Below are 1072872 nucleotides of genomic sequence, written 5' to 3'. Positions count from 1 at the left end.
GGCAGATTTACAAAGCCTGACAGCAACCCCATCCTCAACATAGAAGTGTCTTTGTTTCCTGGGTTTTTACCTCAAAGAAGTAGTAAAGGATGATTACTTTTTATTATATAATGTAAAACCAAGTGCTGTTTACTAGTAGAAAAGTAAGCTAAATAACCACTGTCTGACCATCAACTCTTTCTATTCATGGTTTCATGTAGCAGGTAATAACTAGACTGCCATTATACTAATAAAAAAAGACATCTGGTTGATTCCTGAATCTTCATGGTTGCATGTTGTGCATAATAACCAGATAACCATGATACTAATAAATTTTTCCCCCCTGGTTGATTCCTGAATCAACCAAAAAATTGCTAGCAGCTGTAATAGCACATGAGTCCTTAAAACTCCAGCAGCTGTTCCAGGCTGTACAGATAACCACAGACTGGTATGTATTTGCACTGAAATGCATTTCATGGCCAATTTTGCACTAAAAACTAAGGGTGTGTGTACAATACAAAATAGAGAGTATATATAAATGTTATATTAACTTCTCACCTGTGATAATGTGTGTCCATGTGGTATTTGGAAACATAGAAACAGTCTAGGAGAGTGTGCTGTGTGGTTAGTGTACATGAAGAAGTGAAAACACAATGGAAGAACCACAAAGCTGTGGATGGCGGGGTTCTGCCCTTCATAAACTGAAGAGTGTGTTTGTCTGACAAAGGGTAACTTTAAGGTTTTTCTTTGTTGAATGAAATCTGCTTTCCTGCTTTATGGGGCTACATTCCTATAGGATAAAACTCTGTTTTGAATGGTAAACTCCTTGGAAAATCTAAGGAATATATATGGACACTTTCCAGGGAAAAGGAAGGGGTAACGTGTGTATACACACACACATACATGCTTGCTTCTTGTGCAATGTATTCAGTCGAGACCACCTGCCCTGGATAAGTGCTTTCCAAACTTTAATGTGTGTATGAATTACCTGGTGATCCTATTATAGTGCAGAATGTATTTTAGGAAACGCAGGTGGAATTGGCCTGTGCTGCTGGTCTGCACACCACACTTGGGGAAGCAAAACTCTAGACCTGTGCAGGCCAGTACAGCAGACACTAGCCACACGTGGTTAATTTAAATTTAACTAAAATAAACTTTAAAATTCAGCTTCCCAGTCCCACTAGGCACAGTTCAACAGCTGCATAGCCATACATGTGATTAGTGGCTGCTGTGTTGGACAGCACTGCTCTGGATAACAAATCTGTCATGCGGAATACAAAGGAGGCGCAACACCCAGTGATGCTAATGATTAAAGGCAAACACTCAGTTAATACACATTCTACAGGTGTAAGTGGAATTACACTGTAATTAGATCCAGGGGTCACACTGGCGATTTAAAAGACACGCTAGGTGTCTTCTTTACACTCAGTTCCACGCTTCTCGTTTTCTGGCTTCCTCCAAGATCACCTGTGATACTTTCCCTTTTCTGCCTTTGCTTCCATCTAGATACCTTGTCCAGAGGTTTAATCAAACCATTCTTTAGGCTTTATGGTCTTATTGCTTGATAGGGGAAAATTATCCAGAAAATGTCTTAACTGCTGTTATTAAAAACTTTCCCTTTTGGTTGGCATGCACTGTAGCTTCTTATGAAAGCAGCAGCTGCAGAAAGCAGGAATGGTGAGAGAGTCCTTATGATTTTGTTGTCTTGGAGGAGTACAGTGATGACTGTGTTACAGCTTTTCCACCCATGCTGAAGACTCCTGGAAAGTGACCAGTGAGTAAAAGAGATGGCAACAGGGAACTAATGGGAGAAGTTACTCAAAACCCTGTCTTCTGATGCATACTTACTATCCCCTCAAAAGCTCTAAATGTTTTTCTAGAACAACTCTGTCCAATAAAAATATAATGTGAGCTGAATATGTAATTTAAAATTTTCTAGTAGCCACATTGAGTTTGTTTAAAGAGAGGCAGGTTGGGTTAATAGTATGTATTTTATTTAAACCAAAATATCTAAAAGATATTTCAACATGTAATTAATATACAAAGCTAAATATTTTGCAGTCTCCTTTTTGTACTAAGTCTTTAAAATACAGTGTGTATTTTATCCTTACAACACATCTCAATTTGGCCTAGCCACATTTCCAGTGCTCAGTAGCCACGTGGCCAATGGCTGCTGTACTGGATGGTAAGGTTTTGAAATATCATTTCTTTACTGTGTCACTGGTATAATGGTAAATTTGTCTTGAGTATTAAGGTTTAATTTGTAAAATTAGGAGTATGTAATTTGGGAGTCAGGCTAGGTAAGCGTGATTTTGAAATGCTTAATAGATTATTACGTTTTATGGTGACTGGGTATAAATATTTTTGCTATGGGAACACATAACAAACAAGACTGTTAATAGGTTTGAAATATTTTGGGATGCTTGAAATTTTCCTTAAGCAGTTCTGATGATACCCTGCAATTTTCTCTCTTTAAATAATGCAGTGCTAATCCTTAGTGCAGCCTCTATTTAGATTTTAAATCCTAAATTCATGGAATATAAATTGAGGTTTTAGGGATAAGAGTGAAGATTTTGTGACTGGTTAGCACATAAAGCTGGGAACCCAGGTTGTGCAGGAGTGGTAAGGCGATTGAAGCAGGCCTGAGATTTTTGTCTTTTAAAAACTTTTTTATTAACAGCTTTGTTGAGCTATAATTTCACATACTGTACAATTCACGCATTTAAAGTGTTCAATTCAGAGGGTTTTAGTATAGTCATAGTTTTGCAGCCATCACCACAACCAGTTTTACAGCATCTTTATCACCCTAAAGAGAAACCCCATACCCATCAGCAGTCACTTTCCATGCCCAGCCCCTGGCAACCGTTACTTTGCTGGCAAGAACTACTTTCAGTGTCTATAGATTTGTCTAGTCTGGTCATTTCATATAAATGAAATCACACAATATGGATCTTTTCTGACTGACTTCTCTTCACTTAGTATAATGTATTCCAGGTTCATCCATGGTGTAGCAGGTTATCAGTGCTTCGTTCCTGTCCATTGCCGCATCATATTGCACATGTGAATGTACCCTATTTTGTTTATCCATTCATCAGTTGACAGATCTTTGGGTTGTTTCCCCCTTTTGGCTGTCATGAATAATGCTGCTAAGAACAGTTTTGTTCAAGTTTCTGTATGGATATATGTTACTTCTTTTGGGTACATAGCCAGGAGTGGAATTGCTGAGTCATATAGTAACTCTGTGTTTAATCTTTTGAGGAATAGCCAGACTGGTTCCGTAGCAGCCGCACCATTTTACATTCTCACCAGGAGTGTATGAAGGTTCCAGTTTCTCCACATCCTCACCAACACTTGTTATCTGTCCCTCTGATTATAGCCACCCTAGGGGTTGTAAAGTTGTATCTCTTGTGGTTTTGAATGCATTTCCCTGATGACTATGTTGAACATCTTTTTTTGTGCTTTTGGCCATTTTCCTATGTTGTTTTGGAGAAATGTCTATTCAGATCCTTGGCCCATTTTAGAATTGAGTTATTTGTCTTTTTGTGGTTGAGTTGTAACATCTCTTTATATTTTCTAGATACTTTATCAGACACCCAATTGAAAAATATTTTCTCTCATTCTCTGAGTATTTTCACTTTCTTGAAGACTGAGTTTTAAAAGTTGCAGGAGATATTCTTTATTGAGTTTAAAAATTTTTTTTATTAAAGTACATTCAGTTACACTGTCAATTTCTGGTGTACAGCAGTGTCCCAGTCATACATACACATATATATACATTTTCATATTCCTTTTCATTAAAGGTTACTACAAGATATTGAATATAGTTCCCTATGCTATACAGAAGAAATTTGTTTCTTTTAATCTATTTTTATATATAGTAGCTAACATTTGCAAATCTCAAACTCCCAAATTTATCCCTTCCTACCCCCTATCCCCTGGTAACCATAAATTGTTTACTATGTCTGCGAGTCTGTTCCTGTTTTGTAGTTGAGTTCATTAGTGTCCTCTTTTTTTTTTTTAATTAGATTCCACATATGAGTGATATCATATAGTATTTTTCTTTCTCTTTCTGGCTTCACTTAGAATGATGATCTCTAGGTCTGTACATGTTGCTGCAAATGGCATTATTTTATTCTTTTTTATGGCTGAGTAGTATTTCCATTGTATAAATAGACCACAACTTCTTTATCCAGTCATCTGTCAATGGACATTTAGGTTGTTTCCATGTCTTGGCTATTGTATATAGTGCTGCTATGAATATTGAGGTGCATGTATCTTTTCGAATTAGAGTTCCCTCCAGATATATCCCCAGGAGTGGGATTGCTGGATCATATGATAAGTCTATTTTTAGTCTTCTGAGGAATCTCCGTACTGTCTTACATAATGGCTGCACCAAACTACATTTCCACCAACGGTGCAGGAGGGTTCCCTTTTCTCCACACCCTCTCCAGTGTTTATTGTTCATGGGCTTTTTAATGATGGCCGTTTTGACTGGTGTGAGGTGTTAGTGGTAGTTTTGATTTTCATTTCTCTAAAAGTTAGCAATATTGGGCATTTTTTCATGTGCCTATTGGCCATTTGTATGTCTTCATTAGAGAAATGTTTGTTTAGGTCTTCTGCCCATTTTTCGATTAGGTTGTTTTTTGTTACTGAGTGGTATGAGCTGTTTGTATACTCTGGAAATAAAGCCTTTTGTCAGTTGCATCATTTGCAAATATTTTCTCGCATTCTGTAAGTAGTTGTTTTGTTTGGTTTATGGTTTTCTTTGCTGTGCGGAAGCTTATAAGTTTAATTAGATCCCATTTGTTAATTTTTGCTTTTATTTCTATTGCCTGGGTAGACTAGGAGAACATTGCTAAGATTTATGTCGAAGAATTCAACATAGAAGATCTTAATGCCTGTTTTGACCACGAGAAAAATGTGTCACTATCAAAAACGTTGGTCTAAAGGACACAGTCACTTCATTTGACAGGGAAGCCACCTCCCATTGACTTCACCCTTTGGAAAGTTGATACTGTCTTAGTTGATCCTAATACTTTCTGTCTAATAAAGTGGAGCTAAAGTCTGTCTGACTCTTTCCTGGGCCATCCCAGCTTCTTAGGGCCTGGCCCTTATGCATTAATTAGGAGGAAGTCATGATGTAGATAAGGCCAAAAAAGTGAAAATCCAAAATTAGATACAGTTTACTTTAAATATAGCGCAGCTTATTGATATCTGTAATTCTGCAAAGGAAAAATGTGCATCATTCCTTCCACGGGTGTTTATTGCATTCCTGGTAACAAGCGATTTTCATTTTACTGCACTTCACACATACTTTGTTTTTTTATAAGTTGAAGGTTTGTGGCAATCCTGCGTCAGGCAAGTGTGTTGGCACCATTTTTCCAAAAGCATCTGCTCGTTTTGTGTCTCTGTCACATTTTGATAATTCTTATAATATTTTAGACTTTTTCATTATTAGACGTGCTATGGTGATCTGTGACCTTTGATGTTACTCCTGTGATTGTTTTGGGGCACCGCGAACCACACCCATGTAAGACAGTGAGCATAATGAATGTTGTGTGTGTTCTGACTGCTCCACCCACCAGCTGTTTCCCCATCTTGCTCCCTCTTCTTGACCTCCCTAGTCCCTGAGACACACTAGTATTGAAATTAGACTAGTTAATAACCCTACAGTGGCTTCTAAATGTTCAAGTGGAGAGCCATATATCTCACTTTAAATCCAAAGCTAGGAATGATTAAACTTAGTGAGGAAGGCGTGGTGAAGCCAAGATAGGCTGAAAGCTAAGCCTCTTGCACCAAACTGTTAGCTAGGTTGTAAATGCAAAGGAAAAGTTTTTGAAGGAAATTAAAAGTTCTACCCCAGTGAGCACATGAATGATAAGAAAGCAAAACGGCCCTATTGCTGATAATGGAGAAAGTTTTAGTCGTGTGGATAGAAGGTCAAACCAGCCACAACATTCCCGTAAGCCAAAGTCTCATCCAGAGCAAGATCCTAACTCTTCAATTCTATGAAGGCTGAGAGAGGCGAAGCTGGTTCATAAGGTTTAAGGAAAGAAGCCATTTCTATATCATTAAAGTGCAAGGTGAAGTAGCAAGTGCTGATGTGGAAGCACCAGCAAGTTTTCCAGAAGATCTGAGGTAATAGATGAAGGTGGCTACCCTAAACAGAGTCTCCATGTAGATGAAAACAGCCTTCCATTGAAAGAAGATGCCATCTAGGACTTTCATAGCTAGAGAGGAAAAGTCAAGTGCCTGGCTTCAAAGGACAGGCTGAAGACTCTTGTTAGAGGCTAATGCAGCTGGTGACTTGAAATTGAGGCCAGTGTTCATTTACCATTCCAGCAATCCTAGGGCCCTTCAGAATTATGTTCAACCTCCTCTGCCTGTGCTCTGTAAATGGAACGGCAAAGTCTGGATGACAGCACATCTGTACAGCATGGTTTACTGAATATTGTAAGCCCAGTGATGAGACCTATGGCTCAGAAAACAGGATTCAAAATATTACAGCTCATTTACAATACACCTCGTCATGCAAGAGCTCTGGTGGAGGCATGCAACAAGATGAATGTTGTTTTCATGCCTGCTAACACAGCATCCGTTCTGTAGCCTATAGTTCAAGGAATAACTTCAGCTTTCTGGTCTTATTATTTAGGAGATACATTTTGTAAGGCTATCACTATTATGCGTAGTGATTCCTCTGATGGATCTGGGTGAATCAGATTGAAAACTTTCTGGAAAGGACTCATCATTCTAGGTGCCACTGAGAACATTCATGGTTCCTGAGGAGAGATCAAAATATCAACATTCACAGGAATTTGGAAGAGGCTGAGTTCAGTCCTCATGGATGACATTGAGGGGATTCAAGACTTCAGTGGAGGAAGTAACTGCAGATGTGGTGGAAATAGCAAGAGAACTAGAATAAACAAGTTCATACTGTATAGCATGGGGAACTGTATTCAATATCTTGTAGTAACTTAATGGTGAAAAAGAATATGAAAATATATGTATGTTCATATATGACTGAAGCATTGTGCTGTACACCAGAAATTGACACAACATTGTAAACTGAGTATAATTAAAAATATATATCTATGTATGTATGAAAAAGAGAACTAGAAAAGAAGTAGAGCCTGAAGATGTGACTGAATTACTGCAATCTCATGACAAAACTTTAATGAATGAAAAGTTGCCTCTTATGGAGAGCAGAGAAAGTGGTTTCTGGAGATGGAGTCTACTCCTGGTGAGAATGCTGAAAAAACTGTTGAAATGACAACAAAGGATTTAGAAGATTACATAGACTTGAATGATAAAGCAGGAGCAAGTTCTAAGAGGAATGACTCCAATTCTGAAAGAAGTTCTGTGGGTAAAATGCCATCAAACAACATTGCATGCTACTGAGAAATCGTTCATGAAAGGAAGAGTCAATCAGTGAGGCAAACTTTACTGTTGTATTATTTTAAAAAATTGCCACAGCCACCCTAGCCTTCAGCAACCACCAGTCTGATCAGTCAGCAGCCATTAACATCAAGCAAGACCCTCCACCAGCAGAAAGATTGTTAATTGCTGAAGACTCAGATAATGGTTAGGATTTTTTAGCAATAAAATATTTTTCTAGTTAAGGTATGTACGATTTTTTTAGACATAATGATATTGCACACTTAATAGACGGTATAGCATGAAACCCTTTTTTTTTTTTTTTAAATTGGAGTTACTGGGTATTGAACTCAGGACCTCATGCGTGCTAAGCATGCACTCTGCCACTGAGCTATCTCCCTCCCCGCTTAGCATGAAACACTTCTAAATGCACTGAGAAACCAAAAAATTCATGTGACTCACTTTGTTGCAGTATTTGCTTAATTGTGGTGGTCTAGAACTGAATCCACAATATCTCCAAGGTGTGCTTGTTAATGGAAAGCACTGTATTGATATCTTTAAGTAGACCCTGTCCTCCAAGAGCTCTTGGAATTAGTTTGTCCAGTACTTTCTTCCTGTGCATATACCAACTGATGGCAGGAGAAAAACTGTCCAAAATCTTGCTAGAAAAGGAAGCCTGGCCACATAATAAAACTGAAAAATAAGTCAGAAAATGGGAAATTAAGTGGATAATCAAGAGACTAGAGATAGTTGCTTTTCACAAAATTTTGAGTGTAAAGTTTGTAACACTTGTCACTTGAAGAATGTATTTCTCCTACAAACTAGACTATATAAAATAGATAATCAAGAAAGATATATTATATAGCACAGAATTAAACTGATTATTTTGTAATAACCTGTAATGAAATGTAATCTGCAACAATATTGAATCACTGTGCTTACACCTAAAACTAACACAATATTGTAAATCAACTATACTTCAATTAAAAAAATGTTAATGAATGAGAATATATTTCTCCTTAGGTGTGCAATTTCCTAAATTTATGCTCAGCGAAGACAGGTAAGTATAAAGGCACAACTACACCAGCCAGCTGTACTAACAAAACTAGAGAATTTATGGTCCAATAAAATATTAATGAATTTTACCTCTCTATATATACAAAATGGCTTTTCTTTTCAAGTGGACATTTAAAATGTGATTGGCCATGCATTCTGTCTACAAACTGAACGTTCAAATGAAGCAAATAACATCAAAATGTATTTCCAGTGGTTCAGGACAGAAAATGTTCCCAGTAATTCAATTTTACTTTTAAAAATATTAATGGAAAACTTAAATGTTAATACAGAAAACTGCAAATATTTTCTCTCACAGCTCATCTTACATTACTTTCTAAAGTACTTTCTGATACATATTTCTAGCAAAAATCGCCGAAGCTGATGTTTAAGAATTCACAATGTGTTTTATCCTTTCAAAGAGCCAGCTTTTGATTTTATTGCTTTTCTCAGTAGATTTCCTGTTTTTGATTTCACCAATTTCTGCTCTGATTTCTAAATTGTTTTTCTTTGCTTCCTTTAGGCATCAATTGGTCTCCTTTCTCTAATTTCTGAAGGCAGAAGCTTAGATTATTGACTTTAAATCTTTTCTAAAATGTACATTTAATGTTTGAATTTCCTGCTAAGCACTGATTTTGCTGCATCCCACAAATTTTGATAAGTTACATTTTCACTTTCATTTAGTTCGGAGTATTAAAGATTAAATTTTTTTTCTTGTGACCTCTTTGACCATTGTGTTACTTAGAGAGTCTTATTTAATCTCCAAATATTTGGGGGTTTTCCAGCTTTTGTTCTGTTACTGACTTCTGGTTTGATTCATTGTGGTCTGAGAATGTACTTTGTATGATTTATTTCTTTTTTTAATTCCTCCAAGTGTATTTTATGGTCAGAATGTCGTTTGTCTTGGTGACTCTTCCCTGTGAGCCTCAGAAGGTAGGAGAAGATGGTAGCTCCTGGGGTAGAGTCTTCTTTACTGTGTAGTAGCATCTTCAGGCGCACTGATTCTTCCCGTGATTATGTCCAGCCTGTTGATAACCCCATCAAAGGCATTCTCCATTTCTGTTACAGTGGGGTTTTAATTTCTGGTATCCGGTACTTCTTTTTTATTCTTAATGATTCCATCCTCTGCTTACATTACCCATCTGTTCCTTCATATTATCTGCTTTTCTGATTAGAACCTTTAACAGTTACCATAGTTGTTTTAAATGCCAGACTCTGTGCCATATCTGAATCTGGTTCTGTTCTTGTTTTGCCTCTTGCCTTAAAACTTAGCATGCCTTGTAAGTCTTTGTTGAAAGCCAGGCATTGCGTATTAGGTAATAGGAAGCGAGGTGAGTAGGTGTTGGGTGTGAGGTTTTATGTTAGTCTGGCTGGGAGTTGACTGTGTTTTGTGTCTGCTGTAGCTGTAGGTGTCAGAGACTTTCAGTTCCTCTGTGTCCTTGCTTCTGTCTCCCCTGTGGTCTTTGCAATTGAGCTGACTGCACCTTGCAGCTCTTCTGGCTGTAATCCATTGTTACTATACTGTAGCCATGTTGATGGGGTAGTGTATTCGGGAGAGAGGAGATGTTCTATAATCCTATGGTTAAATCTTGGTCTTTTAATGGGCCTGTGTCCCTGGACTTTCACAAGTGTTTCTCAGTATTTTTCTATGTTAGGTGAGAGAAGAACACTGGAGGGGGCTGGGTTTGGGTAATTTCCCTTCCTCCAAGTCAGATAAAGGCTCTGGTAAAGTCTTCTCTCGCTGCTGAATAGGTCTTTGTTACGGAGAACACTGGGCATGTTTCAAAACGGTTACTTTTCCCCTCCTTCTGCCAGAAACACAAGTGTTTCTTCTTGGCTCTTCATAATGAGAACCTACTGGGGCTGCTAGAAGTAAAACCTGTTCAAGTATGGAGGCCTCTGTAAGACGACAGCTCCTCAGAGTTTCCCTTTCTGCTAGACCATTCCGTGCCCAGCCTTTAGCAATTCATCAAAGTTACCATGTTAGCTGTCCTACCGGTTTATGACTCCAGCAGCTTCTGTTTCAGGCAGAGTGATCTCATCTGTGATTCTCTGTGTTCTCCCGTCTCTCCAGATTCTGAGGTGACAGTTTGCCCTGCAACCTCAATTCTCTGATGACTCCAAAGTCATTGATTTTCAATTTGTTCAGTCTTTTCCCTTTAAGAACCTGAGTGACAACTTCCAGACCCTTTTTATGTCAGAACTGACTCTGGAAGCCCCCAGTGTGTATTTTTTCAAATTAAACATATATGTAATTGGTCCCTCTTACTTAGAATAAATTTCATTATGCTAGTACTTTTACAAACACCATTGTATTAACTCCAGACCTCCTAAAATAACTTAACACTTTGCTGTGATTTCTAATTTTTTCTCTATGTATATATGTGTGTATATATATGTATCTATATGTATGTATATCTTATACGGTTATGTAGATATATTTACACATAGACATATATATATATATATATATATACACACATTTTTAATGTGGATGTAATGTGTGTAATCGTAGTATCCTGCAACTTTTTCCATTTAGTATTCTCTATATTTCCTTTTTCTTTAAAAGCTAAATTTATTTCAAATGAGGTTTACATTCAACTGACAAAACTGTACTTTCCTTCAAGAGACCTGAAATTTCATTTATATTGATATTTGTATATATTATATATAGTGTATATTAACACACTATACACATACTATATTAAAATGTTGTGATTCTGTTAAAAACAGGCCAAAAAATTTTAATTCACTTCCCACTACTTTTTTTTTTTTTTAAGCAGGGAAGTAATTAGGTTTACTTACTGATTTTTAGAGGAGGTACTGGGGATTAAACCCAGGACCTCGTGCATGCTACGCATGCGCTCTACCACTTGAGCTGTACCCTACCCCTGCCCACTACTTTTTATGCAAGTATTCAGTTATATCATTGTGCTCCTAATCTCCAAGTAAAATAACATATAATAAATAGAAAAAGGTGAACCAAGTTTTTCTATTTTCCATCTTGTGAGGTTTCAACAAATGTTTGAGGAGGAGGGTATAGCTCAGTGGTAGAGCGCATGCTTAGCATGGGTTCAATCCCCAGTACCTCCACTAAAAAATTTTAAAAAATTAATTAAAAAATATGTAAAGAAATCTAATTAACCTCCCAGAAACCAAATAAACAAAAAAACCAAATTTTTGGAAAATAAAACTTTTAGTAGCTTTCAGATGTATTTCTGGCTTAATATGGCAGACTGAACACACATCTATCTTCTTTCTCTCCCAAGGTCATATTTAATTTTGGAATTATGGCAGAGAGTGAGCAGGTGGGATCACATTGATGGAGAAAAAGAAAAGAAATTGTACTTAGCCCAGCACATCATATCTAATGAAGGAAATCCTGGCAGTTGACGAGCTTGAGGTCAATACAAAGATCAGGGCTGGGCCAGGAAGCCATATTGAGGGTGATTCATCACAGAAGCTTGCTTGGAATTGCAGGTACAGTTGGTTCCCTCCCCACTCACCTTCCATCATTTATTTGTTCAACAAATACTTGCTGAGCACACTGCAAAGTACTAGGCCCTGTCCCAAGTGCTTCTTCCTAAAGAAGGTGGGCAGGTGGCCTAAGGAGGGCACCAGTGAAGTGCTAAAGCCTGTGGAAGGAGACTGGAGCCCGTGCCTACTTGAGAATCCACTGCAGCTGTGGTGGGAGGAGGGGAAGGCAGCTCTGCCTAGAGAGAAATGCTGAACCTGTTCCATGTGAAGGACAGCCCTCCAGCCCTCCTTAATTAGGTGATAGTGGGGTTCCCCCGCCTGCCTGCTGGCTCTGCACCCACGCATCTCATTAGGCATGCTGGAAAGCAAGTTCTGCTGCTTGCTCGGAAGCAGCCAGCCCTCCGTTTAGGGGGAGGCCAGCTGGGGAACAGAGCATCACTGCTTAAGAAACCCACACCCATGACTCCTAGACTAACCAATGGAGGCCTTTGCTCATGTGTCTGAGTGAACGTCAGGGCTCCCCAGAGAGGAGGAAGGGCAGCAGCAGCACGAAAGAGATGGACCAGGATGAACACACTGAATAACAGGCCCCATGGGAGACAGAGATAACTAGAAAAAGAAGGGACTTTCAAATTGTCCTAATTAGTATGCTCAGAGGATCATGCATCTATCAAACAAAAAGTCTGCAATGAAAGGGGATTAATTGGACAACTGGGAAGAGTGATTGCCAAAATAACGTAATGGCTTGGAAGAATGATCAAGTGGAAAGCTGAAGGCCTGGTGATTGGGAGGACAAAGTAGAGGAAGCCTCTCAGAATAGAAGTTAAAAAGGCAGCGGGTGGAGGATGTGTCAAGTAAAGAAGGAGAGAACAAAGATAAGAGTGGAGAAATACATAATAGAAAATTTTCTCTAACTGAAGACTCACCAGGTGTCATGCAGGACTAATTAAAAAGGTCTACACATTCTAATGACATTTCAGAAATTCAATAATTTTCCATAGAGGGAGTTGAAAAGCCATGGCGCTTTTGCAAAGTATCCACATCAGACCATTTTCAGATTTCTCACTGCCAAATGCTGGAAGATGTTGAACCAGTGTCTTCAAAGATTGAGAAGTGTTGGAACCTAAAATGCTATACTTAGCTAAGGCATCAACCAAATATGGAGGCAAAATAAAAATATCTCCACACAGAGATATTCAAAAGCCTATCTCCCTACATGAGAAATTTTTTTAAGAGTTTCTCCAGCAATATAAAAATAAACCCAGGAAAGGAAGATGACATGGGAGGAGCAGTTAAAAATTAAAGTAAAATACAATATGTTTAATGATATTAAAAATAAGTATATAAGACATCAATATTTGGAAGATTCTTTTATTACCAGTATGTTCATAACATGGGGTTGTATTTTCCTTTTTCTATTAGATGCAGTACACTATTTGGTTCCATAAGGATACTTGCATATTCACAGCTTTTACTTCAGTTTTCCTCTTTTAGAATTCATTTATTCATTCAACAAATATTTTTTGAGCACCTGTTAACCAAGAACTGTTCTTGGCATTGGGCATATTTAGTGAACACAACAAAACTCCCCACGTTGACTGACTTTCTAGTGGGGACACACAAGGAGCATCTAGATATATAATGTTAAGTCATTATAAATGCTATGAAGAAAATTAAATAGAGGAAGAAAATAGGGAGCAACTGAGGTAGAGAGGAGGATGTTGCTCTTTTAGATAAGTTGGTCAGGGAAGGCGCCTCTGGGGAGGTGGCATCTGAGCTGAGATCTGAATCAAGTGAGGCAAATGCAAAGGCCCTGAGGCACAGGGATGCATGCTGCAGCAAAGAGGAAATTTAACTTTAGATTTAAGTAGGTAAACAGTATAAATATGTCAACAAAGTAAGATGATGCTATAACTAGCAAAAAGGGAGATTAAAAACAAATGCATTAATTACTGATTTTCAGAGAGGAATCAGTAGACTCATATGATATTGATAATTTAAGAAGTAGGTGACTTCATGTAATAAAGACAAAAAGGTAGCCACTAAGAGAAGTAGAAATAAAAGCCAACCAGACCCCTTGGGAGGTAAATAGGAAGAGTCAGAGATGTGTTACAAGTATAATAAATCACTTATGTCCCAGAAGTAAAAAATACAGTGTAAAATTAATAAGTCAGGATACAAAAGGAAAAGAATAATGTTATAATGAACTAGAGAATTAAGCCAGAAACCAGGAAGAGTGGTAGTCTCTGTAGGTGAACGTGGGAATAAGGGAAAACTTTCACTTCTCGTTTTCTACCCATTAGTCCTACTTCAGTTCTTTCTGCCTTTTCTTTTTATCTTGCATGCATAACTGTAATTTTAAAATGGCTTAAAAATAATACAGAACCTGTTTTGAACCAAAAAGCATTTAAAGAAACTAAAAATATAAACAACAACGATAATGGTAATAATTAGATGAATTTGGGAAAAAGGGAAAATCATAACAAGTTTGAAGGTTGTAACATTCAAGGTTATGTTAGTATTTAAAAACTTTTTAAGATGTATGTGAAGTGGAGATTTCTCATGGCTTAGCCTTTAAAAGATTAATACTCTGCTGAATATTTCTCGAAGTTCTGTTAATTCCAACAGAAAATTCCCTTTTTGAAGATAATGATTCACTGGAGACATCTTAGGGAATGAGCCAAATAATTCCAGCCAGAAGTTCTTGACCAACACAGAATGTCAGTTTCACTTGAAATCTGACCTGCTTTTCTAAGTTTAATTTACATGATGAGAAGATGGAGACTTTGTTGTGATATATGTATTTATAAAGGACCTAGAAATATGAAGATGGTAATCAAAATTTGAACATAGTCTTTTTTTTAATTGGTCAACATTTTGTGTGGGGTTTATAAATTTTGCAAGATGACAGCTTCTACCAGGAAAAGAACACAAATCTTTTGTTGGTGTTTTAAGACATGTTACTCAGCTGGCAGAGGGAGACAGGGCTGTGCAGCTTTTAGCAGCTACACTTCAACTAGCAATAAGAAAGATGATGTCAGCCTGCAAGGAATCATCGGACGTATCTTGGAGACCACACACACAGACCATTTTCCAGATGAGGAAAATGAAACCCAGAAGAGCAAGTTGAATTGGGCCACAGTGAGCACCCGTCATCTCCAACACCTGGTTCAGTGCTCTTTCCGAGGAGATAGTACTGTCCTCTCAGCATTTTGAAAATGTGTGAGGGCATTGTCAATTGTCACAATGATTACGTGGCTTTACTGGCATTTTAATGCGTGGAGACCAAAGACGGAAGATGTCTGCCATGCAGGGACATTCACGCCTAATGAAGTCTTGTCCTTCACCCCACACAACTTTCAAATGTCCTATCACATGTAAGTTGAAAACCTGTTTATAATTATCTGACTCTAGGAGAAACTCATGTTACAAATAAACACAAGTTTTTTTTTTTACATGTTTTATAATATACCCTGAATTTTCCAAGAAAACAGTTATCATGTATATGAAAGGAAGATTTCATAACACATAACAGTGTTATGTTCTGATCCTTAGCAAGAGTTTTTCACCATTTCAAAACACCGCATCTCCGTCAGCACCATGCAGTGTATTCAGTTCACTATACAACACACTTGTGTTACTCTGCACTTGTAACTGGTCATATTTACTTTGATTGATTCTACATTAAGGTGCAATTGTCTGATTATTTAATTAAGCCTTCTTGTATAATAAATATCTGAACATTTACATATTGAAATGTCTATTTCCTTTATTTCTGCTTTATAATATAGTTGGAACATACATTATATTGGTCCTTTATGAAATTATATTTGAGGATAACTTAGATGATCAATGAATTTCATTTATGGATAGAATAATTAAAAGGGAACTACAAAATATTTCTGATAACAACTTTTGGCAATAATCCCCAAGTTGACCTACAAATTGAATGCAAACCGTAACAATTCCAATTGCCGTTTTTGCAGAATGGACAAGGTATTACTAAAGTTCATGTAGAAATGAAAAGGACTCCAAATGGCCAAAACAGTCTTGAGAGAGAAACTCAAAGTTGGAGGACTCATACTGATTTCAAAACCTAATGCGAAGCTGCAGATACCCACAAACAATGTGGTGTTGGCATAAGGACAGACATAGATCAATGGATAGAACTGAGAATCCAGAAATGAATCCATAAATCTATGGTCAATTAATTTTTGGCAAGGTTCCAAGCTTATTTGATGTGAAAAGAAGACTCTTTTCAACAAATCGCACTGAGACAACTGGGTATTGATGAAGACTGTCTCCTTGACCTAATTCCACTCAGGCTTTTCTAAACCCTCCATGCCTCAACTTTCAGTGTCCATCCTGGTTGGGCTTGCATCACCCAGTATCAACAAGAATCTTTTAATTCTATTTAGGAAGAACCCCCACTGTCACTGTCTAATAAAATTCCTCGTGCCCCATTGGTCCCACAGGTGATCTCTGATCACCCTGGTCTGGCTTCAGCAAGAATACTGTCAAGTCAGCTTAGCCAGAATCCCCCCCTTAATCCTGATGTTTTCTTTTAATAATTTTTCACAAACTAACTCTCCCCTTTCACCCCTCTCCTTGGCTATAAATCCCCACTTTTCCATATTGTATTTGGAGTTGAGCCCAATCTCTGTCCCCTGTTGCAAAACCCCATTCCAATAGTTTCAAATAAAGTCGTCTTTATCATCTTGAAGTGGTCAGAATAATTTTTTCTTTGACAATATCCACATGCAAAAGCATGAACTTGGACCCCTACCTCACACCATATACAAAAATTAACTCAAAATAGATTAAAGATATAAATGTAAGAGTTATAAAACTCTTAGAAGAAAGCATAGGTATAGATCTTCATTACCTTGGATTTGGCAACAGTTTCTTAGGATACTAAAAGCACAAGAACAAAAGAAAAAGTAGATAATAGGACTTCATTAAAATTTTAAAACTTGTGTGTGTCATAGGACACTATAAAAATAGTGAAAAGACAACCCATAGAATGGGAGAGAATATTTGTTAACTAACATCTGATAAGGATCTAGTATCCAGAACGTATAAAAAACTCACAACTCAACAGCAAAAGACAACCCAATTTAAAAATGGGCAAAGGATTTGAACAGGCATTTCCTCAAAGAGGTACAAATGGCCAAAATGCATATGAAAAGATGCACAACTTCATTGGCCATCAGGAAAATGCAAAGCAAACCCACAATGTGATACTGCTTTATACCCACTTGGATGGCTATAGTTAATAATAATGACAACTTTTGGCACAGATGTGAAGAAATTTGAAGCCCATACATTGCTGGGGGCAATGTAAAATGGCACAGCTGTTGTGGGAAACAGTTTGACATTTCTCAAAATGTTAAACGCATATGACCCAGCAATTCCATTTCTAGCTAAACACCCAAGAGGAATGAAAACATTTCACACAAAAACTTGTACATGAATTTAATAGAAGCATCACTTGCAATAACCAAAGTGTGGAAACAACCCAAATGTTCATCAGCTTATGAGTCGGTAAACAAAACATGGTATATTAATACATGGAATATTATTCAGGCATGAAAGGGGATGAAGTACTATTACACGCTACTATGTGGTTGAACCTCAAAAACAATGCTAAGTGAAAGAATACAGATACAAAGATGCCACATGCTGTCAGATTTCATTTATATGAAATGTCCAGAATAGGCAAATGTGTGGAGACCGAAAGTGTATTAGTGGTTTCTAAGAGAAGGGAGAATTAGAAGTTACAGGGTTTCTTTTTAGGGTGATGGAAATGTTCTGATATTAGATAATGGTGAGAGTTGCACAACATTGTGAATATAATAAAAAAAAATCACTGAGTTGTAATGGTTAAATGGTTAAAATGGTGAATTTTATGTGAATTTTGTCTTTTAAGATGTTTAGTAATAAACAGATTACATATTATATTTTAATGGAAACAACTATTTTTCATGATAAAAAAATAGAAGAATGGTATTGTTTCACCTTTTGGCAAGTGTCTTTGATGTCTGGTCTCATATCTGCTTTTCCATTCAGTCTGTTGCAATATGTTGTTTTGGTTGAAGACTATTCTAGCCTTAACCAGAAATGTAGTTGAAAAAGAGGTACTTCACCTATGAAAATGTTTAAAAGTTGAATATTTAAATGTAAAAGACTGACCGTACCAAATGTTGGTGAGAATGTGGAGCTTCATAGCACTCATACTCTTACTGGAGACACTCAAGTGGTACAAGGACTTTGGAAAACAATTTGCTGGTTCTTGAAAGTTAAACATACCCCTACCGTATGAGCCAGTGATCCTATTCCTATATATTTACCAGAGAGAACTGAAAGCACAGTACATACAAAGTCTTCTACATGAATGTTAACAGCAGCTTTATGTGTAGTCCCCCAAACCAGAAACAACCCAGGTATCCATTTACAAGGTGAGTGCACATACAAATTGTGATACATCCATACCACGCAATTCGCCTCAGGAATGAACTATTGGTTCATGCAACAGTGTTGTGAGTCTCAAAATAATTATGCTGAGGGAAGGAAGCCAGACCCCCCCCCCCAAAATACTGTATGACACCATTTGTAAGACATTTTAGAAAATGCGAACTAATCTGTGAGAAAGCAGATCAGTGGTTGCTTAGGTTTGGACGTGTGTGGGGAGATTGGAAGAGGCAGGTTACCAAGGGGCACGAGGAAACTTTTGAGGGTGAAGTTCATCATCCTGGTTATGGTAAACATTTCTCAGGTGAATGTCAAAAGTTATCAAATCCTAAAAGAAAAAAAGTTATCAAATCTTACCTTTAACATGCACAGTTTATTGTAATTCAACTTCACCGTAACAAAGCTGTTAAAAATAAATGATATTTTTTTAAAGAAAGAAAGCATCAGCCAAATATACACACAGATCTTGCTCAGATCCTATTTTGAATCACTTTGTAAAAATGCTTGAGACAATAGGGAACATTTGAATACCGACTGGGTTGTAGATTATATTAAGGAACTATTAGTAGTTTTTGGTGTGATAATGGAGTTACGTTAAAAAGTATCTTACCTCTTACAGATACATATTGAAGTATTTACAAATAAAATTATATGATGTCTGGGATTTGCTGAATTGGAGGAAATGATGGGTATGTATGAAACAAGATTAGCCAAATATTACTAATACTGAATTTAAATGATGGTTACATGGGGATTTGTTATACTATTCTTTCTACATATGTGTATGTTTGAGATTTTCCATAATAAATTTTTGTATCTTTTTGTGTATATGTATATATATATTTTTGTTGTTGAAGTATAGTCAGTTTACAATGTTGTGTCAATTTCTGGTGTACAGCGTAATGCTTCAGTCATACATGAACATACATATATTCGTTTATATTCTTTTTCACCATTAAGTTACTACAAGGTATTGAATATAGTTCTCTGCACTATACAGCATGAACTTGTTTCTCTGTTCTATGTATATCAGTCAGTATCTACAAATCTCTGACTCCCAGTTTATCTCCTCCCACCCCCCTCCCACCTGGTGACCACAAGTTTGTTATGTCTGAGGGTCTGTTTCTTTTTTGCAAGTAAGTTTGTTTGTCTTGTTTTTAGATTCCACATGTAAGTGATATCATATGGTATTTTTCTTTCTCTTTTTGGCTTATTTTATGTAGAATGACAATCTCCAGGTCCATCCATGTTTCTGCAAATGGCATTATTTTATTTTTTATGGCTGAATAGTATTCTATTGTGTAAATATACCACAACTTCTTTATCCGGTCATCTGTCGATGGGCATTTAGGTTGCTTCCATGTCTTGTCTATTGTAAATAGTGCTGCTATGAACATTATTGTTGTTTGGCTTTTTAAAAGGAGATTTATTTTAGTCATGCTCCAGAACAGTGGAGTGGACTAAATGGCTTCTAATCTTCCCTTCTGAGAAAACATACCTTTTCTCTTAAGTAATGATCTCTATCATAAACTATCCACTTCTCACTAGATGCAAAAAAATCAAAGTCTGAAGGACCCAAGGGGTTTCTGGACCAATTACTCATAAATCTCTATGTTGATATACTGCCAGAAACATTGCTTCAAAAATGAAAAAAAAAAAAAAAAAGAGCCCGTGGCATAGGATAAAAATGCTATTTTAAAACTTCTTTCTTCTTAACTCACCCAAAAATCTCACAGAAATAGCCTGCCACTGGAGAGAGAACATCTGAACATTCTTACCATTACTGTGAAACTCAAACAAAGCAAATTGCATTTTTATTAACTGGAGGAGAGTAGAGGTGATCTGATCTTTTCTGACTACATACAAGTTTTCTAAATAAAAAACTGGGCCAACTGGAAACTGTCTCTAGGGGGGCAAACAAGATACATGGTTGTCAATGTATTTTTAAAAAATTTAAAATGTGACTCATACAAATAGAGAATGAACATGTGGAAAACATTTTTTCAACTCATTAATGAAGAATTAAACAGAATGATGAGGCTGGTTCAAGGAGCATTTGAGGAACTGGGTATTGATAGGCCTTTCAAAAAAGAAATTTTAAGTAAAATTGTTTACCTTTTACCTGGATGAATCCCCAGAGAACTACACTATGTGAAAAAGGCCAATCCCTGAAGGTTACATACTATATGACTCTTTTACATCATATTCTTGAAATGACAAATTTACAGAAGTGGAGAACAGAGTAACGGTTGCCGGGGTTAGGAAGGAGGGAGGGCTTGAGAAAAGTGATGTGGCTCTAAAATGGCTGCATGGGGGATCCTTGTAGTGATGGAAATCCTCTGCGTCTTACCTCCATCCGTATCAATATTCTGGCTGTGATATTGTATTAATAGTTTTGCAAGATATTTATTCTCCTGGAGGGGGTTGGGGAATAGCTCAGTGGTAGAGCACATGCCTAGCATGCACGAGGTCCTGGGTTCAATCCCCAGTGCCTCCACCAAATAAATAAATCTTAAAAATAAATTAAAAAAAAAAAAGATGTTACTATTGGCAAAACCAGGTAAAGGATATACAGCATCTCTCTGTGTTATTTCTTATACCTGAATGTGAATCTAAAATAATCTCAAAATTAAGAGTTTAATGGAAAAAAATATCGTTCTGTTAGATACAAAACTAGTTAATGTCATATGACAGTAACTCTGTAACTTTGGTGTTATATTTGTACCAAATTAATTTTACCTTTACTGGACAAAAGTCTGCAAGTTAACATGTGAATTCATAAAATCTAGGACTTTACTTGATCTTGAATAGTGAGACAAAGGGGCTCCTTTAGAATAAGGTCAGCAGACTGTGGTCAGCAGGTCACATTGAGCCACTGGCCTGTTTTGCTGTAGCCCAGGAGTTAAGAATGGCTTTTACATTTTTATTTTTTTATTTTTTATTGACTTTTACATTTTTAAAGGATTATAAAAAACAGGAACAGAAGGGGAAAAAAAAAAACAAACCTGGATATTTACTATCTGGCTCTTTACAGAAAAAGTTTGCTGACCCTTAGATTCTAGATAATTAAGTAATACTTTGATAGGCCTGTTAAACAACGTTTCAGTGAGACATTGAAAAGGCATGCTGCCTTCTGTTTGCCTTATTTCTGTGTTTTGGACAATAGTTTTTTAACAATTAGAACTAAAATTACAATGAACGAGTTTGCATTCCTTCTGCCCAAACCATCATAGTTTCAAAAATCCCTCATGCTGTTTTCTTTAAGTAATTCCTCGTGTATTTCCTCATCTGAATAATACTGGTCTTCAGGCAGCCTCTCAATTCAGAACTCAATGTTGAATATGGTCCTATTACATCATAGCTTGAGGAAAATCCAGGGGTAACCCACCTTTAATGATATATTTTTGCAGCTGCAGTTTTTTGTAGTCACTATAATGTTAAAGTATTCACAGACTTTACCCCAAATTCTCAGCTAATAAAGGCCTACTAAATTCGCTTTCACTTTTTTGTTTATTCTCAAGGGTTATTAGGAAATTCAACTTCAGGTGTCAGAAGAAAATGTAATTTTGTTCCACCAAAAATACTTCTCATGATAAATGTTTCTTTGGTGGAAGGAGAGTAGGTGATTTTTAGATATTTTATGTAACCAAACAAGTACGCCATTTGACTGAGGTGGCTCTATGTCTTGATAGCCTCCTTAAGCAAACATAAGCCCGAGTAAATTCCTGTAGATGTCTCAAGGGTAAGAAACTGAAACCTAAGAACAACCAGCTACAAAGCCAACAAGGCTTTCCTAAATAAGGCAGCTGCTTAGCCGATCAAGTGTATTCCTTTCTTCGCTTCCAGGTCTGCTCTGTACACGTCTTTCCCCCAGCTACTGTCATTCGAGTGTTCCTAACTGTTTCTGGTTTGGCACTGCCAAGTCAAACTGATGTTTGCTCAAATGAACTCTTCTAAATGTCAGTATTACTTTAGTTTATATTTTAAGATCATTCATTTAAATATTCTCAATTTATAGAGTTTTTTTTCTTCATTAGTTTCAAGTAATAAATACCACCGTCTCATTTCTTGTTGAAATGTTTTATGCCTCTAAGAATTACCTACGTATAAATATATTTTGTATTATCTATGCCTACATGTACATATGTATCTATATGCATTGTATATTATAAAATGTATACATATGATATCACTTATATGTGGAATCTTAAAAAAAAAAAGACAAATGAGCTTATTTACAAAACAGAAACAGACTCATAGACATAGAAAACAAACTTACAGTTACCAGTGGGTGAAGGGGGTGGGAAGGAATAAATTGGGAGTTTAAGATTTGCAAATACTACTATATATAAAAGATAAATAACAAGTTCACAGTGTATAGCACAAGGAACTATATTCAATATCTTGTAGTAACTTATGGTGAAAAAGATTATGAAAACAAATATATGTATGTTCATATGACTGAAGCATTATGCTGTACACCAGAAATTGACACAACATTGTAAACTGACTATACTTCAATTAAAAAAAAAATACACAAAAAAATAATAAAAAAAAGTGTATGCCTCTAAGAATTAGAAACACTTCTATTTCAAACCAAAGATTTCCATTCAAGTATGTCAAAAATTCAAGAGCTCACTTTGGTATTCTTATATATGTATAATAATTATTATTTTAATGGAAGACAGTTCTTACTAATCTGAGCTGACTATATTATTTCTTCTTTGAAGCTTGCTTTTCTTTTGCTTCAGTATATCATTTTATAATTATTCCAGTGTCAATATAAGAGTAAGAAAAATGTTATAACTTGAAAGGATTTGTTCAGGGATTAAAAAACAGAAGTGCTGCTTTACAAAGCAGGTACATTTATGGAGCGTATTACTAGCAGGAATAGTATGATGATTGAAATTCCATATAAATGGATGAAGAACTCAGGGAAATTAACTAAGAGATCCTAAACTTAAAAACTGTAAATGTGGCTAACCTTTTGAGGTAAAGTCCTGTCACATATTAATTTCATTCTTTACAAAACCACAGAAGCCCCATGAGACAAGTATTGTCCATCTTATATTACAGAGAAGGAGACTGAGAACTAGTAAGATTTCATTACTTGTCCACAGTCACCGCTAGGGAGTGGCAGAGGTGGGGCAGGAAATCAGTTGGCCTTCTGGCCAGGATTCTAAGACAGTGTTGAATTCAGTATGACTTTAAAGGACACTTTCTTCATAGTTTTAATTTCCACTATCATTTTATTATAAAGGTACTTATGCTATGAACTTATTAAATGAGTGGTTAATGAGGTACAGATTTAAAAATGAACACAGCCACAACTATTTACAGGAACCCATCTGAATTTATTTGCCCTCCCCCCTACCACTAGCACAAATTATGCAGTCGAGTTTCCCACATTTGGGGAAATCACAGGGGTCAGCACATCTGGAGTGCAATGGGTAAGCCTCGCCCTGGGAAAACCACCTTTGTGATCATGGTATCTCTCCTGCCAGGTAAGAATATTTGCCTTTTTTGATAAAAAGTTTAAGCTTAACTGCACACACACACACAAATCATCAGAGATTTGGCACTTTTAAAAACCTCTTTTGAGCAAATAATTTAATGTCTTTAGATTGTATATATAAAAGTAGGAGAAAAGATCAAGTCTTTGTGTTTTGGGCTCCAATCATAATGAAATTTGTTTAAATGCTTTATTTCTGTCAAAAAGTGATAGATGTGATATATTATAAATGATGAAGTCATTTTATACCATTTAAGCCAGTTTGAAATACCTTAAGCAAAAAAAGTAATAGGTAAAAATTCTTATCAGTTGCAAAGTGCTTCCACTCAAATTTACTGATGAGAAAGAATACATTAACACATATTCAGTGTAAAAGCAAACTTTTTATTGAAGTATAGTTGGCTTATAAGATTGTGTTAGTTTCAGGTGTACAGAAAAGTAATTCAGTTTTTTTCAGATTATATTCCGTTACAGGTTATTACAAGCTATTGACTATAATTCCCTGTGCTACACAGTAAATCCTTGTTGCTTATGTATAGTGATGTGTATCTGTTAAATCCCATACTCATTTGTCCCTTCCTCCCTCTCCCCTTTGGTAACATAACTTTGTTTTCTATGTTTGTGAGTATGTTTTGTATATACATTCATTTTTATTATTTTTTAGATTCCCCATATTAGTGACATCATATAGTATTTGTCTTTTTCTGTGTCTTACTTCACTAACTATAATAGTCTCTAGGTCCATCCATGTTGCTGCAAATGGCAATATTTCCTTCTTTTTATGGCTGAGTATATATATTTACCACATCTTAAGCCAGTTGTCTGTTGATAGGCACTTGGGTTGTTTCCATGTCTTCTCATCAATTGTAAATAGTGCTGCTAGGAACATTGGCGTGCATGCATCTTTTTGAATTAGCATTTTTGTTTTTTCCAGATATATACCCAGGAGTAAGGGTGCTAGATCATGTTTAGTTTTTTGAGGAACCTCCATACTGTTTTCCACAGTGACTGTACCAATTTACATTCCCACCAACAGTGTACAAGGGTTCCCTTTTCTTCATATCCTCTCCAGCATAAAAGAGAACTTCTTTTAAGTGGACTCTCTAAACTGCAGAAGTTTGAGGCTCTCTTTGATATGTTTCCTTTAAAAGACCTTTCCTGTCTCTTACAGTAGTTAATAAACAAATGTTTATTGAGGCCTCACAGTTGCGTAGTCCAACCAATACATCTGAAAGACACAATAAAGAATAGATTTTTGCTTTAATTATCAAAGGACAAATAAAATAGGATAAAGAAAGTAAATGATAGTTAGTAGGATAAAGAAAATAGATAAACAGATTATTAATGATAATTGCTCAGAATGTGACTTGTACTAGTAGACTGTTGAAAGGTGAAACTGGAGAACACCACCTGAAATTTGTCTTTCCCCTCCCTGTTCTCAGATCTCTTTCTTAAAGACTCAAAAGATCCCTCCAACCATATGGCCCCTAACTAGTTTCCTAGGGGTGCTGTAACAAACTGAGGGTGGCTTAAAACAGCAGACATGTATTCCCTCATGGGTCTGGAAGCTAAAAGTACAAAATCAAGTTGTTGGCAGGGCCATGCTCCCTGTGAAGGTTTAGGGAAGAATTCTTCCCTTGTCTCTTCCTAGCTTCTGGTGGCTGCCCACAACACTAACAATCTTTGGCTCGGAGATGCACTACTTCAGTCTTGGCCTCCGTTGTCACACAGCCCTCTTCCCCCGTCTCTGTGTCTTCTATATCCCTGTATCCAAATTTTCCTCCTCTTATAAGGTTAGTCATTGGATTAGGGTCCACCCTGATCCAGTATGACATTATCTTAATTTAATGACATTTTCAAAGACTCTTTCCAAATAAGATCACATTCACAGGTATAGGGGTGAAGGGTGGATGTGTTAAGTCTGTAGCATATCTTTTAGGGGGGTACACAGCTCAACCCACCTCAGGGCCCTCTTCTAACCTGTTCTCTTTAGGCAGTACCCCATTCACTAACTTTACCTAATGGTCTGAAGTGGAGAGCAGGCTGCTTAGGATGTGAAATAACTATTATAACCTGTACTTATGTTTATTTCTATGTAAATATAAGATTCAGCTCAGCCAATATTTAGTATGTGGATTTTTGACTCTGACACCCTGTCATTCATACCTCAGTCGTTCAGTATCAGATACGCTGTTCTGAGGAAAGAGCAGGAGTTCCCTGACCTGGAGGCACTGAGAGTGACAGCTAAGTCTAGCTACTAGATTTGTAGGTAGTTTTACCCAGTTTAATGAAACCAGCCCTTACAAAATCAACCTATGGCTTTAAAAAGATTCCCCTAGAGCAATGATTATCAAAGTGTGGTCTGGACACCCACAGGAGATCTGTAAGCTGCAAATATGTAGCAGTGAGATGGTATGTGCCTTTTTTCACTCTCAGCATTTCCTGAGTGTGTGGTGGAGTTTTCCAGAGGCTCTGAGTTGTGTAATGATGTCAGTGCTCTCTTGCAAATAGAATGTGTGCTTGTGAACTCTTATATTTAAAATTTTCTGTTTTACTTTGCAATATGATAAATAAATAAATAAATAAATAAATAAATAAATAAATGTGTGTGTGTGTGTGTGTGTGTGTGTGTGTGTGTGTATGTATAAAACTACACCAAAACAAATCTCTTTGAGGTTTATCATTTTTAAGAGTACGAAAGGGTCCTGAGACCAAAAAATTTGAGAAGTCACAGGTTGAAGATAGCACTAATATTGTGGGCACAAACGACAACAAGGAAACAACATGCAAACTGACAATTGTGCTTTTAGAACAAATTCTTAGAAAGCTATTTTACGAGATAAAAACAATGATCGAATCAGATCTGACAAGAACTAGGTTAAAAATAGAGAATTATAAGGACTATTTGAAATAAGCATTTTTATCCGTTATCATTACCTGGTAATCTTTGCCCTCACTGTTTATTATATGTTAAACCTTTAGGGGATACCCTTTTGGCTTTGATGGTGGTTAAAACTAAGTACCAAATTAACTAGAGCTTACATACCAGAATAAAGTGAAAGATAACGTTTTTATTTTTAAAATTTTTTAATTGTTTCTTATTTAAAAATTTTTTTGGGGGGGAGGAGGTAATTAGGTGTATTTATTTATTTATTTTTAGAGGAGGTACTGAGGATTGAACCCAGGACCTCGTGCATGCTAAGCATGTGCTCCACCACTTGAGCTATACCCTCCCCCACAAGATAACATTTTTAGTAAGAACAAGACGTGTTTAGATTTTGTGAATAATAGAATTATTTTCAGAATTATTTTGTCCTTCTAAAATGTTTATTTTGTACACTTATGTAATGCAAATAACATATTGATTCCATAATTCACGTAGTAATTGTGTAAAGTGAGTAACTCATATTGAGGATGCTTCGTTCAAATGTTGTTTGCTGATGGGGTGAAGTATCAAAAAGCGTTTGACTATCAGGTTGCTGGTTAAAATGCACATCCCTTTGTCCCCAGATTGAACCTACGGAACAAGTTTGGGGTGGGCCCTGATATATTATATTTGAGGCTAAATGCTGTGTGTTACTAATCTACATTGAAGTTTGATAGTTTGAGCCAGGAATGGCAAACTCAAGTACTGAGAGGAGCCAAGAAAGTGATGCTGATGACGACAGTGCTGTTTACAAATACTCAAATAGCCCTTACTGTGCACTCAGCACTATTTTAAGCACTTAGCATGTTTTGACTCATTTCGTTTTCTCAACAGCCCGCTGACATAGGTCCCTATATAATCCCCCTTTCACACATGAGGAGATTGTGTCACAGAGAAAATAAATCACTTGTCCAAGAGCACAGAGTACTGGAGTCAGGATTCAAACCCAGAGCAGTCTGGCTTTACGATCTATACTGAATGTCGTGTGTGAAGCAAGTTTGGTGAGGATTCTGGCCAACCAGAGATTGTATGTTGCTTGTAGGAATGAGGTTCCAGTGTGGACAGACTCTGCTTTTAGTAGAAGATGAAAGTCTGCTTTATTTACATAAAATATTTTAATATTTGGTTGTAGGTAACATAATAATTTGAATCATGCTTCGCTATGCATTGTGTGGCCACAAAACATGTCAGTTTGAGTAGCTGGATGTGATCATAGCACCACCATGTGCAACCCCTGCCTCACCTTTTCTCCTTCCAGCCTAGAGATAAGTCATTTCAAGACTTGTTAATTCAGTAGCTCAGTCATATTGTCAAAAACCTAGTGTCTTTCCCCGTTCCCCTCTGCCATCCTTAGCACGTTCTCTCTTCATGAACACCCTCCTAGCTCCCCTCACGGCTGGAGGTACCACGGCATCCTATAGGAAAAAAAAAAGGATTATTTCTTATTTTGCCTCTTCTGATGGATCCTTGAATTGCTTCTCTCAGCTTCCATTTTACTTGTCTTCTCTTTGGAGAGTCCAGAAGGCTAAAAGCTGTATTTTCCAGGTTCCTTGGCAGGTAGAATTCTGGAGAATCAGGTCCTGCGAACTAGATGTAGGAGAGAGAGGTAAAAGATGGAAATGAGATGGAAACCTCTTTCTTGTGGCTGAAATGACTGAGTTGGTGAGTATTTACAGTGAGTTCCCAAGTCTAATTGCCAGTTTTGTGAGTGTGAGGCAATCGTAGCAGCTTCTTCATCTTTGAATTGCAGCTACAGTGATGTGTTGAACCAAAGTCCAATAGCAGCCTTTGATGTCTGCTCCCCCAGCCCTTTCAGTGACTTTCTAAGTACCTTATTCCCTGTATTAAATGCCTTTTTGTTTGATATATTTGGAGTGGTTTCTATTCTTAGACCAATCACTGGCGGATAAATCTCTCTCTCTGTCTCTTTTTTAAAGGGTAAAGAAACCGTTCCCAAATGGCCTCTAGAGAAGTTTCCTCATGTCTCATTGAGAACTGGGTCACATGCTCACCCCTAAAGGACCACCATGATTGGTTTACATCACCGGCTCCTAACATGTTCTCTGGGAAGCCCTGGAAGATCCTTTTTAGGTCTAAAACTTTTGTTTTTTTTTTCATGTTTTCCTTTTCATTCTCATTCAGAAATGAACAGAGGAGTCTTTCAGAGGCTATATGACTTGGGATGGCAATGGACTGAATGCAGATGCAGATTGTCTTCTGTTAAGTCAGACATTAGAGAGATTTTCAAAATGTAAAATAGTGTCACTCTTCTAACTAAATATCTGATTTTGGAAAATACAGGGTTTTTTTCCATTTAATATGTTGTTTAAATTAACATATAGTGAGTGTATTATTGTTATTTAAAAATCAATTAATATTCTTCTGGTTTTAATTTCTAAAATTATATGGCAATATATAACAAAAGTTATTTGAGATTCTTTACTGTTTTTAACAGTGTCAAGAGATCCTGAGATCAATGAGTTTGGGAACCAGCAGTACAGATCAACCAAAATATTCTCAACTCATGGAGGGGTGGTGGACACAGGAACAAAAAATGGAGCTCTGCCAGCATGGAAGAAAAGGAATGTGGTTTCTGGGTAGGCATCCAATGATGTCTGCTATGAGAGGGAGTTGATTTGGATCTGGGGTACGTGGCAAAGGAGAAGAGGAAATGTAAGGGTGGCTCGAGGGAAATAAGAACAAGTGAGTTTTTTCCATTAGGTCAGAGGAAGCAAATTTCTGGAAGGCTGTGATTAGCAGTGAGAAGTCTGAAGCAGGAGATGAGGAAACAGGCTATAGTTTTAGTAGCATACAATATTTGTGGTGAGAAGGCTGGTGGTCAGGAAACTAACTGTTGAAAGACATGTAATCTTGTACCTTAAGTGTGAAAATATTTTTACCTTTCTTCCTTGGGTTGTACATTTACATTTTTTTTAGACCACGATTTTATGCAGTCAAACAAAACAATCTGTGGGGAAGACTGTTTAGAAGACAGTTTCAATCCAAGATGAAGAAGTGGAGGAGCGTGTTCACAGACCACGTGGGGTCTAAGAACCCTAAGCAGGAGTCCCGGAAAGCTGCTGAGGTAATGAAAACCACCCTATCCTCTGTCCAAGGTGCTGCAAGTGACAGGGGAGAGGGACTCCCAAACTGCCTTAGATGTTAACGTGCAGGGTGATACTCTGTAATTGCAGCTTCCCATGATAGAACTACCTATTTGTACTTTTGGAAGACGTTGCTCTATGTTTAGACCTTATCCCGCCGAAAATATTCATGGTAAGCATTTTTTTGTTTGTTTTAAGTATCTCAGCTTAACTCTTTTTCTGGACAATCCAGGATCACTATCTCGTCTAAATTGATTTTAATGCTTGCCAGGAACTGTTAGTGGTGAGTTTGCTCCTGTGATACTCAGTTTATTTGTTTTCAGACAGCTTAGATACCTCATTTCTAGTGGTGCTATTTGTGCATACATACAAATATATGACTGTCAACTCAGTTTTCTCCTTGGAACTTTGGATTTAGAGCTTTGATTCCCTCCAGAAAGTTTTGCGGCAGCTGGAGAGTCTGCCTACTGACGTGGTTATCATGAAAACTCGTACTCTCTAATTTTCCTTTATGACTTTAGGTTTAAACTTTTCTAGTTCTTTCACATACAGAGAGGGCATGGGCAGTGTCTTATGATACATAAAAAAAAAAATTTTGAGGGGGAGGAGGAACCAGTGTGGAAAAAGTCCCCCTACTGCAAAATGGGGACTCCAGAGTGTTTTCTAACGCTAGCAACCAATTCTGATTCATTCTCAGGACACCAACTGAGTATTTAACAATTCAATCCAGTTTTAACACTAGCTACCCAGAGTTAATGCAGACCCCAAAGTTTGAGAGCTCAGTCCCACAAGACTGCCCCCCTCCCAGCTTCAGACACCACTGCACATCCTGGCGAGACCACCCATGTTTCTTTGACTGACTGGCTATAAACTGGTGGTTCCCACAACCCCCTCCTCAGATTCCATAATTTGCTAGAATAATTCACAGGACTCAGGAAAGCTTTTTACTGGTTTATTATAAAGGATACAGCTCAAGAACAGCCTCATAGAAGAGATGTGTAGGACAGGGTATTGGTTGGTGGGGCGCAGAGTTTCCATGCCCCCTCGGGGTTTCCCACCTCCTAGCACCTTGATGCTTCACAGCCTGGAAGCTCAAAGCTCGTCCAAGAGTTTTGATAGAAGAGCTCAATCTCCAGCTCTCTTCCCCTTCCAGGAGGTCAAGGTGGGGTTGAAAGTTCCAACTTTCTCATCATATGTTCTTCCTGGTGACTGGCCTCATTTTGAGACCACCTAAGAGCCATACCCTAAGTTGGCCAGGTGTGTGTGATCTAAAGGGGCTTATAGCAAAATAACAAAAGGCGCTCCTATTACTCCAGAAATTCCAAAGGTTTTAGAAGCTCTGTGCCAGGAATGGGAATCAAAGACCAAATACATTTCTTATTTTCCCACAGGGACATACACCCTTACCTATTTCACAGGGCGGGTTTGAAAAAAAAATTTTTAATGGACTTGAAAACATTCTTTCAGCCAGCAATTGTACAGTAAGTACATATTCCTAGCCTATGACTTTGTTCCTTACAGTTGCTCAAGAAAAAAACATTGTTGATTGACTGACCTTGCAGAGGCTCAGGTGCTTTGGCAAGCATGCCTCAAATGAAGTCTGGCAGGATTACGTATATACACACCTATGGTAGAGTGTTGACCCTGATGAATCATGCGCCCCTGAATTCATGCCCTTGTGTGTTTGCCTTTTGCAATGAATCTGGCCTTAGAATTTGCCTAAACCATTGGAATATTATTGAAATGACATTGTGTGAGTTCTGGAAACTCCACAGCTTATGCTTTCACTCTCCTGGAACTTGCTATTTAAAGAAGTTCGGATAGGCTAGTTAGTGATGAAAGAGAACATGGAGACAGAGAGAGGCCCCAGCGTTCTAGTCCCTTCGAGGATCCCAGATATATAGATGGGATCACTTTGGGCCTCCAGCTCTAGCTGACCCACCATATGGACACAGCAGCATGAATGACCCAGGTGAGACCAGAATAAGAACCACCCAGTGAACCCAAAGATGTGTGAGAAATAATAAGAGATTGTTGTTTTAAGCTACTAATTTTGGGTTTTTTTGTTATGCAGCAGTAGATAACTGAGGCAGTGGTGATGGGAGGATTCTTTAGGTATTAGGTGATGATGAATTTAGCATTAGACAGGGAGGGGAAAGAACAAGAAATAAAGAAATGTCTGAGAAGTCAGAAACAGGAGCACTTACATCACCTCGTGTGATGACATCAGACCATGTTGGCTTCCTCCCTGGTGACAGGTAGTACTTGAGAGGAGACATCTGTGTGCTGTAAGTCCCTACCTGTGATGAGTCACAAAAACATGCCTTACATACTGAGAGATTAAACAATACAATTGTCTGTAGCTCTTAATTAGGTGCATGTGCTTCCTCACTGTTCTGTCGGTCAGGTTATACTACTTGTAAAATCAGAATGATGTCGCCTTAACAATCCTGTGTCATATAAAAACAGGTCTATGCAATTGGAAGCTGTGTTGTCGTAGAAAGCATGGAGATTATTTTCTGAACAAATGTATATGTTGCCTTCACTCTTCCTTCCCCCGCCCTAATTTTTGTTGAGTGGGTTTATGAGCTCTAGATGGTGGTCAGCTTCCTACGTTAACATCTAGCAGCTGCTACTTTTTCTCCATGATCGGCTCATGGCAGGAACCCCGAGTTCCCAGCAGCTGCTAGAAACCCATCTGTTCTCAAGTTCTCCCTGGCCGGTTTCAGGTATGGTGTGCAGATGTGGGTTGTTTCCCTTGAGGCTTGTTGTGTAGGTGATTCTTAAGACATCACAAAGGTGTGAGGGGAGGGCCCTGAAGTCTGAGTCACTCTAAGAATAAATCTCAAAGGGATTCAGTTCAGCTTGGGATCTCCACGAAAGATTCTTGAGAGAGGGTTTGAACAATGAGATTGACGTGCCAGACACCAAGCTTCCCTAGTCCACAGGGCAGCCTCCCTGCCACTGCTGGGTTGGCTCTGCTCCTAGATCAAGTCATTTAAGGGGACTGTGAGGAGAGAAATGGGCCTCGCAGGGCTATAGAAGCAACCTGGGGAAAAGGAGGCCTGTTTATCTGTAGCTGCCCAGTGGAATATGTGCTAGGGTTCCTAAGTATCCCCTAGGTGGGACTGCCTTCAGTTTCCCTTACTGTTTCACATGAGTTCAGCTGTGCACAAGAACAGATGTAAACTTCCTCTTATCATCTATGTATTCAACATCACCTACTCTGTGCCAGGCACTGATCGAGGAATTAAGGACACAAATTCTGTCTTCAAGCAACAGAGTCAGGTTTTCTTTAGCACTGCAACATAAAAATTACAATAATGTGGAGTTTATTGACTTCTAAATTGTAAAAGTTCTGAGCATCAGGTTTGAGATCCTGGGAATGTCTTAGAATCAATACAATTATTGGTACAACCACTTTGGAAGACTTTTTGGCAGTATCTGCTGACAGTGAACACACAGCTACCCTGTGACCCAGCATTTCCATTTCAAGTATATGCACATATTCACCAAAAGACAGCTAGAGAAACGTGCATGGCAGCTCTACGTGGTAGCCCAAACTGGAGACAGCCCAGTCACCCATCACTGGTAGGCTCATGTATCCATTAGAATCTAGAGAGAAGACAAAAGTTGTTCACTTTTGTATTGCAGTTAAATGGGTTTAACAACAAAAACATTAATATAAGGCATTGCTTGGTTGAAGAGGTATTAGAGAACTGAAAAAGAGTAAAGGGACACAAGTGACATAGGAATAATGTGGGAATCAGCACCCGCCCCTAGGGCTGGGCAACAAAGTACGGAGGTGGGCTGTTAGACCTCAGAAGCTTAGAGGAGGGAGCTGGGTCCCAGATGTCTGACGAGGGGATACAGCCTGGCCTTTGTCCTTCTAAGGGGAGACAATGAAGCTGGTTTGAGGAGCACCATAAAACTTGAGACTGGAACCAACCGTGGCTATAAAGGGCCTGTGCAGAGAGGGGACAGGAACGGCCAGGAAACAGGAAGGAGCAAGTCCCTTCTGGTCTCCCTCTAGCGCCCCCCGCTGGCAGAACTAATGGGAGCCCGTTGGTAAAGGAGAAATGTTAGCAGAGTCACAGCTCCCTGGTTACAAAGCTGAGAACAGATGGGTGAGTTTGGGGTTAGAAGACAGTAGTTTAATTAATGGCACCAGTGGATTTTTTGAAAAAGTGATATATTTATAAAATGGAATACTCTACCACAATGAAAAAATTATTGAACACAACACAGTCTCAGTCTCACAATAATATTGAGCAAAAGAAGCCAGATACAAAAGATCAGATGCAAACCATACACCTAGTGTATGATTCCATTTCCCATAAAACTGAAAACCAGGCCGAATTAATCAGCAATGTTAGAAGTTCGAGGTAATTGTGGTGGGAGTAGTGACTAAGGAGGGACAAAGGGGGCTTTCAAGGTACTAGTAACCTTCAATATTTTTAAACACAGATGTCTTTGCTTCATTGTATCTTTTTGATTTATGCATGTTCCTCTAGGTATATTATGTAACAATAAAAAAGTTTTAAAAATACATTCAATTAAACACTGTAATACTGAGGATTATCAAGCTGCTTTGTAATGGTGAAGTATATTTTATCAGCAGATACAATGCCTAAACCTCCGTGAAAGTGACAAATAGACATTTTTTGAAGAACTGATTATGAATTATACTGGAACATAATATGTGTGAAACTATAAGCAAAATCATATTCAGTATATTTTTATATTAGATTTTATATTGGATTTTTAAACCAGTTACAGTAAAATGGAAAGCCAAATTCTTATACTCAGTTCAAATATTTGAGAAATGAGTATTCTGTCATGGTTTTATCCACATCTAAATGCTTGAAAGAAATGGAGCCCAGGGTGGGGAAGTTCAGCATCGTTTGTTACGGCCAGACCATTTCATCTATTTAGATACGTGTGGGCATATTAGTCAATATTGTAAATCCGTCCTAATCCAGCCCTGGGCAAATCTTCAGGAGTCATTTTTTTAGCTGGTTTATGTAAGAGTCATGTACAGAAGGCATGTTATTGGTAATGAATTTATTACCACTGATGATTTTCACTGGATAATCTAGATAGTCTCTACATTCCCTTTTCTTTAATCTGAATGTTGGACGGAAAATTTCTTTCCATTTCTGTCTAGACAATATGAATGAGAGGCCTCAGAGGGATTCTCACTTGCACATCAGAGTCCCTAAAGGAAAGACGGAATGACCCCTTGTGGTGGTTTAAAAATACGTCCACACACTCTCCCATAATCCTCCCTTCAGGAAGGGATCCCCCCTCCTCTGAGGTTGTGATCTGCTTGTTTCTAATGTATAGAATGTGGTGGAAATGGTGGATTGTGACTTCTGAGGGTAGGTCATAAAAGGCATTGCAGTTTCTTCCTTGCTCTCTCTGGGACCCCTCACTCTGGGGGAAGCCAGACACTCCAGCAGCCCTATGGAAAGATCCAGGTGGAGGAAATAAAGCCTCTCTGAAAGGGCCAGCAAGGACCTGAGGCCTCCCGCTGACAGCCATGTGAGCAAGCCATCTTGGTGACAGATCTTTCAGCCTTCCTCAAGCCTCCAGATGACTACAGCCCCAGAGGACATTGTCGCTCTCCAGCTGAAGTGCTCCCAAGTTCCTGGACCACAGAAATCGTGAGATAATAAATGCTTATTGTTTTAAGTTGCTAAACTGGGGGAGAGGGGGGTTGTTACGCAGCAGTAGAGAAGTGACATGTCTTAATGAGCATATATATGAACAGCTAATTTTGGGGGGAACACTTAGATGCTTCTCTAAGCATTTTATGTGAATGACTTATTTAATCAGCACAACAAACATATAAGGTAGGTAATATTACTATCTGCATGTTGCAGATCAGGAAACTGAAGCACAGAGAAACTGAGAAACTTGCCTAGGGTTACCCAGCTAATGACAAAACTGGGATTTGAACCCTGACAGCTTGGCTTTACTGTTCTGTACACTAACTGCTGCATGACACTGTTATAATGGTGCTACTGCTATCGAGAAATACGCTATGATGAAATAACAAAGGATAGACTTAGGCTTCATGATCAAAAGTGTGAATTAGAAATAAAGAAACTTCCCTAAAAATTAAAAGTGTTGGAGAGCCTTTAGAAGGCTAGGTTCTCATCCACTGAAGACCCCAAAATGGGTTAAATGTCCTCTCAAGTCTGTTTCCAATGCTGTGACATACTAAATATACCTTCTAAGATACTCAGTAAGTCTACTTGGACATATTGGAGTGCAGTTGGTTTTGTAGCATTCTTTAATTTTCTTCTGTATTTGATAACAATGAATATGATGTGTTTGTCTTGAATTCCATTGTGCTAGGTTGGGGAAAAGTGCATCTTGTACTGTCCTTTTCTTTTGGACTGCTATAGAAACCTCTATCTAGTTCTAATACATTCCTCTTCTTAATTATAATATTCACATAATTAATCTGATTTATGTAGAAATGATGATAGAAAAAAATTAAACTCATACTTTCTGTTATTTTGTTTCTTTTTTTGGTATTTCCTTTAAAACATCATTCTAATTATGCATCTCAAAGAAATTTTTAATTTCCAAATCAACAGAGACTAGGTTCATAGTTTATCATTCTTTCTTTTTTTCATATTTTTGTTTTATTTTTATTGAATTATGGTCAGTTTACAGTGTTATATTAATTTCTGGTGTATAGGAGAGTGGTTCATTTATACATATATGTATATTCCTTTTAATATTCTTTTTCATTATAGGTTATTACAGATACTGAATACAGTTCCTTGTGCTATGCAGTAGAACCTTGTTTATCTATTTTATATATAGTAGTTAGTATCTGCAAATTCTGAACTCCCAATGTATCCCTCCATCCCCCTCTTCCTTCCTGATAACCATGATTTGTTTTCTATGTCTGAGTCTGTTTGTTTTATAAATAAGTTCACTTGTGTCATTTTTTAAAGATTCCACATGTAAGTGATATCATATAGTATTTTTCTCTCTCTTTCTGGCTTGCTTCACTTAGTATGACAATCTCCAGGTCCATCCATGTTGCTGCAAATGGCATGATTTTATTCTTTTTTTATGGCTGAGTGGTATTTCATTGTGTATATATACCACATCTTTATCCAGTCAGCTGTCAGTGGGTTGCTTCCGTGTCTTGGCTATTGTGTATAGTGCTGCTAGGAACATTGCGGTGCATGTATCTTTTTGAATCAGAATTTCCTCCTGATATATGCCCAGGAGTGGGATTGCTGGATCATATGGTAAGTCTATTTTTAATTTTTTAAGAAATTTCCACACAGTTTTCCATAACGGTGGCACCAAACTACATTCCCACCAGCAGTGTAAGAAAGTTCCCTTTTCTCCACACCCTCTCCAGCATTTATCATTCTTTCTTTAAGCATCTAATATAGTATGCATAGTTCTTTTTTTTTTTTTTTGAGTAAAGGTAGATTTATTCAGAGAGATACATTGAAAGGCAAGAGAAAGGCCACGAGGTGTGGGGGTTGGGTGCTCAGATTGAAAGTAGGTGCACATTCCATAGACAGAATGTGGGCTGTCTCCGAAGAGGGAGAGAGATGGGCAGCCTGCATAGTTCTTTATTAATAGATTGGTATACTTTAATTCAGTAAATTCACAAATATTCTGGGTGACAAATACAGTTCTCTCCTAATTTATAGAAGTAAAGACTGGCAAGATCACCTTAAGTTCTTTAAATGTTACCTTCTCAGCAAGACCTTTCCTAAACACCTTCACAACAGGTTGCTGTTTTTTTCCCCTTACCCTAGCCACTGTCACCATCTAGTAAGCAGAGTCCATATTTTGCATATTTATTTTGTTTATTTTCTGCCCTCTGGAAGTAGAATGTAAGCTTCATGAGGGCAGGATTTTTGTGTGTTTTCCACTGCTGTAGACTCAGTACCTAGAATAATACCTGCTATGTAACAGGTGTTTGATAAATATTAGTGATGTAAATGAATGCAAAAGATGCAGCAAACAGATTGAATGTCTCCCAACTAACGTTCACGATAATTACTATTTATTGAATATTATCTTATTTGATTCTCATATTGATCTGGGAGGATTGGTATGGATATTATTACTGTTTTCCAGATTGTAATTAACTAACATATCGAAGGTTATGCAAAAATTAAGTGGCAGCAGTTGATTTCAACATTAAGCTGAGAAAGAAGCCAGTTACAAAAGGCCACATATGGTAGGATTGCATTTATATAATCTGTCCAGAACAGGCAAGTTCACAGAGACTGAAAGATTAGTGGTTACCTAAAGGGCTTGGGCGAAAGGAGGTTAGGGGTAATGGGGAGTGAATGCTAATGGGTATGGAGATTCTTTTAGGGGTGACAAAAATGTTTTAAAATTAGATTGTGGTGATGGTTGCACAACCATGTGAATATATTAAAAACCACTGAACTTTGTACTTTACATAGGTGAATTGTATGGTATGTGAATTATATCTTAATAAAGCTGTTAAAAATAAAAGACGAGGGGAAGGTATAGCTCAGTGGTAGCATGCAGGCTTAACATGCATGAGGTTCTGGGTTCAATCCCCATTAAATAAATAAATAAATACCTAATTAACCCCCCCCCCCCAATTTAAAGAAACAGTAAGAAATCACAAAGTTCCTGGAGCATCTTGGGCCAGAAAGTAAAGAAATGCGCAAAAACTGATTGGGACATGTCCATAGATGCTGCAGGTATCTTCCCTGGTCAAATATGGGACAATTCAAGAATCAAAAAAATCAAAGGTGACAGTGATCATTGTCAATATTGATACTAAAAACAGAAAAACAAAAGTCAAGCCAAAAATGAAAACAAAGCGGTGGCAGGAGAAATGAAAGCTCTTCCTTACAAAAGAATGTCACCTAAATGACATAGTTGGAACATATGGAAGGACAGGATTATAATATCATTATTCTCCAGCCACTATATTAGTTAATTCAAGCAAGCATCATGGATGGATGCTAGCCCATGGAGTGAAGGATTCTTGGGGAAGGATACTCACACAGTCTCAAGGAATTACCCCATCAATTATTTTTTTTTTAAATTGATGTAAAATTCACCTAACATGTTAATCATTTTAGAATAATTCAGTGGCATTTAGTACATTTACAGTGTTGTGCCACCACCACCTCTACCAAAACATTTTCATCATTACAAAATAAAACCCCTTACTTCTTAAGCAGTTGCTACTCATTCCCCCCTGCCCCCCACCCCCGGCTTTGGCCACCACCAGTCTGCTTTCTGTGGATTGGCTTATTCTGGATGTTTCATATAAATGGAATTGTACAATATATGACTTTTTGTTTCTGGCTTCTGTAACTCGGCACAATATTTTGAGGTTAATCCATGTTGTAGCATCTACCAGTGTTTCATTCCTTTTTATGGCTGAAAAAATAGTTCATTGTATTCTATACCACAGTTTATCCATTCATACACTGATGGACAGTTGGTTGTTTCTAACCTTTTGGCTACTGTGATTAGTGATGCTGTGAACATATACGTACAGAGATTTATTTGAGTACTTGTTTTCAGTTCTTTTGGATATATACCCAAGAGTGGAACTGCTGATAATTCTATGTTTAGCATTTTGAGGGCTGTCTTCCACAGTGATTGCACCATTTTACATTTCCAGTAGCAATGTATGAGTATTACCATGTCTCTGTATCCTCGCCAACACTTACTTTCATTAAAAAATATTATAGTCATCCTAGTAGGTGAGAAGTGATATCTCATTGTGGTTTTGCTTTGCATTTCTCTTGTGATGCTGAGCATCGTTTCATGTACCCATTGGCCATTTGGATATCTTCTTTGGAGAACTGTCTTGCCCGTTTTTTACACAGAGCGCTTTTGAAATACAAAGGAAAAAAAGGTACCTTTACCATGCCGAAATGATTACATGTAACACCACCAATAATAGTACATAGCCTTCTTGATGCGACATAGTAAGATGGACACATCATCTACACAGTGTACCTGACAAAATTATTTAACTTGAATCTAATAGGAAACAGATGAATACAAACTGAGGAACATTCTGCAAATGGCAGAACTGAATTCTTTAAAAAACTGAATGTTATAAAAGAACAATACTAGGGGTTATTTTAGACTAAAGGAGCTTAAAAATACATGACAGTTAAATGGACTGCACGATCCTAGGTTGAGAAAAAGTCAGCTAAAAAGGACATCTTGAAAATTTGAATGTAGCCAAGGTATTACAGATAATATAATTTTAAATTTTCTTGGCGTGATAATGGAATTATGAGTAACGTAGGAGAGTATCTTTGTTCTTAGTAGATACTTACTGAAATATTTAGGGGTAAAGAGTAACAAAGTATGCAAAAAGCTCAAATGATTGTCATAAAACAACAAACCCATACACACGCACACAGAAAGTGAATGTAGTGAAATGTTGAAAATTGGTGAATATGGGTTAATATGGGCGTTCACTGTATTTTTCTCATAACTTTTCTATAGGTTTGATATTTTTGAAAATAGAAAATTGACAAAGTAGAAAGCTCTTCAAGTTCAAGCAGCGCTGTTCCGGGGCGAGGGGTAGGGGGTGTGTTTAAGTATCCTTAGACTAGCTACTGGGACCAGTTAAGATTACAGATGAGAGAGTAAGTGGTCAGGATGAATATCTTTCAAAAATATGATAGTTACTTAACAAGGGAACACTGCAGTTATTTTGTTTATCAATTTAAGAAGCATGACACGTGGAATTTGGAGTCAGCTAGGCCTAATTTTGAATCATAGCTGAGTAAACTGTTTAACCTCTTTAGGACTCGGGTTCCTCATTGTAAAGTGGAGAAATAACACCTTGGTGGGTAGTTGTGTTCGGTTGTTATGCCACGTGGTATTTATTGAAATGGGCTTTAATTCACCTGCAAAAGCTCAATCCTACTTTCCATGCTATCTGCATCTTTTCCTCCATTGCACTCAAGCAATCCTTCGGGGTAGATAAAGGTGAGAGATAAGATGACTTTTCCAAGGTCACACTGCTAGTGAAGGAAACAGGTTTCCCAGCTCTTGGTCCTGTGCCCTTTCCACACCCGCCGGAGAGGAGAAAGCGGCGCTCATGGGGATGCAAGGATGTAGAGGAGCAAAGGGGGAGAAGAGGCCGCGCGAGGAGAGGTGGTGTGAGACCGGCGGAGGCGCTGCCCAAGGAAGGGCGCATGGAGACGCGAGCGGCGCGACCGGCCGGGGTGAGTAGGGGAGAGGCTGTGGCTGGAGAGGGAGGGTCGTGTGGGCCGCGTGCCGGGGAGGGGCGGGAGGCCTGGGCCGGCCGCGGGGGCTCAGGAGGCAGAGGCCCCGGCCACGGGCTGGGGCGGGGGTGGGGGAGGCGGGAGTGGGAGTGGCGGTGGTCTTGGTGGGGGCCACTTCCGCACAGGTGGGTCAGGCGGGTGGGTGCGGGGCGCGCGGGAGGGGCCGGCGCAGGGGTCCCGACCCCACCGGGCGGGTGGGGGCGGGGCGAGGCGGGGGCGGGGCCGGCCGGGGGTGGGTTTTGCCGGGCCCCCAGCGGGAGCGGCGGCTGCGGCGGCGGCGCAGGCGCGGTTCCCGCCTCCTCCCGGCCGGCGGAGCGAGTGGAGGCTGCAGCTGGGCTCGGCTTGGCTCCCGCGTCTCGGCCACTGCCGCCGCCGCCGCCGCCGCCACGGCGAAGCCCCTTGCCCCTTTTCCGCCGCGTCAGGATGAGCTCCCGGAAAGGTGAGTGGCCCGCGGCGTCCCCTCCTCCCCGCCACGCGGCCCCGCAGGCCGGCCTGCCGACCGTTAATGTGTGTCTTCTCTTTCCTCAGTGCTGGCCATTCAGGCCCGAAAGCGGAGGCCGAAAAGAGAGAAACACGCGAAAAAGTGAGTCCACGCTGCGGTAGTTCCTGGGCCCCCGCCCGCGCCCAGTCGAGGGTAGCCCGTGACCGCGCAGGGGAAAGTTGCCCGCATTCCCGGGGCCGGCGGGCGGGCTTATCCCCCGGGACGCCGGCGCTCGCCTCCAGCGCGCCCCGCGGGCGGCCCGGGGGGAGGGGCGGGTGGGGGAGGGGCTGAGCGGGCCAGCGGCTGGCCGACCGAGCGTCCCTGGGCCCCCAGTCGCCGCGGCCGTCGGGGGCGGGCTGGCGTGGAGGCGCCGGGCGTGCGCACGCTCCCCAGGGCGCCGAGCCGGCCCGGGGGTCTTGGGCCTTCCTGGGAGGAGCGCTGGCGTCCGCAGCCCCGGCCCCGGCCCCGGCCCGGCCGCACTGCGTGCGGGTTGTGAGGCTGCGGCGTCTCTCCCACCTGGGCTCCGGGGCCCTAGAGGAAGAGGAGCCGGGTGTGCAAGAGTGAGTGTGTGTGTGTGTCTGTCCGTCCGTCCGTCCGTCCGTCCGTCCTCTTCTTCCTCCCCGGCCCCCGCCTCTCGGCCTTTTCTGCTGAAAATTCGAGTTGGTTGTCAAGTGGTTTGCTACGGGCGTGTTCCTGGCGCGAGTTCAGCTCCAAGACCCGTGCGTTTCGGCGCTTGTGTTTTTTTTTTCCCCCCGAAACTTTATGCCCGGGCCGAGCGTGACTTCGTTGCGCGGCGGCTGCGCCCGGGTCCCGGGCGGCGCGGGACCGGTGGGCGTGTGCGCGGGCGGTCCCCGGCGCGGCTGCCCAGCCCCTCATTGTGCCGGGGAGTCGATGAATAGGGTGGTGATATTTAAAACGTGCCAGCCGCCAGCCACCTCCAGCCTGGCCGCGGACCGGAGTGGGAGCGGCCGGAGCCCGGGAAGCCTTTCCTGGAGAGCTGCTCCAAGACCGCAGAACGCCGCCGCGTCTCTCCTTTCCCTTTCTTTCCTAATTTTGAAGACTCTACCAGCGTTCAACATCTTTACGCCTGGATTTGTGGCTTCACTCTTCCTTTTGAGCAAGAAAATACTCAGTTGTGTATTTAATACTGTGGGGATAGTCCGTAATCATCTTTAAATAAAATCACGAAGCATTTCTTTGGGGGACTAGCCTGCAGCATTCCTAGGCTTTCTCCCTTCCTATTCGTCTTGGTCTCTGCCTAGCGAATTTCATACCTATTGGTGGCCTCTTTGAAAACTGCCTAAATCACTCCTAATGTGACGTATCATGATAGTTTTTGTTCATTCAAACTGGAATATAACTTGAAAGAAAAGGATTTCACGATATGTTGATACCAACATAGGAATGCGTTCCTTAAAAAAAAAGAGTGAAAGAAAAGTGCTTATTAGGAACTTGAGGAATTGGTGGATAAAAATTGAATATTGGATTCTTAAAACATTACATTGCAATGGGTATTTGGTAGTTTTAGATGCTCTAAAAGTGCTAGCAATCAGAACCTTGTATTTGGGATTTCCTTTGGTGAAGGAAGGAAGTTTAGCCCATAAGAAAGGAGAACTGTAATGTTTAGGATCTTGAGTATTGGGTTTTGATCACAACTTTAAATACGAAGCATTTATTCCCACGTAGCCCATTTTGTTTAGAGAAGTTAAAAGGAGTTGAAAAAGAATGCCCCTAGTTTTGGGGATGGCTCTGTGTGTGTGTATGTAGATGGAAATACGTAAGTGTAAAAAAAATTTTTTTTTATATAGATAGATTGATGTAGGAAAACAGTTAAGTCAGTCAATGCGTGTTTCGTATTTTCCTGTTTCAGGGTGTGATTTTCCCAATGGCTAAGGGCCTTTTTTGGCGTGTTGCAGTTTGGATTTATGTTGTATGTTTATAAAGACTTAGCGTATATCCACAATTTTTACCCTTTACTCTTGAAGATTAATCTGTCACGTTTTTTTCTGTGTCTTCTGTAGTTATGTGACTGGATTTGAGGGGGAAACCCCTTAGCCAGTGACTAAATGAACTGATCAAACTGCAAGTATCAGGAAGAGACCAGCTGCATTACATAACTTTGATTAAGGCAGTCATTTTTCGCTTAATTCTTTGACTCAAGACAATATTAAAGGAAAGTCTGATGTGATTGATTTATTCATATATCTAACAAGTATTTTACATGCCTTTCCTAGGAAATGATAGTAGACCTTTGAACAAGACAAACACAGCTCCTCTTGAACCTTACATTCTGTGGGGGTTTAGGGAAACCCTAAAGTGGATAAAAGGAAGACCATTCCAGATGGTGCCAAGGGATAGGGAGAAAATGAAGCTGGGTTTCCTTAAGTATAGTGATAGATGACGTTTGAAAACTGCCGGTCACTTTGTTGCTTGCTTTACATGCGTTTATCCCTTGTGAGAAGTATGAATTAGGCACTGTTGTTATCACCATTTTACAGATGAGGAAACAGAGGCACAGCTGAATGAGTAATGTGTCCAGCTATTAAGTTGAATCTAGACAGGCTGGGACCAGTCCACACTCACCTCTCTGAGGAGGTAACATTTGAACAGAAGTTAGAATAAGGAGGAGATGGGAGTGTGCAAAGGCCCTGGGGAGGAATGAGCTAGGAATGTTGGAGGAACCTAAAGGTCAGGTTGGGTAGAGTGCTACCCAAGAGGATGGTGAGGGGGGAGGAGTCAGAATGGGTGGGGCCTCGCCTTTTAGGCCATTGGGAGGCATACAGTGAAAGTACAGGATCTGATTCCTGCTTTAAAAAGAGTTTCAAAGTTGAGAATGGATTGTGTGGGGCAGGGGAGAAGTAGAAACTAAGAGGTGGCCTTCCGTAGTACTCTGGAAACCATGGTGACTTGGCTTAGGGTGCATGGAGTGGCGCTGGGGAGAAGTGGTAGAGGACTATAGGAGACTGGTAGTCTCTGAGGTATTCTGCGTTTTACAGACAGCTCTGACAGAGGATAAGGTCACACAGTTAGTTTAGTTTGGACCAGTATTCAGTCTCCTGATGCCGTGTTTTTGCTTTTGATTAATTCTCCAGAGGAGGAAAGGGAGTAATAGATCTAATTTTAAACTATATTAATATCATGATTGGCAAACTTGAATTATGTGACTACGTGGGCCTGGCTTAATGTAATATGATCTACTTTCATTATTGTCTGCTTGTATATGCAAGTGGCACTTCATTCATTTTAATTCAGTTAAATTCTGTGAGCTTTTATGAATTGAGTCAGTTTCTATAATATAGGCTACTTTTTAAAAACTCCAGAATTTGTAGTTACCAAAATAAGGTTAAGATTTCTTTACTTAGCCGAGGTTGTTAGCTTGTCAGATTGTTCCAGTGGGTTTAGTTTGCTGATTATTAATTGTGCTGTTTTGTGAGTAACAGGCATCAGGGAAGGACTACAGTATCAATCATAAATCTTGAGAATTAGCTAAATCAGATGGAATGGGGTAGATTTTTGCTTTGGAGCATGTGCATATGTATACAGCTTTTTAAAGATTTTTTTAAAGGTATTGATTTTTTTTCTTTTTCTTTCTTTTTTGAAAACTTTTTACAGGGGGGAGGTAATTAGATTGATTGATTGATTGATTGATTGATTGATTGATTTCTTCAGTGGAGGTGCTGGGGATTGAACCCAGGACCTCAGGCATGCTAGGCATGTGCTCTACCACTTGAGCTGTACCCTCTCCCCTGATGTTTTTCTTGACATGTAACTTTTTTTTGAGACATAATTCACATGCTATAAAATTTATTTTTTAAAAAATTTTTTAAAATGTGTAATTTGCTGTTTTTAAAGTATATTCACAAAGTTATGCAACTGTTACCTAACTGCAGAACCCCCAAAAGAAACCTCATACTTGTTTAGCAGTTACTCCCCATTTTCCCATGCCCCCAGTGATCACTAATTTATTTTCTGTTTTTATAAACTTACCTATTCTGGATATTTCTTATGAATGGGTTCATACAATATATGGTCTTCTGTCTGATTATCTTTCACTTAGCATAATGCTTTCAAGTTTCATCCATGTTGTAGTATGTATTGGTACTTCATTCCTTTATATCACCAAGTAACATTTCATTGTGTTGATATACTGTGTTTTAGTCATCTATTCATTCATTGATGGGCATTTGGGTTCTTTACACTTTTTGGCTATAAATCATATTTTAACTCCTTTTTTTAAAATTACAACTTTTTATGTTGAAGTATTATGACTCACAAGAAGCTGCAAAAATGGTAGAGTTCCCTGTGTGTCCTTTATCCAGCTTTCTCCAGTGCTTATATCTTACATAACCATGGAATATTGTCAAAACCAGGAAATTAACTTTGGCACAATACTATTAACTCACATTTACCAGTTTTTAGGTGCACTGTGTGTATGTGTGTAGTTCTCTCAAATGTTATCACTTGTAAAATTATCACCAGGATTAGGATGCAGAACTGTTTCATCATCAAAAAGAAACTCCCTTTTGTTACAACTTTTAATAACCCCTGGTAAGCACTGTTCTCTATCATTGTAATTTTGCCACTTTGTGAACGTTGTATAAATGAAATTATATAGTATGTAACCTTTTGAGATTTACTTTTTTTCAGGCAGCATAGTGCCCTTGGGACTTACCCCTGTTGTTGTGTGCTTCAGTAACTTACTCCTTACTACTGCTGAGTGGTCTTTCACTATGTGACTGTCCAACAGTTTATCCATTATTCATTCATCTGTTGAAGGACATTTCAATAGTTTCTAGTTTTTGATTCTTACATGTAATGCTGCTGAACATTCCTGTACAGGTTTTTATGTAAACATGTTTCCATTTCTGTAGGGTAAATACCCAAGGGTATGATTGCTGGAGGACTTATGTTTGTATTTTGATATTCCAGGAAGGTAGCAATTTGGTTTCTTAGTGTCTGTCTGTCCCTCTTCCTGTGTGTCTTTTTCTTCTGCACAGATATCTGTGATCTGAATGCACGCTGTTAGTGACTGGATTCTTAATTCTTTGGTCCCTTGACTTTCTGTTTGGCAGGTGGATCTTGTAGGTTATTGCTTATCCATTTTCTTACAATATGTGTGAGTTCTGACTGCTGCAGAAAATGATAGCCATGGGATTGGTGGCACTGGGTTAGTAAATTACAGGTGAGACAATTTAGGAATGCTGTTGTACAAGTTTGTATGTTTATTAGGTAAGCCTCAACCCTTCCCTGTAGCATAAACTCAAACTCACAAGCCCATGACTTTGGAATCCCTCCCATGGAAGGTAATCATTTATGACTTCTTACTTTGTTACATAGATTATTCAACAATCATTTTTGCTTACCAGTGATGCTGTTCAAAACAGCAAACGTACGTGAAGCAGATACCTAGAGCTGGACAATGTGTTGAATGCTAGGAAGAATGAAGTAAATAAAGCCCTGTACTAACTGGCAAGTAGGAGAGATTACCTGCCCAACAGACCCATTTCAGAACTGTGGTGAGCACTGGAAGATTTAGGTACAGTGGTGCTTTAACTGTTAAGGGAAGGCTTTAGGAAGAGACCTTGTTTGATTTTAGCTTTACTGTTGTTTTAATGAGATAGCTTCATTTTAAATGTAAAAGTAGTAGGGTCATGGTGGAAAATTCAGACAGTACAGAACAGTTTAAAAATATCAGTTGTAGCTCCACCAGTTATTTTGGTGAAATATCTTTTTACTTGTACTTATTTTTGTTTTTTTAAAAATTGAGTTATGTAGTAATATGTTTATAAATATTTGGTGTTTTATCTTTTTACTTGTATATAGTTTTTCCCAGTTTTATTGAGTTATTATTGCCGTATAACTTGTAAGTTTAAGGTATACAACATGATGATTTAGTACATGTATATATTGTGAAATGATTACCACATTAAGGTTAGTGAATACCTCCATCCTCTCACAAAATTACCTTTTTTTTGTGTGAGGTGGTAACATGTAAGCTCCTCTCTTAACTTCCAAGTATATAATACATTACTGTTAATTACAGTGTGCTTATGCATATTTTTGTTTAAAAATAACTGATTTGTAGCCTATATACATTCATATGCATATAGTAAAGTAATAAAGTGTACTAATCTGAAGTGTACAGCTTGATGATTTTTACATATATTGACATCCTTGTAACCACCACCCAGATCAAAATACAGACCATTCCAATACCCTGTGCAGTTCCTCAGACCTCTCCCTAGTCTATACCCTGCCACCCAGGGGTAACCACTTTGCTGATACCTGTCATTATTGATAAGTTTTACTTGTTTCTGACCTTCATATAAGTAAAATAGTATAGTATATACTCTTGTGTCTGACTTCTTTTACTCAACATAATACCTATGAGATTTGTCTGAGTTGTTGCAGGTGCCGGTTGTACCGTTAGTTTATTGTTACTGCTTTGTAGTATTCCGTCGAATGAATGTACTATCATAGTTTAGTTGTCTAGTCTTCTTTTGATGAGTATTTTTTTCCTTCATTTTTTAGACATTATGAATAAAGCAGCTATAAGCTTTCTCGTTCATGTCCTTTGTGGACATTTGCTCTCATTTCTCTTGGAGATATGCCCTCGCAGTGGGATTTCTAGGTTACAGAAGAGAGGTATATGTTAGTCTTAGTCATAATTGCAGAGATATTTTCTCCCAGTTTTATTATGATGTAGTTTTGATTGAACTGTTTTACACTCACAGCAGAATGTATGAAGTTTCAGTTGCTCCACGTCTTTTCCATACATGATAGTGTCATTCTTTTTAATTTTAGCTATTCTGGGTATGTATTGCTAGATACCTCATTGTGCTTTTAATTTGCGTTTTCCTGGGTGATGGTGTTGAACATCTTCTGATATGTTTACTGGTCATTTGAATTTCCTGTTTTGTCTTCTGCCCATTAAAAAAAAAAAATTTGATGGTGTGTCCACCATTTCTGTGGATAGCCATTAACCAGAGACTTTTTTCTCTCTTTCCTTTGTTTTGGTGGGGATGCTCTATTTGTTGTGTATGTCTCCAAGGGAACATTTTAGATTGAATTTGTATTGTAAGGTATCTTATGTACTTGAATATAAGACAGCCTTGGTTGTGATAAGTCCCCTGATTTCCCAATAAAAAGTTTAAAATTTTATATAACTTGAATATGTAAATTTTAGAGATATGGATGGAATAGTCAAATGTTTGCTTAAGATATTTAATTTCTTAATTGCATACACATTTAAATCCACAAATAAAATTATACTTTGATTTAGAAATACCTCTTTTCCACTCGTGTGTCATGAAGCAGTTTTATTCAGACATTTCACATTTGCAACATCAGTGACTGTTATCATTAGAGCACCTTTTTCCCCACTTAACAGAGGCACTGGGGATTGAACCCAGGACATCCCAAGCATGGACTCTTCCACTGAGCTATACCCCCAACCCTAGAAATGCTTTGAGTAACCACACACACACAAATGGCAACTGTGTGAGGTGTGGATGTGTTAATTAACCTGATTGTGGTGATGATTTCACAAAGATACGTATGTCAAGTCATTAAGTTGCACACTTTGAATACATACAGTTTTATCACTTATGCCCTGATAAAGCTGAAAAAAGTTATCAAAGTCTTGAAATTGTAGAATCCGAGTAATTGGTTATGGAGATTGACTAATGTCTTCTCTGTTTTGTCTGACTATAAAAATAAAAAGGTTTTCTAAAGAAATATGTTAAAAACCCTTTTTGATTCAGTTAATAGCTTTCCAGGGCATATGATACATATTTTAAAAGGCTTTCCCGCCTAGATTTATTGAGAAATAATTGACATACATCTTTGCATAAGTTTAAGGTGTACAGCATGATGGTTTGATTTATATATGGTGAAATGATTACCACTATAGGTTTAGTTAACACCTATCATGTCATGTAGATAAAATAGAAAGAAAAAATTTCTCCTTATGATGAGAGCTCTTATAATCTACTCTGTTAACAACTTTCTTGTCTGTCATACAACAGTATTAACTACAGTCATCGTAATGTTGTTACATTACATCCGTAGTACTTATTTATCTTGTTTGTACCTTTGACCATCGTCCAGTCTCCCCTCTCCCCACCCCATGCTTCTGGTGACCACAAATCTGACCTCTTTGTAAACTTTAGTTTTTAGAACAACTTAAATTTACAGAAAAGCTGTGAAGGTAGTATAGAGAGAGCACATACTTATTTCAGTCCAAACTGAAATGCATCATTCTTGATACTGTCACTGGATATTTTATCCAAGTATAGTGAACTGTTTGCAAAACACTGAGACCTTTTTTTTCCTTCATTCATTCTTTAGAGTTACATTTGCTATCACAATTTAATAATTGACTTGCTTTTTTAGAGCAGTTTTTTAAAAAGGCTTGTGTACAGCATTAAGATCACACTCCAAGGAATAATTCCAAAAATGTGTTGAAATTACTTGCCTCTTTTTAAATTGATTTTATTTGGGTTGATGTCTCTAAGCCTCCCAAATTAGTATTGATTACGGTGATTTCACACAGTTCCCCCCATCAGTCGTCTGTGAAGAGTTTTCATCCCTCCTCCCCTCTCTTAGTCTGACCAAGACTGGTCTGAGCCAGGCTCCTCTAGGAATGATCTGTTACCCTCTGCCATCAAGCCTAGCATTACTGTAATCTTGATTGTTCATTTCCTCTTGTCATGAAGTTTGTTTTTTTTTTTTTTTTCTCCTTATTATGTTAAAAATAAGATACCTGGGAGAGCAGTCTTTCATTGTAAAGGCCTTGTAAGGACTAGAATCTAAGGAAACTACGCTTTTTTGAGGGATATTTTTTGGGGAATATCCAAATATGGCTTATATTTGGGCATATATGATACTTTATGCTAAGTTTTTAGCCTTATGGGATAAATCCTACAAAATGTATATGTAATGTTTTGTCCCTGATACTTGAATTCAGTATCTTTATAGTCAAATTGTTTTGCTAATAAGTTTAAAGTTAATTGGTCTGTCAATTCCAGAGTACACTTGTTTCAGCTATCTCTTGGACAGATTCTTAATGTCAATATTTTCAGGCATTATAATTCTCAAGTTAGGGTCTTTGAATGTGGAGCCTAAAAGGATAAGACAAGAGGGAACATCTGAGTGGGACTGTTGAATGCTTTAAACTTGGCTGTGTGACACACAAGACTGTTAACTCACCTTAGCTAAGCATAGAGTGTGGGTGCCATGTCCTCTGTGGTACCTGTGCGTAGTAGATGTGCCCCTGGACAGTTGTGCAAACTGCACAGGTTTACTCGGCAGGGTGGGAGGAGTAAAGAAAGACTCCAGCCAGGGGTACTTCTGTAACCCCAGGAAGCAGAAGTTTAATTGAAATGTGGAAGAGGTAAGATGGACAATCCACTCAGAAGTGATTCCTGTCTCTTGGGACTCTGGTGCTTTGGTGCTCCCTTTGGTCGCGAAGTGCTATCATTGCTTCTGGCGTCCAGGGAACACAGGTTGTTCCTGCGCTTTTTGTGGTCAGCCAGTTATCGCCACCAGTTACACAGGAAATTGTATCCAATTGATTATTTTTATTTCTAGAATATCCCATGGAATGGTTTTTCTTGGAGGGGGGCACGCATGATATGTTTATCCTAAGATAGGATGAAACTGAATGTGAATTTGCAGCATTTATGTAAAATTGATTATGTCTTTCACAGGCTTAGTGTACTGTATAAGGCTGCGGCTCTGAAAGCAGTGGAGTGTCAGGGATTTTAGAGAGCACCTGGACAAGGGTTTTTCACTTGTACTCTGTAGTAGCAGAATGCTTTTTAAAGAAAATTTTGGGAGGAACTCTATTATATGTAAAGCGGAAAAAGTGGCTCTATTCTGGGAGAATTGGCTGGTGAGAGCTTGGTCCCAACCACCTGTCCTTTGCCTTATCCGCTGTTGTTCTCTCAATGGCAGCTTCTTGGAACAGAGCTTAACATTTTTCAGGCCTTCGTTTTTCCTCCCTTTCTCCTTCAGTGGAGAAGTTTCCGTGAAGGAGCACTGAGGGGGCCAGAAGAAGCAGTTGCTTGATTAAGGTTACTTATCTGTTAGTTCTTGAGCCAGTTTAGGGTGCTGGTTTAGATTCCTGGATTCCAATTCGATGGTCTTTAAAGCTACCATTTAGTCTGCAGAAAGACAAGCCATTCTGGGACTAATAAAGAAGGTAAAGCTTTTAGCACCCAAAGAGAGATGATTACAAGAACCTTATTTTTTAATTCCTTCCTTCACTGTCAAAAAAAGTAAAAATATGTTCTCTTTCTTTGAATGGAGACCACTCTTAAGTCATACAGGCCTGGACGATTTTATCATGTGCATACATAATACGAGTGGGATAGAAGTTGCTTTATGTAGAAAGCTTTAGTATACAGTAAGACAGTTAAAAAAAAAAGGTGTAACTGTGTTTTTTTGTCTTAGCTTTAGAAACATGGTTTTATTTTTCAGTAGCTACAAGGTTGAGCCTTTCAGTATCCTTTATGTAGCAACCAGCACCCTGCAGGTTAACAGTAATGACAGAACTGCCCTCCTCTCCCCCTTCGCTCCGCTCCTGCCTCCTACCTGCAATGTCTTTGTGATAAGTTCAGGCCACCTGAGGATACGTTTGCCTTTTAGAGGACCCTAGGCTTTGTAACTTGACTCTTAAAGTCTGAATCCTATTACTTTGTGTAGGCAAAGCTTGTCTGACTTTCCCAACTCACCAGAGAAGAAGCGATAGTTTCCCATTTCCCCAAATCTGGTTAATCTTTGAGTATTTTTTACTGAGGCTGATATTGCTTTCAGGGGCAGCTGACTAGGTTCAAGTTTTGAAGGCATCTCGTTTCTCAGTGGTGTTGGATAAATTAATTTTTCTAAGTCTCAGTTTTTTCATCCTAAAATAGACCTAATACTTTTCAGAGAGTAAATGTGAGGGTTGAATAAGATAATGTGTATCCTCTGTGTGGCACACAAATGCTCAGTAAGTGGCAGCTATTAGTTATTTTATGGTGTTTCAGTTGTATTTTAGGAATTTTTGTAATCGGAAAAAAGGAAAACTATGGAATTACGACAAAATTTTCTTAAGCATCTAAACATGAACATATGTTTACTTATTTTGGCCAGTTTAAATATTTTTCTCAATAACAACTCCTAAAAGTTAATGATAAGGAGATACGTTGTCTAAGCGTAGTCCTTAAAGTGAATTAGACCAACAGAATTATTATCAGATCTAGAAGTCATGAAGGGGATATTCATTGTTCATAGCAAGTGATCTCTTGTCTAGGTCTATAATTTGAAACTGGAATTAGGGGACAGGGATGAGACTTAAGACGTGTGATAAAAGGCATGGGTGATCTCACTAGTAGTTTTTAACATTTATTTTTTAATCATGTTTCAGCCGAGTTCAAGAGAGAAATAAACATTTGGTGTTCTTTGTCTAATGAGATAAATCTGCTTTGGTCAAGATTGGAAAATTACTTTTTGTTAAGGGAATTGTAGCTTCCTGTTAGCTTATATTAAGAAATCAAAGTGATGTTTTCCCATGAAAAGAATTCTTGATAGACTGAGTTGAGAACTTTGGCTATTAAAGGATTAAGGTGGATGTCAGGCCTGAACCATAATATGTATTGTTGTTAGGATAGGAAATGCTTTGTAGACTACCAGTCTCAGAGACTTCCCTTTCCCATACTTTGCCTCTCATATTTTCTGCAAGACCACAGAAATTCTGAGAGTAGAGATCCTTGACTCTATAACCTAAAGTTTAAAAAATTTTGAAAACAAGCTTCATCACTTCTGTTTTTTTTTTCTTTACACACACACACACACACACATTTATTGAAGTATAGTCAATTTACAATATGTCTTCTGTTTGATACAGATGTGGTCTTAGATTTCACTATGGAAGAGTAAATATGGGCTATTTGCATAACATTTTGCAAAAAAAGAGCAAATATGGGCATAAAATTAAACATGCCTTAAGTTTAAACTGAATATACATGGCATTGAGCTATATAGAATTGGCTTTTTTCCTTAAATGTCAGATTTCAGCAGCTATCATGTGGTTCATAATAGCTAATAAAGCAGCTGACATTTATTAAGCAGGTACTGCGTGTTAAGCATTCTTCCAAAAGCTTAATATGCTTTCATTATATTTAATTCTCACAACAACCTTAAATTGGTTGTTATATGTTTGTTTATTTAAAATATATTTATTTTTAAAAATTGGGCTTTTAAAATTTTTAGGTGTTCAGAATCCATTTATCCTACTGGAAAGGGGCATTCATTTTGTGTGGGGATTATCTCTTACCTGTTTTTGGTTCGCATTCTTTGGGTACCTCTCCCATTTCCCAAGGATGGAACACAGCCCATTTCAGTTAGCGCTTTGCACTCATGAGTCACAGTGAGCCCCCCTCACCCCCCACTGAGCTAAATAAACCCTGGGCTTTTGCTTGAGAATATGGAAGGGGCTTTTGCTCTCTCCTATTGGCTTGACTATGAGAGGATGTGGAGTGGCCATTTTGTCACAGGAAGATCCCGAAAATGAGCAGAGAAGAGAACATAGCCAGGAGGTGGAAAGAAACAGTCCTGATGATGATGTTTAAGTCCATGTCTGAAGCGAGTGCTACCTAACTGGACCTTTAGTTGTTTGTTCAAGCCAGTTTGAGTTGGATTTTCTATTACTTAAAGTTGAAAGAGTAGCATTATTCATAATGGCCAGGTGGAAACAACTCAAATATCCATCAGCTGAGGTATGAATAAACAAAATGTAGTGTATCCACACAATGGAATATTATTTAGCAATAAAATGAAGTCCTGTTATATACAGCAGAAATTTACCTTAAAAACATCTTGCAAATTGAAAGAAGCCAGTCATGAATGACCACGTATTATATTATTCCATTGATAGGAAATGTTCGAATAGGCAAACCTGGGGGAGGATATAGCTCAAGTGGTAGAGCTCATGCTTAGCATGCATGAAATCCTGGGTTCAATCCCCAGTGCTCCTCTAAAAATAAATAAGTAAACCTAATTACCTCCCCCAGCCAAAAATAAATAAAATCACAGAGTTAAAAAAAATGTTTGGAAAAAAAGTTAAAAAAATAGGCAAACCCACAGAGATGGAAAGTAGAGTCACTAGTAGTAGCCTAGGGCTGGGGTCCTGTGGGGATGGGAAAGTGGGGTGATTGTTGGTAGATATGAGTTTTTGGGGTGATGAAAATATTCTAAAATTGTGATGGTTATACAACTGAATATATCAAAAGTCACTGAGTTGTATACTTATATGGGTGAATTGTATGATTTGTGAATTATGTCTGACTAAAGTTGTTACAAGATAATAAAACACTGGAAGAATTCTAACAGATAACTCTATTCTCATTTTACAGATGAGGAACTGAGGGACAGAAATGTTAAGCAGCAGGCTCATTGTTGAGCGCTGGGAGGTTGTAGCGCTGGGATTCAGAACCACCTGTCTGACTACCAAGTCCAAGCTTACAGCTGTGCTGTATTGCCCTTTTCAAAGATAAATAAGACATCCCTATGGAACTTTGGAGTTGGGACTTAGCAGTTTGTTAATCTAACCCTTTTGTTATACTGATGAGAAAATTGAACCTTAGATAATGCAATAACTTACTCAAGATTGCTAAGTTAATTAATGGCAGCCAGGGATTTATGGCTGACTCAGAGAGACAGGCAAGTAAACAACTAACAGTGATAGAAAGTAGAAGGATTAATAGCAAATAGAGGTACAAGCATTGTGCTGTGTCGAATAAAGATAGGAGCCGTTAATTCTGATGACTAAACAAGGGAATTTTCATAGAGGCCATGACATTCTGAGTGAACAGCTGGTAAACAGGTGTGAGTGTTAGTGAGAGAGTGAGATGACCTAAATGTCTCAGGGCACCTATGGAGTGTACTGCAGTATGTAGAAGGTGATTTGAGTGGAAAAATCATGAAGCACTGTCAGGGTAATGTTAGGGAATTTTGACTTTCTCTGTAAGCAGTGGGAAACCGTTGCAGATTTTTGAGGAACTGATTAGCATGATCACATGCTTGAGAAAGATAAGGGGCAGCTCTCTGAAGGATGGATTGGGGTGGAGGGCAGAGACTGAAGAGAGAAATGTAAGCATATTATCGCAGAGGTCCAGGTGTGAGGGGATGGGGTGATGTAGGAATGGAAAGGAGGAGATGAATATGTGAGTCTGTACAGGTGGAATCCTTAGGACTTGACAGTTGATTTTAGAAGCATGCTAGACTGAGCTCCATGTATCCCTGGCACCCAGCACAGTGTCTCAGACATTTATTGAAAGTAGAAGGGGGAAGGTTTTAATATGACATTGGACATCTCAGCCTCTGACTTCACAGATTTTGGTCCGTTAATGAACACAGGAGGAGAAGCAGGGTTGGGTGTGGGAAGAAGGGAAAAAAAAGTCAGGAGTAAGGAGAGAGGCAAAAAATGCAGATTTTGTTGAGTTTGAGATACTTGTGAGACATTCAGGTGAGACGGTTGAGTGGGGAAATTGGGATCTGTGATTCAGATGAGAGGTAGAGGCTGTGATGCATTTAGGAGTCAGAGAGCATCTGCAGAAAGGTTAGATAGAGGCTATGAGAATGAAGGGAGAGAGCTTTGAGGATAACATACATTTTGAAGGAGCATGGGGAGGAGTAGCAGCAGTAGCAGAGACTAAAAGAGAACCATGTTATTCATTCTCTGGAAGCCAAAGGAGGGGAGACGGTTTTAGATAAGTTTTAAATAAAGCAGGGGAGTAAGTAAAGTCAGTGAAGACCAGTAAAAAAGGCTATTGGACAACTTAGAGGGGATGCTGTTGCTCCCTACAGAGAATTGGGAATTTTAGTGTCTGGGGTAAGCTGCTAATGAAGGGTAGATTAAAGAAATAAGATTAGTAACAGTGAACGTTTACTGAACCTTCACTGCGTATTAGGCACCATGCCAAATGCTGGGAACATTCTTCCATTTTTTCCTCATAGTGACTCCAAGAGGTAAGGTCAATAAATGGTGCCTCAATACAACAATCATTTATTGCCTCATAGTTTTGAGGGTTAGGAATTCAGAAGCAGCATAGCTGGGTGGTTCTGGCTCAGGTTTCAGTCATTTGCAGGCTTGGCTGGGGCTGGCGGAGCACCGCCTCCAAGCTGGCTTGCTTACATGGCTGTTGGCAGGAAGCCTTGCTTCCTCGCCATGTGGACCTCTCCTTGAGTGTCCTCCCAACATGTCAACTGGCTTCATCCAGAGTGAGGAGCTGAGAGGAGGATGCTGCAGTGCTTTTTATGACCTACTCATGTAAGTCTCACACCTACCCCTGGAAGTCTCACGCCTGTCACTTTGCTGCATTGTAGTTGTTAGAAGTGAGGTACTTGAAATTGGAACAGTGTTAAAAATAAATTAAAACTTTCAGAAAAGAAAAGTGAGTTACTGAGGGGATAGTTAGGATCTACCCGTTGAAGTGAGTCTTATTAAATAATTCGTGAACATATTTTTAAAATCACCGCACAGGTCAGGTAACTGAGGAGGAAAGAGAGTGGGTGAGAAGTCAGAAGACTTGGGTTCCAGCCCAATTCTGCTGCTTGCTCCCAAAGAGATTCTGAGCATGGGGGTTATCTTCCCTGAGTGTCTCCTCTAGGAAGATAGGGGTCTTAACGCTGCAGTCTGCTGCACAGTGTGTCATAAAGGTGATAGCACATTGAAGCCCACAGAGCCCGTCACAGGTGCTGTCTAAGTGGTGTGGGCTTTGGTGACAGACGTAGCTTCTTGTCCCAGCCCTGCTCCTTAGTGACTGTGTAATCTTGAGCATGTTGTTTAACCCATTGTTGCCCCTGTTTCATTTGTAAAATGGGATTAATTAAAATATCTATCTCATGAGTTACTGTGAGGGTTAAATGAAAATTCATGTGATACATTTAGCATAATGCCTGCATATTTGAGACCAGGCATTACTTAGTAAATAGTAACTTTAAAACTCTTCACATTTTGCATGTATCCATTTTGTTACCTCTTTCTTGGACTTTAGCCAGTACTTGGCCCTTGACTTTCAAGGGGATATTTATGAAGGATCCTTGATTATATAGGGTGTTATAGTATGGTTATAGTTTAATACTGCTATTATTACCTCCCCTTTATATGTTACTTCATATATTCTTGGCAAACTCAAATATATTTCTTTAAATAAAACTTAAAAAAAAAGTCACCTGATTGTACAGACCAGTTTGTTAGAAAATATTTCAAACTGTCCTGTACCAAATAGTGACTTACATAATAAGTTTGCTAAGTAGTTATAGTCTCGTTAATATTAATATGTTACATGTCATTTATATGGACCAATTTGAAAATGTTTTGGTTTCCTAAACTTCTTTTTTCAAGGGATATTTTCAGTTGTGATGTAATTGTATCTTTGATGAATAATTGAGACCTTTGAGATTTCTTTGTTAGTAGTAGTTTGGAATTAATTGTGCAGATTATCACATATGACTTTTCTTAATAGTGGTTCATAAACTCTTGGCAAATGACGTGCATAAAATCTCTTATTGAAACCTGAGTTTTTATTATGGTGAAATATGTATCATAAACCATTTTGACCATTTTTAATTATACATTCAGTTCAGTGGCATTAAGTACATCCACATTGTTGTGACCATCTCCAGAATGTTTTCATTATCCCAAATTCAAACTCTGTACCCATTAGAAACTAGAATTTTATTAAACATTTTTTCACTAGGTGCTATTATGAAAACAATGAGTTTTCAATTTTTAAAATGATCAAGACAAGATTTATTGCACTGCTATTTGGTACAGTAGAAAAATACAAATTGACACTACTTACATGGAGTATTGGGGTTTTTTTTTCTTTTTAAAAAATACTTTTTTTTTTAGAGTGGAAGTAATTAGGTTTATTTAGTTATTATTTTTAGTGGAGGTACTGGGGATTGAACCCAGGACCTTGTGCATGCTAATCACACACTCTACCACCGAGTACTGTTAAAATATATTTGCAGGAAAATATCTTTGTGAAGGTTCAAGATAGTTTATTTTATATAATAGTTAAGAGAAACTTTCAAAAGCAGCAAAATTTTATGGATTTTTTTTGGATATGATACATAACAATTTTGTTTGAAGTTCTTTTTAGAAATATTTGTATCAGGTTTGCTGGAGAGCTAGTTTTCTGTCATGTGTAAGAAATATGGTTGGGGTGAAAAACTGAAAACCTTCCCACTAAATTTAAGAACAAGACATGGATGCCCACTCTCACCACTTCTGTTAACATAGTATTGGGAATCCTAGCCACAGCAGTCAGACAAGAAAAATTAATAAAAGGTATCCAAATTGGAAGGGAAGGGGTAAAACTGTGACTGTTTGCAGATGGCATGCTACTCTACATAGAGAACTCTGAAGTCTCCACACAAAAAATAGAAGTAATAAATGAATTCAGCAAGGTAGCAGGGTACAAGATTAATATACAGAAATCTGTTGCATGTCTCTACACTAGCAGTGAAATATCAGAAAGATAAAGTAAAAAAAAATCTCGTTAAAAAAAAAAAAAGCCCACCTAGAAATAAACTTAACCAAGGAAGTGGAATACTTATATGCAGAAAACTGAAACACTGATGAAGGAAATTAAAGATGATGCAAAGAAATGGAAAGACATCCCATGTTCTTGGGTTGGAAGAATTAATATTGTCAAAATGTCCATACTACCCAAAGCAATCTACAGATTTAATGAAATCTTCATCAAAATACCCATGACATTTTTTATAGAACTAGAACAAATAATCCTAAAATTTATATGGAGCCGCAGAAGTCCCTAAATTTACCAAAGCAATCCTGAGGAAAAAGAACAAAACTGAAGGCGTAACCCTTCCAGACCTCAGACAATACTACAAAGCTACAGTAATCAAAACTGTGAATTTGGCACAAAAACAGATGTACAGATCAGCGGAACGGAATAGAGAGCCCAGAAATAAACCCACACACTGATGATCAATTAATCTATGACAAGGGAGGCAAGAATGTACAACAGAGAAAAGATGGTCTCTCTAGCAAGTAGTGTTGGGAAAGCTGGAAAGCCTCATGCAAATCATTGAAATTAGAACACTGTCTCACACCATACACAGAAATAAACTCAAAATGGTTTAAAGACCTAAGTATAAGATAAGACACCATAAAACTCCTAGAAGAGAACACAGGCAAAACATTCTGACGTAAATTGTAGCAGTGTACCAAGGCAAAACAACAACAAATGGAAATAAATGGGACCTAATCAAACTTAAAAGCTTTTGTTGTGCAAAAGAAACCATCAACAAGATGAAAAGACAACAGCAAGGACCTGCTGTACAGCACAGGGAACTATATTTAACATTTTGTGATAACCTATAATGGAAAATAACCTGAGAAAGGATATATGTATATAACTGAATCACTTTGCTGTATACCTGAAACATTTATATCTCAGTAAAAAAGTTATTAAAAAATAAGTTTCAGCAAGTGGAAGTCAAAATCTAAACCTAGTACATGCTGATATTTTAACAGATAACGTTCTTTGATGTGTTAAAAATCTTGATGATTCTTACAAGAAGTAAATAAAAATAATTTTGACCAATAACCAATTATTCTTATATTTTATTGTAGTTTCCTTACCATTGTTTATTTTAGCATTAGCCTAAAAGATATCTCCAAAATCCTTCTATACCTATTAACTACTTTTTGGGGAGGCTTCTGATTATGACATTGTATAGAATATCCAAGCAAGGAAGGAGGGCATTGAGCATTTAGAAATAGTCCTTAAGTGTTTATGTCTTTTTTCATGTTGGAGTCAAAGCAAGCAACTCATTATTAACTGATTATTTTTAAGAAGTGACTCAGAACAGTTGAAAGTGAGTTAAATTGTATATTTTTGACTGAACCAGAAGTCATGAGACCTAAATTCTGGGCTCTGATGAGCAGGCCATTTTATTTCACTGGGTCTGAGGTTTTTAATCTGTTAATGAAGGGCTAAGCTATGCCAACAGAACAAAACAAATTAGAAAAGACAACCTATGGAATGGGAGAAAATATTTGCAAACGATGTGACCAATAGGGAGTTAATACCCAAAATGAACAAACAGCTCATACAACACAGTACCAAAAAAACCAAACAACTCTAAAAAATTGGCAGAAGACCTAAATAGACATTTTTCCAGAGAAGACATACTGTTGGCCAATATGCACGTGAAAAGATTCTCTATCACTAATAAAGAAATGCGAATCAAAACCACAATGAGGTTATCACCTCAAACTGGTCAGCAGGGCCATCATCAAAAAGTCTACAAATAAATGCCTGAGAGGATGAAAAGGGAACCCTCTTACACTGTTGATGGGAATGTAAATTGGTGCAGCTCCTGTTGATGGGAATGTAAATTGGTGCAGCCTCTATGGAGAAAAGTGTGGACATTCCTTAAAAAACTAAAACTAAAAATAGAATTAATATATGATTCAGCAGCCCCATTCCTGGGTATATCGCCTGAAAAGATGAAAACTCTAATTTGAAAAGATGCATGCATGCAATGTTCATAGCAGCACTATTTATAATAGCTAAAACATGGAAACAACCCAAGTGGTATATATGATGTGATACACACACACACACACACACACACACACACACACACACACACACACACACACACGAATATTATTCAGCCATAAAAGAATGAAAGATTGCCATGGATGGGCTTAGAGAATATTAAAATTAGTAAAGTAGAGAAAAATAAATATATAACTTACATGTGGAATTCAAAAAATAATATGAATGAATGTATACACAAGAGAAACAGACTCATAAACATAGAAAACAAACTTATGGTTACCAAAGGGGAAAGGGAGAGGGAGGGAAAAATTAAGAGTATAGGATTAACAGATATAAACTACTATACATAAAGTAGATAAACAGCAAGGATTTACTGTATAGCATGGGGAACTATATTCAGTATCTTACAATAACCTATAATGGAATGTAATCTGAAAAAAAAACTGAATCACTTTGCTGTACACCTGAAACTAACACAAAACTGTAAGTTAACTATACTTCAATAAAAAAGAAAGAAATACGGTTGATTCTTGAACAACATAAGTTTGAACTGCATGGACTTACATATACGCAGATTTTTTCACTGAACAGGTACTACAAGACCACCCTGTCAGTGGTTGGTTGAATTCGAGGATACAAAGGAAACGTGGATAGGGAGGGCTGTCTGTAAGTTATATGTGAATTTTTGACTGCCTGGAGGGTTGGTGCCCCAACCCTTGCGTTGTTCAGGGATTAACTATAGTTACGCATACTCATTTTTTGTGTGTGTGTGTGTGGTTTAAAACACAACAAAAAATTTATCATCTTGATCATTTAAAGTGTACAGTCCAGTAGTGTTAATAACTGTATGCACATTGTTGTGTAACACAGCTCTAGAACTTTTTCATCTTACAGATCTGAAACTCTGCTCATTAAACAACAACTCCTTTCCGCCTGACCCTACTCTTGGCAGCCACCATTTTCTGTTTCTGAGAGTTTGACAACTTTAGCCACCAACATATAAGTGGAATCATACAGTATATGTCTTTTTTGTGCCTGGCTTATTTCACTTAGCATAATGTCCTCAAGGTTTATCCTGTTGCAGTGTGTGACAAGATTTCCTTTTTTTAAAGTCTGAATAATATTCCATTGTATTTATACATACTCATTTAAAAGCTAGTCTATTTCAAAGCTAAGTAACTAAAAATTTTACATTACTTACATAGTTTTGGGGCAGTGTGCAGTACTTCTCTTCCCCTTGTAGACTTTTTAGTAAGTCCTTGATTTTTAGGAACCAAAAAACTCATACCCACAGATGTGATACCATTTAAATCCTACAGTCAACACAGTTCCATAAAAAATAAGGAGCTGCGAAAGACTTGAATACCTGTAGTTGTGAAACGGAATCTGGCTTTTTTCTTTTTTGACTGTACCAGAGAAACTTAGAGTTCACTGACCTTTCATGCAACAGTTATTTTAGTGCTTTCTGTGTACCAGGCACTGGGCAGAGGTGACAAGGAGGAGCTGTTTTCCACTTGAAAGAGAACTGCGTGATAATGACAGTGAAGTTGAGCATTCTTCACTATCCCTGACAAAGATACAGAGGTTGAGAATATTTAAGGTGCAGTTAAAGTGTGGTTTAAAGCTAATAAGGAGATTGAAATAGTTATTAATGAAACACTCATTCCCAGAATGTTGTAAAATTTTTAAAACGCTGGTAAGACCATTCAAGGTGATTATTTTGCTGTGTGAATCAACCTAGGAAGAAGTGGTTTTTTTTCAGCTTTTAATGTTTTATAGAAAGACTTACATAGTACTTCCCATGTGGTAGGTGGCAAACGTTTTACTTTCCTTTTGAAAAAAAGGGAGAAGTTAAGTTTCATTTTTATGTTTCAGTCAACAGAGACAGAGAAGCATGTAACATTTAAAACCAGTGCTGTCCAGCAGACCTTTGTGTGATAGTGGAGTGAGTCTGTATCTGGACTATCCAGTGTGGTAGGCTCAGGCAGCTCTTGAGCACTTGAAGTGTGTGGCCTGTGTGACTGAGGAACTGAAGTTTTAATTTTGTTTATTAGTTAATTTAAATTTCAGTAGTTACATGCAGTTAGTGGCTGTGACATTGGACAGAACAATTAGAGAACTTAGGCCCATGTGGTCATAGACCATGTCTGTTTTGGACACTTGTTTCTTGTTCAACTTTGTATTCCAAACACATTGATTTCTTCATGTATGAAAAATATTTATGAATAAATAAATGAATCTGAGGGAAGTTTTCATCCTTCAAAAGATAGAATGTTTCAGGTGTCTTTTACCTATTTCTCTGTTATAACTTCTAATTGTTTAATAATAGCATGTGTTTTCCTTGTAGTATTTTCTCATTTGTTGCCATATACTTGGTGATATTCATGTCTTTAGTCTGGTCTTGTGCATTGTTTTAACATGTTAGAATGAGTTTGGAATATCTCAGTAGCAAACTCAAAAGCTACTGTTTAGCTTTTAGTTTTTGAAACTGGAAGGAAAATTAGTACTAAGAATTGGGATTCATCATAATGTACTCTTTTAACACTTGACATCAACATTAGAGTTGTCATTATTCTTTTTTCCATTTACACAATTACTTAAAATCCCCTTTTCCTTCCTTCAGTGTTTTAAATCAGAAACCAGAAAGCAACCCCCACCCTTCAAGTGCGAATGTGAGTGAAACTGAATGGATTTAAATCAAAAGAATGCATAATTGTTCATTACCCAGAGGCCATCCTACAATTGAGATTTAGCAAGAAGACTTGCAAATAAAGTTAATTTTGGTTCTGTAGAAATATGGAATAATGGAAGAGTTGTACTGTTGAACATTTAAATTAAGGTGTAAGTAGAAGTCTACAAACTGTAGAAGGCTGGCCAAAGATAGCCTGACACTTGTATTTGCATGACTTGTGAGGTAAGATGGTTTTTATATTTTTAAATAATAGAAAAAATTAAAAAAATTTTTATGACATGATAATTATTTTAAATTCAAATTTTAGTGTCCACAAATGGTTTTTTTGAAACACAGTCACATTGATTTGTTTACATATTGTCTGTGTATTTTGTGCTAGAATAGAGACCATTCACAGTCTAAAATATTTATCTGGCTCTTTGCAGAAAAAGTTTGCCAACCTCTGTTGAGAGTGTTACTGAAAAATGGAAGAATATTACATTGTAAACTAAGAAGTACAGGTTTTTGAAAAATAGTAGTACTAAAGTGCTGAAATGGAAATGCACGCATAGTGAGTCAACAAATGTGTTTGAAGTAAGAGGTGAATAAGGGTTCTTTCCTCAAAGAACCTGTGTTCTCATAGAGAACTTGACAGCTGAACACAAATTGCCGCACATTTTCTGGCCTTTACTTTCTCCTATTTTTAAGACTCAGGTACTGCTAAAGTATTGTGTTCATCTTGATAATCACAAATTTTATGCATGTTTGCTGTTTTGCAGTTCCTCCTTTGAGGCACAGCTGGCATCCAAGGCCACCTCATAGAGGCTTCTACCTACTTTCCTTAACCACATCTCTCTTACTGCTTCCCGCAGTCTTTAGTTTATGAACTTGTGAACACATCCTGCTGTCAAGAACCCCTGAAAATAAGTTTGGACTTGGAGAAATTGTTTTTCAGCTGCTTAGCAGAAGCCTGCACTTTTTTGTTTTTTAATATAATTTGGATCCCAGCTCAGCAGTTTGTTTCCCTTGCTTCTTTTTGGCTCTGTTTACCCTTTCCCCGTTCTATGCTTCTATGTATTCCATCTCATTTTCCGTCCTTCTCTCTTTCTTGTTTATTTGAAACTTATCTGTTTTTCCACATCTGGGTCAGATCTGCAATTGTGGTTTGAGGGGCTCTGTGGGAGGAGAATGACAGGATTGGGAAAGAGTCAGATGTTCCAGGGAGAGAAGAGGCAGGAGTCAAGGGGGAACAGCATGGATTCTGCAAGTGATTTGGTACGTCTAGAATTCCATGTCTTTGTGGGAAAGTGTTGGGAGATTGGACCAGGGAAGGAGAGAAAATTTGTATTATGAAAGACCTTTTTTTTTTTATACCTGTGGGTTTTCAAATCTTAGTGTAAGACTAACCTAGGCTAAAACTTCTTGGCCCCACCCCGAGAGTCTGAGTCTAAATTGCATGGAACCCAAGGTGGGTGATGACAGATGGGATACAAGCATGGCTGAGGTGAGAGCAGGTTGTGGAAGGTCCTGAGGTCTTGTTTGAGCTTCACCTTTTTGTTAGTAAGATAGCTAATGTTTTAAGGTTCTTCATCAGAAAAGTGACCCTTGGGAAAGCGGTTTCCAAAAGAATTGTTCAGAATGCATTGGGATGAGGAGAAATTTGAGGCAGTGAGGTAAGCTAGGAGGCTGTTAAAGTAATTAATGTGTTCAGCGTCATTCCAGAAATGATTTGAATTGGTGAGTCTTCATTCTTAGGACAGTAGCAGCTGGAAAAGAAAGAATTTGAGAAAAAACTTGAAAATGGGAACAAAAGTGGCACATGGGATAAAGAGGATGAAAAGAGGGAATATAAAATAAGTTGTGTTAAATTTTGGAAAATGCAGAGTGATTATTATCCCTGGTTATTTTGATGAACAAAATTAAGATTAACTTTACTTCAGGAAAGGAGTGAATTTCACAGAAGACTTCCTTTTCCTTTTTGCAGTTATCTGTTTAAATCTTATTCTCAGATTCTAATTGGTTACGGTTTTACTGTCTTGCTTAATAGTCTTACTGTTACACTGTTATTATATACTACTGCAAGCCCTTTTAGAATTAAATGAGGTGAAAAATAAATGATACACACTTTCAGTTGACGTATTTCAAAAATGAAGATACTGAAAACTCATATTCCTAATATTGCCTTCATTTTTTGTACATATTTCTATTTGTATACACTTCTTTGTTTTGGGTTTTTGCTAGGTTTATTGAGGTATAATGGACATACAAAAAGCTGCACGCATTTGATAGGTTTTTAATGTATGAACACCTGTGAAACCATCACTACATTCTTGATTATATACATACCCATTGTCCCCAAACATTTATTCCTGCCATTTTGTAGTCTGTCCCTTCTGTCCCCCCCTGTTGCATGCCCCCCCCCCGTTTATTAGACAGCTACTGATCCTCTATTATGTTGATTGTTTGCATTGTCTAAATTCATATGAATGGATCCATACAGCATGTATCTTGTGTCTGGTTTCTTTCACTCAGCATATTTATTTTGAGATTTATCCATCTTGTTGAGTATATCAGTATTTCATTCCTTTTTATTGCAGAGTAGGATTGTATGGATATATTCAATTTGTTTATATTTATTATTGATAGACATTTATTTTCAGATTTTGGCTTTTATAAAGAGGCTGTGGTGAACATTTGTGCGTAGGTTTTTATATGGGCATATGCTTTAATTTCTATTGGATAAATAGACAAAGTGATGACTGGATCATGTAATAGGTATATCTTTAGCTTTTTAAGAAAGTGCCAAATATTTCCCCAGGTGGCTCTACCATTTTTTCTTCCTACCAGCTTATTTAAGAGTGCCGGGTCCTCTACATCCCTGCCAACACTTGGCATGGCTGGTCTTTTTTTTTTTTTTTTTTTTTTTAATATTGTGACATTCTAATAGGTGTGTGGTGATAGCTCATGGTGTAATTTGCTTTTTTTAGGGGTTAATGATGTTGAGCTTCTTTTCATGTGCTTATTTGTCATTCCTAGATTTTCTTTGAAGTGTCTGTTTAAATCTTTTTAACAATTAAAAAAAATACTGGGTTGCTTGCTTATTATTGAACTTTTTTGGGTGCAAGTCCTTTACCAGTTATGTGATTTACAAATATTTTCTCCCATTCTATGGCTTGTCTTTTCATTTTTTTGAAAAAGTTTTTGAACAACAGAAGGTCTTAATTTTGATCAAATCCAGTTTACCAGTACTTTCTGTTACATGCTTTTGGTATCGATTTTAGACAATCTTTGCCCAAGCCAATCTCACAAAGATAGAGATATTCTTTCTCCACTGAATTGCTTTTGCACTTTTGTCAAAAATTAATTAACCATGTATGTGAATTATTTCTATTTCTGGACTTGATCTGTTTCTCTCTCTTGATATACTATCTTAATTATTGTAGATTTAATAATGAGTCTTGAAATTAAGGTGGTATACATCCTCCAGGTTTGTTACTTTTTCAGAGTTTTGGGGGACTTTGTATTTCTGTTTGAATTTTAGGATCAGCATGTCAGTTTCTACCAAAAAATGCTTGTTTTGATTGGGATTGCATTGAATCTGTAGATGAATTTGGGCTAAATGACATCCTAACAATACTGAGTCTTTGCTCCATGAGCTTGATATTTCTTTATTCATTTAAGTCATCTTTAATTTCTTTCAGCAACATTTTGTAGTTTTCAGTGTACAGGTCTTACACATCTTTTGTCAGGTTTATCTCCAAGTATTTAATACTTTTGATGCTATTGTTAATGGTATATATTTTAAAATTTCAATTTTTTATTTTATTATAATTAGTGCTTACATAAACCATGGTAATGATTATGGGTTCTGGCATTAGACCTGGGTTTAAAATTTAGCTTTGCCTCCTTCTGTATGACATGGTTTGGGCAAAAGTCACTCAATCTCTCTATAAACTTGTTTTTCATAATTAAAATGGAGAATGATTATAAACAGGATTTCTCAACCTTGGCACTATAGATTCCAGTAACAGCTGTTCTGCCTGACAATGAAAAAGGTCTCCAGACATTGCCAGATGTCCCTGGGCATTGGAGGCGGGGTAAGGGGGACAGGACATAAAAATTTCCCCTGATTGAGAACCATTGTTGTTCGTACTTCATGAGATTACTGTGAGGATTAATTGGATATGTATGGAAAGTTTAGAGTACTTGTCCATGGCAGGTGGTAATTGGTACCACCTTCTTCAAGTTGTTTTGGTACCTTAAGTTATTTTGTTTAGTCTGAATAAGCTCAAAATGGATAGCCTCTAGAAAGAAATTAGGGAACATTTGATAAAGAAATAATTCAGTGTGGGTGCTTTATACTAGTTTGAGAATGTATATCTAATTACATCTCTGCATGGCAGTCAGAAAGAAATGAAGGATTACTAAGAAATTAAACTGCGGTCTACCTTCTTGTGTCATTTCTTGGTATGGTTTTATTATTTTATTGTCAAAGATTGTGGATTTCCAGAATATCAGTTACAAAAATCAAGTGTGTTTCAAAAACACAGTTAACTTCATCTTGCCTGATGGGCATGTGTTATTTCTTTGCTGTTCATCATTCATTTTATCATCTTTTGAAAAGACTACCCTAATTTCATTTTGCCTACTCTTACACTATTGAGAGTTCTAGTGGAAGTGCAGGATGGAAATGGAAGGTATCCGCTGTCCTCCCTTAGCGAAGAGGCATGTACCTGACTTAATCTAAACCTGGGGTTTCCTCACTGAAATTTGAATCTTTTGCACAGTGACTGGAGACTCTGCCCTCCAGGACCAGAGTCCAAATGAAGCAGTTGAGATTATCTGGGGGATGCCTCCATCTGAACCTTTCTGTCCCTGGATCTTTAGCCTTTCCTTTGACCCTGTGAGCGTCCTCATAACTTTCTAACAGCCCCCTTCCCCTTTTTATCTGAATGCAGTAAACAAATTGATGTTTACACTTCTTCCCAAATAGCTTAGATAAAAGCTGCAAAGGGCCCAGATTTGTTTTGAAAAATGTTAAGTATGTACTTTTCATACATTATTTTGTCTAATTTTAGCATTGTTCCTTCTAATCATTTCTTTGACTTTCTTACTAGTGGAGGACTGTTTTCTAAGAATAAATTTGGCCTACAAAGAATCTCATCAGACAGTGGCCCTTTTGAATCCTTTTTGAAGAAATTTTCTTATTTCAGTGTTTGGTTCTGTAGGCTTTTTCAACTGACAGTGAAGTAATTTTAACACTAATAAGCCGGAGAGTAGGAAATGTTTTACATTCTATAAAGCCTCTCACTTTCCATTTAAAAAAGACTAATCCCCTCGTAGGTTGGATAGTTGTAGTATGTTAATCTGTAGGGATGAGCATCTCTGTCTTAGGCTGAATACCAAGCAAATGTCATCCTGTAGAGGTACAGATGAAAACTGACATTTGTTGTCAAGGTGACTGGGTACCTTTTCCTGTCTCTTGTCTTGGCTGGAGGTAAACTTCCTGGATATTTAGGAGAAGACTTACTAGGACTGGTTAGTCCTGTGATTGCCTGATGAGTTTCAGGCCTAGAGATAGTTGTTGAACTGCAGTCTTGGAAAGTGGGTGAGGTTAGGTAGAAGTTGGTAGACTTGTTAATGAAGATAGGAAAAAGGCCAGTGCCAGCTTTCAGGGCATCCCTTTCAATGGCATTTTAACATTCCTTAGGAAATTAAGCCAGAAGCCATTTGTCAGGCTTCATTTACTACTTAACTTTATTTAGATTAGAAGTAAATTACTGTGCTTAAAGATAGTACTTGAAAAAGATAGACTTAAAGCTTCTTTTTAGGAAGGCGCTCTGTCAGTGGCAGAAAACTAGTATTTCAAAGTGTAAGTGGTCTATTAAGATTACATAGTACAGTTTTAACTTTGTTCTTTTAGATGTAACTGTCTTTGCGCTGTTCACATTTTGAATGTTTATTCAGTATTTTATAACGTCCCCTAGAAATTCTTAATTAACATCAAGGTATTTTGTTCGTTTGTTTGATTTGTTTTATGATTGGGAAATTAGCATTGAGAATTAACATGAATCTGAAAATACCATCTGTTTACTTTTTTAAAGGGGGATGATGGTTGTGCTTTGCTTATTTGCTGATCATAACTATCTGGAAATTCAGAGAACATCAACAGGTGATCTCAGAAAACCCTCATGCTGTTAAAAACTGATGAAAAAAAATGCATATCCTTTAATCATAGGAAAGCCACTGGAAAAACATAGGAAAAACACCTTCATAGTTGTGTTCTTCATAGTTTGTAGTAGATAAGTAGCCACACATTAGATTGTGGAAGAATGTGATAGGCTGGGATTGCTGGAGAAACATGTACCACTTACACTGAAAGAAAATAAAACTACCCTCTAACATTTGAAATGTTCTTACCCATTTTCTTCAAGTTGTACAACAGCAGTTCTCAAACATTTTGGTCTCAGGACTCCTTTATGCACTTAATAACTGGAGGACTCCCAAAGAGCTTGTATTTATGTGGGTTATATCTATCAATATTTATTAGAAACTTAATTTAAGAAGTTAACAATTATAAGTAAGTTTATTATTTAAAAAGATCACATCACTGCCATATAAAATATGTTTACTTTTAATAATATTAGTATTAAATAATGTTAATAAGTAGTGTTATTTATTTATTTTTAATTGTTATACTAAAACTTGGCAAGTGTTAGAAGAAAGATCGTATTATGGAATCTGAACATTTATTGATGGACTTTAACATAACTTTATTAACATTAAAATCTATTGATTTTCTTGCACTTTAAATGACCTTTTCTCCCATAGATGATTTTGTAACATCATTTGGAAAATACTAGCTTACTGAGTTATTCAGATCTTCTAAATGTTTACACACACAGTATCCAAAAATAATACTCATCATCTTATCAGAAAGTATTTGAGTACTGTGCCCTGTCATACTCAGAGTGGCAGATATGTTTTATAGAATTCTAATATTCTCTGGAAAGCTTAAATTTTATTTTCAGCAACAAATACTTTAATCTGTTTTTCTTTAGTTGAAATGCTTGCTTCACTCATTTGTAAGAAAGTGTCTGCCGTATACCCAAGTCGGGAATAAGCATAGTTTATGTATCTGTTCAAGTAGAAATGATGTTTCTTGAGAAAAGTGGCTCGTTCAGTTCACAGCTCAGTTGTCCGAGTGCTTTTCCTGGAGAGCCATCGTGCTTTGGTGGGCAGCAGTGGTACTTTATGTGCATTTTGTTACACAGAACTTTGAAAATATATATGCTTAAAGGTAGAGATCAATAAAAATAGGTTTTGCTTCTTCACTAAGGACATTCTTAAGTGAAAGGCTTTTTTTCTTAATAGTGATAAAGAATACACTGATTGCTAACACAGGTAGGAATCGTTGCTTTGATTCCTGCTAAGACACTAGCACTTTTACCCACCATTATTACACCATCAACAGAAAAAAGCAAACAATATTTCAGTATTATTCTCAGGGGCCACTGGAGTCCTTGAAAATATATAATCTGAAAATAATAGGCTTTGCTTCTTTGTAATTTGTGTATGTTTTGTTTGGGCCCTGCTTTGAGAACTGCTGTTGAACATCACTCAGCACTGAAGACTCAGCTGTTACCTCCAGAATCCTTCTGGAAACTTCAGGTTGATGTTATATCTTCCTTCAACATTTTGTTGCAGTATTTAACACACTGTGGTGGTGTGAGCTCCTTGAAGATGAGAACTGTCTCTTAATCACATCATATTCTCCTATACCAGGTACGTAGTACCTGGATCACAGTATATGACCAGTAAATGCTTGTGGAATGAATGAGGTGACTGAAATAAACATTTTAAGAACCCCCAAATTAGCCTGTAATCTATTAAAAGAAAAAAAATGGCCCTTTCTACCTCTGTTCGAAATTCCTGAGGGAATATTTTTTGGGCACAGAACATTAAATATTTACAGCGATGACCCAGAGTTATACATAAAAGATAACATAGTTACTGATATTTGCTTGAAAACAGGACTTCTATGACTAATTAATGCAAGAATGGCTCAAAGGAGCAAGTTTGAAAATACGTCTCTGTTGAAAACCCTTTGTAAAACAGGAATACAAATCATTAAAAAAAAAATCAGTCATAACATGATAACCATGATCATGGTATATCTTATAAATATTACTGTTCCTGTTAAAGTCAGGAAGAAGGTTGGATTGACTGTTCTCCCTCATTGTTGCTTTGTATTAATTCTTTGTTAGTGCAGTCAGATAAGAAAACTAAACATACAAATTAGAAAGGAGGAAAGCTGATTATTTTCAGGTTATATTGTCTACTTAAAAATCTGAGACTATGTATTTGTAAATTACAATATTCAAAAATTAAAGAAATGTGACTTCTAAGCAGAAAAAAATCAATACTTTAAAAATATTTCAATAGTTTATTGGATGTACAATAACCCTGTTTACAAAAGGATCCAAAAAATTGCGATTTCTTTTTTAATTGAGGAGATTTAAGCAGATAAATAATTTGGACAGGTTACTTAAGTAGAATATGAACATTTAAGGTAAGTGCTTTTTAGCTTGAAACTCTTAGATGAGACAGATTATTTTAAAAATCCTGTAACAGTTTTCCCACAGTTTATTCAAAGATAAAGTTTCAAGTCAACTTTAATTTTTGCCTTGTAACAGTTTCAGATTAGTTCTTCATCGTAAAACATTTTCAAGTTTCAGGTATAGAATTTACATTGAAAAGCATTTTCCTACATTTCTTTTTTAAAGGCTTGTTTTTTCAGTTATGAAAAATTTCAAACTTTGAAGTAATAGCGTATTAAAACCCAAGTACCTGTTAACCTAAATTCAGAAATTATTAAATTTTGCTCCATTTCTTTGTATCTGCTTTTTCCTTTTTGTGAATATATTTTAAAGCAGGTATTTGATATGTTATTTCACTGCTGCATACTTCCACTGTCTCAGGTTGGGATGCCATTAAAAAAAATACCGTAGACTGGGTAGCATAAACAACAGAAGCTTATTTTCTCACAGTTTTGGAGTCTGGAAGTCTGAGATCAGGATACCAGCATGGTCAGGTTCAGGTGGGGGCCATCCTCCTGGTTTGCAGATGGCCTTCTTGCCGAGTCCCCACTAGGGGAGAGAGGGAGAGTAAATTCTCTGATATGTCTTCTTATAAGGGTCCTACTCTCATGACCCCATCTGAACCTAATTACTTACCATATGCCCTATCTGTAAATACTATTATGTGTGAGTTATGGCTTCAGTGTATGAATTCTGGATTGAGAGGAGAGGATAGAATTCAATCCATAGCAGTGACTAAGATTTGTACATTTTCTTACATAATCACAATGCCATATCACATTTAAAAGTTAACAGAATTCTTTATTGTCATCTAAAACTCAATCTGTATTTCTGTTTCTGTCAAGTTACTTCAGGAAGGTCTTTTTACAGTTGATTTGTTAGAATTGGGATCCAAAAATAAGTTCACGTGTTACATTTGTTTGTTATGCTTTTAAAATCTGGATAACCAAAAGGGTGGTTTTAAAAAGCAGTGCAGTGGGACAACTCACTTTTTCTTCCATCAACAATGGTGTGAAAAAAAAGGAGGAAGGGAGAGGGAGAGACTGCAATAGAGTAGAAGATACTTAAAATGCAACATTAGCAAGTGTAATATGTGAACTTTTTGGGGGGTGGGGGGATCCTGATTCTCACAACTGAACTGTAAAAAGGTGGCAATATCCTGAGTTCTCTAGCTCCAGTATTCTAGAAAACAGGGATACATAAACATTTGAATTGTAAAGAAAAAGTAACGTTCTGAAAGTATTTTAATTAACTAAGGATTTTTATATTTCTCAAAATTACAATGGTTTTTTAATTTTAAAACAAAAGAATTGTTTTATACGAGGATATCAAGTCAAGATAACATTAACTCATGATACACTTTAAAACCTTTCTCCAAAGCTGAGTTTATGACAATAGATTAATAATAAACTTTACAAAGAACATTACTGTTTTTGTCTTTGTGTTTTATATTAACTGTAGTGACTATTTGAGGTGAAATTGTATTATTGAAATATGATTTTAACCAGTAGGTGGCAACAGATCAATACCTGAATTTCAGGAGAAATAGTGTAAGTCATAAACAAGGTACCGTTGATTTTTTTTCCACAGATAAACATTTTGTCTTTACTGTATGCTTTTTAATTTGAAGAATTATTATAGATTTTATTTTTATATGAGATGCATATTCATTTTAAACCTGTGATTGATATTTGATAGTTCGGTGATTATAGTTATGTTTAAAAACTGGATGATAATGTAATTATTTGGTTTATTACTTGGCAGTAAGAAATAATCATGATTTGTGGAATTATTTTTTGGCCTTGCTTTATTGGAAGTTTAACAATCTGGTTAATAAGTAGTGTTATTTAACTTGATAAAGTTAAGCTTATACTTATTAAGAAAACAAACTTTATAGCACTGTGATAGAAGAAATTGGGAAAAATCACTGCTAATAAGGGTTATATTTCTGCGATTATTGTATTGCTGTTAATGCTCTAGATCCATTGATACAGTTTATCAGCTGTATGTGCAGTATTGCATCAGGAAGTTTGATAAATGACACACAAGTGTAACACCTTCATCAGGTTTTCCAATAGCTTGGTACCATGTATTGTTGATGGATTTGAGTATGTTTCCCTCTCTCTCTGTTTCTCTCTGTCTTATAAAACTACATGAAAATGGATTGACAAGGTTACACCAGAAATTAACTGCTATTTGGAAATAGGAAAGGAGATTGGGACTCAGGGTTTGTTTTAAAGGGTTAATTTGGCTGTTTTTTGGTAATATTAGCAGTTAATTCTGAAGAGTAGGAATGAATCTTTGTTACCATACTTTTTGTTCTTTTCCATATCTTCTGAATTAAAATAGACACAATTGAACATAAATAATCCTGAACAGAGCAACGAGTGATTAAAAACTGTTAGTTACTTGTCATTTCAAATTAAAAAATTAAATATATATATCTATCTGCATTTCTTTCATATACAAACCAAATGTCATTATTTAATACTTGATATAGTAAACATTTTGGGGTATCTTTTAATCTATACTCACATTTCTGGTGTAAATTTAATATATCATAAGTTAACATGGTTCCACATTTGTAGATTTATTTTTTATTTTTTTATTTTATAAATATCACTTCTGTGGACATCTTTGTGCAGTTAGTTTTGAGAGGAGGAAGAGTAATTTTGGTGGGGGGAAAGGGGTCTATATTGAGTCTAAAGGGATGAGCAATGCTGTAGTTAGTTTATATTATTTATTTTTAGACTATCTTTAGAAAGAGCAAACTAGTGTATAATTCTGCTGATTGTATGTTTGTGCTTCCCCTTCTTCATCCCTGCCAACTTTTAGCTACATACTTGATTTAGTTTTGTTAGATGGGTAAACACAGGTAGCTTCAGGAATGTACGTTTCCCATGAAATGGTGTACTGTGCAGAAACTTGGTGTGCTTCTTGGTACTTTAAAATACCGTCTTTCATCACTTGTTTCATTTGTCTCATTCACGGTGGCCCTGAGCTGTTGGCTGCCTGTGGCTCTGTGCTGCTCTTTTCTCTGCTCTTTATTTGACTGCTTACCTGTTCTTCCTTCAGGCATTGGCTTTGATGTTAGGCCTTAGAGAACTTTTTCATGACCATACCATCTATAGTGCCTCCTCAGTTGTGTTCTCTTGGAGTAGTGTGTCTTTTTCTCTGTGTGTTACAGGAGCTTTCCATTGCTTTTTGTGCTTTTTTGCTCAGTTCCCTACTTGACTTAAGATCTGTGACACCACGGGCTGTGTGTGAGCTATCAAATCTGAAAATTCAGGGCCTACAGCAGTGCTTGCAGTGTTGTGTGCATTTAATAAGTAGTTGTTGAATGAATGAATTTTGAAGATTTAAGATTTCTCTGTATCAGAACTTACTTAACTTTCTTCTGTTCATCTCTCTTGTCTCCATTCTGTAGTGATGAATTTTTCTCTCCAAAGCTAGAGTATGCTTTCAGGATAAAATTTCGTTCTTGTGGATTATTCTTTATATTGAACTCTTTGACACATCTGAAATTTATTGTAGAATATAGTGTGAAGTATAATCCAAAGTAATTGTGTAATGTCCATTTGTTTTAAACTATGTTTATTATGTATTGAGTTATTTCTTATTGTTATTTGTTGTTGCTAAGGATTTAAAATTTAAAACTATCTGTAGAGATACTGTTTTAGTCCATTGAGTAATGTCTTCTCTGTTTAAACTAGAAAAATCTGGTTTCAAACCAGTATGTTTTGATTCATGATTACATGAATATATAATAATTTTCATTTAGATTAACTTTTGCAAACCATGTGAATTTTACTATCAAAGAGTCAAGTTACAGAAAATATTTTATGTAGCTTCTATGTGGTATTTTATTTAATCTCTAAATTTATAGTATTGTCACTTTTACACTTGGATGGGTTTTGTATTTTTAGGTTAAATAGTACTTAGTTTGTATTTTATTTGTCCATCTGTCCTGCAGCTTTATTCTTTGCTCACCATTTTGAAAGTATGTTACAGACATACTGGACTTCTAAGTAATTTAGCATGTGTCCTAAGAACAAGGACTTTTTCTACAATACAACCACAATGTAATTGTCACTCAGGTAATTTTTTTTAACATTTTTTATTGATTTATAATCATCTTACAATGTTGTGTCAAATTCCAGTGTAGAGCACAATTTTTCAGTTATACATGAACATATATATATATTCATTGTCACATTTTTTTCTCCGTGAGCTACCATAAAATCTTGTATCTATTTCCCTGTACTGTACAGTATAATCTTGTTTATCTATTCCACAATTTTAAATCCCAGTCTCTCTCTTCCCACCCCCCCACCCCCTTGGCAACCACAAGTTTGTATTGTACGTCTGTGAGTCTGTTTCTGTTTTGTATTTATGCTTTGTTTGTTTTCTTTTTTAGATTCCACGTATGAGTGATCTCATATGGTATTTTTCTTTCTCTTTCTGGCTTACTTCACTTAGAATGACATTCTCCAGGAGCATCCATGTTGCTGCAAATGGCGTTATGTTGTCGGTTTTTATGGCTGAGTAGTATTCCATTGTATAAATATACCACATCTTCTTTATCCAGTCATCTGTTGATGGACATTTAGGCTGTTTCCATGTCATGACTATTGTAAATAATGCTGCTGTGAACATTGGGGTGCAGGTGTCTTTTTGAAGTAGGGTTCCTTCTGGATATATGCCCAGGAGTGGGATTCCTGGGTCATATGTTAAGTCTATTCCTAGTCTTTTGGTCACTCAGGTAATTTAATATTGATAATATAACATTGTCACCTCATGTATAGTCTGTACTTAAATTTTCCCAGTGATGGTTTATATATTATTTAATAATATGTAAATTTATATATACATAAAATTTAAATCCAAGATCACACATTGCATTTAGTTGTCGTGTTTCTTAGTTCTCCTTAGTCTAGAACAGTACTTCCAAAATTCTCTATGATGAAGGATCAATTTTTCCTTTTATTTTAAATTTGCTATGACCAGTAATTTTGTAAAATTCAATAAAAATAGATTATTAGAAAAATAAAGTGGTAGAAATAAAGGTATAAAGACATGAGACTTATTTTAAAAATTAAGGTCTACTATCAAGTTATGAAAATTTCTGAACTCTGAATCTGTGTACTTACCTTTTCCTAGATCAGTAATAAACATTTTGCAGGCCATTACTGATCTATGAAATAAGTAGCACTGATCTAGAGCAGTTCTCTAGCCTTTTTATTTTATTTTTTTTAATGGCCACGGGAGTTTTAGAAAGTTCAGGCCAGTTGTTTTATAGATGTATCTTTTACTTTGGATTTGTTTGATTGTTTTGTCATAATTACAATCAGGTTACATACTTTTGAGAAGAATACAACATAGGGGATTTTGTATCCTCAGTGCGTCATAAATGGGACACATCATTGTTGCTGATGTTCATAATCACTTGTTAAAATGTTGTCTTCCAGGGTTTTTGATATTGTTTGTTTCCCTTTTGAAATTAAGATGTTTTGAGACTGTAAATACTGTTCTTATATTTATGCATTGGTTTTAACAACCCTTCATGTTTCTTGCCTGAATCAGTTTTTTGCAACAGTTGGTTGCAAATGATAATTGTCTAATTCTTTTATCCTTTTACATTGATTAGTTGTCATTCTTTTAAAGAGAAGAGCTTTCCCTGCTCTAACAGAGTTCTTAAGTCACAGGATAGAGACAAGCGCTATCTTCCCTTTTTCTACAGGATGCATGTCTGACCTGGGGAAAATTGAATTGGATGTTTATATCGGACACTTCCCACTTTCTCCTCTCTGCGTTTTCCATCTGTCGCTGTTCTTTTGTTCTGTTCCCAGTGTTCTTCGTTTTCCCAAGGCTCCTGGTTCAGAACCTTCTCTCACTTTGCCTTGGTCTTTAACGGCTTCATCTCCTTAAAGTGCATACCTTTTTTCTTTTTCTCTTTGTCTCACTGTTAAAACTGACTTGTCCAGTGCATATTAATGCGTGAAGTTTTGTTATTTTCTTAAGCTTTTCAAATCTATTTGTTGTAAGGTAAGTGAATAAATTAAATGACTAATAGGCAGTGTGATATGGGGAAATATTTAAAGATGTAGGCAATGTGGGAGAAAAAAGAACTTTTGAGAGGGATGGTTGAAACTGCTGAGCAGTGCATCCTGTGATCAGTGATCATGTAGATGCACGTCTGAGCCTGGGACCCCAAGTTGTTTCTGTTGTTGTTAGTGTCTTTAACTTTTTAGTACTGGACTGCAGATTAATTTAAGGCTCCCCACCCCTAACCCTCAGTCTCCTGTCCTGCCCAGTCCATTTTGCGTACTGTTGGGATTTGTTACTGAAATGAGCCAAGGGGTGGCCCCTTTGGAAAGTCTGATACTGTGTATTTCTGATTACTTCTGGAAGAAGCTCTTACTTATGAGTTCTTTAAGTCAGCTTATTTGAATTTAATGCCTTCATTCAGCAAGTATTGGGCACCTAGTATAAATGGGCATTCTGGCACTGGGGACACAGTAATGGGCAAGCAGACGTGGGCCCCGCCCTCCAGCATCTTGTAATCTACTTGGGGAGTCAGATGTGCAGCAGACAATTACACATCTCAGATTGACCGCAAAGTGGTGGGAGAAGAATCGGATACTATGGGAGCAACTTACCCGGACTTGGCAGGGAAAAGGAACATTTCTTGAAGGTCAGGATACTGGGGAGAGGTGCCGCGTCTGGAAACTATGGCAATGGTTGACAAACTTTCTGTAAAGAACCAGATAGTAAGTATGTTTGGCTTTTCAGGCTACGTCTCTGTCACAACTACCTAACCCTGTGATAGTATTACACAGGTAACCATGGGCAATACATAAATGAATGGGTATGATGATGTTTCAGTCAGACTTATGGATATTGAACTTTTAATTACTTACAATTTTCAGGTGTCATGAAATATTTTGATTCCCCCTCCCCCTCAAACCATTTAAAAATATAAAAACCATTTTTAGCTCACATGTAGCAGAAACAGGTGGTGGGCTGTAGTTTGCTGAGTCCTGGAATATGGTACTTTAAAAAGTCCATTGATGAACTCTTCATAAAAAACAGAGCTGTTGTGTAATAGACCTGCATAGTCAGTGTATACATTATACTTTCAGTAAAGACCTACGTTTGTAGGCAAGGTTGAAAATTGTAGTATTGCTACACCTCTGGCTCTTCTTTTGAAACATTCCAGTAATTCTGGAAGTTGAAAGGATGTTGGGAATTGTGGGGGTGATTGGTTAGTGGTGCACGTGCAGAGGGGTTTCCCTGGCATAATTAATACTACTCAGAAGGCCCGAGTTCCAGTTATGATCTTGTCAGTTACTAGCTGTGTAATGTTGCGCAGATCACTACTTTTCTGAGCCTTGTCTGTAAAAAAGAGAAAGTAAACTTAACACAGATACTGGTCAGAATTATTGCCAGTAGTAGTGTACTTTGAAAGCACCATGTGGTGTCAACATTAATATATTAAAATTACGCAGCCATTTCTGGCATCTTTACATTTATCATATGGATATAAGATGGCATTATGATTGATTAGTTTGTGTCACCAAGATGGGTTCTTGAAGAACTCAGCCATCATGCAGACATTGTCTGCTGTATGCTAGGTACTGTTCTAGGTATGAGGATACAATAATAAACAAGAAATTTTTCTATCCTTGTGGGTTATAAGTAAATGTTATGACAGAATATCACTCTTAAGTGCTATAAAGAAAATAAAGGCAAGGGGATAGATATGCTGCGTGGGGGATGATGGATGAGGAAGGGCCTGGGAGAAAGCCTCTAGTGAGGATGTTTAAACAAAGCCCTGTGGGTCTGGGGAGGTGGAGGAGCTCTCAGAAAGCTAGAGCACACAATGTTAAGGCCCTGAGGTAAGAGGGAATTGAGTATATTTGAAAACCAGAATAAAGGTCAGCAAACACAGATTAGGTCAAGTGATGTGGTGGTGGTAGGGACAGATTTATAGGACCTAGTAGACCATGGAAAAGAGTTTGGATTTTATTCTGAGAAAGATTAAAAAGCTATTGGAGGATTTGGAGCAAAGAAGTGAAATAATCTAAGTATGTTTAAAAGTGATCAATCTCCCTTTCTCTTTTCTGAACAATTTTGTCCAAAAGCCATCGGGTGGGGCAAAACAAGGTAGACACAGTGTGAGGAACAGATGTGAGGAGCTATTTGTGGCCCAAAAGAGGGATGAAGAGATTGGCTTGGGGCAGTGTCCATATTGGGCGGGCATGCACCACTCAGCCCAGGCAGAGTGAAGACGGAATCTTCTGACCAGGTGACTTGGTTGTGGGATGCTGTAGCTCAGTCAGGGTGAGGAGAGTGTCTTGACAGGAGAGCAGACTGCATGGGGAATCAACCCTTTGTCCTCACCATGTAGAAGGGGTGGAGTGTGAGGGTTAAGTCATACTAATCTATCCATCTAAATTTTCTGATCTTGACGATTCTATTGTAGTTATCTAGATCATCCTTGTTTTTTTTAGCATTTGAGGATAATGGAGGATCATGTTGGCAACTCTCAGGTGGTTTGGGGAAAACATTTATTTTGTACTGTACTTTACTGCAGTTTTGTTGTTTCAGAACTGGAATAAAACCCAAAAGCCACCAGTACCACTCTGGCTACTGTATGGGAAGTAGATATTGTAGAGTGGCTGGAGTGAAAGCATAGAGCCCAGAGAAGAGGCTGCTGCGGTTTAGTCTGGGTAGGTTTTGATGATGGACAGGTTGTTTTAGTCGAGGAGGTGAATGAAAGTGGTCAGAGGTCAGATTGCAGAATTATTTTGAAGGTAGAGCTGGCTGGTATGAAGGTGTGAAGTAAGAGTCGAGGATAGCTTCTTAATTTTTTAAGGCTTCTGGAACTAGAGAAAGATGATGCCATTAAATAATGCCAGGAATTTTTTTTTAATAGAATTTGTCAAAAGAACTGGTTTCTATTGTAGTCTTAGCTCACTCATGGAGATGGCGTGTGAACTTAACTTCTGTGTTGATATTTCTGGTTCTTGGTTGCTTCATGTGGACAGCACCATATAAAATCTTTACAGTGGGACCAGTAGGCTACTTTAGCCATACCAGGTCCTGATGTCAGAGAGTCATGTAATTGTTTCTTTGTGACACTTTGTTGAAGAGCCGCATGTGGTTTATATAGTAGCATTCTTGGTAGTTTAATGCCTGCTCTCCAAAAGCATTAATGAGTTAATCACTAGGTTCTAAAGAGCTTGTTAGTGGTGAGGTGAAATACTTTGTCTTTGAAACTATTTTGTTAAATGTTTTTATTATTGACTTGGATGTATACATAGATCACCTGTTTATCAAATTAGTATATGTAGGGATCTGGAGAGCTGCCCATTTGGAGAGAATGCACTGGAGATTCAGAAAAGTCTTGCTGGAATGAAAACACCTGTAGGTGATTGTTTCTGATGAATACCGTCAGTTAACTTCCTTATGTACCTACTTCCGTATACATGTAGGTGGACTGTACAATAGCAATAATAGGGTTACTGGGTATTAAATAGTAATAGATGGGAAAACTTCCAGGCATGATGCCTGATGGTCGCGCCCGTTAGATGTCAGTCACGTTCCTCCCCAGTCAAAGGGGGTGTACTAGTCTTGCTTTTATTTATACTGTATATTCATTAGTTTTTCAGGTATGGATCATTTGGTCAGAGTGCTTTAAGACAGTTTAAATCCTTTAAAAAATTTGTTTCTGTTGTGCGTAATTGAGTTGGCATTTCTTCTCTTAAAACAGGTTTTCTAAAGTGATTTCATCCAGTTAGCTTGGCTCCACTATGGAAAGGTATGAATGATGTGTCCTTGAATCTACTGTAGTATTAAAGATATGGATATATTTATATAATATTATGCATAATGTAGATATATTTTCACCTCTTGGAAATTAATGTACTATTTCCACTTTGTCTTTCTTAAAATAGTCACTATAATGGCAAGAAACACTATTCCCCTGTGTTCTATGTTAGTGTGTAGCATCTTGTACACGTTGGTGCTGAGTAAGTTACGTAGTAAGTAAATGAGAAGAAAGACTTAATTGTTCTAACATTCTGAACAGTGCCAGTACTATACTTTTATTTGCAGGAAGGATCAGCCCTTGAAAAAGTAATAGACTGCCTGCAGTGTCTCAAATATGAAATATGGGTTGGTGTTTCAGAGAAATTTCTGTGCAATTCTGCCTTGTGGTTTGAAGTTTGAAACTTAGAAGGAAGTTGTTTACTTCCTGACATTTTCTAGTGTTGATGCTGGTAATGCAGACTGACAGAAACTTCACCTTCTTTTGTTTTTGAATGTTATTAAGGACATCTTAGTGTATACTTTTCTTTAGTGTTTTCCCCCCTCAGCATAAAATTTTAGTCTTTGTGTAAATGTACATTCTTAATGTTTCTTTTCATAGGTCATTTTTGATCCAGTGTTTTCTCTGCAGCTGCATTGGCGCTATGAGCCAGGGTCTCCTAAGATGTTGAGAGGGGACCACTGAGTTGAGGAGAGCATTCTTGGCTGAGGTGGAGCTGTGTAGACTAACAAATGTGCAAATTTTTTAAAAAAAACTGAGGTGAACTTTACAAAACATAAAATTAGCCATTTTAAAATGAACGTTTCATTGGCAGTTAGTACATCCTCAGTGTTGTGCAGCCATCAGTTCTGTCTAATTTCAAAATGTTTCATCACCCAAAAGAAATCCCATGCCCAGTGAGTAGTTGCTCGCCATTGCCCTCTCCCCACAACTGGTGGCTGCCACTAATCTGCATTTTGTCTCTGTGGACTTACCTATTCCTGTATGTTTTATATAGTGGAATCATAAAATATGTGACCTTTTGTGTCTGGCCTTTTTTCATTTTGCTTAATATTTACAAGATTCATCCTGTTGTAGCATGAATCAATACTTCTTTCCTTTTTATTACTGAATAATATTCCGTTACACATATATGCCATGATTTGTTTATCCATTGATAGGTATTTGAGTTGTTTCCACCTTTTGGCTGTTACGAATAGTGTTGCTATGGTGATGTTTATTTGTATTTGAGTACCAGTTTTCACTTCTTTTGGTTATATACCTAGGAGTGGAACTGCTGGGTCGTGTTGTGATTCTCTGTTTAACTTTTTGAGGAACCGGGAACTGTTTTCCCCAGAGGCCATTTGATATTCCCTTCAGCAGTGTATGAGGGTTTCTCCACACATTTGCCAACACTTGTTAGTTTCCTTTTTCTTTTCTTTCATTTTATAATAAAATTTATAGCCATCGTTGTGGGTATGAAGTGATACCACATTGTGGTTTTTATTTGCATTCTCTTAAGGATTAATGATGTTGAGCATCTTTTCATGTACTTTTTGATCATTTGAATCTCTTTGGAGAAATGTTTGTTCAAGTCCTTTACCCAGTTTTTAATTACATTGTCTTTTTGTTGTTGAATTGTGTTTGTTATATATTCTAGATACTAGACCTTTATCAGATACATGGTTTGTTAATACTTTCTTTTCTGTAGGTTGTCTTTCACTTTCCTGATAATTCCCTTTGATGTAGAAAGGTTTTTAATTTTGATAAAGTCCAGTCGATCTACTTTTCTTTTGTTGAACATGCTTTTGTTTTTATAATCTAAGAATCTTTTGCTAGATTCAAATCTAGCAATCTTTACTCCCCCACCCCCATGTTTTCTTCTAAGAGTTCTATGGTTTTAGCTCTTAATATTTAGGTTGTTGATCCATTTTGAATTAATTTACATATATACTGTGAGATTGGAGTCCACCTTAAGTTTTTTGGAATGTGTATATCCAGTTGCCTCAGCACCATTTATTGAAGAGACTGTTTTTTCTCCATTTGAATGGTCTTGGCGTGCAAATTTTTACTTCAGTATATGTGTATATGGATTTATCTAGAATTTACTTCTAAGGAAGAGCTCCATGTGAGAAGGTTTTTGGGGACTACATTCTGGCTTTTGGTGGTAGAAAGCTTATTATTCTTCTCTCTTCCTTGAATTGAATTTAAGAGTGCATGTTGGAAAAAAAAAACAACTAAAGCTTGTTAAGGTTAATCATTAATGCTTCTTAAGTTTTCAAGAATGTAGAAAAGGCAGGAGAGAAGGTAATTTTAAGCCTTAATATTGCTAATAAATGTTAGAAATTCTTTTATAAAATCATAAATACCTGGAGGCTGTTGTACTTAAACCCCTGTATTCCAAGTGACTGGTGTTTAATGGTAGATAATTCTATTTTGTTTGTAATTCTTTGCTACAGAAGGGCACTTGCAGTGATGAAAATTTTAAGTCTTCAATGAGCACATGTAGAACTTTAAAATAGTATATTAGTTACATTTTCACAGAAATTATAGATACGTAAAGGGTGATGTGAATGTTTTTCTTGACTGTGACTTTCAGTTTTGAATATTGTAAACTAAACAGTTATTTTAAGTATAAATACGGGAATTTCATTTAATTTTCACATGTCACAAAATATTCTTTTGATTGCATTGAAATTGCTTAGAGTGTAGTCATTTTTAGGTTTAAAAATTACAATTCAAATGTTTCATATGACAAATTTCATTTCCACTCTTAGATTTGCACTTATTTTAGTTGAGATTTGACTCCTTGATTTACTTGAAAATATTGCCTGAGTTTTTGTTTTAAAACCTGAATTTTACTCATGCATGTAAATTAATGTTTTATTAATTGGCTTGCAGTCATTTGATTTGTGACTGTCTTTGGAGTACAGTAGTTAAAACTAGACATGTGAAATACTGATACCTCACTGCTCTCCAGTACCAGGATTTTATACCTGGGTCTAGTGGCAGAGGCTGAAGGACATTTTCCTTGAGCCCAGAAATTGCATGCATTCTATAATCCTCGAGTTTGGTTTTCTAGAGTTAAAGCTTTCCTTACATTCTCGAAAAAGATGGGGAAGCGTGTCTCAAAAAAAGAAAAAAAAAGGGTTAAGCTAGCATATTGACAAGGGAAAGAGTAAACCAAAGTAAGGTTAGTAAAGTTCTTTGCTATTAAGGATGTGACAGAAAGAACATAAAAGGCTCAAGTGTTGAGTGGCATTTTGATTATTTAAATAGCTTGAATTAAGGACTCTTGGGCCTCTTACATTCTTAAAAATCATAGAAGAGGATTATAGAGTGCTTTTAAAAATTTGATGTATATATATAAATACTGTTAAGAATTAAAATTGAGAAACTTATAAAATGTTAATTCATTTAAAAGAACAATAGTAAACCCATTCCATATTAATCATAAATAGCATATTTTTATTTATTTAAATTGATGTATAGTCAGTTTCTGGTGTACAACATAATGTTTCAGTCCTACATGTACACACATATATTCCTTTTCATATTCTTTTCCGTTATAGGTTATTATGAGATACTAAATGTAGTTCCCTGTGCTATACAGTGGAAAGTTGTTGTTTATCTATTTTATATATAGTAATTTGTATCTGCAAATCTTGTTTGCAGTTTATCCCTTCCCATCCTCTTTTCCCCCTGGTAACCATGTTTGTTTTTTGTCTGTGAGTCTTCTGTTCTGTAAATAAGTTCATTTGTGCCTTTTTTAGATTCCACATATGAGTGTATCATATGGTATTTTTCTTTCTCTTTCTGGCTCGCTATACTTAGAATGACGATCTCTGGGTCCATCCATGTTGCTGCAAATGAGATTATTTTAATTTTTTTTATGGCTGAGTAGTATTTCATTGTATAAATATACCACAGCTTCTTTATCCAGTCATCTGTTGATGGACATTTAGGTTGTTTCCATGTCTTGGCTACTGTGAATAGTGCCATAAATGGCATACTTTTAGATGAAAAAATAGGTATATTTTTCAAAACAAAAATTGGGATGACATTGTTTTACATTTAAAAAATCTTTCATGTCTGGCTTACTAAAAGCTGGATTCTTATATATGCTTCTGTTTCCAGTCTGTTGCAACATATTATTTTGGCTGAAATATATGGGGGGAAAAATCCTTAAACCCATCCTGTGTCCTTGTGTCAGTTGTTTTCTTTAAAGTGGAAGCTTCATTTCTTTCTTCTTGTTTGAGGATGTGTCTGCCAGGTACCCAAGTTTGAATAACCATTGCTTGTCTGTCATTCAAGTAAGAAAAATCCTCCTTGGAAAAAGGGACTAGTTCTGCTTGAAACTAAACAACTGTATGAGTGGTTTTCCTTGAGACATCCATTGATGCAGCACAAGGGCTTCCTATTTTATCAGATAGAATATATACTCGGAGTTGAGATTTAATTAAATTAATGTTTTACTCCTTCATTAAGAACACTACTAAGTGATACTGGCATTACCTTAACTGCAAGTCCTTGTCAACAAAGAATACAGTGACTCCAGGTGCACTTCGGGGCCACTGCCTTGATTGGTGGTGTCAGCAGTTTTACCACTGCTGCTTTTACGTTGTCAGTGCAAATGTCAACAGTGAGAAAGGCAACTGATTTGGTGTCATTATGGAAATAATTTTGATCTCTTGGATTTCTTGGGATTTGTAAACCATACTTTGAGAATTGCTGGCAGACGTGGACAGTCCGACTATTGAATTGCTGTGGCAGCTCTTCCTCACACATTCCCCCGCCACCCCCACCCCACCAAAAACGAATCAAATCAGTCTAATTTTCATGTATAATGGAGAAGGGAAGGGAACAAATGCTTGTGACTTTCCTGTTATTCATTCTCATTTAAGCCTCTAGACTGCCCTGTAATCCTAGGTACTGTTGTCCTTTATTTGCACATGAGGTAAGCAGATCCTGAGAGGTTAAGTAACTTGTCTGATGTCATAGAACTAGTAAATAGTGGCTGGTGGACTGGAACTAAATGTTGGGTGCAAAGTCCGTGTGCTCTTCTCTAAACCACATGTGTCTCCAGATGGATGTAATGAATCCTGGAATGAGAAAGAGTCTATTCCAAAGGTCAGGTTAACTGTTGCCCTGTCTTTGTATCAGGTTCTTTTCTTGTCTTGTCATTAACCTTTTGCTATTAAGAATAATAGGAATCTTGGTTAGAATGAGTCCTCATGGAAACAACTGATACTTACTTGATCTTTGATCTCATTTGTAAAATTGGAATAAGGTCAAGAAATAATATATTGTCAAAGCTAAAAGTCAGGAACATAGTTTATTTGGTGGGCTCTCTGGCTTTTAGAATTATTTGTACTAGTTGGCTGTTGAGGGACTTAACATGGAGGAAGAGTATTACAGGTGAATAAATACTGCGCTTTACTTAGTCCTTGAGAGTGTCTTGAATAAGGAGTAAGTAGTCTACAGAGTTTAATGCTACTTTCCAGTCCCTTCTGAACAGTTATTTGAGAGGTAGTTTCTACTGCTTGAAGAACTCTTTCCCTTCAAGTTAAATGGCACACTTTTAAGATTACTTAAAAGATACCTTCTTATTTAGTGTACACCATTTTGCTTTGTGTAAAAATGTCGGGAGTTTCAGGATACCAACTAGGAAGTAATGTCAGAAAACTTTCAGTGACTAGTATCTATAATTTGAACATGGGTGGAGGAAAACTATCAAAGAATTTCAGAATTAGCAAAAATTTATTACGCTGTACAGTATGTTCGAATTATGACAAAAAAGTTAACCTGGATTTTTATTATTTGTGTGCTCATCAAGAATATTTCTAGGCTTGCCAAAGGGATGAGAATACAGATGTATAATATTTAGGGTGACATAATACTTGAAGAAACTATAGGGATTAATCTAGTCAAGTAGTTTTTGAACTTTAAAACAGTAGAGCCTTTTCTTCAATCAAAATCATATCCAGGAGTCTAATTGGAGCATAAAAAGTAGTTGAAATGAGAGTCATGGGTCTGGAATTCTCATGCTTGCTTGACAGGTTCTGTTTGCCACTTGCTGAGAGCCCTTGGTTAGTAGTAAGGAACAGCATTAACATGCACTGGGTGTTCATTCTCGGCCAGGTACTAAAGCACTTTTACATGCGTGATTTCACCGTTAGAAAACCACTCATCTAGTTGAACTTCTGGATTTTATCTCTGGAGAAACAGGCCCACAGAGCGTAAATGAGTTGCCCAGTGTCTGAAACTAGTTATAGTAGAATTAGTGGTTTTAAAATCCTTTTTGTCAGTTTAGCCAATGGTATGTGTATGTAGTGTGTTACTTTTTCAGATGTGAAAGTAATATGTATTCATTGCAGAAATTTTTGGATTTATGGAAGAGTTTATAAAAGGGAAAAATACTTCACTACTTAAGGATTGATCATATTTTGGTATTGATTTTTCTAGTCCCATTTATAAATTGTTTCTTTATTAGAAAATGGATATACTCACTGTACCATTTTGAGTCTCTTATAGTTAATATATTCTAAAATGTTCTCTCTTTTTCCTAAATATTCTTTGTGAGAATGATTACTTGATGAAATTTTAGTAAATCTGAACAGTTGATTTCATGTTCCCATTCTTGAGCATTTATGATGTTTGCAGGATTCCCCACTCCTTTTTTTTTAAACTATTATATTTAATGTTTTAATGAACACATAATGAGCATAAAATTTCTGGAGCTTTAACTTCTAGATTTCAAATTACTGGATCAACAGATGTTTTAAAAATATATTTTGGAACAATTTCCAAATTGATCTTTGGAAGGTGTTGCTAGCTTATACTTTCACAAATCATGTCATTAAACTCTGTGAGTCCTGGACAGTGCCATTAAAACAAATAAGTCATTATTTAAATCTACATTTGTTGGATTTAAATGAGGTCAGACTTTCTTCCTTTACATTTATTAGCTGTTTCTATTTTTTCATTTGTAAATCCCTAGTATTTTTACTTTGCCTGTTTTTCTATTTGGATGCTTTTCTCCTTTTAAAAAATAAGAGTTCAAGAAACATGTATTCTTGTGACTACTCTGCATTCCAAACCCTCTGCGTACCTGTCATACCTGTTGCCTTCATTTTTAAACCAAATGGAAAAATCAATCTTTGGCAGAAAGGAGTTTTAAGTTTAAAACTTTTCAATGCATATAATGTCTGGTTATCCCTTCTTTTGTGATGTTATAAGCCACTGATGACCATTGCCCACATCCGTTAATTCATTAGGTATTCTAAAATGCAGATACTGTAATTTTATCATTTCTTCTTTATTCATTTCTTGGAATATTTTGTAAAGAGAAGCTTCCCCATTTTACCTATTTGGATACATCAGGTGCAGTTTGTGTAGGAAAGTAAGAATACATTCTTGATTCTTTTAATTTTATTTAGCAGTTTTGAAATAGTTGATTTTACTAGCTTCTTTCAAAATGACTGAAAGAATTACTTACGGATGTAAACATGTTAGTGTATTATTATATTTATTGATGCATAGATTGTTTCATCTATGGTCAGCAGGGGCTACTTCAACATTGCTAATGAGTGGCAAGGCTGAGTCCACTTGTTCTGACCTCCAGCTCTTGCCTTCAAAGATCACATGCATTCTGTGGAATGGAGCTGCGTAGTCTGAGATGCCTAGAAGAGGAGGGAGGCCCACTGAAGTTTTCTGGGGAGTATAGAGATCAGCACAACAAATACTTGATTAACTGTTTCTTCATCATGAGAGGGATCCAGTAGTGACCATGAATAGGTAATTTCAGTTGGATGCTCTGTAGAATATGAAACAGGATGATGTGAATGTACTAGTTTAAGCATCAGTGAACAGAACACTTTTTAGCTGTTACACACCTGCAGTCTGTAAGATAAAAATCTTGCCTTTAGCCCCACACCACAGAGGCATTGAGGGGAGCTGTGTTGCATGAGTTTGTGGGTAGACAAGGAACCATATCCTGAAAGAATAGTTGAAAATGAAGCTCAGAAATATCTGTTTAATGTTTTAAGATGGAATTAAGTTCATTAAGAGTTGGGAGACTAAGTACATCTAATTCCTCTAATCACATGTGATAAAAATAACTCTGGTTAAAATGATCCTACGGTGGAGCCTGCAGGAAAGAAATCCCTTGGCTGTGAAGTAAAAAGTCCAAAATTTCTTTGGTCTTTGAAGAAACAACTCTGGCTTTCTTCCTTGAAGTGATGGTTGTTTTTTTTTACTGTGAGCAGAGAAAGGGCCGCGGTACCACCTTCTTTTGGTACCTAAAATACCTAAAACTTGGACATGTTAACATTTTGGTGGAAGCATTGTTCAGTGAGCTTTTAGAAATCCATACTGTAGTTCACAGTGTGGAACCTGGGTCCATGCTACTTCTAGCAAAGATTTCATTCTCCAGGGTAGAGAGATAACAGTAACATCAGCATCATGGATGTACCTGAAAGAATGAACAAGCGCTCAGTAAATATTTTAATGAAATTACTTTAACCATGCTCAAGTGGATGTTGAAGTTCACCCCTTTAGTCTTTCCCTTTTCACTGTCTTTTTTTTTTTTTTTTTTTTCTGTTCGTACTTTCCCCATGTAAAAGAAAGACAAAAGTCAAGTCTTCTTTCCTTCCTGCCTTACCCTTCGTTGTCTTGGCAAAGATACACAAACCCTGAGATACCTTTTACAGTATTAATGTTTTAGTTCTTAAATTGGGGGTCCACTATTTATGATTGTGCTACTCAACTTGCACATGTATACTTTATGTATTCTTTTGTATACAACAGGTGTTACATATTTTTAAGAGGAGAAGCTCTTTGTTCATATTCTCCACGTTCGTTGCTCGTTTGCTTCTCCTGCCTTCCATTCCAGTTTTTCTCTGTTTGTTCATAGTATGTAGACCTCCTATGTATATTGTCCCTGGTATCAGTCAGAGGCTGTCACAATACTGTGTAATGAAGAGATTAGTAAAGCCAGAAGACCTTCCATTTGCAGACTGAAGATGGTGATAGTCTCTCTTTTGTCTGGAGTAATTGTGAGGCTCATACTGTATGTCCTGTGTAAATGGACCATGGAAATGTAAGGTGCTTTGGTGATCACAGTGGTATAGTGCAGCAAGGCTTTGCTTGTCCAGAGTAATACTTGGAACATCAGTGTTACATTTTCAGTGATTTGAAGCTCTGTGAAATACACTGTGTGCTCCTCTACCCTTTCAGATTTTTCTTTCTGACTCTTGCTTATTTTGGTGGTACTCTGCCTCTGTTGTGCTGTCATTGTGACTGGGTGCAGGCACAGGGAAGAATTTGTTCGCATCCTGAGAACTTGATTCCTTGAGGGTTTGCCTTGTTTTGCTTCCCCCTCTTTTCTGTTTCTGGTTGCTTCTCTTTGAGCTGCCTGACTCCAGTACCCAGTAGCTGGCCTTTGTTATTCTTTTGTTACTTGGAGTACCCTTCCTCTGCCTTTGCTGGCTGAACGGTGTCCCCTGATAGCTTGGCTTTTGATTTGTTTTTATGGTTACTTGAAACAGTTTCTTCTTCCTGTCCCTCCCTCCCCCATCTTTATCTCCCTAACTCTTTTTCTTTTTTTCTCTTTTTCTTTTTCTTTTTGTTTTCTCTTTTACTTTTTCTTTTCCTTTTCCTTTTTCCCTTTTTAACCCCTTATTTTAGCATCACAGCTCATAAAACTTGTCAGTAACTAGAGCAACTCCAGAGCACAAGCAGCCATGGAAATAAAAAAGGCAGAGCTTGTATCTGGGCCGTGCAGTAGTTAGAGCACAGGTTCCCTGTATGGAGTGGTGGCTGCAGCCTAGGGGTAACAGGCTGGATTGAAAAGGAAGTTTGACAACACAGTGGAAGAACATAATGGAGATGAGGTGCAGCAGTGAGGTAAGTCTATGCCATTGGAAGAGATAAAATAGAGCAGCTGTGTAGTCAGTGAGGGTGGGTCCCAGGCCCAGGGAGACACGCACATGGGTGGTCCTTGTAGTGCCAGGGAGCACTGGGGTACATGTGCAGCAGACCTGCTCCTGCAGCACCTGCCTATTGCTGTTTCCTCTAGTTAAAGACAACGAAAGGTAAAGAAAATTGTGTTCACTTAAGAAAACATATCTGTAGGTAACTTACAAAAGAGGAAATGTGGGAAAATATCATTTGACCAGTAGCATTTTGATTTCTCTGTTTTATATGGCACTGTAGCTCCAAAAGAACAGCTTCTTACTTTAAAAAAAAAAACACTTTTTAAAATTGAGATATAATTCACATACCATAAAATGTACCCACTAAAAGTGTATAATATAGTAGTTTTTAGTATCTCACATAGTTTTGCCACCTTCACCATTACCTAATTCCAGAACATTTTCTTCACCCCATAAAGAAACCCAAACCCAAAAGCAGTTGCTCCCCATTCTCTGTCCCCTCAGCTTCTGGCAACTACCAGTCTGCCAGTCTGCTGTCTCTATAGATTTGCCTGATGTGGAAATTTCATACAGTATGTGTCCTTTGTGTCTGACTTCTTTCACTTAGGATAGTGTTTTTAAGTTTTATCCACTTTGTAGCATGTGTTACTACTTCATTCCTTTAAAAATTAAAAAAATATTTTTTGGCAAAATACACATAAAATTTACTATTGTAATAATTTTTAAGTATGCAGGTAAGTACATTCACATTGTTGTGCAACCAGTCTCCAGAACTCTTTTCATCTTGCAAAACTGAAACTCTGCACCCATTACACAATTCCCCATTTCCCTCTCCCCACACTCTGGCAACCACCATTCTACTTTGTCTCTGTTAATAGGACTACTCCAGTTACCTGTTGTAGGTAGAATCACACAGTACTTACTTTTTGTGACTGGCTTATTTCACTTAGTGTAGTGTTCTCAAGGTTCCATGTTGTAGCATGTGTCAGACTTTAGTCCTTTTTATGACTGAGTAATTTTTCATTGTGTGTGTTTGTTTATTCATTTGTTGATGCATATTTGAGTTATTTCCACTTTTTGGCTATTATGAATAGTGCTACTATGAACATTCCTGTACAAGGGTGTGTTTTAGTACCTGTTTTCAGGTCTTTTGGGTATATACCTAGGAGTGAAACTTCTGGGTCATGGGGCAATTCTGTGTTTAACTTTGAGGAATCACTACAGTGTTTTTCACAGCAACTAAACCATTTTACATCCCTACCTGCAATATGTAAGAGTTCTAATTTCTCCACATCTTTTGTAACACCTATTTTCAATATTTTTGATGATAGTTTACTGGCTGTGAAGAAGTATCTTATGGTTTTTATTTGCATTTTCCTAATTACTAATGATGTTAAACATCTTTTCATATGCTCGTTAGCCATTTTTATATATTTTTTGCGGAAATGTCTATTCAAGTCTCTTGCTTGTCTTTTAATTGGGTTATTTGTCTTTTTGTTGAGTTGCAGGAATTCTTTACATACTCTGGATAATAGACCCTTATCAGACATAATATAATTTGCAAGCATTTTCCCCATTCTATATAGTCTTTTCACTTCTTTGATAATGTTCTTTGATGCACAAAATAACTCTTCATTTTTATTGAAGCTTTTAGTCAGCTATAGGAGTTAAGGCCCTCCTAGTGTGGGTTCTCTGATAGAAAAGAATAAGAGTATCTCTCTCTCTGGCCCGTGCTATGTGAAAAGGCTGAAGGAATTGACATAAATATTGTGTATTTGTGGAAAGGTGGGTTTGGCTTGAGACATAATTTAGTTTTTTATGCTCCATTTCACTCCAGAAAAGGTTTGATGAGGCTTATAATGGATGTGACAAAACGGAGAAGTCTAAGCAGATAAAAATAAGGATGGGGGAAAATAAGTAAATTAAAAATTGGGCGGAACAATGTCGTGGGATATTTCTAGATAGAAAGGAAATGCATAACCATTGGTGTAGGATTATGGATGATAGAAAGTTTTCTTCTTTGTATATGATGGTTTCTACTTTTTATTTAACTTACATTACTTTTAGTAGGGAGATTTTACTACACTATTATTCAAATTCTGAATGCATTTGTCAGACTTGCTGCTTCCTTCATACTGATGTATGATCCGTCTTTACAGCTTTGTCTGCTATCTGCGTTTGTGTTCAGTCCATCCCTTTTCCCTGAGCTTCTCCACCCCAATTCCATCCAGGTCGTGGTCCCAGCAGGGCACCTTCCAGCCTCATCTCCCTAGTCTCGCACTTTACATTTCTGTTCTCTCAGTTGCAGTCTGGCCTCTACCTTTTCCTTGCTGTTTGGCTCAGACCTGCTAGGACTCACCTTAAATATCCCCCAGGGGGAAGACTTCCCTGAGTTCTCTGCTGACACAGGAGCCTTTTCTCACTGCTTCGTGACCTCTACCTGCTCTGTCACTGTGCTAACTGCGGTGCTTATGGCATTGTGTCTGTGTGCTTTTCTTCACTGGATGAGGGCATAGACTGAGACTTCTTCATTGTTTGTCCCTGTGCCTAGCAGAGTGTGTGGCACAGGGTTGGTACCATACTTGTCTGTTAAATGAGTAAGTGAGATCTGCACTATCAGGTGCAAAGTGGTGCATGTGGGCTGGATCACATCTGTGAATTTGTTCTTGTGCCTCACAGTGCTTGGAACTATATTTCACATAAAATTCCCTATTTCCATATTATGAAAAAATGAGACACTCTGGCCACCCTGAGTCAGCATTCTTTCACGATGGCTGTTGACTAGACCTGGGTTATGGTTGGTGCCTCTTTTACATGGTTTGCCGTAGTCCCACCCCTCTCATCTTACAGGAGATGTCCCCCTGAGACACTTGGGGTTAGTGGAAGGATGGACTGCATGTCATGCAACCAGATCTCTCCCCATCTGTCTCCAGTTGGCCTTTTGGTAGAGGGTGGACAGCAGACAGTTTGAGGTTTTGGTTTCTGGCACGTTTCTGCAGTTTTTTATTTCTCTGAAACCAATTAAGGATACAGTCAAACTTTCATACATACATATACAACTAAAATGTATACAAAATGCTGATGAGTTGAATTTCCAAGGATATTAGCAGAAATGGCTGTACTAATGGCACAAGCTTGAATAAAATGAAGTGTTTAGTTATTGGGAAAGTTTATCATTCTGAAATTCCTAGATTCCTTTTAAAAATTTTGGCGTATAATCTGTATGTTGATACATGGTTTTTTGATTAAAATAAACTTTTCTTCCCTTCAGCAAATACTTATGGACTTGCCTAGAGAACCCTTTCATTCCTTTATGAAATTAAAAATGGAGTTTTGTTACTTACATTTAGAATTTTAAGGCATTAAATAAATTGTGTTCTTGGTGTGACTGTATTCAAAATTTGTGTGCATTTTTTTTGTGAGACATACGGTCCATAATTCCTGTTATATTTAATAGAGACTGATCCCAGGCCCCAAAGCAAAGTCCTGTGGCTGTAGGAAAGGGGGCAGTGCTGAAGGGCTTGAAGCAAGGCTGTAGGGGGATCTTTTTGCTGGATCTTTTGGCTGCAGTGTGGGTTGAGGGTTAGAGACGCTTGAGACACCAGGGGCAGGGGTTCTGGTGGAGGGCAGACATGGGAAGGGCTCCAACTTTAGAATGAACAGTTAGGGAGAGAGAAAGTCTACCTGCTTATTTTTGATGAAGTCATAGGTCTTCGCAGTACTTAGGTTAATTATGAAACTCCTTTTCAGATAAAAATGAGTGAATATGGCTGACAGGATCTCTTATAAGCTGCCATGCAGATTGAATAAAGGAAAGGGTAAGATAGACTCATAGCTCTCTGTAGGAAAGATGTCTTTTGGTTGAATAAGCAGAAACTCAGGATTACCCCTTTCTGCCCTGCCCTGTGATACATTCATGGTATAGGGGTCAGGTGCTTTAGGCACCATAGACATGGTCCTGCCAATAGGAGGTAGTTCCTGATACCAGCCACCAAACTGAGACTAGCCTGCTAGTTAAAGGGAAGAGACGTTGTCTGGGTTTTATTCCAAGGGAGTCACCACTTCTCTCTGTGCTTCAGTTTCCTCAGCTGTACCTGGGAAGACTAAAAGTATCTACCTCAAAGAGTTGTTGCAAAGACTAAATAAATTACTCTATGCAAAATGTTTACAGAAGTGTCTAGTATTTAGTAAGTACTTGCATTGCTTCTATTACTGCTGTTACTATTTTTATTAATGGAGAAGAGAGATCCCCAAATAAAAATTCTTCAGAGTGAAGTTTCTTTTACATTATGGTAGTTACTGTAAGTGGAAATGTTGTAGAAAGCTTCAAGAACAAAAGAATAAATGCTATTTGGCTTGTATTGTAGCTTTATAGTTGGCCATCAGAATGAAGATTAAAGTCCAGACAATCAGAAGTCTGTATGTGTCCACTGTCTCTTAAGGTATCCCCCCACTCCTCCCTCTCCTGTTGGCTGCCCTTAAATAGAAGTTCTAGTAATACAGTACTTACTATATGAACTGTGTGAACATTTGTACACGTGAAAGTAGCCATCATGCCCCCGGCATGGGGTTTCTAGAGCTCTCCGAGAACAAAATCCTGATTGCTCAGGAGGGGAGATGGGAGAAGGAGGAACAAGTGAAGAGTTCAGATGCCACCTCAGTCTTGTTTCACAGTTGGTTGTTGGTGAAAGGACAGGGCTTGTTTCCAGTGTTTTTATTTTTTTTTTTAATTCTCCTTGGTGCAGAATTAATGTTTTTATGAAAACAGTATATAAACTGTTGTGACCTCCATTCCGTTTTTGTAGATGATGGTTAGGGGTAGTAAAGTATTTTGAATTTTAGGAGCTTTCATTTGAGTCCAGGTAGTTGGCCCATACTGTTAATCACCAATTTCACTTTATTGTTAAATTATTATCATGATTATAAAAAATAAAATATTCTGATTTAAAAATGTATATTCATAGTCCAGTGTAGGACATTTAGAAATGTAGAACAAAGGGAAAAACCCTCATAGTTTTACCACTTACGTAATCACTTTGAATATAAATTCAGCTGAATTCTATATTGCCTCACATTTACTGATACTTACTAAAGACTTCTGCAAGGCACTGTGCTGGGGCATTGTAGAGGTATACCTTTGATTTTTTTTTGCAAGGGGTCTTTTTAAGTGTGAAAGTATAATATAAAAAGTAAGATTTAAATAATACTTTGAAACAACAGGAGAGAATAAAAAATCAGAATGTATCTGTTGCCAGGTGGATGATACTGCCAGCTGGTGCTCTAATAGGGAGGCTTTTCTCACCTGCCTGTCCTTGTGGCTATTTGTTGGAGTCCTAGGTCACCAACTTAACAGGCTAAGTTATAGAGTAAACCACTTACTTATTATACACTGGAAATTGTTTAATTGTATATCCCCTTTTTGGTTTATTATTTGTTTATCCTTTTAAAAAGATCATGGAATTCTTTTAACAATAAGGCTTTCTTGCATGAAGAAAAGCCTCTTTGTATCCACCGTGGCAGATGGAATGGCATTTGTACGTCTAAATTTTTCAGTAGTAAGGCTACTAAACTAGCACTACAATTAATTGCTTTAGTTGATCCCCCCTTTTCTCTATTGGGGAAGTCAAGGTTAAGTCCCTCCAAGATAGTTCATAATCACTTTTACATCATAAAGTCTGACCCTTAAACTAAGACCTCCTTTTGAGCCGAGGCTTTTGTGTTTCCAGGGCATGTTCAGTTGCACCTGCCTGATACTCAGATCTCTCTCTCTCTGCACTAAGCAGAGTTATAAAATAAGAGGGGAAGGATTGTATTCCCTTTTCAGAACTAGGATGGCGTGATTATCTGACACCTGACCACGAATGTGTGTTTGCGTTTCCATAATCCAGTTGTGGATTTGTGTCCAGACATTTCTTTTTTCAGTATTGTAGCCACATCTCCCTCTTTTTAGTATTGTTTTCTTTTACATAAAGGCTCCTGTGATAGTGTTTTAGTTCTAATTCTGAGAAGTTTATGACTTTTGTTCTTCATTTTCTTCTTGAAAGTTATTTTCTGCTTAAGTAGAGATGTGTACAACATTAAGGGAGATTGCAAATGAAGACATTTGTAAATGAGTGTTTTGGTTAAATGCTTTTCCAACTGAAGGTGGCATCTTGCCAACCAGAGGGCGGCAGTTAGCCAGCGTGTGTTTTTACATTTTTTTTTCTTTGTTCAGGCAGAGTAATATCCTGCTACTTTAAGGGTAGAAGACTCTTCTCCTTTTTCCTTCGTAAGATTTTGAAAGAATGTTGTTTGCTTAGTTTAAAAGAGTTGACCGGAGGATGACTGTGGTGTGGTCTCTTTAAGATTAAAAAATTTCTACTTAAACAGTTTGGTTTTAGCAATATGTTCTTTGAAATAATAACTCATAATAGTTAAGACTTGCATTTATGTTTTGAAACTATGGTACTTTTGGTAAAAATATTTAAGGGCACAAAATGAGAGTACAGGGATAAATGACCCTCTAGGGCCTGGTTAACTCCTTTAAAAACCTAAAGCACTGACTGTGTAAAGTGAAAAATGACAATACTAAGACGTAAACTAAAAGAAGTCTAGCAGAATTCTCATTGTTACCTGTGGCTTTAAAAAGTAAAGTATTGGTCTTAGAGAAGTAGTTTTCTGATTTTTTTTTTATATCCTTCTTTTTGAAGGGGAGCAGAGTATATGCCACCCCAAAATACGCCACTTTGGCAAAATGTTTTGAGCTGAAGGCAGTTGGCTCTCTACCCTTTCTGTCTAAAAGCGGTACATAAATTTCCATTTGTAGAAGTGTTTCCTTTTCCCATTCCAACAAGAGAAGAATGAGTCTATCTACATAACAAACCTTACTAAACAGTCTTTATTTACTATATATCCTAGTCACCCTCTCACAACTTGCTCCCCTCCCAGGAACTCCCAAACCCCTTTGCTATTTTTAGCCTCTTCATACTTTATCACCTTTGTTAACATGGTATATAAGCCCTACATTCTGTCCATCTCTTTGAGTTACTCATCAGTGAGTGTTTCTGTGTGTATTCACATTGTATGGGTAAATAAACTTTTTTCTCTTCTTAATCTTTTATCAGTTTGATTTGCAGGTCCCAGTTACTGAACCTAAGAGGGTAGTGGGAGATTTTTTTCCTTGACATGTGCTTCATCTTCTTCCTTTTGGATAATTCAGCACTGACTCTTGTAAATTATACAAAAGACATGTGAAACAATACAAGAATGAGGAAGAGAGCATATTATATCTGGAGGAAACTTTTTGTTTTTAAAAGTTACTTCTCTAAAATAAGCTAAATGTTAATTCCTTCTCATGGTCTTTTATATATTGCTATGATAGAGTAACAGGTAACATGATTCTTGTTAAGTAAACATTGTGTATCCTTTCCACAGCTTTAGAATCCTGGACAATATAGAAATCATTAAAACAGGTACTTGACCTAAAGCATTTTGAATGGTAGTTATTTATTGTCGCAGTGTAGATGCTTCCAGAGTAGAGGCTTGAGTGATAGTTTATATTTTTCAATTAAGTAAGGAATTCTCTTTAGTTATGTGACACTTTGGTTTTAAAACCATAGTCTAGGAAGGCCTTTAGTTTTTCTTTTAGCAAGAAGATGTCCCTAGTCTGAGGAGATCCATAGGCTTCAGATAGCAGTTTCTTGCCCCATAGCAAATTGGGGCAAAGGCAGTCCTGAGGTGTCCAGAGTGGACTTCTGTATATATCATTAGTCTCTGGGTTCCTAGAGTCACAATATTAAAAAAGAAAAAGAACAAATATTTTGATTTTTCAGTTTATCAGTTTTTCTTACCATTAGTCATAGAACTAAGACTTAGAATGTTACCGCATGGGAAGTGAAGGGTGAAGGCAAAACTGAGTCTCAAGTCTTTGAGCAGGACATTTCTGCTTGCTTTAGAATACATACATGCATATCCTGCCTAGTTCCAAAAATAATTTAAGGTGGCATTTCTATGGTTTGAGTAAGACTTATTTATAAATACACTTACCAGTCTCAAGTTGAAGTGAGTCTGGCTTCTAAATGGTGTGTACTTATTCCAACAACGCTGCCATTGTACCTCAAGCTCTTGTTACACCTTTAAGGCTTAAATATGTTCACTGGTCTTAAATCTTTATCCTTTGATGTTAGAATCAATTTTTGGCAACAGCTAGAAGCCACTGAGTGCCAAGCCTGGTGAATAACCTGGGTAGTCAGTCTGGGTTGTTAGAGCTTTTGGCCTATTGTTTTTGACTCATGGGCTGTGAGCCAGAACGGTTTCAGGATGATGAAACCAGTTTCTGAGCCACAGTTAACTCCTTGTTACATCCAGCAAACTTGAACAATGGGCCCAGTTGACTCCTGGTCTTTGTGGGATGTCCCTACGTTAGCAGTGCCATTGAGATCAAATAAACAAGTTAACATTGTCCTCACTTGTGACTTCGATATGGATGTTTTCTTGGGTTTGGACTGGAGCACAGTTTTCCTTTGTACATTTCATGTTTTCAGGTCATAACGAAAATTTTTTATCATTACCTCTACTAATTTTCTCAAAATGTTATTTTTTCTTAGCTGTTCGTGAAAGATCCAAGATAAAGAACAACTTCTAACTTCTGTTTATCACTTAGTGCAAATATTCAGAGCAGTCTTATCTCTGGGGTATATGGAGAAGATTTCACTTAAAAATTTGTGGGGATGAAAAAAGTTGTTGTTCAAAGTGTTGAGATGGGATGAAGCTTAACGTTGAAGGGGTTATGAGAGACTTGAACTTTACTTGAAAGTGTTGGGCTCTCCCATCCAAACCAATAATCAGTCTTAAAAATGGGAAGTGAGACTCTGGGGATGGTGAGAATAGTAACCCCACCTCCATCCACACCCTGCAGAAGAGGGATATTAGAAGGACATCCCATGGCCTGCAGGAGAACTTGTGCCCTCTGGCAGTCAGCCAGAGAGACAGCAGAGGATCTAGGGACTTGCTGAGGATTCTTAAGTTCCATTGGGCATTGGGGAGAGGGCTGGGGAATTAGGGCAGATTAGTGATGCTGGAGGTGATGTGGATAACCCAGACTCAGTGGGCTGAGCAGGGTCTGGGAAGGTGGCAGTTCTAAACAGAATGGGTGCTATTGCTGGTTTGCTTGGTGGTGATGAGATCAAGTGAAGGCCGCCTGGGGAGGCAGGCTTACTGGATGCCCCTGAGTCATCTCTTCTGCTGGGCTGGTGGGGAGTCAGCTGGGGGAAGAGCAAGAGTGACTTCTAGGCCGGGGTTGGTAGCTTACTCTGAGCCACACTAGCCTGAAGGTCTATTTATTTGATAATTTTCTTTGTTTTTTTATAGATGCAGAAACATTACACTGTAGTAGTGATTGGAATTAATTTTGTTGCTTTCTAGTTTAATGGGGTTTTTAGCTTTCTAGTTCCCTGAGATGTCCTGCCCAAAAAGCTAGCATGCAGAAGGGTCTGCCATGAATGCAGAGTGGTCTAGAAGACCCTTCCGCACCCCCACAGCTGTTTCTTGAGCAGGCCTTATTCTTCCACCTCTTTGTGTATTGCTTGTGGTATTTCTTCTTCCTAGAATGTTACTCTCTGCCGGGTGGACTGTAGCTCAGTGTAAATACCACCCCTCCCAGCTGTTAGCTGCTGAGTCCCTTCTGCCTCTGTACTTGGACTTAACTCTGTTTTTATACTGCTCACTATGTATTTTAGTGAACTATGTTGTGCTCTTATTTACTCTTATATCCCTAGGCCAAATACAGGTGCTTAGAAAACATTTGTCAAATAAATACTGTGATAAGGGCCAGAACTTTGAATCAAGCAGTAAAAATTAAAAAAGGAGTTGATACTTCGCACAATGTACAAAAATTAACTCAATGGATTATAGGCTTAAATGTGAAGCTACAAACTACTAGAAGAAAACATTAGGAGAAAATCTTTGTGACTTGAGTTAGTAAAAAATCTCTTAGGTAGGATACCAAAAGTATGATCCATTGAAAAGTATTACTCTTCCAACAGTCTTCTGCTCTTGTAAAAAACCTCTTAAGGTAACAAAAAGAGAAACCACAAATTGATATAAAGTATTTGCAAATCACATATCTGATTAAGGACTTTTATCCAGAATATATAAAGAGCTTTGCAAACTCAGTAATAAGATCCCAATTTGAAAAATGGGCAAAAGACTTGGCATTTCACTAAAGAAGGTAGATAAACAAGCACATAAAAACATGATTTTACTCATGTGAAATGAAAACTTATGTTCATACATAAGTTTTTTATTTGTTATGTTCATACAAAAGCATGCACACAAGTTTTATAACAGCTGTTTTTGTTTTATTTTGTTTTGTTTACAATTGTCAGAAGTGGGAACCATTCAAATTTCTCTCAACTGGTGAATGGATAAACCAACTGTGACACATCCCATGCAATGGAATATTGCTAAGGAGTAAAAATAAATGAACTACTAATACCATTATAACAAATGGATGGATCTAACATGTATTGTGCTAAGTGAAGGAAGCCAGGCTGTATAGTTGGCATTTGTATTGGAAAAGGCAGGATGCTAGGAGCTGGGGGTGGGGGAAGTTGGACGTAGACTGGCCTGGGGAAATTGTTCTGGGCCATGGAACTCTTCTGTATCTTGATTGTGGGGATGGTTATACAACTGTGTGTTTCTCATAGAACACCTGCAGAACTGAACACCGAAGGGTGAATTGTACAGTATGTAAATTATACCTTAATTAAAAATGAAAACATAAGTAATTGATATAGATGCTTTAGCAAAGGTTTTGTTACCTCTGTTAAAGCTTAACAGAACTTTGCAAATTTGGAGTGGTAACAATTCACCAGAATGTGGTGCTCTCTGAAGGCTTTTCAGGTGGATTGTAGCGTGACCTCTGTGTGCCTAATCTTTTACAGAAGTGCAAAACCAGGGAGGCAGGCTGTAGCGTGTTGGCACATCTTATGGATGAGATGGCCCCTGTATCAGTGAAAGCTGGTGCCTTTTGAAAAATTCTCAGATGTTGAATAGGACAGCATTAAGTAAAGTTTATGATTAGGGAAAAGGTGGCAGGACATAAATGTGGGTGCTGTATCCTGCCTTGCATTTCTAGCATTTGTGACCACTATGTGTGGTCTGTGGAGCGCAGGTCTGTGTAACTTCATTTTGTCAGTGTGTTACTGAGCTCCGTGTAAAACTAAAGATGTGTGATTGGCAGTTGGTTTGCTATTTCCAGCAGTGCATATGTTTTTATTTTTTATTTCTAAAGTCGGTTTATTTCACTTTGACAATTTTGTTACACTTGTGAGTTGTTGTTACTGAAGATTGTTTAGACTGTTGTCCAGTGAGTGGGGGAGGGGACTCACTAGGTACTTAGTCTCTACAGTTTTTATTAGTTTATGACACTTGAACCTCGCTGTAAATGTTATTGTGACCCCCCACCCCCACCCCAGTAACTATTAGGAGAAGCAGTATGTAAGTAGTGGCTTCTGGAGCTACATGGCCTGGGTTTGGCTCCCAGCTCTAGTTTGTTTACAAGCTGGGTGACCTTAGGAAAAATTATTTACCTTCTCTATGCCTCTCCTTCCTCATCATTGAACGAGGATTATAATTACAGTACTGACTCCGTGGAGAGTTTATGTGGATGAAATGAGCTAATAAATGAAAAGCCCGCACAACAAGCAGCATGCAGGGAGGTGGGTGTCAGTGTTAGCTGCCTTTATTGTTGTAGTTATTTCTTATTCTGTGTCAGTTGAAATATGTTGAAATATGAGAATGGCTATGATGCTGTTTCTCCTTTGGCTTCCTGAGACTAGTTTTCTTTAGTTCTGCTAAAACCAGTTGATTTAAATCCTATTTTCTTGTCTTGTTTCCTTGTAGTTCCTCTTTCTTATACTTCATTGCATATTTGATTTTCAGTAAATATGCTTGATACCTTTGGAGTCTGCCTCCAATGACTTTTATATAAACCAGTTGGAAATAATTTGTTACATCGTACCCTCTTCTGTGTTCAGAGATACAAAGCTACTTCATTGCCTTAAGAAATTAGACAAAAAAGGCAAAACTAAATCTCTTAAGTTAGAAGACAGGGAATGTGGTTATATGTTGAGATTTAGAAGCCTTTCTAAATTGAGAAGACTGAATACTATAAATCAAAAGAACATCAACTGGTTTGTGTCTCTGTGCTGTGTTACCTTTGTAAAAACGTGTCTTTTATACAGAGAAGTGCTTATTCTCAGCACAAAGCTTACTGTGTTTGTCAGAGTATTTTGAAGATGTTTGTTAAAAAGCACTTGTGGAATGGCTTGTGGAAATGGCTGTGAGGTTTCACAGAGTATTCTTGTCCTCTTCAGATCCGTTCTTTAGTAGGAGAAAATAAGACTTTTAAGCTTGATGGTAGCAAACCCGTTTGCTAGTCTTTTCTCCTTGTAGGGTTAAATTGGGTAGTGTTCACTGGAGGTGCTTAAACTGCTAGCAAATCAGTTCATGGTTTTTATGTCCCCTATACTGAGGATTTGAGGTAACCTTTGCAGCCTTTCTTACTGCATGAGTAAGGCACCTTCACTGTGGAACCTGGACCATAACTCCCCATTTCCCCTTCCCAGTGTCTGGTAACCTTTGTTGTAATTTCTGTCTCTCCTGATTTGCTTTTTCTAGGTACTTCATGTAAGTGGGATTGTACAGTATTTGTCCTTCAGTGTCTGGCTTTGCTTAGCATGTTTGGAAGATTCATCCATGTTATAGCATGTCAAAATTGTGGGTTTTTTAAATAGCTGAATAATATTCCATAAATACAATGATTAATATATTTAACCCAACATATCCAAAATAGTATCATTATGAAATAATCTGTTCTACTGCTAAGCACATCTGTTCAGACTTGCTACATTTCAGGTGCTCAGTAGCTTGCTGTGGCTAGTGACTGCTGTACTGGACAGTGTGGGTCTAGGAAAGGGAAAGGTTACTTGATTATTAAGCAGCACAAACTCTATAAAGAAAAATATTTGCTGAAAGGCAGTATTAGAGAAGATTGTAGTCATCAGCCATAGAAAAAAGAAAGATTTGAAAAAATGATGAAGATCCAGGCATAGCTTTTCCTTTGTGTCAGACTTCACACACCATAGGAGCCTTTAGAGGAAGAAATATTTCACTGTGAATTTTTTTTCACCAGAATCTCTGGTGAGAAGACCTAAGGAACTCTTGATGATTTTTTAAAAAATTTGACTCACAATGTCTTAAATACAGTAACGGGAAACATTAGGTAATTAACATTTTGAGTAGAAAAATTTGAGTAATGATTAGAACTGGAACAGAAATTTGCAGTGGGTGCTGTAGGGCTTGATGTAATTCCTGCCTCAGGAATTTGGATTTCTGAAACTAATATCAGGTCAGTTTGGGAGGGCCAGTGATACCATTGTAACTAATAATAGCATTGACTTCAGAGTTTGATAGACCTGGGGCCAAGTTCGGTGTCTACCACTTAATAGTTGGATGACTTCAGACATGTCACTTTACATTTTAGGCTTTCACCCTCCTTTACTCATCTGTAAAATAGAGATGATATTTATGTGTACGTTGTTTTTATGAAGATAAAGATATGTAAACCCTTGCCATATCCAAGGGTTATTGTTGTCATTGTGATACAAAGCAAAGGTCATTATTGCCACTAGAATATGGAGAAGCCTGGCATACTTTCATATTCTGTGTGCAAGCTGCAGCTACAGAGCTAACTGCTTGGAAAAGAATGGAGCAGATGCTCAACCAGAAGCAGATGTACTGTGGCAGTGGGACCCTCGAAAAGAGGCAGGACTGGGACTCTGAGCCTTGATGTGGGATTCAAACATTCAATTGTTTAGTTTAAGGAAAACTTTAGGTACAGTGTGGGAAACTACCAACTGCTGGCTTTCTCAGCAGGTTAGAATGAGCCAGCACAATTAGTGTACACATACAGTGACAGGTGGCTGACTGTAAGGGACAGCGCAGGAAAGCAGTAACAAGTAAAAAGTGCCGTCCTAAAGGTCTGGAGCCCTGGGTGCAAAAGCAGACCTTCAGTACGCTTCAGAGGCCCTGAGGAGGAGTGCCTGTGATGAAAGGCTGTGAGGTAGCCGAGAAACTTTGTTATTCTCAGCATGAATGTTTCAATCCAGAATGGTTTAAATGAGGTAGGTAATCTTTAAACTATGAGAACACATGGCTCTTGAGAACCACTCAGGCCTTGAAGCCCTGCTAGCTCTGTATTTCAGAGGCAGGAATATGAGAATATGCTGTGAGAGCAGGGGAAAAACTCACAGGGGACTGGGAAGTCATTCTGGGATGAGCAGTGTTCCCAGTTTTGCCCTGGCACATCTTTCAGTTATTTTTCTGGTTAGAACACTTTTTGAATTTATGACACCTTGTACATGAAATATGAATGTAAATTTAGAGACCAGTAAATCAGGCACCTGAATACCCACCCTGTAACTCAGGAAATAGAATGCTGTCAGTCTAAGTAATACCCCCACCTCCACATCTTGTAGTCTCAGTCCAGGTTTCAAGCAGAGTTAAACTTTAGGAGAAGTTGGGTATTTCAGATGAGTTAAAATGACACTGGTTAGTGTATTTTAGTATAAATTGAAGAACCATTTTGTTATTAAAATGGATGATTATGTGACTGGAAGAAAGTTATTAAAAAGCAAGACTAGAATTCTTAAAGCCCTATTCATGAGCCATTTTACACTTACCTTTTTGTTGCTCTGTGTGGTGCTTTTGTGGGACATGCTTCTTGTTCTGCAGTTGCCCTGGCACCTGACTCTAGTTTCTTGAGCACATGCCTTCATCCTCTGCACGGTCTGACAAAAGAACCCTAATAATTCAGATAGCTCTTCTTAACAAATTTTTATCTTTATATTTTTTTAATTGAAGTGTACTCAGTTTACAATGTTGTGTCAATTTCTGGTGTACAGCATAATAGTTAAGTCATATATATACACACACACACATACATATATTTGTTTTCATAATAGGTTATTATGGGATTTTGAATATACTTCCCTGTGCTATGCAGTATACAGTTGTTTATCTGTTTTATATATAGTAGTTAGTATCTGCAAATCTCAAACTCACAGTTTATCCCTTTCCACTTCCTTACTCCCTGGTAGCCGTAACTTTTGTTTTCTGTGAGTCTGTTCCTGTTTTGTAAGTTCATTTGTCTTTTTATAGATTCCACATATAAGTGATATCATATGGTATTTTTCTTTCTCATTCTGACTTACTTCACTTAGAATGATGATCTCCAAGTCCATCCATGTTGCTGCAAATGGCATTATTTTATTATTTTTATGGCTGAGTAGTATTCCATTGTATAAATATACCACAACTTCTTTATCCATTCATCTGTTGATGGACATTTAGGTTGTTTCCATATCTAGTTTTTATCTTTAACTGCAATCTGTGGGATGCTCTTCTACAGTAGTAGCATATCTTTCATAAGCACACTCCAATCCAGTAGTTGAGACTTGCTCATTTTGGGGCTGCTAAGTTAATGCTTATATTTTTAGATATGTAACAACCTAAGGAACAGTTTAGTTCAGCAACTTATTTCAGCAGTTTGATTTTAAGAGTCTGTTCTTGATGGATTTAGAAAGAAGAGAATGAATTTGTAAAGCTAGTTTTAAATGCTGGTTGTACAACCTCCAGGCGACTCCCATTCTTATGATAAAACAGTGTCAGAATAATTCAGGTGTTCTTTTTTTCCGTTTCAATATAACACTCTCAGAATTCCAACAGAACATTGCTTTGACCTTGATTAAACTGTGAATTTTATTTAAAAGTGAAAATTGGCATTTTGGAAGCTATTTATAATGGTGTGATGGCAGAGTGTCCATTTGAAAGCAGTGTAACCACAAAAGGGATTTATTTTAAATGATGTATCCTTTGGTAACACCTAAATTTATTTAAGGAAATTGTTTTTAATTGCATAAGTAATAACCTCTTAAAAAAAATACAAGTACAGGTGATGGTAAAATCCCCCCTGACCACTATTCCTCATTACATGTCCCGTCTTTAGAATTGAGGAAGGCCTTTTTGTAATCATTTTGGCATATATTCTTCCTCAACTTTATTTTTTAATTGCATACACACACACACCCCCCTAATGTCTGTAGCAAAAGTAGTATCATACTGTGTGTATTCTGCAAGCTGCAGTTTTCTTAGTTTTTGAAGAACATTCAGTGTATGTAGGTCTACCCCATTGTTTTCAATTTCAATGATGTGTATTATGAATGTACCCTAGTTCATTTAACAATTGGGTTATTATCCATAACTTGCTGTTGAATACAGCATTATGATAAGCATGTCTTTTGTTTGATTCTCCCAGGACACATGTGAATGTTTTTCTAGCTTAGATTTGGAAGAAGTGGAATTGCCTGTTTATAAAGGTCTAGTATTCCCTACATGGAAGTTAATAAATAGAATATTCTTTGACTAATTGACTAATTAATTGTGCTGGTAAATGAATTGTGCATTTGTAATGCCATTTTAGTAAGATAGGGAGGACTGGGGCCAAGTGTGAAACTAGTGATTCTCAACACTGGTTGTGCATCAGAATTACCTCTGGGACTTTTAAGGCATTGTCACCCCAAGAGAGTAAGTTAATAGGTCTGAAGATCAGTACAGATGGACTTTGGCATGGTGAGGAAAATTAAACACAAGAGATACATCCTGAGACTTTTCTTAGAATGCCCAAATTACCGAGCCTCCAATCTAGTACCTAACCCCTAAAACGCAATCAAATGTAGCAGAAAAATGTGATTTTCTTTAGACTCTTAATGTTAGTTAATGACTTTTTATCCCTCCAAGCACTTAATAAGGTGTATGAGTGTAAGATAGAGGGAAAGAAAAAAGATTAATTTTAGGGGGAAGGGACAGTAAGATTATAAACATGAAGTCTGAAGGACTAAATTTGTAGGATTGTGTTAAAGGTTTTATAAATATTGTTAATAAAAATGAGTGTTTAGGTCTTTTCATAATGGAAAAATTGGAGGGCATCTTAAATCAGACATGCGTTGAGCATAGCAGTTGAGAGCCCAAACCCTATACATAGGCCACCTGGGTCTAGATCCCTCTACTAGTTCACATATTAGCTCTGTGAACCTTGGCAAGTTACTTGGCCTTTCTATACCTCAGTTTCCCTTTCTGTAAAATGGGGATAGTGACACTTTATTTTTATAGAGCTATAGGAATATTAAAGAATGATTATATATAAAGCAAGCAGGAGAGTACCTGACACATAATAATTGGTATGAAGTGTTGGCTGTTGTTATTGTTGTTTTTCATTACAAATACGATTATTATTAATCCTCATGTCTTAACCTTCAGGCATTATTGTTCTCAGTGACCGGAAAACAGCAACTCAATACATGGCTAAAGATGATGAGGATGAAGAACTGTACTCTGGAGTACTGATTCAAAGTCCCTTTGGTTTAGCAAAGCTAAGATTTTTTTGTGTGCTTGATATGTTTAAGGCCCTGTAAATTGTTCCTTGCATATTGAAATGGAGAACTAGTTCAGATTTCCTGTTCATGTAATTGGTAGGAAATCCCACAGACAGCAGGACAAGGATAGAGTCTGTTTTGTTAAAGTGTTTATGGTGCTTCCTAACATTTTGTAAAGCAACAGAACTTGAAAGTAAACTTACTATTGCTTGCTGCTGTTAAAGGTTTTTATAGAAATTAGGGAATGACTGACTTATGCTGATGCCTGAGGTGAGAATTTTAAGATTTACAAATGAGAGAAGAAGTGATAATTGGCAAAGTTCCTGAAGGGTGCCATGTGGGCGTACAGACACAAAATGAATTGTGGCGAATTGACAAATCTTATGAATAGCTCCATGAAGTTTAATGTTTTCCCTCCACATGGCATAGATTTTAAAACTTTGCTTTTCAGTCTCATTCACATATAGGATGCCTTATTTTCGTTTTGTCTCTATAGTTGGTTATATTTCTACCCTACATTTAGCCAGGACTTCTTTGTATAGCATGTAAGATGCTCTCAGAGCTGGGCCCTGCCAGATTCTCTGACCTCATTTCCTACCAGTACCTACTTCACTTCTGCCAGTCACCAAAACAACTTAGATGGCCCACGTGGTGGTGTCCTCTCTAGCTTTGCTTATGCCATTTTCCTGTTTGGAGTCGGCTTTTCTTTACCTGGTAACCAGCCTGAAAGCCTTCTCTGGCTAGTCCTTTCCCCAGACAGACTGTTCTTTCCTTCTTGCAGGCTGTGCAGCGCAGCTGTGGGGCTGAACTGTCCAGGCTTTCATCCTGGCTCAGCCACGTACTAGCTCTGGGACCTTAGAAACACACACACACACACACACACACACACACACACACACACACACACACACACACACACACACACACACAGAGATAAAACTCACACAAATAACCTTTTTAACCATTTTAAAGTGTACAACTCAGTGGCTTTTAGCATATTTATAATGTTGTAAGAAGCTTTGGGAAAAAAGCAAACATAAAACTCACATAAGTCACCTTTTTAACTATTTTGAAGTGTACGACTCAGTGGCTTTTAGCATATTTGTAATGTAAAAATGTTACGTTTTTGTAATGTTTTGTAACGTTGCCTAATTCCAGAACATTTTCATCATCCTGAAAAGAAAACTGTGTTAGCAGGCACTCCCTAGTCTCCTGCTCCAGACCCCTAGAGCTACTTTCTGTCTCTATAGATCTCCCTGTTCTGGGCATTTTGTATAAATGGAATCACCCGTGTTTGTGTCAGACTTGTTTCATTCTCTGTAATGTTTTCGGGATTCATCCACTTGGTAGTGTGTATCAGTACCTCATTCCCTTTATGTATGGATATACGAGTGCCACATTTTGTTTATTCATCAGTTAATGGACATAAGATTGTTTCCCCTTTTTTTGTTATTATGACTAACACTATTATGAACATTTGTGTACAAGTTTTTGTGTAAATGACATGAACATGTTTTCAGTTCTCTTGGGTTTATACCGAGGAATGGAATTGTTGGGTCACATGATAACCGTTTGTTTAACTTGTTAGAAGAGGGACTGCCAGGTGGTTTTTCAAAGCGAAGTTGCCATTTTGCATTCCTACCAGCAACACATGAAGGTTCCAGTTTCTCCATATCCTTGCTAACACGTGTTACTGTCCTTTTGATTATAGTTATTCTGATGGGTATAGGGTGGTATTTCATTGTTGTTTTGATTTACGTTTCTCTAATGACAAGTGATGTTGAGCATCTTTTCATGTGCTTATTGGCCATTTGTATTTATTTTTTCGAGAAATGTCTATTTAAATCCTTGGCCCAATTTTTAATTGGGTTGTTAGTTTTTTAAAATTGTTCAGTTGTAAGAGTTGTTATATATTCTGGATGCAAGTTCCGGATATTGATGGGTGAATATATACTCCCGTTCTGTGATTATCCTTTTGTTTTCTTGATAGTATCCTTGGATGCACAAAAGTTTTTAATTCTTATGATGTTCAGTTTATCTATTTATTCTTTTGTTTTTTGTCCTTTCAGCATCATATTTAAGAAACTCTAGCCTAATCCAAAATCAAGATTTACACCTGTATTTCCTTTTAGAAGTTTTATAATTTGAACCTTTATATTTAGGTCTTTGATCCAATCTGAATTAGTGTTTTGTATATGGAGTCCATCAGGAGTCCAACTTCACTCTGCGAATGGCTATCCAGCTGTCTAGGGCTGTCTTTTTGTTGTTGTTTTAATTTTTTAATTGAAGTGTAGTTGATTTACAGTGTTAGTTTCAGGTGTACAGCCCAGTGATTTAGTTATAGATGTATATTTTTCCTTTTCACATTCTTTTCCGCTATATGCTGTCACAAGGAATTAAATTTTGTTCCCTGTGCTGTACAGTGGGTCCTTGTTTATTTCTACATGTAGTAACATGTAGTACCGTCTTCTGAAGAGACTGTTCTTTTCTCATCAAACGGCCTTGACACTCTTGTAGAAAATTAGTTGACTGTAATGTGAGGGTTTATTTCTGGACTTTAATTCTATTGCATTGATCAGTATGTCTTTCTTTATGCCAGTTCCCTACTATTTTGATTACTATAGCCTTGTAATAAGTTTTGAAATCAATGTATGAGCCTTTCAGTGTTGTTCTTTTTTCAAGATTGTTTTGGCTATTCAGGGTCCCTTACATTTGCATAGGAATTTTAGGGTCAGCTTGTCCATTTCTTCAAAAAAGATAGTTGGAATTTTGATAGGGACTGTATGAATCTGTAGATCAATTTGAGGAGTGTTGTCGCCTTAACAATAGTAAATCTTCCAATCTATGACTGTAGGATTTATTTCAGTCTTTACTTTCATTCAATGGTGTTTTGTAGTTTTCCAGTTTAAAAGTCCCTCATCTTGGTTAAATTTATTTCTAAGTCTTTTTTTGTTTGTTTGTTTGTTTTTGTTTTTGTTTTTGTTTTGTTTTGCTTTTGATGCTATTATAAATGAAATTGTTTATTAGCTCTAGACTCTTGAGCAAATTTCTTAAACTTTCAAAGCTTCAGTTTCTGCATATAAAAGGGACATATTGAGTATTTACCTTCTCCATTTGTGAAGATTTAAATGAGTTCATTCACAAAACGGGATTAAGTAAGCTTGTTGGTTCAAGCTAAATGTTAAATATTAAACTGTGAACTCTCTGAGGGAAGGAATTTTCCCTTACATATTTTTGTGACATATTTTCTCTTCCCCCTGCTCAGGTAGCACCTAGCTCTGTACCTGTTGATGCTGAAGGAATGCAGAAGGGTGGAAAAATTGGACTATTATCACATCAACTTAAGTTCCTAAGTATGAAAGTTAACGTTGGTTGGGAGTTATGGACACTGATTCCGCCTTACACCTGCATATTTTGATATGGCTTATTTTCTTATATGTATAAATAAGCCTTGCACAATAATTTTGTCACTTCTTAAGATAGTGGTTTCTTTTTAAGATGGTTGAGTGGGCCTTGGCTTACCAAAGGAGATGTAAAGCAGGCATTCATCGCCTTGGTGAACTCACAGTCCTCTATGTCCCAAAATTGTATGTGAAATTAAAATGTCTTAATTTTAGGATGTTGTACATCATAATTTTAGAGAACTAAGTAGTTTCAGTTGTGTATTTATATCTAGTATGAAAAGCTATCTTTAAGTTAGGATTATAAAAATGCTTCCTTTTTCTGAATATGATTCTATGGTATAATTTCTAAAATTCACATATATCAGTAAAATATACAAGTGATAGTTAACTTGTAAGTGTAAAATAGGGAAGGCTTTAATTCTTGGCCTCATGGTGCCTAGAGCACTGGCTCTCACCCCTGGTTTAACAGCGCACTTATGTAAGCACTGTGTCACTTCTTTTCTCCCCGGCAGAGCAGGGTAGGAGTGCCTTTGTTCTGTTTAGTGGCTAGATTAACTATTAATGATACTGTGCTGTGGTGAGAAACCTGTAGATGGTTTTCAGGGATTAGTTTCATTACATTTAATTGCTAATAAAGGGCATTGGTGGTGAAGCTAATAGAATTAAGAATTTAAACATTCATCTTTTCACACTTCAGTGTAGTTTTGTATTCGCTCCTAAAATTCCTCAACATAAAAATAACAAAACAATGGTAACAAATACCATGTGATGAACTTGAAATTTTATGGTGCTCCATACAGTGTTGGGAATGGTAGATCTGGGTCTGGGCCTGGTGAGACACAGCCATTGCAGTGGTCTCTCTCTGCCTTTTTGCTTGATGGCTTCCAGGGGTGGATGAGGATGAGAATCCCAGTTTGAGGAGATTGACCTACTTTTCTTGCTTGAATTTGGAAATCCATAACAAATCTTTCCTTTTAAACTAGTATTTCTTTGGGGTTATAAATTGCACTTGGAATAATAATTCTAAAAGTGACAGAAGGAAAAACATTTTCTCTAGTAAATGGGTAAGTCCTCTAGCTTCTGATAAGTGGCAGCAGAAGCTACCTTGAAAGTTCTAAACCAGAAACCTAACCACCCTGAGATCACTTCCTTCTCCTCTTCTAATCTTCCCCGACCCCAACCTGGCTCACCTCCCACCCCTACCCCAGTGTAGAGGTTGGTATGAACACATTGTGGTTGGTTGGCATTGTGCCATATTCAGGAACATAAGTAATCCTGTTTTGGAATTATTGCAGAAGGAAATTTGATACTGGAAAAAGACTACTTTAAGTAAAGTAAAGGAAGGGGGGTGAAATTGAAACTTTATCTTAAAAAATGAAATCAGATTCTAGAAGTCAGTTTATTTTATTTAGCAATGTTCAGGTTATAATTGAAAAATACGCACTAAATTTTAGAATGAACAAAGAATGCATCAAGTGTTGATTGTTTCTGGCATACATTTTCATATAATGTTTTATCTACAGTCAGCTGTTCCTATCTATGGGTCCCTCATCTAGGAGTACTGAGGGCTGACTGAACTGTGCTATTTTGTATAAGGGACTAGAGCGTCCGTGGATTTTGTTATCAGTGGGAGGTGGAGTGAGTGGGTGTTGTGTCCTGGAACCAGTCCCCTCTTGGATAATGGGATGACTGTATTAATATGATTGGATGTCTTTTAAGTAGTAATACAAATGTAATGGAGGACATTTTTGCAGACTAGTTAAGAATGTTAATCATTTTTCTCCCTGATAGTCTCTCATAGTCAAATAATTATCATTCTTGAGATGCTCCACCTATTACTTTCCTTGCTGATTTTTCTCATAAATTACTAACTTCCTAACTCCTTCTATATCCTCATTTGCCAGTTGGTTTGCCTGGGATTCTAACATTTCTTTAGTATCCTCCATCTGCTTTGTCCAAAGTTGCATTTTTTGTTGCATATTTTCAGGGTTCACTTTGCTCTGGACTTGCACTTTATTTGAATTGTTGGACTACTTACAGATAAAGAAGGTATCTGTTGGGTGGTGATATGGTCTGGTGATAATCAGGGCCAGTTGTTTGGTCAATTCATAAATGATTATTTTTGTTTGAACAATTTTTGCTTTTCTGTCCATTCTCATCACAAAGAAGACTGGAATAACGAATATTGGAATAACAAGGACTCCTTTTTAGGCTAGACCGAACTTCAGGGTATAGGACAGTTAATCATTGACCTTCCTAGATGTCTCAGAGAACTTGCTTTACTCCTGCCCCTTTATGAAGGGTCTGTGGTGTGTCAGTCTCTTGAATTTTGAGTCAGGACCTCAGTACTTGGTCCCACATGGTAATACCAGGGATTGACACCTGAGCCAGAAGTGTCTGCAGGCCCTCTTGGGTGTTTAAACAGGAGCCCCTTAAAGATACTTACTTAAGCTGGTGACGCCGTAAGCATGCATCTCAAGGCAGTAGAATCTGTGAACATGTGAATTAAAGAGGAGAAGCAGTTAATTGGTAATAATGGGAGAAATGGAATTAGGGTCAGAGGTGCTGACCACCAGAATGGGGGTGCATTTTGCTGGAGAATGGCCCCTCTGAGCACTTGGTGATGTAACCTGGTTTCAAGAGCTGCTTGTCCTCTGAACAAGATTCTGGTTCTGATACCTGCTGAGTCCTTTTTCCACTTTCTTAATTTCTAGATGTATTCTTGCTGTATTATGTCATCTGAAGTAACCTGAGCACACCTGTTTCTTGTAGCCTGAAATCACATCTTGTTTTGGCAAGAGAGAGGACACTCCTGGAGGTGTCCCAGGAGTCTTCAAACTTATGTTATTGAGTGGAAAATGAAAGATTAGACATAGCAGGCCCTTAACTGAAGAGTTGAACTATTTATCTTTACAGGGAATCTGAGTGTCTTTTAAAGCGTGAGTATGCCAATAAAAGGATATCATGAAGAAGGTCTATAGGTTGGAGTGGGGGAATCGCAGTGAATTAGTTTTTCTTTTTGGGTATACAAAGTCATGAATAAGAAGAATATGGTATCACAGACCAACAAGTTGTTTTAGTCAAAAAAGTTGACTAATAGTGATGATTTTAATTGATTGGAGATATGAGAAAGTAGCATTTAAGAAGCTGACTCAAAAGAAGACTGAAGGGAACTATATTCAATACCGTGTAATAGCCTATAATGAAAAAGAATAGGAATGTATATCTGAATCACTATGCTATACACCAGAAATTAACACAACATTGTAAACTGGACTATATACTTCAACTTTAAAAAAAGGCTGAACTGTTCTACTTAGGTTGCTTTGTCCTTGGAAATTAGCTATAAATCACAGACACAGTAATCTTTTGGAAAAGGTGAAGAATGTTACCACCACCAGTTGTTTATCTTTTCCCCCCTCAAATTTCTTCTTTATATGTGGTTCAGCTGTGTGGTGATCTCTAGGACCCTTCTAGCTCCACAGTTGTTTGAATCTCTAATTGAGTAATTGTATCTGGAAATGAATATTTAAGAACAAGGAGACTAACTTAGCTAGATTGTAACTTTAACACTAACTGGAGAACAGCCCAAGAAGACCACAAAAGTATGAACATATAAGTGTTAATTGATGTGAAAATTCAGATCCTTATCCTTAAGGAAGCTGTGATCTCATGGGAAGTCAAACAGGTACTGTGTATGTATTTTAGTAATTCTGTAATGAAGTGTATGTGATACATAGAGGGGCAGTGGAGACGAAGTGTATTCTGTCTGGGATGACATCAGGAAGGAGTTAACAATTTGGCTGAGGTTAGAAAAGTGAGTTGGATGTGCAAGGGAAACTAACAGGACAGTGGCATTCCACGGAGAGGAGAGTGTGTAAGAACAGACTTGGTGGTGTGAGAAAACATGATGTATTTGGGGAATCACAGAGTAGAGCTCGGTATTTCAGAGCATAAAATATATAAAAAAGGAGACTGGTGGCAGTGATACCCCAAATGAGATGAGTACTAGTCTGGGATCTCTCAAAAATGTCTTTCTGACTCGGAGGCGCAGTGATGCTGCTGTTGACTGTTAACAAATGACATTAGATTAGGGAGTTGATGAGGTTAGTTTCAGGCTGCGTTCAAGGCTACCAGGGACCATCTAGGTGAAAATGTCCAGTAGGCTTCAAAGGGTATACAGAGTTCTAGGTTGCAAGAGGGAGTATTGGGCTAGAAATTCAGATTTGGTCATCATCAGTGCCTTTATGGTTGTGGGTATCAGGGGTGTAGATAGAAAGGTCCGTGAGTGGAAACCGGGTCTTGTAACTATCTCCAGCATTTAAGTCTGGATGAAAAAAGATGATCCAGCAAAGAACCCAGAGGAGAATCATAAAAACACAAAAGCATTAAAAATAAAACTTACATTGTTTTATATTACTACTTAGAAATTCAAACAAAGCTGTGACTAAAGAAGCAACTTAATTATAATCTGAAATACGCTTATACCTTTGCGAAATAAGGAAGCATAGCCTTTCTGGTACTTATTAGCCTGAATGTATAAATGCAGACAGTGGATGGTGAAAAAAATATGTTTACAAAGTTGTGAGACTGTTACTTTGTAGGAACCAAGGAGTGGTGGTGAAGAGAGTAATTTAGAATTGTAGGAGTGGGTGGGGCATAAGGTTTTGAAGTGTGAACTATAAAAACAGACCAGGTTTCTACATCAATTCATAGACCAAAATAAATTTTAGAAAGGTCCAAGATTTACATGCAAAAATGAAATTATACAGGATATTAGAGGAAAATAGGATGATGATTTTAAAAAAATTGATGTGGGGAAATTTTTTCTAAGTTTAACAAGAAAACCATGATTCATAAAGGAAAACTCTGGTAGAATTAATTGCAGAAAAATAAGGTATAGGGTCCTGGATACTGTGAATAAAATAGAAAAACAAGCAACTAATTTGGGGAATGTATTTGCAGTGTGTATAAGAGAGTCTCCTATGTGTGGTCATGGTGGGAGATGATTCGGGTGGTCAGAGGTTCAGGAGACTATTGGGGAGGCCAAGGTCTTTAGCCAAGGGTGTTTGGAAGTCATATTAACATGAACATCAAAGCCCTTTAGGACTACGGTGGATATTGTGGTGGAATGAAACTCAGTGACATGGCTTCTGGACTTCTTTGTGAACATGCCGAGTACTCAGACCCATGGATGGTATTGATAAGGATTAGATGGTAGCATAGATGGAATTCATGAGCCTCAAAGGATGCAGTGTTAACATAGTATTTGTGAACATTCCTGAACCTTCTAGTCCTTCTGGAGGTATAAATGAATCTGAAGGTTTGAAGAAAATGTGAAAATGATGTTGGAAACCTTTCCGTGTATTTCTTGAAATGTTTTTGGTTTGGATCTTCCCAAATCACCAGCCAGAAAATGATTTAGATCTTTTACTTTTCTATCTATGTTTGTAAAGTGGGCATATACTTCATTAGAGCTGTGTAGCTTAATCTTGAGGACTTCCACCTTAAATGCACAGACACTATATAGATACACTGAAGTGTAAACTTCTTGTCTTTTTGGAATTAAAAAATGCCACACTGAAGAAGGATTCAAGTGTTGCTTCATTCCTGAAGTGGCTAGCTAATAAACCGAGAATAATTCTCTAGGTAGAAAGGCTGAGATACAGATTAAATTTCCACATACAGTAACACTGTGGTGAATACTGAGGTTGGTAGAAAGACGGAGGTGAATTAAAACTCTTTAAAATTCTTTAAAATGAGACAGACCTAGTATAACTCATTAACTCAATCAACAAATATTTATTTAGTATCCCATCCTTTGCTAGGCACTACCTAACAATAGGCAGAGGGTTACTACATGCCAAGCACAACACTATGTCCTTTCATGGATTATTTCATTAAATCCTCACAACAGCCCTTCACGTAGAATTATTATCCCCATTATACAGGAGAGGAGATAGAGGCTTAGAGAGTTTAAGTAATTTCCCCCAAGGTCACATGACTATTAAAAATGACGGGGGAGCCTGCTTTCAAATCCAGGGCTGCTTGGCAGCCGGGTCTGGGCTCTTAAATGCCGTGTTCTTTTTAAACAGGAGGGAGGGGCTTTACTGAGCGTTCACTGTGGCACCAGGTGCCAGGCTCTGTAATCCACGTAAGAATCCTCCAGGTAAGTTTCATTATCATCATTTTAGTTGAACTGCTGTGCTGTGTGCTCTCCCCCAGTGGTTAGGTAGTTTGGCTACAGCTTGTGGTAGATTCTGTTCTCATCAGTTATTCATGCCAGCTTTATAATGTACAGTGAATGAAGTTATTAGCTTGGACACTTTGGAAAAACCTTTATTTTAACAGCATTGAGGGGATATTTCTGTACAGTTCCAGTCATTGTATTTTATGCAACTAATTTTTTTTTTTACATCTCATATTCCCTATTATCAAGAATCTTAAAAATTAAAATTTTTTCGCCCTTTACAAAAAACCTCAACTGGCTGAGGTCTACTTTGAAATCCTGAGACTGCCTATAGCATTTCAGTGGCACTTTTGTTTTATTTTTGATATGTGAACTTTTAAAATTACTAATAGGAAAACACATTTACAAATAGGAAAACAGCTTTATATTTGAAATAGTCTGGGTAATAGGATCATGTTTTGCTTATTGGTGTAAAATTATGTGCTTTAGGTTAGTGGTTAATATTTTAAAGGAAATATGTTAGATATTTTTCCCTTCTCTTTTTCTTTTCCTCTTTTATTTTTACCCCACCTTCCATTAAAGTCTAGAATCTTTTTTTTCTCAAATCATTATCAGCAGTGATCTTTTAATTAAATTGAATTGGCACTTACATTTCTGTTGCAGATAGCATTTTCAGTCCTTTCCTAAAAGGACAAGTATATTATCTGCCCGGTGACTGGGTGTTGCTGTTCACTTGTGCTGTACTGCGAAGGAGGAGGGGAAAATTAAGGTGTAAAACGGAAGTCTTTTTCTAAAGGAGTTAGGGGGTAGATGTTAAATACATCTTTAAAGACAATCAAGAAATTATAACAAAGGTTAAAAATTTTTAATCTGTAAATTGGGATTCTGGTTTAATATTTAATTCTTAACTGACAAAAATGATTCACTGAGCCATATTTTTCAGGGCTGGTGAAATAGAAGTGGCCGAGGGTTGCCTATCTGTTCATTACAGTCTGTAACTTTATTACCCAGGCTTCTCAAATTATCTAGTTTATTGAATCCAGTTGTTAGCATTTTTGGTTTGTATTTTAATTTGCTGCATTTAAAATCTTCTTGTAGAGCCAAGCTAGTTCTACCTTAAAAAAGAAAACACCCCTCTGCTTAAAAGAAATGGTACTTCCTGCTTTCATAAACAGTCATGTGCATAGTTTAGCAAGGCCTGATGCCTCTGGAGCCTTTTCCCTTTATAGCACCATTGAATCCCAGTCCTAGCAGAAGTACTGCGAATCTTGTGGCCTCATTTTGAACAAAAGGGATTAGAGAAGAAAAATCTCTTGATATAAGGCTTGAAAGCAAGGGCAGGCAATCTTGGTTGTGAATATTTTCTGATTTTTCCAGAAATCAAGCAGAAGATTGAGCTGCTGATGTCAGTTAACTCTGAGAAGTCGTCCTCTTCAGAAAGGTACAGCTACATCTCTTGCATGAACAATTAATGGTGTAGCATTGCTAAGAAACAAACCAGGATGTGTTTTTTTTTTCCTCGTCAAGTTTGCTATGAAGCGTATTGTACTGCATGCTGGTCATTGTGCTTTATTGAAGATGTGTATTTGGGCAAGCTGTTCGGCTTTTACAAAGGGTAATTGATTTTTTTAAAAAAAAGTGAAGCCTAATCAGCTGCAGCATGCACACCATAACACAGCAGACCGCTGGTTCATGTGTGACAGCTGTTAAGGGCTTTAAAGAATAATTTACTTAGCTAAAAAACGAACAAAAATCTTGCTTTCTTTAAGGACTTACTTGTATTAGGTTTTCTTGTTTTTTCAGGTTGTTGCTACACAAAAATTATCAATATTATTTGTAAGATTAGGTTAAAAATACTTAGCTTTTGGTTGGGATAAATATTTTCTTATGTGGAAAGGGAGTGCCATTTGTGAATAGCTTAGGAATTGCAAACCCACAGATTAGTCACATTCTGAAAGAGAGATATGATGCTTCTTCAAGTCTGTGCTAGGAAATGGAACAGTCACTGCATGCAGTAATGGTTCATGCCTGCAGGTAAGGACAAAATGACTCAGAAGTATTTTTAAAGCAATTATTTTATCTGTCAATCAAATGATTATACCTGTAAGGAGATATTTTCTTAAAATACCTATTTTACTTAATGAATACAATTAAAACATTTTTATCTCAAGTCAGAAATGAGGCTATAGTTGCCTATTTTGATATGTAAATGTGTTTATTTCTGTTTACCAAAATTATGTATACTACATAATGTTTTCAATTGTGGTTCTTGAGTTGGTGCTTACCTTTCTGATAGTTTATACCTGATGTTGATATTTTGTATTAAGGTGTGTTAATTTATCTTTTCTATGGTTAGTTTTCAGGGTTATCTTTTTGTTCATAGATTTAATATTTAGGAAAGTATTATGGAGAAATAATTTGGTAGTTAAAGAATGATTTGAAAAAAGCACTGGGAAAAAATATGAGGTGAAGAACCCAACATGGTAAAATGGATTTAATTATAGTTCACTAGTGTATGGAGGACATGATCTGATGGCAAAATGATGACATTCAATTGATTTATTAGTATAATTAGGTGAAAGGCTCCTGGCTATAATTTAGAGAATTACAAATAACGAAGATGTTACTACTTTCTTTAGAGGTTGAAAATAGAAAAATTTTAGGCACATTTGTGTTTATTTTTATGTAGCTTCTAACTTCTGGTTTGTGGCTGGCCATCTGATTTTAAGCATTCTTTTTGCTGAGATGAAAAACAATCTTCAGCCTTGTGAATATTCTGCCAGTAAAATGGTGGTGATGGGAAGGGGGAGAGGGTGGTGGTGTAAATAGTGAATGGACTGAGTGCCAACTGTAATGTTAGAGTTTTATTACTAGGAAGAACATTCTTAATGGTATGACAGTAATAATTATATTGACTCTTTTGAGTAGCATGTATTCTCCGTTGATAAATTAGGGTTGAACAGAATGGGTGAAAATTCTTCAGAAACATGTTAGGGATGGGTGAGGTTTTTATGGTTAAAATACATTTTAATTTTTTTTATTTTTATAAGGAAAGATTCTAAAATATTTTGGTGATTACATTTATTTATTTAAAAATTATTGTTGCTATTGTTTTACCTAAGCTCCTGTGGTTACATTTGATGGAAAGAGAGGATGCATGTGGTCATGATTTTAAAGTTGAAAACAGCCACTATGCTTATGACAGCTTTATGCACAGTTTTACCAGAGCTTGCTTGCTTTGTTTGTTATTCTTTTGGGGGTGCTTACACATGTATTTGGCAGTTGTGATATGCTGACTTAGTGGGTATAAATGTAGTTGTGTGGGTCAGCTAACATTTTGCCAACACAGAAGTTGTTTCACTAATGCAGATATATTAAAAATAGAAATTACTTATTTTTCCTCCTTTATAAAAACTATACAGTGATAAATAGTCAAATCATTTGTCTTTTAAACATATTTGGAAGAACTTGAGAAATAAAAATCTGAAGTTCAAAAAAAAATTCATGGCCTAGTGAGACTATTCTGCCCAGGGATGTAATTGTTTATAGTATCATGTAACGTTACCATCACATTCTTTAATTCCTTGCTCTCTAATTACCTGAATTTTTAAAGTCTTTGTTTTATTTTAAAATTAGTTATCTGAGGCATGGCATGAGTCTTAAAAGATACGTGGAATTTACCTGTGGTCAGTATTCCCATTCCCATGTATTTATTGTTAAAAAAGAAAAGAAAAGAAAAGAAACCCTGTCTTCTTTCTTTAAAGAGAGGAGAAGCTACTTCTTTGTAAGAAACCAAGTTAACATTTGTCATGATTGATTTTTTTTCACCGCAGTATAGAATAATTTTTGATATTTCAGAGGAGTGGAGGAAAGATGTTTTAAATACAAAACATAATAGATACATAAAAAGTGATATGATGTTCCTAATAATCTTTCTAGCTCATATTTTTAACCTGCTTAATGGAAATTGCTAGTCCTGTGACAGTATTGGTTGAATTAATTTTTCTAGACAGTTTTGTAAAATGGGAAAAGCAAAACAAAAAACTTCATTTTTGTACACTCTTAAGGATCCTTCATTGAGAAATACATACAGATACGATTTGAAGTAATGTTATAATGGAGTTTTGAAGGTTGTTTTGTGACCTAAATTAGGGAGTACGTTATCTTAACAGACTCATTACCACCTTGAAATTTAAAAATCATAATTTTTTTTTTTTTTTACCTTTAACAAAATAATGAGGGTCTATCAAATGTCACTTTTCAGGGGAGCGTGGAGTACTTCTGTTCAGAATGGCTGACTCATAGGGAAAAAAACAATGTGGTGACAAAAATATTAATTTACTTTTTGGTTTTATATTTTGGAGAGAGAAAAATATCAGCTTACCCATGTTAAAAATTAAGGACAGAGAACATTATTGAATGAATTAAAAAAAAAACGAGCACGATTTGTTTGTTATTGACAGTTAAGAGGAAGACTTATCTGTGGCAAGAGAGTACCCTTCTGCAGATTTTAGGAATACACTCTGTGGCTAATGTTTTATTTTTTTATTGAGTTCCTGTTGAATGAATGAATATATTCAGGTTAAATATGTCAGAGACAAGGGTCAAGCACAGTTTTACTTCTAAATCTACTCCCACCTAATACAAAAAAATTGCCGTGAATATTTATTTGATGTGAAAGTTAGTTTTTGTTCCTTTTTCCCTTTTCCTATCTAGAACTCTTCTGGGATGTGGAAATTTGTTGGGTTACAGTGGGTGGGGAAGAGGAAGATGAGGAGCAATAATCATGATAATAGCTAGGAAAAAGGTAGTAATCATGTATTAAATATTTCAGATACTAATTCTGAATGAGAAGAAACTAAATTGTGGCTGTTGGGAGGACTCTGATAAATCATCCCAGAAAGATCCTGAGTGAAAGAAGGCACTTTGCTTTGCTACAGTTTTTGTCAAACCTTATTACTACTTCAGTGAACTCATGAGCAAGATTGTATAATTCTTGATCAGAGTTGAGCCCAGAGTGCTGAGAACTGTGGTTCCCAGTCCATCTAGACTGACACCAAGGAGGACTGGGGGGGAGGTCCTGAGGGTGAGAGGCTTGAGAAGCAGAGAATCTCCATTTGTACTAAGCATTGCCCACTTCTGCTTTGTGAAATGTTAATAGATGTTGTTGTGGTTAGTAAGGTTCACAATCAGTCAAAAGGTAACGAAATATCAGTGCCAGGTAGTATAGCATTTTCTCAGGGAACGGATAATAAAAGGATCATTTCTTGTTGTGTAAGTGTTCTTGATATTTTTTGCTGTTAAAAGGGGTCCTTGTACTGGAATCAGATAAGTAGTAGTATCCTGGATCTTTAGCATTCCACATAGCTAGCACATACTTGTATTGATAAATTGCTAGTTGCCTTTTAAAGAAGAAAGGAAGGAGAAAATATCATATATAAGTAATTATACCGTGGCCTGTATTCTACCAATGCTGTATAAACAGAATTGGTGAGAAGTGGAGATTGTATGTTGACCCTCCCCCAGTATAAAGGCATTTGAAATGCATAAAAAACCTGTGCTATTTTTGTGTATGTATTTTAATTCCTTTTCTTAGTTTGGAGCTTCTTTGGTGAAAAGAAAAAGGGCATATGATAATTACGCGTGGTTGCAGAGAGCAAAAAGAAATCTGGAAGAATAAGGAGAACGGAAGGGAGAAAATAAGTAAATAAGATTGGGACCAGATGCAGAGAGAAGAAAGTAAAGAATATTCAGTGAAACATGATCTAGGATCAAAGTGTCTTTTATTTGCTCTTATGTTGAATGTATTTTCCTCCATGTTTCTGAATTAAAGAGTAGTTGTGAGAGGAGAGCCAAATTTTATAAAAGATTCTCTTCATTGGATCTGCCACCTCCCCGTTTCAACTCAATGTGTAGGACAAGGAGTTACTGATAACATTTTTCCCTTTCCACCCCTCTCTGCTGTTTTTGTATTTGCAGGATAGAAGTATTTGAGATGTAGTTTTTCATGAGTGATGAGATGAGATGATAGTGATGGATTGGGTTGTCGTCCATCTATTCAGTCTTTATGATTTTATGTTTATTTTCTTTTATTCAGTAACATTTAAATTGAAGGTGTATATTGAAAAGTGCATAGATCACAAATCATTATAAAATTCAAGTCATTGATTTTTTTTTTCCCTTTTGTAGTTTGTTTTGTGTGGTGTCCAAGAAATCTTTGCCAAGCCCATGGTCACTAAGAATTTCAGCTAAGTTTACTTGTAGAAGTTTTCAGCTGTTAATATTTGTCTGTGGTTTGTTTTGGGCTTTAGTATTAAGGTGGAGATAGAGATTATTTCTGCACATGATTATTCTGTAGTTTTATATGTTTTTGAATATTACATATAAATAGAAACCCTCTGTGTGTGTACTCTTTTGGTCTGTCCTTTTGCAGCTTTACCTGTGTGAGATGCGTACATGTGTAGTTGTAGTGGCTTCAGTCTCATTGCTGCACAGTATTCACTGTATGAACATACCTCACAATAGAAAATTAATCCAGTCTCCTATTGATGAGCATGTGGCCTATTTGCAGTTGGTGGCTGCTAGGAACAGTGCTGCAGTGAAGATCTGTCTACATGTCTTCTGGTGAAGGGACCTTTGCATGCATTTCTGTTGCATGTATTCCTAGGAGTGCAGTTGCTGAATTTTGGTGGATATTGCCAATTTTCCGAAGTGAACAGTGCCAATCTTCACGCCCACTAGCTGTGCTCCACGTCCTTGCCAGCTGGCTACTATATATTCTTTTTCTCTTCCCTTCCCCTTCCTGTACCATTCCCTCCGTCCCTCCTTTCTCTTTTAGCATTCTGGTGGCTGTGCCAGTGTAACCCAGAGTTTGAACCTTTTGGAGGAGGATTAGAAGCAGATAGGGGACTATTTCTGAGTACTGTGTCTCATGAAGAAGATCAGAATTACCAATTTAGACCAAACATGAACCATAGGGTGTAGTCACTGAGGCGCTGCTCTCCCACTGACTGCTTCTAGTCTTTTACCTGTGTCCTGGAGGACACAGGCCATTAACATCAGTTTTCAGATTTGGTTTCAGTAACAAAACCATTTCGTCAGCTGAACCTTATTAGAAACCTCTCATGTAAAACATATAAAAGTGAAGCTTGGACTAGGAAGTGGAGAAGTAACCAGAGCCTCACCGTTGGTATTTAGACACCCCACCCCTGAATATCCCTCCCTAGATCTCCAGTCCTCTCTACCTTAAAACCTGTGATGCCAGTAGTCCACTTAGGTCTGACCAAGAAATTAAGACATTTTTGGTATGTTCTGAGTGTTAAGTTTTATATTGTTCATGGTCTCTCAAAGTTTTACATCATGTACCTAAATAAAAATGTGGTGTTATCTTTTAATTTCTGTTAAAAAAAAAAACAAAACCAAAAAAAAATAACAAACCCGGGCAGTTATCAGAGCTTCCTTCCTGTTAGCCTTTATTTATTTGATCTAGATGCAGTTGTTTCTAAATCATTTTGTTAGTTTGTTATCCATTTAAACTTTGGTTCTGTTTTCTGATGCCTCTTGGGAGGGTTGCTACATTACAGCCAGAGCAAACCTTTCAGAGAAGGCAGATCTGCTCAGGTACGTCACTGCACTTTAAAACCTCTTCTGCTGTTTTCCCATTGTTCTTCGTATAAAGGTAAACTCCATTGTAAACTGGGCCGTTGAGCACCTATCCTCTCCAGCCTAACCTCACACTGGGTCATGTTTATCCTGCCTTGCTGTTTTGCCTCTTCCATCCCTTCCATCTCAAAAAGCCCTGCCTAGGTCAAATTACACCTATTATAAGCCTTTACAGAACTGTGCACCTCTCATTTGTAGCATTTGTCATAGCTGCTGTTTGGCAGTGGGGAGTACCAGTGATATTTGGTGTATTTGCTGGCTTATTTACTATTCGCCCCAGCTTATGATCTTAAATACAGAAGTGCTTTCATCACAAAATATTTTTATGCCATCATTTGCTGCTTACAAATTACAAACTTGAAAAGGTCTTGTTTTTGCTATAGGAGTCATCTATTTCTATGATATTGGCATAGATAAATAATTTATAGCCATATATGATCATAGTCTGTTATATATGTAATCATACAGTCATGTGTAATCATAAGCTAATTTAACTCATAAATTATCAAGGTTAAAATCAGGTTTTTTTAATCACCATAAAAATGCATAGTTCATTATATGTATTTTTTTTACATTTGTTTTAATGTATACTAGAAATTAAAGTGAATCCGAACACTTTTTGTGTGCCAAGCTGGTAACATCAAACCATAGCCATTTATTTCCCAAATGTCAGTATTTTAAATATTATCTTGGTGCTTTTTGTCATGGTAGCGTTTCACCCTCTGCTGTTACTTACTTAATATTATGCCTTTTTGTTTATTTTTAACTGTGGTGAAATATATACAACATAAAACTTTATAGTACTTTTTATAAGTTAATTTTCTTTAAAAAGGAATCGTTTTATCCCTACCAGAACGGGAGAACCAGTATCACTTGCCTTTAAAAACAATTACTATTAAATCCTGTCTAGATTCTGTTGTCTGATAAAGGGTTCAGGCCTGAGCCATATGCTCCTTCTTTACAAGGGAGGTTAAATTGCCAGTGTCATAAACGGGCTTAAATATGTGTTAGCACTGAAGTGAGACTTATTTTTTTATATACTCAGATTGAAAGAGCCTCAGGAAAGGAGTAATTTTCTCAGTATGTGATTCAGTGCCTAGTCCAGACTCAGTGAAAGTCATTTTGTATACCAGCCGTGACACTTCATCTTCATTTTTTTGCCCACTCCCCCATTAAGTTTTGAACAAATGTGAACAGCTATTATAAGAATAACAATTGCAGCAAAAAACCCCAAAACTCTACTTTTAACAGCCATATTGCAAATTCCCTTTATAGCAGAATTCTTTATTTGTCTGTAGGTTGAAAGAAATTACAACTAATTTTAGTATAGATTACTTTATCATCCATCTGCCACCCATCCACCCATCCACCCATCCACCCATCCATCCATCCATCCATCCATCCATCCATCCATCCATCCATCCATCCATCCATTGTTTATCAGTAGCTGCTATGTGCCAGCCACCCAGCTATTGGGAAATCAGGGAGCAGCAAAGGCAGCACAAAAGCAGAAGAGGCCTTGGTGGGTGGCTTACGCCTGAAATACCTCGGTCAGCTTCTTGGGTGTGCAGTGCTGAGTGCTGCATCATGGATGACGCTGGTGGAAGGCCACTGGCAGTTGCTGAAAGAATTACAAATCACAAATAACTGGGTTTTGGGGGAACTTATGTTAAGACTAGAGCTGTGGTAATGGGTTACAAATGCAGTTGCTGTAAATGAGTGATAAGGGCCAGTTGGGGACGGTAGCAACCTGGGACCACAACCCCATCTTAAAGAGGTGGCTGCTGATTGGTTCTTGCTAATTACTGCCATGTTGAAATAAAGGCCAAGTGTGCCAGTTTTTGTGATTTTTAGAAGTTGAAAATTTGATTCTCATGTAAGATTCCTCTTATTTTAAATGATGGTGCAAATTAAAAAACAAAACAAAACAGAAGCCTGTACCAACCTTAAAAAAAAAAGAGTATCTGTTATCTAAATTCAGTTCATGGGAAACATTTTTCTACTGTACTGTAGCACATTGATTCACAATTTGTGAGCCACAGACCTGTTCAGATTTTGTGTAAAGGAGTTTCAAATCCTATGAGTATTCAGCACAATCTGGGAAGTACAAGTCAAACAATTGTCATGCTAAGGAGTGTGTTTTTGAGTTTTTCTGACGTTTTAAATAAGCAAAAGACATTGGCAGTCACTCCTCTAATACCTGCATACTAAGATACCAAAAATTCAGTAAGTTACCAACTATTTGGAGTAGCTAAGGCCCCCAAAAGATACACATTTCTCAAACTGGGAAGTTATGTTCATTTATTCTACAAATATTTATTAAGTATCTACTATGGTGAAACTTGAACTTTAATAAATAATCTGAAAATTAGAGGGAGAACAGTGCTCTGTTTGCACAACTGCCGCCTCATCCTTTTTCTCCTTTCCCCTTTTCCTTCTTTTTCCATTTTTCTTTTTCCTCTTCATTCCCATCCTTCTCCACAAAAAAATATTTTGAGACGAGTTAGAATAATGTCTACAATGCAGTGGAAGAAGAATCAGAGAAAATGCAGGTCAGAGTAGAAGGTTATGAGGGAGGACAGTCAGATGCACACCTGTTTATGTGGTGTTTGCTGTGCACCTACTGAAGGTGACTGACAAATTTGGCTTTCTGTTTCCTGACAACCAAACTAAAGAAAAACAAATGACATTGCTCTTATTACCTGTAAGGAGAAAATATACTGGTTTCTGTAGGAGAACCAAAGCTTTCCTTAATTATGATTATTATTTAACATATTTTTCCCCACATATCTCAGAAGATCCATCTACTTATTTTAGAAAATTTAGATTAAAAGAAAACAAAAAGCAAATGCTTTTATCATTAAGTCAGTCATCATTTTTAATTTTTTGTTTTAAGTTTAATTTTTTTTTAGTTCAAGTATATCTGCAAAATCAAGCACATGAGTTTTAACATTAATAATGCTATCACTAACAAGAAAACTCAATATCATACTGACAAATTATTTTCAAATTAGCTTTTTATATTTAACATGCAATTTTTCTTATGTTATTAAGTAATCTTTTATAATATCTTTTTGATGGTATTATTTTTAAAGGCTGCGTAGGACTGAGTCCATGATATGGATAGGTGTACCATAATTTTATTAATTGAGTCTTGGTCTTAAAAATGGAGTCACTTGCAAGGTCGACTTGTAAGACTCTCAGTAGGGAGTGTTAAATTGCCTACCCAAAGTTACGGCTTTATAGACTAACAGGCTATGTATAAAGAACCTTTTTCTTACACCCTGATTTGGGGTTCTCACACCCTGATTTGGGGTTCTCACAAGAGTCTCTTTAAAGAGAGTGTTACGTTGTATAGACGACTTTGAGCAGTTTGCTAGACAGTGTTGACATACCAGTCCCTCTACTCCTTGGTTCTTCCCTCTAGTAAAACCAAATGTTGCTATTGTACCTTAGGTGTTGCATCAGATGTGCATAAGTGCAAGTGAGGTCAGTCCAGTCAACTTTAACAAGGTAGAGGACACAGTAGGTTCTTGTATTCAGTTCAGCATTTATGAAATGTCTTAGGTATACTGAGTGTTCATGCTAATGAATCTTAATTTTGTAAGGGATTTTAAAACGTTGCATGAGTCAAGCTTCTCACTCCAGACAGATGACAAAACATTCGACACAAATGGTTGGTTTTCCTTTATTTTTTCAAAGATATACAGGAATTAAGATTCTCTAACCTTCCTTGTTAAACCAGAGTCTTGTGGATGTTTAGTAAGTATTCACTATTGCAAAATTTAATCACCATTTTAGTTAAGATCTTCCTTTTGACAAAATGCATTTCTTTTGCTGAAATTTGAATTTTTTTCCTGGGGAGTAGAGGTGGGGAGTGTGCTGTGTACAGCAGGAAGACTGGAATCTAAGGTCCAAATCCTCAGGTTAGCCTTGCAATCTGAGGAAGCAGCATGGGAGAAGTCGGAGTGAAATGCAGTATCGTGGTACCATTGGGAACTCTAAATCATTCCATAAGGCTGGGAAAGAGTAGAGGAAAGGATGGGGAAAAAGGTAGGAGAGAGATCTTGTACCCTGGTGGCAAAGACTCTTTGCAGTGGTGAAGTTTTTTAATTTTCTGCTTTAGTTTACAACAACCATTGAAAGGTTTCAGAAAGGGAGCTATTCTGTCCGTGTTTAGAACAGGTACATGCTCCTGTGGACATTAAGTAAGGTCTTTTAAGGAAGTTAAAAGAAATGTGCTTTTTCTTCTAGGATTGAAGGTTGTAAGATGTCCTGTGGAGTTGGTGGCAAAATGTTAGTCATCTGTCCTGGAAATAGGTGGGAAAATTATAGCAGTATTTACCATGTGAGTGACTGAGGGCAGATGAATTCTGTGATGCTGGGGGAATTGCCAAGAGAGGCTATGAAATATATTCCTCTTGAAGGCTTTGAAAAGAGGGAGGTTTCTCTTCTGAGTGAATAGAGACACTCTAGAGACAGATGATTGGCCTGTGGAGAACCTGAAGTGTTTTTTTCTGTGTTTATATGGTTAATCATGAATACAGGATTCTGATAATCATGAATATAAAATGTTAGAAATACGAAATGTTGGTATCAGAATTTTCTGTCAACAGTGTGACAGAAGTCTTTGCCCAGTGGATATATAGAGTATCACATCTATAAATTGTTTATTTAGAACATTCTAGGCCAGTGCTGTGTGATAAACTTCCTGCAGTGATGGGAGTCTAGAATACAGATGTGGCTTATTGATCATTTGAACAGTGGCTCTTATGACCAAAGAACTAAAGTTTAAATTTTATTTCATTTTAATTTAAAATTTAAGACCACTAAATGTTATGTTCAGATGAGAATGCCAGTGAACTCTATTGTTAACATTTTTTTTTTCATTTAGAAAAGAGTATTGTTCTTTCTTTGCTATATGCTCTACCCTATTTCCATTTTCTTATTATTTTGCTTTTTTTTATCCTGATAATATTATGGATAAAACAGTTTATTTCCTTTATTTTAACTCAGATGGATAATATAAAGGAAATTGCATTCACTAGTTATTTGTCCTTTAGTAAAGATACTAACTTTACTAAAAAAAATTTCTTTTTTTGGGGCGATGCTTAGTCCCCCTTCATCTTTCAAGGGAGAAAAATATCACTTAGTTATTTACCATCACACCACTTAACTAAATTTTAAGTTCTCTTAATATTCTACTAACTTAACAGTGTCTGTTAATTGGAAAAGCAATACATTAGTTTCCTGACTGGTTTAAAGAGAAAGATAAAATGAGATAGACAAACTTGCAAGTCTGTGTTATATCTGATAAAGATAAGTAGATGAATTTATGGTTTAAGGTATTCAACACTTAGACACAAACACACATACACAGATTATTCTCAGTCTTGACATTGTTTTAGCTGGGTCTTTTAGAAAATCCAAAATTCTGGTTGAAAAGTCAGTTCTTGTCCCCTTTACCAGCCTTTTTTCCCCTAACAGTTTACTAGTGATAATTGTACTCCTTGGACCCAGAATGAAAAAGGACATCCTGTTTTATAGGTCAGGATAATCCTTAGCCTGCAGGAGGAGCCTCTGTTTACTGCAGAGCTGAGAAAGGTTTACAGTTATGTTGAGTACAAAATTATATTCATTTATGGACAAGGAAGTCTGATGGGATTAAGCATAGAATTGTGAAAAAATGTTTTTCGTTTGTGGTTCAGCCAAGTCTTTTTCTTAAGAGGTTAAAAAATAATGCTTGCTTGCTTGCTTTTTGGGTGTTTGTTAGTTATAGTTTGACAGTCCATGTTTGAATAAATGAAAGACTTCTGAAGGACTCCTTGGCTGCCTGTGATGTAATAACTTCTTGGTCTTTTATATGTGATTTTCCTCTTCAGTTTAGGGCTGGCATTTTCTCTCCCCCACCCCCCAGGCTTTTGTAGCCGAATCAGGAAGTGTATTGACTAAATTATTGCTGAGGTGGTATCTTGGTATATGTCCATTTCAGTGTAGATACAGGTGTGCATTTCAGAGTGAACAGATGAAGAGCTTGTGTCTGGGTGTAGTGAGCTGTGTAGCGTCCCGCTCTCCCGCACGCTGTCCTTCCACTGTCGTGTCCTGTGAGGAGCTCCTGCTGTGGTTGCTGTTGCTGTTGCTGCCCTGAGGTCAGCTGTATTCCCAGTGGCAGCCTAGGCCCTCCTTGGTGGTCCCCTGAGGAATAATAGTTATTATCCTCTGCTTCTCTCAAAATTACTATAAGATATTATGGCTGGTGACAAAAATGGAACTGATTTTCATAGTAGTAAAACTTACCTGCTGTTCATCCACCTGAGTGTACAATGGAATCACAGATTTTTATGGAGAACATTAAAGGCCTTCTGATTCTTAAGACTAGATGTTATGATGTATCTGTTTGTAGAAATACTTTTAGATAATTGCAAATCAAGCGTTTTCCAAGAAATTTCTTCAAATCTAATGTTTTAAAAGTGGATCCACTGAAGTTAAGTTTTTCTGAAGTGGAGGCCGTCTAGTTACCGGATGTGATTTGGTACTTCTTGTAATTTTGAGCTTTAAGGCTCCCATTAAGGGTTCAGTGGCATCACACTTTGCCTGTGTGTAAGTTAAAACCGGTATACCTTCAGATGTGGAATTACATAGTGACTGACATCGTAATCACATCCAGTAAGTGCAACACAGCTGACAGAATCCTTTCCTCTAGTAATGCAGCACATCATTGTTTCTTTTCTTGCATTTAAGGGCAAAATAATGTATTTAAATTTGAACATCAGAGTAACATCTAACCCGATGATACACTTTGAGAGGCACGTGGGCAACAAGAGCTCATACGAAGAAACTGAATATTTACACATCATGGCAAATGTCATTTCAAGTCACTGGTTTGTTGAAAGGGATGTCACCATATTATCAAAATTACTACTTACCCTTTAACTTTATCATAGCCAACATGGTGGAAGGTGGAAGTGCATATGAGTGATACAACGCGGTTAAAGTGATTCAGTTTTATTGACTAACCAAAAGCATTTAACTAGTTTTTATGACTAGACATATACAGAGAATAGAATGGTGAAAACATATCAAGAAGGGAACTTGGAGATCGAGCTTGTCTAACTCCATCCATGTGTTCTCCATGAGGATAACTGATGCCCCAAAGAGTGAAGTGATTCATCTGAGGTTCCAGATAGGATTCTCCTAAACCAGTAACTTTCACTATTTGAAGTTAAGAGATTTGGAATCTTGGAACATTGCACAATGTAATTGGTTTGACTAGTTCTCTTTCTCTTCTTTAAGAAAACCAGGAATGATTAAATAATACTAGTATTGTTCTTTTATATCTGCTGCAGCCAGAGCATGGAAGAAGAAATGTTAAACACCTTTCATTTTACAGTGCAATCTCCTATTTATTCACTATTAATTCTTTAGGAAATCCTTGTAGATGTGTAGATCGTTCTGTTCCTACTTTATAGGTAAAAAAATCAGTGTGTTTATGATTTAAGTGTCACACCTCAGTTAGTGGCAGAAATACTTTAAAAGCCATGTTTTGTGCCTCCAACCCCTGTGCTCAGGGTACATTGTCTAAAAACAGATTTTGATAATTTTTATATACTAGATGTCCTGAGTCAGGTTGCTTGCATTTAATAAGAGTTTGTACTCTTCACTTCTCTCTCCAGTAACTTCAACATATAAGCACCAAGAATGCAAAGAGATCAGGAGTGCCAACCTTGGCCATGAATTAGAGCAAATATAATTAGTGCATATGGACAGAATTCACATTTCTGCTATCTTCTACCATCCTGTTGCCCATTCTGGTTTACTGCTGTTATCTTTTAGTGCTTCACACTCACCAGCTGATTCTTGTAGGCATATGAACTGTGAACCATTCACATAAAGGGAATACTTCCCTTTTTGGGAAATGTCACTCACCAGCAAATTTCACCCTTTCTCCTGACAGTTCTAGTCAAATGGAAGATTGCATTCACTAACTGGCCACATCTCAAAACTGAGTGATTTGTCTTCAGTATTCAAAATATCTGGCACTGAAATACATTGATATGCTTAATACAAAAGATTCCTGTCTTTGGTTAGTGAAGAAGTGGCAGTAGGAGATAAAGAACTAAAAGTGCTCCTTCTCAGTCTCTTTTTTGATTCCTCCTTTATCCACATGTTGGCCCTTTCTCGGGGTCTCTGTCCAAGTCTGTTGCTCTTCTTGCTGCATTTTCTCTGAAGATGATCTCATCTGTTTCCATGGTGTTGAGTACCATATGTACGCTGGTGACTCCCAGATTTATACCTCCATCTACAGACATACATATCCAGCTGCCCACTTTACTTCACTACCTACTCGTCTATTGAAAGGTCAGATTTAACCATCACTAAACCAAACTCGTTATCTTGTTTAATCCTTCCTTACTGTGCTGATAGATGGCTTATGTGGCCAATCTTTGCTTCATTTTTCTGTCTTATAATACGTAGTTGTTGGGGAGGGAGAGAGAATAAATAATCCTTTTGGTTTATGGCTGTCCTTAGGGGCTCTGGGGTCAGTGACAAAAATTACCCTGTATGTTAACTGCCTCTGTGGGTTTAAATGCACATCATAAATATCTTTGAAAGAAAGTGAAAGGAAACTTTGAGGCCTGTGCAAGGATAAAAAGAGTTCCCTAATCTTACCTCAGTAACTAGTGAGCATTTTGCTGGTGTGTGTATGTAACCTTCCAGCTTTCTTTGTAGCAGCTGCTGGAGCCACTGTCATCTGCCTACCAGACTTCTTGCTCACGTTACTCCTTAACTGCCAGGCTCTGCAACTCTGGGGCCCACATTGATTGGGAATGACCCTTCTGGGTCTGAAGTTTTGTCACTCTGCTCATTATTTAATTTAAAAGTGTGAATATTTATAACTTTGTATAGACTAAAAAGCTTCAACATTACTCTTCGTTTTCCTCACAGTCTACACCTAGTGATCATAGGGTCTGTTGATTTCTTTGCAGAAGGAATCTCCTCGCCAAATTGGTGCACTCCCCTGCGACTTGATTGCACTGCTTTTACTCAGCCGCTCCTCACTTTGGGCCTCGATGCTGCTCAGTCTCCTTCCTGGCTGCCACAGGCCTGTCGGCTTAGCACCACCTCCGGGATTATGTTCCTTAAGAGGCTCTTTCGTGTAGCTTAAGGTCTTTCACAGTCTGGTGCTCCTCATGTGCAGTTCCTCTGCTCTGGCATCCTTGGTCCCTTCACCTTTTTATCTTCATGACAGCTCTTCCCGCTGCCTTGACCTCATCACTGCTCTGGCCCTGTCTTCATTTTGAGCTGCCCCTCTCGCCCCTTGAGGGCCCCCTCCCCATTTTTGCCTCCTATTATTCCCTTATGCTTCTGTACTAGACTTCGAGACACAGAGTTTTACCTGTCTTTATATAAGCTCCTGGTACCTAGCACATCTTCTGGCCCATATAGTACACGTACATGTTTATTTGAATAGAAGTTTTTAAATTTCTTACCAATTAGTAAGGAAGTTTTCTCTAAGAAAAAGTGATTTTTGTCTCTTTTATTAGAAAATGCTGGGCAGCATTTTCTTGCTTTCCTCTCTTCTGAAAAGCTTTGCTAAATGTTTCTTTGGGCTGTTTTGTGCCACCTCCCTGTGCTCAGAAATCTTAAAGGACTCCAGGGTTTCATTGTGGTCTCCAGTAGCTTATCTGTGATATACTGTTTGCTTCTGGAGATAGCTATCCTGATGTTGAGTTGCCTGTGGGCCATGAGCCTTGGAGGAATACCCAGTTAATTCACAGCAGAGTTGGGACTTCAGCTTGTGCCACCAGTTTGTTTAGTGTTCTCTCCCTTGTGTCTGACTGAAGCCAGCATCCAGAATACTAGGCACAGCTTCCTAGATTTGATAGAGAAAATTTTGTTTATGCCAGTTCTCTTTTAAATTTAGGTGATCTGCTGAACTGCAAATCAATAAATACTAAATATTTAGTATTTAATACATAAATGTTATTAATATGCTCTAATTTATAGATAAAATACATTTTATAACTGCAGTATAAAGTTTTATACCTTTCCTCAAATTCGGAGTTACTAAAATTCTCAACTTTTTTCATAGCCCTAAATTCACCATTTATTACTTAAGGTTATTTTTGCAAGTAACTTTAGGATTTTAATCTTAATCTTGCCTCTTTTGCTCCTTCTCATGTTCCTCAACTGTAAAGTGACTCGTGTAGACGTGGAGAATTAAGAGTGGAATGTAAAGATTTTCAGACTTCTTGAGGCTTGGTTGCATCTTCTACTAAAATAAGTAAAACACTGAAAATAGATTTGTATATTTGAAGTGCTACTTTCTTGACAAGCTTAAAACCGTTCTAACTTTCTGTTCTTACATTAAACTTATAGCTGCGGTCAAGCCAAAGTTTACTCTTAAGGGTTGGAGATCCGGCCTGCCTTAAGATTCTTTGGTGAGCCCATTTGGCTGTTCATTTGGCTGCAGCAGACCAGCCTAGGCCATCTCTTGAGTGGAGTTAAGCTAAAAATAGATGATTCACTTTGAGTTGGCAAAGCACAAGCTCTGGATTGTTTTTTGTTGCTTGTTTCAGATTGGACTTTTGTGTGCCTATGAGTAGATCTTTGTGTATACATTAGAACCTGATAATGGTTACTTTGGTTTACTTACTGTGGGGTTTTATCTACATCTTTCCCATCTCCAAATTTCCAGCCCATGCCTCACACGCAGGCAGAGGAAGAGGGGATGTACATCACATATTTACAGCTCCAAAACGGAGGGGTCATTTGGGATCATGTTCATTTTACAGGTGAGGTAGCAGACCTAGAAATGTCCGTCATTAACCAGGTTGATGATGGTTCAAGATGGACATGACAGTGGGAAATAATTTTTTAAATATTAAAAAAATTGGGTAAGGTTATGCAGAGTTGACAGTGGCCCTGAAGGCCTTTTCTAGGGGAGGTTTCCTTCTAATACCTTTCACCTTTTCCAGTTAATCTGAGAGGTGTGGTAGGGGAATAGCTGATGATAATGTAAATCCTTGAGAAGTTGTCTGGTCATTTTGCTGAGAGGGATGAGGGGGCATGTGAAGGGAGGAAGAGGAGAGTTACTCTGGTAACAAAAGATCATGCTTCACTTGATCTTCATCCTGCACAGAATTCCTCTTTCCTGTAAAGGAAGGGATCATCCTGTGATGATCGACTTACAGAATTTTAGAATTGAAAGCAGCATGATAAATTGGACAGAGTATATGGCCTTTGGGAACTATGGACCAGAAGTTCAGTCCTGGCTAGCTACCTAACTTAATAATTAGTTTTCTTAATTTTTAAGATAAAGATGATTCGACACACCTCAAATGAAGTTGTAAAGTTTTAAAGAGGTAATGTATATAAAATGGGTGCTCAAGAGGTGGTTGGTGGTGGTGTTTTAGGAGACACAGTGTGGTGTAAAGAAATGGTCACATTTTGAATTAGGCCAGATTTTCGATTGAACTCAGATCACTGAATTACTTTGTTTACCGTGGGCAAGTAGCTATCCTGCTCTGAGCTCCAATTTCTGTTTCTGTATAAAGCAAATACAATAATGTGTACTGTCTGGGTGATCAAGAGATTTAACTGACATAATGTACATAAAGTGTTTAGGACAAGATGACAATTCAGTAAATAGTCTAGGAGCTGTTAGATGCTGCAGAGGAGAAGTGTCTAAATTTAGCCCATCAGGCCTGTTATATACCTCAGTTGGACACCATCTAATTCTGGTATCAGAATTAGAGTTCTTTGGAAGCAAAATTACAAAAAGAAGTTTACATCCCTTCCTTACCATACAGTCTGTTTTTTAAAAAGTTAATTTATTTTGTATTCTGACACTATTTCTCTGTTTTCACTTAGAATTCAGGCATCTTTTTACCTTTAAACTCTTCTTTTAAATTTGACAAAATGGTTCTTGAACATTTTTTGAAACTCAGAACAAACAAAATGATAGTAAAAATAAAGTTTACAGCTGTGAGCTGGAATAGTACTGCCAGAGGTCACTTTTATTAAGCATTTTAAACACTTAAGTAAATATTCAGTAAGTATCTGGTAAAATACTTGATAAATCTTTTGGTAAATATCAGGTAAATATTTTCATTTGTAGTAATTAAAATCCTGCAGTAAATCAAGAGCATATTTAAAATAAAACATACAGAGAAAACGTATTTTAGAAACTGCCATTTCAAAGCAATGTTCTTTCTCATTGCTCAGAAATCTTTCCATTTTTGGAAACAAGTAAGGTTCAGAGGTCAGCTGTTCGCCCTGTACTTTCTGAAACTACAATCTATGTTTAGGCTTTTAAAGTTAAAAAAAAAATTCCTTCCTTCTCCCTCACTTTGTCCCTGACTATTTGTGGTTCTGTCCGGGATTTATATGTAGAGAACTCTAGAAACCAGGTATAATGTATGGTACCTTGCATGATGTTTATGCCTTTTTTATTTTCTTGGGACTCACTTTGAAGAAAATGTTTTATAGTATGTTAATTTCATACTGCTTTGATAAAATGATTATTTCACAATTGCTCGATAAAACGTTAAAAATAAGTTTATGGAAAATTTACTTTGGACCTTTTAGTCTGTGCCCAGTGTCTTTGATCAAGAGATTGAATTTGCTGTAGGTAACAAATGATCAGTGGCAATGGGGACTGTGAGCAGGATTCATCTTCAAAAGAGAATACTCGGAGAAAATGGGAAGGGGAGGAGTTGCAGACCAGGCCAGGAAAGCAAAGTGAAGCTTCTGCAAAGCAATATCCTAGTTTAAAAGACGGAGAAAGAATTAAAAGCTTGGGGTCTCTGGCTTTCTTATTCTTACCAGCCATTTATGAGTGTATTTAAATCTGTTTTTGGGTTTTCCATACTTCAGTGTTTTTTCTCTTGTTGCTTTGTATTGTAGAACAGTCCTATTCCTTTATCTGGTTCTGTCTTTTGTTAATTATGTTTTTTGCTCTCATCCCAGTACATCTCAGCTCCTAGGAGTATGCTTGAAACAATGTATTTTGGCATTCCCTCTTCAGTCTGCCTAAGGATTCTGACTCACTTATGGGGGGAGAAACCGAAAAGATGTATTATTTTGGATATGAAAAACTGGATATACTGCTTTAGTGGTGCCTTGACAGTTCAGGGGAAAAAAATCTTTTGTTCTCTATGTTTTTTTATTGAATGACTTCCTGTGCAGAGACAAACTGTATCAAATTTTTTCTAACTTAAGAAGGCGTGATGTCTTCATTTTGTACTTTCTGATGGTAATTATATTGTAGGTTTTTGTTAAAGAAGTTTTTCATTAAAATGTTCAGTTGGTTAGGATTTAGGTTTATCTTCTTAAAAATAAGTTGTGCTAAGTAATAATTTGTAATTCACATCCTCTTTGGGTGACGAATGGGACTGCTTCTAACACAGGGGTTCCTAATCAGTTAGCTCAAGTATTCAGGTATGTTGGGCAACTGTACACATGGGTTTGCCAGGGATAACCCCAATTTATATGTTTTCTTGGCTTACTTATTAATAGGGGAAGAAGGGAAAGAAGCTGTTTCACTCTCAAAAGTGTATTGGGTGATGAATTATGTGGTCACCCTGCCCTGGCTTAATGACTTCATAAATCTCCCTTGTGGCTACTGTGTCCACACTTTCTTCTGGGGTCAGAATGTCCACTAATGGAGAAAGCTTGGAAGAGTGTGTTCCAAAATGATTGTGGTTGTTTCTGTCTAGAAAGTGGGATTATAAGTGATACTACTTTCTTCATTGTGCTTAATTCTATTTTCTAACTTTCTACTAAACAAAGTAATTATATTATTAAAACCAAAACAGAACTAAACATTTTTTCAAAAATTGTTCCATTTTAGCAAAAATAAAATAGAGACTATGTGATGGTAAAGACTATCAGTCAGGTTTCTGTCTGCCAAGGAATACAAACTGACAGGGTATTTTAACTAGAAATAGAATTGATTGGAATGATGAAAGAAAGTGATGGAAGAGCAGAAAAGCTGGGGACAGTTAAGAGAGGCAGCAGATACCCTCATGCCACTGGCTCAGTCTTGGGACCTCATGCCTACTGGGCATACCCCACCACTGTAGCTGGACCCCCTCCCACTTTGATTTTACTTCCTGTGACGTTGAGTGACCCCTTCAGAGTGGGAGTGTTCAAAGCTGAGCCCGTGCCATGAATCTGTGCCTTGGCCTTCAGGGAACAGGAACAGACCACATGTCCTACTCCAGGAGTCGGGGGCAGTGCTTTTTGGTGTCTCCCATTTGAACTTTTTTTTTAACCATCAGTTCACACCCAAGGGAGGAGGGGGAGAGGGATGATGGTAACAATAACAATAACAGCAGCAGTGGTAATAATGGCCTAGTTTTCTTGATGCTCATCTATTAGGTGTGTGAAAGGAGGCAGGTAGTGCCTTTAAAGGGAGTCTCCTTTGACTTGAACATGATTGTTAATTGCCACAAGTCCCAGGTAATGTTGCTTCGCTGTTGTTCATCCTGCATGATTCAGCCCTGACTTAGACCTTCTTGTCGTTTATTTGTCTGGTTGGGGGAGTACAAAACACCAGTTATGTTGACAGAGGGGTTGATTAGGATCTATGCCTTGCCTTTAACTCCAGGTTATTTTCCTCATAGGTTGTGTCAAACCTAATAATACTCGGGTTTTTAGTGCTTGTCAGAATATACTGCTGCTATTATTGGCTGTTTATAAACATTTAAATGCTCTTTCCGTAATCAGTCCAAGACTTAATGTTTGTAATGAACATAAAACCAAGTGGGAAAAATAGGAATATTTTGTGTTAATTTCTCTGAACGTGTCTCCTCGGGTTCTTAAAGTTTGGCTTGCAGCTTTAATAGAACACCCAAGTGTCTCACGTCTGGTAGACGCCATCTGTGTGACAGCTCTTCACTTATCAGAGTCAAGGTATTCATGTGTGCTGACTAGGTTGCATAATTTAGTGACTCTTTTTTATTAGTAGACTTGCAGTAGGGAGTGGGAATATATGTAGGATGTTATGACAAATAATATTTGTTAGATTTTCTATTCTAATTTTCTCCTTTAAGGTTTAGAATTGAAAAATCATTTTGGCCGCCTACAGAATGATACTTGAGAAAGCCATACTTTTTCAAACCAAATTTGATCAACAACATAGAACTTGTGTTTTTTGAGTCATTTCTATTTGCTGCTGAAATGCCTGGGGCTTCTGGTTGTCTCTCAGAAGCTGATGATACACACTGTTCTGGCAGCTCTTCAGGCCCAGAGCCCGTTTTGGCAGAAACCTGACTTCATGGTATCACCTATAATTTAAAGTGAATCCTTAGACCAATGTCTGTCTCTTCAGAGACATTATGTCATATTCTGTGTTCTGCAGCATTATGTGAAAGAAAGTATTCCCAAACTGCTGTCTGATTCTGTCTCTACATTTGTGAAGGTGGTTCATTCGGCTTGTTTCACTTTACAGTTTCTTAATAAAAATCTTGAAATGATTCATCTTAGTTGCTTAAATTTGGTATCTCACACCTGGTGCCCATAAAATCTTTTAAAAATCTTTTTAAAAATTCTGTTATTGATAGGTTGTGGTGCACTGGTTTGCCCTCATCTTCTTTCCTTCTCTCTGACAAGCAAACTATAGGTCATTATTACAAACAGTATCATATTAGGGGGAAGATGTTTGGTTTATGTGTCAAAATTTTTGAATTTCCTGTCTCGGACCTGTTTACTAGCTGTGTGGTCTGGAATGAGTCTCTTATACTGTCTTAAAAGCTGTTTGTTTATCTGTACAATGGGGATAAAACCTGCTTTCCCTCTTACAGCACTATAGTACTTTTCAATGAATCAGCCACTTATAAACTATAATACCATTGTTTTATGTGCCACTAAGAAAATTCACTGCCTGTTAAACATTGACTGCAAAAAATGTCTCCTACTTTAAGAAATTATAAATGTAAAAAAAATGTATTAGATTCAATGAAATACATTATATGTGAAATCTCCATTCTCCATATTGCTGGCAGAGTGATATTTTAAAAACTACAGATTGTGGGAGGAGGGTATAGCTCAGTTGGTCAATCCCCTAGTACCTCCATGAAAAAAAAAAATTAAAAATCCCCACAACCCACAGATCTTATGATGTCATTTCCCTGCTTGTAATTCCTCAACAACTCTCATAGCCTGAGGATAAAATTCAAACCCTTCACATGATGAACAAGGTCTAGCATAATCTGAATCAAAGCGAGGTGTCCAGACCAGCAGCATTGGCATTACTCAGGAACTTTTTAGAAATGCAGCCTCTCAGACTCTACTCCATTCCTACAGAGCCAGAAACTCAAGGATAGATATCAGAAGTCTATGCTTTTAGCAAGCTCTTCAGGAGCTTCTGATACATGTTGAAGTTTGAGAACTGGTGATCTAGGTCAAACCTGTTTTAAATTTCTTTTTTTCCCCTTCCTCTGATGTGCATGTAGAAGTTAATTTAGAGGTGCTGTGGTAGGGGAGAGTATAACTCAGTGGTGGATGCATCCTTAACATGTACAAGGTCCTGGGTTCAACCTCCAGTACCTCCACTTAAAAGATAAAACAAACAAACAAATCTAAACACGCCCCTTCCCTGTACTTTGACTGCTAAAATAAAAGGTGGGTACTCTTTTCAAGAAATTATCTCCCAGAGAAGAGCACTGCACATCTCTCATATGAAGGGGAACTATCTCAGTGACTTTATTAGAATTCTTGGTGATGACATTATAAATCAAAATGATTTCAATCAGTGCTTAGTTTCAGATATTTTTAGAATTCAGTACTGGATGTAATTTTAAAAAAAAAAGGCCAAGACATTTAACACCAATTTTGTAATTACTCCTCACAGTTGCAAATGTTGACTGTCTTTCTAAGGCCTTTTAAAGATCCCATAAGAAAGCAAAACAGTAAGTGATTGTAATGTGGAGATTGTGTGTGTGTGTGTAAAATCAAGTAGAAAAACTAACCCAAATGAATAGTTACTTCTGATCTGGAATAACAGTTCCAGTGGCAGTATTATATATGCTTGAATAAAACAACAACAGTTTATCTCATGCAATTTAAAAATGAAGATGCTATATTTTGGATAACTGACTCAAAGAAGTGGCTTATTGATGGAATATAAAAGAGACAAAGATGCATGTGAAACATTTGAATAAACTTGCTTCATGAGAGTGAGAAAAAAATCTTTCTGAGTAATATTCATGTGAGTTAAAAACTTTGAGTATTATATTATGTTTATCTTTAAATATATAAACTTGGAGTATTGTTTTTAACTTTAAATAAAGTGAACTAAATATTAAAGATTATGTTTAAGTTAATTCTTAAATTAAATATTAGATATTGTAAGGAAAGATTTGACTGTTGCATCTCTATATCTAAAAGTTCACGTAACTTTTAGGGGAGCAACTGCCAAATAATTATTGTAGTTTTCAAGAAACTACGTTGTCCTCTCTGCCTGGAATACCTACCATGTCTTTCTTCTCATTGTGGGATTCTTGTATTCTTTAAAAGTTCGGTACCATCTTCTCCCCATGTCTACAAAGTCTTTTTTTCTTTTTCACCCTGAGGTTAAGAGGACCTTTCTTCTGCCTCATTTGGCATCAGGCACATACTGCATCACTGTACCTTTCTTCATTGCTTTGGTGCTTTCTGTAGCTTCATTATTTTGTCTATTAATGTGTAAGTTATTTTAAGGCTGTCTCTATAGGGTAATGCTTAACTAAGTGTAACAAGCATGGGCTTTGTAGACAGCCTTGGTTTGAAGGATGGCTTATCCACTATTTAGTTTTATAACCTGGGGAAAGTTACTTAATTTTAGTCTGCAGATAACTTGAAGATAATAGTTTATTGAACTATATTAAAGATAGAATGAAGTGACACATGGAAAACATTAGCCAATGCTTATTACTCAGTTTTGTCTTCACATTATAGGGACCCAGGATATATTTCTTAAATGAGATAGAGGAATTTTCTCTAATTTAGACCCAATTATCTATGGATAGGTCAAAGAGCAGTAGTAATCCATAGATGAAATATTAGCATATGTTTCAAAATTTTTATTTAGTAGCTAATATTATTTCATTGTTTCAAACAGTATTTGTTTAATTCCATCCTTTAAAAAAAGTCGGCCACAATCTCACCTTCCAGTGGCAACTACTGGTAAATATCTTTGCAGTCCTTGTCTAGTTTTTATTTTTATGTAACTGAATTTACTGAAATCCAGTCTCATTTACCTGATTATAACTGGAATAGGAGAAATCTTCTTAATGTGAGTGAATCTATTTTAGTTAGGGACCTTGATGTCACATAAATTGTGAAAAAGGTGTATCTGGGCCTTAGCTTGATATTAGAATAATTATAAACTATTTAGATTAATTTTATCTTACAATTAACAAAATGTATCATCATTGCATCTGTAGTCCAGTTCATAGAGTGAGCAATGAATGACCTTCAAATGCTTTTTCTGTTGATGTACCCCCCTCTCCCCATATATATTTTTACTTCCTGTTTGAATTTTACAGGAACAATAATAATTAATTAAAACTTTAAGAGGACCTTATTTTGTGGAAGTAGTTGAGCGTTTGAACTCTTTCCCCAGTGACCCCCCCCCCCCCCCAAGCCTTGTGTGTGCAGACTGCTCTCACCTGAAGGGCCTCCTATTGCAGTGTCCTTGCTGAAGTTGTCCACAGTTGTTGGTTGGTTGGCTGGGTTCTCATTTGCCAGGAACTTTTCTACTATTTACATCTATTTTATTACCTCTATGTAGTCTGCGTGTTTTCAAGATTTTCAGATTCATTGCATTTCATTGAACAAAATCTGCATTCTGTTGTCAAATGCTTTGCTTCAGTGAAAGACCAACTAATTAATCTGTGCCTCCATTAAACAGGTCTGTGGATATTTTAAACAAGGTAGGGAGAGATACTTGAATAAAATTTAATTTTATGACTTGTCAGTTCATTTGTGAATATTTTTGTTATTTTTGCAAACTCATCACTTCAGAGGCTTAGATTACAAGTATGTGATTAATGACAATCTTATAAATACTGTTTTTTGTATTGCCAGTTTTGCTTTAATATTGTGCTACAGATTCTTTGTAAACTTCATTTTAAAAATCTTATTTTTAGTGAATTCAAGAATATTGGATTCATAGGGTCCTATAATATGTTTGCTACTATAAACAATGATTCTTGATAATTGTTATATGCTTTTTTTAACTGAAAAATTTTGTGTTTTCCGTGAATAAACTCCTAAGGCATTTTAAAGGTTGTTGGTACATTTTGCCCAGTTATTTTAGCAGTTCACATTCATCAAAAGCACAAGTTTCAGTGTTTTTATCTGTATGGTTATTTTTTCAAAACTGGAACGAATGTGAAAAGTAAATCAAGAGCATCCCAGTAGTGTATATGCCTTTTGTAGGAAAGTAAATCCACTCTAGGTAAATCTTTTGGGTGTCCTGTGTTCTTCCATTCATTTTACTTAAGTGTGCCAGAGTGACGCTTCTGAAGCACATGTGGCTATGTCATTTCCTGTATTCCCATTCACTGCTTACTCGCTTTTCTGCCAATTTCAGAACCTTTCTGTGGTCTCCTGTCTTTGCAGCTCAGTTTGTTGTGTCCCTTGGAGGCCGTGCTGCCGTCAGCCTGAAGCCTTGCATTTGAGTGCTCTAACTGCTGCTCCCTCTGCCTGATGTGCTCCAGCTCCTCTCTGCCGGAGTCTTCAAAGCGCATCTTATTCTCTTCTCCTTCACTAAAGGATTTTGTGGTTTTGGTCAGTCTCATCCTCAAATACTCTTGGCTCAGACTGAGCCTCGCTGCTTCCAGCTTGCCGGCCATGTTCATTCCTGCTCTGGTTTTAAGGCTAGAAGAGGGATTGAGTCTCCCATTACAAAATGTCCTCCCCACTCCTGCCTGGATTCTGCCTACAGTCAGGACCAGTTCAATTCCATATCCCCTCAACCTTCCTGGATCACCAAGTCCTCATCATTTTTCTCAGAACCATTTTGTTCTTAAATTAGAAGTTGTTGTGTAGTTCTTGCCTGGGCTCCTGGACTAGATCCCTGGGACACTGAGTCTGCTTTGCTGCTCCTCTTACCACTCTTACTTGATAGAATATTCAGATGTTTTTGCCCTGTGTGTGGTTGCTTAATATTTCTCAGCTCTGGGCCTCGGTGCTATACAGTAATCTTACCAGGACATACTCCTATTCTCTGATCATGGAACCTGACCCTAGAATTTTATCTGTTCTCCCTCTCCAGTTTTTTTTAGGAGGAGTAGTGCCTCGGGGTGGTGGTGTGGAATGAGAGGTAGGGAGAGAGAGAGCTCTGTCACAGCAAAGATTAAGACTGTATGTTGAATTTAGATGTCTGGAATTTTGTATTAGCACAAGAATGCCTCTTTTAAGCAACATTGTCTCCTGAAATTTTGAGGCATTTATGTCTGCTTGCCTTGTTGAGCTGAACTTGCTGCAGTTTTCCTGCTCTCTTGGATATTTGCTTTTTAAACAGCCCTTGGTGGGTTAGGGTCATTCCAGCTTTAATTCTCCAGTGAAAAGGCAGCAAAGAGACTGCTACTTCTGTGAGCAGTAGTTAGTTAACATAGCAGAAGCTAAAATGTTTGTGTAAATTATAATGTTTCTATATGAAAAAGTGCTACATGACAGTATATATTAGTTTGACTCCAAAGTAAAAGAATAAAAAGGTGTTTTGGCATCATTTCTACATCTTTACTTTGGACCTGTTATATGTCTAAAGAACTTTTATTGCTTCTTTCATATTTTGTCTTTAGTATCTGAATATTGGAATGTCAGAAATTTTTGTTTAAAACATTTTTGGAAAAAAATATTTTCAGAAAGTTGACATGCTTATGCAGCTTCAAATGGAAAATTTTAAAATTTTACTCAAAAGACCTAAATTCAGCTACTATACTTTTCTAGTAACAGCTAGTTAATTTTCCATCTTATTTATCCATTTCTTTTTATCACTGCTCCCATATCAACATAGGATATTAGTTTTAGCCCCCATTCATATTTTTGTTACTAGAACTCTTTTATTTTAAGAATAGTAGATTAAAAATAGCTTGTGGACATGGAGATTTACCCTTGTCAGTCATTTCCCCTTCCCTCATTTCTCTTAAGGTCAGGGTAGGCTGTGAGGTGTTTGCTGTGTTCTCCCCACCCTTTTTTAGTTAATGACATTCTTTAAATGAAAGAGGAAAAAAAATATTTCTTTGGTCTCTCAGAACTGCTTTGTATTAGTACAGGACATTACATTTTCTGTACAATTGAGTACAATAAAGTTTTCTGTAGTAACTCAGTTTTTGCCTCATCTCCCCAACCAAATGCCACATGGAAAAGGAATTGAACTGTATTTACTATATTTTACTGCCTTTAGTACATTTACCTCATTGACAGAAGAAATGTGACAAAATGAATCACATTAAAGTCTAAAATATTTTTCCTGAACAATACATGCTATACTTTAAAAATTCTGTTTAGAGGCATTGGTTCAAATAATGGCATTTATTCTCAGTACAGATTTCCCTTTAACCAGTTAATGAATTTCCTGTGGTCTGTGGCATATGGTGTTTATTTGTCAGCAAATGAGGTAAGGATTTAAAAGTGAATTCAAAAGAAAGGAGGGTGGGAGGGTGGGGTAGGGAGAATTATTTGTGATTTAATGCATGTTAAATGCTCTTGTTGGACTTTTCTTTCATTCTTTTCCCTGATATGATTCTGATCTCCCCAGTTTCCAGGCTTAAATCAAAGAGGCATCAGTTTTCTATTTTGTAAAATGGAGGATAATAATAATATCCATCCTAGAATTGTAAGTAGGATTTAATAAAGTGAACATGTGTAAAGTGCTTCAAACAGTGGCTAGCACTCATTTAAATCTATTGTTACTACATTTAATACTTTAAAAATATATATATTGGTTGTTTCCTGTACAGAAACTTTTTAGTTTGATGCAGTTCTACTTGGCTATTTTTGCTTTCATTGCTTGAGCTTTGGGTGTCATCCATGAAATCATTGCCACCACCAATGTTATGAAGCTTTCCATGCATGTTTTCTTCTAGGAGTTTTATAGTTTAAATCATTTAACTCTGTAAGCCATTTTGAGTTAATATTTGTGTGTGGTGTAATACATGTTCCAGTTTCGTTCTTCTGCATGTGGATATCCAGTTTTCCTGAGACCATCTGTTGCAGAGACTGTCTTTTAAGAAGACTGTCCTTTATCCTATAACAAAGTTAGGGTTTTTTTGTTTCTGTTTTTATTTTTTATTTTATTTTTTTTATATTGGTGGTTTGGGCACAAAGGTTCGTCGTCTTTCTGGTACCTGCCTGGAATAGGAAGTAGAGAAATAGGTGAATCTGGGTTTTTTTTCCCCCTTGGAGATGTCTTTGAATTTAATAACAGACAAGTAGGTAAATTTCTTGAAGACCCCTGAGGGTGCAGTATAGTGAATCTGCAGGAGAGGTGAAGAAATCTGTGATGAGTTGTGAAAAAATTCTGGATTTTGAGGCATAGTTAATTTGGCTTTTGAAGTTGAAAGAATAGGAATAGTTGCATTGTTGAAAGAGAGAAGAATTTTTAAACATTGCAGGGGACCCATTGGGTCTCTGGGGCTGCTGAGGAATCTGAGGGTGATTCTGCCTTCTTCCAAATTCATAAACGTCTTTCAGAAAAACTTTGTAGTCTTTGAAGCCAAGGTATGAACTTTGAGCCCAAGGGAGGAAAACTGGGAGAAAAAAGGACCGTACATTTCTTATGTCCATCTTGCCGGTAAAACTCACCAAACTCATATTGCAGTTGTTGTAGCCAGTGCTTTAACTATTCCTTTAGGCTTGGTGTCTTTGTACCTCGAGATTTCCCTGGATGAAGGTGTAAAATAATGGGGATTCTTAACTCTGGGGGCTCTGATGGGATAACTACTGGGGGGCATCATCTCCAAACTCAGAGACACAGATTTTGGTAAATATAAGTCTCTTTATTCCTGGATAAAGCCCAGTCAAAGCCTGAACTCAGGTCCCTCCTGATTACTGTCATGACTCTCTGGCTTATTGTATGATTTGGTTGGTAGCCCCATCTGTCCCTTTGCTTCCTAAAGGAAACAATGAAAACTTAATAGGAAATTGATAAGCTATGCGTTTTAATTTTACTTAAAAGTGTACGCACACAGCTTCATTGAGATATAATTCACATAGCATATATTTCACCTATTTAAAGAGTATAAGTCAGTGGTTTAGTACAGAGTTTTGTACCATCACTACAGTCAATTTTAGGACATTTTCGTTGCCCCCTCAAAAAGTCCTGTAACTTTTAGTAGTCCTTCCCCATTTCCTATGAGTCCCCCCACCACTGGCAGCCACTAATCTACTTTCTGTCTATGAATTTGTCTGTTTTGTATAAATGGAACTATACAATATGTTGTCTTTTGTCACTGACTTCTCTGACTCATCATCATGTTTTCATGGTGCATCCATGTTGTAGCCTCCATTGCTTTTTATTAGTAAGTAATGCTCTCGTGTACATATACTACATTTTATTTATCCTTTCATCAGTTGATGGACATTTGGGTTGTTTTCCCTGTTTTGAATAATGCTGCTGTGAACATTCATGTGCAAGTTTTTGAATGGATGTAGGTTTTAATTTCTATTGAGTATATACTTAAAAGTGAAATTTCTGGGTCATGTAGTAGTAACTCTCATGTTTAACCTTTTGTAGGAACTGCCAGACTTTTTCAGAGCAGTTGTATCCTTTTACATTTCCACCTGCAATGTAAGAGATTTCTACTTTCTCCACATCCTTGCCAGCACTTGTTATATTTTTCTTACTATGGCCGTTCTGTTGTGTGAAGTGACATCTCATTGTGGTTTTTATTTCTGTGTCACTGGTGGCTGATCATGTTGACCATCATTACTTACCGTCTTACTCCTTTTGGGCATTTGTATGTCACCTTTGGAGAAATGTCTGTTAAGATCCTTTGCTCAGCTTTAAATTGAGTCATTTATCTTTTTTTATTACTGAATTGTAAGAGTTCTGTGTTTGCTTTCAGTTACTGAGTTTAGAAGTAACATTCCTTTGATTCTAGAGGGAAAAGGGCCAGGCAGCGGTTAATAGTCCCAATTCTCACGACTAAGGTGTTTCTAGTAATCTTAACATTGAGGGTAGAGGAAGCCAGAGATGAGGAGTCACTTGCTCCTGAGTGCAGGTGAAAGAAATCATTGTCATCTTATCCTTATATCCCAACCTGTATATTCTTTTGATTTAACCCTAAACTTGAAAAGGGGAACTCTCTTTTTAAGGGGGAGGTCATCACTGCTGCTTATCTTTTTAAAGCATGAGTTTTGTTTCTTCCTTGAACATATATGCAATTTTTTTTAAAGCAAGCACAAAAATGTTCTTCTAATTTGTATACTGAGAAATACATAAATATGGTAGTTCCCTAAATGCTTTACCAGCAAATATGATTTTGTATTTAATTGAAAATAGATTTAATATTTTGACATAGTTATTAACATATTTTGGAGGTCTTTAGATTCTGAGGGCATGTCAACAGAAATTTATACTTGGTAGTAAAACGCTGTGTTTTAAAGATAATTTTATTAACACAGTTAACATCTTTTACACTCCACTGCAGCAGTGCTCAGTAGAACTTACTATGGTAAGGGAAATGTTCTGTGCAATATGGTAAACCACCCTCCACATGTGGCTGCTGAACACTTGAAATGTGACTGGTAGGACTAAGTGCTGAATTTTTAGGTTAATTTATTTTTAGTTAATTTAAATTTAAATAGCCACACATGACTAGTGGCTGCCTTACACGGGTTTTAGATAGCACAGGTGTAGAACTTTGCTAATCTACTGTTGCTTAAAAAAAAAGTCAGTTGTAAAAAAATTTTTGTAAGAAGTAAGTTGAATATATTTTTGGTTAATATTTTTACTGTATTTCCTGTTTTCTTCAGTCTTAAGTGCTTATTTTCTAGATGCAGCCTGTTAAACTTTCTACATAAAATTAAATTTGTTTTTTGGTCTATAATTATAATGTAAAAAATGGCTGGGCAGCCTTTTTTTTTTTTTTTTTTTTTAAACCAAATTTAGAAGTTTTGAGATGTTCTGAGTGAAAATACAGGCTATGTGTCACACTTAAGAGTGGCTTGGGGAGTAAGGTGGCCATCATCAGTGGGACAGCTGGTGGATGGTTCGAAAGTCCTGCCACACTTCATCCAAGATATGGCACAGTTGGCAACAACTCATAGCTTCAAGTATGAGTCTTAAGTAGAAAGTTACTAGGGTGGATGAGCTTAAGTGCTGGAGAGCAGCTCTCTGTAGCCTTCTCCAGAATTAGTAGCTGCAGTGGTTCTCAGTGCAAATGGAGAGGTTATTTGCTAGCCTTAAATAAAATTCATCGTCTACTGCCTCTACAGGCTAAAAAGGAAACCAGTTTTATTGACAGTTTTTGGATGGTGGCAATATTCTAAGTAAATTTGACTTTTTTTAAAAACATTTCTTTACTGAGTTATAATCAGTTTACAATGTTGTGTCAATTTCCGGTGTAGAGCACAACTTCTCAGTTATACATGAACATACATATATTCATTGTCACATTCTTTTTCGCTGTGAGCTACCACAGGATCTTGTATATATTTCCCTGTGCTATACAGTATAATCTTGTTTACCTATTCTACATACGCCTGTCAGTATCTACAAATTTCAAACTCCCAGTCTGTCCCTTCCCACTCCCCTCCCATTGGCAACCACAAGTTTGTATTCTATGTCTATGAGTCTTTACTTTCATTAATATGATTATGAAAGCTTCAGGAAGGAAAGGGGATCTGTTTATTTGATATTTTACCACACTTTTTATGGTTAAGCTCATGTGTCTTGAGATTAGGGCTTTTTCTTAAGAAAAGTTTAACTCGGATTAGCAAGCACACATTTGAAACTTTTTCACGCTAGGGAGACTGTTCAATTCACTTTAAATAGTAGTGGCTCAACATACAAAATATATGAAATAAGATCAGGGATGATGCAAGATACATTTTTGCTGACAGTTTGCAGTTTGATTTGGAATTTGAAATGTTCCAAATGGAAGATGGTGGCAAACTTGAGGCAGCATTAACCAAATGATAAGAGAAGGTTGTATTCACTAGGTAGTTAGAATGTGTAAGAATTTTTTTAGTGAATGACAGGGTTTCTGAATTCCTAGAAATAACTCTTAACAAAAGGTATGCATGACCCTTATGGAGAAAATGACAGAATATTACTGAGGACATAAAAATCCTTGAACATAAAGTGAACAGATAGGATGGGATGATTTAATGCTATGCAGAAGCCATCTCTTCTATAGTCTGTAAATTCAGCATACATGTGTGACTTAATAATCTGACCTAAAGTAAATAAATAATTGCTGGGACAATTGGTTATTCGTATGGAATAAGCCAGTACTGGAGCTCTACCTCAGACATTAAAGGAAAACTCCGGTATCTGAATCTTCAGTGCATCAGAATTGAAGGTGTGCATTGCCTGCTTGTTAGAGCTTTACTTACAGATACAATCTTCAAGCAGGGGGTTCTGTATTTTATTCTTTTGTGACCAGTGTGTACACAGACCTATCTGTGTATAAGTGAAAGATGTTTGAAGAAGCAGTATTTTTACTACGTGCGACACACATTTTCTACTTTATTCCCTTTTTAATGAAATATGGTCTGTGACCCAGGACATTGATTTCATGAGTTGTTGAGTATATCTTGACAAAGGCTGCCTTTGAGAAATTCTTGTATGTGCAAACAAGGAGATGTGCATGAGAACGTCAGCATATTTGTGATAATGTAAAGTGATACATCTTGAACATTCATTGAGAAAAGGGCTCAATATACTGGTGAATATTCGGACGATGTAATACTATTTGACAGTTAGAATGAGAACTGGAGTTACCTCTATCAACATGGGTAAATCCCAGAAAACAAATTAAGTGAAAAAAAAAGTATAGAATGACACATAAAGGAAGAATTGTAGAATATGATATGACATAATGTTTACTGGTACAAGCTATATGGTTTAAGTATAAAAACATGTACAGGAAAGATGAGTCTTTATTTCAGCATAGCTGTTATCTGTGGTAGGAGGGAGAAGAATTGGCTTCAACTCTGTCTTTAATAACTTAGTCCTTCCTTTAAAAAGATCTGAAGCAAGGGGAGGGGAGAGTATAGCTCAAGTGGTAGAGCACGTGCTAAGCATGCAGAAGGTCCTGGGTTCAATCCTCATGTACCTCCTCTAAAAATAAATAAACCTAGTTACCTCCCCCTTCTCTCTACCTTCCCCCACCCTGCACCAAAATTTTTTTTAAAAAGGAAGCAATTATGACTTAATACCAAGATTTGTTAATACTGTAGGTGGGTATACCTATTTTGTATGTTTGAAATAATGGAATATAATAAATAAGAGGGAGAAAAGCAGAGAGCTTAAATGAGACTAGAGCCTTAAGCAGTGCCCAGATCGTCAGAGTTCTATTTATTAAGTGAAGAATATTTTGCTTTATCTTGAGGGCAGAAGGATTTAAGAATGAAACGAGAGCAGATTTGTGTTTTTGAAGGGCTACTTTAACTCAGTGTGGGACATAAATTAGGTGAACGGAGGCTGCAGGTAGCACGTCGTAATTCGGTTGAGGGGTGCTTGTGGCCTGAGCACAGCAGGGCAGTGGGAGGTGGACATGAAGGAGGCGTGTCAGTTTGTTGGTGCTGATCAGATTTAGGGGCAGGGCTAAAGCTGAAGGTAACTCCCAGGCTCCCTGTTCACTACTTTGGTATATAAATGATGGTTGTCCCTGGAAGGGGAAACAGAAGAGCTGGACTAGGTTACAGGTGCATACAGAGAATTAAATGGTAAGTCAGAGTTTCCCATAGGAGGGTGATTATGCTGGTCATTTTCAGCTTGATTTTTGAAAGAACTAAAACTAAACTTTTAAAATTACTCTTTTTATGTTCACAGAGCAGTTTTTTAAAGTTTGATTTTGATGAAAAAGGTGATTTTCTCTTTAAAGATGAAAGAAAAAGATGCTAAGATTGTCTGACAAAGTACCCATTTGAAAGCAGTGGAGATACTTAAAATAATAATAGAGAATTGATTTTGCCTCATGATACCATTTATATATGCAGAACTTTCACATATACCATGGGCTATTGGGTTAATCTGTTGGTTTTTTTTTTTTCCTTTGTGAGTTAGCATTCTTAAACATCACAAGAAATTTCAGAGTAATACCACATTTCCTACATGTATAATTTTAACTTCTGTTTCAGTTGCAGCTCGTTCAGGAAGCCAGCTTTGTGTTTATTCTTTTATTACTTTATTGTCTTCCTTTCCACATGAAAGGAATTTGATAAATCCATAGCTGGCAATTCCAACTGACCCCATAAATACAAACCATTATTCTGCTAGGAACATATTAGAGATGCACTTGCTGGTGAATGGAAACCTTTGCTTCTCTACATCCATCTTTGTATATTGGAGCCGTTATTAAAAATCTTCAGAGATGATAGGCCATCGTGTGTTTTATCCTCGAAGATACTGTCCCCTTGTTTATCAGTATAGTGCATGACACACAGACTTGTTGAACCAAAGTATATGACTAACATATTGAATATTTGAATCTTTTACAGTTTTTAGTGTTTTGAAGTTCCTTTATTACTTTGTGAAGATAAAACATCTCTCCTAGAAGCATATTTTTACTTAGGATAAGAACACAGGCAAGTGGTTCTCACTGAGTAGGATTAACTTAAGTGGTTTGGGGTATTCCTATAATGTAATTTATGATAGCATGTGCCTTGTTTGTTTGAGCCCTTCACTGGTCAGGCAGTTTTATGAAGTACTGGTAGGATTTCCAGATAAACAAGCTTTAAAAAAGGGTGGGGGGTAATTACATTTGTTTGTTTGTTTGTTTGTTTGTTTGTTTGTTTAAGTGGAAGGACTGGGGATTGAACCCAGGACCTCATGCATGCTAAGGACCAGCACAAGCTGTCACCCTCCCCCCTTAAACAAGCTTTCTTGCTCACTTAAAATCACACATATGTTATCCAGGAATGTAAATAATTCTATTGTGTTTGCACATTTAATTTATTTTAAAAATTAAGAGTAGAAAAGGATTTAAAAGGATTTTTAAAAGTTGGAAATAGTTTATACATTTAAAGAAAGTAGTTAAATGTTTGAACATTTGCTGTCTTCTTGACCTAACAGATTAAATACCTGTGTAGCAAGAGCTGTACAGGTATTCTTTTGTTGTTCTTCTCACTCACAACTATCTAAAACACACATGCGAGGAAGAATATAGAGTTTTTTTAAATTTGCAATAAACCCCAGATATGGGAGTGGAAAATGTATGTGTAGGTCATTAAAATGCAAGAGGTGCTGTGGTCCAGCTCAGTGGAGGACAGATGGTTCACAGGGAGCCGGCCAAATTCAACTTGATTGTTGAAGGAAGAGTGTAAATGATGAGATAGAGGAAGGAAGAATGGCTTTTATAAGGCAGAAAAGTCAAAGCTGAGTTGAGATGGGAGATAAACGTGTGGCAGGATGGCAGGGATAGATTGGGCCTTCAGTCCTGTGTTCTGCCTGGATTATTTAAATGTAGAAAGAGAGCCTATGACTGGTCAGCACTTTAGGAATCTCCTTAGAAGAGGCTTTTTTCATCTTTGCTGACATTAGGTAAAGATCTGGAAGGCAATGGCAGAATAGTTACTGCAGTTGATTTTTTTTCCCCCCAAGCTGATGGGATTCACTGGTATTTTTGGAATTACTACCCTTGAGCCCATTCTGGGCAGGTGGAGTTATGCCTGTGAAATCACGTGGTCTTAACATTCCTTTTCTGAACTGAGAGGCCTGGCCCCAGATGGGTCCATTCCTTGTGGTGTCCATGTTAGGTCACTGGTAGACTCGACCACTCCCTCTTACACCTGGGTCATTTGCAGAGTAATTGCATCACAAGTGAAAATTTAATCTTTGTCATCTGTGCCTTTTTAAAGATTAGAGTTTAAAAAAATTTTTAAATAGATGGGAAAGCATTTAGGTAATGCCTGGCTCATAACAGGAAGTAGAATTTAGCTAGCTTTTTCCACCAGTAAAATTATAAATATAAACTTGTGTGTTCTGATTCCAGTGTAGTTCCAGCAGAATACTCCATGAAGTCAGGGGCCATATCAATCTTGTTCGTGATAAAGAAAGATGTAATAAAAGAGTATAGTTACACATAAGTGCGAGTCTTTTGGAAGTGTGTTCTAAAATTCTTATCATTGGCCCCTCAGTTTCTGTATTTACACTAGAATACTCTATCAAAAATGTGATTTATGGTGAGAAGCTTACAAGAAATACTGTGGGATAATAGTGTTTAAAGAGTTAGCAGTACCCAGAATAGATACTGAGGTAGGTAGGAAAATAGAAGTTTTAACACTTCAGCAGTGATTTTGCTATTAAAAATGATTTGCTGCTTAAAATGCTTTCAAATTGTCAGGAGTAATATATTCAGTTACTGTTTGATCAAATTTTACTTCAGATTTTAAGTTTCAAACTTTGTTGATTATAGTGACTTTATTGCAAGGACTGTTACTTACTAGAAAAGTTAATGAGCCATTGTAAAGAAACAGTTTTTTCCTTGGCTGCTGGGATGTTTCTAGTGGAGTATGTGCAAGAGCTCATCTTAAGCAGTTGAGCTACCAGTGAAGATGGTCTCTGATGATGAGAGTATAACTTACACAGATTTTTTGTCTAGCAGTTTCTCAGTAGGTTTGGTTTTTTAAATGTCTTAAATCTCTGACCTGATAATTTACTTGACATTGTCTTCCAAGAAAATAACAAACCATTGAAAGAGTTTATTTTGGCTAAGTATCACAAGTCAGAGTGTAAAAACTGTAATGGATCAAAGAATGAGGAGAAACAAATTTACTTAAAGCATTGAGAATATAAAACATTAATTTTATTGCCCCATGTAAGCTCCTTTTTTTGGGAGGGGGTTGGGGGCTAATATGTACCTTCTGTCTGTTGATTTTAAAACAACCATTTTAATGAAACCATATTTCATTTTTTTCAGGATTTAAGTCATATATTTTTTTTGAGTTTCTAAAATTCTCCCTAATAAGTAGTGATGAATAGAATGTTTAGCTTGTATGCCTCTAAGTCAGGTGTCCACTGGTTGGGAGTTTTTGCCTGATCTTGCCAGTACTTTGTGACTGAGTCATTAGTAAGATTTTTCACTCATGAATTCCTAATACATAGAAATAGTATCTCCAGTCACCAGAATCTTATACTTTGAAATGGCACCTCATTATTTACTGCATATGTTAGGGAAAGAAAGGACTAGTAAACATATTCTTTAATACAGAAATTTTTTGTAACTTCATTGAGGTTCACAATTAATGTAAGATAATGAAATCAAAGTTTTAGACTATAGGCTTAATGATTTAGAAGGGAGCAGGCACACACTTTTTCAGTTTTGATTTTTCATTCAGCATGTGTTGCTGAATGTTTTTCTTAGTAAGGACCCGTGCTAATAAGCACACGGGGACTAAGGCATAGCTCTGGTCCTCTTAACATCCTTAACTTAATCCTCTGATCTCCTTAACATCATACCGAGTAAAGAGTGAAGGAGCCTCGGTTATAGGAGCTGGTTGACCTTCATTACAGTGTAGGCAGAACCCAGTGGGGGATATGTAAATGCTCTTACTGATCACTAGTTTTTAAGAGAAGGACTTTAAAAAGTAAATTTTACTATAGTTTTATATGAGCTGGGCCTCTGGGTGGCCGGGTGTTCAGTTTCTCCAATAAGGAATTCCAGGGGACAAAGTGGAGTAAGGAGTCTGAGATTCTCACTGTCAGTCATCAAAATGGTTTCTCATCCCAGTACCTTATTTTGTGCCTATTGTGTCCAAAATGCTTTGCTTTAGGGACGATTGTAATCTGGCTACCCTGGGGGTGGGTATGAGTGGGGAGGGAGTCATGGCTTTCTCCAGCTGAGCTCTGTGTGTGTAGTTCCACCCCTCCTCCCCGATGAAACCCAAACCCTGTTCTTCATGTTGAGGCTCTGTGGCTCCTAGGAGGACTGGTTTCTGGCCAGTGTCTGTGTCTACAGTTACTTTCAGTTGTAGCTGCTTATGTTCTTCCTACTTGTTACCTCCTCCATTTTGTTTTCTAAAAACATTGAATTTCTTGTTTCTTGATTTTTGCTTTTCCATTGTCTTTTAGATTTTCTTATGTCTTTTCCCTTTTTTTTCTTTTACTGTGGGAAGGAGGGAATAAAAATGTATGATGTTAATCAGTCATGTTTAAAATGGAAGTCTAGCTATGCTTTTCTGACTCTGAGCTCTTATACTTAATGGTATCATTGTTGATATCTTGATGGAATTAAGTTAAGGTTGATTTTACTTGAATGAAGCAGGCGATTAAAACAGACTGTGATTGGTGTGATAACTTTTTAAAGATCCATACATTTATTAAAATGAAGGCCCTGTTCCTGAAATCTTTTGGAACATCAGAAATTCTTAATTTTATCTGCCTTTCTTTGCCAGTGTCTTTTTGTATCTGCTTTCCTTACTTGAATTTGAGTCATAAGGCACACTTGAGTGTGTTACTGACAGACATCTGTTAGGTCTGGTGATGACAGTGGTGATTCTTAACCACGGGTGTTTATCAGTCTCCTACTGACATGGGCCCAGGCCACATTCCAGACCTACTGAGTCAGGATCTCCTGCTTCTAGGCTTTCGTTTTTTGAAAAATCTTCCACATGATCATGGTTATAGTCCTCTCTAAGAACTATTGTGTTACAGATTCTAAAATAAAAATAAATGGATTAGATTTCACATGGCATTTTATATCCTACCTGAAATAAACTCCAAATTCTTTATTCAAAGGTATCAAAATCTGGTTCCAATCTTTCTAGCATTTCTGCGCATATTCTCCTGTGGGTACCTTGTATATCAGCAAAACTGGACTTTCCTGCTGCCATGCCGGTGCTCATTCCTGTGTTCCTCTTGCCTCTAAAGCCCTTCCTCATAGCTCAGCCTCATGTGTCACTCCTTTCCCTGTGCATTCCTTGGGACTCAGTAGCCAGAGAGAACATTGTATCCCCGAATCTTGAAACCATATACCTTGAATAAGTTTTGAGTTAAGGAAATAATAATAATGTTTTTGAACCATTGTCTGCTTTGTTTTAAATTGTTATATACCTGTCTGCTCTAATCTGTTAAATGCCTGGCTTCATGAATGAAGACACATTTTACTCATTTAAGCAAATTTTTTAAAAAGGTTTGAGAAATATTTTTTTAACAAATAAATGACGCATCTTCTCCATACTTGGGTAATGAGGCAGAATTTAGAACTGTAGGGTAGAATCACAAAATTTATGATGCAAGGAGGAGAGAACATCACAGCCCCTGAATTCTTTGATCTGAGCTGATGGGATGCTCAGACTGATGGAGTATTTTATAGTCCTTGCCCATCAGAGATAACCAGTTTGATGTTTTTCAAGACACTCCTCAGTTTCAGATAAACTTGCACTGAAGCGGTACTGTGTCATCTGTGCGTGAGGGACTAATTGGTATCATTTGGTTTCATGGGTGCTAGTCTGAGCACCACTTTGTATTTTGAATTTCTTTTCCACCTTAGGTAAGGCTCTTATGCTCAACACTAAAGCTTTTCTCTCACCTGTTCAGTAATGCCCTTGCAAGGTAGTAAGTGGTTTAAAACTAGTCAATGAGTTTCCTATGTGATAGTGTCAGTGACTGGGGGCACTTGCAGAATTTTATATTTGGTATGATTTTATTACATTTGTCTTTTAACTTTCCTCCTAGTTTGTGTGTGGATGATTTCCTACCTTTACTTTATATTTGTTTTACCAGTGAGCTTTTCCACTTCACAGTTTTCTTGTTTCTAGTTGTAACATTTTCTTTTCTGCCTAGAGAAGTTCCTTTGGTATCTGTTGTAAAGCTGGTTTGGTGGTGCTGACTTCTTTTAGTTGATGCTTGTCTGTAAAGCTTTTGATTTCTCCATTAAATCTGAATGAGAGTTTTGCTGGGTAAAGTATTCTTGGTTGTAGGTTTTTCCTTTTCATAACTAGATATATCATGCCACTCCCTTCTGGCCTGTAGAATTTCAGCTGATAGATCAGCTTACAGTCTTATGGGAATTACCTTGTATGTTACTTGTCACTTTTCCCTGGTTGCTTTTAATAGTCTCTCTTTAATTTTTGTCATTTTAATTATAATATGTCTAGGTGTGTGTATTCCTTTTAGAGTTCATCCTGTGTGGAACTCTATGGGCTTCCTGGACTTGGGGACTTTTGCCTTTTCCAAGTTGGGAAATTTTTCAGCCATTATCTCTTCAGATATTTTCTCCAGCCCTTTTTCTGTCTTCTGCTTTTGAGATCCCCTATAATGCAAGTATTAGTGTGCTTGATGTTGTCCCAGAGGTCACTTAAACTGTCCTCATTTCATTCTTTTTTCTTTTTTCTGTTATGCAGTAGTGATTTCCTCTACTGTGTCTTCACTCACTGATCTGTTCTGCCTCATTTAGCCCACTGTTTCTTCCTTGTATATTTTCCATTTCAGTTTTTATATTTTTAAACTGTATTTGTTTGTTCTTTATATTTTCTAACTCTTTGTTGAAGACTTCTAACTTCTCGTTTTTATGTATCAATTCTCACAAGTTGTCTGATCTTTATGATCATTACTCTGAACTCTTTCTCAGGTAGATTGCCTGTCTCTGTATCACTTAGTTCTTCTTCTGGAATTTTATCTTATTCCTTTGTCTGGAACCTATTCCTCTGCCACCTCAGTTTATCTAAATTTCGATTTGCATTTTTGTTTTATTCTATTTGGTAGCTTAGTTACCTTCGAGAAGTGGCTCTCTGTGGGAATCATCCTGTGCATCCCAACATTGCATTCCCCTCTCATCAAGGGGCCAGCTGATCCCAAGGTACAGTCTGGCCTGCATTTGTGGAATCAGATTGTGGGATCCTTATTTTCTTGCTTCTGGCATCTGCCCCCTGGTGGGTTGGCCTGGTTTAGGGATTTCTGTGGGGCTCTTGGTGAGAGGGGCCAGTGCCTGCCCACTGATGGGTGGAGCTTGGTCCTGGCCCTCTGGTGGGCAGAGCCCTGTGTAGGGACTTGTCTAGAGGCTGCTGTGGGCTTAGGAAGTCTTCAGGCAGCCTGTCTGCTGATAGGGGTGGGCAGCTGTGTTCTTGTTCAGCTAGTTGTTTGGCCTGAGGCATCCCAGCACTGGAGCCTACAGGCTGTTGGATGGGGCCAGATCTTGGTGCTAAGGACCCAAGCCAGATAGCCTCAAGGAAAGAGTGAGGTCTCTCTCTCTTTCCTCCAAGCCTGTGGAGCTTCTGCAGTTAAGCCAAATGCTCTTAGAGGCTTCTCTTCCTGATGGCGGGCCCCTAGGCTGGGGCTCAGAACTCTCACTCCTGTGGGAGGTCGTCGGCAATATAATTATTCTCCAGTTTGTGGGTTTCCTACTCTGGGGGATATGCGATTTGATTATACTGTGAGTGGCGCCCCACCCCCCACCCCCCCATCTCGTTGTTACCTTGATGACTTTAGATGTAGAAGATCTCTTTTGGTAGTTTCTAGTCTGTTTTATCGATGGTTGTTCGGCAATTAGTTGTGATTTTGTTGTGTTCATGGGAAGAAGGGAGCTCAGTGTCTTTCTGCTCTGCTATCTTAATCCAGTAATCTGACCTCTTTCTTTTGAGAGGTCTAGGGACAGTATAATTGTCATTCCCATACAGAAAATATGGCTGTTTTCCTCTGTTTTTTTGTTGTTGTGGTGGTGGGTTTTTTTTGGTTTTTTTGGTTTTTTTGCGTCGGAATTCTTCAGTTTTACTGTTCTGGGGTTTTCACCTTATCTGACACACTTTGTGCTTGCTGAGTCTGAGATGTATGCTCTTTATCAATTCTGGACAATTCTCAGCTATTATTTCTTCTCCCTTCCTCAAATAGTAGATTGGTTAGATCTTCTCATTCTGTACTCTAATCTTCAACCTTTCCTCATGCCAGCAATTGTAAACTTTTTTTTTCCCTCTAGAGGAAACTGTTTTTAAGATGGGAACATTTTTGTTTTGTAAAGCCCTTTGAAACCATATTTCATGGGAAGGTCTTTGAGAACTGATCTTAACTTTGTAAAAAAGACCTAGTTAGAATAAGTCATCTGTTGTGAGAGAGTATTTGTTAATCAGTTTGCTTGTTAAAATTCTAAAGTCTGTGTTAGACATCTTTTTCTTTGAAGATGGTTATAACTGCAGTACAACCCATTTTGTCATATTGCTTTGTAGAAATATGTGATAATTAACAGTAGAGATCCTTGGGAAACTTTATTAAATCTCTTAGCCAGTCATGATTATAAAATACATGAGTGTAGAAGCAGAAATGTTAAGACGTAGACTGATGCTGAGCTTTGTTAGGAGAATCACAGGTGAACAGAGAGGGCCAGAGGTGTGATGGCAGTATCACACGTGGTGTATCAGGGTGCACTCACTTACCAGTCACTACTGGAGTCCTGAGGAAACAAGTTCATGGTAACCACTCACCAGAACTGTGAGGAGTTGAGGATTAACCTCTATTGACTGCCTACCATGTACACAGTTACCATACCAGGGAATTTATCTACCATCTCTTTTATCACAACCTTCTTACTATCATTAGAGGTCCAGAGAAGTTGTCACTGGCTTGAGTTCTTGTGAATTTTTAAGTGATGGAACTGATATTCACACCTCACTCACAGCCTTTCTACCAGAAAACTGCGTGTTGTTTGGACTTAGATTTTTATTCTAGCTCTTCAGCCCTAAAATAGAGTTAGGCATGACTCGCTTATATCTTGGACATTTTACTTTGTTATTCTTTAGTAAATTCTCTCATGGTGCCTGGGGTTGGGGAGGGATGGGGTGGGGTTGGGGGTTAGACATATGACCCACTTTTCCAGCATCCACTTTCTCTTTCCTTTATTTCTTTCTCTTTATAAATTAATACTTTATTTCATTAGGCATAAATATGGTACCCAATTGAAAAAGCATGAAAGGAGTATTAGGAATTTTTGAGAAGTTAATTTCTCTCCTCGATCATCAGTCACTGTGTTCCTTTTCCTGAAGAGAACTATTTTGATCAGTTTCTTGTTGCTTCCACCAGAAATAGTCTGTTAGCATGAGGTGCATGCTTTGTATCTGTAAAACAAATGGTGCATGCTATACACAAACACTCTTTACCTTTGTGTTACTAAGTGGCATATCTTCCATATTAGGACATAGAGAACCATCTCATTATTTTGGTGTAACAAATTTGTTGAAAGATAATTCACATACCATAAAATTTCAAAAGTACAATTCAAACATTTTTCAGGGCACTTACAGAATTGTGCAGTCATCACCATCCACCTAGTTTTAGAACATCTTTATCACTCCCTAAAGAAATTCTGTGCACTTGAGCAGTTTCCTCCAACCCCCACCACCTCCTCAGCCATAAGCAGCTACTAACCTACTTTTTCTCTATTCTGGGAATTACATATAAATGAAATCCTACAGTATGATCTTTAGTGACCGGCTTCTTTGATTTACTATAATGTTTTCAAGGATCATCCTTGTAGCATTTGTCAGGACTTCCATTACTTTTTACTGTTGAGTAATATTCCATCATATTACTATTTTATTTTTCCATTCATCAGTTAATGGACGTTTGGAATATTTCTGGCTTTGTCTATTATGAATAATGAAGGTATACATATTTATGTGCAGGTTTCTGTTTTGATGCATGTTTTGGCTTCTCTTGGGCATATAACGCGGGAGTGGAATTGCTGAGTCATATGGTAACTCTGTTTAACCCTTTGAGAAAATGCCTTTAGTTTTTCAAATGTTTTTCAGAATGGCTGCACATTTTCCTTTCTCATAAACAGTGTATGAGACTGCAGTTTTTGTACATCCTTGCCATCCCTTGTTATTATTTCTTTTTGATTGTTGTTATCCTAGCAGGTGTGAACTGGTGTCTCATTGTGGTTTTGATTTTTGTTTTCTGATGGCTAATGATGAATATCTTTTATAGGAGTTTTAAATAGTTTTAGCTCTTAACATTTAGATCTTTGATCTATTATGAGTTTATTTTTGTGTATAGCGTGAGTTTAGAGTCCAGCTTTATTCTTTTGCATGTGGATATTCATTTGTCTCATCACCATTTGTTTTAAAAAACTATTTTCTTATTGAATGCTCTTGGAACCTTTGTAGAAAAGTCATTTGACAGTAATATGAAGGTTTATTTCTGGACTCTCAGTTCTACACTGTCTTGATTACTGTACCTTTGTAGTAAATTTTAAATCAGGAAGCATGAGTCTTTCAGTGTTCTTTTTCAGTATTGTTTTGGCTATTCTTGGTCTTTGCATTACCATATAAATTTTAGGAATGGCTTGTCAGTTTCTGTAAAAAAGCAAAGTGGTATTTTGACAGGGATTGAATTGACTCTGTGGATCAATTTGGGGCATATTATCATCTTAACAGTTAAGTATTCAATCTATGAACATGGGATGTCTTCCTATTTATTTAGATCCTCTTTGATTTCTTTCAGTAATGTTTTTATTTTCATAGTATATGTTTTAAAGTTATTTTGTTAAATTTATTCCTATGTACAGTTGACTCTTGAAACAACATGGGTGTGAACTACATAGGTCTACCTATATGTGGATTTTCTTCAATAGTATGTACTACAGTACTACACAACCCACAGGTTGAATCTGTGGATATGGAGGAGCCATGGATGTGGAGGAACTGCATATACGTTGTGCTGACTATATAAGTTATAATCGAATTTTCAATTGTACCCAAACCCTCAAATTGTTCAAGGGTCAAATGTATTTTATTCTTTTTGATGCTATTGTGAATGGAGTTTTCTTAATTTCATTTGACTCATTCTTTTTAGCGTAGTCATGTTGTATGCATATACGTTAATCTGTCATCATGTTATTAACAAGTCTCCCATTGATGGATGTCTAGATCCCAATATATTGCTACTTGCAGGCATTGTCATTGTGATTTTATCAGTAAGGTGAATTCCGGTAAGGAGGCATGCTGAGCCAAAGGATATTCAAATATTGAAATCATTTGTCAAATATGAAATACCATCCCTGTTTATAATTTTACAACTAAAACTTCCCATAGTGGGCTTTATAGAAAAATGTTCCAAACTGTGAACATTAACTGAAAGTTAGTGAAAATTAACTGAAAGTTAATTTTATTTACTTGTAATAGTAATGATATGCAAAAATAGGTTCATGCTGCTAAAATATTGTCTAAAGCAGCCCTGTCCAGCTATATGTGCTTATGGCTGTTGAGCACTTAAAATTAGGCTGGAGTGACTGAAGAACTGAATTTAAAATTTTATTCTGGGTTAGGGGCATAGCTCAGTTGGTAGAAAAGCGCCTATTATGCAAGCGGTCCTGAGTTCAATCCCCAGTATCTACATTAACAAATAAAATTCAAAAACATGAACATAAAAAAAGACGACTGCTCTAAGTAAAATTTTATTCTGTTTAAAATAATTTGACTAGTGGCTATTGTATTATATAATTATAGTTGCCTTCTTATTTAAAGCTTGTGGAGGTTTGCAGAAGCCTTGTCCAGTGGTACATCTTGCATTATTTCCTGCACAGTATGAGGCAATCATTAGTGGTTATAGTAAGTTTCATCAATATATAGGTCTCAGTAAACAAGTTTTTTTTTTTTTTAAGCAGTTTACTCTGCACCAACTGGGCTTCAGACTGCCTTCAAACAGAGCTTTTAAGATAGAAACACAGAGTCCTTAGTTTGCTAGTTCTTATATGTTTATCTTATCCTAATGTAAAAGATAGGCTTATATGAGGTGTTCATACATGTGTATTCTCCAAAATCTGTCTTTGAAATTTATGAGATTATGTTGGTGATTATACGGTGGGTCATTGCCTGTAGATCATGAACCAGGAAGGCCAGAATATGTCAGTGGCTTGGCTAACCTTGTGTATTGGCTTTTACTTAGGCTCTGTTCTTGGTACTTTAATCCTTCATTTTTCCTTGGCTCTCTCACATGCTTCAAAAGGCACTAGCTACCAACTGCTCATGACCTCTGCTTCTGTTTGCAGCCCAAACCTTTAATTTTTAGGTATAGATTCCATATACCAAGCAGTCTGCTGTATTTCTGCAGTGCTGGGTGTCCCACATGCCCTTCACACTCTGATGAGCTGAAACAGAAGTAAGCTTTCTCTGAAAACTGTCCCTCCTCCTCCTCCTTGTGCTCTGTTCTTGGTCCAAATTAATGGTAACACTGTCTTATTACCAGAAATCTTGGAGACAGAGACACCCACCTGCAGCAAATGAATTACTGAGTTGTGAGTTTAGGTACTTATCCCCTCCTTGGATTCCTCACTAGTTTCCCTGCTTCTGGCTTGTATCCTTTCTCCCCATTCTACACACCAATTCCGTATGCTCTTTGCAAAGAGCTACTCTCTGGCCCTAAAACTATTTCAGTGGCTCCTACTTGCCTTAAGGATAGAGCCCCAGTTCCTTAGAACAGTAGATTATGCCTCTTATTGGCTGACTGCTGCTGAATGTCTTGCCTGTTTTCAGCCACACTGGGCTATTTGAAGCCTTTGTGCCTCTGGTCACCCTGTTTCCTGGGCCTTGGGCATTCTCCTCTGCCCCCTGTGCCTCATTCTGCTGTCTCTACGATCACCCCCAGCGTGTAGGCCTTTCTGGCTCAGCCCTCTGCCACCTCCCCTTCCATAACAGCACTCGGAGCAGTTGATCATCTTCTCTCTCGCTTTGCTAGACCGTACAGCCCTCAGTGCTGGGCTCCTTTGTGCCCTGGGTTACATCCTGGTACATGCTAGACACTATTCTGAGTATTTGTGGAATCAGTGGGTGTCATTTTTATATGCTTTTGAACTCTTTGGTTTAAACTTTTCTATTTTTTCTTTCTCCACTTAAGTAGTAATAACATTTTCTGCCAGGTCCCACAAATGTTTCATAAAACATTAATAATACTAGTGACATAAGTATATAGCCCTGCCGTATAGAGGTTGTTAGGTGATCAGTCAACTTCTTTGTTGTCTAAGGCACCGTTTAGTTGGGAAGCGGGTCTGATTTACTTACATCTTCGTTAACTTTTAGTTCACTGTGTTCAGTTTTGTAGAAAACACTGCAGTCTTAGAATATAAGACCTTAAGACTATGAGAATGATAAGAATGTAAATCTCTGGCTTGGAATTAGGATTGTCTCTGTTAGAGTTTGGGAATTCAGGGGGTTTTTTGTTTGTTTTTTAAACCTGCCTGTCCCCAAAGGAGAATTGGCTCTCATTCTTACTACCCAGTTTCTTAATTCCTGTGGTTATTTCATTTATTTAAAAAAACCCAAATCTCAATGTTGAGGCCAAAATCTGTTAATTTAACATGAACTACTCTGTTACAGATTGAGAACTTGGCAGCTATATTCATTTTCTCTTGCTGCATAACAAATTACTACACACTTAGCAGCTTAAAACAATACCTGTTTATTAACTAACAGTTCTGTAGGTCATAAGTTAGGGCTGTACAGCATGACTGGATTCTCACTGAACTGAATTGAAGCTGTTGGCCAACACTGCAGTTCTTGTTTGGGGATAGGAGCCCTCTTTTAATATCCCTGGTTATTTTCAGAACCCATTTCCTTGCATTGAAGTCCTTGTTATCCTTCTGGCTGTTGGCTGGGGACCACTCTCACTCCTTGAGGCCACCCACAGCTCCTTGCCCTGTGGCCTTAATGAGTAGTTCAGGATATGAATGTTTTCTTTTTTCAGTCTAGCTGGAGCATGTCCGTGACTTCTGTGACCAGCCAGAGGAAACCTTCTACTTTAAAAGGGCTCATGTGATTAGGTCAGGCCTGCCCAGTGTAGCTATTCTTTTGCCATATAACATAACATAACATAATTACAAGAGTGATTTCTAAGCATATTCATGGGGCTACCCACACTCAGAGTAACAGAGAATTATTCATGGTGAGGGTCACTGGGCCTCACTTTAGAATTCTGCCTACCACAGCAGACACTTCACCTTTAGGTTTGATTTATGCAAAATTCTGAAATTCTCTTTTTATTAGAGAGGAATACATGAAACCATTGTGGCTTTTTCCTCCCTAGCTGTGTGACTTTATGCAGTGCTACAGCAGCTACCCTTTTTAGATAAGTTAGTTTGAGAGAAAGTATATATTGATTGATTCTATCCTTCAGTAGAAATGCCATATTGCATATTTCTCAGACTGACAATTACCAACCAAGAAGAGGGGCGTGAGAAGGAGGGTGGTAGGAATAGAGTGAGTTTTAGATGAGGTGGTGGACATAGGAGGAAAAAAAAAGAAATTTGACTTTATGTGACTTCCATGGAATACTACCTGAAGAAATTGATTTGGAATTCCTTTTCTTTATGTTTTGATTAAAGATTTAACTGAATTAATTTCTTAAGTTGTGTCAGTTGCCATTTAAGCTAATAACAAAGGAAACTACTTCTTTTTCAGCCAAATGTGAAGTTTACTTGTCCTTTACTCTGCTGGAATAGGAAAGAAACAGCAGCTGGAAGGAAATCAGAACTCCCATCTGGTTGCCATGACAATTTAGAGCAGATGGTGCATGCACTTTGCTAGGCTTGTTCAGTTTTCCCTCTCTTTTCTGATAGAGCAAATGTACATGAAAGATATAATATGAAGTAGATAAGCATGATAAAATAATCTTAGTATTCTAATGTTATAAAGAAAAATACTGTGTTTTTTAGTAACTATTTTTATGATAGCCCTGTTTGGAGTAATGATTAGAATATTTAGTTATGTTTTATTTAGGGCTAAATAAATATAGTTCTTTGTGAAAAATATGAATGACTAGTTGGAATTTTGCTTTCTAAGTTTTTTTTTCCAGTCACTGAGGTGGTACATTTATGTTATATATACACATTTTTAAATTACGAGTGTCTTATGTAAACTTTGGACAGTTAGATAGACTCTCAGTCTATTTTTACAAAACCATGTATTACTTTTCACTGTGAACGTACTGGGGCAGTTGTAGAAGACCATGCATACAGATTGCTTAAATCTAAATGTAGATACTTTTGCTTTTTCTTGGAAGCATGTACTTTATTGAGGTGTAGAGTAAGGGGGAGAGGTTATAGCTCAAGTGGCAGAGTGCATGAGATTCAGCCCCCAGTACCTCCTCTGAAAATAAATAAATAAACCTAATTACCTCCCTCCTCCAAAAACCCGTAAATAAAGCCACTTTTAAAAATGTGGAGTTGATATTAAAACATATTATACAGTTGTACAGGCTTTCGTTTTTTAAAAAATAGCATTTTGAGGTGTATAATTCACATACTGTACAACTTATATATTTGAATTGTGCAATTCAGTATTTTTTAGTGTAATCATGTGGCTGTGTAACCATCACCACATGAGAACATTTCATCCCTCCTGAAGGAACCCCATACCTACTGACAGTCAGTCTCCATTTCTGTCCTCTCTTTCCCCTACTTCCAGCCCTAAACAACCATTAATTTATTCTATCTCTACAAATTTGCCTGTTCTGGACATTTTGATATAAAATGGAATCTCAATTTTGACTAGCCACATTTTAAGTGCTCGGTATGCACATGGGGCCAGTGGCTACCATATCAGACAGCAGAGTTCTAGATGTTTTGATATGATAGCTAGTCAGAATATTACGTCAACATTACTCAACTTCCTCTGTATTTTAGGGTGCCCTGACTCATCCCTGTAACTTGATAGAACTGGCTTTGGGGAAGCTATCAGCTTGGCCCTCACTGAGATCAGAAGGTTGAGAATTTTCTTAAGCGACATGCAGCTCACTCAATGGGTAAAGAAAAATTGAGAGACACACATTATAGTAAAGATACCTGAGCCTCTCAAATGAGAGCAAGTGGGCCCGTGAAAACTAGAATCTCTCCTTCCTTATCACAGGTACAGTCTATTCCACTGAGGTAAAGCTGTATCTCGCAAATACTGCTGGTGCAGTGGTACTCAACATGGGCAAAGTTTTGTTCCCAGTGGATTTGTCAATGTCCAGACACATTTTTGAGAGTCACAACTGACGTGTAGTGTAAAGTGATTGTGCTCTACAGTGCACGAGACAGCCCCACAGCAGTGAATTTCCTGGCCCAGTGTCAGTGGTGCCGAGCACAGCAGGTCCCTGCACTGGTGGGACGAGGTCCTCCAGTCCTTCTCTTTGCTTCCGTTGTTACATAGTCTCTACCGGGGATATAATGTGGTGATGTTTTTTGTTTGGTTTTTGTTTCTGTTTTTTAAATTTAGAGAATCTGTTCATTTTTTCATATGAAATTTCTAAGGAAGAACTAGCCATCTTTGAAAGTATTTCTAATTTAACACATATGTTGAGTAGATTCTACCCATGCCCCCGAGGAATGAGTTGTGCAGACCTTTTCTCTAACCACTCCTCTCCCATTCCTCAGACCTCTCTTTCCCCTAGACCACTTTACTTTCAGTAAAGGCATATCTGTCAACAAGAAGATGTGCATTGGCAAGGCTGCCAAAAAGATGATTGCACTTCTGTAAGGTCTGCTGTGAGCTGTGGATGTTTTTGCAGTGATGTAGGTGTTTGATTGTGATGATTCCCTTTCAGGGCTGCATCATGAGGAGTGGTTAATTCTGAATGTTACACCACCTTTGTCCTAAATCTGTTACCCTGGGAGCTGTAACTTTTTGAGTCTTCATAGCTTCTAGCAAAGAAGGAATCAGTACAAGTCATTTTTAGATTATAAGCATTCTTTGGTTGTCCTGCCAGGGGTAATCATACTTGGCAGTGTTGCCTTCTTTGGATTATGATCCCCACCCCATCCTCATGACTGCTTTGTGTTTCTGCCGCTTCCCTTCATTACTGTGGCACTTCGAGTTTTTGGAGGCAAACCACATAAATGAGCTGTCTTAGGCCAAAAGCAGAGTAGTAAAGGCTCTTTGGGGACTCTTAGAGTTAGCAAGAGTTTAGAGGTCCAGCTTAGAAAGGGGTGGTGGTCAGGGCAGCTCCTTTCACCCTGCCTCTTCCTGGCAGCTAGAGTGAGCTCGCACCTGTGATGGCTGAGCTCCTCTGGTGAGGCCCCAGGGCTCTGTGCCCTGGGCTGTACCACAGTGAGGAGAGAGGCTCTGGAGCCAGCCTTTCACTGCACAGGGAGCAGCAGGGTTTCAGAAGATGCTTTAATAAGGGGAGCGGTAGTATTGGGCAAGCCAAGAGAAAGTGGCAGTTATCTACCACATCGCTGCCTGTGCGTTCCCCTTGCTTCCCAAGCTAGAGACCTTCTGCTCATCCTCCTGAGAGTGCCTCTGGGAGCAATCCATCATCCTAACCTCCTTGCCCCTAGGTATCTGTTCCCTCCCCACTTTTTACCCTCAGAGAAGTGGCCAGCTCTGGGAGAATAGCAGTGGTCCCATTGTTAGGGCAGCTTGCTGCTCAAGGGAGCTTCTGCATACAGTTGAGACTTTAGGTTCAAGATTCTCTATTGGGAGAGACATGGTTAGAAATAGCAGTTATATTTTTTAAGTGAGAGCGTGATTTTGTAAAATTGCATTATGAAGGTCTTATTTCTAAGCAAATGTATTTAATATGTGCTTGAATTATTCTAGATATCTGAAAAGGTTTACTTCTGTAACTTCTTAAGTTTTTTGTTTATTTTTAGTATTATTGCTTTTTCTATCTTCTGTAAAAAAAAAAAAGCATACTATACATTTAGCCTTCCTGTGATAATTAAAGATGACCACTGCAAAACTTGCATTGTATGAATTATATTTACATTTTACTACAGTGGGTGTTTTCTTTGTTTAATTTCCAATTTGGGGCAGTGTCCTTAATAAGCAAAGTTGATAACTGAATTCCTTAATGAAAATAATCATGTATCATTTACAGTACATATTAATCAGCTTTTATGAATTATCTAGGAACCTAACCGCATTCCTCCTGTTTCTATGGGAATAGGAATTCTGATTTTAAAATAATGGAAAGTAAGCCCCTTCATAAGTCCAGGGTTGTTTTCATCTGTCTTTTTATAATCTCTGTGGGATGTGTTCTAACTAATAAAGCTGTGTATCATGGGGAATGGGATACTCTCTTACTTCACTTACATTTCATAGTATCAGAACTTGAGAAATACTAAAGGTCTGAGTGAAGATGTGCCTGAAAAAATATTCCTCAGTCAATAAAGGTAGTTCTCCCCCACCCTTCTCAGCTTGTAAAAGTGGATGAAGTAATGTTAATCAGCATCTCTTCTTAGTGTGTGGCAAGTCGTTCCCCCCCTGCCCCCATATTGAGAAACTCTCAAGTGTGTCCATAATAATGCAAGATTTACTTCTAAGTAAATGGGAATTTTCCTCCTCTGTTTCAGGCCGGAGCCTCAGCAGAAAGCTCCCTTGGTTCCTCCACCGCCGCCGCCTCCACCGCCACCACCTCTGCCCGACCCTACTCCCCCAGAGCCAGAGGAGGAGATCCTGGGATCAGACGATGAGGAGCAGGAGGACCCCGCAGACTACTGCAAAGGTGATGTACTTGCCTTGCTGGGCCCCCTGTGATTTGTTGGAGGAAGAAACAGGAAGGTTAATGATGCCAGCTGCTCAGTGTTTATTAAGTTGGTGTCAATATCATTTAAAATTTTTAGCTCATTAAGTATATAGAATGATATCAGAGAATGTAATAGATATCAGAAGGAAAATTTGTAAGAGATAGGAAATATACACATATGTATATACATACTCTGGGTACTTTCAAGAGAATTTAAATCTGTTGATAGAATTAAAGATAGTATAAAATAGGACAATTAAAGTTAAAAACATAATAAGCCATCTCAGACAAGCATAGAAAATAGAGGGTGCCAGACTCCTAAGCGGAGCCAATTTAACTGCATTGGACTGTAAGTTTTGTGGCTGCTAAGACTGACAAGGAACTGTTCCTTTCTCTGCGTAGCACTGAATTTCATTGTCTGTGGAGAGAAAGCCTGCCCATTTATTTGCAGAGGCAGACTTTTCCCTGGCAGTGTACTCAATGAAAAAGACATTCTGTAGGTTCTGCCATTGTGTGACATAGTGGATTGTGTTTTCAGCTGTGATTTCACAGAATGCATAAAAATTATTCAAATGGAGTTTCCTTGTATTGATGCTTCATAAAGACCAAGGCTACATAGCTAGCTAGACTCCTGAAAGGCAAGCGTGTCATGTCATGTCATGTGATGGCTGTTGAGAATATGATCCAGACTCTGTGCAGACCCGACTCTGAGAATCTAGGAGAAAGGAAAGGCGATCCATTGGGCTGCCTCTTTGTTATTTTACTCATTTGGACTCTGATTGCCTCTAGCAGAAAAGTATCACACTCCGGAATTCTTAGCTTCTGAACAGTTGATGAGACATTTATTTGCTACAAATTAAGGAAACTATAAATCAGATTCTATACAGGCAAAGAATAGATGGCAGGAGATGCACACATGTTCAGGCCATGAAGCATTAATGAATCTTTGGCTCTGTTGGATCTTAGTATCAATTTATCTAGTTACTGCAGGCCATTTGTGTGTTGTTTTAGGAACAGTGTACTTTTTAGTTAACTGTTAAGTGGAAAAGGAAATCATTCTGCTATGAAAGTTTAAGAAGTAATCTTTCACTCTAACCTGATTCTTCCATGGGTGTGGATTTCTACACATAGAATCAGTGTCTTCCTTAGGAAATGAAATATTGATCTTTAGCATTTGTATGAGTTGTGATGATGACCCCAAAGGTCAGAAGATTCAGAGACAGTTTGGAAGGATGAAAAGAAGATGTTTTTCATTCTCCCTCTTAACCTGCATTTCTTGGTTTGGAAATAAAATTATTTGAAGAGGAAATAAGGACAATTGGCTTTTGATTTTGCTGCTTAGGCCAAAGCATTGTGTTGGTCTGAAGGAACCGTTCTTTTCTGTAAATAGGCTCCATCATGCTGGAATGAGAACTTTGTCTCACACCTGGTTCTTCACTATGTGGTCAGGAGATTTAGTAACCATACCCTTATCTCTTTACCACCTCTGTGTGTTACCAGTAGATGTAACCAGTGTCCAGGTTCTTGTCCCGTCCCAGAAAGAATTCAGAGACAGGACTTGGAGGTTAAGAAAGTAAAGTGAGGATTTATTAAGGGATAGATGTACACTCTCAAGGGGAGAGAGGGCAGGCTCAGGTGAGTAGCTGCCCTGAGTTTCTCTGGTAAGTTGGTTACATAGAGTGTAAAAGTGAATGGGTGGAATATTCATTGGGGAGGGACGAGTTTGGGGTCGTATTCCCTGAGGGGTACTTCTAATCTGCAAGGCTAATTTTATGGAAATAAGGGCATAATGAGCAAAAGGTTACATTCTGACGCTGGAGATTCCTGCCTTGTTCCATCTTTCTTTGTCGACCTCCAGACTGCTCATCACCCCACAGGGTGTGACTGCTTATCAGCCCAGAGGTTCCTGCTTTTTTCCCTCTGCCCTGGGACCCCTGGTGCTTACATGATGTAGGGTTTCCTGCACTTGGCCTGTGTCCTACTTTCTCTGTTCATATCTAGCTATCTGCTTGTTGTAACATGTGGATCAGCACAGTAGACCCCTCGGACTGATGTATATAGGGGTATGATTGAAGGTTTCCCCAGTCAGGGTTGATTCTAGGTAACTGTTCACTCTAAACATCTTGGAATATAAAGGTGAGCCTCACTAAGACATGTTGGAGATGGTAAAGTTCTTTTCTTGCGCACACGCCTACACACACACACACACACACACACACACACACACACACACACACACAGAGCTTGAGTAGGTAACGTGGGCCTCTAGTCAGCATTACATGTGACAGATGCCTTACTCTATGAATATAGACCATAACAATTTAAGATAACTGACATAAATGTGTTCGAGGAGCCTGTGGAATTATTGAGGAATATTTGGGAAAAGAACTCTGGAATTTCCTCCCCCTCCCCTCACCCTCATGAATGGAATAGAATAGATAACTTTCCCTTCAGAGACAGTTGAGTTTAAGTTACCAACATGACGCTTTATCACGTCTGAGTACTTTAGTACATTTTGCCTGCAGTCAAGCACATTCTCCTGTGTAACCACAAGGCAGCTGTCAGGGTCAGGATCAGGAAGTTAGCGTGGATGTAGTTCTGCCGTTCATTACTCAGGCTGCATTACTCAGTATTGCTGTTTATGTAAAACTGATCCATTGCAGAATCACATAGCATGTTGTTTTCTTCTTCCTTTAATGTGGAATAGTTCCTTAGTCTTTTCTTGGCTTTCATGACTTTGACGTTTTTGAAGATTATAGGCCAATTATTTTGTATAATGTTTCTCAGTTTGGAATGTCAAAAAAGTGTTGTTCTGTGAGAAGTGTTCTTTTCCTTGCCTCCTATCAGGTGGTACAGGGTTTTGATTTACACCATACAATTGATGTCCATCACTTGTTTATGGTGGTGTCTGCCAGGTATCTGGGCCATAAAGTTAACCTCTCCCCCTGGTAATTAATAAGTATTTTATTGATAGTTACACTGAGGCTTTGTAAATATCCCTTTGTCAAGAATTTACTTCTTCCTCTGCTTTCTTTCTCTCCCTCTGTCCTATCTATCCCTCCCTTCCCTCTGTCTGTCTACCTCAGATGGGCTCATTCGTGGATTTCTCTATTATTCAGTGGCTTATAATCAGTTACTCTCCTTGTTTTTTTGGATGCTTAGATTATCCCGAATTTAACCTTGGGGGTCCCTTCTGGTTGATTCTGTGTCCCTTTGAAAAGTTCCTGTCATTCTTTAAACCCTTTCTTTTAAATAAGATATTCCTGGTTCATCTTGTATTTTTCCCTAATCAGCTCTTTCCCCAGGAACTCTGGTTCCTTTTAGTGGAGAACAGTATTTAGAAAACAAGATCTGGGCGTTAAGTGTGATTATTACTATTGGGGTGTCATTGCTTCCAGATCTCTTAGCACAGAGCTAGGGACAGACAGACAGACAGACACACACACACATACACACACACACTCTTTTATGTTTATATATATTCTATATATTTATTTCTGTTTTTATTGTGAATGTTTTAAAATCCACAAGTTTAATATGATATCTCATTTCACTCTTACCAGGGGATTCAGCCAGTTTTCTCCTTATTTTATCTGTAGATTCTTTCTTTGACTGTAAGTGACTAGGCCATCCTCATTATGTTTACATATTTGATTCATTTCCTTGTATGTAATGAGTCACCAGTTTCTGTCACTACTATTTTTGACATTTCTCCCCTTTCCTCATTACCTAGCTTGTGCTCAGACATCTTTCATTGCTTGATGCTATTTAACGGCTGTGGACTGAATTGTTCAGGAAGTGGGAAGGGGAGCGATGGCTTTCACAGTCTAGGGGTATGTTTTACTTAGTCTTTTGAGGTGTCTTGTCTGTCTTGTCATATCACCTTTCATTTTCTTTGACTTCATTCCTGGGGAACCTCTGCCTTACCAGCCGCTTTGCAGTACTCCCAAAGTTAAATAAAACATCAACAAAACCAAAATACACCACATCTTTTCTCTCTCTTCACAGGGGACATTTTTGTTCACCATAGGGATTATGTATTTGGGGGGCAGAGTGTGGCAGATCACCTGGAATCCCATCCCCCAGCAGTAGCTGCAGTGAGCATTTGGATCCTTGACATTCTGAATCGTTCATGACCAACCAAATTGTGTCTTAAGTTTTTTCCTTCTTTTGACTTCTTTACCTTTTTAAGTCTTTCCTTATTCAAAATTTGTGAAACTTCTGCCTGTTTAACAGAAGGGCCACTATTTAAAGTTCTCGTACTGCTAACGTGTTGTTCATTGCTCTTTTCTACTGGCCGTAGCCGTCTCTGTGGACTGGGGCTCTCCTTTTCCTTTCTTTGCAGCCAGCATGTTCCTGCCTACGAGTCCAGGCAGAGTATGGACTTTGGAGTCTGAAAGACCTTGGTTCAAAACCTGGCCTAATCACTTCCCAGTTCTGTATCCTCGGATGCAAGTTCCTTTTGCTTTAGGCTTTAGTTTTTGCATCTTTGATACAATGTAATCTTCCTATATAATGTAATACATAACAGCATCTACCACCTACAATTTTAAGAAGAATAAAGTTAGATAAATTTGTGAAGTAGGTCATACTACCCAGTACAGAGAAGATTCTTAAGGAATAAATTTCTTACTTCAGTCCTGTCTTTGTTCCATTATTCTCTTCCCAGGTGTGTCCCCATCTATACTTCCACGCTGCACCCATTCACGCTGGCCCCCTTAGTGGTCTTAGCTACCTTGCTTGTGGTGGGCTTGTTTCCCTGGTCTCTGCACTGCTTTTTCTCCCTGTTTTTTTGACGTTACCTCTGATCAGTTGTCTGAGGCACGAACTGTAGCAGCCAGCTGTGTGGTTAATTTAAACTATTGCTTCCAAGCTGATAACAGGGATCAGGCACAGGGTCAGCCTGTAAACAGATAGTTCCAGGAGGCCCTTGTGTAATACTTGCTCGCTTTGTGAGTTTTGCTCTTTGTCAAGGCAAAACGTCCTCCTCTGGGGAGATTTTAGTCTAATGTTGGTTTTCAGAGTGTGACCTGTACCACCTGCATCAAAACGTTTCAGGGCTACACTCTCAATATTGAGGTGGCATCCTTGGGAGTAGGACTCAGACTCCAAGTATTTAACAAGTTCACGAGGTGTTTTTTCTGTACACTGAAACTAGGATAGGCTTGCCACCTAGTTTCATGAACCATTCCTCTCAGTCTTCAAAGCTATAACTAAGAGAAGTGACCCTTCCCTTCACTTCACACTGTTTGACTGATTCGCTGTGTCAGGGGAATTACTGCTTTGAATTCCCTTATGTTCCAAAATCTTCCCAGAACTGTCAGCACATACTTGCTTCAAGGACGAGAAAATGGTGAAAGTAGGAACATTGCTTTGGTATATCATGCTGTCTGCACCGACTGACTCCTTGGAGATCCTGTTTTGTGGCTCTCCTAAGTCATTTTTAGCTAAGTTGGCACCTTGTATGGTTTATCACTGGAGACATCGATTTCATCATAGTTGTGGTCTGACTTGGCACTGAAACATGTGTCATTTACTTGTGCATTCTTTGAATCCCTAATCATATCTTACTTAGGCCCCTTCCTCTATTGCCCACAGTAGTATCCACCCCACCCACCCCCCATAGCTCCGATCACAGTGTATCATCATACATTTTGTTCTGTGTTTCTTTGTGATCACCTCAGTCTGAAAGATTTCCTGTGGGCGAGGGCTGTATGTTTTGTTAACCCCATTGCATTTGAACCATCCACTGTGCAGTAAGTGGTTTTGACTGGATAAAGGAATTGTGCCTAGAGTTAAGCTTTACCTGAGGGATAGACAGTGCTGATGTTATCTGTGTGTCTGAGAAGGCACGTCAGAGTGAGGAGGTTGACGGGCTTGCTATGAGGGACACAAATGAGAGTACAGATCCTTCATTTCTGCTTTAAAGTTTCTTGAAATCATCCATAATGCCCCAGAGCTCTTAGATGTTATGCATGTCTGACTGGCATTCAGATGATTTTCTGTGGGAATTTAGGAGTATCTTCTTTAAAACATGGGATAAATAATATAAATCCTTGCACATTAGAAAAATGTCAGATGACTTTCTTATACACAAATTGCCTTTGTAATAAGTCTCAACATTTAATGTTGGTGGCTGTAAGCTCTCATTGGTTTTATTTCCCTCCCCAGAATCTGTGACTTAAGACCATTTTAAACTTCAGGTTTTTTTTTTTTTTTTTAAAGGAAAAAAGCAATGTGTCTTACACAAAGTTGCCTTAGAAATGATGTCATGTAGCTCAAGTATTTTATAGAAATGTGGTCTTTAGTTTCCATTCTTTTTGGTAAGAAGAGGTAACCTTTATTCATTCTTGGTTCTTCTCCTTAAAACCACTAACGCTGCATGCCTGCTTACACAGTGTTTTTAAAATTAGTTGGTTTATCTGGCTTTCTTGAAGCCTTGAGAAGAGACTCTGCTGATCTATATGAAGAAAATAGGAGATTCTCAAGAGGACTTTTTTGCATAAGCCCTCGTTACCTTTCTTTCCCGGAGACTGAGGAGATTCAGACACCTGTTGGGCCTGTTGCTGTGTGCGCCACTACTAGCAAGGGTATTTATTGATTTAGTGATCACTAAGCTTGAGTTAGCATAACTGTTGAATTCTTTGAGACTTTCTTCCATGTTAAGTGTTGTGTCTCACCACAGAGAATGTGAAGGTAAATGAGGAACAGCCCCTACTTTTTAGAAGTTCATGGCCTCGTAGACTTTGCCCCGAGAACGTGAGCCTTGCCTGTCTTGCTTCCTGCCCTGTCACTCACACCGAGAGAGAGCAGGCTATGCCTAGTGAATGTGGAGTGAATGAATGGACTAGGTTAAGAAGCTACTTGCCTTTCTTCACCTTTACTGTGTGGTTAACTAGTTATAAGAGGAGAAAAGGGAAGGTTTGTGAGGACTTAAAAGGAATGAGAGTGTACTTGGTTAGAGGTTAAAGAAAAGGCTCCATGGGAAATGTGCAGGGCCTTACCTGTTAAGAATAATTGGACTCAGGGAAAATCCTGGAGCCTGGGAGAGGTGTCTCTGAGAAGCTTTTGCTCTCCTAACAGACAGGCATGCTGTAGGTTAGGTTGAAGAGTAATTTGGGAGCATCATGGAGAGGACAAATGAGGATAAGAAATTTGTACATGAAGTAAATTAGAACATCATCTAGAAATACAGTTTTTAAAAACATGAAGAAAGGCAGAATAGGAAAAGAACCCTTGTGGTGTGATCACCTCTCTTTAAAAAATTTGTTTGGAGCAAAAGAACTGTACTAAAACGTCAGCAGTAAGGTGTGGCGTTGGGGTGGAGGTTTCTTTCTGTACTTTCATGTCTAGTTGCTGCAGCACCGTTTGTTGGAAAGACTCACCTTTACCTGTGGAATTGCCTGGTGCCTTTGTAAATAAATTCACTGTATGTATGAAGGCCTATTTTTGGACTCTTCTTTGTTCCATTCCTCTTTTGGTCTGTTCATGCTCTCACTGCCTTGATTTGTGTGGCTTTATATAGTCCATCTTGATTTGGGCAGTGGATGTCCTCCAACTTTGTGCTTTTCTTCCAGAATGGATTTTGACTTGATAGTCCTTTGCATTTATGTATAATTTCAGCATCAGCTTATACATACAATTTTTTTAGACATGTCTTTAATAATACTGAATCTTCTGATCCATTGTAGGGGAGCAAAATCTGCCACCCCAAAAACCTCTTGGGCATGTGGATTATTTGGAGCTGAAAAAGCCCAAAAGACTAAGAAAGAAGCTTTGACTTTTCTCCTAAATTCCTAATAGAATTTAGCTAGAGGGAATGTTACCTGACAAGAATAGAGCTATCACCAGCATCTGCAGAGAACATGGGCTGGGGATGTGGGGGAAGCTCAGCAGAGCCTAAAAATCAGAGTTCACTCTGTGTCCCACTGTGTCTGTGTAGCCCAGCAGACATCTACCTACCAAGCATTTGCTCTGTGTGAAAGGCCTTCCTTTCCCTGTAAAGTCCCAGACTGCTACCCACAATGTCTTCTTTTGTCTTCAGCTGAAGATCTTATGTAAGGTGAGGGTTTCAGACATTTTGGAGAGTTACTCAGTTTTGCTGGGTTTCTTCCATGTATACAGTATATGTCATTAAACTTTTGTTTGATTTTCTCCTGTCAGTCTGTCTCATGTCACTTTAATTCTTAGAACAGCCTAGAAAAGTAGAGGAAATTTCTTCCTCCCTGACACCACTAACATGTCTGTGTTCATTTAATTTCTCTTAATAGTACTTCTGTGTTTTCTTTGTAGAAGTCTTGCTCATAGTTAAACTTTCTCCTCTTGTTTTTTTGATGCTGTATTTAATGGCAGTTTTTTTTAAATGATACATAGAAATATAATTGATTCATTGATCATGTATCCTGTAACTATGCTAAATTTATTTACTAATTCCATTAGTGTGTGTGAGTTTAGGTTTTTGTTTTTTTGGATTTTCTGCACACAGAATCATCATTTCACTGCAGAGAGTGTTCTTTTCCTTAGCATGCTTTGTTTCTTGCTTCATGCTTCTTTCTGTGCACACAGTTGAGTAAAGGTGGTAAAATTAGACATCCTTGTCCTGTTTTTGGTGTTAGAGTAAATGTGTAGATTTATTAAAAGATAACTTTCTCAGTTTGTGATGGATCCCATAGGTTTAAAAAAAGGAAAAGCATTAAGGCTTACAAAAAGAGAAGTAGAATGTCTTCACAACGTGGGAGTAGGGAAAGACTTTGTAGAGTGTATAAGAAGTATTAAGTGTGAGATTAAAAAAATTTTTTAACTAAATTTCAACAAAACAAAATATTTTACTGATTAAGAGACATTTTTAAAAATGGAAAGACCAGCTTCAGAGTAGTAGAAAATAATTGCAGTATATATTGTTGACAAAGAACATGACTGAGAGACTACATCAGGATGCTTTTGAGATTTTGGAGACATATTCTTTGTATTGATTAGGGCATATACATTTGTCAAGTATTAGGGAATTGTGTATCTAGTTTGTAGGATTTCTCTCTCTTATTTGTTTGTCTTTTATTTGTTTTCTGCATTGAGCATGTATTTCTTTGTAAACAGAAAACAAATTTTAAAAAAGAAAAGCTTAGCAGTGAGGAACCACTGCAGATTTTGAACAAGGAAGCGCTGTGTTTAAGGAAGATTAATGTAAAATATTGAATGACTAGATTCAGACATAGATATATGTATATCTATACATATAAAGGCAAAGACTAAAGCAAACAGCATCACAGAGGTAGCATCTTTATCATTTGACAAACTATTGGGCTAAGAGAGGGCAACAATAAGAAAAATTCCGAGTCTTGAATCCTGGGGTGACTGGAAGTAGAGTAGTGCCTTCTGGGCATCATTAAAAAAAAAAAAAAAGAACTCTGAATTTTGAAACTACTTGTCATTTCCTCTTAGTTTTGGATGTTGTGTGGCTATTAAGTGTGCAGCTTGTCTTTAACAGTTGAACAAGAATTTATGGCATGCATTCTGTGTCCTAACTTCACCGCAGCATTATTCTATGTCATTTTTTTTCTGGGCTATTTTTTCTTTATCCCAGTTTCCTTCTAATTTTGTATCTTGTATTGTGGTTTTAAAAACTGCCTCAGTTCTTTACTGAAAAAAAGTGGGTTGAGTAGTGTTAACAGAAACAGTGTAATTACAGTTGGTCTGGGGAAATATTGATGAGTTTGACTTTATTAATTTGAGATTAAAGAAACTGATGGAGAACCAAGAAGGCAGCTAGAGATATGAATCTGGGGCACAAAAGAGAGGACAAGCTGATGGTGTAGTAAAGAATTTAATGTTGCCCAAAGAGATCTGGCCTTTGCTCTAAACTCCTTGGTGGTAATCTCTAAGCTCTTGGAATGTCTGTCTGATAAGTATCCTTTTTACCTGGGCCTTGGCCCCCTCAGGGTAATCTTACAGTGTGATCTGTGCCTCATGGGGGCTTTTGGAGGGCGTGGAGCATGAGGTTTGTCATGTTGCCAGTCAACCATGTCTACATAACGGAGCCCTAACAAAAACTCTGGACTCCGAGGCTTGGGTGAACTTCTGTGATTGGCAATATCATCTGTGCTTTGTCATGTGTCATTAACTGGAGGAATCAACACTGTCCACTGGGAGAGGACAGTTGGATGCTCCATATTGGGGCCCCTCCTTGATTCTGCCCCATGGGTCTCTTCCCTTGACTGTCTGTAGCCCCTGTGCTGTTGTCAGCTATCACCACAAGTATATCACCTTGTGTGTGTTCTGTGAGTTCTTCTCACAAATTATTAATTACTGGGATGGAACACAGTGTCCAGAACCTCCAAACCTACAGCTGGTGTCTGGACTCTGCATTCTGTCAGAAGTGAGACTGTTCCAAACCTTACACAAGTATTACAGATTTGATGTGAAATCAGGTCACATGAGGAGGAGTGTTCAGTGAGTAGAGGAAGTGCAGGGAGATTGTTCAGTGACAAGCCTTTGAGAAATTCCGTGGGACACAAGTGAGAAAATAAGCACAAGTGGAAGAACAGACAGAACAGACAGGGAGGCAGGAGAGCAACCAAAGGCATGGGTTCAGTTGACACGGAGCAGATTGAGGAACCGAGAAGATGCCAGCTCCGAGAAGATGGCTCTGTTATTCTGAATGAAAAAAAAAATCCTGAACATACTTAGTTGTCTGACCTAAGTTTTTCATTTTGGAGGTGTAGATTGGGTCTTGCTTGCAGTCACTTTAAATGTCAGTGGTTCTTGTCCCCACCTGTTAGCCTCCTGTATCCTCTGCCTTTTTGGATCTGGACTTCTTCAAAGGAGGTGCCTCAGGACCTGGCCAGATTCACCATGTGATGTCTGTCATGATCTTTCCTGCTTCCTGCTCCCATGGTGCTGCGAGTACCCCCTATGAGGGTGCTCTTGTCCATGCCACCAGGGCTGTCCCTGCTTACTCAGCACCAGAGCAGGACTGTGTGGCACAGGTAGTGAGAGAGGCCAGGCCAGACGCCTCCCAGTCTGCAGTCTGTCACCCAGGAGTGCACAGCACTGACTGTGCCATGCACCTTAGCATGTCCTTTATGGTTGGTTCCTCTTTCTGTCCCCCAGCCCTCCGCCCGCTGGTCTACACCACTGGTCCTTGGAGTCTGGTTTCAGAAAGAGTCCACAGTCAGTGTGATGGCTTTGCTTTCACTCATTTTCTGTCTCATCCTCTCCCTGTCCCCGTCCCCCCCATCCCCTTACGGACTCACTGGAGCATAAAATGCCGTCCGTCTCCTAGCCCTAAATGAAAACACTCCTGTAAATCATTTCTTGCACTCTGGCTCCTTGGGACTATCCAGTTACCTAGGCAGGCCCAGGCATGTTTGATTCGTATTTGGCATCTAGGTAGTATTCAAAAAATATTTACATACAGAACCTGGTAATGGGACAAGTTTTGGAATAATTTATTCTCTTTCTTTGTTAAAATGTATTTTTACTGAGATATAATTGACATATTGTACAAGTTTTAAAGTGTACATTGTGTAAGTTAAGTTGTCCATTTGATATGTTGTATATTGCAAGATGATTGCCACTGTGCATCTCTGTCAGGTCATGGAATTTTCATTTCTTTTTTTTGTGGTGAGAACAGTTAAGATCTCATCTCTTAGCAACATTGAAGTTTATATTACATCATTGTTGTCTATGTTTTAGCCTTTATTTTTCACCTGAGGCTAGTTTAAAAAAAAAAAGGACTGTGTTCTTAGGTTCTTTATCCAGATTTCTCTCCTTCATACTGATGTTCTGGATTGGTTAGAATCATGGTGATTTTTCTGTCTCTCTATATTAGGTCCTATTTCAAACTGAAATAGAAGATTAAAGTGAAATAAAGTTTCAGGTCTTGTTGGAGTTTTGGGGTTATTTTATATTGACTAAGAAAGAGTAATTGAAAATTTGCTGGGTTTTTCCTCATACAGTTTATTTTTTATCGATTACATAAGGATCACCCCTTTAAATGGTTTTTAATACATTCACAGAATTGTGCAACTACTACCACTATCTAATTCCTGAACGTTTTTATCACTTTAACAAGGAGATACATATTCATTAGCAGTCAATCCCCACTCCTCCCTCTTCTTGGTCCCTGACAACCACTAATCTACTTTCTGTCTCTATAGATTTGCTTATTCTGGACATTTCATATAAATAGAATTATATAGTCTGTGGCCTTTTTTGGCTGGCTTTTTTTTTTTTTTTTCCTTAACACGTTTTCAGGTTTTATTCATGTTGGGTGGTTTCTACTTTTGGGCTATTTTGAATGTGCTGCTATGAACATTTGTATATGAGCTTTTGAGTGGACATATGTTTTCATTTCTCAGGGGTATATACCTAGGAGAAGAATTGTTGGGTTATATTGTAACTCCATGATTAACTTGAGGAAATGCCAGACTGTTTTTCCAAAGCAGCTACATCACTATGTATTTCTTCCAGCATTATATGAGGGTTACAGTTTCTCTACATTGTCGTTAACATTTGTTACTCTTTTATTTTAGCCATCCTCATGCATTTGATGTGGTGTCTCATTGTGATTTTGTTTTTGATGATGTTGCATCTTTTCATGTGCCTACTGACCATTTATGTATCTTCAGAGTTGCTGGGGTGTGCGTGTGTGTGTGTGTGTTCGTGTGCGTGCATGCGCACACCCACACACACGTTCTTATTGCTAAGGTTGTCATTTGTGATGACACATGTTGTTCCATTTCTGAGGATCCATGAGAGTTTTCCTTCAGTCCCAGTACCTGGGAAAATTGTGCCACTTCTGTCTCCTAATGTGTTATTAATGTTTTTAACACTATGGCTCTTACAGGGCTGTGATTTCCCTTATTTCTTTGTTGTCTTTCAATGCTAGGAATTACTGTGTGAATTGAGGTTCACGCCTGCATTTCTAAGTGATCTTAAATATTTCTATAGCTATTTATTTAAACTCTTATTTGCTAGATGAAAAAATTATTATAAAAGTGTACAAGGTAGAGTTAAAAAATTCAAACAAAATAGAGAGGAAGCAAAAAATAAAAATTCTCACTTTCTTTGTTTGATACTCTCTTCCATAGTCAGCTCCCCAAGGTGAATTAAAGGGGTTTAAAGTTTCAAAGATATCATCCTGGAAATTAATGTAGTATATGCATATCCACATATGTATAACTACCATAAATGAGACTGGTCCATGTGTGCTCTCTCATACTATGCTATTTTCATTCAGTAGTATCTGGGTATTATGTAGTCTCAGCTTTCATCATTGTAAGTAATGCCACTGGGAACTGCTTGTATTTTCACCTATGGGTTTGTCCTGAGCAATAAGGTGTAGCTGGGGTTATCTAGTTTGAAGCATAGCACATTTTCATTTTAAAACATGTTACCAGTTGCCCTCCAGAAAGATTATACTGATTTATACACTAACCAGAAGTACATGCATGTGGCTCCACATAGCACCACTGTCTTTACATGATGTCATCAATGATTTGTTGTATTTTACTCGTTTGATCATGAGTAGAACTGGCCATTTGTATTTAGTATTTTGATTGATTGATTGATTTGATGTATAGTTGATTTACAATGTTAAGTATTTTTTTTTTAATTGTGTACTTCATATTATTTTTGACCATTGGGTTTTAAAAACTTGCTTTTATTCTTTCTGTATCATGTAATCTTGTATTTGGTTTTTTAGAAGAGACTTAGTTTTTTTTATTATAATTTCATATCTTGATTATACTTTTCTTTGTACTTTTTATATACTAATTAAGATCATTTTACCTATTTGCTTTTTATTGATCCTGTCAGCAGCCTATTCAGCTCTATTTACTATACCACCCATATTCACTGTGAATATTTAAACCTGAATATCTCATCAGACTACCAAACTTCTTCCCTAGGACTACAGTAGTTTTTCCATTATTGTTAACACACTAAGATGGTGGTGTTCTTTCCAAGACTATTAGGTCTGAGGCATAAAAGGAGGAGCATTTTCAAGAAGGAAGGATTTAATAATAGCAGTATTGATGTAATCCGTAGTTTGAGGACGGTGAAGTCTAAGAAAGGGCCAGTGAGCTACCTGTGGCCGAGGGGAGGTCCCTAGAGACCCATCAGTTGGGGTCAGTGATGGATCATGCATATATCAAGGTGAGGACATACTGGAGAGACCATAACAGATTCTTTGGTGAAATTTAGCAGTGAAATGAAGAGGAGGTTATAGCTTGTAGGGGTGGGGGCCAGATACAGGCAGGAGAAAGTTGATTTTAAGACAGGATACCTGAGCATATTTCTAAGCAGAAGAGAAGAAATCTGCGGGAAGGTTGAAGGGCCAACTGGAAGGAATTAGGTGAGTGCTTTTTGGAGATAGTGGCATAATCTTGGAAAGATTGAGGGCACATTCTTTTTGCAGAACGATGGAGGAGGTTTTGTGTAACTGTTGCCATAAGCAGAATAAGGGCTGTTTTGGTTATTGTTGTGTAACGAGTTATCTCAAAACTTACCACCTTAAGCCAACTTTTAATTTTGCTTATGATTTTATGGATTAGGAATTTAGAAAGGGCAAAGCAGAAGGGGTTTGCCTCTTCATGATATCTGGGGCCTCCATTGAGACATCTCAAAGGCTTGAAATGACTATATGATGGAGGACTGGAATTGTCTGAAAGCTCATTAGTCTCCTGTCTGAGCCCTGGGCTAGAAGACTGAGACTGCCGACGGGAGTGCCTCTCTGTGTTCTTTCCACGTGTCTTGGCTTCCTTACATCATGGTGGCCTCGGGGTGTTCAGATGTCTTACCTACCATCTCAGAGTTCCAGAAGTAAACTCCTAACTTACTGAGTAGAAGCTGTTGTTGCCTTTTATGACTTAGCCTCAAAAATCACCCAGCCACTTCCACTACCTTCTGTTGGTTAGAAGCACATCAGAAACCACAGAGGAGGATTAGCATCCATTTCTTGTAGTAGAATGCAGGGTTCTGGAGAGCCAGTGGTTTGGGAGGTGCTATTGTAGCCTTCCTTGGATAATACAGTCTGCCAGAAGAATGACATAAGAAGTTAATAAAAGGACATTGAGAACTTCTAAGTATGTATAGTTATGTTTTGGTATAATCATTTACCCATTTTTCCCAGGACATAAACTCATTTAATACTCTTTTTGCCTGGCATAAATTATAAGACGTAAGCCTAAAGTCCACTGACTGTCTAAATTGCTATGTTGGGAGCCTACCAGCAGAGGACACACAAGTTGGTGCATGAGCTAGGCTTTCTGATGATGATTAAACCAGGAAGCATTAATTACTCTTGGATTGTAAAACTAGGTGTGGCTTTAGAATGAGGCTCAGAAATCAGTTCTGTTTTCCATATATGTGTCAAAGAGCTTTTATTTCCTGCATTTGTAGTCATTAACCTCTAAGATCTGTGTTTTCTTCCTATTTTTTGAATTCCTTTAGAACTAGTGAGAATTTGGATTATTCACAAAGACTTACTCATTTTTTACAAGACGTGTGACGAACACCAGGGAGCGTGCCTGTAGCTGTGTGGTTGGGTCAGACTTGCTATGTACTGTGTGATACACCCTTGTGCCTTAGTGAACAGTAGGAGCATAAAATAGCAATAGGTCTTGACTTACTAAAGGCGCTTGATCTTTCAGTTATATTCTGATGTCTGAGTGTTTGTAGTTACAGTGCTTGGTTTTAAATGACTAGGGAGCTGTTCCCAATATTCTTTTTATTTTAAAACTTTTTTGGTTACTAAAATACGTTGTGAAAGACATCTCAGTATTTCTCATGTATCTTCTATTTTCTGAGCCCTACTTTCGCCGAACTAAGACTTTCTCATTCTGAGATCAGTTGTCTCCCCAGTTCATAATTCAATATATTGTATTTTTGCTTACCCCAAACATAATTAAGTGAGAAATGAACTCCAAATCTTTGAGTACATATGAACAGTGTCCAAGTTCAGGTACTGAAGCTCATGTTAACTATGGAGATAACTCCCTTTTAAGATCTCAAATAATGTCTGTTTACTCTTCCTCTGCCTGCAAAGCAAGTAAGTGGAAGGCTGAGAACAAGAAAGAAAGACATAAAAACTAGGAAATCATTGCAAAAATCCCAGTAAACGTTGCAGCCTTAGCCTGCCTGATGTAGTCATTAAATTTTTGAGGCAAAGGAACAACCAAAATCAATGCAGAGGTATAGACATAAAGACAGATTGCATAAAAGGACAAAAGTACACCTGAGAAACTAACCCTGTATTAGTCCTCTGAAGTACTTACCTTTCAGTGTACTGGTAAGCAAGTATATTAACTGGGTTTTCAAATGGACTTTAAAGACTCTGTATTTAGTTTCCATAGACTATATTTTTTAATTTAACTGTAAATTTTATAACAATTTTAATGGAGCAGTGGTTTAGATTCTTCTCTCAAAGATAGTGAAGAGACCAATGGCTGTGACTGGCACTGTGTATTTAAGAAACAGTAGAAAGTGTTGGTAGTGGTGGTAGTGGATACCAAATGTGTCCAGTAACTGTCTTTAATTGTGAATTCCAAGATTTGTAGAGTATTAATATGCTCAAAATACTTTCAGTGAAAGAGAACACTTAGTTTTATGTATGAGGAAAAAAAATTTGTGACCCATGTTGGAAAGTCAAGTAAATCTCTAAACTTGGCCTCTTGAAAACAACCATTAGCCATTTATGATCTAGCATTAACTCCTGCGCATTTTAAGGACTCCTACCGAAGGTGCATTTAAAATGCTATGTTCCAAAGCATTCTCACTGGATTAAGAAATTATTCAGAAATGTTCTAGGTTATAGAATGCAGAGATTACCTTTTTAGATTCTGGCTTTCCCCTCCGGAGTGTGAGCTGCATTTCTGCTGTGGGCTCTTATCAATCTTGAGGGTCTTTTCTAAAAAGTGGAATTGTCAATATATTGATGTATTTTAGAAAAATGTTTGCATGTAGATGCCAAATTGCAGCACTGAAATGAGAAGAAATCTGTAGATTATTGATCATAAAAGCAGAAGAAATCCTTATTTTTACTTGATGCTGTCTAAAATCAGATTGCAATTTTGTAAACATGGAGCTACTTTTTGTGGATCCAGTGATTGCTGTATTCAGCATCTTACAGATATTATCACACCTTGATACCCTCATTACCAGTTTGCCTTAAATACAGCACATTTTAATTTTGCAGTGTAATAAAATACAATGTTTTAACTGTACAACACTTCGTAGCCGTGTTTTTGTATGATACGGCATTACATTTAGGTTATTAGTTCACTTTTTCCCACCTGGTCATTAGAGAAAGGGAAATCTTCTAAGGATATACTGTGTTGTTAAATTTCATCTTACAGTTGAGAATGAAAGTCTAAATTTGCACAACTCTCAAGGCTCTTCATAGTGTGATTCCAGTGTACTGTTCTTGTTTTCTTTCTCAGCATCAAACAGAACTATTTATTTTACCATAAACATGCCTTCTTGTTGTGATTTTCCTCATGCTATCTGTTCTTCCTTCTGGGCTTTTCGGTTAGAATATAGTATTAACTCAGAATTTAATTTTTGCCCGCATCTTAAACTGGTAAAACCTTTCCCACTTCTCCCTCCAGTCATACCAGGGAACAGAGGACAAGCGCCCACCCCCCGTCCCCCGTCCCTGTGTGTGTCTCTTTTATGTCTCATTCTCCCTCTCCCCCTCTTGCTTCCTCTTTTCCTCCTTCACGCTCTCAGTCTCGCTCAGGACAGGGACTTGTCTCCAGCCAGGAAAATTAGGAAATGCTTCCTCTGAAGGGGGCCTTGCTCAAGCTTCTCCTGATGGATAAGTGCTGTTCTTTGTATCCTAACACCTTGCATACTTGAGACATTTTACAAATAAATACAGAGCACAGTAGACAAGGTGAGGAAATTGTATAGTAGAAATAAAGTCAGATTAAGGTTGATACATAAAGATTTATTATGATTTATTAGATAAATCTGTGCAATTTGAAATTTTTGCAGATTTGCCTGTGAGTTCCTTAGTCATCAAAGCAAGGAGGGAAATACAGTTCTAAGATGGACAGTTTTCATAAGATGAAAACAGACTAGTCACTCTAAACAAGAGTGTTTTTTTCTGGTGTGAAAGATAAGTTTGCTACAAACCAAGACATTTCTGAGATTTACCTTTCTGGCAAACTAACAAATTAGTCGGCCACAGTTTCCTGGGTGCTGGCAGAAGACGTGACACTTTTGGGCCAGAGACAAAGGACTTTGTTACTCATAGCACCATAGGCAGCCTGGGCTCATGTTCATACTGGTTCCCCTCACCTGACCATATCCAGTAAGAGCTTATGCAGAGGCAGGCCCAGGTGGATACTCTGCACACTGTGGGTTTGTGTCATAGCTGAGGAACAACAAGGCCCAATCTTTTATCAGGGCCTGCAGCCAAATCTGCCAGCCTTTGTTCCTGAGGGAGGTATTTATTACATTTGACAGCCCTCTTCTCCAGAGGGAGGAGATAGTGTCTGTTTTCCAAGGCTGTTCATTTTAGAAACTTTTGGAAGATTTTCTGGAACAAAGACTGTCAGTGTCTCTGTTCAAAAGATTTACAGAAATATGTTTGCTTTGGATCTGGTTCTCTCATGAGGTTACAGTCAGGCTTTTAGCTGGGGCTGCCCTCAGCTGAAGGCTTGACTGGCTTGAAGGATCTTCTTCCCTGTTCCTGCTCACTCAGGTGGTCAGGTGGTTGTTGGGAGGTCTGGGTTCCTTGCCATGTGGTCCTCCTCACAGAGCTGATCACGGTAAGGCAGCCAGCTAAGCAGAAGGAGGGAGGGAGGGAGGGGAGAGCACCCAGAAGAGAAGCCAGTCTCTGTAAGATTGTGATAAGCCACGGCTTTATCTCTTGGGAGGTGACTTTAAACTTGAATGTTGAAAGTCTTGGATTCTCTTATAAGACTATTTTAATGTTTGCATAAACCATTAATAAAAAGGTGAATTAATTGTGATCATTTTGTAGTGTATAGAAATATTGAATCGTTATGTTGTGTATCTGGGACTAGTGTTGTGGGTCAGTTATACGTCATTAAAAAAGAAAAGAAAAAGGACAAGTTAATTTGTTTCTTTTCTTTTCCTTCCTTTCTTTTTTCGGCATTTGATAACTATAAATCATCATCTTACCTTTTGCTGATTGGGCTATGCTAATGATTTAGATTACACTTTGGATCAGTTAGTTTTACCATCTTAAATAGGTATAGGTAATAACACCCTTAACCCTGGTCTGCTGACTCATTATCTGTGCCATCAGTCACAGTGGGTTTGGGTAGTGGCAGAACAGTGGTGAACACTTATGTGGCAACTTAATATGTGCCCAGGTCTCGGTCTGAGAGAGTAAGGTACCCAGAGAAACAAATTTGCTCAGTGTCATGCAGCTAGTATATGCCGCTGCTGTGATTCAGTTCAGCATCCCTGAATTTAAACACAAATCTGTATAAGTAATTGGCAGGAGGCAAGGGCTTAAAATTATTTGTTGGCCTTTGTATTAACATTTCACGTGTTCAGGGTTTCTCATTCTACGTACTCTACTGAAATCCCTGTAGCCTGACTGCAAAAATTGTTTCTCCATCCATCCTATGTATCTTACAATCAAGTAGTTTTTGTTGTTACCTCTTTTAGGTCGTAGATAAATAGAAATCCTCTGTCTTGGGAGCATTTTCCTTTGCTCAGGTTTTCTCTCTAGAGTTCTCTCCCCTTCATTAATGTTACACTGAATACCTGGTGTAATAACAGAATAATTTCATTGAAGAGTTTTTAAGTAACAGTGATTGTTCTGATTGAATCTTCCCTAGTTTGAAGGGAGTTTTAACAGCTGTGTCATAGGCTTCATTGCTGCTTATTATTTTGATGGGTACTAGTGCTGTTTTTTTATGCCTTTATTCCTGTTGCCTTTTTATATTTAGCATTATTACTAATGTTTCTATTAAGGTGCATATGATCTGAATTATGCTTAGATTTCCACATTTTCAGTTGATACCACCTACAAGCATTTTTCACAACTGCTAAATGTGATGTGGCTCTCATAGTAGGAAATTTCTGTGTGATAAAATTTTAAAGCAGTAATTTTTTTCGTATTTGTTTTGTAACCTAAATTGTGGTTCTTAAAGACGAGTTGTGGAAAATTTTGTCATGAAGGTCAATTGTAGTAGATTCTCATGTACCATTGACAGACAAACCCATTTCCAGCTGCTCTCTTGTATTGAAAAATAGATACCATTTAAAATTGTAGTTTTTATTTTATTTCAGACTTTTACTGTTTTCATTCACAGCAATGTATACTTAATTCATACTGGAATCCTAGTCATAAAGAAAATGGGTCCCTATTTTAGCTGAAGGGTGAACACTAAATCATGGTAGAGTAAAAAGAGCACAGTGCTCAGAATCTGACAGAGCTCTATTCTAATCTTGACTCTAATGCTTTCTTCCTGGGTGACACTGGACTAGTGCACAAGCCCCAGTCCCTCCCACCCCAACACATGTTCCGTAGGAATGATAATAAAGTATCTCACTGTTTTTTGCTTTAAATGACATAAACATCACAAATCTAGAGTGGGCTTTGAGCAGACTTTTTATTTTCCCTCTTGGCCTCCTTTTTAGAGTTTATTTCAGAGGATTTGGGGTCCTGCACATTGCATTACTCAGAGCCTGTCTCCTTTGTCCCCCAGTGGTTGGTCCCTACCTTCTCAGTGGTTGCCTGATGTCCAGACAGCTCTTCTCACCAGCACACCTGTGGAATAAGTAAAGAGATGGGTTAAAAATGACATTCTTTTAGGGGGTAGGGAATAGCTCAGTGATAGAGCACATGCTTAGCATGCATGAGGTCATGGGTTCCATCCCCAGTATGTCCGATAAATAAATAAATAAAAAAAAATAAGTAAGTAAATATAATTATCCCCACAAAAAAACTCCCCAAAACCAAAAAAAAAATTCCTTTAAAAATGACATTGTTTTATTACTCTCAAACATAGAGAAATGTTGAAGGAATAATACAGTGAATCCTCATCCATTTTAGCATTGTTGAGGAATTGCTAATATTTTCTCTTACTTTATTATATACATGTATGGTGTATATGCATTTTTCTTTTGCTGAATTACCTAAAAAGAAGTTAAAATTATGGCATTTTGCCCCCCAAATCCTCAGCAGATGTCTAAGAAAAAGGTTATTCTCTTATTATATAACCATGATACCATTGTGTGACACTGAAGAAAATAAATAATTCCATAATGTCATCTAAAATTCCTTTCTTATTTAAATTTACCTAATTGTGTCAAAAAAAAAGGTCTGTTATACTTTTTCCCCTTTTTATATCTAGGACACAGTCAGCATTTACCTATAAGATTATTTATGTTTCTTAATTCCTTTTAATCTAGGAACCCGTCCCCTTTTCTTCACCAGTTCCATGGTGTTCACCAGTTGGTTTTTTATTTAGACTTTCACATTCTAGATTTGTCTGATTTTCTGTTTGATTTTTCATAATGTAATCTGTTTCTTGTCTCTGTACTTGCTGTAAACTTGAATTTATGTCTAGCCCCTTGATTACATTCAAGTTAAACACTTTTGGCAATAATGTTCTATAGGTAACGTTTTTCACCTTGCGTCATATGTTGTCTTGCCGTTGTCTCACTTAGTGAAACTGACATCGGCCAGATACCTCCATTATAAAGTCAATTTTCTACTTTGCAATTAGTAAGTTTTCTGTAGGGCTGTTCACTTGGCTCTGTACAAACTCTCTGTTCCTTTATAAGAATTTTACCTAAAAGTTTTATCATCCATGGATGATCTTTGGCCTAGTTAATCATATTGTGAGTTTAAAAAATGGTGATTTTTCTAATTCTGTCATTTCCTCCATTTATTAGCTAACATTCTTCCATGAGGAAATCCTCGGCACCCCCTCCCCTGCCTTCACCTCTTTGGTCCTGGATTTTGGTATCAGCATGGACTTAGAGATTCTTATTTATTCAATGTATTATAATCCATGTCAGTTATTTTTTTCAATGCTCAAAGTGTCCTAGATTTGGTCACTGGGACTCCTTCACTCTCTCTCCTTTTGGTATAAATGACCACATTTATCTGAGTTGTTTCTTGCTTTCTGGTACGGCATAGTATCCAAGGCTAACCTTAAACTTTCTCTAATTCAGGAATGGAACCAGCAGTTTTCCTAAGGCAGCTGGTTCCTCTTTTAGAGAATGCCATATGGAGGTGTGTGTGTGTGTGTGTAGATTTGTGTAGATACATTTGTAGGAACGTATGTATGTGTAGTAGATAGTTTTATCATTACAAAGACTTATTTCTAGGCTCTTTCACAACACTGTGAGGAAATTACTATTTTAAATCAGTTTACAATATTTCCAGTTAGTATTTAACTATATAGGTTTTTTAAAACTTTAATTCTTCTGTATTTAAAATCTAAATTCCTTAATAACATTACTATATTTACCTATTTGCTTTGTCTTGTAGTATATAAATGGGATATTTCACAATATATTTAGTAATATTAACAGTAGACCTGTTGGGTTAAAATTTAAGATTTCTTTGCAGTTCCTTGTGTTTGTTGCATGCATCCTACAACTTAATAATCTACTTAAGTTCTTTCATGAAAATAAAAAGATTGGTTATATATGTCACATATATAAATGAAGGGAGGTGACAATCAGTATATGCATAATGGTAAGTCATCAAAATTTTTCATTGATTTCTCTGCATATCATGTTTCTGTTCCCACTTTATCAGATCATTTTAAGGTGTGGTTAGTATTAGCTGAGTTGCGGCATGTGTAACCAGGGAGGAATTAATATTTAGAATATAGAGGGAATATTTACAGAATGACAATAAAATAACAAATAGCACATTAGAAAAAAATGGGGATAATCACCGGAGAGATATCACAAGAGAAATCACAAGAGAAAACATGAGTAGCCACAGTAAACATAAAAAATGATGCTCAACCTCATTTTTAATAAATGCAAAATGAAACTGAATTACAGGGGCTTATCAGTTACATGCTTTGCAAGTATTTTTGCTCAGTTATGGCTTGTCTTTTCCTTCTTTTGACAGTTTGTCTTTTTTAAAAAATCAGAAGTCTTTAATCTTAATTAAGCCCAATTTATCACTTGATTTTTTTCATAGGTATACTTTTGGTATCCTAAGAAATCTTTGCTTACCCAGAGTCACAAAGGTTTCCCCTATGCTTTCTTCTAGAAGTTCTGTAGTTTTCAGTTTTACAGGTAGGTCTTTGATCCATTTTGAGTTTGGTGCGTATAATGTGAGTTATGAGTAGGAGGTTTTTCTTTTCTCTTTCTCCACAGGTGCCAACCCGCCCTTCCCTGCCCACTCCCCTTCCCAATATAGGGATATCCAGTTGTTTCAGTGTCATTTGTTAAATAGTCTCCTTGCTCTACTGAATTGCCTTTGGCATCTTTATCTGAAATCAGTGCTTTATATATTTCCATATGAGCTTTAGAATTAGTTGTCACCTTCTACAACAAAAGCCTGTTGAAATTTTAACTGGGATTGCATTGAATCTGTAAATCAATTTGGGGAGAGTTGACGTCTTAACAATATTGAGACTTCTGACCCATGAACACAGTGCATCTCTCCATTTATTTATGTTTTCTTTAATTTCTTTCAGTAGTGTTTTGTAGGTTTTCTCCGTCTTCTTTCAGATTTATCCCTAAGTGTATTTTTAAGATTTCATTTTCTCAGTGTTCATTTCTGATATATAGAAATAAAATTGACATAAATGAATGAATGAATGAATAAATAAATAATTGGACTTTGGGGAAAAAAAAGATGAGCTTTTTAAAAAACTTAAAAAAAAAAAGAAACACAATTGATTTTTCTACTTTGAGCCTTTATCCTGCTGCCTGTCTTCACTCAGTTTTAGTAGCTTTCTGGGGGTTGGCAGATTCCTTCAGTTTTTCATATAGACAGTCAAACTGTCTATGAATAAGGATAGTTTTACTTCTTCTGTTCCAATCTTGGATGCCTTTTTATTTATTGTGCTGACTAGAACTTCCAGTCCAGTGTTGAGTAGAAGGGAGAACAGTCATCCTTATCTTGTTCCTAATCTTAGCAGGGAAAGCATTCAGTTTTTCACCATTAACTCTGATGTTATCTGTAGGTTTTTCATAGACATTCTTCTGACCCTGCTTTGTTGAGAATTTTTATCAGGAATGCATATTGGATATCATGAAATGTTTTTTCTGCTTATTGAGTTGATCATACTGTTTTTCTTTTTTAGTGTGTTAATTATGGTGAATTACATCTGTTGATTTTTGAATATTAAAGGAGTTTTCATTTCTGGTATAGACCCGACTTGGTCATGATGTATTATCCCTTTTATATGTTGTTTACTTTGATTTGTTGACACTTTGTCTAGAAGTTTTCATATCTACATCCTTAGGAAAAGTTGGTATGTAGCTGCCTTATAATGTCTTCACCAGGCTTTGGAATCAAAGTAATGCTGGCTTCATAGAATGAGATGGAGAGTGTTTTTTTGTTTGTTTTTGTTTTTAACTATTAAAGACCATTATACAGTATTTTTCTTTAGGTCCATTCAGTAATTAAAAAGCTAATTTCCAACATTTATGAGACAATGAAGGGAATTTGAACACTGGTTAGATATTTACTTTTGGGGGGAAGGGTAATTAGGCTTATTTATTTTTTAATGGAGGTACTGGGAATTGAACCCAGGGCCTCGTGCATGCTAGGCACGCAGTCTACTGCTGTGCTATACCCCACCCCCGCCAACTAGATAGGTATTTAACATTAAGGGTTTTTTGGTCAAAATTTTCTAGGTGTTAATAGTATTATGGCTATGTTGAAAGATAAAAGAGGTCTTATTTTTTAGAGACACATACTGAAATACTGTAGGTAAAATATATCAGATTTGTTTTAAAATAATTTGGTATGGGGGTGTACAGATATGAAGTAAGATTGGACATGCATTGATAATTGTTGAAATTGGGTGATGGATACATGGAACTTCATTGTACTTTTCATAATAAAAAGTAAGAAAATACATCTTCTAACCCTCCTGCACCCTCCACGTTTATAAAGTTATAACTGAATTTTTTTTAATTCTCAAAGATACTATTGGCGGTTACAACTTTTCATTGCCTTGTGCAATTTGGGGTTAATACAGGCATACCTCATTTTTATTTAAATGAATTTTCCCATTAAATTTTTTTTAATTAAAATATAGTTGATCTGCAATACTGTGTTAGTTTCAGGTGTGCAGCATGGTGATTTGTTTGATTTTTTTTTTTTTGCAGATTATGTTCAATTATAGGTTATTACAAGATATTGATATAATTCGCCATGTTATACAGTAAATCCTTGTTGCTTATCTATTTTATATGTATACTAGTTTGATTCTGTTAATCCTATATTCCCAATTTGTCCCTTTCCCTCCTATTCCCCTTTGGTAGTTGTAAGTCTGTTTTCTGTGTCTGTGAATCTATTTCTGGTTTGTATATAGATAACATTTGTATTATTTTTTAGATTCCACATTAAAGTCATATCATGTAGTATTTGTATTTCTATGTATGACTTATTTCACTTAAGTATTGTATTCTCTGGGTCCATCCATGTTGCTGCAAGTGGCAGTGTTTCTTTTTTATGACTGAGTAATATTCCATTGTTTTTCATATATACATGTATATCTCACATCTTTTTAAGCCAACCATCTGTTGATGGGCACTTGGGTTTCTTTTATGTTGCTATTGTTTATAGCACTACTGTAAACATTGGGGTGTATGTATCTTTTCAATTTAGAGGTTTCATTATACCTCATTGTGGTTTTCATTTGCTTTTATCTAATTAATGATGAGCATCTTTTTAAGTGCCTGTTGGCCAGTGGTATATCTTCTTTGGAAAAATACCTATGTATTCTGCCTTTTTTGTTGTTGTTGTTTATTTTTGTTTTCTTTGTTTTTGGTTATTGAGTTGTATGTTAACCCCTTGTTGGTCACATTGTTTGCAGATATTTTCTCCCATTCCATAGGTCTCTTTGTTTTGTTGATGGTTTCCTTTGCTGTACAACAACTTTTGAGTTTGCTTAGGTCCCATTTGTTTATTTTCACATATATTTCTTTTGCCTTGGGAGACACATTTAAGAAAATATTGCTGTAATTTAAGTCAAAGAATATATTTTTCCTTTTTCAGTTTTTAGGAAGAATGTGTAGAATTGTTAATATTTCTGTTATAAATATTTGGGAAAATTTACCAATTCATTTTTTTAAGGCAAGGTTTTTAACTATAACTTTTAAAAAGTAGTTATGGGGTTACTTAGATATGTATTTTTTCTTGATTAGAAGGAAACACTTAGGTGTTTTGTGTCTTTCATAGTATTTGTCCATTTCACCCCAAGTTTTCATGTCTATAAGCATAACATTGTAATATTTCTTATTATCCTTTTAATATCTATAATATATGTTGTGATGTTACCTCACTCATTCCTTGTGTTGATACTTTGTATTTTCACTTTTTTCGCTCTGGTCAACCTGGCCTTAAGTTTATCATTTTCTTATTTTCAAAGAAACAGCCCCTGGTTTCACTGATTTTTCTCTATTGTTTTTATAGTTTTTATATTACATATTATTGATTATAGCTTATATCTTTAATATTTCTTCTTCTGCTTACTTTGGGTTGCATTTGGTCTTTTTCTCGTTTCATGAGGTGGCAATAGATCAGTGATTTGAAATCTTCTAATCTAGGTATTTAGTGCTCTTAAGTTTTCCTTAGTTCTGTGTTAGCAGTGTTTCACAGATTCTAATACATTTTAATTTTCATTTTGTATATAGAATATAATTTTGAAAAATTTCTTCTTTATTCCATGGTTTATTTTGAAGTGAAGCGTGTTAGTTTCCCAATTTGGGGATATTTTCTCTAACTGCTTTCTAAGTTAATTCTGTTGTGTTCTGAGTACATGCTTTAACTGACTTGAATCTTTTAATTTCTATTGAGACTTGTTTTATGGCCCAGTACATGGTCTGTGTTGGTAGATGTTTGATGTGCTTGAATACTTGCTTTTGAGTAGAAGGTTCTATAAATATCAGTTAGATCAAATTGGTTGGCGGTCGTGTCAACTCTTTCATGTCCTTAGTGCTGTTCTGTCTACTTATTCTGTTAATTTTCAGGAAGAGGATTCTCTCCCCTTTGCCTTCTGAGATGGCCCCCCACTCTGTCTATAGAGTGTATATCTGCTTTTACTTTGAGCCAAGCACCCAACCCTGCACCTCATGGCCTTTGTCTTGCCTTCTGAGACAGCCTGCACTCTTGTCTATGGAGTATGTATCTCTCTGAATAAATCTTTTACTAAAAAATTTCAGGAGAAGACTATTGAAGTCTTCAGTGACCCAAATTGTGTCTGTGTTATCATTCTGTGAAGAAATATCTTTTTACCCCCTCCTTCCTTTTTGAAGACTGAGCACTTTGGAGGTGATTTTCAAATCATTCCTTGTACCTTTGAAAGCCTTTATTGGTTGAGAGAAATGCCAACATCAGAGAGATGAGAGACTAAGGTCAGTGGGAAAAAAGATAATTTTTTTTTTGGTAGAAAACAAAGACTTTGTTGAAAATCATTCCAGATTATTGTCTGTGATAAGAGTTCTGAACTTTTGATTCACTGTTCAAATTGAACCTATGTTTTGCTCAGCAAGGAAAAGGGAATCGTCTTTATCTTTGGCTGACAATTCCCCCAAAGCACCTAAGAAAGATAGTTTCAGAGTTGTCTTCTTTGGAGCCTTATAAATAGTACAAGTAGAGCTTTAGTTATAGTTTTTTGGGTGTGCTAGGGGGCAAAGGAATCAAAAAAAACCAGAGCAGTGAACTTAATGATTGTTTAATAGTCTATTCTTGTTCTCTTGTGTTTGTAATCCAATCTAATAGTTATTTTTTAAGAATAAAAGGAAAAGTAAGTGATAAATACATGATTTTTATATTAAATAGTGTAAAGAGTGAAGTACTAATGTGTCATCCCAACCCCTAGGTCAAGGCAGTCCTCAAGTGCTGGTGTCTCCTGGTTCTCTGCTTGATGCCGGCAGGAGGGTCCCTGTGTGGTCCTGTTGTTATCCTGGGCTCCTGGACTGACTGATGGGGAAGCAGCAAAAGGAGGTCCTTGTCTAGTCTGGCTGTTCCTTGTGTGCTAAACAGCGTTGTGGGTCGCAGGGTATCCTCTGCTAACAGCTATCGTGGCACACGTTTTCTAAGTGCAGGGAGTTGGTGAAGAGTGTCCGTTTTCTCTTAGTTCCCTGTGTGTGGAGTCAGTTGGCATGGTCTGCTGTGGGGAGATGTGCTCCACCCTCTGGCGGCCTAGATGTTAGTTACTGTTCTGTGAAGAGAGATTGTAAAGTGTTTGGAAGAGACTGTCATTTTCTGTAGAAATCTGGGAGTAAGGAAATGAAAGTATGTGGACGGTAGATCTGAAATTGTGCACATCAGATTTGCAAAATAAAAGGTAGGATAAGTGTTGAGTACTTTCATTTGTTTTTATGTTTGTATTTAATCATTACTTTCATGCTCGTCTTGTTTGGTTGGATTATTTTTAGGCACAGTATTCTTAGCTAGTCTGTGGGCTCCTGAGCTAACTAGACTAAGCTCGTGATTTCTTTTGTTCAACTTTCAGTCCCATTGAGAAAAAGAATGGTTGCCCTGATGCTGTGATTACACTGGAAATAGTGCTCGTGCACTTTAGCTCACATGTACACACACTGGCTGTTTGGGAATTCAAGTCTGAAGTATACAATATTGATAAAAGTTTCTTCTCTTTATGTATAATTAAATTAGTTTTAAATTCAGAAACGTTAATGTTAGCAGTGATATGCAATTAAATGATAAATGGCTTTCGATTAAGCTATCAAGTGTTCCTGTGTACTAAGACCAGGTCCTCTCTGTATTAAAAATAGAATGCATTTCTCACTAGTGAACAGAGAGCATGGGCTGAGTGAGACCCAGTTTCCGGCCCTGAACCTACTACCTGTTTCTGAGACTTTTACCCAGTTCAGCAGTGTAGAAATAGTACTGTCTACTCTGCACAGTGGTTGTAAAAAACAGTGGACATCAGTGTTTCCTAAATACTTCATGCTATGAAATGTGACTAATCCTTTGAAGAAATGGTTTCATGAGCACAAATCATTTGTTGGAATTTGTAGCATTCCCTGTTCTCTTAGAAGTTCCCACTGTGTGTTAAGACGCTGAACTCTGAGAACCTCTTTGGTCAAGAAATTTGCCTTGCTTTATTCAGCTTTATATTTCTCAGACAAAACTTCTCTTTTCTTCCTTCCCCTCCCCTGCTCCCATTACAGAAAGTCTGCAACATGATTCAGTTTAGTTTTGTTTCCTGGAAAGTGGTTTTGAAAATACAGTGCCTAGCACAGAACCCCTAATTTACACCTAAATAATAATGGTTTTCTTTTCCTCCTTTTCAGTGTTAATTTTAGTGGTTTGAACCAAGAGCCCACTTTAATTTTAGTTAGCCTTCTATGTAAGTAATTCTATGCACGCCGTTTTTTCTTGTAGTTTTATTGAGATATAATTGACATACAGCACTGTGTACGTTTAAGCCGTACAGCCTAATAACTTCACATATGTCTATATTGTGAAATGATTGCATAATACTTTTAGTTAACACCCATCCGTTTATTTAATAATTTGCTATATTTTATTCCTAATTTACTATTTTTTAATTCATATCTTTTGCCCAATATGTTGTTACAGACTTTGGTATTAAAATCCAGCAAAAGCAAGTGTGTTATGAGAGTAAGAATTTTAGAATACTCAGTATCCGTCAAATTCCTGCTTTACTAATTCAGTACAATTTAAATATTCATCAACATTCATGATATTTCTTGAAATATAACTTGAAATGTAAGCCCTCTGAGAATTACATAGATGTGTTGGAGGATGTGGTTTAGGTGCTTTGTGCTTTGAGCATCTCCACACTAGGCACAGACTATCCATGTCTTTCTTGAGTGATTTGTAAGATCTGCAGATTTTAGAAAATGAGAAGTAACATCTTTGCAGTAGAAAAGGAGTAGATGTCAAAGAGTAAAAAGTTGGAAAGTACTTTTTTGTTTTAGAAAAATTGGAAAAGATAAAGCAGATAAAACATAGATTAAAAGAATGAAAGAGTTATTTTATATCTAGAGGTATTTGTTGCTAACATCTTATCCTCCCAGACATTTTCTTGTTTCACAAAAATAGTATCATATTGTACATGCTACTTTGTAGCCTTCTGATTACTTAAAATGCAAAGTGAAGTTCTTTTAGATGTGTGTGAAGCATCCTTACTTCCTGAGAATCTGCCTTAACAGGGTGCCCTCTTGCACTCTCCAGCCTGTTTTCTGGCAGGAGTTTGAGGGTAAGAAAGAGTGATGAGAGGAGCAAATTCTGTTGGTGGATAAATTGTCATATGTTACGCAGTATCTTGTTGATTATGCATAAACTATTGGTGTTTTGATGAGTTATGTTAAACTGATTCCCAAATATTTGCATTTAACTTATTTTTTAGAAGAGAAAAAGGTCGTTCAGAAGTAGCAAGAGCTGGTGTGTGTGTATTATGTACACCTAGACTTAAATATAAAATCTCCAGTTATTGTTATGGTGTGGTCAATATGGTTCATTGCTTTTCTAGGTTAAATTTTTGTTTAAGCTTAACAAAGACATAGGACACTGTTTTCTTGATGAAAGACATTCTTGAAAAAAAATAATGTTTTTAACCTAATTTTATTATTTAGTACTTTCTTTAGTGATATCAAGAACGACAAAGAAAGAGATGAGATTTTGTTACCATTTTTCTAAAATTCAAAATTTTTTTTGTTTCTGTATTTTTAATAAAAGGTGGCTATCATCCAGTGAAAATTGGAGATCTCTTCAATGGCCGGTATCATGTTATTAGGAAGCTAGGATGGGGACACTTCTCTACTGTCTGGCTGTGCTGGGATATGCAGTAAGTGTTCTTTGTCATTTGTGCCTTTGGTTCCTGGTCTAGTTCAACATCTTTATAGTATAATAAGGTAAGGCTCAGAGGCACCCTTCTGTTGTGGCATAAACTGCATAGCACAGATGTGCTATGTGCTAGCCAGACTCCCCCCCTCCTCCCCATCTAAAGTTCATTTTCTTGTCATCTTTAAATATATTTTCTTCTGCCTTTATATTTGAAGTTTATTCTTTGAAATTGTCCTACACTGGGGTCCTGTTCTTCTAGTAATTCAGCCATACCAGAAAAACATTCAAATATAAAATAATAATGTATAGGTCTTTCAGATTAGTGGGTTTTGACTTTTTGTAAAAGTCATGACCAGTAGTCTGAAACTGCATTGCGACAGTATACACATACATGTGTGTGTATGAATTGAAACAAAGGTTATAAGGTAATACTTAGTCTTAATTATATGTGATTAACTCTGACATTTATCTAGTCTGCCTTATTTTTATTAGGAAAAAATAGAAACAAAATGAAAATGAGATAATTTGACTCATGAACCCACTACTTAATTGTGGCCCCACAATTTGGAAAGTACTATTTTAAAGGAAAGCTTATTAAAAGTTTCTGTTTACTGGATAGATTTCATTATAATGATCAGCTCTGCTAATAATACTTTTTTAAATGCGTGTTTTTTATAGGGGGAAAAGGTTTGTTGCAATGAAGGTTGTAAAAAGTGCCCAGCATTATACGGAGACAGCCTTGGATGAAATAAAATTGCTCAAATGTGTAAGTGCTGCAAAAATGTGAATGCTACAAGAAAAATTAATGACGTAAGACTTTACAGAGGGATTTTTCTGGGTATTAACTAAATTAAAGTTGAATTCATTATAAGGTCAAATACTGAATCTTTTATTTATTTTTAAAATATTTTAATTAAAGTAGTCAGTTTACAATGTGTCAATTATTTCTGGTGTACAGCACAATGTTTCAGTCATACATACACATATATATTTGTTTTCGTATTCTTTTTTGTTATGGTTGCTGTAAGATATTGAATGTAATCCCGTGTGCTATACAGAAGAAACTTGTTTATCCTTTTTATGTATATAACTAGTTAATATTAGCAAATTTCTTTTATTTATAAAAACATTGCTTTTATTGAAATAGTTTTGGTTGGTATTATGGAAATGGCTTTTTGGTCTTAAACGCTACTGTTCTTGAATTCATTTTTCTTTCCGTAGGTTCGAGAAAGTGATCCCAGTGACCCAAATAAAGACATGGTAGTGCAGCTGATTGATGACTTCAAGATTTCAGGCATGAATGGAATACGTATCCTTTCTGATGGTTTCATTGCTCCCTAATGGCTGAATTATACTATAGTTTTTCTTTTTACTTTTAAAAAATGGAAATATTTCAAGTTCATATAAACTTATTTTTTTGTGTTTTTTTTTTTTTTTTTTGAGGGGGAGGTAATTAGGCTTGTTTGTTTTAATGGAGGTACTGGGGATTGAAGCCAGGACCTCGGGCATGCTAAGCATGCATTCTACCACTAAGCTCTACAGTCCCCCCATGTAAACTGCTGTTTGCTCTGCTGTCTCTCTCTCCAAATGGTGCCTTTACTGGCATCATGTTATAAGATGTTTTACATGGAGTTCTCTGCAAGGACCTTTCAGAGATTTTGGTTTAGTAGCATATTATAAAATTATTTTTTTACAACTACTCAACTTGATTTTGGCATAGAATTTATTACTGAACATTATTATTTCTAGTGAGGTTTACTTTTGCAGTGGTAGGGGGAAGTGTATGCCAGCACTATTTGCTTTAAACTTTTAAAAATTAGTACTCCAAGGCTATGTATCCTCCAGTAGCTGCAAAGAATCACATGAAGTTGAGGCAATAAGAGCAAAAATGCTCTGCCAGTGTCAACATAGCAAAGTTACACTTGATCCTGCACAGAATCCTGCCTTTAGTTTCCAGAGTGCTGTTTCCATATTTTCATATTGGATCCTCTAAGATAGCCCTTTAAGTGCCTGACATGGGCAGTACCTTCATTTCCCAGGGGTCAGGAATACTGAACTAAGTATTCAGAATCATGTGGTTGGTGACTGCCAGGGGAGTGTCAGGAGCCTTCCTGTCCTTCCTCATCTTTTACTCTTTCTTTATGTCATCTTTGGAACAGATCCAACATTCTTTTTAAATTGAACTATAGTTGATTTGCAATATTGTGTTAGTTTCAGGTGTAAAGCTAAGTGATTCAGTCATATATATGTGTAATATATTCTTTTTCAGATTCTTTTCCATTATAGGTTATTACAAGACACTGAATATAGTTCCCTGTGCTGTACAATAAATCCTTGTTCATCTATTTTATGTATACTGGTTTGCATTTATCAATCGCATACTCCTAATTTATCCCCTTTCTGCTTCCCCCTTTGGTAATCATAAATTTAGTTTCATTGTGAATCTGTTTCTGTTTTATAAATAACTATAGTATTTCTTAGATTCCACATATAAGTGATATTAAGTAATATTTGTCTTTCTCTGTCTGACTTGACTTACTGTGGTCCATCTATGTTGCTGCAGATGGCAGTATTTCATTGTTTTTATGGCTGAGTGATACTCCATTGTGTGTGTGTGTGTGTGTGTGTGTACACACACACACACACGCATATATATACCACATCTTCTTTATCCATTCATCTGTTGATGGACACTTAGGTGGCTTTCAAGTTCTTAGATATTGTAAATGTTACTGCTGTGAATATTGGGGTGCATGTATCTTTCTGAATTAGAGTTTTCCTCTTTTCTGGATATGTATCCATGAGCAAGAATGCTGGATCATATGGTAAGTCTATTTTTAGTTTTTTAAGGAAGCTCCATACTGTTTTCCACAGTGGCTGTACCAGTTTACATTCCCACCAACAGCGTAGGAGGGTTCCCTTTTCTCCACACCCTCTCCAGTATTTATCGTTTGTAGACATTTTGATGATGGACATTCTGACTGGTATGAGACGATACCTTACTGTAGTTTTGGTTTGTATTTCTCTAATAGTGATGTTCAGCATTTTTTCATGTACCTGTTGGCCATCTCTATGTCTTCTTTGGATGAATGTTTATTTAGGTTTTCTACTCATTTTTTTTATTAGGTGGTTTGTTTATTTGATACTGAGTTGTACTAGATGTTTGTGTATTTTGGAAATAAAGCCCTTTGTCAGTCGCATCTTTTGCAGATATTTTCTCCCATTCTGTAGGTTGTCTTTCTGTTTTGTTGATGGTTTTCTTTCCTGTGCAAAAGCCTGTAAATTTGATTAGCTGTTTGTTTACTTTTGCTTTTACTTCTTTTGCATTGGGAGACTGATCTGTGAATATATTGAGCCATTTTGAGTTTATTTTTGTGTGTGGTGTAAGAAAATGTTCTCAGCCCATGGATATACATGAGGCTGTCCAGCTTTCCCAACACCACTTGCTGAAGAGACTGTTTTTTCCATCATATATTCTTGCATCCTCTGTCAAAGATTAATTGACCATAGGTGTGTGGGTTTATTTCCGGACTCTCTCTTCTGTCACATTGATGTATATGTCGCTTTTTATGTTACTGTAGCTTTGTAGTATTGTCTGAAGTCTGGGAGGGTTATTCTTCCAGTGTTGTTCTATTTTTCAGGATTGCTTTGGCAATTCTGGGTCTTTTGTGATTCCATATAAATTTTAGAATTATTTGTTCTGGTTCCGAGAAAAATGTCATGAGTAAGTTGATAGGGATCACATTAAATCTGTAGATTGCTTCGTGTAGTATGGCCATCTTAACAATTGTTAATTCTTCCAATCCAAGAACATGGCATATCATTCTATTTCTTTGAATCATATTCAGTTTCCTTTATCAGTATTTCATAGTTCTCAGCTTACAGGTCTTTAACCTCCTTGGTTTAGGTTAATTTGTTGGGTTTTTTTTTGGGGGGGGATGCAATTTTAAACATTTTTTTATTAACTTTCTCTTTGATATTTCATTGTTAATGTAAAGAAATGCAACTGATTTCTGTATATTAATCTTGTATCTTTCTACCTTTCTGAATGTATTAGTTCTAATAGTTTTTGTGTGGAGTCCTTAGGTATCATATCATCTGCAAATAATGACAAGTTTCCATCTTTCCTTCCAATTTGGATACTTTTATTTCTTTTTCTTGTGTGATTGCTGTGGCTAGGACTTCCAATATTATGTTTAATAAAAGTGGAAAGTGGGATTTCTTGTCACCTTCTTGAATTTAGCATGAAGACTTCTCAGTGTTTCACTGTTGAATGTTATATTGACTGTGGGTTTGTCATAAATGGCTTTTATTATGTTGGGATATGTTCTCTGTATACCCACTTTGGAGAGAGTTTTTATCAAAGAACACGTGTTGACTTTTATCAGATGTCTTTTCTGCATTTATTGAAATGATCATGTGGGTTTTGTCCTTTTTTTGCTGATAGGGTTATCACATTGTTTGATTTGCGTATGTTGAGCCATCCTTGTGAACCTGGAATGAATCCACCTTTATTATTGTATGTGATCTTTTTTATGTTTTTTTGGATTCAGTTTGCTAGTATTTTGTTGATGATTTTTCCATCTGTTTCCATCAAAGATATTGGCCTTTTTTGGTAGTATCTTTGTCTGGTTTTGATATCAGAGTGATACTGGCTTCATTGAATGCCTTTGGAGAGTGTTCCCACCTCTTCAGTTTTTTGGAAGAGTTTGAGAGAGATAAGTATAAGTTTTTCTTCATATGTTTGGCTGTTTGTACTGTTACATAGTCAATAATTGTCAGATTCCATCCAAATTTAAAAACCTTAGGCTTTGGCTCTCTGTCTGCTACTAACTTTAGACCTTGGTTTCCATTTTTTTAAAGGAGCCTGGGAAATAGTAAGGAATTTCTGACTGTACATCATCTATGCGTAAATCTGTGGATATGTTTCCAACATTGTAGAAATATTTTTTAATATTTTATTAAAATTATTTATAGCAGTGGATATTGTGATGATATGATAAATTCAGATTATTGTAATATTAAATTAAATAACCTTCCTTAATAGGCTGTCAGCAGGCCTCCAGGGGTGAACATTGTATTCTCAAATGGTTTCAGAGCCATTTTAAATCTTTCTATGAGAATGACATGAATATATTTATATGGTGGACTTTGGTGGATCATTGTTCTGGAAGATCAGTGGTTGACTGAAATTTTTTATTTAAAAAAACCCCAGAATCCTGAGATTTCATTTTTATAGGTTGGTCTTATGGCATGCCATGTTTTAAGTTGTGATCATACATTTTTACAAACTGCATGTATTATTAAAATTGATCCTGTTACACAATGAAAGGTGTTATTGAAGGAAAGTATTAAACATCTTCATTGTGTTCGGTAAATTTCCATTTTATAAAGTGTTTTATGTAACGTATGGGATAGAAATTTAGGTAGGCGGGCAAGACACTCAAGACGGGGGAGTTCTGTGTTCTTTTCCTCATCAGTTTGTGTGGAGTTTCAGTCTTGCTTATTTTTGTTAAGGCTGATGGTAAGGAGGAGTGAGGTTGGAGGAGGGAGAGTGCAGGCACGTGTGGCGTTGAGTCATGGCTCTGCCACCTTTGACTCGGGGTCGCTGGGAAGTTCTTCAAACTCTCTGAGTTTTACTATTCTCATTCCTAAGGTTGTTATGAGTACACATTAAGTAATGTGGCACATAATAAGTACTTAGTAAATGTTAGGTCTTTCTATTGAGATGAGAAACGGCAAATGACCACTTTTGGTATTACTGATAGTATTAATGTTGCATTTTATAAAGAAATAATTGTTTTACCCAGTGCCACAACGATGCTACTTTTAGTATTTGCATTAGTCCAGGAAATGTCTCCACACATGATCCTTAACCCTGTTCCAGACGTCTGCATGGTCTTTGAAGTGCTTGGCCACCACCTCCTCAAGTGGATCATCAAATCCAACTACCAAGGCCTCCCAGTACGTTGTGTGAAGAGTATCATTCGACAGGTAAGGCTTATGAGGGCATCTCTCATTCCTAATGCCTAACTGGCTACCCTTTCAACACGAACTCCTGTTTTTTAAAGAAAAACAGTACATGTACACAAAAACATATACACATGTATATGTTTAAATTTATGTATAATTCCTGTTTTAAAAATACATATGTGTATTACAGTATGTAACATTTTGAAGTTCTTAAATCAGTTTAATATTTATTTAATGATAAGCCATTATGTCTTCTGAAGGGAACAATGTGTAAATGTCACACGTACATTTCCTTTGGCGTATTCATCTTTTTTCGGGTAGATGATGCAGTATAGTGAGAAGTTGTTTTATCCAATATCAATGCTACAAAACACCCCACTTAGTTCCTTAGAAAATAGTAAATGTAGTTTGAAAGAAACAGGTAATTCATTGTGTTTATTTGCTGTTTCTAAGTATTTGGATGGAGAGTAAGTGAAAGACCGTTTAAGAAATGTTTGTCCCATATGGAGTATTGTAGTAGATTTGTACTTGGTTCAGAAGGAAACCTTTAGTTAGAGCCTGGTTCAGTGTGAATGCTGCAGCAAGAGTCTTTAGAGTGAAAGTGCCCAGATAGGGAAGATCTCCTTCTAATTAGAAATGTTCAGCAGATTCAGTTTTCCGCATGCAATACGCCAGTCTTTGACTCATTGCCCCTACAGCCTAAATTAAGAAACTTGCAGATATGACTTATTCTAGATTGTGTATTCTGATATAATGGCTAATTTCCGCAGAAATTTCTGCAGATTAAGTCATATCAAGGAGGTTGCATGGTTTGCTTGAGAAAGGGACCAGGAGGTTTGAAGCCCCTTCCTTGTCCCCAGGCCCAGAGGTTGAACTAGACCTGCCTAGGATTTTATTCTTCCCATTTTATGGAAGAAGAACTGAGGTTAAGTAACTTGGTCCTACTCAGGAAATAACATAAAAATTGTGGTGGAGCAGGACACCAAACCTAGGGAGTCTAGCTGTGGAGCATGTGCACTTACTGTCTTCTCAAGCATCATATAATAATATCTTTAGACTTGTGCTTAGCTTATGACCTATAAAAGTTAAATCACTGTTCTTCCCATGAACCTGTTTAAGGGTTTCTGTCATCTGGTGGAAGCCTCTATTTCTCCTTGCAAACCTCACTTCAGCTCTTTATCTCCTGGCAGGTAAACTTTTTCCCATTAATTGATCAGTCTTTTAAATAGGTGATGCATAAATGTCCTTTGGATAAACAGTTTCCCTTCCAGAGTCAACCAAGATTTTATGAGTTTCTTATGAATATTCGAAGATACCTCAAGCGTTTATAAACACATGCTGCTTTTCCAGAATTTTTATTTGTTAATTTTTACTAGTTTCATTTCTGTAGGTTTATTTAAAGAGAAAATTTGCCATTTTTGAAGCTCCACATCTTTGATTCATTTCTTTTGTCTTAACCTGCAGAAAATGCCACCTTTTCTTCTGTACCCATGTTTATAAAGACAACCAAAATCCCACTGTGACAAAGGCTTCCTATACTATACTCCAATTAAGGGTGCTATTTCTTCCCTTCCAGGGTTGCTTGCAGTCTACATTTGGCCTTTTTTTTTTTAAAACTGTAGTTTTTTTGGGTTTTTTTGTTGTTGTTCTTAATGGTCCTTTCTTAATGGTTGTGAAGTCTCATAGGCCAGAGGTTCTCAGCCCTGGCCCTGCTGGCATATTGAACTGGATAATCCTTTATTGTAGGGACCTGTCCTGTGCATTTAGGGTGTTTCCCTGGCCTCTGCCCACTAGATGCCAGTATCAGCTACCACTCCCCCCCCTCCCCCTTTGTGACAATTAAAATGTCTCTGAACTTTGTGAGATATACTGAGGGGGGGGGCACAATTTCCTTTCACTGAGAACCATTGGAATAGGGGAAAGTATATGGAGTCCATGGCTTGGCAATAGACTGAATTTTAAATTCTTACTTTGGCACTTACTACTTTGTGACCCTGATCAAATTACGGCTTAACTTCTGTGAACCTGTCTCACTTGAAAAATCAGGATGTTAATACATGGTTTTATTGTGGAGATGACATTGGAGGGACTACTGATAAAGCATCCAGCATAGTGACCAGCACAGGGCAGCCATCCCGTCTCTCGAGCTGCATTGTGAGCACCTCAGGGTCCCAGATCAAGTGTTGTGAGTTCTGCATCTCTTTAGCTTCCTTCATATCATAGGCAGTCAAGAAATGTTTTTGATTGGTTGTATCTTTCCTTAAGTGAAAGAAGAAATGTGTGTTCCTCTTATTCTTACTGTACAAAATGGCTGAGCTTTCTGTGATTTTCTTTTCTTTTCTTTTTAAATTTTATTTTATTGAGTTATAACCTTTCTGTGATTTTTAAGGGCTCATAGATTAACATTTACTACTTGGTTATTTTCTAAAAGTCATGGTGTAATTGAATTACTTGATTTTCCAGGCTTTCCTATACACTGCTGTCAATCCTTTGATCAGTTCTTAGCTGTCCTCATTTGGCCCTGGTGGCCTTGTGCAGGGTCAGAAGCGCCATCCTGTGGCTTCTGGTGGTGGTGGTGGTGAGGACGCCCTCTTGCCGCCCCCAGGCTGCTGCTTTGGCCCCAGGCGGGGAGTCGGGGTTGTCTGTTCGCCCTTCTGCTTTCATTTCTTTTTCTTTTAAAATCAGCTTTATTGAAGTCTATTTTATGTCCAGCTTCTGTTTCTGAAGCTAGAAGAAGAAAACAGGTGCCTGTGTTGGCAGTATGTGCTATTTGTGGTGCATTCAAGATGTGCTGCAGGTGATGGTGTTTTTAAATGCTGTTGCTCTTTAAACATGGCTTTTACCTCCTATGTAACTGAGCTAATATTTTACTTTTTAAAACTTTATAGTTTAATTCATTGCCCTTTATAGAAAACTTGTGAAGAAGTGACTGCTTGCCATTAAATGAAGCTTGGTGAGGGCAAAGCTCTGATTTTGGTGACTTTGCTACAGTCTGCAGTTACAGCGTGCAGTCTTGGATTTTTGAATGAGCATTACCTTTCTCTTATCATGGTTGTCACTAACCTTTATTAGGCCCTCTCAGGCACTCGCTGTTTTAAGTGTTTTATTTGTTATGTCCTCTGGTCCTCACCACAACCTTGTAAGGCCAGGAGTGTTATCTCCACTTTAACTAAAGAAGGTATTAAAAATCTTCCTCAGATCCCACAGTTACTGTGGCGGAATCAGGATTTGAATCCAGGTGGTGTAATCCACATGCTCTTAACTGCAGAGTACTGTGAAATGTCTGCATAAGAAGATTTGGGAGTATTTTAAATTGCAGCTTGTCTTGTGAAGTGTGCGTTCATGTCTCTGTGGTTTTCTTTTGCCTTAATAGAGCTGGCAATTAGATTGTTTAAAAGTATAGCCATTAGATTTTATTTAAATTGTAATTTGTACGATGTGCTGCACTATGTGAGCTAAGGAGACTTTTAAAATGCCTTGCTTTCTTAAACCCACCTTCTGTGGGGCAGCAGATTCTGCAGGCAGTACCAAGAACCAGAGCCCACCTGGCAGGCTGCCTCAACAGTTACCATGAATGGCTTTGTCTACTCTTAGTATTTGTGTGCCATTTAAGTTATTTCACTGGTTGGTTATAAGTGAATTTATTATGATTGGGCCAATATTGTTCAATTTGAGAACAGAAGTTTAATTTTAAGTTGGTAAACATTTTTGTGTTCTTGGATTTGTAGCTTGTTCAGTGTAGTAGTACTGTCCTGTCCTGTCCTGTCCTGGGCTGGGAATTCTCCTCAAAAAGTCGGATCCTCAACTCAGAAATTTGCCAGAGTTGTTCCCCTCAAGGGAGTTGAGCTTCTTTCCAAGCTCATTCCTCTGTGCAGCCTCAGTGCTGGTCGCCGTGCTCACCTGTCTTGACTGCATTCAGCGGTGCAGCTACTGCGGTCTTCTCTCTCGTTAGTTCTTACTAGTCAGAGCCAGAAAGAAGAAGGAGCAGAGGGCGAGTTCAGGGCAGAGGGGATGAGGATAGTGTCCGTGGACGCTTTTGCCTGGGTCTGTGTCTGGTTCTTGTCCTCTTGGATTGTGACAGGTATTTCCCACACTTGTCCATTTGGTCTGGCAGATGCTTGTCAGAGCAGCTTGTAGCATTTACCTTATGTCTGTCCTGGTGAGGAAGGGAAATCCAGTGGGAGCTTTAGTTTTCCCAGTAGGGAAGCTTCTAGCTTGAGAAGAGCCCTCTGCTGTTTCCCTCCCGCTCACAGGGATCTCAGTGAGGTGCTGCTGCCCGAGGCCAGCCCTCTGCTCTGTCAGCCCACCTGGCTGCCAGTCAGGTTTCCCTTAGTGCTGTGTCAGCAAGGCCTCACTCACAGAACCAGGGCCAAGCCAGGTCTCCTGTCCCGGGCGGTGTGATTTGGCTCCTCTGAGTGAGATGCAGCCCGGTCCTGGCCCCTCTGTTGTTAGGTTCACCTCGGGTCTCATGGCAGCTGTAGACTGGAGCACATGGCAGCCAGGGATATCTGTGGCCTCTGCTGCCTCCTACCGATGGTGCTGGGGATGTTTTTAGGCAAGAGAGACAGAGATACTATGATCGACAAGTGAGGCAGCATAGATGCCTGTCCTTTGGCATGGAGTTGATTTGTAGGGTTTTTTTTTTTTCTGTATCATCAAAACTATACAGCATAAATAGTAAGACTGCTCATTAGTGTTTGCCTCTGGATTCTGAGGTCCTCAATTGCTTTAAACTTCACTGACTGAGAACAGAAATGCTATTTTCAGAAATAAAGCCATTCTTCTTATAGCTAGTGTAAAAAAAAAATTAGTCCAGAATTAAAAGAAAGTATAGAATCAGAATTTTATGAAGTAGATCCATTCATATTTTAAATGGGAGAAATGAGACCCCCAGAAATTTACTAAGTGACTTAGCAAAGTTGTACTTAGTATCAGTACAAGTCTTCCATTTACTTAGTTCAGCTCTTCCATTTACTGTAAGCTTCCTGTGAGCTAGACCTTGTATCTGTGAGTTTTCCATACATTATGTCTAATTCTTCCCATATTTCTAATAGATATGTTACCCCTTTTTATGAAAATAGAAGTTCAGACAACTTAAGTACTTGCCTAGTCAATGAAGGCATGAGCAGTAATACCAGACTGGTCTGGGTCCAAGGTCATGATGTAACACTGCTTTGTGCTGTGTCTCCTAACTGGTTAAGGTTTGTGTTACCATAATTAATTTATCCCAGTGGCAGTCTTTTCCTTGCGTTCATTATCGGACGTCAGCTGTGCTTCTTGAGGAAGGTTAATAATGCAGTTGAAAGCAATAGCCGGTATTTAAAAAATCTGGAAACTTGCTGAGAACACTTTGCTCCTCGCAGGTGCCTCACTGTCACTGGAAGTTCACGTTAACACATTTGGGTAATGGATCACATTAACTCTCACCTGAGTGGCTTTGCCCACAGTATGACCACCTAAGAACTATGAAAGATCTAAGGTGGGCAGTTAGGAGCAACTTGTACAATGAAATAGCGGTAAAAAGATAATTTTAGAAAGGTGCTGACATTTTAACTTTGAGTTAATATTTGATAATTGAAATTTCAGTTGGAATAATTTAAAACAGTTTAAAGTTTCTGAAAAATCTTATTCTTTTGACTTCAATAGGCTGGAAATCATCAGTGTATCTGTCCATTAATTTCTTGTATTTCTGAATTTCTCTTGTTATTCAGATATAAAAACTCCACATGATATTTCAGTTTGCACGAAGAAGATGCATGAATGTCAGAGAATAATATACAGGCCAATTGGATTATGTTCCTTTCAGGATTATAACCTTACTCTCTATGGAAATATATAATGATACCTTTCTTACCACTGGTCCTCTGACATTATAAACATAATTTAAACATATTCCAATTGAAGAAATATCCAAAACATTAAATATTAACTCTGAGGTAAGAAGTTGAAGCCCCATGGAGACAGGGAGCTTTGTTTATTGCTGTGTATCAAACATCCAGAACAGCATGTGGCCTGTTAACAGGAGCTCGACTGATGCTCAGTAGTGAAGTTACGTAAAAGTATTTGAGGAAAAGTTATTTGAGATAAATGTGGGGATTTTCGTCCTATTTAAGAGACAGATCTTCCTTTGATTTTCCTTCTGAAACCTCTGTCCTTTTACTTCTTAATGTTGTCCTCTGATAAGGTTGTTCAGCCAGAAACTCAAGGTAGACAGAAGGATTGGGTTTTTGCTGAGCACTTTTCAGAGCTGCATAATATTACATATCTTTTGCTTGTCTTTTTCCCACTTTCTTGTTTCCTGTGGTTAAGACTCATAAATTACTTTAAATATTTGAATGATACTTATTAACTGTTAGTGTTTATTGAGAATGTAGGATTTCTGATGTATGGGTACATGATCTGTATTTCTAATATATTTTCGTTTATGGAAAGAATTGAAAGAATTCCTCTGTAATGGAAATAATTCCAGGAAAACTTTGGCCTTGCATTTAGGTCTCCATACACTGTAATTTTGTGGGGTTTATGTAATATATTTTATGTGATAAGTACACGAGTATCTTGGTTCAGCAGTTTCTTTTAGTTCAGTGCTATAGTGTTGCCTGGATACCAAGGCTATTTAATCCTCTGTTCCTGCAATATTAAAAATGTACACACACCAGCCATTATGGGAATGCAGATCAGTGAGATATACACTTCACTCCCACTAGGGTGACTAAGATAAAAAAGACAGATAACAAGTATTTGCCATGATGAAGAAATCGGAACCCTCATACATTGCTGGTGGAAACAGAAAATGGTGCAGCCACAGTATAACAGTTTGGCTGTTGATCGGAAGGCTAAATATAGAGTTATATGACCCAGCAATTACACTCCTAGGCATATATGCAAGGAAAATAAAAACATATGTTCACACAAAAACTTGTTCATGAATGTTCATAGCAGTATTATTTATAATAACCAAAAAGTAGAAACAGCCCAAATATTCATTGTGTGAATGGCTAAACAAAATATGGTGCATTCAATGGGACATTACTTGTCATTTAAGAGAAATGAAGTATTGATATGTGCTACACTTGGATGAACCTTGTGCCGGTTACAAAAGACAATTTTGTATCATTCCATTTATATAAAATGTCAAACCCAGTGAAGTAGATTAGTGATGGCTTCGGGCCAGAGGAGTTGGGAGGAGATGGAGAGTGACTGCTAATGGGTGCGATATTTCTTTTTTGTGTGGTAAAAATGTTCTAAATTAGATAGTGGTGATGGTTGCACATCTAAAAACCCTGAATTGTACGCATAAAAGGATTAACTGTGTGATGTGTAAATTACATCTCAATAAAATTGTTATTTTAAAAAGTATATGCATAGATGCATTTGTTTCCATGAGCATAAATTGTCTCCTAAATGATACATGTTGGTTGCTTCTGAAAAAGAGCTGGGTTCCTGTGGGGACCAGGGTCCAGGGGAGATTTTTACTAAAAACTCTTTGTATCTGTTGTATTTTGTGCCTTGTAATGATGTTAAGTATTTTACAAATAAATGTTGGATAATAAAGGTATTAGTAACTCATCTCCTCTCTTGATTTTACGTGGCCAGGTGCTTCAGGGGTTAGATTACTTACACAGCAAGTGCAAGATCATTCATACTGACATAAAGCCGGAAAACATCTTGATGTGTGTGGACGATGCCTATGTGAGAAGAATGGCAGCCGAGGCCACTGAGTGGCAGAAAGCGGGCGCTCCTCCTCCTTCTGGATCTGCAGGTGAGGGCCCGAGCCAGCTTTGTTTCAGTCTGTTTGGGGGCAGATTTGCACACTGAAGGCAACTGAGTCAAACGAACATGTGAGGAACTTTTGGAAGGTCCTGATTACTAGAAATAACTATACCTTTTTCTTGAGAAGGAGGATGCCCAAATTAAATTGTACTTTAATATTTGAATTACTTTGTCCTCCCCTGAAAGGTCATTTGAATTCTTGCCCCTGCTTCATCTATATTTGAACATTCTTTGTGTTGCCCACTTCTCTGCAGAGGAGTATGTCATTGCAGGTTTCATGTAGCCCACCTACAGGCCTCAGATTTTTTTTTTTTTTTCCTAGCTTCAGTTTTGTTAGAATGCTTCCTTGTCTCCAGTTAGCATATCAGTCTGCGTCTAACTGGTGGCTTTAGAATTAGTAACAAAAGACCCCTCAGGGTGAGAGAAGACGACCAAGTGACTTGAGTATGGCCTATATAGTTTTATTTCTGGTTTCACAGAGCATAAGGGTGGCAGCGAAATGTGGACGGTGCTTTCACCCTCTCTTCATCTTCTCTCTGCTGTGTCGTGTTGTCAGGCAGGCATGGGGCCTGAAGGGCCACAGCCCTGCGACTCACGGGGGCTCTTGGGAGATGCACCACCTCTGAATGTGGTTTTCTACCATCAGGGTGTTGTTTAGATCATGGACCCATAGTCTATCAAGCTTTTGATGCCAGCCACATCTCTTGATGGGATTCCTAGAATGTTTGTTGCAGTATTAGATTTACTTTAGTTGTATAAACTTGTGAGATAGTTTTCAAACATAGATATGTAAATTAATAGTTTTAAAATGTGTAAATTAGTTTTTCATTTCATATAAAACAAATTTGGTAGGATGTGTGACATTTGTGAACTCTTTATTTTCTTATCAGTCAGTGCTTTGGAATTGACTGTTGTGAAGTGAATGGGTATTTAATTTTAGATATAGGAGTAATGGCCTATTGAACGGCTATGGCTCTGCCTCAAGGAGCCAGTCGTTCCTTTGAGTTGGCTAAACTTTCTTTAGGTCTCTATGATTAAGAAGCTCTAATATTTAACAGTTCTTTAAGTTGGATGGCCATTAAAAGGCAGTAGTTATTTCATTTTACAATTCAAATTACCTACATAAAGGTAAGTATGTTTTTCCCTCTAAACATTCATTTTTTGTTTTGTTTTGTTTTAGTGAGCACCGCTCCACAGCAAAAACCTGTAAGTACTTACCTACCTACTTATATTCACCTCCATGTCAAAAGCACCTGTTCCTTATTGAGCTTTTCAAATTGTAACATTAATTCTTGTTTCTTTGTGCAGTTTTTCACTGAAGAGTTGTTCAGGGGAATGGGTTGTACATTTTTTGTTCCTTTCTCAGTCATCAATGTTGTAATGTATATTAATGTAAAAGACATGTTTATAGATGCCTGGCATTCTTGAATATATAAGAGCTAATGTTTTGATAAGGTGAGGTGGTTTTTAGGGCTGGAGTAGTTAGAGCCGTCCCAAATTCTGTCTTTGTTTTTATGCACTTTCTGGAGTGCTGATGGCTGAGTCTGGTAAAAATGTGAGGTGACAGAGGGTTTGAAGTGTGATTATTCAGAAAAAGCTTTATATCATTTCTGATTTGCCTCCAAGTTACCTGTTTTTCTGAAGCTGCAGTTGTAATTCTTTTGCAGCCAGTAACTAAATATGAAAGAGTATTATCTCTGTGGTCCTGTCAGAGGAAACAAGCTGTTTGGAATTAAATCCTACCCCAAGGAATCTAAACCTGGCTTGGTTCCAGCAGAGGATAGGATGTATGCATCTTGAGCTGATGGGTCACCTACAAGTTTTAAAAGAGCTTTATGAACCAGAAGTGTTTGGAAGGAAATGTGCAGAGCTTCAGAGAGCTGCCAGCAGCCCCCTGTTTGGAATGGACGTCTGAGCACAGGAGGGAGTTGTAAGAGTCAGGCCGCCTGGCCTGCTGAGGAACACAGTCATTTCCCACAGTTCTGCTGTGGCCTGAGCAGCCCGTTTTGATTATTGATTCTGTAAAAGACTAGAGGTCCTGGTTGCCAGTACTTTCCAAGTCAGATGGCCATGATTGGAGGCAGACTGACACCGTGGCTCTTTCTTGTTTTTCTTTACTTTGCCTGCTCATGTCTTACGGTTCCTGCAGCCTTGGCTGTTGATAATAGCTCAGTGTGTGGGACCCAAACACAAGCAGTGCTGTTGACCAACAATGAATGACATACACCTGTTTTGGCAGGCATTTCTTTTTTGGCAGACAGTTGAGTGAGTGTAAGGAGAGAAGAGGGGACGTTATTACTTTGTGGTCAGGCAGCAGCAAATAGAACTTGCAATAGATTCTGTTTAAAGGCCACAGTATCTCAGCATATTGAGTTCTAAGAGTTTAAAGGAGAAATATTTCGTGGATTTATAAGCTGTATCGATCCCTCTGAGGGCAGCAGCTTGTTGATGTCTTGTTGCTTGATGCTAGCACTGGTTTCTTTTTTCTGGTTTTACCGTATGCCTAGCTGTACTCTGGACCTCATGTCTGGGCGTGGGATTTTAGTTGAATACAACCTGAAAAAAAGAGTGTGTTGGTATTGGCCATGCTGCCAGCACTAGTGCCTTAAAAAGAAGCAAACTGACCTGTGGTATTTTCTTAACATGTTATAGATAGGAAAGATATCCAAAAACAAAAAGAAAAAACTGAAGAAGAAGCAGAAAAGGCAGGCTGAGTTACTGGAAAAGCGCCTGCAGGAAATAGAAGAATTGGAGCGAGAAGCTGAAAGGAAAATAATAGAAGAAAATGTTACATCGGCTGTACCTTCCAACGAGCAAGATGAATACCACCCAGAGGTGAAGCTAAAAACAGCAGGACTAGACGAGGCAGCGGAGGGAGAGACTGCGAATAACAACGGTCAGTGAGATCTGGAGGCAGGGCTGCATGCGAGCCCCGGGAGTAGGGCCCTTGAGGTCAGCACGCAGGTGACCGGGGGCTGCTGCTGTGCAAACACGGGGCGGGTGGCCTCCCGCTTCTTGTGGGGGAGTGTGCAGAACTGCATGCTTCTTGCTTTGTCAGATGTGCCAGAAATATGTTAGTATTTCAAGGTAGTTGTCTTAAAAAATGAAAATGTGTGAGAAATACCATGTCTTTATCAGCTAATGATTGTCCTTCATTCTGTAGTTAAGGTTTTACTTAACAGTGATGCACTCGCAGACCTTTTCTGAAGATATGGAAATGGAAGTGCAGCTCTGTTTATACTCATTTTCCCTAAGAGCTCACTTCTCCTGATAAGAATAGGCAGTTGTTTCATAGATGAAAAATCAGATTTAGAAAACTTAGAGATTTTACCCCGAGAGCTAAGAGATGTTTGCTGTAGCACATGAAGTTGGCATGTTCACACATGTCTCTTGTTGGAGGAGATTTAGTGCCAAGCACACTCTGTGAGGGAGAGTGACACGTTCTGATTCTTACCCATCGACTTTTTAAGGTGAGGCTGAGGACCAGGAAGAGAAAGAAGACACCGAGAAAGAAAACACTGAGAAGGATGAAGATGATGTTGAGCAGGAACTGGCGAACATAGACCCTACTTGGATAGAATCACCCAAAACCAATGGCCATATTGAGAATGGCCCGTTCTTACTGGAACAGCAGCTGGATGACGAAGATGATGATGAGGAAGATTGCCCGAATCCCGAGGAATATAACCTTGATGAGCCAAATGCAGAAAGTGATTACACATATAGCAGCTCCTATGAACAATTCAATGGTGAATTGCCAAATGGACGACATAAAATCCCTGAGTCACAGTTTCCAGAGTTTTCCACATCCTTGTTCTCTGGGCCCTTAGAACCTGTGGCTTGTGGCTCTGCGCTTTCTGAGGGATCCCCACTCACTGAGCACGAGGAAAGCAGTCCATCCCGTGACAGAAGCAGGACAGTCTCGGCCTCCAGCACTGGGGATTTGCCAAAAAGTAAGTGTCTGCTCTCAGTGGCCCAGGTGTCACACCCGTGACAGGTGCTGAGAGGGGAGTTGCCTGGAGGTGGTGAAGTCATGCGTCTGTGCATTAACTGTTTTCATTTTATTGCTTGTGTTCTTGTGAATAAGTAATGTAAAGTCCATTTTTTGCTTCTGGGCTTTCCTGCTCTCTGATACCAGATCCCATCTCTGAGTTTTTTTCCATCTTCCGAAACTTAGTGACATCAGACATTTGCAGAAGCTTTCCGAGTACAGCGTCTTCCACCTGTAGTTTTCTAGGATGTGTAGTTTAAGTTTTAATCTATACTTCCATCTGGTAGTGTTGTATTTAGATTTTGGTTTTTGTTTTGTTTCGTTTCTGTTCAAGGAAAAATGTGCTTTTTCTCTGTATTGAGGAAGAAGTGTCTTATTTCGTTTTTATAGTTGTTCTCAATTACAAGATTCTGCTGTTGAAATTTTAAAGAAATTTTAAAGGAAGTGGCCTGGGTTTAAATGTGATGACGACTTACACAGAACTCTGATTTTGAGAGTGAACACCACGTGACGTGTTTCTGCCTGCAGCATCCGAGGGGACTTGGGTAGGCAGACACCGGGCGGCACAGTCGGTTTCTAGTCTGGAAAAGCTCAGCATCCTCCTCTGCTCCCTCTCCTGATGAGAGTGTTGAGCACATGGTGGGTGAGCTGCCGAGCCCGTCCTGCAGAGAAGGCCGCGCAGCCCTGTAGCCCTTTGGCCTAGGCGGGCGGGAGCCCTGCAGAGCCGTCGGCCACTAACCATCCTAAGGCCGTGGCTTTTGTACTTGGACTCGTGCCACTTCTGTGCACCTTTACTCTGGCCAGAAGCTTTCTGAAGGTGCTTAGTAACTTTCACGAGGAATGTGGTCTCATCTAAGGAAAAACTCGCCTCTGCATTTCTCCTTTACTCTCATTCTACTTCCCCACTGCTGCTGACACTTTTAGTTCCCAAATGTGTGTGTAGGGACCCCAGCTTAGTGTCCTACAGTTTAAATAAAGTTGTCACTACTTGGAGAGAGTGTGTCAGACCCTGGGGTTGAGGGCTCAGTCCCACTAGACTAACCCCCCCCCCCCACCAGTCACAAGTCTGTGTTGTTACCTGTGTTTCTGAACGACCAGCTGTAAATCAGAGGTTTCCTTGACTCTGTCCTAGGGTTTGATTAATTTGTTAGAACAGCTGGCAGAGCTCAGGAAGACGGGTCACTTGCTAGGTTGTCGGCTTATAGGGAAAGGATGTAAAAAGGGGTGCGTAGGGAGCGGCGTGTGGGGGGCAAGGCTTTCGTGCTCTCGCTCGACGCACCCGCCCCTGCAGACTCACACGTTCCTTCATATCACAGGCTGGTGGGTTGTTTTTTCTTTTTAATTAACACATCGAATTGTGTGTTACCAACGTTTACAACTTTTTTTTTTTTTGATGCCAGAATTATCCCAGATTTGGTCGGTGTGAGCCCCTTGAGGTTGTCTCTGAGTCCTTTTGAACTCATTAGTCTTCCTGTGTTTCCTTGCTCTTCTGGAACCACAAGTCCCAGGCTGGAGTCAGACATGGGTCCAAGTGATTTTTGCTGTTAATATTTTTTAAATGTTTTACAGTGTGCATAATACACAGGAACAGTAGTATGCAAAACTTGTAAGCATGCATGTATTGAAATGGGTGTTCACACATCTTTTATGGATGGAGCAGACAGTGGAAAGGTTTAGTAATCCCAAGTATAGTCTGTTCCACATTTGTCTTCAAGACATAATAAGAGCGTCTCTGAGCGTGATGTGCTCACTCTTGCATTCTGTACCTTTGCTTGTGCTTTTCCTCCTCGTGCTTTCTCCTGTTCATCGTCCAACCCTTTGGGCTCAGTTTGATTCTCGTGTCGGATCCTACCTGTGTTGCCTGGCAGGTCCTAGGTCTCTTTCCCCTCTTCCTGCTGGTTGTCCTTTTCCTCACTGCGTGGTCATTGTTCGTTTCCTGTTGTCTTTCTCTTCACTACCGTGTGAACTCTTTGAGAGTGCTGTGTGTTTTTATCTTCGTATCTGCAGCATCTAACTCAGTGCTGAAAGAAGCATTTTTTTGAATAATGAACTAAGAAATCAGTGATACCTGGCTATATTCTTCAGCTCTTCCCTTTCTCCGGTCTTTTTCCACTCACAATCAGAATTTTACTCTGTCCCACACACACTCCATCCGCAGCACCCTGTTCTGTGAAGATTGTTTTTTTCATTGATCCCGGTCTCTTACCAAGCAGACCTTTCCAGTTATTCAGTCATTTGTTAGGAGGCACTCAGTTTGGGTTTCCAGCCCAGTCTCTGGATAGCCGTGGACAGCCCTGCATGGGAGGTGCTGTGCTTCCTGTCGGGAAGGGGTACGGCCTAGCAGCTGGAAGCTGGCCACCTGGTGCTACAGAAACATGCGGCAAGAGGAACAGGCTTCACTCAGAGTTTGTGTGGAGCCTGGTCATCACAGCAGAGCGTGTACATTAGGAGTAGGAGAGGAAAAGGTTGGGCCAGGATGAGAAGATTGAGGAAGAAAGATGCCAGGCTAAAGAATGTGAACTTTTCCCTGGAGTGATATGATAGCTGCTTGAAGGTTGGGAAGAGGCGGCAGGATTCCTCTTGGATTATCAGCTGCTGGAGCCTGAGCATGTATCTTGGCTCAGCCCATCTGAAGGACAAAGGCCCTGGAGCAAGCTGGCACCTGTGAGGTGTTTGTTGAGGCCTGTCACCCTCACCTAGAAGTGACCCCCATGGGTGTCAGTGCTTGGCTAGGCTGCTGGAAAACTGCTCCATACTCATCTCACTCCAATTCTCACTCCCTGGCCAGTTCCCTGGGGAGCAGCCACTGAGGGCTTTCTGAAGCTCGCCCCATTGCTCCCCGCCGTGGTCTCCAGTGCATTTCCACTTAACATAAGCCCAGGGGCGTCACTCTCTGAAGCTGACTGCTCTGTACAGCCTGTCCTCTGGCCGTTCTCTTCCTGATACCATTTCCCCTCACCTCCTTCACCTTTTCCTCACTCACTCTGCACCTCCACACTGGCTTCTTTTTGAAGTTTCTTGAGGGTGTGAGCTTGTTTCTGTCTCTGTGCGGTTCGCCCTTGCTGTCTCTTCCACCCAGAGCTTCTCTCCTCCGTGCCCCTCATCAGGCCACTCCTCAGACAGGATGTTCCCAGAAAAGGCCTGCCCTGAACATCCTCATCAGTGTCCAGCTCCTTTCCTGCTTTTTCTTCAGAGCATATAGAGTTACTGTACGAACCATTCATTTTATTTACTTTATCACCCATATTCCCAGCCAGTGCATGAGTTTCCTAATTTGGGGCATGGCAGTGGAACCTCTTATCTCTTGTTCATGCTGTTCCCAGTGCCAGGACAGCGTCTGGGACGTAGAGGGGACTCGATAGATACCTGATGAACAAGTAGGTCAGGTTTGGGCATAGAATCTCCTAGTACCGCTGCTTCCTTGGGCTGGGGCTAAACCTCCTGCACATGAAGAAGGTGCTCGCGCCTTTCTTATAAGGCTGTTTGGAACAGAAAGAATCAAAGTGGGCCCAGCACAGTGCCTTGCAGAGAAGTGATGACAGCTGTTTCATCACTCGAGCCTGGCTGGCTGCCATCCTACTAGTTCTAGGATCGCTTCGCAGGGAGTAAATACGGTGTCACCCAGAGACTGGTTTATCAGAATGACCCAAGGGCCCCAGCCCTCTCTGAAGTGAAACCTTCTCACCTCTCTCCTCCCACTTGATAGAAGCAGAGAGCAGGCGAGAGCTGTGATAGCTGAATGATGGTGACTGAATCAGGAGGTGATCGAATTTCCGGGCAAAGCAAAATTGGTATGAGTACACAGCAAGTGTGAGTGTGTTTAAGTGGACCTTTTTGAGTGTTAGTCAGGTAACCTGTCACAGATACCTAGAGCAGGGAACTCTCACACTGAGAAAAGAAATGCAAACTGATTCTCTTTTACCTCCTTTGTGTTCTTGTACAGTTACATTTTTGAGATAAGTTGCCTTGTATCATTTGGAATGCATCGTGCGTCAGGTAGCCACTTACATATCTGAACTAGGAGGATAACAGTGTGTCACCAAAGAGACTTTGTCCAGTGATCATAAACGAGGAATATTAAGGACAGAGAAACTGTGCAAATGGTCCCTGAATTAATGATGATTCAACTTTATACTTCAGATGTTAAATTGTGGCCTTTTCGCTGGCGGGTGGTAGACGGCAGGGCAGCGAGCGCGGCTCCCGTCGGCCCCAAGATCCCGAGGGGGAGCAGCCCTGACGCTTGCAGCCAGCCTGCTGTCCCTTTCAGGACAGTGCAGCAAGTTACTTTATTATAACACAGGCTTTGTGTTAGATGATTGTACCCAACTGTGGGCTGGTGTAAGTGTTCTGAGTTTTGTTTGGGGTAGGCAAGGCTCAGCTATGATGTTTGATAGGTGAGGTGTATTGAATACATTTTGGACTTAAGATACTTGGAACTTGAGATGGGTTTTTTGGGATGTAACCCCGTCGTAAGTGGAGGAACATCTGTACTGAAGGTATGTGATGATGTGTCTTGTGAAGTGTGTCTCCTCTAGCAGAGCTGGGTTACGGGAGGTGTCTTTAAAACAACAGCAGTAACAGCGTGGTGGCGGGCACAGATCCCTCCTCCCAATGAGTGCCCTCAGAGCGGCTCACTCACCGTCAGAATCAGCAGCTTCCTCCTCTCCCACCAGGCCTTTGGTCTGAGTGATCTGGGGTGGTGGAACCCACCGCTCTGGTTGGTCCTTCACTGGCCCTTGAGGAGACTCCCTTCAGAGGGTGATTGGCTGGTTGCAGAGTGGGCCCTGGGTCTGGCCGGCCAGGCCGAGCTGCAGCTCCCCCGTGTTTGGTCCTTTTTCATTTTTATTTCTTGGTTGGGGAGGGATGGTTCTTTCTCTTCCTCTGTTACTGAGAACTGAGCCTCAAAGAGTTTAGTCATTTGCCAGAGTTTTATAACTTTAAGGTGTTGAAATTTATGTTTGAATCTAGTTACGTAAACCTCAGATTCCATTTCTTGCCTGCTGACTCTCCTCAATTAAAGGACACGAGGGAGTCATCTGGCCGTTCCCATTGCTGATCACCTGTCTGCTGCATCAGCATTTTTATGTTTTTCCTGGAGCTCTGTTTCTCAGCCCACTCCCTGCTCAGTGTTTACTTCGACTCTTTGTGTGGGTCTCTGTGCTGCTGTCCTTATCACTTCCGAATTCCTATGTTTCTTCTCCTTGGCTCATACCTGGCCTTTGGTGAGGCCTCCTGGGAACCAGCATCCTCATAAAGAGGGACATGAGCACAGGGCAGACAGCGAGAAGGGACACGTGGCCTGGCTGGCTTGGATTGAGCCACAAGCCCGAGGAGCAGGTCTTGAGGGTTAAAACATTGCTCAGAGTTCTCTTGCATTTTCTAGCCCCGCCTTGGGGAGCTCTGTGGGTGCCCCAGGTCCTAGGCACCCTGCCCACTCACTGCCCTGCTCACTGTGCGTATGGCCTGGCCTGGCCTTGCCGCCCGCGTCGGGTGCCGCACTCCATCACATTGCTGTACCCAAAGGAGGTTCGGTCATTTCAGCAGGGCCCACCTTCTAGTGAACAAAAGGGTGTTTAATGTTCTGCATTGAGCAGACTTTTCTGTTTAGTCTGTGAGTACCATTTCAGAATTACTTTGAAAATAAAAGCAATGGTTGTGTCTCATTCTTTCCAGAAATCCAAGCTCATCGATCGTTGAGGTTTGATGGAGATGCTGACTCACTTAAGCATTTTCTGTCTGGGGCCTCACCATGTTGTTTTCCTTTGTCCCTCACGCCTGGTTTAACTGCTTCATGCAGGCATGGTCTGGACTTGCCTGAGAAGCTCTTCTGGCCCCACAGCCCTGAGAATCCCAGCCCTACGCCTGCTGCTGAGAATCCTTCAGGGTCCCCTGGGGTTGAGAGTGGCCTGAGCATTGGACACGTTCGTGAGCGACCTTAGGGCCTGGGCCATCTCAGGAGCCTTTTGGAGCATTCCTCATCCACAGCTGAACCAGAATTGATGAGTCCCAGCCTTTAATCTTTATTTGCTAATCAGCCATCATCTAACTCTTGAGCTCTCTGTGCTCACCCCAAGCAGTAGGAAGGTAGGGGATGGGGTCCCAGGTGAACTGTGGCCACTTAGGAAGGCATTTGCCGCCCGTTCAGGGGGCTGTTGTCTCTCACGTCCTGTGTGATAGCGCGCTTCTGAGCTGGATGGGCTCCCGTAGGGAGTGGGCGCAGGTCTAGTGGGGAGCAGTGGGAGGAGAGGGGAGCCAAGCGGGGCTGACCTTGAGGTGAAGCATCGGGCGTCTAGGAGAAAGGGTAAGGAAGTGTCCATGGGGCCTCTGGTCAGTTTGTTCTCTCGTGAAGTATTTTCCAGAGATGGAGACCAAGAATTTAAATTCTGTTGAGTTCAACTTACAGGATTCCAGGCCTAAATGATCATCCCACCACTTGCTTAGAAAAGGAGACTTGTGCCCAGCAAGTCTTGTGTGCACACGTGCAAACCACTTATCCAGGCACTAACTTCCTGCTGTTTGCTCATGCCAGCAAAAACCCGCGCTGCCGACTTGTTGGTGAATCCCCTGGACCCACGGAACGCAGACAAAATCAGAGTTAAAATTGCCGACCTGGGAAATGCTTGTTGGGTGGTAAGTAGTTTTCTTTCTGAAACATTTTGGTTATTATCATGAATTAGAAGATGCTTTTCTCTTCTTTACTGTGTGTTTTCCTCCATGGTAATGCAGTCCATTCCCTTCCAGCATAAACACTTCACAGAAGACATCCAGACGCGTCAGTATAGATCCATAGAGGTTTTAATAGGCGCGGGTTACAGTACACCTGCTGACATCTGGAGTACGGCATGTATGGTAAGAACAGCCTCTGCCATTTTCCTCCATGTAAAGGTTCATCCCTTTAACCCCCACGATGGGGGGAGCCACCCCTGTGCCTGTGGGCTTACTTTCTGACTGTGAAGATTGTGCACCGGGGAGGAAGTGAGGGGAAGGTTGCTGCCTTGGTGTCTGAAGAGTTAAAAGAATCCTTTTTAGGCATGTCCTGAGTTGAGTTTTTGTTTCGGTTTTGGTCTTGAGAGAGACAACCTCGTGCGGCCCTCTGCAGCCCACACCACCAGAATCAGACCCTCCGCTGTGGTGATAAATGACTTCAGGTAACTGTTTGGTTACTGAAAGCTTGCAGGTTGTATGCAGTTTTGCCCCTCACCCGGGCTGTGGAGGAGATGAGACAGCTGTGTCTTCGGGGAAGATTGTGACTGAAACGTCAGAGCCCTTCGCAGTGGCCTCTGTCGGACCTTATCTCCTTACTGGAGAGGAGAGGAGAGGATTTCCCCACACTTCAGTGTTTACTCTCTCTTGTGTTTAGCAAAATCCAGAGACTCTTCTGGCTTATTGCTCCAGGCTGTCCACTCCCATCCGAGATCCTGGCAGCGGCAGGTACCGTGTTTGACTGTTTCCGCAGGGAGCACAGGGATGGTTTTCCTCAAGGCCTTGGGGTGCTGCTTCTTTCTCCCATGTAACCCTCACCATTTCTGCTGCCAGTTTTGTGCATCACAACGTTGGATGCGTCCAAACTCTCCCCATCTCCCCCAGTGCATCCTCTCACCTCCTCCTCACCTGTGAACTGATGAGTGTGAGTGGTCGCTCGTCTGTAAGCCAATTTCAGTTTCTTTCTTGGCTCTTTTCCCTAGCCAGTTCAGCACCTTCCTCTTAGTGGGCTGTGCTTTGTAGTCCTCTGTTGGAAAAGGGAATGCACGTGTCTGTTGCTTCCAACAGTGTTTCATACTTTTCTTATTTCGTGTCATTTTTTCTCCCAAATTCTCCTGATACTTAAATGAAGGGGCATGCGTATAAAGCTTAGTACTTGTCTTCTCACTAAAAAAAGCGGTGCCGAATGAATGTAATTGTCCGTGGTTCCAGGGTTGATGTAAGCTTCTCGGGTGTGCTGTACTGTTTGTCCCCTGATGCTCAGGTGGAAGCACTGTCAGCAGGTCGTGCTAGATCAGTACGAAGAAAGCACACGTTACCATCTTTGACATTCACATGATCAGAGGCAGCCAGTGTGGCCCAGTCGGTCTGAAACGGTCTGCCTTTCTATTCCCATGTTGCTCTGATGTGTTAACGCCAGAGAAGACTTTAAATTAAGTTTTTCATTAAGTGTCAGAAACTGAGTCCTTGCTGTGCTAGGTTTAGGAAAGAATGGTTTAAAGAATCAGTGGACACACGATGGTTCCTTTGACGGTAGGGACTGGTGGGAGGATAGGACCCGACTCCCTCTCCGTGCACTTTTCAACAGCTGGAGCTGCAGGGAAGGGATGTGCTGTTTCAGGATGTGGTGAGGTCAAGGCTTACTTGTCCCCAGGAACACAGAAGGGGCCGTACCAGGGCTGCCCTGAATTACACTCTGAGAACGCTTTCAGCTCTGAATCCTGTGTTTCTAATTTTGGGTGTGAAATTTTGGTGATGTAACCAGAAAAATAGGACAGGATCACAGATGTAGTAGAATAATGGGGGAGCTGTCAGTGCAGTTTTATACCAGGTTTTCTGCCCTACCTTCCATGAGATAAGGTCTTGTCCTTCTGCACAGTCTCCTGTCCTGCCCACCCCGGCAGCTGCTGTGGCACCAACAGAGAGGGAAGACCTGTGAGGAAAAGCGTTCACTCTGCCGCCTTCCGAGGTTACACCCCCCCCCCCCCCCACCGCAATGAACCATAAACTCGTGCGGTGCTTCTAAGAAGTTTCTTATGAAGTTTTTTTTAATTGGTTGGTTGTCATAAGGCTGATTTCCTGTAAGTGGGGATGGAACAAGCCTTCACTCCTGCCCCAGACCCTCCCGGGGGGTCATGGCTGAGATCCCCTCTTGTTTTTCGGAGAAAATCTAGGGAGGCTGAAGCAGTCCTCCCCCACCCCTACCCTTCTGTTGAAGTTTAAATATATAATAGTATATTAACTTCATAATACCAAGCTGTAGTCAAGCTCCCGATCATTCTTGGTGGTAAAGCCCAGGGTCCTTTGCTATGAGCGGTATCAAATCTTACAGAGACTCCAATGAGATGGGAGGGGTAGCCGGTACCCATGTTCACTCCTGAGTGTCTTTGCTGCCTTCAGGCAAGAGAGCTTTTACAGCTGGACAGGGATGACAAAATGAGGCACAGTAGCTGGGATATGTCAGTTTGTGAGTCTCTCTTTTCTTGAGCTTTGGAGCCCCTCCAGATGTTGTATGATCTAAAACTTCTGTGTGGGCCAAGGTGTTGTTTCCTCTGTCTGCGTGTGTCAGAGCCCTGAATAGGCATCTCTGCAGGCCCCATGGTGAGCCCCAGGCAGGGCCGCGGAGTCGGGAGCCAGTCTGACAGGTTTCACCGGCCGCCTTCAGCACTGGTCACATCGCAGAAGGAAGAGGTGACCTTATTTATTCAGAATACAGTGCTTTGTCGTGGGATGGCTTTGTCGTGGGATGGCGTTGCAGGAAGGGGATAACTGGCCTCCCTAGAACCTGAGAACAGAAGCTAGTCCAGGGGCAAGGCCTCTGAGAGGATTGGGTCGAGCAGAGAGGGCAAAACCCAAAGTTCCCAAGTACTAAAAATAAACGATGATAATCAGGGTCATACGTAGAGTCACTTACTGGGTTGAAGGCAATACTCTTCCATGCTTTCGTAGCTGCCGGCATAAAAGCAGGTGGTGAAGTACGTGTTCTCACTGTGAGGTGTGCTTGCCTGTTGTCCGTGTCCTACTTGTTAAGAAATCTCGTCGGTCTCCAGAGAACCAGGGCCTGGCAGCACGGCGGGGAGCCTCATCTCGCCTCTTCCTTCTGTCTTTCACACCATTTCATCGATAGGCTTCTTTGACCTAAGTATTTTCTTGGAAATACATGAATGCTAATCAAAATGGTCATCTTTCAAAGAACATTCAGCTGGCATATCTTCTTGTTAGGTAAGAAATACATACAACCAGATTGAAATGTTCTTGAAAATTAGTAAGAAGAGTGCGGGAGGACCCAAGGAAGGTAAAGAGCGGCTGGCATTCTCCTTGGATTCGTCACGCGGCTTCCGGGGTCTTCTTTCCCATTAGGGTTTCACCTTTCTCTCTTGCCTTGTGTCTCAGGCAAAGAAGACACTTCTGGCCATTCAGTGTGTAATCCACCTGTTCCTCTGGGACCTGTGGCCAAATGCGAGGTTTTCCCCTGACCTGTTCATTGGGTGGAGAGGGGAGGCCCTGCGGCTCCCGGACAGCCACTTACTCTGCGTTGAGACTTGGCACGTCTGGGTCCTGCGCAGACCCAGGTCTGCTTCAGGGCAGGGATCCTGAGTTCAGGAACAGAGGGTGGCTGGCAACAGGCTTGTCATCCTGTTCCCTCTTTTCCTTTTTGGAAAAAAAAAAAACAGTGAAGAGATGAGCTGAGGGGACCCACCTTGGCTTGTTGCGAGAGGCCCCACTCAGGCCATCCCCACACTCTGATCTTCGACAGGAGAGGCTGGGCTGATGCAGGAGTGGGGACGGCGGTACCTTGAGATTCATAGGGAGTAGTGCCACAGCCACTGAGCCACAGGCATCAATGAGCTGGTACCGGGCCTCTGAGGGCCTTCGGAGCAGGTCTAATATACAAGAGAAGTAAGCATGGAAAAAACCCAAAAATGGGAGTTATTCTTTTTTTTTTTTTTAATTCATTTAAATTCTTATTTAAAACATGTTTTTAAAAAAACATGGTATTTGGTCAGCAGAGCAATAGCAGTTGCCATCTTTATATATTGTTACCCAAGTTAAACCCATGGTCCTGAGATGTTTTTGTGAAGGAGGGAAATAGACTCACGGGCAGAAATGGAAACAAATGCCCCTCCTGCCCACCAGCCCCACGCCTGGCTTTCTGTGGGGGCGACCGTGTAATCAGGAAGCCTAATCTCCTTGCCGAACTCAGAGGCTCTGCTAGCTGATCTGGGTCCCCCTGGCCCCCGGGGGACAGAGCAAGAGGGGCTTCTTTTGAGGATTTCCTTTTTGTGCCAGAAGTGAATAAAGTGATGATGAGATGCTGGAAATAACCCCGTTACTGAGACGTGAAAGGCTTTGCTTCAGGAGAGCAGCAGCACCCGCCACCCAGGGCGCGCCAGCCCACGGGTGGCAGGCAGGCTCTGGGGCCAGACGGGCCGGGCCCTGGGTGAGTCCTCATTCTCGCACTTAGGTTCGCGTGCAGGGCTCCAGGCAGGCCTGCGCACGGCTGCTTCCTGCAGAACGAAGCAGAGAGATACAAGAATATTTCTGAAGCTTTTTTGAACTTTCGGGAAGAAGAAAAACCTGGTGTTGAGCCCCTTCAGGAGGCTTTTTGGTTTAATTCGTATCCTCATAAAATGTAGGTCTTTTGTACCAGATGAAGCTGCTGGCTGGGGCTGGTCTCTGTGAATTGCTTAGCATGTCATCTGTTGTATCCTAGGCATTTGAGCTGGCAACGGGAGATTATTTGTTTGAACCACATTCTGGGGAAGACTATTCCAGAGATGAAGGTGAGTATTGCTGCCTGCTAAATCCCTCCTTCTGAGTCTCCTGAGAGTCCTGAACTTCTGGAGAATACTGTGTTTTTGTACCAAAATAGGACTGTGTTTTGGTTTTCAAACACCAAATTCAAATGCTTTCCCTTTGAACTTGAAGCCCCCCCAGTCACAGTGAATGGGCAGCGCCTCTTGGCATAGGTGACACTGCAGGGAGCCCTTGGGCTTCAGCCTGCTCCCGTGGGCCCGAACTCAGCTGGCGGGAGAGGACAGGCCGCACAGACCCAAAGCCTCTCCTTCATCCTTTTGTCCACTCATCACTGCCCATTTCTCTGTTCTGTTGGGGGCTGAGTTGAAAACCAAGGAATTCTGGCTTGAATTCCATCTGCAAACCTGACCATCTCCATGCTTATTTGCTTGCTATGCTGCGGTGGCCTGGGGTGAGCTGGCGTCAGTCCTTGTTAATGCTCCAGATGGTGCCTGACACCTGCCAGTCCTAGAAGCCTCTGCGTGGATGTGCTGCAGACATTGTTGATTTGAATCTATTTCTGATTTTTTACTAATTTCAATTTCCCCCCCTTTTTTTTTTATCCCATCCTTCCCTTTCCCCCTCCCATTCCCGTATCCTTTTTTTTCTCTCCTCCATAGACCACATAGCCCACATCATAGAGCTGCTAGGCAGTATCCCAAGGCACTTTGCTCTGTCTGGAAAATATTCTCGGGAATTCTTCAATCGCAGAGGTAGTACCTCTTCTTTTTGAAAAGCGCCACGATGCAGACAGAAACGGAATAGCAGCTGCCGATTGTAGCATAAATGATGACAAAGGCATTTCTCCTAAATTCCCAAAGCAACCCAGCAGAATTCCTATGCTGATTTCCAAGTTGAGAGGGAAGACTGCGTTTGGCCGTGTGCTGCGGTCACCCTGTGCGTCAGCCGCAAGGGCAGAACTGTGCTCTGATGGTTCAGGTGGCCTCTGTTTCTGTCTGCGCGGGCGGTGGCAGTGTCTGCATGCAGTGTACTGATTAAACTGTCGTGTGTTTCTGTTTTGCTGGCAATGTTTCCCAATGCAGATCACATAGCATTGATCATTGAACTGCTGGGGAAAGTCCCTCGAAAATACGCTATGTTGGGGAAATATTCCAAGGAGTTTTTCACCAGAAAAGGTAACGGTATTTATGCAACACTAATTTTCAGCATAATACTCTCCCAAAAGGAGAAATTGTGCATTCACGTTTAGGCACCAGGGGACTCTGCTGAAGAAAGTGCTCAAGAAATAATGAACCATCTGATCTGTGGAGTAAGAATTTTGTAAGAAAACAACGTTCCTGAAATCCTTTATCTCCTCCACACCTTTCTTTTACTTTAAGCACCAATCTGTGTATTCATGTATTTATAAAAAGGAGTTTAAGTGACTTTTAGGAACCGGCTAGACTTAACCTTTGTATTTTGCACATTGTTCCTGGAGCCGGAGTGTTTTTGCAGTGGAGCAGAGGTGGCCTAGAGCCTGGACTTAGTGACCGTCCATCTGCGCCCTCGGGCCTGTCTGAGCTGTCTCTGTGGGTAGGGTTGTGGGCCTTGGAGCCGTGTGTGCCTCACGTTCCTGTAAATCAAACCTCACTCTCCTTTACACTGCCTCACGCTGTGTTACAGGTGACTTATTTCATATTTTAATTCTTGTTGATTTCCCTTTGTGTGACTCAGAACAGCCCTTTCTTTGCTGTGAATAGTCCCTGGTTAATGATCAATTTAAAAAAATACCCAAAAGCTCCAGGGAGTTTATTTTTAAAGAATGCCCCCCACCCCCCCTGCTCCATGCCATAATCTTTCGTGTGAGCATAAATGGTCCTTGTAATTCATGTCTTTTCCAGCTTAGATTTTTCTTTTGTTTGGAGGTGTTGTAGCACCCTTTAAAAAAAGAACTTTTTAAAGTTAATGGGAGCAGAACTTGGAGTTTGTAGAAATTTCTGTAGGTACTAGATAGGCCATCTCCTCTGCTTTAGCCAAATTTGAAGAACCAGTTTGATTCTCTATTTTCCTATGAGATAAAGAATTCTTGTAGAGTAATAACCTTTTATGATACACTTTGATGATGTTCAGCTAACCAGTCCTGTCTTGTCTTTTAAATCCCACCTCCCTGTTTATGCACACGACCTGCGCACCAGCCACGCCGAAGACGGTGGTTTCTTGCTCCACCTTCTTAGAGTGCGCTGACCACAGCCCTCAGCTTTACTGGGACCAGCCCGTGCATAACCTGGGAAATAAGTAACCAGATGCAATTGTTCTGTCATTTTCTTTTTAAAGCTTATCACAGGGGGAAAAGATTGTCAGGGAAGAATTTTCTTCAGACTTGTTGTATCAGTTTTGTTTTTGAAAATCTGGTCTTCGACACTGGGTCATCTGAGCAGGTACAGAGATCCCCTCACCACACACAGACACTCACGCACAGTCTCAGGTGGGGTTAAGGGCAGTAAGGTGGCTTTGCCACTTGAGAACAGTTGAAGCAAGGAAAAGCTCTGGATTTTTATGGCCTGGGATTCAGTGTGGCTTGGGAAATAGTGTTTATTTTAATCCTTCTTCCACATTTCAGTGTGTTCAGAGCTTGTGGGAGATGGCCTGGGCCCCTGGAGCCCTTGGCTGGTGGAAGACCTGCCCTCGGCCATAACCTTCAGGCACTGTCTGATGGGGGCTTGGTGGGGAGGGTGGCCTGGGGCTACCAGCATCATCTTTAATCTTCATGGAAGTAGACAGCAGTATTGGCCTGCGATGCTCTGCAGGGGACAGGAGAAGGCCCAGGGGGGCTCTGGACCACAGCACCTGCTCCTCTAGGGAGTGGGCTGTGGAAGCCTCGTCCCCTGACTTAGGCACCAGGCATGGGGAGGAACAACAGCCAACGAAGGCACACGAGGGTGTTCCCTCTAATTGTGCTGCCCTGACCTTTCCTGCAGCAAGGAGCCGTTTAGAATGACTGTGCTCTGTGTTTCTCTGTCCTTCGTGGGTGAGGTACCAGTCCTGCGCACGTGGGAAAGATGAAGAGGGACAGAGGAAGGGCCTTGAAGGGTCAGGTGAATTATTTGAAGGCACATCTGCCTGCAGCCTGTGGTCTGGTTTGCTGCTGGAGTTGGCTGCTCTAGGGCTCTCTTGTTCCTGTTAGGCTTTGCCACTGGCCTGAGCTACAGGCCTGAGGGTGGCACCACTGAGGACCAGTCCAGCGCCAGCGGGGGCTTGGAGCCCTCTCCTCACGCCCGCTCTGGGAGTCCTCGAGAGGACGTGGTGAGTGACGCCTGAGGGACTGGCACCAGGGTGGGCGTGCAGAGGGCTTGCTTTGGGGCTTGCTGGCACATCCCCACGTCGCTGTGGCCTGTGCACTTCAGGGACTGGGTGCGTGGGTTCTTCTTGAGGAGCTTGTTAGAAGGTGACCTGCAGGGTGCAGTGCATCTGGCAGCCTCGGTAGGGACGGACCAGAAACGTCTGCACTCGGTGCGACTGTGGTAACGAGAGTCCTTTCCCTTTTTTGGATGATTAGGCAAGAAAGCCCCTAAAATGACCGGGAATTGGGACTTCATTTCTTTCCTGATTATTATTTATAGTAACTGGAGATCAGAAGGAACTTAGGGTCTTCACGGAAGTGACAGGAGTAATACTATGTGAGGAATGAGGACCTGTCAGCGAAGTTGGTTTTGCCGTGTCCCTCAGGGTGCGGTGGTTGTTTGCTGCACTGAAAACGTGTTTTGGTGTGCTGCTTCCGGGAAGGAGTGCGAGGGTACGTTTCAGAAATTACGGGACCTTGTATGTCTTCATTTAAATTTTTTTTTTTAAATACTTTTCTGCCGGAGCTGATAAAGAGAAAGGCAGGATGGAAACTGCTGTGAATTTGCTTCCATCACATTGGAAAGCCATTGGGACAGAGGGAGCAAACAGCAGGTCTGCCTGCCCCTCGTCCTCCTGGGAGGGGAGCAGGTTTCTTCCCCACCCCGAGGTCAGGGAGGAGGAGCAGGGTCTGTGTGTTAAAGCTGAATATCAAATGCAGCTTAGTGTCATCTTCTTGCTTACAATTCAGAGTAAAATGATAACTATTTTCAATTATTTCTTGGTCCAGGCATTTTAAAATTGAGCTGGATTTTTTGGCAGGGAATGTAATTACTGTTCTCACCCTTTAAGGTTTCATCTGCTGGTTATTCCTTTGGATATGGGCATTAGCCACCAAAGATCATTAAGAAAGACCATCTTGACTGGTGGGTCCAGGTGTGGCCCAGTAGAAATGAGCGCCTAAGGATTTTGTCCCTGTCCTGTCCTGCCGTGGTCTGCGTGTCTGTGTGGTCCCTCCACCCACTCGTGTGGAAATCCAGAGGTGACCGTGTTAGGAGCAGGCTGTTGGAAGGTGGGTGAAGTCATAAATGGGTTTGGTGCCTTATAAAGAGGTCCAGAGAGCTCACTCACCCCTTCCACCATGTGAGAACAGAGCAGGAAGTCTGTGACCCGGAAGAGGGCCCTCACCTGCCCGCACTGGCACCTCCAGGACGGTGAGAAAGAAACTTGTTGTTTATAAGCTACCTTGTCAGTCCTGCTTTGTGATAGCAGCCTGACCGGCCTAAGACATGAACCTGGGAAGGGAGTGGTCCTCCAGAGGGGCCCCAGCCCTGAGGTGGTGGTGGGAAGAGGGGCACAGCCAGGGGCGCACCTGACTCACAGGTGTTCTGTCGACCTGTCAGAAGCTGTCATGTTAGTAAAATTTGCTGTATTGAGAATGAAAGTATGAGAGGAGACAGCTTTAAAAAGAAAGAAAACTATTTGATTGTGGATGAGGGCATTAAGTGTTTTATAATCTATGTAAGCGATATTGTGTATCAGGCCAAAAACTTTCTTAAATACAATGGAAAATCTCAAAGCATGTGGGGAACTTCTGTGTAGCCCAGGGACTCTTTGCAGGATGGGCTCGAGATAAGTGATGTCGGGTAGAACGGTGGGTTGGGGTGGGGTGGACAGAGAACTGAGGGTGAAACTCAGGAGCTGGGTTTTAAAAGAGACTCCATTCTTAATTTCTAGTGTTTGAGATGAAACTTGCTAGAGTGATTGTAACTGATCTCCAGAATCGTCTAAAAATCAACAGTCTCTCATTTCTGTGAAGAGCCCCTTTGTGGGGTTTGGCCCACACAGTCTGGGCACTGCCCTCACTTGATTTTCTTGGCTTCAAGTTGAAACCTTTGTCATGGCATTTCTGCATGGCGCAGGCAGTGAAGCCAGGCAGATGCCCTCTTGACTTCGACCAGTTGAGGAGCTTGTGGGGAGTCGGGCCTGGAAAGGGTTTGAAAAATTAAGTTGGTCGCAGTCAAGTGTTCAGTTATTGGCAGTTTGTTTCAGTACAACGTAATATCTTGGTGTATTTTCCTAAGAGAAAAGATTGTCAGGGTAAAAGATATTTTTACAATAGGAGCAAATAATTAAAAATTTTGTTAAAATGTTTTGTTATCTGATTGTTTTTTTGTTTTTTATTCTGTGTGGTGGAAGTGGAGGTGGCTGTCTTTGTTGTGTGTTACGAGTAGGGCTGGGCCGTTTGAGTGGACCTGAGACCCTGACTCCTAGGAGGGGCCTGTTCTTGGTGTTTCTAACAGTAGATACACCAGGTTGGGAGCTTAGGGGTTGTTTCAAGTAACCTTTATGACGTGTTACAGGGCAGCGTTTCTTCTTATCACTGAATTGAACATAAGAATTTGTACGTATAATCATAGGGCCTAGGTGAGTGTCATTCCTGTTTTTCTTGGCATGATAGAGTTTCCCACCTCGATCCATAGTCCGTATACTTGTTCTTTGCAGAGACAGTTCACTGCTGTTACGGTGCAGTATTACTATGCATTGAATGCCTGCCGGTACTCGGACTACTTGGCGTATTGCGTATTTTCCTATTACAGACAGCGTCTTCGTACATACAGTTTTTGTGTGGGATTACCTGGTCAAAAGTCTGTTAGATGCTTCAGGATTTTCTTTGGAAATGGCTTTTTTCGGTTTATAGTGCAGCTGTTAGCTTAAGGCACCTGTCATGGTAAAGCGTAGCTCTCGTCATGAAAGATTTGTACTGACTTGCTGCCTGTTGATGGATTTTAGTCACTCTGAGAACTGAGCCCTCGGGAGTAGATCCCCGTGTTCTGAGCAGACTTCTCAGCAGCTGTTCTCATTTGCAATCCTGGGGGGGTGTGTTTGTCCGAGATGAGAATGTCTTCTCCCCACAGAGCTGGTTTTACCACGGGAGGCGTGTGGTTTCTCAGTTTGCTCTAACCTTGCTCTGGTAAGATCAGCAGTCACTATAAAAGCCATAGAGTTGTGTTAGAGAAAATGCAAAAAAATAAAAGAAGAAACAACCATAAAACAAAGCTGGTGTTTGGGGGCACCTGCTTTGCGTCTTTGTGGGCACTTTGAAAATTACTTCTGGGATCATACGTAGTACATGGTTTTGACTTCTGTTACTACTGAGCATGTTATCATATTATTTCCCCCTTGTTATTAAGTAATATTAAATAATACTCCTCGAGTGGATGTACTGTGGCTGTTTGTTTTTTTTAACCACTATTCTCCAATTATGGAGCACTTATAATTTTATAAGTGTGTAATTTTGCAGTGAGCATATCTGAGGGGAGGTGGTGGATGCCAGCGTTATTTCTTTAGGCTGAATTCTGGAACTGGAATTTCCGGGTTAAAGGGGTGAACATTCGCTAATGGCTCACACTTTGTTCTCACTGAGACTGTTTCCTGTCCCGGGAGGGAAACTTCCTTCTCTGAGCCAGTGGGTCCACCTGCATCCTGAGGACAGAGCTGCCCTGCGGTCTAGAAGCCACACTTAACTCCGTCCCCTGACCTCATGTGGGAGCCAGAAACTTACTACCTGCTGATGGTTTCTGTATTCAGCATTGTGTTTATGTCATGATTACGACTCTGTAGACAAACCAGTTCATGAGAATGTGCATTGAAAGAGTCTAGGCTAAAAGGAAAGGTCATTGTGGGGTGGAGTACAGGTCGTTTTTCCCTTTTGCTTTTGTGATTTTCTGTGGCATTTTTATCTTCCTTATGATTAAAGAAAGAGGAGGGGTATGTTCCTACACTGAGTTGAATAAATGGGTGAAGCAGACCAGGCCTCCTGAGAAGACCTTTGTAAGCGCAGGACTGATTCTCTGTTAACGCATAACATGCACAAATTCACCTTGTTGGTTAAGTTACAGCAGGTGCAAGAGGAGAGAGGAACCCACCCTTGTGCAAGGGCACCTGGCAGGTGCCTGCCTCTCAGCTGCTGGACGCAGGGGCTCTGGCCAGCCTGGGCCCGGGGACGTGGGGAGTGGGGCGCAGTGCTGTCTGCGGGGACTGCGGTCCGGACACTGAGGGCACCGGGGAGGCCTGTTTATGCGCATGTCCTGTGTGGCATCCTGTGAAAAGTTCTAACAGGCACAGAAAATGAGTTATTCTTAAAGATGGTCAATCTGTCCTTCTGGCAGTTTGACTTTAAAATAAACACTTTTTCCTTCTGTGAGAAAGGCTGTAATGGATTGCAGACCATTTACTAGCTTGTTAGTTACTCTGTAGGTCAGCCAGGGCTGCTCATAACCCACACTTTTCTTACTGCAGTTAGCACATTTTGAAAAGTATAACTTCAGCATGTTTGAAAAGTGTAATTGATGTCCTGACAGCGTAGACTTTACAGCAAATGTGGACAGGTGAATGGTACTTGATTTGGGTTGGCCCTAGAGCTGTGCTGACCGGTGCAGTAGCCACTAGCTACATGTGGCTGTTTAAAGTGCAACAAATTAAAATTAAACTTCTGTTCCTTAGTCATACTGTCCCCATTCCAAATGCTCAGTAGCCACATAGGCAGCTGCCACATTAGCATAGATACAGAACATCTCTCCCATCACAGAAAGTTCTCTCACCAAGCACTGTTCCAGAGGAAAAGACTTTTCTTTGCATAGTTACCTGCAGAAATAATGGTTCAAGGAGTTTAAATAAAGCTTAAAGTTTTTTCTAAGCAAATTTGCAAATTGCAAAAAAAAAAAAAGAATCCAAGGTGGAGCGAGAGTGCCTCAGTCTTAGCAAAAGTAAATATTCTGAGCATCCTTAGCTCGCTCTGCTTATTTAAAGAAACTAAAGCTGGTACAGATGGACCCCTGCTTGCATTCCTCAAGCCTGCTTGAAACGTGACACAGGCATGTAGACAGTTCACGATTATCTCGTGTGTGAGAGCTGGCCTGCGGTGCCGCCTGGTGTTGAGCAGGTGGGTGTGTGCGTCAGTGAAAGGCGCAGCCTGGGAGCGGCCTTGACGCTGCCTGTCTTTCCCGTAGGAGAGCTGCGGCACATCACCAAGCTGAAGCCCTGGAGCCTCTTTGATGTACTCGTGGAAAAGTATGGTTGGCCCCATGAAGATGCTGCACAGTTTACAGATTTCCTGATCCCGATGTTAGAAATGGTTCCCGAAAAACGAGCCTCGGCTGGTGAATGCCTCCGGCATCCTTGGTTGAATTCTTAGCGGATTCTGCACACGAGCGTTCTGAGCTGGCACGTGTTGTCCAGTGCATTGGCCCTAAAGGGGGACTCTTGCTCTTTAACAGGATTACAAGTGAGCTGGCTTCATCCTCAGACCTTTATTTTGCTTTGAGGTACTGTCGTTTGACATTTTGCTTTTTGTGCACTGTGATCCTGGGGAAGGGCAGTCTTTTGTCTTCAGCTTAGTAGTTTACTGACCCACTTTCTTCTGGAAACAATAACATGTCTCTAAGCATTGTTTCTTGTGTTGTGTGACATTCAAATGTCAATTTTTTTGAACGAAAAATACTTTCCTTCTTGTGTTTCGGCAGGTTTTGTAACTATTTATGAAGAAATATTTTAGCTGAGTACTATATAATTTACAATCTTAAGAAATTATCAAGTTGGAACCAAGAAATAGCAAGGAAATGTACAATTTTATCTTCCAGCAAAGGGACATCATTCCTGTATTATAGTGTATGTAAATGCACCCTGTAAATGTTAATTTCCATTAAATATGGGATGGGGACTCAAATTTCAGAAAAGCTACCCAGTCTTGAGTGCTTTGTAGCCTAAGTTGCATGTAACAGACTTTAACTGCTCCAAGGAGTTGTGCCAACTTTTCATTCCATGGCAGTCCTTTTGCATTGGATTTTAAACAAAGTGGCTCCAGGTTTTGTCATTCCCTATATGGCACTTTAAAGATAGAAAAGACATGCTTTTTATTCTAAAATACATGATAGTGTAGCACTCCCATTCGTATTTTTGCATATTTTTAATTAAAAATACTTTTAAGGAAGAAGAGCAGTTTCCCTTTAAAAATGTGGTGGCCCGGTACCATGTGGTGTTGCCTTCTCCAAGCACTGTTAAGTTAAACTCTGCATAGATTAAATTGGACAAGAGAAACATGTTCAGTGTGTGGAATGAAAAAAAAATACATATATATATATATGGGGGGGTGGGGGAAGCTCGCTTGTGTTTGTCTAGAACTAAGGTATGTATATGTACAATTTGCAGCACGGTGGGCAGAACACTAATATCTAGGAGGTAAAGGTGATTGCATTCATTCCAGAGACAGGTTTTATGTGAGGCTACAGTAAATTTTACTAGCTTTTCCATTGTCTTTCCACATACTGAAGCTGAGAAAATGATTTTCCCTTTGCAGGTTGCACACAATTTTGTTTTATGCATTTCCTTAAAATTGTAGAATCCTGGACACAAACCATAGTAGGCAATACAATTTTAGAACGTAATATATAGAGGTACATTCAGCCTTTTTTAGAAATCAGTGGATTGAATGTCGGGTTTTTTTTTTTTAATTTTACATTCTTCAAGGTGCCTCTGTTTTCTTGACTTCGTCCATTAACATTTATCAGTATGCCTTTGCAATAACTAGATTGTGAAAAGATAACAAGTATTGTAACAAGAATTCATTGTTTGAGGTGCTTGCAGTTGTCGTAAGAATTAAAGTGTTTTGGGTTTCTCCCCCCCCCCCCCCAAGATATTGCCTTGGTCATTGGCCTATATTTGGAGTGATAGAATCGACAAAAATTTGCTATTTTTAGTGTAGTGTCACCAAAACTAAAGGAAATGTCAACATTCCTATTGCAGGAGATACAGTTGTAGAACCATTCATTAAGGTTTATTGTGAGTAAATCGTTCGTTGCTTTGTAAGGTGTCGAAGACGGGTCTAGAACAGATGCTGTCATACAGATTCATTACCTAGAATTTCAGTGATCCTTTTTCATTCATGTTTCATCAAAAGCATACTAATTACATTTTGTTTGATCATTGCCAATTTTTTCTGTTTTCTTTTGACAGTGTTCACTGGGAGGGAACAAGGCACGCAGTCCTCTTAGGAGTTAACATTAAATCGTATTGCTGTGAGGTGGAACGTACTGTTCATTTATGACATGTGCATGCTCAGTTTTGCTCTGGAGGCTGTAGGTTACCATGTAGGTTCTGTGGCAGATGGTGGCTGTAGACCAGTGATGCCATCCAGTTTCCACAGGAACCGTCCTCACAAGAACCAGAGTACATGTATGTCTTCTCTAAGTCTGTAAGAATTACCAGGGTTATAAGCACACTTGAATGAAATTTGTCTAATGGAGTTTTGGCTCATGTTAAAAAAAAATCTAGGTTATTATGAATTATGTAAGGATCTGTTGCTTAAGCTAAAATGGTTAACTAGCTTACAGTATAAAAGCAATTGCTCTCGAAGGAATGTACGTTCATATTACTTACAGTACGGTTTTTAGCAGATTCTTGGTGGCTTGATGATGATGAATGCATAGAAGCTAAATGAGAACAATTGGTTATGCAGAACACTATGGCCAGCTCCGTGATTCTAGTTGAATGTCCTGTCTTTTCCTTTCTCTAGTCTGTGTGAAGTCTTCATGGAAAATGACAAGCAGTGAATCACCTATGTGATTATAGCAGATTCATAAGCTGGCTATCTGGAAATTAGAACTGTGCCAAGGCAGAGAAAAACAGGATATAGGAGCTTCAAAAAAGCATAAACTTTCTAGGTGAAAACTGATTTACTAACTTGTTTCTTCCTGTACTTGGATCATCCATAACTAATTAGCAGGATAAAGTACCCCTTCTACTTGGGCAGAGAACTTCAGTTTGTATTTATAGGTGAAATTGCTTCTTAAATTCCACTGTTTTCACCCATTTTCAGATTCTGCAGTTTACAGAAAAGCTTCTGTATACATTATTTATGTAGTGGGCAAATCTAAAACTATGAGGAATTAAAAATCTTTAGGATGGTCCTTTTAAAGAGGTGTGAATATGGACAGTTCACTGTGCTAGTTAACTATGTTTTGTGTTTGAAACTGTCAAGGGACGGATGACGTAAAGCCATTTCGCCTTGGACAAGTGTTTCTTCAGTGAATACGATAAGTAGAATTCTGTTTGATAAATCAAGGATGGCAAAAGTTGACCTAAGTTCTTCTAAAACTTGAAGATGATTAGGATTTGAGCCCTAAACGCAGCTGTGTTAATGTATCATCAGCTATTTTCAAAAGGAAATGGAAATTAAAAGTGTAAAACATGACTTACATTACTGACAAATCTTAGTCATTTTTAGTCTGTTTACTTTTTTCTCAATACACAGAATTTGTATATGGTGCCAAAGTATGTCAAGTAATTGGATGATGAAAAATGTGTGGACAAATAGTGTCATTACTATTGGTTATACTTAAGCCTCCTGAAAGGTAGAGGACAAAGGATAAGAATTTTTTATTTTTTGAAAATAACTAGCATTTTATATTTCAGCAATAAAATGTTCATTTGAGGCCATTTTAGTTTCACTTAAGAGATCCTAGAAATAATGCCTTTTTCCTTTAGTTTTGTATATTTAAAACAGGTTTTTAAAATTTCCTATTACTGTTTTTAATACTATAGCTAGATAGTAAATGTTAATTTAAGGTTTTAAGATAATTTTGATTCATCAGTAGTACATTTCAGCCATGTAGATCATGGCATGTACAAATTAGGTATGCCTGTGTTTTTAGGTAAACTCTAGATTTTCAAAGTTATTGTAAATCATAGTCTATAACTGTATTATGTGTGATGCTTTAATGGAATGAATTCATTTTGTATGTCAGATATAAGTAGATGTACATAGTAGTTTCCTATAGCTGTTGCTCCTGCAAAAATAACAAGTAGGAATATTACAGGAACAAGCCCTCACTGCCTCCTGATGCTTCCTGCAGTCCAGCTGGGGTAGTAGTTGCTAAAGAAAATGGAAGCCTCCTTCCAAACTCCTGTCTGGAAAATGTAAGTTTTGTGAAAACACTTGTTTCAACAGATCCCCAATCTCAGAAGTTGTACAGGACAATCTGGTAAAACTGACATAATTGTGATTTATTAACATGAATTAAAATGCCCAACCAGTGCTTCAATGTGACAGTATATTTAAAATAAAAAAGAAATTAAAAGCCATATACTGTACTACTTTCACAAAGATCACACAGTTTTGCAAAGACTTGTCATATGTACAATGCTATATATCAAATGAGAAAAGCTGTAAGCAATTATATACGCAAAAGAAATGCAGTATTTACAGTTTGTCAGGAGACATTAAAATCATCTATACATTAAATTACATTTTGCTTGCAAATTAACCGATAAAACAAAATGAGCCATGTCCACACCAAACTATAAAGATCTGTATTGCATTTTTTTATATTTAAGATGCACTCACAGAACTGCTGACAGGAAAAAAAGAAAAAATCCTCATAGTGCCATTACTTAGCTGTGTAGTTTAATGCGTATGTATAAAATAATATAGAAAACATTCACTAAATGAATTTAACTGCAACAAAAAAAATGTAAAGATCATGTAGCATCAAATCTACTGCCAGAAAAACAGCTGGAATGTTCGTTCATTTACAAAGTAAAGATCCCTAATACTGGCTGAACACATTTCTTAAGGAGTTTTAAAAAGCAAAAGTGGGAAAAATACAATGAAAGAGCACTGGTGTTTTTTTTATACAAAGTTTCATGTACAAGCTTTAAAAAGTACCTTAATAGGTACATATGAAATATACAGTTTATCTTACAGAACATTTTAAAAAATGTTTTTTGCAGTCCATTTTAATGCCACCCTGAACCATGATAGTTGTTCTGAAATGTTGGTGGCACCTGTGCTCTGTGAATTGGAATCTGTCCAGGCACTGGAGATGCCTGCTGAGGTCCTTGAACCCCATGTGGCAGGGCCACAGAGCCAGGATGAGGACAGAACCCTGAAGCAGTAGGTGTTGGAATACTGTTTGGTCCCTGGGGCTGGAGATGAGGACCTGCAACTGGTAATGGACAGTGTGGCCCTGCTCCGGAAGGCTGGTGTTGGGGTCCCGGTCCCAAAGTGGTGTGATGTGTAGCTTGTGAGGGGTACGGTGGTACAGCTGGATGAGCGCTGGAAGGGAAAAGTGGAGGTCCTTGATGAGGTGGATGGTGTAAGGCTTGAGCTGATGTGGTGTGATGCCCAGAAGCCAAAACGCTGGAAGGCGGAGGAGGAGGGGGTGGTGGAGGGGCTGAATTTACGACATGCTGGTGTTGTGCTTGTAGACCTTGAAGTCCTGTGGAAGGATGGGGCGGTGGATGGTGATGAGGGGCAGGCCCAGGAGGTGGAGGGGGTGGTGGCAAATGGTGTCCAGCAGTTTGAGAATGAATATGCGACCCAGGGGTGACGGCATGAACGGGCCCCACTACGTGTGCTACAGAGTGTGGCTGATGGGAACTCGGCTGTTGGAGCAGGTGTGGTCCTGGAGCAGGTGGTGGCGGAGGAGGGGGTGGGACCACAGCAGCAGCAGCAGCAGCAGCAGCAGCAGCAGCAGCAGTCTGATGGTGAAGAGCAGGGTTCTGAGAAGGCAAAAAATGCCCTGGAGTAACGTGGTGTCCCGGAACTGTTTGCTGGCTTGTAGTGCCAGGAAGTGCTTGACTTGGTCCTGATGTAAACACAGTTTGTTGGGAAAGACTACCTTTAAGCTGATTATAGTTCTGAAAGTTTGCAGAGGGCTGCTGGTTTTGATAATAAGACGAAGAAGAAGGGGGCGGAGGGGGTGGAGGCGGCGGTGCCGTGCTGCTCAGACTCTGTTGGTTAAACTGACTGTATGTTGCTGAAGATTGTCCTGAGGGTGTCTGGGTAAATAATGCTCCAGAAGTTGCCTGCTGAGTGTTGGCTTGAAGGTTCTGTGCTGCGGAATAAAAATTTCTTTGCGGCTCTCGCTGAGGTGTTCCAACTTGAGGTGACTGTGAGTGGTGAGGCCTGTAGGGAGAGCCTAACTGCTGGGAAGGGGGCTTTGGTGACAGATAACCGTGCTGCACAGGCGTGTGAGGCGTTGACGACTTTGGGGGATTTTCTATGTGAGGTGACGGAGGACAGTGCAACTTCACCGGTGCAGAAGGCAGCTTCTGTGAAGGTTGCTCAGATGAATTACGGACAAGTGGCTGAGGAGGATGATTCTTTGAAAGTGCTTGGGGGTTATTATTTAATAGCTGTTTTTGTTGGAGTTCTGTTTTCGGGTGAACACCATTCTCAGCTTCTGATACAATAACTGTTCCCTCCCAGTGGGAATCTGGTTTTGTGAGTATTTTCCCAAGTGGTTGAACAGGAATTACAGGTCCCGGGGAACCAGGCTGTGAAAAGAAGACAAATTACACAGACTTAAGAAACATTTTATGTACACTGAGGCCTGTTGTTATGGGTATTTAATGTTACTTAAATATAAAAGAGGGTAGGTAGGGAATAAGACAAGTCTGAGACAATTACAGAGGCTTGGGAGAATGAAAAGCCACTTAAGCTGAATTATTTCAAGACAAGTTAAGGAAATAATGGTCTTTAAATTTAACCTGCCTTTTTCCCTGTAAGCAATGAAACCTATTTCTGAGCCTTACTCTGAAAGAACTTCAAATTTCTGCACTCAACCTAATGACTAATTGGCTTGGGTATATAAACTTGCTCCCCTATGGTAAAAGTTTTTACATTATTCAAATATAGATACTCCAGGTCTACTAAGAAAAAAATCAATCTTAGTTTCCAAAGATAACACCACATTGGATGATCACGAGCCAGGGTGGAGATGGCATTTCTGTTAAATGATTATGTCACCTTACTTATTATTTTTGAGAATTGGGTGGTCAAATATTTCATGAAAAGGCTGTAAATTTCCTAGACACCACTAGAATAAGGGGTGGAACTCTTGGAGCAAATATAAGCTACTGAAGTACGTTTATCACCTTGGAACTTTTGGTCAAAGTTTGTTTAACAGGAAAAGTGCCGAGAAATCTCCATGTGCGTGTTACCATCCACTTTTCTGAATGGCCACATTCAAAAGTCAATGTTATTATTACCTTGCTCATTTTTGAAGGGCTTTTACAAGCATTTTGGGAAGTATCTGGGGATGGACATTCACTTGTAGTCATGGGTTCTGGATTTTCAGGATCAGGATCTGTAAAGCATAGGAAACCACAGAAAAGGTAAAATTACATGATGAACACTGCAGCGTCAATCCTGCTGTTCAAACCAACTTCTTAGAAAGGCTCTCTCCTTTGATTTTAAAAAGTATTGAAAACAAAAACCATGATAGGTCATCTGCTTACTGACCTTCCATAAGTTCACTGAAAGAAGGGACTGGGCCCTTGGGTTGCAACTGGGGAATGTGATTTGAATGAGATGAAGGTGGAGACGGAACATGACTCGGTGAACATGGGACACATGGTGATTCTCCCCCTAGAGGTGAAGCAGAAGCAGACCCAAAGAGAACATTAGAACTGCAGAGAAGGAGGGTGCGGAGTGATCGACTAGCTGACTCCTTTTTGGGCAAGGAACAAGGTCACTTACCACTATCTTTATCTTTTCGGTGATCGCTGAGAAGCAAAGCTCTCTGGTAACTCCTCTCCCTCACTTGCTCCACTGAAGTTGAGGCAGTCCTTTAAAATCAAATTGTATCATCAGCTCAAAACCTACTGCAGACTACATCATTCTATGTCCCTTGATGGTCTACATATCCCCTTAGACCAAGGCTTTTGCTTTTTGGGGAAAGATACTTTGGTGTTAGGAGAAAAAAGCTGTTTTCAAAGCTTAACAGCTCCCAAAGCTGAGATTTTTTTTTTTATCCTCATGTATTTCAAAAACTCAAGCAGACACCCAGGAGAGGGGAATTAAAGGAAAGCATTTGACATTTAGAATGCCACTTCAGGTTCCAAAGGAACCAAGTATACCCCTTACAGATTACCTTGTGTCTGGACTGTAAGGCTAGCAGGAAGCTCCCAGGGATAAGAGGGCCAAGAAGCAAAGTATGAATGTGAGCTCCTGCCCTTTGCCAAGACCCTCCTAGATCCGGCTTCTTCTATTCCTATTGAAGAAACACTGAACACTGTTTTTTCAAGGTAACTGGTAAGGGTGGTAAAGAAATCACAGGATGCTGACTACAATAAAGGTTCTTTAGAGAGGAATATTTGTGAAAATTATCAAGGCGTATACCCAATGGCCCTTAACGAATATCGGCAAATGTATAGCCGGTTCAAAACTCTATCAGAAAAAAAGGATCTTTCAAAATTATGACCACCAAACCTCTATGTGCTTAGTCTTGAGAGAACAACAAAGCAGTAGAAAGTTAATTAATTAACAGAAAGTTGGGGTCCCCCCACCCAACAGCATACTTCAAATCTTTAAGAACATAGCTCCATTCAAAATCAGCTGTGTAAAAAGTTAAGTTCCTGACTGGATGACAAAATTAAAAGACTGCTTTCACTGTAAGGTATACTACTTGTAATTCTAAGGTTACCAGTTAGGTTTTTTAAACAGGCTTACCACTGAACTTCCGGTTCATTCTTTTCACTGACAGAAGCTTCCTTAACAGCACAGTTACTGCTGGTTTCTTCCGAAGTGACGTTATAGACTGTAGCTGGTGTTGGTAAAGGTAGGCCAGCAGTGCCTTCTACCTGCTCCCCGTTTTCACTCCTGTGGGCACACCCATCACCACTGCTGCTGCTCAAGTTCCCACTTGTGTGAGGTGATACACTAACCAGTGGAAAGTGTTCTGCCTTAGAGCCACTTTTCCTAGCTTCACGTTGTCTTTTCCGGTATTCTAATAGAGAAACCTTAAGCAGGAAAGACAGGAAAAGCAAATCTCTTATTCTTGTTTTATATGTCAGAGTCAATCTATTTTTTTCTAAAGAGAATTACTATATTTACATTAGGAAAATTATGTAAAAAAATTTGATTCTCTACAAATAATAATAATTAACAATTATCAAATGCCTACTATATATGTCAGGCATTATATTTAGGTGATTTACATACATTATCTCATTTAATCCTCACAACAAAAACCCTATGAAATAGGTATATTATCATCCCCATTTTACAGATGAGGAAATTGAGTAACTCACTCACTCAAGGTCACACAGCTGGTGAGTGTTGGAGCCGGGATTCGAACCTAGGTCTTACTTGAAAGCCCGTGCTCTTTCCACTATACTATATTGCTTCCCACAAAGTTGCCAACTGGACTCTGTTATAAAAATTAAAAGCACACATCACTAAAATTCTTTGACTTACAAAGCAATAAGCCTGTTAACAAATAAGTAAGTGTTGAAATTTCTCCCATTGCACTGAAACAAGGCATTCTAATTGTCTCAGTAAGTCTGCCAACCAACTAGTGGCGGTAAATCAAGGAACTTACTGTTTATATAATACTTATCTATTATTATTAATACTTTTCAGAATACTTTTATACCCATGGCCTAAATAATAAAGATACTATGGCTGAAGAAAGAGGTATTTCTTCTGTACAGGGCTGCCTCTTCTATGTAAAATAAGGGTAATATTACACACAAATATTATACAGTTCTGTTGATTTGGCTGGGAAGTGGTTATCTTTAAAAATTATTCTTTCAATGAAATAAATCATCTTGAGATTTCGATCTCTGAAACCATGGTCCAGTACTAGAATGTTCTAATTTAACTGAGCAATTTAGAAAAGGTTTAAAAATACATATCAAAAATTTAACGTGAATGACTAAAGTATGAATGCCTTACATAATACGTATTATACCTACTAATTACCCTCAGTAGTATGAAAAAAAAAACACTAATAAAAGGACTATAAATCGTTAAATTTGTAACCTTTTTCTTTTGTGGTGGATTCTGGGGTGTGCAACTTCCGTCGATCAAACTGTCATTAACAGTCCGTCCGAAACCAGACACAAGCCCATCTTCTGAAGTACAGAACACAGGTGTTTCCATAAACATGCCTCTAGTATCATCCTGCATCAGGCACTTTGACTCACTTATTCGGAAGCCTCCTCCAACCTCCAACTGATGTGAGGGTGTCAGGTCCCTCAAGTTCGAGTTTACTGAGAAGTTAACTCCTGTTCTCTCAGGACTCTTTACCCAGGAAGAATATAGTGGACCCCGTCCAGGGTGAGCAGATTCCAGCTGGCTGTTAGAATCAGTCCTGTCGTGTGTAGGTGTTCCCATGGTTTTATGTAAGGCAGTTTGCTCAGCTGCATCGAGTCCCAGCTGAAGATCTGACACACATTCCTTTTCTCCAGGGCACTGCCTGTTGACTTCAGTCCTACTTCTGGGGCTGGTATAACCAATAGTCTTTATTTCTTGCAGACCCAGTTCAGTTAAATTTGAATTTCTAAAAGGCCCCAGTGTTAACATGGTTGAAGCTCTCTCATATCCCTGTTTACAGAATTAAAAACAAAAGTTATACAAATAACCACATTTTGAAGCTACTTATTTTTAAATCCACCAATAATTTAAGCAAAATAATGACACTAGGAAAAAGTCACCAATTTAAAAAACCTTTTTGAGTATCTCCTTACCTCTTGACTATAAGTGCGTCTCTTAATTTCTGGAGAACTTTCTGGGGAAGAAATATTCTACATAAAAGAAATCAGAATTTGAAAATTAAAATACATAACTAAACCCATGATATTTATAGCAGTGAAAACTTAAAATGAGAAACAAACACTTGTTTTAAACTTTCTGTGTTATTTCTATTCCCCTTATATTTGCTTTCAGGTCAGTTTGATACATGTAGTCAGCCTGACTCTGTATATCAATAAGATGAAAGTTATGTTCATTTTAATTAAAGTTGAAATTCACATAAATGCATGTTCCCAGTTAAATCTTTTTTCTGCTCTCAGTACACTAATTATAAATGGGGGGGAAGCTATTAAAGAAACCGCATCCCCACTGATTTTTTTTCCCATTTAAATTTCTCACCTCAAAGTGCATGGTATTTCCTGGTGTGCCAGGAGTTACAGGAGTAACTGGTGAATATATGGGCTTATAACCATTTCTGCAAGCTTCATCATCTGACTTTATCCGTGGAGGAGTGGCAAATGATGGGTCCGTGGGAGGAATATCTGTGTGAGTTGGTGTAGCATATGGTGAAGGAGTAGGTGTGGAGGTTTCCGAGTAAGCAGAATCTAGCAACTGATAAAGTCTTCGTTTTTTTAGTGGTGTAGTTAAATCTGTTGGTGAAATAATAGAAATTACATTGCTGGTATTGGCTATAATATATTGTGGAAAAGATCAAAACAACAATTACAATTATAACTTTCACGGCGAAACTAAATTGTAGGGTTTTAAAGATATTACTAACATGAAGCAATCTCCGTCCACCCCCAGCTCAGTCAATTTCACCATTCGCAAGCATCATCTTGCCAGAAGGCTTACATGCCTAGCAATCTCTAAGAAATCTTACAAGTAGAGATGTTAATTTAACTTTCTGTTTGAAAAACAGCTAGCCCAAAAGCCAAAATTCAACCATAAACTCCAATGAACATGCTACTGCCAATTAAGGTTTTTTTGGTCTATCTTCATCCAGAATGTTGGAGGACAGAAAAGAGAAAATCCATCTGATGGTGTGCTGCTTTTGTAAGGTACACCGTAATAACTAGTATATGTAAAAGCTATATACGTCCTGCCACGTCTTCCCACACTAACGTAATACTGAATGAAAAAAATTCTACCTGGGAGGGAACAGCTATCATTTAACAGCAGTGGACTTTTATTTTCACCATTGACTGTAGGACTTCTGGATCGTTCTTGACAGGGTGAATTAAATCTATGTAAAATTGCTAAGTTTTCTTCTTCTAGAGCTTGTTTCAACCACCGCTGAAATACATAAAACAATCAATGAATAGAAATCAGTTTATAGCTATTTATATAGCTTATAAGTGTAGAGCCAATTCCAAAAGCATTTCACTACCAAGAATGAGAGGCATCGGCTCATCCTAGACTGTCATGTCCAGAGAAAAGTTTACCTTCTTGCATGAGCCAGAAATGTTTTCAGGAGGTTCTTTTCTTCTCCTTTTTTCTGAAAGGAATGGTGAAGTAAATCTAATATAGTGCTTAGGAGTAGAGTATACATGCGGACTGTAAGTGAGACCCGGTAAAGAATTGAGCTGCGTAGCTAACACTTCAGGATCTGTAGTTATGCGGAGAGGCCTTTCTGAAAGGCTGTCTGCAGGTTTTCCTGTCTTCTCATTCTTCTCATTTAACCATTCATTGACCAAGTGCTAGAGAGAAGGAAAATTTATGTAATTATACAGATTCTCCTACAGAGTATTCTAATATCAAATTTGAAATTGATTTATTATCTAAAATGATAGATTAAATCATTATGATGTCCAAAAAACCCCATTCTTAAGTCATTCCACATTTCCTTGGTTATCTAATCTTACAACAAAAAGTTTTTATACAGTAATACTCTGCAGGAATAAAGCACGTGGTAGTTTTTGTAACAGTGAAATCTATGAGACTTCAGTACCACCTTAAAAATACAAACACTAGATTGAGGTTTGTTACTGTTTCTATATGAGGTATAAAATGTTCAGTTTTTTAAGAAAAACCTGACTTTAGGGAGTGCTTTTCTACCTTGGCTGCCCATCAGAATCTCCAGTTGAGACTAGTGCATGACCTTTGTTTTTAAATTGTCAGCATTGACAATCACTATTGATTTAAGAGGTATGAAATCTCCTAAATTTGCATGCCTTGAAAATTCACATAATCCTTTTCTTAATTCTGTTGATTTTTTAATTACAATGTACATAATTAAGTCTTTACTGATTAGATAAAGTACACCTGATCCTAAAGTATAATGATCAGTCACCTTTTTCTTTTTTTTTCTAGACTAGTTATTTGGTAAAATACAACTGTAACAGGCATGGAAATAAGGATTACCTTTGTCAGCACAAGCACATTTTCTTTGCTGGGCATTTGTATCTTTTCTATCTAGTTATCAAATGATACTCTTTATTATAATGTAATTTGTATAAAATGCAGAAAAAGTGGTATATATCTATTTACATATACAGTCTCACACATACACATACAGAAATACACACAATAAAAAAGTAATCTACCCACATCCTATCTTCCCAGAGATAATCACTATAAACATTTTGGCATCCTTTCTTTCCCTCTTTTTTCCCACTGGATGTTCTGTTAGTGCTAAGACACATGGAGTCAGCAGCCAGACTGCCCAGCCGTGAATCCGGGCTTTGCTACTACACTGTGCCCTCAAGTTATGTAACTTCCTACATCTTAATCCTTAACTGTAAAAGAAAGGTCATAAGAGAAACCCATTCTAAGTGAAGTAAGCCAGAAAGAGAAAGAAAAATACCATATGAGATTGCTCATATATGGAATCTAAAAAATAAATAAATAAATACAAAACAAACAGACTCACAGACATAGAATACAAACTTGTGGTTGCCGGAGGGGGAAGGGGGTGGGAAGGGATAGACTGAGAGTTCGAAATTTGTAGATACTGACAGGCATATGTAGAATAGATAAGTAAGATTATACTGTATAGCACAGGGAAATATATACAATCTTGTGGTAGCTCACAGCAAAAAAGAATGTGACAATGAATATATGTATGTTCACGTATAACTGAAAAATTGTGCTCTACAGTGGAATTTGACACAACATTGTAAAATGACTAACTCAAGAAAACATGTTAAAAAATAATAAAATGGGAAAATAATAAACTAAAACTACAAAAAATAAAGAAAAGATAATACATCTTAGACCAATTGTTTTTGAGAAGTGCCATTTAGTATACAGGGTAGTCAAAATTAAAGAAATAATGAACTGCAGTACTAAAAGGAAGTTTTGATATACTGAGTATTTTAACTGTCTTCATGACAATTATGCACACATTTATATTGACTGATTTTACAGTTCTGCAGTTCTCAAACTTCTGCAAGTATAAAAACTATGCCTCTTACTCTGTTACGTATGAGATGTTACAGATTGAATTTTTAAAACCTGAAAATAGTTCTTACATTAAGAATCATACCTTCTTTGTTTTGGGGTACTTTGTTGGACACTTATTAAGTGCTGGAGCTTCAGTTTCAGTAATTATTTCTGCTAATGCAGTTTCAGTTTCTGGTTCTATTGCAAGTACAGTATTTTCAATATCATTTTGTTGTGAAGTAACTTCTATATCAGGCGAAGATGGCTGGATATCTGAACACATGCTGACAGTTCTGTGTCTCCGACGTTGCTGTCCAATATGAGTTCTACTCCGAGAAAAACTTTTTCTCTGCTTAGTTCTATTTACTTTGGCAGGAGTTGGCTTGCTAGCAGTTTCTTCTTTTGCTTGTTCCTAATTCAAAATACAATAGAATGGAACTTTTGATACATGTTTATATAAGTGAGAAGTTGAAATCTAATGGCATTGATCTGCTTCAGAAGCTAACTTCTCCGAATTTCTTTATGAATCCTGGTATATACTAAGCAAAACATAACATGACATAATTAAAAATTTTCAAACTCAAAAACCAAGCAAGTATGGGTCTCACATCTCAAGTCTAAATTCTCACAGGACATGAAGAATGTTACTGAAAGGCTAATATATATTTAAAGTTCTTTATAGATGCAATTAAATCAGGTGTGGAAATTTTATTGGAAACTGGAAAATAAAAGTAGACCTGAAAAATAATACCTGAACAACTTCAGCATCACTGACAATCTGTGCATCTTTACATTCAGTTTTAACTTCAGTTTTGGCCGTGCTGATCCTTTCCAAAGCTTGTTCTCTTCTTTTCTCTCTTTTTTCAAGTCTGGCAAAAGCTTGCAGAATTGCTTCCATTTTCCGTTCTTCTCTTGTCTATGAAATTTAAATTTTAAATGGTTTAGTAAATATCACTGCCCTGAAGTAAAATTCAAAAGTCCAAATGCTCATGGCAAATTTGTAAAAAAATTTCTATGATGTTAGTGAAACACTTCTATTGACTGTAGATAAAGGAGTAAAACATTGGAGATCTTTCCGAACTTCTCAGGAAGCTCTGTCATTACAAACATATTTCATGAAAGAAGTACTTGGATGATTGTTAATGATAAAGGTAAAGCAAAACAAAAAAAGCCTCCAAAATGACCCTGCTTTGCCAAACAAAAAACAATCCCTCTTTCTCAATAGTATATCAGTCAGCCTTTTTAAAATAAGAACAAAGTTCCTAAGGTAATATATGTTGAAAAAGCTAAGTTCATATAAACTTAAGAAGTGAATATGTTGACATGTGTTGTGGGATGAAGTCCTGGATTCAAATCACAACTCTACCAGTCACTTACTATCTCTGCGACCTTAGGCAACTTAACCCTCGTCATTAACCTTTTTGAGCCTCTTATGTGTATGTAAATAACAATACTTAACACTTCACTCAATCATTTGAGTTCAAACAAAATATCTGTGACATTTCCAACCTTACTTGGAAAATGGTGGGCAACGCTTACGTGTTATATGTTATTTTTACTTTCACATTCTTGCTCTCCATTATTACAATCCTTATAAGGAATCCCTCTACCCTCCCCTCTTCCTGTCTGCACTGACAGTTCAAGGGAACAGCAAGAGTTTCTTTGAGCATCAGCTCTCTTTGGAAACAGAACATTAAGAGGCTCAGAGCCTTGGCCCAGTGGGCCTGGCAAATGCTTCGGCTTTCAGCCAGAAACAGGAAGCACGTCCATCAACTGTCCAGTTCTCCAAATGAAAAAAACAAAGGTCATGAGGTTCAGATCCATTTGTCTTTCCTCTTTTGTCATCGATGTGGGAAAGAAAGATCAGAAACTCAAGGTCTGGCTGCATGATCTTCTCAACACCGGAACTTTATAGAGTTCCAGTAATTATCAACAGAGATTCAAGCATCAAGACACCTACACTATGGAAACTGTTACTAACTCATTCCTGTATTTCTTTGTTACACTCAGTAAGGAAACAAGTATGTAAACAAGTCTTCTGAGAACGTTCTAATTAGTTAAAACAAACTGCCATACCGCAAATGTGTCAGTCTTACAAAATGTGTTATCCTCACCCTCTTTATTTTACAGGTAAGGAAGCTGAGGTCCAAAGAGGTAAGACTGCTTGTTCAGGGACACATATCTGCATCTTAACTTTCTTGGTCTATAAAGAGCACACACAAAAGACTTTTTTTTTTTTTTTTTTTACTGGAACTGGAAGTTTTAAAGCTGAATTCTTCCCTTAGATGATTTATGTCTCTGGACTTTCAAAATCCCTTTACTCAATCCCCTTTCATCTGTGGCTCTCTTAAAAACAAACAAAAACAAAAAAACCCTGTCTCCATGTATCAGGGCTTTTCAAAAACGCTAAACTTAGAAATCTGGAGTTACTAACAAATGATTTTCATAACTCTTTCACCTGTTGAATGGAGGTGGTAAGAGAAAGGGTTCATTATTGGTGGTTACCTCTTTAAAATTTTTTTTAAATCTAGGAAAAGTACGTTTTCCCAAAAGAAACAAACCTGTCTTAGCAATAATTATTTTATGTGTAAAAAAAAATTATGTACAGGAAAGGAACCCAAGGAAAGTATTTTCTCTTTCGTGATTATCCAGGGTTTACTAAGATAATATGTATTTATGCCAAAAGAAGTTTGTTTGACATCATTCACCTGTTTCAGATGGTGAGAGTGAGGGTCAGAGATAAAATTAATTGATATAAAGACAAAACTCATTTAAAAATTGAATTCCCTTATAAACAATACAACAAATTGATAGTCAAAGCAAAATTCTTTTTTTACAGATGACTTATTTTTTTGAGCTGGTCAGGAACTTCTTTTAAAAATAATCTAGTCCTACACTGCTGAAGAAACCAAAGCCCATGTATATTACTCACTCAAAGGCAGAGCCATAATTATTCAAGTTTCCTGGCTCCTGATTTGTTCTTCTTTCCAATTACCAGCCACATACTACATAAAGCAAAATAAAGCATAACTCTTCCTACATTTACTATAACTAAGAACTGAAAGCACTAAACAAGTATCTTAACAGGTTTACCCCAGCTTCATCTGAAAACACACAGATGCTGGAAATGTAAGCATGCCTTTGATTCTCGAAATGAAAAATCAGTGTACTGATCTATTTCAAACTCCTTGAAGTTCCTATGTCATTCAGCTTTTATATTCTTCACCACTGCATCTAATACATTCTTTGACACACACAGCCAGTATCTAATGGCTGAAAGTTTACCACCCACTTTATATATCTAACTGAAAAATCAGTTTTATATATAGCCTGAGGTAATTACAGCTGGTTGCATAGGGGACTAGAGAAATTGAAGAGTCCTAAATAGACCTAGCAAACTGTCTACAGACCCTAACCTCTGGGTTGGATGTAGCTGAGATGATACTTACTTGTCACACAGGCTACCACTAAGGCCTGTGTGTCTCATAATCCTAACTCATTCCAAGCCAATGACTGTCTAGACCTCATTTTTGTTAAAATTATCTGTGACCTGGACAATTGATAGGCTATGATACAAAATTAGAATCAGATAGATTTGCCTTTCAGGAATACTGCATTAGATTTTGACAAACTGTTAATGCTGGAGTGTTAGGTGCTAAACTACGAAAGAGCTCTGATGACATCTATATACAGATTGCTTTTATCATTCATATCTCAGCTTATGGCTTTACAATAGCAAAAAGTATAGTAATTCCCTGTAAGCAGAATAAAGTCTGCTTAAATAACCTTTTATAGGATTTTATCACTTGACGAGTGGATATACTGAGTATTTTTATTCCAGCTTTGTGCTTCATTGTATAAACACACTGGAGCACAAATTTCACTTGAAATCATGAACCTTTGTACTTAGAAAAGACTATAGAGAGCTTCTTGTCCAAGCCCCCTATTCAACAAATGAGGACAACCTAAGGTCCATATAGTTGAAGGGTTATATAATAAAGAACATGAATTAAAGTTTTACAATATTGCAACTGAAAAAATGAGTAAACTGTTAAAAATTCATTCCAGTTAGAGATGCTAGGTAATTTGAAACTGATTAAAAATAATCTTATGAACTGTGGATGCCTGCACCGTAAATTTAGGATATTTGGTAGTAGTAGGATATAAGAAATGAGAAAAAAACAGAAAATGAAGACATCTAGGTACCTGTAATTTACTCTTCTACCTTGCTACAAAGTAGGAAGTGGCTCTTAAAAACAAAATACTTGAAGGAAAGGGAAATGACAGGGCCAACCTGCCAAACTGCCCTACCTGAGCCTTAAAATAGAGAAATTAAATTCCTTAAATAATCTCCCTTATCTTTTCAAAAAGGAATTGGGAACTAATTAATTGATGTTTATTTCTTATTCCCTGTACTGCATCCCCCATGAAAGATGCTCCAGAACAGCCACTTGGCCTTCTTTGTTCACCTAGTACTTGAAATGGTGCTCAGCACATAGCAAACACCCAAAATTTTAAGTGAATAAGAATCGTTTAACATTATATAAACCATGTTTATCATTATTAGTATTTAAACAAGATTTTGGAAATCTGGAATTTATTACAAGGCAGCTGAAGCTGAATATCATTTTATTTGAACAGAATACCTGTGAAAATAAATGGGCTCCCTTTTGCTATTCAATACTAGAATTACTCATTAATTACTCATCTTTGGAAATAACAATTCCTAAACACTCTGATGAGAGAAAATGAGACGTTAGAAAATTAATAGTAATCAGAATCAACTTCATCATCACTGAGACGAATGGTACATGTCAGGTGACTTTTCTGGCAAGTTTACCCTCCCTAATTATATTTTACTATTATTAAAATTTCTTTTGCATCTTCTAAAGTGATCCTATAAATCAAGTCACTTCCTAGACGCATTAATAAGGATTCTGTAGAGCAGTGTTTTCCCATTGTGTGTGTGTTCTATGGAATAAGTGTCTGGGATATCAAAGGTGTCACTACAAAAAAACAAGCTGTTTACCAAATAACTGGCCACAAAGTTCTTTCATAAAACATCTTAAGTGAGAGTTCCACAGAATACTTTTTGATGTAAAGGATCAAGGCTGAGAAGATTGTGGGGAATCCTGCATCCTGGCAAGACCTCTAGGGTACTGCCTGGACAACAAGGAAGCTTCATTTAGTTTACACTCATGGGCAAATCTGTATTTTCCCTCAGGCAGCTGCTCTGAACATTTCGTAGGCTCATTTATTGGCCATCTGCTTTTATAAAAGTCAGGCATTCTCTCCCTCCCCCCAGGAGCTGAGGCTATGATAATGAGTAAACTACAAATTCTTGCCCTTTATGTACTTTATATCCTAGTGATACACAGTTAATTCTACACTATCCTAGCTGCTTGACAAGTTCAAGAACCTCATACCTAAATGACTGTCCTTTCATATCCTTTTTGTTGTTTCTCAAATTTCTATCCTAAACGTGAGGACCTCCTGAACCACCTTCCAATCTGTCCATAAGGTTATGGAATATTACTTTGAAAATGCAATATTAAAAGATGCTATAAAGCAGGTTATTTTTATCCCATTGTAAATGGGGGAGGAGTAGGCCTCATTTATTTATTCTAAGTTAGGATGATTTAATTTAATATACTTTGAAAAGATAACTTTTCAATGATTGCATTTGAAGGTAACAAGTAAAGACACTTTAAGATGTAAACTTTTTGAATCCTTAGAAGATACTAGTGAAGGAATCAGGACAAGATAATTCTAATAAAGATTTTCAAGTAAGATGGAAAAATTAACATTAGTCAGAAACTTCAGTTTTCAACTTTTCTGTCCTTTTTGGGGGGTAAACAAAGTTTATTCTAGGAAGACCAACTCATTGAGAGATATAACCGTTTTAAAATTTACATATATGTGCTGTTCACTGTTTCTAAGAACAGTTTAGAGCTTCAGCCTTTTAAACTTACATAGTCATCAAAGGAATAAAGTCACCCACAAAGTAAGAATCAACAGAATGCAGTAATCCAATCATAAAGGACAGTCAAATGTGCTTACATATTCAAGAAACCAATCATCTAAGTTACAAAAAGTAGTTCATTTATGTCTGTTTTTTTTTAATTCCACATATAAGCAATCTCCTTTTTTTACTTAAATCCTTCAAAGGTTTTATATTGTAACTGATTACCTGTTTGTTCAGCAGAATAAGGTGAGCTTCCCACTAACCTCCTGCATACTCACCTGAGACAAGATTATGGCCACCTAACTTAACCTCAGCTACCAGGGACCTGGGGTGTCCACTCCGTAGTTTCCTGGTTTTGGAATCAAGTGAGCATTAACTACCATAGCTTAACTGGGCTGATGGTAAGATTCTCCCAAGACAAACCCACTGCCAAAGTATCTCTTACTAGCTAAAGAGGAAATGTCTAATAACCATCTATTCAATTCCATACCATTTAGCCACAAGTTAGCATCTATAAGCAGGTAATAACTTCTTAAAAGGGGGGGGTGGGGAGAAAATATAATGGAGGAAAAAGGAAAATGTTAATAAATGAATGGCTTTTATCCTGGCCACAGAGTGATCTGAATATTCTTTCATGAAATCATCATTCAGCATTTCACATGATCTACAACCAACCTTATTTTCCTATATCTCGCCCTATCCCCCCAAAAAATCAGCCTAGAATACCACATAAATGTAATTTATCACATTTATAACTACCTCCAGGCCATTTCCCCTAAGAGAAATAATTCAATTCCATACAAGTTAGCCACAAGCTAATCTGTACTTGTTTAAACATCATAAGGTCCATCATAAATACTACCTAATTCATGAAATGGCCTCCGATCCCCCAGCTATAGGTTATCTATCATATTTATATCTTTTACCACATTTCTTGCTGCACTGTAATTGTTTTGTAAATGCCCCTGAAGGCAGAGACGTTAACTTTCATTCTCAACAACAACAAAAAAAACCAAACAAACCAGCAGCCAAAATATATAAATCACCTGGTGCTATTTTTGGAGACCGAGCAACATGCTAATATTAGGTTGTGTATGAAAATTTTCATTTGTGTAGGTAAAAACTATCAAATCAACAATTTCATATGGTTCAAGCTATACAAAAAAAGGGTGAGCTGAAGTATATTTGAATTTGGACATTACATGATACTCTCTGGCAGGAGAGTATGACTCCTTTTATATCCCAGTCTCACAGACATCCATGAGAACGAGTATCTCCTATTACACTCAATGATTTAAAGTCTGTCCTGTCACAGGGGAAAACTTAAATCAGCTTGACATAATTTTCTCAGGAGTTGACCTATCTTTCCAATTACTAACATTAACCAACATAAAAGGCAAACAATTCAAAAAAAAAAAAAAAAGGCAAACACAAGAATAATAAAGGCTAATAGCATTTAAACTTTTCAAAACCAAATATTTCAGTCCTTAAAAATACTAATACTTTGGCTGGGGTCGGGGGGTCACCAATTGCTTAAGAATCCTACAATGCATGCTTTTGCATTCTGCTCATTTGATTACACCAAAAATTCTATTAAAACATCGAAGCAAATGCAGCAATTACAACTAAAAACTGCGATGACTTTGAGGGCTACAGGTTAAGGAGCCAACAATTTTAAAATATTAATTTCGTATCACTTCAAAATACCAGACATTCTGTAATTTATACTTTGTGTAATTTAGTGTAATTCATTATTTACACTTATTTATTCCTATGAAAAATACTCAGCTGCAAAGCCACCTTAGTGGCAAATATTAAAATAAATATGCTAAAGTGGATATAAAACACGAAGTATTCATCTGTATTAATACAGCATGCTAACAATCAAAGTTGGGACAAACATGGATTCCCAAGTAAGCCTTTTTGTCTATTTATCCAAAGTTCTATCATTTTAAACATTAAAAGAAAGGGCATTTCCATTTTCTTCTGGGATCTGAAAGTGAGGATGTTCCGAGTTGCACGAACTTTCTCAGCATTGATAAAAAGTATTTTAAAAGTAGCCCCCATAATCATTAAACAGAATGCAATCTGAGTAAAATTACTGTATGGGCATAAAACAAACCTTTAGTTTTTTTCTTTTTTTTCCTTTTTTTCCCCCAAAGCATTGTTATAGCCCTTCCAAGCTATCTGTACCAGACGCATGCCTTTTACAGAAACCAGTCATACCCTAAATTGATTTTCTAAAGATTCCTGCAGTATTACTGCAGAGTCAAGGCTGTGACAACTGTGGAATGAACAGTATTGAAAATCTAGTGGAGAAATGGCCACAGGTAATTTGGGTAGGTATAGGTAATTTATTAGATGTAACTGAATCTTGACGAAGTTTCAGGATAATTCCTTTACGTGAAAAAAGCAGCCTTTTTTCTTTACAACCAACCTCCAATATTTTCTCTATTTGTTTTTCTTCTCTCCTATCTCTAACACTACCCAGTCTCATCAGAGCAGTTTCTAAAATCCTGAGGCTGTGAAACAGCTCTGCATTGCTGTCACAATTCTGAACATCAACAACAAATCAGGAATGACATCAAGGCCATAAAACAGACTTACATTAAGGAGGCCTACAATGACCAAAGTCCAAAGATCCTGCCCCTAAGTATATGACACCTGATTCCATGTAATACACCATGAAAATCACTATAACTGCAAACAAGAGAGCATATAAAATAAAGGGGAGTGCGGAAAACCCATACTAAGATCATCAGTTGATATATAAAGTCACTTTCCAATCTTAGAACAAACTATACCATAATCTTTTCTTAACTGGTCTAGACTTTGTATCAGTTGCTAAATTACCATGGATTGTTAAGGAAATATCTTGTCCTAATTATCATACAGGTAAGGTACTTTCAAGTACAAGGAATATAAATACTAAACTTATTTTAATGAAAACCTTATTTTATGATAGGAGTATAAGATTCAGGAACAGTAGCTACCAAACTTTTTTTTCTTCTTCTTTTTTTTTTTTTTTTACGTAAGCCATTTATTTGGTGCTATTGTAAGTTTTAAAATTCCATTTTTGTTTTACATTGTATGTATATGCATGACTGGGATATTGTGCTGTGTACCAGAAATTGACACATTGTAACTGACTATACTTTAATTTTTAAAAATTATGAAAAGGATACATTTAGTTAATAATAAAAGACATTTTAAACAGTAATTCTGGCATTAAAATTTATTAATCGTACTCAGCTTCAAAAACGTTAAAAAATTTCTTGAATGTCACAAATTCTAAATTGTCTAATGAACGCACAATAAAAATACAGATTAGTTGAAGTTACTTGAATGGTAATGACAAAGCCAAGCAGAAATGCGCAGTGACACATCATGTTTGCTAACTTCAAAGAACAGGGTAAAGCTCCTCCTAAAGGCAGCACCAAGTGCTATGGGAAGAGCAGTGTCACTAAACCCAAGTGACAGCACGAAGCTGCTACTGGCCTCCCGACTTACCATCTTCCTTTTCCTTTCTGCAATCTGTTCCTCTGACTCCATTTCTACTTCATTGCTAATGGGAGTTTTTTCTTCTATATCATCAATAAAATCTGGTTCCTGAAAAATGGAAATGACTGCTTTATAGAAACTACTACTACATCTACAAATTAGACACTGAACTTTGTATTTTCAATGACTTTCAACCACAACTAATTAAACATGTCAAAATTAAAAGTGTACTTAAATCCCTTTCAGACACTTAAAACTGTTTCCTAATTCAAGAAACTTCTCAAAATCATGCAATCAAATAGTTTTGGTTTTCAAAGTGCTAGTCAATAAAGTTCTTATCAATGGAATCCACAAAGCCTTAGGTTTATATTCTTCCCAACACATAAATATATAAATTATTTTACAAAACCCAGTGCCTACAAATAACAAGTGCTCAATAAATGTTTGTTCAACTTAAAACTTACAGGAAACTATCCCTAGAAGATAAGGCACTGGAAGTGAGTAAAACTTTCATCTGCACAGTTAAATGTTTCCTAATTTCTGTTTGTTTAGAGGGCATGTAACAAAATATTTCCGGGTACAGCAGAAGTGTACACCAAACTCTTTCCCCAAATTTATCTTATGTGTTCTTCAGAGAATTTCCTCTCAAAAATCTTATGTCACCCCTACAGAATTTTCATTCTGTCCCAAATATTAAAGGGAAAGAAAAGTTATGGCTTAAGACTTTAATTAAAGAACATTTATTATAAACTTAAGGACAGTGCCATATGAAAGAATTTTCAAAATTACCCAGTCTCAGAAAAATCCTGTATTCAATTCTGCAAGGATTTGCTGGCTGAGCTGTTTCTTAATAGTTTTAACAAATATTGTACAAATTCTAGCAGAACCTGTGTTTTACATTTGTGAGTACTTCATTAATTTTTAAGCCATTTTACATAAAACAAAGAGGTTAAAATATGACAAATTAATTTTCTTCTGTTAACGTCTGTCATCAAGTTTAGTACCTGATTATTTGATACCGATAGTCTCAGTGGAGAAAGCTTTCTCTGTTTAGTTTCTGGGCCCTTCATTTTGTTCGCTGTGCCTTCACAATCCAAAGTAGTATTCTGATTTTGTGTATCTTTTTCCTTTGAAGTATCCTTGTCTTTTTTCCCTTTTTTCCTTCTGGTCTCATAACCACTATTGATGTTTTCCGTGGATTCAGAACTGCGTTTTAGAACAGGGCACTCTGGATTTTCTTTGAGGCATGCACAATCCACCTTGTACTTACTGGAAGGAAAACCAGTTAAATATTTATTCGACACATAAAACAGACTATAAAGTTTTCTGATCCATTTTGAGCTGCAACTCCACAAAACTGCAATTCTTACTTTCCATTAATTTGGTAGCTATGACAAAAGAATTTTTATTTTCTCAAAAATAATGTAATAATTAGAAGTTGATTTCTGACCAGAAATTGGACCCTCAATCATCAGGATAACTAGTAATGGTTTATAGAAGGAAAAAACCCAGTAAATTAAAACTTAGTCTTTTTAAAGTAAAATGATACCATGGCTTACATTAAGGCAAAAACCACGTTTACCTCAAAGTGTTATAAAGTATATATACAGAATATGATGAAATACTCTAAATATGACCTAAATAAAAAATACTGTACCTAGGTACAATAAATACCAAATCTTACAGTTCAAGGAATGATTTCAATAACCACGCTTCTTTAAAAAGCTACCCTGAAAAAATTCAGTTAGGCTTCTTTTTGCCTTTTTAAAGTATTCCCTCTTTCAAAGGAAAGCTTAAAAAATAATTGCACTCTCTCTCATCTTCACAGAAGTGATAATTATTACTCGCATTTTACAGATCAGATTAAAGCTCAGAGGGTCAGTATCTTGTCCAAAGCTACATAGTTAGTAAGTGGTAGGGATGACATTCAAATACAGGTCTGAGTCCAAAAGCCCATACATTTCATCTCTTCAGTATTTCTTAACATTTTCTCTCCCTGCTTTATGTCTACCACCAAGATTTGTTCATCTCTAGGATACAACCTAGAGGCCCAAACTAGAGTTAAACAATAATAGAAGCCTCCCACTTTGCATGTTTTGAGTAGTGTAATGTCTGTTCACAATAAAAAATAACTTACTTTTCCAAGTTTCTAATACTCCTACTCATTAATTTTCAACACTGGTAGAGAGATATAAGTCAAACTGCCTAATTCTATGAGTCAGGGGAAGAACTCAAACATCATCTACCCCCAAGCTCTCCAAATCACGTATAAATAGAAACTTGCTGGAAATGTCACAGATATTTTCATTGATTTTAGGGTAACAGAACTGCAAATAATAATGATGGCAACATCTAATGTTTATTAAGCACTAACTTTGTGCCAGGAACTGTTTTAAACCCTTTACATGTGTTAATTTCCTGAATCTTTAAAACATTCCTATTAGGTATCAGTATTCTCCTATTAGACATGAGGTGACAAGGAACAGAGAGGTGAAGAAATCGGTCCAAGGTTACATACTAAGTGACCAAGCTAGGATTTGAAAACAGAGTCAAATTATAAAAAGCTTATATTTTTAACCACTATGGGAAATAGTGTCTTAAAGCAATGAGCAAAAAGCCATTATGCCAAATTTTCCACCTGCAGAGGAGAAAGGAATCACTTTAGTTATCAGGATATATCTGACTCCAACAATCAAGCAGAGATGCATACTGAAGGAAGAGGATTTCAATGAGAGAAAACATAATGGACATTAAAATTTTCTGCATCTAAAATGGAAACTATACAAAAATTTAAAACTAAAATACAGAATGTAGGAAGAAATGAAGTGAAATGCTTATAAACTTAAAAGAATAGGATATATAAAGAAGTACCCTGGCCACATCAGCAAGAAAAAGACTACCCAGGAAAAAAATGGACAGATGATTAGGCAATTCATAAGGGAGGAACTCCAAATGACGAATATATAAACGGATCCTTGGGATCATAAAATAATCAAGGGAAATGGTAATTACAAATATAAAAAGATACTACCGTACATGGATTAACATCAATTTTTAAAGTCGTACAATAAAGAAGTGCAGCAAGGAAGTATTGCTGTGAGAGTATAAACTGGTCACTCATCTACATTTGGTAAAAACTGAAGCTGTGCACAGTCTACAACTCAGCAATTCCACTCCTAGGTCCTTATCATGGAGAGAACATGTATACACACAGGATTTTTTGTAAATCTAAAAGTGCACTAATAGTGGAATTGATAAATGCCATCAGCAGTGAAAAGAAATGAACTAGAGCTCCACATAACAATAGAACTAAAACTCACAAAAGTAATGAATGAGAAAATATGAATGCAAAATAATAAAGATTATAATTTACATAAAATTTTAAAATATACAAAATAGTAGACACTAGGGATATCTACAGAGTAAAAATATTAAACTCACCAAATTAAAGATGGCAGTTATCTCTCATAAAAGAGGGAAGAGACACAACATTGTAAAATGACTATAACTCAATAAAAAAATGTTTAAAAAAAAGAGGGACGAGAGATACAATCTGGCTGCTAAACACGAGGGGCTTCAATGTTAAGTTTCATTTCTTAATTTGGGAAGTAGGCACATGGCTTTTATGTATTATTACTTTTATTTTTTATATTACATTTTTAAAAATTTAAATTGAAGTTTCTATACTCAGAATTAACTTTTCCCCCCCAGTGTTTCAGAACAATATATTGTTCTCAGAGTCCCCTTGCAGACTCTCAAATGAACCCTTTCAATTTATACTGCAAGAGAAATTTGGCATAATTTCTTTTCTTTTGAGGGGCAAAAGTGAACTCATTCATACTGATTAACCAAATTAACTGAATGACTAAATTGTATGTCCTACCTAATATACAAGAAAGAAAGGAAGGAAAAAATTTTCACATAAACAAGGTCAATTTTGTATTGCTGAATTAGGATTACTAATTATAATACTACAACCACTTACATTACAATAATAATTAAGAAAAGTCTGGAAAAGAACTAAGCAACAATGCTGTAATGGAAGCTGATACCAAAATGCTTGTTTCCAATTACTTTTAATTGCCAAATGATAAATAAAAATAAAAACCTATAAAAGTAATGACAACCCCTAAATTTTTATGAGGACATTAAAGAATTATTTCACAATAACAGATATCATATTTACAGACTTGAACTTACCAATTCCCATAGTCAAAATCAAAAGCAATAGTAATTTCAGTTCCCTTTGGAATACTTTGTATAGAATAAATGTAAAGATGTATGGTTCCATCTTCAATTTCGTGCCTCACCTGTTAAAAGAATAATTTTCTATTTCCATAAAAATTTTCTTATTTCTAGAAATTATTTACCTTAAAACATCTCATCCTGCAGTTTTGAAGACTATTATTTTCAAAGTAATTCACAAATACAACATGGAAAACATGATGTTAATAATAAGACATGTAACATAAATCAGTGTTTATCAACTGGAAAGGAGGTACATCAATGCAAGCAATGATGCAGGCTCTAATAGCATCAAAAAGAAAATACTGTATTTCTTCAGTTCTATAATGTATATTTTTTCACCTTTTAACATCTCTGAAACTGGGAGTTTTACAAGTGAGAGCATCTTTGATTTGATGAGATGCAATAGTGGTACAGTTAACACAATACTTTTCTATGATAGACACTGTTCTAGGTACTTTACATATATTAACTCCTTTAGTCCATGTAACATGTTTTTACAGATAAAACTGAAGCACAGACAAGGTTACAAAGCTAGTCAGTCAAAGAGAAGACATGAATCTGTAAGTCTGCCTTCAAAATCTACATTTTATATAACTATAAAACATTTTGGCATTGTAAAAAGAACAAAGCCAGAAATATTATTTTATGTGTCACTTTTAAAACACAATTTTAACCATAATAAAGATTTTTTTTTAATTTAAACCGCACAATTTTATTAAAAAAAAACTTACAGTGGCACCTATAAAACCTAATTTAGCTTTCAGTTTTGTCATCTACTTCAATCAAATCACAGCATATATTTAACTCATTAAGTAGAGCTTCCAGAATAAACAGAAGTCAAATATCTTCTCTCACAAAGAACATCATAGTATCTTCAATGTACAAAGTAATTTAAGACCTCACAGACAGTATCACCTAAATTTTCACAATGGAAGGATGCTGGGTAGTATAAAATGCATCAACAGCTAAAAAGTGTTTTAGGCCACCAGATTTTTGTGCTTAATACTGAGTCTACACACCCTCTACCCCTGCCTCCCAAAAAGATTTCTATAAGCTTACCTCTGCATTGGGTGTACAAGAACGCCTGATGAACCGAGCCTCATTCCCAAAAGTCCTTGCATCAACACACATTTCTAGCCCATGAAATTTAGAATAGAATAAAACAAAAGGGTATGGTCTACAAAAAAAAAAAAAACATTAGAAACTATTAACATTTTGAAATTAGTAATTTTCTAAAAGACTCATTGTAAGTAGGGAGGCCAAGATTTGAAAATTGGAAGTCTGAAACCAGAACCTGTTCTTACCCACCAGTTAATGCTAATATTTTTTTACCTGCTCCTATAACCTTGTCCAAATCAAAGGTAATTAATTGAAGGTGGGAATTCAAATTTAAAATAAAAAGGGGGTGACTACTCTTTACATAAGGATTCATAATAGGATGCTCCTAAAGTTCCTCTTAGTACATTTAAGTGCTTGATTTAGAGCTGTTTCAGATCAAATCTGCTATATAAAAGGGAAATATTCTTTTATATCTTTCATATCTTAAGTAAAAACTCAAGTTATAACAATAAAAATATTTTTAATAATTACAGTATATAGGCTAAGAATGCTATTTCCCTAGAGATACAAACATATTTCTAGACCTCAGGGAAGCACAGGTTAGTTAACACAGATTACATCAATTCCTACCGACCTCCCCACCCCCCGCGCCCCAAATCACAACCGATAGAAGAGGTTTCCAAAGCCCTCCCAGCACCAAGAAAGTAAGAGTTCAAAGTGGTGGCAATAATGTAAGACCAAATCTAACATCCTCTAATAAAAGCAGAGGTTGTGCCTGTGGTCATCAACAGTCTTTTCAGGATCTAGCGATTATAACAAATGAGGAAAGGTCCTGGATGGAAAGGTTCTTTATAATCTCAGGTTTTTCATTAAAGTCAACCTATAATGCTGCAGTTTACCTTTGAAGTAGATTGTTTTAGGAGTGCCAGCAAGATAGAGATGGTTAAGAGACTAAGGTATATCTCTTCATTTTTTATGTTGTTATATTTTATTATAGTTCAAAAGTTATTTTTCAAGTTCAACCACACTAGAGTTTTAAATACTAAAATGATCACTTAGAAAACAAAATACACATAAACATAGGATCATTAAATATTTAGCATTCAAACATAGCAAAAAATTCAATACTTAACTACAGGAAACGAACATGAGAAAAATCAATGAATATACCTCTTAAAGAAATATCCATTTGCTTCAAACTGTTCTCTTAGCATAAACTTCCCTCTGTATTCAATGATAAGTGCATCAGGAGGTAAATCTTTTGCAGATTTCAGGATTTTCTTATTTTTGTGTATATGGCTCTAAAATCAGAGAAACGTTGAGAATAATTAAACCAGACTACTTTCAGTTTAACTACTTAGGACATACAGTAGAAAAAGGTTTTTGTTTTATCATTTTTTGGCAAATGATACATTTACCTCTACAGGAGGTTTGAAGAGCAAATTGTTGGTATTCAAATCTGATTTATTTATCTCTTTTTTGTCATTTCCGTTGCCTAGTCTCAGAGCTATTCTTTGTGCCTCCCTTTGAACTCCCTCACTGTATTGGTTATTATTTGCCTCTTCGTATCGATCCATCCATGCTTTGATTTTTGTCTCCCATCCAAAATTTGAACCATCAGATGAAGGATCAATCTCTGGAGCTGAGCCCTAAAATCACAGCAAACTAAGCATTAATATGTGGACTTGAAGTATTTATTATACACACACATGCACACGTAATATGACTGTCTATATAAAAGAACATAACGTAAATGAGAAATAATGATAGGTTTTCTAGGTTGGTCTTAGTTTAAAAAAAAAAAAAAGACAAAAAAAAAGACCATAAATGAGCAGCCAACTACATTCTGCATGCCAGACAATCAAGAGTTGGAAAACTGAAGGGAGCGGAGTTCAGTTGAATAGAAGAAATTTAAGCTTCAATGTCACTACTGTAGCCAAATGGAGGCTATCAATAAAATTGCAAATATCCAAAACTTTGGAGTCATTGTCAGCTAATGGTTAAAAAAATGCATATGTAATTTTTTTGAGACTGCCAATATCTAGTCTGTACTTACAGTTCTATTTAAATTTGCAATTATTATGTAAATTACACATACAGCATATCAAGTATGAGCTTATTTTCTGATATAACTTTTAACATTTTATAAAAATATACTTTGATATCTTAATTTTGTATAATTCCAAGATACATAATCAACTGTCCACATGATAAATTTGACATGAGAATAAAATGTCTCATAGAATGTGAACAAGGACCTTCAAGCTTAAGTGCTTGCTCCTCCTCTATACACCCTATTAAAACCTGTAAGATAAGAATGCTAAATGTCAAGCAATGAAAAGTTACAACCTCTCAGTATGTTTTACAAACAAAAAAGGAACCCTTTTCTCATTGGAATGCAATTTATAGAAAGGCATAATCACCACACATTTAAAAAATTTATGAATGCCTGGACTCCCACAATTTTTTATTTGCAATCTTAGGATGAAAATCAATTAATGCAAATAACAAAACATACTGTATCTTAACAGCATCATTCACATTTATAACAGATTTAAAATCACAGATTTCATGGAGATCCTTATATGTGCTATTAGATGTGTACATGGGTACAGGAACACTTACTAAAATTCACCATATGGATAGTTTCATATAAGTAACTAATATTTATTACAAAAAGTATTCTTTTCTACAATGTAACAAACTATAGTAAGTTGCTCAACTATCATAGGGGTAGGTTTATTTCAGCAATTGTTATTTTATGGACTTACATATTCTACATTATAATGACCACTTGATAAAGAATAGATTTTTACACAAATAGGAGACACTACATATTTTTTGGTCTTTATTTTTATTTTCAGAGTTTTCTACAGTAAATATGACTTAGATAATACAAAAATGTTTTTTAAATACTGTATACAGACACACAGGTTACGAGCACTCTTTTGCACTCTTTATTCCTTTCATTCATTCATTTATATTGATGTATAGTTGAATTTACAATATTAGTTTGACATACAACATAGTGATTCAAAAATTTCAAAGATTAAACTTTATTTAAAGTTATTATAAAATACTGGCTATATTCCCTGTGCTGTACAATATGTCCTTGTAGCTTATTTATTCTATACCCGTAGTTTGTACATCTTAATCCCCTAGCCCTATCTTGCCACCTGCACCCAACTGGTAACCACGGGTTCTCGTTACCTGTGAGTCTGCTTCTGTTTTGTTATATTCATTCATTTTATTTTACTTATTTATGTATTTTTCAGATGCCAATGTCTCTTTTATTTCTGCTAGAATGCGAGTTATATGTCTCCACAGTCGGCGGTTAATATGGTAATCTGTTTCCAGCAGAGTTGCCGATGGCCTTTTTTTTTTTTATTGAAGTATAGTCAGTTTACAATGTTGTGTTAATTTCTAATGTACAGCATAGTGATTCAGTTATACATACATATATATTCCTTTTCATATTCTTTTTCATTATAGGCTATTACAAGATACTGAATGTTTTATTCCTTTAAATTCCACATAAGTGATAATATACAATATCTGTCTTTCTCTTATGAGACACTACATATTAAGGTTTTCCTCAGCTTTATTAAAGAAATCTATTGTTTTTCATTTTTCTTTCTTTTTTGCTACCTTCTTCTCCCCCAAAAAATCCTCTACTAATTTGGTGTATATCTTCTATATCTTTTCTATTATCTCTTGGGCTTTCAAATACTACAGAATTACTTATTTGAACTGTAATGATCTTAAAGAGACATCTTCAAGTTAAGGAAAAGATTTTCAAAAATGCATAAAGCATTTTTAGTTTTACTTCTTTAGTCACTTTGTTATGTAATAAATGAAAATATTTCAATTAAGTAAAAGATGCTCCTTCCTCTTTAAACCTGCTATTCAGATTGGAAAGAACAAAAATCACTGGAGTATCAATAGTTTCAACAGTTTAATAAAAAATCTTTTTCAGATCTCTTTATTTTGTGTCAGAGAAATCCCATAAATAGAAGTTTAACATAGTAAGTATGAAGTCCTCAACTTTAACATATAAAAACATTTTATGAAACTTTGGACTTGCAGTATGCTGAGTAACATGTATTAACATTCTTAAGAAAGAGTTACAAAACTTTGCAAGAATAATCATTGCACAGCTGTTTAATGATGTTTTCCAGAAAGGTGGAGTAAGTAATAATTATTATGTTTTGTATCACAGAGACAACAGATGTATTGTAATGTGCTCCCTCATCCTATTTTAGTATCTGGCAACTCAAGAAACTCATTGTATTTACTATCTAACCTAGAAAACTATAGTAACACTGTACACCTAACCTCTGTCATCCAACACAAACCTATCTTTTAGTGGGAGGCAGAGATGGGGAGCCTTGCTTCTCTCAGCAATCTTGGCATCTACAAAATCGAGGATGTATTCCAATTAACTCAAGGTGTAAGTGACTAGTCTGTACTTACATGGTGGATCTATGTTGGCTGTATAGTATTTTTTAAAAATTATTTTTATTTTGTTTTGTTTTGTTTGGCAGGGGAGGTAATTAGGTTTATCTATTCCTTCCTTCCTTCCTTTATTCCTTTAATGGAGGTACTGGGGGTTGAACCCAAGACCTTGTTCATGCTAAGCATGCACTCTACCACTGAGCTATATTGTCCCCACCACATTATTTTTAAATAGTATTTTATAAATTACTGACTGGACTAAATAACTAGAATCACAACTATGCAAATGAGTAAAATTTCAAATTCCAAATGTGATTTTGCATTCATATGTCTAGTATCCTAATACAAAGTGGTACTGGAGACATGGAATATAAGGATAACTAAAATTCAGATTACCCAAAATTTTAATATTAGAAATTACTTATATATCTCCTCCTTTTGTTTAATGTTTTAACAGTGTTAATAAACTCCAAGAGTGGTATATTAACCCAATTAAAATTCTCTATGGTCTCACTTTGAGTAAAGATAACAAGGAATGAAATGACACACAATGAAGAGGGCATAAAGGAAAGATTATAGACAAGCAACTACTAAGTAAGCTCTTGAATAACTGACAATTGATAACAAGGCCTTAAATTTTATATGTTTACCTTGACTCTTGATGATTTCCTAGATCCTTCACGAAAGGCCTGAAATAGAACCATGGAATTCTGAGTTAGGTTTTTAAAAACTGGATATAATTAATATTTAAAATGAGTTCACTCAAGCTTTTTATTGAAGGCATATAAATAACAAGAAATTTGGTAATAACCAATATAGCCAGAACTAAGGAAATGTTGAAGTAAAGTTATCTACTAGAATACTATACTATCATTAATTAAAAATAGAATACAGACTATGTAAGAACATGAAAATATGTGTAAGATACAATGCTAAGAACATTTATAAATTTTCTGTGTGCTCAATATTACAATCATGGAAAAATACTTGTTAAAAGTTGGAAGAGTATTAAAAATATTACAGCAGTTTTGTTCAAGTCATGAGATAAGTTTTGGGGGATGATAAAATAATTTTATTACTTTAATTCTCTAAGTCAACTAGCAAGTAATGTTTGAGCACTTACTGGGACTCAAATAATAAGCATTTGTGGTAAACAGAGTTGTCCTTACTCAATAAATATTTAATGGGAGCTCTCTAATCTGCTGGGTCCTAAAGCAGTATTTACAACATTTTAATTCCTAGCCTCCTCACTACCCAACTTCCAAAAGTGTAAACTATTTAGAGAGACTAACAAACATAAACCTAGAATAAGCAATATAGATCCAAATATATTTAAGTGCCAAATATGTATGCAGACTGTATGTTGCAAGAGAGTAAGTTTTATTTAAAAACAAACAGACAGACAGACAGACAAACAAAGCAGCAGCAGCAAAGAACCTTCATGTAAAAAAACATGGAAAAAGAGCCAGGTGGACCCTGGAAAATGGATATATTCAGACAGGTGGACAACTGAAAGGAATACAATTCTGGTACAAAAGAAATATGAAAGAAGGCATGAAGTAAGAGTCACATTTAAGGAAAAACTAATCTACCACACTTGTACCTACTGAAAATAGTATGACATAAGACTGTCTAAAAAAATGTAAAATTAGGTCATGGAAGCCTTATTTTTAAGTCAGATTTTAAGATTCTGACTTAAATACTGTATGTTCACTATGATGGAATCATAGGAATCCATGAAACACTTCTGAGCAGAGAACAATACTTTTAGAAACTGTCATAAGCAAATGCAGAATGGGTTGAAGAGAAAAGAGGATAAAGTTAGAGAAATTAAAGGAGATATTACTGCACTACTATGAGGTAATGAGGCTGTAGACTGGATTTACAGAATAAAAAAGGAAAAAAAACCAATATATTGAAGACAGACTCCCACCCACCCCCAAAATCAATAGTGCTTTTGACAATAAATCTGAGTATCAAAGACTAAAGATGACTTTAAAAGATTTTTAAACATGGATAATGGCTGTGCTGTTCAAACAAAGGAAGGATATGAAATATGGTGAAAGAAGATACAAGTCTGGTTTACAGAGGAATCACTGGAAGAAAAATGGAAATGAACATTCATAGGCAATATGTGCTGACAATGGTTTTATGAACTAAAAAATTAGAATCAAGTTTAAAAAATTATTTTCAAGTAAAATTAGAAAATACTACTTAAAAAAATCCTAACATATGGGTCATAATACACAATCCATGTCTTTTAACATTTGATTCTGCATTATTAATAGTGTTAACACTTCATGTCAAAGTCCTGAATTGCTGAAACACCAACACCACCTTAATAGGGTTTTATGAATATTTTAAAACTGCCATCTGTCCAGAATGTCTACTGTTAACTCTATTCACATTTTTAACAATTAGCCATAAAAACAAGCTGAATAAAAAGCAAAACTGTATATATTCTTTTGCTATATATTTTTATTACATGTTACCCCCAAATAATAAAAAAAAACTAAACAGTAAAGTGAAATAGATGTTTTATACCCAGTTCCTGGATTTTTTTTTCTAATCCTTATCAAGTATTACCAACTTGAGAGAAAAATATCTTTTTAAATATACAGCAATATTCTGAAATAAATATGATGCAATCCAAGACAGGACTGATTCATTTTAAATAGCCAAAAATTATTCCAGCCAGAGAAAATGCAAAAATCTATGCTTTATTCAAAAAATAGATTTGTTAAACTAAATGACCTAAAAACAGGACTATATAAGGGTAACTTTTCCAAGTAACTATTATACAATAAACAGAGAGGAAAACATAATTTGGAAGCAATAGATGAAAAAGGTTGAGTCAATACCTATATGTGAGTTCCTAAATTGTAAAAGGCATTTAATAGACATACTAAAGCATAGACAGTCTCTTTCTCTGTGTACGTTACAATCTGAAACAAAGAAAAGTAACAACGAAGTAAGGCAAAATGTGGTTAAGTGCTACAATAAAAGATTCAAGTGCCATAATGAAATGCAAAGAAAGATGATCATATTTAGCAGGAGAAAAGCAAATTCTATGGAAAAAGTAGTGCTTGAGATGGGCATAAAGTATAGCAGGAGTGAGTACAAAAGATAAAGATGGAGAAGAGAATAGTCTCAATAATAAAGGGAAAACCATAAGCAAAGGTAACATATCCACAAAGTATAGGTGAAATTTCCTAACAGTGAACTGTCCAGATTGAATAAAATACAGGTAGAAGAGTAGCAAAACTGGAGAAACACACATGTGAGGACTGCTAGAATCAAGACTTATTTTACACAGGGAGGTAAAATTAGAAAATGAAAAATGTATTTAAAAGTATATCCTGCCTATTAAATAACCAAATAATATCATGAAGAATTACCTAAAAAATAAAAGCTTTTGGGGGAACCTTAATTTTTTATCTAGGTATAATTTCACTCTATAATAGTTAAATAGTCAATGTGAAAAGTATTTTTTACTTTATATGACAAACACCTTCATTAGCAATTGTAACAAACTGCATGAAAAAGTGGTTTATAGTTTTCTGTCAGCATTATCCTGGTGATAATCTATTACAAAAAATTAAGTGAAAAAAATCTACATGGTAGTAAGAATTCAACAAATGTGGAGCCTTATTAAAATGATTAAATATGATTCAGAGATTTACAATTATAAACAAGCATTCACAATCATTTTATGCTCCTCTACCTCTTTATAAGCTATTAGAAATTTAGAACTGTTATTTGTTTTCTAAAACAGCAATCTTTTCTTACTTTAGCTTTTGCATTTCTATGACTAGTCTCCTTAGTGATGATTTCAAAGCCGTTTGCAAACATTTTTCTGTATTCCATTTCAATCTTCAAAACACATTAAAATTTTTAAGAGTTTAATTAAGCTTAGATCTTGCCACCTTTTCTAGCTACTATCCATTACTCTTCCTGCCTTTCCTATGCAACTCCCACCACTTCCTATCTATTCATCCTCAAAACAGGAAAAACTTACTTTTTTATATTTTGAAATGTTTTGCTCTTTCTCTCCACTTTTTTTCCTTCTTTTATCATTAACCTTGGAAACTCTTGAAGCAGTTAAAGTAATCGATGTTGGGGTATGCTGAAATGCAGTATATAATTCCACAGGAACCTCATCACCACTCTCAGTTGCACTGGTATCACCATCTTCAAAGACAAAATAAAAATTATTGCACAAGTAATACTTCTATTTCAAACCATAAAACAGCAATTCATATAACAAACTATTATATCCCCATCTTTCTGAAGAATAAAAATTTTTTTTCATTTCCTCATTCACCTCATACATAGTAAGATAGATTTAAATGCAAACTACTAATGTCATTTCTCATACATTAAATTAGAAAGGATATAAAAGTCTGACAACACACTCAGGTCATATGACTGTGGGAAACAGACACTTGCAAACATTTCCAGTGGAACCCAAAATTCCTACAAAGGGGAATTTAGTCATATCTAGCAAAATTCTATAGGTCCTTACCCTTCACCCAACAATCCTATTTCTAGGGATCTATCCAAAGATAAAGTGGTAAAAGTACAGAAAACCTTATCTAAGAGGGTTTCATTGAACTTACAATTTGTAATAACAAAAACAGAACAAAACAAAAATAACAGAAACAACTCAAATGTCCATCTAACAGCAACAGTTCAATAAATTATGATTATTCAAATTCACCTATAATGGTATCAACATGTTTTAACCCAAAGTGAAAGCTGTAGCATATATTACACTCCTAAATCCTCTTTATAAAAATGAAATAAATATTATTCCACATAATCAATTAATGGATCATCATCTTTGTGCAGAACAAACATTTTATTCTTTAAAACAATAGGTTATCTATATGCAGGAAAAAATGGATGATTTAAATTTTTTATTTGTTTTCCTCTGGTCTCCATATCTCCTAAAATAAATACATTATTCTATAAAATCTGTAAAAAAGAATATTTAAAAATCTATACCTGAGATTGTAAATTATATATACAATTAGTGTTCGTCAGTAAGTAGTTTACGTCTGACTAAAAATATTAGGGCCACATATTCTCTCAATCATACTGCAGTTAATTTACTATAGATACTTTTCACCCACCTGACATATTTTCCCTTTTCCGGCGTTGTAGGAGCACCGCCCTTTCTTTATCCAAACTCCTGCATTAAAATATTAACATGATTATTTATCAAACTTTCAAAAGTTCGGCTATAAAGCAGATCTATTTTAAAAACAATAAACTTTAAAATTTCTTTAATGTTCTTACTGAAAAACAAACAGTATAAAATATATGTACTATTCCTTGCCTTACGGTTTAGATGTGGTCTAGCATAATTAGCAGTAGATTCCAGTTAAGTGACTCTATTGTACTCTGCTAAGAAATTAATTTTTTACTTAGGAAATTAGTACTTTTTTTTTTGCAAACAATATTTAAAGCAAAAAGTCTGGGAAAAAATGTTTCTGTAATTAAAACCAAAAATTAAATTTCTTAAAATAAATGTACTATTAGATTCTATTTGCATCATTACCATTTGCCTAAAACTTTTTCCATTTTTGAAATAATAAACACGAAATAGTTAGCAAGTAATGTATTTCATTAATCTCCCCTAGCCTCCACTCATGAACTACATCATCCCTAGTAATTGTTTTTTAACTTGCCCCTGCCCCTACAATGTGTTCAATGTCTAAATTTATTAGTCTAAAGGTCAAATAATTAGATACTTTTATTATATGGGAGAATAAAGGCTCTAGACTGAAATGCCTATTACTGAGTAATAGACTTTCCTTAATGTACAGTAGGACATGAAACTATCCTAGCATCACTGATAATTATTCCAGTTATCACAGAATGTTACTATGCAGATATCATTCAAGTGACTGCCATCCCTAAAGGACAGTTTTTAACCAACTCTCACTGAATTCAACAACAGGTATTTACCCTATCAAAAAGGACCTGGCAAAAGGCTGGTTAAGTATTGTAAAGGGAAACAAAAATAACATGGAAAAACCTCACTCATAATAAAAGAATGCAAAGTATAACACTGACTACCATTTCTCACTTACTTAAACTGGCAAAAAACCAAGTCTGTCAAACACTCTACTGTGAGGCTAGGGAAAAACAGACATGCTTATCCATTACTGGTGGAAATCCAAAATTGTACAGCTCCTACTGGAGGGGAATTTAGCAATATCTGACAAAATTTTACATACACATTTACCTCTTTACTGAACAGTATCACTTATATTTGCAATTACAAAAGACTGGAAACAACTCAAATGTCCACTCAAAAGGTTCATTAAACATGAAAAAGACAGCATCTTAAAGCTGTAGAAAGAAATGGGTAAATCTCTATATGCTACTATGAAGTGATCTTCAGCATATATTTTTAAGAGACAAAAAGAAAGTGGCAAAAACTCCATGTAATATACTACTGCTTACCTAAGTAAGGAAGAGAATGCAAATACATACGTGCATATCTGGTTTTAGTGAGAAAATAAACAATGGAAGGAATAATCAATTTTTAAAAAATGGTTACTTCTGGAGTTGAAGGAACATGGGTGACAGAAGTTAGATTTATCTGAATACACCTTATTTTAAATACTTGACTTCAGAACAACAGGACTACTTCTTACATAATTAAACAAGCATATATTATAAAAATGAAATATAAAAAGCAATCTTTAAAAATAAAAAAAACTGGATTACTCATTCATTTCTGGTAGGAATGTAAAATGGTACAACTACTCTGCAAAATAATGACAATTTCTTATAAAACTAAACATGTAACTACCATATGACCAAGCAATTACACTCTTGGGCATTTATCCCAGAGAAAACAAAACGTAGGTTACATCAAGACTTGTATACAAATGTAAACAGCAGCTTTACTTGTAATAGCCAAAAAGTGGAAATGACCCAAATGACCGTCAATGGATGAATGGTTAAACAAACTCTGGTATGTATATACCACAGAACACTACTTAGTAAAGAAAAGAACAAAGTACTAATATATGCCACAAATTGGCTGGCTTTCCAGGGAATTATGCTAAATAAAAAAAGCCAGTTCCAAAAGGTCATATACTGTGTGATTCCATTTATATAACATCCTTGGAAAGACAAAATTATTGAAATGGAGTACAGATTAATGGCTGTGGGTCAGGGATTGGAGGAGTAGCAGGTGGGAGATGGGGGTGGCTATAAAAGGCAACATAAGGGATCCTTGTGATTAAAATGCTTTGTCTTAGCTGTATCAATGTCAATATCCTGGCTGTGATATTGTATTCACAGTTTTGAAAGATGTTACCACTGAGGGAAACTGGGTAAAGGATACACAGGATCTCTGTATTTTTTAGCAATTGCATGTGAATCTACATTACTTCACAAAGTACAATTAAAAAATAAAAAATAAAACCTAAGCCAGAAGTGTGTACCCAGTTGGTGTTACAACCACAGAGTGAAACTCTTTAAGGAACTTTAAACACAATAAATAAACTGTACATCCCTTGCGTAAAATACCTTACGGGAAAAAAAGTTCTAAACTATTTTACATAATCATATTGCTGGTGCTAGTGTTAGTATTGTTACTCTGAGACTTATATTCTTCTATGGGATTATGTAATTGAGTAAATTATGTGATAATCTAGTTAACACTATTATTTGTGTTGTTGAAAACTAGGAAAAAAGGAGGTACAGAGAGAATACAGAAACAGTTAAACAAACACCTTATACAGCTGACCCTTGAACAATGTGGGGGTTAGGGGTGCTGAAATGCAGAGTGTGTAGTACTGTGGCATTTACTGTTGAGAAAAATCTGTGTATAAGTTGACTCACACAGTTCAAACCCATGTTGTTCAAGGGTCAACTGTATGCCTAAAGTTAAACTGCTATTATCAGTATAAACTCATGTTATTTTAGAACTAAATATTCTAGTTTTGTCTACTAAAAAGACCTAGGAACAGTGAGTAATACTAGGAAGGAGCATGAGAAGCTCTCAGATTCTGACACTGAAAACCAATTCTGAGTTTGGGGCACAAAAGTATAAGAAAAGCTCGAGACATCTTGTCATACCAGGCAGCGCAAAGCTATTAAGTATGACCAAAAATGTGACAAAATTTGAACATAAAAATAATATTTCTGACAGACTGATATCCAATATGCTTAAATCCCTGAGTTCATAATGATACTTAAAAATCTTCTCATTATTCCAAATGCTCATAAATAAAGGCTATGAATCAACAAGCATTTATCCTGCCTTTCCACACTGAAATACACATTAAGAGAACTGAATACTTAAAATGGGGAAATTTTCTATAGAAATATTCCAACTACTAAGTGATGAGCAACAGAATTAAATTGTTACTAATTTGCAACCATTAATAAATGAACAGATTACAAGAATGACTAGCAATGGGTCCCATGCAGATAGTCAAATAGTATGTGTCACCTGACAGAACACAGTCTATAAAATAGTCTTAGCAAAAAAACCCAAAAAAAACCCCAAAAATCTTAAATCTGATCATAAACCCATTTATAGAAATGCAGATACAGAAAAATCTGTTAAATCATAATAATGCAATTAACAAACTCATCAGGATGAATAATTCAGTCCCTTAAAGAAACACACTGCAAAGGAGACCGGGGTTGGTGGGGTAAGGGGTGTAGGTTTAGATTACTAGAGATTTAAGAGATGTTTATCAACCAATCAATCCTTAAACAGTAGCTGGATGATAACAGATTTTGTTGCAGTTAGAGAATAGATTTTATGGTTATGTATTTTTAAAATAATTCTTTTATAGATATATACTTAAAAATATACACAAATAGATATACTGAAATACATAAGGATACATATGAATGAAAGAATACATTTGGGATCTCCATTAAAACATGTGAAGGAGAAAAATAAATGGCAGTGTAAATGAAAAAAGATTGTTGATAACTGTTAAAGCAGGGTGGTGGAAATGTGGGTACTATTTTACTATACTATTTTACTTTTATATAGGTTTGAAATGTCCACTAAAAAATTTTTTTTCTGAAACCTCAAAAAAGAACTGGGAAGAAAGCACATCACTGCCAATAGGCAGAATGATAGTATAGCCCTACAAAATTCTGTAGGTAAGAGAAATGTCCTGCTAGGAACTCTTTAACATAGTGTACTCCAGGGGAAAAAAGATGTCATCACTTATAAGATGCACTGTTATTTTACATCTCATTAATAAAGTAAAAATCCTAGAAAATAAATCATGATATATTATCAATGAAAAGATTATTCCTGATTTTAGATGTCAGAATAAAAAAAAAACCCCATAAAAATGAAATGTGTATCTCAGATCTGATGAAATATAGTAATCCATTAATTGTTTAATCTAGAATTCATATATAAACTTCTATTAACTTAAGATTACTTCAGTAAAATTACTGGCAATTTTATTGGTATGCACAACTTACCTAGGCTGACAACGTTCACATAAATATGTATCAGGAATATGCTGCCTGTCAATCCCCATGCAGTCAATATGTTGCCAAACACTTAAAAAAGGGAGAAAAAAAAAAGCACAACGAATAAAACATTATTAAAGTCATCCTTAAATTAAGATTTGATATTCCATGTAACTATCACTTAGTCAGTGCCTACTTTAACACTGTAAAAGATCCTGTGAAGAATTTATAGAAATATGTCCTCAGGGAGATAAAGCTTTGAGATACAAAAGCAAGAGGACAAATATAAGATATTATATATATGATATAAATTTCTAAAGCAAAGATTATTTTAAAATGTGAAATTATTAAAAATCACAAAGTGGAGATGTCATGCTACTTGGAATTAATGGGAAAAGCACCCTGAAGAATAATGGATTTGCAGAGAATCTCATTAGGGAAATTAGGAAGAAGAGATGTCAATACAGCAACATTTTCTCAAGTAGACAGATACAGGGAGCGACAGCTAGAAGGCAGTTAATATATATGAAGAATGTTCGTTTTGAGAAATAGAGGGGGATAAAATTGGATTAGTAAAGTGTAGTCAGATTATACAGAACTTGGGAAGTTGGGATATGTGTAGAGTTCCTCTAACTGGCAACAGCTAATAACTAGAGGTGCTATGATGGTATACAGTGTTAATTCAAAGAAGTTAAGGAACTCGAAGCAGAAAAATCAACAAAAAGGCTTTTCCAACATTCCGGAACTGAGTTAAGTAGAGAAGTAGACTGATGGCAGAGAAAATGAATTTAAAGAATTCAAGAGAGACTCCATGAAGACAGAGACTAAAGCTATCTGTCTTCTATTTATAATGCAATACATGGACCAGTAAACTTCTGTTATTGTTGTATCTTATTGCCCAGACTTTAATTGGTCTAAAGTTGATATATATGCCTGTTTCTAAAAATAGTCTTAATTATTCTTTATATAGTAATGAGCTACTTTCAATATACGGCTACTAAGTTAACTGCTATGATACTGCTTTTTATTTCTTAACTGAGGATGCTGGGGTAAGAACTGGTACAATGTGGAAGGTAATGGAATATATAGCAAAGTTTTGGGGGAAAAGTGTAAAAGAAGAGCAAAGCATCTGACAAGGAGAGTCAGAATAACAAATTAAGTTAAATTTGGGGGTAAGTAATGATGTCACACAGACAACAGAAAAAATAAAGCTAAAAAATAAATAATCAGAGCTCTAGATATCAAACTTGAAAGAAATGAGTATGAGCACAAGATATATGAAAATACATAGAGGCAATGTAAAACAAGAATTGAGGAAAAAAGATTAAGCTTTGCAGTATACTACAGGTTGAATGACAGAAAAGGAGAATAACAAAAAATAAATTCACAACAAAGAGAGCAGACACTAAGAAGCAAATACCATGAATAATCCAAAAAATGTAAACTAGTCCTTCAAGAATTTGTAAATAGGTATAAATCCTAAAGACTATTTCACTATTTTCTAATAGAGATAATTCTGTATTATATATAGATCATTGTAATTCATCAAAAGAAAAAACAGTTTATGCATTAAAATAAAAACACTGTCAAATGGTATGTAATTTACCATATTAGACAAAATCAGCTATGAGAAAGTATTTTATAGGATTGATTAAAATATGAATTGAGATTTGCTAATAAGGAGCTAATTAAAAATTAGAAAAACAAGTTATGAGTGAAGTTATGTTTTTAGTCTTAAAATTTACCTCCTGAATACATTCATTGAGGTGATTGCTTATGGTAATAATATGTATCACATGTAATGAGAACTTATTTTTAAATTTAAAAAGGTATTACAATATATTTTTATTATTAAAATTAACTCAAAGTATTAACATTACAACTTTCCATAAAAATAGTATCAAATTTCACATTCCACTTAAGACTAATTTTTCCCCTTTCTGGCAAAGGTAAATCAACTTTTTGAAATATAACCCTAACTACATGTTTATATCAGTTAACATCCCACTCTTAATCACCCAATCTAATGTATGGGAACAAGATTACAAATAATGCAAAGTAATTTATATTTGGCTCAATGATGCATCTTAACACTATTCAAATATGAGTATATGACATCCTATTTCAAATCAAATAATGAAGCTATGCCTTAAGGACCAGACCCAGGACATTCTGTAAACTATTAAACTTTCTTACCCTCTACAGTGCACTGCTTAATTCCTCTCTGCTTCCCACCCTATGCAGGGGATGGACTCAGAAACTTTAAGGCTGAAATCCTACTGTTCCCTCTCCATCCTCCCCAACTCCCTCCCACCGGAAAAAAACAAAAAACAAAAATGAAAACAAAACCCCACTTTCTGTCCCAATCACACCTTCTCTAGGGGAGGAGGCCTTTCTTGGTGGTTGAACCAGGGTTGGGGGAGGGGAGACTGTGGTTCTGGTTCAAGGAGACTCCAGAGTGCTGCAAGGTTCAAGTCAAAAGGAGGTGAGAGAGTCAGGTCAAACAAACATCAATCAAAATGTATAATTCCCCCAAACTGGAAAATCACAGTTGACTATACAGCACAAATAATTCCAAAGGAAATACACAGGACTCAATTCTCCTCTCATTTCTATCTTGTCTACTTTATGTAGTTGTATTACTATCGAATGAGTGGAGAGATGTGATCCTGTATGAATAAAGTTCAGACTGACTCAATTAACAATGAGGATTTCTAATCAACTCTAAGATAGCTTTTTTCCCATAGGGGCTTTATCTAGGAACAAAACAGACTGCACTGACAGTAGCAAAAGTCTCACTTAAAAAATGCATTCATCAATTCCTTCAAAAGTGACTTTAATTATCTTTTCCAACATGTTGTTAACAATCACAAAGATTAGGAGCAGTCAAGAAAAATAAACAAATGGTGTGAAATATTTTACCTGCATTTGTCACAACAGATCATGTATCCATCATCATGTGTAAAACCACATATGCACCTGGTTACATCAGTACCATAACTTCCATCCTCAGATGTGCTGATTGTAGTAGCACTGGAAGTTTCATCAAAATTAGGAGTGGTAAATATGCCTACTTCATTTTTGCTAATAAGAACTGATGGAGGAGGGGAAGCCGGAGGTGTTGGAGGAGGACGAGCACCATAATTATGGTCCTGGATAATTAAACACAAATACAGCATAAAATAATTTCAACAACAATATGAGCTAGCAACTTAAACAAAATTCAATCCTTAATTTGAATATACAAGAGATAGGAAATTAGCATATTTCTTCCTTAATACTTTAAACTAATGACTTCGTGAAACTAGATATTAAACCATAGTAGTAAATGAAAAAGAAAATATGTATCTACAATCTTGGTCACCTTTACAATGCAAGATGTAAGAATAAAGGTTAAGAAAAAAAAGCCACCTCAGCCAAGCAGAGGCTAACAAAAACAATTACAAAAGACATATTGTCACTATAAAGTATACAATAGGAATTTCTAAAATTTTGGTATTTTTCATTCTGATCCAAGTGGTAAAAATCTCTACCTGTGCCTCAATAGTATCACAAGTGTGTCCAGTTATGTAGCTGTTTCAGTCTATGCTCTGCCTCTTACTAGCTATACAGCACTGAATAAGTCAGCTTAGATAAGCTTTCATTTTCTCAGCTATGAAATGGGGATGAAAATTATACCTATGAGATTGCTTTTGAAGATTAAATGGGATAATATATGTAAAAATGCCTAGCAGACAGCCTAAAACATTAGTGCTAAATAAATGGTAACTATATAAATTGCTGTGTAATTTAGAATCAACAATAGATAGTACAATTCTATCTAGTCTTTTTATAGAAATGATAAAGAATCATGACACTAAACTATTATTAGCATAAAAAGGGAAATAATAATAATACAAAACCTTCTAGGACATCACTCTAATAGAATTTTAACCCCTTGAATAAATATAATTAGATCAATGAAAAAAATTAAACTACAAATTATATACCTAACTGCTTAGGTAGGATAAAACAAGTTTACATTTTAAATATTCACTTTTAGGCACAATACCTTTTAAAAAACACCCTTCCAGATAAATGTTTGACACTTACCGCATAGGGCAAACCAATGTAACTGTGTGAATGATGTGAGCTGCTGGTATATAACTGGTGGGGATAACTGTTGGATTTCTCAACTACCACAGGGCTAGCTTCTACGGATTCTGGTCTAGAGGGAAAAAAGTTGCATCAAAGAGAATTCCATTCATTTATTTTTCTTTTAGTCAATTTAAAATTACAAGCATTTATGTTATTGGCTACACAAATGTCTTTAAAATGTCTAAAATGTAGACACCTTGTGGATATGATATAGCCTATCTAGAGTCCACATCATAAAAAACTTTTGTTTAATTAAGTGCAATAAATGCCCCACCTTCAAGTTCAAATATAGTTCTCCTATCATTAAAAAAAATTAGAAGGGAGGTATAGCTCAGAGGTAGAGTACATGCTTAGCATGCACAAGGTTCTAGGTTCAATCCCCAGTACCTCCATTAAATAAATAAATACATAAATAAATAAATCTAATTACCCACCCCAAACAATAAATAAACAAAAAATTACTAGAAATTAAACATTATTTAATATACTCAGTGGCACTGGGGACACTATGCACAGGGGTGGAAAAAAGTGGTAGAAATAATTTAAGCAAGACTAAAAGACACACTGAATCTATATGGACCCCAATTTGAAAGTGAGCATACATTTCAATGTTCAAAGCTCCATGTATGTGTTAGTGTGTCAAGATAGAACAAGGCCTTGGCAATATTAGTAAAGTTAAGGAATAAGAAATATCACAATGAACCAAGGTTTGCTTATGAAGAAAACGTAACTAGCAGCCTGTGGCAGAGTAATAAGATTAGCAGTTCTGGCCTGATAATGGCTGATGACCAGACCAACCACTGATACAACTGAGAGTAACAACTCACCCACTATGGTTGACTTGTAAGTTCTCTGGCCTAGCATTTTACATACATCACTTTCCCAACTTCTTCACTTGTATCAATCCTTCTGAGCCCAGAGTTCTAGGCTCTATTGAAAAAAATTTAATTAAAAAAAAAAAGCAGTAATGATGGAGAGACAGTCTCTCATGCATATGCAAAAAGATAGGAAAAATGGCATGTGGAATCTCTAAGGAGTATGGACAGGAGAGTCAGATTTCAGGATAGTGTTTATTTACTTAGCTTTTTCTCAAAATTAAATAATACACCAATCCCAATAATAGGAGGGGGATTTTTCTTTGTAGATCTGGATTTAGAGAAAATTTACAACTAGGTCTTTGGGTGATATGTGTACCAATATCATCGAACATGAATTCAAGCACTTGCACTGAAATCTTATGACAGTATTTGATATTAAGTGGCAGTCATCTATGATGACTCTAAACATACTTAATTTTTCCCCCCAGCTCAAAATTATAATAGCAAATTTTAAAACGTCAAAGAGCTCACAGCCCCCTGGGGACTACATCCATAGACCTCAGTTTGACTAGCACTGATTAAACAAATATTGAGGGCCTGATGTTTGCCAGGGAGTATGAGAGAATGTAAAGGTAAGACATCTCTGCCTTCAAGGAACTTAACAATAATACAGTTTTCATTCATTCAATAAATATCTGAGCACACATTAAGTAGAAGACACTGAGATGCTGGAAATCAAAAAATAAAGAAGTAAAAGAAGTGGTCCTTCTTTTCAAGAAAATGATGTAAGGCAAGACAAACAAGTATATCAATGATTACAAAGTGCCATCAGAGGTATGCATGGGGGCCGTTCACAATAGTTAAAGTGTTTTAAAGAATGACAAGTCAACAAGCCCAAGAAATACAGAGGTGGAAGAGATGAAGATGGTATCCCAGACAGAATGCACACACGCAATCAGAGGTATCAACAGTAAGACACGTTTAAGCATGTTTCTCTAAGCATGATGGACAGATCATCAGCATCACAATCACCAGTAGTGCATGTTACAATTTCTTACAACTCTACTTAACCAAATGAATAAAAAATTGTAAAGATCAGGCTCAGAAATCTACATGGTAACAAGCACATTCAATCCTATGTTCAATGAATTTTAGGAAGCACAGACTTAAAAGAACTGCTAAAATTCGTATCAGATAGAGTTAAAGGTATGGAAAAGGGGCCAGAGATGAGGGCAGATAAGTCAGGCAAGGAAAAATTCAAGAAGTATCTTGGGTATCCAGCTAAAGAATATTATCTTTATCCTTAAAAATTATACACAGTAATGATGTGATCAGAGTAGCAGCATATCAAAATAAAGCTGAGAGCTTCAAATGTGAGGTTGAGTAATCTGTAAATAATTCTCCCAGATCCAGCAAATTCAGGAGAAGCCCTGAACTTGATCAGAGCATGTAAAAACTGCTACCTCTCCCAGACTCCTTCCCTCCATCCCTACTTATAAATAAATTACTTCTGCTGTTTTTTGCTTCATTGAAAAACACTTAGTGCCCTGTCTAGTTTCAAAGTGATCCTCATGAGTGCAAGGTGCCCAGAGTCCAAATTGTTAACCTTTGTATTCAAGAAAGAAATATTAAATGGTGCAATTAATAATTCTGCAATTTCATTACTGAGTTCCTTCAATTCTTAAGTATGGGACCAACTCACCTTGATGATTTACCCACATAATATTTTTATTAGGTATAGAACACAGAGTGCATTAACCATTGTTAGATTCATCTGATGTTTAGTTGCTTTCAATGACAATATGAAAATAAAAGACTTTCCAGTATTTTATTACTATATGAAGACTTAACTCTTGGTAATCTCTGGGTCTATCAATTATACTACCAACAAGAAGTTTCCATTAATTCTCTAGCAGCATTCCTTTTCTTAATGTGTCTTTAAAACCTTACCGAACTTGGTGTCATTTGCTGAATATGCTTCAAAGTATCTTTTTATCCACTTAATTTCTAGTCATTACATGACATGCCAAACTTCTTTGAGTCTACTTTTTCCCTTAAGAGACTGCTCAGAATTCTGAAAGAAACTTTTTATTTGGTTATTTATAATTGCATCTTTTATTTGGCTATTTAGCCACACAAAGCTTGAGTCAGCTTCAAGTGCCTGTTTTTGATCTATAGCACATTATTTACTATAGACCTTCCAAAAAGAGACCTTTACATAGACTCTGGAGTTGAGAAAATACTAATATCTTAAATTCCTACTCTTTAATTATACAATCTGGGAATTTTTCATCACTTAATCCTTCATCAGTTAAAGAGAATACGATTTAAAATTTCCTACTTAAAATACTATCACTTAAAAAATACTATCACTTGTTAAAATTCTTATACTGGAGAACTTTATATCCCTTTTACCTCTAAATTCTCTCCTAATGTATTCTATCATGGTCAGTACACAGTCACTCAAATAATATAGTAAATTTCAATCTCTCTCTAGTAACTATTTTAATTCTGTTAGTTTCCTAATGCCTTTTAGTATTTTCCAGTTTCCAGAAATCAGAACTGTTACTTTAATGAAATATAGCATTCAACTCATGGAAATCAAACAAACTACGTAAGATTTTTTTTTTTAAACAAACAAGGGGCATTCTGTTCAGTTCTATATAGTCTTTCTACCATGGGAAGGCTGTAAAATATTTGTAGTTTTAGTTTTACCTCTCCCAAACAAATGAAATAAAATTAGCTAAGATATGAGCATTCAACAATTACTGCTATATAATAAGATTCAGATATAACCATGAGACCTTCAAGCCATATGATTCATGACTCACTACTGTCTGTTTCTAAACTTTTTCATCATCCTAAACAGAAACTTTGCACTCATGAAAACAACTTTTTACGTCCTCCAAGCCCCAGCGTCTGGTAACTTCTATTTTACTGTTTCTGATTGCCTATTCTAGATACCTAATATAAATAGTGGAATCATAAAACATTGATCCTTTTGTGTCTGGCTTATTTCACTTGGTGTAACGTTTTCAAGGTTCATTCATTTGCAGCATGCTGCAAAACCCTATTCCTTTTTATGGCTGAATAATATTCCGTTATATAAACTTACCATGTTGCTTATCTGTTCACCTGTTGGTGGACACTTGGGATGTTTCCACCTTTAAACTACTGTGAGTAATACTACTATGAATACTGGTATACAAGTATCTGTTTTGAGCTCCTGATTTCAATTCTTTTCAGTATACCATTAGGAATAGAATTGCTGGGTCATAAAGTAATTCTATGTTTAACATCATGGGAAACAACCAAACTGTTTTCCATCTGGCTTTCTTTTTATGCCTTAACCTCCTTTTAAAATGTTTCTTCTCCTGTTTTTTAAATATTTGTGTTTTCCACGAGTCTGTACTTTGTAAACCATTCCTGGAGGTTTCATCCACCATTATAGCTTTTACCATTTCCTATGTGCTCATGACTTCCAAATCATCCTTAACCTAATTCTATCTCATAAGCTCCACCCAAATAGCCCTCCACATTACTAGACCTTTTAATGCAGATTTCTGATGACTATAAAGTACATGTCTGCTGTAAAAAATCCTCTTTTGCATGCCAGAGTTTTGAATTTAAAATTAAATTAAAATCAGAGCTGAGGTCAGCAATCTTTTTCTGTAAAGGGCCAGTGAGTAAACATATTTAAGACCGGGAACAATATGGTTTCTGTTGCAACTAGTACTACTACTCAGCTCTTCTTCTTTTGCCCACAAATGCTCCTCCCCCACCCCCAAGGCTCATCTTTTCTTTAGACAATTCCACCTCTTTCCAGTTGCTTAAGCTAAAACCCTAAAGTGTCGTTCTTCATTGCTCCTTTTCCCTCACCCTCCACATCTAATTCTTTGGTCAATCCTGTGTCTCCCTCCAGAACACACTGAGAATCAGTATGCTTCGCTCCATTTGTACTGTTGTCCTAGTCCAAGCCCTTGTCATCTCTTGCCTGGACACTGAAGTAACATTGTGAAATGTATTTAACTTACTTAATGCCACTGAACTGTACACTTAAAAATGGTTAAAATGGTAAATTTTATGTTATGTATATTTTACAATTAAAAAAAACCCACAAAAGGTTAGTTTCACTAAAGTCAAAGGTAGAGAATCAATACTATTAAATCCTGATGAAAGAGCAAGCAATACAAGGCACTAGCTTCAATATGCCAGTAGCATGGTCCAAGTAAAAGCTAACTTGTATGCAGCAGGTGAAGAATTAATAGAATGGAGAACAATTCAAGGATTCAAGCATCTGAATGGGCTTACAATTTAAACAATGCCTGAGGAATTAAAGCAACGGGAGGCACAGAAAATATCAACAAAGAGTCAAGATTTAATCTGAATTAGCCACTCTCAGAACCTAACTGTGAAGTTGTGAGGTGATGCTCAGGGCTTCTAGAAGGTAAAATGCTGTTGCTAAGACTTGGTAAATTGAGCAGGTAGAATAAAGATATGGTAGGGCTGGTTTGCACCTGGCCCCAAGGGAGTGTCAGTATATGGTTTCCTTTCCCTCCTTCTGAAAGTAGCTTTGTTCTGGCCTAGGATTGGTGGTAGCAGATCTACTCTCGCTGAATCTAGACAAGTGTAGTGTGGAGGGAAGTTCCTGAAACCTCAAACAATGCTGTCATGAAGCTAGAGGTGGAGGACCAGCTGCTGAGTCATGCTTGATATGGCAGAACTCTAGACTTAAGCCCTAACATTAAGTCACTGTTTATGCATGGGACATGCCACATAATCACTCTGGGGTCTCAGTTTCCACATTTATAAAATGAAGTCTTAATTCTAAGTCACATGATATTATAATAGCAAAGAAAATACTAAAGCCCAGGTCTCTTAAGTTGGTCTAGTATTTTTCCCACCGAACTGCATTATTTCCACTATGCTTGTGAAATTTACTAGAGTGCTGTTTATGCCTATGGATTAATGACTTAGTAAGGTCAAAAGCTTTACCTCATTTTTGTCTCACACAGTAGTACTATGTGTCACTTTATTAAAGTTACACAAAGCCTGAGTGCTGGGAGTCCTGAATCTACGCTACTTTGTCATTACTACACAAACTTTACTATTTAAATATGGAGAACATTGCAGTCATTAAATTTGAAATTATTTATGTAGTCTTTCCATTCTTAAAAGTGAAAAGTTTATTTTCAAATGTGTTATAGTTCTAAATTACTGCTGAAAACTTAGAAAGCAGAACAACTACCAATTTGTTTGAGTAATCTACCTGACGTTGCTACATTTTCTGGAACAACTTTACAAATTTAAAATCTTATTTGTTTATACCAAAATATCCTTATTCTTTAAAAAGTCATCAAAAATGATCACCCAAGCCACATTACACATTCTTAGTGCAGACATTTAAGTAAGTCAGGTGAACTGAACTGAAGCTCTAAAAGGAGAGAAGTGCCAATCATTAAATTGAGAGGCATCTAGAGAAATATTAACAGGTTAGAATAATTGATTAAATAAGCTGAGTCCTCTTGAAATTGGACTTTTATAATTTTCTTATACTCCTCAAAATTCTAGTTTCTCACCGATATAAACCTTTAAAATACAGTTGGATTTTAATGAGTGGTTTATATCATTGTTTTAGGTGAAACCTCTAATTTTCCTTTTAACATTAAAACATTCAGTAACACATGGGTACCAGCAATGGCACATGGATAGATACTGGCTCCCTAATTGTTTTTTTTTCCCCTAATTGTTTTAATAATGAGTATAAAAGATCTCCATGAGTTCTCAATATGTTCCTTCAGATTTGTAATCAAAACTTGTCCATTTCTATATAGCCGATATTTTATAACTATAAATTTAAAAACTGCAAATCACTATATTGTACAATATTATGTCAACTATACTTCAAAAAATTAAAAATTAAAAAAAATCTTGTCCTCTTTTATCACCATTGTTATAACCTATTATACTTTAAAGATATATTAAAAATACACACATTAAAATAGCATAACAAGTAATTTTTTTTAATGGAGAGGTCTGGTATAACAATTGTCCTCAACTTACCAAATGTGGCATTTTACTTCATTTAACTCATCCATTAACAAAACCTAGCTCTTCTGATCTATGTGGCAACATGCATCTGGTGCCAAGGAACCCTGGGCTTAACTCTAACTCTTACTTTTTATTAATTATGTCGCCTTAGGTAAGTTTGTTAATCTCCTTATTTCTGTTGTAAAATGGGAACAATACCTGCCTGACTTTTTGCTGGGATGATTAAGAGACATTATTACAGACAGCTATATGGATGTAGGGAGCTCTGTATTCAGTATCACAAGTGAAGAAAAATTAGAGGAAAAAATTGTTCAGTATTAAGTATTAAAAATGAGAAATTCAACATCATCCTAAGAACAGTTCTAAACAATGCTAAGACAGCACTTTAAAATAGGTTTTTGAATATTAAAACAAAACCACAGTTTAATGAAAGCACTTCTAAATTACAATAAGCAAATCAACACCTACTTTAAGAGCAGCAGAATGTATTAGCTCTTAACAGCAGATTAAGTGTAAAGAAATCATAAAAGGAATGTTAAGTACTAGTGCAAAATGAACAAGTAAAAAGCTACTGAAAACATTTCATTATACACAAAACATTTTAGTATTTTCAATTATATAAATTCAGACTAAAAGCACCCAAGCACTTCAACAAATTAATGAATTCTGCCAGCAGGTGGCTCTAGAGGCACTGAAATAACTTAATATCAAATACCAAATATCAAAGATGGTAAAAATGTACCGAGTCTCAGAAATTTGGAATAAAAAAGAGTCGCATCAATACTTCAACCCAAGCCCTTTTTCAAATGAAGAGACCAAAGTTCACAATAACTAAGCAGCTTAAGGGCTCACTGGTATGTTAGTGCTAGTGGCAAAACTGAAAACCCAGGTATCTCTCCTTTGTACTCTCAGCCAACAAATAGGTTATTTACTGTATTGTCAGTCATACTACTAAGAGCCCTCCTCCAAAATAACCCCCCTGCAACCTACACATGTCATATTTACTAATCTGTCCACCTCATCCAAAAATACATATAATTATACAAACGTTCATTACATAAAGATTTCTAGAGGAATATTTGGTAGCAATGATAATATTAAAAGGAATACAATGTTAGCAATTATGTTCCCAGTCTCTGAGAGGGAAAAGTATTTTGGCTTTTCTGTTTTAAAAAGGCTAGGAAAGAAATTTAACATTTCCCATTTATTAACTCTTTCACTTTCCAGCTCCAGAAGGGTTTCTCATCTTGGTTTATTTAACCAATTTAGTAATTCAGATGGCTGGAATGTCAGATGTGAAAGAGGTAAAAAGGAATGAAAGAGGTCAACCTCTATCAGTTAGGATTAAAAAAAAAAACCATGCAATTCTAATAAATGGCTGAACTCTGGCTCAACTTTCTAGTGATAATGAAGTCTAGGTTTTTTGTTTTTTGTTTTTTTAATGAAGGTACTGGGGATTAAACCCAGGACCTCGTGTATGCTAAGCATGCATTTACCACTGAGTTATACCCTACCCCGGCCAGGTTTTCTTTTACAGTCTCTATTTATGAGCAGAGACCTGAGAATACCTTTGTTATATGCAGTCATTTATTACACTGAGTTCACTACTCCTAGAACTGGAGCTACTACTTATATGAGCCATATATCAAAATAAACTAGTTATGTTACATAAATCATTTTTTGTAATAGTATTAGTAAAGGAGCTGTAACAGAAAAGGCCTAAAATCGATTCATTGATAAGTTCTACTTCTGCCCCTTACCCACTCTGTGACTTCAGCTTCCTCACTAATAATTTGAGAATAACATTATCTACATCATAGTTATATCTTTATCTTATTCAAAAAGAAATAATTATGATTTCACTTACAATTTTCATAACCAGCCTAGGCTTCACCATTCTTTTCTCTTCCTACACTTTGTTATTTGGTCTAGAGCTTCTCTATCCAGTATAGTAGTCCCTAGACATGTGTGCTACTGAGCACTCAAAATGTGGTTAGTTTGAATTGAGAGGTGCTGGAAGTGTAAAACACATACTAGATTTTAAAGACCTAGCATGGAAAAAAAATTCATAAACTATCTCAGTATTTTTATATTGATATATGTTAAAAATGATAATACTCTGGATATTCAGTTAAGTAAGATATATGACAAAATTAATTTCACCTTTGTATAATCGTTTTAATATGGCTATTAGAAAATTTTAAAGTATATATATGACTTACATTATATTTCTATTGGACAGCTCTAATCTAGGGTTCTGACGTCCCAACTAATTATAAAGTTTATACTTCACCTTTGTAACTGAGGCTCTAGTAAAATACTCCACACACAGTTGATGCTTACAAATGATGATCCAGAATGTGCTTTCTCTTAGATTGTTAAGTCTTATCCACTGCAATTATGCCAGAAGCAAGAAGTCTATTTCTAGTATTAGCCTACATTTAAGGGCATGTAGTTAATCAAAAATTTTATAGACATAGCTTCCTGGTAAGAAAGATGGTTTCCTGATTATTCCAGTTATGATCATTTTGCTAATTAAGTTTTAAAAAATTATAGTTACACTTAGTGCAACTTTCCCTTTAAATATATTATTACCTTTCCACATTTTCAGTTGTACCAAGTATTATGCCAGACCCTACTGAGAAAATCAATCGGTCATTACGTTAATCTGTGATGTTGTGATCAGCATTTTTCAAATCTAAGGACAAACACAACGCAGGTAAAACCTTAGTGCTAAGAAGTAAGAGTGGCCAGTAGGCAATTTTTTTAGAGTATCTTACAGTCTCCACTATAGGAGTTGGCTTCAATATTGTTTCTATTCACCAAGGTCTAGGTATTGGTTTGTTCACACTATGTACAGTAAAGTTATTTTTAAATAAAAAATCTTCATAACTAGCCTAGTTATGTGAATGTGCCTAGTTATTTGAATGTGCAATGTTTACAACTGCTTAAAAAATAATAGAAGCAAATAATACAAAATTTTATTACACCAGATATCCCTAAATCATAGTCTATCGATCTTCAGTATTCAGTTATTCCTCAAGTATTTTAAAACCATTCTTTTCTGGTTCAAAATTTGGGGAGAAACAACTTTTCGCAAGGTAATGGGGAACAGAAATAAGTAAAATACAAGATCCTTAACTCTCAAAGAAAGGCAAAACAAACCCAAGAGTTTTCAAAATTAGTAATGAGAGGAAAACAAGTATTATAGAGGCTGGACTTGGTGCGAATAACGAGTTTTATTTTAGAGACACAATAATACAAGAGCAAATGTTACTGAGTATGGAAATACTGGACTATAGCTTACCAAACCCATTCTTCACAGATCCACAGACCTTCTCAACTTCCCATGTATAATTAATAACATTACATAGCCACATGAGTGTAATAAAATGTAATTTGGTCTCTTTTTAAAAAACATTTTGAAATAATTATGTAGCATCACAGGAGGTTAACAAAGAAATGTACAGGGAAGTGCCATGCACCCGTCCACCAGCATCCTGCAGCTTACACAACTACAGTATCTTTTGATTATGCATTTAAATTAAAAAGGAAGCAACATATTAATTATATCAAAATTTCTTATGAAAACAGCTCCAAAACCTTTATGTTTCTGTGGAAAGGAGGGTAGGGGATGTGATTTAAGGGTATTTTTAAGTTTCCCGGTTTTAAATATATAAAAAAAGAGAATGTAAAGGTTTGAAAATTAAACCACAAAAATTCTAATGGTTGTTCCATAATTGGCACCAGCTATCTTTTTTGTGTCTATTGAGTAGGGGATACTACACCCAAGGAACATATATACTTGAATGTGGAATAGAAAAAAAAAAATCATTTCCTAAAACAAAAATATTTCTTTAAAAAGTCATTCTGTAACTACCTACTAATTGATGATTTGCTTGTAATAAAAGCGGCCATGTTTGTACTAGAAAAGATTTGGCTCCACAATATAAATCACACTTATTCTATAAATACTCTATAAATGTATTTAAATAAAGAACATGGGTAGAAAGCTATCCCCTACACTGCCCTCTTTCAGTATATTTTTAATTCTCTTTTAACTGTATTATTAATATATGGCTTTCATTCTGTGAATTGCCTTGCAGTACACATACCAGACATGCAAACAAGGCAAAGGTGTATCTCACATTGTATATTGGACTAATTCTTATCTAGCAGACAAATAATATTTTATAAACTACATCTTGTATTACTTGCATAAAAGGCTAATTTTAAAAAAGACTGTCAAGGTAAATACTTTTAGGAAGCAAAGAATCTTTGATTATTACCAATAAATGTCTACAACTATTATCAGATATAGACTTGCATCTATCAGATGCTTTACCTTAAGAAAAACTAGTACTTTAGACTGGTAACCTCTTGCCTGTCAAGCCCTGCTTCCAGGTTCTTTCCTTCCTTAGTAGTGTTCCTATTTGGGCAGAATGAGTGGTAATCAACTGTCACAAGTGCCTTGTTTGAGAATCTATTATTTTATAACAAAAATACCTTACACATAGCACAGACCAAAAAAAAAGGCTTTAAAAAACTATACTACAACTATCACAAGTTAAATGGACTACACAGTATATCACAGGAATATTAGAGAGCATCTCTGGGACTTTTTCAACGGCAGAAGCAGAAGTGGTGAAAACACTTCTAGACCACTGCAATGCCAACAAAAGGAGAACAATAACTGCATTTCTGTCCGTTCCATATATCAGTTTTAGAAGCCCTAAACTCAGTAAATTTCCTTTTTGTAAAATTTAAATTCAGCTTTCTGGTCAATAAGAGTTCCATTAAGAACAATATATTTACATTCTGAATCAGAGATCAAACATGCATCTGCCTGTTCTTCAGCTTCCAACAATGCACTTGAATCCCTTGCAATTTCCAAAAACAAACTGTCAATTTTCACAGCAATAACTTAGTGTTAACGTACTGCTCATTCAAAATCAAAATATAATGAAATCTATCTTCACAACTGCCAAGACCAAACAGTCTAGAAGCAAGGTAAGAATCTTTCACTTTTCATTTCTAATGAATCCATTAGAAATGGTTCCCATTAAAAGCAAAAACTGTCAAAATAATCATCCAGCAGGAAAATACTCCCTTCTTTTTCTTTAAAAATGGCCTGAATTTTGTTTTTCAACTCAACTTTTATAAAAAAACAAAGCAAATCCTGTGTTTAAACAGATATTACAATTTTTTAAAAGATTCAAATTTAAAACCAAGTAACTTTTCCTATATAAACATTTCTTAATTGCAAGATATATCCTACAATTTAAAAAAACAACCTATTATCTTGATTCCTGATGTCAACACTTAGCAAATAAAAAAGACAAAGAATCTGAAACAGCATTTTGACTCAAAAGTTATTTTAAAAAGTAATTTTAGTTAAAGCCTTTAAACTTCTGATATTTCATTATAGCTAAGTCTAAAATGAGAAAAAAAAATAAATGCAAATCAAGCACTGCTTGGTTTTGCTAAAATAACGTATGAAATATTCTGTCTTTCCCTATCCAAATTACCTTTAATTTAAATACTTACTCTGAGCCTGCAGCCATTTCCAAGTATGACGTTTCTGCTGTATCAACCCCCAATGGGATCACTATGCTCATGACGTTCGCCTCTGGTAAATTCGATTACTATGGAGTCCTATGCATTGGTATCCAAAACACTGGAGCATGCCAGCCACAGTGCTCATTGCAAACATCTAAGTGCATCCACAAACCCTGTTTAAAAGAAAGGGAACCAAAAGTTAAGAACCATCTTCATACTCCCAACAACAGTCACACTATAACAAAGGTAAGCAAAATACACAAAGAAAGCATTCTTTATTAAAATATCAATATAAACTGGGATTCGCTCAGGGAGTCTGTATTTTGCTTATTTTTCTGGAATTAGGTGACTGTGATCAAAAGAAAAGTTTCTGAATCATAATCCCCCTTAGGGAATGAATTTAGGATGCCAAAAGAAAGATTACTAAGGCATATTGCTTAGTGAGAAACCAACAAATATTATTCACTCTGAAAGATAAAATGGAATTTTTTATAGCACTAGTATCCAAAAATAAGTCTTCTTGGTTCACTGAATGATCTAACAATAAATTAACAAATATTTGCGTACTTACGAAGCAAGTGTCAACAAAGGACTGTGCTAAGCTTTTACATGGATGATCTATTTAATTCTCACAACTCTGATACAGGGATCTCTATTTTACCACTGAGGAATACAAAAGTAACTAAGGTTAAATAACTTAACCAAGGTTGCTCAGTTCAAGAGATAAAACCAGGATTTGAACCAATTCCACTCTGTTTATATATGTATGTTTAAAAGGCTATTTTATTTGTAGTAAAATCAATTGTTTTACAGTGGTTGTCATTTTCTATATCACCTTAATACGTATATATTGAGGGAGTTTCTCTATTTCTTCAGTCTTCTCCCTTGAGTTAATGATTCCTAATACAATATTTCTCTATTCTAAATTCACTGTTTAACACCTGCTATATGTACTGCTTGTGAAATATCCTCTCGGAATATTTTCAGCAATGATACAGTACAACTCAGAACAAAGCAGACAGAGATAATCCTATAAATAAGAGAAAGTCAAAATTGTCCCTTATGTCTAAAATTCCAAAGAAAACTGTTCCCTCAAATAGTAATTCTTGTGTTTATCTTTAATTTTTACACGTAAGTGTGTAATTCAGGTTAATTCCTATTTCGCAGATGATACAAACTGCTGAGTGCATATTTTACTGGGAAAATTACCAAAATAGAGAAATAACGAGGTAACAGTGGTTTAAATTCTCCAAGAAATGTAGCCTTTACTTTTAAATCATGTATAACTAGGGAAGAGCTACTATATTACATATTACATATATTTTATTATAATAAAAATATACAGTAATAGGCAATTGCACCTAGAAATTAAAAACATAAGCACTGGAGCCTTTCTCTAATATTCACTAGATGTATGAACTAAGCAAGGTTTTGAACCTTGCTAAGCATTCCCTGTTTATAAAATGGGGATTTATCCTCATAGGGTATCTGTGAAGAAAATAATGAATGTAAAGTATTTTGTACACTGAGTTATGTATATTTAGCAATCAATAAGTGGTAGTCACATAAGAGTGCTCTCATTTCATCACACACACACAATAAAAAACTGTGTGGATAGAAAAACTCTTTCTCTAAAGAGAATCTTCTAATAGTTTTTGAAAATAAAGTACATAATTATGGTTCTCTACTTGTTATGATTTTACAGTTTTCACCAAATTAAAATCATCTAAAAACAAAGCACAGTGAAAAAAAAGAAAAATTGCCCTACCTTCTTTTCTGCACCTGTGACTTTTTCAGAATTACCTCATAAAAGCCATACTTATCAATCTGAATAAAGCTATAAAATTATAAAATTTCCAAATGACAAAGTACAAGCAATATATAAAACTAATTCTGTTCTAGTCAAATGTTATAATATTCTGTATTTCTTTAAAACACTGAAGACTTGGGGCTAACAACGGTTAATTACAATGAAAAGAAATTCTCCTCCTTGCTGGTAGCATCTACTTGGTAGAAGTTTTCTTCAGCTCAATTATATTTACATTAGATTCATAGGAAATTTTTTATTTTAGGTATATATTGTTAAATATTTAGTTGTACTTTTTTTTTAAACAAGAGGCAGAATCTGGAAAGCAGAAGTCTAATCATTATGTATTCTTTTAGGCAACTAAGTAATATTTCCAGCCTAAAACATCTATCTGAGTATGTATTTAATAGTGTATCCCAGTTTTATACAAATGTACAATCTTCAATAAACACTGCACTTGAGCTGTTTTTAAATAGCAGTGAAGAGCTTGCTATAAGCCTTCTTCAGACAGTGGTTTATATTTGTATGATTACTACCTGTCTCTCAAACCCTGAACAGTGCCTGAAATGTTAACAGGCACTTTACAAAGAATTGGTGAGTGAATTAGAGCATCCAGGATGAAACTGCAGCTCTGGCCCCATTAACCAAATAAGCTGTCAACCTATACAATTAAGTGCTATAAAAACAACCACAAGACACCTTTTCCAGAAATGAATGTCTCTGAAATCACAGAAGCTCATCCCAGGATAACAACACATCACATATGAAACAGAACCACAGACTATGAGTTTGATTCAGTAGAGAAAATGATCTCAGTAAATTATTCGCAAGAGATCAGAAGTCAAGAGGTCATAATGAGGCCACAAAATGGCTAATATTTCACTATATTCATTAATATAAAAAACTCCACAGCCAGGAAACTCACCCTGTTTAAAAAATCTAGTTGATACTTAAATCGTAAATTCATTAGGGTCAAATCACTGTGTCTTTAGAAGTAAGAAAAGAAAGGGAAAGATAAAGTGGTAAACAGAAAGGATGTCAACTTGTAACACAGGCATAACTAGAGAAAACAATTCAACACAATCCAATTACCACAAAGCTCTCACATCTTATATGTGAATCAAAAAAACGATTACCCAACTAGCAAGTAAAATACATACAAAATACATTGAGAATAAATGGCAGCCATTAAAGAAATAATATAAAAGGAAATACCATGAGATGTCTGGTAAATCTGAGGTCCAAGAAAGAATAAATGTCTTCACAAAACCTGCTATCCAGAATAGACCTAGAAACCAAGTGAACATAGGAGTATTGAGCTGTTTTTAAATGGCATAAAATTAAAGGTACTTCTAACATGGAACCTAAAACCAAAGGGACTCACATAAAGACAGCAGCCAATTCGTAAAAGATGAATTTATTCTTCACTCTTTTTGAATAAAATGTAAACACAAGTAAAGGCAACAATTAATGCTAAATACCAAATCCCAAATCAAATTGAAAAGAAATGGAAAATACAGCATTACAAACAGATTTAGCAGAGCAAAGGCAATGATACCAAAACCACAACAAACAAAACCCTAAAGTAGGAAAAAATGAGATAAAAGACAAGGAAAAGCAATTAAATTAGAAAACTGTCTATCAGAAAAACAGGAAGACTGAGGCTGCTTGTAAGACCATGTTAAGAAGTTCAGAAACAAACAAAAAAATCACTGAAAAGATGAACATGATGCCCAAAAGGAAGGAAAGATGAAAATACAAGGAAAATTTTTTTTCTAAAATTAGAAAAAAAAAGTGCCCAACCCAATCTAACATAATCTCTTTGAGCAAAGGGTCATTTATTATAATCTCTCAGTCCTTAATAAGCACCTTACGTAGACCTCAATAAATATTTAAAATTAAATCAACATTTATTTTGGACATGAATCACTAAGAGAATAATTGGGTGAATTTTGGGCTAATAAAAATGAAATAAAGAAACCTGAAAATATTGTGAGGGGCCACATAACTGAGATTTCCTCATAAATCAGAAATTAAACAGCTCTCATTACTCATTTAAAATTTTAATTTTATTTATAATTTTATTTATAGAAGTTGATTAAGGTATAATAAATAGAATACTGGTTGATCAAGAGCTATTACCAAGTTACTACCTATGAAAATTTGGTCAACTCATTTCGCTATTCTGAGCTACAACTATAAATGAAGGTAGGTTAGGCTGATGATCCTATAGTTTAAATTTTACAATCACAAGTACATTAACAGATTATCCCTGATAATCAAAACAACAGAATATCAGATTCTAAAAAGTTACAAAAAAATAAATCTGACAACAGAATGAATAATGTATTTTTCTAGTTGAGTTACTGTTACTATCAGGCAGTGCTCCATGAGCACTTATCTGACAGATATGCAACTAGAGATTATAGTAATAGTGATGATAAACACTGAGTGCTTACAATGCTTAATTCTCACAATTAGCCATGGTGTGAGCACATTTTTTATCCCCATTTCACAGGTAAGGCAGAGAGGTTAAACTTGTCCAAAGTTTCATAGCTAATAAATGGCAGAATCAGGTTTTGAACCCCAACAGTCTGATTCCAGAACCTACACATTAGTTTGCCTGAAATTAAAAAGTGAGATAACTGGTAAAATAAATAATTTAGAATTTATAGTTAAGGGGAAAAAACTGACAACTACCTCTCTCAAAAAGAGGAGAAATTAAATACGTAAGTGTTTCACTCCAAAATATCTGGACTACATTCATTCTGGCACACTACATGAAATAACAAAACCCACTTTGCTCCTTCCCCAAACCTGATCTACTTAATAAATTTACATCTATTCCACAATGCATTAAAACACTACAAAGTAAGTAAAAATGTATGGGCTCAAAGTCTAAAATTAATGTTTAAAATATTTCAGGGATGATGTAAAGCATATACTCAAAGGATAAATAGATTCAAATTCTCTTATTTTCAGGGACAAACACATGCCTCGCTAGTGAACTGAAAAGCAACCCTTAAGTTAAGGGAATCAGGTTCTGAATTTGAGATTACTAATGTATACATAAGTATACTCAATTGCTTATATCGAATTATTTATTAAGCAAAAACCACCTATCTAACCAGTTGAATTTTCTATTTGATAACCATTTGGTTCCTAGAGACAAAGAATTTCACCAATTCAACTTACATTATAATACTTCAATAGCAAATAAAATCTCTGCTCAGAAAAACCTTTCTTCCTGTAGTCAAGGTTAATGTTGATGGACCTACTTAAGAAATGGAAATCTACATGTAAAATTCAAAGTTCAAAAAACACAGTTTCTTGTTCCATATGAGGTTTTCACAGAGTTTCACTGTATCATATTTTAGTATAATTCCAACTGTTACTACTAAATCAGTAAAATAGCACTGCTTCAGTTTTCACTCTGCCACTTATTAATAATGGTAACTTATTCTCTTGAAGTCTTAGTTCCTTATCTGTAAACAGGAATAATCATAGAACATATTTCTGAACAGTTTCAAGGATTATGTGTGGCACTCAGTTAAGACTTAGCTATGATTACCAGGTAACATTAAATATTTAGGAAGAGTCCTCAAAAGATGAGTATCAGAGAACAACTCTCAGCTATTATACCTGTAAGTCAAGTAAACTATTAAGAATGCTTGATCTATTCCAGAGTGCATTCTTGTCAGTAAAGGAGAAAGGATGCTTCTGTATTGGACTGCAAATTCAGAGAATGTGATAGAAGTGTTTCACTTAAAAAGCCAACAGCCAAACCTCTTCATTACAAACTCTGAACACACTGTTTCAATTATTGTCATAAAATGAAAATCCATGTAAAGGGTAATGGTTAAAATAAATAGCTCATCCGGACCCTGAGATCCCTTTTTACAGAATTCTTATCAAAACAAGATTGACTCTAATAAGATTAAACTCTTTAAAGAATAAGCCAATGGCAACCCTCATGATATTACCCAATGAGCACCAAATCACCTCTATACAGTCAAGAATGAAGCACTTTCCCAAATCTGACAGTATTTGGCAGTACTCCATACTGGCTACCCTGCAACCCAGTTTACCTTATCTTTAGCATCAGAGATTTGATACTGGAATCAAAGTAAAGTATTAAGAACAATCTTTAAAAACAAAAACCAAAAAACAAAACCATGACCACAAAGCGTGAGCCCTAACATAAGCTATATACTTTGATTGATAATGATGTGCCAATGTTGGCTCATCGAATATGAAAAATGTACCATAATGATAAGGAATGCTGATGGTGAATACAATATGCTGCACTGTCTGTCTGGCATTACATAGTTGAGTACCATTCTTTCCAACAGGGTTTGGGGAAGCTATTCTAAACACCAATTCTTCAAGCTGTTAAAGTACTGGCACACTCCTCCATCACCACCCCAAAACCCCCTTGAGTTAAAATAATTTCAATACTATCCAGTTTTTTAATGCACCATGCTATTATTTTAAAATAGTATTTTTCACTCCCCAAAGCGTGGGAGATCACTAAACTAGTAAAATCTATTAAAATGTGGCCTTTTATGCCATTCAGTGATTGGTATCTATGTAGTTTCCAGATAGAAACATACAACTTCTGTTTCTTACACATACAAACTATTCTTAGAGTGAGTTTAGTCTTTGTTACTACCTGAATATGTAAAGTAACAAAAGTGATTTCATTCTAAACAGTTATCTATTCCCATTTTCTACTTGCCATGGTCCAAGATTACCTTAGAATGTACTGCTTGATATACAAATGAAGAAGAAAAAGACATCTTCATACTTAAGAATAATCACATCCTCCCAATTTCTTAAAATGTTACTTTTATATACAAAAGTAGTTAGTACTGTAAAGTATAACACCACATACTTCAATGGGTCCTAAAATTCCTTCAGTTAAAAAAAATTATCATACATGAGTAATTTTTCAACTGTGCTCCCAACAGTCCCAAGAGAGTTGGGGAATGAAATATAAAAGAAAACAGAGTCAGGGAAGTTAACAAAAGAAACTGAGAGACAACATATTCTGCATATTTAAAAGGAAAAGTACAAAGCTGCATGTTACTATGTGGTAGCTACCAAATGGGAAAATAACATTGAATGGAATACTACTTAGCAATACAAAGGAACGAACTACAGATACATGCAACAACTTGGGTGAATCTCAAGGAAATTGTGCTGAGTGGAAAAAAAAAAAAGGCAACCCCCAAAATGTCACACACACAGTGTAATTTCATTTAGCTAATATTCTTGAATGACATGGAAATGGAGAACAGATTAGTGTAGTTATCAGAGGGCAACACAAGGGATCCTTGTGATGATGGAACTGTTCTATATCTTAACTGAAGTGATGGATATAGGAACCTATGCATGTGATAAAAATGCAAAGAAATACATACACATACACACACACACACATATACACACAACAAGTGCAAGTAAAACTGGGGAAATCTGAAAATGATGGGTGAATCGTATCAATGTCAATACTGTGATCACACTGTACCACAGTTTTGCAAGATATAATCATTAAGTAAACCAGGGAAAGGATACACAGAATTTCTATTATTTCTTACAATTGTTACGTGAAGCTACAATTACCAATTACCTCAAAATTTAAATTTAAATTTAAAAAGAGACTATATAATTGTGGCCTTCAAAAAATTTTTTTAGTACTGACAGAAACTTTCCTACAAATGAAATCTTACACAGAAATCTAATCATCTATTTTGACTTTAGGATAAAAAATAATTTTAATAGTCTATGCTTTTCCAATGATTGTTAGTGTCAACTTTGTTATGTTACAAAAACTACAGCCAGATATAATGGGAGGTGGCCACAGTGATTAGTGGTATCTCTTATTGGGCAAAGTAGGCATTGGTACCTCATTATTTGCAACGTCTATGGTTAAAGACGGTGGCAGGGGAATGTCCCTGCCTGCACTTCCTCCCACCTACCAGGTAAGTTCCATTAAAAACCTAAGGATTCCTAAATAGTTTGAAAATCATTGGCTAAATGTAAGTATTTACTGACTCAACATTTGACATGAAAAACTTACTTCACTTGTAAATTCTCTTGTCCAAGGGCAGGAGAAAAAAAAAAAAAACTCTTCCAAAAAGTAGTGTTAAAGTCTGTTGTAATTAAAAAATCAAACAAAATCAACAATAAAAATTATGCATTAGTCACTCAACCTACATAGACTATCAGGCTGGTTCACTCTTTCTTTTTCAGCCTTCAAATAAGTAAGTCACCAGGCAAAGGCATACTTTTTGACTGAAACAAAGTTGGCACCTAATTTTATTCTCTCATTCTTTAATCTCAAGTAAAACAATGTCCTCGCTCTTCAGGATTAACTAAGTATTCCTTCTATCACTATTTTGAATCACTTCTTTTAGACTGAGAACGTGAATCCTCTCTTCTTTCCCAATACAAAAACAATGTGCATGAAATCTAATTAATTAATAAGATTTAAACAAATCTTTCTGATCCCACTGGCTACATTTTAGCATCTCAGATTTGGGCTACCACATTAATTTTCTAAATGGTCTTTCCTATTCTAACTTACCTTTAAACCAGTGATTCTCAAAAACAGATCAACAAAATGCTATTTTTCATACACCTGAGGTTAGGAGTTGAAAATAACATATCCAATAATATGATTTAGCAGGTCTGGAATGTGGCTTGGATGTCTTTTTAAAAAAAAAAAAAAAGAAGGCATTTGCTACAGTGCTCTATTTTAGAACACTTGCTTAAACACTGAAAATACTTCAAAGCCCACTAATTTCCTAATGTTGTCCCCTTCAAAAAAAACATAATAGCTCATAGTAATAATAGGTTTCTAATTTTGGCCTTATCAAGTTACCTCGTTCCATACTAATAATCCAATATATAAATCCATTGATTATGCCAGTCTTCTTGCTTGGCATATCCTTGTCCCCTTCAAGTTCTCTAAACTCATTTTCCTCTACTCAAATCCATTCCACCCAATAAATAAAAATCTCATTAAGCCTTCAAGGATCGTTTAAGTACCAATGAATGCCTCCTTGAAGCCTCAACTTCCCAACTGAGACATCTCTGTTACAAAACTAGCTTTGACGTCTCCAGCATATCAACCTCCTGACAACTGTTTCCTTATCTGCAAACAAAAATTTCACTAGGTTAACGCAAAAAACTGTTACAGCTATAAAACCTGTTACATACTAACCTCTTCCCCCCTTAACTTCCTAAAGAATATATTATATTTTTTAGTCACTGGTTTATGTATTTTTTTTAATTTTAATTTTTTTTTTTGTTTTTTGGGGTTTTGGGGGGGTAATGTTTATTTATTATCATCATCATTATTATTATTTTTTAACTTAACGGAAGTACTGGGGATCGAACCCATGACCTCGTGCATGCTAAGCATGCACTCTACCGCTGGGCTATATACCCTCCCCACCACTGGTTTATATTTTGACACTTTTGGGAAACAAGTATTAGATGTATAGCTTCCACAATTAGATCTATATAACCCTACAGCAAGAACTGAGATATTTATACATTAGCTCTCAAAGCCTAGAACATAGTGGCTAAGATACCACCTAAGTTATTCTTGATTAAGCCACATTTTCCTTTTTTCTAACACATTCAATCCCCTCCTCTCATTTTAGATGAACAAGAACATATCTTAAAAACAAAACAAAAAAACCCTGCCCCTAAAGAATATTAGTGATTTATTTCCTTCTGGAACCTTTTTTGTTTTTTTAATTATTTTTCTCTTATTACCAAAAATTGGCTGTCCTCTAAGGCTCAATCCTCCCCAGTATTAGCCTCCACCAATCTTGGATTTAACCATTCATTCCTGACTTCTTATTCCCAGACATCTATAGCATACATCCAGTTCAAATATCTGTCATCACTGCAAAAATCAAACAAACTTTCAAACTGAATCATTTTCACATACTGTCTTCCATTTCATTTCTTATTAGTAACCGATCCTCCCAGTTCTCTTTTTAATCTTTTCTCTAGTCTATTATATTTGGTCACCCAGTCTTCTGTGCCCCTCTAGTGTTTCAAATTCATTCTTCCTCAGTTTCCATAACCTCCATCATCATCTTCATCATCAGAGAAATTTCCAACAATCAACAACCCTTTCAACTTGTTGCCATCAAGTTTGGAGTACTTTGTCTCCAAACAATGGAAGAAATTGTTAGTGTTAAGTATCTCTACCCCCCAGATTATGGCAACTATTCTATTATTTTAAAATATAACAAAATAAATTCAAGTTCATTCATTTAATAGACTTACTGAGTATATACTATACTCTGGATACTGTTTGAGGTGCTGGGGAATGAGCAGTGAACAAAATTAAGTTGTCCTTAAGACACCTGAAATGAGCTAGGACAATCTAATATAATCAAGAGTATTCTAAGAGTAGTTTTCTTAAGTAACTGCCTTGGACTAATAATTTGTATATTCTCATTACCTTGCCAAGAATTAGTCCTTTATAAGGATCAATGGAAAGTTATGATAATTTTCAAATGACCTGACTTAAAATTCTTATCACTCTTCAGCTATGTGACCCTCACTTTCTCTAGGCCTTTCATGAAAAATGGGTAAAAGATCTACCTGCAGAGTCACTGTGCGGAGTAAATAAGATATGTAAATACACTGTGGATACTCATTTATGGATGTTAGTGTCTTGCCTCTAGAATTAAAGTCATGAAGCTTGTACTTTTCAATCCAATGATAATTTAATCAATTCCAGTCACAATACTGTTGATTACTGAGGCCACTCAAATGGTAAAAGAACAGCAGCTCTACTACTCTAAGTATCTGAAGTTGTCTTAAAATTTCACATGCATTTAAATATTTACCATAAAAAAATCTTAAGTCTAAAATAAGAGTACTTTAATTTCTAAGTAACAACCTACAAAATTAGCAAGAGATCAAAATGAATAAAAAGGGAAAAATATTTTCCATGTTTAAACCATGTTTATTTCTACAGAATTTTTCCCAGTCCTTAATCTTAGGATTTACAGTATTCAAAGATCAACTTCTCCCTTTTCATACATTAATGTAAAAACAAAAACAAAAATTAAGAAATGGAAGGACTAGTGCATTACAACTAGAGTTGAAGCTTACAGAAAAAGTCTATGCATCTTACCCTCAAAAATGAACTATGGCATAAATAGATTTAAGTCTCTATTAGGAGAACTTTAAGAAGCATACAAGCACTAAGAAATTTTACAGTAAAGAAAAAAAAAAAAGTCAAGAATGAAGTTGGTATATACAAGTCCTATAGTGACCAGTATATTTGCTCTAAGACAGACTACACCCAATTTCACTTTCAAACTTCACTGCAGAGACCTTTCTGTGATTATATGTGGAATCTTAGAAAAAGATACAAATGAAGTTAATCACAAAACAGAACAGCCTCACAGATACAGAAAATTAATTTATGGTTACCAAAAGGGAAAGGGCAGAGGAGGGATAAATTATGGGTATGGAACTAACATATACACACTACTATATATAAAACAGATAAACAAAGACCTAATATATAGCACAGGGAACTATATTCAGTATTTTGTAATAACCTATAATGGAAAAGAATCTGAGAAAGTATATATATATATCTGAATCACTCTGCTGTATACCTGAAACTAACATAACACTGTAAATCAACTATATTTGAATTTAAAAAATTTTTTAACTTATGAGATTAAAAAATACTAACAAGTTTTGGGGTTAATAAAAGGACTTTCTGTTAAGAGATTATATATAAATGAAAAACAACCCACATGTACTGAGCTGATGGGCCACTCTTATAAAAGTCATTTGAACATGGAAAAAGAAATTGCTGTGTGAAGTTGGGGAGTGAATTAGAAATACTTTCCCCCAAATTTGTAATGAATCATTTACTTTAGGACATAAGAAGCATAAACTTTAAACTTTCTGTGATAGTTTAGGCTATACCAGCAGAAAGCCTTTTAAAATCTCCACCATCACTCTAGATTTAATTAAAGTGATAAATATCAAAGCTTCTCAGATATTCTCAAAATAATGACAATAAAAAAAAGTTTTGTGGGGTTTTTTTTTTTTGCAGCTCATTTTTTAATTGAAGAATAACTGACAGTATCATACTAGTTTCAGGTGTGTATTATAGTGATTTAGTACTTACATACATTTCAAAATGGTCACAAGGATGAGCTTACTTACCATCTGTGTTGGATTCTGTTTGCTAATAATTTCTTGTGGATTTTTTCATCTATGTTCATCAGTGATACTGGCCTATAATATTCCTTTGTGTCTTTGTCTGGTTTTGTATCAGGATAATGCTGGTCTTGTTAAATGAGTTTGGAAGTATTTCTTCCTCTTTAATTTTTTGGAATAATTTAAGAAGGATAGGTATTAACTTTTCTTTAAATACTTGACAGAATTCACAAGTGAAACCATCTGATCCTAAAGTTGTTTGGGGGAGTTTTAATTACTTATTCATCTTTATTATTAGTAATTGGAGAACTTTTGTGTTTTGCCAAAATCATACCATCCCCACAAAATCTGCCAGTTTTAACATGGAATTAAAAAATCAAGCAGTTATTACATTAATGTATAACTAACAGGTTACTATTAACATATAGCAACTAGGTTACAATACACCAATTACAGCTGAAATTTGAAAACCATACAAACTGATCCTAGGATATTAGCCAACACAATCATCAGCTACTTCCCTTAGGAAATATGTGCAAGATCAGCAAACCAAAATTAGTAGCTTCCATGATGCTTTCACACAGAGGGCATTCAACTATCTGGCACAAAATGAATCTAGTTTATAATCTCATCAATTAGAAAGGTCCTAAGGAAGAGAACAATTTAAATCTCACAAGATAACAAAGGTTATTTATTGGATCTTCACATGTCAATGTATCTGTTAAAATTCCAGAGATACTTGCAATCTGTCATTTCATTTAGATTGGGTCCTATAAAGCCCACTGGGCAAACCAGAGTCTGATTCCAAAAGAACATTTTTAGATCTCCAATTTACTAAAAGAAAAAAGGTTACAGAATGTAGTGGGACCCATTCCCTTTGGGATTAAACAGAGAAATCTGGACTTATATATAAAAATAGAAGTTTGTAAGTTCATCAAAGTCAGTCATCAACATGGAGAATCAGCAAAAAATTATATATATATAGAGAGAGAGTAAACACTATTTTAATTAGAATATCATTCATCAATATTTTGGTATTAAGACAAAATATTCTCTTGGAATACCGCTCCCCTAATTCAAATTCTGGGTTCTTGTTCTTGTATAAGCTATATCTATAATGCATTGTCTATGGTTTTTGGTTTTAGATTATTCCAAGGTAAATCACTTAGATGCTATGGAGCAATGTGAATGCATACTTCCTTCTAGATTTTCATAATTTCTCCCCATAATCTTTTAATTGTCTTACCCATACCTAACTTGACAATTTCTTCAGCAATTAATTTGCCTTTATCATAAAGTTTTCCAAAGCATTTAACTTAGTTTTCATTTAAACAACAGTTCTCTCTTCACACTCATTTATCATTAGTTTTTATAATATCTAATTAATATAAACACAACACAAGTACAATGAGATTAGCCAATTTGGGAACAAACATATGACTGCTATGTGCATTCAACTCAACTAGTGGTGGAAGCAGCACAGACTAGTTTTCATTATTCAACATGCAATGGGCATTAGTATTGTTTAAAGGAAGAATATTAATCCTAAAGGTTTGTTAAATGAACATTAAAGAAACTTCTACAGCTTCTACATAAAACACTTCAGAAAAAATAAACTATAAGCAGTGACCACTTCAGCATAAAAGAGAAACTAGAGATGGGAGTCAGAGACTCACTTTTTTCCCTAAACAACTACAGCAGAAACAGCTTATAAAGCTTAGAAGTTTTACACATATTAACCCATAGAATTCTTAAACAACTCTGGATCAACCTCAATTTTAAAAGAAGACTCTATAAGCTGGCTTTATTATTATCTACATTTTGCAGATCAAGAACTTAAGGCACAAGGTCACACAGCAGTAAAAACTAGTTTGAATGCAGTAAAATCAAAGCAGTGTGATTCTAGAGTTTCTACTCTTCAGCCTTCTGCAATACTGCCTCTAAAGCAGTACTGTTTGAGTTCTTTTAAAAAGCACACATTTCCAGGGGGAAGGTATAGCAAATGCTTAGCATGCATGAGGTCCTGGGTTCAGTCCCCAGTACCTCCTCTAAAAATAAATAATAAAACCCAATTACTGCCCCTCTGCCAAAAAAAAAAAGTAATAATAATTAATAATTTTTAAAGCACATATTACCTTCATAAACTTAAGAATTAGAGAAACAAATAAGCATGCCCAAGTATGTCATTTGCCAAAGGAATTTTTTCAGTGGCTCTCCCATAAAAGCCATACTCTTATCCTGGCATTCAAGACTCACAGAAACTTGATCCCCACTGGTATTGCTATAATTCCAATCCAAGACTTTTATCCAAGTAACATGGATTCTGAAAATCAATAGATCATCTTGAACTGGGATGTAAAAAGCACTAAACAGAATCTGCCACATGACAGTGCCCAAAAACCAGTTTCCCCTCATTAAGAGAATCTAAAAGCCTGGCTTTTCAAGAGGAAAGTAAGCATTATTTCTTGGAAAAGTATAAAGTACTATGCATCAGGACTTAAATTTTAATCCATAATCAACCACTGACTATATGACCTTGGAAAAATTACTTAACCTCTCTGGGGCTAGGTCTACCTGTAAAATAAAAAGGAAGAGCTAGAACAGTGTAAAACTTAGTTGAGACTAGTACTACAGTGCAAATTCAAGGCCCCTCTAGATGTGATCTTCTTACCTTAAAATTCCATTTATTTGTTGTGATTACAAAAGCAATCTATAGGCATTACAGAAAAAACAGAAGAGAAAAGAAAAATTCCCATAATTCCAATTACCCAGAAACAAACCACTGCTAAAAACTTTGGTGTATGTGCAGTCACCATAGCAAAAATTGAAGCATCATCAACTTAAGAATCATCAACATATGCTTAACCTAGGAGAGGAAAGTCTGATGAGAAACAAAATATTTACACAATCTCAAAATATCTCCCCACAAATTACTTAATAATGTCAAAATGAGAAACACTAACTGTACAATGGAGAAACTACTCAATACCTTAACCAAGCAATCAAAATGAGCATACTGGTAATGGGCAAATAAACATCAACTGCCTCCAGGTGATAGAACAACACATATATTACTTATCTAGTATTCCTGACAAAAATGCAAAATCTGAATCTAATTACGAAGAAACCTTAAACAAGCCAAAATCAAGGGGCACTGTATAACTAGCCTGCCAACGTCATGACAAAAGACTGAGGAACTCTCTTCCAGATTAAAGGAGACAAAAAGAGACCTGAGAACTAAATGCAATCTATGGTCCTGGATTGGCTATTCTATCAGCAAAAAATACTAATAAAGGGCTTAATTGGGACAACTGATAAAAGTGGGCTATGGACTACAGACTAGATAAAAATATTGTATCAATGCTAAATTTCCTGAATTTAACTACTCTGGTTACCCGAGAAAAGAAATGCATAATTAAGTACTGAGGGCTCTAAGAGGGCATGGCATTTACAATATACTCTCAAATGATTCAGAATTCTTTTTTTTTTTTTAACAAGTATAAAGAATAGTAAAGAAAGTGACAAATTATTAAATATCAGGGGATTCTAGGTGAAGGGTCTAAAGGAACTTTTGCACTACTCATGTAAATTTTCTGTAAGTTTGAAATTATTTCAAAATAAAAAATTAAACCAAAAAGAAAACCCTGGTTTTGGGGGAGCATTCCTCAACATACGGATATATGTGTATAAGTACCATCTGCATTTTTAAATTAGAAAAGGGAATCATCAGTTTGATACTAAGTATTTAGTTTTAAAGGCCCTCCCAGTTACATTTGAACATCTCTGGAAAAAAAAGCAATTATTTTCAGATGAATTAGAGGTGTCTTTCTCTTGCTCTCAATCCAAGGAAAACTGCCCGCCAACACACACACCATAAAGTCTCACCCCAGTACCATCTCCTTAACCAGTCACAGCTAATTAGAGGGATCAAGATGGAGAATAGTGGCTCTCTGACACCCTGCCAATTCCTGTGAGGCCCAACTGTACTTTCTTCAAATAAGTTCTGTGAGATTTCCCTACAGCCTTATAACAAATCTTTTACTTCAGCTAGTTGGAGCTGATTTCTGTTCCTTGCATCCAAACAAATCCTCTAACAGTAAGCTTTTGAGAAGCAGAAATAAACAGTGCAAAGGAAACAGTAGCTACTCAAATTAACCTTTTGTCTGTGCTTCAGAAACAGTGTTTAGGTACGGGCTTAATGCTGAGATGTAATACAGCTGTGTCAATTCAACCAATTACGTAGCTTCAGCTAAAGCTGAATAGAAAAGCGAATAATTCCAAAAGGAACAATCTTACTTCTTCAAGAAGTTACTATGTATGAGACCAACCTCAGCTCCCCATCTGTTTATGGTTCCTGAAGTAATCCTAACCATTCGAATCAGTCACATCAAGAATCTTCCCACCTTTTGCCACATGATTAATGAGGAAAAATGGGTTTTCAAATTCCTGAAATTTGTATTTCCTTAAATGAAATTTAAGAGGAATTCAAGAGGTCTCTCAGTAAAATCAAAAGTAGACACTATGACTTATTAGTCTATGAAATAATAAAAAATACTAGAAGAGTGTCTTATCATAGTCTCCTGACATGTGAACTTTTGAAAAACAAACCTGTGTTTTCCTGACATCCTAAGTGATAATGGTTCATTATTTTCACCACATTCCTCACTTTTTGCCAAAAACCATTAACAGCAGGCTTTACCTAATTCTTAGACCAGAGTGAGGAAAAAAATGGAAAACACATTTAATCTTTAAACTTATTTAACTCTAAAGCTTAAATTTAGTTTAATTTATTAGGGTAAACTTAAAAGTCTTTAAATAGAAATTATGTTTTTAAATACCCTGTGAAAATAAAAGTCAACATAAACTTTTTACAAAAAAATTTCTGGTCTCAGGTAAAATGTTAGATAATATAATTAAGTGAACTTGAAATTATCCTACAAATACCATGAACCAAAACTAACTCAATCCCATTGTTACATTACTTAGCTTCTTCCACAGACTCAGACTTATATGCTGCACCCATGTGGGCTATAACACAGGTGTGATTACTCAATGTCATCTTTCTCAATAATTAATCTCAGGACCAAGAATGTTTATTCCTTAGGAGCAATCATCTAAGAGTTGCTAGAAAATTCTCTCTCCTTTAATTGTGTAAATAGAATAAAGTAAGCTGCACAAATCATTTTGTTTCTTATGTTGACTGTATACAGGTCCTTTCTTAAACCCAGATTTCACATTTGAGACAATTTTAGAAAGCAAATACAAATATGTTAACTAAAAATGGGAGAGTAGTTGATTATTTACTAATTAAATTACAAATTGTTTACTCATTAAAAGGCGTATCATCCATTTTGATGGCATCTTAATGTAATACATCAAAAAAGAATTCTGTGATTGACCTGTTGCACTGAAAATGTCTAACATCCCCAAAAGCTTAAATAGTTTAGGTAAATAAATCAGATTTTCAACAAAGCTGTAAAATTCAGCAAACAACACAAATATGGCTTTCCTTTTTAAAATAAAATTTGATTTATGAGCTGTCCTCAAGGGGAAAAAAAGACTTGATTTCACATCAAGTGAAAATATCTATCAAATGAAATAGAAGATCAACAATTTTCTTGCCTCTGATTTAAATAAAAAGCATCCTTGAGTTACTAATGATTAATAAAACCTTTTCATATTCTTAAAGATACAATTAAGATCTAACTAACTTAGTCTGAGTTGCTACCGTTTGATTTTTAATGTAGCGTAAGTGCTCACAATAACAAAAAATAATTCTTTTGGTTAATTCTCATCTCTTTAGAAAATATTCATCATTAAGTTGCAATAGCAAGATTGTTACAGTTGGATACTGTCTACTTTAAAATTAGTGCACTTAAAAATAATTTTCAACCACAAATATTCTCTTCCATATTAAATAAACTTTTAAGTAATAAAAAATACTATCCTTTCAATATTAAGGAAAAAATGAGGCTCCTCCCAACATTTGTACATTACAAAAGAGACAGTAAAAAAGAGATAGCCACTTCAATTTTAAACCCAGCCTATAAACTGGATTAACATTTACACAGCAATTATCTCAAATAGTATGTCTTGTTATTTTGCCAGTCAACACAAAAAATAACTAACACAATGTAAAAATAATTCTATATTCAACATTAAAAAGTAGGTCTCACTGAAGACAAGTGTTTAATGTTTATTCTAACACATGACAAGAAACAGTCCCTGATCACCCTAAATATTTGAGATGTAAATGTGTTTGCTTAAACAAAAGCCTTAAACTCAGCAAATAATTGAGCACCTACCATCTGCCAAGAATGAACCCTTTGGAGACAGAAGCTATTACACATTATTAAAATATTTTTAAAAATAAAGATAACATCTCTTAAGAAAGTATTATTTTACTATAGCTAACGTTAAGCAGTTTTGATAGCTCTTCAAAATCCTATTGGTTTTACACAATACTTTAAACACACAATGTCAGCACGCATTTTAAGTCCTAGTAGTAACTTCCAGAAAAGCAGAACTGTTAGCATTTATAACACACTTTAAAAAATAAAACCACATTCCTTTAAAAGTTTGATGCATAAAAATGGGACCATTTATTCTTTGAAATAAACCAATTTAAGAAGTTATAATTTCACTAAGACCACTAATGTATGTCCAAGAGGAAGAGTTTCTCCTAATTTACTAATTGGCTTTTTGCCTCATGTTCCCATTTTTAGATTCAAGAAATTTTACAGCCTACTATGGTATACATGGTAAAAATTCTCTGGCTGGAAGCTGTGAGGAAGACAGACAAGCCAAAACTATAGAAGAGTTATCACAGATCTAAAGAGTTGAAGAGAAATAAGAAGCCTTGTAAAGGTTGTAAACTTAAATTGAGATCAGAGATCCTATAACTTATACTGACAACAAAAGGGAAGCATGATCAAAATGTGGTCTCTAAAAATAAAATCTGCTCTCCAATTACTTTATGATTTTCTACAAATCCACTTAAACAGATAAACAACTAATCCCCCAAACTCAGCTATCCTAAGAACAAAGACCATTTGACTGTTTTGCCCAAGAAACCAAATGTTTTAAAACTCTGGGAACAAAATTATGCTTCACCGTTTAATAAATTTGCCTTGACAATCAAAAACATAGATAGTCCATTAGGGGTATAAATGAATAAAAACCAAACATTTAAAGCCCGTTTATAAAGTGTAATATACAAAAAAGTTTCATTTTATAGGAACCAAAATGTATCAAAATAAAGAAAAAGAAACAAACGCCAAAGCAATGAAGCAGACCAGTACGAAGAAAGCTCATGAGTGAAGGCAGCTTTTCTTATAGTTTCTAACTTGATATTGTTTGAAGCCAAATAAATCCAAATGCCTTATGTGTTTTAACTTGATCTAGGTCACAATCAACAACAATATAAGTATTTTTCCCTCTATGGCTACATAAACCAATTTCTCCTATTATATTGATTTCCTACATTAGATAGTAAGTTTAACGAACCAAACTCTGGGCCATGTATCTTAACCACTTAGTTTATAAAATAAATGCACAATCTTTACACAGGAGTTAAGGATCTGGATTAAATAATCACTCAAAGCATAATACAACTGAGTACTGATCCCAAATTCCTAAACAAACTCTTGCACTATCCACCATTTTCACCTAATAAAATATTTCAAAGATTCTAAGTAAGGTTTTGTGTACTCAGTCTTCCACAGTGAAACTCCCTAAGCCAGTAATTTCTACAATTATTTTGTAAATTAGAAATTTATAATCAATCTAACTCATATGTGAACGTTATGATTCTTTTATTCCATTGTACATATTTTAGAGCAGAATTTGCAGTGGAATAAAAGAATCATGAAAGGGAGTACCCTCTCCAACCTTTTTAAGTACTACTGGATTGAAAGGCACTCATCTTCCAGTTGCTCCACAATCAGAATGGTCATTAAATGCCATTAATGGCCCACTCATATCTTACTGCTTAGTTCAGGACAAAAAGATCGACCTCCCACTAGAGAGATGAATTCTAACTATTAAACTTTTAAAAATAAAGTTAAATGACACCATTTAATTGTCTGCCCTAATCCATAAGATTATGAAATTAGCATAAAACGGATTTAAGACCCTATTATGATATGGCTTGTTATTAAAACAGACTTAAGCCCACATCTCATAGAAGGTAAATAAATGGGCATTTTGGAAAGGGAAAAAAAAATCAAGAACTAGAGCCTTACTTTTTTACTTCCATAATTATAACAGTATGCTGTAAGACAATTTCAAAAGGCAGAAAAGCATGGAGCTCCACTTTATCAAATACACAATCAACTTAGAAAATTCCTAAGGAATAAAATATATGGGGAAAATTGATCCAAAATATAATAGTGAGATGAACAAGCATCTCCATACCCAGTGAAGTAACAGGTTTAGGCTTGTTTGTACAGCTCCCTAAAAATTAATCTGAAAGAGTACAAAAACCAAAATTCAGAAAATTGGTCAAAAGTTGGATGAGAAACGTTCCACCCTAGATTAAAACATCTAATCATATAAAATAGGTTGTGCTTTACGCTTACTAAACATTTTAATTTACTTTGGCTTACTGAATAAAAGACGCTTGGATTAAACCAAATGAAAACTATTATTTGTCCCCAATTATCTTTTTTTTTTTTAATATTTGAGATCACTTAGCCTCACTACTGAAAATTTCTAAGGCTACCTGAGTGTTCTTATTTTTTTTCAAAAGTGGTGTCATTTTATTTGTCTCCCAGGAAAAACCCATAAAATTAATCAGCTAAAACACAGCATTGTAATTTGCAGTAAAATTAACACATTTTTCTACACGGTTTGGGGAAGAAAGAAAAAAGCCAGTCCTTTCATGTAAACATAATAAGCCTGTAATATGCTGCAGACAAACGCACTGCATGGGGTGTGGAGGACCCGAGCTGATTAGATTACCACAACATCAGCCTGGGGCCGCCATTTTTAGAATCTGTAAAGGACAAAAGAGGGAAATTTCATTTTTTACTGCCCATCTCGGAGATTAAAGGAAAAAACGAACTGTTTTCCAATTAAGTATTGATGTCTCCAGCCTAGAGTTGAATGCACCTCACTTAATTCTCTCGAAGGTCTCCAGAACTTCAAACACCTTACGTTATTCACATCTCTAAAAAGGGGGGGAAATAGGCAAAACGGGCTTTACTCTAAAGCTAACTCTAGCGATTTCCCTTTGACTGTAAACTGTATCGTTCTTAAGACAGAGTCTAGCAAGAACGAATCTATACGGAACTAAGGCCGGTGGAAGAGCCCTCCGGATTGTTTTCTCTCTCCCCCTCCCCCGTTTAGCACAGTGAACCGTTTGTTTCTCTTCTGTCTCCTGCCAGTGTTTGTGCCAATCCCTTGGTCAAAATAAGCTCCCCTGAAATGTGCCATATTGTGGGTTCTAAGCCCCCGGTACAGTAAAGGACGGCGATAATGCAAGACGAGTGGGGGAGGAGACTGAGAAGGCTGGGGACTGGGGTGACCACCTCAGGGGCGGGTTTACCCTCTCCCGGAGAGGATGAGGAGCTGACTCGTTCTCCCACAAAGGGAGATACCCAGGGCGTTCTTTCCACCCCCATCCTATTTACGAGAAAATTATACCAGAGACTGCCAGGCAAGACATGGAAGTAGCAGAAGAAAATGGGGCCTGTACGGGTTCTCAGCACCTGAACAAGATGCGGTAGAGAGAGCTGGCAGCTCCTGGGACCAGTTCGACACAAACCCTACTAACAGTCACAAGCCTCCCTCCTCACCCAAGCGGCCCTAACCCGCTGCCAGTGAGGAGTGCGCCCCCTCCCTAACTCCCACTCTCAAGGGGGTTTAACTGCCAGTTTCCCCTTCCCCAACCCTAAAACCCGCCATAATGCTCCCTTCCTGGAGACAGGGAGTAGAAAAGCTAAATTCGATTCAAACAAGCAACGTCTGACCCAAGCCAAAACACCTGAGAGCAACGCCGACTCCCCTCGGGAAGATTAGGATGAGAAAGCCCCCTCCCCCCTGGAAACACACTTCCCTCCACCCCGCAAACCCCGCGAACTCCCAAGGAGACAAGCACTGACCTGTGATGTTCACACACCAGACACCCGAACCCCGTTATTTGCTCGACCCCCAAGGAGTCTCTTCACACCTCCGCGGTCAGACGACCCCCCGACAGCAGCCACTGCGGACGCAGGACCCGGCTCCACACACCCCCTCCCCAAACAGCAGCGCGCAGCCTCTTCACCAGCAACAGTGGAGTAGGGGAGGGGGCACGGAGACAGTCAACGGGAACGCAGAGTCGACGGCGAGGCTGCTCAGAGTGTCTATGCCCCCTCTGCTGCCGCTCCCGAACTCAGGCACCGTCTCCGACTCGGCCCCCTGCGCCCGCTCAGTGTCACTGCCTCTCGCTCTGGGAAAATGGCGGCGACGGCGGCGGCGGCCGCGGCGGCGGCGGCGGCGGCGGCGGCGGCGGCAAGTGCACGGGGCCAGCCCGCCCCGCTCCGCAGGGGCAGAGGGGGAGGGGACGAAGTTGCCCGCCGCCATTTTGCTTGTGGGCTGCCGCCCGCCGTTGCCTCTCCACGGAGGCTCGAAGACAGCCAACTGGAGGCAGAAAAGTGGGCAGAATCTCCGTCTATTTCACAACAGATGCATTCAACAATTCATCGAAGGTCTGGGAAAGTTTCGATGTTTGGTGGGATTGGCTCTCTATCCCCTTTCCTTGAGTAGCCCTCAAGTCTGGATATCTGTGAGCTTGGGCGCGCCACTACTGGGTGGAAGGATGACAGTAGGCCCTGGAAAAGACTCCTCTCCCTGCACCCTGCCTAAGCAATGCATTTTCTCCCACTCCCAAAACCATCTCAGTACCGGTCTTCCCCCCACCCCCCACCCCAGTCTGGCCTCCAGCGCAGGGTGAACTCGGTTGGGGTGTCACTCGACGCCCACTAGGGGCTGAGGAGGCTCCAGTGCGCAGGCTCCGAGCACCAGATAAAAGCGGAGCTGGCGAGTCCAGCGCCGTCTCGATGGAGGAGCGAGAAACGGAAGAGATCGGGGGGAGAAGCAGCAGGAAAAATACAGCCACCATCAGCGCCGCCTCCCTGCCACCGTGTATCGGGGTAAAAAGCTGCCGTTGCCGTCGGTGCAGTTGCCGTTGGTGCCTCCTACTTCTTTGGCCCCGGGGAAGGATTTCCCCGCAGGCGGGACAATGTGCGGGGAGGGGAGCGGGAATTCCTTTTATGTGGCGGTGATTAAATGAGGGAGGGACAGAGGTGGTTTTCTCGAAGAAAATAAAGGGGAGGCCAAAGAATAAAGGGTTTCCCCACTAAAATGACACGGTGATTCCGATTTTTGTTTTCGGGGTCTTTCCCCGAAATGGCGGTTTCCGTCTTCTCGCCCGACAGCGGCTGGGAGAGCTTAGTAAACGGAGTCCGGAGGCAGAGGCGGTCTATGCAGCCAATCAGTGCCTGAGGTATTCTGTCGGGCGCGCCGTGATTGGCTAGCGGTGACCTCATGCTGCAGCAGCGGGTGGGGCCAGAGCGTCGGGGGAGGCTGTTGCAAAGGCAGAGAGAGAGAGAAGTGACGATGGTGATCGTTGCTGCCGCGGCCGAATTGGAACACAAGCAGTGGCGAAGAGAATCTCAAGGCTCTTCCCTGAGTATTTTCTCCTGTCCCTGCGCGAGGTGAGGGCCCCGGCTCGGCCTCTGCGAAACTTTGGGGCGCTGGCGCGGACGAGGAGACACAAATTCTCCCTTGACTTTTGTAACTGCGTCAGGGCAAGATGGCGCTGGGTCTCCTTGGGGCGCGGGGGGAGAGGCACGTCCACCGCCGCCGCAGCGCATGTGACCGGGCTGCATTCCTGTGGGGTTTGGCTCAGACCCAGGCTGGGGCGGGGGAGGGGAAAGGGCTTGGGCGGAGGAGACTGTGGTGCGGTCGGCGTTGGCGGCCTGAAGAGGAAGAGATGACTGTCGGAGAGTGCTTTCCCTCCCCCATACGGCTCCCAGGGGAAAGCCTCCGGAGGGCCACTCCTTAATGGGGTGTGACGGCTGTTGGTGGAGGGAAAGGTTTGGCGCCCTGCTTTCTTATCTGCCTTTCTCCTTGCGAAGCATACTTACGTTAAGGTGGCAGGTCCCTAATGTGGGAGTCGGAATCAACTCTTGAGTCCGCAAGGGCCACTGGACTGAGTAAAAAGGAGAGTCTAGCTCCTGGGCCACAACGTCAAGGAGTATCAGTTATTTTCTTAGAAAACGTGTAAGTTTCTCGGATCCGAATAGCAAAATACTTCCTAAGTTTGGGAGCAAGTGTAAAAGGCGTCGTAACACCCAGGAACACTGTTAATTTCCTAAAAGTTACAGGAAACCAAGCATCTGAATTTTGAGGGCCCTTTTCAAACTCCCTGTTCCTTCCGTCTGTACTTTCTTCCCATTTCCTCCCTATGTATATGTCCTACAAGAATGTTAAATCCGATCAGTGGATTTGTTTTAATTTAGGCATGATTAGTAATACAGAATAAAAGCTGTTTTATATATATATATATATATGAAGTTGTAAGGCTGTTTTCAATATTTTTAGTCTTCAGTTGTCTTACTATGGTTTTTAAAAATAAAAGATTAAATTATAATCACTTTGGTAAATTTTATTCATTAAGATTTCTGCACCATTATGACATATTAAAGTCTACCTCTTTAAGTCAATTTTGTATGAGTATTAATTTTAGTTTTAGGAACCTTGCTAGGTGAAGATTCCAGTAGTTCAAAGGTTCTTATGGTCAATATTGGCAGAGTCAGTAAAAAAGAGTAATTTTGTTTTTGATTATTCCCACTTAGACAAACTAATATAAAGTAGCCATTAACTGAACTGGATAGAAGATTTAAAAGGGCTCTCCTCCGGTGGTGTTGAATGAAACTTGAAATTAGAAACCTGGCTTGTTTTTTGACTGAACACCTATTTGGTGCTAGGAGGAAATGTTTGTTGGACCTGAAAAGATGAGTTTAACCTGGGGTCAAGGTTGTGCTGTTTCCTTTAGTCTTAGTCTTAGTTGTAGACCTGGTAGTTTGAAAACAAGATTGAATTTTTAATATTGCAAGTAGTACAAAGATTTTAAAGTTCAAAATCTTTTTTTGTCCACTCAATATAAAATGGGCATTTTGCTTGTAAGAATTCTTGAATAACTTGAAGGATCTATTTGTCTATGTATAAGTTAGGTAATACCTCCTTTACCTTTAAAGCAGTTTTGTTTTGGCTTAGAAAAGAGGGACTAAAACATGAAGTCAGTAGATTCAAAGATAATTTTCAGAATGTTCTAGCTTCCCTGTCCCTTACAAGGGAAAGAGGCCATATTTCAAGCTATGGAAGCAAATCCTTGTTTTGTTTTGTACTTTTTAATCAGCTTGGTCCTCGTTGTTCCAGATTGCTAAATCCATGAACCTCTTGAGCTCCACCTTTTCTTTACATTCCTGTGGCATTTTAAATACTACTTGAGACTACTTCTTGTCTTTGTCTACCTGCTTGCATTGTATATTCTCTCCTGGGTTTCATTTGTCCTATTATCCTCTAAACTCCCAAATTTTCATCTCAGCTCCAGGTGGAATGTTTAGGGTTACTGGGAGCCACAGACTTCCTCAACTCATAAAAATACCAAGCTTGGTACTTAATTCCTGAGAACTTTTTTCAACCATTCCCTCAATTTTTTTTTCTTTTTTTGCTTCTCAATATATAGCTCATTATTCGAGTAAATCTTACCCCAATTTGCCTTTACCTGTTTTTGTTCAAATTGTCATCTCTTGTACAGTTGGAGTAATTTTATAATGTAGCAGAGATTCCCTGATAGGCTAAAATGCATACATCTTGAATGCTTTGCTATTTCATACCTTTGTGCCTTTGTCCACATTACCTGAAGTGCCTCTTCCCACACAACTTGAGCCTTTGCCTCTGAAACTACTAAATCCCTACTCCCAAGAGAAATGAGACATTCTTTACGTTGATGACCCACCCAGTGCTTGACACTTGGTTGGCATTCGGGTGTACATGTTTTCTTTAGAGACTGATAACAGACACTTTACAAATAGACTGTATTGGTACAAACTATAAAATACTGGCTTTCAGACTTTTTTGAAAAAACTCTTGACCACCAGCGTTTTGAGAAGACATGAAGGGTTAAGGAATCTCAGCAGCAAGGTTTCCTCCCTTTTCAAGTATGAGAAGGGGGAGGGGGGAGCTGATGGGACAGAGATAGTGCTGCCCCCCAAAAAGATGGGAAGAAAGAAACTGGCATTACTATTTTTCAACATCCATATCTCTCACATCTAGGGGACATTTTAATGTACAAATTTCAACAGTATATAAACACCAGTGATTATTTGGGTGTATAATTCCTTGATGTGTTTGGGGTTTATCAAATCATGTAGTACAGCTTGCTCTGATACTAGAGGACGCAATTTATTTTGCCCTTGTGTTTTTGTCAGTTGTCTTTTATGTAGATGTGTCATTGTGCCAGCCTCTAGTAGCTACATGTGTCTTACGTATTTTAAGGTTGGTGTTCCAATAATAGGGCTTAATAAAATTGTGTGTGAAATGAAGCTTTGCAGTTAGACTTAACAAATTTGAGATTTTAGCTCAAACATTGATAACCATTTTGTCTGCTCTTAAAGCTTTTGGAGAGATTTTGAATAGTCATTGCCTATTTATCTTTTGACATATTTGCTAAAACTGAAAGTTCACATAAGATATTCTGAATTACATGTGACTTTGACTGGATTTTGCTTTTATATAAAATATTTCTCTATATCACCCTCACCCCTGACTAATGTCCTCTAAGTGTAGAGTGAAAAGATTTGTATCAGAGAATTGTTTGAATTGAAACCATTAAACATACCTTAATATGTTATGGTTAAACAGCATACACAGCCTGATTAGTTTAACTTCCTGGGGCAAAAAATAGATGAGTGCTATCACTTTCTTCCTAGACAAGGTGTTATTTATGTTAACACTAAACCTGAAATCCGTATTTGCAAATAGTGGTCAAACTTGCAGGGTTGTTGTGGATACCTTGAATCAACCTGATTATTTTTCTTAAGGACAGGTAGTAAGTTTATTCTTGAGTATCTAAAAACATTTTGAAAGTTACTTGCCATCTACTGTCCAAAAGGATCAGGCCCAGAGTCTCTTCCCTGTTGACTTTTTATATTTAGTTCAAATTTGAAACATCTAAGTATAATAATTTACCATGGAAACTAGAATAATAGTATTCTGCTTCTACCTAAATGCAGCAAATTAGGAAAGTGGTAAAAGTTTATAGAACCCACCATTCTCCCGAGTGACTTAAGAGTATTTTATGATGTTTTTCCTTCATTGCTTATGTTTGTCATAGGCATTGAAGTATGCAGAGTTTATCTTGCATTTATATTTCTTAAAAAGAAAACTGGGTTTAGGAGGGTTGTTTGTTCCTTCATTGTATGCACACCACAAAACAGAAAGGGAGGTGGTCAACATTGTCTTTTTGAGGTGTAGAATATACTTTCAGTGAACAGCTTTCTCTTATGTGGTGCTGGTCTTAATAAACTGGTTATGGACCTAGTGTATATGGTAGTTCATACAACTGAAGCTTAAATCAAGTTAAACTGTATGGAGATAAGACTTTAATATTTTTTGTTTTCAAAAGTACTTATTTTTAAAGGTGCCAGGGTACATTGATATTTGTGTCTTGGACTTAAAACTGTATTTCGGTTTTTCTCTTCCGGTTACTTTGTTCCTGGGATAGATTGAAACTCCAGCTCTAATTTCAATGAAATAATTTGCATTCTTACATATTTAAGACATATGGAACATAATTCCTAGCCTTTATATTTTCAATTAGATTGACAAGATAAACTACTCCGTAGTTTACAAGAAAATTAAATGGCTGAGACGAGATACTCAACCCATAACATAAAAAGTTAAAGATTTACTTGTGCCAGCTTTGGACTTTTTTAAGTGTCTAAATGTTAACTAGTTACCTTTCTCCACAAACTCATCCTCTTATTTAAGTTTACTTATTCCTGGGGAACAAGAAAAGACTATATGCAATTATTTGCATTTAGAACATTTGTGAAAATTCATATTCTTATGTGCTCCGGATGTAGATGGACTTACATAACTTACAGCATTTGATTCCGTACAGTATACCTCCTTAAAACTCCTTGGTTTATATGCTTATACCCTTTGCTAGTTGCTACTCCTGTCCTTCCTGTTTTCATTAGTTGCTTTCTTCTGCTTAATTGTTGATATTTCCCAGTGTTATGTCCTTAGCCCCTTTTCACCAATTGTATTAATCAATTTCTACACCTTTACCTGTTGATGACTCCAGAATTTATCATCTCTGAACTTAATTGGAACTACTGAATACCTTACTTCAAACTAAACAAATTCAAAACAACTTTTTTCTCTTAGCTTTTCTCTGTGTGTCTCCTTTTTTGGTTAATGGTTCTACCCATCTAGCTTAATTTATATAATCAAACGTTCCAAAACAATCTTTATTGCTTAAAACATTCAATTAGTTCACCAGATTTGAGGATCAAGCTCAAACACACCCTATGACATGCAGGGTCTTTCATCTGGCTTTTGCTTATGAACCACCACTTAAGTTAAAATGACGCAAGTTTGAGTATCTGCTCTTACTTTTTTATCTCCAGAAAATGACTTTCCCTTTTCTTTGTTAATTCTGTACCTATCCCACTGTATGTTCATACTCCTCTTTTCTGTTAGTTTATGAGATATTGGTGGATGGTGTATCATTCATCTTTGTAGCCAAAGGGCAAAACTCCTGACATATAATAGTCACTCAGTTTTGTTGTACAAATTACAGATAATGTGCTTCAATATCCAGTGCCTGAAAATTACATGTTTATGGTAATAATAGCAAGTTAGTTGTATGTATAAATGGATGCAAAATGCTCTGGTCAATTCTATACCTTCATGTTAGAAAACTTTGGGGTGTTTTTCCCCCATTTTCTTTAAACACCAGTGTTAGCCTTCAGATCTGGTTTCTCTCCACCCTGCTCTCTTCATTTAAGTATTTGTACCTGTGATTGTGCAAGCGAGGACTAGTCCCTATTCTGTTAATTTATAATCTAATTTGGGATTAAGCCATATGGTGTGTACTGTAAGCATTCAGCCTGGAAACCCCAGTTTACTACAGGTAATGTGCTTCACAGAGGAAATCGAATGTTTGAAATAGGAGGCAAAATGTGGATTTCAAAAGTGAATGGCATGGAGGCAGTGAAGCACAACATATTTGTAGTAAGTGTGCAAAGGCATAGAACAGGAATAAAGAAAGTAAACCCATTTGACTAGGCTTGCGTGAAGTACATTGAAAGATGAGACTGGAAAATAGGGTGGATTGGGACCAGATAATTTCATTATTTTTTAAGATCTAGATTAATTTTAATTTTTTTTTGCCAGTGAGGCTCAAGGCATTTATTCTTTTTTTCTTTTTCCTTGTTTATTTTGAGGAAATAGTCTCAAAGAGGGAAATGACTGGCTTAAGTCTCACAGTAGGCCTGGGACCCAGATACTGCTAACTCCCAATTGAAAATCGGACAGTTAGTAAAAGAGTCAGTCATGTACCAGGTAATAGATCTCATTCCTAATCTTCAACTTGATTTTAGGTGGTATTAGGGTTTAGAAAAACTTAATTTCTTATTGCATTTTTTTTCTTACTCATTGTACATAAAAAGTGAATGAGAGAGCAAGCATGAGCTTTACTGTCAGACCTTTCCTTTCTCAAGTATGCTCACCTCTTACAACCTACGTGATCTTGATTGGCTTATTTCATCTGTTTCCTCATTTGTAAATTGATTAATTATCTGTGTGTTACATACATCTGCATGTAGCTTAGTGCCTGATAGCATTAGATGATGAATAATTTATAGTTACTGCTGCTGATAAATGTGGATTGAAGAGCATCCTGGCATTTTAAGTTTTATGCTGAGAATGCATGTACCACAGGCAGCCTATGTTTGTATCTGTATAGCAAAAGCCAGAACTTGTAATTTTGCTGCTGCATCAGGAAATATAGTTGGATTCCTGATTTCCTTAGTAAAATTTTAGGCACTAACAAACTTTCATAAAATGCAAATTTTAGGCTAGCATTTTTGTTCATGTTTGTACATCTTAAGTCAATTATGCTCACACAAAATGCATTTTTTGATGGCTTTTAGAACATGTATGAATATTTGGCAGTCAGCAGAAATTTTAACAATCAAGTTGTTGTAATATATATATGACCAAGATTAGTGTTACACTGAATGCTATTTGGCCAGTATTGCTGCTGTAAGAAACTACTGCTGTAAGAAAGTTGTGATGTTTATGACTTGGTAATAGTTATATTTATACGACAGTTCTGAGTATAATTCTCAGATGACTGTCATGTTCTCACCATTTTACAGTGTATTATGGAAAAACTTATTGGTTATTCATATCTCATCCATTTATAGATATGCAAGCACACCCATTAGAAAGCAGAAGCAACTTTACCCCCCAATTAAGTTAAACATTGAATTAAGAAGGAAAATAATATGCTGTCATTGGTGGTGGTGGTGTTTATATATATAAACTACCTTAATGAGTGTTCCAAGGCTCCAAAAGTTACACATTTTGAGAAATAAAGCTTGACTTACAGTGCTTTTATATCAAGGGTCTGGTTTGGATATGCTTTGTATTATGTGCTTAAAACTTTTGTTAGGGACTAACATTTTAGATACCAAATTAGTAATTTTTAAATGTCCACAGATAGCAAAACATCAGAACAAGCTAAGAATGAATACCATTTATATAATCATTCCTTGGTATCTGTAGGGCATTGGTTCCAGGATTCCCCATGGATATGGAGGGTCACCTGTACATAACGTATGTCAGCTGAATATGTCAGCTGAACTTGGGTTATCTTTACTTTTATGGTATGTTTTTACAGAAATTAGTTTTTAGTAACAGAGACTTTTGATTTAGTCTTCTTTTTACAAAATGAGAACATTGATTTCCATCAAGATAACTAATGTAATTACTTTATTTTCCTAGGTATGATCAAATTTGATCATACTTTTTTCCTTTACTTTTATATAAACCCAGTCACCTTATCAATGCTTATTGTAAATAAGTCATCCACATTTGTTTTTAATACTTTATGTACCATGTGTTTTGCTCTCCTAGGTGATCATTAACATAGAGTAGAAAATTTTTGGTTCCCATTCTTACTGTCCTCCCGTTTTTTTCTACCCGTGTACTCTACAGGCTTCCCTCTTGATTAATAACTGCAATTTCTGTAAATGTAACAATGTATACCCTTCTACAAATATATGTATCAAAGTGTTCTCAATTTGTTACCCATATCATCTGTAGGCAAGAATTAGATTCATTTAACTGACAAATCAAACTTTGGTAAAGATGACCAAAGGCCTCTGGAAAGAGTTAGCATATGTTATATTAAGAGGAAAATTTTTCTCAACCTTTCCTCATATTAAGCTACAAAATAAACTGACCTTAAGTTGCAGTTAGGTGGTAGATTACTTCCTAATTCATAGCTTTAGGTCCAAATTGCCTTCTCTGAAATTAGAAACAAAACAAAACTTTGAGGGTAGTAGAGGTTTATGTAGGAAAATCAAAATGATTATGAGACCTTAATAGCTATGATAGTAGTTAGTTCTGTGTATCTCTGCCTTGTTCTGTCAGCCAAATGGGAAGTACCAAATTATGTTTAAGCATAAGCACTAAATTCTAAGTAGTTTAATTGGAGGCCTAGATCGAAGTATAATTTTGAGAAGACAAATATATCATTGATTTGTGGAATCTAAAAAAATGATACAAATGAACTTATTTACAAAACAGTCACATAGAAAACAAACTTATGGTTACCAGAAGAGAAAGGAGGGTAAAGAGGGATAAACTGGGAATTTGGGATTAGCAAATACACACCACTATATAAAATAAACAGTAAGGACCTACTGTATAACACGGAACTATATTCAATGGCTTGTAATAACCTATAATGAAAAAGAATCTGGAAAAGTATAGTGAGGGATTCCCTTACTATCTTTAAAAAAAAAAAGCAATAACTCAAATAACTGGAAAGGTCTAATCTCACTCAGGAGTTTCTTATTTAGCCTGAGGAAGTAGCAGAATTTCCTAAAAAGTATTTTCTATTTCCCATCCTCTTCTCTCCCTCATCATTTTAAGAGACAACACCTGATTAAGAACAAAAGCAAAAAACAGTAAGCTAAGTAGCTCTATTACTTATCAGCTGATAATCTTGGACAAGTTAATTAAGATCTCTGGACCTCAGTGTCCTCATATGTAAAAAGGAGGATATAATACCACCTACCCGTAGATATCTGGGGAGGCTCAGCTGGACTCAGATCTTTAAAGTGAGTAGCCAGATGCCTTGCATGATAGGCTCTCAGTTAGTGGTAGTTCTATACACTTCCTCACTGTGGTGGGCTGGGCCCTGGAGGATGTTGAAAAGGCAAGTCCCGGAGGTGAGCTTTCAGAGGAAGCCCGGGGCAGCCAGCGCCACAAGTGCACTTCTCTCTGGGAACGCCATCAACTGCTGCCTCTAAGCGTGGTCCATTTGCTGCCTTCCTTGCCTCTTCTTCAGCATCAGGCATAGTGGCTACAGGGGTCATTTAGCCAAAGACTTCTTCCAGCCAGTTGAGTAGACAAGGTCTCCCCAGACCCAAGTGTCCAGTTCTGGGTCAGCTGCTCACATCTCTGCGTCACTCTCTCTGCCATGTTACTCCAGTCAGGCAGGGCTCAGTCTCCTTCCACACTCCTCACTCATCCCGGGTTCCCCTTTCGGTTTTGCGTGCCCTGTATAAACACCCATGTTAGGCTGAGGCTTCAGTCAACAGTTTCCTGAGTTGAACATCTGTGATGCACCAGGTACTGCACTAGGTCCTAGAGATACGTCAGTGAATAAGACACTCTCCCTGTCCTCACGGAGTTGATGGCCTGCTCTTGATAATATGGATGAAGAAATCAAGTCTCAAGGAGGAAATTGAAGTATGATTTTTTTTTTTAAGATTAAACACATGGTTAAGTTTTCTATACAGGTTCTTAGTAAAATCAGTTATTTACTTAAGAGTGCAGCTGCTCGATTTCTTATAAACTTCCTCCTACCAACCCTTACCATCATGCATTCCAAAAATAATAATAAACAATAATTAGGTTATGTCTTCCATTTCTGAAACAATGAAACAAGTTGTATGTTCCATTTCAATACATTTTATATTTGTAAATAAATTGAAATAGTTTTTCCTTGCTGTGTATTTTTTATGAGATAACTATAATTGGTGTGAAAATTAAAATACAGTCATTGTGAAATTTGAATTATCAAAGTAAAATGAACCAGATTACAAAATCAAGTCATGGGGTAAGACTTGGGGAGATGGAAGAGGACAGTTAAGCATTCATATATGGGGTTTTAACTTAGTTCTTTGGAAAGGAATTCTAAGTGAAAAGAGTATCTTTAAAACAATCATGAAATTTTGGTATTTTAGAACTCAATAATTAAAGCCAGACCAGCAAGTTTCTTAAAACTTGGGGCCTCAGAATGTTCATATGAAGGTACATGTAGGATATCGATCCTCTTTAGGTTTAGAGAGTAGAGTTTTGACATAACAGGCTATTTTGACTGAAAGCTATGAACTTGAAGGTAGGTTCATTACTTAGCGTTTGAGTATTCATGCTCTTTGTAGCCTCTTGTCACAGGCAGAACTTACTTCCTTGCTTGTTCATTGTGTTGTTACTATGCATCAAGGAGGTACTGCGTACCAGAAGGCTTTGAGCTACTTGGAAAAAAGGTACTTAAAAGAACAGGGTAATTACTTATCATAAAACAATCTTTGTCAAGGTGCATGGGTAACTACCTTAGATATTAGCAGTCAGCGATTAGATAGCTTCCCAACAAACTGATTAGATTTGTTCCTTCTAAATATAGGACTTCTGCTTCATAGTATATGTCTTGAGTCTCATAGGAGTCTTTATAACAGAATAGTCAGGATAGGAAAGGCTCACCTCCTATGCCCTTGGAATGCAGAGCCGCTGTTCTGAAGATAAGGTAACTTCAGGGATTTAGGACAAACAGAACAATGTATGTCCATATAGATCTCTGGAATATGAATCAACAAAACAAAAGAAGTATGAAACTTGTGGGGTTTGTGTAGAATGTAGTCATCCAGTATATATGAGAGGCAAACTAAAAATAAATAGTTGGCAAGGCTTTAAACCTAATCAAATCTGTTGGTTCCCAGACTTCGGGATTTATGAATGAATCAAATGATAAATAGGGAAACCAGTATAGTTGTTAGTTTTACTTGCAACACTGTATCCTTGGTTTTAAAAAATGGTTACTAGCAGCAAATAAGGACATAGTCTCATGATTTAAAAAACTAGGCTGACATTTTGAAAAACTTCCTACATTTTTCTTATTCTCATTTTGCTATGGAATAATAAAAAGTTACCCGGAGTTACTTTTGAATAATTTGTGAATCATTCATGTATCTCATCTCATTTTAATTGTGACAGGTCAATCTTAGAAGTAGACAAATGTGTGAAAGGTTTATAAATTTCCAACAAAATCTATTTAAATTAGGATTTGTCCATAAATACATTCATTAAATTATTTTAAAAGAATCATTTCAGAGCATCACATACTACAAAGAAATGGTAATATGAAAAAAAAAAAGAAAATAGGATTACAGTTTATGGGGCTTCTGTATATTATGTGTGCTTCCATAGAAATGGGGGTAAAGGAAACAGAATAGAATGGCTTCACTGGGTGTCTGGGTTGTAGGCTTCCAGATGGATTTTCTACAACAGACAAGCATTACCAGAAAGCATTTTTTTCAGAGTTCTAGTTTGTAGTGATAAAGCAAAATACTTGTATATTTAACTAAAATGAGATACAAACAGTATGGTCTACAGCTTCTCAGAACTGAGGAACCATCATACCACCTTTTGTCCATCATGTCCCTAAGTACTGCCCATTCTAAGTTTTTATTTCTTGGTCTACTTCCCCTTGTGTTCATCACCATTGCCACTGTTTTAGTTCAGGCCTGGCATCACGTAGTCAGTTGCCCTGAATATTTGCCAGATACATGAGATTTGATACATAAAACTACGTAGTAACGCAGCTGGCTTTGATCTTGCCCCTTCTAATCCGTCTCATCCTTCAAAGTGATTTCACAAAAACGTGAATCTTACCTTATTTTTAATGCCTTAATGGAGTCCATGCTTCTTGGAATGGCATACCAGGAAGGCCCTCTGTGACTTATTGGCTCCTGTCTTTCTTCTAACCAAAGATCCAGTTGCTGCTCCTTTTGCTTCCACTCATATTATCATTGCTTTTAGGTCTGCATACTTAACCTTGTTCTCTCAGACATCCTTTCTTTTGAGTATACTATCATCTCTTCATGGAATACTCCCACTTTCCCCCTTTTGAATGCATCCTTCAGTTCAAGTGTTTTTCCTCTTTGAAGCTTTCTCTGGTGCTCTTTCAAGAAGTCCATTGTTACAGTTCCTTGTACCTTTTCCCCAGTTCTATTATAGCACTTACTGCAGTTTGTTATATTTATTTAGAATCTCCTCACCCTGCTAAATATAAGCCCCTGAAGAGCAGTGTTTTAACTTGCATTGTCTCCCTTAGATAAATGTGTAGTGCTTGCATTAATACCTAGGACATAGTAAGTGCTTAAGTAAATGTTTCCATAAGTTAATTAGGTCTCTTCTCTTCTTTGATTTAAGTATAAATCTGCAAAATAGCTCCTATACTTTGATTGTGAACAGAAGAAAAGAGGGTTAGAGATGTATTTTTGTTGTTAAAAGTTAGGAAACCTCAAAGTGGTAATGATTTGCACCCAAGAGCAAAGCCACTCTTATTCTAGGGGGAAAAATACCAAGAAAATAATTGAATATATGTTCCTCTTTGAAGGACTAACAGTCCCAGGTGAAACATCCTGGCACAATTGTCTGTCCAGTGCAGATAAAAGCTTCCTCCTCTAAGGGCAAATTGAAAAGTCCTATCCATCCTCTGGTGTTTGGTTATAAGTTCTACTCTAAGTTTAACCTGCCTTTCCAATCAATGCATAATAATAATTTTAAAAGATAACTGTGCAGGAACTTTAACTACATTAGGGAAGAGAACCTTCCCATTGTTAACTTTTCTAAACAGTTCAACAACCCTCTTAACAGGATGGAAGTTCCCAGCTGGATTCTGGTATCTCATTTCAAAAGAGTAGCAATGGTCCCACAAATACAGAGATCTATAAATGCTTACCAATAGGCAGTAACAGTCCTAGGGATTAAACATCTCCAATTGGCCTTGGTAAAGGTATGTTTATCTCTGCATAGAAAGGTAGTTAGCCTAAATTCTTAATGGTTTACAGTCAACAGTAAATGATGTTGATACCCTTTTTTATAAACTTGAATCCATAAATGTACTAACCAGTCCCCCCACAACACAAGCAATTTTATATTCTTCAGGCAAGGTTGGCCCTAAGTTAAAAATCACTTCTAAGATTTGCAACATTAAATAAGTTGATACATTCTGTTACATAGATACCAACAAATTTCTTTTCCAACGTGTTAGTTGAAGGTGTACTACGTAAAGAACTGGTAGAAATATTACACATTTAATTCTCAAGGAAGAATTTAGATGGTCATCCATTTCTAACAATTGATTTTTTCACTGAAGGCAGATTCTTATGCCCAGGGTTATAGTCATGGCTGCCAAGCTTTAAAATTAAAAACAACAACAACAAAAAACACCTACTTTTAAAAATTAGTTTCCCTACTACGGGCATGTTAAAATGCTGCAAGTCAGTGGTTCCCAAGCCAGTTTGACCACCATAATTATCTGGGAAGCTTATTAAACTATACATTCCTGACCTCCACACACACAGCTCTCCCAAGCTGTTACATATCATTTATAATTTTCTTAGAATGTAGCAATCTCTGAAGAACCATATGCTGAACTCCTTAGTGTGACCCAGGAAACTGCATTTTACACAAACCTCTCATCCTCAGGTACTTTTCATGCAAATGCTACTTTGATAAATATTTAAATATGGAATGAAGCACCTCACCAAAATGTCTGCGTAAAGCTACAGTGCCAAGACAGGATTTTTTGTTTCTTGGTTGGTTGGTTTTTCTTTTGGGGGGAGTGTCATTATACTGTTAGACCTCTCCAACCTGAGAAGCTTAGAGGTACTATTGGCACGAACCATTTCTTGCATTTTTTTCTTGGAGATTTCATCTAAACAGCAACATAAATTGTTTTCTAAGAAATTTAGAATATTCTGATGGGCTGACCCTTTTTTCTGTAGTAGATAGGGTCAAGTCTTAATATGAGAACCAGTCTGGTTTTGTTTTTTTTTTTTTTTTTTTTAGGGGTGTTTAAGTTTGCTGTGAAAAAGAAGCCTAATTTCTAAACTCCTCCTCTCCTTTAATATATATGAGCATTTTAAAAGAAGAGGAGCTATCAACTTATTTTAAACATAGTGACATTTCATCCTATTACTTTTACAACTAATTATTCTAAAATGTTCAGACAATGTGATCTTTTTTTAACATTTTTTATTGATTTATAATCATTTTACAATGTGTCAAATTCCAGTGTAGAGCACAATTTTTCAGTTATACATGAACATACATATATTCATTGTCACATTTTTTTCTCTGTGAGGTACCTTAAGATCTTGTATGTATTTCCCTGTGCTATACAGTATAATCTTGTTTATCTATTCTACATTTTGAAATCCCAGTCTATCCCTTCCCACCCCCCACCCCCTTGGCAATCACTGGTTTGTATTCTATGTCTATGAGTCTGTTTCTGTTTTGTGTTTATGTTTTTGTGTGTGTGTGTGTGTGTGTGTGATCTTTTAACTAAGATTACTGTTTTCCCTTAAAGGTCATACCAGTAACTTTAAATCCCAGAAGCGCAACTCAGAGTAGAAAGAAGCATCATTTCATTTAATATTAGTAATGTAAGAGTAGTATAACTTAAGAAATTTAGATGTCATGAGCTGGGACTTTAAGGACCTACTTCACAAAAAATTCAGTCCTAATACCAATAAATATTCTCATCATATAATTCTACATGTTTTGGTATTATGTTCACCAGGCAACATTATGAATATAATTGGACTTCCATATAATTAATTTCCTTGGAAGACACTACTGGCCAAAATATAATTCTTTTCATAAATTGACAAATTAGACTTTTTTTTTTTTTTTAAACACATCTGTCCCTTGCTTACTGAGCCTTCGGCCTCAGAGAGATGTTTATTTATTAAAATCAAATGTTTTGATCCCTTATGTTAGATTGGTAAGTAAGCATTCTTTTAACTTTTAAATTATTTATGAAAGCTAAGTATAAAGAACTACAAATTACTTCAGCAGGTCATTAGCATATGCAGAGATACATAAAATATAGTAAATATAATACAAGAAATTCATTCTTTCATCAAGCTAGTAATAAACTGTGTGTGTGTGTGTGTGTGTATTTCTGGGAATACTGATAACATCTTCTAGTTTTGAGTAATTCCTACTGTGGTCACTGTATTATCCAGAAGATTAACCAGGAATAGAAAATGTAAAATTTATTCTAGAGCAAAGTTAAGCTCAACCAAATCCTTCCCTGCTGATTCTGCCAAGCCCTGGTTATTTGGCAGTATTTCACTGGCTCCTAGGTAGGGACAGTGGGAGTCCATACATAGGCATCACTATGTAGATGATGAAGTATTTGGCTAGTGTAAGAGTCATAGTTATTCCTTACCTTACCCTTCATTGAACCCCCCCAAATTAGCATAGAGTTGCCCCAAATTGGAAATTAGTCACATCATTAGCTATAGGATTCTTTAACCTGAAAGGTAAAAGACAACTGACTGCATTTAAGAATGTATGGATAAGATAAAGAATTGTGAGGTGAGATGGGAAGAAAATTAAAGATGACTGTACTTAATGCCTCCTGCCTGATAAATTCACGACTGAAGGGACAAATGAAGTGTAGAATTTAGTCCTTCCAACATTCCACTGTGTTAATCATTTTTCCTGTTCAAAGAGGCAGTGAGGAATAATATGTGAGTGGCTGAAGTTTTAAATAATGTGCTCTGTAAACACCCAAGGGCAGAGATAAGGATGGAGTTATGGGTCCTAAAGAGAAGAACTTGGCCTTCATTCTTTGTTTATCATTTGATGGTTTCTGTTGCCCCAGGGACTCATCTAAAGTATCAATATTCCTGGAACCTGAGTTCACACAAGTGCCAAATACATGAACAAGAACACTCCATTGAAATTCCTTTCAGACACTGTATATCTTAGGTATATCTGCGGGCTGTCACAGTGGTCAGTCTTACTCCATTCAGTGTAAGCTTAACAAATATTAGTGGAGACTGATAGAATTTACGATTAGCCTAAAGCTCTCTGAGGTATCCAGTGTTAACCATATGCATGCATTAATTTGCCCAACAAGTGACTGACTTCTGATTAAATAGCCACAGTGATATTGGAGCAGTTTATCGCACCTTTGGTCAGCTCTTTTTTCCTCTGGACCTTTACAATGGAATACAATATTCCAAATTGGTTCCATCCCACACAACATGAGAGTAAAATGAGGAACTGGGTAGGTATGTGGCCAAAAAAAAAAAAAAAAAAAAAATTGGGTGGATTATTTGAACATGTAGCTCATTCCATATGCAGACTAACCAAATAAACTATTTGAGAAACGTAACCTTAATTTTTTTCAAGTGTTATTTTTAAATCTTTGGGAGTATTTTCATAAAATAACAATTTCCATTATGTTACTAAGTTACTAGAATTACAGCAGCAAGTTTTAGGAGCTATATGAGATATAAGATGTTAAATGTAAAACAATAAAATTATACGTGTAAGTAAATGATTATTGCACCCATGATGCAATAAACTTAAATTTCAGTTTCAGTTATTTCTTACTTTATAATCATTGAGTTTCTTTTCCCCTAAAGTAAGTGTGAGTATATTTTAATACTGTATTAATTGACCAAACAAGCATTCAGTGATAATTTCAGATGCCAAAAAGCATTATGGTAAAGACCAAGTGGAATTAAATATCCAGGCGGCACTTTTAAATTACTGTGATCATACATGCATGCATGAGGTTGAGCTTTACCTACCCTTTTTCCTATTAAGGACTAGAATAGGAATGGGTAAACTTTAGCAAGCACCACCTGTGTTTTTAGAGCTGGGGAGTTAAAAACGTTTATATTTTTACAGGGTTAGTGTGGAGGTGGGGGGACCCTATGTGACTGAGACTTTGTGATTTGAAATGCCTAATATATTTCTTGTGTGGCCCCGTGCAGAAGGAAAATTTGTGAATTCCTGGACTAGAGCAATTAAAGGAGATACTTTGAATTTAAGATGTCTAAAAACAAATAATGCTCATGTGGTAACTGGTAAGCCAGAGAGCCCGCTGGTGGTTAAAGAATCAGTTGATACATAGAAGAGAGGGAGGCCATTTTAGCCAGGAGGTCAGAATACAAATATTAAGAATTGGCTGATGAATAGGCAAATAATTATATACCCTGTGTCAGAGTCAGCAGATGGAATAATATGCTGTCATTAAAATGAACTTATAATAACATGTAAAAATGTTTTTATCATATTTAAACTATTAGGCTTTGTACCCTACACCTTAGTGACATATAGGGAAAAAATGTACTTAAAGAAGATATGGCGCAGCCACTAACAAATGTGGACAGGTAACTTTGGTTTAGTGCATACTTCTCTCTTGGAGGTTTTACTTACTCTCACTCTTACCTACTGAGTACTAGGTAGTTGGTTGTACAACAGCATTCTCTGAAATAATCATGTTGGCAATACCCTTATTTTAAAGAGAAATAGAAACTAATAGGTTAAGGAAATTGTGAGCCAAGGCCTGAATCATGCTCAGTATTCAAAAAGAATAAACTAATGGGATACATGACATTAATAAATGGAAAAGGATTATTTGCCTCCTCACTGGGAAAACTTAATCTTCAAATATGGTACTCCTTTGTAAAAGTTTAATACTGTGGAATCACAAAGTACTATGAATACTTTTTACTTGACAGACTGTGCTAGCAAAGTTAGTCAGACATAATAAGCAGTCAAGTTTTTTTTTTTTTTTTAAAGATGATGGACTCTTCAGTGAGGTGTTAGCATTTTATAAAGTAATTATCAAAGCTATATTGGCCTTAAAAATTGGTCACCAATCCATGTACATCCCATGTGTATTTGCCTTCCTTGGGCAGCCTTTGACTCATCCTAAAATTTAAAACTGGGCTGGGTACTTAATCACAAGATATTAATAAGTAATACATATTTTACTGACAGTTTCACAGGGGAGACTAAGTAGGAAGTCACAAAAATTACTCTATTTTGCTCACAAAATCCCATGCAGTTATCTCCTAAGATTTTAATTGTGGTAGAAGAAACACATGAGCTCTATCCTCAACAAATTTTAAAGTATACCGTACAGTACTGTTTCTCCCAAGCTTTTTGTTTCTCACTTTTCAGCTGCCCAGTCTTTCTAAAAATTTCCTCCTCAAAGTTTTCTTTCTTATGCAGAACAATGTAGCAGTTGGGCAATATACAAAATTGGCAAGTATATTCTTGTACTTGCTTAGGAAGTGGCAAATATGATCAGTTCTATGTTCTTCTACCTTGTGACACTGATGCTTGGTGCAAGGTCCCACTGGGTATAGGACTGATACTAACAAGAACCCTTTGGCTGCTTGTTACAGAGGAACACACCTATAAATGAAACAGAGCACCTGCTTAATATCTTTGGGGAGTGTCTCACTGGATTTAGCCGCCTAATTTTACCAGGTATTTGGCAAGGTGTGACTGCAGTACAGGGTCTGTTCTTTACTACTTGATTCAGGTCCTGGGCCTGCAAAAGCTTGATTTGCCAACTCCAGTGCTTTCCCTCAACCGAGGCCCTTAATCAACATTAATCAAGGTAATAATTATAAATTCTGATCATAAATAGGTGGAGAATTTAAACTGGTTTTATAAACTTGGAATACATTATCTCCAAGCCTGAACATCTTGAATAAAAGCATGAAGTATTTGTAAAACAGGTTTTTCTATAGAAAAGGCCACATTTCCATCCAGTACATTGTATTTGGCTGTGTTCCTTCCCTGTGAAACAGTAGAACTTCATGAATTCCTGAAGCACATTTGCACTTTTGCGCAAATTACTCGGTTTCGTGGCTGTCATGACTTGATAGGTATTTTCCATCTGATTGTATAGTCAGGAGAACCTGGTACTAACCAAAGAAATGATTTGAAGCAAGCATGATGTGTTTGCCTTCAAGCCAGTGGTTCTTAAAAATGCAGATTCTGGGTCAACCTGCAGCAGAGTTACCGGTGGTGCAGATTTTGATAAACCTATCAAGTTAAAATCAAATCAGTCCTATATTTTGAAAAAGAAACTATAATCAAAAGAAATGTTTCCTTTTTTGATACTGAAACTGCACTGAAGACATTGTCTCCTTTTAAAATATGAGAAATGATACCATAATATTAGGCTCCTTATTTATGCAATGTTTTATGAAACCCAGATCAGTATTTTTTAACGACTTTAGGGATGCAAATATTATATAGGGCATAGTATGAATAGTTGTGAAGAGGAGTGTATATGAGCAATCACAGCTTTTTGAGGGAGCTATGAATCTACAGTGCAATCCTACAGGGAAGGAGGAAGAAAAAACTATTTTGAGCTGTGTGCAGATAAATTGCATCACATGTGAGATTTGACAGTCCCTCTTTATTCCTGGTGAACAAGAAACCTACATGATTAAAGATAACCCGCTGCAAAAGATATTTAATTGTAGAATTCAAGAATAATAACACTTTCGAAGACTTGTAGGGTAAGGGAATTCACCTGGCCAAAAGAGTTAAAGTAACAAGATTAACAATCTTCAGGGAAATTTGTATCTAAAAAGAAGTTACTTGTCTGTATGGTGGGTTTAACAATCTGATATTGCTACTCAAATGGCTACTGTTGGTAGGCTTAAAAATTTTTTTTTGACAGTTACACTAGTAACCTGAATCCAGCCATAACTGGAAAATAGAGAAACCAAGTGCGAAAACCAGGTTCTTTGTACATAAGGAAAACAGCTTTAAAATATCTACAAAGTATGGATTAAAATAATGATTGATCAGAATCTTTACTTTTCCGATGGTTTCATGGAACAAAATTATTTGCAACAAGATCAGTTTGTTTGAAGCGCCCAAAAAATAAGCTTAAATCACCTTAACATGAGTTTCTTCCAGAGATGCTTCCCTTGATCCCCAAATACACAGACATTAACTAGTTTTGTGCCATGACCTTTTTGACAGCCCCCTAAAGTTTATGAATCCTTTCTCAGAACGTTGTAGATGTGTATTAGGCGGTGCACACAACTCTAAATTTCTGTCTACGGATTCGTTGTTAGGAATCCTTTGCCAGGTGTTAAAACTCTGAAGGAAGGCTAAGTAACGTGGCCTGTAGCTAAGGTTACCTCAACACCCTGTTCTAGCCTAGAATAACCCTTTCTCTCGACTGACCCTGGAGAATCTAGCTCACTTAAAAGTGGCTGAGGTGAGACGCCACAGTGAGGAATTTTACGTTAGTTGGAAACAACTGAGAAAGAAGTTAGCCCTCCAAACAAGCTGGCCAATCAAAACGAGGGAGAGGTTCCGTCACCCAGTTTCGGCTTTTTGTGGAAATAGCCCCTCTCACTGTGTGTGGTACCTAACTGGCTTAATCCGAACTGAGCGCCCGCCCCAAGATCCCCTTGATACTAGAGGAGAAACCTCTTCATTGAGATCTTGCTCGCTCTTGATGGGATGGTATTTTGCCCTCGTGAACTCTACCACGCAGTCCAAACATTCGCTCTCCGTCTGCAGGAGCAAGCCGTGGGTGGCTGCGCAGCAGATCCAAACTCGTGGCTTGGCAGCCGGCCGAGCGAGCCGAGGCCTGGCGTCTTCCTCAGCCCAGCCGGCTGGCCGCGCAGTCAAGGGCGTAGCCCAGCCGCTTCCTGCGTCACAGCGGGCGCCGCCCTCGCGGGCCTGGGGGCGGGCGGACGCGGCCCCGGAAAGCCGCCCTCCCCTGTCCACAGCCCGGCAGCCCCTCGGGCCGAGCCCGGCGGGCTGCCCGCGCGTCCGCTGTGCCGCAGGCGCCGCCGCCCCGCCCGCGTCCTCGCGGGGTAGCCCCAGAAACGCACTTCCTGCGCGGCCGAGCCCACTTCCGCTCGGCGCTGTCAGGGCCCGGGGCCCAGAGCCTGAGCCTGAGCCTGAGCCTGAGCCTCCTCTGTACTCAGGATACCGTGTAACACCCTTTAACGCCAGCCTCTCCTCGCTTCCTCCAAAACACAGCATGATGCCGCTTCCAACTCCCCAGGGCCGTGGCGCACCCCGCTCAGACTGAACCTGGAGCAACCGCCGTCTTCCGGAATGCCGGCAGCGGCCAGTTTACTGTGCTGTGTGCCGGGAGGAAGTGACTGCTCATTATTCGTGGTGCTCTGCGAGAGAGGCCAGAGCAATCATGTCCCTGCCATGCGAATGACCTGTGTTTGAATTGAATCCCCTGTCACCGCCTCCCAGCCGTGTTCAAATTTAAAAGGTTACTTAATTTCTGAGCCCCTCTAATTTGTTAATGAATCAAATGAGGTAATACATGCAAAGCGCTTAGAACAATACCTGGCATAGAGTAGCAGCTAGCATAAAGGTTAAATAAAAATAAGGAAAAGTGAGAAGAATTTATCGAGCGTCTTTTTGCTCCAAGTAATGTTGGTTGTGTTAGGTATGTTAAAGAGTCTCCTTCCCCACAGGAATGGCTTTCTCTACATGAAAGAGCTGTTTGTCTAATGGTTCTTTAGCATGTTTGCCAAGCTCCCAGGCAGCCTTTCAAGCTCCTAGTTCCTAAGGAAGTTTCTGCTCTTACCCAACTTGACTTGCCCCTTTTTGCAGAACTTTGTACTGGATGAGTACCCTGTAGGGATAGTGGACAAGACTAGGTTTGCTATAATTGTAGCGTCATCATGTTTTTATTTCACAGGGAAAATGGAGGCGAATGAAAAGGGAGACAAGCCTCTTCCCAGGTGCAGTTTAGGCTGCTGCCTGACAGCAGGCCATAACGCTTCCCAACTCTTGCCCTCTACCATTTGGAACCAGGTGCCGGTAGGGGTAGAGTGGGGCAGTCTTGAAAAGGAGAAAGATGCTTTTTTATTTTTTAGTTGCGCTAATGACTCTAGTAGTTACACTTCTTGTTATAATTTATAAGGGACTGATAGAGAAGCATACAAGAGATTATCTTACAACAAAAAATAGACAAACTCCAAACTTGTGACTAACTCATTCATGATCCACTGAGTCTTGAGATGTTGAGAAATAGAATTTTTCCCTTCCAGGCTAAGTTAACTTCTTTTGATTGATTTCTGCATTCCCAGCAGGACTCTTTAAGTCCTTGCCCCTTCAGACACTATTCTCACTGACCAATAACTGAGACTGAATGATACCTTCAAACACTAGTTCTTACTGTGGAGTGAAATGACCTGTTCCCAACACTGGCTGAAGAGGTGGAGGTTCCCTAAGCTTTAGAACATTTAACTTTTATGTAAGTTATACTACAATAAAGATAAACCGAAAATGAAATGAAATATTTACTAACATAGAAAGATGGGCATCATACACAGTTTGAGGAAATCCCATGTTCATGATAATACCATTTTGTAAAAAAAAAATTGTGTATAAGGATATACATCAAAATGTTAGTATTTCCTCTTTATGTCTAGTTTTAAAATGTTCTGCAATGCTGAGGTATTCCTCTTGTAATAGTGGAAAATAAGTTATTTTGTAAATTGTAACTTATAAGAGATGGATATTCTATTAACTAACTCCTCAATTTCCATAGAAGAAAACAAATATTGTCAGTTTTATAAATCAAGAACTAGAAACATAAACATATTTAAGAATCTGGAGTTACCTCTAAAAGATGTTGCTTCTTGAGGTCTTGTTCCTTTTCATTTTAAGCTCCTAGATATGAATGTGTGTGTGTGTGTATCTTTAATAAACGTATGTTTTACTTTGCTAAATAAATTTTATAAGATGAAATATATCTCAGTGTAATTTTTAAAAATTTATTTTCATCTAGGTTATCCTACCCTTTCCAGGTCACTCTGTCCTTTTCCTTTACCATTCAGCAGGCAGAGCAAAGAGAAATTAAACACCAGCTGAAAGGCACTTTGAGTAACAATCAGTATCAAGTAGAGACAAACTACAAATTGCTCAATATAAAGCACGAGGTTGTTTTTGTTTTTAATTGAGGGACTAGAAACAGCTACTTAATTATCATAAACTACGTCATACTCTTTTGGGATGGCCTTTTGGCTTGAATCCATTACTGATTATATATCGTAGCACTGTGGGAACTGCATTATCAAAAAAAGTTTTAGTTGCAGTTTGTGTATTTGGCGCCCTCTAGTGCACTATTTTTAAATGACAAGAGCTTTGCTTGATCCTTCCTGAGCTGCTCACTGGAAGAGGATAAAATGTCAATTTCAATCCACCTTCCCAGTGTGACTGATCTTGCTTCTTTTTCGACATCCAAAGAGACTTACCCGTCTCTGCACTTACACATTATTTCCTAGTCATGACACTCACTAGGCTGTGACCTTACACTAACTAGTTCCTTAATCTCTGGGCTTCAATTTCCTCATCTATAAAATGATGATAATCCTAAGAACTATAACGTGGATGTCCACATACATAATAGGAGCTCAGTAATTGCTAGCTATCTGTTTTACACTATATAGATCCAGTCAATACTAAACATGCTTGAAGACAGTAATCTTGACTCAAGTGTCATAATCTGCTAGTTGGGGAATGTGAAAAATGTTAGTGAGTAGCTAAAAAAAAAAAAAAAAAGAATAAAGGCCTAATTATGATTCTTTGGTCCCATCTTACTGAGTCAACTCATGCCATTTCTGAAATCTGGAAGCATGTTAAATTTCTTGGCATCCTTCGCAGTGCCTATAATTACATTCCCTTTAAGGAATACTTGTCTTGTTTTAATGTTCAAGGTACATGGTTACATGGTTGACCTTAGAAAATATAGAAGATGCAGAGTGATAGAAAATAATTGAAACTTCAAACACTTGGATTCAAATTTCTGATTTTTGAGCATAGGCTCCAAAGGCCTCTTTCTGGATTAGTGTGGTTTCTGAACAGGTTTGGGCAGTATATGTGTTAGCAGTATACAGAGTGAAAGCATAATTGACTATGGAATCCATGTGAATCAGGGTTTACAAATCAGTGAGAGTAGTAGGTTCCAGAATTCTCATCCATTCTCACCTAGTTCCAGCTTTGCTTAGGCATATGAGCTAAAGTTTACTCCTTCTGACCCACCTGTAGTTCTCTTCCTGCATTGACAGACCAAGGCTTTGGTGCTTGACATCACCATGCCCACGGCTCCCCCAAAGCCCAGTTATCTGCAGAAAGCATTGAGTGCTTCTGACCCCCTGAATCCCTTTGGAGTCTTTTTTTTTTTTTTAAGGGGGAGGTAATTTGGTTTATTCATTCATTTATTTATTTTTAGAGGAGGTACTGGGGACTGAACCCAGGACCTCATGCATGCTAAGCATGTGCTCTACCAGAGCTATATCCTCATCCCCCCTTTTGGAGTCTTTGTTTGGCCTTGTATATGGTAAGTGTCCCCATGCTTAATTTTCCTATATGCCTTGTATTAGACATGTCAGTATGTTTCTCTTCCCCTTGTACCATTTCAGTGCTCGATCAGATTAATTTTTCCTTAAACATTCACCAGCTGGCCATTTAGTGAGCTTCTATTATATGTCGGGACACTATGTTAAGCATTTTACATATATTACTTCTCACTCTCAAAACCACAGTCCAGTTAGGCAAAGGGTATTTTCCCTATTCCCAGAAGAGAAAACTGCTCTGTCACCCAGGTAAGTGTCAGAGCCAGACATCCAACCCAAGTCAGCCTCTAGAGCCCATGGCTTCAACACTGCATCAGAAACACACAGAATTTTGGAAAGTCTTCAGAAGTGCAAGGAGAATCCTGCAGCTCCCTTCAGGCACTGGCCATCAGTTCTGAGCTTCTTCCTTTCAAGACAGCCCACCTAACTAGCCCTGCCATAATGATCATTTCTACAAGCCAGATGGCTCCCATGTGCTAGGCACCTTACAGTCTTCAAAGGCTGGCTCATGGGGGAATCTCATTTTCTCTTCCAGAAATCTTTTTGCACTCATCACCCACTGAACCTCCACGCTGGGGCAGCAAGTTCTGTCCTGGCACAAGATTGCAGCTGCTATTTACCCCCCAGAGGATACAGGACACATCCCAAGCTTTACAGCTGGGAACACTTTCAGATCCGGCTGTGCAAGCACAGAAAGAAATCTTGACAAAAGGGAGGGGTGTTCACAAGCGCACCAGTCACAGCACACTGGGCAATGAGCTCTCCCACCAGAAGCTGCCGAAGAACCAAAGGTTGGTCTTGGCGGGCAAAACCACATCCACCAGTCAGTCCTTCAGTTAGCCAGGCCTCCCCAACACATGTGCGCGCTCACTTGGGCCAAGCACGTGTTCTTCTAATTGCTTTTCCTCTCTTTAGCTCTCTCCCTCCTTCCCCCTACTCCAAGGTCTTGTCCTTAAAAGCTTCCTCTAGGTTTATACCTTAACCTCCTTGTAGGAGCTCAGTGAACACCAAGGCTTGTGTGGGTGGAAGATTATAAATCAGCTGCAGACACAGGCAGGGGGAGGGGCTGCCTGGAGGGTGGAGGGGCCACAACTTGAAAACAAATGAGCCTCTTTCATCCCAGTGGGATTTGTTGTTGTTGTTGTTGTTTTCTAAAGCCTGCTATTCCAGCAGGGCACTTTACCAGAAGCTATGGTTTCTGGAACTTTTAGAAAGCAGAAGTACTAACAACAGAATTGCCCCTATGTGTGTCCTCGGAAAGCGTTTCAGCCAAACTTGGGAGCCTGGAAAATTTCTGTTGTTTACACAAGCCTCAATTTCTCCCTTAGAAAAATAGGTTTCACATTTTTTGAAAAGTAGTTTAAAGCATAACATCAGCCACCATTTTCTCCAGAATTGAGGAGTTTCACAGGATGACAGAAGGAGTCAGATTTTATAGAGCTGACTAAACATAATTTAAGAAAAACTAAGTCTTGTCCATTGTCAATTATCTGTGCTGGTGGAGAGAATCTAGAAACAGAATTCTAATGGGACTTCAATACACTGTTCATTTGCATTGGTTTTATGAGGCATTTTAGTCATTAACGTTTTTATATGGGTGTGTCTGCAGTTCTGGAAATTTACAACTGTTTACAGCAAATAACAAAGCTACTCAGTGAAGATGCTGACGGGGCTGGAATGCTGTCAAATGACTTTTCCAGCCTCTGGACCAACTCTGCCTAGTGAGGGCTGGAAACAAAATGTGCTTTGGCCTTAGATGAAGAAAGGTTTAAATCCTGACGCTGCTGTGTGACTTTACAGATTCCTTACTTGGAAAAAGGGGGAAATGAAATATTACCACGGCCTTGCCCATGGTATCAGAGACTAACCTTGAAAGTTGTGATAGAATTCTCAAACACAATCATGAAGTGTCTCCAGCATTCAGTCAGGTATTGCTTTAATCTGGAAGGAGCCTGGATGAGTTACAAACTTCCCTGAGTAGAATAGAGCTGCTAATTAACGGGTTTGGAGGGCTTTGCCAACCTCTCTAAATTATGACATTCTGTCTGTAGATTATAAAGGGGCTCAGTATTACCCAGGAAAGACATAGACCAGAGCCTGGCTTGAATCTTGCCAATGAGTAGCTCAGGAGGTGAGCATATGTTGTGATCCTAACCTAAGAGCTGTCAGAAAGGTTCAGAATTTCTCTCAAGTTGCTACCCTGTGGTTTTTCCTTAGTCACCTTAACTTATCCTATGTGTTAATACATGATTGACTATAATTTTCAATAATTCATTTGGAATATATGTATGTATTTGTGTGACTGAAACATTATGCTGTACACAAGAAATTGACACATTGTAACTGACTACACTTCAATAAAAATAAAATAATCATAATAATTCATTTGAATTCATACTAAGTGGCAAATGTGGCCTTGAATTCACAATGTTGCCTGAGAGGCGAGGTGGCAAGAAGGCTCATAAAAGTAGCCTTCCCACACCACACCCCTGGCACCATATGCACAGGTTCTGAACTGGTGGGGGGGGGGGTGCTGAATAAGGCAGGACCGGTTGGTTAGTGTTAGGCAGGAACAACTGGAAAGTAAGAGCCCGGTATATATGATCTGCTGCATTTCTGCAGTTTCTTTACCATCCTTATCATATATACATGTCCTGGACTCACTCAAGGTAGAATCAGGTTCTTGTGCCCACAAATAAAAGAAAGCTTGACAAACTCAGTTGAATGTTCTTTCCAAAGAGTGCATTTGTTTTCAGGGTCAGGAAGTCAAGAGCAGTGTTCAACTAAACATTTGGATCTGGTATTTCTTAGGATATGGGCTCACAAGTTAACAGAGATGCTGAAAAACATTGGTGGCTCAGCAGTGTCAGGGGCCCCATTTCTGTCATTGTGCTGCTATGCTCAATACATGGTTTCTATTTCATAGTCCAAGATAACGGCTCCAGCTCCAACCTCATATCTACATTCCCGCAAAATTCTATAATTATAGAAGAAAAGTACAGACTGGAGGACAACTAGCAGTTTTTGCCATAATTCCCTTCCTGTGGTTTTTCCACTCCCGACCTACTTGATTCATCACTGAAAGTTCTGAGCTAGAAGCCTACTGAATTCTCTATATACAGAAAACACTGAAAACTAGAAGCAGTCTTACCCTATTTTTTTTAGATAGTATTGGTAATATGTGTTTACTCTTGGGGGAAAGAATAGAAAATACAAATCAGTAAGAAATTAAGAACTAGCATCATAAGACTCCATCCCCCAGTGATAATAACGTTAGATTGTGATGTCTTTCCTGATAGACTTGCCTAATACAATTGTAGACATAAATAAAATGGAGTCTTGGGGTGATAATTTACATTACACAATGGCAGTGATGGTAAGTGGTCTCTATTATTGTGTAAGGTGAGGAAAGGACTTTAACTGGTCATACAGTGGAAAGAGAATAAAAATTGGGAGACTTGCATTTTAACCCCACCTCTTAATTGACCCTGGTGTGACTGAGCAAGTAACAAATTCTTAATGTTTCTCTTTCTCTGTAGGTAAAATAGAAATTATATTTGGTTTTTTCAGTCCCCATTATAAAGATAGTTATGAGAATCAAGTATCCCTTCCTGTATTCCTGTATTGAGACATGTTCCCTGCCCCCTTGGAGCTGAATCCACCAAGTGAGGCACGTCAAAATGTCATGAGGAAGGACAGCTCTGACATGTATGTCAAGGGCTCCTATCAAGGGGTGACCACCAACACTCACCGTGTTCCTTGGCCCTTCACTCCTCTCTTCAGACCTCCAAGTGTGGGAAGAGGTGGGAGATAAAGTGGTCAGATGGGGAAGGAGGTCTGCCCTGGTCAGGCTGCCAGTTTCCTCTCCCCTTTTCTCCTCTGAACCCAACCAGCCCTAACTCTACTACTACACACATCAGCATTTTCTGGTTTTTATCTCATCTCTGCTCCTCACTCCACCCTCTTGACTGGGAAGTAGGAAAATTGAGATTTGCAGAAGTTGGTAAAAACTCATGTCAGAAGGCAGCGTTCCATTTCTAGATCCAAGAAAAACTTCCTGTTTTGTTAAGACCCTTCTTAGGAGCGGAAGCTCTCTCACTCAGAAGAAAACCACAATGAATAATTTCACTGATTTGTACCATATGTTTAGCAAGCCTGAAATCCCAAGAGGCGGCAGTGAATCAGAAGAGAAACCATCAGAAGGGAACTGTCACATAGGCACCCCACTGCCAGCCAGGGCTCTTCCTCACTTCCCCCTTCACCACCTCCTGCAGGAAGAGCGCCAGCCTGTGAGTGGAGTAACTCGGGGCCCAGGGAGCAGAGGTAACCTGGCAGTGCCTTCGTGGCTGGGTCCAGGACAGCACAACTCCCACTGCTCATCCTTTCGCCAGACGGATTTTCCCTTTTTCACAAAAGGATCTAGAAAAGCAGCTGTATTAGCCTGGACAGTGCTGCAGTAACAAGTGAAGCCCAGAATCTTGGCCCAACACAATGAAAGTTTATTCTCGCTCTGATATTTGGAACTGAATCACTGGAGTCTTAGGCCTCTACTGTCCTAGTGGGAGAGGAGGTGCCTGGAGAAAACACAGGTGCTTCTGTGTGTCAGCCTGGAAGTGACAGGGGTCGCTTCTATCTCAGTAGTTGGACACAACGCACTAGAGAAAGGCTGCGACTGATGGAGAAGCACACAGATACCTGGTGAACAATCGATGCTGCCGCCCAAGCAGCACCTGGATGCCGGGTGCATGCTGTAACAGGTAATGACAGCTCAGAGCCCCAGACCATCATTTGAACCCAAATCCACTGGGATGTCTCATCTAAAGGTCTTCCTTATTTCCTGAGTGCCTAACAGGCAGCTCTGAGGTCAAAAACGGCCTACCCCATTTACAGAGGATTCTTCATAAGAGTTTTATGGGCACCACCTATTTATCTACCTAATTAGCTAGTTCACAGAAACTGGTCGCTCTGTGTAGCCTCACCATCGTCTGTGGAGGACTGACGTAGCTTTGTGTCCCTGGAAGCATGGATAGATCAATCTTTTGAATCAAAGCTAACTTTCTAAAAGTCATGGCATTTTAAGCTGTTCACATTTAATTCCACAAAAATGATACCATAAAACTGGAGGATTGTCCTCTGAAGGATTGTTGACCAAAATTGTTCAAAATATGATTCAAGCCTCCTCTTGCAGTTGACTCATGTCTGACTCTTGTCCAATGTTTTTATGCCAAGGGAGGATGCTCTGTATTCACTATCATCATCAATTAAACAAACATACAGCCCATACATGGATGATGGTGTGCTCTGGAATGAACTTGGATGCCCCTGCCAGGGGCGAGGAGTCACTTTCTAAGTCAGCTTATCCAGGACTGGAGTTCCTCTGCCCTCCCCGCCTTGCTCCCTTCTCCTTACTCTGGGGACATTTTGCCATCCACCAAAAAGGCAGGAGAGAAGCAAAGGAAATACAGCTCATTTCGAAGCCGACTGACTTCACAGGGTGGTTCTCACTCGGTCTGTTTTCCTTGGCCTACTTTGGAGCTGTTTTGGGACATATGAGGTTCTTCAACCACAAGGCCTTTTCCAGACCTGATTTCCCCTTGGAATGACACATTATCCTCCCTTCAAATGTAGCAATTGTAAATTCCTGCCTGGGGAGCAGCAATTGTTTAGAATTACACACTCTTTGGACAAACCAGTATGGGATTAACAAAGCCTTATTGTTCTGCAATCCTCTACTGAAACTTGCTACAGTAATTTCTGGTGACATTATTTTTCCCTGCCTAGATTTTGACTATGCAAAGAACACTTTTCCATATGTTAATTAGTCCTTTTCAGTGGTATGTAATAGAAACTTCTTTTTACCATTTTGCCAACAATGAACAGGACAAAATAATACTATCAGGTTTTCTCACTTCACTCTTCTCTCCCCCTTTCACTCTCTGTCACATTTACTCTAACTTCACAACTTAAAAATTTCTCAGATTTGTTGTGCCCAAAATATTACTTCATAATTGCTATTTACACATGCAAGGACACACGCTGTACAACACAATTTGGGATTTGCTCCTTTACAATATGTGTATATGCTATTTTTAAAACAGACTTGAGGAGCACAGAGTAAAAGCAGTGATCACTCCTAGTTTGTGACAACTCATTGCTGGTCGGGAAATGCTATTTTAAATGTGTTTTTATGATGACTCAAGGAAACAATTTACCTTTACTTTTTTCCACTTAAAAAAAAATTTCTCATTCACTTTTAATCATCTGCAAATAAAACTCAATAACTAAGAATAAACCTACCAATATTTACTTCCTAACCCAAATTATTTCTAACAGTACCAAAAGGCGATCCCTTTACAATGACAAAGTCTAAAGACAGGACTATAAAAATATTGAGACATTATTTACCTATAGAGTAGGTCTTTACAAAAGCTTTCTTCAGCAAATGTGAAACCAATAAATCAGTGCTAGCTATAATGGAATCTTCTCCAGCTGGTTTTAGGCCAGTTAAGTCTAATAAAGTCATGACAATAGGAAGCTGACTTGAAACCAAAGTAACTACCAAGAACATTTTGTATTCCATTAATAGGTAATGAAAGCCTGTGCACTGCTGAGTGGAAATATAAATTCTGACTACTTATTATGTAAAACTTTGGGCCCACATAACTATCACTTCAAAAAACAGCTTACTTTTGCACAGCAAAGGAAACCATAAGCAAAACAAAAAGACAACCTAGAGAATGGGAGAAAATATTTGCAAAAGATGAGACTGACAAAGGCTTAATTTCCAGAATACATAAACAGCTTATAGAATTTAGTAAGAAAAAAACAAACCACCCAATCCAAAAATGGGCAGAAGACCTAAACAAGCAATTCTCCAATGAAGACATACAAATGGCCAATAGGCACATGAAAAAATGCTCAATATCACTAATTATTAGAGAAACACAAATCAAAACTACAATGAGGTATCACCTCACAGCAGTCAGAATGGCCATCATTCAAAAGTCCACAAATGATAAATGCTGGAGAGGGTGTGGAGAAAAGGGAACCCTCCTACACTGTTGGTGGGAATAGTTTGGTGCAGCCATTGTGGAAAACAGTATGGAGATTCCTCAAAAAAACTAAAAATAGATTTCCCATATAACCCAGTAATCCCATTATATCCAGAGGGAACCTTAATTCAAAAAGACACATGCACCCCAATGTTCATAGCAGCACCACTTACAATAGCCAAGGCATGGAAACAACCTAAATGTCCATCAGTAGATGACTGGATAAAGAAGTTGTGGTATATTTATACAATGGAACACTACTCAGCCATAAAAAATGCCATTTGCAGCAACATGGATGAACCTGGAGAATGTCATTCTAAGTGAAGCCAGAAGGAGAAAGAAAAATACCATATATCATCACTCATCTGTGGAATCTTAAAAAAAAAAAAAGACAAATGAACTTATTTACAAAACAGAAATAGACTAACATAGAAAACAAACTTATGGTTACCAGTGGGGGAAGAGATTGGGAGTTTGAGATTTGCAGATACTAACTAATATATATAAAATAGATAAACAAGTTTATATTTATATAGCACAGAGAACTATATTGAATATCTTGTAGTAATGTATGGTGGAAAAGAATATGAAAACAAATATATGTATATTCCTATACGACTGAAGTATTGTGCTGTACACCAGAAATTGACACAACAATGTAAACTGACTATACTTCAATAAAAATGTATTTAAAAAACTTAAAACAGCTTAGTAGTACAATTTTTTAAAAACAGGCTTTGATGAAATCCACAAAAAAATCATCTTTACCAATTGTACCCAAACCATCTTCTCATATCCTGTACCTAAGTGGAAATTTTTGTTCCAGAGGGAGTTGGGAGATATTTAAGATATAGCTATTCCATAAGAAGTATGACAAATTAGCATTTTTAAAATCATTAGATGACAACCATGGACTCAGCTAAAAAAATAAAAAAGTCAAGTCTATAATCTGCACTGAAAGGATTTTAATCTATAAAAGATAAAAGCTAGCTTTTCCCATTTTTCAAACCAGAGACTTTGAAGCATTTCCTCTTAGAAAAAATAAAAAGAAATGATGTTGCAGCTATTACTAACTTCATTAGCAAGGAGACAGAACTAATTCTTCCAGGGAACTCATTTCGAAGTTGAGGCATAGATGAAATCCAGTGGCTCACAACTGAAGTTGAGTTGGCCCCATACAGACACTTGGCTCACAAACAGACTCAACAAGAAAGCTCAGCAAAGTGAAACAAAGCTGAGGCCAAAAATCATGTAGTGGTTTGTAGTGGAGCAAAGGATAGTTTAACTGTACCATAAAGAGACGTTAAAGTAAATGAAAAATCTTATGAGCAGGTTAAAAAAACTAAAAGATTTAGAACTGCCATCTATCCCAGAGGTTTTTTTTTTTTCTTCCTTCTCTCATATGAGTCGTGCATGACTACAAACAGATGAATAGGGAAAAAAATGACAGGAAACTTGGAAGTATAAACTTCCAGACTTCTGGTAACAGTTTATAAGAGGGTTCAAGTACTCAGGCTTGTTTCTAAATTAAAAACAAAACAAAATCCCAGTTTGAGCCTAAAACATTTCATATTTGGTAAACTATTTGGGGAAATTCCTTCAAATCTGCAGGCCAAGTCATTGCAGTTATTCTTACCCTCCAACCTTTCCATTTCATTTTGATTCGGCAGTTGTTAAAAAACTGAGTAGACAGCTGGGGTAGACCCAGGAGTGCTCTTTTCCAAGAACAAACCACATGTACATCGTAGACCAACAAGAAGAGTCTTTCTTCCAAGCTCAGGCCCTTGTCACTGCTGAGGAACATTCTCCTCCTTCCTGTCTCCCTCTGACTGTCATGTGCTGACCACGTGCCTCCCTGGACACCAGGTGATCACATTGCTGGGAGATGTGCTGAGCGCTGGAGTCACTGGTGGCCGTGACTGGTCGGGCAGGGCTCCGAGAGCCCACGAGGTCTCCCACGTCACAGCTTTTCCTCCCCTTCCTTCCTCTACTGGACATCTGCCCTGCAGTGACCTAGCTCGTTACTCTGCCCTTACGCCTCAATTTACCTCATTAGGACCGAAGACTTGCCCTTTAGCTGACATTCAGTGACTCTGTCTTGCTCTTTGCCAGCGATATGCCTTTCTATCCACCCTTCCACAGCCCCCACTGGCTGGGCCTCTGCTGGGAATAAGTCAAAGGCTCTAGAGTCGTGACTCCTCCAAGACTTTGGTCCATGATCTAAACACAGTCATTTTCCCTTGCTTACTTTGCTCCCTGAAGATACTGATAGTTGCCTGGACCAGATCCTAGCGTGCCTTATCTACTGAGCCCACCTGATTACCTTTTCCAGAGCCAGCCTTGCCGGCCAAGTCAGCGCCCTGCCTCCCTCCTCCCACCAGGTGATGCTGCTAATAACAGTAATTAATGATACTTCAAAAGGTTTGTCTCAGAAACTGTCTTAGGTGTTAATATACTTTATTTAATAATAACTACAACACTTAGAGAAACCAACACTAGGAGAGGTTAAATGACTTGTTTAAGGTCACCCTAAGAGTAAACAGCACAGCTGAAATTTGAACCTAGGTCTTTCTGATGCCAGGTATATTTCTGCTCCCAATTCCAACATGTGGGTTTTCCCCCACACCAAGCAATTGTCAGACACCAACTGGGTGTTTGTTCACTCAATTCAACTCCAGTCTGGCACTATCTGCAGATAGTGTGAAATCCCACAGGGTGAGGTCTTACAAGAATTTGTACCCTACCCCATGGCAGATGCCAATCACAAGTGTTACCTGTGACACCTGAACCCCAATGTTCATAGCAGCACTATTTATAATAGCCAAGACATAGAAACAGCCTAAATGTCCATCAATAGATGACTGGATAAAGAAGATGTGGTATATTTATACAATGGAATACTATTCAGCCATAAAAATGACAACATAACACCATTTGCAGCAACATGGATGTCCCTGGAGAATGTCATTCTAAGTGAAGTAAGCCAGAAAGAGAAAGAAAAATACCATATGAGATTATTCATATGTGGAATCTAAAAAAAAAAAAAGAACATAAATACAAAACAGAAACACTCAGACATAGAATACAAACTTGTGGTTGCCAAGGGGGAGGAGGGTGGGAAGGGACAGACTGGGTGTTCGAAATTTGTAGATACTGACAAGCATATGTAGAATAGATAAACAAGATTATACTGTACAGCACAGGGAAATATATACAAGATCTTGTGGTAGCTCACAGAGAAATAGAATGTGACAATGAATATATGTATGCTCACGTATAACTGAAAAATTGTGCTCTCCACTGGAAATTGACACAACATTGTAAAATGACTATAACTCAATTAACAAAAAGTAAAGAAACAAAAAACAAGTGTCACCTGTGCTTCTATCCAACGGGCTATAGATTGGAGGTTCCAACAACCCCTTCCTAGAGTTCCATTAATTTACTAGAGCGGCTCACAGAACTCAGAAAAACATTTTACTTACCAGATTAATAGTTTACGTTGTAACTCAGGAACAGCCAAATGAAAGAAACGCATAGGGCAAAGTATGGGGAAAGGACGCAGAGCTTCCATACCTTCTGTGAGCTGACACCTTCCTCCAGTCTCCACTGGTTCACCAATCTGGAAGCTCTAGGAACCCTGCCCTTTTAGGTCTTTCTAGGGGCATCTTAAGCACAATTGATTAAATCATTGGCCATTGGTGAAGGAGCTCAATCCCCAGCCCTTCTCCCCTCCCCTTAGGTCAGGGTGGGTACTGAAAATTCCAACCTTCTAGTCACATGGTTGGTTCTCCTGGCAACCAGCCTCCATCCTTTGGTGGAGTCCCAAAGGCACGTCATTGACATGACAAAAGGCACATTTATCACTGTCATCACTTAGAAAATTCCGAGGGTTTCTGGAGCAATATGCCAAGAACAGGGACAAAGACCAAATATCCACTTCTTATTATAAATCACAAGATCACACCAGGTAAATCCTCTTAACTGCAGGCCAAGGGTTCTCAGCACTCACTCCGCCTCTGCATGGTTCCCCTGCGCTGTACGTTTGCTGGGGGGAAGCACTCTGTGGGGCTGTGCAGAATCTCAGCTAAGCAGCCTCCCAGGATGCACTGGACACCACCACCCATTAGAACACTGATGACTCTGCTTCTGTTACTTCAGCTGGTTTCCCTCTCAGTGGACAGGGCTTGTTGGCCATGATCAAGCTTTACACCTGGGCCAGGCAGCCACGCACTTTCTGAGGCCTGCACAGGTTTCCCTGGGGGCTAGGAAGCTCTAAATCTCAGGGTTCTGGCCCAAGCCTTTAATTTTACTATTTAGAACTGAGGCCCAGAGAACTGAAGTAACATGTCCCATGTCACCAGCTAGTTAATGGCAGGGCCAGGACTGCAGTTTCACGGTGCCCAGGCCCCCCTGAGCTGGCTGGAAACAAGAAAGACCACGTTTTGCAGCAGGGCTTGTGATGGCAAGCTAGATTACTTGAACCTGCGACTTCTGCCTCTGCGGTTTTAATCTCTGCCATGGGGCAGCAAAGAGGCCTCTCTAAAAGGATGGTGATGTTACTTATTTATAAGAAGCACCAGTGTTCTGGAGGAATCACTGTGACCACCCACCTTTGCCAAGGATCAGGACTCTGTCTATTAACAGTCTGGAAGCCAGAAAGATGTTAGATGTATTCACATGTTGTGATCTAATTTACATCATAAGACAAAGGAAATTTCATGATAAGAGCAACTTTAGTTGAGCATTTACTACACATCAGAGACTGCTCTAAGTAAGCATTTTATATGTATTAATGTATTCAATCCAAAAAACAACCCTGTGAAGTAGATGCTTTATCATCCTCATTTTACAAGGAAATTGCACAGAGAGGTCAAGTCACTTGCCCAAGATCACACAGCTAGGAAGAGGCAGAACCAAGATCTGGATGAAACTGTCTACTTTGGGGGTCCAAAGTCCTAACCCCTGCACCAGATTGGCTTTCATGGGAAACAGGGAATGGATGTTTTTGAAACCTAGAAAGACAGAGGGATCAGAAATTTTCTGTTCAGGAAGAGCAAGGACTGGTTATCACAGATACCCACATTCCTAGGTTCAAGGCTTGCCTACCCACTGACAGGGGACCACATATGACCTTCAGAGCCTGCAATTAACTTTCTGGAGCCTTTCACTTTGCTCCAGGAAACTGTAACCCAGCCCCATGGGGTTTCTAGGCCCCTCTCAGCGTGCTCTATAGTCACTTCAATTCCTAGGGTAAAGTTCAAAGCAGATAAGTGCACAGAAACATAGAAATGGAACCAAATAAAGCTCCCAATAAAACAAAAGTCTGGTAACTTTTAAATCTTGTTGCATAACTCCTTGCTTGGGAAGAAATGCTCAAAAATCAACAAAAGGAGGAAAAAACAGGATGTTAAAAAGTTCTTTTGTTATGTTTTTAGAAGCTTACTGCCAGACTAAGACTATTTCTGCCAAAAATAACATACTTCCTCCCTACAACCTACACGATTGGGGTTCACTGGGAATTTTGTGGGTTTTTTTTTTTGGCGTGAAACTGTAAGTTCCCACCAAGTTCATTTTCAAAAAGAATGTCCCCAAAATGAACATACATCCAGAGAAGGAATCCCCTGGGTGGAAACAATGGTCCTACAGCCCCTACCATGAGTGATGTGTCCCAGAAAGCTTTGGCCTGGAGACTGGCATCTTTCATGGAGTCCCTTCAGTTGCTGCTCTTGTCCTTGGTGGTGGGCTGCTGGCCCTAAGTACCTAATCTAAAAGGCTAAATATAGTTACAGCAGGGCTTTTGCAACGACTGCGGGTCTCCTTTGGAAGGTATCTGTCCTACGGGCAGGGGGATGCAAAATGACACAAGACCACGAAGATGTGGGAAAGGCCCAGGGCTGGGAGCCAAATGAAGCTGGGCTCAAATCCTGATTCACCACCTCCTAGTAGTGGGACCTCTCTGACCCTCCATTTCCTTATCTGTGAAATGAGAACAAAATACTCTCCTACAGGACTGTAGTGAGGGTTAAAGGAGACATCGTATGTATATTGCTCAGCAAGCATCCAGAAGTAGTAGCTTAAGCTCTTCCACTTGGGAGAAGACTGGATAGAGTACCTCACTGTCAACCAGGAACAGAAAGAGGGAAGAAGCAAGACTCTGAGGGAGCAGAGCGGGGAAGGGGAGACCGAAGGTCTAAGATGGAGAGGAAGAGGAGAGAGGAGAACCAGGGAGGAAGGACTTGCTCCCTTTTGTCTTCCAAGACATACTTGGTAGGGGCAGATACAAGATTCCAGGAGCAAAGAAAAAATATTTTGCACCATCCAGTAGCCAGGTTTTTCAACTACTTAAGCACTACTCTTCCGAATATTAAAAGCATAGCAAAGGGATCACGTTATTGCCACAGAGTGGTGGGATTTTGTTTGTTGTTGATGTTTTTGAAACATTAGTTATTTTTCCTCCCAGATTTTTTATTCCCCCTTCCCCTTGTCCTGTACCCCCATTTGAACAAATAAGCCATTCTTTGCTCATACCTGAGGCATGGGACTTGAGAGCAGAAAGCACAGAGTTTTGGAGTTTCAAAAGCCTGGGCCAGTGGTTCTCAAAGTGCAGTCTCCAGACCAGCAGCGTCAGCATCACCTGGGTCACCTGAGTACCTGTTAGAAAGGCAAATTCTTGGGCCTGCCTTAGACCTGAACCAGCAGTTCTGAGGATGAGGCCCAGCAGCCTGTCTTAACAAGACTTCCAAGTGATTTAGATGCAGCAGCGTTTGAAAACCATTGCTCTAGACCCTTGTGGACTGGAGAGGACCAATAGGCAGCAGATTTCGAAAACATGAGCAGTAGAAGCAAAGCCCCTGATGTTGGGTTAGGACGGTACTCCCCAGGCTGAGGGACGGGGGAGACAGATGGGAAGTGATGAGAGAGGTGCTGGGGCCGGGACTGAGTGCCTGCCTGCCTCTGAGTAAGCCCCATGCTTTGTGCCAATGATGTGTCTGGTGAGGACTTACGCTTGCCAGCAACCAGGCTTTTTCCACTGCCTGACCGGCAGGAGAAGTTGTTGGGTCTCTGTCCTCCCTGTTCCATATGGATAACCCCTCTTTGCAACATCCTGGAATGCTCCTCAGCCTTTGAGAAGGAAGGCGGGGCCCCGGACCTCTAGTGGCAAGGGTACAGGAGGGAGAGAGGCCTTGCACTTGATCTTGGGTGCGGCTGAACAGAACCAGCGCAAGATTGCCAGTGAGCCAGGGCAAGGATAACACCCCAGTTATAATCACTACTTATGTGGGATATCGACAGGCATTGAGTATCCATTCCTACCTCTTCCTGGGGTGCCAGAAGCTCTGTGTTTCAGAAGCTAGAAAGCTTACAACTACATCTCCCAGACTCCCGAGTAGTGGCGGATGTGCGACTCACTGATTGTGCGAGTTTCAGATGGCGGAAGTGAAACAGAGGCTGCTGGTCTTCTTTTCTGCGCCTGCTCAAGCTTCGAGTCGTTAGCATCAGGGGTGGTTCCTGACTCCAACTTCCACATTTTCAAGCATAGCAGCTGCAGTGTGTTCACGAGCTCAGCAGGTCCAGAGACAGCCCCCTGGTCCCCCATCATCCTAATTTGTGTGGAGGTTGGAGCTCCTGGGAGGTGGGGGGTCAGTTCTGTGGGTTCCAGAGAGTCATTCCAGAAAGCCCCAGCCCACACACCTGCTCCTTCAGTACTTCCAACTATTTTATAAGCACTGACTTCCCTGTGTTAACTTCTCTTGTGCTTAAAATCTAGTCTGGTTCATACCTCTTGCGCTATGGATATACTATTCCAAAAAAAAAAAAAAAAAAAGGGTGGTGGTGCTGCCTTCAAATTTAATAGGAGAATCAGGACATTTGTACAGAAATGCTCATGATTCCAGAAAACCGTGCCACATGCCAAAGGAGACAGTGCGTGTCTCAGAGCTCCGAGGCCAGAGTGCTCCCCATCCCAGCTTTGGTTAGGCTTTGTGACCAGGTGGGACTTGGAGGAACCCTCTTCAAAGACCAAGCAATGTGCTTTCAGGCTGATTTTCCTGTTTCGGTTGACCTTGGCCTTTGCCTTGCTCCTGCTTCCTCATTTCCTCCTCTGTGCCTTCTCTTATGTAACTTGCCCACGGAGATCCCCTCCTTTTCTCCTAAATATCAAACGCCTTTATCTTTCTATCTTTTTACCAGCGTGACTCACTACAGAGTATGTATGTGTCCCTAAGTTTCAAAGGAGTTTACAGTTGGGGGAGGGTATAGCTCAGTGGTAGAGTGCATGCTTAGCATGCATGAGGTCCTGGGTTCAATACCCAGTACCTCTACTAAAAACAAACAAACTTAATTACCCCCCCTTAAAAAAAAAAGTTTTCAGCAAGCCCGACCAAGCGGGTGTTATTTATATATGCCAGCATGTGAGTCCCTGCTGACAGCCAAGCATCACCCCATGTGCATGAGGACTCTCAAGAGTTGCTGTTTGTTGTGTGTTCCACTGTTTAAAGGCAGGTCAAGAAGCTGAACATGGAGATTTCTGTTGTTGCCCACACATAATGAGTATTTGATGAGTTTTGTCCACAAAGAGAGGAAATTCGAAGTGACCCTTTCCAAGCCTGGAGAGCCAAACCTGGACTGATCCTCTCCGTAAGAAGCTTTTCGACATGAAGACTCCGGCTTGACAGGCAGGATTTGCTTCAGTACTTCAGGGAATCCACGCTTCTCTGAGCTACACCAGCTGTGGGTGCAGCCTGGAAGTACGGGCTTCCAACCCTTCCTCTCTAGTTGGAGGCACCGTGAGTGTTTCTCACGTGACTGCTCACAATGTCACTGTGCTGAGACCTCAGCTCCTACTTGGGAAGCTCCTGTCCCTGGTTTGCTGTCTTCTAGTCTCCTCTTGGTGAGTCTGGAGCCATACATCTGTTCTGCTCCAAGTGTTACTCCTGAAGAGAGAGAAATGTGAGCCTGTATTGGTTAGGGTTTTCCAAAGAAACAGAACTAGTAGAACATGTATATATGGAGAAGGAGATTTGTTTTAAAGTACTGGCTCATTATGGAGGCTTGGCAAGTCCAAAATCTGATGGCAGAGGCCAAGAGCAGGCTGGAGACTCAGGAAACAGTTGTCGTTTGAACCCATGGGTTCTGCTAGCAAGCCAGGAACAGCCGATGTTGCAGGTCAAGTGGTAAGGCAATCCGTTGGCAGAATTCCCTCTTGCTCGGGAAAGGTCAGCCTTTTGTTTTGTTGAAGACTTCAACTGGTTGGATGAGGCCTACCCACATTATGGAGGGCCATCTACTTTATTCAAAGTTCACTGATTTAATGTCAGTCTCATCCAAAAACACCCTCACAGAAACATCCAGAATAATAGTGGACCAAATATTTGGGCACTGTGGCCCAGTCAAGTTGATGCATAAAATTAACCATCACAGACCCTTGTTACTAAGTGACAGGGGAGAAGTGTCTCTATTCTTGTGTTCCTCCTGCACCCTACCTCTGGTGCAGTCACTCCATCATAGGTCCCCTGGGGTCCTGACCTGGTATGGTTTCCTGTGGAGGTCACTGATAGGGGACAGGGTGAGGTGAAGAGGGGTGCTGAACTGGAAGTTAATTAGAGGGATGTTGGGTTCAATATCTGCTCTTCTCATGAATTCACAGCCTCTATGTCCACACCAAGTCAGAGAACTCTCTTTATCTTCAGGTTTCCTTCCACATGGGTCAGAGGAAGACATTTTCCCAGACTTCACCAACATTTTGGCTCTGGAGCCCAAGTTTAGCCAACCACCGTCTCCCTAAGGAGCCAAGTCTCCAGCTGGTCAGCCCCACCAGCCCCCAGGGCATGTCCAAAACTTCCTGAATCCACATATGTGGTTGAGTTGAGCCTTGGTGACATGAGTCATGTTTATTGTTGATAGAAAACAAAGGAAAGCTGTAACCAAGGCCTTACTGTGGTTTTTGACTTAACTGTTGCTCACTATCTATAGTAAGACTATAAAAAGGCCCCAAATAGAAACTGTATACATAGTAAGGGTAAATAGTATGAGAGACCAGACTCTTGTCCTTCAGTAACAGAAGGTGGTTTGTCTTCTTCACGGGAACAAATCTGTGTACACACCCTCCTCAATGCTGCCTGTGTATGTCCTGACTGTTTTATTGAGATATAATTCGCATTGCAAACTGTTCACCCACTTAAAATGTATGACTCAATGGTTTTTAGTATATTTACAGAATTGTGCAAACCTCACCACAAAGAATTTTGGAACATTTCATCACCCTCCCGAGAAACTCCATACCCATAAACAGCTACTCCGATTTCCCCTCAAACTCCCCAGACCCTAGGCAGCCACTAATCTCCTTTCTGTATCTATGGGTTTACTTTTTCTGGATGTTTCTTATAAGAAGAATCATATGATATGTGGCTCTGACTGATTTTTATAAAGGTTGAAAAGATCTTGCCATGACAACAAGATAGCCAGGCCAAGTATTCACTTCCCATGTTGCTCATCTTAATGTAGTAGATAAACAAGTATCCAAGCAGGAAGAGACTCAGAAATTCTGGGTTCCTAGCAGCACTAAGCAGACAGAAATCCTGGATTCCACGCAAATTTGACTTAGTCAAAAGGGTCTCAAGAGGTGTTTGGTGGACAAGGCACTTGTGATCAAATGAAGACCCCATTGAACAGTTCTGTCTGGCCGGCCAGGTGGCAGATTTCCTGGGGTCCAGCTGCATCCTTTAAGATGTCCTGCTTGGGAAATTAACTCGTTTACCACTTGGAATTCTCTTCCCAAGGGGGATTCGGTAAATATGAAACAGGCATTTTATTTTATTTCTATGTCCTGACTGAATAAGAGAGGGGTGCAGAGAGTATAAAATCAAATGTGCACAGTATCAGAGCTTGACTCCAGGACCAAAGATCCAGACCTTGCTGTCCTACAATGTTGTGCATTTGGCAGGTTACAAGTAGGAAGTGCTGAGAACTGAAGTCACTGCTTTGAAACAGTGAGAACAGCCAGCTATTTAAAACAAAGGAAAAACTCAGTAGCCAGCTCTCAAATCGCCTCTCTCTCTCTGGGCCCTTGGGTATGGTTTTCCTTTCTCAGAGTCTGAGAATTATAAAATGTTGCTTAAAAAGAAATATGAGTTCTTAAGCATTAGAGTTTAAGGATCCTTTGGCCAGTACACAAGGTGAATCAAGGACCTGTGTTCGTGACAAAGCTCCCTGTAGACTTCACAGCAGTAGAGGTTACAGAAGGCTGGCCCACGGAAAAAGGTACTGCCCGGATGAGCAAGCTTGAGCTTGAAGGGAAAGAATGAGTGAGTTTATATAACAGCAATGACTGAAGTGAGCAAGAAAGGGGAGGAGGGTGGAGAATGTTTCTGACGGCTGCTTGTTCCAAGTGCTGCCTGGAAGTCAAATCCTCTCAGCAAAGAACTCCAATGATGCCTAAGCTATGTGCAAAAGTTTCAGCCACAGAAGACCATGGCTGCTTCCTCTTTCCTGCCAATTTATACAAAGCTCAGGTGATTTCATAGGCCCCTGAGAAAATGCCAGATTGCCTCCCCTGATAACCCACACTTGGTCGGAGGAATGAAGAAAACAAATCACTCAGATTATCTAGTCAATTAAGCTGGCAGACTAACACATTCTAAAAAAGGAAAAACTTGGAACATGGTCATTACTGTATAAACTGCCTTAGACTATTTTTATAATCCCTCGTGATTTCTTATCTCTCCATCTGCATTTTAATCTTGAAGGTAGGGAATGTGTATTTTCCTTTTCTGCTGTCATTCACTGTGCCTTGCACACAGGGGACAGGGCACTCTACCATTTTTGGTTGGTGGTTTGAAGCCGGGAAGCCATGCATATGCAGGCAAGGATGAGATAAGGGGAAAGAAGCAAAATTTTTAACAAATTAAAAAAATCAGCTTGCAACTAATCAATAGTTAATTGTAGCATCTTAAAACCCATCCCAAGACCCAAAAGTGTTTTTAATCCCATGAAATGTTTTGCACATTTTAAAGTGAAGTAAAGCAAAGTCACAGTTTTATAAGGAATTTATATTCTAATAAATTATATATGTAACCCCTTGAAACAGTCTAGAAAATTTACATCTTCTTGGGTGGCCCTTGCAAAGGTGTTAAATAAATGTGAAAGATAAGGAAAGAAAATACTAAAGTCCTTTGTTGAAGAAGTGTTTTCTTATTCCGGAAAGGAAAAAAAAAACTTCATGCTGCAGATATAAGTTGGATTAACTTAGATGAGTACAAAATAGTGAATATGTTCAGAAGTGGGAGATTGGGTCAAGTAGAAGAATTAGCATCTACACAGGAGAGAAGTTTGGATGCCGGGATCCAGAGTGAGAAAGTTTGTCAGTAAACAGTTGAACTACAGAAGCAAAAGAAAAGCAAGACAAATCCAAAATCAAAGTTAGAAAGTAGAAGTTGGGGAAGCCTAAATGTCTGTCAACAGATGACTGGATAAAGAAGTTGTAGTATATTTATACAGTGGAATACCACTCAGCCATGAAAAAGAATGAACTAATGTCATTTGCAGCAACATGGATGACCTAGAGATTGTCATTCTAAGTGAACTAAGCCAGAAAGAGGAAAGAAAATACCACATGATATCATTTATATGTAGAATCTAAAAAAATGAACTTATTTACAAAACAGAAACAGACTCATAGACATAGAAAACAAACTTATGGTTACCAGAGGGGAAAAGGAGTGAGGAGGGATAAATTAGGAGTTTTGGATTTGCAGATACTAACTACTATATATAAAACAGATAAACAACAAGGATCTACTGTATAGCACAGGGAACTATGTTAAATATCTTGTAATAGCCTATAATGAAAAAGAATATGAAAAGGAATATATATGTATAACCGAATCACTATGCTGTATACCAGAAACTAACACAACACTGTAAATAGACTATACTTCAATTAAAAAAAATAAGAAAGTAGAAATTGGGGGATGGAAATACTGACCTTATGAAATTTAATGTTTAAGTTGCCCCTCCCCCAGGTGTGGCCACTCCCTAATGGACTGACCCTTTCTCAGCCAGTGGTTCTCACCCAAATGCTCAAGACAGTGACCAGGAAGCTATTTTAAAAAGTCAGATTCCAGGACCCAGCTCAGACCTGTTGAATTTGGGGTAAGGTTTCTGATAATGAATATTTTTTAAAAGCTCAACAGGTGATTCTGATACAGTTGGCTTGTGGACCTTACCTTGAAAATACACTGAAGTAGACCTTTGCTATGGACTGATTGTGTCCCCCTGAAATTCCCATGTTGAAGCCCTAACCCCCATGTGATGGTATCTGTAGATGGGGCCTGTAGGAGGCAATTAGTTTTAGGTGAAAGCATGAGACTAGGGCCCTCATGATGGGGTTAGAGACGAGACACCCAGGCACTCAGTCTCTTCCCATGTGGGGACACAGCCAGAAGGCTGCTATTTTCAAGCGAGGAAGGGAGGGTCAGCAGGAACTGAATCTGCTGACACCTTGATCTCGGGCTTCCAGCCTCCACTCCAGTGAGAAATAAATGTCTGTTGTTTAAGCCGTCCTGTCAATGCCATCTTGCTGCGGCAGCTCAAGCTGATGAGGACAAGCCTGAAGTGGATGCAGGAAGCTGGCCAGCCTCTATAATGCTGGGAAAGCTGCAGTCATATCATAACACTTGGAGTGTTTCAAATAGTTTGAGGTCATGTTTCCTACACACAACCGAACCTAATTATGCTACACCCTGGGAGGCTCGAGTGTAAATGCTGAGTAAAGCATTGAAGTCATAGTGGGGTGGTGGGAATGGATTCTGCAAAGACAAACTCTTTGTTGAAACTTCGTCCTAGATGGACAGCCTATTCCTTTTTGCAGCTCTTAGCATGTTTTTTTCTCCTTGTACTTCATTTGTACACATGCTTTCTTTGCCACTAGACCACGAGCTTCAAGGAGGCAGTACCATGACTCATCTATTTCCGTACCCTCAGAGTTTAGCTTAGTGCCCGGCCGACACACAGTAAGTGCTCAATTCACGTTGAATGAAATGCTTGTTAAGTGAATTATACCTTCAAATATTTGAAGGATAAAGTTTTCTGCTCAAAAACAAACAAAACTAACAGCAACAACAACCCCCTTTTATTATGGACATTTTCAAACACAAAATTAGAGGAAACAGTAAAATGAACTCCTGTGCACTCATCACTCTGCTTGAAAAATGATCAATCCATGACCAATCACATTTTACCTATATCCCTCCACTCCATTTCCCCCAACTTCCACAACACACATGATTATTTTGGCAAAAAAAACCCTCCAAAACAGAGGGGGTGTATAGCTCAGTGGTAGAGTGCATGCTTAGCATGCACAAGGTCCGGGGTTTGATCCCCAGTACCTCCTCTAAAAATAAATAAGTAAATGAATGAATATGTAAATAAACCTACTGATCTCTGCCCCCCCAAAAGAGAAATAAAACCCCCCCAAAACAAAACCACACACATTACCTCATTTCATTCACATTCTTTAGCTTCTATCCCTTTATGATAAAGACCCTTAAAACAAAAGAAAACAAATACAACATAACCATAGTAACATTCTCAAGCTTGAAAAGCTTAACCATAATTTTAATACCATCAATTATCCAGTCAGTATTCAAATGCTCACAATTGTATCACGAATAATGTTTTGGTTTTGGTCTGCCTGAATCAGGACCCAAAGCCCACATGTTGAGTTTGCATGGTTGGTGTATCATGGTTTTTAACCTACAAATTCCCCTTTTTTTTTCTCTTCTTGCTATTTTTTGTTGTTGTTGAAAAAGCCAGACTGTTTGTCCTGCATGTATCCCCACATTCTGGACTTTTCTGACTGTATTTCTGTGGCATTATGCTCCCCTAACATGTTCCTTAATCTTGCAAACTGGTGGGCAGAATTATATTGACAGCTTGAAAAGACTCAGCCCTCCCCGACCAGTTGCTTTTTTGGTAGGGGGAGGGGACAAAAATGCTTCTGTTTTGGCTACTATTGTTGCATAGCAAATTACCCCTTAACTCAGAAGCTTAAATAACTTTTTAATTTTGCTTATGATTTTATGGGTCAGGAATTTGGGGTGGAAAACAGGTATGGCTTATCTCTGCTTCATGGTGTCTGGGGCTTTAGCTGGGGCTAAAACTCAAACTAGACACACACTCCCACACCAATATTACTACTGCAACATGGAATACAGTCTTACATTTCTTTACATTTTGTTAGGGGCAGAACTGTGTCCCTCCAAATTAATATGTTGAAGTACCTCAGAATGGGACTGTATTTGGAGATAGGGTCTTCAAAGGGGTAATTAAGTGAGTGAGGTCATTAGGGTGGGTCCTAATCCTAATGGTTGGTGTGGTGATAAGAAGAGCGGATTAAGACAGAGCCATGCACAGAAGACCTTGTGAAGACCCAGGAAGAAGACAGCCATCTATCTACACACCAAGGAGAGGAACCTCAGAAGAAACCAGCCATGCCAACTCCTTGATCTGGGACTTCCAGCTTCCAGAATTGTAAGCAAATAAATTTCTGTTGTATAAACTAGCCAGCCTGTGGTACTTGGTTACAGCAGCCCTAGCAAACTAATACACAGTTCTTTTTCTTTTCAAGATATATCATTAGCTGGGGGGAGGGTAAAGCTCTGTGGTAGAGCACATGCTTAGCATGCACGAGATCCTGGGTTCAATCCTCAGTACCTCTATCAAAAAAAAAAAAAAAAAAAGGAAAAGGATATATCATAGTAGGGACAGAGTCAGTTTACTGTACAATAAAGTTATTAGAAATCATTCTTTTCTGTATAGTTGGTGCTAATTCAATAGATTCAAATGACTAATAAATCAATTAGATTTATTTGTTTCACGTGCTCTCAAACTTTAGGAATATCTTTTTTAACCCATCTTTATTAAATTTTGTTTTACAATTATTTAAAACATAGAGATGGTTCAAGTCAAATCTACAAAATAAAGTACATTGAGAGAAGTCAAGTCTCAAGTCTATTTCTCCCCTCTTCACTCTATGCCCCCTCTCCTTACAGATAAGCAGTTCTACTAGTGTTTGGTTTATATTTCCCTTTAAAAAAGGCAAATACACATAAGGAGTTGTATTTCCCCTTCTGAGATAACAGTAGCATATTCTACACACTGCTGTGAATCTTGCTTTTTTTCACTTAATAATATACTCCAGAGATCATGTTAATACACAGACTCGCTTATCCTTTTTACCTGCACAATATTCCACTGTGTAGATGTCCCTTACAGATGGCTATCTGTGCTGTTTCCAGTCTTTTGCTATTATATAAAGTGTACTTGTAGCTTCTTTGAGTGTCTGAGATTTTAGGATAAAATCTGATTAAACCTGACACCACCCTACATCTATCCCTGCCTCAGAATGGGCTACTGCTATAGTGTAGCCTGATGGTTAAAATTCCATCTGTCACTCTTTCTTATCTCCTTTTGCACAGGAAATCTTTAACATGAATATCTCAAGCTCCTATGTTCAAAATAACACCCATTGGGCTTTTGAAGAAAAAACCCAGCAATCTACAGTTCTGTGGGTTACTTATTATTCAGCAACCTAGTCCTCCCCCTCTCCCTGCCCCCTCCCCTCAGCAAGGCCAATATCAGGGATTGTACAAATGCTTCCGGTTCAGCATTTTTTAGACCTAGATGAGGCGTCAGAGCACATCTCAAGCACCATCTCTTGATCACTGATGTGGAGAGCAACCTGCCGGTTCACCTACTTATTCAGCAAATATTTAGTAAATTTGTGCTCTATGTGAGACGCCATGCTAGGTGCTAAAGACAAAGCAGTGAATATGACAATTTCAGAGTCTATCCTGGAGCTCAGACAGTGGCCCTTAGATTCTGTGACTGGCTCAAGCCATTTGGGTCCATTCATAAAACAGCACTTAGCTATCCTTTCCCAAAGAGCTCACAGCTTCAAGAATGTCATCATCTTCCCAAGCTAAACACCAGACTGAGAGTTTCTCCTTCGTGAATAGAAAGTGATGGGAAAAGGCCCAAAGAGTTTGGCAGTGCTTCCAGGGCTAAACTCTCAGGTGTCCAGACGGTAGATCCAATGGAAGCAACTGCTCTAATTAGAGTGGATAGTAGCCAGCCTTCCTCTTACATGCCTCTTCCAAATCAATCATGTCTCAGCCTTAATTTTGCATTTATTTTGCTCAGAAATCCTAGGTTCTTTTTGTTTGTTTGTTTTGTTTTATGAGGGGGAGGTAATTGGGTTTATTTATTTATATTTGGAAGAGGTACTGGGGATTGAACCCAGGACCTCGTGCATGCTAAGTATGCACTCTACCACTGAGCTACAGCCTCCCCCCACCTAGGTTCTTTTTATAATGACAATAGTCACCATTCATTGAATATTTACTATGTTCCAGGCATCAGGCTAAGTTTTTTCCACTTAAATCATGTACTTCCCCTAGTTATAGGGTAGTTACTATTATTATTATAGAGGAGGACACTGAAACTCAGGGACATTAAGTACCATGCCTGAGGTCCCACATCTAAGGGCAGACCCAATTAGAGAAGCCACACTGGTGAAGGTGAGGCAGTCTCTGGTATGACTAATAGGCTACAGCCAGAATAAGAACAGTAACAGCTAACTTTCATTGAGCACTTACAATTGTACCAAGTACTAAGTGTTTACACATATTCATTAGGGTGGAAAAAAATTTCTTCCTCACCCTTGACGTTTCCTTCCGCATGGAGGAAGCTCTTCTGGTGTAAGATTTCTGACCTCTCCCTTTTTCTCCACTCACTCCTCCCAGGGAGTGGGGAGGGACAGGAGGCTGGGAGGAGGAGGAAGCAGCTTCTCAGTAGTGAGTCTGGGGGTAGGAGCCCCGAATGCAGAGCTCAGCCTCTCTCTTGTTTCTCTCGGCAGCAGGCCTCCTCCAGAGTTGCTGTTGGCTCTCTTCTCCCATGATGTGTGGTTTACAGGGACACTCCCAGCTGGGAGGCCTGTCCTAGCCTGTGCAGGTACCCTGCTTAATTCTGGATTCACTTATCCACACATATAAACCACTGACTCCAGCATAAAACCTTTCAGTGATGAAGTTGATATTTTGATCCCATTTGCCTGATTTCATCAGGTCCATCCCTTAATTACCCAGAGCTTTGTAAGGGATTAGGGGTGTCCTTTATTATATCCTCTTGAATTCCAAAACTGTTAATGCCCCAAATTTATTAATCCTAATAAGGCTTCCCTTAGAAACAGACTCTTCTCTTAGATGAGGAAACAAAGCAGTCCTCATTTGGCCTCTCCTTTGAAAGATAAATATCTGATCTTCATTCAGGATCAAATGCCATGAAAGCAGGTGAGAGAGTTTGCAAACTGTCAAAGCTGTGCAAACCTAAGGCCATAAGGACGGTGGTGCTGGCCCTGACTCTGGCAGTGGGACCCTGATCAAGTACTTTCCTGCTTCTGGTTCCTTTATCAGCAATGCGAGGGGTCAGAACTGTCGCAGCTCGTTCCTGCTCTAACGTTCTGAGACTGTGAGTCAGTGGTGACTGACCATTGACTGTTTTCCCTGGCTTCCTCTGCGTCACTGAGGACTTCTGGATGCTGACTTTTCCCTTGATGGAGCTAGGCCCGGTCTCTGGGGACACAAAGTGCTTGAAACTCCCCCTAGTTTAATGGGCTCTGCCTTCTGAGGTTTGCTGCTTCGGTGCCTTTGGTTGCGCAGCAACATAACACGCCCACACTTCCGGTTCTGCGAGCGTGCTCTGCTGTCAGGCTGCGGTTGCAGGGGCTCTCCCAGGCCTGGCAGCCCCGCTGCATTTCCTGGTTTCCTCACAAGGGCCAGATGACAGCGAAAGAAACCCCCTAGTCATTCCTGGGGAGTTGTGGGGGGCTGAAGTGAAAATACGCAGATACTTTCCAAGAAAAAGTGCACGTCTCCATCAGGCCAGCATTAGGAAGAAAAATGTCAAGAGATCCAGGCTTCCTACTAAGAGCCTGATTCAGAACCGTGAGTTCTGCCTAACTCTTGCAAAAGTCTGTCCTTTGATTGGCATCGTGAAATCTAGTTGACTCACCCGGTTATGGGGTTGATGGAGACCTTGTGGCAGGTCTGCATTGTAAGTTTCATCTGATTCTGAAACTCCGTGGTTTAACACCGGAACAAAGTAAAATAGCAGAGAACAGGAAGTGGAAAAAAACATTTTGCATAGTGGAAACTACCTTTCGTTCACCTGCATTCTTCCAAAACAGCAGTCAAATTAGCCCAGATTTCCTCTCTTCTAGGGGGCATCCCCACGTGGTGCCTCCCGCCAGTGGACTTTTTCGATGAATCTGATGCCCCAGTTCTTCAGAAGAGAGTTCTAAAGGCATCATTAGGGGAACCTGAGGGTCTGTCTTCCCTGCTTCTGTAATGAGATAACTCACTCTCTTTAGTATTTTTTGAAAAAAGAAACTGCAGTGGGGTCAGGACATAAGAACAGAGCCAGGGCCAAGTTCTGAACCAGCAAAGGGAAATCTTTACATGCTGTAAAGTGCCTGGACAGCTCCTCCAGAGGGAGGAACAGAGATGTATGTTTGCTTTGGCCAAGGGGGTCAGAGAGATAAGAAAAGTACAGGTTTTGAAAGTGCAGAGGGGTGGAGAGGTCAGTGTGTACCAGAGGGAAAAGGACAGGCAGCCAGCATAAGAAAGGCTCCTCGTCCTCCTGACCCTTGCCCTCCCTCCCGCCACCAGCAGACACCTCCTCACTCAGGCAGGGAGGGTGGCTTCGTCCTTGGTGGCACTGTTCCCAGAATGAAAAATGCGGGTGTTGGCAACCATATCAAAGGCCTGGGATTGTTCGGAAACCTCTACACCTCTGATCACCAGACCGCAGAGCGCCAGGGCCATTCAAGCCTGTGGAAACTCTGGAACAATAGACTTGGCCCCCTGCCTATCTGTTTACATGGCTTTCTGAAAGAGGTAAAAGGGCCCCAGACCAATCACCATCCCACCAACTTCCTTCAAGCAGGTTCTCACGAGTTGAAGTCTGAGCTAAGGCCAGCAGCAGTGAGAGCCAGGAGCTGAGGATAGCAATGGCCACTCCACACAGACAGAAACTGAGGTGCTCCCCTCAGTGCACAATTTAAGGGGGCGCCAAAAAACTCCGCAATCAAGATAAATAATATTTTAACGTAATCTTTAATATTTTTTTGGTATTTTGTTCATCATGGGTTATTTTGCATTAGTTTTAATTTTTAAAAAAAGATTAAATCAAAATATTGTTTATCTTAATTACCGAGTTTTTTGGTGCCCCCTTAAATTTTACACCAGAGGCGAATGCTCAGCTAGACACTGCTCAGCTGAGAAATGATGGTGTTCACAGTCAGAGCTAGGAGACCTAGAAAAGCCCCATGGTGACGATTAGTCAGGAGGGGAGGGCCCTTCTGAAGGTGTGGGAAGTATGGCCCAGATAACCCAGGCCTAGATACTGAAGTTGGGCGGAGACATTAGAAAAGCCAGCCTTGTCACAGAGAATTCTGCCGGGACCACAGCTGAAGAGTGCCTCCAAAAGCCCCATCCAGCCCACCTGAAGCCCAGGGAGCAGTAGGCTGTTGCCTACTTGGTAAAATGTGAGAAGGATTGTAAAGGCTCCTTTTCCTTGAGGTCACAGTGGGTATGCCATTAGTAGAGTGGTCAGTCTTTTGGCTCTTAAAGTCTTGGTTTTAAAGAACCTGCCATTATAATATAACTATCTCCGTGGGAAATGATTATTGGCAGAGATGGACTTATTCATTGTTCATTCAACAAACATTTACTAAGCACCACACACCAGACGAGAGTAGAGGTTACCCTGCCCAGTCTAATGGGAGTGACAGCAAGAAACGTCAACTCAGTGTACCAAGGTCAGGGTGGAGGCCAGGGCAGGATGGTGGAAGGGCCCCGCATTCAATTCAGATCTCCTCCATCTGCCACTGCAGTATGTAAGGAAGAGCAGGACTCGGGAAATGCTCCTGCCTGGGGTTACAGAATGGATGGAGAGAGCTCTCAAAGCACCCTTCACACGTGTCTCAGATCTGCCTGGGCTTTGTAGGACTAGCTGAGGCAGCCAGCAATTGGCTTCGATTCGTGGAAGTCTTGCCACACAACCCCAGAGGGGGCCATTCTCATCGAAGATAATGGCACTGGGCAGGATTGGGAGGGTTCCGTCCTGAAACAGCAAAGATACTCTCTGAGAGGAGGGTGAGTTTGCCTCTGGAGGTGTGTGGCTCTACATCTGCACAAGGAATCCCAGGGGAGAAAAGGAGCTGCCTCTCAGATCTCTGCCCTGGGGCTGACCTGACATTGTGAGTTTGTTTGCTCTGTGGCCCTGGCCCTGCTCCTCCCGTGAGAAAGGGGCTGTGACCCTACTTAGGCAGCCTTCCTGGAGGGGGAGAAGCCACTCCACTTGTGCTCTCTTTGATGTACTTCCCTGGGGAGGTGGTCCAGGAGCTAATCATTGACTGAGCAGCCTGGGAAATGACAGGAGAGTGGAGGACAGGACTGTTTCAGGTTCTGAAACATCTCTCTCTCTCTTTTTAAACAACTAACCAACAAACACCTAGGCACCACTTCCATATTCATCATTCTGTTTTCTTCTTTATAACGTCCCTGTGATGAGAGGGTCTATGATTTCCATTTTCCAGCTGAGGAAACTGAGTCCTGAGAGGTGACATAACTTCCGGATAAGACACTCAGTAAATGGAAAAGTTGGGATTGAACATTATTTCTGCACCTCTTTCCCAGTGTCACTTTGGTCCTGTGACCCCAAATGCTCCTGTGCCTCAGGCCAGATGCCTGGAGTCATCCTTTCCCCTCCTCACACACAACCCTGGCATGTATTTCTGCCTAAGAATGCATCTGCACCTGCTCACTTTTCTTCGTCTCCCTGCCACTGCCCTAGGCCATGCCATCCCCATCGCTCACCTCCTTACAGATCTCTCTGCTGCCATTCTTGTGCTCCCTTGTTTCTTTTTTTCTTTTCTTTCTTTCTTTTTTTCCTTCTTACTGGCTGTGTGTCTTTGGACAAGTTTCTTAACCTCTCAGAGCTTGAGTGTTATCTCTGTAAAACAGAAATGAGAATAGCATAACTCTACCGGGCTGTGCTAAGGATTTGGCACGATGCTGTGTTTAAAGCAGTTCCTTCCAAGAGAAATATAAATGCGAGACTTATGTGTAATTTATGAACTTTTCTAGTCATCATATTATAAAAAAAGAAAAGGCAAATTAGCACTACTTAAAAAAGAAAAGGATAATTAGCTTACCTCAGTTTGGAGGACTAGCCACACATCAAGTGTCCAGTAAGCACATGTGGCCAGTGGCTCCCGTACTGGGCAGCACAGGCTTAGGGTGCTCACAGGAAGGGCCTGGTGCCTAAGTGTAGGCTCCACAGTACTGTGCTTGCTGCGTCTAGTGGCATAGCTGTTCCACGGCCCTGGGCCCCAGGCACATCCTCCCCAACTCCTTGCCTCTGCTCTTACTTTTCCCTGCCTACTGCCCTCACTGTGGGAGGTTATGGGACTGACTCTAGGGGGGACAGAAACTCTGGCATGTTTCCTGCCAGCAGCCAACGTGAGACCCATCACGCCTTAGTTTTCCTGTCTGCTAATGGGGAGTCCTTCCACTTAGCTAACTTAATTATACCCAATTAAGCCTAATGCAGTTAGCATGTCTGGTGGGGCTCCCCAGGGGTGGAAGGGCATGTTTGGGGTAAGGAGGGTTCAGGAAATGCCCCTTTGAGTCAGGAGTAGAGGCCCTGCCACATCCACCGCCCCCTGCTGAGGAGGAGGGAGGCACCAGGAACCTCAGTGGAAGGTGGTAATTAGGGAGGAGTTTCCAGGGCAGAGTTCCCAGTCTCTGCAGAGCTTATGAAGTCCTTGCATTTCTTTTCTTTTAAAAAGAGTGTGGCTGGAAGCATCTGGAGCCTGGAAGGAGGGTCTGTCCTCCAGTGGGGTTTCCTGCCCCCATTCCTACCACCACCTGCCCCTGCCCAAATATAAAAGTAGAACACTCTCTTCAAAGGGCTGTGTGAGGCAGGCCGAGCGCTAGCCCTCGCCTGCTGGCACAGGCTACTTAGTGTTGGGGGCCACCGCCTTCCTGCCCAGGGCATCTCCAGGACTGGCTCTGCCCTCCTTATGTTTCTCAGGAATCCAGCTGTGTACATTTGCCAGGGCTGCCTCAACAAAGCACCACTAACTGGGTGGTTTATCAGGACAGAAATTTATAGGCACACCGTCTGGAGCCTAGAAGTTGGAAATCAAGGTGCAGGTGGGCAGGACTGGTTTCCTCTAAGAGCTGTGAGGGAAGGAGCTATTCCAGGCCTCTCTCCTAGCTTCCAGTAGCCTCCCAAGTTCCTTGACTTATGGATGACGTCCTTTCTGTGTCTTTACATCATTTTTGCTCTACATTTGTGTCTCTGGGTCCACATGTCCCCTTTTTATGAGACCCTCAGTCAAATCGGATTAGGATCCACCCTAATAACCTCATTTAACTTGTCTACCTTGGTAAAGTGTCTATACCAAATAAAGTCACTTTCTGAGGTCCTTGGGGTTAGGATATAAACACGTGAATTTTGAGGGGACACAATTCAAACTATAAAACCAGCCTAAGCTCCTTTGGCAAGTGTTGGCCTCTCTTCTCATGCCTGGGAACCCAGGGGGTGGGTGAGCCTCCGAGCCAGGTCTTCAACCCAACAGAGCTGCCAAGGTAATTACCCGTAGTTACCAAACCAGCTCACATAAACTCAGAACTTCCTGGGGCTGCAGGCAATACAATGACCAACAAAACTCAGCCCCTGCCCTTTACGAAATGTACAGGAGAGATAAGATGTTAACCAGATAATAAAATACAGGGCAGTGAAAGGTACAGAGAATAAAGCCATAGAAGAGGAAGTACCTTCCTGTGATTCAGAGATAAATGAAAGGTTCATGTAGATTCGCTTTGAAGAGTCATTCTGATCCCACTGATTCCAAAGGTGTTCCAGGGGTAGAATTCCAGGGAAAGGTGGACATTCCAGGGAAGAATGGATTGCCTGGAAGTGGCTGGAAGCAGCTGGGGCCGGACAGGCTGGGAGAGCAGGACAGAGCCTAATGGTGGTGAGCTTTTCCTGCCAGGCCATGGGGCCAATGGAAAGCTTTGCAGCAGGACAACATAATGCAAATCACTAACTAGGGACACAAATCTGGTTGGTTGCAAGGGCCAGGAGGAGTCCAGATGGTGGAGTGGGGAAGGTGAAGACTTGCAGGAGGCTGGGGAAAGGCCTGAGTTAGGGCAGTTGCTATGGAAATGCAAAGGAAGGGACGGGATTGTGGAAGTGGGGAAACGGGAAGGAGGAGCCACAGGACTTGACACTTAGGTGTGGCAGAAAAAGAAAGAGAAGACCAAGATGGCTTCAGCTTTTCAAGTCTGGGCAATTTGGAGAGGGCAGGTACCACCAAGAGCAGGAAACAGGGACGTCAGGGTGTGGCTGTTCTGTTCTATCCAGACACTCCCTGCCAGAGGGGAGAGGCTCCCCTTCCTCCCACCTCCGTTTAATTGCCAAAAGCAGGAGTGGCCTCCCCTAACCCCTGCCTCATTTCTTTTTTCCTCAGAAGCTGCATCTTAATCATTTAAAGGTACTCTGTTGTCTCAAGGGTGCACTTGATGTCATAATGAGGAAATGAGAAAAGGGAGAGACCTTAAAGCAATTTCCAAGAGACTAGGACAGATACTAACTAATATATATAAAATAGATAAACAACAAGCGTATACTGCAAAGCACAGGGAACCATACTCAATATCTTGTAGTAACCTATGGGGAAGAAGACTATGAGAACAGATGTACGTATGTTCCTATGTGACTGAAGTATTGTGCTGTGCACCAGAAATTGACACAACATTGTGAACTGACTGTACTTCAATAAAAATATATTAAAAAAAAAAAAGAGAGTAGGAAAAAAGAAGAGATGGCGAAGGTGTGATACCTGACAACATCGGCTCAGTCACAGCCGGCTCGGCGTCCACAGAGCCTCTAGCACCGGCACCCCGCTTTGGGGGCAAAACGGCCCCTAGTCCTGGCTTTGCTCCCTCTGAGATGCACGACAGAACTGTTGTCTCCTTATGATAGTGTCTCATCGCCTATGTGTACAGGCTCCAGAGTGTGCTGGTGTGCGTGTGTGCGCGCGCGCACATGCGTGTGATTCCCCACTTGGCATCTCTTCCTCCCTACCCCATCTCAGCCCTCTCTCATTGGGGAGCATCACGCCCCCGCTAGCCAGTTCCAGGGCCTCAGGCAGAAGCTCTGGTGTGGGCAGGGAGGTGCCAACAGTGTAACTGGGAAATCACCGGCCGCTAGTAAAATAAAGATGCTGGAAACGGGACCTCACTAAAGCCACCTTTTTTTGCCTCAGCTGTGATCTGTTATCTCTGAGGGCTAAGACGGGGAAGCCGAGTAAGAGACGAGGCAGGGGCCCTACCACACCTGTTTCTGGACAGGGCTCATGCAGTAAAACATGTGGAAACGTCCTGGGGCTGAGCGGGAGGGAACACAACGTAAGAAATGCCAAGTAGTCAGGTTGGAGTGGGACACGGAGTGGGGGCTGGGCAGGCGGGGGTGGTAGCCCAACTCTAAGAGGCTGGGGTGTCACCTCCTCTGGTCCCAGCATCTGCCACGTCATAAAATAATTTAAATTCCATCAGAAGTGGTCCAAATGCACTGCGGTGGGGGATTGGCTTAAACCATTACATTTTATCTATGTAATAAAACACATTGCACCCCCTTCTAGGAGTGGTAGAAGTGGCTGTACTGACGTAGAAAGACGTTTATGATCTATTGTTGAGGACATACACAGTAGTAGCTAGTTTTTTTGTGTGTGAAAAACATATATACACTAAATATTGAAAGTGGTTATGTCCTAGTTGTATTATGGGTGAATTTCTTTCTCTATTTTTTTTCTTCAGTGAACATATACTACTTGTGAAATTTTAAAATGAATACAATTACTTAATAATTATTTAAAATTATTGAACATATGCCCCCAGCAATATTTTTTTTTGGTGTTTAACTGGAGAGTAGCCTTAGATGAAGAGCTTCTCTTAACTGCCCAAGGCAGCCGTGGTCCCTCCACCCCTCTCCCCACTGCTTTCCATCTCAAAGCTCCTGTCAGCAGGATGGCTTCTCTGAGCCCTGCTGGGAAGGATGCAGGGACGTGGGGGCGATAAGCATCACTGCCTTCATTAGTAGAGGGAGGGGGGTCTTAGGCAGGTTGAGTGACTCTTGCTTCGAAATCCCCAGTTAATCGGGTCCTGTAGGAGGTAAGGATTGGCCTTTCTTTCTCTCTCCTTCTGTTTTCCAGCTGCCAGCTGCTTCTCTCATGAATAGGTTTTTTTCTGGTTTCAGTCCCATGACTTTGCTTTCCATGTGCTATTGTACCCAGGCCAGCTGGTTAGCAGGACTGGTTTTTAGGGTTATAGAGTCTTCAGGACACACTGGGGTTAAGTGCCATGGGAAAGGCAAAAACAAAGTTAGAAGGTCACCAGGAAATCAGGGGGCCAGGGCCAGGGTGAAAGGAGGTGGGCGCCCCTGGACTGCATGACTAGAGGGTCCAAGTGAGTGTCCAGTAAGTGGGCAGGACACCGTCGGGGACTTGAGGGCAAGGTCCCTGCAGCAAAACTCTCAGGGCCAGAGGAACGCCCAGGTGTTCCCAGATAGCTGTGCAGGCTTTTGCCATGGCTTTGAAAGGTTAAAGTGGGTCATACCCACCTGCTCAGCCCTGCGTTGCCCTCAAGGGGTCCCACGGCTGCAGGTGAGGGGTGCTCTTTTATTCGCATAGTGCCTGCGGGGAGGAGAGCCCAGAACCGCTGTGCAGCTTTCGAAGCTGTTTGGTGGCAGGACTGCTTGTTCTTTGTGAGTTTTTACTACCACTCAGTACCTCTGTCAGTGTTTTCACATGGGGAGATCCTATCTGGAGAAAAGAGATGCCCCAAGAATACCCAGGGTCCCCAGGACCTCGGGCTGCAGCCTCTGAACGCTTCTTGGTTGCTCTGCTTTTTCTTCTAAGGATCAAAGAATTCTGACAGACCAATTCTGGGGCGGGTACCCACTCTGCCTGTGACCCTGGGCAACTTACTTAATTTCTCTGAGCCTCAGTTTCTTCATGTGTGAAGAGAAATACTAATAGTATATGCTTTGGAGTTGTTGTGAAATAATGAACAGAAAGAATTTAGGGGACAGTGCTGGAAGCATACCAAACAGGGATGGACTGGAAAAGCTTGTAACAACTAGTAAAGGCAGAGATGGCTGTTCTTACCAGAATGGAGGGCAAGGTTGCTGGAGCAGATTCTGGAACACCTTCTGGTGCCGGGCATTAACTCATTCACTGCAGGACTGTGGAGAGTTTCTGGAGATGAGCTGGGGTGATGAGAGAGGTAATGATATTTATCAACAAGTGTGAATTACTTCAATATTGTAACAGTCGAGTATGGCAGTACACCACTTGAATATCAATTGTAATTCTAAATGTTAAATATTAATTATTCATTAGAATAAATAAATATTAGCTACAGGGCTTTTAAAGCTAGATTTTCTCTTCCGCAACACACACATGCAGGCATGTACACACACACACACACACACACACACACACAGCTTCTTCATTTTTAAGACAGAAAACCCAGAGAGGTAAAGGACCACACGTGTCAGACTTGGGTCGCAGCTGTTCAGATGCGCAGTCCCTGGGGTGGGGAGAGTGCACCGCCAGCCTGCTCTGGGCAGCTACCTTCTATGAGCCTCGCAGTCATGCTCTGCCCACTGTGGCTTCTGCAGTGTTGGGGAGAGGGCTGGCATGGGGATACGGGAAAAGCTCCCCGGGCTTTGGAGGCAAATCAAAGAGTTCTCTATTAGTTTTCCAGGACTGCCTTCACACAGTACCACAGACGAGGTGGCTTTAACAACAGGAGTTTATTTTCTCATGGTTCTGGAGGCCAGAAGTTCCAGATCAAGGTGCCCATAGGTTTGGTTCCTTCTGAGGGATCTGTTTCAGGCCATTGTCTGGCAGATGGCTGTCTTATCCCTGCATCTTCGTAACATCTTCCCTGTGTGTGTCTGTGTCCAAATTTTCTCCTCTTACAAGGATGCCAGTAATATGGGATGAGGGCCCTTCTTAACGACCTCATCTTAGAGCCTATCACCAAATATGGTTACATTATGAAGTACCGGGCATTGACTTCAAAAATAATGAATTTGAGGGGAGTCATAATTCAGTTCATAACAGGTTCATTCCTCCCAGCCTGGGGTGGTCTGTCAGCTTTTCTCACTGGTGCATGTAGGGCACATGTCCCTCTGAGATCTCTCTCCAAGTCTTCTTTTTTTTCTCACTTCTTATGGTAAAAATATTCAAACACATAGTAGAATATATACTGACCCATGTATCCCTCACTAAATTCAATATGGGTTAACATTTTGTCAAATATCATTCATTTGTGTGTGTGTGAATTAAAAACAAAATCTGTTTGAAACCATTTCAAAGTTACCTTTAAATACTTCAGTATATGTCTCTAAAAAGAAATGACAAATAAAAAGACAGTCTTTTACACAGCCACCATACCATTACCCTACCTAACAATAATTCCCTGTATCATCTAATAAATAACCAGTCTGTATTCATGATTCTTAGACTATCAGCAAAATGTCCTACCATGATTTTCTTTACCAACCAAGATTCATGCATCGGAAATGGTTCTGTCTCTTCAGGATCTTGTCTCTTTTCATTTTAAACATTCCCGCCACCCTCACCTTTTCTGTTCTCGGTGCTGACTTTTTGAAGACATTAAGGCACAGTGGAGTGTCGCACTTTCTGGTGCTGTCTGATCATCTCCCTTGAGGTAGTGTTTTATTTCAGGTCGTTATGATAAAGAGCTACATGCAAACCACTTATTTACTGTACAACAGTTGTTGAGGACAGTGCCTGGCATGACTCCAGCTCCTTGTGCATGTTCTTCTGTATGAGAAATTTTCACCAGATTTAGGGCCAGGAAAGAGCTGTGTCTGCGACAAATGGTATTTTATTTATTTTTTTCTGATGGGAGCTAGAAGATTGCCTCTCTTTTTATTCAAGAATCACAGAGGGAAATTTACAACTCTGGTACGTTTTAAGGTTATCATATCTCCTCCTTTTTTCCTCAATCCTGTGTTCTAGTTTGTTAAGTCTTAAAGTCCACTGTATGTCTTTCATTATAAATTCTCTTCAAATTCTTTTTTGTTGGTTTGCTTTAAGATCAGGATATTAATAAATCCAGCTGATTCCTCCAAGGCCTTTCCTCACCTCCAAGTTAAGAGATGAAGAACCTGCCCAAAGGTACTTCATAGCCAGTTCCTCTCAGGGAAGCAGAGAATTGCAGAATACTTCCCAAGAGCAAACCTCGTCCTGACACAGAGTGCTCTTCAAGGTAGTTATGATTTAACGTGGTCCCTGTCTTCTGACAGTGAACAGGATGTCTGCTCCACTTGCTAATTTCTTAAGGGGATCCTGGCTCTCCCAGAGTGACTTCTGGCCCATAGGTACCTGCCAACATTCAATTGTTCACTAAGTTCTGTGCCAGGAATGGAAAGACATCTAAGAAAGCAGTTATGGCTTCTGAACTATAGGATTTAGGATTTATGGCTCTTTTATATTTCCTTGAGATCACAATAGCTCTCGATATTCAAGGACTTAAACACACCCATCTCAAGGGGCTATTAATCTCAGTGGAAACTTAAGAGCCTGAAAGATAAATATCATGAGGTCTGGTTTTAGTGACTGCTTATTAAGTACTTCTTATGTGCTGGGAACACAAGTGTGCTGTCTTATTTAATCCTCACAACAATTCTGCAATATAAACATGTGTGTCCACATTTTCTAGAACAGAAATCAGAGGTTCAGAGGTGCTAAGTAACTTGCCCGAGTAAGTGGTGAAACTAGGAAACTAGGATTTAAACCTACATCTGTCTCCTAAACACATTTTTTTTTTCACATTATACCACGTTGTCTGAGTTTTGCTCTTTGCACAGAACACTAGAGAAAAATACTGCTTCTAGACTTAGAGTAAGGTGAAAGGAAACTATTTTTTAATGCCTTTGACTTCCTCCAATACACGCAGGGCAGGACTGTTCCAGGATGCGAGCTAGGTTAATTCTGTATTTTTTTTTTTCTCCTTGGCCCCAGGCTGGAAGAGGCTTCTGACCACCTGAGCAGCCAGTGGCACCTGACAGCACTTTTAGCCGCAGGCACACGGTCTGATCACACAGGCTTCCCGCAGAAGCCCCACCCACGGCCTGCTCCCCTCTACGCTGGCAGAACGGAAGCATCCGCATCCCAGACCGCGAGGCTTGCGGCCCACCAATAACTCAATAGAGCATCCACGGTGGAAGAGTGATTGTGACCTGAATACGCGTGTAGGCAGAGCAGCGGCCCCCGCACCCTCGATTATCTGTGCTGAAGGCAGGACCTTGGGACTGGGTGTGATGCCCTCCATCATTTGCACTGGGAGGGGATTTATTTGGCTCTGGAAGTGTGAGGTCAAGAAGTGTTGACTTAGGGCCCCTCCCGGGCTTCAGGGAATCCCTGAAATTCTATGCAAACTTTGTATTTGTGTATAGATACACATTTTCCTGGAGGAGGGGCCTCAGTTGTCAGATATTCAGAGGGGTGTGTAACCCCCAAAGGTTAGGAATCATTACTTTGGGACTGAGTCAGATAATGCTTTGTTGATTTAATATTAACTGGAGCTCATTTAAAATTAGTTTACCTTTCTATTCAGTTGTCTTGGGATTTGGCTAAGTGGTGGGAAAATGTTAGAGTGAAAAATGTGTCATTGATTAACCAGTGGGAGTTTAATCCAGCAGTTAAGAGCCCAGGGTCTGCAGTGGGACTGCTGGGGTTCAAGGTCCAGCTCTGCTGTTCTCTAGCTGCATGGTCTTGGGGTAAGTAATTTAAACACTCTGAGCTTCAGTTTCGTCCTCTGTAGAATGGGTTGGTAACTACAGCTCTACCTCCTGGTGTTACGTGAGGGTTATGCAAGGTAATAAACACAAAGTCTTTGGCACTACCTGAGGTTAGCCATTGTTATTATTTGTTCTATTATTTCTTATTTTACAGACTGGAGACGTTACTGTTGGCAGAGTCTTTGTGGCAGGAAGACGTCAAGGCTGTCCTTTGAGCTCTCCCACATGCTCAGAACAGGCCGGGTCCTCCCACAGCGTCCCTCTTTTCTCCTCCCAGATCATTTAACGCTGGCTTGGTCTTGAGGGCCAATTCAAGAACCAATTTCTCAGTATCTCCCAGCACATGCCCTATTCCAGCCTGGTTTATTCCTTTCTTCTTTTTAAAAAAATATTAAAAAAAAGTAAAGTATAGTTGATGTACAATGTTATGTAAGTTACAGGTGTGTTATGTAGTGATTCACAATTTTTAAAAGTTATACTCCATTTATAGTTATTATAAAATATTGGCTGTGTATTTCCTATGCTGTGGGATATATCCTTCTAGCTCATTTTATACCTAATAGTTTGTGCTTCTTTCTCCACTACCCCTATGTTGCCCCTTCCCCTTCTCTTTCCCCACCTAGTAACCACTAGTTTGTTTTCTTTTTCAGTTATCTTCACTAGTTTGTTGTATTTTTCAGATTTCACATGTAAATGATATCATACAGTATTTGTCTTTCTCTGTCTGGCTTATTTCACTTAGCATAATGCCCTCCAAGTCCTTCTATGTTGCTGTAAATGGCAAAAGTTCATTCTTTTTTATGGCTGAGTAGTATTCTGTTGTGTGTGTGTATACACACACACACGTACATATATATACATATACATACATATATACACACACATATATATGCCACGTCTTTATCCATGCATCTGTTGATGGACACTTAGGTTGCTTTCATATCTTGGCAATTGTAAATAATGCTGATATGAATATTGAGGTGCATGTATCTTTTCAAATTCATGGTTTTTTTTTTTTTTGGATATATATACAAGAGTGGGATTGCTGGGTCATATGGTAGTTCTGTGTTTAGTTTTTTAAGGAACCTCCATACTGTTTTCTGCAGTGGCTGCACTGATTTACTTTCCCACCAACAGTGTATGAGGGTCCCCTTTTCTCCACATCCTTGCCAACATTTGTTATTTATGTTCTTTTTGCTGATAGCCATTCTGACAGGTGTGAGGTGATACCTCATTGTGGTTTTGGTATCTCTTTCTTCTTAATAGCCTGTAACCTCCACATAAACAGACACCTGCACATGGGTTTTATATAAATATATACATATATATATGAAATTGAGTGTCCCTTCTTATATTAAGCACTATATCTACCTACCTATCCATCTGTCTAACTGTCTATCTCCTCATTTAGGCCTTACAACAACCTTAGTTCAATTTTACAGAAGAGAAAATTGAGGCACAGACAGGTAAGTGATTTTTCCTAAATCCACAAGCTGTAAACAGCAAATCTGAGATTGCTCCAGATACATATATAGCTTAAAGCCAGTGGAGCTTGCTGTGTTATGTAGTCACTTACTTCCTTGTAACTTCACTTGCAGTGCTGTCTTATGGTATTTAAATTTTTCATGTTATTTTATCCTCAGAAGGCTGTAAATTCCTTGAAGACAGAGATGATTCCTTAGACTACTTTTCACACCTCATGGTACCTAGGACAACATCTTGGGCTTAAGGGTACTCTATAAACACTTGCGTATGGATTATTAAATGATAAAATGTATATGGGAAACAGGTGAAATATGTTGTGTATTTAGTTTGATAATTTAAGTACTTTCTTGTACTATAAGCAGATAGGCTTTTTTTTTTTTAAAAGAATCATTTCTGTAAAACAGAATTTAAAAGTACATGTTATTATTAATGCTACAATTTTTCTAATGTGCCTATAAAAAGAATAAAAACAAAGCTGAAGTAACAGTACAGGAGGTCTGTGCCTGAAATTTAAATTTAAATTCCATTGCCTGGTGTGAAATAAGGGATTATTCTTTTTATTACCACTACAGTGCTGGTTGTACAATGATCACCTCTTATTATCACAGAGCAGTTTGCTCTGAGGGGATTCTTAACTCTAGCTTTAGAAACACTGAGGAGGAAGAAGAGGAATGTTCCCTGTTCTAACTTCTTTCCTTTGACCTTTACTCAGCCTTTAGAATAAATATTATCCCCATTTTTGCTTATGAAGAACCTGAGGCTCAGAGAGGTCATGCTATTTACACAGGGCGTGGTGGAACCAGAATTTAAAGGCAGTGTAGTATAACTGAATCACCGTGCTGAACACCAGAGACTAACACAGCATTGTAAATTGACTATACGTCAATAAACACACACACATACACACACACAAAGTAAATTACAGGTACACTTCACCCCTAAATACTTCAGCGTGTATATAATTATTTTGTTTGTATTTTGGGGTAGGATTTACACACAATAAAATCCTAAGTGCAAACCGCCCTCCCCCCAAACAACAACAAAATAATGGCAGTGTGCCTGTCTCCAAAGCTGCAGCTCTTCTACTATATGACACTGTTGCTGTGTAACAAATGACCCCTAAAGGTAGCAGTTGAAAGCAATAAACATTTGTTACCTTAAGTGGTTTCTGAGGGTCAGGAGTCAAGGAGGAGCTTAGCTGAGGTCTCAAGGCTCAACTGACACTGGAGAAGCGTCTTCTAAGCTCACTCACATGGCTGTTGGCAGATTTCAGTTCCTTGCTGGCTGTTGGCTAGAGGTCTCAGTTCCTTGCTTGTGGGCTTTTGAGAACCTGCCTGAATGTCCTCACAACATGGCCGCTGGCTTCTCCTGTGAGTGATGAGAGGGAGAGCTCAAAACAGAAGTTATAGTATTCTAAAACCAAATATTGGAAATGACTTATTATCTCTTCTGCTGTATGCTGTTGGTCACACAGACCAACCCTGGTAGAGTGTGATGACAGCCCTGGGAGAGGAGATTACACAAAGGTGTGGCTACTAGGAGGCGCAGATCACTGGGATCACTGGGGCCGTCTTGGAGGCTGGCTACCACAATAATTTGGGCTGATTTTAAGGGTCAGCTGGACAAGATCCAAGTGGTGGCACCTTCCTGTGCCAAGTGCACTGGCCATTTTGTGGGGACTCTTGGGCTGATTCTTTGGGGGCACATGACACCCTTCATGTCTACTCTGGGCTGCGTGTGGACTTTATACTGCCCGGCCTGACATAATATTTCTATACAGTCTGCTCCTGAAGCTCCAGCCCTGAGTACAGAAGGAACAGAGGACCCAATGTTCCTGTAATAAGAAATTTTTTTTTCTCTAAGAACTTATGCATATTCATAAACAGACCTGAAACTTGAACTTCCAGTGTATACTGTAGATAAGTGTATACTGTATATATTGTAGATAAGGCAATATAACCTCTAGCAGGAAGATCAGTTTGGGGGTTAAGGGCTTGGACACTGGGGTCAGAGTCCCTGTGCTGCCACTTACAAGGTGTTTGCCATTGGAAAGTTACTTCTCTGAGCCCTAGTTCCCTGAGTTGTAAAATAGGTCTAATAATATCTACCTCATTTATTGCTGTCTGTTCATTTGTTTGCTTGTTTTGGGTGGGGAGACGATTAACTGAGATAAAGCACAATGTGGCAAATTGTATTTTCCAAAGATGGTGATATCAATGTATATGGATACAGATCACATCCCAAATGCTCTTCTTACTTTGTGTCAGGAAAGGTGGGGCCCATGTTCCCTCCTCATGGGAGGAATTGAGGCAGATTCTTGTAACACACCAACCAGTGGAATGTGGCCAGAGCGATGCTGTGTGATTTCCAGGGCTAGATCATAAAAGGCAGTAAGGTTTCCACTGGCTCTCTGTCTCAGAAGTCTTGCACTTTGATCCTCACCACCATGTGGACCACTATGTGATCCAGGTCACATCATGAGGCCACATGTTAAGTGTTCCAGCTGCCCTTGGTCAACAGCCAGCATCAATCATCAGACACATAAATGAACAAGACTTCAGAAGATTCCAGGCTCCAGCCTTCAAGTTTTCTAGCTAAGGTCCCAGGCATCAAGGAGCAGGGATAAGCAATCCCTACTGTGCCCTCTTTGAGTTCCTGGCACACAGAAAGAGCAACAGATAATACATGATTATTGTTCTAAGCACAAAGTTTTGGGGTGACTTGTTATGCAGTAATAGATAATACAACAATCCTGTCAGTACAGTATCTGAAAACAGTATCTGAAAATACGTGATGAATAAATTCTGGGTTATACATTTGAAAAACAATGTGTCTCATTATAAGATATTTTCAAAGAGCTGGGCCCAAACTCTGTTTTCTTCTAAGCCCAAGCATTTTTGATGGGGTTTTGGGGAAGGGACTTTTTGATTTTGCTTTTCTCTGGCCCCTTTCACATGTAAGATTACTTACCTGACGATAAAGCATAGAAGAGCAGGCGTTTAGGTCTCCATCTCTGACTTGTCTCGTGGACGTCTAGTCCAGCGATGGGGCTGGGAGCCACAGCTGTTTCTGGAACTGGCTTACTTTTGGTTCACTGGTTCAGTTAAGCTGTTTCTGGCGTTAATCAATAGGCATCGAGGTTGTCCACGTTTAGTCCTTGATCTACCCACAAATGAAAATTAGAATCATGTACGTTTTTCTGACATTTCCCTTCTTTTGAAAGCATAACTTAGACTTACCAGGCCCAGACAGCCACATGGGAGAAGCCGGGCCCTGGCTGGAGTTTAAGAGCCACTGTCCCACAAGACCTGGAAGCTTTCCAGGATCCCAGGGACTTGTCTCTCTGTCCTCCCTCCAAGTGTCAGAAGGTCATACAAAAAGGTGTCTGTGTGTGCGAGGCTGTTGGCTTCCTTTGAGGTCCTGGTGTCCCTTGGCTGGGATCCCTGTGCCTGCTGGGGCCCCAGGGCTGCTTAGCCAGCATTTGTAGGTAATGAGGGTAAAGAGTGGGGAAGAGGAACGTGTGGCCAAGGCTCTGGCCCTGCCTATTTTGTTGTTGTTGTTGTAGTAAAATATATATAACATAAAATGTATATTTTTACCATTTTGTGGGGGCTATAGTCGCTAGTTTGTTGTATTTTTTAGGTTCCACATATAAGTGATATCATACAGTATTTATTTTTATCTGTCTGACTTATTTCCCTTAGCATAATACCCTTGAAGTTCATCCATGTTGCTGCAAATGGCAAAATTTTGTTCTTTTTTATGGCTGAGTAGTATTTCATTGTATACATGTATTTCACATTTTCTTTATCCATTCACCTGTTGATGGACACTTAGGTGGCTTCTGTATCATGTTAGTTGTAAATAATGCTGCTATGAACATTGAGGTGCATGTATCTTTTCAAATTAGTGTTTTGGGTGTTTTTTTTTTTTTTTTTTGATATATACCCAGGAGTGGAATTGTTGGGTCATATAGTAGCTCTATTTTCAGTTTTTTGAGAAATCTCCATACTGTTTTCCATAGTCCATTTTAACCATTTTAAAGTGTACAATTCAGCAGCATTAAGTACATTTACATTGTTGTGCAACCATCACCACTACTGCATGTGCAGAGCTTTTTCATCACCCCAAACTGAAACTCTGTATCCAGAAAACAATAACTCCCTTTTCCCCACTTCCTCCAGCCCCTGGTAATCACCATCCTACTTTCTGTCTCTGTGAATCTGACAATTCTAGGTACCTTACATATTTTGGAATCAGATAATATTTATCCTTTTGAGTCTGACTTATTCCACTTAGCATAATCTTTCCAAGGTCATCCATGTTGTAGCAATGTATCAGAATTTCATTCCTTATTAAGGCTGAAAACTATTCCACTGATGTATATATATATATCATATTTTATTTATTCATGCATTTGCTGATGCCTATTTGGATTATTTCCACCTTTTAGCTTTTGTGAACAATACTGTATTGAGCATTGGTGTACAAAATTTGTTTGAGCCTCTGTTTTCTATTCTTTTAGGTATTTACCTAGAATTGCTGGATATGGTAATTCTAGTGTCTAGAGACCTGACTTGGGTCCTCATCGCGCCCAAAGATCTGTTTGCTAATGGGATGGAACGGGGGCTGTTCTGCTATCTTGGCATCCTGAGGGGCTATGCAAATTAGGCTGACTGTGATCTACCAATATAATGGTACCTTGCGCTTCCATTGAGCATTTACTTTGTGCTAGTTCCTGTGCTACGTACAGTGTCTCTTGCATGACTCTGTGAAGTAGATTTGACTAGTATCCCTCTTTTATAGATTAGAAAACTGAGGCATGGAGGTGTTTCATAACTCTCCAAGGGCACAGAGATTGTTCTGAGCTAGGATCTGAACCCAGACAGCATCATGCTAGCTCCTGTGTGTTTACCTGTACACAATCCTACCTCTCCAAACAGAATGACCATTAAATTAGTCAGCCAGATTGAATTTATTTACCTAGGAGAAATCAATAGCTTATGTGGGATAATTATGGTAAAAATCAGGTAATTAAAAAAGCTAATGTAAGAAGCATCAGTGGTTTAAGAGGACCCCTTTCTAAATATGTTAAAATATTTTTCTTAGCCTACAAGGTATATGAGGAGCCTTGTATGTTGCGTAGCGTTGCTAGTATGTGTATGTTGCTAGTCTCTGTTTGCAAGCGTAAATCCTCTATTCTACAATGTTTTTAAGGGTAACCCAGCAGACCTACCGAAACACACTCGAAGGTATTGAAATTTGCAATGAAATGTATCACTAGATGGCAGTACAAATCAATTTTTAAAAACCCAGCTGCTTTCTAAGTCTGTATAGTAAATTAAGCTCTTGTAAGCCACTTTTTGACATGATCAGGGCAACTGTATTTAATTCAAAATGGGTTTTAATCACCTAGAAGATAATTCACAAGCTTTTAAAAGTTAAAAGACCTGAAAAGCGTAAAGGCTTTTGTAAGGAAAACTTCTAAAATTTTAGAAATTCCTGCTTTGGAGGAAGACAGTTTTAAGTAAGTGTTTTGACTTGGGAAACTGCATCAGTAAGGTAATATCATATACACATACTTCTAGAATTCTTTCAGTCCACCATCTTGGTTTGGATAAGAATCAGCCTTTAGTCTATAATTGAAATATAGTTGTCAAATTACTCCTTGGGGAAGTTCCTTTCAGTTAATGCCAGAGAAAAAGCCAGTATTTAAGTAATTCAGGAAGCCAGAAATGACCCACAGGTTGGTTTGACATCTGAGCTGCTGGGTCTATTGACCTGTGGTTGAGATAATGAAATAGATCTCACCCATTAGCAGGGGATTCCCAGCTTTTTATGTGGGAGTGAGTGGCAGGCAGTGAGAGGTGAGGCAAATGCATTTGCTCATCTCAATTTACCAAGGTTTGGCTCCCACAGGATGAATTTTAATGATCTGATATCCTGTCTAGGAGAAAGAATTAACTTTTTATTTCAGGGAAGGCCTGGACTCAAAATGGAAAACTAAAGTAGAAATGGATTCTTTCTTTTTTCTCTAACTATCATATGCAAATAATAGGCTCTTCTAGAAGGTTCACAGGAAACCAGCATCAAAGAAATGGAATCCAGCTAATTCCTCCAAGAAACTGAAGTTTCAGAACATGCCTTTTGAAAGGGAAACACAGGCTGACTCCTGCCCATAGACCACCAAGAGCCAAAGCGTATCTGAAAGGCATTATCAAAGCACGGAGTGAGAACATCCATGGTCAAGACCAACCTCTGTGACCTTATGGGCAAATCATTTAGCCTCTCTGAGCCTCAGATTCCTCAGCTGTTAAATGGGCATAATAATACCTCACAGGGGTCCTGGGGGGGCTAATGCGATAAGGGATGTGAAAGCACTTGTAAGCAATACGGCGCCATCCACATATTGGCTATTGCTCCTTTTAACATGTTAGCCCTCCCAACCCCGTGGTCACCCCCAACACACAAATGTAGACTGGAAACCCCAGCATCGTCTTTGTTCTCTAATGCCCCACATCCGTCAGTCTTCACCTCTTAGTCTCCATTTCCACAACTGGAAGAGTCTACTACATGGACTTTCTGCTTCTCACTGACTTTGCTTGACTCCATCCTGCTCACTGCTGAAGAAATAATCCTATTAAAAACTCACTTTGATTATATCTTTCCTCTGTTCAAAAATTTTCCATAGTTCCCTATTGCCTGCAAAATAAAGTCCAAACTTCAAAGTACCTGGAATTAAAAGCCATTGACAATCTGATCCTCCTACCTAAATAACTTCAATGGGAGGGCCACACAGAAATCAAAATGTCAGTGTTACTGCTGAGAAATGCTACGTTGGAGGATCGGTTATGCAGCCACAAGGGTTTGCTATCAATTTTTTCTTCCTGCTCCTTCAGTCTTGACTTTGAGAAAGTCCATCTGAGGCTTGCCTTCCACTCTGGGGTCATGTTAAGGGAATCTTACCCAACTCTCTATCTATTCTAGCCTCCCCAATACTCCTGCACTCACTCACCTGTCCTGTAGTGTGCTTTGCCATGGATTCAGTTTACTTTTTGAGAGCACGCCCCTTTTTTTGGATGAGAGCACGTCCTTTTGATGAAAACCAGAAACTCAAAACCTATTGGGTGAACCTGACTCCTAGATGTGTTTTTGACCCTCGCAGTGTCTGCACTGTGTTTAACTATATACCAATTTCCCAAGTAGTTAACGGGGAAGAACTGTGAAGGGTCTGAGATTTTATCTTACTTGCAGACGAAGAAGCTAGCCTGCCACAGTCTCATGGATGCTGGCAGAACACAGTAGACTCCTGGGTCACAGACAAAGGACAGGATTTATTACTCCCAGCCCAGCAAGCAGCATGCTGGTGTTGGTTCCCCTGCCATGTTCCCAGACAGAGAGCTGTGAGGAGAGGGTTGGGTGGGACCTGCAGTGCAGTGGGTTATGTTACCAGAGAGGACACTGAACTTAGGGAACCTGAACCTTTTATAACGGGCAATGAGTCAACCTCAACTTTGCCCCAGAGGGAGACATTATCTTCTTAGAGAACAATAAACAAACCTACTCTTTGCTCTGGAGGGAGACCCTGTCTCCATCCTCTCAGGCTGTTTGCTACACAAAGAGTCTTGAAAAGATAGCCTGGAATAAAGGCAGTCAGTGTCTCTTGCAAGATGTGCAGAAACACAGAGGCTCATGTAGAACTGTCTCTCAACAACAACCAATTCGGGGAGAATCAGATCTTAATGATACTGAGTTTTCCTATCAGTGAATATAGTATATCCTTACATTTTAAAAGATTTTGTTTCAAGTCTTTCACTGAAGTTTTATAATTTGCTCCATAAAGGTTTATACATATTTTGCTAAATGTATTCCTGGGAATCATTATTTTAGTTAATACTTTTTAAAAATTATATATTCTAATTGCTTGCTGCCTGATAGAGAAATACAACTTAAAAAAAAACTTTTTAAAACTTCTAAATTGTAAAGTAAGTCATAGAAACAGAAAACACAATGAAGCAAATGCAGAGCTTAGTGAGAAACTAGTATGGTGGATACCCTGTAGCCACAACCCGGGTCAAGAAACAGAACTTTTCTAGTCATCTCAGGAGTCCCTCCACATGCCCCCTGCAGTTCCCAGCCCCTCTCTTCCTCCACAACAATCACTGTCCTGACTTCCATAGCAATCTCTCCCTTGCACTTCTTTATGCTGTAATTTAGTCTTGCCTATTTTTTTTTTTAAAACACCTTGTTATGTCTTTTAAGTCTCTTTTAATCTACAGATTCTCCCTCCCTCCTTTTGTTTCCTTATACTTTATCTATTGTAGAACTCAGTCTCTGACAGAGTTCTACAGTCTGGATTTTTGCTGACTATTCCTCTTTTGCTTTTTACCTCTATCTAGAATTAGTGTGGGGACAGAATTCTTGATAGGCTACTTTTGTTTACCAGCATGAATATTCTTCCTGGGCCACCCCTGTCTAGGGTAGTGGCCATCTTCAAGTGTCCTTAGGGTGAGATTTGCACATTTAGCCCGTCTACTCCAGTGGCCCAAGGCTCCCAAGCCTTACTCCGATGTAGGCACCTGCCTTCAGACAGTCCCAGCTTTTGCATTTGCTTACACTTCACGTTCAGCTTTCCGTTTACTCTTCTTTCTCATTTTTATGCCTTTGGGATTTCTCTTACTTCCTTGCAAGCTAAGCTGTGTATTAAAAACAAGCTCACTGTGATTTGTCCAAGACCTGGAAGGCTTTTTAGTGTATCTAGTTCACACTGTCAGAAGCAGAAGCCAGGAATAATCTTTTAAACATTGTGGGACAGTTTCCATCACTCTCAGCCCTCTCAGCCACCTCGCTGCTCCTCCAGTTAGTCACCTTATTCCTGCCTAGTGCCCTTACACTAGTGGCTCCCCTGTGTGGCATGTTCCTCCCCCTTCCTTCCCACGGTCGGCACGTTCTTATCATTCAGGTCTCACTTTAAATGCCACCTTTTCACAGCAGCCTTCCTTGATCAGCCTCCTTGCTTCTGCACCACATCACCGTGTTTCGATTCTCTCTAGGGCACCGACTATTATTAGCTGACATTATCTCTTTTCCTACTAGAACAGGAGACCTGTAAGACCAGGGACCTTGTTTGTCCAGTTTGGCGCACAGTCAGTACTCTGCACATCTCCTGAAGGACGAGCACTGAGCATTGGCGACGCCATCTCTAGACAGGACCCCTGCTCTCCAGGGCTCCGCGGTGCCCACTGCTTCCTGTTATCCTCCCAGCCCAGCTTGCTTTATCTTCCTGGCCCCTGTAGGCGTTTGAGTTTTCAATCCCTGCTCATAAATGTTACTCTAAGTATCTTTGACATTTTGAGAACAGAGGCTGTGTTTTATGTTTCTTCTCCTTCTTCAATGTCTTGCACATAGAACGAGGGAAAGAATGAAATCTCACTGAGTATCTCCTGCCAGTCAAGCGCTGCGGCAACACTACAATTTAGAGCCTCACAACACTATGAGGCCAGGAATTACTACTTGTGTTCATTTAATAGGTGAGGACACTGAGGCTTTGCACTGTTTAGAGTTACTTAGCACATGAAGGGTCTGGCTTTGGGACCTACCAAGACAACACACACATGAACTATTGCAAAAGGGCGGCTCATGTCTGAGGAACAGGTAGCTGTTTCCAATACGCAGAAGTCGAGATGGAGCAATTAATTGGATATTAATGGTCTGGCTATTTATTTATCAATTTCATTCCACTGAGTCCATGAAGATTTAGCTTGAGGTTTTCCTGTATTTGGCTAGAAGAGGCTTTGGAGATGTTAATTATGCCTTCCACATGACGGTCCTTCACATCTGATAAATGTCTGCTGTTGGCAAAATATTATGGAATCTGATAGCAAGCAGATTTCCCAAAAATAGTTATTTCATTCAAATCATCACCTGCCGTTGGATCACTGGACAAAGACGGATACCGAAGGTATGCCACACCACCAAGCAATCTTTTAAATAACAAAATCTTATTTTTATTTTTATTTTTTACAGAAATTCAGATATTCCAACAAATTTCTTTACAATTCCTGGACCTTAAAAAAATTACACACAACTTTTGGACGCAATACAACAGAACAGAATGAGAAAGGGAGTCACTTTTTTTTTTTTTAAAAAAGGTAAAAACATACTTCTTATACTTAATTGACATTTAGCGATTTACATGTGTATTACCTATGTACAAATGGTACATGGTCAATGACCCCTCTTCAGAGCACTGTGGATGCTAAATCACACTTAGGTTTTATGGAGAAAACTTGTTAAAAACATTTGCATGTGGATGTGAAGCACTTTTTCACTTTCATAAACGCCGCTACTAGTCCTGTAGGACTCCCTGTGGAACCTGTAATTTACATGGATTAGAGAAAGCCAGTACCTTCTATTTTTATTGTAGGTAAAGTAGAGAGGTACCTCCCTTTAAATAAATGATGAATTCTTGAAAAGTTGTGTGTAATTAAATTTAGTAAGTAGAGTGGTTTGAAAGTAGTGGGAGAGCTATTATTTAAAGCAACAAATAACTCCCAGATGGCTAATACTTTATAGAGATAATAAGTATTCCCTTAATTGGGTGCTTGAGAAAATCCGTGTCTTTGTGAATTGGGTTGCACTTGTTTGACTGTATCTTTAATATTCATTTAGCCATTTGAAACCTAATCTCATTTATGGTGAAAAAATGGCTAGTACCAGAAACACTTGGCAAAACTGAGTGTGGTCCTAACAGAGACAGGGTAAGAGAAATCCACCGTAATCTGTACCACTTCTTGTATTATCCTGTGTGGTGTTCCAGTGATTTATGCTAATTGGATCTTAATCTTAAGTCTAAAAATGAAGGCATTCTACACTCACATGTTTTCTGCTCAGGTAGAGAACATGGTTTGGCTTACACTGACTACCCCTGCACATACATTTTAGCTTGTGTTCATTTTCAAGGAATTGGCTACTTTGATATTAAATGTTTTTGTGTTGTTGCAGATTGGCAGGATATGTGGTGAGGGTGACGGTGGGGGAAGCCTGGGAGCAAAAGATTGTTGAAGACAACTGATCATTTGTCACTACTTCCAGACGCCAATCAACTAAAAAAAATTGAGTGGTCTTAAAACCAACGTTAGTCAACAAAAAGGCAACTTACTCCTACTAAGTTTCTTTGACCTGTGTAAGTATATATTCATTTATTTCTAAGGCTATTAAATTATTACTTATTTTGTTAGTACCACTTACTATCATTTAGAAATAGGTTTAATGGAATGATTTTTTTTTTAAATAAAGATGCGTGCCTGTCAGTAAGGGAAAGAAAGGATATGGATTTCTGATGACATGTCGGCAAAGAAATAGGAAAAAAAAAAGATATTTTAGATGTCTATTTGTAAAGTATATTGAATTCCTATGCATATACTAGGGAGAATTAGAAAAAGTGTTTGTTTGATAGTAGCCTATATATTACATGTGAGCATCCAAGGTGAAAATGAGCTTTCTATCTTTTTTAGAGTTCCTTGATGCCGTTTCCTGAAAGATAGGGAAGTCTATGATGTGAAGGTGTAATATACAGCTTGATGGAGTAATGGTATATTCAGAAACACTTTCTCAGTAATAACTTGTACAGACAGATTAAACTGAACACAGACTCAGTAAAACGTTTGAAGCATTACATCTCTTAACTGAGTGGTTGTAACTAATTACACAGTGAAATAAATGAACGGCAGAGACAGGAACCGAAGGTCATGGCTCCTACGAAAATATTCAGAGGCATTTTCTAAGACGCTTTCTCAATCACTGATGCCTGATCAGCTTCTTGGCTATTGAGATAGGAATAATTTAGGATTGACTGCCTTTTTTTAAAATAATTTTGCAAGATTAAAGCTTTTTATTTTCTGTTTGATTAAAAAAGGACAGTTTACAAATTTCAGTACATATATATTTTACATGTTCATTCTAGCACATTTATATTCCTCTTCCTTAAAATATTTCCTGAAGGTGATTTCTCATGAATGTTATCTGCCCTTATTCAATGATAGTTTCCAATGAGCTGGTGTTTAATCCATGATCACGTCTTCTTCCAGAAAATCATTCCCATCTCTGCCGATCTAGATTTAGAAGATGCTTTGAAGTGGATACTTCAACTCTCTCCCATATCCATCTCGGTACTCTGATCTCTCCCAAGCGTCTTCCTTCTTGATGTTGATGTACAAAAGCTGTTATTCGATTTGTTTAGCTGTTATTTGATTTGTTTTGTGCTCATTCTAGAGAATATTGGCTTAGCAGAACTGCAGAACAGGATAGGGGAGTGGGAAAGAGAAAGAGAAAAGAGAGAAAGAACAAATGTATCATTTTCTGTCCGCAAGATTTTTGTGCGTATTTGTCATGGAAAAACCCCACCAACAAATGGTTCAAATGCACTTTAGACTTGCTTTCAAAAAGACTGAAAAGTTTGAGGTTTCCGGTCCATTAAACAAACAGCACAGTCTTCCTGGCAAGGGGGTCCCTTGAGAACCCAGGTGTGCATGTTCCCTACATCTGGGTGAAGATTACAGGTGGCTTTGAAGGAGCAAGGAAGAATGAGAAATGATCTCAAGCATCACCAATTTTTCTGACTGGCATAGAAAATGTCTCAATTGAGTGTTCACCTTTTCCTTCCAAGGTTTAGTTATTCAGTATCCAATCAACATTATAACAGCTACAAAAGTAATGGTTATAAAGATGAATCACCTCCAGTCCAGTCACTGTGAGACACCAAAGTTTTTCTTCTCATGTTTCTTTCTATTCCTTATCTAAAAGTGCTCTTATTTGGCATAGTTGGAATCACAGTCTAGATGACATTTTTAACATTATATTAAAAACAATTTCCTACATTTCCCCTCCTGGTAGCATCAGCATCAGTTTTGCATGACTGTGTAATATGCCATTCCAATCTCATTCCTTTCCATTCCATGCTCAATATTCCATTCTCAACTATGTTACCACTATCAGATGTGTAGGTAGGTTTCCGCTTCTTTTGTTATTATCAATAATGAATGTCTTTGCATATAAAACTCTGTTTTTAAAATTTCTTTCTTTAGGACAAATTCTCAGGGGATGCTGCTTTTTCTTTTCTCCAACATATTAGGGACTATGCCTGCACTGATATAGACCACAAATAGTACAATCGATTCCACGGTTTGGATGATTTTCATAGACTTTGGCACTGTTAACCAGGGCTTAGGGGTACCTTAAAGACTGCAGAGTTGGGTCAGTGCACCGAGTTGGCCAGATTTGGGCTGAAAGAAAACAGCCTGTTGGGTTTTACATCACAGAGCACGTAGAAACACAAAGTATAATAAAATGATTGCCCCATTATTCAGTTACAGTCCTCGTTCCACATCACAAGGTAAGATTATGGTTTCTGAGTAAGTGCTAGAGAAACCTCTGAAAGATTCTGTTGTTGCTTCCAGAATTTATCCCCTCGCTGTTGTCCAACATGCTTTAAGAACTCTTAATGCACACTATGATTTTTAACGCACTTCTCTCACTCTTTAATGTACCCAGACTACACAGGGGATAACTGAAATACAACCATGTCATAATGATGATTAGTCTGTAATGATCCTCTGAGCTTGAATCATGCTGGCAGAAACCCTCCGGAAGAGAATGCTTTCTTCAGATATTTTTAAAGGGAACATAAGCAAGCAATCTGTGGATTTTACAGTGTTAAAGGCACTTCTAAACCTTGAGTGGTCTCTCAGCTTCATGGTCATGGAGGTGCTCTTGCTAGATGGAATCCAAAGTTGGGTTTCTGGGTCCATGATGTCACGACTCCAGCATCATTTCATTTCACTCTGCATACTTCTCTATTTAAAATCCACAAAGCTGAATGTCTGGATTTTCCAGTAAGATCTGTACAAAGTGCTAGGTGGGGTGGGGAAGAGGGAAAATGGGTGGGGTTGTAAACATATGAAGGAGAATAGGGAAATGGATGTTGAAAAGTGGCTGTGCATTTGGAAGAGAAGGTAGCACCCGGATGGGCCCAGGGCTATGTTTGTGTGATGTAGGGGAAGAGGGAGGCGAGAAGGTAGCCCCTGTTGTCTTAAGGTTCGCAAATGAATATACCCCTGATTTCATGATAGAAAAACTTGCTTGGTTGTGAACCGTTCATTAGCATCTAGGAACCGGAGACTCCTACTTTCTCTTTCTCCAGCTCTAAACTGCCGATTTGGCTTTATGACATCATGTTGGGTTGGGAAGACAGCAAATGGGTGGAAGGACTTTAGATCAGCCCCCAGAGCTCTGACACCCAAGTCTGGGGAGAAGGGAGCTTTCTGCAGGGTAGGAACCTTCCTGGGAAGATCCTGAGCCCTCTTGTGGGAAGGGAACAGCTGAGGCCAATCTCACAGGGTTTCCTGTTTATGCCTCACCATCTGGGTCCACAGCAGAGGGTGCTGACCAGGACAAGTCATCCATCACCAACCCTTCTTGGATCTGTTCTGGTCTTAGGTCACAAGTAGACTCCACATAGCCAAACACCTCATTGGATCTCTCACTGTCATCTCACCACTGATTATTCAGCCCTTCTTTCTTAAAGCTCTCTTCTTTGTTGACTTTTGTCAACATTGGATTACACTCTCCACCCCTAGTATAAACCTTGGTCGGGGAATTGAGAAGTGAATGGAAAATGAGAGAGTGAAGCCAGTGAGCCAGTCCTGGACCAGAGTGAGGCCAGCAAGGCTCCTAGGGGACCAGACTGAAGGAGGCGATCACTCTCAGGGTTGTGCAAATACAGGGTGAGGGCCTCCTTAAATTTTGCACTCTAGGCTCCTCATTTGCCTCATCCTAGTCCCAGTCCTGCCTGTGAGCATAGGCTGCACCGTCACGAGGCCTCCTGGGAAGCTGGCTGGGCTGGGGTCACCCAGACACCGCTCCTACCATGTAGGAGCGCGTGATACCAATATGCAACAGGAACCCCAGGGCATGCACAAATCCTGCAGACACTGCTAGGCTAAAAGAACTAGCACATGTGTTCCATGGGTGAGCAGAACATCAACACTCCCCACGCGACACCAGGAAAACACTTTGGTGAAGGAATACAATTGGAATGCTACGGCGATTGCTTAAATGGCCTGCACGAAGAAGAATTTTCCACCTGAAGGCTCGGAAAGGGCTAGCCCTTCAAACAGATGTGTGAAGCCAGTAGGTGGAAGAGGATAAAGGGCAGGGTTTTCCTCTCCAGATGCTGTCACCACCCCTTCCATCTAATGATTGTGAGACACCAGGGCCCTTTGCAGAATGGGGGGAGCATGAGCACAGTTACACTGTGATCCTCACTTTGTAAAACATTCTGTTTTTTGCAAAACTTTTGCTAACATTTCCCATGTACCATGGATGTTGCATAGCTCAGGGAGGCAATTTAGAAGCTGTCATCTTCTCCTAGGTTTGTACAGAGCAAGACTGAATAAATAAGTCATTCAATGCTGCTTCGGATCTTTGTTCAATCAGGTTTGTCCTTGTAACATGTCATGGGCTCTGAGTTGCCTGTGTTCCATTTCCAAAGGGCTCTTTGCAAAGCCTTTTGGAAGCTGTCATTTGAATCACTGCTCATGAGAGCAGCATTTATAACGGACACACTGTCCAGACTATCTCAATGCTGGGCGGCATTGAATTTTCTGTGTTTGCCGACTTTGAAAGGTCTTCTGCGAGCTGCTTCTGGGGATTGTTCCTATCTTATCTGTTCCGTTGGGGCCTGGAGCCCCCACTGCCAGGAGGGCTCGGGGGGTAGGGCAGGCAGTGTCTGAGTGAGAAGAATGCTTGGTGGGAGCAGTCAGGCTTTTGGCAGAATGGATTGCTGTATCTTTGTTGTGAAAATGAGTAAGGAAGAAATTCCAGGCCATTTTTTTCTCATTGGTTTTTCAAACTTTGTCATTTTCTCCCACTCTGTTGTTTCAAACTGTGCCCACCTCTAACATCTCTAGGAGGTTCAATAAAGTCTCCTGGAAATAACATCTCACCGCCTGTGCCCTCAGGCGCTCCAGATGGGTTCTGCCCCACAGCGGGTGTGGCAGGTTAAAGCTGGCAGCAGATTCTCTGCCTTTCCTCTCATTGAGAGATGGGTCTATGGTCCCCCCCACCCCAAATCTGGGCTTTAAGAGAATTGGTGGTTTATTTTTTAAAGTAGTTAAAAACACAAAATTTACCATCTCAACCATTTTTAAGTGTACAGTTCAGTAGTGTCCAGTATATTCACATCGTTGTGAAACATCTCCAGGACTTTTTCATCTTGCAAATCTGAAACTCCATACCCATTAAACAACATCCCCCTTTCCTTCTAACCCACCCCTGAGTAACCACCATGCTGCTTGCTATTTCTATGAATTTAATGTCTTTAGAGAGTGCCTTTAAGTACAATCACACAGTATCTGTCTTTTTGCGACTGGTATATTTCACTTAGCATAACATCCTCAAGGTTCATCCACGTTGTAGCAGGTGACAGAATCTCTTTCTCTTTTAAGATAGAATACTACTCCATTACACACACACACACACACACACACACACACACACACACACATTTGGTTTATCCACTCCTCTACTGAGGGACATTTTGGTTGCTTCCACCTCTTGGATATTGTCCACAGCACTGCTGGGACATGGGTGTGCAAATACCTCTTCAAGCCCCTGCTTTCAGTTCTTTTGGATGTATACCCCAAAGTGGAACTGGATCATATGGTAGTTCTATTTTTAATTTTTTGAGGAACTGCCACCCTATTTTCTTCTTCTTTTTAACTTTTTTTTATTGAGTTACAGTCATTTTACAATGTTGTGTCAAATTCCAGAGTAGAACACAATTTTTCAGTTATACATGAAATGGTCACCCTATTTTCTATTGCACTATTTTACAATCCCACCAACAAGGCACAAAGGTTACAATTTCTTCACATCTCTCAGATACTTGTCATTTTCTGGTTTTCTGAGAGTAGCTATCCTCATAGCTGTGAAGTGGTATCTCACTGTGGTTTTGATTTGCATTTCTCTGATGATTACTGATGCTGAGAATCTCAGAGTACTGGCAGTTTCTGATTCCCCTGCTGGAGTGACCACACTGGAGAGGCCTTGGTGGTAGGTGGGGAGGGAGAGCAGCTCAGGTGAGCCCACCTTTCCAGCCAACTCTGTAAGGGGCCCTCAAGCCATCTTGGACCCTTTATAGAGCTGCTCTACCCGACAAATGCCACACAGTAACCCTAGTTGATGTTACATGGAGCAGAATTGCTCAGCTCAACTCTTCCCGAATTCCTGATCTGCACAATTGTGAGATATAATAAAAGAGGTTGTAGTAGTCATCCTAATGGGTATGAGTTTTTTCAACAAACCATTTACCAAGTTTCAAGCCACTAAATTTTGGGGTAGTTTGTTACACAGCAATAGAGAAGCCAACAGTGGCAAATGCCCTTTCTCTGGCTGTGGTTTAGATTGCTGCATTAAATATACTGTAAACCACACATGTGGCTGGCAGCTGCACAACGCTCACAAGTCAGAAAGAGCACTGCCATCTCTGACTTGTGTTTTCCTTCCTGATACATAATTTCTTGAGAAGCAATACCTGAAACCCCATCGCCCGCTCACTGGTCTATCCAGGTTATCTGTTTGGGGAATCACTGGCTTGTCTCTCAAGTGGTCTAACAGTAGGGGGTTTGGATCTGTACTGGAAATCAATGCATGCTCACAACATGCTTCTGGGCTGAATGAAGGTCTAACACTGATTTTGGTTGCAGATTGATTAACACTTGCATTATAGGTGATGAGAAGGTCTGAATTCGTTGTGGTGGCTTGTATATTCCCACTGCTAATCTTTACTTGCAGCCCCCCCCCCCCCAATCCCCATCAGCACACTCGCTGGCCCTTGACTGCAGAGATGCAAGAAGACAGACAGCAGGATAGGAAGCTACAGCCCCAGTTACCGCCCTTCTACACTCTCTAATGTCTTTTTACCCCAACCAGAAAGGCAAGACCGGTGCTTCTTTCTGGGTTTTATAATTCAGCTCGCATCCAAATTCTTAGTTGCTCAGGCTGTGCTTGTACCTGCTTGGTGGCATCTATAGCTTAAGAGCTGGGTGCCAGAGGCAGAGGGATGGGGAGTCGGGAGAAGAGGAAAGAAGGACAAATCTCTGGCTCTTTTCATGTAGGACCAGTGACTATGTTTACATTTTTAGACAGAAAGCAAGATCCGAAATAGAAATAACTTACTCCTGAAGACTTCCACCACCTTCCCTGTCATAGCTCATTTTAGTTTCTATCATATTTCAGCTTATTTGCTTCACAGCATTACTCATCATCTGTAACAATAGTACGTTTTTTCTCATTCTCTGTTTTTCTCCCTCACGAGAATGCCAGCGGCAGGCCAGCGGCACCTCCGGCTTTCTCACCAGTGCAGCCCAGCTCCCAGCCCAGAGCCTGATCTATATGGCAGGTCATCAATAAATCCTTGCTGAACAAATGGAAGAAGTAAGAAACAGAAGAGGATCTCCTGCTCCCTGCCAGTAATCCAGTAGGTCAGAGCTTCTCAAACTTCAGTATGCTTAGGACTCCCCCAAGGATCTTGTTATATATGCAAATTTTGATTTAGTGAGTCTGGGGCGAAACTTGAGAATTTGCATTTCTAACAATCTCCCAGGTGATGCTGCCACCACCGTTAGTCCCACACTCTGAGAAGCAAGGCACTGGACTGTGCTCCCCGAGGAGAGACTGTGTTCTGTTCATCTTTGTATTCCCAGCTCAAGGAGGTGCCTGGCTGTATAACAAGTGCTCAAGAGTTGTTTGTTGAACTAATGGATGAAACCAACCAATCACAGGAATCTATGAAAAACTCGGCAAAGCAAGTCTCAAGAGAATGGTGAAGGTACTCAGTGAACTGAAACATCCACGGAGACTTTTTGGGAGCTTTCCATTTCTTCCACCTCCATTAAAGAGCTGGACAGAGGTGGGGGAGGGAGGTCCCTCATCCTGAGCCCGAGAGAGATTTTATCACTTGGTTGTAACAATAATTATTACTATTTTTTAGTATAAATACATAGAAAGGTAGCTAGGAAATGAAAAATGGATAACCTGGGACAGTCCTAGCACATTCTCTTTCCTCCCTCCTTCCCCCAGCCTCTTCTTTTTTTCTAGGCTCTATATTCTCTGCCTTCTGCTCTCTCTATTTTGCTGTTTCCTACTAACACCATTTCCATCTGACATACTGATTTGAACACAGGAGAGTCCGAGGATAATTGCTAATACTGCTCTTCTGGCTACTCATGTAGATCTGTAGATCTTCCTTGCTGAGAAGAGGCAGAAAATGGCCTAAGAATCAAGTCCTGGTGACCTCGCACCATTCCTGTGTGCAACGGACAATCCTGCTTCCGCGTCGGGCATGACACTATCTCGTGTGGCCTTTTCTAGAAAGTAATTCATGAGGAGAAATTTTGATTGTTACTCATGAACATCTCTTTTCTCTCCTTCCTCCTCTTGTCCCCGCTAAGGAATACTGTAGACTCTATCAAAAACAAGAAAACAGGGACAACTACTTGGTAGGCCTTCCCCAGGCATGTGGGGAACAGAATGTGGGTGCTGACTTAGTAATCCTAACAGTGTTCACTGTCCATTGTTAACAGGGAGCCATTCCATACTTCACACAGGATGAAAGGCTTTTAATACTGAAGTCCCAAAGACCTGCCCATCACAGGAGGAGAATGTCCTCAATCTTGGTGCATTTCACAAGAACTCACAGGTTGGGTGGCCATCTTGCTGTGCCATCCCCAGTTTAGTTACTTCTATGCACTCTTCTGTGCATAGAAATTACAAAACTTTTCCTCATTGTATTGCCTTTCCACTCATGAACTAGCTCATGACTAACACTTCACTCTGTGGTCATGACAGTCCTTTAAAAGTATAGATAAAAGCAAAACCAAATCTGAGTATTGCCACACATGAAACTGCAAATGATGGAACCCAAACATGTGCTGGCTTCTCAAAATAAATATTCACCTCTGTCTGTGGCAATGAATATTCAGCCTCACACATCTTCCCCTAGGCTGCTTCACCTTCCTGCTCAGGAGACACGACCCAGGATAACAGCACTTCTTGGTCCTTGCTCCTGTCTACACCTGTCTTGCCCCAGATGTGCTCTTGCTCTCAGCAAGGTCGGCTTCACAGACTTTCTCTTATTCTCCAGACACGACCTTGAAGTCACCTGGCAACCCCTGATAATAAAGGTTCCTGATTTTCTTGTAAGTATATAACTTATTGGTCAAATACATGTTTTCTCTGGATTTGAGTCCTAATCCCACCACTGGGTAACTCTCGGGAAGTTCTTGGACATCTCTGAGCTTCATTTGAAAGATGGGGCTACCCTTCCCCATGGCTGTCCCAGTGATTGACTGAGACGATGCTTACAAGCTGTTTATGACTTAATGAGCAAACCTGGCAGATGGGAAGAATTCAATAAATGCTGGCAGGCTGTGTTGCATTTTGTTCTGTTTTAAATGCAGAATAGCATAAGTGGCACTGTGTCATTCCAGAAATAGCTGCTAGTAAATCATGTAAGCATTTACTTTTCCCTGAGATGGTTGAGACTGGGGACACTGGAGACAGAGTGGGTGTGAACTACACCTTTGCCAGTTAGTAGCTCTGTGACCTTGGGCGCGTTACCTGTCCTAGTTTCCTCTTGTGTAAAATGGGGATAAGACTAGCCTTGCTCACAGAGGCGTTGTACGCTTTAAGTAAGTTACCACACAGCAAGTACTATGGTATGATAACTATTCCTGTAGCTAAAGTGATTATTATCATACACCTGAAACTAACACAATGTTGTAAGTCAACTATACTTCAATAAAAAAAAATAAAGCCAACACCTTTAAGCTCTAAAAATGATTATTATGATTTGGGGTTAGATTTTTACCTCGAAATTGTAAGGAAAAATAAAAAGTAAAAATAAGAGCCTTAATTCTCCCTGTTGAAAACTCCCCTTACCCTCTCCCTTTTCTTAGAGCATTAGAAATATATTGTAAGTTTTTTCTCTGTTTCTTTGAAATGTGTGTAAAATTTTTTAGAAACTGAAAGAGGCTCTTGGCAGTGTTGTGACCCAGGAACATCTTTCAAAAGGACCTGGGAGCCATCTCTTTGAAATGCAAACATCGAGGAAGCCGGCACCCCAGTCTCCCAGTTCCTTTTGGAGGGCAGGAGCCTAACTCCAGTGGGCACCTTGCTCCCAGGCGCAAAACTCTCTGTCATAAAGAGAAGTTTATTTTTCTTTTGTATAAAATCAATGAACTGACACAGATGGTCCCCCTTTATTAACCAGGTAAATCTGTCTATAATGAATGGTGCTGCCAAGTCCTCTTGAGGAAGAGTTATTTATCCTGGAAACAGGTATGTGATGGGTTGTATCTGCTGGGTCCTACAAAAAGGTAAAATTTCATTTGGTCTGCAGACTGCCTGTGATGTGCACCACATTGTAGTTTAATGCTTATTCAATAATAAAACCCTTTTCTTTTTTTACTACCTTTATGGAGATATTTTCTGGGTTGGGGGAAGATTTTGTTTTTAATCATATTGCCTGGACAATGTATATTGATATACTTGTATTCATATATCTAAGTGCTTTATTTAATAATGCATGTCCTCTTTTAGCATATTATTTACGATAAGGAAGGGACTGTCTTTTGAAAATCTCTCAGAGAGCGCTGGAATCAGTGATATTAAGAAGGAATTTACTAATAATTAGCTATTAAAGCCCAACTGATGTTCCCCTTTCTTCTTTCTAACTGCTCTACAAGCTTCTGTGAAATCACAGTGAGGCACAGCTCTTTAAAACGACAAATTCCTTCTCTCCCCCAGGAAGTGGTGAGCTTTTGTTTCTCAGAATGTGGACCTATGGTCTCAAGTGAGTCTTTAGCAGGCAGAGCATTCAAGATCATGAGGCTTTATATGCATTTATTACCACAAATTTAGTAGGCCTGGATCTAATTGTGCATATGGGTGTCTGTCGTAACGTAATAAGACATTTAAGTGTGAGGTATGCTTCCTCTCCAGACCAAAGGGAAGTGAACTGCAGAGTTCAGAAGGCAATTTATAATCAAAATCTAATCAACACACCACACACCCCTCAGCCCCTGTTAGAGAAGTAACCAGGAGCTAATGCATTTAGTAAACGTGTGATCCATCACTGACTGGCTGCCGTCAGTTAGCCACAAATGACACAGTGGACAGGGAGAGTCAGAGACCAGCTGAACTGCACAATGTTAGGGCTTTTTATCATGCAGAAGTGAATGGACTGTTCTTCCGCTTAGAACATGTTACAGGTGGCTCTGTGCGGTCAAGTAAGTCCACCTGCTCAGCGTGGCCTAGGAGGCCCAGTGTGGCCTCACCACTCCAGCCTCACCTCATGGGCCCCCACTTCAGACTGTGCTCTGGCCTCCTGATTATGACCTGGGGGGTCTTGGAATGGGCCCTCCAGGGCTCTGCCCCTTCTGCCGAAATGCCTGTCCTTCAGTTCTCTAAGTGCTGAACACACTTGCGTGTCTCAAATTTCATCACGTCTCCGGGAGGCATTTCCTGCTCACTTCCTTCTCTCTTTTGACCAAAAGGCCCATTTCACACCTGTCATCACTTAGCTAAGCCTGCCTCGTCCTTCCAGACAGGGAGCTCTGGGAGTGCGAAGGCTGCTTCCGATGAGCCTGTGTGTCTCAAGCATCCAGAGCAGGGCCCAGCGCAGAGCAGACGCTCAGCCAATCTCTGAGGTTTCTTGAAAGAAACCTTAGGCACTGTTATGGACTGACTTGTATGCTCCAAAATTCAGATGTGGAAGCCTTAATCCCCACTGTGACTGGATTTGCAGACATGGCCTTTAAAGAGGTAATTAAGGTGAAATGAGGTCCTAAGGGTGGGACCCTAATCCTGTAAGATTGGCATCCTGACAAGAAGAAACAGCGACACCTGTGGTGTGCATGCACAGAAAAAAGGCCATGTGAGATGCAGCGAGGAGACTGCCGTCTGTAAGCCAAGGAGAGAGGTTTCAGGAGACATCACACCAGCCTGGACTTCTAGCCTCCAGAACCGTAAGAAAACATACTTCTACTGTTTAAGCCACCCAGTCTCTAGTATTTTGTTATGCAGCCCTAACAGACCAAGACTGGGGTCCACAAGGCCAAGCCCTCTATTTATTTATTCATTTTCAGGTAAGCACTCGGAGGCCCAGACAGATGAAAGTTGCCCAAAGGCATCCGGCTATTTAGCGGAAGATTTGGATTAGAATTTTTCTGACCTAGAGTGATGTTCCTTCTCCACTAAGTTATCTCTCTCTCTCCTTTTTTCCATTGGAAAGCTGTTTCCAGGTCCATCTTTTAGGAATGCCAGTTCTGCACATGAAACAGAATTGAGTGCAGCTGCCCCCATCAAGGGCCCAGAACCCCACTCTGCCCAGCCTTTTCTTCGCCTGTCCCTCCTCTATATTGCATCTCTGCAGCTCTCCAAGGATTCAAGGAATCTTGTGTGAAAAGTCCTGCTGTACCCCACGCTGCCTCCTCCATACAATCTCTGCATCTTGTACAATTTACTATGTTCTCTCACTGCAAAAACCAACATTGATAGCAGAGGCTGTCAGTTCTCTGCCGCATTCCTCTGGGGCTCTTCCATGTCCACTGGACCCGTGCCCAACTGCCCACCTGGCATCTGTTTGCCAGAGGGCTTTCTCTGGATGCCGGAGCCCTCTCTGCTCACCTGTAGGGCAGACCAGCAGTGCCAGGGAATGAAGTCCTCTACTCTAGCAGTCCTCAGTCAGGGACTGATGAGAAATGAGGTACACATACCCCCTTCTTGCCCCTGGACTCCGCGGGCCCTCTGGCAGGACTGAACTCCAGTAGTGACTTGGGGCTGACCCCTTGCCCCCACACCTCCCTTTCTCATGCCCCACCAGTGTTTCCTGGGATCTCTTCCTCAACAAACTACTTACACATGACTCCTTGTTTCAGGGTCTGCTTATGGGGGACTCAAACTAAGATCGTACAGAATACATTAGTCACCTTTCCTTTACTCCAACGGTTTCCTATGAAGGAATCAGTTTTGCCTTTTGCTCTGCCCTGTGGAGCTGACACTGATGTTCCTCTAGTGGAAGTTGAAGCCCATCTCTGTGGGGAAATTTATGGGGAGACGGCTGCTAGCATAACAAGCTTTGGCAGGAAAAGAGAAAATACTATGGATTTCTTGACTTTAACCCACGGGAAGAAAGTCACAAAGCAGACTCTCCATCCACAGTTAAATGTCGAGATTCAGAAGCTGCTTTGTGAAGCTACATCAGGCTTCCCTTCCATTGACCCCTGAGACCCAGGGAAGCCTGAAAGAGTTTTAATGTGATTTCTGGAATGTGCTTAACTTTCAGAGAGGGAACAGCTTAGCCCCCGGGAGAACCCCACTAATATAATTCTGTAATAGAAAAGCTTCCTATTGCCTAATCTCATTAGCTCTGTTTTATGGACAGTAAGTGGGTAAAAGCTGAGTTTGTGACTTGGTAATTATGAATACATAATTTTTGAGTGCTTAGAATGTGGAATAAAGAACAGATTTTCTATGTGTGCAAAGAGGAGGTCCAGAACTCCAGAAATGACCACTTACTGAAATAGGCAATGAAACAGGGACATGCCTTATCCGAATAGACACCATCAAATAACATAGGGGAGGAACTAGATACTCCAGCCTCTCCCCAACTCTCCTAATAAATGAGACCTTCAATGTAACCTTGAAGCCCCCTGTCAGTAGCCATCCTTACTTAACATTTGTACTTTTGCTTAGTTTTGCTTCCTTCAATCAACAAATATGAACTGAGCATATATGATGCATCAGGCACTGTTTCAGGCACTGGGGACACAGCGGTGGACAGAAGAGAGTATGTCCCAGCTCTCATAGAGCTTATATCCAATGGGGAGGTAGGCAAGAAACAAGTAAATATATACTGTAATATATCAGATACTTAAGTGCTATGAAGAGGAAGAAATCAGGGTTAGAGGAGAGTTGCTATTTTGGGGCAGGCAGTCAGGGAGGGTTTCTCTGCACGAAGTGAGGGAACAAGATATTTGGGGCTCTCCACTTTTTGGGTGGAGGCATCAGTGAAACAGAGGCAGGAGGAAGCAGAGGGAAGCTGGAGATAGGAGATAGGTCAGCAAAGTGGATGGAGCAAGTCCTGTGGGACCCAGACCACAGTAAGGTGTCTGATTTTATTCTTACAGTGATGAGAAGTCTTCAGAGGGTAAGAAAAAGGGGAGGGAGGCAGTGAGAATTATGTCATAAAAAGCTCAACAGAGGCTATATGTGGCCACCAGACTGTAGGGGTGAGAATGGAAGCAGGGAGGACAGTTGGGAGGCAGCGAAGTGGACTGGGTGAGAAGGTATGCTCTCGGACCAGGCTGCTAGAGGTGGAGGTGGTTACAGGGGGTCAGATTCAAGAAGCACTCTTAAGGCAGAGCCATCGAGATGTGGTGATAGGCTGGATGAAGAGGGTATTGGGGTTGGGAGAAGGGGAGGAGAGAGAGGGAGAGGGAGGGAGGCTGACTGACTCATGGATGACTTCGAAGTTTTTGATCCATTTGGGGGAGTGGGATGTTGTTCACTGGGATGGTGAACACTGGGGGAGAAACAGATTATTTTGGAGGAAAATCAGGAGTTTAGTTTTATACGTGTTAAAGTTTGAGCTGCCTATTAGACATCTAGGTGGAGGCAACGAGGAGGCAGTCTGACGTAAGGATCTGGACAGCAAGGATGAGGGTGGTATTGGAGACACATGTTTAGGAAATATCAGTTGTGCGGATGGTATTTAATACTGTGAGCTAGGAAGAATTCACTCAGGGGTTGTAAAATAGAGGAAGCCCAAGAATGGGAGCCTGTGCCGTATGCACCTTCAGAGGGAGAAGAAGTGGTCTGGGAGCAACAAAGAGAAGCAAGGCGCTATTGCATCCTTGGGTCTTCACACTAGACTGGGCAACTGGGCAGCTTCGCATTAAAAAATTAAAGTGAGTAGCAAATAAAACAGAAGTGTCAGTTGTGATCATCTCTGGGATAGAGTGGAAAGGCTGAGTCCTTTCCACATGAGTACATCCTACACTTGGATAAGCTTGAAGTACTGAATGCTGTGGGGGTGGGGACATTTGGGAGGGGTCTCCTTTCTGCCCCCCCCCAACTCCTCTCTTAACCTTTCCTCCATGTCCCATTCTTCCTTTGCCTTCCACTTCACTTCCTCCTCTTTTCCCTCCTCTCCACCAGTCAGCAAGCGTGGGGCTGAATTTCAGGTGATTCTAGGGCAAATGAAGGCTTCCCCTGAGGTGTGGGTCACATGCAAGGTCATTTTTCTTTAAACATCCATTCCAGACATTTCACTGATTGAAAATTCATTACAGCTTTCAAAATGTCAGAATGCAAATTCTCCTGAAAAGGGAGTTTATTTGTTCTTCACGTTCAGTGTGAATTACTTTAATCAGATAATCAGCTAAGTTCCCTCCTAACAGCTGGTTGAGATCAAGCTGTACTATATCCTCTATTAAAAAAAAATCTTTCTAGGAATAAGGCAGAGATTCTCAAGCTGTATCACACATAAGATTGAGTTGGGAAGCTCATTAAAATGCAGAGCCTTGGGTTCCATCCCCAGAAACTCCCGTTTCGTGGGTGAGGATGATTCTAATGCAGGTGGCTTGTGAACCCGAGGGAAATACTGGGATAGAGAGGACTGAACAGAATTTAGGGGATCGTTGGGTATATTTGTGGAGAACATGTTTGGCAGATTGCCAGAATGAAGACTTTTGAACTGACCGAGATGAAGAAGGTCTCGGGGGGGTCCTTGGGGAAGGAGACAGTGAAGGCGAAGAGAATCCAGAATGGAAGGGAAAGGAAGGAAGCTAATGCCTTCTCTGTGCTGTTGTTAGCACCCGAACCCGCTTACAGCTTCCAGGGTGGACTGAGGCGCTGAGCATTTATGACGCACCAGGCAAGGGATAGGTATTAAGCACTTTCCAGACACTGTCTCGTTTAATTCTTATCACCTGCCTAATGAGGGCGGTACTTTATAATCCCTGTTTGTGGGTTAAAGAGGCCGCAACGGTTTTAAGCGGGAGAGCCAGGTCTGAACCTTGTCTGGCTGACCGCAAATCCATGCGCTCACCCACCGAGCTGCATTGCTGAAAGGCGCGGTCGGGGCCTGAAAGCTCAAAGGGAAAGAAAGCTGTGATGATCACCAAGCGGCAATGACTCAGCGACGAGCACACGTTCCTCTGGGATGGGCTTACTTTGCTGCCCCCTGGTGGCCGCTAACCTGTTTTACTGAGAAGTCGCGGGGAGAACAGTCAATGAACAGAGTCCTGGCTCCGCAGGACCCAAATCGGATTCTTAAAATAAGGCGCCCGTCACCTAATCAAACACGCAAGCCCTTGACTCCCTGAGTCTGAGCATTTCCAGGCAACTCGCGTCAGAACTCATATTCTGTCTCACCGACACACTAATTTCCAAATTACAAGCCACGGCCTTCTAACGTGATCACACAGTTGCACACACCTTTTCCCCAACCATTTAGGCTCAGAGAACCGGCTTCATTTTCTTTCATCAGTAAGGAAAAGCTTCCCATCTCCTCTACTCTATTAGGCCTGCTTCTATTTTTAACAGCCTGTCTGCCAAAGCACTCGTGGGCTAAAAATAGACTTACTTATAATACAATTCATCATGTACTCAACTACTGGGAGGAAGCTTAAGCTTCATCCAAAATGAAATACCTTTAAGAAACATTATTTCACGTAACTATTATTAATATCATTTTTAAAAGAATCCTAAGATACTGAACTCTTTGGGAGCTCTTTTTCTTAACTTCAAACCCCACTGGTCCCTCTTTTTCATCTTAATTCTATTCAAATGACTTGGGGGAGAGTGGAGAGGGGAAAGTTTTGTAAATAGAGAGTAACTTCATCTAGCTCTAGTATTTGGTGCAATGTGGGACACACAGAGTGACTGATAAATACCTGAAATAAGCATTGAATCAGCAGCTAACTAGACTGGGGACCCTCCTGCCTCTCTTTATTGAGGGTCTGGAGTTGTGATCTTTTTGTTTGTTTGTCACGTAATTTAAGGAATTTTAAAAGGCTTGTTGAAGTCAGAAAAATCTGTCTCTGCTACTAACAAGTAACATTTCCATCACCATTAAACATCCCTCACTTGAAATGAAGCTGTATTATCTGGGATTATCTGGGAGCTATTATCAGTCAGGTGACAGATCTAATGACTTGCCAGAACTCAGGACTAGTACATTCTGAAGGTCTCAGGCCAGGAAGGGTGGAGCTGGCTTAGATCCGGTGAGCTGGAGGGAGGGTGCCAGGTGTGACAATCTGGGGGTGGGCAAGCGGGGAGATGACAAGGGGGGAGGTCAAAGAAAGGAACGTGGAGGAGCATCAGAGATGAACTCTGACAGCACAGTTTGGCCCTGGGCCTGCCCTATTATGGGGAATGGGCATTTCACCTTCTAGACTGAGAGGACAATTCATGTAATATTATTCTCTGCAAGAAGCATCAAATTACAGAGGTTTAATGTCATGGGACTAGGGGTGACAAATGAGCATGAATTAACTTGTTTGTATTATGACTCTCAGAGCTTCTTGAAACCCAACTCATTTGAACATAACAAAGAACTACCTTAACAGAAAAAGGCTTCCTTTTAGGCACAAAAACACTGTCAGCAGAAAGACACTCTTGAAAAATCTCTCCCATCTCATTTTATATATGTCAAACATTAATTAAAGCAAATAAATTAAGTTGCAATTATGTGCAATTGTGAATTGTAGTATTAAGAGGAAATGCTCTGCAGTACAGCTAATTAGCATCAATTGTGATTTGTCCAAATTAATTTAATATCCAGAGTGAGGTTAATATTTTGAACATTCTAATAATAAGGAGAATTAGAGAAATGAGATTAGAGCTGCTGCTAGCTCTAGATGGATGACACTTGTGGGGAGAGTCCTATTCCACTTCTGGGGTGAACTTCTGCTCACCAGTGGTCTTGTCTGTGAAGGAAGACCCCAAGGGCTAGTTTCCATTAGGGAGCTCCTGGTGCCTGTGGAACCACCCACCCCTCTCTCCTCCCTACCTTCTCTTCCACGGATATACCTGATGGTCAAGACAGGCTTCCTAAAATGGGCACAATTAAAACTCTTGCCAGGGGCCATGCCTCCCATTCTGAGATCTCCCACTTTTTGAAGGCAAACAGTGGGTGGAGGCAGTTGGCTGTCAGTACCTGAAATGCCCTCGGAAATGTGCAGAAAAATAAATAAAATGTGTGCGTGGGAGTGTATGAGCACACTCATATGTTGTTCAAAATCAGAACTGAAAAAATTAACAAACCAGTTTCAGTTTTTTCTTTTCCTCAATAGGATCGTCTGCCATTGTTTTTCTTTGAAAATAATCTTAGTAACAGCTTATTTACTTGAAACACATTCCTTTTAGGAAGATGAGTTGAAGACCAGATAAACTTGACAGAAATATTCATGTAACACACACACATCTACTTTGTCTTCTTTTGAAAAGTAGAAGCAGCCCAGTGCTTCAACCTGCATGGGCGATTAAACGGATTAGAACACCCTTGTCAAGTACTGGGGTGCCGAAGGGAACCTTGACCTCAGTCCAGGGCTATTATCTGCTCCTGTCCCACTATGAGCTAGAGAACCGGGGCCTCGCGGGACCAGGTACATCTACGCTGTCTACATAGTGCCTCTTGGTCTCACGATTTGGTGAGAAAAAGGGGTCACAGTTGAGATCCTTTCCTTCTCTTTAGAATGCTTCTCACGATGCTGTCCATCTTTCACACCTGGCTCCAGACATCCAGATCCTACATTCCAGGTTGCATATATCTCGGGGAGGCCATCCTAGAGGAAGTCAGAGTCCTTAAGGAAATGGCCCCGAGCTTCTTTCCTCCATACATAAACCAGGCTGTCAGTCTTCGGTGAAGTGCCTGCTGTCCCAGGCCACTCTGCTTCAGGGCTGGTAGAATTTCCCACTTGGGCTTCCCCTCCTGGCTGAAAGCTCCCTGAAGTCAGTTGTCTGGACCTGGGACAGTGCCTGCGATGACATTAGCAGTTGCCATTTATTTTGCTTTTGTCACGAGTGAGGCAGGCTCTAGGCTGAGAGCCTTCATACACCTGCACCTGTAACCCCTGCCCTGGGAGACAGATACCACTATTCCCACTTTACAGACGTGCAGGTAGGCTTACAGATGGGAGGTGGCTTGCTTGTGGTCACAGGATTGGTAAGTAGCTGGGATTTGCCTTTGATCTGGGCAAAACCAAACTCCATGCCGTTAGCTATGAGTGAGGTTGCTTCTTGGCTGTAGGGCTGTCTCCTGCATAGAACGTTTGCACAGGGGGGCTCGACTAATGTTTGTCGACTGAGTGAAGAAGAATAGCTGACGGTTATAGACTGCTAACTTTGTGCCAGGCAATGACCTGGGCACTTTATAAACATATGCAAAAATTCCAAGAGGCAAGTACTTTTAATATTCCCATTTTGCAGATGGAAAAGGGGAGGTGTGGAGAGGTAATGAAACTTGTCCAAGGTTCCACAGCCAGCAGGTGGTGGACCTGGAATCTTATCGTAGGCAGTTCGGCTGCTCTCCAGTCTGGGATCCTGAACACTGCACATCCTCCTCCTCCTGAATGAACATAAGCACATCCAAAAAGGGGCTCTGAGACCTCTGTTTTTTTGCTTGTAGAGGATTCTCTTGGTGTGAGGATAGGTTATCCTGGATGTGGAAACTACTCTTGGAAGCTCTCCTGGCCCCCACAGGCTTGCTCAGCCATTTCCCCTTTGTGTTCCAGCTGCAGCTGGGGCTTACTGGTTTTCTTGTCTTCCTGACATGTAGTGGGTGATCTGGTACATTTTAAGCGACTAATTAGCTAAATGCAACCTCATTCATGCAGGACTTGACTGGGCAAGAAGTCAACAAAGAGGGAAGCTGAGAAGTGATTTTGGAGCTGAGATGGAGAAAGAGAGAAGCTGGGAGGAAAGATAAAGATGGAATTGTGAGAAAAAGAAAGTAGGACCAAGAATAACACTAAGTTAAAAAATGGAGCTCCCCACCGACTCCCAGAGAAATACATGTGTCTGCATCAGGAGGAGACCTGCCCAGCAGAAAATGAGAAACTTCTCCAGGGCTGCCTGCCTATTGTGAGTGACTGATCCCAGATGTATGAAGGTCAGTGCCTGATTCCCCCACGAGTGAGATGGAGTGAGGAGTGTGGCAGGAGGAGAAAATGGGCTTTGGAATCAGAGAGAACTGGGTTCAAAGCTTGACCCAGCCAGTGACTTGCTATGTGAGCTTGAGCCAGTTACTTGATGTCTCTGGGCCTGTATTGTCACCTTTCCAATGAGGACAGTAAATCCTACCCCGGAGGATTATGTTAGAACTGAATGGTGGTAACTGGAGAGAGGTGGCTGGCATGCGATAGTGACGTGGGAGATGGCAGCTGCCTTTTTGGCTGCACCCTTGCCATCCTGACCATAAGCTGTCCTGAGGTTCTGCCACACAGACCCCAACTGAAGAGCTGGTGTAAGAGGGAAGACCCTAAAAACACAGCGCTTGCATCTTGGATAACCTTTGATGTCACTGATGCAAACACAGAGCTTTAAATGTGCTGCTTTATTTGTAATTGGTCAGTGACCACAGGTGTTGGCAGATGCTCTGTGAAAACGGAGCAGGAGAGTCAATTTTCTTTGGCCAGAACAAAATTCAATACACTCATAAGAACAAATTGAAATGTTTCCAGCCAGAAGATCAACCCCCTACCCGTCATTTTTGCATTGTTTATTTTACAGGATTTTGAGATGAAGAGAGGAAAGTCAAATGGAGGTCAAGGGAAACGACGGAAACTATGATCTGGAGTCACTAACACAAAGCCATTTCTATTCTTAATTTCTTTTCAGGGCAGGTCAGGGGCTCCAATTAGAAAAATTCACTGAGCTAAATATGAAGGGCAATTAACAGAGCACTATTCAGCTCTGTGTAATTGGGCTTTACAGTCCACATCTGCAATAGGCAAGGCTGTTTATAGACCCTCACTTTCTCAGCTGCACAACATCTTCCCACGCATGCCGTGCTGGCGCTCAGCTGTCCAAGCAGCTGGGCTCTTCTCTCAGTTCTTTCTCGGGCAGCGGGTGTGTGTGTGTGTGTGTGTGAGTGTGCGCTTACCTCTGACTCTCCTGGGATGAGTGTTACCTGTCTGGCTCCACCTACTTCCAGACTGTTGTGAGGGCCAGTGGGAGGTATGGATAAAGCACCTTGAAAAGCTGGCCCCAGGGTGTGGCAGGTACAGATCAGTGTCCAGCTTAGAGCTTTGCAGGGATGAAGGGATGCTGGATTTGGTACCTAGTCAGAGACCTGGGACCTGGACAAGACCAGCAGCTCATAAACAAGCAGGTAGACCTGGCCTTTTCCAAATCACAGAGGCCAGAGCACCAAGCCTTCTGCTGCCTGGAGGGGTGAGGCACTGGGGTCCTGTGCTTGCGGTTGGAGAAACCGGGGGTCCAGTGCTGCTCTACCAGTGTGTGACCCTGGGCCACTGCTTATCACCTCCCAACCTCACTTTCTCATCTGAAAAATAAAATGGAGATGATACCACTGATCTGAAAGGTAAGTAATGAAGATCAGAGGTAATGTTTTAACCTGCCTGGCGCCTGGAGGTGGCAATATGCAGTAGCTCCTCCGTAGGTTCCTTTCAAGTCCACCCCTGAAGTTCCTTTTCATCTCATTTCGCCTGCATTAAAATTCAGGGGCTAGGGGATTCTAACTAGCCAGGGTCTGTAACTCCCAGCAAAAGGTGAGGGGCTGAGTCTTCTAGCTGGTAGACTGTATGTCTCGCATTTTGGGGAAGTTGTATTTGAGGCTTAAACTTGGAGGAAGTGAAATGTGGAGATTATTTTCTATCTCTGAGTCAGTGTGTCTCCTTTATTCCTTGATAGCTGAAAACAAAGATGGTGGAAGAGGGGCACTGCAGTGTCACTTGCTCAAGTGAGCTCTAACCTGCTGCCTGTCAGGACCATGTCTCCACGCATGAGAAGTCACAAAGCTGCCATAACAGTTGTCAGACCAGCCCCCCTGCTGCTCTGTCCCCCAAAGCCCATGAAGTCTCTCAGTCAGCAGTTTTGGACCCTAGCACTTTTAGACTTTGATGGGGAGAATCACCTCCAGATATCTGTGCCAATCAAAAGCCTTCTTGGCAAGAAGATATGCAGATGGCCAGTAGGCACATGAAAATATGCTCAATGTCAGAGAAACGCAAATCCAAAGTACAACAGGTATCACCTCACACCTGTCAGAATGGCCGTCATTAAAAAGTCCACAAGTGCAACTGCATGTAAATCAATGAAGTTAGAGTACTCCCTCATACCACACACACACACACACACACAAACTTAAAATGGCTTAAAAGACTTAAACATACTTATAGACTTAAATAGACAAGACACTATAAACCTCCTGGAAGAAAACATAGGCAAAACATTGTCTGACATAAATCTTAGCAATGTTTTCCTAGAGCAGTCTGCCCAGGCAATAGAAATAAAAGCAAAAATAAACAAATGGGAGCTAATTAAACTTATAAGCTTTTGCACAGCAAAGGAAACCATAAGCAAAACAAAACAACAACCTACGGAAAGGGAGAAAATATTTGCAAATAATGGAACTGACAAAGGTTTAATTTCCAGAATTATACAAATTAATACAAAAAAAACCCAATCCAAAAATGGGCAGAAGACCTAAACAAGCAATTCTCCAGCGAAGACATACAAATGGCCAAGAGGTGCGTGAAAAAATGCTCAAAAATGCTAATTATCAGAGAAATGCAAATCAAAACCACAGTGAGGTATCACCTCACACCAGTCAGAATGGCCATCATTCAAAAGTCCACAAATGATAAATGCTGGAGAGGCTGTGGAGAAAAGGGAACCCTCCTACACTGTTAATGGGAATGTAATTTGGTGCAGCTGTTATAGAAAACAGTGCAGCGATTCCTCAAAATACTAAAAATAGACTTACTATGTGATCCAACAATCCCACTCCTGGGCATATATCCAGAGGGAACTCTAATTTGAAAAGATACATGCACCCCAGTGTTCATAACAGCACTATATACAATAGCCAAGACACGGAAGCAACCTAAATGTCCATCGACAGATGACTGAATAAAGAAGCTGTGGTATATTTATAAAATGGAATACTACTCAGTGACAAAAAGGAATGAAATAATGCCATGGATGGAACTAGAGATTATCACACTAAGTGAAGTAAGCCAGAAAGAGAAAGAAAAATACCATATGATATCACTCATATGTGAAATCTAAAAAAAAAAAAAAGAAAGAAAGAAAGACAAAAGAGGACATTAATGAACTCATCTACAAAAAAACCCCCCACAAAACTAGAAAGACTCACAGACATAGTAAACAATGTTATGCTTACTGGGGGAAAGGGGGTGGGGGGGGATAAATTTGGGTGTTTGAGATCTGCAAATGTTAACTGCTATATATAAAAATAGATAAAAACAAATTTCTTCTGTATAGCATAGGGAACTGTGCTATTCAATATCTTGTAATAACCTTTAATGAAAAAGAATATGAGAATGAATATATGTATATATATGCATGACTACGATGCATATATGTAGGATGAAGGAAAGATGCCAATGAAGAGAAAGAGCTTCCCTGTGGGAAAAAGAAAGTAAACTTTGGATGGGTGAAAGGGGAGAGGATTAAGAACTCAAGGCTAAAATGTGGAAGCAACTCAAGTTGTTCACTGCTGGACAAATGGATAAGCATCATGTGGTGTATACATACAACGGAATATTATTCAGCTTTAAAAAATGAGGAAATTCTGACAATGCTATAACATGGATGAACCCTGAAGACATTATTATGCTAATTGAAATAAGCCAGTGACAAAAAGATAAATGGTTTATGACTTCATTTATATGAGATACTTAGAATAGTCAAAGTCAGAGAGGCAGAGAGTAGAATGGTGGTTCCCAGGGGCTGGGGGAGAGGGGATGGGAGTTATGAAAAAAAATAACTTAAGAGGAAGAATAGTCTCTGGGACAGAAAAAGGACAGAGACAGTGAAGAGGGAATAAGACAGAGTGAAAATAAAGAACAGATTTGAGGTGGACCAGAAGGAATTGGGAGCTGTTATTAGGTAACTGTTATTAGACATCATCTCAGCAGAAGGGCTGGGGGTGCCCACTGAGGGTGAAGGTGTGCTGTAGGCTTGAACAAAGAGGAGGAGGTTTGGAGCCATTTCTGGAAGGGAGGCACGCAGGACCAGCAAGGAATGGACAAGGACGTGCCCAGTGTCAATGAGTGCTCAGCGGAGGCCAGTCGTAGGAAGGTGCAGTAGACGTGCCACCACGTTTGGGGTCTGGCTATGCTCAGCTAGACTCAGGGTCCTCAAGGTGGGGGACTCTTTTGGGGGCGTTACAAAGTCTGAGCAGGGCAGGGCAAGACACCCTCTCTTTCTATAGTCATGTTTAGAAGGGCGTCTCTGCATGTAGCTTTGCTTTCGGGGACGACGTTGCGAGGGGGCAGGGAAGCCTGTGAGCTGTAGTTTGCTGTAAGATCTGAGCTGCCCCAGGTCCCACAGCCTGTAACGGAGCCCCAGGGCTGTTGTGCTCCTAGTAAGCCCCCACGGGAACACCTATGATGTACAAGGGTCAGGAAAATACCTATAGATGGATTGCTTTGGGGTAAAAGATATCTGCAATCCTAGCTTTTAGGTCAAGTCTAAAGGGTCTTCAAGATATTTTTACACAGTTTTCATACTGACAGTGAGATATGCTGGTTTGTATTCAGTCTTCATTGCAGGAAGTAGCCTGGCACACAGCTAGAATTTACCAACTTATTTTAACTAGACTTTAACTGCCACAGAGCGGCTACGCCAGTAATGACTGCAAACCACATGCCCCACTTCTCTCCTGCAGTACCTTCAGCTGGAGACCTCCCTGCTGTTCTCGTGCATAGCTCTGCTCTTTATTATCAGGGATGACACTGAGGGGGCCAGGTTCAAGAGCCCAGTAAATTTTACCGGCATTCGGGAAGGAAGAAAAGGGGGGACTTTAACACACTGAAAGGTGTTAAAAATGGTAATTCTCCAGACTGCATGACAAAGAGCCTTCAGTTTCAAATTTACTGCCCCCAGCAGTAGTTTTCCTTGAGTAAGAACAGCCAAGCTGGCCATTATTCTGACATGACACTGATGCAAGCGAGTTGGAAACTACTTCCCTGGGGAGAATTTTAGAAAGCCAGGCCACGCAGCTGGACAGGCTCAGTGTTGCTCAAGGAAGTTGGGGGCTGTGAGTTTTAATTCTAGACTTTCTATATGACTGCATGTCTTAGGAACTGGGAGCTTCCTGGCACACACCGATTCATTTTGTACCCCCAGAGCCTGGCATCCATGTGTGCTTCATGGATTTGATACACAGTGAATCACCATTGGAACAGAAATTGGGTGGCACATGGTAGAACAAAATATTGACATTTCATAGCATCACCTCCTGGTTTCTGCCTCACTGGGGAAAGGAAAACTACCATGACAGTTGGAATAGTGGTGAATAAGAGCCTGTGTTCTGGCCGGAGACTGCTGGGAGTGAACCCCTGCACTGCTGACTAGCCAAACAGCCCCACTGAGCTACAGTGTCCTCATCTGGAAAATGGGACATCGTACTTGTACCTACTTCATAGATGGCTGTGAGGATGAAATGAAATAATACGGGCCAAGCCCTGGCATATAGCAGAATCACAATGATGCAAGGGAATTGGAAGTCTCTTGGCTGTCAATATGATTACTGTTCTCTAATCCTCCTAAAGATTCACTTCTCATCTGTCTCTGTTGCCTGAGGTTTTCCTAAATACACCAAACATGCAGGGTGTCCCTGCTCAGAGAGAAGCCGTGAGGATCAGTTAACTCACAGAACCCAGTGCAGTGCACAAGTCCTCCCACATCCTCAGGACATGCTTATGAGCAAATGAATGTTGAAAGAAATGTGCTCTCAACCTCTGGGAATTAAAAAACATACACATTAGTCTTACTAAGCAAGGGATTTAAATATTCTCATATGTGCAATACAATAGAACCATCAGATCCTTAGGTTTTGAAAATACAACAACTCACTGAAATTAATGAAAGTGTCTGGAGGTCAGCGGTTCTCAAATTTTACTACCTAAGAGTCTCCTGATAAGTAAAAAAATTCCCAAAGAATCAGAATCGGTAGATCTGGGCAGAACGCAGTCATCACCATTTTAAACCAATCTCCCAGGTGGTTCTGATGCAACACTTCAGGGCAGCGTAAAAGCCTTCACTGAGAAACTCTAGAGGTAAAACTTAAAAATGTGAAGGGTACCCATCTAGAAGCAAGAACGTCCTTGTTCTTTTATTTTTAAGTTTCCTTCTTCTTTCTCCAGTGGGTGAAAGAGTGACAGGCTTGAAATTACCTTCAGTCAAGGACTGGGCTGGGAAAGCCTGGGCCAGGCAAGTTCTGGTGTTGTACAAGTGCAGACACGCTTAAAGGGTTTGCCACAAAGATTCAGAGTTACCTGGACATCCTAATGCCCGAAAAGCATCCAAAAGAATACTTCTGGATTGTGAAGCTAGAAGCCCATCTGTTTCTCAGTCTGACATTTTGGGAGGACCATATTTTCTCCATCAGGACTAAAGAAAGAAATAGTCTGCATTGCCATTGTAAATAATTCAAAATCTGAGAGGGCTTAATGTGAACCACAAGAATATGACCTGCAGTCACACGCAAGTCCAAGAAGAATGTGTCTAGATCAGCATTAAAAATATATTACTAAGAGATATATGCTAGACCCATCAGTCTCCAGGGGAGAATTTTCTGTATATCTGCATGACTTTTCAGGAAATGAAACCTCCCAGGGTCTGGATGCCACCTTTAACCTCCAGCTTGAGGTCACCAGTCTGTCCCAGCACGACATGCTGCTACAGGGTGTCACTCCCCCTTTCCCACTAATCTGTTGTAAATGTTGCTGTGAAAGGGTCTTAAGATTCAGCTATTAATCAGAACTAATTTAACAGGCTGTTGATGCCAGGAATGAAATTTTTTCAATTTGCAAAGCAGGGATAAGCAGATCAAGGAGAATGGTACGATTTCACAGGAAATACATTAAGCTTCCCACGCCTGCCTAAAGCGCTTACTGAGGCTCACCAGGGCGCAGCAAGGTGTGTTTGGGTGGATACATTACCAGCCCACAGAGAGTAATTATCAGGAACTTATAAACCATAGCAGGTGGAAGTTTCGACAAAATTTTCCTGACCTGGAAAGAAGGGTCACGATGCTATAATCTCTTTTAAAAATCTCATTGAAGTTTTAGCTCCACAAATTTTACACAAATGGTGCTACAGAAATGGTATTTTCTGCACTTAAATCTGCTTTATTTCCTCTTTTCATACTAAAGCTATGAGAAGTTACAAACTTATTAATTATCATTTGAGGCGCCAGACTTCAGACAGGAGGCTGATAAATGACTAAAATCATTTGCGATATACTGGAAATGTAGACAATCTGTGCTGAGTGAGAAGCTATGTTCTTGAAGAGATTTTCCAACAAATAACTGAACTGACCTCACCCGAGAACTCTCACTGCCTGTGCGGATTCCAGGTCACCTAGCAGTGTGTGGGTGCTCTTCTAAATGCAAGAATCTCTTTACTTTTTCACTCTAAGATTTCTTCTTTTTTTTCCCCCTGTAGATGAATGGATACTAAGATTGAAATTACCTTCAGTCATAGATTGGGAACTTTCCCCTGCACAGGGTTAGCATCTCCTCTGTAACATTGTGTAAGATTTAATGTGATCATCTCCAAGTCAGGAGGGACTGTGAGCTGCGTCATTTGCAGGCTCAATGTTAGATGAAAATTGTTCAAAAAGCAGGAGAAAGTGCCACAAAAGGTATTAAAATACAAAGCTTTTTCCCTTTTCCCTGTGTTCTCTCTCTCTCACCTTGTCACAGTGTTTGTTTGTTTTCACTCTTTTTTCCCTTTTCTTATTGTGGTAATAGACACATAAAATTTGCCATTGAACCTTTTTTTTTTTTTTTAAATGTTTACACATTACATCTCCAGCATACAGTTCAGTGGTACCAAATACATTCCATTGTTGTGCAGCCACCACCAGTCATGACATTTTTTATTTGCTATTTAATGTCATTCTAAGTAAATAAAAATTAAACATTTAAATGGCTAGCATGAATTTTAACATCGTGCAAAGCCAGTTTTAAATGCAAATGTCAGAGCATTTAACTCATTTGTGCAATCATCGAAATCACACAGATGTATTTTGTCCCTGGAGGATGACTTGAGCTGGCCAGAGAAAACAATCACAGATTCAGGAAGGTTGGGAAGGAAGAGCAGGCCTCCCAGGCACACAGCGGCTCAAGGGAGCTGGCTGGGACTGGGTATCTGGCCCGGGGATACTTCAGAGCCTCAAGGTGCTGAGGAGTCCTGCCCCATGTGCCCTCTCAGGCCTGATGATGGCTGCTGATACCCCATCCCACCAGCTGATGGACCCACACATTGTTGTTTCCTGGCTTGGGGCAGGCCCTGGGGGATCTCCCCTTCCCACCAGAGGAACCCCCAGCTGGCTCAGGTGGGGGACACCCCCAAGGTATTGCAACCTTTGTGCTAGGTAAACGGATCCGGGTGGGCAATAGGTCCTTCCCTCTTTGAGTTGTGGTCCCTACCCTATGTCCACTACATACACTGCAGCACTGCCAGTCCTGGGCGGGATGGCCACTGCTGTGCCCTGCCCCCAAGGTGCTGCAGGATAGATGCATCCAACCGCGAATCTCCCCACCTGCACCTGGGCGCTTCCTGAGGTAGAGGGTGGCAGTGGTCACGGGGCAGGCACAAGGAGGGGAGACCAGGCAGGTCCCAGGTTCCGGGGAGCAGAAGAGTGGGCTGAGAACCCACCCCTAGGGAGCTGGGGATACAGGGTGGGGAGAGGGAGGAGGAGGGAGTAGGGAGGAGGAGGCAGTGGGAAGCAGGGCTCCCTGAACAGTCTCCAAGCTTTCCCGCCCAGTGCATGCTCCAGTGTGCCACTGCCCCATCAGACTTCACCTACAAAACAGTTTCAGGACTGGGCTGCAGACCATTAAACCACAAGCGCAGGGTCCTTCTGAGAGTGGGACCCTGTGGGACTACACCGGTCATGCGCTCGTGGTGCCCTGGGTGCAGGAGCAAAGAACAAGGAAGCGGGAGGAACAGCAGCACCGCCCATCAGCCAGGCCGGCCCCGCCCACTCCCAACTCCAGAACAAGGTCCTGCCCGACCCAGGACCGTCTCTGTGAAGAGTGCCTTTACTCTCTGGACAAAAGCCTTTCCTTCTCTTTACTATTGCCCTACTTTTCGCATAGCCCTCTTTTCTTCCTCCTCCTCCCTTTCCTGCCAACTCTGGATTTTAAGCCTGGTGCTTTGACCCGACCACCGGTGCTGGGGGCAATGTGGACAGCACTGCTTCCCGACACAGTTCTAAATTCAACATGCTTGTGGCTTCTTTTTAGAGTTTCCTTTGCTGCTTTTCCCCTCCTTGCTGCCCTTCTGCCTCAGTCTGTCTGAGCGACGGGAGATGGGAGATTTTTAAATTATGCTTCACAGTGAGTTAAGGTGACATTCTCTGCCTGGCCAGGTGCGGTGTGGCTTCAGCAGTCCATGCTGGTGAGGCTCTTTCAGCTCCAGGGGTGGGGCTGAGGGTGCTGCTTTCTAGGATTGTGGGACGCCCAAGAAGAAAGGAGACAGGGGGAAAAGCTGGAGAAAGCCACAGAAGCAGAGAAAATGTAAGGAAGGGACGTGGGAAGGTGTGTAAGGGGAAGAGATGGAAGGAGGGTGGCAATGAAGGGAGGGAGGGAGGGAAGAGAGGGAGAAGGAAGGAAGGGAGCCAGCTCTTTGCCAGCTCTACCCACGGGATTCCAGAGACTAGAGGCTTGATCTGGTAAAGCTGCTGCCCCCTAGTGGATAATACTATGCACACAGGCGCCGAGACAAGACTGAGGATCCCAGGGGGGAGGAGGAGCGTCAGCACCACGTCTCTTGCTCTCTGAAAATGTGACTCTGCTTATGAGTCTTCCCAGAGCACAGCCCGATGGATTATCGCCCTGTGACGGGGCGGGGGCTCCGGAGGGAACTGGGGTGTTGGTTAAATGGGACAGAAGAAGAGCGATGGCAAATCCCCCCTGGAGCTCCCAGCAGGACCAGAGCTGTGTTGGGAAGAGCTGGGACTTCTCATTCCCAAGAATCTCTACACAAATGAACTGTTTTTCCAGGGTGATCAAAGTTGGGGCTGTGTGAGTCAGGTGTACTCACAACCTCAAGTCTTGAAAGCCTTTTCTTCCTAGCAGTCTTATAATAAACCACTGTCTGAGGTCTTGTGGAGAAAGCACCACAAAGTCTCGAATTGTTCGAGAAGGGAGAAGGGAGAAGGGCACCTTGCCACCTGGCAGACTCACAGCCTAGAGATGACACATTGCTCCCTGGAAGAGCCCAGTGTACCCCCCAGAGATCCAGACTCACAAGAAGCTGCAGGCCCTCCTGTTCTTTCTGTCCCCTCAGTGATTAGTATCTCTTTCCAGGGGAAGATTTCACATTTGAATTATGATACAGACCCCACTGAGATCTTCCTCACAGCAGTAGCAAAACCTCATTTGCTGAGGGAACAATATGACCCCTGCCAAAGTCCTGGAGTATCTGATACGTTTACTGAGGTCTCTTCCGTGACCAGTAAGATATGAGAACAACATTTATCTCTCATTCAAGAGAGGAAGCTAAACCGTGCTAGTGAAGATGACCCTGCTCTTCTTAGAACAGACTTCCTGAAAACAGCGGTCCGTGGCTCACCCGCATCAGAATTACATGGAATGATGGTTTAAGAACTAGATTTCTGCAACCCCACTGCAGAACTACTGAATCTCTGTGGGTGAGGGGTCAGCATGCACATTTCAGTGAGCAGAGTTTGTCATCACATATTCAGTAAATCAGCGCTTGGAGCAGAGGTGGTCAAACTTGAGCAAGCCTCACAGTCACCCAGAAGCCGGTAAAACAGCCTGCAAATCTGCATTTCTAACAAGTTCCTGAGTGATACTGATGCTAGTTTGGGGACCACATGTGGAGAACCACTGGGTTAGAACAATTATAACAATTTAGTCTCGTGTCAGTCAGGTGTAGCCTACTTACTGTTCTCAGGAAGCCCAGAGGATCAGAATGTGGGGGGCAGTGGTGGGGGGGATGCTGTCCTGTCCCTCTGGGAGGTGAATGTCTGGGGATGCAGGGCAAGGCCCTCTAGCCCCCACGCCAGGCCAGTCAACACAGGGCCCCAGGGGGCAAATGTGGGCTGGTCCATGTGTCTGTCAGATAACCAGACCAGGCCTCTGGAGGCTGGCTCTTCAGACTCTCGGGAGCTCAGTTTGGTTTTAGGTAACAGTGGGATCATACGTCTGTCCAGTGGCAAGACATGAAGGATACAGTCGATCCCAGAACTAGGCTGGAATAATGAGAAGCACCCAAGAAGGCAGTCTTCATCACCATGGCTAACAGCTAGCTGCACATGTTCCCATGGCAACAGGCCACAAGGCCTCCAGGCTGACACCTCAGGGGTCTCAGGTCTCTGATGCTCCCTTTCCTCCATCTAGAAGGTGTGTAAGGCTGAGACCTCCACAGACCACGGAGCACGTGCTGGGTGGGCTGTGGTTCCCCGCCACCCACAGTGTCTGTCTCCTCCCCTCCTGACTCAGGCTCCTGTAGTTACCAGTATGGCCACTAGAGGTCTCAGCAGGACAATGATTACCCCGGGAAGGGGCCAGGAAGGACCTGGAAGGATGAAGCCTGAAAAGTGCTTTCCTCCACCCTCCTGGGCTCTCCAGCAAAGTGAAAAGTAAGGTGGGGGGCTCATGACGGCTGCCTGCCTGTCTAGTATCCTCAATGTGACAAAGGGTCTTGCACGGCTGCCCAGGGATGTCATTTTCCCCTTCATTCAGCGCTATGGTCATCATGTGAGAAGGAAGGGTAACACTAGGGCAATGATGCTTGCAAGGGGGCCTGCAAGAACCTTACCATGATTTCCAACAGCTGCTCCCTCCCAGTGACATGGCTGACTGGCATTTTTCAGTCCTATGTGAGGTGCCATGCAAATGCAGCTCTAAGAGTCCTCTAGTACAACCCTTCCAGCCAGATTTGCTCCCCGCAAAAAGCCCCTACTCCACCAAAATGCTGGAGCTGAACTTCTGTGCCAGTAATATTTTCTGAGGTCACAGCTCTCTGTAGTGCTGCATTTTGTCCAGCAGCATTAGAACCTAAGAAGTGCACAGAAAGTTATTCACCTCTGTGATTTCCCCCATCCTGTCCTGCTCTTCCCACCCAACTTTGAATCAGCATCAGATCCAGGGAAGACAGCTGCAGACCAGATGGGCTGTCTTGGAAAAAGTTGCATGTTAAGCCAAACTTGATCTGTGGAAACTGAAATGGGCCAAATGTTAAATCAGTGATGATTCTTGGCTTTATAAGAAAGATTCATCATAAAAATGCCATGGATTTACCACAGAAAAAGAAAGCTCTGTTAAAATGACATTGCATATTTGGTTAATCTCGGTATTTCTATAATTTTATGTGAACAAGGAGTGGACCTCAAAACTCTGCTGGAAGCTGGCAAGTGTGGGTCTCTATTGTTGCCTTAACTGGCTTTCAAATTATTCTCAGACTGCCTCAGAGACTCCCCTGGCCCTGTTAGCTTAGTAAGCAATACACTGAAAGGAGACAATGTGACTTCGTTCACCTACTGAGTCTCTGTAAGTTCCATAGCTCTAATCAGTGGTGTCATGGAAGGGAGAGCAGTGGAGACTAGCACTTCAGCAACTCCAGAATGCAGACATCAGCGTAGCTGGGCAGCCACGGCTGTGTCGTAGGTCTGTGGAGAGGAGGGCAGGCTACTCACCTCTCACCTGCACCTTCTCCCTCCTGCCCTTGTCCTTCCTCAGTTAAGAACAGAGGCTCACAGGGCTCTTGCTCCCATAGGCTGTCCCTATTTACACAGCCGGACTATAACTTTTTCCACAATCGTACTGTGAGAAATGAATACTGCTTGGGGGAAGCTGCAGGACAACAGCCCCAGGTTAGCAGCCAATTTAGCATCGTGTGGTTTCTGAAATCAGCTGTTGTCAAAGTGATTTTACAGACAAGGAGTCCAAGGTCCAGAGGGGTAGATTCCCAAGGTCACCCAGATATTTAACAGCAGAGGCAGGACTTGGTCCTTTCTTGGGGTGCTGGCTCCCTCACTTTCGTTCACTTCCTGGCTGTGTACAGGGTTCTCTCCCAGGGAGGAATGAGGTAGGACAACATACTGAGAAGATGCTTTGATGGAGAGAGGAGAAATGAGCTTGAATCCAGGCTCTGCCCCATTTGGCCAAGTGATTTTCCCTCTGGAGGCCTTAGTCATTGTCTATGAATGAAGGGGTTTGGGGTGAATCTCCCATCTCGAAGGACCCTTTAGCTCCAGAATTCTGGGTGTGTCTAAGCAACAGGTTGGGGTCTCAATACTGCAGCAGACTAAGTGCTCAGTCACGTCTCACGAGAGCCCCTGAAATTTTAAATTCTTGTCATCACTGAAAACTAACTTGTCAAGTTTCTTCCTAACGAATTCCCTTTCAACACGCACTTGAAACTTCAGGGAGATTGAGAACAAGAGAAAGTTCCAACCCTAAAATCACATGGGCAGGTGGGCAAGACTGTACAGAAACTCAGGATACTCTGTCGGGCACAAATTCCTTCTCCCCAGTTTATTTATTCTGGAAATCTAGTTTATCACATGCAAAATTCAAAGTGGAAATATAGCTTATATAGATTCAAGGAACACGAAAAGGAACTGTGTGTGTATACAATGAAGAGCCAATATAACTCACATTTGGCTTAAAAACTATTAACCTTTCTCCTTCAGAATCACAGGTTTGTGCAGTATATGGATGTGTGTGCATCATACACCCAAATACAGAGAAAATAATAAACAAATGAGAAGATGACCACTTTGTTCCAGGGCTCATTTTAGCCCTGTTACCTGCTATTTATTTTCACATAGCACCTACTCCCGCAAAGACTCTCAGAACAATAATCTGGTTGGACTGGAGGCCCCAGAAGAACCCTGCAGAGCAAAGATTCACTATGGGTGACCATGGCCAGCACTAGGGGCCAATATACATTTCCACTCTGCAGAGGAGAATGTTGCAGTGAGAGCATGGACACATGCCCAGAATCCTAAAAGCTGACAAGATGAGGGTTTGTTGTCAGAGAGCAATAACCCAACGCAGCTCCCAGGGGTCCCCAGCTCCTGCCTGGAAGGTGCCAGGCTGACAGCTGCACGTGAGCTGGCTCTTACCCACGTGCTGGGGATTGTGGGAGAGAGAAACATACAAACAACATCAGGAACAAAGACATAAGATCTATGGCTTAAAACTGACGGTTCATGCGGCCCCAGTGCCAAGCGGCGAAAGCGGGAGTCAGAACAGCGGAAAAAACATGCGGGAATGGTAGGCAGAAGCGCACAAAACACAGCCGGACCCATGAGGAGCCATGCTCACACTTACATGGTGTGGTCTCACACTACCTTAGTTTGCTTTAAGCATTTCCATCATCTGAGAGTTTGGGAGGGAAAAACAGAATGGTTAAAGGTAAATAAATCAAGAGCTCGCACTTTATTTTTAAAGGTTAAAAATAACAATGTTATTCCTGGCCATCCCATTCCTAGCCTGCAGAGAGAGACAGGTGACAATTCATAGAGGTGAGAAACGCAGTTCTGACAGCCAGACTGTGGTTTCATATCTTGGTTCTGCCACTTGCAGCTGTGTGACCCTGGGCAGGTGTCTTATCTTTCTGTGCCTCAGTTTCCTCATCTATAAAATGGGTCTAATAGTAGCACTTACCTCAGAAGACTGTGTGTAGTGAGGAGGCAGTGAAGTAATACATGCGAAATACTTGGAACAGTCCCATTCAATACTAAGCATTACCTAACTATTAGCTATCATTGCTGTTATTTTGACCTTTGCCTTCCTCAGGTAATACCATCCAGATGAGATGTTCACAGAAAACCAAGGACTCGGTGAGAATTTTAGATGCCCCATAAGAAAAACAATAGAAGAAATCAACCCATTCAGGAGAAAAAAGGCAGAGTTAGAAATGCACGGGTTGAGCAATGGCTCGTGTGTTGCTATAACTCTCCGAGGCCATCATTTCAAATTCCAAAGCAATTCAGAGTAGGTTTTTAAGAAAGAAAAATAAGATCAATGGCACACACACACAGACTGATTAGAATCTGAGGTCTGGTTCATGTGGGACAACTCAAGGCAGTGGACACATCATTAGATTCTCCCCTTTGGGTTGATGGCACCTTACATGTTCTAATTCGCCTGCACCCAGTGCCTCACATAGCGAGCGAATTGCTAAAAGGTGCCAGAGGAAGGACGGGGGTGGGGTGGGGTGGGCTGTGAGCACAAGTCACGCAGGACGACAGACTTCTCCCCTCAGTTCTTTCCCAGAACCATTCTGTCAGCTTTGACCTCACCTGGCAGGATCCTGTGGAAAGAATGGGACCTTACCCTAAAAGGAACCTGTAAGTAAAGTGCTGCAAGGAGGACCTGGGCCAAGTCTGCCTTTGCTGATCACACTCTGTGCCCCTGGATGGCTGGGACCAGTGCCCTGCAAGTTCTTCACTGCCACCTCCATCTCCCAGTGGTGCGTCTGCACACAGAGACAGAGCTTATTTAATACACGTGGCATTCCACGAACCCCAGACGGACAGGCTGCCCTTGCCTTCCGACCCAGGGATGCCCGATTCCTTCCCCTGGAACGCCTCCATCTCCTGCTTCCCACTCCACTCTCCTTAACTTCTCTCATCCGGCTGTTACCTGCTGGTGTCACTTCTTACGCATCACTGATCTCAGAAGGTTTCCAGAGTGGATGCTGCGGGCCTCTCCCCGTCACTCCGAGTTTCCTTACGCCCTTACTCACTTCCTCAAAGGTGGGGAGGATAGGGGTGGCCTTTGCTGGGATGTGAGCATTGGGATGAAGGGATCTGATTCTTTATAGGTGGAAAGTTGGGCGCTAAATGCATCAATTCCAATGAAAAAGTAAAAGCAACACTGGAAGTTTTCAGCCGCTGGAACACAGGAGGGAAGGACAAAGAACACGCCAGGGTCTGTTTAGTGGCTGAACTTAACCAACCTGTGCCAGAAAGGGCGAGTCACGGGCCGCCTGGGCAGGGAGCACGCCCACCCCTGGAGCACAGACCCTGTAGTGGTTCTCAGCTTCCACAGAGGTGCATTCTCCCAGCAAGCAGGGTGTGTGTGTATGTGTGTGTGTGTGTGTGTCCAACCACAGATTGCTGAGCTCTGAAAAGGCCTTTGCTTTGAGCAGTTTTAACCTGGACAATATTTTTTGTGTACATGTCACCCCAGCTACTAGTTGGGCCATGGGTTCCTACAGGCTGGGTTCTCGGGCAGCCAGCCTCTCACTCTGTCAAGCACAGCCGCCCCCAACTCCCCCCACCACCACCGGATTAGGGCTGCTGGTGTTCTGATCGAAGCCTCTTTTGTCCAGCAGGGAGGCTGCCTTTTTAAAGACACACACTCTGCTCTTTCCCAATCACAGGTACTGTTTCAAAGACACAGATGACAGTGCCTTGGTTCTGGAAGAGAGAGACACCTTGATCTGTTCAGCACCTCTTCTCAGGGATGCTATTTACATCATCAGAATGTGGTTCTGGCAAAACTACAAATGGGAGAAACAGGCAGAGGAGACTTCGAGAATCAAAGGGATTTCCAAACGGAAAAACCAGGTCTAATGAATTGCAGCAACCGAGACATTTAAACAGGATTATTAAGCAATTAGCCAAATTATAACTAATATGGGAACTTCAAGATGGTTTCAAAGGGAACCATTTCAAATAAGTCATTCTCTTGCTTTGGAGGGCTTTCATTCCATGCCATCCAGAAGATTGTCATTTTAACAGAAGAGACAGAGGCTGTCCCATTTTTCTTGTTGACGGGACAAGCAATGCCACATCTCCTGGAGGGTCACTGACCCCACCAGGCCACAGGACTCCACCTTGTTCAACAGCAATGGTGGCTAGGTTCTGCTCTGAGTCCCAGGGCCCAGTCCTCTCCCGAGGCAGGACAGGCGTTTCCAGGCATGAGCTGTCAGGCTGTGTTTCAGTGGGGAGCCTGTGCCGGAGAAAGGTCAGAAGAATGGGTTCTATCGCCAGATGAGAGGCTGATGTCTGAGTAAAATTTCGGGTACTCTGACGCTCTCTCTTGACTACACAGGTCTCAAGCAAACCTCCTTTGGATCCCTCTGACCCCTAGGAATTCTCCCACAGACCACAGGTGTGAAATTCCCATCGTGGCTGAGGCAATGGGACGGACTTTATATACACGTTTCCGTGGAAGGGGGGAGGGGGAGGGGACCCCACAGAGACAAGGAGCAGCATTACCCCTCCCAAAAGGCAGTGGTGGCGGCAGTTCCACGCACACGCACGGCCAGCGTGCTTTTCTCTCTGCTACAGACACGGACAGGCCTGTACCATCGCTGCTTGTATGGACACCTCTGACTGTTCAGGGGGCTCACTGCGTGCGTGTCACTCTCAGAGGGGAAGATCAACCAGTAGTCCGAGAGTCCACTCATTAAGAAATTTTATCTATAATACTCAAAACATAAAAAACAGACGTAGCTTTTCTGTTTCCACTTGATTTACTCACACTTGAGCGAACAGCTGCCTCATGCACACACTGCAGACTTTATAGAAAACACCCCAAATGCCCCTCTGAGTACTTGTGTTTGATCTGGGTGATTTGTACTAAGCCCTGGGAGACTGGGTTCTGTAGTTTAATTTCCCGCTTCCCAGGGGGTAGCCGGATAATAGACGGAAAGCTGAGTATTGACTGATTCTTTTCCCCTTCAAATGCATCCCCCTCCTGGGCCTCTGAGGCACGTGGTGGAGGGGGACAGTGAAAGGAACAAAAATGCAAGAGAGTCCTAGTGAAAACGATTTTCAATTGAGAGGCTTTTCGGAGAAGACACGCAAGATGTCACTGCAATTTATTATCGGAACCGAAGAAATCTAGGCTGGATGTGACCTTTGGAATTAACTATCCAGTCCACTGCTTCACTTGACAGATGAGGAAACGGGGGCTCAGAAAGGACAAGTGAGAGCCTGCTGCAGAGTCAGGGTTAGAGGCAGACCTCCGACCCCACCACACTGGTTTCCACTTGCAGTGGAAGAGCACAGTTTCCCAAGTGAGGACACCCATTAGGGAATATAATAGGAGGCGTATGCCAGGCCTGCCCTCTGAGTTTAGAAAGGTTTAATTTCTTCATAAGCAAGCTAAGAGCAAAGTTAGAAAACTGCTCCCCCACTCCCCACCGCCCCAAGATAAAAATCAAATGGTGTGTGTGTGGTCTGCCTCTCAGTCACTGATCCTTAAAACTGAATAAACTATGGACCCCTTTACAGGAAAATAATCCTCTAAGATCTATCATAAATTTTCTGAACCAGCATCTGAGAAACATTTACTTAAGAAAGATGAAATCTTCTTTGAACATGATTTTCAACTGAGAAGTCTCAATGAAAAAAGATAAGTTTTATCTTTATAACTGGTAAAATGAAAGCACAAAACCTAAATACCCTTGTTAAATCCAAAGACCCCCACCATGTCCCCACAAGCATATGTCCCTGAAACCTGATTTGAGAAACATTGTCCTAGCTAAGAATTCATCTCCGGTTTCTTCCCTGGGCCTCTGAATGAACTTCCCCAGCTTATATCCCTTCTACCTTCATTCCTTTGGCAGCCACTTCTTTTGTACAGAATGAATACTTTAGTTCACATTTTTGCACCAGAGCCTGTGTGTCCTGTATTCCTGTTGCCTCGTCACCCTTTCTGAATCTGGGGTCACTTTGTGATTTTTCTGATATTTCTTTTAGATGAATACTCAGCATAATCCTGCTTTTATGGAATGGTATTTTTTTTTTTTTTTTAATAAAAATGCTAGTTTTTTTTAAACAAAAGAGATTCAGGTTCCCACCTAGGCAGCATCAGCCACCATCTGGATTTCAGGAATGAAGTCCCATCAGTTAAAACGCACATTAAACACCTCAGCTGGCCTTGTCTGGTAGCTAAGTTCCTTGTTTTACAGTCTCAACAATTTAGCATTGCCATCTTGTCCTCCCTCTGGGGTGACAGGTGGCTAAAAACACATTTAGATTTTCCTCTGAGGGGGAATTTCTCTTTCCTTGACAGTCTCTCTCTGCTCCGCGTCTCAGACACAGACAACTAGGAATTTGCCAGGGAGCTCCCCTTGGGAGTGTCTCTTTCTTGCCTACCTGCATTCATCTATCCTGGGTCAGAATTTTCTTTTTCATTAAGAATTCATTCTCCAGTGAAAATGTAAGCCTGGTAGAATTCTTCCAGGCTCCTTATAGCCATGTTGTTGTCTTTGTTTTGGATTTTATGGAAAGTGATTAAAGAAAATGGAATGGGTCCTAGTTCTATATTATTTTGACTAAAAAGAAAAATGAAAGAATGTTTCTTTATACCTTACTTGTACACTCCAGTACAGCAACCTCTAGACACATGTGGCTCTTTAAATGTAAATTAATTAAAATGAAATACAATTAGAAACTTAGTTTCTCAGTTACATTTCAAGTGCTCAGAAGCTGCATGTGTCTGGGGCACTGTATGGGACAGAGCAGATATAAAACATTCCATCACTGTCCTGTGGGATGGTGCTGTTCTGTAACATTTATCATGCTCTAAGAAAATCTGAATGTAAGCCATGTACTGTGCACTAGACACTGAATTCCAAAAAAGATGCAATGAAACATAAATATGGAAGATATTTTCAGTCAAAACCCATCTGTAAAGTACTGAGGATAATTATGTAATATATTTTATAAACAATACAGGTGGGAATCTGGCTGTCTTTACGTACAAGTCAGCCATACAAAGCCTCATCACGTAATTCAGATTCTAAGAAGATCAGCCACTATTTAAATGAAGAGATAGAACTAACTTCCTCTAAAGGGAGGTGCGCGTGTGGGGTTGGGGATGGAGGAACTGTCTGGGGAAACGTAGCATAAACACCTGGGAACCTGTGTCATCTTAGACATTTCCTCCCCTACCCAGACAGGATTAGGATTTGTCAGAGAGGGGAAGTACTGCAGGTGGAACTTGTGTAGTTTGAAAAAGCTCCTCAAGTGGTTCTCAAGTGTCTTCTCACTCCATCTCTCTAGCTGGGAACCATGGCTCCAAAAAATGGCTAAACTGGCTGGGGAGATGTGCCTAATCACAGAATATCAGGATAATTTATCTAAGTTATATATATCAGTCCTTATACAGGTTGTATTAGTCAGAGTCCTCTAGAGAAGCAGACCCAATAGGAGACAGATAGACAGACAGGTTAGAGACTGATGGTAAGAAATGGCTCATGCCAAGCAGTCCCATGATCTGTCATCCGCAAAACTGAGAACTGGAAACCCAGTGGCATAATTCAGTCCGAGTTTAAATACCTGAGAACCAGGGAAGCAGAGGCTGTTAAGTCCCAGGCTAAATCTGAAGGCACTCCTGAAAGGCAGGAGGAGATGGCTGTTCCACCTGAAGCAAGAGAACAAATTCACCTTTCCTCCAACTTTCTTTTCCATTCAGACTCTCAACAGACTGGATGATGCCCTCTCGCATTGGTGAGGGTGGTCTTTTTTACTCAATCTGTTCTATTCTGGAAATACCTTAACGACACATCCAGAAATGATGTCTTACCAGCTATCTGGGCATCTCTGAGCCAGGTAAAGTTGACTCATAAAATTAATGATCACATAGGTTAAGTTCTGGTTAGAGAGGAGAGTCTCATGGGTAAGTCTGCACAAAAGTCTAAGTAGAGTGAGTAAAGCCCTTCTGGTTAGCAAGGTTACATTGCTTCTCCAAAACAGTGTGAGTAAATATTGAAGGCTGATCATTGAATGTTTATTCATTCAACAATCACTTATTGAACATATAATAATATCTATCAAACACCATGATATATATTGTGAATATGTTAAAGTAAGTAAGGCATGGAGTTGGCAGCTGAATTCCTGTATGGGCTTTGGAGTCAGCCTGGTTTCAAATCTGGTACGCTCGAGCTGCGTCCTCAGGCAAATTACTAAACTTCTACAAGGTTCAGTTTCCTGCATTAAATTGGGGATAATGCTAGCACTTACTTCATGGGGCTGTTATGAGGACTGAATAATAATAAGGCACACAGTAAACATTCAGTAAAACTTAGTGACTACAGTATCATTAAGGAGCATACAGTTTAGTGAGGAAGATGAACTGACTCAAGCTGTACTCCTTCTCACTGCAGAGGTGGCTGGTTCAACTAATAATGAAATGGTGCTAAAGAAGTCAAAGGTAAAGGTTCAATCCCTGCGTGGGCCAATCAGCTGCAGGGTAGACCAGATGCCCCTGCCTTTAGCCCCACCGTCTCACAGGAGTGGGCCTCTAGGAAATCAGGATGATGGCACATGGACAATCAAGTGTGGGAGGTGAGAATGATCCAAGGTGGAGTTGGTCCAAGTTCCTTCCTTCAGAGATGAGCAGACTAAGGTTCAAAGTCAAAGTACTTCGCCAAACTTTAAAAATAACCCCTTGGTGGCTGAGCTGAGGTTAGAACCTGGGGTCCCTGATTCCCTGCCCAGTGTTCGTTGTATATGAATTGATAGTTTCCTAATGGAAGAGAAATCTTCATCACCACAAAATGTTAGGAAAGATGCTTACGTTACTATCACTGGGCTACGGGGTTATTTCCAAACACAGTGCGTTAGCTCCAGAACCCAGACCCCACAATGGGCGCAAGTTTCATTTGTCCTCAGAAGTAAATCAACATTCTATGAGACACAGCTCCTAGAAGGGACTCAGTGCAGACTCACAACCTATAACAGCCCAGTGTTCTCAGGATCTAGTTTGCGGTACATCCCCAAAGCCAACCAGGCTCATCACTGTTCAGCAGGCGGTAAACCTTCAAACTTTTTTGTAATGTTAGACCGACTGGGACTGCACAGAGAACTACTGAAAAACAGGGTGCAGGAAGGTAGGACCCCATCTTCATGTTCACTGCAGCCCTGGTACTACCTTTCTTGGTCATTATTTCTCAGGGCAGATGTCTCCCTGCTTCAATCACTGCTTTCATCTTGTCACCTCCTGAAAGCACAAATGACGAAAGGACCGTGGACTCTGCAGTATGTGATGGCCTCTAGGTCTGCTGAGCACTCTTCCTGTGTGGCTCTATGGGATAGCTTCTTCCAAAGACAATGAACACCTCAGCATAGAGGGCCAGCCGTTCACGGTGACAGCCGAGAAAGGTATAAGACAGCTAGGAAGCACACTAAAAAATGTAAGATTACATTGCTCCCAGTTCACAGCCATCCAATGGCTCCCATCACAGCTGGGATGAAATCTGAACTCCTTTGCGTGGCTTACAAAGCCTTTGGATCTGGCCCTTGCCTACTTTCCAGCTTCATTTCATACCCCTCTCCCCTCCCTCAGTACTGTCCAAACTGGCTTTCTTTCCGCTCCTCCTTCCTCCCACTGCCTGGAATTCTTTCTCGCATCTGTTGTTGGATCAGTGCCTCCCGATTCTGGCTTACAGGCCCTGCCTGAACATTAGGCCTGGGATAGCTACTCGGTCATAGTCTCTAATATCACCTGGGTTAAACTCTCTGCACAGCACTTGACAGTATCTGCCACTTCCTTGTCTTTTACATCATGTATCGCCTGTGTCTCCCCAGCAGAAAACAAACTCCAGGAGAAGTGGGATTTTGTCTAGCAAATTTATCTCTCTCTTCTAGAACTTTACTTAGCACACAGTAGGTGCTCAATACATATTTTCTGACTGAAAGGAATGGATGAACAAGTGATGACCGTGTGAGGACCACAGCTCATCTAAACTCACTTCCTTGCTGGTGCTGTCTGTGCCTACAGTGAATCTCCCAGGCTCTGGGTATTGGTGGACTAGATGCAAAGTGTGGAGAACCCTGGAGAGCAAATCCAAAAACCGCTCTTATCAGCAAAACATACAGCAAATATTGTTGACTGAACAGTAATCAATGAATGCTTACTCTGTGTCTAATACTAGGGTCTTGATGGGGATTCACTCATTTAATCTCAATCAATTCATCAGATAGGCACTATTCTCATTTCCATTAGTGAGGATCAGTAAACTGAGGTCCTTAAAGTTAAACGTAACACCCACAGCCCACAAGGATAGTAATGGAACGGCCAAGATTGACCCCTGGGGCATCTGACTCCAGAGGCCATACTGCTAACTGTTGTAGAAAATTTACAATGGAACCCACACAAGAGAATGCAAGGAAGGAATGAATGGCAAAAAAAAAAAAAAAAAAAAAAAAGAAAAGAAGAAAGAAAAAAGGCAGAGAATAGAAATTTATATTTGTTTAATGAATATAAATCTGGCTGACAACTGTCTCCTACTCCATCAAAATAAAAGGCATCCCTATCTCTCCAAGGCTACCACGGCCTTCAGCCGTGGGAGAACGTCCACTGAAATGAACAGGTGTCTCAGCACTAGGGGGATCTAGCAAAGGGATTCCCTGGGCACGTTCCATCCGAACCATCATGAAACTGAAGCTGCTTTCTCTGCCTCCGGGACCTAAGCAGGTCACACTGAGTGGACTATGCACATGTGTGCTGGTTAGCCAGCCAATGGAACGTTGGAGCCCGTCCGCTGGCTTTTGGCCTTAAGTCTTCCTTCTGTCCACCTCCCCTTTGTGCAACTGTTTGTCTCTGCCGGACAGTGACAACTGCCACACCGTCTCTGTTGTCTGGACTTGCCATCTTATCCCTCTTGTCCATCCAGATTCCTCTGAGGTCTACTAGGTCTAAACAGGTCCTTTTAGGAAGCAAATGATGCTACAGAATATTTAAGGTCAAGAGGCAAAAGCACTGGTGATGTCTAAGGGTATCTAGGAGATACAGGAGAGCAACAGGTGAGGATTCAGAAGGAGCTTGAGGTTCGGCCTCGATGGAATCCAGAGACAAGAAAGTCCTCCTGAGGATTTAGTTATTCTAACCATCAGGAGTGACCTTTGCATCAAGTAGAAATACTGAACAGAAAGATCCTAAGACAAGGTGGTGAGGCATGACAGCAGAGAAAGAGCTTTCTGAGGTGGATAAAAAGTGTTCAAAGTGAGAAATAACAGAGAAAAAGAAATTCTTTTGGACTCAATTTGCTAGGTTAAATATGCTTTACAGGACTATTACTCTGTGACACATTTGGACATAGTGAACATTGGTTATGAAGGAAATTCTCTCCTCAGATGTATGCACTCAAGCCTTATGAATTAAAGTCACTAAACGTGCAGCTGGGAGCAAAATCTGGTCTTTCATACTTACTTAACTCATTTTTTTTAACATTCCGTGGAGAATGGAGTACTATGATTATTAGGACGGGCAATGCGACCAACTTCAGATTTTCCACCATAAAGGGTCAATGGCAGTTATCTGGGGCAGCTAAACTCCCAAATATGCAAGTCTGTCTTCTGTGCCAAGCTCTTTAACTGGAGCAAAAATAAAAAAGGATAATGCTGATTTCTGTGAGTTTCATGCCATTTCAAAGTTTCCTCACTATTCTAGCTTTGCTTTCACCAATACATACTAAAATGGCAAAATACAGGAACAAAGGAGAGGCAAAGGGACAGGAAAAATTTACACAGTGCACACGTCACTACTGAAAGGCTAATTGCAGAGAGGGATTGAGACTGTCTGCTGTATGACAGGCATTTCCTTATGCCATCTTAGGCCATTTCCATGACATCTTTGAAGGCAGGAATTATTAACCCTCCTTTTACAGATGAGGACAGTAAGTCCAGAAGGCTTTAGTCTCTCACCCAAAGTCACCTGACTAGTAAGCGGTAGCGCAGGTTTGCTGGGGATTCAAATTCAGGGCTAGCTGCTCTGCAGACGATACACTACTGAGCACACTATGTGTGTTGTACAGCATTCTGGAGCATCTTTTCCTGATATATTAAGGTATTCTATGAAACTTTACATCTTAAACTTCACAATTATTTTTGTGATGCAGGAAAATTCCTGCTGCCTCTATTTTTTCAAATGAGGAAACTGTGCTGCAGGGAGGCTCTCAGAATCTAGAAATGAGACCGGGGTGTCTGGTAAGGTCTGGTGTGAGCAGGGTCCACGTGGGGACTGGGAGAGCGCAAGGGGCGGGGTGGGGGAGGGCAGGGGGCTGCAGGTCACTCTCCCACGTGGCAGTGCATGCCTCTTGACTTTCTCTTTGATATAGGGCAGGACGTGGTTACGCATAGGCTGACCTACACCTTCAGGTTCTAAATGTTGTTCCCTGTGTGGTGCTTTAAATTTTTTGGCTTTTTCTTCAAAAGAAACAAACTCAGTTTTTCTTAAGGAAAAAATGCTCTCGAGTATGGGAAAGTTTTGAGAGCACAGCTACCTTCTAAAGCTCTCTGTCCATAGTTGGAACTGCCTGAATTGAATTTTCCAGCAGTCAGGGGAACGAAACACTGCACAGACTGCACTTTCATCAGCACTCTCTCTGGTAAATTTTAGCATTACCCTTATGCCTGGATAATATATTTTTTTTGTTAAGAATAAAAGTGCAGCTTGATGCTGTACTACTTTAAGATAACTTAGCTTGGATAAGAGTAAAATTTTTAATCTGTTAAAGATGAAAATGGTCACTTGGTAAAAGGGTCAATGTCTAGCTATACATATACAGTGAATTATAGGAGACAAATTATCAAAAGAATAACCTTTTATTTTTTCTAGTCCCTCTCCAAGGTAGAGTCACCATGTCTTGTCCAATCAGGTCGCTTTTGAGAGTGAAAATGGAAGTTATTAATAAATTATGTCAGGTCAGCGAGGTATAAAACTACTCAGGAAAACGAGGATGGATACCCATCCTAGCCAAAAGGAAACCAAGTTTCCTTTTTCTAAAATTTCCATGAGAAACTCAGCAGTCCATGACTTAAAAGGCACTTGTGATCTCTATCCCTCCTTGCTGCAGGAGTAGGTCCTTTTATTTATTTTTTTCCTACTCTCTTTCTTTGTAATTCCCCATTTCTGCTTGCCTTTGATGGTGAGGGGGCAAGCCAGGCTGAGGACCCTTGGTCAGTGAGAGCAGGACCCCCTGGGAGGCTCTCGATGGGGGTGCTCTGTCTGCCTGGGGAGTGAGGGCTGGTTCTAAACCCCGAGGCCAGGAGTCTGGGCCAAGCTGCCGCCTGGGCCTCACAGGGATGGGCTTTGGGAGTCAGGGTGTTTTTTCCTGCCTGAAATACAAACGTGATGGTTGGAGCTGTAGCTGTACCTTATGATCACAAGGTAATCTATGATCTCAAAGACAGAAGCTGAAGATAATACAGCAAAATAAAGAAGGAAACTGGAATATTCTTGAGGTTATGGAGCCCCTGTGCCAGCCTGACTGCCATTAGACTTCATATCATATGAAAGAAAATCAACCTCTCTGTGTTTAAGGCACTCTTATTTGGATTTTCTGTTACATGCAGCCGACTCAATCCTGAAATATACATTATTTCATTTAATCCTCACACTTTTGGATTATAGGTCTTAGTATTTCTATTTTATAGATATGGAAGTGCAACCAAGAGGTTATTGTGTCCAAGGACACATAACTAGTAAGTGGTAGAGGTAAGATGTGATCCTGGATCAGTCTGACTCCAAGGTCTTCATAATTCCATGCTGCCTCTCTCTCTCTCCACCCCCCACTTCTTTTTTTAACGGAGCAGCCAATATGTGATAGTAAATTCTGCACCAACCCACACCATGCACCAGCACTACTGTCGAAATATGCTTCAGTCCATCAGGCTTACCATTGCTGTGCTTGACCCATGCCAACCTGAGTGGGGAAGGGAAGTGACCATTTGTATCCCTCTGATCTCAGTCCCAGTTCCTTCTCTCATCCTCCTGCCTTAATATGTTCTATCTCATGTATACGTGCCTGATTGAAATGGACGATCAAAGCTAAGTCCTGTTCTGCCTTGAGTTACTGGACCTATGACTTCCAGTGTCCACTCTGTGTGTGTCTAGACACCAGCTGAAATGCACAACCGTGAATATTTCCAAGAAGGCAAGTTACAAGCTAGGCTCTGTGATTTCCAAGCTCCTAAATCTTGTTTGAATAGTTTATTAGCCATATCTCTTTTTCTTTTTCTTTTGGTTCAGCTTAGTGGCCCTATCAGCAAATGTGGAGGTTGATTTACAGTTTGTACTTTGTGCACTTTCGGAAGCGGAGCGAAAAATTGAAAGGCTTATGTCAAGCCCATTCATTCACAGACACATTCAAAACCAAATTAATTTTAAAGCACTTATGGGCTGTTTAATGTTTCTGAGTTTTGCTTTACAAATCTATAGTGATCTTTATGGCATAATATATATTTCAAGCTAAAGGTATTGTAGATTTGGAAATACAGTTTTTTAAATACATAAAACATTCTGGGATGAAATACTTCAGAGGATGAGAATTAAGCTCAGAATGGAGAAACCTAAAACTGCTCAATAAATACAATCACCTGGAGACAATAAATCAAATGGGCTCAGAGTCAGAGAATGCTGTAGCTGGAAGGGCCCAAGAGATCATCCAGTCTGGCCCTCTCATCTTAGAGAAGGGAAAACTAAGGCCCAGAGCAATTCAGTGCCTGTCGTAGTCACAAAGCTGGTGAGGACAAGACCAGTTCTTGAACCTGGGCCTTCCAAACCACATTCAGGTGAAAGATACTTACAATATTAAAATTTTTGGAAATAGAAATGTTTTGGAATGAACTCATCTTCTTCTGAAATTATTTATAAATCTGGGGAGCTGTCAGTAACATTCTCCACATACTGTGCTGCAGGACCTACAGGTGTACCTTCATGTGTCACTTTTTCTGTTCATCACATACTGCTATGGACAACAATCCTACTGTTCAACACGTCTACACTCATCTCCTCACAGACTATAAAGTTCTGCAGGCTTGGGAAATAGACATTTCTCCAAAGATGACTTACAGATGGCCAACAGGCACATGAAAAGATGCTCAACATCAGTAATTGTTAGAAAAATGCAAATCAAAACTACAATGAGGTATCACTTCACACTCGTCAGAATGGCCATCATTAAAAAGTCTACAAATAAATAAATGCTGGAGAGGGTGTGGAGAAAAAAGAACCCTCCCACACTGCTGGTGGGAATGTAAATTGGTGCAGCCACTATGGAGAATAGCATTGAGGTTCCTTAAAATATAAAGATAGAGTTATGATATGATCCAGCAATCTCACTCCTGGGCACATATCTGGAGAAAACTCTAGTTTGAAAAGACATATGCACCACAATGTTCACAGCAGCACTATTTACAATAGCGAAGACATTGAAACAACCTAAATGTCCATTGACAGATAATTGGGTAAAGAAGTTGTGGTATATATGTGTGTGTGTGTGTGTGTGTGTGTGTGTGTGTGTGTACATACATACATACACTACTCAGCCTTAAAAAGTCCACTGACAGATGAAAGGATAAAGAAGATGGGGCATATATATACAGTGGAATATTATTTAGCCACAAAAATGAAATAATGTCATTTGTAGCAACATGAGTGAACCAAGAGATCATCATACTAAGTGAAGTAAGTCACACAGAGAAAGATAAATATCATATGATATCATTTATATGTGGAATCTAAAAAAAATGATACAAATGAACTTACTCACAAAACAGAAACAGACTCACAGCCAGAGAAAACAAACTTTTCGTTACTAAAGGGGAAATGGGGGGAGGGATAAACTAAGAACTTGGGATTAACAGATCCATGCTACTATATATAAAACAGATAAACAATAAGGAACTATTGTACAGCACAAGGAACTATATTCAATACCTTGCAATAACATAATGGAAAAGAATCTGAGTGATTCAGATTTACATATATATATAAAAACTGAATCACTCTGTTGTATACCAGAAATACTGTAAGTCAACTATACTTCAATAAAAATATTTTTTAAAAAAGTTCTGGAGGCTGGGACTCCATGTTAGTTTGGTTTTGTATCCCTTGCAGGGTGTAACCCCAAGCCAGTCACACCATAGTCAACAAGCACTTCTTGGGTAGAATGAACAATGAAAACAAAGCAATCTCTGGGTACTAGCCCACTGTCCTTACTTTCCCACCCATGTCCTTTCTATGTTAACCCTTTGCTGAAGAAGATAGCTATTTTGAACTTCCCTTCCATCTAGGATTCCTCCGAACTGATATGGCTTACTTAGTCTTAGGGGTGGACAAAGAGCATTCTGCTAGACACAACATTGTAAAATGATTATAAATCAATAAACAATGTTAAAAAATAAAAGACAAAAAAAAAAAAAAAAAGAGGGTTCTGCTAATAGGCCATTGCTAGCCCATAGGGTGCCTTTGAAGGAATCAGAAAGTCACTTCTTCCTTGCCAGTGTTCTCAGCCAGGGGAAATTTTGGATCTGAGGGGATATTTGTCAATAATTGGAGACATTTTGGTTTGTTACAACTGAAGGGTGCTATGGCTTAGAATGAATAGAGGCCAGGGACACTGTTAAACATCTTGAAATGCACAGCAAGGTCCCCACACCCAAGAATTAGCTGGTCCAAATGTCAATAGTGGTGACACTGAGAAACCCTGCAGCAGAAGGAAAACTTTCGGAACTAGACTAGGATAAAATATCAGGGACTTTGTTTTTACCTGATAAATGTGTTATGGTAAGAATTTAGCATTTCCTGCATCAAGTATCTGCTTGGATCAAGACTGAATACTTTTTAGATTTGTATTTTGAAGCATCATGACTACACTAGAGTTTATTCAGGCTTTATAGTTCTACCTTGAGAAAGACTCTTTGGACTAAGATCACTTCTGAGCCCTAGGCTACTGAAAGCTCGTCCAGTCACTTAGTCTCATGGAAACCTCCTTAAAAGGATAAAGCCCCAACTATGACTGCTGGGTGTGAATCACTGAGAGATCCTCCCCCCTTCCTCTTCCTGGTGATACTGTCACCAAACTCTAAGTTCAGCCCCCGCTGCTTCACCAAATAGGCCCTTTCTCTCCCTGGTGTTGATGCCTTCCTAATATATGCAGGCTGTTATATACTGTCCCCACCCGACAATTCAGGGGAGCTAAGTAGCTCTCTAAAACTCTTGGTAAATTTACCAACCTTTGATTACAGTACTTAATCTGTGTTTGCAAAGTGCTTCGCCTATATTCTTATTTGTGCAGTTTATTGCATCTAAATGAGGTTTCACCTAGAGCTGGGAGAACTGGTTATTTAATTCATTTCTCTGTGAACTCAGCTTTTGCAACCCTAGATGCTCTGCTACATGAGGCCACTAGAGATAGCAAAGACAAATTTAGATAGCAGTGCAGTGAGATGGTCACACTGTAGGTTAAATCAGATCCCCCAAATTCAGGTCCCACCTCATGCACATCACATGGAATGCCTTTAGTGGGTCCAGCCTTTGTCTTCCAGAACGTTTGGGCCCATGTGGTTAGACCTTCTGGAACTTGGGGATGTGGCTCTCCCTGAGGAGCAGGGACAGGTAAATGTACTTAAGGGATAATTCAGGATTTCATTTCAGAAGCACGAGAACACTCCCCTCCTCAGCCCTAACTTCAGAGTGCATCTATCTTCAACCACCTCTTGCCCACAGCTGCAAGTGCTTCTGAATCTGAACTCTTCCTTCCCTAACTCCTCTGCTCCTGCAGAGGCACCCCTGCCAGACCCTGAGGTCGATGCCCTTAGCAGGGGGCCTGTGCTACTATGATGTGGTCCACAGAGCTTTGGAGGAGGAGGGTGTGGGGCAGCTCGCCAGCCTCACTTCCCTCATGCCCTCACCACTAGGGACACTTGCTAAAATCTATGGAATTGTTCTTCTCTGGCAGGCACTCCATGCACACTTATTAAAAATTCAACACAACGTAATAGCACTTTTTTAAAGACAGAAAACATGCACAAAAGATCAATCTGGGTATCCAGAAGGAGTGACATCAGCAAGATGGCTGAAGAAGATGTTCATCTCTTATCCCCTCCTCGACAACAAGTGGGAATCCATCCATGGACAAAAGTGCCTTTATGGGAGCTGTGGGATCCAGGTAGGAGACTGTGAAACCCCAGGGAAGTCCAAGAATGAGGAAGGCTATGTTAGGAGACAGGCCCTCACCCAGACATCTGATTCACACGGTCGTGACCACAGGCCCAGAAACAACACCGCCTCCCTGAGGATGAGGCCACAGGCCCATCTGGCTTTGGTTCTGTCTCATGGATCATACACCGAGGGATCTGGGACAAGGCTTGCCCAACGGTGAGCGGAGTCACCTGTGTGCTTGGTCCTGACTGGGCTGAGTGCCCTGTGAACCCGCTCCAGCCACTCTTGGTCATGGTCCAGGAGCGCCTGGTGAATACTGACTAAGATAATCACCCACGGAGGAGAGCACCTCTGTGGAAGTCTGGTTTTCCAGAGGAGAAATTCCAGCAATGTACTGGAGCAAACCAATTCAAAACTGAATGCACTAAAGAGGAAAATAGGAACGGTTTGATATGACCCATATCAACCTTCCCCAAGGTGGCACAGCTCAGTGCCAGGAGCCCTTCTTGGCCTGTGGTTTCTCCTGTGGGGCAAAGTGAGAGGGTGTGACTGAGTGCCCAGTTTTCCCAGGGGTACTGGGAAAAGCTGCAGAAGAGCAGCCCTTCTCTCCTGCATCATGAGCTGCGAGAGTGAGGAACCAGAATATGTCAAGGGGACACAGATCCTAATGACTGTATTAGGGGGGAAGCCTGACCATGAGCCACTGGGGATGCCTCGCCTGCAGATCTCCTTACCAGGGCCATGAACACCGTCAGTGCTCTGCGCACCTCATCCACAAGCCCCGTTACCTGATGCGCGACTCCCTATACGTGCATATGTTCCCAAGGATGGCAAGAGCAAGCTTTTGCAGATAGCTAGTGAGCCTGAATTGGTGGGCCTGGGAGAGATCACAAACCTGAACAATCAGCACTGCCTTGGGAAAGCAAAAGGGAGGTTGTCAGCATATGGCATGGCTCTGCAGGATCGAGAAGGCAATCAAGTTTAAGAAATCTGCCACAAGATGGGGCAAGAAGTGTGGAGTAGGTGCTTCCATAGAAGATCTTTAAACTATATATACACAAAAATAAACTCAAAATGGCTTAAAGACATAACAACAAGACATGACACCATAAAACTCTTTTAAGAGAACATAAGCAAAACATTCTCGGACATAAATTGTAGCAGTGTTTTCTTAGGTCAGTGTCCAAAGGCAATAGAAATAAAAGCAAAAATAAACAAATGGAATCTAATCAAACTTAAAGCTTTTGCACAGCAAAGGAAACCGAAAAGACAATCTATGGAATCGGAGAAAACATTTGCAAATGATATGACTGACAAGGGCTTAACTTCCAAAATATACAAACAGTTCATATAACTCAATATAAAAAAAAAAACAAACAACAAACAACCCAATCAAAAAATGGTTAGAAGACCTAAACAGATTTCTCCAAAGAAGACATACAGATGGCCAACAAGCACATGAAAAGATGCTCAACATCACTAATTATGAGATAAATGTAAATCAAAACTACAATAAGGTATCATCTCACACTGGTCAGAATGGCCATTATCAAAAAGTCTACAAATAATAAATGCTGGAGAGGGTGTGGAGAAAAGGGAACCCTCCTATACTATTGGTGGGAATGTAAATTGGTGCAGCCATCATGCAGAACACTATGGAGGTTCCTTAAAAAACCAAAAACAGAGTTACTATATGATCCAGCAATCCCACTCCTGGGCATATATCCAGAAGAGATGAAAACTCTAATTTGGAAAGATACATGCACCTCAATGTTCATAGCAGCACTATTTATAACAGCAAAGACATGGAAGCAACCTAAATGTCCACTGACCAATGAGTGGATAAAGATATGGTGTATACACACATGCAATGGAATTCATCTTAAATGTTCTCACTAAAAAAAAAAAAAAAGACAAATATACGTGGAGATGGAATTGCTAACTAAACCTGTTCTGGCAATCACTTCACAACAGATAGCTGTATCAAATGATCACATCATGCACCTTAAATTTCCTCAAAGGTGGTCTATGTCAACTATGTCTTACTAAAGCCAGGGAGAAAAAACAAAGATTAGCCTAACTGTGGCGTTGCTTTGAAGGTTCTATTTTGAAAATTAGCAGTATAAGGGCTAACGTTGGGAAGAAGGCTCCTGGGAGTGTCTGAAGTTCCCAGAGAAGGCAAATGCAGGCCAGTTCCAGGGGGGAAAACCTAGGGATGTCTCTCTAGGCTCCCGTCTGGGATCAGATCTTGAAAATGCTTGAAACCAATGCCAGGACAAACTGGTCAAGAAGTTAACTTTGTGCTCCTTGACAGTGAGCTCATTGCAAAGGTGTGGGAGGCATTTCCTCCTCTTCTGGAGACAGTGTGGCCAAGACCTTTTGGCATGGGGGCCTTTGCTTCTTTTGCCCAGGGGGGAGATAAGGTGTCTCCCCCAAGTCGGTGTTCACTGAAGCAGTAAGGGTCAGATAGAGTGAGCAAGGAGAGCTGTCTGACTAGAGGGAGGAATGGCTTCTGTGTGGTACTGGGAGGACGCTGGTGGTGCAGGCTCCATACGTGGTGGATCTCTGTGCCCTGCTACTAAAATGAAGAAATCTGGGCATGAGACAGGCTCTTAGAGAGCCTTGGTAAATATCCCTAGAATCACCGATTCATTTGCCTCGCAACTCTGCCAGCATCATCACTGCTACTGGTCCGACGAGGCGTGATTGGCTTATGAAAATGTATTCTGAATATGCAGCTCACATCTCTTTGAGGATCTTCCTTTTGCTAATCAAACCCAGAGAAGCATTTCAGCTGCTCAGATGCTGAGCGGAAAGCACTGACACTTTAATCTGGAGCCATGGTACGTTCGTTATTAGCACTCCGCTCACCCTTTCGTTCATTTGCTTCTCTTGCAGGGGAAGCCGCCTGGACAATTTTTTCACTGAGAATGATAAATGGGCTTGGCGTTTCCTGCTCTCATTTTTTGCATGGTCTGCGAATGCACTTGCGTTTTCCAATTTTCAGATGTAACATGTCCAGATGTGTATGAGTGAGAAGGTGCAAACGTCCCGATGAGCTCAATTTTCCCGGAGAGGATTTTGCAAGAATATGAATATGGAGCCCAAATTGTTAAACACACAAGGAAACACAACACAAAAAGAGCTTTCTCTCTCATTAAAAAAAGGTCACAACCAGCTCATTTTATGCATGGGTTTGCTCCTGAGTTTCCCTTCCGTCAGGGGCCTGGTGACAGTGGGGACCATTGTGGCAGCTGAAGCTTATCTATAGCCATGTTTGTCTCTTTGTAATTTTTGAAATGGATTGTTCCTTGACAAACTGTGTGCCTTCAAAAATATAGGCTGCAGGGGCAGATTTGTAAAGATGGCGTGGAATCCCTTCTAAAATATGCAAATATCAATGAGCTCCAATATAAAATGACTGGAATCCTGAATGGTCATGATTACTTTTGAGCAAAGGGCTTCCCTGTGAGCGGCATTTAAAGTGATTAATTTAACTGCTGTGACATGGGGCATTAGTGCTGAAGGACATATACTTTATATCACAGGAGTAATACAACTGCTGTTTTTCTATGAGACAAGAGGAAAAAAAGCACAGGCTTCCTATTGAAATTTTTTTTTTCCCGCTGGGATACTGAGACATCATTCATAAGCTAGGGTCAGAGTTTTTGTGTATAATCACGTAGGCGGCTCCTGTGCAAAGCTGAATGTAAGTAGTCAAGAGAGCAGAGAGCAGGTTTTTGTTTTTTGTTTTCTTTTCCCAGATCCAAATGAACAAGAAGAATGCATCTTTTTGGAGACAGATAAAGGGCAGCAGAAGATGTTTGCATAAAACTGAACTGTGCTGAGCTGTAGTGGATTCCTGGTGGTGATATGTTAATTGCAATGGTTGTAAACAGGGACCATCTGTTTTGGAATTATTATGAGAAATGCAAGCACACTCCCCATCATTCCTGTGATTTACTACTTTCTTAGCATGGCCAAGATGAAAAAATTTCAGTTGCATTTACAGAGATCACATTAAGCTGATATTAAATCCATTTAGTAATGCTGGGAATGGTTTGGGGCTATGTCTAATGCATGTAAAATAAACATTATAAATACCCACAGGAGACTATGATATATTTTCTCTTAAAGTTCTACATAGCTATGAATTGTACAGGCAGTTTCTGCTGTGTAGCAGACATATGATGAGGAAAGAAATTGGTGATGGAATTACCAGAGATAAAAAAGAGGAAGAGGCCTAAAAACAAGCACTTCAAGATGAAATCACAAAGATCTTGAGTTTGTATAGGAACATTTTTCCCCCAGCATTTGAGCAAGCCAGAGGAGAACTTACTAAAACAAGCCAACAAATTCCCAAATCCAACCCATGTAAATAACCACATAATAGGAAAAGTGAAATGTCTCTGTTTTTCTGGCTTTGCTCCAGTTTCCCCTCTCTGAGTATTTTGAACATATGAACTTCAGATGATTAACTATTTCACTTATAAACTTCAGTCCATAATGATATGCTCACTCAGCGTCAAGTACAAAAGAATCTCAAGAAAGCATAAAACTGAAAGTGCAATTAAAAGGATCATGAAGATATTTAAAGATCACATACACTGGGCTGCCTAGGTCAGCTGTCTTAGGCAGGCAAGGAATTCCACAAGCAAGGTTAGACTTCAGGGAGAACTTCCTGCAAGGGTGGACTGTGACAGGTTCGATAGATTACCCAGAAGGTGGTGAAAAGACTCTCCGTGAAATGGGTAGAAAATGAAGCAGAACAGGAGGATGAACCATGATACTCCTCAGAAGAGTTCAGGCACATCCATCCGTAAGAGCTCTGTAACGAACTAGCTGATCCCTGTTGGCTCAATAAATCCTCCCTTCTCATCACTCTTCTTGCTTGCCCTAAGTTACCACTGTCCCATACAACTTTCTGCAATGTTGGAAATGTGCTATATCTGTGCTGTCCAATATGGTAGCCACTGGCCACATGTGGCTATTTCTCATGTGAAATGTAGCCATTGTGACTAAACTGGAAAATTTAGGGAATAATTTGTATTTAATTTTAATTAATTTAGATAAAGCTTAAAAAAATTTTATTTTGAGGTGGGGATAAATAAGGTAACTTCTTTATTTTTTAAATGGAGGCACTGGGGATTGAACCCAGACCCTCCTGCATGCTAAGCATACACTCTACCACTGAGCTATACCCTCCCGCCTAATTTTAATTAATTTAAATATAAACTGAAGACTTTGTGATGAGTCAGCAATGGGAGGATTTCAAAGGCCAGTAGATCATGCCGTGTGAGGGAGGACTATTCAGAGCAGGAAGGTGTAATGGTGTGATTAAGCCGGGGGGGGGGGGGGGGGTTCACAGGGGATTAGAATGAGACAAATGGCACTGTCCCAGGGAGAAGGCTTCTGTGAATTTCTACTGAAAACTGTCAATCGGCACATCAGGAAAGGGCTCTGAGTTCCCTTGGGATGTGAGGCCCTCGGGGCTATCTAATCAAGCACAGGAATGGATATTGTCTTCAGGATTCTCCCAGTTTAATGGAGAGAGACAAACAAGAGTAGAGATTATACTACTGACCGAAACACAAGCAAATAAATATTGCGAGAGGTTGGGAAAAGAATGGAATCCAGAGACTGTTAGAAAATAAGGTGGAAAAAAATGATTGCATCTTCGTAAGAGAACTTCCCAGGGATCAAGAAAGCCATGAGAAGAAAGCTTATCTTCTCTGATTTGGGGCTGGGCAGCCTTTAGAGAAGGTCAGTCAAGGAGGAGGAAAAGGGGAGGCCTGTGTGGCTGCCTGAGATTATGGGGTGAAGTTAAAGAAATCTGAGCCTTTACTCAACACATCAATATCAAATGCCCAGCACAGGATAGGCATTGTTTGTGCACACAAAGTATTGGACAGCCTCCGAAGCCTGGCAAACCAGCTCTACCTAAACCGAGGTCAAGAGTAGCACGGAGCAGCAGTCCGTGAAGTACTTGGAGAGGCAGGGACAGGGCACTCCCAGCTTCAAGCAGGGGCCCCTGTGGGTTGGGGTGGCCAGGGTGTGTGTGTCGGGGTGGGCCTTGGAGAGTTTAACTGGGTGGAAAGTGGAGGAAGGAGATGGGAAAAAAGTCAGAGGGTAACTACAGAGTGACTGGAGGAGCTAGCTGTTCTCAAGGGAAGGTGCTCATGCTCAGAAGTGTGTGCTTGACCCAGAAGACTCTGGAAAGTCAGAAGACTCTGAGAGAAGGAGGCAGACTTGGAAAGGGCATTTTCTTGACAAATATGGGGGTGTTAAAACAGCCCGAGGCTGGGAGGCCCCACGGAGGTGGTGACTGGAGTGAGATGTGCCGTTTCCTCACCTGGCCAAAGGTTGTCTCGGCCAAGCCCTCTGCCATGTTGTGTGGCCTGAAAATGAAACTGCTCAGCTCCGACAGCCACTGTCTGCCTGGGAAAGCCAGCTCTAAGGTTCATTTTATAAGGGAGCTGCCACCCAGCCCGGGGCAGAAATTTCAGCTGAGGCTTAAGAGATTAAACTCAACATCTCCTTTATGTAACTGCTCATAACAATTGGAAGAAGGATTCTGAAACCATGGTTACCACAGAGGACTAAAATTAAGATCAAAGGTGATGATTTCAAATCCAAGGAAATAGAAGAGGTTCAAGCTGGAGCTCACACATATGCTTTGTATAGACTATCTGATTATCTTTTGCAAATGCATCCTTTTGTGAAGCAATCTCAGGAGAGAGTGCAGGGGTTCACACAGCCCTGAAAGTCTGGGCAGAGGCTCCAGTCCTGGGTAGCAGGATGGAGTCCTGCTTGGCTGAAAGGAACGGGGGTGCGAGGTTTTTAGACATAATTCTTCCCTACGCTGCTGATTCTGTTGCTCCTGGGGGGCCTAGCTGGGGGAAAGCATGGCACCTGTTAGCAAGGTGATCCCTGCAAAACACGTTTTCTCAGGAGCCTGAAGAACAAAAGATTTTCTCATGGGGCTCGGTTCTTCAGGGTGCTCTCCCAGGCGGGGATCTCCACCTCATACTCAGAAGGAGGGTGAAGCCTGTTGTAGAAGGGCCTAGAACAGGTGACGGGAAGTACGCCACGGGGCTAATCCTCCTTGTTGTGGTGGCAGCAGTGCTGGCCTGTGTGGAATGATGTGGTCAGCTGCGAGGAGAAGTCTGGCTTCTCCACTCTGAGTGAGCAAAGCAGTTCCCTGCAGAAACCCCCCACTCTTCAGGGGCCGGGGGCATTGCCAATACTGTAAATTGGGCGGGAGGCCATTCTCATCATGGAGTCTCTCTCCCCCAGTGCTGCTATGAGGCAGCTGGATGGCTACCCCATGTCTCCCGATAGCCATGCCTGCAGCCCACCAAGAGGCGATCTCTCCTTGCGTCAGAATCCAAGATGCGGTTCAGGGCATGACCTCTCCTGTGGGTTGGGTAGGGGACAGGGAGAACTGAATGGAACTAAAAGAAAGGGCCATCTGAGAGGGAGGTGGCATTGGGGAAGAGTTCTGAACAGAAGGAGGAAAAGGAGGGAAAGGTGGAGCTGGAAGAATTCTTCATTCCTTTTGGATAAATCATTGTAACTAGAATTTTTAAATGTAGAGATTTAGGTTCCCTCATATCACTACTCAAGTTGTCTCTTTATCTTAAAACTTTTTTTTGGTGAAGTAGAGCACACATTCAGAAGTGTGTATGATACAGAGACTAACGATCAACTATAAAGTGAACCCTGATGTAACTACCAGTTAGGTCAAGAAATAGCATCCTGGAAACCCCCCATGTCCATCATCCCCAGTCACATGCCCTTCTCTTTGCTCTGTGGGTAACACTACCCTATCTTTCATGAGAATCACTTCCTTGCCTTTCATTATGGGGTTATCAGCTATGTACACATTCCAACAACAGTCTAAGTCCAATTTTTGATCCTGGAAGGATACAATGTGTATTCTTCTACGTTTACCATCTTTCACTCAGCGTTGTGTGTTAGAAGATTCATTCACGTTCTTTTATAAAAGCTGTGGTTCTTTTATTTCCATAGCTGTCTAGTATTCCCTTCCATGAATATACCTATTTATTCATCCGTCCCAGTAGGGATGGCCACTTGGGTCATTTCTCTTTCTTTTTTGAGATCATCCCTTTCTCAGCAGTAGCTGGCTCTCTGTCAACAGTGGCCATGTCAAAAAAAAATTGTTAACTGAGGTTCAGAAGGATACTTTCTAGACTATAATGAAGATCAGTCACTGAGAAAGCGTGATCAATCACTTTCCAGGTAAGACAGCATATGCAACAAACAATAAGGTTCATGGTGGCTCAAACACAGAGAAGTTTGAGTCTCCACATTGGCAACTCTTTTTTTTTTTTTTTTGGCTTCTCTATTTACTGGTTTATTTATTTGTTTTTAACATTTTCTATTGATTTATAATCATTTTACAATGTTGAGTCAAATTCCAGTGTAGAGCACAATTTTTCAGTTATACATGAACATATATATATTCATTGTCACATTTTTTTCTCTGTGAGCTACCATAAGATCTTGTATATATTTCCCTGTGCTATACAGTATAATCTTGTTTATCTATTCTACAGTTTTGAAATCCCAGTCTATCTCTTCCCACCTTCCGCCCCCTTGGCAACCACAAGTTTGTATCCTATGTCTATGAGTATATTTGTTTTGTATTTATGTTTTGTTGTTGTTGTTGTTGTTGTTGTTGTTTAGATTCCACATATGAATGATCTCATATGGTATTTTTCTTTCTCTTTCTGGCTTACTTCACTTAGAATGATATTCTCCAGGAGCATCCATGTTGCTGCAAATGGTGTTATGTTGTCAGTTTTTATGGCTGAGTAGTATTCCATTGTATAAATATACCACATCTTCTTTATCCAGTCATCTGTTGATGGACATTTAGGCTGTCTCCATGTCTTGGCTATTGTAAATAGTGCTGCTATGAACATTGGGGTGCAGGTGTCATCCTGAAGTAGGGTTCCTTCTGGATATATGCCCAGGAGTGGGATTCCTGGGTCATACAGTAAGTCTATTCCTAGTCTTCTGAGGAATCTACATACTGTTTTACACAGTGGCTGCACCAAACTGCATTCCCACCAGCAGTGTAGGAGGGTTCTCCTTTCTCCACAGCCTCTCCAGCATTTGTCATTTGCGGATTTTTTAATGACGGCCATTCTGACTGGTGTGAGGTGATACCTCATTGTAGTTTTGATTTGCATTTCTCTGATAATTAGTGATATTGAGCATTTTTTCATGTGCCTATTGATCATTTGTATGTCTTCCTTGGAGAATTGCTTGTTTAGGTCTTTTGCCCATTTTTGGATTAGGTTGTTTGGTTGTTTCTTATTAAGTCGTATGAGCTGCTAATATATTCTGGAGATCCACATTGGCAACTCTTAAATTTTCATTTCCTGTGACTTTGTCAGCATTAGAGAACTAATTCTCTGTATTACTGCATTCAGGTTACAAATTATCGAATAATAATTTAAACCTTTACTGTTTGTGAGCTGTATTAATTCTGCAGATTTACTATCCAAATCCTTCACTGCTGTGTGCATTCTCTAAAACAGCTTTTTCTTATGATGATAAAATCAGCTAGTAGGAGACAGTAATAAAAGTCTTCATGTTATTTCAGGTTTAGCCTTCAAAATGAGAATGAACTAAAAGTGGAAACAGCTTTAATATATGCATTCATTTATGCTTGCATTGACAAAGATGGATGCTGTGTGTCAGCATGGCATCTGTCATAATAATAATAATGATAATTGCTAATGATTGTAATAACCACAGCAACAACATGCTGTCATCCAGACATAAAATGATGCCACTAATCCAGAGTCAGTAGACTATTATTTTTGAGGTTTTTTTTCTTTCCCCCCTCCAGGACTGCAGTATATGTTGGCTCATCCATCTCTGCTCTTAACCAACCCTTGTAAGAAGTCGGAGCTTAGGCAAGATGCCTTTGATCACATTTCACCCTGTCTCTAACTTCAAGCTGGAGATAGTTCTCCTGGGCACACTCAGGGTATTCTTGGACCACTGATACTAGAAATGCTCTAAGGGAAAGGACAGGGCAATATCCTTTGCTGCCCTGTTTATTATAGTTTATTTTGGCAACTATAGTGATGACGGTCATAAAATGTGTCTTAATTAAACATCATAAAGCAATTGGAAAGAAACAACTCCCTTAATTTTTCTCCTGCTGGAAAAGCCTTTGATCAAGAGGCAACTAAACTCAGACACATGTATCTGTGTACTTGACACTTTCACTTCAGTATCTCATCAGTAACTCCCACCTTAATACATCCCCAAACTAGAATGACCCTATGTCTGGTTTGTGAGGTACAGGTTCAGTTTATGTTGTTGTCCCAATAGCACCAACTGTGCCTCCTTTCCTTTTCAAATATGTACCTGTCTAGACAATAAATGATACGGTCACCCTACCCAAATGGAATTCATGTCCTCCCTCGTCCAACCTCCCTCCACGCCTCCAACTTACTACTTCACTGATGTTCCCTTTCTCAGTTACTGGCACCATCATCCTTCCTGTGGCTCAAAGGGGAGCAGAGGAATGGTCTTCTCTCATCAGGCCTTGTGGATTCTACCTTGGAAACCTCTCTCTAACCAAGCACATCTCCACCTCCCTGCCACAGATCTTCTCCTTACACCATCAGCTCTTGCCTGGGCTGTTCCATGAAGCCTCCCCTCTGGTCCTTCTGCCTCTTGTCTTGCTCCTTTGTAACTTGATTTCCACCCCCTTTTAAGAAGTCTGATCACGTCACCCTTGCTTAAATCCCTGCCATGGCCTCTCATTGCCCTTGCATGAAGTCCATGGCTCAGGAGACCCATCACATCTAGCCCTCTGGCTGCTCCTTTTGGGACCCCTCATGTTGCCCTCCACCTTCCAGACATGCAGGACCTCGGGTGTTAGGAAGGACTGTGCCCACGTGCTCTGAGGTGCTGTAGATAGACTTCTCCTCATCTGTAGATACATCGCTCTTCCCTTTTACCTGGCTTGCTCCTTCAGATTTCATCTTACTTGCTGCTTCCTCCAAGAAATCTTCCCTGGCCTTCTAGACTAGACTCATTCTTCCTGCCAGGTGGATCCTGCATTTTTCCTACTGAAGCACTGAACACAATTGATTCTAATTGCTTTCTTTCTTTCTTTTTTTTTTTCTAAATGGAGGTACTGGGAATTGAACCCAGGACCTCGTGTGTGCTAAGCACACGCTCTACCACTGAGCTATAGCCAACTCCCCCCGCCCATTGCTTTCTCATAGATTATATGCTCCAAGTGGCTAGAACTGTGTTCATCTTGCTTATCATTACATTGCTGGCAGCTGGCTCAATGCATAGCCCATCAATAGTGCTCAGAAAAATTCCTCAATGCAATGACTAACATTCAATCCAAGGTATCTGAGCCACAGAAGAAGGAACTTCCTCTGTACTGTTTGGGTCAGACTCTTGTTTTCCATAATTATCTCCTTAAACTATTTATTTGGTACTATATATAAACTCATATGTTACATGATACAAGATAATTGACAGGAAATACTATTTACCAATAATTCAAAATGTAAAATGTTGTCATTATGAGAGTGCTGATTATATATTTTAAAAAATAAAATGTATCAAGGACTAGTAAACACAGTTGACTTTAGATTAAGGGCTTCAGGATTTTTCCTAATAGAAAACCTGTCCTGTGTCCAGGCTCAGCCCCTTAAGGCAGATATGGATGTCCCTCCAGTACCCACTGCAACATCAATTAATCTGCCCTCCCAGGTGGAAACTGGAAAGGGCCCTTCCCATCTTGTTCATTCTTTCAGGACACGTACTAAGAGAAGAATCTGAAGGCACATGTACCTCTTCTGCCTGTCTCAGGAAACTGACATTTAGGGAAAAGATGTTAAATGATTTCTGGACTTCTGGAGAGCTTGGGGCTGAAAGAGTTGCACTTTATTTTTTCATATCTTCCCCCCAGCTTTATTCTGATATAATTGACATATAACAATGTTTAAAGTATATAACATGTTGACTTGATATATTTATACATTGCAGAATGATTACTGTTATAGTGTTGGCTAAGCCCTCATCACCTTACATTATTATCACTTTTTTTTTTATTGTGGTGAGAACATTTCAGATCTACTCTCTTGGCAACTTTCAAGTATACAATACAATATTATTAAGTATAATCACCACACTGTATACTAGATCCCCAGAAATTATCTGTCTTATAACTCAAAATCTGTATCCTCTGACCAGCATCTTCCCATTTCCCCTGCCCTCCCCCCCAACCCTGGCTCCTGGTAACCATCACTTTACTGTTTCTATGAGTTCAGTTTTTTAATATTTCACATTTAAGTGATCTTTTCAGTATTTGTCTTTCTGTAAGACCTGCACTTTAGATTCATTCTTGATCTTTTGGCAAGATGATCCAAGATCCATGGGGTTTGTGTGAGAGGGCAGTAAGTGACTAAGTAGTGATCAATGAAACAAATATTTTGTGAGAGGTTACCCTAAAATCGAGATGTTCCTGATGATAATAACCTTTCTTTTGTTGTTGTCATTTATTTGTTTTTAAGACTCACTAACCTTAAGTTACCTAACACATACTGCCTTGCAGTGTGTGTAATTACTACAAGTTGGTGGAACCAGCCATTGGTAGAGCAAAAAGAATGAATATTTATCTCTCAATATCCAGACCCCTGTCACCCAGAGCTCTGGCCTTGAGTTTCTGTCTTCTTCACCTCTTCTCTTCCAATTCTAGAGGATTTCTACCATGTTGTGGAAAGAGTGTGGGCTTTGGAGTCATATGGGCCACAAAACACTTGTTGAATGAACACCACTATGCACCAGGCACCATTCCAGGGTCAGGCTCCTCAGCAGGGCAGTCCTGAGGCATAGGTTCAAATCCCAGCTCTGCCAATTCCTTGCTAGATGACCTCAGGCAATCCAGCCAGCTGTGAAATAGGTGGTAATTTTTGAAATGGGAATAATAATTCTTCCATGCTGAAAGTGGGAGTTGGTGGGATCAATTGGAATAACGAGTACACAGTATGTTCCTAGTGTTTTAAATATCTAGCAGGTACTTGATAAATGGTACTATTTAAAATAACCTGGGCACTTGGGCCACGCAGGAAGTTGGCACAGTTTGCTGTCTTATGCCTCCTCTTGCCTTCTGGAGGAAGACTGTGGAAGGGGCAGAAGAGGAGGCTGGGAGTCAGAGCACTGTTACTTAAGTCACAGGCACAGCCCTCGTGTGAACATACACCTCCCTTTCCTCTAGGAGGGGGTATAGTTCCAGACGACTTGACCACAAACAAATACTTCCCCTGAATGGACGAAGGGGCCAGGAACTGTGATTTCCTCTCAAGGGTGTCCATGTGCAATTAAACACCAGTGTCTACCAATGCATCAGTAAAAACAGACGTTCCAAAGATTCCATAATGAGTCTGCTTTAACTCTTTGGGTGGGTGGGTGGGGCAAGTACAAAGACAGACATTTTACACATCTGGTGGAGACGGCTTACTTCTTTTGTATTGCACAGAGGAGAGCTGGGCTCAGTTAATTCATTCTTTTCTTCCTCCTCCTGCTGATTTTGCTTCTTCTTCTGCTGCTGTGGCTTCTCCTCCCCCTTCGTCTTCTGCCACTTCATCAGCATCATCATAATCATGATTATCAGCAGCAAGAGAAGTAGCAGCACCATTAACTTTTACCAAGAACTTGTTATGGACCAGGCATCGGGCTAAATGAGCCCTTTACGTGAACGTGGGAAGCCGTGTATCCCTGTCAGTGAGGCAGCTGGGGTCTGCACTAGTTTTCTAGGGCTGCCAGGACAAAGTCCATAGACCGAGTGGCTTCCACAACAGAATTTTTTGTTTCAGTATTCTGGAGGCTAGGAGTCTAGGATCAAGGTGTTGGCAGGGCTGATTCTTTCTGAGGGCTGTGAGGAAGGATCTGTTCCAGGCCTCTCCCTTCTGGTGGTCCTCTGGCCATCTTGGGCCTTCCTAGAAGCATTCATGTTCACATGGCGTTCTCTCTGTGTCAACTGGTGTGTCCAAATTTCTCCTTTCACAAGGACACAGTCATACTGGAGTAAGGCCCACTCTGTGACTGCAATTTAACCTTATTACCTATTTAAAGACCCTATTTCCAAATAAGGTCACATTCTAAGGTACTGGAGATCCAACACATCGTTTTTTTGGGGGGACACAATTCACCCCACATCAGTGTCATAGAAATCAATGAAATTATTAGGAAGAACGTGTAGAAGGAGACGAGAATTTCCAAAAGTAATGTTTAATGCCTTTGAGTCATCACGAGTACAACGAACACCTTGGCTTTGACAGGAGGGTAAAGGCAGGTGCCTGACCCCAGGCAGGGCCCCCAGGACTTTGTTGGTGCCCTGTCCTCATTCCAGGGCCCAGCCCACAGGTACCTGATGAGTATTTTGTTTACAACTGAATGAAGCAAGAGAACCTCCCTGCATTAACAAATAATTAATCTTCATTCTAGAAATGTCAACAAGATTTAATCATTTTGATTTTTTTCATATTGAGAACATTCAGATGATGTTCAGATCAAAGAACATAACAGACAAACATCCTAAAAAGATCCTAAGTGCTCTTCATTTCAGTAGACACTCCAGAGAAGACATTCACAGTCATTAAGAGAGCATGTATCGTTACTAGAAAGAGAATTTTGATGTTTTGGTTGCCTGAATCCAGATCTTGTGCTTGTATCAAAGACAACTTTGGGGTCAGTGCGATCCCTTTATTAGTTTAGGAATCTGCCAAGATCCAGAACCATTGGAAGATTCTTGGGATGTCATAAAAATTTCCTCCGAACAGAAGGAGTTTTATCCTGCGTTAATAATTCTAAAGATGTAATGCATCTCTAAACAGCCTATGAATAACTCAGTCCTGAAGAAATTAAAACTTAAGTATGAGAGAATCATTATGCTCTGTAGCATATAGCACCAGAATGCTCAGAGGGAAAAAAAAATCCAAAGTGAAACTAAAAACCTAGAACCTTCAAGTAGTTACGACCCAAATGACCTAAAGGTCAATTAGAAAAAAATCATTAGAAAAAAATGAGCTTTTCCCCTGAATCTTGCTCTTTGTCTGATAGCAATGCAATGTGACAGGCAGAGCTGTTTCTTCACCCAGGGTTGCTGTAATTTTTGTGCTGTCAGTCGCATGTATTACAACACGGCCCGCGGCAGGCTTTAATTACGTGTAAATGCACCACCTGTCGCCTTTTTAGTGCTTAATCACGAAATATCATGGTTTACTGTGCAAGGAGATTGAAATATTGTACTGAGTTGCAGAATCATAGAATCTGCAGACAAGTAAAGCCTAGGTTTCGGATGAAGCCGTACGGCTGGGGTAAACCTGGTGAATCCTACTCGCTGAGAGGTGAGGCATCCCATCTGAAAACTCTGGATCTGGCAGAGAGGAGACGGATGGGAGCAGATAGAGAGTTTGGGGTAAGCCTAAAAAGCCCCTCAAGAAAGAGGAAAAATGAATCTCCATGTAGGGTTATGGTTCTTGGAAGAGCTGGGAGACCCTGAAGCTTGACTGAAGGAAAAGTTTGTGCTTTGGTGACTAGAAGTTCTGTGCAGTGCTGTGAACCTTCCTTCCCACTACTGCAGTCTGGGCTCTACGAGGCTGCCAGTGTGTCCCCAGGAAGAGTGAAAGAGGGGAAGACGATGGGACTGAAGACAGGAAGAAGGCTGGTGTGGGACCACACAGTCGACTCTGGCCCTTTATGCTGACTCCAGATAGGAAAGGTCGTCAAGAAGAGTAACAGGTGACAATTGTCCCCAGCAGCACAGGCAATCATGACCTGCCATTTACAAGGACAGCATTTTCATTTGAGTTATTTCTGTCTTGCAGGGCAATTATTTTGGGGTCCAAAATGCTTCCTTACCCTTCAGCTCTGCACCATCACATTATGTGTGGAGCTGACTTTTGTAGTTGAACTTAAGGGATGCAAGAAGGGCCCCAGATATCATCAGTGAAAAATGTCACTGAATGTCCTTTCCTTGGGGTTAAGTCCTGAGGAATCTGTGACGAATGCCCAATCAGATACATTCTCTGAACAGTAAACTGAGGTTTGTGCACATGAATGAGAGGAATATACAGGGATCAGGAGGGCTGGGCCTTTTCCAGGGTGTACAGACCCTCTGGATGCTCAAGACTGGCACTGGGTGCTGGGTGGGTGGGGGGACCAAAGCAGACCTAGGAGAGGTTCTGAAAGGCATGTGGGAGGGAGAAAGAGGTGCATTGGTTATTTATTGCTGCCTAACAATATTACCAAAAACCTAGCAGCTTAAAATGGCATACATTTGTCATCTAGCTTTTCTGTGTCCTCTGTCTCAGTATCTCTCACAAAACTGCAATCAAAATGTTGACTGGAGCTGAAGTCTCATCTGAAAGCTTGACTGGGGAAGGATATACTTCCAAGCTCACATGGTTGTCAGCAAAATTCAGTTATTTGATGGTTATTGGACTGAGGGCCTCAGTTCCCATCCAAATATCACCTTCAGTTCCTTGCCATGTGGGCCTGTCCAAATCATGCACCACAGCATGCAAGCCAAGAAGCCTATACAGAGAGTCTGCTGACAAGGTGGAAGCCACAGTCTTACACCTTAATCATGCAAGTGACATTCCATCACCACTGCCATATTCCTTCTGTTGATTAGAAAAAGTCACAGTTCTGACCCACACTCAAGCAGAGGGCATTACAAAAAGGCAGAATGCTGGGGGTTGGGGAATCACTGGGGGCCACTTAGAGTCTGCCTACCACAGGAAAGAAAGAGGGCTGGCAGACATCTGTTGTTCGTTTCTGCTTTCTATCCATTTATTTTTCTTCTAAGACCTCGATTTTCCTTTGAGGGACAGCTCTCTCCATCACCCTCAAAGTGATTCCAGCAGTCCCAGCTTCAGAGGTGGACATGTGACTCAAGCCTGGTCAATTAGAAATATCACATCTGGTGACAATGATTGGCTTAGGGTCAAACATATGATTTAACAAGAGCCAATGAAAAACAACGACAATTTCTTGGGAGTCCTAGAAACATATACACCATTTTTCAGGCTGACTTAAAACTGGAGAGAACCTAGGGCTTGGAGCTGCTGCCTCCATCTGTGATGCTGCAAAGCCCAAGACTGAAGGTAACATAGCAGAAGGGAAACCAAGAAGTATCCTGATGCTACTGTTGAAGATGCCTTGAATCCAGCTGTGCCTTAAGAGTATTATTCCTAATGTGCCCAGTCTAGTTTGGATCATGTTTTCTGTGATCAGCAACAGAATGGGTCGTAACTGACACAAAGCAAGAAACTAACATTTGACACATTTGGGGATTATGATCATCCCATATTCCACCCAGGAAACTTTTGAACCCTCCACTTACTTAAACAGCAATACTTAAAAGTTCATTTTGCCTTTCAAATAAAAGAGAAGTATATTAGGTAAGCTGAGGTGTAAGCTCTACTTTGGATGAGGAAGAGTCTCGAAGGGGAGGTGCTGTCGGCTGTCTTAGGCTTATAGACATCTCTGGTTTGGGGACATCAGCCCCTTCATGACCTGCCTTTGCAACTATTTAAAATTTCAGCTCACTGATGTAACAGCAACAAAAGACAAACCCTAGACCTGGTATCCAGCACCTGCAAAAAGGAAGGTCACTTGGCAGAGCAGAGCAAAAGCCTCCAGCACCCACTGGCCATGGGTCAGGAGGTAGAGGGCTGCTGACGCAGTTGCCAGAAAGGAGATGGACAACAACTCCCAGAGATCACGTCAGCTGAGCACACGCCTGGGCAGCAACTGCAGGGTGAGTTGTGGGAAGGCAAACTCGTGAAGGGCATTAATCAAGGTAAAAGTGAAAGGACAGTGAGGTGCTTAGGGCACAGCGTGTGGGAAGCAAGAGCGTGATGGAAATCATCAGGAGAGACGCCACGACACCCTTACCCAGCAGGCCCTTCTGTCGGCAGTGTCAGCTTCCAGCTCCTAGGGTTGGGCAGGGAGTCTAGATGCCAGGGTGGTCCATGCCCAAGGGTGGCCCTGGGGGAGTCTGCCCCTCTCCTCCTATGCCAGGGCCTGGGGGCTTTGGGATGCTCTCCTCCCTGGACTGACTTTTAGGGGAGGACTGGGCAGGGCATGGCCAAGGCCGGTGCTTCACCATCTCACACTGACCAGACAGACCCAGGAGGGTCATTGGTCAAAGGAAAGGGAATCTCTTCTAGAGGTGAGGCTTGTGGGGCTACCTGGATGTGTACGTGCCACACACGCTTCCCACCAGCAAATGTCTGAGGTTCTACTCCCATCCAGGCTTTGCTGGCACAGTCAGGACCTGAACCCAGAGCCCAGATCTTCTGGCTCCCAGGCCAGTGCCCTTTCACAAGCCAGCAGACAACCTGTTAACAATTTCTGTGCCTTTGTATTTTCAGCTCTGAAAAGAGGATAATAAGAATAGCCCTCAAGTAGGGAATTATAACTGCATTTTAGGGGAAAAATTTTTCTAAAACATGAGCATCTTGTCACTATGAAATCATAACATGTTTTGAAGATTATGACCTAATCAAAATTACCCAGGTATACTGCCCTGGAAGGTCTCAACAACTAGACAGTGTGTTTCTGAATGCAGCAATAAAAATTATCTCTTGGAGGAAAACCCACAGAATCTTAAACATTACTCTCAGAGAGCAAAAAAACCTCCAAATCATTCTCAGATTACGCACCAAGGAATTTCACACAATCATTTTTGTTGAGGTGGTTAGAGAAATTTTGCAATATATACAGGTCAGAGTCAGTCCAAAGAAAGCAGCAATAGACAGAGGAGTTGATTTTTAAAGTTTTTTAAGAAAGAAGATATAGATGAATATATGGAAGTGGTGTTCTAGTAATTAATCAATAAAAAATGAGATCTTTTTATGTTTTATCTTCACTTGAGACCTAGCTTTCAAAAATCAGAAAATATCTGGAGATTTCACAGCACTTACTTTTCTTGGTACTAGGATAATCTGTATTATATATCTGTTTATACTTTCAAAATTCTGTTATTTTAGAAAAAAGGCAATTAAGAGTAGAATGGTGGTTACCAGGGGCTGGGGGAATTAGGGAGATTTTAAGGGTACAAACTTGTAACCAGTAGATACATAAATAAGTCCTAGAGCTCTTATGGTGATCACATGGTGATCACAGACAATACCACATTACAAACTTCAAAGTTGGTAAGAGACTAAATATTATTTGTTCTCACCACAAAATAGAAATGATCGTTAAGTGGCATGGTAATCACACTGTGATATATAACTATATCAAATCTACAAGCTATAAACCTTAAACTCACAATGTTATGTCAATTACATTTTAATAAAAAAGCCAATTATAAGATGAAATGGTACCAAATTATATTTTGGTAGACTATACATTACAATAAACATTGCATATATGTAGTTAAATCTTCATACTAATTAGTGAAACCTCCAAACTTATTTTAATAAATGTGAGACTTAAGATCTTTGTTTTCTATGTTGTAGATTATTTTTTTCCATGAATACATCTCTGATCTTAAGTAACTGTTGACCAGAATTCAGATTTTCTTGATTCTGGGTAATTCTTTTTTCCTAATTTCTTGAGTTACTTCTTTAATTAAAAAAAAATTCAACAGAAAGTAGATTCATTTTTATTTCTTATATGTCAGGCATGTGTTTATATCCTGAAGATCATTAGATTATTTAAAAGAGACAAATTAAGAATAATCGTTTTCCTTTGTTTCCCCAAGGACAAGAGCTGTAACTGGCAGTTCTGACTACAGAAGGGGATTCTCAGGACAAGGCTGCTTTTTTTTCTGGCTCGAGTACATACTTGCTCATACAGGCCTGTCCACACCGATATGTGATACTGATGTCCACCTCACGGGGCCTCCTTACCGAGGACAAGACCTCAAGAGCTAACATCAGCAGCTGCCATGGGTATTGTTTGCCGTGGCATCAAAGATAGACTCACGTGTTGGAGTAGAAACAAGATCTGAGTGGGTTGCAACAACACAACTTTACTTCTTGTGCCTCCCACCATGGGTTGGCTGGGGCTCTGCTCTATCTCCTCATTCAGGGATACAGACTGAAGCAGCAGCCACCATCTCAAGCACTCACCTGTCTCCCAAGCAGAACTAAAGATAGGTCTGGAGGCCTCATTTTGGCTGTTAAGGTTTCTGGCCTGGCAATGACACATGTCACCTCTGCTTCCTAGTCACTGATTGCAGCAAGTATCACGGTCCCCCTAAGCTCTAAGAACCAGAAAGTAATCCCATCACGTGTCAGGAAGCTGGGAAGCCAAAAATACTTGGTGGACAGAATTAATGATTTATAGTATAGTCACCCACACAATATTTATCTTCTCTGTATCCTTCCTAGGAGAATACTGACTTTGATTAGTTATCTCTCTCTTTCCCATGCTGTCCATTAAGCTGGGCAAATCTGAACCTATTTCCTGTTCCAGGAATAGCCCTTGATGCATTTAAGCCAATCAAAATAATCTTAAACCTGGTTGAAATTGGATCAGGAAGAAACATGAAACATAATTCAGATCAATGAGATGCTATGAGAGGCTGCAGGGCCTTTGGGGGAAGTTTCTTCTCATTCTCCTAGGACAGCTTCTAGGACTAACTCCTTTGTTCTCCCTGGATCTGAGGGAGAAAGCCTGGAAGCTGAAATGCTACTTGCAGCCATTCTGTGACTAAGAGGAGAACCAGTCTCAGGATGGTGCTGACACTGGTAGAGCAGAGTTAGAAAACACCTGGGGTCCTGATGAATTGATTGGCTTCTGGATCAGCCAAGTGTTAAGCCTATCCCACCTTTGGACTTTCAGTTATCCTTGCTAAAAAATGTCCTCATTGCTTAAGCCACTTTGGGTTAGATTTTCTGTTACTTGCAGCCAAAAGCATCCAAACTGATATATCTGCTTACCCAGGTTTCCTTCCTGTCCTTCCTGCTTGATTTGTAGCTCCTGACTCCAACTTGGCCTCCTTATTCATACCCTTCTGGCTGCCTTTCCCTCTTGGCACAGTTCACTCGGATATAGAATATAGATTTACCTCAAAGTCCCACTATCATAAGAATTCCTCCCCTTACTTACTGACTTCAGGACCTTCACATATGGCCTGCTCATCTTTTACTCTCTGCCTCCAACTACATGGACCATTCCTGGCCTGTCTTGAGGTAGCAGCCCCCATACCAATGCTAAGGACACCAGCTGCTCAAGTACATTTTTGCTTCTTGGAAATATGCCCTTTCTATCATTAAATTGTATTTTACCTACACACTTACTGAAACTAAAGCAGCCCACCTAGTAAATGCAATAGAGTACGAAAGATCAGCGGAGCAGTAGCCCCACTCTGTCAGCTGCACATGCTGTCAAAGAGCTGTCAGCTCTGTGATTTAATGACTTGCTTGGGTCCTAATTGGAGCTGCACTACTGAAGCCTCAGCAAGCTGATTTAAGGCTGCCATCGAAACATCCTATCACATCCTACACGTGAGCTGAAGGTGAAGTAGAGCCCATTTCTGTGGCGCTTGTCACAGCCAAAGGCAGAAACCCTAGCACTGAGTGAGCAGGGATGTGCTTTTTAGATTCAGTTTTGTTTTCTTTTTAATGGAGGTACCGGGGATTGAATCCAGGACCTCATGAATGCTAAGCATGCACTCTGCCACTGAGCAATTACTCTCTCCCCTAGATCCAGATTTTAATAGGCATATTTTAGGTGAAGTCTAAAAGGCATGAGGTGAACACATTTTGTATGTCTCCCAGCCTGACTCATCTACCACATAAATACAAGAAGCCATGCCAACATAACTTACCTCAAATCATTTTGGAGACGTCAGGGACGAGATAAAGCTATGAGTAACTTAAGAAAGAGAACTATTCTAGGAGCTGTGTGGGGAGCCAGAGCGCCTGGTGTTACTGATGTGACCGGACACGGGGAGTCTGGATTGGCCCTTTTCTCAATTATTAATACTTTCTAAAACCATGGAAAACCTGGACCTTTTAGATTTACTATCCTTGTATCTAACAGGGATCATTCCAGAGAGATTTCTGGCAGGTTTTAGGAAAATATTCTGAGACTGACTGTTGCTTTGGGGAATAAAGAGACAGCATCTGTCCCCTTCCCCCCTCCCTCCCCTCTCCTTTTCTTTAGCTCGTTTTATCAAGTCATGCAAGGCTTTCACTAATACAACTGAGGCTTACAAACTGTTAGAAGAATCGCTGTCTTAATGAACATCATTTAAGGAAGCGAGGAAGAAAGAAAGGAGACGAGGGATGTGGAGAGAGAACAGAAGGCTGTTATCTAGCTGGCTTGGCTTCCTCCCACCCAGAAGGCTGACTTTCCGGCAGTGGGAAGGAGGATGGGTCAGATTATGGTAATTAGGATCTTGTGTGGCAGCTCATGATTTGCATTTCCTTCATTTCATTGTTTCCCTTCATGTTTGCTGGAAGATGAAATAATACACTTCTATGTTTGTACCAAAGGATTATTCTTGGGATTCAGAAGAGGGACAGCCATCAGAGAGCATGTCTGGTCTGGTTTTCCAGAATGGTTTGCAGGGGGAGCAAGGCAGGTGGCTTAGCAGAATCAGGTGACCTATCTCTAGGGCACTTTAGAGACTTTAGAAAAGGATCATGAGATTTTTAAGAATTTCCCTGTGGAACCAGGTGCTGATTGCCTAGTTTGATTGTGCAGGGGATTATCAAAATCATTTATTTTTTCCTTTCTGTGTTCTACTAAACATATTTTGCCTTCTAAGAAACTCAAGTTGTAGGAAAAGCCCCTAGGGAGTTGGGTACAGCTCATTTTCTTATCAAATGGAGGCTGCAGTAATTTCTCCTATCAGTCCAGTAAATGCCCTCCAGCCCAGGCTCTGGACTCTTCTCATCCAGTGAGGTGTGACTGGCAAATTCTCACTGATAACAGAGATGCTGATTCTCCCTGGCTGCCAATCAGTCCCTGTATAAGTCACCTTCAAAGTTCACTTGATATTAAAACAAGAAAGGAAAAGGACTGCTTGAAACATTGAGCTGCACGATTGGTTGGCAGTTCCCGTAGTATATTTGAACAGAATCATATTTTCTAACAGCTACTTTTGGGACGAGACTATTAGAGGAACATTGATTCTCCGGTGTAATGTGATAGCACTACATCACTAGCTGTGTGATGAACACCTGCTTTTAAAAGAGGGGCTCACATTGACAGCCACCTGAATTTGATGTCTTTGCTATCAACATGAGCCCTGTAGTTCCAGTTATTATTCCACACCATTCCCCATGCAGCACATTTACACAGCTTTCAGTTCATTGCCTCTTCTGGGAAGGCCTGTGGCAACTTTGCCCACGTTCTGCTTCTTATTCAAGTCACTAACAGCAGGAATATCAATGCTCTGCATTCATCATGTGCCAATGATGATGGCACCGAGGAGCTTCAGGACTGGGATCATCTGGTCCGCCTTCTCGTTTTGTAGAAGAGACTAGGGCTCAAGTGAGCTCCCCCAAGTCTGTTGGCTATTCAGAGGATACAGCAAGAGAATACAAAAGCTTTTTAATGTAAATGTTTTACTGAAGTCTAACGTGTGTGATACCTTGGTAGGATATGTAGAAATGTAGGCACATCATGTGTGTAAGCTCAATGAATTCACAAAGTGGAAACACCCACCCAGACAGCACTTGGCCCGAGACGCAGAATCAGTACTTTCCAGCTTTCTTCCCAAGCACACCACGTGTCCCTAAGGTGACCTCCTCTTGTCTCCTCCTACTGAGACTAATTTTGCCTGCATCCAGACTTCACATGAAAGGATCCCAAAGCCTTTAACTCAGTGGTCCTTCTACCACCACCATAGTTTCTTTGGAAGAGAGATACCTTCTAAAGGAGATAATATACAAGAGTTCAGCATTTTCAAAAATGATGCTGGCAGGAGATGCTGGAGGCTCTAGAATCTTTCACAGTTAGGGACAAGACCACTTCACTGGAGCCACGTTGCTAAAAAACGAAACAAGCCAAACCCACCTCCTGTCTGGTCAGCTGTGAGGGCAGGGCCACCTAGTTGCTTCTTGGCCACTCTGATGACAGTTATAATTCTATAAGTGTGAGTTCCAACCATTCTTTAGAAAAATGTATTACCTTTTCGTGGCTGCTATTGATTTTCACCCTGACACATTACTATCCTTGACAGTATTGCTTTTTCATCACTGATGTTCTAGTAGATTCAGAGACAGAAATATCATTGGAGTACTTTCTAAATTTCTTCCCAATGAATAGCTAACTTTCTATGTCTCATTTCATAATGCAACACTAGTCTGTTTGTTTGTTTTTATTTTGATTTAAACACTTAGTTTCTATGACAGACACTTCTCATCACTCCTTTGATTTCTCCCCTTTCTCCAGGAGGTATTGTAAATCTACATGCTTCATTTACCAACCAGTTGTGCAACTGACTGCATCTATAAATATTAGCAAATGGCAGGATCTGATACAGACTAATGGTCAGCTCACAGAATATTCATGAGATTTGCATCTTTTGATCACACATCCCTCTTTGCGCAGTCAGATACTTTTTCCAAAGCGGATTTTTAATGTACTGAAATAAAAGTGGCTACAGAATCAGGTCTACCAGCTGTCTGAACTCTTTCAGCTTGTCTGCAGATAATCTTATTTTTCTGCTCTGTAAGTTACTGCATATGGAAAAATAGAATAGATCCTGCTTGTCTAGTAAACGAAGGGGTAGAGTCACAGGAGTAAAAATAACGTTCAGGAACAGAGTGGTTGGGGTTGCTCTCTAAAGGGCATTTTCTACAGCCTGTGTCTTCCTCCCCAGAGGCAGCAGAATTCTCTGACATTCGAGTCATAGAACTCTAAGAGCCAACAGTGAAAAACTATTTAGTCATGGATAGTACCATGTCAAAGTGAACTGAAATAGGTGGCTGTGACGGAAGTGATTAACTCATATGTAATAGAGTCTGGACTCACAGAGAGTTCTAGTGATTTTTGGATTCATATGGGAGAGAGACATGTCATGGTTTCTAGGGGAGAAGCTGGCCAAAGAGAGATCTTCTCTAAAATTAAAAACAATTTATAAGTTGACAGCCTTCTAGCTAATAAGGAGCCATTCTCTATCCATTCTCCTTCCCAAGTGTCTCCCTATTCACTGGAGGGTTGTAGGCCCTCCTGCCTTTGCAGGTAGAGGGAAAAGGGAGAAAGGAGGTGGGAAAAGAGCAGGGATGACACTGATGGAAAAACTGTCTTGGACGTTGAATAGGAAAGTGATGTTTTCCTTCCATCAGCAGTATTAAAACTTTGTTATTTTGAACTTCTTAAAGATCCAGTATCTTTCTACAATCCATGGGGAGACTGGGAATAGGCAAGCTCTCCAGCTCCTGAGAGCATAGTATCTCAAGAAAAAGAGGTCTGAAATCATCCTGTAGCTGCCACTGAAGAGTCTTAAAAGCTGACTGTCAGATAAGGTTGTCCTAGTTTGATAGGCCAGGTGAATCAGACATAGTTGCCTTGGAATCCAAGAATACTTAGGCCCTGCACTTCTGAGGGGGTATTATTTACAACCAGGCGGGAAATATATCCCTTAGGATCCCTGAAATTCAGAATCTAGCCCTATCTTCTTTGATTGGCAGAAGAGGCAGCAGCCCAAAGAGTTGAGATTACCAAGGATGGCAAGGTAACCAGCGGTTTCAGCCATGCCTCCAAAGATGCAGGCAGGTGGGGAGACCCTTAAACTGCAGGGTTCATATGGTGGGAAGCCAAAAATATCAAGGAACCTGTGATGTGAGACTGCCAGAAACCCTTTCTCTATACTTAACTCCACGATTAATTAAACCCTTTTTAATTATGCCAGAATTAGCCCTGTCAATAGAAACGTTGCCCACAGGCTCAGTTCCCAGCATTTTGAAATTTCCTTTTACTTTTGTGCTTGTTTTGTGAGCAATTAGGTTTCCCTGACACCAAGAAAGTCTAAGCCATCGACATCCTCCCCTCTATTTAGATCAGATCACAATGGTGATAACTTGGTTATTGGAGAGGAAACAGTCTAGAAAGACAGTTGCAACTACACCAACAAGAAGTATGAAGAAAAAGGGGGCAAGTTATGGAAATAATAATAGAATATCAGTCAGAAAAACAATGATAAAGCCATGGATTTGTGGAAGACCTTCTAGAAAGTTCAAGATGCTTTATCCAAATGTCAACAATGTATAGAAAAACCAATGACTTGACAATAAAACTTGAATAGTGTTTTATTGATATGAACTGCTTTTGCTTATCCTATCTTGTTTGATCCCTATTTGAGCCTGGGAAGTAGAAAGGTATATAACATATTTATTTTGTATCCAGGAACAATGAGGCTCAAAAAGGTTATGTGACTTGTCCAAAGTCATGAATTAACGAGGAATCTGGTCATCCAGCAATGGGTCAGATATGAATTTCAGTGCACTAGAATGTTCTGTTTAACATATTTCATGAGGGTGAATTCTAGAAGATGGACTTGGCAGCTTAACATAAGTCAAAGAATAACTAAGATTACTGTAAGAGTACTGTCTCCAGCATCAGGGGCTTCCAAAGGAAAATAGGACATGATGCTACTCATAGGTGGTTTACAATCTGGTTGCAGAGAGTGGCTCTGAAATAAGGGATAAACAAGACACTGTAAAACTGGATGGTATCAAAAAAAAAAAAAAAAAAAAAGCAAGCAAATTCAGGAAAGGAGACATAAATATGGCCAGGCAATGCTGGAAGGTTTTCAGACAGCAGGCAGGATCTATGTGAACTGAGCCCTGGAGAGAAGTAGGCTCTGCCCATGGGGAGAGGAGGAATCTGACCCAGGGAGTGAAAAAGCAACTTGGGGGAATATCCTGATCTTAGTTATGTACAAGGAGATTTTGGAATTTGTGGGAAGAATTGCCTAGGGTGGTAAATAGATCAGGCTGTGAGGACCCAAATCATTTAACACCTCAGAATAAATTTCAACACTTGGAATTACATTTGGAAGCAACCAGTCTGGAGTAGAGAGCCCTGGTGAATACACATGGTCCATCTGGCTTACACTACTCAGCAAAGTGCTCCCACCAGCTTTCTTCCTGTCTTGCAAGGGAGTTTTGAATACAAAAAACAAAACAAAACAAAACAAAACAAACAAAAACAAAAAACTAGCACGATAAGACAGGAAATTTGGAAACCCAGAGACAAACTTGTCTGGCTGACAAATTCTACAATATGTAATGTTAATTTAGTGCCTTCATTACATAGCAGAGAAGAAAAAAGATCCTAGACACAGTTAGGGCCTATAATGAGTCTGAATGTTGACAGAGTCTTGTTAAGGCTTCACTCCTCCATTAGATGTGTATGAAGACAAATTCTCCTGAAAGACATTTAAGTCAGCCACAGCCACTTGAACCTGGGGCTGGTAACGGTGAAGACTAAGGATGGAAGGAAGATCACAGTTGATGAATGGATGGCTGCATGAGCTAACTCTTCTGTTTTCCTGCTCCTCTTTAAGTTATCCCAACCCATTTTAAGGTGCATATGGATTTAGTACAAAATAGTAGGGAAGGAGAAATTGGTGCCTGAAAATAGAAGCCAAAGCTTCCTACTCCTCAGAGGTTGAGCAGTGGGACAGGAAGCCAGAATCTATGTTTTTACACTAATTTTATTTCCTTCACAGTGGCTTCCTACACAGATAGTTGAAGGCTGGCTGGAACATGGAAAACTCCCCAAATCCAACCCAGTTAAAGATGGCCCCTTAGCATTCCTCTCAACTCTAGGAATCTTAGAGTTTACAGTCCTTAAAACTCACTTTGTCCCTGACCTCTGTCCCCAGGACTGAGTTAGGTTCTCTCCATATATTCACCAAGAACACCATGTACCTGTACATGCTATGGTGTGAGAATGTGTGTGTGTGTGTGTGTGTGTGTGTGTGTGTGTGTAAGATTGAGAGAGAGACAGAGAGAGAGAGAGAGAGAGTGTAAAATGGTGCAGGGTGGTTACTGGCCTTCCACTGTGGATCTGGAAGGGAGGCTGTCAGTGAGCGGGTGATGGGCTGTGAATTCCATTCTTCACTCAGTCCTTCTCAGTCCCCCTGTGCTTTCCATACTGTGAGCATCTTGGCCTATTGTGTGTTTTGAAGTTTGAAGGTTTTTTTTTTTTTTTAAAGCACAGTCCATATATGCAAGAATGGTGCTCAACCAGGCAGCAGCAATCGCTTCCCATACCAGCGGAAAGAAAAGCTTTACGAAAGGGATTTTCAAGGGTAATTCTGGCTTCACATAATTTTTGCCCTGCTGCTGACTTTCACAAGCCCCACGGACAAGCAGTCTTGTTGAAGAATGAGAGAGATGAAGGTGAAGAGAAAGACCTAGGAAGTTAGGTGGTAGGATTCGGATGCCTCCTTCACCGACACCTCAGGAAGATGCCTCCTTGCCCACGAACGGTCACATCTCCACCTGTGATGCAGCGTCTTTCTCTCGGGCTTCAGCAACTCTCAGAGCTTTCACCCGAGGAGGGCAAGGAGAAGACAGCCCTATCCTCATTAGAAAAGCAAGAAAATCATGGTACTGGTGGGGCTTAGTCAGAGAGAAAGCAGGTGGGGGCCAGGACTCAGTTTATTCTCTTACATGTATAATGTAAGCACGAAATAGAGCATTACATGTTTTCTCAACAGTGTGAGAGCAAAGTAACAGAAAAAGGTTTTCATAGTCCTGTTGGATGAAGCCCTACAGTAGTTTGAAAAGATCAAGTGTGAAATGGTGCATGAGGAGCACGAGCTAAGTTAACGGAGGAGTCGTTCTGAGAGGCTGTAGCTGACGGGGTTCAGGGTGCAGCGTCGATGATGCTTTCTGGAGAGCACAGTCTTGAACAGTCCGTTCATGTCTCTTGATACACAGACAATGAGTTCCCTAACAGGCTGTAGGTGGTTCTGTTCTGCTTCTTAGACTATAAATTAATTGACCTACATCATGTGTCAGAGATTATAAGAACAGAACCAGGAAATCGGCTGGGAATACTTTTCATCAAGGAATTACATTTTCTCCTATGTGTGAACAGAAAGAAATGGTTTCTACTTTTCCTGTGGTCCTATCACACAATTTGTAAGAGGATCACTAGGGATCAGTTGCACAGAACAGGGTTTAAACATTCAAAGAGAAGAATGTAAGGAAGATAACCATCCCAAGTCTATTGTCCTCATGCTCGCTATTGTTTTAGGATGTGTGACTGTACTGGGAATGAGCTAACATTCATCTTTGGCTTCACAGCTGCTATGTTCCATCAAGTCACCCAAATTATACTGAAAGCAATTGCAAGAATCTCCTATACTTCAGGGCAGAGTGTGCAAGCTGAATTACACGAGGCTTCAGCTGAGTGGTTCTGAGCGCTTCCTGATGCAACTGTGAGAACAAGCCCATCTGAGGAGTGGAAGAGTATCCGCCACAATGCCTGGTGATGAATGTATTTAAAAGACAACAAAATGAACAAAGCATAGTGGTAAGTGGCTTGCAGTAGCAAAGATCTACCTTAATAATAACAGGTTGCAGTGAGGCCTAGTCATGGGGTGCAGTAAGAGAATTTTCTAGAACTCTCTTGTTGGTTCTGAACAATGTTGGGCTTTTAGAAGACATCACACTGTTTCTTTAAAAGTTATTTTTCCAATAATACAACTGCATTCCTATGATCTAGGTAATTAAACTTAATTGTGTAATTAGAACAAATGAGCAGAATTAGATTGCACTAACCATATGTAACAACATTATTAGGTACATAAGTCTTTTCTTCAAGTTTTATACAGAACACACACACAGTAGTCTTACTCAACAGGGCCATGGACCTTCATGTCATGCCATTCAGGACGGCACCTATTATTTCAATCTCTCTTACCCCTCTGCTTACAAGGAATTATACAGGGATACTGGAGATGTTAATGAGGTCTGTTAGTGAGAACACATGCTTAAGTAGCAGAATGAGAAAGATGATTCTATGATTGTAATAATAGGTGCCACTTATTAAGCATTACATTATGCCATGTATTGGGTTAATCACTTTATATATCATCTCATCCAAAATTTGGTAAGTCTTTGAGGTAGGTATTATTCTTAACCTTATTTGCCAGATAAGGAGGCTGAGCAAATAACCCAGCTACAGAAACTTTCAAAGCTTGGCTCCTGACAGTTATGCTCTTTGACGTTGATAAAAGTGATGATTTTAAATCTAAGTATTGCTAGCCAGAATCTCCACTCCCTGCACCTAAATCTTTCCTTGTGGATAGCTGAATTTTGTAAAAACCTTTCAGCCTGTAACTAGTAGCTAAGCTGGTTGGACCACTGTGCTCAGGTGGGAAATTTTTCAAGGTGAAATAGCTTACGTCACAGCTACATTGTTCCACGAAGCATGAGTGCTTCCTAGGAAGGGAAGTTGGGGTGGTGGAGAGTCTGTCCATCCAGAGGGGCTGGCATGGACACAGACATGGACTAAGGATGGGCCTGGTGGGCGAGGGGAAGTGTGTCTGTGATGCCGGAGACCTGGGGTCAGGGAGGAAAGAGTGGGAGAGCAGGTGGGGGCCAGGACACAGGGGCTCTGCTTGTCCACCCAATGCCCGCGGGACTAACTCTGTAGGAGATGGGAGCTATGGAAGTGATGGTGGGGTTAAAGCTTACGCAACATTGCTCCACAATGAGATCTGCCCTTCAGAAAGAAAAATCTGGCAATAGTGTAGAGAATAAACTTGGAGGAGCAAATAGAGACAGGCAGGGAGTGATTGCCATTGTCCAGGTGAGAAACAATGAGGTTCTGGGGAAGGAGAGAAGTGGCCAGATTCTCAAGACATCTCTAGTTTGAGATCAGTAGGGTTTGGATAATCAGTGAAAGCAGGTTGGGAAAATCCAGGACAATATTAACCAAGATCACAAAGAGAGGAGCTTCTTTATTTCCTTAGGAGAAGTTGCATAAATGAAGATTTGGTTATGTTCAGTTTGCGAGACCTATGGGACAGTCAGCTGGAGGTGTTCACTGAGAAGATGGAAAATACAGTTTTGAAGCCTTGAGCTGGGTAGGGACTAGAGAGATCTAGATATTCACTGACTTAACAGATATTTATTGAGTGCCTATTGCAGAAACTTGGAACAGAGCAGTGAATAGTCATCAACTTGTAAGTGGCTGGTAAAGGCTGGAGAAGTGGCTGGAACTCTTGGGGGTGTGAGACAAGAAGGGAGGATGGCCAAAGCTGGAATCCTGAGGAAACTCAATGACCAAAGGGCAGGTGGGAGAAGAGGAGGGAGCAAAGAGGGAGAGGGATGAGAAGGAGCGGTGAGAAGGGCAGGAGCCCACAGAACTAGCTGGAACAAAGGGAAGGAAACAGGTCTACTTGTTTTTTAAGGTTAAAAAAAATTAGTGTGGCTAAAAAAAAAACACATAACCTAAAATTGACTATCTTAACTATATTTAGGCGTACAGTTCTATGTGTTAAATATACTCATGCTGTTGTACAAAGGATTTCTAGAACCTTTTCACCTGGTAAAATGGAAGCTCTGTGCCCATTAAACAACTACCAATTTCCTTCTCCCTAGGCCTTGGTAACCAACATTCCACTTTCTGCTTCTGTGAGTTCGACTACTTTAGATATCTGATGTAAACGGGATTGTACAGTGTTTATCTTTTTGTGGCTGGCTCATTTTCTTAGCATAATATTCTCAGGGTGCATCCATGTTGTAGCATGTGATAGGATTTCCTTCCTTTTCAAGGCTGAATAATATTTCAATTGTATGTATATAGCATGTTTTGTTTGTGCATTTATCTGTCAGTGGACATTTGGATCACTTGGCTATTGTGAATAGTGCTGCTATGACACAGGTGTGCAAATACCTCTCTGAGACCCTGCTTTCAATTCTTTTGGATATATACCCAGAAGCAGAGTTGCTGGATCACATGATAGTTCTACTTTTAATTTTCTGAGGAACCACCATACTGTTTTCTATTGTCCACTTGGTTTTTTGTATCACTAATTCTGACTGGGAAGAATAGAAAAGATAGCTATTATGCTATCTTTATAGATAGAAAAGATAGCTATTAGCTGTGTGTTGAGGAGAACACATGCATTATCTTATGTAATCGTCAAAACAATGCTCTGAAAAAAGAGGTATTATTACCACATTTTTCAGGTGAGGTACAGAAACATTAAGTAGTCCAGAGAGCTAGTGAAGACTTGGGACGTGACTTTGGGTCTTTCCAGATTTTCAGATGTAGCCATTTTGATGTTTTATTTCTAATGAGAAGGGCTCATTTTCTTAAGTTCCCTAGCAATTCATGAAATGTGTTTCATAATTTGGAAAGTATTTTGTGAATCACAAGGTTACATTTAAAAGGATTGAGAGTCAGTAATTATATTGCCACTCTGATAATTTTGGCCCTCAATACTTAAACAGTCATATCTTTCTATGCAGAAAATAGAAGCAGTTCATTCCTACATTCCTACCAACAGCACCTCAGGTGAGCACTAAGCAGAGCCTCCTATCTCCTGCTCTGTCTCTGCATTGTACCCAGTTGCTGTTATTGTGCAGAATTAATGAATAGTTTGCAAACTTGCATCACTTCTGTGAAAGTTGATGGACATGTTAATTATACCTTATTTACATTTCACAGTTGCATGACCCAGATTCTTCTTTTCTGCCAAATTCCCAAAGTTTTTAAGATACTCCAGTCAACACAGTTAGTATATTAAAATGCAAGCAGAAGGGGGGAACTGGCCATGCAGAGACAGGGAGATGATGAGCTGGGTTTATCTGACTTCAGGGCTAGAGTCAGGTAGTCAATTTTCAGAATTTAAAATTGATTGAACAGTGCATCTCTCTCCCCTCTGGGGTTTTATTAATTCTCTTGTAGGCACTGTACCTACTCAGTGTCTCCTTTCTGTTATGCAAGGATCAAAGCATTTACTTGAAGCCTGATTCCAGCTGCTAATTACCAGTATCCTCAGTGCACTAACACACACTCTCTCTCTCTTTTTCTGGTGTTTGTAGACTGCCCTTCTAGAAGATAGAGATGCACACTGGGGTTTGAACCTTGGCTTCGCCACTTTTTATTGAGCTACTACTGTGACAGGCCTTATGTAGATGCTGGTGATGCAGCAATAAACAAGACACAGTCCTTGCCTGTGGGAGCTCGGAGAGAGCCTACTGGGATTAAGCAAGTAAGTAGGCAATCACACTACCCTGTGATAGGGATACGGTCAGAGGAGGATGGGGGACTGTGGGAATACACAGAAGAGATCCTTATCCCAGGAGGTGGGTGGGGGTCAGGTCAGGGAAAGCTGCCTGGAGGAAGTGTTGTCTAAAGCAGTGTTCCCAGACTTCAGCATGCACCACAATCACCTGAGGGGACTATTAAACAGATTTCTGGCCCCATCTTTAGAATTTCTGATTCAGCAGGTCTGGGGTGGGGCCTGAGAATCCACATTTCTAAAAAGTTCCCAGTTGATGCCAGTGCTGCCTGCTCTGGGACCACATTTTGAGAATCACTTGTCTAAGCTAAGGTCTGAAGGAGGGTGAAGGTGGAACACCTGTGAGCATGCATTTGTGCTCACTCACGGGTGGTGGAGCACAGGGAGTGCTGGGCAGAAGTACTCCAAAGGCTTGGAGATCAAAGGAGGCATGGCATGCTTGGGGACATCAATATCACAGGGTGTGGAGTATAAGAAGTGGTGAGGAGTGAAGGCAGAGACATCAGTAGTGACAGATCGCAAAGGACCTAGTTGGCCATGATAAGGAGTCTGAGTTTCCCTCTGTGGGCAATGGAAGCTGCTAAGGTGGTCCAGCCAGGAGAGTGCTGTGATGTGATACACGTTACAGCAAGGTTGCTCTGGCTTTGCTGCAGATAACAGGGGGGAAGGGGCAATGTGGGAGCAGGGAGACCAGGTAGGAAGGCATTAGTAATCTAGGAGAAAGATGATGACAGCTGTGCAGAGACTGTTTTTTGCTGAGGAGAAGACTGTGGTGGATTGAAGATGACCACAAATACTTGGATCTCTTTTCCCATTGAGAGTTGGGTCTGTGTCTCCTCCCTCGAATCTGGGTGGGCTTATGACTAGGTGACCAATAGAATAAAGCAGAAGTAATGCTGCATTAGATTCCAGGCTCAGGCTCTAAGAGACAGGCAGCCTTTTTTTCCTATCTCTGGAACACTTGTTCTTGGATCCCTGATTTGCCTTGTGAGATGACTGACAATCTGGCTGGAGAGACCATGTGGAGAAGTCCTGAGACTACCTGGATCCGGACAGGGCCCCAGCTTTCTGGCTATCTCTGCCAAAGTGCCAGGCAAGTGAGTGAAGACATCTGGGGACTTCCAGCCCAGCCACTAGTGGAATATCATCAAGTGACCCCAGCTGATGCCACATGGAGCCGACGAACTATCCCGTGGAGCCCTGCCTCAACTTCCAACCCACAATGTTATGAGCATAATGGAATGGTTGTTGCTTTCAGCTACTAAGTTTTGGGGTAGTTTGCTTTGGAATAATAGATAATTGGAACAGTTTCAATAATTGAATCACAAAGAAACACCAATATTTAAGGGGCAGGTAGGGGAAGAGAGGTCCTCAAAGCAGAATAAATTATAAAGAAAAGGAGGAAAACAAGGAGAGTGTGGTGCCATGGAAGCCAAAAGAAGAGAGTAGTTTAAATAGAAAAGGATGGTTATTAGTGTCAAATACTGCCAAGAAGTAAAAAAAGATAAGGACCAAAGTGTCTTCTAAATTTAATGACACAGAGGTCACTGGTGACCTTGGTGAATGTCTGTTAAGTCCAGAAGACAGTCTGCAGGGAGGAAATTGAAGCAGAAGATGAAAGTAACCCTGTCAAGAAGCTTCATGTTGAAAGCTGCTCAACATCACTAATTATTAGAGAATTGAAAATCAGAACTATAATGAGGTATCACCTCACACTGGTCAGAATGGCCATCACCAAAAAGTCTACAAATAATAAATGCTAGAGAGGATGTGGGGAAAAAGGAACCTTCCTATGCTGTTGGTGGGAATGTAAACTGGTACAGCTACTATGGGGAACAGTATGGAGAGTCCTTAAAAAACCCAAAACAGACTTACCACATGATCCAACAATCCCACTACTGGGCATACATTTGGGGAAAACTCCAACTTTAAAAGATAGATGGACCCCTATGTTCATAGCAGCACTATTGACAATAGCCAAGACATGGAAGCAACCTAAATGCCATTGATAGATGAATGGATAAGGAGGATGGGGTGTATATATATATACAATGCAATACTACTCAGCCTTAGAAAAAGAATGAAATAATGCCATTTGCAGCAACATGGATGGACCTAGAGATTATTATACTAACTGAAGTAAGTCAGACAAAGGCAAATCTTTTATACCACTTTTTGTGGAATCTTTAAAAAATGATGCAAATGAACTTATTCATGAAACAGAACATACTCACAGCCAGAGAAAATACTTATGGTTACTAAAGGAGAAATAGGGGGAGGGATAAACTAGAAATTTGGGATTAACAGACATACGCTACTATATATAAAATAGGTAAACAACAAGGACCTACTGTATAGCACAGGGAACTATATTCAATACCTTGTAATAACCTATAATGGAAAAGAATCTGAAAAAGAATGTATATATGTATATATACATATATGTATATCTGAATTACTCTGCTGTATTCTTGAAACTAACACAACATTGTAAATCAACTGTACTTCAATTAAAAAAATAAATAACTTTTTAAAAAGAAGCTTCATGATGAAGAAGAGGGTAGATCCCTGGGTATGTAGGGTTGAGAAAGGTTATCAGACTTGAGTATATTTCGGTGCTGATGGGAAGGATACAAAATGCAAGGAGAGAGTGAGGAGAGGCTCTGGGGGCAAGTGGACACTGTAAGATTGTGCAGAAGCCAGAAGGCACGTGTTTTAGTGTACAAGCAGAGGGATTTGCTTGGGCTGGAAGGAGGGACCCCTCTTGCACTGTGGCAGGAGAGAACGGGGAAATGGTGCTATAGAAGAAGAGAAATGCGTGGATATGTTGTGGCTGTAAGGTGAGGAGATACTTTATGTGATGGTATTTATTTCTCCTGTGAGGGAGGAGACAAGGCTGTTTGCTTGGACTGGTGGGGAATTGGTGAGATAAACTTTGAGGAGAATGGAGAAGACTTGAAACTGCCACTGTGGGGCACAGCAGGGAGCTGAGCAGAGAAACATAGAAGGATTGCATCCTTGGTAATGGTACCTGTTTCTGTGGTTGTGTGATTTTCTTTTCCCTCGGGTACTACTTAACTGTCCCAGTGTGGAAGTAAAGAAGGCAGGTGGTTAGAGTAATCTAGGGTTGGGGTCTCGGTGGAGTTCTATAAGGACAAGGGTTTGAGGTAAAGGATTTGAGGATGTTGGTAAAGAAAGGATTGAAGTGAGGGTGCACTGGTCAGAAAGCCAGTGATGACAGAGAAAGAAAGTCAAGTCTGAGGGATCAAGGTCTTGACCAGCTTGAAGGACAGAGAAAGGATATCTCGTTTTTGTTTTTTGGAGGCTGTAGGTAATGGCAGAATCCAGGATCTGAAGCAGGTGCCTGGAGTGGAGAGGAATTAAGTAGAGGAAATCAAAGCACGGAGAGTCCACATTTGTATAGATGCCCACTGAAAAGGTATCTGTGAAGGCGACAGGGCTTGAAGGTGGAGGAAGAAGGGGGCGGGGGTGGGCAGCTGCCAAACTGCTCAGAAAGTATGCAGGTCTGGGAGGCTGTACATTGCAGCGATGGGTAGAGGCTGGGAGAGAGGCCACCTGGTGACGTGAATCTCAACGAGCTTTTTTTATTCTTGTTTGTTTGTAACCTGAGGGTACCAGGATATACCCTGGAAGCAGCACTGGAAATCAAGGAGGACAGCGTCACCACCACCTTAAAAAGCTGTGGGACAGTGAGCGCTTCCTCCGGGCAGGGCTGCAGAAGTGGGGTTCTCAGAGCAGAGCTGGGCTTTGGTTGAGGCAAGGAGGTGGAGGGAAAATCCTGGGAGGAGGTGGAGGGAGATCAAGGGTGCCAGGGACTTGTCGACAGTGGGAGAGGGATGCCTGCTTGGGCCCCTGCTTTGGCTCTTTCCCATGAAGGACAGCAGGACTCTGCACCAGCACTCGCTCAGGAGGTGGCGGCGGCCACCAGTGTGTGGAGTGAGGGTCCGCCGGTCCTTGTGCATGTGGGGTCTCTCTGCCCAGAGATGGGGCCACACCTGTACAGATCTGCACACGAGGAGGGGCCCCTGGCCCTTCTAAAACTGTAAAACTCCTTCACTTATAGATACGAGCATAAGCTATGACAGATTATTTTTTAAAAGATTAAAGATTACTTAAAAAAATTCATACAATTTAGAAGAGTTCCACTTAGGGGTTTTAGTCATGAAGCTGGGCTGTAGGATGGATTCTCAGAGACCAAATGCAGCTATAACAAGCCACCTACAGATTGCTGTCAAGTCAGACCTGTTGCACGTGTCTGCTGAGTTTGTGCAGAATCTATGTTCAGGGAGACAAGTAGTTTTCTCCAAAGTGCTGGCGATCGGGCACTGGGGGTTTCCAGGAAGGCTGCCTGTTGGGGTTTGGATCAGGACAAGGGAACAGTTAGCTGCAAAGGGCAATGAGAAGAAACTGCAGACAAAGCAACCAGCAGGTCTCCTCAGGAAAAGCCTTGTGGCTCCTTATTGCCGAGCCTGCTGCATTCTCTGACTCACGGGGCAGCAGCAAATCAGGACCGAAGGCCACAGAAGGGCATCCGCTAAAGGACTTCAGGGCTTATCGGAGTGCCGATTCCTGCTAACCTCTTGAACCCTGTTTTCTCAGGAGCCCCCTTAAGGAAAACACCAAAAGCTCAAGCCTGAGCTCATCTTCAAACGTATCAAAGAATGTGCAGAGACCATTAAAAACCATACATGGAACACTGTCCCTTCAAGGCAGAAAATGATGACAAGGGAGGTGGCTCCTTTCTCCTAAGGCCACACCAGAAATCCACGGGGCTATATTTAGCTCCCTGCATCTTTATCCTGCAGCCCAGACTACGTGAGACTCCTGGGGATCCTGACACTCAGAGTCAGATAGCGCTGTGCCCTGTGGACGATGCCAGAACATGATGTTCTTTTCCAGCAAAGTGGTCTCAGGACCGATTTCAAGAAATCAGCAAGCATCATTTTATTTCCCAAGTGAGGCTTTTCGCAGTACAATCAGGGGTGAGTGGTGTTCAGCCATAAGCACTCATGTTTGTTCCCCTTGTCATAAAAGCCTGTCACAGTTTTTTGTTTTTTTTGTTTTTTTTTTTTTTTACAATGTGAGATCAATCTCCCTTCAGTCTGGCGGCTCAGCCATCCAATCTGATCCTCACAGTTCAACATGCTATAAAATGGGAAACCAAACACAGGGGGAAAATGCCATGAAAATAAAGCATCTAAACGTCAACACAAATATTTGGGATGTTTAAAACAGCAATTTCTCATTAGTTTAAGACCAGAGATTCTTCGAGTGTGGACCTAGGACCGGCAGATTCACATCAACTAGGAGCTTGTTAGAAATGCACATTCCTCAGCCCCACCCCAGACTTTCAGAATCAGAAGCCCTGGGGGTAGGGCCCAGTGGAACAGGAGGCTTGGAAGGCGGTTCTCACGCACACTGCTAGGTGAGAGCCACTTGTTTCCTTTACCTGAGTACAAGAAGGAGCAGATGGGGGCTCTAGTGCCTGGCCTAGGACTTCAGGGTATTTCAGATACAGGCAGTCTGGGAAGAAGTGGTGAAGAGGGCTGTACCAGCAGTGGGGGTGGGGAGACCCATAGGTAGCTTGGTAACATGGATTTGGGGTATAAATTTTAAAAATTTGCTCTATTTGGCATTATAATCATGGCAATAGGCTAAAGTGTCATATTTCCAAATACATTTTTCTTATCAGTGTGGGAGTATAATTTCACTTGTAGCCTGGGTGACTGGACTCACAGAGGTGACTTCCTTCCTAGTCCTTTGTGTGTATCATGTTCACTATGATGAAGCTTCAGTGTTCTTAGGAATATGTTTAGATTTATATCCACTGCATCTATATGCCTCTTTGGCTTTGGTCTGGTCCAGTCTACACTTTAAATCCCAACTAGAAAATACGGACAGAGGCTACATTTGGATTTGCATTTTCCTTGTTTTCTTCTAAACACTGCATTCCAAGATTCTTATACAAATCAGATGCATTTTAGAATATACATAGAAAAATCAAGATTTAAGAAAAATGTGAACATGAATTTTTTATATTCCGCTAAGCTGAGAAGAAAAGATGGAAGAGAAATTTCAGAGAATCTAGAAGAAACCCTGAAGAATAAATCTTTTAGCCAAGAAGAAGATTGTTAGTTGTTGGCTATATTCAGAAGATCTGCATTTTTAAAGTTAATGACTAAAGTAATAAAATGTTCCAGTTAAATTATTACAGTGGCTGCTTGCTTCAGGGCAAGCAAAAAACCTTTGAGGTTTTAAATCACATTGTTCAGTCTGGCAGGAGAGGGTATTTTAAATTCCTGCAAACTGTTTCTTTAATCTGTAACTTTTCCCTATGTGGCCTCTAATTCTCACACACCTGGCAGGAGAATGAAAAAAAAAAAAAGTTAGCATTTGGATACAAATGTGTAATATTAAGAGAGCTGAGGCTTCCTTGGAGATATTGTTTGGTTAATAACCTATAAAAATTGATAGCTGTAGTTTATTGCCTGAAATGCATCATATTATGGTGATCCTATTTTTGAGCCTTGGTGTGATTCAACCTTTGTCATGTGCACTGACAACGGGGCAGGATCCTTGAAATCGAACCTGCCCTGGAAAAGCCAGTGATTTGCTGTAACTGTAGCACCAATGCTGACGGCTCAGCATTTGCCTTGCATCAAAGAGGCAGAGCAAGTGGAAATTTTACAGTGCAGTTCTGCTCTATTGTATAAAGACGCTAAGACTCATGTATTTTGCCTCCTGAATGAGGCCTTTAACCCAGCATGCTCCTTGCACTGCAAACAGAGATCCTCAGAGCCAAACTCCATAAAAGAACACAATCAGAAGGAACTGAATAGACAAAAGTTCTTGAATAAAACGAGTGGCGTCTTGATGCCCAGAATATAAGTAATCAAAGCCTTCTTTTTCTATAAAGCCCAGGTTCTGGAAAAACACTTGGACCTGATGATGGGTATTTGCTTAGAGGCTTTCCTGGGGTTTTAGCACTGAAAACGTGAAAGGCTTTGTTTGACTTCAGGTTGCAAAGACCCTTTCTCCCTACGTTGTTTGAGTGAAGGCACGGAAGTGCGCAGTGGAGTGGTTAGAATTGGGTCTGGAGACTTACTGACTGGGACCAAATTGTGGCTCCATCGCTAATTAGCGGAGTGACTCTGGACAAGTTATCCAAAAATCTTTGCGTTAGTTTCTTTACCTGTCCATTGGGGATAACAGTAGTATGTAGCTCCAGGCTGGGGGCAGGTCTTGATGTAAAGTGCCTAGAACCATGCCTGGCACACAGCAAGTGCTCAGTGAGTTTAGCTACTGCTAAGAAGATCACTTTAATACTCACTGAGGAAGGCCCTGGAAGAGGAGGAAGAATCGAGGAAGCACTACTTTCTTCCTTTCTTTTCTCTTTTCCTTTTGGTCACATTTCTCTCCTCCCATTTCTACATCTTTGCTGCATTTCGAAAGGGGTCTGAAGCCAAGGAGTGGAAGTGGAGCACATGTAGTGTGATGTATGGACACGGTACTGCCCTCAAGGCCGGGAGGCCGAATTCGCTTCCTGGCTTCTCCATTAACCAGCTGTGAGACTGTGGGGAAGTTCTCTTTCCTGTATTAGTTTGCTAGGGCTCTCTGAACAAAGTATCACAACCTGGGTGGCTTAAAGCAAAAATGTACTGTCTCACAGTTCTGCAGGCTAGAGGACCAAAGCAAGGTGTCAGTGGGGTTGGCTCCTTCTGAGGCTGTTGGGGAGAATCTCCTCTACGACTCTGTGCTCCCTTCAGCCTCGGGGTTGCTGGCCAGCTCTGGCCTTCCTTGGCTTATAGAAGCATCATCCTCTTTTTTATAAGGACTGGATTTTGGGCCCACTCTACTGCAGTGTGAGCTCATCTTAACTAACTATATCTGCAAGGATTCTATTTCCAGGTCAGTTCACATTCTGAGGTACTGGGGGTTAGGACTTCCACACTTTAAATTTGGCTGGGGGAGCAGGAGACACAATTCTACCTATAACACAAAGGACACTCCTCAGAGTCTCCCAGCTATTGTTGGGCTCTCTGATTCTCCAAGAGGGGCAGAAAGCATGCAGGGTATTCCTCCAACTGATCTAACTAGAGAGCACTTTTGTTCCACTGTGGAGAATCATGATGGCCTCACGCTAGTCATGGACAGCCTTTTGGACGATGCTGATGGGCCGTGACTTCCCTATCAGGAATGTGGACAATCAGGGCTGACCGTAAGCAGGCTCAGAAGCTATCCCTCCATCTCAGGGCAGAGCCCACCCTGGCTCTCCTCCAGCAGTGTCCTGCCTGTCCTCGGTTAGCTCACTGGGATGATGGGGGAAGCCAACCCAGCAGCCCCTCACTGCCCTGTCAGTTTCTGTGTGGGCGAGAGATCCCCCACCAAGGGGGCCTTCCTGGCCTAGAGACAGCTGGTGTAAATGGCAGGGAGACTGGCCGGCTGCCTTTACATTCAAACAGCTGTGATCCCATACAAACTAAAAGGCAGAGCCCAAATGGGAGAAAATGACTGACTCATAAAATTTTAATAAATAGGTTAGAAGAAAAACCTGCCACAGTTTTGTGTTGTGTTGCAGTCAGCAAGAACATCTCTCACAGCAAGCTGACATTCTTGTCGATAGTGCTGTTAAGAGCACTCCAAATAAGGTAATTGCCCAATAAAGTTACTGTTAGCCAAACTGCACAGAACTTGAATTAAAAATATATCTGATTGCAGGACTTCAACCTGAGTCATGTGTCTTACCCATTGAACGTGTGGTTTGCCTGCCTCGAGAGTAGGAAATGTCACGGTTACATTTTGGATGTGAACCTACTCTTGGAAGGAGGAGCCCCGAGGATGCTTTCTTTTCTACCTTAAGGCAGCAAAGGAATGAGATTTCTGCTTTCTACTTTATCTCTGCGTGATGTTTCCATTTACCTTGCAGGGCACAGCGCAGTTTAGCACAGTCTCCCTCTTCCTTGAGAGTGAGCAGAGGTAGCATTAGAATGGGAAAGGGCACTGCTGTATAGGTTCCAGTGTCTTTGTTGGGTTGGTGCAAGGAATCAGTCTGAGCCACTGTCTGAGCTCTCCTGCCTGCACGCCCTGGAACTGCGAAGCTGTGAGACAGCTCACACAAAGACCATTGCATCTGAGCAGAAACAATACAGGATCTGGGGTCAAAAGAACTGGGTTCTAATAGTCACTGTGTCATTAACTAATTGAATGATTTTTGGCAATTCAGTTCCCCTTTTATGCCTCATTTTTCTCATGTGTCAAATGGAGGTGAAAAATTCACTCTGTCCCTCTGGGGTGAGATAATAAAAATAATAATAGGCACAGAAGTACCATGAATATAAGTAGTTATTAGTAGCTTTAATTGACTGGCCAGCAGGGAAGTTGTGATTTTAGGACATTAAGAAAAAAGACAAAACAGAAACGAATACAAATACAAAATAAAACTGAGGAATTTCCTAACAAACATAAGTCCATGCCAGATGGCTTCACTGGTGAATTCTATCAAACATCCAAAGAAGAATTAATACCAATTCTGATCAAACTATTTCAAACAATAGAAGATGAGAAAGCACTTCAAAACTTATTTTACAAGGCCAACATTACCCTGATACCACAACCAGACAAAGATGCCACAAGAAAAGAAAATTATAGGTGAATATTCATGACAAATATAGATGCAAAAATCCTCAACAAAGTATTAGCAAACCAAATTCAACATTACACTAAAAGGAACATACACCATGATCAGGAGGGCTTTATTCCAGGGATGCAGGGATGGCTTCACATCCACAAATCAATCAATGTAATACATTAACAAAGTGGAGGAGAAAAATATGACCAACTCAATAGATGCAGAAAAAGCATCTGACAGAATTCAACATCTATTTATGATAAAAGCTCTCAACAAAGTGGGTGTAGAGGAAATATACCTCAATATAGTAAAAGTCATATATGACAAGTCCACAGCTAACATCACACTCAGTGGTGAAAAAACTGAAAAATTTTCCTCTAAGATCAGGAATAACACCAGGATGCCCAGTCTTGCCACTTTTATTTAACATAATATTTTCAGTCCTAGCCTAGTGTTTGAAGTCCTAGTCCTAACCATAGCAATTAGACAAGAAAAAGAAATATAAGACATCCAAATTGGAAAGGAAGAAGTGAAACTGTCATTATTTGCAGACGACATAATATTATATTTACAAGATCCTAAAGACTCCAACAAAAAACTGTTAAAACTAACAAATGAATTCAGTAAAGTCTCAAGATACAAAATCAACATGCAAAAACCTCTTGTATTTCTATACACTAATAATGAACTATGAGAAAGAGAAATTAAGAAAACAATCCCATTTACAATTGCATCAAAAGAATAAAATATCTGGGTATAACTTTAACCACAGAAGTGAAAGATCTATACACTGAAAACTATAACATTAATAAGAGAAACATAACACAAATAAATGGGAAAGTACTCCATGCTTTCTTATTAGAAGAATTAATATTGTTGAAATGTCCATACTACACAAAGCAACCTACAGATTCAATACAATCTCTATCAAAATTCTAAAGGAAATTTTCACAGAAATAGAACAATCCTAAATTTGTATGGAACCACAAAAAACCCAGATAGCCAAACAATTTTGAGAAAGAAGAACAAAGCTGGAGGCATCATACTCCCTGATTAAAAACTATATTATAAAGTTATAGTAATCAAGACAATATATTTGTATTAAAACAGATACACTGATTAATAGAACAGAATAGAGAGTCCAGAAAAAAACCCATGGATACATGGTCAATTAATTTATGACAAAGGAATCATGAATTACACAATGGGGAAAGGACACTTTCTTCAATAAATAGTATTGAGAAAACTGCACAGCCACACACAAAAGAAAAAAAAAAACTGGACCACTATCTTACACCATACACAAAAAATGAACTTAAAATGGAATAAATACTTGACTATAAGACCTGAAATGATAAAACTTCTTGAAGAAAACATAGGCAGTAAGCTCTTCGACTTTAGTCTTGGTAATTTTTTTTTTGTATTTGACACCAAAAGCAAAGGCAACAAAAGTAAAAAATAAGCAAATGGGATTGCATCAACCAGAAAGCTTCTGCACAGTAAAGGAAATCATCAACACGATGTAAAGGCAACCCAATGAGTGGGGGAAAATATTTGCAAATTATGTATCTGATATGGGGCTAATATCCTATATATAGATCAAGAACTCATACAACTCAATAGCAAAACCCTAAACAATCTGATTCAAAAGTAGTCAGAAAACCTGAATAGATTTCTTCCCAAAGAAGACATACAGATGGCGAAAAGATGTATCAATAATCATCAGTAGTCATCTGGAAAATGTAAATCAAAACCACCAGGAGTTATCACTTCACACATGTCAGAATGGCTATTATCAAAAAGATCAGAAATAACAAGTGTCGGCAAGGATGTGGCGCAAAAAGAACCCTTGTGAACTGTTGGTAGGAATGTAAATTGTTACAATCACTGTGGAAAACATTATGGAGCTTCCTCAAAAAATTAAAAATAGAACTGCAATGTGATTCACAAATTCCACTTCTGGGTAGATATCCAAAGGAAACAAAAACAATATTTTGAAAGATATCTGCAATCTCACATTTGTTGCAGCATTATTCAATAGCCAAAACCAAGGAAACAACTTAAGTATCTACAAACAGATGAATGAATAAAGAAGATGTGGTACATATATTTACAATGGAATATTATTCAGCCATAAAAAGAATGAAATCTTGTTATTTGTGACAACATGGATGAACCCTGAGGGCATTGTGCTAAGTGAAATAAGTCAGACAGGGAAAGATGAAGACCTCACTTGTATGTGAAATCTAAAAACAAAAACAAAACACCAGACAAGCTCATAGATACTTAGAGAACAGAGTGGTAGTTGCCAGAGTCAGGGGATGGGGGGTGGGGGAAATAGGTGAAGGAGTCAAATGTACAAATTTCCAGTTATAAAGTAAATAAGTCATGGGATGTGATGTAGTTAATAATAGTGTACTGCATATTTGAAAGTTGCTGAAAGAGTAGATCTCAAAAGTTCTCATCACAGGAAAAAAAAAACTTGTAACTGTGTATGGTGAGATAATAACTACACGTATTATGGTGATCATTTCACAGTAATCGAATCATTACATTGTGAACCTGAAACTAATGTCAACTGTACCTCAATAAAAAAAATAATAAATAAAGGTGAATTCTGGGCTCAGGGGGGAAAATCCAGTCTCTTATTTTCTTCAGGAAGTATGCAAAGAGGTAGAGTAAGAAAATCACTCAGGGATGAATGTGATGAGCAGGAGAAATATTAATTAGTAACTACAAAATAGAGCCAGAAAATTAATATTCATTGGGCTAAAAAACTAGTGAAATACTCAAAATATAACATAACTACAACTGTGTAACTAGTATTTATTTCCAAAAATGTATAACTGGGTTGAATGAAATGAAATTAAATACATATTTGAAAAAATGGAAGTGCCGTAGACCTGTGAGTTCTCATTGTTTTAATTTTTTGGTCTGGTCTCTGTTCTTACTCTAATTTAATTCAACAAATATCGACTGAGGTCTACAGGCCAAGTGTGGTGATTTTGGCAAATTATACATGTGGTTACACATGTGGCTACATGAAGCAAGAGGAGAGAGAGGTGACTTCTGGCTGGAAGGACTGAGAAGGGTTCATTACAAAGGTGATGTGGAAGCTTCCCCTGAAAATGTGAACAAGCAAAGATTCATTCATTCATTTATTCAATATTTGTTGAGCTCCACCCCTGTACCAAGCACTGTTCTCGGGCCTTGGAAGTTCATCAATGAACAGAGGAAGACCCCTGCACCAGGAACTTACATTCTAGTGGAGGAAGGTGGGGGCTGGGTGAGGCAGAAGATGCAAGTTGTAAAGGTGAGGAAAGATCATCCCTGGGGAGATACCAACATTAACAAAGATACAGAAAGGGAACTCACAGGGGCTTTGGAAAATAAGCTTCATTCCTGGTTTTACTTCAGATTATTTGGTAGTGGCTGTCTGGAATCTATGTTGAGGAGGATTCTGAGACTTTCTTCTGACTCAGGTGGGAGAGTGACAGTATTGATTAGTGATGTCTGCCACGGTGTGGAAAGGGAGAATTGGAGAATGTATGTGGGATATTCGCCATTCTCACGTGGCTGGATTGTATCTGTGCCATTATGGTCTGTGCTCTTCCAGTCTCCTGAGAATGTTATGAAGCCCAATAAGCAAGTATTATTAAGTTCAGCACTTATGTGTACACGAAAACTTATTTCAATATTCTCAGAGAAAGGCTCCCCTACATAAATGGAAGTGTTACTAGGTGACTTCTCTAACCTTTTATCCCCTCTAGACTAAGACCACAAGTAGCTATGTAACAGAGCAATATTTCATAGAACATATTTCTGTTTGTGGTTCCACTTCTTTGATTCCCTGGACCTCAGCTTAAAGTGAGATTCAGCCTCTTAGATTCTCAGAATTTTTAGTTGCTTATTTTCCATCCTTGTATTCTGTTTGGAGTCATCTAATTCATTCCCCTCACAGCATTTTAGAAAGAGAATGACCTATTTCTTTCCTTTAAGTCTCCTAGGGAAACTATATAGCCCTCCTTATTGACTCTTCTTTGCCTCCTATCTCTTGCAGTGTATTGAGTTTCTAAGACAGGAGGGAAGGGGACAGGGTACAACCATTAAAAGAATGACACAGCAATTGAAGATAGGTTAACTGGTTAGAACCAACTAGATTCAAAATGGTGGAAGATTTGACTCCCAACAGACCTTGAACCTCATTACACGCTTATTGTAATACATGAGCGTGCTGAATGACACACCCACAGGTGCCATGACAATTTCAAGGCTGGCCATAAAAAGCCAAAAAGTGGGCAGTAGCCCAGTTGCTAGAAATCCCTGCCCCTTTCCCCAAATAGTTGGAATAATCTTCCCACTTGTTAGCATACGAATTACTGAGTCCATAAAAATGAAATATCCCTGCACTCCCAGGCCTCTTGCCCTTTGAGATGGCCCACATTCTGCCTATGGGATGTCTATCTCCTGAGCTGCTCTTGCTTTCCTACAGGACCCACGCCTGGGGTCTGCTCTCCCTTCTGAGATGGGCTGCACTTTCTGTGGAGTGTGCACTTCTCTAAATAAATTTGCTTTCACTTCACTATGGCTCGCCCTTCAATTTCTTTCCTGCGCGACGCCAAGGACCGTCACTTGGCAGGGCACATCACAGGGACTCACCCAACCTCTCATGTCCCATTTTTCCTGTAACAGTTCCAGAATATCTCATACTAGGATGACTCTGGCCTTCTGACTGGGCCTCAAAGGCAGATGGGAGGAAACCCTATTACTTAGCCTTTGATGAGTCAAAAATTTAGAAAATCCTTTCTCTGTTGTGACTGTATTGCTTTAGGCTACTGTGTTAGCACAAAATATATTTTGTATGTCAAAAGTGTAAATTTTTTCTATTAGACTGAACTATAGGAAATTGCCATATTTTAGGTCAAAAACGTTGCCAGCAATTTTCTGTGGTTCAACCTAATATTATATACCTTCTTTAAACAATCCTAATCTTGAGGATGTGAGATTTAGACTAAACTAGGGAGACTGTCTTGTATTTAGAAATGCAAAAGAGAAATAAGTGTTAATATTTTGTTAAAACATGTTTTTCTGCCTTCAAAGCTCTCTCTTCCTATTCCCTCCTTAATGACAGTAAGAAAAGCTGCTCAAAAGAATTTCTTACAGAACTTGAAGAGTTGGACACCCTTCAACTCGGCCTTTACAAATGCTGTAAAGTCAGAAGGCAGCTTATCCCCTTTAGTATTCACTGGTTAGATGGAAATAAGAAGTATTTAAGGAGAAACTCTGGGATGTTTGAAATGATGTCCACACCTCTATTTGTTTCCCAAATGCCTAAGGACGGTTAGGTTTCTGGATTAACTACTGAGTAGCATCTGTGTTTAATTGCGGATGGAACCTGGCAAGAAGGCTAGGCTGGTGTTCAGAGAAGTTTTGTCTGAGCATCCCCTTTCATTTCACTCATGGAATCCAATGGCTGTGTGTGCATGCAGGTATGGAAGTACATGAATGTTCTGATTAACATTTGTACGAAGGATTGCAGTGCAACTGAAGAGTGCAACGGAACAGACAAGTTGGAGAGAGGGCTGTTTCAGTTTGACAGAAGGCGGCAACAGACTCGTCTTCCAAAAGGGGGATGCTGGGAGTAGTGTTCGGTTTCTGGAAATGAAAGTCAGACTCATCTTTTTGTGCCAGGATCTCTGCTCGCTGTGCCTACTTCTCATTGTCTGAAAACTGTCAGTCATAGATCTAATGCAGCCAGTTGGCTAATTAGAGGATTCTACTGCTGGGAAGGGGAGCATCTACAGATGACAAAGGGACACTAAGAGACCTGGTTCCCTGCATTGTCACCACATACCATTTAGTCACACAGTACCTTTAGCTATGTGGGCCAAGGAGCAGGCTCAAGGCCAACTCTGCTGGCTTTACTAATAAAAATGGCAACACTCAAGAGTAGTTTTCTCTCTCCAGAGATAAGAGTGTAAAGTCAGTTCACAAAGGCCAGTGAAATGTCCTTTGGTGTCAACTTTTTCTCACTGAGCTAAGAAAAACGTTCTCAGCAAATGCTTAGACTCCCTCAGCCAACTGACCAGGTCACTGTGCTTAAAAACAATAGAGAACATGAAGCTCAAACTAGAGGCCTGAGATATTTCAAGTAAAAGGAAGGAAGGAAGTGTTTTGTTTTGTTTTGTTTTGTTTTGTTTTGTTTTGTTTTAGCAGAGGAATCACAAGGGTGTTTGATGTCTGCTTCAGTCTTTCAGGAGTATTCTCCTTGGAGTCTGATGTGGAAGAAGGCAGTAGCTTCTTTTTCTCTGTGCAAAAAGTCATTATCTCAGAGCTTTTGGGTTTAGAGAACTGGGGAATGCCACATGGTGGGGATGAGCGGACAGCAAACAGAATCTTGGAGTATTCATTTTTTGGTAAAGAGGAAATCACATGTCTTCCTTTACTATTTAGTTCTGTAATTTCCTTAAAAGTCATGTCACATGAAGATAAGATAAATAAAAATTATTTTACGGGTGGGGAAAAACTCCCAAATCTGGTTGTCAGGAGAGGGAGTCAGAAGCCACTGAACTCTGGGTTTTTATTCTAAAGCCAACCCATGGATCTGGTGATATAGTTCATCAATCCACTGAACTTTCATGATTTTTTTTGAACAAAATCACTCCCTGCCTTCTGTGGAAGTTGCAGGTTTGGTTTAATTGAAGTTTGTACTTTGAGAAGCTCAATGAAAAGTGCTTAGAAATACAAGATAGTGTAACAAAGTAAGCTGAGGATGCTTTATAAAAAAGATTAAAAATACACACAGGGTACCTAAACTCATTTTGGAGAAGCCTAAATGCAAACTTTACCCAGAGACTACATAAATACCAACTGGAGAGAATCAGATGAGCTTCTACAGGCCTTGAAATACCAGAGGCAGGAAGATTCTGTTAATCCTGTCCCTCTGGGTGTTACCTGGATGGTCAGTCCTTCTCTCCAGGTCCTCTCCAGGAAGGGCAGCAACCTGCCTGCCAGAGGCACCTCTGGGTTTACAGATCCTCCAGCCTTCTCACTTCTTCCTCCAGAGCTCATTCCCTGATTGCAGGGCCAGATAGCCTCTCTTGCCTCCAGGTAACGCCCCCACCCCAGCTCCAGTCCTAACAGTTTCTATCTGATCACTACTAGTCTCCTCACTGAGGGCACCGACCTAGGGCCTGTGTATGACGGCTGCCTTGACAAATATCACCTTCAGAAAGCCCCAGCTTATCCCATTTGATCAGAATTTTGACCTATTTTAAAAACTGGTTTGGATTATAACGTCATCATTCAAAATTTGGAGACGTTCAGTGATTTTTGGTTTTAGCTGTTTAAAAAGAAAATCCAAGTTTCTTAAGATGAAGACAAGCAATTACAATGCTTCCCATAATAATAAGCTCTGCTAAATGCAAATAATAATAAAATGCATGAACTTGGTATGCAAACCAATACTAAGCTACTTTGGATTTGGTGCTAATCAGAGGTATTGACTGAAAAACCCTTGAAATGAGTTTTCCTTCCCAAAACATCATTTATGTGATTTGAGGATGAATTTTCTGGGACATCTGGTATGGTTCCCCAAACCCACAGTCTGAACTTTGCCATCACCTGAGAGAGTGACAGATGAGAAAAACTGTGGAGAGAAGGAAATTAGAGGAGAAAGAAAAAAAAAAAAAAAAAAAAAAAGGAGCAGGAGGTCGAGGAGCAGAATGACAGAAGAAAGGAATGTTTGCTCTCTTATCCTCTGATGGCAAATTCTGCTTCTCATCTCAGGCGCTCAGAATCAGAGGATCACACACTAGGCTAGAAGTATGGCAGTGGTTTGCAGATGGTGGGCTAAGGAATCCCAGCAGTTCTTTTCAGGGGCTGCCTCATAGATGCCATGCCCTTTTCCCAGAACTTTCATGGACCGGACAGCAAAATAAAATCCTAAAGACAGAGCCCATTATAGTTTCCCAGGTGAAATTTTACCCATTTAGTGTTTTACTTTTAAAATGAGGATCATGAAATGATCAAGGTGGAGAAAGTCAGCAAAGATCAGAAATGATCCAAGGGAAAGATCCTGTCATTGTTATTGGTTCACACCCGTCATGGCTGGACTTCCCAAGCTCAGGGCCTTGACGAAGAGGGAGCTCCTCGCACTGGCCTCGGCCAAAGCCTTGGTCCTGCGCCATTCAGACCCCAAGAAAACACAGGTTAGCTGCAGAGCATCCCACTCCTCCCTCTTCAGGTTGTCTCTCACATCTCTTAGGTTTCTTTTCTTCTCTAGAAAGCAAAGGTAACAGCAAAGTTCAGATTCACCATTCACAGAAATTAATTTAGGGTCATTCCAGATAGTCATTATGGATTTCTGTGCCAACTCAGGAACAAAGGATTTTGTTATACAACGATGATATAACAGAAAAGATACTGAAACTAGCCATACAGCAGGGTTTAGAGTTACGAAAGCTGACTATAAAATAGGAAAGAACATGTGAGAGTTTTAAAACAGTTCCCAAGGAGCCGTCAGAAGTGTGGGCAGGTGGACTGAGCCTGATGCTGACCACAAAAGAGCTGCCAGAAGTTTTCCAGGAGAAGGGCAGGATTTCTGCACAAGAGATTGGAGCCTGGACTTCCATCACTGTGCCACAAACTCATCAGGTGCCAGCAGTGCTCAGAAATGGTGGGGACTGGAAATGTCTGCTGAAAGCTCTGCTTAGAGAGAGTTACAGTAATCGAGGCTTCTATCATGGGGCTCTGCCCTGCTGCCACAAGGTCATCAAGGGAGGAATAATGGATCAGCTTGCAAAAACTTATGGATAAGTATTTGGTCCTTTGCATGCCCTGCATTGCACTTGGTATGTGACAGCAGCTCAATAACTATTAAAGATGGTGCAGAAAATGCCTTTGTAATTTCTCCTGGGAAATGTCTTTCTTTGCCAAAGTTAGGTTGAAAGGAAAGCATAACCACTTCTGAAAGTGATGACAAGAGAACAAGAATGAGTCCTTCATGCTAATGCTGTCCCTACCCAACAGAAATAATTCCGAAGGTGGATTAAATTTGGAAGGTCATTTAGGCACCTCTTTGAAGTATGGTAAGAAACTATAGCAAGGTCTTTGACCAAGTACTGAGTTCAACAGCATTCTCCAGTCCACGCTGATCTTTAACTCTTAAGAAAATCATCTAATTCCTATTTCAGATGTGTTTTATCAGCTCCTTAGTCACCTGCGAGTGTCATACATGTTCCTCTTCCTTGTAGCTAGGCTGGAGTCCTTTCCTTTAAAGTTGCCATTTACTTAGATTTATCAAAATTTTAGGGTCCAACAGAATTTTCCCCACCTACTTCATCAAAAACAAAACAAAAAACGAAGTGTCATATTCTGGTTGCTTTTCTTATAACCCATGATAAGAAGTGGTTTTGAAGTTTCAGATCTGATAACCTGTGAGATTCAGCTCCATTTACATTTTGTCTTTCCCCACCCCCACCCCAACATCAATTCCTCTGAGAACCAGAAGATGGAGGTGTGAACCTTGGTACTGGCCCTTATGAAATGTATGACCTTGAACAAGTCACCTAGCTTCTGTGAGCATCAATTTTGTTGTCTACAAAGTGAGGACAATCATAATGGGACTGCTGGAAAGATCAAATCAGAGAGGATATAAAAACACATTGTCAATTGTAAAGTGTTTCATAGATATAATTCTAAATACTAAAGAAGTAGTGACAGTCCAGTGGAATGAACATCAAATTTGAGCTCAGGAGACATGGGTATAAATATGACATCTCCTGCTTAACAGTTGTGTGATTTGGGGCAAGTCATTAAATTAAGTCATAGTAAAATAACTGTAAATGTGAATTATTAAACTACCAAAAAACTTCACAGGGTTTTGTAATTGAAATAATAGCCAAGTAAATCAAGGGTAGACATCTAGTCTAACCTCCATCAGTTTCTCTCCCTTGAGAATTTGGGATTAGGATGAAAGGACTGTCCATCACCTCTGAGCAAGGATGTCAGAAAGAAGAGAACTCAAAGCATCTTGTGTGCAGGGCTGATTAGTGAAGAAAGCAGGCTGACTGAGAACAAGAATGAAGTAGGTGAGAAAGGCAGAGATAAACACACACACAGAATAAGAACGAAGGGGTACTCTTTGATTTCTTTACCGTTCCATTTCTAAGTGACATCCCTACATATCCTTATTGTAAATTCCTCCTGGGTTAGTCAAGGTTCAGTTGCAGATAAGACACATCCATTCTAGCTAGCTTAAGCAGAAAGGGATTTAATGCAGGAACTGGGTCTTTTACTTGGGTCCTTTTTCCTCCTTTCCTACCTGCATCTTCCCCACTTCAGTGCTCTCAGGTTCTGAATACTAACCCTCTCCTGCCACACAGTGTTTTCGGATATGAAACCAAGTCCCCTAGGTCCTTACTGCTCAAAATTGTGGTGCAGCTTATTCTGAATCAGAACCTGCACTTTAACAAGATCCCTAGGTGATTCATAGGCACATGAAAGTTTGAGAAGCATTGCACTCTAGCAAGGAAACATAGCTAGGCTAGAAAATCTTTTGGTAGTGTCTGGCACCGTCTATTAATCTTCCTCCTTGTGATGTTCTCGAAACAAACTGGTGTTTCCTATTATGGCTTGCATCAAAAGGACTGCAGCATGGTATTCCATGTCTTTTCATCTCGGGCAGGGGCTTTGTGTTTTAAGGATGAAGTCCAGGCTTGTGTCAAGAGGCAGCTAAATGAAGATTCTGGGAGACTATGTATTTGAGGAAATTCACTCCGAGGCAGTTCTACTGGCTTCTGGATCAAATCAAATGAAGGAATTCTGCATTTGTGAATAGCATTATAAAAGAGAAGGGACCCTTATAGTCCATTTTTTATCGTATGGTTTTTCCCTCTTCCTACTCCAGACTTCCCCAAACCTTCCTTTCACCAGTTCTTCAGAACCAGCACCCAAGCAGAGCCCATGAGTCATTAGGGACATCATGGGGGAAAGTGTTGAAAAAAATGGCAGGCATTTTGGTGACATGACTGAACTGGTAGCTTTTCTTCCACATGTTTTTGCTCAAAATATGTCTCTGTGATATTGGGGTATAATTTTTATCCTTTTCCAATTATTCAGATACACCAAAGCCCCACCCATTCCCTTAAAAGCTCTATATGCTACAAGGATTAACTGTTCTAAAAATAAACAAAAAAGAAACCCCCCCAATCAATCCATCCACATTCAGATAAGAAAACAGGCTTAAAGCATCTGTTATGAAAGATGTAGGCTGTGAGTGCCATGGAGAGACCCAGTGGTCATTCCAGCCTAGTTGCCCGACACCACTTCACTTTCATTTATATTGTCATTAGGTGAGTGAGGAAAACACACACACACACACACACACACAATGGAATACTACTCAGCCATAAAAAGAATGACATAATGCCATTTGCAGCAACATTGATGGACCTAGAGATTATCATGCTAAATGAAGTCAGAGAAAGACAAGTATCATATACCACTTATCATATTCCACCTATGTGCAATCTAAAAAAATGACACAAATGAACTTATCTATAAAATAGAAATAGCCTCATGGACATAGAAAACAAACTTATGGTTACTAAAGGAGAAAGGGGGAGGGATAAATTGGGAATTTGGGATTAACAGATACAAACCACTATCTATAAAACAGATAAACAACAAGGACCCACTGTATACAGCACAGGGAACCATATTCAACATCTTGTAATAAAAGAATTTTTTAAATTTAAAATATTTTTAAAGTTAAAAAAATAAAAAAAACAAAGTCCAGTATCTGGGAGCATAGGGTGGCATCATTATTAGCTTCAGACAGACAGATGCCTGTTAAAGGCGTCATGTCAGGTCTGTACAGCAGAGGTTCTCACATTGTGGTCCCTGGATGAGCTGCAGCAGCATCCGGGGAACCTGTTAGAAATGTAAATTCAAGGCCCCACCATGACCTGCTGAATCAAAAACTGGGAGTGGGGGGCCAGCAACCAGTGTCTGAACAAGACCTCCAGGCAATTTGGATGCTCACCAGTGTGGGAACCACTCCTACCCAGTGAGGTCTGTAGAGGGAACGTGACAGAGTGGAAAGCGCCTGGGCTCTGGAGCCAAGCCTATGTTCCTTCCCTCCCCGCTGTGCCAGCACGCCGGCACTAGCTGCGTGACCTTGGCATGACCTTGGCAAGCCCTTGGCCTCCTTGATCTTAATGTTCTTTTCCCCTCCTTACAAATCCGTTCTGGGGTAAATGAGATGACCTAAGTCCCTGTTCATACAGTAGCTCAGAAAACACTGATGCTTTTCCTCTTCCCTGCTCTGTGTTCCTGCTGGGAAGTCCAGCAGATCAGATTCATCAATATTTGTGGAAAATTAAGAGCATTTTCACATACTCATGGACATCATAATGGAAGTCAGACATCTTGCCCTGGCTTGTGCTGTTCTATTCAGGACCCAATGGCTATGTATGGCCACTGAGTGCTTGAAATGTGGCTCACTGAACTGAGATGAGCTGCAAGTATAACATACACACTGGATTTTTAAGACTTAATATGAAAAAAAGTAAAAATATTTAATTTATAATTTTTTAATATTGATTACATATTGAATTGAAAGTTTGGCTATACTGGGTTAAATGCATACAGTCTTAAAATTAATTTCACCATTTTTTTACTTTTTAAAGTGTGGCTACAAGGAAATGTAAAAGTACTTTGTGGCTTATGTGACATTTCTGTTGGACAGTGTTGGTCTCAACCTCCCCCCCCCCCCCCAGGGTCACTGCATTGCCCTCATGCCAGACCCAGGAGACAAGGGAAGAGCCTTCTGATAAAAATGGCTTTTTAGCTTCTTGGTTACAAAATGCATAATTACTGTGGAGTTGTTCTCATGATCGTCTTTGCAGCATTTTGTAGCTGCAAAGGATTTCACTATCTTTTCATCAGTTACTCCTTAGGACACAGTCTGTGAGGCGGGTCATGGCTAAATTATGAGACTCATTAAAGTGATCTTCATCATTCGAAGGCCAGTGGAGGCCTCCACAGACACATGCCCTCACACAGTGGTGCACCGGGACCGCAAAGGAATGACAGAAACTACAAAGCGGAGGCTGGGGTGGGTGCAGATATAAACACAGGCCACCTGTGCTTGTTAGTTACGTCCTCTTCTAAGGAAAGCTCGCTGAGTGGTCCCCCACCCCATCAGCCATCACCTCTCCCCTACTCCACCCTGCTCTCTTACAGGCAGAATCTAGAGGCTTGATTAACCTTTCAGATATTTTAAAGTCATTTTTCAGGAAATGAGAGTTCTTTCCACATCAGCCCACTCTATCTTTCCTTAAATAAAGACAGTGAAAGGCAATTCCCTCAGATGAATATTTGTCTTTGGTTTGACTTAAAAATCGGCTCAGGAAACCGTCTGTCAATCAAGTACATTACAGAGAGAAGCAGTCATGGAATTATGTGAGTTGAGATGTTTCAAATGACAATTTTGTACTTGTGTCTCTTCAATTATTCAACACAACATAAGTCAGCTCTAATCGTTAAAAAGATTTTAGGATTAAGGAAACTTGGCACTCTGTTTTAAATATTTAGTCTCATTTGAAGAACCCAACTCTTATATGAGACTCAGAGCATTTTAATAACATAAAGAAGCCCCTCAACACAATGAGGTAAAGACAGATGACTCGATGCTGTAAACCTGCATATGTAATATGTACGATACCTGATCAGTCATTTCAGGTTTTTGGCTTGATGGAGTGCAGAAAGTTCCCAATTAAGTTCAAATAAACATTAAGCACCTGCTGATGCCAGGCACTCTGCCAGGCACTAAGGGTGCAGAACTGGAACAGACACAGTCCTAGGTCTAGCTCAAACTAAAACAGAAATAAATGACAATCTCCTTTATAAACCCAAGATTATTTTATTGATTTTCATGCACAGGGCTCATTGTTTTCTTTTTTCCTTGCTTGCAAGGTTCACCATTCTAGGTACATTTCTAAAGTATAGAAGGCATATTTAAATTTAATTTTAGCAGCAGAGAAAAGAATATTTTACACACAATAGTGAAAAGTCTTTAGACTCTGTATTTAGTATTCAAACCCAAAAAGCCTTTTTAAGTGAATGAATGCTTCTTTGAAGGTAAAACTTTAGTGTTCATAATGAAATAAGAATGCCCATGTCAGGCTGCTTAAGCAGGTTTGCCCCTACCGTGGGACAAAGGATTCATTTTTTTCTCCTTAAAAGAGATTTATGGGTACTCATCCATTTCATTAGAAACTGACAATTTTGTATTTGAATTTTATATACACCAGACTGTAGCTATTGATATTAGTTTGAACACCAATATGAGGCTATGACAGTAAGTCTATCAAAGGTTCAGGGCAAGGTACCATTACTTAAAGGTTAGGAACAAAAACTTTATAAAAACTTGTAATTTAATCCCATCCTTGGTTAACATCTCTAGATTCCAGAAAGGTTTTATTTTTTTAACGTCCCCAAATCAGCACTATCTATCCAGTCACCTACTTCTTTAAGGAAAGGTCTCCACCCCTCTGCATGTCCCACCCCCAGACCCCACAGTAAGACTTTCCTGTCTTTAGTTACCAACTGACAGTATTAAAGCTAATACCACACTAGTTACTGGGGCTTCTGCCCTCATGTATGTGGGTATTTTCTGTGTGTGAGAGAGAGACTTGCTTGGACCCACTTTTTGTATCATCTGGCCTTCAATTTTCCTGCTTTTCCAGCTAGGCTCTGTTCCCTCCCTCCTGTCACCCATAAGAAGGATGGCACTCCCTTTGTTGACTGCATGAATGGCCCACTTCTTCACTCTTCCCTACCCTCTGTCTAGACATTTCACTATGCCTTCCTCCTGTGGGCAGCGTGTGGTCCCCCAGCTGCAGGCATGGCCACATGACTTACTTTGACCAGTGGGATGTTAGCAGGTGTGACAGAGCAGAGGCTCAAATGTCCTGTGTGGTTGAGCTTGATTTTCCTGTGACCCTGTCATCACCCCAGGAAGGACATCCTAGCCTCTTCGTTCCAGGAAGAGGATGAGAGACACGTGGAGCAGAAACATTCCTGGACAAATCTAGCCCAGACGCTCCAAAGCCCAGATAACCCACAGACTTGTAAAGAATAATTTATGATTGTCTTCTTGAGCCAATGAGTGTTGGGATGCTTTGTACACAGCGATAACTTCCATCCTCCCTACTCTGTCATCACCACAGACCACAGACCTCCCTTTTGCTATTTCAGAGGATTCTCGTCCACCTAACTTCACTCTGTCCAAGCACCTGGTCGCTAACAGTGGGACCTTCTGTGGTACTGGGGAGGTAAAGAGGAATAAAGGGGAAAGGAGAGGAGACTGATCCCAACTGTGGGATTCCTGTTGGAAAGATGGAAAACTTAATTGTCATCACTCTCTGCGTGCTCCTGCCTCAGCTCTTGTCATTTCCTTTCTCTCCCCCAACCCTCATTTCCTCCCCTTAATAAACAATGTCCTACAATCAATCTTCATGATGAGGCTGAAGTTTCATCATAATTGTTGCTAACATTTATTGAATACTAACTATATCTAATTAATAAGCACTGAGCTAAGTGCTTTCCTCAGATGGTATCTTTTAAATCTCACTGTGATGCTGTAAGATAGACGACAGAATCTACATTCTACACGTGAAGAAGCTAGTCAAGATCCACAGCTAGTAAGTGGTGGGGCTGAGGTTCTAATCCACGCAGTCTGATGTCACAGCCCGGTCTCTTTACCCACATGACACTGCCGACTCTGGTTGAACCCCCGTATCCCCATCTCCCACTGTAATTCTTCTCACTCCTATAGGCAACCACTAATGTATGTATTTTTATTTTAATAAACTTTATTTTATGCTATGGATTGTTGTTTGATATATATTATTACTTTTTGATATGCATTATTTTTAGTTTATATAAACGATATTTAATTACCTGTCTTACTCTGTTTTTTTTTTTTTTACTAAGCATCTTGTTTTTAAGATCAATTCATGTTGCCAAGTGTTGATTGTCAAGGCAATCCTGAAAAAAAAGAACAAAGCTGGAGGTATAACCCTTCTAGACTTCAGATTATACTACAAAACTACAGTCACCAAAACCGTGAGGTTTCAGCACAAAAACACATACACAGATCAATGAAACAGAATAGAGAGCCCCCAAATAAACCCACACATCTATGGTCAATTAATCTATGACAAAGGAGGCAAGAATATGCAATTGAGAAGAGATAGTCTCTTCAATAACTGGTGCTGGGTAAACTGGACAGCTACATGTTAAAGAAAAAATTTGAGCATTCCCTCACACCATATATAAAAAACTCAAAATGGTTTAAAGACCTAAACGAAAGACTTGAAACCATAAAAATCCTAGAGGAGAACACAGGTAAAACACTCTTTGACATATATCATAGCAACGTTTTCTTAGGTGAGTCTCCCAAAGCAAAAGAAATAAAAGCAAAAATAAACAAATGGGGCCTAGTCAAACTTAAAAGCTTTTGCACAGCAAAGGAAACCATCAACAAAACAAAGACAACCTACAGAACAGGAGAAAATATTTGCAAACAATGAGACCAACAAGCGGTTAGTACCCAAAATATACAAACAGCCCATACAACTCAGTATCAAAAAACCCCAAACAACCCAATCAAAAAATGGGAGAAGACCTAAATAGACATTTCTCCAAAGAAGACATATAGATGGCCAAGAGGCACATGAAAAGATGCTCAATATCGCTAACTATCAGAGAAATGCAAATCAAAACTACAACATCAGTCAGAATGGCCATTATTAAAAGTCTACAAACAATAAATGCTGGAGAGGATGTGGAGAAAAGGGAATTCTCCTACACTGTTGGTGGGAATGTAGATTGGTGCAGCCATTATGGAAAACAGATTTGAGGATCCTTAAAAAACTAAAAATAGAGCTACCATATGATCCAGTAAGGCCATTTTTGGGTATATATACAGAAAAAATAAAAACTCTAATTCTTAGAGATACTTGCACTCCAATGTTCATAGCAGCACTATTTACAACAGCCAAGACATGGAAACAACCCAAGTGCCTATCAACAGACAATTAAGATGATGTGGCATATGCATACAATGGAGTATTAGCCATAAAAAAGGATGAAATATTGCCATTTTCACGAACATGGATGGACCTTGAGAATATCATGCTTACTGAAATGAATCAAACAGAGAAAGACAAATACTGTATGATATTACTTATATGTAGAATCTAAAAAATAATATGAATGAATGTATATATGAAACAGAAACAGAATCACAGACATAAAAAACAAACTTATGGTTACCAAAGAAGAGAGGGAGGAGATGAGGGAGAAATTAGGAGTATGGGATTAACAAAGTACTATACATAAAATAGATAAACAAGGATTTACTGTATAGCACAAGGAATTATATTCAATATCTTGTAGTAATCTATAATGGAATACAGTTTGCAAAAACCTGACTCACTACTGTACACCTGAAACTAAGACAATATTGTAAATCAACTATACCTCAATAAAAAAATGATCCATCCATGTTGCCATGTGTGGATTTAATTTGTTGTCTCTGACCTGCTACATAACAGTCTATGGTTTCCACTCATCCCAAATTATTTATTCACTTCTCCACAATGAAGATCCTGATTGTCTCCAACTCTTCACCAAGAGTAATACTTCAGTGAGCATCCTCAGACATGGACCCTCATGGTGCTAGTGAGAAACTCCTGGACATAAATCCAGGAGCAGGACTGGTAGGTCATAGAGTATGTTTAACAAATGGACTAGATTGCTCCCCAGAATGGTTGCTCCAGTCCAAACTCCCTCTAGCAATGCATGGAGGCAAATTCCCTGACTGTTATCCTGTCCAAATGCTGCCAAACTAAAATATGTCAATTTATAACTCATCGCTGTTTTCATTTCTATTTCTTCAATTATCAATGACTTGGGACATTTCTTCGTGTAACAGTTCTATTTTTTGTTCTCTTTTCTACAAAATGGCCTGTTCATTATTTTTGTTCATTTTGCAATTGATTTTGTTTTTTTCTTATTAATTTGGAGGAATTCCTTGCTTATTCTAGACACTTGTTTTGTAACATTCCAAATAACTTCTCAAAAATCTGTCACCTAGTCTTTGTCTTTATTGTCCTTTATGAACAGATGTCCTACTTTGATGTAATTCAATTATTTATTTTTTGCCTTATAGTTTGTGCCTTGAAGTTTTGTTTAAAACTCCTACCACATCTCCAGTTCTCAAAGATTTTTATTTCATATTTTTAACTATTAATTTTATGAGGTTACATTTCTATTGTTTCCTTTTAAAATGTGATTGCTAAAATAACTTTATTCCTCTAACATTATGAGTTGAAACAAGCTTTGGAGGACAGATCCAAGAACCTGACTATTGTTTACATCAGTTGCTTCTATGAAAAGTATGTAATATTTCCAAAATACCAATCTACAAGTGAACTTTTGGAATAGAGCTTACTTATGCATTGAAGGGTACCAGGATATTTATGAAAAACAACTCTAAAGTTACGATACTGGTTTGGCTGTGGCTGTTGGCCTTAGTATCATTACATTGTAACTGTAGTGTTAATCTGATTATAAATGACCCAGAGCAGTGTTGCTTAAGGTGTTGCCCTCGAATCAACTGTCCCACATTTACTTGAATGTGCTTATTAAAATGCCCACAGAATGTACAAAGAGGGAACCCTGATATAAACTATTGGGACTTTGGTTGATAAAAATGTGTCAATGTTGGTTCATTAGAAAAAATGAACCACACTGATGTGGAATGTTGATGGTGGGGAGGCTGTGTATATGGAGAAGGGGATATATAGGAACTCTCCTCAATTTTGCTATAAATCTAAAATCTATTTTTGCTCTAAAAAATAAAGTTAATTAATTAAAAAAGAAAAAGACTCCAGAGCTGTTCCTTAGAACTACTGAAGCCATAATTTCATTTTTAATTTCATTTTAAAAATAAGCATACCAAGTAAATATTATTCTCATAGAAGTTTGATATCTACTACCTGAAAATTATTATTTTAGTAATGATGATAATAAGGCTTGTTAGTTAGCTGGTGAGGGAAGGGACCATTTCAGAGCACTTCAGGAGAGAGAGCCAGAGAGAAATGGGTTTTTGAATAATGAGGGAAGAGTCCCTCCTCCCCAGTTTATTTTAGCTTCTAATAAAAACCTTATAATTTACTTTTGACATGTGAATTTTATTTGCCATGTGTATGGTGAGGAAAATGAAAATGTGTTCTGACCAAAACACAGGGACCTTTTAGCCTAGTGACACTAAATTTTTATCATGTTGTGGAAGAACTGAAATGATTGTATTTTCCTACATTCAGGGGGTTCTTGTCTTTCTTGCTTCTTCTGCCTCCTGGTGGACTCCCTTCACTCCATCACTTCTGAAGCACACCTCTCAGACACTTTTAAAGCCTTGAGTTTGGCCCTCATCTGTCCAGCAGTGCAGTGAAGGAATCTTTAGCCAGGTTGAAATGGGGTAACGTTGTAATGAGTGAGTCACATTTCTATCAGGGGAGAACAGGCTCTCCTTGGTGACTGTCATTGAATTTACAGAGCCAGCTATACGGTTTGAGCTCTTTGAGTAGCAAATGTAAAGGAATAACCCTCTCCGCCCCTGCTTATCCAGAGATATGGGTATACATAGGAAGATTACAAAACAAACTCCCCAAACCTCCAACCAACCAACTCACCAACTAACCCTCCTGTGTCATATCAAAAATATTCATAAAGCTACCAGATGAAAAAAGTCACATTCCAACATGGGATGGAGCGATCTCTAGATCTTAATGAGGTCCCCATTATGACACAGAGTTGCTAAGAACAAAGGGAGACAGTGGGGCAAAGTGGTTACGGCATGGGTTCTCCACTGCATGAATCATGGCATATAGAAAGCTCTGTCTATGTGTTTGTCAAGTAAAATCAAATCTCTAAAGATAAAAACAACTGACAGGTGTCAGACACTGTGACAGACAGTTTACATGCATTATCTTATTTTCACAACACCTCTGTGGGGCAGGTTCTATTGCTGTCCTTACGGATGAGGACGTTTGCCCAAATTCACAGAGCTAGCAGGTAGCACGCATCAATTTCCCAGGGCCGCCAGAGAGCTCTGCTTCCAAAAACGGCAGCAATGGAACTGTAACAGAGAGATGATCAGTTAGCCTACTGTTGAATGAAACTTGACTATTTTCATGAGTTACCTACTGATTCCTAGTTATAATAATTCACATAGATGAGGTGTTTTTTATTTCTCCTCTCTGGGGCTCAGCTTCCTCCTCTGTAAGATGAGGGTGCTGGGTGAGCCCATTGGTCCTTAGCCCTGGCTGCACACGAGAAAGAAACCCCTGGGGACTTCCCCTACCTGGGTTCACCTCATGCCAACTGAATTAGAATCTCTGCAGTGGGACCCAAGCCCTGGACTCTATTTTAAAGCTCCCCAGGTGACTGTAAAGAACCAAGGATTTCTGGCTCTAAATGTCCTCACTCTGTGATTGTATTTCAACATTTCTTTAGCTTGACCCCCCGGTACAGATGAGAGGAGACAGATGGTCATTCACCCTACGTCTGAAGATTTAGTAAGCCCACCACTGACATTTTTCCTCAGGTTGATTTAAAACCAAAAACCAAAAACCAACCAAAGAAATAGTCACTCACGTTTTTAGAGACTTTTCCTGAACAAGAGACTTTAAGACAGCGTCATCTGGTCATCTGCTACCTTTTACCAATCTAAATAGCATCTTTGAAGCCCCCCTTACCAAGACCAGGAAAAGGAACCCCCCCTTTTTCTCTTTTTTAAATGGGCGAACTGCTAACAAAGCTTCTCAGAGCCGAGACAACTGTACTTCTCCTACCTGGGTGGTCAGAGAATGTCTGGTTCATTTTGTACATTGGCACCAAAAGGCCAGCCTCTGGTGAGGAGCTAGCAGGCCAGCAGATGGAGTTTGTTCATGTGACGTCTTCTGGGCTTGTCACCTTCTCTGGGACCAGGGACAGTGTTTTGGATTTTCTTTGGAGAATCTGCTCCCTTTTGAGCTCTCCAGGTCAGAGCCCTCCTTCCAGCAGGTGCTGGACGGGATGGGCTGGGTCCAGCTTCTCTCCAGCAGCTGGCTTGTCTAGTGGCTCTGTCAGGACATGTGTTGGGGTGGCTGCCACTAACACCCAGGTGCTTCTCTCCTCGGCTGAATTCTGCCCTCCAGATCACTTGACAACATCATCACTCTTTCTTTTGGTGGCTTGACAGCACATTGACTTGTAGACAGCATTGCCTGGCAGTTGCCAAAATTCACATTTCATCACCTGGTTAATCCAGGTACATTTTCAAAGTTGACGTGGTCAAGTTAAATGAGGGAGAGGGTATCTATTCAGGCCAAACTAATATCCCCCCCCCCCAATGCCCCAATCTGAGGCCCATACTACACGTGCAGGGAAGCAGGAAGAAAAAGTCCATCAAAATGCATAGATGGAGCCCCTGCTGAGTTTCAGCTGGCCGACTAACTACAAAGACGTGGTTCAAGGGTGATCACGTTGGCTGTTACAATGGACTTTTCCCCAATGCAGTTTCTGGAGTTTGGATTTTCAATAGGCTGCTCTAAAACAGATGCTTTAGCAAGAAGAGTAAACTCCCCACCTCTCCTCTCATCCTTTCCTACCCTGCTCCACAACACATTTACTGTACTTTTTCATTTCTTCATGGTTATGTTCTCCTTTGTTTATTTAATACGGATAGACTCAGCAATGTTTTTCCACAAGCTGATTTTTTTAAAGCCTCTCAGCAGATGAGACCTTGTGTGTCAAACTGTCCTTGGGAAGCAGTCTGTGCTTATTATAGCATCATCTTTCACTGGTGCTGGAGTAAGGCAGCTGTCAGGGATGGGCATGCACTCGCTTTACACGGAGGTGGCAACAGCCAAGTGCCCTGGGGAAGCCACAGATATCAGAACGGCACTGGACCTCAGGAATATAACCTTGTACCTGCAACACTACATGGTCTCTCCAAAAAGACTGAGGGCAAAACCTCATCTCACTCATTTCAAATCTCCCAGTGCCTATCGCTAGCCTTGGTACACACAAGGCATGGAAGAAATGTTTGATGAGTTGAACGCCACAGTTTTGCCCATTGCTTGGCACACAGCATGTGCCCAGTACATTTTTGTGGCAGTGTAAATAAGGCCTAAAGAGGTGCACTGATTTGCCTAAAGGGGCAGAGTTACAGTATATTGTTCTAACATGTCATTCTTTGATTCTTTAAAAACGTGAATCTGTGTGTAACATGCAGCAAAGGACAAACTGCTTCACATACAGAAGACATGTTTAGTGGGGACATGAAACATTCACACAATTTTTTCATGTAATTGATTCAATAAAAACAATAATAAAAAAGTGCTCAAGGTTATTAAGCTTTTACTATGTCCTGGGAACTATAATACTGGAGATAACAGGTAAATAAGACATAGTCCTTGCTCTCAAGAAGTCTAGAGTGAAAAATGTGATTTGCAGGGGTTTTGAGGGATGGTCATATTTTGTGAAGCACCAATAGAGACAACACCTATTTCTACAAGTAATCTCAACATTTATTTAACTCAATAGTATCTGCTTGGCGCTGTGTTCTCACCCACCCTACTAGATGTTCAAAACAACTCAGTCTTTTGCCAGGGACAAGCGAAGTGACAGGTTACATTTTCCGTCTGTTTCTTGATCTCACAATGGAACCTGTTAGCATGTAGCAAGAATGTGAACATGACTTGCCAAAAAAGATTCATGCACATTAAAAAACCAGTCTGAGTAGGGAAGCTGAGGCCCAAGGAGATTTAACTAGAATTAAAGTCAAGAACACTAATGTTTCACCTAGTATCTGTTCATGCCCAGGTAAGGCGCATGGAAAAGAACCGGAGACCCCAGGATGGATGAATAAAGCTAGAGGGGTTCATTTTTAGGAAACTAACTAGATAAACGAGAAGAAAATAAATGACCTGAGTATATTTATGGGGGAGAAGACATTTTCAGAGGTATAGCTGAGGTCTAGAAGTTTAAACATGTAGATGAGATGATGAGAAATAATAGATTTGCCCTGAAATAAAGTTTACTCTAATGAGCGAGTCTGCATTACATGTAAAAAAGACCCAGTAAATTTAGAAAGAGGTAATTGATCACTAATTAATTTCAAAGACTGGGGCGCCTACCAAAGTACACAGAGTACACAGATCTGAAAGTAGACTCAGTCTTAATAAAATAAAACTGAAAAAGAAGCGGCCACAGATCAGTAACTTAGAAATAAGAAATACAGTCCACAAACCTGGGTGGGGCCTCATGGAGGTTATGAGACTCCCTGTTTTCAGTTCTCAGGATAATATTGTTAAAAGGGAAAAGGTAAGGGTGGAGGTGAAGCTGGTAAATGTTAACCTAACTGTGAGACTTCATTTAAAGTTATGCTGGAATATTAATTGAAAATCTTGCACAACATGAATTTGTTGTATATATTTTCCTTTATTTTTCATTCCCTCCTCTTTCTTCTCACTAGTTTAATATTTACCTAGAGATTCTTTCTCCAGGATGGAAAAGATCACTCCTTATCTCAGAGACTAAAAAGATCACTGGAATGTCAATGTTATTTTGGCTACTGGAGTAAAGTGGGTAACAATGGAGCACGTGACAGTCATTCAGAGTCAGCACCGCTTTGCCCTCAGATTCTTAAACCACTTCTGACTGGAAGTCTGTTCACCGCAGAAGGCTGAGAGGAAGATAAATGGCTTTGAGAGGATCATTTAAGGTTGGGTACTGGTCAAAGAGACAGCTCAATGTTTACTTGCTGGATGGACTAGAGTCAATCTCCTAAGTTCAGATGTTGTCCAAGTTACCTCTTGGCATGGAGGATAAATTGAAGGAGACAATTTCTAGCAACACATCCATGAGCAACTCTGTACAGCTCTCTTCCTTCCTCTACACTTTTGGATGTCCTCTCCCTCCTCCTCCCCACCAGGGGTGGCACTCTGCCCTGGTACCTAGGGAGGGCAATGGACAGCACTGACCTCATGGGTTTCTCCAGATGCCCAGCAAGACATGGGGAGCTATGCCGCTGGTGAACGTGTAACTTTAACCATAACAGACACAATAACAATTTCTAAGTAAGTCAATAGTTTACAGTAGAAGAGGGTATAGCAAGGAGGCACGTTTCAACTTAATGGAAATAAAAACTTTCTAAGGTTAGATCTGTGCAACAATGGAATGACTTTCTCATGAGTGAGAGATCAGAATCTATTCACTCATTCATCCAATAATTCACTCATTCAGTACATAATTATTGAGTACTTACATATGCTAGGCATTGTTCTAGGCACTGAGGATACAGTAGAGAACAAAAGGGACAAAAGCCTCTGCCTTTGTGGAACTTTTCTGTGGGGAGACAATTAACCAGAAAAAGAGGTAGGATACACAGTGGGTTAGATAAAATGTGTATGTAACACTTTAGAGAGGTTGGCCAGGGAATGCCCCATTGAGAAGGCGATATTCGAGTAAGACCTCAAAGAGGTAAGGGAGTGAACTCTGAGGTTTTGAGGAAGAACATTTGAGGCAGAGGGAACAGCACATACAAAGACCCTGAGATGAGACTGTCCCTGGAGTGTTTGAGAAACAACAGGGAAGTCAATGCATCTGGAACAGAGGAAACAAGGGGGGAAAGCTGAGACGAGGTATGAGGCGCCAAGATGGAGGCAGATCTGCAAGATCTCGGAGGCCATGGTAAAGGACTCTGGCTGTCACTCTGCACAAGACCATCCAGTCACTGGAGGGTCTTGAGCCGAGGAATGGCAGGATTCCACCTCCCTTTAACAGGACCATGTTGACTCTGCTCTGTTGAGATCAGACTTGGCCTAGACCAGGATGGCAGCAGTGATGGGGTGAGAAGCGGGAGGATTCTGGATATATTCAGAAGGTAGAGCTGATAAGATTTTTGGATGACGTAGATATGAGTTGTGAGACAATAAGAAGAGTCCAGGATGATTTAGGTTTTGGTCTGAGCCGTTGGCAGGATACAGTTGTCATGAACTGAGATGGGAAGACAGGGGGAAGGAGGTTTTCTGGGAAAGATTAGGAGATCAGTTTTAGAAATGTTAAGTGTGAGAAGCTAATTAGATATTCAAAAAGGGTAACCAGTTGTGTCTATGAGACCAGAGTTCATTGAAGAGGTGGGAGATGGATTAAACTTAGGAGTCATCAGAGTGTAGATGTTATTTATAGCTGTGGCAGAGATGAGATCACCTGGGATATGAGTGTAGACAGAAAGAGTGGAGAGGTAGGGAGGAATCAGCAAAGGAGATTGAGCAGAAAGAGCCCCACAGAGGGAAAAGGAAATCAAGGTAAGGTCAGTTTCTGAAAGCCAACTCAAGAAAGACTTTCAAAATGGGGCCAGTTAACAACTGTAGAAAGTTTGCTGATAAGTCAATACAAAGAGGGATAATTGACTATGAAATTTAGCAGTTAGGAGATTGGGGGTGGCCTTCATAAGACAATGTCTGTGAGGTGCTAGGGGTGAAAACGTGAATTGAGTGAGCTTATGAAAGAGGAATTGGAAGCTGCAAGTACATAAAACAACTCTATGAGCACTGAAGTCTGCTCTAACTCTCGGATTGATTTGAGCCCTTCTGAAAAAGTGTCAGGATATTTGCAGATTTTTAGAGGCACACTCTGAGGAGCTTTGAGGACCACAAGGACTCTGTTCAACACAAATCCCAACAGGAAATAGACAGTTCACTATGGCCTTAATGCTTTAATTTGAAGCATTTGATGATACTTTCTTTCCTATGCTTCCTGATCTTACCTCACTAGGTTTTTATAAAATTACAGAGTCAAGTAAGAGGATGAGTTGGAATTCAAGGCTATTCTCCATTCTCGTGTATATTAAACTTTTCATTAAATAACATTATCTAAAACCTACCAAATGAAAACAAGACTAAACTCTTACTTGTGGGAGGGCTGATGGTCAAGTGGAAAACAAGAGAATCAGCATCCACTAAGAGCTCTCTGATTCCATCCTGTTGTGTAATAGAAATAACTTGAAATTTCGAGTAAAATGATATGTGATTGAGTCCTGGATCCATTCCTTCCTAGCTGTGAAAATTTGGACAAAATATTTAACTTTTATGAGCCTCAGTTTCTGATTTGTAAAACTAGAATGATGGTAACTATCTCACAGGATTGTTGCAGAGATCAAATAAAATGTTATATGGGGAAAATGATTAAAGATCAGTTAAAGCCTGGTTACCAGTGGGGGAAGTAGGTGGGAAGGGATAAACTGGGAGTTCGAGAATTGCGGATACTTTTATAATATATATAAAATAGATAAACAAGTTCACGCTGTATAGCACAGGGAACTATATTCAATATCTTGTAGAAACTTAGGGTGAAAAAGAATATGAAAACGAATATATGTCTGTTTATGTATGACTGAAGCACTATGCTGTACACCAGAAATTTACACATTGTAAACTGACTATATTTTTCTCTCTCTCTATATATATACACAAATTAAAAAAAAGGAGTCAGTAAAGCCTATATCAATATTGATTATAAATTGCTTTTACACAATGCTTTTGTCAGACTCTCCCAAGCCTATGGAGGCAGGGCTGGATGTTATTATTGCTCCATTTTAAAGAAGGTGAAGCTGAGGCCCTGAGATGTGAAGGGACTTCCTCAAAGTCACACGATTGGTAAGTGCCAGAGTTGAGACCAGAAACAAAGTTTTTGTCTCTGATCTGGGGCTCTGTCCACTGTTAGGGTGTCCACATGGACACCATGTGATATGGGAATCTAGTGTGGCAAGGAGACTGTGCTTGGGACACAGCTTCTAAATTTGACTCTTTCTCCTCTTGGTGGTGTGAAGGAGTGGGATGTGACAGCAGGACTGGTGGGGGGGGTACATGAGTGAGGGAGAAACATGCAGGCATCTCGGACCTCCTTCCCCTTGACCTTTATCCTTCCCTTCTCCGAGTCACCACGTGTGGCTAACAAGTCCTTCAAAGAGCCTTTAGTGTGTTCATTGCTCTGAGGGTAGAAGCTTTCACCACGCCCAGAGCATCCTTAAAAGGACATCACGGAAGGTGTCTCTCAAATTGGAATGTTTCACAGCTGGAAGAAACCTCAGATGCTCTTAGACCATCTGCATTTCATGGACAAGGAGGCTGAATTCGGGGACTTGAAGGTACGAGCGCAAGGCTCCTTGGGTCACGTCGCACCAGCTCTGGGCGGTGCACGCTCCTTCCACTCCACCACGCTGCTGCTCCAACCAGGCTGTGGCACAGCGTGGTGCCTTAAATCAACATCCTGACGCGTTTCTCAATTAGTTGTTTAAGGAAAATGAATTTATCCTAACTCCCCCTATTATAGCATTAAATAGGGCTTAAACCACTTAATAAATAAATGGTAGCTGGAGTCACCTCTTGATGGATAATCATGTTTTCTCATTTGCAGTTAAAGTGCTAGCAGACAAAGTGACTTTAAAACTGCTCATGAGAGGACCCAATTATCTGATAAGCAATTCCAAAGACCATATACACAAACGCAGAGACAGACCTCTTTATGAATGGTGTCTGCCAAGGAAAGAGATATTTGTGGCAAAGGAGCTCTGGAAAATGTAATTATTTATCTTTTCACAATTAATGAAAGAAATTGAAAATGAAGCTTTCATTTCCATTCCTTTTTATCTGGATGAAACTTTAATTTTACATAATTAAATTGACTTCACAGTTCAGTGTGTTAAAATACGCAATTAAGCAGCATATCAAGGTTAAACGCCTACTGTTGTTGGCTCATTTAGGAATCATGCTGCCGAGCTCCCAAACAAGAATGAACACCTGCCCATCTGCCGTTATCCCCAGAGCCAGGGACAGCACACAGCCTGCAGGGCTGGCTCCCCAAATTCACGGTATGCAGTTGAGTTTTCTTGCGTGTGCCAACTCTTGTATAAAGTCAGTTGGATATTTAAAGAGTTTTCACTGCTGTTTGTTTTTCACTGGGAGGTTTTTTTTTTGGCATGAAAAAAGTATTCCAGGACTTTAATGGAGCTCCATAGATGATTATCTCTCATGGAAGTTCCTTCTAAGACAACACATTGCATCATCAAAGTTGTTGCCTTCTGTTTGGTGAAAGAACTTTACAACTCCTTTATTCAAATTTTGCCATTTCACCATTTATGATAAATTTCAGCTAAGACCTCTTCCACATTATCTTTACACTCCTGGAAAAGGAGGGCCTTATGCATTGTGGTGGGAAGTGTGGTATGGGGACATAAAAATGGGATGGGAGTGAGTACACAGGAAATTTATTTTAAGAGGCAATGGTTTGTAGAGGTGGACGTGTTCATCTGTGAGTCTCCCCCTGTTTTCTCTTTGAACAGCACCTTTGTGATGGCTCATTTATGGCTCTGGAGCTTCCTATGCTCCCTTTCACCTTAAGACGATTAGAACTGAGCTCCCTTCCCTTCTCTGATACGTTCTGTAACAGTGATTCTTGTTCTATCCATTGGGATGGCTGTAGGGAAGGATTCATGCATCTAAGCAGTATCTTATTGCATTTGGTGGCTTTTCCAGATACATGGGGGAAGTGTGTTACTAGATTAATTATGAAAGCCACATAAAGAAGAGATGATCATGACATGAAACCTTTCAGGTCAAACTTCTATGAATTGGGGGCATATGACACATTTGCAGGTTTATTTTTTCTGTAATGCTCCTGCTCCTTATTATAGGATGGAGGTTGTTAGGAGGATTGGCAGACTATAAAACTGGAAGATTGTAAATGATATTACAGTATGTATAGTGATATAACCTATATCAGGATGTACAAATGTTTTCCAATTTTGAGCCAAGGCTTGAAGTATGGTATTGTCTGCTTCTGTGATACCAGAAGGCATCATGGAATTAATAAAAGCATCTAAACATAGGCAAAACAGTCTCTGACATAAATCTCAGCAATGTTCCCCTAGGGCAGTCTACCCAGGCAATAGAAATAAAAGTAAAAATTATCAAATAGGACCCAATTAAACTTATAAGCTTTTGCATAACAAAGGAAACCATAAGAAAAACAAAGACAACCTATGGAATGAGAGAAAATATTTGCAAAAGATGAGACTGACAAGGGCTTAATCTCCAGAATATATAAACAGCTCATATGACTTAATAAAAAAAAAACAAACAACCCAATCCAAAAATGAGCTGAAGACCTAAATAAGCAATTCTCCAATGAAGACATACAAATGGCAAATAGGCACGTGAAAAAATGCTCAGTATCACTAATTATTAGAGAAACGCAAATCAAAAGTACAGTAAGGTATCACCTCACACCAGTCAGAATTGCCATCATTCAAAAGTTCACAAATAATAAATGCTGGAGAGAGTGTGGAGAAAAGGGAACCCTATACTGTTGATGAGAATGTAGTTTGGTGCAGCCATTATGGAAAATAGTATGGAGATTCCTCAAAAAAAAAATTAAAAATAGACTTACCCTATGATCCAGCAATCCCACTCCTGGGCATACATCTGGAGGGAGCTCTAACTTGAAAAGATACATGTACCCCAATGTTCACAGCAGCACTATTTACAGTAGCCAATACATGGAAGCAACCTAAATGCCCATCAAGAGAGGACTGGATAAAGAAGCTATGGTATATATATACAATGGAATACTACTCAGCCATAAAAAAGAATAAAATAATGCCATCTGCAGTAATGTGGATTGACCTGGAGATGGTCCATCCAAGTGAAGTAAGCCAGAAAGAGAAAGAAAAATACCATATATCACTCATATTTGGAATCTTAAAAAAAAAAAAAAGAAAAGCAAAAACCCCATTATGAACTTATCTACAAAACAAAAACAGACTTGCAGACATAATAAACAATCTTATGGTTACTAGGGAAAGGGGATGAGAAGGGATAAATTTGGGAGTTTGAGATTTGCAAATGTTAGCTACTATATCTAAAAATAGATTAAAAAAACAAGTTTCTTCTGTATAGCACAGGTAACTATGTTCAATATGTTGTAATAACCTTTAATGAAAAAGAATATGAAAACAAATATATGTATAAATATGCATGACTAGGACATTGTGCTGTACACCAGAAATTGACACATTGTAACTGACTGTGCTTCAATTAAAAAATAAAGAAAAATAAAATAAAATTCCATGAGCTAGACTGGCCTCTTGTTTCATTGCATTGCCTTGGAACCCAAAGAAGGCCCTAGCTATCAAGAGAACATCATGGTAGTTTGATTAGAAAAAAAAAATAGTGAAAAACAGTGTTTCAACAAGTCAAAAGTTTTATTAATGTAGTCATGAAAACTGTAAAAGTACCTATTTATATACAACCAATTCCTTAATTACAGATTATTCTTATCGACCCTTACTTCCCTGAGGATCTATGGCGGTAACATTGATGAATTTTGTTTTGGTTATTGCGTGCACTTCAAAGCCATCACACTACAGTTAGTGAAACTGGGTTCCTACACAAACATGCAAACCTTTAGTTTTCAGAAGTCTGAATGTGGAACAAGTGTTTAAATGATACCAAACAACAAAGGCTGCTTTGTACAGCCACTGTAAATCTTGTACCATTTCTCAGAAACATTCAGGTGGATTACATTTTATTACAGGGCTTAGAAACTCTGGTTTGATTTTATACGGACTCTACTGTTTAAGGATCAGAATTGCCTGAGTAATAGAGCTGCACTCTGTCTCAGAGTTTCAGGGAAAGGAGTTTCAACTGTGAGATAAACAAGTGGTAGAAGTGAAACGTTTCATCAACATGGCCTGATGTTCTCTGCTGCTTTCTTGGATCTATCTGATTTGATATAGATGAACTGCTACTGGTTTTAGTCCTTCAGACCAGATGGAAGAAACTACAGAATACATGCAAATGGAGAAGACGAACACAGGAAGAACTATACGCAGGTAGTCCCTGCACCTCATACTGGCCTATGTTAAACTTCTTTCCCATTGACACTGTCGCTGAGGTGGTCCCAATCTAACACTGAGTAGAATATGACACTTTCTTCAATAAAGACCTCGGTGGAAGGGCTCAGACGTCCACTATTCACCAAATCAACCAGAAGAAAAAACCCATTTTGAAAACTGTTGAATATTTCTCTATAATCCTGCCTGTTCCTTTCTGAAGCGTGAATTCAGGAGAAGTATCACTTGTCTATGTGATTATGAGTTAGAATTCTCAGTGGCCAAGTGAAAACCTTCCTGGTTTTGTCATTTATTTATTTTTTTCTTCTGAATTTTCTTCTCCTTAATATGTGGAGAAGGATGTCTGGAAACTTAAAGTCTCTCAATGTAACTTGAACTGTGCAGTGAATCAACAGCATTCTGGTGGTGGTGGGAATCAAGCATTTGCTGAACAAAGTAGTGCTTTCTTTATTTAATTCATTCTCTAGGGAGAGGGAACTTCCTCTAATACTGAGCTACCTTTACAATTCAATTTGAAGTGACGTTAACAGGACAGAGACCTGTACACACTCAACAAGTCACAAAGATAACAGCCAAGGGCACCAAATGAGTGCGTGTGAAAGCACTTTAAATCTGCACATGCTTTGTAAGTGTAATTAGCATCCTCCTATCATCCTTTTTATCCAGAAAGGGCCACTCTGAGAGGGAAGCAGTTGTGTTTTTAGGAAGTGCCAGCACTATTCCCCTGTGAAAGGATTATTTTTGTGTTTAGCATACTTTTGACAGAACCAAGTAAACTAATATGTATTCTGTCCATAAATCAGGAAGATAAAGGGCTGTGGGTGACTGCTGTTCTCCCAGACTTCTCTGTTTATCTCTTTATAGTTGACGGTTTACAAGCGTGAAGAGTGATGCTCTAAATATAAAGCTTGCTACACTGCCATTACATGTGACATTCATGTAGATACTAATGTATGCTTATATCTGAGGCGTGGTGAAGCAATCAGGAGTTTTTGAAGTTAACAACTACTTGAGATAAACTAAATTTCCTAATTCAAGGATGGATTTAGTTCTTAATTCGGAATAAAAGCTAGAAAAAGGAGCCACTCAGTGGAAGGTGCTGATATAAGTCCACAGTATTAAAGTTAAAGATAACATGAAGATAAAATAGTTAAATGAATCTAAGTCTGTAACAAAACAGACAGCAGAATTCTATCCCAAGAAATTGGTTTAGAAATTTGGAAAGAAAATTAAGATTCGTCTTCAATAATGACTTGCAACCTCTTATTGACACGTGATAATATTTATCATTTGCTAGTCAACATTATTCACTAGTCAACATCCTATTTTCTATCCTAGTTTTTTTTCGGTGTGTGTGTGTGTATGTTTCAGAAGGCATTTTCTTTTTGAAAAGAAATCCAAGGGCTTCGGATTACCCAGATAACACATATAAAATTCAGCTCATTAGGTAAACACTGAAACATCTAATTGTACCCATTTGGGCCCAGTATCTCTACCTCTTTCTGAGAGGATGAGTCTGAATTCAAATATAGTGATAGTGAGCAGTTTAATAACAACGCTTATAGATTATTTTCAAAGATTCTCCAGGCATTTATTTCCACCCGGAAAATAGCTGAATATGTGGAGAGAAAGCATTTTCTATTCAGTCAACTTGACCCCTCCCCCCAAAACAGCTGTGCCATAGCCTTTAACTCAGAGAGGGAAGGACGAAGAACCTGGAAAAAATGTATTTAAGTAATAATGGGTTCAGAGAGCCTCGAAAAGGTCAACATAGAAATACGCGATTTTAATTGTGTAAATGTCTTGAGTCTGGGGAAGGTCTGTGAACCAAACAACATTAAATGATGCAGCAAATTAGACCCACAGGGAATGCACTGGTACCGGACGAGAAAAAATGAAGGGTGTCATTTTTTGTGTTTGAGGCGAGCAGGAAAGAGTTGACCAAAGCGATCTTACCTTTGTTTTCTGCCTTCAGCTCCTCTGCCATCAAGCTGTCTTGTCGGTTACCAAGCACGAACGCCAGAAACGAGAGGATGAGGGCATCCAAAATCCCAATGATAGCCAGGATGTACGCCCAGCGGACTGAACAAGCTCCAAGAGTGTACTTGTCCGTCTTTTCTCCACACATCCGTTTTACTTCATCTGAATCCCAGCCATCAGGGAAAATCATGCAGCCAAGCACAAGGCAGGCAGCTAAAAGAGGGAAAAAAAGGAAAGGAGTTGACATAAATTTCATTTCAGCAAATATTGCTACTACATGTCAAATCATTGTTCAAATTCTTGATGTAAAGAACAGAAAATCTTAAACCTGCTGTCCAACCCTGAGTGGTTTTTCACCCCCTTGTTTAATCTAAAAGCAGCCCAGCAGCCCAGCACTCTGCAGTGAGAGGAGCTCTGGGAATGCTCTAAAGGGAGCATTCAAAGAGAAGTTAAAGTATGCTGATCAATTATATTAACCAAAAAAAAAAAAATCAAACTTCAGTGTGCAATTGTGGGAAGGCTTCCACTGCAAATATGCCACAAGGAATCCTAACACTGCAGAATGATAATTCAGTGCTGGCTTTGAAGAGCTAGGACAGCCACCCAATGAGGGATTAGAGTAACATGGAAAATATCAGAGCATATACTGACTTTGAGTCACAGTGAAAAATAATTTCATACTGTGGCCTCCAACACACACTGAGAAGTTTCTTGAAATTATGCTTACCACATGCAATGCACTCTGATATTTTCAATTCTATTCTCTGCTCTATTTCATTTTCTAAAAGTCTGAAAAACATGGCAACACGTTGTAGACCCACAGAGATTTATGGAAATTCAGGAATTTCAGGAGAATACTTATGTTCTGTTTCCCAAATATCACTGCAGGAATCACATGAATACTTTTTAATAAGAATATGTTACTTTGAAGGCTATTGTTGCTACTCTCTTTACATTTAATCAAATCATTTGGAGGTGAATGATGACAGTATTAGGTTATACAGAGCCTCCTGAATATGTGGCTCATTCATTAATTCATCAATTCCTTCGCTCATTAATTTAATAATCCCTTATTGAGTGTTTCCCATGGAGTGTGGGACACAGTTCTTGGTGCTAGGGATACAGTGATCAAGGAAACAGACATGGTTTATGTTAATACAGACTTTATGTTTTGTCAGGAAAAGAGGGGAAAAAAATGAGTAAGCTTGCAAATCAGATAATTCTAAGTTGTACTAAGTAATAGGTAGGAAAGAAACAAAGGGTTCAGATAGAGAGTAATGAGTGGGACCTTCTTCAAAGATGGTGATCAGATAAGGCCTCTTGAGGGAGTGGCATTTAAGCGAAGGCCAAAAACATGCAAAGCAGGAGATATGTGAAATTGATGGGAAAGATGTTCCAGGCAGCAGCATGTGCAAAGGCCCTGAGGCTGGACAGGGACTTGGTGTTTTTGAGAAGCTGAGGCTGTGAGGCTGGCAGGGGTGACACATCAAGGCAGGCTATTGCTTTCAGGGCACATAACTAAAAAAAATCATGATGGCACAACCAAGTCAGAGTTCTGTGATAGTAGAGGCAAACCATTCCTGAAGCTGGCAAGAGGGAGTCCAATATAACTCTTGCCTCACTGCTACTTACTGAACAAGCCAGAAGTAGACAACCACTTCTCTACTTTTTAACAGGAGCATGGCTCTACCAGGCAGGTCTGGAGGAGACAGATAGGAAGACTGCCTGGGAGAACTCTGCTCTAGGATTCCTGGTTATTTTATAAAATGATAGTTCAAAACTTTGGGTCACACTTAATTCCTCTCTTTTCCTTACCCCACATCCCAAATGTTGCCATGTTCCTCTCATCTATCTGTGCAGTATCCCTGCATAGGTAGGTGTCATTGACACACCTATTTTAAGCCTTTGTTATCCCTCAGAGGGAACCCTAACTTCCCTCTGCCTTCAGTTTGCCCTCACTCTATTTCAGATCACACATTATAGCTCGGACTCAAAATGTTCTGCTGGTTCCCACTGGTATTGAAGAACACCCACTCAGCCAGGTACTCAAGGCTCCACGATCTAGACCCCACTTACTTTTTCAGTCCTCCTCCCCTTTATGCTCTCCACTTCACATGCATTGAAATACACATGATCCCCTGTCCATGCAACAAGTTTTTGGATCTCTATTTTCTCTTTTGCCTGGAGTATTTGCCACTAGTATCCCTATGTGTTTTACTCTTAAAAATCTCTTAACATTCAAGTCAAAAGCAACATTCTCCACAAAGCCATCTCAAATTCTTCTTCACCTACACATTGCCCTTCTCTGAACTCCCATAGATGTTGACTGCACTTATCTTAAAGCTCTTGCTGGTTTTTTTAAACATTTGCTATAGTTACTTATTTACAAGCATTATCTCAATCACAGACTGTAAGTTTTCTGAGGAAAGAATCTGGAGGGACCTCTAATTCAAAAAGATACCTGCACCCCAATGTTCATTGCAGCACTATTTACAATAGCCAAGACATGGAAGCAACCTAAATATCCATTGACAGATGACTGGATAAAGAAGATGTGGTAGGGGAAGATGCAGCTCAAGTGGTAGAGTGCATGCTTGGTTCAATTCCTAGTACCTCCTCTAAAAATAAATAAACCTAATTACCTCTCCCTGACTGAAAAAAACACAAAAAACCAAAAACCAAATAAATTTAAAATAAATAAGTAATAATAAAGTAAAAACAAAAAACAAAATAAGGAATTAAAAAAAAGATGTGGTATACATATACCACATACATGCAATGGAATACTACTCAGCCACAGAAAGAGAACAAAATAATGCCACCTGCAGAAACATGGATGGACCTGTAGGTTGTCATACTAAGTGAAGTAAGCCAGAAAGAGAATGAAAAATATCATATGATGTCACTTATATGTGGAAATCTAAAAAAAAAAAAAGATACAAATAAACTTATTTACAAAACAAACAGACTCACAGACATCAAAACAAATTCATGGTTATCAGGGGGAAAGGGGGTGGGAACGGATAAATTGGGAGTTCAGGATTTGCAGATGCTAACTACTACATACAAAGTAGATAAATAACAAGGTCCTACTGTATAGCACAGGGAACTATATTCAATACCTTGTAATAGCCTATAATGAAAAAGAAAATGAAAAGGAATATATATATTTATATATATAAATATATTATATATATTATATATATATAAAACTGAATCTCTATGCTGGACACCAGAAATTAACACATTGTAAAATGATTATATGTCAATAAAAAAGAAGTATCTGCAAGATCCTAGGCTAATGTCTCAGTCAACAAAAGATTAAACAATATTCCTCTTGGCCTTGTAACTAATTATTTCTAATTCTTTACAAATTTATCACCCTGTAAGATGTAGCACCATCACTACACTAAACATCAGAATATACAAGGCATCAGAATATACAAGGCTTCAGAATATTTGATTCACTTGGACATGAAGTTTCCTGACTGGGAGGGACAGTGGAGAATTAGTTCCAACTAGGCTATTCTCCAAAACCGGGTTTCTTATTAGACGGTCACCTAGGAAATGACTAACTTACTTGCAGTTACAGAGCCCTTCATTTCAGCAGCAGGTTTTCTGGAAGTATACCAGAGAACGTTCTTGTATGTGAAAGAAAACAAAGAGCTCCCAAGCTGGAGGTGAGCAGACAGGAATAATGACAAGAAACCCAGGTTTTTATTGAATGCTGCCATGACACCCCTTCATCTGGGAGATACCATCAAGGCACCCTTGTGAGGGCATGACTTGATTTCAATTTTAAGCCTATTCCAAATGGTTAGGAAACCTTCACATTCTAAAAGGAACCTCTGTGTGGAGGCTACTGCTGCCCACAGTGGCTTCTTCTGAAATAGTACACAAACAGCTAGCACTTCCTTGGAGCCACTAATTGCTCTGGCATCTTTCTTGCCAAAGAACTGAACGTAACCTCTGTGAAGCAAACAGCCTCTGAAAAATCCACAAATGTTTTTAATTAGGTCTTTCTCCAAAGGGAAATGAAGCCAAGATGAGAAAAGCAATAGGGGCCTATGATTTGGGTCACTTGGGCCTGCTGATATTGCTGGACCAACTATCCTAATCAGGACTTCCAACGCTGCAAACTGGAGGACTGCTTATTTTTTGGACAGAAAGAGAAAGTCTAAATTCATTCTTTAAAAAGTCCATGCATGGTTGCACAAAAAGCATGATAAATTGCCTCGTGTGGCTGAAGCACTCAAGGGGAACGTGGTGAAAAAAAAGAATCTGTATTCACTTAATTCTATCAATTATTCAGGCATGGACCCATGGAAGAAACTGACGCCAGCAGAGCTGCCAGGCTATGGAGGGGGCACTTTCACACCAGGATTGTTCTTCCAAATACCTGGTAAAGGAGAGCCAAGACTCATTCCTACAGTCTCTTCATTAGCACATAGCCAAAAAACTTGAACTACAGTGTTGAACTATGATACAATATACAGTTGTTCTTCATTTTATGCAATGGGTATTTTGCTTGTATTTTTATGCAATTGATATTCTGTTGAAGTTCCAAGACTGGAAAAGGTACTATATTGATACCTTAGCTTACCTCTGGAAAACTGAGTTGCCAGACAATCTAGGACATGAAGTTAACTGTGGTTTTAGAGTCCAGTGGAGAAAACAAATTGTCTCCTGATAAATTTTGGTTTTAAACCCAGTATAATTTTATGAGCATTTAATTTGAGGTCATAACACAAAAGATACAACATCCCTTAGAAAGGGGTGGGGGAAAAGAAAGTGTAGATAAACAATGAGCTCTCAAAAGAGGAGAGTTAGAAAGTTGTGTGTGATGATGAGAAAGGCATCTCTACTCTGCACAGATTCTCAGCCTAATTGCCCTAGTAAAGGGAGCCCTGCATCCACCTCTACCTTGTGCTGAATCAACTGTGAAACCCACACCCCAAGGTTTAACAAGAAAGGAGAGAATTATGAGTCTACCCACTTGTGCACTTAGGAGCTACATAATGGAGAAATAGCTTTTCTAGAATTTGATACCAGACAAGAGGAAAAATATTTAACCAACTGCAAATTCTGGAAGCAGTAAACATAACCAAAACCTTGACCATGTGACATTTGAAGAACAATGCCTGAATCAGAACAATGCCTTCCCTTGACTAAAAGGAAATGTAAACTAGTCTTAACCTGCCAGTGAAATGCCCAGAAGGTGTTTTTGCTTTGAACTCAGGGGCTAGAATTGCCCCAGGGAAGGCTGTGGGTAAGTCTGGAACTTGAGGTGGTGCGAGCTTAGCTTTTGCTCTCTGCCTTTGGGGATCTTTCTTCCCCTCAGGGCTTGGTATTTCCCACCCTTAAACCAGGAATCCCAGATTCCTTCTTGGGGTTAAAAAAGTCTATTGTGACTGATTTGCAATATGCTGGTGGTACTGGGATGATCTAAAGCATTTTAAATGGTGGGATGATGGCCAGGTGAATTACTGATAAACTGCTAGTTAGAAACATTTAATAAAGCAACAGGATGGTACCCTTGTTCCAGTATGTTTCACTGAAGAATTTGTTCTTTCTTCATTTTTAAAAAACCATCAGAATCCAGAATACCAGTTTCCTGTTTACCCAGACAGAGTAGGGGAGATTAATTCTTCTTGGAGACCAGAAAAAGAGCTTAAAATTTTTGAACAGAGATTGAAAACAGTCTAGAGCAGCCATGATCAGGGGAGTTCTGGTCCCTAGCATTACCTGAGCCCGGCTCCAGGGAATAAAAAGAAGATGAACACACCCTCCAAGCCTGCCTGCTCTCCCTCTTCAAGATACTGTTTGTATTTTTTCAAAGAGAAGTCACTGACTTTCATATATAAAAGAAATATCATTTGGGACAAATTGAGGATTTGTTGATTCTTCAAACACGATTTAGGTTAAACATTTCCTTATTTGTAATGTGTATTAGTCTCTATTGCTATTGGGACAAATCACCACAATCTTAGTGGTTTAAATCAACTACACTTCAATGTTTTTAAAAAAGTAATTTAATACTAAAATATCTATTTGAAACCACAACTCTATTTTTTATCTAGATAGATTAAAAAATACATTATTGTTTGTATGAAATAACATTAAGGAGGAAAAATGGAAAGTAAATGGTATTTTTAAGACAAAGCGATTGATTGATTGTAACTATGCAGAATGCTTATATGTACATCAATAAAGATAGGTTATTTTGAATAATAAAAAGCACAAATTTATTATAATTCTGCAAATCAGAATTCTGATATGCATCTCACTGGGCTAAAATCCAGGTGTTTGTGGGACTGCATTCCCTTCCGGAGGCTCTATGGCACAATTTGTTTCCTTGCCTTTTCCCACTTCTAGAGATTGCCTGCGTTCCTTAGCTCCTGGCCCTTTCCCATCTTCATGGCCAGCAATGGTAAGTCGAGTCCTTTTCGTGTACAATCTGACTCTCCCTTTTGCCTCTTCTCCTTCCACATTTAAGAATTCATGTGATTCTGATGGTTTTTGCCAGAGCAATGTCCATAAAGAAGTGAGGCTAAAGCCAGTTGTAGGTTTAGGAGTAAATGGACATAGAGCTCTAAGTGCCTAGAACTCTATGCTTTCAGGGGTCTATAAAAATGTTTAAGAGCTGAAAATTAAAATCAGTTTTTAACTAAAAAAGGGGGCAACATTAGGGATACTTGTGGTGATGGAAATGTTCTTTATCTTAACTATCATTTTCAATACCCTAGTTGTGGAATTGTGCTATAATTTTACAAGATAATATCACTGGAGGAAACTGGATAAAGGGTACATGGGGTCTCTCTGTATTATTTCTTATAACTGCATGTGAACCTATAATTATTTGACAATAAAAAATTTAATTTAAAAATTACCCCCAAAAAAGCATGAGATTAGATTGGGCCCACCTAGATAATCCAAGATAATCTCCCCATTACAAGGTCAGCTGATTATTAACCTTAATTGCATCTGCAAACTTAAATTCACATTTCCATGTAACCTAACATTTTCACAGGTTCCAGGGATTAGGGTGTAGACATCTTTGGTGGGTATTACCCTGCCTGTCACATGATGTTACACACAGTAGTCTGTTATTACAACCCTGTTCCTGTCTTCTGAGTTGTAATTACTGTGGTCCAGACTGAGGGGCATAAAGTCAATTGCAGCTCTGTTGTATGGGGTAGACCCTAAGCCCCTGTGCCTCACAAGGCTAGCCTTCCATGGGTCTCTGCTGGGCTTTCTCAACATGACCATGGTTCAGTCTTGGTTTCCTGGTCAGCTTTACAGCTTCCTGTTGGGACCTTTTATTTTGAGCCTGCTTGCCTGGAGTCCTGATATTCTACCTGTCTCTGGCTGTGTAAATTCTTTTCCCAAAGCCCTTAAAGGCAAGCGTAAGTCATGTTTCAAGAGGATGGATCATCTTGACCAAAGCAAGCGAGGCTCAAAAAGATCATGACTTGGGAGTCTTCTTGCTGTAGGATTCAACCCACTGCTTGGCCACCTCTCTGCCTTGAATATTGCCTCCAGCTTGAAGCAAGCCTCACTTTGGAATCCTTTGGGCTACTGGCTATTCCTCTTAAGTGACTCTTTGTAAGCACAGTCTTGCTCCCCACTTTCTCCCTTTCAGAACTGGTTCCCTGTTGGGGGTCACAGCACACTATTTGGCTGAACCCATCCAAACTGCAACCACCAAGGCCATCTTAACAGCTCTAGACCTGCAGAGGTGGCCACCAAAGACTATACTGTCTCCACTGTTCCCCAAAGTGTGGGTGATCAACATGAATACCTCTGGTGTCTGCAGAGTGACAGAGCCAAATAGAAATTTCCTGAAACTTTTGCCATTTGACACATTTGAAAATTTGGATAAGAGTGCATATGGGTCCCGTCCCCTAACCTCTAGGTACTGATGCACCTGTGGGCTCAACCTCACATCTCTAACCCTCTTCACGAAGACAGGCAATATACTGGAGAGCTAGATGTCGCTGCAAGGAGTTAGTTATGGGTCTAGTATCTCAATTTTTATCCACTATTTCCATGTACTGATCTCTGGACACTAATAGTATTATTTTTACATAAAGTCAAAGCCATCATTTAGGTTTCTGAGAGTCTATAATCCCCAGTGAAACTAGTAGTTTGAACAAATGTTGAAGAAAATAAATTTGGTAGGAAAATGGGCACAAAACCTGTAGTACCTTCATTTTCTTAAAATAATACTATAGAAATAATAGCTGACACTACTGAGCACTTGTGCCAGGCACACCCTTACATGAATCAATTCATTGAAACCTCATTGCAACCCTATGAAGTAGGTACTATTATTATCGCCATTTTATAGAAATTGAAACAAGAATAGAGACCTTGGGTAACTTGAAAAATGTCACAGGTAGTGAGCGAGGGGCCAGGATTGACACCTTGGGTAGCCTGACTGCCATTCTGTCTCTTAACTGTTATACAATTGTAGAGTTTAATTTTTATTATTTTGGGAAAAGACAGAGCTTCCCTCTGACAGTAAAATCAGAATACCAAAAAGAAGTAGATTCACCTAAGAACTGGTAAGACTGATATAATCTGATGAAGGACTGGTCTGTGACTTAACTAAATACAGTCAACAATTAAGGTCAAAGCGGGTTGGAAAAAATGCAAAAATTGGACTCATCAACAAATATTTGTCTTGCAGTACGTGGCTAGAAGGCTGTTACTGAGAAATGGTCTTGTAGTAGAACAATACTAGAGTTCCCATGAACTTTCAGAAATGGACCAACTCATCTTAAAGTATTGGCATTCTGAGTTGTCAAAAAGACATCCCTAGAAATAACTGGCAGCAAAATCTCAGGAAGCTAAAATGCAAGAACGTCATCAATTTGTTGTTGTTGTTGTTTTTGTTGAACTTTAGAGCAATCTATTCCCAGTTAAGGGAGTTCTTGTCAGTGGCTGATGACAGTCTTAAGAGCTGCCATTTTTTGTATTGCCAGACAGAGCAATTTTCCAAATCCTTGGCAAACAGCCTCTTCAGTCAGTTAACTATTATTTATGTCCTGGTTCTGGGGATAGCACTGATTAAGACACTCCTAATGCCTTCTCTCGAGGGACCTGTAATCTAAAAGGGTGCCCAGTTTAACAGCTATAATGAGTAAAAAAAAAAGGGAGACATAGGCTACTGAGTGGAATTGAACATATGATTTTAAACCTCCAGCCTAAGCTTGGAAATCTGAAAATTTACTGAAAGGGAAAATCTAAGATTTTTAGTCCCAGACCATTATTCTTTCAACCAGACCCAACAGCTGGAAGAAGACTGGGGAACAGAGGACTGGAGGTTGGAGGAGGGAAGTAAAACAGTATGTATATGTGTATGTTGGGGGGGGCATGGTTATTTAATTATAATATATAAAATAAAATTTAGGTACAAATATAACTGTTAAGAATAAGAAGATAACCAGCATCAAAGTAGAAATGTGCAGTAGAATTTACAATGACTAGAGAGGACAAAAAGGATTTTTAAAAAACTAATAATTATAGCAAAAGAAATAGGAACTGGTTTATGGTCTCAAGCTGAGCAGCTCAGGGGATGTCTCTGTTATATTACTATAAAATTCAAACACAAGCTCCCTATATCATCAGCAGTGTGGTATGTTACTTATTTCTTCTAAATATGAGGACTGGATGCTTCCAGAGTGAAAGTTGCATTTCCTTGAGAGAGTCCAAACGGCAGGAAAAATGATCTACCATGCTCATATTTTGGATGAAGATACTTCATATCTTTTCTCCGTGCCAGATCCTAGAATTCTGCCTAAAACCTGAAGTGACCTATGCACTATCAAGGCTGACAAGAACCTTGTTCTTGGGTCTTTCTTCATGGTGATGGGCGTTTGGTTGTTTCCACTAGCCCTCCAAGCTGGCCCTTGGAAGGAAGGGGAAAAGAGTTCTAGGCACTCAGACTTCTCCTCTCTCCTCATATTTTCTTTATTTCTAATATATTTGAGGTCTTTAGCTTCTCTGATGTCCCTGTAGACTCCTCTCTTAGCATTTTTTGGAATTAAGCACCATTTCATAGTTCTAGATTACTCTTGCTTGCCTTGGCTGGGACGGTAGTTTCACGGCTGAATATGTCTCCCAAAACCTTACCTCGTCCCTTCTTCTTAAACATCTTTTTTCATGCACTGGGTAGGTGATCACACTGGCCCCTTGAATTCTACAGGAAGTGTTTTCAGTCATGCAGATGCACTCCGTGAACTCAGTATGGCTTTTATAAGCCAGAATGGAGCCAGTACACAGAAAAATCTTTAAAAAGTACTAGAGAAAATTGAAAAGGCACAACTCTGTACTTAAAACTACTCATGGGTCAGAGGAAGAGAAGGAACATCCTCCATGTGGTCCCAGTAGGATCTCAACCAGGAATGGTTAAATCCTTAAATTAGGAGCTCCTTGAGGATCCAGGACATGGAACTGTTGTAGACTTGTCTTCCCAGGGTATCAATTGCTGAAATGTCACAGATTATTCTCATCTGGTTGGTGGCCAGTGCATTCTTGTGGTTCCTACAGGGTCCCAATTTTCCAGGTCAACTTGACCAGAAAGTTTCCACACCTGGGGTGGTGGTAGGGGGCATGCATTTATTTTATTCATTGCAGGCTGACAGAATTGTAAATTTGACAGAATATATTTTTCAGTGAACTGGCTGGTTAGAAACCCTAAGCTTCTGGCTCTTCCCCAACTGAACGCTATAGTGTACCCTGGGAAACAGCAAGCTCTGGAGTGAATTAAGCCTAATGGAGCATGAACTTAGGTCTCCATCTATCTGCTGTCAGGTACATTCATATTGGGTCTGACTTAAAGCGGTGCTTTAGATATGGTTGAGTGATGATGCAACTGCTCCTCTGGCACACGTGGGATGTTGAATGTTTGGTGTCAAATTTAGAATGAAGATCTAAGGCTTCTTTTTATTTTCTTATCATTATGCCCTGAGGGACCAGGATATTGATCAACATCCATTCTAGTCTAGCTGGGCATCAGATCTCTTAGGCATCACCCCATGCCCACAGACCTTATTCTTGCTAGAGTCTCATAACTGCAGCTACTCATGTTTACCAGTTATTTTTTTTAAAAGATGTTGCCAAGTACGAGGACTGCGGCTGAGCCACTTTATCTGGAATAATATTGACATCAACACTGGTCATTGAAATTTCATCACCTAGACAAACATCACCCATATAGTTGACCAATGATGACCTTTCTCCCGTTTGAAGGTTGATAAAAGAGGAGGCCATCATGGGTATTTTGTAAGATATGCCCTACCTACCTAAAAACTGACTTCCAGTGAATAGTTAATACCTATAATCTTTACCACATTTTAATGCAGTAAGTTCAAACATCCTCAAACAATGTGGTTCTGGGATACAATCTTTACTGACCTTGAACAAATTGAGGCTGCTGGCAGAGCCAGAAGGGTGTGTGCCACACTGAGAATCAAGGTCTTTGCTCCTTGTGGTGTTGAAGAGTGGAGAGGGTTGTGGGGTGAGGACTCCAAATTTCCTGCTCCTGGAGGGGGCCAGGCAAGCAGGGACCTGTTTGCAAGTGCTGCTTACACTCCCGGGGGGAATGTCAGACCTCATGGTCTGGAGGAGATACGTTGGTAGCTGAACTGCTCCCAGTCCCTTAAGGGGAGAGGACTGCTGCTTGTTTCTAGAAAGGCCTGCCTGCCTCCTTCCTGCTTCAGTATAGCAACTGTCAGCTCAATTGCTTATCAACCGACATAAGCAGAAGTTTGCATGCCCAGCATCAATGGCCTAGGGAACCTCAAAGTCCTGACTGAACTGGTGCTCAAAGTAAATAAATCGGGAGGAGACAAAGAAAGGATAATTTTTAAAAGAGGAACCAGAGACCCAAGGGAGAAAGGGAAAGCTGAACTGGGCCTGGGGCTCTATTGCCATAGAACAAAGAAGTGGGAGAGAACTCAAAGTACTGAGGCTTCTCAAGGAGACACAGTTAGAACACCCAAGACTTCCTGGAGCTAAACATCAACCTCAGTTAAACAAAGAAAAAAAAACTGAAAAAGATGGGTGTTGTTGAGAACTGAAATAGTGGTTTGGAAGACCTTGTAGAACAAACAGTACAAAAGAACAAAATCTCAAGGATCTGTGGGAAAAAGACAAGAGATTTGGAGGCTAGAGACTTAAAATGTAAATATTAAAAGCTCTAAGAAGAAAGAAATATATGGAGAAATAATTTCTTTTACAAAAGGAAGAAAATTTATTTGAATGAAGACAAGTTTTTAGATTAATAATGGTTACCAAGACTCAGATGGGATGAATGGAAAAAAAATTACATACCTACTTATATCTTGACGAAGTTTATAAATTCCTTGGATTAAAAAATCTTATAAATTTCAGCATAGAAAATTATGACCACAACAATCAAACTAGTTAAAGCTGTGGTTAGTATCTGTTAAAGAGTTCTTAAACAAAACATATACTAAAACTGAAATTTTGAAGCAGTCCAGCAAACTCCACAAATTTTAGAGGAAGTAGAAATGCAGTGGTGGATTGGTAAATGATTAACAACTGACCCTATGGAAAAATGATACACAAAATAAAGCCTTGCTTTTATAGTTCTAGCCAATTTTCACAGAGTAAATACTCCCTCCATGGTCAATTTCAAGCTCTCAAGTGATGTCACTGAACACGGAATTGGGAAAGAAAGGAGTGTTTAAACCAGCTCCAGGACACCACTGGAGAGGGGGGTAAGGTAGATAGGAGAGGTTATAACAGCTTAAAAAGTATCATCTTTGTAGAATCCTGAGTAAGTACACAAAGAAGATACTTCAGTGGTATCTTAGTGCGGGGGTTGGGGGGGCAATTTTAACATGAGAAATGCAGGAGGGAACTATATTCAATATCTTATAATAACCTTTAATGAAAAAGAATATGAAAATGAATATATGTATGTATACGCATGACTGGGACATTGTGCTGTACACCAGCAATTGACACATTGTAACTGACTGTACTGCAATAAAAAAAAGAAATGCAGGTGTGATTATCTATGTTGGGGTGAGAAAGTAAGCCTTGGAAGAATTGAAAACTATTAGTTTGCACTTCCAACTTAATGGGGCAAAATGCGATGAGGAGAGAACTGACCAAGTCAGCAAAGTAAGAACAGGGACTTTTGGTTTCCAGGCCATCATGCAAGGAGCTTGGCAGTCACCACTTAATCCTAATTATAAGTAAAAGTTGAACTAAAAAAAATCAATAACTTTCTTGGGAAAGTGAGGTCACAGGGCAAAAAACCACTGCCCTCACATTTGGAGAGACAGACAGGTGGATACAGAGATTCAGAATTTATTAAGAGCGGAAACCTCGGCCTCGGGAACCAGTGCTGGGATAGGACAATCTGAATTGTAATTGACAAATTGCTAGGGGCTCAGTGTGGACAAGTCTGAAAGTTAAAAACTCGAGGGACCCAGCCATAAGGTGGCCTCCACACTTTGGTCAGTTTTACCTCCTGAAGCTCTGCCAGGGCCCCACAGTGAAGACTGGAGAAAGATCTCATGCTTCTGGCAGAAAGAGTGGTAAGGGAACTATTTTGAAATATCAGAGTGTCTGTTCATTCTCACGTGGTCTCCCCTCAAGGGAAACTATTCTACCATAGTCTAATCTAATGGGATTTTATTAGAGCTTAATCAACCTGGGGTAAGGGAGGAAACACCCAGCTCCAGCCCCCTCTAGCCATCCCGCCCCATGTAAGGCTGGGGAAAAACCGAAAAGCACTTGTGAAGAAAAGTAAGTAGAGGGAAAAAGAAAAAAAAAAAAATGAAGTAGGTTCAATATTAAACCTAAAATAAATGGAAGAAACAACACAAAGAATATCAGTTATGCAACAAATGTGAGAAGTCTGAATTTCCCTGTCAAAATACATTATCATACTCAGTGAGACAAAATCCAGTTATATATTAACAAGAATCACAATTAAAATAAAGTGACAAAGATATGTCACACATATGTTTGGATATGTCTCCTGAGCCAGGGGAAATGGCAATACATAAATGGGACTACATCAGACTAAAAAGCTTTTGCACAGCAAAGAAAACTATCAACAAAAAGAAAAGATCACCTACTGAATGGGAGAAGATATTTTCAAGCAATATATCTGATAAGGGCTTAATATCCCAAATATACAAAAACTCATACAACTCAACATAAAAAAAAGGCCCAATTAACAAATGGCCAGAGGGTCTGAATAGACATTTTTCTAAAGAAGACATAGAGATGGCCAACAGGCACATGAAAAGATGCTCAATTATCAGAGAAATGCAAATCAAAACCACAATGAGGTATCATCTCACATCTGTCAGAATGGCTATTATCAAAAGGACAACAGATAACAAGGGTTGGTGAGAAGGTGGAGAAAAGGGAACCCTTGTGGAGTGTTGGTGGAAATGCAAATTGTTGCAGCCACTATGGAAAACAGTAAGGAGATCCTACAGAAAATTAAACATAGAACTACTACATAATCCAGCAATTCTACTCCTGGGGATTTTTCTGAAGAAGATGAAAATAGTAATTAGAAAAGATACATGCACTCCTATAACATTGCAGCATTATTTACAATACCTAAGATATGGAAGGAACCCAAGAACGCATCGATAGATAAATGGATAAAGAAAATGTGTTATATATACAATGGAATATTAGTCAGCTATAAAAAAAAAGAATGAAATCTTGCCATTTGCAACAACATAGATGGACCTAGAGGGTATTATGCTAAGTGAAAGAAGTCCAACAGAGAAAGACTAATACTATATGATTTCACTTATATGTGGAATTTAAAAAACAAAACAAATGAACAAACATAACAAGACAGAAACAGAGTTATAGATGCAGAGAACATAGAAAACATAGATGTAGGAAAAAAAGTAACAAAGAAAGATTGAAAACAAGGGTATGGACAAAGAGAAATCTAACTAATGCAAACAAAGGAAGCAGGAGTAGCAGAATTCAAAGTCAAAAGCATTTTATGGGACAAAGAAGTTTATGTACTGACACAAGGTGAAATCTATGAGAAAAATAAGCCATAAATCTTTATGTATCAGGTTATGTACAAGCATAGCACACCAAAACATTAGGGAGAATTTGCTAAAATTTGGAGGAGAAAATGATAAAATCACAGCGGGAGATTTTAATAAACTTCTTTTAGAATTTGACAGTCTAAAAATAAACTAAAGAATTTGAATAACATGATCAACAAGGTCAAGTTAGTTGACTTTTACAGAATTTTTACTCTACAAACACAATAGATCTGAGCCCATAGTACACTTACAGACATCAATTTGGTGATAAAGAATGTAAATAAATTAATCAAAATTGGGATTTAGGAACTATATCTTGATTTGAAAAGATCAGAAATCAATAATAAAAAGATGACCAGAAAAACTACTTGGAAATTTAATATATACCAAAAGTTTAAAAAAATATCCAGCAAAAAGTGGAAAGGAGAGGTGTTTATATATAATCTATAGGTCAAAGTTTTGCCCTTCAAGATAGTAGATTGATGACATGTTTATTTCATCGCTCTGAGATGCCATTAAATTTAGTCGATATAGGAAAAAAGATACAATCCCACAACAAAGACAGTGGACGGGAGGGAAAGTTTGTTATTGGCAGCTGAGACTGTCCAGTATTTTACTGAAGCATGGAAGCAGACGGTGGATTAGTGAATGATTAAACAAGTTGGATGAGGCCACAGCTTAGAATGAGATGAAGGGGCAATGACTGAGGAGAGACCCAATCTGAGGATACTGGAAAAGCTAGGTAGAACCTGAGAACGAGTTATGACGTAGAAAATAGGGGTTAACTGAAGATATCTATATAGAACAGTTGGCCCCATTCCCTTCCCAGGTACATAATGCCCATCCGTTGTTTTATGTGCCAGTCAAAATAACTGGAGAGTTTCCTCTAAAGAAATTGAACTAATTGTTTCAAGAACTAAGGCAGCCAGTATTGGAACTAGCTTTTAAGAGAAAAGGGCTTCTTCGTTGGGTATTTTTGGTTCTTAGTCTGAAGGTCAGATCACTGTCTGCTCATCCTAAAGTCAAGTCCACCAGTGAAGTCCACTATTCAGATATGCAGTCCTCACAATTAGCTGGTTTTTGCCTCATCTCTGAATTGTGAATGGAAAACTGAGGATTAGTAGATATTTGAGGAAAGCTGGCAACATGAATGAGAACAAGAAAAATAAACAGAAAAAAAGACACTGAAGGAATAGGAAATAATGTAGGGAAAGGAACAGAATTAGAAAACAAAACACAATCCTACTGTTCCCCCTATACACATAGAAAGGATATTAATTTCTGATTAATATCCTCTAAAGAGTAAGAAGAAGATGCCATAAAAAGAGTCAGAACAAAAAGAAGTTCTCAGAAACACAGAATTTCCCAAAGTTGAAAGGTATGAATTTTTAGATTGAAAAAACTCAGTAAATGCTAAGCAGGATGAGTAAAATTAGACAACACATGTCATTATAAAACTGTAGAACACCAAAGATAAGAAAGTAACATTAACAGCTTCTAGAGAAAAAATGGTTCAGGTACAACAGACAAGAATCAGACTGACATCAGGCTTATCAGCAACACTGGATGCTTAAAAATAATCAAGCAGTTCCAAAAAACTGACAAAGGGATAGATAAACCAAATGTGCTGTATGTACAATGGCATGTTAAAAAAATTTTTTTCATCCCAGAATTCTATACCCAGACAAATTATTCATTAAGTGGGAAAACAAAGTAAAGACACAGGAATACAAAGATTCAAAGTTCATAACCCACCCATCTGTTCTTAGGAGTTCTTTGAGGACATACTCCAGCAAAATGAGGGTGTAAACAAAGAGAAAGGCATGGGGTCCTGAAACAGTAGATCCAACGCAGAAGGGCAGTAAAGGGAGGTTCCCAGTTACTGAATGTGCAGCAGACCTGGAGACAGACTGGTATAGACTGGATGCTGGGAATGGAAAAAAAGCTGGCAGAATAGAAAATATGATGGTTGTTTTAGGGGGAAAAAAAGGAAGGACATAATAAAGTCAAATAATGCAAGACAAAAAGACAATTAAAACTAGAAAAAAATCAAAACTGTAAACTGAAATATGGCATGAATTTAAACAACTGATAGACTGTAACAAGAGCGAATTCATTAACCTCAACACTAAAAATACTCTCCTTTGAGTCACCGATAGAGGAAAGAAACATAATCAAACACACCGTGTGCCCCAAGACAAAAGCATATTTGCAAGTCATATTAATGTAAAGGCAGTTCAGACATTTTCAACTTTTAGAGCCAGCCAATGGACAAAGTAGAGATGATTAATAGTGCTTGCAGGATACTGGGAAGGGACAGGAGAAAATGAAATGGTGGTCTGGCATGTTGATTCAAGAGAGGACTCAAGGCAGCTCTTCCTGATTCCACATAGTATACAGATCCTGCAAGGTCCTCACATGTGGGGATGTGTAAGAAGGCTAAAGATGCTGACTGGTGGTCTTATTGTGGGGAGGGAAGGTCAGTGCAGCAAGGGGTGAGGTGACCTTGCAGCTAAGGACTGAAGGGTAGACTCACAGACTGGGGAATGAATACAGATTGCAGCTGACCCCAGGGGAACTGTGACGCCTGATGGCTGAGGTCCACACAGAGGAAGACAGCAACTTCCTGGAAGAACAGACCAAGGATATCATAATGCTGGAGGCAGTACGGTCAGAACTTCCTCAGGTCAAGACACCCCAACTGGTGTCCACATGCAAAAAACCCAAAGGCTTGGAACTGATGGTGTGAGGATACGTAAGTTCTGGGAAGGAGGAAGCAGCCAGGAGAAGCCTGGAAAGTGGAAAAAACTGCTCTAACAGTAAAATATATATAACATAAAATTTACCATTTTAACCACTTTTAAGTGTACAATTCTGTGGCATTTTAAGTACATGCACATGTGGTGCAATCATCACCGCCATCCATCTCCAGCATTTTTTCATCTTCCCAAATGAAACTCTGTATCCATTAAACATTCACCCCATTCCCCAGTCACCCCAGCTTCTGGCAATGACCATTCAACTTTCTGTCTCTATAAATTTGACTGCTCTAGGAATTTCACAGAAGAGGAATCAAACAATATTTGTTCTTTTGTGACTGGTTTATTTCACTTAACATAATGTCTTTAAGATTCATCCATGTTGTAGCGTGTGTCAGAATCTCCTCCCTTTTTAAGGCAGAATAACATGCCATTGTACATACAGCACATTTGGTTTATCTATCCTTCTGTCAGTGGACACTTGGGTCTATTGTGAATAATGTTGCTATGGACACTAGTGTACGTGTTCATCACCGAAAGACACTCAAGCCTCTGGTTTCTTTCTTTGGGTATATAACCAGAGGTGGAACTGCCGGATCATATGGTAATTTTATGGGTTTTGGGTTTGTTTTTTTTTTTTTTGTAAAAAATGATACTATTTCAGCGGCTGCACCATTTTTCTTCCTACCAGCCATGTGCAAGCGTTTCAATTTCTCCACATCCTCGCCAACATTTGATACTTTTTCTTTTTTTTTCTTTTTCTTTTTCTGTCTCTCTCCCTTATTTTTCTCTCTCTTTCTCTTTCTCTCTCTTTCCTTCTTTCTTTCTTGATAGTAGCCACCCTAAAGGGTGTGAAGTGATATTGTGGTCTTGATTTGCATTTCCCTATTGGCTAGTGATGTTGAACATATTTTCATGTGCTTATTGGCCATTTATATATCTTCTTTGGAGAAATGTCTATTCAAGTCTTTTGCCCATTTTTAAACTGGGTCGTTTGTTTTGTCATTGTTGTGTTGTAGGAGTTCTTTATATAATTCTGCATACCAATTCCTTATCTGATACATGATTTGCAAATACCTTCTCCCATTTTGTGGACTGAATTTTCACTCTGTTGATGCGAGTGTGCTCAGATGCAATAAAAGTTTAAACTTTTGATAAAGTTCAATTTACCCAGTCTTTTTTTTTTTTTTTTTTTTTTTGGTTCTTGTTTGTGCTTTTGGTCCTCATAGAATTTTAAATTTTGAACTGACTGAGACCCACAAAGAGTCTAAGTCAACCCCTCCAAAGCTTAATGAGCAGAAAGAGACATGGCTAACTTTAACTGGTAAATTCATGACTTTTTTTTTGTTTTTATTTTTTGCTACTAAGTGGGAATGGAAGCTATACTGCAAAATATGATCAGTTACAAAAAAAAATGAAAGTTGCCTTTTTGTTGTTCTTGTACATCTGAATTTGAGTGCATACATTTCTACCCAAAAAGATGGCAGAAAATTCAGAAGCAAAATATAACAAAAGCCCCATGAAAACTTTGATAGAACATCGTTCCACACCAAGAACGAGGCCTGGCCGGCGAGCACGTTGCTCAGCATTTGGAGAATTAGACACACAGCCCCTGTGATACTGGATGAGGATTTGGAACTTATTTGTTTTTCTTTCTCAAGAACATGAAAACCATCACCCTGGTAATAAGAAGCCCATAATACAACCATGCTAAAGTTGGGAATTTAAATTGAAAGTCATAAAAGGCAAAACAGAGTTTCAGAAGGAATCAGTGTGCTGGCGCACCTGCGGCCTTCCTGCCAGATCCCTGGGACGCGGATTCATTAACCGGGTGTTCTCTCTGCTGCTCTGGCGCCGTGAGCCCCAGGTTAAAGAGCTGACGAACCAGCTTTCTTTCCCTTTCATATTTAAGAACATAAATATTGCACTGGCACTAGGGTAAAACTCAATTATAAAGACAAGTTAGATGAAAAGCTCAAAATAAAAGCTTGGCTCTTTTCATTTTGTTGCACTTCTGAAATGGTGTATGGAGAAACTGTTCCGATCTCCCAGGTATACCATGTACTTATTATTTTTGCAAAGACAAGTGAATTATTACACTTACATTCTTTGGCCTAATATATAGTAAATCTGATTTCTGTTCCCCTGGTGTGTCTAAGAAGGCTATAAAACCTCATTTTGGCAGGAAACATCACTGTTTATTTTATTTATTTTTTGATCATGTGCTATTACTATTCTCAGGCAATGTATTTACTCAATCCTTGTTTATGGAGTCTTACAGCCTATAAATTACGTGAACCTCCTCATATACCTACCAATCTGAAATAAATTGCAAGTTTTCACCCACATTCTCAAAGAACTCGGATTGTTTGATAAGTCTTTGCTCAGAGCTTCTCTCTTATTAGTCATTAAAATGCTTGTTTTTATTTTGGGAGCCAGCATTCTTTTTGTTGCATCATTGTCTCCTTCTTCCTGACCCTACAGCTATTTCCTTGGTGTAGGAAAGGTATTCTTAACGTGGAACAGAGAAATCCTACCTGGAGTGACCTGATGCCCCTCTCTCCCAGAGCTTGCTGACAGAAACAGTTTCTACCAAAGGGATAAAATAATGGGTTATTTCACTTTAAAGTCACAAGCTAATTTGGCTTAGACACATGTATTTTTCCTTTTGCTTCCTATTCACCTTTTCCTATTCAGCAGCATTCTTGCAAGTTCACTCCTGTGTTCCGAAACCCCTTTCCAACGAGCCAGTCTGCTGCCCTTGTACCCCAGTGCTATGTGTTTATTTTTTTTCATCAAGCAGCTCCAACGCCAACTCCCAAAGCAAATTCCTGGCTTGGAATTCTGCAGGGACACTTGTTTTACCAGGTGCTGAAAAATCCTCAGCGCCATCCATTTCTTTCATTTTTGGGGGCACGACTCTGAATTTCTCAGTTCTTGCTGGGATTAGTCTTCTCTAGTGAAGGTGAAACAGGGATTAGGCTCATTTCTGTCTTCTCTTCTAACTAACACTTCCATTCATCTCTTTATTTAAACTTTCACCCATCTTCTTTATTTAAACTCCCATTTGCTGGGTGCAATTTTTAGACCCTGGTGCTTTTCAGTTCACATATTCTCATTTAATTCTCAAAATAATCTTAAAAAAATTTTTTTTAAATGGAGGTCCTGAGGATTAAACCAAAATAATCTTGCAAGAAGAGATTAATCCTAGTTTACAAATGAGAGGTTTGAAGCTCAGAATTCAAATCATCTGGCAAAGGACATACATGTTTTGGAAGTGGGTGAGCAAGGAGGTGAGCCCTAGTCTGTTTCTCTGTCTCCTCCAGCCTGCTGCTTTTGCACCTAGTGTTCTGCACAATTTCCAGGCCTTCTGCTCATTGCTTGTTGCCCTTGTCTAAGGTAGACACGTGCTAGATTTAGTATATTTATTGCTCATGCTTGTGAGTCCCTTGGGGAGGTGGTGAGTTTCCTCTGGATGTTTTGCATTCCTCCTGTCACCTTACTTCATCTCATGGACCTAACCCAGCAAAAGCAATGCGTCAGTCTTCCAGATCTGAGACACCCAGATGAAAAGCCCTTGATTTTCTTATTCTTAGCAGCTTGTTTGGCCTTGTTTACAAATTAAGATGTTTCTCTCCAGCTAATTGTCCTTACCAGAATATTGAGGATGCAAAAAGCTAGGAGACCCAACAGATAAGATTATACCCTTTGTTTTAAATTTATTTTTTAATTCTGTTTTTTAATTGCAGTATAATCAATTACAATGTGTCAGTCTCTGGTGTACAGTACAATGTGAACCAACCTAAATGTCCATCAACAGCTGACTGGATAAAGAAGCTCTGGTACATTTATACAATGGAATACTACTCTGCCATAAAAAGAATAAAATAATGCCATTTGCAGCAACATGGATGGACCTAGAGATCATCATTCTAAGTGAAGTAAGCCAGAAAGAAAGAAAAATACCATATGATATCACTTATATGTGGAATCTAAAAAAAAAGGGGGGGTGGAAAAGGATAAATTTGGGAGTTTGAAATTTACAAATGTTAGCCACTATATATAAAAATAGATTAAAAAAATTTTGTATAGCACAGGGAACTATGTTCAAGTCTATCTCCTTTCGATAAGAATCTCACCTGTCTTCTTGCTTCTTTGTTGCTTTGCATATTCTACTGCATCACTCTTAGTTCTGGCAGTAGATGACCCATCAATGGCAATTACATTGAATTAACATAGTTAATTCATTCACTTATTCAGTTAAAAACCGGACAAACTGTTTCTCTTTCTTTTGGGGAAGTGGTGGTGGTGGTAGACATCCATACAACTCTGAATTTTTCACTCTATTTTGACATCATGTCTGCAAACCTTTATACAGATTTCTATAACCACTGCTTCCAATTTCAGAAAAAGGAAAAAAAAAAGGGTTTTCAGGTTTTTAATTGGATAAGTAAATTAACTTCGTTAATTCAATGTAATTGTCATAGTGCCTTTAATAACTGTTCTTTTGAGGTGTACTTAGGTTAAGACTATTCAGTTTGGGTCCCTGGGCTTCCATATTGCAAAAGACCAGCGTTTCTCAATCTTTGTTTTTTCATTATTCCTGTGTAAGGAGCATTTTTAGACTTTTTTTCTTAATTGTCTCCCTTCCCAAGAAATTTTAATACCAAAATGAATTATGAATCTGCTTATATACTGAAGCCCTTTTGGAGGGAATCACAAACCACTGTAAGTTGGTATTTCCCCAATTGAGAATGCATGCAGAGACCACCAAAGTAAATTCTATGACACTGTGGTTAGATGTTAAAAAATTCTAGAACTTTTTTTTTATGGTCCTTGCTGTTTCTGAATAGGGAGAGGCAAACATTTTCTTTATCCTTCCTTTTCAAGACCCTATCACTAGACCTAGGGACTTACTAGTTTATGCATAACATAAACGAATTACTAGTTATGTGTGTGGTATTAAGAATCTGACAAATTCAGGTGTGCAAGAAACCCAAATTTCTGTATTTTTCTTTAATGGAATTTAATTTCTATTTCTTACTCCTACTCTGCTGCATGGTAGACACTCAACATGAGGCAACTCAAGACTCCCATTCCTCTTTTCTCTGGGGTTTTGTTTAAACTCCAGGTAGGCTTACAGAGCTCTGGTCCTGCGTTTCCTATCAGTACTGGTGTCTGTTGAGATGCCCTGTCTTCCAAATGCTGTTCCAGGTAGGACACTGTTATATTCTCCTTGTATCCACCTGCAAGGCTCTCTGTCCTCAGCTGTCCCATCCTGGTGCAGGGGAAGCACACGGCTGACCCCTACTCGCGCCCCACACTGTGCTGCAGTGAGTTGTACTTCTCTGCCCCTATCAGGCACCGGGGCTCACCTGCAGGTCCCATGGGTGGTGCAGGGGATCCCAGAGACTGGGGCCGGTCTGCCTGGACACCCAGCTGTTTCTTATGCGGGCTGTGGGGCTGGGCTCTTGCTATCTCTGCTCACTTTGAGGGTCCAGGCTCACCCTGGAGATATGGTCCCAGGATGGAGTAAGGAATAGGACTTCTCTTTAGGGGCCACCTTTACACCCCTCAACCCTGAGGGCACTCTGCTCTCATTACTCACAGTTCTTCCAAACCTTTTGTCTTATGCCAGTGCTTAGGCTTTTGAAACTCCAAAACCAAAAATTTGACTCATTATGTGTGCCCTGCTGAATTGTCCTTTATCTGAGGGAGTTTTGTAGTTTGTGCTGTTTTTTGTTTGTTTTATTTTTGGCAGGGGAGGAGGTAATTAGGTTTGTTTGTTTGTTTGTTTGTTTATTTATTCTTTCATGGAGGTACAGGGGATTGAACCCAGGACCGTGTGCATACTAAGCACATACTCTACCTCTGAGCTATACCCTGACCCCCCTCTGAGGGATTGAAGGCAGAATTCTGCCTAGGTCTCCCAAATATGGAAAAAGCAAGAGTAATATGAAATACTAGAGGTGCAAACATAAGGTAGCATTCTGAAACAGGATCTCACCAATCCTCAGGTGCTTACTTCTCATGCTAAAGGACTAGTTATTAACTTTTTCGTCTATACCATTTCTATACTTAATACATTTCGATCAGTAAAACTCAATTTCAGTAGGGTGAGGCATACCCTACCCATCTGAGAATTAAGAGTAACTAGCCCTTGGTGAATCCAGTAAGGTGTGCCCATTTACATCTGAAATGCATAAGCCACCTGAGAATCTTTCCTTCCTTCCAGATTTCTGGGAATCTGCTGTGTTGTTTGGATTTTAAACTTATCCTTGGATTCTAAGCCTTGGACGCAGAGGCCTAACCTCAGACTGGGGCCTAAGATGGTGGCAAAGGATGAATCTGGTCCCAGTTGCACCTCGTCTGTCTTAAAAATATTTAGAGAGGGCAATCCAGGAAGAGACAGATATTTTTCGGTAGGTCTAGCAGTTGGGCAGCTTGGAGTATCAAGACTGAGGTTAAAAGCATAATGATGGCCATTCACATGTAGAGCCTGGTTAATTCTGGCTACCAGTTATGTGGAGAAATGTATTCCGAACCTGTCCTTGAAGCTTAAGCAGAACATCTTGTACCCTCCGCTGAGTATTTGGAACTTTGCTTTTACAGCTCTTCTCCAAAGAGGGATGAGGCACTAAGAAGTATACAGTGCAAGCGGTTCAAGTAGAAATTTATTCTCTTAGCCCCAAATTTCAGAATGTACCCATCTAATAGAAAGTCATTTCTGAAAGTTCTCCTCTAATTTTAAGTAAAGGCAGGACCAGCTGTATTCTCCTCGTCTTTCTTTCCCCTCTGGCTCAACAGCACCCTTCAGGGCTCCACTTTCTCCTGCAACACTGTGGTTACTGAAATGGCACTTCTGTTTATCAAGCTAACACGGAATCATCTGGCTGCAAAGTCTCCTCAGGTCTTGCTGGGACTTGATATCCATTTTCTCAATTCCTCCCCAACTAAGTCTTCAGAGATACATAAACAACTAGCAGCAAGAAGCAACTGAGCTTCACATGAGGAATACCTACAGCTTCACTAGGAGAATCTCAGAAGTAACCATGCAGAGTGTGTGTGTCATGGAATCTGTGTTCTCAACACTACATTCTGTCTCTTGTCGAGTGAGCAGAATCTTAGAGGCCAAGAGTCCTGCAGTGCTGACACTCAGTTGACTGCAAGTGGCAACAGGTACCTGGTTACACCTTTTGGAGTCTTCCTGTGATAAGCACCTGTAGGGATACCTCCTGGATACTCTTACACTCTGACTTAACAATCTAGTGAGTTGAGCAAGGCAAGGAAGATGCGTTCTAGAGAAGACAGTGTGGAAGAGGACAGAGGATGCCTGGGTTTGATCATGCTATTGCCTTCGAGTGTTTTTGTTTGTTTGTTTGTTTTTGTCTTTTTAATGAGTTACTGAAACTTTCTGGGCTAGACTTCATCAGAAGGAGGGAACAATGAACTGGAGCAGCACAATTCCCAAGTCCTATATCTAATTCTTTATTCCATCCTCACAGAATAAATAAATGAGTTTCCCCTTAAGAAGGACAACTTATTTCTCCTCTCAAAGTATCTACAGTGGCAGAATAATTTGAGATGATCAGTTCATATTTTGTTTTTACTGCTGTCAAAGAAACAGAATGAGTATGACTTACCCTCTCACCCAAAAGAGGACAAATAGGACCCTGAGTGGTGGAGATCAGGAGCATCCTTAACTCCCAAGTTCTCAAAAAAGGATGAAAATTGTCTAAGAAGTAGGAGCCAGCGAGGTCTGAGCTGGGCTTGCTTCCCCGCTGTGGTCCTGGCAGGGCGTGGCAGCGTGGAGCACCTAGGGCTGCCTGCGCTGGGTGCTGGGATCCAGCCTCTATAACTGCCTTTCTTTGAGGGCCCTAGGTGGGTTTCTACCCTGAGCATATCAGTTGCATCCAGTGTGGACAGAAGATCAGAGCAAGAGCTGGAAAGTCAGACAGCCTGCTGCCTGTCTTTATACAGCCTGGGAACAAAATTGGATTTTATGTTTTTAAATGATTAAAAAGAAATTAAAAAAGAAGAAGAATTTATGACTATGAGATAATAGTGAATATATATATATGCCTCTGTCCCATGTTCCTGGAACAGAGCTCCCCAAATCCCAGTAATTTCCTAAGTGATAAGAGCACTAGGAACATATTTTGTTTGAATATTTAGTGTTTGACCCCAGTTCCTGACGCAGAGTTTCCTAAATCCCTTGGAATTTCCAGGGTGATCAGAGTGTCATTTGTTCTAATGCGGTGACTTTTCATAGGCTCCTAGATGAGGCTGGTTACCAAGCCATGATTAGAAGCTTGACATTTTCAGCCCCATCCCCCTCTTCTCCAAAGGAGAAATGGAGTTAATAATTATCATGCCCACATGATGAAGCCTCCATAAAATTTCAATAGTATGAGGTCTGGAGAACTTGGGGGAGGTGCTGGGAGGACAGGGTGCTTAGGAGAGAGCATGGAAGCTCTGTGTCCCTTCCCACATACCCGGCTTTATACATCTCTTCCATCTGGATGTTCATGTGTATCCTTTATCAGTTTCTTTTAGAATAAACTGGCAAATAGTAAATTGACTGTTTTCCTGAGTTCTGTGAGCCACTCTAGCAAATTAATCCAACCGAGGAGGGGAGCTTGGGAACCTCTGCTTTATGGCCATTTGGTCAGAAGCACAGGTGACAACTTGGACTTGTGACTGTCATCTAAAGGGTGGGGGGAGTCCTGTGAACTGAGCCCTTACACTGTGGGCTCTGATGCTACCTCCAGAGAGACAGTGTCAGAACGGAGTTAAACTGTAGGCCACCCAGCTGGTGTCACAGAACTGCTTGTTGTGGGGAAAGCATCCACACATCTGTGTCAAAAGTATGGTGAGTGTGGTAATAGTGTGAGAGTAAAAAAGAAACACAGGCAGAGGGAGTGTTGCCAGAGCTGCTTCAAGTCTTTGCTCAAAATGTGCCAATCCCCACCTTTAGCAAGAGTTGACGTAAATCCTTAAGTTAAAAGTCCAGAGGTGAGAAAGGAAGCTACAAACAACAATAGCAAAAACCAGATGGAGCTAGCTGGGACCAAGGAGATGAGGAACCTGCCCTCTGACAGACCTGAGTCGCATTATATGTTGATCTGACTACATTAGCATATTAAATGACACACTACCAGGGGCCATGACCAGACATTAAGGACCAAAATAGGGTAAGAAGAGGGTGGCATGCCACCCCCTTGAAAAAGGATGGGCCACTGAATAGAGCTTGTGCTGTGCTGATCTCAGCTTCAGTTTCGTTATCTGCCTACTTGAACCCGATGGGAAAAAGAGCCCTCCCTCCCCCACTGAGGCAGAGAGCCTCTGCCTGGCTAGGGCCCGAGCAGGGTCCATACGACTCAGTTCGGTAACAGGAGGACTAAGGTTTTTCCTCACCCAATGACACGGGACAATTACATGAAGCTCAAGTCTCCATGTCCCTAAATGAAGTTTTGCTGAAACACAGCTACATTCATCTGTTGATGTACCTATTGTCTGTGGCTGGTTTCTACAACGTCAGTATCGAGCTGTTGCCAGAGTGACCAGTAGGGCTTGCAAAGTCTATGATATTTACTATCTGGCCCTTTACAGAAAGTGCTGACCTCTTGACTGGAGAGCCCGTGGAGAAAGTTCTGGACCTTGTAAGAACCTTTGGGACTGTCATTTGTCTCTGGTGAGAGGAGCCCCATAATGACTGAGGTATTTGGTGTTCACTGTAGACAAAATTAGATTTAGACAGATAACTGGGATGTTTATTTGATGAGTGTTGTGGAGTAAGACTTACACCTGCTATATTATTGTTTGCAGAAAAGACTACAGAAGATGTTTTACTGAATTGGGAACTTGGTTTAAAGTCCCTTCTTTTTTAGTCTTTTTTGTGCTCAAATGTCATCTCTGGGTGGTGCACATTAAATAATCTCAACCAATTAGTAAAGCAGCAAGTTCTAAAAACAAATATGATCCATCCATGTTATACTGTCCAGTTTAAGGTGGAAGTTTTTGTTTTAGGGGTTTTGTTTTGTTTTGTTTTCTGTTTTTTTTAGTATTTGGCAATACAATCAATACAAAAGTTTTATTGAAAATGTATCTCTATCAAGCCTATCCTTCAGGGGAATATTAAAGGTGTTTCAAAGAGCAAGAGTCAGATTCTTCTACTTGGAAGGACAAGTGGCATCTATTCTATTCCATCCTATCCTATTCTGTTCCATTCCACTCCATCCATTCTATTCTATCCTGCTCTCTGCCATTCCATCCCATCCCATGCTATTAATTTATTTTAGCTACACAGTCTTTTGTTCAAAGGAAGTCTGAAGCAGAAGCATGGTATGAAAAACAGATAAAGAGCTGAGTTGAGCTGGTTAGTGGGGAGACTGGAGGTAGGGTCAGGGGAAGGGGTATTCAGAATCCTGCCTCCTCCTTGTTGTCACCTGAGAAGGTCCCTTAGGAGAGGGGGTTTCAGGGACCTGCTTTTGAAAAACTCTGAATGAATATAACCTCATTATTTATATGAGGATTGCTTGATTCAGTTTAATCTTATTTAAGTATGAAAGAATTCTTTAACATGAATTAACTTTAGTATGACAACAATATGGGAAATAAAAGGAAATTGATAGAAAGCAAAATTTAAACCCAGAAATTATGGATTAACAAGCTTGGCACTAACACATGTTCCAGAAACTAAAGTTTTAAAAGTAATCCAGCATTTTCTTTATTAGAGGAAAAAGAAGATTAAATTCTACCCCTAAATGTAGATATGTCTTTTCACAAACATTAGAGAAAGTATTGGTTCTTTATAATAATAGCAGCATACACTAAAGTCAATACGATTTTTTTGTTGAAATATTTAGTTTGAATAAGTGGAGAGAAATGTTAAGTTCCTGGCTAATGAGGCTAAATGTTGTATAAATGTCAATTCTTCCCAAGCTGAATTAAAAGGATGTGGACTTTCGATTGTTGTTTTTGTAACTTGGTGATAATATTGAATTTTACTAAGAAACAAAGAATGCAAATTAATTAATATAAGTAATCATCATTATACTGCCCTTTTAGTAGAAACTCAGAAACATACACTAACTCCAGGCTTCATATTTAGATTAGTACTTAGACTGCTTTTGGGACCAGGAATTGGCATAGTCTTTCTGGGAGCTGACATTATGTTTCAAAGTAAAGGTATCAAATACCCTTTGACTCAGAAAATTTTCAGAAATTTCCAATCATGAGGATTTTAAGAAATCATCAATCATGGACAAAGATTTATAAAGAAGAATGTTCATCATAACGTGATTTAAATAGTAAACACAATTAGACACTATATATAATCTTTTCAACTAGGGGTGGTTAAATTTTGAAACAATCACAAAGTAGAATAACATAGATCCATCTAATTATCTTCAAATTATGTAAGGTGGGAAGGTGTTGAGGCCAAGTGAAAAAAATCAGGTCACAAAATTCACCAGTATAATTCCACTTTTGCTTGAAAAAAGACTGGTAAGAAACATGTGTTATCAGCAGTGGTTCTTATTTTCTAACTTGTTTACAATAAGCATATACTGCTTTTATAGTCAAATATAAATAAGCAACATGAGAAGAAAAAATTCCATCTGAACTAAACATGAGCTTGCATTCAAACTGTTGCATATTAAAATTAATGTCAAAGCACGTGACACAATCAAATCCTAACAACGGCTCAGCAGTTGAGAGGATAAAAATAAACTCGCAAATACACACTGGAGCAGAGGAAGGGGGCATAGTTATCCCCAAAATTGTCTTTCCCAGCTAGCACAGTCTCATTCCAGGACCCTCCAAAGCCAGACCCTCACCTTGACCCTTTAGCACCAGAACACCATGGCTTTCCCAGAGGTTTCAAGATTCCTGTTACTGTAGGGGGCAGGGGGTATAAGGAACAGAATTTTATTGAGCACTGTCAGACACTGTGTCAGATATTTTACCAGGTGAGGCCACTGAGGCTTAGAGCTGTGCTTCTCAAAATCCAACATATCTGCAAGTCACCTGGGGATCTTAAAATGCAGTTTCTGATTCAGTGGGTCTGGGGTGGGGCCTGAGGTTCTGCATTTCTAACAAGCTCCCAGATGAAGCTGGTACTGCTGGGCCCTCAGAGTGACATTTTGAGGAGCAATTCTTGGAGGGAGGTCTCTGATCCCAAGTCACACAGCTAGTGAAAAATGGATGTGAGAATACCTTTCTACTTTTTTGGCTGTTTTTAAAGTAAAAGTGAAATGAGTCTGAAAAGGGACGTGTACAGCATTAGCTTTCCCAGGATGCCTACGCGAGTTATTTTCCATAACTAGTTAGGCTGCTAATAACAATGCTTGGCAATTATGGGATTCATTATATCTTCAGAGCTCTTCTGTAACTATTAATTTGCTAATCCATCAATTTATCTCGAAGAGAGGTAACTGTTATCATCTGTGCAGTTTGGCCCAGTTGATTGTACATGGTATCTTTAAATTCTTTACAGGAGGCTGATGGCAGAATCTGGATTTAACTTGAGCTATTTAAGTCTTACACACAAGTCACAGAGACATGTATGAGGGTGTAGATCAGGATAAAGTGTGTGGGATCTGGCCCACATGTGCCCTAGTGTTGTCTTGTAAAGGTTACAAGAAGGATATATGTTAAAAGAGTATGTGTTAGAACCAAGTCCTTTGTTAGCCATGCGGTTTAGGTGAGTTAACTTAATCTCTCTAAGCCTCAATATCCTTACTTGTAAAATAGGGATAAAAAAGCCTTGTAGAGATTAAACGAAATAATATTTCCTTCCTTCCTCCCACCTTTCTTTCATCTTTTTTTCCTCCCTAGCTTTATTAAGATATAATTGACATATATCATTGGTAAGTTTAAGGTGTACAGTGTGATAATTTTATACACATACATATTGGAGAATGATTATCACAGTAAAGTGAGTGAATCACATCACTGCCATTTTTGTGGTGGTTGTGGAGGTGAGAACATTTAAGACCTACTCTTAGCAACTTTCAGTACATGAAACAGTATTGTTAACTATAGTCACCAAGCTGTGCATTATAGCACTTGCTCATCATTTAATATCCTTTGACCTCCTTCCTTCTTTTTTCAATAAATAATTCTTGAAGACATACTTTATGCCAAAAACTATTCTAGATGTTGCCTAGGGAGACTGCAGTAAATAAGACAGACAAAAAATCCCTGTCCTCATCTTCACGGCCCTTACGTTCTATTGGAGGAAACAGATAATAGTCAGGGCATACCAAAAACAAAACAAAACCAAACCCAAAAAACCAAACAGAAACCAAAAAACAAACAAACAAACAAACCCCTCAAAACCAATAAAATATGCTAAGCATGTAAAACAATGCCTTTCATTTTAATAACTGCTTAAAAAATTAAAATATTATTATTAGGACACTTGGGAAAGAGGCTGTATCTCCTGTAACACAACCTGTTCAAGTACACATTTACTTTCCTATACGAAATAGCAATATTTTATGAGCTTAAGCTTAGTTAGGTTTGATGGGTACTATAGTTCTAAGCATTCAGCCAGTAACTCGTTCATTCAACAAACAGTGAGGACCAGGCTAATTTGTCCTCTTTTATCGGTGCTTCCCTTCCCATGTTTGGCCCTCAGGTAGAATCTACCCAGTGTGGGCAACCCCCAGACTTCCCTTCTTTTCTTCTTCTTTCACCTCCATCAAGATCATCTATTTTTCTGTCCTGGTTCTCCCAAGCAAGGATCTCTCAGAGATGATAGTAAGCATCTCATATTAAATTGTCCTGGCTAATGTGTACCTTTATAGTGTGAATGTTCTTTCCTGTATCCATGGAGCAAAATCTACAAAAGGCCTTTGGAACCCACTTTCCTGGAATGTTAGATTCTGCAAGGGGAGTTACATTTAAGGAGGACTGAATGATACGATAGGAACCAGAGAATGGCAGGACTCAGTAGGGAGGTGTTTTTGGAGAAAAAAGCACTTCAAGTTGCCTCGGGTCACAGCATGAGAATTTCCTGCTCACGTCGCCCAGGCAATCCTGAGCATCAGTGACTGATGAGTCATCCCCTGTGCTGGCAAATATTCCTTCAGCTGTGAGGGATGATGAATGCTGTCACATAGGCAGTGCCATGACATCCAAATAGGGGAAATCCATCTGCAGCTTGGAGCCCTGTCAGAAAATGACTCTTGCTGCCAAAGGAGTGGGATACGCCTCCTCCCGTCCCCTCTGCATCGGAGCAGCACAGCCAATGAGTAGCCACATCACCAAGTGGGCAGAAACAGCCCAATTTCAGGGGAAGCAACGAGGTTGTAGTGTTTTGCAAGCTTTTCTCACTGCTTTTTTCTTCCCTGTGACTCTGAAGGAAATATTCTGCTTTGGACATGGAAGGTTTGAGAAGCCAATGCATCATCCCAGCAGAGACACTGAGTAGGCAGCTGGATATACAGGTCTGAAGACCAGGGAGCTGTCTGGGCTAGAGATAAAAAAATCTGAACCTCGCTGAATTGCATGAGATTCACCCAGAGGAAGAATGCAGGTAGGGAAAAGCAGACAGCAAGAGGTGGATTCTCATTCCTCACCTCTTGAATGTGGGCTGGACTTAGTGACTCTCTTCTAATGAACAGAATAAGGCAGAAGTATGGCTCTGTGACTTCAAGGTTGGGCCATAAAAGACAATGAGGCTTCAACTCTCTCTTTTGGATCACTAACTCCGGCAGAAGTCGACTGCCGTGTAGTGAGGACACGCAAGGAGCCCTGCAGAGAGAGTCACGTGTTGAGGCCTGTTTCTGCCAACACCCTGTATAGAACTGAGACTCTGTGCCAACGGACGTAATAGAAGTGACTTCTCCACTTGGAGGCTTGAGTTAAGGCTTCAGAAGACTGCGGCCCTGGCGGACAGCTTGTCTGAAATGTCATGAGACTCGGACCTAGAACCACCAGCAAAATTGCTCGAGGATTCCTCACCTTCAGAAACGATGTGACTAGTACATGTCTTAGGTTGCAAAGTTGTGGCTTAACTTTTCACACATCAATAGATAACTAATACAGTGCTTACTTATGAATTATAACTTGGACTATATTTTCCTGTGCTTTTTGCTTATTCTGGGGAAAATTTATTTAGATTTTAATTAAACTTTCCAAGAGTATTCTCACATTAATGTGAAAACAAAAAGGAAAAATATTTCTTATGTTATTTTTAAAAAGGAGGAAACAAGTGAAACCTATAGCCCTGCTAATATTAATATTCAAATGCAGAGTTAATTGCAATGTAAAGGAAGCCTAATTGAAATTTTTTTTATGGCTCCATAATTATATCTAAATGCCTTGGTCAAAATTTCATTATTTTTAAAACATTATTCTCCCATCAGAGTATAATAGCTACATTACCTTAAGTGCTATAAAATTTAATAATCCTGATTAAGAAGAATTAAGAATGGTGCCTTTTTCTTCTAGTTAAAAACAGAAATGGTAGTAGATCTTGGGGAAGCTTTTAAACACATTAACCAGAAGAAAACAGCTCTTAAAACATCAGCCACAAAACAAAATAGCAGAGAAGAGTGGTTTTTGCCCTCCCCCATTTAAGAGGTCATTGTAGGGTAGTTCTTCATGTGTAACTGTAACGTGCGGCACGTGCAGACAGAAATGAGCCTATTTCAAAAGCAACATCTGAGAAGGGGTGTTGTCTACCTTGTCTGAGTGTCAGAATATTGCCTATAACAGTGGGATAGTATTTACCCTGCCCATAATTCTGTCTTTACTAGGATCCAGAAGAGTTCTTTAATTATTATAAATTTAATGACACCAACCAACTGTAGAAATTAAGAAATAACCCTACGTTATGGAATGAGAACTCTGTGGTTTATTAACAGTTAAGTTATACCTAAATTACATGCATCTATGAATTCTATACAGTGGAGTGGGAAATAAACCTCCAGTTTCTCCTAGGACACTGACGATCCTAACTCCAAAGGGACTGTTCTTTTTAGATCTTGTCTACTCTGGGTCTTGTCTCTTCTCACACTGAGCAGGGTTTGCGGATCCTTTCCTCCACGTCCATGCCAAACTGCCAGAGAACCTCACTGTCCAATAGAGTAGCCATTATCTGTATTCTGCTTCAGACATTTAACTTAATTAAAATGAAGAATCAGTGTCTCAGTTGAACTAGCTACATTTCAAGTGCTCAATAGCCACATGAGGCTACTGTGTTAGTACAGGGACAGAGCATTTCCATCACTGCAAAAAGTTCTAATGGTTGTGCTTGTTTCTGCGTTATTTCTGTGAAAAATTCCCAGCCTTTTCTTCTGTAATTGCTCCACTTGCCAGTGTAATAAATATATGGCAGAAAAGTTGAAACAGGCAAATCTAATAAAATTAAGACCATTTATCTCAGTCCACCCAGAGATGAACATGTCATTTTGGCTTATTTTCTTCCAGTCTATTTTCCAGGCATGTGTAAACAGAAATAGGTCAAACAGTTTCACTATATTAGAAACATTCTTCTATGTCATTACTTCCATGACGTAATTTTTTATTGCTGCATAGTATTTTATCATATAGATATTTGTCTTGTTCATGATGTTCATAAGTTTTTACCACCTTAATTATGGATACCATGAACATTCTCCTAGTTCAGTATTGGCCCTAATCAAGTATTGTTGCCTTTGGATACGCTTCTAGAATCAGAACTTCTAAGGTTGAGATTTTTGAGTCGAAGAGTCTGCCAAGTTTCCAGGCTTTTGATACAAGTTGACACACTATCCTCCAGAAAATGTATACCAATTGACAAAATCTCCAGCATTGTTTTAGAAAGACCACATCTCTATCTCAAAGTTAATTCTGGAATTTTTTTCTATTTTGTGTTCTTTCCAATTTTGTAAGGGAAAAATTAAATTTCATTCAAATGTATTTATTTATTAGTAACTCTAAACATCTGCAAGTCTTTATTAATGGTACTTCTAACATGGTTTGCTTCATCCAATGTAGCTGTCAAATATTTTTTAAAAAATATAAGATATGCTCAGTAAAATATCTACCAGAAAAGAATATGTGCATCATAAATGCATATGGGAAGTTTCTTGATGAGACTTTTTATTACGTCTTTGCTTTTACATTGGATATACTTAAATATTTTTTTCCCACTCCTTTGGAGGCCCAAAATGGATTTTTAAAAAGTAAAAGGATGATAAGCATAAAGCTATGACTTCCTGACTTCACACTTACTCATACATATAACCCTTTTTTTCCACTGAAGAGTTAGTGTTCCTCTTAGGAGTTTTTGAGTTTTTTATATATCAGAAATATTAACCCTTGGTTCAAAAATTTACCCCAGTCCTGTTTTTTGTCTTTAGATTTAATTTGCAAATGTCCTTAGAAGTAGAGAACACTTAATGAACATAGAATGACCAGGTGAGCATAAAAGCAATAGAGCAAATCGTGAAGCAAACATTTGATGTATCTCATGACATAAAAATTTTACTCTTCTGTACTTCTCAGTTTTCTTTGACAGCTCCTCCTCATCAGCGGGGCTCTTAATGTTGGAGCACCCCAGGCTCAGCCTCAGACAACTTTTCTTCTTTCTACCTCTTCAGCACCAAGCCAAAGAGCATCGCATCTGGTTTCATGTTGCAGAAAATACCCATATACTAAGGACTCCTAGTGTCCACCTCTATTCCCATCCTGTCCTCTGAACTCTAGACTCATACATCCAACCCCTTTGGAGGGATACCTCAAGCATATCATGTCTAAAAGGAAACTCCTGAGTTTTCCTCCCAAACCAGATGTCCCCACGGACATGCCCATGCTGCAAATCCCTGATCTAGCTGCTCAGGTCAACAAACCCGTATGGCATTTGAGACTCCTCTCTCTTATACTCCTCATTGGCTACTTCAGCAATACTTGTTGATGCTGCCTACAAAATATATCCAAAATTTGATGATTTCCCACAACTCCTTGTTATCAGCCTAGTCCAGGCTACCTTAGTTTTACTACCTGGATTATTGCAGTTGCTTATTAACTGCTTTCTCTACTTTGGCCTTTGTCCTCACCAGCTTTTTTCTACATAGCAACCAGAAGGATGGTCCTTTTAAACTGCCAGCAACACTGTGTCACTCTTCTCCTCAAAACTCCCAAAGCTTTCACATCTCACTCAGAGCAAAGGCAGGAAATAGCAGGAAGACCCTGCAGGACCTGGTCTTATCTGTTGCCTTTCTGATTTCATTGCCCACTGCTGTCCATTCTGCTCACTCTGCTCAGCCACACTAGTGGCTCTTATTTTGAAAACACTAAGTATTCTCTGCCTCAGGGCATTTGCACCTGCTATTCCTGCTCTTAGAAAGATCTTTTCTTAGATATCCAAATGGTGAGTGCCCTCTCTTCTCTCTGCTTAAATGTCATCTTCTCAGGTGCACAGCCTTCCAACCCCTGGGATTCCTACTGCTCTACTTTGTTTTATTTTGTTTTGTTTAATGAGTACATTTTTTATTTCTTTTCTGAATTGCTTAGATCTTTGATCCCTTTTTCTTTCAAGTCTTCAGTGTTTCTGTTGGTTTATATGACTGATGTATATTTGGGATATGTTTACTCTTGTTTGGAAACATTGTCTCCTAATTTTGATATGCATTAAAATTTTATTTATGATGTCCCTTGAAGTATAGAAATATTAACATTTTATGTTGTCATATGTGTCAATATTTTTTCCTTATAGTTTATTTCATTGCTTTTATGTCTTACAAAGTCCTTTCCCCACTTCGCATTTAATAAATAATCACAGATACTTTCTTATAGTGTGTTTTAAAATTTTTTACCTTTTCAGTCTATCTGAGATCATCTTTGCTGTATGGTGTGTTTGACAATAAGACTGAGGTATTTGAGAACTGACCAGAGTAGGATGAATATCAGAGCTTCTAGAACACGATTGGTTTTGATATTTCAAAGAGCAAGTATTCTGAGCTTTTCATGGACAAAGTAGAAGGTGACCCAGGGCCTGCTCCTGGGACTCTCTTCTCTCTAAGCTGATTCTAGATAAGCCTCAACGTAGCCAAGAAGGTCTTGTTGAAGAACTGAGCTATGTCCAGTTGGTCTCCTCTCACAAGGGATCTGAGGAGTCCTGCAGAAGTCCTCTTCAGCAACCCAGTTTCTTCCCTTCTTAATTCTCATATTATTTAATGGAACACATAGACAGGCCACAAGTACTACATAGATACAGCTCCAGCACAGAGTGGTTAAGAGTGCTATGCTTCCACTGTATTCCCAGGTCTAAGGATCTAACTTCAAAACAAATTTAAAAAAATAACAACAACAACCACCTGTCTTTATTGTTTTCATCCAGCACTGAGCTCTTCAGTAATTGAGGCTGGTTTGGCTTCTAGCCATCAGATCCACAGCTGACTATGAACAGTGTCTCTCAACTCACACGGCACTCAGTCTCTAGCAGGCAATTTTGTCTCCTATCATATCCTCTCTTCTGTACCACTATCTCATTGTTCTATACCTGGAGGTTTTATTTCTCCAAAGAGAAGGTTTTTTTTTTTTTCTAATTTAATGCATACAGCTTTTGGAACACATCAGAAAGCATCACATCTGGCTTGGTTTGACCTATGATTTCACACAGTGCATGCAGCAAAGGTGCAAAGATGGATAGTAACTATCAACCAGGAGGGGCCCTGTGTGTCGCCTTTGATTACGAAGATCTCTGATCATGTGTCACCATTGTAATCATAAGATTACGTAAAATCAGTGACCCTCCAAAAACATGTAACAGATAAAAGCAAATAATTTTATACTTAATATTTTATTTTGGAATTTCTCAAGGAAAACCAACAAAATAATGCTAATTTAGTGTTCCCCAAGAACTTCATACTATGTGTGGCTAAGTCACTTGGGACCTGTGTACAAACCCTTTTTATATTTTGCTCAAGTGTTTAAAAAAGTTAAATACTGATTTAGTTCAGAATTCAAGTCATTCCCAGCCTTCTAAAGATATAGAGGCTAAGTAGAGGGCAGGCTGTGAGTTTGCAGGGGATCTGCTGGATGTCATAATGGATTCGCACATAAATGTAAATTTATCAGTAAGTGAGCTAGCACGGCAAGGGATAAACATCTAAGGTCAAGTGAAGGGGGGGACATTATTTCATTCGGATTAGAAATAAAAACAGTCTTGGGAGAGTCATGCAGAGAAATGACTCTATTTTTTCCTTTACTGTTTGGGGAGAGAAAAAGACACAGGAACCCTGAGGACTTAGCTGCTCTGAAGAAGAGGGCAGCAATAGGAAGCCATTCCTGGGGTCAACCAAGATAATGGGAGAAGGAGAGAGGTGAAGGGACACAGCACAGACTCGATGAGGGTTCAGGATAAGCAGAAAAGGTGTGCTTCTCTTGAGTCGACAAAAGCCAAGACTAGATCAAGTTGTGATTCAAAAACAAAGGTTCAGACTGAGCTACCTAACAATACCTCAGAAGAGAAGAGGAAGGAAATAAACCTCTGAGTTCCCACTAGTGCTGGGCACATCTAAGATCTTATGAAGCTGATTCTCTCACTGACTGTTTAAGATGCAGGGAGAAGACCCAGAGCTGGCGCTGCCACTTTCTAGCAGTTGACCTTGATGAGATTATTCATGTCTCTGAGCCTTGCCTTCATGTTGCTCACTCTTTAGTCATTCATTCATTGATCTAAACATTTATTGATTACATTCAATGTGTGAACCACTGTGCTTGGAACCAGGAACACAAAAATCAATCAGGATATGGACTCTGGCCCTAAGAAGTCCTCAGTCTAGAAGGGGAGACGCACGCCTAACAGATAGATTATAAAACAGGGTGGTTTGGGATTAGCAGATACAAACTACTATATATAAGATAAACAACTAAGTCCTACTGTATAGGATATTGGAACCATATTCAAAACCTTGTAATAACCTACAATGACAAAGAATATGAAAAAGAATATGTATATATGCATATATGTATGACTGAATCACTATGCCATACACCAGAAACTAACACATCATTATAAATCAACTATACGTCAATTAAAAAAAAGAGAGAAAAAAAAACCCAAGATGATTAGTGCAACCAGCAGAGAGGGGCTCTGTGAGCCCGTATCATTTGTCCTGGGATGATATTCAAAATATTTAACATCTTGTTAAACTGGTGTTGCTGAGTCACAAGGGATGCAGCTAGAAAGAAACCAACCCACTGACCCACCAGTTCGGCCCTTCTGTGCCTATCGGCTGAATGTCAGTCCCACAAACATCCCACAACAGAGGAAATCTGCATGAGTAACTACTGCTGCAGCAGCACCATCAACCACAAAAGATGCACTTGGAAGTTAAAGCAACTTTTCTAAGAAGGGAAAATATATTATAAAAAGATTAAACACTCTCCCACTTGACTGCATCAATCGCTCTTTAGTACAACCATCATAATCAATAAAAGTACTGAATGGAAAGAATAATTCTTTCAAAAGAAATAGGGTTGTTGACATTAGAGAAAAAAAATTAAACACCAATTCTCCAACTAAATTATAAACTGGGTATAATAAAACCTTTTGGGTTGTTATTAGAAATAAATTAAATAATGGATGTAAAGCATTTCAGTGCACAGTACTGAATAAATGGAGACTCTTAACATCCTTTTTACAGATGAGGAAGCTGAGACCAGACGAGGTTAAGTAATTTGTTCAATTGTACATAGCTAGCTAGTGTTGAAGCCAGAATTTGCTGTCATTATATAACCATACAGTAGAAAAGTCCATAATTTTTCCTTCTATTTCTTCAATTATTCCTCTAAGTTGTAAGTTGCAAATACAATGGCATGTTAACCATAGTGATCATTTACCTTTGGCTGTTTTGACAAGTTCAGTGTGGTACACTAAATGGATAAACTAACATTAGTTATGCTGATATTTATCCCAGTTACGAGGCTTTACAGGAAGACTGGCTACTCTGACTGCAAGTTCATCACCCAGATGACATTGATCCTGCTGGGGCAGCTAATTTAAATTACAGCCAAAGCACCCAGGAGGATGGAAGCAGCCACTGGGTTGTGAGCCTTGAAAAGTCAAATCTATAAAGTGACAGCAATGGCCCACAGCATGTGATGTTTAATACAGGCAGTGAGTGTGAAAGTGAATTGTGACTACATGAATGTGGCACAGCCACCATAAAACACCTTTATACGCTCATATATACCAGGTGCTGTGGAAGCCAATTAAGGATTTTTCCCCACCAGAAGAGGATAATTATAAAAGGAGATATATGCATTGGGAATTTGCACCTTTAAAAAGATTTCAACTAAAATCATTTAGAAGCTGTCATGGAATAGTTTAAATAGGATTTATAAAGATAAAGCAAGATAAACCCGCAATGTATTTGGAGTTTGTGGTTTTATGCCCAGAAGGTGAACTTCATGTGGAAAACAGAGCAGCAGCAGACCTCCCCACCTCACACTGTCTGACTGGTCAGGTGGTCTTTTCTGAGAGTTAAGAGATTAGGAAGACATCTGTCAATTTAGGCACTGGAAAAAAAAATCAAAAACAGCATATCAATTCTTTCCTTAACCACAAGTCCATTAGAGATAGGTCATTTTTGCCTCATGCATCTGAAACAACTTGCCTTTTAGCAGAGATAAAACATATGTAAAGCTTCACTAAAAAAAAATCACATTTTCTTTCAGCAAATTAGAATGTCTATAATCATAACTCTTGCTGCCTTGGTTACAACTCTGTCTTGATACAATTGCTTTGTATCTATGCAAAGCAGAGTTTCTGTACATGGACAAGTCAAAGTTACTGTGGAAACTACAGCTTAGAAATTCCTGGAATTTTTCTTTTACAATTAAAAAAATTCAATATGGTTGTATTTTTTAATTGAATGAATTATTATAATTAGAATCTGCCTTTTTTAATATCTCAGAACCATGTCTTCCTCATCTTCTGAAGAAAACAATTCAACTTCAAAAACAATTCAACATCCAGCCTTCATGGATGGACTCAACTGCTGAGTGTTCTGATGAAAACTACACAGAAGAGCCACCAGTTAATTATAGATACACAAACCATCACTTTCCATTAGATGCCACATTTGTAGATAACAATAATGTATCAATAAAATCATGATCTATTATTTCCAATACAGAATGAATTACCTCTTTTGAAAACTAGTTTTATAATAGCAGTCTGGGCCAAGAAATTCATAATCAGTAAATTAGTGATTAAGTGTGAAAATTCATTTCCATGAATAGTATTGCTTTTAAGAAATCTGAAATTCAACATGCATCCCTTTTATAGGACCAGCAGAATAGTTGCTATGTATGTGATATGCCTATGGCTAAGATGGCTAAATGTCTATCAAAAATTCATGTGTCTTTTCCATGATGTACATGTGTTGCCAGGAAGTGACTTCCCAGCCAGGGACTACATTTCCCAGGAACCCCTGCATCTAGGTGAAGCCCTAGATTAATTCTCACCAAACGAAGTGATGTGTGACACTTTCAGGGCACAATGACTCAGTTGAGAGTGCGTGTGTTCCCTTTCCTGAGAAGATTCTGAGACCCAAGGACAGGGGTCAGCAAAAAATAGCCTATGGGCCAAATCTGGCCTGCCATTTGTTTTTGTGAATAAAGTTTTATTGGAATACAGCCATCCTTGGTCATGGCTACTTTCCATACTACAACTATAGAGGAATGGCAAGGGATCATGTGGCCTGTAAAGCCTAAAATATTTACTGTCTGGCCCTTTAAAGAAAAAATTTGCCAACTCTTGCCACAGAGGATGTTGGAGACACAGTATGGGAGGAGCCTGTGTTCTTGAATCAGTGGGAGGAGGAGAAGTGTCTGATTAGGAACACTCACTTTGGATCTGAAGGAGTGATAAAGAAATAAACTTCTGTATTTGAGGCATCCTAAAATTTTTTGTTAAATTTTTTTTGAATTGTTTTAGCATGTGTTCAAAGAGAATTGGAGGGTCAAAGTTTTTAAATGGCTGAAAGAAAGAATGATTAAATAAAACTAATTTGGTACAAAACTGACTAATGTCCCAGGGCAATAATATATAATCTTTGAGTTTTATTTTCTATGGGACAGAATATGGGACAGAAATTATTTCTATATCTGCTGGACAAAAACCTCATTGGACTGCTATTAGACAAGAATCATTTCCATCACTATTAGTTTTCTAAAAGTTACTATCTATTTACTAATCAACAGTAACTAGCAAATCAAACAAAGGAACACACCCCTAGAAGATCAGATCTGCTGGTCTGATAGGCAGGTCTGCTAGCTAGTACATCACCTAACACTGAAAACACATGCAGTAATATCTTGTGCCCATTTCAAATTTTTTGTTGGTCTTACAGTCAAGGTGAGTAAATACGGTCTGAGTGACTGAAGAGTTGAACACTCAACTCCAAAGACCTCTCATTTATATGGATCCAATTCTAGAATCATGGAATTCTGTGCTAGTAAATAGAAATCTATCTTTGTAACGTTGTGAAGTCCTAGCTCTTTTAGTTTTCTGGTTGTTCTCTTCCAGCATAAAATATGTTGTTTCCTAAATTTGATCTCCTACACGGTAACATGGAAAATTCTGGCATATACTCTAACTCTCCTTGGTTTACCCATGACAGTGAGGCTGCTGGCAGGGCACGTCACTCTTTAAAACTCTGCACATTGTATATGAATTCTCTAACCAGATGGTGCAGCCATGTCTCCTTTGAAATCAGCAGCCTGGATCTATGCTCAGTGAAGGATGAACAAGCCTTGGCTCCTCCGTGCAGACAGGGAGCTCCAGCCAGACCTGAAACATGGTTTTCTTTAGCTGAATCCCTTCAGATAAAAGTTCAACTCTTCCTGGGTTGGCATGCTAACACTGGCTGCCCAAAGATGTTGAGGAAAAAAGAGAAATTCACACCAATTCTCTTTATGCATTGGATATCCATTACTTCTGGAGAGATTTCTCCTTCAGTGTATGAGTTGGTCTTCTGGCATATAGTTAAAATAATTCATTTTAAAATTCCATAAAGCATTTCAGATTCAAATTTGCATGCACTGTAAGCACTTTTGACTCTAACTCAATGGTTGAAACTTCAGGTTCTTGAGTTTGTGATCAACGTTATTATTTTATTTTATATTCTAAAGTTAACACTGGAAGAATAGGCATTCAAATAAACTTTTTTTTTTTAAGTGCCAAGCATGGTTGGATTTGTGAAGAAAGGTTACATGAGGAATCGGGACTTGAATAAACTGTCATGAAAAGGAAAAATTTTTTTAAACACAGACGAGCATGACTTTTTTGAGGTAATTGAGAGAATCAGTTCACAATGTCTAAAAATTGCTTCTGGAAAATCATACATTTTCATGTAAAACTTTAAAAATTGATGATCTAATGATAATCATACAGAGCTTTTGCTTTTATTAAATTATTTTGATCCAGTATTTGGGAAGATAGGTTCCATCAACAGTTATAATTCCCCAAAGAAGAAACTCCTTTTTTGTCTTTGCAAACTGGTTGAATATTCATTCGTTTGTTTGTTTGTTTGTTTACTCATTTGTTTGCATCATTTCTCCAACAAATATTCACTAAGTGCCTATAAAGCATCCTCATTGCCCTAGGAGTTGAGTGTCACCCATCACACCCCATGGGGAACATAGTTATAGAGAGTTGGTTCTGGAACCAAGCTCCCTGAATTTAACTCTAGGCACCTCCACTTACCAGCTGTGTAACCTTAGCAAGTTATTAAAGGTCACTGTGCTCAGCTTCTTCATCTGCAAAATGGAAATTAATAATAGTACTTGGATCATTGGGTCTTTGGTTGGATTCGATGAGATAATCTACAAAAAAAATGCCTGGAGCAGTGAAGGTAAATAGTGAGTACTAATATATTTCTGCTATAATAACTACCTGTAGGATGATTCAGTTCAAATATATCACCAGAACTGAACCACAAAATATCACAAGCTGTGTCATGCTTCCAGTTATTAGTATCTGTTATGAGGGAAACACATTTTGTCCCTGTCACAAAATAACATAAAAGTATCTTTTTCTCCTCTCCACCAAGTAAACAAGATAAAAGAGTCAGGACATAGGCATTTTGGATTCCTGAATTAATTGCTTGTTGTTCAGAGAAGGGCAGTTCAGATGGCCTGCTTTCTCAAATGGTGGTCTAACATGAGTTAGCTCAGTTAGTTGGTAATATTGCCAGGGATGTTGTAACTGTAACTATTTGGGGTAAAGACTCCAGGGAAGAGGGCACATGGGTGTAATGCGTGGGATAGCCAAATGATGTTTCTGGAGGCCAGAGAGATTTCTGTGTGTCGTCTACCTCTATATATCCAGCTGCTGTCACCACCTCTTGGGAACATGAATTTCCTTTGACTTAATTAAGTTCACTGTTCTCTGGGTCTAGCAACTTCATGGATCATTAATGTACCATCCCTAAGCCTGGTGGGTATCAGCGCTCATGGGATCTCAATATGGCATCCATCTCATTAAGAAAGTTAGTTTCATGAATAGAAGTGTGGTGTCTCCATAACCATACTGCTAGCCAGGAGCAGCACCAGTTTTCAGATTTAAGCCCATCTGAGTTTACATGTGGATATAATATGAAGACATGTGGCATCTAATTTTAGGGAAAGTGCTCCAGTAATGAAAAGAAGCCCAGACAAATGGTGTACAATGGAGTGTATGACCTTGGGAGAACTATTTGACTTCTATGTGTTATGTAAGATGAGATGAACATTGATGCCCAAGGGCTGTTGTGAGGCCAAATATGGAAGTTTTTGAAAAAGAAAAGAGTTATGCAAATGTGGCTGTTAATACAACCTTCAAGGCAAAGATGAAAGTCTTCAAGGATGATTTAATTGACATTGACTAGAGAGTAATCTATTTCCTTACGCCTCCACATACAACAGAAGGTGACTAGGAAGTTCACATTGGATTGTGTATATAGCAACTTTCCAACCCACTCTGACACACAAATCATGTACCTTCTGCTAAATTTGCATCTTGTTGATAGAAATAGACAACCTGGAACAGTACAAACAAGCAGCATGGTATGACTAACGTTCTCCCCTACACTGACTGAGGGAAAATAAATCCTTTTTTTTTTTTTTTTTTTTTTTGTCCAAGCCACAAATGATTGGAAAGATTTCTCAGCCAGGAACTGGTGATAAGCAGAGCAGGGCTGGTTGGGCTGCCAAAGCTGATGGTAAACTGATCACTTGTTGTATATCAGGTTCAATTAAACAAAAAGGGTTCCTTGAGAAATTTGAGGGCCAGAAAAGGAATCAATTTGAAATATCTCATGAGGATTAGAAAGAAAGTGACAATGAGGCCCTTCTCTGGGGGCAATGGGCCAGCAGAACACAGCAGGGGACCACTTCTAACTAATCCTTTCTCTCCAGTATTAGTGCTAGTTGGCTCAGAAATAGGGTCTGTGGCTAATCCAGACCAAAGCAAGCCCATGGAAGCAGCCCAGTTTCTTCCCTGATTTCACTGCCTGAAATTTTGAGAAGCAGCAACATTCATTTGCTTTCTTAGTCTGGACACTGCATTAAGGTACCCATGTTAATGGTTTCACTTTTTGTGTTGAAAAGTAGTCTCTTTGGTCTGTTTCAGGGCCTCACATCATATCCCTAATCCTACTAAGAATTCCCCTACCACTGTGGATTTAGGTCACCAGAAGCATCTTGAAAAAGCACGTGGCTATACTGTGTGTTATGGAGCACTCCTGGCCGGCATCTTTCCTGGTGGGAAGGAAAGAGCATGGGATGGCCGACAAAAGATGGTGGTCTGGATCCTGGCTCTACAAGCTTTAGGAGGCACCTCCTACATTCCAGGCACGGGGGAGGCACTGGGTATCTGAGAAGACACCTGCCACAGAGGAGCTGAACAGCCTCCGGGGGTATAGATTGATGCAGAACCAGCCACCTTAAATGTGGTATGTACACACCAAGCCATCAGAGCAAGCCCAGGGCTCTGCATACAAGCAGCAGGTGGTGTACTCTGCCTACCTAGAGCCACCCTGAAGGGTGAGTGGGGTCCAGACACAGGAAGATCATGTGCAAAGGCACATGACATGCCTAGAGAATCAGACGGTGCAGGTAGTAGGACCTCACCGAACCTGATTTTCCTCTGGTAAATTTCTATCTCACAGGACTATCTTGAGAACTCCAATAAGGTAATGTTTGTTATGCTAGCACTTACATCTCTTCCAGCTCTTCTCAAAGTAGGGTCTGAGGGTCACCTGTGTCAGAATCTGGGGTGCCTGTCAAAAACCCAGATTACTAGGCTCCAACCCAGACATCCTGAATTTGAATCTGGGGTGCAGCCCAAGGGGATAACGTTTTAGTAAGTACTCCAGGTCCTAAAGATGGAGAACTACTGATGCCATCTATTGGGATTCCTAGCAGTTCAGAGATGAAATAAAAACAGACTCACAGACATAGTAAACAATCTTATGGTTACCCAGGGAAAGGGAGTGGAAAGGAATAAATCTGGGAGTTCGAGATTTGCAAATACTAACTACCATATATAAAAATAGATAAAGACAAATTTCTTCTGTATAGCACAGGAACTATATTCAGTATCTTGTAATAACCTTTAATGAAAAAGGATATGAAAACAAATATATGTATATATATGCATGACTGGGACATTATGCTGTACACTAGAAACTGACACATTGTAACTGACTATACTTCAATTAAAAACAAAATAAAACAAAACAAAACAAAAGAGATGAATTAAACTGATTTCACAGACTTGTTGTACAGCTAGAGGACTACGTCATCATGTTTTCAAAGTCGGGCTGGAGTGAAAAAAAAACCCAAAACAGAAAGATGTGTACATATACTGGGGAAAAGGCACTTCCCTAGAGTCTTTCTTCTTGATCTACTTGATATTTAAAAGAAGTCAGAACTGAGAACTTGCAATAATATATATATACAGATATATTTAATGGTGCATAAAGTATTATATGCATATTATTTGACCAAGTCAGCACTAAATACCAAGTAATCCTCTGTATCTGCAAGGCAGCAAGAAATTCAAAAGCTCTTCATAATTTTACTTGAAATCATGTATTATTTTCTTCTAATGAACACTTTATGATTTAATATTATGGCCCTATTTTTTTTTTCCTGCCAAAGGCTTAGCACTGAAAATGACTGTGCTAGTATCTATGGAAAAATACAAGATTAAATGGGCTCACATATCACTGTAATTGCTTTCTACTGGCAAGTTAGTAGCCAAATAAAATGGGGTATTATTCAACTGTTAAGACTCAGGATTTACTATCATTTAAGCAGTTCAAATTGAATGTGATTATGGAAGTTTTCAGTACATTGGAGAAGAGTTTGAAGCCTTGACCTCCAAGGTGGGGAAGGGGAAGCCTCTAAGAGGCCAAGGAAGGAAGCACCAGAGAATGAAGATGACTGCAGGGTGGGTGGGGATGAAACACACGGGGAGCGAGCCAGTTATACTGGAACGAGTGTGGGATTTGGAACCAGATCTGTATTCACATCTAGCACCTTCATGTATCTGGCAAAGTAATTAGCTACATAATTCCTAATTTCTTCAGTAAAGTGGGAATATTATTGTTTATTTTGCTAGGCTGCTATGTGGATTCAATCTCTGCAGATACTGGATGCTCAGTAAGGAAAAACTATTAAACTAGACACTGGTATATCCAACAGAAACTTAAAAAAAAAAGCCCTAGATTTTATTTTTAATGTTCAGAATGAATTTCGACCAATGATTTACTGCCTGAAGAACCCAACTTAAACCTTGACTTTCCAATGTAATTAGCTACACATGACTTAGAACAGTTGAAAGTACTGATAGGCAGGCTCTGCATAGCATGCCTTCGGGAAGCAGGGTTCCTCCTGGCCGCATTTCAGTTAGTCTGAATTCTTCAAAGATGAGGTTGTGCAAACTGCTACTGGTTTATAAATATAGAGAATTGGAAAACACACTGGTGATGGGATATTTCGATTCTTAGGAATCACTTGGAGAGGGATTCATAAATTTAATTAGCATGCACATAAAGTTGCTCTGAATGGATTAGGTTATGTTAGACTATGTTCTGTTAGATTACACAAGATTGAAAAGTAAAGGTGAGCGTGGAGAGACTGAGTCAGCACAGTCAGCCGAGCTCGTACTCATACCCTTTAAAAAGGTAAATGAGAGGCCAGGGCTTTGTTTCTGGCCAGGCATGTTTTCCTCAGGTGTGGACTTGGGGACAACCACAAGTTCAGACACATGTAAATTAATGCAGGCTCCAAAGGGAAGGGGTAGAGACCCATGACCTTTTTTCTTTTTTTATTGAAGTATAGTCAGTTTACCCTGTTGCATCAATTTCTGGTGTACAGCATAATGTTTCAGTCATGCATATACATATATAAATTCCTTTTCATATTCTTTTTCATTATAGGTTATTATAAGATATGGAATATAGTACCCTGTGCTATATAGTAAAAACTTTTTGTTTATCTATTTTATATAAAGTACTTAGTATCTGCAAATCTCAAACTCCCAATTTATCCCTTCCCACCCCTTTCCCCTCTGATAACCATGAATTTGTTTTCTATGTCTGTGAGTCTGTCTCTGGTTTGTAAATAAGTTCATTTGTGTCTTTTTAAAAAAAGATTCCACATATGAGTGATATCATATGGTATTTTTCTTTTTCTTTCTGTCTTACTTTGCTTAGAATGATATCTCCAGGTCCATCCATGTTGCTGCAAATAGCATTATTTTATTATTCTTTATGGTTGAGTAGTATTCCATTGTATAAATATACCACAACTTCTTTATCCATTCATCTGTTGATGGACATTTAGGTTGTTTCCATGTCTTGCCTATTGTAAATAGTGCTGCTGTGAACACTGGAGTGCATGTATCTTTTCAAATTAGAGTTCCCTCCAGATATATGCCCAGAAGTAGGATTGCTGGAGCATATGCTAAGTCTATTTTCAGTTTTTAAAGGAATCTCCATACTGTTTTCCATATGGCTGCAACAAACTACATTCCCACCAACAATGTAGGAGGGCCATGACCTTTTTTAAACGGGGCAATCAAATGCAAAGATGCCCACATGGGGAATTAGAATATCTACCTGATGTCTTGAAAGGAAAATACAATGTGATTGCAAATGGTCTTACAGTCAGCAGATATTGTGCCAGACAGGTGCCCCTCAGCTCAGGGAGTCCTGAAGAAGTCTGGGAGGTAGGAGGAGAATGCTGCAAAGTAGTCTTGTGGTGCACAGCCAGTGGGTCTCCCCTGGGCAGGTCCTTCTTGGCTGGGGAATGTCCAAAGGGCCACCCCTTCAGGAAGCATGAAGGGGGAAGGATGCCCATGCGTGTTAACTCCTCAGTCAGGATATGTATCTGCCTCTGCCAGGCGATCTGGTCACTAGATTCCAGGCAGCATTGATGGAAACTGAGACATGGGGCTGTGAGCTGGGGGTGAGCAGTGTCACATCCCTGAAAGCAGCCCCCAATTTGTTCACCGACACTTACTTCTTAGCAAAACTTACTCCAGCTCAAGTTTCCCTCCTTTGTGGCCCACTCCAGGCCTCACCAGACTAAAAGATGCACTTGGGTTAAGTTCATTTGAACTCATTGTTGTGTAGAACAGTACTCCGTAATAATGAAAAAAAAAAAAAAAAGCCTCTATGGAACAGGCTTTCCACCTGCATGCCCTAATCCCCAGCTCACCTATTTTCCCCTGGAATCATATAGAACACACTTAGCCAATTCAGGGATGCTGCAGGGGATCAAATACAAAAAAAAAAAAAAAAAAAATTAGAGCAGTCATCTTGTTTATTTTATTTAGGTGGAGAAGCTCAGATTATTTTTTTGGTACAATAAGATTGATTATATAGAGTTTTAAATCAAAAGTCTCAATTCTGAAATCTGTGACAAGAGAAATAAAATCTCTCTACTAAAGAAAACTCCTAGTACTCATTTTCTATTTTTTTCCTCACTGTATTCATTTTATTGAAGAAACAAAATGCAGTGCTTTTCTGGAGACAAAAGCCCATCACTAGTTCTAACCTTTCTCAATGCAACACAAAAGCGGAGATATTTTGTTTAACACCAGAAACCCACAAATGAAAAGCTAAAGTCATTGGTAACCAAGGAAACGAACAGTGAATGGTTGGATGTCTTTCAAAGGAAGATAAGAAGGGGTAGGAGAAAGATAGTGCTACGTAGGTTAAATCCCCCTGCAAGACAGGATGCACTGAGCCTACACTCCTGTGAACACCATCTCTATCTGCATTTTGCTGATTTCTTGTAACAAAATTCCCTGCCACACACAAACAATTCAACATAAGGAATACTTATTTTTGGCCTTAGTGTACAGAAAAGTTGTGTTTTATAATAAAACCCATTCAGTGTTTCATTTTGCCTGTGGCCCTTTAGGTATCCCCAATTTTGCCCTCAAGGGCTGTCACCCCAAAATGTCTTCCAAACACTATTTCCTGCCAAAAGTATTTGCCTTTGGGATTGCCAAGTTATTACTCCTGGAACGTCGTAACATTGTTAGCTGCACCTATTCATGATGGACTCCCAGGTACCTGCCACATAATCATCTTTCCCCACTTTTAAGCATTAGTCAAATGCATTCACAGGATGCCAGCAATGCACTGAAAGGAAAGATAGAAGAAACAAGATGTAGAACCCTGGGCCAAGAAAGAGACAACCTAAGAGACAGAACAAACATACGGAGTGAAAAAATAAAAGACATCCAACTGGAAAAATAGCAAGAGAAAACATAGGAACTGCACGTTGCCAAAGCCAGCTGCAAGCACTATGCATACATGTGGGAGAGCTGGAGTTAGCGGAACAAGGGTTGTCATCACTCAGGGATGGCTTTCTGGACCAGATGGAGAAGGCAGAAAGGGAGGCAGAGATGGAAAGAAGCATAGGAAGCCCCGGAGGTAGGGAATGCAACAGGTGTGAATGCTCGAGGTAGGAGAGAACAATTTGGATTTGGTGTAACGAAGTGTGTGTGTGTGTGTGTGTGTGTGTGTGTGTGTGTGTTTGCTAAACTTGTACGTGGAGTATAACTGAACTATAAGAAAGGGCTGCTGGGGTCAAGAAGTACATGGTTAGGAATCTGGAGTTTATAGAATTAGGATCAAAAAAGACTTTGAAAACAAGTCACATTGCTTAGTGATTCATCTCCAGGCAGATGAATGTCCAAATGGTAGAGCATAGATGGCAGTTAGTTTCTTTTTATATTTTCTGAAATGAGACTCTATGACCTTACAAATATTATGACAACCATTTACTGAGGGCTTTCTGAGTGCCAGATGCCTCACTTAAGGTTACAAGTATTATATCTAATCCTCATGATAATCCTGCAAGGTATGCACAATTATCCTCATTCCACAGATAAGTCTGTGGTTCAGAGAAGTTAGGTCACTTGCTCAAGGTCACACAGATTTTTGAATCCAGAATTTAGATGCAAGTCTGATTCCCAATTTGGAACACTGCCACTAGGACACACTGCTTTTCTCAGAGGTGCACTTCAGAGGGTACAGGATTCAGGAAATCATTTACTCACAGCAGCCCCCCTAAATCCTCTGATCCTGGAAACATTTCCGAATATTTAAAACAAACAAACAAAATTCTCAGACATTATCATTAGCTGAAAGGAACAAATTCTTTCTGTCAGTCCTTGGGTTTTCTGCCAGTGACACCAGGCAGAAGTATCAGCATGATACGTGGACAGATATCACATCTGCTTTTCTGTTCCTGTTCTTAGATAATGCAACGGACTAGAAACCTATTAATTAAATCGCATGTGGTGTTGCAGTCCAAGGGGAACTGCCTCCTTGTGGTTTCTCTTTGGAAGCAAGTCAGGAATTTCTTGGAACGGAGTGAATGGGCAGATCTTAGGTATCATCCAAAGATATTTTTAATGTGAGCATTGTCATGCAGGAAGTTGCTCCCAATTAAGCTGAAGTCGCGGGCAAAAAAGTGCTATCTCCAGGGAGGCAGCATCACCTGGCTTTGAATGGAGGCTGCCGGCACGCAGCTTGATGGAATGAGTGGAGCCTGAGGATCTGGGGGGATGCCAAGCAACAAATCAGTCCTGCATCCCGTAGATGAGGTTGTAATTTCTTTCTCCTGGCTGGGAGGAGGGGAGGAAATTTTGCAGGTGAACGTTCTGAGAAAGTCCCCACAGGCAGGGAGAATGTCAAAGAGTTCTGCGTAAATTTGAGGGGTGAAAAGAGTGACCTTCTCACATACAGGAGGTCAAACCAGAGCTTAGTAAAGGGGCCAGCAAGTGACAGCTGGTTAAAATCGGCTTGTAGCCTGCTTTGGTGCGGCCACGTGACTTCTGCATTTTTAAAGGTTTGTAAAAAGCAGCAGAATATTCTACAGAGCCCTTACATGGCCTGCAAAGCCTAAAATATTTCCTCTCTGGCCTTTTTCAGAGAAAATGTGCTGATCCCCGGCTTGACTGTTGCCACCAGGGACTTCAGGGGCCTGCGTACCTCAGTCCCACTCTGCGGATTTGATCGCTTGAGCTTTTTACCCAGTCTGCCATTTCTGGTGCAACTTTTCTTCTCTCTTGGATCCTTCCACTCAGCTTAACATTGTTATGTTTCCAGGACCCTGCCTCAAACGAAGACTCTATCCTGGACCCGACTCAGGCTCCTCTGCGCTCTCTTCTGGGTGAGGCCTCACCTCTGGCTTACAAGGACTGTAGACTCAGCACTAACGATTTCATCCACCCCCTGCTTCACTAGGAGACTTGAACAGTACAGTTTTTCACATCTCAGGGCCACGCCCCTGGGTCCACCCAGCAACCCTGGGTTCCTGTCTGGGAAAGCTCAAAGCTGCCCAAAGAATTTACTGTTTGTTCCAGCCGACACCCCTTGAGACAGGACCTCTGCAGTCTCCAATAAGCACCAGTCAGCAAACCTGGGTGGCCCAATTACACTGACCAACCTCTTCACCTGCATTTTATAGTTTTCCACTTTTCCAGTCTAAGCCCTGATTGTTCCCCTTGTCTGTTCTCTCCTTTCACCTTTAAAACGCTGAGTCACTCTGCACGGATCAAAACTGAGCTCAGTTCACACTGGACTCTCTTCCCTACTAGAGTAGTTACTGAGTAAAATCAGCCTTTATAGTGTGTTTTTCATTTGTTTGTTTGTTTTAATTAATGTCTGGCTTCCTCTCTCTTTGATACCTTCCATAACTTTAGTCCCTCATCAGAGTGGCCCTCTTTTGGCACCTCCTAGCTCTTACCTCCCACCCACTCCTCAATCCCCAGCAATCAGGGTGCTATGTCCATAAAATCCCCACTGACCTCCTAGTGACCTCCTTTCATTCTTTTCCTCTCCGGCCTCTGCATCATGTGACCCCACACAAAGCCTTTTGCCTGAAACTCCCCAAGAACCCAGGGCACTGCCAGCATCTGGTTCTGCTCCTACTTTGCCGACTAAGTTTGTTCTCTTTTCTCCAACCTACCCTTCAGTGTGGGCGCTCCCCAGGACTTTTCCTTGGCCCTTTCTCCACACACACACACACACACACACCCCTTGTTAATGGCTTCAACTGACACAATCTACTGTCCCAGGATATCAATGCATTTTTTTCAAGAGTCTCTGGACATCTCCTCCTCCTTTTAAACTCAGCATGTGTCAAACCAAACATCTCGTCCCAGACTTCTTCCTCTGCTTCCATTTCCTTTCTCAGTTGAAAGCCACTCCATTTACCTAGTTGCTAAGCTTAGGAACTCAGATACCTCTCTCCTGCTCCTTTCCCACGTCTTATCACAAAATCTCTCCACCACCCCGGGGGACATAGATAAGGTAGCTGACATTTACGGAGCATCTATTAAGGGTCAGAAAAACCACACTAGACACTTGACATGGGTGACGTCATCTAATCCTCACAACCACCTGTGAGTCCACCATTTATTTACAAATCAGGAAACTGAGGTTCAGAGAGGTTACTATCTTTCCCAAGGTCTCACTGCTAATGGGAGACAGAGTGAATCCAGAAGTGCATACTATGATGTGCTTCATGGGCAAAATCAAAGTGGTGGTATATGCCGGAGGCATAGATAGCAAAACCAGAAATGTATGATTGCGCAGAAGGAAGAAGACCTGGCTCAAGTCACTTTTATTCCTTTCGTACCCTTCTATGAAAAATACACGATGCTGGATCTCCTGTATCCAACTCAGCCTTGCCCACATGAAAATCAAAGGCAGGCACCGGCCTCCCTTCTCTTCACAAACGGCACTGCTGAGGGCACGTGCCAGGGTAAGCATCTGATCTGCTGCCAGGCGTTGGGCACCCTGGAGCAGGTGCCAAGGCCCTAGGGCTCAGAGCTGCACAGACATGTTTTCCCAGAGATCCTTCATCCTTGGGTTCCCACAGCTCTCAGTGCATTCCAGCCAGATACTCTATGGCTTAAAATCTTTATTTCAGAATACTGGCAATAAGGATCCCAGACAATCAAGGCTTTATTCAAATTTCTGCCCATTTTAGAGGTTGAGGAGGCTCGGATTTTTAGCACATGGAAGAGAAACCGCATCATCGGGGACAGTGCTTCTCAGTGTGGCCCATCGAAGGGCAGCCTGTTTCTCACTTATTCAAACATCTTCCCTTGGTGGCTTAGTTTAAACTCACCCTTGGTCTGCACCCCCTGTGGTGTTACGCAGTCTGATTATTCTCACAGTGGCAGCTTCCTCACCCCTCAACTACACTCAGAGGTGACCCTGTCACATGAAGACAGTTAGTTGGGTTCTTACAAGTCTTTGAGATGAAGACAGACGTCTATCGAAGCAAGTCACTGTTGAATCTGTTTTTTTTTTTATCAGACTCTCTTTGACAATATAAATCATTCCTTTTAGAAGTTTCACTGTGATGCCCATAGAAATTTCGAATCACCTTAAGTGACGGTCCACTTTGCTTTCACAATCTTGTCCCTTTTTCCTGCCACTGACCTCTTCTGCATCTGTCACAGAGTCAAGGACAGGTCTCCCTCCACAGCATGGATTTTCTACCCCCCACCACACATGTGTGTGCTGACAAGAGAAAGGGTAATCAGAAGCTTGTAGCGTTGAAGAGCTCACTCTCTTCAGGCTGGAAAAACTTTCTGAATCTTACAAACTCCAGGGGTGCTCAGGTGTCGTGAAAACAGTGCTTTCAGCAAGGGATTCATCAACTGAATGGAATAACTGAACTCTGCTTATGTGCAGCTCTGCATTGCCATTCTTAGACTTCTATGAAATGTTTCTCTAATATTCCAGCTTCATTAAGTCTTACAGGCATTTAACTGACTAACTCTTGTTAGAAGGAGCTGTTCACTAAGGAGGAAGAAAGAAGCAGTGAGGACGATTTCTACATCACCCTCATTATCTGGGGGCTGTCTCTCTGCTGGAGTGCCTCTCCCAGCCCCACCAAGTGGGCTCTCCAGGATCCAGAAGTAATGTATGGCTGCTGGGGACGTGTGCACCCACCCTGGAGGGTGGCTCAGTTCGTCCGGGGAGAAGCCACATCCTCCCATTAAAGGTGGCTAAACGGCTGCCTCTGACCACACACACCTTCTCCAGATTCCTGCGCCCAAGCACAAGGCATCTGATCCTGGTGCTTTAGCCTCCCTTGTCGTTCTTACTTTGGTGATGGCAGATTTTTGGCTTTTTTTTTTTTTAAAGTGTACAATTTAATGGTTTTTAGTATAATCAGAGTTGTGCAGCATCACCATAATTGATTTTGAAATATCTTCATCACTTTAAAAGGAAACCCCACATCCATTAACGGCCACTTCTCATTTGTCCAAAATTTCCTATATGTTTCTTTTTAGCTGCCATCTTCCCTCAAGTAAAAGCCTTCTGCTGGGACTCAGATTTAAACAGACCCCTTGATCAAGTTCCCTGTCTTGCCCATGTCTATCTACTAGAGCAGTGCTTCTCAGACTTCAACGGGTCACCTGAGGATTTTACTAAAAGTGCACATTGAGTCAGCAGATCCCAGGTGGGGCTTGGGATTCTGCATTTTTAACAAGCTCCCAGGTATTGTGGATGTGAACCACTGACCACAATTTTAGTACAAGATACTAGATTCAAAGATATTGTGAAAGCATCTCAAGGGGATCTCTCCCCAAAGCCCATGGTTCCATTTGGGACGAACCAGCGCTTTCCTCGTTCTTGCTGCTCCCCACCTCTCACAACTCCATGCTTGTCACACACAAACCCATCCTCCTCTCTGGATTGAGCACCTTTGGCAGACTTGTGCTCTCTCAACAGAAGCCTATACACAGTTTGCCAAAATCCCAAATGCAGCAAACATCATGGTTTATCATTCTGGGCTAGTCTCCTGTCTCCTTCCCTCACTCAAATCACCTTCCAAGTGACCGATACCGACTGAGAGGTTGCTACAGGCCAGGACCTATCTCTTTGATGCTACAAATTCCCCATGCCCTTTCATTCCTCAGGGATTTTAAATACACTGCCCCTTTACCAGGAGCCCCCCCTCCCCTCCTCTGCTGTTGCGAGGCAAGAGGTCTATGCTTCCTCCTCTGGGAAGCACTCCTGGATTCCCTAGGCAGGGTTGCTTGCACCCTTATCTATGCTCCAACCGCTTCCAGGACAGATCTATTTCATTTTGTTTATTTGCCTGTCTCTATTCCCCAGATATGCCTTGCAGACTATGAGTTCTTTAGGGGCCTGCAATGTGTTCTTGTCATTCCTAACATCGATCCCAGTACCTTTCCCTGCTCTTCAAATAAATGCAAGAAAGTAATTTCTGCCAGCTAACCTATTTGCTCTTCAGAGCAGTCAAATCCTCTCTCAACTCCTAGATCACAGGTTAGGTAAGCAGCATCTGAGTGATGCTGCCCACTGAGCCACTTGACTGGAGCACAGGGAATGAAGAAAACAGGGAGGAGCACTTCAAAGGATGGGAAGCCAGGGTATGTCCACAGAGGTCTCCATGGTTTGGGTTGGAGAGTTGACAAGATGTGTCTAATAGAGCAGAATCAAATGTTCCCACATGTTACACTGAGAGCTAGTACTGCATTATGGTGAAGAGTATGGCATCCGAGATCGGACAACCTGGGTTTAATCTGAGCAAGCAGCTTAAGTTTGAGAGTCTGTTTTGCTAATAGGACTAGTAGGCACTGGAGCTAGTAGTCGCTAGGCAGCTGTTGTGAGGATGAAATGGGCTTCTCCATGACCGGCACTGGCCTCAGTGCCTGGCACAAAGTAAGCACTCTGTACACGGTTGTTACCCTGTTATGCAGCACCACGTTAATCGGGGGAAGAGGAGAGCCACGTGGTGCAGGGCTGAAAGCAGACAAGCTGGGGCTCCAGCTGGGTGACGGGGCTCAGTTACCAAACCTTCTTTCACTGGCTTCTGTGTGCTTAGATGGTGACTGTGTGCTCGCAGTTCCTTGATTCTGTGATGCCACTAATGGAAAGATACTTCATTAATTTAGCAAGAGCTTTACTTTTGACCGGGGTCTAGAGGTAGAAACTATTAATGTAGATGTCATCTGAGGGCCTCATCTTGGAATGAAGGAAATATGGCTGATGGAAGGACTCAGAGAGGCCATCCCTGGCCGGCTCACTCGTGAGCACGGTGCCTGGCAGTGGGCAAGCTCTCAGTACACTGAGATGTTATCATCACTGCTGTGAAGGAAGAGCAGCAGCCCAGGAGCTGGAACAGCACACACTTCAGGACTTGTGTCTCTGCCACTGGCTGCCTACACAGGAGAGGTCCTTCAGGGATAATTATACTGAAACTTTGACCTGTCAGATGGAAATGGCCCAGCTACTCAGCAAGGAAAGCAGAGAACACATCTAAATGTCTAATAGAAATGGTAGATATTTCACTCTCTAATCCACTCAGTAGAAGCCTTCCTCAGAAACCAGACATCACTGCCGATACGAGTCCGTTTGTTTTAATTAGCAGATATGTGAGTCCAGTTACCCATTTATTACAGTATCATCCACTGCCTTGGTGAGAGGGGTGTACAGCAGACTCGGCTGATTGGGTGACCCATCTCCTTCCCAACTTCCCTCCCCTTCCTGGCTCAGTGAATTGCCAGCAGCGGCCTGCTGTAGGCTTCCTGGGAACCTTTTGCTTTCCTGATACAGACGCTGCCCCTTCCCCTTCATACTTCTTCCTAAAGGAACACAAAACAGATGCCATCCAATGATACGAGACAAAGGATGAGAGAAGCAAGGAGTTTTCTACACTTGCCTTGTAGACTTGTTGAAACGAATTCCAGTAATTTTTTATGAGAAAAACAGAACTTTATTGAAGCCACTCTCGTGGAGTGTGCTGTACTTGCAGGTGAAAGAATTGCTAATTAATACAATATGGCACTTTAAAAATGAATATTTGATGTGATACACCCTGCAAATGTGTGCTAGGAACCAATGCAACACTAGGAAGACAAACAAGTTATTCAAGACTCTTCCAAGATGTCTGTAGAACTCATATTCATAATTCTAGCCCCCATTCATTACATTTCCTTGGAAGCTGGATGAATACTTTCTTTGAGCACGAATCACTAGCTCAAGTCAAACTCAGCTACCTGATGTCCAAAGCTACCCTAAGATGGAAATATGTCAGCCTTACTTAGCTCAGAACACTTTGCTTGGGGTTCTGGGTGACATGAGCCTTTATGAACTAAGGAGGAAGCTCTCTAGAGTTGGTCCAGATAAATGAATTCCTGCTTCCTGAAATACTCAGGTTCACAACTGCTACGCTGTAGCAACTATATTATCAATAGTGAAAAAACAAAGAGACTTGTGCTTTCATTAGGCTGAATGAAAAGAAGTATATAATCAAGACTTCCTCTGAGACTCCCAGTCTGTCCTGAGTATCCCAAAGGGACTTCTGATGCCTTTCACTGGCCATAGGATGGGATCTGTGACTCTTGGATAATCAATGCCTGTTTCTAACAGCCACCATTGTACTCAGTGGGCTAAATCAAGATACTCATGTTCATACCTCCATGGTGGTGGGGTGGGGGGTCCTGAGGGTTGAGGGGGGCGGGCAGGCACTGTGCTTATTCATCTTCGTACTTCAGCATTTAGCACAGAATCTGGTACCCTACAGAAGCTTGCTAAACACTAAATAAATGAAATCGTTTCTATTAACAGTGAGTTGGTAATTCAGATCTTATTGCTGTGCTCTAAACGTCTCATATGTGCAGAAAACCAACTTAGCAGCTAACGATTTAGGTTATATAAACATTCAATAGCACAGTCCCCTATAATTACGTTTATCTTTGATGAGGACAACTACAATTTGTGCCTGCCCATTTAATTCGTTTTAGTACAATACACATTACAAGTAAACCTGGAGAGTCTTCTCCGTTTAAACAATTTTCTTACTGAGTTTTAGAATCTGCTTTTTCAGTGGAAACCAGATAATGCAGGCAAAAAGGCTTCAGGTCCCTTTTCCGTCTGTTTGCCCAATTTTTATATTCTATTTCACAGAAATAAAACTCTGAATCATAATTCCTCATTAGATGCACATATAGCACTATTTTTCTTCACTTACAATGATGCTGATGATCATTTAAAGAATGTTCCAGAGTGTGCTACAGAAAACAAAACTTAGAGTCCTTGGTGAGCAACAAGCAACCCGAGCGGAAGTGAAAAAATTCTTTAAAATACATGTTTATAAATTAAACGACTAATTTATCAACCACCTACAATACACCCGGCGTTGGGGTTGTTGCTGTACAAAATGTACTGAAGTCTCATACAGGCATTGAAGAGGATCAGGGTACACCATCCCAAAATATGCCCTTTGACCTAAGGATCATTTTGAACTGAAGGCAATTAAGAAACAACAGATACAGGAAAAGTTCTCTCCCCTTTTCTTATCTGCCTAAAAAGAGGGCATAAATTTCCTGCTTTCTGGTGCAAGGATGAAGAGAGTGACCCTTATCACTGGAGACAGAGAGCTGGCACTGGGATGAGCTCCATAAACAAATCTTACTAAAATAACCCTTATCTTCCATTCATTCCCCCATATAATTCCTAGTCATTTTTCTACAATTTATCGTCTCTTGAAGCCCAAACACTCTTTTCTTTGTAAAGAAGAATATATAAACTTCCAAGTCTAACCACTTCTTTGAGTTCCACTTCTTTACTGTGACCTCCCATGCATGTAAAAATATTAATACATTTATTAATTGGTTTGTTAATTGGTCTTTTGTTGGTTATATTTACAGGCCCCATTCACTGAACCTAAGAGGGCAGTGGGAAAGTTTTTACTCCCCAACAGCATTATTATCCTGCTCTCAAGTAATCAGGGAAAATGAGGGTTAGAGAGGTTAAGTACCTTATTTTTGGCTACCTGGTTAATAAGAGGTAGTGCCTGGAATCAAAGCCAGTCCTGTCTGAGGGTAAAGCCTCATGTTCCCCTAAGCCACGGTGCCTGGAGTGTTGTGGGGAAGCCTCTCTGTGAGGCTCTGCTTTCCTAGGATGAGAGATCTTAATTCTAAAGAGCAAGCATATGGAAAACCTACCCCTACAGAGCAGAAATGTCAGGAGAGTTCTCTTATATCACCAGAGAGCTAGACAGCGTTCCTTTAGAAACATTTAATTGTATTTATAAATGATTTCTTTCACAGAATTACTTCATATTGTCTTTTTGTCAGGAGCCCAGTTATGGTGAGATATTCAGAGGGAACATAGTACTTATGAAGTAATCCTTAAAAAAAAACTCTTTTCAGGGGGCCAGGGGTAAAGCACATGTTTGGCATGCACAAGGTCCTAGGTTCAATTCCCAGTGCCTCCATTAAAAAAATTTCTTTCACTGGGCAGTTATAGTTTATGTGATAAGTCTTTTTAAAAATAAGGTGTATTTATTGAAAGTTTTGATTAGATTACATGCACATAGCTCAGAAACAAAGTCTGAACAGGTTAATATGTTCTGTGTTCCACCACTCTCCTCATCTATTTGCTATCCTCCTACCAAAGTGGTAACAGCCAAGTTGCAGTCACTTGTCAATCCTTTCTGAGATGTCAGAGCATCACCAAGTAAACACAAGTGCATGCACACACACACATGTCCTTTAACCCCTTTAAAATATATTTTAGCATACAATACACTTTACTCTTCACCTTGCTTCCCTCCCCCACAGTTGCTTTGAATTCTAGTGCATACATGTGCCATCATTTAACTGCCCCCCATTTGATAGACACCTAGTTTCTAATTTTTTGCTGCAATGAATAAGCTTCTACATATTTTTTGCACATTCCAAGCATATCTGTGAGATCAATTCCTAGACCTTCAATTGCTGGGTCAAAGGATGTGTGCATTTGCAGTCCGATAGATATTGTGATGTGTCATTCATTGAAATTTAAGCCAATTGACTCTTCATAAGCTACATATGAAAGTTTATTTCTCCATGGCCTTGCCAACACAATGGGTTATCAAGTTATTGAAGGTTTTCTAATCTAATAGGTGAAAGTGGTATCTCAGTGCAATTTGAATTTTCATTTCTATGTGTGAGGTTGAACGTCTTTTCGTTTAAGCCATTTGTAATTTCTTTTTTGTGATGTGCTTTTTTTTTTAACATCCTTTGCCTTTTTTCATTCTGCTGCATTTCTTTCTTTATTGATTTCTAGGAGCTCTTATATAATCGAGTTACTCCGACATTATATAAAAGTTTCCTTGGCATTTTCTTGTATTTTCACAGCCTCATTCTTTAATTTCTAATTTATTGTCCCATATGGTGTGATATGCTAAGTCAAATTTTGTTTTTCTCAGTTGCACTCAGTTGTTCTAACACCATTTATTGACTAGTCTACCCTAACTGATTTGCAATACTACCTTGAACATACACAAAAGCTGGTTTAGCAAGAGAATGAGAAGGCAGATGCACAGAGAATGACAAGATGAGAATCGTGGTGTGGTCCCTGGACCTAGGCCTTTCCGGGCTGCATTCCCATCCTTGGATTCTATTAAACATCATCATATCCTTGTAATAATTCAATTTGCTTAAGCAAGCTGAAGTTGGTTTTTGTTTCTTGCAAGCAAAAGTAAATTAATATAGCCAGTCAATGCTTCTGTATGAAATGATCGATATTAATTCCATAATAATATGAAAAAAACTTTAAAAATCTTCCACATTTAAAAATGTTCTTAAATACCTAACCATAGCAATAATGAACATTAATTACATGCTTACCAAATATTGAGTTTAAGCACTTTACATACTCTCTCATCTGATCCCCACAACAAGCCAATCCTGTTTTATAGACGTGGCTACTTCCCAGGTATGTTAAGTAAAATGCCTGCTCAGTTTTGAGAAAGTCAAGATTTAAAGCCAGAGTTGGAAGTATGGTCTGTGAGTTATGCTGCCTCAAACACTGACTTTATCTTACAAGAATCAGTGGGAAAATTTAAGCCAACTCACTCTTGAAGCTGGTCTTAATGAGCGTCTGTAGGTTGAGGGATGTTTCTGTGCCACTGCTCTTGTTTCAAATGCTAATTCCATTCACTAAGGTCTGGATTATATGCCCACCAGTCGCCCTTGTCCCAGTTTTGCTCATAATTCATTTTTGTGCCCGGTTTTCCTTTTTGAAAAGAGGAGAACCTGGGGCTACTTTGCAGGTATTAATGCAGCAAAGCACAGGCTGTGTCCGCATGGACACGGCAGATGGGAGAATCTAGATAATCTAGATTCAACAGAAAAACCTGAGTGGGTGCCTCTTTGTTATGGTGGGAACATTTTTATAGTGAGATCAGAGTAGACACAAGATCTGGGAACTGCAGCGAGGTGGTGGGGAGGGGAGGGGTGAGGTGGGTAATGGATGAGAGACTCAGGTCAGTGGTTTCAAACACTCAGTATACATCAAAACCACGTGGGACTGTTTAAAAATATACTAATACCAAAAATACCCCCCAAAAAAACCCTGGAGGGTTTTTTTTTTTGATTGATCTGGGGTGAAGCTTGGGCCTCCTGTAATTTAAAAGCCCCTCCAGGTCATTTGTTCAGCTGGGGCTGGAAAACCGCTGGGAGAGATGATGGGAGGCAGGGAGGGCAGAGAATGCATGTCCCTAGGGGAGGCAGCAGGCACTGACAGGGAAGGAGAGTCTGACTCAAGGCCTCTCTCTGAGCCATAGCCCTCAGCAGGGCTCCAGCGGCTAAGGATAAAGCCATTACTCCTGCTGGATGTCACACACTACCAGGTATCAAGTAGTCTTTCTACCGAGAAAATTCAATCTTGACCATTGTAAAGTGCTCAGCTTGGCAGACAAAGAAAATGCCACTAAGCCAGTTTAATGATGGCCAATTCTTGATACTGCTCTCCCAAGAGTGGGCATGGATACTAATTCATCTGTGCTTTTGTGTGTGTGTCTGCTTTTTTATAATTGCCCTATACTATTTTTCTGGCTGTGTTATGGGAAGTGTGTGAAAAAAAGATTTCTTGGGAACTATAGGGTTAAAGAACATTAGTAAAGAACTCTCACAGTGCGGGCAATCTGAGCTCGGGTTGGTGTATGAACCAGAGCTCTAGGTGAGAGGATGCAGAAGACACACGAAGTTTGTACCTACAGCCTCGGGACTGATCATTCTACAGGCACAGGTCCCCAAGCCTATTAGAAAGACTCAGAAATGGCAGTTGTAATTTATGACTGCATCAGTGAAATATTTGTCTGGAGATGAAGGAGAAACTTGATAATTAGTATTTTGACTAATCTGTGAAATCAATGACAAGTTATTTTGACTACTGTCAATTCAAAAATGGAAATGTTTTATCAGTGGCTACAGTCTCCTAGTACAGGTAACACTCAGCAAAGAACAAGTAGCTGACATCCGTTCATGGTCCTTGGATTCGAACTATGTCAGCTTATCAGAGCTTATTAATAGATCTGGCAGCAGTAGAAGCAAGGTTGCTCCCCTCATCCTCTCCTACCACGTCCTGCCTGGGAGAGTGGGGGTCCAGGTTATGGGGAGGAGTGAAGGAGGGGGGAAAAAGTGGCTTTATTTCTACATGGAAAGGAAAACAACCCTCTCCCTGTGACTAACAAGGAGGAAGAAGAGAGAAACTTCACAAGCAAGAGGCTTCGTAAACATGAGATGTCCTGGGCTCTGAAAATTGAAACAGGGAGTAAAACACAAATTTTTCAGTTGGAAACATTCTTATTTATGTTTGTACTCTACCATATTTATTCCTGAACAACCAGATTACTTGAGGGGAGGAAAAGAAAATAGACCAATTTGGGAAACTTAGAAGTTATGGGCCAGAAGAAAATCTCGGTGTGAAGCAATTTAAATATTGCTCCCGAAGAATCTTAAGAGCAATAAGCCAAAGATTTATTATTCTTAGTGTCTATGAATGTTATGTCTGGTTATAAAACTTGGGTTGTTTTTCATCGTTTACGTATTACTTCAAAAACACTGGCTTATATAACGAGGTGCAGAGAACAAATACCCATTACTTTCATAAGAAGGTCCTTTTTCTTTGTAAATAATAACCATGGGAAAGTCTGATACACATAATGTTATGTCAGTTATATCTCAATATAAAAAGAAGTGCAACATAAAAAAAAAGTTCAGCTGGAAACTAATCTTCTGAGGATGTGAGTGAGGAGTCTTGCAAACATTTTATAATCCCTCCCTTTTATTTCTCCTTTCATATAAAGTTCTTCCCACTCAATTTAAGAAGGAACTTGTCATTGAAAGCACAGGCCAGAGCATATCAACAAAACTGAGTGATTAGTTACCAGAGGGAACCCTCTCATATTTTACTTAAAGGAAACTGCCAAGAAAGAGAAGTGTCTACTTGAAGACTATCCTTTCTGTAGAAGAAATCAGGTCTGATTTTCCGGTTGACCTCAAATGAAATGAAACAAATGATGGGTACTTACTGAGAGGTAATTATCCCATAAGCCACCAGCCAGACCCTCTTTCACAACAAAATGAGCTCATTCATGCATCCTCTCTACAAAATTCACCGAGTGTGTTATGTTCTCTGTGGTGCATTCAGGGAGGGAGTAGCATGGTCCCATTCCAGTGAAGACTCGGAATTCTAATTCAAATCACCGAATGATGATGTAAAGTCTGACAATGCCAGCTTTCTCTGGCATGTGCATTGCTGGTGATCGAAGTAATGCCTGGTTTATTTTGAAATTCACACTTTTATTACTTTTGATATTTCTCAAGTTATTTGGCATCCCATTGGAAATAAGACAGCCTGTCTAAGAAAAAATGTGGTCAGCCCACTTACTTATTCCCTGTCCTACTTTCAGGCTAGTGGGCCTTCTTTTTAAAAAACTTTATTTATTTATTTATTTATTTATTTATTTATTTATTTATTTATTTATTTATTGTTGGGGGGGTAATTAGATTTGTTTGTTTATTTATTCATTTATTCTACCCATAGGATATGTGCACTTAGGAAAAGCAAACCTGTCTTTATATGAGTTAACCTAAGAAAGCATCTTGCAAAGGGGCAAATATGCTTCTAAAATCATGTAATATGGTCCAAAACCAAACATATATATTTTCCCCATTCTTCAGAGGTAACCACTTTCAACTCTTTGAGCTGTTTCTTCCGGCATTAACGTCCATGTTTCTAAGTGTATACATATACTGCCGCCTCTTAACACATCTGCTTTATACACTAACTATTGAAAAAGGCTTAATTTCCTTTATTATCGGTAAATACTCTTCTCCTACTCCCAATGTAATTAAATTGTAACTTTGGTTAGGTCCATATGTACTCAGTGTTTTCATCATAATGACTATGTAAGGATTGCTCACTGCTGAACCAGAAAGTTAATGTGACTCCGTTTCCTTTCTTGAATTACATTTTGGTATGCATACAGCTAATAATTCCTTTTTTACTTACTCATTTTGGGGGGAAGATCTGATTAAGTCTTTCCTACAACCTCCAGCAATTCTATAGAATGCTTCTTGGTATGATTTTCTACATGGTCAAATTTGTCATTTAATTTATTGGTGCATCTCTCCCCTAGAGACATACCTCCTGGGGTCCTCTAGTTTTCTGCCCCAATCTTGGCTGCCTGTGCTCCGGCCCGGAGCAGAGACATCATGCTAGGACTTCCTTTCACTCTCATATTGGAAGCTTCCTTCATCTCTTTCCTGTATTGATCTCCCCTTGTCTCCTTCCTTCATTCATTCCCTTTGGTTTGGTAGAACACATGCTTCAGTAACTTCCTGAGTAACAGTGAGGAGATAAATTTTTTGCGGGCTTCTATGTCTGAAAATATGTTTTTTCTACCTTCCTGTTTACATGTTAGTCTGGCTGGATATAGAATTCTCGCTTAAAGATCATTTTCCTTCAGTGTCTTTAGGGCATTGCTCTATCGTCTTCCAGCTTCCAATGTTTCTATTCAGAGGTCCCACACTCTTTTATTCCATTTCCTTTACATTTTGTCCCTTTGTTCTTTGCAGAAGAACATCTTTCAGCACCCTCTCTTCCTCTGATGTTCTGAAATTTCATTATCATGTACCTTGGAGTATACCTTTTTTCATTCATTGTCTGAGTACTTAGTAGCCTTCTCAAATGAGAAATTAATATCATCCTGTCTTAGAAATTCTGTTTCATTTCTTTATAAATATCTTCCTCACTGTCTTTTAAGTTCTCTCTTTCTATAACACCTATTAGTTAGATGTTGGGCATTCTGGATTGATATTCTATTTTCTTACCTTTCCCCCTACTATATTGTCTCTCTTTTTTGTTCTACATTCTGGGGGATCTTTCCATTGAAAAAAATTATTTGCGTACACCGTTTTAAATTTCCAAGAGTTCTTACTTAGTCTTTAATTGTTCACTTTTTCTTTAACATAACGTCTTATTCTTGTTTTGTGTTTCTTCTCTTGGCTTTCTAAGCATTTCAATTGTAGTCTCTTTGATATTTGATTCTGTTCCCTTCTGTACTATTTGTTTCTCCTGGGCTCTGTTCTTCTGTTTGTTTTATGTTGTATTTCATGTTGGAAACTTTTTTCAAGTGTCACATGATCCTGTGTTGTCCATTTATATTTAAGAGTGAGGCACCAAAGAGATGATTGGCAGTTCTCTGTGCACAGGCAGAACTGATACACTCAAGGGCTTTCCTGTAGGGAAGTGGATGGCCAGCTGGCATTTTGGGGCAATATCCAAATTTCTGTATCTGTAGTATCTGTAGTTCTTTGGCATCGCTCACTTTCTTCACAGAAGGATCCCCAATCTCCTGCTTAGGAGATAGATTCTGGATGCTAGCATACTAGAGTTGGGAGAAGGAAGAAGACGTTGGGGGCCTCACTGCTCAGTCTGCAGACTTTGATTTAATCCCCTCATTTAAAGTCTAACACTCTTTCCTCCTTAGTTACTGGTGTTCTTGATCCAGAACTTACCCGATCCGTGTTTTTCAAGGCATAAACCTCTATCTTCTATGGAGGTGGGGGAAGATCTGTCTCTTAATTGCATGGGGGTGTATATGAAATGTTGAGGGGTTCCATCTATGCCTTATGCAGACTTTCAAATACCCTTCCTCTTGTCAGCCACAGCATTCCTTCTTCCCTGGTACTCATGTCTCCAACTTCTAAAACTTTTTAAGAGTCCCACAGAAGAGAACATCGGCTTGCTTGTCATCACCCTTCCTCCTCTTGCCTCTGGTGCATAGGCTCAACTTTACTCTTCCTGGATAAGTCATTTACCATTCTTATATTTTCTTTCTCTTTTCATATGCTGTGATGCAGGATGCTACATATCTCTTTGTTTAATTCAAAATAGTATTTGTGCTTTTGCTTTTGTTCTTTCTGCTGTCTTAGCTTTTTTTTTTTTTTTTTTTTGAGAGAGAGAAGGGTCATAGTTATAGGACAAAAAGATAGGCACATACACTTCCTCGAACAGTCTGTATCCATGTGTCAAAATGGCTCTTCAGTTCATTGAGTAAAATGTTAGTCTAGCAAGTTGTTTGCTCATGGTATATAGAATGACAAAGTATTTTTCAAGGCAATATGGTATAACGGGAAGGAGCACAAGCTCTGGGCATGGAAGGATCTGGGCTTGAATCCGAGCTCTGAGTTTTTCTACCTTTCTCATCTCAGACAATTCACTTAACCTCTTTGACCTTATAGTCTCTCTACTATTATTAAATTCAGAGTTGCAGTAAGGATTAAGAGAATATGTGTTAAATTTTTAGCACAGTTGTCTGGCACTCTTCAGCAAATAGTTTAAGAATCCTGAAGACACAGTGTTATGGACTGAATTATGTCCCTTCCTCATTAAGACGTGAAGCCTGAACCCCCAATGTGACTGTATTTGGAGATAGGGCCTGTGAAGAGGTGATAAATTAAAGGAGGCCATAATGGTGGGGCCCTAATCCAGTAGTGCTGGTGCCCCTATAAGAAGAGGAAGAGACTCCAGAGTTCTCTTTCTCTACCATGTGAGGTCACAGTGGGAAGTGGCTATCCACAAAGTAAGAAAACCCTCACTGGGAGCCAAAACTGACCGTGCTGGCACCCTGATCTCAGACGTTCAGCCTCCACAACCAAGAACATAAATTTCTGATGTTTAAGCCATCTGGCCTATGGTATTTGTTATGGCAGCTGATCAATGTACATAGTGACAATATTTTTAATGAAAACATGCTTTTTAGCTATTAGACTTTACATATTTACTTTGGAAAATAAAGAAGACATCAGTGAAAAAAGGTATTTGTTACATATTCTTATAAAAGGTTAGGACGATAGTGGTACTTAATCAGTGCTGTCTTGGAATCTCTGAACTGTAGGTGAATAAAGAGGGGTGGTTAACACTATCAAAGTGGTCTTTAGATCCAACACCAGCTGCTGGGTGTCACGAGTAGGCCGGACCCACAAGTAGGCTGGGTCCAGAGAAATGGGTGGAAAATGGGTAGGAAAAAGTGGTCACCCCACAGTGCAATGAATCAGTTTAATGCTGGCAAATTTAGCAGTTACTTTAATAAAAATAAGATTTTTTTTAGAAGATGAAAATACACAGATGGCAAATTTTTCCCAAGTGAGAAGGTTTATATCTAGGACAGATTAAAAAGATAGTTTCCACTAATGTAATTATGTAACAAAAATTGTACATATTGGAAAAATGATCCCTCACTGCCATAATATCATAAACATGTGGCCATTCCATCTAATATCAAGTTTTAGGAAGGAAGCTTTGAAAGATGCAGATATTAGGTGGTTTCTATTCTTACAGAAACAAAATTATTATTCTTTCCCTAGAAAGTTATATTTGCTGAATATAATCTAGGAACTGGGAATGGAAGACAAATCACTAAATTATGCTTCCAAATGTTTAACTAGCATTTAGGATTGAATGATGTTTTCCAGAGAGTATCTGATATTGAGAAATTGACAACCAAAATAGAAGCCTTAGCGAGGGTTGGGAAAATTTCAAAAGCCTCTCACAGCACTAAAAATTGTCTCTAGACTTCATTATTATTATTTTTGCCGTCATCACCATCATCATCATCATCCCTTGTAATTACTGAAAAATGTTATTCTGAGGTGCTCAAAGCATTATTAAGACTATACAACTACTTGCATAATATTCATAGTTTTCATATCTACACCCTTAACATTTAACATCTAACCTGGTGACCTGAATTATATATAACTCTGACTTAATTTAAAAGTGTTATCTATATAGAAAATTAGAGAAATTGAATCAAGTTTCTTAGGAAACATTTATAAAATAGTCATTGTTCTCCTTTTAAAATGTAATTAGGTTATTTCACAATAGTTATATATTAGAAATTGCTTCACATTATAGCACTATAATCATCTTTCGGTTAAGAATTCACATAACAGCTTAAAATAAACTATTAAATCCTTTCCTTTTATTATAATAATAATGTCTACACCATGAAGAGCACATTCAAATAGTGGTATTAGTAATGGTCCTATGCAACTTAATTATGTACAAGAATTAAATTATTTGTGTCTCTAGGACTGGGATGACATAATAATGACCGACAACATAATGCCATTTGCAGCAACATGGATGCTCCTGGAGAATGTCATTCTAAGTGAAGTAAGCCAGAAAGAGAAAGAAAAATACCATATGAGATCGCTCATATGTGGAATCTAAAAAACAAAAACAAAAACAAACAAACAAACAAAAACAAAGCTTAAATAAAGGACAGAAATAGACTCACAGACAGAGAATACAGACTTGTGGTTACCAGGGGGGTGGAGGGTGGGAAGGGATAGACTGGGATTTCAAAATTGTAGAATAGACTACACTGTATAGCACAGGGAAATATACACAAAATGTTATGATAACTCACAGAGAAAAAAATGTGACAATGAGTGTGTATATGTCCATGAATAACTGAAAAATTGTGCTGAACACTGGAATTTGACACAACATTGTAAAATGATTATAAATCAATAAAAAATGTTAAAAAAAAAAAAAAAAAAAAGAAAAGCTGGTTTTACTGGTCTCTTCATTGTCTCCTTCCCAAAAGAGATGTGACCTCATTAGATACAAGTAACTTAGAGAATGGGTTAAATACGAGGTTTGAACATTGTCTCTTTGAAGGAATATTGGGATAATAAGCAGGGTTACTTTGGCCTGTTCATAGAATCTCCTCAAGGACTAGAGAAAGAAGGAAACCCAAAGAAATCTGTCCCACCTCGATCCTAAGAGAGGTGACTCATTGTCTCCTAAAGTAGTCCTTGATTTTTCTAAGCAATGCTAATGCTGAGAAAGTCCTCCTTAGATTAGATCTCAGATTCCTTCCCATAACTTAATCCTAATGGTTCCTCTTCTGCCCTCTGGGATGATAATGAATAAGTTAAAATTATCTTCTGACATGAAGGCACTTATAAAGGTTGCAACCATGACTTGTTTCTGCCTTCTTTTTCTTAAGCTTATATCTCCAGGTCCTTCCCTCCTTCTCAGCTTCCTCATCATACGGTTTTGCAAGTGCTATAGTTCTTCCTGTCTTTCTTGAAAAGGAGGTGCCTAGAATTGAATGCCGTATCTAGGCCATAGCAAAAGCTCTGCAGACAAAAACTAGGTTAATATACCTCTTGTTCTGAATCCCCTTAATGCATTCTAAGGCTGAATTTGTTTTTTTTTTAAGAGATCATATCAAATGGTGGGCCCATAGTGTCCTTAGAGAAAACTAACCCCTCTACCTCCAGATATTTTTTCACAAAGACTGACAAATCCATTCCTCCTCCATCCTTTGCATGTAGAGATGATCAATAGACCCACTGAACATAAGCATGTTAGTTTAGACCGCTGATTCCCAATCATAAGCCATGCTCCTTCCAAAGACCAATCAAGATCTCTGGAGAAGGTGGAGTTGGTTGGGTGGGTGAGACACAGGTGACTAACTTAAAAAGCATATTCAACACGGTTTTATATTTGAAAAATGAAAAAGGACATTGGTAAATTCTCAGGAAATGAGAAGTAAAGGTGTTCCAGTCATCAATTTATTACTCAGCTGCAAATTCATACTTCATTGCTTGCTCTGCAAAAATGGAGAGGGGACATTTTTTTCATCAGCTACTACGATGTTAAGGTTCATCAATAAAAGGTGTAGAGATACTGCAGGAAATGAGACACCTCCTTGTGAACTGCTTTTCCTGGCACCCAAGGGCAGATTCCCAGCAAGCTGCACCATCATGGTACCCCGATGACTTCTCTACCATTCAGTGAGCCACAGCTCTTCCTTCTCCATTAAAGTCTGGATTTTAATCCTGAGGCAAGGGTGGGGTGGGGAGAGTCTCTTCCTTGGACACTGTCTAAGCTCTAAGGGTAGTGGTTACTCTTTAGAACTTACTTTCTTATCTTCTTTAGAACTCTTTAGCTTTTTTTTTTTTTTTAAACTAGTCAATCTCTTGTTGCTTCAGTCCCCGGTTATGATAATAATTCTTTGTTTTCAACTTTCCTGTTCAAGCTACTGTGTGGTTTTTCTCTCCTAATTGGAACTTGACTTTTACATAAGGGCCATAAGAAAGAATTGACTCCAGCTTGTAGAGATGAAGTGAGTAAATATCTTGACACAACCTGGCAAATGCAAAACAAAATAATGGAGTTGTCCCCTGCCCTGAATTGTCTGGTGTTGAATTACTAGACTCAACTCCGGTGCGTTGTGTTCCAGGCCTCCCATTAATAGTCCCTATCTTGCTCTACCATCTTCGAAATCTCAGTTTTCATTCTTCTATTGTCAGCATTCTTTACTCTAGCCAAATCTGCATACTGCTGCCTTCCACAAGGTGGCCGATATTCTTTCAACCATTTGTGCCTTTTTTGCATGTGGTTACCTCCTTCTTGAATGCTTGTTTTCCTCCTCTGAACCAGGCCAATCTCCTTAAAAACTTGCATCACCACTCAATTTCTCTAAAAAAACTTTCTGAATGAACCTTACCACATATTACTTGCTCATTTGTCCTGCTTCTGCCCTTGGTACTTTTGTGGCCTTGGTGTACATGTAGAATATAAAATAGGGATTTTAAATGTTTGAAATCTCTTTTATAAGTCTGTTGAGACTCTGGCAGTAAATCACGAACTCTTCAAAGGCGGGGACTTTGTCTTTTATTTGTCCTACATGTCTTCCTTGAGGGACCTGGTACTATGCTCACTGGAGGCAACTTACTTAGTCAGAGCTAACTGAATGACTAGGGACAGCCAGAACCTTCGATTCTTTGTCATTTCTTTGACAGATGATATATGCTGACAACTGCTGCAGGAGAAGAAAAATGCTCAAAGAAGCATCCACACCTTGGGGCATATGTGACACTGAGGCGATGCACATGGTCCAGTTTATACATTCCTTACTTAAGAGTTGTGGTCAGAAATAAACCCCATCCATGTGGCAGCAACACTACATCAAGCTGAAGAGTTAGCTAAATGCAACAGAGTAGGGATGACCACATCCGAAGGCCAATGTGGCTAGGATACAGACTGGCTATAGCTACTCTGAGGAGCTTCTTAAGTAGTTTTCTCAACACCTTTTATGCGTCAGTTGGAAAGTCTGAGTCACAAGCGGTGAGCTGGAACACAGCCACGCTATCAGCACTGCAGCCAGGCTTGGAGTAGCATCAGCTCTGCAGGGTTGGAAATGTACAAATGACAGATAACAGGAGGCCTGCTAACCAGCTTCTGTGCAGGGAAGGGAAGGGCAGGAAAAAGAAATGTGGTGCAGACTTCCTGAGAAAGACTGAAGGTGCTGCTAACTATACTCTAAATACTGCAGAAGAAGCAAGCTAATCAGCCTGGGTTGTGGCCCTCAGAGACAAAGTAAAGCGTTCTGAACTATGGGACCACAAATTCTGGGGAGTAAATAAGCAAAATTGTGAACAGTGACCAAGTCAGCAGGTAACTTTCCAGAAGATGCAGTAAGTAAGGAGCTGCTGATCCCTATCAGTCTTTATCACCATGTGAAAGCACATGAGCATCAGTGACGTCAACAGCATCCTTGTACGAATACAAAGGGCAGTAAGTAAGACAGGTCTAATGTGTCAGAAGAAATGGGGGAGAACGCTGACACAAAAAGGAGAGAAAGACTTTTCCAGTCACCAGGAGATAACACATATTAGATATTTTTGGTGGCTTAAGTGACAGTACTACAATTTACACAAAAGGAATAAAACCCAAACAAAATTTATCTGACAGAAGGTAAGATGGTATTTTATTTAGCAATGTTCTTAGACACTTTAGCAAAGAACATCTCCAAGATATCTTAAGTTAATGTTACTATAACTGGTCCTCAGACAGTCATTGATCCCCTGGATTTGAGAAGCCTGCTTCATATCTGATATCAAGAAACATTCCCACTTAAGGTGTAGCCTCCAATAATTATGCTTAAATGTCCAAAGACACCGTTATTAATCAATTAAAGTAGAATTGGGGGTCAGTTCTTAATTTCTTTAAAAAGAACTAACCTTTAGTTAAAATTACTTAGGAAAATCCTATAAAAATGGCACATTTAGCTTTAACTGAAAAGATGTAAATTTAGCTCTAGGGAATCTCAGTAATATGACTGTCCCTCTCCTTCTCACTACACACACACTACACACACAGAGCCACTTATTTCCAATGATCAAAAAACACTGCCACTAGTTGTAATAACTTAGTAATTCTGCACATGCCATGAGATCCTTGACAATTTTCACCTTATGGGACCACAAGGGAAGATCTATTAACCAAATTTAATATTGCAGTATCACAGACTTAAAAGTAAATGTTATTTATGTCATCACTGATATCTCCTCAAGAAATATTTTGTAAACATAAAAGGATCCTTCGTACATCATCAGATAAAAAAAATCACTGAGCATTTTATTTTTGTTGTTTGTCAAATTCTTCAGCTTGATTTGTCAGTATCTGAGGTTTATGTATTCCAGGGCAGTGCTGTGTTTTGGTTTCTGGTGCTTTGTCTTAGCTGAATATGGCAGTGATTTAGGAAAGCCTTAGTCTAGGGTAGTAGCTGTAGCCATAAAGTACATTTCTATTTAAGGCTTCCTCGGTAATGTATCTAATAAAACATTACCCCCAATGAGATTCCATACTCATGTACAATTATCAGCATTAATGTAGACAGGAGTGAGCCATGTGTATTTGAATTTTAATGGACAAGAGAACAGCTATTTCTGTCATGCACCTCACACTGGTGCTTCCCTCTTTCTGCTCTACAAGCCCTTCCATCTAAGGCATTCAAGAGTTATTTTGACATTCAACAGTCAAGGCATAGCTTCCCTGACTGCAGAGGAATGTTAGAAACCCTGCCTCCTCTGATGATTCAGGATGAAAAGGGTCATAAATTTACCACTTTAATGGACTATAGACATCTGGTTTGGATAATTCATGGTTACAATTACTTCCTGATTTCCCTCATTGCAAGAGCAGCAGTCAACCACAGAGCAAGAATGTTAGATTTTTCAGTAATTCTCTCCCCATAACATTACATAATGAAGCGAAAGTACTGTCTTTGGATTCTGCCTTGAAGGCAGTATAGGCTGGTGGTTTGATTGTGGATCAAATATAAGAAATTCTGAGTTCCAATCTCAGATTCTCAACACAGAGCTGCTGATGTATGCAAGGAACTACCCTAGGTCCTGAGCTCTTCCTAGTGTGTTATTCAGAAGAACATTCAGTACAAATAGTAAAAAGAATGGTATCTTCATGAGGTCCTAGCAAAACCAGGAGGTCTCTGCACTGGAAGAACAGCCCAGGAGGAGACCTAATTTTATAGAGAAGACTTCTCACCCCAGATCTGTCCAATAGTACAATGTCTTCTCCTAGTTCCTCTGGAAGATGTCCCTTCCATTATCATAACAAAACATACCTCACAATTAGATTCTAAAAGCAGCAGGAAGGGTGTTTTATCAATTAAATAATTTAGTTTCTGGATGTTTCCAACCAAGATACCCCAGTATCTCATAATATCTAAAATTCTTTTGCATTTTACAATGTCCAGCATCCATTTGTCAAAATCCTAAATTACAAAGATTTGTATACTAGATTGAGGACCCCAGATCACAACAAAGAGGACCATAAAATGAAGGATGGAGTGGCGGTAAGTATTTTAAATAATTAAAAGAGAGAACAAAGAAAGGCTATCAGGCAAGTCAGAGAAACTCAGCTTATTGTGGATTCCTAATTGGGAAAGTGAAAAAATAGAATGCAAGTTTGAACTGTCTGCCTCTGATATTGACACTTGTAGCTGTGAACAGTTGGACTCTAGAGGCAGGAAGTCAGATGCTCAGGGCCCTAGGTGTCTTTGGGGTTGATAATGAGTCACACACACCACCCCCTCTGGAAAGCAATCTTGTAAGGAGCAGGACCTAAAGTATTAGGTCTTGGAGCTAGTGCATATTTTGATTAAAGTGAAAAAATTACATAGGCTTGGAGGATGTTTTCCCCACAATATTACCATCTTATTTATATGAAAGAAATGACTACAGAATGTTGTATTGTTTATTCTTACTGAGTATATGCCAAGTGTGAAAGTGGAGCTTATTAAGGCCTGTCAGGCAAAATTGGCTCTGGCAGCAGGGCCATGGGAGGGAAGATGACAGCTGGCTGGGGTGTTGTTTTGGGAACTCTGAAGAAGTTTCATGATGTGAGTACCATGTGAACATTTTAAACATTGCCATTCCTGTGTGGGTAAACTTGATTTTGTTTGGTTGATAAAGTCACATCCAGTGCATGAAAGATCCCAGGGAGTTGTTCATAGATTGGTAAAAAAGTTTCCCCTTGATGTTTCAAGTTTAGGTGGGCCTTTGACCACTCAGTGACTGCAGTTGTTTGTAACTTAGAGGTGGAGGACAGTCAATGAGCAAGAGAGGTTACTGTTCGCATCCCAAATGCCTAGTGATGTCAGTCTCAACAGGAACACCAAGGATAAAAAGGGTAATATTGTCTTTTCCTTCCTTTATAGATAAGGTATAAAGGTACAAAATTAAGGCAGGTTTAGTAGACACTTTGAAGAGAGAAAATGCACAGTGTTGCTTCTCTCCCTGCTGGAGTGCCATGCTTATTACTGCTGCTGGACTTCTCGTGAACAGGAGGAGTCTGGTCTCCTATACTGTGGAACTGAGATGGGCAGCATTTTTCTCATAGAACAAAAAGGCAGAATTGTAAGTTTGTTGTTTAAGTTGGCTGTTTTCTGTGATAAGCCCAAAATGCCAAATGTAATTACAGTCATTGTTTTCAAATAAACGTCACAATTAATTTAGAATGTCACCTTCTTTTCACACATTTTGTTTGATGAAGTAGGACAATATATTAAATATAGTTATTATCTTTCAAATAATTGTACAATACTTAAAAATTATCTGGGTGGAGACTTAATGCAAGGACCATCTAAGTGAAGAGTTCATCTGACTATACATGATTTTCAGAGATGTTTTAACAAATTAGAAGCAAGAAGGGCCCTCTGCATATAACCCACAGGCAAGTGTCACCTAAACAGGTATGGGAAGATGAATATTTAATTCTTCATAATCTTTAAGGTGGTAAAAACACAATGCTTATTATCCATAAACCATCTCAATGATTAACATCCCACATGGTCAGAAAGTTCTTTTTATACCTGAACCCAGATTTATTCTCCTTTTGCTCTTTAATGAATTCTCTGGAGACAAATATCTCTTATGTATGAAAACCAAAGACACATCCAGCTTTTCCACTATGGAAAGAAAGAAGAAGCGAACACCATTCACAAATCTCAACCTGTCACTTCTTGTGATGCTTCTGTTTTTTGTGGGTTGTTTTTTTTTTTTTTTTGAGTTGAAGGGATATCACTAAATGATCTCTCAAGAACATTTTTCTTCCTCTTGTTCATCCTTCTATCCATCCTCCTATTCATCCTCCATCCATCCCTCTCTCTCTTTCTTCAAAATAGTAACAATAATTCAAAATAATGACTCCCTTCTTTTTTCCAATATTTAAGTCAGAAAAAAAGCAGAGATACTTTGACTGATGGGATGGTGCTGTGGAGGCCCACCCACTGGCCTCGTTCTCCTTTCTCACCCCACCTTCCTCCTGGAACTGTAGCTGAAGCATCGCCACATACCCTGTGGGACTCTGTGGAGCTCAGGAGGAAGACAAGTTCCAAGGAGATGAAGAAGTGACTTATCCACAAGTGACTATTAGAATAGTTGAAATTCCTAGGAATTTCTGATTTTCAGCAGATCCTCCTTTATACACAAACCACAGGAATTAATTACAGGAAGCTTCTGATTCTCGATATTACCTACTCAGCTAGTAGCTGGGTTGCTGAGCTCAGCTACAACTCCAAAAACTGCACCCTGAATTGTTTTTAAAGGTGGAGGCTCCATTTTTAGATATGTGTAAAGGTCTTAGGATATTTGGGTTAAATTTGAAGCAATGTTCCAGTTGAGGGATAACTATAGACTAACGGCCTGAAAAACCTTCCAGCATCCACAGTAGTCAAGACTTAGGATCAGAATTGTAACACCAAAGAACATCATCTCTTCTATAGTAAGTTTCTCAGTAAATATAACCTTTTATTTCTAAATCAGACACAAACAGTCACTTTCCCAGGGTTTCCGTTATCTACTTTTGTGATACAAACTACCTCAAAACTTAGTGGCTTAAAACAACAGCATCTGATGTACTCATGATTCTGAGTCAGACATTTGGACCGGGCTCATCTGCATGGTTCTTCTGCTTCACACGGCATTGACTGGGGTGCTGGAATACCCACAAGGTCCAAAATGGCCTCACTCACGTAGCTGGCGGTTCACCCTGACTTTGGCTGGGAGCTCAGTGGGAGGCATTGGCCAGAGGCCTCAGTTTTCCTTCACGTGGGCCTCTCCCCAGGGCTACTGGGCTTTCTCACAGCATGGCAGCTAGGTTCCAAGGAGAAGTTTTTTCTAAGTCTGAAGGCATAATCTGACACTTCTTTAAGAAACAGACTCAGAAGTCACTCAGAATCACTTCTGTCACATATCAGTCAAAGGGGCCAAAGAGTCAGCCCAGGCTGAAAGAGGAATATCAAGATCACAATGCACAAGAGCATGTGGGAGGAGAAAACATTCACTAAGCATACATATGATTTGTATCTGGAATATATAAAGAACTCTTACAGCTCAATAATAAAAAATGAGCATTTCCCCCAGGAAGATATATAAATGGCCCATAAACACAGGAAAAGAAGTTCAGTGTGATTAGCCATCAAGGAGATGAAAATAAAAGCCACAATGAGAGACTACCTCATATCTATTAGGATGGCTATTATAAAAGAGACAGAAAATAACAAGTGTTGGTAAGGATATGGAGCAATCAGAACCCTCATTCAGTTCTGGTGGGAATGTAAAATGTTGCAGCCACTTTGGAAAACAGTCTGGTAGCTCCTCCAAAGGTTAAACATAAGAGTTATCATCTAATCCAGCAATTCTACTGCTATGAATATACCAAAGAAATGAACACATACGTCTACACAAAAACTTGTACACAAATGTATACTATTATTCATAATAGTCAAAAAAAGTGGAAACAACCCAAATGTCTATTAACTGATGAATGAATACCCAAAAGGTGGTATATCCATACAACGTAAGGTTATTTGGCAGTAAAAAAGGAATGAAGTACTGTTGTAAGCAACAGCATGGATGATCTTTTAAAACATCAAGTTAAGTGAAAGAAGTCAGTCACTAGAGAACACATACTGTATGATTTCATACATGAAATGTCCAAAATAGGGAGTACAGAAACAGGAATAAGCTTAGTGGTTGCCTAGGGCTGGAGGGTGGGAAGCGGGGAAGGGAAAGGGATAGTGATTGCTACTGAGCATGAGGATATGGGGGGAGGGGGTTAGGTAATGAAAATGTTCTAAAATAAATTGTTGTAAAGGTTGTACAACTTGTGAATATATTAAAAACCACTGAATTGTATGCTTTAAATAGGTATGTTTTATGGTATGTGAATTATATCTCAATAGGGCTTTTGGTGGCTGGTGGGTACTGTTGCCCCACACGATCTAGCACACTCGGAGGGCTCATTGTTTACGCCACAGTAAGTAGAAATTGAGGGAATTTAAGTCATTGTAAACACATATGCTTCATCTTCCTGGGTGGGAAGAGGATTTTTTGGTGGATGGAAGATGATGTGTTTTGGTGTCAGCAGGGATTACTAAAAGACCGGAAGATTGAGCATGAGAGGCTAATTTAAAAAAAATTCTTTGGGGACATAGAGTTCAAAGTTGTTATAAGCTAAAGTTTTGTGACCTATATCAGTAGAGGGGTCCTCTCTTCTGGCCTTCCTTCCTTTTAACATTCTATGATAAAATACGAGGACTGAAGTTGGAGTGTGCATGCTGCCATCTCTTATCCTAGTTACAGATGCAACTAAAAGGCCAGTTACAACCCCCTTGTGAGAGAGAGAACAATTCCCTAGCCTGCCATTATCTCCATAGATGGTAGGAAGATTAAGTGATCCGCCAGCTCCATGGAGGGAAAGATGTCAAGGTCATCACCTCTGTTTGGAAGTTCTAGGTGCCCCCTCTTGCCCTGCTCACTCTTCAGTGGTCTTTGTCATTCATTCCAGCAGCAGCTGCTTCTTTCAGTATGAGTCTGGCAGAGTGGGCAGTAATTCCATTTATAAATGTGTTACCTCTGGGAAATCACAGATGCGCATTGTGCTCTTAGGAAAGGCCACGTGCAAAAACATGAGCATGCTTGTTTCTGGAGTGGCAAACTCTTTCAGTGAAATCTCTCTCATGGAATATTAGGGTTTTCTATTAATCTATCAACAGGAGGGGAAAAAAACCCAATTCAAGTAAACTTCAAGAGCCCCCAAATTAATTTTTAGGGCCAGATCTCAGTCTGCCTTTGGATGGGCAGCAGAGGTGTTATGGGATCATGGGTAGGGTTGGAGACTAAAATTTGGGAGAACTGGGGATGGGTCCACAGAAGTTGTAGAAGATAAAGAAACTTGAAACCTGAGTCCTCATTTTGCTCCTTGGACTGCCTGTGTAAGGGAGGATGTATTGGACAAATGCCTGAAGAAAGCCAACTTCTATGAGCAGGGGCTGGGGCTTTTCCTGAAGAGGGTAGAGACTTACACCATAAAGGGTTAAGGAAAGGGCTTTTTCTCTGAGGACGGAAACAAAAGATGTTCCTTGACCTCATGACATTTGAAGGTCAACCTCAGTCATAACTACATCGTATCTTTCTCTTCATTAGCACTCTGGCTACCAGAAAAAGTAGCTGGGTACTTCATTCTGCCTTCTTGTTAATCACAAACCCCCAAATTGGGCTCCTACACACAGGAATTATTGCCGTTTCAAGACCCTCAATGATGAGTTAAAGAGCTCTAGGCCATGGAGTACTTAGAAATGGAAAATCACTTGGGGAAAAAAAGAGTGACACTAAAGATAAAAAGTATTTCTATTTGACTAGAGTTGTTGTGTGTAACAAAAGACCAAAGTGGAGGCTTAGACAAGGGGTTAAGACTGATAAGGAGTCCCTGCAGAAATGAAATGGATGTTGATTCATGAAAGTATTGAAAGAATCACAGACTTGAAGGGAAAAAGCAGAGCGTCATGCAGTGATAAATGGTCAAAATGGAGGCAAAAGTTGTACAATTGGACAAGGAAGCAAAAGGTGAGGTGGAAGCAAAAAATCTGTAACACAATCGATACAGAAAAAAGGACTTATTCATCATTCGTCTGTCAAAGTCTTAACAAACACTTTTATGAACTAATAGAGTGGTAACTGTTTCTAATAACAAAGGTAAGGACTATTAGACCCCAAAGTGTTCTCTGGATCATTCAAGATCAAACTATCTTTAACAAGATTTGCTTGCTTCTCTGATGTCCCAAGGCTGGGTCACAGACTTGTCTGAAGGTCCCCTAAGCTCTGTGTTCTTACCCTCACCATATGACACTTGCTGTACCATATGACACTTGTCTACTCCCCAAGTAGACCATAAACTCCTTGAAGAGCAAAGTTATGACAGTATTATTTTCCCAGTATCTAGAACACTGCTTGATTTGGCTAATAAATATTTTCTTATTAAAGGAATAAATTAATGAGCATTAAGTTGTTAAGTTTATTTAATTTGAATTATTTGAAAATTGATACCTCAGCATATTGATTTAATAAACATGTAGTATTCTACTAACTAGAATAAATGTGTATTATTTTATTAACCAGAATATCTCTCATCCAAATCATTCTGAATTAATATAAACTTTAATTGAATTATAAAAGGAACATGATGAGCACTGGCAAAAACAAAACGAAACAAAAAACTCTGAAGCAAGAACAAGGGACTATTATTTATAAGCTGATACGTAGCATTAAAGTACCAGTGGCATTAGATTAAAAATTTTAGAGAAAGTCATGATAAAAGGAGTATGTGAAAAACAGCAGAAGTACAGAGAAGAGATTAAAAGAAAGCAATGGAATTAATGATAGAATATTTTTCACACCGTGGTTTAAAAATAGTGTCAGAAATAAATATTATTAGTGACAAATAAGATACTATAAGTTGTCACTATATATGAGAAACTGTATATTATTCTTACTAAAGTCATTTATATCTTTAAAAAAGACCCATTTGTACAGTCTTACAAAGCCTTTCGAGTTTCCCACTCTCCGCAGAACACATGGCATGCTGCCTCATTTCTCCTGGAGTCCAAAGGGACAGCATTAAGCCTGAGCAATGCTCCTGCTACAACACAACTAATGGTTTTATGTGATCACTGAGTGACAAATTACTAAGTAGGGATGAACTGAGAAGCTACCAGGGGGCCTATTCTTTCAGCTGTCCTGAATCTGCAAAGGGTACCACACACATCATTTTGAACTTCATTAAGATACCATCCCCAAACCCAGCTAAGTAGCTGGCAAAATATATGTGTACTAGTCCCAGTTCTACCTAAAAGGTATGGGGTGTGGGGTTTTAGCTATCATGTGACCTTTCTGCATCTTACTTTCTCATTTGGATCAAATAATCCAAATCTAGTGATTTTTACATTACCCTTCCTTTTCAGAATGTACAGCTCCTCTCCTTGAAAACAAGAACGATTTTTAAAAGAATGAGTATGTTTCTTTAGCTTATGTAGGTCTATGACATAGCCCAAGTAAGTTTTTTATTCAGAAATGGGAAGACAAGTAAAGCTAAGATGATCAAACAATGTACAAGGAATTGGAGGAGGCAAGGCCTTAAAAAGGAGGCAGCCGAAACGGGTGTTAAAAAACGTGGACTCCAGAGCCAGACAACCTGGGTCTGAATCCTGGTTCTCGGACTTATCAGCCATGAAAGTTGGGACAAGACACTTAACTTCTTTAAGTCTCAATCTCCACATCTGTAAAATGGGAGTGATAATAATAGTACCTTCCCTGTAGGGCTGTGATGAGGGTTCTATGAGCCTGTGTGAAAGCCTGTGGTAAGTACTGCACAAGGCAGCGGTTGTTAATCAAGCATCTGTTCACTGAAGCACTGAGGTATTATTTTCTTCATTACAGAATTTCTTTATTCTTCACTTGTTTTCATGGTTATAAAACACAATCTTTATCAAAGTACAGTAATGGGTATTATATATTACAGCAAGAAGCCAAGATGAAAAAAATGTCTGGCTATTAAAAGAAAAAGAACAGCTGTTTTATGGAGCTACTGTGGAAAGAGATTATGGGGAAAAAAAAAAACAACCAACAAGGACTGAACATAACCCTTTTTTTTCAGTCATACCTGGGAGTCCTGTTGTGAATAGACATGTATTTAGTCAATAAATGTGTACTGAAATCTTACTTTGTGTCAGGCACTGTGCTGGGATACAATGGTGAATAAAATGGGTACCATGGAAGAAAATGATGAAATTGCTCATGATGGTGGAGGAAAGGTGCTGGGAAAATGAAACCCCTATCAAGACGACAACTACCGCCACCACCAAGCCAATGAACAGTGGTGCAAGCTGCTTATGTCAGTTTTGGGATGTGCTACTGGCTTCTGCAAACATCAAGTATTTTGGCAGGACAGACAAGATTTGTACCTATGTACATTTCTGGGCAGAGTGTTTACTGAAAGGCTTGTCTCTGCACTACTTAAGTTTTTATAACACAGAGCTGCCATTCTCAGAGCCCCATTCCTTAGGAGTAGGCAGGTGCTCCAATGAGATGTCCATCTCCACCATTCTACCAAAAGACTCTTCTCTTGTTAAGATCACCAATGATCTCCATGTTGCTAAATCCAGTGGGCAGTAACGAAACCTGCCCCTATTCCCCTGAGGCTAGTCCCTGGATAATCTTTATCATCTCAGTTCATGGTAATCTTGTCCTGGTTGCTCAGCTCAAAGTCTCCGGAATCATCACTGACTATTTCTCACACACCATGTCCAATCTTCCATTAGCAAGTGTATCCAGAATGCCACCACTTCTCTCCTCCTCTGCTAATACCCTACACCAAGTCTACATCATCTCTCACCTCAATACACCCATGGCATCTTCATGGTGTTCCTCCTTGGCACTTGCCCACTTACTGTCTATTTGTAAAAATGTTAAGTCAGATCACATCATTCCTCAAACCCTGTGATGTCTTCTCGTTTCACTCAGTTACATCCCAAGTCTCTGGTTAAATGACACCTCATCAGATATAATACAGCAACAACCCAAATGCCCTCCCCCTACCCCCAGTGCACAAATATACACACACTACCTTCAGAACCAGAAAACCCTAAGCCTCTTTATCTCCCTTTTTCCCCTCCATGGCACTCATCTCCTTGGTTTCTGTTTTTATTTCTGTTTATGTTTAAATATCTCCTGTCTTTAGACCATAAGCTTAATGTGGGCAGGGCTTAATTTGTTTTGCTCACTGCTCTATCCCTCGTCTCTAAAGTAGGCACTCAAAATGTTGCGTATGAAGAAATGACTGGATGAGCTCTAGGGACTTTGGAATACCCAAAGCCATCCCCTCCTTCCTTACTGGTGGAGCCTGGACCTCCAATTAGGGGAGATCCTGGGTATTCTGTTTTCATGATGGTCTCATTCTTTTGGAGAGTGACTAGCTTAGGCCTGCACGAGTGATTGAATAATATGAGGCAATGTGAAAGACCACAGAGAAAAGTTCCCTGGCTGATAAAAAGGGACATGTAGGAAAAGATGTCCTGTCTCTTCAACACAATATCTAGATCTGGGGCAGTTATCTTTTGGTCCCAAGGGAAAGGAAGATACCTGGAATACTGCAGAACAGAAATACTGGCCAGTGATGCTATTGTTAAGCTGCAGATTCAACTAGTCTGGAATCACCTCACCAATGAGATAATTCTATACCTTATTATCAAAGCTTAAGGCCTCAGTTATTTTGAGTTCATTTTCTGTTGCTTGGCAGGTAAAGCACTATAATTGATACAGCATGCATGCACAGATTGCAAATTTCCTCTAGATACACAGACAGTGGCTCAGATATTGTCTTCAACAAACTATGGAATTACTATTGTCATGAATAGGTTAAAGAAAACCCTAAAACTCTGAAGTCTCAGCTTGAAGTCATTACTGAAGCCACAGAGTAGTGAGTTCGGGATCTATCTGAAGTTAGAGCATTTGGATGGATGTCAAGCCATACATCTAATAATTATTTGTTGAAAACTATGTGTCTATGATTCAGGCATCTGGAAACATACAGATACTAGATATTATCTAGAAAAAACCCATAAAGTATTAATTAGATTTCTATCTTTGCGTCCAGGTGTTTAAGCATTATGTAAACATGAATTGTATCTAGGAAATACAAAAGAAATGTAAGATGCCTTTATGAAAACTCTGCCAACTCTGAAACTTTGTAAGGGACCAATGAAATATGTAAAGGAGTAAATTCGCTTTTGTTGTCTTTACCGCGCAACCACTGGATAGTCCCGGCAGAAGTGAAAGACTTTATTTTGTGTTATGATTTAAGAATGCTGTTTCATGCCATGTATGGAAAACGCTGAGTGATTCTTGGCAGCTAGAAAAAGTTTTAAAATTTCTAGATTCATTTTAATCAAGTTTGTTTCATAGGGCTTCACATTCAGTTAACAATCATCTTTACTTTTTAAAAAGGCAGCTGATTTACTGAATTTAGGGGAAGTATCCCTATTGAGGAGCTTGTGTTCCAGGTTCTGGGAATACTTTCATTCTTCTATTAGAACTTATTCTTCTAGTCCAAGGATAGAGGCTTGAGTAATGATTTTAAGTGTTTATAAAAGTACAATGACTATTTCTGAAAAAGAATGATCAAAAGGATGATTGTAAATGCTTTTACTTGCTGTGAGGAAGTATTTTTGAAAAAAAAAATGACATTAGTACAAACATTCCCAAATAATTTTTTAAGGAGACACGTGCTATTTATCTTCTTAAAGCATCTTTGTGAATTTGAGGGTATGCAAAATTTTCCCACACTTATCAGGGCTAATCTATCAGTCTGAGCCAGCTCACATACAGGAAAAAATATTTTGCGCATTCCATGTGCAGACTTCTGTTACACCAGTGTTTACTTGACTTAGCAAGGGAAAATCAGGTAAAAGATAAAGCTATTTAGATGGGACAGTGCTGTGGTCATTGCAGTAAATATTTCTAAATTAACAAATTAAGTCCTTCTTCATTTATCCAATATCCAAATGAATCTTTAACCCTGTGATAACAAAGAAAGAGCAGGGAGGAATTCCAAAGAAACTGGATTCTTTCAATACTTTCTGCTTTTCCCACAAATATTCGATTAGCATCTGCTATGTGCCAGGCACTCAGTACTAAAGAGATAGTGGTGAACAAAGTAGAGACGCTCTCCCTGCCCAAATGGGCAAACACTAAACAAACCAGTTACACTCAAGGCAGGTACCTTTGGGGCTCTCATCAAAAATTCTTAAACTTGTAAATTCACAGTGAAATTTTTAGAAGCCCAAACAAATAATTGTCATTGGAGCAACTATTAGGAAAGTGCATGAAAGCATATAACAGACAGAAGGACCCTGACTAAGATGTCTTTAATGTTCCCCTTGACAAGACTTTTAGACAGATTGAATCCTGACATTAGGCCCCCATAGTCACCCTTTTCTTAGAAAACTTGTCATTGTAAATTCCTTTTCTGTCCCTTTGGCATTTAAATCTCCCAACCTCTTGCCAGTTTTACAGCCTAAGAATGTCTTTCTCAAGGACTTGGGAGCCATCCCTTTGAAGTGTAATCATCAAGAAAAATACCACCCCTACTTCTCAGTCTGGGTGGTGAGGTGGGTGTAGATGCCTAACTTAAGTGCCAATTGGCAAACACAGGTGGCCTACTCACAGTCACCAACCTTTCCACTGCTCACTCCAGGGCTTAAAACTTCTCCCACCTTCTTTCTCAACAGAGCTGAGTTCAGTCTCTCTCTACTGTTGCTAGAGTCTTGAATAAAATCTTCCCTGCCTATTCAACTTGTCTGGTGCAATTTTTCTTTGATAGTCTAATCTAATTTTAGTAGCAGAGTGGCTGGGGATACTTGACAAAGGAAGTGATGATTAAGACAGGTTGGAGTTATCCTGGCAAACGCTGATGAGTGGAGGGTAGATGGGTTGGTGTTGGGGATGGGGTGGGTATGCAAGGCAACGAGGAATAAACTACTCTTTATCACCACCTTTCATCAACCATTGGCCACTTTTAGCCTTTCTACTGGTTCTGAAAAGGTAATTTCAAAAGCATGATCTTTTTCTAGGCCCAGGATCCCTTTCTTTGACAGCAGCAATTAAAAGGCATTGAGGGTCATTTGCAATTTCACAGAAAAGCAATTCTAGGATTCAAGGCAATAGAGCTTTTTTTCATAAAAATTCTTAAATGGCTCAAGTTGCTTTTCACCTAGATCTGCTGATCTGTGGAGTTTCTATCTGGGCATGGAGCTTTTAAAAAGCTCTGAGGCTCTGGCATCATTTAGTACTGACTCCTCCCACACCCCCAGCTTTACTGAGGTATGACTGACAAATAAGAATTGCATATATTTAAGGTGTACAACATGTGTTGATATACATATACATTGTGCAATGATTACAACAAATCAAACTAATTTACAAGTCCATCATCTCAGAGTTACCTTTTGTGTATGTATGTGTAAGGTGAGAAGTCTTGAGATCTACTCCTTAAGCAAATTTTAAGTATGCAATACATTATTATTAACTACAGACACCATGCTATACTAAGGTCTCCAGAACTTAGTCATCTCATAACTAAAAGTCTGTACCCTTTGACCAACATTTCCTCGTTGCCCCACCTCCTTTGGTAACCACCATTCTATTCTCTGATATGAGTTTGTAAATTCACAGTCAAATTTTCTGGAGTCCACATTTGAGGAGCTTTCATTACAAGCACTATGATTGTTAAATACATTTCTTTGCATATTTGTTTCTGAATGAGTTACTCCAATTCCACCTCTCAAGCATAAACATGAGAGCTGAGTATGGCCTAGAAAAACACTGGTATGAAAAGTTCAAGAACATGGAAGCTATATTAATGCCACAGGTTAATTCACAACATTTGGATTCTCAAAGATAGCCTATGGAGGAAAAGGAAGAGGATCATTTGGCAAGGCAGTTAGGAAAATGAAACGTCAGCCTCTCTAAGCACAGCAGCCGCGTCATCCTTCACAGCAGCCCATCTCTGTACTGGCCCACAATTCCACGAGCTGAGAGGTGTGAAGGCTTAGATCTGAGCACAGGTGCCTGGGGGGCTTTCATCAAGAGCTCTTTTTTCGGCTTTTGAATTCATAGTCAAATTTTAGAAGCCCAACCAAACACATTGTGTGGGCATTCAAAAACTTCTAAACCTACTAGCAGTAATTAGAGAGGTCGCAGTACCCTATAAAATTTTGTGGGGCTTCTCTTTATTCTAAACTGGGTATTTCTAAGTGCGTTCATTTCTTTTTGAGGCATTTATTGATTTGTTTCGGTTCTTGAGCAAGCATCCATCATCCATCCATCCATCCATCCATCATCACTATTGAAGCGTCAGGATAATACGTGACATATTTTATTCAATCCTTAACAACCTGCGAGGTAACTAAAATCAGCACTAATTCACAAATGTGGAAACTGAGGTCAGAGGCATTCACTAACATTTAAAGTCCTAGAGCTAATAGATAGAGGAGTTTGGATTAAAAATCTGATTTGACTCCAAAGCCTATATTCTTAATCTCTGGTCTAGAATTTCCAAACATACTTAAGTAATTAAGTTCTCTGATGTTTCACATACCATGTAATTCCAAAAGAAGAACAAAAATTAGACTGTTGCCTAATAATGGAAAAGTACTTGTGATAATTGTCCAATGCAAAGCTGGGATATGACATGTTTCACTGAGCACTTACTGTAGGCAAATGCTGTGTCAGAAGTGGATGACATGCTCCCAAAGAGCCTGCACACCAACCTGAGGTGTACATGGCAGCCCAGGATTGCAATATCTATCATACAAGGCTCAACACCTCTGTATTAACTTCTCTCTCTCAAACGATCTAGATTGGGATTTAATTCATATATTTGTAACTATTCTTATTCCATTATTATCCCTACACAGAAACCTATCTAAATTTCTTTTCTGTTAATATATTCTGTCTTTTAATTAATCAACCATCTTATTTTGACCCCATGTTTCCTCTTTTGCCTCTATAATTAATTTCAAGCTTGGGAATGGGAAGATTGAGCAAAGATGATTCTATTTCTCTTTTACCCCTTTCGTTTTTTTCTTTCACTACAGTCAACTATCCTCACTGCCAACTTCTCTGAGTTGAGCTAAACATCAGAGACTAGTCTTCCTTGTTTGCCTTTTGATTCAGGTACTTTCAGGTGTTCTAACAAATACATCCTTCCTCTAATTAGCTAGGGCAAAACTGTGCAGTGCATGAAGTGTGCCCTTGTGTGTTTTCTGCCTTTATCCCTCCCCATGCAGCCTGTATTTCTTGGTAATGATATTCGTTTCCAGCAGTATCACGTGGTAGGTTGGAATTCTCCTTAGGACTCATCCCTACCTCTCTTCACTTCTAGACCTGTAACTAGTCTCAAGTCCCAGGAGGCACTTATAGGTGAGGTACAAAGTATGATCCAGGAGGAGGTGTGCTACATTCCAAAAGAATTACTTGAGTTTTCTAATTTATATAGACAGAAATCTGGGGAACATGTATAGGAATGAATACTGAGGGTGTAGGATAATGGTGGAAGGGATACAAAGTTGGATCAGGCAGAATTTATTGATATAAGCCCACTAAGCAGGGATTTTGCATTTAATGTTGCAGCTTGGGTAGTTAGAAAGGGCTGTAACTGTTTGTTTGTTTGGTTCGCTGAAACACAGATTAAAGAGTGATCCACAGTATGCAAATTGGGAATACCAGACCTGCCTTGGTTTAATGTAGAGGAAAGGATTCAAAAGCTTAGGGAGACTGGAATGTTAGAGAGGATTTACTATTTAAGACCTACTCACCCACCAGAAGATATATCTTTTACCACTGCTGTGAAAAATAAGTTTGTGAAGGGTGCCCCAGTATCCTTAAAGAGTTCTGATGGCTCTTCTGTGCAGACTAGATGTTACAGTGGGGACAGCAGTCACTGACTTCAGTAACCTAAAGGTAGTGGGAGTAATTAGATACCAGGATGGGAAGGGCCAAGTGGCAGCATTTGAATCTCAAAGGCGAGGTGGGCGTGGTTACCATAATGGACAGCAGAGTCAAAGCAGAGATCAGAATAGTCTGACACTGCAAACCTGTGGTATTGGCTAGTTGTTCATGGTATTCATAGAAGTAAAACAGACAGGAGTCTACTAAATTTTGGGCTGCATAAGCAGAATTTTTTTGGAGGTCAAATGAATAAAAGTCCAACCTGAGTCATAAAAACAATCATGGCACCCCAATCACTTCCCAGATATGAGCCAGTTTCCAGACGACTTGAATGAAAGGGAGGCTGGGTCCCCTTGGGGAAGGAACCTGGTGTACTGCCCAAATCTGAACTATTAATCTTTCTTCCAGCCATCCCCAAAGGGACCTATGACCTTTTACCAAGGTAACTGTGCACTGGGGAAAAGGAAATAATCAAACTTTTCAGGGGCTACAGGACACTGGTGCTGAACTGACACTAATTCTAGGAGATCTCAAATGTCATCATGGTCCACCAGTGCGAGTAGGGGCTTATGGAGATCAGGTGATCAATGGATTTTCAGTTCAGGTTTGTCTCACAGTGGGCCCAGTGAGTCCGCAAATCCATCCTGTGGTTATTTCTTGTTTCAGAATGCATCATTGGGATGGATACTGAGCAGCTGGCAGAATCCCCACAGTGATTTCCTGACCTATGGAATGAGAAGGACCACGGTGGAAAAGTCCAGGTGGAAGCCACTAGTACTGCCTCTGCCCAGGAAAACAGTAAACCAAAAGCAGTACTGCATTCCTGGAGGAACTGCAGAGATTAGTGCCACCATCAAGGATTTGAAAGATGCAGGACTGGTGGTTCCCACCACATCCCATTCAACTCACCTATCAGGTCTACACAGAAAACAGATAGATCTTGGGAATGACAGTGAATTATTGTAAGCTTAACCAGGTGGTGACTCAAACCGCAGCTGCTGTACTAAATGTGATTTTATTGCTTGAGTAAATTAACACATTTCCCGGGACTTGGTATGCAGCTATTAATCTAGCAAATGCTTTTTTCTTGATATGTGTTGGTAAAGACCACCAAAAGCAGTTTGCTCTCAGCTGGCAATACACCTTTGCTGTCCTACCTCAACTCTCCAGCCCTATGTCTTAATCTAGTTTGCAGGGATCTAAATTGCCCTTTCCTTCAATAATATATTATACAGGCCAATTACACTGATGAATTTGTGCTGCTTGAACGTAGTGAGCAAGAAGTAGAAACCACTTAAGACTTATTCTTAGACATTTATGTGTCAGAGGCTGAGAAATAAATCTGACAAAAGTTCAGAGGACGTCCACTTTCTTGAAATGTCTAGGGGTGCAGTGGTGAGGGGCATGTTGGGATGCCCGTTCACCTTTTGAGGTGAAGGATAAGTCGTTGCATCTGGCCCCTTCTACAACAGAGGCAACACATTCCTCATTTAAGTGTGTTAGCCTGGACCACTTACTGAGTGAGCCAAAAAGCTGCTAGTTTTGAACGTGACTGAGAACAAAAGCAGCTCTGCAACAGGTTCCGGCTGCTGTGGAACCACCCTCCTGGCTGGCTGCAAGACGCAGCAGATCCAAGGGTGCTTGAAGAGTCAGAGGATGGAGGGGATGCTGTTTGCAGCCTTTGGCAGTCAGTTCCCTATGCCGAATCACTGTGCGAGCTTTTAGGATTTTGGAGCAAAGCAACTATAGTTGACCTTTGAACAACGTGAACCTCTGCACAGTTGAAAACCTATGTATACCTTTACAGTTGGCTGTGTGTATCTACAACCGCAGATTCAACCAACCACAGATCACATAGGACTGTACTATGCATGTTTTGAAAAAAAATCGCATGTTAAGAAGATCCAAGCAATTCAAACCTGTGTTGTTCCAGAGTCAACGATACTCTCCTCTTGAGGAACAGCTCTTGGCTGCCTCCTGGGCCTTGGTTGAGGCTGGACCATGAGCTACCAAGTTCCCAGGCAGCCTGAGCTGCCTGTCATGAACTGGGTGTTACCTGACTCACCAAGTCTTGAAGGTGGGCATGTTGAGCAAAACTCCATCACCAAATGGAAGTGGAATACATGGGACTGAGCTTCAGCAGGCCCTGAGAGGACACATGAATACATGAAGAACTGGCTCAAATGCCCATGATCCCCACACCTGCTACACGGCCCTCTTTCTCCAAGCCTGTACCTATGGCTGCATGGGGAGCTCCCTCTGATCAGCTGTCAGAGGAAGATTGAGGCTGGTTTAGAGATGGCTCTCCATGCTAGGCAGGCACCACCTGAAAGTGGACTGTCGTAGCACTACAGCTCCTTTCTGGGACATCCCTGAAGGACAGTATGAATTTCTTATAGTAAATCTCTTAATATGTATATGTATATGTATATGTATATGTATATGTATATGTATATGTATATGTATATGTATATGTATATGTATGTGTGTGTGTGTGTGTGTGTAAATGTGTGTACCCAATTGGTTCTTTTTTTCTGGAGAACCCAAACTAATACAGACCCCATAGGAGTGTGTTGTGATTAGAATTCCAATTGATCAATAGGTGAATTGGCAACTTGATGGGAAAAATGTTACTGAGTAAGTAAGATCTCTAAGGTACTTTAAATCATACCCCCTAATGTAGACAGTTGGCTTTGCTTTGGTCAATTAAAAAAAAACTAATTAATTCAATCAAAGATGCCGAGTGAGTCTTATCGAAGATACAAGGAGGATTGTTTATTTACAACTCAGAATCTAACATTTACTCCCAAGTTTTAATTTGTTGTATTGGATCTCTTGTCACAGAAAATAGTTACACAGCCAACTAGAATCAATACTAGAATGGGGATCAGCTAACATAATAAGTGGATATAATTTTGGTTTTCACAATAAGTCTGGGAAGGAATTAAGGCAAAATGTTGATGTCTGTTTAATCTTAGTGGTGGGAAAAAGGTTATTATTTTGGGTATTTTTTTCAGTTTGAGTAGTTTCATTATGGAAAATTAAAGAAGAAATAATTAGGCTTCCCTCACAAGCTCCAAATGTCTCCACTGGCAATGTCTCAGAATGCAATATCGTGTCTTCCCAGAATAGCCTCTTCCTTTTATCCCCAGAATTTCATTATTTAATTACTGTACTTTTTAACTAAAATATTTTAAAACTAATTAGAAACTGTTTTGTTTTAACTGTTTTTCCAGATGTCTTCCTCGCTCACAAGCCAAATTTAGGAAGTGATGGCGAATAAGCTTGGCAGGAGCTGCATGTTGGCTGCTTTATGGGCAGCATGTAACACCAGTAGTGTCATTTTAAATGTACTTTACTGTTCTCCTGTTTACTGTTTTGCACCCTCTGCACCACTTCCATTACTGGTGATTCTGTGCCTCTTCCTGTTCATTTAAGAGATCCCTTATCTTGTCCAGCCTCTTAAACCAAAGAGAAAAATTATTTACTTATGTATCTCAAGACACATATATCTCAATTACTGGAAAAAAATCACTACGTGCAGGAGATGAGTAGGTGCTTACATTCATATTATAGATGGACCAGTAGGGGTATAGCAGTTTAAATCTCAAATAAGGTAATTAAAAAAAACTAATTGTAGCTAACGTTTATTGAACACTCACTATGTTGCCTGTTCCAAGTGTGGTTTTTTTAGATTTAATCCTTTTAACGACCCCCATCAGATGTGCATTACTATCTCCATTTCACAGATGGTAAGATCAAGGCACAGAGAGGTTACTTAACTTGCTCACATAGGTAGGTGGATCGAGCAGAATTCCCTTTGTAAACTGTTCTGTACTAGACTGGCTTAATACCACACCAGGACTTGAATGCATTTGCTTAAAAGGTTAGATTTCTGCCAGAGTTTTCCTAAGTCTTTCTACAGGACAGACACAATGTCTAGAACAGCATTAGGATCTTTTACTTTTCATTCACACTTTAAGGAAAGGTGGGTGTGCTTCTAGGTGCCAGATGTGCTGCCTTTGGTCTCAGGCTTGGCATCCCGTGGGTGCTGACCTGACCCTCTGCCACGAGCCCTCAGTCTTCAGTTGTGCAAATCTATGGTGATGCCATGGTGATGGTTTGTAGAAGGAACATCACACAGGGAGCTTTGCAAAGCCTTTGGCAGACATACAAGTGACTGATCTGAACACACAGTTTTGCAGTGTAGTTAAGGTTTAGGGATTGCTTGATGTGTGTCAGGCAGACAACTCTTCTGAGACCATTAGAATGGAACCGTACATTTATGCATTGCTTTGTGGTTTTCAAAGCTCCTTATTGTAAGGATCTCACTTGACCTTCCTCCCAACCCTTTGAGGCAGGCAGGAGTGATATTATCATCGTCACCACTTTTTACATTTTTACAGAAACCTGAGGTTCAAAGAGGATAAGTGATTTGCCAAGCTCACAAATGATGGAGCATTTCAAATACAGAGTCAAAGCAAGTCAGCCCTGGTCACCTGTCAGGCTGTTTAAAACAACAAAGCTAGTTGTTATCTATAGACACGATCAAATGATGAATTTGAAAAAACCCACAAAAAATAAAACAAAAACAAAACAATGCAAAACAAAAAAACCATGACAAAAGCAATAGTGCCTTCCCATATCTTTGTCTCCCTACTTCCAAATCTCACTCACTGCTGCTTGGCCAAGTGCCAAGCATGCTCTTTAAGTAACCCAAACAAAGATGGATGACTATGATAGGGTTCATACTACACGTTCTCAGTCCCCATGAGCTCCCAAGTGCCATCATCTAAACATGTCTTGTTTATATTTAAAAATAAGAGCTTGTCAAATCTGCAGTAGCTTTTCAATATTTTTTATGGTGTTTCTTTTTAGTAACTGGCCTTTTGATTTAGTCCAGCTTCAAAAAAAAGACTTAAATTTTCTGCTCTCTTAATATAAAAGTAAGTTTGGTGGGTTTTTTTTCTGTCATTGTATCAACAGTGGTAAACATCGCTTTACGCGAAAGGGATGTTCTTGAAAGTTATCTGTAAACTGAATCACCAAAAATGTGACTTGAGGCTCTTAAAGTGAAGATTGCTTTTTTAAGAAATGTCATTTACTGAGGTTTGTGAGTTTATAATTTCACAGTCAGCTTTATCAAGTGCAGAGTAGATCTTGGAATTTTTGTGTATATGGTGCATATGAGTGTATGTGTGTGTGTATTTGTAATTTGTAAGTACACATCAATAAAATATTTTTCATTCATTACTCTATGACTAGCATTCTCAAGCCGTAAGTGTATACTACTGCAGCAGTTATAATATGAGTGAGCATGATTTTGTAAGACTTAACCAAACACAGCTAGGATAGCCATTAAGAAAATTAATATACATGCTTATCACTGTCACTGGAATCAAAGGAACTGGCCATTTTCTTCACTTGCTTTAATAGGAGAAAACTCTCCATTTCCTTTTTATTCTATTACTAAGAAAAGTCTTTGAAAAGTCAGATTATTGGAAAGGAGAGGGAGGTAAAAGGATTGTCCTTATGAAACAAAGTGAAAGCCATTATTTTGATTGAGAACTATCACTCAAAAGTTTAGGAACCTTATTTGATAGTGTAGAATTTTTCGTATGGATTTAAAAAAAAAAAAAAAAAGGAGACTGGCTGTGTTTACACTGCCAAAACCCAGGTTATCTGAATATTTAGTTATAGATACCTTTTAGAGACTGTTGAAAATAACAGAATTGTGTTTACTGAGAGACTCTTCAGAACCTTGAAGGATGAAGGAGAAGGCTGGTAAACCCCAGGGTGAAAAGAACCGATTTCCCCCAGTAAAGTCCATCTAATTCTGATGGTCCTTTGTGACCATTCTGAAATAATTCCCAGGCTCCCCAGAGACTGACAATCCCCACAGCTTCATCTGGCAGTGGCGCAGTCTTGAAACCAGTTCTGCATGGCTCAGCAGCTTCGACAGCTGAATAATTGAGTGGAAAAATCCATTATTGGAGGAATTTGATCTTCCTGCTATTTGCTTTTCCCAGAAGTTAAAAAAAAAAAATCCTATCATAGCGACAGACACAGTTTATTCTGTTATCCTGGAGGGACTTATATCAGAGCTTCTGCCAACTTAAGTAGATTCAAATTAGACAGGTAAGCATTTTAAGTCATAAAAACCTTAAAATTAAATCACCAGGACTTATAGAGATTTCAAAAATGATAACTGTTATTTTAAAGTATGTATTTAAAAATCTATGAGAGGTAAGATGATCAGTATTGTCCATGCTAATGAACACTTGCTGAAGAAATGAGTAAACCGATTTAGGGTCCAAGTGCTACTTGAGAAGCTTATCTTAGAAATCCAGAATTTTGTCCAAAGGCATCACTGCAAAAAATGAGGACGTGTTTAAGGGTCTGAATACAAGAAATTCTTTTAAACAAATCTTCAGCATCTATGAATGAGGCACGGTGCTGCTATGAAGGTGAACGACATCTGTCTGTCTTCACCCTGAGGTGGGGGAGACAACTCAAATTACAAGTGCAATGCGATGCAGAGGTGCCGTTATAGACACAGCAAGTATTATGGAAGGGGGGGTGTGAATTACAACTTGGGGGTCATCAGCGAAGGTTGTGCAAATCCTGACCCTGGCCTGACAGCTTCTACAAGTTATAATTTATTTAAAGCTTGGCTTTGTGAAAAACTCTCTTCTAGTCAGTTCCAGAATTTTCTTTCTGCTCCAATACAAACCATGAATAGCCGAGATGAGTATAATGATTATTGTCAAAGGAGTCATATCCCCAAGATACGTATCATAATTTCGCAGAAGGAGAGAAAGGAATGTTAATTTAGAAAATCTCCCCAGGGGTCATACACCTCCTTTACCCACATCATTGATCTTTTAGGCTATGGTTTAAAGTGTGTTTTTCACTTTTATACAAACATAAACTTGGTTTCCATTCACTGTCCTTAGATTGATCTATTTCCGTGACTGGTTTGCATGAAGCACTTCTACTGACACAATTCTGAAAGCACCACTGTGTCCTTGAGGTTTAATTATGGGGAACTCCACCACTCGGCCTCCCTCTGTAATAAAAATGGAATGGAAACATAGCTGCCAGCCTCCTTATGTGCAAACTTACAGGACATGGGGGTACAGACACGTCAAGCAGGGAATGAGTCAAGCTGCTTTCCAGAGTCTTCTAGTTCCTACTCACTCCACTAGTTGCCTTGTCTCCTGCTTTTATGTTAAGTCCCTTCTGGGCAAGGAAAGAAAAGAATCAGGACCCCCAACAAACTCCTTACAGAAAAATAAGCCTCTGTGAGTTATCATAACATTTTGTGTATATTTCCCATGAATGACTGAAAAATTGTGCTGAACACTGGAATTTGACACAACATTGTAAAATGATTATAAATCAATAAAAAATGTTAAAAAAAAGGAACACTGCCCTAAGAAATTCTCACAACCATGAAAGTGTATACCCCTAACAACATCAGTTCAAAATACAAAAGCAAAAATAATTAAAAGCAGAAATTGACACACACACACACACACACACACACACACACAACACAAAGAAAAGAAAAATAAGCCTCTGATGTAAATGCTTTTCAGTTTTGGAAAAAACCTATACTCTGAAAGTCAACTATCATGTGAGTCAGGGGCTCTCTGTGTGTAGGTTCCCACCCTTACCGAAGATGGGGTGAGTACCCCGAGGGGCCTGGAGGGCCGTGGAACCAAGGATAGCGCAGTCATGATTCCAGGTCATGTGGCCCAGAGCCAGCTCCAGGCCTGGGCATGGAGAATGACTTGTGACGACAGGCCTGCCTGGTGCTCTCGGCATTCTGGCCTGAGCTGGGGCTTAGTAGTCTGAATTCACGCTTGATGCCTTCGTGGGTTGTGGGAGAGCAGCGCCAGGGCTGGCTGTAGGCAAGAAAACACCCAAAACCTGGCTCCAGCTTCCTGCACAGCTGGCTGCTTTTTGCCATTCAGGTCCTGGCCTGAATGTCACTCCTCAGGGAGGAACTCCTTGACCACTGTGTCCAGCAGCTACTCCCCTCAGTGACAATCTCATCCCCTGGCTTAGTTCCATTCAGAGAACGTGTCACTGTTTGGAATATGCTTCATGAGTGGAGGAGCCTCATAGATTTCACTGTATTTTCAGCACCTAGAACACACTAGGCACATGTAAATACTCAAATTTTTGTTGAAAGGATAAAATTAAGTTGTATCTTTTTAAAAAAAGCTGATTACAAGAGTTAAGAGATATAGTTTAGTCACTAATAGGGGAAGGGAAGAGTCTTAACCTACCCTCTCTCCTGAATGCCCCTCTCCTTACTCACCTCCTCTGCCAGCAGATTCTGATCTATCTCCTAGGGGATCAAATCCTTTATGAAAAATCTCTGTGGTGTAAGAAGAGGTATTATCAATGAGAATGTGCTCTGTTTATAGACAGACTGGGGCTGGGAAAAGGCTGAGAACCTCTGGCTTAATGGAAAGAACATTAGAAAGGAATTTGAGAACTGACTCTACTGCTCGTAAATGGAGACCCAGGTAATTAACTGGTTTACTCTTCCATCAAACATAAACAACGGTGCCTACCTCACAGACTCTTATGTTTTAGATAAGACATTATAGATGAATACACTCAGCACAAGGCCTGGTAGCTGCTTCTGCCTCTTAGCTGGATGTGACTATGCATGACCTTGGGTAGCTACATCACCTCTATGAGCCTGTTTCCTTATCTGTGAAAGAGGAGTAACTCCAACTCATGGGGAAACTGTAAAGAATGAATGAAATAACAGTACAGCCACTTACAAACTAAGAGTGCATTCAAGCACAAGGCTCTCTGTTCCTGGTTTCACCATGAGCTAAGTGACCAAATCAGTCTTTGGTGCCGCTAAGAATTTATCAGTAAAAAGAGGATTTTATCTGCATTATCTACTTCTTCACTGTGAGGATGAAATGAGATAATAGCTTGGAAAATATTTTGTAAAAGTGAAAAGCATTACGGAACATGAGCTTTTTGTCATCACCATCATCAACATCAAAACGATGGCTTCAATGGCTCTGATAACAGCTCGACTGAACAGTAAAGGTCTTCTTAGAACCTGTGTGACAATAATCTTTCAGTCACAGATCAGCTTGGTGACATGGAAAGGATACAAAGTTGAAGACAGTTCCTTAAGCTTCTGAGGGTTTGTATTCTCCACAGAACAGAGATCAGTATCTCAAAAAATAGTTGTTGAAGGGGAAGAATGATGGTTTAATTCTCAAAAGTAGTCAGCTCAGGAAGTATTCCATAGTGAAGTAATGGTGTGGTGAGAAAGCCCACCGAACAATTCTACTATGAATTCAGATACCTTCCTTTTCCTTCACTCCCCAACATTACCTATGAGTCAGTGGGCCAGGAGTTACAGTTACAAGGGTTAAATACAAAATAAGAGTGGAGAGGAAGGCTGAGTGCATTACCCTATATAGACATCAGGCCAAGGGCAAAGAGGCTTAAGTCCTTATCTGAAGCTCCTGGCATAGGATGGGGAGTCTCGGGCCTGGCTGGGGGCCAGAGCCAAAGGGCCACTGTCATAGTGCTCCCCGGGGCTATAGCTGTAGGACCAGGGAAGCTCTGGGTGGTGTCTGAGTTTAAGAGGTCTAAGGCTTTTACAAAACTTTAAGCTAGCACAACTCAGGATTGCCGGCGTAGTCAGACTTTGTTTATCAAGTGGCCTCACATCAGCTGATGTCTGGCTGGCAGAGGCACTTTGGCTGACTGAATGGGGAAACAAGAGACCAGGCCCCTGGCCCCTCCTCACCACTGCTGCAAGGAAGAGAAGCCTGGTTTAGGTCCCTCTGTGATGTTTCCCTAACACCTGGTGTACATCTGGTCACAGACCTTCTTCAGTATATTCAAGTATTACATTTCTGATGTCTCCTCCATTAGGCAGTGATATATGCTTGGTTCATCCTCTTATTCCTATTGCTGTGCATAGTTTCTGGCATAGAAAAGGTTCTAGCCTGGTTGAATGAACAAGTAAGGGAAAGGATAAAACGTGTGATGTGTTCTTTCACTCTCAAAGCCAATGCTGCTCTACCTATAAGGAGAGGACAGAGGATTCGCTGACCTATCAGGGACCACCTAACTTCATTATTCTGACCATTTCTACCTCCACTACTTCCAATCCAAGAACTTCCATTACACTTATGAGAGAAAGTGTATTTCCAAAATAGAACTTGAAAGCCAAATTTAATTCCAATGAAAATGAAAGGAAAGTAAATATAAAACACTTCTATGATAGAAATCATCAGTGGTGATAATAGTAACTCAACATGTATGGGTTTAAAAATCACATAAACTTGGAGAAATCTACAGGAATAACTCATTTATTGGGTCATTATTTCTCAACTTGTGATCGTTCAAATGGGAATCAGAGCCAAGTTTTCTCCTCTATTATCTTTAAAAATAACCAGTGGACATAATTGGGAGAATATTTACCTATTAAAGAAAAGCAGAGCCTTGAAGTCCTTCAGGAGAATTCATATACATGCAAAAGGGGCAATCATAGTGCTAGCAGAAGCCAGTGCTGTCAATATACAAAGCAGTTTTATATATTGATTGAAAGATAATAAATTTGAGTCAGAATTTTAGCAAAGACAATTCTAGTTCCTTAACAATTCAGTCCATTTCAGACTTTAATTAATTAAGATTGTCTTTCCTCTGCATTAATGCAAGTAAGTAACCACATTTTATTTTCTCCCATATATCTCAGCAGAGGCAGGTGCTACTTGTCTATTTACATAGTAGAGTAAAGCAGAGTAGACTTGAATAATCTAATGAGAATAATAAGCATTTAATTTCCTCTGGTATGACTGTATTATCAGAAGCCTGCAAACCAGCTTTAATCAAGGGGGATCAATTTAAAGATGCATCTGCAAGTCTTAACTAAAGCGTTTAATGATTCAGTTGTATCGAAGCTTCAAATGTAAAGACTGGAAAAGGAAACTTCACTTTGTAGTGAACTCTAAAGGCAGCTTTAATGAATATTCACAAAAAGGATAACTGAATTGAATTAAGTAGTATGCAAAAGACAAAAAGAAAGAACAACTATCCCCAAAGAATTTTAAATGGAAAGAAATGCCTCAACATGCTATATATACACAAATGCATAAAAGAATGTTCCTCCCATTAAGCAAAGTATTATTGGCTGCAACATCTTATATATCCATTTATCACGCTATAGCTTTGTGCCTTAGAAAGAAACTCAACACGAATTTCTCTGGAGCGCAGAGGACTAGAGTGGCTTTCAGTGGGGAAGAACAGAAGAGACAGTTCAATCAACATCGTTATTCTGCACTCAGATTTGGGTCAGGCTTTGGGACGGATGCTGGGGATAAAGCAAATGAACAAGATGGGGTCACTAATTCCCTCAGTGAGCTTTTGGTCACTGGGGAGGATGGAGATAGAAAAAGACAACTATTCAGAGCTCATCAGTCACTCCAACAAAGTGCAAAAGCCTAGCCACTCACCTTCTGGCAATGGACCTGGAGTGCTGTTAGGAGGAAAGCAGGCCAAGTCTAGGAGTGTGAATTTTAAATTGTATTATTAGGTACTTGAATGCACCCTCCACTCTACAACAGTAGGTCTTATAATTACCAAGGCAGAGATGAAGTATACTGAGGAGCTGTGTGTCACTAGCTATATTTTGTTATTCATGTGCCTTTCATCTATCTTGAAACAAACAAACAGATTTAAACAGAGTAATTTTTATTTCCTAACCTTTGATAAGATCCAAAAAGATGCAGGGTTACTATTGTTATCTCTACTTCCTGTTGGACGAAGAGGCCTGAAAAGTGCTCACTTAGACTTGTAGCTACTCACCAGTCATGGGAAGGGATAAATTTGGGAGTTTGAGATTTACAAATGTTAGTCACTATACACAAAAATAGATTTTTAAACAAGTTTCTTCTGCATAGCACAGGGAACTATGTTCAATATCTTGTAATAACCTTTAATGAAAAAATACGAAAACAAATATATGTATGTATATGCATGACTGGGACATTGTGCTGTACACCAGAAATTGACACACTGTAACTGACTGTATTTCAATTTAAAAAAAAATCACAAAGGAGGAGATTTAAATCACAAATCCTGAGGGGGATGTATTTAAATAAGTCATATGCTCAATGTGGAAGTGGAATTCACAGTGAAGGTCTTCATTGGCACCTTTTGCCTAGACACACGTTTATGTGCCCTGGGAAGGCACTAGGTAGGGAGACTGCATCCCATGAGATGAAAATTAAAGGGGCAACGTGAGCTTTGGACACTGCTACGAAAGCTGGAGAGAGCATGTTTGTCTGTAACAATAGGGGAGTGTTGCAAAGGCTTGCTCCAGACCCTCCTTGGAAGCATCAGATAAACGACCGTCCTCATGTCTGAAGTTACCTTCATATGTGCTTGCAAAGGATGTCTGAAGCAGATTCTGCATGAGGAAGGGGCATGTGGAGGGAGTATTCCATTCAAAAACTATTAGAAAAGGCCAGGCTCTATCAAACCAGGTCATATCACGGAGCATTCAGCAATCTTGATTGTTTACATGATAGTCATACGTTGTGCCTCAGGGCTCTCTGCTCCTTATTACATGATTCCTAGTTGGAATATTGTAATTACAATATTATAAATACCATTTAATTTAATTACAAAATAAAGTTTTTGTTTTCATTCTTTATACTTCATTATTCCTACTTATGGCCTAACCAGATCCTAGTAAGTGTAAAATCAAGAAATGATTCTCATTAACACAAAGCTTATAGTCTGGTGGGGAAGATGGGCTTTTCCTTCCCTTCAAATTATAGAAAAAAATTACACAATTTTGATAGTGCTGAATGTTTATAGAGAGTTGAGGAAGGTTATGAGAGCATCCATCTGGGGTCCTAACCTGGTGGAGGGGATTGAGGGCAGTCTTCCTTGATGTTTAGGCAGAGACCTGGAGAATGACTAGGTGGATGTGGGGTTGGGGGTTGGGGTGTCCAGGCAGAGAAAACAGCACATGGAGCAGTGCCTGTCACGCAGTAGGCTCTCATGAACATTTGTTCAATTAACAATGGAACAGCATGGGCTGTTTAACTCTTTGCCAGAGTTGACAAGTTTACCATGAAGTCTGCAAGACAATGATAACAAGTTTTCACTGCTGGAAGCTATGCTGTGAGGTCTACAGCATCTTTAAAAAGAAGTTTCCATTTATTATGAGGGACATCATGGAAGTCCTTCAGGAATTGTTTCACACTACTCGCGATCAATTTCCAAGAAATTCATGTCACTGAAACAACTTGACTCCAAGAAGTTGGCAAGAGATTTCTGAAGATGTTCCCCACAAACTGAGAGCATAAAAGGGAAAGCTGCACTACTGAGTGTGAATTTAGTCATAGGTAGTGCAGATAGCAATGGTCTAAAACTGTGGCAAATGATCCATATTCAATGTAGCCCAAAGTATCAGACTCCTTTCCCTCCACGCACTACACATCTTTCTTTCTAGTTTAATTTACCAAACCAAATAGGAAAGATTTGTCAGGAGAGCAAAGCTACACTCTTACTCAAGTGGGCTTTCTGTACTAGCTTGTTATCCTATTATAACAAGGCTCGAAACAAAAAAAAATTATAAAATAACATTTCTTTGGATTTAATGAATCCTCTTACGCTTGCACCACATTTTATGAGTTTTATTTTTCCCGAATATTAAGTGAGCCATTGGCTTATGTAACTGAGAGGCTCTGAAATGTAGTTGACAGGGTGGTTTTTCTAGCTACCAAAACAATGATTAGTATGTTAACGTACATGTCTATCATGGGCATCTGATGTTTTTGAATCCTTGAGTGATAGAATTTTTGGCAACTTAATATATAGCAAGCTTGTGAAAAGCAGTCACCTTTTAAATTATTTAAACTGGTGTATGAGGCCTTAACTCACTAGTAGACCATGAAACTCAACCCTCCCACCCTTCCCTTCATGGCAGCTCTCAAAATGAAACTGATCGTGGTTGCTATTTCTGGTGTACTTTCTCACTTCTCAGTTGGCACTTGAATCTTATGATGTAACAAATGAGTCTGATATGGGGAAGGGGGAGGGACAGGTCAGAGGTGGCCGCATGAGACAGGATGAGATGACAAGTCTTTGGGGCCATGTTCAGCTTCAGAGAGACATTCAGAGATGGCCCCAGTGAACATCCGGGGGGCAGGGACCATGGGCTCTTTTTGTCTTGCTATCTCGAGGGCCCTTGTAGGGCCTGGCACAGGAGCACTCACTGAATAAACAAATACATTTGCTGAGGAGGGTGGTGGAGAAGCAATAGGAACTGAGACAACCTTGGAGCTCCTGGGTGAAAGCAAAAGAAGCAGCAGGAAGAACAGCCTTTGCAGTCCACGATGGGCATTATGACCTACCCTCCATGTCACCCAGATGACTTTTGCAATATAATTGCTGAATGTTTAATTTCTGGTAAAACTAAAATATCTTTTTTTAAAAATAGAAGTATAGTCAGTTTACCATGTTGCATCAATCTCTGGTGTACAGCATAAGGTTTCGGTCATACATATGTATACGTATATTCATTTCATATTCTTTTTCATTATAGGTTACTACAAGATATTGAATATTGATATTGAATATATTGAATGATCTCCACATCCATCCGTATTGTTGCAAATGGCATTATTTTATTCTTTTTTATGCCGGAGTAGTATTCCATTGTATAAATATACCATAGCTTCTTTATCCAGTCCTCTTTCGATGGGCATTTAGGTTGTTTCCATGTCTTGGGTATTGTAAATAGTGCTGCTGTGAACACAGAGGTGCGTGTATCTTTTCAAATTAGAGTTCCCTCTGGATATATGGCCAGGAGTGGGATTGTTGGATCATAGGGTAAGTCTATTTTTAATTTTTTTGAGGAATCTCCATACTGTTTTCCATAATGGCTGCACCAAACTACATTCCCATCAACAATATAGGAGGGTTCCCTTTTCTCCACAGCCTCTCCATCATTTATCATTTGTGGACTTTTGAATGATGGCCCCTCTGACTGGTGTGAGGTGATACCTCATTGTAGTTTTGATTTACATTTATCTGATAATTAATGATATTGAGCATTTTTTAATGTGCCTATTGGCCATCTGTATGTCTTCATTGGAGAATTGCTTGTTTAGGCCTCCTGTCCATTTTTGGATTGAATTTTTTTGTTGTTGTTGTTATTAAGTTGTATAACTGTTTATATATTCTGGAAATTAAGCCCTTGTCAGTCTCATCTTTTACAAATATCTTCTCCCATTCTGTAGGTTGTTGTTTTGCTTATGGTTTCCTTTGCTGTGCAAGAGCATATAAGTTTAATTAGGCCTATTTGTTTATTTTTGGTTTTATTTCTATTGCCTGGGTAGAATGCCCTAGAAGAACACTGCTAAAACTAAAATATCTTAAAACTTTTCCCCTTATACTTAAGTCCTCCTTCCTACAACTAGAGTAATCTTCATAACTATCAACTCTGTTTTTATTTCTCCTTCTGCCTAAAACCTTCAGGACTCCCAAATGCCTACTAGATAAAGCCCATACTCCAGACAGAGTTTAAGAGAGCTTTCATAACTTGGAACCTACCTATTTCTCCAACTTGTCAGCCCTCTAGTGACTCGACTCTTTGGCTAAACTTAGCTACTTGTAATTTCCACAACTGGGCCATTCAATGGGGCCCTAGGCTGCTTTGGTACCAGGCTCCCATGCCATCTTCCCTCTGCCAAGCAGTGGAACATCCACTCATCTTGTGAGACTCAACACTGAATGTGTCTCTGACCTGATCTCTCTATATGCCCTTGTACGCCCTTCTATTGTGGTACCCAGAATGTGTCGCTGCATTTGTTTCTCTGTACTCCAGACAGAGGCCTCCTGTCTGGAGCCACCTTCATGTTCATTTCTGTATCTCAAGTGCAGTGCGTATCACAGTGACCATACCATAAATGCTCAATAAAAGCAGACTAAATAAATGAATGAATGACTAACTCAATGAGCATTTCTCTCTAGATTATTTTTGGCATCACAATAGGAATAATTTCTGTCTTGTTTCATACTTATGTATACTAACTTCCTAATTTTATGCCTCTGAACTGGAGAAGAGCATGGATATAATCTTTCAATAGGGTACATGTGAAAAAAGGGTCTTTTCGACATTTCACATACTCCCAGAGGTGCCTACCGACTTTTCCAGTAGTTTTCCAGTTGACTCACTAGGGGTCTACAGATTGGGTAAAGTGCTCTGTTAGATGTTTTTATAAAACTCCCTTATATTGCCTGACATATAATACAGCAGAACCACATCTGTTTTTTAAAAGTTACCACACCATCTGTTGTGACTGGCTTCTATAAAAATGACATGAGTAGATAAAGCTAATTCTAAAATATTTAAGATGTTTTCACCTGTTAGAAATTTTAAAAGAATATTTATATTCCCTTAAAAAACATACCTTTCCAACTTTTAAGAAACAGATTCTGGAAAAGGTGAGATGAATTAGAAGAAAATGTAATTTACTTTAAGTCTTCTCAATCTTCTACTTGGTAATAACTTGTACAATCAATTATTTTTTGAGCAGAAAGGGTAATTTATACGTTGTGCTATCTCTTTTCTTAAAAATACAGAGGAGAAAGAAAAGGTGTGTGGACAGATGACATCAAGGAGGAGACACTTGTGGGGTGGAAGTGGTAAGTGAATTATAAAAAGCTATTTTCAGCACTTTAAAAGATGGGGGAAAGCAGCTGTTAGAAGAAATAATGCTTGCTCTTCTCTAGCTTGCTTTCCTATCCATACTTAACTCCTCTTTCTCTTTTCCCATTGGAACTATCCAACCCTTAAGGTTTCCCTAGGTTCAAATTCGAACACACCTTCTTTTATTTCCTCCTTTCAAATGAACATCAATGAATTTTATTTTCATGGTTCACCTTCCCCATAATTCATGCACGTCTGATATCCTAATTCAGATTTTCATTCTATTCATTTTTCACATTAATTCTCAACTGACTGACCCTCTTCATCTGTAATTATTACCATGAAGGTTTTGAATATCATTAAATGCTTCTCACTGGCAGAATTAACTTTAAGGTAATTTGATTAATTCAGAAAGCCACTGTTAGATGCAGATTTAACACCTCACAGAATTTGAGCATTATCAGTATTTTACAGCAACTAGATCTAAAAGATAAATGAAATCCTCGGGGACCAGATTTTTATAAGGCTGGTTGTTTCCCTGCAAGATTTTAAGTAATTTTGTTAAGGCTTTAAAAGTGCATTCTAAATTGTTTCCCCCAGAATTACAAACAGAACACTCCTCTGCACTCCTTTGCAGTCTCAGTTTAATAACTTTTCATTTCTGTGGAACGTGTATATTTCCAAGGCTCAGCCAAAGGTTCTTCACTTGGGAAAATACAATGACTTGGAGGCAGCAAAAGTTATCAAGTGATAAATTTTAGAACAATGTAATCTGTTTAAAACCCTCATCATGCAAAGGCTCCTGCTCTCTTCAATCCTTATCAGAGACAAAGCCAGGTTAATGTGTGTGTGTGTGTGTGTGTGTGTGTGTGTGTGTGTGTGTGTGTGTGTGTGTGTGTTGTTTTTTCCCCAGTGCCTTATTCTAATTCCAGGACTAGCTGCATCATCTTCAAATAAAGTGGCTATGGATTAAAATGATGAGGAGGAGGATGGAGAATGCTGAAGAATCCCATGAAGATCTTGACAAAAGAAAGACTTATACATGGAAAATGTCAACATCTTCCTTTAGAGGAACAGAGGGTTGGTTCAAACTTTTTCTTGGTAGAATCCTTTTAGTCTTAGCCAACCCCCAGGCAAAATAGCCCCTGTGGGAGTCACCAGGTGCCACAAGAATCCGTGACAGGCCCATGGCACAAGGGAGAGAGAGGGCAGATAGTAAAAGGAGGAAAGGGAAGACAGGCAGAAAACTACTACAGAATGTTGGGAGTAGAGAGAAGGAGAGAGGATGTGAGAGAGGAAAAAGTACCAATCATGGCAGACACCCATGAGGCTCAGGAGCCCCTGAGGGACCATGATGTGATGGAATGGCTGCCCTTCATGTACGTACATAAGGCTTTAGTGTGAACATAAAACATATGAAAACATAACCCCCCACCCCAAGTCCTACAGATGCCACCTATATTGGTAAACCTACTCAACACTTCTTAGTCAATTTAGGTTAGCTGAGGTCACTGAGCTACTGTGCTGACTTCTGTTTACTCTGTGGACCACTATGAGCAGTGAGTTTTCCCTCTTAAGGACTACTATCTAGTGACTCATTTTTATTTTGATGACTTACGAGTATTACTCTTTCTTTGATATGATAACATAAGCATACATCCTTAAGGAAGTGCATTCTTTCTAAATATTCAAGATTCTGTACTAAGAACTCATTGAGACTTTCTTACCTTGGTTAGTCTTCTAATCTGATAAATAACAACTGACCTCTACTACTGGATAATGGCTTACCAGTTGGTTTACCTTTAGATGTTACTTTAGTTAATTGCTGGGAAAATGAAATAAAATCATGTCAAAAACTTTTTTAGTAATAAAGATTTAGTAACTGATCTCTATTTTCCCTTCAGCTGCTTGACTAAAGTGGGGAAAGTGAATGTTTGCAATGTTTTGGTTTGGACAAGCCTATTTTGGCAGTACTTCATCACCTATCCAGATACTCTCTGAAGTGCCTCCAGAAGTGCCAGATCAGCTACTCAATGATTTTAAGTTTTATTTAATCTGGTTTATTAAAAATAATATATACTAAACCCAAAAATCCTTAGCAAAATGATGAATCAGTGTAATTCACCACATTACAGACTTAAAAAAGGCATATACGATAATCCCAATAGATACAAGAAAGCATCTGACAAAATTCAACACCCATTCATAGTAAATACAGCAAAGTAGAATAGAAGAGAGCGTCTTTAATCTAGTAAAGAGTATCTATGAAAAACCTACAGCTAACATCCTGGGCATATATCTGGAGGAAACTCTAACTCAAAAAGATACATGCACCCCAATGTTCATAGCAGCATTATTTACAGTTGCCATCATATGGAAGCAATGTAAGTGTCCATCATGAGATGGATGGATAAAGAAGATGTGGTATATGTATACGATGGAATACTACTCAGCCATAAAAGGAAGGAAATTCTGCCATTTTCAACAACATGGAAGGTATTATGCTAGTGAAATAGGTCAAACAGAGAAAGACAAATACTGTATGTTATCACTTATGTGTGGAATCTAAAAAAATAAACTAGGGACTATAACAGAAAAGAATCTGACTCACAGATACAGAGAACAAACAAGTGGTTACCAGTGGGGAAAGAGAAGGGAGAGGGGCAAGATAAGGTTAGGAGATTAAGAGATACAAACTACTATATATAAAATAAATAAGCGGCAAGGATATATTCTACAACACAGGGAATATAGCCAATATTCTGTAATAACTATAAATGAAATATAACCTTTAAAAATTGTGAATCACTATGTTGTACACCCCAAATTTACATAACATTGTACATCAACTATACTTTAATAAAAATGAAAAATAAATAATTATTAGAATTAATAATTAAAACTTAGTTACAAGGCCATCATACAAAAATCAATAACACTTCTATAAAATAGCAATGAAAAAGGAAAATAACATTTCTATTAATAATAGTGTCAATAAACACAAAGTAAATTTAAAAAGGGATTTGAAAAGAGGAATACATTTTAAAAAGATGTACAAACCTCTTCACTAAAAACTACAAGATACTGATGAGAGAAATTAAAGAAGACTGAATAAATGGGGAGATACACTATGCGTTTGGATTAGAAGACCCAGTATAGTTAAGATACTAAGTTTCCTGAAATTGATTATAGATTTATTGCAATTCTAATAATAATACCATCAAGGCTTTCTTTGGTAAAAATGAACAAGCTAATTTAAAATTTTACATGGACATGAAAAATATCTAGAACACCTAAAGCAATTTGAAAAAAGCAACAAAGTTAAAGAACTTCAATACTTTACTTTAAAACCCACTATAAAGCTACATCAATATAGTGTAGCACTTGGCATAAGAATAGATAAATAGATTAATGGAACAGAATAGAGAGCCCAGATCTACACCCACACTTATATGGTTATTTACTTTTTGATAGATGTGCCAAGATAATTCAATAGGAAAAAGAAAGTCTTTTCAACAGATGAGGCTAGCACAGCTGGGTATCTAAACAGAAAAAGTAAACTTAATCATATACAAAAATTAATTTGAGATGGATCATAGACTCAAATGTAAAAGCTAAAACTATAAAATTTCTAGGAGACGTAGAAGAATATTCACAAGCTGAGGAAAGGTTTCTTAGGACCTAGCAAATATGCATAAAATAAACTGATAAATTAATCTTTATCAAAATAAAAAATTACTGTTCATCAAATAACACTGTTAAGAAAACAAAGAGGCCAGCCACACAATGGGAAAAAAAATTTACAAAGTATATATATATGACAAAGAACTTCCATCTAGAACATAAAAATATTCTATTCAATAATAAATGGCAAACAAATCAATAAAAATGGGAAAAATATTTGAATGGAAACTTCACAAAAGGAGATACATGAATGGCCAATAAGCACACAAAAAAGTGCTCAACATCATTAGGCTTCAGGATTTGCAAACCAAACCACAGTAAGATATCACCGTACATCCATCAGAATGGTTAAAACTAAAAGAACTAATGACTTCAAATGTTGGTAATGATGTGGTGCTCTCATATTTTGCTGACGAGAGTGTGCAGTAGTCCAACCCCTTTGGAAAGCATTCTGGCAGTATCTTACAAGACTAAACATCTACCCTGTGATCCAGCAATTCCATTCTTCACTTCTTATGCAAAGGAAATGAAACATAGTCACAAAAAGACTTGTACAAGAATGTTCATCACAGCTTTACCCATAATATTCATTAACTGGAAATAACCTAAATGTCCAACAGCAGGAGAGGATAAACCAACATCCATACACAGAAATGCTACTCAACATAAAAAGAACTAGGATACACACAACAACATGAATGGATCTCAAAAACATTATGCAGAGTGGAAGAAGCCTTACACAAAAGAGTTCCTTCAATTTATATGAAGTTTTAGAACAGGCAAAACTAATCCATTGTGGAAAAAATCAGAACAGTGGATGGCCCCCGTGACACCCTGTAGGGGTGGGGAAGAACAGTGGATGCCTCTGAGGGTAGGAGTTAGGACTGATTGGGAAGAGTACGGGTGAACTTTCTGGGGTGATAGGAATGTTCTGCATCTGTATTTGTAGCTGTTGGGTATGCATTTGCCAAAAATCACTGAATAGTTCACTTGAGATTTGTACCTTATAATAAAATATTGAATTCTAGTTAATGATATTCATGCTGAAGTATGTAGGTGTTAAAGTCATTGATGCTTGCAACTCACCTTCAAATACCCAAAAAATAAGATGGATTGATGGTTGGATAGATGGAAAGATATACAATAAAGCACAAACTTGTTAACAATTCTCGAATCTAGATGGCAAGCACATGGGTGACCATTGCACAATTCTTCCAAGTTTTCCTATGTTTGAAAATTTTCATAATAAAATGTTTGGGGAAAAGAAAAAATAACATCTACTGCAGTTGTCACCTGTGACAGACTGTACTCGTGAGTCTTCACAAATAGTCACCAATGATTTGCATATATCAGCACTTCAGAGCTGACTGGTCAGCTAAAAAGAGTGTATTAAGCATGAAAATATTATCAAAACTTATTCTGACTAAAGATGAGTGAGTGTTTTAATTTCTGTAAATCTCCTGAGCTTCTTTGCCACTACCTTGCTGGGTATCTCACCTTTTCAATTTAGGATTGAACAATGATATTTATAGCACAGAATCTAGCATCAACAGTTAACAATTTAGGTAACTACGTCATTGCAAAAAGCTAAGTTTTGAGTTGTAAATTGTGCAGTTAACTAGTAAGGAGACTTAACTCTCAACTCCAAAGAGCTACAACATGCCCTATAAGCAAGCTGCAGGTTAGCTACACAGTAAGCTTCAGGAGGCCAGAAACTGTTTTAACTCAGTACTGGGTTCCCAATGTTAGCAGAGCTCCCTGCACATAATAGATGTTCAGTAAATATTTATTGTGTTGAGTGGCTAGATAATATTATGGGTTGGGCTCAGCTTTTTCACTAGCGTCCTAATCCGGTCTAATTCAGTACTCAGTACTGAACGAAGTAACATAGATACCTATAAATACCACGTAAGTGCTCAGTAGCAATGACAACAACAAGCGCTAACGGTAATTGGCTGATTTACTCGGGCCTTTAGATTATGGGGAAAAGACAAGCATAAGCTAAGATTAGGTAATGTAGAGCAGCCCAGTAGACCTCTCATTTACTTCTAGAATGCATTATTACATCCTTCAATAGTCGGCCAAACAATGAGGATGCTTCAGGAAACTGATGGCAGGGCTCTCAAATCATACAGGAGACTTAAAATATAATTCTACTTTAGGCTCAGGAGTAGCCAAGAATGGTTTTTGATTGACCACTCATAATAATTGGATTTCAGTTTGTCTTTGACTTTATCTGCTGATCTGCCCATCTATCAATTTTAACTCTTTTCAAGGACATACCTAAGTGTAGAGTGAGGAGGATAAGGTAGAGGGTGGTCCCTACTGGTGATGCTGTCAAGCAGCATCCATCATGTCTACTGTGGGGGTACTGATGGGCTGAGTCCCAGAATAAATGCTAAGGATTAGATACCAGGAAAGCTGAAGCAAGGATAGTAGTGGACAGCAGATTATAATATAATATGACTTGATATGACATAATATGATATAATGTAATATAATACAATATACTATCAAAACTTTTGAGGCTTTAAAATATTTTCAGATGCTTTATTTGATCCTCAGAACATTTTTGCCTTGCTGCCTTGAGGTCTGGAATGCACAGGTAAAGGCAGAGGGTACCCCTGGCTGGAGAGGAGGGTGTGTGGATATGGAGATCAAAGGCAGAATCTGCTTATGATAGATGGGAAGTCTCAGGGTTCAAATGTCTCATGAAGTGGGATGGAAAGTGACAAGGATTATAACTGAAGCAGACGCATCGCAAGGCAGCTCCACGGAGGCTTCTCAGTAGGGGGGCTCACTGGGAGTTATCCATGCCTGGAGGAAGCCTTTTTACAACAAGTCTATAATACTGTGAATCTTCAAACATAAATCACAGTGACTCTTTCTGAAACGTCTTTGCTGGAAAAGCTAACTGCTTATAACTTTTTCTTGACACCTGAGACACAACCAACCAATATCAAGTGACTTAGAAAAATGCCTTAAATAATTGTCCTTTATTGCGTTTCTTTATCTGAGATAAAGATCACCATTCTTCCTGACATTCCACATATGCCACAATATAAGATAATAAACTGACAGAATTTCCTTCCAGAATTTCTTTTTATTCTTCCATAGAGGAACAGACCCAAATATAGTTTCCCAATTCCTCACGGTTGTGGGAAAAAGAGAGTCTACATTACTGTGGAAAAGGTCTAAGTATTTATTAAAGATGTCAGAATGCATTAGGGGCCTTGGGGCAGAATAGGCACACTGATGGTTTTCTAGAATATACAAGGAGATAATGAGAATGACCACTCACAGAAAACACAGCTTAATATGCCTCACATTATGGAGAATAAACTCCATCTCCTACTTAGCCATTAGAATTTACAGAAGGCACAGTTTATGAAACCTGGGGAGAACTTCTAGCAAAACACTGAATATCAGAGGGACAGTAGGGAGAAACATCTGTTGGTTTAAGATCCTGTATATGAAATAAGAATTCATCCTGCACCCACACATCCACTTACACACACACATATGCAAACATGTACTCATACATTTACATATATACATTTATAAATATATAAACTATATATATATATTCATACTTACATTTATATTTAGATACTAATGAAATTTAAACCACCTGAGCCAATCCTCCCAAGAATGGAACATTATATGTTTTAAAACAGAAAGTATAAGTGACTAGGTTTTAAAAACTATTCCAAATTAAATAAAATCTTGAACAAATTTTAAAAGCTATATTAAAGGTGAGATAATATAAGTCAGATTTACATCAGACTGAAACCTGCTGGAGTGTGGACCCCACAGAAGGTATGCAGCTGCTGTGCCGGTTTCCTCCTTCTCCTACCCACCCCACCCCCGGCCTGGAGAAGTCTTCCCAAGGGATGGTTAAAAAGACGCTCTGAGTACTTATGAAAATCCCATCTACCCAGGCTACCTAATTTTAGTTGCCCCTCAAAATACTCTCATAAAGCTATAGTTCAATTCACAACCATCAATATCCCTTCTACAGGCATTTAGATCACTGCCACCTGACTCTGTTATGTCACTTATCACTCCTGGATCCACTCAGCTTTCTGTCTTGTGAAAATATGTTGAAATCTTTCATCTATTGAGTAGTCTTTTTTTTTTTTTTTTTTGCACAGAGTGGATAGGTGATAGCTGTATTATTTTATTCCTGCACTCTCACTTTGAGGAGGTTTGTTGGGGGGAGCAGGGGGTGCTGGCATGTTTAACTGGCATTCTACCTATATTTTTAGAAACCTAGAGTCAGATTTGTAGTTCCACTGCAGCAGCTAGCCTACTTCACTTAGTTTTTTTCACTTCTAACTATTTTGCGTTTATTTAAAAAAAACCCTTATTGTAATTATCCTATTGTACTTTATTTGATCCAACCTAAGATTATAAAACAATATTATTGTATGAACCACTAAGAAAAAACATTGCTAATTAAGCTATGAAACAATGCTAAGATCTATTGATATTAACACACTCATGCTAATTTCAGAGAAAAAAATGAGAAAAAATGCATTCTTAGAATTGATAAAATATGGTACCTGTCTTGTATTGTTTGCTCTTCAAATCCAGTTTGGAGGCAAGTGGAATGTTCATAATAAAGAAGTGAATTAGCCTCCACACTGCACTGAGCTTCCCACTTTTGGTTGGGTGAACTACTGACGTAAAGGGCAGATTGAATACACCTCTGGCACGTGTGTTGGTGTCCTGGTCACAAAAGGGACATGCTCACAGACTGGCAATTCTGAGATGTACATAGTAAAAAGCTTTCTTCTCCTTTAAATCTCACAGCAATTACCTTGCAAATGATACCCGAACAATAAAATTTGTGGAATTAATCTCCAAATAACTTAAACATAAGCTTACAGAAGAAAGGCTTTATGTGAACTTTTATTGGCTATTTTTTAATGAGATGCCAAGTTAAACCACTGATTAAATTTAAGGTATGTTTTAATATTATTTACTGAGAATAAACGAGGTACTGAACACAATGCCTGATGTAGAGGTGGTCTTCAGTGAAAATCTGCTGAATAACTAAACAAAATGAACTAGCTCTTTCTAAAGTTATCATGACTAGAAATTTGAAATGTCAAGAAATTTGAAATAAAAAAAAAACTTCTATTAGTTCAATTAGCTGATTCTATGGTTTTGATTCTTGTGCCCCCAGAGAATGAGTCTCACAGTGCTGTATAGATGATGTTTTATAAGACTATCGACACAGTGTGGAACTCAGGAGCAGGTTCTCACCTGAGCTGAAAGCTAGCCAACCTGCAGCTCAGGCTCCTCATCTACAAAACGAAGTAAACAAAGTGAGTTCCCTGGTGCCTTCTGGCTCCTAATGTTGATCCTTTAAAACCAATATAAATGAAATCATGAGGAGATCCGTTACTGAGTTGCCATGCAATCTCAGCTCCTCTACCCTCAGGTGAAACGCCAAGGACAGATCTTCACAGCCTCCAAGGATGTCTTTTCTCATTAACATTTATGAGAAAGCCTCTTATTAAATACACTGCCTTTGATAATAATCATAGCTTCCTTGAAAATGGATCTACGAAATGAAAAACCAACAGTAATGATTCTAGGTGAGAGAAGGCTATTTAGCTAATAGCAAGGACAGGGTTTAAACCAGAACAACATCATTTAGTTCGTGGTGTTACATAACCACACCCCTGACCATCGAATCTCTCCCTCATGGAGTCCTTGAGCCGTTTGTAGGTAGAGAAATCTGTTGTTTCCCTGATGTGACAGTATGTTTTCCTTTCAAGCTTTCCATAAGGAAATAGTATATACGTATCATTTGTATCTCTTAATCCCTTACCCCCAATGTGCCCCTCCCTCTTCCCTCTCCCACTAGTAACCACTAGCTTGTTTTCTATGTCTGTGAGTTTGCTTGTTTTGCTATATACCTTTGTCTGTATTATTTTTAGAGTCCATATATGAGTGACATCATATAGTATTTGTCTATCCCTGGCTCACTTATTTCACCAAGCGTAATATTCTCTAGGTTCATCCATGTTGATACAACTGACAGAATTTCTGTCTTTTTATGACTAAGAATGGATCTTTCTTACAGTCTTGGTTGTACAAGGAGTCCTGCCAGTTTCCAGCTAATTCTCAGTGAGACTTGTTCCACATGTACATGTACTTTTGATGTGTTTGTGGGGAGAGATGAGCTCCATATCCTCTTACTCCACCTTCTTGCTCTGATTTCCCCCAAAATATCTGAATTGACTATTACTAGTTACAATCTATCATGAGTCAAGAGTAAAAAAAAAAAAAAGTCAAGAGTAGATTTTCACTAATAAAATAATACAAATGCAAAAATAAATTTCTCTGACACAGCCAAAAAGGATCAAACTCCTTAATTATAATTTTTAAATATTTACTTATTTAGCTTTACTTTTTGGAGGGTTGGGGGAGGAAATTAGGTTTTATTTTTATTTATTTACTTTTTTTTTTTAATGGAGGTACTGGGGATTAAACCTAGGACTTCATGCATGCTAAGCATGCACTCTACCACTGAGCTATATCCTCCCTCCTCCCTTAATTTTAATTTTTGACAGTTTATCATCCAACAGGAGCTAAATGACACTTGGGATGTACTGGCTTATAAGGCACGAGGGACTAGATAATTCAATTTGCAGACACTGAACAGAAAGAAAAATCCTTAGAAAAGGTTAAAATATTTGAGAGCATTGAAAGAAAATAAATTACATGTGGTTCTATAACAAAATGCAGTGGCTAAAAGTTTAAGACTCTGTAAACACAAAGGTTAAAGTACACAGGAGAAGGATGTGATTATTTTCCTCACATACGTCAAGATAACTCTAAGTAGAACATGGAGCTTTCAATGTCAAAGGAGGTAAAAAATTTGGCCTGACTTCAGAGAATGGCAGCAGCAAGTGATTAACACAAGGCGATTGAATTAGGAGACAAGATTAAGGTAATTTATTGTGTGTAGCCTGGGGCCATGGAAGAGAGAGGCAGGGAGAGAATTTTATCTGAGACTTGAGAACAGCAGTTCCACAGCCACTTCACGTTGATGCAGTAGAGAAACTGAGGCACAGGGGGACGATCTGAGTACATCAGTTCTTTTGTATGCTGATGATAAAGATTCAGCTCTAATTTTCAGTTCTGTAGGTGACCCACCAGATGAGATAATCAGAGAAAACCTAGTTCACATAAGCAATTCTCATTAAAGAGGATCTTGGAATCCTGAAGTTTTCCTCACTGCTCTGTTTCTGGACTGGCAACCATACCAACTGTCTCTGGATACCAGCCAAGTGCTTATGAGTCTTGGCTCAGGACCATTTAAATCTCCAAGCAAGAATGAGTTTTCTTAAATGGAAACCTGAAGGTGGCACTATCACCTCCTTCCCAAAACATCCTGCTGTCACAGCTGCCATCACACAATGACAATGGTGGGACCACACCTCTCTCCTTGGGGCTCTGTGTCTGGCTCACCTTCACGCCCCCTGCACCCAGCACACAGTCTGGCACATGCTAGGTGTTCATACATGTGTGCTGAATAATAGAACAGATAGATATTTTCAAAGAGGATGTTTCAAGGAGGAGTTTAGCTAATGAACTAAAGAAAATACAGCTTACATGTGTGGAGAGTTCCCAGATCATGAGTTCCAAAGGTGAAACTCTCTCTCAAGGACTTGGGTGGAACTCTCATTCTTCTCTCTTATTTCCGAGGTTTCTAAGGTGAGGCAAGATGGCTTATAAAACATTTAAACTCTGACTTAAAACCTTCTCTGTGGTGATGGTTATCCTTGACCCTGACTGACGCACACACTACAAAATCAACAGGACCTGTGACTGGATTTTTCAAGTATTCTCAGGAGGCAGAACGGCTCAAGCCAAACATTCTCATTTGTTCCTTCTGTAATGGAATCTGGCCCACTAAGTAAAATGTGTCTCTGACATACCGGCTGCTCTGCAGTGAAGGACAGGCCAGTTCACAGATGAGGTGAAAACCCTGGGCCATGGCACCAAGTCAGCAGCCATGTGAAGACTGATGCCTGAATTTTAACTGTTAAGAGTTCAAACACTTTCTTTGACATCAAATACTTTTCTTTGACATCAGTTAAAATACAGTTGGCTTTAGAACAAAAACAGTTTAAGCTCTTATTTTCACAATGCTGGGAATTAAGAATCACAGAACAAATTTAGACCCAGGAGAGGGGGACTCAGGAGAAGCCAGGGAAAGAAGGGGTCAGAATAGAGAGGAGAACAAGAAGGCTACATCAGACTCAACTGTTGGCCCTCCATTAATACAGACACACACACACATACCACTGAGACATGTCTTTGAAACATCATCATAAAAATAGGTCTAATTCGCCCACTGCCAGCTTCAACTAAATTACCCTCTCCTGGGGCACTGGCACTTTCAGAAACAAGGGAGAGTGATCTTCTCTTTCCTTCGTCACCCCAGATCCACCCCTGACCCCGTCACAGCCTTTCTGCTACCACCACCTACTGGGATGAGTTTGAAACAAGGACATCCTCTCTGGCCCTTTATTTGCTAGTTGGGTCCAGCATCAATACTCCTGCGTCCCAAGTGCCCAGAAATGCCCAGAAAAGTATCTCCTATCAATCTCTTTACTTGTTTTCAGTTACTTCCTTCTCTCCTTCCCCTCAGTTAGAATCTCAGACTCACTTCACAAGGGGCCACTGGGCATGATCTCATGCAACTTCCTGTTTCAGGCTCCCCTTACTTTTCCCCAAATTTACCCACATCCAACTCATCTTCATATGTATTTTCAAGTTTCAGAGGGTGAAGTGGGTCAAGTCCAATACTCTGCCCTTGACCATACCTTCTCCAGCGAGCTCTAGAACCATATTTTATCTGCCATCCCCTACCCCTTGCCCATATCATCAGTCATCACCATTCTTTCACTTCCATTGATTGTTTCCCTCCAGTTATAAGATTCATCTTTCTCTCCTCTTTTCATCCAAACTCTCAAATACACCTTTACTTTTTCCACCTATTCATTTATATGCCAACTGCAATCAGGCTGTCATCACCCACCACCCCTCCCACCCTACCAAATCCTCCTGCACTGGCTTGCAACATCTAATGGGCACCTTTCAGTCCTTAAAATACTAAACCTTCCTGTTGAACCTCAAACTGGTGATGATGCTTTCCTTCCCCAAACTCATTATTCCTCCTCTAAGTTAGCGTTCTCCCTGTACTGTCTCCCCGAGTTGGGGAAGTCACCATGGACCCAATCCTTATGCTAGAAGCGGAGTCCTAACTGCACAACTGCTTCTTTCTCATATACCCCAAGGCCAGTTAACCACAAAGTCTTGCTTATTTTGAGTCTCATATAGCTCTTACGTTTGTCTTCTCCTTGGTCTAGTTCAGGCCCTTATAATTTTTTCTTTAGATTATTGCCACAGCCTCCTCAATTATCTCTCTACTTCTAGCTGTGTACATCTCAATTCATTCTCCATTCTTTAGTGAGAATGATCTTTCTAGACTACTCCCATGCTTAAAAGTCCCCAGCGATTGCCTAGCCACTCACTTCCTCTTAAAACTTTATGCTCCCAAACGCTGAACTAGTTGAAATTCTCCATGTTCTCTGTGCTGATTCTTACATCCAGGCCTTTGCTTATGCTGTTCTTTCTGCCTGGATACCTTTTTCTCACTAGTCATTATTTCACACCTACTTACCCTTTCAGATTCAGATTATGAGTGACTTCTTCCAGGAAGCTCTCCCTGACATCCCCAGGCTCCCACCTACTTCTCTACACACTCCCATAGCCTCTCCTAAAGCACACTGTCTTTACTTATCTATTTAAGACGTCTAGCTCTCTCATCTACAAAATATGTTCCTCTCCTGAGGGTAAGAATTGAATGTTTATATCCTTAAAACAGCAGTTCCTGATTCATGTTTAATGTTCAGTAAATGTGTACTGAATGAATAAATCAGTGAACTGCTGGACCCTTTTCATGGAATACAGGAAAGCTGAGGCTATATAGATTCAATTGATTTTGTAGCGCATCGTAAAGGTAACAGTTATCAGAAGGTAACTGATTAAACAGAGGACTTAGCTAATGCCCAGGGCCCAAGGAATGTAAGCAGAGAATCTTTAGGGACAGATTCACTGTGGACAAGGACCCAATGAGAGACTGTCAAGAGAGATTAATACATGCACATAAAGACCCTTAGGAAGTGATGGCAGATAAGACTGATGGTTTTTGGAAATTTGGCACTAATCACTCTCCTGTTAAAACTTAGCCATGATGTGGATATAACCATAACTTGTTTGTTTCTCAGGGAACCTGGAGGTCAAGGTATGAGACTGCTGACTAAAAGGCAATGGGGAATGAATGGTCCATGAAACAACATAAGTCATGTCAGAAAGGACAGCAACTTTCTCCAATAGAACAGAGGATCAGTAGATCTGTCCTGAGAGGAAGACCTATGTTTGCTATGGTAGGGAAATCTACCCTTCATTTAGACAGGAAGGCAGTCTGGAAGGTTAAGAATTAATAGCAATGCCTAGCATTGGAAGGATACTGGTGGTACTTGAGTCTACCTATAATCTCCAACAGTTCTCTTCCTCAAACTACTCAGAATGAACATACAGTCTAAATATAAACAGTGTGTTTACAATCTTGGCTGTAAGAAAAATTCCTTAACCACCCATTCCAAAAAGATGGCCTCCCTTAAGCCCCTTCTACTTGGAAGTTCTGCAGACAAACTTTTCAAGAACTCCACATCAAGAACAGTTGGGGGTAAGGGGAAATAGTTACCCTTTTCATGTTTCAAGGGTAAAGTGAAGAAGCCTACCACGGTGACCCAGGCAGCTTGCTTATTTCTGTTTCTTAAAGTTCTTGGGGTACTGTCTGCAATTTTACCACCCACTTTCCACGTTAAAAATAGGCTTATTTGTAAATAATATATTAAAAATGCACATAACGCTTGCAATGAATTTTATAGTCAAAATTGTTTAGCTAGTCATACTCAATTTCTATCATTATATTCTTTAAATAAATTAATCTCCAAATTTCTTTTCAAGATTATTGATGTTTTAAAAGTAATTAGGGGCATATCATAGACTACATGCAAACACTTAAAGAGAATTCTTTAAAAGCAATGGGAAGGATAATGGTGCAGTGGACAGAGGAATAGTTTGAGAGGCAGAGGTCTTGATATTTAGTTCTGACTTGGCAATTAACTGAAATAGGCACAGTTTCTCTGGGCTTCAGTTTTCTGATTTGCCAAACTGGGGAAACTGGATCCCCTCTAAGGCTACTTTCAATTCTCAAATTTAAAGAATTAGTGATATGCAAAATATTCTTAGCCTCTTTCTAGGAAGTCTTTTGTTGTATATGTTCCATTTCTATTCTCTCAGAAATAAATGTATGAATAAATAATTTATTACTTTATTGGACATTAATAATGATTAAAGAGTTAATATTTATTCATCAAAAGCAGTGACCATTTTCTAGTGAAACTCTCATCGATTACATTGTGGTTAAAATGCACAGGGTACCTCTTCTCATCCTTTTCCAAAGACCTACATGCATAGGGCATCATGTTTTCCACCTGGTATTCTATTGCTGCTCTTCTTTAACCCCAGTACTATATTCTCTTCCTCTAGAGCAGCAACATTTACAAAATATTTACCAATGGCAAAACCCTAAGAGTATGCATGACTGGGAAAAATCCTGAATAAATTAAAAAATATATATGAAATAAAGTAGATTTTACAAAGTCAAAAAATATCCTTTATCATATATCACTTCAGAATAGTTAGGTTTCTAGTTATCAAGGAAATGTATAAGGTAGATGGATTCTTGGCAATACCTATGTTTATTACCCTCAAATTCTTATAGCATTTTTTAAAATTTTATTTTCTAGAGGGCAACTTGCTAGTTCTTTTTCCTTCTCCCATTAAAAAAAAAAAAAAAAGGCTCCAATAGGATTAAGAACTCTGAAAGCTACTATTTGCTTTGAGCAGTCGTTCATAGATTTAACATTTGTTAAAACTCTTACTTTAAAAATGTAAAGTCCTTTAAGGGATTTTTCTGAATAAAAAGATGAGAGTAATATTTTCAGCATAATTTTACGTTAAGTGCCTTTTACTCTATTCTAATTCTCTAAAAATTAATAATCCATTAATGAGAGTGTAGGACTTTCATGTTCCTTATCCAGCACAGCTTGTCGCCGTCTCTGTCCCTGTTCCTTAATGGAACTTGGTGCATGAGAATTGCACTTCTTTCAGTTGAAGCAATGGTGTTCTGAGCAGATAATTAAACCATCTCTCTTGGTTGGACTTTCTTTGGTTGACAATCATGAGTGGTGAATATAATTGGAAAACTCACTTGATATCACACTTAGATTATTGGGAACTTCTACAATTTCTTAATTTTGCTTGGGTTTTCCACGGTTACCTGTTTTCGACTCCACCTGTACAGTTTGGACACAGTTGAGAGATCTGAATTAGCAGTAAATATTTTAAAACTGTGACACAATAATCTTTTATCCCAAATGTCAATCACTCCATTCTTTGCCTCTTCCAATTCATGCTTTTTTGTGAATGTCATCCTCACTGACACTAAAATTCAAGTAGAATACTATCCTTTTAAACAAATGCAAAGGACAAAGCTTAGATGGGGAACCCTTGAAGAAAAGAGGAACATGCAGCAGTCAGTTGTGCAATGCAAAGCACTGGGACCAGAATAAATGAAGGTATTGAGAGAGAAAGGGAATGTACCCATTAATCGCCTTTTTATCAGGGCCACTAAGATGAGCACATTGAAAGAAAACCAAAACAGTAACAGGCTTCTTCCAGCCTGTATCCAGAATTCTTGCTATTAGAGGAAAGGGCCATTCAGAGACTGATGAAAGGATGTAAGGATGACTATAGCTGAGAACAGGAAAAACAGAAAAAAATTCCAAATGGAGTGAATACCTAAATAGGAAAATTATCTCATACAAGTTGGTATTTCATTTAAATCTTCATTTCCTAAAGTCCATTATATACTATTTAATAGCCAAATACCACCTGTGGTATTATTTTTTTTTGGTATTTTTCTTTAAAATCAACTCATTTTTCTTCACTGAATGAATTGACTTAAAGGAAACTTCCTATATTAACTTTAATGGAAAATAGTCAATTACTATAAATGTATTCATTATGATTAACATTAAATTAATAATTATTAATGTAAACACAATGAAAATTTTAAAATTTCATTTAATTTTAGCTAAATCTTGTGGTTGGCCAAAACTACGTGGTTGACTTGCTCTTTCTGTTTAAAAAGAAATGGGTTAATGTTAGAGACCAACATGAGACTTTGTTCTTCTATTAAAGATAATTAAAGAAATACCTTTCTCACTTATTATTCAATGTATTCACTGTAGTCCCTAAGATGCCTAAAATCATCTGCTGTAAAACCAGTGGTGAAGTTCCAGTTTTAGGAAAGCACTGATCTACTCTAATCTCTGTACAAGATTAACCCTTAGAAGCAGAGCACTATTAGGAAGTATGTGCTATTATGAGGAAACTACGTAGAGTAGTAATAATCTTTCTTTTGCTCTTTTGCAAAATTATCCAGGAGAAATATAATATAGTTGGTGATATTTTTCAAAGAGAGATAGAAAATGTAGTTGTGACAATGGGCTATATAAAAATGTTGGACAACATTATGATGAATGTTCCCAGTGCTTGAAGAAAAGGAATTTTCTCTAAAAGGCTTGATTTTAGCATCCCCCAATTGAAACTATGAAGCTATAAAATTCTTCTCAAGAATATTCTTTTGAGCAAAAACAGACTTGATCATTTGCCAAACCACAACCCTCATTTCTCTCTTGCTTTAAAGTCATATCTCTAATAGGTGGGCCATAGATGAGCTTAAAATTATAATTGTATGTTATTTTAACAACTTTTAAAATAACAAAATATAGATTTAAATCTATGTGGAAAACACTTGAAAACACCACCACATTCTTTTATATGACAGATTTGGTTTTTTATGAAACTCAAGTTGTACATCTCTTGAAAGGAATAGAATTACTCAGTTAAAATCTGTACTTTAAGATGGACTGATAGTCAGAATATCCACCAATCCACAAAATGGCTCAGAGTGCTTATTCCTGGGTGGGAGGGATGTCCAAGATTTTAGGTTTTTATATTCTACCTTACATAATGCATAGTTAGATTTTTTTAAATAAGAATAATTTGTTTAAAATATTTTTTAAAGCAAAATAGAGTACATTTAGAGAATCATCAGGGTTTTAAGTATAGTGAAGACCATTCCTCAGAGGAAGGAATGAGAGTGTGAGATTATTTACCCTTGGGAAGACTTGGCTGTCTGCAAATACCTTAGGGTTGCTGGGGGGTAAAATGTGTGGTATTTCTTCTGAAGGCAGAATTTAGGTTAATTGGTGGAAATAACAGGAAGGCAGATTTTTGTTTCTATTCAAGGAGTATTTTTCTTATAACCTGAGCCGCTCATCAGTAAATTTGGCTTCTTTCAAAGGAGTGAGCTCCTATTCACTAAATGTGCTGAAGAAAAGCCATAGGAACCACCAGCCTGCGACTTCACAGATGAGGTGGTTGCACTGTGAGAAGGCGAAGGATGGAGGATGGAGGAGCTTCAAGGCCCCTTCCAGATAGAAGATTCTCTGATTTGTGCTGAAACACAGCACTTCATTCCACACCATCTTTTGCTATTGACTGAAGATCGAAAAAACAGAGGAAAGAGTTTATTTTAATGGAGAATCATTTATGGTCTCTTGATTGGATAAAATGACAAATTCTTAACTTTTTCATGGCCTTTTTATTATACAGTCTAAAGTAGACACTTCAGGGCATCGTGTGAAAATGAGAAGTATGAATTACTGACATCATAAACCATTAAGGATGAAGTTGCTGAAGGAGTCCATAAGAGGTTTTTAACACGAAGGCAGGATGAATTTAAGCAGAGTATGAAATATAATCAAATTAACATTTTAATTCAGATGCTACTTTTATTCACATTTGCTGGGTTCTCCAGAACATTTCTTTTTATCAGGTGAACACTGAGGGCAGGACGTCTGAGTCATGTGGAAATGTCTGATTATTCACAAGGTAAGAACAGCCAATATTCCAGAATGATTATTAGAAGGAAAAGCAGGGTTGTTTGTGTATAAGGGGTCATAATAAAGCAGCAAAGAACTTATTAGGAACAATTCTATTGGTGGAAACTGATGATAATAAAGACAGTGCAGCTGTGAGGCACTCATTCTAGGATAAACAATGGCAGGTACCGGAAATAAATTTGCTGCCCATTTATCAAGGAGACTGAAATTCAAGGAAACTGAGCCATTTTTTGGCTTCTGACATAGTAAAAAAATGCAAATCATACCATCAGTCCCAAATTCTGATTTGAATCCAGGGCTACCTAACCTATTGCTGAGTAGACAGTGGCGTCACTGAGGACATAGCCTCCGAAATTCCACTGTAGGAAGTCATGCTTTAGGGTGAAGAATTTGTGTAATGTTAAGTCACCAGGAAAGGCTGATGCATGAGCTGTCTTTAGCCAAAGGGCGGTGGCATCATGAGGAGTATAAGCAACGCCAATGACTGCTGAGCACGGGGCAGGACTGACAAGAGCAGGCAAAAGGTAGAAATGGAAAGGCTTGAATCAATCAGTTGAGTAATCAAAATGGATTGAGTAATTACTCTGTAATGGTAAATTTTCCCCATCCACAATTTTCCTATGGCTTGTGGAAAGGATAGCTTTCCTAACACAGAAACAGTCTAATTTAATTTAAGCCAGGACTTTGAACATGTTAGAGCAAACATATTTTGGAGAAATTAGCATTTTCATATAAGACTCATGCTCCAAAAGACGAGTCACGTCTCTGTTACAGCAAATATTTATGACTCTCATTGAGTTTGTCTTAAGATTATTCTTGAAGATAATCAGGAAAATTGGGTGGTGGAAGGGGACAGAAGGCAGTATAGCACAGCAGTTGAGAAGATAATTTCTAGCCCCAAACAGAAACTAGAGTTTGTCTGAATCTTATTTACATTAATTGTAGGCTATGTGACCTAGGCAAGTCACTCAACATTTTAAAGCCTGTTTTGTATCATGTATGCAGGGGAAACAATAGCATCTATCTTACAGGGCTTGCTCTCAGAATTAAGTGACACAGTATCCCAAACTAGCCATTGTGCTGGGCACATAATAAACCCTCAAGAGATGTTAGATGTTATTATGAATACTGTATTTAGAACTGCTGCTATTAAGAGATAATTGAATCAGAAGGTACATTCTGTACCTTCTGAATGTGTTTATTATCCGCTAGATGCTGGTGATACGAGGATAGATAAGACATTTCTCTGTCCTTATGTTGCTTGGAGTCTAGCAGAGGACACAGTCATAAAAACAAATACTTTGCACAATGTCATGGATGCTACACTAGAGATAAATGTAAGAGACAGCATGGCCCAAGGAAGGAAGGGACACGGGAAGCCCTCATCCTCTGATTCTCTGTTCTTCAATCACTATCTTGTCTATAGCTGGACATCCATTCAAGGCTACAACGTAAGAGGTGAGTTGAAAAACATAATTTAATAAAAATACGGCATTAGAGGCACTGAATCTTTTAATGAAGACTAATCACCAAATCTATTAATTCTTAGGGGGATCTTTTATTGTTGTTGTTGTTAAGATACATTTATGTTTGCCTGTCACTTTCACATATGCTGAATATGCACTTCTATATTCAGTCACAACAAAGCTTCTTTCCCCAATAATTCACATGACTCAGGAAAAGCCCACTAGATTTTTAGTAGCATTTTGTTGTTTTACATGTCAAAGAACAGAGTGACGGGAAACTTAACAGCAATCTGAGGAACTGATTGAAAAGTTTAGTTATTGATTTACAATGTTTTAGGAAATGAGCTGTGGTTTCTCTGGCCTCTGGCAGGGAACCACCAGTGTGCTTTTTGAGAGACAAGAATTTGCACCATGTCACTGTTGGTAAGAAGACAGAAACAGTCAGCAAGGAAAAGGAAGCTGCCAGATGGGCAGTATGATTTTTAGCATCTCATATAGGCTGCATTCAGGGGTTAGTTAGGTCCTACCAGAAACAGTCTACATGGATACCATAAGGTTAGAGGGTAAACATAAGATGTCTGTTCTGGAAAAATAGAACAGTGGCCTGGGAATAAGGTGATCAGAGCCCTCGTGTTAACTGTGCAAGAAATTCATATGTGGCCTTGGTTAAGTTGTTTAACATTCATCAGGCTTGGTTTTCTCAGCTGAAGAACTTCCCATCTCGTCTACAAATATTTAGTATTCATCATAGGATAAATAATAAGATTTTAAGAAGAACAAAACATGATCCCTGCCTCCAAGGACCTCACAGTTTGGTGAGAGAGATGAGCAAAACACAAGGACCTTCAGCAAAAGAGGAAGAGTACTACTCCGGTATCAGATGCTTAACCAGGATTGCATATCAGAATCATCTTGGGAGTTCCTTCTTGCATCTACCAAGTCAGCTGCTTTCTGTAGAGCCTGAGTTTGAAAATTCTCCCCAGGTAAATCTCAGATACATACCTATTAGGGATCCTCTTAGAAGACTTTTGTCTCTAGGGTTCCTTGAGGCCCCATAGGAGGGGTGTAGGGGCTGAAGAGGAAGGTGATTTAAACTAGGGTATTAGACTCAGGCCTCTTCCATCAAGACATCTTTGAACCTACAGAAGAGCAGAGCACGGCTCCTAGGGAAGGCACTGTTGGTACCCTGAGACCTGACTCAGAGGGCAGCAGTTATGCACAGGGTCCAGGGCTTAGAGGGATGGGAGGAAAAGTATTTCTGGCCTGGAAGGGGTGGGAGGTTCCACAGGACAATGCAGCTGGCATGACCATTAGTTCAACAGCTGGGCTCATCTGTCTGTACTGAAGGTATGGCCTCTACAGAACGAGGCGGGGTCCGTGGGTGCATGTGGAAGGATGCGCTGTGGCCTTGGGGCAGGACATCTTCATGATACAAACTAAAAGGAAAGAGTCCTCCTCCCTCACCACCAGACCCAGTCACTTTCTTCACTGTGGGCTGGTCTCTGACAAAACAGCTTTCTTATACTGTCTACAAGGATTCTAGAACCTCCCCCAAAGAGGAAGGTACAAACATAGCTTTGTGACTAGAGGAATGCTTTTGTCCTGGTTGTCTGTTGGTTTTGACCCTAAAGCTTGTCCAAGTCCTTATCTGATGCCATAGATGGGCCGACACATGAGCTTTGGGGACGTCAGACATTCACGGAGAACAATGTAAGAAAGCCTCCAACTCCTGACACAGTCGGGGCACAACCGAGGTGAATGAAAGCTGCACAGGGACCTCCTGAGGAAGGCCCACCAAGTCCGTGGCATCTCCTGAGAACGACTGATTTATCTGGAGAGCTTAAGATGTTGCTATGATTAAACCTTGCTCTATTGCACATGTGTTCCTTTGGGTATAATTACTGAGGAGGAGTCACTGAACTCATTGGTAAAGAAAACAGAAGCTTCTAAAATATGCACTGTTTCTCAATCACCAGAAATCACTTTGGAAACTCTGCTTTCACAAAAGATGTGGAACAGAGACATCACAAGTGAATACCTGGAAACAAATCAGAATGAATCCACAATCCACAATAATTCACATTCACACAGTCTAGCCTCTAGTCTAGCCAGACACTAGTTACTGGAAAAGGAAGATTCCTCCAGGCCTGGACTAATTAAGTTCTAGTGGTTACTTCTCAGCGTGGAGTGTCAGTAACAGTTGGGATGTTAGTATGGCAACCAAGGGGACTTGCCTATTTGTAGAGTATGAATAATCCCAATATTCCGTGGTTTTATTTTATAAATTGCCTTAAGGCTTATGAAGAATGTAATGCAGATCAGTATGGCACAGTAAAAGTTAAACTGAAAAGCGAAATGGGAACAAATAGACCTTAAGCCACTTGCATTTTAGACTCATATTCTTAAATTTACTGGACCTACAGGCAGTTTCATATTGAACCAGGAGAGTTAGGGTTAGAATTTTCTGAAAGGTGTTCAAAGATTAGGGAAGTAGCAAGTGGTCTCAAGTTATTCATTCCTCACCATGTCAGGCAACAGAAGAAGGACCTAACTTATATATGTTGAGGATGTTGGGTCCTTTATAACTTATTATTATCAAAACAGACAGAAAGGTGGCAAAGCAGCAGAGGAGAGCATATTTTTGGGTCTTACAACAGTTTCTGTGGGCTGCCTTCTGCCCTGAGTTATTAATCTGAAGGCCAAACTTTGGCTTCAATTCAAAAGATGTGAACTCTCAGAATGTGAAATGTTGTTTCTCTTGGGCAATGATATTGCGAAATACCTATAGAACAAGACCTGAATTCTTATTTTAGATTCAGGATCAAAATAACACAGTCGAAAGCTGCACACTGAGCTGGTGGTGTGGAGAGGTACTTTGTAAAAAAGAAATCTAATATATAAATAATCACAATCATAATATAGATTAATGTTTAATGAGGCAGCAGTCTGAGTGCTTTATGGATATTAAGCCATCCAATTTTCAAGATAACACACAAAATATGTACCACTCCTATCTTCATTTAAAGAAAGAAAACCAAAACAGAAAGAAGTTAAGTAGCATGCCCAAGTCACACAGTTAATAAAAGGCAGAACTGGGATCTGAACTTGTGAGCTTGATCCCTTCCCTATATTTCCAGATTATAAAATTTTAGGTTAAAACAGAAGAAAAATTAGAGAGCAATTTTCTTCATTGGATTCATTAGATTATAATCAGCAAGCTTAAAAACCTACAACACAAAATATTTCAATTATAAAATCTACATATATATAAATTTCATAACACAGATTAATTACAGGTAATACATGCACTTTCTTAGAAATGGCCAAGAACTGAATTTGTCCCTTTTAACACTGTAAACCTGATTCAGACCTCCATGGCTTAATGCAAAAGCGATGGTGAATCCTAAAGATAATTTTTCTGAGGGGAGAAAAAGATGCCTTCCCATTCCTATCTCACCCCTGCAGAACCTAAATCCTCCTCACAGGACCCTCAGTAACATCTGTCAGGTTAGATCTCAAACAGCCCAACCATGGACAGGGTGACACTCTGGGCACCTTTAAAATCTAGCGAGCCCTAATCAATTAGAAGGAAACTGCTACAATGGTAAGTCAGAAAGGGAATAGTTCGGGGGGAGGGTGTATCTCAGTGGTAGAGCGCATGCTCAGAATGCACGAGGTCCTGGGTTCAATCCCCAGTACCTCCATTAAAATAAAAGTAAATAAAACACACACACACACACACACACACACACACACACACCTCAAAAACAAAAAAAGAAAGAAAGAAAGAAAGAAAGAAAGAAAGAAAGAAAGAAAGAAAGAAAGAAAGAAAGAAAGAAAGAAAGGAAGGAAGGAAGGAAGGAAGGAAGGAAGGAAGGAAGGAAGGAAGGAAGGAAGGAAGGAAGGAAGGAAGGAAGGAAGGAAGGAAGGAAATAGTTTCTTACTGGAAAAAGTACAGCACCGCACAGAGCTGTCCATGGTGCTGGTCTCTTTCTGAGCTTGGCTACACATGCTGGTCTTGCTAGTGTTTATTCCTCCTCATGTTGATTACTTGGTGCATGTCTTGCTCACACAGTTGCTGCCTAATACCTCTCTAATGTTGCTGTGGACAACTTTAAGCTCTGTGGCCTATCTAGGCAGGGCTTTACAGATTAGGAAAGTGAGGCACAAGGAGGTTAAGTAACTTGACCAAGGCTTATGGCTAACAAGCAGGGAAGCTGGGATTCAAACCCAGCCAGGCCAGTGGCAGAGACCACACTCTCGACCTCCACATACAATCACTTCCCTAAATAAAGGTCTACAAGGCTTAAGTACTGCACAGAAGCAGGCAGGAAGTGCCGTGCCATGAAACTGAGAGTTCCAGAGAGGACAGGGTGGCTGTTGAGCAGAGCACGCCATGAATGGAGTAAATGGCCAGCTGACCAAGTTGCTATGAAGAAAGAATATCCTCTTAGAGACTGATATACTTCAAAAGGAGTCTTTCTTCCTGTTCTCACACTCCTCCTTGGGAGAACTACTCAGCATTTCCCCTGATTATTCAGTTTTCCTTTATTTTTATTTCTGAGAATCACCAATATTTTTATTGTAAATAGGATTGCCAAGTTTAGGTTAATTTTTTTTAATTTATATTTTTATTGAAGTATAATAAGTTTATAATATATATATACATATATTCATTTTCATATTCTTTTTCATTATAGGTTACTAAAAGATATTGAATATAGTTTCCTGTGCTATACAGAAGAAATTTGTTTTTTGTCTACTTTATACATAGTAGTTAACATTTGCAAATCTCAAACTCTCAATTTATCCCTTCCTGTCCCTTTACCCCCTCTGGTAACCATAAGTTTGTTTACTATGTCTGTGATTCTGTTTCTGTTTTGTAGATAAGTTCATTTGTGCCTTTTTTTTTTTCTTTTTTAGATTCCACATATGAGTGATATCATATGGTATTTTTCTTTCTCTTTCTGACTTACTTATTTTAGGTTAATTTTTGAGTAGTTGTGTTGCCAAGAGTCAGGAGAACATGCTTGGTCTCTCATTTTGTCATCAACACTGTAATTAGTATCACCATTAATACTACAATAATAAATAATATAAAAGAGGAATTCATGAAAAAGAAAACCTGATTCTGCATTGAAAGTACCTTGACAACATGACAAAGGTCTCCCTGAGCAAAACCAATCCACAGGAGCAGCACAGAAAAATTGGCGGAAGGGAAGGACAAGAGGGGAGGGGTCATGTTCCTAGGAAGAGCACTGCACAGCTGCAGGTGAATCTCTGCATATAGATCCTGCCTGCAAAGCAAACCATATCTGAGAAATAGAACCCCAAATTTATAGCTACTGGAAATATGCCAACATTTTTCAAACAGAAAGAAAAATTTCCTAAGAAAAAAAGAAATGCAAATCAATGCTTTCCCTAAAATCAAAGAAATAAAGACTATTTAAAACCTATGTTGTTTTATCAAAATCACAAAACATCTGTCTTCCTCTGGGCCAATTTAAAAGCTACTTTTCAAAATACTCCAAAACATGAATGAGTGTGTGCGTGTGTGTGGACAAGGCCTGGGTTGGGGCCGCTAACCTCATTCAAGTCTATTAAGAAATGTTCCGATTAGTGTATCGTGTTGTGCAGTCTGTTGAAAAGGTCATGGTCTATAGCTGAGCTAAATATAACCTGGTGAGAGAGAGTTTGGAGAGCTCTGGAAAATTTTGAGAGGCTTTCACACTGTTTGGAAGATAAGAACATTTTTTGAAGGGATTTTGTTCTTTTTTATGAAGTTGTGATTGAAAAAAAGAGGTATCAAGGACGAATAAAACTTCTTAGCAAATACCTTTAAAAAGAAATCTAGAATAATTTTCACTGTTTAAAAAATCATAAAAATAATGCTATGTTCCACTAGTCTATCTCTTCTCTAAGAAACTTAAATCATTTTCACAGGTTTAAATAGAGCTGACAATCTTGCTGCTTTTGTGAGAGGCGAGGTCAGTGTGACCTTCCTAAGACACACTGATGACTGGGATACTTTGCTGCTTAAAATCCCAGTGACTTCCTCATGGCCTAAAAACTCTTGGCCATACCATCAAGGCTTTTGGTATTCTGGCCAATGATTATATGTTTCCAGTTCCCTCTTTCATTGTTTTTCTCCCACTTCTTCTGTGGTCCTTCAAATGACTGTGCTATAACTCCATGTCTTTGGACAGAATGTCCTTTCCCACATAGTCTGCAGACTCTTCCTCACCCTTGAACTGTTATTTCCTCAGTCACACCACCACGTGACAGCTCTGCCCCACCCTCTATTCGTCTTTTCAGGGCAAAAATGATGGCCTCTTCCCTTTGGCCTCCACTGTACCTCATATAGACCTATGATATAACACCCAGCATGTTGATCATATTTATTGGTTTACATCTCTGTCCTCCCCTCAGCTGTAAATTCCAGGAGGACAGTGTCCACCCAACACAGTGACTGGTACACAATAAGTTGAACCATAAATAATCAAAGTCAGACAGATACAGAACTACAGAAGCTAAACAAAAATTTCCCCATTGTGTAAAGATCATCCTCAGATTAATCAAAGCTGTTATAATTTTTCTTTTCTAATCTCATCTCTTCCTCCTCATTATCTGCCAACTATAAAAGCAAACCCCTGAAAGCAATGCCCCTTGTGGGCTCCCACCATCCCAACACATATTTGGGTAGAGGAAGTGCATACCAAATGTGTATTGTATATGTAAGCATATGTGTGTTAGCGGGTGCTGAAAAGAGTACACCCTGAAAAAATGCTATCCTGGTGACTCCTATACCCCTATTTTAGTCAATTTTGATGATCTGTGCTAAGCAAGAATGGTTACCAAGTGCCTAGCATTGAAAAATATTAGAAACAGTTCCACCTTCATTTTATACGGCAGGAGACTGAGCTCTTATTTGCACAAGATTACTTTTATCAAGACCTCTTCAGGTTTCCTGGACCAATTTCCCACTCATTCCCTTACACTAAACTGAGCTCAATAACAGAAAATCATTACACTTAATGTTCCTTCCTGCACTTCCCTTCAAGAGTACCATAAAGTAGTGGTTGAAAGTACTGTCTGGAACCAACTGCCTGGTTTTAGATACTAACTCCATTACAGGTTAGCTATGCAATCTAGGGTGGTTTACTTAACCTTTCTGTGCTTGAATGTCTTAATGTATAAAATGAGGATTAACAATATCCACTTCATCACTGAGTTGTAGCGAGGGTAAATAAACAAATACATAAATAAACAAATAATAGAACAATGTCTCCAATATAGTAAGGACTAGAAAGTATCATTCCTGACCCAGAACCTTTCAGAAGCCTACCTAGATTACTGCATCAAGTGTAGATTTCCACATTACTTTTAAAATCATCTTTGCTATTTACTCCTTTTTTTCCTCCAAAGCACCAGTTTCCCCCATTATTTCCCATATAGATCTTATGAACTCCCATCTCAACCTATAGAAGTCTCTTCTCTCCACAGGTCCAACTACTGGATTCTTCAAAGTTGAAGTCAAGTCCAGTTCTCCTAAGTATTTCCCCACTCTCAAATTCTGCTCTAAGAATCCCTTAGGGACTTTACAACTCTATCAAACACTTAAAAGAAATGTACTGAACTCCTGTCTAGCAGTTTTGTGTAGGAGGGCGAGATCAATGGCGGCTGCCTCATCTCCTCCCAGGGCAGTTCACAGTCTGTAGTAATGCTTGGGAGCTAATCGAGAGAGAGCCACAGCTTTGTGTCCCTCTCACAAGAAGACACGGAAAGAGGGCGTGGGCACCTCTCTTCCTACCACTCACCTGGATTGGCTAACCAGTGCAAGCGTGGCCAAGCTATATCTTTTCTGGCCAGGGATTCCTACTGGAACACTTAAAGAAGGGAATTTTCTACAGCTAAACAGTTATAAATATGATGCTTAATTAAAAAAATCACCAATTTTTAAAAAACGTTTCTGGATGTACATAGATAAGACATATTTACTTGAACTCTCCATTTTTCTCCTTTTCCTCTCTTACTCTCATTTGATTTAACATAGAACTATTTATGTGTTCATATACACACATGCAACAGAAGAACAAATGTTTAAAATAAGACAAGTAATCAAAATTGAGAAGAAAACTGCATTAATTACTGGAAAAAGAATTTTATGGTTAAAAGAATATTGGTTTCAGACATCTTAGTTCTTATTTAGCTTTAACAGAGGATGAAAATACTACTCAGAATAAAACAATACTAAAAATGTAGTGATTTTTTAGTCTTTAAGTAATAATTAATTGTGTGCATGTTGTCACAGTTGCCTACATGTATTTCACATTTCTGAAAAATCACATTAAATGATACCACTTTTCCCAGACTTGGAATAGCTGGGATTTAACTTGTATTTGCTGATATTTACTGTGAAGGCAAATGAAAATATTTTTTTCTAAATTGCTGAAACTCTAGCTAGTTGTCATATTACTTATCATTAGATGCATTTGATATAAATGAAAACTGAAGACGAATGGCCCAAATATTCCTTCCATAGGCTTTTATGGATCCTGGAAGGTTTATATCTCCATTTCAGTCTCTGACTTTTCCTCATGTACTACGGTATGAGAAAGGCCAATGAACTGGCAGGTCAATGTGCTGTTCGGAAGTTTTCTAAGCATGGGAGGAGTATGGAGGAACATGGCCCTCTGGACAGCTGGAGAATTCTGTCTACCGTCGCCATCAGCGATCATGATTTATTTACACAGGATACATATGCACATAAACTGCTTTTATATTCAAGAGGCAACCTTGAAGGAGCACCCGAGAACTACGTAACTATTTATTATTCACACCTGTTATAATTCTCATGCTCCCAAGCCCAGATTCCAACCACTGGAATACACTATTGAAAAAGAACTGCAGTATATCCCTCAAGTATTTTGAAGTAACCAGTGCAACCATCTACACTGACAGGTGAATAAATTAATTCCATTTGGGAGCAGCGGAATTAACTGGCATAGATTATACTTATTTAAAGCCATCATTTGTTGAATTTTTGGTAATACACGTGCCAGAACCTTACATTTTCTCATTTAATCCTCCAACAACCTTGTGAGGTGGGTACAGATTATATCCCCCATTTTATAGAAGAGAAAACTGAGGCTCAGAAAAATGACCAAGATCACACAGCTTTCTGAGAGCAGGCTGTGGAGCCAAGATATGAGCCCAGATTTCCTAACCCAAAACAAGAACATTCATAAGTCAGTTATGCAGCCTCTGGAGGACCCAAGAATTTACTGTAGGTTATGAGCTCCCTACATGATCCTTTGTAGGTACAGTGGATCTTTAATTCAATGTGTTGCTAAGTACATGAGCAATAGTAGCAATCTGTACTACAATGAAAGAAATCTACATTGTCACTTACATTATAGGGAGGAACCCATTCATTAAAAGATCAGTCTTCATGTCAATTACTAGGTTTCATTATTTGACTTTCTTCTGAGTGTCTTCTGTCTCCCTCCTGCCCCTCAACACACAAAATTACATTTGTTATCTGATGCTTTATTAACCTTCATTATACAATGTGTGATTAATAGTAGTTGGCAATGAGTCTTGGCTATGTATCAAGGGAATTTCCAAGATAAATTTACTGATCCAAAGGTGCTAGATTAAATATTTTGTTATGGATTCATATATTTCCACTAGAAATACACAATAAAATACAAATGACAAATGAGGTGTTAAATCAAATTCCATGGTTCTTTCCCTGGGATATTTCTTTCAAAGTCAGTCTGCAAACAGCATGCATCCACTGAAGACTCATTAAGTACACTGTGGTTCAGAAAGTTAGTGAAAACATTTATGTCATAATGAAATATGCCTTAATAGCTCAGAACCAGCCTCTGAAATAAAAATTTAGTTTGCTAATGCCAGGCCAAAATTTCTTCCTTTGCAGTGTGTGTGTGTGTGTGTGTGTGTGTACACTATCCTTTGTAATATTCTAGCTCACAGCAGGCTCATATGCAGCCAACAATCCATTAAGTCTTAGTGTCCGACCATATGATCCAGCAATCCCACTCCTAGGCATATATCCAGAGGGAACCTTATTTCAAAAAGATATATGCACCCCAATGTTCAAGCAGCACTATATATGATAGCCAAGACATGAAAACAACCTAAATGTCCATTGACAGATGACTGGATAAAGAAGCTGTGGTATATTTATGCAATGGAATACTATTCAGCCATAAAAATAATAAAATAATGCTATTTGCAGCAACATGGATGGACCTGGAGATTGTCATTCTAAGTGAAGTAGGCCAGAAAGAGAAAGAAAAATACTATATGGTATCACTTATACGTGGAATCTAAAAAAAAAGACAACAAACTTACTTACAAAACAGAAATAAGACTCACAGACATAGAAAACAAACTATGGTTACCAGCCGGGGAAGGGGGTGGGAAGGAATAAATTGGGAGTTCGAGATTTGCAGATACTAATATACATAAAATAGATAAACAACAAGTTCATACTGTGTAGAATAGGGAACTATATTCAATATTTTATAATAACTTTTGATGAAAAAGAATATGAAAATTAATATATGTATATTCATGTATGACTAAAGCATTATGCTGTACACCAGAAATTGACACAACATTGTAACCTGACTATACTTCAATTATATATATATATAATATACACACACACACACACACACACACACACACACACACACAGTTTTAGTGTCTGAAGAATTTCACACAAGTTGAGAAAGAAAGGAAAATGCCTGCTTGTTCCATGTAGAAGAGAGGAGTTTGACTTGTACATTTTTCAGTTTGCAGTGCCCCATTGGAAGTAGATCTGGTGGAGGCAGGAGGCAGATCTAGGAAGGACTGACAGAGTAATTTTCTTATTCTTAGACTTTTCAAACAGATTTGCTGAAGAAGCAAGTTCCAATTATGGGACCCTCCAATTAAGGGAGGGTGGTAAGAAGAAGCTGCTGGTTGGGAGGATGCAATAGGCAAAAACTAAGTCCTTTCAGTGTCTCTAGGGGCTGCCCATACAGTTGGAGGGGAGGTGGTGGCTTACACAGTATTCTACCAGAGTCAACCAGATCAAACTCACTTGAAGAAAGCCCTTGAAAGATTAGGATGCTTCTTTATACTCCACACAGAGCAAGCAGTCAAAGATGCAGAAGAGTTGACTGTTAACAAGATTTGGATATTCCCTGGAGGTCAGTATTAGAGGAGCCCAGGAATCCAGGGAATGATAGAAACTGGCAGGGATGAACATTAGAGAGTCCAATAGAGTTCTTCCTCACCCACTTTTGGGGGTTGAATGAATGGAAAACTCCTAATAGTAGGTATTTTAAGAAGAGCTCTTGCACTGAGGTAAGTCAATGAAAAAGGAAGCAATGTCAATGGTCTTCTCACACCTCGATGCACTGGCATGCTTCCAGCACCCTTTCACTTGGGAATGGATACATTCAGGGAGGAGGCAAGGACAATGCCTTATTGAGGACCAGGACTTGTCTGGGCAGGGTCTCTTTTACAAGATTCCACTTGAGGGAAGATGGGACAAAAGAATTGGATATCAGAGCATGTTCCGTTCAGGACTAATTTGGGAAGTCTCAAAGAGCAGCCCAGGTCTGCCATCTGGTCTTGGGTTTTCTTTTTTTTTTTTTTTTTCTTTCTTTTTTTTTTTTTTTTTATGGCAGTCCTCATACCTGCTTCTGTTCTTCAGAAGAGGGACCACTACTCACTGGCTCTTCCATTAAAGTTATTGATAAGTACTTGCTGGCTCCTTAAGACCATTCAGACAAGTGAAGGGGTTTCACATTCACTAGTTGAATCGCCGTATCTTACTTAGGGGAACAAATTCAAAGTGATATAATGAATGAAAATAATTTCAAGGTGGAGTCTCCATGACCAGGTTCTGGAACTGGAGCCTCAAACACAGAGCCACCTTCCCCATGATAGTCATCTTTGTGCTCCCCATGTCTGCTAGCACTCCTGGTACTTCTCCTTACCAGGAAGGAAAGCTCTGTGAAATAGTCACTTTTCTTCCTTATCTCGCTCTGTCTCCCAGCAGCACCGCACTGAGATGACCACTTCTTTCTTCAAGCACCCTCCTCTTCTGTCTTTCACAGCGTGCTCTCACTTTTCTGATTTTCTCTTACCACTTGGCACCTGCTTTTTCATTGCCTTCCCAGCCTCCTCTCCTAAAGACCTACAATTGTTGGTATTCCCTGGGCTTCATCTTACACTCTTTTCTCTTCCTTGCTAGATGTTCTCCCTCAGGGATCCCATTTATCACTCTGGTTTTAAGTACCATCTATGCTTTATTTAGATGGTTCTCAAATTTTAAGGAAAACATTCAAGTTTATTCATTTAACATTTACTGAGATTATGCAAGGCAGAAGCATGCTTCTGTATCATTATTTTGACAACCTTAGCATCCTGACACACTTGTTCACTTAAGAGTGCTTTTCAGTAATCTCTCTCCATTCTCCCACATTGCCAATCTGTCAACAAGTCTTATAGACTTGTTTCTTCTGTGTATTTCACATCTGCTCTTTGCTTCCCCATGGCCAAAACCTTATTCAAGATCCTCATCACCTTCTGCCTAGTGGGAGAAAACAGATTTTTATCTGGCTCTCCTGTGTGGAGAGTACTGAACCCAACTCAATGTTCATACAGACTGACAGTGGGGGTCATTCACTCAATACGTATCATCTGGGCCTATTATGTGCCTAGTGCTACTCGAATCACGCTGTCCTGGATCTCAAGTTGTTTACAGTTCAGCGGAAGAGACAGAAAAATTAGTGAATCACTAATGCAAAGGGTGGTAAAGGCAATAATGAGATACGCACAGGTGCCGGGGGAGCACGTGGGAAAGGCGCCTGCCTCAGCCTTGGGGATCAGGGAAGTTCTTCCCCTGCAAGTGAATTTTGAAGGAACTGGAGCAAGAGTTAGCCAGGGGGTGAACGGTGTGTGCGTGTGCATGTGCATGTGCGTGCATGTGTGTGTGTGTGTGTGTGTGTTTGTGTATTGTGGGGAGGATGTAGATATGAGGAAAACAAGCACAAGCACAGTGAGGAGGGAGATTGCCAGAAATTGCAAGGTTTAAGCAGGAAAGTGATAAACTCTTTAGAAAACTCCCTCTGACTATAGTCGGGAGAAGGGATGAGAGGAAAGCCAGTTGGAGGCTGTTGCATTCAGTAACCCAGGCAACAGGTAACGGCGGCTTTGAACTAAGATAGCAGCAGTGGGGATGGACAGAAGGGGGATAATCAATAACTGACTGGCCCTGGTGAATGATTAAATGGAACAGGGCTAGGCTCAAATCTGATCTTAGTCATTAACTGGTCACAGGCCAATCACAATTTTCCCTAGTCTCGGTGTCCTCATTTGTACGAGGGAGATAACAATAACACTCGTTATCATTATGATGGTAAATCAGGATTTACTGCATGTGAGAATGCCTGACATATAGAAAGTTGTCAGCAAACTGTAATACCCTACTCCAGAATGCATAGCAGTTCTGTTATTTTATTATATTGAAACTAACTTCCTGTACAGCAATGATCCTCAGCCTTGGCAGGACTGACATTTGAGACCTGACAACTCACTGCTGTGGGTACTATCCTGTGCACTGATGAGATGCCGTTAGGTGCCAGTGGTACCCCAACCTGAGAGATGACAATCAAAGATGTCTGCAGACATTGACCAACATACCTGTCACCTGGGGGGGAAATGGCTCTGGTTTAGAATCACTGCTCTAGAATTTTCTGTCCCTTTCCCAACCACACTTTCAATATCACCTTCCATCTTTAAAAATACAGTTTCTGATTACTTTCCTCCATGGACCACCACTCTAGCCGGGAAGATGTGTTACCATTTCATTCTCATGTCATACCACATAATTTCCCCACACTTTACACAATGCCTAGAACACAATATTGAATGTCACTGAATGATATTTTCATCAACCCTATTATCAAGAGATCAAAGCCCAAACTCCTAGTACGCAGTCAACACTGCATAAATCTAGCCCCTCTGACTCTCCAGCTGGATATCATTATCTCCTGTTATCCACCCCTAGTTCATCCTTTGCCGTAACACTCTGCCTTCCAGACTTCAACATTTCACGGATGAGGAACTGCACCCCACCCCACCTCAGCTTACCCACACAAAGACAACCAACATAGGTTTGCCAACATCTCATTTTTCTAGGTAATAACATTTCAACAACAATAATAATAGCAACAACCATTCTACTATCATTTTGTTAAAGGAAATTTTAATATCAGAAAAACAGAAATGAACATAATCTCAGGATAAAAGAAAGGATTTTAAATGCACTGAATTTAGCTTTATGAAAGGACTCACTATAGTGTTCTCATTTTCCTCATTTTTGAGAAGTTTGGTGCCAATTTCATCATGGACCAGCTTTTTAGAACCACTGACCTCATTTCCCGGCCAACCAGGCTAGGCTATTTTCTTCCTTGGCCTGACCCTCCTGGCCCACAGACTTCTGTATACCCTTACCCCAGTGCACTCTTCCCACTCATCCCTGCCTGGAAACCTCCACTCCTTCTTCAAAGCCAACATGTAGAAATTAACTTGTGTCCAAACCAGCGGCAATCTTTCTGTTCACATACTTTACTTCTTGGGGTACTTCCATAATCTACCCATGGAGTTGTTTTTATACAGGCTATAACCAATAGCATCTCCTCATCTTTGTAGAAAAGGACCTTGCAAGTAAACAGTGGGCATCTAATAAATGCATGCTATATCCAGTGGTGGAATTGACTCTGGCTTTGGATATTCCACTCCCTCCACCAGGATACCTACTGTACTAGTTTTCTATTGTTGCCATAACAGATTACCACAAACTTAGTAGTTTAAAATAACACAAATTTATAACCTCATAGTTCTGTACATTAGAACTCTGACACAGGTCTCGCTGGACTCAAATCAAGGTGTTGACAGGTTGTTTTCCTTTTTTGGAAGCTCTTAGAGAGATTCTGTTTTTCTCTTTCTCCAGCTTATAGAGGCCACCTGAAATTTCTTGGCTTGTAGCCCATTTCCTCCATCTTCAAAGCCAGCAATGTTGCATCTCTCCGACCTTTCTTCCACAGTCACATCTCTCTTTAACTCTGACGTAAGCCAGAACACGTTCTCTGATTTAAAGATTCTTGTCATTAGATTGAGCCCACTTGGATAATCTAGGATAATATCTCCACCTCAAGGTCCTTAAACTAAACTAATCAGACCTGCAAAGTTACTTTCACCATGTAAAGTAATAATTTCACAGGTTCTGAAGATTAGAGTGTGGCCATCTTTGGGAGCCAATATTCTGCCCATTATACCCATTTTCACTGTTCTTTATCAATTCACATTCCTCACTCTTTATTCATGAAATGAAATTTGCTCATGATCAAAAAAATAATAAATGATAGAATCAGGATTTGAACCCAGGCCTATGTGGACATAAAGCTCCTTGCAATAGCTTGGTGATAAAGAAAGCAACGGCAAAACATCCACGCTGTGCAGTGGACAATCACCATGTGGAGTGGATGATGAAGCAGTGAAAGCACTTTATTATGAGCACCTTTTAGATGGCATTTGTAAATGCACTGATGCTTTCCCCCAACACTGTGTATGTATGCTTCTGTGTTCAGTATGAAGATGAATATATGTATGTTCATGTATGACTGAAGCATGACTGCTGTACACCAGAAGTGACACAACATTGTAAACTGACTATGCTCCAATAAATATGTAAATAAATAAATATATATACACACACACACACACATATACACACAAAAAATAAATAAAATGCATGCTAAAAAAAGCCAGATGTTCATGGCCATACAAGACATCTGAAAGACAATCTAAACTGGGTTCCAGCTTTTGTAACTCAGCTTTGCGCGGTCAGGCAACACTCATCCCTAGGTGTCAAGGTATTTTTAGCATCTTGAAACACTACACAGTTAGGCTTCCTAACTTTGATCTAAGAACACCTTCTCACAAGCTTGCTTCCCTTTAGCTGTCACAACGTTCAGATTTGCAAAGCCTGTGTTGAGTAGGAAGGGCTATTTTTGTTTAAAACTTTAGCATTGATTATACAGTGGTGATATATGGCTTGGGCACTTCAAGGCTTAATTAATGTAATAGTGCATGGTAAGTAAGGTCTTTGTGGCAGAATTCATCACTAATTCCCAGTGAACCGAAATCCAGAGTTACTGAGTTTTATTTTCTAGAGCTGGGCTCTGTAGAGATAATTTCTTGCAGAAGAAATCTTGCCTTGACTTCCATTCAGTATGCCCTATAGTCTGTTGAGGTGGTCAGACAATGCTGCAAATTGCCCCTGGCTTCAGAATAGTTTTTACCCACCCAAGGAGGACCTTGGTGGCAAGGAATCTAAAGGAATCATCTGTTTATAGGTAGAACTGTCTGTAAGTTATCCTAGACAAGTCTCTCCAATTTCCCTCATCCATTTGTATTAGAGACTATTAGGGAAAGAGAGCTTTCTCTCTTTTCCCCCAGCTTTGCTGAGGCATAAATAACAAGTGGGAATTGTATATATTTAAGGTATACAAGTTGAAGTTTTGATATATGTATACATTGTGAAATGGTCAGCACAATCAAACTAATTAACATATCTATCACCTCACAAAGCTACCATTTTCTTTCTGTCTCCTTCTCTGTCTCTCTCTTCCTCTCTAGGTGGTGTGAACACTTAAGATCTTAGCAAATTTTGAGTATATAATACAGAACTGTTAAATATAGTCCCCATGCTGTACACCAGCTCTCCAGAACTTATTCCTCCTGCATAAGTGAAATTTTATACTCTTGGACCAATACTTCTCCACCCTTCAGCCTCTGACAACTACCATTTTACTCTCTGCCTCTATGAGTTCGACTATTTTAGATTTAAGTGAGAGCATGCAGTATTTGTCATTCTGTGTCTGGCTTATTTCACTTAGCATACCATCCTCCAGGTTCATCCATATTTTTGCACATAGTAGAATGTCCTTCTTTTTAAAGGCTGAATAAATCCATTGCAAATATATACCACATTTTGACAGTGCTGTCTTGATTTAAGTTAGCAAGAGGAGTGTCATTGATGATAATCCTCCATCTATATATGATTATCTGAGCTTCAAAATGTTCACATCCACGAAGTAGGGAATCCAACAATTTTATCTAGGTTAATTAAAACTGACAGATGCATTATGAATTTACATGTACAGCCTTCACTGGTCATCAAGACAGGTTAAAACAGCTAGAGAGGTTGGGTGATGGCTCAGATGCAGGCTTAGTGAGATCACCCTGTTTCATCACATATGCTTCAGATATGGGCAATGGACTTGGGAAAAACAAACAACTCTGGCTGGAACCCACAGCAATTGAGTAGAAGGGGTAACAGATCAACAATCAAAAAGCAAAACCAAGGTTGCCTAGCTGAGGAAATTCAGCACAGGAATATCTTTTTTATAAATAGTCTAAAGATTCTACTGATAACCTCATTTTCCAAGTCTTCCATGGGAAATGGAAGTGTCAGGAGGAGGAGGAAACGTGAAAAGAAGCTGAGCGCTTTTAGAAATAATTACTGTTAACTGGAAATGTCACTCTCCCTTATCCCCAAGTCTCTTTTTAGATTAGCAAGCAGCAGTGACCAGATGGAGGCTGTGTGCTGAAATGCCTTCTGCGACGCCAGCCAAACAACTGCAGGAATCAAGCTTCTCTTGAACAGATGGCCCACCAATTTCTCAGGTTAAAGATCAGCCAGGCTCATTAAAGAAGCTGCAAGGGTTCAACAGTTAAAATTTCTTTTTAGCCTCACATCCTGAATGAGGGAACTTTCTACAACCTAAAAAAAGCTAACTAGAGTTGGAAGATTAAACCGTCCACAATATTGATATCAAGGACTACAGGAAAAAATACAGATCAAAAAGGATGGAATTAATGGTCGTTTAAGCCTAATGCTGTTGCTCATTATTGAAATTCTTCGGTACTTTTTGGTGTGTTCTATCAGAAATGTACTGACTTGAAAGCCAGAAAGAGAAAGAAAAATGCCATATGATATCACTTATATGTGGAATCTAAAAACAACCAGACACAAATGAATTATTTATTATTTATAACTTAGATGATTGATTTCTCAAATATGTGTAAGCACATATGACTGTCCTTTACGATTGGATTACTGAATTCCGTTGATTCTTATTTTGTGGTTGGCTTTGATAACTATGTAAGTTTGAAAAGCTAAAGCTCTAAACTATTCTTAGAGACAATGAACAGTACATACATGTAAATTAAAAATATGTGCAATATATTGTATATATGTATTTGCATGTAACATTTTCTATACGTGCAGTCAAACTGTATCAACTTTACCTAATAAAACTGAAAAATGAAAAAAAAAGAAATGCATTGACTTGAACGGAATTAATGGAAGTGTTTTTGTGTAAATGCATGCTTAATTCATTACCATGCTGAAATAAACAGTACAGGCTTGGATCGGGGAAGTAAACAGTAAGGGCATCTTATCATCAGTGTAGAAGGATTAAATTAAATAGAAAATGTGAGGCTGGTACTCAAGGGGAAGCACGTGAGGAACTAGAGGTTAAAGGTCATATTTCATGTTTTCTGAGCAAGGTCAGATCACAGAAGATTGGATCAATAGCTTCCTCTGACAGAACAACTTTAATTGATATTGAGAAAGAGCCAATTACTTATTCCTGCTTTAGGAGAAGACTTGATGTAATGGTCTGGGAAATCACACTTGAAAAAAAAATTTCACAATGGCCTGGAGATGAAATCACAAAGTATTCCCAGACATGTGGGCTCGGTCAACCATTAAATGATACGTGAATTCATCAAAATTTGATGTCATTGTCCTCTCACATTCATCTGCTTTTCATCTTTGCTTATTGTAGTTTGGGGTTACAGATGTCTCCCAGTTTCATTAGAGATAAATACTAGATATAGTTATTGGTCAACATATATGAACCCCGTGGTAACCACAAATCAAAAGCCTACAACAGATACACAAAAGCTAGAGAGAAAGGAACAGAAGTGTACCATTATACTAAATTATTTTTTAAATTAAAAATCTTTAAAAATATACTACATACATCTGCACTTTCCAAAACAGGCCAACAAAATGCCAATCAATCAATCACTCAATCAATCTCGATTTGAGTTTGGGTCCTCTACAATTACGGATTATTTATGACTCCCTCCATGCAGCTACAGCAACAAATGCAGGTGTAGATGGTGTGGCCACGGGAAGATGACAGAACTTGTTAAGAGGTCCTGTGAGCACAGGGATGATCCCTCCAGAGGGCAGAGCTACACTAACTGAGCTAAGGGGCACATGCAGCTCACTCGAGGGGCTGCTAAGGTATGTATTGATGCCACTTGCTTCCCACTTTCCAACAACACAGTTCTTCTCTTTTCTTTCTGTGGCTCTCACTGCTGTTGGGCTCAAGGGTTATTCCTCTGCTGGTAAAGGCTCTTTTCCACTTAAATCTTTCTCTAGAACAGAACTGGACAGGTGCTTGAGAGGGCTGTTGGTGGGGAGGGTGTCTAATTATGGAAATGGGTCCTGAATTGTTTCACTCAGTAATAGGAAATGAATGTCTTCCACCTACTACGTTGGCATGCACAGAATCAAATGAAGGGTACTATTCTGAATGTCTTGGAAACGGCATTTGGGTACATTTCATTGGATTGTAGCCAAATACAACTTCTTGTAATACAGATCCAGAATGACAATTTACAACACTTGACAGAAGCATCATTTGGATTTTTGGCAGATTCTTAGCAAGTTATATGATGTGGTCAATCCTTTTCCAGAGACGTAAAATAATACAAAGTATCCCATTTTCTCCTAGGTTTTCTTTCTTACCAAAGAAAATTGCATCTTGAATAACTTATCCTCAGTTCAATCAGAGAAATACTGATGCCTAAAACACCTGGTGGTAGGAGTAATGAGCATCTGAAGTATGGGGTAACAGGACAAAAAAATGACGGAAAGGGGAGTCACAACTTATTGTCTGTATATAGTCTTGGTAAATCAACTCTTTCCTCACTTCCCAATATTTTATGCCCAGGTCTGTGTCAAGCATGGGAGAGGTAACAATGAAGCTGAAGTCGTAATTGTAACATAACTGCTATCCTCAATGGGCTTACAATCAAGTTATCCAAAGTGGAAACAAAACAAAACAAAACAAAAAGAACTACATAAAAGAATGGAATTATTCAGGAAAAGTTATCACCTTATAGAGGAATGGATTTCTAAATTAATAGTGTGGAAGCAAAATACATACTGCTTAGTTCAGTGATGACTAAGTAAGGATATAAAAGCAGTCTATAAATACTTTAAAGGTGTAAATACCAAGTAGGGTGAGGAGTTATTTTGTCTAGTACTCTACAGAAATAGCACTGAACATAGAATTAAGAAAAGGAATACATTGAATTACAGTGTGAACAACTGCAAAGGAATTCTTTAAACTGTAGTTCCAGGGTGCTTAATGACCTCAAAAACAGCTCTGGCTCTTTGATAATACCTGCTTTCATCCTGCAACTGTCCAGTTAATGTCAATGAACGTTAAGACCTTAATAGACCTCGGGTTAGAGAAAGGTAAGATACACACTCCAGCTCCTTTGGAGCAGGAGGTGAGATGGACGTGTGGGTTCAGGCATGTCATTGTGAATCTGGGGGGGGGCCATGTGAAGGAGGCTGCACATCAGAGTTACCCAAGGAGCTCTTTCAGCATATGGGTGCCCAAAGCCCTGTCTCAGATCCACTGAATTACCATCTTTGGAGGTGAAGCCAAAATCAATATATTTGAAACATTTCATGGATTTTTTTTTTTCTGATGAGATATCAGGGTTACAAATATTTGCTGATGAGTTTTAAGCAAAGGAATAATCAGCACTTCATTTTAGAGCAATCAGTCTGGCTGCCATGTGGGGAATAAAATAGGAGACTGAAAACCACATGGAAGCTGTTTGAATAATCCAGGGAAGAGGGGATGAGGGCTTCAGTTAAGGCAGTGTCAGTAGGGAAGTACAGAAGAGTTCAGAGCAGGTTCGATGATGGCTTAGTGGTTTGAGGAGGTGAAGAAAAGTGAGGAGTCAAGACTTCAAGCCAAGCCTGGAAGTCAAGACATCCTTCACCAGTGGAGGGCAGCCTAGACACTGGCTCAGGGACTTTCTTCCAAGATTGCATGGGACAAGATTGCAGAGAGATAGAAGAGAGTGAAACATTAAAAGGAAGTTGAAGTCCAGGAAGCAGAAAGGGACACCAAAGATTACCAAGCTGGCAGGGGCAGAAGCAAAGAATGCAGTTAAATCTGGAGTCCCAGAGCCAGCTGGATGAAAGCAATAATGAGGAGACGGAGAAATCTAGAGCAGCCATTGTAACCACTTAGAATGGCTATTAATTTCCATGAAAAAGTGCTTCCGGGGAGTCCAAGGGAGAAGAGAGTTTCAAAAAAGAGTGGTCACTCATGTCCAGTGCAGCAAAGGTTATGAGAAGGTTCATTAGTTCTGTTGTTTCTGTTTTATAAATATGTACCTCTATAAAAATCATTATAATGTAGAGGATTTGTCTAATGCTAATAGATAAAAGATGACTATAAAAATCATTGAATTATATATAAAATCATATGGGTAAAACAGTTTAATTTTGAAGTGGAAACCTGACAATTATAGGTTCCTTGGAAGATTTCTGGGAAGCTGAATCTCTCTTCACTTTCTCCTCATTGACACATTAAACTCAGTTTCTCTTTTACCTTGGACACTGTGACAAATTCATAAATTACTCAATGCATAAGATTTGCAGGTCCTTTTGTCTGGTGTTTCTGTTTGTCTGTTTGCCCAGTGCAAAAATGAATCAATCATGCAACTGCCTTTGAGAATGTATATATATGCTTATGCTAGAATGCTTTTTTTGTGATAGTAATTTATAATTTTCACCCTACATTTTCTATTTCCTCTTCCTCTTCAGAGAAAGAAAAAAAGGTTGCCTATAGAAACTTCTCTTTTTAGTCTTTGTTTCCAGAAGCAAAAGCCCATTGAGAGTAATGGGGTGTAAGGAGATGGGGGTATGAGGAAAACGTGAAGAGAGAAGGATTTCCTCAAGATAAAAATAGATTTCTCATGGTCAGAGTTAGAGGGAAGAGAAGTCTGTGTTCATGCTCCTGATGGAAATAGGGAGAAAGGGAAATTTTCCAAGACTAAAAACATTATCTTGGCTGGAAGAAGGAAAGAGGTGTGTGGTTTCTTTGGCATTAGAAACTATAAGTTAGTCCCTGGCAGTACCAAGAAGAACTGGCAGACCCTAGGAGAAATCAAAGCCCAGGCTCCCCGCTTTGACATAGTTTCTATGTGCCCAGTGTCAAACCAAAGTCATCAATCAATGCACTGATGACCTGGGCTGGGATAATGTAGGGACAGACATTTGATGGCCAGGGGGACCATCCTGACTCCTAGAATCTTAGCAAAATCATGGTGGGGAGAGCCGCATGGATAGCTGAGGTTATAGTCCAGCAAAATGTGATGTATCATAAAGTCAGAATTACATTGTTCAATGAAAAAAAAAAAAAAAAGAAATACATTTTCTGTACTCTTGAGTTTGTGGCCCTCTATTCAAACCCACAACATAAATAATTTCCTATATGGACCCATTTGTTAGGAGAAACCCTAAAAGGTATGTTTGCACACAACAGATGGGCCAGACTATCTTTGTAAGAGTCTCAGGTTCCAGGAAAAAGCAAAAACCAAAAATTGCCTTTGAAGCATCTCTGAAAGTAAGCGTTTCATTTCAAGGCCAATGACATAATTATGTGAGCATCAGGCCACAAAGTGAATCGGGATCCTGAGTGCGTTGATCAGCAGAAGTTTAGCCCTCCCATTAGGAAAATAATCTATTCAGACCCAATGGCCCTTGCCAACTCTTATTTTATCTAGTGGTTAACAGATGTTGCGGTTGTTGGCTTGTGATAGCTGCGTCTATCTTCACTGGTGTCCTACTGCTCCCTGAAGTTCTCAGCTGACAAAGTGAGCTGATTAAACCGGACACCTCTGGGAAGAGAAAAGGGTTGTAGAGGGAAAGAAAAGAATACTCAACACTGACAGGAATAAAATCAAATGAAAAGAGATGCAATCATTGTTGTAAAAACGAACATCAGTGGTTTAGAACAAGAAGCAAATGCTAAGTGGGCATCTTTCAGTGCTCACTTAAGACTTTGTAACTCAGACCCATTCCAGACCCCATTCCAACTTTCAGAACTTTGTTTTTTAAATATTGGCAATATTTTTGTTCAGACATTACATGATGGTAAAGCACTTTCTACCAGAACAACCAAAGAGCATTATGCCCCTGCTATGGAGAGAAAGGATAAATGTAAATCGATATCACATACCATAAATTACTTTTTATTACAAGACAAGTAAATGACTGCCTCTGAAAGTGGACTTGCTTGCATAGTGAAGATTTAAAAGAATGTTTATTGTTGCAATCTAAACCTTTAAAAGAAAACCCTTGGAGGTAGAAAGACAGATTTTAGTGCTTCTATTACTACTCTACAATACGCTGTTAAATCAGTCCCTTTCTTAAAGCAGCTAGTAATTTATGGCCCAGAATATCTCGCTGTTGTCATCTGTGAATTCAGTCACACAACTGTTAAATTTAACGAACTATGATTAAGAAACGAATGAATAGTTATGAGCTTCACAAATCAAATTCTCAAATCTACACTTCGCTTTTTGTGAATTCTAAACATGTTTACAACAGGCACAGCTCCACCCCTCACTGGCTTGTCATGCTCAGTTTTACAAGGACAAGCAAACAACCAGCCACACGAGCTGTCTGCCAATTACAGCTGTGGCTGTGCTGGGCCTTGGGTTGACTAGAAATATCACCGCTGGGCAGGAAAGCTCTCTCTAGGCCATATGCTTGCTGTTTGTGGCTATAAAGGGCCACATGGCCTCAAGTGCAAAGTGATTCTGGCTACCTTTGAGTCACTGGAAAATAGAACCAGTATCTCATCTTCTGCAAGTCTATGGGAATTCGTTTTCATTTCTGTGGGATGTAAAATGACTTAGATATAGAAGTCAAGTCCCGAGTCTCAAATTCTGAGTTGCAATCATAATGATTATTCAATTGTATCATCTTTTCTTTCCTAATATGTCACAACCCCCTTGAGATGTTCCACTAATTTTAACATTCCAACAGAAGCTGTACTGAGGATCATTTAGGCTGGGAGGATAAAATCAGAGCACAGACACATTCTTGGATGAGAAGTAATTGAAGCAATACTCTCTCATAGCCTAGTTCTGTTCCTGCACATCCTCACTCCTTTTGTCATGTCTACACTCCCTTTGGAAAAGATAACAAAAGAATATCCAAGGGAAGCTGTGCTAATAAGGTCTGGCAAATCAAAGTATCACATCCTTCTGAGAATAGTCATTGGTCAGAGTTGGACACATGGTCCAATCAGAATCAAGAGATGCAATGAACCTTCTGCTGGACCTCTTGGGAAGAAAACACATGCTCTTTGTCCACTGGGACTGTGAGCCTGGAGCTGCCAGGAGCTAACATGTAGTCTGAGACTCAAGGCAGTGCAGGAAAAGGTTTACGGAGAGCTGGAGAGAAACTGAGCTCCCAAATCAAGGCATGTATGAAAACACACCCAACCCTAGACTATTTACACGAGCTAATGAACTTCCTTTGCTTCCAAAGCCAGAATTGGGCTTCCTATCCCTTACACCCAAAAAACGTCTTCAGACATACACTTTGAATGCCACGTTAAGGTGTTTGGACTTAATTCTCTAGAAAATAAAACGACAGGGTGTGAGGCACGGAATCTACATAATTATGACCCTCTTAATTAATATGAAAGTCATAATTAACCTTTAATAATCCTGAAAAAGGCCTGGGAACAATAAATAATTCCATGAAAGTGGAACATTCGTTAACATATTCAGTTGTACGTGATTAATAGCCCTTCATTATCCCATAGATGGTTTATCGTTGATCCTTATACACTTGTCTTGTTTACTCAACTCGCTCTACTCTTGTTGATACAGGGACCACAATTTTGTATGTGCCACATGGTCCTGAGTATACAGTAGGTGTTTTTTAATTGCTTATCTGCTGGGTAAAAAGGATGAGGAAAAAAGGCAGAATCCTTTTGGATTCTGAACCCTTCTCACCAAATTTAGCTTCAATCCCCCTATTACAACATTGCTTATCCTTCAAGAGGAAGCTGAATGACTCTATTTACATAACTGCTAAGTCCTCCCTTTCTTGTACATGTTTCTACCAATCATAGCAACTCATCCAATTGCTTTGAAATATGTTGATAAATCCCATGGTGGCTGCTGGTCCCAAAAGGAAACAACCAATTCCTTTGAAATGATCAAACCACAGGATTCCTGATGTAAAAGCAACTTGTTCTGGTTTCCTTTGCGAAAAATCTATCACAATGTCTAAGGAGCTATTAATTTAATGATCAGCCTTTCACATAAACCCTCTGCTCTCTTGAGAGTTTAATTAATTTGGAACTGCCATTTCCAAGAGATGGAGAAGGACAGAGATCAATGTCCCCAAAGATGACCAGGAGTAAACTTTGATTTTTGATTTGCATTTAAATAAACATGGTCACCCGCTTTGAATATTAAAAGTACAGGTTCTGCCCTTATTACAGTTTTTTGTGTCCCAGGCTGTCCTCTACTTGAGGAGAAGCAGAAGTAAATGGATATTCCTTAAAGAGTTGAGAACATGAGGCATGAACTGCCATGAGACATGAGACATGAGGGCCAGGTAAGCTTCATGGCTGCCGGGAGGCCAAGACCGTCAAAGGGGCCGCCTTGGGGCTGCTGCCTGACCTTCCTCATTACCTGCTTCCTCCCTCACTCCCCAGCTGCCCAGCTTCCCCAGCATTCTGCCTGCACCTCTCTCAAAATCACTACTGATATTTTTCTTTCTATTTAAAAATAACACTGACCTATTGTCCAACTCAACACCCTTTCCTCAGTCCCCACTCTCCCTATTTTGGGGGGATTCTTAACATTTGTTACTACTTTCTTCTCATTGACACTCTCCCTGGTCTGCAATCCAGTGTATTGTCCTCCAAAACACATCCAAATCTGTCCACATCTTACATCGCCCCCATTGCTGTCCCCTGGGGACAGCTTTTATGAATTCTTACCAAATCATTCACTCAGTCTATGCCTCCAACAAAACCCAGAGAGTTCTTATAAAACTTGACAATTTTCTCACCTCCCTCCAAATCCTCCAGTGGCTCCCCACCACGATTAGGATACAACTTCAACTCCTTGCAAGGACTATAAGGCCCTACAGTATATATCCCCTTCCCACCTCTCCAACCTCAATGCCCACCACCGACGGCTGCAGCCACTCTGGTGTGAACACACCAAGCTTGTTCTCACCTCAGGGCCTTGGCCTTTGCGCTCTTCCCAGATCTGTACACGGCTGCTGCTCTCACTCCATCCCCGTGTCACCCCTCCTTGGAACGGCCTTCCCTGACCCTTCAGCCAAAGTAGCACCCCTTCTTACACTTTTTACCCAGCTTTCTTCTTCCCTGCTGCACTTAACACTATTGGGCATTCTGTTAGGTAAGTGGGTGTTTAGTTACTGTCTGTCTCCCCACTAGCGTGCATATTCTACAAGGGTAGGGATTTTGAGAGTCTTCCTCCTCACAGGAATTGTGCCTCTTATTTAATAGGTACTCAACACAACCATTGAATGAATGGTCCTCTGTCTTTGCTGAGATGAATCTCTTGGTATTAATGCAGGGTCCACAGAATCAGAACGTTTCTGAGATCCTAAAACTGCTTCCTGGCCTCTGCTGTTAGAGCACCAAAAAGCCTTACCTACAGTGTCAGCAGAAGTCCGGATAATAGTTCTCAAGTGGGTCAACAGGATTGTTCATCAGTGCCTTAGACTGGGCAGCTTATAAACAACAGAAATCTGTGTCTCACAATTTTGGAGGCTGGTTATTCCAGATCAAGGCACTAGCATAGTTAGGTGAAGAGCCTTTTCCCGTTTCATAGCTGGTGCCTTTTGCTGTGTCCTCACCTAGTGGAAAGGATAAGGGGGCTCTCTGGGGTCTCTTTCACAAAGGCACTAATCCCATTCATGAGGGTTTCCCCGTTATGACCCACCTCCCAAAGGTACCACCTCCTAATACTTGTCAGGCATTAGGATTTTAACATATTAATTCAGAGGAAACTTAAGCATTCAGAACATAGAAATCAGCATTTAAAAGAAATGCTTAATTAACATCATTAAGGGGTTTATCACATTTTCAAGTTGACACTAGCCCTTATTTACTTATATTATTTAAGTAAACAGCTAATGAATTTGTCACTTGTAACTAGAAAGCTGAGGACTGTTGTGACACTTTCACACAAAAGGCTCCATCTTTTTTGTCCACCTCTATGTTTTTACGGTATCACTGCTGTGCCCCAGAGATTCCTGTCAGTATTTTCACAGAATCACAAACCCTAAATGAAGCTCTTTTACGGCTGTATTTTTTGTGTTTGTTTGGCTAGTGTCCCTTCGTTTTGGAAAACCACGGCTTCCCCATTTCATGTGGTTTTCCTAATCACCGACTTGGAATTTCTGCTGGTGGTGCCTGGGAATCTGAACTTTTCAAAAGTACCCAAGGTAATCCTTATGCACAGTAAAAGCTGAGAAACTCTGATCAGAGGGGTAGGAAAAAGGCTCATGTGGGACCAATCAAAATTTTTTCTTGGACTGATACATAAACTTTGAGAAAAAGATGCTCTCTTTTTACTGGGGTTGCCAATCGGAGAAGGTGTGAATCTGGGTCTGGTCCAGCAGCCCTCTTCTCCACACATGGGGAGAGCCTCCCTACCTGCACGATAAAGCCAAGGAGAAACAAGCAGAATCAAGAGAAGATAAAGACAGGCATCTGGAGTCAATTCCCTTGGACTAGTCCCTGACACCTGATTCCTTAAGGTCTTCTTCCAATCTGGTGAATTTCCTGAGTAGCTTTCTCTTCTACAGGAGTCATCACTTCCTCCTTTTGCTTAAATTCATTGACTTGGGTTTCTATCACTTCCAAAAGTAGCCTCACCACCCTAAAGTAAAATAATGCCCATGAAAATCATACATATAATGGAGCTCTAAGAGGCCCCTTGAATATTTATCATATACATTTATACTGATGCTATTAGTCTTCAGAATTCCATTGCCTGAAGTCGTTATGTTCCCTTATGAGTGCATAAGTACATACAGAATTGGTGATGTGAGCAGTCTGAAAAGGGGAGGGATTGCTTTTGGGGGGATGATTTGAATTTGGTGGTTTTAGGAGCTAAAACAGTGAGCAGCATATTGAGATTTAAGATGTGTGATACACATTGAGGAGCTCAACTCTTGAGTGGGAAACAAACACCCACTACTATTTTAAGGGGAGCTGTTACTCCAACACAAGCTGACGGAGCTGTTGAATCAGCACCACCTTCTCATATTTCCAGGACGATGCATATGGCCACAGCACAGCCTGCTTCTCTAGGAAGCCAACATTACAGCAGAAATACTGGGTGGGTATAATTTGTCAGTGGTTTGAAGCACTGCAGAAGCCAAACCGGAAAAAAATGAAAAAAAGGCTTTTTTCTTTTTTTCTTTTTTAAAGCAAACTGCTGAGAGAAGAAGGAACCAATAGGCTGAGATTAACAGGGCTGAAATAATACCTTAGGGGAGGCATAGTACCTACACATTTTGGAAGAAATCAGAGTTGTGGGCCAAATACAACTCAGCATTAAAACATTCCCATTATTCTTGGTCTTTATCCAAAGTAGCATTGTAATTACTGTTTCAAAATTAAAACACATCTCTTTCTTGTGAATAAGATAGTATAAGACTCTTGAGCCATACCATGGGTCAGAGTCAATCAGGAGTCCTCAATTCAGTTTAATTCAGTTCAATACACACTGACAAGCACTAGATTAAGCCTGAGGATACAGGCAAAGATGCTGCAAGACCTTGACAATCATTAAGTCCAGAGAAACAGGCAGGATGAATTCCACAGGCACCAAGGACAATCCCATGTATAATTTACAATTCTTCACTTGTAAAAAATGATGTTCCTGACCATCCCTCAATATGACATCTACAGTTGTTTCCCCAGAAGCACTTGGAGGCACCTGTGCTTTTCTCCTGTATCAATTATTGTCCACAGCTCCCAGGTAACATAAATTTAATTGTCAACACAGTCATCAAAGCCATGATCTTGGCCTGCTTATCAGATTTTTTGAAATGGAAAAAAAAAATCAAAGGTGTTTTCTTGACAGAGTTCAATTGGGGAGGACTGAGTCAATGCAAGGCAAAACAAACAAACTCAAGAATGCAAATGATCAGTTTCTTTTAAAGGTGCTGGTTTCCTTCCTTTACTCCTAACTAGTTTCAAGTTTCTTTTGGGTGTACATACACATCTGTCAAAATACACAGTATCAGTGTCAGAAATATTATTATTGAAATAGAAAAAGCAACACATATCTACTGAACTTAATTTTCTTGATCATGAGTTTAGCCAAAATTTGATTTGGTCCATGAAGTTGCCAATGGCTCCCCTCTCTCTGGTTGGGCTCTCCTAGCAGTCCTGTATTACCTGCAATCAGAGAAGGCCCAGCAAGTCTCAAAACACCCATGTATGTTCTGGGAACTTTCCTTCTTTTCTCAAGTGCCTTTGTCCCTGGGTGAAAAGCCTCACTGTAACATCATTCTTCCAGGTCACATCATTATTTTCAGGAGGTCCTGGGACAGAACAAATGCCTTTTGGGAAAAGTAACTGATTAACAGTCACCCACATCAAAGTGAGTATCAGCATGTCAGACTGGGAGGGAGTGGGGAGGGTCCTGAGGGAACAGGAGGAGAGTTTTGTTGGAAGAAAAAGGAAAGTTCTAAGACAAGGTTCTCCAAAACATTTTTGCTCATATATCCCAGCCCTGCCAAATTTTGAAAACCTATGTGCCCCTTTGCACATTTTCAATTCAATATCTAAAATAGTTTATTACAAAATTAAATAGCTATAAAGGAAGTATATTAATATTCTAAAATAAAACTCTTACATCACTCTTTTAAACATATCCAATGGAATTTAAATAGCTTAGAGACTGAATGAATAACCCATTATCATTTATTTAATATAACTAGGACCAAATTCTAACTCAAAAACTTTTATACTATTCTTTTGCTCCTTTAAGTTGTATTTGCCTTCCACTTTCTCCACTAATTAATTATTCAAACTATTAGATTTTAATCTTTGAAAACCTTTTATTGATTATCCTATCATAGTTCTTTGAAACAAAGAGGTTCTATATTAAATCAGAATTTTTAAAGAATTTCAAGGCTGCAAAAAGTTTACAAATTTTCTTCTGAATGAAGAAATTATAATTATTAGTAGTGATAAATAAATATTATCAGCAGTATACAAGTGATCAAAATAACACAAGTAGATTATAAATTTTGATAAATTATCAAAGTAAAATGTTGTTGGAAATGCAGCTCTTCATGGTTTGTTATTCTTATTGTTGATCTAGCTTATATATTTCCTAGATTAATATTTATTATTGGAATGAACCGGGCTCACTATCAATTTGATTTCCACTTTTCATTTTTATAGACATACACTATGAAATGTTGCTCACATAAATAAGTAGATAGAATTGTGTCAAAATAATGCCAACTAATTATTTGAACAAATTTTGAGTTATATGCCAAAAATCACAGGGGGATTTATCATTAAAATTAGTTAATAATTTAATTAATAAAATTTAATTTCATTTGAAATTATTTGGTCAAATAAATTTAATTAGTTAGTTAAATTTAACATTAATTATTATTTAAAAGAATTTTAATGCTATCTTTAAATTCATTTTTTAAAACTGAGGTATAATTGACATATAACATTATATTAGGTTCAGGTGTACAGCATGATGATTTGGTATTTGCAAAATGATCACCACAATAAGTCTAGTTAACATCCATCACTGTACACAGCTATAAAAATTTTTTTCTTACAATGACAACCTTTAAAATCTACTCTCTTAGCAACTTTCAAATATGCAGTTCAGTAATATTAACTGTAGTTACCATGGTATACATTACATCCCCAGGACTGACTTCTTTTATAACTGAAAGTTTGTACCTTTTGAGCCCCTTCACCCATTTCACCTACCACCAACCCCTGCCTCTGGCAACTTCTAATTCACTTTGGAAAGCAGAAACTCATCTTGCAAAAGCATTTGATACTCATTTGTTGGAGTCATTAACTTTGTCAGGTTCTGGGAAGTGGACCAGAAAGATTTTACCAAGGTTTGTCAAGCAACTATTCATTATACCTGTTTCTCTTTCATTTAAATGTGTCTTAGTTAACTCAGTGGGGCTGGGGAACGGTTGAGGAAATAAAAATATCGTTAACTTCAAAACTCATTTGCCAACACAAATTTTTTAAATAGCATGACAATTAAATTCTTGTCCAAACTTTGGAGCTGCAGACCTAGCTCATTTGATTCATGGAAGATGTCTCTGATCTAACGTAATTGGCAAAGCAGTCCTTATTGTCAAACAACTGGCTTGACAACTTCACTTTCTGTTTGGCCTCGCGCTTCCATACTAATCTATGTGTTAATACGCATCTCCATGACAGCCATCTCACTTCAGATTTTTAATTCTCAGATGGAGAGGTAGATAGGGCATGGAGCTCTGCCAAGAGTTTGTTGCAAGGATGAAATAAAGCCCTGCCATCTTCAATATTTCTTTTTATGCTTCGGTGGCTTTGCTCTCAAAGAACTCTCCCTCAGGAGCAACACATTCTTTGATAACAGTTGGGGGATGGAAAGAAGGAGGTCATTAAAAAAACAAAAAAAACTGCCATCACGATGGGATCCAAACATCTCAGCAAGGACCAGCACACTCGCCTTCTAACACCGTGCCTGTCCTATAACAGAAATGTGTCTAAGACGGGGAAGACACATGCCCTGCCTAAGTGCTTTGATTAAGGGAGGTGACCCAACTTCAGTATTTCCAGTTGTCCCTTTGTTTGACATTCTGGAGGTTACCATAGGGAGATTCTGGAAAGGTGATGGAGACTTTCTTTCATAAAGCAGGAAAAGAGTGACTAGGAAAAGGAGGTGGGAAAGAAGAACCCACAGAAGAAGAAGCTCTTGGGTATCGACCCAGTTTTAGGAACGAGTACGTGTGGACACTGGAGATCTGGAAATCGATCCCCTTTTGCTCCCTGGGTCCGCACTGACACTCTCTGTAAGTCCTGGGAGCAAGTGAACACCAGTGTGGAGTTCTCTGGCCTTGGGAAACCAAGGGGAGGATGGAAGGAAGTGCTACAACCAAACAGAGAGATGGTGAGGGTAGTTGGCTACACTCTGGCCAACTGCACCAGTTTTCCTAAGGAAGTCATACTTCCTAATTTTTAGGTTAAGAGAAAAAAACCTCTTCTTTGCCTAAAGCAATGCACACACTCAATGTAGCAGAAAGTATATTTTTGGCTGCCACATAAGTCAGTGGCTAAATTTAGGCAAATGTACAAAGTAGACAAACCTTATTCTAAATTGGCTCTAGTCTGCCCTGTTTCTAACATGCCCAACTCCTGGACCCAGCCCTCAGGACCTCTCAGACTGCTTCTAACCATATGAAATCCCCTACCCTGGGGCCCTATCCAAACCTTCTGTCCTTATGCCCTAAAATGAACCCCACTCCTCATCTCCCTCTCATTCCAAACTCTCAGTCTCTCTTGATGGTTGACTTCCCTGAGGAGGAAAGTGACCTGATTTTCTAATTTACATAATTCATACTAAAGTGTGAATGATCAAAAGGCTTAATTCTCTCCCTGAGGTTGCCTTCATTCTAAGATAAGTTACTGCTGGATTTTGGCCAGAGCTATTTTGTTTGAAGGGTGGAAGTAAAGAAAGTTTCTCTCTTTTATTTTTCCTTCCCCAGTACAGAAGACTAGAAAGTCAGCCATTTGCCTGCCCCCCTCAACTCCCCAAATAAAAGGTTTGCCTGCAAGTCCATTTTGGCCTATATCTTTTAGTAGTAACTGAACACTGAGGGAGGAACCATATAAGTAACTGAACCACTGAAGAGTGGGTTCAGATAGGACCTGTCTGGCTTCAAGAAGTGAACAGGCTTCCCAGGCACGCATCTGGGTATCAGAGTGACTCAGGCAGAGAAGGAAATGTACTTGTCTACACTGGTCAAGAATGAAGAGGGCAGCTCTTCCTGTTTGCCACCCAACAACTTAAACTGTCTTGGTGTTTTCCTCACACCCCCTGTGAATGGACCACCGCAGAAGGGCACTTAATTTCAAGAGATGCAAAGAGATGTAAAAAATTCTTCCTCTTTATATTGTTTTTGCTCCTTGGGCCAACAAATTCTTCTAATTAGAGTGAAATATACTACTTCAAAGCATGATTTCTTTGTAATTCCAGTCACTCTACTAATCAGCTGAGATTTACGTCACAAAGCCAGTAAACAAAAGCAAAAAATAATGCAACTTGGAGGAAGCTGGAGGGAGCAGCCCTGGCTTTTTAGCTCCGGAGCAGCCTCTCCTACGCCTGGGTAACAAGCTCTCTCCTTATCTGCATTTTCTGATCCCAGTTCTTTGAACAGGGGCACTGCTCTGTTATAGATAAAAGTCACGGAGCCCAGTGAGTTCTTTTAGATCTTAGAGTCAATTACAGCTAAAAAGTGACAACAAATCAAATTTGGCACCGGATTCTATTTTTAGGGCCAAATATTAAAAACCAAACCAGGAGACTGTTAAACAGTGAAATATCTCAGGGAATTAATCTTCAATGCAGATTAATCCCTCTGGGCATTTGGATGGAAAGATGTGTTTTTCAACTGCTGTTCTGAAAATCAGAAAGTTAAAAATCAAAAAAGCAAATTTTGATTTGCTCTGTTTTTATGTCAATAATTAATTCCCAATTTACTTGTATCTCACCTAGCACCATCCCACAGTCTCACCTCATGGGATGGCAGCAGGCCAAGTCTGTGGAAAGATGGCAGTGGAAGCACCACCACCACTACAAGTAAAAGAAGCAGGGAGACATCAATCAATGTGGTAGGTTACAAAGACCTTTCCCTTTGCATCTGTCCCTGAGTCGCCATGGGCTTGGCTTCCTCTGGGTACAAATTGTTCTAACAGAAAAGGAGGGTTATTTCCACAAAATAGGTGGTTGCTTTATTTGATCCTAGAATTTTATCATCTTGCCAGATGTTAGACATCATTAAGCTCAGCCCAATGGTTTCCAACTTTGACTGCATATTCAGTCATCCTCGAGTATTTCAAGACATCTAATACCTGGGTATCACCTCAAACCAGTTAAATGAGAACACCTGTTTTGAGTTTCCCAGTCATTGGTATTTTAAAAGTTTCCCCAGTTCTAATACACAGCAAGGTTTGAGAACTATCTCTGTTTCACAGATGATACACTGAGCCCCAGGGAGACTTAGTGACCTGCCCAAGGCCGTGCTAAACTAGTTTTCAGTTGAACCACTCCAAGGCAACTGCTTTCTTGACATCCTCTATCTCTGGTGAACACTCCTCAAGTTTCTAAATAGACAGTAGTTGGTTCCTTTAGGCAACAAATTATTCATAGGGCACCTACAATGTCACGCACTAGGCCGGTGGCTGGGGATAAAATTGTGAGCAAAACCAGATGAGATTTCTGCCCTTATAGAGTCTAGTGGGAGAGACAGACATTAATGGAACAATGATAAATAATTGTAAAATTTTAACTGCGGTTAAGTGTTGAGAAGGAGAGGGTCATGGTGGTGTAAGAGGCGGAGTTTTCTGAGGAGGTGAGGACTGAAGGAGATCTGAATGAGACTAGTTTGGCAAGGGAGAGAAAGAAGAATGGGGTTGTTAGGCAAGGGAAGGGAGGGAGAGGAGGAGAGAAAGAGGGGGAGAAGAGAGAGAATGGGGAGAGAGGGAGAGAAAGGACAGAGAAAAGACTTCTTGATTTGTGGATGAGAATGGCATCTGTGGCGAAAAAAAACAGAGAATGTTCTAGGAGCTGAAAGAAGGCCAGTTTACGCAGAAGGCAGGGAAGTCTTGGGAGAGTTAACAATGAGCTATGTTAATTGATTTCGTTCACAATATAATCTCAGCCTTAAAACATGTACTTAAGCCGGTCCTGACAGGCACAGTGAAACAATTCACACACACACAGGACCTTGTCCCTTTTCTTTCAGTTTGAAACATACAGAAGATGTGTGCCCACAAATAAGATTCAAACAGGCTGTGGACCTCCACTTGGCCGCTGATTCTTTGCCTTGGCTACAGTGTGCCGCTACTTCTAAATTACTTTTTAAAATGCTAATGCCAAAGAGAGGTATCTTAGATCAATTTAATTAGAATTTTGGCCAAAGTGGGGTCAGGGGTGGGGTCTGGCCATTGGTATTTTTTAAAGCCCCTTTGTGATCCCAAGATGTAGCAAGATTAAGAACCACTGTCCTAAACTCAGGATTCCATCAGGGAGAATACAAGGAGGGAAAAGAAAAATTGTTTGTATTTGCTACTTTCCATCTTTAATTATTGCCTCCATTTGATCCATTAGGACTCACCATGTAATAGAGATCTCCTCTGTGTTATAACTTCTTAATTAACAGTTGGATGGGAATTAAAACTGTAGGAACACCAGGGAAAGCTCCTAAATGAAAAGGAAAACTCCCGGTTCCTGTTTCTCCCTTACACTCTCTCTTCTCATCTTCAATCGTGCCCTTTCTACTGGTTCTCTACATTTTGTTTTAAAAAGTAAAACTCCATATTTTGAGATCACTGTAGATTCATATGCAGTTGTAAGAAATAATGCAGAGACCTCTATACCCTTCACTCAATTTCCCTTAAAGGTAACATCTTGCCAAATTGTAGTACAATATCACAACCAGGATACTGACGTCCATACATTCAAGACACAGAATTTCCATCACAAGGACCCACCCAAGCTGTCCTTTAACAGTGACAGCCCCTCCCCTCCACTCTCACCTACTCCTTTACCCATGGCAACCACTAATCTGATCTCTGTTTCTACCATTTTGTCATTTAAAGTATGTTACGTAAGTAAAATCATACAGTGTACAACTTTATGAGATTGGCATTTTTCAGTCTGGAGATTTATCCATGTATCCATAGTTTGTTCCTTTTGACTGCTGAGCAGCATTCCCTGGTGTGAATGTACCACTGTATGTCTTCATCATTCACTTATTAAAAGACATCTAAGTTGTTTCCAATGATTGGCTATTATCAGTGAAGCTGCTATGAATACTTGTGTTTCAGCTTTTGTGTGAACATATGTCTTCACTTCTCTGGGAGAAATGTCCAGAAGTGCAAGTGTTCGGTCTTATGGCAGTTAAATGTTTAGTTTTTTTTTTTTTTTTAAGAAATTGATAAATTATTTTCCAAAGTGGCTGTACCAGTTTACATACCCACCAGCAATCTATGAGTGATCCAATTTCTCCACCTCTTTGCCAGAATTTGGTGGTGTCACAGCATAGCTTTTTATTTTAGCTATTCTGATAGGTGCCTTGAGATGTCTCATTGTGGTTTTAATTTGCATATTTTTGATGCCTAATGTTGTTGAAATACCTTTATTTGCTATTTGTAGATCTTCTTCAAGGAGATGTCTTTTCATGTCTTTTGTCCGTTTTCTAATTGGATTGTTTCTATTTTTACTGTTGAGTTTGAGAGTTTTGAGAGTTCTTAGTATGTCCTAAATACTAGTCCTTTGTCAAATATTTGGTTTGCAAAATATATTCTCCACTGCATAGCTTGTATTTCCAGACTCTTAATAAGTTTTTCACAGAGCAAGAGTTTTACATTTTGATGAAATCTCATGTAAATTTTTCATTTTATGGATTACATTTTGAAATCAAGTCTAAGAATTCTATATCTCAGCAATGTTCTTCTAGGGCAGTCTACCCAAACAATACAAATAAAAGCAAAAATAAACAAATGGGGCCTAATTAAACTTACAAGATTTTGCACAGCAAAGGAGACCATAAGCAAAACAAAATGACAACCTATGGAATGAGAGAAAATAATTGCAAAAAATGAAACTGACAAGGGCTTGATCTCCAGTATATAAACAGCTCATAAGACTTAATAAGAAAAAACAAACAACCCAATCCAAAAATGGGCAGAAGACCTAAACAAGCAATTCTCCAATGAAGACATACGAATGACCAATTGGCACATGAAAAAATGCTCAATATCACTAATTATCAGAGAAATGCAAATCAAGACTACAATGAGGTATCACCTCACACCTGTCAGAATAGCCATCATTCAAAAGTCCACAAATGATAAATGCTGGAGAGGCTGTGGAGAAAAGGGAACCCTCCTACACTGTTTGTGGGAATGCAGTTTGGTGCGGCCATTATGGAGGACAGGATGGAGACTCCTTAAAAGACTGAAAATAGACTTACTATGTGACCCAGCAATCCCACTCCTTGGCACATACCCAGAAGGAACCCTAGTTCAAAAAGACATCTGCACCCCAATGTTCACAGCAGCACTATTTACAATAACCAAGACATGGAAACAGCCTAAATGTGCATCAGAAGATGACTGGATAAAGATGATGTGGTATATTTATACAATGGAATACTATTCAGCCATAAAAACCGACAACATAACGCCATTTCTAGCAACATGGATGTTCCTGGAGAATGTCATTCTAAGTGAAGTAAGCCAGAAAGGGAAAGAAAAATACCATATGAGATCACTCATATGTGGAATCTAAAAAAAAAAAAAAAAAAAAAAAAAGACGGCAAATGAACTTAAATATAAAACGAAACAGACTCATAGACATAGAATACAAACTTGTGGTTGCCAGGGGGAGGGGAGTGGTAAGAGATAGGGGATAGACTGGAAGTTTGAGATTTGTAGATACTGAAAGGTATATATAGAATAGATAAACAAGTTTATACTGTGTAGCACAGGGAAATATATTCAAGATCTTGTAGTAGCTCATGGTGAAAAAGAACATGAAAATGAATATATGTATATTCATCTATGACTGAAAAATTGTGCTGTACATCAGAAATTGACACAACATTGTAAACTAACTATAACTCAATAAAAAAAAAAATCTAAGAACTCTTTGCTTAGCCCTAGATCAAAAAGATTTTCTTCCATGATTTTTTTCCTAAACGTCTTACAGATTTGCATTTAAATCCACAATCCATTTTGAAATCACCTTATATTTTAGCTGATTTTCTCCTACATCACTCTGGCAGAGTGTTGTCACTTCGTTGTTACTTTTAGGTGCAGGTAGAACTCCACGTTCCGTATTTAGGATTTACTGATACCTAAGGGTGTGGGCTCTACTGCTCGGTGGACATGGAAGTTTTGACCCTAGAGTAGGCCTCCTCTGAGGGGAGGCCTCAGTGGGGAAAGGGAAGAGCACCAGGTTACTGTTGGGTGGAGGTAGAAGTCCAGGTGTCCCATGCGGTCTACACTGACACCGAAGCAGATGAGAGGGACTTATTACAGCATGGAGACAGTGGAAGAGAGTAGAAGTCAAAGCTCCCCACTTGGCTGTTGCTGGCATGGGTGGAAGAAAGCCACAGTTTCATCTGTGATATTTGGCCACAGTGGACCAGTTATAATTGAAAAGTTTCCTGTCTTGCTAGGCTGCCCCTTTCCAAGTGTGTGGGCGACAGAGAGCAGACTTGTTGGGACTTTTTTTCTCTCTGCTCGTTGGCATTTCTGTGTTCCTGGTTTCTTCAGCTCTAAGTCTGGGAAAACCCACGGTACTCACTCCCATTTTGTTCTTTGAGGCCTGAAGGTCCACAGCTCATCTGTCTTCTTCTCGCTACCGTTTAGTCTTCGTCTGTTTGTTTTGTATATAATGTCCACAGTTTTCAGTGGTGCTTAGCAGGAATAGAGGAAAATACATGTACTCCATCTTCCCTGAGGTGGAACTTTGTTCTGTCTTAAATGTGCACCATGTCTCTCCTTACGAAAAAGAATTTGCTTAATATACCGTAGTAACCTCCACATTTTTTTAGCTTTCAATGGAAAACACTGTGAATTAGTCAGCTACTTCTATTACTTCTCTTTCATTGCAATTGGTTTTCTCTAAATTTCTTGGATTTGCACTTCTACTGAGACTGCTCTTGAAGATTACCAGTTTACCCCCATATCTTTTCCTTAAATTAAGTCCAAATGTCTGCTGCATTTAGAATTATTTGGTTATTCCTGTTTACATTCTACCTGCCTTGTGTTTCTCTGAGCAAATGTTTACATCATAGCTCTTTCACTAACTGTCCATATGAACTTGTGCAAATCATAGAAGCTCTTAAAGTCTCATTTTCTTCATTATTAAATGGGGATTATAATCTGGACCTCTATCTTTTAGGATTGAATTGAGGCCCAAGTGATATTATGTGTAGGTATTTAGTGAAACGATTAGTGTTAGACACTATGGTCAGTTTGGGATATACAACAGCGAATACAATACATCCTCAAGGACTTGACACAGTATAGCGGCAAAGACAGGAAGTGAACAGGTCCTGGTCTAACTGGGAGGAACATGATATGAACAGCAATTGTCACGGGAACATGTAGGAGCCTTGAGGGCTCAGGCACAGCTTCCCAAAGGAGGTACATATAAGCTGAGTCCTGATGTATGAGTAGGAGTTCAGTAATGGGATATGATATGTGATGTGCTCTGCAAACTCTGAAGTACCAAGAGGAAGAAAATATTTTCCTTATAAAGTCATTTTTCATGCTATTCCAGTGAATTGGAAGTAAATTTCACTTTCAAAAAAAACATGTACATATTATGTGGAATCAACTCCATTTTCAGCTTTGGAGGAAGAGATATATACCAAGATGTTTTTTCACTGGATAACTTCTGGTCTACAACTATGATCTTTAGAAATGGAGAAGAGTAACTTTTTAAAGACTTTTCATTAATCTACTTGAGAGAGATTAGTTTTTATAATGACATGCTCTGATAATTGTAACAGTGACTAATTCCATTAATTGCATTTATTCATATTTCAATACTCGACTGCATTCTTCCACTATCATCATTTGTTCATCACGTGTGCTTATCTTTTTTTGGTATTGAAAGAAAGAAAGAAAGAAAAAAAGAAAGAAAGAAAGAAAGAAAGAAAGAAAGAAAGAAAGAAAGAAAGAAAGAGAGAAAGAGAAAGAAATGTATGATAATTAACCAATCACAATAATCCCAAAGAGTTTAAATTTTTTTCCTCTTTTTTTTAAACATCATTTTTCATTTATTTAGTTTTTTGGGGGGGACAATGAGGTTTCTTTATTTTAATGGAGGTACTGGGGATTGAACCCAGGACCTTGTGCATTCTAAGCACGCACTCTACCACTGAGCTATACCCTCCTTCACTAAATTTTTTTCCTTTTGAACAAAACAACTCAATCACCCATGCTCAGACAATTTTCCCCATGACACCCAACACCATTGATGTTGTTATGTCTTTTCATCTAGAACACACCAACAGCTCACCATTATCCATCTTAACCATTTCCAACTTTTTACCCTCTGCCTTCTCATTGCCTCTAAGTACAGAAGAACACACAGTTGTGCTTTATAATTATCATCATTTGCTTCTAATTTGCTCTTCAACACCGGCAATATGAAAGCTTTCCATTTCCATATCTCATTTTAATGTGATGGCTTTAAAAATAAATGCGGCCCAGGTAAAATGTTTTCTCCTGTTCATGACTGAATGTAATTATGGAGTTGGAAGCCAAAATTCCACTGGTTGTATGATTCATATCCCATAGGACAGAAAAATAATGTATATTTTCTTTAATGCCATCTTTCTGAATATTGATTTGCCGGGCCAGGGCCACTCTGATTCGATTGTAAATGCTGAAGAGTTTTGCTTTGATGCACTACCTCCTACATACAAGAAGTGTGACTTTGCAATTCTTGAAGACTAGGAGAATTTTATCAGGGCATTGCTGGGGATCAGCCAACAAAAATCTGCCACAGTAACTCTATGAAGAACAAAGCATGCTGAACCAACTGTATTTCTTTTCATGATATTACCACAGCAAAAACAAAGAAACAGTGACTTAAGTAATTTATCTTGAAATGTGGCGACAGTTTTAATGCCATTGCACACCACATCTCATCAACAAGGTAGGAAGTAAGGTGTTTATTGCCCTACTGTAATGAGGGCAGAGAGCTGAAAGGATGGAACCTGGAGGAAGAGGTGATATGGTGTACTGGAATCAGCCCTGAGGCCACACTATATTTGTATTCAACATTCATGACCCAGAATCAGGAATGCACTTACAGATCTGTAGAGAATTCTCAGTCAGAAGAGTTGTTATTACTCTTCATACCACTGACTGCATTGAAAATGACTTCAATATTTTTTGAGATACTTTAGTATCAAAAGAATGCAATTTAATGCCATATGGGTAAGCATGTAAGTGAGAAAACATTTAGAACAAAAATCTAACAGCAGACATTAAAAACTGGAATAAAGTATAATAAGATAAAAATATAGCAAAAAGAGAAAATCTTGGGAAATATTTATAAGTGTAAAGTGAATACACAATTAATAATGATTATGAAAAAAAAATCATGTTCATGAAAAGCTAAGGCTTAAGGAAAACTCCTTCCACTACAGTCTAACTACATTTTTCTATGGTTCTCTGACCATTCTCTACTTTCTTCATGTAGAATTTAAAATGCAGTGACCAGAATGGTCAGAGATGAACAACAAATAAAGATTAAAGGAATAGAAAATCAGTTCTCAAAGAAAGATGAAAGGAATGGGGTCTTTTTAGGCCTGGAGAGAAAAATGAGTAACAGGTGACTTGATTACTAGCTTCAAGTACAGGACAGATCATGCAAATGTGCTGAACAGTGATTTCCATTATCAACCAAATGAAAACAAAACAAGACATAAAATGAGAGCTTAATGGAAAAGAAATGGGTTCAAAATGAATGCTAAAGAAATACTGGCTGCACTTCAGAAAAAAATTTCTTAAATATGGAAATTATCAAACTACGAAATAGAATACTCGAAAACATTTTGGATATCATTGCCTTGAGCACATAAAAATGTTTTTTGTTTCTCATGAAATAAATAAATATTCATCACAGATAATCTAGAAAAAATGGTGAGCAAAGAGATGACCATAAAAGCACTTATAATCCCACAAGCCAGAGAGTGAAAGCCTTCAAGTCTTTTCTTTGCATGTGCACGCGTATATGTGCTTGTTTTCACCAAAATAGGGTATCTTTGTTCATTCTATTTTTTAACCTGATTCTTCCACTTAAAATTATGTGTGAACATTTTTTCATAGCTTCATCGTATTCTACTGTCCTATAAAGTTTAATTTATTTAACCAATCCCTTATATGGGGTATTTAAATTGTCCTGGTTTTGCTTTTTACAAACATGTGATGAGAATTTATACAATTAAATATTTGCAAACATATGTAATTACATTTTTGATATAAATTTCTAGAAGCAAACTGTTGAATCAAGGGTTTGCAGAATTTGAAGGCTGTTAGTAACTATTTCTTAATTGTCTTCCAGAAAATTGGAAATGATTTATACCACCACTGACAGTGAGAAAGAATGTCCTTTTCTAAAGACTCAGATATAACTGAGTATTATTTTAAAACATAATACCCTGTAAACTGGACCTACTAGCACCATTCCTATAACCCAGTCAGTATGAAATAGAGTTGAATAAACGATAAGAAATAATATTTATGCCGTAACAATACCAACATTAAAAAAAATAAATGCTATTAGAAACCATTTGAGTTGTAAGGGTTAGAAAAGCAGTTTTAGACAAGTTAACACTACATTCGTGCATTTCACCTTCGTTGTAAGGAGCACACCCAAATACCTCAGGAGGCGATGTGTGTGAGTGGGGCAGGTAGAGCACAGCAACCTGGATCCACCCTGGACAACAGGTACATCTTCTGTAATCTTAACGTGGACAGTAATCATTCACATCATCAGAGTCAAGAGCTTTGTAAGTACCCACTAGGAAGATGGCTTAGCCAACACACAGACACTGTTTCTGTGGTCTTTTCCTGAACATCTTTTTGACTTCAGGTAAGAAGAGTATAATACCATTTTCTTCTTAATTTGGAGGTAAGCGTTATCTCTTTCAAGAAGCTTTAAAAACTTTTTAGGTAAAAGTGGAACTTATTTCCAAATTCCAAACCATGAGACAAAGACAAAAAATTTTAACTAGTTCAGGTGTTAGCAAATAAACTGTGTTTTGCACTATTATATTTCATATACAACACAGAAAGTAATGTGCTATACAGTTAGAAAACCAGATCTACAGTTCTTGTGGACATGAACAATTCTGAATTAACTGTTTCAATATTCATAAAATCTCAATAATGATAATGTGAAGGTTTGATGATTCATGTATATTTTCACTGGATCATTTTCTTTATCAGTATCTTTAGAAATCTAATTTCCACCCCTTTGACGAAATGCATTTACAATAAGCAGACCACAATCTGTTTATTTTAAAGTCCTTTCAGTTAATTCGATCCACAGCACAGTACAATTGATCTAATTTATTGTTCAGAAATCCAGTTATTACAGCCAGAAAAAGAAAAGAAAAGACAAGACAAAGGACAACAACCATCAAATCAGCTATGCTATAGCTAATTCAATAGCAGAGTCTAGACAGAGCCGTGGAATAAATTTGGTTTTCTTTGAGATTTTCCTTGAGTTACAACCTTTCCTCTTCCCTCTGTTTCATTTCTTTTAACATACCTGAGCCCTAGGCTGTATCAGGGCACCCGGCCTAGAACCTCTGAACTCATGGTCCTTTATGGTGGACTTCAGAGAGAAGCAGAGCCTGGGAAATAGAGCTCCCAAGCCCCCAGAAGAGAAGGAGTGAGTGGCTTGTTGGTATGACTTGCCGTTATGTTTAGGGGATGGAGCGTATCTTCAGTTCTACAGTTCACAACATATAAAACCACATGCCAAAAATTTCATTTAGATGGAGCTCCAAATTTTATTAACATCTTTTTTTGCTCTTAACTTCACTTCTAAAAAAGTTTGCTTTCAGTTTAAACCACATTAGCAATTGTACAGAGCACTAACTGCTCCCAAGTGACTGGAGCAGTTTAGTTGACTGGTTTTGAAGGCTTCATCTTACTTAATAGCTTTTAAATTAGTAGAATGAATGTTGTTGAAAGAAAAACAGCATTAAAGTGGTGTAGGGTATTGGCTTATAATTTTGTAAGGAGTCTCTGCAAGTATATGTATGATTAACCAAGGAATAATATTTGAAATTCATAAGGATGCACCAAATGAAGAAGTATGTTCCTCTCTTTAGTCTTTCCTTATTTCAATCAGTACACATTTACTGAGCACTTTGGCCAGATGCTGTGATAAACCCTGGAGGTGTATTAATGATAAAGATGAGGAGGCCAGGAGATAAATACAAAGTTTCTATATAAAATGACAAGAGTATATACCAAGGTATACACCAGGTAAGCTAGAGGATAAAGCCTCTGGAGGTTTAGGGTTAGGTGGGGCAGGTTTGAGAGGGCATCTAAGGGACATGTGACACTTGAAGGATGACAAGGCACTTGGAAGGTCAACAGGAATATCCCTGGGAGAGGAGGCTGGGAGACATAAAGGAGCACAGAATGTTCAGACAACTGCACACAGTCATGTATGAACAGAAGAGAGGGTTTATTCCACGGGCAGGGATTTGCTCAAGAATTTCAGGCTGGTGAATGATCTGATTCGTGTGTAGAAAAGTCACTCAGTCTTCCCTGGGGAGAAAAAGGTGTGGAAGAGGGAAAGACGTGAGGCAGGGGGACCAAAGCGGGCTAATTACAATGGTGCAGGTGAGAGAGGATGAAAGCCCCAGGCAGCCCAGAAGTAAAAAGGAAAGAGAGAAGGTGGAGGATTTAAGAGATAGCACAAAACCTGCAAGGAACTCATCCTCTATAAACCTACAAAAGGCTCAGTAACGAAATTGTAATTGTATATAAATATAAATATATTTTAATATATATTAGATATATAGTTTCACCAATTATCTTTTTGTTAACCTTCATAAAGGTAAGAAGTTAACACACTTTTGGCTTTATAAAGCAAAACTCGTAAAGTAAGAAATACTTTACAAAATCGCAAATTAGGCTGTAGCAAACTCTTTCTATTTTATTTTTCCAAATATCTAGTATTGATTTCCATTTAATGAGAAGGGATCCCAAAGATACTGATAAAATCAGCAGGCTGCTGAAATAGATTGCAAGAATCTATAGAGCCCCCTCAACTATCTCTTAAAAGGACAAACCTCAAGAACCTTGTCACAAAGACTTATGGTCACCTGTGGGATCTCTGAGGCACCAGTATCTACCCACATTCCCATTTCTTCTTGGACTGAATCAGTCCATGGAAACAGCCATCCAATCAGGGATGATATACAGCCAATGTTTACCCATCCACCTGTGCTGTGCTCATTATTAGGATTCAATGCTCCATTATTCTGTTAAAGAATTCTTTTTTTTAAAAAAAGAATTTTTTTTAAACTTTGAATTAAATTAAATTATTTATTTATTTTGTGTGTGTGTGTGTGTGGACTTAGGTTTTTATTTATTTTATTTTTAGAGGAGGTCCTGGGGCTTAAACCCAGGACCTCGTGCATGCTAAGCACACACTCTACCATTTGAGCTACACCCTCCCCCCTGTTAAAGAATTCTTTAACAGAATAATACATTTACCACATTTGGAAAAATAAAAGTTGTAAAACATCTCTAATCTGTTGGTTCATTTTGTTATTTTCTTTATTTCCAGCAGTATTTTCTTTTTCCTTCCACTATTAAGAAAGCACTATTAAAATATACTGGGATCTCTTAAGGCAATTTACCAAATTCTGTATTGTTTGGGGGTTAAATGTGATTATAACTGCATGCGGTTTATTATCTTGCTTCAAAATATGGATGAGATCATTAGTTTAATGATTTAAACCTCCCAATAAAAAGAAATTAACGTAGCAGATTGAGCTAATTCATCTTATTACTACTCACCAGGCCTCTTTGGGGAGGGGAAACATCCTGTAATTAATGATACAACATTGGTGCGCTGAAAGCTAACACAAATACAAAGAATTCCCTCATTCTCTTGAAGGCCTTTCTCCAAAAGCCGAGAAGCCAGTGAGACTGGCTGGTGGAAGAACTTTCCAAGGCCTGCCAGGGTGATACTAAGGTAGTTGCTTAAAGGATAGTAACAAGTGGGTCATGCTTCATTGTAACCTTAACAAGTTTCTTCTCTTAAGAGCAAATACGAACAAAAATGTAAACAGTGCAGGTTCGGGATGTTTAAAAAAATTATTTTGAAAGCACATTGATTATCAATCACTTCATTTTATAGCAAGAACTCTGCTAAGATGAGTAGGGAAGTTTCGATTCATTTTGCAAATGAGGAAACAGGTAAACAAGGATTACATGGTTTTCCTGAGATCACCCATTAAGTTGATGGCAAAGGGGAGACTGGATTCCAAGTCTCCTGACTTGCATCCTTGTATTCTTTTCCTCACAAAGTGGTTAAGATGACACTACTCCCCTCAGGGATAAGGTAAGGCAATTAAAAAAAAAATCTTTCTAGCCATGTTTTCTGCCATCACTTTCAGAGTAAAAGATGACTTTCATTCCTCCTCCACTTCATTTGAGCTTCCATGAGTTACCGTACCCAGAATGCCCAAATCTTATACCCACTGTCCTCATGGAAGGAAACTCATTGAACATTTTTGGAACTAGTCCTCAAAGGAGAAACAGATGAATACACCTTTCCATTTACAAATGTACTTAAATGTTCTGTTGTTAGCTTAGAATTGATTGTGGACCCATTTTCATCCTAAGACCTGGCATTTCTAAGCATTCTTATTGCCCAGGGAAAAGAAAATTTTATTAAAAATTGTTTCCATGTTCAGAGAGTGAAGCATAAGCGAATGCAACAAATGAGGATTAAAATTCATTTCAGATTAAAAGATTTTGGACCAATTATCTTCTACAGAAAGAAAGGAGATCTGGAATAAGGAATAGGAGTGGGTGACAAGGAGGCCTCAGGGCCTGATGGTCTGACAGAACACATGGGGATTTCTTTCCAGTAATGGAGGTCGTGGTTGATTTTGTTGTCATAGATATACCCATAACCACAATGATGAAAAGCTGCATTTTATACTACTGTGAGTTCACAAAATACATCCACAGTGATTTGTTTAATCCTCACAAAAACTCTATGGGGCAAGTATTATTATTATTTTTGTCCTCCCGTTAGAGTTTAGAAAACTGAGAATCAAAGCTACATCTGCCGTAAAAAAAAGAGACTTGGCAAAAATCATTTGGACTTTGGGCACCTACACTTGCCTCACCCCCCATGCCTAGTTTTTCTGACTTCCTTAAAATCCGGATCCTGGCTTCTCACATGGCTTCTGTGCCAGTCTGCAACAGGTTATGACTCTGTGATTCAGGGGTCCAGACTATGCTATCAAAATGAGACTCTCCACCCTGGCACAGTGGCAGTGGAGATGGCAACACTGGGACATTGGAGCCAAGAGATGTCTGAGCAGGGTCCCGGCAGGTTCCCAGCAGTGGGTGCCACTGGAGGGAGGAATGACCAGCACTTTCCGCACCGCAGCCTATCCTGTATTCAGTTTTGCACACTTAGGGAAGGATGCTAATATTGAAATTTATGTCTGTGCTTTCCTTTTCCCCCTTTTTTATTGGTGTGTGCAGGAATTCTGTAGGATGGTAACCATAGTAACAGCAGAATAAGAGAAATGAGATTTCACCTCAAAAATGCGTATCATAGGTTGTTTACTCAAAGTGGCAGATCTGCTCATGCTCATAGATGAAGACAAAGCCTTCTAACGTGGCTTCCTGTTGGCTTTATTGTTGTTCTACCATGTACAGAGCTACCTTTACATTATGCATGTGTGTGTGTTTTCTATTAATAATGTTCAAAAGGAAATTTTACTTTTGGGGCTTGAAACCTATGAATCTTCTTTATGAAATGAATTAGCAATGTTTTGTTCTGACACATAAGTAAACCTTGTAAACGCATAAAACATGCTGTGGGAAGACTGCTTTTGTTTTTCCCCCTGTCGATCATACTTGATGACTATAAGAATGGTAATCAGATCATCTACTCTTCCATTCTCACACCCCTGGCACCTAGGCTACCCGGCAAATCACCAGTAACAACCAGGGTCTCTAGTCACAAAACAGTCTGCGGGATGATTTCTCCAGGTTCCAGGGAGACTGAGAGATGTTTAGAGCAGGAATAATGGAGTGAACAAAAGGGACTTTGTTCTTTGCATACGCCTTTACTTTTAAGTCATCAAGGGGCAGATGATGTCTGAAAAATAACTTGGGATAGCGCATAAGAACTGGAAAGTTTATAAGAACTGAGACTAAAATTTTTCTAGGTTTCCCCTCCTTCCCTTTCCAGGAATGCTTTGTATTCACATTCTGAACGGACTGCTCCACGCTGGCCCAGAGGGCAGGCACTGCCCCTGTCCACCAGTAGTGATGATGAGATACGTGCTCAAGGGCATGTATTCAATTACATTTAAGCTGAAGTAACACGAGTTAATGGCTAAACACAGACTCTGCAACCAGCAAGTTTAGAACTATGGTTCCTCTACTTATGAGTCCAGCTATGTGATTTCAGATGATTAGTTTATCATCCTAAAGTGAAGAAATAAGTGAGGTTTAAATGAGATAATGTACATGGAGTGTCTGGCGTGTACTGAGAACAAAAGGAAGTGAAACACTGCTTAAATAAAAGTGCCATGAAAATCCAAAGAAGATAGTGACTAGCTGGCTGGTGGGGGTAGAAGAGGAAGAGATTAGCCTTCCCTGAGGAGGAGATGTTTGAACCAGAGAAACACTTTAGGAGAGAGAGAAGTACAACGGAAACAGGGGGACATATTGGGAAACCACCTGGAATCTTGGCTTCTGCCTCTTGCTATGGATTTGGAAAGACAAACGGACCAAGCAAATATGATCTTTTTGAGGATCATGGAGCAGTCTGCATAAAGGAACTGGGGGGGCATGGAAGAAGCAGGGAAGATTTTATTTATAGTGGGATATGGACATGTGAAAATAAGAAAGGAGTTCTAAGCAGGGAAAATATTATAAACAAAGAGGGATGGGAACACAAGAGGATGAATGAGGAATATGTGGCAGGCAAGGTTTTGAGGCATGGAGGGTATAAGCAAGCAACAGAGGGGGATGGTGCCTATCTGTTGCATGAGTGAATGAATGCGTGGGAAATACAGGCTGGGACCAGATGGTTCAGGGCATGGATGCTGAACTAAAAGATTCAGATGTGATACTACAGGAGGCACTTATGTGAAAGCATTTTGTAAAATAATTGATACCAATTATAGCTACTATTGTCTATATCATTTCATGATAATGAGAAGCTGTTAAATTTGTTGAGCAAAATAATACAAGCCTCACTATATGCTATAGCAGTGCTACCTAACAGAAATATATTTAAGATCATATGTGCAATTTAAAATTTTCTAGTTTGCATGAAAATATGAAATTAATTTTAATATATATCAGAATATCATATCATTTCAACATGTAATCAAAATTTAAATTATTATTGAGATATTTTACATTATTCTTTCAGTATTAAGTATTCAATATCAGTATGAAGTCAATATCAATGCAGTATGTATTACCCTTACTGCATATCTCAGTTGGGACTAGCCACGTTTCCAGTGCTCAGTAGCCCCCTGTGAGTAGTGGCTCCCTATTGGATAGCACCGATCTCTATGGATACTGTAGAGAAGAGACCAGGAGAGATTACTCAGGCGATGACTGTGATAGCCCAGGAGAGAAGCTGAAAGGGGCTGAACTTGGATGACGGTGATAAGAACAAAGAACAAAAGACAGTTGCAAGAATTATTGCAGAAGTAAAATCATTAGCCTCTGAAAATTAACTTGACACTGAGGTTAAGGAAGAGGGAGGAGTCAATGCTGATCCCAGTGACTCCAAGACTGAAGGGTGGGGGCATCCGCAGGAGTAAGAACATGGCAGGAGCAGCCAACTTGGTCTGATGAGTTGGTTGGTGGGTTCAGTTTTGAAGGTGCCTGGAGAACAGCCAGGTAAAAAAGGCCAGCAGTCTCTTGAAATGCAAGAGCTCCAGAGAGAGGAGATGGCTCCTGAGAGCTAGATCAGAAGGTCATCACATGGAGGAGATACTAAAACTCTGCTACTGGGTGTATTTCAGAGGTAGGGAGCTTTAGGGAAGAAGAGGTGAACCAAAAATCAAAAATCCCACCCACTCTTGGAGGTGCAGGTGAGGGAAGAAGAGAAGATGGGGAAGGAGCAATCAAAGAAGGCCAAGGAGACCTGAGAAAGCCCTGTGTCCAAGGTGGAGCACATTCCACGAAAGTAGGGGTCAGATTCTGCAGAGACTGGGGAGGATAAGTACCAAGACTTGGGAGGGTTTTTAAGAAGGTCATTGGTAACCTTTGGGAATCTAGGACATAGTTGGAACAGTAGACAACTATAAAGGGTTAAAGAGCATGTGGAAAGTGAAGTGCAGCAGTGCACATATATTACTTTTTTAATATAGTTGAAGAATAAATAAATAAGCAATAAAGAATTGCTTAAAGGAGAAAGTGAAGGTTTGATGCTTTGTCTTTTAGGATTAGTGAGATTTGCCCCTCTTCACAGACTCAGGAGAAGGATCTGGTGGGAAGGAGGGGTGAAAGAGTGATGATGGATGGATGAAGGGCCTCAAAGAGGCAGGACTAATGATGCAAATGGAGGGAACAGGTGAAATCTACATCATCCTGTAAGACAGAAAAGGAAGGGATAGAGGGTAGGTTAAGATATAGTCATTTTAAATTGGAAAGTAAGAAATTTGAGGGCTCTCACAAGTCATACACCCTTTAAATTAGTGGATATGGTAGTTAAAAATGAATGTGAAAGCAGAATAGATTTTCATAGAATTTACATAAGAACCAGAACCATATCTTGAATATTTATTATTATACAATATTTATTAAGCTCTTCTGCGCTAACTGGATGAGGTTCCAAATGGAAAGCGCAGCCAACACAAGAGTTAGCATATGCCAGGCAAAGCCTGAAGACAGAGCTATTGCCCAATACTCCTCATAAGGTACCATTTCTTTGGTAAATTCAGTATGGTCTAGGGTCTGATCATGCTCTAGGTTCAGGCATGCTCTAAATGAATCCATTTCAGAGATAACCAGTTGGCAGCTGAAACATTGTCCCAAAAATGAGTCAGTAAACAATTTGGGGCAAGTCAGTCTCCTCTTTGCCCAGGGAAGGTCCAGATTCAAGAATGTTACTATCCTGTTTCTATTATAGGAACTTTGAGGCTGTTTCCTGTTAACTTCTTGTAAATAAGAAAAGGGAAACAGTTACTTAACCAAACATTAAATGCAAAAGCAATATTTAGAAATAAAATCCAATGCATTGTGTCATGGTTATTCAAGTGTTCCTATAGTTCTCATCTGTTGGTTTAGAACTTATGCTAGGACAAAAAAAGAATTTTTAATTGTTTTAAAATAAATTAAATCCTGCTGAATCAGCACATACAAAAGGAAGGAAAGAAACATTCAAATCCAGTTACTTTTGACCACACAAGCAGTCCAACACTGGCACACACATAAACACATGTCTTCTTAGAATATAGACCTAATTTTTGTATGACTTTTGAATGAGAATATTTGTTAAAAATGTGAGAGTAAAATTGTGGATTGTAAATTGGTAAGCAAAAAAAAATTTTTAATTGGAAACTTTGTATTTTGTGTTCTGTGCTGGTTATTTTAATTTGGATGGGAAAACTTTTTATTGATTATTTTGGACAGAGTATTAAAGTGTTTAATTTGGATGATACAAACACAGACTACAATGGAAATCACTTTTAAATGTAAAAGAATTATAATTCTATACTTTTCCTCATTTTTGCCTCTAAATGAAAATACCTAGAAAAGAACGTAAATATAAAGCAGCTAGAACATACCGTGATCTACAAGAGGAGATGTATACCTGCGCACACACTACAGATCACTGAAAGTTTGGCTGGAAGGGATCATTTTTCTATCCCACTGCCCCCCAGCTGTATATTCCGTAGGGGAAGTAGAGTTCTGCCAGAATTCCTAGCTAACGGACTGCTGATGTAAAAGGTAAATCTATGAAGTCAGGATAGAAATGAAACACCAGTGCTGCATATCTGAGTCTCTGGTGCAATCTAAACCCTAGGTTATCTTCCAGAGCCACAGCTGGAGTGAAGCCCTGGGCCCTGCTCTCTGGGGTCTGCTTTCTTGGATCTGAGCACCCACAGGCATAAATCCAGGGCCCCTGGGATTTAGATACCAATCTTAACAGGAACGAGTTCCAAATGAACTCAGCATGTAAACGAACTCTTATGTAAGTTCTGCAAACCCTGGAGGGGTCACCCACACGGAGCAGTAGGACGAGGCATGAAGAGGACCAAGTATGGATGGCTGTGGCTATTTAAACTGCAGCTCCATACAAATGCCTTAAAATAGGAGGTGGGACCCCAAAAGGAAACATGTGAGAGGAGGAGACAGTGAATTCCAGAGAGTAGTGCTTAGATAGAAGAGGCTCAGTTTTTTATATTATACATTATTCTATCTGGAAAAAGAATTAGAGCAGGATTTTTGGCAAAACATTCAGTTTTTCCCCGCTTGTTTTTCTGGTCATTGCTATTACGTCTTAAACATATGGAGAATTATTTTTTTTATTTTAGTGGCTTTAGGTCTTTAGGCCCTTTTGTGGTTTTCTATGAACCTGGTGGAGAGTGGAGAACTCAAAAAAAAAAAATTTTTTTTTTAAGGCTGCCTAATGTGACCAGGGGGAATTCTTGGATCTGAGTATGCAGGGGCTGATTTTCAGATATTCTGCCAGAGGTCAAGCAGAATTAATGTCCCCATGTGTCTGCCACACCCTCTGATTTCTCTGGAGAGGAATCATTATTTATTTGTAAATCTCTTATCACTCTACTGGGGTGAGCTTCCACGTAAAAGTCGCTTGGTAGTTTAGAAGCAAAAGGAAATCCCTAAAAGGATGAGGGAATGTTGATCACTCATTTAGGGGGTAAAATAATTAAGAGAAGAAGGATAGGCAGGAATGCCTAGTTTCTCAAGAAAAAGAAAGTAGACTGGTAGAAAGGTTAAAAGTGGGACTGATCATAAAATCGTAGACACTATCTGAAGATTAGCTACAAAACCTCCTAACCAGGGCTTGGTGATGAGGCAGACACCAAGCTCTTGGTGCAAGTCCTTCTCCAGCCCCCACACTCTCTTGTAGGGTGGTGCACACTTTTTTTTTAAAGACTCTCCTGAGAAGCATATATTAATATTCTGGGCCACAGTGTGAGGGGTGGCAGGAAAAGAAAAAGCTTAGGGCATCAGCAGTGAGGAAGCTGTAAACTGCACAACTATGTGCACACAACCACATGGAAAGTAAGAGTGAGCTGATCCTCCACAAAAACTGCTCATCTCCAAATTATCCCAGTGGACCAGAGGGTTATATCTACCTGGATTTGGGGAGCAGGATATTTGTCATGGTACTATGGTACCACATATGTCACATACATGGTGCTACGTTACATCATCATCTATGGTCTTCAACAGGCCAGCTTCCCTATCCTCACCCTTCTCAATGCCTAGAGTTGAGTAACCTGTGGTTTATTCCCACCTCAGGTTCTGAGTTCCATCTTACTACTGACATGTGGGGATGAAAGAGCCCAAGGGCAATTATCTGGACCTTGTGCCCCTACTCTGGTGACCATTAAACTGATTTATTAAACATTTACTGAGGCACACTAGATGGTGAGGGCACAAAGGTAAGAGAGGATGTAGTTGAGGATTTGAACTGAAATAAAAAGGATGAATAGACCCTGGGCTCTATCCTGAGTTACATGCAGCACCTGCTGTGGAATTTGCGGAGCACAGTGCAAGTGAACATTCAGGGACCCTTGTTCAGAAAGTACAAAGGATTTCAAGACAGTGACAATATAGCAGTAAACTATGTGGGGCCCCTTCCAAACGTGAACACTGTGACTGCACACTGTGCTGTGTGCCCAGGAAGCCAGCCCTGGTTATACGGCATTGATCTCTCTGCCTTAAATCCAGTCTCCCAAAAACTCAGAACATTTTCCCAGCTGCCACTCATCCTCAGTGGAGACCCTGGATCCTGCTAAGTGCTGGCAGACTTTGCTGCCTGCCTGGAACTTTGCTGCATGCTCTGGACTCTCAACACACTGCTTCAATGCAGCTGGGGCTCCCTGATACCACACTCCTACTGGAACTACCCTGCAATCTGTTGCCATGTGTCTTGACACCCTATGCAGCCCAATCAGCTGGACCTCTTGTCATGGTCAGATGGACTTTCTCTCTTCCCTTGACCATCTGACACCCCCCTGAGGAGATGAAAGCGTAGGTTACAGTTCAGGTCTTGGATCTTTCAGATTCTTAGTCAGGCTCTGGAGGTGAGAGAGAGAGATCGTGCCATCATTCCCTATGCTGAAAAGAAAATGTCCCAGGATCCAAACCTTAAGCCGACCAGATGAAAAGCAGGGTGACAGCCTTCTTGGCTCTTTTATACTGACCACTCTTCCAAGGAAAGTACATCAAAGAAAATAGCATTGTTCCCTAAAGGTCCACAGGGAGTTTTGGTACGTACATGGTCATGTCACTTAGAATTTTCCCTTTCTACTCTTGAAAATCATCCAAAATTGCACTCAATTTTTGGCAAAATTAGGAGAAGAAATTCTAAAATCTTTGTAGGGGTTGCCAAAAGCAATCAAGTTCACTCAGGAGCTGCCTGGAGGAAACTGGAGAGAAGCCAAGCAGAGATTTCTATGATAAGAACTTTTGGCTGTGGGAGGTCTCCGAAAATAATGACAAAAACACACTTTCTGAAGTCAAAGGGCCCATTCCAAGGGGACCCTGCCTGCCACAGTGGGAAGGAGCTCACCTGGTTTATTTCAGAGAAGCAAAGGAGAACGAACTACAGGACAAAGCATGGAGACTAGCCACATATACAGGAAGCCGCCTGCCTTTGTGGCAGCCAAGAAGAGAGCTGTAGGTTTGTGAATCTCAGTTAGCATGCATGATTACCCTTGCCCCTTTCTGCCATCAATTAAAAAAAAGATAGAAAATCTACAGTGTCTATTTTTCATATATGAAATACAGGAAGCTATCAAAGGGATCTTCCCAAATCCCCAAGATGCTTCCACAGGAACACTTCACCAAACCTTTAAAAGGAATATAATTGCAATGCTATTTAAGCTGTTCCAGGGGAAGACAATAAAAAGAACATTTCTAAATTCTCTTAATACAGTAAGTATAATATTAGTATATAAATATGATAAAAAAAAAAGAGTACACACAAAAAATTCCCAAACTGTAGATCAATAGATCAATATCACCTATGGATGTCAATGTAAAAATCCTAAATAAAATATTAGTAAATGGAATCCAACAGTATATTAAGGAATAATGATGAAAGGATGGTCTAATATTTAGAATTACATTATATCATTCACTATACTTGTAGTTCCAAGAAAATTAAAACATCCGATCATCATCATTTTGAATTTTTTTAAAAAGAACGTTCCATGAAATGAGAAGTCAAGATACTGCCTTTGCACGATAAACCCTATCTCTCTTAGTGCAAAAGTCAACATCACAGCTAGGAACTGAGAAGATGGGAATCAGACATGGGAGACACAGTTTACATTGTCTTCATGATGTTTAAATCACATGAATGAATTGTCTATTAAAAAATGTGTTACAAAAAAAGACCTTATCATCAGGCCTTCATTCCACTGCTTACAACCCCATTTTCACCTCTGGAGACCCCTTCTACACGTGAGGGGTCTTAAATCCTCTGCATCATCTGCTTCAGAAGAGAAGAGAAGAGAGACTTCAAGAAGGTAAGTCCAAAAGGAATCAAGAAGCCAAGGAGATCAACAGGAGCACACTGCCTGTGGACCCCAGAGCTTTTAGCCTTGCCCCTCTCCCATCATGCTTTACCCCCAGCTCTTTGGTCCAGGGATGTCCATGCTCCGAGAGATGGAGTGAAGGAGGGAAGGTGTCTCTATGTGAAGTTGGGGTGAGTAAGGTGGGGGGTGAGCTTTGAGACCTCCGATGTCACTAGTACCTGTCTGCTCAGTCCTGCTTTCCTTAACAATTCAGAGCCAGTGGTACCATTCAAAACCTGATGGAAGAACTCATCACAACTAGATGAGTTTTCTTAATAGAGAAAGGACATAAGAACTTTTAGAGCCCCAAACCACTGAAGGAGTGGAAGGGGGAAAAGAATTAAAACTTCTCATCTCCAGGCCTATTATAATTAATAAGATTTGAAAATCACAAGGATTCCATGTAAAAACATATCAATAAAGTTGCCACATGGACCAACTCTTCTCATTTACTTGAATCAATATCTTATGTAAAATGACTGCATGCCTAAAATATCAAGTTTAAGAATTTACTAAATTACATGGAAGAACTACAAATATTTCAAAATGTGTCAAGAGTATCTCATCCACATTTTACTTCTACGTCTCCTTTACATGATATACCTTTTGAGGGGAGACAAATAGTAAAAAAAATTCTGGATAGCTTTAAAAGTCTGTGGATCCAATACTATAGTGAATAGAAGTGGTGAGAGTGGGCATCCAGACAAGAAAAAGAAATAAAGGGGATCCAAACTGGAAAAGAAGAGGTAAACTTGTCACTATATGCAGATGACATGATATATATAGAAAACCCTAAAGGCTCCACATAAAAACTACTAGAGCTGATAAAAGAATTCGGCAAGATAGCAGGATACAAGATTAACATACAGAAACCAGTTGTATTTATTTACACTAACAGTGAAATATCAGAAAAGGAAAGCATAGAAACAATTCCTTTTAAAATCTCATCCAAAAAAATAAAATACTTAGGAGTAAATCTCAAGGAAGTGAAAGACTTATACACGGAGAACTACAAAACATTGACTAAGGAAATTAGATGACTTAAAGAAATGGAAAGATACCCCATGTTTTTGGATTGGAAGAATTAATATTGTTAAAATGGCCATATTACCCAAAGCAATCTACAGATTTAATGTGATCCCAATCAAATTACCCAGGACATTTTTCACAGAACTGAACAAATAATCCTAAAATTTACATGGAATCACAAAAGACCCAGAACTGCCAAAGCAATACTGAAGAAAAACAATGAAGCTGGAGGAATAACCCTCCCAGACTTCAGACAATACTACAGAGCTACAGTAGTAAAAACTGCATAGTATTGATACAAAAACAGACATATAGATCAATGGTACAGAATAGAGAGCCCAGAAATAAACCCAAAAACTTTTGGTTAATTAATCTTTAAAAAAGGAGGCAAGAATATATAAAGTAAACTCAAAATGGTTTAAAGACTTAAACATAAGACAAGACACTATAACCCTTTTAGAAGAAAACATAGGCAAAACATGATCTGACATAAATCTTAGCAATGTTCTCCTAGGGCAGTATACCCAGGCAACAGAAATAAAAGCAAAAATATCAAACGAGACCCAATTAAACTTATAAGCTTTTGCATAGCAAAGGAAACCATAAGAAAAACAAAAAGACAACCTATGGAATAAGAGAAAATATTTGCAAAAAGTGAGACTGACAAGGGCTTAATCTCCAGAATATATAAACAGCTCACATGACTTAATAAGAAAAAAACAAACAACCCAATCCAAAAATGGGCAGAAGACCTAAACAAGCAATTCTCCAATGAAGACATACAAATGGCCAATAGGCACATGAAAAAAATGCTCAGTATCACTAATTATCAGAGAAATGCAAATCAAAACTACAATTAGGTATCACCTCACACCAGTCAGAATGGCCATCATTCCAAAGTCTACAAATAATGCTACAGAGGATGTGGAGAAAAGGGAACCCTCCTACTGTTGGTGGGAATGCAGTTTGATGCAGCCATTGTGGAAAACAGCATGGAGATTTCTCAAAAGACTGAAAATAGACTTACCATTCCACTCCTGGGTATATATCCAGAGGGAACTCTAATTTGAAAAGATACATGCATCCCCAATGTTCATAGCAGCACTATTTACAAGACATGGAAACAACTTAAATGTCCATCAATAGATGACTAGATAAAGAATCTGTAGTATATTCATATAATGGAATACTACTCAGCTTTAAAAAAGAATAAAATAATGCCATTTGCAGCAACATAGATGGACCTGGAGATTGTCATCATAAGTGAAGTAGGCCAGAAAGAGAAAGAAAAATACCATATGACATCACTTATATGTGGAATCAAAAAAAAAAAAAAAGACAAATGAACTTATTTACAAAACAGAAACAGACTCACAGACATAAAAAACAAACTTATGGTTACCAGTGGCAGAAGAGGGTAAGAAGGGATAAATTGGGAGTTCGAGATTTGCAGGTACTAAGTACTATATACAAAACAGACAAACAAGTTCATACTGTATAGCACAGGGAACTATATTCAATATCTTGTAGTAACCTATAATGAAAAAAATATGAAAACAAATGTATGTATCTATATGTATGACTGAACTATTATATTGCACACCAGAAAATGACACAACATTATAAACTGACTATACTACAATTAAAAAACAAAACCAAACAAAAAAAGTCTGTGGATCATCAATTTTAAAACCTTGTTCTTTAGTTAAGAAAGGCCATTACAACTGAACATAAAATGTATGAAATGGTAAATTAGAGTGGCAGTTATAGTGATTCAGACTTTTTCAGCTTAATCTCAGCCAAGAACAGTTTATCAACAATTAATTAAGCATCACCACTTACCGGAGATTGTTTTCCATCCTACTTTAGGATAAGAAGGGCATCTAAGGGAGCAGAATCAATCTTCCAAAACCAATCAGGAGTAAGAGTGAGAACAAACGACTGGTTCCTGTCCTTTGATCAGATGGTGGAGATGTCCCACGCTTTTGTTTTGATCACAGTGAGCACATTTTCACAGAATTTAATGACTTCCACCTCTTTGAAGTCAACACCTCAATTCTGCGATCACTTCAATCTCTCTGTAAAACCGAGGTTGAAAGTATCCCTGTGGTTCCACATGTATCCAGATCATCAGGACTCAAAGTGCATCCAATGTGCTTCCTGTATTCCATGTACATTTCCCTATGGGCAGGTAATAAACACCGTCCAACAAACTAAAACCCGGATGGAGACTTGGCTCTGTGAAGAATGAGCTGAGCATGTCTTCCAGATCTTCTCCATTCCTCAGCTTGGACCACAGCCAGCTCATGAGCTGCCCGTCAAGAGGGGACATACCTGGGGTGGGAAAGATGGCAGATGGCACACTGGGCAAGCTGTCAGCTGCCTTTTGGATCTTAAATCTGTTCAGTGTTCATGAGATGCAAACAACTGCTGTTTTTGGGTTTGAGAGGGTGGCAGGGAGAAGGAACAAGAAAGGCAGGATCCTCTTTTATCCCCATTTGCGAAGAATGACTGATTCATTCTGCCTATGACACACATTGCAGCAGAGAGAGGATCACAGGAGTGTAAACACCTAAGAGACTAAATGGACAGATGCAATTTAAAGGAGAGCTTTGCTGACCACGCCATTGACAGGACATCTATTCTGGGTGAGAAGAGTGGCTTGAAAGAGGCTCCTCCATCTGGGCAAATACATCACTGGCAGCAACCCTCCAAAGCCCCTTAATCAGGAAAGTCTGGCTCCAGGAGAGGGTTTCCAGATGACCTGGTGTGGCTTAGATTGAGTCCCTAGCAGCAGAGCCTGAGCCAAGTAATTTTGCAAGTGATTTATGAGGCATGTTCGTTCTTAAGAGACAAACTTGTAAGGAAGTGAGGAAAGAGGGAGATGCGGGGAGAGAGAGAAAATAAGGATGTAGTTCAACTGAAATGTAACCTCGACCTGGTCACCTGGGGAGCTCTAGAGTGAAAACAGCAGGCACTACAGGGTTCTTTCACCCTGCAGAAAAGACGCTGGGTTTTCGTACCCCTGTCTCAATCAGTCATCAGTTACCACCCCGAGAGGAGGGAAGCATGTAACCATTCAGGCAGGCTTATTGCCCTCCAATAAAGGCAATTTTCTAGTGAAGGGTACAAGTGTGAGCCCACAGCAGCCCACACTTTTGGAGTGAGAAGGGTGGATGTGTGCAGAGTTACAGACGTGGACAGGGCATCAGAAGCTGCTACTACACAGTGGCGCATCCTAGGCTGCAAGGTCAACCACTTAGTCTTTGAGCTGATATCCTTTCTAAATGATCTATCTTCATAAGCAGTGGCTCTTCATTCAGTGCTTGAAGTCGGGTGCCTTATATCTTGTATTCAGGAGACACTTATGAATTTCAACTTCCCATTATGCACAGTGATACTCTCTTTCATGGACACACTAGCCCCTCACCAGCTCCCATGCCCTTATCCTCTTTTCTGATCCCCAACCTCCAATCATATTTGCTTTTCCACATTCTTCTGTACTCATGGGACTTCCCATGCCCCGTCCCCACTGCTCCTCACTGGTGGCATCCATGCTTTATAGATCGAAGCACAAATAACAAGAGCCCAGAACTTTTCCCTCAGACAACAAGGAGACTCCTTGCAAAGAGTATGGATCTCCACAAAATTAACGGAGCTTGGTCTCTGGGTTCTGAACTGCCATTTATACATATCCAGGTGTACTGGAGACCTGTAAGTAATTTTGTGTGGCTGGAGCCTCGGCTGAGGGAAAGTCAGAGGGGAGGCAGGAATGATGAGCAGAGAGCCTGATGGTGGAGGGCCTTGTATGTCCTTATTCAAGGGCCTTATCCATGGAAGTGTAGAATGTCTGTGTCAGAACAGCTCTGCATTTCATAGGTGAGAATCATGTCACCTAGGAAGGCTAAGTGACACAACTGACCAGTGACAGAAATGAGACTAGAGTGCAGGCTTCCTTGCTTCATCCTGGTGTCCCCCTCAATAAGTGGCCCTGTAAAAGGCCAGGACTAGTGCTTTATTTCATGAATGGGTAAGTCTTACACTTCTCTAAATAAATCAGAATTCCCAACACCTCACCTTCAGCCACTCTCATTTAAATGCCAGCCACAAGAATCTACTGATAGCAATTCCTGATTTTGCCCACGGGTTATTCAAGATTTCATTACTGTTAGCTTATTTGCATATAGAATACCTGTTTTATGCATGGCCTTGTTCTGGCCATAATTTCAGCTTTGGGACACTCTATGTGTAGAACAATAGCAGGATATGTTCCATAATTTGTTATTTTTTTGCAGACACTTAACTTTCTAACGAAGTGATTCAAAACAGCCCACTTTGGAGAGCTGTACAAAGAAGCAACTCTCAAGTTGGCAGTTGGGCATAAGTACAAATGTTCACACCTCACGATTACACATCCTTGAAAAAGTTTCTGAGAAGAATCCACTCCAAATTGTCCAAGTAGAGTTGTCTATTTTCTCTTCTAATTCAAATACATTTTCCCATTTCACAGAAGGGAATTTTCTCTATAACTTTTCATCTGCAGTTGAACAGGGCTGTCTGCAACCAGCTACGCACAACTAAGCACTAATTTCAGTGTTTTTCCACTTTATGCCTTTTGGAAATTGGGGAGGTGGCAGGGGGAGAGGGCGATCCTTTGTTGAGCACCTGCTATACATCTGGTACTAACTAAATGACTTGCATATTAGTAATCTCATTTGATCTTTGGGACAATTCAGTGAGGTAGAGTCATTATTCTGATTTTATAGTTAAGGATAGAGCCTCAGAGAGGTTAAACAGTTAATCACAGATCCCAGAACACCAGGATTCACAGTGGGGCTGGCCTTCCTCCAAGGCTCTAATTTCCCTCCTACAATGCTTTCTTCTCTCCATACTTGTCTCCCTGACAGAATGCTTCAAAATTTTATTTGGTATAAACCTGTGATGAGTAAATACCAAACATTATCACCTTCATCCAAAAGTTTCCATCTTCCGTTCTGCATGAGAAGAAATGAAACCTATTTTCCCAACCTTACAGATTAATTTTGATGAGACGATCAACAAGAAAGTCCTAGAAAATAATAAACAGCTACACAAACAGGAAGCATTAGTCCATGTGTGGTATACTGTGGTGGCTGGGAGCAGAAAATAGATGCTGGAAGGGCTCAAAAATTTTGCAGGTTTGGCAGACACGGGAAGTCTGGGAAGTGAATAAATTCCCCTCTCCCCTCTCCAGGGCTGCTGAATATCAACAGAAGTGGAAGAAGCTTCAGGATGACCCCTCAAAATCTCGGGTTAGTTCAGGGGTGGTGTAGAACTAGCAGACCTAAGAGCCCCTAAGGGACCCTTCAGAATGATCTTTAGACAGTTAAGTGCCTGAGGAAAATAATAACTCCTTGATGAAAACTGTTAGTGCTCCTATGTTAGTGCTCGCTGGGAAGGACATATGGTGACTAGATGTGGGTTAGCTCACTGCTTCCTCTCATTTCAGATAAAGGACCTACGGGCTCTGGGAGCTTTCTTCCAGCCTGAAGTCCTTCCCCACCACATGAGCCAGAGCCAGCAGCCAAGCCCAGCCCCAGCCAAGCCCAGCACAGTGCCGACTCCAGCCCAGGCAGGTTTCCTTGGAAGTGGTCCTTCTCAACAGTGGAGAGAAACCTCCCACCACAGCACACATATGTCCTTTCCTCAGTCACTCGGCACAGCTCTCAAAACTGTTTTAACCAGATTATGGTCCCCTAATCTGGTTCTCAGTCAATGATGTCCTGTTACCACCCTACCCTCAGTCCGTGCTCACCATCTCCACAGGGACATTCCTGCTACACCCAGGGAGCACTTTATTGTGCATGAGAGTTAAAACTAACAATTGAGAGTTAACTGTGCAGCAACATACCAAAGGGTGCCAGCAACTCAGTAAGGCTCCTTTATTAGTAGCCTTTAAGTATTTACCTGGGTTTCCCTATGTATGACTGAAACATTATGCTGTATAGCAGAAATTGATACAACATTGTAAACTGACTATGCTTCAACAAAAAAGAATAGTGGAAGTCATTTACACACACCCATTTCCTCCAACATCTGGATCATAATAGTACAAAAGTCAGGAACAATATCAACAGTGAACATCATCTGAACTCTAGTTTCCCAATCTTTTTACCAGGGCAGTTTTGCCACATTATTTTGCTATTGTACATCTCCTGTATGGTTTCTCCAAGTCAGAAAATCTTTGATGGGATTTTATGTTTGTTTTATTTTTCTGTAATAATCATTAACGAAGAGGCTCCTTCAGGCATGCCAACTTTAGATGGAACTAGCTAGATATCTGCCAATGAAAAATGCTTGACGGAACATTAAATAAGTGTTTTCAGTAATAAGCAAATGTTACCACTCCAATTTCTCTAAGCTCAGTAAGCACAGTTTCAAGATATGCTACACTCAGGCAAGAAGAACAATTACTTCTTAGATAGACTAGGGTCAGTGAGAATATCTGTTACGAGTTTTTCCCAAAATGAAGAAGCTATAAAAAATCGGCAGAAAAAATTGGTAAATTTCACGTATGGCATTCGAGAAAGAATAGAAAACAAATCATTCACTATTATCTAGTCATGGGGTCTAGACAAGCATTTCCTAAAACTGTTTTGAGAAAAACTACTGTGTACTACTACGTTTGGAAATTTAGCACAAAACAAAATCAAATGGGTTCCTTTATTGCAGGACTTCTCAGAGCCTTTGTGAACTGTTAAATCACCAAAACAGAATTATAAGCATGAATGTTTCACAAGCATACTTAATCACAGAGCCCTATCTGTAAGACATGATTTTTTTTTTAATTTAAAAATTTTAAATTGTGGTTAAAAACACATAACATGAAATCCACCATCTGAAACATTTTAAAGCGTATGGTTCAGGGGTATTAAGTATATTCACATTGTTGTGCAACAGATATCCAGAACTCTCTCATTTTGCAAAACTGAAATGCTATATCCATTGAACAATTTCCCCCTTTCCCCCTCCCCCCAGCCCCTGGCAATCTTTCTACTTTTGTAAGCTTTTCAATATACCAAAAAACAAGAGTTTTCAAGTAATATGCCAAGAAATTCTGGTTTAGTTAAAAGATCAAAATCATCAGGACAGAGGTTGGAGATGGTTAACCAAAAATATTTAGTGGTTTTCTTTGATGATAATGGGTCACATCTTTTTGACTCTCTCTCTGTATCATTATCCCATACATCTCTATTGATTATCATTATTCCCATGAATTTCAGAGAATAAAAACTGGGAAATATTGTTGAGATGTTATTAGAAGCAATGGTTTCCATTTGTACTAAGAACTTAAAGAGTGCAAGCTTCTAGCTTACAAGGGGTGTTTTATGTGTAAAGAAGAATTCCCAGGGAAGAGTATCATTAAACTGACTGTATTGTGTCTCTTCTCATCTTAACACCCTGCAGTGACTCTCATGGCCTAAAACATGAAGTTCAAGCTTCTTTGCAAGGACTCTGTGTCCTCCATTATTTGGTCCCAGTTCATATTTCTAGTCTTTTTTCTCAATACTCAGTGCTTCAGTCATCCCACTATTCCCTGCACATTGTATGCTATCTTTAGATCCCTGTGCCTTTATCTCTTTTATGATTTTATCTGGGCATGTGCTTCTCCCATGTTCTCCACTCAGGAAGAACCTACCTTCTCTCTCTGCAACAGGAAAGAAAGCCTCTCCATAACACCTCGCTTGTGTTTTCTCAACATATATTTCATCCTGTTGTTATATCCCTTATTCTAGAGCCACACAGTCTTTGAAGTCAAGTATTATTTATTAATCTTTTAATTTACCTTAGCCCTAGTATAGTGCCTTTTCATAATAAACACTTAAATATCTGTCCAACTGAATTAAACTGAATCCCAGAATAGACCTTCTTTGAAGGTCTTTAGAAGCAGATTGAATTCTAATTGTTCAGGGATGACTTACATCTGTGACTTCCGGAAGGCAGGGGATGAGCTAAACTGGGCTGGAATGATTTTCTTGTACTGTGGTGAATTGGGGTAGAAGAAGAGGTCTTAGGATTTATTTTATATGACTCCTTGCTGAGTAGCTCCCATGTGCATCCTGGCTTGGGATGCTTTCTTGCTCCCTGATAGTGGCAAGTTTGAGGGAAGCGTGGTGATGAGCCTGTGGGCAAATAGTACACACTGAGAGAGAGAGAGAGAGAGAGAGAGAGAGAGAGAGAGAGAGAGAGAGAATGAGAGAGAGATAGAGAGTGTGTGTGTGTGTGTGTGTGTGTGTGTGTGTGTGTGTGTGTGTGTGTGTGTCTAGGTGGGAGAAGGAGGATGTGTACATCATGCACCTTTATACTTTTCCCCCAATAAATGTTTTACTCTTTTTCTTGTTTCTTTTAGTGAATGGTGACTATGAATGGTGACTATCAAGGACCATTTTTCAGAAGAGTGTCAAACTCAATTTTTAAAATATATTTCCTTTAAGATTTATGTGCTTACCAATGCCAGGCACTATTCTAAATGCTTGGCATGGGTATCCAATCTAATCCCCACAAGGAACCCATGAGACAGAGACTGTTTCATTCTAATTTTACAAACAAACAAACAAAAAAATGAGGCACAGAGTGGTTATGTAGTTTGCCCAAGGTCACCCAGGAGAGAAGGGATTTAAACCAGGCTGTTCTGACTCCAGAACTCAAGCTCCTTACCACTTGTGTGGATAGAAAGGCACAAAGTCAGCATTGAATAAACACCTGTTTTCTTGGCAAATAGTGGAAACTACTGATGAGACAGGAAGAAGATTATAAGAACCAAGCACAAGCGTGTTAAAGCTTTTATAATGTTAATTGACTTGCCTGCCATTTGCTTTTCAGTCTATAGTAGACACAAGTTTAAAAAAATGTGGGGTATATGGGTGTTCCACTGAAAAATCCAACTGGGAATAATCTGTTTAAAGAAAATCTTTATTGTCATTAAGAGAAAACTTTAGAAAGGCCAACCGTAAATTGCACGGGAAAATATTTTAACAGGTTGAAAAACTTATGTTTGAAAAAAGCATGTATTCCCTCCAGGTTTCTGGTTGTAGTTTTCACCACAGACAATATGTTGGTTGGATTTATATTTCACAGACTATGTCAGTATAATTCTGAGGCCATGTGTTTGAAAACGGTTCTCCATTTCACTGCCTCTAGTTCCACAAAGAATAAAATCTTAATTTTATTAAAATTACAGCTATTTGAAATTAGAAATACCTTTTATTAGGATCATTAATATTTGTTATTCATCTCCTGGAGGGTCTAATGAAGAAGGTTCCTGTAATGTCACATCAAATTTTATTTTGATCAGGCTCGAAATCCTCAGTCAAGGACTGGATTGTGATATTTTACAATGAAATTGCATTTTTTAATTAAAAAAAAGCCAGTGTCATAAAAAAAGGACTGTGTTAAATTAAAAGAGACATAAGGGGTAGTAACCAAATATAATGATACTGGTTTGAACAGACCAAAAAATGTACAGAAAAATATAGGGCCAACTGGTAAAATATGAATATGGACTTGACTTAGATGAAACGGAATTTTACCTAAATGAAACAGAAATCATTGGTTGAAAAAAAATAAAAGATTATATAATAGTGGGCATATTAGGATAACGTTCTGATTAATTAAAAATGAATATTTGCAAATACTCAGACACAAAGGGATCTGGAAACATATGAAGGAGAATGCCACAGTGATGATTTCTGATAAGTAGGAATGTGATATTTTATTTTACTTTTGCTTGCTTGTATTTCCAATATTCTATAAAGCATCTGTAGTATTTAAATGTTATCAAAAATGGGATGAAGTAGCTTTTAAGGGCAGTACGTCATATTACCCATTTCATGGAAAGTGAGGCTGGATTTCTAAACATGTAGCTTCTTTCCACTTCTCACCTTTCCTTCTTGAAAGCATCTAAAATTCATCAGTGGCACAAGGCTGATCTACTTTGGTTTGCTCAGTCATAGTAACTGAAATAGTATACATTTACTAACTCTTGAATTTTACATTAAGTAAAATGTTTGACCAAAGTGTTAATGATACAACTTCAGTGTAAGATTTCTCATAGTATTGATACACACCTATTAATATAATTCAAATTCAAGGAATAAATCCAAATGGAAAGTATTACATGTGAAATTATGTGGCTTTTGATTCTATTAATAAAAATAAAATGTAGCCAGGAAAAATGAGGCACAGCGTGGTTATGTAACTTGCCGGAGGTCACCAGTAGAGAACCTTTTATTTGAGGTTGATCAAGGTTTTTATAAGCTATATACAATAATTGTCAAGACCAAAGATTTTGAAATCATTGTCTTGATTGTGATCCCTGGCACTGCCATATACAAACTAGGGTAAGCGACCTAAATATCTGTTTCCTCATGTGTAACACAAGAGTAATGATACCCACTTTGTATTGGTGATAAGGCTTAAATGAAACAACTTATAACTGTGTAGGGAGTACACTATAAGCACTAGAAGCATGTGCTTGCAATACGGAGGAGGAAGATAAGAAGACAAAAACAAGGAAGAAGCCACATTGCTGTTTCAACAGTGTACATTCTCATCTTGCAACTGAGTATTGTCATCATCAATAACTATTACCACTGCCATCAAAGATATTTATTAAGTATGTTCCATGGGATGCTCTGAACTGAATTACAAGGACTGTTCCAACCTCTAGAGTCTAAGAGACAAAAACATATAGAAAATATACCAAAAGTAAGCCAGCCCCTTGAAAAGTGACGTAGAGGCTGTTCCAGACACCAGGCATTGCAAATGCAAAGGCCCTAAGGTGGGGAGGGAGTGGAATAAAAACAAAAAGAAAAAAAAGAAAATATACCAAAAGTATACTCTCTGGAAAGAAATATTTAATTGTCACATTGTGTATAGCATAATGATCATGTATCAGGAATATGATGAATGAGAAAATCACGGGAATTCCATGTTTATAAAGAGAAATCGTCTTCTTATCGGTGAGGGATGTCTTTGTAGAAAAACTGAGACTTCTTGGACACACCAGAAACTGAGAAAGCTTCAACAAAGCAAAGGGTAGAAATAATCACTCTGTGAGCTGGGCTGGGAACGGGCAGGAAGGCAGTGTCTTGGAAGTGACATGGAGGCTGTACAGAAAAGGGTCCCACCAGAAACTAGATTATGGAAATGGGGGTTGGAATGAAATGGAAGAGATGGAAGAGCCAGAGGAATTGTAATAAGTAAAATAAAATAAAATAAAATAAAATTAAATTAAATTAAAAAAAATTGTAATAAAGACGTGGTTCACGTCTGTACGTGTGGAGAGGTAGATAGTTAAGAACCGGGAGTCCAGGGCCAGGGTGCCTGGGTTCAGATTTCGCTTTGGGACTCACTAGCTGTGTGACCTTGGTCAAGTTCCCTATGCTCTTTGTCTCTCAGTTTCCTCATCTGTCCAACAGAGAACAATAGAGCTGTTATCAGAGTTCAGCAAATTAGTATTTGTAGAGCTGTTTGTGGTTGCACAGAGTGAGCACTAACAGTGCTGGATAAACATAACATGCTGAGACTGTTCCTGGCCAGGCATGGAGACGGTCACAGAGCTGAGTTGCTCCCTTGGCCAAGGTTAGTTTAAGTAGAGATATTACCAATTCTTTAAAATCCTGTCTTATACACAGTATCTTATATGAATGGGACCATGTGAGAAACAGAGGCTTACAAAGACTTAAGTCATTATTAAAGATAAGAAGATGAAGTTGGATTAACTCACTTGTGAAATAGTTCATTTCCACAAATTCAGAATTATCTTACAAGAGAGAAGTAGCATGAAATTACCAATAAAGGCCAGTCCTGGCTGAGACCACTCTAAGTGATCATTTTTCCTTTTCTTGCTTTTGAAAATATGGGGCCAGACACTAAGAACAGAGAGCAGAAAAAACTCAACAATACCCACTTTCTTCTTTTCTCCATATCTCCCCACTGGTCTTTTTCTTCAACAGTTCTTTCCTTTCAGAAAGAAGCACAAGACAACACAGGCTCCAACCTGGCATCTGACCCCACACAGCGCCCTCTCCTGGGGTTTGGGCATCCTCTGACCTTGGCATTTTAAATGCAGCCAACTACTTCCCTACACTTTTCCATAACTGTGCTATAATTGTGCTCAAAGGGAATGTTAGATTAGGGCTAAATGTTAATACATTATTCGTCTCACGTTTAGGATGGTAACTGCATCTCATTCATGTTCTGGAAGTTAAGAAATGTCACCCTTCTCCAACAACAACAAAAAGTGTGCTACATGGACTCAAGTCAAAGTTTCTCTAATAACCATTTTTCATGGACCTCTAGAAAACAAGTAACAGAACTTAACGCTTCCTATTATGGAACAGAGTTCTGTCACTGTTAAAGGTTAATTTAGAAAGGGGACCCATCATGAATCCCAGAGATCTCCAAGAGCTAAATTCCAGTGGGGTGAGCAGGAAAATGGGTGGGAGATGCATACTGTCAGTTCCTGGCTACCTCAGTCACACGGCCACCCCTTAGAGAAGATTTATGCAAAGTTTTATGAGTTATTTAAATCTGGTAAATAATATTAAGAATAGTTAATAAGCTATTTATTTGAGAAGGAAACTTTCACTAAGAAAACGCAGACACAAATAAGCAAATGAATCCCCCGGCACAGTGTTATAAAGCTACATCATCGGACATGCAGATTTCATGAGTCAGGCACAAAAGGTGGCAGGGGGTTAAAAAGACCCTGTCCTTTTTCTCCTTGCACAAAACACACTGCTGATGAGATGGGGATAGAACAAAGGTCAGCTTTGAGCCCGCCTGCATGGCAACGCTTCTCTGTTTCTACATAGCACTTTTAAGGATCTGCAGCAGCCATTTCTGAAATAAATCATCCATCAGCTCCAAAGCAGTGGGTGCTCACTTTATTTACTCCAGTGATGAGAGGCAGGATCAAAACATCAGTATGTCCACAGGGTAAAAGGTTTGATGTGAGTTCGTTAAACTGGAGTCTCCCTTGGAATGAATGACATGAGAGCTGAGTGAATCAAAGTTATCTTCCCTGGGAAGCACCTCCATGGCTGAAGGCCGGAAGCATTTTCACAAGTCCTCCCTACTTTGGGGAATTTGTCATCCTCCACGGAAAATGTTCCATGTTGAAACATGCCTCTACAACTCTCAGTCTGAGAGCAGATCTTCCCATCTTTGCTCTCAACTTGTGAGGTTGCAAGTGATGCGTCCATTTCACGGGCTTCCTATAATCCAAAGTCATCACTTGCCCCTCTTTGTTCCTGAAAACTTCAGGATGATCTGGCAGTAAATGCCAGCCAGCCTCTCGAGCTGAAGTTATTGGCAAAAGTTTCCATTCTCACCCCATTCCTGTAGAAGGTGGAAAGTTAAAAGCTGCATTTCTAGACTCCCTAGCAGCTAAAGTTCTGGCAATATACTTTCTGCCAATGAGATGCCCTTGCTGGCAAGACAGGTAGTTAAACGTCAGTAACTGGATTCTATATTCCAGTGTCCAGTCACAGCTTCAAGGGTACAAGCCATTTGAGGCAGGGGAGCAGGGGGAGCAGCTGCACTTGTCAGCCTCCAGGTTGGAGCTAAGCTACTTGAACCTTGAAATCAATCGTCCAGATAATTTCTGCTCCTCCAGCTTTTCCAATAATTTTTAAATACCTAATTCTCTAGACTAAATCATTCTCTTGCAGATATCTCAAGTGCACTGAAAACTGACAAATCCATCTCTCCTGGGTGAAAGTTGGATGAAGACCTGCCCCCTACTGCAAATGTCAAGGGAAAGCAAAAACACTGAACACTAAGGAAATTCATGGGTCAGCCTACAGGTGAAAGACATGGTAAATCATCTGGATAAGAGATGAGAAAGAGAAACGGAGATGGTGGAGGGGCGGGGCGGGTGGAGAGGAGGAGGAGGAACAGAAAGGAGAATGGAGGAGAGGGAGGAGCAAAGAAAGAAACTAAATGACTTGATGTCCAATTTGCTCAATGCAAATTCTCAATTACTGCCAGTCCACGTTTTCAATCTGTCTATTCTCAAGTATGGTCCTGTCCAAATGTATCTAATTTCTTGATTGGGTGAGGAGAAACCAACCCAAGAAATGTTATTAAATTGGATATGCATCTACCTGCAATCTGCCAAATAACAGAAGACAGCCTGTTTGTCATCCGACACAGTCTAATACAGGGATAATGAAACGTAGTAACGCAGCATAGTCAACTTGCCACTTTTTTCCCTGAGCAGAGGTAAGCCTGTATAACCTCTTATTTCATAGCACTTGACAGTGTACAGCCTATATTCACACACCATACCTCTCTTGCTCCTAATATACTTTAGTGAAATGGACAAGTAGAAATTATTATTATTCCTCTTTGACAGTGGAAGAAATAGACACTCAAGAAGACTGCATGATATTGAGTTGCAGAGATGTGAGTTAAGCTAAAGTTTTCCACCCCTTCCCCAATCCTATAGGTCCTTTCCATTATCCCTTACTGCATCCTGTTTACTCTTGTTTGACTGCCATACCAACCATGTGAGACAGGTACGGCAAGCAACACCTCCCCTCCCATTTTTGCAATAAATTTTATTGACACCACCAGAGAACAAGTCACTCAAAGTCACCGCCTTTGTCCTGACCTCTGACTAACTTTAGATAGTACAGGAATTCACAGATAAAAGGACAAAAATAAAGAACATTTTACACTAGAGAGAATGCTAGGAAAGAGAGGCACCAATGTGAAGCTAAGGAGGAAACTGATGTTAGTAATGGAGTTAATAATGGAGTTGACCATCAGAGAATCATTAGAAGGAGTGTATTCCCACAATGGTGAGCACCTTAGAGGGAGGGGGGTAGAATTAAAGGAAAGCATCAGAAATATGGTTCTTGAGAAAGAAGAAAATGGGAATAGGAACCAAAACTCAAATGATGATTCTGGGTAAATGCTGTGTTGCTGGAACACATGGAGTCCTACAATAGTTTCATTTGATTCTCATCAAAAGTTTTTAACTCCACTAATATCCCTTTTAATCCACAGGCAGGGATCAGAGCTAGGTCAAACACCCAGTTCCACTTGTCCATAAAGTCTTGACCCAACAATAAAACAATATCATAAAAAAGCCAGTTTGCTTCAATAGGGTAGAACTGATGGACATACTGGCAAGAGTCGTGGCCGAATAAGAACTGGTAACAACATGGGGACATAACTGGACACTAGAATTTTAAAAAACAATAGTCACTTTCTTAGCACTGGAAGAGTAGATTATTCTCAAATTACCTCGATATTTTTAGTAGTTCAATAGTATAAGGCTATAGAATAAATGTTTATGTCCCGCCATAGTGACGGTATTAGGAGGAGGTGGGGCCTTTGGGAGGTGATGTTATTATGAGGACAAAGCCCCCATGAATGGATTCAAGCTCATATAAAAGAGATCCCACCGAGCTCCCCTGCCCCTTCTACCACGTGACAGCACAGTGAGGAGACACCCCCAGGAATCAGGAAGGCAGCCCTCGCTGAACATGGAATCTGCCAGCACCCTGACCTTGGACTTGCCAGCCTCCAGAGAAATAAATTTCTGTTGTTTATAAGTCACCCTATCTGTGGTGTTGTGTGATGGCAGCCTGAATGAACTAAGACATGCCCACAGTTGTCTGAAGCCTGGTAACACAGTCTACTTATTTCTCTTGTTTTTAACATTGACATTTCCTACTCTCCCGGGGAAGGACAAAGCTGTAAGAACTGTCAAAAAGCACATTTATGGATTGAACTTCTGCAGCTTATCCCTTCAATTCAAGTGTATCTCTAACCTCCAGGAGAGCTCCAAAAACCACATTTATAGAAGAATAAAATCAGAAACATACCTACCAGTGTCAACAATATTAAGAATTTTTTTGCTTGTTATACTTTGCATACTCTCAATCACAATAGTTAAAACGATGCTGAATCAAGGTATCACTTGACACAACTTTTTTGTAAATCTGTTTAAGCAATAAAAATGGATTCTTCTTTAAAATTAAGGTTAACATGTCCCTGGAGAATAATATGCAAAGAGGAGGACAGCTCAAATGTGACATCCCATTATTCATGGTCCTCTCCAGTACCAGTCACTGGCAGGGCTCTTCTGTCAGTTTCCAAGGCGATAGCATGGGGAGGTGTGATGCAGCCAGGAACATGATGGGTAGAGCCAGCCATGAACGTACTTGGGTCCCTATAAACTCCTGCCTTCCACATCCTCCACAGCAAAACATTAAATAAAGTATTCTTTAGATGGTCAGTAGTGGCAGTTTGCACCAAGAATTTGGATCTCCTCAGATAAATATTTCTGCCCACTCTGTCTTGTTAGAGTGGCTTCTTTGAAGAAAACTCAGAAGGAAGCCTCATGCCCAAGGCTATAATTTTACTTCAGGTTTAAATCTGTTACTTCAGGTAAAATTCAGAGAGTACACCCACACATTAGGATTTGGATACAGTCACAGGTCACAAGTGGCCCTTAAATGTGGGATTGAATACAGTGCATTAAGAACCGATCCCAAAAAAGGAACTGCTCTAGATATTTCAAAAAGAACAACTATAAAAGAGGAATTGGTCACTCAGGTGTTGGAAGCACCTTAGCAGCCAAAGTGGACAAGGACAAGATTAAGTTACTCCAAGATTAAGTGCTGCCCTGGTCCGGAGAAACAGAAACACTCTTGGAGGTCACGGCTCGGTGCCACATGTTTCCAGCTGTCTGGGGCAGCCTGGCTGTATGTGCAGAAGCCCAGAAGCCTGCTGCCCAGATACCCACTGTCTCGCTCACCCCATCCCGTGGCCAAGGCTGACAATGCCACTACCTCTCCTGCCCTGTTGGAAATCCTCCCCTCTCCTTACCTCCCAATTCCCTAATAGTTCCTTTCATTAGCAGAACCTAATGGAAAGCCCACTGACAATGGGATGTGAGAAATACAGTCTGAAAGTGCTGGGACCTAGCAGAGCACAGGATGGCCTAGAGCAAACAGGCCAATAACAGCATACTGGGTTTGTTTAAATACAGCAGAAGAGAGATCCTTTAAAAATGATTTGGGGATAAAAGCCGAAAACAACTATAAAGTGTTTAAAGCTGTTAAGCCACTGTGTATTTCTTACCAGATCTCTGGCAACATCTTCTAACTTACTTTTTACATATTGGGATTTTTTTTTTTGAAACTATAGTTTGAACACACTTACATAATGTATGCCTTTATTGCTTCAATTTTTTACAAATCATTTTATTAAAAGGTACATACCATCAGTCCTCTCTCTATGCATTGCCCTTTTCCTCTTCAATCTTTTGAGTTCTTCTGAGAACTTTATGCTTAATAGCTCTGTCTTGAATTAACTATTTCATCATAATTTTTGAGCTTCCAAAAACATAAAGCATCACACTGTATAAATATAACTTTTTAAGTTAAATGTATATGCATACTTATATTATTCTTTCATTATTTACAGAGTGCATAAAAGTGCCAAAGACACTTTTCATTTATATATGCAGAACTATAATAGCTAACTCACTAAAAGTCGACTCTGTAATCACACTAACAAATACAGATAACAAAAGTATTCCTGGCACTTAGGTGCTCCATGTTCTGTTGGACAACAGAAAACAAAAACAAAAAACTTCATAATCCACTACTTAAATTCCCATCATGAACACTTAAAATGTAAAAGAATTACCACTGAATAATACATGCAATGATTTATGAAAATAGACATTGCTCTGACTTTTTGAGTATTTTTTCCTTACAAATAATCTATTTGTACAATGTTACAAGGAGTATACTTGGTCATTATCTTGAGCTGCTAATTCTTAGCAGCTTGAGAGAAATAACTATTAATATATAGAATTCATAGTATAAGTCTCTCTTTTTTTATGACTCAAGTTTTAGATTGTTTTTTGAAGTGCTTGCCTTCCATTGTCCAAATTTTCAGATCAGAAACTTTTCAATTAGTTGTGAATCAAGTAATTTGCACATTATAGACCTGAGATAAGCATTTTGTGACTCAATTAATCTGCCTCATCCCCAGTAACTCATTAAAAGAAAAATGCTAATTAATGTGCATTTTAAAATCACAAGATCCATTTTTGGTGAACAGGGCTGCCTAGAGTCAATGTTGATATTGGTGATACAGTGAAAAGTTGCAATCCACACCTAGTTTGTGCATCAAGATTAAATGAAACTATAAAGGAAAAACACTAAGAAGGCTCTGAGGCAGAATGACAGAGGCACAAGGAGGAGGCCAGCTAATTGATCACAGCTAGTAAGACAAATTGGAAGAAGCAGGTTACATACCCCATTTCCTTTCCACTCATCATTCATACACTGCAGACTAGACCATGAAGCCAAAGGATAGATTTCTATGTAATTTACACCTTTATAGATGGGCAATATAGGAACAAAAGAATTGAACACTTAGGCAATTATGCCCCTCACGTCTTTTAATCAAAGCAGGGGGATGACATTAATGGGCTGGGGAGGCAACGTGATACGGAAGGAAAGAAAAATTAACTGAGCTCCTTCTGTGGGAGGGACTTGGGCCAGGTACTCGGCATACATGATCCCACTGAATTATCCCAAAAATCTTGAAAAGAGTAATTAGTCCCATTTTACAGGTAAGGACCTCATAGAGGTTAAATTACTTGGTCTTCAGGGCACTGATCACAGAGCTGTGATTAGAAACCAGGCTTGCATGTCTCAGAGCTCATGCTTTTCTTTATGTTGTGGATATATCTCTAGATACCCCTGACAGCAGCAATTTGTGGCAGGCGAGGATGTAGAAACTGAAATAGGAACTCGCAGAATCCCTGTTCCAAGTGCCTAATGACAGTAACCATCCTCGTTTCTCAGAATTGAGAACCAATCCTCCAACATATATTTTGACTGCCTGCTTTATTTACCACAACCTGACCCTGGTGGAGGGTTTCAGAGGACAAGCAATGGGGTCTGACAGTACCTGTGATCTGACTGATACCCCTCCCCACCAGGTGCCTTTTACTTCAACAACCATTTATACTCACAGGACACACATTTCAGTCCTAGCTTCTGCCTGAGAAGTACTTCGGACAGCAAATGGAAGAATCAGAGCTACCCATCTCTCCCCTCACTACCTCCCATATGCCTGAGAAGTATACTCCCACGCAAGACGGTCTTAACGCACCCCCCACCAGAGAAGTTTCTTCCTGACCAACAGCCCTTTAAACCTCCCTTTTCTAAGGCAATTACTTTAGAAAACTGGCAATTGTAAATTCTTTTTCTACCCTTTTGAGATGTACGTCTCCTATAATCCAGGAGTACCTTTCTCAAGGGCCTGGGAGCCTTCCCTTTGAAATGCAATCATCGAGAAAGATGCCACCCCTATCTCCCAGTCTCTGTGGGGGGATAGGAGCCTAACACTAGTAAGCACCAATCAGCAAACACAGATGGCCTAGATCACACTGACTAGCATCCTCCTATCCCAGAAGTCCTCTGGTACTTTTCCGTAGCTCACTGTAGTGCTTAAAAACGCCACCTTTTGTTTCAGTGAAGTTGGGTTCAGTCTCTCCATCCTATTACAACAGTTGTGAATAAAGTCTTCCTTGCCTGTTTAGCTGATTCAGTTCAATTTTTCTTTTACACAAGCAAGTCTCAGATCAAGAACCAGTTAACCGTAAAGACTCTACTAAGTAAGTTTGTATGACAAACTACAAACCAGAAAAGTACTTGCAATACGTATGACAAACACAGGGTTAATACTTACTATAAAAAGAAGTTTTATATATTATTAAAAAACTACAAAACAGGCAATTCATCAAAAAAGATACAGATAAAAGGATAAAAGAAATATCGACAAAATAGCAATAAAAGAAAAAGATACAAATAGTTAATTAATACATGAAAAGGTTAAGTCTAGCTAGTAAACAAACAAAGGTAAACTAAAACTGAAAAATATCAGTTTGTCATTAGGCACAAAATGCTTTTCAAATAGGTATACCCTCCAACCCAGAAACTACACGTCTAGGAATGTATCCTAAGGAAATAATCTGAACAAATAAAATTTTCAGGTACAAGGATACTTTCTGTACTGCTGTGTGAAAACTGTAAGCCAATTAAATGTCCATCAATTAAGCCATGCTAAAATAAAATTCATCCATAGATTGAGACACAATGCAGCCATTAAAATTGATGCCTGGTGTGAGAAGTAGCCACATGGTATTTTGAGTGAATAAGCAGATCCCATTCATGTAAAAGTCACATAGATCAATTCATACCTACACATGCAGAGAGAGAGGATTCTAAGGAAAGAACACCAAAATGTTAGTGGTGGCTATTTCTGGTTGATAGTTTTGGGGAAATTTTTACTTTCTTTCTTTTGTACCTGACTATATTATCTGAAAATGTTAAACAACAAACATGGATCATTTTTTCCAAAAAAAAACCCCAAATATTTTAAACATAGAATATATAACTCTAAAACCAATTTTATGACATATATTTAGCATAGGAAAAAGAAAGATTCTTTTCCCAAAATGCTGACAGTTACCTCTGTGTACTAAGATGATTACTAATTTTTACTTTCTTCACACTTTTTCTATATTGATGTTCTCATATACAGATATACAGTACTTTTTAAATCAGAAAAAGTTATTTCACTGAAAAACAAGCAGAAAAATACAGAACTCTTCATCACCAGCATCAAGACTCTCCCCCTTCCCTAATACCACAGTCCTTTACAGATTACATATGCTTAATCAATCTATAATTGATTGGCTAGCCTTACTGATTCCAATTTCTTCAGTTGTCTTAACTTTGAACATGGTAGCCAAGTGCACCTTCCAGCCTTGCCACCTTATCACCAGGAAGAAATTTTAAAAGTGGTAATCTGGTGAGTTGTAATCTTGACACTCTCCATGAAAAAAAGAGTTAGCCATTACATACATATGCTATCCGGAAAAGCAAAATCTAGATCTGTGGTTTCAATTCCACTTTCGGTTCTCTCTGGTCCTGGTCCCACTGGTTTTTTAGGAGGAATTATGGGCTCCTCACTCGGGGCTCTTGCCCACCTATGCTGAGCCTCCCACCTCTGAGGACTCTCCCTGGATGGAAGGGAGAAGGGATGAGGTAAATAGGGAAGGGTTTATAGGAGTCTGGTCCATTCATTTCCACTCTGCTTTGTCTCGTTAGAGAAGGCTTTTCAGAGACAGAGAGTGATAGCTCTCTCCAGAACAGGGACAGGGCATTCACAGGAAAGTCATGAGGGCAAACACAGAGCCACTTGCCATTCTAACTTTTTGCCCCATCTAGAAGGGCAACTTCATTTCCTACAACTGCTTTTTTTAACAGACACTATTTAAAATTCGGAAGTCAGGAGTCTTTGAATGCTACAGATGGAACTTCTGATGCCAAACTCCATGAACAAAACAACTTTTTTCATTTTTTTTCTTTCTCTGCTTCTCCTACCTCTCTAGACTTCTCATGTAGGTTCAGGTGATTTTTATTTTCCTGGAGAGTCCTCAGGAAAACCCAGAAGACCACAGATATTTCTGAGGGAGAAAAAAATGCCCAGAAACCATATTGCCATCCATCATGAGATGGTTTTCTTTTGGCTCTTTTCCTTGAATATTGCCACTCAAAAGAGGGATGAAAGTGTAAAAACAAAACTAGAAAGTTGTATGAGCTGAGGGAAGCAGCTGAAATTGAAGGAACTGTCCTCCTCATATGTCACCAACCAAGAGAATCCAGGCAGACACCTCTGATCATCAAGCAAGTGGTCATCGGAGATAGAAAACGTTACTGACATCTCACATTATTAGGGAAGACATCCTAGAGTCCGTGGCTAGCTGGAGAGACAAGGCAGAGTTGGAGGCCATCACCACCACAAGGGACGATGGGAAAGCACCATGCAGAAATGCCCTTTGTCCTCAAACTCAGTTTTCTGCCCTTATTAAATCACACAGCCATACGCAAGATGGCCTAAAGGATTTTTCTCTATAATGCAAATGCATTAAGGCAAACCCACACTCTAGGGCCGGAAGACAGACTGAGATATGAACCACTGTTAATTCATATGTGAAGAGCAATTGAGATTTTATTCTTTGCCCTGTCCTCATAGAACTACTGAAAGCAGCAAGGTCCAATGTGGTTTATAGGATTCCATTTCAGAGTCCTTTTCTAACTTCCATTCTAACTTCCCACCTCTGTGCCCTGCAGAGACTTGATAAATATACTTAGATTGTCACACCTGTACTCAGTCTATGTACCATGCCATCAGGGAAGGAGGCAAGAAACAGCATGACATTTTCCATCAAAGCCCAGAAGCACAGGGCAGCTATTTTTGTCATCCAGGAAAAAAAAATCATTACTGTGGGCAGGGACTCCATCCTAATGCACTGCTTTGTTAGAAATCCTTGCAGGATGCATCACTTCAACAACAAATGTGCACAGACTCCTCACCTCTGTCTCCACTGAATTCTGCCTTTGAGTTCTGAAGCCTACTTCTTGATGCTTGTGCCCCCAGGAAGATACATACACACACACACACACACACACACACACACACACACACACACACACACACTGTAATCTCATCCTAAAGGAAGTGAATCCTTTCCTTCTGAAAGATAAGTAAAGATATCATCTTAATTTCAATCTGAAAGGCATCTTTGTGAAACTAGCTGTGCTCCTGTTAAGGCTCAGCCTTGCCAGTGCACACCTGCTTGCAGACAACAGCCAGAGACACTTCAACATATCTTCTTAAATAGGTTTTATACCTCTGTGATTAAGTTATTCCAGATTTAAATGATCAAGTAAAAATTTCACCAGGGCCTAATCATTATAAAATAATTTCTTCCCATTCTTTAAAGACAATCAAAGCCATTCTCTCGTCTATCAAAGCATTTCACATTAATGGGCACTGTGTCCTGGTATCTCTAACACTGAGAGACTGTTCATCATAGAAATATCTGTGAAAAACAATCAACTAAGTGATTTTTACATTGAAATAGATCATTGTACAGTGTTCCTATAATACAGTAACGGTTTTCAAAAAGAGGTCCCAAAATACTCATAAAGGATGATAGGACATTAGCTGAATGCTGTGGATTGACAGACTATCAACGAAATAACACACATTTTTCATAAAAATGGTTAAATCACTATTTATTTGATGAACTGTAATGTAATAGCTCTGAAGGAGCCATTTTGATGTATTGGCTAAATAATGTGTGTTTACCGAAACTGGGTAATTATAGAGTCATCATATAAAGCATGGTCAGTGCCTGCCAAGAAATAAGGTGAAACTGTTACAAGGCTGAGACCTTGAAATCTGGCTACAGTTATTTCTAACTCTGGCACTGCAGACAGGAATGAATAAACTACACCCTGAACAAAAGCAAAAGAAGGAAAAGAATTTCCCTGTCATTTTCATTATTCAGTATTCCTCAGGAGAATAAAAAAAAGTCTACCAGTTAAACCTGTGATTCCAATAAATTATTTTCCTGAAAAAGAACTCAAGGATGCCATCTCCCTTTGCAATATTTGTACCATATTAAGGATAATGGAAGTTACCAACATGACTTGAGGAGGAAAACATAACATCAAAATAAATCAATGTAGTTGAAACTGAGAATTTTTTCATTAAAATGTATTGGAAACCCTAAAGGTAAATCATATCTCAATTTATACAGCAGAAGATGGATTTCCCACTTAGCAGTAGAGTAAGAGAAAAAGAAAAAGAGGATATTGCCAATATTTGATTATTTCCAACCTACAAAAATAGTAATTTCATATGGTTCAACTTAATATCATACATGTGTCCTGAACTTTTATTTCCAGATAAGTGAATATTTTCATTTATTTAAATTCACTGATAGAAAAAAGAAAAAGTATAAGGTAACATTTTAAAAGTGTTTTTGCAAAAACAAATGCTACAGAGAAAATAGAAAATGCCTAAGATACGAACCTTGATGAAATCTTCATTTAGGAAATACAGAAGTCAGAAAGCTAAGAGGAGTATCAGCCTAGGGGTCCCAAAATGAGGGGCAGGCACCGGTGCTAAAGATGACTGACAACTAACAAAAACAGTACTAAGAAAATGCCATTGGACTTAAAGATTTAGAGACCATTGGTGGCCTTGATTTATAAAGAACTTGACTGGCCTTTTGACTTGTATCAACAATTAGATGAAAAAAATTGTTGAAGGTAAGAAACTTATAATTATTTGAATCAATCATCTAGTTCAATAAGTGTTTTGATTAACCAATTAGAGAAAGTATTGTCTTTTTAAATTCAGTATCTACAAGTGAATCCCAAAGACCTCTGGGGAGGGAAACTTACAATCTTTCTTTTGCTACAGATTACAGTAAGTCATCACCAGAGGTTTTAGAGAAAGAACCCAGTTTTTTCCCTAGTGTTTACCCCCACAATATGGTCCAGTCCCCACACTCTGCAGTCTGAGAGCCAAGCTCAATGCAATTTGATATTTAGTTCTACAATATGATAGGAAAAAGGGTTGTAGAAAAAGGGCAAAATGTATTATTTAGTTGCAGTCAGCATCCAAATGCAACATAACAACTACAGATTTCAATACTTCCCCTAATGTGATACAGTTTTCCTATCTTTGTGTCTGAAAACTAATATTCTCCTTAAGTTAAGAACATATCATTAGTATGAGTCAATCAGAGCAAGCTGCTATTTTGTAACTGATAGTTCAAAAAACAGGTGATAAAATCTGGAAAAAAATTTAACCCTAAAGATGCTAAGACCTAAATGTGATATGAGCGCCAAATAAAACTGGTATCTATGAATAGCTCTGATGACTCTTCCTACCCAAAGGGTTTATAGATACGGAAAGAACATATATAGTGCTGCATGACCTTCTGGTGAGCACATCTTCAGAGATTGTTTTTGTCTTTATTTTTGCACCTGCCTCTTTCTTCCTATAAAGCAAGATGTCATTCTAAGTGATTAGAGAGCAGAAAACACAAACAGAACTGATTTCCCATAAGTCAATCTCTACTGAAAATTAATTCTCAACTCCAAAGGCCTTTATTTTTCCTTTCATTTTTGGGAAAATTCTCTGTCCTCTTGAGGAAAAATTCATAGAAACTGACCTACAAGGCATTTTATCAAATAAATATCCAGCTTTGTCCAATTACCTTGTGTCTCTCTGAGAAGGCACTAACTAATAAACCTTCCTGGTGATAAGAACAATGCCATATAATACTTGACTTTCATTAGCAGTTCCTGCAGAAGATGAAATATTCTGCTTTATGGATCAGGGTCAAGAGGCTGAGATTATATCAAAGAATAGAGAAAATGGTCTTAGTTCTATCCTTGCTTTGCAGCTATTAACTTGTAGGAGAGATATTAAGAGAGGTGAAATCTGAAAAATTGGTGGAGTATTACATCATGCTAAACTCCTCTTTTTAAAAGACATAAAAGAATGAAAAGAACTGTTTCTAAGTCTCATATCTTCAACTTTGCCTAGGTACAAATTTGATTGTTATAAATGAAAAAGTATCTATATAAAAAAAGGAGGCACTAGTCTAGAAGTCTGGTCGTTTTGTGTCACTTCCTTAAACACAGTAACCAGACAAGGGAAAATTAACTCCAGGGGCAGGCACGATTTCTCAAGCCTGTGAGACTGTTAATAGATGAAATGATAAAAGTTTATTGAATATTTTCTGTATGCCAGGCCCTGTATTACGTATATTACTTCATTTAATCTTCACAGCAACTTTTTAAGATAGATTCTCTTTAATATCCCCACTGAACAATGAAGAAACCAAAGATTAGAAAGATTAAGTAGCTTGTCCAAGGACACACCTAGTAAGAAGGAAAGTGAGAGTCGGACTCAAAAACTCTGATTCCAGAATCAACGCTCTTATCCATTCTGTTACACCATTTCCCTATATACTGAAGCTTGTGAAATTGATTTTTCAGTTCCATAAAACACCAACCTGTGTTTTAGTAACATAAGGCACATAAGTGTATTAAGAACAAGTAAGTACACAAGACTACCACATCTTGGCCAGATAACCACTATAGTATTAAAAACAAAAACAACAACTACCATAAACAAACCAACCAACCAAAAACTGCCTAGGCAACACAAAACTTCTGTTCAACTATAGAGCACATTCAAATTAAATATCAGAAAGGTCCACACTTCTATGCCACTCTTAAAAAAAAAATTACCAAGTTACCCAATTCAGGTTCCTTGTAGTTAGGTCCTGCCAGTCCCTGTTTATGATTCAATGAACATGGTGACTGTAACTTAGAAATTACGGTTAAGAATTATCGGAAAAGAACAATGATAGTCTGACAGAATGTATTCTATAACCTGTGGAGGTACCTAGAATGTTAAATGAAGAGTTCTAAAATTCCTTTAAACATAATCCATATACAATAAATCTCTTAAAATACTGAGGAGTGGTTTCTAACACATGCACAAAGTGGGTCCATTAAACTAATGCTTAGTTCAGGGGATTTCAGAGCAATCATAACTCAGCACTCGCTTCACTGACACACACATTATTGTCCTGACAACAAAAGCCTCAGTGCTATTGTTTGCTTGCTACAGGGATGTGCACCTGGCCAGAGTCACCACTCATAAATTTCCTTTAAAGATTGGCAAAGTTACTCTGCAGGCATGCCACAGATGCTCTGCTGGTTACAAATGGCCCCTGGCTGGTATCTGTCTCTCTCCTCCTGTACTGAATCACACCTGAGAAAGGAAACTCACTGAAAGAATCCAGTTTCAGCCATAAGTCTTTCACTGCATGTTGAATGACAGTTTCCCTAGCCTCTCTAAAATGCCCAGAGGTCATGTTAATTTGCCAAAACCCATTTTCCATGGTGATGATCAGTCAACTTTAGGGGGATGAATACTGCATTAATCTACATTTTAGTTCAGTAAGTCCATGAACGTGTTAGATTTTGATAAATCATCTTTCTATTGTTATAATTTCTCTTGTCCTCTCTGTACACTCCTCTGTTACTCTTTCAGTTCCCTAAAGAAATACACCCATTCTGCTTTTTCTGACCACTGAAGAATATCTCTGTGATCACCTTCACGAACAGCCTGCAGAAGCATAAGCCACCGGTGTCTGCAGAATATCATAGAACAGCCTTAGACACCTCACTTAGACGACTTACCAGGGGTCAAGACTCACAGCTGCTTTGGGATTAAGGAATTTTAGTTTCACATCCTTGCTGGTTAAACAGAAGCACCCGGGGCCAGCTCCCATTCCTTTTGTCCTGAATGCTTTTGAATTTTCTCATGACTGATATGGAGGGTCTTTTAAAAGTTTAGACATTTCTGAACCATTTGCCTGATCTATGAATGGTAGACCTGGTAGGTAGAAGTTGTGCCAAGGTGTCTAATGGTGTTTGTACCCTTCAGTGCTCATGGGCAGGCACAACATGACCAAAGCTCACAGGAGAACACAGACCCTAGAGGCCAAACATCCATGCATTGGAAATAATGGTCACAGACTCCTGCCTTCTCTGACAATTCACCCCTAACTGTGCCATCCAGTGTGGGTACTGTCCTGGTATATGGGTAGGGTTGGGGTATGCTAGCACTGCGTGATGCTGCGCTGTTCACTCTGGGGCAAGCATAGGGCTACATCTTGCCTGTTTTTCATCTTCTTCAGTGGCTACAAAGGACCACAAAATCTCCCATGTTTCCACCAGCCACATTGATCTTTGCTTAAGTTACCCTAACCACACTGTGAAAATGGGGTCCTGACATGGTTACCAACTGTCAGGTATAAACTATTGATACTCTCCAAGAAAACCCAAGTCAATGAGAGGATTCAGGGTTCAATCACCAATCACTAGATCATCTATGACAATCATTCCAAAGGACAATTCCAAATATTACAAACATGAAGGATCAGGCTTAAAAATCAAAAGTTTCTATGTAGGATTACAGTGAGGTCTAAAGATCAGGAAGCCCTATTCTTTGGCATTCTAGAGGAGAGGAGAGTAAGTGGTGATCTCTGGCAGCCCCAGTGATATATTTGAAAAAATAATCACCACCCCAAACTCAGCAGTTTGCCAAAGAGACTCTTTAAAAAGGTACAATATGCTGCCAGAAAGAGCAAGCTTTCATAAACACACAATTAAATAATCTAACTAAACATTGCCTGGTCAGATGGCACCCAGCCTGCAGAACCATCTGGCTGAAGAAATATTCAGAGAATCATCAACCTAAAAACCTAGATTCTACCCAGTAGGCCACAAATTTAGGTTCTTGGATATAAACTGCTTCATGAAAAGATAATGATTCACAGAACCTTAGCAAATTACTCCTTTAGATATTTTCCCTCAGCCTCCATAAACTTCTCATTCAGTTCAATTCAACATATAGTGTGTCATTCCTTTTATCTTTCAAAAAGCAAGAATCCTTGTAGCAAAGCTTCATGTCAACGTCTACATACACAGGCTGAAATGGAGAAGAGTTACAATAAGGCTAGGATTTTTTTTTTAAAAAAGAATTGAAGCAGGTAAGGGGTTAATAACTAAAATGTATAAGGAACTCCTACAATAGCACAAATACAAATGATCCAATTAAAAATGGCTAAGGAGTTGAATAGACATTTCTTCAGAGAAGATAAACAAATGGCCAACATGTATATGAAAAGGTGCTCAACATCACTAATCATCAGAAAAATGCAAATCAAAACCACAATGATATATTATTTCACACCTGTTAGTTAGAACGGCTATTATTAAAAAAAAAAAAAAAGACAACAAGCATTAGTGAGGGTGTGAAGAAACTGGACCCCTGTACACAGTTGGCAGGAATGCAAAAATGTGCATCCATGATAGAATATAGTATGGAGGTTCCTCAAAAAATTAAAAATAGAACTATCATATGATCCAGCAATCCTATTTCTGGGTATATATCCAAAAGAATGGAAATCAGGATCTAAAAAGATATCTGGACTCCCATGTTCATTGCAGCAGTATTCACATTAGCCAAGATATGGAAACATCCTAAATATCCATTAATAGATAAAGAAAATGTGGTATATACATATCATAGCATATTATTCAGCCTTGAAAAGAAGGAAATCCTGCCATATGTGACAACATGAATGAACCTGGAGGATATTATGACAATGAAATAAGCCAGTCACAGAAAGACAAATATTGCATGATTCCACTTATATGAGGTACTTGAAATAGTCAAATTCATAGAATCAAAGAGTTGAAATGGTGGTTGCCAAGGGTTAGGATGGGAGGGAATGGAGTGGTGCTGTTCAATGGGTATAAAGTTTCAGTTATGCAAGATGAGTAACTTGCACAGATCTACTGCACAACATAGTATCTACAGTTAAGAATACTGTATCGTGCGCTTACATTTATTAAGAGGGTAGATCTGATATTAAGTGTTCTTACCATACACAAAAGAAAAAAAGAAAAAAAAAGACACATAAAGCAACTTTTGGAGGTGATTGTTCTATTTATTACCTTGATTGTAGTGATGGTTTTATGGATGTACGCATGTGTCTAAACTCATCAAGATGTATACATTAAATTTGTATCAATTTTACCTCAATAAAGTTGTTTAAAAAACAAACAAACAAAAAAAGGACTGAAATGAACCACTCACATGACATAGGTCCTAAATCAGATATGAGTGTATGTAAATATCCTACAAGCAGATACCCAGTCTTCATTAGGATTGACCGTTCATCTATGTAGTCACACAATTCCTTAGAAATAAGAGTCCCACAGTCCATACAACTTGAACCAGTCAGAAGGTCTCTGTGGTCCTGCTCTTCCGTAAACTCTGCTCAGCATTCTAATCTACTCAACATGCAATCACAGTTTATGCAACTGAAAAGGCTTATCTTCCCTTCCTTGTCCCTTACTCTTCTCCTCCACCCATTTTTGGGCTAATTAGTGCTACTGTGAGAGAAGCTGGGACAGAGAGAAAATAAGCTAATGAACTGTTCTCTTCAAGCTGATGAGTGTCTGAAGAGGGACTATATAAACTGTAGGCTGACTAATGTCATTTGCTTATGTATATAGGTCCGTATGCACACATGTTTATGTTAGCTATATGGGAATCTGAATGACTCAGTTTTTCCTTCCCCTTATTATTAGGCTGTTCAATATGATGGCTGTTCAAGTAGGTTAAAATTTAACATGGCCAAACTAATACTTTGGTTCATTTAAAACCACACTTCCATGGGTGACGCATTTATGGCTTTGTATTGTATACTGATCTTGAATTGTGAAACTCACATATTAGTTCTAGTATGTTTTGTCGTGATGGTTGAGAATGTGATTGTTTCCTTAGAATTTTCTGTACCATCATGTTTATATATAGGGACAGTTTTGCTTCTTTTTTAAATAAATTTTTGTTTTACTTCTTTTCCTTACCTTATTGATTGGCTAGGATTTCTTCTATTATGCTGAATAAAAATTGTGACAGTAGATATCTTTGCCTTGCTTTGTTCCTGATCTAGGGGGAAAGCACTTGATCTTTCACTGTTCCTATTTTAGCTGTAGGCTTTTTGTAAATACCCTTTACCAGACTGAGAAAGTTAACTTCCATTCCTTGTTTACTTTCAGTTCATTTTATTTTAATCATGAATGGACACTGAATTATATCAAATATTCTTTTTTGCATCTTTTGAGATAATTATATAATTACTCAACTTTTAGTCTGATAATATAGTAAGTTATACTGTTTGAGTTTTGAATCAATCCTGGGATAAATCCTAGTTGGTCATACATACATCATGTATATTATATATGCCATATATAATATTTTTATATGTATTGCTGGATTTGATTTGCTAATTTTAAAGGGAGCTTATGCCTATGTTTATGAAGGTTATTAATTTGTAGTTTTCTGTAGTGTCTTTGCCTGGCTTTGGTATCCAGAGTTATTCTGGCTTCATAAAATTAGTTATAGGTATTTCATCATCTTCTGCTTTCTAAAAGAGTTTGCATATGATTATTATATTTTTCTTAATTCTTTGATAGAATTCACCAGTGAAACTACCTAGGTCTGAAGTTTGCTTTGGGAGAGGATTTTTGATAATAACTTTAATGTTGTTTATATATATAAGCTCACTCATATTTTCTACTTCATCTTGCGTCAATTTTGATAAATTATATTTTTCAAAAAATTATCCATTTCATCAAAGTTGTTGACTTTATTGCATCAACTTGTTTATATTATTTATTTGTTACTCTTTTTAGCTTGTAGAATCGGTAGTAATAGCCCCTTCCCTTCCTAATATTGGTATTTTGCATTTTTTCTCTTTTTTTCTTGAACAGCATTGTCAGAGATTTAATAATATTGTTGATGTTTTTAAGAACCAACTTTTGGTTTTGTTAATCTTCTCTGTTTTTTTTTTTTGTATTCCATTTAATTTATTTCTACTCTTAATTTATTATTTCCTTTCCTCTACTTACTTCTGGGTTAATTTGCTCATCTTTCTTTGCCTTCTTAACAAGGAAATATAAATCACTGATTTTTAAGCCTTTCCTCCTCTCTAATAAATGCACTTGAAGCATAAATTTCTCTTAGGCACTGCTATAACTGCATTCCCAAGTTGATATGCTGTGTTTTCATTATCATTCAGTTTTAAATACTTTCTAATTCCCCTTGTATACAAATTACACCTCAACAACAAAATCATGAAGAATTGTTTTCATAAACCTCCAAAGACAAGATAAACCAGAGAATCAATATGCTCATAGTACATAAATTATTTGATAAGAACAATGTTTTATGGAAAATCTATGCAAGTATAACCAGAGGTGGAGTAACTTTTTAAATTAGCATTTTAAAGAAAGTATTTCCAAAGTAAGGTCACAGAGAAAGCACCAGACACAAAATTCATTCGCTGCACAGTCAAGCTAATGCCACTAACAAGGGCAGCCAAGCGCACAATGCAGTTTATTTTGTACTAACATTTTTTAAAAAGTAGAATCTGGTAGAATCTTAAAAATATTTTAAAACAAGATTGTTTCTAAACATAAAAATTGTTTTATCTCTGGTATCTTGTGGCAAAATACAGAACTGAATAAAACTGTCAAATATAAAGATGTTGTACATTTTTTGACAAAGGACAAGTGTTATAAATCTTCTGAATTTTTCCGTGATGACAAGTAGTCTGTGACATAGCAGATATTTTGAAAAAAAAATTACACTTAATCTGTCTTTTCAAAGCAAAGGTGTCATTTTAAGCAATGAGAGCAGAAAGATTTAAAAGATAAGCATATGGAAATGCTTAAACATATGGAACTTTAAAGAATAACTTGTGGAAATGTTTACATATTTTCCTCCATAAAAATTATGAGTGTCATCTCTGAAAAGCTTCATGTCATTTTAAACCTGTTTTAAAATCTGTCAAAGAATTTTAGTAGGAATCACTCGATAATATAAAACTGCAACATCATCCAATAACCATGCAAGAACAACTTAATGACATGAGGAGAGACAGACATCTACAAGCTGAATTTCAATAAAAGCCTTTGCAAAATTAATGAGTGGATTAAAAACTCTGAGCATCATGATTTAGTGAGCGCAGTCCGTCAATGCTGCCCTTCCTCACATGATGTACACATTGTTGTGAGGTCTATATTTCGGCCATCAAATCCATTAAATGCACGCATTTAAAAAATGAATGAGATCTTTGAACTACTCCATCACAAAGTAAGAAACCAAGACTTCAAAAAAATAAAGAAGCCTATTCAATCACATTGCTGTCAGTGTTGGCAAAAAAGAACTGATGGGGGATGTTATCAAAAAGGCTAGAGACCACTGGTCAAGAGCACAAATTGGGTTCGGGTACTGGCTCTACCATGGATAACCCAAGACTGCTATTTAAGTTTTCTATTTATCAGTTTCCTTCTATGAAAAATGAGAATATTAAAAATACATACCTCATAGGGTTGTTACAATGATTAAATGATATTAAAATGCATATAAAGTGCCTAGACCAGTGCTAGCCACTTATGTAACTTTATGTAATAAATGTTATGTAATAACATTTTATAACATTATTATATTAATAATTATAATAATGCTATATTAATAGCTATTACAATAATTAACATTATATAACTTCATATAATAAATATAATGCTATCCACTTATATAACTTAGAAATATTCTAGTAGCTTCAATGAGTAAAAAGAAATAGGTGAAATTAATTTTAGTAATATATTTTATTTAACCTTACATCTCCAAAATATTATCCTCTCAACATGTGGCACCAGTCACATTTCAAGTGATCAGTAGCTACATGTGGCTAGGGGCAACCATATTGGCCACTATAGGTCTATAAGATAATAAACATGTATAATAGCTATTACATGAAATATTTATTATTATTATTACTACTATAAGTTTCAGATCACCACACATCCTCACATTCAAATGCAAATCCAAACCATAGTCCCAGATCAAATATTATAATATTATCTTTGCTATTTCTCTTCTAGGATCTTAGAAATGGCCTTATCTTTGTTGTTTGAAAATCATTAGGAACCCAGTTGACCTTATTAGACTGAAACACGGGCCATGGGGCTAGTCTATAAATAATCTATCAGGAGGAAATGCACATTTAGACAGGAATTCAATAAGAGACAGATTTTCTTGGGGTGATCTTTCAAAACAGAGAAGAAAGAAGGTATTAAACAATTCAAGCAATGGGCCATTGATTGAGGACACTTGATGCTCTAACAAATCCAGAACACTTCCTAACCATAAAGATTACCAGGGTGCAGATCTTGAGTGAGGAGGGGTGATACAAATAAGTAGAGAAATCTAATCTGGAAGGAAAAATATCAAAGTATAACTAACCTTTTAATAAATGAATATTTAGAAGAATACTATGGAAAGCATTTAATCCTATTTTTACCATTCATTTTCATTTTAAAATATTTATTTTTCTTTTGCTTTAATATTTTTATGCCACCAAATAAGTAAGTCATATCTTTAGCAAAAAAGATATGTCACACAAGCAAACAAAACATTAATTAACACTTAACATACTTAATAAATAATTGATAATACATTAATAAATAGTTAAGCAAATACCTAATAAAATGAATCATATTGTTAATTAGTATGTATATAAAAATATTGATGGTTTTTAAATTATTTGTCTGAAGAATAAATCAGCAACTGAAATCTGATCTTATAAAATAGCTTTCTGAGCATAAGGTTATTTTGAACATGATTTATTAGCAGTAACCCAAAAATTTAGGTCCAAATTTGCCTCTAATCACTTTCAAAGTCTATTTGCACAGTAGCTGTCTAATTTAGAAAGACTCACATCCTCAGCTTGTATTACATATGGTATGGAACTCTACAAATTCAATAGAGAATTTCCACAGAGTCATAGTAAGTATAAAAATGCCATTGTAAAAAGGACCTGGAACACTGATTGATCTTGCATCTAAGTTCACTCTTTTTCATTGAGAATAAAATAACCCATTACACACTGTAAAAGCAATTTATTCACTGTAAAGTGATTCTTAGGCTTTTCTGCATCTTTGAGCACTTTCAAAGGTGAAAACGACACATCTACTTTCCAGAAAAACTGACATATGCAAAAAAGCTTTTGCATGCAAATTTCATTGTGTCTCCTCTGCTCCTCTGACCCTAGGTTAATCTACTGCTGGCATAGATCGCCCACAGGCAAATATTCCATAGTTCTAGGTGGCAGAGGAAGTAGTCACACCCACATGGAACTGCTTCTCCTTTTTATGCCCTAGCCCCACTATACCCATTTCCTGGTTGGTAAGAGGAAGGCAGACCCAATCAAGAGCAGTTAGTCCTCTGTAACCATTGAATATGTCGGTCCATAGCATAACCCAGTAGCATCCACAACTAATACCTTACTGGTACTTTAAAATTGGAATTTTTTAAACAAAAGGTGTGAATTAATGCATCTGTTATAGAAAACCATAACCCCACTTTATGAAGCACCAAAAGGAACGTTAAGTCAGTTATAAATGCCTTATATTACTATACAAAATTTTTTTTTAAATTTATCGTCTCAACAATGCTACTGAACACCTACTATATGTCTGGTCCTGTGCTGGAAACCCATGACAAGGACCCAAGGAGCTCACAGTCCAGTGAGGGAGATACAAACAAGAGTTACAAGAGGATGAATGCTAACATGGGGCTAAATTCAAGGAAACGAGAGGTCCACCACGATTGCTATTTTTCTTTTTTTCCTGCATTGAACTTTAAAGTCTACCTGCATTACTCTCTGTTGATTTACTTCCATCATGTCTCAAATTCATATACATATATAAATGCATTTCAGCTTCCAAAGAACTCTGTTTTATATTATTACCCTACCTTTTTAGATAAGGAAAAATAAAATCAGAGTAACCCGTCCCAGTTGTACTGATTACAGCCCAAGTGGTGGTGCTGAGTCCATCTTTTTTGTAAGAAATGATTAAGGAACAACACACTTAGACTCCTAAGCGGATGTCCCTGGATCTTTTCCTGGATCTTTAAATGGCTGTTGCTCTGCTCTGGTATTTTCTATGCTATTTTGTTTGCTTGTTGTTATTGTTCTTGGTGGTTTAAGTAACACCAGGGATGTTCACATAGAAACTACTCTTGGCTGTGAGACAAATCTATTTCAGAGTGCAAAGCAGAGATAGGAAGAGAAAATTCCCATCCCTTCGTTGCTTCAGAAGGGACTTCTTGTTTGCTTCAGAAAGCCCAAGGAGGATTCTGGTAGTACATCAGTAGGTGCTGACAACTTTTTCTGAGTGAAACCCTGTCCCACTTTTGTGGAAGAAGGAACATGAAATATTTTGATACATTATCCTTCTGTATTAAAAAAATACCTAGGCTGCTGTTTTTAAGGAGGGTACATGTGGTCCCAGCTCCCTTTTGGGGGGTTAAATTTTAAATGCTTGTACACCAGCAATTTCATTAACAAAAACATACATCTCTGGATAAAATGAGAAATATTTATAACCAAGAAGGGCAACATTGGTAGTTCCTTATTTCATAATGTTTTTCAGTTTTTCAGAGGGATTTTTCTTTTTGTGCAAGCATTTAGAAGTCAGAGTGGTTTTGCTTGTTTGTTTTGGGTCAAATTCTGAACCTAGCCCTGATATCAGTATTTAATTCCTAGAGGACAGTATGTGTACATAAGGAAAGCTTCCAAAGACATTTTCCTATCAACTGAATTATTTAAAATAATAAATTATTAGTCTGTCAGAGAAAACCGTACTGATAACGTATTAGAGGCTCTTGGATAGGGAAACATATTTTGCTATTCATTTCTAAAGAATAAAAAATAGAAGTGTGAAAATAATTATGAAATAAAAGTTTCTAGAGCCAAAAAATTATTTTATAGTCCTAAGTGGTTCATTCTAATAGTTCCACAAAGATTATGACTGACAAGCCAGAAGCCAAGACTTGGACTTGAGGTAGACATTTTAGTGCTATAGGAAGCTCTGGGAACATCTGATTAAGTAAAAATTCTAGATTCAACATTAATCAGACAATACAATCAGGAGAGCAATTGTTAACGTGTCAACTACATGTACATAGATATTGGCAAGAGAGTTGGCTAACATTATAAAACCTGAAAAGAAAATGCCTACTTTTGTTACTTCCTAAGTCATCAAGAAGATTCCATTGTTACTATCTTTGAAAAAGGATACTGATTGCAAGAAAATTTACATAGACAATAGCATGCATTCTTGGATATGGTAAAACAATTTAATCAATGATTATATTAGGATCCTGTTTCCATACATGAATTGTTCTACTGTCTCTTCCCTAAGTGAGGAAAACTTGGCATTATGGGATCTCACTGCCAGGTTATACATGTAGATTTTAACATAATTGTGGGCAGACATCCATTTTAACTAGACAGGTTCTACCCTGGCATATGCTATACAATCTCAGCTTTCTTATTTTGAAGAAGCAGTTAGGACTGCTGGGTGATAGTCCTCATTCTTGACGCTCATCACAGCCAAAAGTGATACATGAGGTGTTTCAAGTTGTGATTGCTTGAACTGAACAATTCAAGCTACTTTGTTCATGATCCTGCATATAAAAATGTCAAGTACTTGAAGAACTAGATGATTTGAAATGAAATAGGGTTTAGAACTTCTGATTCTACATGAATTGCTGGTCTCCTTATAACCCCAGATGGAGAGAGTGCAAATGATTTAAACTTATAGCAAAGAAAAGCCCTAATGCAGATCGAATCAGCCAGCGAACAAGTCAGGCTGCATCAGTACAAAGCCTGACCAAAGAATTTTTTTTTTTAAGTATAGTCAGTTTACAATGTTATGTCAATTTCTGGGGTACAGCATAATAGTTCAGTCATACATATACATAAATATATTTGTTTTCATATTCTTTTTCATTATAGGTTACTATAAGATATTGAATATAGTTCCCTGTGCTATACAGTATAAATCTGTTTATCTATTTTATATATAGGTTTTTAAGTTATGTAGTTTGCTTCTTTCAAATTTATACAGTCATTCAAACTACATGTTGACAAAATAACTTCAAGCAAAGACTCTGCCAGGCCTGCTTTAAAGAATGATCTGACACTAGCACCATTCATTTTTATAAACCAATTAACAGATTAAAAGAATAACTTGCTTCCTTTAGGAAGTTGGAGACAAGCTTTATGATTCCTTCACCTGTGAATTTCTTAGCAGACTCTTCTACTTGGATAGGTTAGTGTAGACTGGAACAGAATTGGGAATACTAATATTTCACTCATCTATAAAGCCAGCCTTTCAAGTTTACAGAGGTTTCACTTGAGAACTGGACTCCTTGAAGATATTCAAGGACGCTGTATGTTTCTTTCCTCCCATTCTCACTTCTTCCGTCTTGCCTTCTATCCCTCCATAAACACCACTGAATGTTGACACTGGACAAGTGTTCGCTGGATTTGACCAGATAAAACTCTGAACACCTTGAGATACAATGTTTTTAAATCCCTAGCACAGTACCTAGAACACAGTAGGTACTCTATAAATGTTTGCTAATTATTCATTATTTAAATTCTATTCAATAGGCTTTTTATTTTTTTGGAATGGTTATTACATGTCATGCCTTGGGCTAGGGGGTGGCTGGAGTGAAAAATATACAATTCCTTCTCTCTTAAGGAACTACACCTAGTAAAGGAGAAAGGCCACCGTAGATAATTATAAAGCAGTATGGAAGTGCAATGCTAAGCCATTTAACAAAAAGTATTTTTTAGCTCACTAATCTAAAGAAAAGCATGAGGTAGTTCCAAGGAATAAAGGATGTCTTGGGGAAAGAGAACTCTTAGCAAAATATACATAAGATAGAGAACTACCAGGACAAAGTTACCTCTGGCCCACCGATTTTTAAATTCTCTGATCTGCTCTTAATTTGGTCCCTTTCATAAACACTGACTTTATTTTCTTAAGAGCTTCACTACGTTTTGGAATATAGTATAGAACACAGGAATAAAAATGAAAATATCATATACAAGTCAACCTATGAAATTTCAATCCTTAACAAGCAAGAAAAAATTAAAATTGAAATCCCTCCATACATTAGAATAAAATGCTTAAATCAACAGTGTAGCAAAAAGCATTTTGGCTAAAGTCTCTCCCTTTTTCTTTCATTTCGTGTCCCTCTTTTCCCCTCAGGTGACAAGACAGCAAATAACTACAGTTGTCTTTCTAATCATCATCATAATAATGGTGACAATAAGATCTAGTATTTGTTGAGCATCTAACATGTGCAAGGTAGCACTATATTTAGAGCTTACATACACTGTTGCATTCATTATTTCATATGGGCAAATGAGGCAAATACCTTTTTTTTTTTTTTTTGCAGATATGAAAACAGTCTCAGAGAAGTTAACAAAGATCACAAACTACTACATTGCTGGAATAAACACTCAAACCCTTGTCCATGTGTATGTGACATACAAACACCCTTTGTCAATATTAATAACTGGAACACCCCCTTCTGAAGTCCCCACCAAGCATCCTCACTCTCTAATGCCACATCTGCTTTCTGTCTCAGCTCCTCCACTACTGTGACTCCAACACAGCTTCCCCATTCTGGACCCTACAATCTAGCGATTGTACCACTTTTTACTGCCCCTCGTCTACTTCATGTCTTTGTCTCCCTTTCCCCAGCTTAAATGCCACACTCTGTCACAGGGTTTCTCAGCCTTGGCACGACTGACTCTTGGGGGTGGATAATTCTCTGTGGTGGCGGTCATCCTGTGCATCACAGGCAGTTCAGCAGCACCCCTCACTTCTGACCACGAAGGCAGCCTCTGCCTAGCAGACATCAGTAGCTTCTCCCCCAGCTGGCTGTGATGACCACTGATGTCTCCAGACCTGGCTGACTGACCTTTTATATTATCCATATTTGGATTTATTGGGGTTTTTTTGGGGGGGGGAATTCAACATATTTATTTAGGTCATCTATACTGTTATCTCTCTTTCTTTGGTCTTGCACAGCCTCCTCTTTAATGGGAAGCTTGTGAGCATTTTGAAATGCACAGAAGAGCTATCTAGCCTTGGTGCAGATCCTGTGAGAGCTCTGTGCCTCAGTGGAAAGCTTTCTTCTCTCTGCCCCTTCATTCAGCAGCACTTCTGTGAAAGACAATGGACAGTTCTCAGATTCCCAGCAAAAGTGCCTCGAGCCAAGTGGGGCTCTGCCGCCTCTTGCACAGCCTGGGCCTATGGAGAGTCAGTTACTCTGAAAACCAATTTCTCTATAATGATACCAGTAAATCACACACTTGGTAAAGTAGTCATAGTTTTCAGAAACTTAATATGAAAACACTGTAAATCACATTTCCCTCCCCACTCTTTGTTTTAAAGAAAGAAGCATTTATTGGATATTTTCTTGTCTAAAGCTCTAGTTGAGTGATTTTTTTTTTCTCTGTTCTGTTTTAGGCGAGCACATTAAGGTGCATCATATTGTCTCTTTACAGACAAAGCTAAAGACCTTCTCAGACCGTTGTTCCCTCTTCACAGAACGGTTCTCTGCTGGCTTTTCTTTCTCCCTCCCCACCCACCTGCCACAGCTTTATTGGGATGTAACTGATATATAATATTTTATAAGTTTAAGGTGTATAGTGTGGTGATTTTATATCTCTATATATTGCAGAATGATTATCATTATAAGGTTAGTTATCACATCTGTTACCTCACAGAGTTACAGTTTGTGTGTGTGTACGATGAGAACTTTTAAAATCTACTCTTACTAAATTCTAAGTATACAACATTGTTAACAATAGTCACTGCACTGTATATTAGATCCCTAGAACTTATTCCTTTCATAACTAGAAGTTTGTACCTTTTGACCAACCTCTTCCCCCACCAACCAATCTGTTCTGTTTCTATGAGTTTGGGTTTTTTTGTTAAGATTCCACATATAAATGAGATCATACAGTATTTGTCTTTCTCTGTCTGACTTATTTCACTTGGTATAATATCCTCACAGTTCATCCATAATGTTGAAAATTATGATTTCCTTCTTTTTTATAACTAATATTCTGTTGCATATATACATATACCACATACTCTCTATCCAGTCATCATGAACACCTCGGTTGTTTCCATGTCTTGGTGATTGTGAATTATGCTGCAATGAACATGGGGGTACAGATACCTCTTTGAGACTGTGATTTCATTTCCTTTGGATAAATACCCAGAAGTGGAATTGCTTCTACTAGTAATTTTTTTTTTTTGCGTAACCTCTGTTCTGTTTCCCAAAGCTCTGCCAGCCTTTATGATTGCTGCTGGCCCTTTCTAGTTCAAACGTCCCCTAGACTGGGGAGCCTTTTCTCTCTCCACAGCCAGGCAAAGTTGGATGCTCCACCCTGTACTTCCATAAGCAGCAGCCCCTCTGATGATTTCATTATAAAATCTATCACAACCCCCACGCACCCTGCGCCCTTAACATTAACCTGTATTTTAACTGGCATCCCCCTCACCTCTCCCCTCCCTGATCTCCATTACCATTAGCTTGTTCTCCTCTCCTTTCATACACATGCCACCTCCTTTCTAACAGAACACTTATTTACTCTAACACTTAGTTTTTCTCTCTTTTCATCTTGGTACATTTCACTCACCAACGTACTCGCAGTACCTAGAACATTGTAAGGGGATAAATAACTATTTGTTCAATGAATTAATTAATTTTATTATTTATTATAATCATTGATTCACTCAAAGGTATTAATCTATTTGCCAATAGCCTCTGAGTCCTTGAGGACAGGGGCTCTTTCTTATTCATTTCTGAATTTCCAATGTATTTTACATCACCATCATCATGGTAATGGGGAATATTAATGAGTGTGTAACAGTTGCCAGTTCTGGGACCCTTTTTTGGTGCAATACCATATTTAATATTCACCAGGATGTAGCTACTACATTATTATCCCCTTTGTATAAATAAAGAAGCTGAGGCTTAGAGAGATGAAGTAACTTGCCCAAATCACATAGACAGTTAATAATTCTAGAATTCTTGGTTAACTGTTTTGTAACAAAAGTTAGTTGAAGATAAGTGAATCTCTATAAGCCATATAGTCCAACCTAATTTATTCTGGGAAAGGAGGAAGTCAGGAGGACCATGACAATCTTTGCTTTCCATGCCTGAACAATTTCCAAATCCATTTCTTCCTCCTCTAGGTCCTGGTTACTTATCTTATTCTCCCCCTTTTCATTTTTCTGTAGAGCTTTCTCTCTTCTAGTGCTTTATGTAATCTCCAGGGTTGACAGCCATCGTCTTCTCTCTGGCTTCCCTAGCTGAGCCTCTCCAATTCTCAATGAAGACTTCATTTATTCTAGTTCAAGAGGCTACCGGAAAAAAAATCATCTTCATGGCCTCTTCCCAAGAAGACTTTCAAGTGACTTCTCCCCATCATATGTGATGTTCCTCTACCTCAAATCATATTTTCAGCCCATTTCCTTCTCCCCAGTGTGCTCCTTTGGGTCTTTTCCTTCTGACTCCTAACTCTATGATACATTCCATAAAAATCAGCTAACAGGTGGTAGGCTGCAACACGTCCAGTTTCCTCCTGCCCCAAAGCCTTTCTGGTCTGGATTCACTTCCACCTTTTCTCTTCTCTATCCTCACGCAAATCTTTCCACCTTTTATATTTCTTCCTTAAATCTACTGGAACAAAACTATTCTTGCCTTAGGACCAGTTTTATTAAAAATTCACAGCATTTTCCTTTTTTGAAAAATTTCAGTGATAAATACTTTTCTAATTCTATCCTTTCTCGTGTCCTCCAGGATCTTACTTCACTAAATGCATATTTCTCTTTTGCATAAACTTACTACATTTGTGGTTTCCAGTCTCCCTTGTCTTTTAAACAATATACAATAACAACTACAAATGTCTCAGTCTGGCTATGCCTTGAGTTGTTGTCATTTATTCATCCCAGTGAAAAGTGTATTTTGACAGAGAACTTTTTATTTTATAACTACATTATGAGTTACTGAAAAAAAACTTTTGAGATATATGCACCTCAACATTCACAGCAGCACTATATACAATAGCCAAGACATGGAAACAACCTAAATGTCCATCGACAGATGACTGCATAAAGAAGTTGTGGTATATTTATACAAAGAAATACTACTCAGCCATAAAAAATAATAAAATAATACCATTTGCAGCAACATGGATGGACCTGGAGATTGTTATTCTAAGTGAAGTAAGCTAGAAAGAGAAAGAAAATACCATATGATATCACTTATATGTGGAATCTTAAAAAAAAGACAAATGAACTTATTTACAAAACAGAAACAGACTCCCAGACATAGAGAAAACAAATTTATGGTTACCAGAGGGGATGGGGGTGGAAGGGATAAACTGGGAGTTCAAGATTTGCAGATACTAACTACTATATATAAAATAGATAAACAACAAGTTTATACTGTACAGCACAGGGAACTATATTCAATATCTTGTAGTAATCTATAATGAAAAAGAATATGAAAAGGAATATATGTATGTATATGTATGATTGAACTATTATGCTGTACACCAGAAATTGACACAACATGGTAAATTGACTATACTTCAATAAAAACAAAACAACTTTAGACTCAAATTACCCCAAAGTATAGTCTTTTCCATGCTTCCCACATGATTATTCTTTAATTCTGTCAATTTGTTTTAAATCAACTATTCTACTAAATTCATCCCTTGGACGGCAACCACCTAAATTTAAATTTTAGAAACTTAAATGCAACTTTTCTTCAATTTTCACCTTGCCTTGTCCTCAGATGGAATTCAACCCTTACCACCACCTCTATCTCTCAGCTCTTTTCTTCTTTGACAATCATCTCTGTTACCTACTTGTTTGTCTGTCCTGTTTCTGTTAAACAAAAGGCAGAGGACAGTCCTAGCTATTCTATGTCTGGTGGCTCGGCTACCAATGCAAGGGAGGGAAGGATGCCATGGACACTTTGCTGACCACTGTGCCAGTGGGTCAGGACCCACTACTAGCGTGGCCTTCTCTAGTTCTGTCCTTTCTGTGTAGCAAAAGCAATGAGAAAGCCTGGCTATAGCTCCTGGAAGAAGGCCCATAAAAGTGCTTTCCATCCTGCTTTACTTCTAGGCTCTTCAGGTTTATCCAGCCGAGGCAGATGGGGTCCTCCACGTGGCCAAGTCTGAACCCCTGGAACTATTCCTGGGGTTTGAGCTAAAGCTATCTACTAGAAAGTGCTCCTCTGCCTTTCTTTGCCTGCCCTGAACTTTTTTTTCACTTGGAGTCTGAGGATGAGAGTAAACTTTTCAACGGTATTTCTAGGTGCCCTGGTTCAGTTCAATCATATTTCTACCCCATCATAACACAGAGAAGACGGTTACTTCTCCGTGTTCCTCCCCGCCCCTTTTCCTCCCTCCCTGCCCCTCACTGTGATATTCCGGGGCTTCTGACCTCCATCTCATCCTCTTCAGCCTTTCCTTCAACCAATATACATGCTCTCAACTAAAATCTCCACTCAGAGGACCCCCAAATCTGTAGCTTTAACTTCACCCTTCTTCCAAGTTCTAGTTCTGACTCAACATGTCTAAAGTCAAGTTTATATTCTTGCCCCTAAAAATCCACTCTCCTTTTAACATCTAGGTCTGTGTTTTTAGTGGTATCAGAATCCTCCAGTCACTCAGATCTGAAACACAAATGTATCTTTGACTTCTTCCTCTCCTTTCCTTGTCCTCATTTTCCACAGGTCACTAAATTCTGCTCATTCATCTTAGAAATGGCTTTCAAATTCACAACAATAGTTCTGTATCAATCTCTCAACTATATTTCAGGCTCCTGTTACCTTGCCAATGGTAAGTTCTCTCTTTAACCTATCTCCTTAACTCAGTATCTCTCTTTGAAAAAATTCTATATGATGGCACCAGATTGCCTTTCCAAAGCAACACTCTGAACCTATCACTCTGCTGCTCAGAACCCCAGTGGCACTTTTGTCCCTGCTAAATGAAGTTCAAATCTCTTCACCTGACACAAACGCACCTTCCATAGGTTTCACCAATATACCTCCTCCTTGGGTTTATCATCTATTAATTTCCAACTTGTAGTCTAAACTGCAACCAAATTGCGTCTGCTAGTTTTACTGTGTGAAACAATTTTCTCACATGCGGTATCGAGCTTGGGCTCTAGAGTCAGACAAACCAGGATTCAAGCTATGAACTCCACCACTGGTAGCTATGTAACCTTGGCTAATTACATAACCTCCCTGAGCTATGGTTTTCTCATCTATAAAATAGAAACAATAGTGGTATTTGTCTGACAGTCTGGCTGTTAGGATTTAATTAGATAATGCACATGCAGTGCAGAGTCAGCACAGGGCCTGACTCAGTGGAAGGGATTCACTACCTTTTAGCTAGAATACCACTAATTATTTCTCATTCTTGGGGCATGATTGATGGATGCTTTCCTGTCTGTGTCTTCCTCGTGTCATCCTTGCTGCCTGGAATGCCTCCATTTCATCTCTGTTCATTGAGATCACACTCACTCTTAAAGGCTAGGGTGAAATCCTTCCCTTCTGTGATGTCTTCTGGACTCATTACACTTTGAAGTGACTCCCTGCTTCTCTGAAATCCTAAGAAAATCTGTATCACTTGTCGGAGGCTTATCACATTGTGTCATAGTTCTTTGTTTTTTAGGAGGCTTATCACAATGTATTACAGCTCATGGCAAGCTTTCTCATCTCTTGCACTCAATTTAAAGCCACTTGACCTACGGTCATCGTTGAATCATCTACTGTGCCTGGTGCAATCTCCTGCCTCCAGGAAATATTTGTTGAAACAATGGGTAAGTGAAGTTTTTATTTTACTTATCTTAAGAACAATAGGAAATACCCACAACATAAAAATAACATGAAAGTTACCTGTTACTGACATTTTATTGAGCATCTCAGCACACCTGCCCTGGGGCAGGCACTGCCAAGTGTGGTATGGTATATTAGGCATGCCATAGGATAGGACACAACTTCCTTGTCTATTTTAATTCATGTAACTTGGAAATAAAGGATTGCTTTCTTTGATATTTCATATACAATTTGGTTGATCCTCAGCAAAACTACTGGTAGCAACCTAACACCTCTCAAGACTAATATCTAAAAAGTGCTTGTTTAAATATATCCTTCAAAAAATAGCAAGGCCCCCATAAAATCAGACCAGAAGAAATGCAACATAAAAACTCAATGTGGAAAATATTTATTCTTTCTAAAGGTCAAGTAAATGCAAATCAAATCAACCTTAAGGTATTTACCAATTAAATACAAAGAAATTTTTAAAAAATCACTTACTAGGATTATGATGAAACAAACAAATATATATATATACTACCTGTGAAGTTATAAACTGAGAAGATGTTTTTGAAAAGAAATCTATGAATATGTACTTGGAGTCATGAATGCTGTAACATTTTGTTTAAGACATGGCTCAACAGAACCAGAAACTTATGGGCATAGATATATCACCATGTAAAATAATAGCAATCTGGAAATTACTCTGCCTGCAATAAACAGAAAAAGCTTTCTAGAAATGGCATCAACATAATGGAATATTATGCAGCCCTTAAAATTCACAATTATAAAGTCAATTATATCACACATTTGTCATTCCTTTCGGTTGCCTGGCATCCTTCCTAAGGTTGGGAGAATTCCATATCTCATGAGTTGCAATGAGAGCCTACAGAAAGCAGAAGATGCCAGATCTTCATTTTCCCAGCCTTCCCTGTAGCTGGGGCACGGACATGTGTCCTAGGATTCACTGCTCAGATGCTCCTGCCATGCTTTAAAGAGGAGCTGGTAAGTCAGAAAGAAAGGTCAGGGAAGGTTTCTCTCTGGAGACAGTGAGAGCAGTAAGTAGATGACACAGTGGTAGGTAATATGTTAGTTTGCTAGGGCTGCTGTAACAAAGTCCCACAAACTAGGTGGCTTAAAACAACAGAAATGTATTATCTCATGGTTCTGGAGACAAAAGTCCAAAATCAAAGTGCTGGCAGGACCATGCCTCCCCTGAAACCTGTAGAGGAAAATCATTCTTTCGTTCTTCTAGCTTTCATCACCACATGGCCATCTCTTTCCCTGTGCATCTCCTTCCTCTCATAAGTATATTGCTATCAGTCATTTTGGATTAAGGGCCCACCATACTCCAGTATGACCTCATCTTCACTAGTTACGTCTGCAACTATTTCCAGATGAGGTCATGTTCTAAAGGACATCATTTGGAAATGTTAGGGGTTAGGACTTCAACCTCTCTTTTGGGGGGCCACAATGCAACCCAAGATGAGAGGTATCTACTGACCCATGCCAGCCTGTCTCCAGCACAAGCTTCAGCATCCAGTACATGGTGGCTTCCTCCTCATGCTGGAGACCTGACTGGGCCCTTGCTTTGGGCTCGCTAGTCAACCATAGCCCTCCTAGAAATTCTAGAAGCTAATGTCCCTTAATAATTCTTTTCCTACTTAAATGAGCTACATTTCTGTTGTTTTCAACCAAGAATGCTATACAATTATCTAGAAGTATAAAAATATTTATGTCTATGGGTTTTGATAAATTTTTAATGACATGTATCTACTCTTATGGTATCATACAGAATAAGAATAGCTTTGCTGCCTTACAAAACTCTGTGCTCCACCTACTCATCTCTTCCTCCTACCTAACCCCTGGCAACCTCTGATTTTGTTTCCTGTGTCCATAGTTTTGTCTTTTCTGGAATGTCATATATTTGGACTCCCATGGCGTGAAGCCTTTTCAGATTGACTTCTTTGACTCAGCAATATGCATTCAAAGTTCCTTCATGTCTTTTCTTAGCTCGATAGCACATTTCTTTTTATTATTGAATAATATGCTGGATATACCACAGTTTATCCATTCACCAACTGAAGAACAAATGTACAAAGAGTGAACCCCAATGTATACTTTGGACTTTAACAACAATGTATTAGCATTGGCCCATCAATTTTAACAAGTGTTCCATACTAATGCAAGATATCAATAGGGGAAACTGGGCAGAGGGAGAGGGTCATATGCGAATTCCCTATACTTTTGCCCATTTCTCCTGTAAACCTAAAACTGTCCTAAAAAACTTACTAATTAAAAATATATTTATGTATCACATTAAATGAAAAAATCAGGCTAGAAAATGGAATTGTTTTATGATTATATGCATGTGAAAATATGTACTTAGGGAGTCAAGAACTGGAAAGTAACATTAGGACAATATTATATCGGGGTTGGGGTGAGGGTATAGCCGTGGTTTATCAATTTTTCACCATTGTCTTCCATATTATGTACTTTTCTTAATTTTCAGAATTTCTGGAAGAAGTGGGAAGGAAAGAAACAATGAATGAATCAAAGTCTGTAGTATCCAATCTGATACGATAACTTATTATTTTCTTAGTAGGAATTTCAAAATAGCATTTGGAGATAGGGAATCCATCTGCCACTTTGGTATTAAGAAAAAAAATCAAGTATCATTCACAGAATAGTTAAGACTGACAGCCACTCAATCAAGTTCTCAAGTCAGAAATTTTATCATAACTATTTTGTTGTTAGCACCTAGTACAGGCATCACAAGCAGAATGTGCTCAACAAATATTTGTTGTTGAACAGTTATTAATAGTTGTAAGAGTAAGCAAGTGTCCTTGATAAAGGATTAAAAATTTATTCTCCCACTTTTCTGTTACAATTTCCAATTTCTTGGCTCCACTCAAACTGACACTAGTTGTTGAATAAAAAGTTATGCTCTTAAATCAATTTCTGTACTCCTTGTTTTTCATCATGATCTCAATTATATGCTAACGGAGTTAACATTTACTGGTGGTGTAACAATACGGGGCAATTTGTTTTCTTCTCAGACTGACCCATGAATGAATGCTAATGACCATTAAATCCAAACACATTCTGAGCAATGCCATTATTAAATGTTGGAAACACACTCATTTGAAATGGTGGATAAAAATTTTAGATGGCAACATTAACTGAATTTGTCAAAGTTCTTTTCAAATCAGTAAGAGAGTTCAACCCTCAAAACTGAACTGTTAAGACTGCTGGTAGGCAGCATGAAATTGAATGCAACGAGCCTGTTTTGGATCACTGCTTAGCTGCTAAGGTCTATAAGACTTTGTGCCATCTACAGTTTATGCATAAATCTAACAGCATAAACAGATACTCTAGCCAATTTACATTCTCAGCAGCAACTCTACATTTACAATTTGCTTCTGTCTTCTGAAAGGGGGAAAAAGAACAATTTAATTGATTGCACATAGTGTCTCCCTTACAATTTTCTTAAAAATATCAGGACAGCTGTGTTTCATTTCAGAGTTCCCTGTCCTCAAATTGGGGTACAATCACATTTTGCTCAGAATATAGAGGATCCTCAGAAACTCTATTAAATGCTTAACAATGTTCTCCTTCCACGAGATCCTTTAAAAAATCCACACAGAAATTCATCTGCTAGGGATCCTGAAAAACTCATCAGCTGCAATTTCCTCTTCTTATTACTGAAAATCTATGTTTCTTAAAAAGCAAAAGGGAAATTCTAATTAAGAGGATATTTTTCACATGGATAAAGTATGAAAGCCCCTGTGACTGATGGTTCATCATTTTTGTTATAACTTTGATTCTCCATCTACCATTTATACTAAATGCAAATGAACAGGTATCAAAGGAAAAAATAAACTTTTGTGTGATATAGCTCTCTTTCATTTATATAATGGAGAAATAAAGTGCCACATTAAGAAGAGATGAAGGTGACTGGGACTTTGTGCTATACACCAGAAACTGACACATTGTAACCAACTGTACTTCAATTTAAAAAATGATTAAAATTTTTTTAAATTTAAAAAATATAAAAAATTTTAAAAAGAAGAGATGAAGGGATTCATTTAACTATCCTAACTCTACTGTAATATAATCCTTTTTTAAAGTCTGTTTTTTCTAATAAGTGAGAGAATTTTATATTTTAAATCACTTTTTAATGCAGAAAAGAAATTACTCTGGCCAGTGGGTCAAATTAAAAGTTAAAAAAGTTAAAAGGTTCCTGGCAAAAAAACAGGCAATCTCATCCATAATTTGAAAGCCTTGTCTGGTGCTATGATGGAAATACAAAATAGTCATAAACAAAGACCCTAGGATACTAAAAACAATGGGAGATGGCATTTCTATGAGTAAACGCTGTTTGTAGTGCAGAGCGTACCATCGTTTGGAGCATCCTAGAAAGGTTCTACCAGAGGTGAAGGACATGGAGCTGAGTTCTCTTAGAGAAGGCAGGAGGAGCACATGGGTGAAGAGCATGGACTCAAGCCAGATCACCTGGGTTCCAATTCCCACTCTACCTCTGACTGACTATGGGACCTTAAGCAAGTTATCTTACTGCTATGTGCCTCAGTTTCCTCACCTATAAAATAGGTATAATAGCATCTCCCCCTTAGGATTGTTCTGAGGATTAAATGAGCTGATATAAAAAGACTTTGAAAAAAAAAGAAACAATAGTGAAGCCTTGGAGCAGGGTCCTGGTTACCAAGGCTATTGCCCCCAGGATCATACCTCTGCCCCTCCCTTAAATAGAAACTACTCTTACCTAAGTATCAGGAGGCAAAGAGAAGAAACAAGAACTGTTTAGAACCTGTGAAGCCCAAGATGGTGGGGAATTTGATTTCCAGTGGACCTTGAGCGTCATTATACGGTCATTGTAACACAATAGCATGCTAAGTGACACGCCCGCCAGCGCCATGGCAGTTGACAACTGCCATGACAATAACTGGAAAAGCCCACGTACAAGGACAGAAAAGAAACGCAATTGGTTCCAGCATACCTGAAACAAGGACAGGATGGCAGAAGTCTCCCAGAAAGGACCACGTGGCCCAAAGCTACAGCTGGGGCTGTCTGTACTGGCCATCTTGGCTGACAAGCTCCTCAGTCGAGCACTTTTCTTCTGAGCAATAAAGTGTCTGTTCACTTTGGGGAAAAAAAGACCTTGGAGGAGTACCTGACACATAAGTGCTTTCTAAATCTGAGCCAGAATAATTGTTGTGGACATTGAGGATTCAGAGAAGAACCAAGGGCAAAGGCCAACTGGAAGATCAGGCACATCCTGGCAAAGACAAACAAGGTGGGGATGCAAAATCTACAACATGGCCTTTATGTCAAGCTGGGTTTAACAACACCCAATTCATGTGAGAGAAGAAGCCGGTTAGCACCGCCTGGGGTCTCACTCTGTTGACTGATGCTGACCACCAATCTGACTGCTCTGATGGGGATGGAATCTGCAGGTGGCAACAAGTAAGAGCCTATCCTTTTCCTTTCCTTTGCCTGACATATTCTAAGCCAGTAGTTGATTATGAAAAGAGACCAGTAGCTACCATTTCTTCCTCTAAGCTTGCAAGGAGTAAATGGGTCAGGAGCCGGTTTGCAATCCATCCTCTTCCTTTATTGTGTATGGTTGTGGGGTGGACTAGAAGGAGATGAAGAGCTTTGGAAAGAAAGAGGGCAAGTGACTAGTTCAAATCTCCTTGTAAACATGCTAAGGACAGACCTCTGATAAATGAATGGTATTTACTAGCAGAAGAGTTCTTATCTATAGAATACTTTTAGTAGGATGTGCCTGGACTATCTAGGATTGCTTATGGTAAACATACCTGGAATCTAAACTTTATGAGACAGAAATAGAAAATGTCACATAAATTATGGAACTCTCTATTATAAAATGGACATTCTACTTTTCTATAAGCCATATGAACTGCACACATCACTTACATACCTTCTGTGTTTATCCTGGCCCAGAGTGTATCCTGGTGCAACAAGAAAGGACCTGGGGTACTGTGTTGGAGATTCTAGACCACTCCCTGCTTTGCCTATGCCCTGCAATTATTTGTATCCTTGAAATTATTAGTGAAGCTTGATACTGGATAAGATCATTATAATGTGTGAGTAAGATTTCACTATTTGGTGCTTTGTGTTATCTACGTTTATTGTGAATAACTGATAAACAATTCTACTTTCATTTCTTCCCTCTCTGTGACAGTCTTCACAGAGCAGCCGCACACAGGGAGGCAGGGGAGTGGAGTGGATTGGTAAAGAGCAGGAGCACTGGATGTGATGCCACCTCTCATAGGTTGCAAAATTCTGCACAAGTTATTTGATCTGTCTTTACTTCAGCCTCCTCATCTGTCAAATGAAGAGAGCCAAGCTTCCTCCAGACACTGCTGAGAGGATTAAATGAACAATGTCATATACATAAGGGGCTTAATACATTGCTTAAAACCACAGTAAACACTCATTAAGTCATAGTTCTTGTTGAAATTGAGGGGAGATCTTACTGGATCTTAGATTAGTGCCTTTTGCTGGCAGACAAGAAGTAGTAGAGAGATAGTAAAATGAGAAAGATCACATTCCTTTCACCTTAATTTTATGCCAATGTGCTTCTTGTTCTGATCTGAACAATCAGAAAGGAGCTGTGCATGGAGAACTTCAGCCACATCTTCTGTGGCTTAAACAGATTTTTAAAAAATAACTTAAAATATTGCTACTTGTTTTGCACCTGTTTTCTGGAGCTAGCATATCTAGTTCCATAGATTGCCACAAATTTAAATAAATGTTTTTACTTTTTAACATCTGAATTGCAGTACTGCAGTATTATTTCTAAAAGGAAAACTTTTCTTTGGTTTACTTTCAATATTGCCCTTGTTGGAACTGCTTTTCATGTGTGTGCTATTTGTCCTGCTCATATTCTGATAGACTCAAATGAAATTAGGACAAACCCACAACCATAAAAGGAGTTGAAAGGAGAAATTTTGTCTTCTGAGGACTTCGTCTGGGTAGCCTATTTTCATCTTCTAAACCTGTTACTTCTAAGCCTCAATTAGGTCTATGATGGGTGATTTTAGGAAAAGAGCAGGGAGAGTCCTTGAAAGACAAACATGTTTCCTGCATGTTTCAAAGAATTAAGACTTAATTCCAAAAATTTACAAAAACTGTATAAACTATCTTTCCCTCCTGTCACCGTTTGTCACAAAGTTATACTAGTATCTAGCCAAAATAACCTGCCCTTCTGAGTAATGATTCCAAGGTATTCTTAATACATTGCAGCTATTTATCATCTTGTTAATCCTTTCACATATAAAGATAAGAAATCAACATTGTTATCAATAAGAAGAACTACTGGAACCCAGAACTGAACTTGTAAGTCATAAATCGAGAGGTTAACACATTCAAAACCAACTGACCACCAGCACGTGTGAGATGGAGTTATAACAAGTTCCACACAGATTCAGCCCATATTACCTTTTAACTAAAATATCCTCGCTGAAATTAATCTAATTGGAAAGAGTCTACTTTTAGGAGGGCATAGTCAACATGCCTTCCCTGTTCTGCAGTGTTAAAGGCACAGGAGAAGGTGTTTTCCATTAAAATAATTTCTCGCTGGGTCCTATAAAATTCCTGTTTTCTTGCATGATTGCGGAAATGAATCACTTCTGAAAATCACTTAGAATCACACTGAGATACTCAAGACACATCAGCATTAGACATTTTCCTTTGCCAAGCCATCCTTCAAATGTTTTAATTTACATGTTTACTGATATCTTTCTTAGCTGCTTCCTTGTAGAGTCATTAAGATCGTTTGGTGATTATCTTTGTATGATCCATATTAATCAACACAATATTAAGAACATTTTTACACACACTTGCCTCACTGCTGCAAAATAATGTGCTGTTCATGTCCTTTGAATGACCTTGTTTGAATCTTTAATAAGATGTGTTATAACTCACACATGACTTAGTGGGTCAGTTTCATGGTGAAATATTCCAGATTATGGATTATTACACACCTTTAGTCACTAAATTTGTTAACTTTTAACTTGTTTTCACATTCAATATGTTATCCAGTTGATTCTCATAGCAGCCCTGTGGAGACACACACACACACACATACACACACACACAGCTAAATCATTAAAACATAAAATAAAACAAAACCTGGAGTACAACCATAGAATTTGGAGGAAGCAGGGCCAGTAGAACTGAACCGAGAATCTGAACTAGAGTCACCAGTGTAGTTTCCACTGAAATAATACCAAAAACTTGGAAAGACAGAGAGATTTTTCTCCCCACCTTCCAACTCCCTGCCCTGACTCTTCCTGGCCCCTGGACCCAATAATCTAGCACCAGAACCAATAAAAAACCTCTGCACTATCTTCTGCCATGAATTTGTTATGTATGGTTACTAAGTGTTAGTAACACCCATTCTCCTTGGGTACCTCCCTCTACATTCATTCCGAAATTCTTACACCCAGGAAACTATGGGAACCAGAGAAGGGAGGGGATGAGCATGAGAAAAGGAGGTATACCATCAGTGCATGGCTTTCTGAGAGATACAAGCTCTAATGAAGTTGGCAGGAGAGCAAATTGATAGTGCTATGCACCAGAAATTGACACAACATTGTAAACTGACTATACATATACATATATATATATAGAAAAAATAAAACAGCCAAAAAAAAAAAAGAAAGAAATCTTTCGACCTGTAACGAGCCTGCTAATTTATAATACTCCACTAATTCCATTTCTAGGAGTCAAGAGAAATTGTCAAACATAAAAGCAAAGATTTATGTTCAAAGATATTTGTCACATTATTTGTAACAGCAAATCATTGAAAATCACTCAGGCACCCAAAAAGAAGGGAATAGTTACATGTTTTAGTTATTTCAATATAATGAAATAGTATGCATTCACACTTTATTTTCAGAACTACTGAACAAATGGGAAAATATTTACAATCTGCTCACAAGATAACATCTGCTAATAGTATTTATCCTTGGATAGTGAGATTATGAGAAATTTTTAACTTTTCAGCAAAAAGTTAAGTCTATTCTTGAACAGAAACAAATCTTCTGAGAATTAGAGCAACACCAAGGATTCACCCAATATTCTTTGATAGTTTTAAGCCTTAATAACTTTCAGATACATAGACACACACACACAGTTTTAAACTTTCTGATAGATTTTATCAAATCAAGATGTAGGAAGGCCACTTTTTTAGTTTTCTGAGCAAGGAGCAAGGACTGAGGGCTATTTTCTTCTCTCTCAACAGGGTTAGACAATCACTCCACTAGTGCTGCAGCTCCTTTTCTGTCCCACCCGCCCCCTCAGCACAAAACATAGGCATTGCTAGTCTATCACAGAGCTCATTCCAACCAGCATAAATATGTCTCAGACTTCTGCCTTGAGCATCCAGACAGCCACTACCCACTAGCTCATAATTGGCATATGGAGTGTAATCTATTTGCAATTTCTGAGGTAGACTCTACTGATCGACACTATGAAGTTGTGGTGAAAAAATGAACTGGGCCCGATAGCTTCCTTCTTGGTTTCAAGGGCTGAGCTCCAATCATAATCTGCTCGATTCACATGACACCAGTGTAGAACAACAGAGTTGTATCATACTGTCCAGTACTGATCAATATTTGGGGAATGCAGAAAACTATCAAATTTACTCTATATATCTGAAGATCTGGTGAATAAATTACCAGCTGGTATATATAAACACTACACATTCATATGTGAAAAGTTAAATCCAATCTGGAGAAAAACTGTTCCCAAAAGAACAAGATAGCTCAAAAATTAACCCTTGCTATTGGCTGAAACTGGACAACAAAGGGAGTCTGAAATAACAGAAATGAGGAAAAAATGTAATCCAAACATTCCTCTTGCATAGATTAGATACTGTTAAAACCAGGAAAGAAGGTTCAAAGATCGAAGGAGTGGACTTAGTCATTGCAAACTGTGCTGGATAATAAAACTGGGTCAGAAAAGGCCCACTCACATGTCTCTGGGTTAGTTGGGCCAAGCAAATAGTCCAATATGTGAAAGGAGGGAATTTCTGGGTTTCCTAATCCATCCCATTTTAGAAGAAGGCTCAAAAGAAAAACAAGCCATAGGCAATCTGAATATAATCCTATCCCCAGAGACAGTGAAATTAGATGACAGCCAGCGCTGGAGTGAAAAATCACTGGATTTAGAATGATAATAATACATAGGTTCAAGTCCACCTTATCCCATTTACTAGATCTTTTTTTTAAGATGAAAGAAATGCATGCTCTTTATTGTTAGAAATTATGGAAATCTTAGAAATTAAATCTATACATCAGCACTTAGAGGACATAATTTAAAGCATAAAATGCTTTTAATCAGGAAAAGAGAAATAGTTATTCTTACTTTATTCCAAATACATAATGTAGCTAAGGACTGAGGAGAATCAAACTACATCATAGCTCCTCCTGTGGGTTAATCTATCTTTTTATTAGTTTATAGCCACTTTGGGCTGCCTTGCTTTACTTAGAAAAAATAAAATAAACTGAATCATAATTCTTTTAAGCATTACTTGGGTCAAAGCTAAGTTTTATTCCATGACTAGTTCAGACTTGGATAGTGGAAAGTTGTCCCAAGGTTTAAATTTAATATACATACATGTTTTAATGTATCTGAAAACATACATTAAATTTCTTAAATGATCAGTCCATAATTTTTAATCTGAAAAGCTGAAAACTATAAAGCAGCCATGATTATATTATCTAAAAACAGAGTAGCAATTCTATTTTGCTCTCAGCCACTTTCCTTTCTCATCTCTTCTACAACAATGTCACATGCTCGTCATTTTCCGTTTACTCTTTAACCACTGATAACTGCCCTCTGCCCTCACTACACTAGTTGGTCATCATCTACTTTGTCTTCTTTTTGCATTCTTTTTCCCTTGACTTTACTAACATTCTCCTAGTTCTTTTGTTCTTTCTTTTTTTCCCCTCTCAGACTTCTACATTTCTACACTTGCGTTTTTACCTGCTTGCCCTTTAATCTGTTACCCTCCCTCCTTTTCTTCCATTTTTATCACTTAATTTTCTCTTTTAAAAAAATTATTTTATTGTAAGGACAATTAACATGAACTCTACCCTTTTCACAAATTTTTGAGGGTACAAAACATTATTGTTGACTATGGGTACAATGCTGTACAGCAGATCTCTAGCTCTCTTTAGTCATGCTTAATGGCAACTTTATGTCCCTTGATTAGTAACTCCAAAGATGCCATACAAGTGGCCAACAGGTACAGAAAAGGTACTCAACATCAGGGAAATGCAAATTCAAAACCACAATGAGATATCACCTTATACCTATCAGGACGGCTATTATCAAACAACAAAAGCCAAGTGTTGTCAAGCATGTAGAGAAATTGGAACCCTGTGCATTGCAAAATGGTGTAGCTGTTATGGGAAACAGTATGGAGTTTCCTCAAAATATTAAAAGTAGAACTACCATACAATCCAGCAATTCCACTTCTGGCTATTTATTAAAAGAGCTGAAATCAGTATCTCAAAGAGATATTAGTATTCCCACATTTATTGCAGCATTACTGACAACAGCCAAGATGTAGAAACACCTTAAATATCAATCAGCATATAAATGGATAGACAAATTTTGATAGATACATACAATGGAATATTATTTAGCCTTAATAAGAAGAAAGTTCTGTAATATATGACAGCATGAACGAACCTCAAAGACATTAAGGTAAATAAAATAAGCCAGTCACAGGAAGTCGCATGATTCCACTTAAATGAGGTATCTAAAATCATCAAATTCACAGAATCAAAGAGTGGAATGGTGCTTGTCAGGGACTGTGGAGAGGGAAAAATGGGGAATTATTAGTCATGCAACTTTTACTTAAACTTTCTAGATGGTTGCCATGAAAGAAAATGTGATAATTCAAATAAAATTATTTCACCACAAATGGGAAATGAGGCACAAAGAACTTAGTTGAGCTCTACTGATTATGTTCCCGTCACCTCTCAGGTTGAGATCCTAAACATCTTTTAAGTCCTAGGTCACACCCCAGTGACACCAAGGTTTTCTCCATTCTTAATTTCTTTTGCTTCATAAGATCCACATAGCAGTTTTTGTGCCTTTTTTATAGAACTTATCCTATCTACTCTTAAAACAATTTTTGTTCTTGACTATCTGCTCAAAACTTTAAATTACTTAAGGGCAAGGATTATGTTTTATAATCTTCCCCCAACCACAGAACCTAGCAGAGTGAAATTAGCATCTAGCTAAGCAATTGGCATCTACGTGAGAGTAACCTGGAAAAAGAAGGAGTAATTCTTACATCCAACAGAGGGTCAGAGGTGTTATTCAGGATATCCTTTGAACCCTCACTTCAACCTAATGAGGTAAGTCTTGTAAGAGTAACTGTGGCTCAGAAGGGTTCCCGAGGCTACCCAAGATCCACCAGCTATTAAGTGGCCAAAGTCTAAGGGCTTTCTAACTCATAACCAAAGAGGTATAGGTTATTAAGCACAGTTTTCCAGAAAGACAGACACTGTAGATATCCTAGAATGTTCCCTAAACTATAAATTCCCTGAAAGTAGAGCATGTGTTGTATGTCTTTTTGAATTCCACTGGCTTTAGCACACTGCCTTTGGTCACAAGAAGAGGACAGTGAATATCTATTGTCTCCATTGCATTTCCCAGTCAGTGACCTGGGACACCTGACACGAGCTGGCCACCGTGCAGCAGCAATGACATCACATTTTCTTCCTACACACCTACACATATCTTTCTCTGAGAATGAATTTAATTCAGTAGAAAGATCATGGGCTCTGGAGTCATTTGATCTGGGTCTGAATTCTACCACACAAACTGTGGGAATGTTACTCACCCTCTGACTTTAATTCATCTATTAACTAAAATGGAGATAGTTATAACAACATCCTAGGGTGATTCTGAGGAATCAATGATAGAAAATATATGAATTCCCTGGCATATAGCAGATAGGCAACTGTCTTAGCCTTTCTGTGCTGCTATAACAGAATATCATAAACTCGGTGACCTATAAATGACAGAAATTTATTTCTTACAGTTCTAGAGGCTGGGAAGTCCAAGATCAAGCACCAGAAGATTTAATATCTGGTATAGGCCTGATTCCTGGTTCACAGATGGTCGTATTCTTGTTGTGTCCTCGTATGATGGAAGGGATGAGGGAGATTTCTGGGGTCTCTTATATCACCTAATCACTCCCAAAGGCCCTACCTGCTGATACCATCACAGTGGGGATTAGGTTTCAACATGTGAATTTTGGGGGGACACAAACATTCAGTCTACAGCAGCAATATATATTAGTTATCTCTTTGACCCCGTACAATCACTGCTAGTGTCGGCTATGAAACTGTTCTCTTAACATGTCCAGCTCAGCCTGCATTCTGCAGGTAAAACTCTCCCTCTAACGCCTGCCTGCAAGGATGCTGTGCGGGCCCAAGTCTACAATCACTGGACTCACAGATTCCAGGCAAATAGGAATATATCTGCAGCACAATTACATCTCCATTCATCTGGGTCCCAGCTCACCAGAAAGCTCCCAATTGGCAAGGATCTAGGTGGAGAGTGGCTGGGTTATAAATGGAAAGCTTTAAATTAGTGAAGACTTTGACTTGACAGCATACTTGTGAAAATTTATGAATCCTTATCTAGAGGACAATAAAGGTAAAAGAGACTCCTAGCCAGATACAGTTAGAAATGAGTCACTCTGTGTTAGAATTCTAGCTGTCACTTTACCTGTTCGATTTAGGAAAACTTGCTAACTTTTTTAAGCTTCCATTTCCTATTTTATAAACAGGAATAATGAATCTTACTTCTCAAGCTCTTGGGAGGAATAAAGGGAATTAGAGGAAGTGAATGTGGCTGGCCTACAGCCTAACATGTAATAAACTAATATATGCCAAATCTAAATCTTCTCAGACATATCCATGCTTTAAGTATTCTGTTTTGCCCCAAAGTTCTAAAAGCAAAATTTATAATTTAAAAAATTGTCATCAGGAATATAATGATTGGGAGGCAGTATAGTACAGTGGTTAAAATCTTGGACTTTTGATTGAAAATAGTTTGAATTTGAATCCTGGATCCACTGTTATTGTGTGACTTTAGACAGCTTACCTACCTTCTCTTTGCCCAGTTCATAACATGAAGATAATCACAGCACCTAGTTTGTTAGACTATTGACAGGATGAAGAGAGAAAGTTTATGTAAAGCACTTAGGAGAATGCCAGGAACATGATAACTCCCAAGTAAATCTTAGCAATCATTGTTTGGGAACATGTTTTTTTTTTTTTTAATTGAGGTAACACTGGTTTATAACACTACGTAACTACATGTGTACACATTCTATTCCTACTTCTGTACACATTATAGCATGTCACCACCAAAAACTGACTTTCCACCCATCACCATACAGTTGATCCCCTGGATTTTATTTTTACTTTACTGCTCACCTAATAAGTTAAGTAGTAAATGTACTACTGAGGTCAGCAATGAAAAATATTTTATTTCCTGTCATTTCTACATTATTTATAAGTAAAAGTGCAGGGAGGCAAAATAATAGTTTTTAATACCATAAAATATTAAACAGGAGAAAGCAATATCTCAAATGTCATTTTTTACTTCATTCTGTAATTTTGCATTACTTAAACTGTTCTGCTAGGCTCAAAAATCTAATCAGTAGGAAAACAGGCTGAACATATTAGAAAAACAATCCCATCATGATCTTACCTTAAGTAAAAAGTAAGATCTCACAAATAGAATCAACACTATTTTGAAAAAACTACCCACCGAAATTTATTAGAGACATAAAAAATCACACACACACACACACACACACTCACTCACCCACACTCCTCCCCTTCAAACCTCAGGTAACTACAGTAGGTGTAACATTTTGTTGAGAAAATTTTATGGACCTGATCAGTCAATTAGCAAGTATCAGCAGTAGACCAGGGTGAAACAACAAATTTGAGAACAACCTAATTTTCACCTCCTTTGTACAGGTAGTTCTAGAGGAGTTTATTTGCTTATTTTTGCTTGAACTACATAGATAATCAATTACAAAGTCAAGGAACTTAGAGTCCCTATAAGGTAGCATAGAAGATGAAAATACAAAATGGTTCAATAAATATTTAGCTAGGTTCACAGGTAGCTGGTTACCACCAAAAAAGAGGGCGACCTGCTCACCTGAGTTTTTCTGGTCTGATTCATGGAGGTCAGCTACTCTGCCTCCTTAAAAGGCTTCTCTGACACAGTAGAGGCAGAAAAGCACGGAGACAAAGTGCTAGTTTGAACCAGTGCAGTTTGTCTTATAATTTTATGGCTCAATTCTGATCCTTTTTATGACTGGAGAAGTGACTACTGTGATTTACTGCTACTAACCAGAGTCAAAAGTCAGTAACCTTGATTCTCAAGTCAGATATTACCCTTCAAAATATATGCTCTAAAATATAGTGTGCATTTCGCGAAGAATTTTACTTCAGTAAAAATGGACCTATAATCAAATCATTATTGATCTCTAATGAATCACATAAGCATTTAAAAAAGAAATCTTTGCTTCATTTGGCTTAAAGTCTAACTCCAAAGATATTTAATTAATTGTAATTATATTTTGAAAATTTAAAAATGTTTCATTTCAAATATTAAACATGACTATTTCACCCATATCTATTACAGAAAGTAGGAAATCAAGAAAACAATTGTCTAAGTGATCGCATTAAAATAATTATTTAAAGATTTAGCCTATCGACCAAGATACAAGACACCATTCTTCTTGAGAGTAGGGTAAAACTCTATTCTCTCTCTAGAAAAAGGATCAGCCAAGCTTTTCTTCAAAGGGCCAGACAGATCTTTGAACTTCAGGCCATATAATCTGCTATAACTCCACAAATTATATTGTTATAGCACAAAAGCAACCATAGATTAGTATGTCAACAAATGAGCATGGCTGTATTCCAGGAAATCTTTGTCTATGGCCACTGAAATGAGAATTTCATGTAATTTTCACATCGCAAAATACTCTTCTTTTGATTTTTTTCAATCATATCAAAATGCAAAGATCATTCTTAGGTAATAAGCTGCACAAAACCAGGTGGCAGGCCAGACCAGGCCTGGTAGCTGTACCGTGCTGACCCAGCTCTAAACACTGCAAAGAAATGACACCTCCATAATAGGCTTTCTGTCTTATAATAAGAGAGATTGAGCACTTAGGCTCATTTTGATCCCCGGTGCCACCAAAACCACAGGCCATTCTGGAGAGATCCTGGAGGTTTACTTCATAATTTTTTCTCCTTTGTTTTCTCCTCCAAAGATATCTTTAAGCACACTTGTAAAAATGGTATAAAGAGATCTGAGAATTAAAAACTTATCCAAAGACCAAAGTAGTGCACTCAAAAGGAGAAAAGCTGAATAGCTCTATCATTAATTGTATCTTTTCCTCATTCATTCATTCATTCATTCAGTCATCCAGGTAATAAAATTCTGCAGTGTCTACTCTACACACAGTGCCTGGAGAAGTGCTAGGGGTGCAGAGGTGAAGAAGACACAGTCCTTGCCCTAAAGGCACCCAGACAGGCAATTAAACTCGGATTCCACACACTAAGCTACACTGTGCTATGTGCTGGGGTGCAGGCATCCTCACTCTATCTCGGAAGGACCCAAGTCAAATAACTACCCCTTACCTGTGTGGCAAAGCCTTCTCTAGTACGATATCTGAACTGAGTCTCAAAGAAAGAGTTTGCCAAGGAAGGTGAACTAGAAAAGAATAAGCAGTTTATTTGCAAAAGCCCTTGGCGAAGCAAACAGACACAACTCCCTAATTTAAACTTTCATATAAAGTTACTTTAATTAGGTTGTGGGGTCTCTCCCACCTCCCTGGAATTTGGATCTGAGAATATTAATGGACTAAGTGATCAGACTGGTAATAAAAAAGAGGAACTTTCCTGTTTTATTTGCTCAATGTTTTAAACCTGCAGCACTTCCAGTGGGAGTAACTATTCAGTCATCCAAAAGTATTTACTGGTTGGAAGGTCTTTTTGATAACCTTTTTGAGTTTATCCCGCTATTTTTGATTATACCCGTGTGGCATCATGCTAAATAATTCCTCTTTCTCTCGGTGTTTTACACCTTTTAAATGTTTGTAGACTGTTATCATCACTCCATTGAGTCTCTTCTAAGCAAAGCTACACATTTTTTGCTACTTTAATCTTTCCTTATAATTTAATTCCATTGTTCCCTTAATAATTTTCAGGATTTGTTTTCTCTTCACCAGGTTCTCTCTTCAGTTTTCTGAATCTTTGTCTTAATGAAAGGTCTGCAGCTGAGCCACTCAAATACCAATAGCAAAAACAGAGAATGTATAAGTTTTTTTATGGCTGTTTCTAGAATAAATCTAGTTTGCCTTTACTTACATTTTCTGAATATTCTCCTTTCCAAATTGAATTTCTGAAAAATATCTGGCACTAGGTAGCTTCTTTTTCCTTAAATAAAGTTTGAGTTTAGGATTTCTGCTTTTGTTTTTCAAATTCTAAGTCATTCAAAAGGTTATGCTCTGGTTTTTTTGTTTGTTTGTTTGTTTTGTTTTTTCTTCTCCATTGGTCTCTGTCCTTTTCTGTTTGGTAAACCCAAATTATTTTCTGGTCTTCTGAACACTGCTGAAATTGATTTGGCTGTTTTTATTTAATGAAAATGTTAGTTTAAATGTTATGCCAAATACACTTCTAAAAATTCCATCTGATAGCCTTTGAAATATGTGCAAATATAATATTATCTCTAAAATTTTCTTTTCCTCCAAGAATTTCAAGAATCTTTATAAACAAATTTGGGATAAATCCTCGGAATAAGCTTAGAATAGCCATGTTCTATTGTGTCTAGAGTTTGTGGCTGAGAATCTTGATTTTCTCCATATGTAGTTTATTACTTGTGCTATTTCCAATCACTGTATACGGAATAAGAGCCCTTGCTACAGCGAAGAAGTGAAGTGACCCAACAGTCAAGGCCACAACTCGGGCCCAGACCCAGACAACAATTGGCCCTAGAGCTTCCTCTCTACGTAACAAACAGGAAAATTTTATACATTTTGTTATTTCTATAAGACTCGAGTGGAGATATCAACATAAAAATTCATAGCTCTAAATTACTTACAACAATGTAATTAGGCACATGGATATAGTCTAATCAACCTTTATAAATGGCGGCTGTCTTCACCAACACAGAGTGTTTATAAAAATGATTCCAAATGATGTATAATGGAAAACTCATCAACGGTCATTATGAAAGGTTTGGAGAAGGAGGAGGCTGAAATTTTTGAGGTGAAAATGTTGAGAAAATGTTTGAAATGTCTGCAATTTTCACAGAAATTAGAGACTGGGCCATTTAGGCAGTGTTTAAAGGTTATTTGAGTTTGTTAGTTTGGCTGAGTGGAAAGGATACTGTCTTTGAGGCCAAATTTCTAGATTTTTTTCACTTAATATTTATGCAATCTGGTAAAAATCAGATGACAGGTAATTAAAAACTGAACTTTTTCAAGCATAACTCATAAACTAAGGAACCTCAGTATAGTCTATGTAGAATATTTAATTTTCTTTAGTAAGATTGCAATTAAAGAACTTGTCATTATGAATAATCTTAAGAATATGCCCCATGGTAGCTGAAAGAACTGATCTACCAGATAGGGTTAATTATATTCTCCCATTAAATGATGGACAGAAGCTGCCAAATACAACTTTAGTTGCAGTGTAATTTATGCCAAACTGGTCTTTTAAATAAAAGTTAATTGGCAGGTTCAGACCACAACTGAGAATACTTGCCTTCTTCTTTGAACTTCTATAAGTAACCTGACCCGGGATGACTGCTCAAGGATATCAATCTGTAAAAATACATGACAAGTCAAGTTCTAATTCTCTCCCAGAGTCTTCATATAGCCCTCTATCCAATCCCTTGGGTATCTTGGGCAGCCACTTCAGGGTAACATGATCACCTTAAGAACAGAAGAACACAGCAGGATTCTCAGACAATTTACTCTGACCTCACTTAGTTACAGAATAGATGTGGGAAAACATCATTATAGCAGTAATAAATAAAAATCAAATTACCCAGCAAAATGAAAACTGCGCAAAATACCAACATTCACTCTAATTTCAAACCTCTTAGTACCAAGATGCTTACTCTAGTACCTAGAGCTGCACCAGGGCTTTGTTCACCCAACAAACCAACATGCCTGTAACAGGGAAGAACAAATCTGACTCCGTATTTGGTCTGTTCCTTTGGCTCTAACCCTGTGCTCTGTTTCCGTTGCTTAGTCATGCTAGTTCTGCACCTTTTGTAAAAAGAATGTTGACTATAGCCTGAAACATACAGGAGAGCCTATTCTCAAAGCTCTAACCTTTAAGGGTTTAACACTTTCCCATTCAGATAAAGCTAAAAAAGTTGCAGAATAGAGAATAACATTTGTCTCGTTGGAGGTTTACAGGGACACCATGACCTGACTTACATGGACAGCTGCAAGAACAAAGTATTCCCACACCAAGAAGCTTGCAACAACCAACCACATCCCCTCCCCTTTTTAGTATAAAAGGAGCCTAAATTCTGACTTGGGGAACATAGTTCTCTAGGATATCAATCCTCCATCTTCTTGGTTTTCTAAATAAAGTTATTATTCTTTGCCCTAACACCTCATCTCCCAATTTACTGGCCTGTTGTGCAGCAAGCAGAATGAGCATGGACTCAGTAACATGGCTTGGGAAGTGAGAGGACAGCAGGGCTGGCGGCTATGGATCAGCTCACAGAAACTCACTACCTCTCAGAAAACTACATAGGAAGTGACATCTTCCCCCCAGTTCCTTGTCACGTTGCTGCAGCACACAGAAGCTCCTGGAAACCAGTGTTTTTACTCCAACCACGACTATAACTCCAGTCTCTAGAAAGGGAATTAACCATTTTTAAGCACCAACTACCTGTCAGATCCTATGGGAGGCACTGAGGACACTGAAACAAATAAGACTTAATCCATGCTCTCAAAGACGCTCAGGCCAGCAAGGGGGAAAAACAGGCAAACAAATCAGAGGAAAACACTGTGATGAGCTGTGATATTAGGGACATGTAGCTCAGATAAAAGTACCCAGGGGACACTCTTTTTGCCAGGGAAGGAGGGAAAACAGAAGTTTGCCCATGAAGAACAGAAGAGGAAGAGGGAGGAATGGGATGTGACAGCTGCCAGGCAGCTCAGCATCACTGGACAATAAGGTGTGACAGGCAAGAAGACCTGGCTTGAACTTGCTGCTAATGACTGGAAGATACTGAGAAGTTACCTTCTCTCTCTGTGTCTCACTATTCTCTTCTGTAAAATGGGATAATCGACACAGATGAACATGTGAGTTAAAAGAGGCAGTCCATGTGGAAATGCTTTGCAAACTGTAAAGCATTAAAACTGTTAGTTCCTGCCTTTTGTGGGACAGTTTTTCACCTGCCTCCTAACTTTGCCCTGGTCTCACCGCACAGGGAGACAAAGGAAATCCACTAACAACAGGAAGAAAATGACCCAGAGAGAACAGCAGTAGATTACTAACTCCGACTAGGATTACATCTGCATGCGTTCTGTGTCCTCTCTGTTCGGGAAATGATATTTGGAAACAGGGATGGAACCCTGAAGCTCTGTCTTTCTTTATGCTTTTCACATGGATGATAACACAGAGTTGTTCCCCAGGGGGAGGGACTTAACCCTGAACACATGGAAGGAGGACTGTGACTTTTTATAAACTGACGATCACTTCTGCAGTTCATGCTAGACTGTCCAGTGAAAGCTTCATAGGAGGATTTTGTATAGTTGTGATATTTATGTTATAAGAAAGTTGAAGAGAAGCTGAAGAGACTTGCCAAAACATAAAAACAAACAAACAAAAAACAAAGAAGAAAAGTTAAATGAGTAGAAAATAATACCCATTAAAACTTAAGAGGGGCTGGTTTTCCATCCTGAGAGAGAGAAATTTAAAATAAGGGCTCAACCCTGTCTATCTATCATGAGAAACTGCTTGTTGAAGTGGTTCTGGTATTTGCCATTTTCTTGGGGCTTAAGATAAACTTTTTTAGCCACAGGAGTCTTTACTTGTGCTATTTGCTTAACATGGAACACCCATTCCCTGTTTGCTATCAAATTCCCACCCTCCCTTCAAGGCTCAAGTCTATCCTCACTTCCCTTTTGAACTAGACACTCCTTGGTGTTCAGGACACCAAGTAGTTAAGGACACTGCTTCTTTTCTGGTTGTTTACATCCCTTCTTCTGCCTTTCAAGTAGTAGATACTCTTTAAGTGTTTGCTGAATAAATGGGTTACTGGAGGATAAGAAATGTGCCTTCTTTTAATACCATGAGGTGTGTGCTGTTGGAGGACAGACTGCACCCAGAGAAGGGGGAAAGGACAGTGCTATAATTGGGGAAAGGCGGGGGTATGTGATGAAGTGGCTGAAAACTTCTAGACCAACAGTTACATTTTGCTTCCCCAGCTGCCACTGCAAGTATGGTCACAACTTCCTAGGAATTCTGGAACATCTCAAGGGTCTCAGGTTTTCTTAGGTAGTGAGAAGGCCAAAAATTACAATCACAATTCATATATAGGCATACGTCCTTTTATTGTGCTTTGCTCTATTGTGTTTTTAACAAATTGAAAGTTTATGGCAACCCTACATTGAGCAAATCTACTGGTGCCAATTTTCCAACAGCATTTGCTCACTTTGTGTCTCTGTGTCACATTTTGGTAATGCCCACCATATTTCAAACTTTTCCATTATTGTTATACTTGCTGTGGTGATCTGTGACCAGTGATCCCTGATGCTGCTATTGCAAAAAGATGACTCTCTGATGGCTTAAATGATGGTTAGCATTTTTTAGCAATAAAGTATTTTTAAGTGAGGTATGTACAGGTTTTTAGACATAATGCTATTGCACACTTAATAGACCACAGTATAGTATAAAAAATTTTTATATGCACTGGAAGACCAAAAAACTCATGGGACTTGCTTTATTGCAATATTTGCTTTATTGTCATGGTCTAGAACCAAACCCACAATATCTCCAAATAAAACCTGTAAAAAACTTTTTTTAACGAAATAACTGTGGAAGTTAAGAGTGAAATGGTGATATGATTTGTTGGGTAATAAAACCCCCAAAATGATAAGATTCTCTACTCTTAGTGTTACAGCTCTAGAATAATTTTTAAAGTGATAATACTACATGATATTAAAATTATAGCCTATAATTTTTACTACAATGGGATTCGTATAATTTTACTGGAAAATTCACTTATTACTAGTTACGTTAAATAAAATGTGTCCCAAGCACTATGAGAATATTCTTTAGGCTCTAATAATTTTATTTTTAGATTTGATTTTATTTTCAGTTTTCTCTGATTTCCAGATTTTTATTGGGACTCCTTGGATATGTTAATTGAATGACTTTTAACCCAAGCAAGCAAAACATGACAACTGAACACAGAAGAAAATCTCCATATATTTTTCACCTTTCTTTTTCTTAACTCCTCATTGTGCTTTTGTAACATATTTCATAGTAGAAACACAAGGGATCTAATGAAGAGTATGGGTTATAGAAAAGAGGATGCCTCTGATTTCCCTAGATTGAGCTTTGCTGAACCTTTAATATAATAGCTCTGTCATTCCTTCCCTTGAGAAGCTGAAGAGTTATAGCTTCATAACTCCACCCTTGCTGGCTATATCCTGTGCTTCTGTCAGTCGAAATCTTATCAACTTTCTCTAGTATCTTACCATAACCACTGCTCTGGAGACCTTCATTTCTAGGCTACTGTTTCTCTTAGGTCAATACCGTTTTGTGTCATTTTGTGCCATCTTCATTTCCCTATATTTGACCTCCTTCATGTCCCCTGTAGCAGTGGTCTTTGGAAGTCATTTTGTACAATGTGACCCTCACATAAGGTGGGCAATTGAAAAAAACTGGGCTAATTCCCTTTCCTCAGAATCTGGAATAGGTCTAGGAGAGAGTTGGTCCCTCTTAGTAAGGCTGAACCTAAAAGATTATGAACAGACAAATTCAGAGATGTAAAAAATTAATAAACAGAAACCTCAATTAAATAGAGATGGGAGACCAGAAGAGGGAGTTGTCATGCCCTGCAACCAGAGCAGAGCCCAACAGGAAGAAGAAAGACTTCTCTTCTTTCCTGGCAAGGACTCAGCCAATGAAAAGCCACCATCACTTTCTTTATGTAGCCCTCCCAAGTTCCTGTTCCTCTCTATAAAAGCATGCTCCTTTCCTTGCTGTTGGGGGACTTGCACCTGGCTCCCCATGGTTGCAGATCCCAATTCAATTATCTGGCATAAACCCATCTTTGTTAGAGAAATATCTGGCAGTTCACTATTATATTTCAGGTCAGTAGAGGTGATGGAATTGCCATGTTTTCTACATGGACCCAAGGGCAGGAAAAGGTGCTATACAGAGAGAGAACAGTGAAGAAGAGGAGTTTTGGTGGCCTTCCAAAGTGTCCTTCCCTCAGGCCCACCTGCCTTTTTGCTCTTGAGGCCAGTGAGACAATCTGGATTCCCTTTGAAGTTTAGGTTAACTTTGCCTGTTTCTATCACTTTTAGCCAGGAAGAGCCTTTATTAGTAAATGCATGTTCATAAAAAGCAAAGTTTTTTTTTTTCAGGGTGTTGTAAGATCTGAGGTCAGGTTAACACCGTAAACATGAGGAAATAAAGAATAAAACTCATTAAGACTTAATCCAATATGTGATATCACCTGGTGCCCTAGAAAAATCCAGGCTGAGGAGATTTATTCTCATAAAGTATTGGAATTTATTCTCATAAAGTATACTGGGGACAGAGCAGAAACTGAGACAGAAAAATGCAGAAGAAAGTCAGTATATCAGTAGCAGGCAATTTATTTCTTTCACCTGTTGTCCAATTAGTCCCACCTCTCCTAACTGCTTCTCCTCCTGTCAGTCAGTGGGTTCTCCTGATAGCTAAGCAGATAAAAACTATGGAGAGTGTCCCTGGGCTAGGAGTGGAGGAGGAAGGCTGAGAGTCGGTGGCAACAAATCTGGCTGCCAGTTTCAGAAAAAAAATTATTGCCTGTAATGATACAAATGACACTAAGTAGCAGACCATCTGGAGCACACAGGTAAGTCACTGTATGCACTCACAGAAAGTGGAGCCCGTGAGCAGACAGGAGGATCTGGCCACTGCCACAACTAAACAGCTCTGAAGTCAGCTTTCTTAATGGACTATGGATACATATATTTAGGAAAAATTAAATTTAATTTTTTATTTTAATTTTTAAATCGCCATGTTTGTTGATCATGTTAAAATGAACCTTGTAATTTAGTAAGCTATCCAGTCCTTAAAAAATAACTATAATGTCTTTGTAAATCAAATCTTTAGAATCCCTTCCTCCTTGGCATCTTTCATGGCAATGAGGCATATACTAGATGTTGGACAATTGTGGTATAAAAATTAGCTCTCTGGGCAAGAACTAGTCACAGCTTATGGCAGTGTTGATCCTTAGAAAAATGATGGCTAGTAATTATAACTAATGGATCTCAATTGCCTTATTAATGCTAACCAGAATGTTTAAAAAGGAAATACAAAATCAATAATAATATGAATATATATTTAGATTTTCATCCACAGTTTCTTTACAAAATCAGTTCTCTTGACAGAAATGTAGGAAAGAAGGAAAATTAACACTAGCCTAAAACAAATATAACATGCTTGCAGAGGATTTCTTTTCCTTTTTTAGAAATAGCTATTTACACCTTTCTGATTATTAAGGAAAAAAAAGAAATTTCAAAGAGCCAGAAAACTTAGAAGGGTGTAAAAAGACAATTTAAATGACCTAAATTACATCACTAGGCCCATTAATTGATATTTCTGAAGTTATCTTTTTAGACTTTTTATTTTTTTCAAGTCTATTAGTTTGAATTCCAGAAGTTTCAACATTACTTGGGAGCTCATTAGAAATGATGAATTTCAGGCCCCACCCCAGACCCACTGAACCAGAATATATGCATTTTAATAAGATTCTCCAGGTGACGTGATGTACACTAAAGCTGAAAACTACTATACTAGGTAGACTTAGTTTGCTTTGCCGAAGTGTTGAAGCAGAATTTTTATAACTGTTTAATTGAGATATAATTCACATACTATAAAACTCACCTTTTATACAAATCAGTTTTTAGTATATTCAGAGAGTTATATAGCTGTTGCTAATATCTGATTTTAGAACACTATCATCTTCCAAAAGAACTCTTACCCATTAGCAGTCACTCTGCACTCCTCCTACATCCAAGCCCCCAGCAAACATTAATTTATTTTCTGTCTCTAAAGATTTGCCTATTTTGCAGCTAGCTACTTTCACTTAGCATGTTTTCAATATTCATCATGTTGTAGCATGTATCAGTCCTTCATTTATTTTTATTGGTGAATAATATCCCATCATATGGACATAGGACATTTTGTTTATCCACTCATCAATTGATGATTTTTTGTTGTTGTTCTTGACTATTAAGGGGCTGTGTGTATGTACCAGGACACACCTTCAATGCTCTAGAAGTTTATAACTCTGCTTTAGTGCCTTCATTTTCTAGTTGTACAGAGCCTCAAAGTCAACCAGATATGATAAATTAAAACATTCTCTGGTCTTTCCTGACACGATCACAGCCTTGCACATGTACGTGGCCTTCTAGATCCATAGGACTATGGGAGAACATTTCAAAAACTCCTATGGGTGTCATGCTTCTCACATCTTCCTTTTAAGTTTTTTGCAAGACTCTTGTTTGCCCTAATTGGCATTATAGCCTCCGGCAGCTGTAATATTAAACAACTGCCAATGATTATTTTTCACACATTCCTCAGGGATACTGATTCTCCTAGTGAGTGAGCTCCAAATCAGGTCAAATAATAACCACTCTGTGAATAGAGCTTTTCCAGGGAACTGTGGGAAGGGCCAAATAAACAATACTCTGGAGGTGGGACTTTTTGGAGAGTTCCCAACCTGTTAACCCTCTGCAGTGGCTTCTAGGTTGCTGGTTTTCACAACTACAGTGGTTGTGAGACTGCGAGTACTCAAGGCTACCACAGAGCTGGGTAAGGAGGGATGGGTATGAGACAAGTACAAATGCCACAAAGCTCACTGTTTCTACTGAGATTCAGCTGTTTTTCTTTCATAGATTTTTTTCAGATTTCTGCAAGCCTTTGGTTAGCTTCCAGAGCTCTAGGAAAAGTAGATTTTGATATTTTTTTTGCCAGTGGTCTCATTGCTCTTATAGGGAGTGCAGTTTTTGGAGGTCCATTCCCAAAGTGCTTCCTCCTCTCAAACTTTTAAAAATAAGTATTTTAAAACTTCCTTCTATGCTAAAAGAATCAAAAAGAGAATGTGACATTGATGTATTAACTTCAATTTAGGACCATGTACAGTTCACAGTATTATAATGTAGGTAAGAAAGTGCAGTTACCTTAGCTCATCCTAGAATTAAAGTAAAACTCCCTCTATTTCTTCAAAGAATGAATGAGTGAATTGGTACATGAGTGGATAAATGAATGAGCGAGTGAATGCATGCATAAATGATGAATATCCATCCATGCTCCCCAGGAACTCAAGTATCACCAACAGAGGCAGGCTGGCTGCCTACCAAGAAGCCTTCTAGAGAGGCAATCATTATCTTGGTGATTCTACCCTGGTGCCAAGTCTGGCTTTCAAATTTCCAAACCTGGCTTAAGCCAGTCTGCCAGCACATAAGTGGAGTCACACCTCTCAAACAACTTCTCATTAACCCAGCTCAGAGAGATCATAATGCCAACTTATTAATTTACCATAAAAACTATAAATGCCATGAAGACCACAATAATTATATCAGCAGTTCTAGTGCATTTTCTCCCTGGAGGTAGATCTAGATGGAAAGACAAATCCTTTTGAGATGTTTGCCAGGTGAGCACAGAAACAGGACAACAAAAATTGTTTAAAAACTCAAATGTTTAATGACGCTGGGCTACAGAGGCCTGAGAATTTATTAAAACTCAGCTTCTGCCTTGTTCCTTTTGCTTTAGGAGACAAGAAATAATGAAAAGGTAATCTCACTGTATAAAATCCAAGACTGTTTTTACCTGGAGGAGGGAGTTGGTGGGGAGGCAAAAGAAAGGAAGGGAATAAACGTCTTCTCTGTGCTTTTTTGGGGCCATCACCAATCTTTGCTTGGAAAGTTGAGCTCAGCAAGGAGTTAAGCTGGCATGGCCCCAGTTGGGATGGAGAAGGAGATGGATGCATGAATAAGAAGAGGAAATGGTCTGACCTGGGAAGGACATGATTACACTGAGCTTGAGAAGGAGAAGAGGGGGATAGGGTTTGGGAAAGTGGTTCCACAAGTGGCAGAGGCCTACAGTCCCCCTCTCAGAAGACAGGGCAGTCAGTACCTATCTGCTCAGAAGCCCTGAGTTTTCAAATGGACCATTCCACCTGTGAGAGCAAAGGCAGACTGAAAACCAGAGGCCAAACTTCTCAAGAACCTATAGAACTTTTCTGCAACCTACAGAATTCCTCGGTGCAAAACACGGCCAAGATTTAACTTCCCAACTGATCTTTACCTTTCTGACGCAAAAGACTTCCCTCCCCTGGGCAAAGTCTGAATGGTTCTCCCCTAGATCCTTTTTGCTGATTCCCCTCTTAATATGTGCCATTTCTAAACAGCCCCTCTTTGGTAAGTTCATTTTTCAGTGCTACTTTGGCGTCATTCGAGTCCCTCAAATAGACTTAACAGAGCTATTGCAACTCCAGTTTCAGGAGGTGTCTAATTTAACCACCTTTTAGTTCTGCCACTTAGTTTCGTACTTATTGTGTCTGCATCAAACATGTTTTCGTGACATTCGATGTCCAAATAACTGTCTACAAAGACTCCTGATCATTCTCTTTTCCCCTTTACCCTCTGTGTAGTCTATCTCCCTTTTATTTTTAAACCTTTTATTTCATCTCCCTCAATTTCTGGAGTTGGTAACATTTCCTGACATGCTTATTCACTAGGTCTTTTAATTCTCCCACCTTCAGTTCCCTCCGTGGTTGGCTTCATTTAGTTTCCCTTGCCATCATTACTGTCCACCACTTAACTTATTCTCCCTATGTACTCTGCTCTAACTATTCAAAGTATCCCTCATTTCCATTTCTGCCACCCGTATAGGTTGCAGATAGAAAAGGAAAAGCCAAGTGAGTAATACTCACATCCACCCTTCCAGGATTCACATAATGCCCTATTGATTGCTGAAAGAGGTTTGACTACAAGTCAGGCAACTCATGATATGCTTAAAAATAATTCCACAAGACACACAGAAACAAGCCCTACTGACATTCAAGATTCAAAACTAACCTCCAATGAGGGTCCATAGACTTTCTCCAGTCCCCCGGACCAGAAAAAAAAGAAAGAGTGCCACTGCTTTCTTGTATATTTATAGTGTTTTTTTTTTTTTAAATAGGACAGCAATTCCTGCAATCTTACTTTCTGACTTTAAAGACTGTCAAAAAGAGCAGCAAAGTCACAACAAGGTGTAGGCTTGCTGAGAGCAACAATTTTCCATCTAGAAATCACATGAATTTAAAATGTTGTTCTTTAGGAGAGAAGACCATTTCCTTCATAGCAATACTTTGAAAGAGAAGCCAGGTGCTGTATATTTAATCAGTAAATGCTAATGAAATGCTAAGATCTCAGGGCATAAACTGTCAAATTGAAGATCTCCAAATGCTGGTTCATCTGACTATCTGGTTAAAGGGAGTACGCTCATGGGGCCAATGAGCACGTACATTTTAAAAAATTTACTTTAATGATGATTGACTAGGCGAGCCCATGTCTAAACAGATTTGTGAGGGGTAGTGACATCCTGTGTCTGAGACCCCACCCATAGTTGGTCTTGGTACTTGAAACCTCCACTCTGTTGTCACTAGGTTAGACAGGAGCCGCTATAGGAATTGACACTAAAACATGTACAGTTCACAAGAGGAAAGAAAGGGGAGGAAAAGTACAGACATTAAAGTACTACTAGGGTTTTTTTCACATGGGTAACTACATATGATCGTCACAAAAATCTCCCGAGGTCCAACTCTTACTATCATTATGACAAGGCATTACAGCATAGTGGGCAGGAGCACAGACTGGAGAAGTAGATTAACTGGACTTAAAGCCTGGCTCTGTCATGTCCTAGAGTCTCTCTGTGCCTCAGTTTTCTCATCTGTGAAAGGGGGCTGTGAACAATAGATCAATGATTACAGATAAGCTGCCTTTGAGAGTGGCTGGAACACAGGTATTCTGATTATTATTTTTCAGATGAGAAAACTGAGCCATAAGGAAGCGAGGCGGCCTGCTGATAAGCACACAGCAGGTGAGTGCCGGAGCCCTGAACAGTAGTCAGGACCATCTGTCACCAAGCCCAGGCATGCATGTTCATACTGTCTCGACCCCACAATAAGATCTGAATGAAGCTGGTTGTTTGGTTTTGCAGATTTCTTTGTGGAAATGGGCTGCAGGATATGTAAACTGTGATCACATGTGGGGTTTTAAGAGAAGGACAGTCTGTAAAGATCTAGGCCAGCAATACTCACACTTGGCTGTACAAGTTCAAAGTTCTTGATACTCAGGCCATGCCCCAAAACAATTAAATCCAGCATCTCTGGAGGTGGGACCCAATCATCAGCAGTTAGTAAAGGTTTCAAGGTGATTCCAAAGCGCAGCAAGCTTGAGGCCTGCTGGATTACCATCACCCGGAGAACTTGTTAAAAATAGATTTCTGCTGCCTCCCCACCCCAGAGTTTCTGATTCAGCAGAGACAGGACAGAGCCTGAGAATGTGCATTTCTAACAAAATTCTCTGGTGATACTGATGCTGCTGGTCTGAGGAAAACACTTTGAGAACCACTGCCCTAGCCAGTCAAGAATTCCCTTTGTATCCACGTGCCTGAATGAGTCCGAGAAGCCACAACATAGTGGGAGGATGGATGAATGGGGAGGTAGGAGGAGCAAAGTATCCCAGACTGGAGTCTAGAGACACACAATGGGGAACAAAACACACTCTTGCCCGCCTCACAACTTCTTTCCTGAGGCTGGCTAAGATGATGAACATTCTTTGGTAGGGTTTGCATTTTTCTGCTAATCTTTGGTAATTTTAACTAAATTAGTGTCTCTTATCAGTCCAGGGCATCTGTTCCAGTGGAAGTCATAATATTTCACCCAACATCAGACTTTCAATGAAAGAGACCAGGTATTTTTTAAAGTCAAAATCTACTTACCATTATTCATTTACAAAAATGTTTTATATTAATGGATGAGCAGAGGTTCATCCAGCAAAAAATGAAAACAGGAGTCACAATCTTAATATGTCATTAGATTTTAAGTTCCATGAGAGCAAAGACATATCTGTTTTACTTACAACTTTATATCCAGAGTAAGTGCAGTGCCTGATACAAAGCAAACACTCAATAGCTGCATGTTGAACAGAGGAAGGGAAGAAGGGAGGAAGGCAGGAGGGGAAGAAAAAATCATTCAGAACATAATGCAAGGCCAAAAACAATAAATGGGGAAAAGAAGATTAAGTGAATATACTCCATGGTAAAGAGATAATAGTCGTCTGGAAGAAAATATTTCCAAACAACGTAACTGACATGAGTTTAATTTCCAGAAGATATAAACAGCTCATACAACTCAACAACAAAAAAACAAACAATCCAATCAAAAAATGAGCAGAAGACCTAAACAGACATTTCTCCAGTGAAGACATACATATGGCCAATAGGCACATGAAAAGATGCTCAATATCACTAATTATCAGAGAAATGCCAATCAAAACTACAATGAGGTATCACCTCACTCCAGTCAGAATGGCTATTATTAAAAAATCCCCAAATGATAAATGCTGGAGGGGTTGTGGAGAAAAGGGATCACTCCTACGCTGTTGGTCTGAATGTAATTTGGTGCAGCCACTACAGAGAACAGTATGGAGAGTCCTTAAAAAACTAAAACTAGACTAACCATATGATCCAGCAATCCTACTCCTGGGCATATATGTGGAGAAAACTCTAATTTGAAAAGACAGATGCACCGCAATGTTCACAGCAGCACTATTTACAACAACCAAGACATGGAAGCAACCTAAATGCCCATCTACAGATGACTGAATAAAGAAGATGTGATACACACACACACACTGTAGAATACCACTCAGACATAAAAAAAGAGTGAAATAATACCATTTACAGCAATGTGGATAGGCCTAGAGCTTATCATACTAAGTGAACTAAGTCAGACAGAGAAAGGTAAATATCATATGATATCACTTATATGTGGAATCCAAAAAAATGATAAAACAAACTTATTTACATAACAGAAACACTCACAGACATAGAAAACAAACTTATGGTTACCAAAGGGGAAAGGGGTGGGGATAAATTAGGTGTTTGAGATTAGCAGATACAAAACACTGCATACAAAATAGAAAAACAAGGATCTACTATGTACCACAGGGCACTATATTCAATATCTTATAATAACCTATTATGAAAAAAGAATATGGATAGGAATATATATATGTATAACTGAAACATTTTGCTGTACACCAGAAATTAATACAGTGTAAACCAATCATACTTCAATAAAAATTATAATAAATAAATAAGAGTATGAGTTTTAAAACAGTGCTTTTAACATGGATGACTTTATATAAAAACATCCAAAATATCAAAAATACAATGCAAGAAGAGAGCCGAACAAACCTGAAAATAATAATAATAATAATTAATAATAATAATGTAACTTAAAGCAATAGATAAACAACAAGGTCCTACTGTACAGCACAGGGAATTAGACTCAAAACCTTGTAGTAACCTCTAATGAAAGGGAATATACATATATATTTATATAACTGAATCACTATGCTGTACACCAGAAACTAACATATTATAAATCAATTATACTTCAACAAGAAAAGAGATAGTAGTCACTGATCTTTATGGAGTGAATAGCATGACATGGAAATATGAAAAAGAAAAACTTTTAACGTAGAAGGCAGAAATGCTAGAAGTTCAATAGCAGACCTTTTTGAGTCACTCTATTTAATGTCTGCTCTTATATCCATTATTCCATTGAACTCTCTTGTTAATCGACTTGATCTGTAAATCTTGGTCAGTACATAGAGGAATGGCACCCACTTTAACTTATAGTCATAATTGAGTATGGTCATAAGTGAACATTATGACCATATATATTTTATATTTTATATTTTACTTATATTTTACTTTCCTATACTTTTTAAAAACAGCTTTATTTCAGTATCATTTATATGCCTTAAAATTAACCTGTTATTAACCTGTTATACATGCCTATTTGCAGTCTCTATGCTTTTTGGAAAGTATAGTTCTATTTATAATTCTAATTATAAGGACATTTCAGCTTAAAGAAAAAAACACTGAGCCTATGACACTAATCATCAGCAGGAAAGTGAAACAGTACTTATTAACTCCCTCTCTTGAGATTAAAAAATGAACGTATTTACTATTTTTCACCTTACTATTCCTCACACTCGCTATTTTTTTTAAATAATTCAGATTTTCTACCAAGCTTATAAATAATAAACTAGTATTTATTTTCTCTCAAGAATTATTTCTTACAATTACATTCTCAGTAAACAAATGTGCAACAATTAAGAATTAAATCTGCACAACCAATTTCAATGTTCACAATTATTCCTTTTATAACATGAACTCCCTTGTTTGTTTTTATGCATTTCTTTCTTGGCTAAAGAATGCCTGTGAGTAAAATTTTCAGGATTAATATAAATGACACATTTTCTAAGTTCTAAATCTGAGAATGTCTTTCTGATTCTTTTAGGCATATATGATTTAGAATTGCTAGGTCACAAATGTCTCTCCTAAAATTCTGTTGACACAGTGTTCATCTTACGGAGAGGTCTAAGACTAACTTGCCTTTTTATTCCACTGTAGGAAACTTTTTTTCCTCTTACTGAATGCTTGCCAGAATTTTTTTCTTTACCGTTGAAATTCAAAAATATCACACATTTAGATTATAGCTATTTTCATTAATTTTTCCTGAAACATGGTAAACTCTTTCAGTCTGTAGATTCAAGTCTTCCTCCAGCCCTGGAGCATTATCTTCTATTTATATCAATGAATTCTGTATATGTTCCATTTCTTCTTGAACCTTCTGTTAGAAACACCAGTTACCATGTGCTAGATTATAGTTTCTCATCTCCACATCTAACATTTCTTAATTTTCATTTCTCAGTATATATACATGTATATCTCTACAAGGATATTACTTTAAGTAATATAATAGTTAATATCTATTAAGGACTCACTATATGCCGGGCATATGGATTATCTGAATGAATCTTCATAAGAAAATTCTATGAGATGGGTTCTGTTATAGCCTCATTCTGCAGTTGAGAAACATGAGGCTCCAACAAAATATAATTACATGTTCAAGGTTGCATAGCTAGTAAGTGATGGAGTTATGACAGGAAGGCAATCCTTCTGCATGTTCTTTGCTGTGCTCTTAATCACTATGCTTAAGAATATAATATATATCATAATGAAACAGATAAGAATTTATAATAACAAATAGAAAGTGTTTTTTCCCATTAAATCTATGCCATCAGCAGAATTCAGTGTTTCTGCTCTAGTCAGAGCATTTTCATATAACCAGCCCAATAAATACTCAAATATGGCATTTCACAGCATGATAAGCATGAGATTTGATAAAGCCTGGGATAGCACTGTGACTGGGGTCCCAGACTGGGGTTCCACCCACACCTATTGCTTCCTCTACATAGCAGAGCAGCCCTCTTCCCCCATCTCTAGTTCCCATAAGGTTCAAAATGGACCTACACACATACACAAAACTTTGGGACTTCCTCCCTCAATAGCTTGGGGGGTTTCTGCTCTATTGGATGCTGTCCTAGAAGCATTAACTGGTGCACCTACAGGAAAGTCCACTAGCCAATGTGTCTGTTATATCACCTTCTTCCTCAAATGTCCTGTTTCCTTACTGCCAGTCTGGACAATTAAAATAGTTGACTTGTCTTAAGACTTTTAAAAAAGAAGCTCTTTATTATTTCAGATATGGTAATTCTCTCAGATATTTCATGATCCTTAAAAAACAAAACACAAAGCAAACAAACAAACAAAAAAACCCTTTACTAGACTCTGGGAATTAGGAAGGGACTCAATTTTTATATTCAAGAAAGCATCATAATGGACAGGCACACTTACAAACTTACAAGGGAAATATCCAATGTTGGCAGTTAGTTTAGTCTGGTTCAGGCGAGTTTTCACTGAGGAACACCCAGGAAGTGTGGAATGTCCCCCCAGATTACCTTGAATTCCCCGAGGATCAATTTGGAGGCCTGGCTCTGCCCTGCAGCAGCACCAGGGATCTGCCAGTCAATCTAGATTACCAAGTTTGCCCTAGAAGTAGACCTGGCTAGACTGACATTGGCAAGCAACAGTGAGGTGTGTATCCCTAGGCCATCTGGCACTATTTCTTTTAAAACTACTGTGCTTAGTTCACAAAATAAAAGTCAGCACACTCACCTGATATAATTGATTATTCGTTTCAGAATTCAGGAGCAATATTGTAGATGATGTATAGGGAGACAAGAATAAATTGAACCCAAAGCATAAAACACACACATACACACACACACACGCACACACAGATATACTGAGCTCTTTGAAAGACTCAACTAAGAAAAATGCAAATCACAGACTGGGAGAAAAGATTCAAAATCTATAGATATATCGAAGGACTCATACCAAGGATATATGAAGAAGTCTCACACCAAACTCTTACAAAAGATCTGAAAAGATGCTCCACTGAGGAAGATACACCAGTGGCCAAGAAGTACGTAAAAGGATGCCTAACATCATCATTAGTCATCAGAGAAACGCAAATTAAAACAGTAAGATACCATCATACATCCATTAAATGGCCATATTCAAAGGATGGACAATACCAAGTGTGAATGAAGATGTGGAGAAAGTGGAACTCTCATACATTGCTGGCAGGAATGTAAAGTGATACAGCCACTTTGCAAAACAGCAGTTTCTTACAAATTAAACATGCACTTACTATGTCCAAGAAATTCCATTCCTAGGTATTTACCCAAGAAAAATGAAAAGATGTATCATCACAGACTTGCACCTGAATGCTCAAAGCAATACCAAGCAATATTCAAGCAATACGAATACTTCATTCGTAACAGCATTCGTAACCTGGAAACAACATAAATACTCATCAACAGATCTAAGTGTAGTACAGCTACACAACAGAATACTATTCAGTAATGAAAAGCAAGGAACTACTGATAAACACAGTAATTCTGTTGAATTTGAAAAGCAGGCTCTGTGAAGGAAGCAAAATAAGACTACATACAGTGTATTCCAATTCTCTGAAATTGAAGAAAACGTCAACTTGTCTATAATGACAGACAGTTAATCAGTGGTTGCCTGGGTCAAGGATGAAGGAAATGACTGCAAAGGTGCAGGAGGAAAGTTTTGGGGGTGACAGAAATCGTCTACCTCTTGATTGTGATAGTGTCACTGAGGTATATAGTTTGTCAAAACTCTCAACTGCACGCTGGAAATGAGTGCATTTTATTAGGTGAAAATTACAGCCCCAAGGAGTTGATATATTTTTTAAAAACTAAGCTGAAAGTAAATTTCATTTGGGAAACCTCAGAATTCTAGTGCAGTACTCCATCCATTTTGTTTTCACAAGACGGAATTTTCACAAGAATTGAAGAAGCCATAGGCAAGTAAACTCTAGGTTTCTAAGTTAAAGCAAATAAAAACTAAGCTACTATTATTGAGAAGTCCCAGGGAAATTCAGGAAGCATTATTTGTTTGTTTTTTTTTTTTCATTGGCAGGTTTGTCCTTCCCAGGGGTTATGTAATGCTGAGAAGACAGTTCGATGGTCTGGGTTGGGGATGAAGGTGAAATGCGGAGCAGTCACTGTTTTGCCAAATGTCACAGAAAATGGTGAAAGAGTCAACTTATGCTAATTGATCCAGTTCCTCACAGGTGCAAGCTTATTCTTCAGAAAAACCAATAGATGGTTTTAAGTACCCCAAGCAATGAGGTTTCTGTCATTTCTTTAAAAATTGATTCCAAAAAAATAAAGATGTTGTGATGAAGAGATGCTTTTCCAAAGCATTCAGTTGAAGTGCTTCTATCCTTAAATTCTTCCTTTTCGTGTACCTTTGTGACACATCAAAACTGATTTCCTTTCTTTTCCTATAAAACATGGAGCTACATCTCCCTTCAAGTAACAAGCAGGGAAACAAAGAGACATTTTCACAGTTAAGTGTGTTTTGCAAGAGGCATTCAGCGTTTTACTGCACCCCATGATCCCCCTTTCTCTCGGTCACCTTTCCTAGGATGGTTTAAATCAGGCCCCTGCAAGGGTGGTAGGTGAATCAGCAAATTCTTCCTTATACCCTGTGATTAGACAAGGGATGGAACTTTACAAGATGTCACAATGAATCCAGTCCCCTCCCACCCACAACAATCGGGATATTTTCAACCTTTCTGCAGTCCTAATGGAGTTAGCTGGGAGCTGGAAACTGTCCAGATATTTGGGGAAATGTAGCCAACTGGTGATGTTTCCTTTTTGCCCTTACCAAGCAAAATTTCCAACAAGAAAATCAAGCTTTATACTACATCACATATCAAAATTTTAAAGTCATAACCCAGGTATATACATACCAACTACAACATTAACTTGCTTTGCAGGAAGCCTAGAACTTTCAAAGAAAAAACTATACATTCTGAAGTGTAGAAGTATAACTATTATTGGTAAGATGACTAAAATAGCCTAATTCGCCAATATATACTTGCAGTGAGGAGGAGCGTAGCCACAGCTTGCCTGCCAGCCCAGAGTACCAGAGTCTTCACCAACACGTCACCACACTTCATCAAGCTTATTATCTTCTTCTTGTCCACCCAAGGAGCATGTTTTGATGAAAGCTTTTCTAGAACTTTTCTGGAGCAAAAATTCCTTCTCACAATGCAACTTTTCAAAACCTCCTGCCACTTCAGCCCCATCTTACCAACATGACAACCTCCATATCAAGAAAAATAGCAGAGATATTATAAGCGGAATGGAAAGGAGACAACTCCCAACGTCACCCTTGCTTCTACTGAGGAGATGACTGGATTTACCTAACATCTCTCTTCCTATGGGCTCTTGGCATTTGATGATACATTGAAAAGTTCCATACGAAAACTTCGTTACACTTCATTCACTGCAGTTAGCACTACCTGAAAACAGATACTTTCTATTTGTGCATAGTTTAACATAGAAGATGAAGGCAGACAGCTATAACAATGCCAAGACAATGCAGGATGCTAGAGAACTGTAATAATGCATTCTCTGGAAAATAAAGTTAGAAAAATACTAGCCCATGAAGGTTTGCCTCCAGAAACCAACTACTTAAGTGGAGGGCCCAGGATAGTGTCTGTGAGACTTCCTTTGCACACATTATTTCTACCAAATCCATTAATTTTTTCTGGGGTCAAATCTTATAAATCTAAATGCTGTCAAGATTTTCTTCTTCTGTGAACTCGTAGCCAGTAAGAAATTTAACCAGGTGTAATTTTGAGTCTTGTTAGTTTTTTATTACTTTGATTACTTTTCATCAAGTCCAATCTTTCCCAGGTCAGTTTTTACAGATTTCAATTTTACCCAACAGATTTGGTTTTACAATTAGTTTACCAAACATACCAAATTTTACCATGCGCAGTGTTTGTCATTTTCATTTTTACTTGGCATTATTATTTCTAAGAAGGACTTTATATGGGTTTTTTTTTTTTTTTTTTTTTGGTCTCTTAGGTCCTAGCACAGTGCTAAGAACATGGTAAATGTGAAATTATTTTTTGGAACCCACACTTCTAGTGGGCTCCAAAACTATCTGCACTAGCATTAGTCCCTCTGATGCCATTTATGGGAGTTTGTTACAAAACCATCCTGTTAGATCAAGGCAGGGCTCTGGGGGTTTCTAACACCCCAGACAACCCCCACCTAGTGCTTCTTGTGCTGTGTCTTAATTTCCATTTCTCATTTGTGTCTCTCACCCATCCCGATCTCTAATCTGCAAAGAAACTTTAATTTCCATTCACAGATAACAGAATTATCCCCCAAATCAACAGTATTCAAGACATGTTTATTTCCAGCTTGGGAGTTGATGGGCTGGCAGGTTACAGCACAACATCAATAACAGAAAGCAAAAATAACTTCAGAAATATTAAAAACATATATAATACTCTGAACCAAGTGTTTTCTAGGTTCATCCAACTAAAAATTCACTTCATTTATTTCACAATTTTTCCTGAAATGTGACTGATACTGTGCAAATTAGTAAAGAAAGACTTTTTTCTTTGAAGTTATTTCCAAGTAAAATTCAAGCACCTTGTTGTCTTGAAAATTTTGCTTACAGCAGAATATGCTGATGGATACACTATTCCATTAGACGTTACATGGAGGAAAAGGTCTAATAGTCAAATAAGTAGAACATGTTGGATGAACAAAGTTCACAAGCATTATTTACTATGGAATTTCTCAACCTTTAATATGTTAGTGCTTTATGAATCTTTAGTAGAGGACTAGAGCAGTTCACAAACTTATTTGCCTACAGAAGGGTTTTTCTTAAAAAACATCTCTCAAGAAAACTTTTTTTGCATGTTTAAACCATAGACATTTTCCTTTACTCTGAAGTATAGTCAATGACTGGCACAGAGTATTTTATCTGGATTCATTCATTATTCAATCATTCACTGGTTAATATATAATAAAATCACAACCAGCTGATCCTAGGAATAATAGGATGTGGACAGAATCCAGAAAGCATTGAAGTCACAGAGGAATCAAGAACTATGCTAATACTCAGACACAAGCATCAGATTTACTGCTCCTATTGGTCCCACATCAACATCATATATTCAGAACTGCAACCATGAATTTTTGTTTCACAGGCTCCCTGACCAGAAAGGGACAAAAGCCTAAAAGTTAACGTATACGTGAGAAAGTAGCTTCCTCACAGCCACCCAGGCCATTAGAGGCTGGATTTTTATGTTGTGGGTGGACATCTGAGTCCTTTCAGCTATAAGACTAAAGTCATGTTTAGGTCCTGACCACTCTGGCTGAGTTCATACTGTTTTTAATGGCTGTTTGGAACAGTAACAAATTATCACCAAAGAGGAAATGGTTCTGAAAGAGCGAGGTTATTCTTAAATGGACTGTAACTTTCACTGAAAGGAATTAACTGGCCATTAACAATCCACCCACCAAAAAATTTTATTCTCTCTGATGTTTTTAATGTGCAGTGAGAGAATTCTGGTCCACTTTTGGTCTGGATAAATCTGTCAGGGAAAATATATAACTCCCACATGTATATTCACAGAATGGGAGAACACTCACATGCTGTGTGCATATCCCAGACAGCTCACTTTATTTTGCTGCAATGCTATTTTTCTGTGCAAAATTATGCACATTTACTCTTATAAGTATTCTAAAATGTCACTTTCAAATTCTAAGCATAAGAGTACCACATAGCCTACTGAACCAATCATGGATGTGTAACATTCATATTGTAACTCATCTGGAAAAAAAGAAAATTTGCCTAATCTCAGTTGGGAAAAGTCATGGTAATATTGTTACTCCAGAACTTGCAAGCTAAGGAATGAAAGCCTCAAGTTCAATTCCAAAGTGAAAAGAATGAGTTATATTCTGAAACTTGGAGAACTAGAAAGCAACTAAAAAGTAAGAGAAAGACATCATCAACTGGAAAACACAGAATCAAGTGAATTAGACTCTTGTCCTAAGAAAGAACCATACCCAAACAATTCTCCTCTAATGTCAAATTCTCTCATCCCCTGTGGGTAACACTGGGGGAGAAAAACCCTTGTTTTAAATCATTTTGATGTTGTAGGAAAAAGAAAGTTGAAAGTGGGAGACAGGTTTATTTAAAAAATAAATAAATAAACTAGGTAGACAGGCTTCTTTTAAAGACTGAAGCCAAAGCACATTGTCTGGAGTCTCTTTAGGTATGGTCTAGAACTCTACAGTTTTCTTATGCATTCAAGAATTCATGACTGGATAAAGAAGCTGTGGTATATTTATACAATGAAATACTTCTCAGCCATAAAAAGGAATAAAATAATGCCATTTACAGCAACATGGATGGACCTAGAGATCATCATTCTAAGTGAAGTAACCCAAAAAGAGAAAGAAAAATATCATATGATATCACTCATATGTGGAATCAAAGGAGGAGGAGGAGAAGGAGAAGAAGAAACAAATGAACTCATCTACAAAACAAAAACAGACTAAAAGACATAGTAAACAAACTTATGGTTGTGGGGAGGGAAAGGGGTTGGAAGGGATAAATTGGAAGTTTGAGATTTGCAAATATTAACTACTGTATATAAAATAGATAAACAACAAGTTTCTTCTGTATAGCATAGGGAACAATATTCAATATTTTGTAGTCTTGTAGTAGCCTATAATTAAAAGAATGTGAAAATGAATATATGTATGTATTTGTATGACTGAAACAGTAATGCTGTTCACCAGAAATTGACCAATTGTAAACTATGTTTCAATTTTAAAAGATTAAAAAAAAATAATTCAGAAGAACTATAGTAGCTTTTTCTCAACTAAGAAGACCACAGGACCATAGAAGATTAAAGAGTTCAAAACAGGAAAGAGCACTGTTTGCAAACCGTATGGTTTATTACGATGTGGTTGGATGAGAGAGGCAGACTAAGTAGCAGTTTAGAAAATGGACTCTGGAACCATATATGTGAGTTCAGATCTCAGCTCTGTCTCATCAGCTTGACTATCTTGGGAAAGTTGGAAAGTCATATAACTTCTTTGTTCCTGGGTTTCTTCATCTGTGAAATGGGAATAATAGTACCACATATGCCTGCTGGGTAATATTGTCTATCACCTTCAAACCCACCCTTTTATACTCTATTCTTTGATACTAGGGCTAGGACTCTGCAAGCCATATTTCTGCTTTGCCATATTGTTCCTTTTCAGGCTCTGCAATGAACAGGATAGGGGAAGGGGCTAGAAAGCTGGAAGAGGAAAAAAGGACTTCTTGATCTTCCTGTCAGTTGTCCTAACCTTTCTTCTTTTTCCCATTAGGGGAAGTTAGTTCCAGTAGCAGCAGTTGACTCTAGTTTGCAGTTTTCCCAACACTCCAAAACCCAGTCTCATTGTACCCTCTTCATAGACACCAGTACCAGCTGGGCAACATCGTCCCCTTAGAGGACTAAGCTCCTTCTCCAAGCTCCTGAGTCTTATAATTTTAATCTCTTCCCATTGTCCCTCCATCCTCAGGTGTATTGTCTGCATCTTGCAATATTTGCCTCCATGAAGCTCTTATATTATTTTTTGCCTTTTCAGTTCTTCAATATGTGGTTACCATGTATATTAACAGGGTTAATAATTCTTCATATTAAGTTTTCTCTATTAAAATAGCTGATGTGTGAAAAGACCAGCTTGGGATATAGTTTGGGAGAAAACACTGGCAAATTATGTATCTGATAAAGTATTTGCATCCAGGATATATAAAGAAGTCTTCCAACTCAAAAATAAAAAGATAAGCAGTAAGCAAGAGACTTGAATAGACTAATATGCCAAATAAGACATATGAATGGCTAATAGGCACATGAAAAAGTGCTCAAAATGATTATTTATTTGAGAAGTGCAAATTAAAACCATAATGAGATACCACTAAACACCTACCAGTAATGCTATAATCAAAAGGACAGACAACACTGAGTATGGGGAAGAATGTGGAGAAACTGGAACTCTAATACCTTTCTCATCGGAGTGTAAAATGGTACATCCACTGTGGAAAATAGTCTGGCAGTTTCCTAAACAGTTATTCATAAACTTACCCTACAACTAAGTAATTCTAGTCCTAGGAATCTTTCCAAAAGAAATGAAAACATATGTCCACACATTATTCATAATAGTCAAAACCGGAAAAAAATGTAAATGTCCATCAACTGGGAAATTAATAAACAAATGTGGTATAACCATATAATAAATCCAATTCAGCAATGAAAAGGAATGGACTTCAGTTTCATGCAACTACATGTACGATGTTCAAAAGCATTATGCTAGTGAAAGACACCAGACACAAAATACCACAGACTGTGCAATTCCATACCTATGAAAAATCCAGAAAAGGTATATCTGTGGAGATACAAAGCAAGCAAGTGGCTGCACGAGGTGGGGAACGGGAGCAGGTATTGACTGCAAACAGGTTCCAGGGAGTTCTAGGGGGAGGGGTGATGGAAATGCTCTAAAACTGGACTATGGTGATAATTGCACAGCTTATAAATTTACTACAAATCATTGAATTGCACACTTAAAATAGATATATTTTATGGTATATAAATTATACGCAGTAGAGCTGTTAAAAATGGCATGATTTCTGTCTGCTAGATAGACCCTGACAGATACAACCCTCTTAGGGCTGCTGTGAATAAAAAGCAAGTTAATATGAGAAGATGTGTAAAATAACATCAGGCACGTAGTAAGTGTGATCTAAGTGTTAACACTTACATTATTATTAGTTTGTACCACGATAAATTAAACATTATATATCATCGCTCTTGGCACAATGCGTGGCACATAGTAGGTATCAAAGCAGAACAAGCTAGCCAGGTCCTTCTAAGAGGCCAGTATGAGGTATCCAAAAGGAGACAGCCTCATCGAAACCATAGAACTACTGGTCTGTGGGAATGCTATGCAAAGAAAAACAAAAAAGCATGCGCACACACACACACACACACACACGCACATACACACACAGTCATATTTCAAAAGAGGACAAAGATACTGGGGCTGGGAGTCAGGGTCAGGAAAGGAGAGGAAAGACTTAGGCAGAGGCAGGAACAAAGAGATAAAAAGCCAGGAAATGCTGATGAGCATAAAGGAGCAGATTGCAAACTGGAGAAGTGGGGCTCCACCTCCCCCACCCCATTCAGGTAGTTGGATGTCTCCAAGCCTTGGCCAGGGTCCTGCAGCTTCTCACTAAGCTAAAATCAGACTGGAAAGTTCTAAACGGAACTATTCAGGCTCCTTCCTTCCTTTCTCCCTCACACTTCCTTTCAAAAGAAGCTGGACGAAGGTTATAACCACAAGGAAAATGTTCAAACCCAAACTGTCCTGCTGGGGGAAATAAAAGTGCAGGACCCACAGCAAGGCTGCCTGGCGAAGCCTCCTAATTCAGCCCTCCTGAATTCCACAGGACACCTAAATCACATGCGCCGCTGCCAATGAGCTGACAGCTTCACTCAGTACCGCTCTCTGTGGATAAACAACCTAGCAAGAGCACTGAATGCCCAATGAGGGGAAAGCTGGGTTCACAGGCAAGAAGCGACAGTCAAAGAATTAGAATGACAAATGTCTAAGTGCTTCTGGGCTAAAGGCTTAAAGTTCAGAAGTACAAGATGGAAAAGTAAGCACTGGGGATGTAGCTAGCTACTTCTACTAAAAGGACCATTACGGAGATGCAATTTTTTTCCTCATGTCTTTAGATGAAATTTTAAAAACTTTTTACTGTGGGATACTTGCCCCCTCCTTAAGTCCCATCAACCCCACAGCAACTGCCCCTTTCATCTGCAAGTCACAACAATGCAACTTCATTTGCCTAGGCAGCCAAAAACAAAAACAGACAAACCAAAACACACACATTTTTTTCCAAATATGTGAATAACTCTAGAATTTCCAATTTGGAAAACATACATCCGCTATGGTGATGTTTCCAATTCCACTATTTTTAACTGGGGTCCTCATTATGACAGCAGCCTCCTACTTCCACCTACTGAAAATCCAATAATCTATATCCCAAAGCCATCAACAGCCCATTGCATCTGTGCTAACAGTAATACTAGGTAGAGGTTAACATTGAAACCTACCTTAAGACACGAAGCTTGAGGGTAGCAACATACCAATTCCCTAATTTGGAAATAGGGGAACAAGAGAAATGTACACGCAGGTTAAACATAGGGCATTTAATTCCCAAGCTGGAGATTAAGGGGTTACCCTGAAATTTATAGCCCATAAGGCTGTCAGAGCTCAGCACTGAAATGGTTCTAATGATCAAAGGCATTATTTGTATTCAGTAAGGTAGAAACTTCACAGAACCTCTCAAAATTAAGAATGTCTCTCTGGTATTTTAGTTTGATCATCAGAACCTGGCTAAATCCACCCCAATATAATTAACCCACAAACTCTATAGCAAAACTTTAACCACTTCTCAGATAAATTTTAATAGCAGAATAACAGAGCAAGAGGACCCCATGCACTTCAGACTTCATTACGGTTAGAAAACATGCTTCAGGACATTCACAACTAAGTTATGAAGTATTATCATAAATATGTAATTAATAACCATCCACAGTTAGCAAAATACATGGGGAAAAAACCTACAGTCAGCAGTGCTGGCTGTTGATTTATTTGTTTTTGCTTTCCTGGTTATTTTTCAAAATTCAACAATCCACAAATACATTCACCCATCTATAATACAAGTTAGCTGGATTCTCATTTCTGTTTCATTTTCTCTGTATTATATTTACTACATCTCCTGAAATGACTCTTTATCAAGATTGTAGTCAAAGCCATGACCATAAAATGTATTCATACAGGCAAGCAGAAGGATGTAATTTTGTATTAGGATGCTAGCAAAAACCCTTTCTATAGAAGTGGGAGGCGCGGATGGTATAGGCAGGGAAATCACCCCTTATTTGTGGAGCCAGTCATAAAGAGAGGAAAGGAAAACCTCTGTCAGGGTGTTTGGCAGGAGAAACTAGGTCACCTCCTCTGAATGAAATGAGACCTCCACATGTCAACCTCGTCTACAGCTCAGTCATTGCAGCATTTTCTTCCTGATTCCATTATTTGCCATCATTCTGGACAACATTCAGGTTGTTTTTCTTCCAAAAAGACTGACTAAGCATCCACTATGTGCCTGACAACATGCTAAGGGTCAGGATATCAAACTACAAGAGACTTTTGGCCCTGGCCTTACGGGGCTCACAGTCTAGCACTCTGCCCTCCCTCTTCCTCAATCTTCTCAAAAAGAGAATGTAATTCTGACTCTATTTCAATCACTCATGGTTCTTAGAACATCTTTTCCGATCACTATTTTGCCTCTAGTGTTTCCTGAGTGTCTAAAAACATCCTTTCCTTCCAATCTTTCCCACACTCTTCTGTCTACTGATCCTTCTCTAGTCCCTCATAGAGACCACAGAAAACGTCAAACTCTCTGTTTTTCTCCCAAGCCAGTTTGCCAAGGCAATCATTCCAAGGTGGCCCTGTCTTCCACTTCAACTCCCTTACCCCTTGTCTTGGTGTGTCAGATCATAAAAAATATGGTAACTGGATCCACAGCAATTCCCATTGTTCAACTTCAGTGGAGTCCTTTCCACACCTCAAAATGTTACCCTCTCGATAAATCTCTTGATCACTCTCCACACAGTTATTCCAAACTTTTTCTCAACATCTTAGTATATCCGTCTCCCCTCCCTGCCCACATATCCAAGGGAGATGACCAAGGAGGCATGACGCTTTTTATCTTCTTGATAGATTACCTCATCCTTGTCACTACCTGGATTGCCACCCACTGTGTCCCCGCCCCCACCCATCTTACCTCTCTGAACTGAATCCCCCACATTGACCTTCTGATCACTCTCTCTCACCTCCTTCATAACCTTGCTACCACAGAAATTTCCTTTCTCCTGCTCCTTCAGTAACCCTCTCAGCTAACCCCTTCTCTCAGTGTAAGTACAAATACTCTAAAATCTCTCCTAGCCTAACACAGAAATGTCTCAGTGCTGCTGTCCCTCTGAACTGACCATTTCCTCCTTTATTTTCATTGCCAAATTTAGAGCTACAATCCTCTCCAATTAAGACAGCAAAGTTATATGACCTGCCCATGGTTACACAACTTGTGCATGTTAGAGTGGGTCAAAACACAAGGATACTACAGTTCTTCACTGAGAAATGATTTCCTTCCTCCTAACACTTTGTTCTCTCTCCCCAGCACCTAAATACTAAGCATGACTGTACCACGTCATTTTCCACACCTAGAACTTGCCCCCAAGACCAGAGTACAATTTTGGTAGAAGATCTGGGTTCTCTGGATTTCTGAACCAGGCTAAATGGACATAAAAATCTAATGTCTACTGTCAGATTTGCTGTTATTTGTTTGCAGCTATTTTTCTTCTTGCAAAACCTCTGTAATGTGTGTGTTATGTGTGTGGTTAATGTTCCTTTTACATTTGCTCTGTTTGGTTGTGTTTCCAGCTCACAGAGAAAATGTAGCCCACAACAAAAGAAGCTGCTGGACCACATGCTGAAAAGGGCAACCACTCATACACAAGCCCTCTACCACCATCACGCTGTAATATTATCCAACTGTGCCTATCGCCAAAGGCTCTTATTAGATGTTCAAGACAAAATCTTTGAGTAATAATTGCCTGTCTGTCTCCTCTGTCTCCAGGCCATCTAGGAAATGGCTAAATCCCAAGATTAGCTGTAGGTGGCTGATTTGCAGGCAAGAACTTTTACAGAGCATCCTCATTGTTACTCTACTTCTAACCTTCAAATATAGGAACTTTCAACTGCAGCACTTGGGTTCTCTGAATTTTCATGAGCCCACATAGGAAAGTCAACATCGGAATTAAATCTATTCCAAGCCATGATGATCTTAATAGCTTAAACTTGTTAACCTATTAACAAAAAAATTAAAAAGGAGGAAGCTTGTAAAAATGAATTAAATCAAACCTACTCTGGGAGACTCTATGATCAATCACCACTCTCTGGTATTCTTCCTACTTTTTCAATGAAATGTGAATAGAGGTAGCATGTCACTCTGGGTGAAAGCTTTAAGAGGGTACACACACTTCACCAGTCCCTCTTCCCTCTGCCTCTTGGGCTAAACAAGGGAAAGCAAAGTGAGATGCCTATGGTACAGAATTTAGGAGGTGTTCACTCCCAGGGTTGTGTAAATGCAGCGTTGGCACTTGTATGATCCTGAGAGTGAGGGCCAGTGGTGCCTTGCTTGCGTCACCCTGGAGCCAGCACCATGAGATAGCAGCTGTCCATCCTTCTGGATCCCCAAGGGAGGATGCTATCCACATGAGGCCACCCTGCCACCCACATGCATGTGTAGTGAGAGAAATAAGTTGTGGTTAAATCACTGAGATCCTGAAGGCTGTTTCTTACCGCAGCAAAACCTTGCCACATGTAGCCATCCTCCCAACATTACAAATTAAAAACAACTTAAGACTTCAGTAGGAGTCAATTATATTCATACATAGCATAGAAGAAACAGCATGAGTGGGGCTGTTAGACAGACCTAGATCTGTTTCCTAGAGATACCTTTCCAGAATTTTTTTTTCCAGAATTAAAGAAAACTATTCAGGCAAAGGTCCTGGCACAATGTATGAGTTCAAAACTTGGCAATGGTCATATTTATTATATATGATGAGTTTACTAATTCCAACCTCCTTGGGAATCTGAGGCTTAATCTACACAGTGTCTCAGAGGGTCCCCAGCAGATGGAGCCCAGGTTGTCCACAGGTTCACCATCCCTCAATAGATATGAATAGAAAGCCTGGATTTTATCCCAGGAAAACACCTTCTATTGGCTTTCCCTTTTCCTTCTCTTAATCTCCCTGCTCCTCACTTTTATTTCTCAGGAGCACCTCCCCAAAACTGTTTTTTAAAAAACTCGAGACAGATTTATATATCTTGGAATCACACTGGTCTCTCTCATGGCTCCAAGATTTCCTTGTTAGTTCAGCCCCATTACAAACACGTGTTTAACCATCAAATCTGAATTGTTTTACTAGAAACCTATTGTGTTGTGAGTCAGAGATGAAGATCATTACCCCAAGGCCCTCTGTGTGTCATTAATAATAATGTCTTATACTTCTCACCGTCTTTCCTCAAGAAGCACGAACACTGCCTATTCGTTATATCATGACTCTTCATGGCAGCCCATGAGGAAGCGTGGGATGAGGGCCGCTATTACCCACCCTGCCCTTTCTCTTCAGTGCCCACTCTCAAGTAGGAAAGTTCAAAAGCAATTTAAAAATTAAAGTTTTTTTACAAAAATCAATCATGACAGATTTTCCAGATGCTATCTAGAATATACCTTCACAATGTGCAACAATTATTGCAGCCCTTCATGCCAACAGATTAAAGTTACACCAAAAAATCAATAGAAATCTATAAATAAAATCAATCTGCTCTGCTAGAAGGCTCCTGAAACAATGGAAACAATGGTATTGTCTTCCCACCAGCCTTAAAAGGGGGTGACACCACTTTGGTTTAGGGGAGAGATTGGCAAACTTTTTCCACAAAGAACCAGGTAGGAAATACTTCAGGCTCTGTGAGCTGTATCACTGTTGCCGCTACTCACCTCTGCACTTGTAGCACAAATGCAGCCATAAATGAATGGGCATGTTTGGGTCCCCATAAAACTTTATTTATGGACCCTGGCATGTGAATTTCATATAATTCTTAAGTCACAGAATATTCTTCTTTGGATTTTTTTTCAACCACTAAAAAAATGTAAAAATCATTCTTTGCTTGGTTTTTGTACAAAAACAGACAGCAAGAGGGGTTTGGCCTACAGGCTAAATAGCTGCCCAGTTCTTAGTTTAGGGGCCAAAATGGGGGACTTTTGAGTCCTTAGAGCAGATGATGTCCCCAATTTCACTCTCCCTGAAGTCTTTTTCTATATTCTTTCATTGTTTTCATCTTGGGCAAGAATGTATGTAAATATATAAACACACACACACACATACACACACACACACACACACACACAAAAGAGAAAGCATGTTAAAAAATACATGTATCCGCTGTGGAAATCAACTTCCCTAAAGCTGAAAACACAATGAATAGAAAGCCTGGATTTTATCATCAAGTCTGTCACTGCATTTATTATTCCAGGTGCTGGCTGACCCATCCTCAGGCACAGAAACTGATGGCCTGTCTTCACGTGCAGTTAGCTCATCCCTGGTCTCCTACTTCCCCTGCCCAGTCTCCCTCTGGTCTTCCCTTTCTCCCAGATGCACCTGGATGCCTTCACCCGATTAATCCAATAAGCACTCACTCAGGTCTTACTCTATGCCAGGCTCTGTGCCAGCAAGAATAATGGATGACAAGTGTGACCACAGACACCTGGGCAGGTTTACAGCAAGCATAGAAGCATGTGTGGTTAACTGTGGGACATGATATCTGGGATCACAAGGCTCCAAAGAAGAGGTTATGCTTGAGCTGTGTTTTCTAAGAGAATAGATGACCTTCAAGTGAATCAACTGCCGTTACCCCAGTCTCCCATCAGGAAACATCCCCTGATTGCCCTGTCTCCTTTAAAGTTGTAGGTGCCCTATGCCCTGTTTTTTGGGGACTACTTGCTAAGGACTGAATGTTTGTGTTCTCCCTTCCCAAAATTCATATGCTGAAATCCTAACCCTCAAAGGTGATGGTATTAAGAGGTGGGGCCCTTGGAAGGTGCTTAATTCACAAGGTGGAACCCTCATGAATGGGGTTAGCATCTTATAAAAAAGGCCCCGAGAGCTTGCTTGCACCTTCCACCAAGAAGGGATACAAGGAGAAGTCTGTGACCCCGAAGAGAGCTCTCACTCAAACACATTGGCACTGTGGTCCTAGGCTACCAGCCTTCAGAACCATGAGCAATAAATTTCTGATGTTTATAAGTTAACCAGTCTGTGATATTTTGTGATAGCAGCCCAAACAGACTCAGAACTTAGATCTGTAGTTGAAAATCCTTGTTAGCATGCAGCAATGGAAAGGATCAGACTGTCCTGAGTTTGAAGTCAACTCTGACACTTAGTATCTGTGTGACTTTGGGGAAGTTATTCACCTTTCTCAGTGTCAGTTTTATGATAAGATACACACTGCACAAAATTGTTAGAAAAAATAAAATCACAGCTAACCTTAGACATCCAACACACTACATCACACTCAAATAATCATCTTTCAAGACATGTCCCTGAAAGATGGGCCAGCCTGAAGCGTGGACCCCAACAGTGACCACTGATGATACAGTTGGGCAAGATTCTTCTTCTTTAAATATAAAGCTACTCATAGGTTCCCATCTGCCAGACTCAGGGACCTGAATAAGTCAAAGGAGGCCTGAGATGTGTTAAGTTGGCTGATTCAGGTCTATGGGAAAAAACCACATCAAATTGGACTTAGCTTTTTTATACATTTATCGAGTCCTTTAAGGATGAGAACATTCACATTCACACCTCAAAAAATTAATTGTGTCAAAAATCTGTTTTCTAAAGGCTGAATTCAGTTATACATGAAATAAGCATTTATGATAATGAGTCACTTTTAAATTTCATTTTTAACTTGTAAAAATGACATAAATGAAGCCGAACATGAGACCCCCCCCACAAAGATTCTTTCAGTTGTCTGAAGTCCTGCTTATACCAGTAAATAAATTCCTTCTTCATGACTTCAAATATTTAATGTTGCTTCTAAAAGAGTTGAAAACATTTCCAAGGTGAAATCCCTGGGTTGAGAGCATGAAACATGCAATGTGTTGTTTCCAGTTGAGATGGAAGAACCACGAAGATGATAAACAGAAGGACATTCTGAGCTGGCTCTCTCTGTGCGGCTCTGCACATCAGCTCTCAACACATGCCCCACGCAGCCTCTTCCAGGGAAGGCCCATTTCACTCCCCCGCCCCAGGGCACTGTCAGAGCCCATTTTTTTGGTGATCCATAACTCTAGTTGGGAATTCATCTATGTCTATCAGTATCAACAAATTTGAAAATCATTTCTCTGAACTGTCACCACTGCAAAAGGATCATTATACTGACATCCACTGTGCACCAAGAGAGAGCTCGTGCTATACACAGAGGAAAGGACCCACACATCACAGTTCCCCATAAAGAGCAAGTCAGAAAAGCATTTATCGAGAAGAAAAGAGCCATGGCAGTAAAGTATTCCCAGGAACACCAGTACAACAGCCAAGCTAAATCTCAGTTTTCTTTCTGACTGCCCAGAGATTCATGACCATCTTCCCAATTGGTACTCTCTAAACAAAAGCTCCCTGTATCTGAAGATCTCCATCACCTGCTCTGTGAAAGCCACCCAATTCTGTATTATCTTCATTACTCAATATGCTTTCAAGTTGTCTAAGCAAAGCCCGCCTGTGCCTTCACAGTATAAGCTGGAGATTCAGAACAATAGGCTTGAGCAATGTCCATCTCAAGTGTATAAGGGAGCTGAGGCTGCCACTTGTCAAGGACCTGAATCCCTTGCTTAAGCAAAGGTAAAAAACACCAAATTGGCAATTTGAAATTACATCCTACCAACCTGCAATGAGAGATCTGTTCCAATTTCAGGCCCCCTGCAGTCAACTGTGCAGAGCACTGTTTAATTACAGTCACATTTATTTTTTTATTATGGTAAAAATACATATCACATAAAATTCATCCTTTTAAAGCATATAATTCAGTGGCATTAAGTACATTCACAGTGTAGTGCAGCCTTCACCACTCTCCAGTCCCAGAACTTTTACATCATCCCTAAAGGAAACCCATACTCATTAAACAATCACTTTCCATTCTCTGCTGCCCCCAGCCCCTGGCAACTAGAAATCTGCTTTCTATCTCTGCAGATTCATCTATTTCAGCTATTCATAGGAATAGGTTCATATAATATGTGGTGCATTTTTTGTATCTTTGATTCATTCCCCCCTGACACTGCTATAAGTTGCCTCATTCCATTGTTAATATTACCTGCTCTCACCTTAATATCAGAGCTTGTCTAAAAGAGGTGTGATGGTCCACATTACATGTCAGTTTGGCTAGGCTCTAGGTCCCCGTTATTCAGTCAAACATTAATCTAAGTGTTGCCATATAGGTATTTTGTATATGTGATTAAAGTCCATAATCAATTTGCAGGCCTTAAGTGCATAGCTGAGGCTTCCTTGAAGACATCAAAGGAGAAATTCCACATAGAACAGCAGCTTCAGCTCATATCCAAGAGTTCCCACCTGCCCTTCCTGACAGCCTGCCCTACAGATTTCAGACTTGCCCAGCCGGTCCCCACAATCATGTACACCAATTCCCTGGATTAAATCTCTTAATAGATATCTCCTATTGGTTTTGTTTCTCTATTGAACTCTGACTGATACAGGAGGAAAAAGAGAGACTTAAGCACAGAGTATTCTGATTGTTCTAGTCCACTGAAGTTGGGTACCTAAAAGTTAGTGCTCACAGAGCTTTAAAGACGCCTTATCTTAAATAGTTGTTTTAGATAGCTATTTGCCCAGATGCCCCTGTCAGTAAGTATTAATTGCCATCAAGAGGAGGAAGAAGATCTGACTCTGTATCCCAGGTTCAGACTCATACTTGGGGGCCAGGCATCTGGCCGATACTGCACGTTGAGGAAACAAGGAAGTATTTGTCTTACAGCTCCGAGATTACACTGGGTTATCGTCACAAAGCCAGGAGATATGCAGGGCATAGACAAGGATGCCCTTACTACTTAGCCCCTTATGCATAGTAGGCAAAGAATTCTGGCTATACAGTAACCACTTGGGACTTCTCTCTGAACGAGTAGCCTGGCATGCTTTTTCCCCCCTCATCTTTGTCTAAGGAAATGCTAATCATCCTTTAAAGTTCATTTCAAAGACCATCTACTCTATAGTTCATTCCCAAGTCTCCAAATTAAATTAAATGTGAAGGCCTCCCTTTGAACTCCTACAACAGTCTGTGTCTCCCCCAGACCACTGAGCACAGTCTGTCCTTGATCTTCCTTGTCTGTGTGTTGGTGCCATCTCCTCCCCATCAGTCCATGGGAGTGACGTATCACTCATCTTTAGGATCTTGTAAGACTAGCACAGTGTCTTCTAGGAGCCTGTCTGCTGAAGTGAATTAAGACCTAGGAATCTAGGGAGAAATGGGAGCCAGGGAGCCCATCTTTAATCTTTCTGGGTAGAACTGGGTTTTCTTTTCTTCATTCTTTGCCTACTCCTTCACCCCATTACCTGCTCTGCCTGTTGCCCTGTTCTACCAAAATTGAACGAAAATACCTGAACCCAGAGCTGCCATGGTCCAAATGAAACCCTTCCTGGAAATAATTTTTAACATGGAGGGGATTCAAAAGGGTCAGGTAAGGATGATTCCAGGCCCAACATGTCTTCCCATTTGCTTGATTATTCCTCCCCATCACGTGTTTCTCAAATTGGTCCTTGCCAAATTTAAAGGTTAAAGTTGTTACCCCTTTCCCTGGATATATGGTCAGAGGAAGTCTGTGATCAACATTAAGGACTAGAGAAAACAAGGAAGAAAATTCTTTTATCTGCTATATTCTTGCCTTGAGTCTGGATTCTGTTTCTTTCTCTTCACCTCCCATGGGCCAAGAAGTTGCAAGCAACCACATTTTTCATTCTTTTGTTATAGCATGTTTCCTTCTGTTATAAAAGCAATATCCTAATATAATAATTTTTCTGGTACTGCATTTGTCCTACAATCTTTCACACTCTTTATTATTACTGCCTACCATATTGCATATTATTATCTCTTAATTCAGTACATTTGTGTAATGAACTCCATCAATAATATCAAGATGGAAATTTACCTGTATATATCATGTTTTTCTTAATAAAATGAGATTGTATAGTGGCTTTGCTTCTGCAGCAAAATATACTAATTCTTATGTCAGAGTAAAATATTCAAAGATTGGGCTACTAATTCATTCTAGACAGATGCTAGATGCTAAAAGAAGAGGCTTTCCACTAATTTTATATCCAAGAAATTTCTCCAGTTACTTACAACATGCTATAGTTATTTCTGAGAATGGGTCTTTTGAGGGCTTTTGGGTAGGGAGTTAAGAGTTGAGGGGAATGTACTATTTTATTTAAGCAAATTTTATTTCTATAAGCTCGATTCCCTTAGAAATTGCTGTGGGTAGGAGGTCTCATCTGATCTATAATTTTATCGACATAGTAAACACGCAGTGGATACTTGAAAAACATCAACAAAAGAATTACCAAACAATAAGCAACTGCTAGCCAAGTCCAAATGTGATTGTTAAAAGCTAATTCAGTTTCAGGTTACTCTGGTGGTGGCCAAGTGTCTGGGTCAGAGGAAGCTAGAATTCATCTGGGCACTGCCCCATCCATAAACAACATCTGAAGAACCATGCTGCTCCTAGTGCCCCTTCTTGGAAAGATTATGCAATCAACCCAAGGGTCCAGTGAGATTAAATGAAAGAACTATGTCTTGTGAGTTACAACTTGGATGAGGATGAGGAAGACCAAGAAGAGAAGATGTCATGCGGAAAGTAAAACTCAAAAGCTGTAATCCGAGGCTTATCAGGATGTCTTCTCAAAGGCGGATTACACATTTTATGTGTGGCTGCGGAAAGCAGTATTAGGACAAATGAGTAGACATTAGAAGTGGATTTTGGCTTAATATAAGAAGAGACATAATAATCAGGTATATCTAAAATTTCCTAAACACTGTAAAGTATTTTTCTGTTAAACAAAACTTTACTTGTACAAAGTGACAATTCACTTCTGCCACTGAAAATTTAGCATCCAAATGGAGATGTGATTTCATTGCTAAATACACACAGGATTCTGAAGACTTATTATGGAAAAAAAGAATATAAAATATCTCATTAATAATTATTTTATCAATCACATATGGAAACAACAATTTATATCTATTGAGTTAAATAATATACATTACTGAAATTAATTTCACCTATCTCTTTTTACCTTTTTTTAATGTGGCTACTAGAAAATCTGAAATTGCATTACATTTTGAATGAACAGTGCTTGTCTAGAGAGATGGGCAGGGCTCTGACCATAACATTCACCTGTGAACTGGAGCATGGTATAACAATAGAAAGAGTTCAGCTAGCTAGCATATGAAGAGATGATTATTTTTAATGTTAAAAATCTAGAAATGCAAATTAAAACAATGAGATATCACATTACACATACAGAATGACAAAACTAGAAAGTTAGAAAAATGAGAAAACTGGAAGTGCCAGTGAAGATGAGAGTATACAGGAGTGCTCCTGCCCTGCAGGTGAACGTGTGGACTGAGGCAGCCTGTCTGGACAACAGACTGACCCAATATTCTCAAAGTTAGCATACACGTGCCCTCTGGTCCCACAATCCCCAAACAATCCCACACCGGTTCACCAGGGGATGTGGACAAGATGCTCAATGCAGGGTGGAGACCTCGAGGCCACCTAGGTGTCTGCTACCAGATGAAATGTGGAGGATACCACTGTGGAGCACTGTGCAGGCATTGGCAATAATGGACCAGAAGTCCCTTCAGCCAATGGATGGATCTTCAAAACCTAGTGCTGCATGAAAAAATATTTTAAATAGATAAACTGATAACAAAGAAAGAAATAAATCTAGAGCAGAATACCATGTGCTGAAATTAAAAATACAGGAACACAATAGAGCAAGGTAGTTTTTTATAAGAATCCATACAAACAAAAGGATACACATCAGACTCGTCACAATGGTTTGTCAGTGGGTGAGGAAGGCAATGGGAGGGGGAAATGAAGGAAAAAGGACTAAGCAGAAAAAAATATATCAAAGAAGAGAGACAGAATCGAGCATTGCTTTTCCACTTACCATGGTGGCTGCAGACAAGTCACACAGCCTCCAAGCTTCACATCAACAGCAAATAGTAAAATCTATCTTGAAGGACTGTTAAGAGAAGTAGAGGTGCCACGTCTAAGCACCCAATACAGGACTAGCATATCCCAGGGCTCCTAAATGGCAAAGACCATTATCACCTGGAGTTTATACAGGCCCTGCTCATGCTCTGGGGCACATCCTCCTGCTCTATTAGGCACTGATGCTCATAGGTTGTTTAACGCCAGAGTGGTCAGGCATCGATGAAGAAACTCAGGTGCCATAATTCAGATTTTAGGAAGTTTGAAAGGATTATCTTTCATCTTACAGGAATTACTCTCCCTCTGCAAATACTTCTTCCCCCCCCCCCAGAATCTGCTCTGTTTATACACGAATGAATAATTTATCACTGTATCTATCAGGAACACAGACCCAAACTCAGGCCTGAAGAAACACAAATAAATAGGACTAATGTGATTCAGTGACAGAATACTAAGAAGTTTTGTGAAAACTGTGATCCTTCTCATACATTATGTTCCTCATTTAGTCTCATCTAACATCCACGGCAGCCCAGAGTCCCTAAGTTACTCCTCTTTGGTGCTGTTGCCTATAAGCTTGGATAGGTTTAAAATGTGAATTCCTTCAACACTGGCTACTGCTCCATATCTTACACTTTCTCACAGAGTGGCCCAAAGTGTAATGTATATATGATATGATATGATATTTTATATATAAGCTATATATAATATACATATTTGTACAGTAAATTGGACAAAATGCCTGGGTTCATCATCATGTCAGAGCTTCTAGTACTTCCCCCCAAATCCATTGCAGAAAGAAGCCTGCAAATTCCAACCCCTTCAGAGCCTCTGTGAGGCATCCATACTGCAGCAGGAAAACACCCTTTCGGCAGAGCCGTCACTGGCCCCCCACTGAAATCAGGCTCTTCCCCAGTGCAGCTGGAGACTCACCTTCTCCCTTCTCCCAACTTTCAAGCTTTTTTTGACTGCTTTTGAATGGGGCTGGGAAACCCTGACTGTTAGTGGTAGATGAGCCAGGAGCCTGTGGCTGGCTCTATCTGGATCCCGCCCACTCTCACTGCACCCAGAATCACAGCTGGAGTCTTGGTTGTGGGCCCACATGATTCCCCCTACGTTGAAGGAAAAGGATAGAGGAAGCTCCACCCCTGGAGAAACAGGCTTATTGTCTTCTGCCTGGAGGGCTTCTCTTTAGGTTAAAAATGCTTGTGGTAAACAAGTGAAATCTCAACAGTGCCTAGTACAGGATTTTAAAGGGTTTTCAGGGTACAGGAACTCCCATTTGCAGGATAGATTAGGAGAACCAGGAGGAGAATCAGTGCTCACCAAAGGAGACATGCGCTGTATACAAGCTGTTTGCGAAACAGGGGCGGGACTGGAAAATATAGATGGGCTATAACAAGAAAGGGTAGGAAGCTAGAGGCAAGACCTACTCAAAACAAGCAGAGAAAGGGATTGGAGTATTGTGGGTAATAATGATAACAGCTTACATTTATGGAGTTCTTATCAGGAACTTGGTACTATTCAAAGAATTTCACGTGTAAAAGCACTTTACATGAAAAATGCTTGGAATATAAATATAAAAGTAGTATTTTACATACTTCATTAACTTATTTTGTCCTCACAATTAAGAGGAGAAGGGAGCAGTGATCCTGTTGTACCAGATCTTAACAGAGAAAAGGAAAACATGAACCTGGACTTACAGGATGTAGAGACCAAGGGAGGAACAGTGCCATAGGAAAGGAGGGTGCACAGAAATTCCTAGGGATTGCCTTACAAATCAAAGCTTTCCAAACACTTGGCAAATGAGAGGCTAAATGTATCCTTCTGGGGTGTTAAGGTAGTTGCCATCCTGAAACATTTTAATTTACTCAGAGACTTGGGATTCACTTTCTGTTTGATGAAACTATTAACAGTTAAAAGTTAAAATCATAAGACTGTTTCTTGATTCTAGAAGTAACATCTTAGACCATGATTTAGTCTCTTTTCATCTTAATTTTCTTCAAAAAAGAATTTTATCACCTTGGCTTTACATATAGTAACTTCCGGTAGATTTGTTTCTGTTTATTGAGGGGACGGGGCCATGAAAGCAGAAAGATTTTTCCAACAAATATGATCCTGTAATCCCATTGAGATGAGGGTAATCACAGAGGGATGTCAAGACTTGCTTTGTGTTGCTAAGTCTGCAAACTACAAAATTAATGATATTTGAAAGAAATACAATGGGCTCTAATGGCTCAAAGGAAAACAGACAGAAACCGGGAAAGAATTTTTTAATTTAAGTTTAACTGTAAGTAGCCACATGTGACTAGAAGTTACTGTATTGGACAGCACAGTTCTAGCCATATAATCCTTGACAAAAAAATTCTTAATCTTTCTGTGTCTCCATTTCCTCATTAGTGAAATGGTAATAGTAACAACAACAACAACAACAGCCACTACAGCAGCAGCAGCAACACCTACAGGATTTTGTGAGGATTCGATCAGGGAATATACAGCACTCAATACAAGTACCTAGCACATAGTGAACGCTCAGGAAATGGTGCTACTGTGGGCAAAAGCAGCTGTCATTGCAATAACACTGAATCCTTACTCAGACATAACACTATTAATCTAACATATAAATAAGTAAAGGGAGATCTAGACATTTCCAGAAAGTAAGATTATATCAAATATATGACTAAGTCTGAAAACAAGGTAAATGTAAGGGAAATCTAGAGTCGCATGCCAACAAGTTGACAAGTTCAGCTCACTATCAATGTTATACTTTCATAAAAGAGCAGTTACCATAGCAGCCAGGTATCACAAAGTCATTTCAAAATCAAAGATAATGAGCATCTAAGCTAGAACACTCCCTTACACCATATACAAAAATCAACTCAAAATGGATTAAAGACTTAAACATAAGACAAGATACAATAAACCTCCTAGAGGAAAACATAGGCAAAACATTATCTGACATACATGTCAAAAATTTTCTCCTAGAAGAAATAAAAGCAAGAATAAACAAATAGGACCTAATGAAACTTACAAGCTTCTGCACAGCAAAGGAAACCAGAAGTAAAACAAGAAGAAAACCTACGGAATGGGAGAAAATTTTTGCAAGTGAAACCGACAAAGGCTTGATCTCCAGAATATATAAGCAACTCATACGACTCAATAAGAAAAAAATAAACAACCCAATCCAAAAATGGGCAGAAGACCTAAACAAGCAATTCTCCAAGGAAATCATACAAATGATCAAAAAGCACATGAAAAAAATGCTCAATATCACTAATTATCAGAGAAATGCAAATCAAAACTACAATGAGGTATCACCTCACACCAGTCAGAATGGCCGTCATTCAAAAATCCACAAATGACAAATTCTGGAGAGGCTGTGGAGAAAGGGGAACCCTCCTACACTGCTGGTGGGAATGCAGTTTGGTGCAGCCACTATGGAAAACAGTGTGGAGATTCCTCAAAAGACTAGGAATAGACTTACCATATGACCCAGGAATCCCACTCCTGGGCTTGTATCCAGAAGGAAATCTACTTCAGGATGACACCTGCACCCCCCAATGTTCATAGCAGCACTACTTACAATAGCCAAAACATGGAAACAGCCTAAATGTCCATCAACAGGTGACTGGATAAAGAAGATGTGGTATATTTATACAATGGAATACTACTCAGACATAAAAACCGACAACATAATGCCATTTGCAGCAACATGGATGCTCCTGGAGAATGTCATTCTAAGTGAAGTAAGCCAGAAAGAGAAAGAAAAATACCATATGAGATCGCTCATATGTGGAATCTAAAAAACAAAAACAAACAAACAAACAAACAAAAACAAAGCATAAATAAAGGACAGAAATAGACTCACAGACAGAGAATACAGACTTGTGGTTACCAGGGGGGTGGAGGGTGGGAAGGGATAGACTGGGATTTCAAAATTGTAGAATAGATAAACAAGATCACACTGTATAGCACAGGGAAATATACACAAAATGTTATGATAACTCACAGAGAAAAAAATGTGACAATGAGTGTGTATATGTCCATGAATGACTGAAAAATTGTGCTGAACACTGGAATTTGACACAACATTGTAAAATGATTATAAATCAAAAAAATGTTGAAAAAAAAAAAAGATAATGAGCATCTTCTTAAAGAATCCTTGCAAACAATCTAACTGAACAATATCACGAAAGGGCTCCCTTGTACATCTGGGGTTTATCATTGAGAAGAGTTCACTTCCCAACACTTCCTTTCAGGTCACCGTCTCTACTTTACAACTACACTCATTATTCTACACATTTTTCTCATTTCTGAGGGTTTATTTAGATGTCTTTTAAAAACTTACAGCAATGAAAAAGGTAAAACAATTATTTTGTGAGAAAACATGATTATGAAGTATAGCTTATGACACCACTTTATCATTGCCCTAGGGAAGCAGCGGTGAACTCTATGTTATTGTATTTTGAAGGAGGCTTGAATTAATTTTTTAGTATTTTGTATTTTTGTTAGCCTCCAAAAAAAAGTTCCTTCCCTACCTATACAGGTTTTCTTTTCTCTATAAACTTCATGCTTTTCTTCCCTTGCAGAGAATTTGAATGTCAAGCCAAATTTGCAAAGAAGAGGAGGAGGACTGATAAAGGTTATTTTGCTCCCTGATTAGACTTTATCTGATCAGCTCTCCTCTTGCCACTGTTATATAAATGTCCGTAAATGGGACAGGGATGGCAGAGACCACACGAGACTACTCCTGCCTCCGTCACATGCCAGTCCTGTCTGTCCAGCTCCTCGGACTCCACTGCTCTCTTTTGTCCTCTAGATTGTCCCGTCTTGCTCTGCTCTCAGACTCTACGGCTGTTACCTTGAAGGCTGAGAATTAAAAGAACTTCCTTTGGGAAACAGTGTGTTTAAAAATAAGGTTTATCCTCACACATGTTAGTATTTACTTGGTTCTGTAATGTTTTTATTCTTTGTGTGAAAGTCAAAAATCACCAACCATAGGCCCCACATATGTGATGTTAATAAAACACCTGTTTCTTCAGTGCCAAATTTCTCCGGCCAAGGTGAGCCATCCAGAGTGTGTCATTCCATATTCATACACACAAGATATTAAAGCATAATCAAGTATTGTTCATAGTTCATCACTTTGAAACTGGAAATAAAAACAGAACATGCCTTCTTCAGCAGAGCTTAAATCATACAGAAATGGGAAGATCTCTAGTTGCACTAACTCTGTAGGGAAATCACTATGTTGATCCCTTCTCGAAAAAGAGCTGAGAAATTGTCTTTAGATCAGTTCCTAGGATACAGCTTTGAGTCGTGGCATCAGTTTAATGCACTGGAAGGTAAAGCAAACTTAAAACACCGAGCATCCTAGGTACGAAATGTGTGATGGTGACTACAATAGCCATGACACCTGTCCTCAGGGAACTTCCAGTCAGAAGGGCACGAGGAGCTAAACTGCTAGCCACTACATTTCCTGTCTGAGCCCTGATGATGTCACACTACAGATCCCCAGTCTTCAACCCAAAAAGAGGGCGAAAAGGGCACCCACTGCAGGGAAGTTCCACCACCTTCTCCAGTCTCCTCTCTACCATAAATCCTCGCAAAGGCCTAGAAAGGACTGACCTCACCCAACCAAAAAATGGAGTTGCAATGAATCGACAGCTTCAAAATGTACATGATTCCTCTGCTAGCTTAAAAGAGAAATAAAACATTGAGGTCATGTGGGGGGATCATAGAACAGCAACCTACTATGTGGTTTACACTTCTTCTTATTTATTCTGGGACTGCCTTTCTAGAGTGCTGAGGATGACACAATGATGGTGATGGTCATACTGACACCTAATATTTATGGGTGTCTTCTGTGATCCAAACATGAGAAAGGTGCTATATTTATCCTTATTTTATGGATGAGGAAACAGAGGCATAGATATACTAAGGAATTGGCCCAAGGTCATACAATGACCCTGTAAGTGAAGCAGCTACCACAAACACACATGTTCCTGGTTTCAGAGCATATGTACTTATCTAGTACCATATAGCTGCCACCATGTTTTCCTTCTTAGTAATGCAAAATTCTTTCCAATCCTGAGATGAAAACCAATCACAAAGAGATCCTTATTATTAGAAGTGTTTTAGTCTTCATGTCTTCTCTAATACACATAATAGGAATGCAATAGGGAAGGATAAATGAATAAATGAAAGAATAAAAGGAAAATTGAGAACTCAATTCCATTATTTCTGTTAATTTGGTCATTTTATATTAAAAGTCAGAGAAATCTATGTTATACACACACATCACAGGAAGTGGAGACCTTCACTCCTTTGCTCCTAATACATAGTTCATCTTAGAAAAACATGATGCTAATTCGCCATGGGAGATTTAGGAGTTTTAAGTAGTGGGATCAGAAATTATAATTGGTTTGTATTCATCAATTCGCATCTTTCCAGTCATGTCCCCCTTTTAGCAATGGCATGAATTGGTTGACTTGGAACTTTGAAGTTTAGATTCTATGTGGCCATAGAACTAAGCAACGTCAACTAAGTATTATTCATGGGATTTACATTTTGGGCAATATAGCAAGTCAAATGACCCCTCCCCAAAAATCTCCCAAATAGAATCCCTAAAAATGCTGAATAAATTTTCAAAATATTTTTTAATGTGCATGGCTTAGCAATAAAGTAAGAGAAATTCTTAGAGGTAAGAAAAAAGACAAAGCAAATATTCAGAAAAGCAACTAAACACCAAAGCTGACACTGACCTTGCTGGCATCAACTGATCCTTAGTGGCTGAGGGTTATTTTTCTCATCTTTTTCATATCACGATACACATAGAAAATGATATTACTATATTAGCAATTGCTAGAATAAATGAGAGAGCACTTGGGAACATTTACATGTAATTTTGCAAAAACATTCATTATATTTACTTCTATAAGGAAAATAAAATATAAAGTATTAAAAATATTGAACATTCAACACTAAATTTACTGAATTTGTATTAACCTGCCATTAGAATATTTGTAAATATTTTTAATGTAACTTGAACTTTCATGGATGTATATATTTTTTCATTTTATGTCATGCTGGAGATAGTTGCATGCAATTACTAATAAAAACTTCTAAAGATGATCTCTTTAAAAGTCTCACTATGGATAGGCCATTTTTTCCATACATTTATAGCAGCTAAAAATCAATGAGCTTGATAACCAATTAAGAAGTTAGAAAAAGAACAAGAGAATAAACCTAAGGAAAACAGAAGAAAGGAAATAAAAAATAAAAGCAAAAATTAATGCTATGGAACAGAGGAATGTAACGGAGAAGAACAAAGAATGCTGGTTCTTTTAAAAAGACTAATAAATCTGACAAACTTTTGGCAAAATGGATCTAATAAAAACAGAGAAGATACCAGCAAATAAATCTTACACAATTACAAGAGTATAGTATGAACAACTTTATGTCAATAAACTTAGCAAGGTAGATCAAATGGACAAATTCCTAGAAAAATATATCTTTAAAAACTGACTGAAGATGAAATGAAAAACCTGAATGATTCTATAACAATTAAATAAATGCAATCAGTAGTTTAGAATCTTCCTACAAAGAAATACCAGGCCCAGACCGTTTTACAAGATAATTCTACTAAATATTTAAGAAACAAATAATTCCAATGGTACACAAATTCTTTCAAAGAACCAAGAGAGACTTCTCACCTACTTATTTTTAGGTTTATTTATTTATTTTTCTTAATGGCAGTACTGGGGATTGAACCCAGGACTTCATGCATGCTAGGCATGCACTTTGTCACTGAGCTACACCCTTCGCCTATTTCTCATCTACTTTTATGAATCTTACACAACCCTGATACTGATACCTAACCTACATAATGACAGTATGAAAAGAAAAAAAAAAGAAAAGAAAAGAGAAAAAAACCAAAAACAAACAAAAAACAACTACTCATGAAAATACTTCAAAAATAATAAATAAAATATTACAGACTGCTGAGTCTGACAATGTGTGTGGAAGTTGGCTTTGTTTTTAAAACGCATTATTTCAACATCAGAAAATCCAGTATTGTAATTCATCTTATCAACATACACTAGTCAGAAAACTCATTTGATCATCTCAATAGATGCAGAAAATTCATCAATAAAATGCAATATATATTCACAATCTAAAAACTTCTTATCAAGGTAGGAATATAAGAGAACTTTCCTAACCTAATAAATAGTATTTGGGGGAAAAAAAAACCTACAGCATATGTCATACTAAATACTGAAATATTAAAAACATTTCCTTTAAAAATAGAAAAAGATAAAAAAGTTACTCAGGAATATGGACTTTAGTAATAAAACTATAAGGAATATAGGGTAATAACAAAATTCAAAGAAGTGGCTACCTATGGGTGGTTATAATCAGGAAAGTGGATAGCAGTTACACAAATAGTCATTTTATTATTGTCTTTAAGCTGTACACACAAACACACAGAGGCACATGCACACAATGTAAAATACATTATTCAAAACATGTCTGCAGATGAACTGAAACAATGATTCATTCTGCAAAGGAAGGTTAAATTAGACCAGAATGATGGCTAGTCTAAATAACATTATAACTGCAACAGAAATTTAAATCACCTTCTCTTTCCTTGTACAAGTTCAAGTTTACCTTCATATAAGTCATACTTCTACACTAAACTTAGTAGTTTAACACTGTAGGGAATAAATTCCAAATGAACTGCGCACATTCCCATGAGACTTAGTGAGGAAGAATTATATGCGAGACTCATTCCACTTCTTGAATAAATCTATCACAATTAAAACTTTAGCGTTTAGGGACCACCTCCCACATCATTAGGTTGGTATTCTAGAAACCTTTCGTAAAAAAATCAATTTTTTAACAGTACACAAAGGATTGAAACAGCCTTCGTCAAATGAACTCACACTGATTACAGAATTCTTCCCCTTTGTTCTACACACATTAAATTCAGCACCCAAATTCTAAGAGGCTCCAGAGTGATGCTAGTGTGCTGTATTGAACCGCAGCGTTGGTACAGCTCCAGATTTTCTGCTCGGTCTGTTCAGACACTTTAGTGAGCACTGGGGCCAGAGTCAGGGCAGTGGAGCTAATGAAGGGGAAGTCTAAGGAGGATTAAAACGAATGTTTTCTGGTATGAGATGGGGAAAAAAAAAAGGCTCAATATTGAGCAGAGAAGTGTGCTTTTTCTAAGTTTTCCTCTATAGAACTTCCTGCACTCTCTGTTCCCAAAGAGACAAAATAGAAACCAGATTAAGATCACGTCCCCCTTTTTTTTTTTTTAGGAAAAAGAAAAAAAAGAAAAGAGCAGAATTGGTGTGTTCTTCAAGTGGCTTCCAGTGGAGAAAGGTATGTGTGAATAAAGCAGGCACTCCTTCATTCTCTTTATATTTTGTTGTGTTTAAGGAAGTGGAGACTGGAATAAGTAGATCAGTGCTAGTAAGGAAATTAAGTACCCATGTGAAGCATTATTTGGTTATGGCTGAGGCCCATGTTCTAAGTTACTGTAAACACTATTTTAAAATTCTGCAAATTCCCTAAAGTTTCCCAAGAAATGGTATTTCCAACTCTACTTTTTAAAGTTTCAAAACATGCTCAGGCTGCTGCAGAGACAGAACCATAATGCATAGTTCATGACTGCCAAGATCAAAAAGCTATTCAGAATCCTGCAGTTCTGAATTCCTTAACTTCTTTTGAATTCTCCAGTGACTTACTATTAGCAGGTCTCCAGTGGCCTGCTAATTCTCCAGGAATGTCCAAGCTATTCCAAAGTGTCCATTTCCAAGCTTACAAACAACAGCCAAAATGTTTGGATGGGGGAAGACCACCCCAATGAGTCACCTAAAAAGCAGGCCAGTGGGAAGTCATAGCAGCTTCCTAACAAGTCACAAAAGTTATAGAAGAGTAACTTCAAAGAATTTCTGTCAAGGCAAGGGGCTCCAGGAAAGTTCAGGAGGAGCTGGCTTTTTCCTTGTAGGTAAATGAGTGTTCCCTTCTACTGCTTGGATTCTGATAAATGCCTTTTCTTATTCTTTTTCAGCCTCCATCCTCTAAAATGCTATCTTACTCATAGTGTCAGGAGGATAATGACTCTGCACTTGACCCTACAAAAATGAAAGGTCTGAGAAGCACAAGACAACAAGGCTGGAGCTCCCTCTAGAGCCCATCCTGCAGTGCATGGAGGGGTCTTCAATAAAGTGAACTTAGGACTGGATGGATCCTAGCCCACTCCCCCATCCCAGTTCATCCTCTTGGAGAGCCCTTCCCAGCAGACTGAAAGTTCTGCAAGAGCAGAGCTATTCCCCATGCCCTGAGGATGCCATTGGGAGGATGCCCAGCATTGCCCACCAGCATCTCTAGAAGCAGAGGGTCTGGTCAAGAATGCTTATTTAATAAGTGCTCTTGTCAACCTCAACTCTGGATATCACCACAAAAGGGATCTTGCTACTATGTAGGGCAGAGAACATTCATTTGTTCACTATTCAATCCAATGGTTTGGGTCATAGTCATAGATGTAGTCGTAACAAACTGATACTCAAATTTTACAACAAGCTGATGACTTTAAACCTGAAATGAAAATATTAATTAGAAGCAATGTTGGGCTTTTTTTTTTTTTTTACTCTTCTTTGGAAACGCTAAAGAAATACAAGGAATTAACACGTTAACAAAAAATAGAGCAACATAATTCTCATTTGAGCATTAACCTGAAAATCTTTAACCACTACTTTCTTTGCTTAAGAAGAAAAATATTCACAGATATCATGTTGAGAAATCTAATTTTCAATATATTACAGTTACATGTAAAAAAGCACAGAATAAAATGCTACTTCTGATTTGTTCCTGCTATATGATGCTATTAGAGATAAAGAATAGTCAATTTTTCTTTTGATAACGGTGAAGAGGGTAATACCTGATAAGATTTCTCTATCATTTGGGGGCAACTTAATCAAGAATGTCTAAGTGTTTAGGTCCTGCTTGACATAATAAAAAGATTGTCTGGTTCATATTACCTTCAAAACCTGGCTTCTCTGTTCACATTTGTTCAGTTGAAGTTATCAAACATTTCAAAATTATCTCCAAAATATATTCCTGTTACCTTTGAGTCACTGCTGTAGACAAATAAAATGGAAGAGCTAGACCCTGTTAACACAAAATTAAACTCTTAATACGGTGTTTTCTTAGTAATGCACAAAATTCATTCTATGAATCACAATGGCATTTATATAACACTGCATTTCTAAAAGGTTTTCACAGCCATTATCTTTCTTGATCATCAGAACAAGGTATGTCTGGCCTATATAGGTTGTAAAATGAAATTGTCCCTTCTTTAAGTTGCGTATTGTGAGTTCAATTGTTCTGTCTACTAGATTTTCTGAATACTAACCATTCCTCCAGCCCTGCTCTCTTTGGTGGTAGTAATAACAACAGCAGTAACCATAGCTAACATGTATTGAGTGTTTACTGTGTGCTAGGTCCAGTTTTAAGTGTTTTACTTAATTCCATAATCCTAAGAACACAATAGATAGGTGTTTCTATTTAAAGTCTCATTATATTGAAGAAATCTAATTCTAGATACCTACCTGTCTACAATTGTTCCTTACTTGCTTTCTCCTTTAATTTCACCCCATCTTTGATGATTTTCCTAGTATTTACTTTATTGGTAAATGCACAGCAACACTTGGTTAGCAGATGATACATATTTTAATGACTATAACTTGCAACCTCCTTTTAAGTATCTAAAATATATAAACTTTAGAAAAATAACATCAAGAAAATGAAAAGTCAAGAGTAGTTTGATGACTTGCCCAAAGTTTCCAGACAATAAATGGCTAAGCTGAGATGCAAATCTTCCAAACACACACCCAGTTCCCTGCTGCCTCCAGAAGCTGCCTGAGTCTATTCGTACCCTCTCTAGAACTGTATCTGTGACCTGGTGATCCTGTCCACCTTCACCAGCACCATCAACAAGCCAACCTATTAAGAACATTCCTACATTTGATGCAGGGCAGAAATGGATGACACAGACCCAGTAATGCTGACATTTGCCCTTGTCCTACAACAATTCATAGTCTAAGAACAATAGCAAGGAGATCAGAGGTATAACCAAGGGGATATTGTAGGTAAGGAACCACCCAGGCTCTAGGTTACAAAAATGGAAAGAGTGGGATGAGGAGTACCTCTTCCCACCTAAGCATGCCTGAAAAGGGAAGTCTGGTAAACATATAGATATTATCCCTGTAAATACCAGCTCCTTCCCTTGGTGCTGATATAAAATGTTGCAAATGCATACTGAAGACTAAACTTAAGCAAATGTACGTTATGTTAGGAGGCAAAAGAAAGTGACAGAAAAGGTACTGAACTGAGAATCAGATGTGTTAGTTTCAACTCTATCAAGGTGTAATTTTGGCAAGACTCAATCTCTCAGCCTCAGAGACAAAATATTCTATCGAGCAGGGGTAAAAATCTGATTTGGCTCAAACCATTTACTGGTTCTTTGACCCTGAACAATTTCTTAAGTCTTGATTTATTCATACGCAAAATGAATGTAACAATTCTAACCTTGTAGGTTTGCTGTGAAGGTTAAATACACTAACTAAATGTACTAAGGTTGTTGCAGGTGGTAGTTGCTTAATAGTATTAATTATTATTATTTCTTTATCAAGAACACGAGGAGACTGCTAAATTATTTTTTACTTCCCTCCAACTTCTAAAAGCCTATGAGTCTATATTCATTTGGCACTGGGTTAAGTACACTTGTTTAAATGTTTGCTTAGACAGATCGTTGCTATAGGACCAGGTCATTTTATAGCATGCATGGTCAATCAAATCACATTTAGAAAAAATAATCCTTACTTTCAATCAACCCACAGTCTAATTGGGGTACGTCAGCATTAAGTCCTTAATGGATATGAGATAAGAAAAATAACTCAAATTGCTTAGGTTCAATCTGTTTTACCTAATCTACTCTCAAATGCAAAGTTACCTAGGAATTGGTGAAAAATTTCAAAATTTTCCAAAGACATAATTACTTTTCTAAATTCATACTACATCATCTTTTCTCTGGAATAGTATCTTTCAAACATTTTGACTACAGCCCATAGTAAGCAATATATTGCAATCTAGTCCACACACACATATGTAAATATTTTAGGAAATAAAGGTTTCACAAATCCTTACCATCTGCATTGCGTTCACATATTCTATTCTGTTTTAATTCAAGCTTTAATGCTGATCATTATCTACTAAATTGATTCCATGATCCATCAAAGGGTCACTAACCACAGCTTGTAAAACGCTACAGTACAGTAATTCTTTCTCTATGAAGGTTTTTTAAAATGCCAACTAGTCAATACTACATTTTGTCCAGTCAACTGGTTCAAGTACAGATATTCAGTTAAATTATATGCAGCACTGTACAGATCACAATATTGCTGGTTATTAATCATCTTAAATTTAGATACATTCAATTAATTCAGCTTATAACTAACTATACATGTTCTTAAAATGCTCTGAGAATGTATTTACCCTAAATTCTCACTGTAAGTTCCCTTTCCCCACTAATAGCATTATAGAAATCAATTTAGCTTCACAATCTGTAACCAGATTTTCAAAGAGAAATTGTAGAAATGCTATTTATCAACTTTTACAATGACTTTGTCTTTCTAGGTCTTTCTTAGGTGAATTTTAATTCACCATGTTTCTGTCTGCCATACAAGAAGCTCTATCATCTCTCTCTTTGACTAGGAGCCATAATTTTTTCTTGGTAATTGGGATCTGCATGCAGCTTTGCACTGTAGTGCAAATTCCAGCTCTCTGCTTGTCCCGTGTCAATACATCTTTAAGCCATCAATGATATCAAATTCAACAGGCTTTTGATGTTATCAAATTTCACAGGGTTTCCAACTTTGAATTTCTTCATGTCGTTTCTATTCATACTTCATTTATTTTTGCTGTCACTCTTCTGTGTCCCTGTCATTCTTCATACCTGGATCTATCTGCCTGGTTTTCAAATACTGAGCCTCCTGTCAATGATGATACACATTTCCCACTTTGGTTTTTACAACCTCACTCTTGATCTTCATTAAACCAAAATATGGCCATGCAGAGCACCCCGCCCCAGGAGTTTTCAGACACGTAAGTCAATGGGCCTATCATGCATTCTGTGCTAAAGCCAACGCTGAGTTCCCTTCAAACTCTTGTCTGCCATCATTTTTCTCTAACAGGGCAAAAAATGTGAACTTTTCTCCTTCGTTAAGTTTAGCATGTCTGCCTCTGCGCTAAGGTCTCTTATCTGATCTACCACTATTTATCATTCATTTCACTAACTTTAACTGCTCTGCCACCCTCTTTCACTGATGAGTCATCATTTCAAAAATTCCATGCAATTAGACTGACTTCACCCAGCCCACCATTTAGGATCGTTTCACCTATTAAGTATATGTAGACAGTCCCTACCCTGTTGTAGACCTGGTTTCATTGGGAAAGATGTTGGAATCCAGGCAGGAGAGACCCATTCTGACAATTCCATGCCCACAGCTCTATTTCAGAAAGGTTTGCTTTCTTTTTTCGTTGTGCTCAATAGTAGTTAGATATGGTTCATGTCTATATTGATCAAAAAATTATTTATCTTCCTCTTGTAAGCTACTCATTCTGTTTTACTGTAGCAGAAGCAATGAGAAATGTGCTCAAGATCACAGCGAGGGCAATTTAACTACGGACAGCACCATGACCCTGTGAAGTATGAGCCTCATGGAATCATAATCATACTTTGAGAGATGCATGTTATTAATTATGTGAACATTTAGGATGCTGGAGAAGGTTGCTTTTATTTATTTCTTTTCTTGAAATGCCCCAATGACTTTTCATAATAGCTTTATGTTTAAGTCATTAAATAACTTATCTACTATTTGCTATGTGAACCAGCTTCTTACTTTCTGTCATTATTAATATCTTCTTGTTATTATTAAGAATAAAGGTCAGCTCATTGGTTTATCCTCGTATCAAATAAAAACTCCAATTGGCTCACTCTAAGGAAAAAAATTACATTAATTAAAGCTGGTGCTGACCCCCAAAGTTCAAATATATTATGGAAATTACACTTTAAAACTCTCCCAGTTGTCATGCTATTAAGCCCCTAAATTAGAATTCTCCTGCAGTGTTCTTTGCTTCACGCCAGTGTGATCTGAAGTTCACCTCCCTCTCCTCTCCTCAGAGTTTATCTCCTCACACCACACACAGAAGTACACTGAACCACATACTGTAACTACAGCTATATGATTTGCCGGGTTGGGGATTCTTTCATTTAAAATTTGCTCACTTTGAAAGATTTCTAAGGTATGTACATAAAATGTAACATACAGACCTGGCCATCTAGATTCTCTTTACTGGATCATATCATCACACCTGACATAAGCACCAATCGCTAAATAAACATTCTCATTTTAAGCATCTGATACCACATTCTGGTTATGTACATAGATGTATATACATATATAGATGTATGTATTCATTATTTATAAAAGTATATAAGCACCTTGTTAACATTTTTACAACTGAAAAAAATTAAATGTGTAGCCTCACACCAAGAAAAAGAAACCACCTAATAATATACTGTGTGGGTTATGCAAGGCCTGTTATTTTCACAAAGGTCCACCTAAAATCTCAGTTATTTTAAAAAAAATAGTTTCTAAATTCTCATTTCAAATCAATTTCTTCTAAGTTTGGCTTGGTAAAAAGAAAATTCTTATAAGCGAAGTGAGTTGTTAGGAAAGGAAAACTGCCTTCCCTGGGGGCACACATTCTTCTCTGCACCTGGGGGAGTATTTGAAATACTCTGGCAGAGGAAACGCTCCAAGCTCTGAACTCAAGATGGATTCGGAGCTCTAAGAGGCAAGGCCTCCCTTTCTCATGTGCTCAGCACCAGTCACATGGTGAGAACTGGTGATGGTCCGGAACCTGAGTAAATCCTGACCTTGTCCTCTCTTCAGAGCCCCCATCAGAGCCCGGCACACGCAGGGCCACACATCTGAGCAGGCTTTGCAAGTCCAGAAAGAGCACATCTACACTGATGGCCAGAAAGAAGAAAGGAAAGCCTGGAAGGCACATCCTCTTCTCCTGTCCAAACTGCTCCTGAAGGTGTGCAAGGAAATGCATCCTGGAACGGGAGTCCCACTATTAAGAAAGAAAGCCTGATCTTTTGATTCTTACATAAAACCTCTATTTTGAATACCATGATTTTTTTCACAAGAATCTAAAAGGTAAGGGAAAATTTGCTGAATCCTAAGATATAACTGATGATATCCCAGCATTATAATAAAAATCATCACTTATGCATCAGAAAAAGCCTCCATTTGGAGAAAAAAAGCTCATCATGAATTAAGTGGTCAAGTCACAACCACTGCCATCAAAGGGTTTTGGAAGAGTTCCTTTAGGCAATTACAGCTGATGCCACAAACCAATGAAAAAGATGAGCATCGTGGCTTTCAAAGTATATGGTATTCACTTCTCAACATGGCATGTGCGACATTTTAAATCACTTCTTTCTCTTTTCATTCTTCACCCCATCAATCATTCATTTTTTTATCCATTAACTCAACAAAAATGTATTGAATACCTACTATGTGCCAGACATATACATACTACTGAGTGCCAAGATACAATAGTGATAATAACCTAAGAACAGTAACCATACCTAACACGCATATAGTGCTTGCTTACTATGTGCTGAACACCATTCTTCTATATATCTTCACTCATTTCATCCTTGCACCAACCTCCTAGGGTAAGTACAATTATAAGCTCACTTTGCGATTAACAACTGAAGTGCAGAGAGATCAGTTCCCCAGGTTACAAGTCAATGAGTGTCAGCGCCAGGGTTAAACCCACATCTTTTTACTCCAGTGTCCCTAACTTGACCTCTATGCTATATGAAGAACAACGGACGTAGACTTACAGAATTTTCAATGTACTGAAAAAGGCAGACATTAAATACATTTGAATCTTAAATATTGATAAGATATACAAGAAAAGAGCATGGTGTTCTGAGATAGGATGGTATAACATTGCAAAGATTCTTCTTGCAGGCTAAGAAATGCAGTAATTACCCCTGGTGATTCTCACTTCACCTAAATAACAAAGGTACAAAATTTAAGAAAGCAAGCTAGCTGAAAAGAGCTGGGGAAAACTAAGGCTGGGAGGCCAGGAGAAGTGACTAAGCAATTCAGACCTTAACCCTTGCCATAGAGCCTTGCCATCTGGGTGGCCCTTCTAGTTAGTACACTCAAAACAACTAGAGATATGGGAGCTGGTGAATGCAACCCCCTCCTCCTATCTTATCCCTCCTGAATACGGAAATCCAACCTGGATCACATGCTCCTTCTACACAGATGAATGCAAGTACCTCCTCATCTGTTGTCTTCGACCAAAAGGTCCAGGGTAGATGTCTAAAAACCTTAAATCCTGCCTTAATGCTCCAGCTTATTTTAAAAAGAAAAGACTTCATTGGCCTGTAATGGTTAACACCTGGGTTTCTGGAAACAATTTAAGATAGGGCTTACAGTCAGTAAAACAAACAAACAAAAACCCACCTTTATGAGACTTGGCTATTAATAGACTTGGAAATAGATTGAAAAACTGATTTGAAAACAAACACATGAAAGCAGAGAATCAAGCTCCCAGAGAGACAAAACCCCCTTTCCATCCTGATTTTTCAAAAAAGGATCTGAACTTTATTGCCCTGTTTGACCAATTACAGATCTACTTCTTTCTTATTAGTGTGAGAGAAATTATACACGAAGAAGAAAAGTCTCTCTTTTCTTCTCAAGAAGTGGTCTCTCTGTCGATGGGGGAAATTTCGCATCTGTAATTGTTATTATTTATTTTCCATCTTATTTTTATGTCGTCAGTCTTTATGTTCGGCATGGTCCATTAAGTACAGAATTACATCTAGAAGAAGTGTGTCATTTTAGCTCCCAATTCTGTAGTTTCACTCTGCTGAGGTTAATGATGATTCAGAGGGGAGAGCACAAGCGAGAGGGCAGGTGTTCATAATAGCACCATTAATTATGTGTGCTTCCCACAACCAGAGAGCAACATCATTTTTAGGGCCAATAAATTATGCACTTTTTCTAGTTCATTGTTCAGAATCATAAAAAGAATCATTCTGGATGTTGTATTGCCACAAGAAAGTCTCCTGCCTCATCATCTTACTGTATCATTTCATATGGGGTTTTATATTCTACCTGGCTAGGATCTCTGATGTTACTATATTAAAATGCTTAGATAACTAAATACACAACTTAATCATTTGACTTTCAATGAAGGTTAAACAGTCTCTAATTAGCAAATGGCACATTAAGTCTCATCTTTAATAGTTAACAAATTACACTTGAGAAGCCTAGGTACAGTTAAATTATGAGAAGCCTTCAACAGTCTAAAGGTTAGAAACTAAACTTTGAAAGTAACTTACAGTACATTATGTTGAATCTGTTATTAGTGTCATGAGACTTTAAAAAAACTGAAAACCATGATAAATGTGACTTTCTTCAGAAATATCCTTTATCCCATCCCTTAAAAATTTGCTAATATAACTGGCTTTAATTCTTAATATAACTGAATTTGATTCATAATCAATTCTTTAATCAATATACTTCATTAATAAATAAAATGATGTCCTTCTGTGGTTTTCCTAGAAATAAAATACCAAATAAATTACAAGTGAAGGTTTCTAAAAGTATACCAGGAACTTAAGGATCTGGACTTCTCCAAAAATGAAGTAAATGTCCTTATATCTTCATCAATACAAAGGCTATGATCACATTTTACACTGATATGTGGGAAACAGGATAGCGTATTTATGTCAAATTTCTGAAAACATGACATCATATTTCACTACCCCAGAATAAATGATTATTGTGTGCTCTATCCAGAAAGAGAGAAAGAAAAAGCCATTGTGATATTTTCTGATATTTATATTAACTTCAAAGCTGGTAACTCTTTTCCAAAGATAGTTTCCTTTCTTACCTTTTTAAAACAACAAGAACTTGGGTTTAGAGTATAAATTCTCATAAAAATAAAACATCTAGTAACATGTTGTTGAGAAATCACCTGCAAATTACTTTCAGACCTTTGAAAAACAATCCAATTGGAATCACCAGCCTAAATAGGTCATTTAACTTAGAAAAATTAAAATTAGCTATGCAGGGTCAATTCTTTTTCTAAAACATCTGCATCCTCAGTGTCCTGTTGTCTTCAAAGTCAAACAGAGAGAAGTGTCAAGAACAACAATAATACATGAATTTAATTCAAATCTCAAAGTTAGTCTGCTCATGAAATGGCTATAAAAGTTAACATTATCTATAAAAACATGGGGAGGGTGCTTCAAGAAATTGGGGTGTAAGGAAAAGCAGAAAACTCTTATTATCCAGGAGAATAATGGTATATGTCGGGGGCAAGGAGGGGAAGGGTCTCTGCTGATGTACATTTCTTGCCTTTCACTTGCACATGTTCACAGCAAATCAAAAACTGCAGAGATACACTTAATACAACTTCCAAACAAGTTCATTCTTCCACAAGCTTCTCTCATATTAAACTAGCAGTATAAGATCATGAACCTTAATGTGCTTGCCTGGCATTTTTACGGACTTAATCATCCTATAACACTCTGGTAAACTCCAGGATCAAATCCCTGCTCCCTAGAAAACCTCCCCAGGCATAGGAAAAACTACAGAATCTTGACACTAACACCTTTAAAGAAAGAGAACAAAATAAAACCCAAAGGAGAAAAATGTGGCTGCCTGAGACATCCTATATTCCTGTACTACCAGACCATCCATAAAATCAAAAGGACCCCAACATTAGAACAGGGGAGTGTCGAGTGTCTGAGGATGGAGTCTGCCCTTAGAAGGCAAGGCATCCAAGGTGGCTAGCAGAAAGGGTACTTGGGATCACGAGAGGTAGAGAAAAGAGTCTGTTTTTGTTTCAGGACTCTCCAAAGCTACCAGGAAACGTACCTCCATTCTTTCTGGGTTGAAAGTAACTTTGATGCTCAGAAAAAGTACTTTCATATTCTCCAACTAGCAACAATCTACTAGCCACGGGCAAAGAGTGATCAGAGATACCAACGAAACAGGCTTTCCTCTGCCCATCTTCCTAAAGCCACTTCCCAAAACGTAAGACCTTTAGAATTCTTAATTCCCTCAAGACTCCTCTCTGCTTAAAGATGGAATGGAAGAACCTTTTCTCTGACAAGGAAGCAAACTGAAGCCTTGACATTGGGGAATTGCTAAGGAACATTCTAAGCTACATTTTTCTTAAAAGGGTAAAACACAAAACAGAATACGGATTTATTCATCTCCAGATGGATGATAAAAATTTTATAACTTCCCAGGACAGAGAGAAACAACCTCACTCCAGTCCCCATACCCAACCACTCTCAGGAAGCAATGACAGAAACAGTCCCAGAGAGGGACAGAGCAGGCTGACTCTCCTTCCACAACCTCTCCAAATCCGCTTTTCGCCGCGCTGTCAGTCCCTCCTTAGTCCCTCAGCTCGGGCCCTAAACTGCCGCTTCTTCTCCCCATCTTTAGTTCTTAGCGGACTCGGCCCAGCAACCGCCCTGCCTCTCGCGCGTCCCTCTGGGTGGCGCCCCCCGCACCTGGAGGTTCTCGAAAGCCCCGGGACGAGGCGCTGGTGCCCAGGCTGGGGAACCCCGGGGGTTCCGGCCTCCCAGGGCTCCCACCTGAGCGGATTAAGTTGCTGGGCCCCAACGGCGCGCACGGTCCCCGTCCCTCCCACTCCCGCCCTTCCCGGGTTCGGGCGTCCCGGTCCCCCCGCCTTCCCAGAGGCGAGCGCGCATTCACCAGAGGTGAGCTGCATCCAGGCACAGATCTTGTACACCGTAGCCGTGTTGCAGAAGAAGAAGAGAGTAAAGCAAATGATGCAGGCGATGATGAGCATCATGGAGAGGCCGATGAAAAAGGAGGCGGCTTTGAAGGCGCCCGAGGGCAGCGTGGAGAAGTCCGTGAAGCTGCCCCTGCAGGTCAGCTCTCGGGAGAAGCCGTTGCCGATGCAGTAGTGGAAGAGCCCGAAATAGCCGGCTTGCGGGGTGTCCACGCCGTCGCCGATCCAGTAGGGCTGGATGAAGCACACCACGTTGACGATGGCAAAGCAGATGGTGAAGATGGCCCACAGCACGCCGATGGCCCGCGAGTTCCGCACATAGTTGGTGTGGTACAGCTTGGCAGCCTCCTGAGCCGGGAGCATCGCGGCGGCGGCAGCAGCAGCGGCGGCTCCGGGCATTCTCCCCCTCCTCCTCCTCGTCCTCCGCCTCCCCCCGCCTCTCCGCGCTCAGGAGACACACTCACCGTGCCGCGCGCGCTGCAACTCCCCTGCCTCCGCCTCAGCCCAGCAGCGCCAGTTTCAGAGTCTGCATCCTTGCTCCCGGAAGGAGGGCGGAGGAGCGCCGAGCACCCCTCTGGCTCGCCTGGCACAGCCTTCTGGTCCCCCTCCCTCCCTCCTTCCTCCACTCCTGGCTGGGGCTCCAGCCCTCCTCACTGCCCTCCGCCCGGCTTCCCGCCGCCGCGGCTGCAGCTGCTGCAGCTGAAGGCGGCAAATCCCGCGCGGGGCAGCGGGGCGCGCAAGCTCGGGCGCCCCCCCTCCCCCGCTCAGTTCCCGCCTTCCTCCCAGCTCCACGCAGGAAACCCCACGGCGCGGAGGACCGCGGCGACCCAGGAACGCCTCTCAAGTGGCGGCTGTGGGCCAGGGAAGCGGGCCTGGAGTCGAGGAGGGGGCACCTCAGGAGGGGGCGGGAGCACCCACTAGGATCCCAGAGGCGAACCCAGGATCCCGGTTGGTGTTAGGGGCCAGGCGCCGAGGTTGATTCTGGGACCATCTGAAGCGTCGCACAGCAACGTGCTTCGACCTCTGCATCTTTGCAGAGGCGCGAGGGGCAGCGCGGCTGATGTAGGCGAGACGCCAAAGGGACAAGAGACCTGCCGCCTGCAAAGGACTCCCCTCTGACAACCACTGAAAATTGACCCTAGCTAACTCGTCAGTGGCCTCCGGTCGTGTCCACGAGGTGGAGACAGAAGTTGGGCAGGAAACTGACAGACAAAAACGTAAAAGACACACCTTAATGACAGCCTCAAACTTGCTCAGCTGAACTTGTCTCCTCTTCGCGTTCCCCAACCCATGCAGCCAGATAAACTGTAGCCTATTGATGGCCTATACTTTCCTTTAAGTCAGGTCATTTTCCCCACAAATCCTGCCATAGATGGGGCCTATGGGATATGGAAGTGACTGTGTCACAGAAATGTGCAGTTTGAAAATATTGAGTAGTGTGGCCAGGGTTACATTTCTTAAACTAATTCTCACTGGCAGCTACTCTGTGCCCAGGCACTGTGCTAGGTACTCAGGATACAATGGTGACACCAGATGACTGTTTTCCTTCCTTGTCTAGGTATTTCCCCCTCCTCCAATAACCCAAAGATGTAGCTAACCAGAGAGTTGTTTTCAGAGAATTTCCTCTGAATGATCCATATATAACCCCTTATATTTTCATGTGGCATTGCTGTTATATACCTGCACTTTGTGCTGTTTCCTTAGCTTAAAGTTTTCCCTTTCAAGCCTCTATTGCTTTTTTAACTGTCCCAGCCTTTCAAACTCCTTTTCTCTGTTTCCATTTGTTACTTTTTTGGATAAAGAAGCGTGTAATCTCTGCTCAAAGCAATCAAACCAGAATGTTCAATAGCAGCATCAGATTTTAGCAACCAACCATTTTGAACCATAAGACCACTGAATTCTCTGAGTAGAAGGGAGAGAATTATGCCAGAATTTGACCCTTAAGTATATACTTAATCACACACTTTATTATAATGCAAAAACATGTGGAAGCTCCTTGACACCCTCTTACCATAATGCCCAATCTGTCCACTTTCTTAACTAGAACAGTGAGAGACATGAGACACAAGGTGGAATACGATGTTAGGAAGAGGTCAGAACTCTTAGACTGGTTCAGCTTGGAGAAGGAGCTGCTGCGGAGGAAGGAAAGAAAGCTCCAGAAGATACTATACTTCATAAATGGCTGTTCTATAGAAGAGAGGTCAGACCCTAAGTGATGCAGACCAACCATACCCCTCCTCTAACCTGAAGTTCTGAGATTTTATGGGGAGAGAGAGGGAGACAGTGGAAACAGGGATGTGGGACACAGAAGCTAATAAAGGGATTGAAACTAAGAAAGGATTTTAAAAGGTGAGTTAGGATCTTACATTCAGCTTTTCCTAAAGGCATGAAGTTCAGGTATGACAGTTCAAGGTCCATGAGGCAGGACTTTGGAAGTAAAGAGGACAGAATTAAACAGTGGCATGAGACATGTAAGTTTAGGTGACTAAGGATTTCTCCCAAGTATGGTTGTAGACTCTCAGGTCTTTTAAAAATTAGAGGGATTTGGGGGGTAAGGTAGAGAGGATGACCTAAATATGAGCCAGCCCAATATAACACTTGCGAATCTCTAAAAATATAATTCGTGATGATGCATCATCAGTGCATTAGTGGTGACGGAGGGTCAGAACTTCTGCTAGGTTTCATTTGTCTTATCTCTCCTGAAATTGCTGGTAAGTAAGAAAATCAGGAGAGTTTTAACATGGAAGGAGGCAGAGGAAAGGTGAGGGTAATCGGATTTATGGGGCCATCTGGCAGGCCATGTGTCCCAGGGGCAGAGATAGCTTTACAGCAAGAACTGACAGTTATTTCTAGTGACTCTTCCAAGCCCTCAAATCCCCCTAAACCTGCTTGTATAAAGTGGTCTTTCTTTAAAATCAATGCCTAAAAGACATCTTACTGTTCCCCTGGGGTGGCTGAGATGGAAGGTCGCTGAGAGGGGAAAGGCTGAGAATCAAAAAGCCTGGTTTAGATCTCAGTGCTTAAATTGCCTTTACAGGACCAAGAAAAGACTGGCGAGTGACTCAGATTCAAATGTTGTGATTCAAAGAGCTTTTCTATTTGAATCATGCCCAAGGAGAGCCTTATTCTTATTCCAGTTTTGGAATTGCCTCTGGGTTCGTGCTCAGAATCAGTCTGCCATTGGGCACACACAAGGGGTCCCATCTTATCAACAGCAGCTAGGAACAGAACGGTGTTGGTGTGTTGCTGATCTGAAGTGATCCCTTCCCCCTAAGAATCTGAACTGTTGCTCCTTGAGGTGAGGGGTCAGTCAAGGATGAAATGAACCCTGCCAATGGCCCTTCTCTCCACCTTCATCCTTCCAGGATGAAGCAGGATCTCACAAGACTCTTGGAATTAGGCATGAACTGCAATGCCTATAGACTCTTTAGTTGCCATCAGTGAATGCAGATTATCCTCCTACATCTTCTTCCCAAATCCCCCATGCCCATCCCCAACCTTGCCCTTGGCAACCAGAAACCGCAGAGTAAGACTGTCCCTATTCTTAATCTAAAGCTTTAGTCTAGCACCATGCAGACTTCAGGAGTTCAAACAGCTAAGCATCTGGGCAACTACCTATATTTATCAAATATGATGTGATCAGGAAGGATGTTTTGGGGAAGAGGAAATAATAAGTCTAGCCTGGTTCATGCTAAGGAGTTACTATTGATAGAAAAGTATTTTGAAATTATAACATGATTCATATGTGCTAAATAACTAGTAAAAGTCAGTGTTATTGACAGCATCAAATTAGAAACACTGAACACTCAAATCTCAAACTTCACTGTTAAAAATGTTTTTCTCTTACTGCCACAAAGGGTCAGTAGTGAGATCCACTTTTCCCCAAACTGTATCTTAATGTTAGGGCTATAAGAGAGAAAATAACAAAATAAGAACAGTCGAATGCTACTAAAAAGATTCCTGGTGAGTTAAAGAACGAAACGTTTTGATCCCAAACTAACCTGTGATGACTTGGGAAAGTGTGAAAGCCTTGGAGGGCAAGAGACGTGGAATCCAGACGCAGCACTGCCTTTAGCTAATCATGAGAGACCAACACTCTTGGGGCTCCATTCTTCATCTCTAGAATTATGGTGAGGGAAAAGGGACATCAGAGGGATTCTCAGGTCCCTTTCTGCAGTAAAATTCTATCCTGTTCTACAAAGACTATTCCAGGATGACTTTGCAAAAAAAGATAAAATGCAGTACTTGAAAAAAAAAAAATGAGGTAAGACCAAACAAGAGATATCAGACTCTGACGATGCAGACGTTTTATACAAAATTGAAAATCCCTTCTGAAATCCAACTGTTATAATCTTTCAGGCAATGAGTGGTTAGTATTTTCAGATGAATCATTGCTATGACCTTGGAAAATGGAGAAAAAGATTATTTCTAAAATCTGTTACTTAATTTCTAGGGCAATTACCAAGGTCAATATCAGATCCCGCCCCAGAAAATAAATATTCTAGTAATTGAAGCTCTTTTCACTCACCGTAAGTTTCCTTCTGCCTCTTCCCCATCTTAGTTTTCTTTTAGGGCTTTTTGGAAATCATGAAACAACATCTCTTAGTTTATCAGTCACTCAGTTAGCAGTGGCAGTCAGATGGACTGAGTGTTTCAATGCCCCTTACGAATCAAGGTCAAATTGATCACAAGGCTCTGATTTCGTTGCACCTTGGTCTATACCCTTTGCAGTGAGATGTGGAACTCCACACACGGAGAGAAATGGGAAATAGGAAAATCAGTCATTCTCTTTCTTTACCTTTTCCCTCTATTTTGAATTGGATTCTGTGTAAGAGTTATCCCTTTAATAAATTCTTTTCATCTTTCCAGAACCCAGCTAAGACCATAAGTTGTTTTCTCATAAGTCTGAACCTCCAACAGCCTATGTTAGAAGAACTATCTCTCTGTTAATCTTTTTAAGCCCTTGATAATTTCAGAACAATTCTGTCTGAAGGTAAGTAGTAACCTCTATTGAATAAAATACTATGGAAACATGACCATCACTTGAGGTATGATTTTTTTTTTGTCTATCATGGAATGATATTATATTAAATGATATTAAGTTCAGTATGTAGGTTTTGTTCTCTTTGAGTCTAGTACTGATTGGTCTTCCTGATCTTTAAAAAATGAATTCTATTTGATATTCATTCTGAACCTGCTTTACGGAGTCTTCCATTCAAGATGTACCTTGATTGAAAATCAACGTTCTCATTTGGAACATTTACACTTGAATTTTTAATATTGGACTCATATTTGAAACCATTGCTTGGATTCTCTGCTAAAGGCATCTTTATCCACAAAGCTTACCTCTCCTACTTGGCAATCGCTCAAATCTCTCAAATCTCATATTCAGCCTTAGTGAGAATCTCCCCCAAGCCACATACTATTTATTTTAAATCTTGTAATCCCAAACACCCCTCTAAATGTGAAGAAAACCCATCCAGATGCCTTCTTTTACTGCCCTTGTGACACAAAAGTATTAATCATGATAACTCAGTGCTTTTATTGAAGAGACACATTTTCATGTCTATATTAATCTGCTTTTGCTAGAGAAGCAACCCAAACTCTCAGTTGCTTATAAGCAGAAGCATTTTCTTCTAACCCACACCACACAACGGTTGTTGATTGGCTAACCAAGGTCCAGATAGTAGACCTGACTTCAGGTCTGCTTATACTGCCATTCTTAGGTCCAATCTGAAGGAGCAGCCCTTATCTGGGACATGTTGTTGGCATAAGGACGAAAGTATAAGAGATTAAGGCAAATTATAGAACAGTATCTAAAACTTCTGCTCAAATATAGCATGCAGCATGTCATCTCATATTCCATTGGCAAAAGCTTATCATAAGAAAAAGCCTAATGTCAGTGTGTTAGGGATACATAATCCTCTTACAGGAAACAAATGAGCAAAAAATCAAGAACTTTAATCAAATCTATCATGTCCACCCTCTGACAAAACTTTAGTAAAAACCTACTTTTCTAATGGTCCCTAGACTACATGCCTATGTGATTTTTGTTTTAAGACTGTAGACTATTTCATTTTGGATAAATACCTCATCCCACTCACTCTTCTCTGAAGAATCTGCCTTTACTTGGTTCTTATATAGAAAAATTAATAAACTGAAAAAGTTCCCATGAGAAGCTAAATTTATAATTAATTTCTACATTTTATAATATTCAGACATGCTATTTGATTCTCCCTTTTAAAGGGTGCATCACCAGAAATGTCATTTAGTTTCAAAGTGGATGTTACCTTGTGAATTCTCACAAACCTACAGTGTTTTCCAAACTTGAGTATGTATTCTTCAAAAAAAAAAACTAGTGTACCCACAGTAATGACTTATAAGATTATTATTGCAATGTTACTTAAATGTGCAGAGTAAAAATTAAAAGCATAAAACTTAATTTAATCAACTTTCAGATATGGTGGCATGAAGAAGTCGGTGCCTCCTCTCCTCCAAAACAAGTAAAAGACTGAATAAAATTGTCAAAACAGCCATTTTAAGGTTTCAAAGGCAAACAACAAACTGAGAGGTGTTTATTCATGAAGAATAGCTATAATTTGAATAAGAAAAGCAGAGTCTGTGGTCTTTTTGCCTGGGGTGGCTCCGTTTCTACTCACCACCAGCTCAGTCAGCATGTTGTTCTATCAGGGCAGGGCTGGCCATGAATACCAGCAGCTTCTGCCAGAAGGGGAAGACTTCATTTAGAGTGAAGGACAAGAGCCCAGGCCAAGCAACATTATCACTGAAGTTAGCTAGCTCAGTGAGAAATAAGTATGGAAAACCCACAAATCTGCAAGCTCAAGGTCCCACTTAGGGCAAGTCAGAAATTTAATGTAGATACCCTGGAAATGAGAGAGCCATAGAAAAGCTAGATAAGCTCGCCACATCCCTGGCCAACTAAAGAGTGACATGCACATTTGGAGGAGACCAGAAAGGATTTGATGGAAAGTAAAAGCTGAAGAAGACTTGAGAAATGCCAGAATCCATTGTCAGAGGATTGGAGCTCTACAGGTTTGATGTATTTGAGCACAGTCTCTACCAAAAATACTGCCTGACCACAAAGCTATGCACACCTAAGGGAAAAAAAAATGCAGGAAGCCAGTCTAAAAAACAAATATAATAATCATTAAAAAAAAAAAATACCTGAGCAGAGATATCAGCAATCACATACCATAAGAGAGACAGATTCTGCAAGCTAAGTCCAGGCAAGTTACTGAAAAAAAAATCCCTCAGGAGGGAAAAATGAGAATCTAGATTTACTATAATTTATTACTTAAAGTGTTCAGTTTTCAACAACAACAATTAAAAAATGAGACATGCAAAGAAAGAGTAAAATCTAACCCCTTACTAAGGAGAAAACTCAATCAGTAGAAAATGACTTGGAGTGGTCCCAGATACTGGTTTTAGTACATGAAAACTTCAAAGCAGCTATTTAAAACATGTTTTAACCATGCAACCAACAAGGAGTTAATATTCAAAATATACAAACAGCTCATATAACTCAATATCAAAACAAACAAACAAACAACACAATAAAAAAAATGAGCATAAAACCTAAATAGACATTTCTTCAAAAAAAATATACAGGTGGCCAACAGGTACTTGGAAAGATGCTCAACTTCACTAATTATTAGAGAAGTGCAAACCAAAACCACAATGAGGTATCAGCTCACACTGGTCAGAATGGCTTTCATCAAAAAGTCTACAAATAATAAATGCTGGGGAGGGTATAGAGAAAAGGGAATCATCTTACACTGTTGGTGTGAATGTAAATTGGTGTGGCCACTAAGGAAAACAGTATGGAGATTCCTTAAAAAACTAAAACTACAGCTACTATATGATCCAGCAATCCCACTTTTGGTTATATATCCAGAAAAGATGAAAACTCTAATTCAAAAACATACATGTACCCCAGTGTTCACAGCAGCACTATTTACAATAGCCAAGACATGGAAACAACCCAAGTGCTCATCAACAGACTACTGGCTTAAGAAGATGTGATATACATGTGTATATACAATGGAATATTACTCAGCCATAAAAAAGAATAAAGTATTGCCATTTGCAGCAACATGGATGGACTGAGAGAATATTATACTTAGTGAAATAAGTCAGACAGAGAAAGACAAATATTATATGATATCACTTGTGTGTGGGATTTAAAAAAAAATACTAATAACTCTATACACAAAACCAAAATAGACTCACAGACATAGAAAACAAACTTAGGGTTACCAAAGGGGAAAGAGGAGGAGGGGTGCTGATAAATTAGGAATATGGGATTAACAGATACAAACTACTATATATAAACTAGATAAGTAACATGGATTTACTGTATAGCACAGGGAACTATATTCAATAGCTTGTAATAACCTCTAATGGTAAATAATCTGAAAATACATATATATATATATATATATCTGAATCACTTTGCTGCACACCTGGAACTAACACAATATTGTAAATCAGCTATACTTCAATAATAAAAATAAATTTTAAAAAATATGTTTTAAAAAATGAAAGAGACCCATGTTTAAAGAATAAATAAAAGTATAACTATTACTCAACAAATAGAGAATTTCAATAGAGAAATAGGAACTACAAAAAAAGAACCAAATGGTGATTCCAGAGTTGAAAAGTACAACTGAAATGAAAAATTCACTAGATGGGTTCAACAGCAGATTTGACATAATACTAGAAAGCATCAGTGAATTTGAAGATAAATTAAGAGAAGTATCCAATCTGAAGAACACAGAGAAAAAAAGAGTTAAAAAAATAAGCAGAGCTTCAGAGATCTGTGAGACGATATCAAGTGTACCAAAGAATGTGTAATGGAAGTCCTATATAGGGCCAGAAAGTTTACCTAAAGAAATAATGGCAGAAAACTTTACACATTTGATGAAAAACATTGCTCTAGAGAACTAAGAAGGTCAACAAATCCCAAGTAGGATAACACAAAGAGATTAATATCTAAGCATATCATAGTTAAACTGCTGAAGCTAAAGACCAGGAGAAAATATTGAAAACAGCAAGAGAAAAACAATTCATAGGAACACTGGAACAACAATATATTTATGGCTAATTTCTCATCAGGAACAATGGAGGCTAGTGGCATTGGGATGACATATTTAATATGCTGAAAGAAAAAAAATAACTGTAAACCAAGAATGGTATATACAGGAAAACTGTCCTTCAAATCTGAATATCACTCACCATTTTTGAACAAGGAACAAACTATTGATACATGCAAAATCTTTGGTGAACTCCAGTGAATTATGCTGAGTGACGAAAAGCCAATCCCACAAGATTATATACTGTATGATTCTATTTATATAACATTGTTAAAATTACAAAATTATAAAGTGGAGAACAGATTAACAGTTGTTAGGGGTTAAGGAAGGAGTGGGTATCCAAGGGAAGTGGGTGTGGCTATAAAAAGACAACTGTGGAGATCAATGTATTAATAGAAATGTTCTATATTTTGACTGCATCAATGTCAATATCCTAGTTATGCTATAGTGCTCTAGTTTTGCAAAATGTTACCAATTGGGGGAAACTGGGTGAAGGGTACACATGAATATCTCTGTATTAATTCTTATAACTGCATATGAATCTACAATTATCTCAAAATAAAAAGTTTAATTTTAAAAATTATATGTAAAAGTAAACATACACATACTTTAACTTCAAAAACAAAGTGAATGGACCAAACACCACAATCGAAAGATAGACTGTCAGATTGGCTAGGGAACAATCCAAATGTCTGTGAACTGGTAATGGACAAACAAAATGTGTTTTATCTATACAACAGAATTTATTTAACCACAGACATGAAAAAACTACTGATACATGCTTCAAGATGGATGAAGCTCAAAAGCATGATGCTAAGTGAAAGAAGCCAGATGCAAAAGATTCCACTTATAAGAAATTTCCAGAAAAGGAAAATATCTGGAGATAGTAGGTTAGTGATCACCTGCAGCTGGAAGTGGGAGCAGGGATGGATTCAAATGGGCACAAGAGAACTTTTGGGGGAAATTTAAATGTTCTAAAACTAGATTATGGGGATAGTGGAACTGTAGAAATTTATTTAAAAAATCCTTGAACTGAACACTTACAATGCTTGAATTTTATGGCATGTCAATTACACATCAATAAAATTGTTTACCAAATTAAGTGTAAACTCCCATTTCTTATGCTTATTTTGAAACCTACTTATGCAATTATCAATCCAAAATTCACTTATGAATTAAATATAGACAAATCACCAAACTAATAAAATTCAAATTAACTTTTCCAGAACATAACTAAGAAATTTAAAGGTACCACCAAATAAAAGTCTTTTCCTTAAAATTATTTATTCACACATACTAATACAGGTTGATATGCATAAAGACAAGATTAACTCAAACAGTCCTCTCTCACTGCGAATTTGGCCACGGTTGATCTGGCACAGGTATTTTTAGAGGCTGTAATGTCTGGGCTACAATGTGCCCTGTGACAACTCAATTATCTCACCAATTTTCTCCCTCCAAACTACTGCAAAACTCTCCCTTACACAGTTGGACCAAAACATACTCTGGCTCTACTTGGTGCCTAGACGTCATTCACTAGAATGTAAGCTCCATAGGACCAGGAACATTTTCTGATTCACTGCTGTGTCCCCAAAGCATAGAACAGTAGTACATGACATATTGCAGATATCAAAAGAATGAATGAATGACTTTACATATAAAGACCACTTCTTTCATGTGTTACTACTTCATGGCATTACTCTCTGTTGTACTGCATTTTCAAATGATAGTATCATAGACAGTAAGTAAGGAATGAACATCTTATTCTATGAAAATGATTTTCAATTGCTAATTACCACTGCAAAAAAGAAGAGTGGGATTTTTTTTTTTTGTCTTTAAAAGTAATGAGAGTTGTCTAATAGTAGTTGTGAGATGAGTGTAGTCACCTTGACATTAGGATGTGTAATAGAGCTGGACATGCTTACCAACATATTTAAAACTAAACTCTTTGGTGGATCATCAGCATCAATGCAAATGCAATTACAGAGTCCTCCTCTGATCCAAAACTGTTTGTCAGCACTGTTTTTCAGCCTGTTTCCTCACCAGATAGTAAATGTATCAGATAATTTGAAATATGCCCATACTAATTTTTAAATTAGCACCTAATTAAAACCTAAAATTAAAAATTCTCCTAGAGAACTCATAAATGCTGAAGAATATGTGGATCTCAGTTTAAGAAGCACTGGCCTAAATCATCACACATCTCACCTGGTAGTGTTTCTCAGTTTTGTGAGCATTTGTATTTCATTAGTGTCCTCACTGAAAGCATGAAATAGTGCTCCAACTAATTATTCTGTTGGGAGGGGTAGTCTATTTATTACATTTTTAAATTGAAAGCACATGCTTTTAAGTATTTTTCAGGCCCAATTCATTCCTACTGTGTTTTGTGATGAAGAATTCTGAAATTGCAGCTGAGTATTTCTCCAAATGCTGAAGCAGATTCTTGGCCAGGGGTGGAGGGGTGGCTGCATACTCTGAAGGGAGGATGGGGAATGAAGACAGCCCATCAGCAATCTTCCAGTCTCTTCCCAAGCAGAGTCAATGGCAACCCTTTGGGGAAGGAGGCTAGTTGAACTCCTAATCTACCCCCCACAGAACATAAGCTCTGACTCCTTGCATTTTGGGCTCTTCCATGTGCAAGATTCATTCCTTTCATTCACTGACATAAACAATTACTAACTAGTGGCTACTGTAGGTTGTACAGTGTGCTAATTGCTGGCCTTAATGATATGAATGAGATAGAGTCCCTGCCTGAGAGGGCGCATACTATCAGGTAAAAGAGAGACAGATTGAGTTCTGCAATGCAGTGTAGTAAGTTCCAGCATCTAATAGAGGCATCCTCTGAAGACACAGAGGGAAGCATCTAATTAGCTTTAAACCTGAGAAAGTTCCCTTGATGAGGGATGGATTGATGAGGGACAGAGAAAAGTGAGAACAAGCAGAGAAGATGTTACAGGAAGAGGGGACAAAACCAGTAAAGGCATTAAGGCAGGAAAGAACTAGGGAACTTAGAATTGAAGAGGAGAGATGTGTTTATTTTCTTATTGATCTTTCTATCCATCCATCATCCATCTGTCCAACAAATACTCATTAATTGTCTCTTAAATTCCAGATGCTGGGCTAAGTGGTATGGATTCAAAGGTTATTCAGATTTGACCCCTATTACTCTAGAGGAACCAAAGTCCAGTGGTTCAGGAGAGATCTAAATAAATACAGGACCTCCTATCTACTTCTTGAATCTGTTCAATTCTCTCCATCTTTACCACCAGGCTAATCTAAGTTATTAATCACTTCTTGCCTGAACTACTGCAATAGCCACAGCATAACAATGCTTTCTCACCCTCTTTGCTTTCACCCTCTCCTATTCATCTCTCACACTGAGGACAGCGTACTTTTTGAAATGTAGATCTGATTATACCTCTGTTTAGAACATTCCGCTGGTTTTTCACTGCTCTGAGACTAAAGGCAAAATGTTTCAGCATGCTCCTGCCTGGTCTGGACACTTCAACCAGCCTCGCCAGCCTCAGCCTATTTGACTATGTCCTTCTCACTCACTTCTCTATCCTTTTTCTCACCACATTATTGTCCTTCTGCCACAGGGCCTTTCCACATGCTGTCTCCTATGCATGGAATGCTCTTGGAGAAATTTACCTGTCCTCATCTTCAAGATTTCAGTTTAACTCTGATTTGTTCTTCTGGAAAGAAACCTTTACCAACCTCTTAGACCTTCTTATACTTCCTCATGCTCTCTCATTTGCACTATTTATCACCATTGTAATTTATATATATATAAGATGTTTGAATCATGCCTATTCTCTCACCAGACAATAAATGTATATTTTTCTTCACCACTTAACTGCTAATTCAGTGCTCAATAAATATTTATTGTATGAATGAACACATATGGTGTGTCAAGTTTCACTTTCCAAAAATGGTCACAATAATATCTCTCATCCCACATGCTTTTCTTAACACATGGCTTTAATGTTCCTCCTGTTGAGAGGTGGTAAATATGTTCCCTCCCCTTGAGTCTAGGTAGGCTTGTGATTCCGGCAGAAGTGATGTTATATGACTTCTGAGGCTAGGTCATAAAAGGCAACAGCTTGTGCCTGGTTCTTTTGATGCTTTTGGTCTTACAACTCAGCTACCAAGCTGTAGGAAAGTCCAAGATGAAGAACTGAGACCCCCCCCCGCCCCCATTCCATAGGCCTGCCTGACCTCCCATCTGACAGCCAGCACCATCTTGCCACAATGTGTAACCGCCATCTGGAGAATGGATCCTCCAGCCCTGAGTTGAGCCACCCCAGCTAGTACTGTGTGGACTAGTGACGAGCCACTTCTGCAAAGCTCTGCCCCAAATAAATGATTGCCATTGTTTTTAGTCATGAAATTTTGGGCTATTTTGTTTCACATCAAGAGATAACTGGAACATATAGTAAAAGAGATACATACTTCACTGACAAACTATCCAAGTTAGGTTGTCAGGATCACTAAATCAGATTGAATATTTGGTCACTACAAAGTGCTTTTCAATCAACCATTTAAATAATGGAACAGAGCAAAGCAACCATCATCAACACAGCACATCAAAGAGTCACAAAGAAATCATAGTAATATAGAGGATTTATACCTTTCATCCAGTCTAGATCCCAGCTCTGTGCTTTATTTCTGTCCACTCTTTTGTTCTTCTTTAGTCTTCCCTATCTTCATTTCCCATTCTTAGGCTATTTAAATCTACCAAATTGCCTCATTCTAATCTTTGTGATACAGGGTTCAAGCTGGTAATAATTTTATGATTGGCAAAGAAGCAACTTAAAAGATTACTTTAAGGGTAGTAGAAATATCTGATCAAAGGGATGTTCAGTGACTTCTCTTTGAACAACAGTGTCTGGAATTGTTTAGGTTCTTGATTTTACTTTTGCATGTTTGTGGCGTGTGTCTTACTGGGTATATACAAGTTGAGGGACTTGGTGGATTCAGTGCAACATGGCTGCTGATTAACCTGATAAGGTGATCATGTTTGTGATAAAGAGCATATAATTAATTTCTCTCTGGAGTACACCTTGAAAATCCCTGCTCTAATTTCCCTTCAGAAGTTAAATGTCTACTGACAGGATGCAAAGAGAGTATAGCATACTGTTGAATAAAGAGTGCCAGATCTTAAGTCTAGCTACCTGGGGATGAATCCTGACTTATTATTTATTAACTGTGTCACTGTGGCCAAATTACTTATTTTTGCCAAAGTTCACTTTATTTAGCTGTACAGCTGGTACACACTGGTACCCATTCTGGAGGATTATTAGGAAGGTTAAAAGAGATAATGCACATGAAGCACTGAGAAAGTGCTCGGCTACAGAAACTGCTCAGAAAATCCAACCCTTGCATTGTATATATCATGACTCATTGCTCCCAGCTTCATTCTAGATGGCCAATCTCTGTAAGACCTTTAGAGAAAGATAGTGTATGTGAAGCAATCTGGAAAGAAATGAGTCTGTTCACAGTTTTTAAGATGACTTCTCACCATATCAGATCATTCCCCTTCCAGAGGCAAAGATCATGATGGCGGAGCAGAAGGACATGGAGCTTACCTCCCCCAACTAACAAAAATACATCTACATGTGGAACAATTCTCATAGAAAACCAACTGAAATCTCGCGGAAGATCTCTTACACAACCAAAGCCTCAAGAAAGATCCCCATGTAACCAGGTAGGACAAAAAAAATCATTTCCCTTCCCATTTTTGTTGTCTTCATGTTTGTTGCACTTTTATCACAAGTTCACCAGATAAAGAATAACCCTCTCAATTTGGTCTAGTAACTCGGGGAACCAGAATATCATTTAGAAAATTAAGTCTACACTTCACTGAATGACATCATAGTGTTTTCAACAAATTCCCAGAAATGCCTACCTAACTTCCAGGGAATTGTCTGATAAAGTTGCAGGTAAATCTCAATGAACAAGTGTTTAAATGTGATCATAAGAATGTTTTCCCAGTGAGGTAAAGCAAGAACAATGCAGTATGTTTCCTTTTTCAAAGGCTTTATCTACATAGTGCAGTGGAATTTCCCCATATTAAGGCATAACTGATATGATTAAATATAAAAATGGATTGAGACAACTGAAGACTCAAAATCAACTGTGCTGACAAATCAAGTGCTTTCTATTCACATAGATTCTAGACAATAATGACATTTTCTTCAACTCCACTGCCTAATCCAGGCCTGCAAACAATATATCAAACAATACCAGAAAATTTTATTTTATATTAAAGTTAATATGAATAAATTAATTATGTTTACCTCATGATGTCATGATGTGAATGTATTAAAATTATGGTTTTATTATATGTATATTTTAACATGGGAATAAAATAATGAGTATTACTTGAGTAATGATGTGGAGTATAATAATAATGTTTCAGCACGTCATAGTTTTCTAAACAGTCCTTCACAGCAGAACCAGGTGGGAGATGCTACTATTAGGTATAAAAACAAAAACATTAATTTGAAAAGACACGTGCACCCCAATGTTCATATCAACACTATTTACAACAGCCAAGACATAGAAACAACCTAAGTGCCCATCAACAGATGACTGGATAAAGAAGATATGGACTTTACTCAGCCATAAAAAAGAATAAAATAATGCCACTTGCAGCAACATGGATGGACCTAGAGAATAACACATCAAGTGAAGTAAGTCAGACAAAGACAAATATTCTATCACTTACATGTGGAATCTAAAAAAGAATACTAATGAGTCTATATACAAAACAGAAACAGACTCACAAACACAGAAAACAAACATATTTACCAAAGGGGACGGCAGGGGATACATTAGGAGTATGGGATTAACAGATACAAACTACTGTATATAAAATAGATAAGCAACAAGGATTTACTGTCTGGTATAGAGAACTATAGTCCAACCTTGTAATAACCTATAATGAAAAAGATCTTAAAATATATATATATAACTGAATCACTTTGCTGTACACCTGAAACTAACACAATATTGTAAATCAACTATACTTAAGAAAAATAAATAAATAAAAATAGCTAATGTAAAAAAGAAAAAAAATCAAAACCATAAGGCTAAAATTACCCACCAGTAAAGCTAAAATTAAAAAGACAGACATACCAAGTGTCAGTGAGAATGAAATGCATCCTAAAGTCTCATATTTTGCCAGTGAGAGTATAATTTGGCAAAACCACTTTGTTGAAGTGAAGATACAGGTTTGCCAGTATCTACTAAGGCTAAACATTTGCATACTCTATGATCCAGCATTTCCATTCTTAGGTATAGTCCCTAACAGAAAAGCAGGGGAATCTGTATAAATGTATACCAAAAGGCAGGTACAAAAACGTTTATTGTATCACCCTTTATAAAACTCCCCAAATGGAAACAATCTGAATGTCCATCAATAATAAATGGATTTTTAAAAATTTATTTTATATTGATACAACGGAATACTATATAGCAATGAAAATAAACAAACCACAACTGCACACAACATGAGTGACTCTCTAAAGGTTCTGGTCATCAATCCAATGTGTGTGTGTGTGTGTGTGTGTGTGTGTGTGTGTGTGTTGAGGAGGGGTGGTTCCCCACACCAAGAAGAAATACTACAATTTAACTCAATTCTGACAGTATCTACCCTGAGATAGCATCAGATCCCATAGGTTAAGGGGTCACTCCAAGACTGCCCCCCACAACTTCAGAGACCAGTTGCAAATCCAGATTGTCACCTGGGCTTCTGAACTATCTGCTATAAATTGGAAGTTCCAACAAACCCCTCCGTGGGTTTGATTAATTTGTGAAAGTGGCCTCACAGAACTCAGAGAAACATTTTACTTACAATATTATTGGTTTATTATAAAAGACTATAACTCAGAAGCAGCTAGATGGAAGAGGTAAAACAGGGCAAGGTATGGGGAAAGGGCGAGTTTCCATGCCTTCTCCAGGAGCACTACTCTCCCAGCACCTCCATGTGTTCATCAACCCAGAAACTCTTTGAATTCTGTTTTGTTATTTTATTATTTTTTATGGAGGCTTCATTACATAGTCATGACTGATTAAATCATTGGCCACTGGCAAATGAGTCAGCCTCCAGCCCCTCTCCCCTCCCTTGAGATTGGGTTGTGGGACTGAAAGTTCCAAGACTCTAATCACTTGATTGGTTCCCCTGGCAACCAGCCCCCATCCCTAGGTTACCTAAGGGCTTTTCAAAATCACCTCATTAATATAACAAAAGACACCTTTTTGGCTCTAATCAGGTGATTTCAAGAGTTTTAGGAGCTCTGAACCAGGAATGGGTTGGAGACTGAATGTATATTTCTTATTATAAATCACAATATCACAGTCTCACAAGAATATTGTTGATGAAAAGAAAGCAAACACAGAAGTATATATTGTATGATTCTGTTTACAGTGTTAAAAGATAGGCAGATCTAATCGACAATGATAGGAAAGTGGTTACCGTTGAAGGCAGTAATGCCTGGGAAGGGGCCTAAGGTCGATAATGTTCTTTTTCCTTATCTGGGTACATGACTGTGCTCACTTTGTAAAAAATCATTAAGTTGTAGACGAAACATTTTGCTTCTGTATGTACGTTATATTTCAATTTTTCCTTTTTTTTTAAAGGCAAGCAGCCTGGCTCGTCTATACTCTGAATGCATAGCTGCTAGCTGATGTAGAGTTTTATTTTTGGGCCAGGACACTCAGCCTTGTTCTCCAAATCCTTCTCTGTTGTACTTTCAAAAGCTCTGGAACCAAATGACTGGGACCTTAGGTGGCTGGTTATGACCTTTCTCAGTCTTCTGGAATGAGTGGACACAATAAGCCTGACATGATGCTATTTCTACTCATCAGAACTTACCAAGCCTTTTCTGCACATTTTTGACTAATTATTGCTGTGGGATTGTCATCCCACATCATCATTATTGCTTTGAATTTTTTGCCAGCTGTTGCCCGATCTCCAATTTTTTTATACTCATAGACATGATGTGCTTATACCTTCTATTTATCTCACTTACCAAACCATAGCCAAAACAGGAATTGAACTAAGCCTTGTCTCTCAGAACTTGCCACTCTTAGTAGTGATTGAGATTGGGCCCAAGCAGAACCATCATAAAGCAACAAGAGCTATCAAGGAAGGCTGGCAGAGTGGTTTTTGAATAGTTCTCCCAAGTGTTAACTGAGAAATAACAGTAGTAGAATAAAGGGGCTGAGAATTTTTTCTGTGACTTTCAAAAACTGCTTGAAATATCTATGACTATAGGCCATGGACAGTGTTTTAGGTATAATAATAATAAATTAATATTTACAGTGTTTAACACATCCAGGTTCTGTGCTAAGTGCTTTTATATACATTATCTCATTTGAGCCTCAGAAATACCCTGCAAGAGGGATTATAATTATCTCCATTTTACAGAGGAGGAATTTAGAATTTAGAAACATTAAGTAACTCACCCAAGACTAGCCAGTAAATGAGTGTCAATGTTGGAATTTGAACTTAGGTCTATCTGGTCCCAAACGCCACTATCTTAACCAGTATCCTCTACCATACATTTATTGTACCATAGAGAGTGTATGCTGGTTGGAGATCAGGGATGAAAGTCTATATAGGAGGGCTGAAATGAGATGTATTATGGTTAAGTGTCATAAAGATAGAGCAAAATTCAGAAACTGAAACCATACATGATGCTAATCAGGTCTGATATGGAGAGAGCATCAGTAAACCCAACCATATGCCAAATTATTTTATTTTATGGGACTTGGATGAATTGTACATTCATCAAAGATGTCTCTACTCTCTTAACATTCATTAGCATGTTATTTGTTTAGAAACTCAAGGTTGTTGTATCTATTAACTGAGACTAATTCATAAACCTTTCAGGTTTTACACATCGTCTGGGACCATTCTTTATTATTTAGTGCCAGTACTAGGAAAAAAGAAAAAGAAGACTTGGAGGCTAGAGGTTCACGCGCCTGTATTACTGTTGCCATGACAACTCCCAGGCTATTCTCTGATGAGCTGTTGCTATCACTCAAAATAAAAAAAAACTTAGTTCTGTATTTTTATTTTCTATCATTGACTTTTTTGACATATTTTATTTCTTATTTCTTTATGACCCATGACCAGACAAAATACAAGGGATGAATAATCATCTTAGATGCTTTAGGATCACATTCACCCGTTTGCATAATTCAAATTTTTTAAAAGACATGAAAATAATTACTGTGCTTTCGATTTAAATTTATGATGTGTTATGGCTGGACTAACTATAAAACATACAATCATAAAACAACAGGTTTGCTTGGTGTTAAAAGATTATGACAAAATCAATATACTGCTTCATAAATGACCAAGACCAGGCTTTCCAGTCTAGTGTTGTAGACTGTGGAGGGCAAGGTTGCCCATCTAGGCAGAAGAATAGATAAACTGGGTGTCTAATATGGTTAAAGGAATTATGAATCTGCCTACTTTACCCAAAAATATCTCTCCTGCTACTTGTCAAACATGGTGCCTGAAATATCACTATTAGAGCTTTATTTCTGGGAGTCTTGAAAGGTTTTCTTACAAAAAACAATTTTTTGGTGTGAAATACAAGATATACTTTTTAAAAAATTGAGGTACTGGGGATTGAATCTAGGACCTGGGGCATGCTAAGCAGGAGCTCTACCACTGAGCTATACCCAGCCCCCTGAGATACATATTTAGAAGTGCATAAACCATAAATCAAGTTAACAATTACAATAATTTTTAAGTAAACACCTGAGAAACCATCACTTAAATTAAAAAATAAATCACTGACAGCACTCCCCCAAATTCTCCATGTATCTTATCCAGCTAATAGCCCCTTCCTTCTTTCCCAGAGGTAACACATTCTAGATATTTACAGTAACAATTTTTCTTCATAGTTTTATCAGCTGTGCATACATTCCTAAATAATTTAATTACATTTTGTCTGTTTTTAAAGATTTTATGTAAATGGAATTATGTTATAAGTATTCTTTAATGTCTCCCTTCTTCTGCTAACATTACATGTAAGATTCAATTATGCTGTGATATTTAACTGTAGTTAACTCACTACCATTAGTGTATAGTATTCCATAGTACTCTGCTGTTGATGAATATTTGGGCTATGTTTTCTTTATCTTTCGAGTTGATCATATGATTTTTCTACTTCAATCTTTTCTTATGATGAACTATATTTATTGCCGGCGACTAGGTTATTGTCCCATTGCAGAAAGAATTCAGAGATGGGATGCAGAAGTTATGAAAGTAAAGTGGGGATTTATTAAGGGGTAAATGATAGTACACTCTCAAGGAGAGAGTGGGCAGGCTCAGGTGAGCAGCTGCCCTGAGTTTCTTTGGTAAGTTGATTACATAGAGTGTAAAAATCAATGGGCGGAATATTCACTGGAGAGGGAAGAGTTTGGGGTCGTAGTCCCTGATTTTCATCCCAGTTCCACCATCCCAAAGGGAGGAGGGATTTTTGTCCTTATTTAGTCTGGATCAGAAGTGTCATGGCATCAGTGCATGATCAGTACTTCTAATCTGCAAGGCTAATTTTATTGAAATGAGGGCATAATAAATAAAAGGTTACCTTCGGACACTGGAGATTCCATCTTTTCCCACCTTTTTTTGTCGGCCTCCAGGCCACTCGTCACCCCAAAATTTGCGACTACTTATCAGCCCAGAGGTTCTTGCTTTTCTTTCTCTGCCCAGGGACCCCTGTTGTACATGATGTATGATTTCCTGCTTTTGGCTCGTGCTCCTCCTTTTTGTTCAATTCCTGCCATTTGGCCTGCATGCTCCTTTCTCTGCTCATATCTACCTATCTGCCTGCTCTAACACACTGATGTACTTTAATGTTAATCCAACCTCACATTCCTGGGTTTTTAGTTCCTGGGCAACTCTTTCCATATGTTGAGATTAGCCTTTATTTTTCCTTTTGCGTATAATCCTTATTGAGTTTTGGAATCAAGGATATGCTAACCTCACAAGAGGAGTTGGAGAATGTTTCCTCTTTCTATTCTCTGGAAGAGTTTGTATCAGTTTGATTTCATCATTGAAATATTTCACTATTGGACGTTTGGTAGAATTTTCTGGTAAATAACTTGATTTCTGTACCCTGACCCCTGAGGCTGCTGAATCAAAGTTCAAGTTTCCTGGTACCTTTTCTAACACTGGCAAAGCCCTGAGGCAGTGCTGGTGCTCAGTAACTTTCCTTACCTCTTTGGGATCAGGCTTTCTCTCAGAATTTGTCTGACAGTTCCCCACAATTTTGTCAACCCTTCAATGTTCAAAGATAAATTAAAATTTTGTATTTGTTTTGCTTTTTTTCATGTCTGCATTTTTATTTATTTTAAAGTCCAAGGAAGGTAGAGTTAATCAATGCTTAATCCCATAAAGAGACCTATAAAATGCAAATGTGCTTGGGACGCTAAACACTTTGAATACCTGATTAATTCATTTGAGTCCATTGTTCCAGGTATATTCCAGAACTGAGCTAGGAAGGTAAGACTGATGGGACAAAGATGAAGGATAGATACAAGGCTGTGGTCCTGGTAAGGAGGGCAGATCATGGAAGTGGCCTACCTCCCATGTCACACCAGCTCTAACTTCTACTGGAAGAAGTAGTAGGTATTGCTATTTCCCATGATCCACTTGCTTCACCATGTCAGTTCTGACTCCAACATAACTTCAGTTGAGGCTACCTGCTGACTCCACTTCTGATTCCACTTCTGCTCTCATCCAAGCACCACCAACCAGCTCTGTCCCCATTTTCCCACACCTTCAATCTCTAGTGCGTCACAGTTCATTAATCTCTGGAAACTATGAGGACACTAAGCCTTCAAACCTCAGTTATTTCATTTCAAAAGAAGTAGATCCCTGAAGGGATTCAGGTGACAGCTTGAAGAGTTACCACATGGTACCCTGGGCATAGTAAACCACCCTAGAAACTACTCTGTACTTTGAAAGATGGCACAGACTGTCTGGGTCAGAGGAATTTCCTGCATTATTGAAGGAATAATAATCTCTCCTTCTTACAGTAGATGATGCCCCATTCAGTTGTCTATCTGAGTTCTGAGCTGTCCACTTGAAATCACTGAGTTTACAAATAGCGAGAGAGAGTGGAGGGCCCCAGCAAGACATGTTAGATTGCTCTAGCTGCTGACAATGCCCCCAATGGTCTTTGTTTCACAGCAATTATTTTGCAATGTAATTAATAAGGTTAAAATGATAAAGTTAAGGATAAGGTTAGTTATCTCTGATGGACTTTTTAACCCATCACTGTAACAGCTCTGCTTCCATGTTAGCCAATTTGCTTTGATTCTCCAGTCTACTGCAGGATTGTCATGGAGATGCATGCATAACAGAGTTGTGTGTGATATATTTCTGATAACTAACAGCACAATATGACATGAACTTGTATAAGACATGAAAATCAGGTCACAAACTCAGGTATGTGAGAAATGTTGCTTTTCCCTCTTTTTCTTTTAAAATTTCATTTTCAACTCTAATATCCCACACCACTAAGGGTACATCGTACAATGCAAAGACAGTCCCCCACCTCTCCCGCCATCTAAGAATTATCCACCCAAAACGTTAATGATGCTGGGGCTGAGAAACTCTGCTCTAGACCAGTGCTTTGACTGCCTGGTGAATTACCTGGAGAGCTTTTGAAAAATCCCTATTCCTGGGCCCAAAGCAGACCATTTAAATCAGAAGTTTTGGAGGTGGACTTAAGTATTAGTATAACTGATGTACAGTCATAGTTGAGCACCACTGCCTTGGACAATCCATCCAGTTATTTCTCTCTGGGATCTAGCCGTCTTTGTGTGGTATCAGGAAATAAAGCATAAAGAAACCTATAGCCCTCTCAGCTCTCTGTCCTCCCAAGAGAGCCTTCTTTTAACCTGAGGGAGACTCTCTCTCCCTTCTGCTTCTTTCAGCCCACTTTTCTTGCTTATACCACTTCCAATGGATTTACGCTTTTTGATTACTAGTCCTGTAGACCACTTTTGGACTTTCTACCTGCCCCTTATTCTCCCCTAGGCAATGAAGCACAGAGTGCACTAATGAATTCATGACAGGTAATGAATAGGAAAATGTATGTGTGTGTGTGTGTGTGTGTGTGTGTGTGTGTGTGTGTGTGTGTGTGTGTGTGTCTGGCAGAGGGGCTGGGCTTGGAGGGATATGAATTAATGTCTGCAAATATTATCCAAGTGTAAACATCACAAAACCTCTAAAACTTCTTAAAAACTACCACTGTCATCCTTCACTGAAGCACCTGAATGTATTCTAATTGATCTCCTTTACAGATTTAAACTTTTCTAGTTTTATTGAATGCTTATCTGAATCTATAATTTCACACTTACAGTTGTTAAGGACAACTCCAGTAGGATATTCTACCATCAACTCACATTCAACATTCCTGAAGCAAACTCATCCTTCTCTATTTTAAATGCCTCCTTTTTCTTCTCCACCCCTCCTTCATTTCAGAATTACCTTAAGAGAATAGCATTCCTTCATCACTCAAGGGTGAAAAGGTGGAATCACTTTTAATAACTATCTTTCCATCAACCACCTATTCTATTACATTATCACGATCTTTTAAATCTTTTTTTGAATGTATCTTATTTCTATTTCCTTTTTCCAATTCTCATAGCTGCCCCCTTAGCTCATGATCCTATTACTTCATGCCTGTGTTACTATAACATTTTCCATAATACTTGGCCCAGTTGATTGCCATGCTCCATTTATTATGCAGCCAGGATATTGAGCCCTGCTTTCACCAACTCATCCTTCTGTGTGAGACATTTCAAGAGTTTCCCCACTATAAGCTGGATCAATTGCAAGTCCTCCACAAGTTGTCTCTTTTATCTATCTACCATCTCTAAATCCATAAGCTTGCTAACTCAGACAGGCTATGACCAAACAGTCACTGACACCTACCAACATGGCCAATTCTAGAATTGATATGGCGAATAGTCTGACATGTAGCTAGGACCAACTTCTGCCACTGCACTGGGCTGCCTGCCTCTCTGGAGACAAATTTTTCAGTCAATCCTACACACAGAGACCAAAGGTGAGTTTTCTGGAGGTGAGAACATTCAATGGTAACAGTAGGACTGAGCCTCCAGAAGTCCTTCTCCCCCAGCCAAGAGAATAAATGAAAAATACAATCCCCACTCCCTAGACGGAATAGCCAAGATTACTCTTACCTCTAAAAGCATAAAGGATGCAGGTGTGGTGGTTCCCATCATATTCTCATGTCATTCAGCTGTTTGGCCCCTGCAAAATCAGATATATTGTGGTGAATGAAGGTAGACAACTGCAAACTCAACCAAGTAGGAAATGCAGTTGCCACATCTATGTGGCATTTTGCTGGGGCAGATTAATGCAGCCTAGGTACATGGTATACAGCCATTGATCTGGTGAATGTATTCTTTTTCATCCCTATCAGGAAGAAGAATCAGAAGTCATTTGTATAAATGTGGCATAGACCACAGTACACATTTTTGTCTTCATCCAGGGCTATATTAACTCTCTTTTTCTCTGTCATAGTCTGAAGGATGTCGAACATTTGGATAGTCTGTGGAATATCACATAGGTCCCCTATATCCACTAAATCAATGATATCATGTTCATCAGACTGGTTGAACATGAAATATTAATTCTATTGGGGGCCTTGGTAAGACACACACTCTAGAAAGTGACAGTGATGATGAAGTACAAAGTCCTGGCCCCCTTCTGTCAACTGGGGACAACTCTGGGGAAACATTCCAACCCCAGTGCTTCCTCTGGATTGAGCTGAGGCCACTCTTGCAGCTACATCATGGATCAATTTCTCCTTTATTGAATCCTGCTTCCTTCTCTGCCTTACAAGTACTCTTTCATAGTGCACTCCCCAGTAGATCTCCTGCGTACAAATATCACTCTGAGAGCCTGTTTCATGGGGAACCTAAACCTTAGATAAAACCTGAGGTTAGGTCTTCAAATAATGAGCCGGGGTGAGTAGGTGATAACAACCGGTAAAGTAGTGGGTCGTAGATTCTAATGACTCAGAGTTCTAAGCTGGTATTTTGTGGGTGGGAGGAAAGAGGAAGAATGGTCCACAGTCCACGAGAGAAAATGAGAAGCTAGGACCACCTCCATCCTAGTTGTACAGGAGTGTGGTTGAGAAAACAGTCTTCTTTTGAGAGGACCAAGGCAGAATCAGAGTCCTGAGAGGACTACCGCCTTTTTATGAGGGCAAGATGGTGAAAGAAATGTTCAGAGAAGATTAAGCAGATTTTCTGGTAGTAGAACATGAGTTTCAGAGAGCTGGTGGAAAGGGAAGGCATGAGAGAGACAGGATCCAAAAGGAAGATGTGCAGGATTGCTTGGGGATTAGAGTGGGTGGGAAGGATGGCATCCTGGGCTTCTACCAGTAACTGAAGTAAACAAAGATGAACATAATGAAATTAGCCTTGGGACTGTTATAGCAGAGCGGCAGGAAAGGCTGTGCCAGTGGAGGAAGACGATAAGTGAGGACGTTATTGGGAATACAGAGTGTCAGGGTCCCATTTCCTTCCACCGGAGTTGATGTGAAGGCTGGGATGGAGTGGTTTATACTGAGCATCAGAACATTTGAGACTCTCCCTTCAGCTCTGGCACTGGAGAGAAGCAGTTCTTACCTAAATTAGAACTTTCAGCACATTTGTGAGATCAGGTGAATTATTTTTATTTTCTTTCTCACAACAGTCAGTAACTATGAGACATACACTCCCCCTTCATAAAAATTTTCCCTTCCTAATTGCTGATATAGCATTATATTAAAGATGTTTGGTTATAAATAAGAAGCTTCAGAAATTGAAGCTGTCAAGCAAAAATATCCGTGTTAATCTCAGCTCCATTAAACAAACACACATAAGGGGAAAAAAATGATTATCTGCCAAGTGGGAAGAATAAAATCATCAAGAAATGAAAACATGTTCATGTTTATAAGAAGCTGATGTAAAGAATAGACAGGTAAAAAATAGAGTGAATTTAAAATATAATCCTGGTGCTTTTTTCCACGATAAGAGTGTTTACGTTTAGTATTTGGAGAAACATTTCTTCTTTTTTTTTTTTTTTTGAACACTTTTTATTGATTTATAATCATTTTACAATGTTGTGTCAAATTCCAGTGTTCAGCACAATTTTTCAGTCATTCATGGACATATACACACTCATTGTCACATTTTTTTCTCTGTGAGTTATCATAACATTTTGTGTATATTTCCCTGTGCTATACAGTGTGATCTTGTTTATCTATTCTACAATTTTGAAATCCCAGTCTATCCCTTCCCACCCTCCACCCCCCTGGTAACCACAAGTCTGTATTCTCTGTCTGTGAGTCTATTTCTGTCCTGTATTTATGCTTTGTTTTTGTTTGTTTGTTTTTGTTTTTGTTTTTTAGATTCCACATATGAGTGATCTCATATGGTATTTTTCTTTCTCTTTCTGGCTTACTTCACTTAGAATGACATTCTCCAGGAGCATCCATGTTGCTGCAAATGGCATTATGCTGTCAGTTTTTATGGCTGAGTAGTATTCCATTGTATAAATATACCACCATTTCTTTATCCAGTCACCTGTCGATGGACAATTAGGCTGTTTCCATGATTCAGCTATTGTAAATAGCGCTGCTATGAACATTGGGGTGCAGGTGTCATCCTGAAGTAGATTTCCTTCTGGATACAAGCCCAGGAGTGGAATTCCTGGGTCATATGGTAAATCTATTCCTAGTCTTTTGAGGAATCTCCACACTGTTTTCCATAATGGCTGCACCAAACTGCATTCCCACCAGCAGTGTAGAAGGGTTCCCCTTTCTCCACAGCCTCTCCAGCATTTGTCATTTGTGGATGTTTGAATGACGACCATTCTGACTGGTGTGAGGTGATACCTCATTGTAGTTTTGATTTGCATTTCTCTGATAATTAGTGATATTGAGCATTTTTTTCATGTGCTTTTTGATCATTTGTATGTCTTCCTTGGAGAATTGCTTGTTTAGGTCTTCTGCCCATTTTTGGATTGGGTTGTTTATTTTTTTCTTATTGAGTCGTATGAGCTGCTTATATATTCTAGGAGATCAAGCCTTTGTCGGTTTCACTTGCAAAAATTTTCTCCCATTCCGTAGGTTTTCTTCTTGTTTTACTTCTGGTTTCCTTTGCTGTGCAGAAGCTTGTAAGTTTCATTAGGTCCTATTTGTTTATTCTTGCTTTTATTTCTTCTAGGAGAAAATTTTTGAAATGTATGTCAGATAATGTTTTGCCTATGTTTTCCTCTAGGAGGTTTATTGTGTCTTGTCTTATGTTTAAGTCTTTAATCCATTTTGAGTTGATTTTTGTATATGGTGTAAGGGAGTGTTCTAGCTTCATTGTTTTACATGCTGCTTTCCAGTTTTCCCAACACCGTTTGCTGAAGAGACTGTCTTTATTCCATTGTATATTCTTGCCTCCTTTGTCGAAGATGAGTTGACCAAAAGTTTGTGGGTTCATTTCTGGGCTCTCTATTCTGTTCCATTGGTCTATATGTCTGTTTTGGTACCAATACCATGCTGTCTTGATGACTGTAGCTCTATAGTATTGTCTGAAGTCTGGGAGAGTTATTCCTCCAGCCTCTTTCTTTGTCTTCAGTAATGCTTTGGCAATTCTAGGTCTTTGATGGTTCCATATAAATTTTATTATGATTTGTTTTAGTTCTGTGAAATATGTCCTGGGTAATTGGATAGGGATTGCATTAAATCTGTAGATTGCCTTGGGCAGTGTGACCATTTTAACAATATTGATTCTTCCAATCCAAGAGCATGGAATATCTTTCCATTTTTTAAAGTCTTCTTTAATTTCCTTCATCAATGGTTTATAGTTTTCTGTGTATAATTCTTTCACCTCCTTGGTTAGATTTATTCCCAGATATTTTATTACTTTGGGTGCTATTTTAAAGGGGATTGTTTCTTTACTTTCTTCTTTTGTTGATTTATCGTTAGTGTAAAGAAATGCAACTGATTTTTGAACGTTAATTTTGTAACCTGCTACCTTGCTGAATTCTTCAATCAGCTCTAGTAGCTTTTGTGTGGACCTTTTAGGGTTTTCTATATATAGTAACATGTCATCAGCATATAATGACACTTTTACCTCTTCTTTTCCAATTTGGATCCCTTTTATTTCTTTCTCTTGCCTGACTGCTGTGGCTAGGACTTCCAGGACTATGTTGAATAGGAGTGGTGATAGTGGGCATCCTTGTCTTGTCCCAGATTTTAGTGGGAAGCTTTTGAGTTTTTCACCGTTGAGTACTATGCTGGCTGTAGGTTTGTCATATATAGCTTTTATTATGTTGAGATATGTTCCCTCTATACCCACTTTGGTGAGAGTTTTTATCATAAATGGGTGTTGAATTTTATCAAATGCTTTTTCTGCATCGATTGAGATGATCATGTGGTTTTTGTCCTTTCTCTTGTTGATGTGATGTATTACATTGATTGATTTGCGTATGTTGAACCAGCCTTGTGTCCCTGGGATGAACCCCACTTGGTCATGATGTATAATCTTTTTATGTGTTGTTGGATTCTATTTGCTAAAATTTTGGTGAGGATTTTGGCATCTATGTTCATCAGTGATGTTGGCCTATAATTCTCTTTTTTTGTAGTGTCTTTGCCTGGTTTTGGTATCAGGGTGATGGTGGCTTCATAGAATGAGTTTGGGAGTAATCCCTCCTTTTCAATCGTCTGGAAGAGTTTGAGAAGGACTGGTATGAGTTCTTCTTTGTATGTTTGGTAGAATTCCCCGGTGAAGCCGTCCGGTCCTGGAGTTTTATTTGTAGGGAGGTTTTTAATTGCTATTTCTATTTCCTTTCTAGTGATCGGATTGTTCAAGTGTTCAGATTCTTCTTGGTTCAGTCTTGGTGGACAGCATGTTTCCAGAAACTTGTCCATCTCCTCTAGGTTATCCAGTTTGGTTCCATATAGTTTTTCATAATATTCTCGTGTGATATTCTGTATTTCTATTTTGTTTGTTGTAGTTTCTCCATTTTCCTTTCTTATTTTGCTAATTTGTGCTGTCTCTTTTTTCTTCTTTGTGAGTTTGGCCAGAGGTTTGTGGATTTTATTTACTTTTTCAAAAAACCAGCTTTTGGTTTGGTTGATTTTTTCTATGGTCTTGTTAATCTCTATTGTATTTAATTCCTCTCTGATCTTTATTATTTCCTTCCTTCTGCTGCTTTTTGGGGCTTTTTGTTCTTCTTTTTCTAATTCATTCAGGTGGTGGGTTAAATTGTTTATTTGAGATTGTTCTTCTTTTTTGAGGAAGGCCTGTATCGCTATAAACTTCCCTCTTAGCACTGCCTTTGCTGTGTCCCATAGGTTTTGAGTGGTTGTGCTTTCATTATCATTTGTCTCAAGGTATTTTTTAATTTCAGCTTTGATTTCCTCATTGATCCATTGTTTTTTCAATAACATATTGTTTAATCTCCATGCTTTCCTTTTTTTCTCCTTTGTTTCTCTGTTGTTGATTTCCAGTTTCACGGCATTGTGGTCAGTAAAGATGCTTGAGATAATTTCTATCTTCTTAAAATTGTTGAGGTTTCTTTTGTGCCCAAGTACATGATCGATCCTGGAAAATGTTCCATGTATACTTGAAAAGAATGTATATCCTATTTTTGGGGGGTGTAATGCTCTGAAAATATCCACCAAATCTAGTTTTTCTATTGTAGTATTTAATTTCTCTGTTGCCTTGTTTATTTTCTGTCTGGAAGATCTGTCTAGTGATGTTAATGCAGTGTCAAAATCTCCAACTATGATTGTATTCCCATCAATATCCCCCTTTATCTCTGTTAGTAATTCTTGTATGTACTTAGGTGCTTCTATATTGGGTGCATATATATTAACGAGTGTAATATCCTCATCTTGTATCACTCCTTTAATCATTATAAAATGTCCTTCTTTATCTTTCTTTATGGCCTTTGTTTTAAAGTCTATTTTGTCTGAAATCAGTACTGCAACACCTGCTTTTTTGGCTTTTCCATTTGCATGGAATATCCTTTTCCATCCTTTCACTCTCAATCTATATGTGTCCTTCTCCCTAAAGTGGGTCACTTGTATGCAGCATATTGAAGGTTCTTGCTTTATTATCCAGTCTGCCACTCTGTCTTTTCACTGGAGCATTTAGTCCATTAACATTTACAGTAATTAATGATAGATGTGTGTTTATTGCCATTTTGAACTTATCTTTGCAGTTGAATTGGTATATCCTCTTTGTTCCTTTCTTCTTCCTTTTGTGGTTTGGTAATTTTCCTTTGTATTATCATGGATTTTATTTAATTTTTGTGACTCCCTTTTAAATTTTTGGCTTGTGGTTACCCTTTTTTGTAAATCTATTAACCCATTACTATAACTGTTTTTATTAAACTGATAGTAACATGATCTCAAACCCATCCTACTGTTAAAAAATTTTTAAAAAGAAAGAAAAAAATATTCTATATTTCCCTGCCTCCCTCTCCCACTCTCAGTGATTTGTATGTCTTCTTTTATAATTTCGTGTTTACTTTATTTGTAATTCATGAGTTATTACCTTTCTAGTTGTGAGTTTCTCATTTCTGTAGCATCCTGCTGCTTTTCTATTTTGAAGAGGGCGATGTTCTGTCGGAGTTCCGCAGGTGCTCTGGTTGGCTGAGTGGGTCTGTGGATGTGGGTCTTGGTGTATTTGTGGGAGAGGGTGAGCTACGAGTGTCCTTCTACTCCGCCATCTTCTCCGTTTGAGAGGAAACATTTCTTCTGATAACTTCAACAACTGCTGAACAAAGCCTTTCCATTTTGTCCCAAAATTGATTAATTGTCTATGGAGGAAAGACCCTAATTCTAAGCCCATCTTTGCCCTGAGTAACTTGGTGGGGGAAGCTTTGATTTATTGATTCATTCATAAAAACAAATATTTGTTTTCAACCTACTATGTGCCAGGTTGACACATGATACCTACTATGATATATGTTCTATTATTATTATTATTATTGTCCCAATTAACAGAAAAGGACACTGAGATGCAGTGAGGATCCTCAGTACATGGATTTGCGTCAGATTCCAGTGCCCAGGCTTTACCTTGGGATGTAAACATATTGACTATTCTGCTTCCCATTATTCAGAAATCTCATATCCTATAGGAAGCATTACCCAGGTAAAATGAGAAGGGATCTTCCTTCGTGACCAGGAGTGACAAATCTATAATCTGTACCCAAAGTTGGGATGCATTCCAATGGGAAGGCAGGACTATTTATCCAGCTGATTTCCTCAATGTTTGTGCTCAGAGATCCACTTTGTTTTGTCATAAATAATAAAGGTTTCTAGCTTTCATAGAATCTTTTCCCCAGTCTAACCACCACCAAATTTAAATTGGTTAATCAAATGCCTCCTCTTTTTGAGTAATAAAGTTAGAGAAAGAAAAGCGTAGGAAGCAATATAAGCCTGTGATCATGTCCTTTATAAATAATGAGAGGTGTTCTTTTTTTTGTTAACTAAGTGTAATTATTCCTGATTTTCAACTGAGTTAAAAGAGGCTTGAGTTAAACAAATGAATTAAATGCACAACAGATGGGCAGTTACTTTGATATTCCAGGTTTGGTTGCTGGAAGTGTTGCAGCTCTTGTCTAAAATGACTATTTAATAACAGTTTAAGAAAACCAGTAGTTTCTAGGCAGCCTGGCAGTTGAAGTGAATAAACTTTCCATTTTGTGATTTTTCAGGGAAGAAATGGTCCCTTCAAATTGGGAGTGATTAATATACTAAGATATCAATTCATAAAAACCACTCATATTATAACCTAGCAGCAACATTTGTAACATATTCAATAGCTTAAATTCTCAAACGTGGATTCAGTCTGGGGGAACTTCCCTAATTGATCTAGACTGGAAATGCCTCTTATTTTATTAATTACTCTGGTAAAACGTTATTCAAGATCTGAAGAGTCTATTTTCCCTGTCCTGCTTGGCTCTTGGTATTGTCTCCCTCTCCCTCTCTTTTCCAGTAGTTTTATCCCACCATAGGAAGCAAGGTGTTAGGAGTCTACACATACAAACACACACCACACCGCATAGTGTTAGGACACTTCATATTTTCTTTCCTGGCTTCCTAAAATCCTGCCCTATGTATTCTGTATTGCAACGGATCCAGTTATTTTTGCTGATTGAGTTTAGAATTTGATTTTAATTTACCTTCTTTTTTATGATCCCTCACAAATTGTTAGTGGGTGAGAGACTCCTTTAATAATTCATCCATTTATTTGTTTAAAAACATTTAATTAAGTGTCTGCTACTACATGTCAAAAAATGTGTTCAGCCCTGGGGACAGAGAAAGAAATAAGACCATTCTTTCCCTCAAAGGCTTCCTGATCCTGTGAGAGGGATGTGACAGTGCTATGGTGAAGGTGAGCTTAGGGTGCAAGTGGAAAAGAAAGAGAGAGAGCGGAGGTTTCCACCTTTCAATCCTGTATGAGTTTCCCACTGCTGCTATTAACAAATTGCCACAAACTCAGTGGCTTAAAACAATAAGCATTAATTTTCTTATAGCTCTGAAGTTCAGAAATCCAAAATGAGTGTTACTAAGCTAAAATCAAGTTGTTGGCAGGGCTGTCTTCCTTCTGGAGGCTCTGGGGGCAAGTCTGTTTCCTTGTCTTTTCCATGTTCTAGAGGCTGTCCACATTCCTCGGCTTCCTTTCATCTCCAGAGATAGCATCACATCACTCGGCCATCACTTCTGGTTTCACATTGCCTTCTTTGCCTCTGCCTCTCTTGCTTCTCTCTTTCATTTATAAGGACCTTTGTTTTTCCATAAGGCCCACCCCAATAACCCAAGAGTATCTTCCCACTTCAAAATCCTTAATTTAATCACACCTGCAAAGTCTCTTTCACCATATAGGTAGGTAGCTCCCTGTTCAGTCCTAGGGGATGAATTACTAGTCCAAACAGTCATATAATCTCATTCCTGTTAGTCAGTGATCCTGCTAAGGGTAGGCATGTGAGCTATTTCTGGTCGATTAGAAAAAAATATCTATAATACAATGACAGGATGTAAAAAGTGTATATAGGTGCTGTTCTAAAATCTTTACATAAGTGTAAAAATTTAATCCACACAATAATCCTATGAAGTCAATCAGTATAACCATTTTACAGATAAGAAAAGAGATACAGATCGGTTAGGTGACATGAACCAAGTCAAACAACTTGTAAACGACTGAGATGGGATTTGAACCTAGTGAGTCTGGCTCCAAAATCCATGTTCTTAATTATGACGCTTCATTGCCTCCAAGGGAAAATCTCCAGAGGAGAGCTTTCCTTCCCAAATACAAAAACAAGGCTACAGGAGGAGAAAGTCTAATGTCCTGTCCCTTTCTTCCTGCCTTAAAACTAGACGTGATATCTGGAGGTGCAGAAGTCGTCATGGAGTTGTGAGGCAAGTAAAGCATGAAATAAAGATGAAGAGAATTACAACGATCTCGACCCTTCTGTTGAGGGTCACTGAACCAATGGCAGTAATAACTTGCTGCTGGATTTCAAATTATGTGAGAAAACTAAAATCCTATATATTTAAGCTACTGCAATTGGACTTGCATTACACTGCAGCCAAGCCCACTTCTAACTGATGCACTCATGTACTCCTTTTCAAATTGCTGCAACTATTTGTACCCATATCTCCCTCCCTTGCTAAACTTAATGGGAGTTCCTTAATGGCAGGGGAAGCCTAGTCCAGTAATTAGTGCCTCTCATAGATGGCTCCAGTGACCCTTACCTCCTGGATTCATGCCCTTTTGAAATTCCCTTTCCTTGAATCTGGGTTAGAGCTAGCGGCTTGCTTTTATGGAGCAATTTACAGTAAATGTGAGGAGGATGTCAATTCTGAGATCAGGCTACAAAAGACTGGGACTTCCATCTTTCTCTCTCTCTCTCTCTCGCTTCTTCTGATGGAGTAGGCCGCCATGTTGTGGTATGACATGTGGAGGCAAGCAACCTTAGACCAACAGCCAACAAGAAATTGAGGCCCTCAGTCCTATAGCTCTTCAGGATCTCAATCCTGCTGTCATGAGTGAAGCTTGAAAGCTAATCCTTCACCAGTTGAATTTTAAGATGACTGCAGCACTAGACAACACCTTAAATGAAGCTTTGTGAGAGACCTTGACTAAGCTGGGGGCCCAGGTAAGCTGTGCCCCAATACCTGACCCACAGGAACTATTGTTTAATAAATGTTGTTGCTTAGACCACTAAATTTGGGGGTAACTTCCCATAGAGTGATAGGTAACTAATTCTGTGTCCAATAAATATTCATTGAATAAAGCAATAAATATTTGCTGAGTTGAAAAATATATAAAGGGTGGAAGTATGGACAATATTAGGGATGAATTCTTCCATAGAGGAGGTGAGAACTGAGCTGAGGTTCAAAGGATGAACAAAGGGGAGTGGAGAACACTCAACAGAGGAATTGGTATGTAAACAGCAGTGAGAACAGTAAGGACACATGAGTTAAGAAACTTACTAGTAGATTAATAAGAATGAAGGGCAGGATGTCTGTGGAAAGGAGTGAAGATAAAGGTGAAAGTTATAATAAGAGAAATATTCAAAGGCTTTATATGCCATGCAAAGATGTGAGTTTTGTTTTCTAGGCCATGGGGAGTCAGTGGAGGTTTTCCTGTAGTGAAATGCATTAGATGGTAGCTCTGGAGGGAGATGGAAGTAGGTGGTGGTGGGCATGACTGGAGGGATGCCAACTGGAAGACTACTGGAGGAGTCCAGATAAAGGATGAAGGTAGAAGAAGAGGACCCTGTGAAGTGGACCACAAACAAGTGGTCTGAGATGGGGGTGGGAGATTAGAAGGGGTGGTGTCGGAGAGGCTGTGGTAAGAGAGAGATTCAAGATGGAGGACACTGCCAACATGACTATTGCAGCACTGAGACGAAGGACAGAAAAGTGGTTATTAGCGGTCTTAAAAGGCCACTCTCAGTGGCTTGGTGCCCCATTGCTAGTGCCTGAGGAAAGATTTAGCTAAACTAGCAGGGGCAATAAATGCAGACAACTCCCTTCTCTGAGTCTGGCTGTGAAGGGAAGCAGAAGTATTGAGAGATATGTAGAGAGCATTCAGGGTTCAGGTAAGATTTTGCTTGTTTGTATGATCAGTTTAGACATGGGGAGTTGATTAGATTCTGTGCTGAGAAAGACCCGGTGGTTTGGGAGAGGACTGGCAGCTACAGGAGAGGAAGATTATTGATGTAATAAGGTTTGTCAGCTGATATGAGAAATCTGACTGGAGACAGATGACAGACTCCACCTTGGTCTCCAAATTTGTCTCCCCTCTGTGTGACCAGGAATGATTCTTAGTCTGCTGTCTCGAAGGTGACCTACTTGGTTGTATTATTCTTAATATCTGTTCTTGAAAATAAGTTGAGATCTTTAAGGCCTTTAACTCCAAACTCTGCTTCTGAGGGGCAGCACCAGACTACAAAAAGAAGTTCTAATGTGATTTCTGGTTTTACTGTAAATGTTCTCTGTGACCTGTGTTTCATAGTTTTTGCTCCCTCTTAACTTCTTAGATCTCTGAGATATTGTAAGAATTCAAGAGATCACTGTGTTAATCTTGTGTCTGCCTTGTACTCAGTATGGTTTTGTGCACATAGTGGGTATGTAATAAACATGTTGATTTGTATCCACTTGATTCTGAGAAAATCAGGTCCATATAAATCTCTTAAGGAAGACCTTCATTTCTCTTACACAGGAGGAAAATATCTTAGTATTTAATCCCTGCAATCCATAGGCTAGAGATGAGGTCATAAGATAATATCTAAGCAGCCTCTGCTTTATTTTTTATTGGGTAAATTGTTATAGCAACATCTAAATAGATTGTGATTTAGAGGTAAACAGTGCTTCTACCAGAAATTGCTGGTTCTGCTCTCCTTCAGACCACGGAGATGTCCTTTCCTCAGCATGCAGGGACAAAATACTTGTTAATTCTATACGTATCACTAAATTGTTTGCAAGCAGCCATTACCAAAAAGAATGAATTAAATAATAGCATTACGACAGCTAGTTGATGTAGAAATTTGACCCAGAGACAAATCCATTAATATGTTTCTGCTTGTTTCTAATTTTAGGATTCTATCAAAACTGAGTCAAATCATCCTTCAGTTCCACATAAACTGAAGTCAAGAGTCTGTTCTTTTTCATTTCTATCTGGAAACCTATTCCAACCAGCATTTAAATTCAATGCAATATAATAGGCATGGTTGGTACATACAGGGTGATTAAGCTAGCTTGTGGATGCAGAACAAGCTCACATCTATCAGAAAGGAAGACGTAGTTAGTTCTCCATACAGGCATTTTTCAGTATCGTGGTTGATATTTCTTTGCTCTTTGTAAGGCTGCTTGGGTATTGTGTAGTCAATCTCTTCAAATCACATCTCTACATCTAGATGAAACCCTGACCCACCTCAAGATCCCTTAGTTTTCAGCAGCAGTGAAGGTGAAAATCACAGCATGAAGTGGTCAGAATATTTTCCATTCTACCCAGACTCAGGGTCAAGTGGAATACCAGTAACACCCCTACTGCACTGGACAAAAAATCCACTATGGCTGCATCACTTACATAGTCCTCTGCTTGTGTCACTCAGTATATGGGTTGGTGGTCAAGCCCTATTCTGAGCCCAAGGGTAGGAGGAAAAGGCATGAGAGATAGCCTTTTTGAAGTCCTGAAGAACATTCCTAGCTTTGTCGTGCATTTTCGTCACTGGAGTGTTTGGAGGCCGTGTGCCTGAGGGGGCTGTCCATCAGCAGAGACATAAAGCAGTGTTCTTGGCTGCATGTGATCAATAAATATCCCTCGGTCCTTCTGTGAATAGCAAAGCTGGTGACCTCAGTGTCACAGAAAATTTCTAATTTGGATAATTACATTCTGCTTCTCTCTGTTGCTCCTGTAGCTTAAATAGAAAATGGAATTCTTCATTTTTGTTCCGTCAACTGCTGCTTAAGTTACACTGCTGTGAGGTGTCGCTGTGAGCTGTTAAACATCTGCTGTGCCCTACTTCGGAGGTGGTTGCATTTTAATTGAATTTTACTTTAATTGACTTGAACACACCATATAGGTAACAAATCTGTTTGCAAAAGGCTTTTGAGTCTATTTAGATAGGAAGATTCGCATAAATATTAAAACACGATCATTAGCTTTATGAAAGATATTTGGGGATTCATTTTTCTTAAAAGATATTTTGTGAAACAGTCTATTACTGAGTGTTTTGCATGTACAATAAGATACACATTCTTTTTCCTTTATAAAGCTAAGAGTTTTCGATTAACAAATTAGTCAGTCAATGGGTATATTCTCAACACCTGTTTAGCACAGGGCTGGGTTCTGGCTCTTGTAAAGAGGTGCTAAAAGAGTAAGTTATTTCCATTAGAGGTCAGGCCTAGCCCACTAAGGCAAGCACTGGGGATACCGAAATATGGGGGGTCAGGGGAATACCAGATGCTCTGCCACCTCCAAACTAACCTCACTCCAGTCTACCACAAACACCAAAACCCCCACTATTAAACTTCTGTGGAAAATCCCTTGAAATGCAAATGTATGTCTTGAAAGGGACTACCAAACAATTGAATATTCTTACAAGTTTTTGGTTTTTTTTTTCAAACATTCACTCAGAGCCTACTATGTACCAAAAACCTTGCCTACAGTATTCTCATTACCTTGGGGGCAGGTGAACAAATTCTGAGGTGCATTAAATTGGCCAAGGTTGCATGGATAATAAATAACAGAAATGGGATTCAACTTCTTTGGCAAGTTGTTGATGTTTCCGCCTCCCCAGCTGGCCTCCTTGCTGATGAATTGGATGTAGCTCTTGTCCCACAGGCAGAGCGGAAGGCAGACACCAATGTAAATACAGCACAATGTAACGAGAACTACCACAGAGAGGTGGACACTGTGGTACCGGAACTCAGAGCGGGAAATGACTAACTCTGTCTTAGGGGTTAGAAGCATTTTCCTGGAGGAGGGCTTTGAATGACAATGAGAGGATGCGTTCCAGCCTGATATAGTGAAAAGTACTTTAAGATCAAGAAGACTAGAGTTTGAATCCTGGTTCTAGCTATGAATTTGAACAATGTTTTAAAATTTTTCTAAGCATGATTTTTCTCATTTTCCAAATGGGGAAAACAGCTGATTCCTAGGAGTGCAGTAGGAGGAAATAGATAGCTCAATACCTGGAAAATAGTGGCCATTCATCTTCTCCTTTCTCAGGCAGAGAGAGTGACATGTGCCAAGACTGGTTGATGTGGGAGCCCGAAATTTGTTGTGGCTCCGGTAAAAGAACGGTGGGGCATCTTGGTGGGAAACAAGGTTTATATAGTTACACAGTTTCTGAAAGGCCTTTGATGTTCAGTAAGGAGTTTGGATTTCTATCTCCAAATAACTCTGAAGTCAGTATGAAAATTGGATATTGAGTGACAAGGAGGCCAGTTAAGAGGCCGTTACAATGGGACAGTTGACAAGATATGAGACCCAAAATCCAGATAGTGAAAATAGAGATAGAAAAGGGACACTCAGATGAATTTGACTGATATAAATTAAAAGTGACTTAAAATTTTTAATTAATGGGTCTATGTAAATAGTGTTGCTACTAACCAGTTCAGTGGAATGAAAATGTTTTGGGAGGAAATATTATTAATCTTACTTTATATCATAGAATTGGAGGAGCTTGTGGGACATACCAACAGACATTTCCGATAACTAGTCAGAAGTTTGACCTGATGCTCAGGATAAAGATATTAACATGGTTATTAATGTTATGTAGGTAGAAGCTGAAGTCATGGGACCAGGCAAAATCACCCTGGGAGAGCAAACAAAGCACTAAGAGGAGAGGTCCACTGGAGGAACCATGGGAAAGCATAAATATTTAAAGAGGCTGCAGAGAATGTGCAGCTGAAAAAAAGTCTGAAGAACTATAAGAGAACTTGGAGGAGACTTACACAAGCCAGTAAGCCAAGAGAACATCAAAATTTCCCCCATTACTAAGAGGTAAGTTCCACGAGGGCAGAGATTTTTGTTGTTGTGTTTCACTGATATTTATCCAAGCTTTGGAATAGTGTCTGACACACAGTAGGTGCTCAATAAATTCATTGAATGAATAAATGGTAATTAATATGATAAGGAAGAAGGGAGTTTCAAGAAAGAGTGATTAACAGCATCAAATGCTATAAAGAGATCAGGTAGAGTGAGAACTGAAAAGATCAGCAATTAAAAGTCATTTGAGACTTTTGGTAAACAGTGTTCATATTTCATTGGGTTATAATCTAAATGGAAAATAGTATGGAATGCTCTCAAAAAAACTAAAAATAGAACTACTATATGATCTAACAACCCCTCTTCCAGGTATATATCCAAAGGAAAACAAATCAGTAGCTGAAAGAGATATCTGTACCCCCATGCCCATTGCAGTATTATTCACAGTAGCCAACAAATGAAAACAACTTGAGTGTCTAGTGACAGAAGAATGGATAAAGAAGTTATGGTATACATAGACATACAATGGAATATTATTCAGCCCTTAAAAAGGAGATCCTGTCATTTACAACAACATGCATGAACCTGAAGGACATTATGCTAAGTGAAATAAGCCAAGCACAGAAAGGAAAAACTGAATGATCTCACTTATATGTGGAATCTAAAGCAGTCAAAAATATATAGACACAAAGAGTAGAACAGGGATTACCAGGGGTGGATAGTGGGGGAAATAGGGAGATATAGTCAAAAGATACAAAGTGAAGGTTATGTAGGGTAAATAAGTCTAGAGATCTACTGTACAGCATGATGACTATAGTTAATAATTCTGCATTGAATATTGGAAATTTGTTATGAGAGTAGATTTCAAGTGCTCTCATTAGAAAAAAAATAGTAACTACGTGAGGAAATATGTTAATTAGCTTGACTCTAGTAATCATCTCACTATGTCTATGTATAACAAATCATCATGTTGTACACCTTAAACATATACATTTTAAAAACATTTTTAAAACAAAGAAATTGAGAAGAAATTGATGCAGAAGAAAGCATATAGTGCAGAATGCCAAGAAATTTGGAAGTGGAGAAAAGAGAGGGTAGTTGTAGAGGACAGTTTTCTGGAAGGCCATTATTAGTATGTCTGCAGACAGAGAGAAAGAAATGGCTAGAGAGGAAGGGGGTGAACATTCAAAGGAGAGTGGTGGCAGGAGACTTTGAGTCTAGGTAGAAGGCTCAGCCTTTAGGAGAAAGAGGGGCAGAAGTAGCAAGAAGGTCCTTGGCTATTTCAGTGTCTCGAAGTGGAAAGGAGGACCTCACTGAGGTAGGAAGAAAGGTTACTTGATGAGTTTAAGGAGACTGAGGGTTGGGTAAGGGTTAGGGAAGGAGAACGAAGAATAGCTAAGGGGAATCAACAAAGCAAGAAAACTAAAGTGAGTTTAGCATAGATTAATTTATGCCGTTAGCTAGTGGAGCCTCTGAAAGCAGAGATCAATGTTCAGCAGGAAAGTGACTTAGAACAATTTTCTCAGCAAGGAGGAAAAGTCCAAAAAGAACAGTAGATGGGACACTGGCCAAAGAAAGAAACCCCAGTAGAAACACCAAAAGGGCTTGGTCTTTGGGAAAGTGGAGAGGATGACAGGTGGCGAGTTCAAAGAAGAAATGGTACAGATGTTCTTAGAAAGACCAAGGACTTACAGGTCATCAAGTCAAAACTCTCATTCAAAGAAGTATGGTAACACTTATTATGAGCTTGGTACTGCATGCAGCATTTGTATATGTATTTAGTGATAGTCCTTAAATAAATGTGTTTTTCTCTTTTGCATTCCTGGGTACTTAACCTTCACTCCATTGAGCCTGGGTATCCAAATGTGGGTGAAAGAGTATGTCTGAGAAATCAGAAACTTTAAAGAAGGAATGCAGAGTAAGAACATGGTAACATTGTGAGATTCAGCTTCTGATATGCAAGATAAGATCAGGCAACAAGAATATATCTTTGTTAACCAGATTTTTGTCTTGAAAGAGGACTTCCTATATCCCCTCATCCCCTACGTTGGCAAATTTACTACTGAGTTTGGAGGATGAAGCTCATAGCATTATACCGTCTTGTAAGTGACGTACTGCATCCTCCAGTAGGCTGGGAGGTAAGGTAGAGAATGTGGCAGAATGCAGTGCTTCTTAAAGAATGGAAGAGGTGAGGATATCATGTCAGTCAGGCATCCCAACTGAGTCCTGATCTAGTACAAAAAGACAAGACTATTAATTATGCATTGTGGAAATAAAACTTTGTCTGAAGAAATATTATTATGAGTGAGGTACATTGATATTTTCTGTTCAGTTCTACTCTATTCTATACACTTTTATTTTTAAAAAATCTTGGACACAATCTACTAAATTGATTTTCTAACATACGAATGGATTTTAGTCAATAGTTTGAAGAACATTTCTTTAAGATTTGTATTGGACTTATATATTCTTTATTTTCAATATGATGGAGAAGTGTTAGTATGCTCTAATACCATTGGAAAACATACTGGAATGTCAAAGAGTTTGATAAGGAAGACAAAGAAGAAAAAGTGAACTTAGAAATTAATGGAAAACAATGTCTCTGGATAAAGAGCCTCAAAGACCCCTCTCTACTCCAAAGCAGAAGTCTTGATATTAAAAAAAGGAAAGAATATTGAATTGGAGCTGGAAGACTTTGAAGGACAAGAAACTGTAGGAGAAAAGGTGGGAAAAGAGAAAGCTTTGAGGAGGCACCACTGGCTCTCACCAAGATGGTTTTCAGGAAATCTCTGGAGGAAATCTCCCACCTAAGCCTGCCTAGTACACAATTTGCTAGAGAGAAATAAGTAGGAACCATTCCTAAGAACAGTGGGATGTGCAGTTCTCTGGCAGGGTGCCAGGTGTTTATTTGAATTGCTGATGGTCAATGATGAACATCTTTATTTGAATTGCTGATGAAGTAGGATCCAACTTTGGTATACATCAGGGGTCTAGATATGTAAGGAAGTACCTTCAACATTAGAAAAAAAGGATCTGACATCTGAAATGCTAAATATTCGTAACTAAAATTCTTACTCATCTAACTTCCTGTCTATACTACATTCTCTTGAAAAATCTTGGCTTAGCAGTCCTCAGGCCACTCGCCAAGTGTCAATTAGAGATTGTGAGGAGAGTGGAGTAAATGGAGAAGATTGGCCTTGGGGACAGATATTCCAGACAGAAAGGTTTTACAGGCTGAAAGGCATAGCTCAGTGAGTAGGGGTCTTTGTTTGTAACCAAGAGGAAAAAAAAAAAAAGCTAATTTAAGCAACCAAGAAAGCAAGAAAGAAAAAAGAAAAGGAAAAAAAGAAAGGATGTTGCTGGGGTAACTTGCAAATTCAAATCAACAAGTATGCAGTAAGGACAGGGTCCAGAGCAGTCTGGGGACCTCAACAAGAAGCAATGGATAATCTCCTCAAAGTATAGGAAGGGACCAGCTCCTTATATAGTCTCAGTTCGAGTCAAGCTCCCAGAAGAAAGCCTCTAATGACCTAATTTGGGTCACAGTCTTACCCCTTGACCAGGGGACAGCAGGACTTCTTGTTATACCATCACATCTATATCCAATGAAGGAGGGAAGAATAATTCTCCAAAGCAAAACTGGGACACAAATGACAGAATATGGATAGGATACTGGACCGTGGAAAATCACAGTATCCACATCATGCAGATAAAGGTACCACGGGTACCTTGCTGATAAAGAAGGCAGCCTCAGGGACCTACTGGGCCCAGAGGGGACAGAGCAGCTGATACTGGTTCGGAGAGGCTTGGGATCTGCATATGGCTTGTGTCCAAAGCAAATGCATCTGACTGCCTGCATTCCTTTCCAGGACTGAATTTGGAATTCAAATCAAACATTATTTGGGTGGAAGAGATATGACTTTACTGGACTGTTTCAAAGAGCACATCAAAGGAGCTCTTTGTAAATAAATCATACTGCTATAAGTGTTACATAAATCTTGAAGGACTGTAACTGCTCTTCAAAATGCAACTGGGTTAAGTTACAATTAATGGCAAATACCAGGACATTGCTGAATATATTTTTTCCATTTCCTTTTATCATTTCAAGAGGTGAAAATGTTGATTCCATGCCTCTGGGAATTATGGAGCAACCTTGTCTATTCTTCTGATCGTCACCTGCCACGATATTCCATATTTTAACACCTACCCAAAGCAAATTGGGCTTTTTCCCATGCAAATACAGGTCTTTACTGAGAATATTAGATTGTTTTTTAAATCAGAGGAGAGCACAGATTATTAAAGATAAAATACTGGGGTGGTGGGGTATAGCTCACTGGAAGAGTATATGCTTAGCATGTACGAGGTCCTGGGTTCAATCCCCAGTACCTCCATTAGAAAAAAAGAAAAAAATTTAAATAAAGATAAAATACTCCTGTAATGCCATTACTCCTGTAATGGATGTCTCTGTAGACTAAGGTAACTATCTATCTAAGAATTGCGTAACTGGTCAAATTAATTGCTACACATTACCTAATTTTGGGAGAGGACATAATGTGTTTACTTTTCTTTCCCCCAATTTTTCCCTGTAGTTTTCTTGAAATAGCTGTCTTAAGGGATTGGCCCAGACTTTCCACTGCCCATTCTGACAAAGGTCTGCTTTATCTCAGGCACCCTAAATAAATTACTTCAGGGCCAACCTGAGACATAATTTGATTCAAGAGCAGAAGAAAATAACTCCCCCACCAAAAGCAAAACCACTTCTACCTGCTGATTATGATCTGAAATTCTTTTCACAGGAAACAAAGTGTCTCATTTCACAGGAGAAATCAAAGGCAAACACCTGGATGTTTTAAACTTCAGTGTAGACAAGAGTCAATCTAACTGTAAATGCTGCTTATGGGAGCTGATTCTATAGGTTTGGGAAGATAGAAGATGGAGGAGCAACAGTGACACAGGTTTCCTGGCAAGGCAGGGAGCTCCCTTTGCATAATGGACAGAGAGGTACTCAGGAGACTTATCACAGCACAGAGGCCGAAACTGAGACATGGGAGTAGGTGAAAGGAGAGGATGCTGATTATGAAGAGAAGAGCGCCAAGGATGGAGCCCTGACATCAGGGTCCCTGAGGAAGACAATCCAGAGGAGACTGAGAAGGAGAAGCTCGAGAGTGAGGAGGAGACAGAAAACAGCATCATTTTTTTTTAGAAAGCAGAGGAGGAAGCCAAGAAGAAATCAAATGATCAACAGCATTGAATAACTCACGAGAGAGCAAGTGAGATAAGAACTGAAGAGCCATCTTTGGATTTAACAAACAGGTCACTGGTGATCTTAGTGATTTCAGTCACATGATGAGGACAGAAGCCAAATTGTGGAGAGTTGTGGGAAAATGAGAGATGAGGAAGAGGAGCAGAGAGTGAAAGCTGTTCTTTCCAAAATGTTACCTGAAAAGTTGCAAAGGAAGAACAATGGAGCAATGTTATGGAATGAATGTTTGTGTCCCTCCACACCAGTTCAGATGTCGAAGTCCCAGACCCCAATGTGATAGTATTTGGAGATGATGTCAAGTTAGATGAGGCCATGAGAGCAGAATCTTCATGGGATTAGGGCCTTATAAGAAGAAGAGAGATTCCTCTCTCTCTTCCATGTGAGCACAAAGAGAGAAGACAGCCACTGCAAATCACAGAAAGAGAGTTCTCACCAGAACCTGACCATGCTGGCTCCCTGATCTTGGACTTCCAGCTTCCAGAATTGTGAGAAAATAAATTTCTGTTGCTTAAGCCACCAATCTATGGCATTTTGTTACAGCAGCCTGAGCTAACTGGCAAATACCAAATGATGTTCCAGATCAAGGGAAAGACTATTAATTTTAATTTTTTTAGGATGGGCAAAATTAAGCATATTTCTAGGCTTAGGGGAGGAAGCCAATGAAAAAGGAAAGGTTGAGGAGACAGAAGATAAAATGGATAATTAATGGAACAAAACTCCTGAGAAAGCAGTAGGATGTGGAGCCAAGAGGATGACACAGGAATTGAGCTAAAATAGGAAAAACACACCCTGGGTGTATATGAAGCAGAGTTTCCAGAATCACTCCTCATAACTGGCTGTTGAAGTGTTTAATATTCTTCAGGAAGTGCTGGAGGACAATAAAGTACAAAGTTGGAGAAGAGTAGATTCCACCAAATATTCAGTCTGTCAGGAGCTATGTTGCTTTACCACTAGCTTTTCAGAAACTATTTTTCTCCAAGTGTAGGATTCACCACCTATTTTCAGGGATAATAGAGAAAATTTTATTTCTATTGTAGCTGTATGGTAAAAAAGGATGACCCTCAAAAAAGGAAGCTAAAATAACTGCTTCTCGGTGAAGTTTTTAAGCCAGGGACATACATGTCTATAATAATCAATGAAAATAAATAAGAAACATATTACTGATGCTGCACAATACTCAGCCAAAAGCATTTTCTAAAGATTTCCAATGCAGATCTGAGTGTCAGAAATATTTTTCAATGGAGAGAATAATTCACCTCTCATGGGGTTATTAAATGCCAATATTTAAGATGTAAACTCCTATTTCAGTATTGGGTTCTTTTAAAAACACATTTTATGTTATCTAGGCTCTATTATTCTCTGCTGATGACCATTATTAACACAATTTAACCCTGTCTTTTCCTGCTCCCATGGCTCAGGGAATTCCATGCACTCCCCAAGCAACACCTGGCACCTTTCAAGTACGCAGGTAATGTTTGTAAATTCAAATTTCATTGCCTTTTAGCATTTGCCCAGGAAGCAATAAATGTGAGAATCAAAGCATGACTGCTTTGTAGAGCCTCATCTATATATAATATACATAACCTGATTAAAGATAATCATCCAATCGTCCTGATTTGCAAATGGAGGAAGTTTTAAAACACTGCCATCTACTGCACTAGCCACAAATTGCACAGGCATTTTATAAACAAAGTAGACACAAGAGAAAATGTTTGGCTATGCCTTACCCAGCTCTTTCCGTTAAACGGTTGAAGATGATTTGAAATAACAATAAAGTTATTGTTTTTCTTAGGTGTTATGCCAGGAAAGATAAATTTATTTATGCACTTCTATGACACTTTCTAAAATAGTCAGGCTTGTGAAAAGGCAGGATTGGTGAGCATTTGTGGGTTCTGACATGGGAAGCCTGATGTGAAGCTAATGTTTAATACATCACTTCTGTCAGTGGCCAAGAACCTCGTGTTGTGAGTCACTAAGTAATAATCATCTTGAACATGGACTCTGCTTGATTAAAGGGGAGACTTAACAAAACCTTCAGTGAAGCTAAATAGCTTTTTGTCTGGCTCTTAGAGTCCTTGAAATTCTCAGTTCAAGGACGGTCAAATAATTATTTAATAATGGATAGAGTTAATTCATCTTTTTCTGCAGATTTTTATTATAAAAAAGTTGCTTTCAACAGAATAATTCACTGATTCTTTTTATATCTCATTTGCGTGTATATATTTGGTAGAGAAATTTTTATGAGAATATTATCTGTAGGGCCTCTATCACCCTAATATCATGAAAAAGTAACTCTGACTGAATTAAATAAAAAAGAATATGCTTTCATTGTTAAGCCTCCATTTGTCAAGGGGAAAAATATTCTCTAAGTCTCAGTCATTTTTATCTGTTTGCCTTTTGCTGAAGTGGATGATCTACTCTGTGATTTTGCAGTTATTGTCTAGTAATACACATTAAGGTGACATATCTTAGGGTTTCGATTGGCAAGACAAATATAAACAAGCAAGATCAATAGTCTGATGACCCCATGGATCAGAACTTTCGAGTCTTCATGTTTATCCATTATCTTTCACAGGCTTTTATTTAGCTGTGAGCCACAAATATCAAGTTGATCTGCTTGCAAGCTCTGAATAAAGCATATTGATCAAGAAAAAATAATTGGAAGTAAGCATGATAGACTCGTGCCCTCCTATTCTAACCATTAATCAGTAGAGCAAGCAATTTAAAAGAGTGTAAAGTAGGGAATTCTGGTGCATTTAGATTCAACATTTTAAGCTAGACTCAAGTTACATTGCCCTTAGTCTTTCATTTTTGGGTTATATCTACAGAAATAATTCTTAATTTATAATGCAGATTCTCAGTAGTCTAATGAAGAGCTTTATTTATCTGGTGTGGTGGTTAATTTGATGTGTCAGTTTGGCTGGGCCATGGTGCCCAGATATGTGGTTAAACATTATTCTGGATATTTCTGTGAGAAAGTTTTGGATGAGATTAATATTTAAATCAGTATACTTTGAGTAAGGCAGAGATGCCTCCATTGGATGGGACTCATCCAATCAATTAAAGGCCTGAATAAAACGAAAGACTGACATCCTCTAGCAAGGAGGAATTCTGTGACAGATAGCTTTCAGACTTGAATTGCCACATCAGTTTTTCCTGAGTCTCCAGCTTCTTAGCCCACCTTGCAGATTTTGGACTTGCCATCCTCCAGAATAGTATGAGCCTTTAAAGAATAATAGTTCTTTAAAACAAATAACTTTCTAAGTATATACATATCCTAAAGGTTCTGTTTTCTAGACAAGCCTGATTAATACACCTGCTGTTTAGTTTTTTAAATGAAAGATGAATGTTGTATTAGAGTTTTCAGTTTCAAGCAACAGAATCTGACACTGGCTCAGATAGTTATGTTTTCCATGAGCCCAATGAGTAAGTCTTGGACTAACAGAGGAAGTAGGTTGTCTGATAGCCTTGGGGTGGGTCATCTTGTCTACCTGCTGACCCAGGGCTCATCATAGGGGCATTACTGAGCATTCACAGCAGCCACTGCTGAGCCTAGATATTAGTCAACCAACCAAACAAATAATACCTATGTAATTTTCTCAAACACTAATTCAGAAACTCTGGTAGTGCATTCATATCGATAAACTTACTCCAACCTAAAATTATTTGTTCCTCCTTCCTTTTTTTTTCTATCTCTTTTAGAATCTATTACTATACATATTGTCTTCCTCCTTCCATTCTTCCTTCCTTCCTTCCTTTCCTTCTTTCATTTATCAACACAAAATTAGAGAAATCTTGCAATTCTTTTGGTGTGTGTCTTTGATTCTTGGGTTTGAGGTTTTATTTGGGCTAGCTGGGAACTGGTTCCAGGTAAAAGGTCAGGAGACAACCGGATATGGCAGGAGAATCGCCTTCCCATTGCAAGAAGACTGAGGTGAGATAATCACAGGGTCTTCACACAAGGCAGAAGGAGCCACATCAGGCAGAGAAGCAGGTGGTGCTTCCCCTGGAGAGAGGCTCAGGGGAGTGTGAGGCTTTGGAGTACTCTGAGTCACTCAAACCTTCCCATAATTTCCCGTTCCAATTCTTGAGATCTCATTCATTCCCTTAATGTTCTTGTAAGAGAATAGGCATGGCTGTGAATTCAACTAATATAAATAGCAACCCAGAGAATCACATTTTGAGTTTGAATTCTCTGATGTTATCCTGTAATTACTTTTGATAAAAGATTCATATCTTAACCATGGACATTCCATGGCTTTCATGAGCTGGGAATTTAACAGGTTGAGGCTTTTATTCTCTTTCTTTAAGCTATCCAGTGCAGTTAGAAGCAATCACCTTAACCTTCAGCCCTTAAATCCCTCACAACCTTCCTATTTGTCCTTTGGGAGCATACACTTGGTCACTCAAAGTCTTGTCTTCAATGGGCACTTTATTCCATTTGGCATACATACTGACTCTGTGACCTAACATAATTACCTCTTTGCCACTATGTGTGTGTCATGTGACACCAGAATCTACCAGCTATTATTAGCTGGATTTTAGGAGCCACCAGGCCCAGTTAGCTCAGATAACCCATTTCAGATTTTCTCCATTTCTCTGAGGTTCTATTGCCTGTAGCCACTATTATAATTGAGTTCTGTATCCTGAGTTCTCAGTGGTAAGGAAGGAAAAGTTCCTTTGGCCAATTAAGCATAAACTATCATTTATATGAGGATATTTGGAAGCTTAGAACTGGTCTGATAAAGAAATATGCATCCTGGCCTTCATCAAGCACGGATACCAAGACCTTGACTTTAGCGCAACTGTTGTAGCCACTGTCTTCCTTCAGAGCTGACTGTGTCCTGTGTAACTCTGGGTCCTCCTAGAACAGACAACAAGATGGAATTAAACACACAACGATTTTATTACAGGAAACAGCCATGTGAGAGGAAATGGGAGAGTGCTGTAATAGGAGGGGACAGCCATCAGACCTCCAGGGGAGGGAAAAAGGAGGGAAGGTGAGTAGAGGTGTGCTAAGGTGACAGAGGTGACAGCTGCAGTCTAAAGAAGACTCCAGAAGGTCCCTCAGGGAGTCCTCCAGCTGAAGCTGGTCATCGGAGTACAGGAAGTGGCCTGCCTGAGTATCCCTGTGTCATCACTGAGCAGTCATGTGGAAAGTGTGGTCTCAATACCGACGCTGTGGCAGCTCTCAGAGGGCAGCCTCAGGGGGCCACAGTCAACTATGTTCCCCATATAATGGGAGGTCTGGCATGAGTTCTTTTTGTTGTTGTTGTTGTTGTTGTTGTTGTTGTTGTTGTTTTAATTTTATTTTCTCTTTTGATCACTTGATCCTCTTCACCTATTTCTCTCACCCTCTACTCCTTTCTGTGGCAAACTCCTACTCCCATGTCTCAGTTCCTGCCTGTGTACTGTTGGTGTGAATGTAAGTTGTTGCAGCCACTATGGTCCTGGACTTTTGTTTGTTGGGAGATTTTGGTTACTGATTCAATCTCCTTATTAGTACTGTTCAGATTTTCTATTCCATCATGATTCAGTCTTGGTAGGTTGTATGTTTCTAGGAATTTATCTATTTCTTCTAGGTTGTCCAATTTGTTGGCATATAATTGTTCACAGTACTCTCTTTTGACTCTTTGTCTTTCAAAGTATCCATTGTAATAGCTCTTCCTTCATCTGGTTTTATTTTTTTGAGTCCTCTCTACTTTTTTCTTGGTGAGTCTAACTAAGGCTTGTCTCTTTTGTTTATCTTTTCAAAGAACAAGCTCTCAGTTTCACTGACCTTCTCTATTGTCTTTTTGATCCCTATTTCATTTATTTCTGTTCTAATCTTTGTTATTTCCTTCCTTCCTACTTTGGGCTTCATTTGTTTTTTAAAAATAGTTTCTTAAGTTATAAAGTTAGGTTCTTTGAGTCTTTTCTTATTTCTTGAGGTAAGCATTCATTGCTATGAACTTTCCTTTTTCAACTGCTTTTGCTGCATTCCACAAATTTTGGTATGTTATATTTCCATTTTTATTTGTCTCAAGGTATTTTTTATTTCTCTTTTGATTTCTTCTTTGTCCCTTGGTCTTTCAGTAGTATGTTGTTCAATCTCCATATATTTGTAAATTTTCCAGTCTTCTTTGTTTAATTAATTTCTAGTTTCATACTATGTGGTCAGAAAAGATGCTTGATATGATTTCAATCCTCTTAAATTTTGTTTTGTTTTGTGACCTAACATCTGATCTATCCTAGAAATTGCTTCATGTGCACTTGAGAAGAATATGTATTCTATTGCTTTTGGTTTGAATATTCTATACATGTATCTGTTAAGTCCATGCATTCTTATGGCTGCTATGCCTCTGTCTTCCTGACTTGGCAGTGTGCAGAGTCTCTTGCTCCAAGTTACTTTCTTTCAAATCTTAAGCCTCATGTGGGTGGATCCGATGGGTAGAATTTAAGTCATGTGACTGTGCTGTGGTTGCAAAGAAGGCTGAAGAGGAGGCATTGAATTTATAAGCTTCAAATTCATCAAGTACATCAAGAGTGTTAAAAAATACATTGGGCAGCCAGAAAGCATGACAGATGTCCATCTCAATAATGAAAATAAAACAACATTAATGAAAGACCTGAAATTGTGTATATTTAACTACTTTATTAACATTTGGTGAATGGTTGAAAAGAACAACTTTTGTGAATATATTTCAGAAATGAAAGGAGAAAGACAGAAGAGAACAGTGAGTAGGAGAAAAAAAAGGAGTGCAGAGATGAAAGAAGGAGAAACAGGAGAGAGAGGGAAGAAGTTAAAGGACATGTTAATGGGAAAGAAGTTAGAAGAGGGGTAGGGGATTTTGAGGTAAAGGAGAGGAACTAGGGGAGAAAGAAATGTAGAAAATTCGTATCCAAAAGCTGGCCTCCAGAGCCCACACTTCTAAATGTTATAATCCAAGTTTATACAACTAGTAAGTGACATTTGGATTTGAGTCCAGATCTCTTAATTCCTTTTTTTGAGAGCCTTTATTCCATCAAAATGCCTTCTGGGAAGTTCAAACATACAGAAAAAACTTTTTGCAAATAATTTTTTTCATTTGATTTGGTGCACAGAGAACTAGAAAATCATGTACAAATGAGGATGACAACTCATTACCTGAACCAAGCAGTTTCTCCATCTAGTCAGCTCAAAAATAGTAATTAACTAGCTCTTTTGATTCTGTATTTCGCTCTGCCTTATAAGACCTTGCTCCTATGTGTCCTCCATCCCAGAAAGTAGCCAGAGGATTGTTTCTTGTTAGCCAGATATTCCCACAGTAGATAATCTTTACATTTTCCATGATATACTGTAGATGGCACCTTAGTTGGTGCTTCCATTTCTTACTAAGTTTGTACAATTCTGATGGGACTATGTGATGTTTAGCCTAGATAGAAGGCATTTGAGTTAAGTCAAATGCAAAATATAAATAAATAGATTATTTTTTTCTGGTGAAAATTCTCATTTTATTTAGGCCTATATGATTACAGTGTTATAACATAATTTCAGACTATAGTGATATAACTATGCTAATCCTCAGGAAGTCAATTGAATTTTATATACTAGCTATAACAATCAGTAATATTTTATAGCTGTATGATGGTTGTTATGAATATCAATTGCCAGAATCAACTGTTCCTGTACTGCTACCATTTATTCTCTGTTCCTTTGATTTTTACAATGAAGGTTCTATACGGAAATTATTATTATCTGTGCAAAGCAATTTTTTAAATGTCTTTTTTTAATATTTTGGATTATTCTACTTCTGTCTTCTTATTTTTAATGAATGAATATTGTAGAAGTAGATTATTTTGGAGTTGTAGGTCAGATTTTACCCTTCCATTACTCATACAATTTCAGCCAGTCTTTATCTATACACATACATTATATTATTTTCTAACTATTCTTAAGGGAGAAAAAAACTAAAAAAAAAACTTTAGTGAATAGAAGAGTTGACACATAAAAGAAATAAATCAGAAAAGCTTGAATAGTTAGCTAAATTTCAGAATAAAATAATTATGCTTAAAATCAACAGTTATGTATGATTTACCTGAATAAGACAGGTCTACAATATTTAGTGAGAACTCTTTACAGTATTACTATAAATAAAAAGAATACATCCCAACTATGACTATACTCTTTTAGTCAAAAACTTTTGTCAAAAGTATATTAAGAACTCTTTAAGCTCAACAACAAAGAAACCAACCATCCAATAAAAAATTGGGCAAAAGATGTAAACAGACACTTCACCTAAGAATGTATACAGATGGCACATAAGCATATGAAAAGATACTCAATACTCAACATCATTTGTCATTAGAGAATTGCAAATTAAAACAACAATGAAAACCCACTACCACAACTAACAATACTAAACAACACTAAACTGGCAAAGGTGTAAAGAAACAGGAATGCTCACTCATCATTGGTAAGAATGCAAAATGGTATAACAACTTGGGAAGACATTTTGGCAGTTCCTTACAAAGCTACACATAGTCTTGGCATACAATTCAACAATTGTGTTCCTAGGTATTTACCTAATCTAGTTGAAAACATATGTCCACACAAAAACCCACACAGGAATTTTATAGCAGCTTTTTCATCATTGCCAAAACCTAGAAACAAGAGGTCCTCCAATGGGCAATGAATAAACAAACTGTGGTATATCCATGCAATGAAATATTATTCAGCAATAAAAAGAACTGAGTTATTAAGGCACAGAAAGATAAGGAGGATATTAAGGTATATTGCTAAGTGAAAGAAGTGAGTCTGAACAGATCTTATGATTTCAATTATACGATATTCTGGAATTATATTCCAATTATACGATGTTCTGGAAAAGTAAAAGTATAGACACAACAAAAAAGATTTGTGGTTGCTAGAGGTTCAAGGGAGAACAGAAGGCATGAATAGGTGAAGCACAGGAGATTTTTAGGATACTGAAACTATTATATGTGGTACTCTAACAGTGACTACACAACATTATGTACTTGTCACAACCCATAGAATTCTACAATACAAAGAATGACTTTTGATATAGACAAATTTTTAAAAAATCATTTAGGAGGTTGGAAGGTCCCAGGAAAAATGCAGACTGTGACAAGAGAATCTAATTATATTAGAAATGTATGAAGGGAGTCAGGGGAAATGTACTGACCTAAATAACTTTGGAAATGAATGTAACTTGAAAGGCAAAAGGAACTGCACATAAATAATGTACTCTAGTCTATAAAGTTGTTTCCTACAGGAGTATGGGTTAACAGTTCAGAGACTGCTATACACGTTTACTGGAATTGGACAATTAACTAAATGGATGGCAGTTGGTGGGAACCAGATTTCTTACTGTTGGAGTAGAAATTCACAGTTCAGCAAGGGGAGAAAGCTAGATGATCATTGTGGTATTGGATTAGAGCGGAAACATTATTAAGGACTCATGTTTCACTTCATATAGATAAGATAGCTACATACAGAAATATATACTGATATGTGAATATACATGGGTTAACATACACACATATATTTCTTTGGTATGTCAGATGACAGAGCCTTAAAGAAATGACATTCCTATAGCAATGGGAACACCTAGCACCTGTGTGGGTTTCTAATACCATTCTCCAATGAAAGGAACAGGGATTCTTGAAGAAATAGCTGATTCTAGATCTGGGTCAGGGAATAGACAAGATAAGCCTAGCCTAGCCTTCTTGTAGTGCCAGAAAGTAAGGAAATTCTCAAACAAAATAAAAAAACCCATATCAATGAGGTTAGGTCAAAGAGGCATGGTATCCAACTAAAAGTGTTCCTAATAGTCAAAGCTGGACCAATTTGAGCAACAAAATAAAACAGTATTGGATTTTAACCCAAAGTTTAAACAAACATCTGTGAGTCCATACTGATATAAATAAATGATTGGATAAATTAACAAATTGGTGAGAAGAGACAAATCCACCATGTAGAAGTCCATATAAGTTATGTAGATACTCCCCCCTAAAGGAGGAGGAGCTTAACTTCCCACTCTGTGTGGGCTCACACAGTGACTTTCCTTCCAAAGAGCACGGCGGGGAAAGTAGGGGAAAGAGCATAGCTTTACAATGGAGAAACCTGACAAACACTACTTCAGCCAGGGAATCAAGGTCAACATCTATGGTCATAAATCATGTTGACTGTATGTACCCTTCATACAGTATGGTTGTAGTATCCTTCATATAGAAGTAAAGTGGTACTCTACCTCTGTCATCTTCCTCGCCCAAACCCATAACCCCCATCTAACCATGAAAAAAAATCAGACCAATTCCAACAGCACATGCCAGCCTATAGGGGAACAGTTAAGTGAAGGATGGTGCCTTCGTATCAATGGGATATTATGCTGGTATTAAAGCTGTATTTATGAAGCGATAATTGTAACTGTGTCAGGTGTTTTACAGGTAAACCTCTAATCCCCACAATCACTAAAATGTCGTTATCACTATCTCAATTTTATAGACAAAGAACTCCAGACATGAGAAAAACAAAATAGCTAATATTTATTGCGTGCCAACCATATGCCAGAAACTGTATCTTATCCATAAACAACAACCATATGATGTAAATATTATGTGAGGTAATGGATGTGTTAATTGGCTTGATTATGGTAACCATTTCACAATGTATATGCATATTAAAAGATCATGTTGTACACCTTAAATATATACAATTTTTATTTGTCAATTATACTTCAATAAAGCTGGGAAAAAAACCACTTTAATTCTGAGTAGGTTGTGAAATCTCTACTACATGTTTTACTAATGTGCTGTTTTACTGAGTTCAATAATTAAATGCTTTATGAGTTCTGAAAAACTTAAACAAAAACTTTGAAATAACTTAAGTGAAGAAACTATGGAACAATGATCACACAGCTAATAATTTGTACACATGCTTAGAACTAGTGCTTTTCTCCTTTTTTTCTATTTTTCCTTAATTTCTAAATTGTCTTTAGTTAGAATTCACTGTTATAAGGAAAAATTATGTTTTAAAAAATTCCTATAGAGAAAATAGCCAGTGCTAGTCATACCCTACCTGTCATCCCTTTCTCAATCACTATGAGTACTCAGGTGCCTATAGTGGAGACAGTCAGAGCTTAAGTGTTTAGAGATTATCAACCATTCTGGAATCACAAGATATCACTATTAAAATCTGATGAAAGCTGAAGAAACTCTCCCCAGAAAAAATGCACCTCTGTTTACTCATGTACAATTTCAGGGTGTTTCCAGACCTCTTTCTTTATCCACAGAAACCTAGGTGAGAAGAATTGACCCCAGCAGCCACCTGCCAGACAGGACCACCTCCCTGCTAGGGTCAAAAATGGGGTGATCATTTCAAGAGGGAAAATGGATGGCCCTTCTTCTTGTCCTGCATTTTAATTTGACTGCTAGAGATTCATTTGGATGCTCTAGTAGTCCTTTTCAAGAAGGACTTTAACATATTGGGAGAGTAAAAAGGATGGCGAGTCATTAACATTGTAGTGTAAGTAAATTCAATTACCTTACTTTCTTTCTAACACCTGGGCAAGATTAGATGCATTAGAGAAATGGGAATTTTAGTTATTCTGGAGCTTGGTGTACTTTGGGAAATGAGATAGACCTGGAACAGGATTTAGATCACTGATCTCTAGGTGAGTTAGGGTACTAGAGGTTGAGGAAGAGTGCAGAAGGAAGGAGGAGTTTCAAATATAAACTTCAACATTGCCTAGCAAAAGAGAAAATAAACTTTTGAAATATTTAATATGTGCCAGGAATTGTGAAAGTCAACTCATATATCATTATAATACTGAATTCTCCCAACAATCCTTGTGTTATTTTCCCCAACTTCACAGATTTAAAAACAAAAACAAACCCCAGAAACTCCACATTAGAGGATAACTTGCCCAAGTCAGCTGAACAGTAACATGGCCAAGACTGATTGAACCCAGCTTCGTTTCCTCCAAATAAAGCCCTCTTTGCTACAGTGGTTTCTTTGGACTAGAATCTAGCCATTCCTTATAAGATTTGTTTCTGTAAGGAAATATAGGTCAAAGTCTTAACTTACTAATAAGATTCTGAAACACAATCTGTTTTTTCAATGAAGGTTGCCAATGTTCACTCTGATCATTGTACTGTTATTTGTGCTGGCGTGGGGCGGGGGGGTTCATAACACACAGAATTGGCCTGATAGGCTTCTTACACCAATGCTTGCTTTTTAGGTGATCTTCCTGCAACTATGTTGGCATTTTCCAAACAAACATATGCCTGGGTGTTATTTAATTAACCGTCGAGCTATGAACGTTGTGAATTTCAAGTTTACATATGTTTTCAAACACGGTATTTTAAATAAAGTTATTTGCAACCAGAAAAGGAAGCTCATTTATTCATCATTCATTTGGCTAAGAGCTGTTGAGCTTCTCCTTTGTGCCAAACACTGCAGTGGGACGGGGGCTGCTGCCCTGAACCAGAGAGTCCCTTTCCTCAGAGAGACCATGTCTCCTGAAAACTCTTCAATAGAGTTTGAGATGCTTTTATCATGGTGCCCCTGTGGAGTCAAACTTAAAAGAATCAATGTATTGAGAAGAAAAGGCACGGAAATAGCCTTTCCACCACATAAAATATAAATCATCTCTAGATTTTCCTGTTCATCTGGTGCACTTAAAAATGTTTCTTGGATGAATGCCTGTCATTCAATCAGAAACTCGTCTTTCCCTGTGTGGAGTGTATTACAAGTTGCAGTGGGGGAAACAGACGCGCTTAAGCAGCCTGCAGGCTAACGGAGGGGACCAGACAGGTAAAATTATCTTACCAAGAAAACTCAAGGTCGCGTGTCAGCAAACATTCTGTAAAGGACTGGACATTGAATTTTAATTTTAGGTTTGGCTGCCCATATAGTCTCTGTTACAACTGCTCAATTCAGCCATTGTAGCATGAAAGCAGCCCTGGACAATCTGTGAATGGGTGCGGCTATGTTGCGATAAAGCCTCATTTACAAGAACAGGCAGCAGGCTGGGTTGGACTGACAGGCCCAAATAGTTTGCCAACCTCTGCTTCAGATGAGACAATTTTGCAGTATCTACCCTTCTATGGATGGAATGTAGGAAGTCCTTCCTTCCTCACTGTAGGATGTGTGTCCTTTCCAAAATGACAAGGCCATCTACCCAGATAGACAGGCCACGCTTGGGGCAATGACTTTTTAAGTTAATGCATTCCTATGCCAGAACGTCCATAAAACCACATATAAGCTCACATTGTAAAATTACAATATTAAATTGAAATTAAAACTAGAAATTGTGACCAAGGAGGACCCTATAGGGCTTTCCCAGAACAGACATTCCCCCAATCTCCTCTGCCTGCCTCTTGTCTGTAGAAGAATTTTAGTCTCCTAGGCCTTTTCCAAGTTCCAAAGAGTACATTTAATTAGAGAAATAAGAAAATGCAGAAAGAAAGGAAGAGTCAAGCAAGACAAAAGTTTAGCCATTAAACAAAGTCAAGGACGTTTAGTTCCTCCTCAAGAGTTATAGATAATATTCTGAGCCATGTCCTTTGAGCTGTTTTGCAAATACTGAAATCCCCACCAGGTAGAAGAAGTTAACTGTATGCTGCCCACAAGCACGTTGACCCCAGACCAGTCGGAACCAGAAGATTGATGATGTTGACGCTCAATTACCTCACCACCAACCAATCAGAAGAATGTCCACGAGCCGATCACACACCCCACAACCCATCTCCCTCACCCTGTCTTCAAAAACCTTTCCATGAAAGCCTTTGGGGAGTTCAGGCTTTTTAAGCACCATCTGCCCTAGACTCCTTGCGTGGCACCCTGCAATAAACTGCACTTTCCTTCACCACAACCCTGTGTCAGTAGATTGGCTTTACCACAAGCAGGTGAGGGGACCCAAGTTTGGTTCAGTAACATGAATGACTGATGAAGAAATGGGGGAAGACCATTGCAAATGGGAAACAGAATAGGCCAAGACTCAGGAAGAGTATGAAGGTCTGAGGAACAGCCTGCTGGAAGAAAGGGCATGCATAGGCATGAATGAACACAACAGGAGGTTTCCATGGGAAGATGAGCATGAGTCTTTGGAGTTGAAATTTTAATTGGATTTGAAAAACAAGTGGGAGGTCTAAGGGTGAGACAAACCCAATATAGTAAGAGTTGAGGTGGGAAGATGTTGCAGTCTGGAAGCCAAAAGATATCTAGACCAACAGTCCAGGGTCTGGTATGGAGTGCTTAAGGTCTACTCTCTAGTCTTGGCTGTGGCTTATTACACTACCGAGGGAAATCAAAGGGTTTGGTGAATTGCTGATGTGAGGCTGAAGGAAGGAGAAAATTGGAGGCTGATAAACCATGACCTGGCCACTGTGCAGATGGAACTGGGTGACAAAATCTTGACTTGAGCATTTTGCATACAGAACAGAGACATGTGTCTTACCTGATGTAATAATCCTAAATCAGGCACCATTACATATGCAGCAGACTACCTCCAGCCAGCCCAGAACAAATTTATCCAACAAGCCCAGATATTGCCCACTAATCAGCTACACTCAGAAGATTTGCCTTCCTACTATTGTGACAGACACAGTTCTGGTTTTGGTCTGTATCATCATCATTATTTTTTTGAATGAAGGTACTGGGGATTGAACCCAGGACCTCATGCATGCTAAGCATGGGCTCTACCACCAAGCTACACCCACACCCCTATTTTTTGTCTTTAAAATACCTACTCCATTTCCCCTTCTCTGAACCTCATCCTCTGGAGTCTAAACTGTCCTGGATGTGTCCCATTGTTCACTTGATGCTCAGTATTTGTTGTTTTGATATTTTTCTTTTCTCTTTAAAGAGGTGAAGCCCAATTTCTACTTGACATTTCTGCAATTTTTATACTTCTAAATCTTTGGGGATTTTTCTTGCATTTCCATATCCTGCAGCTTCTTAACATCTACCCTATTACAATGACCCACTTTTTCCACCGTCTGGCTCAATTAGGACCAACAAATATTTAATGAGCATTTACAATGCCCAGACACTGTCTTAAGCTTTGGAGATACAATAATGAATAAGACACTGCTTTTCTCCTCAGTGAGTTCACAGTCAGATGGGACACATTTACAGTTGATATAGAAAGAGACTTATTTATAATTTATTAGACATTGATGCATGCACCATTGTAATAGTAGAAGTTTCTCTTAAAGCATTGATGATAATATCTTACATTTGCATAAACACAATTACAAACTCAAAAGCCTTCATAGTCAGGCAGTTTATATAAATTAATGAAGCCTACCAGGTGTTAACCTATTGGGGACTGTCATTTATCTGAAGGCACTCAAATTATAGAACATGAAAAACATTCTTCTGTCAAAACCAAACATGTCTTTGGGTTATGTGGTTGAGATCATTGGTTTTTGCTTTAGTTTTAATGAAGAGAACTCATATGTTTTCATTTGACTAGGACATGGCAGCCAGGACAGGTCTTAACTATGCTTATTTTGTAGACAAGAAAACTGAGACTACAGTCTACTTCCATTTGCCTGGGTGAACTTGTAGTTACTATTTGGTAAGATCACCTAAGATATTTATCAGTATAGCAACTGGTCTCTGAAGAAGGCTCCCCGTGGAGTCTAGCCTTTTAGAAAATCATGTGTGTAATAGTGTATAAATGCTGCATATGACCTCTTTAGTCAGGATTCTGAGTCCTGACTTCCTTAATTGCTGTGCTTAAATATAAGCCAGAGAATATAGCCTCTTAAGGCCATCCATCCTTAAACAACTGCCAGGCATGCAGTGACTGGGGTTCAATGACCAGCACTTGCCCCTGAGCACCTTGGTTGATATAATCATTCTCATTTGCTACCTACTGAAGATAAGCCAGAAGAACATTGATTGTGGCATTTGGTCTGTTCCTGGACTCAGGTATGAAACACCACTGTGAAAGGACACCTGATCACGGGTTTGGGAGATAAAAGGGCAGACAGGCTGGGATGTACTGAGTCACGTTCTGAATGTGGCTTTTGAAGCTCATGGCAATAGCTGGGCTCCAAAGGAAAGGAAGCAAATAATATGTGAAAAACCAAAAGGCTCTGCTGCTCTGGGGTTACTCTCCAAAGGCAAAATTGCTAGTCCAGCACATTCTTATAAGTTCTTTGGGGAAAAGATGTAATTCATCTCTGTAAACTCCCAGGTGGCAGCTTGGCGTTTCTGCTGCAGCAGCTATTCAATAAACATTAGCTGAATTGGATTTCCTTTTCTGTGTGATCTGGTGAAGGAGGTGTAGCCCCTAGCTAGAATAGTAGGGTATTTCAAATCTCCACATCCTAATAACAGTAAAGCCAGGGAAAATGTGGATGATTGAAATTGGCTGAAAGAAGATGCCATGCCAGATGGACTTCTACCCAGAAAAGGACCCCATGACCAAAGGAGCTGAAGCCAAGAGCTTGAGATCCCTAAGGAGGACTGATCACAGGTCTGAAGAAATGACGAACAGTGGTGTGAGGAGAACCCTTATCCAGGAACAATGATGAGATTAGTTATCAAGCAAGTGTCAGGGGAGTAGACTCTGAGTTAAGCATGCAGATGTTTACTAAAAAGAGTTCTTGAGATCAATTCCTGTGAAAGGTAGAGGAGGGAAAGCAGGATTGGAAGGAGGGAGAAATGGAGCTGCGATGCAAGCCAAAGGCACCCTTGACTGACCACGAGGAGAATCCTGGAGCTAGAATGGACCTTCAAAGTTAGCCCGAGTTGGGCCAGGATGGCCAGGCTTTTATACTATCATGTTGATCAATTACCAGATATGGGCTACCCTGGGAAGGGGCATGATCTTGGGCAAAGAAAGCCACTCTGTGCAGCTGAGGCAGATCCCGAAAGGGCTGACAGCTAGAGGTTGTCTGCAAACAGCACTGCCAGCCACTGGGGCAACAAATTCTCCATTGAAGAGGGATCTGGGCAGTGTATCACAGCATCTCCCACAGTGAACACTTTGTGCCACTTGGATCCACTTCCTCATATATACTCTGAAAGCAGCTCTTTCAGGATTCCAGTAGATTGTTTTTCCTGGAGGCACCTAGCAGAGAAAGTTAGTGGGATGAATTATGCCCGTGCCACTCCAGCTGATCTCAAGGCTGCAACTGACCATCATCTCCCTCCCACACTGTCCACTCTAGATTCTGCTCGCCTTCAGCTAGCACCTCTGCTGGTCACCATGATTTTCTCGGGACAGGTTACCACACTATTCCATCCACTGTGAAAACTGGGCATGGAGGTACCAAATGATGCCCCAGTGGATCACCTGAGTATCAAACACATTCTCTCTGCTCCCATTATGCAGCTGTGCCTCTTCTCGATGATGAGGGCCAATTACCACTGCTAGGATGGCAACTCTCCTTCTTACTTGCTGGATGCTTGTGGACTAGGAAGTGCCACAGCAGTGATAATGTATAGTTCAATGTGATTTTTGCTTGCCCCTTGGTGGAAGTATTCCCCCTTTTGGAATCAGGACTTCCAAACCTGCAGAGGTCAGAGTTGCAGGAATAGGAAGCCAACAGGGATCGATGCTTCATGTTGAAAGCAATGGGAGTCACTTGGGAGTGATGGCCAGCAGGGCCACTTCTGCTATCAGCCCTCAGTTCCCAGACCCATCTATTTTTCCCACTGGTGACACAGCACTCTATTGAGTTCTTTGTTTCAGTATATATATTGTGTCCTTCCACTACTGTAAAGTGTTGTCTCCAAGCTTACATGTCAGCTTACATAACAGGATATTCCAATGCTCCTTCAGGCCATTAGCTCCTGGGTGAAGCAGTATGACAGGAACAATGGATCCCATAGTCAAAGGCCTGTTTCCACTCCTCCTCTCTATAAAGTGAGTCCCTTATCTGAAATGATGTTGTGTGGGAACCTATGTCTGCGGATCAAATATTCTGTAAGCCCTTAAATAGTGGTGCTGGCTGAGGCCTTGCAGAGAGAAAAGGCAAACACATACCAGAATATGTGTCTATTTCTGTCTGCATGAATTTCTGGCTCTTCCAGAATGGAAAAGGTCCAATGTAGTCAACTTGCCACCAAGTGGCAGGTGGATTCTTTGAGAGACAGTAACATAATAGGAGCTTAGTATTGGTTTCTGTGGATAGCAGGTTGCATATTCAGCAGCAGCAGTAACTAGGTTAGTCTTGGGAACTGGGAGTCCATGCTGCTGGGCCCATTCATATCTTCCATCCCTGGCACCATGGCCACTTCACAGCCCACCTGTCCAAAACATTTTCTTGCTTAATTTCTAAGATACAAAGGTCTCCTGTTTTTCCCTCCATCTCCCTGTTCACTCCTTCTCAGTATCTCCCCGTGACTCATTCTCCTCTGTTTAACTCTTAAATACTGTTGACACCCAGAGTTCTGTCCTCTATTATCTTTTCTTCTCTAGTCATATATTATCCCTGGGTGAACTCATCCATTGCTAAGACTTCATTAATCGATTCTACGTTAATGGATCTCAGCTCCCGAGTGAACATGATCCTTAACTCCAGACTCATATTTACATTTTAGAAAGAGAACTCTTGAGGCATTATGGAAGATGGGTTCACTCAACCATGCATTCATTTATTCAGTGGATAGTCATCAAGTTCCTATTATCCAATTAGAAAAGGGAGAGATTAGAAGAAGAGAGACCAGCATTCAGGCAGGTGGTGGCTAAAGCCATGAAAATGGATGAGATCGTGCAGAGTTTGCACACAAGAGAAAGACAAGGTAAGCAAGAATCCAACCCCAAGATTCATCAGTATTTAACAGACAGGCAGAACATGCCCTAATGAATCTGGGTAAGTTGAAGAAGGCTCAAAATCAGCGGGTCCAAAAAAGCCCTTCACATCTCTTTTCCTCTTCTTCTTGTATCCTATTGCAGGAATCCCATTCTCTCAAGCTGGAAACCTGAAAGTCATCAATGTCTCACCCTCATCCTCATCCTCTGCATCCAATTGGTGGCTAAGTCCCATGAATTCTTTCTGTGACACATCTTTATTCCTAAGACCCATATCTTTGTTTAGTCTTGTGTCTCACCTAGAGGTAACATTAGCCTCCTGACTGTCTCGGGCCAACTCATGAGACCAGAGAAAATCTGGTCTGAGCAGCTTGTGAGGAACATATATTGATGTGGGAAGTCTTGAAGCTGTGCCAAGCAGGGGTTGGTAACCAATTATTACTCTGTGAGACTTCTTGTAAAATGAGAGATCTTATTCAGAATTCAGGCAAAAGCTTGTAAGTCAGGAAGAAAGTCATTCAGTGTGATAGGTGAGAGACTCTAGACTGGAAACCAGAAGTACACATGTGCCACTTGGATCCTGAAATGTTCCTCTCAAGTGTGTTTTCAACACCTATGGGCATGGGAGGTAGATTTTAAAGAAACTGAGCTGAGCAAGATGCTAATGGGTCTCTTGGCCTCTAGTCTGTCCCTCTTCAAGCCTAGTAATGAGAAGGGATCAAGTAACATTCTCCACACTTGAGCATTGAGTACTGGTTATGAGATCATTAGCTCAAGCACAGAATGAAAACTGGACTCTGTTACACTGAACATTAAATGAGAAGGGAAAAAATTGCACATGTGGGCAAATACTTTCACTCCAGTATAGTCAGTTGACATCTTAATACTCTGCTTTTCCTTTTTAGACATGACTTTTAAAATTATTCTTACATCCAGACTAAGATGCAATGTTAGTATTTAAAGATCACATCTATTTGTGCTTGATGAATAAAGCTTTCCTAAACAAAATAAATAAAGCTTTCCATTTTAGCCCAATTTTCACATAGTTCTCACATTTCTCTTAGATTTTATATCCTAAATATAAAATGCAAAGGAAAGGAGAGAGGAGAGAAGGAAGAGGAGAAAGAGGGAGACTGTGTTACCTGGAGTTAGAGGAAATACACTTCCTTGTTTTTCTCTTATATTCTGAAAATCATTTTAAGCATGTGATTACATAAAAATATAAAGTTTTTTTTTCTTAAGCTCCTTTCATTGATGTGGGATGAATAAGAGAGATGCTTCTAAATTGAAAAACAAACAAAGACGAGAGGGAAATAGCTCAGTGGTAGAGTGCCTGCTTAGGATGCATGAGGTTCTAGGTTCAATCTCCAGTACCTCCATTAAAAAAAAAAACAAAAAAAACTCAATCCAAAGGCGCATCCTTGCCTTAAAACACACGCACACACACATAACACACATAACAAGATTGTCTGTGCAATCAGTTATTCTGACCACGTGTCTTTGCTAGAATTCAGGATGCCTGTCTGGGCACCCATAAATCTGGACGAGATTCCAGGAGGCAGCTGAACTCAGTTGTTTCTCTGTTTATGAAATAAATGATAAGGTTATGTTCCTCCAACTAACACCTTAATTCATACGTATTTGCTTCCTACGTGCTTTCGTGGATAAAGTTTTCTCGCTTTTCCAAATTGTGTGGTAGTTAAGATCTCGGCTTGATGCAAAAACACTGACGGCTGACAGACTGAGCTGCCTCGCTTCAACCATTTCATTAGATTTACACATGAGTAAAATTGGATTCCAACTGTATTATGAGTCTAAAGAAAGAATCTTTCTCTTCCTGCCCCAAACTACTTTTTATTCCATTAACTTAAGACAGCAAATAGGGTTTTAAAATGACTCTAGTAAATGCATTTAGTAAGCTTTTCCTCTGTGCCCTCTCTTCAATTTTACTGCAGATTCCAGGACCCATTTCTCCTTTCTTCTTCTGCCTGGATTTGCTTTAAAGCAGGGTCTGTGCCTTAGGATGACAGAACGTCCTCTCCTGTCACGGACATTCCTACTCCTTAGCTTCAGCATCAGTGGCTGACTGTTCTGACTTTATTAACCTTTTCCATCTGATGGCTGCCCCTGTGGCTCTATCTGAGGTGCCTCTAAATGAGATATATTTTGTGTTTCTCTAATTACAGAACTATCTTGACAATGACAGTCACTGCCTGTAATTACTCACCCCAGTTTCCTCCAAATCTGAAAAAAAAACCAAACTGTCAAGGCTGACAGGCCACTCTAACATTTCAAAAATAGTTATTTTCTTGGGTGTAAAACTGTCTGCTATTTTGCCTCTGCTGTTCTGTCTACTTAGTTATTGCCACGCATCCTCCTTCTCCCTCCCTGAGGGTCTTCATCAATCATATGGGAACAGATGCTACACATATTTCTGCCCTCTGTGGCCACTGCCCTGGAGCCCCTAGAACACTGAATTGAATAGGTGCATTTGAAGGGCTTGTGTACAACAACTCTGCAGCCCTCCTAGAACTCATTGCATTTTCCATCAAAGGGTGAGAGTGAGGGGGACACAATGAAAACTTACCAAGACATTAGTCTCCTAGACAAAGGACTTCAAGTCTGCTGGCCTTGTTAGTGTTCCTGTGAAAAACAATGAAGAGACAATTGAATTCTCCTGAAGCATATTAAAAAGGAAGACAGACATAAATCTGGAGGGGTAATGAGACTTATCTCTGCATGTTTTTTGTTAATGAGAGAAATGTGCCTTTTCTACACAGACTGAAATCTTTAGGCAAGAAACAATTACTTAAGAAAGATCACTAAGGCCATTGTATTATCACTTGTCTATAAAGTCTCTAATTTACATTTCTGCTCTGACACAGGAAAGAACCAACATGTGACACTTCTGGATACCAGAACTGTAATGACACAAAGCAGATTTGGTCATCTGACTTTCTTATGCTGATTTAGTTATTTTCTTAAGCTTCCACATTCTTCCCCTTGAGCCTCTACTTCTCAGAAAGAAAAGAGTCTGTTCTGATGGCAGACTATACTGTGGGAAGTCTGCGGGAAGAAAATGTGATTGATGCATTGGTGAGTGTCACTTCTCTATAAGGCTAACTAGGAATAGTGATAGCATATCTTTATTAGTCATTATTACCATTTACATGGCATCATCCATCTCATGCCAGTCAACAAAAATAACGTGAATTCAGATTCTACATTTGTCACTTTGTCAACTGCTGAAAATTCAGACTGTGTGATGTTGGAAGAATCACAGAGAACTGAGTATTAGGGTGGAAAACACCTTAGAGATGACCTCGTCCAGTCCCTACCCACGTTGGCTGTGCACGAGAATCACCTAAGGTCATTTTAAAATTAGAAATGCGTTTGTGGGACACATTCTTGTAGATGTTGATTCAGAAAATCCAGTAGGGAGCTCAGGCATCTGTATTTTTTTTTAAAGCTCCACAGGGAACTCTGGTGACCAATAGGAACTGGATTGTGAGTTCCTGTCAGATTCACTTCTCTTATTTCAGAGGAAGAGAAAATTGAGACCTATATAGCTTTTGAAATTTTCCAAGAGTCATACCTCTAGCATGTGACACTGTTAGACCTAAATCTAGATTTCTGCACTCTTTATTCTATGCTCTTTTACATTGGCCACAATTCATTCTGTTGCAAAGAGCAGAAATTCAATTTTAGCTGGCTGTAGGTTTGTCATATATAGCTTTTATTATTTGAGATATGTTCCCTCTATACCCACTTTGGCGAGAGTTTTTATCATCAATGGATGTTGAATTTTATCAAATGCTTTTTCTGCATCTATTGAGATGATCATGTGGATTTTATCCTTTCTCTTGTTGATGTGATATATTACATTGATTGATTTGCATATGTTGAACCACCCTTGTGTCCCTGGGATGAACCCCACTTGATCATGATGTATAATCTTTTTTATGTGCTGTTGGATTCTATTTGCTAATAGTTTGGTAAGGATTTTTACATCTATGTTCATCAGTGATACTAGTCTGTAATTCTTTTTTCAGTAGTGTCTTTGCCTGGTTTTGGTATCAGGGTGATGGTGGCTTCACAGAATGATTTTGGGAGTATTCCCTCCTTTTCAATCTTCTGAAAGAGTTTGAGAAGGACCAGTATGAGTTCTTCTTTGTATGTTTGGTAGAATTCCCCAGTGAAGCCATCTGGTCCTGGGCTTTTATTTGTAGGGAGGTTTTTTATTGCTAATTTGATTTCATTTCTAGTGATTGGTTTGTTGAAGTGGTCAGTTTCTTCTTGATTCAGTCTTGGTGGACTGTATGTTTCCAGAAACTTGCCCATCTCCTCTAGGCCAAAGAGGAAGTGCTTTGGCTTATGTAATAAGAAAGTCCAGAGGCAACACTGGGTCCAGGGGCAGTGTCTCTCTCGCCAAGTCTCTCCAATATGTCCACTGGTGGCCTTAAAAATCATATTCTACCAATTTGGCAACAACAATGGAAAGAAAGAGTTTTTTCTGATAGCTATTAGAAAAAAAAAAATCCCAGGGGGCACTCTGATTAGACTGGCTTGTGCCAATTACTATGACTAGGAACTGGGGTTCTCTAATGACAAGGTAGGGTGAGTGGGGTAAACTCTGTCCAAGAAGAATAGAACAGAAGTAATTCTGTTGTCAGAAATACAGCTGGAGAATGTTTTAGATAGACAAAAACAACAAATGTCTAGATTATCTTTCCAACCTACCCTGCAATCTAATTCATCACTTTTAAACTTTAAAATCATAACATACAGTGGCGAAAAATCACTTGATCCCAACTTTTGTGAAACACAGGTTTCATAAAATAATGCTGTTTCAGAATGCACTCTGATATTTTCCATTCTATCCCACTGCCCTTCAATAAAAAATAGTCCCATTCCTGACTTACCACAATGTTTTCATGACCACAGTTGATTGTGAGTAGTCTGAAAACTAGTTTGATTGATATTAAATTCAACAAATATTCATTGAACGATGAATAACGTCCAGCAATAGAGATAGGAATTATGCAGAATTTAAATGACATAGATGGCAATCTCTGGTCTCTAAATGTGTAAATAATCAAGGAGAGGCTGATTAAGAGGGAAGCATAGAAGGAGGAGGCTAATCAGAGGGAAAAACAATACAGCATCTCTCAGAAAGAGGGCTGAGGGACGGGGTATATTGCATCTAGCCAGAGATGATGCTGGCTGAGAACCAGGCAAGCAAGCAAGATGGATGGCATGCCAAAGCCAGGAAGGAACATGCAAACTAAGGGTGAACAGAAGGTAATCCCAGGAGGCAGCCAAGAATAAGTGAGAAAAAAGACAGAAGCTGAGAGGAAAGACAATTAGCAAGATGCTGGAGGTAATGTCGATGAGAACCAGCAGCATGTAAAAGTAGGTCAAAGACCTTTTCTACAGCTTTTGCTAAAAATCTGCAGGTGGACCCCCAGTGAGAGAGAGTGGTAGGAGAAACACCCACCACATCCACACCCTGGGCTGGGAAATGCTGAAATCTTACCAGGATCTGAGGAGTAAATCAGCCTGTGAGTATTATACCCCGGTCCCAGACTCTTCATGAGAATACATATTATGGAGCAAATACTACTCAAATACATACTTTAACAAGGATTTCTACAGGGCAGATAGATAACCAAGTCTCAAATGGTGATGAGTGATTCTAAACCAGTCAAATCCTGTGGTGAACTCCCTAAAGCTCACAGTAATAGTATTACATAAGATACACATTGACTGTCTCCAAGATGAGTATGTTTCATATATATACTGATAACTTTAAATTATACTTGTTTATTTACTTACTTACACTTCTGTTGTTTATCAAAACATTTGAACCAGACCATATTTATGTTTTATTATCCAAAAAAGTCTTCACATTATGGATGCTTCCTCAAACTGTGGGAGTAACTCCCAGATGTTTTTTCACACCATGAAGTAGCTGTAAGGGGGCCCATGAGTGTTGGTTCCTTTCTTCTTGATTTTCTTGGATTCTTGCCTGCATCTCTACCTCTTAGAGAACTTCTTCTTTGTGTATTAGCTCTGGGCTTCTCATGGAAAGAAATAAACCATTTCCTATTGAAGTGCCTTCCTATTTCATTTTCCTACTGCTTGTTCTTTCCTAACTACATCTTCTTTGTCATCTAAAAATGAGATCTAATAAGCATGTACTCTTACCTGGTTAAAAAAAAAACCCTTGGTAAACTGCAAGACCTGGATTTATGTTCCCCAAAAGATCCTTTCTGCTAATAAGCTTCAAGCTGGGTTAACAGTGACTGCCCACTCCTGGCTCCTCCACCCCTCATTTTCATCTCAAAGACAGCCTCAGCTTCCAGTTTAGTTCCCAATGTGTGAATAAAGTCCAGCCAACAGGGAGGGAGTTATTGCTGACCTGGATTTATTGCTTCCTTGGCCATCAGACTTACACACCACACGGAGAGCCAGGGAGCCTTGGCCATATGCTACCTCTCCCCATGATTCATTGCTCCTTGTCTTCCCTCAGGAAAGACCAGGTCTTCAGTTTAATAAACCTTCAATGTGATTACCCTGCATATCAGTTCCATGTTATATGTCCCTGTGGTTGGAAATAAGTGACTTGAGGAGTCTATCCTCTTATAGTTCTGTGCATGGGCCAGTAAGATAAAAGTATGCAAGTTTCATAATTATTTTTCTAAAATCCTTGTGGTTTAGTCTTTTGGAATTCAAAACTTTTCTGATTTTATAAAGAAAATATGGTGAATGGGCCATATACTACTTAATATCCCCTGCCACTCTAAGACAACACCCTATTATCCAGCACATTAATATCTTGCCAGCAAAATATGTGACTACTCACATGAAATAAAGCAAATAAAGACTATACATCATATGATATCTCTTATATGCAGAATCTAAAAAAATGATATAAATGAACTTATTTACAAAACAGAAAAAGACTCAGACTCAAAGCCATAGAAAACAAACTTTCTCAAAGGGGAAATTGGGGGAGGAATAAATAAAGAGTTTGAGATTAGCAGATACAAATTACTGTATATAAAATAGATAAACAATAAGGTCCTACTGTATAACACAGGGAACTACATTCATTATCTTGTAATAACCTATAAGGAAAAAGAATATATTTATGTATAACTGAATACATAACTAACACAACATTGTAAATCAACTATGTATACCTCAATTTAAAAAAAAAAAGACTATAAAGAGTTTTAACTCAGATCAGGCCAGATATTGCTTCCAAATGATTACCAAAAAACTTCCAGTTCTCAGGGCTTTCTAGACTTCAGACATGTATTATAGAGAATAGCTAATACATAATGAATTGGGTGCCAATTGCAGTGCCTGGTTATCTGTCTAGGATTCGCCAATCAACTGCTGAGGTTGTTGCATTGATAGCACAGTGAATCAGGGGTTTTAATTAGAGGTCTCTACTTATTACTGCTCTGTTATTAAGTCTGGAAAGTACAAGGACCGATTCCTATGTAGTCTGTTGCTTAGTCAAGGTGCTAAGCCTGGCTGAGATTATACAAGGCTTCTTTGACTCTAATGTGAAAAGATAATTTGTTGAAATATTAATTTGTGGGGTTTTTTCTCAGCATTCTCCCCAATGCGCCAGGTCCTCTATTGCCTTTGCCTTTGGATAGGCAAACTCCTTCTCTGACCATTTGTTTCCCAAAAGGCTGAAATCCTTGAGGAGACTACATTGGGTAATTGAGAAGTGATTTTGAGGAGGGAGAGAAGGTGGATTTTTTTAAAGGTGTAAAAGAATTTGGAGGTCAGCAGGTTCCACAGAGATTGGGGAAGCTGGCAGCACTTGGGTGGGTGGTTGACTGCATGGTCACTGTTATGGGCTGAACATTTGTGGCCCTCTCTGAAATTCATCTATTGAAGCCCTATGGTGGTATTTGGAGGTAGAGCCTTTGGGAGGTAATTAAGTTTAGTTGAGGTCATGAGGGTGAGACCCCATGATGTTATTAGTGTCCTTAGAAGAGAGACCAGAGTTCTTTCTCTTTCTCCCTCCAAGTGAGGACACAGCAAGAAGGTAGCCATCTGTAAGCCAAGAGGAGAGTCCTCACCAGCAACCAAATCTTCCAAGCTTGATCTTGGACTTTTTAGCCTCCAGAACTGTGAGAGGTAAATTTTTGTTCTTTAACCCACCTGCTCTATGTTATTTTGTTATAGCAGCCTGAGCTAAGACAGTCATCTAGCATTGGCAAAAATTCACATGCCAGGGAAGAGCCCTTCAAAGGTCTAGCAAGGATACGGAAATATTACTAGTACCAAGGTGGACTGAAGATGAGAGGTACCACCCATAGTATTTTATAAGTTCTCTGGAGTACTTAACAACATTGGGGTGGGAGCAGGGTGTTCCAGTATGATTAACATTGAATTTTCTGTCACTTGGTCATGGGAATTGGGACTAAAGTCATATTAAATTAGATTTTAAAAAAACAAAGTAAGGTGATTATTTTGTATACGTGAGTGTGTGTGTTTTTATTTGTCATTATTAATTTTCCACTATATTTTTTCTGTCTCTCTTAACTTTCTTATCCCTTAGCTGCTTTTTTAGATGTATTGCCATCTCTTTCCTGATACCTATGGTTTGATTTACATTTTTTATGCTTTGTATTTTACATTTTTCACTTCTTCTTATTTCTTCCTTGCCCATCCATTTTATCCTCCTCTTTTCTTGATGATGAAGCATCTCCTCTAAGAAAACTTTGGGATGATGCAGGAGGAAAATAGAGGTAGGACACAGAATACAGGTGAGAGCCTAAGTGCAGCTCCACAGAACTCAAAACAAACAGTTCAATTATTTTTGTTTCTACCTGAGACCCTTAACCGATCAGTGTCCTCTTATAGGTAAGGCTCTGGCTTGGGCTGGGAGGTGGGAGCAGGGACTAGGAGTGGATGTGGGAAGGCTTTGAACACTTAGTAGATCTGTGCTCTTTGCTGCTGGGCTGACAGCAAATAGCAGTGTTAAGTATGTACAAAGTGCCTTGAACAAGTACTCCACGACGGCAACAATACTCCATGACTGGCATCACTCAATAGTGTTAGGTCTTTGAGAACAAACAGGTGAAGGATGAACCTCAGTGATCATACGTCAAGAATGTTTAGGAACTAGGAAGGGCTTCTCAAGATGTCATAGCATGTCCTTATGAAGAAGCCACCAGTAGACTCTTTGGATATTATTCCACATCTTTCATGGGCCAGTTGTCTGGTTGGGAAGTGTTATGAAAGGGGAGTAACACCTGGCTGAAGGCTTCCCTGATTGGTCAGACATCCTGCTTCCCCAACCTGTAGGGTCTTCCTGCAAGTGGCCCCAAGGATTTGCCTGGTGTTGCTCCCAAGCAACTACAGGTAGGACCAATAGTTTAAAGTTTTCATACATGTACTAAATATTTTTAGAGTGGTAAGTTCATAGTTCCTTAAAAGTCTTGCTTATTTTTTAGATTTATTGCTAGGAACTTATTGTTGTTCAGGCAAATAATTTTTTACATTACACTTTATACTGTTTATTACTGATGTGTAAAAAATGTTATTGACTTTCATCCTTTGTGCTTTCAGTGTTGTGAAATATTCCTCAGCATTCCTTTAAGGTGAAGATTTTTGCCAGGGTCACCTCCTCTGGGACATCTTCAGTTTTTTCATTACAACCACTTTCCTTATTTATGTCAATACATTCACCTTCATAAAGTTCCTCCAGCTGTATGTCTAGAGTTTCTTGAATGGTGGCACTGTCAACACACCCACAGTAAGCTATTTTTCCTTTAACTCTATTCACAGTGATTCACATTTCTCTTCCAACACTATCACTTTTCATTTCTTTGCTGTACTTTCATCTTTGGTGTCCAATTTCCTCTTTTGAGTACTCGTTTTTGTAAAATGTCATGTGGGTTGGGTTCTCACTGAGAAACAAGAAGGCAGCACAACTACATGCTTCGCTGTCTGTTTGAACTTAGTAATAAAGGCACAGTGACCAATCAGACAGACAGACTTCAGAAGTAGTGATGTGACTGGTCACTGATCATGATGCTCATCTGTTCTTCATGCGTGGATTTGATATATATAATGACTCTGGGAATGGGTATATATCTGAAGAAAACAAAAACTCTAATTCACAAAGATACATGCACCCCAATGTTCATAGCAGCACTATTTACAATAGACAACATATGGAAGCAGTGTCCATCAACAGATGCATGGATTAAGAAGATGTGATATATATAATATAATATATAATGGAATATTACTCGGCCATAAAAATGAAATTTTGTCATTTGCAACAACATGGATAGACCTGGAGGATATTATGCTTAGTGAAATAAGTCAGATAGAGAAAGACAAATACTGTATGTTATCACTTATACATGCAATCTAAAAAAGAGAAATGAACAAGTGAATATAACAAAAAAGAAACAGACACACAGATATAGAGAACAAACTAGTGATTACCAGTGGGGAGAGGGAAGGAGGGAGGGGCTATAGGTATAAACTACTATGTATACAATAAACAAGCTACAAGGATATAGTACAGGAAATATAGCCAATGTTTTATAATAACTATGAACAGAGTATAATCTATAAAATTTTTTAATCATTGTGTTGTACACCTGAAAATGATATAATATTGTAAATCATTGAAAAAACAAAATTAAAAAACTGATTATGTTTGCTTGCATGTGTGTGTGCATAAGCAAACAAAAAATTCCACATGGGAAGCATAAATGACAGAATTAAGGGGAGATTTTCACTTTATATACTTTCAAAGTTTTCAGATGTACATTTTATTTTTCCCTTTTGAAAGAAGTTGAGGCATGATTTATACAAAGCAATGTATGTAAAGAACAATGTATGTCAAAGTCTAAAGTTAATATGTTAATTCCCCCCTGAAAAAGGTCTTTGAACACTTAGATGCCTATTAATTCCCTGCCACCTTGCATGTCATTTTTGTCCCATGTTTTAGTTTTGTCTTTTTTAACACCCCAAATTAGACATTATTACTATTATCATTATTTTTTTGCAGACAATCTTTCAGATTCAACTATGTTTACTACTTTCTTTCCTCACCATTGTTTCTTGCATTTTCAGACCTTCCTTCCAATATAATTTTCCTTCTTTTTGAAGTACAACTTTTATGTGTAGTTTAAGTATAGTTCCATTGGTGACAAATTCTCTAGGCATTTATTTATCAAAAAATTATTTATTTTTCTCTCATTCTTGAAAGCAGGTTTTCTGGGCAGACAACTCAAGATACATATTTCCTTTCAGTTCTTCATCCATATTCTTCCTCTCCTAGACTTCACTGTTGAGTAGGAAGTCTACTATAAATCTGTTTGTGGTTTGTTAAGACTTTTCTCCTGGGTTGTTTTTATAATCTGTTTGTTTTTGCTTTTCTACACTTTAGTAAGGTGGATAAAGTATCTACAGTACCATGTGACATGGGTAAAGGACAGATTTACTGGGGGACATTCACAAGCCAAAGCCACCAAGCAAAGTCCTAAGTGTCTCAATTTTCCTCAACCCCACAGATGTCATTGTAGGCCACACAACCAAGTTCCAGTGAAGAGACACCCTTTCATCTCCTCTCCTTTTTTACTGGGCAAGCATGAAAATAATTTCAGTGAGGCCAACACAGATTACTTCGTTTCCAGGAAATGATTCAGATATCAGCCATTTAGAGGGAGTTTTCTGGGAACTCAGCTGCCCAGCACCTTGGAGGTCTTGGTAAGAAGTTGCAGCACCTCCTTTGAAGATTGGAAGTAGCTCCTGGCCCAAACTAGTTCATTGTTCAGGCAACAGAGAGACTTCTGGAGTCTCAGATAATTCACTTGCTGTATCATAATTCAGCCACTAACCTCTGGTCTCCTATATATCTGACACAGGAAGAGAGAAAGCAGTTATTTGCACCTCACTCCCACCTCACAACCATTCCATTTTGGGGGGTCGGATATGTCTAAGTTCAACCAGGCAGGGTTTGTCATTTTCCCTGAGGAGCAAGGTAGGTTACATGTTCTTGGAGTGGTAAATTCTCATGGATCCAGTTGTTATTCTGACTTCAAGGGCGACATCTAGAGGCAGAGAAGAGTAGCTGCAGAGCTGGCTGATGCCATCTATGTTATCCGAATCATTCTTTTTCCAGCCCTCCACTGTAGTCCTCTTTCCCAGGTGACCAGGGCTCCTGCCTAGGCAGAGTGGCTGAGGGCAGAGATTGCCCCCTTTATGTCTGACTCCCTCTTGCCCATTTCGGACTACATTCTGGTTAGAGTTGGCCCTCCATTCTAAAAGCTGTCAGCCGGGAAACATGATGAACTCTCATGGTTTAGCCATAAGTCCCAAAACTAAGTCCAGTAACTGGAGTTCTCCCCTGCCACCACCTCCAATGTAAGCATTAGCAACCCCAGGGGTTGGGGTGGGAGGGCAAGGACCATGGACGACCAAGTTCCCTCCTCATCCTCCCTCATCCTCCTCTAGTCCTAACAGATGGAACCAGAGTAGCCATCTTCTCACTCTGGACTGGCCTGTTTGCACAGTGGCCCTAGAGCTGGGTGGGTGGGGAGAGGTGTGGGTGGGCCCCCCTCACCTTCTTGACTGGGAGGCTATGAATTTGGAGAGTAAGGACAAAGGCACTTATTTCTAGAGGGAATCAAATTTTCTATCCCCAAGGCCTCTCCCCCTACCAGTGTCTCCTTCAAGCCTTTTTTTCCCTGCTTGCTGACCTTCCAGGAGGGTTTTCTTCCCTGAAGACTGCTCTATCTTTTCTCTTTCCCACTTATCCAGCCCCAGAGCAGCTTTTGTGGATCTGGTCGGGGTTCTTCTACTAGTTCTCTGGCTTTTTCTTTCTCTACCCTACAGCTGCAGCTGCCTGCAAAGACCCAGAGACTTCAGCCCAGAGCCAGAAACACAACACATCCACTCCAACCCTGCTGCTCAAATGAGAGATTTTCATGAAGTCTCCAGATGGTGCAGCCTCAGGCTCAGAGAACACCCCTCTGCTTCCCCCATACTGTTGGAGAATGGGGAGGGCATGCCTGCTCCCTCCTCCTTGGTTGGTCCACCATATTATCCTGCAATAGCAGGCCCTAGGATTGGTACATCTTCATCTATGGAGACTCTGTCCAGACACACTTTTCCCTAGAGAGGATGTACTTTCCTCCTGCCCAGAATCAAGTGGCATTACTAGCTTGTGACCACCCACCTCCTTCTGTCTCCCTGGTTTAATTCAGAAGTCCTAAGTTTAGCTAATTGGAACAAATCATTGGAAGGCAATTTGGTAAATATATCAAAAGTCTTCAAGATCTATAGACATTTTGACCTTGTTACCGATCCCCAATGGGTTTGTGACCCCTCAATGGATCTTTTGCCTGGAGCCACAAATGCCAATCAAACAAAACCACACACAGTCAAGCAGAGCAGTAACTTTATTCACTGATTAAGGAGAAGGGATAGCTTGTGCTCTCAAAACACTTTCTCCCCAAAGGGAGGAGAGTAAGGGTATTTTAAGGGGTAGGAGGCAGACATGTTGTCAAGGCTCTAAGAAAAGAGGCAGCTGGGACATTTTCAGTCTTCCACACTTCTCTGTGCAAGCTTCTTTGGGCCTCACAGAGTACAAATTTCTCTCTTCCAGGCCCCAGCAGAGATTTTAGCATGGTAATGAAGCTAAGGTAACTTTCAGACACCTCTAGGTTTCATTTCTTCCAGTGCTTTCTTGTGGTCAAGTCAGAGCTGGTTCAGGGCAGTTGACCACTGCATATTTCCTAAAGCACAGCAGCAAAACATCTCTGTCCAATACCAGGTGCTTTTGAAACAAACACAGAGATAAATCAAGGCAAGGATTCTTTAGCTCTCAGGAGCTGGTGAGGGAAACCACCTAGTAATTCCAATTCTAGGATTTTAACCTAGGGAAATATTGCAACACATGTCAAGATTTATGTGCATGGGGTAGAGCTCAGGGGTAGAGCAAGTGCTTAGCATGAGGTCTTCAGTTCAATCCCTAGTACCTCCATTAAAAAAAATTATATACAAGTATATTCATAGAAATTTTTATAAAAACAAAAATTAGGAATAATTTTTAGGTTCAGTTGGTGATTGGTTTAATAAATTATGGTGCATACATAAAACTGAATTTTATGTAGCCAGTTTACTACGTCAGATTTCAAAAGTCTCTGTGTTTTCAATCTTGCCTATTTAATGTTCTCAATATTGCTGCCATTGTGATCTTTCCAAGACGCAAAGATCCATGCTCAAAATCCGTCAGTGGGTCCTGATCATCTTCAAGATCATGTGTAAACTTTATGTTGTGGCATGCATGACCTTTTATACCCAGGACACTCTTATCTCTCCAAATTTTTTTCTGTTCTCCCCCAGCATTCTTCGTCCATTTCCTTCTTTCCATCTTGTACTCAACACTCTGGCTCTGCTGAAACATCTGCCGCTTTGCTAACGTTTTCATGCTCTTTATAGCATTGGACTTCTACACATTCTTCTTATCCACCTGGCTAACTCTTTATATTTTAGTCTTTATATCAGACATCATTTTCTCTAGGAAATCTTCTGTCATGTACACCTTTGCCTGTATGTCACAGTCTCAGTATTTTTGTGTGAGTTGCCCAAGCCCCAATTTCCACAGACTAGATAACACCTGCATATATGCAGAGGATTTTGTTACATGAAAGGGAACCCTGAGCTTGAGGAACCTGAATCTTTTACCATGGGTGGTAAACATGCCTGCACTTTACTTCTGAGAGAGATATCTTTATCACATTTGTCAGAAAGCTTGCCTGTGCCTTTGTTCCAGAGAGAGACGCTAGCTCTATCTTCCAAAGCTGTTTGCTAGCTAAGCATCTTGGGTGAGATAGTCCTTAAAAAAGGGCAGTCACAGTCTTGCTCATGAGACATGTGGAAATGCAAGATATCCATAGAGGAGGGACTTGCAACAATATCTTGGAGATAGAGCCAGGATTTATGATGGATTTGTGAGGTATTAAGAAAAAATGAAAAAAAAAAATGACTTCAAAATTGTTGGCCTAAGGAACTGGAAAAATGTAATGCTGATTTGCTGAGACAGAATGACTGTGGAAGCAGCAGGGCAGGCTAATTAATCAACACAATAATTATAATCCTAATGATATTTATTGGGTATTTGCCATGTGCTGGGCACTGTGTTAAACGTATCACAGACATTTAACTGATAAATATTAGCTGATCACTTTATACATGCTAGTCATTATTCTAGGAACTGGAGATGCTGTATTGAGCAAAGCCAGCAGTATCTCTGCCTCGTCTTGTGGTGCCTGCATTGTAAAAAAGGACAGTCAAGCTGCCGAGGAAGTTCACTGTGGGTGGGGATAATCTCTTTCTAGAGCTACAGAGATGTCAACCTTGTGAGGTAGGTTTTATTTTTGTCCCCCCTCCCCTTATCTTACAGATGAGAGAAAAATGACTTAGACTAGCAATATGCCTACAGTCACAGTTAACAAGTGTTGAAGCCAAGATTCTAACTCGTCTGTTTAACCCTAGAGCCTATGCTTCATTTGTCTTTTGGGTAAGAATGTAATCATGAAAATTCACTAGTAAGTGAATTTAATGTCTTTTGAGAAGTGTTAAATTAGCCTGTCCAATAAATTTTCCTCAGAAATGCAATACTGAAAGGTCAAAAAAAAAGTAATGTAAAAATGATGGATCTGGTTGTTGCAGTGGAAAAGTTAACTGAATTGCTTTTTCAACTTAATATTGATTTAATTTCACTCAGATATTGGATTTTCTTATATTTCATGATATAAATTACTTTTGAATATAGTTTCATTATATATCCTGATTTTTTTGTGTGACATAATTTTTAAAATTGTTATTGAAGTGAATTTGAGTAGAGGTGAGTTTCAAAATATTTGTCCTATTCAGTGGAATATTTTAAAAGCCTTCTAATATATGTTAGTGGCTCTCAGAGAGCATGAAGTACTGAAATCTGTGGTCCTGTAGTGAAAACCCAACACTTAGAAAGAGCTACTTTTTGGATCATCTATCAAAGAAAAAGTTTTGTGAAAATTATTTCCTGGGGCTATATACAGTGAAACTATTAAATAATACAATAGGAACCATAAAATACATCATATTTTAGGCTAAATGTAATGTAAAGAAGAGAGAGAAAAACTGTGGAGATGGGATTATTACTCATCCATTTATTCAACCACTCATTTACTCACTCTGTAAGCATTTTACTAATTATTATTATTTAATGAGACTTGGCATTTATAGCACTCAATAAGCTTCTAATTACATCCTCACTGTCTGTCTTTCCCACTAGATTATATTTTGAACAAGGATAGGTACAATGTCTCTCTTGGTCACAATGCATCCCAGCAGCACTCCAGCATGATGGTCTTCAATAAATGCTAGATTAATGAATGCAGTAGTTAAATGAATCTGGGTATTTTCATCCAAATGGTGCCTGAAAATCCATAGGCACAAATATACATAATACAAGGTTGAGACTTTTAGGTGCTACAGCAAATGTAAAGGATAAATCCTATAAGACTTGAGAGATTAGAAAATTGTGCTGAAAAAATTGGGGGAGTTTCACAGCATTGGGGCTTGGACTTAAGATAGGGAGATGTCTTAGGTTTGGTTTCTTAGGGAATGCAGCTTGAAAGTGCTGTCAGGGTGGAAGGTTCAAACCAAGGGCAGAAAGGGTGAGTAAAAGGGAAATGAGACTAGAGAACATTTGTGAGCTTGAATTTAAAAAAATAACTAGTTGAGTTTCACTACTATCTTGATGGTAAAAATCTGGAAAAAGCACCACTCCCACATTAATGATAAAAGAAATTGGATAAACTAAAAAGAAATCATTTTTTAACCCATCAGAGAATGAAGATCACAGGGAAATCGAGTAGCCTGACATCTAAGGGAAGATAGGCTCCTCCAAGGAGAGATGGGACAGTTGCCCTGACTCACCTGTGGCAAAACAGGGGCTTGTGGAAAAGACAGGTGCCATCCAAGCAGGTGAAAATATCCAGCTAAAATTTGAAATAATTTGTTAAAGGCTGACTGTGGCTCATTTAGAGGCACAGACACAAAAGGAGTTCAGATTCACATATCCACAGACTTCCACTGCACGCCCATCAGAAAGGTGGTGGGGCAGAGCAAAGAAAGCCTCCCATGGAGGTGCAAGTCTAGAGAACGGGAGTGGCCACCTCTCCTCTGGGAAGTAAGCTTTGAGAAACGTTGGTAACTGGGAAATGCACAAAGCCCAGCCTGGACCCTTGTTCTGTAGAAAGCAAAAGTCATAAGTCTTTGGAAGAAAGGCTACAAACCCTGTCATCTTCATGGTACATGTGAAAAGTTGAAACTACAACTGAAACAAAGGTGAAAGGGAAAACTTCTACTCCTAGAATCAGAGCAAGAAATACCGGTCCACAAAGATTCCCCCAGTAACACACTGCAGAGTTTAGCTGCAATGAGGAGGACAGGTTTACTGAGAAAAAAACCACTCCTGAGGCCCAGGGCCTGCCTAAATCCGAAGAAGGACAAGATGGACAGAGGACGCTCCACCACCCTTCAATCAGACACGCAGGTACCAAGTCACAAAAAGCAGTATTCTGTGTCTGGGGGAGAGGCAAGAATGTGGACAGAGACCACTTCTGAACTGCACAGGAAAGGCCAAAAGTTGAGGGGGAGAGCAAGAATATTAGAAAAAAAAAACACCCAAACACCCAAACAACCGTCACACTCCATTTTTTAAAAATCTGGTATTTTTTTAACTGGAGTTACTTATAAACATGTTTTTAAATTCTCAAACCTATGGATATTTTGTATCTTTAAGTATTGACATCTATTTTGATTGCATTGCAGTGAGAATTATGATCTTTATGATACAAATCCTTTAGTATTTGTTTAGATTTGCTTTATACTCTGGTATAGGGTGGCCAACTTAAGTAAATGTGCTGCATGTGCTTAGAAGCACATGGTAAATCAAGCTTGTTAATTATGTTTTTGAACCTCCTATATCCTTACTATTTTTGTCCACTTAATCTAACCGTATTAGAGGTGCTTTCAAAATCTCCTGCTACAGTATTGGATTTGTCAACTTTTCCTTGAATTTCCACCATTTTTTGCATTTTATATTTTGATGTAATTTTAAGAGTTGTTCCATAATTCTGATGCAGTGAAAAAGTTATACTACTTCAGAGTATACTGTATTATGGCCTTCACTCTTGATGAACAAGATAAATATCCATTTTAATCATGTAATATCCCTGCATTGTTTCCAAACATGATTGCTACATAAACTAATCAATATGAGTCCAATAGTCCCTGAGCATTCACAGAAATTGGTTCCACAGATGCTCAAGTCTCAGATAAAATGGTGTAGTATTTGCCTATAACCAATGTACATCCTCCGTATATTCTGTTACCTCTGGATTACATATAATATCTAATTCAATGTAAATGCTATGTAAATAGTTGCCAGAGCTTGGCAAAATCAAGTTTTGCTTTTTGGAAATTTCTGAAATCTTTTTTCCCAATATATTCAATCTGAGTTTGATTGAATCCACAGATGCAGAGCCTGCACATATAGAAGGTTGACTGTACTAATCAGTGGAATGCATATAAATTTTTATCCTAGCAGAAAGATCAGAACTCTAAAGTAACAGGTGGTGTTAGCTTTCTATTGCTGCTGTAATATATCACCACACATTTAGTGGCTTAAAACAACACAAATTTTTCTTCTTGCGATTCTGGAGGTCAGAAGTCTGAAATGAGTCTCACTGGGCTAAAACTGAGGTTTCAGCAGGGCTGCATTCCTTTCTGGAGGCTCTGAGGAAGAATCCCTTTTCTTCCCTTTTCCAGCTTCCTAGAGGCCTCCTTCATTCCTTGGCTTATGTCTCCATTCCTCTCACTTCCAAGCCAGTAACATCAGGCCAAATCTCACACACACTATCATCTCTCTGGTTCGCCTTCTGCCTCCTTCTTTCACTAATAATGATGCTAATAATTACATTGATTACAAATTGATTCTATTTTCCATGTTGCAGCCAAAGAGAATTTCCTAAAAGTCAAGTCTCGTCATTTGCTTCTTTGCTTCAAATTCTTCACTGGCTCCCTGTGGCCTATATGAAGTTCACTCCTCTTAACATAACATGTACTTGTCCCCAGCATGACCTCCTGCCACTCTAGATTTATTCTTAAAAATTTTTACTTGCTAGTAATTTTTAGTAATTACTCCCTGGCATGGGATTGCCTACTTGCCCTTTTTATGTCTTTAGCTTGTCCTTTTGTTCTTTGGCTTAGAATTTATTTGTTGGTCTCACAGATGAACACTTATTCTTAAGACTAAGCATCCCAGTCTCCTCCTCTGGGAAATTTTTTCTAAATCTGTCTGAGATAGAAAGGAAGGAAGAAGGGCACAACCATTCAAGAAAAGACACAGCAATTAACAACAAGGTGCAGAAAATTCAACTCCCAACAGGCTTTGAGGCCCAAGAAGGCAGGAGATTTGACTTCCAGTAGACCTTGAGCTTCATTATACAGATTGTAATATGTATTAGCATGGTCAATGGCACTCCCACAGTGCCAAGATAGTTCTGAGGCTAACCAAAATAGGTCAAAATTGGGCAGTGGCCCAAGTCCTGAGAATCCCAGCCCCTTCCGCAAAAGCAGTTGTAACAATTCTTACATTTGTTAGCATATGAAGCTACTCATCCCATAAAAACTAGCAACACTGCCCCTTGCTTCCTCTCCCTTGCTCCCTCTCCCACACCTTCCAAGACTGCCTGCACTCTAGGGAGTATGTATCCATTGAGCACCCAACCCCCACACCTTGTGGCCTTTCTCTTGCCTTCTGAAACAGCCTGCATTCTGCCTATGGAATAACTTTCTGAATAAATCTACCTTTACTCAACTGTGGCTCACTCTTGAATTCTTCCCTGTACGAAGCCAAGGACCCACATTTTGTGGGACGCATCCCAGGGACTCAACCAAGACCTGGGACATGGCAGTCCTCTCGCCCCACATTCATTTTCCTGTAACATCTCCAGGCAATAAAACACTTCCTCTCAGGTCAACAATTATTAACTGACTGCTTTTCATGTATGCACGAGGCAGTATAATAAATGCTAGAAATGGATCTGTGAAGAAGGCAAGGTTTCCTGCCATCACAAAGCAGCTAGAGATGAAAACTAACATTTAGATAATTATTTAGTTATAATTTTGTTGAATGCTATAAAGATTTAGTCTTATAAGAATGTATAACCCAGTCTTGGGAGGGTGGCAAGGGCTAGCTTCCCTTAGGAAAAGATATTGAAAGATTTGATGGATGGTCCCATTGTACCCTTTACAATTCTTTCTTAAAGTACTTAGGGGACTGCATTTGAATTGCTTTAAATATAGGACTTCGACTAGCTGATAAATTATACAAGACGCTTACCAAAGATCCTTTTGGCTATCAGAAATACAAGATCTCAATTACGATGTCCACTACTTAAATCTGTGTACACCAGGCACTAAGTATATAATCTTTTACCCCTAGCTGTTATTAACCCAGCTATTATTTTAACTCAGCTATTATTACTCCTATTTTATAGAAAGAAGTTAAGGTTAAAAACGAATGGTCTCTGTTCGTCAGTAGGAGTCAGCGGCCTCAACTCAGCCGCTTCAGCACCTCAAGCCCTCTTTTCACCACATATTTTCGTCTACTTCTATCTGTTTTATTTCTAGAATCTTCTGGTGTCTGGTTTCTACTTAAGTGTTCTACAAAGAAATACACGAGAAAGGCTTACGCTAAAAGTAGCATTATTTTTAACTCTTGTTGCCCTGACCAACATACACTAGAACTTCTTTCCCTTGTGAGGGAGAGGCATTTCCAGATACGGCTTTAGGCTTGCACTAAGACTTATAATTCCATCACAGTCTCTTTTTTTTTTTTTTTTTTTTTTTTTTTTTGCAGCGTCGGACGCCAATAGTTTCCCATATTGTCGTCAGGTTTAAACCTCAGCTTTTCAGAACACTGGTCGTCTGAGCCTGCTTTCCTCACGTCCATGTGAGGGCTCCGGATCCACAACCGCCTTCTCCTCCCTCAAAGGGGTTACACAGTCTCCACAGGAAAAGCGAAGACACAGGTTAGCGGCTCACTGGGAGCCCATAAAAGCCCCCTTAGCTCCCTCCAGCGCCTTCTCTGTTCGCCCAACCCTGCACCATCCTCTCGACCTCTGAATGGCAAAAACCGCAGCCCAAGACGCCCACCCTCAGGAAAGTCTCCACAGAGCCCCACAGTGGCGAAAGAACTAACCTCTATTCCCTCGGCGACTATGGCGACTACGGCGACTACGGCAGGGCCGACGCGCCTCTTGCGCGCTGACGTCACGGTGACGCACGGCCACGCCGGCTCCTCCCACAAGCCCGCGAGTCCGGTTTCCGGCGGGAGAGCGGAGCGCCCGACGTAGGTGAGGCTGAGGCTGGGAACACGGAGCCGGCCGGGGGTTACTCTGTGCCCTGGCGCCCGCCAGAATGCCTCACTTGGAAAACACGGTGCTTTGTCGCGAGTCCCAAGTGTCCACCTTGCGGTCCCTGTTTGGAGAGGTATTGTGGTCCAACTATCTTTTCCAGTTCCCGGAGGCAAACAATTCCGTAGTTTGGGACGTGTTCGAATTTTAAATTTTCGTTTGGCTTGAGGGGCAGTAGACAGCTTTTGCGTTGAGAAAAGGGGTGTAGGTCTACACGACTCCTCACTCAGAGTGACTTCTGAGGAGTCTCTTAAGGAAAACTGCTCATGAAGGACCGGCCTGCCCCATGGCTCCTTGGTCCAGCACCTCTTCTTACACGTAGGCCACAGGGTTGAGAGGGTGTTCTTCCAGGGTAGCTACCCAGGGTTGCTTCTGAACAAGATTTTGCACACCTGGTGTGTTTGCAGAATGTTGCTTATTCAAGTGTAAGTTCCCACGTTTCAGTGAGGTAGTTGGTGTAAGTCCTGTGTGGATGGGTGGTTCTTGTCCAGACCAGTGAGGGCAAAGCAGTGCTTCAGGTTTAACATTTAAATGGCTTTTCCTGAGTTGTAGAAGCCCTGAGGAGGTCCAGTCTAGGCTTCTTGATTAGCAGTTCAGGTGATGCCTATGAGAAGAGCTTAAATGTTTTGTGGTTTTTTGTTTGTTTGTTTGTTTTTCTGGATGAACACAGCCAGGGAGTTCTTTACATAGGAGGCAGCATTCACCTATTCAATTCTTAACCTATTTTTAATTATATTCTGGTGGTCTTTGGTGAGCATTTTGCTTCAGACTCATTAATTAAACTTGGAAGAATTCAGACTTGGGTCTCATCTGTTAGGAGAGTAAATGAGAATTAGGGTCACACCTCCCACACCGCTGATTTGCTTTAAGTACTACTTTCATCTAACTCATGGGATGGCAGTTTTGGGTGGCCTGTGAAGTAATAGTGGAAAAGTACCACCCTCCTTCTAAAGGGGCACATCATTTAGGGAACTAAGAGGTCAATGACTGCATCCTCAGTATCCTAGTTACAATATTTCGGTTATAGTTACGCATTTTATCATTGAAGCACTTTCTTGGTTATGCCTTGTACATTCCTTCCCTGGAGTTGACAAACCCAGATTACTCCAAACAGAGGTGGTCCTCTTGAAAAAGAATATTGGCAAATAGAGATGAGTAGTATCGATTTTGTGTAGATCCCGAAAGGAAATCATGGTTAACAATTTTAGTATCACTTTTCTGTAAGGTGCTGTGCATGTGGGAGAGACAAAAAACTATAAAAAACTGGTTCAAATTTCTAAGCAGATTTATTTATGTATTCAGCAGATAAATACTGAGCACCTTCTCTGTTCCAGATACTGTGCCACATCCTGGCTTATTATAGTTTATGTTAGGTTTATGAAGGTGAAAAGTTAAATAACAGTGCAAGAGTTCAATACAATTCTAGGTAACAATATAAAAGATGTTGTAAGATGGAGTATTATTAAGCACCAAATAATGGATGCAGACAAGTGTGGCAGGATTCCAGAAAGGCAGAGTTTTAGTGTAGCTTGGAAAAATGACCTGAAGGATGTCTTATGCTTCTCTTTAAGGTGAAATAGAGTATTCGGATAACAGAAATGCTCAGCAAGCATATGTTTAATTCTTGAGACAGAATTTTTGAGCTAGTTAATTTACAAGATTGTTATGTGTAAACGTAAGAAAAAATTCATTTTTTAAAAATTTTTTATCTTTTTAAATCCTCCACTTGTGGGTTTTTTTTTGGGGGGGGTGGAGGTAAATAGATTTGTTTTATATTTATTTATTGATCTGTTTAATGGAGGTACTGGGGATTAAACCCTGGATCTTGTGCATGCTATAAGCACACAATCTAACCCTGAGCTATACCCTGCCCCCAAAAATTCATTTATTAAAACATTTATTTTTTGTTTATTTTTAGCATTTGGGCTGCTGTTGTCATAGGCATATCCCATTAGAAAGTATTTTCCCGTATAAATTTGACTTCCTGATTTGTCTTGTAAACAGGACATTTGTAACTTGATGGCTCGAATGTAATAAATGTGGTTGACCCTTGAACAATGTAAGAGTTAAGGGTACTGATTCCCTGTGAAGTCGAAAATCAGCATGTAACTTTTGACTCCCCCCAAGCTAAACTACTTGCCCTTGCCGATAAACAGTCAATTAACACATATTTGTATGTTATATATATTATATATATATATAAAACTTAGTTTTAAAGTTTAAAAATGTACAGTGAAGTTGCAGCCTGTGGGATTAGATTCTATACAAAAGGGTTAATAAAAAAATGGAGTATAATCAAAATTATTTTTGAAAAATCTCTTAAATCTCCAATAAATTTGAAAATACAAGTATTTATAAATATAAACTTGTACAATAATAAAAGGTGTAAGTATATATAGTAATATATGTAATAAATAGGCCAAATAAAATTTTCCAGAAATTTCAAGAAAGTGTGCTGATGACTAAATGCTCACTGTTGGGATAGTTTGGATTGAATATTTTACTTTACCATGTAAAAATTTCTCAGAAGTTGATAAATATTTTCTGTTTTGTATGTACAGGCTGATGTTTGTCTTTTCTCCCCTAGAGACATCATTTCAGCTTTCCATCCATTTTTATTTATGGACATACTGCCAGTGGAAAGACCTATGTAACACAAACTTTGTTGAAAACTTTGGAGGTAAGACTACCCAAACTCAATATTGATTGGCCTTTACTCATAGACTCCTAGAAATAGAAGGGATCTGGGAGATGTTTAGTTTACCTTTCTCTGAAGGAGTATCTTCTACATAAAACATTTCTGACCAACTTTTGTTTGAATACCTTCAAAGACTGTAAGTTTCAGAAGGCATTGTTAGATAACTTGAGCCTTGATGTTAGAAAGTATTTTTCAAGTAGAACCAATTCCTCTCTCTAACTTTCACTGGCTGATAATATTGGGGGGAAAACACACTAATAATAAATTCTTTTAAAAATATTGACATCTGTTTCTTTTCCATTGTTGTAATATTTGTAATATTGATATTGATAAGTCTGAACCTTCACAAGTACAAAACTAAATATAACACCTTTACCCCACCCTTCTTCCCATATTGCCTTTCAGGTGTCCAAGCTTGCTTTTTGCTTTTTCTTCATTCTCACTCTCTCAGTAAATTGAACCAGTAAACATGTTCTGTTGATTCTACATTAATGTCTTGACTCCATGTAGCTTTAAGCAGAGCCACTGTTGCTATCTGAATTTCATTTACCATTGTTTCTTCCATTTATTTCTACAACAGCTTCCTAAGTGCAGTCTGTTCTTCACCCTGCAGCTAGTCCATGAAAATCTTACATAGGATCTTCAGGAAAATGTTCAGGTGCTTTGCCTGACATATAAAACTCTTCATGAGCTGAATTTAGTTTATTTTTCATAATATAATGGCTAAGAGTTTGGGGTAGAGTCTGGCAGACTCATGTTCTTCTGGGTTCACCCTTTAGTACTTTCCCCATCTGATAAGTGGGGCTGATAGTGACAACATTTAAAATTGTGAGAATTCAGTGAATTAATACATGAAGAGTGCCTATCACAATGTTTAGTATATAGTAAGCACTCAATAAAAGTTAGCTGCTATTATTTGTGATTATTGCCACACTCTCTTTTATATCCTAAGCCAGGGATGGGCAGACTTTTTCTTATATGCCAGATAGTATATGTTTTAGACTTGTGGGCCATAAAGTTTCCATTACTACTACTTGACTCTGTCTTATTGTGAAAGCAGCTATGGACAGTATCTTTCTGAATGGTCATGGCTGTGTTCTCATATAGTTTTATATATCAGAACGAATGGCTGGCCCATATGCTGTAGTTTCTTACCCCAGTCCTAGCTCTACCTCAGAGTATGCATGTTCTGTGTAGCATACTAAACTACTTATAGTTCTTGCTGTCTCTTATTTTCATCCCTTGGTACATACTGCTCCCTCTGCTAGGAATGGCTTTCTTGTACTCATTCACTCCACCTCTCCTACCCTATTGCTTGGTAAATGCTTATTTATTTTGCTAGGTTTCCTTACATTTAACACTTGGTAGCCTTTCTTGACTCTCTAGGATGTGTTAGATGTCCCTCTGTTGTGCAACCTCAGTACTCTGTGCTTGATTCTGTTGTAATATTTATCCTTTTCAGCTGTGATAGATGTTTGTGTTTCCCTGGCTTGAGTCTGTGAGTTTCTTGAGATTATTCCTAGTACAGTTCTTGGCATGTATCAACTTGTGGATTTTAGCCTTTGATCCTAAAGATTGCCTGTGCATTTTAAAATACAGATGTCTGGGCTTCATACCAGACTTCAGAACCTGAGTGTACAAGGTCCTGGATCAGACATTTGCATTTGAAACTCCAGTGTCCAAAAAAATCTATATTGAATAAAAAAGCATGACAACTGAATACCAAAGGTCCGTATTTAAGGGCTGTGTTTCATTTTTTACTGCACATGATTTTTTGCTTCTACTTAATCATTGTAATAAATAATGGTTATCACTACTTCTGATATAGGTACACAAAGAAACACTTAGAAAATGCTACCATTACAGGTCATGAATAGCACACACATAGCAGTAAGCAAGACACCCATAACAGAGTTATTGTGGACTGTAGTTTGTAAAAGAATGAGGTTAAAGAGGTTAGAAAATGCTGGAGAAATTGTACCTAAGTAAATATAATGGAGCCTGAGTTACACTTTTACTCTGAGAAAGAAAGAAAAGCCTCCTTAATGGGTGAGATTTATAGAATGTCACTAAAAATAGTTATGGATTCCACTATTTGCTAGATGCTAAAAGCTGTCTTCTGAATGATCATTACTGCTTTTGTGATTTCATTTGAGAACAGACTAGATTTGTAAGTCTTTTGTTTCCTTGTTGCTTTTCAGATTACCTCCACTTTGATAGTTCTCTAAGCGAAGAATGGGTTCTCAGTTCTCATAGGATGATTACTTTGGTTTCTAACTCTTATTAAAATTCTTTTTTGATCTAGGTTTTCCCATCATTAAAAATACTATCTTAAACTTTTAAGTAAGAAATTCCTGCTAAGAATTTTTTGTTCACATGTACTTGAATTTCTTGTAAGAATTCTTTAGAGGAAAATTCAGGTTTGCTTTAAATCCCTGTAGGAAACAGATGAAAATTCAAATAATTGAAATGAGTTTAATGGAGGGACTATTTTACAAAGGTTGAAATGTTAAGGGAACCAGTAAGAGATGGTGATGCACTGACAGCCTTTACCTCCCTGAGACTGAATGGACCATGGGAAGGAGCTATTATCAGACCCCAGCAAGAGATTAAGCCTTTGACGGGGATCTGCCCAATTTGAGCTGTAGCCTTTGATAGAAGATCAGCCACTGTTAAACTCTGGGTCGCCAAAGGTTGGGGGAGAGAGTCAAGGAAATATTCAGCTTTTTCTTTTATCACTCTCCTTCAGTCTCTTGGTTCGTTCCATTGGCTGAATCCAACCAGAGCTAGAAAACAAGAGTCTGGGTGATAGTCTTTAGTAGTCAGCCTCCTGGAGCACAGAGCAGTTTGGAGAATGGTGAGGTATGCACTTAGAAGGGCAAATGGGGAATATCCAGCAGAGCCATTATTGTATATGTGTGTTTTCTTATTACACGTTTTTTGGTTTTTGGTTCAGCTCCCACATGTCTTTGTGAATTGCGTTGAATGCTTTACCTTGAGGCTGCTTTTGGAACAAATTCTAAACAAGTTGAATCATCTTAGTTCTTCAGAGGATGAATGTTCTACTCAAATAACCTGTGAAACATTTAATGACTTTGTTCGCTTGTTTAAACAAATAACCAAAGCTGAAAGTCTCAAGGATCAGACTGTATATATTGTAAGTAATTTAATTTCATTTATCTCTTATTTGAAAACTGATTTATTAGATCAATTTCCATATGTTTTGGGTCTCATTATGTACAGTGCATTGTGCAAGGTGCTTAAGGGATATAGAAATGTTTTAGATGTATTTCTTTTTTTCTAATTGAGGTATAGTTGATGTACAGTATTATATAAGTTTCAGGTGTACAGCATATTGATTCTTAATTTTTAAAAGTTATACTGCATTTATAGTTATAAAATATTGGCTGTATCCTCTGTGCTGTACAATATATGCTTATAGCTTATTTTATATGTAGTAGTTTGTACTTTTTTATTCCCTACCCCTTTCTTGCACCCCCCACCTTCCTCTTTTCACTGCTGATGACTAGTTTGTTCTCTATATTTGTGAGTCTAGATGTATTTCTTATCTAAAGGGAGCTTCAGTTTAATAGAAGAGTTATGATGTTCTCATTTAGGACTACATGCAGAATGTGATAAGTGATAGCCGTGAGATGAAAAGTGCTGACTCAGGCACATCTTGTACAGCTTTATGAGGTGATAACATTTGAGGTAGACCTAAAGGAATTGTTAGGGTGTTTTTAAGAAGAAACTGGAGAAGAGAAGTTTCAGATGGAGGGAATTAGGCAAAGACATACAGATGGGAATGGAGGCCAGGGAATGCCAAGTAGTTTAGTCTTAGTGGGTTATGAAATATGAAGGAAGAAAAGGAAGACTAGAACGGTAGGTGGGGTTAGATTGTGGAGTGTCTTGAAAACCATAGTAATGTTTTTTTATTTCATTTCCTAGGCAGTGAGAGGAGGTAGTGAAGACTTTAGAGCAACAAATATGCTTTAGGAAGATTACTATGAAGGCATGTTGAATGGGTGGATTGGAGGGGGGTGAAACATAGGTCAGATGGTTTGAGGCTCTTGTAACTGTTTACATTAGAGTGGACTCAAGTTGGGACAGAAGGTGCAGAAAGGTATAAATAGAAGAGACAGCTAAGGTCAAACTTTTCATCTGTGTATGGAGTAGGTCTGAGAAAGATGAGTCATTTGATTTTAGACTGGCTAAGTTTGAGTTGTTATATGAATGTTAAAATAACTAGTAGACAACTGAAGATAAGTAATATGTTTTACATTGGTGCATTTTTATAATACTATATCCTTTTTAAAAAACTATTATCTCTGGAACTAAAATTTAATCTTAATATAAAACCTTCTTATAACAGCTAAGTTATAAACTCACTGAAGGGACCAAATCTTATGCATTCTTGCATTTCCTTAAATGTATAAACCAGTTCCTTCTGCATTTTAATTGCACTCATTTATTTATTGAAATATTTAATGAACACTTCCTAAATGCCACATACTGTTCTAGATACTGGAGATAGAACAGGGACAAAATCCTGCCCACTTGCATCTTATAGTCTAATTAAGGAAGATAGATAATAAGCAGGTTACTATGTAATATATCAGATGTGGTACTTTAGAGTGGAAAAATGTGCAGGTGTTTAGCATAGAACATTATTTAGAGTAAATCCATAGAATGTTCACCTATCTAATATATGTATGTATTGGTAAGCTTCAGTACTTAGGAAATAATGCAGAAAGATGGCTGAGAATGTTTTCTAGTCAATTAACTAGCTTACAAATCAAGAGTCTATTAAGATACCTTCGTGTAAATTATTTTTAAATATTTCTGTCTCAATTAAAATTTTTACTTATTTGAATATTGCTTATTTGATAGTCGCTTTTGAGGAAGGATCATTTATTAGAATACCATAAAATCATTAATTGCAGTGGGTTAACTATATCAAATCAGAAGAATGAACTATTAACTGACTGCTTCAGCATTGTGTTTTGCATTAAAATGGCCATAAAAATGGACCAATTTATTTGAATTAATCTGTGTCCTGGATTAGAGAGTTTTTAAATGGAGATTGATGGGGAAATTGCATATTGAGAATGCAAAGTGGAGAAACTAATTTCTATCTTTTTAGCAGTAAATAATTTTAGGTTTATTTTGTCTAAATGAATTAGGAATGAAGTATCTTAAGTTGATTACTCTCATACATTGTTTCAAGCTGTCTATTGATTAATAAAACAGATACAAAACACTTTGGACTATTCAAGGAAATAATATTTCCTTCATTTTAATTGTATTCCCATTTTAAATGATTATAATTTGCAGTAAGATTTATTAATAAAGTGTAAATATTTTTTAAAAACCTTCCTTGGAAAAGAGGTCATTTTAGTTCTGGGAAGAAAATGCACAAGATGAACCTAGAACATCTTGCTGTAATAGAAATGACCCAACGCTTCTTGGGTCGTTTAAAAAAGACACAAAAGCTCATGATCAAAAGAATTGCTATTGTTAAGTTGTCCACACTACCCACAGCCATCTATAGATACGGTGCAATCTCTATCAAATGGCAGTTTTCACAGAAATAGAAAAAACTATCCTAAAATGTGTATGGAATCACAAAAGACCTTCAATAGTAAAAGAGATTAAAATTTTAGTCTGTTTTAAGCCATCAAGTTTGTAGTAATATGTTATAGCAACCACAGATAACTAATACAGGCATAAACTCATTATTATGAAAACTGGTATGTAAAAGGAGAGAGTCAAACTCTGATTCCGTATGAACTTTATTTCTAGATAGCTAAATAATGGATAAGGGAACGTTCTTTTTAGAAAAAATATCCTCTAATAAATGCAGAAAGGATCATAGAAGATTATAGTTTTGCAGTCTCCAGTGAAATAATGGATATCGGCCATGATCATCAATTGATGCTGAAATCATTTGGTGAAAGGCTGCTCGAGAACTTTTCAATGGATGGGTCAGACTGATGATGCCTGAACTTGTAAATCAGTCTTAACATGACAGAAAAGAGAGACAATCAGGCATTGCACCTGCTGATGTAATTCAGTAAGAAATATACAGCACTGTTTGTGAAATATTCTTGCCCCGAATTTGAACCTAAATCTGATGAAACATCTAGATTTATAGACTCTTATAGGAAGTACAGGGGATATAGGAACATGTTAAATGACACTACAGAGTTGCAGTCAGCCAGTCCAGCATGTGGAATATTCTACATCACAGATGATTTGTTTGTTTGCTACATAACAAATAAATAACAAGAGAAAATAGAAGGTTCTGGGGAACTCATAATTTAAAACAGACTTAGAAGATAAATAAACCAAATATAAGGTACACATGGACCCTTCTGGATCCTGAATCAAATAAGCCAACTCTAGGAAGACAAGTAGAGAAATTTGAATATTGGTTATTAAATGATATTAAGTCATATTGTTAAATTTTTTAGACATGATAATAATACTCTAGTTATGTTTTAAAAAAGTCTCCTCTCATCTCTTAGGGCCACATAATGACATATTTATGAATGGAATAATATGTCTGGGGTTTGTTTTGAAGTAATCCAGCAAGACGGTAGAAGGGAGAGTTGAGGGGTGACGGTGGATAGAAGAAACAAGATTGACCGTATGTTGGTATTTGTTAGGGTTGGGTGAAGTATATATGGGAATTCATGGTACTAATTTCCCTACTTTTGTGTATATTTTAAAATTTCCATAGCAAAAAGTAAAAATGAAAGTTAGATTAAATATTTTAGATAGTGCTTTTAAGACCTTTATATTTTTTTGATGGACTGATGGATGACCTTTTGAAGCAGATTTTTTTTTAACATTTTTTTGTTATGAAATTTTAAACTTATAAGGGGGAAGGTATAGCTCAGTGGTAGAGTGCGTGCAAGTTCCTGGATTCAATCTCCAGTACCTCCATTTAAAAAAATAAAATAAAATAAACAAACCTGATTACCTCCTCCCAACAAATAAATAAATAAATAGGAAAAAATTTAAATATATAGAGAATAGCGTAATGTATCCCAATGAACCCATCACTTCAATAATTATTAATTAGTATTAACTATTTAGTAATTACTAATGTGTGGCCATATTTGTTACTTAAACCCTATTCATTGTTTCCTGCATCCTATCATGTCATCCATAAGCATATATATATAACATATATCTCTGTATACTATATATTTCTACTATATATGTATTATATGTCTTCTGTAAATGTGTATATACATATTTGTATATAGTATAGATACACTGTATAGCTCAAAGATAAGTACCTTTAAAAAAAAATCCCAATAGCATTATCATCATACTGAACAAAAATTTAATCTTTCTTGACATGATCAGTTTTCTAGGTAAACTGGGTTCAGCATGCAGTTACAAAGTTCAAACAAGAAAAGTTCTGTGTGATGAAATCCAGAATTTTCTTTTCTCTCTCTCTCAGGTCAGAAAGCTCTGTAATTATTGGTTCATTGGTAGACATTTATCTTTTATCAAATGAAATTAAAAAATACACGGTTGTATTTCTTGTATACCTAAGAAAATGTATAGAGCAAATCTTAGAGCATCTAATTCATTACCTTTTTGATAGTGTATCTTTAAAACAAGTATTTTTTAGTGTAACTGTGACTCATTGTCTATTTAGAAATTGGGTTAAAACATGTTGTTATTAATTTTTTTAACTTATTTGACCTATTTGAAATGTCTTCTACAACTGTAAATAACATTTAGAAATTAATTCATAAATTATAATTTCTTATCATGGGAAATTAGTCTTGAATTGTGCATATATTATGTAAATGTTTTGTAAAAAGCTTTTTAAATTGATTTTGCATTTTTTTTTAATAAGGTTCTCGATAAAGCAGAGTATCTAAGAGATATGGAAGCTAATCTTTTACCTGGGTTTCTTAGGTTACAAGAATTGGTAAGTAATATATGAGTCTTTTTCCCCTATGGCCTAATCATTAAATTGTGTTGTTCAGTTTTTTCATTTTGCCAGTATGATAGGTGAGAAATAATTTTTTAATATATGTTTAATATGCATTTCTATATTATGAGTGAAGTTAAGGATTTTTTCAAAGTTAAAGCAATTTGTACCTTGATAACACTTATTCAGTTATTTTAGCTTTTATTTTTGATTGTGAAGTTATTAACACAGCTTTCTGTTAAAGAGAGCTTAAGTGTTTCCTAGAGTAAATGGTGGCTGGGGGCCTAGACTTTAAACTCTCTGCAAGGATTTTAAAATTTTCTTTTCAGTAATCTAAAAAAAGAATGATATGTCTATTCTGGATTATCTGGAATTCTGTCTCATGGCTACTCAGTTTTCAGAACCAGCTTTGGTTTTAGTTTATAATTATCTTTGCACCAAATAGTATTAATTCTACTCTAATGTTAGCCTAATGAGAAAAGAACAGGGATGGACTTACTATGTATATGTGTCAGGTGAAAACTAAATAATAATATGATGGCAACAACAGGTAGTAGTTTGACAGAAATAAACTCAAAATGGCTTAAAGACTTATATTTAAGACAAGACACTGCAAACTTCCTAGAAGAAAACATAGGCAAAATATTTTCTGACATAAATCTTAGCAGTTCTCTCCTAGGGCAGTCTTCCAAGGCAATAGAAATAAAAGCAAAAATAAATGAGGCCTAATTAAACTTATAAGCTTTTGCACAGCAAAGGAAGCCATAAGCAAAACAAAACAACAGCCTATGGAATGGGAGAGGATACTTGCAAATGATGTGACTGATAGAGGCTTAATTTCCAGAATGTATAAACAGCTCTTACAACTTAATAACAAAAAAACAAATAACCCAATCCAAAAATGGGCAGAGGACCTAAACAAACAATTCTCCAGTGAAGACATATAAATGACCAATAGGCACAAGAAAAAATTCTCAGTGTTGCTAATTATCAGAGGAATGCAAATCAAAACTACAATGAGGTATCACCTCACACTGCTCAGAATGGCCATCATTCAAAAGTCCACAAATGATAGATACTGGTAAGGATGTGGAGAAAAGGAAACCCTCTTACACGGTTGGTGGGAATGCAGTTTGATGCAGCCATTGTGGAAAACAGTTTGGAGATTCCTCAAAAAACTAAAAATAGACTTATGATCCAGCAGTCCCATTCCTGGGCATATATCTAGAGGGAACTCTAATTCAAAAAGACACATGCACCCCAGTGTTCAGAGCAGCACTATATACAATAGCCAAGACATGGAAACAATCTAAATGTCTATTGACAGATGACTGGACAAAGAAGCTGTGATATATTTAAACAGTGGAATACTACTCAGCAATAAAAAAGAATAAAATAATGCCACTTGCAGCAACATGGATGCATCTGGAGATCATCATTCTAAGTGAAATAAGCCAGAAAGAGAAAGAAAAATACCATATGATATCACTCATATGTGGAATCTTAAAAAAAAAAAAAAGACTAATGAACCTATCTACAAAACAGAAACAGACTCAGACATAGTAAACAAGGTTATGGTTACTGGGGGAAAGGGGTGGGAAGGGATAAATTGGGAGTTTGAGATCTGCAAATATTAACTACTATATATAAAACCAATAAAAAATAAATTTCTTCTGTATAGTACAGGAAACTATATTCAGTATCTCATAGTCACCTATAATGAAAAAGAATCTGAAAATAAATATATGTATATGTGTGACTAAAACACTATGCTCTATACCAGAAATTGACACATTATAACTGACTATGCTTCAATTAAAAAAAAAAAAAAAAAGGAAAAATTAACGGCCATGGCTGTTTCCTCTTAGTATCATATTCATGAAGTGAGCAAAGATTGTTTAGGCAAAATAGTAATGTTCATCATATTCAGTTATTGTTAATTTAAGTTTTATTGGTTTTACAGTTTTGTATTTAACTTATAACTTGAAATATTTGGTTTTATAATCTTATGAGTGCTTTGAGCATAAGTAGTTTATACCTACTTAGTTTTATGTATTATTTAAGTATTAAGGAACATTATAATGAAAATTGGGTAAATATCTGGGGAGACAGTGCCTAGAGCATTTCCACCTTTGAAAAGTTAGATATATTACTTAAATTCAAGAAGCCACTTAGAAATTCTCAACTGAATGCCACTGAAATCATTGTGTGCCTATTGCTGACTCCTAAAGTCGACTTTTACTAATAGTCTTGGGGGGAAGATGTGGAGAGAACAGGAGGAGAATAAATTTACCTCTTGGTGAGTTATCTTGGAAGTTTCCTTACTTGGTGTAGCCTTTCCCAGTTTGATTAACTCTTGGCATTTTACCTACTGAGACCAACGACCCATCCTCTTTGAGGAGAGGTCTCTTCCTCCCTTTCTATTTTGTTTTGTTGTGTTATGTTGTATTTGTATTTTTCATGTCTTCATTCACTATTTCCCATTGCTTTGCTGTGTTCCTTGTCTGATGGCCAGAATGCATTCTTGCTGTCCACTTCCCCTTCCTGTATAGCTTACCGCATTTTTTCCCCTATGCTGAGCGATGGTGATCATGCATCCCATCACAGTACTTACGTCTTTCACTTTTTGTTTTTAATTATGGAAACTATTTGAAGAAAATGAAAAGATTCATAGGAAGCTTAACTCCATCAGAAAAGAAAATTATTGTTTTGATGTTTCTGAAAGCATGCTTGATTTTTAAAGATGTTATTTTCACTTAAGAGAAATACAGCAAAAGCATTTCCTACTTTGTATACTAAATACTTACTGAAATAAATGAAGTTTTAATTATCTGTTACTGTACATTGAAAGTACTTTTAGATGAACAGATAAGAACATTACCAATTTAAAATTGTTTCAGATTGATGAATATCCTCTATTTTTTTAACCTCTCATTTTCTAAACTGCCTTTATAAAATGCTTTTAGATAATAGTATTTTAAAGCTAAAACAACTCAGTGCTTTGTAATCAAGATTGTATTTAGCAGCTTATACAGCTTAATATCAAAAACCAAATAACCCAATCAAAAAATGAGCAGAAGACCTAAATAGACATTTCTCCAAAGAAGACATCCAGATGTCCAACAGGCACATGAAAAGATACTTAATATCACTAATTATTAGAGAAATGCAAATCAAAACTGAAATGAGGTATCACCTCACACTAGTCAGAATGGCCATCATTCAGAAGTCCACAAACGATAAATACTGGGAAGGGTATGGAGAAAAGGGTATAAGAAAAAACTCTTATACAGTTGGTAGGAATGTAAATTGGTGCAGCCACTATGGAGGGCAGTATGGAAGTTCCTTAAAAAAGTAAAACTAGACTTGCTATATGATCCAGCAGTCCCACTCCTGGGCATACATCTGGAGAAAACTATAATTTGAAGACACATGCACCACAATGTTCATAGCAGCGCTATTTACAACAGCCAAGACATGGAAACAACCTAAATGTCCATCAAGAGATAACTGGATAAAGAAGATGCGGTGTATTTATACAATGGAATATTACTCAGTCGTAAAAAGGAATGAAATACTGTCATTTGCAGCAACATGGATGGACCTAGAGATTATCACATTTAGTGAAGTATGGACAAAGACAGAAGCTCCAGTAGTGCAGTCATTAGCTTGCAGTACTTATATAGACAAAGACAGATATCATGTGATATCACTTGATAAAAAAAAAAAAGATACAAATTCTATGTACAAACCAAAACCAGACTCATGGACATAGAAAACAAACTATGGTTACCAAGGGGGAAAGGGCAGGGAAGGATAAATTAGGGGCTGGGAATTAACAGACACACATTACTATATATAAAATATATAAACATCTAAGACCTACTGTGTAGCACAGGGAACTGTGTTCAATTTCTGGTAATAACATATAATGGAAAAGAATTTGAGAAGAAAAAAATATATATGTGTATATGTATAACTGAATCACTTTACTATACAACTGAAACTAACACTAACTCAATTATACTTCAATAAAAATTTTTTTAATTAAATAAAAACATGATTAAACAGATTATGTTTAGAGCATACTTTTTTATTCCTATAGAAGTAAATTCAAAGATTCTTAAAAATTGATAAGACAGAGCATTTGAAATTAAAAACTTTTCTTCTCTTTCATAAAGATGCTATATTTTCTGTGGAATTTATTGAACTCAGCTATCTTTGTTATCTGGAGGTATATTTTTCTAAATAATGAAATTGGAATATAATATTACATGTAAGTTAGAAATCAATAAATAGTAAATCACCATCAAAGTATAGTGTAATTTATGAAATTGGGTCCTAAGAATAGTTATAGAATAAAACAGCTATCATGTCTGCTTTGTCAACTTGGGAGATGTCAAAAAGAACATGGGAAAGATAAAAATTTGTGTTGAGACTGCAGAAGTGTCTACAGATAAATTCTAACTAGCATGAATAGAATGTTTGTGGCCACTCTGTAGAAGGATAACATACACATTGAGCTTGTTCTCTTAATGTTATATTTGGGATACTAATTATAATTTCTAAATATATTTTAAAACATGTCTGTTTACTTAGTATTGGTGTTTTAGATACTTGTACTTGTTTGTGTTTTTAATATATATTCAGTATCTTCAACTTGTTTTCTTTCTTCTGGGTGCTGTAGCCATTTTAATAATGAGAGACGTCAGTTTTTGCCTTTTTTTGATTTATTGATTGAAAGCTATGATTTCTTTGAGAATTTCCATAAAAAGGTCTTGTCTTAATCATTCAAGCAGATACGTTTCTTAACTTCTATAAAATACGTCCTAACATGACTGCCGTAGCAGTCATGGGTATCTGAATTTTCGATTAACCTAAGTTTTATGGAAATTCTAAGTAACTAAGTATGAAAATTTGCATACAACGATGAGCTTCTTGATTATGTTTTCTAAATATGGCTTATTAACATGCAAATAATTTGTTATATGCACAATATATAATTTGGAACTTTGCAGGCTTTATTTTGAAAGAAAAATTCAAATGGAATTACTGTTCTGATTAAGATTTTTTAATGCAAAGTTACTTTTATTTCTCTCTTTTTTTTTTTTTTTTTTTTTTTTGCAGACTGACAGAAATGTGACTGTTCTCCTTCTCAGTGAAATTGTTTGGGAAAAGTTTCGTCCAAATACTGGATGCTTTGAGCCATTTGTCTTGTATTTCCCTGATTATAGCATAGGTAAATTTGGAAACATTGTTTTGACAAATGACATTCTATAATAGTTTTTTGTTGTTTGAAAGATTAAGCTAACATGTTCAAATGGGAATATTTTGATGGCTTAATCTGTTAAGATTTGCTGCCAATCTCAAAGTGTTGCTTATGTTTCTTCATTTATAGATACGTAGGTTTTATTTTGGAACTGTGAGGTTATTCTTGTGTAATTACTAAAATATTTTGAATGAGCAGTTTCCACATATTTGTGCAAAAGGTGTATTTTCACCTTTTTTTTTAGTACAGTAAGATGTATGTTTTGTGATTATAACATCCATACAAATAAAAATTAGCCTTGACTGGCAAAGCACAGTAAAATTATATTGAAATCTTTATATACCATGCACTTGAGTTAAGTGCTATGTGGAATGTATCTTCTGATTTTGTAAATATAATTTTTTATTACTGTAACTTTTATAGTAGCAACTGCTAGTCCTTATGTTTCTTGTTTTTTTTTAATTTGTGTTTAATCTTAAATTTCATAGATCCTAATGATTTTTGTCTTTGAAAGAACATAATAGCTTTCTGTGTTTAGTAGTTTTGTAGATTAATCCTTTGTTGTCACTATGCAAATACAATACTTCTGATTCAAAGATTATAACTGTGAAGCATAAGGTGGTTAGAGGCTATAAAAAAAATAGCATTCTTTGACCTTGGCATCATTAACACTATCCCTCTGAACTAATCATCTGTAAACATTCATTATTAAGCTCAACACATTTTTGCCTGTTTTCACGAGAACAACAATCAAGTAACACCTCCTGTCTTAGCTAATTAATTGAGATAGAAGAAAGGAACCCAGAATAGATGAAGACAGCCCTTATTTTCAATAGCTTCTCATCCATGAAAATCACAAGAAAAGGTTAGGAAGAAAATGAATAAATCAGAGGATTTCATTAAAAAATTTCTTTGTAACTATGTCATCACTGTTAGATGTTAAAGTTTTTCATGACCCATTTTAGGCATAGTACTGAAAAAGTATTTAGAATTTAAGAATATTATTAAAAATGCTGGTTTTTTAATGAAGTTGAAATTAAAGAATGCTATAATGAATTAAGATTTGATTAATTTTTTAAAAAATAGGAATACAAAGTAGCACAGATGGAGAGAATTTGAGGACATAATTAAATGATTGAAGTGATCTTGACAATTTTAGAGAGTGTAGGCTAATAGATTTTTGAGGCATATATAATATAGAGCCTAATTTAATCTGTTATTAAATTTTAGGACCTTTAACATACCAATTTTTAAACATAACTCAGAAACACAAAAAGCCTTTCAAAAAGGAAGCATTAATTGATATCCAAATTATTGTCTGAGTAAGTAAGCTTGGAACCAGAGCAAAAGGATAATCTTAGTGGCTATCCAGTCATAACTTGATGTGTGTGTGTCGTCTTTAGGAATATGCTATCTGATGTTCAAGACACCCTCTCCTCTCAGCAGCAATCTCTAGGGGCCCAATCTGTATTTCTTGTTTTCTGGGGCCTCTCCCATGCAGACTACTCATCTTTTGGTAATACATTTTTTCCTTCAGGTGGATTATAGTGCAGTTGATCAGGTTTTTGGTTTAGTTACTGTGTCAGTCAAAATGTTATGCTTTAATAAAAAATCTGAAAATCTCAGTGATTTATAATTTCCCACCTCACAACCTTTGTGCTATTCTTGTCCTACATTTATATATATATATTTACTATAAACTTATAATACATTATTATTTGGGCTTTATAGACATAGAAAGGCAAAATAGAAAGTTTCTTATTTATCCTGCTGGAGATTGCTTGAGCTTTTTGTATATATGAGTGCTAATATCATCAACTTTGAAAAAATTTTAGCCATTTATTTCTTCAAATATTTTATCTGTCGTCTCCCCTTTCCCCCTGCCCTACACATGTCTTTTTCTGGGACTGCATTACGTGTATGTTTGACTCCTTGGTATTGTCTGCTGAATCTCGTGTATTTATTTAAATTTTACATTTTATTTTCCTCTGTGTTTTATTTGGGATAGTCTTTGTGTCTTCAGGTTCACTGAACTTTTTTTCTACAAGTGTCTATTTTGCATTTAATCTAGTCCAGTGGAAGTTTTCATTACAGATCTCATTATGCTTTTATTTTCCTTTATATCCTTGAGCAAATGAGCATGTTTTTAATAGTTGTTTTAATGTCCTTGTCTACTAATTCCATTACCTCTTTTATCTTGGGCTTGTTTCTGTTAAGTAATTTTTCCCTGGTGTGTGTACCCATTATGCTCTCTCATGTGTTAGTAATTTTGTTGACTGATAGATGTTGTAGACTTGTTTCTGGTAAACATTTAAATCACTTGAAGTTATATTTGATGCTTTGAAGGTTATGTTTAATCTCTTTTGGAGAGAGGATCTAGAGAAGCCTTTATTCCAGGGCTAATTTTGGCTCCACTTCTAAAACATAGTCCTTCTGGTTTCTCTGCTGAATGCCTCATGGATTTAGCATAGTTCCTCCATTCTTACTGGTGGCAACATGAACAGTTTATAGCCCTATCTGAACTCTGGAAATTGTTTGACTTATGGCACTCCAGTAATTTTTTTCCCCAGAAGTTGTTCTTGCTTGTCTTTATGAGGTTTTACTCTGTGCATATACATATGGTTATTCAGCCCAGAATCAAGGGCAACCCCTATGTACATTTCTGGAGCTCTTTCTCTGCATAACTTCCTTCTTAAGTATTCTACCCTGCAATTTCTAGCTGCCTTAGCTCTCTACTCTAATCTTTGTCTCCTCAACTCACTGAGATTCATGGGCTCCTTAAGGAAAAAAATTACCTCTAGTTTGAAAGCCTGGCTGATAGTAAGACTCTTTGACTGTTCCCCTTTTCTCAAGTCTCACAGTCATTTATTGTCTTTTGTTTCATGTCTGAAAATAGATGTTCTGTATGATTTGTTTAGTTTTTAGTTGTTTGCTATAGGAGAGTATTTCTGGACCCCCTTACTCCCTCATGACTAGAAGCAGAAGTCCCTTTCCAAGTTAGAAACTGTTGTTCTTGGTGTGTTAGACCATACTTTGATAGTGAAATTTTAAGACAAGAGACTGATCAAATACTTTCTTCTTCTCTTTAGTTACTACCTGTTAGTATGCTATTTTCAGCTTTCTGTTAGAGATGGGATTTTTCCTAAGATTGAGTAGTCCTAAACTATTACAGCTGGCATGACTTCGTTAATGTAGAGTTGTACTCTGAGATTTTGTCTGTAGTCTCTATCCAAGCAACTGGTCTGCTTTTACAGCAACAAGATGAGAATTCTAATTCTTACAAGACTTTAACCAGAGCTGAAATGGGCCAGTGGTCACACTTAATCAGCTTTCATATGAGGCATATTCATATTCTAAGGAATATCTAGATAGAGATGTTCAGAAGGCGCTTAGGAATGTAGTCTGAGCTGGAGACTTAACTGAATTCCATATTTCCTCATCTATGCATTTAGAGACCACCTTTTTTGTCTATGTATGTTCATCTGTCTAGCCATTCATCCCTTCCCTCTTTCCCTTCCTCTCCTCTCTTCCATCTGTCCAGTTATTTGGCAGCCATTATATATACATAACTTTATCTCCAAGTTTTAAGGCATTAGCTTTTAGTGTATCAAATACTTGTGTTTTAAAAAGCTTAGTAACATTAAATTTAAACTTGCTATTAGAATGTAAAAATACAAAGTTTTGGACTTTGTGTACTTTTTCCAGTGGTTGTGTTATAAAGATGTAGATGCAGTAACAATCTCTATCTGAAATTCCTTTTGGATGATATTTCTAGGCATGAGATAAGGCTTTGAAATGTACTCTTGGGCTATTGTTTGTTTTGGCCAACTGCCCTGTTTAAAAGGTCCCCTTAATATAGCTATTTCTAAATTCCTGTTTATTAATATCCATTGATAGGCCATATATATTGTTTAATCTTGCACCTATGTCTAACTGATTGTGAGGAAGAAGTGAGTAGTTAAAATCAAGGATTGATGGTAAATGGCAAAGTGTCCATGGTAAAAATGCTCACTTAATGGAATCTTTAGACAAAAGGAAATTGAAATGATCAGAATATCCTGTAAGAGTTTTCACTTGTAAGTACTGTGAAAGTCTTGAACCCTGTAGAACCAGGCTTAAAGTACTAGTCATATTCAGAGTACTCTTAACTGACATGTCTGAAGAGACCATTACACCCAGAAGTCAGAGGGAATTGCAATATGTAATTAGTGAGTGACTGATTCAGGTACAATAACTGGGAACTTTTGAATAATAGGTGATTGTTTCTCTTTAATTTTAACTGTGCTTCTACAATATGATTTTTCTAGCAGGATAAAATACAGGCTTAGGACTTTAAACGTGTGATAGTGTATAAAGAATTTTTCATTTTACAAAAAATGAAGAGCATTTTCCAGTTTGGTGGTGGTTTATGCAATACCCCTTGTTAATTTACTGAATTGACAGAAAAACTGGAATCCATATTATTTTTCACCCTTGATGTTGATGTTGCCTATAATAAGGTTCTTGAGATTTTCTCTAGATGTCATTGCTTAATATTTGTCTTAAGTAAAATTTAGTAATTTTTTAAGAACATGAGATTCATAATTCTTTCACCTCAGTTTCGAAATGTATATTACTTTTCTACTCTAATTTTGTAACTTTTTTATTCCTTAGTAATTGCTGAACCTGTGTATTTATTGTTTTAACCTTTGTTATAAAAATGCTAGATGGTCTAAATTGGGTGCTCAGTCAATCATTTCTGTTCACTTCTGTCCTGTGAACAGGGAACCTTCAAAAGATCCTGTCCCATGATTATCCTCCAGAGTATTCAGCTGATTTCTATGCTGCCTACATTAATATTCTTCTCGGAGTTTTCTATACCGTCTGTCGAGATTTGAAAGAGCTCCGACATCTGGTGAGTGGGCATTTTGCTTTAAAAACAAATGTACGTCTTTTAATATTTTTCCATGTAGAAATGATGTGAAATAGGTTAGAAGTTGAAAATGTATTTGGATATAGCCTTTTGAGGCCAGTATACCATAAAAAGGTAGAAGTCTGTGGGTTAGTACAAACTTTGACCTGTTAAGAAAACTTTCATTCATCTTTAGTTATGTCTTTCTACACTTCCTTACGAGTTTTTAAAATTTCTTCCTTTCTCTTTTTTCTAATTGTAGAAAATGTAGAACTTTATTAAAATTTAAATGAAGATTAACAAAAAGGAGTTGTGAAAACTTAATAAGCAATTTTATATCTCTAATTTTTTGTAACAAATTTTTTTCAGTTTTATGTATATAGTGATAGTGGTCTGGAATCTAGGTGAATTTGAGTATGATCAGAGGCTTTATACTAGTCTTTTATTAGCCACTGACCTTAAGTTAGTAATCTTCATAATAAAGGATTGCTTTTAATATTTATGAGATTATTCTAAAAACTTTTTTTAAAACAATATCTGTTTATACTTCATAGGCAGTTTGGAAAATGATCATATTTTACTTTAATTGTAAAGTACATACATACTTTAATTATCATATTTAATTTTGACCTGTCTACTTTAATTGTGAGGATCTAAAAGGAAGGAGGCAAGAATATCTGGTTTCCTTTTTAAAAACATTTTATTAATACTTAAGATCTCATCCCCATGTAACAGAAAATAGTAATGTATCTAAGACTAGAAAACAGTTACTTTCAAAGGAACAGAGTCTGTATTTCTTAGTACATTTTCTTTGCTCTGAAAAATTACTTAGAGGGATTCATTGTGTATTTGAGATAGAATATAGGAGAAGATGACCATTTAAAATTGTGTTCATATTTAACACATATTTGGGAGTTTAAAATTTTAAGCCTCTCCTGATTTAAGTGTAGATTTCAAGCATCTTCTGAGTAGGGAAGAAACAAAAGACAAGCTGTTCTAGTTCAAGCTCATCACTAACATCTCAGGAAGTTGAATGTCTGGGATTCTTAGGGGCTAACAGAGGAGAGGGTCAGTGCACAATCCCTAGGTGAGATGGAGTCAGGAATAAATACCCATCCACTGTCCTTCATGGGAAATAAGTTGTAGTTACCACTCTTAGCACCGATGTCCTTGAATCCTGTGGGAATCTGTGCTGACAGCCATTTCAAAGTAAGTTATTAAGTACAAGAAGGAAGAATTATTTAGGGAAACTATTTGTAGAAAAAGAAAATGTAAAATTTAAATATATTTTCTATAAAGTCCTTTGAGTTTCACTGAGGAATGATTTTATTTAGGAATGAGGTTACAGCTTTTTTTGTTACTGTTACATCATATTCATAAACTTGAAGCTTGAAATATGGTTTAAGCCTTTACTACTGCTGGTAATACTAATAAATAATAAATGATCTTTAAGGACCTTTAAGCAAAAATAGTATAGTGTTCTTATTTTTCTGCATATGTAAAACAGGATAATAAAGATATATTTTCTATATTTTCATTTTTCCTTCAAGTGAATATATATTATTAGTTTCAAAAAAGTGGCATATTTCTTGAGAGTTTAATAAATCACCTGCAAAACATTCTTTTAGAAATCTTTCCTATGTATGTGCTTTTAAATTTGCTTTAGGAATAGATATTTCTTTAAGTATTATTTTTTGGGAAGCTAACTCTGTGAGAGTAGCATAAGACAGGAGAAAGTAAAGTATTACTGTGAATATTCAGCTAGGTTTGTCTTTTCTGACAGTTCTTACGATACTCCTAAAAAGTAGTAATTATAATTTTTAAGAGGGTCAACTGAAAAGTTATTTTTATACTCATATGAATCCCAAGCAATTTATTTTCCAAAGTTTTAGTTTTGCATGATGTTTTAAGTTATCTGTCACATTAAATTTAATTGTATTTTAAATCTTTTTCCCTCCAAATATCATAATTTTCTTAGAAATTACTCAGAAAAATGAATTACTTAGCCAGAGCTTAGTAATCTTTTGGAGTTCAGTTTCAGGTTTCTGATGCCTGTTTTTGTTGTTGTTGTTTTGTTTGGCCCTGTGACTAGTGACATAGTATCTAGAAGAGGGTGCCAAATAATTGTAGTATATATGGTAGAATTAGCAGGGGACTTAATATTAAAGTACCTTAACTCTGTTTCTTACCAGCTGTGTCATGTTGAGATTATACTTAATTTTTCTGTACTTTAGTTTCCTCATTTCTATAGTGGGACCAAGAATACATACCTTAGATGATTTCTTTGGGTATAAAATGATATATATTCTGTTACGTGCTGGTAAATAATAAATATAACAGTGTTAGGTGATATTACTAACAACACTGTCATTTGGATAAATTGTCTCCTTTTAAAATGCAATTGATGTCTGGGAAGATCATTTACTTTTTGTGAATTATTTTGATTGAGTAATATAGCTGTGTTTGATATAGGATTAGAATTGCTAGGGATTAGAAGTGTTGATTGTATTTTTGAGTGTGGTGCTAGGTAGATGCCCGTGGATGTTTGAAGAGTGGGAGGAATGGGTTCTGGGCAGCAGGAGTGAGGAGAGCTTGCACAGTGAAGCTACTCACAGTACAGACTTCTCTGCCTCACACATAACTTGGCTGTTTCACATGCAGCTGAGCAGTCCAAAGTAATCTTTTTTTTTTCTTCCCCAAATCTGCCTAGCTTCAAGATATCCTGTTTTAAGAGAGGACAATTATCAGGGTGGCTCTCACCTAATCACATGAGCCTTTAAAAGTGGGGAGCTTTCTGTGGCTGATCTTTAGAAGAGGAAGCGAATCAAAGCATAATTTAACTTCTTTGTGCAATAGAGATGATAGCAGTAATGTCTACCTCATAGGATAATTTAGAGGATTAGATGAGTTAATGTGTGTAGGGAACTTGGAATAGTAAGACCTGGCAAGTAGTAAAGCCTCATTGCTTGGTAAAAATTCATATAAATTACTATTAATGCAAATGTTTTCAGTTCTGAGTTTTGTTTCTCTAATGTTTCAGAAGTAAAATGTAAATAAAAATAAAAAGGCAAAACAGTTCAGAAAGTATTTCTACTTGTCCTTCAAATATGCTTTTATATTTGTACCATAGTATGTGTATTAGTCTTCTATTGCTGCATAACAAATTACCACAAATTAGTGGCTTAAAACAGCATACGCTTGTTAGATCACAGTTCTGTGGTTCAGAAATCCAGGCACTGCAATGCTGGCTTCTCTTCTTAGGTTATTTTAGACTAAAATTAAAGCTTTGGCCGAACTATATTCTTATCTTGAGGTTCTGGGGAAAATCTCTTCCAAGCTCATTCAAGAGCTTCTGTCAAGATTGTTGACAGAATTCATTTCCTTTTGGTTGTAAGAATGTCATGTGTCACTCTCCATCTACAGACCAGCAAAGGCATGTTGAATCCTTCTCATGCACCTAACTCTGACTTCTGCAAACAGCTGGAGAACACTTTTTGCTTTTATAGGTCTCATGTGATTAGGTCAGACTCATCTGATTCTTTCTTTATTTTTAACTCTCCCGTAGTATAATCTTTGAGACTTTTAATTGCATCTCCAAAATCCCTTCATAGCAGTACCTAAATTAGTGTTTGATTGAATAACTGAGAGAAGGTGTGTGTACACCAGAGATGGGAAGTCTTGGGGGTATTTAAGAATTCTGCTTACTACAATATACATGTATCAGATTATTTTCTAACAAATAATTTCAAATAAAATAATGAAAACTTGCTGAAAATCTCACTGAGGAAGAATTGGAAGAACTTCTTGAATTGCCTATCCTATCTTACAGCTACCTGTTCAGTATTTATAATAAATTGTTTTACTTCTTAAAGTAATGCAAATTTTTCTTTGCAATATAAAAAGAAATATCTCTCTGTTTCACCTGAATCAGGCTTTGATAGCATGGCATCTTTGTTGGTTTAGAAGTAACATTCCCAGAACATCTCACAAATCCATAATCATAAATTCAAACAATGGAATCTCTGTGTGCCTGTAGGCAAATTATATTTTGCTTCTGTTTCCTTGGCTGACAAATGGGCATAATAAAAGTGCAGTTGTCAGGAATAAATGAGATAACAGGTGGCTATAAGTAACTCTTGATAATTATGCTTCTTCTGTTACATTCTGTACATGAGTATTTGCTGAACACATGGTCATCTGTCACCCTCTCTCTCCTACCACCCCCTTTCATTGATGTGATGAGTTTACAGTAACCATATACTTAAGTGCTAAGGCATAATAGAAGCTACAGGGGGGAATGTACAGTGGTAGTGAAATTTTATAATATCAAAAATCATCTAAAATTATTTCTATTTGGGCTTTGGAATTATTTTTGTGATTTTTGTTGGTAGCCTTTTTTATTTTCATTCTCTGGGTATTGGGAGGACAGTTTAAAATACCAGTGGGCTTGAATTTAGATTATGCTGTAAATAATCCCAACATAGAGAAGTGAGAATTTGCTTATATTTAAAGATTAATATAGGAGGAAAGGGCATAATATTGGAGAGTACGTTTGAATGTTAGTAGACGAAGTTGTGGAAAGCATTTTGTATTTGGACAGATATTTTATTTGCACAATTCTAATTATTAGTAAGATTTACCTAAATATAGAAAATGTATTTGGACATAAATGTACTCATTACAAATTCAGTAAGTTCTTATGGAATGACGTGGGGAAAATACTAATTTATTAAAGTAAAACTGGGAAATAGTCTCCTAAAATTATCTTTACTGACATTTTACTGCTGTTGTAAATGATGAAACTTATATTTTAATGTTTTGACCAAGAAAGAAAGCAGTATATTTTTATTTATCCAAGTTGTTCACCAGTTACTATTAATATTAAGACATTTTAGTGTTATTAACCAGTCCTTGGATCTGAAAATTGGAAACTAAGTTAGGAAAGTTGGCCTCTCTATGCTTAATATTAGCAGAATTTGGAAGATTTTTTTGCTCTTATGAGTTACTTTTTGTGATAGAATATAGGAAAATCTACTTCAGGGATTTGGTTCTTAGTTCTCTGTTATCTTCTTAATTTGGGATTGTACGGTTACACATTTATGTACATCTTTTCTGTAGTGTTTTATTATTGAATCATTTCAGTATGAAATACTTTGGCCAAATTAATATTAATAAATTACAACAGCATTTTTTAATCAATTTGCTTAAACTATCTTTCAGTAGAATCTTGATATTGATTCATGGAAAACTATTTAGTAATTATGATTAGTTAGTGCTTCTCTGACTTGAGAGTACATAGAATTCCTAGAGAGATTGTTAAAACTTAGATTCCTGGGTCTCATCCTCAGAGATTTTGATCTAGTATGTCTGGCATGGTGCCAAGAACCTGTATTTATAACAATCTCAGGTAATGCTGCCAGTCATATAATTTGAGTTGTACTGAACTAGATGATGTTTAATTTGTGAGAATATTCAGACCTTGAAAAATAATGGATTACTTCTTTGGACTCAAGGTATTTTATTGTATATTTTGTGTTCCTTTGTGACATAATTCTGACCTAAAATTACAAATTATGCTTTGTTATATTACTTCATATCTAGAGTACAATACATTAGGTGGGATTCCAATTAAGGAATATTTTGCATGTTGTTTTATTATTGTTATTGATAAGTGTGGTTTTATTATTGTAGTAATGAGTGGTAAGAACATTTTGCTTGAGCAGTTATATTGAAATAAAATTGTCTGAATTCTAATAAAAATTTTACTTGAAAAATAATTTCTAAATATGGTAGATAAGTGCTTTTTTTTTCTCATTTTTTTCTTCGTTTACAGGCAGTGCTTAATTTTCCTAAATATTGTGAACCTGTGGTTAAAGGAGAAGGTAACTACAATTTTACTTAATAATACTTATTTTGAAAAAATTTCTATAAGATCTAAATTACTGAAATTTTTTCCCCTTTGGAGTAGCAAGTGAACGTGATACTCGCAAACTCTGGAGAAATATTGAACCTCATTTGAAGAAAGCCATGCAGACTGTTTACCTCAGGGAAGTATCAAGGTAATCTTCTATTTAGTATGTGTATTATTTCTTTATCTTTATTTGGGATATTTACTAAAGTGTACATGTTTTCCTTTACCTTCTTCACATTGGGAAAAAACTCTTGTGGTTTGAATCCTTTCTTACTATTTTGGGAAGGGCAAACAATTTTTAGGCAGTATGTTACCCAAGGCGTATTTCTAATAATTGCTCATTTTTAAAAATCTGGAAAGCTACAGGAAAATCAGTTTGAGTTTTTGTTTTTTATATTTATATTAGATATTTGAATGGTATAATGAAAAATTGATTATTAAAGGAATGTATAAATCAAGTCATAAATCTACATTTGTCTATTATTAGAATTTCATAGTAGTGAAACTGCTCAGGAGACATGGTCGCACATACACAGTGTAGTGAGAACATGATTTTGATTTCTGACTCATGACGTCTTGGCAAGTCACCTAAAACCTCTAGACCTTGACTTCCTCCTCCAACAATCCTTAGAAGATTTCAATAATATATGTGAAAATGATTTGTGAATAAAGAAGTTCCTTATAGGTGTTAGATTAAGCCTGCAGTACAAAGCAATATAGGAAATTTAAAAACATCAATGCTTTTGTCTCTTCTCAGTTTCTAATCGATTTTGTTACCATTTTCTTTCATAAATACCTTATTCTATAACTGCTTTACTTTGGTTTTGATTTAATTAGCCAATTATAAGAATTTAATAGTTTCTGAATAAGTAGAAACATTACGAAGATACTGTTACTCCTCTTTTTAATAATAAAAAGTCATTTGATGAGAATTTTTGGAAGTCGCAGGATAGAAAAATTTGTAATCTGATCTTGTAAAGGTAGAAAAATTTGGATGCTTGTTAAAATGACTGTTACATAGTAATAGAAAGACTTTCAGTTTCCCACAGGATAATGATGGTCACCTAAATCCATTTTTTGCCATGAGATCAATAAGGAGAGCAAATAAAATCACTCATAACCTTTGCCTGCAGTATAACTAGGAGTCTACAGAGTTGACTACAAACTTCAATTTATATGTAAATAGTGAAATAACCAGGGCCAGCAGGGCCAGCTCTGGGGCTCATGCTGAAGTGAAAAGTTAAAGACTACAAGGAAAAGCGGAGAGGACAGTGAGGACAAGAGATAGGGTTGACTTGTAGTTATCAAATACAAATGAAATCACCTCGAGAAAGAGAGGTTAACCCTGAGTGGGACCGTAGTGACAACAGGTGAGACTCGAAGGATTATTAGCATTGGCCACTGGAAAATCAAAAGAAAGTGTTTCAAGAGTACATAGGACAAGAATTAACATGACAGGCTTGGGAAAGTACTGTTCTTGAGAGGAGACAGAGGTGATTTTAAAGGACATGGCATCCCTTGGAGGCTTGGTGGTGAAGAAAGAAGCAAGGGGTAGAAATTAAAGATAATATCACACAACCCTCATCAAAAAGAATGACAAAATCAGAGGATAAGCAGTCCTTCCCTCTGAAAATTTACTGCATTAAAGAAACTGTACTTCATTATTCTTGGAGATGAAAGCACTTTAGAATTAAGTCTCTATTAAGCCATCCCAAACCCATACCCCTGGGTTCATACAATCATCTGTTATTGCTGATCCAAGCAAATGTTGGGCATTTCAAAATGAAGAGAAAAAATAAGGAAGCCTTATAAAGGTATTATAATAAACAGAAAATATGCATTTTAACTGATGAAAATTCCCCCCTTCCTACCCAGGATAAAGGAGAGGAATACTGTAACACAGTACTCCAGCCTGATTTAAAATTTTTAAATAAGCGTTTTCAGATATAAAAAAAAAATACTTTAAATTAGAAATTGAACAGCTCAGTAAATGGGCAAAGAACTAGAGGCTGTGAAACAAAAATTGACCAAACTCAGAAATGAAATTCAAGCAAAAGCAATCATCTCAGAGATGAAAATGAAATTTTAAGATATACAAGGGCGTATAGATTCAACTAAGAACTTAAAAAAGTATATTGAGGAGAGGGATGAAAACAACAAAGAATACAAAACTGAACGGGTAAAAATAATCAAGTAGAATGCAATAAATGTGAAAGGCAGATGTATAATTGGAGTTCCTAAAGATAGAAAAGGAAAAAAATGGGTTTGAAATAAGATGTAAAACTGTAATCTAACAAAACTTTCCAGAAGTAAGAGACTTGGCTGTACATATTAAAGGATTTATCTTTTAATTCGACCCAGAATGGTCACTTCTGAGGCTGTCCTAGTCTGTTAATCTATAATAGATTACCACACATTAGTAGCTTAAAAAACAATACACATTATCATTTTATACAATTTCAGATATCAGAAGCCTAAAAGTGCACAGGGCTAGGTTTTTTTCTGAGGCTTTTGGGGAGAATCTGGTTTTTTGCCTTTTGCAGCATCTAGAGGCTACTTGAATTTCTTGGTGTATGGCTCCTTCTGGCATCTTCATAGCCAGCAGTGTATCGTTTTTTTTTAAAATGTCTGACTTCCCATTGTTTTTCTGTTAGAAGAATCTTTGTAATCACATTGCGTCCACCAGGATAATTCAGAGTAATCTCCCTATCTCGACTCCTTAAGTGAGTCACATCTGCAAAGTCCCTTTTACCACATAAGGTAACATTTGTAGGTTCTAGGGATTTGGACATCGATGTCCTTGGGAGACCATTTTTCAGCTTACTGCAGAAATTTCCTTGTAATATTCTTAGACTTTAAATTAAAAATTAGATAAAAAAACTGTCTCTGAGCTTCAAGGCAAAAGGTAAGTCGTTTACAAAGGAAAGTGAATCTAATAAAGAAGACAACAAGTGAGCAACATTTTCAAGAAATTTAAGGAGAGAGAAAGTATAAAAAAGTAAAAAGTATATTATTGCCTCATTTTTATGAGAAGGCTATTGATTTATTCAGGATCATACAGCTAAAATTTCTGTTTCCCTGGGCAATCTTGTGTTTCCTGAGGAATTTGCTTTGTTACACCAAGTTCTCTTCATAGTCTTAATAATATTTAGGGCTGTTTAATAGTTTTAAATGCAAATAAGACCAGAGTAGAGCAGTGGAAATAGCATGAACTCTGCAGGCATTCTACAAGGATTCAGCTCTTAGCTCCACTACTGACTGGCTGGGTGACCTTGGACAACTTAACCTGTGGGCCTCAGTTTTCTAATATAATGATACTTACTTTAAGGGATTGTTATGGAGTTTAGAAATGGTGTGTAACAATTTCATATGGTAACTGAAATATTGGGAGTTGAGTGGTAGGTAATGTTCTTTGTTGGTGGTTTTTGATAGCTTTATGATTATGACTGGAGGAAAAGATATTTAAAAAAATTAATATCTGGTCATTGGTATATAAGTTCATGTTCTAATAGACACTGAATGATTTTTGTAGAGGTACAAACGTATATATTTCTTGTCTTGTTTATAAGGAAATTAAATGTATTTTATCAATAAATCAAAAAAATTTAGTTTTTCTAAGGCTCTGTTTAAAATACAGTGTATTGATTTTATATGTTTCAATCCATTATTGCTCTGCTATTTTCTTTCAGTTCACAGTGGGAAAAGCTGCAGAAAGGTGACACAGATTCAGAACAACTGAAAGGTATCAAAGGAAGTGTTGAGACAGTTACCAGAGACACTTCTTTCATTGATTACTAATAATTAAGATACTAAAGTTAACACTAAAGATCACATCAGTCAGCGGTGTTATAAAAGAGAACTTACAAACTGCCATAATATTTTCATTTAAGATGCCAATGTAATCAGAGCAAGGTGCCAATGTAATCGGAGGAAATAGTTTGCATACCAGTTTTCTACTTCCAGATATTGGTTTCTATCATGTGAAAATCAAGCAGTTTATATTTCTTTAAATGCTTGTGTTAAAACAATCAGTTGTATACGTAATTTTATCTCAGTATTCATGTATTTCATGAGTTTCATGGGATAAAATTCAATTTTATGTTAATGTAGTTTACGAGATGCATTTCATTTGGTTATATTTTGAAAGCTTTGTGCTTTTGTTTTCTTTAAAGAAACTGTGACTTCAGGTTTATCCCAATAGAACTACAGTTGACCCATAAACTACGTGGGTTTGAACTGTATGGTTTTGCTTATACACAGATTTTTTTCAGTAAATACATTGGAAATTTTTTTTGAGATATACGACAACTTGAAAAAAACTCAGTTGGATTACATAGCCTAAAAATACCAAAAGAATGAAGAAAGTTAGGTATGTCATGAAGGTATAAAATATATTTATATATACATATATAAAATACATGTTAATCGACTGTTTATTTTATTAGTTAGGCTTCCAGTCAACAGTAGGCTGTCAGTAGTTAAGTTTTAGGGTAGTTAAAAGTTATTTGTAGAGTATCTACTCCATGGGAGACGGGGTGTCAGTGCTCCTAACACTCTCCCACTCCCATTATTCAAGGGTCAACTTTTACTTTAAAAAATAAAAATCTAAAATATTCGTATTTGAAAATTAGGTCAGTAGCTAGTGGTTGAGGAAGTGGTATGAAATGAAGTAGTATTTTGGTTTCTAAATGCTTGAGATGCTATACAAGTAATTTTTCAGTTGTGTGTTGTAATGGAAAGAAATAGATTCTGGAGTTAAAAAAAAAAAACCTGCAGTGATTGGTCTGCTCTGCTGCAAACTAACTGTGTGACCTTTGGCCCTACTCAGTGTCTTCATCCAAAATGGAAAGAATATCTAGCTTTAAATTACTGCAAAGCTTCAAAGATGCTTAAGTAAAGCACCTAGCACTGTGTCTTACACATACTAGGGATTCAGTAAATCCCAGATTCCTTCTTCCCATCCTGTAAAAATCATCGCTACTTGACTGATTCTGTTGTTTTATTTATTCATCCACTCACTTCTTTTCTTTGTTCAAGATACTGTAGAGATACAAAAACAATTTTAGATGTGACTCCTTCAGTGAACACTGTTGCTTAGTAAGAAGTGTAACTCATGTTTAATTAACTCTTAATGTAAGGTATAAAGTTATGTGGGTCATAAGGAAAATATACAAAGTAGTAATTCACATTAGAGACAGATTTTTCTGTTTTGGTGTGGTAGTGGGGCAACAGGGAGTGTTTAATGGAGAGTGTGGCTTTGAAGGGCAGAATGGGTAGGATTTAGACTTCAGAATAGTAGGAACCAAACAAAAATAATAGAATGAGCAGAGCATACTGTTAATAATGTTCACCTCCAGCACCATCATTAATCAAGCACTTTAAGCTCAGGGCACTTGAAGATCATTTTGACTGGAGGGTACCATATGGAAGGAAGTCAAAAGATAAATGAGAAAAGAGAAGTCTAGTAGTAGCCTATTGAAAACCTTCAAGAGAATATTTTGTTGCACAGGTCTCTCAGCATATACTCATGTGGAACTTCCATATTACTCGAAGTTTATTCTAATCGCTGCATACCTCGCTTCATACAATCCAGCAAGAACTGACAAGAGGTTTTTTCTTAAGGTAATCATTATTTCTTTTCCCTTTATTTTTGAAGATCTAGAGAATATTTTGAAATTCCTCAACACCTGTAAATTTGTAAAGGGCAGAGACTAGAATAAGACATTGCTAAATATGTATTTAGGACTTATTCTCTAAAGATTTTTCTAACTTTCCCTTTGCCAGTCAGCAATGTTATTTGAGAACTTACTGTGGAATATTGGGAATAAGTGAGTGCTACTTTTGGGGTGGAGATGGTAGTAGAGCAGACAGGCTAAAAAGATTGTATTAGTGTCTGATAAGTGTGATATGATAAACAACTTGGAAGTGTTGAGGAGAGAAGGCTTCACGGAGGAGGTAACATTGGTTGCTGAATCTTGAAAGACAAACACAAGTTAGTCTGAAAATGATCCATGATCCCATAGAAAGTCAACAAAGAACAGCATGATTTTCCTGAAATGAATACTGATAATAAAATCTAGGGGTGCTCAGAACTTTATCCAACAATGGAGGATACTGTATACTCAACAAACTTCCAAATGGGTTTTCTTTGAGATACATGAGCCATTACCTCAGTCACCTTCCACCTAAGCAAATACTGGCTCTTCTCCATAATGAACTCAGCTGCTCTGTATGGTCTTCTCTGTATAACCACTTGCTCTCTCTTACCAAGGCATTAATTAATCTTGTATATTAAGTAGGTAAAAATTATTTTTGCAACTAGATACATTTTGGTACACATCCTAAACAAATCTAATTACAAAGCTGATTAATACAAAATTCAGTCAAACTGAACTTTTCTGTTTCCAGAACATAGGTGTTTTTCCACCTCGCTCTCCACACTTGATAACAGGGATTTCCCCATCTAGAATTCCTTCATCTCCAATCTCTGCGTACTCAAATTCCACCTACTTTTTTTTTCCCTTTGATCATTTATTCTTTATTTCTCACTTTAAGATCACAATCTGAATGGGTGAAGTAGGTAGTTTCACGGAAGAGTTCAGATATACCTTAGTATAATTCTAGATTTTAAAATATATATAAATAAGATTTTGATAAAAGTACGAGAGATGGGAATAATTTTAAGGGTAGTAACTCCTTTATTGTTCTAAAGCTCCTACTGTAGTGTCATTTACTCCATTCATCATTATTCAGGACATTCAGAAGCCTCTCTGCATGTACATTAGTTGGAGAAATCTCATTTTAAAGTTGTTTTCTTGAAAAAAATAGTGTGTAGTTTGATTTATTATTAACATATTATAATACATTTCTATCTATTTTTTGTCTATCTCTACCACTAGTCTTTTGTTTCAAGAGGGCAAGGACTGCATCTATTTTTTCCCAGTATTGAATCCCAAGTGCTTAACTAAATGCTCTCAATTTTATTTGAATTGACAGCCTGCCTTACAGAATGAATAAAAGTCCATTTATCTTTGGAAGTTTTGTTTTTATAGAAATAAATGTGCTAAGTTCTTTTAGGACATATCACTATTTTATTTTAAAACCTCTTTATTTGCATTCAGAAGTAATCTTACATACGATCAGAATCTAATTTAAAAAGCCTAAAAAATGTTGATATTTTATGGTGATATTTTAGGTGATAAGTAGAATAAAATAAAAAAGCTTAAGATTTTAAACAAATTGTGCTTTCTGTTTTTGTGGCGTACTATCTTTCATCTTAAAAATTATTTTCCTTAATTGCAGCATCATGGGAAAATCAAGAAAACCAACTTTCAAAAGAAACATGAAAAGGTATTTACATTGTAATTTCTCTAATGGGAAAAACTTACGAATTTAGGGTATTATAGGAAGTGTATAAATCCATAATTGTGTTAGTCATTTGGATATAAGAAGTTATTTGTATTGATATGGTACCATTTTAATGTTGTGGTAGTATTTTGGTATGTTGAATACAGTGATTGTTGGCACAATTCAGGTGAACTGGTTCTAGAGATAAAAGTGAATTGACAAAATATTTTTTAGTGAATTCATAGATGAAAAGGGTCATCCTGGGATTTTTAACTAAATACAACTAGTTTTCCTCTTTTCACCTTTGAAACACCCACAAAGATGGTAAACTAATGAGGACTAAGTTGATGAGAGATTTATAAAATTTGGAATTGAATAGTAGGTAGATACACTGGTGACTAAGCAGACCAGAAACCTAACCCCTAAAGTAAAGCAAGCTGATTTGATCTGAAGAATCTAGAAAAGCTTAGGAGTTAGAAGCACTAAGCACCTTTGAATTTGGAGGTAGGGATGTGGGGCAAGATTAAAATTGGTGAAAGGAGCATTTAGACTGTTACAGAACATTTGTTCATCTAAATCACTTTTGTTTCTCTTGGCAGAAGACGGAGAAGTTGGAATTATACACTTTGTACTGTAGAAGCTGAGAGTTTTCTCAGTCTCACTGTTAACAGCACTTTTGCTCAGTATACACTTCTAAATGGAGGACATTGTTTTACTGTCTTCTGGCTCTATTGTTGCTGCTGAAAAACCTGCTGTTAGTCTGTTATTCCTTCGTTATTACTCTGTTTTCTCTGGTTGCTTTCAGGTTCTCCTCCTTTTACTTTAGAGGTCTTAACATTCACTGCGATGTACCTGGGTTTGAATTTCTTTTCACTTTGTATTAGTTTTGCGTCCCAACTTTGGATAACGATGGTAAATTCTCAGTCATTAATTTTTCAAATATTTTCTCTCTGTTCTCTTTAACATATCTTTCTGAGACACTGTTTAGACATATAATAGACCTTTTCACTCCGCCCTCTTTGTTTCGTACGTCTTTGATATTCTTCATTCCCTTTCATCTCTTGTGTGTGATAGTCTAAGTAATTTCTTCAGTTCTCTGTACTTATTTTCAGCTTTGTCTAATGTGCTGTTTACATCAGCTTTGTAATTTCAGTAATCTTATTTGTAATCTTCAGAAGTTTTACTGGTTCATTTCAGGTCTATTTGATCACTTTAATATTTTTTGACATGATATTTTTCTTTAATGTAAACTTATTTTATATTCTTTCTTATATTTCAGTATTAGAAATATCTGTCAGTCTAATTCCAGATTTTCTATTTTTGCTGACTTGTGCACATATATGTTGTTTGCTGAACTTAATCTGTGGAATTTTTCAGGCCTGAGGTGTGTTCCTGTAGAACGGTTTTACATCTACTCTGTGCCAGCACTTATGAACACCAGTAACCTGGGGTCATTTGAAATTCAGTTCTCAGCCTAGGGACAAAAATGTTGTGAATTCTGCCCATGTATTAGCATTAGCTCTGGCTTTTAGTTAAAAGCCACAGAGAAGACTTTTTTCCTCCATTCACGCAGAGCCAGATTTGGCCGGCAAACTTCCTTACCAAATCCATTTGCTTGGCATGGAAAGACTTTTCTGCTGTGCCCTTTCACTGAGACATCTCTGATTAGGCCTTCCACCCTAGGCAGATCATTGACTTTGTACCCTCTTTCTTATATGTGTAGCTGCTTTGGGTCATAAAGGACTGTTAGGAAGAGAGAGTTCTTCTGGCTGGGGTAGTCCAAAGGATTTGTAGTAGGGCTTGCATTTCGAGTGGGCACTTAAGAATGGTAAGTATTAGATATGCAGAGGTTGGAGAGGAAGACATTCCAGTTGAGGAAATGATTTGAGCCAAGAAGCATAGGTGAGAAAATATAGGGTATATAAAAGAAATAATGAAATATAGTTGGCTGGAGTGTACAGTGACTTTGAGAGAAAAATCAGTTGAGGCTAAGTTGTGGAAGACTTTCTTCACTCGCCAGTTCCCCATGGGAAGGAAGCCCATCTATTCACCTTTGTATTGGCACTTGCTGGTATGTGGTGGGTGTTTGTTGAACAAATGAATAAGTTGAATGAATAAATGAATGAATGAAGAAAAAGAATGAACATAAAACTCAGAATTTTAGGCCTTATTCTTTAGACAGAGAAAATTAATTAAGAATTTTGAGAAGGGAGATATATGAGTGCTGATCAGTGAGGACTGTGAACGGTGAAGGAGCTGGCACTTTAGACCATACTTGTGGAGTGAGTGGTTTTGTACAAGTCTAGGAGGACAGTCTTGACAGAGGGAAGTGTATAAGCAAAAACATGCAGTTGTCACTAGTTCAAGATGAACTCTAGTTCTTCTGATGTATTCTTATGGATTTGACTTTTATGGTAGACTCTTTCGTCTTTGGTTTATGTCATTTTAAAATCTGAGCTTACTCACTAAAATCTGTGTACACTTACAAATTCTTTAGGGTTTTTTTTGTTTCCTCTCTTCTTGAAATCTTGATTGAATGTTTACTTTATGCCAAGCACTCTATTAGATGCTATGGACATAGTGGAGAACAAAACAGCCATTATCTCTGCCCTCATGAAGCTCTCAGTTTATTCAGGGCATCAAACATTAAAAAGCAAACCACATGAACAGTTATCATAATAGTTGTTTTAAATCTGTTATACATCTTCAGTTGTATAATTCTTTTTCTCTGTATATCCTCACTTGACACTCATTTTTTAAGATTTTACTTTTCAGTTCAACTAATACATGTATTTTGTACCAGATTATTGGCCAGTTCATTTATGTGGAAAAGCAACATGTTTCCTTTCCTTATCCATAGTCCCATTCCCCACAATTAAACTTCTTTTAATTGTGCCTAGTTTCAGTTTTTCTGGTATAAATATCTATAACTCTAAGTTTATGTTCCTGTCTCTATTTCTTTTTAATTTAACTTGACACCAATTTTTATTCCATTTTATCTCCTTAAAATTTTGTTTTATTTGGTTTCTTTTTTTTAATTCTTTTTTCCATTTGTACAGACCTTAGTTCTTTCTAATGAGCTATATGAATCCAGTGAGGTAATTCTCAGACTTTGCCTTTCTCTCTAGATGGGAATCCGTTTTGCATTTATATTACACAAAATCAATTCAGTGAAGAAGATGAGTGTTGTATGCCCTATGTGACACTAGACCACTTTAGTTTTAAATTGGAAATGTGTTTTCTAATCACAAAATTTAAAGTGAAAATCAGAAAAGTATCAGCAGCTTTCACAGCGTGATTCTCATCCTGAATTGCTTCCCACATTATTCTCAGCACTTCAGGAATTTAGGTAATTTTTATTAACCTCAGGTCACTTCTAAGTGTTAATGAGGACAGAGATGCCAAATCCATTTAGATATCTCAACATTTACCTTTATTTTTTTCTTTCTTTCCTCTAACGCCACTTTATTCATTATCCTTTCATTGATTCATTTACTTAACTAACAGTCTCCCAAGTTCTAGGGATAAAAATGGTGAATAAAACATTTCCTGTTTTCAAGGCATTTGTGTAGAAAAGAAAAATCACATTAATAAGATTATCATAATGATAATAGTAAAAGCTATTGGGCACCATAAGTCAAACACTGTTAAACTCTGCATGTGATCTTACTTAATTCTCACAATGACCTACTGAATATGGTTACTATCAAGTTATCCTCATTTTCTAGATGAGGAAACTGAGTATTCAAGAGAAATTCAGTAACCTGCCAAAAATTACGTAGTTAATATGGTAGAACCAACATCCAATTCCAGGACTTTCTGAATCCAAAGCCTTCCATAATTTAACCACTGTTCTTTGAACTCATACGACTAACAAATGACTAGTATCTAGGATTTTTAAAGACCCGTATAAACCAATAAGAAAAAAGCAGAAATCCGGTAGATAAATGGGTAAATGATACAAAAAGGAACTTGAATGTCTAACAAACGTGACATAATCATCAGCCTCATTCACTAATGAGAGAGATGCAACTTTAAACAACAGTGACTTATTGTTTCACACTCTAAGAGAGGCAAAACTAAAAAGTATCTGATGATTCCAAGTGTTGGTGGTAATGTGGAAGAATAAGAGTCTGCATATTCTGTAGGGTGATCATGTCTAATAAAGTTAATACGTGAATGTACTTTGTAATGGTCGGGATAGGCTGGGAGATATTGTAGTGAAAAACAAACTACCTAACCTTCAGTGGCTTAATGTAACAAAAATTTATATATTGCTCATGACACAGTTGAATTTGAGTTGCTTGGTTATTTTTCATCATATAGTGCTGTCAGGTGAAACATGGTAGCCTCCAAAGTTGCCACAGAGGAAAAGAAGACTAAAGGATCCAGTGGTTTGAAAGGCCAGGTTTGAAAATAGCTTACATCACTTTCACCCATATTCCATTGGCCAGAACTCAGTCATATAGCATCTAGTCTAACTGCAGAAGAAACTGAGGTCTTACATGCCCAAGAAGAAGCAGTCTTGGCAAATGCATAGCATTCTCTGCCCTCTACTTTAATTGAGCAACCCCACAGAGAAACTCATACATGCATACAGGATTGACCATCATAGTATTATTAGTGATGAATTAGAGTGATTAATATTTCAAGTTGATAGTGATTTGTCATAAAATGGAATTCTGTAGGGTAGTTTAAAAATGGACTAGAGCTGCATATATCAATGTAGATAAATCTCAGAAATGTAATGTGGAAAGAAAAAAGCAATTTGGTAGAGAGTGATATATTCAAAATGATATCATTTATATGAAATATTAGATCATGCAAACAATGTGTATATGGTTTATGGTTATGTATGGTGTAGTGTCATAAAAATTGTCATGAAAATGATAAAAACTCCAAATTCTGGATAGTGGTTCCTTCTAGGGAGGGAAGGGAAGAGTGGGATGTTGGAGGGGTGCAAAGGGAAGCCTCATTTTACCCGTGACATGATCTAATGCTTTCTTTGCAAATGTTGTATAATGTTAGCGTGTGATAAAATTGGGCAGTGGGTACATTGGTATTCATTAGCATCTTTTCTAAATTGAAGTGTTTAATGAGAAAAACATATAAACTTACCTGGAAAATGATTTCTAAACTATCTTCTAGATACAAATAGCTGAGATATTCTGTAATTCTGAATAGGTTGTTTTTATAGTCATTCTCTTAAAAAAATAGGTATTCCCATGCATGTAACTAAAGCTTCTCATTGCTAATATAGAGTACTTAAATTCTTACATTGCTACTAAAATTACCTAATAGAATTATCTAATCTATTTAATAGACCTTGAGCACTGCCCTTTCTCTTGACAATTGTACCATTGACTTTGTTGACAAGTATGAATATTTTACAATCTTTAAAATTTTTAATAAATTTTACATTGTTTTAGGCTGATGGCTTATTCACATAACTAAAATTCCATTCATTTTCTAAGCTGGTATTTACTATAACTCATCTTTTAGAACTATTATTGCTGAACAAATACATTTTTCAGGCAGTGGCACAAAGAAGAATAGTGAGGAATTAGTCGTAAGTTCTAGTCTAGAGATTAGGGTCTACACCTTAGTTTTACGGGTACACTATCTTGACCAATGACTTGGCTAAGTCACAACATCTGGTTACAACAGCAAAATATGGGTGATGTTCAGGACTAGACTGGATGACTTGTGAGTTCTTTTCTTTAACATTTGTTGATGCTAAATCAGAACATACCGAAGAAAATGTTAAAAGGTAAATCATGATTATATGAGGTAAAGTGTTAACTTAATAGACTGCAAGTTAAATTTATTAGTCTCTTTGCAGAATTATATACAGTGTAAATGTGGTGTTATTGGGAATTTATAGTACAGAAAGTGAGTGCTCTGGTATAAGAAGAAAATCCATGTTCTTTTTTCTTATAGACAAGCAATCATCTCCTCGGACCAAAACCATTTCCATTAGACAGATTGTTAGCAATATTATATAGTATTGTGGACAGCAGAGTTGCTCCAACGGCAAATATCTTTTCCCAGGTAAGCTTAATGATAGGTTATTATATATCATCTATATCTTTTTGGAATTCTTTAGGTAGTGTAATCGATAGTGTTTTAACATTTAGATTTTTGGTCAGCTTATCTTACTGTTCTAACTATTTCATGAACAATGTCCTTGGTAAGTAACTGAAACTCCACATATACAATCTTTGAGCCTATCGCTGAATTTGCATATATTTACAGTTACAACTCAATGCAAAAATCAGCTTGATGTTTCTGGACTTTTTCTTTCTTCAATAAAGGAATTTTTAAATGATTATAATTATCTTACTGGTTAAATTAAAAGTGGATTCATGATTAAATTGATTATAGAAATATAATTTAATGAAGACAAAATTTTTTTAAATGTATTTGTAAGAAAGAAATTTGTAATTTGTTCTTATTCCTCATATATGTACTTTGCACATTGACAGTATGCATTTTTTTTTAATGATGTGTTTTTCAGAATGATCCAGTTCTCAAAATTTTCACTAGATGGCAGCAGTAGCATAAAAATAAGAAATATGACATTTCTTTTATAAAGTAGTTAAGGGTGTTTTTTTTTAGGTGACATTTAAGATAAGCCTATTTATTAAAAATATAGTCACAGTAGATTTCTTAAATGGTCCAGAAAAATAATACTTAGCCCATGGTATGAACAGATAGAAGAAAAAGCAAGTGATACAACTAGTATTTATAGAAAAGCAAAGTCACCTCAGATGCTTCAGTGAGCATTTTACTTTATATATCTGTTTGTAGATTGAAAACGTAAATAATAGCATTTACATTTTAATTCACTGCAAATAAAGTTGGTCCCTGAACTGGTATTAGACTTTGTAATCTGTTGCATGATGGTAACTCTTAGTTCTTCATTTAAGGAAGTCTTGGAAACCAAAAATAGCTATGTTCTCAATGCGCTCAACATTGAAGTTAAATAATTTTTATATAAGGCAACTTTATAGAAGATTGTATCTATATTTATTACATTTTTGAAGAAAAGTATTCTAGTCACTTGTGTTATGTAAATAGCTAGATGGGTAGGTAGATTGGTAGCCCTAATGCTGATAATTTTAAACATCTAATTCAGTTTTAATCTGTATTACAGGAATTTTTTTCCATATATATGTATTAAATGCTTTATCTGAAATTAAAGTAGTTTTTAGTCAAATTGTACATTTTATTAACAGCTTTCTATTATATTTCATATAATACATGAGTTTTTTGTTTTGTTTTTGCTGTTGGAGTAACTATGAAATAGAGGATATTATGATCTTTAGTGTAAGGAATCAAGCCTCAGAGGCTAAATGACTTTCCCATTATGACAAAATGAAAAAATCTTTGAGAATTAAAGACTTGGGAAGTGAAGGAGACTGCTTCTAAACAAAGCAAGAAGATGTTTATATCACATGTAATTAATACTTCTTAGGTGCCCAAAAGTTACATTTGTGGGAGACACACAGAAGGAGAATAAATGTGGGGTTTTTTTTGGGGAGGGAGAGCTAATAATTTATTCTAGGGGGATTTAAAAAATGTACATAAAAGTAATATGTAAGACTGTAAGTGAAGGCTAGATAGTGCTCCTGAGAAGTTTAGAGCGCAAAAAGATCACTTCTGGATTGGACAAGGGGTGAGAATTTGAAGGCTTCACTTTTAGAAAAGGTGAAAAATGGAGCTGGGCTACAGTGAGTAGGATTTTTTTACTTTAAATATTTCTAACTTATATAAATGATATATGTTTACTGTACAGAAATGAGAAAATGAGTAAATAAAAAAGGAAAAATAATAGTAAAATTAGCTGACATGTTATTTCCAATACATAGAATTTATAGAGCTCTAAGAGGGAAGATAATATGACCAAAGGTATGAGACTAGGGAAAAATGAAGACACATTTGTGAAATGTCACACTCGATTAGTTGAAAGTGAGCTGGGTTATATAGTAAAAGTGGTAGCAGTCATTGTAGTTGTGATCTGTTAGTAATACTGCTCCCACCACACGTCACACCTTACATATTGTACCTAATGTTGGTAGAGCATTTCCTGGCAGCAAGTCTAGGTTTATAGGGATGGACTGTCAGAAATAATGAGACTGCTAATTAAGAGGTCTACTACTACTCTGAGGCTTTGATTATAGCAGAACACTGTCATCAGTCTGTATGTTTTCAGGAATGCCTGTGATGTTGGGATTAAGTTTGGCCCAAATTGTTGTCTTTACTTTTTAATGAAGTTAAATTCTTTTCAACTTTAACAACTTCATTCTCTATCTCTTCTCATTAGCAATAATCAAAGTGATAAATTTTGTGTATTTAAAACATTACTTTAAATGAATTTGTTTATGTTTATTTGATGAGAAATCAATTTAGGACTTGATCTCAGTGGTTCCATTTGGAATACAAAGTTTGGGGGGGGGGGCAGGTAGAAAGGGGTAGAAACAGTCATCCTTCCATATGCACGGATTCTGTATCCACAGGTTCAACTGACCACAGGTTGAAAATACTTGGAAAAAAAATCACAGAAAGTTCCAAAAAGCAAAACTTGAATTTGCCACACTGAAAACTATTTACATAGCATTTACAACTATTTACATAGTATTTACATTGTGGTAGGTAGTATAAATAATCTAGAGAAGATTTAAAGTGTATAGGAGGTTGTGCCTAGGTTATATGCAAATACTATGCTATTTTATATAAGGGACTTGAACATCCTCAGATTTTGGTATCTATGGGGTCAGGAGTGGGAGAGTCTTGGAACCAATCCCCTGAGGATACCAAGGGGACAACTGTATAACTGGCTCCAAGAAGTTGATCTTTACTTTTGTTTGGGCAATAAATTGTCAAGAATATCAAGTAACATACCATGTTTAAGAACAAAATTGTGTCCAAAAGAAAGGTATTTCTCCCACGTGCATTATAATTTTTCTTCCCATTAGCTCTCAGTGACTTTTTACATTTTTCTGCTTTTGCTTACTCATCAAAACTATACTTTTGCCAATAGGAATGACAATTTGTATTTAAGCTGTACACATTTAATTTTTTAAGTGCGAAACAAAAATATGACATTTGTATTGGAAGTGCTTATTTGATATCAACACTAGATGGCAATATTGTTGTGTTCTAGCTTTAAGATTAGCAGGAAAACCTAGCTTTTACTTGTTAGTATTGTCTTTGATATTTAGAAATGCTGTTTGTTAATTTAACACATTGGTTTATTTGAGTAAAAATAAAATTGCCTGAAGATATATAGTGATCTATGTGTGTGTGCACACATATACACTTTCATGAAAACGTGAATAAAATTGGTAAGGAATTGTGTTGCATGATTATTTTCTACCTGAAACTAAATTGCTTTTTATTCATTGTAATGTGTCTATTTGAGATCATAGAGCATTATTTTTCTATTCATTGAGTCTACCTATAGCTGTTTTAAGGATTTATTTTATAGTAATGTGTTATTTTTAGAGCTTGATTTACTAATTACATAATTATAGTTTTTCACATATAACAAATTGATTAAATGTCATATATACAGTAAAAATCCTCTTGAAGCAAAAGTTTATTTCCATCATGTTCATTTAAATCTATTTACATCTATTCTATAATAAAGTTGTACAATTAGAAGCTTAAGGAATCTCTAATATTAAAAGTCCAATTGAGAATAATAGTCAAATCCATAGTAGTATGAGTAACAGTAGTATATTGCAGTTGATGTTCTTCTGAATTTCTTTATTCTTTATTAAAATTTAGATAAAATTCTACTCATTAACTTTTTAGTCTCATAAAAAGTAAAAGAATAATAGCACATTTAACATTGTAAATTATGTTAATGCTCAGATTTACTGAAATGAAATATGATTTAAAAATTTTTCTTAGGCATTTAAGATTATTTCACCCGTATCCATTTTAGTACAGTTTTACAGTCATGATTATGGGTTATTTAAAAAATTTCATTCAAATAAAATAAATGTAGTCCTTCTATATATACCTGAACTTCGTGAATGACAAAGCATTAGTTCTGATGTTTTCACTCTTTTGTCCTCTCAGCATGGATAGAATGGATAAACTATACCATTTATAAGCAAGAGATGGTAACCTGTATGGTTGTTACCTTCAGAAGTTAGCTGATCAGATGTATTTTTGAAGGCCATCATCTTTAAAAGAAATACTACTGAATTATCTTATTTTCAGTTTAAAACTAGGTTATGCTTTTAATTTATCTTTTTTTACTTGAAGAAAAATGATAATTTGTTTGGAAACTTTTGAATGATTTATTTCATTGTTTTGATATTTCTGTATATTCTCTTACTCAACTTTGCCCACCCCCTCCATGGTCTTATAGTTAGGTGAAGGCAGTAGGAGTTAGTTCTTTAAGATTGTCAGATATATCTTTTATTTCAAAATATTAAGCTCTATTACTTTATCTTTTCCAAGGGGATAAAATTGCTGAAGAGTTTATTTCTGAAATTATTGGTACAGGTTTCTAAAGTGACTTTTGAAAGGAAAATTATCTTTGAAAAATTAAGGACATTCAATTACACATACACTTGTATCACATATTATTATTGATCTTACTTGATTAATTAGCCTTTTGAAAAACTACTTTTGGAGGTAGTTCACTATACTATAGTTTGGGAGTTTTAAAATAATGGGGCTTTTAAAATTAATTATAAGAAACAGTGCACTCTAATTAATATCAAGAAATTACTGAAAAATTAGAAAGCCCATAGTTCTTTTAAAAAATAATTCTATGTACCAGATTGGCAAATTGTATTTTTTTCAGTAATTAATATTTAATTTCAGAATCATTTCATGTTTAGTTGTGCTTCATTTAATAAGAAAAAGATTAGGTTAAAATGTCTATAAATTTTTACTTTAAGGAGTATAAATAAAAAGCATTTTGGAGCAAAGTATAATAATACACAAGTTTTTTTAATATTTATTTTTATTTCTATTTTCTATTTTTTTAAACTTATATTATGATACTATATATTGGAATATATTTGGCCTTATATTTGTTACATCAGTTTAACTTTTAGTTGTGAATCAACTTGATCTTTTCCCGCAAGGGTTGCGTTAATTGTGGCATTTAGTTAACCTTACGCTTTTTGCTCATTTAGGTATCAGTTTATGATACAGGATATATTTAAACAAGTTATTTTGATACTTTCCAAATGAATTTATCATTAATCAGAAAGCAAAATGATTTAGTTATTTTGGGTATGAGAGTTTTTGGAAACAAATGCTTCATCTCTAATTTACCATAGCTGTTGGAAGATGGGTTTGTATACATTTTACGGCATGTAACATTTATTCAACCAGAAATAGATTTTTGACATTTTTCTTCAAATATAGGTAGATATATAGAAAATTTATATAATTTACAGTTTTTTAAGTGAAGAAGGGATTTTGTTCATATTTATTTAATTAAAATGTTTAAAAATAAAAATAATGCAAGCCTTAAATCCAAAATCAGTATTGATCTTTTTCCCCCTAGTTGGAATAAATTTTTCTGTCTCTACTTAAATTCATTTAATGGATATTTATTAAGGGCCTATTATGTTCCAGGCACTGTGTTGTGTAAAGGGAATACGAAAGTCAAGAAAATGCAGTTCTTGCCCTCAAGGACCTTATAGACAGTCTGCAGCTTTCACTGCCCTTCATTAGTATTTGTGTGCAACTGCCAGATTTGAGCTTGTGCTAAAGTTAATGGTGTATATGTATTGTTACAGGGAGGATGCACATGCTGAGGGAACTAATACTTAAAGGGAAAACTAATACTTAAGTTTTTAAAGTGAATATTTTTAAAATATTTTTTTAAAACAAGATTTTTCACTTCAGTGGTCCCTGATTCAGATTTGATAATATTTAAGTGTCTTCTTTCAAGTAAAATAACAAACCTGTTTATTGAATGTTTCCTCTGACATTAAACTTAGTGTTATGGAGCATGATTATTTGATATATATGTCATAACTAAATTTTGTTGATACTTAAATTGCATTATGACATTGGTATGAAACAATTTCAGTTAAAACTGGAAACTTGTAAAGTTATGGACAAGTAAGTAGTGTGTTATACATAGCCTATTATAAACTAAGTGGCTTTTCTTAAAAAGTTACATGGCTATATTTCAAATACTTTATGATTAAAAGTTATACTCATAATGTCACTCTTTTATATACAGTATTTCAAACTACTTTTATAGACTTTTAACCAGAAACACTTTAACCAAATAAACTCATTTTATAGACTTATAATTTTAAAACCTCTATCTTAAAAAACTAATTTGTATATTGTATAATACTGTAGTTGTTTGATTTATATTTTTTTAAAAAGTAGTTATATTTAATAAATGCTAATCAAGAGCATCAGAAATCATAGTTGATTTGAGTATGAAAGTTAGTTTTATTGATATTGAAGTTGGTGAACAATAGGGATAGTTTCCTAAAAACAAATTCCCTGGATACTAGAGTATTAGCAAATGTGAGAAACTGTTCTTTTGCAATTTCTCTGTAGTTCATTTGGTTTGTACCAGCATTCCAGTATCTCTCTAATATAAAACTGAAATACTCGATGCCATTAAGGTAAATTATGTAAATCATGAGAAATATCTTGAGTGCTAGCATTTTCTAATAACCTTACCATTTTTTTTTTTCTTAACCATAACTGAGATTGTGAGGCATTCCATTCCAAAAATAGTAAAGGAGCCTTACTTAATGCCTACTTTGCTGATGAATAGGTCAGCAGGGGTGCTGTTTGACAGAGGTGGGCTCTTCTCTAGCAGTGAAGATCCTTACCGCCATGATGCTCTGTCTCCACTGGTGCAGTAAATTAGATTCTGAAATCTCCCACTACCCTTGGTGTGGATGTATTACTGTTCTGCCCTCAGTCTGCAGTAGATGTCTATTTCAGGAGACTTTTTAAAAACTGTTTTGGGATGCTTCATGTTTGAAAAGGGTAAAGTTGATTTGTGTTTTTCACTAGCTGCACTATTGTAAGACATACCAATAAGTATTACCCTGTTGCTCAGGGATAAAATTTCTCTCATTTTCATTTGTAAAAAGACAGTGTTTATCCCTGCTCTTCTCCGAAATCTGGTGTTAAGTTTCTTCAGTGTAACCACTTTGCCTTTCTGAATTTATCAGCCCAGCAGCAGGCATTTTTACAGAACTCTGGAAGAATGGAACCATTGCTTAAGGGTGACATGTAAAATATTACCTAAGGGATAGAAAAGTTGCATAAATTATGCTTTCAACTGTTGAATGAAATAATATCTTGGTACCTTATTTTTGTAGGCAATATTTTGTAACTACCTTTCTCAAAGCCTAGTATTGCTTCTAATAAATATAACAAATGTATACCATTTATTCATATTTTGTGGGGAAATGTATTCAACACCAATTTTATCTGACTTTGCAAATTCTTTTGCTGGAAGCACATGCAAAAGAGTTTATATAACTCTATTGCTTGCACGTGCCTAATTAAGAAAATCTATACTATTTATGTAGTGACTATATTGGCAAATGCATACCTTAGAGATTTATGACTGGATTGTTTTAATGGGAAAGGAGTTTTAATAAGAACAGGTTGGGAGTTAAATGATCTGGAAAATCTACATTATGGAAATATGTGCTATATTTAAAACTACTCTATTAAAAAGTTGATTAAAAGAAATGTTGATGCTTAAAGGGGTTTCCACTGGGAAATTTTCTTGATTCCTTGTCAGCTCACAACTAGTTGGGAGTCCTTTGGAGAAGATTGGCTTCACCAAATGCTGTGTGTCTGCTGATAACTCGAATTCTGTTTTTATTTATTAATTATTTATTTTTTATATAAAAATTTATTATTTTTATTTTTAAACATTTTAATTAAATAAGTATTTCTAGTCCATCTCTAGCTCTGGACCCAAATAACCAACTGAACACACCTGAATGTGCGATAGTGGTTAGCACTGATGTATCCAAAGCCAGATTATTCCCTAAGCCTTTTCCTGTGATTTTTCAGCCTTACCTAAGTTTCAAAATTCGTCATTTACTTGTTCGTTATTTACTAAGCACCTCCTTTGTGGCAGGTACAATGTTAGGTGCTAGAGAAACAAAGATAGTACAGTTTCTAGTTTTTAGTTGAGTTAAATGGAAAAATTGTCTCTGAATCACTTAGTTCTTCAACAAGCCAGTCTTTTTTTCCTCCTAAATACAAATGTCTCGAATTTACTCCTTTCTGCTACCTCCCCTGCCATTGCCTTAAATCCATATCTTCATTATTTCTTAGACCATTACACCAGCGTCCTAACTCTAACTGGTTTCCTTTCACGAGAGATCTTCAGATTCATCTTCCATACAATTGTCAGCAAAAATCTTAAAATATAAGTATGATCATATCTCTTTGCTTATGCTTTTTTAGTGAGTTGCATTGTCTACAGAATCAAGTCTACTTTCCATAGCATTTCCTATGAGGCCCTTCACAGACTGGCACCATTTTCTGCCACTGTCTTTATTCATCCTATACACCATTCACAGTAAGCTGTTTCCTATCTGAAAGCACACCGATTTTTCTTGTATTGTTACATATGCTGTCCACCACTGTTGAGCTTTCTTTTGTGCTTCTTGGTCCACCCCTCAAATACCATTTCTTAATGAATTCACATTTTGCCTCTCTTCCTGTATTAGTCATTACCTTTTCTAAAGTCAGGTAATTGGATTTATATATATCATTAGCATAGCACTCATACTGTGTTATTGCCATTATGATGTTTGTCTCCCCAGATACCTTGAATCCTTTGAGGGCATAGATCCCTGTCTTCATTTTTGTGTCTCTCGCACAGTGCCTTGAACATGGAATTCACTCATTGATTGAATGACCTCTCATTCTTCTAAGTACGCAGTTAAAGGTCTTCCTGGATACTAAAGATTGGCAGTCATTTGTGTACTAAAAAGTTCCAGAGATTAGAGGTGCTATCTTTAATTTCTCTAGTTATAAATATCTGCCACTTTTTAATCTGAGCATATTTGAAGAGTAACAACCCACTCAGTGCCTTTTTTTTTTTAAATATAAATTCACAGTGATGAATTTAAGTTGAATAGCTTTGAGAGTGTTTGCTTCTCTTCCATTGCTGCTCTCACCACCTCTACCTTGTCTGTATAAAAATGTCAGTTGAACTCTTCTTGGTATATGCCATATGTTCATAAATTATCACATTGCCTGAAATCTGATTAAATGTGGTGCTTGTTGGGTTGTGTGGACCTCATACACTGACATATCACATGTTAAGTTTTTTTATTTAAATAACTTAATGTTTCAGACTGTAAAGCTCCTCCAGGGACAAGCAGGATAGGGTATTTAACAAATCAATTGACGTATATACTAGCCTATGAAGGTATAAAAATAATGAGCATGTTAAAATTTAATTACAGTTGTAAATTGATTTCCTTTTGTTGGCAGAAAGAACATAGTTTATTAGCCCAGGAACAGGTTCACACTGTTTTAACATCAAGCACTTCCAGCTGAAGCTTGTTAGTGACTGCATCCCAGATTAAGGGAAAAAAAATCCTCACTGTGGTACATGAACTCCTATTGTTAAGACATAAATAATCAGCTCATCCCCTACATGGATGAGAACAAAGAACTTAATAGTACACAGAGCAAAGATTAAGTAAGCAAATATTGTATAACCCCATTAAAGATGTAAATTTTAAAACATTTTATGTTTAAGGAGGTTTTTAATTTTTCTTTGTGAATGCCTCAGTCATGACATAGGTGCTAGTCAGAGGGAAAAATATTTTGGCTTTTGAATTAGGTAGATTGATGATTTTAAGCTAAAGTAAAATAAAATCCTTTCGTTAGTTTTAGTATGCTGCATACATATACATATATATGACAGCTAGGGAAATACTATTCTCTTGGATAACAAGCTGCTTCAGATTTTTAGGAGTTTAGTTTATTTTTAAACCAAGGACTGAAAACCAGAATTTATATTTGAGGAGTAACATCAATGGAACATATGGCTAAAACTTAGAGGCAAAGTGACTTTTAGTACAGTTTGTTTTTTTTTTTAAACTTCATTCTGAATTTCCTAGCACACAATCTGAATCCTCACTTTGAAAAAGAAAACCCGTTTTCTACGCTTATTTTTTATTCAGTTGAATTTCATTCATTTGAATTTGAGATTGATATAATAGACAAGAAAAGCAACTGTGGAAGACAGTATATACTCCCCTAAAATCTGAAAATTATTGGCAAAGGAATATGTCTTCATGGATAACAGAAATCCAGATGGGAGTAATAATTTTCCCACAGAAATTTAAATTAACTTAGATAATTTAAATGACATTTTTTGAAATGTTTTTAATGTTTATCCTTTTAATTTATTTAACTATTATGTATTTTGTATGATTTATAGTCATACATTTTTTGTAAATGATTTTTAATTCACAAATGTATAGGAAATTTTGTTTTAGGTTACCATTTTCAGTGTTGTCTAATAATTTCAGATTTTAAGAAATTGTGCTTTTTTTCTCCACCTTAATTTCTCTTTTAAGAATTAAACCTTTAAAAGAGTAATTTTATGTCTAATATAATATGCCAATTGATTTATGGAAAGTTAACATGTGATTAGGTTAATAAATTCCACATTAATTTTACTTCAGTGCCATCATACCTCTCATATCTGATAATTTTGTTCATAGGATTGAGAATTGATAATTCTCAAGGCTATTACCTATATCCCTGGGGAAGAACATTTGCCTATATTGAGATAACTTCTTTATCCTTTCTGCTACAATCCTCATTGAATTTTTTTTTCCCTATTTTATCTGTAGTGCCTTTGTGGCTGGGTTTCTAACCTCCAGCAGACTCATAGAATCCCCTTTCATTGTGGATTCTTTCAGGGTTGTCATTTTATTCATTCTTCCTTATTGGTACCTTCTTCTGTAAAGCTTTCCTTAGTCTGTTTCAATACAATGATCTCTTCCCTTTGTTCTGCATCTCTCTTTTGAGGTCGTGTAAGGACTATAGGCTTGGATTCAGATGGTATTCAAATCCAGTGTTGCTGTGACCACTATTAGCTTAATGACCTTGAATATTTACAGACCTCTCTGAAGTTGTTTCCTCTTCTGGAAAAAGGTTAATTTGTATTACCTAACTCATGGCTGGGTTGTTGTAAGGATGGTACAATGCCTGTATCCATAGCTTATAAATATAGATCTGTCTATTCCTGTATCTAATCTATAGAGCCTGGACTCAATAACAGGTTCCAATCCCTGTACCACTAATTACCCATGGTCGCTAATATTAAGTAGTTCCCATAACTCTTACGTCTCCTGACTCAGGTTTTGTCCATATCCTCTGGCAGATCCTGAGGGAAGGAGTGAATGCCAGTTCCATATGTGTTATTCTCAGGAATTTTTGAGAAACAGTAGAAGAAAAGATTAAAAGCACTGATGGAGTCTTTACTGCAGTAGTAATAGTCTTGGCAAACCACCTTGTAATATTCATGAACACTCAAAATTTGGCATTATTTTGGCTAAACATTTTAATATGTTAAATATTCTTAGGATTAAGTACCTAATTTAAAATTTCTTGTTTCAACTCTAAAATGTTTTCTAGTAAACCTCTAGCATGGTATATGTGTTACCTTCTTTTTCACTGGGACTTTTGGATTGAATAATTTGAAATACCTGCTAAGGTGTCCCATCGTATTAATTTGTTTGACTGATTGGGGGCTAATAATGCCAATCATCCTTTTATGATGTCTGTTTTCTCATCTGTAAAATGAGGCATTGATCTCCAAGGTTTCCAGTCCTGATAGGCTTAGCTCACAATTTTATTTCATAATAATTTTTATATTGGAACACTTTAGTTTTTTATAATTTTGAAGTTGCATTTGGATTCTGTAGCCCCCAAAGAAACAAAAACAAAACCTTTACCATTTAAAGAAATAGAAACAAAAAGTAGAATTTGGGAAAGTGTAGAATACTGAGGTTGGGATTTACATAATAACAGTTCTGCTATAATCCTCCTATGCTTTAGAGGAGGTAATATGTTGTACTAGCCACAGTTTTGTAGCAACTTTGTGAGATCTTTATGGGCTCACAGCATGAAACTAGCAGCTGCAAATTCTCCTTGAGGCCAAAACACTAGTCATAATTAATCTGGCTTTCAATAGGGAAATCTATAATCTGTGAACTTTTAAAAACCCATGTAGCCTTGTCCCAGTGGCATATCGTTATTGAAATAATATTCTCAAATTTGCCCGCTTTGAGCAATATTTCATCAAATAGTTTCTTTTAAATCCCTATAAATAAAGGCCAAAAATTGTTTTTATTTCAATGAATGGATTGAAGTACCTATGAAGTACTTATGAAGTACTTCATAGGTACTTAAATATTTTGAGATAAAATGTATTCTGGCAGTGTATAAGATCTTTCTCAGTGCCTTCTATATTTTGTGTATTTTATCAGTGTAGCTTTTTTTAAAAAAATTTTTTGTTTATTTATTTATTTGGGGGAGCTAATTAGATTTACTTATTTATTTTTAAATTGAGTACTAGGGGTTGCTAAGCATGCACTGTACCACTTGAGCTATACCCTTCCCTCTGTTTTCTTTTTATTGACTTATAGTCAGTTTACAATGTTGTGTCAGTTTCCAGGGTAGAGCACAATTTTTCAGTTATACATGAACATACATGTATTCATTGTCGCTTTCTTTTTCACTGTGAGCTACCACAAGATCTTGTATATATTTCCCTGTGCTATACAGTATAATCTTGTTTATCTGTTCTGTATATGCCTGTCAGCCCTCTGTTATTGTTTAATTAAACTTTTTTTGAGTTGTAGATTTATGTGCAGTTGTAAGAAGTAATAAGTGCTCTTTCTTGCTGTGTGCCCTTTAGCCAGTTTCACAACCACGAAATTGACATTGATGTGATCTTATTCAAATTTTCCACTTTTACGTATATTCGTTTTTGTGTATGTCTGTGCATATTTCATTATGTGAAATTTTATCCCATGTATGGGTTTGTGTATCCACCACCACAGTCAAGCTATCAGTTCTGCCATGACAAAGACACTTCCTTTTATAACCACATCTGCTTTCCTCCTGCCCATTCCCCCAGTCCCTGACAACCACTCATCTCCACCTCTAAAATGTTGTCATTTCAAGAATTTGTATAAATGGAATCATATATAATGTAACATTGAAGATTGGCTTTTTTTACTCAGCATAGTTAATTCCTTTGACAGTCATCTAAATTGTTTCATGTATCTATCAATAGTTCACTCGTTTTTACTGCTGAGTTATATTCCATGATAGGGATATTACCACAGTTTAACCATTTGCCCATTAAAGGATATCTGGGTTCTTTCCAGTTTTGACTGTTACAAATAGAACCATTATGAATGTTCATGTACAGTGTTTTGTGTGAACATGCCCAAAGGATGCAATTATTGGGTAATACAGTAATTACATGTTTAGTTTTATAAATGGTATCAATGTTTAACTACTTCCAATGAAATATGATAAGCCTACTTCTGTTCTTTTAACTTCCATTTTGAAAATTTCATTTTCTTGAGTATCAGATGGTGTCAGTTTTTAATCGAATATGATTTATAAAATTCATGATGAGACAGTCTATCCATATTTCTGCTCTTTCTGTTGTTCTTTGTTCCTTCATGATGCTTAAGGTTCCTTCTTTTATTACTTCCTTTTTGTATGACAAACTCCCTTTAGCTGCACTTTAAAGGTAGGTCTGCTAGTGACAAATTCTTTAGTTTTCCCTCATTTGAGAATGTTTTTATTTCCACTTAATTCCTGAGGGATAGTTTTGCCAGATAATTACAATGGCCAGTTCTTTTCGGGCAGGACTCCTGTTCAGTCCAGGGGAGAAATAAGCCTACCTGGGTAGGTTTCTGCCCCTACTTTATTCCTCCAGTTTTGGGTCCTTAAGAAGCCTGCTTTCCTCTTTCCACCTTTTAGAGTTCTTTGGTTGCTGTTTAGGTTATTTCCAGGGTTTGTAGTTGTACTTAGTGGGGAGGAACAGTAAATGTGAATCTTTGCCATGTTGTCTGGACCAGAAGTCCTCCTGTAAACTTTTTTAAATGTATTTTTTTCTGGCTAGGCTCATTGCTCTTGTTTGTTTATGAAATATGTTCTAGGATTATTCAAAGCTCAATTGCATGAGAAACCTGTAAAATGGACAGTGCTAAAAAAGATTTCACAATATTCAAATATATTTTGCTGTTATTTAGAAAGCTTTCCCCCAACAAAGATTAAATCCTTCTAGGACATTAATTTTATTCACTGCAAAATATTCCAAGTTACTCTTATTTGCTGGAACTAGAGCCTTACTCTAAATCACTTCCTACATTTGGGGCCTTCGCAACAGTAACGGTTTTTGTGTGTCTGTTTTCTTTGTTATTGAATCTTCAGCTGCAGCAAGGAAAGATTCTGTCGCATCTCTATCTTACACTTACACATGCTCACATACAAAACTGAATCTGGTCCTGAGTACCCTAACTTTCTACAGACTTTTGCCATATTTCCACTGACCATATCAAACTATTTAGGCATTAATGCCAGCCTGGAGATAAGACTTCATCACATTGGCATGAATATTTAACATGGGGCAAGGAGGTGAATCAGTATTTTCCATGACCCTATTATTCATCTTTGAATGCACAGTACTTAGAGCAAGTTCTCAAGAGTTTCATGGATATGCAGTGGGAAATAAAAATTAGATAATTTTAAGGATTCAATAATGAAGAGGAAGGTGGGGATGCTTGTACTTACACATGTATAATAATTTTCCAAAGGTATAAATTTTTTCCAGAATTTTTAATCTAGATATAAGTTAATATGTTTGAGGTACAAGATGTTGACCCCATAAGTTAATCTATTTACTTGATTTTTTTCAGTTTTACTCTAGCATTATTTTAATAAACTGGCAGAGTACTTTTAAATTGTTGGTATTTGTGCACTGCTTTATGTGATGTTCTTCTAAATTATGTATTTGTATATTGTTTTTGTTCATATGGTAAGGACAAGGAATAAAAAGATCTCTGAATTTAGTATTTTTTAATGTGAAAAATAACATTAAGTTTAATTTTGATTCATTTGGTTTAAATTTTTTGGGTATTAGTTTTTCCTAAGTCAGACCCTCTTCTCCCCCAGAATTGAGCAGTCATGTTACTAATATTTTGGAAATACCTTTTGACTGCTACATCTTGAAGTGATAATGTATTTTTCGTACACTTTATGTGATTAATTTATCCATGGTATCTTGGTAGAGCTGAAAGTGATTCAAGGGACTATCTATTTCAACTTAATTGCCTTTGGTAATTTATTATAATTAATGTGATAAAAGTAATAAAATGATGAGATATCTGAGAATATTCTTGAAATTCTAACTTAACTAGATTAAAGACAGATTTTGTGTTTATGGAAAAATGAAAGAAGAGTAAATTTAGCATACAGTTTGGATTAAAGAATTAAATATGTGAGAGTATTTGAATAACAGGAAAGTAGAAGTTGTAAGAAATATTATGTGGAAATGCCAGTGGCAAAGTAAAAGGTAATTAATGTTTTCTATATTAAAAAAAGAGCTACTAAAAAAAAACTATCTTTAATAATAAAAGGAGATTAATGTGTGAGTTTCAAATGACTATTACTATCCTACTTTAGCAAATGAATCCCTTGTAGAAAAATAGAAAGAAATAAAGTTAATGAATGTATTTTGCCATAAGAGACTATGTTAACTCTTCTATATATCCTCCTGTTCATTAAAATTTGAGGCCACTTTTCTCATCATGATTTATACCTGTTTCTAAACTGGGAAGGATAAGGAGTTTATTTTGACTTCCAGTAATACTTACTTCCCCTCAAAGACCCCATTATCCTTGGCTGCCCTTCCTGTTCTGTGTCTCATCCCTTCATAGTGAAGGTCTTAAGCAGCTCATCTTGTGAGAGATGGGAGCTCAGGGCCTGCATTTTGTCATTACCAAGCGAGCCTTTCTTTAAATCTCTTTCTAGTTCTCTTTTGTCTGCATTAATATACCTTCATCATTTTACTTTTTCATTAGTTTGCTTCATGTATCTCATTCTGTCCTTTGAATTTTAACCTTCTCATATTCTTGTATTTTAGGTGTATCTATTCTAAACAGTATATAGTTGGATTTTTTTTTCAGTCAGTTAATCTTTGTCTTTTATTTGCAGCATTTAATTTACTTTTATTATAAGTACTAATGTAATTTGTTTATGTCTGTCATCTTGTTTTATACTTTCTATTTGTCTTACTTCATTTGTTTCTTTCACTTGTTTTCTTTTGAATTGACTGTTTTTATAATTCAGATTTTCCCTTCATTAATTTAGAAGTATATACTCTCATTTCTCTTCTCTTAGTTGTTACTTTAAAATTCAAACTTATCACAGTCAAAATTTGACACATACTTCTAGGAGTTTCCTTAAGTGAGTAGGGATCTTTTGATAGCAAACCTTTGATTCTTAGTTCGGAAATGTGTTTATTTCATCCTCAGTCTTAAAAGATTGTTTTTTCTAGATGTGCAGTTCTGAGTTAACTGTTACTTTCTTCAATATATTGAAGATATCTTCCCACTATTTTATGTCTTTAATTGTTGTTCTTAAGACGGCTGTCGGTCCAGTTGCTGCTCCTGTGAAGATAATCTGTTTTTCCTTTTCTAGCTACTTTGAAGAACTTTTTGTCTTCGGTGTTCTGCGCTTTTCACTATGAGGCATTTAGGTGTGGACTTCTTTTGGTTTCTCCTAGTTTGGATTTATTTGGCCCTTTAATTCTATGATTTGGTGTTTTTCATCTCTTTGAATGAATTTTCATACATTACCTTTTCAGATATTACTTCTGCCCCATTCTTTCCATCTCTGTTTTCCTTCTAGATCTTTGATTAGAAATATGTTAGGTCTTCTCTATTTTTTAATCTTTTATATTCCCCTCCTTTTTTTAACCTTTTTAGTCTGCATTCTGTATCATTTCTTTAGAATTATCCTTATATTCCTTAATTTTCTGTAATCTGAGTCTAATCTGCCATATAATTTTTGTTATATTTTTCACACAATTTTTTTTGACCAGTTCAAATTTTTAATCTTCTTTATTTCTTGGTAAAACTGATACACTGAATGTTTTTTCCAAAGTAATTAATATATGTGCACGTTACTTTTCTTGACCTGCTCAAAAGTATTTTTTATTGAAATATAGTTGATTTTCAATATTATGTTATTTTAAGGTGTACAACATAGTGATTCAATATTTTCATAGTTTATATTCCATTTCAAGTTTTTATAAAATTTTAGCTATATTCCCTGTACAATATATTCTTGTAGTTTGTTTATTTTGTACATAGTAGTTTGTACTTTTTAATCCCCTACCCCTACCTTGTCCCTACCCTCTTCCCTCTTCCCACTGGTAAGCAGTAGTTCTCAATATTTGCAAATCTCATGTAGACATTTTTAATCTGCAGAAAGTTTTATCTTATATTTTCTAAACAAGCATGGCATTTTATTAGAAAGCTATAGGAAACTCAACAATGTCTTCAAATAAAGTAATAGTGAATTTTAAGTAAATGGGCTATTAGAAAAGAAACCTATTCATTTGGAATTGAAAAACAGTGCTAATAGGTAGTAATAATATAAATAGTAAGTCTTACTATTATTGAATACTAACTATATTACAGGCACTGTGCAGATGACCTCATTTAATAGGTACATTACTATTTCACACATTCCTAACAACCAACTTAATTATAAATTTTTGTTTCATTTAACTCCTAAACTAGGTAAATAGGAGTCTTTAACTTCTAGAAAGGTGTTGAATAACTTGGCTCTTTTCTCTTGTCTACTCTTTAACAAAGGCTTTTTAGGATATAAATGGAAATTTACTGACAAAGAATAAAACTGCTTTCTAAGAATTTTTTCCCCAGAGAATATCTATGTCTCATAACTGAATTTCCACATAGGTAGAGATAGGTAGCAAGTGTTACCAATGCATTAATTTTGGCAATTTTTTAAAACTTTTCTATCACCTATAATCATTTAAATGAAGGAATTGCTTTCCCTCCAGATAGTCTATGTTCATGGACCTCAATCAAACATACGAGGGTCACATCGAGACCTTCTGTTAATTGCAGGTACTAAAAACAAGTTTAAAATTTTTCATGTTGCAGTTTGGAAAATTAAACAAAAGTGAGAGGAAGCTCAGTGAGACTAGGGAATAGCAGTGGTGAGCTGGGATGTACAGCCTGGAGAGTCAGGACTCCAAAGTTTGAGTTGGAAACTACAGTATAGGAACGAACCCTTAAGTTTTTTAAGTTTCTGGTAGGTTTTTGGTTTTGTAGGTTTTCCTGGAGGTGGTCAGTATCTCAGGGGTATGATTAAAAATGAAGATCCAATGAAATCTCAGGAGACAAATGTTTAAGCCACAGTGCCTGTTTATTCACCAATACTGTTAAGCGGACCAGATATTGAAAACAAATGTTAATCAGATAGGGTGTTTGAGTTTACTGATCAGCTCAATATACTCAAAATTGAAATTCTGGTTTTTTAAATAGGTATAAATTTATACCTGTTAATGTCAGAGGTATAATTTGTTGGGCAATTATTCCATGCTAGGCATTTGAAATAGGATCCTGACTTATGCTCTTTTTTAGTTATCTCATAAATTGAGGCTCACATTATTTAAATGACTAATATGAATTCTTTTGCTAATAAGTGGCAGAAGATAGGTCTTCCTGAGTTTGAATATTCTTTATCTTAAACTGTGTTCTCTCTCTTCGGAAATCACAAGATTAACCATGAAATTAGAATGGGCTCGGGGTGGGAACAGGAAGGAGATAATTGCATAATCTTGATACCATGAGTGACAACTGGAGAACTCCACCTCCACAACAAGCACATACTTACAGCACATACCAGATTTCCAAGTTAATAGACGAGGAGCCCTTGGTCCTGTTGCTGGAGGCACACTGCCAGGCCTGTTCTCTTGAACACGAACACTCTCTTTTACAGTCATCCCCATTCTTTTAATACATTCTTTATTCTGGCAAGATTCTAACACAACTTACTAGAAGTTAACTCTCTCAGCTGTGATCACATTTTAGTCATGATTTTCAAAAGTTTTGGAATTGTAGTTAGGAGACCTAAATTATATTCAGGTGAGTTTCTGACATTTTCCAGTCATTATCACTTTGGACAAGTCACTGAACTCGATTTCTACATTGTTTACATTAATCATCTGAATCTAGCACTTTTTTAATGCAGGGGTTGGCAAACTTTTGCAGTAAAGGGCCACATGGTAAGTATTTGAGGCTTTGCAGTCCAAGAGGCAAAATGGAGGATATGATATTAGGTACTTGTATAAGTAAGAAAACTCTTGTGTCACTCTGCCTTGTTTGCCTTTCATGGGTCTTCTCATTTTGTGGGTATGTTTTGTGCTCAGTTGCCATCAGCTGGAGCTATTCTTGAGACAGAGGAAAGAGACCTGACAGGCAGGACAGGCTGGGTGACCACTGTGGTCAGTTTCCTCTTTGACACAGTGGCATTCAGGTCCCTGTGCAGTCTTCTTTCCTCCTGGAGAATCCAGCTGTCTCATCATAATTCAAAGGGTTTTTAGTAAACAGACCACATCCTGTGATATCCTCCCCCCCTAAAAAAATTAAAAATACTTGGAAACTTCATGATTGGAAGTTAAACAATAATTCTAAGATAGCTTGAGGGCCAAAGAAAAAGTCACAATGGAAGTTAGAATTAAATTAGAGTATAAAACTACTTCCAAGGTAGTAGAGTAAAACAATAGAATGAAAAAATACTACAATTCAGTTCAATAAGAGGCAAGAAAAGAATGAGAAAGACATAGAAGAAGGACAGATAGAAAGGTTGACATAATGGCAAAAATAAAATTTCAGAATATCTTTATAATAAAAGCAAATGAAGTATATAGTCCAGCTGAAAGGTAAAGGTGGTCAGACTGGCTATAAACGAAAATCCTATCACATGTTGCTTATTTGAGAACTGTCTAAAGTTAAGAAAATAAAAAACTTAAAAGTAAAATGATAAAAGTAACATAGGAAGAAAAGATTAACATCTAAAAGAACATTGAATAGGTATATTAATATTAGAAAAAACACGCTGTAAGGCAAAGATATTACTGAAAAAAAAGGACTAGTAGATAATGATCAAAAGGTTTAATTTGCTAGCATAACATGGTAATTTTAGATGTGTACATAGACCCAGAAGTATAAAGCAAAAACTAACAATTACAAAGAGAAAAAGACAAACTTACTATAATGGGAGAATTTTAGTGCCTCTGTTTTTATAACTCTAGTAGATAGGAAATGATGTATATAAGAATTTCAGTAATACAAATAAGCTTGATTTAATAGATATGTAGAGAGAAGAGCGTACAACAGCTGCAAATTACATATTTTCAACACATAGAACATCTATAAAAAGATGTTTCAAGGGATAACCTAAATTTTGATATTGAATTAGAGATTAAAGTCAGCCTTTTGAATGCAGAGCTTCTTATTTTGATATATTGATACAAATGTTTTTCTAATTGAAAAAATGTTTCATATTTGCTAAATACAGTGTTTTCTATATATAAAATACTGTGATATTTACCCATCTGTTCTTTTTTTTAATTTGTTAATAAAGTAATGATAGCTGACTGAACACTGCATAACAGTTTTTAAAATTATAATGGGAAACATAGTGGAATCTGTGTAATGTAATACGGTGAGCATGGACTCCAGGTTTGAATTCCTACTAAGCTACCTACCAGCTCTGGGGGCTGAGGAAAGTTACTTAACATCTCTAAGGCTATAACATGAGTATAATAATAACCTCTTTGTAGGGTCATGAGGAACAAAAGAGATACTGTGTGTTGAGTGCTTGGTACCAAACCAATCACTACTACTATTTCTTTTTTTATTTCCTAGGATATTTACTGCATCTGCAAAGTATTGGTCTCAAATTAAGTGAGCATTTTTAATTCCTAAGATATATGATTAAGTATTACATATATTATAACTCTCATCCCTTGTATTGCCACCAACAGTTACAGATCACCAAGTCTCCAGATCTTTTCTTTTTGCCATTGCCGGCCCCTTTTTCTCTTGGCCTACAGGAGAAGAAGATAAGAAATTAGGAGAAGAAAATGGGCTAGTCAAAGAATTTTCGCTGTTGAATCAGCTTTGGATTTCACAGCACTTCATACTTTCGTTGGCGTTATGAACGTGGAGTTATTTTGTATTTTGATTTTGACCTGTTAAAATACACTTTTGCTTTTGCCAGTGTTAAACCTTCCCGTGTTTTCCTGACTACCTAATTGGTGATCAGTTTTAAAGCAAGACTAAGCCCAGGTCTGAAGGATATATCTATCTCTGGTCTAATCAGCTACCGAACTTCTAAAAAGGCCCACTTTCACATTTTAACTGCGTGATTTTCAAGAGAGTGCAGATTTGATATTCTGAGATATTTAGATAGAAGCTTGATAAAATTTTTATGTAGAGAAGCAGTGTGCTTTGTTTATAGTTTTTAAAGGTTAGCAGTCATGTGTGTAAGTCATTAAAGAAACACGTCTATCTCTAGTGGAGTCCTTAAAGATTGATTGTTAATTTGATTAACTAGGACTTTAAACATATGTACAAATTTGTGAATACAAATTTCAAAGTAGTCATCTTCTTTGCAGGTGTTTTTTTGAATTCAGTTGTATCTCTTTATCAAAGGAACTGTAAAATGTTTCAGAAACAAGAGCGTCACGTAATCTCATTAAACCATTTTCTCATAGGGGGGAGGATATAGCTCAAGTAGTAGAGCACTTGCTTAGCATACACAAGGTCCTGGGTTCAACCCCCAGTATCTCCTCTAAAAATAAACAAATAAGTAAATCCAAGTACCTCCCGCCCAAAAGATAAATCCAAAAAAGAAAAAAACCATTTTCTCATAAAAATGCTTTCTTATTTTTAGATTACCTCTTTAGTGACCCTTCAGCTATTAACCCTGGTTGGCCATGACGATCAGCTTGATGGACCAAAATATAAATGCACAGTGTCGCTAGACTTCATCAGAGCTATTGCTAGGTAAGCACAGAATAATTGTTAATGCAAAATGTCTTGAATTATGTAAATGATACACTAAATATAAAAATTAATCTTCTTCCTAATGTAATGTCGTTAGTCATTTAAGCAAGAAAAGATCATTTAAGTGCCAAGAGTGAGTAAGTTTCACTGTAGAATGAACCCTCTCATCAAATTTACAAATGACATAAAATTGGGAGAAGTAGCTAACATGTTATATGGCAAAAATCAAGATTCTGAAAGACCTTAACAGACTGGAGTAATGCAAGTAGAGTAGGATTTAAAGTAGGATTTAGTACATTTGCATTTGAATTTATATAGTAAATCGGTGTTAAGTCAATTAAAAAAAAATAAACGCAGATGTACTAAAAAACAAGACAGAAGAGAGACCGCAGCCTACTGAAAAAGGAAAGACAGGATGGGCACCGATGTAGGTAGTTGAAGGAGTTCTCGACTAGTAAGTTTCAATTTTGTTCGGTAGATTGGGATCTCTCTTCCTATCTGAAGTGGATTCTTCCCCTTATGCTCTCAATTCCATCTCCTCCCTTTCCCCAGAACCTTTTCCAGTCCTCAGACTGTCCTCTCAGTAGCCCCTGACACTGTTGACCACTCTCTTGTTTTTAAAAAACTCTTCTTTTAGATCTCATGATTCCAGTCTTCTGGTTTTCATCTTTATTCTTTGGCTGTTTCTTCTAAAGCTCATTTGCCAGCTTATCCTGCTCACCTGACCTTTAAATGTAGTGGTTCCTTGAGGCTTGGCTCTTTTTCTCTTCTCATATTATATTTTTTCCCAGACAATTTTAGCTGTACCTCTGCCTTCAACAATCGTCTGTGTACATGTCTATATACTAATCTTCCCTAATTTTTAAAGGCCAAGCCTTTTTTCTAATATTCTTGACCTTTATTGGATGTTTCCCACCTATATCAGTATATTTCCAAAACTGAACTCAGGAATTCCTACCTGTACTTCTGCCCTCCAGAAAAAAAGGAATGACACAGCTTTCCTCCAGTGTTCCCTATTTCAGTCGTTAGCCCTGCAGTCTGCCATGTTGCACAGGCCTGAAAGCTGGGAGTCATTCTTGACATCTCTCACTCCCACACTCCCAGTGTCCAAGCATTAGTCCTGCCCCTGCTTTTGTGTCCAGCCATACCTGCCACACACGTCTTCTCCCCTAGTCATTTGTACTTTAATAATCACTCTGACTTCTTTTAGTTCTTCATATTCAGCATTCTTTATCTGCAGCACTTTCCAACTCATCCTCCCTTTTATCTAGATAACTGTTGTGTAGCCTTTAGTTTTCAGTTTAAATGTCTATTCCTTGAAGAAGCCATCTCAAACATGCTATGACCCCCATTACTCCCCCCTACACCACCCCCACACACGTACACCGCACACAATTAGTTATACAGGTCCCCTTGTCTTCTGAGACTTTTCATTGTTTTAATTAAATAATTAATTCAATAATTAGAACTCATCTTTCTTCTTACAGTGTAAGTCCATGAAGTTCAAAGCAGAGACTGCATCAGTTGCTGCCTTATCTCAAACCTAGAACAATGCTTTAAACTTAATATACAAAATATTGCATGTTTTATTAAATCATGATTAGCAGTAAAACTTCATGTGAAAGGGAATAGTTGTGGACTTGTCTTTGAGGGCAGCAAGAAGAAGGGAGCTACTTAGGAGACAGAGTTTCATTCCAAATTGATACTTGGTGGAGGTTGGAGATCCTAAGGATAGTTACCAAAGATGAAGTAGGTAGCCCCAGTCCCCAGTTCCAGACATCTGTGACAGAGAATAGACAGATCACTGGACACCACCTAAATGTCCAAAATAGGGAATGGACCAGTACTTTATTATATATTCTTATAAAAAGAAACCATTATGCAGTTATTTAAAATCAATTTTGAAGGATAAAAACATAGGAAAATACTCATGATACAAACTTAAGTGGATAAAGCAGTGATATAAAAAGTTGTATATACAAGAAAGGTAGAAAAACCTAAGGGAAGGAAGTAATAGTCAAAATTGTCAGTTGCTGCCAAGAAATTAGGCAGAGTCCATCTGTTTTAATAATAAAGCCGTCATTCGTAACTTTCTTAGGAGCACTTTCAGGAATGCAGTGCAGTAGAAGTCAGTGCATTTAAACAGTATTTATAAGAAAGTTGATGCAGCAAATAGAATGCTTTTTACTCACTTAACGCATATTATGTTGTCCATTATAATCACAGGTTAGCTTTGAGGATGTAGCAAGAAGTGTAACAAACAGATTTGTATCCTATCCTCATGAACCTATACTCTAAAAAATTTTTGCTATAAAGAGGGAGAGAGGATTGTTACCTACTAAACAAGTTGTGGGGCCATGGGAGGGTTATTATTTTTTAAAGATTTAAGTATATTTAAATGCTGATGGGAAAGAACTTGTAGAAAAAGAGAGTCAGTGATACAAAAGAGAGATACTATTTTAAGCATCAAGTCTTTGAAATGGTATATAAACATGGGGTTTACAAACATGAGTTAAAGAAATAGCCATAGATGAGAGAGGGGAGTCCTTTTACATTGTAACAAGAGGAAAAGGTCGGTTCAGATAGTGCTGAATTTGGAGATTTGGTGGCAAGAAGTTGAAGTTCTGATCTAATGTCTTCTATTTTGCCTGTAAAGGAGGAGGCAAAATTGAGACTAAGGAAAGAAGTACTAGCAGTTTGAGAGGAGTATGGATATTTGAAATAGCTGCCATGGGGAATGGAAGAAAGTGCTAACAAGGAAAGCAACTTGCTGGGAGTGTTGAAGACCTGTTGAGGTTCCTGACCTTGAATTTACAGTGGCACCAATCTGTGAAACTTGTGATCTTCTCCAGCAGCATTCCATATGCTGGGTACTGGGACAGCAAAGGGGTGTAATTGAAATCACACAGGATTGGGGTTTTGCCAGGTGAATTCAGTGGATGCTAGCAAGTGAATGCTTGAAGTGAGAAACCATGGAGTCTAAGCTAGAAAGGGAAGGAAGGAAGTAAAGCCAGTAGAGGGCTAATAATATTTAACTGCCTGGCACATAATACCCAGTAATTATTTGTAGTTCAAGAGAAAGCAAAGAGGTTTGTGAATTGGCTGTCTCAAGATGTTTCAGATTGCTTAAAGGAAGAGATAGTGGGTCAGAGTGGAATGTCTGAATTTTTGTTTTTAGAGATAGACCACTTCTGAGTGTGATCATGAGAGCAGAAGAGAAGACCATTGGAGGTAAGAAAGGTAGGTGTGCAGTGAAGTCACTAAGAATGATGCAGATCCTGGGATGGAGAGGAAGACTGAACTGGGTGCTCCATTTTTCACTAAGAGATGCTGACAGGAGTACAGGATGGTTAGTGGAACAGTCAATCTCAGAGGAGTGGAGCTTTTTGCACAAGGGCACTAACCCCATCAGACAGGACTGTCTGGGCTACGGTAGAGTCTAACCTCATTGGAAAGAGCTGAAGAGGAGTCTGCATCTTTCAGGGGGAGCCAACTTTTTTCAGTTAAGCCTGGAAGAGAAAAGAAAAAATTCATGGAAGAGGTAGAAGACATAAGAGAACTTTACTGACCAAGGGACAGTGGAAAGATTGGGACAAAGAGGCAGTAGGAGGCTGGTCCCAGAAAGGGAGCATAGAATATGGAGATAGAGTATGGGAGAAGACAAATGACAAGAAGCTTATTAAATACTAAGTTTCTTATCCTTGAGTTATTCTTAATGTGAGTGGTAGTTACAAGTTTCTATTTTTTTTCCCTGCACAGTCAGTGGGAAGACACTACAAGATAACTTAAGACTGCAACTCAGAGTTGTACAATTGCAGATTATCCAGAGAAACAAGCTAAAAAAGAAAAACTCAAACTGTCCACAAAAGTGAAAGGAAATAAAATAGTATCCCATGAGAAAAAAGTATTTCAGTGTAGTAAAAGCATCAACAAAGTAAACTAAAAAGATAATGGCAAAATTAAATCCTTAGATATGTGCCGTGTAATTAATTTGTATTAAAGTATTCTAAATTCTGATTTAAGAATTACTCCTAGGCAGATTGCTACCAACATTATTTGTGTTTAGCCTGTTTATTTCTAAGTGCTTACTTAAGAAAATAATTCATTTGGGTTCAGTGAGAATCTCCTGTAGTATATACAAACTATCTTAAATACTAAAATACTTATACTCTTAAAATTGTATTTATGTGAATCTAATATATATCTGAAGCCGTGGAAAGCCAGAGAAAGTATATGTGAAGTACAGTAAAGTTTTTTAAGTTAAAAATTTCTTTACATTGTCTCCAAGTCCTTTAAAGGACAAAGTAGCTTTGAAATATGTGACTTAAGTTTTGAGGTTGCCCTTGTGGTTATTCTGTGTCTTAATACATGTGGGGATCAGTTGGTAAGTCACCTGTTTATATTGGGGGATGAAGGGATGATAGAGAAAGGTAGTCATACATCTTGGGTAGTAAATGTTTCTTAAAGGAATGATCTTGCATATTCAGTAGAATGATGAATTTCCAATTCATTTAAATTTTTTAAAAAGTCCAAAATCTTAACTGTATGATTCAGTTTGCTTGAGTACTTCCCAGGGGCAAAGCAGAGGAATGTAGTGAAGCTTTTATAAATGCTTTGTATTTTTAAGTGTTTAAGTGTTTTTAGTGTTTAAATTGCTTAGTGTTTTTAAGTCAGTCCATTCATTCTATAAAGAAAAGTTCATTGCACAAACTGTGCTACAGTTAAACAAATAGATTATTAGGTAAGATAAAGGAGTACTACCACTAACAAATCAGTGTTTTCATTTGTTTATATTCTGGTTCATTATACAAACATTTCTCTGTAGCTATCACAACGTAGTTGCAATTCTCTGTTCTCTTTTCCCCACTTAATATTGTCCTAGTATTGAAATTTTAATTGTTTTATTCTTAACTTCTTCCAAACTTTTTCTTTTCCACTCAATGCAAAAAAAGAAAAAAAAATCCCCCAAACAATAAAACTTAACATTAGATTTACTTAACTTTAAGACCCAAAGTTACTGTGGGGAAATGTACCCAGAAAGGTGTACAATTTCTGCTTTCCTTTTTGCCTGTGATTAAAAAGAACCTACTATATTTCCTTCCAACATCTTCTAAAAAGAGATTTTTTTAACTAATCATGAAAAATCTTATGACTTTTTAAAAAAAAATGATTGTTAGTGATACCTTGTTACTAATAAATTTGGGGGGGTTCTAGATTTGAATGAAAGAAAAGCACATAAAATAAATAGCCTTATGTTACAGTAATGATACCTTTTGTATCTTTATGCCTGAGATAATGTTTTTTATTTTAGTAACTATTTTTAGTTGTTTTATTACTGCTAATGATAACAGGATTGTTTTGGCAGTTTTTATACAATTTGGGAAGTTTTAGATTCTTCAGAGAGGCACTATTGTAGTGAAACAAAGTAGTCTTCATTCCAGCATTAGGTACCACAATAGCCATAGCATCTCATTTGAACTATTTTTAAATGTTTTCATAATCGGTCTCTATAGTTCCCCATTCAAAATTTTTGAAAGTATTTGATGTCAGTCATTTGCATAGAAACTTTTTTAAAAATGTATTGCAAAATGATAGACAAAAACACTAATTGATGATGGTTTAATAAATAAGAGCATGCAATTAGTGAATCTCTAAAAGGCTGTTCTCACATGGATGATTATTTTTGCAGAATTGAATACTTTAAGGCTTTAATTTTATACTTATTACTAGATCATTATATCTAATTATTTTGGCCATTTATTCAAATAATAAACCTCCAAGTCTGAATATTTATAGTGAAGAATGAGTTTAGAGAAAGAAAAATAATTATATGTCTCTGTCTCCTGCTATTTTGTTCTGCCTGCCATTAGAGTACAAAAATATACATTCACATCGTCTGCATCGTCTGTTTGTTGTATCGTATTCTTGGATCATACAGATTTAGTTACAATACACACACAGGTCAGCCAGTGTTAAAAGACTGAAAAGAATGAAAACTACAGATGAGGACAGATGAGCTATGTATTATGTAATAATAAAACAGGTGTTTTGGAAGATAAACAATGTTCAAGAGCAAAGAAGATTTAAATACTTTTGCATCTCTAATTACTTTATTCTGGTTATTAGACAAAAAGCAAATAGCTTTCAAATGAAATCCAAACTTTCCATAGTATAATTGAAGTACAGAATGTTGCATAGTTCTAACTTCATTTCCTTTTTTTAGAAAAGCAAACTTTATTCATTGGAGAAGAAACTTTTTAAAGAAACTCTGTTCCTAGTGACATTTTAAAAAATTAACTTCAGTTCTATCATGGTGCTTTTGACAGCACCATAGGACTGTTCAGCATTAGTTGTGAATTATTTTGCATGTGCTTTTCAGAATCATATATAAAAAGCTGAGCAGTCTAGGGGATGCTAACATATTATCTGTTTTTGTTTATAGGACGGTGAACTTTGACATAATAAAATACTTGTATGATTTCTTGTGAAAACAAGCTTCAAAGCCATATGGACACTGTGACAATGACTAAGCCAAGCTGTGTTCATCCAACTACTCAGCTGGCCAGGGAGAGGAGTTCTTTGGCTCTATTGGATTTGTCCAGACAGGTGCTGGCCCAGCATGGAATCTGATGAAAATACTCTGATTGGTCTGGGTGAATGTGAGCAGAACACTATTTACCAGGGACCCTGGAGTATTTGGAAGGAACGTGTTAATTATAAACAGCAGGGTTTGAGCACAATCTGTTCTACTCTTAATGATGTTATCTTAACACTGAAATTGCCTGAAACCCATTTACTTAGGACTACATTTTGCTCTGTGAACTATCCCCTGCGCTTTGAGCGTGCCAGCAGCCCTTGTATATAAGCCCAGTCTTTTCACTTCCTCTCCACAGGAGCCTCTGCAGTTGCTTGCCAAAGCAGATTTTCCTAAGGCCACCACTTTAAAAGATCGTAGTTGCAAAATATAATAAATAGAAGTTTAAAAAAAATCCAGGTTAGTATATGCTTATCTTTCACCCTGATTTTCTCAAAAGGCAAGGTAGTTGAATCCGCTATCAGCCAGTTTTCCACCTTGATAACTGCGGTGTGCTTAGGTGAGGTTTATATGGTCCCTCGTGAAATTAACCACCCAACTTAGCTTTTTAATCTGCGTAATGGTTTTCTTTTCTTTTTTCAGTCACTGGCTTTTAAGAGTTCCACAATAAAATTTTTTCCTGTTATATCAATTATGAAACTTGGGTCTGATTTTCTTATCTATTCATAGTTTTGAAGAAGCTTTTTGTTACCATTTAAATGCTTAAAAATTGTTTTGAGCAGATTTAAAGCACTTAAGTTACAGAGCCTAGTTTAAATTTGTCGCATTTTATTCTTTCATTCCTTTTCTGAAGAAAAATTCTCACAATAGGCATTCCCAGATAGGCCTTTGAATGTAGTGACTGACACTTTCTGGATCAAAGAAGACAAGCGGTTGTCTCCTTGCATTTTTTAGAGGTGCTGAGTAGAGGGAGAAGGAATGAAATTCCTTTTTGCCTCCCTACATAAGATAGCAAGGAGCACCCTCACCCTATGTCCCTTGTCCCACAGAAGATGGTGAAATTTTGTGTTCCACAAGATGTTCAGAGAAGCCAGGACAGGGAAGAGCCATGTGCATTGCAAGTTCAGAATTAGGTTTCCTGCACATAGAAACCTGTGTATCACTCAAGTAGAAAGCAGTTAGGGTAGCTGACTCAAGGAAGAGCAATGCCACTTGGGGAAATTTTCAGCCCCTCATAGTTTGCTATGAAATGTCAGGTCTGCTATGCAGCCTTCTGGGATAGCCTGAGACCAATCTGCATTTTGAGGGAAGAACTCTGGAATATGAGAAGGGAAATAGAGAACTGGGGAAGACAGAAAGGAGGCAGGGTTTCTTGTAACTGACTCTCGATGCCTTCTCACTGCTGCCCACCCGTCTCCTGCCCAGTACCTTGCTTCTCTTGTACTGCCCCACACTGTGCTGCCAGCCCCATGTGTGATTTCCCTGCAAAACACCTTCTAACCACATTTTCCCTTCCTCTGACTGGGCCATCCGAACTTTGTCTTGTAATTTACTTACTAATGGCTTGCTAAATGACTCACTAACTAATTTGATTAATTTATTTAAATGAAATCTAACAGGCCTTAATATGGGTATTAGCATTTTAACAGGGGTCATCTGCAAATGAATTTCCTAATTGGAAGATATAAATCTCCAATTGCAGGAGGGAGTCTAATGATGAGAATGATACTGGCTGGTGGGCCAGATATTTCTGTTAAGAGAGGAGGCACTGAAATTGTACTCAGCATCTATTCTACCTACATCTTAAAACGGTTGGGTGGTAGAAGAAGGAAGTTATTTTACCAAAGGTATGGATTCTTGCTTTTTATACAAGGGTGATCCTCCATTTTAAAAAGTCTTCTTCCAATTACCATGACTCAGATATATATAGATGGAGACCTTACTCTCCCTTTTACTGTGAAGTCAGTCTGTTTGTTTATATTGAACTATAATCTGTGTACAATGTTGTGGTAGTTTCTGGTGTACAGCACAGTGATTCAGTCAAGTCAGTGTAAATCCCTGAATCAGTCTTCACTGCTGAAGCAGTTCCTTTTCAGTAACTCAGGAAGGGATTCTGATCCAACAATCCTCTTTTCATTGAGCCCAAAAAGGGGTCGTCTCTGGAGCAGCAGTTAAGAATTGGGGCTCTGGAGTTGGCCTGTCTTTATCAAATACCAGCTCTGTCTCTAGGAGCTGTGTCACCGTAGGCAAATCCCCAAATCTCTCTCTGCCTCTGTTTCCTCACCTGTATGGCGGAAAGTAGATCTTCTCTCATAGAGTTGTTTAGAGAATTAAGTTAATTTTTATATCTAAGGCAGTAGATCTCAACTGGAGGCAGTTTTGCCCACCAGGGAATGTTTAGTAATTTCTGGAGATATTTTTGATTGTCACAGCTGGGTGTGTAGGGTAGGAGAGGGTAGAGACCTGGGGTTCTCCTAGACATCCTAAATGCATGTCTCACCAGGGAATTATCTGGTCCAAAATGTCAGTAGTGCCAAGGTTGAGAAATCGTGATCTAAGTAAAGTACATGACACATGTTAAGTGCTCAATAAATGTTAGCTATTATTCTTACCGTGAACTATTTGTGGCCTAGAAAGTAGGTGAGGGAATGTAGCAGCATTCCAACTAAAAAGAGCAGGTGTCCTCTTACCTAGCCATATTTAGAAAACTTACTTCTTGTTAAAATTGTTTGAATTATTCAAATGGACACAATACGTTGGATTTTTATTTTTAGATTTGAAGGATTTTCTACTGGATTCTAATTCACACACAGGTTTCATTACTTATTTTTCAGGATCTTCTTGAATAGTCGAAAGCATGATCTGAGAATGATCAAGTCAGAGAGCAGGTGACTGAGGAATTACATTGTTTGCCCTCAAGGTGTGATGGCTGAACAATTAGTGGTATACCTCCAACAGATTTAGTTAACCAACAACTGTTTAATGTAATTAAGGTGGTCTGGAGCAAGGAAAGCTCAGCGTAAGAAGAAACCTCCTTTGTTTCTTGAAGGTATGCCCTATTCTGCTTGTGCTATGCAAAGAAAAGTAAAGTAATGGATCAAGTCCAGGAATAACGCATCCCTTATTGCATTACTCAGTCTCTAAAATAGTAGGTAAAATGTAGCAACTGCCCGGTGTGCAATCAGGGCTGTAATAGCATCCTCCACTTTAACCCGAACTCTTACACTATTTTGTACCATAATTGCATTTCATGCCTTTATCCATCAACAGAGACTTGGATTGGAGGTAATTAACCCGAAGTTGATATTATTCAGCTTCATCCCCTACATTGTGAAAGCTTCATCTACTATAAAGTGTGACTATCATATGTAAAATAGTTTCGAGGATTTTGCATGTAATTTCACTCTGCTGACATAATTTGCTTTCAAAAATGCTTAGTAGAGCTCAGAGAAATCAGTCCTATCAAGATTTCAACATTTCACTCAAATTTGCTGTTAAATGCCCTGAATACACAGTTAGTGTTCATTTTCCAGCAGTGGCACATTCATGAAGCACAGTTTGAGAAGTAGAAATTTGGTAGAGCAGAGAAAATTATAATCAATTCATTCATTTAACTGCATGTTGATGCACAATAATGATGGGAATTTTAGAAGGCATTCAGCCACTTGAGTAAATAGTGGTAGCTTTGGCATGAAGAAGGAGTCAGGATTTTAGAAGTGGTAAAGATTTGCTTGGGTTTTTGGACAATCCACTTCATTGGCCTTTGAGGAAGCTGAGAGTCTTATTTAATGGCAGTTTCCATAAAACTATTCAATATTCATCATAAACTTACTAAGTACCAGCTATGTGCTAGGCATTGTGTTGGTTGTAGGAGATACAGCAATGGACAAAAGAGACAGATTTCTGTCCTGGACAACAGGTGCTATCAGCATTGGTAGAGCCATTCCTTGAAACAGAAAATCCTGAGGGAAGGACTAGGTCTGTAAAATGAAGAGGATTATCAGTTCAGTTTTGAACATATGCCACTGAGGTGCTTATCTGAGTGGAAATGTGAAGTAGGTAGTTGGACCTAGTTAGAGATCAGAGTTACTGCCAAGCATAAATGTAGAGGTCATAAGTGAATTAGAGGTCTTAGTTCTTAAACCAGTATTCTTGACATGGTGAGGGAGAAACCATGTTGAAATGAATTAAGAAGGTGGTCATAACTATTTCTTTTCAGCTCACCACAGAACTGCAGGTTAATTTTATTTTTCAAGTAACAGTTCTTCATTATTCATATAAACCCCATTCCCTTCAGTTTATGAAGTGGCAGTCAGAGACCTGGGCTAAGTCCCATTTAGTATGTGGTCCCAAAAGAAAAAAAAAAAAAACAGAGTGTTAGTTCTGTGGAGAATGTCGGATCTAAACACATGATTTCATCACTTTGGGCCAACTTTTGTAATAATAGAGGCATTGCATGGGCTTAGGTGTGCCCTAGAAATTATGAACCCTCTTTAGGTTCACTTCCTCTGGGAAGAAACACTCAGCCATCCTAGTTCATGGGACTCATCCAGCTGGAAATAAAGAGGGCCTTAGAGGGCCTGAGATGCCCTACCTCCATAAGCATCCATGAGAAAAGATGCTGAAATAGAGACCCCTGCTGTTTTCTACATCAGTCTTTCTTATTTTAGTTGAAAAACGTTGACTAACTGAACCCATAGTCACTGAGTGGACGGAAAGACATGGGAAAGAGCCACATGGCTCAAGGACAGATAAGACAAGCAGCTGTTACAAATGCCTCTGAGTGTAAAAACATAATCAAGCTGAAGTGACCTACAGAGAAAATAATTAAGTAGATCTGATTAATTGAAGTTTTTAAATTGTGATATTATACCTGAAAGTTACATGGGATAAATAAAACCTGCACTACCAATAAAAAGGAGTTTTCTTGGGTTATTAGAATAGAGGGCTACGACAGAACTCCTCAGCTTAGGTAAGAATAAACCTGCGGAACTGTTGAACAGAAAAGTACACTGCCCACAGCTCCCTACAGCATAGGCTGGTTACCTGAACTTCTTTTATGATAAAAGGTCAGGGTTAAACTGAAAAGAACGAAGAAGGAGAGAATGTGAAAAGAGTTCTGCCCCTGTTAAAGAGAAAACAATTTAGAACTTGTTTTTTAATAATGCTACTATACATAATTTAAAAATCTGTTTTTATTATAAAGGAACACATGTTTACTGTGGAAATTTGGGGCAATCATGAAGGGGTAAAAATCACCAGTTAGCAACATTCAGAGATAGCCTCTGTAAGTAAAAGTTTGGTGTATTTACTTTAGTTATTATTATTGTTCTTGTAGTTTAAAGAAAAAAATGTAATTGTGTCTTTTATATTGAAAAAGAAAAGACAGATCAGGTGGAGACTAATGGCTCTCATAGCAGCCTGTGAAATATGATTGGTAGGACATTGGTGTTTCACCAAAAGTGTTCAGAGTGACAACAGTTTTTTTTTTAAATAAAATCACTAACATATATGTAGTTGAACTGTGAAACCACATCACATAATGAAGAGCAATATATTTCTAAGATAGTACATCAGAAACTGTATGTGTGGCCAATATGTCTCTTTTACTAGAATTGTTTATTTAAAATGCTTGTCATGATAATAAAGTGGGATAAAAAAACAAAAGAAACACCAAAGTGAGGGAAGAAAGATGAAAGTTGAAGTATGGAAGGAGGAGAGCAGTGAAGTAGATGCTAACTTGTAGAAATATGAGTCAGAAATGACATGGAAACAGGATTTTTCAGTTATCTATTCCTAGATGACAAACCACCCCAAACTTAATGACCTAAAAACAGCAATCATTTATTTTGATCCATGAATCTGCAGTTTGGGCAGAGCGTGGCTCCATGTGGCATCCCCTGGGACAACTTGAGGTGGAGTTGAGTCACTTGAAGACTGGCTCTCTTACCCACGTCTAGAGCCTGATGCTGGTTCATGGCTCCTACCTGGAACACCTATACATGGTCTTTCCACGCATTCTCTCCACTTCCTCATGGCATGGTGACTAGGTTCTGAAAGTCAGCATCCCAAGAGAAACTGGCAGATGCTGTGTGGCCTTTTCTAATCTAGCCTTAGAAGTTACACAGCATCACTTTTGCACTATTGTGACTACAGCAGGAATTAAGTCCTGCTTGTATTTAAAGGGAAGGGAATTATACCTGCCTCTTGATGGAGTATCAAGGAATTTGCATAAAGGCTTTAAATCACCACACAGAACATAATAGGCTGAAAATAATATTATTATGGAATGTTGATGGAATATATTTTATATTCTTTCAAAATTTGAACTAATGTGGCAGACTGTTGGTTGTACCTATTCCACCACCAAATATCTCTTCTCCATTCTTCCAAAGCATAGGAGCCCTGGCTGCAAAGAGGCCAGTGTGATTGGAGCACAGGAAATAAAAACAACTGTGGCAGGAGATGGGATCAGAGACATAATGGATGCCAGGTCATGTGTAGCCTTGCAGGACATTGAAAGACCTTGGTTCTTATTCTTTGTGAGATGGGGAGAGTTTTGAGCAGAGGCATCACATGATCTGGCTTAGATTTTTTTTTGAAAAGGATCACTGGATCCTATATTGAGAATTGAGTGGAAGCAAGAAAAGCAATTAAAAGGCTATTAAAATAATCTAAGTGATCAATAATAGTGGCTCAGATAAGAGTGTTAACAGTGGAGGTGGTGAGATTTGTTAGATTTCGGACTACAGGACTTGCTAATTAATTGGGTGTCAGTTATGAAAGAAAGAGTCAAGGATGATTCCAGGATTTTTGACCTGAATGCCTGGAAGTGTGGAGGGGAGATAAGATCAGGAGTTCAGGTGTGGACATGGTAAGTTGGAGATTTCTATTAGGTATCTAATTAGAGATGTTAAGGAGAAAGTTGGACAAGTCTGGAGGTCAGGGTAGAAGCCCAGGCTAGACATATAAATTGGGAGATTGTTGGTATCTATATGGGAATATATAAGGGAATATGTATATAAGGAAATATGACCAGCTCTTCAGGGTCAGAAAACTACCTACTCACTGCCTGAGCTCCTGCCTAGGAGCATTCAGAGTCCCTCTAGAAGGTAAACCCCCTCCCTGGGGAGTTGCTTCTAAACTGTAAGGAACCTTTAGTAAGTTGTTTCCGTAGGAAGATGAGATTCATGATAAGATTGGAATTTTCTTTTTTTAAATACTGAAATTGCAAATACTAAATTACCAAATTTTAATACTGAAATTTCAAATGGTCCCTACTGCATTACAAAGAAAAATGACAGGAAAGGATTAAGTGGGTCACAGACTGAGATACAGCAATTTTTGTGATGCCCAGACAGAATGGCTTCTAAATACTGAGTTCACAGATTGAATTCGCTAATTAATTTCAAAAGCCTATTCTTATAGAGCTGTTCTTACTACAAGGAATTTGCTTTCTCACCATTTCAGAAGTAAAAATTAATTAAAAGATAATATGCTGAATTTCTTCGTTACAATAAAGATTCCTTCTAAGTATATCTAAGTGTGTAATATTTGGTAGCTTTTCTGTCCCTGGAAATACACATCGATCTTTTGTTGTAGTTTTTTTTATCCTAATCATGCTCAGTAGTGGACATGTTTTGAGTTGTGGCTCCAGATGCTGGATTGGTTTGCACTGATTCTTCTTTAGTCTCCATCATGAACAGCGGCACTCATTAGCAAGAATGTTGGAGGAGGCACAACAGGGTAAAACTGACAGGCCTATCTAATGATTAAAACTATAAATGTGGCTCCGTCATTAACATACCATAAATCAGAGCTACCTGAGTAAGGAAAATGAGGAAAAAGCTCAGGGGATTACTGGCCACATATTGCCATTTGAGATGAAAAAAATTTTTCCTTTTCTCTTTCACTTTTCGCTGTTAAAACAATGTGATTGTAGTGTGATAACTACCAGGGGAACACCTGTGTGCTTGGCACTACAGTAGACAGTTCGCATACATGATCTCTAGCACATATAGTTTGAATGAAAACAAAATGTATCCACTCAGCAGCTGACACTAGAATGCCTGTTAGGGAAGAAATTACCTTGATGAGCAGCTAGTAACAGAAGATGAGAAAGATGTGAAGTGGCAGATGAGACCATGGTAGTTCCTTGGAAGAACTAAGACAGCAAAAAGATGGCTAAAGGAACAAAAAATCTGTTGCTGGGAAAGATCAGCAAAATTGGTGAACTTCTGGTCATGCTAATCAAAAAAGGGAAGACACGCATAACTGTATAATAGAAAGGATATAACCACTATCCCACAGACATTGAATGGATAAAAGAGAATATTTTGAAATCAATGAATTTGATTATTTAAATTAAATGGACAAATTCCATGTAAAACACAGCCAACTAAAACTTATTCAAGAAGAAAAAGATAACCTGAAGAGCCATATTCTTCTCTTAAGAAGTGTAACAGTAATTTAAAGAAGAAATAGTACCTATTCTATGCAAACTCTTTCAGAAAATAGAAGAGGAATACTTTTCAACTCATTTTACAAGGCCAGCAATACCCTGATACCAAAACCAGACAAAGATATAACAAGAAAACTTGTAAATGAGTACCTGTGATTAAGGTAGACACAAAAATCCTCAGCGAAATATTAATGAATCAAAGCCAACAAATAAATAAAAGTAGTAATACATCATAACCAAGTGGAATTTTCCCAAAAATGCAAGGCTGATTTAACACACAAAAATCAATATAATTCACCGTATCAGTAGACTAAAGAAGAAAATCACATGACTGACTTAGTAGATGCAGAAAATCATTTGACAAAATTCAAGATCCATTCATGATTTTAAAAAACCTTATGTAAATGTAATTAAAGAGAACTTTCTCACTGATAGGGCAGTGATGGCCACAGAGTAAAGAAGCCCTGGCTCACACTCTGGCCTTAGCCCCTCCATCTCCACCCTCACCTCCCACCAAGGTGATAGCTGCCTGCCCATCCTGGGGAAAGGTATGACTTGTGTTCACATCAGATTCAGCTTCTCCCCCAAAGCAACTGGACACATGCAGGCTGTATAGGGTTGCTCCCACACTAAGACACCCCTTCAAGACTGCAATAGGTAACTGCTTTTCACTGTAACTATGATTCATAGCGACAGAGAAAGTTAAGCAAACAGAAGACAGAGGAATTTGCTTTATTTGAAAGAGCCAGAGAAAAACCCCTGAAAAAGCAACTAATGAAAGAGAAATAAACAGTTTACCAGATAGAGAGTTCAAAGCATTAGTAATAAGAAAGCTAACTGAATTATAGGGAAAAGAATAGATGAACACAGTGAAAATTTTGATAAGAAACTAGAAAATATTTTTTTTAAAAAAAACAGCTGAAAAATACAATAAATAAAATGAAAAACATGTAACTGACTATACTTCAACAAATTTTAAAAAATGAAAAACATTAGAAGGAATTAACAGTAAACTAGGTGATACAAAAGAACACTTAAGTGATCTGGAATTTAGAATAATGGAAATCACCCAACCAGAACAGCCAAAAGAAAAACTATCAGAAAAATGAGAACAATTGAAGGGATCTCTGGGACAGCATCAAGTGTACTAGCACTTGCATTATAGGGGTCCCAGAAGGGGAAGAGAGAAAGGGACCGAAAATATATTTAATGAAATTATGGCTGAAAGCTTCCCAAACCTAAAGAAGGAAACAGATATTTAAGTACAGGAAGCACAGAAAGTCTTGAAGATGATGAACCCAAACAGACTCACCTTAAGACATATCTTAATTAAAATGACAAAAGTTAAAGAGAGATTCTAAAGGCAGCAAGAGAAAAAGAGCCATATACAAGGGAATCCCCATAAAGCTATTTGCTGATTTTTCTGCAGAAATCTTTCAGGTCAGAAGGGAGTGGCATGATATATTCAAAGTGCTGTAAGGGAAAGACTTTCTACAACCTAGGATGCTCTACCCAACAAGATTATCGTATAGAATTGAAGGAGAAATAAAGAACTCAGACAATCAAAAACAAAGAGTTCATCAATATGAAACCTACCCTAGAAGAAATATTAAAAGGTCTCTAAGTGGAAAAGAAGTAAGCATCTACAGGAAAGAGAAAATCCCAGTTAGAAAGGCATGTTTATAATAAGGACTGAGGATCAACCACCCATCTAAGCCAGTACAAAGATTAAAAGACAAAAAATTATAAAAGCAACTACAACTGCAATAGTGGATAAAAATGAAGATGTAAAATATGATATCAGAACCAGAAAACGTGGGAGAGAGAAGTAAAAAATGTAGCTCAGCTAGAATGTGTTTGAACTTAAATGATTATCAGTTTAAAATAAGTCAGTATAGGTTAACATGCACACAAAAGGAGCCATACAAATTAATGGAACAGAATAGAAAGCCCAGAAATAAACCTACATACCTATGCCAGTTAATCTACAGCAAAGGAGATGAGATCGTACAGTGGAGAAAAGACAGTCTCTTCAATAAGTGGTGCTAGGGAAACTGGACAGCTCCATGTAAAAGAATGAAATTAGAACATTTCCTCACATCGTACTCAAAAATAAACTCAAAATGGATTAAAGATCTAAATATAAGACCTTAAACTATAAAACTCCTAGAAGAGAACATAAGCAGAACCCTCTTTGACATAAATTGTAGCAATATTCTTTTTGGATCTGTCTCTGAAGGCAAAAAAAAAAAAAAAAAAAAAGACAGCTAAAATAAGCGAATGGGACGTAATCAAATTTAAAAACTTATGCACAGCAAAGGAAACTAAACAATTTTTCTGTAAACCTAAAACTGTAAATAATAATAATAATAATTTTTTATAAGTAAAACAGTAAGCCATAAGTGAGAAGACATTTGCAATATACATATCTGAGAAAGGACTTGTATCCAGAATATATGTAAAGAACTACAAATCAATAAGAAAAATAAAAAGTATTAAATTCAAAAATAAGCAAAAACTGTTTGAGGCAAATCACAAAAGAATATGTAAATGACCAATAAACATATGAAAAAGTGCTGAACATCATTTTTTTTTCATCAGGAAAATGCAAATACTGAGATAACACTACCCACCACAATGTCCAAAACTCAAAAAGACTGATGATACCCATTATTGTGAAAACATAAGCGACTGGAGCTTTCATACGCTGCTGATACAAATGTTGCCACCATTGTGGTTAATTCTCATTTTCTATAAAGCTAAACATGTAGCTACCTTGTGACCCCAAGAGTTCTACTTTTAGATATGTATGCACGAGAAACGAGGGCATAAGTACACACGGATGCTTACACAGAATGTTCATAGCAGTTTTATTCATAACTGCCAAAGTCTGGGAACAATGCAAATACATGTAAACCTGAAAATAGATCAATAAATTTATACGGAAAGCAAAGAACCTAGAATTGACAAAACAATTTTGAAAAAAGAAAACCGAGGACTTACACTGCCCAATTCCAAAGCCCACTGTAAAGCCACAGTAATCAAGATGGTTTGGTGCTGATATAAGGATAGACAAAATGGAATGACAGAGAGTCCAGTAATAAGCCCACACACACACAGCCACGCAGTTGATTACGAAGGCACCAATGCAATGCAGTGGGGAGAGGATGACCTTTCAATCAAGTACTGGAACAAACTTTGACCTCTCCTTCACATTACATACAAAAACTCATTCTAGATGTATCATAAACCTAGAGGAGATAGGTGAAACAATAAAGACTGTGTGGGAAGAAAAAGGGAAAAGTATCATTATTGGAGTAGGCAAAATTTTCTTCTACAGGTACTAACCATAAAGGGAAGAGTGATAAATTGGAGAAAATTAAATTTAGGAATTCTGTTTAATCAAAAAGTATCATTAAGAGAGTAAAAGAGTAACCCATGAACTGGAAGGTGATTTTGCAATACGTATATCTGACAAAGAACTAGTATCCAGAATATATAACATCTACAATTAATATAAAGTCAAACAACCCAATTTTTAAATGGCTGAGACTTTTAAGAGGTAGTTCATAGAAAGAATTTCTGAATGGATAATTAGCATATGAAAAGAGGCTCAACATTTATTATTCATTAAGGGCAGGTGAATCAAAATCATGAGATCACACTACTCACCCTCCAGAATAGCAAACATTAAAATGCCAAATGGAGTGGAGATGTGGACCAACTGCAACTCCCATACATTGCTAATGAAATTGTGGTAAACCCTGTTTTAGGAAACTGGCAGTTTCCCACAAAGATAAAAAGATGCCTATCTTCTGATCCAGCAATTCCTAGGTTATATGGTTAAAATTTCTAGTGTATTTGCTCACCAAAAGATGTGTATAAGAATGTTCATAGTGGCTTCATTTATAATGGTCAAAACTGAAAACAACCAAATATTCATCGATAGGAGAAAGAATTTAAAATTTTTTGTATATTCTTATAATTAACCCACAAGAGCATGGATAAATCTCAGTTACTATGTTGAGGGAAATAAACCAGAAACAGGAAACACTAATTCATGGTCATCTAAATAGTGCTTACCTCCAAATGTGGTGGTTGTGGTGTTACTGACTGAAGGGGAATATACTGGCGCTTTCTGGAGTGATGGAAATATTCTGTATCTTGATCTAGGTGGCGGTTACACTGGTGTTTAGAAAATTCAATTGAGCTGTGCACTACAGAGTTAAGCAATTTATGCACTTCACTATTATGTTTCTGTTTATACTTCAAGAAGAAAAAAAAAAGTTTCAAACCTAGAAATGATTCTCTGTTCTAGACCATAAGTAACTTCCTGCATGGAGTCAATGAATATCAATAGCTCAGTGGTAAAAATAAAATAAAATAATAGAATAGAGTAGATATTTTAAAATATTTAATGTAAAAGAAAAGGCAGAAATCAAAAAGAGGGAAAAGAAAACCCTAGATTTAACTTTCCCACTTTAAAAAATCCTGCTATATTTTCAGTAAATCTGCAAGGAGGTGGTACTACTCTTCCTTTTTGTCAATGAGGAAACCAAAGCTTTGGAGGGATGAAGAGGTATTTCTGGGGCACAGCTAAGCAAGATGCAAAGCCAGATGTCAAACCCAAGCCATACTGTGCAGTTTTACCACTTGGAGCTACAGTTTTAGTGGGGCTAGGTTGGTCAGTGTATCTGTAATACTGCATTCTCTAGATACTGCATATGTCACAGGCTGAATTCCTGAGATTAACCTTGGAATCCTAGTTAATGGGAATGTAGACACCACAGACATCATTGTGGATGCCAAAGAAAAGGATGCCAACTGGAAAGAGTACGAACTATCAATTCACAAAGATTGAAAAGGCAGATTGCAATGACTGGGAGGGTACATCCCAGAAAAGATACCCCACCAGTGTGCCTTTTTGAGCTGCCCATGAAGGCTGGTTCTGGATAGTTCTTTGGTATTAGGCAATGAGCCTTCATCCATCCCACACAGGTTTACAGTGCCCACTGAGTGAGCCAGGTACCATGCTGAGCCTGGAGACGCAGCAGCAAGACAGACTGGGACCCTGCACCCACAGGCTCCAGCAGGAAGGAGGGCGACTGGACAGGCGATGCCTGTAGGCTGTGGTGGGGGTCAGGGAATGCTGGGCTTCTTCAGATCCCTCTCTGAATCCGACTTCCTCTTCTGTCATCACATCTTCTCTGCCTGTTCTGCATCCCCCTTACAGTGGGCCCACCCAGATAATCCAGGATAATCTCATCTCCTGATCCTTAACTCAGTCACACCTGAAAGTCCCTTTTGCCATGTAAAGCAACACATTCAGTGTTGGTAAGATGTGGACATCTTCAGGGGGCCATTACTATGCCTACCGCATGAGGACTCTTCTTTGCTAAGAAGAGAAGTAGCTGAATTTCCATACACCGCTGTTCATCAAGCACCTGCTTTGGCCAGACACTGCAGAGGAGGGTGGGACCAGGATGCACACACCATATTCTGTCATGACCAAGGAAAGGGCCGTAGGGTTTGGGAGAAGGGAAGGTCACATCCATTTGGGGAGTTAGGGAAGGACTTTTTTCTCCTAGTTGGGGTAAGTGCTGTCATAGAGGCACCCAGGGTGAAGCAGTTGGAAGGTGATTCATCCAACTGAATGATACAGACAGTCCATTGTGTGGTGACAGCATACAGGGGAGGAAGTGGCATGTAGCCTGGGACACTGCAGACCTGGTAAGATTTTAAGAGGAGGAACCAGGTAAGCAAAGCCTGAAAGCAAGGATTGCCTTCTTCAGGAAGAGTGGAGGAGGGTCCGGTTGGCAGGGAAGCTCACCTAACTGGGATCACACCACCCAGTTCACAGCAACTGTAGGGAGATAACTTTGCCCCCTGGTTTGACTACACTGTACCATTTCTTAAAGGCTTCCCCCACTTCCTCAGATTAAGCTGTTCTCTTGCATCATTCTGCTTCCTCTCTTGGCCCCTTTAACTCTGTCATTTCCCCTATTACTTCTTCTGCCATTCTCAGTTCTCACTGTGCTACAACTTTGTCTTCTAAACCTCAAATTCTTAGAACACTTTCGACGCTCAGGTGATTCCGCTTAGGGGTGAGCTGCACTTCTGCATCCAGACATTCTGCATTCTGGGGAAAGGCCAGCTCACTGCTAGTCTATATTTGGTAAGAGGCACTGGGTATCAGAAAGTAAGAAGGGCTCACTCATGGCTGTAGCCAGACACAGGGAATTCAGGGAAGGCTCCATTATTTATTACTCAATTAGCCCTTAAGTAAGTGACAATGCAGTGCTCTAAGTCCGACTTTTCCAAGGAGTTTGTTTTTCAAATGTGGATAAATCAGTATAATCAAAAGTAAATGATCATGAAAGTAAGGTTGGGAGGGATGACTACAAAAGAAAAAACTGGTTGTTAGTAATTTATATTTGTAGTCTGTAAGTGTTCTGTTCAAAATGTCAGTCACTAGCCACATGTGTCTACTTAAATTTAAATAAATTAAAATTTAAAATTCAGGTTCTCAGTTGCACTAGCCACATTTCAAACGCTTGGTAGTTAACCTGTGGATAGTGGCCATGTTATTGGACAGAACACATATAGGACATTTTAATCATCGTATAAAGTTCTTTGGGACAGCGCTGGTCTATATCCGTGCTTAAAACCCCCAGCACCTTCTCATAAAACCCGAAGCCTATGTCATGACCTGTCACAGTGATTTCCAAGGCAATGGTACTGTCAGCTGGGGGCCTCATGGGAAGTATGTGGAGGTGCTACTGCCGTTTAGTGAGTGGGGACCAGGAAGGCCAGACATGGTGGAACACTTAACAATAGTTTCACACAATCAAAATTGTCCTGTGTCCAGCAAGACCTTTGAAAGTCCTGAAATCTATTGATTATGACCTGAGCCTAGATCCTAACTCCATTTTACACATAAATACAAATTAATTTTTACAGGCTTTTGCCCCACACTTAATTATCCAAGAATGCAACTCTTGCATAACTCAAGGGGTGTTTGTACTTCGTTTTGTTCAGAACTTTTCAAGAGTACTCCCCACTTCAGAAAATCTCTATACGGCATCATTATGCTATAGAATTGCCCGCAACTGGTCTTAGTCCATTGTCACATTCAGTGACTTATGTATAGGTGCAAGGATTCTACTAATTCATTACAGTTTCTGGTATTGCTGGGAAATAACTATTCTATTGTAGGTCATCTACTTCTTTCTGGATTTAGGGTATTATATTTTTTAAATTGTGGATGAAGATTAATATCTACAGATGTTTATTACAAGAGAGTAAAGGGGCCATTAGGAGACATTTGTTATATGAAATAGGCCTTTGTTTTGTAGACTCAAGAACCCTCATGGGCCCCTACGAGCAATGGACCTCTGGCTACCTCTCTCACTTCACCTCCAGCCACTTTCAGCCTGCTCTCTCTGCTCCCGCCACACTGGCCTCTTGCTCTTTCTCGAGCCCAGCAAACAGGCTCCTGCTTCAGCCCTTTGCACTCGCTGCCCCCATGACCTGGACCACTCCCCAGTGGTCCCACTCCCTCCCTTACTTAAGTCTCAGTTCAAACATCAGAGAGGCCGCCCTGACCCCCTTGTCTGCAATGGTGCCCCTGCTTCATTCATCACCGACCTGTCCTGCATCTGATGGTTCATTCACTGTCTGCCCCCGGCTAGCTTTTGCCAGCAGGGACTTTGTCATGTTCACCACTGTACCCAGCGCTGGACTGAGGCTCAATATCACTTTGAAGGAAGGAAAGAAACTTGAATTCCTCAAGCAAAGTATTCAGGGTATTGAGAAATTATACAGCTTGAACGGATATTAGGATTTTCTTTAATTGAAGTATAGTAAAAAAATTTTATTGTAAAAAATTACTTCTACCATTAACAGCTTTCTTCTTTGTTAGAGGAAACAGCCCAATTTTTCAAGTTGCTTGTTCTCTTTGGAATTTACTTCCATTGATTCAGCAAGAAAAGCTATGGGTTTTGATATGTTGGAGCCCAGGAACACTTTGACAGTTTCCTTACTGCTTATAACCTGCAGATCCCTACAGAGGCCAGCTCTCCACTGCAGGCTCTGCCAAGTGGTTGTCACAGCATTAATTAAACTGGAAGAATAAAGGCATTGCATGTCATTTTCTATATTGGATGCCTTCATGTTATGGGCGTATCTCCATGGAGAAATCCTGTACATAAACTGAAGACAAATGCTTGGTAAGTTTACAAAAGCTCAATCAGGGTATTGTTAGGGGGAAAAATTGCTGTGCGCTGAAATGTGAACTCTGTTGCATATATCAGATTTTTGAAATGTCTAAAGAAATATGAATTTACTGCCTTTTTTTTTTAAATGATATTTCAACTTCATCCCCCAAATTGTATTTGGCAGTTTTAAAATGGTCACATCTTTTTAATAGATACAATCCTTATCTTTACTGTATCCAGGCAAAAGACTATTAACTGCAGTGAAATAAGAACTATATTGTCCACTACATTGATGCATATGGATAAAATTTTAGATTTTTAGATGTTCTCCAGCACCATATATACAGACTATACTAAGCATATTGTAATTTAAGAAATATGTTTTTTAACAACAGTGAGCATAATGAACTATAAAATAAACTAAAAAACACTGGCCTTGCTCTTCCCCAACAGAAGAATAAATGACTTTAGAAAGATAAGTCTTTATCCCCACGTTTCAAAGTTCAACTCAGTGGGCTTCTGGTAGACTAGAATATGCAGAGATTCCATTGGAGGCCTCTGGAGGGCTTCACCAAAAGAAATTGTGGACTGGGTTAGCAGAACACATAGGCCAACCTTGTCAACCTGAGAGCACAGGGGAAGGGCATGCTGAGAGCCTGGGGTGGGCAGGAGAGCAGAGTGGACTCTGAAGCAGAGTCGACTCTGAAGCAGAGTCTAATCCAGTGCTTCTCCAAGCATGTTCCTCCAACTGGTCTGACTCGCACACCATGCCATAAGAATAGAAATTGAGTAAGTGTTCAGAATTCTGATTATGTTTTATTATTAATTTAGTTATTCTTCTTATATGTCTATTTTTTATTTTTAATTTTTCTAGTAATACTTTTTTTCATTGTAATGTTTAAAAGTATTGGTCCACTACAGATTGGAGACAGAATGGGAACCTAGATCTCTTGGTGCAACTTCAGCTTTAACTCTGAGTGAGATAGGAAACCACAGAGCACAGGGCCTGGTGTATAGGGTGGCATGCTTTTAAAGGGCCGCTCATCCACTGTGTTTAGAACAGAGTGTGATGCATGGAAAGATGCTCAACACCACTAATTATTACAGATATGCAAATCAGAACTACAATGAGGTATCACTTCACACCTGTCAGAATGGCCACCATCAAAAAGTCTACAAACAATAAAGGCTGGAGAGGGTAAGAAGAAAAGGGAAGCTTTCTGCAGTGTCATTGGGAATGTAAATTGGTGCAGCCATCATAGAAAACAGTATGGAGATTCCTTAAAAAACCAAAAATAGAGTTACCATATGATCCAACAATTTTGCTCCTGGGCATACATCCAGAGGAAACTCTAACTCAAAAAGATACATGCACCCCAGTGTTCATAGCAGCACTGTTTATAATAGCCAAGACATGAAAGCAACCTAAATGTCCATCGACAGATGAATGGATAAGAAAGATGTGGTGTATATATACAATGGAATTTTACTCAGCCATAAAAAAGGATGAAAGAATGACATTGGCAGCAACATGGATGGCCCTAGAGATTATCATACTAAATGAAGTAAGTCAGACAGAGAAAGACAAATATCGTAAGATATCCCTTAAATGTAGAATCTGGAAAATGATACAAATGAACTTATTTATAAAACTGAAGCAGACTCAACGACATAGAAAACAACCTTTTGGTTACAAAAAGAAGGTGGGGGGAGGATAAATTAGGAGTTTTGGCTTAGTAGATACAAACTACTATATATAAAATAGATAAACAACAAGGACCTACTGTATAGCACCAGGAACTATATTTAATATCTTGTAATAAAATATAATGGAAAAGAATCTGAAAAAGAGTATGTATGTGTATATATATGTATATGAATCACTTTGCTGTATACCAGAAACTAACACAACATTGTAAATCAACTATACCTCAATTTAAAAAAAAAAGAATAGAGTGTGATGGGAAACCAGACAGGAGGCTACTCCCAGTAAGAGATGGTGATGGCTTGGTCTAGTGTGGTAGCAGGCGGCGTGCTGAGAAGTAGGTAGTTAGATTTTTATAGTAGACTTAACAAGACTTCCTGACCTATGGGGATGCAGCATGTAAGAGAAAAAGGAATCAATTGTTTTGTACTCAAAGCTTATTTTCTAGTGTTGTAGCTTAAGAGATGTGCTTTCTCAGAGAAACTTTTCTTTCTATTGTCTGTAAAAACTACACTGAGGAGCCCTGAATTAAAACACTGGATTGTGGCCTCCTCTGAGATGGGCCTGAGTCTTTTCCTGTCTCTGACTCTAGCATAAGACATGATTCCAGGTATAATACAGGTTATAAATAAATGTTTTATGGCATAAAAGTAATATTTTACTTTCATTTACACATAAAATACATGTATGTAATTCTCCCATATATACTTTGAGACAATAACAAATAATCCCAGCAAACTATCATCCCTTACCATCTATTACATATCTGTATCTGTGTCTATATGATACTGATTTTTTTTTTTTTTTTGCTTAGAAGAAAAGAGGCAGTTTCGCCAGGCAAAGAGGACTCACAGCAAGCTAGTGCCTTTAAAACTGTGAACCCATCTTGAGGGTGGGGCTGGGTGATTATAAAGCCACAGCTCAAACAGTAAAGCATATATGATACTGATTTTTATTCAGTGAGGTTTACCTCCCAATGGGAGTTTAAGCAGTTTAAGCTGCTATATTGGCTAAGTTATTATTTCAAGTTTATTGGAATTCCCAGCTCGAAGAGGCACGGGGAGATAGTCCTTTAGGACTTTTCTGTCATTCAGGGTCTGGACCTTGTGAGAGCTCACCGAGACCAGAAGATCCTCACACATGTACTGTCTGTTGTAGAAGTGGTGGGACCAGCAGACATTAGACATTTTGTAACATCTGTTCATCGGACATGCAAACCAAAGAGCTACATTTTGGAGTTTCAACCATGCCCCTTTTGAAGTCTAACCTCAGTAGGACCTGAAATCTTCAAAAATTTGCCTTTTAGCATAGGGACCTGGCATCAGCATCCTCTAGTTTTAAAAACAGAATCCCATCCTGAAGAGATAAAGACACAACTCACTGGGGAGTGTGCTGGACCCCGCACCAAGCCCTCCACATGCATAATCCTGCTGAATGCAGCCCATCACCTATGAGGCCCGCATTACATCCCAAGTGGCAAACTGGGGAACAGACTTCGAGTTTAAGCAACTTGCCTAAGGTCACCCAGTTAGCTGATGCAGCCCAGGATTTAAAACTCAGATGGTTTGATCCAGAGCCCTTTGATGTCCATCATCCCCCTCCCCTGCCTCTTAACATAACCTAACACTTGCTAAATGGTAGTCACATTCCTTCCTCTGAAAGCCCAACATCCCCTTGTGGAAAATCCTGTGTGAAGAGAACCAGGATATCTCTTCCAATTTCTATAGTTTACCAACCCTTGGCATTCATCTTGTCTGGATTGAACTTCAGCCAGCTCATTTTTAGCCAAGTTTCCAATTTAGGCAGCCAATGGGCAAAATACAAAAACCACCCCGTCAGAATCAGATGAAAAAGAAATACAGGCTGGGGATTCTTGGCATAATGATGAAGCAGGAGGTCCAGATCCCATGCTGGTGTTTTAAATGGTCTCCTACTGACACGGAACAGGGAGCATTCCTGTGGCAGGAGACACAGGAGCAGCATCCCCTCAGTGGACAAACAATCACCACAAACCACCTTTTGGGTTTTCGGAGAGGAGGATGGATTTGCTGGAGCTAAAACAAAACAAAACTCTAACTGCTCCACTTCAACACCCAAAATTGAATAGTCCTTGGCGATGGTACCGGAGTGCAATAAATATTAAATCAGCCAAACTCAATTCAATTGACCACAGGAATCAAAGTGGGAAACCAAAAAGAATCAATTGAAATGGTTCCCCTCATCCCTTCTGTGCATCCTCCACCCACATCCATTCTTCCCTCTATCTGTCCTTTCCACCTGCTCGGTCCTCAGCCTCCAGCAGTGCCATGAGGCTGCTAACCTAAGGAAATCCATGCAGGGAGGTGAGTGGGCAGAACGCGTGGGCATCGAGAGCATGGAGGCTTCCATCGTTTGTCTCCTCTCACTGTGGAAGCGAGGGTCAGTCAGGAGAGAAGGATCCAGAGCAGATGTGGGGGAAAAACCTCCAGATCTGATGGGAAGGAGACCAAAAAAGAGGGCAGAAGGAGAGTTGAGAGGAGGGGAAAATAGAGGATGACAGGGGTTGGAAAAACTAGGAAAGGATGAAGGCATGGAAGGAGCTGAAAAGTCAGGACCCAACCAGCAACAACCAGGAAGGTGCTCCAGAATAACTTGTCCAAACACCGTAATGCCTTCCTACTTTGTCCTCAAGTCCAAAGAGACTTTAAGGATTTATGTCTAGGAAGTCTTTTTAACATACCTACTGGGCCTGGCGGGACTGAACCCTGTCTGCTTGGTGCCCCACTATCTTCCCTCACAGACCCACTGACGGTTACCCACCTCCATCTGTGTGCAGGTCTCTCTCTCCCCATCCTCCAAGCCTGAAAGGCTATCAAGGGCAAGGATTATCTCTAGTAGGTCTGAATAGTCCCTTCCCTTAGTATGATTCCTGCCTCGTGGCAGGGACTTAATAAATAAAAAACCCTAAGTACCATAAAACCAAATCATTGGGCAGACACAGAATACATCCTGTGTGACAGCATGTATAGAAAGTTACAAAACAGGCAAAACTAATCTGGGGGATTAGTTCTGAGTAAGGGTAATGAGGGGAGGTGGTGTGAGGGGGCCTCTGAGGACTGATAATGTTCTATTGCTTGATCTGGGTGGTACTTTTTGTGATTTCCACAGTTTTTTTCAATTGAAGTATAGTCAGTTATAATATATCAATTTCTGATGTACAGCATAATGTCCCAGTCATGCATATATATACATATATCCATTTTCATGTTCTTTTTCATTAAAGGTTATTACAAGATATTGAATATAGTTCCCTGTGCTGTACAGAAGAAATTTGTTTTTTATCTATTTTTATATATAGTGGTTAACATTTTCAAATCTCAAACTCTCAAATTTATCCCTTCCCACCCTCCTTTTCCCCAGTAACCATAAGAGTGTTTACTATGTCTGCAAGTCTGTTTCTGTTTTGTAGATGGGCTCAGTAATGTTCTCTTTTTTCTTTCAGCTTTTTTTTTTTTTTTTTTTTTTTTTTTTACATTCCACATATGAGTAATAGCATATGGTATTTTTCTTTCTCTTTCTGGCTTACTTCACTTAGAATGACATTCTCCAGGTCCATCCATGTTGCTACAAATGACATTATTTTATTCTTTTTTATGGCTGAGTAGTATTCTTTTATATAAATATATACCACAGCTTCTTTATCCAGCCATCTGTTGATGGATATTTAGGTTGCTTCTGTGTCTTGGTTATTGTATATAGTGCTGCTATGAACATTGGGGTGCATGTGTCTTTTCAAATTAGAGTTCCCTTCCAATATGTGCTCAGGATTGGGATTGCTGGATCATAGGGTAAGCCTATTTTTAGTTTTTTGAGGAATCTCCATACTGTTTTCCATAATGGCTGCACCAAACTAGATTCCCACCAGCAGTGTAGAAGGGTTCCCTTTTCTCCACACCCTCTCCACTGTTCTGTTTATTTCCACTGTGAAGTTCATTGAGCTGCTTACTTGTGATTTGCACACTTTTCTGTATGTATGTTATGTGTGCTTCAATAAAAAGTTTACCAGAATTAAAAAAGAAAAAATAATTAGCCACTCCAGACAGAGAATCTATCAAAAGAAATTGAGGTGGGTGTGAGAATCTAATTATACAAGGAGCTGCTTCTCCTTTCTTTCTTCTGCTGGATATGAATTAAAATAGCTTGCAAATTATATGACAAGCCTCACCAGCACTTCCTAAACATACTGAATAGCATATCTTATCTTACTGCTGATCAATCATTGATCCTTAACAGGTCAACAGAAAGAAATGCATCCATATGTACAATCTAACAAAGTACAATCTAATTAAGGACCTCTATAGTCCTGTGTTCTATATTATTGATTCCCAAAAATGTTGTTATGCTGGAGGCAAACAAAAAGACTTTTCTGCATCAGTAAGCTTTCAGGATGTCAGACACTGAGAAGTGAATTGTGCCTCTGATTAATTGACTTTAATAATAATAATTTTATTTATATAGAGACCTTGCCAAGGCATTCAGGGAGCTGTAAAGCAACCCATAATCCATGATTAAAACATTATACAAGCAATATATAACAAGCCTCCCTCCTGAAGTAAAACAAAAGGAAGAGATGGATGGGGCTGAGATATGAAGGTGCAGGAGAGGGAATGGGCTGTAGATACAGTGTGGAAAGGTGATAAATGCTTCATTAGAGAAAGAGGGGAGTTTCCTGGGGTTGGCAAAGGAGTGTAATTTCACAGAGTTCCACTGAAATAGTGGCCTGTGGGGAGTCAGTCCAAGCCCTGCAGAGATGTGTGCACTTCCTCCTCCCCGGCCTGATGGAGGGAGCACAGATGATCATCACTTTTTTCGTGCCAGCTAAATCCTATCTATGAGCAAGGTTTTTCATAATGATCCAAATAGCAGAAGTTAAGAAAAACATATAAATTACTCCTCACTTCTTGACCCTGCCAAAAGATCTAGGTAATTTTCTTTTTATCAGCTCTTGGTGAAGTTCTGGAAAATATAAACGTGTGAAAGTGACTGTGGAAGTGCCCAAGTGTGAAAGTTCTGAGAGAACAACAGCAGGAACTGAGAGTTAGGTGTGATTAGCTGGGGCTTCCTTCCTCTGCAGACCCTTCCCCAGTCCCACCTGCAAGCCTTTCCCATGCCCACGCCCTGCCTGCCCCGGCGTCCATCTGCCCACATGAACTCTCTCCTCACTGTGGCTCCTTGATTAGTCTTTTCAGCTTTTTGCATTCTTTTATTGTGACTTGCAACCAGTGCATGGACATTATTTTAAAGTGTGGAAAGCAGAGAAAGATGTGAAGAAGTAGAAAAAAATTATCCCTAGTCCAGACACCCAATATTGTATTAACACGTGTGTGACATACTTATGAGAGTAATGTCTCCATGGTATGTACCAGAGTGCTGTCTAAGTGATGGAATGATAGTTTATTTTCACTTTTATCTTTATACCTTTATATCATATTGGGGAAAAATTGTATATGGATATCTATTAGTTAAAATCAGGGGAAAACCAATAAAGTAATAGGAGTCAAGCAGATTATTTCTCTGCTGAGCTTTGTCACCTGACATTAAATGTTATCTAGTGTATCCTTTTTAGATGGGACGATGTAATAAAATATGACTTCCAAAAAGAGGACATGCAGGTGCTGAAAACATTTTTAGACAGAAAGCTGATGGTCTAGTTCTACTCCACTCTAGGTTACAAGTTTAATTCATATTTAATTTGGTCATGTGAGTAACAAGAAAAGAGAGTTGTTGTAGGAAAAGTAAAAATAATTAACAATAACCACCAGTGATGTGATGGAAGATTAAAAGTGACAGAGCTCCACTAGCAAGGTGCTATGTGCAGTTAAAGTAAACAGAAAGGCCGAGATTATTAAAGGGAATTTTTCTCTAGCCAGGGCTGGGACAGGAAATTCCCTATGGCTCAATTAATTTCACCTTATCCTTGGGAAAATAAAATAAAATCTTTATCTTATGCTGGGTAGATACAGTGACTATATCTATCCAAGTAGACTATGATGTTGCCTGGAAGGAAAACAAAAAAATTAAACCCCTCTTTTGTGTTGTTTTTATCTAAGTTGGCTATATAATCATGTGCCTTTGTTTGATAAAAGCTGAAACAATGTTCTGGCAGGGAGGAAGGGGAGCCAGAATTTACTGGGAATCCTTGGGCAATGAGTGATTGATTAGTGGGTGAGGAGTCAAGTGAGAGGTAGTGCCCTGGATTGAATAAAAGCGCTTCCATTATTCAGCGAGAGCTAAAGAAGGATGGGGAGAGACTGCATGGAAGGCTGCCATGAGTCTAAGAGAAAAGCAACTTTCTGGGAAAGAAAGCAGACATTGGGACAAAGAAGGCAACCATATTCTACCTACTGAGCAAAAAAATTGACATTAGGAAGGACAGAGGATAAAAAAATGAGTCTAGAGGGAGGCAGATTGAGAATGTTGTATCTGTTTTGCTTTTATGGGACTATTTCTCCTTCAATATTTGCCCTTCTCTTGATTGCTGATTACATAATCACCAATTTTATAGATTTTTATATTCAAGATGAGAGATTTTTTTTTAAGCCTGCAACTGATGCTATGTGATTGCTCAGTCTTATCTCTTGGCATGTTTGTATTTGCCTGCAGTATGTGGCATCTGAGACTATTACAGAAGGAAGAAAACAGACAATAATATAAGCCTTTGTTACTCAAAGTGAGGTGGCACCTGAGTCGAAGCTGGGTTTATCACGTAACAAACTGAGGTCTGATTCTTGGATTACTCAGATGTGATGAGACTGTCTTTTTCTGAACGGTGTTTATTAAACTGCAGGTTGGGATCTGTTACTGCATTATTAAATCAATTGGGTGGATTACTCAGCATTTTTACCAAATTAAGAAATAGAAGGGGGAGGGTACAGCTAGTGGTAGAGCATGTGCTTAGCATGTACGAGGTCCTGGGTTCAATCCCCAGTACATCCATTAAAGAAAAATTTGAAAAATCTTTTTTAAAAAGACTTGAGTTGAAGATCAACCTTTTTAAAAAGAAATAGAATAAAAAATATCAGAATGCATTGCATGTAGTGAGGGCAAGTACAGTTTCATAGAACTTCTGTTGGTACACACACACACACACACACACACACACACATACTGGAGTGTGTACTGAATTGCAATGTAGAATGTATTTTTTATATGCATCAGAGTAAAAGAAAAGTTTCAAAGCTCTTGTCATAGAGTACATTCTTTAATAATACCAAATTACAAGTTCAAAAATATGGAAGCATTATAATCTCAATTCATTGGAAAATTTTTCTTTATTATAATAATTTTCTACAAGCATTTTGAAGCAAGAGCCCAAGCTTGAGTTGTTTCAAATCAGACTAAACAAAGACATTCTCAGAATGTCATTCTCAGAACTGGCAGGTTAAACCTTTCAGTAAAACTAGTGAGAGTGAATATATCTGTGTGGGAGTGGGTATTTGGCCTAACACATCATCTTTGAAGCCCAAACGCATTAAGTCTACATATGTTCAGCTTTTGGTAATTTAGGATACTACATGGAGGCTAGTGGGTCACGAAACTAAAAATACTATAGATAAGAATCACTTTTATTTGTTTCGGAATACTCTACTTGAGTTTTCTTACTAAGATTCACCTCACTGTGTACATTTCCTATTTAATTGAATTAAAATGAATTTCCTTCTCTGAATGTATACTTCTGACAGTGGAGAAAAGTGGGTGACTCAGAAGCAAACTGAGTGATTAAAAACTGTCACTTTGACACTAAAATTTGCCTCATAGTATAATCCATGAAGTAGCTATCTTATAAGAGATTTTACAGCTATCAAAAATCATATTTATGACATATATATGAGTAATATTTCTTTTATTACATAGTATTTGCCATAGAGTAATTTTTTTGTATTTTTTATTGAAGTATAGTTGACTTACAGTGTTGTGTTAGTTTCATGTGTACAGCAAAGTGATTCACATATATACATATATATTCTTTTTCAGATTCTTTTCCATTATAAGTTATTGAATATAGTTCCCTGTGCTGTACAGTAGGTTCCTGTTGTTTATCTGTTTTATATATAGTAGTGTATATATGTTGATCCCAAACTCCTAATTTATCCCTCCTCACCTTTTCCCCTTAGTTTGTTTTCTATGTCTGTGAGTCTATTTCTGATTTGTAAATAAGTTCATTTGTATCATTTTTTTTAGATTCCACATATCAGTGATATCATATGATATTTGTCTTTCTCTGTCTGACTTATTTCACTTAGTATGATAATCTCTAGGTCCGTCCATGTTGCTGCAAATGGCATTATTTCATTCTTTTTATGGCTAAGTAATATTCCAGTGTGTGTGTGTGTGTGTGTGTGTGTGTGTGTGTGTGTACGTGTGTGTGTACACATACTGTATCTTCTTTATCCATTCATCTGTCGATGGACATTTAGTTTGCTTCCACACAGAGAAAATTTTAATTTGTCTAATCAAGCTTAAGTCCTATTAAAGATGAATTTGTCTTAGAAGTACCAAAACCTTTATTTAGGAAATTTTACACTTAAGTCTGTCTTGTACGGTCAGTGGAGGGTGGATAGCACCCTATCTTGATATTCATGCAAATACTTACCTGAATTGATCCATACATTCCCCAGCCAGGTCCCTGCTACTTTTTCAGGACGTAACCCAAGAGCTTGGTGTAGAATGAGTCAACGGTGACCTGGATGTAAGAAAATAAATTATTTAAGTAGTAATGTATTTTATCTTTATTTTAACATACTTAAAAAATCTATATGTGAAAGTTCCCCCAAAAAGGAAGCACTCAGTTAAGAGGAGATGGGGTGAGTGATGAGGAGACATTGAGGAAGAAAAAGAGTGAAAAAGTCAATTTCAAAGAGACATTGAGGAAGAAAAAGAGTGAAAAAGTCAATTGCAACTGGCACCAAACCTATAAGGGGAAACATTTTTTAATCTTTTTCTTTTACAGTATTGCTAACTGAAATCCTAGGCAATCAGTCTTCTATAAAATAGCATTTTAAAAGCTTACAGCAACAGATTGAAGTGTGGTTGTTGCTTTTTGAAGTTTCATTTGCTGAAAATTCATCTTTCAATCTGTTCCTCACTTAGTTGTTGGAGCTGTGTAGTACTCTCTCTTTAATAATTAGCAATCAGATTTCTTCAAAAGAAAGAAAAAAAATTCCCTGCAAAATTATCTCTTTAAAAAAAAAGTTGCTGATTAAAGAGCACCAGTTCTGGTAAGAGTGCTGTAGATTACTTGGCAGCACACATCTTTATTCATGAACACCCTTTGAAATTGTTTTGCATGTATTTAATGTAATTTTTCTTCAAAATGAATGAAGTTATTTTAAAATGAGAATAAATACCCCATATTTAGTCCTTTGAAACAATTAAAATAGTTAAAAGTGACTATCCTTGAAAAATCTCTTTCCTTAGGAAAGCTTATCGGCTACCACTTAAAGTCACTCTTTGTAAGTTTTAAAAATACTAAACACAATCTTTATCAAAACCCTAGCTGTCTTTTTTGCAGAAATTGACAAGCTGATATTAAAATTAATATGGAATTACAGGGAACCCAGAATAGCCAAAACAATCTTGAAAAAGAAGAGCAAAGTTGGAGGACTCACACTTAACAATTTCAAAACTTTCTGCAAAGCTACAATAATCAAGACTACCATAAAATTACTATATATTTAGATGTATAAAGCAATAGAATAGAATTGAGAGTCCAGGAACAAACCCATACATTTATGGTCACCTAATTTTTGACAAGGGTGAAAGAGAATTCAATGAGGAAGAATAGTCTTTTTAGCAGCTAATGCTGGGGCAACTGGATATCCATGTATAAAAATATGAAGTTAGACCCCTACTTCATTCCACATACAAATTTTAATTCAAAATTAATCATAGACCTAAATGTAAAAACAAAAATAATGAAACTCTTAGAAGAAAACTTAGAGGTAAATCTTTGTGACCTTAGATTAGGTAGTTGTATCTTAGATATGACACCAAAAGAACAAGTAACAAAAGAAAAAATAGATTGATTGAATGTCATCAAAACTGAAAACTTTTGTGCTTCAAAGGATAGCATCAAGAAAGTGAAATACAATTCACATAATGTGAGAAAATATTTGCAAATCATATATCTGACAAGGGTTTGGTATCTAGAATATGAAGAACATTTACAACTCAACAATAAAAGACAAATAACCTAATTTTAAAATGAGCAAAGAATATGAATATACAGTTTTCCAAGAATCTATATAAATGGTCAATAAGTACGTGAAAAGATGCTCAGCATCATTGTCATTGGGTAAATTCATATAAAAGCCACAATGAGATAGCACTTCACCCATGTCAGAAAGGCTGTGATTAAAAAGACAGATGATCACAAGTGTTGATGAAGATGTGGAGAACCTGAAACTCTCATGAATTGCAAGTGGAAATGTGAAATGGCTGCTTTGGAAAACAGGTTGGAAGTTCCTCAAAATATTAAACTTAGAGCTACCATATGTCCCAGCAATTACATTCCTAGACAGATGCAAGGGAATTGAAAACATATGTCCACAGAAAAATTTGTACATTAATGTTCCTAGCAACACTATTCATAAAAACCAAAAAGTAGAACCAGCCCAAATGTGCAGTCAGTTGATGATTGGATAAACAAGATATACATCCACACAATGGAGTTCTATTTTTCAGCTGTGAATTATTCAGCAGTGAAAAGAAGTGGAGTGCCTTTACATTCTATAACATGGATGAACCCGAAACCATTGTACTAAGTGAAAGAAGCCAGACATAAAGGCCACATACTGTATGACTCCATTCATATGAAGTGCCCAGAATAGGCAAATCCACAGAGACAGAAAGCAGATTAATGGTTGGTAGAGCTGGAGCAGGGAGAGAATGAGAAGTGACTGCTAATGGGTAAAGCGTTTCCTTGAGGGGATGAAAATATTCTAGAATTAGATAGTCATAATGATATACACTAATACCACTAAATCGTACACTTTGAAAAGATGGATTTTATGGTATGTGAATTATATCTTAACAAGAAAAAGACCTCTTAGGGGACAATTGAAGAAATTCAGACATTAAGCATTAGACAATATTAGGGAATAATTTCTAATTTTCATAGGGTGAAAATGATATTATGGCTATAAAAGAAGAATGTCATTATTTTTAATTGACAAATTCTGAAGTATTTAGGGATACAATGTATGATGTTTGCAAATTATTTTCCAATGGTTCAACATGAGAGAAATATTTTTATACATGTATAAATAAAGCAAAATTAGCAAAATGGTTCAATCTAAGTGGTAAGTATCTGAGTATCCACTCCACTCTTTTTCAACTTTACTTGAAATTTTTCATGAAATAAAGTTGAGAAAAAAAGAAAAAAATCCTCCAAAGTTTTATCATTTGTCACATAGAAAAATACCACTTCAACCTCCTTTATGGATTGGTTTTGAGAAGCAAGAGATAATTTTTTAAATGCTCTACAGATTTTAATGATTTCTGGTTTTAAAACTTTGCATTTTTAGATATTGGAATGTCTGTCACCAATGAATTGTGACAAATGCAAAATCCATTATTTTATGATGTCAATCTTCTATCTTCTTTTTTTTTTTTTTTTTTTTTTTGTAAATTTAAGACACACTTTACTTTCCTATTCAAATTCTTTTTAGAAAAATTTCACGGCCGCTCAGGGTTAGATGATGAATAGCTATCAACAACTACTTTGATGGCTAACTATTTTCCAAGCTGCTGGGGAAAAAATTTATCAGGGCAGTCTTCAGAGAGCACAAACAGAAACATTAGACTTAGCTAGAAATTCACATCACAGGATTCTTGAGAGGAACAGCACATAAATGAGTATTAGACATTTTGTAAATAGGATTGATGAGCTGACTGAATCTGGAACTAGCAAGAGGAGAGGGAGCTTAGACAAACTTCACTTGAAGCTGATAAAACAGCCCTCTTGGTGCTCAGGCCCTGGGGGTCTGGTTAGCCTGGTGCCTGTCTCCCCCTCAGGCCATCTACCCCTGACAGGCTCTTTCTGACCCTGCAAGCATAACGCTTTATGCCCTAGGGGAAAGCTTTTGACCTCTGTGAACACACTTGTTGGTAAGACAGAGACAAGTTTTCAACCAAAGGATTTTACCCCTTTCAAAAAGTGAGGAGGACCTTACAGGGCAACGTTTGCAGAACCTGAATACAGAAACATTCACTCCATCTGTGTAGCCTCTCACTGGCAGGCTTTGCATGTAAGCACCTTCAGAGCAAGAATGCCTGTGCCACCTGACATAAAGTACGTGCTCAGTTAATACTGATAGAATAAATGAGTATTGTCGAGTGCCAGCTATGTACTGTACCCTATGTCATATATTGAGTTACTGGGATGAATAAGACATGACCTCAGTACCTGAGGAACTTTCAAACTCTTGCAAGAAACAGCCATCAGCAGATTATTATAATATTGAAAGTACAGGGGCAGGGATGCAATATGAGATACTGTGAAATTACAGGAGGTGGGTAGACTTAGGAAAACTTTCCATAGCTGCAAATCCATAGTTATATTGGTACTTTTAGTGACAGCGGGGGTGGCTTGTTCCATTGAAAAGCTGCCTCTACTCTGCCTTTATGTGTAGTTGAAACCCAGAGGCCCATGTAACCAATGTCTACACTCACTCGTACGTGTTACAGTTATTCAAAAACAAACAAAAACCAAAACACCTGGGAATGGCCTCTTCCTTGATGCCTTGAATCTGACGTTACCTTTTGGTGAAGCTAGGATCTTTTCTGCAGGAAGTGTTCTGACCAGTCTTGCTCGGATTTAACTTTCATTTACGGTCTCTGCCTTTGTTTTACTAATTTGAACTAACCAATGTGTTGCTTTGAATTGCTGTTCCTTATTGTGTGTGACTATATGATTTTTCTTACTGGATTTTCAAAGGATGAGGGCAACCAGGTCTTTCATTTCTATTTTTTTCCTTTACCATCTTCAAGTAGATCTTTGCCCAAAGCAGTTACTTCATTATGGTTGGTTAAACATGGTGGCTTATTACCTAACTGGTTGTAACCAAACACAACATAGTGTGGCCAGAGGCGCCTTTCTCTTTTCACTTGAGGCCTACTATAACTTCCTCTTTATGGAAGAATTCCTCCCAATTCCTCCTTTGGGGTGGCCAGGCCCCTCTGATTCCCCTGTGGTTCAGTGACTAAGTGATCCACTGAGACCCTGGCCAGTCACACATGGCACTACACGGCAGGACTGGACAGCATTAGGTTTGCTTTTAGCTCCTGTCCCTCATCTCTCCTTCCAGGGGTGCGTTCTTATTCTTTCTTTACATTTCTAAAACATACTCACAGCACAGGGTCTGAAACTCATTTCCAACTGAAAAAAAACAAAGAATGGATAAGATTTTAAATGTCTCCTTTCCTTAGATTAATTGCAGTTCAATATCCCAGAAAGTCTTAAAGTAAGGGGTGAAACTCCAACCATGAATTTCAGATATTATTCTGCAAGAGGAACAAGTATTTTCTGGCCAGCTAAGTTTCCTCCCCTATCTCCACATCCTTCTTGTCTTACATCGAAAGCCAGCATATTCTCTAGAGATCACCAGTTCACATCTGAAGTTAGCACTGCTTGTTGCCTTCTTGGTGACAACTGATATTTATGTGAAATGAAGTGGTAATTTCATTTCCTGTTCCTTGTACAAAGATGCCCAATTCACAAACTCCATCTAACAGGTTTCCACCAATAATTAGCACTCACTAGGAAATCAGACACAGGGGACTGAATAGTCTGGAGGGAAAAGCCTCTCTCCCATAAGTGCCTCCTTTAACAAAAAGTTGACACATCCTTTGGCAGGGAAGGCTGAGAGGAAGGAGAGGAAAACTTAATGTGCAACTTTCCAAACTTTGCTAGGAATAAATTGGTTAAGCATTGGGATTCACCAAAATCCAATTTGCTAATCTTGAGAAAGTAGTTTATAAGTTTAACATGAATTTAGAGGTACTCTTGCAAGGAGAGCCAGGCAGCACAAGTGTTGTCCTTTTGATTTACTGCTGCAATAGTGAAACTCTGCATGCATTTCAGATGACACAGTCATATTCTGTCACACTCTACGACTCTAGTATGAATTCTGTGTAGATCATTTACTGACTCTCCTGATAATAAAACATCAGAATATGAACATGTCTTTCTTTGGGAACATAAAAGAGAGACAGACACTGTATGTGGCTCTGTAGCAGGATAAGCTGAAATACTGATATCAATCATCCATAAAAACTGGGACCACTATAAAAGTTAATTTGGATTCAGGTAATAGAAGTATGGAAAGTCAGAGAACTGAAATCATAGGTTAGAATTACCAAGTATCATGAGTAGTTTCTAAAAGTTTCTGTATGAGATACTGTTTAAAAAAAACAACCCACATCTCAGAATAGTTATTTAATCACAATAACATGTGATTTTACTTGTTTCCTATCTTCCACTGGATAGATTAAATTTTTCTTCTGGTATTTGAACGTTAAACATCTATTCTTATTCTTATGACAGTTAATCCTAATTTATTAAATCTTTGTTAATGCTTATTTTTTTCTCCATCAGTATCTAAAGATCACCAGAAATTATGTTTCTCTGAAAAGACAGGAACTTCAGCACACTATTACTTCCTTTTTCTCAACACCTACCCCCCTACACACACAATCCCTTTCCCCATCTATGATTGTCAACTAAAATTTTAGTTCTCAATTATTATGGATCTACGTTTTTGATTTGACTTGGCCAAGGCTTAATTAAATAAAAATAAATCTCACTAGGTTCTTCATTCATCTTGCCTTCTCATATTTTATTGCTTCCTCTCATACTAATTTCTCTTCTTGCTGGATACATTCTCCAAGAGTTCTTTCAAAGAGAGTGTTGGTGTGGTAAACTTTCTGAGAGTATTTTTATTCCATTATTACATTTAAATTATGGATTAGTTGATGATAAAGTGCAAAGTTGAACTTTGTTTTCTTTCAGTAATTTAAAGAGATTATATATTTATCTTCTATACAGTTTTGCTATTAAGAAATCTGGTTTCCTTTTCTTCTCCTTTGAGGTTTTAAAATCTTACTATAGTGTGTTTAGAGTGGATTTTTTTTTTCTTTGCCCTATTTCAGCATTATAAATCCTGTCATTCTGGAGTTTTGGATGTTTCTTTAATTCTGGGAGACTCTTGGACATTATTTCCTAAAAAATGTTCCTGTTTTCATTTAATTATTATCTGCATCTGGCACTCCCACCAGATAGATGCTGACCTTTCTTTCATGTCTTTTAATTTCTCTTTCTCCCCCCCCCCCCAACTTCTTTGTCCTTTCTTAATATTTTCTGGAAGAGTTCCTTGACCTGGTCTTCCAGCTCACGAATTTGTTCTTTGACTGTAATCATTCTGCTGTTAAACCCATTTATTATATTATTCTCCATCACAATAGGTCAATTACCTATTTTCCATAATTGCTTTCCTTTGCTTTGTGTTTCTAATATTCCTCTTTATATCTCTGAATTTTATTTATTTAAAATTTTTATCTGTTACATTAATTCTACTTTTTTGGTGCAAGTTTTTCATTATTTGTTTTCATTTTGTAGTGTTTGTGCTTGTAAGATATCTCATTATTATTCCTTGGGATTATCAGCTAACTTGGTGTTCTGGAGTTCTTCTGTTTGTCCCTTCAGATCCACTCACCATCTTTTCCCACCCTGCTCCATATCCCTTAAGGCCAACCTGTACAAACAACATCAACAGCTCCCTTGCCATTTGGCTTCCTATTGGGTTCAGCCCCTGGGAAAAACCAGCAGGAGAATGGTGGGAGGAGAGAATGTGAGGTCAAGGGTATTTATTCTCTCACTTCACTCCCTATGGTATTGGCTATGTCCTTGACTGAAGATCAAGACTGCCAAATTTCTCCTTGTGATTCTAATATCTCTTACTTCCTTTCAGCCCTGTTACTAGTATTTGAGTTCTACTATATGCTTTACATGTAACTATAAATAGCCTTACTATTTGAATGTTCTCAAATTATCAGTTTGAATAGGCCACCATTTCCTGCTGGGACCCTGGCTAGCATTCAGTGGTGTCTACCTGGAGAGGAGGGCAAAAGCTTAGGCCCTGGCTAGCATTTCTTCAGGTGAGTTAGAAGATAGAGAGTGCTATACCAAGTGATTTGGGGGCAGGGCCCCATGGTGGAGAGACCCCTGTGCTGAAATCCAGGATTAAGCCCCTCTTACACCATCCTTTCCACCCCGGGAATTCAGTCCCTCTTCCCAGGAACTGTTTTTACCCAAGGATGCAATTGCTAAAGCTGTGGGGTGCCCAGGTGCTTCCCAGCTCATCTGTACTAATGCTGTCTATTCTTTATCTCTGGAGCTTCCAGAGCATCTAGGATATTATCTTATTGACTGTGTGGTCGTGGCAGAGAAGGCAATGATCTGCTCAGGGAAATTTGGGGAGAGAAAAGAGCACAACTAGGGAATTCCCACCCAGACTACCCCATTTAGGGCTTTAGAGCGTGCCTCCTCATCTTCCCACCCATCCACTTTCTATTTCTCAAAGAGTTTCATATAGTTTTTGTTTATTTGTTTTGTTTTGTTCTGTTTTAAGGCTTAGAGCCAGCTCTGAGCTCTTCTGCAGCTTCTCTTGGATGCAGTTTGGGGAAGAGAATCATCAGTGGAATTCCTTGGACCTGTAATTGAACATGGTTGCTCAAACAGATACCTATATTTTGTTACCATTGACTTTCTAATTCACTAGGGCTACAATTGTTTGCCTAAGAAAGCCTCTCAACGCCTATTGATTCATAGGCTGATTAGTAAACAAGGTCAACCTTCGGAGGTCACCCAGTCTATCTCCCTAGGAAAATCTGCACCCAACACTGTCACAAAGGAACAGAAAATCTCTGCCCACGTGCAGGAGCATCTGGCCCTACCTTCTATGGTTATTATACTTACACTATCCTGATTATTATAATAGATGTTCTGATGTACCACCCAAGCTCCGATCAGGAATGAAAGATTTATTACCCCAGCGGTTGGGTGTGCCGCTGGCTGATGGTCTTCAGCTGTCAGCCCTTTCTGAGGCTTGCCCTAGGTGAAGAGATAAGAGGAGATATGATGATGAGAAGATGCTGCTGCTGCTCCTGCTGCTGCTGCTAAGTTTAAGGGAGGAATCAGAGAACTATTCAAGTTTCTACCTTTCAGTAGCTCACAGTCTGGTTAGGAAAACAACTCATAAATGAAAAGAAGTATAATTGAGAACACAAAACAGTATGTGATAAACTACAAGGGTGAGCCAGGCAACAATTACAGTAATTTTGAAATTTGAAAGAATATGCATGATGTCCTTTTGGGCAATGCTAGTCATGGAAGATTCTGTATGTGGGAGGGATTTGTTAAGAGTCTTGTGGTGGATGAAATTAGCTGAATATATTGCAAATATGGTTGAGCTAGAGATTTCTTAACTCTATCAGATAATGTCTGCCCTATTTCAAATAAAATTGCTGTGTATTTGAGAGAACTTATTGCCACAACGACCATGAGAACAGTGAAATAATGACTGAATTTTATTTTTAAGAAATGCCTACTCATCCTTACAACAACCTTGTGAGATTATTGTGAGGTACTATTATTGTTCCCAATTTCCTAATAAGAAATTAAAGCACTGGATGGGTAAGTGACTTGCTCAAAATTGCACAGCAAGTAGGTAGTTGTGTTGAGATACAAGTCCAAGTAGTTTGAGCCAAAGCATATGTTTTCCTACCACGATTCCAAGGCAGGTACTGCTTTCCTCTGAGACACCAAAAGATAAGACTTGGATTGAATCTGTTTATGAAGTGATAGTTATGCACAAGCTACTCTGGGAAGCAGAGCTTCTTTATAATTTTTCATCTGTTTTTGCAAAAGCAATTTTTGCAGCAGCTCAAGTTATATCATGAATAAATGAAACAGGTGTTCATTAGACCTCCAGGCTGTTGTAACTCTCACTTTGTGATTGTGGTAAGAGGTAGAGAAGATGAACAGCTCTAAATGTTCACTGCAGAAACCTGGACATCATTTCTATTCATGTGGAGTTCATTAACCCAAGTTTCTTTAAACTGAGTTTTATGAAACATGCAAATGTTTCTGGGTGTGGAAGGGCAGAAGAGAGGGAAGTGATGTATCTTTAAAAAAAAAAAAAAACCCACAAAGAACAAAAACAGAACTAATAGAAAATTGTACCCTGCCCTTTCCTTTTATGGCAGTCTCTGAAGCATGTGTGTGTGCATAGACTCCTTTAGTGTTTTTAGTGAAAGTTTATAAAAGAGACTTTATTTTAGAGATGGGACAATACCTTACCTGTTGGTTGAACTATCTTGAGTTCAGCCTTTGTGGCTTTACTGAACAGAAAATGCATGGTATTTTGAGATCTGAACAGAACCCATCCAATTTACACAAAGACAAATGGGCTTTTACAAACATGGGGACAGCTATGTATTGATTCAAGGGATTCCTGAAGTCACTGACTCCTTTTAATGACTCTTTGGTAAAGTGTCTGCTGCCATTCACCTGTAGGTAAACATGGGATCAAAGTTCTGATTCCCACAGGATTAATCATTTTCTTCTTTATCTGTGTCAGAGTTCTTTGATACGGCAAAACTTCCTTTTTCAGTTGAACTTAACTGTATGTTTAAATTTCAGTCAATAATAGTAAATATTGACTTGAAAGGTCATTGCTTACTTGAGGGAAAATGGTTATCATTAGAAAAAGTCCCATTTGCCAATTTTTCACTCTACATCTTTCCATGAAAGAGGTTTATTTAGAAAAATTATTAATCTAAGAAAAGAAAGTTTGGTCAAAATCCCTTCACTGTTTCATTTTCTTATTTCAAAATATTTGGGGGAAATTTTCTGATTCTACATGGATATTGCAGCATAGTTTTTACAAGCACAGTTTTGAATCATAAACACTTGAGCTGACTTGTGGTTCTGCACCTTCTCATTGCCTAACTTTGAGCAAGACACTAACCTCATAAAAGGAGGTAATGACAAGACCTACATTTTATGATGGTTTTGAATTTCAAAGCATATAATCAATATAAAGAATTTAGTTCAGTGCCTGGCAAATAAGTGCTCAATAAATATTAGCTATTAATGCTATTATAATATTTTAAAACACATATGTATGCAAGGTATGGTGTGTATGTGTGTTTGCATAATCTAAACCCCCCTACAGATTACAGAATCCGGATGTAAATGGTCTCAGCAACTTTCTTAAAAGATCAATAAATCTTAAAAAATTCTTGAACAGAGATGTTATTTTTAAGGAGATATCCAACATGATTTTAAAAAGTTAAGCATGCATGCCAAGCCAGCTTGATTCTGTACTTTAAAATGGTGAATATATTTTCACTTTAGTGTTCAAATTCATAGGGTCACAATGCTCAGTATAGTTAAAATAATGTATATATAAATACATGCTAATTGAAATGATAATATATAATAATTGAATGCACACCAGTGTGTGAGTAAATGTGACCGGCAATATTTCAAATAGGGACCCATAGGTCTGTCAGTGGCAATGGCCTCTTTTTCTTCATAGACAACCAGGGACCTGCATTGCAGAATCACTTTTATAAATTTTTTCAAAATGGAGATACCTGGACCTCACCTTGAATCAGAATTTCCAGGAATAGAATCCAAATATATGCACTTTTATTACTGTGGTTCTACCATAAGTAACTAAAAACCTGGGGAAAATATATGCAAGTAGTTTTTAGACATTGGATAACGGGCCTTTGCAAGACTGTGATCCATGGAAGGAGGCAAAAAATGAGTGAGCCCTTCAATTGCCCCAGCTTCCTTCCTGGAGGCTGTTTCCAGGCCTCAGTTCACAAAGGGGGATGCCTGAGAGAGCCTGAGGGTCTTGCTGTGGGGTTCTGGGAGGCTAAGATGGTGTGGACTTGTGCAGCAAAGTATCATAGAGGAGGAAGTTGTAAAGAGAACCCTCTAGAGATTAGCAGTGGGTTCCTTGAGTCTCTGGCTGGGTACTGACCTCTGCATGTGTGAGCTGAAGCTCCATGAGCCTGGGGAAAAGCTCATCCTCCAATTTCTACTTCCTCCATACTCCCTAAAGTAAACCACTCAAGATTATTTTTGCCTGTTTTTGAACTTTATATAAAGGTAATTATATAATTTGTGTGTGTGTATGGGGGAGGGTGACTTATTTTGCTTGACATTGTGAAGTTCATCCATGATGTATAGTAGAGACACATTCATTGTCATTTCTACATGTTCTTTATTACTATATGATTAAGCCATGTGATATTTATCTTTGGTGGTTGATAGAACCTTGTTTTTATGGGGTTTTTTTATTTTTAGCAATTACAAATAATGGTGCTATGAATATTCTTTTTTTTTTTTTAATGGAGGTACTGAGGATTGAACCCAGGACCTCAGGCATGCTAAGTATACACTCTACCATTGAACTATACCCCTTCCTCCTACTATGAATATTCTTGTATGTGTCCTTTGGTTCATATTTGCAAGCATTTTTATTCAGTCTAAACCTAGGAGAGGACTAGTTTGGTTATAAGATACGTATAAGCGTAATGGAACTTTTTCCAGAATGGAAAAGTGCATGAGAGTTCTAGTTGTTCCAGAGTCTCACCAACACTTGATATTGTCAGTCTTTATAATTTTAGCCATTCTTTTGGGAGTGTAGTAGTATCTCACTGTGATTTTTCTTTGCATAATTCCCTGATTGGTAATAATAATGAGCCCCTTTTCATATGCTTATTGACCATCTGAATATCTTCCTATGGGGTTATCTATATTTTTATTACAGATTTATGGAAATTATTTTTAAGCATTCTGGATACAAACCCCTTGTCTGTTACATGTTTTTCAAGTATTATTTCCCACATAGTGGAAGAGGTTTGCCTTTCATTCTCTTATTTGTGTCTTTTGCTTTAGGAACATAAGTTCCTAAATTTAATTTACTCCAGTTTATTTATCTTTTCTTCTATAGCTAGTACTTTTTGTGTTCCATTCTTTGCCAATCTGACTTCATGAAGATATATGCCTGTTTTTTTCTAGAATTTTTTCCTACCATGACCAGGGGAACAGGAAAATTTTATTTTCTGAATTTTATTTTCAGTTTTCTCTTTCTAACGGGTTTCCAACTGACCCAGCACAATTTGCTACAAGAGCATCTTCTCCCTTCTCTGCTGTGCCACCTTTTACATTGTCACATGTCCATGTGTGGGTGGGTCTTTTGCTGGATTCTGTTCTCTTCCATTTCTTTATTAGTCTGTCCTTGTGCCAGTACCACCATCTCAATTGTAATAGGTTTAGAACAAGTATTGGTATTCTATAGTGTGGCTCCTCCAACTCTGTTCTTTTTCTTCAAGATTATCTCAGCTATTATTAGCTCTGTCTATTTCCATATGGATTTTATAAACAGTTGGTCAGTTTCTACCTTTTTTCATTCTAGTTTTGAGATGTAATTGACATACAGCACTGTATAAATTTAAGGTGCACAGCACAATGATATGACTAACATGCATCGTGAAATGATCACCACAAAAAGTTCAGTGAACATCCATCATAATATAGATACAAAACAAAAAGAAGAAAAATTTCCTTGTGATGAGAACTTTTCAGATTTACTTTAACAACTTTCATATATAACATATAGCAGTGTTTTTGATTGGGTACCAGGCACTGTATGTTTTTTAAAAAGGCAGTAGGGGAGAGGAGGTTGAAGCTCAGGATGACGTTACGTTCCTTCAGTGAGAATTTTCTTTTACTTTTGGAATTTGGCCTTGAGCTAGGCCCTCCAGATCACCTTATAATCAGAAATTGAAATGATTAGAAGTTGGATGTTAGTATGTGGTAGGGCTAGTCTATCCCCAGTTTACTTGTGCTCCTAGTGTATACCCTTTTGCGGTCCCAACTCACCTCTAGAAATAGATCCCTCCTCTATGGAAAGCCCTGAACTTCAGTTTCTGCCCCCTAGACCTGTATCTGCTTAAAGTTCTGCTAGGCTTCTCATGTACTGCTTGTAAGAATACTCTCTCCTGAAAAGATAGTGGCACCAAATGCCAGACTCACCTCTTTTGGCTTCCTTCCTCTCCCTAGGATATTTCTCCACACATCTTAACTTCCTTGGGGTGTGTATGTGTGTATATGTTCCAGTTTTTCTAGTTCTCAGTGGGGAGTTTGGTCCAAAAAACTAATTTTTGATGGCTAAAAAGTAGAACTCCTAGCCCAGAGAATTTTAAGCTAACAGAGCACTCTCATCTCATCTTATGTGTTAATTGGTTCAGTAAACACAGACCTATGTCTGGCATTTTCCTGGCAGATTTGTGAGCTTAAAAAAAAAAAGATTGTTGTTGTTTTAAACTAAGTTTTAGAGTGGCTTTCTATACAACTGTGAATAAGTGATGCAGATTTTGGTACTTATACCTGATTTTGATACTGCTGCCTTAAGAAAACCCCAAAACATGCCATCCACTTTGCCATCTCATGGTTCATGGTAGCTGGAAGGGACACAAGGAGAGTGTTAGTGAACACCTAAAGGGTCTTGGGAAGAGTGTTAGCAGAAGTCTAAATCTCCCAAGGAAGCTGTCAGTGAATGCCTGAAAGAAAGAGAGTAAAAATGACTGGAAGCTGGAGAAAAGTGGGCCCTTGTTATACAGTAGCAGAGTGTGGGAAATGGAAACTGTAATAAACTTGAAGATGAGCTAAGGAAGTTTCCATGAAGAACATGGATGGTTCTGCTTGGGGTTTTAGCTGCCTGTAGTGAAATGAGAGAAGAGAAATGACCCAAAAATGACCTATGGCAGGGAGAATTCTAAGAGGGCCCCCATGATCTCCACCTCCTGGTGTTGTACCCATGATCAGGTTATGCTATATGGCAGAAGGAATTTTGCAGATGTGATTAAAGTCCCTAATCATTTAACTCCAAGTTAATCAAAAGAAGATTATCCTAGGTAGGACTGACCTAACCAGGTGAGCCCTTAAAAGGGAGTGGTCCCTTTCTGTAAAGAGATTTAAAGTGTGAGAGGGCTCCAGAAGGGCCAAATGGTAAGGACCTGACAGTGTCCTCTAAGAGCTGAAAACAGCAAGAAACAGAGACCTCAGTTGTACGAGGAAACAAATTATGCCATCAACTGAGGGCGCTTGGAAGCAGCTCTTTCTTCCAGTTGAGCCTCCATATGAGAACAGCTGGCTGATTTTAGCCAGGTGAGACCCTGAGCAGAGGACCCAGCTGAAATATGCTATGAGATAATAAATTTGTGTTGCTTTTAGCTACCAAGTTTGTGATAACTTTGCTGCCCAGAAATAAAAAAATAATAATATAGCAATTGCTCAGTTTCAAGGAAAATTGGAAGACATAGAAAGAAGCCAGGACTTTCTAGATTTGAACATAAAAGATGTCTTTTCTCAGTCTGTTCAGATGGCAAGCTATTCTCAAATTAAGAAACGGCTTCCCGGCAAAGATCAAATCTAGAATGGGCCTGTAAGATCCTTTTATAAGACCTCAGAATGATGTAAGATGGCATCTCAGAGACTGTCTCAGATAGACAAGTTTTTCCAAAGACCTTAACATGTACCTTACAGATTGTATTATGCAATGGGACTTTTTAGAATCTTAACGAATTGTCACACAGCAGCTTCACAAGGACTCCAAGGTAGAAGAGAACTTGTCTTAAAGAGATGTGAGGTTATGGCTTTCTTAAAAGGGCTGAAACAATTCATGGAAAACCCATAGAATATTAAAGAGAATTGTTTGAATAGAAGCACCGTCAGCTGAAACTAAGAAACAAAAACAACAGAGAATCATTCCCAAGGAGCGAAACTGGGCTCCCATCAAGAAATGAACATGTGCCTGACTGTTTTCCAGAGTGACTATGGACCAGTGACTACTGCATGCCTCCCATTCTATTTCCTCCCTTTTCCAGCTTTAGTCTTTGAGTCAACTTCCTGACTTCCAATTCTATCTCTCCTCCATGATGGCCAGTGGCAAAACAAAGACAAAGCAGCTTATATCTTGCATTGAAGCCCGTGGTCTCTGAAGGATCCATGCTGCTGTGAGGGTAAACAACTTTTGAAACAAGCTTTTGTTCTTTCAATCAGTTTTCTGGCTCAGGTACACTTGGTTTGCCATAGACTTCTCCAAATAAAGGAAGAGCAAGGTTGTGGAGAAGAGGACTGACTGGTTGGCTCCTCAGTTTTTGCCTTCAGCATTCTCCATCCTTCTCATCATTAAGTACATATGTGTGAACATGAGTACGTGTGCAGGCATGTGTGTATGTACGTATATGAGTGTGCTGGGTGTCTTTCCAAGAGAACCTTCAAGCAGTTCTCCCCCAGTCTCTCCTCCCCAAATGATATATGCCCTCTCTCCAACAGAAACCAAATCCATTTCCCTCATTTAAAAAAAAAAACAACAGGTAGCTCTTTTGTCAAGCACAGGACATGTAAGAAAGGGGGTAGCTCATATCAGACACTTCTCAGGACCTGTTTTACTAATGATTCCCTCAGCATGGCATCTCCATGGGCCAGTCACTTAGTAACAGCTGCCGGCCATCCAGCCATCCCACATGTGGCCGCTGAACTCCCAGGATGTTCTCATTAGTGTAGGTCCAGCCTCCGCACAGACATAGAGAAAAAGCAAGAAAAAAAATCCGTCATTCAGGCACATTATCTCAGAGACTCTTTGTAAAAAAATGTGGACTGACTGAATCGCTCAATTCTCCCTTCAACAATCCCATCAGAAAGTGTGGACTTTCTTAAAATGAAAGAGCCATGGAAGAGAGTTGTCTAAAATGGGCCACATATGTTTTTTCCTCTCCTGAGGGAAAACCTGTTTGACTTTGGATTTCACCACCCATAAATTATCAGGTGATTTCTCACTTATGGCATAAGCCTCAGTCTGGCTGGTATATGCACCCACACATCAGCTGAGACTGAAGAGAGCTAAATTTACAAAACATTAAATCAATAAGCATGTGCGAATGGGTAAACAGCATGATGTCCTTAACTTAATAAGGCCATAGCATTGCTGTTAATCATCTGTTTTGCAACTTCTGAAGTTTTTTCCCTTCTGATTTTTATAGTGTTGCTAGAAGCCTAGATGAATGAACGAGGTCCTTCTGTCAGAAGAAGAAAACAATGTACCTCGATATAGGAAATGAGAAATATTCCCAAGGAGATGAAACCATGATGATACCCAAAGTGCTGCAACCATCGCAAGATGCTGTATTTATAAGGAAGAAATAATAACTACAGTGCATTTTCCTTCTTTAAGCCCTGGAACAGACAAGGCTACCAGATGTCTCTCAGGAAAACACCAATCTTCCAGATGGGGAGTGACGAAAGATGTAAGTACCAGTGAATAAAAATAGCATTTCTTCTCCCTCCTCTGTTCTAGGACTCCCCCCCAAAACGTGTCTCTAAACCCACAATAACAGATTAACAGTCTCCTTACATTAAAAATATCCACCTATAAAGAAGTACCAGCCCTCACCATGGGCTCTCCTTTTATGTTATTAAACAAATATCGTATCAGGCTAGACTGGAGTATTTGAACTGCGTTATTTATCAAAGCCCAGAACTTTTTCCGAGGACAATGTACTAGAGGGAACCACCAGCAGATGAGAGATTTCACCTGGTGGAAGGTACTAATGACTACTGCAGATTGGTGGAAGCTACAGTCCTAAACAGTTCAGTGTAAATGCAAAGAAGGCCAGTAATGTGGAAAGAACCGAGCTGCTAGGCAAACCCAAGACCCAGTTCAGAGGGACTCTGAACTTGGAGTTGGCAGGGGTGGATGTGGGAGTGAGAAGAGAGATGGAAAACATGGCATTGACTGGAATTGTGTGTAAATGCATAGAGCAAGGCTGAGAGAAGGCTGCTGGGTGGATTCTGGCCTCTGTCTGTTCAACTAATCAGCATATGGACTAACTGTCAACCACTTATTCTAAAATAAACCCTTTGTACTGACTCCGTCTACTCCCTCCTTGCCACCATCACCACACATGAGTTTAGCTCCCAGGAAGATTTCTACTCAGGTGGGAATGAACAAGAAAATATCCTAATATTTATAACAGGAGAAAACCCATATCTGCTACCTAGAAAGGATAATACAGTCCATGTTTACATATGACTGGACACCAAATCATATGAAAAAAATACAGAAACACGAAGTCAGAATTCCAAGATGAAGAGAATACGCAATCCCCAATAAATACAAGATAATTTACAAAAGAGAATAGAAAAAATAAAGCTGAAATTATATTTTCAAAGAGATTTAAAAGGTATTTTAAAAGGCATGTATAATTTTAAAATTCAAGAAATATCTCTGAAGGATTCATACTAAATTAAAAACAAGATTGTCTTTAGGGCCGGGAATTGGTGAGAAAGAGCTTGTCACAAGCATTTTTTTTTTTTAGCCTATTGAGTTTTGTCCCAGAAGCATGTGATATTATTAATAAATTAATAAAATATAATGCATCCACAATTTAAGAACAAAGTACTATAGAAGAGGAGCAATCAGAAAACATGAAGAAGCTCTTGGAAAGTAAAGACATTATTGATGAAATAATAGAAGAGCTGGGATAAAATAGCAAATATACAAAGAGACAGCGAATCTCACAAGTATGAGATTCATGAAAAGGAAACAGAAGGAAAAAACAGATATCAAAGAAATGGTGAAAGAAAATTTCTCAGAGCTAAGAAAACATGAATCTTTGAATTGAAATTACCTTCTTCATAATTTTTCTCCTTTATTTTAAAAGATAACTGCATAAAACTATAATTATAAAACTATGTTGATGGACTCACGATATGTAAAAATGTAAGTTGTGTGAAAATAATAGACCAAGGGAAGAAGAAAGGGAGATATATGTGTGGCAAAAGTTCCTATATAATATTGAAATTAAGTTAGTATTAATCTGAACTAGATTATTTTAAATTAAGATTGGATTTACTCACCAAATTCTGAGAAGGATGAATGAAAATAAGACCTACAAATAGACTTATCATTGTGAAATTTCAGAGCTTTAAGGATGGATAAAAGATTCCAAATACTTCCATGGGAGAAAAAGAATTCATTGCATAAAAGATTAAGAATCAAACTGGCACGAAGCAATGCTTTCAAAGTTCTGAGGAAAATAATTTTCAAGCTAGAATTCTGCAACTTAGTCAAATTATCAGTCAACAATGATGGTAACATCAAGACACTTTTAGATACATAAAGTCTCAGAAACTGTACACGTAAAATATTCCTTCTGAAGGATTTTCTTCTGACAATATAAGATCAAAAGTAATACAAAAAGAGTTGTAGGATGTAAGAAATGGTGGCACTAACTCGGGTGCACAATAAAAAGAAATCCCAGGAGAAGGATTCTGTAGCAGGACTGGAAATCGATTGGCCCAAATTAGAAGGGCAAGTTAGGGGAATCCTCCTACAAGAATGTATTTAAGTGGAAGCCAAAAGAGAACAGAGGTAGCTTTACCCACATCAGACAAAATACCATCAGCTTCTTCTTTTCCTCTGATAGACTCAGCTGACCGAAAAAAGCAGTGCAGCTTAAACTCAACTCTCTGCCTAGGTTGTGTCTGCACATAAAAAGCTGTTCATGACTTGGGGAAAATTGCAGCCGGGATGACTGGTCTCTAAGTACAGGACCACGAATCTCACAGGTGCCCTCAGCACAGACCACCAATACTGTTACACTTAATTTCCAGTCCCTCTCTTCCATCCAACTGTTTTACATATCTTAGTCCCCAAACCTCATACAGCTGTTTCCCATTTCTGACTCTTAGCCAATAACTGTATTATTGATTTGTTGATACAGCAGACATATTGTTCTGTATGATTCTTTTGCTTGTGACTACAGCTGATTAGATCAGTATGGGCACCTCCCTGACATGCATACACGTAAAAGCCCATGTGACCTAGAAAAGCTGAGAAAGCCTGTCTGCAGAGAAAGAGAAGGACAAAGCAAGTATACAGGGATGTCAAGACGAGAGGTGGAGAGAATCCATGTGGGCTCACATTTCCTGGTTCTAGTTCCCTTTGAAGGTCCAATAGCTTTTTTTGCCCTGAGTTTAATGAAATATCATTGTATCTTCATGTGAATCTCTGTACCCTCCCCACTCCCCTTTCTAGCTTGAGTTGGTTTCAGTTGACTAATACAGAGAATCTGAATTCTTTATGGCCCATTTGGGACTTGGAAGCTGTCTTCTAGACGAATTTCCCAAGTTCAGATGTTGGGTATCTGTCCTAGGTTGGCAGACCACTCCCCACATGCCAGGTCCCAGACCGCAAGATAAAGGAGTCAAGCAAATGAAAATAAAAGTATTAGGTTTATTGCTGATTAATGTTGAATGCGAGGATGTAACTTAGGTGTGTGTAACAAGAGAGAATTTCCTAATGCTGAATCCCAGAATTTGACCATCTTATCCCTTCATCAGAGGTAGCACAGGAAGACTCTACCTGCCCCTTGCAGGGGCAGAGCCTTTACCACCAAGCTTACCGTGAGGCACATTTTCTCTGCAACCAGACAAATCCCCAAGAGAAAAGAGGAGGAGGAGGGCCTAAGCTACATGGTCACAGTTCCTGTTCCTAAATTCACTGAGGAGATAAGAAATTCCTCCTTTCCTAGGAATGAAGAAGGGGTCAGAGGGTCCAGGCATGTTGTGCAATGGATGTCTCACCACAGGACCGAAACCTGAGGAGAGGGAAATGCTTAGTCACATGTAGTCCTCCCACCCTAGCCTGGTTGTTTCTTCCACATCCACTGAGTCAGAGATCCCCATTTGTCTACTCTAATGCAGCAGTAAGGCTGCCTTATGGAAAAAGGATGACACAAAAATTCAGCAAATAATGGGAAAACATTTTGACACATCTTTTAAAATAGAGATTTCTCCATCCAGAGTAGGTATAGAAAGTTGACATATATTTCTGATCAACACTTCTTAGTCACATTTCATGGGATACGATTTCCTCTGATGAGTTACAGGCAATATTCTTACATACACCACAGTCTTTTACCACCCTTACAATACTGAAATCAATCCTGGGTGACCAAATGTAGCTTATGGCCGAAGACTTCTTGCTTCATTGTGCTTCACCCATTGTGGCTAAGATAATGTGACAGATGCCTTCTGGAATAACAATGGGATTTCTCCTTAAAATCTTTCTTCATGGGCTGATAGCTCAGGATAGCAGCTTGTTAAAAGCTTGGGTGCCTCTGCCCTGCTCTCCTGACCGCCCCATCCATATTGCATATGAGTCCAGGCAGTTAATATGATGGGCCCAGCCCCAAAAGATGGATCAGGGAGGTCTCTGACATTAAAGCTCTTGCAGGGGAGATAGCTTACCACAGTTTGGAGACCTCTGGGATGCATAGTCCAGGGTACTGGAATTAAATACTGTTCTTCCAGCCTATTAATAAGACTAGAACAACAATAACTGGGCAGAGGTCTTTATTTTACATATCTCTCAATGTAATTAAGGTGTAGGCTCATCTTTAGAAAACAGTGCCCAAAGAACCTCGTGATCAGCATAATTTTTAGAGGCAAAACTAGAATAGGTATAAGAACTCTTTCACTCCTTTGATAAGAGAAAAACTTCTTTCTTGATTTATGCCCAACTTGGTAGTGAAAATAAGATTTGTTCTTAATGGTGAGAATTCTCAATGCCATCTGATACTTGTGGCTGTATTATTCAGAGTAATTAGTTACAGCTGACAATTTTGAAATCTCCAGGGTTTAACACAATACGAGTTCATTTCTCACTCTTATTACAGCCCAGTGTTGGCCAGGGAGACCTCCATCGTCTATGACACCTGTGCATGTCCTTCAAGATTGCCCCTTCTGGGGAGGAGAGTGATGGAAAACACATATACCAGCTCCTACATGCCTCAGCCTGGAAGGTACACATACAGAGCCTACTGGTCAATTTAATCGTATGGACCTAACCTAATTGCAACGGAGATTGGGAAATGCATAATGAAAGTGTAGGCTGATCTTTAGAAAAAAGTATCCCAAGAACTCTATACCCAGCATAATTTTTAATTACTGTAGAGAGAGCACATGGGTATTTGGTAAGCATGGTCTCTGTCACTGTAGCCAAGCTCAGCCCTTAGGACATCTTTTAAACCAGTGGTGGTTAATTTTAGACAAGGCAGTCCCACATTCAGAATCTACATTTTATATCCTTAAGTCTGTAAACAGAGTAGGTATTGACATGTGTCATTTAATCCTCAGATATTGTACAGCATACATACGTATATATGATACATAAAATATAAATATATATAAAAAAATATATATTTTACCTTTGCTAAACCTGTTAGTAAAAACTTATTTTCATGGGTAGGATATTTATTTGTAATAAGTCCTTTGATTTCTGAGACTCATTGACTAGCAATCTCATATCAATTTTGCTTTAGTCATAAGGTGTTGGAGGGTCATTGATAATGCCTCTTAAAAGATGATCCTGCAATTTTGCCTAAGAAATCTTTAAGATTCCTAGGTGGAGATGGATGGTGCAGCTCAGCAGTAAAATAATCAGTGAGCACCAGACTGTTGATCTTATATGTGGATCATAAATCTCCAGACAATGACTGATGGTGCTTGTGAACATCCTCCCACAAACTCATCCGATGTGTTTGTCGTAATGCAGCCAGAGAACCGAGTGCTCCTATTATGGTAATTGTGAATTACACAGGCAATGGAAGCACAGTACACTTGACCAAAACACAGGGTTTGATTTTCTTTAAGATAGAAGTAAGCCTCTCAGCATAAGAATCCCAAGAAGCGGCCTGACATCAGGTTGTTCAGTTTGTTTTAGTCCTCATGTTTGAGGTTGTGTTCATTTGCTTGCAAATAGAATCTGAAGGCAGATGTGTACTCAGGGTTGTTTTCAATATTTTTAGGAAAGTATCCCCTCTATGTTTTTATAAAAGACTTTGAGTTTGTTAAAAGTAAAGAGCAGTAATAGATGAGCAAGCCTTCATTCAGCAAGACTGTTCTTAATTGTTCTAGAAATACTCTAGTCACCCCATCTTTGTTTTCTAAGAAACTCAGAGGGACCAAAGCATTAGCAGTGAACCACTTTAATACACACACACACACACACACACACACACACACACAAACACATAGCTTGAGTGACTTTTATTCCATTTTGTCCATGCTGCAGATAATTAAATTCAGTATTTTGAATCTTTTTGTTACATTTTTAATAGGAAAAAGCTGATGATTTCATGCTGAGGTGGTTGAAGAGAGTTAGAGTACCATTAGATTCATAGATTCATAGATTTATCTGCAGTCTAGGGATGGCTAATGTGTTTGAGCTTTGCCCATTACTTTCAGGGTTAGCCTAGCTCGTCACAAGTTCAAGCATAATATGTCTTCTCAGCAAGTATATGAAAAGGCTGCCTCTGAGGATGAGAACAAAGATAAGGATGTGTGGATGTTCAGGAAGAAGTGGTTTAGATGGAAGATAGCCATTTTGACTAGTTCTGTTATTCTTCATTAATGGGTATAACTTGAAGGAGGTGAAGTTAGTCACAAGTAACTGACAAACTAATGACTTTTTACATATGTAATCTGTTACTTATAAGGGAGGATAATACAGTGGTAAAACATATTGGCTTGGAATCAAGTTTCCTGGGTTCAAATGCCATCTCAGCCACCTACTAGCTATAAGACTTTATGTCTCAGAGCATCAATTTTTTCATTTCCTATACAAAGAGGAAAATAATATTATCTACCTATTACAGTTATGGATAACGAGATTGTGTTCATAAGTAATTTAGCATAATTTACTAATTAAAGTTAATAGTTTTGCATGTGCTAGCTTGAAAGCTAAACCAGGTGCTGTCCAAGGTCCTGAGGTGAGCTCTGAATCATGATCATCATGATACAGTACAAGTGTACAGTACATACAGTCTTTCAAGAAGATGGCCTTCCATTTGGCAAAGCTATACCTATCTATGTAGGGCATAATGATGACTAAATTGAAGTGGGACCACTGACAAACTGCTTCACATAAACTGTATGATAGGATTAAGTGCCAGCAAATCAACTGGCCCCTTAAGAAAACAGCTGTTTTGACTTGATTTGTGCCACTTCTCAATGAATTATCTTAATTCACCAATTAATATCTCTGTGGATACACTTTAATTTTAAAAATAAAATACACATGCAAATTCATTCATTAGATGGGTTTTATGTGTGAAAGCAAATTTGTTATGAGAATGATCTATTTAATGTGATAGGCATCTAACCAACATGTTGTGTTCATTTATTAACTTATTAACTTATGATTGGAACATAATGTCCAATGGGTTGATAAGCTATTAAACTGTACTCAGCAGTCAAATGTCTCCCTGACGTTATATATTATGTAACTTATTTTTCCCTTCTTGTCTCCCTCTCTTATGACAGAACGGATGCTCTGCAAGAGCAAGGTAGTGTCCCTTTTACTTATCCCTTATTTCTAGAGCCTGAAACTGCATGGCATATAGAAGGCATGCCAGCAATTTAGATAACCTAAATGAAATGGACACATTTCTAGAAGTTATTGAGATTGAGTCAAGAAGAAATAGAAAATCTGAAGAGATATATGCCAAGCAAAAAGACTGAATGAATAATTTAAAAAATTCCCACCAACAAAATCCCAGGCCCAGATGGCTTCACTAGTGAGTTCTACTAAATGTTTAAAGAAGAATTAACACCAATCCTTCATACACTTCCAACAATAGAAGAGGGAGCACATTTCCTAACTTATTCTGTGAGTCCAGTATTGTCCTGATAGCCAAACCAGATGAACAAGAAAACTACAGACCAGTATCTCTTTTGGATATACATGTAAAAAAATACTCATCAAAATACTGGCAAAAAGTGGAAACAAATGGCTGTCGGTGGATGAATGGATAAACAAAATGTGTTATATCCATACAGTGAAATATTATTCAGTCATAAGAAGGAATGAAGTACTGATCCATGCAACCACATGGATGAACTTTGAAATTATGCTAAAGAAAGAGCCAGTAATAAAAGACACATATTGTATGATTCCATTATATAAAATGTCCAGAATCTCTGTAGAAATAGAAAGTATATTATAGTTTTAAGGACTGGGTAATGGGGAGTTACTGTTAGTGGGTACAGGGTTTCTTTTAGGATGATGAAAATATTCTGAAATTGAGTGATGGTGATGTTGCAGAATTCTGTGAATATACTAAATACCGCTGAATTGAGCACTTTAAAATGGTGCAATGCATGATTTTTGAATTGCATTTCAATAAAGCTGTTTTTAAAAGTATGACTGAAGAAGCACACTTACTAGCCAAAAATACTTTATAAGGGATTCCATTCCTTACTTGCCTCTTATAAAGAAAACTGAAAGAAATCAAAATATATAGTTCTCTATCCATTGCCCTCTGTCCTTGTATCTGCTCTGCAACCCTTTCCTTTGAACTTGGCAAAAAAACAAACAAACAAACAAACAAAAATGTGTTCTTACTTTCTCTTACCACTTCATTTCTCTCTAAGCCCTTCATTGTGTAAATAAACTTAGCATCTCTGACAGTGAGAAAGAACTCATCTTCTTCCCAAGAATGAAGGGGATGAGGAATAGCCTGGAAGTTACAGGATAATTTTGGTAGACCAGGGGAAGAAGGACATCTGCACACACTCCACACAAAAACTTTTATTCTGTCCCATATGTTTGTATATGTAGAAACAGGACATAACATACATTTAATGTTGTGATAAAGCAAACCTTTTTAGTTAATGATGCAGGTTAAAGGAGGGATTCCTGAAGTGATGTCAGATTGTAGGAAGGATTATCATTTCCCTTTGCCCAGCCCCCCATCTGTCCCTTCATAGAACCTGGTTCTTTCCAGTGCTTGGAGAGGACATAGAAAGGAGCAGTTTCTAATGTAACTGAAGGGAAGGACACTAATGCGTCACACTGGATATAGGAGACATCCTAAAGAGAATTAACCTTTGCCGTGTGAATTGTTGCTGAGTGGTTGCTAGGTATTTTCACTTCTAGGCCAGTTCAGTTTGATTCTTCTTTCTTTTTCCTATTCACTTGCAGGTTTTGAAGCTCCCTTCCTCCCCTAGGGTGTTAGAGGAACTGGATGGCAAACAGAGTGACTAAAACCATCAGTGGAAGCAGGACACACGATGAGGTGGGTAGAGAAGTGGTTATAAAGCCTGAGGTAATTTTGAGGGAGACAAGAGAAGACACAGGGAGAGGGCCCCTGGGGAACACTTTCTGATCATTGAGGTCACTGGGGCCACCCAAGAATCTAGTAGTAAGGCCCTGTGCCTAAAAGTGGAAATCAGAGGTGACCCAAATAAACGGCACAAGTCAGTCGCAAATCTTTGCCATCCCAATGGCGAGTGGGTTGGAATATTATATTACACTTAACCCTGATGTAATAATAGATAACACTTAATGGGATTCTGTGCCTGTATTTGGTTGGTTGAAGGAGTGGGTAGGTCACTCTTACCATCACTCCCAGATTACCAGCCAGCTCTTTGATTCCTCCAGGCTAAAGGTGGGGAGGTGAAGGGAACCATGAGTGGGACACCCAACATTCTCTTCCCTGATACACAACCTACTTTCTTGATTTCGATAATATAAATTCATGTCAAGGAGAAAAATTTAAATGTCTTCTTTCTATGTTATGTTAATCCAGGTCACGGTTACATATAGTTTCCACATATTGGGGGATCAGTTGTATGGCTTGCTTTGTGAGGTGATTCTTGATTACATTAGTAAACAGACACATTTGAGGTGACAATGAGAGTGATTCCGAATTAGGGGAAGAGAAAGGAATGGAATTCAGAATTAATACTTTAATGAATAGGAAAAGAAATATTCAGTAATTTTATAAAAATGACTAAATGCCAGCTCTACTTGATAAACATCCCAGAGAAACCTACAAAAGCTGAGAGTCCTTGAATCTGGCATGGTCCACTCCTCCTAAAAGAATCAATCCCCAGAGATTTGTTGCAGCCATCTACTGGGGATTGTGTGCTAATAAGACCTTCAATGAAAGTGATCTAAATTCCTGTCCAAATAAATAAATAAAACCACTGCCCTCACACCTCAGAGTTTGTAAAACTTTTCATTCTTGGACTATTCAAGTGTGTTTAATAACCAAAATCACACCTATTTTTATGAGTTGGGCATAAATGACTCTTGTGCCAAAGTAATTTAGCATTGGCAGGGGCTGGGTTTCTTCCATTGTTATTGTTCTAATGCCTAGAAAAATGCTTTGTTTGAAGCATATTGCAGGACAAATACATCTTTTGAGTGTCAGATTTCATATGCCTCATCTTTTCCTAGTCCCTTACCTGTCATTATATGAAACTTTTATGACTATTTGCAGACAAAGACAAGAAACACAAAGGGAAGAAAAAGAGCATAGTTCAGTAAATAACAGATCAGCAAATTTAAGCTCAGCTGAGGAATTCAGCTCCCAGGCCCCAGATTGCTGAGGAGGCTGGATTCACGCATAGTTGGCACTGGTGAGTCATAGAGAGGAGCCTTAAGCACCCTTGTGTCTTACTGTTAGGGGGGATAACCCTCTTCAACTACTAACCAAATCGCAAAATCTCACATCAAAGGCTTAATCTGCTTGCCTCTGTTTCTTGACCTGCAAATTTAATCTACCAGCATTGTACTCTCCTTTGATACACATTATTACTGTAAAATATTGCTAATAAAAAGATTAGAAAAGTAGATGACAGGTATAAATTAAATAAAGATGATAGACTGTAGGCATAAAGAGAACTTTGATTTCTCCATAACAATAGTAGCCTACATTTATGGAGGGCTTTACTATGTGCCAGGAATTATTCTGAATACTTTATTTATTTAGCCACTTATTTAATCCTTTGAGAAACCCCATGAGTTCAGTATTTCATCTATAACATGCAGAGAATAATAATGCTATGTCACAAAATTGTTGGAACCAGCCCAGGCACAGAGGAAGCACTCAATAAATGTTAGCTGTGATTATTTGGCTCACAATCTCCTCTACTCTTTTTCATTCCTTGAAAATTCAGGCACTTGCTTTCCTCCAGTTTTCTGGCATTTTTTTTTCCTTCTCCGTGAGTTCGCAAAAGTCACACACACAGGAACACTTTCCGTGTTTTAGGATAAGATGTATAGAGCTTGAAAGATCGGATGCATTTAAAGCAACAGTGCACACTTCCTTGGTATCTCATCTCCTTTCCTGTCTTTCCATTCTCTTTTTGCTGAGGTTTATACCAGGCTTACCTTGATAATAGTCTTTTTTTTCTTTGCACTTTCGCCTAGTAATTATGTTGTAATCTTTTTTTATTGAAGTACAGTTGATGAACATTATTATATAAACTACAGGTTACAATATAGTGATTCACAATTTTAAGGGTTATACTCCATTTACAGTTATTATAAAATATTGGCCACATTCCCCGTGTTGTACAATACACCCTTGTAGCCGATCTTATACCCAATGGTTTGTACCTCCCACTCTCCATCTCTATATTGCTCCTCCCTCCTTCCCTTTCCCCACTGGTAAACACTAGTTTGTTCTCTATATCAGTGAGTTTGTTTCTTTTTTGTTATATTCATTAGTTTGTTGTATTTTTAGATTCCACATATAAGTAATATCATACAGTGTTTGTCTTTATTTGTCTGACTTATTTGACTTAGCATAATACCCTTCAAGTCCATCCATGTTGTTGCAAATGGCAAAATTTCATTCTTTTTTATGGCTGAGTAATAGTGTGTGTGTGTGTGTGTGTGTGTGTGTGTTTGTATCTCACATCTTCTTTATCCATTCATCTGTTGATGGACACTTAGGTTGCTTCCATATCTTGGCTATTGTAAACAGTGCTGTTGTGAAGGTTGAGGTGCATATATCTTTTTGAATTAGAGTTTGTCTTTTTTGGATGTATGCCCAGGAGTGGAACTGCTGGTTCATATGGTAGTTCTATTTTTAGTCTTTGAGGAACCTCCACACTGTTTTGGACAGTGGCTGCACCAATTTATATTCCCACTAAAAGTGAACGAGGGTTGATGTTTGAATAATATATTTAAATTTCCAAAGTAATTTTGAATGTGTTCTCTCCATGTAGCAGAGTGATCTTTGGAGCTGAGCTTTAGGGCGAGCTATAGGCTGGTGTCCTAGCTCAGCATCTACTGGGTATGTAATTTGAAGTGATTTGCCAACCTTCCCTCCAAACCAGTGACCCACAGACTGAAGGCAATAATAACTGAAAACTAGTTTTCAAATCTTTAAACATCTTGAAATTTCTAAAACACATGTTAAAGTTTCCCAGTTATGGCAAACTGTCAGATGGAAGGGACAAGAAGGCTCTTAGCAGTTTTGTCTGTGTAGAAATTATAGCTGGAAAGCAGATGTCTGGCCTATTCAAATTTTACTCTGAGTTGGCAGCACCTTTCTATATTGTGCCTAAAGTGAGAAGGCATCCAACGGTAACATCCAGTCATTGGCAGGTGAACACCTGAGTGGCAAAGAGAAATTTGTTTTTCTCTCTCCCATCACATTATTATCTTTTCTATAGCAATTCCCTCAACCCTCAACATTCAGAACACTTATGTCCATTGGGGAAGGTTTTTTTCCTTATTGTTTATGGCATATGATGCACACAAAGCTAAGGAATATGTCTTCCTTTGTGATGAAATTGCCTCAAGAGCCACTGTGACCTAAACTTACCCCAAACTCTTTTTAATCCCCCCTTTTGAATTGGGGCAAGAGTAAAACAATAGCACATGGACCCTCCGTATATTGTAACCATCATTTGACACTTGAGTTATCATCCACTTTCTGTCTCTCTCTCTTTCTTTCTCTCTCTCTTTCTGTCTCTCTCTCTTTCTGTCTCTCTCTCTTTCTTTCTCTCTCTCTTTCTTTCTTTCTTTCTTTCTTTCTTTCTTTCTTTCTTTCTTTCTTTCTGTATAAAATAATAGCAAACTGTTTTTTAGAGCAGTAGTTCTCAAAGTGTGGTCCACAGACTCTGGAGTCCTGGGGACTTTTTTTTTTTATAGTTCTGCAAGGTCAAACTGGTTTGAAAAAACCATTAGGATGTTATTTGCCATTTTTGCAGTGTTGACATTTGCCTTAATAGTGCAAAAGCAAGCCTCTAGCACGTTAGCCTGTATCAAGGCTATGGTACCAGATTGCACTAATAGTCATTCTTTACTGTTACACACTTGCAGTTAAACAAACTAGTTTTAATTAAGAATGTCTGTGATGAAGCAGTAAAAATCATTAATTGTGTGATATCTGGATATTTGAGAACATGTCTTTTTAACTTATGTGACAAAATGGAAGTGCTCATAAAGCACCAAAGTGCCATTATTGTCTCGAGGTACAGCAGTAGTGCGGCTGTTTGATTTGTGAGCTGAACTAGCCACTTTTCTCATGGGACACTATTTTGAAAGAACAACTGGCACATAAAATACGGCTTTTTGAACTTTGCAAAAATGAACCAAGTAAACCTTGGTTGTAGGTTCTAACTTTATATATGTGTTGTCAATGATAAAATTCTACTTTTCAAGTGAAAATTAGGATTCTGGGACATTCATATCTGCTGCCATAAGCTTGATAGTTTCTCAATACTTAGTGACTTTTCTGACACATGGTGGTGACATTAAACAAGTTTTTTTTATATATAGTGAAATATGTCAAAATTTGGAAGATTTGCATAACTCTGGGAAACAATATTTTCCAAATGACTGATATATAATGTTATAAAATCTGGAATGAGTAAAAAGGATATTCAAAATATAAGTGGGGCCAGTGGATTTTAATTTGAGAGAGTATGAAAAGTTTACTGATAAGGTTTCAGATTCAACATTGCAACCAACCTTTAAGAAACTACCTGTTAGTTTTGCTTTAGAAGAATATCCACAGTTATATAAAAAGGTTATTAAAACAGTCCCTACTCCTCCAATGAAGTACCTGTATGAGGCCAGATTTTTTTCTTCATGTACTTCAACCCAAAGCAACATACTGCAGCAGAATGAATGCACAAGCTCATTTGAGAATCCAGCTTCCATTAAGCCAGTAATTACAGAGATTTGCAAAAATATAAAACTATGCCACTCTTCCCAGTAAATTTTATCTTGTCTTGGAAAATATAGCTTTTTTTTATAACCAATGTGTTTGTTAACATGTAATGGATTTTTTCTTTTTAAATGAATTTATACATAAATATGTTTTAAATGTCTCCATTCAAATTCCTAATAGAATACATATTGATAGATTCAACCTACAAAAACAAAAGCGTTTGGTTTCCTGAAACCAAAGTTTGAGACCCATTGTCAGAACTCTGAACTGGATTTAAAGATATGATTTTTGAAGTGTGGTCCACAGACGACCAGCCTTAGGATTATTATAAATAATATGTATAAAAATGGATATTCCTGGGCCCTTTCCCACATTCCTGAAATGGACTCTCACAGCATGGGGACGGGAAAACTTCCACGTCTGAAAAGATTTTCCGTCATTCTGTTGCACACGCAAGACCCTGCACTGGTCAAAGGTTTTGGACTTCGTGTCTGGATTGGCTACAGTTTATTAAATGATCTTGGGTAATTCTGTTAGCTTCTTGGAACCTCTGTTTTTGACATAATAAGTTGGACCTGTGGGCTTACATAATAAAGCCTATTCAGAGAGCCTCAGATAAAAGGATTTAAAAACATCCCACATGTTGTCATTTCTTAAATTACTTGACTTACATGAATTAAAATAAATGACTGAAGTATATGCTGCAAAGCACTATCCTTGACTTTTAAAAATAGTTTTTAAAGTAATCTTTTAAGACTTTTAAATGTAGTCTGCTGATCTATTATCCATCAATTTCAAAAACTCACAGTGGACATTCTTGTCATTAGTGCATGTTCGCTGGGTTCTAACCCAGAGTGCATTCCCAAAAAAACAATACACTAAAAGAGAGAGCAAAATGAAAATCATAAAAAAGATAAATGTAGACTACCAAAAAATAAATAAATAACAGCTATATAACTCAGATATAAGATGAATCTGAGGTGCCAAGGGGCCCTGAAAAATGAAAGCTTTTTTAAAATGAGAGATGATCCTCCCTGCCTGGGGGCTGCATAAGGAAAGAGATGTACAGTCCCTTTAATGTTCTGCTGAGCCCCAAAGTCCAAAGCTCCGTTCCCTCAGACCCCCTGAAGGCAAGGGCTGGCCCAGGGTTTGTAAGGCACACTTGGAAGCAATCCTTCGAGAGCTTTAAAAGTTAAAAGCAAAAACTTTAAACTTAATCTGTTGCTCAGACAAATACCCAGTCAAGGAGGTGCAGCTGTGGGCAGACTGCGTCCTCTCTGCCCTTCTCGGGAAATGGAGGGGCTGTTGCTTCTTCTGTTCCCTTCCGGTAATAGGTCCAAGCTACCCAGTAACTCCTCGTAGAGGCTCACCATACATCTTTCCTTTGTGCCCCACATGCTGGTGCATAATTTCAAGGCAAGGCATGTTTTCTTAAACTAGTAGCCCCTTGATTTCTTGCTCTGTTGACATGAAATATGTTTACTATTAATGAGTCATGTTTATTAACTTTACATGTCAGGTACTGAGCTCAGCAACACTGCCAACAATTCTCTGAGGCAGCAACTATCATTATATCTATTTATACATGAGGAAACTGAGGCATGGAGCAGTTGAGTAACTTCCTGAACACCACCCAGCTAGCAAGTAGATGCGTTGGATTCAGTCTTGTGTTTGTATGACTCCAGGACTTGAGCTCTGAACAGCCAGCCTATTGTGTTTCCTCACCCAAAGAACTCAGAGCACAGTAACCACTCTTGGGGTGAGGACAGAGTGCGGGAGGGAGCCCCTCAGTAACTCCTGTAAAGCCCAATAATAAATATTCCTTTTAATCTTTAATAAAATCTCTAGATTTTATTAAAGATTTCACCTGAATTAAAGTTGATTTTTAATGTCCAGTTTAATTTGTTGCCCACTTCATTTGTGAATGGTAGAAAAGCTGCCAATTTCAGGACCATGCTGGCCAAAGTTTCTGATTCCCAATCCTTCTCCATCCCACTCCAACCCCTACTCTTTTTTTTTTCTGTGTCCATTAGTCAGGATTCAGGGCAAAGTCACCAATAAGAATTTTGTAGTATGGCCTAGACCTATATGCAAATAATGTGGACCTTTGAGTTAATTCTGTATTTATTTTTGGTTCCCCAGCACCATAGTAGCTCTTGCAGACAATGTCGAAAAAATACTTTCTTGCATTGGATCTGAGAGGAATGGAGGTTTGAAAGAGCACGTTTGTCTGAGATCACATTTTTAAATTCATTATAGGAACTGTTGCTGGATGCTCTAGAATTACGGCCTTTCTGATTTTTTCTATTCCCTCCTACCTTCTAAACCTCCAAACTGAGACTGAAACGATAGTTTTTATCTACCCTCATCATTATTTTTCTTCATGTCCTCCAGTTCTCCCCGCAGTGGGATTTTTTTTATATCTTATACTCTTAACATTGACATTTGTTTTTAATCCAAAACTTACTTAAATCATTTGGGAGTTATATGATCATTGATTGAGTTTTATAGAGTGGATGTACTACAAAAATCTAAAGAAATAGCTTCTTTGCTCAAGGGAATGTCAACAGATAAGGGAAAAGGGGAAAACAACTCTGATATTTCAGAAAGTATGTATTAGTTTCTCAAATCTTGTTTTCATTTTTTATTATTATTAAACTTCATTTCAGTGGAGAGAAGGAATCTTATGAGGGTTGCCAACCTGAATTTATAACACAATTGGTTATAGAATATGTTAGGAGAGAGGCTGTTTTACTTACTATCAAATCTTCAGAGTAAATTATCAAAGTTTGCCTCGTTGATATGACTAAGGTGCAGAACAGCATGCTGTCTGAAATATTTGCACAGTTGTAACTTAATTTATTTAACAAAATAAATAATATTTATAAGGTGTTTTTTCATTCATTGCTATGTTTGTCTTCACAGCAATGCTGTTCAGTAGGCATAACTGATAACACCCAGAATGTTAAAGTACTTGTTTGAAGTCGTGCAGCAAAAAAGCAGAGGAGCCAGGAGCTCTTTCCTTTCCAACAGTACTAATATAAAGTGTTCAATTTGCATTTAATGAACATGCTGTCATTCAACAAGTATTTACCGTGCACCTCTTAAATTAAATCACTAAAGAAGTTTTCTTGAAAGACGAGTAATAAAATCTCTGTCCTGAAATTTCCTATTGAGAAAAACAAACCTGTAAACCAACCTCAGTTGTAACATAAGTAATCAAAAGAGGATGGGCCTTTAGAATGTGAGTTGAGTATGCATTTAACGTTGACAAGGAGAGCTTGCTAATTCATGGAGTACTATATTGGAATGTGAATATTCACCATATAGTTTGTTTTCTTGGTCAATTGACTTTAAACAATACTCGGTTTGTTTAGACTCCAAACTCTAGACTAAGATAATTTAGATTAAATATCTTTCTTATACTATTAATCTATAAAAGACAAAGGGAAATGTAACTCAATTCTTTTTCACATTAGAACAGATTCCAAGTGGGTTGAGTACTAAGTACATGTTAAGAAAATGTGAAATTTAACTCTGTTTCTAAGGGAGAAGTCTGTTGAATATAAACCTGTGAGGCTACATATACAAATATCCTCCAAGTGTTCCTTTGCCCAATCACTATCTTTGAGAGCAACAACAATCAACTCCTGACATTTTGTCTTCTAGATTTTGGTTGAAAGCAGAATCATTGACCAGTTAAACAAGTGTAGAAGCTGGAGTTACGTTAGAACCCTGTGCCTCACATATCTGTGTGAGTAATTTGTACTCTCATCTGTATCTCCATAATCAAGCATTTCATACAAGCCCTGTCTGCTAGCCACTACCCTCTTCTTTCAGATTATTGGGGCACCCTCTCTCAGGTCTTCCTCCAAAAGCCTGTCATCAATTCTGAACGCTAAGATTCAGAGACAACATTAGACAGTGGGGAAAGTGCAGGATTTGGAGTAAACAGATTTAGATTGAAATTCTCCTGCCAGTTACTAGCTGTGTGATCTTAATTTCCTTAACATCTTTGATCCTCAGTTTTCTCATCCACAGAAAGAGGATAACAACAAAACTTTGCTGAGTTCTGGTGAAGATTAAATAAATTGATATATTAAGCACCCAAACACAAGGTTTGTCACATTTTAGACAACCAACAAATGTTAGTTTTATTTCTGTCTCCTTCATGAGGTTTCTCATTACCCAGTAATTCAGAATGCAACCTGAGTTATCAGTGAATTGGTCCCATGGTCCTTTCTTTTGTCATCCCATCCCTATTATCTTCCCAAATAGTCAGCACCCTCCATAGCCTTCTTTCTTTGTCCACTGAAGCCTGCTTACCTGGAAAACCTTCATTCATCTCCAGTTCAGAGTCTAACTCACCTAAGAGGTCTTCTTGATTAAATCAGAATTTGACTTGTTTACGAGGTTCTTTCCAACATTTTTAACATTTGAGTTTAACGTTAACCATGCTGCTTTGTACAGAATAAATACATAGAAGTATCTTTTGCCTGTTCACTCATTCTGTAGCACATAGCAGGCAAACGGTTGGTCGGAAAAATATGTTAATCAAATGCATAAATTGTTCTTACTAACAGTTTTCTGTGAGTGAAGTCAGAGGTGCAGAGAGGCCCCATAATGAGATAACAGAGAAAAGGAACAAGTCATAATTCCTATGCATTCAACTCCAAGCAGCTGTGATTTTTAACTGATAGAAATACCAGTTATGATTTACTGATAGCAAATGATATTTGACCCTTAAAGAAAAATACCTCTCCAGAGAAGTGTCCGTCGCTACCACATGGTAGAAATTCATTGAGAACTGAGCCACTACTGCCCCCTAAAGCCCATCCAAGATATATCAGGACACAGTACAAAACGTTTTGCCTTGATATTCTCAGGAAGAGGTTTGTTTCATTGCCAGAAGACCCGTTGATTGTCTACCAAGCATCCTCGTCCCACTTCCCACTTCACAGTGGAACTTTGACTTTATGCTGGGCATCCACAAAATGCAGCCCATGTGACTCAAGAGAAGGTGACTGCAGCCCAGCCCCTAGATGCGCTTTAACTAATCTAAAGCAATCATGCTGATCTCGTGTCTCTTACCTGGGTTGGTTAAGTAACCTGGCTTAAGCAATCAGCTCATGGCATTCTTTTGGTGATGGGAACCTGTGTTGGGCCAAATCAGACTGAAAGTAAGGAATTTCATTGCATAACTGGGGGAGAAACTCTCATTCATTCTGCTGGATATAAATGAGGAATCATGTATCCTTATTACTACTGACACCTATGCTCTGATCACTGAGGGAATCTGTTGTAAGAAGTCCACACTGTGGAAGGCAAAGCAGTGAGATGGAAAGAATATGGGGCCGAGGCTCCTTTGAGCTACTTAAATCAGTTAACCCTCAAGCCCTATCTGCACTGGACTTTTATTTTGTGGGATAACAGACTTTATAATTGTTTAAGTCAGTTTGAAAACATTCTGTTAACAGTACTGAAAATGGAAACAAATGAAATAATAATGAATCCTTAAGGTCTTGTTGATTTCCAAGCTTAAGGACATTACATAAATACACATTCTTGGATGGTACATTGCCAAGGGATATTCTCTCAGCCCACCTATGAATAGAAATAGAATGTGCCTTTTCAGATTTAATTTCTTATTGGGCTGTTTAGCTTTCTATACAAGAGCTTCTTAATGTTGAAGCCCATGGGTCTGTATTCAACCAGCAACATATATAATTGCTGTATTTGACATCTCTGAGTTCCTTGCCATAAAATTCTTTCCCCCAAAGTTTGGCTCCCCTCTATTTAAAAACATATCCTCAAATCCAACCAGAGCATAATAGTTATTTTTATTGAGCTGCCCATTAGTGTGATGTCATCACTATAATTTCAAGATCCTTGTTCTTTTTTTTGTAGAAGTGCCAAAACCATTACTTCAATTCCGTTCTACCCTCTTTATATTGCTCCCCTCCGATGAGCAATAACTGTCTTCTAGTATGAAGATTAGTAATACCTGAGCGATTTGTTTGTTTTTAAAATTAAGAACATGGTAAAATGTTTCTCCAAAAATAATTTTCCCAAAAGAGGGGACTTGAGAGTTACTCACAAGAATATTTAACTTTTTTGTTTTTGTTTAAATGACATTCTAGAAAACAAATTAATGTAAGCATATCTTGGATCATTTGTATCTTATAATTGAAAACTGCCCCAGATTTCACTGCCTGAGTTCCTGTTTGTGCTTCCAATAGAGGTGATGCCAAGCGACAGTCTTGAATTGTTGCCAGGACTGAGAAAACACTGGTGTGCTTGACAACCTGAGGTTGTCTCCTCACCAACAGAAGGCCAAACGGTGTCACAACAGGCCATATGAACTAGGTTTCTCCATAGTCTAATTAGAGAAAAATAGAGGGAGAATTGAATCATCAACTTGCAGCTTGCCATACTTTAAGGAACTTTCATCTTAGCACTCAATTCCATATTCGTGTTGCAAGCAGGATTCAGTTTCAAACCTCATCATTTATGATATAAAATTAAAGTTGTTAGCTGGCTTGTTTTTGTAGCTTTGCTTATATTTCATCAAATTTATTTCATATAGATGAATATATAAAAACTACAAGCCCATAGTGTTTCTACCTTGTTTACCTAAGTACACATTTAGTAACATCTCACTTATCCCTTACTAGGTGCATGATCTTGGGCAAGATAAATAACCTCTTTGTTCCTCGGTTTCCTGATCTATACAAAAGGGGTAATAATATTATTTACTTCATTAGATTTTATGAAAATTAAATGATTTAATATATGTAATGAATTCAGAAGTGTACATGAAATTGAAGGAAGCATTCTGGGTTAGATCTACTCTAACCACTACTATGTTTTTACTACTATTACAAATAAAATAATTTAAGCCAAAGCTGAAGATTCATCAGGATTTTTCCCTTTTATAAGAATATGCTAGAGTTTGATGTCTTCCTTTTCTCAGCCATTGCTACAGAGCTTAGCACCAAATTGTGGCTCATGAATAGCAAGAGTGAGGTTATTATGTTTTCTTTGGCCTTATTTTTGGTTCCATTTATGCTCCCATCCATGTTTTCCTTTCTTCTTTGCTCAGACTTTTAATTTAAGAGGACTTGTTGCACTTTATGTGTCCCTTAAAGCTATCTTAAGTCTTTTTGGAACTGAAGGTGTACATAAAAATCAATAAAAATACATATCTACTCTTAGACTGTGTGAAAGTAGGCATTTAATAGGCAGTAAGGCTCACTGGGACATATTACCACATACAGGAAGGATCTCAGAACTCATTTCCTGGACTGTGAGATATTTTCTCAGGAGTAGGAATATAATATAATTGACCACAATTATCTTCTGTCTGTTGTGTGAATGTTGCAAATGTTTATTCTATTTCTGTAAAAAATACCCTTATGTAGTATTTTTTTTAACTGTTTCACAGTGATTACATTTAGGAGGCACAATGTTTGTCTATATTTTATTTAGATTTCTAAATTTTTGATAATTTCTTTATTTTTCTTGAGAAGGAAATACATGTGTTCATGGTGAAAATGCTATGATTCAGGTCCAGAAGAGCAGAGTATTATTTGTGATGACAGTTATAAAATTTCCCTTTCCTAATCTTTCTTCTCTGTTTTCTGGGCCAGATTTTAACGTCACATATTTTGTACTGAGATAAATGAATACCGTGTAAGAGATTTTTTAGCTGCCTATTAGAATTTGTTAAGTGAGATGTGAGATAGCAATTCATCAGGTGTCTGAAATTTGCTACTTATAGTCCTTGGAAAAAAAATATACCTACCACTGTATTCAGAAGTATTTTGCTTTTAAAGCAATTATCACTTTGTGTTGGCGGCTGAGATGGGAGAGAGAAAGGAAGTGACAACTTTACTTAAAAGTGTCATCCATATCCACAAGGACCATTATTCTCCAATTTAAATTCTCTACTCAACCTGACATTCAACTCTCATTTTACTTATTTTTTTCTTCAATGGTATTCATTTGATATGTGATTTATTAAGACAATGTAAATAGGAAAATTGAACTTGAGGACTTCCAAATAATAAATATCTTTAAAGTGTTTCTTTGTGCTTCCCCGCATCCAGCCAGTTCAGATATTATATCATGACTTATTTAAGTAATTGATTTCTTCTTTTATTAATTATTATAATTTCTGCCTGTCGGACTTGCCCGGGAATAACAGCAGAATATTTACCCTCTCAATATTGCCATATGTTCTTTATGTGATCAGCATCTACCTTCTGCTGGTAACATAAAGTTAGATATGTACAAAGGACGTTTCACAGTGTCCTTGTAAAATGCAGTTACCAACTTGAGGTTTCCTTGGGTCACGTAAACAAAAAATAATTTTGATGCATAGAGATTTCTGGTTCTCTCCCATCTGTGAATTGGCCTGATGCAAAAATGACATGTGGTAGGGTGATATGAATAGTTTTAATAGATGTATATGATGTATTTACCTACCTCTTTCCTCTGCATTTCATGGATTATTATTTCAGTATTAAATATGCCCCTCCCAGCTTCCTTGGAATCCTAACAGCAAAGCTTTTAAGTTCAAGAATATTTGAAAAGAGTTGTGAGTAAGTAAACCAAGTGAATGTGTCTGTATCGTATGTTTTGATGAGTTCCTCTCCTATTGGCCCTGATGATCTATTTGAAATAGACATTCTTCCTAGTTCTGAGTCATCCTTTAAAATTTAAATATTTCTCGAAGGGTTATATCAAGCTACTTTCGATTGCTGGAATTAGTTTATCAAATTTTGATACTAACAGCCTTTCTCAATGTCCAGATAAAAGCAAGTATTTTATAATGTCTGATTTTTAAGAATAAGAGGATAGTCTACACATTATTTGGCAATTGTCTTCTCACATAACATTACATGGACATCTCTAAAGAGTAACAGATATAAGTCTTACTTTTTTCTTTTCACAGCTACACAGTATTACTTAGAACAGACATACCATAACTAACTGAAACCACAATGTTGTAATAAGTATCCTTATATAGTAGTTATACAGTCTCACACTTTTTACTTTGATAAGATAGATTCCCAAAAGTAAAATTAGTGATTAAAAGGGTATGTGTGTATTACATTTTATGTGATATGGCCAGATTTCAAAAGTGTAGCAATTTACCCTCAAACACCCACCAGCAATGTCTGAGGGTGACTTGTCTCCTCATATCCTCTGGATTTTATCATTCTTTGTAATTTGCCTACTGCTTTTATTTGTATTTGCACAGTAGGCTGAACTTTTTTTTAATGAATATTACCCAGTTGAATTTACTCTTTCATGAATTCGCCATTCATATCCCTTACCCATGTTTCTATTGAGTTGCTTGTCTATTAATATAATTAATTGTTAGAATTAGTTGTGTATTGGTGGTAAAATTGGTCATATATGCTGCAAATATATTTTCCTAGTCAGTGATGTGAAAGGTTATCTAGTGTAGTGTCCGGTTTCTGGAGACAGAGTATTTGAGTTCAGATTCCTAGTTTATTATTTATTGGTTGTATGATCTGGGACTATAAATTCATCATCTGAAATATAGGGAAGACAGTAGTACCCAATGTATAGGATGGGATGAGGATTAAATGAATGAATAAATGTAAAACATGTAGACTAGCACCTGGTGGACAAAAACCAACCTTTTTATTTACTAGTATTATTTTTCTAATATATTTTACCCTAAAAACCTTTAAGATGTTATATAGGATCTACATTTATTAGTTTGCTTAGTGGTTCCTGAGTTTCCTGTCTTGCTTATGAAGATTTTCTCTGCCCCATGATTATGAAAGCTAATAGCTTAATTTTTTTCATTTAAACTTAAATCCATATATAATTTATTTCTGTATATAGAGTGAGATAGGGAATTAATATTGATTTTTTTTCCCCTAGATGACTAGCCTACTGTATTTGCAGTACACAATAAATAAGCTCTACTTTCTGCTATGAATGGAATGCTACTTTTGCCATTTATCACTTATCTATACTTGGTGGTCTTTCTTTTACTCTATTTTATTGTAGTAGCATTATATTACATTTACTATCTGACAAGGCAAGTCCCATATCACAGTTCTCTTTCTCAGAGTCTTCGTGGCTATTCTTGGATGCTTTCAAATTGACCTTTAAAATGTTACTCAGTTCTAAAATATCTATTTGTGAATTGAATTAAATTTACATATTAATTTTGGAAATACAACATTTTATGATGTTAAAACTCCTCATTCAGGATCAGGGTATATCATTCAGTTTGTTCAGGTCTTGATTTATGCTCTTTAGTACAATTTTATATTTTTCTTCATATCTATTTTGTCATAATTATTGCTGTCATGAATGATATTTCTGTATCTTTACTTTTATACTATGCTATTCTACTAGTTACTGCCAGTATAAAGAGAAACTAAGTATTTTTATAGATTACTTCAAAGCCATTCATTTTTTATACTATTAACTTATTAAACTAGTTTCTTGGAGTGTTTATGTCTATAATCACGTCCTTCAAAAAAGAATATTTTAAAAATTTCCAATATTTATATGAATTATTTTTTCTTACCAATGCATTAGCTCTAAAATGATGTTGAATAATAATGTTGATGTGGACATTGTGCCTTGTCCCTAATTTTAACAGAGGTGGCTTTAGCATTTTACTGTTTAGTTTGATCCTGGCTCTTGGTTTGTGGCAAACAGTCTCTATCATATTTTCCTTCTACTTATTTTTTATTTGAAAGGTTTTAAAGTTAAGAATGGATGATGAATTCTGACAAATCTTGTTCTGTTACACTATTGTTATATTCCTAACAGTATTCATTTTTATACTCAATTTGTTGGTTTAATGAATTATCTTAAAAGATTGTTTAATATTGAACTATCCTCACATACCTATAATAAACTTAAATTATTATTTGATTTCATTTGTTGCTAGATAAGATTAATATTTTACTTGAAATTTTGCATCTATGTTCATAAGCAAAACTGATTTATAAGTTCTTGCTTGTACTATCTGTTAGGTTTTGTTAATAAGGTGTTGCCATCTGTATAAAGTGGAGATCAGCACATTTTTCTATGAGTTAGTGTACATTAAGTAACATGAACCATCAGTTTTTTAAACACTACATTTATCTATATAACTGCCTGGGCCTTTATCTTTTCTTAAAGGTGTATCTTTAGTTATCTTCTGTGATGATTGCGCTGTTTAGTTTTTCATTCTTTTTTTAGGCTAGCTTTGGTCATTTGTATTTTGGTGGAAAATGACCACTTCCCCTTACATTTTAAATTTTATTGCTATAGGGTTGCACAGATTTTCCCCACAATTCTCATAATTCTTCTGTATCTGTGGTTAAATCTCTCTTTTTAAAACCATGTATATTTTGCTTTCTTCATTTTTTATTAAATTGACCTTTTTTTTTTCTTAACCCACTTTTTTTTCAGATTGTTTTTCAAAGAAGAGTTAATTGAACTGAAAAGGGTGGGACACAGACACACAGGCAGAGAGGAGGGTAAATGCATGGTGGGAAGGAGTAGCTGGTTCTCATCTCAATCTCACAGCGTTTGTCTGTAATTCGTACTGTAGGGCTTGGACCGAGCCATTGCTTTCTAGCTAGCAGGTTGTCAGCGGTCGCTCAGTGCAGTGCTGGGATGACAGAGATTTCAGCTAATGTGGCAACTCGAATAGATTAAAAGCTGCTGCCTGCTTTTCTACACTGAGGAAGACGCTGAAACCATGTTTCTGTCAATAGATTTTGTTATTAGATTTGGGTCCACGTTTACTTACCACCTAGGCTTGGCATATTGTAGGCAGTCAACCAATAACTGTTTAAATGAATGACTGTCTGTTGAGTGCTCTTAAACACACTGGGCCTCATCATCTGCATCTCTAGGAGGAAATGGCAGTACCAACCGCATGGGTTTAGTTTGAGGAGTAGAAAAAATGAGTGCTTGTGCATGCAAGTGTTTTCCCAATCATAGAACGTTATAAAGATGTAAAATTTATGACCTAATACTATAGTACTAAATTTTGTAAAATTAGACTGGTGGATTGCTAAGTCATCTACTGAACACTTACTGTGTTTTTATTTCCCTGACTCTGGTTTAATAGTTTAACATTCAATAATAAGCAATTTAGAAAATATATTTCAGCACCAATGGACTTCTCACTGGAATTTGGGTTAGCATATAGGGTTTGCCTAGTACATGGTTAAGATGTGACCTCAGGGCTTCCTCAGTCCCTGAACTTCATCTTTTGTATATCTTTTTTATTTAGTAATTAGGTCAAACAGTATATTTGACAATAAAACCACATGTTGAGTTAACATATTCTGCTCTCATGTGAGATCTTAAAATTTCATCTTCCAGGATAATTAAGAAAATTATTCTGATTACTGAATCTTTGAAATGTGATTTTCTTCTTCTCTAACTTGAGATTTCCTTGTTTGTATCTAATTTGGCTAAGAAAAAAAAAACACATCATTTTGGCTTCAAGCTCTCTAAAGAATACTAACAATCGGATGCCTAGAATGACTGTAACAAAATAAATACCTCCTAGATGACAAAATCATGCCATTTTATCAACAGCAAGTCCTGGGAGGTGCAGTCACTAAGCCAGGGCCTTCAAAATCTTTGAGGATTTACATATGATTTCCTCTCTTAGAGAATCTGTCACACATGCTCACTTTAAACCTCGGTGAACCAATTGCTTTATGTATAAATCAGAACAATAGTTGTCCTAAATGAGACTAGGCATGTATACCAAATATTAGCAAAACTGAAAATGTGGTGATAAGAGAAGTTCCTTCCTACTTTTAATGTTACATCTTAGTATAGCCTCCATTTATCTACGAGCAGGGAGCACAGTTGTACTGAAGGTCATTTTGAGGTCAACAGTATTTTTCAACAATAACACTTGTCACAGGCCTCTCTTAAGTTGGTAGTTGTTGCCATTTTCCCCTCTTTTTTTCTTTTCCTTTGACCTGGAAATCCCAGGGCAGGCATTGATGACCTTTATCAGGCCACCCTAGAGTTAAAGCCATGACTCATTCTCAAATTCAGAAAAAGAGAGCTCAATGATTAACAGAGGCAGGGAGAAGACCGTGGTGGGAGCCGATTATTGAGTTCCCAGAAAGTGCTGCTTGTTGACACACAAAGGTTAGGGTTTTAGTATCAGCAAGCAAAGCTGCTTGATCCCAACAACTTGCCAGCCTCTGTCACCCTGTGTATGGACCAGCTTGTCCTCCCAGGTCAGAGAGCGTGGATCCTTTAAACACAGGGGCATGTGGTCCTCACTGTGGGCATCTGGTTTCTGGGCCTTCTGACCAGGAAGCTTCTCTGACCTCACCTCATGTGGAGTCTCTGAACTGCCCATTCTTGGAGCAAATCTTCTCTCAGGCACTTTAAATGACTCTGGGAAGAACCATAACTTACCCACTGGAGGAGCATCTGCAAAATAAAGCAGGGTGGCTAGACTGTATTTCCACGAAAGTAAAAGAGAGGAAATCAACCCTTATGTTACATATGACACATCTGATAGTCAATCTAAAAACATATGGATGTTTTAATTCTGGGAGTATTTCAGTGTACTATCTGAGAGCTGTGCATTATAAGAGCATAAAGTGTTGTCTTTTTGCCAGCTTTCTCAGCCTGTGACACCCCCAGAGATGTAAAATTAATCATAACAAATAGAGAAAATAATTAATTATAAATTTTGAGTACCTTTGACTTGTATTCTGTCTTTACTGAAAAAATAAGCAGCTAGTGGTTTACATTATTGTATGCACCTTAAGTTATAAACTCTTATAAAATGGAAGGAGATTTTTGTGATCATCAGTATTTCAAAAACACCTCAGGTAAAGGCTATCTAGAATAAACATATACAAGTGAATCAAAGACGTTGTAAACCCACCTTGCAGGCAGTACTTTGGTGAACTAACTAGGAGTTTTTCCAGAAAGGAGGAACAATGTCTTATTAAAATTTTTGTGAGTCTTATTTAAAAAAATTTAATATGAGAAAAGCCATTAACAAAATCTGTCTTATAATTGAAAAATCTAACTTTAAAAGTTATAAAACTCATCACTAGTAAGGTATGATTGCACATATTTGTTTCCCATGTTAGTGCAAAATAATAATAATGGTAATAATTTTAAAGGCTTCATTTTGGCCAAATTATTCATATACGTGATTCATGAAGTACAAAAATAATATTTTTAAAATAATCATAACTACCATTTCTTTTAAATGAGCATATAACTTATAGTTCGTAGACTTATTAAATTGGGTCAAAACTATATTATTAGATTTTTGAGTTTGTGAATTCTCATGGAAAAAAACTTCACAAGCCCTCTAGAATGATCAGAACCACAGAGGGCTGGCAGTGCATGGAAAAGGACTGTGGGTTTTGTCAGAAATAGTTGGTTATAATCTCAAAATCTAATGCAGGTCACACCATTTGTACCATTCAATTGTTAATAAAATTAGGTGGATTTGAGCACCTTTAGTCATGGGTACAGATTCATTTACATATCTTAGTACAGAAGCTACAGCATCGGTCTTATTATAAATACCTTGCCTCACATTTTAATGTGAAATGTGTGATATTTAACACTTCCTGTATGAATGACATAAATGATAGAGAATTTGGCCGAGTTAAGGCTTTTAAAATTATTGTTATTACTTTTAATCTTAGTACCTGCACCTTCAGCAGCAATTTTGTCAAGCCATGTTTTAATAATGACCAGTTTTATAACTCTTAAAATGTTAAGATTTTGTATTACAAGGCAAGTTTGTCAATGGCTTTTCTCTTATTAAATCCTCTAATAATGAACAATGAAAGTTCCATTAAACTATTAGGAAATAAGATATATTATATTATATATTGGATTGTGTAATGCTGAGAAGTTTGTCTTGAACAGAATTTTTAGACCTTTCCCTGGTTTTGAGCAATATCCATATTAGAGTCATTAACTGAAAAATTAAGGCAAAAATATGCCATTGTATCCAGTATGTGAAAAATAAAATCTCGTAATATCATAGGCATGGAAGTTGCTTATCATTTCACATTTAGTGCTTTGTTTGAAACTGACCCATGACCCATTTGAGATCAAAGTTCATGCAACTGGCAAGTAATGGTGGCATTATTGTGTGTGTCTCTGACATGTGAAGTGCACAAAAAAGGAATTCATAGAGATAAATTGCTTGGCATGAACAAGTCCCCTCTAATCCTTTAAGATTCTCTCAAATTCAAATGAGGATAAAGCATTAAAGAAATAAATTATTAAAGGTAGCCAGTTTTATTCTTTTTTTCTCTCCCCAAAGTTTTGGGATTCCTAGTTCTTCAATATTTTTATTCTTTTCAGAGTAAGTTTCATGGTCTAAGACCTACACATTTACTAAACATAACAGAACGTTAGCAGTGGAATAGGACTATATTTCAGCTATGTGATGTGTTAAATAGGTCTTTATGTTTAGGCTTAAACTCTAACTATGATTTGCTATATTAGGGGGAGGGTGTCACTGGAGGGAGACAAATTCACAATTGGAATAGAATGTTTCCTGTAATCTGCACATAGTCAAAATTACTTCTCTGCACCTGTGTATGCCATGCACACGCCAGGCCGCTAAAGAGGGAGGTGTACCCCTGGAATAAGAGAACCCACTTCGTTGTATAGGATTCCTACCTCTTGCCTCTCCAAGGCAAGGGAATGAATTAAGGAGGGATGAGCAAGGTTTCCCTTCTCTCTTTAGCATCATTTTCCAAACTGAGATAGAACTTCTTATATGGCCTCTGAGGGGTGGCCGTTGGAGAGAAAAATCAGAGGAGGGTGAGGGCTGTCTGTTCAGGTAGATACTCAAAGTTCAGAGTTTGCTGTTGGGGTCAGCATGGCTAGGAGGGGCACTATTTTTGGAATCCTAAGCCCTTGGTTTAATTTACAGCTCTGTTACTCAGTAGAGACATTGGTCTTGGTTAATCAAGTTCTATTGGAACAAAACCGTGTCCGCTGGTCATATATTGCCTGTGGCTGCTCTCACAATACAACCGTACAGTTGAGTAGTTGCAAAAGAAATGGTATGGCTCAAAAAGCCAAAAATATTTGCCATCTGGCTCTCAACAGAAAAGTTTACTGACCCCTGATCGAGACCAAGAGTTAGGATAGCAAACTGATGAAACTCATTGTCACTAAGATGCAGATGGCCAATATCTCTCTAGTAACCACCCTGAGGGATGTTAACCTATTTAAAATGTTCTTAAGACAAAATTAATTACAGTTAGGTGAATAAAATCTCGGTGGATACTTGACAAATATGTTTTAGTAGGTACCCTTCTCAATGGCTCCCAGGAAGTGCCTACATCTTCACTTATTTGCTCACTTCTCTGTTTACTCTGCTTGTATTGCCCTTTCCACACCCACACCTTGGACATCCATTAATTCCTACTTGTCCTTAAGACTGAGCCCAAGTCTCCCCTAAGACATTTATTCCCCATTGAAGCACTCCCAACACCTCTGTCATCCTATTATTTTTCTTGCTGACCCTCACAATGCTTATTATTCATTTTATCAAAGTATTTATCACACTATATTATAATTACTTGCCTGTATGTTTCTTCCATTAAACAACAAACTCCTTGAGAGCTTGGACTGTCTCTTTTTACTCTTATATGCCCAGGACTTAGCATAGTACTTAGCATACAGTAGGTGAGTGATATTAATGATTCCATATTTACTAATCTTCCTCAGTTTAACCCCTGATAAGCAAAATTCTCACTACTTATTTCCTTGGGAGGAATGTTTATAAGTAGAGAACCTCCTTAAAAAGTTTCCTTGAATACTATGAAAAGAAATTGGGTGGATATCATCTACAGTTATATCCTGGTAGAGAAAACTTTCTTAATTTTTGAGCACTTCTAGTAGCTGTTGAATTCCAAGATAAATTTTTTTTGTGGTGAAAGTTCTCAACAAGGTCATAGGCTCAGAAAATATGGATCATAGTTTTTTATAGGCCCAAGTATGTCAAAATATTGATAATGTGGGGTAGTATTTTCTCAAGAATGAAATGTTCCTGAATAATTTTCCCATTACGTCAGTACACAGCATTGAATCCAACAGTATTAAGCAAATTCTTCTTTTTTATTTACCTTTACTGGGAAGATTTACAGAATTATATATTATTCACGTAGGACTTCATCTTGGAAATAGTAGACTGAGGACCCAAATAGGAAACACCATTTTTATTATTTAGTTTTATGGAACATGGGAGTCCTGGCCTCTATTTTATAATGGTCCAGATTTTTCTTGATGAAAGTTAAATTTTACCTTACCATGAATGTTACTTCTGAAAACCAGCCCTGATCAGCACTTACCATTAAGGCGAAGAATCCATTCAGACTATTATCAGATATCTGGCAGTTACTAGAGAAATATATGTGACGCTTAGAATGAACCTCCACTGCCAAACAATGGAAAGACATTTCAATCTGCAGTTTTTACAGTGGACATTTGTTGCTGGCTCTGCTTCGTGTTTAGCTTCCCCTTTTTTGGTACATTTTCTTTCAGAGACCCACTCCTTCCTCTCTCATGGTGTGTGTTGTTTCAGCAAGCCTAACTATACCCACTCTGCTGACAGGGCCCATCGGTATTTCCTCCATCACAGTGACTGTTCAGGGAATGGCGCATAACTCTAAGCCAATCAATGAGACAGTCCTGTAGTGATAAATATGCCCAGACCTGCCAAGGGCTATCATGTTGAGAGGGCCTGCTCGAGAGTGAAACCACTGTGGGAAAAAACAGGGCTGAGAGATGGAGAATGAGTGGAGTTTAGGCAGCATTACTGAAACTTTGCCCAAAGCTAGGATCTCCTTTGGATGTTTCAGTTTTCCCAACCACTAAATAGCTTTTTTGGACTAAAATAATTTGAGTTGGGGTCTCCGTTGCTTACAATCCAAAGGTTGTATCAACTCCAATCTACAAACAATAGTGTAACGATATTTAAAAGTTACCTGGAAAACATGTCTGGAGAAAGTCCAAGGAGTTCAAATAATAGAAAAGTAAAGGAAAATATAAAGTGAATGAACATTAAACATCTCTAAAAGCATTTTGAAGTTAGTTTCAAAAATTAGACAAATTCTCAACTGGGAATGATAAATGAGAAAAGAAGTCATTGTATTTTCACTTTCCATTTTTTAATTTCACAATTCTGAATATAATGTATTTTAATCATATTTTTGGCGTTAATATTTTGAATATTGCAATTGATATTTAAGTAGAGGCTTTACTTTTTCTTTGATTACATATTTTTAAAAGGGTTAATTCATTCTTTAAAAATGTATTATAAAATATTGAATACATATGGAAACACAATGGAAACAGAAAATATAAAATAACAAAATAACATAACCAGTACTTATGTATCTATCAGTCTAAGAAATATATCATTGCAAGTAGAGTTGAATCCCTCCTAACCCCTCCCTGGGTAAATCCCGCTCCTTCCCTCCTGGAGGTAATTACCATTCCGAATTTGTTGTCATCCTCATGCATTTCTTCACATTTTACCATATATGTATGCAGACCTAAACAACCAATAGTGTTATTTGGCAGGTAACTAAGCTTTACGTAAGTAGCAAAATACAGTGTGTATTTTCTCTGGCAACTTGCTTTTTAAATTTACATTATATTTGTGAGATTCATTTATGTCAAAATGAGTATCTCTCCTTTGTTCATTTCTACTACAGTATAGTATTGCATTTCAAGTTTTTAATAGGTTAAGGACCCAGTAGAGGGTGGGAGAAATCTATGAAATAGAATTTTCACCGACCTTTAACTGAAATTTACATTTCCTTCAATTATAAAGCAGGCAACCAACCATAGTAATATGTGACTATCAACAATAGAAATCAAAGATATTTCCATATCACATTTATATGCAATATAGAGATCTTGAAATACAGACTAAGCTCATTGATTTTCAACATTGTTAGTTGCTTATCCAGCTGCTATATCTAATTATTGAATGGGCTAATGAAAACATACATTACTATAACTTTTTAAGCATGCTTATATTAACCATATTCCAACATAATTTTTTTTTATAAACCTATGTATTTTACTTAAAGGCATTAAAATTGTTTTAAACATTATTCTGAGAAGAGCTCCGTTGGTTTTTATCAGACTGCCAAAGAGGTCCTTGCCACAAAGTTAAGAACATTTGCTCCCAAGCAATTCTACTCCTAGGAATCTACCCTGGAAAAATGAAAATGTGTGTCCTTACAAAGACTTGTATGTGAATGTTCATAGCAGCATTATTCATAACAGCCAAAGAGTGAATGAGTCTATTCGTACATTAGAACAATACTTTAGAATGAGAACTAACTGCTGATACATTCTACACCATGGATGAACTTCAAAAACAGTATGCTAAGTGAAGGAAGCCAGATACAAAAGACTACAAATTTTATAATTTCTTCTATATGAAATACCCCAAAAAGGAAAATCTATATATAGAAAGTAAACAAGCGGTTTCTTGGAGCTGGGGATAAAGAGATGGGATGAACTGCAGATAGGCAGGAGGGATCTTTCTTGACATGATGGAAGTGTTCTACAATTGAATCATGGTGTTGTTGCACGACTCTAGATTTACTAAAAGTCATCGAATTGTATGCTTAAAGTGGATGACATTTATGGTATTTAAATTAAACCTCTATGAAGCTTTTAAAGAAAAGCAAGAACCTTTGTTTGATCACATGACCAGATCATTTATTTATTATTACTCTTAATAGTTATTTAGGTGGTTGCCATTTTTTGCTTTTGCTATTAATAGCAGTATTGCTATGAGCATTCTTAAACATGTCTCCTTCTGTATCCACTGGGCATGTCTCTGTGGTATAGCCAGGGGCAAAATTATTGTATTGCCTCTACTTTATTAGACATTGAAATTTTTCTTTCTAGATGGTCACAACAATTTATATGCCAGCAGCAATGTGTAAGAGTTCCTGTCAATTCATAGCCTCACCAATCCTTGTTATTGTCAGACTTTTAACTTTTGACCAAGTAGTAAGTATGAAATGGTACCTTGTTTTAATATGCTTTGCAATATTTTTTTTCATCTGGTGTGAGACACTGGTGTTTCTCCTTCTGAGACCCAAAGTGGGATAGTATAGTGATTAGGATTTAAGTGACATTCTGTGTAGGTTTGAATTATGTTTCTACATTTTCCAGATGTTAAGTAACCTGGCAAGATTATTTTATAATTTTATCCACACATAACTTCATATTTTTGTTTTAACTTATTTCTAGAGAGCGTATTTTGTTCTTGTTGTGTTGTTCTTCTCTGAGTAGTATCCCTTTATATTTTCCCCTGTTTTCCATGTAGGTAATCAAATAACTTGCAAAATTTACAAACTATTAGAATGACTATGTGAGTTGCAAAAATTAGTTGGATTTTTATGCAGAAAAAATGTCTCATAGCTAAACTGAAGAAAACCAAAGGTAAAGCTACAATCTTAAAAAGAGCCAGAAAAAAAGTAAATTATTTTCAAATATGCAGCAGTTTACAGTTGACTTCTCAAGAGCAACAATGAAAGCTGAGAGATAATATAACAAAATCTTCAATATGCTGAAAGAAGTTAACTGCCAACTAAGAATTCAGTATTTTTCCTTGCCAAACCTTAGATATTTTATTTCCTTTTTTTTTCTGTTCTTATTTCAGCTGACTAGGGCCTCCAATACAGTGTTAAATAAAACATGATGGAGGGCATCTTTGTCTCATTCTTGTTCTTAAAGAGACTGTTTTTAACATTTCACCAACAAGAATAATGTTCTTTGTAGAATTTTTTTTTGTAAATATCCTTCATTGCCTTAAGAGGTTCCTTTCAATCTCATTTTGCTCTGAGTGCATCATAAACAGATGCTAAATTTCCTATATCTAAATGGTTCTTTAATTTCTTTCTTTAATTGTTGACATAGTGAAGACCTTTTCTAATGTTAAATTATCCTTTGAGTCATAGAATGAACCCAACTTGGTAATCCTCTATCATCTTTTTTATATTTTGCTGGATTCCATTTGGTAGTAGATTATTTAGAAGTTGTGCATCTTTATACATGAGTGATTAAGGCTGGTCTATACTTGTCCATTCTCATGTTGTCTTTCTGGGCTTGGCAAGTGACACACAGGCTGACTTCATCTTCCATTCCTGACCCCTCAAAGTGGTCACCCTTCTGCAGTGTAATCTGTACGCATCCATACATACTGAACATGATGTCTAACTAAATTCTTATTAATAAAGACTGAAGTTAGTCAGTATGCTCCTCTTGAACACTCTAACTCTGATTACACCAGCCTCAAATTAAATTATATGTATATGTATGTGTGTGTGTATGTATGTATATATATATTCCATAACTTTGACTTTTAAATTTCTGATATGTGCATTTATTCATTACTATTATTAATCATTATTACCATTATTCTGCTCATTTTTTTTTAAAAATACCACTTCATTAAGGTATAATTGACTTGATGGGTTTGGAGATAAGTAAACAACCATAAAATCATCAGTACAATCTGTGCCATAAATGCACCCATCACCTTTCAAAGTTTCTTCCTGCCCTCATTATTTACAATTTTTTGTGTGATAAGAATACAACATGAGATATGTCCTCTTAGCAAAATTTTAAGTGTACAATATAGTATTATTTCTTGTATCTCAAGCCTTCCTTCACTGTATATCATATACTACATAATGAAAATTAAAAGTGAAAACCCAATGGGCAGGTTAATGGAAGCTTAGACACACAAGTGGAAAGAGAAAATTAATCAACTAGAAGACAGATCTGAAGAATTTCTCTCAAATGCAGTATAGAGAGACAAATGGACAGAAAATACAACAGGTTAAAATATATGGAAAATGGAGTGAGAAAATGTAGTTTATATCTGAACAGAGTTCTAGAGGACAAGACTAGAGAGAGAATACAGAGGCAAATTTCAAAAAGTAAAGCCTCATTCACTTCATCCTAATCCCAGCCTTGTAAAGACCCTTACCTTGTTTACCTCCTTCTTCTGATGTACTGCCCAGTCTCCTTATTAGCCAACTTACCCAGAAAACAGAAACAACGGGCACCCTGGTTGGGCCATCTGCATAGGTCAGCATCTCAAGAATAATTCATAGTGGAGAAGAGTAGAGAACAGATCTAGGGGGAGCAAATGAAAGAAATCCAGCACAAAATTTTCTTCTACCAGTTTAGAAGTTTTGCTTTTCACATTTAACATCTATTTTAGCAGTTGATTTTTTTGTCTGTAGTGTGAGTAGATTTTAATGTTAAAAATATCTAAAAACTTCAACAAAATGAAAAGGCAACCTACTGAATGGGAGAAAATATTTTTAAATCATATATCTGATATATCCAAAATATATAAAGAACTCATACAGATCAATGGAAAAATCTTAGTCTGATTAAAAAATGGCCAGAGGATCTCAATATATTTTTTTTAACAAGCAAGATGAGCATAAGGCCAATAGGTATAGGAAAAGATGCTCAACATCACTAATTATCAGGGAAATGCATAATGCATATTAAAACTACAATAAGATATCACCTCATGCCTGTAGAATGGCCATTATCAAAAAGACAAGAAATAACAAGTATCGGTGAAGATGCGGAGAAAAGGGAACCCTTGTGCACTGTTGGTGGGAATGTAAATTGGTGCAGCTGCTATGGAACACAGTATGGAGGTTCCTCAAAAAATTAAAAATAGAACTACCACATGATCCATCTATTTCAATTCTGTGTATTTATCCAAAGAAAACAAAAACACTAATTCAAAAAGATATATACATCCCATGTTTCATTGAAGCATTACTTGCAATAGCCAAGATTTTTTTCTTTTCATTTTTATTTTAAAGGGAAAAAAACAGTGCAAAACCCCATTTTCCAATGTCACCCATGTCCACCCCCAGGTCACCCCCTTGGCTTGGGGCCGAGTCTTCCTCCTGCTCAGAACCCGCTCCCTTCTCATGCAACCCCATAGGGGCTTGAGGTTCCACTTCACTGGAGTGCCAGATCCCAGGGGGACTTGAGGGAGATAAGAAATGAGGGGGCAGCCCCTGATCTCCCTGCTCCTCCTAAGTCTCTGGCCATGGCACCAGGTACTCATCTTGGCCCTCCTGAACCCTTTCCTGACCACTTTACTAGCCTAGGGGAAAACCTGTGTGTCCATTGATGGATGAATGGATAAAGAAATCACGGCATATATATATATTTATATATACAATGGAATATTATTCAGCCATAGAAAAGAATGAAATCTTGTCATTTGCAGCAACATGGATGGACCTCAAGGGCATTATGCTAAGTGAAATAAGTCAGACAAAGACAAAAACAATATGGTCTCTCTTGTATATGGAATCTTAAAACAAAACAAAACAAAACAATCTCATAGATACAGAGAACAGATTGGTGATTGCCAGAGGTGAGGGGTTGAGGGTGGGTGAAATGGGTAAAGGGAATCAGAAGGTACAAACTATCAGTTTTAAAGTAAATAAGTAAGTCATGAGTATGTAAGGTACAGCATGGTGATTATCATTAATAATACTGTGTTGCATATTTGAAAATTGCCGAAAGAATAAACCTTAAAAGTTCTCATCACAAGAAAAAAAGTTTTGTAACTGTATATGGTGGCAGATGTTAACTAGACTTAGTGTGGTGATTAATTCACAATATACACAAATATCAAATCATTATGTCATAACCTGAAACTAATATAATGTATGTCAAACATGCCTCAATTTTAAAAATACAGTAAAAAAATACAAAATATGTAAAAACTGATACAGCATGGGCACAGTCAACTGGAAACAATTTCCCACTTGTCAGAAATGATACTGCCTGTTCACGCCGGGTAAGGCCATGCCTATGGCTTAGGTACAATAGCTAAATATTATATCTCATCACAGGTGGGTCCAGGTCTTGTGGAGCACAAGACTTATATATAATTTAGAGGTCCTCTTTAAGAGAAATAATAAATTACGTGTCAAAGGAAATGCTTGTTAAGAACGAGAAAAAATTACAACAAAGTACAAATTTTTAAAAAGGTAGCAAATAACACAAACATCACAAAATCTCAGAAAATTGCATGTTTTTATTAATGAACTGCCTGCCTCACTTTTATAATACTCCTTTTCCTACATTTTTGGCTGCATATTCTTCAGTAAACTGCTTCATATGTCATAGACTTCTTATATTTTAAGGAGTCTTCATGAATTTTGAGGGACCTTCATAAAGTCATCCAGGTAGAACATCCATTTTGTATTAACGGACACATATGTCTTGTTAAGAGAGTTTACAAACAGAATAATAAAAGCAATCCTTTAGTCTTGCAATAGCCCAGATAGGATCTCATAGTGGCTTAACCATTTAAAAACTTGCTTTTTTCCCCCAAATATCTATTTGAGAAGCTCTTGTGTCATTGTGTGATTTTGTTCTCTATAAATATTAATGGGACCACTGTTCTGAACATTTTTTTTTTTTACAAAACTCTCATTAAATGGTGTTGAGTGAAATTATTCATCTGACCAGAACAAAAAGAAAGATCATGGTGTTTATCCATGTCAACAAAATTGTCAGATTGAAGCTGCTTCAGACCTTCATTTATGTCCTATTGAGCATATATGTTGTGTTTTTCTTTTTTTATTTTCACCTTCCTTCTCATCTTCATTTCATGTTTGGGAGGGTACTAATTCTCATATTTTAACTCTTCCATTGTCATTTTTATCATCTATTTTTTATTGGCTATCTTGATTTTTTTTCTTTATCTTCAAAATATTGACCATTAGACTTTTTGGTTCCTATTTTTATGTAGTAAGATAGTTTTTTACATTTTAAAACTTTACCTCATTTTCTTTTTTCTTTTTCTTTTTGGACATTTCTTAGCATACTCCTTCCTCATCATATTTGAATTTTGGTATAATTAACAATTATGAAAAACATATCATTAATTTGAATTTATGGCATACCAGAAGCAGCCAAATGCAGTTATCAAATGACTCACACTAGTACTACGTATCTAGTCCCACTGATAATTATGTTTAGATATGTCACTGGAATGCTGGTCTCTTCAGGCCATTCCACTGCACCAGTGACAATTTTGTGTACTGCTTTTTCCAGAACCAGCAGACTGTCAGAGCAAGTTGCATCAGACACACTATGTGACACAGTAGATTGGGAGTGGTGAAACATAAGACTTCACTTACAGAAGTACTTACTGTTTGTGGTGGTACTATAGGTTTATACCCTTTGAATATAGGAATTCTAGTTAAATTAAATTACATTTCAGGTGATCCTATCAAAAATATAATAGAGCTGTAATTGTAAACACTGCAATATTTCATGTATTTCTGACAGAAGAGAACTTACATTTTGAAATATCTTATGATTGAAAGAATTTTCCAGACTACCTTCTGGCTCTCTGCATTTCACACTTCATTACCCTTTCACTATCCACATATTTCTGGTGCCAGGGGCCATAGGACATGGTCTATGATATAACCTCTAATCTGCACCCACAGATCATGACGCCAGTTAGGTCTGCAGAGCAGACAGTAAAGGTATTTCTGGAAGTCATACTTTACTTGGCCAGCAGCTAGCAATAACTTAAGTGAACGCACAGTGTCTGCAAACCACATCAAAATACTCAGCTAAACTCAAATGCAATGAATCTCCAAATCAACTTTCCTTAAGCCATATCTGAAAAAATGCTCACAGCTGCTCCAATGACAGTCTACACAAAGAAATGTGGTGGAGAGGTAGTTAGGACAGAAAAGGACAATGATCTTAACCAGTGCAGTCAAAATATCTAACTCTGCAAATTTTACAAAAACATATGACTATGTGAACCCATTTCTTGTCCCTTCTCAAGGCCTTGAAAGAAGCTCATGTGAGTGACAGTTCCTATACTTAAGCCTGTGGCCCTAGGTGGGAGGCTGAGGTTCCATTTTATTGTTTTCCTTATGGAGAACCAATTGTTTCAGCACATTTATTGAAAAGTCCATTTTTCCTCCCCTTTTGATCTGCAGCCCCAGCTGCTGTATATTGTTCCCATGTAATTGGGAAGCCACATTCACACACGCCTCACGGCACGTGGTTCTTGTTTCCCCTCATGGTTGGTTTGTTTTTATAATGTCCTGGTCTCTTAGTGATCTTCTTTACTTTCTATCAGCCCAGTAATGTAAGAAAATTTTGTTTTATGCTGGATCTAGTTGTTTTATAGGAACTAAGTCTTCCAGAATGTCTAATATTCTATACTGTCAGAGTAGATGTCTTTGTCCTTGGAGTTCTAAATTTTGGTTATCAGATTTTTCATTTTGAGAATGCCTGGTCATTCTCAATGGTTTCTAAGGACACTTAAATATAATTTTTTTGGTAGACTAGTTGCTTCTTAAAAGAGACTAAATGCTCTTTTTTTTTAAACATTTTTTATTGATTTATAATCATCTTACATAAATGCTCTTTTAATTAAAAAGGAATCTTACCCCATTTTAAAACTCCCTTTCCCACAGATTTACCTGTTTTCACCTCTGACATTACTTTTTATTTTTTGCAAGTTTTCTTATATAAACCAAACAAATTTTCTTGAAGAGCACTATCTATTTTTCCATTAGTTTGAATTTTTGTAGATTTTGTGGACCAGACAAATATTCTTGAAGATGTTTATTATAACAGCTCACTAAGATGAAGTAAGTTTCTACTAAGGTCACTAAATGGGTGAGCACATGAGCTGGGAAACTGGAAGTTCTGAATTATAACCTGGTTTGCCACCTTATTGTGTGACCTAAACTGCTTACTAGGAAGATATTCCCAGTGTTCAAGGTGATTCTATATCCATCTTGTGTATCTTCCTGATTTTTTAAAAGATTACTAAAAAATATCAATGGTAACCAGTTGAATTGGATTCCATGAAGAACGACTCAGAGGTGTGCGAGCTTGGGCCTCTATAACTGTAAGAAACACATGTTAGTCCAAAGGACTGCTGAGTGGAGTGTACAAGCATCTACAACCTTCTTAAGCAGCTCAACACCACTCAGGGCACTATTTAAACAGTCTCTGTGCCTGTTAATGAACAACCATGGGGCTGTAGCCACAGATCCAAGCCTGCGTAGTTAAGAGTATAAAAGTCACCCAGATGCACATAGCGAAGTCATGTTGTAAAACTTAAGAAAGCACAAAAAAGGGGAAGATTGGAAAATAAACTTGTTCACATAAATTGAATGTTAAGAAAGACTTGCTGAGAGATTGATAAGAGAATACTTCTTACAGAGTGAAAAGCGGGTGACCTCCTGGAAACTGAGGACCTTCTGGGAATTAGATGCCAACTGTGTCCTGGATCAAGTAACAGTGCTTTACTAAAGACATTTTACTTAAAGCTGTGACCTTAGGACCAAGCACGACCATATTTGATCCCAGGCTCCTCTTCTTGCTGAGTCCCTTGACAACTTGTATGAATCTCAACTTTCTCTTCTAAAAAATGAGGATAATTATACCTACTTCACAGGCCAATGTAAGGATTAAATGAGATAATCTGACAAAAGAGAAGGAATAGTTCTTGCCACATCCTTCTAACAGCATCAACATGCATTCATTCCTTGTGGTGGTTCGGTTTGCAATGGCTAAGTGCTGGGACTCTGGAATACGACTGCTCATATCATTGCTCTCTCACAATCACAGCTGTCTGACCTTGGACAAGTTACTTGACCTCTGCTTCAGCTTCTTCATATGTAAAAATGTACTATTAATAGTACTTTCCCCATAGGGTTATGAAGATTAAAGGAGTTAAAATATGTAAAGTACTTAGGCCAGTGCTTGGCACATAAGTAAACATTTAAAAAATGTAAGCTAAAGACGTTCAATAGTTTTGGATTCTTTCTAGTAGTGATTGATTTTGTCTTAGGTTCCATTCACATAACTGGACAGGAAGGAAGCCGTGGTAACAGCCTTGCCGGCTGAGGGCGGGTGTCTTGTAGTTCTGTATGAGGCAACATTGCCTGCCTGCAGGGAACAGGTGGTGGTGGCGGCTTCCCCTCTAGCCAGGGTGGTTATGTATGGTTCAGGGCAGTTCCGGGTGAGAGCCTTGAGAGCCAGCAGCCAGGCTGCCTGACAGCCAGCTTTTGTTACTGACCTGGTCAAATTAACATTTCTGATTGTTTCCTCCCTTGTGAAATGGGGATAATTTTTGCCTCTCTGGGTTGTGTGAGGATTAAATGAGGTAATTCACCTACAGTCCAAAGCCTGCACCAGCACAGAGCTAGCCGCGGTAAAGATGATTACATCAAATATATACAGCAGTTGAGCCCACGGGGATTTTGAAGGAAGGGAAACCAGAAGACAGCTCGAAGTGGCCCTTCTATCTATCTGAACTCAGCCTGGTAAGAGGGAAAAAACCCAATCTCTTCCTTTTGCAACGAAGTGACAACAGAGGTCTCCCCGCGGAAAGACTCCCCTTGTCTTTCACACTCCCCTCGCTACCCACCCCACCAAATGCAGGCAAAGACATCATCCCTTCCAGTTTTACAATCTACTCATTTCTGTACGTGCAGGTTTATCTGAGCTTGGTGGCAAGCCAAGGGTGGGTGGGGAGAGGCATCAAAACCTGGCAACCCCGCTCCCCCATCTCCGGATGCCGCAGGGCTCCTGCCAGCCGTCCTCGGTTAAAAACGTGCTTTTTATTTCTCTTCCCCGCAGCCTCCTGTGCAGCAGCTCATTACCGCTCGCTTCAATCACCGCTGCCAGCATCTCCCCAGAACGTTTTCCCCTCCCCCCATTTCAGGGACATTGGTCGTAGCTGACATTTAAAGAAAATAAACACCGATTTTAAAAATTACAACCATCTCCGCCTGAAGAACCCAGCAGCAATGAATAACTGAACAGTCCAGGGAAGAGCGCCTGTCGGGGCTCAACTCCGCCAGCCCTTCCTGCCACACAATTCCCCACACCCAAGCAGCACAAATCACCATTTCCAGGCACCACTCA

At 38.5% G+C, this 1072872-nt stretch overlaps 4 protein-coding genes, 2 long non-coding RNA genes, 1 other non-coding gene and 1 pseudogene across 28 annotated transcripts; 3 read left to right on the top strand and 5 right to left on the bottom strand.

Moving 5' to 3' along the window:
* Positions 1–23691: 23691 nt before the first annotated feature.
* LOC123614519 (U1 spliceosomal RNA) lies at positions 23692–23866 on the bottom strand (annotated as a pseudogene).
* Positions 23867–40991: 17125 nt separating this feature from the next.
* On the top strand, positions 40992–245343 carry SRPK2 (SRSF protein kinase 2). 9 transcript variants are annotated; one of them, XM_010946684.3, is made up of 18 exons: positions 41008–41133; positions 41722–41776; positions 120726–120789; positions 173432–173583; positions 204470–204578; positions 205256–205343; positions 205799–205886; positions 210465–210571; positions 218147–218312; positions 219504–219529; positions 220976–221219; positions 221794–222276; positions 228844–228944; positions 229056–229163; positions 233731–233800; positions 234434–234526; positions 234857–234949; positions 242105–245343. In XM_010946684.3, the coding sequence occupies exons 1-18, from the start codon at positions 41104–41106 to the stop codon at positions 242287–242289; spliced, it is 2262 nt and encodes a 753-aa protein (XP_010944986.1). In that variant the 5' UTR covers positions 41008–41103; the 3' UTR covers positions 242290–245343. The 9 variants fall into 9 exon arrangements, with proteins under 9 accessions (XP_010944985.1, XP_045366455.1, XP_010944987.1 ...); XM_074367623.1 differs by lacking the exon at positions 41008–41133 and adding an exon at positions 41616–41632; XM_010946683.3 differs by lacking the exon at positions 120726–120789 and having other exon boundaries at positions 40992–41133.
* Positions 89852–115756, bottom strand: LOC141578262 (uncharacterized). The gene is made up of 3 exons (XR_012508404.1): positions 115605–115756; positions 107004–107111; positions 89852–90818 (listed from the first exon to the last, which is right to left on the bottom strand). It is a non-coding gene; the product is annotated as an uncharacterized LOC141578262 (long non-coding RNA).
* Positions 245344–246134: 791 nt separating the features above from the next.
* On the bottom strand, positions 246135–323773 carry KMT2E (lysine methyltransferase 2E (inactive)). 4 transcript variants are annotated; one of them, XM_010946679.2, is made up of 27 exons: positions 323410–323773; positions 304304–304376; positions 301270–301454; positions 288809–288923; positions 287639–287868; positions 284726–284806; positions 280378–280436; positions 279261–279433; positions 275893–275931; positions 272206–272436; positions 271958–272088; positions 270788–270905; positions 269681–269790; positions 266485–266749; positions 265490–265588; positions 256766–256930; positions 256118–256426; positions 254076–254330; positions 253782–253926; positions 253030–253280; positions 252627–252683; positions 251920–252483; positions 250606–250895; positions 249634–249722; positions 249397–249522; positions 249144–249241; positions 246135–248429 (listed from the first exon to the last, which is right to left on the bottom strand). In XM_010946679.2, the coding sequence occupies exons 3-27, from the start codon at positions 301338–301340 to the stop codon at positions 246888–246890; spliced, it is 5613 nt and encodes a 1870-aa protein (XP_010944981.2). In that variant the 5' UTR covers positions 301341–301454; positions 304304–304376; positions 323410–323773; the 3' UTR covers positions 246135–246887. The 4 variants fall into 4 exon arrangements, with proteins under 4 accessions (XP_010944981.2, XP_010944982.2, XP_010944983.2 ...); XM_010946680.3 differs by lacking the exon at positions 304304–304376; XM_010946681.3 differs by lacking the exons at positions 249397–249522; positions 304304–304376.
* A 39049-nt stretch (positions 323774–362822) lies between these two features.
* LHFPL3 (LHFPL tetraspan subfamily member 3) lies at positions 362823–917402 on the bottom strand. 9 transcript variants are annotated; one of them, XM_074367628.1, is made up of 10 exons: positions 917337–917402; positions 898608–898663; positions 857183–857252; positions 753394–753445; positions 526721–526957; positions 391548–391739; positions 389734–389945; positions 383422–383522; positions 378062–378197; positions 370674–377306 (listed from the first exon to the last, which is right to left on the bottom strand). In XM_074367628.1, exons 3-6 carry the CDS (start codon positions 857222–857224, stop codon positions 391702–391704), a joined length of 369 nt encoding a protein of 122 aa, XP_074223729.1. In that variant the 5' UTR covers positions 857225–857252; positions 898608–898663; positions 917337–917402; the 3' UTR covers positions 370674–377306; positions 378062–378197; positions 383422–383522; positions 389734–389945; positions 391548–391701. The 9 variants fall into 9 exon arrangements, 8 of the variants coding, with proteins under 8 accessions (XP_074223729.1, XP_074223728.1, XP_074223730.1 ...); XR_012508261.1 differs by lacking the exons at positions 370674–377306; positions 753394–753445 and adding an exon at positions 362823–365059; XM_074367627.1 differs by having other exon boundaries at positions 370674–378197.
* LOC123614510 (uncharacterized) lies at positions 400881–423076 on the top strand. Its single transcript, XR_012508262.1, has 3 exons — positions 400881–409976; positions 419540–419814; positions 420435–423076. It is a non-coding gene; the product is annotated as an uncharacterized LOC123614510 (long non-coding RNA).
* On the bottom strand, positions 693978–694050 carry TRNAS-AGA (transfer RNA serine (anticodon AGA)). The gene has a single exon. It is a non-coding gene; the product is annotated as a tRNA-Ser (tRNA).
* Positions 917403–917432: 30 nt separating the features above from the next.
* Positions 917433–986991, top strand: ORC5 (origin recognition complex subunit 5). 3 transcript variants are annotated; one of them, XM_074367625.1, is made up of 15 exons: positions 917433–917626; positions 920138–920230; positions 923205–923405; positions 928128–928202; positions 933333–933444; positions 938238–938368; positions 944199–944247; positions 944334–944424; positions 947966–948018; positions 949786–949898; positions 951579–951626; positions 957564–957674; positions 979653–979765; positions 982944–982996; positions 986208–986991. In XM_074367625.1, exons 1-15 carry the CDS (start codon positions 917555–917557, stop codon positions 986213–986215), a joined length of 1323 nt encoding a protein of 440 aa, XP_074223726.1. In that variant the 5' UTR covers positions 917433–917554; the 3' UTR covers positions 986216–986991. The 3 variants fall into 3 exon arrangements, with proteins under 3 accessions (XP_074223726.1, XP_010944979.2, XP_010944980.1); XM_010946677.3 differs by having other exon boundaries at positions 982944–983005; XM_010946678.3 differs by lacking the exon at positions 982944–982996 and having other exon boundaries at positions 917434–917626.
* The last annotated feature ends 85881 nt before the right edge of the window (positions 986992–1072872 follow it).

This window comes from Camelus bactrianus, chromosome 7 (genome assembly GCF_048773025.1).
Source record: "Camelus bactrianus isolate YW-2024 breed Bactrian camel chromosome 7, ASM4877302v1, whole genome shotgun sequence".
In the NCBI taxonomy this organism is placed as follows: Eukaryota; Metazoa; Chordata; class Mammalia; order Artiodactyla; family Camelidae; genus Camelus; species Camelus bactrianus.
Note: the sequence above shows the minus strand (reverse complement) of the source record. Positions and strands in the feature narration are given on the sequence as shown.

Bases quoted from the DNA above. Each gene is read 5' to 3' on its own strand.
- SRPK2 (XM_010946683.3), top strand. From the start codon at position 41,007: ATGGGGATGCAAGGATGTAGAGGAGCAAAGGGGGAGAAGAGGCCGCGC. The intron at 41,777-173,431 runs GTGAGTCCACGC...CCTCTGTTTCAG, and splicing joins AGAGAGAAACACGCGAAAAA to GCCGGAGCCTCAGCAGAAAG. The intron at 222,277-228,843 runs GTAAGTGTCTGC...TGCTCATGCCAG, and splicing joins CACTGGGGATTTGCCAAAAA to CAAAAACCCGCGCTGCCGAC.
- KMT2E (XM_010946679.2), bottom strand. From the start codon at position 301,340: ATGAGCATAGTGATCCCATTGGGGGTTGATACAGCAGAAACGTCATAC. The intron at 275,932-279,260 runs GTAAGTTTTTCC...GTTCTATTTCAG, and splicing joins ACATTTCAAAATATAAAAAA to GCCTTTCGTGAAGGATCTAG. The intron at 250,896-251,919 runs GTTACAAATTTA...TTCCTGCTTAAG, and splicing joins ATCCACCACAAAAGAAAAAG to GTTTCTCTATTAGAATACCG.
- LHFPL3 (XM_074367626.1), bottom strand. From the start codon at position 857,224: ATGATGGGAACCACCACACCTGCATCCTTTATGCTTTTAGAG. The intron at 526,958-753,393 runs GTATTATTTTAT...TCCCTCTTTTAG, and splicing joins CATCCATGTTGCTGCAAATG to CTGCCTGCCTTGTGCTTGGC. The intron at 513,944-526,720 runs GTAAGATCGCTT...TCTCTGTTACAG, and splicing joins GCTGAAGGCAGAAAACAAAG to TTCCATTGCTGCCGTTTTTG.
- ORC5 (XM_010946677.3), top strand. From the start codon at position 917,555: ATGCCTCACTTGGAAAACACGGTGCTTTGTCGCGAGTCCCAAGTGTCC. The intron at 948,019-949,785 runs GTATCAAAGGAA...TTTGTTGCACAG, and splicing joins AGATTCAGAACAACTGAAAG to GTCTCTCAGCATATACTCAT. The intron at 979,766-982,943 runs GTAAGCACAGAA...TTTTGTTTTTAG, and splicing joins TTCATCAGAGCTATTGCTAG to AGATAGACCACTTCTGAGTG.